Source organism: Gorilla gorilla, chromosome 11, assembly GCF_029281585.2.
Source record: "Gorilla gorilla gorilla isolate KB3781 chromosome 11, NHGRI_mGorGor1-v2.1_pri, whole genome shotgun sequence".
NCBI lineage: Eukaryota > Metazoa > Chordata > Mammalia > Primates > Hominidae > Gorilla > Gorilla gorilla.
In genome coordinates, this window is record NC_073235.2 from 18400338 (window position 1) to 19539298 (window position 1138961).

General features: G+C 39.1%; 3 protein-coding genes, 1 long non-coding RNA gene and 1 other non-coding gene across 7 annotated transcripts; 2 read left to right on the forward strand and 3 right to left on the reverse strand.

Annotated features, from left to right (window-relative positions):
• Positions 1–222791: 222791 nt before the first annotated feature.
• On the reverse strand, positions 222792–734120 carry LOC134756612 (uncharacterized). The gene is made up of 3 exons (XR_010129497.1): positions 733621–734120; positions 308986–309123; positions 222792–222929 (listed from the first exon to the last, which is right to left on the reverse strand). It is a non-coding gene; the product is annotated as an uncharacterized lncRNA (long non-coding RNA).
• Positions 240464–240524, reverse strand: LOC115933844 (U7 small nuclear RNA). Its single transcript, XR_004069691.1, has one exon. It is a non-coding gene; the product is annotated as a U7 small nuclear RNA (small nuclear RNA).
• A 196104-nt stretch (positions 734121–930224) lies between the features above and the next one.
• On the forward strand, positions 930225–948089 carry DDX18 (DEAD-box helicase 18). The gene is made up of 14 exons (XM_004031662.4): positions 930225–930572; positions 933149–933433; positions 935348–935491; positions 936859–936994; positions 937347–937447; positions 937559–937758; positions 937844–937958; positions 940276–940415; positions 940647–940808; positions 941159–941311; positions 941977–942090; positions 944655–944711; positions 944995–945172; positions 946287–948089. Exons 1-14 carry the CDS (start codon positions 930488–930490, stop codon positions 946427–946429), a joined length of 2013 nt encoding a protein of 670 aa, XP_004031710.4. The 5' UTR covers positions 930225–930487; the 3' UTR covers positions 946430–948089.
• Positions 948090–975337: 27248 nt separating this feature from the next.
• LOC101148012 (5-hydroxytryptamine receptor 5B-like) lies at positions 975338–1021076 on the forward strand. Its single transcript, XM_004031663.5, is given in 3 exon segments — positions 975338–975737; positions 975740–976113; positions 1020741–1021076. Coding segments are annotated over 3 exon segments (1110 nt in total).
• Positions 1021077–1032760: 11684 nt separating this feature from the next.
• On the reverse strand, positions 1032761–1126999 carry CCDC93 (CCC complex scaffolding subunit CCDC93). Of its 3 annotated transcripts, none has more exons than XM_019022647.4 (24): positions 1126733–1126999; positions 1123103–1123216; positions 1121278–1121372; positions 1115392–1115503; positions 1110735–1110833; positions 1109924–1109980; positions 1100459–1100559; positions 1092483–1092519; positions 1089675–1089767; positions 1089337–1089387; positions 1088392–1088478; positions 1075633–1075749; positions 1069668–1069730; positions 1066600–1066673; positions 1065389–1065470; positions 1064092–1064163; positions 1062810–1062863; positions 1061328–1061390; positions 1058495–1058603; positions 1056335–1056417; positions 1054000–1054037; positions 1052829–1052913; positions 1048372–1048485; positions 1032761–1037696 (listed from the first exon to the last, which is right to left on the reverse strand). In XM_019022647.4, exons 1-24 carry the CDS (start codon positions 1126943–1126945, stop codon positions 1037643–1037645), a joined length of 2067 nt encoding a protein of 688 aa, XP_018878192.2. In that variant the 5' UTR covers positions 1126946–1126999; the 3' UTR covers positions 1032761–1037642. The 3 variants fall into 3 exon arrangements, with proteins under 3 accessions (XP_018878192.2, XP_018878193.2, XP_063550778.1); XM_019022648.4 differs by having other exon boundaries at positions 1075633–1075746; positions 1126733–1126969; XM_063694708.1 differs by lacking the exons at positions 1121278–1121372; positions 1123103–1123216; positions 1126733–1126999 and having other exon boundaries at positions 1110735–1111703; positions 1111753–1115503.
• Between the last annotated feature and the right edge of the window lie 11962 nt (positions 1127000–1138961).

Sequence of the window (1138961 nt, forward strand, 5' to 3'; positions counted from 1 at the left end):
AATAACTTGATAATTGTATTGAAATAGATAAAATATAATAATCAGCACAAATAAGAACCCATGAAAGTACCAGGTAGACCATAAGAATATTGAGAATGAAATTATTGCATCATATTTAAAACGTTGAGGGACATAGCTTGTGTAAAATCCAGATTCTTGTTGGTGGGTACACAAGAAATGGGGGACTAGCTTTGATAGAATACTCATGGTTTTGAGGCTTGACTCTTAAAAAAACAAATTGCCACTTTACAACATGTACAGAAAGTCAACTCTTCACGCCTCCCTTCCTATATCTGAAGGGAACGTGAGTGGGACTAGCCTTCTTCCCATGTGGAATTTATCACCAAAGTTTCTGCCTTCCAATGGCTTCATCCCACATTAAAAATTGCCCTGGTGGTCCATGTTCGTCTAAATTCAAGTGCCCTTAGAGAAGGGCCCCTCCAAGAATTTAAAGATGTGGATGAGTAAGATTCAAGCACGGCTGAAGCTCTGCTCTCTGATCATTCTCAGGCAGGGCCTATTTGTCTTTTCATTTCTGAACTAGGAAGTGAAGATCAGAAGAAACACAAGCATGTTCTCCCAGGAAGACAGTTGGTACGCACACCTCACTTCCAGTGTTTACAGGTCCCTTTCTCCAAACAATGGTGATTTATTCATCTTCTGCTGAAATAAGATGCGTTTGCAGTGGCATAATTAATCTCTTGGATAATGAATGTTCTCCTCTTGTTTGATGGCACTGCTTCCTCTATTTGACAGTTTTACTGTTCACAAACATTTTAGGTGGTCTTCAATTTTATCAGTTTACCTTATTTTCCATTTTCTCTCTCTACTTCAGTTATGGGAAGTCATCATTCTAGATATTTCACTATATTGTTTTTCTACTGCCACCTATAAAATGCTCTCTTTCTTTGGAAGGAGTAGTGGATGAAGGTAATGTACAGAAACTATGAAAGGTCTCATGCTGTTATGAATTATCTATCTGTACAAACTGAAGTTTTTATTCTTACTTTACAAAGTGTGAATATTAACCTTACCAGAGACATTACATAGCTTGCTCAAGGAGTTATAAAAGAATGGGAAGGTGGCTGAGCCACTGTTTAAAGCTGAGTTTGATTCTTAAGTCCATGGTCTATTACATTCTCTTGTGATTGTGTGTTCTCTATGGACTCTAGAATATCATCTCACTAAAGGATGGCAACTGGGACAGAGAACAAAAGTAACAAGTTTTATCATGTCCTAGCTTTGAACAAGACTGGTTCTACACTTGACCATATTGGCCTACAAACTCTAATTTGAGAGTTAGCAAAGGAATCCTTGAGGTGTCTTTTCTTTCCTATACCTCCGCTTATTTAGACACAGACATAGGACTCCAATCCCCTATACGTGTGGTCTGTAATCCAGACTGATAATATTGCATCTCCCTAGCCATGATGATTGGTCCCCAGTGGGCTCTTGAGCCAAGCCAAGGTAATTAGAATCCTACTCTAGGACATTTTTACTGGAATGGCAGGGAAATACCTCATTTAGATCACAAATTCCAGCTGGCCACATTCCCAGTCTATGGCAAAAGTCTGTCAGCTTTCATGGCAATGTATAACATTTTAAAAACAATAAAGGCAGCATGAAGGAGAACATAGTTTCCAGTTCACCATGGGAATACAGCACAGATGAGGAAGCAGGAGAGAGGAAGCCAGGAAGAGAACAATAGAAGGACAGGCAGAAAGAGATAAAATGAGCTAACAGCTGTGATTTCCTGCATTTAGTTGTCCCTGAAACTCCATGTCTGTCCTGTTTTTGTTATATGAGCCAAAAAACAAATTTTTTCCCCAAAAGTAGTTTAATTGGGTTTCTGGTATGCTATGTTTTTGCACCAAAGATTTCTAATATACGTAGCACCCCAAATTACTATATGCCATCTTCATCATTATACAATTCATCCATGTAACCGAAGACCACTCATACCCCTGAAACTACTTAAATAAAAAGCAAAGCAAAACAGAACAAAAACAAATAAACAAAAATATATGCCATGATAGGACTTATATTCTTATCACTAGTCTCCTCTCTGGTTATGGGACTGGAGGCTAAGGTGAAATATAAATATGTCTTGCATCACCTTTTAAAAGGGTTAAATATGAAAGGAATGGTGGCCTTTTAGCACCCTAAACAAAACACTTGTCTTAGCATATGGCACCTAGGCAATGATACAAACTCTGCTGGCAATCGTCTATGTTACTTTGGGCATGTAACATCTGTGCCTCAGTTTTCCCATATATAAAATGAGGAGAATTGTCTTAACTTTAGCAACTCTTCCAGCTGTACTATTCGATTACTCTAAAACATGGAAGCCTTCTCAGATTAGCTTCAGTCATTTAACCATGGTTCAGGAATGTTCTGAAACATGTGGCATGAGCAATAAAAGAAAGGCTAGAGAGATTGGACCAAGCCTTAGGTTGGTACCAGCCTCATGAGCACAGAGTCCAGTGTCCATGCTGCAGGGAGGATGGCACTGGGGACCACAGATAGAGTAGGGCTGGGAAGAGGAGATGGAGGAGCTCCTGGAGATGAACTGTGTGCTATGGATACTCTGTTGTGTGATATTGTCAGTTCTCTGGGGTTGTGGAGTGGAGGGTAACTATAAGGTTTGTTTTGTTCATATGCTCTGGCTTGCTTATGTGAGGTCACTAATACTTTACAATTTTCATTGAAACTTATCTATGAAAGAATTGGTTTCCTCCAGTGACCACAAATTATATTTTCTCAAATGCAATACTATACCTGCATTAGTATAGTATTATTCTCCTGCAGGTATAGTATTATTCTCCTTTGTATAATAAATGCATGAAAATATATTCTTGTCCCCTTGGGCTATTCGTATTTTAAGAAAATACACACTTCAATGCGATATGGTTTCAACTATACTATTGTAGTAAATATTTTCATTCTCACAACAGCATACTCTAATTCAGGTACTTTGGACCATGATGACACACAGCTGAGTGGAGGGTTTTTGGCGCAGTGAAAGACAATGTTATTGACCTTTGGAGTCAGATAAATTTGATTCCCAGCTCTACCACCTATTATCTTATAAACTCAGGCCTGTTATCTTATAAACTAAGGTCTTAGTAACTCTACATCTATTTTCTCATGTGTAGTATGTGGATTATAAGTCGCACCACATAGGGGTGCTTTGAGAATGAGCTCAGATGACTGGTACACAATAGGCGCTTATGTATGTTAATTTTCTTCCAAATAGTCAAACCTGGATTACTGCATAAGGCCTGTTACTGGGTTGTTTTTCTTGTTTTTATTAAGATGATTCCATTTTTTAAATGTTTCCTTAATTCAGCTTAGAAAGATCTTGATTAAGTCATTTCTGTCTTCACTTAATTAGGTCAATCATTAAGTTGTTCTCCAGATTTTAGGAACAGTATTAACAACCAAGCATATGCAAGCTCCCAAATCAGACATTCAGATGGGTTCCTTTTGATTTACTTTTAATTGAAATACTCCCTAGTCTTCTAGGAAACTCAGAGATAAAAAGGTTCAGGATGATTCTGCTTTTCTCTGTATTGCTCAGATTCTAACCATTAGGATGCATTGAGATTGGATCTTGGCTCTTTAGGAAGGAAACAGATAATCACACCATGAAACCCTTACCTTGATGTAATAGAATGGAAAACAGGTGGAAGTTTAAAAAAGTTGGACTGATAACTCTTTAAAAGAGATAATTAGTGTACTTTCAAAACAATCTTTGAAGGATGTAGTAGTGTAATTTAACTTTACTATTAATCAGTTATTTTTTCCCCTTTTTAACAAAGCACAGAAACAGGGAGCAACTGTCATTACATGAAAGGAAAATTTGAAGCTTGATAATTACAAATACTTATGATATCAAGGTCAATTAGTTCTGAATGAAATAGTCACAGCAATCATAGAACTTCTTATTTTAGCTGTGATATTACAAAATATTATATTTGTGTTTCTGTTTTCAGAACACTTTCATGTTAATCCTTATATAACAATGAACCTTCAAAATGGGTGTTATTTTCCCCATCTTAAATGGCAGAAACCAAGGCTTGACAGAAATTTGAATTCAGAGTAGAATCCTGGATACAAATCTGTTACGGATTTGGGGGACTTTGGAAGAATGGCCATCTGAACATACTTTAGCTGCCCTTTGTTTCAGTTTGAACCCATCTGAGCTAACTAGTTATTTAGCACCTGGGGCTTGCAGAATAGATGCCCTGGTCACTTGCTCCATAGCAAGTAGGTCAGCTGCAAAGTCTTCACACACACAGCAGCTTGTGACAAATGCAGAATCCCAATGCAATCTATGAATCGGAACTTGCATTATAGCAAGATCATTCACTAGACTTGCTTGCATATTAAAGCTGTAGAAACTTGCCTTAGAAAGCAAAACTGAGGCCATAAGTATTGGAGAACCTGAGGACAGCATCATATGTCCCAGGATGAGGAATAGAAACTCGCTTATATTAAAAAGTGTTTGACCTTGGATATTCTTAAGATCTGTGGGAGCTTGGCTCCCAGGGCACTGAGGAGAAACTAAAAAAGCTAAAGTAATTCCTCTCTACCTCAAGTTTTAAGAGCTTGAAATAACATGGATGCAGAAGATGAACTCCTGGTATTTTTGACAGGGTATTCACATCCTGGCTGCTGCCATTCTGCTACCTCACAGAGGAAGAAAGCACGGTCCCTTCCACCATTTGTGGAATGGACTGTGCCTCTGCTTGCAATACTGCAATAGCTGGACAGGAGCCCCTGTAAGCAGCCAAAGAAAATGGTTTCCCTAGGACACTTTTTGGCCCTCCACTTAAGGGAGCCCTGTAGCCAGACACACTCAAAACAAGCCTCAAATGAAATAGTGTGGTGTCCAGAAAGCACACTAAGTGTATTAGGAAAAAAATGGCATGATGGATAGAAAATATCATAAGAGCCTATTAGTGCTTTAAAAAACAAATCAGCATTATGTTATGCCTAAATGTAAAATATAAACATTTTGAACATATAGTATTAATAGCTCATGAATGGATTTTTACAGAACTTAGTGGTAAGAGCCAAAAATCAGACACCTCCTTCACTGTAAATTGATAAGCTCCCCTTAATACTTTGTCTCATGCCCTAGTGATTTGATGGCAAAATTATCACTTTCAGTGATTGTCATTACTTTTGTAAATGAACCTCTGAATACTCCTATTGTAGAATTTATCATTTGTTTACAACACAATTATCTCAACTCCAAATATGTGCTGCTATCTAATGATATTATTCCACTTTGACATAGATCAGTTGGATTAAGGACATGATTCCAACTCATGTGACATTTTCTTTAATTCTCTTATTCTTCCTCGTATCTGTTATTTTCTGGGTCTCCTATCCTTCCGGGATTACAGTAGCATCCCAGTCTCCAAAGTTGGCCTGGAAAATGTACTTGATTTATCCCTATTTGATCTCTGCTAAAGATAAAAACTGTTCATCATTGTATTTAAAACAAATCAGTGAACAATCCTGACCTAATATGTTCTCTTTTCCTTGAAACACATGCATTTTAACAGATTTTAGTGATTTAACCTAAATCCATTCTTGAGAATTCAACATCATTTAGGATTAGTGGAAGGAATGTTCAGGATCATTGGATTTTGTATCCCTTCTCCCATTATCCCATTATCCCATTATACGTGTGGGTGATTTCCCTTTGCATGTATGGCCAACTCTGACAATTCAAGCGCTTTTTTTTTTTTTTTTTTTTTTTTTTTTGAGACAGAGTCTCACCCTGTTGCCAGAGCTAGAGCGTAAGTGGCATAAACAAGGTTTACTGTAGTCTCAAACTCCTGGGCTCAAGCGATCCTCTCACCTCAGTCAGCAATTTGGTAGTTGAGACCACACGCATGTGCCACCACACCTGGCTAAGTTATAAAGGTTTTTTGTAGAGATGACGCCTTACCATATTGCCCAAACTGGTCTTAAGCAATCCTTCCATCTTGGCCTCCCAAAGTGCTAGGATTACAGGCATGAGCCACCACACCTAATCAATGCGAGCTGTTTTGACTTGCTATTTTATGTATAACCTAGATCCAACTAAGTGAGTTTGTCCTTAATACTACTTGTTACTTTTTTTTGAGTCCACATTCTGTTCACATTGTATTAACAAAGTCGGCAAAATGCAAAAACGAGAAGCTTTATTATATTTATGTTGTTTTATAATACTTTACAAAGTTTTGTGATTTTGGCTAATAATGTGTTAATTTTAGAGACAATCACAGTTAAGTACAATTTCTGGAATTATATTGTCTAATCCAATCCAATATTTTTCAAAAATGGACAGAGTGCATCAATATTTTTATAGAAGAGAAACTAATTTAACATTCTAAAGTTTGTATGAATATGCAAATCTCTCTCTCTTGCTAGTTATAATACCCATATTTCTCTGTATGTTGTTATTTTGGATAAGAACATCAAAATAAATTTTAATTTATGGGTTTTTTTTCCTATCACTTTACTTCAATGGCTCCTGAAGCATGACTTGCTGTCTATAACTGCAAAGTTATTGGTGTTAACTCTTTGTCCTTTAAATCCATGACAAATCATAGAATTGAATCCATTTTCAATGCAATCTGTCTTCCTAAACATTTTTCTCTATGATATCCATGATAGTCCGTCTTCCCATATTACACAGAAAGGGAGGAATTTTAGGAACTGTGAATGATGTCTCCTGAACGCCAATCACTTGGAGATAGAATTTTATCTCTGCAGATAGCACTAGCCCAGTAAAATGAAGAAAGAGGCTCCATGCCTAACCATGCTCTGACTCAATTCCTGCAACCTGTTTATGAAAGTAGAAAGAACAGCGAGAGAGTGTAAAACCACAAGAAGGTCAAAGTACAAAAGTAGAACTCAAATAAATTATACTGAGAAGTTTTATTCTGGGCACTATATGAATACTGGAATACTTTTTAATGTAACAAACATTTGGACTGCAAGAGAAATAAGAGTAAAAACTCTCCACAGAAAAAGTGTTAGAATAAGTGCACTATTTTGTCTTATACTTTTTAATCTGCTTTATATATATGCAAACTTCCTTCTGTCTGAGGGGGTAACTTCTAGAAAGATTCTTACAAGATTGTCAGGAATTCATGCAAAAAAATAGCAATTTAAATATTCAAATCTGTTGAACGCCTGCAATCTCTGTAGTTGACAGTATTTATGAAAGGATAAGAAGATCGCTAAATATGTAGTTGTTTTAAAATTATTAGTATAGTTTTAATATAAACTTATACTTCTTTATTTACCCCTCTCAACCCTGGGTCCTTGAGAAGAAGCAAGCCAAATGAGAATAAAAATGCAATATGAATTTGTTACTGTGAAGCTGGATTAGAGAAGGCATTAGAGGATTTTACATTTCTCCCTGATCCTGGACCTCCAAAACCATTCCTCATGCATGTCCTGTATTTAACCCTCCAGATGTAGGACTGGAAGTGAGAGGATGCTGAGCTGCTGAAGACAACCCTACAGTAGTATGTCTGCTGTCTGGATGAAGAGGGGGCCATGTGCCTGGCACACCTGGCTACACACAGATTCAGGGATTACAACACTAGAAAAAAAATCTGTAAGAGGCTCCAGAAAATTTGCACTCAATGTTCTAAGTAAAATTATTTCAGCTGAAAGAGAGCCAAAGCCAGGATGTCCAGTTGTTAATTGGCATTTGTCCAAACTTGATCAAGGATCAAAATTACCTGGAGGCATAGCTAAAATACAGCTTACAGTCCTCTCCCTATAAATTTTGCCTCAGTAGATTTGGGTTGAGAGTTGGGAATTTTAAAATTTATACTTTTTCCCTAATGTTCTAGCTACTTCTTAAGTCCAGGTGAGTGTTTGACTCATTGCCACATTGATAAGAGGGAAGGCCTTACCAGTGGCAATAGATTAGGACATCTATTCAGTTTCAATTTGTGCAAGATTGGCCAAATGTCTTTATTTTATTAAATTATTATCTTCATTTTGCAAATGAAGAGACTGAGGCACAGAGAAATTAAATTCACTCAAGGTGTCATAACAAGGAATTAACATAATCAAAACTAAAATTCACTCTTGCCCACTTTATTCTGTCTCCCAGATGTGATTTTCATTATGCCATCAATACTTGTATTTATGAAATTGGAAAATAAGGATACTGTTTGAAATAATATTCTTTTTAGTTTGGCAATTTTTAATGTTTTTGCCTAATAAACACATCTAGATTCTAAAATTGAAAGCTTCCGTAATTTTAGAGTGAAAGTAATGCTGAGTATAAGAGGAAGGTCTCATCATGTATATTGGAAAGGTCTCATTGTGTATATTGAAAATCCTATCATCTGTTTCCATGCTGAGCTGAAACAGAGTGATTTTCTGGCTGGCAGGCCATTTATCACTTTCCACCGGCCATCAATAATTGATTAGGGAGATTGGATTCTGCACAATGCAAATCAGCTCATTTTTTTCAACACGGAATACAGTTTGTGTCAAAATGTGGTAACCCTTGAATCTCTCTGCTTACTCATCTTTGATACAATGCTGGAATTTTCACTTACTCTTTTTTTTATCAGAAGAGAAAAGAAGAATTGGGCAGAAAGGAAAATAACCAGCTGGTTCTGTTTATGCTGATGCCTCTAAATTATTTGCATCTCACAATCTGTGTTTTTCCTTCTAACCTAAAAACAAAGAGAAAAAGGATGCTTTAGGTCAAGAAGCCAACCCCAAGATCTTTTTTTAAGGCAAAGCCTCCAGGCCATCTCTTTCATTCTCAGGAATGGAGTGATAACTTTTCCCTTAAGGAACTATCACTATCATTTCTATCCCCTAACTTTCTATTTCTGCAAAACCCTGGTTGGTTGCAGAGTAGTACACAGTCTCTGCAGTTTCTGCAGTAAAGCTAAGTACAGACGTTATTTGGCTTAAAGGTCCACTGATCATCATGGCAGAGAAACAGGAAATAAAAGTAATAAACATGAGCAAGCTACAAGGATTGTGGACTCTTAACAACTTCATTATGTGATGCTTCAGGGTTTTTTGGTCCTGATTACTTTTTTAAAATAAAGGCAGGGAAGTGTTGTCTGCAGCTTTTTAGTTCTGCAGGCAGGGCTTAGCAAATTTCTCTCCTTTTTTGGATCTGCATTGAGAGAAAGCCCTTCCCTTTTTTATGGTGCCTCTGGAACAAATGCCTGAAGATTCAATTAATACAGAACAATAGGGACCTCCCTTTAGTCTCAAAGCTGGAAGTCTGCTAATGTGAGGCATCCCCATCAGAAGGACAAGCTGGAGAAGGAATGAGAACAGCTAGCACTGAGAGTCTGAGATGTGCCTGACTAGTCAAAGTGTTTTAAATGGAATAACTGATTAATTCCTTATAGCTGCTCTAGGAGGCAGGCATCTTCTCCAAGTTAGAGATGATGCAAATGAAGTAAGAGAGGTTTTATACCTCGGTCATATCCAGTGCAGGAACAAGGTTGGTGTGGAGCCTGCACTCTCATAGCACTGGGCATATCTCTATTGCTTCACTGACCACAAATTTCACCCACTCTAGTGGCCCTGCTCTAAATATTGGGAGATCATCTTTTGACATTTTTTTCCCACTTGGCCAATTTTCCTATGATTGTATTGACAGAAGTCCTCAACATTTATCATAAATTAATATATTTTCTATTTCCCCCAAAGACTTAAGTTCCTCCAATATGTTTGTGTATGTGATGCTGAGAATTAGTTGGTATGGGGCTGGGGTTGATGGCTTCTGGCAAACAAGATTTACATGGATTTTTTTCTTCTGTCCTCCTCCCTTACACCTCCCTCTAGCTTTTTCTCTTTTTATGACAAGAGTGCCTGGAAGGAACGAATGCAACCACTATCAGCACCAGTATCAGCCAGGTCAGATCAAGACCAGCTGCAGCCTTTAGTAATATAATTTTCTTACAATCTCAGCAAAAATGATCTCTGTGTATAAATAATACAAAAAGAGAGGCTTAGCTTTTTTCAGAATATGCACCTTTAGAGAAATGAAAAAAAACTTTTGAGCTGAAAGATTGCCTGAGGCTTTTAAAATAATTTCTTTCACTCACCTAGGAAGAAAAGAGACATTATATTATTACTTCCCTTTTTGTTCAGTTTTGATTTTACAATATGATCAAGGGCCTATGCTCCCCCTTGATGCCCTCCTGTAACTGCCAATAATGTTAAAATGACACATAAGTACTCTTCAAAGAGGTAAGGATGCTTCCCACCCCTGAACAATTGTGCAGGTGTACATTTTCCCAACCTTCCTAACTTCCAGCTCCTCTTTGTGTGTGTGTGAGTGTGTGAGTGTGTGTGTGAATTTATACACACACACATAACAAAGCTAATGACTGACACTGCATTTTGATGGAGTCAGACCTGTCTCCTGACCTTTCTCTAGCAGAAACCTCAAGAAATGTCTGTTTCCTATACTTTTAAGAAAAAGGGAAAACATTCAGTGTTACAAAAACAACTTTGGGCATGTGAAAATGTAAACAGCAAAGGAAAAATTAACTATGGTTGTGTTTTTTCATTTATACAGTTGAAGTGTTTATAGAAACTCATATAAAATATAGAGTGAGATGAGTCTGAATTAACAACAGTTATGGGTTAACTTATGAGCAAAATATAAATATCAAATACATTACACCTATAAGAAACACAGTGATATTGGAAAAATTAAATTGGGATGTAGAGGAAGCTTGGGGATGGTATGATGGAAAAAATATGATTGAACACTCAATTAATGAATTTCCATTATCTACTGAAGCCAGTACTAAAAACCGAGGTAACAGAAATGAAAGGTACAACACTTTCCCTGAAAGTGTTCATGGACTTGTCAGAGAGGAAGACAAAATATTAAAAATTGCAATGGTATATGACGAATGAGATACACATTATACATACATGTAACAGTCTCTAATTTAGGCCGAGAAGAAGAGGGAAAGATTTTTAAGAGAAGGAGACACTTGAGAAGATGTCTGCAAGAAAGAAGTGGACAAATACAAAGGGAAGAGGGCAGAGCGTTCCAGGCAAAAGAAAAGCATCTGCGTAACTCCAGAGGCATTTCAGAGTAAAGTGCATTTGAAGAAAGCTTCAAATTACTGCCTGTAGTTAAACCTAGGCTTACTGTATGATTCAATTACACTCAAGCTATTTATCAAACTGATCTGAAAACATGCACACAGACATTTATAACAGCTTTAGTCCTAATTGCCAAAAACTAGAAGTAACTGAGATATCGTCTAATATTTCAACTGGTGAGTAGACTGTGGTCTATCCATACAATAGGATTACTATTCAGTGATAAAAAGAAACAAGCTATTAATTCACACAAAAATATGGATGAATGAAAGAAGACAGACCCAAAAGACCACATATTGTATGACTCAATTCATATGACATTCTGTAAAAGGCAAGGTTACCAAAGATAGAAACATATCAGTGGTTGGTAAGGTTTGGGAAGGAGATAGCATTCAACTAGAGAAGTATAGAGGATTTTTAAGGTGATGAAAAAATACGCATGGTACTGCAGTAATAAGACAATATGCATCTTTCAAAACCAATAGAACTTTACGGCATGAAGAATGAAATCTTAATATACGCAACAACAAAAAATCAGCCAAGAGTTAGGGAATCCCAGGATGAAATGCACTGTAACAAAAATGGTAAAAACCTAAATTTAACTTCACTGAAGAAGTTTCCAACAAAAGTAACTTTGGAGAGCAGTTATTTGACTGGAAACTGTTAAGGCTAAAGAGACAATGAGGGATGTGCATATAAACACTATACTCTAGTAGGTAAAGTTATGTCTCTCAGGGATATGAGTTAAAAATGCTGAAACTGCTTTACAAATATACTGGGGTTGAACAAATAAGTAAATGGATTGTCGATGGCGGGAGTGACATTTCTCTCTGCTGGAGATGGAAGTTACAGATAAGCAAGAGAAAAATGGCTAGGAATCATCAGGTATAGGATTAGACTCTGTGACATAGTATGGACTCAAGCTTAGATATTTAATACAGATATAAAAGGATATGAAAATAATTTTATGTATATATGTGTCTATATGCAGATTAGTATACATACATATATTTCATAGCTGTCCACTGAGAGAGTTTAGAAGCAATGGAAGGCAGTAAGAGACTGTGCGTGGCCAAATCTGGATTTGTGATGCCATTCTTTAATAAAAGAAATCAGAGTTCTTCGGGTTTTAGGGAAGAGGTGGGAATATACAAGAACTTCACAGAGCAACTTGCAGTGCCAGAAAATTAAAGAAGTGCTCAGAAATAAAGGGTCAAAGAGACTAACCTGTAAGAGCTCCCAATAGCCAAAGCTGACACAATTTGAGAACCGAAATAATGTAGCACTGGGTTATAACCCAATACATTAAATTAATATCTATTAATGATTATATAAATAAATTGTTGATTGAATGAAATAAATGAATGGAGGTAGAAGACATAGCACACAGATGATTCCAAGTAATATTTGTAGATTCTCCCTCTCCAAGATGTGGGGCTTAACATTCTCTTTCCTACCCTCATTGAGTGTGGGCTGCTCTTTCAGAAAACAGTGTTTAGAAAGGTAGGCAGATGGGGTTACTTTGTCGTGAAGACACCTAGAAACACTGTTTCCACCAGATGATTCAGTTTTACATCACTTTAAGCCACATTCATAGTGTATGCCCTTGATATGATACAATGAGAATGACATTTGACCTCTGTTGTCTTCCTCCCCTAAATCCACAACCTAAGTCTAACTATGTGGAGGGGAATTCTAGAAAATAACCACTACTCAAAATTGTCAAGTTCATTAAAAACAAGGAAAGCCTGAGAAACTACCACTGTCCAGAGAAGGCCGAGGAGACATGTCAACTGAATGGAACATGGTGTTCTAGATGGGATCCTGGAACAGGATCAAAGGACATTAGGTAAAAACTAGCAGTTTCCAAATAAATTTGGACTCAGTTAACTCAGTTAATAGGAATATAATTGGAATTGTTTCCTTAGTTGTGATAATTGTTCTGTAATTTGTTAAAAATAGGGGCAAGTAGGTGAGAAGTATACAAAAACTGCACAATTTTCACAACATTCTGGAAGCCTAAAGTTAATCTAAAATTAAAAGTTCAAGAAATATTACTCATGATGACAGTGTGGGGTGCGTTACCCACACTTTTATGAAATAATGTGAAGAATGGGAAGATGGAGAAGGCAGTAGGCAGAGGTCCCTGTAGGGTCCTGAATGCTATCTGAGTGTGGAATTTATTATGGCTTTGTTAAAGATTGATGTGAGGGGGCAGACACTTGTAGGGACCTGTCACTCATGTAGTCATCCAAAGGAGAATTCCTTATCCAAATCCACATTTGTAGAGTGAGATGAACAGAAGAGACATAACCTAGTCACCAAATGATTAAAGTAGAGAAGGGAAACGAAACTTCTCAGAAGGATCCAAAATTTCTCTTTGATTGAGCAGAAAGTGGTGTTCTTCCTTGTAGTATAGTTTGAAGTCAGGTAGTGTGATGCCTCCAGCTTTGTTCTTTTGGCTTAGGATTGACTTGGCGATGCGGGCTCTTTTTCGGTTCCATATGAACTTTAAAGTAGTTTTTTCCAGTTCTGTGAAGAAAGGCATTGGTAGCTTGATGGGGATGGCATTGAATCTGTAAATCACCTTGGGCAGTATGGCCATTTTCACGATATTGATTCTTCCTACCCATGAGCATGGAATGTTCTTCCATTTGTTTGTATCCTCTTTTATTTCCTTGAGCAGTGGTTTGTAGTTCTCCTTGAAGAGGTCCTTCACATCCCTTGTAAGTTGGATTCCTAGGTATTTTATTCTCTTTGAAGCAATTGTGAATGGGAGTTCACACATCATTTGGCTCTCTGTTTGTCTGTTATTGGTGTATAAGAATGCTTGTGATTTTTGTACATTGATTTTGTATCCTGAGACTTTGCTGAAGTTGCTTATCAGCTTAAGGATATTTTGGGCTGAGACAATGGGGTTTTCTAGATATACAATCATGTCGTCTGCAAACAGGGACAATTTGACTTCCTCTTTTCCTAATTGAATACCCCTTATTTCCTTCTCCTGCCTAATTGCCCTGGCCAGAACTTCCAACACTATGTTGAATAGGAGTGGTGAGAGAGGGCATCCCTGTCTTGTGCCAGTTTTCAAAGGGAATGCTTCCAGCTTTTGCCCATTCAGTATGATATTGGCTGTGGGTTTGTCATAGATAGCTCTTATTATTTTGAAATACGTCCCATCAATACCTAATTTCTTGAGAGTTTTTAGCATGAAGGGTTGTTGAATTTTGTCAAAGGCCTTTTCTGCATCTATTGAGATAATCATGTGGTTTTTGTCTTTGGCTCTGTTTATATGCTGGATTACATTTATTGATTTGCGTAGATTGAACCAGCCTTGCATCCCAGGGATGAAGCCCACTTGATCATGGTGGATAAACTTTTTGATGTGCTGATGGATTCGTTTTGCCAGTATTTCATTGAGGATTTTTGCATCAATGTTTCTTCAAGGATATTGGTCTAAAATTCTCTTTTTTGATTGTGTCTCTGCCTGGCTTTGGTATCAGAATGATGCTGGCCTCATAAAATGAGGTAGGGAGGATACCCTCTTTTTCTATTGATTGGAATAGTTTCAGAAGGAATGGTACCAGCTCCTCCTTGTACCTCTGGTAGAATTCGGCTGTGAATCCGTCTGGTCCTGGACTCTTTTTGGTTGGTAAGCTATTGATTATTGCCACAGTTTCAGATCCTGTTATTGGTCTATTCAGAGATTCAACTTCTTCCTGGTTTAGTCTTGGGAGAGTGTATGTGTCGAGGAATGTATCCATTTCTTCTAGATTTTGTAGTTTATTTGCGTAGACGAGTTTGTAGTATTCTCTGATGGTAATTTGTATTTCTGTGGGATCGGTGGTGATATCCCCTTTATCATTTTTTATTGTGTCTATTTGATTCTTCCCTTTTTTTTTCTTTATTAGTCTTGCTAGCGGTCTATTTTGTTGATCCTTTCAAAAAAAACCAGCTCCTGGATTCATTAATTTTTTGAAGGGTTTTTTGTGTCTCTATTTCCTTCAGTTCTGCTCTGATTTTAGTTATTTCTTGCCTTCTGCTAGCTTTTGAATGTGTTTGCTCTTGCTTTTCTAGTTCTTTTAATTGTGATGTTAGGGTGTCAATTTTGGATCTTTCCTGCTTTCTCTTGTGGGCATTTAGTGCTATAAATTTCCCTCTACACACTGCTTTGAATGTGTCCCAGAGATTCTGGTATGTTGTGTCTTTGTTCTCGTTGGTTTCAAAGAACATCTTTATTTCTGCCTTCATTTCATTATGTACCCAGTAGTCATTCAGGAGCAGGCTACAGTAACCAAAACAGCATGGTACTGGTACCAAAACAGAGATATAGAGCAATGGAACAGAACAGAGCCCTCAGAAATAACGCCACATTTCTACAACTATCTGATCTTTGACAAACCTGAGAGAAACAAGCAATGGGGAAAGGATTCCCTATTTAATAAATGGTGCTGGGAAAACTGGCTAGCCATATGTAGAAAGCTGAAACTGGATCCCTTCCTTACACCTTATACAAAAATCAATTCAAGATGGATTAAAGACTTAAACGTTAGACCTAAAACCATAAAAATCCTAGAAGAAAACCTAGGCATTATCATCCAGGACATAGGCATGGGCAAGGACTTCATGTCTAAAACACCAAAAGCAATGGCAACAAAAGACAAAATTGACAAATGGGATCTCATTAAACTAAAGAGCTTCTGCACAGCAAAATAAACTACCATCAGCGTGAACAGGCAACCTACAAAATGGGAGAAAATTTTCGCAACCTACTCATCTGACAAAGGGCTAATATCCAGAATCTACAATGAACTCAAACAAATTTACAAGAAGAAAACAAACAACCCCATCAAAAAGTGGGCAAAGGACATGAACAGACACTTCTCAAAAGAAGACATTTATGCAGTGAAAAAACACATGAAAAAATGCTCATCATCACTGGCCATCAGAGAAATGCAAATCAAAACCACAATGAGATACCATCTCACACCAGTTAGAATGGCAATCATTAAAAAGTCAGGAAACAACAGGTGCTGGAGAGGATGTGGAGAAATAGGAACACTTTTACACTGTTGGTGGGACTGTAAACTAGTTCAACCATTGTGGAAGTCAGTGTGGCAATTCCTCAGGGATCTAGAACTAGAAATACCATTTGACCCAGCCATCCCATTACTGGGTATATACCCAAAGGACTATAAATCATGCTGCTATAAAGATACATGCACCCGTATGTTTATTGTGGCATTATTCACAATAGCAAAGACTTGGAACCAACCCAGATGTCCAACAATGATAGACTGGATTAAGAAAATGTGGCACATATACACCATGGAATATTATGCAGCCATAAAAAATGATGAGTTCATGTCCTTCGTAGGGACATGGATGAAATTGGAAATCATCATTCTCAGTAAAGTATCGCAAGAACAAAAAACCAAACACCACATATTCTCACTCATAGGTGGGAATTGAACAATGAGATCACATGGACACAGGAAGGGGAATATCACACTCTGGGGACTGTTGTGGGGTGGGGGGAGGGGGGAGGGATAGCATTGGGAGATATACCTAATGCTAGATGACAAGTTAGTGGGTGCAGCGCACCAGCATGGCACATGTATACATATGTAACTAACCTGCACAATGTGCACATGTACCCTAAAACTTAAAGTATAATAATAAAAGAAAAAAAACTTAAAAAAAAAAAAGAAAGTGGCGTTCTTCCTGAGCCAGAGGCCACAGGGGAGCCAATATAAAAATTCGACTTCAAAACACCTTGTTAGAAATGGGGATGAGAAAGCTAAGAGAACATTTTCAGTTTTCAGAAGGCAACCAGAAGTAAAAACGCGCTGTCTTTCATGCTTCTTGCCTATACACCTCCCTTCCATTCACGCACCCAGAGTCCATGTCTACCCAGTCTCTATCTCCTCTCTTTTGAAGTGTGCCCTCAGCTAGATATTAAGTTTGAAAATCTTGATAAATTATTTCATGTTAAGGGAGGAAATGGTGCAATGTATTAATAGTATTGTTTGAAACATATTTAACTTTAAACAAATAAAATAGCCAGACAGGAATAAGGAAGAAGCTGGGAGTGAATGGGGGTGAAATCCCTAGGTTGGTGCTGAGCAGCAGGAGAGCTGTGTATTTCCTACCTGAGGCTGTGATGAAGACGTCACCTTAGGACAGAAATTTCACTCTCAAAGTAGAAGTCTAAATGTGAAAGGACCCAACTGCTGCTCAGAAACAGGAAATTCAGTCAGCTAGAGTAGTAGAATGAGCAAAAGAAAAAGGTCTTAAATACATCTGATGAAAGCCCTGCTGGGGGAAAAAAAAAGAAAACCTAAATGTAATTAGGTTTTAAAAAATATTTTGCATGCATTCATCTCGCAAACATTTGTTGTGCACCCTGTAAATATGTCTTGCTCCATTTTAGGATGTTTGGTATGACAGTGAGTTGGACAGATACAGTTCCTTCTGTGATAAGAGCTTAAATTCTAGTGGCATGACAGAGATAATATACAAGTAAATAATAATAATAAGTTCTGGTTTTGAAAGTTCTCTGAAGAAATTAGCAGGGTGATTATCTGAGCTAAAACCCGACAGATAAGAACAAAGCAGCTATTCAAACAAAAGGGGCAAAAAGCATACAGTTGTTTCATTCAATACTTTGGCCAGAGACAGAATGACCTTATTTAAGCCTTATAACTTATATTATTACATGAAATGCCCCCAAAATGTAAGCATTGTGGCTACTTCCATTTTATGCATTTGGAAAATGGGAGTTAAACATTAAGTAACTTGCACACTACTTGCTATGGGCTGAAGTCCTAACCCCAATGCCTCAGAATGGGACTGCATTTGGAGACAGGATCTTTAAAGAGGTGATTAAGTTAAAATGAGTTCATTAAGATGGGCCTGAATCTAATCTGACTGGTCTCCTGATAAGAAGAGGGAATTTGAAGTACAGAGTCTAACCACAAAGAAGCATGAGGGATATGCATACATGGAGAGAAGACCAAGTGGGGACACACTGAAAAAGTGGCCATCTGCAAGCCAAGAAGAGAGGCCTCAGGAGAAACTCACCCTGCCTAATCCTTGCTTTTGGACTTCCAGCCTCTACACCTGTGAGAAAATACATTTCAGTTGTTTAAGCCACCCTGTTTGTGTTGTTTTGTTATATGGCAGTCCTAGTAAACTGATATACTACTTGACATGGTGACATAGGAACTAGAATCAGGCATATTTAATCCCACTGACTGTGATTAGAATTACTATCACTTACAGCACCTCCACAGGAGCTTTTTCTTTTTCGAGACGGAGTTTCACTCTTGTTCCCCAGGCTGGAGGGCAATGGCACAGTTTCGGCTCACTGCAACTTCCACCTCCCAGGTTCAAGCAATTCTCCTGCCTCAGCCTACCAAGTAGTTGGGATTACAGGCACGTGCCACCACGCCCAGCCAATTTTTGTACTTTTAGTAGATACAGAGTTTCACCGTGCTGGACAGACTGGTCTCAAACTCCTCATCTCAAGTGATCCGCCTGCCTCAGCCTCCCAACGTGCTGGGATTACAGGCGTGAGCCACTGCGCCTGGCCACAGGAGCCATTTTTAATTTTTTTTTTTTTTAAAGAAATCCCAAGGGGAATGCATGTTCTCTCAGGATCATTCCAAATACAATGTACAGCAGACACAGGGGAAGACATATTCAGGAAATAAAGCTATAATGGTGGAATGTCAGACACATCTGTATAACCCCATCTCTGTAACAGGTCTGGTGGTAGTGGTGGGAGACTCAGTGTGAGTCAGGAACAAGTATATTAGTTGGGGTGGGGAGGTGAGCTCTGGAGTCGGATTTCTTGGAGTCAAATCCCGGTTCTCCTACTTACTAGCTGTATTATCATGGGGAATTTGTTTCTAAATTTCCTTAATTTCTCATCTGTAAACCAGCTCACAGGGTGGGTATGACATTTATGAACAGGTATAAAACACAATCAGAATGATATCTGATTAACTGTAAACACTCAATACATATTATGTAATGGCATTTATGAAGCAACTACCTGTATCTATTCATGGAACCAGGGATGAGGATGGGGGTTGTTTTGTTTTGGTCACTTCTGTATCTTCAGGACCTAGTAGGTCATGAAGAAATAACTGTTGAATTATTCCTATGTAAACTCCGTTGAGAGACCATTCAGAAAATATATTTTTTAAAATGGGGCCTAAAAATTAGGAGGGTCTGGGAAAGACGACAGGTGGTGGTTCAGTAGTCCCCAAGCTCTTGTTACTGTGGTATCTCTTTTCCCTTGGTCTAAAATCCCACCTGGAGCCACACATTGTGGGGCTCTGGCTGTGGTTGCTGGTGGTGCCCTGGCTAAATAGAGAAGGCTGTAGGGAGAGTGATCTGAACATGTATCATCAACCCGTGTCCTAGGCAACAGACTTTTCTCCTGTGATCTGTCTTTCCTGGGAAATGAGAAAGAAACAAAGCAGTGAAGACCGCAAAGGCCATAAGGAGGCTATCAACTTTTCTATATTATCCGTTCAGGCAAAGAACATTATTCTTTCCAGCAAAGACAGCTTCTGCAATTTCACAAAGCTTTACTGTCACAGACTGAGCACCCTTTGGAGGTAGATATAACACTATCTCTCAGACCATGGAGCCATTTGAAGAGACAAAAAAAAAAAAAAATTCTTCAGACCAAAGGGGCATGCAAGCTAATTGCTGAAAGCCTGGGAGAGCCGGCGAGTGGATGCACTGTTTGAGATCTGACAAGTGTTTCATAAGAGTTGGTGCTGCGGGTAAAGAAATCGTGATCACCTTGAGAAAGTGCTGCTGCCAAAAATGTTCTTGTTCTCTGATGATTAACGGGGTTATTATGCATCCCTTTTGTGATTACCCTTGAATATGTGACAAGGATCCTTTGTCATCAGTAGAAACACTGTTTTTACATTCCAGTGAGAACAGAAGAAAGGTTTAATTACCATCCATGGCATCTGCTTATTTGAGCTGTCTTATGAATAATCACATAGACCAATATATCCAGATGGCCAGGCTATCTTCCTTCCCCTGCCTTTCTCTTCCTTTCTCACAATGAAAGGCATTTTGTTTTATATCCAGAAAAGTCACTTATTGAAAGATGATTGAGGATGTGGCTCCAAATGCCTGGTATAATATGGAAAAATAAATCCCAGTAACAGGAGAACATGCAATACTCATGCAGATCAACTGGTGGACATTTGCCTTATGAATAATTAAGTAGCTTTTTGACTTGGGGCAAAATCATCCCTCTTCCACAAACTAAATACTTTGTTTACCCATGTGCACATTAGAGATAGGAAGGGGTCTGATTTAGTTATTGAAAAATTACATCTCATATAAAGTAATTTGCAGATAGCTCCTCCTTTGGGACCCAAATTACCAAAATAGGTACAAAAGTTTCAGTAATTTATATTAACACAGAAGAACGTATCTTGAGCTGTTGTCTAAATAGCACACAGGTCAAAACACGTTATTTGGTGCCCTTCTCAAAAGGAGAAGGGGTTTTCCATGATTAAATATGTTTAGTAGCCATTGCATACTATATATCTCCTACAGATTCACAATAAGACCCAGACATTTTAGAGTAATTGGTTTAAACCTTCTCAATACATGTCCATAAACTTTTTGACCTTGGAACAAATTTTATTGTTTTTATGAAAGTCCTGCCAAATGCTGGCTTTGTGGAGATCATTCAGGAAAGACTGCCTTGCTTACTTAAGCTTACTTCTATAGACCCCCAAGATGTACTTTTCTTTATCATGGCACATTTCAAACCTAATTATTTGGAAATATACTTTCCTCCTTTCGATCAACATTCTGCATTCCAAACCAGTCACAGGGCTGAGGGCATCAATGCATCTACCCAAATGATCTAGGGGAATTAGCCTCCCTTCTAGCCAGAGGGGTATTTTATGGCTTCCAAAGTAATAAAGTGGCCTATTCTCAATGCAGCACCAATAACAGCAGTTGCTTCCCACATAGACTAAAGATTAACAACAGGACTTGGGTGGATTTATAGGGCAGGTTATTACACCCTGAAAATAAGAAGGTGTTACTAATTCTCTTTCCTTTGATTTAATAGACTGACAGCTCCTGGGCTCCAGGGAGCTTCATGAGACAAATAACTCTCCAAATAAACCACCTGGGAGTGGCAGAGCTCAGAGGTGACTCTGCTGTCTCTGTGACCTATGACTGCTCACTAATGCCAAAGAGCAGCAGCCAAAACACCAGCTATCCCTAAGCATGTGCAATAAACATCAGGTGTCAACCCCAGAGGATTTGTGGGTGAACACCTGGACTGCTCACCCCTCAGGCACACCCTCACAGTCATGACACTCTCCTGGGACTATTTATAGTCACTGACAATCTGTCTCCATCCCAAGACCAGTCCATAATGTCAGAAATTACTTGCACCCTTAACCTCTCCCTTCTCACCTTTAGGGAGGACCGCAAGTGATGTACAAATCTCAAGACATGAGAAATGACCTGAGTTCTACCCTTTGGAGTTGAAGGCCCTACTTCACCCTGTCTCCCTCTATTGTGTCAGCATTGAAACTCCAGTTTAGATTTTAGGGTTCCAATTTCCACTTGTCCAAGAGAGGAGTTAAGATGTATCATCTGAGTAGGAAACTGCCTGCATGATACATGTTGAAAAAATTCTGAAGGGGCCTCTGCTGCCCAAATAATGACATTATGCCCCTGAGCAACCTAAAATATCTCAATTGGATATTAATCCTAAAGATATCAGATTAAGGCAGTAACAGACTTTTCTGAAATAACTTCTAGAAGATATTCTCATAATAGAGTAATTCTTGGGTATCTGGTAATGGTTATGGTTGTTACAACCTAGTACTTGATTTCTAGAGTTACAGAAAATACAGAGCATTATATTGATCAAGTTCAAGTTTCCAAATGGATTCTTGGGGAAAACATACATTGTGCTGTTAAAACTAGCTCCTCCTTGGGAGGTAACTATTACATCCTCTTCATCCTGCCCTGGGGTCATGATCATGCAGTAATGTAGAAATCAGGGCATTTTATCTATCCAGATGTATTTGAGAGGCAGGAGAGTGTAGTGTAGTAGGTAGGAAAAGACGACAGGGAGACTACCTGAACTTAATTCTGATTCTCACACTTACAAAAACGTGAATCAGTTAGGTGCTCAACCTTTCTATGTCTCAGTTCCCTCATCTGTTACATGCGTTAAAATTAAAAAAAAAAATTGTTAAGAACAATATTATATCCTATTTTACGTTTTCTAGTAGAACTTGATAAACTACTATAAAGTGCATGGAACAGTGTCTAAAATACACTAAACCATCAATAAATGCTAATTTCCTGGGATTTAGGCCTAATTTAACTCTTTTTTCCTCTTTAACTTTTAAGTTCTGGGGTACAAGTGCAGGATGTGCAGCTTTGGTACACAGGCAAATGTGGGCCATGGGGGTTTGCTGCAGATGTCAACCCATCACCTAGGTATTAAGCCCAGCATCCATTAGCTATTCTTCCTCACAGTCTTCCTCCCGCCACCTCCCAACAGGCCCCAGTGTGTGTTGTTCCCCCAATGTATCCATGTGTTCTCATTGTTCAGCTCCCACTTATAAGTGAGAACATGTGATGTTTGTTTTTCTGTTCCTGCATTAGGTTGCTGAGGGAAATGGCTTCCAGCTCCATCCATGTCACTGCAAAAGTCATGAACTCATTCTTTTTTTATGTCTGCATAGTATTCCATGCTGTTTATGTACCACATTTACTTTATCCCATCTATCATTGATGGGCACTTGGGTTGATTCCATGTTTTTGCTATTGTGGACATGCTGCAAGGAACATATGTGTGATTACTAGGTTTAAACTAAAGAGCTTCTGCACAGCAAACGAAACAGTCATCAGAGCAAACAGATAACCTACAGAATGGGAGAAAATTTTTGCAATCTATCCATCTGACAAAGGTCTAACATCCAGAGTCTATGAGGAATGCAAATAAATTTACCAGAAAAAAACAACCCATTAAAAAGTGAGCAAAGGACATGAACAAACACTTCTCAAAAGAAGACATTCATGCAGCCAACAAACATATGAAAAGAAAGCTAGACTTTACTGATCATTAGAAAAATGTAAATCAAAACCACAATGAGATGCCATCTCATGACAGTCATTATGATGATTATTAAAAAGCCTAATTTAACTCTTTGAAAGTCCTGTTGAAGTAGGTATCATGATGTCCCAGCTATAAAGACTTAGAAACTCCGGCACATTGTCACTGTTTCAAGGTCACACAGCCAAATAGTAGAGCTAAGCTTCAAATCTATTTCCTGTAACTCTGAAAACTCCTGCTTTTATCCACCATCCTGAACTGTATCCTTTCTAATCCTACTGCACTTGATGGCTGCAGTATCTTATATTTCTAATTCTCCTCTAATTTTTCAGCAACTTCATACATTAATTTATGGTTATACATATTCTACAAACCTTATGTACTTGGTGATACTGTATTCTTAATTAGAGGAGTGAGTTAGGAGCTAAGAAGTGTGGCTGTGCCTATCAAAGATTCTATCATGGTAAATGCCAGATTCCTTCCTTCTTTCTCACCTACCTATGGTCACATGACAATGCTTTTTTCAGATCTTTGCTGGGTGACAGCTTCTGTGCTTGGAAATCCATTGCTGCATTTGCACCAAGGATGTTTGCTCTTTCTGTTGCTAAGACACACAGGACTCTTGATGGTTTCGGCTCAAGAACGTCCCAGTGGCCTTGGCCAACCTTCATCAGAACTGCACGGCTCTCCCAGCACCCTTCCCATTTTCTTTCACCAGCACTTTTCTTCTAATTCATTTCTTGACTATTTAATTCCATTTCGGTAACTGCTTTTTTGGCAACCTGGATGAACACATTGTTGAATTCTATAATAAATTGCAAGGCACTTTTCATTCTACTTTAATTCTCATCTCAGTATTCCAGATGTCCATTAGTCTTTCAAGATAGTTCTGTGAAAACTATCTTGTCCTCTGGAGATAACTATCACATCCTCTTCATTCTCCCAGTCATGATCATGCAGTAATAGAGAAATCATGGCATTTTATCTGCCAGGATATATTTAAGAGGGCCCTCCACTGCCCAAACTAAAAATCAATTGTATATACATTTTAGATGTCAATAAAACTACGTGGCATTGAAGTAACTGTTTTCTAAAGAAAGGAAGAAAATTGAGGAAGGGAAGAAAAGACATATCATTTTTAAGTATCTACTATGTGCCAGGCATAGTGTTCTAACAGGTCATCTTTATTTCAGTTGCAAACTAATCTTACGATTCAGATTTACATGTGAGGGCCAAAAAGGTGGTTAAGCATAACATGATAAACCTAAGGATCACAGACAGAGGTTGAATAACCCAAATTTCAATTCTTGCTACTCAAGTTTTGTGCTCTTTTTTGTACATCATAAAGACTCTCAGAAAGACAGTAATATTCACTGCATTTTAGAGATATTTTCAAGATACATATAAACATATTTATTTGAATGCACACACACACTGAGACACACCTATATGTGCATACATTGAAACCGACCTGTACAGGCACATACAAACACACAGACATATAAAGTAAAATATGTACATAAGCATACGCATATATGTACATAAATACCTAGTAGATATAGACGTGGCTATAAAACACACATACAGATTCTGCATGATTTTGTGGCATACAGAACTTAATTTATTCAAAACCATAACACATTATCATCAGGTGTTTTTGTTACAATGAAATTATCTGTTTCTCCTACATAAAGATTTTAACATGTGGATGAATGAGGATGTCAATGAAGACAAAGCATCAATAATGCCTAGTAGGATTCTGATCTATATTTGAGCTCCATTTAATTCTCCTAGTGCCCTTAGATATATGAGTTAAGAGTGGATCAGTCGCCTGTAAATAGCACAGGAAACCGATAGCTTATCACAGAAAATCGACATTCAACTTTTGAGTGTTGTCAAACCTGTTCTGGTCTCTGATAATGCAAGTAGGCTTATTAGCACTGAGCAGATGGGATGCCCAATAATTTTAGAAGGGAAAATCAAAAGATATTTGTTGTCATAAATGTCTCCATTTGTGAAATTCCCTATGCACAATTATAACGAAGGTAGAACTGGTTCTAATAACAATAGCTTGCACTAATAAGGGTCCACTATATGCCTGAAATAGTACTGAGTGCTTTGCGTATGTTATTTTTTATTTCATGATAATATGTCCAAAGTTGCATTACTAATAAGTAGTTGATCTCAAGTCTGTCTGTCCAAAAGCCCATATAGGTCACAAACTTGTTTCGGAGGCACTGCCACCTCTTACTGTTTTGTTTTCAACAACCCACTTTTGACATCATCTCCAGTTTATCTTAAGTATCAATGGTGACTCCCCACCAGCCCACAAACATACATGTGCACACACATACATACAATCTGTCTCATTATTTTTGTATTAGTCTTAACATGCATGAATGTCCCAAATTTCCAAGAGGATCACCCATCTTCCTCTATAAATAAATAACCAGACTCACTGCACCTTCTATTTCCTACAAGGCAGCACCCACCACACAATAATGGCAACAGACCAGCTGGAGGCTGCTTTGGTTGATGCCAGCTCCCTGGAAAAGTAACTCGCAGGCTATGTGTGAGTGCCCTCCATTGCTGAGTGAGCTCCCCTTCCCAGCATGCTTGGAAATCTGCCAAAATTCAGTATTTCCACTAGGGATCTCCAGCTGTGAGTGTGATCAAGCTATTGGAACTTAGATTAAAACATTAGTTGCATCCAGGTAAGATATGTTTGAAATAACAAAACTGCCAAACTATTTATTTTCACAATCAACTGTGAAATGAATGTCCCAAATTTCCAAGAGGATCATCCATCTTTCTCTATGAATAAATAACCAGACTCATTGCACCTTCTGTTTCCTACAAGGCAGCACCCATCACACAATAATGGCAACAGACCAGCTGGTGGCTGCCTTGGTTGATGCCAGCTCCCTGGAAAAGTAACTCACAGGCTATGTGAGAGTGCCCTCCGTCGCCGAGTGAGCTCCTCTTCCCCAGTCCTATTTATTTTCACAGTCAACTGAAAATAAATCACGGGAGGTAGACCCATCTTTGAATTGACAAGTTGATGACTAAAGGTCGTGACCCCTATGTAAAACTAAAGAGGAAAGTGTGAAGTGTGGCTAGTATTCTGTACATAGGGGCAGCAGATACAGATTTGGAGTCTTTTTAGGAAGAGGATGTAAGACAGGAAAGAAAGGAGAAGGAAATTATTATTAACTGAGCACCTACTATTTAACCAGATTTCATACCTAATTTGAGTTCATCTTTACCATATTTCATCCACTCATTCATTCATTCATTCATTCATTCATCAACTGTCTTCTTGGTGCTATAACAAACACTATTCTAGGTACCAGATATTTAATTGAGAAAAGAGACAGAAAAGTTCTCTGTCTCATGGTAGCTTATATTCAGGGAGGCAGAGAGGAAGAAAAAAATAAATAAACAAACAAGGTGATTCTCAAGAGAAGATGTTTTATAAAAAAATACAGTAGAGTATCATGCGAGAGTGGAGTTGTAAGAGGAGTTTCTTTTCATCCCATGGTCGGGGCAGGCAATTCTGAGGAGAGGTTGCTTTAGTGTATATTTGAGGAATGAGAAGCTGGCAGCCCCCATGTGACATTCTGGGGGAATAATGATCCCAGTAGAAGGATCAGCACAGGAAAAGATGCTGGCTGTGGAAATCATAGAAGACTACTGAAGAAGAGCCCTGGGACGAAGGAGAAATTTCACTGGCTTAAGGAGGACATTCATTGGCAAAATAAATTGTATTCTAATCTAAAGATGATGGAAATCCATTGGAAATTTTCACAAATAGAGAGTGGTGAGATTTGACTAGGATGTATTAAAATCATTTCAGCAATTATATGGGAATGGATTGTAGGAGACTAGCCTATTTATACATAATGAGATGTGCATAGAAGCCAAGTGGCATTGCAAAAGTCACGCAGATTTTAAAAAGTAGATGTGGGATTTAAATCTAGGAATGTCCTGGCTCTATAAGCAAAGGAGATATTATCTTGTTTGAGGCTGTTTCCAGTGCACCAAATTGCAACCTTGAACTATCAGTTCAATGTGATGAGCTGGTTTCTTTGCCTATTGAAGGCATTGGTCAAAGTTGATGACAGTTTTTTGGTTTTGTTTATTTGGTGGAGGGCATTGGGTACTATGCAACTGCTGTCAACACCCTCAACTTACTGCAAGACATTTCTTTTCCATGTGGTTTAGCTACTAATACCTGTTAGATCCCACTATTAGATTCCATTGTTAGATTTTGCACACAACCAATCTCTCCTCTTTTATCTTAACACTTTTATTGTATAGCTGAGATATGGGAATGAGATTAGGCATGTAGATCTGGTCATGCACATGATCTGAAAAAATTGGATTTTTGTGAGTTATCTCTAGGTGAAAGTATTTTTAATCTTTTGAAGAGATTGTATGTTAATGGAAATTTGTAAATAAGTAGCGTAGAGCTAGTTTTAACAGATTAGCTTATAGCAAACCAGTCTTCTACCAACAAAAAGGATAAATGCTAGATAACATGCAAAGCACATGTGTTGGAAAGCATCATAGAGCTACCAAGAGAGCTGGAGCTTGAGAGACCAGTATCCCAGAGGAAAAGCACAGAAATGTGATCCAAACTGTCAGAGTCAGTCTTTCCTTCCAGGCATTTGAAGAAACAGCATCAATCCAAACTCACTTCTCTAGCGAAGAAAAAAAGGGGAAACATTTTTCAACTCATTTTCTAAGTCCAAATAATCTTAATATCAGGACCTTACCAGGTTATTACAAGGAAAAATTTTCAAAACAATGTATCTAGTGAACATACGAATAAAAGCACTAAACATAATATTATAAAATCATACCAGTAATGAATAAAAAAGAATACAACACATACAAAAATAAAACATATAAAAACTCTTGTAGCTAAAGTTTATTACTAGAAAGTGAGTTTAAACTTGAAAATTAATTCCATTTTCTTCATTGTCCCTAAATAAATGAGAAAAAATGTGATTATTTCAGTAAAAGAGAAAAGTGATACCTCAGTTCATGCCATTACCAAATCAATAATAAATGACGTGCAAGTTTAAATGTCAATGATAATATAATAGAAGTTCTAGAAGAGAGTATAAGATGATGTTTTCATGATCGTGGAGCAGATCCACAATAAGCAATAATAATGAAGAAAATAATGTTAAATTAGATTATTTACCATTAAGAACCTTTCTTAGTCAGAAAATAGTATCAAGAGAATGGAAAGGCAAGGCAAGCTATAGCACAGAGGACGACATGGGGACCACATATTCTTGACAAAGACCTTCACTCCATAATAAATAATGAGCTCTTACAGATCAATAAGAAAAGGCAATATGGAACATCCAAATGAAATATGAACAAAAGACTGGAACAGACACTTCACAAAGGAGGTTACCGAATGGCTAATCAGCATATTAAAATGTGAGCAAACTCATTAGTCACCAGGACTAACAAGTAAGAGCCACAAAAAGATATCACCACATAATCCTTCCAATGGTAAAGTGACAAACAATATGTGTTAGGTCATTCTTGCATTGCTGTTAAAAATACCTGAGTTTTTTATAAAGGTAAAGAAGAGGTTTAATTGGCTCACGGGTCTGCAGGCTGTAAAAGCATGGGACTCACATTGCTCAGCCTCTGCGGAGCCCTTGGGAAGCTTACGATCATGGCAGAAGATGAAGAGGAGCAGGCATGTCACATGGAACAAGAGAAAAAGAGGAGGTGGGAGGTGCCACACACTTTTAAATGACCAGATCACATGAAAACTCACTCACCATCAAGAAGTCAGCACCAAGCTACGAGTGATCTGCCCCCTCAATCCAAACACCTCCCATCAGACCCCACCTCCAGCACTGGAGATTACAATTCAACGTGAGATTTCGGTGATGACACATATCCAAACCATATCACAATAGATAACTATTGGCAAGAATTTGAAGCAGAAAAAGCTCTCATCCTTTGCTGTATGAGTTATACATTAGTTAGTTACTTTGGAACCTGATGACAGTATCAATTAATGCAGAACACGTGTACAACATAGGACTCAGCATGGCCATTCTTAAGGATGCACCTAGTTGAAATGTGTACAAATGTGTAACGAAGGATTTATACAATGATGTTACAATGGCACTATTGTATTAGCTCCAAATTGCTGCAACTCCAATTTCAACAAAAGTAGAATGGGTATAAAATGGTGCTATATTCATACAATGGAGAATTACACAGGAATGATAGTGAATTAACTGCTACCCATGACAACATGGGCAAATACCAAACTCATATTACTGAATGAAGAAAGTCAGACCCAAACAATTACATACAGCAAAAATTAATCAGTGAAAAGAGAATTCGGAGAAGTGTTTTCTTTGGAGACAAGTAGCGACTGGAAGGAGCCGTGAGGAGGGTTTCAGCAGAGTTACTAATACTCTTTCCTGCTCCTTGTGGTCCTTATATCTGTGTATTCCTTTAATAAAAACCCAACAAGCTGTTCACTAATGATTAGTGTGCATGTTGCAAATTTGCTGTGGATTAGCTGCAACTAGCTTTGATGTTCTCTTTAATCAGGGAACAAGGCTGAAGGAGGAGCTCCTCTGCCCATCTTGTAGCAGAGGAAAAGAGAACAACAGAAGCATATAATGCATCTTGAGGCTGCTGCTCAGGAGAGAAACAAGTCACATCCACTTACAGGTCAGACCAAAGCAAGTTGGCCAACCCTAATATCAATGGGGCAGCAAGAATAATTGTTCCACTGGGATGGGACTATGCTGAACAAGAAGTATTTTGAACAAATACTATAATTTTCCTTCCATAATTCTCCTTTTGGTAGAGTAACTTCACATACTTGTATAGCAAACAGTTTGTTTCTTGATAAATTTAAAGCTTTCAATTGTAACAAAGTCAAAAATATTTTTAAGAATTTCCTAAAATTTTCAAAGAATAATATGTAATTGATTCCAAATAAAAGTACTTGTAAGTCTGCTCAGTAAGATTTTTCTTCAACAAGGAACTTCTAAAAACATTACAAAAGCCAAAATAATTAATGTCTCTCATCTATCTACAAAAGCTGAGCTACTAATCATACTAAATTACAACTTTGGAGCTATTTTAGAATCTATTTTTATTCTAACCCTGAAGGTGTTATTTGGAAAAGTTATTTGGAAAAAAAAAAAGAAATTTTTATTGGGTCATTAAACCATTTCCTGCTAAAAAAGAAACAAGATTCTGACAGTACATGTCCATTTTAAATGCAAATGGTTCAGATTATATTATTTACAGAAAAATCCTTACAAATCATGTGTATTTAAAAAACAATTTTAATATTTTTCATAAATGAATAAGATTAACTTTTTTATCCAGTGAATATAATTAAAACTCCTTTGCATTTTTGCTATGAGAAGACAGTTCTTTGAAATTGTGTGTGTGTGAATTTGTCTGCCAGAGTGTGAGGGCTGGAAGTGCTAATGCTCATAGGAGACCTGCTCTGTGTCAGGCAGCCTGGTAGGCTCTCCACACACTTTCTCATTCTTCTCATAATTAGTAGAGCTAGAGTTTCCTTTCGCATAGGTAACACTATTGGCATTACCTCAAATCCCTCCAACAGTCCTACCATGTAGTTACCATTATTCTTGTACTATAGTTAGAAGCAAAGGCCCAAAGTAAATAACTTACCCAAGTCCACACAGCTATGGACCCAAAGCCCACACTCTTTCTGACAAATATTCCTTCTTTCATCCATTCTTTACTAATATTAGGAAATTCCAAAGTATCATGTCAGTCGCAATAAATTGTAACACTCCAAACAGATTGTATTACTTCGTCTATATTAATTGGCATTTCAGTTTTAATTAGAGCATACCTTGCTTTATCTGTATTTCTTTCTGGACAATGAAAGGAAACTTGTAAGTAAACAGTTATGGAAGCAGTTCATTGGTACTTTATGACTTATATATAATTTTTGTAGTTTTATTGATATGCAAAACTTCTTCATCGACCCTTTCCAAAGCTTACAAAATAAATGTTAGGGTAATCACAACGGTGAAAACAATGCAGGTGCTGATGTATGTGCATGTGTGTGTGTGTGTGTGTGTGTGTGTGTGTACATGTTCTGTATGTGTGGACAGCTACAGATGAATTTTGGATAAAGACTTTGGCATGAACAGTTAGGAGGACCAGCAGAAAACTGGCTAGCATATTAACGCATTTCTTCAAAAGCATAATAACATTTATTATTTATTTACTGTAATTTGAAGCAAAAGTAGAATGGAGGATGGAGTTAGAACAGCCCAGAGATTCATTTAATTGCACCTGAATTATCAGAGTTTAAAAAGTAAAAGATATGCCATAAGCATTTGCTTCTGACTTGATGACCTGGCCTGTGTTCCTTAATGAATGATCATTGAAAACTCAGTTTTAATATGCTTTCTGATAACATACAGGTCACATTTGGCAGTTTACTTTAAATGTAAAAAGGCTTCTAAATTAACCTGTCTTGGGGAGGCCTTGTGATTCATAGTGGCATCCTCTTCTGAGTAAAGAATCATAGGCCAGGCGCAGTGGCTCAAGCCTGTAATCCCAACACTTTTTGAGGCCAAGGTGGGCGGATCACCTGAGGTCAGGGGTGTGAGACCAGCCTGACCAACATGGAGAAACCCCATCTCTCCTAAAAACACAACATTAACAGGGCATGGTGGTACACGCCTATAATCCCAGCTACTCGGGAGGCTGAAGCAGGAGAATTGTTTGAACCCAGGATGCAAAGGTTGCAGTGAGCTCAGATCACGCCATTGCACTCCAACCAGGGCAACAACAGTGAAACTTCGTCTCAAAAAAAAAAAAAAAGAATCATGAGTTGCTGAAATTATTTATGCACTTATTAATTCATAACCTAATGACACTGAAAAAGATACTGATTTATTTCTGAATTATGATGTTTATGATGGTTTTGCATTGCAGGCATTTTAGCCTGTATGTTGCCAATGATTGTAACTTCTATATTGTACCTTCCAAATAAAAACGACAACTCTGGCGTGACGACCACCCGCCCTCCGACCCTTTCTCCTAAACTTTTCTATAAAAGTCTTTCAACTTGTACCAGACTCCAGCACACTCCCAAACTTTCTTGCTGTTTGTTCTCTGGTCCATCCTCCTACTTGGCTTCTAATAAACTTTTATCATATTATTTATGCCTCAACACAGTCAATTTCTGCAGATACTTCAAATGATTTCTAGTATGTTGTCAGAAAGAAGAAGGAAGAAGATGAACAGGGAGAGGAGGAATAGGAGGAGGGGAAGGAGGGAGAGGAGGGGACGGAGGGGAACAAGGAGGAGGAGGAGGAAAGTGAACTGGTACGAAATGATTATTTACAAGCAAAATTCCAAGAGTGGTTGGCTTACAACTTATTTAAATATTTGTATTTGATCTCTACCATTGCATATGCCATTTTAGTCAGAATGAGTAGAATGTGTAGAATGAGTTCTACACAGACTCATTAGCATATTGCTGCTCTTTTATTATTCTAAGAAATTGTACAGTATCTATGATTATGATTCCAGTCTTTCTATTCAACCTGAGAACAATATAAAAGTTCAGAGACAAGGGATCAAACATGTCTTCCAGTTATTTATTTTTGCAGTGGGAGGACACAGAACTTAGATGTCTGGATAGCAATTTAAAATATGTTGATGTTGCACAATAGTCAACCTTCACTCACAAGTAAATGTAAGTATTTAACCAGGATAATGGCTTTTGCTTTCTCTGAAGAGCCTCATTTTTCAAATCGGTCTTTTCAGTTCAATTCAGGAAAAGACTGTTCCCATTGTAGAGTCTTCTTCCAGTCTTATGGCTGTGCCCAATGCTTCTGAATATGTTTGCACCCAGAGAGGTACAGGCAGTTCTAACTGAATTGTACTGTTTCTTGACATTTCTAGAGCCTGAAACACTTATCTTTTGAAATAATTCTATAATGATAGGTATATAGATCATATCTATATATACACATATCTATACATATGATTATTTTATTTTACTGTGTCAGTATGAATAAAAAACACTGTATTGTTTTATGGGAAAAGGCAACAAAATGTCACTGAAACATAAGGCTTCCTTTTACTTCTAGATCTGTGTTTAAATTAACAATAACTAGTCACCACTTACTTTTATTTGCTGAGTGCCAGTTACAATGTTAAGTGCTTTATATGGATTATTTTATTTAATCCTCACAGTATCCCTGGAGGTAGGTGTTAGTATATGACAGCAAGACCAACTGCAAGTGGAGTTCAAAAAGTAAACATCACATAAAATGTGCCACGTTATTAGCGGCTTAATGGAATGACCAGTGTGAGTCACGTGGTTAATGTGGTGATGTCTGCAGTGGTGGTGAAGGTGAGAGAGGGTACTAGTCCAGTGCAATCCTAGTCTCTATGAGTGCTGCCTAGAGTTTGCCACCACCTACCTGTGCATTGTTGATAGGTCCATATGTATTATTCCTAGGACAGTTTTAATCATTCTAGGAATTAAAAAAAAATATTTTTGGCCAGGTGCGGGGGCTCAGGCCTGTAACCCTGGCACTTCGGGAGGCCGAAGCGAGTGGGTCATCTGAGGTTAGGATTTCAAGACCAGCCTCGCCAACATGGCAAAAATAATAATAATAATACAAAAATTCACCAGGTGTGGAGGCATAAGCCTGTAGTCCCAGCTACTTGGGAGGCTGAGGCGGGAGAATTGCTTGAACCAGGGAGGCAGAGATTGCAGAGCCGAGATCATGCCATTGCACTCCAGCCTGGGTGCCAGAGTGAGACTCTGTCTCAAAAAAAAATTTTTTATTGATATATATTGTTTATATTTACAGGGTAGATGTCATATTTTGTTACACATATAGAATATGTGATGATCAAGTTAGGATATCCATCACCTCACATATTTATCATTTCTATATTTGGAACATTTCAGGTCCTGTCTTTAAGCTATTTTGAAATATACAATATATTGTTGTTAATGACAGTCACTCTACTCTGCTGTCAAACATTAGGCTTATTCCTTCTACCTAACTGTATGTTTGTACCCATTAACCAACCTCTATTCATCACCCCACCATGGCAAACACCCTTTCTAGCCTCTGATAAGCATCATTCATCTTTGACTCCATGAGATTAACTCTTTTAACTTTCATATTCAGTGAGAATATGCATATTGTTTGTCTTTCTGTGTCTGGCTTATTTCACTTCACATAATGAACTCCAATTTTTATCTATGTTGTTGCAAACAATAGGATTTGATTCTTTTTTATGGCTAAATAGTATTTCTCTCTGTATATATATCACATTTTCTTTATCCATTCATCCTTTTATGGACAATTAGGTTGATTCCATGTCTTTGCTATTGTGAATAGTGCTGCAATAAACATAAGGTGCAGATATTTATCTCTTTGAAATACTAAAAAAAAGAACAAAGTTGAAGTTATCACGCTACCTGACTTCAAAATATGTTACAAAGATATAGTAACTGAAACAGCATGGTACTGATATAAAAATAGACACATAGACCGATGGAGCAGTACAGAGAACCTAGAAATAAATCTACATATTTGCAACCAACTGATTTTCAACAAAGGTGCCAAGAACATATGTTGAGAAAAGGATACCCTCTTTATTAAATGGTGCTGGGAAAACTGGATACTCATATGCAAAAGAATGAAATGAAACCTCTGTCTCTCACTATATACAAAAATCAACTACAAATGGATTAAAGACTTAAACAAAAGACCTGGAACTCTAAAACTACTAGAGAAAAACACAGGGGAAACACTCCAGGATATTGGCCTAGGCAAAGATTTTATAGCTAAGACCTCAAAAAGACAGGTAACAAAAACAAAAAGTAGACAAATGGTACTATGTTAAACTAAAAAGCTTCTGTTAAGCAAAAGGAACATTCTAGGAATCTTTAAGTGAGTTTGTGCTCATTTTACTGGCCCTATTTAGGGATATTGGGATTTAGTCACTTTCTTTCCCAACCATCTCTGAAAATGAGAATTTTAGGCCATCCCTGCTGTAGAAGGGGATAGAGAGAGAGAACTTGGTCCAATCCCCCTGAATGTGAGCTCAGATCATGGTATTACTGAGTTTTATTGTATTTGAATTTTAAGGAGTAACCTTCCTAAATTTCTTAAGCAATTAAGAGGTGGAGAGGGCCAGATGCAGTGGCTCACGCCTGTAATCCCCACACTTTGGGAGGCTAAGGCAGGTGGATCACCTGACGTCAGAAGTTCAAGACCAACCTGGTCAACATGGTGAAACCCTGTCTCTACTAAATATACAAAATTAGCTGGGCATGGGGGCGGGCACCTGTAATCCCAGCTACTTGGGAGGCTGAGGCAGGAGAATAGCTTGAATCTGGGAGGCAGAGGCTGCAGTGAGCCAAGATCACACCATTGTGCTCCAGCGTGGGCCACAAAAGCAAAAGTTTGTCTCAAAAAAAAAAAAAAAAAAAAGATGAAGAGCATGGTTGCATGCACCTCTAGTCACAGCTACTTGGGAGTCTGAGGTGAGAGGATCACTCAAGTCCAACAGTTCAAGGCCATAGTGACCTATGGTCATGCTACTGCACTCCAGCCTGGGCAACAGAGCAAGACCAGGTATCAAAATAAACAAATAATTAAAAAAAAAACAAAAATAAAAATAAAATGTAAAAAAGAAGTGAATCTGGAACAGGAGCCCAGGCTGTGGAACATGGTTGTTAGGCATGGTAGGACATTTGTCCAAGGTCACATAGCCATTAACGCTAGAGCCTAGCTTTGAACGAAAGCTGGTTTGCCTACCAAGTCTATACTAAACTATCCAAGAAGTGAGATAAAAAAGAAATGTAGAAATAATTAACATTAAATGCTAATAATTCATAAGCCACATTCATTTGGGAATTTTTTGTTACAGGAAAAGTAGCTGTCATTTTTGGCTTACTGCTGTTTAGGGCCTGCTGTGAAACTTTGCAGACATAAAACATAAAAAAGTACCTAATCTAGTGCCATGCAAATTTCACACAGTATCCTCTCTACAGCTGAACACATAGTATCCTCTCTACAAATGGACATTTATTTCTGTCCCTGCCGTCATCTCTGCATTTTTAAATTGTTTCAGTGTACAATAACTTTCATGAACGAAATTTCAGTATCCTCCACTCTTACAGTTGAATAATCTGACCTTTGGAGAATTAACTAATTTCCTCCAGTTTACAATTACTGTGTTCTATAGCAAGAGCAAGGGCTTGAACGTAAGTCTGTTTGGCTCTGAAGCCTGCAGGTTTTCCCTATGAGAATCCTGCCTCTTCCCTTTATCGTACTATTATAATTCAGAAACTCACTTTAAGATATCGCAATGTCCTCTTTTAAGTCTTTAATATTCCATTTCAAAAGCCGACAAGAACATGGGCAAACTGGTCACTGTTTCTCAGCATAGTCAGATGGAAGAAAAACACTCTGATCCCACCGCATAGGAACTTACACAAGAACAAAACACCATCTATTCTGTTTCACACGAAGCATTAAGTGTGGCTGAAGCAGTCTCGTTTTCTTTTCTCTTAGATTGAAGGGAATAGTTCAGTCACAAGAGGATAAATGTCTGTGTAATGGACTTCTAGGGGCAATAATGAACTGATAAGTCCACAAATGGCCTTCGAAGACCACAGATACAAACATTACTCTATGTAGCAAAGCTTCAAGAGGATGAACCAGAAATACACAAAAAGAAAGACATCAACAAAGGGAAGGTTTCTAGCCCTTTCCCTTTTCTTATTTAGTGTGTAATGTTATTTTGGATTTGGTTAATCATACAAGTCATAGATTTAAAAAGATATTAAATCAGAGAAACAGAAATCCTCTAAATACCACCAAGCTCTACAGAAGAGCCTTGATAGGTCTTAAGACTTCAAAGGCATTCTGTAGCCTATTCAAACCTGAAGGGTTAGTGTCATCTTAAAGACAAATTCCTAAAGCTATCTCACTGAGAAGGAAAACAAATACATTTTGAAATCATTCCAAAGCAATTTGATTCAAAGAGTTTTTTTTTATTAATTAAGGTTGACTTTCCCATAATGAAATTCTCAAATGGAAAGGCCACCATAGCAAATATCTTCAACTTTGATTTCCATGACTTCATAGGCAGATTCATTTATTCTTGGCTAGAATCACTCAACATTTAGTAAGCATTTATTTTGTTCTAGGATGCTAGGCATAGGGAAATATAGCACTGAGAAAAACATGGTTTCATGATTTGCAATTAATCACAGCTTATTAGAAAACTTAGACAAGAAAACTAACAAGTTTAAGAGAGTAGATTAAGCTCTATAAAATATTATGAATATGATGCTATAGAATCCTAGAGAAGAGGGATCTAAATCAAATTAAGGTGTGGGTGTGTGTGTGGGGGGTATGGGTGTGGATGTGGGTTTAGAAGGGATTATCAAAGAATTAAACACTGAAAAATGAATAGGAGAGAGCTACATATGTTGTTGCTGTTGGGAACTGTGGAGGACATTGTCAGTAAAGATAATAGCTGATATAAAAGCATGGAATAGTGTGATGTTTGAGAATTCATAAATAAGTTGGTCAGCTTGATCTGCCAAAAGGGTATTAAGATTCACATCCCCAGTTAGGTAAAATCATACATTTCATTAATTTTACAGCCTTATTTCTCTTTTTGTATTTTCCATAGCTTGATTGATTTTTATCTGTTTCTTTTTAAGACAAAAGCTGATTGACCTTTGAAAAAGAGAAAGGAATATTTATACGCATCGGCAATCGACCTGTTTCAAAGTCAAAGCTGCACAGAGGTTAACTTACAGAGCTTCAGGAATGTTGTTAGTCCATTGCTTACTATAGTAACATTTCTACTTTGCCAAAAGCATTTTTACATTGCCTGACCTTTACACAACACTCTAATATTCATATTTGGCTGCCAAAATACCACAACTCTGTACAGTTTCAAAGCTGCTAATCTGATCATTTCTCTCTGTTCCTCTCACCTTTCCCATTTTAGTCTCTCTACTGACAGCAAAAGAAGAAAAATATTTGATTTGATTTAAATTTTGTATCATTCAGAACTGATGACCCAAGGGAATATTCAGGGCAGGACATGACTTCCTTTCGGCAAGAATGTTGTAGGTGAAGAAATTCAAATGAATAAAGAAATTCATAGTATGAATGCAGTTACATCAATTGACAGTTATTTACATACTTTCAATTCTATACCATGCAACGTACTGGGTGCTGAGGCAAATAAAGTCATGTGATTTCATCCTGAATTATCCTCAACCTGATTGAAAGTACAAAACATATAAATTAATTTACTAATTAGAGTTTAATTATATAATTTAAATTATACAATTTTATAATATATAAGATTATATATTATAACCCTGTGTTATATAGTAGAGATATGATGGTGAACAGGACAGAGACATTACCTTCAAGGAGCTAGTGTTTAAATCAAGGTTGCCAACAAGTAAAAAAAAAAGCAATATGGTGTGCGATGACTACTAATGTAAAAATAAACACAGGGTCATCAAAACCAAACTTGGAAGCTTGGGGAAAGTTCTCTGGCCTCTTAACGGAGATTTCAGAAATGAAGCAGAGCTCCCTAGTCTAAGGAAAAAGAAAAGAGTGTTCTAAGAATTGGAAACAGCAGGTTAAAAAGCCCAGGGACAAGATACAACTTAGCATGATGCAGGAACTGAGAGTAGGGATTGTAACTACACATACTGAAATCTCCTAAGGTACTTATACTAAACACATGTGTGCATGCGCACATGCAAACACACACAAACACACACACACACATATATAAAAGCAAATCAGCAAGGAACTCTAGTTGTTTGATTAGAGTGAAATCAGTTGGTTAGAAAGAATGCCAGCAAACATGAGATCAGCAGTAGCTGCTATAGAAGAGAAAGGGCGCAGAATGTGGACACTGGAGGCAATAACATCAAAGACCAGGTGTTGGAAAGCACAGAGGTGGCAGACTATAAAACAAAGAACCGCTAGAAAGCTGAGATGAAAGACCTTTTTTTTTCTTAAAATGGATGGATTCTAGGGGTACTGGTGACAGCCCCAAGTACCTAGATGTAGCAGGAAAATTAAAAAATAAAAACCCAAGTATTTGTGGGCCTGGAGCTCTATGAATGTGTGGAGGAAATGACATTGTTTCAGACTTTCTTATAATCCTTTCCCTAATTTTCTGTAATCTTTTCACATTAGCGTCCCCTAGGGTTCCATTCTTGATTCTCATCTCTACTTTCCGCATTCACACCCTTGATATCACCTTTAAATAAGACCCACACACTGATAACTCCCAAATATATAACTCAAGCCTAGACATTTCTTCCTAACTCCACATCCACCTAAACAACTACGCATCTGATAGCTCCACCTAGCTGTTGCAGGCGAGAAAAAATAGCATCTTTTCCTCACCCACCACGAGGTCCATGACTGACACTCCTATAAGAGAAGACAGATTAACAAGAGAAAAGCATCACAAATGTATTCAACAAAGTTTTATGTGACATGAGAGGCTTCAGAAATTAAGGTTCAAAGACCTAAGGAACAGTGTGTATTTTTATGCTAAGTCTGAGGGAAGAAGTGGAGAGGTGTGGAGAAATATGACTGGACAAAAATGGAGTATGGCCTAATGGTAACAAGCTGGGGGAAATTTGGCAAGGCCTGTTCAGATTCTTTTTGGCCTCTCTGTGTAGCATTTCTTTCCTCTGGGTAGAAGGAAGGACTACTTGTCACATGAGGGTCTTATGATCTACTTTCATGGAAGGTAGGTCAAAGAGTGAACTTTCTAGGTTTTATAGCTTGTTTTAGGAAAAAAATAAGGGTTGGAAACAGAAGAAAGGAGAAAGTCAGAGATAGGCCCTGTTGCTTTTCCGAGGCCTTCCTGCCCTTTTCAGCTCAAAAGTGCTCAGCCTGCCAGGGGACCATACTTTGGGGCATCATGTTCTGCACCCCAACGATGTCTAAGAGGCTTCTCATATTTAACATATCCCAAATTGTATTAGTCCATTCTCACACTGCCATAAAGAATGACCTGAGACCGGGTAATTTATAAGAGGTTTAATTGACTCACAGTTCTGCAGGCTGTACAGGAAGCAAGGCTGGGGAGGCCTTAGGAAACTTACAATCATGGTAGAAGGCAAAGGGGAAGCAAACACATCTACATGGTGGGAGCAGAAGGAAGGAGGGGGAGGTACTACACACCTTTAAGCAAGCAGCACTAGGGGGATGGTGCTAAACCATGAGATACCACCCCCATGATCCAATCTCCCACCAGGCCCCTCCTCCTACACGGGATTACAAGTCAACATGAGATTTGGGTGGGGACATAGGCAAAATCATGTCACCAACTTAATATCTGATTTCTACCACATCCCCCAAATCCTACTGCATACCCAGTCAGCCCCATGCCCATTGATGACAATTCTTTACTTCTAGAAATTAAATAAAAAATCTTAGGGTTGTTCTTGACTTTCCTTTTCTCTCACACCACAAATACAGGACATCGGTGTTATTTTATTGACTCCACCTTTGTGCTATGCCCATAATCCAAGCACTTCTCAGTAGCTCCACTCCTACCACTGTAATCTGAGCTAGAACCATTCCTCACTAGATTACTTCAGTTGCTCCTGATGGGCCTCCCTGTGTTTTCCCTTACCCTCTCTGTGTGTATTCTCAGTACAGCAGCCAGAATCACCCCTTGAAAAGTTAAATCAGGGTTTCTAAATTCCAGCAATATTGCAATATTAACACCTTGGGCCAGATAATACTTTGTTGTGGGCATGTCCTGTATATTATAAAATGTGTATTCAGCAGCATCCCTGACCTCTACCCCTAGGTGCCAGTAGCATCTCCTCCTCATAGTTGTGACAACCAAAGATGTCTCCAGACATTACCAAATGTTTCTTTGGATACAAAATCATCCTTAATTTTGAACTACTGAGATAGATCATAAGATTTCTTCTTAATCAGAGTAAAAGCCCAAGTCTTTATAAGGGACTATACTTTCTGCAGCATTCCCAGCCCTTTCCCCTTCTTTGCTCATTCTCACTACTCTCACTTATACCCTGTGCTTCAGGCCCACAGGACCAGTGCTGTTCCATGGATGTCAGGCCAGCTCTGCCTTTCCCAGGCATGGCTCACTCTTTCTTTCAAGTCTTTGTGCAACTGTCACTTTCCAAATGAGGCTTAACTGATAACCCAGTTGTAAATCACAACCTGCCACTACCACCTCTGTATCATTGATAGCAACTGTTTTCTCCTAAGTTTCCTATCACTTATCACCTTCTAACATATATAATTTGCTGATTCATTCAACAGCTATTTATGGAAGACCCACTCTCTAATATACACTATTCTATACTCCTTGGGTTTACAAATAAATAAAACAGATTCTAGCTGCAGGAAAAAGGTATTAATCAAATCAACCAATAAAAGACGTAATATGTCAGTTGGTGACAAATGCTTACGAAAAACTTAAAGGAGGTTGGGTGCTGATGAGAAATTGCAGTTTTAAGTAGGACAATTTGTTGAGATTGTGAGTTTGAAAGATTATCCATCTTTCTGTTTCTTTGTGTTGTCTATCCTCCTCCATTAGGTTATAAGTTCCATGACACCAGTGATTTATTTTTTTTTCTAATTTTTACCCATGAGACAACACTACCAACTTGAGTAGACTCTGACACTTACTGGTTTTTAATATTTTTTTCTTGACTAAGAAAAAAAAACTCCTCTTGAATCAAAGAAAATGATTCAGACTATGGAATCCTTAACACTTTTCTACTTATAGTATGAGTGGGAGGTTCATTCTGGAAACATGGCACACTTATTTCCTGCATGAATCTGATATGAATTTATCACAGAACATTGACTTTCAGATTACCTATCGTATCTCCATGAAAAGAGAACAACAATATAGATTAATGTAATAAGTATTATATAAATGGTGTATACTGTGTTTTCAAGGTACAGATATGGGACAGTCCATTTCAGTTGGCCAGAAAAGGGATTTAAAATGTGCCTTTAAAGATAGAATTTCAGCCGGGTGAAAAAAGGAAAAAGACCACCCGAAAGATAAACAAAACGGGGAGCCAAATATCACAGAGTCTTGCTCTGAAATTGTGCCAAGGCCAGTAACTCATCTCTTGCTTTCTTAACTTATGACTAATGTGAATATGGGGGTCATGTATATTGATGCTCAGCCCAAGATACATTTTGAAGTAAAAGTAATGTTATTAAAAATTACACCAGGAAAATGAGTATAATTTGGGACTGTTACAGGCAGACCTCATATATGTTATTACAAACTTTGCCTTGTACCTTCTTCTAGTATTATGTTTCTTCACTTGGATGGCCTCCATCATGCATGTGTCCCTGTGCTGGTTTATATTCCAGTGGCAGAGGGATGGGGTTCTGCATATCCCCAATTTCCACTCCCCATCATTCCAAATGACTGAAATCTTTTACCTATGCTTGAGCCCTTCTATTTTCTACTGAGGCTTCATCCTTCTGAATGCCATTATCCTAGGTTATCCTTTTTTAATATGGGGCTTTTAAATAACAATAACTGTGAGTTTGATTGTGTTTTGCTTCCTATTTGGCTTGCCTCACTTCCATCCCAGTTCCAATTATAACCCTATAGGTGTTCAAAGAGAAGAAGGCATTTCCTGCCATAATTATTAGGAGAGGCTTCAAGTGAGAGCTGAAGGATAAATAGAAATTCAATGCATAATATGTAAAAATGAATGAACACATATTAATGAAGGTAGTTGGTGGTAGTGAAATGATGTCAGCCAATATGTTAAACAAAACATTTTCAGACACTTATGAAGAACTATGCAGAATTTAATTAGGGTGGTTAGCAAGGTTTACAAAAGAGCAAGCAACATGCAATTATGTGTCATGTTGAAGAACTTCCTAAATATCAAGCCATGAGAATAGACTTTATTTTGAAACTTGTGTAATTGTCCTGTAGAACTGATGCTTATGGCTTCTTTTGAATAAACATATAAATTAACCATCTGAGTCTTGAAACTTGAGACACTTACATTTGTCTTATCTGAGTTTCTTTCTCATAAAACTGACTATCAGGACTCCCAGATGGGATCAAAGAACTGAAATTTACCAGGTCAGTGCATCTGGACAATGAGATGCCAGACCTCTCAATCATCATGACTGCCTAACCAATCCCCTGCTTCCTGCACCAACTCTTCTTCCTTACCCCTCCCCCTAACTCCTGTTTCCCCACACATGGTTAGATTTCTCCCTTACTATATAAACTTCTAACTTTAGTTGATCAGGGAGATGGAATCAAGACTGATCTCCCACCTCCTCCACTGCAGCACCAGATTAAAGCCTTCTTCCCTGACAATACTTGTTGTCTCAGTGATTGGCTTTCTGGGTTGTGAGCAGCAGGACCTAGACTGAACTTCAAAGCCTTTTGGTAACAATTTGAAAACAACATGAAACTACCTAATTTTTTTTCTGAGTATGTGTCTCTAAGCAAAGCTTTTTGGCTGAAAGGGATTAAACGACTATTCACAATACTCATAAGCATTTTTGGGAGGTAGGAGTAGCTAGAGTCTGAGTTTCAGACACCAACTAATTAGCAAATAAGTGAGGGCTTAAAAGACAGGAGTGCTAACTATGATGCTGCTGTTACTGCTGCTAATGATAATATATCCATGTGCCAGGTAGTATGACAAGTGCTTAACAGGTATTGTTTAATGCTAACAATAGTTCATTCAAGTAGGTATTTGATTTTTCCAATTTTACAGGTAAGAAAACAATGGTTTAGGATGTTTATGAAACTTGACCAAGTTTACACAGTTCAAAAGTGGCAGGATAAGGATTTGATCCAATGATAAAAGCCTGGCTAGTAAAACTTACTTCTTAAACATTTTGCTAATACTAACTCTCCAAATAGGAGAAACAAGTAGGAGTAAACCATTAGGAAAGGAATGTGTGTCTTTCCTAGAAGTGTAAATCAGAAAGTCAAAAAGCAAATCTAACTGAAAAAGTAGAAATTGTCAGTTATCACCTAGAAGTGTTGGAGCAAAGATACAACTCAGGAATGGGGAAAATTATGTGGAAGCAAAGGGAAGTTAATTAAGGCATAGAGGGAAAAACATAAAGCTCAGACTATTAAATTGACCTTGGCCCTTTAATGGGCCCATGCTTGTCCCTTCCAAAGTCTTGTGCTAAAATGTCTCCAGTCCTCCTTTTCCTATACTTCCTCATGTATAGGTTCCTCTCTGCCCTTGCTCCACCAGGAGTCACATCTATAGCCAAATACTGTTGCGATATGGACAATCCTCTAGCTTGGGGACATTTACTCACTTCTGTTACCTACTCTGCTGAACTGCTGCATACCCTGCCACAGTTCATTTTCCCAATCTTCACCCTCACACACACCCTCGGGCCACTCTCACTGTGGGAGCCTCCTGATTTCTGTTTATTAGGGAAGAAATGAGTTTGGGTAAAGTAGTATATATGAAAATTTCAATCTCAGTATACTAGTCAAAGTCAGAGTTACCTTCAGCAAAAGGGGACTTGCAGATAGTGGTTGAGATAGATATGACTGGTATTTGCAAAAGACTTGGGATGACCATTCCAATAAATGCAAGCAAGTGTAGAGGAGGGAAAAAAATAATAAGAAAAAAAATCTTTCTTCTATTGGCTTAGGTTCAATGTCTGAGGCCTGCAAATGAAACTATTGAAAGACAGATTAACTAGAAAAGATATTTATTTTATATGCATTTAGGGGATCTCACCGATATGAAGTCAAAATCCCAAAAACCTGGTTAGATCTGAAGACTTTTATACAGTTTTAACAAAGTATGGTGAAGTGTAGAAAAGAGAAAAGACAAAGGGGGCTTTGGGCTTCTTCAGGAGGGATGGATAAATTGTGAGAGGGTGACAGGATGTGTATGGTATATTCTTCTTGCACTACTATAAAGAAATACCTGAGACTAGATAATTCATAAAGAAAAGAGGTTTAATTGGCTCACAGTTCTGCAGGTTGTACAGGAAGTATGGCTGAGAGGCCTCGGGAAACTTACAAACATGGCAGAAAGCAAAGAGGATGCAGGAACATCTTAATACGGCCAGAGCAGGAGGAAGAGAGAGAGCAGGGAGGTGTTACACACTGTTAAACAACAAGATCTCTAGGGGGATGATGCTAAACCATTAGAAACTATCCCCACGATCCAATCACCTTCCACCAAACCCCACCTCCAACTCCAACAATGCAGATTACAATTTGACATGAGATTTGGGTGGGGACACAGAGCCAAACCATATCATATGATAAATAAGGATTATTTAGTAAGCCTTGTTACGTAGTCTACAGTAACTCTCCTCTTCCTAGTGCAAGAAAGGAGTATACCTTTACAAATGACAATTTCCTTTAAAATAGAAATGCTATTTCTTTCCTTACAGAAAGGAAATACATGCTGGGATTTTAGGCAGGAAGGCAGAACACAGGGTTTCCTCCAATGTTTGCTGCCTCTCAGTTGCCTTCAGTTCAAAATACTTTGCATACCAAAGTGGCAATTTTTGGTAAGGGCATATAATGATCCCCTTGACAAGAGTCAATTTAAAAAGTGCAATGTTTTCTAAACAATGGTGAGAATCCAATTTAAAAGATGCAGTGGATTTATTTCCCACAAAAAGGCAGAAGAGCAAGAAGAAAGAATCTGTGGTTTAAGGTAAAGTGATTTCAGTCTTATAAGCAAAGGTTTTTTATAACAAAATTAAGATGTGAATCTTTAGGGGCCACAGTCTGCTGACTCCCTAGTACGACTCTTAGCAACTCATCACCTACTCTTATTTGCAGTGGCAGCAGGAGAAAAGACTGTGAGTACCAGAGATTTCTGGAGGGAATTCCAGGTCCAGGCTTTTCAGAACGCCCAAGTCAACAGCTACTGCTTTTCAGGAATCTAGAAAATAGCTCCAACTTTCTTCTAAATGCATTGTTTCCTGTCTTTCTGATTTTATTTTTGGTGTCTTTTGTGCCTGAAACAGTCTCACCAACTGCCTATATCATAAATCTTCAAGATGAAACTGAAATGTCATTTTCTCACTGAAGCCTTTCTTAATCTCTCCTAGTGAGTTCTTCTCATGGTATCCCCACAACATTCTGTAAACTCTCTATTCTGACACTGGCACCCAACTAAAAGAGATATTGATGTGAGTTTGCACCTTGTACTAACTTCCATGAAAAGTCTGATTATTTCCAGCAATTTATCCTACTTATTTCCCTTCTTGTCTCCCACCCTATGCCTATCCTCTAGCCTGAAGGACAATTTCTATTCTTACTTTTATTATTTTGATCCTTATTATATATAACATTCTGAAGAAAAGTAGGGATTAATGTCATGACTATTTTGTCCACAACTTTGCCTTCTGACCTCAGGCCATCTCTCCACTTTCTCCTCCAACATTTATTAAGAATAAAGCCCTGTCACTCCTCCAAGTAGCAAAACAAGACAACTCCATTTCTTCTCCATGGTTTGCTAAGAAGGGAAAAACAGAATCTTAGCCAGATGTTAAGAAAAATAGAGCCAGGAAGGAAAGAAACTTCTTCCACAGGGATGTGGAATTAGGAAGCAGAAAACTTTTGTTTTCTAACTTTCAAGATAAAGGTACAAAACTGTGAGAGTTTAGAAAATGAAATAAAATTATATTTAACTACAGCCTACACAAATAGCTTTTGAAGAGATTCAGTATATTCACATAAAAGCTTTCAGGCTTGAACTGCCTTCCAGAGTGTGGGCCTGGTGAAAATATTTCTTTCAGTGTGTGTTTAGAAATGTTGATTGAAGTTACCCACAATACCTTAGTGCAAACTGAATGAGCTCACTAGTTAAATATGTCATTTTCTTCAAACGCTGTCTTTATTTGCTGTCTTCTATTTCAAATTATCACAGTAAAAATTATCTCAACCCATAACAGAAATTCCTAGTGTGTGATTTTTAGTAATAACAAACTTATATTGTGAATTTCTTCAAATTCTGTTTTTTAATGGTGTGTTACAAGTTCTCATGGGAGAATTCTAGTGCATGAAAAACTTCTGTGATGAAATCACCATGACTTTTTCTAAATACCCAAAATAGAATTCTTGAAAATATTTTCCCCTTTCTCTTTCCAAAGGAGAAATGACTTCAAGTGCTGTTAGTGATGCCATTAACTTCACATAAAACAATTCCTAATGAAAAACACTCAAATATTTACAAGAGCATATTTAGAGCATTTTTCAGTGCCGATTTGTGTCTATATAAGGCCACATATTCATATAGCCACTTTAGAATTTACAGGGATTATGTTAAAGACTCCAATACCTTTTTACTTACAAATAGTGTTTTGCAAATAAATATACCTTGTTTTGTGACTCTTGCAAATTAAATTCTGTTGAAAAGAAAAACTGTAGTGAAATTAAACCGTTTAATTCAGCAAAGAATGATTTGTGGATTGTGTAGCCTCCAGAACCAGAATAGATTCAGAACGACTCCTGGGCTGTCACATGGTCTGATAGCATCTAAGGACAGAAGAAGGAAAGTGACATACAGAAAATAAAAGTGAGGTACAGAAAGAGCTAGACTGGTTATAGCTGGATGTTTGCCTTATTTGAACCTGGTTTGAACAGTTGGCTATCTATGGTTGAAATTCAGCCACTGTGATTGGCTGAGACTTGGCTACTTGTTACAAGAGTAGGTTACAGTCCACCCACACATCAAGTTAAATACACTGTGTATGAAGAAACTTTTAGGATGAACCTAATTTAACAATTCTAAGTAATCTGAGGACAAAGGGAATATCTAAAATTCCTCTCTTGCTTGGTACCATGCTATGTGCAGAACTTTAGCTTAAAACACATTAGTATTGAAAAATAAGTAAACAATTATTGCATAGTTTGTTAAGTACGGATTGGTAAACATAATGGAAGAAACATAGGAAGAAGCATCATGCGGGGAGGGAGAGGAGATAGGATTCGTTAGGAAAGGGAATCAAATCTTTTTTAGCAGAATATTGAAGGTAGGACACAATCCTCCAGGACACAGAGAAAAGAGTATTCTTGAATACCTGAATAACACCCACAAGGGCTTGGAGATGTGAAAAGATTTGGTAAGCTGAGAATCCAAAATTCATGGGAGAACAGCTGGAGAGTGAGAGATGAGTAGAAATGTGTGGTTGGACGAAGTTGTAAAGCTTTTCTGAATAAGCTGAGGAGACTGTTGTTCACCTGCAGCAGAAGAATTGGAATTAGCACAAGGTCCACAGCATCTGGCTTGTGTTAAATGTTAACTAGCTCACTTTACACTAAATCCCAGGGTGAATAAAATGTTCCTTCCCCTGGTAGAATAGGAAATAAAAGCCAAAATCGTGGGCCTTCATTGCTGCTGTTCTTTTCATTGTTTGTTTTGTTTTGTTTTGCATTGTATATCTTCAAATAGTTTTAGAGTTTTCTTGTTTTTTTTTAAGGTAATGAATAATAATCAAAAGCTGCACTCTCTTTTGTGAATCAGCCAGAATATGATGGATTTAGGTTAGAAAAGGCAATTAGTAATTACGTTAACAAAACAAAACCAAAAATCCCTGAGGTTAGATAGTTCTAGTAGCAGTGAGTATTCATCCAGTGCCTGTGGAGTGGCTCACACTTTTTTTTTTTCTTTTTTAGTAGTTAGCTGTCAGATCAAGTGCTGCCCAGTGTTACCACAAAAGCTCTCACCAGACAACAAACTCAAGAAACCTAGCTCAGTCCTTGGGAACTGCCCAACTATGAACTGGGCCAGGCCATCTAGGATGGGGCAGCGGGCAGTACCACCCTGACACTGACAAGTGTGCTGCCTCTTGTAAAGAGCTGTTTGCCCATCCTGCCACACATAGCCAGGATACACAAATGGGGGAGCACAGATGTGCGATGGAAGCAAACAAGTGGTCAGCTCTACAATGCTGAGATTCTATTTACATGCTTTTTGTATCATGTCTTTATTATATGCAATACTTTGAAACTTCACATTGCTGCTATATTTTTTACTATGATTCATTAGCTTGAACTTTCAAACAACCCATACAGCTCCTTGGTATGTTTGTAACTCTCTTGGCTTTCAATTTCACAGTATTCCCTGAAGTTAATTGTGATGCTATTTTATGTTTCTAAAGACAGCATATTTCTCCCTAGGTATACTAATACTGAACAACTGACATACATTGTAATTTCATGGGGTGAAATGAGCTATTCTCAGGTCCTAGGTTGTTCAGTACAACAGTTTCCAAGTGTCCACACCTTTTATTCTCTACATCTATTATTATAATTTTCTTCGGACAATCACAAACGACTGAAATTATGAGAACTTGAAAATATTTGACAAAAGGTTATATCCCTATGCTTCTACAAAAGTACTTAAGAGGGTTTGTACATAGATTCCACTCAGACTTAAGGAGAAAGAATAAGGTAAATCGAAAAGAAGAAAGCTCTTACAAGCAGACCAATGCATCATTCTATCATCATCACCATCATCATTGTCATTATTATCATCATCTTCACTATGAATATATTTTACCATACTAATACTGAAGAAGTTTCACATTAAAATAAGATACCACTTCTGACTCAACAAATATTTAAGTAAGAATATGGCCATGGGTTTAGAAAACATGCATTCCTGTTCTGCTGGAGAAAGGGTAAACTTGAGAATCATTGAGGAAATCAGTTAGAAAGTATGTAATACAAATGATAATTATTAATATTAAAATAATACAGTTTAATATAATTAGTAAGCATAATTAATTTTAAAATTATTTAACATAAATAACCAAAAAGGCAAAGATTATAAAAAGTATTTGTTACAAATATAGAATGAACATTCCTGCGTTACTATGGGGAAAATTGACATAATCCAAGTTTTTAACAATAAAAGATTGGTTAATTATGCAACCATAAGATGTGTAGTTATTAATATAAGTTTCACCATAATGATACGTATAAAAGGATATAGTATTGTACATACACAATTATAACTTTAAAATTTGCATGTTTTGTGCAAAAGTATATATATGAAAAATACTATACCACTATATTGGCTGTGGCTATCTTTTGGGTATAAATAGTTGGATTATGGATAATCTTTTTCTTTCTACTTAAATCATTTTATATTGCTTTTTAACCTAAAAACAACAACAAAAAAGATAGTAAAGATTTTTAAAGAACACTTAGGGATATTTTTATAGATATCTAAACCAGTTGCTAGCTGGCTATTGTCTAAATACTAATGCCTGACTTGGTCAACATAAGGAAATTCACTCACTTGTGAGTAACGATCTAACAAAGCTTATAGGAGTCAGTAGCTTACGTTGGCTTTTGACATCAACTGTGTAGTATGAAAAGGCAAGCATCTAATAATAGAGGCATTGTGGATTGTCCTTGAAGTTCTTAGGCTTCAAGAATCTTACTCTTCTGATGCTCTGAAAATACTGATGCCACGCTTACTCCCCAGAGAGGTAATGAGTTTGAAGTGGGGACTAAGAGTAGGAAATTTTTAAAGCTCCCAGATGTGTTTAACATGCAACCAGAGTTAATAATTTGGGGGATAGACAAGAGCTGCTCAAAGTGCGGCGTTGGTCTCAAACTGTTCCTTACAGTCCACAGTGAGATTTATTCAGAAATTAGTAGGGAGATGAGTTCTCCAATTGAGAGTGACCATTTAAAAATGTTTATATAGAAATTTGACTTTGCCATGACATCCAAATAAGTGACTAGTAAACAACTCTCATTAAACAAGTTACAGACTAGCCTAAGTGCTTTTGAGCTCACTTGATGAACCGCGTGTAAATACCTCCTGTCAGTCTGTGATGAAGTGAAAAAAAAAAAAACTAAAAATAAAAACCGATCCTTCAGGACACAGGTTTATGTGCCTACCTTCCCAGCTACATTGTCAGTTATTGAGTATCACCCATAGAGCTTAGTACAAACTATACCTACAGCAGGTACTCCAAATACTTCCTGAATTGTAATGAATGATGTTTTAATTTTTTTTCCATTTAAGAAGATAACTGACTTTTAACAGGAGCCATTAGTATTGTGATGTCTTTACAATAAAATAATTTACTAAGGACAGTGGAGGTTTCCGTTATTATAGTTAAACTGACCTGAGATGCTTTGCAGCAGAACAAGCTTCTTCATGCCCTTTAAGTGATCTTATGTCTGTTCTCTTACTTAGTTGATGTATTTGTAATGTATCATCCCTTACTGGCCCAGGTCCACTGATTCCATTGCAGGAAGAATGGGGGGATTCTGACAAGTCCCATCAATGGCAGCCTTAGGCCATAGGTCACTTGTCTCCACTTTGTAAGGATCATGCGTAGACCTGCACTGGCTCCGCCTAATCAACACTCGCCTCCCCACTCTCACTTTTGGACATTTGAGGTTGGAAGACATTTACCAAGCACTAAAAATGGGAGTGTCAAAACCACAGATTTTGCTGAACAAATGCCTTCTGTTCTACGCTTCACAAGTTTGTTCAGATCTAAGATAACATTGTCATAGAAATCCAAGTCTGAGTCTTCATGAACTGATGTGTGATTTACCAAGGCTAAACTGTCTTCTAGCATCAGCTTTAGTTATGCACAATAATTGGCCTCCATGATTGTAACCTGATAGATGTGTGCCATGGATAGTCAACTTTGTTGACAAACATGGCAAAGATTGGTTTTATGGAATATTTGGGAAAGCCAAAGAAAGGAAGAACTTGTTATATTTGCATGTGCATCTTTTTGCACACTGTGTATAGATAAACAGGTGAAGAAAGAATGTTGCAATGTGTGTCAAGACTATTGCAATAGGGGAGGGGAAAAGGGCTCAACTCAGAATATAGCATGGATAACTGGAGACTTATAATGAATAGGCAGAGTTGGTGGGAGTTAATGGATGAAAAATTACATAGAGGAGACATCAAGAGTAGGGGCATTCTTGCTAAACCAACTTGACAGGATTCTTGCTTAACGTAGCAAGATATCAAGGGTGAGAGGATTCTCCCTACACTGACTTAGCAGGATTCTTTCTAAAACTGGGCTAGGAAGGTCCAAGACAAGACCTAGGTGAGAGAGGGCTCAGAAGACCCTGTCTAAAGTTTGGTCAAGAGTTCCATAAAATGTGTATATATGCTTATATGTATATGTTTGCATATATAATAAACTCTCTAAAATAAACATACTTATTGAGAAGTGTAGGAAATACAGAATACTTAGAGTGAAATATGTATCATTCCAGCACCCAAGGGAAACATTTTTTCATCCATTATGCTTCCTTTCCATATTTTAATCCATAAATATAGATTTAAAAGCATAATAATAGTAAACAAATTCAAATATCAAAAAAAAAGAGAACTTCAAAAAAAGACCAAAACTGTTCTTAGCTGTACACCAGTTCTGAGGACAGGATTCATAACCTACACCATCCCTGACAGCATCTTGCAGATGAAAATGTTGATTTAAGGGCAATTGTCTCCCATGAATTTTACCAATGTGTGACAATTACCCAAGTTCCTGGGCTGAGAAGCAGCCCTGCCTGCTCTGAAAAGTTATAGTGCCCAGTAGTCCTCAAAGTTCCTCATTTGTTACCCAGAGTGAGATGAAGAGGTAGGCTTTGGGCATGGTAGGGTGGGGATTGGGTACAGAAAGGAGAACAGGAGGATTTTGCACTCCAATTTGAAGCTTGCAAAACAGAAGGGTATCAGTTTAAGTTTTTGGCTGAAATAAACCAGCATTCTGATGTGTTTCTTTGCATGGTGGCTGTGCTGAGTATTTAACTCGGGATCTGTTGCAACAGCTTCCTTGGCTGTCAGGTGAAGATAATAATACCTACTTTCCTAATTCATAGATGTTTTGTAATGATAACATAATTTACAGGGCTGAAAATGTTTAAAATATTAAATACACTGAGATACCATTCATGTAATTTATAGGAGATTAGATAGTAAATATTTTAGGCTATGTGGATCATGATGTCTCCGCCACAGCCCTTCCACCCTGCCTTTAGGGTGTGAAAGCAGCCATAGACTATAAGTGACCAAAAGAGCATGCCTCGCCCCAATAAAACTTTACTTACGGACACTGAATATAAATTTCACTTTCACATTCACTTTATGTGTCATTATTTGTTCAGCACAATTTATTTCCTCAGCCACATTTTAAGCTACTAGAGGGTAGAGCCTAACTCATCCTTTTGTGCTAGGCAGATATTAGATAAATATTGAACGATAGATCGATAGTGCTAGGCTATGTTTTGGTTAAAGAACCACAGAAAAGAAAAGGTGTCTTGTAGAAGTCTTGCTTCTTCTTTGATGTAAGAAATTCACAGTAAGTCATGGATGAGGGATTGGGATGCCAACAGCCACCTCGACATTTTTTTTTAAACACAGAAACAATCCCTCTTAAGATCACAGTGATAACCCCTTTAACCTGTATGCTTTGGAGAACAGAGCGACCAGAAGAAATGACTTAGGTCTCCAGGAGAGCAAGCAATCAATGTCAAGAAAAATGGTTTTATTACAAACTGAGCTGCTGAGAAATTTCAATTCCCTGTTGCTCCCTGAGGCCAACCATAGGGACTCAGGGCTCTGCAAGCTCACGTAGGGGCCTGCAAGATGCAACACTTCCTAGGATGAGAAGTAACAAGCCTCCTCAGGGAATGAAGGCAGAAAATCTCTATTTAAGGGAATCATGAAGTAATCTCTTCTCCAAAGAGTTGAGAGACACGTACCTTACTTGACTGTAAATTGTGAGCAAATAAAAACAATATGTGAGTGAGAATCATTGTTTACTGCTTCGACTTCCAGTCAGGAGGCTGGGTAGATGGCTCACCATGATGCCAATGAATAATATATGACCTCCACACTGTGTCCTCTGTCTTTTTAGGAGCATCATAGGCCAATGAGTAGAATGTCAGGCCAGGGGAAGTAGCTGGAGCTATGACAGCCTCATATTTCTTCCTTGGAGGGGGCATTACCCTATATGTAGAGGAAAGGAGATTCTTGTTTGGTGACACAGTGAACTGCAACTACTTCTCCAACTCTTCTGCCAGGGATAATAATGAAGTAGACATGATTCAGGAATGTTGTTCCTTAAGGATGCTCAGGAAACAATTCTTTATCATTGCAACTCTCTATGTGGAGGTACAGAGGTAAGAAGACTGCTCTTGTTCCCATAGACCTTTGCTGTATCTTTGAAATAATATTCTTGATATTCTGACCCTAATGAAAGGTAGCAGAATATGCCACCCAACATATGCCACTTTGCAATGAAGGATTATTTGACCTAAATTCAACTGAGAAGAAGCAGATATAAGAAATGCTTTCTGCCCTCCCCTTATTTGCCCAAAAGAAGAATATAAATTTGTAAAGTTATCCTCCCACCTCCTTATAAGGAAAGACAGAAGTTAATCACTGGCAACAACTTATCAGCCCTAAATTGACACTGGAGGAACTGACATAAACTTTTAACCAGTTTGGGAGACCAGAATATGTCTTCCCAAAAGATGACGGATTATTGAGCTGAAAACAGTTAAGAAGCAGATACAAGAAAGCTCTTTGCCTTTCCTCTATTTGCCAAAGAGCAAGACACATATTGGCAAAGACAGAAGACATCTCACCTCCCCTGTCTACCAAGGAATAAAAGATTAACCACTGAAGACAACTTTGGACATTTATCTGCCTGGAGATGATACCAGAGGAATGTACATTAGCAAGCTTTACTAACTATATTCTTTATTGAAGATGCTATATATACTGGATTTGAAGCCACCTTTCAGAATACAGCTCATTCCCTGGGTGTCTCCAATATATGTATGAAATATACATGTTAATAAACTTCTATTCGCTTTTCTTTTGTTGATGTTTTGTTACAAAGGTCAGTACTGCCTAAGAACTTATGGGGGTGACTCTTCCTTCCACTACACCAGTTTTTATCTACCATTGCTTCCCCATACGTTTGCCTTCCCACCATGTTTTTACCCTAGAAACAAAGTGCTTTTCCTTTGTCTTGTAATTTATCTAAAAATTTATCATTTTTGTTAAGATTTTATATAAACCCAAGTTCTAACCATGCCTTTGAGTTATTCATTACTGTGTACTCCCATGTGTGTATTTGATGAACATATTAATGAAGTTTTGTTTTTCTCTTGTTAATCTTTCTTTGATCAGTTTAATTTTATGGAGCTCCAACCAGAGAACCTAGGAGGGTAGAAGAAAAACATCTGTATTGAAGGGTGGAAGAGACATACAGGAAATTAAGCCAATTATCCAAAAATGACTTCATGACAAAAAAAAGTCTGGAGCATAACTCTTGCATTCTCAACTAAAGTATCTATTGGTTTAAAAGCACTTGTTTAGAGATCAAGTTAGATCTCTAAAAGAATCTTTATCAGACACTTCACAATTTGTCCCCCACTCCTAGTTTTCTCTCTAGTTAAAAAGCCCTTCATAATCTATGCTACAAACACATTACACTTCACATGTTCTTGTTCTGGAATAAATTCTAGTACAGTATACATGCTGTATTGACTTTGCTCCAGTAGTCACAGCACACCTACACCCATGCCCTTTAATGATTCCTTTGATCAAAGAATCTAAAATCCTGCCACGTATCTGAATGCATTTCAAACACAGGAGGTACTATCTGGAAGTGTCTCAGCTTCTAAGTTACCTGTCTCAGGGGTTACATATAAAATTCTAATGTTTTGTATCCACATAGGATTATATGAACCCCATCAAATCACCCCTAATAAGTTCCCCCAATCCTCTCTTACCTTTCTTATCATTATATTCAAGATATATATCTCCTAAGGTATCAAACTGTCAAATTTGATATTCTACTATCTACTTTAAAGCATGAGATTCAGATCATCTGTATTATCATGGTTTAACTATCAGGCCTTAGATCTGAAAGTACCTAGGTCAAATGGATTTTCTAATCGCTCCAGAAAATCCTGACCTAACAAGATGAGGCTGTAAACCGATAAATATTTTGCTGTCTTCAGGAAACTTCATCAAACAAATATATCTGTACAAACAATTTAGTTATCTGGATAAATAGTTCTTCTATCAGAACAGATTTTTTCATCTGCTTGCTTATCGAAGAAGAGTTAATTTATCAAGAGTGGTTAATTTATCAAGTGTGGTTTATCATCCTTACTATATCAATTATAAACTATTATGCCATGAATTTTACCTACCGACAATCAATTGTATACCTTGAAAGACTTACCTTAAACTATTTGACACCAGAGCCCCTAACCTTAAAACTATCCCCTCCTGATCCCCTGTTCTGAAACACTGTGATTCCGCTAAGGTGGTATTTTCCCTTCTTTAAATAGGTACAATAAAGTTAGCTTTGCTTGATCAATAAATAACTCTGGTGGTCTTTTGGGAAATTCAGCATTTGATAAATATATGGAACTAAGAAACCTTATTCACCTCCTTTCACTTTTCTTTTCCTAACTCTACTGTATACTTGGGCTTTACTCAATGTATAGCCTAATAATAATTGTATATAGTTAATAGCATTAATTGTCTTAATTCTTACAACCACTCAGTGAAATAGCAAATATTATTGTTCTAGTTTTAGAAATAAGAAAAGAAAAGCATAAAAATTTTAATAATTTGCCAAATTAATAGTGAGGCTGGGATTTGAACTCAGGCAGGATGGATCCAGAGTTTTGTTTTTTAGCCACCATTCTATTTTTCCAGGGACCATTATTATTATTGAACTTGACATTTCAAGTTTCTGTTGATTCTTTTACCAGTTGTTACAAGGCCACTAGGTTTGTGCCCACTGCATGGTAACATACTAATACCCTGAAACAGCAGGAATAGCAGCAGAGAAAGAGTTTAATGGTTGAATGGTAAAGCAGTGAAGAGATGGGAGGGAACCTAAAATCTGCCTCCCCAAGGAGTTTTGGACTGAGATTTTTAAGGGAATTTTCACAGGTATGGGGCTGAGGAGTTGGGGGCCACTGATTGTCTAGGGTGTGGGGGATGAAATAACAAAGGTGTAGAAACTGCATTCTTACATTGAGTCAGTTCCTCAGAGGCAGTTTTCAGACAAGCTGGCATCAGTGAACCCACTGGAATGCAGAATCTGAAAAATATCTCAAATGGATACCTTGGAGTTTCTTAGCATTAAAGATGTTATCTATAAAAGGACCTAGTGAAAGAAGTTTTATAACTTTTAGCAGTAAGCAGCTATAGAGAAGTAGGCTATAGGGAAAGCTGGTAATGCTTATCTATGCTTTTACTAAAGTTTAGTTTTTGTTAAAAACCTAGCAGTTTAGTTTTATTAATTTTATTAGAATGCTTTCACAGGTACTCTCAGAACTGTGTACTGATGTCTATTGGCACTAAAAATCTAACCATAAAAATTATATGGAGTCTGCAGCCCCTCCAAACTCTTGAGTTAAATCAGAAATGATAAGAAACCACAATGCATTTAATCAACAATGCATTAAAATGCATGTTCTAATTCCTCTGTGAGCTTATCTTTTAATCTCCACAATATTACAAATAACACTATCACACCTCTTTTTCAATTCATTATTGGATCTAAACCATATCACTTAATCATTAATGAACATCTAGTATATTCATTCTAACAATAATAAAGTAAGATTCTGGCTTCAAATTCAATAACACTTACAATGACTCCCCCTCCTCAAAAAAAAATTCCTCAACTCTTTCTGATTCTTTTCCAATGAATTTGCATTTAGGCAGTTTACCTGAAAGCTTTAATATTTCAGCTACATTGAAATTTCACTGAACATCAATTGTCTTATCTACATTAATGAAAGTGTCAGTAGCAGGACAATCCAAATAGTGGATAATTCTAAAACCCTTGCATTTGGCTTTGGGATGCAGTATCCTACGTGGAAATGGCCTCAGTTACTTCCCTAATACTACATGTTTCAGTCAAATACACAGCCACTGACAGAAGACAGGTAGAGATTGAGATGGGAAATGAACATTTACTACAAAAAAAATTCCCCATAGAGGATCATTCTCAGACAGAAAATAGAAAAGAAGTCACTAGGAAGGATGAGTTTTGTCTCCTAAGTAGCTTATCTTTCAGATCTGAGGCCATAGAATTCATGGCTTAGCAAGAGAATTCTGGCTGCTTTGACTATTGAGAAACTCATTCACATGGTATTTTGCTGAAAGAAGGTTTGTTGGAATTAAAAGCTGTTGTTTGCTTTAAAAAAATCTATGAGAAGAAGTTTTTATGTGTCAATGAATTGGCTGAAACAAGGGAACACTCTCTGAGGGCAATATTAAATTCAACCCTAGGTACTCTGAAGGTTTACCTTGTATTTATCGCAGGAAGATAGAGGGTTATTGAGGTTGAGATGAGGTTCATACCATATTGTCTTTTCTAATTACTTTACAGAGAGCAGTGAAAGTCATGGCCCTGGCATTCCCGGCCACCACCGCCTTGCTCCAACTCTTGGGCATTTGTTCCTTGGAGTGACATAATTGAGACCTTTATGTAGTTTTGAGAAAACACTTGTCATGAAATACTGTAAAAATGTGTCGAGAAATATACTCATTGAAGTATTTATTTTTTGTCAAGAAAAACTGAAAATTTAGTTTATTTTACAAATACGAAGTTTCCTGATTAAAAAAAAAAAAAAAAAAAAAAAAGAAGACTCATCCTAGAGCAAACATGAAAGAATTCAATCCCAGCAGCTACCTCTCACATGTTCCTCTGTGCACTAACCAACTTCTTTGTGGGAGTAAATCTAATCTACTCTTTAATAAATATTATTAGTGAGTCTGGTATAACACATGTGCCTATGTGCTTAGCCAAATCTATGTTTTGCTAAAGATGTTTCTTTTTTATCTCTCTTTCTTAAAATTTTATTTTAGGTTCAGGGGTACATGGGCAGATTTGTTATATGGGTAAATTGCATTACCTGTGGGTTTGGTTCACAGATTATTTCATCACCCTGGAGATAAGCATAGTACCCAATAGGTAGTTTTCCAATCCTCACTCTCCTCCCACCCTCTACCCTCAAGTAGGCCCTGGTGTTTATTGTGCCCTTTTTTGGGTCCACATATATTCAATGTTTAGCTCCCACTTATAAGTGACAGCATGTGGTATTTGGCTTTCTGTTCCTGTGTTAGTTCACTTAGGATAATGGCCACGGGTTTCATCCATGTTGCTGAAAAAGACATAATCTTGTTCTTGTTTACAGCTGCATCATATTCTATGGTGTACATGTATCACATTTTCCTTATTTAGTCCACTGTAGATAGGCATCTAGGTTGATTCCGTGTTTTCGCTATTGTGAATAGTGCTGTGATAAACATGCGTGCGTGTGGTTCTTTACGGTAGAATAATTTATATGCCTCTGGATATCTACCCAACAATGGATTGGTGCATCAAATCATAGTTCTGTTTTAAGTTCTTTGAGAAATCACCAAACTACTTTCCATTTTGTCTGAACTAATTTACATTCCCAACAGCAGTGTATAAGCATTCCAGGTTCTCTGCATTCTCACCAGCATTTGTTACTTTTTGACTTTTTTATAATAGCTACTCTGATTAGTATGATATGCTATCTCATTGCAGTTTTGAATTTCATTTTTTAATGATTAATAATGTTGAGCATTTTTTGTATTCTTGTTGTGAGTATACATATCTTCTTTTGTAAAGTGTCTGTTCTTATAATTTGCCCACTTTTTAATGGGATTGTTTATTTTTTTTGGTTTGGTCAGTTAAGTTCCTTACAGATTCTGGATATTAGACCTTCGCTGGATGCATAGTTTGCAAATATTTTCTGCAATTCTGTAGGTTGTTTACTCTGTTGGTAGTTTCTTTCACTGTGCAGAAGCTCTTTAGTTTAATTGTCAATTTTTGTTTTTGTTGCAATTGGTTTTGACATCTTTGTCATGAAATCTTTCCCAGGGCCTGTGTCCAGAATGGTACTTCCTAGGTTATCTTCTAGTGTTTTTATAATTTTAAGTTTTACCCTTAAATCTTTAGTTCATCTTGAGTTGATTGTTGTATACGGTGAAAAAAAAGGGGTCCAATTTCAATCTTTTGCATATGGCTAGCCAGTTATCCTAGCACCATTTATTGCATAGGTTGTCTTTTCCCCTTTGTTCGTTTTTGTCAGTTTTGTTGAAGATCAGATGGTTGTAGATACATGGTTTTAGTTCTGGCTGTCTATTTCGTTTCACTGGTCTATGCGTCTGTTTTTGTATCAATATCATGCTGTTTTGGTTACAAGTCTACTTGTAATCAAAGTAGTAACCTTGTAGTTTGAAGTACAATAATGTGATACCTCTGGCTTTGTTCTTTTTGCTTAGGATTGTTTTGGCTATTCAGGCACTTTTTTGGTTCCATGTGAATTTTAGAACAGTTTTTTTCTAATTCTGTGAAAAATATCATTGGTAGTTTGACAGGAGTAGCACTCAATCTGTAAATTGTTTTGGGCAGTATGGCCATCTTAACAGTATTGATTCTTCCTATTCATGAGCATAGAATGGTTTTTCATTTGTTTGTGTCAACTATGATTTCTTTCAGCTGTGTTTTGTAAGTCTTGTAGAAATCTTTTAACTCCCTGGTTAGCTATATTCCTAGGTATTTTATTTTTGTGTGTGTGGCTATTGTGAATGGAATAGAGTTCTTGATTTGGCTCTCGGCTTGCATGTTGTTGGTATATAAGAATACTATTGGTTTTGTACATTGATTTTGTATCCTGAAACTGTACTGAAGTTGATTATCCGATCTAGCAGCTTTGGGGCAAAGAATATGGGGTTTCTAGGTGGAGAATCACATCTGTAAACAGATAATTTGACTTCTTCTCTTCCTATTTGGATGCCTTTTATTAATTTATGTTGCTTGATTGCTCTGGCTAGATCTCCCCACACTAAGTCGAAAAGGTGTGGTGACAGTGGGCATCTTTGTCTTGTTCTGGTTCTCAAGAGAAATGCTTCTAGCTTTTTCCCATTCAGTATGATGTTGGCTGTGGGTTTGTCATAGATTGGTCTTTTTTTTTTTTAAGTATGTTTCTTCAATATCTGGTTTGTTGAGAATTATTAACATGAAGGGATGTTGAATTTTATTGAAAGCCTTTTCTGTTATCTATTGAGATGATCATGTGGTTTTTGTTTTTAGTTCTGTTTATGGAGTGAATCACATTTATTGATTTGCGTATGTTGAACCAACCTTGCATCCCAGGTATAAATCCTACTTTATCATGGCAGGTTAGCATTTTGATGTGCTGCTGAATTTGTGTTGCTAGTATTTCGTAGAGGATTTTTGCATAGATGATCATCAAAGATATTGGCCTAAATTTTTTTGTGTTGTTGTTGTGTCTCTGCCATGTTTTGTTATCAGGATGATACTGGCCTCATAGGAAGAGTTAGGGAGGAGTCCCTCTTCCTCAGTTTTTTGGGAAAGTTTCAGTAGAAATGACACCATCTCTTCTTCATACATCTGGTAGAATTTTAGTGTGAATCTATCTGGTCCTGGGCTTTCTTGGTTGGTACTGATACTGATTCAATATTAGAACTCCTTATTGGTCTGTTCAGGGATTCAATTTTTTCCTGTTTTAATCTTTGAAGGTTGTATTTTCCATTAGTTTATCCATTTCTTGTAAGTTTTCTATTTTGCGTGCATAGAGGTATTTATAATAGTCTCAGATTTTTTGTATTTCTGTGAGGTTGGTGGTAATGTTCCCTTTGTCATTTCTGACTGTGTTTACTTGAATCTTCTCTTTTTCTTTGTTTAGCTGGTGGTCTTAGTTATTCTTTCAAAAACCAATTTCTGGTTTTGTCAATCTTTTGTATGATTTTTCACATCTCATTTTTATTCAGTTCTGTGCGGATTTTAGTTATTTCTTGTCTTCTGCTAGCTTTGGGGTAGGTTTGCTCTAGTAGGTTGTTAATTTGAAATTTCTAACTTTTTAATGTAGGTATTTAGACTTTTTTCTTAACAGTACTTTACTTGTATCCCAGAGATTCTGGTATGTTGTATCTTTGTTTGCATTAGTTTTAAGAATTTCTTAACTCTGCATTAATTTCCTTGTTTACCCAAAAGTCATCCAGAAGCAAGTTAATTCCCATGTAGTCAATTTTAGAGTATGTGCAATGTGCAGATGAGAAAAATTTATGGCCTTTTGTTTTGGGGTGGAGAGTTATGCAGATGTCTGTTAGGTCTATTTGACCAAATGTCAAGTTGTTCCTCTGTCTACTCGCAATATCTTTCCTCTGAAGATTTGCTCTGAGTGTGACAGTCTTTCTGGTGGCCTGGTCTATTGGTCTGAAGTATTTAAAAACTTGCTCTAAAATGATTTTTTCCTGGTAGCAATAATATCTTCTTTAAATCAGTTATTTAAAAAAATCTCTTTTAAGCAAGAAATCTCGGTTGACAACAGATTTAAAAATGAAGTTTGCTAGAGGGTATGTCAAATTTTAAGGACAGCGAGTGGTATTTAATTATCTAGAATAGCTAGCAGCCAATTAACAGCAGAAGGTGCTGCATGTTTCTGGATTTTGAAGACGCTGAATCCCATTTCAAAAAAGAAAATGATTCACTTCTTAAATCATGCGCATTCTTATTTCTAACAAAGACACATCATTTATCTTAGCACTTCTTTGCCTCCACTACTGGTTTGTTTTCTTAGGCCTGCTCCTTAAATGTGTGTCACTCATTCTTGCTATTTTCTCTTCTCATTCTATGAACAATTTCCAAGTCAAGATATCAAGCCTTTTCCTAAGAGAAATCAGGGCTGACTTCCTCACAGACACGATGCTGAGCTGCAGGCATGCATAATGCATGGTATAATTCCATCATTTCTAGTAAGATGAATATAGCTTCAGCATTTCACACTCACTGTGCCCATACCAGTGGTATTTCACCATAACACCCTTCCCAGACACTTCTTTGAGTTCTTTTTTGATTAACAACACCACAAAGCATCCAGTTGTCCCATTTGATATCCCAAATCATCACTGACTTCACTCTATGTATGCAGTTATTTCTGCTCTTTCTGCATTCTAAACACCTCTTGAGTCCATGCCTTGCCCCTGTATCCACTACTATTCCCTTTGTTTACAACACTCTCATCTCATGTGCACTGTTATAATCACTTCCCAACAGATATTTTTGCTTATAGAACTGACTTCTCACTTACAGTCTAGCTGCAGAATTACCAATCAATTGATCTTTCTAAAGAAAAACTTGAGTGCCTCATGTCCAATGCTTCAAAACCTTCACTGGCTCATTGTTGTGTAAAAGACTAAGTTCAAATGCGTTCTCTAGACTTGTGAGGACCACATGGTTCCAACATTGGTGTGACTTCATTGTAAGTGAAATCCTATCAGGAAACTTCATCTCACTTTGCACCTCTGCTTTGTTTTTTTCTTGGTGTCATGAGTATTTGCACCTATCACACTTGTAATGTTTTCATGCATGTCATTTCCCCCTGCATGTAAATTTTCAAGAACAGGAAAGGTCTTAATTGTCTTTGCATTTTCAGAATCTAGCAGAATCTTGCCAATAGTAACCACTCATTTTTTAAATGAATGAATATATGCAATTATCTTCTGTTCCTCTCATGCTTTCTTATTTGAAAAGAAACAAAAATTTAAATAGTAGAGGCAGAATAAAAATATATTGATATATATTTTAATTACATAATTAAATATATTTTATTTTATGTATATTTATATTTTAATTCCCAGGAAAGAGATTGGAAAAAGAGGAGAAATCATTCTTTCATCTGTGAAATCAGTACTATGCCTTATGTATTTTATACCGGTTATTGTATTACTAATTATAGTTTGGTCAGAACACTGTTATTATGCCTCCTATAATGTTGTTTATAAATATACGTTGTTTCTTAATTTGTAATTAAATCTAAAATGATCCAAAATTACCACACATCCCCAGTTTTATGCTTTTACTAGAATATACAAGTGTGTGTGTATATATATATATAATGTGTATGTGTATATATATATGTATATTATATATATATACCCTGGGATTATATATAATATATATATATAAATGATATTTAAACAGGTATTATGAAATAACATGTGGCCATTTAAAAATGAGATAGAACACAAAGGTTTGAAAATGCTATTATTAAATGTCAAAAGCCTTGGGCAAACATTGTGTATAAGATGATCCTGTTTATGGTAAATAAATTATTTACCACAAGTTATTTCATCATACCTGTTTAAATATCCTTTATAATTACTCATTTTCTAATTCAACAGAATAACAAAAGGGGTCCCAAAAGTGATTTATTTAGTAATCCTCTACCAACGAATTCATCACTTGTTTCCAATTTTTTTGTCACTATGAAAAAATATTGTAATAAGCATTATGGTATACAAACCTTTGTAAATCTATGTAAATATATCTTTGTGGTCAACATCTTGTAGTGGGAAGGGTAAATAAAAGGGGCATACCCTTCAATATGTTATACATGTTGACAAATTTTATTCCAAATTTGCACACATTTACACTTCCCAGTGAGAGTGTCTGTCCCCTTATCTTCACTTTCACTAGCAATGTCTAAGGGCATAGTTTCTGAGAGACTAAGTAAACAAAGAAGATAACATTTGAACTCAGACCTGTTTGTTTTCCAAAACTGTACTTTTTCTAAAACAATACAGTCTCTGTGTGGTTAAAGAAAGTCTAGATGATGCTTATATTTTATAGACATTCCTAGCATATTGAATGCTATCAAATATATGTTCTTATTTCATGTCTAACACCAATAAAAAGCAGATTCAAGGTGGCTAACTGACTTGCCTAAGGACGTGTAACTACCCATTCTCCTGCACTCTGCTACTTTCTCGTTCAGAGCTTATTCTGTAACAATCCACATGATCTTAGGCACACAACATTTTTACCCCAAATTTCTGATTACTAAAATGAAAAAAAAGGTAAAGTGATCCAACTAGATGATATCCACGGTAACTTGAAGTTTCACGTTTTTTAAAAAATTGTATCCCCTTAGAGCAGGGATTAAAACGTGGAATCCTATCTACTTCTTATATACTACCAGAAAAAAACATTATTTTTGTGGGTGTGTTTGTGTGTGCGTAAGGACAAGGAGAGGGTGTGATGAAGAGCGAATGCTCTTTAAGTGTTTTAAAAGAATTATAACTTTCCAGGTGTTACATTTGGTTGCAGTATATGAAGTTATAACCAACTGACACTTTGCTAGTATCATGAATTTCTGTTAACTGCATTCCAGTTGCAAGATTTTGAGTCTGAATATTCAACCACAAGTTTTAACAAGTTCTATTATGAACCCAAAAGCTTCCTTCAATGATGTAGAAGTAAACAAGATTCCCCATAAAACCACAGGTTGATTAGGCAGAAAACATCAAAAATATGAATAGCCAAAGATGAGCTAGAGTTATCAATTTGTACCCAGGGTATTTCTATTTCTTGGAAGTTTACTCTCTAGCTTGACTGATGCTAAAATTAGATATGTTTATATATTTTTTCAAGTTCTTTCATGTCCAAAAAAAAGAAATTAAGGCCAGAATTTTACTAGACCATATTCTCAACTGAATCATTAGATCATGAGGTGGTCTTCAGTAGGTCACTTGAATACTTGTGTGTAAACTGAGGATAATGAACACTGTAAATATCACACCTGTATTGTACTCTCTGTGTAGACAAAAATGACCAAATAAGAGAATTAGTACTAAACACACTACTCTTGCTATTCATTACTGTCTGCCAAGCCATTTACCCTTATTGAATTTAGGTTATAATCAAGAACAAAAAAAACCTGGATTTGGAATAATACAAATTATCTTCTTAAATCCAAAGCAAATAAATCCTATGTTTATTAATTCTTGTTTTGGATTTGAAAGCAAATGAGAGCACATATTCAACAGCAAGATTCTAATATCCTTCTCGATGTTCATTCTTATTTTCACTAAATAACTCAACAAATATTTATGAAATGCCTAGACTTTGTGGTACTCTGCTGGGTGTTGTGATATCTTTAGCCAATGTATTTTTAAAATTATAGTCTAATGCTTATATTTCTTCTTTGCCTTATTTTGTTTTCCTTCCTTCAGTGGTTTTCTGGAAGACTGTGTCTTTCTACTCTGCTAATTCTTGTCCAGGCCTTCATCATGTTATCCACAGTGTAAATCATCTCCTGTTTCACTAAAGCAAGAGGTAATTTTAATAAATATGCATTTGAGCAGCACTGGGAATAATGGCAGATAGGAGACAGGACTAATGTGCAACTCCTGCATGGAGAGACAGAATAGCGTGTAGAGACCCACACTGTGAACTTTTGCTCCAAGAACCACCACAGGAACATACCACAAAAACAACATAAATTCACAGACCCTTTGATAAAAGCACCTTACTGCTGCAAACTGTGACACAGCCAAAAAACTGAGTTTCCAAAGTGTGAGGTGGGGAAAAGGCTGCTTCTGAACATACATCCCTACTGGGGAACCTCAAAATACAGATCACAGGAGAAGGATTCAGCCTTACCTAGAGTTGAAATGCATTTAGGGAGCTGAGCAAAATATAAAAGCCAAAGAAGCAATAGAAAGAGCCCTGTAGGTAATCCTGGTTCCCAGTGCAAGCCCAGGGAAGACATTTCTGGCCTTAATTCACAAGGGTCATTGGGAAGGGAAGGCAGTCAGTAGAAGTGGGGAGAGACCACAGGGTGAAGGAAGTTCCTAGCTAAACTTTGTAATAATTCGACTGAGCACAAATTTTCCTGAGCAGAATCCTGGAGTGTGAACAAGAAGTAAAGATATGAGTGTCAAACACATAGTGGAAGGTGCAGGCAGGTGGGAAGGGGTGAGGTCTGAGAGCCCTGCTTGCTTTCTCAGCATGGAGGCTTGTAGCCTGGGCAAGATTTCAGTGCTGCTCCACAGTTGCCTGGACATAAACTCGGTGCTGTTGGGAGTAAGACTGGCCTTGCAGGCTGTCTGGGAGCTGGGTGAAGCCTGTCACTGCTGGCTTTCTCCACTTCTCTGGTGACCTGTATGACACAGGAGAGGTAGCCATAATCCCCCTGGGAACATAAGTCCTTTGGCCTGAGAACCACTCCTCATCCCACACAATGACTGCAGCAAGCCCTGCCCAAAGAGTGAGCTCAGACATTCCTAATCCTGCTCCCACCTGATGGTTTTTCTCTACCCAACCTGATAGCCAAAGACAAAAGTCATAAACTCTTGGGAGCTTTATGGCTCTGCCCATCACCTGAGAAACCTGAGTACTTATCCTGGTCAACATAGGGCAAGATTATATCCTCCTTCTATTATTACAGCTGGTGCTTTCTTGAAAATGCACCTTCTGGCTGGAATCCAACCAACTCAAGTCATTACAGCAACTCATAACAGAACAACTCTGCTCCAAAGGAGAAAACAACAGCTACTTCCACTAACTGCAACACCCTGGCTAACCAGAGATCCTGAGTCTGTCCCCATGACAACTTCACTGCTAGCATAACCAACATTTGAAAAAAACAGCACACTAAATAAAACTACAATAAAAGACTCCCACAGAGTCCCTGTCACTCCCCTGCCACCTTCACCAGAGCAGGTGCTGGTATCCATGGCTGGAAGACCTGAAGACAGATGACAACACAGGACTTTTTGCACACACTCCCCAGCACTATCCTGGGTCCTAGTAGCCCCTCTTGGTGGCTAGACCCAGAGGAGCAATAATAATCGCTGCAGTCTGGCTCTCAGGAAGCCCCATCCTTAGGGAGGGAGGAGAGCACCACACCAAGAGACCACCCTATGGGACAAAAGAATCTGAACAGAAGCCCTTGTGTTCCAGATCTTCCCACTGAAATAGTCTACCCAAATTAGAAGGAACTAGAAAAGTAATTTTGGTACTATAACAAAAGGCTCTATAATACCCCCGATAGATCACACTAAGGCTCTATAATACCCCCAATAGATCACACTAACTCTCCAGCAATGGAGCCACACCAAGAATAAACATCTGAGTAACCAAATAAAGAATTCAGACCATTGATTATTAAGCTACTCATAAAGGCACAAGAAAAAGTTAAAAACTGACTTAAAGGAATTTAAAAACAATATAGAATACAGATGAAAAAGTCTCCAGAGAAATAGATGTCATAAAGAAAAAACAGTCACAACTTCTGGAAATGAAAGACACATTTAGAAAAATGCAAAATACACTGGAAAGTTTCAGCAATAGAATAAAAAAATAGAAGAAAGAAATTCAGAGCTCAAAGGCAAGGCTTTTGAATTAACACAATTTGACAAAGACAAAGAAAAAAGAACTAAAACATGAACAAAGCCTTCATGAAATTTGGGATTATGTTAAACAACCAAACATAAGAATAATTGGTATTCCTGAGAAATAGAAAAGTTTGGAAAACTTATTTGAGGGAATAATCAAGGAAACCTTAACATCTAGACATTCAAATACAAGAAGCTCAAAAAACACACAGGAAATTCATCACAAAAAAGGTCATCATCTAAGCCCACGAAATAAAATAAAACATAGTCATCAGGTTACTTAAAGTCAAGATGAAGGAAACAACCTTAAGAGCTGTGAGGAAAAAGCATCAGGTAATCTATAAAGAAAAACCTATCAGATTAACAGCAGATTTCTCAGCAGAAACCATGAAAGCCAGACAGGATTAGAGTCCTATCTTTAACCTCCTTAAACAAAATAATTATTAGTCAAGAATTTTGCACCCAGTGAAACTAAGCTTCACAAATGAAGAAGAGAGAAAGTCTTTTCCAGATGAAGGCTGAGAGAATTCACCACTACCAAGCCAGCACTACAAGAAATGCTAAAAGGAGTTGTAAATCTTGAAACAAATCTTCCTCAGAATCCTCCTAAATAAAACCCCTTAAAGCGGAAATGTCACAGAGCCTATAAAACAATAACACAATGAAAAAATAAAAACAAATCAAGGTATTCAGGCAACAACTAGCATGATGAATATGCAGTGTGCATATCTTGATAGTAAGGTTGAATGTAAATTGCCTACATGCTCCACTTAAAGGACAAAGAATGGAAGAATTAATAAAATAAAAATCCACCAACCAAGTATTTGCTGTCTTCAATAAACACACCTAACATACAAGGACTCACATAAATTTAAGGTAATGAAGTGGAAAAAGATATTTCATGCCAATGAAAACCAAAAGTGACCAGGAGTAGCTATTCTTATATCAGACAAAATAAACTTTAAAGCAACAACAGTTAAAACAGATAAAGAGGGACATTATATAATAATAAAAGGATTCGTCTAAACAGAAAATATCACAATCATATATATATATACACATATGTGTGTGTGTGTGTATATACACATATATATATGTATATATATACACATATATATGTATATATATACACATATATATGTATATATATACACATATATATATGTATATATATACACATATATATATGTATATATATACACATATATATGTATATATATACACATATATATGTATATATATACACATATATATATGTGTATATATATACACATATATATGTGTATATATATACACATATATATGTGTATATATATACATATATATATGTATATATACATATACATATATGTATATATACATATATATGTATATATATACATATATATATATGTATATATACATATATGTATATATATATACATATATATATGTATATATATACACATATATATGTATATATATATATATACATATATATATGTGTATATATATACATATATATATGTGTATATATATATATATATATATATATATATATATATATATATATACACCTAACACTGGAGGTCCCTAATTTATGAAACAATTAATACTTGACCTAAGAAATGAGATAGATGAAAACACAATAACAGTAGGAGACTTCAAGACTTCAATACTCCACTGTTCCACTGTTAGCACTACACAGGTCATTAAGACAGAGAGTCAACAAAGAAACAATGGACTTAAACTGTACCCTAGTACAAATGGACTTAACAGATATCTATAGAACATTCTACTAAAAACTGCACAATATACATTCTTTTCATCAGCACATGGAACATTCTCAAAGATAGACCATATGATAGGGCATGAAACAAATCTCAGTAAATTTAAGAAAATAAAAATTATATTAAGTACTCTCTCAGGCCACAGTGGAATAAAATTGGAAATTAACTCCAAAAGGAACACTTTAAACTATACAAATACATGGAAATTAAATAACCTGCTCCTGAATAATCTCTGGATCAACAATGAAATCAAGATGGAAATTAATAAATTGTTTGAACTGAATGATAATAGTGATACAACCTATCAAAACCTCTGGAATACAGCAAAAGCAGTACTAAAAGAAAAGTTCATAGCATTAAATACCTACATCAAGAAGTCTGAAAGACCACAAATAGATAATATAAGGTCACACCTCAAGGAACTAGAAAAACAAGAACGAACCAAACACAAACCCAGCAGAAATAAAGAAATCACAAACATCAGAGCAGAACTAAATGAATTGAAACAAAAAAAATACAAAAGATAAAAGAAACAAAAGGCTGGTTATTCGAAGAAAAAGAAAAATCTATAAACCATTAGTGATATTAACCAAGAAAAGAAGAGAGAAGATCCAAATAAGCTCAACTAGATAGAAAATGGGAGATATTATAACTGATACCACAGAAGTACAAAATATAATTTAAGGTTACTATGAACACCTTTGCACATATAAACTAGAAAACCTAGAAGAGACAGATAAATTCCTGGAAATACACAACCCTCCTAGATTAAACCAGGGAGAAACAGAAATTCTGAACAGACCAACAACAAGTAGTAAGATTGAAACAGTAATAAGAAAAATTTCGCAAAAAACCCAAATTCAAGGACCAAATGGATTCACAATCGAACTCTATCATTCAAAGAACGATTAGTATGAATCCTACTGAAACTATTTTAAAAGATAAAGAGGGAATCCTCCCTAAATCATTCTATCAAGCCAGTATTACCCTAATACCAAAACCAGGAAAAGACATAAAAACAACAATATAGACCAATATCCCTGACGAACATAGATGCAAAAATCTTCAACAAAGTACTAGCTAACTGAATCCAACAACATATCAAAAAGAAAATACACAATGATCAAATTGGTTTTATCACAGGGATTCAGGGTTGGTTTAACACAGGCAAGTCAATAAATGTGAAACACCACGTAAACAGAATTAAAAAGGAAAATCACATTCTGGTGCAGAAGGATTTGACCAAATCCAGCATTACTTTATGATTAAAGCCTTAGCAAAGTAAGCATAGAATGGATATACCTTAAGGCAATAAAAGCCATCTATAACAAACCCACAGTCAACATTATCCTGAGTGGGGAAAAGTTGAAAGCATTCCCCCTGAGAATTTGAACAAGAAAAGGATGCCCACTCTCACCACTTCTATTCAACATAGTACTGGAAGTACTACCCAGGACAATCAGACAAGAGAAAGAAATAAAAAGCAGCCAAATTTGTAAAAAGAAAATGAAACTGTTGCTATTTGCCAATAATATGATTGTATATCTGGAAAACCTAAAGACTCATCCAAAAAGTTCCTAGAATTGTTCAATAAATTCACTAAAGTTTTGGGATAAAAAAATCAATGTACACAAATAAGTAGCTCTGCTATACACCAACAACAACCAAGCTGAAAACCAAATCATGAACTAACCCCTTTTACAATAGCTGCAAACAAACAAACAAACAAACAAATCTTAGGAATATATTTAACCAAGGAGGTGAAAGATGTCTACATGGAAAACTACAAAACACTGCTGAAAGAAATCATAGATAACACAAACAAATGGAAAGACAACCCATGCTCATAAAGGAGTAGAATCAATATTGTGAAAAATAACCATATTGCCAAAGGCAATCCATAAATTCAATGCAATTCCCATAAAAACACCATCAGCATTATTCCCAGAACTAGAAAAAGAATCCTAAAATTAATATGGAACCAAAAAAGAGCCTGTATAACCAAAGCAAGACTAAAGAAAAAGAACAAATCTAGAGGTAACATATTACTCGACTTCAAACTATACTACACGGCTATAGTTATCAAAACAGCATGGTACTGGTATAAAAACAGGCATGCAGTCTAACAGAATAGAATGCAGAACCCATAAAAAAGTCAAATACTTCAGATTTTCAAGATGGCCGAATAGGAACAGCTCCGGTTTGCAGCTCCCAGCATGATCGAAGCAGGAGATGGGTGATTTCTGCATTTCCAACTGAGGTACCTGATTCATCTCATTGGGACTGGTTGGACAGTGGGTGCAGCCCATGAAGGGCAAGCCAAAGCAGGACGGGGCATCGCCTCACTCAGGAAGTGCAAGGGGTAAGGGGATTTCCCTATCCTACCTAAGGGGAGCTGTGACAGACTGTACTGGGAAAATCGGGACACTGCCATGCAAATACTGCGTCTTTCCAGTGGTCTTAGCAAACAGCACACCAGGAGATTATATCCCATGCGTGGCTCAGCGGGTCCCACGCCCACGGAGCCTTGCTCGCTGCTAGCACAGTAGACCGAGATCAAACTCTGAGGCAGCAGCATGGCTTGGGGAGGGGTGTCCACCATTGCTGAGGCTTGAGTAGGTAAACAAAGGAGCTGGGAAGCTCCAATTGTGTGGAGCCCACCACAGCTCAAGGAGGCCCACATGCCTCTGTAGACTCCACCTCTGGAGGCAGGGCATAGCTAAACAAAAGGCAGCAGAAATTTCTGCAGACTTAAACCTCCCTATCTGACAGCTCTGAAGACAGCACTGGTTCTCCCAGCACAATATTTGAGCTCTGAGAATGGACAGACTGCCTCCTCAAGTGGGTCTCTGACCCCCATGTAGTCTAAATGGGAGACACCTCCCAGTAGGGGCCAACTGACACCTCATACTGCCGGGTGTCCCTCTGAGATGAAGCTTCCAGAGGAAGGATCACTCAGCGATATTTGCTGTTCTGCAATATTTCCTGTTCTGCAGCCTCTGCTGGTGATACCCAGGCAAACAGGGTCTGGAGTGGACCTCCAGCAAGCTCCAACAGACCTGCAGCTGAGGGACCTGACTGTTAGAAGGAAAACTAACAAACAGAAAGGAATAGCATCAACATCAACAAAAAGGAATTCCACATCAAAACCCCATCTGTAGGTCACCATCATCAAAGACGAAAGGTAGATAAAACCACAAAGACGGGGAGAAACCAGAGCAGAAAAGCTGAAAATTCCAAAAACCAGAGTGCCTCTTCTCCTCCAAAGGATTGCAGCTCCTCGTCAGCAATGGAACAAAGCTAGACGGAGAATAACTTTGACGAGTTGACAGAAGTAGGCTTCAGAAGGTCGGTAATAACAAACATCTACGAGCTAAAGGAGGATGTTCCAACCCATCACAAGGAAGCTAAAAACCTTGAAAAAAGATTAGACAAATGGCTAACTAGAATAACCAGTGCAGAGAAGGCCTTAAATGACCTGACGGAGCTGAAAACCATGGCACGAGAACTGTGTGACAAATGCACAAGCTTCAGTAGCCAATTCGATCAACTGGAAGAAAGGGTATCAGTGATTGAAGATCAAATGAATGAAATGAAGTGAGAAGAGAAGTTTACAGAAAAAAGAGTAAAAAGAAATGAACAAAGCCTCCAAGAAATATGGGACTATGCAAAAAGATCAAATCTACATTTGATTTGTATACCTGAAAGTGACGGAGAGAATGGAACCAAGCTGGAAAACTCTCTTCAGGATATTATCCAGGAAAAATTCCCCAACCTAGCAAGGCAGGCCAACATTCAAATTCAGGAAATACCGAGAACACCACAAAGATACTTCTCGAGAAGAGCAACCCCAAGACACATAATTGTCAGGTTCACCAAGGCTGAAATGTAGGAAAAAGTGTTAAGGGCAGCCAGAGAGAAAGGTCTAGTTACCCAAAAAGGGAAGCCCATTAGACTAGCGGCAGATCTGTTGGCAGAAACTCTATAAGCCAGAAGTAAGTGGGGGCCAATATTCAACATCCTTAAAGAGAAGAATTTTTAACCCAGAATTTCATGTCCAGACAAACTAAGCTTCATAAGTCAAGGAGAAATAAAATCCATTACACACAAGCAAATGCTGAGAGATTTTGTCACCACCAGGCCTGCCTTACAAGAGCTTCCGAAGGAAGCACTAAAAGTGGAAAGGAACAACCAGTACGTGCCACTGCAAAAACATGCCAAATTGTAAAGACCATCGATGCTAGGAAGAAACTGCATCAACTAATGGGCAAAATAACCAGCTAACATCATAATGACAGGATCAAATTCACATACAACAATATTTACCTTAAATGTAAATGGGCACACATAGGCTCAAATATTTTGATACACACATAGGCTCAAAATAAAGGGATGGAGGAAGATCCAACCCACAAATGGAAAGCAAAAAAAAGCAGGGGTTACAATCCTAGTCTCTGATAAAACAGACTTTAAACCAACAAAGATCAAAAGAGACAAAGAAGGCCATTACATAATGGTAAAGGGATCAATTCAACAAGAAGAGCTAACTATCCTAAATATATATGCACCCAATACAGGAGCACCCAGCTTCAAAAGCAAGTCCTTAGAGACCTACAAAGAGACTTAGACTCCCACACAATAATAATGGGAGAATTTAACACCCCACTGTCAACATTAGACAGATCAACGAGACAGAAGATAAACAAGGACACCCAGGACTTGAACTCAGCTCTGCACCAAGCAGACCTAATAGACATCTACAGAACTCTCCACCCCAAATCAACAGAATATACATTCTTCTCAGAACCACATCGCACTTATTCTAAAATTGACCACATTGTTGGAAGTTAAGCACTCCTCAGCAATGTAAAAGAACAGAAATCACAACAAACTGTCTCTCAGACCACAGTGCAATCAAATTAGAACTCAGGATTAAGAAACTCACTCAAAACTGCACAACTACATGGAAATTGAACAACCTACTCCTAAATGACTACTGTGTAAATAAATAAATGAAGGCAGAAATAAAGATGTTCTTTGAAACCAATCAGAACAAAGACACAACATACCAGAATCTCTGGGACACATTTAAAGCAGTGTATAGAGGGAAATTTATAGCACTAAGTGCCCACAAGAGAAAGCAGGAAAGATCTAAAATTGACACCCTAACATCACAATTAAAAGAACTAGAAAAACAAGAGCAAACAAATTCAAATGCTAGCAGAAGGCAAGAAATACGTAAGATCAGAGCAGAACTGAAGGAGATAGACACACAAAAAACCCTTCAAAAAACCAATGAATCCAGGAGCTGCTTTTTTGAAAAGATCAACAAAATGGATAGACTGCTAGCAAGACTAATAAAGAAGAGAAGAGAGAAGAATCAAATAGAAACAATAAAACATGATAAACGGATATCACCATCGATCTAACAGAAATACAAACTACCATCAGAGAATACTACAAACACCTCCATGGAAATAAACTAGAAAATCTACAAGAAATGGATAAATTCCTCGATACATACACCCTCCCAAGACTAAACCAGGAAGAAGCTGAATCCCTGAATAGACCAATAACAGGCTCTGAAATTGACGCAATAATTAACAGCCTACCAACCAAGAAAAGTCCAGGACCAGACGGATTCACAGCCAAATTCTACCAGAGATACAAAGAGGAGCTGGTACCATTCCTTCTGAAACTATTCCAATCAATAGAAAAAGGGGGAATCCTCCCTAACTCATTTTATGAGGCTAGGACCATCCTGATACCAAAGCCTGGCAGAGACCCCCCAAAAAAGACAATTTTATAGACCAATATCCCTGACGAACAGTGATGCAAAAATCCTCAATACTGGCAAACCGAGTCCAGCAGGACATCAAAAAGCTTATTCACCATGATCAAGTTGGCTTCATCCCTGGGATGCAAGGCTGGATCAACATATACAAATCAATAAGCATAATCCAGCCTATAAACAGAACCAATGACGAAAACCACATGATTATCTCAATAGATGCAGAAAAGGCCTTTGACAAAATTCAACACCTCTTCATGCTACAAACTCTCAATAAACTAGATATTGACGGAACATATCTCAAAATAATAAGAACTATTTATAACAAACCCACAGTCAATATCATACTGAATGGGCAAAAACTGGAAGCATTCCCTTTGAAAACTGCAACAAGACAGGGATGCCCTCTATCACCACTCCTATTCAACATAGTTTTGGAAGTTCTGGCCATGGCAATTGAGCAAGAGAAAGAAATAAAGTGTATTCAATTAGGAAAAGAGGAAGTCAAATTGTCCCTGTTTGCAGATGACATGATTGTATATTTAGAAAACCCCATCATCTCAGCCCAAAATCTCCTTAAGCTGATAAGCAACTTCAGCAAAGTCTCAGGATACAAAAATCAATGTGCAAAAATCCCAAGCATTCCTATACACCAATAACAGACAAACAGAGAGCCAAATCATGAGTGAACTCCCATTCACAGTTGCTTCAAAGAGAATAAAATACCTAGGAATCCAATTTACAAGGGATGTGAAGGACCTCTTCAAGGAGATCTACAAACCACTGCTCAACGAAATAAAGGAGGACACAAACAAATGGAAGAGCATTCCATGCTCATGGTTAGGAAGAATCAATATCGTGAAAATGGCCATACTGCCCAAGGTAACTTATGTATTCAATGCCATCCACATTAAGCTACCAATGACAGAATTGGAAAAAACTAAACTTCATATGGAACCGAAAAAGAGCCTGCATTGACAAGACAATCCTGAACCAAAAGAACAAACCTGGAGGCATCACACTACCGGACTTCAAACTATACTACAAGGCTACAGTAACCAAAACAGCATGGTACTGATATCCAAACAGAGATATAGACCAATGGAACAGAACAGAGCCCTCAGAAATAACACCACACTTCTACAACCATCGGATCTTTGACAAACCTGAAAAACAAGAAATAGGGAAAGGATTCCCTATTTAATAAATGGTGCTGGGAAAATGGGAGCTAGCCATATGTAGAAAGCTGAAACTGGATCCCTTCCTTACACCTTATATAAAAATTAATTCAAGATGGATTAAAGACTTAAATGTTAGACCTAAAACCATAAAAACCCAAGAAGAAAACCTGGGCAATACCATTCAGGACATAGGCATGGGCAAGGACTTCATGACTAAAACACCAAAGCAATGGCAACAAAGCCAAAATAGATAAATGAGATCTAATTAAACTAAAGACCTTCTGCACAGCAAAAGAAACTACCATCAGAGTGAAAAGGCAACCTATGGAATGGGAGAAAATTTTTGCAATCTACCCAACTGACAAAGGGCTAATATCCAGAATCTACAAAAGAAACAAATTTACAAGAAAAAAACAAACAACCCCATCAAAAAGTGGGCAAAGGATATGAACAGACACATTTCAAAAGAAGACATTTATGCAGCCAACAGACACATGAAAAAATGCTCATCATCACTGGCCATCAGAGAAATGCAAATCAAAACCACAATGAGATACCATCTCATACCAGTTAGAATGGCGATCATTAAAAAGTCAGGAAACAACAAGTGCTGGAGAGGAGGTGGAGAAATATGAATGCTTTTACACTGTTGGTGGGAGTGTAACCTAGCTCAACCATTGTGGAAGACAGTGTGGCAATTCCTCAAGGATCCAGAACTGGAAGTACCATTTGACCCAGCCATCCCATTACTGGGTATATACCCAAAGGATTATAAATCATGCAACTATAAAGACACATGTACACGTATGTTTATTGTGGCACTATTCACAATAGCAAGGACTTGGAACCAACCCAAATGTCCACCAATGATAGACTGGATTAAGAAAATGTGGCACATATACACCATGGAATACTATGCAGCCATAAAAAAGGATGAGTTCATGTCCTTTGTAGGAACATGGATGAAGCTGGAAACCATCATTCTGAGCAAGCTATCACAAGGACAGAAAACCAAACACCGCACGTTCTCATTCATAGGTGTGAACTGAACAATGAGAACACTCGGACACAGGAAGGGGAACATCACACACTGGGGCCTGTCATTGGGTGGGGGGATCGGGGAGGCATAGCATTAGGAGAAATACCTAATGTAAATGATGAGTCAATGGGTACAGCAAACCAACATGGCACATGTATACATATGTAACAAACCTGCACGTTGTGTAGAACTAGAGCTACACATGTACCCTAGAACTTAAATTCTAATAGATGAATTTTTAAAAAGTCAAATACTTACAACTAACTGATCTTCAACAAAGCAAACAAAAACATAAATTGGGGATAGGACACCCTATTCAACAAATGGTGCTGGGATAATTGACAAGCCACACGTAGAAGAATGAAACTGGATCCTAATCTCTTAACTTATGCAAAAATCAATTCAAATAGATCAAAAACTTAAATCTAAGGCCTGAAACCATAAAAATTCTAGAAGGTAACATTGGAAAAAACTCTTCTAGACATTGGCTTAGAAAAGAATTTCATGACCAAGAACCCAAAAGCAAATGGAAAACAAACAAATAAAAGACAAAAAATGAAATAGATGGGACTAAATTAAACTAAAACTTCTTTTCAACAAAAGAAAGAATTAGTAGAGTAAACACATCACCCATAAAGTGGGAGAAAATTTTTTCAAACTGTGCGTTTGACAAAGCACTAGTATCCAGAATCTACAAGGAATGTAAACAAAAGGAAACAAACAATCCCATCAAAAAGTGAGCTAAGGACATGAATAGACAATTCTCAAAAGACAATATGCCAATGGCCAATGCAGACATGAAAAAATGCTCAACATCACTAATTATCAGAGAAATACAAATCAAAACCAGAATGCAATATCACCTTACTTCTGCAAGAATGGCCATAATTTAAAAAACAAAACAAACAAAGAAACAACAACAACAAACAAACAGACGTTGTTGCGGATGTGGTGAAAGGGAATGCTGGTGGGAATGTAAACTAGTACAAGCACTATGCAAGCAGTTTGGAGATTCCTTAAACAACTAAAAGTAGAACTACCATTTGATTCAGCAAACTCACTGCCTGGTATCTACCCAGAAGAAAAGAACTCCTTATATGAAAAAGACACTTGCACATGCATGTTTATAGCAGCAAAATTTTCAATTGCAAAAATATGCAACCAGTCTAAATGTCCATCAACCAATGAATGGATAAATAAAATGTTTTTATATATATATGTGTGTGTGTATACATATAGGTATATGTTATATATATTACATATATATGTATATACACCATGGAATACTACTCAGACATAAAAATGAATGAAATAATGGCATTTGTAGCAACCTACACGGAGTTGGATACCATTATTCTAAATGAAGTCACCCAGGAATGGAAAATCAAACATTGTGTGTTCTCACTCACATGTGGGAGCTAAGCTATGAGGACACAAAGGCATAAGAATGATATAATGGACACTGAGGACTTGGGGGAAAGGATGGAAGTGGAGTGAGAGATAAAAGACTACAGATTGGGTACAGTGTACACTGCTTGGATGATGGGTGCACCAAAATCTCAGAAACCACCACTAAAGAACTTATTCATGTAACCAAACACCACCTGTTCCCCCAAAACTATTGAAATAATAATAAAGAAAAAAAGTCAAAACTTAGAAATTAAGCATTATTTGGACAGGGTTATAAAAAGAAATATGCACCTAATAATGTCATACTCACTCTTTTTTCCTGGTTCCATACAAGCTTTAGAGGCAAGAGGGAGAGAAATTCTAGGCAGACAAGGGCGGGTCCCCAGGGAAACCCCACCTTAGAGCTGAAAAGCCTGAAACCCATGGCCCAAAATGAGAACTTCTATCCATTTGCCTGCATTCTTCCAATTGGTTCTTTCTGAATAAGGTATTTTTATAATCGTATGTTGCCTTTTCGAAACTACCTACAGCCCTCATTGTCCCCCATCCTGTGCCTATAAAGACCCCAGACTCAGTCTAGAGAGGAGAGAGAAGTAGCTTGACTGGAGGGAGACAACTTGACTTCAGAGGGTTGGCTGGACTTCGAAAGAGAGACAGCTTAACTTCTGAGAGACTGCTTGTATTCAGGAAAGAGCTGGTCAGAGATGGCTGGACTTTGAGGTAAGATTACCTACCAGTCCCTTCCCCTCTACAACTCCCGTCTCCACTGAGAGCCATTTCTATTGCTAAATGAAATTCTTCAGCTCCCCCATTCTTCAAGTGTCTGTGCGATCTCATTCTTCTTGAATGCCAGACAACAGCTCTGGACCCAACAAGCGCAGGTACCCAAAAAAACGCAGTCACACTGGCCCTTTGCCCTCAATGGCAGAGGGCAGCTGTCCCACTTGATGAGGCAAGGGGACCACTAAGCTGACAACACACCACTGTCCACGACAACAATACTAAGAGAGCATTGTAGCTTGCTCTCTGGGGCTTTGGGGGTTGCAGGCACCCCTACCGGGGTGCCACTGTGGCACCTGCATAGAGCTTGCTGTTGCTGGTACCCAAAATGGCTGGCTGGATCTCACACTTGCTCACTCACATGCTTTCTCCTGCAAGGGGTTGAGCACCACGGACCGAGTAAACAAGGCACCCCCATCACAACTCCAAAAAAAGGGTCGAGAAAAATTCTGCATCACAAAATCTTGATTATAACTATCAAAATTCCTCATATTCTCCCTCCAAATTGACTTTCAGATCAAAGTCATATCTCAAAGTCAAAACCATCAGTAAATTTCTTGATACTATGTTATCTATTATAAATAGAAAGGAGATGAAAAAAGTACTCAAATTTAAACACTTAAAAAAAACCTCCTTATCATCAAAGATTCAACTTTCTTTCAAGCTAAGGTGTATTAACATCCCTACTTCTCCCTCTGCCCCTGCCCTTTGGAAGACTCTGTGTTTTCTTCAGGTCTAATCTGTATCAGCAAGGAAAGTAAACTTGTACTACTTCAGTGGATCCCTTTAAACATTCATTCTAGCTGGCCAAGAAGGATTTACTTTCTTTGGAAAATGGTATGATCACATTTATTATGCCCATTCATTAAATGGTTGTTTTCTAATCTGTTAGGGGACCTGCCTAGCCTCAGTAATAACATACTCTTCATTTCTTTAACTGGTAGTTATTTCAAAAGCAATTCATCGTTTTAAATAATGAGGTAACTCTTAGTGAGAACCACAAAAGGAATTCTTGCCAACTGGCATTTGTCAGTGAGTCATAGATCACCAAAGGTACTGGATGCTCTTAGTGGGTGAGGCTAATACATCATCCTTATGAAATGCTGGGATGATATGTTGAAGAAGATGAAGATCAGGATGTCCAAGAAAGGGACTGAATCATTTCCTTTTTCAGGTGGAGAAAAAAGGAAAAGGAAAAAGAAAAAAACATGTAATTTAGAAAAGTAACAAAGCACCCTGAGGATCTTTAAATTACAGCTGTGTCATCGGTAAATAGTAATAAGATTGGCCAAAGAAGTAAGGCAATTTTTCTTTAAAAAAGAATAAAATAAGTATCTTCCCAATCGTAAAGTATTATGAAGTACATTTTCTAAATAAGCCAGCTGTATGTTAAGCCTTACTTCCTGCAAAGTCACCAAGCAATGCAGAGTCTTGCATTCATGCTGTTAAGCATATAGAACTGTGGAGGTGCAGCTTCATAAACAGTGTACTCCTTTACAGGAGGCTGAGTTGTTTCGCCTCTGCGGGGGTAGATTGTGAGGTTCACTCTAACAGACCAGGTATGTTTCTAACTTAAGAACACATAAAGTCTTTTGTTGTCATGGCAATCATAAGACTAGAGTTTCTCCCCATATGGAAGGTAATGAATCTAACTTTTACATGAACAGCATTTTAGGATAACATGAAAATTAGTATTTTATAAAAGCACATTTTCAAAACCTCAGATCTACACAAAATGTGCACACATGCTTGTACTCAAATTAACCACCCCGGCTAACCCATACACAGAGCACACCTAAACCACTTTAATCTGAAAGTGTCTTGAGTTCTTGAAAATACCCTAAAGCCCCCTTTTTTGTTGACATGTAGCTCAGATTTTAAGTGCCCCATGAAATCACACCAACTCCTAGACACGTGCCCTACAAATATCAACAGCCTAAGATAGCAGCTTGCTTCTACACAGGGAACTAATAAGACTGCAAGCAAAATGAGTCACTTTTCTGATGAGCAGTTTTAGGTTTTTAGTGCTTGTAAGCTGCAAATGTTATTCCTGATCATTAAAATGTTTGGAGGTACAGTTTGAGGGGATGAGAGAAAGTAATTGGTCATACAAAATTCAGGATACCGTTCCAAAGGATGAAAACCAGAAAGGTGGGGAAACTAGTGTAAGAAACTGACCAAGCCCTGACTGATGACCCAATAATATAATGGTGAGTTTCAAAAACAGGCTGTTGTTTTTGTAAGTGTGAGTGTAGGCTTTGGATATTAGAAAGGTCACAAATGGAAAATAGTATGAAAATAAATTTGGAAAATTAAAAGATAATTTGTTTCCCTTACTGCATATTTTGTTTTTGTTTTCTTGAGAGTTCAATTTTAACCTGAATGCAAATATTGATTGAGCAGTATTGTTTATAGGACTGTGTACTTGGTGCTGTGAATAAGTCATCTGCCCTTCTATTAAGGAGTTTACAATTGAGTGGAAAGTGGGTAATGGGAGCAGAAAGGAGAAATTTATAAAAGGACACAGCAGAGTGAGAAATAAAGCAACAAAACAGGGGGTTGCCTAGTGAATGCAGCAAAACTTTCATAAAGAAAGTGATTAGAATTTTCTTTCTGCTTAAACATGAGGAAAGATGTCTTTAGAATGAAAAGACTGAACAATCGAGTAATATATAATAAACTATTTTGAATAGAAAATTAAGGGGGTTTGTTGGCAACCCATTTAAATTGACATCTTATCTTGGACTTCTGTAATTTTCATTTACGGTTTTCTAAAAAAATCTTACCCAATAGTTTGGAGGCTTAAAAGAGAGAAGTTATCCTCAATCTTAAATTTCCCTTATCTAAGATGCCATAAAAACATTGGATTGGGAAGTGGCGTGTGGAGACAGTCCAGCTAAAGAGAAGAGTAATAGCTGAGCTGTGGATGCAGGGCATGAGGCTTGTGCTAAGAAAACAGGAGGTGTACAGTGCAGCTGAGTTTGGCCAATGTCTGATCCTCAAATGTTAATGTGTGGATCAGAAATGCCAATAAGAAGAGCTGTCTTACTAGGTATCTTGCTGAAAATTAAATTTTATTTTTTATTTATTTATTTTTTAGAGATGGGGCCTTAGGTTTTCCACGCTGGTCTCAAAATCCTGGGCTCAAGAGATCCTCCTACCTCACCCTCCTAAAGTGCTGATATGACAGGCATGAACCACCACAACTGGCCTGAAAATTAAAATGTCTAAGCCTCACATAAGAGATTTTATGTAGCAGGTCTGGATGGAACTCAGGGAACCACACTTTTTAGTCCAAGAGATTTTTTAACATTTTGAGACAACTTTACTTTCAAATTTTAATGCAGGTTTCTTTTAAATACTGATTTTTATTAGGCACGGAGTATGTAAGACAGCAGGCCTCAATGTCACATATATACATGTGTCCAACAGGTAATGTTCACATGTGAAGCATTCTGGGGTATGACAGCAGGGTGTGGCAAGGACAGGGCCAAGTTGAAAGCCTCAGGTTCTGGCTAACGAAGCAGCTGTTACATGGTTCTAGCCAACTGTTGGCATGGTTATGATTAATTTTCTCATTTAAAAGATCGTGTGTGAGCCAAACTGATATGTCTGTGGGCTGGAGATGGCCCCTGGAGGGCTAGTTTTCAACATTTAGAACTTGAGTTTAAGTAGATTTGGAGGAGAGAGAGGAGAGAAACCTGCAGAAAATGATTGAAGGACTCAATGTTAGTAGCTTAATATCTAGGCAGTGAAGAGCCGTTGAATACTTGTGAACTGAAGAATGACATGTCTAGCAGTAGTTTCTAACTTAGCAATTGGGTTTCCAATTAAGGAAGCAGTTTGTTGTGATGGAATGAGCCCGGGGTTTAGTGACAAACCCATTGGTATCTCAGTCATACCACTTATATCTTGATTTAATTAAGGGATTCCACTTAATTTCTGTAAGCTTGATTTTCCTTGTCCGTAAAATGACCACAATAAATTTATTGTGAGCACTGAAAAATGTATGGAAAGGGCTATATATCTTGTAAGGTGATGTTCAAATTTATCTAGAGTTTTAGGTCAAAGGGAAGACAAAATCAATTATCAGAAATGCATTGGGAGCTTACTCTAATTTCTCAAGGAAGAGAGGGTAAATCTAATATTTGCATAATGATCAGGCTGATGGCATAATTTAGGAGGCTAAGGAGGATGAGCAAACTCCCCTAAGGACCTTTTTGCCATACTTTATGCAGGTGACAGAGAAGAATAAACAGCCAACAACCTAGAATGACAGAGGAGCATTTACTGTACCATCTGGGAGGTGCTTCCATCAGTTCTGTGGAGGAATTCTGTGGTGACCAGAAGTACAAGTTCACTAAAGCTAATTTTCAGGCTACTGTGAGCCTTTCAGCAAACATAGCCTCTCTTGAAGTATTGCTTAGAAGTTCAGATCCTGAACTATGGATTCATTCAATGAAAGACACACCAAGAAAATTGGAGACAGCTCAAGAGACAATCTTCTTTAAAGGATTGAAGTAGATATAATTAGTATGCGTCCCCACCACCACATCCTAAGGTTTTGGTATTTCCATCCAAATTAGGCAAGGAACTTCTTCTGCCCACTGCTGCCATACCCTCTCTTGCTTTCTGTCCTGGGAAGGTAGGAATGCACTCACTGTGAAGGGGAGATGGACAGCCCAGTGCCCACCTGGCAGGATAGCTGGGCAAGGAGCACAGTATAGAAGGGAGAAGGGTAAAGGTAATGGATGCATTCCTGGTGCAGTAGGCCACAAATCACCAATCAGAAGATGGCAGTAATGACAAGGAGTATCTATTCACATCCTGGCACAAGATGCTATCTTGATTTCTAAAAGTCTGTGAATGACTGGATAAGCAGTAGGAGAGCTGTGTGAAAGGATATCCACATTGTACTGCTCCAGACACCTTCCCACAGCCTGGCTTTTATGTTGCAAAATAGACATCTGAGAATAGATGAATCCCTGCAGAAGATGGCTGTACTTCGGCATTTAGCCACCTTACCAGTGAATGGCAAGAACCTGGTTACAACAATTTGTTTTTGAGTCAGCCATTTCAGCACCAAGTGGTCCTCAGTTTCTGCAAGGCATAGCCACTAGATGCATGCTGATGAACTTTGTGACCGAGGATTAGAGATCTTTCATTTTGAGATTGGATGATATTTAGAAATGCCAATAAGAAGAGCTGTCTTACAAATCTAAGAATTGTGGAGGGAGAAGGGGGTGTCTACAGTTAGTAACCAGTGTTTCCTTCTCAAAATTGGAGTTATCAGATGACTCATGACTCAAGAGACAGTTGGATAGTGTTACCCTGGGAGCTCTCCATTAGACTAAATTGTATACTAACCTAATCTCAGAAGCATGGTGTACAAGTTTAGTGTCCCGTTTATCTCTGTCTTCCAGATGGTCCAAGCCTCCCCGTGATGGTTAATTTTATGCAGCAACTTGACTGGATTAAGAGATACATGGATAGCTGTTAAAGCATTATTTCTGGGTATATCTGGGAGAGTGTTTCTGGAAGAAACTGGTATTTGAATCAGTAAAGTGAATAAGGAAGATTCACTCTCAATGTGGGCAGGTACCATCCAATCAGTTGAGGGACCAGTTAGAAGAAAACAGCAATAGAAATGTGAATTTCCTCTCTTCTCTTTTGAAACTAAGGTACTCTTCTCCTACTTTTAGACATCAGAACTCCACGTTCTCTGGCCTTCAGCCTCAGACCACCAGCTCCCCTGATTCTGAGGCCTTCAGGTTTTGACTGATTCCCTGGTTCTCCAGCAGGCAGATGGCATATTGAGAGAATTCTCAGCTTCCATAATCACATGTGCCAATTCCCCTAATAAATCCACTCTCACTTATTTATATCTATGTCTATATCTCCTATTGGTTCTGTCTTTTTGGAGAACCCCGACTAATAGGTTTTCCTTAACATTCCTTCTATAAGTATATACAGTTGTCACTTTGTACAGTCTTTCACAACATAGTATTTTTCAGAGTTGTATGAATCAATTTCTTATATTCAATACACCAATCTAAAAACCATAACATAAAGTATTTTGAGAGGAGGAATTATCTGGGGAGACCCTCTGTAATGATATGAAAAAAAGTTTTCATTTTCCTTCTCTATTCTCACAACATAGTCAGCACAGAACACTTCACCTCTGGCCACCAAAATATGTGGGGGTTTCTCCGCAACAACAACCAACTCTGTGGCAAAAATGAGTGTGGTACTCTGGTAATAATTCATTTCAATTCTCACGCTATCTACCTGGAGACAGTTAGATATCATGCGTTGATGGCTCAGTCCCAGAAGACAGCTCCACTTTAGATGCCAGTTGCAGGTACTAAATTGTCACCTACATTTCTGATCAACTGGCTATCAATCAGAGGTTCGCATGACCCGCCTCCTCAAGCTCAATTAATTTGCTTGAGCAGCTCACAGAACTCAGGGAAACACCAGTTTATTATGAAGGATACTACAAAGGCTACAGATGAACAGATGGAAGAGATGCACAAGTCACGGTATTTCCATGCCCTCTTTCAGCATGTCACTGTCCAGGAACCTCATATGTTCATCTATGCATGAAGCTCCCTGAATGAAGTCTTTTTGGGTTTTTATAGAGGCTTTATTACATCATCAGCCATTAATATCAACTCAACCTTTACTCTCTCTCCTCTCCCCAGATGTTGGGGGCTGGTGGAAGGACTAAAATTTTCAACCCTCAGATCACCAGGTTGGTTCCCCTGGCAACCACCCCTTCTCCTGAAGCTATCCAGGAGCCCTCAGCAATCAGTCAACTCATTAGCATACAAAAGAACACATCACTTCAGAGATTCCAAGTTGTTGTGTGCCAGAAACTGGGATGAAGACCAAACATGTATATTTTATTATAATATTATGCCTTTTTAATGGTTCTGTTGTTTTCACGGTCTCCTTTAGGGACCTCCTTCAATGGGAAGGGGAAGAAGAGGGAGATATAGGTTTAAGTGCTTAAACTTCTCTCTTCCTTGCATCCTTTTACTAGTGTTCAGTGCGATAACAATACTTGACTGTTCTAATAGTAGGAAAGAGATCAGGAAAGTAGTGCATTTGTTTGACTCTGCTTGGATAAGTTTATCCAACATTATTTGAATAAGAGGTATGTTATCGTGGATTACATGCCACCCACTGCAGTTTTGTAGTTGCGAGTTTTGCAAGGATGTTGTTTTGTCAATGAAGTCAATCTTCTCAGACAACTCCCTATAATACTGTCACTAAGGATCATGAGATATTATCTCAGAAGGTCCACAAGACTTCAGAGAGGTAATTCCCAGCACCTGTGATGAGTTACTATCCTAATGCTTGAACATGACTAGTCAAGATGCCACAAACAGACATTTTCCAGTCCAAGGATGTGTCTTATATCTCCAGAACATCAGTTCTACTTTCAGAAGTTCATGCTGGTGACTAGACCTGATATTCTACCAATTTTCTAACAAGAGTGAATCTTTACAACATGCACACCATGCAGTTTATTTATGCTTAAACTGCATTGCAATTCCCATACCTGACAATCCCACACCTGTTTTATGTTACTTCCCAGAACTTACTACTGCATAGAATATTATATAATTTGCTTAAGTATTTTATTTACTAAGCATCTACCTTAGAGGAATATAAGCCACATAGTGAACTGTATCTCCATATCTAGAATAATGCCAGGTACATAATAGGCACTCAATAAATATTGCTCCCTTTGTGAAGGATTGATGCCAATGAATCTTGGACTCTTGCCATGCCCTGGTAGTAAATTCCGTGCCTTGTATTCCAATTTCTAGTAGACATAAATCATCATCTGCTTTATATTTCACCTTAGCACTTATCAGTCTCTGACGTTATATAGCAGATACATATTTATGTGCTGTCTTCCTCCTCACCATTCCCCCAAGTAATATACCAGTGCTCTGAAAACTGTCATTTCCTCTGTTTTGTTCATTGTTCTTTTCCCAATTCTTAGAAATGTACTGACACATAGTAGCATGAGTTCAAAAGGAAGGAAACTCCTGTGATTTGATTTTTAGTCCTTCCCATCTATGCCCTTTCATTCTTGTCCAAAATGTCAACATCACTTCCTTCACTTGCTCTTTCCTTCAGAATCTGAGGCTTTTTGGTTGTTCAGTGTTTTGTAGTGGTGGGGAATCTTCAGTCTTTCATATTTGGAATGTTTCTTTATATAACAGCAAATATCATTTGGAGATAAAATGTTCAACATAATATTCTTCCCAAATATGATAATAGCAGTTTGTGCAAATGGAAGATACAAGTGTAATGTAGCAGCACTAATTTTCTTTTTTTTTTTTTTTAGCACTAATAATCCTAGGTGTAACTGACTCTTCATATTGGGAAGAAAGGCAACCCTTAATTGTGTGGCCACTGAGTCAGTCACGTCGCATAATTGAATTGTTAATCTTTTTAACAAAACATGGAGCTAAATTCTACTGCAACCATTTTATATTCAAGAAACTGAGGCTCAAAGAAGTGAAGTTTCTGCTCCAAAATCATACAACTGATGGCTGCCAGAACTGTGTTTTGCTGAGGGCTTTCTTATTGACATCCTTTCCATCATCCTAATTTCCAAATCAACTTTCTGAAAATATTTCAAATCCAATGAGTGTGTTAAAAAAAAGAGAGGCTTATCCTTTCATAGTCTCTTTTGAATATGTTGTGTGGCTTTTAGGAAACAAAGTTGGAGTGCAAAAATTAAAGAGCAGGAAAAAAGGATAATTAAAACAAAATATATATTCACAAGAAGTAACATCCATTTCAACTGCTCTGCTACCTGAAATATTATCCATATGTCTGCTATGAGAAGCCATAAGAGAGAAAAACCACATCTCTGCATTTTAGGTCAGTATTTCTCAGATGTCAATAATGTATAACCTCTAGTGTTTATTGAACTTTCTTTACTGCAATATTACCTAATTATACTTAAAGTTTCAGGCTTATTGATCTTTTACAACCAAGATAATTTAAAATGTTGAAAACCACAAAACTGTAAAAACAAAATACAGTCTCAACAATATTTATTTAATGTGGCACATGATATTCTTTGAGGACAGTGAATGGTTATTTTCAATATGGATATAGTTCTGAAGTACATAGCATAGGAATTTTTAAAATTTGTGTAGAACATTGTACCCAGCACAATACACTTAATTATTCCTCAACTTTTCTCTTTGCATACTACCTTTCTCTTGGCAAAACTATGGCATAAATTTTGCATAGTGGTTGATTTTCATAAGGAAAACATACAACTTTCCCCTACCAAGCGCTCTTCTGGGGCTTTATTGATGTTTCTTGCTTGATTTCTTTTGTCTGAGACAATTAAAATAGTTCTAACTAGCACTTATTCTGGCATAAATACATTTCAAAACAAGCATTGACTATGCAGCACTGGGTCATAAGAAAATAATGTAGACAATCTTTAATATTCTCATATTTATTTTAAAATATAATAAAAACATCAATTTTTAACATTATTGTATAAAGTTTCCTCATGAATATGAGTGCCTGTCACCAATTCTCTCACATGATGTGAAGCCAAATTACAAAACACTGCTATGAGCCATTTGTAGTCGAGTCTCCTATGTGCTAAAAGCGTCTGTCATACCAGAGACTCTGGCTCATTGACTAGGAGAATGAGTTCATCTGAACACAGCTAGAAGACATTCTGAACATTCTGCTGCTTCATTCCAATGCCATTTGAGCAGGAAAGCACCCTAAAATGTGAACATTGACATTCACACAGATGCCTCCAATCCACATTTATGTCTTTGAATTGTGTGGAAAACCATTTCCCAGGAATATTAATAAAAAATCAATCAAAAATAAAATGGGACCCTTATAATTGCAGTGACCAGGACATATTGATTGCTTGTCCATAAAGGAGACTCTTACACTAGCTGGCTGTACTCAGCAGAGTCACAGGAAAGAAAAGGGTCTTCCTAAGGCTGCTTGCCCCTTTCCTTATGAGCAATGGACAGTGTTCTAGTAAGTTCTATCAGCAATGGCTTTTAAAACTGTATGGGGAATGTTCCCTTATAAACATCCTCAATTGTGTTCAGCCCAAAACTCCAGAAAGATGGAATGCAGATAGCAGTTTTCTCCATGGCCTATAATGTGTACAAATAGGAAGAGGAAGGCAAGACGTAAAAGATAAGAAGGAAAGAAGAGAGTGTGTAAACAGGCAGGACAAAAGGCATTGACAAGAAATAAAAAGTTGCTTGCATCCATAAGCCACCAAGATGAAGGTCTTGTCCCTTCATATGTTTAATTCAAGAGAAGGAGATTCGTTTTGTGGTTAAAAGCTCAAGTTGCAAAGGTGCAGGGAATTGGATGAAAATCGAGATCTCTTCCAGGTACTAGCTACATGACTTTGGAAAATGTGCTTAGTCTAAAAAACGCAATAGGAATAATATTCTTTTCATATGGTTTTATCAGGCAACTGTCCATTCCTGGGTTGCTTCCAAAAAAAATAAAAACCAAATACTTGTAGACCTAGGTAATGCTTCTAGGCATAAGGGATAAAAGCCAGTAATAAAAAATGTAATAGAGGTGGCAAAAGTAGAGAGTGTGTTTCTAAAATCATTCCTCTTTTTCTTTATCTACTTTCCTGAATGAAGAGAATAAAAAAAAAAAAAGCAAGAATGCTTTGTGAGGAAGTTTTTAGAGACTAAGGCTCTATCCCTTCCTGTGGGTTAAAGGAGCTGGAAGGGAGAGCATGAAGGCTGAAAATGGGTGCAGAAAACAAGACTGAGAGACCAAATGGAGAAAAAGGAGTGGAGGGGGGTAATAATTCTCTTCCTTGATTCTTTTACAACAGTCACAGGCCACCCTCTATTTTTCAATGATCAAGACTTCATTGTCTCTATATAACTTGAATAAAAGGAGTGTAAATATCCAAGTTCTGGAAACACAACAAAGCTATTTTTGGTAATTTGTCAAATAATTCTGACACTGTCAATGTCCCTGTTTAATTGCCCACAAAGCGAACCCTGATACAGGGATTCAAATACAAGTAATTTATATAAAAACTGAAGAAAATTCCAGTAGTTCAATGGGGAAGTTCAGCAGAGAAAGGCAAGAAGATGGTCAGGAAACTGTGTTATAATCCAGTGACGACTGTGGAAGACAAGAGGTTACAGCTCTAAGGAAACTGAGCCAGTGTAGGACCGTCATCAGGTTTATACCAAGCACTGCACAAGGGAGCTCAGGATACTTATCCACCAACCCTTGTCCATCATTTGGTGAGAAAAGCTCTTGAGGAAGGGGCATACTGGTGTTTCTACCCTGCTGCACAAGCAGATCAAGTGGGCTTCGGGAACGAGTCAGACATTGGGAAAGAAAGGCAGGTGCTGGTAGTAGAAACTTGGTCTGGTATGCAATGAATTTGCTAGGGTGAGGAAATATGAGTAGGCTACAAAAATATCCGCTACAGTACAGTTAGAGCCACTTGACCCCCATGCTAAATTCACCTTGTCCTGTCGCTGATTCTTTAACATAGTTGCCATTCAAAATTTCTTAAAAGAATTAATAAACTTATAAATCCAAAGAAGAAATAGAAAAGTTTCATTTCATTTTGCTGGAAAATTGATAATCATAATCTCCTTTCTCTACCAACCATTCTAGGTTTTCCTTATCGTTAGTCTACCTGCCCTGAAAGTAGTACAGATATGTAAATACCTGAGAGGACCTGTTATGGCACCGTTAGTAGACCACAGTTGCTGAAAATTTCCATTTACAGGTACCCATTAGGATGGAAGCACCAAGAAGCATTGGTCTACTCTGCTGGGATTCCTCTGCATTGCAGACATACACCTCTTTGCCCACATTATGTAGCAGCATGATAACCAGAATCAATTTCCCCTGCCAATATAGTAACTCTCTTCTTGTCATGCTGATCTACTGACAAAAGAATCTTGGTCAGCCTTCACAACTTTAGATATGACAGAAATATTACTATGCTCCAACAGAAGTGCCCCTCTCCCCGATAATTGAGCAGTAGCATGTCTCCATTACAATCAAATCTAAAGTTGTATTGGGAAAGAACAGTCCCACCTGAACCATTACAAATTAGAAGGTAAGAGGCACTATTTATTCTCCGTAGTTCACAGGCCTATGCCTACCACTTTTTAGGTACATAGTACCAATTAACGGTCATTGATTCAAAATATAGTTATCATTTTGAAAGAATATTACCAACCTTGCAGGGTCATTCTCATTTCAGAAGCCTTAGATAAACCTTTAAGAGGTTATTTGATGTTTAATTAATCTGACAACCATTGGGTGATTCGGTATTTGGTGGAACCAAACCAATGGACCCCATGCCAATTGTTCATTGCTCTCAATCTTTTATGTAAACTGAACACACTGGTGTATAGCAATGTTGTGCAACATTCTAGCTTTAATAAAGAAGCCATTTCAGCAGCAAATAAGATCCATTTCAAAATGCCCTTGCCAAAATATTAAATATCGAATACCAAGGGAGCAGCCTCATATCAGTAAACTCTCATGTCTAATTATATAGTCTACTACTCCTTATCCAATGACCAGAATTTTCATGGACAAGCTGGTAAGCATTGAAGCCCACTTAAATTATTTTAAATATATATATTTTAGTTAAAAATAAGCAAAAATGTGCACAAATAAATATTCTATCTATGGTCTCACAGTTTTCCAATGGGCTTATGTTTATGTGCATGATTTCTAGTAGGTGAGAGTTAACTTGGAATTTTCAGTTCTTTCCAAGTGCATTACTGTCCTTATTTCAATGCCCTTCAAAGTTTATCGGCATTTAACTGAAATCTGCTAACTGTAGAAAAATAGAAACATATTTTGAAAATAGTCAGATCCCAAATACAAACAGTTATATATTTACACAATCTAATGCTTGCATTTGCAAAATATTTAATGAGTTTAAAAGTCAGATTCATTATTTAAACAACTCATGGGACAAATATTGAAAAAGAAGTAAGTTTATTTAGTACAATTCCAGAAACATTGTAAGAAATCTTATTTTAAATCTGATACAACGGTTTCATTTGTTGGTATATATCTTGGCATTAGGAAGAGATAAAGAGCAGATGACAGAGAAGGGTGTGTAATTAAAATGGAGGATGGTGGCTTATCTGAAATACGGACCGCTGAATTTTAATTTCCTTCTGACATATTGAAAAGTTTTGCTGAACTTAAACCTACTTATTGTTGAGCCTCTACTGTGTGTACATTGATAAAACCTTCTCTTCATGAAGATTTTCTTGACTCTAAGATAGAGATATTGTTTGTGCACTTGAAGGTTTCCACTATGCCCATAACTGCTTGTGGTCCATTTTCCTATCTGCCTGTGGAAAACCAAACCCTTTTCTTACAGCTTTCCAATTGTCTTAATGACCTTTATAAGTGTGTTGGCATTATCCCTCATTAATATACTCTAAAACCCTAGATTGACCTAAGAACTTATTTCATATAGTAATTGCTAAACAGAAAAGTTTAACTGCTTTCCAAAACAGTAATGCAAATGATTCAATAAGGATCTTTCCTAATTACAGTCTGGCAATTTGTGTTTTCCAATATTCACTAATTCACATAACCAGTATTACTGTGTTACATTGTAGATACATATCTGTTGGCCACCCTAGCATCATGTAATTTAGTCTTATGAGTTTTATAAAGAAGGAATTGACAGTGAAACAGGTAACCATTTTTCTTGTTAACACCTTGACAATTAGTTATTATCTTATTTCATCTAATCTAAGACACGAAAGATTTTCAGAGTAACCATTATTTCGTGTATACTATTAAGAAAGAAAACCTACGGCTAAAATGGGCATTCTTTTATTATAAGATCCACCTAAATTACAGAGACTGTTAAAATGTATTTTGAGAATTTTCATTTTAGCATCATAAAATATGGTAAATAAAATGCATTCTCCACCCATCAAAATAGAACTCAGTATTTAATAGTATTTATGAAATTCTGTAGAATATACACCTAATAAATATCAGACAGACCTACACTAAAAAGCATTCAAATGTGCATAAAAATGTAACTTATCAAGGACCTATTCTAATTTAATGAGTGAAATAATAAGAGAAATGTGTCAGATATTTTTCTGCCCTCTTCAACTTCCAGTGAAATCCCACATTGAAAACTGGCTTACATAAAACCTAAGGCGAATCTACCAGGCTTTCTACAAATGAGTATCATTGCCAGAAAATTAGGCAGTTCTTCTAAGATGTTTTTCTAGAGATTAAAGTTCACAAAGTAGAATATGTGGTTGTAAGTAGCAGTATTACAAGGTCTGCTCAACTTTCTTCAAGTTGAAATAATAGTACACAATTAATTACTCTCAACAAATGGCATGAGAACAAATGGATACCCATGTGCAAAAAATTGAGCCTAGACACAGACCTTCCACTTTTCACAAAAATTAACTCAAAATGAACTATAGACTTAAATGTAAAATGCAAAACTATGAAATACCTAGAAGATAACACAGGAGAAAATCTAGATCACCTTGGGATTGGTAATGACTTTTCAGATACCACACCAAAGGCACATCCATGAAAGAAAGGATAAATCAACTTATCAAAATAAAAATGGTCTGTTCTGCAAAAGACCCTGTTAAGATAATGAAAAGGAAAGCCATACACAAAAAAAATACAAAATAAAAAAAATTGAAAAGAGAAAAGAAAAGCCACAGACAGAAAAATTGTTTCCAAAAGGCATATCTGATAAAGGATTGTTATCAAAAATATACAAAGAACTCTTATGACTCAACAATAAAAAAACCAACAACCCAATTTAAAAATGAAATCAACCTATGTGTCCACCAATGGATGATTGAATTTAAAAATGTATACCATGGAAAACTATTCAGTCATAAAGAAGAATGAAATTGTTTTTTGCATCAACATGGACAGAACTGGAGGCCATTACCCTAAGTGAAATTACTCAGAAACAGAAAGTCAAATATCACATGGTTTCACTTGAAAATAGGAACTAAACAGTGGGTAAACATGGACATACAGAGTGAAAAAATGAACACTGAAGACTTAAGAGGGGAGGCTCAGAGAGGAAAGATGGTTGAAAAATTACTCTATTGGGTACAATTTTCACTATTTGAATGATGGGCACACTAAAAGCTTAAGCTTCACCGCTATGCAATATATTCATCTAATAAAACTGCACTTGTAACCCCTAAATCTATAAAAAATTAAAAATTGTAAAAACTGAGAATCCCTCCAAGATGGCCAAATAGGAACAGCTCCAGTCTACAACTCCCAGCATGAGCAATGCAGAAGACAGGTGATTTCTGTATTTCCAACAGAGGTACTGGGGTCATTTCACTGGGACTTGCTGGACAGTGGGTGCAGCCCATGGAGTGTGAGCTGAAGCAGGGTGGGCATTGCCTCACCTGGGAAGAGCAAGAGGTTGGGGACTTCCCTTTCCTAGCTAAGGGAAGCCATGACAGACAGTACCTGGAAAATTGGGACACTCCCACCCTAATACTGCACTTTTCCAAAGGTCTTAGCAAATGGCACACTAGGAGATTATATCCCACGCCTGGCTCAGAGGGTCCCACGCCCATGGACCCTTCCTGACTACTAGCACAGCAGTCCGAGATCGAACTGCATGGTGGCAGCAAGGCTGGGGAAGGGGCATACGCCATTGCTGAGGCTTGAGTAGGTAAACAAAGCAGCTGGGAAGCTCAAACTGGGCAGAGCCCGCCACAGCTCAACGAGGCCTGCCTGCCTCTGTAGACTCCACCTCTGGGGGCAGGGCATAGCTGAACAAAAGGCAGCAGAAACCTTTTTAAACATCCCTCTCTGACAGCTTTGAAGTGAGTAGTGGGTCTCCCAGCACAGAGTTTGAGATCTGAGAATGGACAGACTGCCTCCTCAAGTGGGTCTCTGACCCCCGAGTAACTGGAAGACAGCTACAAGTAGAGGCCGACTGACACCTCATACAGCCACATGCCTCTCTAAGACGAAGCTTCTAGAGGAAGGATCAGGCAGCAATACCTGCTATTCTGCAGCCTCTGCTGGTGATACCCAGGCAAAGAGGGTCTGGAGTGGACCTCCAGCAAACTCCAACAGACCTGCAGCAGAGGGTCCTGACTGTTAGAAGGAAAACTAACAAACAGAAAGGAATAGCATCAACATAAAAAAAAATGACATCCACACAAAAACCCCATCTGTAGGTCAACATCATCAAAGACCAGAGGTAGATAAAACCACAAAGATGGGGAGAAACCAGAGCAGAAAAGGTGAAAATTCTAAAAACCAGAGTGTGTCTTCTCCTCCAAAGGAATGCAGCTCCTCGTCAGCAATGGAACAAAGCTGGACAGAGAATAACTTTGACGAGTTGACAGAAGTAGGCTTCAAAAGATCAGTAATAACAAACTTCTCCCAGCTAAAGGACGATGTTCCAACCCATTGCAAAGAAGTTAAAACCTTGAAAAAAGATTAGTTGAATGGCTAACTAGAATAAACAGCATAGAGAAGACCTTAAATGACCTGATGGAGCTGAAAACCATGGTACGAGAAATACGTGACGCATGCACAAGCTTCAGTAGCCAATTCAATCAAGTGGAAGAAAGGGTACCAGTGACTGAAGATCAAACGAATTAAATGAAGCAAGAAGAGAAGTTTAGAGAAAAAAGTGTTAAAAGAAACAAACAAATCCTACAAGAAATATGGGACTATCTGAAAAGACCAAATCTATGCCTGATTGGTGTACCTGAAAGTGACGGGGAGAATGGAACGAAGTTGGAAAACACTCTTCAGCATATTATCCAGGAGGACTTCCCCAACCTAGCAAGGCAGGCCAACATTCAAATTCAGGAAATACAGAGAATGCCACAAAGATACTCCTCAAGAAGAGCAATCCCAAGACACATGATTGTCAGATTCACCAAGGCTGAAATGAAGGAAAAAATCTTAAGGGCAGCCAAAGAGAAAAGTCAGGTTACCCACAAAGGGAAGCCCATCAGACTAACAGATCTCTCAGCAGAAACTCTATAAGCCAGAAGAGAGTGGGGTCCAATATTCAACATTCTTAAAGAAAAGAATTTTCAATCCAGAATTTCATATCCAGCCAATCTAAGCTTCATAAGTGAAGGATAAATAAAATCCTTTACAGACAAGCAAATGCTGAGAGAGTTTGTCACCACCAGGTCTGCCTTACAAGAGCTCCTGAAGGAAGCACTAAACATGGAAAGGAACAACTGGTACCAGCGACTGCAAAAACATGCCAAATTGTAAAGATCATTGATGCTAGGAAGAAACTGCATCAACAAATGAGCAAAATAACCAGCTAACATCATAATGACAGGATCAAATTCACACATAACAATATTAACCTTAAATGTAAATAGGCTAAATGCCCCAATTAAAAGACACAGACTGGTAAATTGGATAGAGTCAAGACCCATCAGTGTGCTGTGTTCTGGGGACCCATCTCACATGCAGAGACACACACAGGCTCAAAATAAAGGGGTGCAGGAAAATCTACCAAGCAAATGGAAAACAAAAAAAGCAGGAGTTGCAATCCTACTCTCTGATAAAACAGACCTTAAACCAACAAAGATCAAAAGAAACAAAAAGGCCATTACATAATGGTAAAGGGATCAATTCAACAAGAAGAGCTAACTATCCTAAATATATATGCACCCAATACAGGAGCACCCAGCTTCAAAAGCAAGTCCTTAGAGACCTACAAAGAGACTTAGACTCCCACACAATAATAATGGGAGACATTAACACACCACTGTCAACATTACACAGATCAACGAGACAGAAAGTTAACAAGGATATCCAGGACTTGAACTCAGCTCTGCACCAAGTGGACCTAATAGACTTCTACAGAACTCTCCACCCCAAATCAACAGAATATACATTCTTCTCAGCACCACATCACACTTATTCCAAAATTGACCACATAGTTGGAAATAAAGCACTCCTCAGCAAATGTAAAAGAACAGAAATCTTAACAAACTGTCTCTCAGACCACAGTGCAATCAAATTAGAACTCAGGATTAAGAAACTCACTCAAAACTGCGCAACTACATGGAAATTGAACAACCTGCTCCTGAATGACTACTGGGTAAATAATGAAATGAAGGCAGAAATAAAGATGTTCTTTGAAACCAATGAGAACAAAGACACAATGTACCAGAATCTCTGGGACACATTTAAAGCTCTGTGTAGAGGGAAATTTATAGCACTAAATGCCCACAAGAGAAACCAGGCAAGATCTAAAATCGACACCCTAACATCACAATTAAAAGAACTAGAGAAGCAAGAGCAAACACATTCAAAAGCTAGCAGAATGCAAGAAATAACTAAGATCAGAGCAGAACTGAAAGAGATAGAGACACAAAGAACCCTTCAAAAAAATCAATGAATCAAGGAGCTGGTTTTTTGAAAAGATCAACAAAATTGATAGACCTCTAGCAAGATTAATAAAGAACAAAAGAGAAGAATCAAATAGATGCAATAAAAAATGATAAAGGGGATATCACCCCTGATCACACAGAAATACAAACTACCATCAGAGAATACTATAAACACCTCTACGCAAATAAAGTAGAAAATCTAGAAGAAATGGATAAATTCCTGGACACATACACCCTCCCAAGACTAAACCAGGAAGAAGTTGAATCCCTGAATAGACCAATAACAGGCTCTCAAATTGAGGAAATAATTAATAGCCTACCAACCAAAAAAAGTCCAGGACCAGATGGATTCACAGCTGAATTCTACCAGAGGTACAAAGAGGAGGTGGTACCATTACTTCTGAAACTATTGCAATCAATAGAAAAAGACGGAATCCTCCCTAACTCATTTTATGAGGACAGCAACCTCCTGATACCAAAGCCTGGCAGAGACACAAAAAAGACAGTTTTATAGACCATATATCCCTGATGAACACTGATGCAAAAATCCTTAATAAAATACAGCAAACTGAATCCAGCAGGACATCAAAAAGCTTATCCACCACGATCAAGTTGGCTTCATCTCTGGGATGCAAGGCTGATTCAACATATGCAAATCAATAAATGTAATCCATCATGTAAACAGAACCAAAGACAAATTGTCTCAAAAGATGAAGAAAAAGCCTTTGATAAAATTCAACACCCCTTCATGCTAAAAACGCTCAATAAACTAGGTATTGATTAGACATATTTCAAAATAATAAGAACTATTTATGACAAACCCACAGCCAGTATCATACTGAATGGGCAAAAACTGGAAGCATTCCCTTTGAAAAGTGGCACAAGACAGGGATTCCCTCTCTCACTACTCCTATTCAACATAGTGTTGGAAGTTCTGGCCAGGGCAATCAGGCAGGAGAAAGAAATAAAGGGTATTCAATTAGGAAAAGAGGAAGTCAAATTGTCTCTGCAAATGACATGATGTATATTTAGAAAACCCCACTGTCTCAGCCCAAAATCTCCTTAAGCTGATAAGAAACTTCAGCAAAGTCTCAGGATACAAAATCAATGTGCAAAAATCACAAGCATTCCTATACACCAATAATAGACAAAGAGCAAGCCAATTTGTGAGTGAACTTCCATTCACAATTGCTTCAAAGGGAATAAAATACCTTGGAATCCAACTTACAAGGGATGTTAAGGACTTCTTCAAGGAGAATTACAATGAAATAAAAGAGGATACAAACAAATAAATGAAATAAAAGAGGATACAAACAAATAGAAGAACATTCCACACTCATGGATAGGAAGAATCAATATCGTGAAAATGGCCATACTGCCCAAGATAATTTACAGATTCAATGCCATCCCCATCAAGCTACCAGTGACGTTCTTCACAGAATTGGAAAACACTACTCTGAAGTTCATACGGAACCAAAAAACAGCCCATATTGCCAAGACAATCCTAAGCCAAAAGAACAAAGCTGGAGGCGTCATGCTACCTGACTTCAAACTACACTACAAGGCTACAGTAACTGAAACAGCATGGTACTGGGACCAAAACAGAGATATAGACCAATGGAACAGAACAGAGCCCTCAGAAATAATACCACACATCTACAACCATCTGATCTTTGACAATCCTGACAAAAACAAGAAATGGGGAAAGGATTCCTTATTTAACAAATGGTGCTGGGAAAACTGGCTAGCCATATGTAGAAAGCTGAAACTGGATCCCTTCCTTACACCTTATACAAAAATTAATTCAAGATGGATTAAAGACTTAAATGTTAGACCTAAAACCATAAAACCCTAGAAGAAAACCTAGGCAATACCATTCATGTCATAAGCATGGGCAAGGACTTCATGACTAAAACACCAAAAGCAATGGCAACAAAAGCCAAAATAGACAAATGGGATCTAATTAAACTAAAGAGCTTCTGCACAGCAAAAGAAACTACCATCAGAGTGAACAGGCAACCTACAGAATGGGAGAAAATTTTTGCAATCTACTCATCTGACAAAGGGCTAATATCCAGAATCTACAAAGAATTTAAACAAATTTACAAGAAATAATCAAACAACCCCATCAAAAAGTGGGAGAAGGATATGAACAGACACTTCTCAAAAGAAGACATTTATTCAGCCAACAGACACATGAAAAAATGCTCATCATCACTGGCCATCAGAGAAATGCAAATCAAAACCACAACGAGATACCATCTCACACCAGTTAGAATGGCGATCATTGAAAAGTCAGGAAACAACAGGTGCTGGAGAGGATGTGGAGAAATAGGAACATTTTTACACTGTTGGTGGGAGTGTAAACTAGTTTAACCATTGTGGAAGACAGTGTGGCAATTCCTCAAGGATCGAGAACTAGAAATACCATTTGACCCAGACATCCCATTACTGGGTATATACCCAAAGGATTATAAATCATGCTGCTATAAAGACACATGTACACGTATGTTTATTGCGGCACTATTCACAATAGCAAAGACTTGGAACCAACCCAAATGTCCATCAATAATAGACTGGATTAAGAAAATGTGGCACATACACACCATGGAATACTATGCCGCCATAAAAAAGGATGAGTTCATGTCCTTTGTAGGGACATGGATGAAGCTGGAAACCATCATTCTTAGCAAGCTATCACAAGGACAGAAAACCAAACACCGCATGTTCTCACTCATAGATGGTAATTGAACAGTGAGAACACTTGGCTACAGAGTGGGGAACAACACACACTGGGGCCTGACATGGGGTGGTGGGAGTGGGGAAGGATAGCATTAGGAGAAATACCTAATGTAAATGATGAGTTAATGGGTGCAGCACACCAACATACCATATGTATAAATATGTAACAAACCTGCAAGTTGGGCACATGTAGCCTAGAACTTAAAGTATTTAAAAATAAAATAAAATAAAAATAATAAAGTAAAGGAAAAAAAAGAAAAAAGAAAAAGAGACCAAAGTCTTTAATAGACATATAGATAGCAAATAAGAACATAAAAATATTCTCTACATTATATTTAATCAGTGAAACACAAATGAAAACAACAGTGAGTTACTCACTACACACTTATTGGAATGGCCAAACTCCAGAATCCTGGAACATCAAATGCTGCTAAGGTTGCAGAGTAACAGAAAACCTCACTCATTGCTGTTGGGAATGGGGGAAAAAAAAGTACAGCCAGCCACTTCAAAGGACAATTTACTGGTTTCTTATAAAACTAAACATACTCTTACTGTACCTTAACAAGTTGAAAACTCTGTGTTCACACACAAACCTGCATGTGAATGTTCGCAGCAGCTTTTTTCATAATTACCAGAACTTGGAAGCGATTAAAATATCCTTTAGTAACCGAATGGATCATTCAGTAACTGCATAGATCATTTATTTTCAGCACTAAATAATATTCCATTGTCTGGATGTGCCAGACAGACAACGGAATATTTTTTAGTGCTGAAAAGAAATGATGTCTGGCACATCCAGACGATGGAATATGATGTCTGGTACATCCAGAGAAAGGAATATTATTTAGTGCTGTAAATAAATGAGCTATCAAGCCAAGAAAAGATGTGGAGGAAACTGAAGTGCCTATTATTAAGTGAAAGAAGCCAATCTGAAATAGGCATATACTGTATGATTCCAATTATATGACATTATGAAAATGTCAAAATTATGGAGACAAAAAGATCATCATTTGCCAGGGGTTGAAAGGGAGGAAGGGATAAATAGGTGGCACACAAAATAGTTACAGGGCATTGAAACTACTCTGGATCATACTACAATTGTGGATACTTGCCATTATACATTTGTCCAAACCCATAAAATGTACAATACGGAGTAACCCCTAATGTAAACTGAGGTCTTTCAGTGATAACGATGTGTCAATGCAAGTTTATTAATTGCAACAACACACCACTCCGTTTGGTAATGAAGGAACCTGTGTATGCATAGGGGCAAGAGACATGGGGAATCACTATACCTTCTCAATTTTTCTGTGAACCTAAAATTGCTCTAAAAAATAAAGTCTATTTAAAAATATAAATAAACCACCACTAGGGTAACACATTTTGTTTTGTATTCTATAATCAACCATGACAATCTCCGGACCATGATAATCTCTGGACCATGATAAAAAGCTGTGTTCTAAGAGGATTTAATAAAGTAAGACACCAGAGAACAATGTGTACATAGTATCACAAACAAAATCTTTATTGAATTTCACACAGCATAGAGGAGTATTTCCTTATCCTAAGTAATTCAAAATAAATATTTGACAAGTATTTCTGTACTAATCAGTTATTGAACTTGTAGTTATATTTCATGCAACCATTGTTTCTAAGCCTTAAAAAGTGTTAGCCAAAGAAGGAACAAATGAGAAAGATGAATTCCAACCACGTTTAAGTTTAGTTAATTAAGATAGAGGTTCAAGTTCATGTTTGCTAAGTTATGTCCTGTTGCTCTGCATCTAGTTTTTTGGTATTGAAAAAATACGACACATATTTTTCCCACTGACACATCATGATAGTGTTCGTAAGAATGTTAGTGGACCATATACATTCTGGGTCCATTTCTAGATTCTCTTCTGTTTCATTGACCTCTGCAAATTTCCCTAGAGTCAGTCTTGGAACCAAATAGTTCAAATATTCAAGTTTTGTTATTCTTTAGCAAAACCCTTTTGGCTGTTTTAATTCCTCTTGTCAATATAACATATTTAATTATAGTGATAATTTTATGCTAAAGTCAATTGGCATTTTGATTTGAATTTCACTGAAGCTGTTTATCAATTTGATGAGAACAGATACCGTAGCATTATTGAATCTTCTGATTCCTAAACATGGCATATCTCCATTAATATATATATTATTTAATTTCTCTCAGGAGTGCAATTATAACACTCATTATTGCTTTTAAATCTTCAATTTCCAATTGTTCATTGTAAAAATATAAAAATATAATTGATTTTTATGTATTAACCATGTATTCTGTGATCTTGCTAAACTCACATATTAACGTTTAGTGGTATTTTTTGTAGATTGCTTTGGATTTAATATATACACAATTATGGCATCCAACAATAAAGACAACATCCTTATTTATATATCTGTATGTTTTATAATTGCTATTACTTATTTTCCTTTCCTTAATTCACTGGTTAGGAATTCTAGTGGAAGTGGTAAAGTGGCCATTATTGGTTTGTTCTTGATATTAGGAAGAAAATATTCTTTTTCATTATGAAATGTGATGTTAGTATAGGTTTGTTGTATATGTCCTTTCTCAGATTGAGAAAAGAGGTATTTAAATTTTTCAAATGATTTTTCAGTATTCATTAATTGAGTTGGTAGTATGCTGTTTTCCTCTTATATTCTCCCAATATAATGAAACATATAAAATGGTTTTCAAAAGTTGCAACAGTATTTTTATTTTGCTTGAAATTTGTTTCACGGTAGGATATATTGACTATATTGGTGAATATTTCATGTACTGCAGTTGAACATGTATTTTTCAGTAAGTATGTGATACATTCTGTTAGGTTGATTGATAACATCTTATATATTCTTATTGGTGTTCTCTGTGTGTATTCTATTATTTACTCATCGAATAGTCGATATCTAGAACCATAATTGTGGATTTGTCTTTTTCATCCACCAGTTTGATGTGTGGTTTTTTATATATATCAAAGCTCTGATTTAGATCTTTTACATAGACCTTCTTAACAAGTTTACTGCTTTATTATTATAAACTGTTACATTTTATGCTTGGTAATATTCTGTCTTCTGAGGTCTATTTTGTTAATATTGTAGAGTCAAATCAGTTTTCTTAATATTAGTGTTTGCATGGTGCATATTTTGCCATTGTTTTACTTTGTCATATTTTTATCTTTAAAGTGAGTTTCTTGCAGAGAATACTTAAGGCTCTTTTATTTTTTATTCATTCTAATCTGAATCTCTGACATTTGATTGAAATTTTAGACTACTGTCAATGAAAAATAGTCAAACTTTGTAAAATATTTTATAAGGTCTATTCTAAGCCAAATCTGAGTGGCCAAGGCCCAAGACAACAGTCTCAAGAGGTCCTGAGAACACATGCCCAATGTGGTTGGGTTACAGCTTATTTTTATACTTTTAGGGATCAAAAGTTATAGGCAGATATCAATCAATACATGTAGGGTATACATTCGTTTGGTCTGGAAAGGCAGGACATCTTGGAGCAGGGGCTTCCAGGTCATAGGTGTATTTAAAGATTTTCTGATTGGAAATTGGTGTAAGAATTAAGTAATTATCTAAAGACCTGGAATTAATAAAAAGCAATGTCTGGGTTAAGGTAAGGGACTGCAGAGGCCAAGATTCTTATTATGCAGATGAAGTCTCCAGGTAGTAGGTTTCAGAGAAAACAGTTGGTAAATGTCTCTTATCAGACCTAAAAAGGTATCAAATTCTTAAATTTCTCTTGGATTAAGAAAAGACCAGGAAAAGGAAAAAGACTCTCTATTGAATGTAGATTTTTCCCCACAAGAGACAGCTTTGCAGGGCCATTTCAAAACACATCAAGGAAATATATTTTGAGGTAAAATATTTTGGTTTCTTTCAGGGCCTACTATCTGTCATGCAATGCTATACTACTGTCAGGTTGAAATTTGGTATTTTATTGCTACACACAGTCTGTTTTGACATTCTTAGGATCTCTGTTTTAATGTCAATGCTGGTGAGTTATGCCTGAATTCCAAAAGGAGGATAGTATAATGAGGCATGTCTGACCCCTCCTTCCTTCCCATCATGGTCTGGAGTAAGTTTTCAGGTTTTCTTTGGAATCCCCTTGGCCAAAAGGTGGGGACATTCAATCAATTGGGAGTGTTTGAAATTTTATTTTTTATTTACACTATTTATTATTAATGTAATTATTAATAAAAATAGGTTGGTGTCTATGATCTGAAAATATATATTAAAATTGTCTCATCTTTTCTTTGGTTGGTCTATTTCTTCTTTTCTCCTTGATTTATTTTGAGTTTATGAGATATATTTCTAATTACATTTTATGTCCTCTGCTGGCTTATTATTTATGCCTTTTTATTTTATTTCCTAGTGGTTATTCCTGAACTTATAATAGTATTTTAACTTACCACAGTCTTTCAACCAATTTATTATTTTACATATAATTTATTAAGAGTACAAAAGTACAATTCCATTTCACCTCTTTCATCCTAGTTGCAATTTTGACAATAGCATTTAATCTCACAGATTTTACAAACCTCATAAGACGTTATTACTTTTGCTTAAAACAGTTAACCATCAGTTTAAGAGGTTTGTTTCAAGTGCTTTATATACATATTTTGCATTTCTGGTGTGCTTTACTTCTTTGTGCAGATCAAAATTTTTATCTGGCATAACATTTCTTCTGAAGTTTCTCTAAAATTTTTTATTGGGTTGTTACTCTAAACAAGTTCTCCCAGTCTTTGAAAAATTATATTGTTTCTCTTCATTTATAAAATATATTTTATAGTTGACTGATAATTTTATTGTCTCCACATTTTAAGAGCATCATTCCATTGTCTCTTGAAACATATAGTTTATGATGAGAAGTATATAGTACTCTATTAGTTCCTTTTTTGTAGAAGACAGCAAACTTTCTCTGCAAAAATCTAAATTGTAAATATTTTAGAAAATAAATATTTTAGGCTTTGTCGCTGATAAAAGGTCTATGAGACAAAAGATCTCTGTCTCATATCCTTTTTTCTGTTTTTTTATTGTTGTTTCTAAACTTGTAAAAAATGAGAAACTCATTCATAGTTTGAGAACTGTACAAAAACAGGCCATTAACTAAATTTGACCCATGGGCTGTAGTTTGCTGGCCTTTTCTCTATTGTAATTACATGTCTTTTTAATTTTTATTATTGTAATATTTTTACCTTGTTTTTTAGAAATTTATGTGTTTCTATCTTTGGTGTTCCTTAGTTAACATATATATGACATATATAATTCCCAAGATTAGTTATAACGTAGTTATCAATATTTTAATAGCCTTATTGATGGATAATTTTCATGACATAAAGTCCACCTGTTTTAAGTGTACAATTTAATGACTTTTAGTAGATTTTCAGTGTTAATTCTTTCATCATCACAATTAAGTTTTAATACATTTTCTTCATCTCAAAGAGATTGTTTATTCCCTTTTGTGGTCAGCCTTCTATTCCATCTCAAGCACAGGAAACTTCTAATCTATGTTCTGTCTCTGTAGATTTTCCTTATCTGAACATCTCCTATAAATAGAGTCAGATAGTTGGTCTTTTGCTTATTGTAGTGACTCTCAGCTAGGAGTAGTTTTACACCCAGGGAATATTTTACAATGTCTACAGACATGTCTAGGTGTCACAACTAGGGTGGGTGCTATTAGCATCTAGTAGATGGATGTCAGGGATCTTATTAGACACTCTACAAAGTAAAGACAGCCTCTGCATGACAAATAATTATTTATCCTCAAAATTCAATACTACTAACATTCAGAAACTCAGAATTAGTATAATGTTTTGGAGGTTTATCCATATCATAATTTTATCCATTGTTCAGTCCCTTGTATCGCTAAATGATTTTTATTATATGGATACACAACATTATAACATATATAACAGAGGATGCACATTTACATTGCTTACATTTGTGGCATCTTTTGCATTGCTGCCATGAACAGCTGTTTGTAAGACCTTTTACATATATACATTTTCATTTCGCCGGTAAATGCTTAAGAGGAGAATTGTCAGAGCATATAATGATTTTTCTGTTTATTAGTCATTTACATATCTTTGAGGGTATGTAATATATATATATATATATATATAAGCCATCATATATCTTTATTTTGAGGCTTAGTAATTCCATTAAACCCCATTGCTTATTTTTCATTGGTTTAGCTATCCCCTTATTATTGGCTTTTAATGTTCTTTATATATTTTAGATAAGAGCACTTTATCCTACATATGCTTTGGAAATATTTTGTCTGTGGCTTGTCCTTTCACTTTCTTAATAAAATCTCTTGTCTCACACATACATACACCCCTCACACACACCTCTCAAGAGTAGTAAATATATTGACTGACATGACAAAAAAAATCAGAAAATATACGAAATAAACACGAGCGAGAGGTTACCTGAAATGCTTCAATGCATTGGTTTGTAATTTCAATTTGGAAAGATTGAACTTACTCCTTTATGTTTTTTAAGCAAGCCTGAAGTTAAAGCATTTGTAAAGGCTTTTGTTTTCACTGTGTTTACATATTTTATAGAGAGTGAACTTATCTCCTTTGCTTGGTCTGTTTCTCTTTGGAAGTTATTGCCAGAAGTCTCAGGGAGCTCTGCATTCATAATTGAAGTCAATCTTCTCATGTTCTATCTTCTAGAGGTAGAAACACTATGTTCCTATCCTTACAAAATAAACCTATCTTGCATGCTAATTATTCAGTCACCTCACAGCCCTTTCTTCCCTAGGGTAAACACTACACTTTCTTATCCTAGCCATAGTGTTTATAGTTTTCATCCTTGAGCAGTTTGAGGCTTGTTAAAACACTCTTTAGTTTCTCCACATACTTTTTTAACTTAATAAATATTTCAGATAAAGAATAGCTATATTTGCATTTTTAAAACATGAGCATCATTAAACTTTTAATAAGAATACAAATATGCAGTTAATATATGCATCTATATGATTTTGAATTTATGTTCAGTTTTATGAATTTTCACATGAATTTTGCACTGTTGATATTCATATATGCATAGTGGGTCATTTGTTATCATGCCAAAAATTATCATTTACTGTAGTATTACAGACACTTTTCATGAATAAATAATCTTTGTTGGTATTCCTCTCAAAAGGCTTATACAAAGTCTCTATCACACACTACTGAATAATCATTTTACTGTCGAACTTTTGAATAATTCTAGAAAAAATTTTTAAAAAGCAAGAAGAATACACACTAATGATTAATTAATGATTGAGAATAATATATCATCTAAAATGTTCGGAAAGATACGAAAAATGACAAAAGTCAACATACTTTAATAAGCAATGTAGCAATGGAAAGACACTGAGGAAAGTGTGTTAGTGATTGTGTTTTTGGTTGCCAAGAATTTGAGACTATTTTCCTGTAAATGGTCACCATGATGGATATTAATATTAAAAAACAGTTTAAGGGAAAAGAGATAATGTTTAAGGAACAATCAATAAATGGTTGTATAATATTTACTGAAAACCAATTATGTGCTAGGCCAGTGTTATACACTCACAAAACAATAGTAAACAGGACAGAAAGTTATGAGAATTAAAATCTAATCAGAACAAACTCATTCATACAAACAAATTTGTTTTCAGGTAATCCTTACAAGAACTTTTTGAGATGTATATAATGATTTCCATCAAATGATTTAGCAAACTGAGGCTTAGGAGGATGCAGTTCTATGCCCGAATACAGGCACACATCAGAGATATTGCAGATTTAACCTCAGACCACTACAATAAAGTGAATATTGCAATAGGGCAAGTGACACAATGTTTTTTTGCTTTCCAGTGCATATACAAGTTATGTTTACACTAGGATGTACTCTATTAAATGGTGTGCAATAGCATTATGTCTAAAATAACAATGTACACACCTTAATTAAAACTATTTTATGACTAAACGATGCTGACACCAAGACATGAAATGATCACACACTATAGGACACAGCTGATAGATTTGCTTGCCACAAGCCTTAAATTTGTAAAACATGTGGTATCTGTGAAGCACAACGTAATGAGGTATACCCTATATCTGAACATGAAAAGAAGTCTTGTTCTAATCAATGTTTTCAAACTAAAATATCAATTTATCTCCAATCTACCCCATATATTAGCCAATATGTTCAAAAGAAAGACTCATGCGAAGCTTGCATATTTAAATGAATAGCTACATATCAACCCAAATTAGAGTTTTGTTTCTCATATTTTCCTTATTCAACATGCATCCCAAGTAGAAATGTGCTTATAAAGACTTTTACCCATGACACTATAAAATATCAAGTAAAAGGGTATTCCCAATTATTAGCACTCATAATGATTTCTCAATTAGATATTAATAACTAGCTTGGAATACTGCTGGTCATCTGTTGAGCTAAATTACATGAAGTACTTTATCCCTAGATTACTTACGCAACTCTATATTTATAAAATGAGGTTTCTGTGACAATAACCTATTCAATTTTAGTTTTGTTTGAGTAATCAAAAACAAATATCTTCAGAACTAATCACTTATAAATTATTTCTATTCGGGACTATCCAATAGTCAAGAGGCAGAAATCTAGCCCCCATTGTTTGATGTCCAACATGTAACTGTGAAAATATTTTTGAACATTAAAGTATCAAGAAAACAATAAAGTAATCACACAAAGAAAGAAAAAATTCTGGAACCGAGTCAATTCAAAACCCGTATCTACCCTGGGTAAATATATGAAAACTCTTCTGTGTCAATAAAGTGACTGCAAAATAGCAGATAATAAGATATATATGATTTATAAAAGGAAAAAATCAGAATTATGGTGAAGGGTTACAAAAACTGAAGTGTAATAGTGTAAATAAAAAAGATTTACATTTAATAAAATACAAAGTTTCAGTTATATTTAAATTTAAAAAAATCATATAATCTTATTCTTTAAAAGGTAAAATTTTTATATATGACTATTGGTGTTTTAACAGCTATGACAGTGTTCTTGCCCACCAGCAATTCTCAATCCAAATTTAGAGCTCAGATATCTGATTTCTGTTAGTGCTATTTGCTAAAAGCACTTTCCATCAGTGCTATTTGCTGAAAGGAAACTGAGATATTTGGGGGTTGTGGATTCTGCATCCTGGCGAAAAATAATAGAGGCTAAAAATAGGCTTAGAACATCTTTATCCCACAATAAAGCAAAACATAGTTTCAAGGATGTAATGAATTGCTCTAAAACAAGCAAAGAAACCGTCTTTTCCTCATTAGATTTAATTGTAATTTGTGTTTGAAAGGCTATAAATATTAGATGATACATTGGTTAGTCCTGCTACATACCAAACAATTCTGAAGTCTCGATGACTTATAATAACATTCAATCCTCATCCATGTTGTATACATGCATACATGCTGCTGCAGCTCTGTTTAGCATGATTTTATGTGTCTTTTTCAGGGACCCAGGCTAAAAGGATATTCTCAGTGTGAGACATGCACGTTCTTGGGACAGAGGAGAGGACCAAAAGAGACCAGTCTGCACCATAAAATCTTAAGACTTCTGCTTAGTTATAGGCTATGTTAGATCCACTCACATCCCCTTAGGCAAAGCAAGTTGCATGGCTAAGTCCAACATTGTTGAGGGAAGAAAAGATATCCCTCATATGGGAGGAGAGAGAGAGTAAATATTTGCATACAATAATATATTCTATCACAGCATTCCAAATAAGACAATTATAAGATATAGAAGTATATACAGTAGAACATGTTGAATTTTTAATTAAATATTTAAACTGAAGTGCTAACAAGCATAAGTATTTTCTTTAAATACAGGCCAGTTCATGAACTATAGATATATGTTATGTTTTCTTTCATTTTATTTTGAAGTGTGGTGATGGGTGTGGAAATACCAGTTAATTTCAATCGTTATTAATAATGAAAAGAAAAAAGTGATGCAACATTTATTCACTATAGGAGGTCATACTCTATGATGAAGCAGAAAGAAATTTGAACTCCGTTTCAGTTGACAAATCAGCTAGCATCCTAAGAGAAGAGCTAATTGTGCTGGTTAGGTTTCTTATCCCTCAGGATTTAAATCTTCTATTAATTACAATAAGATACAATTAAGGCTTACATGTATTATCACATAAATTACCCCCATCAGGTTAATATATAAGGATGCCGGGATAATGGGTCATATAGCACTGAACAAATCTAAAGAACACATCCTTCTATAGAACAACAATCTAAAAAAGGATAAAAGTAAAACAAATGGAAAGAAAGTGGTTTCAAAAAATCCCGGTGAGGGCTTTTTTTATAGTACTATTGTTGCTTATCAGTACATAGTACATTCATACATAACAACACATTACGAATCCAGTTCACATGCATATAGGCACGTATTAATAATGTCTTAATCAACTGTTACACATTTACTATTATTGGCTGTACAATAAAATCTAATCCACGTGGATATTGATCCGTACTATATATCCTTGATATTACATAGTACATACCTTCGTTCATCAACCATAGCAAATTTTAGTCCGGACATCCCTTGTCCACAAGGTTATCAATTTTTGGTCTACCAATTTTTGGTTTACCTGCCAATTTTTGGTCTCTTAATCAACCAACCTCTTAGAAATCATCATCCCACTCGGGAGTGCTACCCTCCTTGCTCCAGGCCCATAACATTTGGGGGTGAATATACTGAAACTATAGCTGACAACTGGTTCTTACTTCAGGGCCATAATACTAAGATCGCCCACATGTTCCCCTTAAATAAGACATCTCAATGGACTAGTGACTGCCACCCTATTAACCAGTCACGGGAGGACTGTCATGCATTTGGTATTTTTAACTTTGGGGGATGCCGTTACTCACCATCGCGGAAGACCTGGTCCCTGCCAGATCCGCTGTAGACGAACTCGGATTTGATTCCTAACAAACTAATTGTAGAAGCTGAGCTTATATTGAATATTCCGGGTTGACATAATAACCATAAGGTTAATTAATTCATGCTTGAAAGACATAACAATCGAGACTCTCAGGCACGTACCCTCACGCACTTTCGAGAACTATTTTTGATTAAATCCACGACCCCTCTCCTCCTGTGACTTTACCATCAACCTAAGTAAACTGTACCCTTGCCAAATCACAAAAACAAGAGACTAAAATGCAAACTAGTCAGAGTCCAGAAATCATATTTTAACCACAAACACTCCAACAGCTACTCCTCAACTGATGTAATTTTTCTAAAAATCTTAAGACTCTCCTACCAAAGTAATCCCCCATTTTGTATAATAAATATAATAACTAAATTTCCACCCTAATACTAATACACCTTGAGCATCTCCCTCTGAAAGCCCTGCCCCATTATATCATACCCTAAATTAACCATACTCTAATTATGACCAATCCTCCCAGCCAAACCTCTGCCAATTCAATTTTAAAGACCCCGAATTTCCAGAACTCTAAACAAATATTTACACTTCTTTCTTTTTCTTTCTCTCTTTCTTTTTCCTTTCTTTCTTTCCCCTCTTTCTTTCTTCCTTTCTCATATTTTAACTTTTCTACTAAGTATTTATATAGTTAATGGATGTTAATTATTCAAAGCAAGACACTGAAAATGTCTAGTTGGGTCCACACAACCCGATGAACAGATAGGTTTGGTCCTGGCCTTTTTATTACCTCTTAGTAGGATTACACATGCAAGCTTCCCTGCCCCAGTGAAAATCCCCTCTAGATCACTGGATCAAAAGGAGCAGGTATCAAGCACGCACGAATGCAGCTCAAAACACTTTGCTTAACCACACCCCCACCGGAAACAGCAGTGATAAATCTTTAGTAATAAATGAAAGTTTGACTAAGCTATACTAATGTTAAGGGTTGGTTAATTTCGTGCCAGCCACCGCGGCCATACGATTAACCCGAGCTAATAGGACTCGGCCTAAAGAGTGTTTAAGGTCTACCCTCAATAAAGCTAAACCCCATCTAAGTTGTAAAAACTCCAGCTGAAATAAAATATACTATGAAAGTGGCTTTAATACCCTGAAGACACAATAGCTAAGATGCAAACATTAGTTACCCCACTATGCCTAGCCCTAAACTCTTAATAGTTACATTTAAAAAAAAACAGTCGCCAGAGTACTACAACAGCTTAAAATTCAAAGAACTTGGTGGTGCTTTATATCCCTCTAGAGGAGCCTGTTCTATAACTGATAAACCCCAATACACCTCACCACCTGTTGCCCCCAGCCTTATACTGCTATCTTCAGCAAACCCTTAAAAAGCTATAGAGTAAGCACAAGTATGCACATGAAAACATTAGGTCAAAGTGTAGCCCATAAGGTGGCAAGAAATGGGCTATATTTTGTAGGTCCAGAAAATCTCATGACAATCCTTATGAAATCTAAGGACTCAAGGAGGATTTAGCCATAAACCAAGAGCAGAGCACTCGGTTAAATAAGGCCGTGAAGTACGCACACACTGCCCATCACCCTCCTCAAATATTACTGTAGAAATCACTATTACTAATAACTTTCTACATGCATACAGAAGAGATAAGTTGTAACATGGTAAGCATACTGGAAAGTGTGCTTGGACAAACCAAAATGTAGCTTAACTCAAAGCATCTGGCTTATACCCAGAATATTTCAGCATGACCTGATCAATTTGAACCAACTCTAGCCCCAAACATTGCTAAAAATATTATCAAAATATCTTAAACCATTTACCTTAGACAAAAGTATAGGTGATAGAAATTTTTATCCTGGTGCAGTAGACATAGTACCATAAGGGAAAGATGAAAGAACTGTATCAAGCACTAAAAATCAAAGACAAGCCCTATGCCTTTTGCATAATGTATTAACCAGAAATAACTCTACACAGAGAACGACAGACAAGTCCCCTGAAACCAGATGAGCTACCCAAGAATAACTGAAAGAGCACACCCACCTATGTGGCAAAATAGTGGGAAGATTGATGAGTAGGGGGGACAAGCCTACCAAGCCTAGTGATAGCTGCTTGTCCAAGATAGAGTTTCAGTCCAACTTTAAACTTACCCACAGAATTACTTAATCTCCTTGTAAGTTTAACTGTTACTTTAAAGAGGGACAGCTCTTTAGACCCTAGGAGACAACCTTCCTATAGAGAGTAAAAAATATTATTACCACCATACTTGGCCCAAAAGCAGCCACCAATTAAGAAAGAGTTTAAGCTCAACGTCTAACTACCTTAAATTCTAATCGCTCTACTGAACTCCTAACATCACGTTGGACTAATCTATTACTTAATAGAAGCAATAATGTTAGTATAAGTAACATGAAGACATTCTCCATTGCATAAGCTTACAGCAGACTGGAATAACCCATTGACAGTTAATAGCCTCATATTAATAAATGATACAATAAGCACCCTATTATTTACACTGTTCACCCAACTCAGGTAAGCTCTAAGGAAAGATTACAGAAAGTAAAAGAAACTCAGCAAATCATACCCTGACTGTTTACCAAAAACATCACCTCTGGCATTAACAGTATTAGAGGCACTGCCTACCCAGTGACATACGTTTAACGGCCACGGTATCCTGACAGTGCACAGGTAGCATAATCACTTGTTCCCTAAATAGGGACTTGTATGAATGGTTACATAAGGATTCAGCTGTCTTACTTTTAATCAGTGAAACTGACCTATCCGTGAAGAAACAGATTTAAACAAATAAGAGGAGAAGACCCTATGGAGCTTTAATTCATTAATGCAAATAGAAACTCAAACAAGCCTACAGGCCCTAGCCTACTATCCTTGCATTTAAAATTTTGGTTGAGGTGACCTTGGAGCATAATTCAACCTCCGAACAACCTAAATTAAGACTGCACTAGCCTAAGTGAGTTAAAACACACTGACCCAATGATTTGATCAACAGAATAAGTTACCCTAGGGATAACAGCGCAATCCTATTCTAGAGTTCATATCGACAATAGGGTTTACGACCTCGATGTTGGATCAGGACATCCAAATGGTGTAGCCACTATTAAGGGTTTGTCTGTTCAAAGATTAAAGTCCTATGTGATCTGAGTTCAGACTAGAGTAATCCAGGCCGGTTTCTATCTATTTAACATTTCTCTTAGTATGAAAGGACAAGAGACATAGGCCCACTTCATAAAGTGCCCTCACTCCATAGATCATGCTATTTCATTCTAACAAATCATCACACACACTATTCAAGAATAGGGTTTGTTAAGATGGCAGAGCCCAGCAATTGCATAAATCTTCAAACTTTATAATCAGAGGTTCGACTCCTCTTCTTAACAACATGCCTATAACTAACCTTCTCCTACTCATTATCCCCACTCTTATTGCTATAGCATTCTTTACACTCATCAAACGCAAAATTTTAGGCTATATACAACTATGCAAAGGACTGAACATTGTAGGTCCCTACGAGATACTTCAACCATTCAGTGATGTAATAAAACTTTTCACCAAAGAACTGTTACAGCCCTCAGCAAGTACTATTACCCTTATATTACTGCTCCAATCCTTGCCCTTTCTATCACTGTCCTCCTACGAACTCCCCTCCCTATACCAAATCCTCCAATTAATTTTAATATAGACCTCCTTTTTATACTAGCCACATCAAGCCTGACCACCTATTCTGTGATCAAGATAAGCACCTAATTCAAAATATGCACTTATCAGTCCATTACAAGTTATGGCCCAGACAATTTCTTATGAGGTCACCCTAGCCATTATCCTACTATCAGTCCTACTGAGAAGCGGCTCATTTAACTTACCATACACTCATCGTAATGCAAGAATTCCTATGACTGCTCCTACCATCATGGCCCCTAGCCATAATATGATTTATCTCCACACTAGCAGAAACTAACCAAGCCCCTTTTGATCTAGCAGAAGGATAGTCAGAGTTAGTCTCAGGCTTCAACGTTGAATATGCTGCAGGCTCATTGGCCCTCTTTTTTATAGCAGAATACATGAATATTATCATAATAAATGCCCTAACCTCTATTACTTTCCTAGGAGCACGACACATGATATATTCACCAGAACTGTATACCACAAATTTCATTACCAAAACCCTTCTTTTAACCACCCTATTTTTATGAATTTGAATGGCATACCCTCAATTCTGCTACAACTTACTCATATATCGTCTATGAAAAAACTTCATACCACTTACACTAGCATTCTACATATATCTCAATGCCTGTCCTAATTTCCAGCATCCCACCCCAAACATAAGAAATATGTCTGACAAAAGAATTACTTTGATAGAGTAAATAATAGAGGTTAAAATCCTCTTATTTCTAGAACTATAGGAATTGAACCTAGCCCTGAGAATCCAAAATTCTCCATTCTACCTATTACACCACGTCGTAGAGTAAGGTCACCTAAATAAGCTATCAGACCCATACCCTGAAAATGTTGGTTACACCCTTCCCATACTAATTAATCCCTTAGCTCAACTTATTATTACTCTTACTATTTTCACAGGAACTCTTATCACAATGCTAGGTTCACACTGACTTCTCATCTGAACAGGCCTAGAAATAAACATATTAGCCCTTATCCCAATCTTAATTTAAAAAATAAATCCCTGCTCTGCAAAAGCAGCCACTAAATATTTCCTTACACAAGCAACTGCATCCATAATTCTCATGATAGGTATCCTTTCCAAAAGCCTGTCCTCCAAACAATAATAAACACTATTAATCAATTTTCATCCTTAATAATAATAGTAGCCCTAATGATAAAACTAGGAATAGCCCCCTTTCACTTCCGAGTCCCAGAGGTAACCCAAGGAATCTAACATCTGGTATACTTTTTCTCACATGACGAAAACTAGCCCCTATCTCGATTATGTTTCAAATTTTCCCATCAACACGAACATCCTCCTATTTATCACAATCCTATCCATTATAGTGGGTGGTTGAGGAGGACCTAACCAAACACAATTGTGTAAAATCCTAGCCTACTCCTCAATCACTCACATAGACTGAATAATAGCAGTACTAATCTATAACCCAAACATTACCATTCTAAACCTGATTATTTACCTCATCTTAGCAACAACTGCATTTCTAGCACTCAACCTGAGTATAAGCACCACAGTCCTATCAGTGTCTCATGCCTGAAACAAATTAGCATGGTTGACACCTATAATTCCACTAATTCCACTATCCCTAGGAGGTTTACCCCCATTAACAGGGTTCCTGCCTAAATGAATCATCATCCAAGAATTTACATAAAACAACAGCCTTATTACACCAACCATTATAGCTATCATAACCCTACTCAACCTGTACTTTCATATAAGCTTAATTTATTCCATCTCAGTGACACTATTCCCTGCATCTAATAATATGAAAATAAAATGACAATTCGAAAACACAAAACCCATACTACTCTTCCCCCGACTTGTCATCTCTTCTACTCTCCTCTTACCCATCTCTCCATTAATACTAACCATAACTTAGAAATTTAGGTTAAATAAGACCAAGCGCCTTCAAAGCCCTTAGTAAGTAAGTTACACTTAATTTCTGTAACAGATCTAAGGACTGCAAGACTCTATTCTGCATCAATCGAATGCAAACCAAGCATTTTAATTGAGCTAAGCCCTTGTTAGATTGGTGGAATTCAAACCCATGAAAATTTAGTTAACAGCTAAACACCCTCATCAACTGGCTTCAACCTATTTCTCCTGCTGTTGGGGGAGAAAGGCAGGAGAAGCCCCGGCAGGATAGAAGCTGCTCCTTTAAATTTGCAACTCAACATGAGAAATCACCTCAGCGCTGGTAAAAAGAGGCCTTGACCTCCATCTTTTGATTTACAGTCTAACGCTTACTCAGTCATTTTACCTTTTTCTCCCCACTTATGTACATCAATTGTTGATTGTTTTCAACTAACCACAAAGATATAGGAACACTAAACCTGCTATTCGATGCATGAGACGGGATAATAGGCACCACCTTAAGCCTTCTAATTTAAGCAGAATTAGGCCAACCAGGAACTCTGCTAGGAGATAATCAGATCTACAATGTTATTGCTACCGCCCACACATTCGTTATAATTTTCTTTACGGTAATACCAATCATGATTGGGGGTTTCAGCAACTGGCTACTCCCTCTGATAATTCGTGCACCGATATGGCATTCCCCCGGATAAATAATATGAGCATCTGACTTCTCCCCCCATCTTTTCTACTCCTACTTGTGTCCTCAATAGAAGCCGCCGCTGGAACCAGCTGAACTGTTTATCCCCCTTTAGCAGAAAACCTAGCACATGGAGGAGCCTCTGTGGACCTGATCATCTTCTCGCTCCACTTAGCAGGTGTTTCTTTTATTTTAGGGGCCATTAATTTTATTATCACAATTATTAACGTAAAACCCCCCGCCATATTTTTATTCTTCTCTTTTTATTTCTTTTTTTTTTATTATTTTCCCTGTTCCTCCGGCTTATTACAGAAAAAAAAAAAAAAAGACTCAGAAGGTAGAGAAAAGGAAGGACACAGACTAGGGACTTTGGCACCCACGATATGACCCAGTGATGAATTCCAAGTTTACTTTTGCCTCATATAGTTCAGAGTTGGTATCAGGAACTTGGAAATGCCCACGGGTGCAGAGAAGAAAAAACAACAACAAAAGTCTGCTCTCTCTAGCCAAAGGACCTGAAAACTGTCAGCCTAGAAAGACAGAAAAAGTTTAGACCATAACTGCTCTACTCTAGCCAAATGTGAGAGGAAAAAAAACAGACAAAAATAAACAAGCAAACTGTATCCACGCCCCCCACCCATGCCAACAAAGCTACCTGGAGAGTCTAGATTTCCACCTTTATCAGGTGTCCCCACTCCTCCCACCCAGGGTGGTGTCACAGAAGGCCACAGAGGGAGCTGGAATTTTATGCCTGCCAGTTAGTAACAAGGTCCCCTTTCCTGAATGTGTCAGTGGAGAACACAGAGAACCTGAACTTCCACCCCTACCTGGCCATAATAAGATGTCCCTCCACCATCCCCACTGGCTGATACCAGAGGAGGTCTAATGGAGTGGTAGAATTTTGCTACAGTCCAGCAGTAGCAAAGTTACTCCCTCCACCCATGGCGCCAGTGGAAATCAGGATGGGAAGAGTAATGACATATTCTGATTTCTCCCAGCCAGGGAGGTATCAGTGGAGGCCTAGCGTGGAGCTGAAACTCCTACCCACACACAGTAGTAACAAGGAGCTCTCTTCCCTTCGATGCCGTGCATGTCATGTAAAGAATCAGGAGTTTTAATTGCATCTGGCAGTCATGAGGTGAAGACAGCCCCCGTCTCTGCCAGAGTAGTATTGGAATAAGTCAGCTAAAAGAGAAGGTTTATATATGATTCTTGGAGTCATAAAATAATGAAAATGATGCAAATTGACAGTCATATCAAAAAATAGGAAGATCTCAAACTGAATGGAAAAAGACAATTATTAGATGACAATAGTAAGATTAGAGTTATCTGACATATTTTAAAACAGCCATTATTATAAAAATACTTCACTAAGAATTATAAACATGCGTGGTGATATGGTTTAGATACCTGTCCTCATCCAAATCTCATGTACTGTAATCCCCAGTTCTGGAGATAGGGCCTGGTGGGAGGTGACTGGATCACGTGGGTGAATTTCTCATGAATAGTTTAGCACCATTTTCTTGGTACTGTCCCCATGATGGTGAGTGAGTTCTTGTAATGTCCTCGTGATAGTGAGTGAGTTCTTGTAAGGTCTGGTCTTTTAAAGTATGTGGTAACTCCCCTCCCTCATTCCTGCATTTGCAACATCATCTGCCTGCTCCTCTTCAGCTTCTGGCATGATTGTACATTTCCAGAGGCTTTCCCAAAAGCTGAGTAGATGCCAGCATCATACTTCCTATAAAGCTTGCAGAACCGTCAGCCAACTAAATCTCTTTTCTTTATAAATTACCCAGTCTCAGGTATTTCTTTTTAACAATACAAGAATGGCTTAATACATTTGGAATAAATGAAAAAAAGATAAATGAAATAAATAAAAAACATATAAAGTTTCAGCAAGGTACAGAAAATACAAAGAAGAACCAAATGGAAATTTTGAAACTGAAAAATACAATGACTAGGTTTTTGGCCAAGATGATTGATTAGAAACAGTAACAGCCGGGCGCGGTGGCTCACGCCGGTAATCCCAGCACTTTGGGAGGTGGAGGCGGGCGCATCACGTGGTCGGCAGATCAGCCCATCCTGGCTAACACGGTGAAACCTCATCTCTACTAAAAAATACAACAAATTTAACTGGGTGTGGTGGCGGGTGCCTGTAGTCTCAGCTACTTGGAAGGTTGAGGCAGGAGAATCGCTTGAACCCAGGAGGCGGAGGTTGCAGTGAGCTGAGATGGTGCCATTGCACTCTAGCCTGGGCAACAGAGCAAGACTCCGTCTCAAAACAAACAAAACAAAACAAAACAAACAAAAAAAGAATGAACGAAAGAAAGACAAAAGAAACAGCTATAATGCGTGGCACTAACAGAGAGAAACAAAAGGGGTGAGTAAATACAGCACCTTTAACTGAAACATCCAGGTACTAGCATGGGGACTGATCAGGGAAACAGCTGGACCCACGGAGAATGAAGAAAAGCGTGGCAGGGTCACAGCCCACCTGGGAGGACATGAAACCAACGGAGCCCCCACCCTCAGCCAAGAGAAGCATGAATGAATGTGCGACCCTAAGAAACCAGGCTTCTTCCAGGGATCTTTGAAACCCTCTGATTTAGGAGATACCCTCATGGACCCACTCCACGCTGGCCTTGGGTCTGACACACAGAGCTGTGTGGAGTCTCAGCAGAGCACACACAGAGACCCAGGAGTTCTACATTCTCTGGCCTGGGGATACCTGGCAAAAGTGACTGCAACTCAGGCAAGGCTGGTCTGTACACACCCCTAGAAAGGGAGCTGAGCAGTGTTGGTCTGAGGGCCCCACTTCCACGGCACCTCACAAGGTAAAACTGACTGGCTTGGAATTCCAGCCAGCTGCCGGCCACGGTGTGTGCCTACCTGAGATGGGATGGAACTTCTGGAGAGAGAGGCAGGCTTGCCATCTTTGCTGTTCAGATGACTCAGCCATTCCAGCGTGCAGGCTTCGGAGAGTCCAAATGGACTGGATGTGAAAGGGCATTCCCCAGCACACGGCAGCTCCTTTATCAAAATATGGCCAGACAGCTTGAAGCGGGACGGGATCCATTTTTCTCACTGAGCAGAGCCTCCCAGCCAGGGCCTCCGGCCACTTCCACCGGCGTTCTGTGGACAGAGTTCTGATTTCTCCTTGAGACAAACTGCCCGAGGGGAGGGGTGGGCCTCAACCTTTGCTATTTGGGTTACTCAGCTGTTCCAGTCTGTGGGCTTTGGAGAGTCTAAGCGGACTGAGGCAGAAAGCAGTACCCGAGCACCTGGCCGCCACTTTGCCGAGGCGTGGCCAGACTGCTTCTTTATATGGGACACCTGGATCCATTCCTCTCCACTGGGAGGGATTCAGCTGGGGCCTCCCGCCACCCCTGCTCATGTTCTACAGCTGACAGAGTTCTAATTTCTCCCTGGGACAGAGTGGCTTGGTGGTGGGGCGGGCTGCCACCTTTGCTGTTTGGGTGTCTCAGCCATTCCAGCCTGAGCAAGGCAGGGGCTGAAGGGATCACCCAACAAGCACAGCTGCTCTACCAAAATCAGCCAGACTGCTTTTCTAAGTGGGTCCCTGATCCTGTTCCTCCTGTCTGGGTGAGAGCTCCCAACCGGGGTCTCCAGCCACCTTCTACAGGTGTGTTTGGGTGGCCACAAGTCTGTGCCTGCCTGGGACAGAGCTCCCAGAGAAAGGGACAATCTGCCATCTGTGCTGTTTTGCAGCCTTCACTGGTGATACTTCCAGGTACTGAAAAATGTCAGGTGACTAGGGTCTGCACTGGACCCCCAGCAAACCACCAGTAGCCCTACAGGAAAGTGGCCATACTGTTAAAAGAAAAACAAACAAGCAAACAAAAAGAAATAAAACCCCATAAATTCCCCATGCAAACATCAGTAACCTCAAAGAGTGAAGGTAGATAAGTCCACAAAGATGAGAAAAAGAGCAGAAACACTGAAAACTCACCCTTTTTCCACCAAATGACCACAACACCTCTCCAGCAAGGGATCAAAACCGAGCTGAGGCTGAGATGGCTGAAATGACAGAATTAGGTTTCAGAATGTGGATAAAAATGAACTTTGCTTAGCTAAAGGAACACATTAGAACCCAACACAAGGAAGCTAAAAATCATGATAATGAGAGAGCTGACAGCCAAAATAGCCAGTGTAGAGAAGAACATAACCAACCTGATGGAGCTGAGAGAAACACTACAAGAACCTCACAATGCAATCACAAGTATTAATAGCAGAATAGACCAAGCAAAGAAAAGAATCTCAGAACTTGAAGACTGTCTTTCTGAAATAAGACAGGCAGACAAGAATAGAGATTGAAAAAAGGAAATAACAGAACTTCACAGAAATATAGGATTATGTAAGCAGACCAAATCTATGACTTATTGGTTGCCCAAAAGAAATGGGGAGAATACAACAAATTTGGAAAACATATTTCAGGATATCATATAGAACTTTTGCAACCTAGCTAGAGAGGCCAAGATTCAAATTCAAGAAATGCAGAGAACCCCAGTAAGATACTCCATGAGAAGATCAACCCAAAGACACATAATAATCAGATTCTCCAAGGTCAAAATAAAAAAAAAATATTAAAGGCAGCCAGAGAGAAAGGCCAGATCACCTACAAACGGCAGCCCATCAGACTAACAGCCAACCTCTCAGTAGAAACTCTACAAGCCAGAAGAGATTGGGAGTCAATATATAACATTTTTAAAGAAAAGAAATTCCAAGCCAGAATTTCATAAACGAAGCTTCATAAGTAAAAGAAAGATCTTTTTCAGACAAGCAAATGCTGAGGAATTCATTACCACTAGACATGCCCTTACAACAGCTTCTGAAAGAAGCACTACATATAGAAAGGAAAAACCATTACCAGCCACTACAAAAACACACTGAGGTACACAAACCAGTGACACTATGAAGCAACCACATAAACAAGCCTGCACAATAACCAGCTAGCATCATGATGACAGGATCAAATCCACACATAACAACATTGTATTAGTCAATTTTTATGCTGCTGATAAAGACATACCCAAGACTGGGAAGAAAAAGAGAAACATTGGACTTACAGTTCCACATGACTGGGGAGGCCTCAGAATAATGGTAGGAGGCAAAAGGCACTTATTACGTGCTGATGGCAAGAGAAAATGAGGAAGATGAAAAAGCAGAAATCCTTGAAAAAACCATCAAATCTCATGAGACTTGTTCACGACCACGAGAACAGTATGGGGGGAAACTGCCACCATGATTCAAATTATTTCCCACTGGGTCCCTCCCACAACACATGAGAATTATGGGAGTACAATCCAAGATGAGATTTGCATGGGGACACAGAGCCAAACCATATCATTCCACCCCTGGCCCCTCACAAATCTCATGTGCTCACATTTCAAAACCAATCATGCTTTCCCAACAGTACCCCAAAGTCTTAACTCATTTCAGCATTTACCCAAAAGTCCACAGTCCAAAGTCTTATCTGAATCAAGGCAAGTCCCTTCTGCCTATGAGCCTGTAAAATGAAAAGCAAGCTAGTTACTTCCTAGATACAGTGGGTGTACAGGTATTATGTAAATACAACCTTTTCAAATGGGAGAAATTGGCCCAAATAAAGGGCTTACAGAGCGCATGCAAGTCCAAAATTCAGCAGGGCAGTCAAATTTTAAAGCTCCAAAATGATCTCCTTTGACTCCATGTCTCACATCCAAGTCACACTGATGCAAGAACTAGGTTCCCATAGTCTTGGTCAGCTGTGTTCGTGTGGCTTTGCAGGGTATAGCACCCCTCGTGGCTGTTTTCACAGGCTGGTGTTGAGTGTCTGAGACTTTTCCAGGCACATGGTATAAGCTGTCAGTGGATCTACCGTTCTGGAGTCTGGAGGACTGTGGCCGTCTTCTCACAGCTCCAGTAGGCAGTGCCCCAGTAAGGACTGCGTGGGGGCTCCAACCACACATTTCCCTTCCATGCTGCCCTAGCAGAAGTTCTCAATGAGAAGTTCCCCATGAGGGCCCCACCCCTGCAACAAACTTTTGTCTGAGCATCTAGGCATTTTCATACATCTTCTGAAATCTAGGTGCCTCAATTCTTGACTTCTGTGCACGAGCAGGCTCAACACCACATAGAAGCTGCCAAGGTTTGGGGTTTGCACACTCTGAAACCATAGACCAAGCTTTACCTTGGCCCCTTTTACAATGACTGGAATGGCTGGGGAGCAGGGCATCAAGTCCCTAGGCTGCACACAGCATGGGCCCCTGGGCCTGGCCCACAAAACCATTCTTTCCTCTTAGATTTCCAGGTCTGTGATGGGAGGGTCTGCCATGAAGACCCATGATATGCCCTGGAGACATTTTCTCCATTATCTTGGGGATTAACATTTGGCTCCTTGTTACTAATGCAAATTTCTGCAGCCAGCTTGAATTTCTCCTCAAAATATGGGTTTTTCTTTTCTACTGCATTGTCAGGCTGCAAATTTTCCTAACGTTTATGCTTCGTTTCTCTTTTGAAAGTGAATACTTTTAACAGCACCCAAGTCATCTCTTGAATGCTTTTCTGCTTAGAGATTTCTTCTGCCAGATACCCTAAATCATCTCTCTCGAGTTCAAAGTTCCATAAATCTCTAGGGCGGGGGCAAAATGCTGCCAGTCTCTCTGCTAAAACATAGCAAGAGTCACCTTTGCTCCAGTTCCCAACAAGTTATTCATCTCCATCTGAGACCACTTCAGCCTGGATTTCATTGTCCATCCCATTATCAGTATTTTTGACAAAGCCATTCAACAAGTCTCTAGGAAGTTCCAAACTTTCCCACATTTTCCTGTCTTCTGAGTCCTCCAAACTGTTCCAACCTCCACCTGTTATCCAGTTCCAAAGTCGCTTCTACATTTTCGGGTATTTTTTCAGCAATGCTCCACTCTACTGATACCAATTTATTGTATTAGTCCATTTACGTGCTGTTGATAAAGACGTACCCAAGACTGGGAAGAAAAAGAGGTTTAATTGGACTTACATGTCCACTTGGTTGGGGAGGCCTCAGAATTATGGCAGGGGGCAAAAGGCACTTATTACATGGACGCAGCAAGAGAAAATGAGGAAGCTGCAAAAACAGAACCCCCAATAAAACCATCGGCTCTTGTGAGACTTGTTCAATACCATGAGAACAGTATGGGGGAAACTGCACTCATGATTCAAATTATTTCTCACTGGGTCCCTCCCACAACACATGGAAATTATGAGAGTACAATTCAAGATGAGATTTGTGTGGGGACATAGAGCCAAACCATATCAGACACTAACCTTAAATGTAAATGGGCTAAATGCCCCCATTAAAAGACACAGAATGGCAAGCTGGAAAAAAAAATGAAGAACCGTTGGTATGCTGTCTGCAAGAGACCCATCTCACATGCAAAGACATACATAGGAAAGACAAACATAGACACAGATAGGATGAAAACTTTTCAAGAAAATGGAAAACAGAAAAAAGCAGAGGTTGCAACTGTAGTTTCTGAGAAAACAGACTTTAAACCAATAAAGATTTTTAAAAAAACAAGAGCATTACATAATGCCAAAGGGTTCAATTCAACAAGAAGAGCTAACTATGCTAAATATATGCTCACCCAATACAGGAGGACCTAGAATCATAAAGCAAGTTTTTAGAGACCTTTAAAGAAACTTGACTTCCACACAAGAATAGTGGGAGACTTCAACACCCCACTGTCAATATTAGATTATCGAGGGAGAAAATTAACAAAGATATTCAGGACCTGAACTCAGCTCTGAATCAAATGGACCTGACAAATATCTACAGAACTCTCCACGCAAAAACAACAGAATTCTTCACATTGCCACATGGCACATACTCTGAAATTGATCACATAAAATCAAAGAAAATGCAAAATAAATGAAATAATGAGAAACAGTCTCTTGACCACAGCACAATGAAATTATAACTCAAGATTAACAAATTCACTCAACATACAACAACATGGAAGTTGAACAACGTGCTTCTGAATGACTTTGTGGTAAATAATGAAATTTAGGCATAAATCAAGGAGTTCTTTGAAACTTATAAGAACAAAAGTACAAGTGCCAGAGTCTCTGGGACATAGCTAAGGCAGTGTTAAGAGGGAAATTTACATCACTAAATGCCCACATCAAGCATTTAGAAAGATCTCAAGTTATCAACGTAACATCCCAACTAATAGAAATAGAGAACCAAGAGCAAAGAAACCCAAAACTAGCAGAAGATAAGAAATACCCCAAATCAGAGCTGAACTGAAGGAGTTAGAGACATGAAAAACCCTCCAAAGGATTGACAAATCTAGGAGCTGTTTTTTGAAAAACATAATCAAATAGATAGATCACTAGCTAGACACATAAAGGAAAAAAGAGAGAAGATTCAAATAAACACAATCAGAAATGATGAGAAGAATATTACCACTGATACCATACAAATGTAAATAACCCTTAGAGAATATTATAAACACCTCCACGAACATAAAGTAGAAACTCTAGAAGCAATGAGTAAATTCCTGAACACATACACCCTCCCAAGACTGAACCAGGAAGAAATGGAATTGCTGAGTGGACCAGTAACAAGTTCTGAAGCTGAGGCAGAAATAAATAGCATACCAACCAAAAAAAGCTGAAGACCAGACAGATTCACAGCTGAATTCTACCAGATGTACAAAGAAGAGCTGCTACCATTCATACTGAAACTTTTTCAAAGAATTGAAAAAGAGGGATTCATTTCTAACCCATTCAATGAGGCCAACATGATCCTGATAACAAAACAAACCTAGCAGAGATAAAACAAAAACAGAAAACTTCAGGCCAATATCCTTGATGAACATCAATGCAGAAATCCTCAACAAAATACTGGCAAACTGAATCCTGCAGCACATCAAAAACTTACCCATCATGATCAAGTAGGCTTCATCCCTGGGATGCAAGGTTGGTTCAACATACTTAAATCATTAAAAGTGATTTATCACATAAACAGAGCTAAAGACAAAATCCACATGATTATCTCAGTAGATGCAGAAAAGGCTTTCAATAAAATTTAATACTGCTTCTAGTTAAAAAGTCTCAAGAAACTAGGTATTGAAGAAACATATCTCAAAATAATAAAAGCCATCTATGAAAAAACCACAGCCAATATCATACTAAATGGGCAAAAACTGGAAGCATTCCCCTTGAAAACCAGCACAAGACAAGGATGCCCATTCTCATCACTCATATTCAGCATAATATTGGATGTTCTTCCCTAGGTAATCAGGCAAGAGAAAAAAAATTAAGATATTCAAATAGAAAGACAGCAAGTCAAATTATCTTTGTTTGCAGTTTCTGCATTTAGAAAATCCCATTGTCTCAGCCCAAAAGCTTCTTCAGCTGATAAGCAACTTCAGCAAATACTCAGGATACAAAATCAATGTGCAAAAGAAACTAGAATTCCTATACACCAACAACAGGCAAGCAGAGAGCCTTGCACAATCCTATTTACGATTGTCACAAAAAGAATAAAATTCCTAGGAATACAGCTAACAAGGGAAGTAAAGAATCTTTACAAGGAGAACTACAAACCACTGCTCAAAGCAATCAGAGATGACACAAATGGAAAAACATTCCATGCTCATAGATGGTAAGAATCAATATTGCAGAAGGGGTCATACTTCCCAAAGCAATTCATAGATTTAATGCTACTGCCATTAAACTACCATTGACACTCTTCACAGAACTAGAAAAAAAAATCTTAAAATTCATATGGAACCAAAAAAGAGTCAGAATAGCCAAGACAAACCTAAACAAAAAGGAAGCATCACACTACCTGCCTTCAAACTCTACTAAAAGACTACAGTAGCCAAACACCGTGGTACTGGTAAAAGAACAGACACAGACCCATAGAACAGAATAGAGAACCCAGAAATAAGACTGCACACCTACAACCATCTGATCTATGAAAAACCTGGCAAAAACAAGCAATGGGGAAAGGATTCCCTATTTAATAAATGATGCTGAGAGAACCGGCTAGCAATATGCAGAAAATTGAAAATGGACCCCTTCCTTACACCACATACAAAAAAGAACTCAAGATGGATTAAATATTTAAATGTAAAACCCAAAACTATAAAAAACCCTGGATACAACCTAGGCAATACGTTTCAGGACACAGGCACAGACAAACATTTTTTGATGAAGACCCCAAAAGTAATTGCAACAAAAGCAAAAATTAACAAGTGGGACCTAATTAAACTGAGGAGCTTCTGCACAGAAAAAGAAATTACCAGAGTAAACAGACAGCCTATGGTATGAAAGAAAACCTTTGCAATCCATGCATTAGACTAAGGTCTAATATCCAGTATCTATAAGCAACATTTACAAGAAAAAAAAAAACCCTTAAAAAGGGGGCAAAGGACCTGAACAGACACTTCTCAAAAGAAGACACATGGCAGCCAACAATCACGAAAAAAAGTTCAACATCACTTGTCACTAGAGAAATGTAAATCAAACCACAATGAGGCTGGGCATGGTGGCTCACGCCTGAAATTCCAGCACTTTGGGAGGCCAAGGTGAGTGGATCACCTGAGGTCAGGAGTTCGAGACCAGCCTGGCTAGCATGGTGAAACCACGTCTCTACTAAAAATACAAAAATTAGCCGGATTTGGTGGCAGGCACCTGTAATCCCAGCTATTCAACGGGCTGAGGCAGAATTGCTTGAACCTGGGAGGCAGAGGTTGCAGTAAGCCAAGATCATGCCACTGCACTCCAGCCTGGGTGACAAGAGTGAGAGTCTGTGAAAAACAAAAAACAAACAAACAAAAACCCACAATGATATATATCTCACACCAGTCAGAACAGCTATTATTAAAAAGTAAAAAAAAAAAGATGCTTGTAAAGTGGTTAAGAAAATGGAAGACTTTTACACTGTTGGTGGGAGTGTAAATTAGTTCAGCCATTACAGAAGACAGTGTGGCCATTCCTGAAAACCTAGAGACAGAAATACCATTTGACACAGCAATACCATTACATTATTTACCCAGAGGAAAATAAATTGTTCTGTTATAAAGGCATGGGCTGGGCATAGTAGCTCATGCCTGTAATCTCACACTTTGAGAGGCCAAGGTGGGTGGATCACTTGAGGTCAGCAGTTTGAGACCAACCTGGCCAACATGGTAAAACCCCCTCTCTACTAAAAATACAAAAATTAGCCAGACGTGGTGGCAGGTGCCTTTAATCCCAGGTACTCAAGAGTCTCAGAAGGGAGAATCTCTTGAACCCAGGAGGTGGAGGTTGCCGTGAGCTGAGATTGTGCCACTGCATCCCAGCTTAGGTAGCAGAATGAGACTCTGTCTCAAAAAAAAAAGAAAAATGTACATGTACACGACAAGTTCCCTGCAGCACTATTCACAATAACAAAGGTATGGAATCAACCCAAATGCTTGTTTTTGTCAGATTTTTCATAGACCAAATGGTTGTAGATGTGCAGTCTTATATCTGGGTGTTCTATTCTGTTCCATTGGTCCATGTGTCTGTTCTTATACCAGTACCATGCTGTTTTGGTTACTACTGTAGCCTTATAGTATAGTTTGAAGGCGGGTAGTGTGTTGCCTCCTTTTTGCTTATGATTGCCTTGGCTATTCTGGCTTCTTTTCTTTGGTTCCACTGCATCATCCAATGATAGGCTGCTTAAAGAGAATGTAGTACATATACGGCATGCAATACTATGTAATCATAAAAAGCAATGAGATTATGTTCTTTGCAGGGACATGGATGGAGCTGGAGGCCATCATTTTCAGCAAACCAATGCAGAACAGAAAACCAAATACCACATGTTCTCACTTATAAGTCGGAGCTAAATGATGACAACACATACAAACATACAGAGGAACAATGCACACTGGGGCCTACCAGAGGGCAGACAGTGGAGGAGGGAGAGCTTCAGAAAAAATAACTAATGGATACTAAGCTTAATAACTGAGTAACAAAAAAATCTGCACAACAAGTGCCCATGACACACATTTACCTATGTAACAAACCTACCCATCCTGCACAAGTACTCCTGAACTTAAAATAAAAGTTAAAAGAAAGACACATTCAATCTATAAGTAAACTCTTAGAACTAAGTGAGTTGAGCAAGAACACATGATAAAAGATAAACATTAAAAAAGGTTTTATTTCTATACACTAACAATGAACCAGAAATATTAAAAATGCAATTTAGAATCATTCAAAAAACAGGAAATACTTAGATGTGAATCCATTAATAAATATACAGAATGCTGAAAGCTACAAAACACAGATGAAATAAGTCAAAGAAGACACTGACTTATTGAAAGTTTATTGCATTTGAAGACTAAGATGCTATTTACCCCATTTGATACATAGGTTTGACATGATTTCTGTCAAAATCCCAGCAAAAAATTTTTGCTAATGTAAAATTTAAACAGAAAGGCAAAGGAACTAAAATAGCAATAACAATTTTGTATGAGAAAAATGAAGTGGGAAAAAAGTGTATCTGATTTTAAAACTCATTGTATAACTATAGTAATCAAAGCTGTATGGTATTGACAAAGGGGTAGACACATAGATTAATGTAAGAATAAAGAATTCAGAAATAGACCCATCCATATATACCCAACTGATTTTTGACAAAAGTTTAAAATTAATACAAGGAAGCAAAGTAGACTTTTCAACAAATGGTTCTGTGGCAACTGAACATTTGTAGGCAAAAAAATAAGCTTCTACCTAAGCTTCATTCCTTTTACAAATATTAACTCAAAATGGATCACACTTAAGTATAACCATACAAATCTATAAAACTTTTAGTGAAAAAGCACAGAGGAAAATCTTTAGAATCTCAGGGTAGGTAAAAAGTTCTTAGACTTGTCACCAAAAGCATAATTTGTAAACAGAAGAACTGATTAATTTGAATTCATCATAAAACAAAATAAAACAAAACAGAAAGCATTTGTTCAACAAAATACCCAGTTAAAAGGATGAAAAGACAAGTTATATACTGGGAGAAAATATTTGTAAATCACACATCTAACAAAGCACTAGTACTTAGAACACATAAAGAACTGTGAAAACTCAACTGCAAAAGCAAAATAGCAATTCAGTTAGAAAATTGACAGAAGATGTTTAGTAGCATTTCGTTGAAGAGAATATATACATAACAAATAAGCATATGAAATAGATTCAAAGCCATCTGCCATTAGGGAAACACAAAATAAATACCCAATGAGATATAACCACACACTTGTCAAATTGGCTAAAGTTTAAAAAGATGTGACAGCACAAAATACTGTTCAGGATGCAAACTCTATCATGTACACATACTTTTGGGAATGTACAGCACCTCTAGTAAACAGGCAGCCTCTTAAAAAACTTAAGAGGCAACTACCACATAACCCAGCAATTGCAATCCAGAACACTTATCCCAGAGAAGTGAAGACTTAAGTGCATATAAAAACTCATACAGAAATGTTCACAGCAGCTATATTCATTATACATGATTCCCCCAAACTAGAAACAACCCAGAGGTCTTTCAACAGAAGAAGGATTAAACTGGCATATTTGTATGATGGAATAGAACTCAGCAATAAAAAGGAGTGAATTGTTAATACATTAAACAATCTGGGTGAATCTGAAGGGCATTATTGTGAGTGAAAAAATTTCAATTTCAAAAGATTATATGCTATATTATTCAATTTGCACAAATTTGGAAATGAGAAAATTATAGAAATACAAAACAGATTAGTGTTTGCCAAGGGTGATGTAGAGAGCGTTGGGAGGAGGGAAGTGGAAGTGGTTTTAAAAGGCAACATAACAGATCTTTCTTCTGATAGAAATGTTCTGTATCTGTCAACGTCTTGATTGTGATATTGTACTTTAGTTTTCTCAAGATATTACCCTGGGAGAAACTGATAAAGAGTATATGGGATTTCTCTCAACAGTTTTTTAAACTTATCTGTAAATCTATAATGAACTCAAAATAGAAAGTTTAGCTACAAGAAAAAGTAATGGTGAACAAATAAAGTTTAGTGAGAAAAAGTGCCCTGTGGTTCTGAATCATCACAAGAGAAATTTTCATAACTTAAATTTAAGTTAAGAAGAATCTGTAGGTTTGTAATTCAGATCTTGTAACTGTAGCTGATTGAGAAGGTATAAAAAAACGATAGAAAAGTAACTCAAGAAATGAGTAAAAGAAAGAATAAGAAAAAATTAAACAGATAAAACCATGAAAAAATTACACAACAAATATCTTAATCATGTAAATGTTCTATACAATTTTAGCAAAAAAATGTAATAACTATGTATTTTACATATTTTTGAGAAAAAATATTTGGTTTGTGAATATAATGGAATACATTTAAGTAAATTATATACACATTATATATACACTGTGTATATATAGTGTATATATACACCATAGTGTATATATAGTGTATATGTGCACCATAGTGTATATATAGTGTATATGTGCACCATAGTGTATATATAGTGTATATGTGCACCATAGTGTATATATAGTGTATATGTGCACCATAGTGTATATATAGTGTATATGTGCACCATAGTGTATATATAGTGTATATGTGCACCATAGTGTATATATAGTGTATATGTGCACCATAGTGTATATACACAATATATACTATATATACACTATAGTATATATACTATATATACACTATATATAACATAAATGCACTATATACTACATGCACACTACATATAGAGTATATTACATACGCACTACATATAGGATATACTACATACACACTACATATAGGGAATACTAAATACACACTACATAGAGTGTATACTACATATGCACTATATAGAGTGTATATAACATACACACTATAAAGAGTGTATACTACATACACACTATATAGAGTGTATACAACATACACACTATATAGACTGTATAATACATACACACTATATAGACTGTATAATACATACACACTATATAGAGTGTAACTACATACACACTATATAGAGTGTATAATACACACACACTATATAGAGTGTATACTATAGAGTATACACTACATACACACTATATAGAGTGTATAACATATATAGTGTATACCACATACACACTATATATAGTGAATACTATATAGAGTATATACTACATACACACTATATATAGTGTATACTAAGAACAGTGTATACTACATACAAACTATATATTGTGTATACTATATACAGTGTATACTACATACAAACTATATAGAGTGTATACTATATATGGAGTGTATACTACATACCCACTATATATAGTGTATACTACATGCACACTATAAATAGTGTATACTACATGCACACTATATATAGTGTATAGTATGTATACACTATATGCACACATATACTATATATAAAGTATATACGATATGTATATTATATATACAGTATATACTACATGAAAACTATATACTATATATACTATTTATACTATATATGCTATACATACTATTTATACAACACACACTATATATAAAATATATACTGTATATACGACACAGTATATACTATATATACCATACATAGTATATACATTCTACATAGTATATATAGTATATATACTATATACTATATATACTATACATAGTATATATACTATATACTATATATACTATACATAGAATATAGTATATATACTATATACTATACATAGTATACACTATATATACTATATATACTATACATAGTATACACTATATATACTATATATACTATACATAGTATACACTATATATACTATATATACTATACATAGTATACACTATATGTACTATATATACTATACATAGTATACAATATATATACTATATATACTATACATAGTATACATTATATATAGTATACATAGCATATATAGTATCTATACTATACATAGTATACACTATATATACTATGTATACTATATATACTATGCATAGTATATAGTATCTATACTATATATACTATATATACTATACAGAGTACATAGTATCTATACTATATATACTATATATACTATACATAGTATATACTATCTATAATATATATACTATATATACTATGCATAGTATATATAGTATAGATACTATATATACTATGCATAGTATATATAGTATAGACACTATATATAATATGCATAGTATATATAGTATAGATACTATATATACTAGGCATAGTATATATATTATAGATACTATATATACAATACATACGATATATATAGTTTAGATACTATATATACTATACATAGTATATATAGTATCGATACTATATATACTATACATAGTATATATAGTATAGATACTATATATACAATACATAGTATATATAGTATCTACACTATATATACTATATATACTATACATAGAATATAGTATACATACTATATATACTATACATAGAATATAGTATACACACTATATATACTATACATAGAATATAGTATATACACTATATATACTATACATAGAATATAGTATATACACTATGTATACTATACATACAATATAGTATATACACTATATAAACTATAGATAGTATATAGTATATACACTATATATACTATAGATAGCATACAGTATATACACTATATACACTATACATAGCATATAGTATATACACCATATATACTATACATAGTATATAGTATATACACTATATATACTATACATAGTATATAGCATACATATGATATATACTATACATAGTATATAGCATACATACTATATATACTATATATACATAGTATATACTATAAATACTATATAGTATACAATGTACTACATAATATATATTATAAAGTATACTGTGTACTATATAATACATATACTATATAGTATACTGTATACTATACAGTATATATAGTGTACTATATACTACATAGTATACTATATACTATATAGTCTAGATAGTGTACTATGTACTATATAGTACAGATAGTGTACTATGTACTATATAGTACAGATAGTGTACTATGTACTATATACTACAGATAGTGTACTATGTACTATATAGTACAGATACAGTACTATGTAGTATATAGTATATACAGTGTACTATATACTATATAGTATACATAGTGTACTACATATATACATATAGTATACTATATATGTACACTATATATATTATATGTAGTATATAGAGTATACAATATATACTATATATACTATCTATAGTATATATAGTATAGTATACTAATTATACTATGTACAGTATTTGTACTATATATACTATATATTCTGTATATTTTATATATCGTACATATACTATATATACTATATATAGTATATATAATATATGTACTACATATACTATATACAGTATATGTAGTATATATACTATACACAGGATATATAGTATATGTAGTATATATACTATATACAGGATATATAGTATATGTAGTATATGTAGTATATATACTACATATACTATATACAGCATATATCGTATATATAGTATATAGCCTATATGTAGTATATATAGTATATAGCCTATATATAGTATATACAGTATATAGCCTATATATACTATATGTACTGTATAATATGTATACTACATATAGTATATATAGTATATATAGCATATATATACACGTATATACTATATATACTACACATACTATATACACTATTTATATACTATATACACTGTATATATATGATACATAATATATAGAGTATATATAGGATATATACTATATATACGATATATACTATATATAGGATATATACTATATATACGATATATACGATATATACTATCTATACTATATATTGTATATGCACTATATATAGTAAATATACTATACGTTCAATATATAGTAAATATACTATATCTACAATATAGAGTATATATACTGTATCTACAATATATATTATATATAATATACAATATATACTATATAAAGTATATGTATTATATATACTATATATACTATATATACTATATGTAGTATACTATAGTATAAATACAATATATATACTATAAATAGCATACATATTGTATATACTATATGAACAATATATAGTATATATAGTATACATATATAGTATACTATAAGACAATATGTAGTATACTATATATACTATAATATATATACAATATACACCATATTTATACACTATATACTATATATACCTTATACTATATATGCTATATGTTATATATAGTATATAATATATCGTATATTGTATGTACAGTACACAGCGTATAAAGTATATATATTAAATATATTATACTATATACCTATACTATATGTACACTGTATGTAGTATATATAAACATTCTATATAGTATACAATATATACACTATATATAGTATACTATATATACACTCTATATTTAGTATAATATATATATACTTTATATATAGTATACCATATACATACACTCTATATAGTATACTATATACATACAGTATATTGTATAGTATATATACTCTACATAGTAGAGTATCTATATGCTATATATAGGGTATATATATGCTCTATATACTACATATAGACTGCATATATACTATATAGTGTATACTCTATACTATATACTATATATAGTAAACTCTATATACTCATATATAGTATAATATTTCTAGTATACAGTATACTCTGTAGTATACTATATATACTATGTAGCATACTCTATGGTATATATACCTATAGAGTATATCTATACACACTGTATAGCATATATAATACAGTATATATACACTATATACTGTGTATATGATATATACTATATATAGTATATACCATATATACACAATATATTTACTATATACTATATATACACTAGTATATAGATATATATATGGATATATAGATATATACGGTATATATTCTATGTAGCATATATAGTATATATGCTATATATACTAAATATAAACTGTGTATATATTTTATAGTATATATAGTATATAAACAATATATATTATATATAGTATATATTCATACTATATATACTATATATACTGTATATATACTATGTATAGTATATACTCTATAAATACTATGTATAGCATATAGTGTATATATACTATGTATAGCATATAGTGTATATATACTGTATGCATACTATCTATAGTATATACTGTATATATACTGTATATATGCTACCTGTAGTGTATAGTGTATATATACTGTATGTATACTATATATAGTGTATATACTGTATATATTCACTATATACACTATATACTCTATATAGTATATAGAGTATATATACACCATATACTCTATACAGTATATAGAGTTTATATACACCATATACTCTATATAGTATATGGAGTATATATACACCATATACTCTATATAGTATATAGAGTATATATACACCATATACTCTATACAGTATATAGAGTATATATACACCATATACCCTATATAGTATATAGTGTAAATATACACCATATACCCTATATAGTATATAGAGTATGTATACACCACATACCGTGTATAGTATATGGAGTATATACACACTATATACCCTATATAGTATACAGTGTATATATACACTATATACCCTATATAGTACATAGAGTATATATACACTATATACTCTATATACTATACAGGTTATATATGCACTATATACTCTATAGAATACATAGAGTATAAATACACTACATACCATATAGAGTAATAGAGCGTATACATTCTATATAGAGTATATATTATGTATATATACTATATAGAGTATATATAGTATATATATACAATATATACTCTATATAGTATGTATAGTATTTATGGAGTATATATAGTGTATATATATACTATATATTCTATATGTACTATATAAACTATATGTAACATATATAATATATACTATATAAACGATATACTACATATAGATACTGTATATAGATATATATACTGTATATATCCTATATATAGTATCTATCTATATATAGCATATATACTCTACATATACTATATTTATCTATATAGTACATATACACTATATACACTATATGTACACTATATATATACACTATGTATACTATATACAGTATATACAATATATGTACAATATATATAGTGGATATATACTATATGTATACTAACTATAATATATATAGCATAAATGTGATATATATTGTATATACACTATATATACACTCAGTATATATATACTGTATATACAGTATATATCACATACATGATGTATATATTCTAATTAGTATACATATACTATATATACACTATATATAGTATACATATATTGTATATAGTGTATATAGTATTTATAGTGTATGTATAGTGTATATATAGTATATGTAGAGTGTATATATACTATATACATAATATATATAGTATATATACAGTATATATGCTATATATAGATAGGTACTATATATAGGATATATACAGTATCTATTTAAAGTGTATGTATACTGTATATAGTATCTACATAGTACGTGTACAGTATACATATAGTGTATATATAGTATATATACACCATATATACACTATATATAGTATATATAGTATATATACTATATATTGTACTATGTATAGTATATAGATGGTATACACTACATATAGTGTAAATAGTATATATATACTATATATACTACCTATAGTATATATACAATATAAACTATATATAGTATATATATACTATATATACTATACATATTATCTACATGTAGTACATATATAGTGTTTATACTATCAATAATTTATATACTATATATAGTATATATACTATATAAACTATACAGTATATATAGCATATAGAATATATACGATAGATACTATATATAGTATCCATACTATATATAGTATCTATACTATATACACTATATATACTATATACACTATGTACAGTATATAAAGTGTATATACTATATATAATATATAGTGTATGTACTATATATAGTATATACACTACATATAATATATATTGTATATATACCATATATAGTATATATACTATATATGCCATATATAATATATACACTATATATACTATATATAGAGTATCTATAGACTATACATACTATATATAGTATATATAGGATCTATGCTATACATAGTATATATATGTGTATATACTATATGTATATAGTATATATATATGCTATATATATACTATATGTATATAATATATATGCAAGTATATTTATACTATACAGACACCATATATAGTATATATATCATATACTATATATAGATACTATATATAGTATATATCCGATATATACTATATATGATATATACACTATATATACTATATATACTTTATATGGTATATATAATGTATATATACTATATATACTATATATCGTATCTATTCTGTGTATATATACTATATATACACTCTATATATACACTATATTTACTTTTTACAGTATATATAGTATATATATTGAATATACAATATATATCACATATATGCTATATATACTATAATTAGTATACATATACTATGTATACACTATATGTAGTGTACATATACTATATATAGTATATATAAAGTGTATATATATTATACATAGTATATATATTGTATATATATTATATATACTATATGGTATATATAGAGTGTATATATAGTGCATATATACTATATAGAGTATATATAGATTGTATATATAGTATATATACACTATATACCGTATATACTATATATACTATATATAGTATATATATACTGTATATAGTATATACAGAGTGTATATATACTCCATATATAGTATGTATAGTATATGTATTCTATATATAGTGTATATATAGCATATGTATAGTAATTATAGTATATATAGCATATATGTGATATACTTTTGATATAAAGTATATAAAGTATCTACATAGTATCTATATAGTATATGTAGTGTATATATCGTATATATATACACTATATTTGTACGCTATGTATAGTATATATGGTATATATATACACTATATATATACACTACATAACATATATATTATATATAGTATATATACCATCTATATTATATATAGTATATACTTACAGTATATAGAGAGTATATATGCTATATATAGTATATGTAGAGTATCTCTAGAGTATATATACTATATAGAGTATATATAGTATCTATACTATACATAGTATAGATACTATGTATAGTATATATAGTATCTATAGTATGTATAGTATAGATACTATGTATAGTATATATAGTATCTATACTATGTATAGTATAGATACTATATATAGAATCTATAGTATGTATACCATAGATAGTATACATACTATATATAGTATATATAGTATGTATACTATACATAGTACAGATACTATATATACTATATATAGTATGTATACTATACATAGTACAGATACTATATATACTATACATAGTATCTATACTATGTATAGTATGTATACTATACATAGTATAGATACTATATATAGTATGTATACTATACATAGTATAGATACTATATATAGTATGTATACTATACATAGTATAGATACTATATATAGTATGTATACTATACATAGTATAGATACTATATATAGTATCTATAGGTAGTATATATAGAGTATATATAGTATATATACTATACATACTATATATGGTATATACAGTATATATACTATATATACTATATATAGTATATATACTATATGTACTATATATGGTATATATAGTATATATACTATATATACTATATATGGTATATATACTCCATATATAATATACTTACTTTATATATAGTACATATATACTATATATAGAGTATATATACTATATGTATACATACAGTATATATAGTATATGCTGCATATAGTACTAATACAGTACATATATCTATATAGAGTATATATACAGTATATGTTCTATATACTATATAGAGTATAAATACAGTATATGCTATATACTATATAGAGTTTAAATGCAGTATATATATTATATTCTTTATATTGTACATGTACTGTATATATACTATATTCTATATATAATATATGTACTGTACATATACTATACCTAGTATATATTATATATATACAATATATAGTATTTAGTATATACACTCTGTATATACTATATATAGTATATAGTATATATACTGTGTATATACTAATATATGGTATATATTTAGTATATATGTAGTATATATAATAGTATATATATAGTATATCTGTAGTATATATATAGTATATATACTATATAGAGTATATACTTACTCTGTACTCCATATATGGTATATACATAGTATATATACTATATATAGTATATATACAGTATATATACTATGTATAGTATATATACTGTATATATACTATGTATAGTATATATACAGTATATATATCATATATAGTATATATATAGTATATATATCATATATAGTATATATATAGTATATATAGTATATGAACATATAGTATATATAGTATATATAGTATATATAATATTTATGTAGTATATATAGTATAGTATATGTATATAGTATATACAGTATATATAGTATATATAGTATATATATGGTATATATAGTATATACATAGTATATATACTATATATACGATATATAGGATATATATAGTATATATAGTATATATATTATATATAGTATATATAGTATATATAGAGTATATATTATATATACTCTATATATACTACAGATAGAATATCTATACCGTATATATGCTATCTATAGTATGTGCCATTTATAAATAGTATACATACAGTTTATGTACTTTATACTATATATAGCATATACACAGTAAATATACTGTATGCTATATATAGCGTATATACTGTATATATACTATATGTAGAATATAGTATATATAGAGTATATATTACATATATAACATATAGTATATATACAGTATATATACTGTATATGTAGTGTACTATATTTAGTACATATCGTATATATATGGTATATACTACATATAGTATATATAGTATATACATATGGTATATACTATATATATCAATTTATATACCATATAGCATATATATAATTTTTACTATGTATACTATATACTATATATACTGTATATTGTATATAGTATATAGCATATAGTGTATATATACTGTATATATTGTATTTATACTATATATTGCATGTATACTATATGTATAGTATTTATACTATATATTGCATATATACTATATATATAGTATTTATACGGTATATATTGTATATATACTATATATACTATATATACTGTATATATAGTATCTATACAGTATAGATACTAGATATACTATATATAGTGTATATAGTATCTATACTGTATAGATACTATATATACTGTATATATAGTGTATATAGTATCTATACAGTATAGATACTATATATAGTGTATATATAGTATATATACAGTATAGATACTATATATACTGTATAGATACTATATATACTATGTATACCCTATATATACTGTATATATAGTATTTATGCTATATATATACTATATATTCTGTTTATATAGTATTTATTCTTTATATATACTATATATACTGTATGTATAATATTTATACAGTATGTATACTATATATACTATAGATAGTATTTATACAGTAAATATGCTATATATACTGTATATATATATCAAAAGTATATATATCAAAAATATATGATATTTATGATATATATGCTATATACGATATATATATCATATGATATATACGATATATATGTCGTATGATATATACGATATATATGTCGTATGATATATACGATATATATGTCGTATGATATATACGATATATATGTCGTATGATATATACGATATATATGTCGTATGATATATATGTCATATATGTCGTATGATATATACGATATATATGTCGTATGATATATACGATATATATGTCGTATGGTATATACGATATATATGTCGTATGATATATACGATATATATGTCGTATGATATATACGATATATATGTCGTATGATATATACGATATATATGTCGTATGATATATACGATATATATGTCGTATGATATATATGATATATATGTCGTATGATATATATGATATATATGATATATATGATATATATGATATATATGTCGTATGATATATATGATATATATCTCAAAACTATATATATCTCAAAAGTATATATATACTTTTGATAATCTCAACAGTATGGAATATTCTCTAATAATTATGCTAAATAAAGTCACCATACAAAATAAAATACTCACCATATAATTGGAGTTACTTAAATCTGTAGAAAACGCAAACCCATTGATAGTGAGAGAAAGCTGATTAGTGGTTGCCTAGGGACCTGAGCTTAGGGAAGATCAGAAAAAGAGGCTACAAAGAGAAGTGAGGAAACTTTGTGAATGATGAAAATGTTCATTATCTTGACTGTGGTAATTGTTTCATGGATATATGCATATGTCATCAGATTAAATTATGCACTTAATATTTGTGTCATTTATTCTAGTTTATTTATATATTGATGAAATTTAGTAAAATTAAAATAAAATGTGCTTTGATTTGTCCAGAGACTCCAGAACATTAATTATTTCCAAGGCCAAAATAATTGCAAACACACGGCATGAGACCTTTACTTCAGGCCCTCTTTTCCACTTCTTCATGGACCTGGTCTTTCTTTCTCAGGAAATAAATTCCTAAATTCTCAGGGAGGACTGGCTGTAAGTTAATAATAAAGCTTTAGGCAAGAAAAGAAGAATCCAAAGCAAAGCACCTGAATTCAGGCTTCTTGCTCGGGCCAAATTGTTTCATCTATGCTTCAAACATAGTTGAATTTCATTAAGACCAAAATTTGCTCAGGAGTCCCATACAAACAAATTATTTGCATGTTTATGAGATGTGGGGACTGCTGTACCCTGAACCCTTAGAAATAGATAAGTTTCCCTGGCCTTCAGTCAATGACCCTGAGATGCTTCTTCTCTGTACAGTACCAGATTTCAGAGACTCAGCAAGACTCTCTAGCTCACATGAGGTCAATGGCTCCCAAATATCACAGCTTTCTTCTACTTAAGCCTCATTTCCAACCTCCCAAATTCTAAAGGCCATTTTCATAAAGAGCAGAGAGTGTCAACTCAAGGACAACTATCAATACACAAAGTAAATTTCTCAACCATATGTACTATTGACTTCTGAAGGAGGAAATCATTGATCTATCTGCGCAGTGAAGGAAAATTTATTTTAAAAAATAATATGTGATAATCAAGTGTGGTAACCAATGTTGTTGCGGGGGAACAATGGGCTTTCAGAGGCTTTGCAGATGTTCCACAAAAAGGGAAAGGAAAATGACAGTTGTTTCAGTGAAATGCAAATAGGATGATAAAATGAAATCCCTTTGTTCATGCAGTTTAATTTCTAAGAAAAATATCTGGAGGGAAAAGCTCCTGTAATTTTAATTTTAATCATGAAGCAGAGAAATATTCTAAATTTTTTTAAAATGACACCCAACTTAGAATAAATAAAAGAACACATTTCTTAACTTATATTAAAAAAAGAGTTTTGTACTTCAGAGTCTGATCTTTCCTCATACACATGAAATTATTTCTGCCAAGTGATATTTTTTTTTCTCTCCCCAAATTGAAGAAAAGATACTGTTCCCCTAAGACATGGTAATACAATTTCCTTTTCTTCCATTTTGAGTTATCTGATATTTTAGCATGGAACTTGATTTTTTTTTACAAGTATTAGGATCAGAGACATAACTCAAACCTATTGTATCTACAGTAGAAAATATAGTAGCATCATATTTTCTACAGCTACAGCCAACACAACCATAAATACATGAAGAAAGAAACAGAAATCTCTACCATACAGAAGAGAGTTTCAAATTCATTAATTATGATTTAAGGAAAAACACATATTCTTTGATTTTAAAAAACCTTGAGTTCAAGCTTATCTTCACCTCCAATGAGAGATGAACAGTAGAGTGTTAAAAATTTTCACTGAGATTCTAATGTGGTAGATACTAAACACCAAAGTAAATTGTGAAACAGGTCACCCAAGTTAGATGACTCTGAAGCTCCCCCATCTCCAGAGTATTAAAAGGTCAGAAGAAGAGCAGATGGGTGAAGTAGAGAGGAGTGAATTTGCCTGGAAAAGTCTCTGCTGTGGGTTCCATGCTCCCACATAATGGAAGTGTGGGAGGCACAGGTTTCTCCTCTAAATCCTGGTAAGAAGTTCCTCAAAAACATTGATTCATGAGTGTGATAAGTTATGTCTGCTCTGCAGCTGAGAGAGAGAATGGGTTTGATCCCAACCAAAAAATAAAAAATATAATAAAGCAAACAATTCTAGGATTATTTCAGGACCCATCCAGTGGTGCTGCCAAGGGAAAAGGAAGCCCCTCAGGAAGAAGTAAAGGTGGGCAACTGAATTCTTAGTCAATGCAGACGTCTTTGCAAGCCACCTGCCAAACTAGACTCAATGACTTCCTGCTGTGAGAAAACTTCAGGAGAGATCTCCAACAACTGGGATTGGAGGGGGTTCAGAAGACTCAAATCCCAGTCTTCAAAGGACCCAGGAGGGGAAGAGGCAGATGTAAATATCTGCCAGTAGAGAGAGCAAAGCTGTGATTAGCCTGTCTGGACATGGAAGGCCACGCCTGTAATCCCAGGATTTGGAAGGCCAAGTCAGGAGGATCTCTTGAAACCATGAGTTTAAGACCAGTCTGGGCAACATAGCGAGACCCCATATCTACCCCCACAAAGAAAAAAAAAATTAGCTGGCCATGGTGCTGCATACATGTAGTCCTAGCTACTTGGAAGACCTAGATTGGAGGATAGCTTGAGCCCAGGAGTTGGAGGTTACAGTGAGCTATAGTCACACCACTCCATTCCAGCCTGGGAGACAGAGAGAGATCATGTTTCTAAGATATGAGTCAAGGAGGATTGGAACTGCAAGAAAGAATAGCTGTTTTTTTCTTTCTGGAGGCTCATTTCTCATCTGCCTGAGGCCCTAACTGGGGAGGGGAACGTTGATGATTATATGGGATGGGACATTTCAATTTCTAACCTGAAACTATGTTTTATAATTTAAAATGATCCTAGGATTTCATATTCTCTAAAAGTAACCAAAACACTTATGAGATGCTTAAATATTCACTTCACAGAGTAGGGGCACCATTAGCCCTCTTGTGCTGTTTGAAAGAGAGAGTGGACTGCAAAAATTATTTTCTGTTTGCATTTTCTTGTTTAATATATGGGCTACCTAGACAATGTTAGAAAGTTATTTAGCTTCACTAAACATGTTTTTTCACTATTATTGAGATGATTAAATAAGATAATATATGTAAATGATTGAATACAATTTAAAATAAACTCATCTACCACTCTTGTGAATAGCGCCCTGAAGTCCTTCCCTACAATTGTTAGCTTCCTGTGGCCCTTCACATCCCCTTTCCTTTGACTTCTTCCCTTCATGCAATTCTTCTTTCTTCCTTCTGAGTCAGAATTGCTGTCACAAAACTCTTGCACTTTTGATTGTGAAAAGTAACAGGAAACAGAAAAGACTACATCAAAAACATTAGGTCGACATCAAAGAATTATCTTTAAAAATGGGAAAAGAAACATCAGAGATATACAAACAATTTATACCAGATAAAAGAATTTGAAAAGTAAAAACAAAAAATAGGGTCTTTTCTGGAAGAATCGATCAGCTATTCCGCTAGCTATTACCTAGATATTAAAAATGAAAACTTCTAATGAAGCCTCTGAATTGTGGAGAGAAAAATGAATTATGTTTATAAGATTATATTTAATAAGGCAACGACAGAGAAACTTAAAATAGCTTGTTATCAAATATCACATTAATAGGTAATGTTAGTGATCAGAGAGTTGAAAGATGTGTAATTCAATAAAGTTTCAGTATTTATTCATAAAAATAAACACCTCAGTAAATAAATTAGTGCTAGTAGAATCACTCAAAAATAGTGTTTTTAATGGCTGACTACTTATGGCCAACAGTATATTTAGTGATACTATAATAAAGCATGCTTGTAAAACCTAGAAATAAAAGAAAATGGCTGGGATTATTATTATTATTTCATATTGGTACAAAAATGATAGTCAATGAAATAAAACATCAAAAAGAAATAATTCAGATACTTTCTTGAAAATGATGAAACAAATTTTTGCTCTTAGAAGTAAACAATCCAAGATTATCACCTTATGAATTATTGTAATTAATAATAATCTCTGTTGCGAATTATTTTGAATGAACATATCAGTCAGTAATTGTCATATACATGGCAATAACTAATTTGAAGATGTAACAATTCCCAGGATGATTTTTAAATTGGAATACCCTATAGAACAAGGTAATGAGTGGGGTCCAGGGAGGAGGGATATAAATATGGAACACAAGCCAAACAGGGAAAGTTGAATAAATGGAGAATCATATAGTGCTTCCTGAGAAGAAGAACAAGGCTGTAATTGTGACAAATCACCAGAAGTTCATTTATATTTTTAAACTAATCTCAATCAAAAATTACAAGAAAAATACTCTCATTCTCACATGGAAAATAAAAGAGATTAAAACAGTTCAATAGCTAAAATAATATTTTTAAGCAATGTTGATATCATGGGGCTTGAATTTTTAATCCAAGTTGTAAATGATTTTAAAACATTCAATAAAGCTGCAATCACTTAAAGTATAGAAAAATGATGACACGGAAAAGAGAAAGTAACATGAACTAAAATAGGGCTTTAAACATTTTCCAAGAATATATATCAAATATAATGTGATATTTTAAATGAAGGATCATAGATTTCAGGAAAGAAGAAAAACTATTTAACAAGTGCTACTGTAACTATTAAGTCAATTATAAAAATAATAATTTACATTATTTTCACATAATATTCTAAAGCAAATTCCAGAAGATTATAGTTTAAAAATAATAAAATAAGCCACAAAGGTGAAAACCCAACAGCTTTGATTCAAAATATTTAATAAGTCTATGCTTCAAAAGGTATTACAAACCCACTTAAAAGATAATCAACAAACAGGAAACCTATATTTAAAAATATATATGCCAAAAACAAGGTTAATAGCTATATTCTCTAATAAGTTTACAAAATTGAAATTAAATGAAGTTCTCAGTACTTAAAAGATAATTCACAAAAGAGAATATATAAATATCTAATAATCATATGGCAGACTTTCAACTTAAGTAATCAAAGAAATGCAAATTAAAACAATGGGATATCATCTTCACCTTTAAAATGAGCAATTATGTTTCTGAAAGACTGATGAAATGCAAATTGTCACATAATTACTAGTCTGCAGGTTTTTTACTCATTCATCATTTTATTTATCCATTAAGCAAATAATTGTTCAAAACTTACTATGATTATGGTTCATGGCATTCAATTAATAGCTGTACCTTTCACCTCCAGACTTCCTGATTCTCTTGGCTCACAATAGGTGTGCCATCTTCTTTTAGATTAATTCCTCTATTTGCCTTCTATTACATTCCTATGCACATGATGTCTTTCTAACAAGCACAGAAGAATGTTTCTTGCTTTATTGGAGGAGTGAAGAGCTTATATTAGTTTCCTATTGCTGCTCCAACCAATTACCATAAACTTAGCGACTTAAAACAACACACATTTCATCTTACAGTTGCGGCGGTCAGAAGTCTAAAGAGGATCTCACTGAGCTAGAATCAAGGTGTTGGCAGGGCTGCATTTTTTTCTGGAGGCTCTAAGACAAAATCCATTTTCTTGCCTTTTCCAGCTCTGGAGGCTGCCCACATTTCTTGGCTCATGGTCCTTTCCTATATTCAAAGTCAATGATGATTGTTTGAGTCTTTCTCATGACATCATCTCTCTGCTTTTGATTCTTCTGCTTCCCTCTTCTTCATTTAGGAACCCTTGTGATTTCACTGGGACCACTCAGATAATCTCTTCATTTTAAGGCCGATAATTAGCAATCTTAGTTCCTTCTAAGATCCCATCTTCCTTATCATGTAATACATTTACAGGTTCCAGAGACTAGGATATAACATTTCTGGCAAGGGTCAGGGGGTGGAAGAACAGGGTGGTGGGTGGGGGGATTACTAAATCTACCACAGTAGACTGGAAAAAACATAGATTTTTAGTCATATTGTTCTGGTTTTGGATTTTCACTTTTGTCACTTGTGTTCTATATTTGTGACACTGTACAAAATGTATAACTTCTTAGGCTACGGGTCTTCATTTGTACAGTTAGAAAAACAATCAAATAAGCTATTATAAAGATTAAAGATATCTCTAGTACACAGCAAACATTTAATAAATGGTAGCTATTGTCATTATTCAAAAAATTTACCAACATTTTGGCTTCAACCCAAGTCATACCTCCACAGTGGCCATTAACATACATCCAATGAGGCCAATATTTGTCCCTCTGGCTTCCATCTGAACATACAGCAAAACAATCAAACAGCAATTTCGTGACAACCATTGGGCTTACACCACCAAAATTCATTTCCCAAATACAAATAGTACATTTATTGTAAACTTCAAAGATCCAACCAATGGGTTATTTTGAAAACACTCAAAATAATAGATATCATTTTGTTCTATTGGTGATTTAAATGTAAAAGGATTTAATTGTGAAACCAGAGAGATTATTAAAGAAATCAACGGAAGTAGAGGAATGATTTTACAAGCTTATTGTCAGGGGAGAGGGAATGCTATGTTTATTTCAGGTATGTAAGTAGATAAAGTGGAATATAGAGTGATATTTTGGGAGTTATTTGTAATCACAGATTAAGTATGTATTTCCTGATCATTATTGCTTATTGATTTGTAGGGATTTGCATATTATTGCTCCCATTATCCATTCTGGGTTAATGGAAAAATTTTGTACTGAGGTAATATTAATTAATGCTTTACTGGTACTCAGAACTTAGCATTACAGCTATGTTTCATCGTAAAAAAAAAAAAAACAATAAAACCAACTACAAAATAAACTATTGACATAATAGAAAATAATTTTGGTGAAAGAGTCACATATCTGGTGAGATGGAAAGCATAATACATCTGATGGTTCTTAATATGATTCAAGCACATAACAAATGACTATGCCTTGAAATCGTTCTTTCTCAACTCTCTCTGTCAAAATCCTACCTGTTCTTAGCTCAATTTACCCATTATTAGATGTTTCTTATTTTATATGTTCATAGCCTTTATCAAACTATATAATAGCACAGTATATAGATTCACCTTTAATTAGATCTTATAAACTTGATTCATGGAGCTGTGTCTTGATTATGGTATTATCCACCCCCCAACATGGGAGCTTGCATTATTCCCCAAACATATTTGTACTCAGTAAATTCCAGCTGAATCGAAGTAGATCACTGAATCATACAAAAATCAAAGATCTGCAATAACAGAGCTATGAAACCAACATTAAAAAAAAAAACCATGAGATAACTCAAAAGCCTTGACATTTCATTTTATTTGGTTTTAGAACATGGCTTTATGAAATGTGTTAGCACTGTAAATCCTCTAATCCTCGAGCAGCCACCTACACTTAGTTGCTCAGGAGGCATATCAGATAACACGCCAGGTCCATCAATATACAGTACTATCTAGCCAGGTCTTTGACCTCAAGCCGTGTATGGAGAGGTGGGTGAAAACATTCCCGGTCTTTTCTGTGAGGACTGCGTCTGTTCCTCCAGCTTCAACCTGGAGTAGATGTATACTGTAGCTTTCTCCATACATTTGCTGAGCCCCTGAAGATTTCCCTCTAGGGAAACAGGTTTTCCTCTGGCCAGAGGTCAAACACCCAAGGTTGCACATCTGAAGTGTTAAAGCCCACTTGCATGATCTGGGCAAAGATAAACTTCATAGTGTCATCATTAAAATAAACACACAAATAAAATAAACAAATAACTAAGAAAAAAGAATCAGAATGCATCTAGGCAGAGCATTCACTTTCACATGGGGCAGGCATCATGATTCCCCGCTGCGACTGCCCACATTCATGGTATCTCTCTGGCTCTGGATTTGTGTAACTTTTCAATTTCTGATAATTTGAAGAAACGTATCCTAAATCACCCACCTCCATGATGGTGCACACATCATCTTCCAAATTTATGGTCTTTTTCTGGGGCAATGTGTGTCCGTGTACGTGAGTGTCTAGACCCTAGGTCTGCCTCATTGTATCAGGTATTTGCGAACGCAGGAGGAGTGATCTTTGACTCAGTTAAAAAAAAAAAAAGAGAGAGAGAAAAAAATAACTATACACAGAAGGCTTTCTTAGGCTTTGCTACTACCTTAAAAAATCTCCACCATGCAGAGGCTGCAGTGAGCCAAGACTGTGCCACTGCACTCCAGCCTGGGCAAGAGACTGAGACTCTGTCTCAAAAAAAAAAAAAAATTTTTTATATATATATATATATATATATATGTATATATATATATATGTATATATGTATATATATATATATACTTCATCATGTGTTAGCAATGCCAGGTTTGTCTTCCAGATCTATGAAATTTCCTCTTCTTTCCCTCAGAGTAGGGGAGGGGACTCTGAAAGTTACTGTCAATATTCAATGGAATTCAGATATACATTTCAAACCAAACAACTACTCTGCAAAGACTCCATCCAGAAATTCTTTAAAGTTTATCAATAGAGTTTTTCTCAGTTCATTTATACTGTCTTCTGCCCAAGCCTGGGAAGGAGTTAACAGATTTTTTTTTTAGGGGGATGAGAAATTAGTAATACGTATCTTGAATTTTTTTAAATAATGATTTTCTTTCAAACAAGATTATCCTGAGGGAATGATCACGACAATAGCTACTTAGTGTAGATTATTATGCATTGAATCAGGCACTTTTTGTAAGCCATCTCATTTGGCCACACACAGAACTACTTGAGGAAAACATCTTTAGCTCCATATCGAAGATTAATTCAACAAATTCATTCAATTATTTATTGTTTACTATCTGCCTGACACTATTCTATGTGCTGAGAGATAACAGATAATGAGACAGACAAAAATCTCTGGGTCAGAAACTTATATTCTAATTGGGTGAGCAAACCACAAATAAATAAGTAAAATGCATAGTACATTACTTTTTCCAGATGGTGATAATTGTCATGAATTAAAATCAAGCAGAAGAAAAAGATGGTAATGTCAGAGTCAGGGTACAGGTTTATAATCCTAAACAGGTTTCTTTAGGACCCCACTGAGAAAGTGATACCTTAGCTAAAACCTAGGGGAAATAAAATTATGAACAATAGTGAAATGCTGGAATGAAGAACATTACTAACCACTATAAATGATAATAACAATCAGTGATGTAATAATAATAATGTAATAGATTTCTTACAGAACCCAAGATTATGTCAATCTAGAGCTTGCTCTCTGAACCACTGTTTTTTTGTTTGTTTGGTTTTGTTTTATTTTTCTTTTGAGACAGAGTTTTGCTCTTGTTGCCCAGGCTGGAGTACAATGACGCGATCTCGGCTAACTGCAACCACTACCTCCCAGGTTCAAGCGATTTTCCTGCGTCAGCCTCCCTAGTACTTGGGATTATAGGTGCCTGACACCATGGCCAGATATTTTTTTTTCTTTTCTTTTCTTTTTTTTTTTTTTAGTAGAGACAGGGTTCTACCATGTTGGCCAGGCTGGTCTCGAACTCCTGACCTCAGATGATCCACCTGCCTCGGCCTCCCAAAGTGCTGGGATTACGGACATGAGCCACCACACCCGGCCTGAACCAATGTGTTATTAATAGCAGTGTGCATAATTCTCTGGTAATTATTAACAAAGTCATGAATTTTAAAGAATTACGGAACTTACTACAGTGTTAGTGGTTGTTCTGAATGCACATTAGTAACCTGTAATTCACAGACTTAGATTTTCGACTCCAGTACTTAACGCCATGATGAAAGCTTCCATTTTGATTTTTTTTTAATACTTTAAGTTGTAGGATACATGTGCAGAATATGCAGATTTGTTACATAAGTATACATGTGCCATGGTGGTTTGCTGCACCCATCAACCCGTCTGTTTTGATTTCTAACCAGACAGATGTGTCTGCATTTTACCTAATGGACCAGAAGGTAGAAGTCAGAGTTTAAAATTATGATGAGGACTGCAAAGACGCTGTTCTTTTTATGTTTCAAATGTGCTTTCTATGCAGCCCCATCTTCATTTACCAAAAAAGAGATACAAATCCATTTAAATTGTATATAAATTCTCTAACAACAAAATTACAGGATATCAGTTCTCTCATGTTATAGTGACTTTTATAACTGTCTTCAAGACATTATGCTTTGCCGTTTGCGTATAACAAAATTAAAGTTTCCAAAAGTATTAAAGTCTTTTCTACCCCTTGATCATTTTCAGGGCTATGAAATCTCCAGTATCGGTTACTCTTAAGTTAATAAGCAACCCATCATCAGTCACTAAACCTTTAGTAGGTAATGTAAGAGGAAAATGGGAAACTCAACATTTATTGAGCCCATATTTTAAGACAAGCCTTTTTTTTTACTTTATTCTAATATTTCATTGATATGGAGAATCCTTCATAACTATGAGACGTCTGAGCTGTGTATTATTTTCTCTAATTCATTACTTAGAAAACTGAGGTTCAAAAAAAATTAAGTCACTTGTATAAATTCACAGAGTAATTATTATATAGCTAAGAACACTGCTTGGGATTTCAAAAAATGTCCAGAGTTGCTCAGCTACTAAGTGACAGATCTACATAGTGAAACAGGAGAAGTGCCCTTGTCCCCCTTGCAGGGCGTGCGACGGGGGTGTGGCTCGTTTCTTCAGTGTCCCGCTGCTCAGACCTCTAGGGGAGCACACAGACACTCAGGCTGTGGGGCTGCGACCCCATGGCAGCGTCTAGGGGGAATGTTTGCAGCTCCTAAGGCTCCTTGGCCGTGTGTTACGGTGTGCTTTTTCAGTTTTGCCATCCGCAGGCTGCTTGTGTTAACCAGCTCAGTTAGACCCTCTGCCTTATGGCAAGGACAGAGGGCTTTCTGTAACCCAGGTTCTTACCTTAGTGTACCGGAGAAATCGGATCACACGTCGGCCTAGAGAATGAATGCAAGGTTTTTTATTGAGTGGCGGTGGCTGGGGAGGCCAGAAGGGGGTGGTTTCCCCTGGAGTCCGCCTCAGTCAAACTCCGCGTCATTCCACCGGTCGATGGCCTGCCGCAGTCTGCCGGTGCCTGTCGGTGTGCTCTTCCACCGATGTGTTCCCCTCGACGTCCAGCCGCTTGTGTGTTCTTCGGCTGGTGTGTTTCTCTTGACGCCCAGCTGCTTGTGTCTCTGCTCACTAGGGTCTCGGGGTTTTTATAGGCAGAAGGTGGGGGACATGGCGGGTCAGGGTGGTCTTGGAAAATGCAACATTCGGGCGGGATGACAGGCTTGCCTGTCCTCACCTAGGTCCGTGGGCACAGGCCCGAGGGTGGAGACATAGCCAGAGACCCGTTTTTCTCTATCTAGCACTTCCCTGCTCCCCTCCTGTGTCAATAGTATTGAGCCCCAATTGATATATGTTTTCCCAGGACATCAAGCTGTCTCTAATACATCCAGAAGAAATAGGAAAGAGATCATATCAACAATGATTAAATGAGAAGGTCTCTGGGCATGTAAAGCCATGCGGACAGACTGGACTCTGAAAGCCATCTGCAGAGTCCACCAGGAGGCAACGTGCAGTAAGCATCCACATGAGTGGTAGGTAGTGTTGCTACATAGAGCAGAAGTCAGATTACTGAGAGATGGAACACACAGAGGTTTCTTGGGAGAAGTGTAGTTTAATAGAGCCTGGAAGCATGGGAGGAATTTAATAATAAAGAAGAGTTGGGAACCAGAAAAAGAACAAAAAAAGAAAACGAGGCAATGCCCGTGAGGCAAGGGTGGGTACATAATGGTTGTCACAGAGCAATGGCGGGCCCTGAAAGATGAGTGCATCTGCCTTACACTTTTGCCCAGTGCCAGCCCTGCTTAACATTGATAGAATAATTATTAGGGCCCAATTATACAATAAGCCACAATGATTTATGATGCTGTACAACCAGCACTGAATCAACCTGTCTCAGTAGCCATAAGTCTGCATAAAGTTTTAATTACAAACATCATAAGTTGGTCAGAGCATATGGAGAAAAATTGATTATGAATTTATGATGCAGTGAATTTTCCTGCTGAGTGGCTCTCCTCCTGATCAGGGCCTGGAGACAGGATGACAAAGGCATGTAGGAGAAGCTAGATTCTTGACAAATGACTTGCTCTCTTTTAAAAGCGAAACTGGAGACTGGAGCAATGAGCACGTGTCAGAAGGGATGTCAAGAGACATCAGCTGGCTTAGCGACATTTTCATCCTGGCCTCAGGTGAAGTGCAGCTACCAGAGCTGTGACAGTGACATGCTAACCCACACTGGCATATGACAGGATAGAACTAAGCCCAGGGATAGTCTTGGCTTGCTTAACAGCTCTTTCAACATTGCTAATATAAGAGGATTTCCCAAATAGGTGAACTATATTTTCTCTTTACGATTTTATGGTTCAATAAGCATTTATTGAGAGCTGATGACGTGCCAGAAATCCAGTGACAGGTTGTTGTGATTTTTATTGCTTTGGTTTCTTTCTTTTCTTTCTTTCTCTCTTTCTTTCCTTTCTTTCCCTCTTTTTCTCTCTCTTTCTTTCTCTCTCTTTCTCTTACTTTCTCTTTCTTCTTTCTTTCTTTTCTTTCTTTCTTTTTCTTTCTTTCCCTCTCTTTCTCTCTCTCTTTCTTTCTCTCTCTTTCTCTTTCTCTCTTTCTTTCTTTCCCTCTCTTTCTCTCTCTTTCTTTCCCTCTCTTTTTCTCTCTTTCTTTCTCTCTCTCTTTCTCTCTCCTTCCTTCCTTTCTTTCTTTCTTTCTTTTCTTTTCTTTCTTTCTCTCTCTTTCTTTCTTTCTCTCTCTTTCTTTCTTTCTTTCTTTCTCTCTCTCTCTCTTTCTTTCTTTTTTTTTCTTTTGATGTAGCCTAGCTCTGCCTCCCATGCTGGAGTACAGTGGCACAATCTCAGCTCACTGCAACCTCTGCCTCCCAGGTTCAAGTGATTCTGTCACCTCTGCTTCCCAAGTAGCTGGGACTACAGGCACACACCACCACACCTGGCTATTTTTTGTATTTTTAGTAGAGACAGGGTTTCATCAAGTTGCTCAGGCTGGTCTTGAACTCCTGATCTCAGATGATCCACCCGCCTAGGCATCCCAAAGTGTTGGGACTACAGGCATGAGCCAGCCGCACCTGGCCTGTTATGGTTTCTTTCTAATTTTGTCTTGAGGTCTCTCTCTTGAAAGTAGCCAGAAGCCAGCTGGGCACAGTGGCTCACGCCTTTAATCCCAGCACTCTGGGAGGCCGAGGCAGGTGGATCACCTGAGGTCAAGAGTTCTAGACCAGCCTGGTCGACATGGGGAAACCTCATCTCTACTAAATTCACAAAAATTAGCAGGGCATGGTGCTGTGTGCATGTAATCCCAGCTACTCAGGAGGCTGAGGCAGGAGAATAGCTTGAACCTGGGAGGCAGAGGTTTCAGTGAGCCAGGATGGTGCCACTGTACTCTAGCCTGGACAACAAGAGTGAAACTCCATCTCAAAAAAAAAAAAAAAAAAAAAAAAAAGTAACCAGAAGCCAAGGCAGCCACTCTTTAGGGGAGCAGGAGAGTCCTGACTGAGGAAATAGTTAGGTTCGAGTCAAATGAGAGACAATGAGGAAGTGAAACCAAATGCTTGTAACAGATGAAATTTATGACTCATGGGTCCCAGAGATGTTAGGGGAGCCGATGGGAGGCCGACAAGAAGCCTGGAGGTGACAGGGAGCAAAAACCAGCAGATGGGGAGCAGGAGAGAGGACCTGTGCAACTCTGCCTTTAATAAGGTCCAGGCTGTTAACCCTCTGCCTTCTGGCAGGAATTGGTCACTGGTGGGGGACTTATTTACATGACTCTAGTGTTTACCATAAGGCTTTATTGTGGTCAGTGGCTAGGAGATGTGTTGGATTTGGGGTCAGTGGGATGAGGAACGAGCAGGCTATACTTCAACCAAATAGGGAGAGAAAGTTTTAACTAAGCCAAAGGTGACAGGATATAACCAGATTTCAAAAAACTGATATAAGAGCTAAAAATGGATGCCAACACAGCAACTGTATTAAATAGATGTATGATACTGGTCTGTGTGTGTGTGTGTGTGTGTGTGTGTGTGTGTGTGTGTGTGTGTGTAGAGGCCTGGATGTTTGGCCTAACTGCAGACAACTTTGCAGGGTGAGTATAGATGCAGAACTTCCTGAGGGAGTGGCCAAGTCTTTGTAACCGCAACTACTTCTCCCTCTGCCCTTTCCGTTTTCTTCATTTCCCCTAGAAGTGGTGATCCAGAGAACACTCCTATAAAAACTTTCTGTATTCACCCCCATCTCAGAATCAGCTTCACAGGGAGCCGGACCTCCGAAGCTGCATATTATTTGTAGAAACTTCTTTCCTGGGTAAGCACCCAGAGCTTTACATAAGTGAAAACATGTATTAATATGCTCTTGCATCTTTTCTTCATTTATTTACTCCAATATGTTTCATTAGTGCTTACTATGCAGCAAGCGCTCCATTAGCCATTAGGGATAGAGAGGTGAAAGAAAGCTCCCCACTGAAATTGTTCACAGCCCAGTCAAGAAGACAAACTAACGATAACCATTTGGTGTGGTAAACAGTGTGATCAAGGACGAGGAGCTGTGGGAACACCGAAGAGGGATACCTACCTCAATACGATTATTGGAAAAGGGTCAGGCAAGTCTCCGGAAATGGTGGCAGTTGAACCAAGTAGAAGTGTAGGCCATATGTTGCTTCTGGCTGAACACACGACTGGGGAGGTAATCAGCAAGGAGGGAGGGCAGGCTCTGCCAGCTGGTACTGAATCCGAGCTGGTGCCCCTACACACACAGTCAGACAGAAGGCCCTGCACCAACATTCCAGGAAAATTCTGCCCATTTCCGTAGGCTGTCCATCTGTGAATCACCTTCAGTCTAATTTCCTGGTTTCTCCTGGATTATAATCACAATTAGAGTGTGAAATTGGCAACCCCCCACCTCTGGACTTTGCAGAGGGATTGCCTTCTTCATACATAATAAACGAAGAAGTTGACAACCTCTGCACCAAGGCCACTAAAAACATGTGGTTGAGTAGTTCAAATGTAGGCTATTGATGTTGAATCTCTGACTAAAGGGCTCCACAGGTGTGATTAGCATAACTTTTTATGTTATTGAAGTCAATATTCTGAGGCAGCTACTTCTGCACATTCCAAATTTAAGCTGCTAATGAATTAGTAAACAGGACTTAGGCTGAAACTGATGCACAGAGTTTCGACTCCCCACTCCCCACTTAACTCTAGTAGCTTGAAAGATACAAAATACTCCTTTAATTTTGTAGTCTTTAAAATGAGTTAATAATAAAGCCACTCTGATTCTCTCTCTCTGTGAATACATAAATAGATGATTGATAGATATTATTAAATGATAGAGCTATAGATAGATGAGATAGATGATAGATGATAGATAGATAATGATAGATAGACAGGTGATAGATAGATAGGTAATGGATAGATAATGAATAGATAGAAACACAGAATGATTAAAAAAGCAATCATACCCCAGCTCAATTGTAGCTTATTAGAGAAAAAAGAAAGAACTAAAAGGCCAAAAAGCACAAACAACCTACTGATCCACATGATGTTTTAAAAATATACTGGCCTGGAAATCTGAAGACCTACTGTTTTAGCTTGGTTTAAAACAGGCAAATACATAAAGGAACCCGGGTGTTTACACTGTCAGAGAACAAATAACGTGGTTACATTTTACAGTATATTTAAGCAATGACATTTCAGATCTGAAATTTATGTCTTGAATAGGTAGATGTAATATTTGATGTGGTGGCAGGTGTTTATGATGTGTGAAATAAATATAAGACAGACTACCAATAGCTAATAAATAAAATAAAAATGTTAAACATCACTAGTAAATTAAAAGTGAGAAATGTGAACTATTAAACTGGCAGATTGTGCCCAGTATCATTGACTGTGAAGAGACTATGGCCTTCTTGTGCACTGCAAATGTTTGTGTAAACTGATAACACCATTCCAAGAGACAATTTTGCCTGTGTCAAGAGCCCTAAAAAATATATGTGCTTTTACCCGCCAGTTGACCTTCTAATAATTTATATTAGAAAAAAACCACAGCCACCACCACCATCATTGCTATCACTGGTGGTAACCCAAGACAAAACTTTATATCAGAGATCGTTTGCTGTAAAATTTTTATAATGACAAACAATAATTGCAAATGTCTAATATCTTGTCAAAGGATATATAAATAGACAATTCACAGAAGAGTAAATCCAAATGGTTAACAGGAAAAATTGCTTAAACTCAATAGTAGCAATCTGAAAAATATATAATGTATCAAATTTTGGTATCAGAATTGCAACTATTTAAGAGACTGATAAGGTCTATTGCTCTTGAGATATTACTGAAATTCACATTCAAACATTGTTAGTTAAAATGTGCATGTGTATTGTCATTTTTGAAAAGAAATCTGATGATGCTATTAACATTAAAATGCATATATTCTTTGACTCTGCTCATCTGCTTCAATAAATTTATCCCGTGGTCTCAACAGAAATGATATTTAAGGTTGGACACAGTGGCTCATGCCTGTAATCCAGCATTTTGGAAGGCTGAGGCAGTTGGATCGCTTGAACTCAGGAGTTGGAGACCAGCCTGAGTAACATGGTGAAACCCTGTCTCTACAAAAAAATACAAAAAATTAGTTGGGGGTTGTGGCGCATGCCTGTAGTCCCAGTTACTCTGGGCTGCTGAGGGAGGAGGATCACTTGAGCCCAGGAGGTGTAGGTTGCAGTGAGATTGCGCCAAGAATGCGCCACTGCACTCCAGCCTGGGTGACAGAGCCAGGCCCTATCAAAAAAAACAGAAAAGTATTTAGATATCAATGCTTCTTGCAGTATTGTATACAGCAGACACACAAAGAAAGGTAAATATGTATCATAGGGAAATAGTTGAATGAATTATTGTATATCCACATGATGAAATATTTTGGAACTATGTAAAATAAATTACAATTATATCAGTTAACTTAGATATTTCAATAAAGTATTATTGGATGAGGAAGAAAATTGTAGAAAAATGTGCATATGATCTAATTTTAAAAAAATTAGGACTACACGATATGTATCACACAGAGTATTAAAACCATATTTAGCATATTCGTGTCTATGTGGGTGTGTATATACCACAAGAGTGATGAAAAATATGGAGAATGTATCCAAGGTGATAAATATAACTTATCTAAATGAGGGTGGGGTAGGAAGACAAGCACAAAAAAACAAAAAACAAAATATTGTATGTAAATACCAAAGACAGCATATATGATATAATTTCATTCATATATTTATGTAAAATTGTATGTGTATATACATAAAAATTGTATGTGTATATACATACATAGGAAGACAAACACAAAAAACCAAAATATTATATGTAAATACCAAAGACAGCATATATGATTTCATTCATATATTTATGTAAAATTGTATGTGTACATACATAAAAATGTGTTTTTTAAAGCAAAAATTAATTTTCACAAGACTCAGGGAACGTTAGTAAAAGTGCATCTTCCTGACTTTTTTTTCTCAGCCATATTTGGAATGGGGAACTGGGGTGCCGTGGTTCATAAAGAACCCCAGGTCATTCCAATGCAGCTAGTCCATACACAACATGTAAACACGCACTGCTGTGAAAAAAACAGTGACGACGAGGAAACATTTACAATTTTGTCCTTCGTGACTTCAAACAGAATGAGGTGTCTGTCTCTTCATCTTCAAAGCCCAACATCTCCTAAAGAGTATCCCGGAGGTATGGTTATGCTTGGGAAAGCACCCGATTAAGGATTTGCTTGCGGAGCTGGGATTGTGCATCCTAGCCTTATCAATGAGGATGTTTCCTCTATCCAGGTCCTCAATTTCACTCAGCTGTGAAGACTTCTGTAACTCCTACTTCAGCCCACATAGCTGGAGTGTCTAGCAAAAGGTTACAGAGCAATATTGTGCTTTATCACAAAGCTGTAATCTTACTAGAAAATGAGGGATGATCTTGCAGATTACACACTTCATAAATATTCTTCTCTCCATCTGTGTGCCTCTATTATATCTACTTTAAATGTCAATTCATTGGTTTAAGGAACAATACACTATGCTAAGTCTCAGAACATCGTAGTCTTTGATAGACGATGATTGTAGTTAATAACAAAATCACATATTAGCAAAAAATGTATCTATGCTTTTGTGCAAATTAACACTGGAGTTACTTTTACAGTTTAATATGAAAGAGTGATTGTATGACTGTCAAAAACAAATAGGACTCATTTCTATAAAATGCAGAGCCATTTTTACAACTGGAAACTGACTTGCTTAAAGGCATAATAACATATATAGAGGAAATCCTAGAGTTAGCAGTTACTGAATAGTCTCTCCCCAATAAAGCGACAGTCTAGTGGGGCAGTGAGGACAGAACTTTCACAAGCAGGACCATATCAAGTGTATTTAATACCTGAAGTAGATACGTCTTTAGCATTTTCCTCCTCTCTATACCCAAGTTATTTTAGAATTAATCATATAAATAAACAATAATAACATCAGAAAAGCTTTCTTAAATTGTCCCAGTTAATAGTCATGTCAATAAATAATAATTACTATTTAAAAATAATAGATTAAGCCTGGGCATGGTGGCTCGCGCCTGTAATCCCAGCACTTTGGGAGGCCAAGGCAGGCGGATCACCTGAGGTCAGGAGTTCAAGACCAGCCTGGGCAACATGGCGAAACCCCATCTCTACTAAAAATACAAAAATCAGCCAAGTGCAGTGTTGCGTGCCTGTAATCCCAGCTACTCGGGAGGCTGAGGCAGGAGAATCACTTGAACTCGGGAGGCGGAGGTTGCAGTGAGCCGATATTTTGCCGCTGTACTCCAGCCTAAGCCACAGAGAGAGACTCCATCTCAAAAAAAAAAAAAAAAAAAGAATAGACTAAAAATTTTATTTTATTCAAAGAGGGAAGAGGTATAAAGCATCCTTTCAAAAGAGTAAATTCCTCTAAGTTCATAGAATTATTTACAGTTAGAATGACAGAATTGAAGCAACTAAAGTTCTATGTCTTTATCTTTATAATCACTGTGCTATCATTGCTTATTTCAAATTTGCTGCCTCGATACAGAAATATGTACAACAGTGGTGGGAGAGAGGGCTGCACCTAAGAAAAGCCTGCATGAACCTGAGCTGTTTAATGAGTTGATATTACAGTTCTCCAGGGAAATTAGTGTGCCAGCTGGGTGTTTTCTGAATTAACTCTGATATATTAAAAACAGGTTATTTTGGGGCTTAGGTATAGATTATTAAAACCTGCACAGTAACCATAGTACTCGTGTAACATTTAGACTAGCAAATTATTTTTTCAGAGAGAAAGATTTTTCACTGACATTGTTTAAAGTTGCTGGAACGTAGTGACAATAAAAACCAGACCACCTTTTAGATCACTTTATTATTTTTTCATAAGAAGAATTTTATTATGTAGATTATTTCATGATATTTAATTATTTTACAGACAATGCACTCTGTGATCTCCTGCTCCTGGGAGACTGCTCCTCATACCCCATGTTTGTACGCCGACCCTTGCAACCCCCGTGAAGGGCTGAGTTGGATTCCAGAGTATAGCCAATGTAGCTGAATAGAGGACATTACTTAAGACCTTTTTCAAACTGTGTAATTTTAAGAAGTGTTGTCTCCCATCACCCACCATATACAAAGAGCCATAGGCAAGTTCAAAGATGGAGAATATTTAGTCCTCATGTACTCTTCCTTCACTCATCACAGACATTCTTAATCCTTCACAGGACTTCCTTTCCAGTGAACGGGACTTCTTTTCCAAAGGCATGTCTTTGGAAGCCTTACAAAAATATAGTCTAGGAAATACATTCAATTGTCCAGTGTTGGCCTGAAAGTTGAAAACTCTTTGCCATCCCTGGCTTAAATCTTTAACCTGGAACACAAAAGAAGTTTACTGTCTATTGAAGAGGGCCTCGTCCCCCGTGGACCCTCCGGCTGTAATGCTCAGGAAGGATGTGTGCTGCTTGTACTTGCATGTGAAAGGCAGGGTGCAGTCTTTAGTCCTACTAGAGCCTGGAAAAAATCATAAGCCCCTGAGAAGCCAAGCGTGTGGATCATTTGAGGTCAGGAGTTCGAGACCAAACTGACCAACATGGTGAAATCCCGTCTCTACTAAAAGTACAAAAAAATTAGCTGGGTGAGCTGAGATCATGCCACTGCATTCCAGCCTGATTCAAAAACAAAAACAAAAAACAAACAAAAAAACAAAAAATGAAACAAAAAAACCATAAGTCCCTAGTATTCGTAAATGAAAAGAACAAGTATTTATTGACAATTTATTATACCATAATTAGATACTCCAACCGAAATTACTCTATTTATAAACAGCAATATGCTACCTACTTTATATTAATTCTAATAAGCTTCGTGACATTACTAAACACTAAAGATAACCAATTTGCAAAAGAATCTAAACTGAGGGAATTTAAGTGACCTTCCCTGTGAATCATGAAGCTGTCATTTGAACCTAAGTCTGCGTAATTTCAGAGCTCAGTTTTCATCACTGGTAAGTGTTCCTCTGCAGATTCAGCTTGCTAATTAAGTTTCAACCTTCCCCAACCGTTCTCTCTTCAACTAACTCTCCCAGGTTGTCACTCATATGGGATGCTTTTGCTTACCCAAAGATGGAACTCTTCACATATGTGTCAGACTTTCATTTTCAACAATGAAAACGGCAGGGAAAAAAGGGATAATCCTAATTGCATGATATCATATGTGGCTACTGACTGAAAGTCAAGAGAACGTGACACAAGGCCAGCATGAATTTATTAAATAAAAGTTTGTCAATCACATACTCACTGCCAGGTCCTGTGCTGGGTGTTGGGAACTGAAACAGAGGGGATAACATCATACACTTTTCCTTAGACTACGTTTCTAGCATGCAAATAATTCAGAAAGTGCTCTTTTAAAGAGTTAGAGCATTTCGTTTAAAACATTTTTGTTGCTGCTAAAGATATAAGAAGTGCTTTGTATATGGTACATTCATGCTTTATGCATCATCAGAGGCATGCCAACTTTCTCTTATGTTTGTGGGAAATGAAGTGCCTCTTGATTCACTAGCAGTGCTGTCTCATATAATCAAGCACGTTGAGATTCCAAGGGCTCCCTACCTACACTCTGCCCTCCTTATCTCCAGGATTCATTTCTAACTAACGCAGTCTGATGTGATCCTCATAAGAATGGGCAGGTGCTCGGAAAAGTTGTGAGCTTGGTGAATTTATTCCTGTTGCTCTCTTTCTCCCAGCCTGTGCTTCTTTTCTTCAAGTTCCTGTGATATTAATGTTACCTGAGATTTGTCTGGCCTGAACTAGACAATGAATGAGTAGTGGACCTCTCCACTGGCTGTAGAGATGGGATTTGAAGCCAGACTTTATTACAACTTCCTATTCTGCTGTTCGAGACCCGTTCGGCCTTTGGCATTTTTAAACCTAAAAATGAAAAGTCTAATCGACATATTAGACATATTTTTAATTCCCTCATTTGAATTACCTTTATCTCTAAACCAGTGGTTTTCAAATGGGGATGATTTTGCCCTCCAGGGGACATTTGGCCAGGTCTGGAGACATATTTGGTTATTACAATTGGGAGGGGAGGAGAGTTGTGCTACCGGCATCTGGCAGGTGGAGGCAAGGGATGCTGTTAAACATCTTAAAATGTGTTAGCCCAGACTCACAACAAATAATTATTCAGCCCTAAATTTCAGTAGCACTAAGGTAAAAAGATGCTGCCCTGCTCTCTCTCACATACCAACTGTTTCTATTAATGCTTGACCATGAAGAAGGTGGGCATAATACAGAAAGCAGAGCCCAGTCCTTGCAGCCTGTATGTACTAAGGGATATCTCAAACTGAGACAAAAGAGAAGTGAAAGACTGTCTCTTCTTCAGGCTTAAGTTGATTACAAGGAAGGAAGGGAAACGGGACAGGAGAAAGTAGACAATCTAATATATGCCTCAGTCTTTCTCTCTTTGGGCAGTTATTGGCAAAGTAGAATGTACACTTGAAAAATTAAGATGAACCTTAATGTCAGAGAGGTTGCTATGCAAATCAGGATATTCTGAACTATTAGCAAGGGCTTAGGCAAGACTGAGTTCAGAGTGCAGATGACCAGGAAAAAGAAGAGAGAAAAGGAAAAGAAGGGGAGAGGAAAGAAACAGAAGGGGGAAGAAAAGAGAGAAGAAAGAAGAGAGTGGAGTGAGAAGAGGAAGGAGTGGGGAAGAGGCATTGAAAGGAGCTAGAGGCTTCAGCAGCATTGACTAAAGAACAACTGGGTACCTAGCACTTAAATTTAATTGCAAGTTACACCCATCCTCTATACCACCAACTGACATCATGGAAAGAAGAAGAGAGGGAAAGAACTCTAAAATGTGCACTTTATTAAAAAATAATTTTTGTAAGTAAATAGAGTGTCTGAATTACTGGTTCATGTCAAGTTTACTGAATGGAATGAAAATAATTTAGTTGTATAGGAAGATTATATCAAATCAATAAAAATGACATTTCTTCTATATGTCTGAAGATCGTATGTAAATATTTTACTTCATATAAGTTAGCACTAACTTCATAGGCTTGCTGGAAAGCATAAATAAAATAATATGTAAAAGGCATATTACAAAGCATCTGGCAGGGGGTAAGAACTCAGTAATCCAGAAGGAAACTTGTTTTCTGTTTTCATATGTGTGGCAGACAGACTTTCTGAAATGATGCCCCAAAGATAGCCCCTCTAGTCCCCAAAACCTGTGAATATAATGAGATATTACTCCTATAATTACTGTATGTTGTATGGGACAGTAGACTTGAACATACGGAGATCACCTGAGTATTCCTTATCTAACCACATAAGCATGCAAAAGCAGAGAGTTTTCTCTGGCTGACGACAGAGAAGGCAGAAAGATAAGTCAGAGATGTTTGAAGAACAAGACCTCTACACTTCAGTGTTTTGAAGTTGGAGAGGGTCACAGGAAAAGGAACGCAGGAGACTTCCAGGAGCAAAAGGTAGACCTGGGACTGAGAGCTAGCAAGGAAACAGGAATGACACACCTACAACTGTAAGGAGCTGTCTCCTTTCAACAACCTGAAAGCGCAGGGAAATGGATTCTCCCCCAGGAACTCCAGGTAAGAACCCAGTTGAGGCCAGCATCATTCTGATACCAAAGCCAGGCAGAAACACACCAAAAAAGAGAATTTTAGACCAATATCCTTGATGAACATTGATGCAAAAATCCTCAATAAAATACTGGCAAACCGAATCCAGCAGCACATCAAAAAGCTTATCCACCATGATCAAGTGGGCTTCATCCCTGGGATGCAAGGCTGGTTCAATATACACAAATCAATAAATGTAATCTAGGAAATAAACAGAAACAAAGGCAAAAACCACGTGATTATCTCAATAGATGCAGAAAAAGCCTTTGACAAAATTCAACAACCCTTCATGCTAAAAACTCTCAAGAAATTAGGTATTGATGGGATGTATTTCAAAATAATAAGAGCTATCTATGACAAACCCACAGCCAATATCATACTGAATGGGCAAAAACTGGAAGCATTCCCTTTGAAAACTGGCACAAGACAGGGATGCCCTCTCTCACCACTCCTATTCAACATAGTGTTGGAAGTTCTGGCCAGGGCAATTAGGCAGGAGAAGGAAATAAAGGGTATTCAATTAGGAAAAGAGGAAGTCAAATTGTCCCTGTTTGCAGATGACATGATTGTGTATCTAGAAAACCCCACTGTCTCAGCCCAAAATCTCCTCAAGCTGATAAGCAACTTCAGCAAAGTCTCAGGATACAAAATCAATGTACAAAAATCACAAGCATTCTTATACACCAACAACAGACAAACAGAGAGCCAAATCATGAGTGAACTCCCATTCACAATTGCTTCAAAGAGAATAAAATACCTAGGAATCCAACTTACAAGGGATGTGAAGGACCTCTTCAAGGAGAACTACAAACCATTGCTCAAGGAAATAAAAGAACATACAAACAAATGGAAGAACATTCCACGTTCATGGGTAGGAAGAATCAATATCGTGAAAATGGCCATACTGCCCAAGGTAATTTACAGATTCAATGCCATCCCCATCAAGCTACCAATGACTTTCTTCACAGAATTGGAAAAAACTACTTTAAAGTTCATATGGAACCAAAAAAGAACCCGCATCGCCAAGTCAATCCTAAGCCAAAAGAACAAAGCTGGAGGCATCACACTACCTGACTTCAAACTATACTACAAGGCTACAGTAGCCAAAACAGCATGGTACTGGTACCAAAACAGAGATATAGATCAATGGAACAGAACAGAGCCCTCAGAAATAATGCTGCATATCTACAACTATCTGATCTTTGACAAACCTGAGAAAAACAAACAATGGGGAAAGGATTCCCTATTTAATAAATGGTGCTGGGAAAACTGGCTAGCCATACGTAGAAAGCTGAAACTGGATCCCTTCCTCACACCTTATACAAAAATCAATTCAAGATGGATTAAAGACTTAAACGTTAGACCTAAAACCATCAAAACCCTAGAAGAAAACCTAGGCATTACCATTCAGGACATAGGCATGGGCAAGAACTTCATGTCTAAAACACCAAAAGCGATGGCAACAAAAGCCAAAATTGACAAATGGGATCTAATGAAACTAAAGAGCTTCTGCACAGCAGAAGAAACTACCATCAGAGTGAACAGGCAACCCACAAAATGGGAGAAAATTTTCACAACCTACTCATCTGACAAAGGGCTAATATCCAGAATCTACAATGAACTCAAACAAATTTACAAGAAAAAAACAAACAACCCCATCAAAAAGTGAGCAAAGGACATGAACAGACACTTCTCAAAAGAAGACATTTAGGCAGCCAAAAAACACATGAAAAAATGCTCATCATCACTGGCCATCAGAGAAATGCAAATCAAAACCACTATGAGATACCATCTCACTCCAGTTAGAATGGCAATCATTAAAAAGTCAGGAAACAACAGGTGCTGAGAGGATGTGGAGAAATAGGAAGACTTTTACACTGTTGGTGGGACTGTAAACTAGTTCAACCATTGTGGAAGTCAGTGTAGCGATTCCTCAGGGATCTAGAACTGGAAATACCATTTGACCCAGCCATCCCATTACTGGGTATATACCCAAAGGACTATAAATCATGCTGCTATAAAGACACATGCACACGTATGTTTATTGCGGCATTATTCACAATAGCAAAGACTTCGAACCAACCCAAATGTCCAACAATGATAGACTGGATTAAGAAAATGTGGCACATATACACCATGGAATACTATGCAGCCATAAAAAATGATGAGTTATTGTCGTTTGTAGGGACATGGATGAAATTGGAAATTATCATTCTCAGTAAACTACCGCAAGAACAAAAAACCAAATGCCATATATTCTCACTCATAGGTGGGAATTGAACAATGAGATCACATGGACACAGGAAGGGGAATATCACACTCTGGGGACTGTGGTGTGGTGGGGGGAGTGGGGAGGGATAGCACTGGGAGATATACCTAATGCTAGATGACGAGTTAGTGGGTGCAGCGCACCAGCATGGCACACGTATACATATGTAACTAACCTGCACAATGTGCACATGTACCCTAAAACTTAAAGTATAATAAAAAATAAAAATAAAAAATAAAAAAATAAAAAAAAAAGAACCCAGTTGGCCAATTCCTTGATTTGGGCCTTTTGAGATCATAAGCAAAAATCCTAGAGGAACTACGCTGGACTCCTGTTGTACAGAATTGTGAAATAAAAGATACATGTTGCTTTAAGCTGCTAAGTGTGTGGTGAGTTGCTTTGCAGCAATAGAAAACAGATATATAATGTAACATTATCTAATTCTGTGAGTAACACAACAGATAAAATTTATACTGCTTCTACTTAGTACATACTGCTAAAAGAACTTCAGATACATTTAACAGAGTTCATCTGAGCAAAGAACAATTATTGAATCAGGCAGCACTCAGCACCATAAGGGGTTCAGAGAACTCCACCCAGCAGTATGAGCAATAAGCTTTTATAGGCCAAACACAGAAGCAAAGTCGATAAGTCACCCGATTTGTGGCAATGAGGCATCTTCCTTGTTTGAGCATGTTCTGGTCAGTTGTCTGCCTGTGACTGGCTGAAGCTCAGTTGCTTGTGATTGACTAAAACCTGGCTATTTGTTACAAAAAATACATTCCTAAGTTAAGTTTAAATTTGTTTACTTATTAAGTTGAGGTTTGTTACACAGAAACGCAAAGTATGCAGATAGTTTCAGGCTAATGGCCTCCTGCCTATTTAATTTAACGAAACCCTTACTTTGTTTCTATATCTTTACTATCTTAGTGCATAAGGTACTAAGGTATTTAGATGTCCTCCAACCAGTGGCAGGTTTTCCATGAAACCAGCGGTGCCTAAGTGCCCTTCATTTGTATGAGCCTTGCCCAAGGGTCTAGAAGGCACTCAAGTAACAAAATCATGTTTTTTTTGGGAATTGGAAAATATATTTCAACTGCAACTGGTTAAAACTTCTGGCTCTTTCCGCCGCATCCTGCACCCACTTACAGATGGCATTGGTATGACTATGGGCAATTTTAGCATCTGGCCAAGACGATATGAAATTCAGAAAATATTCAGCTTGAGTTCAGTCGGATATTTTTACGTGATTTACAGCTACCTCCCTATGTCGTTTATTGCTAGCCACCACTGCATAGGAATATCTTATAAGAATATTCCAATTGTCTATCGTATCATGACCTAGTGTACAAGGCAAGAGATAGATCAACATATGGAGTCATCTTATGGTGTCAGGCACTGGAAGTCTGTGAATAGCAGAAGATATACAAGGTTTTAAATGTACACAGCGAGAACTGAGGAAACTTATTCTAATCATTAGATGCATAAACTTTTATTTATACCTGCCTAAAAGATATTTTTTTCCTAAAAGCCCAGAATAAGGTTGATAGTGCTGTATAAATACTTATTTATATAACATATACTTCTCTTATTGGATATAAATCATGTGAAATAGAATATACCAGAATTTCTCAGTTTGTAGACTTAAACATGTAAGAGTACCAAGAACACTGAGAACATCTATGCAATAAATTTTGTGTTCCTTGCATCCCTATGTATTAGATCACATCTTGGTGTGTCAGCGCGTATTGTCCTGTTCAAATCTCAAGGTGTTCATTGGAATTGTGCACTAAATTGCCTTAATGGCTTGAAGAGATGAGTGTTTCTGTGACAAAACTTCTGTATCTATTAATCAAGTCAGGTATTAATAGATGACTAATTTGATTATTAAAATGTATAGCTTTAGATAATGCATTTATATGTTTAAAGCAAAATTTTACATAATTATATATTTAACATGTGTGAAAATGTAAGATTTTACAAATTTAAAATAAAAACATATGTAATTTAAATTTCAGATTAATTTTTGTTTCTTTCAGGATTGTTGACTGTATCAAAATTCAAATATAACAAGAAGAAATAGCTTAGTGAAAGCCAAGAAAAGTAAACAAATAAAAAGTAATGAACAAAACCTCAAAATGTTTAAACTATTATACTAAAATCAAGAAGAAATTATCAACTAGTTCTCAATTGAAAGATATTAAAAAATTGAAAAAAGAATAAATAACAAATAATAGTAATCATAATCAAATGTAGACCCATCATACTAAAAAAGTATATTTTTCTTCAATCTAAAATATTACAAATTTATTGTATTTTGACATAAAGAAGTAAACAGAATTATCTATCAAAATATAAAAATTTAAGATTGAGATTTATCATAATGTTAATTCAAAAAAATACATGGCTATTCTTCTAGAATTTTTAAATTAGGGGATATTGTCAGCTTTTGTATATTTGCAATTTTGTCTTAATTTTTTTTCTTTTTGTTTTTTAGAAACAGGGTCTAACTTTGTCACCCAGGCTCAAGTGCAGTGGTGTTGTGTCCAGAATTAGTGGGTTCTTGGTCTCACTGACTTCAAGAATGAAGCTGTGGACCCTCACGGTGAGTGTTACAGTTCTTAAAGATGGTGTGTCCGGAGTTTGTTCCTTCAGATGTTCAGATGCGTCCAGAGTTTCTTCCTTCTGGTGGGTTCGTGGTCTCACTGACTTCAGGAGTGAAGGTGCAGACCTTCGTGGTCAGTGTTACAGCTCTTAAAGGCAGCACGTCTGGATTGTTCATTCCTCCCGGCAGATTCGTGGTCTTGCTGGCTTCAGGAGTGATGCTGCAGACCTTCGCAGTGAGTGTTACAGCTCATAAAGGTGGCATGGACCCGAAGAGTGAGCAGCAGCAAGAATTATTGCAAAGAGCGAAAGAACAAAGCTTCCACAATGTGGAAGGGGACCTGAGCAGAGGTGCCCCTGCTGACTTGGGCAGCCTGCTTTTATTCCCTTATCTGGCCCCACCCACATCCTGCTGATTGGTCCATTTTACAGAGAGCTGATTGGTCTGTTTTGACAGGGTGCTGATTGGTGTGTTTACAATCCCTGAGCTAGACACAGACTGCTGATTGGTGCATTTACAATCCTCTAGCTAGACATAGAAGTTCTCCAAGTCCTCACTAGATTAGCTAGACACAGAGCACTGATGGTGCGTTTACAAACCTTGAGCTAGCCACAGAGTGCTGATTGGTGCATTTACAATCCTTTAGCTAGACATAAAATTTCTCCAAAATCCCCACCAGATTAGCTAGATACAGAGTGCTGATTGGTGCATCCACAAACCTTGAGCTAGCCACAGGGTGCTGATTGGTGCATTTACAAACCTTGAGCTAGACATAAAGTGCTGATTGGTGCACTTACAGATCTTTAGCTAGACATAAAAGTTCTCCAAGTCCCCACCAGATTAGCTAGATACAGAGTGCTGATTGGTGCATCCACCAACCCCAAGCTAGACACAGTGCTGATTGGTGCCTATACAATCCTCCCTCTGGACACAAAAGTTCTCCAAGTCCCACCCTACTCAGGAGCCCAGCTGGCTTCCTGTAGTGGATCCCACACCAGGGCCACGGGCGGAGCTGCCTGCCAGTCCCACACCGCGGGCGTGCACTCCTCAGCCCTTGGGCAGTGGATGGGACTGGCCCCTGGACAAGGGGGCGGCACCTGTCCGGGAGACTTGGCCGCAGCCCACTGCGGTCGGGGGGCTTGGGCATGGCTGGCTGCAGGTCCTGAGCCCTGCCCCACAGGGAGGTGGCTAAGGCCCAGTGAGAATTCGAGCGCAGCGCAGGCAGGCCAGCAGTGCTGGGGAACCCAGCGCCCCCTCTGCAGTTGCTGGCCTGGGTGTTAAGCCCCTCCCTGCCCGGGGCTGGCGGGCCGCTCTGAGTGCAGGGCTTGTGGAGCCCACGTCCACCTGGAACTCGCACTGGCCTGCCATAGCCACACACAGTCCCCGTTCCGGTCCACGCCTATCCCTCCACACCTCCCTGCAAGCAGAGGGAGCCGGCTCTGGCCTCAGCCAGCCCAGAGAGGGGCTCCCACAGTACAGCCACAGGCTGAAGGGCTCCTCAAGTGCGGGCCAGAGTGGGCGCCCAGAGGGAGCGAGGACTGCCAGCACACTGTCACCTCTCAGTGTGATCATAGTTTTCTGTAGCCTTGAACTCCTGGGCTCAAGTGCTTCTTCCACCTCAGCCTCCTGTGTAGCTGGAATAATAGGTATAGGCCACCATGGCTGGCTAATTTTTTAATATTTTGTAGAGACAGGGTCTTTCTATGCTGCTCAAACTTTTATTTATTTATTCTAAATAAATATAATCTTTTGAACTTAATTTCGTATTTGTATAATGTATTTTTTTCCTTAAAGAACAGCTCCCCCAGGTGGAAAAATGTCATGTCCCACTTCTATTTTCCACTGACCTAGCTGTGAGCTCAGCCCAATCCAAGACCCTCAGTCCATCCAAGCCAGGGCAGGCCACACACCCAGGTTCAGCTGCTCCCTCATATGATTGTTAAAATAAGGTGGTGCCCCATTTCTCCTCCAAGAGACTAACTCTGGGCTTCAGTGGGCCAAAAGTAACTTCTGGATGTTCACGCAGCCCCTTAAATTAAAGGGCCAGCTGACTTCCATACGCCACTTTTTAGGATCGGGCTTAGCTTCAGCTCAGTGAGACCATCCTACAGATCAGGCCTAGGGTCCTGGGGATGGGTTGTATTCTGAAGCATCTGTGATTAGAAGCGCTCTGATCTTTGTGACTGAAACCTACTCACTGCATTCACATAAGACCCACATTTGCTCCTGGATAAATATTCCCCAGCTGTCACTCTTGCTGCCGAAAACTGTTCCACTTCTCCAGGCTTCTTTGTGCCCCCCACCCCCCAGGAGGACAGCATGTTCCTCTTCTCCTTGCTTCTTTGTCCCCCTTAGGAAGAGTTGAGAGCAGCAGGCTGAGTAAATTAGGCACCCTTGTTGTGAGTCCTGCGAAGGGGTCAGGGAAATATCCTGCTACACTATAATTTCTTATTTATTTATCAGCATTCACCAATCTAAACTCCAGGAAGGCAGGAGGATGTTCATATTGATTCTTCAATATCTGTTGCATTACCAACATGTAGTAGATACTCAAAAATATCAGTTAAACGAATCATTTAGTTCTATGTCTAGTGAGTGGTAAATCTTTCACTTGTTAAGTAAAATGTACTTTTCTGATTACAAAAGTAAAAAATGCTAAATACAGAATAGTATAGAGAAAAAAGTTTACCCATATGATTCAGGAATATGATTTTTATTGCTTCCTGATAAATACATATGTTCAGGCATCTACTGATCATTTATCTATGCATTTATAAGTGACATTACTATATTTACATTTCTTTGAATTTTTATCATGTAATAGGCATTATATTATTTAAATATTATTCAAAAATATGATATACAATTTTTCTGCTACATTCCATTATATGGATGTGTCATTATTTAACCAATCTAGTCTTGAAAGATATTTAAGTTATTTCTAGATTTTTGTCTTCATAATAGCCCTGTATTGAGCACCTCTGTATATGTGTGTGTTTGTGTGTGCGTTCACTGAGTCAGTGGGTCAGTCACCATACCCACCGACTCAGTAAACACACACACACATGTATACAATGGTGGTCATTACACTGAATCAACATAACCCTTTAATCAAATTCTGTCATGAATAAATATTATTGTAAGAAGGACTGAGCTTAATTGGGCATAGAAATGATCTGTAGCACAGGATTTCATTAGTCTGAATCTAGAGCCAAATGTTTGTACTAGTGAAAAAAATTAGAAAAAGAGATCATAATCTAAATAATTTAAAAAGCACGCCTCTTAAATTTTTCTGATGGTTTGACTTCTTGCTGCCTTCCTCAGGGTTAACTAATTCCTAGAAATGGCAAACAACTCACCTAGGAGTGTGCCTTTTATACGCAAATCAACCAATCCAGAGCCCATATCTCCCGCTGACTCCCAATGGGGTTCTTATACTCAAGGCCCTATAGCCCTGCCTTAATCACTCCAGGGTCAGATACCAGACAACTGGAGACAGCCCCTATTCTCCAGAGCCCACTGAAATTATTCAAACTAGTCAATCCTAAACATGCTTATCTTGCCTCTCTCATTTCTTCCTGTGGAAACCACAATAGGGGCTCTTACCCAGGTTTTCCCTCAATCCCTCTGCCTCTTCACTGATGCTGGCACTTCCCCATGTGGTCCTGTGAGGTGCAGTGTGGGGTCCTTCCTTGTTTCCAGGAATCAATAAATGTAAAAAGTTTTCTTGCTTCATGACAATCATTTGCCTGTTTGAATGTCTTACCACACCTGATTAGAAAAAAATCCCAAGCACCGTTAAAACAAAGGGTCATGCTCATACTCCTTTGTCACAAAAACAGAAAAGGAACAGAAATAATGGCCAGAAACCTAAGCCTGCTCACAGACAAATGTATGTCACATTGAAATAAGTGCATGCATGGGGCCTGGAAAGAACTCTGTACTTCCTGCTGCTTTAGACGGCAGTTTTACCCCACACATTGAACTGACAGAAGTTTCTGTCCCTTTTAAGGGTAACTTAAAGGCACCAAAATAAGACATGCTCAGAGAAGATTCAATTTATATTATTCTGTAATGGCTCCCAGTGTCTTACACACAGGTGACACTCGATAAACACATTGAATGAATCAATGATAATGGATCTAGGCAGTGTGGGATGCCTAGATACCCAACTATAATTCAGTGTGGGAAGGGATATGATAGAATTAGAACTAAGTATAGTGGAATCACAGAGGGGAGGAAGATTGATTTAACTAATACTCAGCTTCATCCCAAAGCTTCCCTTTTGCTTATCTTCTGGTGCTGCCTCTGTGCATTTCACCCGGGAGTTCCTTCAGTCCCGGTGTATCCAGAGCTGGGGAGAAGGGATCAAACTGGAGCCTGCAGCCCCTCCTGTCTGCCCATTGTGAGGCTCAACACAGAAGCTTTATTAAAGGAGTTGAAAGTAATCATTAAAACGAGTCTTAGGGATTATCCTCAGATTTCTTTTATCCCTGCTTGCTCCTTTCCCCATAGGCGAGAATAATGAGTTGCTTGCATTTTTATTCTCAGAAAGTCAATGAAATTTTGAACTCCAGGAAGTGTATTCCGTTAGAATTAGAGGAATATATCAGATAAATTGTCCAAAGAAGAATCTGCCCAAATTTAAATTTTTGAGGCAAGCTTGATTTATATTAATACAATAGAATATTACAGTTACATAAAATATTCATATGATTAAGGAGAAAATTGTCTTGAACTTGGAGCAGTTGAGACTCTGAGGAGAAAGTCTTGAAAAATTACATTATGAAAATGTTTCTCTCTTAGGAATTTGAAATCTGTATAAAAATTTAAAAAGAGATACACTTTTAAACTTTTCAGAGAACATTTTTTATTACATAGATTTTTTTTAAAACCACAAGTGATTGAAGTAGCTAGATGCAGGCCCAATTTTTTATTAAAGGATAACCACCAACATTATGATTACTATAATGTTTTAATATAAAATTAATACTGAGAAGTTGTTTTCCACAGATGCTTCATATGAGTTCATATAACAATACTTCTCTAAAAAATATGTAGCTAAATTGCAGCTATGAATCACCTTTATATTTCTCAAGGAAAGATCATGAAAAAGAGCACTGTCCCATAAGATCTACTTAATTAAATGCACCTGGCACCAAGTAGGTGTTCAGTAACACTACTGAATGAATGAATGGATGAATGGATGAATGGGTTCTGTTTTTTCCCAGGACATCTATGTAATACCCTAGACATTTCTTAGAAAGATCTATAATGTTAATAAGCTATGATGTTTAGAGGACTCTAGTTACTAAAAATTAAGCAACGTTTATTACTCTTACATTATGTCATATATTTATCACACATTATAAATTCCTGATATTTCTCTGATCTTTCTTCATAAGTAAGGTCATTTTTAGGGGTTCATTCAGTACTTCATTAATGGGACGAATTTTAAAATAAATCAGTCTCAGGTGACAAATACTTCTCTAAGTTAAAGAGAGACATGATGATGTTGATTAAGGGGAAATAGAGAAGCAGGAAGATGAATGAGTGTGGTTCTAAACTTTTTTTTAAATATCATTTTATGAATTAAAAAAAGATTAAAATATTTATCATCCAGTGTCCAAATGATTAAGAAAGGATGTCCCTTCTACATGTTGCATTGTTTCTTTTTTTTCTTTCTTTCCTTCTTTCTTTTTTTTTTTTTTTTTTTTTTTTTGAGATAGAGTTTCGCTCTTGTTGCCCAAGCTGGAGTAAAGTGGTGCAATCTCAGCTCACTGCACCGTCTGCCTCCTGGGTTCAAGCGATTATCCGGCCTCAGCCTCCTGAGTAGCTGGGATTAGAGGTGTTCATCATCACGCCCAGCTAATTTTTGTATTTTTAGTAGAGATGGGGTTCAGGATGGTCTCGATCTCCTGACCTCGTGATTCGCCCACCTCAGCCTCCCAAAGTGCTGGGATTACAGGCATGAGCCACCGCGCCCAGCTGTATTGTTTCTAACTGTTAAATCAATGTTATATTTTTACACAAAAGGATAACCTCCATTAATCTTAATTGCAAAAGCAAAGAAAGACAAAATAGCAAGAGTGTCTCCCTGAGGTTGCTATGGGGACAGAATAAAGAGGGAGTCAATTTTTGTGACATTTACATGAGACTCTGTTTAAGACAGCAGTTGTCATCCCTATCCTATGCTATCCTATCCTATGCTATCCTATCCTATGCTATGCTACGCTATGCTATGCTATGCTATGCTATCCCATCCCATCCCATCCCTTCCCTTCCCTTCCCATCTCATCCCATTCCATCCCATCCCATTCCATCCCATCCCATGCTATTCTATCCTATTCTACCCTATCTATCTTATCCTATCCTATCCTATCCTATCCTATCCTATCCTATCCTATCCTATCCTATTATATCCTATCATATCCTGCCCTATCCTATCCCATCCCATCCCATCCCATCCCTTCATATCCTATCCTACCCTAACCTATGCTATGCTATCCTATTCCATCCTATCCTATTCCATTCTATCCATTCATATGCTATCCCACATCCCATCCTATCCTATCCTATGCTGTCCTATTCCACCCTGTCCTATCCTACCCTTTCCTATGCTATCCCATCCCACACCACCCCATCCCATTTCATCCTATCCTATCCCATCCCATCCTATCCTATCTTATCCTACCCTATCCAATCCCATCCCATCCCATCCCATCCCATCCTATCCTCTCCTATCCCAACCCACCCCATGCCACCCCATGCTATCCTATCCTATCCTACCCCATGCTATCCTCTCTTCTCCTCTCCTATCCCATACTATCCCATCCCACCCCATGCTATCCTATTCTATCCTATTCCATCCTATTCTATCCCATCCCATTGCATCCCACCCTATCCCATCCCATCCTTTCCTTTCCTTTCCTATGCTATCTTATGCTAGCCTATCCCATCCTATCCTATCCTATTCTTTCTTTTCCTATCCTATCCTATCCTATCCTATTCCATCCCATCCCATCCCATCCTATCGTATCCTATCCCATCCCATCCCCTCTCACCCCATCCTATCCTATCCTATCCTATCCTATCCTATCCTATCCTATCCTATCCTATCCTATCCTATCCAATCCTATCCCATCCCATCCTATCCCCTCTCATCCCATCCCATTCCATCCTATCCTATCCCATCCCATCCCATCCCATCCCATCCCATCCCATCCCATCCCATCCCATCCTATCCCTTTCAGCTCTCTGTTCTCAGGATGGGCCCAAATTTTCTCCTGTGCTGTGTAGATGGATAAGAAAGAGATACAAAGAAACTAATGGTACTAGGGACAGTAAAGTGAATGCATACTCTGTGAAGAAGTTAAATAACCAATTGAAGAAAAACAACTAAAATGTGTAAAAAAGAAGTTTCAGCATTGATGTTGCCACAGCCTCCCCTCTCCAAAAAAAGATGCTTAGTTGTCTGGAAATAGCAACATGCCAGTCATAAAGCTCAAAGCCCAGTATCTTATTCGCATCAGTGAGAAATCAGCAGTTTTATGGCTTTGATATCTACCTCTGCATGTCAGTAAATTAGTAGCCAAACTATGTGAACCATGATTCAGACACACATCTGTACTATTGATTTCTTCATCATCCTGTGTTTACTTATTTTATTAAATGAATTGAGTATCTAATAGATACTCATAATTGCTAATTAACCTTTTGCACTAGTGTGCAAATGCATCATACATACATATATACATATCTGCATATATATGTACATATATACACATATATGTATATATTTACTTTTCCATTATATATGTACTTAACTCCTCTTTTTCTATCACATTGACTAATCTAGTACTCGGCACCAAATGTGTACTTTGGGACATACATTTTAATGTATAACAATATCTTACATTTGTAGAATATTTTTTAGAGAACTGCTGCCAGAATTGAATGAGACGATGAGCTATTTATAATTTCTCTCCCAAAGAGCAAACAAATCTCCTTCAAATCTTTCAAAACCTAAATTGCATTCTGGTTCCTCACAAATTTAACATAATAAACTCTCATTCCCTTCCCATCTCCTGGCTGTCCCTTCTTCAGAGTTCTTTATTCCTCTGCTAGCAGGAGTATGCATTTCTGCTTTCAATGATGCTTTGCTACATTTTTCTGTTGATTGAAATACTCTTTGGAGACTTTCTTTGAACTCCCCTTTTTATTTTCCCTTTTGACTTCTTGATTCCATTTCCTCTGAGATCAGATTCTCTGCTATTTCTTCCTGGGCCTCCCCTACTGCGGCTCTCCTGGGGAAACCTCTATTCTGGGGATGGGAGGTGGTAGCCTTTTTCTTTCTGACCCGTCTTTCCTCATGTTGCCTCTGTTTCTTCCCTTTCATCTCCTGTGGCTCTCACACAACTTATTTTTAAAATAAAATCGCCCTTGTTTGTCTCATTCCTCAACAGGAGCTAGCTTCCCACCTCCCCTGCCCCTAACTTGTCTTGCTCTATGTATTATTCACCTCAGCTTCTTTATTTTGCTATTGTGGAATCAATTCCATCAACAACCTGAAATTCACCTTTCTAATTTTCCTTGCCATATCTTCTTGGCAATGACTTTCTAAAGCTTCACTCTTCTCCTACAGCTACGCTAACTTGGGCAGGGGTGACCAGCTCTTTCATTCTGGGCCTGTGAACCTGGCCCCATGGGGCTGTCTTCTTCTCCAGCTGACATGCTTTCACGGTTTGCATAGCTATGATCTTTCTCATTACAAAAGTTACACACCATTCCATTTCTGCAGAAGGCTCAGCAATGTCCTTGTTCTCCACACCTGGAGCACATTTTCTGACTGCATGGTATATTCAGATGCTCTCTTGAGCTCACCTAGCGTGGGTTTTTAGTTCTTTTCTGTGAAGGTTATATCATTAGTTACCCCTAGAAAAAGTCACAAATGGCACATAGTTAATCCTCTCCTCCTTGATTTCAAACTTTTAGAGTCCATTGACCCAGCCATCCCACTACTGGGTATATACCCAAAGGATTATAAATCATGCTGCTATAAAGACACATGCACACCTATATTTATTGCGGCACTATTCACAATAGCAAAGACTTGGAACCAACACAAATGTCCATCAATGATAGACTGGATTAAGAAAATGTGGCACATATACACCATGGAATACTATGCAGCCATAAAAAAGGATGAGTTCATGTCTTTTGTAGGGACATGGATGAAGCTGGAAACCGTCATTCTGAGCAAACTATCGCAAGGACAGAAAACCAAACACTGCATATTCTCACTCATAGGTGGGAATTGAACAATGAGAACACTTGGACACAGGGTGGGGAACATCACACACCTGGGCCTGTCATGGGGTGGGGGGAGGGGGGAGGGATAGCATTAGGAGATATACCTGATGTAAATGACGAGTTAACAGGTGCAGCACACCAACACGGCACATGTATACATATGTAACAAACCTGCACGTTGTGCACATGTACCCTAGAACTTAAAGTATAATAAAAAATAAAAATAAAAAAATAAAATTTATTTATCAAACAAACAAAAAAAGAAATCCTAAACCTCCAGGTTGTTTTCATAAGAATTCATAGGGAGGGGGCTGCTTGCCTCATGTAAGAAACATGATTCCACAAATTCACAGTAATTTTCCTAAGTTAGATGGGGGGACAGCTTTTAGAAACCTTTATTTAGAACCTCTTTCTAAAACAAATGAGATAGAATATCACCTGGAATTGGAAGTGTTTCTCAAATCTGCCCTACCTACCCACCTCTACTTGTGTGCATAACTTCCTGCGTGACTTTATACTTTAGTCCTTTTCATTAGTGGCCACACTCTCTTTTTCTCTATCAGAGATAACAGTATAGTGCAGGAGTCAGCAAACTATCACCCACAAGCCAAATCTGACCCACCACGTGTTTTTGTAAAGAAAGATTTTCTGGAACAGTCATGCTCATTTGTTACGTATTGCCTATGGCTGCTTTTGCACTACAAGGGCAGAGTAGAGTAGTTTCAACAGAGATCAAATGGCCTGCAAAGTTAAAACTATTTCCTGTCCAGCCTTTTATAGAAAAAAAGAAATTGCCAACCCCTGATGTAGTGCCAAGACTGTATTGCTCTATTTTCTTGCCATTAATTTTCTTTTTAACCTCTCATTTCAACTTTATTTCTTCCTTTCTTCTGGTTAGTCTCAACAGCTTATACATTTCAATTCTTTTGACCCTGTACATTATTATGTATCTTTATCATGATGCATTCACCAGAATCATTTATAAGGTGCTCTATGTAGTCTTCATACTTTTTCTCCTGATACTGTTTCCAAAATCAATCCAGTTTCTCTGTGAAGCTAAAGATCCACATCAAAATTCTTAATTCTTGGGACTGTAGTTAAAGAAGACAACATTCATTGAGTATTCATCATATTTGTTCAGGATTTATTCACTCCTTTGCTGGCAGTGGGCTCCAATCCTTGTCAAGGTGATTCTCCTGCTGCACTAATTGAAATTCTATGTATTTTTTTTTTTTTGAGACACGGTCTTGCTCTGTCACTCAGGCTAGAGTGCAGTGGCACAATCTAAGTTCACTGCAGCCTCAACCTCCTAGGTTGAAGAGATCTTCCCACCTCAGTCTCCTGAGTAGTTGGGACTACAGGCACATACCACTACACCCGTCTAATTTTTTTGTCTTTTTGGTGGAGATGGGGTTTTGCCATGTTGCTCAGGCTGGTCTCAAACCCCTGAGCTCAAGTGATTCACCTGCCTCGACCTCCCAAAGTGCTGGGATTACAGGCATGAGCCACCATGCCCAGCCTAAAATTCCATAATTCTTAATGTATGTTTCTCACGTATTTCTTACATCTCTGTCAACTGCTATAAAATCTATGGGAGATGCAAACCAAAATTATTTTTATTTATTTTCCCTTTGCCTCTACCTTTCTATTTCTGTATTCCCTCATCCACCTTAATCGACTCTATCACACTTTTACCTTTTTTTTTTTTTCTGTCATCCTTGCCACTGAGCAATGTCTTGGCGTATTAGTCCATTTTCACACTGCTATAAAAAATACCCAAGACTGGGTAATTTATAAAGGAAAGAGGTTTAATTGACTCACAGTTTCACATGGCTGGGGAGGCCTCAGGAAACTTACAATCATGGCTGAAAGCTAAAAGGAAGCAAGCTTGGACCTTCTTGCGTGATGGCAGAAAGGGCAAAGGGGAAAGAGCCCCTTATAAAACTATCAGATCATGTGAGAACACACTCACTATTACAAGAACAGCATGGGAGAAACCGCTCCCATGATCCAGTCAGCTCCCACCAGTTCTCTCCCTAGACACACAGGGATTATGAGGATTACAATTCAAGATGAGATTTAGGTGGGGATACAAAGCCTAACCACATCACTTGGCTAATGCTGGGAAAAGGAAAGTATCTGCCAAATGGTTTTTTTTCCCCCCTTTGCTCCTGTTATTTCCTTTTACCACTGTGGTATATGTGACTTGTGCCTCCTCTCCACCATCCTCCTCTCACCCCTATTCTGCCCCATGTGCTGCCGCTTCCTGTTTTCCTTATTCTTGGTGTCCATACTGGCTTCTTTTCAGCATGTGCCACTCATTCCTAAGTGAACCATACCTGCCATCTACAACAATGACAGAAGTATTATGTCCCTACTTTATTGATGCTCAAAAACTAGAGGGTAATTGAATTACACAAGCTAAACACTGAGTTTTGTTTTGTGTAATTTCCACTAGGATGTATCCTCTAGAAAGACAAGAAGGGAGGAGGGAATAAGATATGCTGACTCTCTGATGTGCCAAGCCATTCCAGTCAATTACATAACCATTATTGAATTTATTTCCCACCACAATCCTATCAGACCAATATTATTACTTCTGTTAAGGACTTATACAAGTAGATAACTTGTCTCAGTCTCCGTAATAAGACCACATTAAAGAGATTTGACCATACAAAAGTTTAACTCTAGACTCCATGATTTTAAAACAGCTTTATTAAGGTATAATTAATGTATAAACACTGTACATACTGAATGGATACAATTTTTGAGTTTGGGCATATGCATATACTTATGAAACTATCACCATAGTCAAGGAAATAAACATATCCATTACTCCCAAAAGTTTCTAATGCCCCCCTTTTTTTATATTTGTTTTTGTTGTGAGAACACTTAATATGAAATACACTCTCTTAACAAAATGTTTAAGACACAATACAATATTGTTAACTATAGGCACTGTTTGTAGAGAAGATCTCTAGAACTTATCTTGCATATTTGAAACTTTATGCTCATTGAGTAACAACTCTGTATTTTCCCCTCTCTTTAGCCAGCATTTTATTCTGGCAACCAGCATTTTATTCTGTGCTTCTATGAGTTCATTTTTTTTCAATACCTCATATAAATGGGTGAATGCAGTATTTCTCCTTCTGTGATAGGCTTGTTTTATTTATTATAATTTCCTTCAGGTTCATCAATATTACAATGGGCGGGAATGTAAAAATGGTGTAGCCGCTATGAAAAACAGTGGAGCTTCTTCAAAAAAATTAAAGTAGAGCTACCATATGACCCAGCAATCCCTCTTCTAGATATATATCTAAAAGACTTGAAATCAATATTGCAAAGGGAGAGCTGCACTCTCATGTTCATTGCAGCATGATTCACCATAGCCAAGATATGGAAACAACCTAAATGATCATCAATTGATGAATGGACAAAAAATGTGTAATATACATGCAAAAACTATTACTCATAATTTTTTAAATGGGACATCCTGTCAATGCCCATGATCATTTGTACCATAGCACGTATTTTTGTACTGCTACTTACCTTTTTATTTAATCCGTGTGTCTTGTTTCCTGAAGAGAACAGACACAAGATCCATTTTATTAGTGACCACAGAATTAAGGAAATAGTCTTGTACGTTAGTTTTACACATAAAAGATTGGTTGATTGGTTGCCTTACTGCTGAAACAAGCTAGGTGCTTGCGTTGCTACATTATGTCATTTCCAGTTAACAAACAAAACAATTAACATCAATATTTTTTAAATGCTGAAAAGCAATAATACCATTTTAGTCTGGATACCAGCTAGGAAGCCATGGCATATTCAAACCGGGTATATGGCAAGAGTTTAATTAAGGAACATTTAATAGGATTTAGAAAAGCTGAGATGACACAAAGAAAAGATGGTGAAACTACACTTATGTTAATCAGAGATCACATAAAGATTCAGGCACTGAGAAGGTATGGGAAAGAAAAAGTGATCCTGGGTATCAACTCTGTTGTCTTAGATCCTTATCTGGTCCAGGTTGAAAGACGATGTTTTTAAGTAAAGTACCTTCTCAGACAGCATGGAACATCTAAACATCTTTATTTTCTGCACAGAGAATTACATAATTTCTACTATTTTTCAAGGGAACTATGTCCCTGGACAATACATCTGTAGATTATTGGTTTCTTCACCTAAAGTAATCCTAAATAATCATACTTAAAGCACTCCATACCCTTAGTCTAGTTGCTAGAAGGTTGATTATCATGTTTACCTGTGGAATAGACTAGGTATCCTGCCTTTATTATTTTTCCAAGGAACATTTTATCATGAAAGTAAAGGAAGTGGGTTAGAAGCCAGCTGCCTAATTCCTTTCTTTCCCTAAATCAGCAGACTAATAGTACTGCAGGGCACTCACTCCCTAGGGCAACAGAGGATGGAGAGAGACCTTGGAGGAGCTGTAGCCCTCAGGAAAGGGAAGCAGATCACCTTCCAGAAGGAAGCTAGGGGAATAGCTGTGCATAATTTTCTCCTACCCTTAAACCTCCAGCAAGTACCTCCCATTAGATCATATCAGTCAAACATCAGAAGGCAAAGAGGCTCCTTGTTACAGACCACAGAGACTTCAGGACACAAAACAGGGTGGAGTTGACCAACTAAGAAGTAGTAAACTCTTACTAAACTGTAGTCAACCAAAAATTTTAGCTTAGGACATTTTTTGGCTATTGTTCCCAAACAATTCAAAAAAGATATACTTCTCATCTTCATCTTCTTTTAGGGGAATTTTACTACTTTTCATTGTGTTTCAACCCAGAGTTTGAGGTTTCTTAGCTAGATCTTATTAATCCATCCTGTTGCCACTTGAGTACTTTAGTTATTAAAGAAGTAGAAGAGGTAGTCTCCATTTTTTATAATAGCAAAACACCGTTAATATGTAACACATTTCCTATTCAGTTATCTGCTGACACAATAAGCAGTATAGTTTCCTGACATATATCATTTCATCTACCACATATACCATTGATCCTACATTTCAATGACTTACAATCAATTCGCAAGTATTTATTCAATAATTATTACATACCCAATACCATCCTAGGTAAAATGGGCTTACAGATGGGAGGGAAAACTCTCATTTTCAGAATTTTCAAACATCTCTGTATTAGTTCATTTTTGCACCGCTATAAAGAACTTCCCTGAGACTGGGTAATTTATAAAGGAAACAGGTTTCATTGATTCACAGTTTTGCATGGCTGGGAAAGCCTCAGGAAACTTACAGTTGTGGTGAAAGGGGAAGCAGGCACCTTTCTCACAAGCTGGCAATAGAGAAAGAGAGAGCATGTGAAGGAGGAGCTGTCAGACACTTACAAACCCATCAGACCTCTTGAGAATTCACTCAATATCACTAGAACAGCATGGGGGAACCACCCCCGTGATCCAGTCATCTCCAGCCAGGTTTCTTCCTCGACCCATGGGGATTATGGGGATCGTAATTCTAGATGAGATTTGGGTAGGAACACTGAGCCAAACCATATCAATCTCCAAACAATATTTGTTAAAATAGTTCAAAGTAGTTCTATTCAATAAATGATTATAAGTTCTATTATAAAAGACATTTAAACACTTTAAATAAATGTATTGCCAATAACTTGCCCTGTTCTTCAAATTGTGTTCATTGACAGCTAGCAATCATGTTCACGTTGTATAAATTTTCATTAGAAATACAGGATATATTTTTATCCTTCTTTTTCAAACTTAGACGCTGTTTCTGGTACAGGTATTTTTTCTCTACTGTTCATTTTCCTTTTGCAAACTTAATGAGAAAATGATGAGTCATAGAAGAGATTGGAGATGATTCAACAGACAATTCAAATTTGTTGAAAATCTACAAAACAAAGCCCTTTTATAGGCATCATGTGGCAAAGAAAATTGATTTCTAAAGTCAGATAACATGAGTTCAAATCCCAGCTTTCCTCTTATTAATGCTGAGATTTTACTCTGGCTATTTAACTTTTAAGCCCCCATGTCTTCATTGCTAACAAGAAGTAATTTTCATTTCTACTGTATATGAATAGGAAAATGTACCATAAATTAAGGTATTGTACAAAGGTAGTTTTTGGCATTAAGAACATGGGAAAGTATGGTCTCTCCATCTCATGGAAATGCAAATGCTGCACACCCACTCCACTTGGAGCTGCTTTGCTTTTGTTCTGACCCTGATGGTCCTGGCAGAGTGGATGGGAGAAGTCAGTGAGCCGTGGGTGAGGTCATCATACTTTTAAAACAGGCTTCTGTGAAAAGTCCCCTGAATCAAGATGCACCACCGCCTATGCATCCCTGAAGACCTGCTGGCATGATAATGAAGGAACCTGGCTGCCCTCAAAGTTCAATCAAAACCCTTCACACTTCCTCCATAAAAGATTGGGGTGTGAATGCCTGAACTAAACTTTTCCTTGGGGAGTGAGCGCTGCATAGATCAGAAAAAAAAAAAAACCTAGAAAAAAACATGAAGTAAAAGTTAAAAAGCTATTTTACTGGAAATAAATCAGTTTTTGCACTTTCCTGGGTGGACGGATCATCAGAAAGGATTGTTCATCTACAATTGTATCTCCCAGGTGTCCATCCTTTCATCCCCTCAAAGTCTGGATGCTTTTTTCATGTTCCACTATCATTAACCCAACAAAGTCACAGCTGCCACCCCAAGACCTTTGCTTAATGAGAAAATAAACTGAAGGCATTTGGGGAAAGAATTTTAAATGGAATCTCATTAATTTGTTGTTTCAGAAAGCAGTCACCATTAGCAATCATTCCATTGCTTCAAACAGAGAAGATGTTTTATGCAATCCATTATATTATGCCCCCTCTCTGCGGGAAGGGGCCAGGGCTAATATCAGAGCTTGCCTTGGCATTCTGACTATGCTGCAGCATTTCCTGGAAAACTGGAGGCATTTATATTCTTTCATTTTCTAATCTACTTAGAGGTTACTTCATGTTTTATTTAAGCTGGAAAGTCATCTTTAATCTAACACAAGAGGAATAGCTGCCTCACTGGGATTCTTCCAGTGACTTGATCCTTCCTCACGGCGTTCATGTCACTTAAGACCTGTAGGTAAGTCCAGTCGTTAAGTGATAATATTATATTCCTGGTTTTGACTCACTGCTCCCAGGACCACCTAACTCATAGATCCTGAAAGCGTATATTTTAATTTCAGCTCCCCTGAAGCAAAAATTATCCTGTTGGTAGCTTATTTGGAGGTGATTTTAGGATGCATAAATGAGGGATGGGAGAAAGAAAGAGAAAGGAGAAAATCCAATAAATATCTCATTATTTCGTTTTCACTGTGGACTACTGGAATTCAAAAGCAAAGGAGACCCTGAGAAACTTACCACTGAAATAAGGAAGGCTGAGTTCATATTTGGTAGCGGGACATCCCTCATCATGCTGACTCCCCAACCCTCCTGGGCTGTGACAGAGCAGGAGCACTGTCATCTGGGACAAACACCACCACTTTAGGTTCCAGTTCCCTTTCTAGCGTCATGCATTACAAGGAGATCATTTCTATTCTAACAACAAGCAGACAGAAAGAGCAGACAGTAAAACAAAGGTAAGACAGCCCAGGCACAGCGGGAAGTAGGGGGAAAGTCTCTTGGGTAACTGCCAAACTTCACCCTCACACAATGGGCCCCAGTAAAACAGCGGGCTTTAATAAGCACATTCCTTTCTCTTCAGGTGCACTAAGATAGGGAAGCTAAAAGCAGATTTGGGGGATATGCCTGCAGCTGCAGAAAGATTTATGGGAACAGACACACAACTCTCCCTCTCAGATAAGCACAACAAAGACACACAGAAGAAGTCCAAGCCTCTAATGAACTTCCCTACCCTAAATCCTTAAAAACTCTTAGCCTGTAAGCGAGTGTGGCTCTGAGATAACTCAGCCAGCCGCCCCAGGTTTATTTAAAATAAACCTGTCCTTGTTGACTGAAAAGCCACCCTTCATGTTTCTCTCCTCTTTCTTGAATTCTTATAGGCTGTACCTGCGTTCGGGCTGATGTGCCTCCCGTGGCTTCTGAGAAAGCAGAGAGAACATAGCAGTGTGATGGAATTGCCCATTCCAGCTATGCTGAAATCAGGGACAAGGGACCTCTGCTCCAGGGTAGAGCATGAGTTCTAACAGGTGTGGGTGGCTGCTTATGCAGTGGAAAGCTGCATTTAATGTATGTTATGTTTTTGCCTCTTTTCAGCCAATAGAATTGCATGTTACAAGATTCAAAGCCACAGACTTAACAACATACTGTGCACTAGACAAAGCAATGCTGAGTTTCAGTTCCAGTTGTAAGCCCACCTAATTATGTAACATCATTCATAGGAAGGCCTCAGATTTTTTTCAAGAGTGCTATGAAAATTATGGCTTTACATAGAATAAATGTGAAGGGGAAAAATTCACCTTGATACCACTGGCGTCTCTCTGTAATGTTTTTCATTGCTATTTCCTCCTCTCATTTTATTTTAGTTATAGGATTATTGTTTTAGAGACAGGATCTCACTCTGTTGCCCAGTCTGGAGTGCAGTGGCAACATCATAGCTCACTGCCGCCTGGAGCTCCTGGGCTCAAGAGATTCCCTCACCTCAGCCTCCTGCATAGCTGGGACTAAAGGTGTGTGCCACCATGCCTGGATAATTATTTTAGAGACATAGTCTTGCTATGTTACCCAGGATGGTCTTGAACCCTGACCTCAAGTGATCCGCCAACCTTAGCCTCTGGAGTCACTGGGATTTCAGATGTAAGTCACCATGTTCAGCTGTTCCCTTTCATTTGAGAACTCCCATTGTCTCAAGTTATTCTTCCTCGTTCTCCTTTCAACACCTTTCATCAGTAATAGATTTATTAGACTTATTTTACTAGGGTTTGGGAGTTGTTTGGGAAATATTTGCATTTAGTTAGGAGGTAAGAAGACTCAGTACAAATGGGTCGAATTCTGTTTGCGAAATTACAGCATTTAGACGACTTGAGGGAGATACAAGAGGAAGATAATAGCAAAAGTAAGTTGACTGCTGATGGGGAACATAATGTCATCTTCTGGTATGAGATTAGAACTCATGGAATTGATATTCCCTAATGTTATATATGTTTGGATAATAGTTCTAAGTTACTTCATTTTTAAAACATGTATAGATATAAAATCTTGGGAAATGCATTCTTTCTCTGATGACTATTTGGATACTATCTTTGTTTATTTGCATTGTATGTTTCTTTGAAGAAATACAAGGTTTTCATGCTCTTCCTCAATTATAGCACTTGATTTTATTTTTGTCTTGATGGCTATAGAGTTTTATTTTTATATTTTATGAAAATAACTTTATTTCGAGATGCCCTTGTATTTTTCAAACTCTATTACTATTATTATTATTTTCCTAACATAAATACAGTTTGCTCTTTCAATCTGTAAGTTCAGGCCTTCATTAACTTCGAGAAAGCACTTCTCATATATGTCTTTGAACATTTTCTCTATCTTGTTATTGAGTTCTTTTTTAGGAGTACCAATTAAGCTCTCTCATGGTCCCGCTACTCCATCATTCTTTAATATCTATTTCATTTGTTCATTTGCACAAGTCTGTCCTCCATTTCTCTGATCATGTCTACAGACATGTTTCTGAAATAATATATTTTATTTGCCTCATCTCATATTAATCTCCTAATATATTTATTTTCCTAATCTCATCCAGTTTACTCTTCCTTTTCCAACAATATTGTAATTTCTCCTTTGAGATATTGCACCTCTTCCTTGACTTCCTACGTTAAAGAGGTCAATTTTTCTCTATCTTTTCATTTTGGGAAAATCTTTTTTTTTTTTTTTTGAGACAGTCTAGCTCTGTCGCCCAGGCTGGAGTGCAGTGGCGCAATCTCGGCTCACTGCAATTTCTGCCTCCTGGGTTCACACCATTCCCCTGCCTCAGACTCCCAAGTAGCTGGGACTACAGGCGCCTGCCACCCTGCCCGGCTAATTTTTTGTATTTTTAGTAGAGATGGGGTTTCACCATGTTAGCCAGGATGGTCTCGATCTCCTGACCTCATGATCCACCCACCTCGGCCTCACAAAGTGCTGGGATTACAGGCCTGAGCCACCATGCACAGCTGAAAATCTTTTTATAATTTTACTTGATCATTGGAAAAAAAAATCTTAATCCACATATTATAAAGCTTATTTATTTTTCTTAGTGTACATTTTCTGACATACGTTTTGTGTCTGGCTGTGATATTTCAGGTAGCTTTTTTCTTATCGGTGTGTTGTTTATAAACTATTAAATATTTTGACTTCTGTCTTTAATACTTTAACTTAAGTACAAATGCATACCATACAAATTAAAGATCTTAAGAGTTATATAAAAGTTATAATGTGATTAATCTTGATAAATGCATGCATCCATGAACTAAGCTCCTATCAAGATGTAAAACATTTCCATCATCTCAGAAACTTCTATGTTGTCCTTTCATAGTCAATCTCCAGCTTCTTCCTAGAGGAAAACAGTTTTAATTTAATACACCACAGATTAGTTTAACTTGTTCTTGAACTTCATAAAAATGGAATTATAAAACGTATTCTCTTGTGAGTCTGTTTAATTCATCTTTGTTGCATGCATTAGTAATTCACTCATTTTTGTTGATGAGTTGTGTTTTATTGCATGGATACATGAAAATTTGTTTATCCATTGTGTTATTGATGGGCATCTGAGTTGTTTAGTTTTTGGATATCATTAAAAATTGCTATGATCTGTTTTTTATTATTAATCATTAACTGGAGGTATTTTCTACTGCTTGATAGTTAAGAAAATAGTGTTGAGTAAATTGTTGGTCACAGGAGCTTAAGTGTTGGTCTATTGATGGTTGATTTTCACATCATCACTTGACTTGGTAGGTGTGACTGTACTCTGGGCTAGCAGCAAGTCTCCAATACTCAAAGTGAAGACTCGTTCCACCTCCTACTCTTTTTCTTTAGTCAAAGTACTTTATGTGGTGATTTATTCTTTATGATTCTGCTCATCAAGAACAGCGAGGAAATGTTCCTTCTGTTTTGTCAAACCAGCAGCTTGCATCTTACAGAGATGATGTGCCTGCAGCTTTCCTCACCCTGCTCTGTCTTGCTTGACACTATCTGACAGTTAACAGTGCTCAGACACTTCCTAACAGCTGCCTTCCTCTCACCAAGCTTTTTATTCTAAACTAGAGCTATTGGTTTGCTCCTCAAATTGTGAGTTCCTTGGAAAACTTATGCTTCATCTTCTTTATGGGAGAGAAGAAAACACATTATTAACTTTTGTGTCTGACTATGTGGCAGACACTGTTCCATGCAGCCTGCATGTAAGGACTCATTCTTCACAAGCCCTACATGAGGTACCCTGAGTATTTATACTCGGTTACATGTGAGAAAACTGAGGCACAGAAAATAACTAACTTGCCCAAAGTTATGGCTACTAAGTGATAAAAGAGGGCTTTGAGCCCCTCTGAATCATACACTGCCACTCTGAAGAAGTTTATGGTATGATTTGTATAATGTTTGGAATATCTTTTTATTGACTAGATTCCTGAGACATGGCTGTGTACACTTTTCTTTAAAGATAGTTTCTTTTTTCCTGCTTGTCTTCATTTTTTTTTTGTATTATACAATGTCGAGAAAAAAAAAAGGAGAGGAAACTTTTTTCTGCCATTGTTAACAGAAAGTTCAGAATTTATTTAAAATGGCACCTTGAGTCCAGTGAAATTATTTTTCTAATTACTCAGAATGGGCATTTTGTTAACCCTCTAAGTGAGGTCCATGTATTATGAGTATAGATATTGAGAAGGTAAAGCTTCTGGCAGAAAGGGAAGTACATGGCTGCTATCTTAGTTTGTGGTTCTTATGCTTGCTTTTTTGTTTCTTTTCTTTTCTTTTCTTTTTTTTGAGACAGAGGTTCTCTCTTGTTGCCCAAGCTGGAGTGTAATGGCAGGATCTCAGCTCACTGCAATCTCCGTCCCCTGGGTTCAAGCTATTCTCCTGCCTCAGCCTCCTAAGTAGCTGGGATTATAGGCATGCACCACCACACCCAGCTAATTTTGTATCTTTAGTAGAGATGGGGTTTCACCATGTTAGTCAGACTGGTTTCGAACTCCTGACCTCAGATGACCCGCCCACCTCAGCCTCCAAAAGTGCTGGGATTACAGGCCTGAGCCACCACGCCCGGCCTTATGCCTGTTTTTAACACAGCAGAGGCCATGATGCAGTGGAAAAAAGTCAATCCATCAAATCGAGTTTATATCCCTCCTGGCTGAATATTTCCCCCTTCTTCATGGATCCGTGACTCATGGCCTACTGAAGCAACAAGGACAAAGAGGAGCAGAGCCTCAGAGAACGTCAGGCTGAAGACCAATGTTGCTACAAAGTGACACCAACTTCTGCTTAGAGAGAAAATCTCTCAAAAATGTAGAGGATTGTTAGCCTGAAAAATCTGGACAGACGACCACCTGAAGGCAGGGGAGGCCTAGGAAGGGAGGGGCACATAAGTTACTAAATACCCTCTGTGGAATAAACATACGGATGGGACCATGTTGCACCCAGTTCGTACTTTTTACATGAAGATTTTAGTAAATTTTACAACTGAAAAGCATATTGTAAGCATTAATATTTAAGATTGTATTAGGTTGGTGCAAAAGTAATCACGGTTTTTGCTATTACTTTCAATGGCAAAAAGCGTGATAATTTTTGCAGCAACTCAATACAAGCTATGCTGAAGAGATTCATAAGAAAAATAATAATTGTTCTCAAACTAAGGCAGAGCTATGGTACCACTCAAAGCATTACGTTTTTCCACCTTCCATTCAAGCCTTGACCACAAGCATGGAGAATAATTCTCTTCTTAATAGACTTTTCATTTACTGCATAAAGTATAGCACAATGCTGCAATTTTCAAAATTGAACCTGTTCAAGAAATCACTAGTATTCAACTAAAAATATCCTCTTTGCCGAACTATATATTTGCAGATTCCAAAAATATGGTCTGAGCTAACTCAAATAAGTAGTAAAAATTTAATCATGTATTTGTACATGCTTTTACTTACTATATTCTAATTATTTATTTCAAAGATTTTGGTTATTTAGGCTTTATATTTTATTTTTCTTAGGCTTTATATCATAATATACTAAGAAGCATGGCTATATCATACAGGTTAACCATTTGTTATTGGAAGCAGTGGTTGTCAGCTAAAACATTTTAAATTCATGATGCATCATAGCCACTTTATGAAGAGCAACAATTTTCAAAATTTGGGGATAGAGCAACTCAAGCCATTTTCTAATAAATGGGGTGGGGACATTTGTCAATATATATCCTTAATATGGATCCACTAACAATCCCAAGATGAAGAGAATGTTTATCATTAAAATACACTTCAGCAGTGGCATGGTACAGCAGCAGTATCTTCCCAGAGTTCATTATCAAGGCCTGACTCTAGTCTGTTCACAGCACTTACTAACCCTTTGCCTTAGAGAAAGTCACTATTTTTCCAAAGCTTCAGTTTCCATGCCCCAAAAAGTAAATTATTTCTGACCCTTGTTGGTCATGGGCATTTTACATGGCCCAATAACTAAACTTAACTCTACATATTATTATAGTATCAGAAATATGTTCAAGTTAAGAAACAATATCCTTAAATCTCCAAACAATCTAACTCTTATTATGCATAAGTTTCATAATACTATATTTTATTCTATGCCATTACAGGGCAAACACTTATTGACTAAGAATCACACTCCTGTGCTTAGGGTCTTGCACCTGCAAGCACGATAAATAGAACCATGGTGCTATGCACGTGCAAAGAACCAAAAGCCACTGGATACAGGACATGGTTAATGATGGAATAGGCATTAATCAACTTACTTATCTGAAGAAAGTATTATAAAAATGGACATCTAAAGTATATTCTGGAGGAAAAAACAACATTTGCAATTAATACACAATAGTATAGTCAGTATACAGACTGGTACTTCTTGAGCAGATGCTTCTGTTGTATAGGGACAGTGAAAATGTAAAGCAATAAATTTTAGGATTTCTTTGTTTTAAACATATTTAGTGGAAAATTGAACTAGTGACAGTGAGACAAGATCATTACTTTAATGACTATCAGCAATAGAAACTGATAGAAGTGTTTACAGTTAAAATTTTTATCAAAGTATAATCAAGCCTCTGAAGGATTAAAATTAAAAACAAAAACCAAAATGTTTATCAAAATAATAGCTAACATTTACTGAGCTCTTTCTCCATGACAAAGAAACAAGGGCTTCACATGAATTATCTGTTCTATTTGTGACCACATTTCAATGAATTGGATATTATTACTACTCCATTTTATAGACAAAGGCACTTTTCTCAATCCTAGAGAGTTTGGCTAAGGTCAAACAATTAATAAACAAGAGAAGCAAGATTTGACTCTTATGCAGCTGAATCAAAGGTTCATGATCCGAATATTGTATTATCTATGTTATTCATGCTCTGAAATAATGATATTTCTAGTTGATCTCAAGGTGATCATAAAGTGAAACAGAAGGTTGACATCTCCCATAAAATTATGGAAATGGGAACACATTTTTCAATACTTGGTTACTTAAACTACTCATGAGTCAAAGACAACTAGAGTAGAGGAGCAGATTTAGGTACAATGAGAATATAAAAGAAAACATATTCCATGGTTTGCCAGATCAGTGACTGTCTTCATGAAAAATACATAAATAAATAAAAACCCTAGTTTGGAATCACTTGAAACCAAGGCCAGAGTTCTTTAACACCAGAAGCATTCAGCAAGTTCCTGGAGCAATGGCAAACCAGAAACGGAAGTGTGGCTTTGTAGTGGACATGAGAAGACAGCAGAGTGGGAGACACGAACACCTGAAGCAAGACAGATGAAGGTCTCCGCGCATGAGTTCTGAGGGCTTGTTTAATGTCTCCTGGCACATGCAGTTGGGCTGGGAATGGAAAATTAAATGAGACAAATGACCTCAAGTGTTGCTAGCTTTCAGAAATCATCAGGAAGTGAAGACAAATATGAGCCAATTGATAACCCTCTGAGGCACACACATATGGCTACAAGATTTGTGGGGCTTCAGCTTCCCATACCATCCACTTCATTTGCTTGAGTGAGAATGGAAACACAGAATCTACAGACTATAGATCTAGAATCTGCCTATTTTCTGATCTCCAAAAATCCCATCATTAGCTTTCATTATTCCCTTAACTGCACATAAGCTAGTGTTTTAATTAAGCACATAGATTTGTTACATAGCAAAGTCAGATTTCTATTACATGGCTGTAGTGTAGTGTAAATATAGCCACATGGATTCTACTTACAAACACATATGATGCCATCTAAAGGTAGTTGGAATAACACCCTTTAGTTACTCAGTTTGTTTTTTTTTTTTTTTTTGAGACGGAGTCTCGCTCTGTCGCCCAGGCTTGAGTGCAGTGGCGCGATCTCGGCTCACTGCAAGCTCCGCCTCCCGGGTTCACGCCATTCTCCTGCCTCAGCCTCCCGAGTAGCTGGGACTACAGGCGCCTGCCACTATGCCCGGCTTTTGGTATTTTTAGTAGAGACGGGGTTTCACCGTGGTCTCGATCTCCTGACCTCGTGATCCGCCCGCCTCGGCCTCCCAAAGTGCTGGGATTACAGGCGTGAGCCATCGTGCCCGGCCAGTTACTCAGTTTTTTAACTGTTACTATATTAATGTATTTCAGAGTTATCCAGCCCAATATGCGTTACTTCAGAGGGGGGGAAAAAAAGTCTCACCAAAAGTGTGCTCAGACAATAATTTGTTTTATTCCTCTGGAATGTTTTTAGCTTGCACATATATTGCCCTAAGAGAAAGCTCTTTTTCTGGGTCAGTAAAGAAAAAAATTAATTTTAACTTCTAAAATTAAATCCTGGGATCAAAATATCAAAATGAAATCATACTTTCATGGTGTTCATGTCAAATATCCTGTATTTTTTTTTCTTTTTCATTAAGACTAGAGATCATTTGTAGCAAAACTACTTGAATGACATATCTGGAGTCTTTGGTCCGTTCATTGTGTACAAATCTGTACATGCTTTGCACTGAGTTTTAGGATATCATAGAAAGAATGTGTACTTTTTTTCTATGATTTGTCTTTACTGTAAAATTATAGTGTTGATGATTAATGTTATTGTAACTACTATTTATTGAGTGTATCCTATGGACTGGATCCTTAAAGCATACTGTTTTTACTCATCTGAATCCAGTGCATGTGATTAGAGCCATTACCTTCATTTTACAAATGAGGAAAGAGATTTAGCCACTAAAATTTCTCAAGCTGAGAAATGGCAGGTCAAGGCCAAGATTTGAATGCCGAAAGGACGAACTCCACATCCCTTCCTTCCGCATGATTTTATGCAGTGTAATGCAGCTGTGGAATTTCAGAACTTAGAGTTTCACAGATCTCTTTGAATGTGTTGAATAGCATGATGCAAGAGAAATAACATGTACAATTACTTTAAATGTAATACAGTAGAATCACATAGCAACATTCAAACACTACTACTTGCTAGGATCAGCAACTTTAAAAAAAATATTTAAGAAGAACTGGGATAATTGTCTACCGAAAAAAACGAAATTATCAGTCTGCCTGCTTAGCCAAATAGCAGATATATTACTATTTCTTTGGTATCATTTGTATTATTTGAGTTTGTTTGTCACATATGTTCTCAGAGTGCAATATCGTTCAAGTGCAAAATAAAGACAGACTGGTGTAGCTCATTCATTAATTTTCACAGCAGTTGGTTCTCTGCTGGTGTTTAAAATTAACATAAGAAAAAGTTTGAAAAATTAGCTTTTTTTCAAATCACATATAGCACTATGATTTTCCAAAAATCCTGCAAACTAATTCAATTGCACTAGTCCAAGATAATCACCCAGCAAAAGAGAGAAATATGAAACACTACGTATCCCAGCTGATTTCAAAGGCCTTGCCTTTTAGTATTTAAATGTTACGTGGTAACAAAGATAACACTCCAGTTAATGCCATATGATACCAAAAAAATCAGAACAGCGATGGTAAATAAATAATGTCTCATAGTGTGGAATAATTCCTTGAACTAGTTTTGCTAATAAAACATAAGTTACAACTGTATTTTAGAAGGAGTCTTGGAAAGTTTTTAAGCTGTGTTGAAATTAGTATCTTAAAAAAAAATAAGCAATGGAAAGTGAGAATATTTTTGCTCCATGATCAGGTCAGAAGGGCTTAGTGGGTGAAGGCATTGTTATGAAAGTATACTTGTAGGAAATATATTTTATTTGTGAACAAACTTTAATTTTGTTTAGGTTATTCTACTAGTCAGAATCACTGAGAGCCCTTTCACCTTGTAGGATAAATCAAACTAAATAGATCTTTTTCTTCTGACCAATTCAAATCCATGGACAACACAAAATGGATTTATTTAACAGAACACGTGGACCTCAAAAGAACATTGAACTTAATCATTGCCCCAAAGGCTATAAAATATTTTAATATTGCTATTTAACTGATACATTCTCTCAGAACCACCTAAGTCCCAGCTAATTAAAATGCTTCCAATTTTCACACTGGTGACAAACTTTTGACAGTTTCCCACAAAATATTTATGCCACCTTCATGCCATTTACAACCTTTTTATCTAATGCCTAATTTCAACTTTATATTCTGTCTTTTAAATGTGTGGCTCCACTTTTCTTTTTATCTTTGATTTTCAATTAAGTTTCTCTAGCTATGAAGGTGTTACAGAGAGTGAAGACTGCAATCAAAATTTAGTATAATTCTGCATAAACACTGAATATCAATAAACATTTATATTAAGAACCATAGAGCATTTTTCAGTAGTTCTTGTACTCAGGTGCTCACAGTTAAATGAAATATTAATGATTTTAAAATACAACCACAGTTTGCATATTCAATCTCTGTTTATAAAGGCCCAGGGAAGTGAAGAGTGGAGACAATTATCCTGATTACTCAAAGCCAAATTTTTGCTAGAATGTAAAATTTTCTAAGGGCTTCCAAATAAGGTAAATACATTTATTATGCTCCCAGGATCAGAAGTTTAATTGACTATTTATCGGCTAAAGTTGATTCTTTAAAACCTTCAGTCAAATTCCAGGATTAATTGGTGAGCTCTAACCTGGAGGGAAACTGAGGACTTAGAATGGAGTGAAAAATTGCACCAATGCTTGTAACTCTATGCCCCAAGGAAGGCCAGCATAGGAATTTTATACTTGGATTACATGGCATGTCAAGGCCCGTGGAATCCATGGCTCCAGATGTTCTTTGAGCCTGCCTGAAAGTTCTTGCCGTCCTTTTCTCTATTTGGTGAGTCGGGCTGTGATGATTAATTTTTTTGTGACATCTTGGCTAGCTTTTGGTGCCCAGCTGTTTGGTCAAACAGCAGTCCACATGTTTCTGTGAAGGTGTTTTTTAGATGTGAATAACATTTAAATCAGTAGACTGAGTTAAAACAGATTCCCTTTTATAACGTTCTTGGGCTTCATTCAATCAGTTGTAGTCCATAAGAGAATAAAAAGACTGAGGTACCCCAAGAAAGAAGATATTCTGCCTTGGGATAGCATTGCAGATTTTAGACTTTCCAGACGCCACAGTCATGTGAGCCAATTGCTTAACAATATCCCTCTCCCTCTTTCTCTCTCTTTAAATATATATTTTTATATATTACATATATTACATATTACATATATGTTTATATATCTTATATATTACATATATTTTATATATATAATATATAATATAAAATATATTTATAAATATAATTATGTATACATATATAATATATATGTTATGTATTTATATATTATATGTATATATAAATTTATATGTAAATACATACTTACGTAGTTGTATATATAAATGTAGATCGATGATAGGTTAGATATGAAAATAGATACACAGAGATATGCAGATTTTTTTTCTTTTCTGTAAAGAACACCAGCTAATACACAGATACTCCACCTCTAGACTGGTCCAGCTTACATGCTTCACACTCTATTAGGCATCCCTTGAGCATTTAGGTATCCATATAGCATTTCTGAGTCCTGATTCCATATAGCTATCAGATTCTCTAAGCTTTCCATTTATTCTACCATCCTCCAACAACCCAATATCCAGAGGATCCTCTGATCTTAAGGCTGAGTATACCTAATCTGAAATGAATGGAAGCAGAAGTGTTTCCGATTTCAGTTATTTTTGGATTTTAGAATATTTGCATATATTGGGGATATATGCAAAGATATGTTGGGGATTGGATCCAAGTGTAAACATAAAATTTACGTTGCATATACATATTTTACACATATTCTGAAAATAATTTTATTCAATAGTCTTAATAATTTGGGCATAAAACACAGTTTGACTGCGTTTTGACCATGACCTGTCACGTGAGGTCAGATATGGATTTTTCCACCTGTGGCGTCATGTCAACTTCCAAAAATGTTTGCATTTTGGAGGATTTTGGATTTCAAAATTGTGAGTTAGGGAAGCTAATCACCTGCATTGTGTCCTTACTTTCTTGGTCAATCTGCATGTTTTACCCTCAGTGATCAAAACGTAGTTCTTACCCCACAACTCTGCCCACTGGTCAAGAGAAGATTTGCTGCCCCTCGGAACATTACCTCCTTCCAGCCCAAATCCCTCCACAATGATCATCCCAATGGGACTTTGAAGATTGTAGCCAAGGAAGCCTACGTACCTAGAATAATACTGGAACTCCCAAACAAGTGGGTATATTAAAACCAAATGAGACCTTGCCTTATAATTTTATTATAATCAACATTTCTTTGGAACAGAGGTACTAGGACATATCTACTAATTAGGTAGATTAATGTAGACATAATAGTGTACAAGTTAGATTTTTTTTAAAAAAGGCTGTTAACCCTTAAATTAGAAAGTGCTATAGAGGTTAGCTTTATAAATGCTACAGACAAAAACTTTTTCACCTTTGCTTTATAATCTGTTTGAAAGTCAAAAGCTTTATAACAATAATCTATAACATAAATATCTAAGTATAATTTTTTAAAAATTCAATCCATAGAAAATTTTTTAATTTCAATATTGCTTTCAAACAAGTATGTTCATATTTGAAGAGGCTGTAGGGTAAAAGACACTTTGATAACTTTAGTTTGTTTTCTATTAATACTAACTGAAAACTAATGTTAATGATAAAGGCTATTTATGCTTATTTTTATTTGTTTCTTAAGTTTTGAAGGATGTGGAAGGTAGGGTAAATTAGCAAATAGACCAAAATCTGACAAAACCACATAAATTAATAACAATAACAGCAAGGACATATCATAGGCTAGGCTTTTAAAAACTTCTAATTGCCAGACCTCACCCCCAAACTGTTAATGTATTCACATTAATCTCAACTGGGAGGGCTTACGAAATGACTTATAAGTTCTCTGGATCTCTGGCATGCACAGATCTGAGAGCATGCAAGCCTTCAAGTGTCAGAAGGAAGCCCACCAAAGCAAGTGTGTGGGAGCTAGCAATGATGGCCACGGTCTGTGAAAATCCAAGTGAGGGATGGCAAACAAAGGCTCATTCCAAGGTGATAGCCACTCCAGTGGCAGCATTCTGTCCCAGCCACAGTGAGGAGCAGCCATACATCATCCAAAACACTCTGGGCTACCTCTCAGAAAAGTGATGGAAGTCACAAAATTCTCAATGAGATGCATACAAACTGGAAAAGCTGGGCGCCAATTATAGGGCATTCAGGAAGACAGTGTGATCATGAATTACATGAGAATCATTTCTAAAAAAAAGAAATTTAAAAACATTAACGGCATCTTGATGGTATCTATTATAGAGAAAAAAAGAATACAAAGCTTTTAAAATAGTTTATTCCCTTTCTTTGGTATTGCTGTTTTGCCCTTTTTTGGACTGAAACTAGTAATAAAAGAAATTTATATTTATAGAAGCTATAGACATCAATTAAAGGTCACTGCTCTTGAGTGAAATTTCTCAGTGAAAAAGTATTCTCAGCAGAATAAGTGTTTGTATCTCTTAAAAGTCATGATATTTTAATTCCAAAAGAACAACTGTAGTAAGTTAGCACCCATCTGTTTTACTTCAAAAAATTTAACTGGCTTGGATATGAACTTCAAAAGTCATAAAAGATTATCATCATAAAAAAGAACATATGGATGTCCAAAGACTGATATCAACACCCACAAATAACATTCAAACAGTGTGATTCTATGCAATTTGCAAACAAATACGTACATATATTTAAATCCATTTTGTATAATATTTAATTTAGCAGCACATGTATAAATAGACTCATTCTAATATTTTTAAATTGTAATCAATTGGGATTAGTTTTTCGAGTCAAGTTTTAATGCAAAATAATTTTGTGTAATTATATTATTTGTCAACATCTAATGTTGAGGTAATATTGACACTAGCTTTTGCAGAGTATAAATACGAAAGAGAAAAAGGTCCAGTGTGCAGGGAACTTATAATCTAATTTGGGAATATATGAATTACAGATTAGAGATACAAGCTCCAAATTACAAAAGACATCATTAAGAAAAGATCAAAAACAGCAAAACATCAGTACTAATAGTGAGAGGCAAGTTTCTGAGCTACCATAAAGCAAAAATTTAAAAAATAAAAAATAAAGAAAATGATTACAGAAAGGCTTTATCAGTATTTAATTTACAAAGTGAAAATATACAATGGAGGGGAAATAGACATTAATGAGGTAAAGGAAATTGGACTTCATTGATTAACAAACTAACTAAATAGGTAACTAGCCATGCGTATATATGTTTGGAATCAAGAACCTATATAGAGTTTGAATCAGTAGTCATCAATAATGTATATTTATTTAATACAATGAAAGGCATGTTCTAACTAATAAAAGATTTGGGCTGATAAAAATGTGCGATTTATGCCTTACGTGATCAAAAATTTTCAAGGAATCATATAACCACAAATAATATTTAACAAAAGAAGTATCTGAGCATATTTTTATGATCTTTGAGTCAACTCAGTTGCTTAAAGTCATTGTTAGACACACCAGCGGTGTCAGTCTTCCTCAGCGCTTTCATATGATCACAGTTTTTCACTGTAGCATACATTCATGAAGATGTGGGTTAGAAAAACAATCAGGAATGTTGGACAACAGATAATTTTATGTGGTACTGTTATATATTTTTTTTCCTATTACCCTTTTATTTTATGATTTGGAAAGCCTTTTTTTAACTTTTATTTTGGGTTTGGGGATACACGTGCAGGTTTGTTTTACAGGGAAGCTCGTGTCTTGGGATTTTGTTGCAGATTATTTCGTCATCCAGGTATTAAGCCTACTACTGCCCAATAGTTACTTTTTCTGCACAGTTCCTTCCTCTAACGCTCAAGGAGGCCCCAGTGTCTGTTGTTACTTTCTCGGTGTTCATGGGTGCTCATCACTTAGCTCCCTCTTATACGTGAGAACATGCAGTATTTGGTTTTCTGTTCCTGTGTTAGTTTGCTAAAGATAATGACCTCCAGATCCATTTATGTTCCCACAAAAGACATAATCTCATTCTTTTTTATGGCTGCAAAGTATTCCATGGTATCTATATACTACCTTTTCTTTATCCAGTCTGTTACTGATGGGCATTTAGGTTGATTCTATGTCATTGCTATTTTGAATAGTGTTGCAATGAACATTCCTGTTCATGTGTCTCTATGGAAGAACTACTTATTGTCCCCTGGGTATAAACTCAGTAATGGAATTGCTGGGTCAAATGGTAGTTCTGCTTTCAGTTCTTTAAAGAAAAGTCATACTGCTTTCCACAATGGTTGAATTAATTTACACTTCTAAAAACAGTGTATAAGTGCTCCCTTTTCTCCACAACCTCACCAGCATCTGGTATTTTTTAACTTTTTAATACTAGTCATTCTAACAGGTGTGAGATGGTATCTCATTGCAGTTCTGATTTGCATTTCTCTAATTATCAGTGATATTGAGGTTTATAAAATATGCTTGTTGGCCACATGTATGTCTTCTTTGAAAAGTGTTTGTTCATGTTCTTTTTTGAGACAGAGTCTTGCTCTGTCACCCAGGCTGGAGTGCAGAGGTGCAGTCTTGACTCACTGCAGCCTCCCAGGCTCAAGCAATCCTCCCACCTCAGCCTCCTGAGTATAGCCGGGACTACAGGTGTGCACTACCATACCCGGCTAATTTTTTGTATTTTTGGTAGAGTTGAGATTTTATCATGTTGCCGAGGCTGGTCTTGAACTCCTGAGCTCAAGCAATCTGCCTGCCTCAGTCTCCCAAAGTGTTGGGACTACAGGCATGAGACACTGTACCTAGTCCTTTGCTCACTTTTTAATAAGATTGTTTGGATTTTTAATTTTTTGTAAATTTGTTTAAGTTCCTTATGGATGCTGGATATTAGACCTTTGTTAGATGCATAGTTTGCTAAGTTTTTCTTTTATTCTTTTGTCTGTATACTCTGTTGATAGTTTCTTTTGCTGTACAGAAGCTGTTAACTAGATCCCATTTGTCAGTTTTTGCTTTTGTTGTGGTTGCTTTTGGTGTCTGTGCCATGAAATCATTGCCCATTCCCAAGTCCAGAGTGGTATTGCCTAGGTTGTCTTTCAGAGTTTTTATACTTTTAGGTTTTACCTTTAAGTCTTTAATCAATCTTGAGTTAATTTTTGTATATGGTGCCAGAAAGAGGTCCAGTTTCAATCGTCTGGATATGGCTAGCCAGCTATCCCTGCGCCATTTGTTGAACAGCGACTCGTTTCGGCATTGCTTGTTTTTGTCAGCTTTATTGAAGATCAGACGGTGGTAGGTGTTTGGCCTTATTTCTGAGCTCTCTGCTGTTCCATTGGTATATGTGTCTGTTTTTGTATCAGTGTCATGCTGTTTTGGTTAGTTTAGTACAAGCATGATGCCTACAGCTTTCTTCTTTTTGCTTAGAACAGCCTTGGCTATTCCATTTCTTTTTTGGTTCCATATGAGTTTTAAAATAGTTTTTTTCTAGTTCTGTGAAGAATGTCATTGGTAGTTTGATAGGAATAGCATTGAATCTATAAATTGCTTTCAGGAGAAGAGCCATTTTAATGATATTGATTTTTTCTATCTGTGAGCATAGGATGTTTTTTCATTTGTTTGCGTCGTCTCTGATTTCTTTGAGCAGCGTTTTGTAATTCTCATTGTATAGGCCTTTGATCTCCCAAGTTAGCTGGATTCCTAGATATTTTATTCTTTTTGTGGCAATTGTGAATGAGATTGTGTTCTTGATTTGCTCTAGGCTTGTCTATTGTAAGCGTATAGGAATGTTAGTGATTTTTGCACATTGTGTATCCTGAGACTTTGCTGAAGTTTTTTATGAGCTGAAGAAACTTTTGAGCTGTTTGGGGTTTTCTAGATATAACACCATGTCATCTGCAAATAGGGATAGTTTGACTTCTTCTCTTTCTATTTGGATGCACTGTATTTCCTTCTCTTGTGCAATTGCCTTGGCCAGGACTTCCAATTATATGTTGAATAAGAGTGGTGAGAGAGAGCATCCTTATTTTGTGCTGGCTTTCAAAGGGAATGCTTTCAGCTTTTGCCTATTCAGTGTGATATTGGTTGTGGGTTTGCATAGATGGCTCTTATTATTTTGAGGTACGTTCTTTCACTACTTAGTTTATTGAGAGTTTTTAACATAAAAAGATGTGAAATTTTATCAAAAGCCTTTTCTGTATCTATTGAAATAATTATGTGATTTTTGTCTTTAGCTCTGTTTATGTGAAGAATCACACTTACTGATTCAAGTATGTCAAGGTTAAGGCCTACTTGATCATGGTTGGTAAGCCTTTTGAAGTGCTGCTAGACTTGGTTTGCCAGTATTTTTTTGAGGATTTTTCCATCAATGTTCATCAAGGATATTGACCTGAAGTTTTTCTTTTCTGTTGCATCTCTACCAGGTTTTGGTATCAGGATGATGCTGGCCTCTGGAATGAATTGGGAAAGAGTCCCTCTTTTTTGTGTTTTTGTAATAGTTTCAGCAGAAATACTACCAGCTCTTCTTTGTGTATCTGGTAGAATTCAGCTATGAATCCGTCTGGTCTTGGGTTGTGTCAGTGTTGTTGTTAGGCTATTTATTACTGCTTCAATTTCAGAGATTGTTATTGGTCTGTTCAGGGATTTGATTTCTTTCTGATTTAGTATTGGGAGAGTGTATGTGTTCAGAAATGTATTCATTTTTTTTGAGATTTTCTAGTTTATGTGCATAGAGGCATTAATAATATCCCTTGATCGTTGCTTGTATTTCTGTGGGGTCAGTGGTAATATCCCCCCTTGTCATTTCTGATTTTGTTTATTTGAATCTTCTCTGTTTTCTTCTTGATTAGTCTAGCTGGAGGTCTATCTATTTGATTACTTTTTTCAAAAACCAGCTACTGGATTTTTTGATATTTTGAATGGTTTTGGGGGTCTCTATCTCCTTCTGTTCAGCTCTAATTTTGGTTACTTCTTGTCTTCTCCTAGTTTTGGAATTGGTTTGCTCTTGGATCTCTAGTTCTTCTAGTTGTGATGTTAGGTTGTTAACTTGAGATCTTTCTAACTTTTCATGTGAGCATTTAGCGCTATACTTTTCCTTCTCAAAACTGCCTTTGTTGTGTCCTAGAGATTCTGGTACATTGTACCTTTGTTTTCATTAGTTTCAAAGAACTTCTTGATTTGTGCCTCAATTTTATTATTTACCCAACAGTCATTCAGGAACAGGTTATTCAATTTCAATGTAACTGTATGGTTTTGAGTGCATTTCTTGGTCTTGATTTCTAATTTGATTGTGTTGTGTTTTGAGAGATGGTTTGTTAGGATTTTAGTTTTGTGTATTTTCTAAAGAGAGTGTTTTACTTCAGATTATGTTATCAATTTTAGATTATAGGCGATGTAACAATGAAAAGAGTGTATATACTCTCTTGGCTTGGGGTGAAGAGTTCTGTAGATGTCTATCAGGTCCATTTAATGCAGTGCTGAGTCCAGATCTTGAATATCTTTGTTAATTTTCCATCTTGATGATCTGTTTAATATTTTCAATGGGGTGTTAAAATATCCCACTACTATTGTTTGGGTATCTAAGAACTTGCTTTACGAATCTGGATGTTTCTGTTTTGGGTGCATATATATTTAGGATAGTTGTATCTTCTTGTTGGATTGAACTTTTTACCATTATGTACTGCCGTCTTTGTCTTTTTGGATCTTTGTTGGTTTAAAGTGTGTTTTGTCAGAAATCAGGATTGCAACTCCTGCTTTTTCTGTTTTCTATTTGCTTGGTAGAATTTTCTTCATCTCTTTATTTTGAACCTATGTGTGTCATGGCATGTGAGATGGATCTTTTGAAGACAGCATACCAATGGGTCTTGGTTCTTTATTCAGCTTGCCACTCTTTTTGGTTGAAGCATTTAGCCAGTTTACATTTAAGGTTAGTACTGAGATATGTGGATTTGACCCTGTTATCATGACGTTAGCTAGTTATTGTGCAGAGTTGTTTATGTGGTCGCTTTATAGTGTCACTGGTCTATGTACTTCAGTGTGTTTTTGTAGTGGCTGATAATGTTATTTCCTTTCCATAGTTAGTGGTTCCTTCAGGTGCTCTTGCAAGACAGGCTTGGCGGTAACAAATTTCTCAGCATTTGCTTGTCTAAAAAGGATCTTATTTCTCCTTTGCTCGTGAAGCTTAGCTTGGGCAAATCTAAAACTCTGGCTTGGAATTTATTTTCTTTAAGAATGATGGCCTCCAATCTTCTGGCTTGTAGGGTTTCTGCTGAGAAGTTTACTGTTAGTCTGATGGGCTTCCTTTTATAGGTGAACCTGAACTCTTTAGCTGCTTTTAATGTTGTTTTCTTTTATTTTAACCTTAGAGAATATGCTGATTATGTGCCTTGAGGGTGATCTTCTTGTAAAGTATCTTCCTGGGGTCTCTGCATTTCCTAAGTTTGACATTTGGTCTCTCTAGCTAGATTGGGGAAGTTCTCATGGATGATATTGATAGCGACAGGGGGCAGAGAAATTCCCGGCATGATAGGCCGGGTTCCCGTCAAAACCCCACCCTCAAACTGAAAAGCCTGAAACCCTCAACACAAAGTGACAACTTCTATTTTTATTTTCCCACTCAAATGTTGCCTTTTTCTAAACTATCTGAGGCCCGCCCCATCCCCATTCTGTGCTTATAAAGGCCCCAGACTCAGCCAGTACAGAGGAGAAGCAGTTGGATGTTGGGGACAATGGCTGAACATTGGAGGGAAGGGGCTTGACTTCAGAGGGACAGCTTGATGGTGTAAATTTGGAGAAGAATCTGGCTGGAGATAGCTGGACCTCAGGGTAATATTATCTACCAACTCTGTCCCCTTCCCATTAAGAGCCACTTTCATCAGCATGAAAATCCCCCACATTTACCATCCTTCAATTAATTCATGTGACCTTATTTTTCCTGGACACTGGACAAGAGCTTGGGAGCCACAAGTATGGATAAAAAAAGGCTGTCACACTCACCCTTTGCCCTCACTGGCAGAGGGCCATCACCTCACACAAAAAGGCAGAGGGCCCACTAAGTTATTAACACTTAAGCCATCTGCAGATGGCAGAGCTAAAAGAGCTCTGTAACATGACTTCTGGGGCTTCAGGTTTCGCAGGCACCTGGCCTGAATGCCACCACGTGGCCTGCACAGTTTGCTTCTGCCAGCACCCAAAAGCACTCACTCTGGCTCCTGCACTCACTCACCTGTGCACTCCCTCCCCTGAAGGGTGGAACACAACAGGTCCCAGTGAGCAGAGTTTGATCCTGCTGGCATCAAAAGGGTTCTAGCACTCGTGCACTCCAGATCCTGCCTTGTTTGCTTGCATTCCTTCCTGCAAGGAGTTGAGAGTGGTGGGTTAAGTAAACAAGCCACCCCTGCCACGAGTCCCACAAAGGAGTCAGGGAAATATCCTGCTTCAATATCCTGAAATATGTTTTCCAAATTGGTTGCATTCTCCTCATTTCTTTCAGAGACACTAATGAGTCATAGATTGGGTCTTTTTACATAATCTCATATTCTTCAGAGGTTTTGTTCATTCTTTTTCATTATTTTCTCTATATTCTTGTCTTACTGTCTTATTTCAGAAAGCCAATCTTCAAGCTCTGAGATTCTTTTCTTCACTTGGTCTATTCTGCTATTAATGCTTGTGATTGCATTATGAAATTCTTGTAGAGTGTTTTTTAGCTCTATCGGGTTGGTTAAATTCTTTTCTATAATGACTACTTTGTCTGTCAGCTCCTGAATTGTTTTATCATGATTTTTAGCTTCCTTGGATTGGGTTCCAATGTACTCTTGTAGCTAAGTGATTTTTTTTCTATCCATATTCTGAATTATATTGCTGTCATTTCAGCCATCTCAGCCAGGTTCAGTACTCTTGCTGGAGAGGTGACGCAGTCATTCAGAAGAAAGAAGTAACTCTGGTTTTTTGAGTTTTCAGAGTTCTTGCTCTGATTCTTTTGCATCTTTGTAGGCTGATCTACCTTCAATCTTTGAGATTGCTAACCTTTGAATTGTTTTTTTTTTCTTTCATCCTATTTGATGGCCTTGAGGGTTTGATTATAGCATAAGGTGGATTCAGCTGACTGGTTTCATTTCTGGAAGATTTTAGGGGGCCAATCCTCAGTTTTCATCTCCTGTACTGTGTGCTCTAACTCTGCGAGACTTGTACTGGGCTCTGACTGTGTTCTCTGGCTCCTCGAGGTTAAGAATCTACTGCACTGTGGAGATCGAGGTGCTACTGGACCAATGGTCACTGAACTCTGATGAGTGACGTCAGTCAAAGTGTTTCGGAGTGTCGGGACAGCAGGTTCCATCCTCCTCCCCACGTGCCAACAGCAGTGGTAGTGGTAGCTGCAGCAAAGTGCTAGTGGCTGCAGAGGGAGGTTGCCTCCCTGCGGGCATTCACTACAGTGATGGAGACAATGTAGCTGGGGGCAGGTCAGGGGCCCTGCTGGTGACTGTGTGCACAATGGCCCTAGATAGTGTTGGCTCAGGGGCAGGATGCTGGCAGGCACAAGTCTGGGTGCCTTCTCTGTGCCACACATGCAGGAGTAATCACCCAGGACCGGGAAGGATCCACTGTTCTCTGTGCAGTGTTAGCACAAAGGTGGTGAGAGACAGGACTAGCTGGATTTCCTAGGCCAATTAAGAATCCCTAAACCTAGCTGAGAAGGTGACCGCATCCACCTTTAAACACGGGGCTTGCAACTTAGCTCACACCCGACCAATCAGGTAGTAAAGAGAGCTCACTAAAATGCTAATTAGGCAAAAACAGGTGGTAAAGAAACAGCCAATCATCTATTGCCTGAGAGCACAGTGGAAGGGACAATGATCGGGATATAAACCCAGGCATTCGAGCTGGCAATGGCTACCCTCTTTAGGTCTCCTCTCTTTGTATGGGAGCTCTGTTTTCACTCTATTAAATCTTGCACCTGTACTCACTTCTGGTCCATGTTTGTTATGGCTCAAGCTGAGCTTTCGCTGGCCATCCAACACTGCTGTTTGCCGCTGTCACAGATCCGCCACTGATTTCCAACCCTCAGGATCCGGCAAAGTGTCCACTGTGCTCGTGATTCAGCGAGGAGCCCATTGCCACTCCCAATCAGGCTAAAGGCTTGTAATTGTTCCTGCATGGCTAAGTGCCCAGGTTGGTCCTAACTGAGCTGAACGCTAGTCACTGGGTTCCACGGTTCTCTTCTGTGACCCACAGCTTCTAATAGAGCTATAACACTCACCGCATGGCCCAGGATTCCATTCCTTGGAATCTGTGAAGCCAAGAACCCCAGGTCAGAGAACATGAGGCTTGCCACCATCTCGGAAGTGGCCTGCCACCATCTTGGAAGAGGGTTGCCACCATCTTATGAGCTCTGGGAGCAAGAACCCCCTGGTAACAGTGGGGTGCTGATGGGAGTGGAGCCAGCTGGTTTTGTGGTTGCCAAGGCTATGTCTGCAATGTTGGTCAGCAGGGGCAGGGGATTGGACTACACACCTGTGTGCTGGCAGGGCATGAAAAGCAAAACCTGCCCAAGTAGACACACATCAGTAAAGTGATATTGGGAGTTATTGAGGGTCCAGGGGAAGCTGCAGTATGTGCAGGTAGAGTGCAGGCTGGGGCTTGGCCATAGGGGTCAAGTTGAAGCTCTCTGCCACTCAAGAATGGTCTACCAGCACAGAAGCTATAGTGTGGGTCCCCAGGAAATCAGAGACTGCCCTCCAAGCAGGTGTAGCCAGGCTGGGGTCCCAGGAGAGGCCAGCAGACCAAGGGCTGTTCAGGTTGAACTGGCCGCATCTGATAGGTAAGACCTCCCTGCAGAGATCTGGTCCAACAGTTTCCCTAGGGCTAAAATCTTCTATGAGAGCAGTTTGAGCCTGGGAGAGGGCTTTCCCTAACTCTGCTCCACTACAGAGGCTCCCGCATCAAACTCTCTGGGCTCTACACCAATTGTCTTGCTGCCTCTCTCACTTCTCTAAGCCACTCTCCTTGCCAACTTGAGTGTCCCTGTGGTGGTCAAGGGGTTTCTCATGCCCATCTGCCTGAGGCCAGTGGCAAGAGCAGGTTGCTTCTTGCTAGTCCAACTCACCGGTTTCCCTGGAGCCGTCGTGAGTTAGGAATGAGTCTCGGTGTGTGGTAGCCCCGAGCAGGATTTCCAGCTTTCTCCCCCTTCAGCCAAGGTTCTATCTTCCCTCAGTTGACTCTTGGTAGTTTCTGTCTGAAGATCTGTTAGGAGGACACCAGTCGTCTTGGTCCCTCAGTGGGAGCTGTTACACCTGGCTGCATCTAATTGGCCATCTTGCCCTCCTCTATGTTATATCTTTTTATTCTGTCTAACTGAAACAAAATTAATAGCTTGCAAAAAGTTATATAATTAAATGAGTTTTTTTGTGATTAACTCAAGTTTTTCAAATTAAATGTATTTTTAGAGTAGTTTTATGGAAAAAATATGAACAAAATAGTTATCGTATATCCCATACCCAGTTTCTCCTATCATTCACATCTTGCATTAGTATGGTACATTTGTTACAATTAGTGAACCATACTGGCCATTGTTATTAACTAAAGTCCATACTTTACTCATATTTCCTTAGTTTTCATATAATGTCCTTTTTCTGTTCTAAGATCCCATCCAGGACACCATATTATATTTACTCTTCACGTCTCCATAGGCTGTGACAGTTGCTTAGAATTTATTAGTTTTTGATGACCTTGATGATTTTGAGTATTTCTAGCTAGGTATTTTGTAGAGTGATCCTGAATTGGAATTTGTTTGACGTTTTTCTCTTGATTTGAATGGGATTATGGATTTTGAGGAGAAAGACCACAAAGTTAAAGTCCTACTTCTATTTCTTCAAATCTTATCAGGGGAACATGATATGAATTTGAGTACCTGGCAGGTATTTTTGTAACATTTTTCATTATAAAGTTAAACCTCCCTTTTCACACCATATGCAGAAACTCACTATGTGCAGCCTATACTTAAGGAATGAAGAATTGTGCCTCATGGGCTTGAAGGTTGACTGTCTACACAAATTGTTTCGAATTCTTCTCTATGGGAGATTTGTCTCTTCTCCCCATTTATTTATTCATTCAACCTTTCATAGACAGATTCATGGACATTTATTTCATATTTTGGGTTACGATCCAATACTACATTATTCATTTTGTTGTTCTAATTGTTCCAGTTTAAATGGGACATCTTAAGTTAGACAATTAAGTTGAAAGAAAATAAAAGAAGTAAAAGTAAAACCAAGACATAGGTCAGCAAATAAAATAGATTTTACTTTCAATAATACTTTATTCTTACAATTCATTTTATGCATTCATTTCATGATTGCTGACCTGATTGTACATAGAAAATCTGCTATATTAAGAAACCTAAAATGCATTTGATTTCTTTCTCCACTCTAAAGTAATGGATACTTATTTAACAAATTCAACAATGTAGTAAAGTAGAAGAAAGCAAATAATCACTCATAGTCCAACTGCCCAGAGTCAACCACTATTGTAATTTTGCTATATTATCTGCCATTTTTTCTAGTCATCGGTTTTATTTCTGTTCTGTCATGTTCTGAATATTTTAATTATTCAAAATTATATTTTATAATTTTCATAATTTTGTAAAGATATTTTACCAAAAGTTAACAAATTCAATAATTTGTATCACGATAAATTTATGACACACTAAACAATAAGCATTTGCCATGGAATATCGCAGTGAATGAAAGCTACATGGTATAATTAACCATGCTCCTGCTTTGGATATTGTCTTTTGCTATTCTCCATAACCCCACACAATAGCCAGTAGCACTCAAGTAGGATTTCTGCCAGAAATATTATTTTCATCCCTTCTACTTAACATTGCAAAATAGAGCAACATCAGAAAAAGTCAACTAAACAGAGGCTTAAACAAAGCTGAGAGTTTTGTAATATTTGGGAAAAATATGTAAGTTTCACTCAAAACAAGATGATCTCAAACTCATAAACAAGACAACCAATAGATACCAGCCCTCAGCTGACAGAGATGTTAGAATTCTCTAACACACATTTTAGAGACATCATAAAATTTCTTCAAAAAGCAATCATAAACATGCTCGAAACAAATTACAAATTTGTTTAAGATTGTAGCAAAGAAGAAAGTCTTAGCAAATAAACTATACAAAGAAGAACCAAACGAAAATCTTTGAAAACATAACAACAGATTTTTAAATAATCCAGAAATCAAAAAGAAAAAATCTCAAAAAACCCCAATAAATATGGAACAGAATAAAAACAAAACTATAATGAATCAAAATTTGTGAGACATAGCTAAAGCAGTGCTGAGAGGGAAATGTATAGCTCTAGATGCATACACTAGAAAAGAAGCAAAGTCTTAAATCAGTAATGTAAGCTTGCAATTTCAAGGACCTAAATAGAAGAAAAAAATGAATCCATATTAAACAAGAGGAAGAAAATAACAAAGAAAAACAAATTAATGAAATTAAAAACTGAAAGTGATAGTGAAAATCAGTGAAACAAAGCACTGGTTCTTTGAAAACATCAATAAAATCAACAAACCTGTACAAAATTTACAAAGAAAAAATATAAAAGACATAAATTACCAATAATATCTGATAGCAAACAGAACCATCATTACAAACCTGTGGACATGAAAAGGTGATAATGTATGAACAACTTTACACACATAAATTTGGCTACTTAGTGGAAATGGACCTTTTTTTTCTTCAAAAACACAAACTATCACGACTCATTCAATGTGAAATAGATAATTTAAATAGTCTTATAACTATTAGTATTGAATTTGTAATTTTATAAACTCTTTCAAAGGAAATCTATAGCATCAGATACTTCCACCAGAGAATCCTATCATATGATTAAAGAAGAATCAACACAATTCTACACAATTGCTCCCATAAACTAGAATAGATAGCACTTCTTAATTATTATTACCCTGATAACAAAACCATACAAAGAAATACAAAAAAGTTACAGACCAATATTCCTCATGAATACATATATAAAAATTCTTATGAAACTATGGCAAATAGAGTTCTGCAATATACAAAAAAGAATTATACATCATGACCACTTGGAGTTTAGCCCATCTACACACTACAGGTTCAATATTCAAACATCAAGCAATGTGATTCGCCATAAATTAAGAGTGTAAAAATGAAAACATATGATTACTATCAATTGGTGCCGAAAAATTATTTGACAAAATTCAGCATATTCACTCTGCAAAATAGAAAGAGAGATAAGCTACCTTTACTTGTTTGAGCATCTATGCAAAATTTACAACCAATATTACACTTAATGGTAAAAGATGGAATGCTTTTTCCTTAAGTTAGGGAACAAAGTTAGATTTTCACATCTCATCACTCTTATTCAACAAGCTGCTGAAGTTCTAGCCAATGTGATGAGGCAAGAAAAGAAACTAAGAGGCATAGAATTCAACAGAAAGAAATGAAACTATTCTTATTTGCAGTGGACTTGACTGTCTATATAAAAATGAAGAGCATATTGATGGTTGTCATGAGTTAAGAAGGCTGTGGCAGGGGTAGGATGCAGCTATCAAAGAGTAATATGAGAGATCCTTGTGGAGATGAAGTGTTCTGTATTTTGACTACATCAACATCTGTGTCCTCATTGTGATATTGTACTAAAGTTTTGCGAGATGTTACCACTGAAAAAATGAATAAAGGTTACATGGGATTTCTTTATATTATTTTCTGCAACTGCATGTAGATCTACCATTATCTCAAAATTAAAGGTACAGTTCTGTAACCACCACCGGAACCAGGATATAGACTAGTCCCCTCACTCCCAAAATTTCCTCATGCCACTTTGCTGTCAGTTCCTCCCTTTATTTGCAGTCCTTGGCAACCACTGTTTCCTGTTTCTATATTTTTGCCCAATTCAAAATATTCTATAAACTGAATTATGTAGTATGTTGCATTTTAATTATGACCTTTTAAACTTAGCATCTCTTCCTCTCTCACTTTCTGTTCCCATTCACCTTCTCAGCTTGCAGCCCCATTCAGACATGTAATTTATCCTTCCCTTGTTCAGATCCTATACAAGCAGTGGCCTCATAGGTTTTTTTAAGGCTTCTATACAACACACTTTGATTTGAAAAAGTAAATGAGCACATTTGCAAAGTTCATTAAAGTAATGCTCAGATATACCTTGCTGTATATTGCGCAGATGATAATAAATTGGACTTTAATAATTTGTATTCTTTAAGAATCCCCAAAATACTTACTATGATTTCCCATCATGCTAAATACATTGCTGACTTCATTCCTTGAAAATTCATCCATGATACAATGTTTGCCTTTTATGAGTAGATAAAGAACATTATTTTATATTAAACAGCTACTACATCATACTTGCAGAGTTAGATTTCTTAGAAATGATTATTCTTGTCTACCATTTTTGAGAACACATTGTACTTCTTTATACACCAAGTGTGTTTTTCTACTTCATCTATCTAGTTGGTTGAACAATGTGGAACTTTACAGTCTAAGTTCTTAGTCAGAATGTTCCAAAAATCTATTTTCAAAAATGTGATTTTAATCAAGAGCAGAGTGTAAATTGATCTCCAAGTACGTCTAATGAACTTATCAAAATTTCATAAGATTTAGTTTCTAACTTGGTATTTTGAGCATTCAGCGCTACCTTCAACAAAATGCTAGGGCTTATTCACCAGCAGATGAAGTTCTCAACACTTTGATGTATAAAATATTCTTGCTTGTCATTGATCTAAATGTCTCTTTAAGTCATCTTCCGAATACTCAAATGTATTCAATTTACCTTGCAGGTATTTATTAAACATCAAAATCATTGCTAAATATGAAGAAGGCCTGGAGAAATAGAAATAAAAGACTCATTGTCTCTCTTCAAGGAACTCAGCCTAGTAGAGAAGATAAACAATTAAATAAATGATTTACTATATTTTGGGTGGCAGATGTTTCCAAGGGGCTCTCAAATAGCACAAAGGAGGCATATGTTAGATATTCTAGCTGCCAGATATTTTAGATCTGATACCCTTGCATGGGGATGTAACTAATAATAAATACCGAGAAAAATTACTTCATGTAATAAAGGAGAATGTGAGCAAAAGTTTGGGATTTTAAATGCTGGAATATAATGTTGAGAGGACAGAGGGAACCTGATAAACAGGAGAGATGCTACTTGAGAGACAGATAGGATTTGAATGGTACATTGAGGTCCTGGGTGCATTTGATGAATGTGATTTTGATTTGACTATAAATTTCATAGCAGTGTGAAATTTCTGCATCAGATCTAAGCACCCAGAAGAAAGCTGGTTAGAAAGAAAGTAATGATTGAATTTGTATGTTAATTATTGGCTAGCTGGCCAGTTATCTAATTAGGAAGAAAAGTTGTAAGTCCCACTGCATGCACTCAGTCTCAGAAGGTGAAAGCAACCAGGTTTGTTTTATTTGATGCTTCGTCTTTTTAATAAAATTATTCTTGTGAGACTGTCAATTGCATTTTTTTTTTGAGAAAAACGCTGTCCACAGTATTTGTATCACTAAGGATAATGCACAGATCTCTGGTTAAATGTAGAAAAAGTCAACTTCCATCCAATTTCTGGAAATCATCACAACTCTCAATAACCTGGAGCACAAGTGTTTGAAATAAAGTAGAACTAATTTAGGCTTCCCCTTGGGAACTAAAAGTGGACAAGAGAAAAAGGCAGAAGCAGAGTGTAGAAAGCAGAAAACCTAAACTCAGTAACAGGAAAAATACATGGAAAAATGAATGACATAGGATAGAGATTACTATCTACCACAAATGTCATAGTTGACTATAAAGAACATCCTATTGGAAAACTTGATTGAAATTATTCTTTGATACAGTTTACGTACATGGTTTTGTTTTGTGCTATTTTTCTGGAATCCACGGAAACAAAATATATGAGTAGTAAAGAAAATGTGGAGGGTTAGAATTCTGTTTATCAACATATGACAGAACTGAGCATACATTAGTGCCACCTGTGATCAACAACAAAAAAATTCTACTCTCGCTGAACATGTTTGATATGGAGAATACAAGCATAAATGGAATTTAAAGACTAGTGGATAGTTTTTGGTAGATGGTCATTAGTTTATAAATCCTTACCTAATGTGAGAAACTGCAAACTTTGTGGCTCCCAGTATAATTAGAAAACTCCTTCCTCCTTAATAGACTGGCTGTAAGAAAACTGATAGTATGTACTGAATAGGTAATTTTAATTTTCAAACTATCAGAATATAACAAAAATGTTAATAAAAATAACCCAGTGCTTAATGATTCAAAAGACCCTCCCATCTTAGATGTTTCATGTTTATTATCAGTGATATCAGTTAATATTATACTGGAAAACTGCAGAAGAATTAACCCATAGAGGGTTAATTGAGAGGATATCAGTTAAACAACATTTTATTACAAAATATGTTAGTTGCCATGTTGAAGGTATAAAGCAACTTCAAGAATCAAATCATACACATGCCTACCATGAACACTGAAATCACTGCATGCCTCCAATATACAATATAATAACATACCTGCTCCAGATGATTAAAAGCAACTTGGTCTCCTCATCTTGGTGCTAGACTTCTTATTGATAAGGAGTGCTCCTTATTTATCCTTATAACCCTAGTGCATAGCACTGAACTTCAAATGTAAGTTCTTAATTAGTCTTTTGTCCAAACTAATTAACAAAATCAAAGAAACAAAGTATGTACATTTGAAAATGATATTGTCCTATCCAATGGAAATTGTTGACTAGGTCACACAATAATGCAAAATGTCCTATAAATTTTTGTCCTCGGTGATATTATTAAGAAACAAATGTCAGCATGGAACAAGGCTGATGTTACTTTTTATGCAGCTGACAGGTGGTATATTGAGAATCTAAACCACAAAATTCTAATTAACCCTGTATCTAGTCTAGGACTCAAGGTAAGTAAAACCTCTGGGGTTGCATTCTGTACATGAGTGCTACCGGCAAAACCTCCATCTGGGAAGCCTGTGGTAAAATACTCCATCCAAAAGCATAATGAAATCTAAAGGTATCTATGAGTATTCTATTCCTAATGCCTCTACAGTTTTACTTTAAATTCATGTGCTTTGATGTTTCCCAGGAGATCCAACTAAAACATAAAGAGAAAAATAAAATTGAAATGTTTCCAAAGAAACATTTGTTTCTTAAAACATGCAAACTCCATAGAATAATGTAGGTATATGTAAAGTATCATTAGAGAAGGGCAGAGGTTCTCAGAATTTATTAGACATGGGTGGGAAGGGGCTTGTCATTATTTTTGCAGCTGTATAGTGGGTTTCAAATTCAGTTCTAAATATATTTTAATAATTAGTAATTTAGCAAAAATTTAGGGAGGCAAATGAAAGGATAACTACTGTTAAGATTGCAGAAAAATGTGGGAGTTTAATTTTGAGCAACTTAAATTTTGGAGCCATTTATTAATGTTAATAATAATTACAATTATGACAACAATTTAAGAATTTTATAGCTTGGAAAACTAACTGCTCTAGAGTGCTGACAAATCCATCTCATTTAATTTTTTAAAAAATTTTTGTGAGTACAGAGTAGATGTATATATTTATGAGGTACATGAGATATTTGGATACAGGCATACAATGTATGACAATTTCATCAAGGTAAATGGGGTATCCATCCCCTCAAGCATTTGTTTTCTTTGTGTTACAAACAATCCGGTTGTTTACTTTTAGTTTTTAAATATACAATAAATTATCATTTACTGTAATCACCCTGTTGTGCTATCAAAGTCTAGATCTTATTCATTCTATCCAATGATATTTTTATACCCATTAACCATCCCTATTCCACCCACTCCATAACCCTTCCCAGCCTCTGGTAACCATCATTCCACTCTCTATGTCCATGAGTTCAGTTGTTTTAATTTTTAGCTCCCACAATAAGTGAGAACAGGCAAAGTCTGTTTTGCTATGCGTGCTTATTTCACTCAACATAATAATCTCCCATTCCACCCAAGTTGTTGCAAACAGGATCTTATTCTTTTTGATGGCTGAATAGTACACTTCATTGTGAATATGCACCACATTATCTTTATCTATTCTTCTGCTGATGGACACTTAGGTGGCTTCCAAATTTTGACTATTGTGAATAATGGTTGCTACAATAAACATGGGAGAGCAGTTATCTCCTCTATATACCGAGTTTCTTTCTTTTGGATATATACCCAGCAGTAGGATTTCTGGATGATATAGTAGGTCCAGTTTTAGTTTGTTGAGGAATCTCCAAACTGTTATCCACAGTGGTTATGCTAATTTACATTCTCACCAACGGTGTACAAGAGTTCCCTATTCTCCACATCCTCACCAGCATTTGTTATTGCCTGTCTTGAATAACATCCCTTTTAGGTGAGGTGAGATAATATCTCGTGGTAGTTTTGATTTGCATTTATCTGATTATCAATGATGTTGATCATCTTTTTATATACTTGTTTGCCATTTGTATGTCTGCTTTTCAGAAATGTCTATTCAGCTATTCTGCTCATTTTTAAATGAATTATTAGATATTTTCCTGTTGAGGTATTTGAGCTCCTTTTGTATTCTGGTTATTAATCCCTTGTCAGAAGAAAGGTTTGAAGACTTTCCCCCATTCTGTGAATTTTCTCTTCACTTTGTTGATTGTATTCTTTGCTCTGCAGAAGATTTTTAACTTGATGTGATCTCATTTGTCCATTTTTGTTTTGATTGTGCTATGCTTGTGGGGTTTTACTCAAGAAGTCTTTGCCCCCATACCAACGTCCTGGAGAGTTTCCCCAATGTTGTTTTTAATAGTTTCAGTTTGATGTCTTAGGTGTAAGTCTTTAATCCATTTTGATTTGATTGTTTTATATGATGAGAGACAGGGGTCCAGTTTCACTCTTCTGCATATTGATATCCAGTTTTCCTAGCACCATTTATTGAAGTGACTGTTCTTCCTGCAATGTACATTCTTGACACCTTTGTTGACAATGAGTTCGCTGTAGATGTATGGACTTGTTTATGGGTTCTCCATTCTGTTCCATTGGTCTAGGTGTCTGTTTTTATGGCACTACCAAACTGTTTTGGTTACTATTGGCTTCGTAGTATAATTTGAAGTTAGGTAATGTGATTCCTCAGGTTTTGTTCTTTTTGCTCAGGATACCTTTGGCTATTCTGCATCTTTTGTGTTTCCATATAAATTTTAGGATTTTTTTTTCTATTTCTGTGAAAAATGTCATTGATAATTTGATAAGGACTGTATTGACTCTGTAGATTCCTTTTGGACATTTTAACAATATTGATTCTTCTAATCCATGAACACAGAATATCTCATTTTTTGGTGTCCCCTTCAATTTATTTTATCATTGTTTTATAGTTTTTATTGTAGAGATCTTTCACTAATTTAGTTAATTCCTAGGTATTTAATTTTGTTTGTAGCTATTGTAAATGGGATTATTTTCATGATCTCTTTTTCAGATTGTTTGCTATTGGCATGTAGAAATGCTACTGATTTTTATATGTTGATTTTGTATTCTGCAACTTTACTGAATTTGTTTATATGTTCTAATCTTTTTTGGTGGAGTCTTTAGGTTTTTCCAAATGTAAGATCCTATCATCATCTGCAAATAAGGGCAATTTGACTTCTTCCTTTCCAATGTAGATTCAATTTGTTTCTCTCTCTTATCTGATTGCACTAGCTGGGACTACCAAAATCTATCTCATTTGATTCTCCTAAAGTACTCATGTAGTAAGCTAATAAAACCTTACACTTACCATCTTACACAACTTGGAAAGAGAGGTGTAGAGGTTGCAGAGCTAGAGCCCTGCAATATACGAGCAGTTTGTTAACAATTGCCTGGAAAAATCCTTTGACACTTCTCTATATTCTCAAGGTAGGAAGGCAAAACATTAACATTGCATCTTCACTTATAAGAGGGAGAAAACATTTTTTTAGTTGGTTTTTATCTCTATATTGAAAAGCCTCTGGATCCACTGCTTTTTTCCCACAACTTTTTTCATGAATCTTTATGTTTTCTTTCTTATTCTTCCTTTTACCAGGTTTTTATTCCTTCCTTATTAATTAAAAAATATTCTTGAGTACCTAGTATGGGCTAGGCACAGTTCTAGAAGTAAATGTAATATTTTTGGAGTTTCTGTTCTAATAAAATTACAGTTCGCATTGAAAATTTATATTTTCTTTGCCCTCTGCATCAAAGCCCTAAACATATTATATTTTTATAACAAATAGGAAAACATATTCTATTTATACTTTTATATAAAATATGTTTTAAATGTTTGTTATAACTTTGTGTGTCCATGTATTTCAGTATGCCTACACATGGAAATTAATAACAATATTTTGGCCATTACTTTTCTCCAATTACCTAAAAATAATGTTTTGCAATAAAAAATAAAATATGTAACATTTTCTCTAAAATTTCCATTAGCAATAACGTTATTAACAATATTTAGTATTAACAATTACATATCTTATTGTATCTTATTATTAACAAAAATAAAGATATAAAATTATACCTTTAAAAATGTACATCACCTGGGTTTGATGGCTCAGGTCTGTATCCTTAGGCTTTGGGAGGCTAGGGTGGAGGATCACTTGAGGACAAGAATTCACGATCAGCCTGGGCAACATAGCAAAATCCCATCCTTACATGAAAAATAATTTAAAGATTACCTGGATGAGGTGGCTCTCACCTGTGGTCCTAGTCACTCAGGAAGCTGAGGCCAGAGGATTGCTTAGGCCCAGGAGTTTGAGGTTACAGTGAGCAACTATTGCTCCACTGCACTGCAGCCCGAGTGAAGAGTGAGACTCTGTCTCTAAAAAGAAAAAATAATAGTAAATTAAAATGGATGTCATATATTCAGCAAGAAAACATAGGAAATGAAGAGATATAATAAATCACTGTAGAAGGAGAAAAGTGTGTTCTGTGAAACTTTACTCTCTCTCCCTCTGTGTGTCCCTGTCTCTCTGTATGTCTGCATGTGTTTGTATTATACACTGAGATGTGTGCATGAATTTGTATTTATATATACACATGTACTTATATACATGTGTATACATATATAATACATACACCTATACAACATATATATCATCTACATTATATATACACAAATATATACATATTCTATATAGAACATTAAATGACTAGAGGACTTTCTATTTCTATATCAGCACAGCTAACTCGACTATTCAGAGCCTGGATATTTTATTTTAGGGCTCGTTTTTTTCTCATCCTTTTTCTTATTATTGTCGGGCTTTGTGTTTCTTCTCCAATCAGTGACATTTGCACAGAGTAAAGAAGGAGAAAGAAAAAGGTGACTTTAAGATAAATCTATTTTTCTACTTCTGAATAAAGTTTTAAAAGCAGAAAAGTTGAAAATTGGAGACTAGCGCTGAAGTTTTATCTGTGGTTGGCTTTTATCTGTGGGTGGCCTTTATCTGATCTCTAGTAGTTCCTCCCTTCTGTGGATTATAAAAATGAAGCCTCTATACAAAGAGTTTTGGGTACCGCTCGTCTTACCACTTCATTCATTGGTCTAAAACTTCAGCCTTAGGAACTTGGAAGTATGTTTTAAGATTATCCAATAATAGGTTGAGATATAGGACCACTTTTTTTGTTCATTAGATTAAAGAAGCTACAGTAAACATATCTAGCCCTGAGGGGTGGGTTATACGTAAAGTAGGTGGTGGTGATTATCTAAATTCATTGCTATGAAACTGTGAAGCTCCTGAAGGCATAATCTTTTCCTAAGGAATAACGAGTTTAAAATTCTTATAAACATCACTACCCTATTGCTGAGAGATTTGGTTACAAGTTTTTTTTTTCTTTTTTAGAATTTTAACTCTTCAGAGAGTAACTAGGTCTTTAGTAACGTGTTTTTGTATGCAGGAACTTGCAATCCTATGACTTTTCTAAATTTATCTCCATATTGACACTCCAAGAAGTTTTATGAAAGGTCCAGTGGTTACTATAGGAATACAAATCTCTCTCGCTGAGACTCTATGAGTGGGCTTTATCATTTTCTAGAAAATAACAAGATATTAATTTGGATTTAATTGGTTCAAGTAAGGTAGTAAAAGAATTGTCACATGTATACATTATTTTTTATTTTAAAAAAATATTTATTTATTTATTACTGTTGATTTGTTTGAATCAGCATCCAAACAAGGTCTACACATGACCTCAGTCAACCTACTTTTTACACTTCTTTTCATCTTTTATTTTCTTGTAATTTATTTGCAGAGGCAAATGGGCGGTTTCCTGCCCAGGGTTTCCCACGGTCTAGATTCACTGATTGCCTGCATTTAAGGGGGAAAATATAGAACATATTTCTCTGACCTGTGTATTTACTGTCCACTAGTAATTAGAACTAGTTGCTTTATTTAATTCAAGTTTATTTTTCTTTTTTTTTTTTTTTACCTTTTTGGCAGCACTCCTTCAGAGGTAAAGGTATATGCTTATCTCAGGAGGCGTTGAATGTCTGACTATCTCTTATTTTACATCATCATCATTGGTCATTATCATCATTGCTTGAATTGATTATTTCATTATGGGTTTTTAAAATACAAATATTTTGTGACTTTTTAATCAATAACATTTCTCACTGGTGTACGTAGTAGGACTGCGCATGAAGCATCTGCTAAATTTAATTATATAGGAAGAAAATTTAAACCATTTCATGCCACAAACTATTTGACCACTGGAATGCTGTGAAAAAATATCTTTGGACTTGCGCAGAAATAGGCCAGCTTAAATGATGTTTGAGTGAAAGACAGCTCCGTAATACGGGTAGAAAAATCCTGACTTGCAGATTTTGATGGAAAAATGACGTAATGCACAATCAGCATTTTCTAGACCTTCCCAGTGCCCAAATTGTATGAGTTATTCATCTATTAAATCAGTAAATATTTAGAACTACTCTTATCCAAGTATTGAAGCTGCAACAATGATCTGATCAAGATAGATAAATATGATCTGATCAACATAGATAAATCCCCAGCCCTCATAAAGCTTGCTTACATTTGATAGGAGAGAATGATATAATTTCATAATTTATGTAGTGACAAGCATAGTAAAGAATAATAAAAATTGAGAAGAGAAAATGTTACTTTAGGTCAGGATGTGAGGGGAGAACTCTCTGAGAATATAATGTTTAACAACAAGACTAAATTATGTAAAAAAAATAATATCTGGGGAAAAAGTGTAAGGTGAAATCAAACATAAAATCTCTAACGCAGGAAGACATTTGTCCTATCCTTGGACTTGTTTGGAACCTGAGAAAATGGATTGCTGATAATGTCATTTGAGATGGTAAAAATTATAAGAACAACATGATTGAAAATGGGGGAGGGAGTCCTAGAGTTAAGTTTGGGAAATGCTGAGTTTGAGATACCTCTTTGACACTCAAGTAGAAATGTCAAGTTGGTAATTGATATAAGTGAATCCGGAACTCAGGAAGATATACATTTAGGGCAAAGAAGAAGAGATTGAAGAGCTGTTAGTCAAAAGATCACTGTCAAATTTCAGAGATGAGGAAGGAAGACAGGATGTCTGTATCTATAAAACCAATTGTATTTTATAAGTTGGACCAAGTGTAATACTGCCAAACATTCCTAATAAAAAGTGCACTTATTCTTATTTCTTTCCTTAAGTATTACTTGTTTCTATATTTCCTTATGCAGAACTCTACTCCCTGGTGGGGCACCCTGTTATATTTTGAATTATTTTCTTGCCAAATGATATTCTAGATTTCCCTGTTGTCAACAGCTAATTCATGGCTGTGTCACTTAAAGTGTGTCCTGTGGAACAACAATTTCTTCCAGGAAATTAGAGGTTCTGTGGTTAAATTTGCTCAGAAACACTATTTACGTTACCAGTATTTGGAACATCCCAGCATCTAATAGAATATTAATAAAAGACATCTCAGAAGCCCATCAAGTTTTGTCCACAAAATTATTTTTACAGAAAACACCTATTAACCTCCAATGGAACTGGTACCTAAAAAACAGTCTTCAGGAAATGCCATGGATGGATCGATGACTCTAACAGCCACACGTCTCAATCAGAAGTTCTATGAGCAGGTCCCTCTCATTCTGATGTTTTAATTGACTGATGCCCATTGATTCGAGGAGGTGTAATAAGAATATTGCTAACAGAAGAACCAAAATGCTGAGGGCATTTGCATGAATCACACCTGCTCCATAAAGCCTTCACTGAGTACTCTGTCCTCATTAGTTTTTCTCATTTCTAAACTCCCATAATATTCATAGCTCCCATAATGCTCAAATATCCAATCGCTCAATATTCAATATTTAATTGTACACAGGCTTGTATTTCTGGCTCATGGCTTCCATCCTCACAGCTAATCATTCTTCACTTCTACATGCATGGTCCGTATGTCTCAGTCAAAACAAACTCTGAGTCCTCAAGCCTGCCCAGTGTTTGTTCAGTTTTATGCTTTTGAAAAAGTTGTTTGGGATCTTCTATCCTCTTCCCATCTTGGCCAATTATTATTGGTCTTCAAAGTCTCAGTCAAATATAACTTCTGCTGCAAAACTACCCCTGTCCTTTAAGTTTTCATGATGTTTTGTATAAATAGTCACACTGTCACACTTCACACACTATTCTTTGCTATTAGTGTTAGCTTCTGAGACTATGTCTCACTAATTGATAGAAAGGGCAGAAGTGTGTCTTATTCAATTGTGCATCTATTTTGAGAGACTTCCTGGGAGACTCAATTCCCCAGGAAAAATAGAGAGAGAGAAAAAGAAAGCACATTTTTTAATACATTTATCTGTGGATGGACACTTAGGTTGTTTCTATATCTTGGTTAATGTGAGTAATACTGCAATATGCATTGAAGTGCAGGAATGTCTTCAAGATTCTATTTTTATTTCTTTTGGATATATGCCCACCAGTGGGATTGCTGGATCATATGGTAGCTTTATTTTTTTATTTTTGAGAAACATCCATATTATTTTCCACAATGGCTGGACAAATTTACATTCCTACTAACTGTATACAAGCGTTTTCCTTTTTCCACACCCTCCCCAACTCTTGCTATTTCTTGTGTTTTTGATAATAGCCAATCTAAAAGGCATGAAGTGATCTCTCATTGTGGTTTTGATTCGCATTTCCCTGATTTGGCTGCTCCCTGTTTGCAAAACCAAAAAACAAGGACAAGGAGTGGCAAGAAATTGACTTTATTTACCAAAAATAGCGGTGGGAAAATGTAACCACCCAATGGATTCACCTTGCCTGCTGCCTAGACAGAGCCAGTTTATCAAGACAGGGGACTTGCAGCAGAGAAACAGTAATCCATGCAGAGCTGGCTGTACAGGAGATTGGAGTTTTATTATTACTCAAATCAGTCTCCTGAGCATTCGGGGATCAGAGTTTTTAAGGCTATTTTGGTGGTGGTGGGGCAGAGGGGAAGGCCAGTGAGTCCAGAGTGTTGATTGGTTGGGTCAGAGATGAAATCTGGGAAGTTGAAGCTGTCCTCTTGTGCTGAGTCAGTTTCTGGGTGGGCGCCACAAGATCAGATGAGCCAGCTGATCAATCTGGGTGGTACCAGCTGATCCATCAAGTACAGGGTCTGCAAAATATCTCAGGCGTTGAGTGTACGAGCAGTTTAAAAGGGATTAGGATCTTGTAGTCACCAGCTGCATGACTCCTAAACCATAATTTCTAATCTTTTGGCTAATTTGTTAGTCCTACAAAGGCAGTCTAGTCCCCCATCAAGAAGGAGGTTTGTTGTTGGAAAGGACCGTTACATGGTCTTTGTTTTAAACTATAAACTATAAACCAGGTTTCTTCCAAAGTTAGTCAGCCTATGCCCAGAATGGAACAAGGACAGCTTAAAAGTTAGAAGCAAGATGGAGTCGGTTAAGTTAGACCTCTTCTACTGTCTCAGTCATAATTTTGGAAAGGTGGTTTCAAAAGTGATCTAGGCTTCCTTCCTTAGAAGAACCATTTCAAATTTTTGGGCAGAATGTGATGGCTTTCAGAGGGAAGTTTGGTATTTTGAGCATGCAGGAAAGGCACTGATGTTTTGTCTTGAGTTATTGTCTCATCTGGTGAATGAGCTGGCACCATTTTAAGCGTATCTAGATTATACATTAACTGTAGCCTCGAGATAATCTCCTGGTGGCTGAAAATTCCACAGGCACCTGGATTGTCTCAAGATTCAGTCGCTGAAACTTGTAAGCAAACATATAATTAGATAAGCTACCAGTGCAAGGGAGTGCCTGGTGGAAAGAAGGAGACCAAAAGTCACTATTTTACTATTAACAAAAAAAAGGCATCAAAAAAGGGAAGAAAGGAAAAAAGAACTAAGAAAACTCCTTAAAAATAGAGTACTCAGTTACAGGATCAAGAGAAAATGGGAGATATTGGTCAAAGGTATAAAATTTCAATTATAAGATTGATAAGTTCTTGGGATCTAATGCACACATACCAATGATAGCTAATAATACTCATGTGAAATTTGATGACAGTACCTTTTCAGTGTCCTTATCACACACACGCAATGATAGCTATGTGTGCTGATGGATGTTTTAAGTAATTTGATTATAGTAACTATTACACAATGTATACATATATCAAATCATCATGTTGTACACTTTGAATATGTGCTATTTTATTTGTCAATTAAATGTTTTAGAACAAACAAAAAAGAGAAACAATTGTCTTGGAAAAACGAAGCATGATCTATCAATACTTGATGACTTTGAGCAACAAATTCACATTTTTAACTAAAAAATGTGTGGGAGAGGGGCTTCAGTTTATTAATTTTAGCTCAAAATGCTATTTTAACATACAAGAAAAAAATAATTTCTTTATTCTTGATTAAACTGAATTTGATCTTCTACATAAGCCTTCCTACCCCAATCAGCAGAAAAAAAAAGAGACCGATACGTAATATGGATTCCTTTTAGTACAATTTAATAACTTAGTTTGTTTAATGGGAGTTTTCAGTCTCTTTCAGTGCCTAGCCTCTGAAATAGCCTTCCATGTCTCCCGGACTCTTTTCCCTGAAATGTAAATGTACAGTAAGTTAGGCTCCACATGCTTCAGGAAGTGGAAAGCAGGGGTTCCCAGAACTTGTAGTAATCCTTGGATTTCCAGAATAATGTGTCTTTCATATCACTATGATTACTGCATGCCTTACTGACATAGGCAAAGAAATCTGCAGCCAGCTTAACTCATAAACTGGTCTTGCTAGGCTTTGGTAACAGTTTTGGGTTGCTCCCTTGTTAACCTCACCTCAACTTAGCTTCAAGAGGTGCTTGCTCCTGGACCACCCTTTATCTTGTCTTCTGGCATGGCTGTCTGCCCATAACCTATGATGAGAGGTTATCTTACTCTTTTACCTGTATTCCTTTGCAGGAGACCCCTGGCTCTCAAATAAGCGTGTATGCTATGTGGAACTAAGAGTGGCCAGAAACACTAAGTCATTGCAACCTCCTCTGCTTGATTACACTGCCCAACATTATTGATAAGAGAGGACTGATTACGAGATGATCTTCTTCATGGCACAGTACTGGGGCACAGAAAATGATTTCCAAAATATGGCACTTCAGCATGCTGAGTGCTTTCAAAATTGAAAGGACTTGAAGTTATTGTTTGCAAAATTATGGCTGAAAGCGAAATATGACATAGTTGACTTCATCTTGCTTCTAACCTCCAAGCTGTCCTTGGTCATTCCTGGGTACAGGCCAAGCTAACTTTGGAAAGAAGTTAGTTTACAGCTTAATCTTAAAGCAAGGATTATAATGGCCCTTCCCGAAACTAAACTCCCCATGTAAAGCTAATAAGGGGCCACAAGGTTGCGATTAGAGAGAGGCCTGAATTCTAAGAAGTAAGCATAGTTAAATAATAACCCACTTTGTTCTGGAGATCACAAGATTTGTAACTTCCTGAATTACTCCTGTAGATAGCATCACTACTGTATAACCTAAGATTGGTCTTTTGATATATTTTTCAGACTTTTGCATTCTGGCAAGTGACTGACCACAGCCAGATGCATGACTCATGATTCAGCTGGTTCTGTGTGCCCCCTCCCAGAGGTGGACTCAAGCAAATGAAAACTGTTTTCTGCACAACATGATTGCATCTTCACCCAGTCAGCAGCACCTATTCTCTAGTTCCTTGCCTATCTGCTGTCCTTGAAAAACCTTAAGCTCCACGCCTTCAGAAAGAACCCCCTCACCTTCACAAGAGCAGCAGTTACAAGTTGATTTCTGTCTAGAAGGTACATTAATTTCCCCTGAAAATTATTTACTCCTACATACTCCTACAATTACCCCCTCCCCTTTTCCTCTCCTCCTTGAAGAAGTATTTAAACACTGACCTCATCTGGCCTCTTTCTTTTCTTTTCCTTTTCTTCCTTCTTCTCCTTCTCTTTCTTTCTTCTTCTTTCTTCTTCCTTCTTCCTTCTCTCTTCTCTCTTGTATCTTCTATCTTCTTCCTTCTTCCTTCTCTCTTCTCTCTTCTTTCTTCTTCTTGTTTTTCTTCTTCTTTGAGACAAGGTCTCATTATTTTGCCCAGGCTGGTCTCCAACTCCTGACCTCAAGCAATCCTTCTGCCTCAGTCTCCTGAGTCACTGGCTGGCCCTTTCTTTTAAGTTTTTATGTTTTGTGTGACTCCAGTGCACATATTTGCATGTAATTACTTTGTTATGCTTTCCTTTTTTTTTAACCTATCTTTTGTTATAAGGGTGCTAAATGTGATCCTTTGCCATGGGAGGAAAGTGATCACCCCCTTCCTGTCCCTATAGTAGTAAATTTCTTAATTCTCCATTCACATGATCTAAGTCAGCATTTCCTCTCTAGGTGAGGCATTTACCTGGATTTTTTACTCTTCTCCCTCTTTCCTTTCTTCTTCCAATACCTAGGGGCAAGGAAGAGTCTAGCTTTCTCCTTTTTCTTCTTTCCACTTAGCTTTCCTTGTGTATACTCCAGACTGACTGTTAATACACTTAAAGAAGAAAATTGAAAATAGAATTTAGAGTCTTCTCTCAAGAAAGTAGCCAGATTGAACATAATTTTCTTGCTGTAAAATTAAATTTTTGAGTGTAAGAGTCCGAATATTATGATTCCTAATTTTCTTTCTTCTTCCCAGAAGCCCAGAGATATAAGTAGTATCGGCCAACTGGGGTAAAAATCATGTACTCATAAAAGCTAAGAAAAAAAATCACATTAATAATTGTTGAAACATTTCTTTTCCTGTTTAAAAAGTGAATCTTCTCTCTAAGGAGAGATACTCTCTGGAAAAAGTTGCTTTGAGTTATTCTTCTTGAGCCTTAATATCTTTGACTTGCTCAGGACCTGTCACTTCTTCTTTCCTATTTCCCCTTTTTGGAATGGGAATGTCTGTCCTGTGTCTCTCCCGTGACTGTATTTTGAAATCATATAACTTGTTTGATGTCTCAGGCTTACAGCTAGAGAACAATTTGCCTCAGTATGAATGTACCTTCAGACTCTATGGGGACCATGGCCATTGATCCCTTAAAGGTTGGTTAACAGGAGAAAAGGAATACAAATGTATTTAGTATGTATACACAGGAGCCATTAGAACGAAAGTTCAGCTTCCCAATTATCAGGACTCTGAGCCCAAGCCTGCACGATATTCGTCCAGATGGCCTGAAGCAACTGAAGGATCACAAAAGAAGTGAAAATGGCCAGTTCTTGTCTTCACTGATGACATTACCTTGTGAAATTCCTTCTCCTGGCTCAGAGGCTACCCCACTGAGCACCTTGTGATCCCCATCCCTGCCCACCATAGAACAACCCGCTTTGACTGTAATTTTTCACTACCTACCCAAATCCTATAAACCGGCCCCACCCCTGTCTCCCTTTGCTGTCTCTCTTTTCGGACTCAGTCCACTTGCACCCTGGTGATTAAAAAGCTTTATTGCTCATACAAAGCCTGTTTGGTGGTCTCTTCACATGCACACGTATGACATTTGGTGCTGAAGACCTGGGACAGGAGGACTCCTTCAGGAGACAGGTTCCCTGTCCTCGCCCTCACTCTGTGAGGAGATGAGGAGATCCACCTATGACCTCGGGTCCTCAGACCAACCAGCCCAAGGAACATCTCACCAATTTCAAATTGGATAAGTGGTCTTTTCAATCTCTTCTCCAGCCTCTCTTGCTACGCTTCAATCTCCCTGTCCTTCCAATTCCAGTTCCTTTTCTTCTCTAGTAGAGACAAAGGAGATACATTTTATCTGTGGACCCAAAACTCCAGTGGCGGTCATGGACTCAGGAAGACAGTCTTCCATTGGTGTTTAATTACCGCGGGGATGCCTGCCTGATTATTCACCCACATTTCATTGGTGTCTGATCACCGCAGGGGTGCCTGCCTTGGTCATTCACCCACATTCTCTTGGTGGCAAGTCAAATGTGGGGACACTTGCTTTGGCTGCTCACCCACATTGCAGCCCAGGGCTGCTCACCACCCCCTTCTCCATGTCTCTACCTTTCTCTTTAAACTTACCTTCTTCACTGTGGGCAAACTTCCACCCTCCATTCCCCCTTCTTCTCCCTTAGCCTGTGTTCTCAAGAACTTAAAACCTCTTCAACTCATACCTGACCTAAAACCTAAACACCTTATTTTCTTCTGCAATACTGTTGGCCCCAATACAAACTCAACAGTAATTCCAAGCAGCCAGAGAGTGGAACTTTCAATTTCTCCATCCTACAAGATCTAGATAATTTTTGTCAAAAAATGGGCAAATGATCTGGGATGCCTGATGTCCAGGCATTCTTTTACACATTGGTCCCTCCCTAGTCTCTGCTCCCAATGTGGCTCATCCCAAATCTTTCTTCTTTCTCTCCTGTCTGTTCCTTCAGTCTCCACCACAGGCTCTGAGTCCTTTGAATCCCCCTTTTCTATGGACCCATCTGACCTCTACCCTCCTTCTTAGGCTGCTCCTTGCTAGGGTGAACCAGGTCCCAATTCTTCCTCAGCTTCTGCTCCCCCACCCTATGATCCTTCTGTCACCTCCCTTCCTCGCACCTGGTCTGACTTACAGTTTTGTTCCATGACTAGCCCTCCCCTACCTGCCCAAAAATTTCCTCTTCGAAAAGTGGATGGAGTTAAAGGCATAGTCAAGGTTAATGCTCCTTTTTCTTTATCCTACCTCTCCCAAATCAGTTAGCGTTTAGGCTCTTTTTCATCAAATATAAAAAACCAGCCCAGTTCATGGCCTGTTTGGCAACAACCCTTAGACACTTTAATACCCTAGACCCAGAAGGGCTGGAAGGCCGTCTTATTCTCAATATGCATTTTATTACCCAATCCACTCCTGACATTTACAAAGCTCCAAAAATTAGATTCCAGCCCTCAAACCCCACAACAGGACTTAATTAACCTCGTCTTCGAGGTATACAATAATAAAGAAGAGGCAGCCAAGTGGCAACCTATTTCTGAGTTGCAATTACTTGCCTCCTCTGTGAGAAAAACCCCAGCCACATCTCCAGCGCTCAAGAACTTCAAAACACCTAAACTGCAGCAGCCAGGCATTCCTCCAGGACCTCCTCCCCCAGGATCTGGCTTCAAGTGCTGGAAATCTGGCCACTGGGCCAAGGAATGCCCCCAGCCCAGGATTCCTCCTAAGCTGTGTCCCTTCTGTGTGGGACCCCACTGGAAATTGGACTGTCCAACTCGCCCAGCAGCCACTCCCAGAGCCTGTAGAACTCTGGCCCAAGACTCTCTGACTGACTCCTTCCCAGAACTTCTCGGCTTAGTGGCTGAAAACTGACGCTGCCCGATTGCCTCAGAAGCCTCCTGAACCATCACAGACACTTTGAGTAACTCTTACAGTGTGGGGTAAGTCCGCCCCCTTCTTAATCAATACGGAGGCTACTCACTCCACATTACCTTCTTTTCAATGGCCTGTTTCCTTTGCCTCCATAACTGTTGTGGGTACTGACAACCAGGCTTCTAAACCCCTTAAAACTCCCCAACTCTGGTGCCAACTTGGACAACATTCTTTTAAGCACTCGTTTTTAGTTATCCCCACCTGCCCAGCTCCTTTATTAGGTCAAGACATTTTAACTACATTATCTGCTTCCCTGACTATTCCTAGGCTACAGCCACACCTCACTGCCACTGCTTTAATACTTTTAGAGGCCCTCAAAATCACAAACTATGCTCCACTTACTTTCTACATTCCCATAACTTTCAAAATCTATTTTCCTCCTCACACTTGACGCATATACTTTCTGTCCCTCCTTCAGCTGTACTCACTCTTTGTTGAGTCTCCCACAATTACCATTGTTCCTAGCCCAGACTTCAATCTTGCCTCCCACATTATTACTGGTACCACACCTGACCCCCATGACTGTATCTCTCTGATCCACCTGACATTCACTCCATTTCCCCATATTTCCTTCTTTCCTGTTCCTCACCCTGATCACATTTGGTTTATTGATGGCAGTTCCACCAGGCCTAATTGCCACTCACCAGCAAAGGCAGGCTATGCTATAGTATCTTCCACATCTATCCTTAAGGCTACTGCTCTGCCCCACTCCACTACCTCTCAGCAAGCCGAACTCATTGGCGTAACTCAAGCCCTCACTCCTGCAAAGGGATTATGTGTCAACATTCCTACTGACTCTAAATATGCCTTCCATATCCTGCACCTTCATGCTGTTATATGGGCAGAAAAAAATTTCCTCACTACACAAGGGTTCTCCATCATTAACGCCTCCTTAATAAAAACTCTTCTTAAAGCCACTTTACTTCCAAAAAAGCTGGAGTCATTCATTGCAAAGGCCATCAAGGGGCCTCAGACCCCATTGCTCAAGGCAACAATTATGCTGATAACACAGCTAAAAAAGCAGCCAGTATTCCTACTTCTGTCCCTCATGGCCAGTTTTTCTCCTTCTCATCTTTTCACTTTACATTTACAGTTTTGCCTTATAAAAGGTCTCTTCTTCCTCTGTGTCTCCTCCACCTACATGTGTCTACCTGCTAATTGGACAGGCACATGCACACTAGTTTTCCTTACTCCCAAAATTCAATTTGCAAGTAGGACCAAACAGCTTCCCATTCCCCTCATGACACCAACACTTCACCACTATTTTATTTTGTTTTTCTTATTAATATAAGAAGACAGTAATAGGCCTCAACTTATTCACTGCTGAAAAAGGAGGACTCTGTATATTTTTAAATGAAGAGTGGTGTTTTTATCTAAATCAATCTGGGCTAGTATATGATGACATAAAAAAAAAAGACCCTCAAGAATGGAGCCCAAAAACTCGCCAACCAAGCAAATAATCATGCTGAACCCCTTTGGGCACTCTCTAATTAGATGCCCTGGGTCCTCCCAATTCTTAGTCCTTTAACACCTGTTTTTCTCCTTCTCTTATTCAGACCTTGTGTCTCCCATTTAGTTTCTCAATTCATATAAAACCACATCCAGGCCATCACCAATCATTCTATATGACAAATGCTTCCTCTAACATCCCCACAATATTGCCCCTTACGACAAAATCTTCCTTCAGCTTAACCTCTCCCACTTGAGGTTTCCATGCCACCCCAATCCTGCTCGAAGCAGCCCTGAAAAACATCACCCATTATCTCTCCATACCACCCCCCAAAATTTTTGCCACCCCAACACTTCACCACTGTCTTGTTTTGTTTTTCTTATTAATACAAGAAGACAGTAATGTCAGGCCTCTGAGCCTAAGCCTGCACGTACACATCCAGGTGGTCTGAAGCAACTGAAAAATCGCAAAAGAAGTGAAAATGGCCAGTTCCTGCCTTAACTGATGACATTACCTTGTGAAATTCCTTCTCCTGGCTCAGAAGCTCCCCCACTGAGCACCCCTTGTGACCCCTGCCCCTGCCCACAAGAGAACAACCCCCTTTGACTGTAATTTTCCACTACCTGCCCAAATCCTATAAAACTGCCCCATCCCTACCTCCCTCTGCTGACTCTCTTTTCAGACTCAGCCTGCCTGCACCCAGGTGATTAAAAAGCTTTATTGCTTACACAAAGACTGTTTGGTGGTCTCTTCACATGGACACACATGACACCAATGAGTTACAGAAGCTTGTACACCATTTCAAGGTTACAGAAATAATGCGGGTTGGATTCTGCTGAAACAGGTTATGGGATTGGGAAAAAGAGAAATTCTATTGAGGGGCAATAAATGATTGCTGGGGAGAATGATTTAATTTTGGAACAGAGATTAACCTGTTAGTAGTTTCTTTGGAATTTAAATGCTCCTTGGAGATGTCTATGAAAAGAGTTGAACTCTGTAAAATATGTGAAGAGATTTTTTCTGAGGCAAATATGAGTGACCATGGCCTGTGATACAGCCCTCAGGAAGTCCTGAGAACATGTGCCCAAGGTGGTCAGGGCACAGGTTAGTTTTATACATTTTAGAGACCATGAGACATCAATCAAATACATTAAAGAAATACATTGATTAAGAAATACATCAATCAAATACATTTAAGAAACACATTGATTTAGAAAAGCAGAACAACTCAAACTGGAGGGGCTTTCAGGCTACAGGTGAATTTAAGTATTTTCTGGTTGACAATTGGTTGATTGTGTCTAAAGACCCGAGATCAATAGAACGGGAATGTTCAGGTTAAGGTAAAGATTGTAGAGACCACAGTTCTTTTGAAGTCTTATAGTGGCTGCCCTTACAGAAGATAGGTGACAAATGTTTCCTATTCAGATCTTACCTGTTTAGGATTGGGAGGGTCTGGAAGAAAAAGATCTAGTTATGTTAGTGGAGATCCTTTACAGATGTAAATTTTCCCCCCACAAAGAACAGCTTTGCAGGGCCATTTCAAAATATGGCAAATAAACATATTTTGGGGTAAAATATTTTTATTTTCTTTTTTGTCTCATAATGTTATGCCAGAGTCAGGTTGGAAAGTATATCATGATATATAGGGTTAAATAAAACTCATCTGATGAGAATTTATGATTTGTAGGTCCCCACACCCCTTAGGAATATGGGCAAGATTAAAAAATCAGAGTTTAGTCCTCAGAGATAGTTATTGTAACTCCTAAAAATGTCTGCTTAGGTGTGGTCACATGTTGATCTTTTTTACTGCAATATATAATGAAATAACAGTGAGGTAAAGAAATAACAATTTTTCTTTTTGGTGGTTTTGTATCTTAGGCGGATAAAGGGAATTCAGCCTCTTTGAGAGAGATGGTGTGGATGTAGGGGAAGGTCAGAGAGACCTTGAGACTTCTACTGGTCACCATGTCAAAACCCCATATTTTCAGCATTGATTTCTGAGCCGTGGCACTAATTTATACCTGATTAATGATATTTATTTATTTATGTGATGGAGTCTCACTCTGTCACCCAGTCTGGAGTGCAGTGGTGAGATCTTGGCTCACTGCAACCTCCTCTGCCTCCCAGGTTCAAGCAGTTCTCCTGCCTCAGCCTCCTGAGTAGCTGGGATTACAGGCATGTGCCACCACCCCTGGCTAGTTTTCATATTTTTAGTAGAGACGGGGTTTCACCATGTTGGTCAGGCTGGTCTCGAACTCCTCACCTCATGATCCACCCACCTTGGCCTCCCAAAGTGCTGGGATTACAAGCATGAGCCACTGCGCCCGGCTAAGATGATATTTAAATGAGACTTTGGACTTTAGACTTTTGAGTGTATGCAAGTGAATTAGCACTGTTGGCACCATTGAGATAGAATAAATGTAGTTTGCATGCAAGAAGGACATGAATTTGGTGGCATTGGAGGTAGAATGCCATGGTCTGAATGTCAGAACATTTCTTTTTTTTTTTTTTTTAATTTTGTTTTTTTAAATTATACTTTAAGTTTTAGGGTACATGTGCACAATGTGCAGGTTTGTTACATATGTATACGTGTGCCATGTTGGTGTGCTGCACCCATTAACTCGTCATTTAACATTAGGTATATCTCCTAATGCTATCCCTCCCCCCTACCCCCCACCCCACAACAGGCCCCGGTGTGTGATGTTCCCCTTCCTGTGTCTATGTGTTCTCATTGTTCAATTCCCACCTATGAGTGAGAACATGCGATGTTTGTTTTTTTTTGTCCTTGCGATAGTTTGCTGAGAATGATGGTTATTTCTATCCTCTTCAAAGTTATGTGTCGCAATCCTAACCACCAACTTGATGGTATTCAGAGGTAGAAGCTTTGGGAGGCGACTAATTCATGAGGTTGGAGCTGTCATGAATGGGATGACTCATGACTCTCCTTATACAAGAGGCCACTAGAGACCTTCCTGGCTCCTTTCAATATTTGAGGACACATAATGAAAGCACCATCTATGAACCAAGAAGTTGCCTTCACCAGACACCAAATTTGCTGATGCCTTGATCTTGGAATCCTCAGCCTACAGATTGTGAGACATAAATTTCTATTGTTAATAAGCCACCAATTATGGTATTATGTTATAGCAGCCAGAACATACTAAGACATTTATTCAATATGTTTTACTAAGTACCTCGTGTGTATTCGAACTGTGTCAGGTTTTACTTTAAGGACATCTATTCTATATGCTTTATGCTAAATTATGCTAAATACAGGCACATTTCTTCCCTCTTACTTTTTAATCTTTAGGTAGGATTCCAACAAGGGAGTAGGCAGTATAGACTCAATATAATATACATTTTATCAACAGGTTTTACTCATAATAGATATAAAAGGCTTTTTTTTTTTTTTTTTTTTTTTTTTTTTCAGATGGAGTCTCGCTCTGTCGCCCAGGCTGGAGTGCAGAGGCGCCATCTTGGCTCACTGCAAGCTCCGCCTCCCGGGTTCATGCCATTCTCCTGCCTCAGCCTCCCGAGTAGCTGGGACTACAAGCGCCCGCCACCATACCTGGCTAATTTTTTTGTTTTTCAGTAGAGGCGGGGTTTCACCGTGTTAGCCAGGATGGTCTCGATCTCCTGACCCCGTGATCCGCCCGCCTCGGCCTCCCAAAGTGCTGGGATTACAGGCGTGAGCCACTGCCTCCAGCCCCTACAGGAATATTTTTTAAAATAGAATTAAAAAGACAGTTACCATGTTTTCAAAATTAAATATTAGCTTAATTCCATCAATGCGTGTATTTATTATTATTATTATTATTATTATTATTATTATTATTATTGTAGTTTAAACTTCTAAAGCCTAAACTAAATTTCTGTATTGTTTGGGCTGTGGCATCACAGATCCCATATTAAGGCAAGTTCACTCTTGCTTTTTTTTTTTCCCATTGCACTTAAGTGTTTGTTTATTGAATCACAGAACATAACTTGAAGGAACCTTAAGAAAGTATTGCACAAAACTACCAGGGAGAACTAGACTGTCATTAAGTTTACAAATAAGTTTTTATAGACTAAGCACTAAGCTTCTGAGGAAAACTCAACCATAATAGCTTTTGCGTACTTCAGCAAGTACTTGTTTCTGTGTGATTTACAGATTTTTGCATATATACACCTACATTTATTTTTGCAATATAATCCAGTTCTAGAATAGATAAAGAAAACCATTAACTCTCCATTTATCTCATTAAATGGGAGTTTATATACAACAAAGACACTGTTCAGAAATGTGTTAGGAACTGATTATATCTAAAAAGCACATGAGGGAATGCTGAAAAATAAATCATGTCTACGCAGAAATTTCTCATTTCCATTTGATTTGTAAGCATTCTAAAATTCCATCTTTTTTTTTAATATGTTATCATCAAGCAATTAAAAGTGTGTATTTGCAGGTTGGGAAGAAAGCCATTATTACACAAATTCGTAGATGATAGCGATTATTGTTAAACTAAGTTATAGGGCATCAGAGTTCACTCATAAAGCAACAGCATCTTATCACCTTGATAAGCCTCCTGTAAGGCTAGAAGCAAGTATAATAAAGTCTGCTGAAGAAGCCCAGTGCCAGGTCAGGGGAATATAGAAATTATCACCACCCCAAGGAGACTTCTTTATAATTTTTTTTAACTCTGGTTCCTGGGGTATAATTACTTTACTCTCCGTCTTTTGCCCCACCTGCCTAAATCATCACATTGCTACTCAGCTCAGTCCTGCTAACTCTACTTCCTTCCAGGTAAGATTTTCTTTCAGATCTTTTAATCATGCTCAAATCTCTCTTACATTTTCACCTTTTGAGAGGAGAAAATTCTTGAACTAAGAAAGGAGGAAACTCCTGACATCATTCAAGTTAGGGAGTTTTAGAATGAGCCAAGGACAATACTCCTGCTGCTTGTGATATTACATCATGTGGCCATCTCTACCCATATGCAACACAAGCCTTGATGACCAACGGAGTTTGAATAAACATTATTTTATTATTATTATCAATTATTTTTTTCTTTCTTTAAAAAATTTTATTTTTAGGGCCTTTCTGACAAAACCCAGAAAGACTGCTAGACAATTCTAAAACAGCTATAACACTTCAAATAGCTATTCTTAAAGAGCTGTACTAAAAGTCTGTGTCCTCAAAATTAGAAGTGGTCTTTGAGACCAAGTCTACTTAAAATGTAGTCTGTGACCTTGTGTCATCCTCTGAAACTTTTGCTTCCAGACTGTGTTAAGTATGGAAATGGAGAATGTTTAGAAACTTTCATAGCTATTTGATAAAATCTAGTGATTCTTAGAGTGAAAATTAACATTGATCTTACTTTTTTGATCTTTTTTAATACTTCATTTTTCTAGTAATTTATTTTACTGTATTTGTAAAAGCATTGGTTAGTGACAGATTTTAAAATAAAAAAAAACTATCCTTCAGGCCAGATGCAGTGGCTTACACCTGTAATCTCAGTACTTTGGGAGGCTGCGGCAGAAAGATTGCTTCAGGCCAGGAGTTCAAGACCAGCCTGGTCAATGCTATGAGTCCTCACTTTTACTAAAAATTTAAGAATAATAGGCAGGTGTGGTGGTGCATGCCTGTAGTCCCAGCTACTGGGGAGACTGAGAGAGGAGGATTGCTTGATTCCAGGAGGTCAAGGTTGCAGTGAGCCATAATTATGCCTCTGCATTTCAGCTTGGGTGACAGAGTAAGACTGTATCTCTAAAAAAAAAATATATATATATATATATATACTTATGTACTCTTTACCACTCTGATTATAACAAACAATGTTTTAGACCCTTGTATTGTAAAGAAGCATTGGAAGTTTAGAGTATGGCATTGACAATATTTTAATTCCTTTTATTGATTTACTTCAGATAAAATAGATTATAGTTACATGATAAGAAGGGCCCATCTCTTTAATCTCAGAGAAACATAGGACAATATCAAGCTTGGCCTGTGAGTATGGATCTATCTTTATTTGATATTCAGAGAAATGGTAGAAAGGGGTGGAAGGGAATAAAGGTAATTTACTAATACTTATCTACTTCAAGATGTGTGACTCATTTTTCATTACTGAGACGCATCCTTCCCCTCAGTTTTTTTTGTATTAGACAATCACATTAGTTTCGGTTTTGGTATTGTAAATAAAAGTAAAGACAGAAAAATCTTATAAAATTAAAATTCATAAAGAAGGAAAAATAATGAGAAAATGTACACTTGAGAAAGTTACTAATATGGATAAATTTTTTTAATTAAGACAAAAGTAAACAATCTCTTTGGAAGCAATAGATGTAAGTTATTAAGTCCATCAATAAAGTCCATCAATATACCATGCAAATTGTGATCCAATATCACTTAGTTGCTCTCTGGACAAGCTGGAAATGGTAGAAATATGCAGGAAAATCAGACATCATGGTTTAATTCAAAGAGTCTCTACCTGCATTTATTTTCTGTTGCTTGGAAATTTGTCTTTAGTATCTATTTTAAAAGTAGACATTAAACATAAACAGGACTATAGCAGGAGGAAAGGTGAAGTGAAGGAGAGAGAGAGATCCTTTAGGATGCACTGGAGGGACAAACCCTAAGGGATATTGGATAAGAATTTTTTTCTTTTTTTTTTCTGAGACAGGGTCTCATTCCATCACCCAAGCTGGAGTGTAGTGGCGTGATCATGGCTCACTGCAGCCTTGTCCTCCTGGGCTCAAGTGATCCTCTCTCCTCACTTTCTCAGGGCTCTGGGACCACAGGCACGTGCCAGCATGCCTGGCTAATTTTTGGCATTTTTTTTTTGTAGGGACAGGGTTTCAGCATGTTGCCCAGGCTGGTTACAAACTCCTGAGCTCAAGTAATCTACCCGCCTAGGTCTCTCAAAGTGCTGGGATTACAGGTGCAAGCCCACTCTGCCTGGCCTGGAAGAGAAAAGTTGATGATAAAAGGAAAGTTCTGTTTTTGCTATCTCTTGTTATGTAACAATTTACCCCAAATCTTACTAGATTAAAATAACATCTGTTTATTATTTCAGAGTTTCCATAGGTTGGAAATCCAGGTAAAGCTAAGCTGGGAACTCTGCCTCCTGGTTTCTTATTAGGCTGCAATTAAGGTATTGGCACAGGATGGACAATTTCATTTGAAGGCTTGTCTAGGAAAGTATACACTTCCAAGCTCACCTTGCAAATGGCAGGATTTTAGTTTCCTGTCAGCGGTGAGAGTTAGGGCTTTAACTTTTGACTGGTAGTTGGTCAGAAGCCGTCCCCAACAAGGCAACTGGCTTCATCAAAGTGTGCAAACCAGAAGGCAAGAGAGAGTGAGCCTGCCAGCAAAATGGAGGTCGTAGTCTTTTCTAACCTAACTGTTGAAGTGATGCATTCTCAATGTGCTGTATTCTATTGATCATAAGCAGTTACTCAAGGGAAGGGGATTATACAGGCCATTAATACCAGGAAGCAGGAATCAAGGGGCCAGCTTTGGAGTCTGTCTACCATATCATGAAGAAGGTGCAAACAACATGGTGTTGAAAAGAGAAAATAATTCATCCTCCTCTGATTGAGTAAAATAAATAAATTATTGTGCCCCAAATTTCAAAGTAAGCAAGATCTTTCTTTATGCAACTGAAAGCCAAAAACATTGATCTAGCTTTTGGATCCTAGAAAGGAGGGATGTAAAGAAACCTGGAAAACACAAAGAGGAAATAATTTTGATTTCAAAGAGAGAAGAACTAAATGAAGAACCATGCCCCTGCCCCAGGGTCAATCATTATATAAACTTATACATGGAGAGTAAATAGGATGTTAATATTCACTGAGGGCAAATTATGTTTTTACAGACCACACTAGACCATGACTATAAGAGAAATTTACCTGGGTTATAAAAAATACCTATGATAATATTTTATAATATAACCATGTTATAAAAACAGTTAAACAATTGCCCTAGATTGCAAATAGTTTCATCAATTTAGAAAAAAAGAATATGCCAGCTTATCAATAGTCCTTGAAAATAACCACTTAGGAACACTCTCATAAGAAAAGTTTGTGAATAATCAGTAGTAAGATACCATTTTTCACTTGTCAAATTAGGAATTTTGTTCAATTCCAGGGAATAGTATATGTTTAAAATACTTATGGATATGTAAATTGATATAATTCTATAACACAATTAATATTTGATAGCAAGCATCATAAATTTTAAATGTATACACTATCTAAACAAAACTTTTTAATTTTAATTGCGATGTCTGTACCTCTTATGGGTCTATTCAAATTTTCTGATTTTTTTTTTTTGAGTCAGTGTTGGTAATCTTTCTAAGAATTTTCCTATTTCAGCTACGTTGTCTAATTTGTGGCATAAAGTTGTCCAATATATTACATTAAATTCTTTTAATCTCTATAAGCTCTGTAGTGATATCCCCTTTATCCTTCTTGATTTTGGTAATGGCGTCTTCTTTTTCTTTCTTTGCCAGTGTAACTAAAAAAAAACACTTTTTTTGACCTTTCACAGAACAAAATTTTGATTTCATTGCTTTACTCTTTTTGTCTTATGATCTTCATTGTTTATTTCTTTCTTTCACTTTGGGTTTGACTTGCTATTGTTTTTTCAAGCTTCATGAAGTAAAAGCTCAGGATTTCACCTGTTAATTTTAGGTATTTTTTCCTTTCAAATAAAAATGCTTAAAGCCATAAATTTTTCTTTAAACTCTCATTACCTCTAAATTTTCATATGTTGTGTTTTCATTTTAGTTTGGTTCACAGATAATGTCATTATTGATAAGGTTGAATTTATTTAAATGTGTCATTTTTTTTCCACTAGATTTCCTTTACTGCCTGCTTTTGTGTTAAACAAATATATTTGATATACACTTTTAATTACACTCTTGATTTTTTAATTATATTTTTGAGTTATTATCTTAGGTGTTGCACTAGGGGTTATAACATAGTCCTAAATTCATCACTATCTACTTCAGGTTAATAACTATCTAATTCCAATAATATATGGTAATGTTGTTCTAATGAAGATCCATTTTCTCCCTCTTCTTTTGTGCTGTTATTGACATATAATAGTATATATAGTATAACATCTATATATGTTATAAACCCAGCAACTGAATGGGATATTTATTTTTCGTAAAATCTCAAATTAAAAAAAATCAGCTGGTGCAGTGACTCATGCCTTTAATCCCAGCACTTTGGGAGGCCGAGGCAGGTGGATCAAGAGGTCAGGAGTTTTGAGACAAGCCTGGCCAACATAGTGAAAACTCGTCTCTACTAAAAATACAAAAAATTAACCGGATATGGTGGCGGTCGTCTGTAATCCTAGCTATTCAGGAGGCTGAGGCAGGAGAATCGCTTGAACCTGGGAGGCGGAGGTTGCAGTGAGCCAAGATTGCGCCATGGCACTCCAGCCCAGGAGACGGTGCGAGACTCCATCTCAAAAAAAAAAAAAAAATTCAAAGGAGAAATAAAAATACATTTGTACTGTTTTGTATTAATACATATACTTGCCATTTCTCATGATCTGTATTTCTTCTCCCAGATTTAAGTTACTGTTTGGTGTCATTTCTTTGCAGACTAAAAGCATTCCTTTAATATGGTAAAGCATGTGTGTAACAATGAATGTTCTCATTTTTTTGGTTCATATTGCTTTCATCTTTGAATAATACTTTGGTTGTATATAGAATTCTCAGTTAATGTGTTTTTATCTTTTTGTTTTTTAACAAAACATTAATTAATGTTTTAATTAATTATTAATTAATGTTTTAATTTAATTAATGTTTTAACAAAACATTAAGCCTTTCTAATATGTTACTGGGCTTCTTTCTACTCCTCTATTTCTGAAAAGAAGTCAAGAATTAATTTTATTACCATTTCCCATGTTTGTGATGTCATTTTTCTCTTGTTACATTCAATATTTACTCATCTTTAGCTTTAATAAGTTTGGCTAGAAAGTGTCTAGAAGTAAACGTTTTTGTGTTTATCTGACTCTGTTTATTAAGCTTCCTCAATCTATAAAGTTTTTCATAAACCTGAGAATTCTTGGTCATTATTTTTTCAAGTATTTTTTGTACTACTTCCTATTCTTTTCTTCTAGAATTTCCATTATGTGAGTATTTATATGCTTCATATGGTAGCACAGGTGGCTGTAGTTCTGTTCATTTTTATTCAAGTTTTCTGTCTTTCACATTAAATTATTTATATTCAAGTTAATTAAATCTTTATTCTACTGTATTAGTCATACTGCTAATAAAGGCATACCTGAGATTGGGTAATTTATAAGGAAAGAAGTTTAATGGACTCACAATTCCACATGGCTGGGGAGGCCTCACAATCATGGCAGAAGGCAAAGGAGGAGCAGAGGCATGTCTTGCCTGGTGGCAGGCAAGAGAGAATGTGTTCAGGGGAACTGCCCCTTATAAAACCATCAGATTTCATGAGATTTAATCACTATCATGAGAACAGCACAGGAAAAACCCATCCCCATAATTCAATTACATCCCACTAGGTCCTTCCCACAACATGTGGGGATTAAGGGAGCTATAATTCAAGATGATATTTGGGTGGGGACACAAACAAACTATATCATTTAGCCCCCGGCTCCCCCCAAATCTCATGTCCTCACATTTTAAAACCACTCATGCCTTCCCAACAGTCCCTCAAAGTCTTAACTCATTGCAGCATTAACCCAAAAGTCCAAGTCCAAAATCCCACCTGAGACAAGGCAAGTCTCTTCTGCCCATGAGCCTGTAAAATCAAAAGCAAGTTAGTTACTTTCTAGATACAATGAGGGTACAGGCATTAGGTAAATACAACTATTCCAAATGGGTGGAAGTGGCAAAAATAAAGGAGCTACAGGCCACATGCAAGTCCAAAATCCAGCAGGGCAGTCAAATCTTAAAGCTCCAAAATGATCTCCTTTGACTCCATGTCTCACATCCAGGTCACACTGATGCAAGAGGTAGTTTCCCATGGTCTTGGGAAGCTCCAACCCTGTGGCTTTGCAGGGTACTGCCCCACTCCTGGCTGCTTTCATGGGCTGGTATTGAGTGTCTACAGCTTTTCCAGGTGCACAGTGCAAGCTATTGGTGGATCTACCATTCTGGGGTCTGGAGGATGTGTCCTTCTTCTCACAGCTCCACTACACAGTGCCCCAGAGGGGACTCTGTATAGGGGCTCCCACCCCACATTTCCCATCCACACTGCCCTAACAGAGGTTCTCCATGAGGGCTCTGCACCTGCAGCACACTTCTATCTGGACATCCAGGTGTTTCCATACATCCTCTGAAATCTAGGTGGAAGTTCCCAAATCTCAGTTCTTGACTTCTATGCCCCTGAAGGCTCAACACCACGTGGAAGCTATCATGGCTTGGGTCTTGCACCTTCTGAAGCAATGGCCTGAGGTGTTCATTGGCCACTTTTAGCCACAGCTGGAGTGGCTGAGATGCAGGGCACCAAGTCCCAAGGCTGCACAGCCCAGTCCACAAAACCATTTTTTTTCTCCTAGTTCTCCTGGCCTGTGATGAGACGGGCTGTTATGAAGACTTCTGACATTCTCTGGAAACATTTTCTGCATTTTCTTGTTGAGTAGCATTTAGCTCGTCATTAGTTATGCAAATTTCTGCAGGCAGCTTGAATTTCTCCCCAGAAAACGGGGTTTTCTTTTCTATTGCATTGTCAGGCTGCAAATTTTCCAAACTTTTATGCTTTGCTTCCTCTTAAACACTTTGCTGCTTAGAAATTTCTTCTGCCAAATATCCTAAATTATCTCTCTCATATTAAAAGTTCCAGGCCGGGCACGGTGGCTCATACCTGTAATCCTAGCACTTTGGGAGGCAGAGGAGGGTGGATCACCTGAGGTCGGGAGTTCTAGACCAGCCTGACCCACATGGAGAAATCCCATCTCTACTAAAAATACAAAATTAGCTGGGTGTGGTAGCGCATGTCTGTAATTCCAGCTACTAGGGAGGCTGAGGCAGGACAATCACTTGAACCCGGGAGGTAGAGGTTGTGGTTATCAAAGATCATGCTATTGCACTCCAGCCTGGGCAACAAGAGTTAAACTCCATCTCAAAAAAAAAAAAAAAAAGTTCCACAGATCTCGAGGGCAGGGGCAAAATGCCACCAGTCTCTTTGCATAGCAAAAGAGCTTTATTCCACTTCTACACAAGTTCCTTACCTCCATTTGAGAACACCTCAGCCTGGACCTTATTGTCCATATCACCATCAGTATTTTGGTCAAAGCCATTTAACAAGTCCAAGTCTCCAGGGAGTTCCAAACTTTCCCATATCTTCCTGTCTTCTGAGCCCTCCAAACTATTCCAACCTCTGCCTGTTACCCAGTTCCAAAGTCACTTCCACATTTTCGGGTATCTTTACAGTTACACTGCACTACCTGGTACCAATTTACTATATTAATTCGTTCTCATGCTGCTAATAAAGACATGCCTGAGACTGGGTGATTTATAAAGAAAAAAAGGGTTAATGGACTCACAATTCCACATGGCTGGAGAGACCTCACAATCATGGCAAAAGGTGAAGGAGACGCAAAGTCACATCTTACATGGTGGCAGGCAGGAGAGGGTGTGCAGGGGAACTTCCCTTTATAAAACCATCAGCTCTCAACTGGGTACGGTGGCTCACGCCTGTAATCCCAGCACTTTGGGAGGCTGAGGCAGAAGGATCACGAGGTCAAGAGATGGAGTCCATCCTGGCAACATGGTGACCATCCTGGCAACATGGTGAAACCCCGTCTCTACTAAAAATACAAAAAAAATTAGCTGGGTTGGTGGCGCGTGCCTGTAGTCCCAGCTACTAGGGAGCCTGAGGCAGGAGAAAGGCTTGAACCCAGGAAGCAGAGGTTGCAGTGAGCCGAAATCGCACCACTTCACTCCAGCCTGGAGACAGCAAGACTTCGTCTCAAAACAAACAAACCAACACCCCAAAAAAACAAAAACAAAAGACAACCGTCAGCTCTCAAAAGACTTATTCACTATCACAAAAACAGCATGGGAAAAACCCACCCCCATGATTCAATTACCTCCGGCTGGGTCCCCCCAGGATACGTGGGGATTATAAGAGCTACAATTCAAGATGAGATCCGGAGAGGGACACAGCCAAATCATATCATCTACCGTTTAAATAATTCTATGTACCCATGTATTCAAATTTGTATTTTGGCTATTCAGTTATTATTCTTTTCAATTCTAGAGCTTTCATTCATACACATACATGCACACACACATATTTCTACTTTTCTATTGATTCCCTATTTGTTGAGTTGTCGTCATATTTTCCTTTAATTATTTAAGTTGGACTTTATTTACTTTAAATTTGTTTTCCTTAATTATTTGAATACAATTATACTTTGCTGATCTAACCTCTAGGTCTGTTTTTATTGACTTTAGTCCCCAAGTATTGGTTACATTTTCCTTTTTCTTCTTGTGTATAACTTTTTGTTCAAAACCATACATTTTTTTAATTTTTATGGATACATAATAGTTGGACATATTTATGAGGTACATGTAATATTTCTGTATAAGTATACAATGTGCAATAATCAAATCTGGGTAATTGGGATACCCATCCTCTTAAACATTTATCATTTCTTTGTGTTAGTAACATTCCAATTCTGTTCTTTTCATTCTTTTGAAATATACAATAAATTATTGCCGATCATAGTCACTCTGGTGTGCTACCGAACACTAGATTTTATTCCTCCTATCTAAACGTATATTTTTTACTCATTAACTAACCCCTCTCTATCCCCTCCCCGCCCCCCGCCCCCCCCCCCCCCCCCCCCCGGGCACTCTGCACTACCCCTTTCCAGCCGCTGGTAACCATTATTCTACTCTCTATCTCCATGAGATTAATTTTCTATTAACTTCCACTTGTGAGTGAGAACATGCACTATTTGTCTTTCTGTGCCTGGCTTATTTCATTTAACATAATGTTCCTCCAGTTTCCTTCCTTCCTTCTTTCCTTCCTTCCTTCTTTCCTTCTTTCCTTCTTTCTTTCCTTCTTCTTTCCTTCCTTTCTTTCTGAGACGGAGTCTCGCTCTGTCACCCAGGCTCGAGTGCAGTGGCGCGATCTGGGCTGACTACAACCTCTGCCTCCTGGGTTCACGTCATTCTCCTGCCTCAGCCTCCCGAGTAGCTGGGACCACAGGCAACCGCCACCACGCCCGGCTAATTTTTTTGTATTTTTAGTAGAGACGGGATTTCACCATGTTAGCCAGGATGGCCTCGATCTCCTGACCTCGTGATCCGCCCTCCTCGGCCTCCCAAAGTGCTGGGATTACAGGCTTGAGCCACCGTGTCTGGCCTCCAGTTTAATCCATGATTTTACAAATGACATCACTTTGTTCTCTTTAATGACTAAAAAATATTCCACTGTGCACATGTACTAAATTTTATTTATTCATTCATCCATTGGTGAACACTTTGGGTGATTTCCATAGCTTGCCTATTGTAAACTGTGCTGTCATAAACATGGGTGTGTAAATATCTCTTTGATATACTGATTTTCTTTTAAATAATTAACCAGCAGTAGTTCTATATTTAATTTTTGAGTAAATTCCATACTGTTTTTTCATAGTGTACTAATTTACATTCCCCCACACAGTGTATGAGCATTTTTTCTCTGCATCTTCACCAATATACAGTATTTTTTATCTTTTTGATAAAACTCATTTTAACTGGAGTGAGATGGTATCTCATTGCATACAATTCAAATATATATTAGAATAGATTTGATTTTCACTCCCCGATGTTAGTGATGTTGAGCCTTTTTCATGTTTCTGTTGGTCATTTGCATATATTCTTTGAGAAACGTCTATTCAGATGTTTGGCTTGTTTTTAATTGAATTTTTTGTTTTTGTTTTTGTTTTTGCTATTGAGTTGTCTGAGTTTCCTATATAAACTGGTTATCAAAACCAGACATTTCAGATAATATAGCAATTCAACTCTCATTTGCCCCTTAAGATGTGTATGCTTTTGCTGCTGTTGTTTATATGTTTGTTTTTTTGATGACTTGCCTGGATTTCAGTTCTCATGATGTATGGCCACAGATGTGTTTGTTCATCTTATCTTGTCCTCATTTTTATTTTTTAACCTAGCTGCCCTAGGGGTCACTCTGTGTCTTTATGGCTCTGTGATCAGTCAACGATTTGGGCAGTAGTGCTTGAACATATTGATTCCATAAAGTTTTGCCTTTTGCTGAAAGGCTTTCTCTGAGGAATACATTCAAAATTCAGCCAGTTCTCAAATACACCCTGACTTTTCCTTTCTGCTGGGCCCACGTTGGCCTTCCTTGCACATATGTTTATTTATCCAGTCACTCAGGGAGGTATTAAGAGCTTATCAGATCCTTCTATGTCTCTCATTTCTAGGTTCTCTCCACTCAGTCTATGGGTTATTCACAGCTCTGTAACCGTAAGCTAACAGAGGCACAAGCTTCCCTATTCATTTCCTCCAAAAATTGCTACTTTAACTAATAAAAGGAATATGGTTTTATATTTCCTGTTCCAAAAAGTCAGCCCACTCTGGCAACATGTCTACTGGTTTTGAGTTAAGTTGTCACTTCACCTGAAATAGGCAAGGAGGAGGAAAGCACTCCCAGGAAAGAAGGCTGCAGATCCCACTGCCCTTATTAGGCTTCCAGTGGGTTTCTTACGAATAAATGCTTCTCCATTAGTTGTTTGTGTTTGCTTGATTTCCAGAGCCCTGAAATGCTTATTTGTGACGTGTTTCCTACTTTCATATTTTTTGGAGAGATGATACTTTGATCTTTTCATTCCACAATGCCAGAATCTTCACCCCTGGAAACTAAAGTTAGATTTCCAGTATTTATATGTGACTAGGTTAATTTGATCATAGAAGGAGAGTGGCTTTCATAGCTCTTATTCGATTCTACAAGGAATACCTAATCACAAATATTTAAAATTACATAGCATTTACATGCATCATGAGTAATACTGAAGTATTTAATAAATAGCTGCTGATGAGGGTGGGGCTGAGAGAGTCGTGGCTAACCTACAGGTGAGCATGTACACGTCAGAGAAAATAATCAGGACATGATTCAAAGAATGGGGACTCTGAAAGGGATCTCAAACAACCTAACACTTTTGGTTACTATTGTTTGGTAAACTTTATTTTTTGATTCCAGGTGGCCACCTCCTAACCCGGCCTAATTCCAGGATACAGGGCTAAAGTCTCTGTAGCTAATGAAAGTGCTTTTCAAATACACCTACATACAAAGCCTCTAGTCTATTTGATTATTTTTCAGCCAAACTGTAAAGTTCAAATGTTGGAACGCCAGTAAAAGAGGCATAAAATGAATCTGATGAGAAGGTGCTTGGTTGATGGGGATAGGTAGAAGAAAGATATATCACAGTTTGGAGGAATAAGATGAAGTGGTTAAGACAATGGACTTAATTTAAGCCTTAAAGGATCTATGCTTAAATTCACCACTTGGAAGCTGCATAGTATTGAGACATGTAGTTAACTTCCCTGAGTCTCCTTTTTTTTCATAGAAACTTGGAATAATAGTATGTATTTTATGGGGTCTTTGTAAAGATCAAATGAGTAAGTTTTTAAGAAGACACTCACCTGTACCGTGTTAAGACCTCCATGTGTAAGAACTATTATTCATAAGTTTTTTTAGTGGTCTATGCCTTGTTCTTTATTTGTTAGGTCGTTACAGTCTTGGTGAGGAAGGACTGTGGCATTCAGGAAGTTCTGCAGCATTGATAAACACTTGAGGCATGGAGAAAGCTCAGAGAGTAGACAGAATGCCTGGATTCTTGACTGAGACATTTCCCTCTAGAAATTCACATGCTGAAAACACCCATAACCTTTAGCATTTATTCAAATCTTTGAGAGGATGAAAATGCTTTTAGTATAGTGGAATCTTGAGACCTCTTTATCAAAGTAACTCATTGAGATGTAAAGAATTGAATAAACTAGCTTCTTGCTGTCGGTAGTAATAGAGGATATAGAAAGAGGGAAAGATGAGACCCACAAATAATATAGCTCTTATTCCGGCCAACCATTGCAAATAATTTTTTTATAAATACATGTCTGGAGTATGTATCTGTGTGTGTGTGTGTGTGTGTGTGTGTGTGTGTGTGTGTCTGTGTTTCTTGAAGTGTTTCTGCTGAAAAGTGTCATGGATTTTTTGTTACTTCATCCCCACAACATGAATAATTTAATTGGGTGCTTTGTAGTAATTTTTACTGCCTCTGAAATAGAGCTATAATTCTAAAAAAATAAGAATTATTATTATATATGACGCCTTTAGTTTTCCTTCTTCACTTCCTCACTAACACTTCTATACTCTCATGTAATGGGCAAGCTGATAGATATTAAAACTCCTATATTTCAAATATAAAATAATATTTCCATCCAGTCATCCCTCTGTATTTGTCAGGGATTGATCCCAGGATCCCTGCATATAACAAAATTCAGTTACTTTCAAGTCCCTTAAATAAGATGGCATAGTATTTGCATATAACTTATGCACATCTTCACATATACTTGAAACCATTTCTAGATTACTTTTAATACCTAGTACAATGTATATGATATGTAAACAGTTGTCATACTACATTATTTTTATTCATATTATTTTTATTGTTATATTGTTATTTTTATTGTTTTTCATATAGTTTTCACCCACAGTTGGTTGAATCCATGGATGTTGAACCAGTGGATGTGGAGGGCCAACTGTATTTAGTTCTTGGCTTTCATTTTTTATATAGTTTCAGAATCACAAATGTTATTGATGTTGGCTTATCTTCTCTTTGCTTTAAGCTAATTGCTTGGAATTAATCTTTCTCATAGTGTCAATGAACACTCTTCTAAGGCACATTTAAAGTATTAGTTGACTTAAGCTTATTTTTTACTTTGCTTCCTACTGTCATCAATATTCAGCAAAAGTGTAGTGAAATATGTATGATTTTAGTTATCAAATATCCAATATTCCTTCTTATTTTACAGAAAGTCCCCATTGTTTGTAGTATTAGTGGGATGTATTGTCTTACCTCCCACAATAGAAATCGAAGATGGATGTTTTTTACCTCTCCGCTCCCAGACAAAGAAGCATTTGATCCTTGCCTAACCAGCCGACCATACATTTGCTTCAAGGCCTTTGAATCTAGAGCATGCACCACAGAGGTGAGTTGATGGCTGAAATGTGTTTTCTACTGCCACGGAGTCAGACACGGAAGCAGCAGTGAAATCCTGGCTCAACTGCTTTTGTTGCCAAGCTCTAGAATCCCTAGATCCTTATTTTCCAAGCCTCCCACCAATATTAGGTTCTTATGATAAATCTCCTTTTTATCTTACATAGCCAGAGTCGGATTCTGTTGAAAAGAAAAAAGCAAAAATCCTGAATAATAAAAGTGTTCTCAAAACTATTATTCTGTGTTCAATAAAAACACTGTCTAATTCATAATACTGCTGTGTAGCTTCATACGTTCATTCACACATTCATCTTCACAATTTGATTCTTTCATTTATTATCACTATGATTTGGTATAAAGTACACAGATTTTGCTATCAGGCCAACCTGGGTTCAAATTTCAACTTCAACATTTGGTATGTAATCTTGAGTAATATGTGATATAAACAAAAAATCCAGTTCAAAACTCAGTGCATAGAAGAAAGATCAATTAATTCAATATCAGAAAATGCATTATTATTAGGTTTGCCTCTAAGCAACTTTGTAATCTTGGGTAAATAACAAGCTCCAATCTTATTGACCTAATCTAAATAGAAAACGTTGTTCAGCATTATTTTTGAGGCCCTTTCTAGTTCTAAGATTCTATAATTCACACAAAATTCTGTTTCACATTTCAAAACTGTGATGGTATTTTGCAATCTCGCCCTGTGTGGCTATGTGTGTTTGCAGGCACTAGGTATTATATAAAATTAGCCCATTCCTTTTTAAACAAAATATTTACTAATTTTTGTTATACATTGATAAATTGTGATTGTATATATTAATGGCGTAGAAAGTGTTGTTATGATTTTTAATATAATGTGGAATTATTAAATTAAGCTAATGAAAATATCCATCACTTCAAATATTTAACAGTTTTTGTGATAAGAACATTTGAAGTTTACTCTCTGTGGTATTGAACTGCACAGTACTCAATTATAAGCTCTATTTTATGCCAGTCTGTTGGTCCCAGAAAAGTGTCACTATCATGGCATTTTATGGAAGAAATAATCAGCTTAGCTGGACCATAGACACTGTGTGTTCTGGGTGTGCCAACCACACCTGGCAGAGCTATCCCACGTGCTGCTCTTCTGCTTAGACCTCTCTACATTCCTTTCATTTTGTCCTGACTCAACTTGTCCTTAACTGAGTCTTTAATATGTCAGTTTATGTTTTATTTCCTTTGGTAAACTTTCCTAAACCTCTCACCTTCTACTCCTAACCTTGATTGGTTTTCTCATGACAGGCATTTGTCACATGCTCTACTTCTTCTGTGTAGCATTCATTACAATCGTAACTTAAGAATGATTACTATTATTATTTAGCTAGTCTTCATGATAGCAGAATGTTGGTTTTAATCGTCTCCCTAGTATCTCACACTGTGCAAAGCCCACTGTGGGTACACAATAGATAATTGTTGAATTTGAGGAATGAAAGTTACTACCAAAATACAAGCCTGTGTGTTTGATTCCAACTTCTGGCTCTCTCTACTCAACTGTGCTGACCAGATAAAAGGGCTTAAGCTTCAGAACTGTAATGTGCAAAAAAACCTTTGCAAGATTTGCCATGATTTTGGATCACAGTATCTTTCTTTTCCTAATGTCCTGGGAGTCACATGTTTTATTGGTCAGCATCTCAACCTGTAGCTGACTTCACTGTTCATTCAGGGTCAAGCTCATCCATCTTTTCATGATTTGCATAGGCTACAATGGCTTTGTTTTGGATAGTTAGTGACAAGATAACATTTAAGGACATTCTAGGGTTATAAGCCAACACATGGGAGTGATTCCAGAGTCTATCATTCTAATTAAAGGAATATTTCTCTAAGCGTACAATTTACAATTTCCACCCACTGATGGGTAACATTGGCACTCAAACTGGAGTTCGTGAATAATGTAAAAATGAAAGCCAGTATAAATCATCCCTCTATGAGAAAATAAACAGCATTGTCAGGCAAATAAAAAGTGCATTTGTAAGTGATTTAAAGTGCCAAATAATTTGTTAGGTTCTCAACTCTTCATAAACAACTGGAGGGCCTAATACTTTGCAGGTACTTAGTCAATGCTACTGAACTGTAGATTGACTGAAATAGTTATTCTTAAGAGAGCCATTTCTCTGCTGTATACCTATTATTGATACTCAAGGCTTATAGAAAGATCATGAATTTAATTCAAAACATTGAAAGAGAAGAAGTATACATGTGACTATCAAAGAAACAAAGTTCAAGATACACCAAAAAGTGGTTAAGGAGTATTAAACAATTCTAATGTCCGTGGATAGAATGAAGTACATCCGTGTGACTAAGATGGAGATACTGAAGTGCCTGGCACACATTATATCTGTGCTGCTTCGTTCATTAAAATGCGATGAATGAAGGTTCACTTATACTTGGGATAGCTGGAAGGTTCACTGTCAGTGTTCCATATTTCTCTCCACTAAATATAAACAATGATAGTCAAAATGGAGAAAAATAGTAATAAAAATACAATCACACCCTAACACAAGATGAACCTTAGTGATGCATAAACGCAGAGCTGAAGTAAGCAACCTGCTTGGCTGCAGGCCTGAAACTTGCAAAGACAGCTAGGGTTAGACCATGCTTGGTATTGGGAGTAAAGATACTCACCTCAGAGGAAAGGATAGGTCAAATCTCACTATGTTTATGGCTAGAGCTCGATTAAGTCAAGAGAAGAATTTGAGTTAGGTGACCAAATGTAATAGTGCCAATATTCCATCTTCTGGCTCTTTGTTGATGTCTCTCCGACACTTTTTTGCTGTTGCATTCTTACACTTTACTCTCTTTCCCACAATTCTTTCTCTGACTGTGCCAGTCTTTTCCCCATGTCTATCTCCCTTTTCTCTTTCTCACAAAATTTCTCACATTTGCTAAAAGAAACACTAAGAAAACACTGCTAAGAAAATATTTGCTAGAGAAAAACACTATTACCTGACCCAGGAAAATTGAAATTAGAACTGACAGCAAAATAATACATCAGAATTGATGAATAGAAACAATTTATTTTGGTCAAAAAACTGATTAATAAATTAAACTTTAATTAGCAATGTAATTGACAAAGCAATAGTACCAATAAGAAAATCAGCAAAATAAAAATAAATTGACATATTTTCACTGTGGTATACAGAAAATCAATCAATGCAATAAAATGGAATAAAGGAATCTTTTGGGGAGGAGGAGCCAAGATGGCCAAATAGGAACAGCTCCGGTCTACAGCTCCCAGTGTGAGTGAGGCAGAAGATGGTAATTTCTGCATTTCCGTCTGAGATACCAGGTTCATCTCACTAGGGAGTGCCAGACAGTGGGAGCGGGTCAGTGGCTGCGTGCACTGTGCACGAGCCAAAGCAGGGCGAGGCATTGCCTCACTCGGGAAGCCCAAGGGGTCAGGGAGTTCCCTTTCCAAGTCAAAGAAAGGGATGACGGACAGGACCTGGAAAATCGGGTCACTCCCACCCGAATACTGCGCTTTTCCGACGGGCTTGAAAAACGGCGCACCACGAGATTATATCCCGCACCTGGCTCGGAGGGTCCTACGCCCACGGAGTCTCGCTGATTGCTAGCACAGCAGTCTGAGATCAAACTGCAAGGCGGCAGCGAGGCTGGGGGAGGGGTGCCCGCCATTGCCCAGGCTTGATTAGGTAAACAAAGCAGCCTGGAAGCTCGAACTGGGTGGAGCCCACCACAGCTCAAGGAGGCCTGCCTGCCTCTGTAGGCTCCACCTCTGGGGGTAGGGCACAGACAAACAAAAAGACAGCAGTAACCTCTGCAGACTTAAATGTCCCTGTCTGACAGCTTTGAAGAGAGCAGTGGTTCTCCCAGCACGCAGCTGGAGATCTGAGAAGGGGCAGACTGCCTCCTCAAGTGGGTCCCTGACCCCTGACCCCCGAGCAGCCTAACTGGGAGGTACCCCCCAGCAGGGGCACACTGACACCTCACACGGCAGGGTATTCCAACAGACCTGCAGCTGAGGGTCCTGTCTGTTAGAAGGAAAACTAACAAACAGAAAGGATATTCACACCGAAAACCCATCTGTACATCACCATCATCAAAGACCAAAAGTAGATAAAACCACAAACATGGGGAAAAAACAGAACAGAAAAACTGGAAACTCTAAAAAGCAGAGCGCCTCTCCTCCTCCAAAGGAACGCAGTTCCTCACCAGCAACGGAACAAAGCTGGATGGAGAATGACTTTGACGAGCTGAGAGAAGAAGGCTTCAGACGATCAAATTACTCTGAGCTATGGGAGGACATTCAAACCAAACGCAAAGAAGTTGAAAACTTTGAAAAAAATTTAGAAAAATGTATAACTAGAATAACCAATACAGAGAAGTGTTTAAAGGAGCTGATGGAGCAGAAAACCAAGTCTCGAGAACTATGTGAAGAATGCAGAAGCCTCAGGAGCCGATGCAATCAACTGGAAGAAAGGGTATCAGCGATGGAAGATGAAATGAATGAAATGAAGTGAGAAGGGAAGTTTAGAGAAAAAAGAATAAAAAGAAATGAGCAAAGCCTCTAAGAAATATGGGACTATGTGAAAAGACCAAATCTACGTCTGATTGGGGTACCTGAAAGCGATGGGGAGAATGGAACCAAGTTGGAAAACACTCTGCAGGATATTATCCAGGAGAACTTCCCCAATCTAGCAAGGCAGGCCAACATTCAGATTCAGGAAATACAGAGAACGCCACAAAGATACTCCTCGAGAAGAGCAACTCCAAGACACATAATTGTCAGATTCACCAAAGTTGAAATAAAGGAAAAAATGTTAAGGGCAGCCAGAGAGAAAGGTCGGGTTACCCTCAAAGGGAAGCCCATCAGACTAACAGCAGATCTCTCGGCAGAAACCCTACAAGCCAGAAGAGAGTAGGGGCCAATATTCAACATTCTTAAAGAAAAGAATTTTCAACCCAGAATTTCATATCCAGCCAAACTAAGCTTCATAAGTGAAGGAGAAATAAAATACTTTACAGATAAGCAAATGCTGAGAGATTTTGTCACCACCAGGCCTGCCCTAAAAGAGCTCCTGAAGGAAGTGCTAAACATGGAAAGGAACAACCGGTACCAGCTGCTGCAAAATCATGCAAAAATGTAAAGACCATCGAGACTAGGAAGAAACTGCATCAACTAGTGAGCAAAATAACCAGCTAACATCATAATGACAGGATCAAATTCACACATAACAATATTAACTTTAAATGTCAATGGACTAAATGCTCCAATTAAAAGACACAGACTGGCAAGTTGGATAAAGAGTCAAGACCCATCAGTGTGCTGTATTCAGGAAACCCATCTCACGTGCAGAGACACACATAGGCTCAAAATAAAAGGATGGAGGAAGATCTACCAAGCAAATGGAAAACAAAAAAAGGCAGGGGTTGCAATCCTAGTCTCTGATAAAACAGACTTTAAACCAACAAAGATCAAAAGAGACAAAGAAGGCCATTACATAATGGTAAAGGGATCAATTCAACAAGAAGAGCTAACTATCCTAAATATATATACACCCAATACAGGAGCACCAAGATTCATAAAGCAAGTCCTGAGTGACCTACAAAGAGACTTAGACTCCCACACATTAATAATTGGAGACTTTAACACCCCACTGTCAACATTAGACAGATCAACGAGACAGAAAGTTAACAAGGATACCCAGGAATTGAACTCACCTCTGCACCAAGCGGACCTAATAGACATCTACAGAACTCTCCACCCCAAATCAACAGAACATACATTTTTTTCAGCACCACACCACACCTATTTCAAAATTGACCACATACTTGGAAATAAAGCTCTCCTCAGCAAATGTAAAAGAACAGAAATTATAACAAACTATCTCTCAGACCAAAGTGCAATCAAACTAGAACTCAGGATTAAGAATCTCACTCAAAACCACTCAACTACATGGAAACTGAACAACCTGCTCCTGAATGACTACTGGGTACATAACGAAATGAAGGCAGAAATAAAGATGTTCTTTGAAACCAACGAGAACAAAGACACAACATACCAGAATCTCTGGGACACATTCAAAGCAGTGTGTAGAGGGAAATTTATAGCACTAAATGCCCACAAGAGAAAGCAGGGAAGATCCAAAATTTTGACACCCTAACATCACAATTAAAAGAACTAGAAAAGCAAGAGCAAACACATTCAAAAGCTAGCAGACGGCAAGAAATAACTAAAATCAGAGCAGAACTGAAGGAAATAGAGACACAAAAAACCCTTCAAAAAATTAATGAATCCAGGACCTGGTTTTTTGAAAGGATCAACAAAATTGATAGACCGCTAGCAAGACTAATAAAGAAAAAAGAGAGAAGAATCAAATAGACACAATAAAAAATGATAAAGGGGATATCACCACCGATCCCACAGAAATACAAACTACCATCAGAGAATACTACAAACACCTCTATGCAAATAAACTACAAAATCTAGAAGAAATGGATAAATTCCTCGACACATACACTCTCCCAAGACTAAACCAGGAAGAAGTTGAATCTCTGAATAGACCAATAACAGGAGCTGAAATTGTGGCAATAATCAATAGCTTACCAACCAAAAAGAGTCCAGGGTCAGATGGATTCGCAGCCAAATTCTACCAGAGGTACAAGGAGGAACTGGTACCATTCCTTCTGAAACTATTCCAATCAATAGAAAAAGAGGGAATCCTCCCTAACTCATTTTATGAGGCCAGCATCATTCTGATACCAAAGCCTGGCAGAGACACAACCAAAAAAGAGAATTTTAGACCAATATCCCTGATGAACATTGATGCAAAAATCCTCAATAAAATACTGGCAAACCGAATCCAGCAGCACATCAAAAATCTTATCCACCATGATCAAGTGGGCTTCATCCCTGGGATGCAAGGCTGGTTCAATATACGCAAATCAATAAATGTAATCCAGCATATAAACAGAGCCAAAGATGAAAACTACATGATTATCTCAGTAGATGCAGAAAAGGCCTTGGACAAAATTCAACAACCCTTCATGCTAAAAACTCTCAAGAAATTAGGTATTGATGGGATGTATTTCAAAATAATAAGAGCTATCTATGACAAACCCACAGCCAATATCATACTGAATGGGCAAAAACTGGAAGCATTCCCTTTGAAAACTGGCACAAGACAGGGATGCCCTCTCTCACCACTCCTATTCAACATAGTGTTGGAAGTTCTGGCCAGGGCAATCAGGCAGGAGAAGGAAATAAAGGTATTCAATTAGGAAAAGAGGAAGTCAAATTGTCCCTGTTTGCAGACGACATGATTGTATATCTAGAAAACCCCACTGTCTCAGCCCAAAATCTCCTTAAGCTGATAAGCAACTTCAGCAAAGTCTCAGGATACAAAATCAATGTACAAAAATCACAAGCATTCTTATACACAAACAACAGACAAACAGAGAGCCAAATCACGAGTGAACTCCCATTCACAATTGCTTCAAAGAGAATAAAATACCTAAGAATCCAACTTACAAGGGATGTGAAGGACCTCTTCAAGGAGAACTACAAACCACTGCTCAAGGAAATAAAAGAGGATACAAACAAATGGAAGATCATTCCATGCTCATGGGTAGGAAGAATCAATGTCGTGAAAATGGCCATACTGCCCAAGGTAATTTATAGATTCAATGCCATCCCCATCAAGCTACCAATGCCTTTCTTCACAGAATTGGAAAAAACTACTTTAAAGTTCATATGGAACCAAAAAAGAGCCCGCATCGCCAAGGCAATCCTAAGCCAAAAGAACAAAGCTGGAGGCATCACACTACCTGACTTCAAACTATACTACAAGGCTACAGTAACCAAAACAGCATGGTACTGGTACCAAAACAGAGATATAGATCAATGGAACAGAACAGAGCCCTCAGAAACAATGCCGCATATCTACAACTATCTGATCTTTGACAAACCTGAGAAAAACAAGCAATGGGGAAAGGATTCCCTATTTAATAAATGGTGCTGGGAAAACTGGCTAGCCATATGTAGAAAGCTGAAACTGGATCCCTTCCTTACACCTTATACAAAAATCAATTCCAGATGGATTAAAGACTTAAACGTTAGACCTAAAACCATAAAAACCCTAGAAGAAAACCTAGGCTTTACCATTCAGGACATAGGCATGGGCAAGGACTTCATGTCTAAAACACCAAAAGCAATGGCAACAAAAGCCAAAATTGACAAATGGGATCTAATTAAACTAAAGAGCTTCTGCACAGCAAAAGAAACTACCATCAGAGTGAACAGGCAACCTACAACATGGGAGAAAATTTTCACAACCTACTCATCTGACAAAGGGCTAATATCCAGAATCTGCAATGAACTCAAACAAATTTACAAGAAAAAAAACAAACAACCCCATCAAAAAGTGGGCGAAGGACATGAACAGACATTTCTCAAAAGAAGACATTTATGCAGCCAAAAAAACACATGAAAAAATGCTTATCATCACTGGCCATCAGAGAAATGCAAATCAAAACCACAATGAGATACCATCTCACACCAGTTAGAATGGCAATCATTAAAAAGTCAGGAAACAACAGGTGCTGGAGAGGATGTGGACAAACAGGAACACTTTTACACTGTTGATGGGACTGTAAACTAGTTCAACCATTGTGGAAGTCAGTGTGGCGATTCCTCAGGGATCTAGAACTGGAAGTACCATTTGACCCAGCCATCCCATTACTGGGTAAATACCCAAAGGACTATAAATCATGCTGCTATAAAGACACATGCACACGTATGTTTATTGTGGCATTATTCAGAATAGCAAAGGCTTGGAACCAACACAAATGTCCAAAAATGATAGACTGGATTAAGAAAATGTGGCACATATACACCATGGAATACTATGCAGCCATAAAAAAGGATGAGTTCATGTCCTTTGTAGTGACATGGATGAAATTGGAAGTCATCATTCTCAGTAAACTATTGCAAGAACAAAAAACCAAACACCGCATATTCTCACTCATAGGTGGGAACTGAACAATGAAATCACATGGACACAGGAAGGGGAATATCACACTCGAGACTTGTGGGGTGGGGGGAGGGGGGAGGGATGGCATTGGGAGATATACCTAATGCTAGATGACGAGTTGTTGGGTGCAGCGCACCAGCATGGCACACGTATACATATGTAACTAACCTGCACAATGTGCACATGTACCCTAAAGCTTTAATAAAAATAAAAAATATAAAAAGGAATCTTTTGTAGAAAAAAAACTTTCTAGATGACATTAGCATTTACATTATTTTGAATTTTTATTCTTTTTTCCTTTTTTTTGAGGCAGAGTCTCACTCTGTCACCTAGACATCTAGAATGTAGTGGTGCGATCTCAGCTCACTGCAACCTCCGTCTCCTAGGCTCAAGGGATCCTGCCACTTCAGCTCCCAGACTAGCTGGGACTATGGCACTACAGACACATGCCAACATGCCTGGCTAATTTTTGTATTTTTAGTAAAGACAGGGTTTCACCATGTTGTCCAGAATCGTCTTGAACTCCTGGTCTCAAGTGGTCAGCCTCCCAAAGTGCCAGGATTACAGGTGTGAGCCACTGTGCCTGGCCTTATATTATTTGAAATGTTTTGTTCAAACTAGTCTCTGAGTTAAACATTTGCAGCATCCAAATTCATCAAAAGTATTCTAAACTTATTTTAGAAGTCACTCTAAATGATCTCTCAAACCGTTTTTATTTCTAATGCCTTGAGTTTTTCTATTTCTCACTATTTCAATAAAAAGCTTCTCATGAGATATAAAGGAAACACTCCTTGGTAGATCAGTACATTTTATAAGCTAAGACATTTTTAAACTTTCACAGCTCAGTGGTGGGGGACTTGAACACAGCCTGATCTTCAAGGAAATCAGGAACATATGGGATTTTACAGTGATGTTTGCAAACTTAGGTTGCCATAGATTCAACAAAAAACTGTCTATAAAAGAGAAAGTAGCTAATTATAGAAAGAAAAAAAAAGGTTAGCTAACTTCATCCCTATTTGGAACACTGATATATATATATATATATATACTTATCAGATCACAGTTGTCTCTTATTTTATCTGAAAATGTTCACCCCCAGTAGAGTAAATGAGAGTGTTTCAGCCTTACAAAGATGCACAGCTGTTCATGCTAGCATTAGTTTTCCCTGCTGGGGAGATCCAAGGTGCATGATTCAGTCAAACCATCACCAAGGCCCAGCTGTGATTATGTAGAAGAAACACATGCCTGGGAGGTCTGGGTTCTTCTCACATATTTACAGAAAGCAAAAAGTGTTCCTTTCAAATGAGGAACAAAATTTCCAATTATTTACCCAGAAAGTAACTGCGTAGACATTGTGCTGGTTCTTGGGAAAAACAGAAATAGACTCACCTGGAGATAAATGCCAGTCATTTTTTGCACTCCATGCCAAAAGTTAATCTATTATTCAGGGTTCTCTAGAGGGACAGAATTAATAGGATAGATGTATATATAAAGAGGAGTTTATTAAGGAGTATTAAGTCACATGATCACAAGGTAAGGTCCCACAATAGGCCATCTGACAAGATGAGGAGCAAGGAAGCCAGTCTGAGTCTCAAAGCTGAAGACCTTGGAGTCCGATGTTCGAGGGCCAGAAACATCCAGCATGGGAGAAAGATGTAGGCTTGAAGACTAAGCCAGTCTAGTGTTTTCACGTTCTCTGCCTGCTTTTATTCTGGCCATACTAGCAGCTGATTAGATTGTGCCCACCCAGACTGAGGGTGGGTTGGCCTTTCCCAGTCCACTGACACAAATGTTAATATCCTTTGGCAACACCCTCACAGACACACCCAGGAACAATACTTTGCCTCCTTCAGTCCAATCAAGTTGACACTCAGTATTAACCATCACAGTTAATGTATAGGCAAGAACCAATTCAAAACATCTTCTTCTTCTTTTTTTTTTTTTTTTTTTTTGTGACAGAGTCTCACTCTAGTCATCTAGTCTGGAGTGCAGTGGCATGATCTTCGCTCACTGCAATCTCCACCTCCGGGGTTTAACGGGGTTTAAGCAGTTCTCCTGCCTCAGCCTCCTGAGTAGCTGGGATTACAGGTGCCCGCCACCATGCCTGGCTAATTTTTGTACTTTTAGTAGAGATGGGGTTTTGCCATGTTGGCCAGGCTAGTCTCGAACTCCTGACCTCAGGTGTCACCTCAGCCTCCCAAAGTGCTGGGACTACAGGCGTGAGCCACTGCACCCAACCCCAAAACATCTTTTTTTTTTATACTTCAGACAATAAAAAAAAAAAAACCAGCATTGCTGAAAATGAGTACGTATGTTCTAAGGCATTAGTCCTTTGGAATGCCTATCTAGTCTTGCTAACCCACCCCTCTTCATGGGAGTCTCTTTTCACACCTATTTCCCTCCTATATCCAACAAGTATCAATATATGTAACCTGAATCCTTTTTTTGTACACACATAAAAGGAAACTTCTGGATAAACATACCTTCTGCAAGGTTTTTACTATGGAAGTTGTTACTTAGGCAAGGATTGTATTTATAGTAGAGTTATGCTTGTAAGCAAGGTCATTAAACGCTCATGATGGGCCAGAACATCTCGACATGGTGAGATATTTTCATACAGTGAAGCATTATTATAAGGTATATTAAATAAACTGTGATAGTAGGTATATAGATGAATAAAAATGAACCTTCCAGAAAGGATTAGTGGATGTCTTCATGTATTTGGATAACTAGCTTATCAACATAAATAAGTATTTAGTTTAAAAGCAAAAGTTTGTATCATTGGACACACTTTAAAAAGAAACAGGGATCATATCCTTGTTATCTTCGCATCTTCTGTAAATAGAAATTATCTTGACTCCAAGCACATTAGAATTCTCAGTATTTGTTATCTGGCTAGAAGATTTATCAGCCATGACTACATCTGGTTTCAAGAAAAAGAAAACCTGAAAAACTATGGCCTAAACAAGCAGCAGGTTTGTTTTATTCCTCGCAAAGAAAAAGGTCCAGAAAGAGGTGGTCCAGGGCTGGTTTGCTGGTTCCACGACAGGACCTAAATGTCTTCTATTGTGTTTTGCTGCTGCACTGGCCTTAGTAGGAGCTTTCAGCTTTAAGCTCACATCAACCAAAATTAAGGCTGTTGAGGCAGAAATATTTTGATAAAGGTTTACTGGAAGCCAAATGTGAGAATCAACCCTGGAAGACACACCAACAAAAATGAGTATGTTACAGAGTCTGTTGCAAGTTGGGAGGCTTTTATGAAAAGTTTAGAGAAAAGGAAGTGGAATCCTCAAACTGGAGTTGTCCTTTTCATTGGAGAGTATAATACAAAGGTTACAATCCTAGGCTACGGATTACAACAAACAGGCTAAAATGTTTTACACTTAAATTAAATGCAAAACAATCAGTAAAACTTCATGAATCAGAAAAACTTCATGATTCAGAAATAGTCAGAAATAAGTCAGTCTCCTTTTCAATGTCAGTAAGTTATGTCTTAACCGATATGTCAAAAGTTTGAGGAACTCAAGATAATATTTGAGGAATTCGTGTTATGATCTTTACTCAGGAATAGGATGTAAGCCAGGAATCATGAAACCTCCCCTGGGCAAGTCACATTCATATATAGATGACTAGTGGGTGGGTGGCAGGCTGGAGAAGCACACTCTTACACTAGGCAAGTGAATTTAGAAGCCTGCCAAATGTGACCTGTAAATTATCACTCACAAAATGGCAGCAACAACTCTAAGTATCATTATCATGTTCCAGGCAGGAGGAAGGCTAAAAGAAAAGGGTAAGGAGAAATGAGATATATGCCAAGTGATGTCTCATCTTTATCTGGAATGCAATAGCTTTCCCAAAGGCTCTAACCACTAATTCCATTTATATTTCACCTTCCAGAATGGGATCTCATGGCCAACCCTTGCTGTAGGACAGCATCTAGAAAAATCATGATTGTATTCATACATATTACCTTTTCCCAAATGAAAGAGGAGTAGAATGGCTATAGGGAAGGCAATTATCAGTAACCTTTGGAGAGAGAAGGAACTTTCTATATATAGATGACTAGTGGGTGGGTGGCAGTCTGGAGAAGCACACTCTTACACTGCAGAGAAGGCGTTTTCATTGTCTGGTCTTAGGAGCTTAAATTTACCCACCTTTCACAAAAGAGGTCATTTTGTGTGACTGTTGTCACAAGTACTTCCCTGTACCTGTTTCTCCTTGTTCACCTAGGAAATTATTTTTCATCAAGATTCAGATGAGATGTCATCACATCCACATGGAAACCTTATCCTGCTCCATCAGAAAAAAATTTGTTGAATGTACTAGAAATTGAGTTCACTGAAGGCAATAGCTCCATATTCTTTGTATTTTCAACCCTTAGACTAATGCCTTGGTGGCTTACTTAATTTATCTACCACGTGTGGACTGCAGATATTACACATTTCCAGCTAAGGTGCATGAATGATTGGCTATCTCACATAATTTCTAGGGCTAATTATAAAAAGGGTCCAAATATTTTTTGCTAGTTTTGGAACAGTTCAAATACACGGAAGACTGAGAACCTGTGCTTTGGTGTTGTAAACCATAAAGCAAAATACACAAAATCAAATGTCCTTTTGGATAATGAGACTTAATCAAATGTACAGAGAGATTGAGTCCTAGTAATAGGTTAACCAGTGGGTACATGTCACTCCTAAGGACATTCCAATGTGAGAATATTTAACTATTTTGCTGGCCAAAGAAGACTCATTTTTGCTTGAATTTGATCAATGGGCCAATAGTTTAAACATTTGGCAAAAGACATTACATTAAAAAATATTGGCCAAAAATTATAAAATATTTTAACAATATTGATTTATATATTTCTAATTGATAAATAATATTTGTGTATATATTATGAGGTACAATGTAATGTCTTGGTCTCTGTGTGAAAGAGTACATTAAGCTAATTAACACATCCATCACTTCATCTAGTTATCCTTTTTTTTGTATGTGGTAGAATGCAAAAAATCAATTCTGTCAGCAATTTTGAAACACACACTAACTTATAATTAACTGTGGTCACCATACAGTGCAATAGATACTAAAACATTTCTCCTGTCTAACAGAAGCTGATCAATATCTCCTTTTTCCCCATGCATCCCCAAAACCCTCAGCCTCTGGTAAAATCCTTTCTATTCTCTCTTTCTATGAGATTGACTTTTTAGATTCCACATATGAGATTTTATATTATTTGTTGATAAGATTTAGCTGCGTCCCCACCCAAATCTCATTTTGAATTGTAGCTCCCATAATCCCCTATGTTGTGGGAGGTAACCAGTGGGAAGTAATTGAATCATGGGGATGGGTTTTTCCCATGCTGTTTATGTGATAGTGAATAAATCTCAGGAGAACTGATGGTTTTATAAAGGGCAGTTCCCTTGCACATGCTCTTCTTGCCTGCCACCATGTAAGAGGTGCCTTTGCTCCTCCTTTGCCTTTCACCATGATTGTGAGGTCTCATGTGGAACTGTGAATCCATTAGACCTATTTTTCTTTATAAATTACCCAGTCTCGGGTATTTCTTCATAGCAGTATGAAAATGGACTAATATGCTTGTCTTTCTGTACCTGGCTTATTTAACTTAGCATAATGTCCTCCAGGTCCATCCATGTTGTTGCAAATGACAGCATTTTCTGCCTTTTTAGGGCTTCATTGTGTGGTACACACATTTTCTTGATATATCCATTTCTTTCTTTCTTTCTTTTTTTTTTTTTTGTGCGTGTGTGTGTGTGAGATGGAGTTTCACTCGTGTTGCCCAGGCTGGAGTTCAATGGTGTGATCTCAGCTCACTGCAACTTCTGCCTCTCGGGTTCAAGTGATTCTCCTGCCCCAGACTCCCGAGTAGCTGGGATTACAGGCATGCACCACCACGCCCAGCTTACTTTATATTTTTGGTAGAGACAAGGTTTCTGCATGTTGGTCAGGCTGGTCTCAAACTCCCAACCTCAGGTGATCCACACACCTCAGCCTCCTAAAGTGCTGGGATTACAGGCATGAGCTGTAATCCCATGGGGGATTACATCACATGTGGGCAGGTTCCATGATGCCCCCTGAGCTGTAAAATCAGCAAATTTTTGTTAGTGATTTTCAAAACGGAAGGGAGTGTATGAAGAGGGTGTGGGTCACAGAGATCACGTGCTTCACAAGGTAACAGAATATCACAAGGCAAATGGAGGCAGGGTAGGATCACAGGACCACAGGACGGGGGCGAAATTAAAATAGCTAATGAAATTTTGGGCATGCGTTGTCATTGATAACATCTTATCAGGAGACAGCGTTTGAGAGCAGACAACTGGTCTAACCAAAATTTATTAGGTGGGAATTTCCTCGTCCTAATAAGCCTGGGAGCGCTACAGGAGACTGGGGCTTATTTCATCCCTACAACTTCGACCATAAAAGATGACTGCCCCCTGAAGTGGCCATTTTAGAGGCCTACCCTCAGGGATGCATTCTCTTTCTCAGGGATGTTCCTTGCTGAGAAAAAGAATTCAGTGATATTTCTCCCATTTGCTTTTGAAAGAATAGAAATATGGCTCTGTTCCACCTGGCTGACCAGTGGTCAGAGTTTAATGTCATCTCTCTTGTTCCCTGAAATTTGCTGTTATCCTGTTCTTTTTTCAAGGTGCCCAGGTTTCATATTGTTCAAACACTCATGCTCTACAAACAATTTGTGCAGTTAACGCAATCATCACAGGGTCCTGGGGTGACATACATCTTCCTCAGCTTACGAAAATGACTGGGTTAAGAGATTAAAGACAGGCATAGGAAATCACAAGGGTATTGATTGGGGAAGTGATAAGTGTCCATGAAATCTTCACAATTTATGTTCAGAGACTGTAGTAAAGACAGGTGTAAGAAATTATAAAAGTATTAATTTGGGTTACTAATAAATGTCCATGAAATCTTCACAATCTATGTTCTTCTGCCATGGCTTCAGCCAGTCCCTCCGTTTGGGGTTCCTGACTTCACACATCAGGGTTACATTCAATCTGCACATTGCTTTGGGTTTTGTACATTTTAAAAATATTAATTCGTCTAATCCCTGACCACAAAATATCTTTCCACTTCTTTGTGTCTTTAATTGTTTTTTCATCAATGTTTTATAGTTTTCAGTATGCAGGTCTTTCATCTCCTTGATTAAATTTACTCCTAAGTAATTTTTTTGGTGCTATTTTTAAATGAGATTGTTTCTTTATTTTGTAGATAGTTTGTTGTTAGTGTATAGAAATTCCACTAATTTTTGTATGTTGATTTTGAAACCTGCCTCTTTACTGAATTTGTTTAACAGTGTTGGAAGGATTTTGGTTGAGTCCTTATGGCTTTCTCTATATAACATCACGTGATCATCAAACAGAGACAATTTTACTTCTTTCTTTTCTATTTGAGCATCTTGTATTTTTCTTCCTCAATTTTACTAGCTGGAACTTACAGTACTATGTTGAAGACTAGTGATTAGAGTGGGCATCCTTTTCTTATGTCTGATCTTAGATGAAAAGCTTTCAACTTTTCACCATTGAGTATAATGTTAATTGTGAACTTGTCATTTATGGTCTTTATTGTGTTGAGGTAAATTTCTTCTGTATCTGTTTTGTTGAGAAGTTTTATCATGAACGAATGTTAAATTTGCCAAGTGACTTTTGCATCTATTGAGATGACAATGCAGTTTTTGTCTTTTATTTTGCTAATGTGGTGTATCAAGTGTATGAATTATATATGTTGAATCATCCTTGCATCTCTGGGATATACCTCACTTGATCATGGTGCATGATCACTTTAATGTGCTATTGAATTCAGTTTGATAGTATTTTATTCAAGATTTTTATAATATGCTCATCAGAAACATTGGCCAGTAATTTTCTTTTCTTGTAATATCCTTGTCTGGCTTTAGTATCAGGGTACTGCTGGCCTCATATAATTAGTTTGAAAGTATTCTCTCCTTTTTAATATATTTAAGAAGAAGTCTTACCAGTCTCATCTACAACACTGATAGACAATCTCATAAATCATCTATAAAAATATTTATTTTTACTTAATGTAAAATCCAAGTAAAATCTCTGAAAGCAATCATTTGTTTGCAAATCAAATACCTGTGTCAGTGAATTAGCTTATCCACTATAGAGAACTGTTGGGTATAAGACAGTTACGTTTTGGAGAACATTTGCAAATAACATGGCATATGATAGAGGTTTAAAAATAATTTTTATTGAATACATAACTAAATGAAATAATGACAGTGATGTTTTTAAAAGCAAGGTCAGTCATACACTAACTTTACAGAGTATATGATTTCAACGTACTTGTTTGTTGATTTACTATATTAATGAGTAAATAAATGCATTTTTAAAAGATTTAACCCTATGATTGGTTACACACTAACTAACCTCACATGAATTCATGACACTTGTGATAGTTTAAACTGTTGCTTCACTTATTTATGTCCCTGGGCAACTATACTCTGTCATGCCTCACTATGGGTGACTGTGCTGTCCTGATCTCTTGACTTTGGCCTCTGCTTTTTTTTAATCTGCTTTGGTCAGCAGCATGAAGGCAGAAGTGACAATGCTCCAGTTCTGAGTCTATGCCATAAAAGCTTGATATATTTCCCCTATTTTTTCTGTATTTCTGATACTTCCATAAAAGAAAAACATACAAAAACAACTAACTAATATATAGAGATTTGGCCAGTTTAAGATAAATATATCTTAAAAAAAATTAGATCTTAATGAAACTCCAGTAACATTAAAAAAAATCCCTACATAAGGATTGAAACTCTAGCCCATTAAAGTGCTAATAAAACTTTTAATAATTTTGTTTCCTATTGAAATTTTTTGTGAGGCTTTTTACAAGAATATTTTTTTTTCCTTTTTATTATTATTATACTTTAAGATCTGGGATACATGTGCAGGACGTGCAGGTTTGTTACATAGGTATACATGTGCCGTGGTGGTTTGCTGCACTCACCAACCCATCACCTACATTAGGTATTTATCTTAATGCTATCCCTCCCTTAGCACCCCCAATCCCCAGCAGGCCCCAGCATGTGATGATCCCCTCCCTGTGTCCATGTGCTCTCATTGTTCAACTCCCACTTAACAAGTGAGAACATGCGGTGTTTGGTTTTCTGTTCCTGTGTTAGTTTGCCGAGAATGATGGTGTCCAGCTTCATCCATGTCCCTGCAAAGGACATGAACTCATCATTTTTAATGGCTGCATAGTATTCCATGGTGTATATGTGCCACATTTTCTTAATCCAGTCTATCATTGTTGGACATTTGGGTTGGTTCCAGTCTTTGCTATTGTGAATAGTGCCGCAATAAACATACGTGTGCATGTGTCTTTATAGCAGCATGATTTATAGTCCTTTGGGTATATACCCAGTAATGGGATGGCTGGGTCAAATGGTATTTCTAGTTCTAGATCCCTGAGGAATTGCCACACTGACTTCCACAATGGCTGAACTAGTTTACAGTCCCACCAACAGTGTAAAAGTGTTCCTATTTGTCCACATCCTCTCCAGCACCTGTTGTTTCCTGACTTTTTAATGATTGCCATTCTAACTGGTGTGAGATGGTATCTCATTGTGGTTTTGATTTGCATTTCTCTGATGGCCAGTGATGATGAGCATTTTTTCATGCATAGGGAACCAAAAAAGAGCCCGCATTGCCAAGTCAATCCTAAGCCAAAAGAACAAAGCTGGAGGCATCACACTACCTGACTTCAAACTATACTACAACGCTACAGTAACCAAAACAGCATGGTACTGGTACCAAAACAGAGATATAGATCAATGGAACAGAACAGAGCCCTCAGAAATAACGCTGCATATCTACAACTATCTGATCTTTGACAAACCTGACAAAAACAAGAAATGGGGAAAGGATTCCCTATTTAATAAATGGTGCTGGGAAAACTGGCTAGCCATATGTAGAAAGCTGAAACTGGATCCCTTCCTTACACCTTATACAAAAATTAATTCAAGATGGATTAAAGACTTAAATGTTAGACCTAAAACCATCAAAACCCTAGAAGAAAACCTAGGCAATACCATTCAGGACATAGCCATGGGCAAGGACTTCATGTCTAAAACACCAAAAGCAATGGCAACAGAAGACAAAATTGACAAATGGGATCTCATTAAACTAAAGAGCTTCTGTACAGCAAAAAAAAACTACCATAGGAGTGAACAGGCAACCTACAAAATGGGAGAAAATTTTTGCAACCTACTCATCTGACAAAGGGCTAATATCCAGAATCTACAATGAACTCAAACAAATTTATAAGAAAAAAACAAACAACCCCACTAAAAAGTGGGCAAATGACATGAACAGACACTTCTCAAAAGAAGACATTTATGCAGCCAAGAAAAAACACAAGAAACTTATTATTTGACAACCAAGATATTGTGAAAAAAATAATTTTAGAGCATACATAAAAAATTAATATATTTAATTTATCTTACATTTTTCATGCTAAAAATATCAAAGGCCTCTAAATATTCTATATTCTTGCAAGAGAAGGACACTCATTCCTCTAATAAAAAAGAGTATTTTTCCATTGACCACTTTTAATCAGAAACAATTTAACTCTCTCCCTTCTGTTCCAGCCATGTGAAGTGCTGGCTCCCCCTTTAACTTTCACCATAGTTGTAAGTGTCCTGAGGCCTTCTCAGAAGCTGGACAGATGCATCATGCTTCCTGTACAGCCTGCAAAACCATGAGTCAGTTAAACCTCTTTTCTTTATAGATTACCCAGTTTCAGGTATTTCTTCATAGTGATGCAAGAACAGACTAATACAGAAAATTGGTACTGAGGAATGGGGCATTGCTATAAAGAGACCTGCAAATGTGGAAGTGACTTTAGACCTGGATAACGGACAGAGGTTGGAAGAATTTGGAGGGCTCAGAAGAAGACAGGAAGATGAGGGAAGGTTTGGAACTTCCTAATGATTTGTTGAATGGTTGTGACCAAAATGCTGATAGTGGTCTGAACAATGAAGTCCAGGCTGAGGATGTCTTAAATGGAAATGAAGAACTTATTGGGAATTGGAGCAAAGGTAACTTTTGTTCTGCCCTAGTGAATAACCTGGCTGCATTTTGCTGCTGCCCTAGGGAATCTGCGGAACTTTGAACCTGAGAATGATTATTTATAGTATCTGGCAGAAGAAATTTCTAAGCAGGAAAGTATTCAAGACTTGGCCTAGCTGCTTCTAAATGGCTATGCTCATATGCATGAGCAGAAAAACCCATAAAACTGAAACTTATATTTAAAGGGGAAGCAGAGTGTAAAAGTTTGGAAAATTTGCAAACTGGCCACGTGGTAGAAAAAAAATGCCCATTTTCAGTGAAGGAACTTAAGCAGGTTGCAGAAATTTGTATAAGTAAAGATCAGCCAAGTGCTAATAGCCAACACAATGCAGAAAAGACCTCAAAGTCGTTTCAGAAAACTTCAAGGAGACCCTCTCATCACAGGCTTGAAAGCCTAGGAGGGGAGAATGATTTAATGGGCCAGATCCAGGGCCCTACTGCTCTGCACAACCTCTGGACACTGCTCCTTTCATCCTGGCCACCCTAATTACAGCCATGGCTAAAAGGCACCCAGGTACAATTTGATCCACTGCTTCAGAGTATTCAAGCCATAAGCCCTGGCATCTTCCATGTGGTGTTTATCCTACAGGTGCGCAGAGTGCAGGAGTTGAAGCTTGGGAGCCTCTGTCTAGATTTGTGAGGATGTATGGAAAAGCCTGTATGTCCTGGGAGAAGCCCGCTGCAGGGGTGGAGCCCTCGTGGAGAACCTGTACTAGGGCAGTGCAAACGGGAAATGTTGAGTTGGAGTCTCCACACACAGTCCCCACTGGGACACTGCCTAGTGGAGCTGTGAGAAAAGGGCCATCATCCTTCAGACCCCAGAATGAAGTGGATTCACTGGCAGCTTGCACCCTGTAGCTGGAAAAGCTATAGGTATTCAGTACCAGCCCATGAGTGCAGACACAGGGACTGAACCCTGTAAAGCCACAGGAGTGGAGCTGCTGAAGGCCTTGAGAGCCCAACCATTGCATCAGTTTGCCCTGGATGTGGGACATGGAGTGAAAGGAGATTATTTTGGAGCTTTCATATTTAGTGACTGCCCTGCTTCGTTTTAGACTTGCATGGGGCCTGCAGTTCCTTTCTTTTGGCCAATTGCTTTATTTTGGATTAGGAATATTTATCCAATGCCTATACTCCCATTGTATCTTGGAAGTAACTAACTTTGTTTTTTTTGTTTTGTTTTGCTTTTTTTGTTTTGTTTTTTTTTTTTTTGCAGGCTTATAGGTGGAAGGCACTTGCCTTGTCTCAGATGAGACTTTGGACTTTTGAGTTAATGATGGAATGAGTTAAGACTTTAGGAGACTGTTGGGAAGGCATGATTGTATTGTTGTATTGTGAAATGTGAGAAGGACATGAGATTTGGGATGGGTCGGGCAGAATGATATGGTTTCGATCTGTGTTCCTCCTCAAAATCTCATGTTGAATTGTAATTCCCAGTTTTGGAGGTTGGGCCTTTGGGAGGTGACTGGATCATGGAGGTGGTCCTTTACCAATGGTTTTGCACCATCTTCTTGGTGCTGTTCTTGTGATAGAGTTTTCATAAGATCTGGTTGTTTAAAAGTGGGTAGCACCTCTCCCTCTCTGTCTTCCTCCTGCTCTGGATGTGTGAATTTCTGGCTCCCTCTTTACTTTCTGTCATGATTGTAAGTTTTCTGAGACTTCTTCAGAAGCCAAGCACATGCCAGCATAGTGTGTCAGTACACCTTGTGGAACCATGAGCCAATTAAGCCTTTTTTCTTTATTGAAAAAATATATTTTTTTTCTTTTGAGATGGCGTCTTGCTCTGTCACCCTGGCTGGAGTGCAATGACATGATCCTGCTCACTGCATGCAACCTCTGCTTCCCGGGTTCAAGCAATTCTCCTGCTTCAGCCTCCTGAGTAGCTGGGGTTACAGGTACCTGCCACTGCACCCAGCTAATATTTGTATTTTTTTAGTAGAGATGGGGTTTTGCCATGTTGGTCAGGCTGGTCTCTAACTCCCGACCTCAGGTAATCCACCCACCTCAGCCTCCCAAATTATTGGGATTACAGGTGGGAGCCACTGTGCCCAGCCAAAAATAATAATTTAAAAGAGAAATGGAATTAGCATTCTGTGAGACAAATGCAATACATATATTGTTCATACTTATTTTACTTCACTCTTTACTATAAGCAATATAATGAGTAAGCTTTTTTACTTTTACTTTGCAATAGGAAAACTGAGACTCAATGAGTTTGAGTAAGTTGCCCTAAATCATTCAGATAAAAAATGCATAGATGTAATTTGAAATCAGGTCTTCAGGTCTGCATGAAACCAAGTTTTGTGCTCATTTATCTCTACTAAATCGAATGCCAGAAAATAAATTAGGAATAAAAGGATAATTAAATGCTAAAATAATTTTAAACATACCAGAAAGTAATCTCTGTCATGAAGATGTTAGGAAGAGAAAGGGGTTAAAAATAAACAATTCTAGTTAAGAATAAACAATTCTTGGAATTGCCAACCTGTGTTTAGAAGATGGAACATGAAGAAGGTATTAATATTTTGGTACTGGCCTAGGATAAGAAAGACTCCAGTCCAAGAAGTTTATGATGGTGTGGCCTATGTTCTACATCCCCAGATATTGACAGGGATAAACTTTCAGCTGTTATGCCACGTCCCATTGTGTAGAGACAAGATGATTCCAGGTGATGCAAAGATGTAGCCCTAAAGAATGTTGAACTACATAATTGAAGAAGTTATGCTTTCATAATTTCTGAATACTTAACAGAGTTGTAATCATTGACAAAATGTGACAATAGACAAAATCGAGAACAGTAATGTCATCACCTCCTAGTAAGCTCCAGTTTGTGTCTCCTCTCCATCTTTAATTCTTTTCTCCTTTTCAAAGTTAACCATTAACTTCACTTCTAAAATCACAAATTCACATTTCCTGTTTTTGAATTCCTTGTAGATTAAATTATATAGTACGCATTTGTGTCTGGCTTCTTTCACACCACATCAGGTAGGTCCCTTCAATTACCTTCTGGCCCAGCCCTCAGACTCTTGCCTGAGATCAAGAGTATTCAGTGAAGAATAATAAAATATTTTTAAAGAAACTCTTTCACAAAGAATTTGTCCAAAATCTTCTGCAGGGATAACTGATCAGCGGTGTTAAAGGAGATGTGCTTGTGGCACACGTCTGCACATTTCATATAAAAAATGCAGAGCTTTGCTCCAGAAATGGGTGAGCACCAGAAGCAGTGAGGGTGGTACTAGGATAGGCAAAACAGGAATATTGGCAACTTTGGAGGTATTAACTCTATAACTGGTGCCTTAGGAGAGGTCATCACAGTGAACAAAAGCCAGAGATGGGAAAGCAGTGTATGCCATGAATCTGGAAGATGGCTGACCTCTTGGGAGTTCTCAGAACTCTCTGGAGGAATTGGAAGGAAATGAAGTTTCTTTAGAGCTGAGCCACAGAAACATAATATTATTGTTTACTATATTATATAGAAATATGTTACATACATTTTACACACATGCATGCACACACACACACACAAGGCTGGAACTGCTTTGGAAATAGTTATGTATGCTTTTGAGACTGGCAGATCTAGGGTAAGGGTCTAGCAGCTGAGAACAATAAGGATAAATGCTTTCTCCTAAAAACAGTTTTTTTTTCTTAATCTCACAAACTTATGATTCTGTATTGGTATGCTAATGATGCAAAAAAATGGAATTTTTCTTTAATATAAATCATACTAATTTTCATGTGCATGCTACCAATATTTTGATAATAAATTTTTAAAGTCACTCCTGTATTTGCTTTATACCCGGGTTATTTAAAACAAAGATTTAAAAGTGGATAAAAGGCCAGGCAAGGTGGCACTGTAATCCCAGCACTTCTGGAGGCTGAGGTGGGCGGATCTTTTGAGGTCAGGTGTTCGAGACTAGCCTGGCCAACATGGTGAAACCCTGTCTCTACTAAAAATACAAAAATTAGCCCGACGTGGTGGCACTTGCCTGTAGTCCCAGCTACTAAGGGGGCAGAGGTGAGAGAATTACTTGAACCTGGGAGGCGGAAGTTGCAGTGAGCCAAGATCGTGCCAGTACACTCTGGCCTGGATGACAGAGCAAAACTCCGTCTCAAAAAGAAAAAAAAAAGTGGTTAAAAGTATCACAAACTGAACTGATTTCTTTCTATTGTTTCTCACAATATCTTAGCAACTGAGACCACTGAAACTTATTTTTCTATTGCAAATTTTGTAGCATTGAAAATGTCTTTTATATGTAAAGAGAAATATAAGAAAAGAAGTAAAACAGCTTACCATAAGAAAGGGTTTTTTTTTTTAACCCAGATTTTGCATTTCCCTGTATCTTTAAAGCTACATAAACTGATCATTACTAAGACAATTCAGTTAGAGACTAGATGTTAATAAAAAAAAGCATTTGGTTAATATTCTTGGTGATTAGGTTTCACATCCTTAAGTCTTTATCGAAAAATACCTTTATTCCCTTAATTTCTCTAAGAACAAAACTAATATCACAAAATGTAAAATGAAAATTGTGATGGGCTGTTCAAAAAATCGATCAGAAGTCACACTCATTTCAGAAAAAGAAAGCACAGCAGCAGCAGAACCATCACAAACACTATTCAGTTTTAAATTTGATTTTCAAGATAATGCAAGTCAAACCATTTGCCCAAATATGTAACAACCACACACAATAAAACTCATATAGTTATCCTATAGTACCCACATCAGTCACTTCCACAGACATGCTCCCCAGGTTGCTGTAAAACAAAAGACCCAAAATAGTTTAAGAAGGGAAAAATTTCAGAGAGATATTTGAAAAACAGAATAGCAATAGATTTTGCTTTTGATTTGCTGACTTGAAATTAGAGATATGACTTTAAATTATGGAAACTCCATCAAATTGTACCAGAACTGGCAAATGTATATATACTGAGAACTCTGTTCATAGCCTTTGTAGCTCTGGAGGGAAGCTCAAAGAATCCTTACTTTTGTGATAGGAAAGAAGCTAAAAATCTTGACCCACAGTCACTTTAACACACAATAGAAGTGTTTGCTGTGGCATGCTCTAAGCTGCACCCTTTGTCCCAGCATAGTTTTGGCAGGTCATTGCATTCTCAAAAAGTGGCTAGAAAATACTAAGTTAAATTAATATGATTAAGCTTTGTCTCATATAATTCTTCCACTGTTTCACATCTGTTAATCACATCTATCCCTATAGGATTAAATATTCTTGGAAAACAATACCTAAATTATTTGTTATTTGTTTCTTAGATGGAGTCTAGCTCTGCTTCCCAGGCTGGAGAGCAGTAGTGCAATCTTGGCTCACTGCAACCTCCACCTCCTGGATTCAAGCCTTTCTTGTATCTCAGACCCCCAAGTAGCTGGAATTACAGGTGCCCATCACCACGCCTGGCTAATTTTTGTATTTTTAGTAGAGATGAGGTTTTGCCATGTTGGCATGGCTGGTTTCAAACTCCTGACCTCAGGTGATCTGCCTGTCTTGGCCTCCCAAAGTGCTGGGATTACAGGCATGAGTCACCATGCCTGGCCAACAAGACCTAAATTTTTAATATTTCTAAATACATTTGATGAGATACATAGAGCACACCTAATCCTTCCTCTCTCTTCTCCTTTGTTTTACGATTTTTCATAATCTGATTACAATATTAGTATTGATAACTACAGAAAATGAAAAAAGCACAGAACAACATGAGAAAAAAAAAACAAATATTGCCTGTAATATCACTATCCAGAGAAAGCCGCTGTTAATATATTGGTGCAATTTATCCCACTTCCACCCCTACATCTTTGGCACTTCTAAAAAAAGCATGGGCTTAAAAAATCTATTTGTTTATTGTTTTTATGTAATTGGAATCATTCTAATTTTTTCACCCATCATTAAATGTTCTTTGGTACCGTGATAGCATGGCTACATAATTATCCATTTGTGGCAGAGTTAGCTAGCTCTTCATTGAAGATTGACACTTCTCTTGCATGGCATACAGACCCAAAGACAACCACATTTTTCAGCCCTTTTGAAATCTAAATTGTATCATGTGATTGCATTTTGACTAATGAAGTATGTACAGAAATGTTTAGTCCATTTATAGTTTAAGTACATGAGAACGTCTTTCATAAACTTCTACTTTTTCTTTTTTCCTTATCTGTCAAATTGACATCAATGCCAAGAGATACCTGGGAAAGCACATGTTATGAATGGCAGGGCTCTCATCTGGCTGGATCACTGAATGACTGCATGGAGTAGATTCCTTTACTCCTGCCTCACCTTCTGTTTTTATACTATGTAAGAAAAAAAATGCTTTCCACTCTGTTAAACCAGTAAAATTTGAGGTTTATTGTTAGAGTAGCAAACATAACCTTAAACAAAACACTATAATCTATAAATAAGTCATAATTTAACTTAACTATTATTGAGTGGTTTTCAAAATTTTCTACAGTAATTATGATATTTGGAAATAAATCTTTGTACATACACTACACCTTCAGGACAAATTCATAGAAACTATATTGTTGGATTTCAGTGAAGGAACATTATGGCTCCTGGTGCAGACAGCCCCTGAACTAAATATAAAAGTTAAAAAACAAAAGATTTGAAACAATGTACGCTTCAACAAATTGTGAATTCCTGGTTCTTTGGATTCTCAGTCTTTCCCAATCTCCTTCCATTATTATAGGTGAAAAATATTGTTTTTATTTCTTGAATTATACCTGTGGTTATATATTTTTTCTTTTTGTTCTTCCTTTTTCATTATAAAGGTGTGTGTTTCCCCATTTATATTTATTTATAAGACTAATATCGTTACCATTCATGCCCTGATTCAAACTAGACCAAGACTGCCAGTAGATAAATATAATCACTCATGAACTTGTGTGTTAGAGTTGCTTTTGCTGCTGTAGAAGATTTAGCATGCCATTATGAACGTTAGCATCACTTTTTTATGGCCTATTCTTACTATTTCTGGGGTCTACCCATTGGTCTAGACTTGAGTCAAAGTGCTTGATCTCTACCTAGATCATCTATTGGGATTGAAGTCCTCATCTGAACAGGCCTCTGAGATGATGTTCTGACAATTTGACTGGTACTTCTAGCTCTTCTTTCTAGTAACCCTTTCTAGATTATATGGCACGCACTCCTGGTAATTTACTTTGTTTATAGTGACTCCTGCATCATTGCAAGTCTAGTCACTACTTGGAGACATCTGATGCTTTTATATTCATTAATGTATTCATTTATTCTAAAAGTAAATATTTATGGGTTGCCTCCTATAGTCAGGCATTTAAGAAACATTAGTATTACTTTGGTAAATAAAAATGCATGGTTCCTCCCCTCATAAAGCCTAGAGGCTTTATATGTGAAAAGAGAAGGAGCAAATGGACAGTGAGAGGAACATATGAACAAGAAAACACATCAGTAAATGTATAATTGTTGAAAACAAAAACTAGATAAGTTAAGAGGTTGATTTTATTCAGGCTATTAAATTAGAGTGCCCCCAGATTCAAAGATCAGAGTGTTCCACCAAGGTGGTTTTGCCTTAGATTTTTATCAGGAGAGATAGATAACTTGCAGACAGGGTGGTTTGAAGTCCAGGTTGTTTTGTAGGCAGGGGAAGCTGAAGTTAGTTATTTGAACAGGACATGTTTTTCTTTGCAGATGGCTAGTTTTAAGACAATTAGTTTAGAATAAACGGTTCTAATCTTAGCAATCAATCATGACCAACTGTTCTGATTTTAGCTAATCAATCATGAGAGAAAAAACAGGAAGCTGATGGAGGGTTCTCTGTCTGGCTTATCCACAGAAGAACACGGAATAGTCAAGGAAATTGTAAAGGCCAATATAGGTGAAATAAGTACAAGGAAGAGAGACAAGAGACGTCAGATCAGAAAATACCATCCAGGAAAAGGTAGTGAGTTTTTACACTATAGTAAGGGCAGTGAGGAGTCACTGAACTATGTTGATGAAAGAAGTACTATGGTCTCAGTGATGCTTAGAAAGATCACTATAAGTGTTATTTGGAAAATTAATCAGGTCAGCAGGGGATACAAAAATAAGAAAAGAGATTGGTGATAAAACTATTATAGTAATCCAGATAAAGAAAGATAATAGCTTGTATTAGGCTGGTATCCATCCATGGACTAATCAATGACTTGCATTTTATTCTCATAGCTATATTGCTATATTTTTACACCTCTTTGGAGAAGAGAATTTAGAATTTTGTCCATCTCCTCTGCGCACTACACACCTATGAGGCCAGTCTTCAAGGTAAAGCTCCACCGGGCCACAATTTCTTCTCTTTCACATCAATTATTACGGTTGCACTGTAGCTTGTAGTCACACTGGATATGGTTCCTACTGTCATCTTTCTGTACCATGTTCCACATCCCACATCACTCTGCACCTGGATTTTTTTTTTTGTAGTAAATAAACTTTATTTATCTCTTTCTCGGCGATGACACCACCAACAGTCACGGCCTTGCATACAATACAGTTATGCATTGGCTATTTACAATTTATGATAGTGTTTTTTCCTCCAAAAAATATAAGTACAAAAGCTAAGTAAACAATGAGGTACTGTCATTTGGGATTTATTACATGTCTTAGCTTAAAAAACTGGTCTTCAGCAAATATTCAACAAATCAACCTGAATAAAATAGTCAATTAAATGCTCTAATTTAACAGAAAAAAATCACTAAATTTCACCTCAAAATGTATTTCACAAGTCTTTTTAAAAAATCACCCTAAAATATGGCCGGGCGCAGCGGCTCACACCTGTAATCCCAGCACTTTGGGAGGCTGAGGCGGGCAGATCACCTGAGGTTGGGAGTTCGAGACCAGCCTGGCCAACATGGTGAAACCCCATCTGTACTAAAAATACAAAAATTAGCTGGGCAGGGCGGCACACGCCTGTAGTCCCAGGTACTCGGGAGGCTGAGGCAGGAGAATCACTTGAACCCAGGAGGTGGAGGTTACAGTGAGCTGAGATTGTGCCACTGCACTCCAGCCTGTGCAACAGACTGAGACTCAGTCTCAAAAAAAAAAAAAAAAAAAAAAAAAAAAACCCTAAAATAAATAGGAAAGGTAAGCAGTTTTTTAGAAAGAATGGAAGAAAAGAATATTATGTAAGCCTATAAAGAAGGTTAAGGCATTCAAAATATCTTTTAAACAACACAAAATTCTTCTAAACAGAAAACAGAAGAAAAAAACTATCACCATTTCTCCACTGATGAAATCTATTTTAAAAGGAGTCTGCAACATATCTGTGGGCCAGATTTTTCTTGGTCTTTTGGCAACATGAGGGGCCCTAAATGACAACTTCATTCTCAAAGAGTAGCAAGTGTGGACTGTTTTCCCAGCAGCAGTCATCCAATGTCACTCTTCTTTAAGATGAAGATCGGAGCCATGACACATGCTAATGAAGCACAGGCTGATGGTTGACTTAGAAGATACCACTACGAGGTGAAGTAAACATTAGCTGAGCATCTCCTCTTTACAAAATTTTCTGAGTCTGATCATCAGGGAACTTCAGTACAGTGGTTGTAACCTTTGCTATGGTCTTAGTCTCACGATCTATCATATACTCAAAAAGCACTTTTTGCAAATACTCAAACCTGGTGGGTTCTCCAAAGACTGAGACATCGGTGTGGTAGGAATTGCCCTTTGTGAGGTGTCCCCACAGTTGTTGCATCTACATTATTTTCATATTTCTTCAAACAGTCGCCTTCTTTTTTTTTTTTTTTTTTTATTTTTTTTGAGACTGAGTCTCGCTCTGTCGCCCAGGCTGGAGTGCAGTGGCGCGATCTCGGCTCACTGCAAGCTCTGCCTCCTGGGTTCACGCCATTCTCCTGCCTCAGTCTCCTGAGTAGCTGGGACTACAGGCCCCCGCCACTACGCCCGGCTAATTTTTTGTATTTTTAGTAGAGACGGGGTTTCACCGTGTTAGCCAGGATGGTCTTGATCTCCTGACCTCGTGATCCGCCCGCCTCGGCCTCCCAAAGTGCTGGGATTACAGGCGTGAGCCACTGTGCCCGGCCCAAACACTCTTCTAAATAGTGAACCTGTTCTCTGAACTCTTGGTCTTTCAATTTTGAATCACTGATTAAAGTCATCTTCTTACACCTGGTTTATTGTGCTGGTCTTCATTAAGTCTTACACACTGTTCCTGAAATTGTTGCTATATAAAAGGATTATTTTCATATCTCTGTTCTTGACCCAAATAGCTTCACTATGCCCCTACTAGCTATACAGTCACATCCAAAGTCCTTAAAAACCCCTTTAAAAGACCCAATGTATCTTTTTATCAGTCATCATCTTACAAAAAAAAACAACTCTGGATATACATGATTAGTTTACTCACTCATGTCTAAATATTTCCACTTCAAGTTATATGTATATATACACATGTGTATATGAGTGTATATATAATACATACATATAAATATATATAATTTATATATATACATATATATAAATTAAGACATATACCTTAATTTTTCTACTAACAAAATTCCTTCTCCTCAATTAACAAGATTAAATTTTCACTTTCTCCATGGGAAGCACCACTGTATTCTAAAATGTCTTCTCCTCTAAATTACTTATTATTTTAATCTTATCAATAAAAAGGAGTAGTTACCATTTATTTAGTGACTACCATGTCACAGAATCTATAATAACTTCCCAGAACTCTGTATATAGAGAGTTATATCAATAAACCCAACTTATGTTTATATAAATAACTTAGGTTAACAGGTCAATTTATATAAACTTAGGTTGGGTTTATTGATATAACTATATACAGAGTTGCGGGAAGTTATAGATTCTGTGACATAATAATCACTAAATAAATGGTAACTACTGTTTTTAATGATGAGATTAAAATAATAAGTAATTCATTTAATAATTACTTTGATAATTAATCTTATCAATTATTTAATAATTGATAAGGTTAAAATAATAATTATATAAATTTACTTAGGTAAATTTAATTTAACCTAAGCTATTTATACGACTACAGTTACATAAATAAGCCCAACTTAGTTTTATATAATTTATATAACTAGTTATATATAAATTTATATAACTAGTTACATATAAATTTATATAACTACAGTTATAAAGTTTTATATCTATAGTTATACAAATTATATGTCATTAATATAACTGTAACAATAAGAGAATACCACAACCAATGTCTGCAGCAACTTCAGGCAACAGGTGCTAGCTGTAGTCCCATTTTATAGATGAGAAAACTAATGTTTAGAGATAGATAAAATAAACTAGCCAAGGCTTTTCAGTTAGTAGGTGTCTGAGCAGAGGTCTGAACCTAGGTATTCTGACTGTGGAGTTCATGCAGTTATTTACTAATATCGCTTCAAAACCAAGGGGCTCTGAATCCTTTTTGTAATTTTAATATAGTAATAACAATATTTTAAGACATTGTCTCAGTTTAATATTGCATAACTTACTGCAATAAACTATTTCAAAATTTCAAACATGATCATGATTATCTAGGCATAATCAAGTTTGAGCTTCGTTGCAGAAAGAAGGATAATATCTTGTAGTTTTTGAGCTTGCTGTAATTTTCACATTGCTTAATGTGAAATAGTGTGCTTGATACTGAGACAAAAGTATTTGTTCAATCGTTTATGTAAAATAACATGTGAAAGATAAAATTGCTGTCACATGGACTGGCATATTTGCTAGTTTAGCTTGACTTGAATTAAGCGCAGATTAACTCATTAAGCAATGCTGAACCAGAACGTCTGCTTTCATTAGCACCAGAAAAACAAAATCTTACTGTTGAAAAGTTCACACTCTGTTTGGAGGAAAACAGACAAAGGGTATGTGATAAACGCTGGAATCAAGGATCAAGATTCATGCACTATGCTATGAGTGCAGAGACAGAAGAAACAGAAAACTTCATAATTTTATTGAACTGTGGCTCAGTGAGTTTTAAAACAATTATTTCCCCAAACAGTCACAAGAAACATTGAACACTGTGTTAAGTGTGATGAAGGACACCCTGCTAAATGCTATGGGGAATACCAAGTAGTATTAGCCAGGGTCCTGGCCCCGAAAAGCTTGAACTCTAGTTGGAGAGAGAATGAGGAAAAGTGTAAGATCTTAAAGTGCCAACCCAGAGGACAAACAGATCTCTCTAAGTTGAAGTGATCAGTAGGTGCTTTAAAAACATAACAGATTTTTGCTGTCACAGAGGATGTGGAGAATTTAAGAAAGCATTTCTTTCAAAAGATTTGATTGCTACATCAAAGAAAGAAGTAAAACCATGGCAGCATCTTCAGTGGACGTGGGATGAGTATAACTGGAGCATGGGACTCTGAAGGGCCATGTCAGGAAATGTGGTTTTAAAAATGGCTTCTGGCCATCTTGTGGGAGGCACAAAAGGCCACCATGGGTCTGTGAATTGGCAAAGAAATGGACACAGACCGGAAGGCCAAGGTTCTTCCCCGTGGGAATTCAAGTCAGAATTCTGACCACCAGACCTAGATATTTTCCTTGAAAGCTACTCAGCTTTCATTCCTAGGGGCATTGTGATCCATCCATCATTGCTGAGGACTTCTGAGGGTCAGAACCTTCTGAGTACACCCCTTCCTCTGCTGTTCATTAGGGTGAATATGCCCACTTGCCTCTGGAAATCGAGTGCTGCCACTTGGCTTCTGCTGGCTTGCGATCAGATTTTCCCCTTTGAAATCAGCAAGTCCATTTCATAGGAGCATTTCCAACAGTCACAGCTGGTCTATAAGGAAACTGGTCTACCAGAAAAGGCGGCGAGGCCTTTCAAGAAAACGTGCTCCTCTCACTAAAGTATTGCTGTAGCCTTAGTGAAGGGGGTGCCTCTGAACTCTCTCAGGAAGTGGGTATGAAAGCTGATAAATCTCAAAACTGTCTATCCCTTAAGCCTTTAGATCTCTTTCCTTACTAAATTGCTGGAAAGTTCTGGGATTTCAGGCTCATTAAGTGTAGGCCACTATTGAATCCAAGTTTTAGTCAGCTATTGACAGACTATTAAGCCCTTCCAGCTGCATAAGTTACACATTAAATGAAAAATCTGTTAAATACACTCATGAATATATTCAGCAGAGACATTGTATTGTCTCCTTTCTCTAACTCTCTTTGATGCCATTTACACATATATTTCCAGATTTATGTTGATACAAATTGGAAAACTCTGGCCATTATTTTAGAGTATAAATGATTTTTTATTAGATTTTCTTTCTTTTTTCTTTTTCTCTTTTTCCTTTTTTTTTTTTTTTCAGATGGAGTCTTGCTCTGTTTCCTGGGCTGGAGTGTAGTGGCATGATCTTGGTTCACTGCAACCTCTGCCTTCCGGGTTCAAGTGATTCTCCTGCTTCAGCCTTCCGAGTAGCTAGGACTACAGGTGCATGCCACCACACTTGGCTAATTTTTGTATTTTTAGTAGAGATGGGGTTTCACCGGGCTGGTCTTGAACTCCTAACCTCAGGTGATCACCCACCTCGGCCTCCCAAAGTGCTGGCATTACAGGCGTGAGCCACTGTGCCCAGCCTCTTAGTCAGATTGTGAACTTTTCCTCTAGGTTCAGGCTAAAATATGATCTAGTTATGAATGTGTCAACTAAGGATAGTTGAAGTGTCCTCAGAACAATGAGATCACATGGACACAGGAAGGGGAACATCACACTCTGGGGACTGTTGTGGGGTGGGGGGAGGGGGGAGGGATAGCACTGGGAGATATACCTAATGCTAGATGACGAGTTAGTGGGTGCAGTGCACCAGCATGGCACATGTATACATATGTAACTAACCTGCACAATGTGCACATGTACCCTAAAACTTAAAGTATAATAATAAAAGAAAAAAAACTTAAAAAAAAAGAAAAAAAAAGAAAAATAAGTACCCCTTGAATGCAATTGCCAATAGAAGTTTGCTACAGGGACCGCAAGCTAGGAAAGAAAAGCACCTTCCAATACAGAAAGGCAGACTGCTTCCACTGACAAAGGATGCTCACGTAATTTGAGGTTTGAGGATTCTCTGCTTCATTCACTCCTAGTCTCAGGATCCTAGCTTCTACCTAATTCATACTCTTCTGTTTTACTTGAGTGATGTTGAAAAGCTAAGAATTAACTTACACTATAATTCTGCAGCCTACACAGTTAACATTTATGCTCACTTTTTTGAGGCTGACCCTTTAGCTATAAGATATTCTGTAGGGATACTATAAAAGCTCTTTGATTCTCTGTATATTGATATGAATTTTTTTAAAACCCTGTTAGTCATTCTTTTTTTGTAAGCACCCCAGTGCAGTCAGTTACAAGCATTCCACCTCACAGATCTTGTGGTCTTTGAAATAATGTCCAAATGCCATTATTAAAAGAATTGCAGGGCCTGGCACGGTGGCTAACGCCTGTAATCCCAGCACTTTGTGAGGCCGAGGCAGGCAGATCACCTGAGGTCAGGAGTTCGAGACTAGAATGGCCAACATGGTGAAACCCTGTCTCTACTAAAAACACTAAAATTAGCTGAGGGTGGTGGCAAGTGCCTGTAATACCAGCTACTTGGTGGGCTTAGAGAGGAGAATTGCCTGAACCCGGGAGGTGGAGGTTGCAGTGAGCCGAGATCGTGCCACTGCACTCCAGCCTGGGTAACACAGTGAGACTCAGTCTAAACAAAAACAAAAAACAACAACAAAAAAGAAGAATTGCATGTTTTCCAATTCATATCAACATAAATCATGCACTTGTCCTCCAAGACACTGACTTTAGCAGGCATTTCATTACAATTAACCATACATCTGATCTGGATTAATTTCATTAATTATGATGCTACTGCATTTCATAGATTCTACTGTTCCAACACTTGATAAAACTATAGAACGGCCTACTAAAAACTTAGTTACAATGCCAGTAGGGAAACAAAAAGAGGGAGCTCATTATACAGGATGCAAAAGTATGTGTGAATCAAAAACCAGTAGATAGTATTTGTTCTATAGTCAGAATACATGGGTCAAGAAATCAAATGGCAACGGCAGAAGTGCCTCCTTTCACTATTATACTGTCTAATTTATGAAAATTGTGCTTCTTGCTCTTAGAATATTAAGCTTTGTTGATTTAGAGGTCTTTGTTCTCTAGGAAGACAGAGTACCACCAAGGGACACAGCAATTCCACTGAATTGAAAGTTGAGATTGCCACTTGGCCATTGTTACCACATTGTGACACTATATAGGCAAAGCTGACTGGGACGACTGATTCAAATTACGATTACACAAAGAGGCAGGAACTCAGGTGATTCTCTGCGATAACACTTAGTACTTTCATATCCTATGGTAAAAGTGAGTTAAAAACTATACTAACAACAAAAAACAGAGGCAGAACTATTGAGTCATTCACTGCAGAAATAAAGATTTAGGTCACCTCACAAAGAAAAGATCTCAACTATCTGAAATACTGACCACGGTCAAAGAAAACATGGAATGGTTAGTGAGAGAAAGAAGTTATAAATATCAGCTATGGCCTTATGACCAGTTACAAAAGCAGAAACCGTAGAAGGAATGAATATATTTGTGTGTATGAAATAATTTATTCATGTTTTTCTCCTTACTGTTAATATTTTATACAAAACTTATGGTTGCTATTAACTTAAAATTGAGTTATTAGGCAACAAAATATTCAGAGGGAACTGTGGCTAACATCCAGAGATGAATACAAATGTTGATACTTTGCATCTCCTCATTTTAAGGAGAGACTTAGAGCAGATTTGTTTATAACGCAGAAGTTGCATCTTGTTAAGTGGAAATAGAAACCAAACACTGCATGTTCTCACTCATAGGTGGGAATTGAACAATGAGAACACATGGATGCAGGAAGGGGAACATCACACACCGGGGCCTGTTGTGGGGTGGGGGGAGTGGGGAGGGATAGCATTAGGAGATATACCTAATGTTAAATGACGAGTTAATGGGTGCAGCACACCAACATGGCACATGTATACATACATATGTAACTAACCTGCACGTTGTGCACATGTACCCTAAGACTTAAAGTATAATAAAAAAAATTATCAAAATAAAAAAATAAATAACAAAGCTAAAAAAAAAAGTTATTTTTGTTGTATGGAAGTTCAAATGTGTAGAAGGGTCTGAATGAATGCCAAGTAGTTGAAGAGGTGGAATGTGATTTTGTTTCTCAGCTTCAAACTCATGTTTCTATAGTTGGCTTGTGATGCTGCAAACTTCATTTCTGCTTTGTCTTCTGGGGCTTGTTATACTATGTCATTAGGGGCCCTCGAGGTTGACTGGAAGGCTGAAGGAGGGAGAAAAATGTTGCATCTTTCTGACTGCTCCCTATGCCTGCCTATCTCATTGCAACAATCACCCTTCACTCTGGCAGTGGGTAGTAGTGGTGGGTTCTTATTTGCAATTTTTTCCATTCCCCACAAGCAGCTTTACAATTCCTAAGGGGTACCAGTTCTTCATAACTGGCCCCCACTCCTCAGGGTCTGGACCCCAGTTCTGTAGGGCCCCTCCTCCCGGATGCTAACCTCCGTGGTTGCTTCCTACAACCCATGTTCTGTAGGGCCCCTCCTCCCAGATGCTAACCTCCATGGTTGCTTCCTGCAGTTAATTTCTCTGTGACACCATCATGTCCCCATTGAGTATTTTTAGTTATCTAACAATTGGTTGAAAATTTATGTACAATCATCTCTGTTAAAATAACTGGGGCCATTTCTTTCTTAACACTGAAAAGATATAGTAAGGTTGTTTTGTAGTAGGAAGTTACTCAAATTTTAATCCTGTCCCTTGAAACTGAGCCTTAGAATTAACCTAGGGATTTCATGAATGAGACTAAGTAATGGCCCCATATCACCACACTATCACCATTTTAAGCAACTTTACTGCTTTTTGTTATCAGGCAATTCATGTAACCTTTAGTGTATGTGTTTGGGAGGGTGGGGCAGTGATCATATCTCTTAGAAATATACCTGGACCATAAGAAGTACTTTTTTAAAGTATCAAAGAATACTTTTTAAAAGTATTACATATTACTAGTAATACTAGTCTTACTAAGAACTACTAGTATTACCTACTAGTTGGTGAGCTTGGACCAGTTAACAGTTAAAATATCACAGATGATGAGTGCTTGGTTTCAAACCCAGACTACCTGGGTGTGAACCATACTTCCACCACTTCCCAATTCTGTAACTACGGGTAAGTGACTTCACCTCTCCACACCTTGTCTGTGAGATGAAGGTAATTACTGTAGCTAATGCATGAGGTTGTGGTAAGGATTAGATGAAGTAATTTATTAAAACCTTTAGATATGTACCTGGACCATAAGAAGTACTCAGTGCATTTTGCTTTTCTTATTGCTAGTTAGCCATGTGAATCTGTGAATCTGGAAACTCACAATACTTTACTGCTAACACATATTGGTGAAGTTGTGTGCATTTCCCATTACAGTTTGATTGAGTTCATCTAACCTGTTAGCTGCAATCTGGCAAATCATCTTTCCTCATGGAACCAAATCCACACGTGCTTAGGGTAAGGCATGTGCTACGAACCTTAATTAGTGTCAGCAGTTCACTCTTGGTCTGCAGAAAAGGCCGTTCTTTCATTCAGGGGACATGAACTTACTGTTATGATTTATTCTGCATATGAAGCATTAGTAAATCAGTAGGGAAATCATATAAAATACAGGAAGTAATTTGATTTTTTTAAAATATTACATCTGGATGTGTGACATGAAACTCATAACATGACCCTGGTCTATTGCTGTCAAATTACTTGCCAAAAATGAAGTCTAGAATGGCTGATCAATCTGGGAACACAGAGCAAGGACAACAATGTGGTCCAGGGTGCAAATCTGTCTAATGTTGCTAGCAGGGCCATCCTTGGGAAGGTCATGAAAGAAAAGATTCCCCAGGGTTGTCCCAACAACATCTCTTTCCTCTGCCTCTCCACTCTATGTAACCTACCTGCCCCACATCCACTTTTCATGTCACAAAGCTCAAGAAGGAGTAAGGTGAGCGGGTGTGTTTCTCTCTTAGAAAATTGTCCTCTACACCTGATTACTTGCTGATCACTCTGATATTGTGAACACCTCTATGTGACCTCACTGTAAACATTCTTATCATAAACGTCACATTTTTGGAAATACAAATTTAAAAAATTGAGATGGCATTTTTCAACCATCAAATGCACAAACAATTAAAAAGATTCGTAATAACTAGAGTCAGCTACCATGTGAGAAAATGGGCTGTCTTATACATTGCTGATGGCTATGTACAGTAGCATGAATTTTTCAAAGGTTATATGTCAATACACAAAAATATTTAAATGTTCACAGCCTTATACTCAACATTTGCACTTCTAAAAATTGTACTAAAACAAACAAATGAAAAAGAACCAGTACTTGAGAGATTAACTCCAAGAACATTTGTTTTTAAACTTTTTGTGGTAGCAAAATTTGGGGAAATCTAATTTTCCATAAATAAGTGGTATGTAAATGTATTCTAGCCATGGAGATTTTGCAGTATTTTAGAGCTATTAAAACAGAACGGTTCCTAAGAGGGATATGAAAGTTAAGTGAAGAAAGTGAGCTAAAAATGAGAGCATATAGCATGCTACAATTTTATTTAAGGAGAAAGCGTATAAGAAAACAGCTGCATATGCTTTATTCCTGTGTATATTTTAGTTTAGAAGCACAAAAAAGGCTATATCCATGTGTGTGCTTAGGTTGGAGCCCAGATGGAAAGAGTCTTTGGAGTGATTATCAAATTTTTTACGAATTATTATAGTGTTAAGATTTATTACAATAGCTATTTTTTTATCGATTTTTTTTAATCCGACAAAATAAACAATTTATCATAACAGAAGAAATTAGGCTACAAACTTTTTAAATGTCCACATCTAATCAGGAGATAATTAATGTGGAATTTGAACCCAGGGCTATGTGATCCCAAAGCTATCCTAGTTGTTTTACACACATTTCCTCGGGCCTTGTGAAATACGCATTCAAGTGAACAGGTGGAATCAGCAATTTTTGGCTGAGACAGCATTCCCAGTTTCTTTGGAAATTAAACCCCACAGGAAGCAGCTTGTTTCATGCGGGGTTCATCATACCTATTGCTAAGAAAATATGCAGAACACACTAAACCTGGTCCTGGGCTCTTCTGCAACATTTAACCACAATTAGACACTTCCAACAGTGTCCAAGAATATTAGCACAATACGATGGCCTCATTCGGAGCAGCTAAAGAAAAACACTGCCCAGCACTAAGGAGATAAGAGGAAAAGGTACTGCTTTCTGACACTTCAGTTCATTTTACAGGATCTTTTTTTCTTTTCTTTTTTTTGGCTTCCTTTTCAGGAAAGAAAGAATGGTGAATTTGCAAGGCAGCTCAGCAGGTTGAGCCATGAGTTCAGGTAGGTACAATATGTAAACTGTACCTAAATGCACATCTGTCCACCTTCTACATGTGGCGGTTAAAAGGAATGATAACTGGTGAAGTGCTGTTTATCTAGTGGTTTGTTTTTTAATGCAAATGCTGTCCTGCGGAAAAGGAGGAGCCTATGCAGAATTCATAAGCAGCCTGAGAAGTTGGTGAGAAAAGCAATAAACCTCTGTGAAAAGTCCTGCGAGGCAACATATCCCTGGGGACCTCATCTTTGGAGCATTACTATGCGATGTGAATTAAATCCTCTGCACAGAGCGGCCACCTGGTGCTTCAGAGATGATTACCATCATCCCTGGAGGCCGAGGCTTTCTGCATTATCAACCTAGCCTCATGGGATTGACCTATGGAAACCATGAGGCCTTTCTGAGCTCGGTGCCAGCAGAAGTAGGCATGCCCTTTAGGTGAGGGATGAATGCTAGTGTACCACGCTACTCTCTACTTATGAAAGTTATGGGCTAAATTACGCTTACATTGATTTGTATGGTCCAGAAAGCACACAGGGGTGGGAAGACATGAAGAAAAGGGGTTGTCGCATAAATTACTCTAAAACCATGGTAACTAAATATCAAAGCACTAAATCAAGGGCAGCAGACATCCATAATGAAGTGTTCATGGAACCGGAGTCCAAAAATGCTGAGGGGACTATGCAATCCATCGTGGAAACTGCTATATTGTGAATTCAGAATAAGAAAATGAAAGAGGCAAAATAAATCCATCAGGACTGAAGGCCCTCCAGCCCAAATATAAAATGTAAGAGATAGAATTTCATTTTCTCTGTTCCTTTAATCAAGCCAATTCACTTCCTTTTGAATCATCATTTTATAAATTCATGAAGATACGGGATCAAAAGAAAATTGCAAAAGAAGCAAAGTCCTATCATATAAAAGTAAGCTATTGCAGTTTACTTTTTCCTTAAATAATCCAGATATAGTTTATGTTGTTAGTCAGCAAATGAAATTGTTAAAAGCATTAGGAAGCACAGAAAAACATCAAATCCAGCCAAATATTTGGCTAACTTCATGACAATTTTTTTTAGACAATGTCTAAATGTATTTGCTCTTGTCTTTAAAATAAAACTCTAAATGTCAACAAACATGTGTTACAGTCAGGACTTCAATAATTAACTTTTAGACCAGTGTCAAATATCATCTGTGTCCATAGCCATGTGTAATTAGATATAATTTCATAGTTTTCCTTCCATCAAATAACACCTGTGCTTAAAATTATAACACATTCACATCTCTCATTTCATGTTTTAGATTAGTTTTGATTTGATTGAAAGTTCCTCATCCAACCTTTCCAATAGGGAGAATAGCCAGTGTGTCTCCTCTTCCCCTCCCTTTCCTTCCCACACAGGGGCACGCACACAATGCAAAAAAGAAACCAGATCGTGAAGACCCACTAGTGAACTGGTGTTTGGGCAATGAAAGGAAACACATCCTAGAGCAGGTTTTCTCTTGAACATATTCATCTTGCAGTCCACGGAGACAATAGGGAGGAAGCTTCTTCTAAGCGTGGCGGAGGGGCAACCCAGGGAAAGAGGCTCAAAGTGCTCCCAGGATAGCAGGTCGCACAAAGCTCCTTGTTGTCCCCGTTTGCTTGAGCTGCAAAATGATCAGCAGGATTATCTATCTGTGTTCAGAGAACACCTTCTCCATCCTCGGGGTTCAGGCCTGGCCATGGCAGGTCTAATAACACTGAAGCAGCCCTTCAAATTGGCTGCTTCAATGCAGAAAAGCAAAGAGAAAGGCTAACGGGCCCAGGCACGTGGCAGAGATGCTCATTACCACACTAGCCACAAAGCTGCCAGTTATTTCAAAAGTTCTCTTTATCTCAGGGTCAAAACTCCCAGGGTATAAATGAAAAAAATATTCTTTTAAACTGTTGTTGCCTTTGTCTGTATAAGTGAATCACAACTTTTTCAAGTACAAAATTTTTTAAATTAAAAAGAAACTCATGAATTCTTCTATGACACTAGTTATATCCTATGTTGATTCATTGAGAGTATAACGACCAAATAACTACATACATCCAATAATATTTTTAAATAAATGTTGTTAAAATTTATCACAAGAACATCTACATACATTTAATAAACTGAACAATGTTGACGTGAGATACTGTATTTAGTCAGAGTACAGAGAATGTTCTGCTCTGTTTCAACTGAAAAGAATGAAAGAGAAAAGCATATGTTCTAAATGAAATTTTGAACTTTTCTTCATTTTTTTTTTCTTTCCTGCATCCCTTAACCCCCTAGTCCCTGCTGCCACAGGGTGCCAGCCATTATCCTGAAGGAGGGAGTGTTGGTGGGATGGAGACCGCTGTGAAATTCTTGGGTTCCAAGTTTTACTGTTTGACCTTTTCACTATAGAAATACTTCAATACTTACAAAAACTTCAGAGCCAGAAAAATGACCCTCCTGTAGCCACCACCCAGATTTGGCAACTAGATACACTTGCCAATCTTGTATCTTTCATCCAACACTTCTTTTCATCTCATTATTTTAAAGTAAATTCAAGATATGTATTTCTTCTGGAAATATTTTTATGGAATGTTTTTATTGTTGTTTTGTTGGTTAGTTGGTCATATAAATATAATATTGTTATCACACCTAACCAAGTTAACAATAATGTCTTAATATTTTCTAATACTCAAGCTATATCCAATTTGCCTAATATTATCTCAAAATGTTTTTTGTGTTGGTTTAATTCAGGGTCTAAACAAAACCCACCTAGTGCATTTAGTTACCTCTTAAGTCTCTTTTAATTTCCAACAATTTTCCTCTTTTAAGTCATATATATATATATATATTTTTTTTTTTTTTAATAAACTGGGCCATTTGCCTTGGAGCATTAGTGGCATTTTGGATGTGGCTGATTCCTTCTCTTAGGTATCTTTAACTTGTTCCTCTTTCCCCAGTGACTTCTGTAAACTGGTAGTTAGATTTAGAGGCTTGAATAAGTTGAGTTTTTCTTTGCAAGCACAGTTGTACTTCTACTTACATCATACCAGGAATCATGTATAAGTAATGAATCCTTTTTTATCATGCTAAGATTGATTCTTAGGTATCTGGAAGCAATAAGACAAGAATGTTTGGAAAAAATGCATCAGAAAGGATAGTGTTTTTGCCATCCTCTTTGTTTGAATTGAGAAGGAAGAGATATTAACAGAGGAAGCTAGAGTTTGCTGGACTGAGATAGAGCTGGTTGAATCTTGCCGTCTTCCTCAGGTTGAAGTTACAACAGAGTCAAACATCAACGCTCACATCAATTCAGATTCTGAGGGTAAAGGTGGTATACACACTGCTTTCCACACTGAATTCTGAGAAGGCGCATCATCCCAGACACAACTACGATTACAAGACAAGTGACCTTCCCTGACTCAGCAGCAAAAAATTCTGAAGTACATACACCCAACTGGAGTGTGGAAATTAGCAAAGAGAATCGAAACACTGCAGAGAGTATCCAGAAGTCTTCTGATAAGCAGTCTAGAACAAGTGCTTAGAGGACAGACGGTAGTGATCTCAGCAGATGTTCATATGGAAGAGTGATAACAGCCAAGAACCACGACTCTCTAATTTTACTTCCCAGCAGGTATTCAGTGCATACTAGTTCCTACTTAGAAGTATCATATTTGCCCAAACACAAGGTGATACCCAAAATGAGGTAAGTTTCCTATTTTCTCAGTGAGATCTTTTGTTGTTGTTGTTGTTGTTGTTTTGTTGTCGATGTTGTTGTTGTTTTTGGTTTTGGTCTTTTTGTTTTTGAGACAGGGTCTGGCTCTGTCACCCAGGCTGGAGTGCAGTGGCACGATCTTGGCCCTTTGCAGCCACCACCTCCTAGGCTCAAGGGATCCTCCCACCTCAGCCCCCATATTAGCTGGGACTACAGGCAAGCACCACCATGCCCAGCTAATTTTTGTATTTTTTGTAGAGATGGGGTTTCAACATGTGTCAGACTCCTGAGTTCAAATGATCCACCTACCTCAGCCTCCCAAAGTTCTGGGATTATAGGCCTAAGCCACAGTGCCAGTGAGATAATTTTTTTAAAATGCATTCTGGTCAGTTTGAACATGTAAATATAAATTTTTATGGATATAGAAAAAAGAACTACTAAATATTCACTTATAACAGAGATTAATTCATGAATTACACATGCACATTTATAATCACGTCATAATTTTCCATTCTCATATTTCATTAAACTGTATATCCAATTCTTTATTCACTTTATTCACTGCCCTGAATGACCATCTGTGGAAGTCCTACTAGGTGTTATCTACTCTGTATGGGATTTCTCATTTACCCCATAGAAGAGGTTTCTAAGAAAAGCATTATGAGTTCCCTTTCACAGATGACCAAGGGTAGGCTGACAAAGGCTGAAAAGGGGTTCCAATGTCAGATGAAATAAGGGGTAGGAATGAGATTCCGGTTCTGACTGTCAGCACAATATGCCGTTTAATCTCAATAGGAACAGTATTACCCACAAGGGGCTAAAACTTGTTCTAGGATAGTAGAAGAGGGGGAGTAGACATTATAATAGTTTGTGGCCCTGCAAAGATTCACAATACATAAACAAATAGACACTATATTTGTGGTATTAAAATGTCAAGTTCTGGGCAGAAAGAGATCGATAAGGAAAAATGTCTGAAAAGCCTCTTCAGAGGACCAATAATGAAAGAAGTCTGAGAAACACTGCATTTACCCAGGGACTTCTGCTGACGATGCCTCATCGAGTAACGAACTCTGGTGGCACATTACCGTTTCTGAGGTCTAATACTGCGTTCCACATCACATCACTCTCACTTCCATCTAAGGTTCTTGAAATGTGCATATTTTGAATCTTGTGCAACAAGATATAGCAAGCTCCAAGTGGTACTGGAGCTTATATCTCAAGTTCCTTCTGTAAAACTTTAGAATAGTTGCTTTTCTTCTATCTGCAATTAGTGTACATTTTTGGTCTCTTCAACATAACCACTTATGCATTTTCATTTTAAAGATTTTTTTAAAGCTTACTTACTATAAGCATTAACTCACAATTATGAAGTAATACCCCCATGAAACTAAGATAAATCTGTGTTAAATTTATTTGCCCATTTTTTTAATCAACTCTGTCAGGCGACCTCCATAAACATCCGGATTGTTACTTTCAGGCTTATATGTCTCTGCAAAATTAGTAACAGAAGCGGGGAGGGGGGGAGAGAGAGAAAGAGAGAATGAGGAGATGAGAAAGAGGGAGACAGAGAGATGCTCTCCATAATATAAGGGAATTTGTGAGGAATGCAAAGTAGGATAAGTCCCATTTTTCTGAGCATAAGTGTAAAGAAAAAAATCTGCCTTGTATTTGGGCACATATAATGATGTCTTCTCTCCACCAGTCATGTATAAAAATGGGCAAAGGAATGAAGAAAAGATAAAATATTAAATTTGAGTCATTTTTTAAGTCTGAACTGAAGAGGAATCACTAATTTTTCTCAGAAGTCACTAAATTAAATATTTTGCGATTAGGCAAAGTAGAGGCTTTATATACAAATTATGGTACTATGGAAAAATGTTACATTTTTCACAAATGAGTGTATGGCTGTAAAATCTGTCACTGTATATACTGGAGTGATTATAATAAAGAAATTAATAATATTTCATTTTGTACCATCAAGGTATATTGAGTTTTCCTTAAGCTCCAGACACTAGGTGAAGCACTAAGCTTGGAAATATAGCAAGACAGACCTGACCCTGGCAAAACTCCTCACATTCAGGTTTTTAAAATTTTTTTTTATTTTAAGTTCTTTGGTATATGTGCAGGATGTGCAGGTTTGTTACAAAGGTAAATGTGTGCCATGGTGTTTGCTGTCATCTATCAACCCTCCACCTAGCTATTAAGCCCAGCATGAATTGCATCTTGTCTTCCCTGACACTGTCTTAATACCAGATCCTGATTCTAGATTTATGCACTTGGCAGCCTTCAGGAATATTTTCAGAAGTCTCAGTGTCCATACCGCTCTTTAGTCCCATCCCAGTCTTATTCATTATAGCCATGGCTGATTGGGTGGAGATAGCAATGAATTACATTAAGACTTCAATTAACACAATAAGTTAAATCATTAGCTCTTTGGCCCAAGTTTATTGGAGATAGTATTACTCCTGCAGATAACGAAAATGCAATACTGATGGAGATTTTTTTTTAGAAACTAGGTGATATATTAGCTAGGCCTCAATATCCTCTCCTCTAATTAGAGCTAATAATAATATCTATAATTTAGAGAATTATTCAGAGGGGTTTATGAGAAGATGCATGGAAAGCACTTAGCTAACTGCCTGCATGGCAGTGTTGTGGTTTCTGTAGTTGTTGTTATCTAGAGTAGCAGATTGTTGCTAGTGTTGTGACTGCTGTTGTTCAGGTTGCCATTGTCCTATCGTCCACAGAGGCTTTTGTGAATCTGGGATCCTGGTTGCATGCTCATACTTGGAGCTACTGTGTTTCTCCATGGCACTTGGATCAGTTCATGGAAACACCTAATTTCAGTCTGCCAAATCAACCATTAGTGTACCAAATCTATCCTTGCTTAAAATGAGGAGGATGTTTGGAAGCTTAATTAATGAAAGCATTTCCTCCGTGCTCAAAGGAAGTGGAACTAATAGTATGTTTACTCCAGGGATGTGAACTTCATGTTTTCATTCTTAAACATTTGTGGAATTGGTAATGAGTTGGTAAGATTATGTAAAAATATGAATAACCTCAGCTTCTGATAATTCTCATTTTTTCAATAAAACAGCAAAATTAACTTAAAAAACTTAAAAAAAGTCATATAAAGAAGGATTTATTATTATAAATCCTTATTATAAATCAGTCAAGTTTATCAACTTGTATTGAGTACTTAGTAAATGCCAGACACTGCCCTGAGCACTAGGAGGACAAACGTCAAGGAGGAAGAAAGCCGATCCTTGAGTAACTCTGATAAACTGTTTGTTCAATATATTTTTCCATTAATGGTATTATTTATGGTAAGTGGATGCTATTCCTGTTTTCAACTTCAGATCACACCGACCATCCCCAACTTGTCCCAAGCCAACAGAAATAAAAACATTCTTTCTCACATGCTTTCAGAACTTTGATTTCACCCTGTTTTTCATGGCCCAACCCCTCTGTTTCAGCATTCCTAATTCTGTGATTCAACAGAAATTTATTAATAAAAACTGGATTTTTGTATAACTTATTATTGCATGAAGTCATCACTGCAGGTTGTATAGAAATATTACTGTTCTAGAAGATAAAGTCACATAGTTACTTATATTTTGCAAGATAATTTGTAAAAGTCTGTATTTTTCAAATTATGATAGCTTTACAAAGAAACTAATGTGGAAATAAAATGACAAGAAAGAGAGGAAAGAACAGAACAGGTGGATGAAAAGAATATTCTAAAACAGACAATACTCTTGTTTGAAAGAGGAGAAAAAATGTGAAGTACTATTTTCTAAAACATTGTCCCCACTTCTGTTATCTTCATTCATCACTTAATCCCCACAGCAATGGCACAGACTACATGTGTGCCACTTTTGGAGAAGCAGCAGCTGAGGCCCAGGAAGTGTAAGTGCCTTAACCTAAGTCACATAACTAACATGTGGCGGACCCTGAGTTTCTGACCCACATCTATCTGCCTCTAGGAAACATTGTTTTTCCATTATAGACTGATTATAAAAATTCAATTATTTAACTTTGTAGCACATTTTTTTTTCTAATGAGCTATTTTAAAATCACTTATTTATTTTGTGCTTTAAAATTATTTACTGTGACCCCTAAAATAACCATTTCCAATTATCAGGCATAGAACATTAGTCTAATCCAGGGTCTCATTAGAGAAGACTTTAGTTTAAGGTAAAATCAATCTCCTTCCCTCAGATACTGTGAATACCAAGAAACACACTGTGTTTCATTGCATTTGTATCTCTGAGGAGACATCACAAACATGCAGAAGGAAGAGCAGAGCCCGAAGAAAAGGTAAACCAATCAGCCAAGTTCAAATATAAAAGCCTTCAATCTGAAAACTTATCATGTGCAAGGCACTAGGGCAAAGGTCAGTCTCTTTCATCCAGAAAAGCAAAAGCTGGTTGGGCTGCAAGCTAAGACTAGACTAGAAATTCTGAATTGCAATACAAGAAGAAGGAAACTTTAAAGTTTTAGGGAATAAGTTCTTGCAAATAAAGTAACTATTATGTCAGTAACAGGGAAGTACATTTCTATAATATCTGTCTGTGAGTTAGCACAATCTAGATACATAATGAAGCATTTTTAATGTGTAGGAAAGTTTATGGGTGATAGACACATACAAAATTATTATAAAAAGATTACCTATATGGCATGACCCTAGACCTTGGAGTTAATACTGTGAAGGAAGGATGCTTATTTTTCAAACGTGCCCTTCTGCTTTTGACTAAAGATAGAATCTAGACTGTATCTACAGTGGCTTTATCCTAATATTTTACTCCTATGTTTTCATTCACTTGTTCCATGATCATTTACTGAGCATCTACCTGGTGCATTCACAGACGCAACAGGTGCAGGCTGAGCACCAACTTTTAGGACATGCATCAAGCTAACTGGAGCACAGACAATTCCTGAATATAACGTCCTACCTTCGGACATTCATCTGCTGATTACACATAGGATGTAGACGTTTATCTACTAATTATACAATTAGTTATGTACCTACAACTGAACTGTAAAAGGGGCTACAAAGAAGAACTAGGTTCTAAGAGAATACAACTGTATAGTCTCATCTGGTTCAGGAAGTTACGACTTGCTGAGAAAGTGAATCTGAAATCTGAATTAATCAGGCAATGAATGGTGAGCTGGGGAGGATACAGAGCATTCCAACAGGGAGTGGCACGTGTTGAAGTCACCACATGAAGATCGGTATCACTAGAGCACACACAGAGGCACAGGAAGGTGGGAAGTGGTGCTGATGAGATCACTTTGCATTCTCATAAGCCACAATAGGAAGTTCAGAATTTATACTGTGAGTAGTAGGAAGCCATTGTGCGTCCTGCATCGTCTTATAAAACAAACATACTTTGTCGGCTACCTGTTTTAGAATACCTTTTTGCAAACATTTGCTTACAAGTACTGACTACTGACTTCCCTACTAGATAGCTGCCTTTTTTTTTTGTTTTTTGAGACGGAGTCTCGCTCTGTCGCCCAGGCTGGAGTGTAGTGGCGCCATCTCGGCTCACTGCAAGCTCCGCCTCCCGGGTTCACGCCATTCTCCTGCCTCAGTCTCCCGAGTAGCTGGGACTACAGGCGCCCGCCACCACGCCCAGCTATTTTTTTTTGTATTTTTTAGTAGAGGCGGGGTTTCACTTTGTTAGCCAGGATGGGCTCCATCTCCTGACCTCGTGATCAGCCCGCCTCGGCCTCCCAAAGTGCTGAAATTACAGGTGTGAGCCACCGGCGCCCGGCCAATAGCTGCCTTTTTAAAGGCAAGGTACGTGTCCTCAAGAGCCCCTAGCACGATGCCTATCATGGTAGAGATGTATAGGTATTTGTTCTCTCTTAAGTTTCTCGGCAATGAGGATGGGAAGAAGCCATTAAAAAGAATACTAATATGAATGAACTACTTATAATGAGTGAGGCACTCAACATATTTATTCAATCCTCACAATAAGTGATCATAATTCCCCTTATATACATGAGAAAACTGAGGTTCAGTAACTTGATCCCTATCAGAGTTTCTACAAAGCGAGGAAAATGTAATTTAACTCTGTTCTGCTTGACTCCAAGCCTTACCTATTTCCCTCTGTCTCTTTTCTGTACCCATTTCTTCTTATGAAGAATGTCTACTTCCTGTCTTCTCTCACTCTCTCTTATCAGGTTATCTTCTTCACCTCACTTTCATACTAGCCACATTCCTCATGTAAAAGGGGGTACTTCGTCTACTTTGTTCACTGCTGTATTTTTGGCACTGGGATGAGTCCCTAATATATGTTACTTGTTTGATAAATATTGGTTGGGTGACTTCCAAAATTCGGTCCTTCACCATCTGCTCTTCTTTCATTCACTCAATGTTACTTGGCACCTCCATGCTAATTACTTCCAAGTACACGTTTTTATTTCCAGCCCCTAACTGGGGTTCCAGACTGGAATTCCTGGACATCTTTTAATGTTTTGCCAGTGCTTCAAATTGAATATATTCCTCTTCTTGCTCCAACACCTTTTTCTCTTTTTTCCTAATTTATTAACATATGAACTACCTTTGCCCCGGAAACTTAATCTCAAAACCTGAGTTATCTTCATACCCTTTTTGCTCCTTATCCCGCACACCAAATAACTCAGAAGTCAAATCGGACCTTCCTCACCTCTAGCATATGGACTTGAATGTAATTTGAACTCTTTCTTGCCAACTCACATGGTTAAGTATCTCCCAACTCTTTGTTCTAATTTCGGAGAATACTACCACAGGCCTTTCCAATGTTCTTTTTTCTTCCGCATGTATTATCTTGGTTTCATTCTACACTGGTCCCCCATCACCCACCGAAAAATATGCACTCGCTTCAAAAATCTGTGAATATAGTAACTTTCCTGAGGATTTGGGAATAGCACATTAAAGAGACTATAGTCAGCACCAACCAGGTTCCATACCCTGTTGTCACTCTCACCTCCAACCTGGTCCCTTTCACAGCCCATGTCTTGGGCTTGGCAACATCTCCACATTCAGCATCTACATCCCACTCTTGCTTCTTGTTCATGGTGAGTAGCTCCACCAGGTCAGAGTGTGCTCTCCAGATTCCTGGAATTCCAATGAATGATTTTTTTTTTTTCCATTTTGTTACAACCACTTAGTTATGAAGTCCTTCTTATTTCTTATCCATAATATTTTCAAAATCTATCTATTCTAATATTATTATTGCAATTGCTCCACTATTGTCTGGCCCTCAGAGAATCTCTGCCTGAATACTTTCATATCTCCTAACTCTGCCCTCTGATTCAACCATCTGTAGTGATAACTCTGCCCCAGAGTTGCCTCCTAATACTGGTTTGCTCAAAACACCTGCACAGCTGGACTCATTAGCATGATATTTAAGCCCTTCCACAGATTGACATTATCTTATATCTCCATATCTCAAGTATACGTCTCTACGTATGCAACTGTTTACACAACACTAAATGTCGGTCATCTCAAACCCACAGCCATTCTCCCTAAAACCAATATACTCACTTTCATCTTTGTCTCTCTTCCCAAAATGTTTTCTTTTTATCAATTTATATCCGTACCCTAACATTATTTGTAGCCTTTTAAAAATGCTGTTTCACTCTTCCATAAAATTGATCCTAAATCTACCCTGCTTCTATTCCCTCTTACTTTTTCATCATCATCTATGTAACCATCTCTGTGACAATAACCTCTCAGCTACCTTAAAGTCCACGGTACCTTACAATTCACCCTTTGCATTTTTTTCTGCTGTATTTTAAGACCCGTGAAGTCAAGGGAGATATTTTATTGCTTTTTTAAATTCCTTATAGTCCTTGACACATACTAGGAGTTCAATTATTTTCAAATAGTATTTGATTAAAATATACAGGAAATAATTTTCCTGAGTCCTAATCGCTTCTGTAGGAATAGTTTCTACTTAGTTACTTACCTTTAGGACAGAATTGTTCTCCATAAAATCAACTGCAAAGTTTAATTTGATGTGACCTTGGCTGTGTTTCCATCTCTCACTATGCATCTGAGGCGACCAGAGTCAACAGGGAAAATTTACTGGGGCACAAGGACTTCGCAAAGGAGCTTCACTGGAAATGTCTTATAAAGCCTCCCGTTGGTTGGAAAATCCAACCTAAAAGGCTACTGTGTAGCTCAGCCAAGAATCCCCAAACGTGAAGACGGTTGCTGGCAAAATTACAAATCACTAAACAAACGCTTAAATAGAAACACCCTAGGAACAAGTGAGCAGTTTGCAGTTATTTTCAGTGGTGGACAAACTGTACTTCTACTTAACAAGACCGTGTTCATTGTACCCAATTTGCTCTTGGTTCCCCATAGATAAGCATACTGTGTGTATCACATGTTTACTGCTCATTGAATCACATATGAATTTTCAATCTCCTCTAAAAGCTCATTTACAGCCCAAATTTGCAACCAACTGGATACATTTTGCTCAGCTCTTCCTGACTCCTGTGGCTTTCTGATTTCACATGCACTGTAGGTTGAGTGGATGATGAGTAGGTTACAGGAGCTTTGATTTGAGTTCTTAAAATTTTCCGCACACTGAATCTTGAAAATCTCTACTAGACAGGAGTGGCTTGGGTGGACTCAACATTTTAAACTTGTTTTCCATTTGACCTGTCTATTAGCGTATTTCTTTCTAAGCTGGAGTTTTTAACATAGCTTGGACCACCTAGTCATAGTCACTTTCTAAGTGGCCTAGGCTTCCTCATTCTTAGATGTGATGTCATCAAGGTGGTGAGAAGACACAATTCTTAAAGGAAATGTTGCACTCATTTGTGTTGTTAGTAACTTATTTTTCTCCCCAACTTTCCTGTATTAAAACGAGAGAGTAAATTAATCTTATATGAATATAATCATTCAAATTGTATTCATATTTTTCATTTCTACATTTACTCCAGTAAGTTATTTTTCTTTTTCTCTGAGGGGAGTAATAGGGTGATAGTAGATGAGTGACTATTTAGGTTCCACTGTATCTTCAACTATTTACGTTAAGAGATGTGATAATCATTCTGACATATTAAGGGAAAGCAACATTCTAGAATAGCATATTAAGCAACAGCAAAAAGAAAGTTAATGCTTTCTTCTAAAAGTTGCTTTATTCTAAAGCAAAAGACAGCTTTAAGATAGGCATCTTATTCTGTGAGTAATGGATCCAAGCTAAGAGAAGAGGAAGAATATTTTCAAGCCACTAAAAATTGGTGCAGTGTTACAGGCAGTATATTGCTTCATTTAAGTTCCATGTTTGAAATATAAGTGTATTTGACATGGAAATAAAAGAAATATGAGGGTGACGCAGCTTAAACTCATTGGTGACATCTTTTCATAGGATTCAATATACATTATAGATCTGATTTTTTTTCTCCAATATCAACAAATTATTTTAGCAAAACAGGACAAGAGAATACAGGAATGGCTTAGATGATGAGGAATTGCTACTTCTCTCATCATTCACAATCAGCAGCCATCATAGGTATCTGAGTGTGGGCTTTAGGAAGATTATCCTGGAAAATGATAGATTGTAGGAATAGAAGGCAAACTTTCTCTCTCTTTCTCTTTCTCTCTTTTTATCTCTTTTTCTCTCTCTTTTTTTCTCTCTCGTTCTTTTTGTCATGCTCTCACTCTCGCTCTAGCTCTGTGTGTTTTATGCGTTTTGCTTATAATCCTTAAAAGAAAGAGTCCTATCATCAGTCCCTTTAACATTTGAACACAGTCCTCCCACACAGCCCTTCCACCACTCCCCCTGCCGACACACAGAGATGTAACCAATCTGTTTATCAATGTATGGCTCATGACTACCTGTATGAGATTTACCTTCAAAATTTGTTAAGTAAATTCTTGAGTTCTGTGCTATACACACTATATTAGAATACCTTCTTCTCTACCTTTGTGATCCTCTGACTTAAAATTAATACTAATCTTGTCCTATCCCTGGTATGTACTAAAGAAGATAAATACCCATTTCTCCTAGTTGATGAAAATCTTAGAGAGGTTCCACCACCATACTCTGTAGCACATTCCAGGCTTTAAATGCCACGTCTTTTTTCTTCCTCCAATAGCAATACTAACGGTCTCTACTTTCAGCATAATAGATATCTTTTCTGCACCAGAAGATGTTTTATTTGTTCTATTTGAGGTATCCGTTATGAGGAAGTGCACGTGCATCTTGGGGCAAGTCTTTTGAGATACCAGTTCAGGTGTTCAAATTTGCATTCATGTCAGGCAAATAGGCACTCTGAAAGTGAACATTAGATTTTATGTCATTCATCCTTTTTCACTCCATACATCTATAATCATTCCTTTAAGAATATCATAGCCTCCTAGTCTTTAAAATTTGAACTGGAAGAAAAACTGTGTGTGGGTGTGGATGTGTGTATATATACATAAATAGAAAGATAGATAACTCTATATAAAAACTGTATACTGTTTTTATATCTACACTGTATATATATGTATATATATACAGGAATATATATATACACACATGCACACAGTTTTATATATATACACACACACACACACACACACACACACACACACACAGAGCTTTGTTGTTACTAACTTACTAGCTTATTTTTCTCCCCAGTATATATATATATATATATAAATATATATATATATAACTGTAATATACATATATATAAACAGTAGCAAGAGAATGCAGAGTATAACAGCTGTTGAAATCTAAATCCTTAATATACCAAGGAACAGTTATATATGTATATAATATATATTATCTGTTATATTCATATATATAAATAGAAAGATTTTACATATGTATATGTCCTATTGCTCAATGGAAAATTCTTTTATAGGACCATAACTAGAGAAATATAAATGAACCTGATACAGATATTAATATCTATATCTACTACAATGAAAACCCAAATAATTACTTTGGAAGTCAAGACATGTTCATCTCACTGCTTGTGGGGGTCTTGCAGAAAAAAAAAATTAGCTATCAGCAAAGATAAAAAGTATAATAAAAGCCAAAAGATGTCCAAGAACGTCACTGAGAGCCTCTTTCAATTACAAAGAGTGGAACAATGAGGGTACGGACAGCAGGGATTTTAGACATGTGCTATTCAGGACCAACCAGAGTTTCACAAAAAGACTTTCCTTCAAGAAGAGGTATCATGGCCAGCCCCAGGGGTGGGAAAGGGAATAATAACAGGTTGTGGAATCTTTGAAGAAGGAAAGTACTACAGAAAGGGAACCCTTTGAGCTTTGGTGAAGAAAGATATGGTCTAAGCATAAAGTGCTTTCCCAGCCATTCTACCAGTAAGTCATAAATCCTCTGAAGGCTGCAAGAGAATGGAGAGTATAACAGCTGTTGAAAATCAAACCTTTAATATACCAAGGAGCACAAGCAATGTGTCCTTTCTATCTTAAAATGTGGAAACCTGACATTTCCAGAGACATTCAACAATTAACCTATAATTGAAGCAGCAGCAATTTCCAGAAACACAAGAAAGGGCCGTGAGGAAAGTCTCTAAGGAGAAAAGGAAATTTGGAGTGTTGTTTATTATAATAACCAGGGTGAATAAATTTGTGAAAACTCACTGAAATGTAGACTTAAGATCTGTGCATTTTACTGTATGTAATTATATCTATAGTTTTAACAATTGTGTTGAATGTTTTTGTAAAAGGTTGATAGGCTGCTTTTAACATTTTCTATGAAACTGCAATGCATCAGATAGAGCCCAAATCAACTTGAAGAAGAATAGATTTGAGGACTTTACTGGATAGAAAGTTTTATTATAAAGATATAATAATTTAAATGCCATGGATTGTTGCAAAGAAATATAGGCAGAAATTGAATGGAATGGAGCTCAGAGGGAGAACCTCACATATGTGGATATTTGATGTATGAAACAATGGCACTGCAAGAGAGTAGAGAAAAGATAGGCTCAGAAAAAATTAATGGAGTTGGGCCTAGTGGCTCCTGCCTGTAATTCCAGCAACTTGAGAAGAGAATTACTTGAAGCAAGGAATTCAAGACCAGCCTGAGCAACCTAGAGAGACCCTATCTGTACAAAAATTAAAAAACTTACCTGGAGGTGGTGGTGCACCTGTAGTCGCAGTTACTCATGTGGCTGAGGCAAGATGATTGCTGGAGCCCAGGAGTTTGAGGCAGCAGTAAACTAGGATCACACCACTGCATTCCAGTGAGGGTAACAGCAATACCTTGACTTTAAAAGAAAAAAAAATAATTTCAGTTAACTAAATATCTACATAGAAAAAGAATGAATTTTTAATCTCACTTCACATTATATTCAAAAATACATTGCTGCTGTATTGAAGGATTAAATGTGAAAAGGAAAATAATAGAATGTTTGAAAAATAATACTTAGAATACATTTATAATTTCATGTTTTGCGAAGATTTCCTTGTTAGAAAAGAAAAAATTATGAAAATAATGAGCTAAAAATATCCAAATTAAGAAGTGAGGATAAGCTGAAGAATAAATCCAAAGATACCAAGAGGAAGAAAACATATAAGAACCAAAATTAATGATTGAAAAATACCACAGAGAATATCAATAAGTCCAAAATTTGATTATTTTAAAAATCAAAATGGATAAACTACTAGCAGGAATGATAAAGACAAACATAAATAAGAAAGACAAAGAGGCATTTTCAAAAGAATGTTAGAACTAAAAGAAAGCTATAAATGCAGATGAAGCAGAGATTAAAAAGATAAATGAGGATATACTGTAAGCAATATTTTTTCAACAAATGCTAGACTTTGATGAAATAAACTATTTCTGTAAAACATGAATTACCAATTGTGACACAGGGAGAAATTAGGCCAAGATAATTTTCTTGATGAATTCTGCCACACATTCAAGAATCTTATGAATATTGTCTCATAATCAAGAAATAGATTATTCAAAAATTGGATAAGCTTTATTGTAAAATAGTAAGACATATAGTAATTTTTCAGATAACGCTGTGCATCTCATTTATCCTTGGCAACAAAATCAAAGATAAAATGAGAAAGGCATCTAATTATCCAAGCTTACTTCTGAATATAATCCCCAAAACTCCAAAGAAAACGTTAGAAAATAAAATGCAGAGACACTCATATTCTTAAGAATTTAAATACAACATGTCTAAGTAGGTTTATTTCATAAATACATAATCAATTTCACTATAATACAGTGTATTAATTTTTCAAATTAACATTTCAAAAAAAGAAAACTACATGATTATCTAAATAGATGCAAAAGGCAAACTCAGAATAGAAGGTAGTTTCCTTAAAGTACCGTGACAGAAATAGCTAGGACTTTTTGGTATCCTTATTCTCTTCTCATCCCAGCATAGATTTAGATGGCCTCTGGAGCCTCTTTCGCAGCTAGATGTGACTACATGGCAGAATTCTGGCTATTCCAGTGCAAGAGGAAAAAGATGTGCATTGTTCCCAGGCTCAGATCATGAAAATCTCCATCAGGATTTATGCAATCTCCTCTCCATCTGCCTACTAAATTGACAGGACTCTGAGGATTAAGAGCCACAAAATGGAAATTACTGAATGAGTGTGTACAACAAAATATTCACTACCATAGCTAGCAACAAGTACTGTCTGTGACAAGAGCAAGAAATACATTTTGAAGTGGTTTGTTTTAGTAGCTAAAGTTATCCTGACTGATACATTTGATAAAGGATATTTACCAGCAGTTCACAATGAACATACTACTACATGTATATATTAAAGATCATAGCCTGCACAATAAAAAAGAAGAAAAGAAATGAATTAGAAAATAAATAGATTAGAAACAAAGACACAGTATTAGTTCTAGTCACAGAATATGATTCTCCAAATAGTATATCCTATGAGCTTCATCAACAAGTAACCAGAATACCAAAGAAGACATACAAATGGCTAACAAGTATATAAAAACATGCTCAACATCACTATTTATCAGAGAAATGCAAATCAAAGCCACAATGAGATATTAAGTCACACCTGACAGGATCACTATTATCAAAACTACAAAAGACAATACTTATTTGCAAGGATGTAGAGAAATTGAAACAGCATGGGGGTTTCTCAAAATATTAAAAATAGAACTACCATATGATCTGCAACCACTTCTGGGTATTCATCCAAAAGAATTGCAATCAGGGTCTAAAAGTGATATTAGCACTCCCATGTTAACTAAGAGATGGAATCAACTCATGAACTAGAGAATCAAGAACAAACAAACCCCAAAGCCAGCAGAAGGCAAGAAATAACCAAGATCATGGTGGTAGTGAAGAAGATAGAGACATGAAAAATCTTCCAAAAAAAAAATCAAAGAATCCAGGAGCTGGTTTTTTGGGGGAAAAAAAAAAAAAAAATAAGGCCACTAGCTACAGTAATAAAGAAGAAAAGAGAGAAGAATCAGACACAATTCAAAATGATAAAGGGGATATCACCACTGACCCCACAGAGATACAAACAACCATCAGAGAATACTATAAACACCTCTATGCAAATAAACTAGGAAATCTAGAAGAAATTGATAAATTCCTGAACGCACACCCACTCCGAAGACTGAACCAGGAGGAAATTGAATCCCTTAATAGACCAATAACAAGTTCTGAAATTGAGACAGTATTAAATAGCCTACTAACAAAAAAAAAAAAAAAAGCCTAGGGCCAGACAGATTTACAGCTGAATTCTACCAGAGGTACAAACAGGAACTGATATCCTTTTTTTCTGAAACTATTCCAACCAATTGAAAAGAAAGAACTCTTCCCTAACTCATTCTATGAGGCCAGCATCGTCCTTATGCTGAAACCTGGCAGAGATACAACAACAAAAAAGAAAACTTCATGCCAATATCCCTGATGAGCATCAATGCAAACATTATCAATAAAATACTGGCAAACCAAATCCAGCAGCACATCAAAAATCTTTCCGCCACAATCAAGTTGGCTTCATCCTCGGGATGCAAGGTTGGTTCAACATACACAAGTCAGTAAATGTAATTTATCACATAAACAGAACTAAAGACAAAAACCACATGATTATCTCAACAGATGCAGAAAAGGCCTTTGATAAAATTCAGCATCGCTTTATGTTAAAAACTCTCAATAAACTAGGTATTGAAGGAACATACATCAAAATAATAAGAGCCATTTATGACAAACCCACAGTCAATATCATACTGGATAGGCAAAAGCTGGAAGCATTCCCCTTGAAAACTGGCACAAGACAAGGATGTCCTCTCTCACTATTCCTATTCAATATAATATTGGAAGTTCTGGCCAGGGCAATCAGGGAAGGGAAAGAAATAAAGGGTATTAAAATAGTAAGAGAGGAGGTCAAGTCGTCTTTGTTTGCAGATGACATGATCCTGTATCTAGAAAATCCCACTGTCTCAGCCAAAAAGCTTCTTAAGCTGACAAGCAAGTTCAGCAGTATCAGGAAACAAAATCAATGTGCAAAAATCACAAACATCCCATATGCCAACAACAGACAAGCAGAGAGCCAAATCAGAAATTAACTCCCATTCACAATTGCTACAAAGAGAATAAAATACCTAGGAACACAGCTGACAACGGAAGTGAAGGACCTCTTCAAGGAAAACTACAAACCACTGCTTAAGGAAATTAGAGAGGACACAAACAAATAGAAAAACATTCCATGCTCATGGAAAGGAAAAATTAATATCATGGAAATGGCCATACTACCCAAAGTAATTTATAGATTCAGTCCTATTCTCATTAAACTACCATTGACATTCTTCATAGAATTACAAAAAGACTATTTCAAAATTCACATGGAACTAAAAAAGAGACCCATATAGCCAAGACAATTCTAAGCAAAAAGAACAAACCTGGAGGGATTGCACTACCCAACTCCAAACTGTGCTACAAAGCTATGGTAACCAAAACAGCATGGTACTGGTACAAAAACAGATACATAGATCAATGGAACAGAATAGGGAACTCAGTAATTTTCTGCATCTATATATCTGTTGATGAACACTTGAGTGTTAATGGAATTTGAAAAGCCATATTCTAACATCTAAAATGTAAATATATATGGAAAATGAAAGGGCCCAAACAGCTGATACACTCCCTGAAAGAGTAACCGGGCATGAAAATTGCTTAAAACACTATCCCTTCACTTTATTAGTTGACAAAGGGTGGACACTGCATGGAGAGAGACTGATAAATCAATGAAACAGATTAGACTCCAGAAACAGAGTAACACATAATGTAAATAAAGTCAAAATGGGAGATCATTAGCTATAGTGTAGAAATAACTGATTATCCATGTTAAAAATATGTTTTGAAAGGGTCGTTTATATCACACACACTCACACATACACGCACATGCATCCTAAATATAAGAAAGACTTTACATTGAAAGAAAAAACATGAAACCTAAAAAGCTTTAGGAGGAAATCTCAGACAGTTTGGAGTCTGGACTTAAAAAGCACAAATCGTGAAGGAAGAAGATCGTGATACCTTCAACTCGATAAAATATAACAAATTCTGTTTATTGAAAGACTCCAAAAAGTGATTGTATAAAGGAGCCACAGCTGAGAAAAGAAACTTTCAAAACATGTGACTGGAAAAGGATGTGTGTCAAGGCCTTTGAAATATCCTATCAATCAGTAGAGAGTCAACCTAATTAAAAATGGACAGAAGATACAAGCTATTTTCAGAGAAGAGAAAAGATGAGAAGAGAAAACATGAATAAGAATGTAAATGTAAATGGTCTACTTATTATTCATCAGCAAGATATTAATTTAAAAAGCAATAATTTTACATTTATCCAATTTGGCAAAAAATTTAAAGGACTGCCAAAGGACATGAAGAAGGAACCGTGACTTCCGGAGAAAATACAAATTAGTGTAAAAAATGATTTTAAAAACTATTTAATATTACTTAATCAAGCTAAACATACACATAACCTATAACTTAGCAAGGCGTACTCAGAGCTCATAAAAGCATGTAATAAAACACATGTACACACACACACACACAAAACTGTAAACAAGCTAATATTCATGAATGGTAGCTGGACAAATAAAATGGGATCATTCATTCAGTGAAATATCCTACAGCTATGAAAATGAATGGCCTGCCGCTATGTATGTCTAAATAGCCAATTCATCACATGTTAAGCAAAAAGTGCAAGGAACTGAACACACAAAGCATGTTCCATTTATTACATTTGGAAAAGCCAGAACTAGAAAATATATCATTTATAAATATACATGAAGTAAAAGGAAAATGGAAATGAATGACGTGATTAAAGCTACAGAGGTAGTGAGGGAGGACAGGACTGCAGGAAAGTTAGTTGGATTCCTCAAAGACAAGTGTAATGATCTAAAGCTGGATAATGGGCTCATAGGGCTTATAATACTAATATTCTTTAAATTATACCTAGCTCCTTTTTGTGCTTTTCATATATTTTAATATTTAAAATATTAATGCAAATAAAAGCCCACAGTGTGTGGAACAAAAGCTATTACTCTATTGATATCACCAGGAATTTTGGGTTTTTAAACTAAAAAAAATTCAAAAAAAAGTCCGGACTAGATTTTATTTTATTTTACTTAAACTTCTATTTAGTTAATATAACTTGACATGGAAAAAATAGTTACAAAAGTATGCTTGAGGCTCAAATTCACATTCAATAAAGCATACTTCTTGAATTCTTCCAAATAAGCATTTTTAAAACCTGTTTTTAAAACCTGTTTTAAACCTCTGTTTTTGACAGGTACTGTATAAAATATTATTGATTTTCTACATTATTTTCAAGCAACCTGTAATTTTTGTGCATTCGAATTTTCCCAGTCTACTTAAAATATTCTTACAAACCCTCACCTTTCAGAGATACATTAAATAAGGCCAGTCTCTCAATGTGGCCGAGGAAGGCAGAATTACTGGGGTTTGTGCAATTCTTTTCAGACTGCATATATTTGAAATGTTACAGTAACCACTACAGCACTGGATGCCAGAGCTGTGCCAGTCCAACAGCTTACTGACTTACTTAATTTGTTTTATGTCCAAAGGCTCCTGTCTCATTCCCAGCTCTTTGTATTCTCCAGAAACACTGTTATTCCCCATGCATTCCGCTGTGCCTTTGTGCCTGCTATTTTGTTTCTTGGAATTCCCTGGCTTGGTGTTTTGTCTGGCTAACTCATTGATTATTTCAAACCTGCTCAGGAATCACATCCTTCATACCTTTAATTCACAGTGGAGTCCCTGTACCTGCAGCAGCAGCGTGCACTGGAGGTTTGTTCAGAATGCAAACTCTTGGGCCCAACCCCAGACCTACAGACTCAGGCACTCTGGGGGCGGGTCCGGCATTCTGCTCTTTTCATCCCTTTGAGTGACTCTGACCCATGCCAACATTTGAGAATGTCTGGAGTAGGAAAAACATCTGTTCTTTGTGTTTCCATGTGACCAGCCTCTACTCACAGTGCCACTGTATCCTCACCATATTATGTTAAAACTCCATGTTTGCCTCTCTCTCTGGATGAGGCACAGACTCTTACTTACCTTTGTATTCACAGCTCCTGACTATGGGAGACACTCAGGAGAGGTTTACAAAACTGTAAGATCTAAAATATTTTAAAGATGGTCATCATAGGCACAAAGGAGACAGACCAGTATTTCAGAGCCCTACGACCCATCTTCCTACTAGAGATTTATCCCACAGCCTAGATGAGAAGTATCAGTCATCTTAGAAAAACTTTATTTGACAAGAAAAAAATAAGTCAATGTGTTTGTGAGTATTGGTTCTAAAACTAAGCCTGCTGATTTTCTGGCCATAAATGTAGCAAGAGAGTGATAATTCTGAATTCAAGAGAAACTCATTCTAGTTAAACACCTTTTTTTCTTGTCAAAAGTTATACATTAGCAGCCAGTGCCAGGGAGAGGCCATATCCTGATGGTTCACACCTGTTGCACTAAAGTGTTAATTGAATGCAGATACCAGGGAAAAGCAACTTCCCAAGCATGTGCATTAAGAGACAAAATGGCCGAGTATGAGCTTCCAGGGACACATCCCTGTAAAAGGGAAAGAAGCCTCAGATGGGCTTGTGTGTAACTTCTTAAACACACTGCATGTGCTCACTTCCCAAGGGTAAGGAGGGCAATGTGCATGCGGGCAGCCCACCCTAAGGGAAGAATCACGGGAAAGGGGCCAGCCTATAAAGTCCTAGGATCAAGGTTGAACACCACACTGGGCCTTTATGTGCCCTCTTCGGTCTCTTCCAAGCATACTTTCTCTTTCTTTCCGGTTCTAAAACCCTCTATAACAAACTTCCACTCCTGTTCTGAAACTTCCCTTGGCCTCTTTTTCTGCCTTATGCTTCTCAGGCGAATTCTTTCTTCTGAGGAGGCAAGAATTGAATTTGCTGCAGACCCATATGGATCCACCACCAGTAAGTCAGACACCTTCCACTGGTGACACAACAAGGACTACGGAATTCAGCAGCAGGTATGTGAAGATTCTTGTTTTTGGCCCATTCATGATTTTTAAAATAAATTTCTTTTGACAGCAGAAAACTTGCCTATGTTAAAGGTTTCGCAGGCAGGAAGTAAGAAGAGATGAGAATGTGCATCAGATGGAAGTTTGGGTGAAGGGCAAGAGGAAGGTCAGGTTAGAGGGAGAGAGAATGGTTGAAGAAAAAATAAAGGGCTTAGGATGAATACTAACAGCTGTTGAGCGTTAACCCTATGCTATGATGCAAATCTAGTTAGTGTGTCTTGCAATATTGAAAATGTCTTCTCAACAAGTGTGTTGAGATTGGCAGATCCTAAAATCAGAATGCAATGCCATCTATTATACCATAAGCTCATTAAAGACTATGATTGTTTTTCATGTCTAATATTGGAACATATACGCTCCTCGTTTTCTTTGTTCAATACATATTTTATGAACACCTACTATGTGTCAGGTACCAGGCACTGACATCCCCAAAGAGCCAGGCTGGATGTAGCCACTGCCCTGAAGGAGATCACAGACAAGTAGACAGGAGGATGGGTCCAGGCTTAGTTCGTCCTCACATGCACTCACTCCTCACCTCACAACGGTGTCAAAGTCACACAGACTTGAGCCTCCTATTCTCCTGCCTAGACCACTGTTCCTCAAACCTGGTTAGATTGCAGTAAATCTGGGATTTACAATGTTTTAGACAAAATATCACATATAGTTGTCTTTTTCTTAAAAACAATGTTTTACACTAATTCAAATAACACCTCATATTAGTGCCTTGTGTTTGTTCATTTATTCATTCAACTAAAATTTATTGATAGCTTATTATGTGCCCATCCCTGTGCCAAACACCAAAGACATGATGACAAACAAGATGGACACAGTTCCTGCTCTGAGTCTCATGAAACTCTATTCCATATAGACAGAGGACAGGTCATGAACAAACCAAAAGTACAGAGGAAAGAGGAAGAATACCTGTTTTATATATGAAAAGGATGGGTGAGTCAGAAAAGCTTCAGCAAAGAGATGATGGCTGAGTGGAGTCATGAAGAATGAGTCTCTGTTTAGCAGCATACAATGGGGACAGGGAGGAGCATGGGGAATTAATCTCGAACTTGGAGAAAAGCAGTCCATCAGAGAGAAGATCACCACCAGACAGGGTTGGTGGTTATGGCTGGAAGACATGGTGCTTGACAGACAACAATAGCAGGTGAGACCAAAAAAAAGAGGCCAGCTGAAAACGTCCTTCTACTCCCTGCCAGGAGCTTGACATATATCCTCAGGGCAAGCAAGCAAGAGTGATGGAAGGGCCAAACAGAGACATGACTGACTTAGTTAGGATTTTGGAAACATCAAGAGGTGTTGTGTGATGGAGTTCTGAAGGCAGGCACTAGCCAGATACTGGAAGGTGATGTAGGGCAAAGCAAGACGTTATTGGAGCTTTTCTGAGATTCCTGATGGCACAGTGTGGCTCCAACCTTACTTTTCTCTGGCCTCAGGTAAGGATAACCACTCAGAAGTGGGCACACTCCTAAGTGTTGATTGGCTTTTTGATAAAACCCTGATAAACCGAGGCTGAACCACAGCCTAGGAAAGGAATAAACAGACGGCAGGCTGATCAAGTGTGGTGCTGCTTTGGACAGTGGAGAGGGCAGATGTGTCTCTCTGCACATGATTTGTATCTCCCTCTGTAATCACTTCATCCTCTTGTCTATCACTTGCCCACATTTCATACACATAGACAGCACATCTTATTTAGCTTGTGTCTATGATTTCCTCCACCTGACTGACAAGCACAGGTCCCATCAGTTCTCTCTGTTTTCAGTGCCAGTGGGTAGCCAATCAGTCTTTCAATTTATATGTGGAAGCTGCAAAATCCTGAGAAGGAACATGCACTATCAACCTTTCAAAACCAGTTTTACCACTCCCAAAAGATATAGTAATTTAAAAAAAAAAAGAACTTTGCAAAAGATACAACAAAGAAATAGGATTTCTTCCTTATATTCTCTTCTAAGAGAATTTTGAAGTCTTTTCTTTAATAAGAAAAAACTACATTTCTGACAAGAAGGGAAGGGGAGAAGAAAGAGAAAGGCGTGAGAAAGAGAGAGAAAAGAAGACATTCTCTCCTTAGAGAGAAAGAAATCATGTTTGCTAGCTAACTCATCTATTCTTTTTCTGGTAAATATAGTGTAGTGAATATCTGAAATCATAAATTCAGTTTCCTGAGTTCTAAATACCCATTTCAAGTATTAATGAAACGTTATTATGATACTTTCAAATTACTGAGTATAAAATTAGGGGAGAAGCCTAAGCTTTCAAAAGACTATAAAGGAACCCAGAAGACTAATGAATGATTAATAAAAAGACAAATAAACAGGAAAAATAAATAAATGAGCCTGACTTGATCCTGAAACTGAATTTGTATAAACCAAACCACAGTATCCAAAATGGAAGTCAGCTAGTTCCTTTCCCTCTTTGTTTTTGTTTTTGTTTCTGTTTTTAAAGCATCAGCAATAATGTTAAGGATGTCTCTTTTGTAGCTTATTTCATTTGTCCCTGAATTGGAGATAGTAAGTTGGGAAGTAACAGAGGATTGTGGTAATGGGTCTAAGTGCAAAATGTTGTGTAAATACCTAACTAAACAGTAACTACCTAAGAGGGAGGAGGCTAGTAAAGCCCTAATAGAATTATATCACATAAGATTATACATATACATGTATTTAAATTTCATTGTGTATATTTAAGGAATACAACATGATATTATGAGATAATATATACATCATTTTGTTTTTGTTTTGTGGCAGAAGCAACTAAAATCCACTCATTTAGCACGAATCCCGATGCGTTACGGTGGTTTGATTGCCTGTGATCCTCAGATTGTCTCTAGACTTGTGTGTCCTGCATATCTGCTACTCCAGGCCCCAGGCTACTCTGTTGTCATTTTTATATATTTATTTATATTTATTCATATTTATTCATTTTGAGACCGAGTCTCCTTTTGTCGCCCAGGCTGGAGTGTAGTGGCGCGATCGCGGCTCACTGCAACTTCCGCCTCCCGGGTTCAAGAGATTCTCCTGCTTCAGCCTCTGAGTAGCTGAGATTACAGGTGGCCGCCACCACGCCCAGCTAATTTTTGTACTTTTGGTGGAGACTGGGTTTTGCCATTTTGGCCAAGCTGGTCTCGAACTCCTGGCCTCAGGTGACCCACCCGCCTCGGCCTCCCATAGTTCTGGGATTACAGGCGTTAGTCACCGTCCCCGGCCGTCATTTCTTAGCAATATTTCTTTTTCATGTCTGCATTTAAAGTTCATTTTAACTTTATTGTTCTAAATAAATCTGTTCAGAAATGGGAAACTGATTTTCTGAAGCCCCACCCTTCTCTAGAAATAAGGGAATTATTTTAACTGGCCCTTCTGTATCAGGTACCATAGCAATCAGGTAAGTCCAGGACGTCACTTAGGTTAGGAGCTTTACATGTCACAAAAGAACAAAGTGTAACTATTACATCAACATTTTTACTCAACACCCTATCCCTGGTGAAAGTCCTGGGTTCCTCTTCTGTAGATTGCTGTTCTGGGGGTATGAATATGACTTAGCCCTGCAGAAGAGGTGGTTCCAGACTTTCCGGAGTCTCTGCTGTTATAACGCAGCAGCTATTCACACACTCACTCTAATTATGCTTAAGGATATTTGGAGTTACATACATCTCTTTGAATTTCTTTTTCACAATACATACACTTAAAAGTGTTCTCTATTTTATCTTAATCCTTTTCTTTTCAGTGAGTCTAAGAACACACAATGTCTCCACTATTCACATTTGCCAAAATATGTGCACATTAAGGATGGTGACCTACCAACTATCAGCACTGTTTAGAAGAAAGAAATGCTTTCGGGAAATTATTCTCTAGGTTTATCTACACAAAAACACTTTGAATAATTTTATTATCAGTTTGAAATAACTTCGTGATATACAAAGTTGTTTCCCAAAGAATGGTGCTATAATTAAGTCAAGAATTAGTAGTTAATTACAGCAGGTTACCAGAAAGAATAAATAATACTTGGAATTAAAAAAATGCTGTGGTCTTATATGAACCCTTGTACTTAAGTATCTCAATTCTAGATTAACAAGAAGCAGGCAAATGAAACATTTTCATTCACAGGCAAAGACAAACTACTGAATATAATTTACTGGGTCTGGTCTAGTCAAGCAAGACTAGATAATATATGGTTGTAATAATACACATATTTTGGCATCCCTACCAAACCCCATTTCCACCATTTCCCACAAATATAGCACGATTTCAAATGTTAAGAAAGAATTGAGAGTTTTTAATTTTAGCTGAGAATACTTTTACTCTTTACCTGTGGAGATATGTCAACTGATGACTATGAGTGTGTTTCCCTTAGAAAGAAAGACGTAAAATAGGAGCAGCAGTTACTCATCTGGCAATGATAGTAAATATCCTCTTACCAGAAACTCAAGTTTCTCCTTGAAGATGCCAACTTCAAATGAATTTTATAGATTTATTTTCTTATAGTTTTATTGATTCCTTGATTTGGTTTTAGCATTAAAAAGCAAACAAGGTCAGAGGCTATATCTTCTTTGATTTTAATACATGGCTTAGTAAAATGAGATGGTATATCACACAGATGAAATATCTGACAGCAGTCTTACAATAACAAAATACTACCTTATGGGCCCAGGACAGCAGGTGGTTATCCCATCCTGGAAGAGCAGAGGAGGGTGGGTGCCCCATTTCTATCTCCCCCGCAGAGGGTTCAGTGTTGCATCTGTTGTTCTTGAAGTAAAGATGCAAATTTAAGGGGCAGCAAGAACAGCAGCAGTAGCATAGCTTTGTGACAGCATTTTCCTTTGATGGGCATCCTGATAAACTCTTTAATGATGAATCATTTAATATATATGACTGACCTATAAAATCAATTATAATCAATATGATTACACTGCCACTTGACCCCACATATATCTTACAACAAAGACTGTTTTTAAACACTTTATTAACATCTCTTTTATTCAATTATTCTTTCAACTATTTTCTTTCCAATCTAGCTTATTTTAAAATATTTAATTGACAAAGATTAAAGATATTTAAGGTATCTAAAGTGGTAACTTGATATACGTATACATTGTGTAATGATTGCCACATTAATTTACATATCAATCACTACCCATACGTTAGACCCCGAGAATGGGTTCGTTTTATAACTGGAAGTTTGTATCTTTTGACAAATCTCTCTCCATTTCCCCACCCACTCAGCTCCTGGAAACCACTGTTCTACATCCTGCTCTTATTTCAACTTTTTAAGATGCTACGTACAAGTAAGAACATACAGTATTTACTTTTCTGTGTCTGGCTAAAGAAACATAGTGTTCTCCAGGTTCATCCATATTGTTGCAAATGTCAATGATATTCCATTGTATAAATGTTCCACAATATTTTTATCCATTCATTAATTGATGGATGGCATAGGTTGTTTACATATCTTGGTTATTGTGAGTAATGCTGCAATCAACATGGGGTTTAGATATCTCAAGAAACTGGTCTATGTCCTTTTAATATGTACTCAAAAGTAGGGTTGCTGGATTAAATGGTAGTTCTACTTTTTAAATTTTCTGACAAACTTCCATACCATTTTCAATAATGGCTGCATGACTTTACAGTCCTCCCAACTGTGTACAAGGGTTCCCTTTTCTCCACACCCTTGCCAATATTTGTTATCTCTTGTTTATTTCAATAGTAGCCACTAGGAAACGTGTGAGGTGGTATCTCATTGCGGTTTTGATTTGCATTTCTCTGAAATGCTCAAGCTCCTTTCGTAGATCTGTCAGCCATTTGTATGTCTTCTTTGAATGAAATGTCTATTCAGATCATTTGTCCATTTTTTAAATATTGAGTTCTCTGAGTTCCTTATAGATTTTAGATACTAACTGTATCAGATATATGGCTTGCAAATATTTTCTCTTATTCTGTAGGTTGCTTTTACATTTTGTTGATTGTTTTCTTTGCTGTGTAGACACTTTTTAAATGTGAGGTATAAAGCATAAAACTTCTGGAAAAATACATGGGGTTAAGGCTACTTGACATTCATCTTGGCAATGATTTTTTGATATGACACAAAAGCACAGGTAATAAGCAAAAATAAACAAGTGGGACTACATCAACATGTGTTCATTAAGCTTCTTCTACGTGCTAAGCAAAAGTCCTTGCTGTCATGAAATCTGCATTCTAAGAGGGATGGGGGAGACAGACAATAAATGAATAAACAATGAATATATTCAGATAAGAAATGCTATTTTGGGCCAGATGCAGTGGCTCACGTCTGCAATCCCAGCACTTTGGGGGTCCTAGTCATGTGGATCACCTGAGATCAGGAGTTTGGGACCAGCCTGGCCAACATGGTGGAACCCCATCTCTACTAAAAATACAAAAATTAGCTGGGCGTGGTGGTATGCACCTGTAATTCCAGCTACTAGGAAGGCTGAAGCAGAGGAATCGCTGGAACCCGGGAGGCGGAGGTTGCAGTGAGCAGAGATTGCACCACTGCACTCTAGCCTGGATGACAGAGCAAACCTTCATCTCAAAAAAACAAAATGCTATTTGGGAAAATAAAGCAAAGTAAAAAGGAACAAGGAATGTAGCAGAGGGGTGATGCTCTTTTAAGGAGGCAGTCATCTTGGTGAAGATTTTGTGGATGACAATTGAGGAGCATCTAGGAAAAATTTTGTCACCAGCCACGTAGCATAAGATCATCCCAGAGAAAATTGCATGTGGAAAGGACCTAAGGCAGGATCGTCTCTGATATGTTCAAGAAACAGTGGGGAATCTAGAGTGAGCAAGAGTCATGGGAGGCAAGGTTAGAAAAGTGGTGGGAGGCAGATCACATAGCCATTATTAGGACTGAGTGGTGTGAGAGATCCTGGCTTGCCTGTAGAAAAGCCATGCCATGATCTGACTTGCATCCCAAAGGTTCACTCTGGCCTCTCTGCTGAGGACAGTGGGTAAGTGTTGAAGAAAGGAAACTCATCAGGAGGCTACTGGAATAAGCTGGGGGAAAAGGGGAATTGTGACTGCTTGTATCACTGAAATTGCAAAAACTGCAGAATTTACTGATGGATTTCACATGGGGCCTGATAATAGGAGAGTATTCAAAGACTGCTGTAAGTTGTGGGGCTTAAGTAACTGAAATGACTAAGCTAAATATGAAGCAGTATGTGTGTAGTATCAAGAGAGGGACTAAAAGCAAAAACGCCTAGACACCAAGGATGGAGAAGGCATGGATGAAGGGATAAGGAGATGGAGAGCAGGGTGAAGAGAGAGAAGAGACAGGCCCTGAAACCATGACTGATGAGTTTGAAGATAAGGTGGTAATAGTATATGAGGTAATCTTTAAAAGTTCCGGATAAGCCCTATTTATTTGGAACTCTGTGAATCGAAATAAAAAGCAACTTTAGAGATAGATATAAACCAGATGGTATTATTCTATTCAAAAGTTAATAGAATAGAGTAGAAGCAAAGATTCCCATTTGTATTTTGCCATTCTCAGAAGTTAACATAAGCCGGTAGTGGGCATGGTGTGCATTTGCTTCCGGAATACCTGGTCCCACAGATGCTTGGCAGGGTGAAGGATGGGCATAGGTTAACATTAGGTTAACATGCGCCTTTAGGGCTCACAAGCATTTACGATGACATTTTATTATAAACCATCACTGATTGAAAACCTTTGTTCTCCTCTGTGGATACATCTTTGATTTTTATAAATCTGAGGTTGTTCGGAAGCAACTCTCATGACAAGGCCATTTAAATCATGATGAGGAATGGCGGTCAGAAAATGAAATGCCATCATAAAATAACAGAACTGCTTTCTTTGTTTGGCTCTAAAAGTACCTCCAAACATACCTTGAGCAATAAAATAACCAGAAATGTAGCCAGCTTCCCAAAATAATTTTCTTTAAAAGATAAGTCTATTATGGACACATCCATTGATGTATTATTAAAGAAGCCTTACATCATAGTCACAAGTTTAATAAGGTATTGCAGTAGAAGGGGAATATATTAATTAGTACAAGCTCCTCTTGATTTTATTTCTCAATTTATTGTGATGAGTTTCTTGGGTGGTGTTTTTTAACTGGATAGAAGGGGTATTGATGAGTCTGTTAGCAACCAGGAAATGTCTGAGGTTTCAGGTACAATGTAGGGTTCTTTACTTATCCTAAAAAGATTTAGAGAAATAAAGAAGATGAAGATAAAAAAGATACAGTTCCAGCCAAACTGAGAATTTGCTTTTCACTCTTTATAAAAAGGATGTTTTCCTCTTGTCTTTTTTTTTTCCTCTTTATTTTCCTGGGAGAAAAGAGTATGAGAAAAACACATTACCCAAAATGAACCTGAGAAGGATAGAAAATAATAAAATTAAGTGATAAGTTACAAATGAGAAGATTCCAGCAAATGAAATATCTATTAACAATGAAGATAAAGAGAATGTATAGGGGCAGACGAAAAGGAAAGGTAGTAGAAGAAAGACATATAGACTCAATCACAGACAGGGTCTGAAAATTAAATGCCCTAACAAAAATGGGTTTGCAGACAGATAAAAAAGAAAATGGGAAGAGCAGACAGGGAGGGATAAGTAATGCAGCTTGTTCCTTCACAGACTGCAAGCTGGCTTTAGAGAGAAAAAGTCATTAATACAGCTTATTCACTCACACATTGTCAAGAAGAATCAACCAAACAGGGCCCTTTGGTTAAAGAGCAAAGCTGCTATTTGCACCGTTGGCTGTGAATCTCATCATAAAGCCAACATGTGGAATAATCTCTGGGATGAGAAACAGGAGACCCAGAATCTAATTCCAGGTCTGTTGTGACTCACTAATGCCCATTAGGAAACGTCTGGGCCTCAGTTTCATCATCTATAGAATGGAAGAATCAGGCTAAATGGTTTCTAAGTTCCCTCTGGATCTGGTGTTTAATGACTCATACAAGTCTTCCATCAAATGTCTAGTATTTGACTCAAAAATGATAGAAGGATAAATTAGTCAACTTCAGACTTCTTGATTATCCTTTTTGATTTGTCTTCACTTTTATTCCTAGGGAACAGCCTTGACAAATTTTTAAAACATATGCTTGTTACATTATTAATTTGTCTACCTTTCAAATCTCATAATTTATTAAATCCAATCAGTCTGGCAATACCCACGAAGAAAATGTGATAATTTTTCCTTCTGGTTATCTAAAATAGCATCACAAGATGTACAGAATTAGTGTTTACTACAGCATTATCTATGTGATGTCAGAGTCCTCTGTGACTGGAACTTCTTTATTTTGAAGAATGCGGGTAACGGAATAGATCTGAGAAATTATCTAATGATTACATCACGAAAGAATTAACGGCATGAGCTACCACGCCTGGCCAAGAATTATCAAATAATTTTTCAAATTTTTTATAGTTTTTAAAAATTTCAACAGCTTTTGGGGAACAAGTGGCTTCTGTCTACGTGGATAAACTCTGTAGTGGTGAATTCTGAGATTTTAGTGCCTCTGTTCCCTGAGCAGTGTACACAATACCCAATATGTAGTCTTTTATCCTTCACTCCCTCTTGCCTTTACCAAGCCTGCAAAGTCTAGTATAACCCTCCGATTTCTTTGCGTCTTGATAGCTTAGCTCCCGTTTATAAGAGAGAACATAAAATATTTGGTTTTCCATTCCTGAGTTACTTCACTTAGAATAATGGCCTTCAGTTCCATCCAAGTTGCTGGAAAAGACATTATTCTGTTCCTTTTTATGGCTAAATAGTATGCCATTGTGTATATATACCACATTTTCTTTATCCATTTATTTTATTTTTTTCTTATTTATTTATTTATTTTGAGCCGGAGTCTCGCTCTGTTGCCCAGGCTGGAGTGCAGTGGTGCTATCTTGGCTCACTGCCAGCTCCACCACTCGGGTTCATGCCATTCTCCTGCCTCAGCCTCTCCAGTAGCTGGGACTACAGGCGCCCGCCACCACGCCTGGCTAATTTTTTGTATTTTTAGCAGAGATGGGGTTTCACCATGTCAGCCAGGATGGTCTCTATCTCCTGACCTCATGATACGCCTGCCTCGGCCTCCCAAAGTGCTGGGATTACAGGCGTGAGCCGCCGCGCCAGCCTATCCATCTATTTGTTGATGGGCACCAATCAAAGATTGGTTCCATATCTTTGCAGTTGTGCTGCTATAAACATGTATGTGCATATGCCTTTTTCACAGAATGACTTCTTTCCCTTTGGGTAAGTTCCCAGTAGTGAGAATGCTGAGTCAAATGATAGATCTACTTTTAGTTCTTTAGGGAATCTCCATAATGTTTTTCATAGAGGTTGCACTAATTTACATTCCCATCAGCAGTGCAAAAAAGTATGCCTTTTTCACCACATTCACACCGACATCTATTGATTTTTGACGTTTTAATTATGGCTATCTTTGCAGGAGCAATGCAGTATCTCATCATGGTTTTAATTCCCTGATAATCAGTGATGCTTACATTTTTTTGTATACTTCTTGGCCATTTATATATTTTCTTTTGAGAAACATCTATTTATATCCCTTGTCCACATTTTGATGGGATTATTTTAGGGGGCAGAAGGGGGAGGCTGTGATTTGTTTGAGTTCCTTGTAGATTCTGGATACTTGTTATTTGTCGGATGCATAGATTGAAAATATTTTCTTCCATTCTGTGGGTTGCCTATTTAATCTGCTGCTTATTTATTTTGCTGTGCTCAGACGCTTTTCAGTTTAATTAGGTCTCATTTATTTCTTTTTGTTTTTGTTGTATTTGCTTTTGGGGTCTTAGTCATTAATTCTTCGCTTAGGGCTGATGTCTAGAAGAGTTTTTCCAACATTGTCTTCTAGAATTTTTATGGTTTCAGGTCCTCTATTTAAGTCTTTGATCATGTTGAGTTGATTTTTGTATAAGGTGAGAGAGAGGGACCAGTTTCATTGTTCTACATGTGGTTTGCCAGTTTTCCCAGCACTGTTTCTTGAATAGAGTATCCTTTCCCCAATTTATGTTTTGGTATGCTTTGTCAAAGATGAGTTGGTTATAAGTATTTGACTTTATTTCTGAGTTCTTTATTCTGTTCCATTGGTCTAAGTACCTATTTCAAAACCAGTACCACGCTGTTTTGTTAACTATAGCCTTGCATTATAATTGAACTGTGGTAATGTGATGCCTCCAGATTTGATTCCTTTCATTAGAATTGCTTTGGCTGTTTGGGTTCTTTTTTGGTTCCACAAGAATTTTAGGATTTTTTTTTCCAGTTCTGTGAAAAATAATACTGCTACTTTTATGGAAATTGCATTGAATCTGTAGATTTCTTTGGACAATATGGTCATTTTTACAATATTAATTCTCCCCATCCATGATCATGAGATATGTTTCTATTTATTCATAGATTTCCTTGGGCAATATGGTCATTTTTACAATACTAATTCTCCCCATCCATGATCATGTGATACATTTCTATTTGTGTCATCTATGAATTCTCTCAGCAGAATTTTTTAGTGCTCCTTGTAGAGATCTTTCACCTCCTTGGTTAAGTATATATTTTTTTTAATTATACTTTAAGTTTTAGGGTACATGTGCACAATCTGCAGGTTAGTTACATATGTATACAAGTGCCATGCTGGTGCGCTGCACCCACTAACTAGTCATTTAACATTAGGTATATCTCCTAATGCTATCCCTCCCCACTCCCCCCACCCCACACAGGCCCCAGTGTGTGATGTTCCCCTTCCTGTGTCCATGTGTCCTCATTGTTCAATTCCCACCTATGAGTGAGAACATGCGCTGTTTGGTTTTCTGTCCTTGTGATAGTTTGCTGAGAATGATGGTTTTCAGCTTCACCCACGTCCCTACAAAGGACATGAACTCATCATTTTTTATGGCTGCATAGCATTCCATGGTGTATATGTACCAAATTTTCTTAATCGAGTCTATCATTGTTGGACATTTGGCTTGGTTCCAAGTCTTTGCTATTGTGAATAGTGCCACAATAAACATATGTGTGCATGTGTCTTTATAGCGGCATGTTTTATAATCCTTTGGGTATATACCCAGTAATGGGATGGCTGGTTCAAATGGTATTTCTAGTTCTAGATGCCTGAGGAATCGCCACACTGACTTCCACAATGGTTGAACTAGTTTACAGTCCCACCAACAGTGTAAAAGTGTTCCTATTTCTCCACATCCTCTCCAGCACCTGTTGTTTCCTGACTTTCTAATGATTGCCATTCTAACTGGTGTGAGATGGTAGCTCATTGTGGTTTTGATTTGCATTTCTCTGATGGCCAGTGATGATGAGCATTTTTTCATGTGTTTTTTGGCTGCATAAATGTCTTCTTTTGAGAAGTGTCTGTTCATATCCTTTGCCCACTTTTTGATGGGGCTGTTTGTTTTTTTCCTGTAGATTTGTTTGAGTTCATTGTAGATTCTGGATATTAGCCGTTTGTCAGATGAGTAGATTGCAAACATTTTCTCCCATTCTGTAGGTTGCCTGTTCACTCTGATGGTAGTTTCTTTTGCTGTGCAGAAGCTCTTTAGTTTAATTAGATCCCATTTGTCTATTTTGGCTTTTGTTGCCATTGCTTTTGGTGTTTTAGACATGAAGTCCTTGCCCAGAAGCATTCCCTTTGAAAACTGGCACAAGACAGGGATACCCTCTCTCACCACTCCTATTCAACATAGTGCTGGAAGTTCTGGCCAGGGCAATCAGGCAGGAGAAGGAAATAAAGGGTATTCAATTAGCAAAAGAGGAAGTCAAATTGTCCCTGTTTGCAGATGACATTATTGTATATCTAGAAAACCCCATCGTCTCAGCCCAAAATCTCCTTAAGCTGATAGGCAACTTAGGCAGTCTCTGGATACAAAATCAATGTGCAAAAATCACAAGCATTCTTATACACCAACAACAGACAAACAGAGAGCCAAATCATGAGTGAACTCCCATTCACAATTGCTTCAAAGAGAATAAAATACCTAGGAATCCAACTTACAAGGGATGTGAAGGACCTCTTCAAGGAGAACTACAAACCACTGCTCAAGGAAATAAAAGAAGATACGAACAAATGGAAGAACATTCCATGCTCATGGGTAGGAAGAATCAATATCGTGAAAATGACCATACTGCCCAAGGTAATTTATAGATCCAATGCCATCCCCAGCAAGCTACCAATGACTTTCTTCATGGAATTGGCAAAAACTACTTTAAAGTTCATATGGAACCAAAAAAGAGCCCGCATCACCAAGTCAATCCTAAGCCAAAAGAACAAAGCTGGAGGCATCACGCTACCTGACTTCAAACTATACTACAAGGCTACAGTAGCCAAAACAGCATGGTACTGGTACCAAAACAGAGACATAGACCAATGGAACAGAACAGAGCCCTCAGAAATAATGTCGCATATCTACAACCATCTGATCTTTGACAAACCTGAGAAAAACAAGCAATGGGGAAAGGATTCCCTATTTAATAAATGGTGCTGGGAAAACTGGCTAGCCATATGTAGAAAGCTGAAACTGGATCCCTTCCTTACACCTTATACAAAAATTGATTCAAGATGGATTGAAAACTTAAATGTTAGACCTAAAACCATAAAAACCCTAGAAGAAAACCTAGGCAATACCATTCAGGACATAGCCAAATATATTCTTATGTATTGTACTTTTTTGCAGCTGTTGTAAAAATTAAGTTATTGATTTGATTCTCAGATTTTCATTGATTGGTCATCATAGTATAGCAGTGCTACTGATTTTTGTACATTGCTTTTATAACCTGAGACTTTACTGAATTTATCAAATCTAGGAATCTTTTGGATGAGTCTTTAGGGTTTTCTAAGTATATGATCGTATCATTGGTGAATAGCAGATTTGACTTCCTTTTTTCCAATTTGGATGGCTTTTATTTCTTTCTCTTGCCTAATTGCTCTGGCTAGGACTTCCAGTACTATATTGAATAAAAGTGGTGAAAGTGAGCATCCTGGTCTTGTTCCAGTTCTCAGGAGCAATGCTTTCAACTTTTCTTCATTCAGTATAATGTTGGCTGTGGGTTTGTCATATATGGCTTTTATTATTTTGGGGTATTCAAAATAATACCAAAAATAATTTTGAGGTATTCTACTCCTAGTGTATTGAAGATTTTTATTATAAAGGGATGCTGGATTTTATTGAACGTCTTTTCTGCATCTATTCAGATGATCACGTAGCTTTTGTTTTTAATTCTGTTTATGAGATGTATCACATTTATTGATTTGCATATGTTAAACCATCCCTAAGATAAAACCCACTTGCCCATGATGTATTATCTTTCTGATGTGCTGTTGCATCTGGTTAGCTTGTATTTTCTTGAGAATTTTTGCATCTATATTCATCCGGAATATTGGTCTGTATTTTCTTTTGTTTTGTTATGTCCTTTCCTAGTTTTGGTATTAAGGTGAACTGTCTTCATGCAATGATTTGGAGAGGATTCCCACTTTCTCAATGTTTTGGAATAATTTCAGTAGGATTGGTACGAATTCTTCTTTGAATGTCTGATAGAATTCAGCAGTGAATCTGGTCCTCGTTTTTTATTTTTTTATTGGCAATTTTTAAATTACTGATACAATCTTGCTGCATGTTATTGATTTGTTCAGGATTTCTACTTCTTCCTGATTCCAGCTAGGATGTTTTATGTTTCCAGGAATTTATCCATTTCTTCTATTTTTTATTTTGTGCACATAAAAGTGTTCATAGTAGTTTTGAATGATTGTATTTCTGTGGTGTCAGTTGTAATGTCTCTAGTTTTATTTCTAATTGATATTATTTGGATCATCTCTCTTCTTTTTTTGGTTAATCTCACTAATGGTCTAACAATGTTTTAATATCTTCAAAGAACCAGCTTTTTGTTTCATTTATATTTGCTAAGTTTTTGTTTCAATTTTATTATTTCTGCTCTGATGTTTGTTATTTCTTTTCTTTTGCTGACTTTGTATTTAGTTCCTGTTTCTCTAGTTCCTTGAGGTGTGACATTAGATTGTCAATTTGTGTTACTTCAGATTTTTTGATGCAGGTATTTAACTGTATGAACTTTCCTATTTGCACCAATTCTGCTCTATCCCAGAGGTTTTAATAATTTGTGTCACTATTATTACTCATTTCAAAGAATTTCTAAATTTTCATCTTGATTTCACTGTTAACCAAAAATCATTCAGGAGCATATTATTTAATTTCTATGTATTTGTATAATTTTGAAGGTTCCTTTTGAAGTTGATTTCAAATTTTATTCCACTGTGGTCTGAGAAGACAATCGATATGATTTCGATTTTCTTAAATTTATTAAGACTTGTTTTGTGGCCTATAATGTGGTCTATCTTGGACAATGTTTCATTTGCTGATGAAAATAATGTATATTCTGCAGTTGTTGGGTAGAATATTCTGTACATAGCTGTTACATTTGTTCAGAGTGTAATTTAAGTCCATTGTTTCTCTGTTGAGTTTCTGTCTCAATTATCTTTATAGTGCTGTCAGTGGAGTATTGAAGCCCATCATTATTATTGTGTTGTCTATCTCATTTCTTAGATCTAGCAGTAATTGTTCTATAAATCTTGGAGTTCCAGTGGTAGGTGCATATAAATTTAGGATTGTAATATGTTCTTTTTAGATTGATCCTTTTATCATTATATAGTGATTTTCTTTGTCTTTTTTTTTTTTTTTACTTTTGTTGCTCTGAAGTCTGTTTTGTCTGATACAAGAATAGCTACTCCTGCTCGTTTTTTATTTCCATTTGCCTGGAATAAACTTTTCCACTCCTATACCTTGAGTTTATATGAATCCTTCCATGTTTGGCAAGTCTCTCAAAAACAGTAGATATTTGGGTTGTGATTTTTTTAATCCATTCTGCCATTATGTATGTAAGTGGAAAATTTATTTCTTTTGGTGCATATCAAGCTTTTGTTTCAAGGTTTATTCCTCCTTTTAGCATTTGTTATAGTGCTGGTTTGGTAGTGGCAAATTCTCTCAGCATTTTTTGTTTGAAAGATGGTTTTATTTCTCCTTCATTTATGAAACTTAGTTTTTCTGGATACAAAATTCTTGACTGGCAATTATTCTGTTTAAGGAGGCTGAAGATAGGACTTCAATCCCTTCTAGTTTATATGGTTTCTACTGAGAAGTCTGCTGTTAGTCTGATAGGTCTTCTTTCACAAGTTATTTGATGCTTCTGTCTCACAGCTTTTAGAATCATTTCCTTCATGTTGACTTTGGGTAACTTGATGACTATGTGCCTTGGCGATGATCCTTTTGCAATGAATTTTCCAAGAGTTCCTTGAGCTTCTTGTATGCAGATATCTAAATCCTTAGCAAAGCCAAGGAAGTTTTCCTAAATTAATCTCTCAAATAAGTTTTTCAAAATGTTAGCCTTCTCTTCTCCCTCAAGAACACCAATTATTCTTAGGTTTGGCCATTTTACACAATCTCATATTTTTTGGCGACTTTGTTCATTTCTGTTTATTCTTTTTTCTTCATTTTTGTCTGATTGGGTTAATTCCAAACCCTTGTCTTCAAGCTCTGAAATTCTTTCTACTTGCTGTAGTCTACTATTGAAGATTTCCACTGCATTTTGTAATTCTCTAACTGTGTTGGTCATTTCCAGAAGCTCTGATTGGTTTTTCTTTATGATATATATCTGTCTAGAAAATGTTTCATTCATATCCTGAATTTTTTTTTAATTTCTTTATGTTGGTTTTCACCTTTCTCCGGTATCTCCTTGAGTAGCTTAATAATCAACCTTCTGGATTCTTTATCTAGTATTTCAAAGATTTTATACTGGCTTGGATCAATTTCTGGGGAGCTAGTGTGATCTTTTGGGGGTGTCATAGGACCTTTTTTTTATTATATTACCAGAAGTTACTTTTCTGGTTCCTTCTCATTTGGGTAGACTATTGTAATTGTTCTTGACTTTATTTTTTTAACAATATTTTCCGCCTTAAGGATGTGACTTAAATGTTTATTGTTTATTATAACTTAATTTTGTTCTTCATCCCCTTTAAGGGTGAGGACTCTGTATGGGCTCCTTGGTTATAGAGACTATTTGTATGACGGCTTTCTTAGGTGCTCATTGTACTACGAATGTACACAGTGTGTGGGCAAGTCCCTTGTCTCTTATGAGGCTGAAATGGCATAGGTCTCTTGAAGCTTATCTCATTTTCCCCTAGTATTTTATTAACTGAGTTGATGGTTCTGGCTTCAGGTCAGTAGTTGAGGTGTCCTTGTGTAAGAACCGGTTTTTGCTAAAGCAGGTGGCTAAATGCAATATCTAATGGTGAGCAGAGGTCTCACCCTTGACAGAAATGGCTGTGGGAGCTCTCAGTGAAATACCATGAGGTTTTATCAGCAGGGAAGGGTAGGAGTCACTTCAGCTCCCCTGCCAGGTCATCAGGAAAGCTATCCAACCCTCAGATGCATTTCTTTCCCAGTGTTCTGGCTATTCAGATTAGACAAGCACCTCTTTTCATCTGTAGGAATGTTGATGTTCCAAGTAAAGAGGAATTGTGACTCAGCCTCTCATGCAAGCCTGAACCTGGGGGGTACTCCTCCTGTGAGGATGCAGTCACTCTGAAGTGTTTCAGGAAAGATGTCTATAGGTGCATCTATGCCAAGCTCCCATGCGAGAAGCCCCAGCTATGTCTGCAGTGGTGGACAAGAGGGGAAAGAAGCCCCCTTCTCCACGACTGTTCACAAGCACCAAAGCTACCTGGCTTTTGGAGAAGAGCTACTGACTTTCCCTGCTAAGCCTAGCAATGAAATTGTGTCTCTGCTGAAAGTAACTTCCCACGAGTGGAAAGATCTAGGACTCAAGGCCTCCCATCTGGATTATTTTGTCCTGTGGGGTGTTCCCTTGATGTGGTGCTCTTCCCCTTCTCCTAAAAGTAGGAGTTCTCGACAGTCAAATTACATGGATAATATTGCTCTTTTAGGCCTAGCCACCCAGTTGGGCTGCCACACTCCAGGCTGGTGCTGGGGAATGTCTGCAAAGGATCTGGTGATATGACCTGTCCTCAAATCTCCCAGCCCAGGACCAGCTCTGATGAGGGTAGCAGGAAAGTGATGTAGACTCTCTGAGATTCCTTGGTTATAGGTCGCCTTAGTGTTCTTGAATACTGGCTTTCTCAAATGCTTGTCTTAATAGTAGTGAACTAGGCATGTTGACAGACTAAGTACTTCCTGGTTAACCAGGGTGTTGCAAGCAATGGTGATAGATTACATCACGCACCAGTTTTCTCCTTTATCGGTGCAGTGTTATTCTACCTAGAGTTGCTGTAATGAACTGTATTAGTTGGCTTCCAACCAGAAAGTGGCATTTGCAAAACAGCACCAGCTACAGTAGTAAAAGTGGGATGTGAGCTTGTTCTATGTTGCCCAGGGGAGGTATTCTGGTTCCTCAGGGGAAGGGTGGGGCCATAAATCTCCCAAAAGTTTCTGCCCTTTGTGTTAAGCTACCAGGGCAGGTGGAGGGGAACAGACAAGCAGGGGCTGTGTCAGAAAGGTCTGTGCTCTGACACTCCATGTGCAAGGCAAGCTGCGGCCCCTGTGGGGGTCAGAGAGTAGGTGGTTCTCAGGCTACTGGAGTAAGGTTCCAATAGGGAGTGTAACTGCCTCTGCTGCACAGAAGGTTTTGCACAGGGAGTGGAGAGTAGCAGGTGGTAGTAAGCCTCACCTAGATTCTACACAGTTGACAAGGCAGATCTCACTCCTGCATTACTCCATTAAAAGCACCCAGCTAAGCTCTAAGCAGCCTGAGTTAAGAACTCCACCTGTCCCAGGCCATCAGCTTTCCCTGTGGTGATAGCAATTGTAGCAATTGTACCATTCAGGGCATGCCCCTTTCCATCTGTATGCAAGTCCAGGTGCCCAGTTCCTGTGCTGGTGGCTGCAGCACACTTCTGGCTCACCCCTCAGGTTCTGGCCAAGGGAGTTTGTCCCCACTTGATGTTATATTGCCAAATTCAATTGGAAGCTTCTATCAACCTGTAACCTCTGCCTGAACTAGCTGGCTGACTTCCCCAAGGTCTCCTGTGACATATAATAAGGAATGGCTTCCCTAGGTTGGCACTAAAGACTGGGAATGCCTGCCAGGCACTTTCCACCACCGTTTCTTCTTTTATATTTCTCATCACTCCCTAAATCAGTTCCAGATCTGGGTAGGGTTAAGGCCTTCTCTGATAGCCTGAATTTTCAGGTTCCCTTGTGGGGATGTGTATCCTGGAGGCAGTTTCTCCCACTCCCATACTCTGGGGACTTAGAATTTTTCACCTGTCTCATGGTGAAGGCTGCAGCCTGCCACTTCTTTCAAAGGGTCTGTAGATTCTTTCCATTTTTTCTGTTAAGTTCCTGCATTGCTTCTTGGAAAAAATATACAGTGTTAATCTCTACACATTTTTCCTTCCTTCCAAGTGCCCATCAGGCTATTGGTGAACTTCTCGGTAAAAACCTTATAAGCCAGAAGAGACTATGGGCCTATTTTCAGTATTCTTAAATAAAAGAAATTCTAGGGATGAAGCCAGCTTTTTCACTTCATCCCTGGGACACAAGCTGGTTCAACATACACAAATCAATAAATGTAATCCATCACATAAACAGAACCAATGACAAAAACCACATGATTATCTCAATAGAGGCAGAAAAGGCCTTTGACAAAATTCAACACCGCTTCATGCTAAAAACTCTCATTAAACTTGGTATTGATGGAGCGTATCTCAAAATAATAAGAGCTAGTTATGACAAACTCCCAGCCAATATCATACTGAATGGGCAAAAACTGGAAGAATTCCCTTTGAAAACCAACACAAGACAAGGATGTCCTCTCTCAACACTCCTACTAAACATAGTATTGGAAGTTCTGGCCAGGGCAAACAAGCAAGAGAAAGACATAAAGGGTATTCAATTAGGAAAAAAAGGAAATCAAATTGTCTCTGTTTGCAGATGACATGATTGTATATGTAGAAAACCCCATCATCTCAGCTCAAAATCACCTTAAGCTGATAAGCAACTTCAGCAAAGTCTCAGGATACAAAATCAATGTGCAAAAATCACAAGCATTTTTGTACACCAATAACAGAGAGCCAAATCATGAGTGAACTCCCATTCACAATTGCTACAAAGAGGATAAAATACCTAGAAATACAATTTACAAGGGATTTGAATGACCTCTTCAAGGAGAACTACAAATCACTGCTCAAGGAAATAAGAGAGGACACAAACAAATGGAAAAACATTCCATGCTCATGGATAAGAAGAATCAACATTGTGAAAATGGCCATATTGCCCAAAGTAATTTATAGGTTCAATGCTATCCCCATCAAGATACCTTAGACTTTCTTCACAGAATTGAAAAAACTACTTTAAATTTCATATGGAACCAAAAAAGAGCCTGCATAGCCAAGACTGTCCTAAGCAAAAGAACAATGCTGGAGGCATTATGTTACCTGACTTCAAACTATACTACAAGGCTACAGAAATCAAAACAGTAGGGTACTGGTACCAAAACAGATATATAGACCAATGGAACAGAACAGAGATCTCAGAAATAATGTCACACATCTACAATCATATGATCTTTGACAAACCTGACAAAAACAAGCAATGGGGGAAGGATTCCCTGTTTAATAAATGGTGCTGGGAAAACTGGCTAGCCATATGCAGAAAGCTGAAACTGGATCCCTTCCTGATACCTTATAAAAAAACTAACTCAAGATGGATTAAAGACTCAAAAGTAAGACCTAAAATCATAAAAACCCTAGAAGAAAACCTAGGCAATACCATTCAGGACATAGGCATGGGCAAAGACTTCATGACTAAAACACTAAAAGCAATGGCAACAAAAGCCAAAATTGACAAATGGGATCTAATTAAACTAAAGAGCTTCTGCACAGCAAAAGTAACTATCATCAGAGTGAATAGGCAACCTACAGAATGGGAGAAAATTTTTGCAATCTATCTATCTGACAAAGAGCTAGTATCCAGAATCTACAAAACTTAAACAAATTTACAAGAAAGAAACAAACAACCCCATCAAAAAGTGGGCAAAGGATATGAACAGACACTTCTCAGAAGAAGACATTTATGCAGCCAACAATCGTATGAAAAAAAGCTCATCATCACTGGTCATTAGAGAAATGCAAATCAAAACCACAATGAGATACCATCTCACACCAGTTAGAATGGCAATCATTAAAAAGCCAGGAAGCAACAGATGCTCGAGAGGATGTGGAAAAATGGAAATATTTTTACATTGTTGGTGGGAGTGTAAATTAGTTCAACCATTGTGGAAGAAAATGTGGCAATCCCTCAAGGATCTAGAGCTAGAAATACCATTTGACCCAGCAATCGTGTTACTGGGTATATACCCAAGAGATTATAAATCATTCTACTATAAAGACACATGCACACGTATGTTTACTGCAGCACTGCTTACAATAGCAAAGACTTGGAACCAACCCAAATGCCCATCAATGATAGACTGGATAAAGAAAGTGTGGCACATATACACCATGGAATACTATGCAGCCATAAAAAAGGACAAGTTCATATCCTTTGCAAGGACATGGATGAAGCTGGAAACCATCATTCTCAGCAAACTATCGCAAGGACAAAAAACCAAACACCACATGTTCTCACTCACAAGTGGGAGTTGAACATTGAGAACACATGGACATAGGGAGGGGAACATCACACACCGGGGCCTGTCTGGGGGTGGGGGGCTAGGGGAGGGATAGCATTAGGAGAAATACCTAATGTTGATGAGTGGCGCAAACCACCGTGGCACTTGTGAACCTATGTAAAAACCTGCACATTCTGCACATGTACCCCAGAACTTAAAGTATAATAATAATAATAAAAGAAATTCTAACCAAGCATCTTATGTCCTGTCAAACTAAGGTTCATAAGTAAAAGAGAAATAAAATATTTTCCAGACAAGCAATCACTAAGAGAATTTATTACCACTAGACCGGCCTTACAAAATATTCTCCAGGGCATTCTAAGCATGGAAATGAAAGAAAAATACTTGCTACCACACACATACACAAAACACTGCATTGAAATACATAGTCCAGATATCCTATAAAGCAGCTAAACAATAGAAACTACAAAGCAACCAGCAAATGATTTCACAATAGGATCAAAATTTCACATATCAATATTAACCCAGAATGTAAATGGTCTAAACACCCCACTTTAAAGACACCCCACTTTAAGGACAGAGTTGCAAGTTGGATAAAAAATAAGACCATTTGTCTGCTGTATTCGAGAGACCTATGTCACATGTAACAACACCCATAAGCTCAAAGTAAAAGGTTGGAGAAACATCTATCTTGCAAACGGAAAACAAAAAAAGAGCAGGGGTTGCTCCTCTTATATAAGATAAAATAGACTCTAACCCAACAACAGTAAAAAAGACAAAGAAGACAATTATATAATGATAAATGACTCAATTCAACAAGAAGACATAAACAAAGCAACAAGGAACAAGTACTTCTAGACTTGCAAAAAACCTAGAGAGCCATACAATAATAGTGAAGGACTTCAATGCCCCATTCACAGTTTTAGATAATCAAGGCAGAACGCTAATAGAAGTTTTGGACTTAAACTTGACACTTGATCAGTTACGCCTAATGGGCATCTACAGACCACTCCACCCATCAACCACAGATTATGCATTCTTCTCATCTGAACACAGAACATATCATGAGATTGACCACATGCTCAACTATAAATAAAGTCTCAATAAATTCAAAAAAATTTAAATCATACCAACCATACTCTTGGACCACAGTGAATAAAAATAGAAAGCAATACTAAGATGATCTCTCCAAACTATACGATTATATGGAAATTAAACAACTTGTTCTTAATGCCTTTTGAGTAAACAAAATTATGGTGTAATAAAATTTTAAAACTCTTTGAAATGAATAAAGACAGAGACACAACCTATCAAAATCTCTAGAATGAAGCCAAAGCAGTGTTAAAGGGAGAGTTTACAGTGCTAAAAGCCTACATCAAGGAGTTAGAAAGATCTAGAATTAATCTAACATTATACCTGGAGGAGCTAGAGAAAACAAGAAAAAACTAACCCCAAATCCAGCAAGAAAAAAAAAGAAATGGCTAAAATTAGAGCCTATCTGAATAAAATTGTGAATCAAAAATTCATAGAAAAAATCAAGGAAACCAATTGTTGGTTTTCTGAAAAAATAAACAAAATCAATCCAACCACTAGTTAGATTAATAAAGAAAAAAAGAGAGGAGATCCATATAAGCACAATCAGAAATGGCAAAGGAGACTACAACTGACTGTATAGAAATACAAAAGATCCTCAGAAACTATTATGAGCACCTCTATGCACACAATGAGAAAATCTGGAGAAAATGGATAAATTCTTGGAAGCACACAACCTCCTAATAATGAATATTACGAAGAAACTGAAAACTTGAACAAACCAATATTAAGCTCTGGATTTGAATCAGTAATTAAAAACCTAACAATAAAAAAAAAAAGAGTAGGACCAGATGGTTTCACAGCCAAATTTGGTTTCACAGCCAAATTCAAACGTACGGAGAAGAGCTGATACCAATAATACTGAAACTACTCTAAAAAAATTGAGGAAAAGAGACTGATCCTTAACTCATTCTTTGGAACCAACATTACCCTGATATCTGAACCTGGTAAAGACACACCAAAAAAGAAAACTACAGGCCAATATCCTTGATCAGTATAGACACATATGTTCTCAACAAAATACTAGTAAACCAAATCCAGCAATCACATCAAAAAATTCATTTACCGTGATTGAGTGAGTTTATCCCTGGGATGCAAGGTTGTTACAATATAGGTATATCAATAAATGTAATTCATCACATAAACAAAACTGAAAACAGAAACCATATGATCATTTCGACAGATGCAGAGGCTTTTGATACAATCCATCATTACTTCATAATAACCCTCCCCCACCTAAGAAACTAGGCATTAACAGCACATACCTCAAAATATTAAGAGCTATCTATGACAAACCCACAACCAACATCATTCTGAATGGGTGAAAGCTGGAAGTGTTCCTCTTAAGAACAGGAGCAACACAGTAATGCACACTCTAACCATGCCTACTCAACATAGTATTGGAAGTAGCAGCCAGAGCCATCAGGCAAGAGAAATAAAAGACATTTAAATTAAAAAAATACAAAGTCAAAATATCTATCTTCACTGATGATATGATGCGTAGAAAACTTTAAAGATTGTGCCTAAGGGCTCCTAGATCTGATAAAAAAACTCCAGTAAAGTTTCACGATACAAAATTAGTGTACAAAAATCAGTAGCATTTCTGTACACCAATAATGTTCAAGCTGAGAGCCAAATCAAGAGTGCAATCTCATTTACACTAGCAGTTAAAAAAAAAAAAAAAAGAGAAAGGAAAAAAAAAAAAAAAACAAGGAATACATTTAACCTAGGAGGTGAAAGATCTCTACAAGGAGAACTATAAAACATTGCTGAAAGGAATCTGAGATGACACAAACAAATGAAAAACCATTCCATGCTTACAGATGGGAAGAATTATATCATTAAAATAGCCATACTGCTCAAAGAAATCTACAGATTCAATGCTATTCCTATCAAACTACCAATATGGTTTTTTCAAAAAATTGTAAAAAACTATTTTAATTTATATGGAACCAAAAAGGAGCCAAATATTAGTCAAAGCATTTCTAAGCAAAAAGAACAAAGCAAGAAGCATCACAAGAACCAGCTTCAAAATGCTCTTAAAGCTACAGTAATCAAAAGAGTATAGTACTAGTACAAATACAGACACAAATACTGCCCAATGGAACAGAATAGAGAACACAGAAACTAAGCAACATACCTACAACTATCTGATCTTCAACAATGTCAACAAAAATAAGCAATGTGAAAAGAACTCCCTATTCAATAAATGGTACTAGGGTCATTAGGTAGCCACATGCAGAAGAATGAAAGTGGACCCCTGACATTTACTATATAGAAAACTTAACTCGAGATGTATTAAAGATTTAAATTTCAGGCCCCAAACCATAAACATCTTAGAAGAAAACCTAGGAATTACTTTTCTGGACATCAGCCCTGGCAAAGAATTTATGACTAAGTCCTCAAAAATAATTTCAACTAAAACAAAAATTGACAAGTGGTACCCAATGAAACTAAAGAGCTTTTGCACAGCAAAGGAAACTATCAGCAGACTAAACAGGCAACCTACAGAATGGGAAAAAAATATTTGCAAACTATGCATTGGACAGAGTTCAAATATCCAGAATCTATAAGGAACTTGAACACGTCAACAAGCAATAAGCAAATAACCTCGTTAAAAAGTGGGCAAAGAACATGAACAGACATTTCTCAAAAAAGGATATACTAGCAGTCAACAAGCATATGAAAAAAATGTTCCATACTAATTATTAAAGAAATGAACATCAAAAACCACAATGACATACCACCTCACACCAGTCAGAATAGCTATTATTAAAAAGACCAAAAAAATAACAGATGCTGGCCATTCTGCAGAGAAAAGGGAATGCTTATACACTGTTTGTGGGAATGTAAATAGGTTCAGCCACTATGGAAAGCAGTTTGAAAATTTATCAGAGAAGTTATATCAGAACTACCATTTGATCTAGCAATCCCATTACTGGGTATATATTCAAAGGGAAATACATTTTTTTTTTTTTTTACCAAAAAGACACATGTACTCATATATTAATAACAGCACTATTCACAATAGCAAAGCCATGAAATCAGCCTGCATGCCCATCAATGGTGGATTGGATAAGTAAAATTTGGTAAATATATACCATGGAATGCCAGCCATAAGAAAATCAAAATTACTCATTTTTTTTTACAGTAACATGAATATAGGTCGGGGCCATATCCTAAGTGAATTAACTTAGGAACAGATAATCAAATACCACATATTCTCACTTGTGTGTGGAGCTAAACGTTGGGTTCATAAACAGGTAAGAGGGGAACAATAGATCTGGGGATTACTAGAGGGAGGAGAGGGAGAGGCAAGCAGGGACTGAAAACACCCTATGGGGTGTTATGCTGAGCACCTGGGTGATGGGATCTTTCATACCCCTAATCTCAGCATCATGAAATATAGTCATGTTACAAACCTGCACATGTTCCCTCAAATCTAAAAGTTGAAATTATTAAAACATTAAAACATAAAAATAAAAGATAAGAATATGATAAAGGAAAGCTTTTTGAAATTAAAACAATTGTGGTACAATTTAGAAATTATTTTTCAAATGTCCTATCTAGGCTTTTATCTGCTATAATAAAGGTATGAATTATTCCTCAAATACTTACAAAATTAAGTTCTAGATGAAATTTTACATGTTTGAAGTGAAGAGGAAACAAGGCAACATGTATGCACACTTGATTTGCAGACAAAATAAATTTACCCTTTAGAGTGTTACTGAAAAAAAAAAAGACAAAACAAGCAAGAAAACCTACTTTGTTTCATGTAACAAGTAGTCTATTAATTTTTAAAATAACCAAAACACATTAGACCTCTCTGTACTTTCTGCTTAATTTTGCTGTGGACCTAAAACTGCTGTAAAAAAAAAATAATAATAAAGTCAATAACAACAACAATGCTGGGCCAAAATGTCAGCCTTTATAAAAAATTATTTTTCAGGACTAAATTTTCTTCTTGTTGAAGAGTATAAAAGTTAGAGTCCAAATGTCCAAAATGATAGACTGGATTAAGAAAATGTGGCACATATACACCATGGAACACTACACAGCCATAAAAAATGATGAGTTCATGTCCTTTGTAACAGGCACATGGATGAAGCTGGAATCCATCATTCTCAGCAAACTATCGCAAGGACAAAAAAACCAAACACCACATGTTCTCACTCATAGGTGGGAACTGAACAATGAGAACACATGGACACAGGAAGGGGAACATCACACACCGGGGCCTGTTGTGGGATGGGGGGATGGGGGAGGGATAGCATTAGGAGATATACCTAAGGTTAAATGATGAGTTAATGGGTGCAGCACACCAACATGGCACATGTATACATATGTAACAAACCTGCACATTGTGCATATGTACCCTAAAACTTAAAGTATATATAAAAAAAAAAGTTAAAGTATTTAACTATTGGCAAAACCTTGGTTTCTTACCTATTTAAATGAGGTTGAAGTTACCTGCTTGAAGATTCCTCTTTCATAGATCTCAGTCATATTATTCAGCTGGACTTTCTGTTCCCCCAGACAGGTCAAGGGGCTCAAACATATTATCTGGATACAACAGAAGTACCCCTTTCTGATTTAATTTCAATATTTTTAATCTTCCTATAGAAGAAAATGTCAACTTTAAATACACTGTTGCAGTTGAGGTCAAACACCTCTCACTTGATCAGTCTTCTTTTTCTCAAACTGTCCATTAATTTTAAATATTTAAAACCTCAAGAATGAACTTCATTCAATCAAACTAAAATAAGGGCAGCCATTCAGGCCCAGTGCCAACCAATTTGGGGGAGATTATTACATAGGTCAGGAAAAGGCATGACAGTGGAACACTCCATAAGGATATATAAGATTTAGAGACATTTGCACTTCATGCCACTTCATAAGGATATATAAGATTTAGAGCCATTTGCATTTAGCTAGCTCACCTTCCTCACCATCAGTATTTCTGAACAGGGGAAATCAAAATGTAAGTAATGTGGGAAAAGCATAAAAGAGTAACATAACATATATTTTTTAAGTGACATATATGTGAAAATAAGGATGCTGTTTCCATTGGTGCCCATGTCACTTAGGTACCATTGGACTTTAATTTTTCCAAGTCACAGTTTCCTTAACCCTTCAAAGGAAATAATAATTCTGGCTTCAAGATTATAGTGAACCACAGAAGAGCTGTGATTCCATAGTACTTAGCAAAGCATAGAAAAGAGCAAGTACTCATAAATGGTAGGTAAAGATAGCAGTACTTGCAATGATGATGTTAAAAGGAATGTTGGTAATTCTGGTATGGGCATTGTTTATTTCTGTCATGGCAGTAATAGTAGCAGTGGAGGCTATAGGCACAGCAGCAGAAGCAGCCATAGTGGGAATACGTTCAGCAGTAATTACGTGCTGATTGTGTTGAAATTCCTGAAAAGCAAGGAAGGACCTAACTCCATCATGCTTTCTATCAGGGGTCAGCAAACTGCAGCCCGCTTCCCTGTTTTGTATGGCCTGAAAGCTAAGAATATTTTTTTTTTGCATACTTCAATGGTTACGTTTTAAGTAGTTATATAGGTACTTGCATAATATGTTCAATTTTGCTGCTTCACCAAAAAATATTTACCATCTAACCCTTTAGAGAAAAAGTCTGCTGATCCCTGCCCTATATCCTTGATTATTGCAAGACATTCAGGATGTCTCTTATCTCTTGTCCAAATGCTTCTCAGATCTCCTAATCTGACCCAAGTTAACGGTCTCTTTGTAATACCCATATTCTCAGCAAAATGTCCTAAATTCTCCCTGTATTCTTTGTTTCTAATCTCCTGATGACATATTTCTGTTTTCTCTCCCACATAGAGGGTAACTTTAAGCCTAAAGTGAGGAATACAATCTTCACTATTTTTCATAACACCTTCTTTTTTTTATTGTTATCATTATACTTTAAGTTTTAGGGTACATGTGCACAACATGCAGGTTTGTTACATATGTATACATGTGCCATGTTGGTGTGCTGCACCCATTAACTCGTCATTTAGCATTAGGTATATCTCCTAATGCTATCCCTCCCCCCTCCCCCCACCTCACAACAGGCCCCGGTGGGTGATGTTCCCCTTCCTGTGTCCATGTGTTCTCATTGTTCAATTCCCACCTATGAGTGAGAACATGGGGTGTTTGGTTTTTTGTCCTTGCGATAGTTTGCTGAGAATGATGATTTCCAGCTTCATCCATGTCCCTACAAAGGACGTGCACCCATCATTTTTTATGGCTGCATAGTATTCCATGGTGTACATGTGCCACATTTTCTTAATCCAGTCTATCATTGTTGGACATTTGGCTTGGTTCCAAGTCTTTGCTATTGTGAATAGTGCTGCAATAAATATACATGTGCATATGTCTTCACAGCAGCATGATTTATAATCCTCTGGGTATATACCCAGTAATGGGATGGCTGGGTCAAATGGTATTTCTAGTTCTAGATGCCTGAGGAATCGCCACACTGACTTCCACAATGGTTGAACTAGTTTACAGTCCCACCAACAGTGTAAAAGTGTTCCTATTTCTGCACATCCTCTCCAGCACCTGTTGTTTCCTGACTTTTTAATGATCGCCATTCTAACTGGTGTGAGATGGTGTCTCATTGTGGTTTTGATTTGCATTTCTCTGATGGCCAGTGATGATGAGCATTTTTTTCATGTGTCTTTTGGCTGCATAAATGTCTTCTAATTAAACTAAAGAGCTTCTGCACAGCAAAAGAAACTACCATTAGAGTGAACAGGCAACCTACAGAATGGGAGAAAATTTTTGCAATCTACTCATCTGACAAAGGGCTAATATCCAGAATCTACAATGAACTCAAACAAATTTACAAGAAAAAATCAAACAACCCCATCAAAAGTGGGCGAAGGGTATGAACAGACACTTTTCATGACTCTTTCATACTATTCTCCTTCTACCTAAAAATCCCAAGTTTGTTTGAAGTTCATAGTATCAAATTACTATATTACATAGGGCCTTTAATTATGATTTATTAACAGTCAATTCAGTATCTTACTGACTTAAAATAACAAAAATATTGTTTCTCATTCACCTAACCTGTCCATGTCTGCTCACTGGAACACTACTCCATGTCACCATCATTTTGAGACCAGGTGGATAGAGCCTGCATCTTGTCATTCACTGTGGCAGAGAAAAATAGACATGGAAAATTGTATTTTGGCTCTTGCAAATGGCTTTCCAAGAGGTGACATCTCATGCTCACATTAATTGACTAAAGCCATTCAAATGAACAGGCATAACTTCTTGGGCGCATTTCCTACCAAATGACTTGAAAACGGAGAATATAAACTATTTCTGAACTTCATGAATCACTCTCCTTCTTCACCGCCTACTATGTCTCTTTATTTTGCAGTCCTCTGTGGATCTTGAGGCTCTTGTCCCTAATTCCTTTAAATGTTAACACATGGCTCATCTCTCTCTCCCACAATTTTTGTCCCAAAGTTAATCTCCACATAGATTACCTTTCCAGCATCTGTCACTGAGTTGTTTGACTTTGTCATCATTTCACCTCAGTTACCTATTCCCAGGGTCATAACCTAGACCTTGAAACTACTATAACTGCAACCCATGCATAGTCTCAGGCAGCCATTCTCCTATTAAAGTCTCCCATTTTTCCATCCCAGACCTACTTATTTTTGAACTCTAACTTTCACCCAACCACTGGGACTTCCAATCCATTAACCTTATCGAATTTTCACTGTTGATTTCCATCTCCTTGTGCCGTTATTTCTTCCCCTATTGTTCTCACATTTCATAGCCCATCATTATAGTCACTCCTTTGCAATGTTTTTCAGCTCCTTTGTCCCTCTCTCCCCGCTTTTTACATATTTAGCAAAATGCAGCTGGAATTAAATATTGGTCTCTTCCTACTCCACATCTGGACCCAAATTTCCAAGTGGCCTTAGAAAAACACACAACCTTGCTGACTAGTATCACTTAAAATTCATGATCATACATCAAGTGGATTCTTGGAATTTCCCAGAGATACAAGAATATTCCCATAATCAACACACTCCGCCACTCTCTCCTAGGTCCTTGCTACTCAATGTGTGGTCTAAGGGCCAGCAATAGAGGCATTGCTTTGCGCTTGTTGTTATAAAAGCAGAATCACAAACTGCTCTCTGACTCAAAGTGTAAGAATCTGCATTTTGACAAGACACTCAGATAATTCTCATGTATATTAAAATCCTGGAATCTTTATTCTAAAAAAACTGTCTCACATTGGCTGAAGGTGCTCAGTCTTCTTTGCAATTTCTGTTTACCTTCCTAACTTCTAACATTAGGATGCTTTAGGGCTCATTCATCAGACCTGTTCTTCATCTACACTTAACATGTCAGTTTAGATCATCCAGTCCCCTCCCTTTAAATACTTTCTAGAACTGCAATGGCCAAGTATATAATTCCAGTCAAGTCTTCTCTCATATACTTATATTTTTGCATCCAGTTCTCATCTACTGTGTATCTCCACTGGCACGTGTAATAGGTACCTCAAATTCAACATATCCACATATCCAAAACAAAATTATTCATTTCTTGGTCCATCCCTCCCCAACCACCAATCTGCTTCTCCTATAGACTTCTCTATCTCAGTAAAGGCAACTTCATTTTTAATGTTGGTCAAAACAAAACCATGGCACAATCCTGATTTCTCTCTCTTTTGTGCCTTACTTCCTGTCCATCAAAAAGTCTAACTGGCTGCATTTTCAACTGTATTCAAAATTTGACCATAACGCTTATTCATTGCTAATACCCCAGTTGTAACCATCATTATCCTTCACATGACATATTAAAAGCCTTCTAACTGGTCTTCCTTCTTTCACCTTGACCCTTTGACCACCTGGGTTCCCCAGCCATGGATCCAACAAACCAAGTATTGACATGTGATGCAGAACCTGTGGATATGAAGGGCCAACTTTTATATTGAGGGCTTCACAGGGCCACCTGTGGGATTTGAACATCTGTGAGTTTTGGTATCTGCAAGGGTCCTGGAACCAATCCCCCATGAATACAGACAGATGACTGTATATATAAAAATCTCGATTCTGTGTAGACACACAAGTATATTTATAGTAAAATGGAAGATAATAAAACACACCCAAATGCTGATGATCAGGTTCTATAAATTATAGACTTATACTCTATCCTGCTTTTCCACCTTGCATTTTGTCATAGGAATTTTATATAAAATAATTAAACAGTCATATAATGATTGAAATCATTAGAATCTACATTATTAGCTCCATAATTTAGCCATTCTCTTACTATTAGAGCTATTTAAGCTACAATTTCAGAATTTTCACTGTTTTAAAAATAGTGAAACCTCCTTGTACATAAATCTTTACTTATATTTCTAATGATTTTTAAAGACAGATTCTAACAGGTTGAATTACTGGGTCAAACAGAATATTCAAAAGACTCTTGATGAATATAATCAAATTAACCTTCATAAAATATGTGGTAATTAACATTCCTGTAAGTAGAATCTGAGAATTTAGATGCTATCACACCCTTGATAGTCTGAAATTTTTCATTCATTAAAACATTGCCAATAATATAGATAAAATATTTCATTTTCATGAGAATATTTATATTAGTAATGGATGTGATCAATTTTCCATGTGTTTGGAGACCAATTCTTAATGCTCATGTCTGCTTAGTACTTCTGACTCTCAGGAATTGGCCAGGGAGGCCTGATTCCTTCCTCTGTAGTCAAAAAAAAAAAAAAAAAATTACTTTGTTTACTCATTAGAATCAGCCTCTTGCCAAGCAACCTTTCATTATTCTTTTTCCAACGTTGACCTGACCCAGTGGCACCTTGCAATTGATTGAGCCAACATCTAATTAATGGGGTTTGTATTGATGGTAAATAAGCCACACTGTAATTTATAATGACTTTATTTCAGGAATTATTTACCTATGGGAAAATGAGATTTTTTTTTCTCTGTGAATTCAAACAGTGTCTCACTCAGAATCTCCAAATACACCCAAATAGATTTAGCACAAGAATGTTATAACTCAAGGCTTCCCAAGACAATATACCAAACCCACAATTTATCTATAGAAATGATAAACGGTTGTTTCAATGTGATTTTCATGTCACTGTTAAATCTTTCCTAACCAAAATTATTTAACTTGCCTTACACAGTATCTTAAGTTTTATCATGATAGTGACCCTTTCGCTAATGAATTTCATTGCTTTCAGATGTGCAGCTCCTTACCAGGAATCAGCATTCACTCATGAGGCTCATTTAACTCACTGCCAGTCTTGGTCATTTTGGTCCATCTTTGATGAAAACTTATAGCTGAAAAAATTGTAGGTTGCAAGGAAGGACATTTCAGAATATAAAGCATTATTCAAGGAAAAGTAGGTTTTAGTGAGATTCCAAAGTTGGGGATGGTAAGATGGAAGTATACCCTGGGATTAATAACGCATTGGGAAATAAATTGGCAGTGCCTGCCTATAGAGCTACATTAAAAAATATTCTGGGACTAGACACAGCTCTTGTGGGAAATAATATAGTCAAGAAATGATAACTTCTAGCACCAGCAGAGGAGGAAGGAGTAATATTACAGGTGCTGTATATTTGACTACACTGCATATTTGACTACACTTCTCAAACACGAACTTGCGTTAGTATGCCCTAGAGGGTTTATAAAAACACAGATTGCTGGGCCCCAACACCAGAGCTTCTGACTAGGTAGATCTCGCTGAGCCTTGATCTTGAGTATCTGCAAGTGGTGCTGATGCTGCTGGTCAGGGGCCACACTTTAAGAAATATTGGTCTAGAGTGTTAGATGCCACCCGCCTACTGTTGAGGACTGAAGGAATATGGAGTTGAGAAATCGATTACCTTCATCTCTCTGCTGAAGATTGAACACATTCAACCTGTTTTTGAACCTATAAAACGGAAACCTCTGCATAATATAATTCTGTTACAGCATAGGAAGCTCTTAGAATAAATTCTTATGGAACTTAACAGACTAGGGTTGCCAGATTTAGAAAAAGGAAAGAAAAAACCAACAAAATATTTTTATTATAAATATGTCCCATGTCATATTTATGTGAAATTCAAAGTTAACCAAGAATTCTGTATTTTACCTGGTGATGCTATATCTAACTAAACAGCATGTAAAAGCTTATAGAAAGGAAGAGTGCAACAAATCCATGTCCTAAACCAGAGATACAAAGGACTTAAACAAAGATTGCAGAAACACCATAGGACTAAATATGAATCCTCCGAATCCTCCTCCTCAAAATAGATGGTGCTCTGTAATACTCAGACAATGAAGGATAAAAGTCCAAAACGGAGTAGAAAGAAACCAAATAAATGAAGTGAGTGGAACTACATCTGTGTTACACCTCTTTCACTCGCTCACCCTGTGAACTTGTCCTGTCATAGTCTTAAGCAATCCAAGCAGCAGAGCAAGGAAACAGCTGGAAACTAAAAACATATCCTACACGAGGCTGCATTAGTTTACATGCAATAAGGAAAACTGGGTATCTTTAAAATTGAATTTAATGCAGAGATTTGCTTTTAAGCCAATGTCTTAAGAAGAGATAAAAGGGGAAAGTAAATTTATCCCAAAATTTATAACTAAAGGTGGTTTCTGCCCCCTATAGAAATGAAGAAGCAGAGGAGTGTTACACCCCAAGTCCAGGATCACTGTCCCATTGAACGTGCTGCTGTTGGATCTGAGCTACTTTATCTGGAACCAAGACACACAAAATGATAGTAGCTTTTGCTACTGTTTTGTAAAGCACCGACAGAAGCTAGAAAAAAATACACCTTTTCTCCTTCTTCTAATTTCACTTCAATATTTCCCATTGGCTGAACATGATGGAAAGCCAGTTGAAAAAGGAATGTTGAGAAACATAACTTATAATAATTTATAGGCATCCAGTCCTTGTTTCAAGGAAAGCATATTAAAGGATGAACATGAAGCTGAAAGACTATAGACACCATTTGGGAGAGTCCATTCCAGATGACTGTTCTTCATACTCATTCTTTCCATATTTAAACTTCCAAACAACAACTTTAACGATGTCAGGTTTCCACATAACTAAAAGAAACAGATATCTTTCATAAATACTAAGATAGACATTATTGCCTCTGAAAAGGGCACATATCAATTCAAATAAGTGACTCGATAATATTAATTTCACTTCCAGTTTTGTTAAAAGCCCACCTAGACAGATCATTAGCTAAAGACTTCTGTACCTCCTCTTACATAATATAGTAGGAAAAATGGAAAGGAAAATATAAATACTACCTAATACATGTACATAACAAACAATAGGAAAATGTGAGCAGTTACCACAGTCTTCATTTCTGCAACTATCCATGAGAACACAGTTGATGTTATGACTTCCTTAGTCTGTGATCTATCCAATGTTCCCCATGCCCCAGCAAACATGTCAGCTGATTAGTGTTCTTTACCTAATTATTTATTCCTGAATTTCTGATTACTTGTTTGTCCTATTATTGGATTTCTGTCATCTTCCACTAATGTTTACTTCTGTGCAGAGAAGTACTAATACTAAGAGACAACCCAGAGAATCCCCTGGGTCTCTTAGTTTCTCCTCCCTCTATGGGCAGCAGCATCCTATTTCACTTTAATAAAAGTAAATGTACCCCAGCCTGTACAGTAACCCCATATTTGCCTCTTGATTTGATGGCATGAGGAACTCAAAATGAGCAGGTAGCAGCCTCAACCTTAATTTCATTGAAAACAACGTTGTGATGCTTAAACGTTTTCCTCCTGGGATCTAAAACTCTTAAATCAGAAAAAAACTGAAGATTCTGGAAATGGGAAGTGAATGTTTGTGAGTGGGTTGTTAGAGGCATTAGTGACAGGAATCACTTGCTTCCACTCTTTACTTCTAAACTGCTGTATCTTGCTGTGAGGGAAACAGCATGGTCCATTCACCAAAGGTTCTAAGCATATATCACACTCTACGGGAAAACAGCCCAAACTCACAAGGTGTTGTCTTTCAACTGATAGCAAGTGAATCGTCAGACTGGCTCTATCATTCTATGAGGCCAGATGCTTTAGAATAATATGCTACATCCTATAACCATGAGCTCTATACAGCATGATTGCTGCCCCATGTAACCTACTTTTCCATGCAATTTTATCTGTGTTGAAGATCTTACTGAGCTCAATATCATATATGGTACTAAAATGCCAAAATGCCAAAGTGCTGGTGCTACTATCGATTCTCTTACTATCGCTGACTGGCAACACCTTCTTTTTTCCTTCTCCTACCTTCTGACCTCCAGTAATTCCCCATTGGAAGAACCTAACAGAAATCTGCCCAGGAAAAGAGTATGAAATGTAATAAGCAAATTTCTAGCCCCACTGATAAAGAAATGTCTGTAAGACATTCACAAGTGCGAAGCTGAGAAACAGCAAACACCGTCCAACACAAAGAGGGTCCTCAGAGAATATTAGGATGGAACATCATAATAATCATCACTCACTCCTTCTCCCAATGTCAAAGCTACTATTAACTATTTAAACTAATTCTTTCTTGGTCTAAAGCCCCAGCCCCTACTAAGAAGGAAATTTCTAATTTTTTGTTTGATGGGCAAAATTGAGTCTTACAGGATACACAAAGAAAAATAATAATAAACAAAATACTACCATCATTAATCTAACAATTACTGAGCCCTTAATATGAGTCAGATTTTTTCTAATCATTTTATCTTTATTATTTCATTGTGCTCTCAATCTGATGAAGAATTACTGTTAGAGTCCTAATCTCAAAGATGCAGAAAGAGGCATAAAGAAGTTGGTTTGCCCAAGGTTACCCAGCTAGCAAATGCTGCAGCAGAGATACAAACCCAATCTCTCTAGCTCCATAGCTGATGCTCTCAATGCTATGATTATTCTGCCTTTCTGGCCTAATCTCACTTTCACACCCAAGGCCTCTTATACTCTAATTGACATATTTTTTAAGAGGTTAACCGAGACCAAATTTAGGTTAACTCTCTCGTTGGGCTTTATTATCAACATACCTAAATGAAAGAATTAACTACGTTGACATATATTAGACACATGAAAGCTATGACTTGAACCTGATTTCCTGTTATGTGAACATGGGTCTAACAAACAGGTACCATTAAAGGAACAGCACAATGTCTGGCACATAACAATGAAAGAACAAATACATGTCATATGAATGGATTAATCATTTCTCTATGCACAGGTGTACTGTGCATCCACCATGTTTAATACAGAATCAACTCCCTGTTTTCCATATGATGTTTAAGAAGCTTCTTCAGGCTAGGTGCGGTGGCTCACACCTGTAATCCCAGCGCTTTGGGAGGCCGAGATGGGCAGATCACATGAGGTCAGGAGTCGAGACCAGCCTGGCCAACATGGTGAAACTCCGTCTCTACTAAAAATATAAAAAATAGCCGGATATGGTGGCACATGCCTATAATCCCAGCTACTCAGGAGGCAGAGGCAGAAGAATCACTTGAATTCAGGAGGCGGAGATAGCAGTGAGCCAACACCTTGCCACTGCACTCCAGCCTGGGTGACAGAGCGAGACTCCATTCGCTGTCCACCCCCACCCCCTAAAAAAAGCTTCTTTAAATATGATATTAGGCATCTGTAAATTACTTTAACTTCATCTTTCATTGCGTCTCAAATCTCAGTCTAACATCTATATTTTTGAAGAGAGAAAGGCAAAACTTACCAATACTTGTCAGGAAACTAGACAAAGTTAAGGTTATAGGGCCACAAAGCCCAAAAGACATTTTACAGACATTTTCTGAGGTCAGACACCATGGAAGCAATATATCAGGGAGTCCTAAGTAAGGATTTGACTCCTGATGCCCTCTCTAAAGTCTTGAACACAGTTTAATTATCTTGGAGTTATGAATAATGTTGAAGCCAATTAGAATAAGGTTATAGTTTCAAGGGCAGACCCATAAAAATGAGCCTCTGGTTTTCACAGCAAACACCAAGAGAGTCTTTAGACATGAGAATTCCTGGTCATCCTGGCCCTGTATATAATCACAAGTCTTGATTCTCATTGTCTTTAGCTAATAGAAATGGAGATTGTAACGTGGACATTATTATCCTCTCATGAAAAAATTAGCAATAAACGTCCTGATTGTCCTTTATCCTAGTAATATGTCTGGCCCAAAATAAAAGGTAAAGGAGTCCCCTGATGAAATCAATAAAATGGAAACAATGACCCAAAGGATCGTTTCTCCAAGTGATGTTTTTCCAACTTGTCATTCTTTTCCCTTTATGCACTTATCTCCATGCACTGCAAGGCTTCTTTCCTCCTGCTATTAGGAAGAAATTATTCAGTGTACTCCCTTTACTATGACTTTGGTCCATTTCTCTACTACGCTTCATCAAATTCCTTCATGAATGGCTCCACTTTTCCTTGCCCCAAACCCTAACTTAGACAGCTGATTTCTATGGCACTCTCTTGCAAAATGACTTTTAATGGGTCAGCAAACCCTTAATTCACTCTTCTCTTTCTGGTCCTTACAATATAAAAAGGTCAGACTGAGAGAGGGTTCAGTCAGTCATTCATCTGCAAAATAAACTTTTACTTCTTGGCCGGTTACCCAGGTGCTGATCTTCTTCTGTTCTATTCCCTAATGTGCGTACATATTTTGATTTTTTAATGAAATCTTAAGGTGCACACTTCATACCTAACTGCATCCCCACAGCAGGTATCTCCTTAGTGTGACAGGCGGGAGCATTATGCTAAGTAGATAATCACAACAATTAACTGAAAAGGTTATAATTTCATCCTGTTTGGTACTGTTGGCCTGTCAAAAATAATTAGGTTAAAATAGATCTCAAGACTCCCTCTGCAAATTTAGGGGAGAAAATAGAAGAAGAAAGAAAGAAAAAGGTGACAGCTAAGAACTTTTTACTTGGCCAAATTAAATGTTCTGAAATTTCACTGCTGGCTGAAACACTAGAGAGCTATTTAATAGAAGAGTCCTTTCAACTCAGTTGGAGGTATTTGGTTTCTGTTTCAATGCTTCTCAATACAAATACTGAAAACGTATAAGGCAAAATTTCAAGGCACAAGTTCTGACCAGAAGGATAATCTATCAACACTTACAAGGAAATGAGAAAAATATATAGAAATAGTTTTCTTTACAGTTCTGACTTCTACCATCAATTTTGCTAGCACTCATGCTTGTATTTGTGTTCTAGGTATTTGTGTTCTGGCTTCTTGTTTCCACTCACAGCCTAATTAGCTGTGGGATTTGGAGAAACTCATTTATGTCTTTAGCCACCACTTTCATTACTAAAAATTAAAAGCTCAAACTAAGATGGTAAAGTATTACACAGATTTAACATTGTTTAATTATATTAAATTTCCCCATACCAAAGATGAACAGACTTCAGTGACAAAAGTTTGATTCAGTCACAGCACTATCACTGCCATGAAAAGACAGATTTTCTGTTTGATGTCATTGCTTTTATTCCCTTCTGTTAAGACTTTCAGTCTATCTGGTGAAGCTGAACCTAAACTTATGACATAATTAGAAAAACAGAATATAATGGACAGAAGACGTGGGCTCAAAGCCCAATATAACAGTGGCTAGTCTAGGAATTACAAAATCACTGTGGCTTATATCATAGACTGCTTGGGAATTCCATGTAATATTTTTTCAGACTCTAAAACAAACTATATGTATGTATTATATTCAAATAAAAGTGGACCTTTCTTTAGTGTGGAAGATCACAAAAATACAGGATGAACAGCATAGATGCAAACTGTATCAACGGTGCCTCTTTTCGTGGATAATTCTTGTTATTTTTATACAGTCATAATTTATATTCTAATTTTTTCTGGAAAAAAATTTTGAGGATGTACTCTCTGCCTTTAAAATTTGCTTCTCCTCAAAAATTTTCCTATTAAAATTATAAAATAAATTTCCTATTTTTAATTTCACTATATTTGTATGTTTGACCTGCTTTTGTCAGCCTATTTCTCATGCTTGCTACCAAAGCTTTGTTTAACACTGTTACATTCCAGTGCACACTGAATTGTTCCACACAATGTATCATTTATTTACATGCTCTCTCCTGGAAATTGGGAACTCCATGGGCACGAAGATTTCTACAATACTTGTCTTAAAATCCCCACTCCTTTACAGTGTTTCTCACGTAGTAAATATTAATAGCAGACATTATGGTTTCCTACTTAGTAACTATCCTTCCCCCTTTGCTCTTCCTGTTGGAGCCCAGATTTCAGTCAAGCACCCACCATTTTCCACATAGCCATGTGCTTCTGAAGAGGTGAGCCCTTACCCCAGTCACAGAGAGAGAGAATCACATTCTAAAAGAAGCAATGATCTCCTTCTTTCTGCCAGTGATTGAGGTCAAGTGATGATATTTGGAAAGGAAAATTTGTTCACACAATACAAATTCCCATAGTATGGTATTTCTAATTTTGTTCCCTGCAATGATGCCATTACGGGCTCAGGTTCATTTTATGTTTCTTCTCTGCCACTTTCAACAGGTTGACTTTATCACCCACCTGGACCTGCTTCTTTTTAAGATGGCAAGCTACCAGTTCCTAGATGTCACCTGCAAATAAGAAAATGGCAGAGCAGAAATTTTTGCTAATAAGTTGTTATGAAAAAGTTTTTTTTAGTGTTATTGTAAATGATTTATCTTGCCAATAGAAATAGATATCATGCCAATAAAAATAGATTAAAAAAAACCTATCTCCTCTGCAACATTACCCTATTCTTTATATGTGACAGCAGGAACGTTGGCTGCCATGTGACGGGCCTAAGTAGACCCAGCTTGAGGACAAAGCCAGCATGTTGGGGAGGACAGGACAGAGAGATAGAAAAATCCCTGTTCACTTAACCAGTCTTGGCACCTGCTCCACCACACAACTTATCATAGAAACTAATTTTTTCTGTTTCTTTTTCATTGTCTAAAATTTTGTCTTACTGAATGTTAAAGTACCACAAGAAAGGCAATAATAATCTCTAAATAATAAATGAAGTATTTTAATCCTGAAAGAACTACTGCCCTTAGAAAGGAGCCAAGACATTTTGTCTAAACCAGGGTTTCTCAAATTTGGCACTATTGACATTTTTGGCCCAGATAATCCTTTGCCATAGGTGGGTGGTACTGTGCATTGTACAGTGTTTACCAACATCCCTGGTCTCTACCCACTACATGCCAGCGGCACTCTACCACTCAAATACGACAATCAAAAATGTCTCCAGAAATTTCCAGATGTCCTCTGGGAGGCCAACTTGCCCCAATATGAAAACTACTGGTCCAAATCTATCATTTTATAGATAAATAAACTTAGGTTCAAAGAATAAAGTGACTTTCTCCAAGATCACACAGCCATAAAATAGTAGACGGGAATGAAAATCCATGTGTATGAATTTTCAACACATGTTCATCATGAAACTACTCCTCATCTGTGGGCCACTGTGTTTGACTAATTAATAAATCAAGCAACAATATACAAATGAAATAATGGAAATGTATTAGTACTAGGTTTGGCTGTGAGTAACCAAAACTAAAAATAAGAGTGTCTCAAACAAGATGCTTCTCTCTTGCATAAACCTAGGCTTTGTGGGAAGCCTCTATGACCACCATCCTGACTTCTCATAACTCCTTGCTTTACCAGCCTAAAAATATAGCTTCTGCTTCAAGGTCTAAAATAGGCAATTTAGCTCTGGCTATCATATCCACATATGAGTCAGGAGGAAGAAGGAAAAGAAGCAAGAAAAGTGTTTGTGACATCCCACCTCTAAGGATGTATCACATTTACCATATCATTTCCACCTCCTCCATGAATCAGAATCTAGCTCCAGGGAATGACAGGGACAGTAGTTTTTATTTGGAGCAGCTATCTTTCCAGCTAGCAGCAATGGTTCTATAATTGAGAATAAAGGGAGGTAATATATTAGGAGACAATGAGAGTCTCAACTGGAAAAATGGGGAGGATAGAAAAACAGAGAACAGAACAGAGGAAAGCAAAGAGGAAAAGAAAAAAAACAAATATAAATGTTAACTGTCTGGCACTTAGTAGGTCCTCAATAAAGATGACTCATCTTTCCCCTTTCAATCCTCCTACTTCTCCTGTAGAAGTTGTTATTTAAGCACTAACACTAGCTGTTCTGTCCATAGTAGTTAACTATTTAAAACTTATACTGAAACCTAAATGCAACTAAACACATTAAAATTCAATGCAATGTTTCCGGTGTTTTTATTCAAACAGAGAAGTAGGGGTTTCATTCCCTCATCTTAATTCTGAAAAGACTTCCATGTGAAACTTGATTATTATTACTATTATTATTATTATTTTTATTCTGAAGCTGTATCCTACTGTTTTCTGACATTAATTCATCATGTCAGCTGGGCTTACAGATTTTCCTTCTAAGCTAGTTACCCAGGAAAACTGCAGGAACACAACATATTATTATTGTTTTTGTCTCGTGCTCATTTCACAGCAGATGGAGTAAGAAATATGTTGCCTGACACATGGTTATTAAAGAAGTTCGCTGGTCAATCACAACCAATAAGCTTTTTGTTTACAAGGCTGAACATGCACTAGAAGTTTACATTCAAGGAGTTGTCTTAACAGTTTACATTATCTTCAACTAAAACTTGAGGCTGAATTACTTTTTAATTTCAGATTTTAAAACAAATAATCTCATTTAAATTCCTGAAAACTATATGTCAAGAAAAAATGATTTGTTCATTTTTCTATTTATTCAAAAACTTTCACAGAGTGTCAGGCATTGTTCTAAATGCTCAGGGGTATTGTGTGTTATTGAATATTGGTAGAATATTGTATTCTATCAAATCAAAGGTAGAGGTAAGACTTTCAGATCTACTTCATCTACTGTAGAATGTGCTGCTTGACATGCCAGTCTGAGGTCTGCATATTTCCTCTGCACTCTCGGAGCAATCTTCCATATAATTGTACATCTTCCCATAGAGAATACAACTGCTGGTTCCCTTGCCTTTGCTCCTCTTAGTTTGCAAACTCTTCGAATAGAAAGGGTCATCTTAGTTACCTCTCAATACTCTGTACCTAGCACTCAACAAAAGTTGGTTTTACAAATACGGAAAAAATTATAAACAATTTGTCTCTTATTTATTTCAACAAAAATGTAAGCAATTGGAATATACATTAAGAGTTATTCAAAATACAGAAATGATAATGTAGCTTAGAAAAGCCATGGAAAGATTCAAGAAAAAAAAAAGCAATGAGAATATTTTTCTGAAAAGCCATTTACTCTGTCTCACCAGAAACTATTCTTACTACTCTAATTAGCTGCAACTAGTGTGGTAATGTCAAATGTCAAAGGCGGAGAAAACTCTAACATAGTTAATTTCATCTCCATCTAGTGAAATTATATTACATTTGCAACTTTTAAGAGTTAATTCTTGAAAAGTTACCATTTCTAAAGAAATGCATATGTAAGAGATATCTGCTTGAGTGTCTAATGCTTTCTCTTTACTCTCTTGATAGCTGTCCTGGGATGGATGAATTCACAGTGGCTGACAGGCTGGCAGTTCTACAGCTGCAAATGTCACTGTGAGCTAGATTTGATCAGCTGAGACTTTGCTGTGACTGGGTAGGATATAAATTCGAAAAGATGAAGTGGTAAGTTACTTTGTTTTATAACAAAAAACATATTGAAATCAGGTAAAATATTTATGCAAATTTAGCACTTTTTTATTCATTAAGTTTGAATCTGGGAACTGCCTTAAAATGTTTTTAAAACTTAGTCCTTTTTTGCCTGGACACCAACAACAGTCAAGCTCAGAGCCAAGTCAGGAATAAATTCCCTTTCACAATTGCCACAAAAAGAATAAAATACCTAGGAATACAGCTAACTAAGGAGGTGAAGGATCTCTATAAGGAGAACTACAAAACGTTGCTCACGGATAGAAAGAATCAATGTTATTAAAATTGCCATACTGCCCAAAGCAATTTATAGCTTCAATGCTATTCCTATTGAACTGCCATTGAGATTCTTCACAGAACTAGCAAAACTATTTTAAAACCAAAAAGAGCCCGAATAGCCAATGTAATCCTAAGAGAAAGAACAAAGCTGGAGGCATCACACTACCTGACTTCAAACTATACTATAGGTCTACAGTACCAAAACAGCATGGTACTGGTACAAAAACAGATACATACACCAATGGAACAGAATAGAGAACCCAGAAATAAGACCACACACCTACAACCATCTGATCTTCGACAAACTGACAAAAACAAGCAATGGGGAAAGAGAAGATGACACTTTAAAACAATGATTTTTTAATTTCTTCCAGATCACTAATTCCAGAGGAGAGAAGCAGAGGTGAAAATGAAGAAATAAGGAAAGCAGGAAAGACTCCCTACATTCCAAAGGGTAAACTGAGAAAACTAGTGTATAAGCAAATCATACCTCATTCCCACTGAGGCCTCTCAGTCTACAAGGCATTCTGCAGTGAATTCCACTGCAGACAGGAAGAAAGGGAGATTGCAATTTTAGATATCTGGACTGGATTTTAATTTTATAACACTAAGCCATTAAAAAAATTATTTATTTTTTACTTTAAATCAATAGTCCATTCATATGTTGGAAAAATCCAAACAATGACAAGATATTATCCTATTTCATTTCTTTGATTTCCCTATAGGTAACAGCTTTTGTTAAATTCTTGTGGAGTTATGTCTTACATAAAAGTAACGGATTATTGTGTCTCTTATATTTCTTTGTCTATTCTTTCTTATACAAAAGTTATATTTAATATGACATCCACTGCTCTTAATCTTGCTTTTTTCCTTAGCATTTTTAATGCAGATCTTTCTATGTCTATATATCTTTAAAATGAATTTTCATTCATTTTAACTTTTGTATAATGCTACATGGGGCAGATTATGAAATTTATTAACCACACATGAACATTTTAAGACCTGTAAATTACTTTAAAAGTATAGGATCTACCAAATATTATTTCATATTTAACAAAGCATGATTATAGATCATAATTTGAAAAATATCAAGTTTATATCCTACCAAATTCTGTTGTTTAAGAAAGAGTTTCTCTACTAAAATGTGTATGTTCAGCCTCAAACGTTGTGCTTAGCTTCATACATACAAAAGGTCATTTAGCTATCTCAGGAAAGTCTCCAACTGAGCAAATTTAAAATTGAACTAATTATCTTTTCACAATAACATGTGCATATTTATTGTACAATTCCCCTCTAAAATAGAACAAGGTCCCTGCTGATGCCTACTGAAGCAGAATATCATACTTCCCTCCAGTTCCCCCCATAAAGCTAAAGAACAGTGCAGATGGGCTGGCTGACTTTAAGGCAAGTCACAGGGCCCCAGTACTAGCAATGTGTTTTCTATCTTTCTTAAAATTCTGCTCTGTGAAGGGGTGAGTCATCTCTGACATGAAATCCAGAAGTCTAAGTCTTCAGTCTACCTACCCCACCTACCCCAATTCCCCTGGGCAGGTTCCTAAAAGATAACTACACAAAGGAGCAGCCAACCTAGTTAAAACTTTTAAATACTTTGAGATATTTCCTACAAAACTAGTGTTGGCAACTAGTAAGGTAGGCTGAACAATGTAGAGAAATGCTTTTGCCTAGGTCTTGGGAAGATTTCATTAATCCACAGTTACAGCAGCCCATGAGCCTCCCACTTCCATTTTCTGAGGACCTGTTCCTGCCTTGGACTCTGAGGATGAAAAATGCCCATTCAGGGAAGGCCATGCTGAGATAGTTCAAGCCAGTCAAAGAAATCAATATCTGTTTTAATGCTTAGCATAAGGCAGAGCAATTTTCCAGCAGAAGTAGCACTGACCCCTCTCATAACTTGCAAAGAAGACAAAAATTTCTAAGGAACCATTCTTATTTTACTCTTAACTATATTCACATGTCAAAGCACCGAGGCTTTATGTTATATGTGGGCTTTCTACATCTGCCAGAAGCTACTTTGTGTTGTCAATGTTAAAACAGATGTTGGAGAAAAGATGAGAAGTATTAATGTAGAGAGAGTTTGTGTAATAAAAATGACCTCTGAGACAAAGTAAATGGGTTTTAATTAAGTGAAACAAGTCACAGCTGAAGCATAACTTCGGAATATCCTAAAACTGAGAATGGCACACCGTCACTTCTGTGTTGTTCTTGCCAAAAATTCACAACCTTATTCTAATCATGGAAAAACGTTAGACAAACCCAGATTGAGAGACATTCTGCAAAATAACTGAACAATACTTTTTAAAAATGTCAATGTCATGAAAGACCAGAAAACACTGAAGAACTAAGATTAGCGGGGACTGACAACTAAATGCAACGAAATGCAATTTAGGATCCTGGATTGGATCCTAGAACTGAAAAGATTAGTGAGAAAAGTGGGAAAGTTTTGATATAAAATGTAACTTGGTTAATAGAATTGTACAAATGTTAATGTTCTGATTTTGATTGTTGCATTATTGTTATGTAAAGCATTGACATTAGGAGAATTTGGGTAAATGGTGTACAATGACTCTCTTAATTTTCATCTCTTCTATAAATTTAAAATTATCAAAATAAAAACATTTAAGAGTAATACAATGAGATATATCTTATATATGCTACATATGTACGTACATATTCTCTCTCTACATATACGTACTCTTTCTCTCTTTCTCACTCTCTCACGTACGCTTACACACATGACATACTGAAAACACTTCTGCTACAAATCACATAAAAAAACAGAAAATAATAGTATCTTCACAAAGAGGAAGCTAACAAAGGTAAAGTAAGTATGATAAGCATGAATTGTACTGATGTCATAACTTTTCCAAGAGAATTTACTGATACTGATCACCAAGAGTAGTAGTTCTCAAGCCTTGGTGTGCATCAGAACTTGGAGACCTTGTTAAAACACACATGGCTAGGCTCCACTATCAGAATTTCTAACTCAGTAGGTCTGGGTTAGGGTCTAGAAAGTTACATTTCTAACAAGTTTTGTGGTGATGTGATGCTGCTGGTCCAGAGAAACCACAATGAGAACCTGTGAGAACTGGTGGACTAGTGGGTAAAGCTGATGCCATCTAGTCTCTCACGCCCACTACTCCACCTGCACAAATCTCATAAGGGTTATGATTTTACTTGAGCTATCAGTAGCCTTTGCCACATATGATTGCTTTCTCTTGAAATATTTGCTGAGGTTCTAGAAAACTCCTCTCCTGAGTTTTATTTTTTTCGAATTTCACTGACAATGACTCTTCACTATCCTTTGTTTGTTCCTCCTCATATTGCAAGCACTAAATGCTGAAATTAATCAAGGCCGAGTCCTTGAATCATTGCTCTACCTACACTCATTCCTGTGTGCTCCAAGCCAATTTCAAGGCCAAATAGCATCATATGCTAAAGCTCATACATTTATACCTCCAAATCAGACTTTTCCTATGAACTTCCCTACTCATATATACATCTGCCTCCCTCATTATTACCACTTAAATCTATAAAACTTAAATGTACTTCTTCTTCTTCTCCCCATAACATGCTTATTTCACAATCCTCCCTATTTCAGAAAGCAACAGTTCATTTAGTTTTAGTTTTTCAGGAAAAAAAAAATGGTTCTAGTTGCTCTTCTTTGATTGCATTCTGCTACTACCTGATCTCCCAGATACAGTTACTGCTCTTCTCTACCTAGCAGATGAAATGATCCTTTTATATAGTAGATAGGATTATGCCACATCTTAGCCCAAATCCTACCAAAGCCAATATTCTTTCAACATTTAAAAGAATCTCCCAGATCTGCCCCATGCCTTAGTAACACAAGTTATCACTCTCCCTCCAATTCCATTTTACCCTTCTTAGTGTTCCTCAAACATTATCCAGCATGCTCCTATTTTTTCTATCTTGCCTGAAACATTCTTCTCCCATTCCCTTAATCTTTCAGGACTCTGTTCAAATATTACTCTAATAGGCTTTCTATGCCTTCTTGATATAAAATTGTCAGTGTTTAAGACTCCTTGTCTCTCTTACCTGGTTTTGTTTTTCTCCAGATCATTTCCTGAAAACTCACATACTATGCAATTAATTGTACACTGTATATTTTTTTCTCTACAGATAAATGGACAACTAGAATGTAACCACATAATGGAAGGGACTTTGTCTACGCCACTTACTATTTTATTCCTATACCTTAAACATTAGTTCACAGCATATAGTAGCTGGCCAATAAATATTTGTTGAGTTAATGCTATTACTCAAAATGCAACTCAGAGATGTAAAAAAAATCTCAAAGATAGGCTAATAAATGTAGAATATAAAATTAGTAGATCTAATGTAGAATATAAAATTAGTAGATCTAAAAAAACAGAATAAGCAAAGTATGAGAAAAGCAGTATTTAGCCAAAAAATGGTTGCAAATTTCACAGAATTTCTGTAGGGCATGAATCTTCGGAATTAAGGAGTATAATGAATAGCAAACATGACAGATAGAATGAAATCTGTGCTTTAAAAGATTGTAATGAAACCAGAGAGCACCAAAGACAAAGAAAAGATCTTCAAGGCAGCTAGAGAAAAAGGTCAGAATAACTACAGAGGAAAGAGAGTCTACAGTAAATCTTTTGACATGAAAATGGAGGCCAGAAAACAGTGACATATTAAAATGAAAGCATTGAGAAAAAACAGTGGTAATCCTGGAGTTGTATACCACAGTCTTTCAAAAACAACCAACAAATGAAAAAATTTTCTGACAAAAAATATATATTACCCATTAACTCTCACTGAAGGATAAGCTTCAGAAGGAAGAAAGAATAGAAGAAGAAACAATGAGCAAAAAAATAGGTACATATATTGGTGACAAAAATGTATACAATAATAACAATAATGTCTAACAAGATAGAACAATGCAGAAAATGATTACTAAAAACCTGACACATAAGAATAAACAGTTGAAGTAAACCAATGTTGTATTGTTCACAATGATGCTTGTAAACAATCATCTGAATGATTCTGTCTGCTGGTATTCTATTAATAATGTAATAGTTATTTTTAAAAACCCTGCACTTAAGAGATCTCAGAAAGGAAACAGGTATTTAGAGAGAATATTATAAAAGTAATAAATTACAAACTATTAATGGAAAAAAGCTTTTAGAGTTTTGGCTAAAATTTATTGTGTACCTTTTTATTGTTTTATTGCTAATTATAGTCTTCATGCTGTACACCAGATCTCTAGAGTTATGCATCCTACATAACGGCAGTTTTGCATCTGTTGATCTATATCTTCCCACATCCCTCAGTACCCTCCATAACCACTGTTTTACTGTTTCTATGAATTTGATTTTTTTAGACTCCACATATAAGTGAGACCATGCAATATTTATATTTTTCTGTATCTGGTGTATTCTATGTAATCCATGTAGCCTTGTATTTGAAGGAGCAAGCACCTTTTTCAGTCCTTACAGACAGGTTTGGGCATGTTAAAGACTTGTCTTGTTAATATCAGCCAAGCGTGGTGGTGCACACCTGTAATGCAGCTGCTCAGGAAGCTGAGGCAGGAAAATCACTTGAGCCTGGGAGGTGGAGGTTGCAGTGAGTTGAGATCATGACACTGCACTCCAGCCTGGGTGACAGAGTGAGATTCCATGCCAAAAAAAAAAAAAAAATCTTGTTAGATTCCCAGGGTGATGGGATTGCCTCTAGGATCACAGTTGAATGAGACTGAAAATGGACTATGTGGCTGCTGCAGTGGGGCCCATGGTTGATGAGCCTATGCTTTAGTGGACATGAATTCTGTCTGCATCCTTAGTAAACCAGACTGTCTCCAGGACCTTGGTCTATAGGCGAGTGCTGGGATGCACATCTACTTAAGCATCCCTAGATAGAAAGTCCATTATTAGGTGCATAGATGGGTGTGGCACCCAGGCAACTGGGTGGCTCCCTGAGCAAGTAGTACTCCCCAGGTTCGTAGCTAAGACGGGCTGGAACTGAGTTGCAGGGCCACTGAAGAGCCCACAGCGAGAACTGAATAGACAAAGTCTATTTTGTCTGAGGTAAGTATAACTATCCCTGCTGTCTTTTGTTTACCATTTGCATAGAATATATTTTCCATCCCTTCACTTTCAGTACATATGTATCCTAATATCTAAGGTGAGCCTCCTGTTGACAGCATATAGTCGAATCTTATTATCTGTTCAACCACGTAATGTCTTCTGACTGGTGAGTTTAATTTATAGTAATTACTGATAGGAAAGAATTTACTATTTCCATTTTGTTAATTATTTTCTATCTTTTTAAATAGTCTTTTCTGTTTCTCCTTTTCTCTCTTACTGCCATCCTATGGGTTTTGTTGTTTTTTCATAGTAATATTTTTAAATTTCTTTCTCTTTTTCTTTTGTGCATCTTTAGTATGTATTATTTTTTGTGGTTACCATAAAATTTCAAAAAGATACTCTATAGTCACACAGCATATTGTAAGCTAATAACAATTTATTTTACTCACAGAAAAAAATTACAATTTTACTTCTTCGCCCACATACCTTATTTTATTGATGTCATAATTTGCATATTTTTGCATTATTAATCCATTAGCAAATTTTTGTAGTTATTCTTTATATTTTTCTCTATTAACTTTTATTCTAAAATTGAAAGTGATATACATACATTTTAGTATTATGGTATTCTGAAACAAATATATATACACATTTATATTTATATAAACAAACATATATTTTATATAGTCAACTTTTACTAGTGAATTTTATACTTCCAAATGCGATTTTTTGCTATTTAGCATCCTTTTATTTCAAGTTGAAGAACTTTCTTTAGCTTCTTGTTAAGCAGGTCTTGTGGTGATGTCCTTCCTCGGCTTTTGTCTGTGGGAAAGTTTTTATCTCTCCATTTTTGAAGGACAGTTTTGCCAGGTATACTATTCTTAGTTGACCATTTTTTTTCTTCTAGCCCTTTGAATATATAATCCCACTTCCTTCTGTCTTGCAAGGTTTCTGCTGAGAAATCTTCTAATAGTCTCTTAGAGGCTCCTTCGTACATGAAGAGTTGTTTTTCTCTTCATGCTTTCAAAATTCTCTTTGTCTTTGACTTTTGAGCATTTGACTGTAGTGTATCTTAGTACAGACTTTCTTGAGTTCAAAACATATTTGGAATTTTGGGGGCTTCACGAATCAGTGTTCATTTTCCTCCATAGATTTGGGAAGTTTTCAGCTATTAATTCTTTAAATATGCTTTCTGAATCTTCTCTCTCTCCTGCAGAAACTCCCATGATGTGTATATTGGCTCTATTAGCTGTGTCCCATAAGTTCTGTAAGCTTTCTGCAGTTTTCAAAAAAACTATTTCTGCCTTTTACGCTCCTGGACTGGAAATTTCAAATGACCTATCTTCAATTTTATTGATTCCTTTTTCTGCTTGATCAAGTCTGCCTTTGAAGCTCTCTATTGAATTTTTCCATTCAGTTATGGTATTCTTCTGCTCTAGAATTTGTTTTATGTAATAGTTTCTATATATTTGTTGATATTCTAATTTTCATTATGTATTGTTTTCCTTGTATCACTTAATTTTCTGTGTTCTTATGTAGCTTAGTGACCTTTATGATTATTTTTAATTATTGCTCAGGAAATTTATAGATCTATATCTTTTGTCCAGGTCAGTTAATGAAGACTTTGTTTTTTCCTTTTGGTGTAATATAGTTTCCCAATTCGTCACATTTCTAGTAGCTCTGTGTTGATGTTGGCACATTTGAAGAAGTAACTACCTCTTCCAATCTTAATGGACTGCTTTCAGTAGAAAAAAAGACTATCACAAGTCAGCCTAGCTAGAGATTCTGGGAATCTCTGAAATGTTTTCAGTGGACGTGCATGGGATGCTCCACTCCTCCCCCAATGAAGGTTGTGTGCATTCTCCCAATCTCAGAGAGAAATGCAAGTCTCTGTAAACCTCTGATTCCCTTTCTCTATGGCAGTGAACTATGTTAGATGTAGGGTACAATCTCTACTTCTGTCTCTTCTTTCTAAACGAAAAGATTCTAAGTTGTTTGCCTTCTTCTATCCTGTGAAGCTGTGACAGCTGATGAGAGCTGCCTGTCCTTTTTCCCTTGGGCAGTACACTGAAATGCCAGAACATCTGGTGAAATCACCCCCTCTCCCCCTGTCTCCATAAATAGATGTCTCATGATTGTGTGCCCTCAATCTCAATCCCAAAGAATCATGCTGGCTGCTGAGAGCTGCCTGCCCCCTTTCCCTAGGAGAGTGCACTGGGATACTGGGGGGCTGGGTGCAAGTTACACTTCTCTCCCTTTCTTCTGAAGAAGTCTCAAGATTGTGCACCTTCTCTCAGTCCCACAACACCTGCAAGCTGCTTGACCATGTGTTTTAAATATATCCCCAGCTGGAACAACAGAAATTCCCAGGAAAGACACATGACCTTTTCATTCTTTGTAGAAATGACATTAATGACTTACCTGGGCATACAGCATTTCAGTAATTACAACAACCCAATAGAATTTTGCAGCATTGCTAACTGGTTGGCATGTCAAAAATGACAAATTTCAGGCTCAGCAATCTTTTCATGTAATTCTTATGAAAGCTATGGAGAAAGAAGAATGAAAAGCATCTAACACAAAGCTTCCTTCTCTTTTATTTCTTCCTCTTTTTAGTTACCTCTCATACTAGCTAAGAGTAACTAGGAAGTAACTAGGAAGAGTAACTTAGGAACTTATAGCTGCAGAGGTTCAAAACCAACTGCACTCTATTTAAAGTAAATGTGAGTCCAAGTGCCACACTCCACACACCCAGGCATGAGAGCGGGATAGTTATTCATAAATCTCATGCTGGTCTAAGGAAGCAAGACTCTGGAGCATAATAGATATGTATCAAGTCTCTCATGAACCTATTTCTGGAGATATGTGTCTACTTACAAGAGCAAGAGGCCCACAGTCGTGTGATCCAGCACTCATTCATGCATTCAATAAGCTTATTTAGTGCCATCTGTATGCAAGTCACCTTGTGAAACTTGGATGATTTAGAACATTAACTTATTAAGACCTGCTCCCTAGATCAATTCTATGTGTAGAAAAAGGCAATAATAATTAACATATCATGATTTAAAGAATGCTACAAGGCCTCCTCTATTCAAAACTGTACCTTCTCATGGCTTAGTGTGGCTTTATTTACTCCTCTTTTTTTTTTAATCTCATGTTCTTGCATTAGAAATATTTTCTTTCCTTAGGCAACCAAAAAAAGAGAAGTTTTATTTCATTATTCAATAATAATTATTATTATATGTATACAGTCAGCCTCCTGTATTCAGGGTTTCCTTATCCATAGGTTAGACCAACTACAGATTGAAAAGATTGTTAAAAAATAAAAATAATTTCAAATTGCAAAAATGCAAATTAAAAACAATACAGCATAATAAGATTCTAAATAGGCTGGGCGCTGAGCGGCTCATGCCCGTAATCTCAGCACTTTGGGAGGCTGAGGGGGGCGGATCATGAGGTCAGGAATTCGAGACCATCCTGGCCAGCATGGTGAAACCCCGTCTCTACTAAAAATGCAAAAAAATTAGGCAGGCATGGTGGTGGGCCCCTGTAGTCCCACCTACTCAGGAGGCTGAGGCAGGAGAATGGTGTGAGCCCGGGAGGCGGAGCTTGCAGTGAGCCGAGTTTGTGCCACTGCACTCCAGCCTGGGCAACAAAGTGAGACTCCATCTCAAAAAAAAAAAAAAAAAAGACTCTAAATAGCATTTACATTGTATTAGGTATTATCAGTAACCTAAGGATGATTTAAAGTATACGAGAGAAGGTACACAGGTTATATGCAAATACTATGCCGTTTTATATAAAGAACTTGAGCATCCACAAGTTTTTGTTTCCTGAAACCAAGCCCCCATGGATACTGAGGAATGACTGTAATAATAACAACCTTATGGCATCTACCCTGTCTTACCTCTGTGACTCCATATTTGGATCCTATATATGCCCATATATCTTTTTAACTTTTTTTAATTTTTGCAAAAAATTGCAGTGCAACAAAAGAGCCCTAACAGATATAAGTGAGGATCAGTTTATCAGATCAGTTCATTATTTTCTAAGACCGTGCAGATCCCAGAAGTATCAGAAACAAGGCAGCTCATTTTACAGCATGGCCACCATAAGAAAATTAGTCTGGTGAGGGGAAGGTTTAGAATGGAGTGGCCACCATAAGGAAAAATAGACAAGATCAGGAACTGACTACATTTTGGGATTCACCCATTCAACCAATGTTTATTTAGCACTACTCTATGCCGGGCCTATGATAAAGGTGCTAGGGATACATCAAAAAGATGACAGACGTGGCCACTGATCTCATCTTTGTGAGATAGACCTAATGAAGATCAAGTAAACACATAAATAATAAAATCAATATTGTAATTACTGCTGTGAAAGAAATAAGACAGATGCGATAGTACAAAGATACATTAATAGTTATCTAGCTAGAGAGTGACATTGAACAAGAATGTTTTTTACTACTTCATAAAAAGCAATACAATACAATAATAGGCCATAACATTGAGGGAAGAGGAGATAAGGAAAACAAGAAACGAAGGAAGCAAAGTTATCTAATCACACTTGATGCCACTTAAAAGTGACTTTGGACCTCAAAAGTATAGCTCCTAGCTCTATGGGCTAGTACTCAAAGAAATCTTATGGACACAGTGGTTGGGAATCTATAAGAATGTATCTCTGAGAATTATCCCAATAGCCCAGTAAGGGCTGGCAATAAAAACATGAAGAATTGCATGATGGGGAAGGCCAACAGCAGCCTCATAAACTGTGGACAGTGAGCTGAATTAAATCTGTAAGTACATCTCCATGCTCTGATGCCTCAAGTGCTGAAAGATGAATGAAGTCAGGTTATACCATTCATTACTGCCAAATAATTATCTGTTCCAGAATATGTTTACTTGGTAATTCATACAGCATAAGATGATTCTGGATTATTAAATGTTTAGAGTGTGAAGAGATCGTATGTTGCAATTTTAAAGATTACTATGTTAAGAAAGTAGCATTTTCATATAGTTGGGATCTGTTACAAACTGTAAGAATATCATCCTTGCACTCTGCTCTCCATACTGCCACTCCCTGTCAAGGAGAGGATCGTAGTAGAATAAAGTTAGGCTCACTGTCCTAAAGGATCAAGTTGCCCAGTGATGTAGAAAGAAACTACCTTAGCAGTAACCAAGTCACATAATTATCATGCAGTCAAAAATTATGACACCAAATTTGGATATTAGGTTTGAGTGACGCAGGCTTATTTCTATGCTACTCCCAAACCTGAAAAAGAACAAAAAGCAGGAAATTCTGACTCTGAGACCATCTGACCAAGAAATTCTTATTTCTGCGTAAGGCTGAGGTTCCTGCGCTTTATCAGCATCTCTGTTAAAATATCAGAGAGATATCGGAAGACTACCAGGAATTCATAGATTGCATGTGTATTCTCTTGCATTGCTTATTTGTTGATTGAATAACCAAACACTTGAAAATAATTTTAGTTAAGACACTGTCATCATTCTCTCAAGACACTGAAATAGGGCAAGTGTAGTCCAGTCCAACTCAGTATAGTAAATATGAAATTTCATTTTAGAAGACTGCTCCATTAATCAGAGTTTAGTGCTTAGATTCTTTCCAAGAAGCCATGGAGCATAACCTTTCCCCAGGGTGTCTTTAAATGTTTTGTCTCCAAAGAAGCACCATTATGGAAAATCCAAATCATAAAAAGATAGACAACTTTGTCATTGACAGAGAAACAGTGAGGTCCACAAGGGATGTAAAAAAAAAAGTTCAAGATATTTGATGTATGATAGTATGTAAATTAAAGGAAGGAATGGACTATACCCTCAAACCTCAGACAGCTATTTCCTATTTATTGCATAGGATATCAATTCCTGAGGCTTAAATAATCTCATCTTGGTGAATTCCATACTAGAAAGAACAGCCCTATGATCTGGTAGGTCCTAGTTTAACTCTTAGTAATATGAATTACTTATTTTCTCATTCATTCCACAGATATTTACTAGAGTCAGCATAGATGTGCTCGTGACACAGCCTGGGGATCAGTGACGCTTCCTTTAAGGAGTCTTCATCGGAGATTGGAAGGATGAGGAGTTAAATAAGCAATTCTGGGAATGTGAGAGAGTTCCAGACAGAGAGAACCATCTTTACAAAAAAAGCTGTATATTTTTCATCTCATTGGCAAATATCACAAAGTTTAGTAAGCATATGGGGACAAAATTCTCTTTTACACTGCTGATGTGTGTAAATCAGGAAATGCTCATAAAAACAATTTGGAAAAATAAAATAATTACAAATCCACATAGTTTTTGATCTATTAATTCAGCATCTATGACTGCAACCTTTTAATGCATTCATGTAATATGACAAATGTAGTCATAACAAAATTTTGGGGTGGTAATTCAAAAAGATTAGAAACCATTTAATCTTTATCAATGGGGGAGGCTAGATCAATAACACATACAAAGAAAGGAATAACACAAAGCTTCATATGGTCATAAAAAGAAAGATTAAGTGTTACATGAACCAATATGTCATTTTCTCTTGTATAGACACTGTTAGGATCCTGCCCAGATCCTCTTCACTGGGCTAGTAAGCATAATCCTGAGCTATGATGAGTGTCCTCTACTAACTAGGTTTGCACCCTGCCCTTGAGAATTACCCTCAAACGAGCACTTCCACCTCAATGAGAGATGTCTGTGATATTACACAATCTCCAAGGGTTTAAAGGATGGTCTGCAGGCAATATCTGACTAATTTTAGCTAATAAAAGCCAGACCCCTTGCCCAAAGGCAGGACAGTCTGCGGTGTGATTATTCTTCAGAGTATTGTGTGGGAACAGGCTGGATGAAGCTTAACTGAAGCCAGACTCACACCGGCCCCTGTCTTCTACTCCTGCTCTGTCCTCCATTTCTCACTCTCTTATGGGTTTTCCACCTGAGAGCATTCACTTGAACACAAATCCCCATCTTGGGACCTGCTTCTAAAGAACCTGACCTAGAAGGTTTGTATTTTTATTTATTTTTTAAAACCTCCCACTCCATAAAATATACAGAACCAAACTTTGTCAGAAGAACAAAAGTAATTGAGGCACAGGAAAAAACAGTGTGAGCTGTAGACAACTGGGATAGAAAGATCTGTCTGCTTTTTCAAAAGAGTTTCAAAAACACCCTCTTTGAAAGCTGAACAATCAGTCCTAATCCTTAAATGTCCACATTAAAAAAAAAAATTCCTACTATCTCAAAACTCTCACCAAATTTTCTGCAGCAGTTCTTGGCAAGTTGATCCCTTCCCCGAGGGAAAGTAGATTCTTAACACCTCTCACAGCAGAAAGCTATGGCCACACAAAGCCTCCATATAAGATAACACCCAACTGGAATAGGTGGGAAAAACAACCCAAACTGAAACAAAACAAAAGCAAATAGAAAACCTGGTCCGGGGAACAATATCCATAGAATATACTCAAAATCAAATGGTCAGAGATACAACGCATACTTGTTTCTATCAATTCTGTTCTGATTACCATCCCATTGTTTGGTCCTCTTCTATCTATCCTTGTAGGCCTGCAAGTTATATTTTTGGAATGGTTATTTCAAGCTTTGAATAAGCATTCATGATATGTTTTTGCCCATTGGAAACCTATGACAAATGATCATTTCCACAGTGTTGAGCTGCCTTTCAGTTTGCATTAAACAAGTGGGGTTGAGCCACCATATATATAGTTCCTATTTTTTGTTAGAAATTTGAAAATTATAAACTATACCTAAGGGTATTCAGTGGTCTGCTCCCTTATCTGTGTTTGAAAAGCCTATTTTGTGAAAGTCCAGAAATATCCTCTCATAGCCATTTAATGCTGTGGGTCCCTAAACAATGGTGATTGATTTTGTTTGGTCTGGCAAACACAAATTATCCCATAATCATTTTAGCCTGCCAGCTATGCTTACATTGACTTGTTTGTGTTTCAGAGAAGAAAATGCAGTAACTGTCATGAAAAATGGAAAGGGTTAGAGGCAAATAAAAGATTTATCTGTGCTGAGGAAAAATGCAGCTACTTTAATTTTCTACACCAAATGAGTTTCATTTGATATCAAAGAAAAGTGAATTCGAAAATAGAAGTGAGCACTTCAGTTTTCAAGTAAACCGACCCTTTAGACATCCATTATGAGTTTTGAGTCACTGGCCTGCTCTGTGCCAAAAAAAAAAAAAAAAAATAGCAAACCCTAAATGGGATAACAGTTTCTGCAGTTTTTGTCCTAAAAACACTGCTCCTTATAATGATATCACAGAAATCCAGTAATGAGTTTCACACACACATACACACACACACACACACACACACACACACATCCTCATAAACGCCTTGAAAACTAGCAAGTAAAACGGACATTAAATAAATGTTTGAAAGAAGGAAAAAAAGAAAGAAAATAGGAAAAAGGGTAAAGAAAAAGGAAATAAGGAAAGAGAAAGTGGAGAAAGTAATGTCTTTCATTTAAATAGCTGATGCCTGTCTCATTCTATATCATATTTCCAATATAGCATAGTGGAAAACCAGAGCTTTCTTCTGCTAGTATCCTTTTCTAGGCATCCATTGTGTTAACTGAAAATGGGCAGGCAGGACTACTTCTTCTCTTAGATCCCCCTTGGTGTTGACCTCCTATGATTCTAAAGTAATTTCTACAACAGCAGGCATTTGATAAATGCCCTACAGTACCAGCTAGAAGGCTGATAAAACCAATAGGGTACAAAGTTCCCAGGGAACTGTGCATGGTCTGAAAAGTAATAGTCATTGAAATGTTCCAACAAAAAAGAGAAAGGTGTCAAGTCAGCAGTTTGGAAATACCCTTTGGGGTAAAATAAGAAACAATTACATTCTATCAGGCATTTCTGAGCAGTTCACCTTGACAGCCTTTGCCATTTCAGCTTTGTCTCTCAAGCATACACCACCCACATTAGCCCTAATTGCTCTTCCCTTTGGATACTCTAAGTTCTTCTGACTTGGCTGGGAAAGTTTAATTGCAAAGTGTCATCTACTTTCACAATATTTTTCATTGCTTGACTCATCCTTCATTTAGTAATTGATAACAATAATATAGACAAATGCACAATGTTCTTATTAATGACCACTTTACACAAAAACAAAACAAAAATAATAATACCTGCCTACTTCTTTTGTTATACAGTGTTGTTGAGGGTGTTTCAGGAATCAAATATGAGTAGGTACCTGTGTTTCCAATGTTTATCTCTATAGGAAATTTACGTAAGCATTAGTTTCAGGATAATTGTCATAATACCATGTAGGACAGTAAACACTATTTGATTTTCATTCAGGCCTATGTATACATTCAAATTAATTCAACATCTATTAAGTACTTTATATTATTAGGCCACTCATCAAAATTTTGGAATTTTATGGAAGGGATGTGGAGGATAACAAAATGAATGCGCAGTGTTCAAGTTTTAATAATATAATGTTCCATATTTAACTTCTCAAAGATAAGTCATATCCAGCATCTACTTTAGTCCTTCTAGCAACCTCCTGTGGTAAGCAGTGCATGGATTTTTTTTTCTTTTAATAGGCATAGAAAAAACTAGATAAATCATGACTTTTCCAAGTTGCTGGAAATCTGTGGAATAATCAGCATTAAAACACTATGCTTCTTATGAAAAACAAAAGCTTCTTATATACTAGATTAAATCAATTTGCTACCAGGCTGGGGTTCAAAGAGGCAAGCACAACACAATAGTATTAAGGGGAATAAAATACTTCATATTATGTGTCAGATAAAACATCTGATTTAATGATTCACCAAATAGTCATTGGGAAAATAATATGTCAAGCACTATGTTAGGCATTGGAAATAAGTAATTAATAAGATGTAATCTCTATCCTACAGGATCTTGCAGGTTGTTTCTATTATGAAAGGCAGAATAAACCATAAATCATAAAATAAGACAAAAATGTTTGTAGCAATATTTCAAAAATAAAGTTACTTCCAGCCTTATTGGAGTCACTAGTACTGGATTTGCCCTCTGCCATATAAAACAGGGCAAAATGCATGAAACAACTGTTTTAAAAAACATCATTCATTAGCGCTATAGAGCTGCAATCCCTGAGACCAGGGACACAAATGAGATGAGCCCTACAGCTTCAGCTTTCTGACAAGGAGGCACCTTCTAGTGCAGGAATGTGGAAACTATGCAGATATTGGAAGTCACACTGAGATGAAAAAACAGATGTTGGAATTCAGGGTGGTGAATACAGCTAATAACTGTGAGGCAGAATACTGGAAAATAGAATGAGTATGTAGAATAAAAATTTTATCTTAAATCTTTGCCTAAACATCAAGCTGTACATACCTAAATAAAACTCCACAAGTCTGAGGATAGATTAACTGTAAGAGGGCTATAAACTAAACAATTCCCAGAGATCACACATTGCTAGAAGAAATGCGAGTTCTTACTTGCCAGAATAGAGAGGTCTCAGTGAAGACACAGGACATTCAGTAGGAACCTTAGTAACCCTAGTATGTGTCACACCTTATTAGTAAGATTAAACAAGCCCTAGAGTAAAGTCTGCTCCAGACCTTACCTAAAAGTTTTAAAACAACATGTGAAGGGATCTAATTGATATACAAGGAACTTAACTGTTTGCCAACATAAAATTTAACAATGTTTAAAGAAATACAACAAAATTTAGACATTCAACATTGTAATATTCACAATATTCAGCGCCCAATCAAAAAAATTTAAATATGCAATAAACCATGAAAATTTGGCCCATAATCAGAGGAAAAAGAAAATAAATCAGGGAAGAAAATGTCAATGGAAACAGAACTATAAATAAAGATAATGGAATTACAAATTATTGGACAATGACTTTTTTTTTTTTTTTTTTTTTTTTTGAGATGGAGTCTCGCTCTTTCACCCAGGCTTGAGTGCAGTGGTGTGATCTCGGCTCACTGCAGCCTCCGCCTCCCAGGTTCAAGCCATCCTCCCACCTCAGACTCCTGAGTAGCTGAACTACAAGTGCAACTCCATGTCGGGCTAATTTTTGTATTTTAAGTAGAGACGGGTTTCCATCATGTTGGCCAGGCCAGTCTCAAACTCCTGACCTCAGGTGATCTCCCCTCCTCGGCCTCCCAAAGTGCTGGGATTACAGGTATCAGCCACCATGCCCAGCCTAGACAAGACCTTTAAAAAAGATTTTATAAATACACACAAAAATTTAAAGGAAAATGGAAACATAATAAATATTTTCTTCTGTTATAGGTGTTGTCTTTTTTACTCTTGATAATATGCTTTGAGGCATAAAAGTTTTTATTTTTCATGAGGTCCAATTTACCTATTTTTTTTTCTTCCATTGCTCATGAGTTTGGTATCATATCTAGGAATTCATTGTCAAACCCAAGGTCATGAAGATTTATTCCTATGTTTTCTTGTTATGGTTTTATAATTGTAGCTTTTACATTTAGGTCACCGATCCATTTTTAGTTATTTTTTGTGTATGATGTAAGGGTAGAGGCCCAACTTCATTCTGTTGCTTGTGGAAATCCAATTGTCCCAGAAGTAACTGTTGAAGTAACTATTTTTTCTCCATTTAATGGACTTGGCACCTATGTCAAGAACCAATTGGCCATAGATTTATTGGTTTAGTTTTGTAATCTCAATTCTATTCAACTGGTCATATGTCTATTCTTATGATGGTACCACATTGAATTACTGTAGCTTTATAGTAAGTTTTGAATCAGGAACTTTGGGTCTTTCAGCTTTATTCTAGTTTTTCAAGACTGTTTTGGCAATTCAGGGCCATTTTCAATTTCACAAGAATTTGAAGATCAGCTTTTCTAATTGTGGAAAAAATACCATTGGAATTTTGGTAGAGATTGCATTGAATCCGTATCTTTCTTTGAAGAGTACTGACATTTTAACAACATTTAATCTTCCTATCCGTAAACATGGTATGCCATTCCATCTGTTTAGGTCTCCAACTTCTGTCAGCAATGTTTTGTAGTTTTCAAGGAATAAGATTTTCACCTACTTGGTTTATTGTTTTAGATACTATTGTAAGGGGAATTTCTTTATAAATTTTCATGTCATTTGTTAATATAGATATCTTTACTTCTTTCTTTTCAATATAGATGCCTTTATTTTTCTTATCTAATTTTTCTGACAAAAAATTCAGTACAATGCTGAATAGCAGTGGTGAAAGCAGACCTCTTAGTTTTTGTTCCTGATCTTAAATAAAAATTTTTCAGTCTTTCACTATTGAATATGATGTTAGCTTTGGGTTTTGCAAATGTGTCCTTTAACATATTGAAGAAGTTCCTTTCTATTTTTAATTGTTATTATGAAAGGGTACTGGATTTTGTCAAATGCCTTTTCTGCATCAATTGAGATAACTGAGTGCTCTTTTCTTCTTTATTGTTATTAGTGTTATTGTATTTACTGTTATTAATGTGATGTATTATATTAACTAGCTTTCTTATATTGAGCTATCTTGTATTCATTCATGAGCTAAATCCCATATGATAATCATTTATAATACTTTTAATAAATGTTTGATTTGGTTTGCTAGCATTTTGTTGGTGAGTTTTGCATCTATATTCATAAAAGATATTGATTTGTAATTTTCTTGCCATTTCTTTTTGTGGTTGTGGTATTAGTATAATTCTGGCCTCATTGAACGAGTTAGAAAGTGTTTCCTCCTCCTATTTTTTAAAAGAATTTGAGAAGGATTGGTGTAAATTCTTGTTTCATTAGTGAACCTTGTTCTGAAATTTCTTTCTAGAGATTTTTTTAAATTACTGATTTAATTTCTTTGCTTGTTACAGGCCCATTGAAACTTTCTATTTCTTATTTCTTTCTTTCTATTTCTTCTTGAGTCAGTTTAGGCAATTTGTGTGTTTTTAGGAATCTGTTTGTTTCATGTAAGTTATCTAACTTATTGGTGTCCAATTGTTTTAGTATTATCTTATAATCCTTTTTATTTCTATAAGGTCATTAGGAATGCCTTCACTCTCTTCTCTGATTTTAGTTATTTGCAACAACTCTTTCTTTCTCTCTCTGTTTTTTTTATTAGTCAGTCTAGCTAAAGGTTTATCAATTTTGTGGCTCTTTTAAAAGAATGAAGCTATGCTTTTATTGATTTTCTCTATTGTTTTTCTATTCTGTATTTTATTTATTACTACTGTACCCTTCATTCTGCTAGACTTAGGTTTACTTTTCTCTTCTTTCTCTAGCTCCTCAAAATGTAAAGTAAGTTACTGATTTGAGATCCTTCTTTTTTAGAAAATAATTCTAATCCTAATTTGGAGAGAAATTGTGACTAAAAGCATGCTACCATTAATTAATGTATCTGCTCAATCGAGGTTTCTAATGCAGTCAGGCATTTTATTCATTATTTTTTAATAAACCTTCAAGTTTACTCGGGAGGAGTAAGTGAAGTGGCTGAACCCTCTAATTTAATGTATTCTATACCTAGCTTTCATCCCTGTGGGATAATTTATCTGTGTTATTCCAAAGATAAGATAATCTATAAAATAATCTCTAACAAGTTAAGATCACTGTGCATCTATAATTGTGAACCATTAAAACATGCCAAATATATCGTTTGTACCTTTGACATTCAAGATGTTTACATCTTTTATATATATTCATTTTCCTAATCAGCCTGTTTCCTTTGTGAAAAATAGTCCAGTTAAATGCCTCCCTCATATGGAATGTGACACCGTTGACATTGTTTTTGCCCTCTACCATATCAATGCTAACTAAGAGATAATCAAGAATTTTGGAAACAGTGTGGTTTGTTTGATTGAAGGGGCAATTATAAGATTCTAAATCTTTTCTAAAAAATACAGCACCCATGACCATACAATTGATAACCATTTCTGAAGTTATTTTGAATTCAAACATTAGTTTGTTTACTGATTATTAAAAGTGTTTTTGAATTTGATATTTTATCAGATTTGAGATAAAAAGTGTTACTGAAGAAAGTGGAAACAGGATATAGTTTCAATTTGTGGATTTCATATTTTATCAGGTTCAAGATCTAAAAATATTATTGAAAGTGGAAAACAGAATAGAGTTTAATTTAATCATTTAAGTTAAGACTTAAAATTCAAATGTAATTTTTAGAAGCTGCCATAAAAAGTTTGAGTATCTGCTGACTAAAAATCAAAGTTAAAAAATCATACAAATGATGTGTGAAATACAAACCATTGTCTTTTTTATTGCCTTATATAATAAAATACAATAACCTTCTTTTTAGACATCTGAGACAATTTCCTGATCCTACTCATTTCAAAATAAAATTTTTTCATTCATTGACTTACTCTGCAAGTACTTTTTTTTTTTAACCATTGACTTTGTACTAGACAATTTGCTAAATGCTTGGGAAGCAAATATCTGTAAGATACATTTCAACTGGAAGTCATTAGAATGACAGATAACAAAACAAAGGTCTAGGCACCCGCAGAAACAGAATAACCAACACTAAATATCAGCATACTAAGTGAAAGTCAGATTTTGATACCTCAAAGCTCTAGCTGCTGAAAAGAGACTTGGAAACTAGTGTGAAAGGGCATTGCAGTCTTATACAAAGCATTGCTTCTGGGGAAGAATTGTGTAACTATATAGGGGTGGTACCCCTTGAAGACATAGAAGTGAAGAGAAAGTAGAAAGAAAGAGAGAAAAACTGAAAAACTAAAGTTCTATAGACAGAAAGTAAAACAAGTAAGATGAACAACCCCGTCTACTCTCTACCACAACCAACCTTACGTTATCTATTAAAATAAATACTACAAATTTAACAAATAGTATCCCACCTAAAATGATGGAGAATGACATATTTGATTTAAAACCCTATTAATAAAATGCCTAGGAATAACAAACACTTAAACACAGTGCAAGTATACTGTAAAAAAATTAAGCTATATTTGGTGGGTATTATTTCCTAAAAATCCAACTATGAAGCAGAACAAAATTACAGCATAGCACTCAAAACTGAACTAAACATTAATTATATTAATATAGTCCCAAATATTCCTCAAATATTTGGGAATATATTTTATGAAATAAAGAAAACTAGCATCAGAAATTCTTAAACCAAAAAAAGTTACATAAAAAAGAAGCAAATTTCATGAGATTGTTGAAACTCTAAAGAGAAATTAGGAAAAAAAGACAAAATCGTAAGAAGAAAGAGTAGTAAAAATAGATGTGAATTATGAGAAAGAAGAGAGTAAAATATAGAGGATCACAAAAAAGTTGTTAAAATTGAAAGTAAACAATAAAGATTACACATATATATATATGTATTTACTGTTCTTAAAAAGTGCACCAGGAGCAAAGAAAAAAATTAAAACGTAATTCAGGGAGACTTTCCAGAAATAAGAACAAATGTAAATTATTATATCAAAATGTCCTACCATTTACCTGTCAATTTTGACCTGAAAAAATTAACTCTTAGATATTCAAGTCAAATTAAAATGTTATCAGGACAACCAGACAAAAAGATCTAATTACTTATAGTGTAATAGAAGAAGGCTATTAATTCACTTCAAAAGAGCAATAAGTAAAAGCCATTTTCAAAACACTCAAAAGAGAAAGCATAAGACAAAAGATTTTATATCTAGCCAAGCCATTTTTTAAATATAAAGTTTATATTAAATGTCAGGCCTCTGAGCCCAAGCCAAGCCATCGCATCCCCTGTGACTTGCACGTATACGCCCAGATGGCCTGAAGTAACTGAAGAATCACAAAAGAAGTGAATATGCCCTGCCCCACCTTAACTGATGACATTCCACCACAAAAGAAGTGTAAATGGCCGGTCCTTGCCTTAACTGATGACATTACCTTGTGAAAGTCCTTTTCCTGGCTCATCCTGGCTAAAAAAGCACCCCCACTGAGCACCTTGCGACCCCCACTCCTACCCGCCAGAGAACAAACCCCCTTTGACTGTAATTTTCCTTTACCTACCCAAATCCTATAAAATGGCCCCACCCTTATCTCCCTTTGCTGACTCTCTTTTTGGACTCAGCCCGCCTGCACCCAGGTGAAATAAACAGCCATGTTGCTCACACAAAGCCTGTTTGGTGGTCTCTTCACATGGACCCGCATGAAATTTGGTGCTGTGGCTCGGATCGGGGTACCTCCCTTGGGAGATCAATCCCCTGTCCTCCTGCTCTTTGCTCCATGAGAAAGATCCACCTACGACCTCAGGTCCTCAGACTGACCAGCCCAAGAAACATCTCACCAATTTCAAATCCGGTAAGCGGCCTCTTTTTACTCTCTTCTCCAACCTCCCTCACTATCCCTCAACCTCTTTCTCCTTTCAATCTTGGTGCCACACTTCAATCTCTCCCTTCTCTTAATTTCAATTCCTTTCATTTTCTGGTAGAGCCAAAGGGACATGTTTTATCCATGAACCCAAAACTCCGGCGCTGGTCACGGACTGGGAAGGCAGCCTTCCTTTGGTGTTTAATCATTGCAGGGACACCTCTCTGATTATACACTCACATTTCAAGGGTGTCAGACCACGCAGGGACGCCTGCCTTGGTCCTTCACCCTTAGAGGCAAGTCCCGCTTTTCTGGGGAAGGGGCAAGTACCCCTCAACCCCTTCTCTCCTTGTCTCTACCTCTTCTCTGCTTTCCTAGGGCAGGAGCAAGTACCCCTCAACCCCTTCTCCTTCACCCTTAGTGGCAAGTCCTGCTTTCCTAGGGGGCAAGAACACCCCAATCGCTTATTTCCACGCCCCAACCTCTTATCTCTGCACCCCAATCCCTTATTTCCGTGCCCCAACCCTTTCTCTGCTTTTCTGGAGGGGAAGAAACCCCCACCCCTTCTCTGTGTCTCTACTCTTTTCTCTGGGCTTGCCTCCTTCACTATGGGCAAGCTTCCACCTTCCATTCCTCTTTCTTCTCCCTTAGCCTGTATTCTTAAGAACTTGAAACCTCTTCAATTCTCACCTGACCTAAAATCTAAGCATCTTATTTTCTTCTGCAATGCCGCTTGCCCCCAATACAAACTCAACAGTAGTTCCAAATAGCCAGAAAACGGCACATTCCATTTTTCCATCCTACAAGATCTAAATAATTCTTGTCGTAAAATGGGCAAATGGTCTGTGGTGCCTGACGTCCAGGCATTCTTTTACACGTCAGTCCCTTCCTAGTCTCTGTGCCCAGTGCAACTCGTCCCAAATCTTCCTTCTTTCCCTCCCGCCTGTCCCCTCAGTACCAACCCCAAGCGTCGCTGAGTCTTTCTAATCTTCCTTTTCTACAGACCCATCTGACCTCTCCCCTCCTCGACAGGCCGAGCTAGGTCCCAATTCTTCCTCAGCCTCCACTCCTCCACCCTATAATCTTTTTATTGCCTCCCCTCCTCACACCTGCTCCGGCTTACAGTTTCGTTCTGTGACTAGCCCTCCCCCACCTGCTCAGCAATTTATTCTTAAAAAGGTGGCTGGAGCTGAAGGCATAGTCAAGGTTAATGCTTCTTTTTCTTTATCCCAAATCAGATAGTGTTTAGGCTCTTTTTCATCAAATATAAAAATCCAGCCCAGTTCATGGCTCGTTTGGCAGCAACGCTGAGACACTTTACAGCCCTAGACCCTAAAAAGTCAAAAGGGCATCTTATTCTCAAAATACATTTTATTACCCAATCTGCTCCCGACATTAAATAAAACTCCAAAAAGTAAATTCCGGCCCTCAAACCCCACAACAGGATTTAATTAACCTCGCCTTCAAGGTGTACAATAATAGAAAAAAGTTGCAATTCCTTGCCTCCACTGTGAGACAAACCCCAGCCACATCTCCAGCACACAAGAACCTCCAAATGCCTGAACCGCAGCGGCCAGGCATTCCTCCAGAACCTCCTCCCCCAGGAGCTTGCTACACGTGCCAGAAATCTGGCCACTGGGCCAAGGAATGCCCACAGCCCGGGATTCCTCCTAAGCCACGTCCCATCTGTGTGGGATGCCACTGAAAATCGGACTGTTCAACTCACCTGGCAGCCACTCCCAGAGCCCCTAGAACTCTGGCCCAAGGCTCTCTGACTCCTTCTCGGCTTAGCGGCTGAAAACTGACGCTGCCCGATCACCTCAGAAGCCCCGTAGACCATCACGGACGCCAAGCTTTGGGTAACTCTCACAGTGGAAGGTAAGTCCGTCCCCTTCTTAATCAATATGGAGGCTACCCACTCCACATTACCTTCTTTTCAAGGGCCTGTTTCCCTTGCCTCCATAACTGTTGTGGGTATTGACGGCCAGGCTTCTAAACCTCTTAAAACTCCCCAACTCTGGTGTCAACTTAGACAATACTCTTTTAAGCACTCCTTTTTAGTTATCCCCACCTGCCCAGTTCCCTTATTAGGCTGAGACACTTTAACTAAATTATCTGCTTCCCTGACTACAGCTATATCTCATTGCCGCCCTTCTTCCCAATCCAAAGCCTCCTTTGCATCCTCCTCTTGTATCCCCCCACCTTAACCCACAAGTATAAGATACCTCTACTCCCTCCTTGGTGACCGATCACGCACCCCTTACCCTCTCATTAAAACCTAATCACCCTTACCCCACTCAACGCCAATATCCCATCCTGCAGCATGCTTTAAAAAGATTAAAGCCTGTTATCACTCGCCTGCTAGAGTATGGCCTTTTAAAACCTATAAAATCTCCTTACAATTCCCCCATTTTACCTGTCCTAAAACCAGACAAGCCTTACAATTTAGTTCAGGATCTGCGCCTTATCAACCAAATTGTTTTGCCTATCCACCCCGTGGTGCCAAACCCATATACTCTCCTATCCTCAATACCTGCCTCTACAACTCATTATTCTGTTCTGGATCTCAAACATGCTTTCTTTACTATTCCTTTGCACCCTTAATCCCAGCCTCTCTTCGCTTTCACTTGGGCTGACCCTGTCACCCATCAAGCTCAGCAAATTACCTGGGCTGTACTGCCGCAAAGCTTCACAGACAGCCCCCATTACTTCAATCAAGCCCAAATTTCTTCCTCATCTGTTACCTATCTCGGCATAATTCTCATAAAAACACACGTGCTCTCCCTGCCAATCATGTCCGACTGATCTCTCAAACCCAAGCACCTTCTACAAAACAACTCCTTTCCTTCCTAGGCATGGTTAGCGCGGTCAGAATTCTTACACAAGAGCCAGGACCGCACCCTGTAGGCTTTCTGTCCAAACAACTTGACCTTACTGTTTTAGCCTAGCCCTCATGTCTGCGTGCAGCGGCTGCTGCTGCTTTCATACTTTAGAGGCCCTCAAAATCACAAACTGTGCTCAACTCACTCTCTACAGTTCTCATAACTTCCAAAACCTATTTTCTTCCTCATACCTGATGCATATACTTTCTGCTTCCCGGCTCCTTCAGCTGTACTCACTCTTTGTTGAGTCTCCCACAATTACCGTTGTTCCTGGCCCAGACTTCAATGCGGCCTCCCATATTATTCCTGATACCACACCTGACCACCATGACTATCTCTCTGATCCACCTGACATTCACCCCATTTCCCCAAATTTCCTTCTTTCCTGTTCCTCACCCTGATCAAGCGTGATTTATTGATGGCAGTTCCACCAGGCCTAATCGCCACACACCAGCAAAGGCAGGTTATGCTATAGTACAAGGCACTAGCATGCCTCTTAGAACCTCTCATTTCCTTTCCATCATGGAAATCTATCCTCAAGGAAATAACTTCTTAGTGTTCCATCTGCTATTCTACTACTCCTCAGGGATTATTCAGGCTCTCTCCCTTCCCTACACATCAAGCTCGAGGGTTTGCCCCACCCAGGACTGGCAAATTAGCTTCACTCAACATGCCTGAGTCAGATAACTAAAATACCTCTTAGTCTGGAGGTATTTTAGTTACTGGATAGGTACTGGCCTTTCCTACAGGGTCTGAGAAGGCCACCGCAGTCATTTCTTCCCTTCTGTCAGACATAATTCCTCAGTTTAGCCTTCCCATCTCAATACAGTCTGATAACAGATGAGCCTTTATTAGTCAAATCAGCCAAGCAGTTTTTCAGGCTCTTAGTATTCAGTGAAACCTTTATATCCCTTATGGTTCTCCATCTTCAAGAAAAGTAGAACAGACTAAAGGTCTTTTAAAAACACACCTCACCAAACTCAGCCACCAACTTTAAAAGGACTGGACAATACTTTTACCACTTTCCCTTCTCAGAATTCAGGCCTGTCCTCAGAATGCTACAGGTTATAGCCCATTTGAGCTCCTGTATGGACACTCCTTTTTATTAGGCCCCAGTCTCATTCCAGACACCAGACCAACTTAGACTGTGCCCCAAAAAACTTGTCGTCCCTACTATCTTCTGTCTAGTCATACTCCTATTCACCGTTCTCAACTACTCATACATGCCCTGCTCTTGTTTACACTGCTGGTTTGCACTGTTTTTCCAAGCCATCACAGCTGATATCTCCTGGTGCTATCCCCAAACTGCCACTCTTAACTCTTGAAGTAAATAAATAATCTTTGCTGGCAGGACTATGCTGAATCTCCTTAGGCACTCTCTAATCAGATGTCCTGAGTCATCCCAATTCTTAGACCTTTTATACCTGTTTTTCTCCTTCTGTTATTCCATTTAGTTTTTCAATTCATACAAAACCATATCCAGGCCATCACCAATCATTCTATACGACAAATGTTTCTTCTAACAACCCCACAATATCACCCCTTACCACAAGACCTCCCTTCAGCTTAATCTCTCCCACTCTAGGTTTCCACACCGCCCCTAATCCCGCTTGAAGCAGCCCTGAGAAACATCGCCCATTCTCTCTCCATACCACACCCCAAAAATTTTCGCCGTCCCAACACTTCAACACTATTTTATTTTTCTTATTAATATAAGAAGGCAGGAATGTCAGGCCTCTGAGCCCAAGCCAAGCCATCGCATCCCCTGTGACTTGCACGTATAGGCCCAGATGGCCTGAAGTAACTGAAGAATCACAAAAGAAGTGAATACGCCCTGCCCCACCTTAACTGATGACATTCCACCACAAAAGAAGTGTAAATGGCCCGTCCTTGTCTTAACTGATGACGTTACCTTGTGAAAGTCCTTTTCCTGGCTCAGAAACACCCCCACTGAGCACCTTGCGACCCCCACTCCTGCCCACTGAGCACCTTGTGACCCCCACTCCTACCCGCCAGAGAACAAACCCCCTTTGACTGTAATTTTCCTTTACCTACCCAAATCCTATAAAACGGCCCCACCCTTATCTCCCTTCACTGACTCTCTTTTTGGACTCAGCCCACCTGCACCCAGGTGAAATAAACAGCCATGTTGCTCACACAAAGCCTGTTTGGTGGTCTCTTCACACGGACGCGCATGAAATTAAACACTTTTGATTTTGAAAAATATCACATTTCTGAGGAACCTGTAAGAGGATAAATTTTAGTTTTTCAAAAGATAATGGGAAATTTCAGGAAACAGATGTTGAGAATTTAATATACTTAATTTTAGATCTAAGTCTGAAACAAAGGTGAAGACATGGGGAGAAAGAATAGTATGTAAAGGCTATATTTTGAAATAGTAAAAAGAATGGTAGTAAAATACAGAAGAAGTAAGAAGAAAGAAAAAGTAGAATAAGTCAATTTATTGTTATAAAGGAAATAGGTGGAAGCAAAGTATACTATTTAAAACTGACATGCTAGGTAATAAAATATAAAGTAAAAATTTAAAAATTGAGAGCATTATAAAAAATAAATGTATTCATTAAGCAAAAATAGAAGCTTTCAACTTAAATATTTAAATATAAAAGATCCATTGAATAGAAAAATAGTTGTAGCAAATTCATTGTAATTAATATATTAATTATAAAATAAAATAATATCTCAGACAAATAAATCTGAGGAAATTCATCATCACTGGATCTATTTCATAACAAATTCCAAAGGGAGTTCTTCAATCTGAAAGAAAAGAACACCAATGTGAAAAAAGAAAACATTCGAAGATATAAAACTAACTCAAAAAAGTAGATTCACAGATAAATTTAGAATACTCTAATACTAATTGTGGTACATAATCCACTGATATCTTTAGTATGGGACTGAAAGACAAATCTATAGAAAAGAATAACTACAGCAACCTCTTAAGACAGGGAATATAAAAAGCTGTAAATTGAGACAACAAAAAGTCAAAATGTTGAGAGGATGAGGTTAAAGTGTAGAGCATTTTAGTTTTTCCTCTGTTTCTTTTTTGTGTGATCAAAATTATCATCTTTAAAATAACTTATAATTTCTATAAAATGTTTCTGTAAGCCTTGTAGCAGCCACAAAACAAAAACCCGTAACAGATACACTAAACATAAAAAGCAATGAATTAAAACATAATACCAGAAAAAAAAATCATATAAATGCAAAGGAAGATGGTAAGGAAAAATAAAAAAATTAAAAAAAAGAAGAAGCAAGAGAAGAGTTACAAAACAACCAAAAAATAAAAATAAAATAAAAATTAACAAATAGCTATAGTAAGTCCCTACCTGCTAATAACATTAAATGTAAATGGGCAAAATTCACTAATTGAAAGATACAGAGTTGCTGAATTAATTAAGAAAAGAAAACAAGGCCCAACTATTATATGCTGCCTGCAAGTAACTCACTTTTCTTATAAAGACAGAAACTGAAAGTGAAGAGATAAAAAAAAGGTATTCCATACACATAGAGACCCCAAAAGAGAAGGAATAGCAATGCTTATGCCAAATAAAATAGACTTCAAATCATTACTGTAAAGAAAGACAAAAAAGTCACTATATAATGATAAAGGGGTCAGTTTGAGAGGATGTAGCAACTGTAAATATAGTGCACCCAAAAACAGAGCACCCAAAATATAGAGCAAATGTTAATAGATCTAAAGATTGAGCTAGATTGCATTATAATAATAGTTGGGGACTTCAACACCCCCTTACAGAATAAAGAAATCATCCAGAGATATAAAAACAAAGAAACATAGGAGTTAAATGATACTCTAGACCAAATGAATCTAGCTGACTTTTACAGAATATTTCATCTAACTGTTTCAGAATACACATTCTTCTCATGAACACATAAAACACTTTCCAGAATACTGTATTTGTTAGGACACGAAAAAATGTCTGAACACATTTTTAAGAAGTTGAAATAATTAGAGTGTTTTATTCTGACCACAGTGAAAAATTAAAACTCAATAACAAGAGGAATGTAGGACACTATACAAATACACGGAAATTGGCCAGGCGTGGTGGCTCACGCCTGTAATCCCAGCACTTTGGGAGGCCGAGGCGGGCGGATCATGAGGTCAGCAAATCGAGACCATCCCGGCTAACACAGTGAAACCCCGTCTCTACTAAAAAAAAGAATACAAAAATTAGCCGGGCGTGGTGGCGGGCGCCTGTAGTCCCAGCTACTCAAGAGGCTGAGGCAGGAGAATGGCGTGAACCCGGGAGGTGGAGCTTGCAGTGAGCGGAGATCACACCACTGCACTCCAGCCTGGGTGACAGAGTGAGACTCCATCTCAAAAAAAAAAAACAAAAAACAAAAAAACACGGAAATTAAGCAACATGCTTCTGAATGATCAATGAATGAAACAAAAAATTAAGTTGGAAATTTTAAAATGTTTTGAAACAAATACAAACGGAAACAGCACTCCAAAATGCATGGAATACAGCCAATGCCATACTAAAATGCAATTTTATAGCAATAGGTGCATAAAGAAGACAATTAGAAAGATTTCAAATTTAAAAAAAAACTAACAATGCACATAACCTAACCATGCACCTCAAGGAAGTAAAAAAGCAAGAAGAAACCAAATCCAACATAAGTTGAAGGAAATAAACAATAAAGATCAGAGCAGGAATAAATAAAATCGAGACTAAAAGATACAACAAAAATCAACAAAATTAAAAGTTCTGTTTTTGAAAAGGTAAAAATAATTGAAAATCCTTTCTAAACTAAGAAAAAGAGAGGGAAGACCAAAATAAATAAAATCAGAAATTAAAAAGAAGATGTAACAACAGATACCACAGAAATACAAAAGACTACTAGAGACTATTAAAAACAACCCTATGTCCACAAATTGGAAAACCTCTAGGTTGAATAAATTCCTGGACATATACAACCTCCCAAGACTGAACCAGGAATAAATAAAAAACATAAATAAGTAACAAGATCAAAAGTGTAATAAAAAGTCTGTCAGAAAAGAAAAGCCCAGGACCTAATGGCTTCACAACCAAATTCTACAAACATTTAAATAAGAACTAATACAAATTTTATTCAAACTATTCCCAAAACAATGAAGAGGAGACAATATTTCTACACTTGTTGTACAAGACCAACCTTATCCTAATACCAAAATAGAACTTAAGAAAAAAGAAGGCGGGGCATGGTGGCTCATGCCTGTAACCCCAACACCTTGGGAGGCCAAGGTGGGTGGATCACCTGAGGTCAGGAGTTTCAGACCAGCCTGGCCAACATGGCAAAACCCCGTCTCTACTGAAAAAATACAAAAATTAGCCAGGCGTGGTGGTGGGTGCCTGTAGTCCCAGCTACTCGGGAGGCTGAGGCAGGAGAATCGCTTGAACCCAGGAGGCGGAGGTTGCAGTGAGACGAGATCGTGCCACTACACTCCAGCCTGGGCGACAGAGTGAGGCTCCGTCAAAAAAAGAAAAAAAGAAAAAGATAAAATAAAACTACAGGCCAGTATTCTTGATGGACATAGATGTAAAAATCTTCAACAAAATAATAGCAAAGCAATCACGAAAACATATTAAAAAGATCAATCACCATGATCAAGTAGAGAGTCAAGGATAATTCAACATGTGTAAATGCATAAACATGATACATCACATTAACAGAATCAAGGGCAAAAACCATGTAATCATTTCAATAGATGCTGAAAAATTATTCAAAAAAATTCAACATTTTTATGATAAAAAGTTTCAATGAACTGAGTACGAAAGAAACATACCTCAATACAATAAAGGCTATATAGGATAAACTTAGAGCTTACATCACACTGAACAGGAAAAAAATGAAAGCTGTTTCTCTAAGTTTTGGAACAAGACAAGGATGCCCACTTTCATCATTTTTATTCAATATACTGGAAGTCCTAGCCAAAAGAATTAGGCAAGAGATAGAAATAAAGGACATCCAAATTGGAAAAGGAAAAAATCAAATTATCCTTGATTGCAGACAACATAATTCTACATTTAGAAAAATCTAAAGAGTACACCCGTGCCAGGCGCGGTGGCTCACGCCTGTAATCCCAGCACTTTGGGAGGCCAAGGCGGGTGGATAACGAGGTCAGGAGATCGAGACCATCCTGGCTAACAGGATGAAACCCCGTCTCCACTAAAAGTACAAAAAAAATTAGCCGGGTGTGGTGGCAGGCGCCTGTAGTCCCAGCTACTCAGGAGGCTGAGGCAGGAGAATGGCGTGAACCCAGGAGGCAGAGCCTGCAGTGAGCTGAGATCATGCCACTGCACTCCAGCCTAGACAACAGAGCGAGTCCGCCTCAAAAAAAAAAAAAAAAAAAAAAAAGAGTACACCCAAAAAATTGTTCGACCAGAAATAAATCTAATAAAGCTGTAGAACACGAAATCAGCATACAAGAATCAGTAGCATTTTTGTACACCAATAGCAAACAATCTGAAAAGGAAATTAAGAAAGCAATCTCATTTAAAACAGCTACAAGAAATATAATATATCTAAGAATAAATTTAGCCAAAGATGTGAAAGATCTATAGAAAGAAAACTATAAAAAGGTGGTTTTGAAAATTGAAGAGGACACAAAAAAATGAAAAGATAGTCCATGTTCATATTCAAATAATATTGTTAAAATGTTTATACTACCAAAATGATCTCCAAATTCAATGTAATTCCTATCAAAATACAAATGATGTACTTAACAGAAATAGAAAAAATAATTTCTAAAATTTTTATGGAACAACAAAAAATCCTGAATAGACAAAGCACTCCTGAGCAAAAGGAACAAAGCTGAAAACATCACTACCTGACTTCAAAAATATATTACAACATCAAAATAACCAGAAGAGCATGCTACTGGCATAAAAACAGACACACAGACCAATGGAACAGAATAGGGAACCCAGATATAAATCCACATATCTACAGCCACCTTATTTTCAACAAAAGTGCTGTGTTAGTTCATTCTTGCATTGCTATAAAGAAATACCTCAGGCTGGTTAATTTATAAATAAAAAAGGTTTATTTTGGTTCACACTTCCATAGGCTGTATGAGAAGTATGGTGCTGGTATCTGCTCGTGCTGATGCCTCAGGAAGCTTCCAATTATGGCAGAAAGTGAAAGGAAGCCAGAGTATCACATGCTGAGAATAGGAACAAGAGAAAGAGAAGGGAGAGTTTCTAGACTCTTTTAAACAACTAGATCTTGAGATTAGTGAGAACTCACTCATCAACAAGAGGATGGCACTAAGCCACTCCTTATGGATCCGCCCCCATGATCCAATACCTCCCACTAGGCCCCACCTCCAATATTGGAGATCACATTTCAGCATGAGATTTGGAGGAACACACATCTAAACAATATCAGACAGTAAGAACATACGTTTGGGGAAACAGCAGTCTCGTCAATAGATGGTGCTGAGAAAACTGATTAACCATATGCAGAAGAATCATGCTAGACCCATTTTCTCCCTTTATACAAACATCAAATCCAAATGGACTAAAGTCTTAAATGTAAGCTGTAAAACTATGAAACTACTAGAAAATAGTGAGAAAATGCTTCAGGACATTGGTCTTGGCAAAACACTTTTGAGCAAAACCTCAAAAGTACAGGTAACCAAAGCCAAAATAGACAAACAGGATTACATCAAACTAAAAAGTTTCTGCACAGCAGAAACTTGACAGTGAAAGCTGACAGTTGATTGGTTGTCACCAGAGGCTGAGGAATATGGGGTGGGGTGAAGAAGAGAGATGAGTTGATGGGCACAAAAATGCAGTTAGATAGAAGGAATAAGATCTAATGTTTGATAGTAAAGTACAGAGACTATAGTTAATAATTTGTTGTGTAGATCAAAATTACTGGAGACGCGATATTGCAATGATTTCACTATAAAGAAAGTGAAGAGGAAGTCTTCAAAATGGGAGAAAAATATTTACAAACTTTTCATCTGATGAGGGCTTAATAACCAGAATATATAAGTCACTCAAGCAACTCAAGAGCAAAAATAATAAATACAGTTGACCCTTAAAAAACACAGATTTGAACTGCATGGATCCTCTTATACTGGAATTTTTAAAAATCAATATATTGAAAAATACTTTGGAGATTTGTGACAATTTGAGAGAAACTCATACTCAACCGTATAGCATAGAGATACCAAAAATATTTTTAAAAGGTATTTCATGAATGCAAAAAAATATGCATAGATACTAGTCTATTTGATTCACTGTGAGACACGAGTAATCTCTGCATGAGTAATTTGTCTCTCCAGGAAATTGTGTATCACAGTAAAAAGTAATCTCCCATAGTTCTTGTTTATTTTTCACTGTGTTTAGTGCAATACTTCAAACCTTGCATAACACCATGGGACCTATATAAAGTGCCACTAGTGCTTCTGGAAGTGCTCCCAAGAAGCAGAGAAAAGTCATGATTTTACAAGAAAAAGTTGAATTGTGTGATATGTACCCTAGATTTAGATTTGCAGCTGTGGTTGCTTGTCATTTCAAAGCATTCATATTTTAAATAGACAAGGTAAACTTACAGTATCAATAAATACAGTGTATTACTATAAATGTATTTTCTTTTTCTTATGATTTTCTTGATAACATATTCTTTTCTCTAGCTTACCTTATTGAAAAAATATATTATATAATACATATAACAGACAAAGTATCTGTTAACTGTTTATATTACCACGAAGGCTTCTGGCCAACAGTAGACTATTAGTAGTTATGTTTCTGGGAAGCCAAAATTTACACATGGATTTTTGACTACACAGGAGTCAGTGCTTCTAAATCTCATGTTGTTCAATAATCAATTGTAATCTGATGAGCAAAAGATCTGAATAGACATTTCTCAAAAGGAAGCTTCAGATGGCCAACAGGTATATGGAAAAAAAAACTCTCAACATCATTAACCATGAGGGAAATGACAATAAAAAACACAAAGAGATATTATCTCACCTCAGTTAAAATGTCTTTTATAAAAAAGACAAAAAATAATGGATGCTGATGAGGATGTGAAAAAAGAGAAATACTCATACACTGTTAGTGGGAATGTAAATTAGTACACACACTGTGGAAAACAGTACAAAAGTTCCTCAAAAGCTGAAAATAAAAATACCATATAATTCAGCAATCCCACTGCTGGGTATATATCAAAAAGAAAATAAATCAATATATGAAGAGATATCTGCACTCCCATATTTATTACAGCACTGCTCACAATAGCCACGATGTAGAATCAACCTGTGTCCATCAAAAGATAAATGGATTAATAAAATGTGATGACATATACACAGTGTAATATTATTCAGCCATAAAAAAGAATGGCATCCTGTCATTTGCAACTACATGGGTGAAACTGGAAGCCTTTATGTTAGGTGAAATGTTCAGCACAGAAAGACAAGTATCACGGTTTCTACCATATGTGAGAGCTAAAAAAAAGTGAATCTTGTGAAAGTTGACAGTTAATTGGTGGTCACCAGAGGCTGAGAAATATGGGGTGGGGTGAAGAAGAGAGATGAGTTGATGGGCACAAAAATGCAGTTAGAAGGAATAAGATCTAATGTTTGATAGTAAAGTAGAGTGACTATAGTTAACAATAATTTGTTGTGTAGATCAAAATTATTGGAGAAGAGATATTGCAATGATTGTACTATAAAGAAGGGGTGAATGTTTGGAGTAAAGGCTGTCCCAATTGCCCTGGCTTCATCATTACATATTGTATGCCTGTATCAAAATTTTACCAAATACCCCCAAGATATATACAACCATTACACATGAATAACAAATAAGGAAATAAAATAGACTTGACATCAAATATATGAGTCATATAAATAAATATGACTACACTTAACCAACTTATTAAAAATGATTTTCAAATTGACTTTCTAAAGAAAACCTATCTGCTAAGTACAATCAACATACCTTAAGTAGTGATTTAGTAAAAGTCTTCAAAACATGGAAAAAAGATGGCCCTTGATAAGTGAAACAAAAATGCTGGAATTACTCGGACATACTCTGAAAAAAGGGGAGTAAAAGTTTCAGGTAGGTGAACATGTTGAAATGCATGTATTATGTATGGTTGGAAGATCTACCAGGTGATTATGTTATTAGGAAGAACTAAGTACATTTATTTACCAAGACCATAAATAATGCACCGGTGAGAGGAAGTTGGAGTCACATAAGAATCTAAAATTAGATGTGTAAATCTCTAATTATATTTTCATTTATTTCATGTCTCGCTTTTTCAGAAGCCAGACATATCCTGGAAAGTGATGGTACAGGGTCCCACCTTCAACCAAGCAGTGGTCCTAATTATTGTGATCACTAAGCTAGATGTAGTAACTTTGCAACAGCAGATTAGCACAGCCTAATATACATGGTGTGAAGACATTATTTGGAGAATAAATTCTTTTCTATGTCAATCAGGAAAGGGAAATCAAAGACAATGTATATTATTTTATGACAGAAAATAATGTGTATTTTTTATTTTCTCTTCTAGGGCCATTCTACCTATAATATAGTTCAAACAAGTCTGGGTCATCTGGACATCCCATAAAACATCACATTGATGATTTTACAATGATCAGGCCAGATAGCATGAAGTTGCTAGCATGCTGAAGGCCTTTGCAAAACACGTGAGCTCCAGGGCATAGGAAACAAGCCTTATGAAAATTAAGGGATTTATGGAGAGTCTTTGGTCCTGGAGGCAGTAGAGTTCACACTTGGTAATACTGCTCTAGCCCATCCATGTGTTGTTTGACACAAAATTTTTCAGCTTTGACTGGGGACTAGAGCACAAACTGGCTCTGGAGACAGTCTGAACTAGCATACATGTGGAATGGGACATACAGTACAGCAGACCATGTGGTGTAGGATCAATGTTAAGAAAAGATGTAGTTTGAAGTTTGTGGCAAGGCACAGTGAGAGAATCATAATACCTCTGTTCTTCTAATGCAAACCCATCGCATCTTTAGAAGACAATTAAACACATTTTGAACAACAATCTATGGCATAATATTAGACCCTTACAGAAACATAACACCTGATCATGGTTCATGTAGCACTATTTCTTGAAAGCAACCACCCACTTGGCAGCAAGTTAACTATGCCAGACTCTTTATTCTGAAAAGGACAGAAATTTTTCCTCATGGATATAGGTATCAGTTCTGGGTACATTTTTGGTTTTTTCTTTTCCACATAGCTTCAGCCAGCACCATTTTCCAAAGGATTATAGAATTTTTTTTATCTACCAGCATGAAATTTCATTTAATATCAAAACAGTCCAGGGAATCCTCTTTATAACAGAGGAAGGGTAAGAGTGAGACCATAACCATGGGGTCCCCTGGTCATATTACATACCTGCACCATCTAAATTTGCTGACCTGATAAAGCATTAGATGGTGAGCTGAATGTATAGCTGAAATACCTACATAGCTTGAAGGGAATGCATGAAAAAATGGTGCCTTTTACCAGGATGCAGTATATGTGTTAACTCAAACATATCAATATAGCACTGTGTCCTCAATAGGAAGAGTGCACGGAGTTCAAAAAACAAACAGTAGGAAAAGGAATGAGCCCAATAACACACATTTATATTCTCAATAAAACACTGAGGCATTGTGCACGTCTTGTTTCAAAACATTCAGAACCCCTTGTTTTTGAAACTAGAAGCAAAAAGAGAAATCACTATTTTAAAAACAGAAACTGGCTTGGATTATCAGGAGGAGGGAGTTACTAATACACCACAAAAGTCAGGAGAAAAACTGATAAAATCCAGGTGATCTACTTAGGTAACTTTTGGTACTGTTTGGCTTAATTGTGATGGTAAATGGAGGGGACAGTACTCTTGGCCTTATATGGGAGCTCGGGTGGGCCTGTCTATTGAGACAGGGGTTCAGATCCCTCACATATGAGTCTGTGGGTCAAAATATCAAGAAACCATCAAAGCCAAAAGAGGTTCTAGCTGAAGGTGAAGAGAATCTAGACTGGGTTGTGAAGAAAGAAAACGGTGGCTATTAACTGTAGACCTGAGACTCTCTCGTATGTTTCCCATCAGAAAGAGAAGTTCACTAGTCTCCTAAAGAAACAGTTCCCTGGGTGTATATGAAGATGTGGAGCTAAGTTGCACAAGAGATGGCATGTATCAGACAAAAAGATGTGTCTCCTAGATCCACCTTTATAGAAAGTGGGGCTGCTCAACTGAAGGAAATGCAGTTGGCAATCTCCAGCGCCCGGCTCCTTCAGGGTCTGCCTCAGATGCAGAGTGCTACCTCACCAAGGTCATAGAGTCCCCACGGTAGCCTACATGGGATAACTGAACAAGGTTGGGGTACAAAAGCCTAGCCATATTTGCCTGTCATAGGACAAACAAACTTTGTCTCACTCTCTTCTGAGAACCAAGCCTGTGACACTTGAATATTTCCAAAAGCAAACAACAGAATATTTACTAACCAGTGGCTTTCTGCTCTAACACCAATGCTCAGGGAGGAAGCCTAGAGGTATTCTCATATGTTGGCCTTATCCCACTGAAATTTTACAAAGTATAGCACTTTCATGTGAGGAGAAATGTTACAAATTACATTAATGGGACTCTATGGTACATATAAGTCTTTATTTTAATGAGTTGAATTATAAAGAAGTTGATTTTTATTATCTCCCAGGGTGATTTTATAATTGATACAATCACCTTTCTCCAATAACTTCCTCCTTTAGCTACTTAATTCCATCTTTCTTGTTTTCTTTCTTAGTTTCCCTATGCTATTATAATAGGATGCTAATAAGTACCCCCTATTACAATAATGAGAAACAGTGTCTTTCCCATATAAAAGAAATGCTTTAACAGATTTCTTTCCTGCAAATGAGTTAGAGAACCCTTCCACCATCAAGTCAATCTAGGGACACCGATTCATGTCAACATTTTCAGAGAGAACTCTGAGCTGGACGTAAGGAGCCCAATGTTCTTATTCTGGTTATGTGTGGTCTCCAATTAAGTTAGTCTTTCTGACCCATAGTAGTCATATTTTTTCCATGGAGATAGTATCTTCTCTATATCATCATGTTATTGTTGTAGAATCTGAAAAGTTCTTATGAGAAAGTACATTGAAAAGTTAATAATACCTTACATTATAGAATGATTTTATTACCCAAGGCATATCTTTGAAAATGTCTGAGATATTAAACTCATTCTTTAAATTTAGCTAAATAATGTTTTGAATTAATTTGATTCTAATCAATAGAACTGTTGATATAGCTGCAAATAGGGAAGAATTAAATATGTAATCATGAGATATAAAAGAGTGAAGCAATATTGTGAGAATTAGCTCATATTCATGCTAAAATGTTTTGGATTGTTTAAAAACAGCAAAATAGAACAACGGAAATAAAGCCTTGTCCGAAATAAAATGATATCCAAAAAAATCACCATCTAATAAATTTAAAGTTAGCCTGAATTGTTCCTTGCATTATAATGAAAAAAATGTATAAATCAACAAGCTTTGAAAAGATAGATAAATCATTAGATAAAAATAACACAGGATTACTCCAAACAAATTATATTCAACAAACTTTATGGCTGTGCAACACTCATTTCCAAAATAATAAAGAAAATGCATCATGAACTGCATATTGGGATCTTACTAAAGTACTTGATCACCATGGCTCATAAAATTTTACTGGTAAAAAATTAGTAAAATTAGTTTTATATGGAATTGTAAGACGGGGGGAGGAGCCAAGATGGCCGAATAGGAACAGCTCCGGTCTATAGCTCCCAGCGTGAGTGATGCAGAAGACGGGTGATCTCTGCATTTCCATCTGAGGAATGCAGTTCCTCACCAGCAACGGAACAAAGCTGGATGGAGAATGATTTTGACGAGCTGAGAGAAGAAGGCCTCAGACGATCAAATTACTCTGAGCTACGGGAGGACATTCAAACCAAAGGCAAAGAAGTTGAAAACTTTGAAAAAAATTTAGAAGAATGTATAACTAGAATAACCAATACAGAGAAGTGCTTAAAGGAGCTGATGGAGCTGAAAACCATGGCTCAAGAACTACGTGAAGAATGCAGAAGCCTCAGGAGCCGATGCGATCAACTGGAAGAAAGGGTATCAGCAATGGAAGATGAAATGAATGAAATGAAGCGAGAAGAGAAGTCTACAGAAAAAAGAATAAAAAGAAATGAGCAAAGCCTCCAAGAAATATGGGACTATGTGAAAAGACCAAATCTACGTCTGATTGGTGTACCTGAAAGTGATGGGGAGAATGGAACCAAGTTGGAAAACACTCTGCAGGATATTATCCAGGAGAACTTCCCCAATCTAGCAAGGCAGGCCAACATTCAGATTCAGGAAATACAGAGAACGCCACAAAGATACTCCTCGAGAAGAGCAACTCCAAGACACATAATTGTCAGATTCACCAAAGTTGAAATGAAGGAAAAAATGTTAAGGGCAGCCAGAGAGAAAGGTCGGGTTACCCTCAAAGGGAAGCCCATCAGACTAACAGTGGATTTCTCGGCAGAAACCCTACAAGCCAGAAGAGAGTGGGGGCCAATATTCAACATTCTTAAAGAAAAGAATTTTCAACCCAGAATTTCATATCCAGCCAAACTAAGCTTCATAAGTGAAGGAGGCATAAAATACTTTACAGACAAGCAAATGCTGAGAGATTTTGTCACCACCAGGCCTGCCCTAAAAGAGCTCCTGAAGGAACCGCTAAACATGGAAAGGAACAACTGGTACCAGCCGCTGCAAAATCACGCCAAAATGTAAAGACCATCGAGACTAGGAAGAAACTGCATCAACTAATGAGCAAAATCACCAGCTAACATCATAATGACAGGATCAAATTCACACATAACAATATTAACTTTAAATGTAAATGGGCTAAATGCTCCAATTAAAAGACACAGACTGGCAAGTTGGATAAAGAGTCAAAACCCATCAATGTGCTGTATTCAGGAAACCCATCTCATGTGCAGAGACACACATAGGCTCAAAATAAAAGGATGGAGGAAGATCTACCAAGCAAATGGAAAACAAAAAAAGGCAGGGGTTGCAATCCTAGTCTCTGATAAAACAGACTTTAAACCAACAAAGATCAAAAGAGACAAAGAAGGCCATTACATAATGGTAAAGGGATCAATTCAACAAGAGGAGCTAACTATCCTAAATATATATGCACCCAATACAGGAGCACCCAGATTCATAAAACAAGTCCTGAGTGACCTACAAAGAGACTTAGACTCCAACACATTAATAATGGGAGACTTTAACACCCCACTGTCAACATTAGACAGATCAATGACACAGAAAGTCAACAAGGATACCCAGGAATTGAACTCAGCTCTGCACCAAGTGGACCTAACAGACATCTACAGAACTCTCCACCCCAAATCAACAGAATATACATTTTTTTCAGCACCACACCACACCTATTCCAAAATTGACCACATACTTGGAAGTAAAGCTCTCCTCAGCAAATGTAAAAGAACAGAAATTATAACAAACTATCTCTCAGACCACAGTGCAATCAAACTAGAACTCAGGATTAAAAATCTCACTCAAAGCCGCTCAACTACATGGAAACTGAACAACCTGCTCCTGAATGACTACTGGGTACATAACGAAATGAAGGCAGAAATAAAGATGTTCTTTGAAACCAACGAGAACAAAGACACAACATACCAGAATCTCTGGGATGCATTCAAAGCAGTGTGTAGAGGGAAATTTATAGCACTAAATGCCCACAAGAGAAAGCAGGAAAGATCCAAAATTGACACCCTAACATCACAATTAAAAGAACTAGAAAAGCAAGAGCAAACACATTCAAAAGCTAGCAGAAGGCAAGAAATAACTAAAATCAGAGCAGAACTGAAGGAAATAGAGACACAAAAAACCCTTCAAAAAATCAATGAATCCAGGAGCTGGTTTTTTGAAAGGATCAACAAAGTTGATAGACCACTAGCAAGACTAATAAAGAAAAAAAGAGAGAAGAATCAAATAGACACAATAAAAAATGATAAAGGGGATATCACCACCGATCCCACAGAAATACAAACTACCATCAGAGAATACTACAAACACCTCTACGCAAATAAACTAGAAAATCTAGAAGAAATGGGTACATTCCTCGACACATACACTCTCCCAAGACTAAACCAGGAAGAAGTTGAATCTCTGAATAGACCAATAACAGGAGCTGAAATTGTGGCAATAATCAATAGTTTACCAACCAAAAAGGGTCCAGGACCAGATGGATTCACAGCCGAATTCTACCAGAGGTACAAGGAGGAACTGGTACCATTCCTTCTGAAACTATTCCAATCAATAGAAAAAGAGGGAATCCTCCCTAACTCATTTTATGAGGCCAGCATCATTCTGATACCAAAGCCTGGCAGAGACACAACCAAAAAAGAGAATTTTAGACCAATATCCTTGATGAACATTGATGCAAAAATCCTCAATAAAATACTGGCAAACCGAATCCAGCAGCACATCAAAAAGCTTATCCACCATGATCAAGTGGGCTTCATCCCTGGGATGCAAGGCTGGTTCAATATACGCAAATCAAGAAATGTAATCCAGCATATAAACAGAGCCAAAGACAAAAACCACATGAGTATCTCAACAGATGCAGAAGAAGCCTTTGACAAAATTCAGCAACTCTTCATGCTAAAAACTCTCAAGAAATTAGGTATCGATGGGATGTATTTCAAAAGAATAACAGCTATCTATGACAAACCCACAGCCAATATCATACTGAATGGGCAAAAACTGGAAGCATTCCCTTTGAAAACTGGCACAAGACAGGGATGCCCTCTCTCACCGCTCCTATTCAACATAGTGTTGGAAGTTCTGGCCAGGGCAATCAGGCAGGAGAAGGAAATAAAGGGTATTCAATTAGCAAAAGACGAAGTCAAATTGTCCCTGTTTGCAGACGACATGATTGTATATCTAGAAAACCCCATTGTCTCAGCCCAAAATCTCCTTAAGCTGATAAGCAACTTCAGCAAAGTCTCAGGATACAAAATCAATGTACAGAAATCACAAGCATTCTTATACACCAACAACAGACAAACAGAGAGCCAAATCATGAGTGAACTCCCATTCACAATTGCTTCAAAGAGAATAAAATACCTAGGAATCCAACTTACAAGGGATGTGAAGGACCTCTTCAAGGAGAACTACAAACCACTGCTCAAGGAAATAAAAGAGGATACAAACAAATGGAAGAACATTCCATGCTCATGGGTAGGAAGAATCAATATCGTGAAAATGGCCATACTGCCCAAGGTCATTTACAGATTCAATGCCATCCCCATCAAGCTACCAATGACTTTCTTCACAGAATTGGAAAAAACTACTTTAAAGTTCATATGGAACCAAAAAAGAGCCCGCATTGCCAAGTCAATCCTAAGCCAAAAGAACAAAGCTGGAGGCATCACACTACCTGACTTCAAACTAAACTACAAGGCTACAGTAACCAAAACAGCATGGTACTGGTACCAAAACAGAGATATAGATCAATGGAACAGAACAGAGCCCTCAGAAATAATGCCGCATACCTACAACTATCTGATCTTTGACAAACCTGACAAAAACAAGCAATGGGGAAAGGATTCCCTATTTAATAAATGGTGCTGGGAAAACTGGCTAGCCATATGTAGAAAGCTGAAACTGGATCCCTTCCTTACACCTTATACAAAAATCAATTCAAAATGGATTAAAGATTTAAACGTTAGACCTAAAACCATAAAAACCCTAGAAGAAAACCTAGGCATTACCATTCAGGACATAGGCGTGGGCAAGGACTTCATGTCCAAAACACCAAAAGCAATGGCAACAAAAGACAAAATTGACAAATGGGATCTAATTAAACTAAAGAGCTTCTTCACAGCAAAAGAAACTACCATCAGAGTGAACAGGCAACCTACAACATGGGAGAAAATTTTCACAACCTACTCATCTGACAAAGGGCTAATATCCACAATCTACAATGAACTCAAACAAATTTACAAGAAAAAAACAAACAACCCCATCAAAAAGTGGGCGAAGGACATGAACAGACACTTCTCAAAAGAAGACATTTATGCAGCCAAAAAACACATGAAAAAATGCTCATCATCCCTGGCCATCAGAGAAATGCAAATCAAAACCACTATGAGATATCATCTCACACCAGTTAGAATGGCGATCATTGAAAAGTCAGGAAACAACAGGTGCTGGAGAGGATGTGGAGAAATAGGAACACTTTTACACTGTTGGTGGGACTGTAAACTAGTTCAACCATTGTGGAAGTCAGTGTGGCAATTCCTCAGGGATCTAGAACTAGAAATACCATTTGACCCAGCCATCCCATTACTGGGTATATACCCAAAGGACTATAAATCATGCTGCTATAAAGACACATGCACACGTATGTTTATTGCGGCATTATTCACAATAGCAAAGACTTGGAAACAACCCAAATGTCCAACAATGATAGACTGGATTAAGAAAATGTGGCACATATACACCATGGAATACTATGCAGCCATTAAAAATGATGAGTTCATGTCCTTTGTAGGGACATGGATGAAATTGGAAACCATCATTCTCAGTAAACTATCGCAAGAACAAAAAACCAAACACCGCATATTCTCACTCATAGGTGGGAATTGAACAATGAGATCACATGGACACAGGAAGGGGAATATCACACTCTGGGGACTGTTGTGGGGTGGGGGGAGGGGGGAGGGATAGCATTGGGAGATATACCTAATGCTAGATGACGAGTTAGTGGGTGCAGCGCACCAGCATGTCACATGTATACATATGTAACTAACCTGCACAATGGGCACATGTACCCTAAAACTTAAAGTATAATAAAAAAAAAAATTAGTTTTATATGAGCAGAGGAATGTGGCCTGAAACCTTAGAACAAAATTAAGGAAGTCAAACTGGAGGATAAATTGGGATGTGCTCAGTGGTTCCCAGTTTTTGGTCTGTAGAGTGACTTCATAAACTCTCCTGGGCCTTCATTAATGGATGGGACATGTACATAAATATGCCTAGCACCTGCCTCAGGCCTCCTAATAGAGAATCTCGGTAGAGGAACTGGAGAATCTGTATTTTGAACAAGACGTCTCAGGTGATACAGATTTGCTGCCATGTTTGTGGATTACTAGCATGACCATGTATATTGTAAAGGGGATACCTTAGCTCAACCAATAGCCAGAATGCCAAGTTCATTTAAAATGTATATGCAAGTGTGTTATCTGGAAGAAAGAGGTAATATAATTATTCTGAGACACTAAGCAAGATTGCATTGCCAAACCAAATCCAGAGAACATTGGACCCAAACGCATTCTCTGCCTGCCAATAAAAACATCCTCTTCAGATTCATACTGCATGTGAGCCTCTAGGTGTGCCAGTTCTGTCACAAGAATGCATTCTCTCTACACCTATTAAGCCAGAATTATGATTCTAATCTGGTACTTCCAAAAATTTTCTTAGAGAAGATAAGTGTTTCATGGCTAAAAATGTTGGATTACTAAGTAAATGTGGGGAACTTGGGTTAACAAAGTTAAATGGGTTTCTTTACTGTAGGGCTTTTAAGAAGCCCTTTTAATATGTACTGAGGACTTCAAATATAAGCTATGAGACACAGTATTTCAAAACACTTTTATAAAAGTGTTTCACTCTTGTATATCTCATTATCATGTCCATGAGAAACTTAAATTTCACAGGATGTATCTCTTGGGTCTAGTATTCTGTGGAACATACTTTTGGAATCACTTTTATGTGCACTCAAAACCCCAGTTCTTTTTGTTTGTTTGTTTTAAATTTACTTACTTTTTTATTTCAATATGTTTTGGGGGAAGAGGTGATGTCTGGTTACATGAATAAGCTCTTTAGTGGGGATTTCTAAGATTTTGGTGCTCCCATCACCAATCACCTAAGCAGTGTTCACTGTACCCAATGTGTACACTGTACCCAAGGTGTGCTCTTTTATCCCTCGCCCACCTCCCACCCTTTCCCCGAGTCCCCAAAGTCCATTGTATCATTGTTACGTCTTTGGGTCCTCATAGCCTAGCACCTGCTTATGATGTGCTGTTACCTTAAGCTTGCTAGTATTTTGTCGAGGATTTTTGCATCAATGTTCAGGGAGATTGGTCTGTAGTTTTCTTTTGTTGTTATATCCTTTCCTGGCTTTGGTATCAGGGCAATACTGGCTCCCTAGAACAAGTTAGGGAAGATGCCCTCTTTCTCAGTTTTTTGGAATAGTTTCAGTAGGATTGGTACCAATTCTTCTTTGAAGGTCTGATAGAATTCTGCTGTGAATCCATCAGGCTCTGGGCTTTTGTTGTTGTTGTTGTTGTTGTTGGCAATTTTTTAAATTACTGATTAAATCTCACTCCTTGTTATTGGTCTGTTTAGGATTTCTATTTCTTCCTGATTCAAACTAGGAGGGTTTAATGTTTCCAGGAATTTATCCATTTCCTCTAGATTTTTCTATTTTGGGCACATAGAGGTGTGCATAGTGTCTCTAATAATCTTTTGTATTTCTATGGTGTCTTGATTGTAATGTCTCCATTTCCATTTCTAATTGAGCTTATTTGAAACTTCTCTCTTCTTTTCCTGGTTAATACAGCTAATGGCCTATCAAGTTTTTGTTTCTTTTCAAAGAAACATTTGTTTTGTTTTATTGATCTTTGTATTTTTGGTTTCAATTCATTTAGTTTTTCTCTGATCTTTGTTATTTCTTTACTTCTGCTAGATTTGGGTTTGGTTTGCTTTTCTTTCTCTACTTCCTTGAGGTGTGATGTTAGGTTGCCAACTTGTGATCTTTCAGGCTTTTTGATGCAAGTATTTAATGCTCAATTTTTCTCTTAGCACTGCTTTTGCTTTATTCCAGAGAGTTTGATAACTTATGTCACTATTATTATTGATTTTGGATAATTTTAAAATTTTAATCTTGATTTTATTGTTAACACAAAAATAATTCAGGATCAGATTGTTTAAGTTCTATGTACTCTTATACTTTGGAGGATTCCTTTTGGAGTTGATTTCCAGTTTAATTCCACTGTGATGTAAGAAGATACTTGACATAATACTGATTTTTAAAAAATTGATTGGGACTTGTTTTGTGGCCTGTCACATGGTCTAATTTGGAGGCTGTTCCATGTGTTGATGGGAATAATGTATATCCCATGTTTCTTGGGTAGAATTTTATGTAAATATCTGTTAATCCATTCGTTCCAGAGTGAAGTTTAAGGCCAGTGTTTCTTTGTTGACTTTCTGTCTTGATTATCAGTTTACTGGCGTCAGTGAAGTGCTGAAATACCACACAAATGTTGTGTTGCTATCTATCTCTTTTCTTAGGACTAGTAATAACAGTTTTATGAATCTGGGAACTCTAGAGTTGGGTGCATATATATTTAGAATTGTGATATCTTCTTGATGAACTTATTCTTTTATAATTTAATAATGACCTTGTTTGCCTTTTTTTTTTTTTACCGTTCTTGCTTTAAATTCAGTTTTACCTGCTGTAAGTGCAGCTCCTCATGCTCCCTTTTGGTTTCTATTTGTATTAAATATCTTTTTCCACCTCTTTACCCTGAGCCTAAGAGAATCCTTATGTGTTAAGTGAGTCTGTTGAAGACAGCAAATAGATGGTTTGTGATTTTTTTTATCCATTCTGCCAATCTGTATCTTTTAAGTAGAACATTTACAGCGTTTACATTCAATGTTAATAATGAGGTGTGAGGTAGTGATCCAGCCATGATGTTGTTTTCTTCATTATGTTATTTTGTTATAGGCCCTGTGAGTTTTAGGATGTCAAGAGGTTCTATTCTAGTGCATGTTGCACTTGTGTTTTAAGCTTTATAACTCGTTTTAGCATTTCTTGTAGGACTGGTCTGGTAGTGACAAATTAGCTCAGCATGTACTTGTCTGAAAAAGACTTTATTCTCCTTCATTTATGAAACTTAGTTTGGCTGGATATAAAATTATTGGCTGGGACAGAGGTGGAGCATATGGCAGAATACAAGACTCCAGTGATTGCCCCCACCCTCTGCCACAAGGACACCCATTTAATTATCTACACACACACACAGACACACACAGACACACACACACACACACAGCACTTTTGTAAGACCCCCAAATCAGGTGAGCACTCACAGTACTTGGTTTTAACTTCATATTGCTAAAAGAACCACTAAATAGGTAGGAAAAACAGTCTCACCACCACAATCCCTTCCCGACTTGTTATAGCAGAAATCAAAACCAGAACAAACTCTGCTAACACCTGCCTATGAAGGATGCATTTAAACCAGCTATAGCCAGAGGGGAATCACCGATCCCAATGGTCAGAACTTGAACTTGAGTTCCCACATGCCTTGCTGCCATGGCCTAAAGTGCTCCAGGCAGTCTAGGCCACAAGGACTGCAATACCTGGGCTAGTCTTAGGGCTGAACTGGGCCCAGAGATAATAGCCTGGGGTGGGGAGACACAGGCCTATTGAGTCACCAGCCGGAGGGGCTAAGTGTGTGCTTGCATAACCCTACCCATAACCCCAGGCCACACAGCTCAGGCTCCAAAAGAGGCCCCTTTCTTCCACTTGAGGAGACAAAAAAAGTGAGGAGGGCTTTGTCTTGCATCTTGGATACCAGCTCAGCTACAGCAAGATAGGACACCAGTCAAAGTCATGAGGGCCTCTTTCCAGGCCCTAGCTCCCAGACATTTCTAGACATACCCTGGGCCAGAAGGGAACTCATTGTCTTGAAGGGACAATCCAGCCCTAGGAACAGAAAAACCCAGTCTTAGCTGGATTTATCACCTGCTAACTAAAGAGCCTTAGGGCCCTGATTAGCCAGCAGTGATGCCCAGGTACTGTATTGAGGGCTTTGAGTGAAATATGGACTTGCTGGCCTCTGGTGAGACTCAGCATATTCCCAGTCATGGTGGCTATGGGGTGAGACTCCTTCTGCTTGACCAAAGTAGAGAGAAAAGTAAAGGGGACTTTGTCTTCCACTTTAGTTACAGTTTGGCCACATGGGAGCAGAGCACTAAGCAGGATCTTGCTGTCCCCAATTCTAGGACTTGATTCTTAAAAAGTATTTCAGCGTCTTCCCTGGGTCAGAAGGGAGACCACTCCCCTTAAGGGTGAGTCCTAGGCCAGGCAGCATTGACAACAAGCTGAATGAAGAGGCTTTGGGCCTTAAGGGAACATCAGTGGTAGTCTGGCAATACCCTCTGTGGGCCTGAGGTGGCCACGGCCACTGGGTGAGCCTACTCTGCCTTTGGAAAGAGGATGAAAGAGTGGGAAAGACTGCATCTTGTGGTGAGTGTCAGCTCAGCTTCAGTATAATAGAACACTATGTGAACTTCTACAGTTCTTGACTATAGACCTGGGCTCCCAGATAGCACCTCTGGACCCACCCCTGGGGTAACTCACCACCTTGAAGGGAAAAACATATGCTTGGCTAGCTTTGCCACTTGTTGATTATAGAGTCCCAGCCAGGGAGTGGTTGCATCAGGCCTTGGGTGAGACTCAGCACTGTGCTGGCTTAAGGTCTCCTTCAGGACAGTCCTAGGGGTTGTAGCTACAGGGGTTACTTGTGTCACTCCACTCCCAGCTCCAGGCAGCTCAGAGAAGAGAGGTAGAGACTCCATTTGTTTGGAATAAAGTAAGGGAAAAAACAAGAGTCTTGGCCTGGTAATCCAGAGAATTCTTCCCGATCTTGTTCAAAGCTATTAAGGTGGAAACTCTATGCATCTGAAAGAACCACAGTGCTACTGGGCTTGGTGTCCTCCATAAAGCAGATATAGTTTAGATCACAATACCCAATTTCTTTTGAATATCTGGAAATTCTTCCCCGAAAGGATGGGTACAAACAAACCCAGACTGCAAAGACTACAATAAATACTTAACTCTTCAATGCCCAGAAACTGAAGAACATCTACTAGCATCAGCACCATCCAGGAAAACATGACCTCACCAAATTAACTAAGTAAGGCACCAGAGAACAATCATGAAGAAACAGACATATGACTGCTCAGATAATTCAAAATAGCTATTTTGAAGAAACTCAAAGAAAATTCACAATAGCACAGAGAAGGAATTCAGAATTCTATCATACAAATTTAACAAAGAAATTGAAATAAAAAGAATCAAACAGAAATTCTGAGGTTGAAGAATGCAATTGACATCCTAAAGAATGCATCAGAGTCTTTTAACAGCAGAATTGATCAAATCGAAGAAAGAATTAGTGAGCTTGAATACAAGCTATTTGAAAATACGTACAGTAGACAAAAGAAAAAAGAATAAAAAACAATGAAGGACACTTACAGAATCTAGAAAATAGCCTAAAAAGGGAAAATCTATGAGTTATTGGCCTTACAAAGGAGATAGAGAGATAGGGGTAGAAAGCTTACTCAGGGAAATGGTAATAGAGAGTTTCCCACACCTAGTGAAAGATATTAATATCCAAGTACTAGAAGGATATAGAACACAAAGCAGTGAAGACTACCTCAAGGCATTCAATAATAAAACTCCCAAAAGTCAAGGGTAAAGAAAGGGTCCTAAAAGCAGCAAGAGAAAAGAAACAAATAACATAAAATGGAGCTCCAATACATCTAGCAGCAGACTTTTCAGTGGAAACCTTATAGACCAGGAGAGGAGGTCATGACATACTGAAAGTCCTGAAGAAAGAAATATTTTATCCTAGAATAGTATATCTGGTAAAATTATTCTAAAAACATAAAAAAGAAATACTTTCCCAGACAAACAAAAGCTGAGGGATTGCATCAACACCAGATCTGTCCAACAAGGAATGCTAAAGGGAGTATTTCAATCAGAAAGAAAAGAATGTTAATGAGCAATAAGCGATCACCCAAAGGTACAAAACTCGCTGGTAACCGTAGGTACACAGAAAAACACAGAATATTGTAACACTGCAACTCTGGTACGTAAACTACTATTATCTTATGTAGAAAGACTTAAAAATAAACTAATAAAAATGATAACTACAACTTTTCAAGACATAGGCAATATAATAAGGTATAAATAGTAACAACAAAAAGTTAAAAAGCAGGGGGATGAAGTTAAGGCATAGAGTATTAGTTTTCTTTTGGTTGTTTGTTCATGCAAACACTGTTAAATTGCTATCAGCTTAAAATAATGGATCATATGCTAGTATTTGCAAGCCTCGTGGTAACCTCAAAAAAGCATATGATGGATACACAAAAAGTAAAAAAGGAAGGAACTAAATCATCACCAGAGAAAATCATCTTCACTAAAAGGAAAAGAGAAAAGAAATAAAGAAAGAAAGAAGAAAAGACCACAAAATGACCAGAAAAGAAATAATAAAATAGCAAAAGCAATCCTTACTTATCAATAGTAACACTGAATGTAAACTGACTAAATTCTCTAATCAAAAGACATAGGTTGATTTAATGAATAAAAAAAACAAGATGCATTGATCTGTTCCCTACAAGAAACACACTTCACCTATAAAGACAAACATAGACTGACAATGAAGGGATGGCAAAAGGTATTCCATGCCAATGGAATCTACAAAAGAGCAGGAGTTGCTATATTTATATCACACAAAATAGATTTAAGGACAAAACTATAGGAAGAGACAAAAGGGTTACCACATAATAATAAAGTGGTCAATTCAGCAAGAGGATATAATGATAGTAAATATATATATGCACCCCGCACTGGATCACCCAGATGTATAAAACAAATATTATTAGATCTAAAGAGAGACATAAACTTCAATACAATAATAGATAGATACTTAAACACCCCACTTTCAGCATTGGATAGGTCATTCAGACAACAAAAGAATCAACAAAGAAACATCAGACTTAATCTGCACTATAGACCAAATAAATCTAATAGCTATTAACAGAAGATTTTATCCAGCAGCTTAACAATACACATACTGTTCCTCAGCACATGGATCATTCTTAAGGATAGACCATATGTCAAGTCACAAAACAAGTCTTAAAGCATTCAAAAAAATGAAATAATATAAAGCTTATCTAATCATGATGGAACAAAACTAGAAATTAATAACAAGAGGAATTTTGGAAACTGTACAAATACATGGAAATTAAAGAAAATACTCCCGAATAACGAATGGGTCAATAAAAAAAATTAAGAAGGAATTTAAAATTTCTTGAAACAAAAGATAATAAAAACATGACATATCAAAAGCTATAGGACACAGAAAAAGAAGTACTAAGAGAGAATTTTACAGCTATAACTGTCTGAATCAAAAAAGAAGAAAAACTCCAAAGAAACAACCTACCAATGTAAGCAACTAGAAAAACATGAGTGAACCAAACCAAAAATTAGTAGAAAAAAAATAATGAATATCAGCCCAGAAATAAAGGACATTGAAATAAAGAAAACTATGCAAAAGATCAAAGAAACAGTAAGTTGGTTTTTTTAAGAGTTAAACAAAATAGACAAACCTTTAGCCAGAATAAGAAAAATAAAAGAGACCCAAATAAATAAAATCGGAGATTAAAGATGAGACATTACAACTGATACTGCAGAAATGATCATTACCAGCTACTATGAGCAACTATATGCCAATCAATATGTAGAAAAATCTAGAAGAAATGGACAAAATAGTAGACACATACGACCTACTAAGATTGAACAATGAAGAAATCTAAAACCTGAACAGACCATTAACAATTAACAGTATTAAAGCTGTAATAAAACGCCTCCCAGTAAAGAAAAACCTGGGACCCGATGAATTTACTGCTGATACTTGCCAAACATTTGAAGTAAAACTAATACCAATCTTACTCAAACTATTCCAGAAAATAAAAGGGGAGAAACTACTTTCAAACTCATTCTACAAGGCTACTATTACCCTGATACCAAAACCACGCAAAGACAAAAAATAAAAATAAAAATAAAAGCTACCTGCAGACCAATGATCATTCATCATGACCAAGTGGGATTTATACCTCGCATGCTATAAGCAAATTAATCAATGTGATACATCATGACAACAGAACAAAAGACAAAACCCAAATGATCATTTCAATTGATGCTGAAAAGCATTTGGTAAAATTCAACATCCCTTTATGATAAAATCCCTCAAAAAAAAAAAGGGGGGAATAGAAGAAATGTACTGCAACATAATAAAAGCCTTATATGACAGACCCACAGCTAGTATCATACTGAATGGGGAAAAATGGCAAGCCTTTTCTCTAAGATCTGGAACACAACAGGGATGCCCACATTCACCACTGTTATTCAACATAGTACTGAAAATCCTAACTAGAGCAATCAGACAAGAGAAAAATATGAAGGACATCCAAATTGAAAAGAAAGAAGTCAAACTATTCTTGTTACATATGTTATATAATATTCACAAAAACCTGAAAACTCCACAAAAAAACTGTTAGACCTGGAAACCAAATTCAGTAAATTTGCAGAGTGCAAAATGAACATACAAAAATTATTAACATTTCTATATGCTAATAGTGAATAATCTGAAAGAGAAATTTTGAAAGTAGTCCCATTTACAATAGCTACAAATAAAATTAAATACCTAGGAATTAACCAAAGAAAGTAAAAAATCTCCACAATGAAAACTATAAAACACTGATGAAATAAAGAGGACACCAAAAAATGAAAATATATTCCGTTTTCATGGATTGAAGGAATCAATATCATTAAAATGTCCATACTACCCAAAGCAATCTACAGATGCAATGAAATCCCTCTCAGAATACCAGTAACATTCTTCACAAAAATAAAAATAAAAAATTCTAAAATTTATATGGTACTACAAAAGACCCAGAATAGCCAAAGTTATCCAAAGCAACAAGAACAAAATGGAAGGAATCACATTACCTGACTTCAAATTATACTACAGAGTTACAGTAACCAAAACAGCATGATACTGGCATAAAAACAGATACATATACCAAAGGAACAGAATAGAGAACCCAGAAACAAATCCACACACCTACAGTAAACTCATTTTTAACAAAGTTGCCAATAATATACACTGGGGCAAGTCAGTCTCTTTAATAAATGATGCTAGAAAAGCTGAATAGCCACATGAAGAAAGATAAAATTAGACTCTATCTCTTGCCATTTACAAAATCAATCAAAATAGATTAAGGACTTAAATCTAATACCTCAAACTATGAAACTACTACAGTAAAACATTGAGAAAATGCTCCAAGACATCAGCCTGGCCAAAGATTTCTTGAGTAATACCCCACAAGCACAGGAAATCAAAGAAAAAAAATGAACAAATTGGATCACTACAAGTTAAAAATCTTCTGCACAGCAGAGGAAACAATGAACAAAGAGCATAGACAACTAACAGAATGGGAGAAAATATCTGCAAACTATCCAACTGACAAGGGATTAATAATCAAAATACATAAGGAGCTTAAGCAACTGATCAGGAAAATATCTAATAATCCAATTTAAGAATGGGTAAATTGTTTGAATAGACATTTTTCAAAAGAAGACATACAAATGGCAAATGAACATATGAAAAGTTGGTCAACATCATTAATAAATGCAGATCAAAACTACAATGAGATATCGTCTCACCCAGTTAAAATGGCTTTTATTCAAAACACAGGCAATAACAAATGCTGGTGAGGATGTGGAGAAAAATGAACCCCCATACACTGTTTGGAATGTAAATTAGTACAGCCACTATGGATAACAGTTTGAAGTTTCCTCAGAAAACTAAAAATAGAGCTACTATACAATTCAGTAATTCCACTTCTGGCTATATACCCAAAAGAAAGGAATCAATATATCAAAGAGATATCTGCGCTCTCATGTTTGTTGCAGCTCTTTTCACAATAGCCAAGATTTGGAAGCAATCAAAGTGTACATCAGCAGATGAATGGATAAAGAAAATGTGGTATTTATACACAGTGGAGTACTATTCAGCCATAAAAGCAGAATGGAATTCAGTCATTTGCAACAACATGGGTGGAACTGCAGGTCCTTATATTAAGTGAAATAATCCAGGCACAGAAAAACAAATATCACATGTTCTCACGTATTTGTGGGATCTAAAAATAAAAATAATTGAACCCATGGAGAGAGAGTAGAAGGATGGTTACCAGATGCTGGGAAGGGTAGGGGAGGTAGTGGTGGGGAGGTTGGAATGGTTAAGGGGTACAAAAAATTGAATGAATGAATAATAAGGCTTAGTATTTGATAACATAACAGGGTGACTACAGTCAATACAAATTTAATGGTATGTTTTAAAATAATACAATTGTATTGTTTGTAACACAAAGAATAAATGCCTGAGGGATGGATATCCCATATTCCATAATGTGATTATTATGTATTGCATACCTGTATCAAAACATTTCATGTCCTCCATAAATATATACATCTTCTATGCACTCACAAAATTAAATAGAAATTTTTTTAATTTAAAAAATTCTTGACTGACAGTTAATTCTCTTTAAGGAGTCTAAAAATAGGATCCCATTCCTTTCTGGCTTTGAAGGATTCTGCTGAGAAGTCTGCTGTTAGTTCAATAGGCATTCCTTTCTAGGTTACCTGATGTTTTGTTCTCACAGCTCTTAGAATTCTTCCCTTCACATTGACTTTAGATTGTCCAATGAACATATGCCTAGGTGATACCCTTTTTGCACTGAATTTCCCAGGAGTTCATTGAGCTTTTGTATTTGGATGCCTAAATCTCTAGCAAGGTCAGGGACGTTTTCCTCAATTGTTCCCTCAAATAAGTTTTCCAGGGCTGGATATGGTGGTTCATGCCTGTAATCCCAGCCCTTTGGGAGGCTGAGGCAGGTGGACCACATGAGCCTAGGAGTTCGAGACCACGCTGGGCAACATGATGAAACCCTGTCTCTACAAAAAGTTATAAAAAATTAGCAAGGTGTGGTGGCATGCGCCCATAGTTACTGCCACTCGGCAGACTGAGACGGGAGGATTACTGGAGCCCTGGAGGTCAAGGATGCAGTGAGCTGTGATTGTGCTGCTGCACCCCAGCCTAGGCAACAGACTGAGAATGTCTCAAGAAAGAGAAGTTTTCCAAACTTTGTGCTTCTTCTCTCTCAGGAATGCCAGTGATTCTTAGGTTTGGCCATTTTGCATAATCCCAAATTTCTTGGAGACTTTATACATTTCTTTAATTTTTTTTTCTGTATGTTTGTATGACTGCATTAATTCGAAAGCTTTGTCTTCAAGCTATGAAATTCTGTCTTCTATTTGGTCTATTCTATTTTTAAAAGTTTCCACTGCATTTTGTAATTTCCTAAATATATCTTTCTTTTTCATAAGTTCTAGTTGGTTTTTCTTTAAAATCTCTATCTCTTTACAAAAGTTTTCATGTATGTCCTGAATTGTTGCTTTTAAATTTCCTTAGGCTGATTTTCACCTTTCCATTGTATCTGCTTGAGTAACTTAGTAATAAAACTTTTGCTTTCTTTATCTGATATTTCAAAGATTTCATCTTGGTTTGGATCCATTTCTGGAGAGCTAGTGTGATTTTTGGTGTGTTAGGGAACTCTATTTATATTGCCAGAATTATTTTTCTTGTTCCTTTTCATTTGGGTAGACTGTCTTCTAATTATTTTTGAAATTATTTTTGATTTGACTTTTTAAAAAATTCCCCCTTTAGGATGACTTTAATGATTTCAGTCCGTTGTAATTAAATTTGGCTCTGACTTCTTTAGGGTGTGAAGGCTTTGTGTGAGTTTCTTTGTTATAAAGAGACTTTGTATGATGGCTTCTCAGATTATGTTTGTAGTAGCAAAGTGGTAGGTGTGCAAGCATTTTCACTGTCTTTTGTGGGGTTGAAATGGAAGAGGTCCCTTGAAGATTATCTCATTCCCCAGTGGTGTGCACTTTTTGTTTTACTTTTTCCTCAGTATTTTATTTATTGGGTTGAATAGTTCACATTTCAGGCCAGTAAGGAAGGTGCCCATGGGAAAAAACTGGATGTGTCTAAAGCAGGTGGGTAAATGAAATACCCAGTGGTGGACAGAGATCCCAGCCTTGACAGAGGTGGCTGGGGAGCTCTTAGTGAAATGTGCTGAAGTCTTTTCATGGGGAAGGGAGGGAGCCACCTCAACTCCCCTGCTAGGGCGGGAGGAAAGTGATCCACCTCCCTCCCAGTCACACTCCTGACCCAGTGTTCCAGCTATTCAGATCAGACAGGCTCCTCTTTTTATTTGCAGGAATGTAGATGTTCCATGTAGAGACAGAATTTGACTCTACCTCTCAGGCAAGTGCGAACTTAGAGTGCCCTCCTTCTGTGGGGATGCCATCACCCTGAAGTATTCCAGAAAAGCTGCCTACAGGTGTACCCATGCCAAGCACCCATGGAGGAAGCCCCAACTGTGTCTGCAGTGGTGGATGAAGAGAAAAGAAATCTCTTTCTCTAAGATTCTTCTTGAGCACCAGGGCTGCCTGACTGTTGAGGTGGAACTGCAGACTTCCCCCATTGAGCCCAGAACTGTACCTATGCCTCTACTGAAAGAAACTTCTCACAAGCAGATAATTCTGAGACTCAAGGCCACCACCTGGATTCTTTCATTCCATAGGGTGCTTCTTTAATGTGATGCACCTCCCTGCCTCTGCCCCAGGAGTAGAAGTCCCTAAGAGATTACTGTGAATACTGCTGCTTCTCTGGGTCTAGACACCCAACTGGACTGCCACACCCTAGGCGGTGCTGGGAAATATCTGCGTGGGATCCAGTGATGTGACCTATTCTCAAGACTTCCAGCAGTGGGTACCAGCATCAGCTCTGATGGGGGTAGCAGAGGAGTGAGGTAGACTCTGTGAGATTCCTTGATTACAAATAGGCTTAATGTGCTGGTCTTTTCAAATGCCAGTTGTAGTAGTGATGAACAGGTCATGTGGACACACTCAAGACCAACTGGTTATCCTGGGTGACATGGGCAATGGTGATAGATAAGGTGACACAAGTTATCTCCTTCTTGGGCGCTGTTATTGAGCCTGCAGATGTTGTAATGGATTGTCAGTTGGCCTCCAGCCAGGAGGTAGCACTTGCAAAATAGGACTGGCTGCAGTAGTTGCAATGGGATTTGTGTTTGCCTTATGTTACCTAGGAAAGGTACTCTTGTGTCTCAGGCAGTGGGCAGGGACATAGAGCTCCCAAAAGCTTCTGTCCTTTGTGTTAAGCTACCAGGGTAGGTGGAGGGGCAAACCAGGTGGAGTCTGGGTCTGGCAAGTCCATGCCCTGGCTCTCCACATGCAGGTGCAAGCAGCAGCCCCAGTGGGGAGCAGAGAGCAGTTCTCTTGCCACTGGAGTAATGTTCCAGGGAGGCACGCAGCTGCTGCTGCTGCACAGAAGAGTCCGCATGGGGAGTGGGGAGTAGCAGCAGTAAGCCCCACCCAGCTCCCATACACTTGGTAAGCCAGGTCTCCCACTTGCAGTGTTCCACTAGCAGCTGCTAGCTAGGTTCCAGTCAGTCTGTGCTCAGAACTCAAAACAGTCCTAGGCTGTAAGCCTTCTTCACAGAGACAGAAACCACTGATGCTTTCAGGCCCCTCCCCTCTCAGGCTGCCCATGAATCAGGGTTGCCCAGCTCCTCACTCAAAATTATATCTCAAATCTCACTTGGGACGTTCTCTCAATCCATGACCACCCTGAGTTTGCTGGCAGACTTTCACAAGGTTCCCTGTTAGGTAGCATTAGCGATGGCTTCCCTCCTTCCCTGCTGGAGACTGGGAGTGCACACACAGCAGGTCCTGATGCTGCTCCTTCTCATATACTCCCCACCACTCACTAAATAAGCTCCAGAGCTGGGTAAGGTTAAGGCCTTCCTCAGTGGCCTGGACTGCCAGATTCCCTGGTGGAAATTATATCCCAGAAGTAGCTTATCTACCTCTCAAACTCTGGTGATTTTCCACTGGGCTCATGGTGTGTGCTGCAGCCCACGACTTCTTTCAAAGCATCTGTGGTTTCTTTCAGTTTTCCTGTGAAGTTTCTGTGTTACTTCTTGGAAAAAATTTCAGGGCATGAATCTCTTCACATTTTTTTGTCGTTCCAAGTGGAAGAGGCATGCTAACAATGCCTCCAATCCATCACCTTGGGAAAAAAGTAAGTTTCTTATACTATACATGAAGTAATGAAATGGAAGAGCTCTCTGATTCTCCTTGCAGGATGTGCAACAGGAGTGTGGCTCACCTGTTTGGTTGCCCTGCAGCTCAAACCCCTAGGGAGAGCGTGCAGACTGGCAGGTGCAATGGCCTTGGTGAGTGCTTTTGGCTCTCGGCCTCATTACTATGAGGCTTCCAGGCCCCAGTAGTGTCTAGGAGTGGTTGCCTGCAACCCCAGAGTTACAAAGCTCTTTCAGCTTTGCGGTCTGCAGACAGCCTGAGGGTTAATCAGCTCAATGGACTCTCTGCCTTATTGCAAGGCCTGAGGGCCAGTGTGGCAGCTTTCTGTATCCCAAGCTCTTGCCGAGTGTCCTGGAAGAATCAAATCACACACGGGCTTGAAGGATAAGTGCAAGGTTTTATTGAGGGTTGGAGGTGGCTCTTAGGAAGACGGATGGGGAGCAGGAAAAGGGGATGAAGTGAGAAGGTGATCTTCCCCTGGAGTCAGGCCACCCAGCGGCCAGTCCTTTCTCAGACCGCCCCCTGCCGAACTCCCCTAGGCATCCAGACATCCCTCCTCTTCTCTCTTTCTCTGCCACATCGTTCTGCCATCACTGGTCTGCTGGTCTGCTGTTCTTCTCTGGATCTTGGGATTCAGGGTTTATATGGGAGCAGGACAAGGGGCATGGCAGGCCAAAAGGCAACGTTTTGGGTGTGAAAACAGAAATGCTTGTTCTCAGGGCCGCAGATATCCAGGCTTAAGGGTGGGGGCCTTTGCCGGGAAACTGCCCTCTTCTACCTAGTATTTCCCTGTCTTCTGTTCCTATGAGTAATATAAAATATTATTTGAAATGAGGACTAAATTCTGATCTTTTTTTATCTTGCCCAAATTCCTACCTAAGGGGCCTGGGGAGTCATGCCCTACAAACCAGTCTCAGAGGAGTTTTATTTAACCCTATATAACATGGCCTGCTTTCCAATATGACTCTGGCATTATATCACGTGACAAATAAGAAAATAAAATTTTTTAGCCCCAAATATATTTCCTTGCCATATCTTGAAATTGCCCTGCAAGGTTGTCTCTTGTGGGAAAAATCCACATTCTATAGAGAATCCCCTTTTACCCCTGCCTTTTATTCTTTCTTTCCAGACCTGGGAGATAATCAACTAAGAGCCAGGCACCCTTTTAAGCCCAATAAGAGACATTTTACAACCTACTCCCTTGAAGTCTGCTATCTGAGAGCTTCCTCTGCACAATAAAACTTGGTCTCTGCAACCTTTTATCTTAACCTGAACATTTCCTTTCTATTGATCCCAGGTCTTTAGATAAACTCAACCAATTTTCAACCAGAAACATTAAAAATCTACCTATAAGCTGGAAGCCCCTGCTTCAAGTTGTCCTGCCTTTCTGGACCACACCAATGTATTCCTTAAATGTATTTGATTGAAGTCTCATGTCTCCCTAAAATGTATAAAACCAAGCTGCACCCTGACCATCTTGGGTGCATATTCTCAGGACCTCCTGATGGCTGTGTCACGAGCCATAGTCACTCATATTTTGGTCAGAATAAATCTCTTCAAATATTTAACAGAGTTGGATACTTTTCATCAACAGAAGATAGCTTGAGGACAAAGATATTTATGATGACTATTAAAGAAAACAATAAAATAATATTTAAAGAGTTATAAATAATAAGCAAAAAGGAAATAAATTTTAAATTATCTTTAAAATATTCAAGCCAAAAGAGGGCGAAAAATAAAAGGGTTGGAAGCTAACAAAGAACAGATTAGCAAGATTTAAACTCAAATATCATAATTAGATTAAATTTAACTGCCCAAATAGCCAATACAAAGGCAGAAATTGTCAGATTAGATGAAAAATCAACACTCAAATATACGCTATTTATTAAAAAAAAAAAAAAACTTTACATAGAAGGACATAAAATATTAAACAAAGCAATAAGAAAATATATTTCATGCTAACACTAATTTAGAAACAAACTGAAGTATTTGTATTATATTTGATAAATTACATTGTGGAACAAAAAAAAAATTACCAAGAAAAAATAAGGTTATTTAATAATGATAAAGGTGCCAATTCCTTAAAAGGACATATAATCCTAAATGTTACATACCTACAAAGAGTAAAAATACATAAAACAAATGCTGATAGAACTGAAAGGAGAATTAAATAAACAAATCCACAGCTTTACTTACAGATTTCAATAAATCTTACTTAAAAATTAATAAAACCTATAGACAGAAAATCAGTAAGGCTATTGAATGTTTGAACAAAACAATCAGCCAAATTTAACAAATTGACCCAATTAACATTTACATAATATCCAACAATAGCAGAAAACAATCTTTTCAAGTGGAACATGCTCATAATAGAACATTTATGCAGATAAAGTATAAATTGGGTCACAAGACAGATTCCGATGCCTTTAAAATAATTCAAGTCGAACAAATTATGTTCACTAATGATGTGATATTAAATTAGAAATCAACAAGAGAAAGATTTCTGGAAAAACCTTAAATATTTAGAAACAAGATAACTAACTGCTCAAAAAAGAAAATCCAAAAAATTGAGCTAAATAAATATAAAGACATAACACATCAAAATGCTTTGGCTGCAGCTATAACAATATTTAAGACTTTTTTTGCACTAAAAGCTTATGTGAAAAAGAAGAAAGGTCTCAAATCAGTTGACTTAGCTTCCACCTTATGAAACTAGAAAAAGAAGAGCAACTGAAATCTAAGGACTGAAGAAAACAATGACATAATAAAGATCAGAGCAGAAATCAATAAAATAGAACACAGGAAAAAAATAGAAAAAAATCAGTGAGATAAACAGATGCTTCTTTGGGAAGATTTTTAAAAATTAAATTAAATTAAATAAACCTAGTCAGAATGGTCGTGGAGAAAAAAAATCAAAGTAATACTTTATGAATATAGAAATAAGAAAGGTGATATCACCACTGATTCTATAGATATTAATAAGATAATCAGAGAAATTATGAACTACTTATGAATAAATTATGAACAATAAATTCACTGACTAAATTAAATAGGCAAATACATTCAGAGACACAAACTACACAGGCTCACTATAAAATAAAAATAAACTGAACAACCTTATCTGTATTTGAAAAAAATTATAGTTAAAAATCTTTACAAAAAGAAAACTCCAGGCCATAATGGATTACTAGTTAGTGATACAAAATATTTAAGAAAGAAATAATACCAGTTGTATATAAAATCTTTCAAAAATTTTTTTTAGAAATACTTTTGAATTTAGTCTGTGTTGTCAACATTGCTGTAATACAAAAATAAAAACAAAAAAAACTATACACCAAAGTCTCTCATGAACATAGACACAAACATTCTTAATAGGATACTGGCAAATCAAATCCAACCATACATACAAATCATAATAAATCATGACCAATAAACTCATAATAAATCATGAGTTTATTTTAGTAATGCAAAGTTGATCTAACATTCGAGAATCCATAAGTGTAATTCACCATATTAACGGTCTAAATATACATCTATATTTTAAAAACCTAATTTTAAAAAATGGGCCAAAAATTTGAATATACATACCTTTAAAGAAGATATATTGATGGCAGATAAGCACATATAAATATGATCAACATCATTAGCAACTAGGGAAATGTCGATTAAAACCAGAGTGTTATTGTGTGTGTGCATGTGTGTGTGTGCATGTATGTATTAGACCAAAATTTTAAAAATGTAGATAGGCATAAACACTTGGGAAAACAGTCTGATAGTTTCTTAAAAAGTTAGACATACACCAACCATATATATCACTCATTCCGTTTCTGAGTTTTTACCCAAGCCGGTAGGAATGAGAAGTAGGAATTGCAAAAGGCATAAGGAAACTTCTGTGAGTAAATTATGTTCATCATCATTATTGTTTTAATGGTTTCATGTGTGTACGTCTGTCAAAACTTATGCCATTATACAATGTAAACATGTAGTTTTTTGTATATTGATTATACCTCAATAAAGCCCTTTAGGAAAAGGAGAGTATGTTTGTCTTACATTGAACTCAGGAGGGGAAATAAGTCTCCTCTGAGAATTAGTAATTATAGCTTGTCCTCATGTAGATTTGACTTACAAAATTGCACTAACTAATGCCTCTGGAGGCCCCAAGATGAGAAATGAATATAAATTTACCCCACTAGAAATCTTGTTAAGAGCTAAAACAAATTTATCTTAAGGGAGACGCTCTGAATTTTAACCTTGTTGTATTCCCACAATAAAGTCATGAAATTTAAATATGTTTGTAATACAATATTCACAAATATTCAAGAAAGTAGAAAACCATGGGTGAAAGCTGGAATTCTCCACAGGAGCACCCCCAGGACATAAGTACTGATTTATCATATACAAAATATAAATTTCATTAAATACTTAAAAGACAGTAAAATATAGAATTTAAAAAAATAAGTAAGGTAAATTTCAAAGAGAAACAAATTGAACATCTAAAAATAAAGATTGTATTCACCGAAGTTACACATGAAAGAAATAACAGCGGATAAGATTAAGTTAAAAAGAAAATCAGTGATCTGAAACGTAGATCTACAGAAATTACATGAAATATGCCACAAAGAGCTAAAAATTTAATGATAAAAGACATTAAGAGATTTGGAAGATATAGTAAGTTTCAATATGCTTCTAATTACAGTTTTAATAAGCAACACTCATGAGAAAGTGAGAGGGAAATTATGCAAATAAAAATTGCTGAAATTTTTCTATAACTGGTAAAAAGCATGAATGTTTGGATTCAGAAGTTCATCAGTTCCTAAGCAGAATAAATCAATCCAAGAAATGCTCATGAATCAGGTAGTTGCAAAGCATAGACAATAATATTAATAAAAATTTCCAATATTTTATGTTTAAATTTTTATGTACCATTTTCAGGGGATTTTTTTCTCTATGCATTAACCTACTGAACACCTCTATGAGAACATTTATTGCCTCTTAAAACATTTAAGAATTTATTTTAAAATGCTCAGAAATGTGATACAGCAAAAATAAGAATAAAGCCATATTCAGGAAACTTTGGGTTTGAAAGCTCAGCTGTGCCACTTGTCAGCAATATGCCATTGTTCCCTATGTAAGCAAGAAGCAAACATTGGAAGCAAGAAATATCTATTTTTGTTCTAATTCTACCTATAATTTATAATTCCATTATTACTAAAATAACTCATCATTCCATACTTAATTATCCTTTTGAAAAAAATGCATTTAAATTACTTCACCTGTCATCCAGGGGTGTTAAAAGGCAAAATAATAATAGAAGAAATAATTCCAAGATGGTTTGGAAAAATATGACACATAATTGATACCTGTTATTTAAGGCTATTTTTGAGTTGAGTGTTCTAACTAGCTATCACCCTTAGAGACAGAACTTTCTGTCTTTGCTGCTGTTTCATAAGTACAAAGCATGCTATAATAGATGAGGATTCAAGAGACTGCTTAGAGGGCATACTTTGTAGCTTACTAGAGTCAAGTCAGAGAATCTCAGAATAGAAAGGGATGATAAATGTCATATTTGGGCTTCCATGAGTATTTATTAATAAGCAATTGAATCTCCTTTACCACAGCCTTGTCAATGGGTGGTTAAACTTATGACTGAATATGTCTTGTGATAAGAAATGGAGTAGTGCCTAAGAAAGCCAATTCTGAGTGTCAAAAAGTTATTCCTTATCCTGGCACACTCAACCTTAATGACACTTATTTTCCCCAAAAAGAAAGTGGAGTGATAATAATAGCAACCATTTATTAACTACCTACTGTATGTCAAGCATGGAATTAGCACTTTCCATAGTTAAATTCTAATCATCACAAATTCCTGCAAGATAAGTATAACTATCCCCCTTTGACATTATAAGAAAACTGAGATTCGAATTTAAGTGTCTTTGCCTAAGGCCACACGCTAATCATTAGAAAAATCTAACTCTTGCTCCCAGTCTGCTAAGATTGCTGTAATAAAAATTAAATTAAATCTTACAAGAAAAAGAGATTTGTAAATTGAATTTTAAAAAAATACAAGCTGCTCTTATAATTACTGGAAATGTCTACCTGGTAGGACCAGTGTTCAATTTCGTAAAGCCTAGCCCACTTCTTAGCATGACAGAGATGCTCAATAACAGTTCATTTGCTTATCTTAAATACAGAACGGTGCACTATTAAACATATTCAATAATGCTGATGTCTATCAAATCTTAATTCCAATGAAGAAATTAAGAAACAAGAAAGGCAGTATTTCTATAAAAATAAGACAGTTTAACTGAATCCAAATGTTCTTTCAGAATAATTCTGATTATACTGATTTTGGTTGTATTTTTTCAGGATTTATGTTATATTTATCTATTCTTATTGGAAATTGTTAAAAGTTTAGGAAAGATGGTTTACACTTGTAGTCCCAGCTATTCAGGAAACTGAGGCAAGAGAATCACCTGAGCCCAGGAGTTTGAGGCCAAAAGTTAAGAAAAGAGTTCAGAAAAATTTCCAGCCTTCCCAGAATGGCACACAATCATGGAAGACTGTCATAATTTCTGAAGCTTTAGGCTTTTAAAATATGAGAAAGTGTCAGGAAGACAGCTTCTCAAGATTTCAACTTAAAAATATCTCTACCATAATATTACCCATCTGCTATAGGGTTGACTTAATGTCTCTTCCAAGAAAGTTATGAACTTGTAAAAAACAAAGGCATAAAATTTAAAGTTTCTCAGAGAAAACACCAAGAAGAGGATACAATAAAGAATGATCACTGTGCCTTTTTTTTTCCCTGGAATCCCTATGCACCTCCAAACGTGAAGGTGGGTTGGGGGCTTCCTAAAGCCAGCAGGGGCTCCCACAAAGTGCCCTCAGGTCCTCCCCTCCATGCGTACCCAGGCACTGACCTCAGAGCCTTGATCTTGCATTCACTTCTTAGACTTCTTTGTCCATAACTTCCTCCTTGAATCTCACAAACCTGATTCCGGCTTCCTTTGCTAAATTCACACTCTGTGTCATTCAGCAGTCAATTTTTTTTAATTAACTTAAAATTAACTTAACTTAATTTTACGTTCCAGGATACATGCGCAGGTTGTTACATAGCTACATATGTGCCACGGTGGTTTGCTGCGCCTATCAACCCACCACCTAGGTGTCAAGCCTGGCACACATTAGCTATTTTTCCTGATGCTCTCCCCCCACCCTGTCCTGCCGCAACACCCCCCAATGTGTGTTGTTCCCCTCCCTGTGTCTATGGGTTCTCATTGCTCAGCTCCTACTTATAAGTGAGAACATGTGGTGACATGAATGGAGCTGGAAGCCATTATCCTCAGCAAACTAACGCAGGAACAGAAAATCATCAGTTCATTTTAACGAATATTTGTTTAAGATCTACTATTCCCCAGACTCTGCTAGACCATGATAAAATGGCGACAAAAACACAAGCTCTTGACTCTCAGAGTTCACAGTCTGATGGGAAAAGATCACATCAATGAAGGAAAGGTAAAACTCGAATAAGCATTTAAAAAGAGAAAGTCATGGTACCAGAAGTGCTTAAAACAGGGAATTGACCAGTCACAGAGGTCAGGAAAAGTTTTCCTGGTGAAACAACACATGTTGAGATCTGAAGTTAGGAGTTATGTAAAAAGACAATGCAAATCTGTAACAACTGAAAAAATACCAGAAAAATTTATTTATGCTTCTGTTGAGTTTCCTGTTTATATGCTTTATTAGTGTATTCGTTCCCTGCTACTTCTGTAACAAGTTACCATACTCTTACTGGCTTACAACATCACTGATTACATCTCTTACAATTCTGGAGGCCAGAATTCTGAAATGGGTTCCACTGGACTGAAATCAAAGGGTCAGCAGGGCCTGCCTTCTCCGGGGAACCCAAAGGACAATCCTTTTCCTTTCTTTTCCCCGCGTCTGGAGGCTGCCCTCATCCTCAGCTCATGCCTTACATCACATTGTCATTTCTTGCCCTGCTTCCATTGTTACATTGCCTCCTGCCTCTCCTGGAGTAAAATCTCCCTGTCTCCCCCTTATAAGGTACTTACTATGCTATTTAGGGCCAACACAGATAGCCCAGGATCATCTCTCCATCTCAAGATCCTTAACTGTATCATATCTGCAATGTCCCTTTTGCTAGCTATAGCGACAGTCACAGATTCCAGGGATTGGGATGAGGATATCTTGGGACGGGGGAGGGATTACTCAGCCCACCACAGTCAATAATTCTATCTTCCCACAGTTAAAAAAAAAAAAAAAAAAAAAAAAAAAACTTCAGCATAAACTCACTGCCTAAGTGAATACATTGCTGCATTGCCTAGGACCCCTTCAGGACAGAGGCACTCAGTCTTCCTAAAGAATTGCTCTTGACCCAAAGCAGCTGTCGTTTCCCAGATTACACCTGGCGTTTGCCAGATTATACCTGGCATCATCACCACCACCACCCCTGCAGGGGACAGATCACACTCAATGACTGCTCTGTGCAGTACAGCGATGCCTCCCCCAACCTGCACTCAGGACAAGTTGGAAATGCCATCCCTGTACCCCTGCTCCCCAGGGCCTCTGCTGGGTATGTTCACCTTCCCCCTCTATCCAGTCCTGCCTTGTTTGCTCCCTCACAGGTGCTGCTCCTGAGACCTCTTCCAAATAAACCTCCTGCATGCACATTTCTGCCTCAGAGTCTGTTCCCAAAACCTGATTAATGGCAGGAATCATACAGAATTTTAGCTTTGGGTGTTTACCAATGTTTGTTTTTGATTTTTCTTTTTTCCTTGTTTTAAAAATACAAAATAAAACCATTAACTTGACTGAGATATCTGATCATTCTTTCTTCTCTGGTCCTCTCCTCTTATTTTTATTGACATACTTCTTCAAAAGTGTTTTAAAATTGTTTTTTTTATTTAATGTTGAATCCTTCCGAGCTTTATATGGCAGAGAATGTTTTTATTTATTTATTTATTTATTTATTTATTTATTTATTTATTTATTTATTGTTTTTGAGACAGAGTCTCGCTCTGTCGCCCAGGGTAGAGTGCAGTGGCCCGATCTCGGCTCACTGCAAGCTCCGCCTCCTGGGTTCACGTCATTCTCCTGCCTCAGCCTCCCAAGTAGCTAGGACTACAGGCGCCTGCCACCACGCACAGCTAATTTTTTGTATTTTTTAGTAGAGACGGGGTTTCACCGTGTTAGCCAAGATGGTCTCGATCTCCTGACCTCATGATCCACTCGCCTCGGCCTCCTAAAGTGCTGGGATTACAGGCGTGAGCAACCTTGCCCGGCCGGGAGAGAGTGTTTTAATAGTCCCTTAACTAAAATAATAGTTTAGCTGGATATAAGACCCTAAGCTCAAAGTGCATTTCTTAACCACTTTGAAAATATTACTCCATTATCTCCTTGCATAGTGATTGAAGTCTGATGTCTAATTGGTTTTCATCTTTTATCATTAACCTATTCTTTCTCTTTAAAGCTTTTACAATTCTCTCTTATCTTCAGTGTTCCTAAACTAGAATGCATCTGAGTGTAGATCTTTCCTTATCTCTCTTTGCTTTGTTTTGTGCACTGTGAGCCCTTTCACCAAGAGCCAATCATCACTTTCTTCTAGAAAAGATATTATTTTTGAACTCTGTCCTTCCCTTTTTATTTATTTTGCCCCTCTCATTCTGGGCATCCTGCCATCCACAGATCGTACATCTCCCACCTTATATGTCCCTCTACAATTTTACATTATATTTCATCTACTTTTTTCTTATTCTGCTGCCTACAAGAAGACTGACTCAACTAAAAAAACTTCCAAAACACTGGTTTGTTCTTTATCTCACTTGATTCTTTCATTTATGCCATATTGTATTTTCTATCACCGTTACTTTATATTTCATATCCAATGTTTCCAACAAATATATATATATATATATATATATATATACACACACACACATATATATTTAATTTTTGTTTTTATTTCAATAGCTTGTGGTGTACAGTTGGTTTTTGGTTACATGGATAAGTTATTAAGTGGTCATTTCTGAGATTTTAGTGTACTCATCACCAGAGCAGTGTACACCTATATTCAAGATGTAGTCTTTAATCCCTCACCCCTCTCCCAAAAATTCCCCTGTGAGTCTCCAAGGACCATTGTATCATTCTTATGCTTTTGCATCATCATAGCTTAGCTCCCACTAAGTGAGAACATACAATATTTGGTCTTTCATTCCTGAGTTACTTCACTTAAAATAATGGCCTCCAGTTATATCTAAGTTGCTGCAAAATAAATTATTTTGTTTCTTTCTATGGCTGAGTAGTATTCCATGGTGTATATATACCACATTTTCTTTGTCCGCTCATTGGTTGATGGACACTTACGTTGGTTCCATATGTTTGTAATTGCAAATTGTGCTACTATAAATGTGTGTGTAAATGTGTCTTTTTCATATAATAACTTCTTTTCCTTTGGGTAGATACTCAGTAGTGGGATTGCTGGGTTGAATGGTAATTCTACTTTTATTTCTCAAAGGAATCTCCAAACTGTTTTCCATAGTGGTTATACTAATTTACATTCCCACCAGCCCAACTGATATGCTTTTTAAAGTTCTTCGTTTTGCTTCATAGTACCAATATATTCTTTTGAAGATAGTGTGTTTATTTCATATTATTAATCTATGTAGGTGATTTACCTCTCTTCATCTGGCATATGTTGTTTATTATTTTTTTCTTCCTTTTACAGTGATTGTACTTCTCAGATATTAATTTAATTCTGCTTGATAACTTATGCTGCCCTGATAACTATTAGCTACCTTTTTAAGGTATAGTGTATTTAGACATGTTCGAATGCCCAGGCCCTAGTTTGCATTTCTCCTTTGAGTTTAAAAAGATAGAAGAAAATCTGCCCCAGGCAAGAATGCTAATTTACACACATTTGTTTGCTGCCATTACATCAAGCAATTCACCTCCTTAAGCTCTTTCAAAGAAGGAGCACTGGTAGAATATCACCTCCTTAGAGTACAATCCTCTAATCTTGAGACTGTGTAGAAAAGAGAGAAGGAGCCAAGGCTCAGGGCCTACCAGTCTGGCACTCACCTCATGTACTCAGCTCTTCATCTCAACCTGATTTGTGTACTATCCTGAGAGTCACAATAGACACTGCATTGTCTGGTCACCAGAAAGGGAACAAAGGAATAGGCCAGGTATATTTGGATTGGCAGCAACCCCAGATGATACACAGTACTTAACTTTCATACAATTGGAACAAAATATGTTCTGTCTAGTGAAAAGAAGAATTAAAAAGTACAGAAAATAAAAAATACAAAATAAGATAGCAAATGTAACACCTAATATTCAAGAAATCAGAAAAAAATAAATAGGGTACAATTGCCCATCAAAAGACATAGATTCCCAGATGGCATTAAACAAACAAACAAAAAAAGAACCAAAAATATGTCTTCTGAAATATGTTGAAAGAATGGAAGGTGGATGAGAAAATGGAAAATAATGAAAAAATATATCTGGAAATTATGTTAAATAAACTAATTTTAATATCTGACAATAAATAAGTCAAAACAAAAAAGTTGCAAGGCTGAACAGGTACATTATATATAAATAAGGAACGATTATTCCTGAAATAAAATTCATTATGAATATGATGACAATATAATCTCAAATCGCATCAAGCAATAACTGAAAAACTCAGAAGAAAATAAATCAATAAATATACTATTGTAACACATTCTCCTTGGAACATAATAGATGAAGCAGACAAAAATAGCAAAAGGCAGACAATCTGAGTACCAGAATATTCATACTTAGAATAATTTGAAAACTATTTTTTATAATTTATTGGCTTTTCAAAGAAATTACTCATGCATTAGGTAACAAAAAGAAGTCTTAATAAATTTCAAAGAATAAACATCATACCTACTATATCCTCTGTCCCTATACTATTAACATAAAAATTAATAGTGGCAAAAAAGAAAAATGATAAAAGATAAAAATTCTCAATGTCTCAAAACTAAATAAAATGTTGTTTAATAATCATGGGCTTCAACAATATATTACAAAACTCTTAAAAGTAATCACTAAAAGAACACTAAGCCAAAATGTATATAACTCAACTAAAGCAGTGTTTGAAGAAAATTTATAGTTTTCAGTATATTTACTAGGAAATGGAAATGATTAAAAACAAATGGACTTAGTATTAACATTTTAAAGCAGGAAAAATGAACAAAACATATACTCAAAATTAAAGTAGGAAATAAATAATGGAAAAGATAGAAATCAGTGACTAAGAGAACAGAAGATGCATGAGATCAACAAAACTAAAGTGATTTATTTGAAGGGATTAATAGCATCTGGAAGACCTCTGAAAAGAGAATTCAAGAAAAAAAAGTGAATATGTAAACAAAAAAATGAAAACAGAAAGGTATAAAATCACTTCATAAAGATTAGTTTCAAAAATGAAACAACATTGTATGCAGCTATACACTAAAAATATGGACACATATGAACAATAGTTTTAAACTCATTTATGTGCATAAACCCCCGAATCATGAAATTGCTTACTGATACCAATTATTAGCTAATTAAAGTTAAAACTGGTTAAAAATTAATACATCAGGATCAAATAGAATGCATTTCAGGAATGCAAAATTGCTTTGGCATTAGAAAATCCATCAATGTGAATAACATCATTAATTCAATATATACAGTGATAGTATTTGATGAAGTTTCAATACATTAAAAGTTCAAAGCAACTTAAGAATACAACAGGTGTTCTTTAACTTAAAAAGATCATATAACAAAAAATTTACATCAAACATTATACTTAAAGGTGAACTTTAGATGGGTTTTTATTCATATTCAAAAACAAAACAAGGATACTTACTATCTAGCTAATGTTCCAGATGGTTCTATAAATGTAGTAATTGCAATTATACAAGCAAAAGAAAGTAATACGTATAAGAATAGAATGGGAAAAAATAAAATATCCATTTTTTTGCAGAAAATCTGATTATCTGCACAAATAAATCAACAGAACCAGTAAAACATTAGAACTCACAGAAGGGTTTGGTAATGTTTTCACACTCAAAGTATGAAAATCACTGTTTCTCTGCACTATTTTTAATCAACCAGAAAATAAGATACCATTTATAATCGCCAACAACTATAAATTATCTAGAAATAAGCTCAATAAAAATACATTAGGTTTACATGGAAATCTTTTCTGGCTACCAAATATATGAGAGAGTCTTCAAACATGAGCGAAATTTTATTCTCCTGTATGGAACAACTTAAAATCATGAAGATGACAATTCTCTTCAAATTTATGTAAAATTCAATGTGCTCCTAAGAAAAGTTTATATTTTCTATGAACTTGACAACATATTCTAAAAGTAATATAGAAAAATAGAAGTTAATGAAAGCCAAATCAACCAAGAAAAAACAGAGAGTGAATGTGTCCCATCTGATGGTTAAACCAGACTATAAAGCAAAGTAATAAAAAGCACATCATAGTTGTAAGGAGAAAAAAAAAAAAAGACAAACACAGTCCCATGGAAAAGAAGGCCTCAGAAACAAATCCTTGTATGTATGGGAACATGAGTCAATGTAAAGATAATTGCCTCAAATGAAAACTGACTCATTATGTGGAGAAAAATAAAACCAGATTCTTACTTCACACCAATGATGGAATTTAGAAAATTAGAGATGAGAGAATAGCTTGAGCCCAGGAGTTGGAGACCAGCCTGGACAACATAATGAGACCCCATTCTCCACCAAAAAAAAAAAAAAGGATTTTTTTTCATTTTACTTTTGAAACAATGAAGTAGCGACATTAAAGAACATTTTAAAATGGAAAAATGATTATAATGCCACCACTCTAACAAAACCACATTCACTTTAGTGTATTCTTCTCTAGCGCAAGTCCTTTTATCAATATCATCTGCCTCACTGCCATCATCGCCTATGGATCTTATTGTAAACCTTCATGAACACTATTATGTGATGTTTCTGTCCCTATAAATTTTCTAAAGCAGTTTCTTTGTGGAGCATAGTAACTGTTAGAGAGAAGGTCACTTTATACATGGACTAGAGAATCTAGAGAGACCTAGCCTGCGTTTGCTGTAGCACAGCATCTGAAATCTCTGTTCTACCATTGAAATACTGTTCCCAAAGAGCAGTTGCTTTCAGTTCCAACCAATCCCTCCTCTAGTTTTATTCTAGTCTCTTTTGGTTCCTCAAGGTCAAAAATACACTTTTCAGAAATTCCAAAGGAAAATGACCTCTTGGTACAGTAGGAAGAGATAAAAGGGAGAGAGGAGAGAAAAAAAGTGAATAAAGTCACACAGAAGAGAATAAAGCTAAATCTGTATAGTCTTCAGTGGCTAAGTCAGAATTACCGGTCAGAAGTTCAAAAGTAGCATCATGAATAAGCTAGATGTTTGGTGACTTCATGCTTTTCTGAAGGCTACCTGTGCAAACGGCAGGCAGGTTCTATTGCCAGGAGAGGATGTGTATTTGCTAAAAATGAAACAAAAATAAAAATAATTTCTAGGACTAAGATCTCATCTATGGAGAGAACAAATTTTCGATAGAGAGATTTAGCAAAGCTGTCCCAGCGCATCGAGATCACACTGAAAAACAAATGAACAATGCCTCCCATCATGTTCTACTGACATCCTAATCAGGCCTCCCTGAAGGCAGCTTATCACCACAGCTCCCAGTGCTTGCACCTACCTCCCCGACCCCCACCAGAGAGCAGACTCTTTTCCATCCTAAACGAGTTGGGAAGAACTCCAAGCTCTTTACAGAGTTTGGATGCAGCCAGTGGTTCTCTACCCTGGTTGCACATCATTGTCACTGGGAGGCTGGAGGGAGGGGGAGGAGGTCTCTAAAAATTAATTAGGCTTGGGCCACGCATCATGAGTTAAATCACAAGGACTAAACATGGGGCTCCGACATCCAGACTTAAAAAATTCTCTGGGTAATCCTAATGTGCAGCCAGGTTTGAGAATCACTGAGTTAGGCTGAAGACAATGAAGCTGCTCAACAGGCAGGAGTGGGAAGAAAGATCCCTCAGGCTGGTGAAAAGCTGTAACCTGTACCACAGCCACACACCTAATTTCAAAAGGTTTGTATCATTCTCTTGTTGTGCAGATTGTCTTCCACAAGATCAGATTTTCCAAAATCAGCCTTTCTCCTAATTCACTCTCTTCATTGATTAAATTCCCATTTTGCCTTCTGGCAAAAATCTTGACCTAATCAATGATTTTCTGGAGGCTACCTGAGCAAACGGCAGGCAGGTTCTATTGCCAGGAGAGGATGTGTATTTGCTAAAAATGAAACAGAAATAAAAAGAAATTCTAGGACTAAGATCTCATCTATGGAGAGATAACAAATTTTCTCTAGAGAGATTTAGCAAATCTGCTTAGATTTTGTCACTTTAAGGAATTCTCAGTCATTTCAAGTTATGTGTAAGTCCGTTCAGGTTCCCTGCCCCCTTTGCTCTCCCTAGGTGAGGTTTATGTCTGGGGAAAAGAGGAGCTAGAGAAGCGAGAAGATAGGCACCAGGACCTATGCCGTATTTTGCTTGGGTTCTTTAAGAGGCAAAATTGTCCTATTTTATATTTCAGTTAAAAAGTCTCCCTCCCACTGAAATGTTGTGTACTGTTGGCCTACAGTCCCATGTCTCTCCAGGACTACATCCTCTGGCATAATAGTGAGTGTCCCTTCCTCTCCTCTCTCCTCTGCTCCCCAGTTCTTCTCCCCATCTCTCTCCCTCCCCTCTTCTTCCTCCTTTTCTTGTTTCTCTTCCTCTTTCTTTCTTTATCCTCCTCCTTCTCCTCCTTTCTCTTCTTTCTCTCTCTGTCACTCTTTCTCTCTCCATACCTCGCTCCCCTTTTATGAGCGGTAGGAAACCTAGGAAAATTCCAGCTGTTGTCCTGAATGAACAGACACCTCTGCCCCAAATTATCTCCCCCCATCATTCACACCTTTACTTTGTTGTCCGTAGCAAATATGCAAGATGACCTCCTTCTAGAGTTTTAGATAGGAATAGGCCCAGACCATCATTCTATTGCACTCCATTTTGGCATAGAGGAGTTTATCATGAGCTTTGCCATCCCACTTGACTTCAATGCAAAGGGTGAGGCACTGGCTTTCTCTACACTTGAATTCTACACTTAAAAAGCATGCTCTAGAATCTCCCCCAGAACTTGGCCCAGAGTTACAAGGATGGAAAGAAGAGCTCCTAACTTTTTATTTCACTCTCTTGTTTCTCTTTTGACATCTCCTCCTCTCCATAATTTAAATGATTCTGTCTAGTGGGGTGTGGAAGTAGAAGAACTTCCCTTGAAATTGCTTCACCCAAAACCTTCCCGGGTATAACTGAGATTAACCTTTTGAATTTAAAAAACAAGAATGTCATGAACGAAATAAAGATGGACGGAGAATCTCATACATCAACTGATGTCAAAATTGCATTCTGCTACACACTTAATACTTGAATTAACGTTTTCAGAAATCTTAGAAATAGGTATCTTTATCCTAGATAAGAAAACTAAAGTCAATCACCTAATATGTAGAATGTTTTCATCAGGAGGTGATAAATACCGGGTTTTTTTTTTTTTAGTGCCTTTTTCTTATAAAATTCAATGTTTTCTCCTCATTCCCTCGAAACAAGCTCTGTGGACCTCCCAAAGAAGAACTACCAAACTGGATTTTCCACGGAGCAATAAAAAGGGCTTTTACAAATACATCAGGTAATTTTGTTGCACACTAAACTGTGAGAACCACTGCCAAGTGTGCTATTACTTGAGGGTTGTTCATATTTTTCTAGCTAGCAGTCAGCGAATCCATTCTGAGTAGCAGTTGAAAGGAGATGGCCTCTTGTCTGAAGAACTGGCGATAATGTAGTAAATATAAAGTTAAGATGTTTTTTCATTTATGTTTTGCATGAAAACTCAGCATTTATATCTAAGATATTATTCATAATTAAAAGTGATAGAAGTGACGGATAGGACAGTAAAAAATTAAGCTATTAAATCACTGATAGGCACTAGGACTACGCTAACGATTGTTTCAGGTATGACTTCCCACAAGAACCCTGTGGCATATATAGTATTAATTGTCTTATAGATGAGAAAGCTGATATTTATATAGAGTATAGCCTAATATCATATCATGCATTTAATAATTGAACAGTTATTAAAATTCAGCCCCAACATCTTTATACATTTTCTGGTTATATTTTCTTGAGAGTCAGACTGCCTTTTCCTGAGATCAGTCTCAGATTTAAAAGCAAAAACAAAAATAAATAAAAAAGGAAGGAAGGAAGGAAAGAAGGAAGGCAGAGAGGAAGGAAGGGAGAAAGAAAGGAAAACCTTTAACGATTGTATAGAATGTATGTGTATTAAGTACCAAAGTATAGTGCAATGTAAAATCTTTCAGGAAGCTGAATGTTCTTCTCTTGATGCCCATCTCATCCTAGAGCATGATTTTATTTGCTTGTTATATTCACAAATGTCCATTTTGTGTTTGTAAATTCTTGTCTATTACGATAAAGCCTCCCTGAAAAAATAGGTTAAAAAAGATACAACTTCTCAAACTGTGGACCACATGGCCCAAGAATGAGAACTGGCATGTTGGGCTCAAACACTGAATTTCAATGTGACAGGCTAGGATTTTCTTTTACTTCGTTTGTTTTCATGAAGAAGGGAAATAAAGAATATTTACCCAGCATGCAGCATGTGTGAAAAGTCTGTTTCTGTTATAAAGCGGAATAATTTAAAAGTGCATGCTCTTTTCTGTGAAGTCCAGCCTATATATAAATCAATAGAGCAGAAATGTAGCAAGAGAGGTAAATATATATTTTGTCAAAAGGTCAAGCTCTATTGGTCTGACCAGGAATATTATATCAGCATCTATGAACGCCATTGTTTTGGGGCTTGGTTTTGCTCAGATATTGATGAAATTCAATAATATGTTGTTTTTATCTATCTCAAAGATAAATTCTATATTGGCCCTTCATTGACATGTTAAATACACATAAAAATTTCACCCAGAAGTCATTGTGCCAATCAACCGTATCTGCAGCTCCATCCTATGTTCTCTTCAGGTTTGATCTAGCCAGGATCTATGGATATCAATCAATGCTTCCTGTGTTGATACTATAGACCACAGCTCTATGATACTGAGTCTTCTTTCTAATCATTATTTTATTAAGAATAATGAATGTGTATAAGGTAATCAAATAAAATGACTGATTTTTTTCTTCATTCTAAAAGGTATCAGAATTCATACATCCACATCAAAGATTCCCTTTCAGAGTAGGGAATAAATGATATTATCGATCCACAAAATGTTTTAGAAGCCTCTTTTGGAAATGGATTTAGAACTACTTCTAAACCACACATGGAGCTTATCTTAATATTGAATAGTCACACTATTTAGATCCAAATTTTTTTATTCACCTTGTACTACCTCTGAAATCACAAAGAATGACTGCCAATGTGGTTACTCCAGTGGAACTCTGAGGGCAATTCCAGAATCCAGAGCTCCTCTCCTCCAAATGCTGACAGCAACTTGTCATAAGCACACGGCTAGGAAGCTAAAGTTTGGAAATGAACAGTGTTCATCTGGAAATAGTATTTCTCTTAACCCCCATTTACAAAAAAATAAAAATAAAAATGAAGAGCCCAGATTGGCTTTAAAGGCGAGTTAGCTCCAGACTAGCTAGAATGATGCCCAAATAAAGCATAGAAATAAGACATTTTTATAAAATAGAAACTGCAACCAGAATTGAAAATGAGAAGGGCAGTGGTTCACTATTTATTTTCGAATTCTTTTTATCTCTGTACGAGGTGCCTGGAAGGCACACACTAAATATACAGAAAATTAGTGAGAAAACAGGGGCAGGGAAATGAGTTTCCATTACTCAATGTTCAAGGCAAGTTCAATTTATGTTGTTAAATGAATGAATGACTAAATGAATGATATTTTTATTTTTCCAATACATTGAATGCATTAAAAGTTCCACTTCCAGAATGAGAGACCAATGAATTGAGCCAGTTTTGCTTTTATCAGTCAAAAAGAAGCAAGAATACAAAGGGTTATGGAAACCAGAGGGACACTGACTGAGGTATGGGGACTGTAAGTGCCCTTTGTAGGCCCCCAGGGCATCCTTACAGTAGAACGAACATGAGTTCTGGTTCCAGCAGACCTGGGTCTTGCCTCAGTTCTGCCACTCACTGACTGTGAAGTCCTTTAACTTCTATAGGCTTTAGTTCCTCACCTGTAGTGTAGATAAAATGAAGCCTCTCCTGTAAGGCTGTTGAAAATATTTGAAAAGGTAATGTAATGGCCAATAATGTATTACATGCTGGCACTGCCATGTAATACATGTCCCAACAGATTATTTCACCCAATAGGCAGGAGGAACGTGGGCCCTAAAACACAAACAGGGAGCATCAGACATGTCTGTTCTCGTCCTATCAATGCTGAGAGTGAGAGGAAATGTGGTTTAAAATTAGAAAAAGACTACATAAGGTTATGAATAGAAAAAAAAATAGATTTGTTCATTACAGCTCAGCAAACTGTATGTCAGCCTTCATACCGTTATAGTCTTAAAAGATGCAATTAGGACAAATTAATGAAAGAAAACTTAGAAAAGTGTCCTTGAGGAATATTCATGTAATTCCCTCCTTCTCATTCTACACCTTTATGCTCAAGCATCCCCCACCATGAAATCTTAAAAACCCTGTCTAAAATAGTGTCTGTCTGCTTCCTGAATGTGCATTCATTTTCTTTATAGCTCCTAACCCTACCTGACCTTATTTTCTACTTTCATTCATTTTCATTGCCTGTCTCCCACTCTAGAATATAAGCTTCTGAGGACAAATAGTAGTCACTCGACTATTTGTTGAATAAATGTTAATAAGCCAAAAAGTAAATTCCAAAGAATTATGAATGATTATTAAAGGAATATGGATAGTTTTTGAAATATATCTCTAAGTTTCAAAGTGAAGCTGCATAAATTGGAAAGACCCATGGCCTGAGAGAGAGGAAACTCAAATGAGCTCAAGTCTTAACACTAGCTTAACTGAATGCTTTGGGAAAACATTCCTTTTGAGCTTAATTTTATAACCCCAAAAATGAAGATATTTCACTAAATAATTCTTTAGGAGTCTTTTACTGCTGTCATTTTCTTATGTTGGAATTCCATGACTAGCAAAAGGAAGGGATGGCAGGGATGCACAGACTGCAGACAGGAGCAAGTATGTTTGCCAAACAGGAGACTAAATTGAATCTCACAGCTGACTTTTTCCTGAGTAGCTCAGCATTTAGGCACTGCCTTCCATAGAGAGAAAATGCTTCTGGGTGTCAGGATCCCCATGCAAGCCCAGCTGTAGTTTGAAATAGTGACATTGGCCATGTCATCTAATTACCTTCTATTCTTACTATTTCTTCTACATTTTCTGTAAGGCATAGCTTCTTACATATGCAAGCCAAAGCTCTGCCTGCAGAGATCATGCCATCTCTGCCTGTCCCAGCTAGCAACCAACAAATGGATATTAAATGTACAATCCACGTAACCTAGACTTCAGTTTTCTCTGGTGTCTTATGTATTTTATGATCAGCATACTCGTTAAGCACTCTCTAACAACTTTATTAGCTCTCTCTCACTTTCCAGAAGCTTCTCATTGCCTTTCCTTAGCAAATTTATTTTCCTGTCTGCGTCCAGGACTCTGCAATTTGATCCAAATGTGTTTCATTTGTTTCTAACTAAAATGCCATGCATTTTCACATGACTTTTGCCACCTCTTAATATCAGCTCATTTCTTTCCTCCGTCACCTTCCTCTTTCAATATGCACCTTCTTCCACTTTAATTTCTCTCCCACAGAACTCACTGATTAGCTGATGAGGCTTCAGGTTTCACTGGCTGTGTATAACTTGTTCATTCCACAGCCGCTTGGCATGGAATTACTCTCGATCAGAGCAGTTGTGCACTCAACGAGCCACAGACAGTGGAAGACTTCAGCAGGCAGTCAACAGCTCGTGCATGCTGTCAAATTAATGTGCTTGAACAAGTGCTGAGAGCCACGTATTTCCTCAGGTGGTGTTATTCCAGTATGGATGTAACATGCCTTACGTATCCTATCCTTTTTATTTTTCCTGTTGGATATTTGAAGAGCTTATGGTAGAATTTCTTAGCACTACTTGTATGTAGTTTCTCTCAGTCAGTCTTCCTATAGTTGCTACTCTTTGTCTCTAAAAAATCAAGGGTTTTATAAGATACACATAAAACAGAGCCTGGAGTCAGAAGATAGACAGGAAAACAATAAGTGACTTGAGGAGTTTTCTAGCTCAGATACCTGGTTTGTCAGGTAAGGAAACCAAGCACAGCAAGGAAGCAGAGGTGCAGCTATTTAGCCAAGGTACCTCTTAAATCAGTACCTTAATTATTCCGAGTAGTAGCTACATCAAGAATTCAATCAAAGAGATGCTGGATAGTTGATCTGAGAGAACTCAGTAAGCTTTTGACGAAACAAGGGTTCAAATTTATATGAAGCTGGCAGATTTGTAGGCTACTAGTGCATCACAAGCAAAAGATTCCTGTGTGTGAAAGGAAAAAGAATGAAGATAGATATGCATTATTCATGCTGATGATTAAAAAGGAAGAGATTTCCATGGGGCCTGCTGTTAGCATCTCAACTGGACCTGGGTTGGGTTCAGGTTGGAACCAATCTGCCAGCAGTGCTGTTAATGGTCATTGCTGAGGTTTCTGAGAAACACTTGGTTCAGAGAGTTCTCATCTTTGAGCTTAATTTCTTTCTTTTTCCAAAAAGGTTTTATTATATAAAATATGTAAATACACACATTTGCATGTCTGTGTTGATTTTACACACTGGGAATATGGAATTCTTTACTGCAGCTTGGCTTTTTTTTGACTCAGCCAATATACAGCAGCTATCTTGCCAGATCATGATGTATATCTAGCTCCCCTTTATTCTTCGTAATGGCCGCATAGTATTCCAGGGTTTAGATAACCATAATCAATACAGTCACTTTCTAAACAGTCTTTTCTAATAATATAAATAGTGCATGCTCTTATTAACAAAAATAATTTGAATAAAGAAACAGAAGTGAAAGAATTTTCCTTTCTCTCAACCATGTTCATACTCCTTTCTCTCAACCATGCTCATACCTCATACTGAGATAACTATGCCAAGACACAGTTTTCAGTTGTTCTAATCTTTATGCTTATGACTTTAGATAAAATACTTATCTTAGCCATCTATTTGTATTTACCAACTTGAGAGTATTTAATTACCTTCTATTCTTATTATTTTGTGTATCCTTTCTGTAAGGCATAACTTCTTGCATATATAAGCCATGTTCTGTTATCAAGAATTAGGAATTTAGCCTAGGTAATCTTCCTTTGCTACCCTTCTCATGCTTAATGTACTCCTCATTTCAGTGTTAGTATATTTATATTTTCAATGTTCATAATATTTAAAGTTTAATGTGACTATAATTGAATCTCATAATTTAGGATGTGGTGAAAACTCATTTAAAAAATCAACATTTTTATTACTATGACTTTGAAATTTTATGCCATAACAATTTATTGAAGAAAATGTTTTTAAGTATCTTTCTTCAAAATATATCAAAGTTTCTTTCTCATTTATTTTACTTCCTTTGGGACATACTCAACTGCCACTGCTCCTTGTATCTATTGTCATCCATTTCCCAGGATTAATTTTTCTTTCTTTTTTTCCTGAAGCATGCTCTAAAGTATACATTTTCATATAAAATGTCTAGGACAAAATTTTTTCATATTATTATATGTTGAACATCGTTTTTATACTTTGCTCTTAAGCTTGTTTGAGAACGTTCCTAGAAATAGAATTCTAGGTCCAAATGTTTTCTATTCGGTTTTAAAGATATTAAAATATTGTATTCTTGTATTCAAGCTGTTATCAGTCTGATTCTTAATGCACTGTAAATAACATGATCTTCTTTATTCTTTACTTTCTGAAATGATGAGTAGTCAAAATTTGTATACTTGTTTTGTCATAATTAGATTCCGGTTAAAGGACATGTTCTGTTCTCTAACAGCCTTTTATCTTTGATGGCCTGTGCCTGAAGTAATTTTCACATTGGAGAGATTACAAAGTAGCAATTTTCTAAATTGTTCATTCCTTCCATTAAAAGAAGCTATTTTTTCTTCTCTCTCTCTCTCTCTCTCTCTCTCTCTCACACACACAGAGTATATATTGATATATAAGATATGCATATACATATACAGGTACATCTTAACTATCAACAAGTGCTCATAAAATTATTTTTATTCAATATGTTACAATCTAATTTCTGATTCCAGTACTGGGGAAGTAACTTTTTTTGGACTAACCCTTTTACAGATAACAACTAAAAACAATGGGAGAAATATGATAATAACTATTTGGAATCTCTGCACGCAGAAATTACAGATCGGATCCTTGATAGCTAAGAACCACAATGAATGAGACCCAAGTTCATTCAGCTTTTCCCCAGAGGGCATCCCTAGAAAGAGGGCATTGAAAACCTAGAATTCAAGAAAACAGCCCCAGTGTTGTCGGTCTGAAGAATCCAAGAAAATACTTGAGATGACCAGAGTTGCACAAAATTGAGCGGAAAATCCTAAAAATGAGGAAATCTCAAAGACCCCAAAGTCTCCATATAAACTCTCCTCAAATCTTTGGCCATATTTTAAAGAAACCAGGGACACCAAAGAGAAAATGAGTGAACGTCTGAGACAGCTGAGTAGAGGTTTCAACAGATGGACATACAATTTGGAGTTTAAGTCTTATCAAATTAGAGGGGCTTGGCAAATACTTTGAGTTTTTCATTGAAACTTTTTAAGGTCCATATCTTAGAATTAAAGATTACATAAAAGGAAGTACACTGAGAGGTATTTAGGTAAATGTTTTAAAAACTGTTTTTATGTTCTTAATTCTTTAAAAACAAATTGACTCATTAAAGCAAAAATAATAACAACATATTGTGGAGTTATAACATGTAGAAGTAAACTTTATGATAATAACAGCACAAAAGATAAGAGAAGATGCAAACAGAGTTATTTGGTTGTAAATGAACCTTAATTATAAATGGCATAATACTTTTTACTATTTTAAAAAATATTTTTCCATTGCAATTCAAAATTAAAATCGATTTGGTATGTAGTTTTATTTTTTCTGTTACTTCATTAGGTTTTAATATCAATGTTGTACTTTCTTTGTGTGAATACTTTTTTATACTCTGGAAATATCTATTTAGCATTGAGATTACCTGGTCTGAAATTTTGGTAAAATTTTCCTATGAAACTATCTGGGCTTGAAGCAATTTTGGAGGGTAGATTTTATTGTTGCTGTTGTTTGCTTTTTCTTTTTGTTTTCATGGAAATTTGTATATTTAAGGCTTTAATCTATACTGGGGTCAATTTTTGAAAATTGTATATATGTAGCAAAATCTTATTTTCATCTAGGTTTACAAATTTATTTATATTACACATAATTTTAATTTCCTCTTTTCCTTCTTACTTTGTATTCTGTTTATATGTGCATTTTCCTTTTATTCAGCATGACATTAGTTTTTGGGTTATCTATTTTTTTAAAATTTTTTTTCCAAAGGACCAATATTTTGATTAGTTCTTCTGTTATTTTTATTATTTCTTATTGTGCATTAGCTTATTTTCTTTTACAAGCTTTTGAATCGAATATAGTTTTTTATTCATTATATGAGTGAAATTTATTATTAATATAAGTATAAAAAGATATGAAATTTTATCTGATAATTGATTCAACTGCATCCTATAAATTTTAACATGTTATGCTTTTATTTTCATGTTTTTAATTGAAGATATGTTTTGTATTTTCTCTATGACCCAAGAATGCTTTGATAGAGGGGTAGTTTTGTCTTGTGATTTATTTTTTTATTTTTTTTCAGTTTGTTTTATGTCTAGTATATTATGTTTTAAAAATATTTTATGTGTACTTAAAAAGAAGAGGTGTTTTCTATCAAAGAGTGTACATTTGGTAATATGCCCATAGGTATTCTGGTAAACTGGCCCCTAGGAAAAAAGAAAAGAAAAGCCCTAATTATAGCATTTTGCCAATTTCTATTGGGCAAATACTGCCACTATGGCCAGTTTCAAATGACTACCATGTGCTGTCAACTGAATATGGAATTGGGAAAAGATGTGTAGAATCAGCTTTCACCAGCCATACTGTATAGGCCAGTTCCAACACAGCAGACATAACTCATTGACCTTGTATTTAGGCTTTCAATAGGCTTACTTATTTTTTATTTTACCTGATCTGTCTTGAACTTGGAATTATTTCTTAAAATTTCCTATTATTATTTTTATTTGTTTTAGTTGATTTCTGCTTATATAGCTCCCATAGTTTCTGCTTTATGAAGGCGAATACCATATTAAATGATGCATGGTGTTCATAGCTGTTCTAGCGTTATTTTGAATTGTTATCTTAAACAGTATAAATATGCTCTCCTTTATCTCTTATACTACTTTTGGGTCTGAATTTTATATTGTCTGATATCAGGATTGCAATCCCTATTTCTTTAATTGTTTCCATTTACATGATACACATTTAGCCATGCCTTTATTTTCTCACATTTCTGAATCACTTTGTTTTAGGCATGTCTTTTGTTTATAGCATAGAGCTGAAATTTTTGTTGTTGCTGTTTCTTTTTTCATTCATTTTTTTGCTAAGCCAATTTGAAAATTGTTTCCTTTAAGTAGTTATAGCATTTATATTTATATTATTATATGACTAAAATATTTGGTCTCAACCTAGATGATATTAAGTTGTATCTACAGTGGGTATTGGTTATATTAACTACTTTTTTATATGCTCTGTTGGTTATTTTTAAAATCTTTTTTACTTATTTTGATATTTAGGATGATTTGAATTTTTGTTGTATTGGTTACTTTTATATATTGCCTTTCATGGTACCCTCAGTCCTTTTGATGAGGAAAACCTAAGTTTTCACTTCTTGGTTTATCAGCTTTAAGTAATATCCTTTCACTTCTGCTTATAATTATCATTCAATGTAGCAATCACTAAGAGATGATCCTATTTGCCCTTTTCTTCCTTCCATTCTGATTTTTAAATTGAATTATTTCTATTTTATTTTATGAATACATGGCATTTACTTCCTCTTCTTCCACTCATGTATCCACTTTTGAATTAACTTTACATGTATATTAAATATATCTAATGCTCATTACCATTCCTTTTGATGAAGTTGTCCTAGTTATCTCTTGGTTTGATGAAGTTTGATCTGTAGTATATTCTTCAAAAATAACTCTGGAGTGAAGTATTTCCTGTGTTCCTCCAGGTTAAGACTGTTTTTCTATAGCATTGATTCTTGAGCGACAGAGAATTCCTTCTGGAGCGGAGTCCCTGTGGTTTTTGGGAACTTGTGCTTCCTCAGAACCTCACATGGTGCCCGACACAAAGTAGGCAATGAACAAATATGAGTTAAATTAAAGAATAATGTTGTCTATAAGTTTAATCAAGGGTAAGATCCACTCTGCAATGTATGTTGTCATCCATATAAAGGATCCGGGAAAATATAAGGCTGTACATGACATTTTTAGTTTTATCATATTGTGATTAGAGCATGTGTCCTCAGCCACCCAGGCAATTAAACAACTGTGTAATTGTCACTTAAAATCATAATGCAACAGTTATACTTTGTCCTTGAAAAGGTTCTAAATAAGTATGTGTCCTTGATCAATTCATAGTATACCTTCTACCTAAAAGGATTTTTCTCTACTGTGTATTCCCTCCTTTAAAGTAAAGATAAAACAGCACTGAATATATCCACAGGAGAGAAGATTTTCACCCCATGACAATTGGATCTTCATTTCGCACCAGTCAAGGACTAAGATCTGTGCTCAGCTTCCAGCTACACTGCTTTGGAGACTATTTTCAAGGGAACATGTATTGTTCAAAAAGAACAAAAAAAATTTGAGAGCAAGTGCTGTAGAATAAAGACAGTGGGGCAGAAGGGTATCCAGGATGGAGAGAGCACAGCACATAAGGATCTGACTTTTTAATTAATTGCAAATTGAAGAGAAATCTACAGCAATGTAACAATAAAAGAAACAAATACCTAGCTTACTCAGGTGACTGGCTAGTGGAAGAGGCACAAAAATTAGAGGAGGGTAGTTCTAGCAGGAGACATTCAGTAAATTACAGCCTCCAAATTGACTGATTGAGGAAATAAAGCCCCTTGCACACAATCTCCTCTGTGAAAGGCAAAAGGGAGGGAACATAATATTTATTAAGCACAAGTGATATACCAGACACTGTATTGGAACATTCATACACATTTTATTTCTCAATGCTCATGACAACCTTATGAAGTAGGTGGTATTATTAGTCCCTTTTTTAAAATAAAGAAGCCAAAGTACCCAAACATTAATTTACTTTCTCAAGGTCACAGACCTAACAATTGTTGGCAAAGCTGAGACTTAAATTCAGCTCTGAAAAAAAGCCCTTACTTTTAACTGGCTTACATATCCACATTTTTACTTTTTTTTCTTACTCCTTTACTGCTTCTTAATTTCAGAAAGACCAGGAAGACCAATAAAATTAGGCAGTTAAAGATGAGGATGAAGACTGTTAACATAGATATTCATGGGCTAGAGAAGCTCCGCATTGCTTTAGAGGAAGGAGACTGGACCACCTCCTTCTGAGTCACCACATGGCCATCATACCAAAGCCAGAGCGGAGTTTTCTTTAGGTGCAGGATTGATAGTGGTCTCTTTTCTATAATGAGTCAGGAGTCAGCACATTTTAAATTATGGAACTGTAGAGATTTTTATGTCTCCATATTTTTCAACATTTTAGCAGCAAGACACTTTGTTCAAGGTAAAGATTACAAGGAAAAATATTCAGTATAGCATAGGACTTGAGACCAGAGGCCTTGGAGCCATATCCAACTCTACCACTTACTAGCTAGGTTACCTTGAGCAAGTTACTTAACCTACCTCTACCCTGCTTTCCTTGCCTGCTAATTGCGGAAAATCATACTACGTAGTTACAGAGTTGTGAAGATTAAATTAAACTAAATCAGTTAATACCTATAAAGTAGGCAAGGCAGAGCTTGATGCATACTAAGGCATTCATTGGTTGAAGGAAAGTTGGCTATGCTTGGAATCCTGAATGATGGCAATTCCTTTACAGAATCCTTGAAGACTCCACAAAGCACAATCATAAAGCATTGTTTTCAACTCTCTCACTTCCAGCTGAAGTAACTGGAGTTAAAGAGATAAAAGTTACTTAGCCATGGCCACATAGCTAATTATTAACGAGCTACAATATGAACCCAGATCAGCTTACTTCATATAAAGAGTTCCGTATACATTTCTTTTTGAGACAGGGTCTCACTCTGTCACCCAGACTGGACTGCAGTGGCAAAAAACAAACAAACAAGCGAAAAAAACAGTTCACTGCAACCCCAACACCTCCTTCGCTCAAGTGATCCTCCTGCCTCAGCCTCTCATGTAGCTAGGACCACAGGTACATGCCATCTTGCTTGGCTAATTTTTTTTTTTGTTTTATTTTTGGTAGAGACAGATCTCACTTTATTTTCCAGGCTAGTCTCAAACTCCTGAGCTCAAGCAATCCTCCTGCCTTGGCCTCCCAAAGTGCTGGGATTGCAAGTGTGTGCCACTGCACCCAGCCCACATTTTATTAATCTGTATACTATTATTTTGTCTTCCGGAATACATTTTCTAAATAAACATGGTATGTGTATATTATATATATATGTGTGTATATATATGCATTTTGTATATACATATGCCATATGGAGAAGGCTTATACTATTTTATTAATTCCATACGTTAAAATAAATAAATTCAATTTCTAAAAATAGAATTCCAATAAATACGTGGCTGGTAAGCCAGGAAAACCTAATAAGTTATTGCCATAAATATACTGTAAACATACTTGACCCCTCATTCCTGCCAGGGTATTTAACTCTGGCACCTGAATCAGTTTCCTTAAATGGTCAGACATGACACAGAAACAGAATAATAAATGCTTTATCCATCTTCATGCATCTAAACAAGAGAAGAGCTTTCTAATACATTTAGTAAAGTTCAGGGGCACTAGGACCAGGCAGTTTTACAGGTGAAGTTCATCGGGCTATAAAATAATAAAATAATCTCTCCTGGATAAAAACCATTGCAGAAACTATAAAAATATAAGATGTATTAAAAATGAGATGAAAGTAAAGAAAATGTGTTAACTAATTTCAATATTATTATATTATTATACTTATTATTACTTATTACTTATAATCTTATATTATTTATAGTCTTAGATTTTATTATATAATCAAGTAATCTTTGATGTCTTTTAAAAATGTTTAGTATTTTTCTCAAAGATGTCCTGCACAAATTTGTAGTATTTTTTCTGAGAAACTGTGTATTTTTGTTGCAATGTTTAATGAGACTGTTAAAAATGAAAATTATAAAATAAAGTACTGTTACATATAATTCACCACAGAAAAAGTAAAATTCATGTTCCAACAGCAGAAAATCTATTGGCATCATATTAAAAGAGTAAAAAGGAAAAATCATATCTTCTCAATGGACACAGGAAAAAGTATTCAATAAAATGCAACAGTCATTTATAATAAAATTCTCAGTAAACTAAGAATGGCAAAGAAGTTTTTTCACCTAATAAAGGACATCAAAAGTCTTTACTTGATATTTGCATAACAGTGAAACTTCAAAATGTTCCCATTAAGATTAGGAAATAAAGATGCCCCCTACTCTTTCTATTCTGTATTCCATTTTAGAATCAATATTACACCAATTATTCTAGCCAATGCCATAAGTCAAAAGAAAGGAAAATAAAGATGTCAAAATTTAAAAATTAGGACAAAAATATCAATTTGCATAACTTTATGATTATTACTATAACAAATTCAAGAGAATATACAAACTGTTGACATTAATATTTAGCAAGATTGCTACAAACCATTAATATCCTTATATATTAATACTAATAAAATATAACCAATTACATGTAATTCATAATAACCAAGTATCAAAAACATAACATTAAACAAAAACCTTAAGTTATAGAGTAACACATGTAATAATCTACAATTTTTAAAAAGTTTATATTATTTGGGGGCATATAGATAAGTAGATTAAAGTATAAAAGCGGCTGGGTGCAGTGGCTCACACCTGTAATCCCAGAACTTTGGGAGGCCGGGGCAAGTGGATCACCCGAGTTTGAGACCAGCCTGGCTAACATGATAAAACCCTGCCTCTACTAAAAATACAAAAAATTAGCCAGACATGATGGCGGGTGCCTGTAATCCCAGCTACTCTGGAGGCTGAGGCAGGAGAATCACTTGAAACTGGGAGGCAGATGTTTCAGTGAGCCAAGATTGCACCACTGCACTCCAGCCCGGGCAACAAAAGTAAAACTCCATCTCAAAAAACAAAGCAAAACAAAACAAAAAACAAAGTGTAAAAGCATGCATGAATACTATAACCAAAAAATGTCCAATGATCATCTGTAGGAAAGGAGAATGGGAAGGAAATGGGTGCAGAGAGAGAAATACAGGAGGAAACTTTTAGTAAAACGTTATTTAAAAAGATTTGATAAAGTTAAGCAGGGTAAAACTGAGTCAATATGTTTGTCTTTATACTTCTCATATATCCATAATATTTTAGATTCTTTTACTATTGAAGAAAAAAGTAAAGAAGTGCTGTAAGGGAAAATGTATGTTAAAAATTTTAAATGGCGTTGGCCTTTCAACACGGGTGTACATACATATTACAAGTTCCTTCTGGAGTGGGGGAATCTTTGTCTTGCCCTCCTCAGGGGATAACAATCTGCAGCTTTAGAAAATGGCATAAAACATCCTTGAAAAAGAAGACGATCATGTCCTTTGCAGGAACACAGATGAAGGTGGAGGTCATTATCCTTAACAACATTACCCTTATCCCAGTGCAGGAATAGAAAACCAAATACTGCATGTTCTCACTTATAAGTGGAAGCTAAATGATAAGAATACATGGACACAAAGAGGGGAACACCAGACACAGGGGCTTATTTGAAGGTGGAGAGCAGGGAGAGGGAAAGGATCAGAAAAAATAACTTTCAGGTAGTAGGGTTAGTACCTGGATGATGAAATAATCTATACACCAAACCCCTGTGACATGAATTTACCTAGATAACAAACCTGCACATCTGCGCCTGAACCTAAAAAAAAAAAAAGGAAAATGGCATAAAGTACTGAGGTGTCCTCACCTTCGCCCGTAATTCATCTTTCAAAGCTGCCAGAGAAACCCACGGGCCAGCACATCTGCCAGAGCAGGTGAGATCTGTGTGTGTCCGGGGCCCCTTTCCCCTCTGACCATGGATTATTGCTTTTCTTCCTTCCCCAGAGGAAACCAACAGATCAATGGATACACTGCTGGATGGAGACAAATGACTTCATTGCTTAGAGAATAAATGACTTTCACTAAATGTTCTTTGCTTCTCTAGTTTTGCATTGTTGTCATTCCTCCTGTCCTCAGAATTTCTCTGTGTCATTAAACACTGTAAGTTTCTGAATATTTGGAGAAGATGGAGTACATGCCCACTACCTCCCATTGTTTAATGGAAATACTGCAGACAAATCCATTTAGTCTGTACTGTGATCCATCATGGAGACACAGAGTTATCTTTCCACAGTCTTTTCTATGTGACCTCTTATACACAAAATGTCTCTGCCCTTGGGGTATAGGACAGCCCAAACAAGGCCCCCTGAGACAAGCAGAATGTAATATGTGACATTATACTCAACAGCATGCAGAAAGTACACACTGGAAAAAACACGTTAGACAAGCAGGATTAGAGAAGTACAACTGAGAAACTTAATGCTGAGATGCAAGATTTCAAGACCCTAAGAGCAAGACCCACATCAGGGTGATTAAGTAGTTGTCAATGGATACAGTTCCCTTGCCACTCACATTGTAATGGTTTATAAACTTGCCCTATAATATCATTCAAATCAATCATTGATTGACACCTCCAGTCAAAGTTGAAAAAAAATTCCATTTCTGCCATGTTAGATAAGTTATATCTCACCTTTTGGCTCATATAGATACCTAGGCACTTAGGTGGAATGGGGAGGGCTCTAGTTGGTTAGTCTTGCCTGTTGGCATCACCAGTGCTCCTGCTGCCACTGAGGATCCTGCTCCCGGCATATTCTATTATCTGTTGGGGCCTGATGCTGTGGGCTGACTCAGAAATGGCTTCATTATGGTCTTTCCTGCTGATTACAGACTAGGCAACCAAGAAGCCATCCTTTTATTTCATATTCCATTGCACTATGCAGCCATCCAATTTTCCATCAGATTTCCCAGGAAATGTCCCTCTTTCCTTCTTGGATTTAGTCACTTCTAGCCCCTGATTTTCTCTTCCTCATCATGGGTCTGCACTGCCCAAATGAAATACGCATTAATGAAGAGGAAGGGTCCTTGATAGGTGCCTAGAACATTCTATTGTTCATCCTGAAACACATAAGCATATGGAAATTGAGCATCTGTATATCTCAGGTGCCTCCTTCACATAATGGGAGGTTTTAATTAAATCTACGCTTAATAAATGACTGTTTTTGGAACACTTAGAACAACCTTTCAGCATAATCCTTTGGACAGCCTTGCAGCTGCCTCAGAAGTTAAGGCATAGTCAAGTGGGCTCTTACTTCCCACATTCTCCCTTTGAACTAGAGAAGTTTTTTTTTTGTTTGTCTTTTTTTTTTTTTTTTTTTTTTGAGACTGAGGCTCGCTCTGTCGCCCAGGCTGGAGTGCAGTGGCGCAATCTCGGCTCACTGCAAGCTCCACCTCCCGGGTTCACGCCATTCTCCTGCCTGAGCCTCCAGAGTAGCTGGGACTACAGGCGCCTGCCACTATGCCCGGCTAATTTTTTTGTATTTTTTTTTAGTAGAGACAGGGTTTCACCGTGCTGTTGATCTCCTGACCTCGTGATCCGCCCGCCTCGGCCTCCCAAAGTGCTGGGATTACAGGCGTGAGCCACCTCGCCCGGCCGATTTTTCTTCGTTTACATAATTTATATAAATTTCAGTTAATGAAAAGAATATATTTTATTTATTTCCCTTTGTTGAATAGATGTGCAGATTTGCAGACTAGTCTCGATGAACTGATCTCCATGCATTCATAACTGATTTCCATGACTGTCCAAAAGAGGTGTGTGTGGTTAAAAATCTGCCAGGCACTATAACATCTATAAATCTGTGCAGGGTTTGACTCCTAGCCTTTACCACACCTGCAAGCTTCTGTGCTAGTAATGAATGTAGGGCATAATATTTTCAACTCTAGCATTTTCTCTTTAGAGACACTGCCAAATTTACTTGAATAGAAATTAAGAGTCATGGAAGATTATCCAATGCACCTTTTTAAAGCAGAGAACTGAGGGGTTTTTTTAAAGGGTATGTATAGCCCTACTTTCACTTACACGGTCATCAGAAACCAAACACTACCGGGAGAAAATGTAAAAACATAAGAGACTGTGACGTCACGTGTACCTCCATACAGCTGTCTCAGGTAAAGTCATAAGAGCAATGATTTGCTGAAGCTCTGTTGCAGCCAACTGCATTACCATCTTCTTCGGCCAAATTTGATCTGCTTTAACCTGATCCTTGACTTGGTGCCTATTTTCCAGGAAACACTATGAAGAAGAAAAAATTCCCAGCAGCAAATCCAGCCAGTTTCACTGGCTCATAAAGAAATTCCCCAGTTTCCACAGCTGCATTTTATGAGTGAAAGCACTTTCTCTCTGAGAGTTCTAATTCTCTCCTTTGTCATAGATATTGGAAGTTGATTTTCATAGATTTGCAGTAGGCAGCGATTTGTAGGTTGCGCTATAGAAAAGCCCTTTGGGAGTTTTCTAATAAAGGTAGTACAGCAAATGTTGAAACCATGCCAGAAGATCAGGCATAACAATTTACTATCATCCATGTGCCCTTAGAGAAGACCTAAAGAGATTAGGAAGACATCTGGAAATGGAGGCCCAAGGATGCTAGATATTACAGCTTCTGGACATCTGAAAATAAGAATATAACCATGTTCATTTTTATATTGTGCTGATAATGTTATCTGATTTATATGGATGTCTGGTTTATCTGCCTCTGGAAAGAGAGCAGCTCTCTAGCCTGTGGCTCCAAAGCGGACATGCACCAAGTACTAAGTAATGAAGGAAGATCAGTCCATTTGTAACGTCTCTGAAGTGCTGCCTCAAGGCCATTTCCGTTTTCTGCCTTTAAAGACATAACTAATTGGTGAGATCCAACAAATAAGAGAGTGGTTATGCGGGCACCTTAAGACTAGCTAAATGAGGAGACCCTACTCCTCTCCTTGAAGGAAATCTTATTTAATTTGTAAAATAAAATTCTAAGGCCCTCCAAGCATATGAATGGACTTTCTTCTCTGCCAGGACATTTTTAAAATTTAACCTGAAAGACTGTTTCAGGTCATGACAGGAAGTGGGGATCAGACATGTCTCATTATTTCTCTCCAGAATTAACATCAACAAAGACCTTTAAGTCTGATAAGAAGCATTTATAATCTATTCTCGCTGAAGCCTGCTAATGATTAAACTTTGGTCTCTAAAACCTCTTATTGTGCACCCAGACATTTTCTTTCTATTAATCCCAGGTATTTAGATAAACTCAACCAATTGTCAACCAGAAAACTTTAAATCTACCTGCAACCTGAAAGCCCCCACATCAAGTTGCCCTGCCTTTCTGGACCGAACCAATGTATTTCTTAAATGCATTTGATTGATGTCTCATGTCTCCATAAAATTCATAAAATCAAACTGCACCCTGACCACCTTGGCCACATGTTCTCAGGATCTCCTGTGGACTGTGTCAAGGACCATGGTCACTCATATTTTGGTCAGAAGAAATCCCTTCAAATATTTTACAGAGTTTTACCCTTTTCATTGACAAAATCCTTTTAATTGGAACGTGTGAATATTTCCAAATACCATGAGAAAAATACTAGTTGAAACAGGTTGTGTGTTGTTATTTGTTTCGTTTTTCATAATCCTATCATTCCCTAAAAATTACATTGCTTAGCAGTATTTGAGGTTTATTGTGTATAGAAAAGGTATTTGTTTATATATCCAAAATTCATTCTGTCACTTAGAATTATATCCACCTGCATATGAGAGAAATCTGACAGTACTAACTTCACTGAATAGTTTGTTTCTTTTTCTTTTTTCTTTTTTTTTTATTATTATACTTCAAGTTTTAGGGTACATGTGCACAATGTGCAGGTTAGTTACATATGTATACATGTGCCATGCTGGTGTGCTGCACCCACTAACTCGTCATTTAGCATTATGTATATCTCCTAATGCTATCCCTCCCCCCTCCCGCCTCCCCACAACAGTCCCCAGAGTGTGATGTTCCCCTTCTTGTGTCCATGTGTTCTCATTGTTCAATTCCCACCTATGAGCGGTTTCTGTTTCTAACGTGATAAGCAGTCGGGAGGGAAGCAGGTTACACAGGTGCAGTGGTTTCACAAGGCTACCAGGAACTCGTGTTCTTCTGCCTTTCTTTTGTACCATCGTGTTAGGATGCCTCTCATCCTGTAGTGACAAGATGGTTAAACCACCTGCATTTGTGTTCCAGGAAGGAAATTAGAGACATGTGTGAAAGGTGAAATGTATGTGACAGCCAGGTCATTGTTTTACTCAGGGAAACAGTAGCTCTTATGGAATTTCCACTCAGCCAATACATCTTGGATGACAAAACTAGGATGCAGCACCATCCCCAGCTGCAAGGAATTCTGAAGAGGAAAGTTTTTGGTTTTAAACTGGATACATTGCCATCCTCAACAATGTCATAAAATTTTGGGTAAGAAGTAAGTTTCTAAATGTTAGGTAAGAAAGTAGCAGTGTCTAATACAGTCTACCCCTTGAGCTACATACATGCCCTTTCAAAGGAGACAGTCTCAAAATCTCATCCAGTTTCTTAATCCTGTTGAAAGTCCAGATTTTTGGGTGATGGAAACTCCTCTCTGCCTGGATAAAATGAAGTTCCTATGGTCTCTTGATCTTTAAGATTAAAAGACAAGTTATCACCTTATATTTGATATGCAATGGTGGAAAATGAGACATATAGCAATAACATGTATTTCCACTTGGAGAAAGGGATGGTGGGAAACAAATATTCCTGTTGCACAGAATTACTGAGCACTCTAAGATGTTCTTTGGTATTCTTTTTTGTTTGTTTCTTTGTTTTTTTGACAGAGTCTCCCTCTGTCGCCCAGGTTGGAGTGCAGTGGCATGATCTCGGCTCACTGCAAGCTCTGCCTACCGGGTTCACGCCATTCTCAGGTGGCTTTCATCCTCCTGATCAAAAGTTGTTTGTTTTAGAGAACTGAGCCATAAAAGAGTTGGAGAGGTATTTTTAACTTTGTATATTGTCACTTCTAAATAATGTTGGTTCTTTTAGTAAGGAAAAGGGGACAAAGGATATTTATCAGCCAGCCAACACTGTTTTCCACTGTTTCTGAACCCACAGCTGGCACAACACACTTGGTGAAGTGGATGGAGAGAGTTTGTCTTGTGAACTCTAGCCAAGTTCCATGTGGTCATTCGAGTTCAAGTGTGCTAGGAAGAAGTTGTCTAATTCCCTGTACTACATATTCTGGGTGTGGGGGTGAAGATCATGGAACGATAATGACATGCAATATACTTTTCAATATTTTCATGAAGTCAGCTATTGACAGATTAATGCTGTATAACAAAACTCCATGGCATAAAACTACCATCATTTACCCTAATCCTATGTCTGTAGATTGTCTGAGACTTGAATGATCTAGCTTGGACTCAGCCAGTCTTGGCTCCATGCTGAAAGGTCCATGTCTATTCCATGTGCCTGTCATCCTACTTGGATCAGTGAACTAGCCAATATCCGTCCTCAGCAAAGAGACAGAAACACAAAAGGGCACACTCATCCATCCAAGAATATTTTGAGCCTCTACCAGTATCACCAGTATCTACCAGTATCACATCTACTAAATTCTATTAGTTAAAAGAAGTCACATGGCCAAGTCCAAATTTACTTTGCTTCCTTAGGGTAATACTCCAAAGACACATAGCAAAGGGTGTAGATACAGGGAGAGTAAATAAGTGAGGCCAATAGTTGAATTTACCATAAGAAAGCTTGATGATAAAATCTAATCACAGCACTTATTCCCCATTTGAAGCAGCGGGAACAATTTTCATATATTCTATAATAGAACATAATTTCTAAGCAAAAAGATTTATTTGTAAGGATGCATGCTATCTTTCTTCTATCTTTGTAAAAGAAGTTGCTGGTCACAGCTGGTTAAATTTATGTGCTTCCAACAAGAAAAAAAAACTTACTTCATGGTGGTTTACGTCAGGAAACGAGACTAATGGAGGAATCTAATCAAGAGTTTCTGGTCATTTTGTAAATACTTTTGAAAAACTGTGGTTTATATTTTTGTATTATTATTATTTATTTTTATGTTTTATATGATTATTTATATTTATATTATATAGAATTATATATTTATATTTTTAGATTTATTTTTATATTTTATTATATATTTTTATATTTTTAAAATAAATTTAGGGATATTTATTTATGTCACAGAATGTTAATACTGGAAGTATTAAGGTTGGTGCAAAAGTAGTTGCGGTTTTTGTCATTAAAAGCAATGGCCGGCCAGGCACTTTGGGAGGCTGAGGTGGGCAGATCACGAGGTCAGGAGTTCGAGACCAGCCTGACCAACATGAAGAAACTCCGTCTCTACTAAAAATCCAAAAAAAGTAGCCTGGTGTGGTGGCACATGCCTGTAATCCCAGCTACTCAGGAGGCTGAGGCAGGAGAATGGCTTGAACCCAGGAGACGGAGGTTGCAGTGAGCCAAGATCACACCACTGCACTCCAGCCTGGGGTCTATCTCAAAAAAAAAAAAAAAAAATGGCCAAACGGCAATTATTTTTGCACCAACATAATATTCATATTCAGCGAGCTCATTTATTCCAAACTCCAATCAAGTCTAGAAATTATTTTTCTGTCACATGCCTTATAGATGGACTGTCCATGTGACTTCCAGTGTGGGACAGTCACAGCTTCAGGAGGCAGCTTATTCCATTGTCCCATGAGTCTGGTTGAAAAAGTTAGCTTAGGGTCTTCCTCCCTTTGCCCTTAATTTTAGAGACCTAGAAAATGCTCTGCCAATTCTATTTTAAAAGTATCTGTATATTAACTTCCAAAAGTTTCCATGACAAGTTACCACAAACAGGTGGTTTAAAACAATGGAAACTTATCTCTCAGACTTGGATGAGAGATTTACGAATTTTCAAGGCTAGAACCTGAAATCAAGGTATCAGCAGAGCCGTGCATCCTCTGAAGGCTCTAGGGAAGAAAACTTCATGCTTCTTTGGAGCTTCCATTGGATCCCTGCAATCCTTGACATTCCTTGCTTATAGCTTCATCTTTTCAGTCTCTGCTTCTGTCTTCAAATGGCCTTCCTCCCTCTGTGTGTCTCTAGTTGTCTTCCCCTTTTCTCATAAGGATAACAGTTGTTGGATTTAGTGACTACCCTAATCCAGTATGACCTCACCTTAACTAATTACATCTTCAAAGACTATTTCCAAATATAATCACATTCTGAGGTTCCAGATGTACATGAATTTTGGGGGAACACTGTGCAACATACTAAAATGACCATTTCAAATATTTGAAGAGAGGTACCATGCTCCCACCTTGGTCTCTTTTTTAGGTCTAATACCCTGAGCACCCTCAAATCCTTTTAAATGATATTACTCCCAGGCCTTCACCATCTAGGTTAACTTCCTTCAGTTTTATTTAAAAGTATTCATAAACTGACATTGTGAATCAGAAATGGGTAATTTTATTTATTTTGAGCATAACTACTACTAAAAGAAATTTACAAAAAAGGTTATTTGTAAGCTTCCATACCCAAGAATCAGAATGTGATTTTGTCCAAACAATAATTTAGCCTGCTGAGAAAAATGCCTGCCCCTGATCTCGTACCTGGTGATCCAAGATGGGAAAGATATTAAATCAGAAATCATCTGCACCGTCCTGATACTGACTTTTATACTCCATTGGGTGCTTTTTAGATTGTATTTTACTACCTATGTCAAAGACCAATACTAGTCAAGACTTATTACCCACCAATGGGCTGTAAAGAGACTGCTGAAAAGGGCATTGGAGGCCACTGAAAGTATAGATCACAGTCTGCTAGGGCAAAAACACCCCTGGCCCGGGACTTTATTAACGTTAGACTTTCATTACTGCCCTTTCAGCTGTGCTTCAGAGCCTCCCATTGCAGCCGAGGCTTTGGAGTGTCAAGGGCTGCAGAAGAATGAGAATATTGAAAATATGCCTCCTTCTATCCTAAAACACCAAAGCAGGGATCACATCTCAATTAATTCAATCCAAAGTTTATATACCTGGGCATAGGGCCCTGTTCTGAACTCTGTAGAAGAATTAATCAATCACAATGTTTATTTAACTTCTCCCATATATTAGACAAGGTATTGTCTCTGGGTTGACAGTCTAAAGGTGGATGAAACAAAAAGTGATAATATAAGTAAGATGTGGAATAAATACAGCTTAGTACGTGACTGCTCAGCCTCTGGAGCTATACAGACTTGGGTTCAAATTTTGGGCCTGCTTCTTATTAAATAAATGTGACTTTGGTTAATTTACCATTATCTCAAAGCCTCAAATTCTTCATCTGGAATATGAAAATAATAAATCTATGTAATTTTTGATAAAAATATTTGTACATATTTGGGGGTATATGTGACATTTTGTTATATACATGACCTTTTGACCCAACAATCCAGTAACGACTGGGTATATACCCAAAGGATTATAAATCATTCTACTGTAAAGACACATGCACACATGTTTATCGCATCACTGTTCACAAAGCAAAGACTTGGAACCAACCCAAATGCCCATCAGTGATAGACTGGATAAAGAAAATGTAGCACATACACACCATGGAACACAGCCATAAAAAAGGGTGAGTTCATGTCTTTTGCAGGGACATGGATGAAGTTGAAAATCATCATTCTTAGCAAACTAACATAAGAACAGAAAACCAGACACCACATGTTCTCACTCATAAGTAGGAGGTAAACAATAAGAACACATGGACACAGGGAGGGAAACATCATACACTAAGACCTGTCAGGGGATGGGGGACTAGGGGAGGGATAGCATTAGGAGAAATACCTAATGTAGATGACGGGTTGATGGGTGCAGCACACCACCATGGCACCATGGCACGTGTATACCTATGTAACAAACCTGCATGTTCTGCACATGTATCCTACAACTTAAAGTACAGTAAAGAAAAAAAATTAAAAAAGATAAATATACACTTACCATATGACCCAGCAATCCCACATCTAGATATCTATCCTAGAGAAATAAAAATGTATGTATACACACACACACACACACACACACACACACACAAGACTGTATAATGATTAAGTCCGGGTATTTTGGGTATCCATCACTGCAAATAGTTATGATTTCTGTAAGTTGAGAACATTTCAAGTCCTCTGTTCTAGCTATTTTATGTATGTATGTATGTATTTATTTATTTACTTTTGGAAACAAGATCTCTAAACTGGAGTGCAGTGGCATGATCTTGGCTCACTGCAATCTCCACCTTCCCAGCTCAAGTGATCCTCCTGCCTCAACCTTCTGAGTAGCTACGACTACAGCTGCACACTGTCACACCCAGCTAATTTTGTTCTAGCTATTTTAAAATATGCAATACATTGTTGTTAACGATAGTTGCCCTATTCTGCTATCAAATATTATAACTTATTCCTTCTCTCTAACTGTATTTTATAGGGTTGTTGTGAGGACTAAATGAAAAAACTGCATGCAATGTATTTAGCAGAATATCTGACACACAATTAAGTCTTGTTTTTTATTGTAATAGTGAAAGACAAAGCAAAACAATTTTTAAAGGAAAACAAGGCTGAAGGATGCACACTACCTGACTGCAACAGTTACTATGGTGGTGCGTTAACCAGGACAGTGTGGAATTGGCATGGGATGTATATTGATATGGTTTGGCTCTGTGTCCTCACCCAAATCTCATGTTGAATTGAAGTTGCAGCCAATTGGAGTTGCAACCACAGTGTTAGGGGTGCAGCCTGGTGGGAGATGATTGGATCATGGCGGTGCTTTCTAATGGCTTAGCACCATCCCGCAGTGCTATCTCATGATAGAGTTCTCAAGCGATCTGGCTGTTTAAAAATGTGTGTACCCTTCCTCTTCACTCTCTATTCCTCCTGCTCCAGCTAGGTAAGACATGCCCTTTGCCTTCTGCCATGATTTTAAGTTTTGTGAGGCCTCCCCAGTCATGCTTCCTGTACAGCCTGCAGAACTGTGAGTCAATTAAACCTCTTTTCTTTACAAGTTACTCAGTCTCAGGTAGTTCTTCATTTAAAAAAAATGCAAGAACGGACTAAGACATATACAAAGGCTGGTGGTATAGAATACATAGACCAGATACCCAAATGTAGACATAAACAGAAAGTCAATTGATTTTTGACAAAGGTTCTAAAGTAATCCAATGGGAAAAGATTAGTATATTCATTTAAATGTGCTAGACAGTTGGACATATATAAGAAATAACAAAGCAAAACAAACCACCTCCTCAAAAAACACTTTATGCCACATACAAAAATTAATTCAAAATGTACCATAGACCTAAAGTTAAGAGGTGAAATTTTAAAAAGCAAAAAAAAGAAACCACAGGAGAAAAATCCTGTGACCCTGCGTTGCACAAAAATTCCTTATCACAGGAAGAAGCAAACCACAAAAAGACAACTGATAAATTGAACTTTCTTTATAATGTCGAACTTTTCTCTTCAAAAAAGACTGCCAAGGCCGGGCGCGGTGGCTCACGCCTGTAATCCCAGCACTTTGGGAGGCCGAGGCGGGCGGATCACGAGGTCAGGAGATCGAGACCATCCTGGCTAACATGGTGAAACCCCGTCTCTACTAAAAATACAAAAAATTAGCCGGGCGTCGTGGCGGGCGCCTGTAGTCCCAGCTACTCGGGAGGCTGAGGCAGGAGAATGGCATGAACCTGGGAGGCAGAGCTTGCAGTGAGCTGAGATGGCGCCACTGCACTCCAGCCTGGGCGACAGAGCCAGACTCCGTCTCAAAAAAAAAAAAAAAAAAAAAAAAAAAAAAAAAAAAAAAAAAAAAAAAAAAAAAAGACTGCCAAAAATGTGAAATTTCTACAAGTTTGGAGAATATATTTACATAATGTATGTCTGATAAAAATTTGTATCCGGCATATGCAAAGATATCTTAAAACTTAAGAAGAAATATAATTTGATTTAAAAATAGTGAGCAAAATATTTAATAGATACTTCAACAAAAATGTCAAAGGAACGGCAAGTGAACACATTAAAAAGTAACTTGTGTGGGCCAGGTGCGGTGCTCACACCTGTAATCCCGACACTTTGGTAGGCCAAGCTGGGATAATCACTTGAGCCCCTAGTTCAAGACCATTCTGGCAACATAATGGGACCCTGTCCCTACAGAAAATTTTAAAAATTAGTTGGGCATGATGGCACACACCTGTTATTCCAGCTATTCTAGAGGCTGAGGTGGGAGGATGGCTTGAGCTCAGGAGGTGGAGGTTGCAGTGAGTCATGATCATATCATTGCATTCCAGCTTGCATGACAGAGTGAGACTCTGCCAAAACAATAATAATAATCTGCATGCTTGATCATTAGGGAAAAATTTATCAAAGCCACAATGAAATACCACTGCACTAGAATTACTAAAATTCAAAAGACTAAAAATACAAAGCATTGACAATAATGTGGAGTAACTCTTAACAGTCACATATTAACATATTACTGGGAAGGTAAAATGGTATAGCCACTTTAGAAAATAGTTTGTCTCTTTCTTATAAAGTTAAAAAATTAAACACATACTCACCGTGCAGCCCAGTATTCCACTCTTAGGTATTTACTCAAAAGAGATGAAAACAGAAATGTTTACACAAAAACCTGCACATGAATGCTCATTGTTTCTTTATTTATAGTCACCAAAACTGCAACAACTCAAATGTCCATCATCTTTTGAATGAATGAAGAATTGTAGTGGATCCATGTAATGCATTAATAGTCAGCAACAAAAAGAAACAAACTACTAATTCATGTAAGAATATGGATGAATCTCAAAAGCATTGTGCTAAGTGCAAGAAGCTAGACACAGAACACTACATCTTATCTGATTTCATTTTATGACATTCTAGAAAAGGAAAATCTACAGAGACAGAAAATAAATCAGTGGTTGCCAGGAGCTGCCGTTGTATGAAAGGAATTGACTGCAAGGGACTTGGGAGATAGTTTAAGGGGACTGGAATGTTCTATATCTTGCTTGTGATGTTGGTTACATGCCTATATACTTTTATTGTCTGTAAAATATAACTGAATATAGTTTATCACAATAACACAAAACACATTATAAAGTCATGTTTTATTTATCATCAAAAGAAACAGAAAAATAAAGATTCACACAATAATCAGAATATTAAAATAAATCTTATCTAAGGGTAAAGTAGACCTCAACCTTCTTTTAAAGAGGAAGACAATCAAGTCCAGAAAATAGCACTGATTACTAATGGGTTACATACAATTTGACCTTTATTGTCCGGGAGGGCTTTTAAACCTAGCGTAGTTGTCGTAGAAATGTAGCAAGAACCTCAAGCAATTAAATAAAAGGCACAGCATTCCTATCACTCCCCCATAAAATGATGCATTTGTTTTAGATTAGCAACTGGAAAAGAAATGTAGGGAGACATGTAGCAAAAGCACTGGAAGAGGAATTCCTAACTTAGTCCCAAGAGACTTCCTTTGAAGAGTGATTCCAGGAGCTACTGTGCAAAGTGACAGCATGGCAACATGGGAAATCAATTCTGCAAATCTAGATGGCTTGGAGAAGATAGTAGAATGGATTAATTATATGAGAAATAAAGACACTCGATTGGGTAGCATGATGTGAGTAGAAAAACACATATGGTATCATATAAATATGACTTTGAAGATAAAGGTGTGGACATTGATCCTGTTCTGAATCCATAAGGGGATATTTTTGTCAACTTACAGACTCCTTCTTTTAAGAGATCTCAAAACTGTCACTTGGCTAGCCTAATAGTAGGGAGCCACTCGGTGGGTTTTTCTTCATAGGGAAAGTGAAATAAATTGTTTGAGATGTGTAAGTATTTACTTAACCTTTTTTAAGTGGGGTTGCTGAGGATAAAGTAGACATCAAAGGGCTGAAATCTAGACCTGGCTCTACCAGCTTTATCTGTATGAACTTCTGAGCCTCATCTTTATTCTTTTTGTTAAAAAAAAAAAAAAGATAATTCTGTGTGTGGAAAGGTGGTACTAAAGACACATATAATAATTAACTGCCTATTTGGTCTTACATAAATGATAAATTGGGATGCTGATGAAGAGCTATGCCTCTCTATATAAATACTTATAACCTATTCTCTTTGAGAAGGATAAGAGATATCCCAGAGAGTTCATATTTGAATTGATCTCTGGTTTAGTACAACTGAGGAATGACTCCAAATAGGCTATCAAAAATTAATGTTTGTGTCCAGGGAATTCTCCAGTGAGCACTGAGGTTAAAAGGTAATGGATGTACAAAAGGAGGAAATATGGTCCTGTAACTAAAGAGCAATATGAGATGGTGGCTTACACCTATAAATACAGTGTCCAAGGGGGTAATTCCAAATTGCGCGTATAAGGTTAAAGACAATCAAATGTCTTTTTAGTCACATTCATAGAACAAAATGACCAAAGAAATCAGAGATAAGCTCTGTGGAGCTTTTGCTGTAATGCAGATGGATGGCATAGACAAAATCAAACTGCTCACTCCCAAATGGCTTCTGTCCTTCCATCAAATGAAAAAAAGAAGATAGAATGAAGATTCATAAGGAAGACAGGATTTCAAGATGGTGAAGAAGGGTTCTTTTCATCTGGCAGCCACAGCTCTTTAAAAGTTTAGAAAGCAGGCTGGTGCTGTGGCTCACGCCTGTAATCCCAGCACTTTTGGGAGGCCAAGACAGGAGGATTGCTTGAGACCAAGAGTTGGAGACCAGCGTAGGCAACATAGCAAGACTCTATCTCTATGAGTAAATAAATACATACATAAATAAGTGTAGGAAGCAGCATTCTCACTATTGGAGCTGAAGGGGAAAATGAGCATCTAAGGCCAGAAGGAATGCTGAATACAGAAAATGGGCTTCCACAAATATACTGGAGCAAGCCACATGAAAGGAAAGACTCATGTAGAAAACAGATGAAGAGACACCTCTTACTGTTTGCACTATTTTTGCTAATACTTCACAAAGTGTGGCCAAATAATATGAACCTCATATGAAAATTAAAAAAAAAATTACCCCACGTTCTCAGTTATAAGTGAGAGCTAAACATTGGGTACACAAGGAAACAAAGAGGGGAACAATAAATTCTGAGGATTCCAAAAGTGGAGACAGCATTGCAAAATGACCTATCAGGAACTATGTTCGCTACTTGGGCATTAGGATCATCAGAGGACCAACCCTCAGCATCATACAATATGCCCATTTAACAAACTTGCACACATACTGCAGAATCTGAATTTAAACAAATAAATAAATAAAACGTGAATAATACAAAGAGTTTAAAAACAAGCAAATAAATAAATAAAAGAAATTTAAAATCTCTTTTTTTAAGGATGCTTTAAAAGTTTCAGAGTACATTCCGTAAAATTGAGTGAGAACAAGCTTGGTCATTATCTCTTTAATGTGAATAGGAATTGTTGAAATAATTTACAAAAAACAGGTGGAAATCATCCCCATAATAACTTATTCTATGAAATGACCTGTAAACAAATATAGTTTTGCAGGAAATCCAACAGGATAACACCACCCTAAAACATGAGCTAGAAACCGAAGCACATATGCAAACAAAGGATTATCCATGATGGGATATGGATTCTAAAAGAGAGAATCAGGAAGTTAAGGAGCACAGCATTACCAGCACTCTCCAGGTGAGATTTTATAACAGACCAATGGAGAATCTTTGGTACAAAATGTAACAGTGGCTGTGGGGATGTTGCACAAATGTCAGACATGTAGAAATATAAAATACGATTTTTTCATTATTTTCCTGGCTTAATGACAGTCTGTCAATTATATTTTTCTACAAAAATGTATAAATTCGTGTTCTAATTGGTCGATCAATAATCTTGTGATTTTGATCAATTTGGGTCAGTTCTTTGACATGTCATAAGAGGAAGAGCTTTAAAAAAAAAAAGAAAGAAAAGGTCTTATTTTGTGTTCACTATGTGAGCAGACCCTAAACCTAGATGATGAGGTAAAAATACCATGAGCTTAACATAAAAGACCTGAAGTTTTTACCTAATACCTTACCATTAAACTTCATCTTATTCATATTATTCTGAAACCATTCACCATCAATCTGTTTGAGGCTCTACTGGTTACAAATAATAAGAATAAGAATAAACTGAGTTGGAGAAACAATCAAAAACATTTTTTAAGAAACAGAGAAGGAAGGAAAAGTGAGGTATACATAATTCACTTCCTCTTTTACAAATTGGCTTTCTCCCCCCAATAATTCCCAAGTTTATATCACCTCAATTCAAGGTAACTCAGTACATCGAAACCAGAAATCTCTCATCTACATTTCCAAATTCTGAAATTCTGAATTTGATTTCCTTATCTTAGGTCCAGTGCCCAACCTGGGCCAAACTGCTGTAATTAAAGAGGGACCCACAGGAACTAAGAGGGCTGTTGTGAGAGAGCAGGAGGGGCAATTTTTTGTGGGTAGATGGGTATAATTGTCAAGGAGAGTCTTCATGTCTTCAAAAGTGTAGCAAAATATCCTGTACATCGGTGCTTCCCAAGCTTTAATATTTCCATGAATCTTCTGGGAGCCTTGTTATACTGATTGGAATTCAGTAGGTGGCGTGAAGCCTGAGAATTTGCATTTCTAGCAAGTTCCCAAATGATGTCCACATTGCAGATCTACAGATTACACTAACCCCTCCCCCAAAATTGTTTGCCTTCTTGTTTACCTATCTCAATGATTACTATCCTGGGCACGGTGATGCACAACTCAGGGCTTCCTTCAAGGTGAAACTTATCATGAGAAATGAAACTAGCTGACAGCCTCCAGGCATGGGTGCCTCTGGGATGTGCTTTAGCTTTCAAACGAAGACCACGTATGCCTAAGCAGCTCCCAGCCACTGAGTGAGCATGGTGATGGTACACAGCTTGTCATTTCTGGCCAGCACATGAACAAGGTACTTGGGTGATGATGATGGGCATAAACGTAAGTCTCCTGAGGAAAGGAGGAGAACAGAGAGGAAAAAATAAAAATAAAAAAAGGTTTAGCATTGGGAATAAAGAATAAGCAGCTCATCAGGGAAAATGCTGAGTTTAAGGTATGAAACAGAGAACAACAGCATTGCAAAAGGGAAAGAATGGTTGCGACGAAGGGATGGCTTTCCTAAAGAAGGGAAGAATCAAAACACGAAGTTGATGTCTGTGTTCAAAGATTTCAGAATTGCCTCAAGGAAGATGGTTTTCAGTTTTCTGTACTGCTTTAGAAAACAAGACCATGTTTCTGCTGGAAAATAAATTCCATTTCAATATAAGAAAAAGTTTTCAACAGTGGAGCTACCCCCATCATTATACGATACATGAAAGGGTAAGTTCTCCATTGCCAAAGCATCCAAGTAGGAACTGTTGGAATGGGAACTTGTTTGAGGGCATTACCAAATTAATGATAGCTGACTGGCACCAGGAGACCAGAAAGGCCTTAAGGCAACATATAGGCTACTTGGGTGAGGTCCAAGCTCCTGACATTAGGAGGAGTTTGGTAAGTCATTATTTCCAAAGTCTAGCTGTGCTGCGTGCCTCCTGTGATGACAGATGTTGGGGTCATCAATGTAAGTAAAACTCACAAGGATTCTTGCCTTCAGGAAGTATAAATATTAGTAGAGGAAGATAGACATTAATAAAATAATTATGAAATGAATGTATATATAAACCAAGATACAGACAATAAAGAAAAGGAAGTGATTTCTTTAAGTGTTCTAGGCTAAAAACGATCAAATTCCTGAGATGTGACACCTGAGCTAAAATGTCAGGATGTGAGGGAGTAGAATTAGAGAGAGAGAGAGAGAGTGGGTGCATGTGTGTTGGACTCAAAAAAATGTATCCTGCAGGTCGAACGTGGTGGCTCACGCCTGTAATCCCAGCCCTTTGGCAGGATGAGGCGGGCAGATCACTTGAGGTCAGGAGTTCAAGACCAGCCTGGCCAACATGGCAAAACCCCATCTCTACTAAAAATTATAAAAATTAGCCAGGTGTGGTGGTGGACGCCTGTAATCCCAGCTACTCAGGAGGCTGAGGTGGGAGAATTGCTTGAACCCAGGAGGCGGAGGTTGCAGTGAGATTGTGCCATTGCACTCCAGCCTGGGCAACAAAGGGAGACTCCGTCTAGAAAAAAAAGAAGAAAAAGAAAAAAAGAAAAAAAAGAAAAAAAGATGTATTCGCCAGAGTTCTGAAAGGAAATATTACAATATATTAAAAAAAAAAACTAATCTAAAAGAGTTTACTGAAGGGACTACTTCAGAAGTGTGGACAGGCATACCAACAAGGAATGAATTGGCAGTACTGGGAGCCTGAAAGACCAACATAAGGAGCTCTTCCTGGATCCCAGGGAGAGATGCAGAAGAAGCGGGAGAAGGCTTGACTGATGGGAACTGTTGCCTTAAGGAGGGAACACAGCACTCAAACCCTAAGTGAGCCCGAGTGATGTCACCTGCAGAAGTCAACATACCAGAGCCCAGAACAGAGGTGAAACAGATAGAAGATTTCAAGAATAACCAGCATGAGGAGAATGGTTGTGCAGGATAAGGACGGAGGGTAGGCTGGAGCCAAAATGTGAAGGAATTTAAACTATGTTACGGAATCTGGACTTTATCAAGAACAACAGAAACCAGAATGTCAGGGCTAACCAGCAGATCAGGAAAGTGCTTCGGATCAGGAGGTCTCAGCTAGTTATTAGGATCCCTGCTGTAGAAATTGGGGACTTTAGTCCTATGATTCCTGTAGGGGTAGGAGATTAGACTGTAATGAATTGGTAAAGAACTTTCACTTTTGATCGATAGTGCCTGCCTGGAATGCTTTGTTGAGAAAGATCTGAAGTACAATCCAATTTTAGCAGGAGAGTACTGCGATTGATGAGGGATGGGCAATCTCATCAGTACGTCTTTAAAAAAAGTGGGTAGATTATCTGTTTCATATCCTTAGACACATAAAGATGGCAAAATCTGATAAATTAAAGATCACAAATTTCAAACTTTTTTATCAGTGGCCTGATAATTTTGGAATTAAATGTACTCTAGAAATTCTGAGGCTTCTAACAATTTAAAAGATGAGACGCTTGTGCTGAAAACTTCATTGATTAAGGAGGCTCTTCAAAATTGAACATACCAAGGAAACAAGAGTTGGAAACATGGGAAAATTCGTCCTCTGTATTTAAGAAGATTTAAAAATCATGTTTTGATATGAAACTCTTTCTGGTTTGCATTTTTTTCTATCTTGTTTATGGGAAAATAAAAAGAACTTTACTGAATAAGTTGATAATCAGCTCTGAAAATTAAAAAAGAAGTAAAAACTTGCTATGAAGCCCTTTTGTTTCTTATACATAACATGAACGGGAAAGAATATGGCATTTCATAGGATTTGCTTTGCACATAGAAGATCCTTCCTGATTTGAGGAGAGGAAATAAGGTATAAATAGTTTTCCTTTGAGTGTGAAGAGTTAATAAATGTGTTTACATTTTTAATGCAACTATTATTATTAATTACCATTTATTGAGCATTTACTACATTCTATTAACTCTGCCAAGCATTTATATACATTTTCTCGTTGACTTCTCATACTTAGTGGCATGCTGTTAAACCGGCTCTTCAAAATAAAATATATATAAATATATTTATTTGTAGTATAAATATTTATGTATTATTATAAATATTTACTTGTATTATAAAATAAAATAAATCTCTAATTTGTAGCATTTTTCTGATTTGTATTATTTAAACACTCCCAAGAACAGTTCAGCAACCATCTGAAAAAATTCTTGAATATCAAATAATTGTCTCTCATAAGTCAATACAAGCTTGCTCCAGCACAACACTGCTTAAGAAACTGTATTTGTTAGAAACTACTGTTACGAAGATAGCTAAAGTACAGTGGCTCAAAGGAGTTTATTTTTCTCACACACAATCATCTGAGACTGGGTAGGGAGGTTCTACTTCTCACAGTTATCCCTAAACTCAGGCTGGGGGGTTGATTCTGCCGTCCTCAATGCATGGCTTTACACCAGTTCTAACAGCAGCCTTTCCACACAGTGGAAGACAGAGGACGGAGAAAGGACAGGGCAATCATCCTTTAGAAGATGGTCAGAGCTGCCCATATCCTTTCTACTCATATTTCTAACTTAATCACGTGGCTACGCCTATCAGCAAGAGAGGCTAGAAAATGTTGCTTGTAGCAGCCACTTGCCCAGCTCATACTTGGTACCTGGATTATGACACAGGGTGCTAGTGGTTAAAGGGTTGGGAAGGAAAAGCTTTGCCTGCAATAACAAAGCCCCCTCCTCAAATCTGTGTCTGAGAAGGGGACCATTTTCTCACCGGGATTCAATGAGAAGTTTCACATTCTACCCACGTGTCACTTATCTCAATGCCTACATATTTTTGCCTACCTATCTCAAGTTCTGTGTAGCTTTTGCGGCACCTCTACCCTGTCCTCTTCCCACATCATGGCAAACTTTACTTCTAACCTCTCCTATTCACTCATCTCTTGAAGTCTGTTTTTTTAAGACTGTCCTTTCACTACCAGTTAACCCCCAAGCAAACAAGTCAAATATAACACTTGCCCAGAGTGCCTATATTTCTTTAGGGCAGACTTGTATTTACGACAGTGTGGCTGTGTTGTTGCACTAAGAATTAGACTACATGCCACTGGTGTCATACGTGCAGTTAGCAACCAATCCCTTTGGATATATTATTCTTTTACCATGTGTCTTTGTATTTTTAACATTCACTAAGCACATCGTATCTGTAATTTTTATGTTGGTTTTTGGGTAACATTTCTTTTATAACTATTATTTTTAACAGAAAAGTAAACAGCACAATGCACCGCCATGTGCCCATTCTTCAGCTTTAGCAATTATCAACATTCTGTTGTGCTGTTATTAATTGTTGAATGTTTATCTTGTTTTTAATGTCTTACAGTTATAAATGTGCTGTGACAAATGGCATTTAAAACGTATTCTGTATTTAGATCATCTCCTTGGCACAGATAGTTAGAAGCAGAATTTCTGAGGGTAGTCCATCCCACTTTTATGTACTCCATGTATCATTGAGTTAAGCAAGGGTCTACTGGTTCCATTTACACTCATACTTTTACCTACTAGGAACAAGCCTTAGTCTACTTGGTTGCTTTACAGATAAAGAATGACCAAGGTGGGCTCCAAAGCTCAGGGTTAAGGTTGGCTTTCTATTGTGAACAATTCTTTTGGGACCAACTTCTGAATGTCACAGGGACTGTTGCTGTGATTGCAGAGAAACATGAGGCACATTGATCAGAGCCATGGTCAAAGTTGCAAATAAGTTATTTGTGCATTTTAACCAAAGGGCAGTTTGAACACAGGCATTTTTTTCTTCCTCCCCCAAGCCCTTCTGACAACACAACAAATGATAATCTGAAATCAAACATGACACTCTACCTTGCTGGACCCAGCTCTAACAGATGGAGCTGCGTTTAAATAGCTTCATGTTGCCAGTTCCAATAAAGGAAAAGTACACAAAAGCCCAAGTCTAACGGGAAAAGGAAAAGTGCTCTGAATTTGAAAAGGAGTAGGTAAGCATAATGGTGATGAAAATTATCAGACCCCTCAGCAGCACAGAGCAACATTCCCTGGGAGGTGGGCTGGAAAAGCCATTGCTGTGGCTGCTGGCCAACTCAACACGGGTGGATGGCATAAAGTTTGGGGATGCTAAGGAGCTTTCATTTAGCTGAGATGGGGCTTGAGGGAAACCTGCCAGACTTTTGATCTGTGTTGGGCTGGTGGGTGAGCAACAGCTGCTTTTGTTATCTGAGAATGAGGCATCCTGGGGCTGTGGGACTGCTCTAGGCTTAATGATTTGGGTGTTTTATTAAATAAAAGCACTCAGATGACATTCTAGTGGAGGATGAAGCATCAAAAGGCTCAAGAAATAAAAACAACCTTTACCTTGAATATTTTCAGTTCAGTTCCAATGGGGTTGCAGTTGTATCAAGTTAAAAGACTTACAAAATACTTCACAATATTTTTTTGAGGAAAAGCCTTTTGTCCTTAACCTGATTTGAATTGGTTCCAGCACCATCTGGAGAAAGCGTTAAATTTGGTCTCTTGAATCATATATGGCAAAAAACAAAAAAACAAACAAAAAAACTTGCTTTAGTGCTTGTAGCCCTTTTAAACCTCATCTTTTATGAAATGGTCGTAACTATTCCACGTCGCCATGGCCATCTGGAACTCTAGCAGGGATACCCTGGGTATTTCATTAGTTTGCAGTTGGCTTTATCCAAATATAGCTTTGGTTGTACTATAGAGTCCTCCCACAGTCTTCTTACAGTCTTCAAACCCATTGACACATTGAATCCACCAGCAAGCATTTGTTGGTGAGTGTTATTGCCAGGCTCTGTGGGAACTGCTTGGGTTGCAAAGATAAATAAGACAGTCACTAAACTCAAAGAGCTCATAGGAAGTACAAGAGAGACGTTAAACAAATCAGTACACAACAATGTGCAAAGGCAAGTTGTATAACCATTAGGAGAGGCATGAAGGTGCAATCTACCTGGGGTTAGTGGTGAAAGCTGCACAAGACGTTCTGGAGAGAGTCATCATCTGGTCTTTAAAAGAAATAACGTCAATAAACAGCTACTATTTATGGAGCTCACAAAATGTGCCAGCTATTAAACCAGGCAGTTTAATTTACTTTATTTAAGTTAACGTAACTCTGCCATGTATTCACTATTATAAATCTCAATGTACAGACAGGAAAACTAACAGAGAGGTAAAAAAACTGAAGGTCACACAGCCAGAAAGGCTCAGATCACAGACATGATTTTAAGTTTGTCTGACTTCAAACCCATTCTCCTTATTAGACACCACACTCATTTTGAAAAAAGGAAGGCTCCAGAGGTGTGTACCCAGGCAGAGTAGTACAGTCAGCACTATCAACTTTTCCCATCTGTTCCTTCACTTCTGCCTCCCAGGCCAGGCAGTATCCTGACATTTTCTTCTGTCTTTTCATTCAATAATAGCAAACTAATGATGTTCCCTTCCTCCACCTTTCCAAACTCATTTTTCTTGGAAGAGATCCTAAGACAAATCACAAAAACACTGATTCCTATTAAAACAAATCAAAAAAGTAAACCACAACAACAACAACCCTCCAAACACATCTAAAGGATTTCTGGTTTCCTCTAGCATTGAGAGGGCTTTGCTACATCCATGATCAGGGCAGCTTGGGACCAGAGCGTGGTTTGTGACTTTTTGCACAGCCCATTGCTGGCTTGGATTAGTTAAAAGAACACCTGTACTAATCTGGTTACAGCTTTAGAAGGGTACATGAACCTTCTCTGAAGAATAGGATGAGCTTAGATGTTAGTAACCTGTAGTAGATACATTAAATATAACATCCATCTCCCCACCAGCCAGAAGCCAAGAGAATAGAAATTTTGACTAGACACCAGGTTTCCAACCCTGAGGCCACAGCTATTGACTAGCTATTGATCAGGTAAAGTGAGCCCATCTATATTTCAGCATTTCTTATGTGCCTTTCTTTGTTTTGAAGGGATCATCAGTAGAATTTTATTTGACCATAACACATAAAAATGCACCTTGGTTTGATTGCTGTTCAAGCCTGATAACTTGAACTAAAGGAGCTCTGTAAGTTTGTTTGTTCACATTCCAAATTTTTGTTGTGGTAAAATACTCATAACATACAATTTACTATTTAACCGTTTTTAAGTGTACGGTACAGTGGTATTAAATACATTTTCATAATGATGTACAACCATCACCACCATCCATCTCTATAATGCTTTTCATCTTGTAAAAATGAAACTCTATCCTCATTAAAAAATAACTTCCGATTCTCCCCTCCCCCATCCCCTGGCAACCACCATTCTGTTCTCTGTTTTTATAAGTTTGAGTACTCTAAATATCTCAATAAATAGAATTATACCGCATTTGTCTTTCTGTGACTGGCTTATTTTACTTAGCCTAATGTCTTCAAGGTTCATCCATGTTATAGCCTATTGCAGAACTTTCTTTTGAAGGCTGAATAATATTCTATTGTATGGATATTCCACATTTTGTTTATCCATTCATCCATAGATGGACTCTTGGATAGCTTCTCCATTTTAGCTATTGTGAATGATGCTGAACACAGGTATATGAATATCTCTTCAAGACCCTACTTTCAATTCTTTTGGGTATATACCCAAAAGCAAAATTGCTGAATCATATGGTAATTCTATTTTGAATTTTTCAGGAACCACCAAACTACTTTCTACTCTGTTTGTACCCCTAACATTTACATTCCACTAACAGTGCTTAACATTTCCAATTTCTCCACATCCTGGCCAACACTTGTTATTCTCTGGTTTTTTTGATAGTAGCCATCTTAACGGATGTGAGGTGCTATCTTATAGCTTTGCTTTCCCTAAGGATTAGTAATGTTGAGCATGTTTTCATGAGCTTATTGAACATTTGCTTATCTTCTTTAGAGAAATGTCTATTGAAGTATTTTACCCATTTATGGATAGAGTTACTGGTTTGTTGTTGTTGTTGTTGTCTTAGGAGTACTCAGTATACTCTGAATATTAATCCCTTATCAGATTTATGACTTCCAAATATTTTCTCCCACTCTGTGATTCACCATTTTACTCTGTTGTTAGTGTCCTTTGATGCACAAAACTTTTACATTTTTGTGAAGTCCAAGTTGTCTATGTTTTCTTTTGTTGCCTCTGCCTTTAGTGTGATATCTAAGAAATCATTGTCAAATCCAATGTCATGAAATATTTACCCTTTTTACTTTTAATAGTTTTATTGTTTTAGATCTTACATTTAGGTCTTGATGATTTTGAGTTAATTTTTGAATATGCTATTAAGTAAGGGCCGAATTCAATAATTATTTTGCATGTGGATATCCAGTTTTCTCAGTATCATTTTTTGAAAAGACTGTTTTTTCCCCATTAAATTGTGTTAGCACCGTTGCCACAAATTATTTGACCACACATGTTAGGGTTAATTTCTAGGCTCTCTATTTGATTTCATTGGTTTACTTGTCTATCTTTATGCCAGTACCATGCTTTTCTGATTACTGTAGCTTTGTAGTAAGTCTTAAAGTCAGGAAGTATGAGTCTTTCAGCTTTGTTCTTTATCAAAGTTGTTTTGGCTATTCAGAGTCTGATATATCAAGTTTGGATATTTGTTCCCCACAATGCCATGTTGAAATGTAATCCCCAGTATTGGAGATGAGGCCTGGTGGGAGGTGTCTGGGTCATGGGGGCAGATCCCTCATGGCTTGGTGCTGTCCTCACCATAGTGAGTGAGGTCTCACGAGATCTGATTATTTAAATGTGTGTGGCACTTCCTGCCTCTCTTTCTCCCGCTCTGCCATATGAGATACTTGCTCCTGCTTCACCTTCCCATAAAATTTCCTCAAGCCTTCCCCAAAAGACAAGCAGATGCTGGTGCTATGCTTTCTATATGGTCTGCAGATGGTGAGCCAATTCACCTTCTTTTCTTTATAAATTACCCAGTCTCAGATATTTCTTTATAGCAACGCAAGAACTATCTAATACAGGGTTACTTGAGATTTCATATTAATTTTAGAATAGATTTTTCTATTTCTGCCCCCCCAAAATTGGGAGTGCTATACTTATTGTATTATATTTTGTCTTCTGTCTATTGTCCATTCCTATGTTTTGCCATTTTCTTTTCTTTTTTTCTTATTGTAGCTCAACTATTTTGCTTAATAACCTTTTGTTACACATATTACAAATATTATTTACAGTGTAATGTTTGACTTTTCACTTTATGACTGTCATTGGAATACAAATAATTTAAATTTCAATGCAGTCAAATGTATTGATTATTTTACTTTGGCTTTCTGGGTCCTTTTGAAAGAAAGAAGATTATGAAAAAAATTGATGATTGGTTGAAAATTAGATATATTAGCAGTCTAGAAAAAATTACAAACACAAAGTAACAAAATAGGAGGAATGAAAGCAAACACACTCACATCATCAAGGTAATGAACTAACATTGATGAATCACCAACGTGCTCTACGGCTTTTAGGTATGTTAAGTTAATTTCACTGACAGTTGATTATCTGACACTTTCAGAAAAGACAGAAAATCTCAAAGGATGATGTGAAAAAGCAGACTGTAACAGTGAGTTTAGGAGCTGGGTGCATGTCTTTGCAGGTGGATGGGGAGGGGTGTGGTCTAAAAGCCACAGTTGCTATCTCCATGGGGCCTGGGGCAGTTGTGAATTGTGAGTGCAGGCTACCTGGAACTTAGCTAACTGCTACTAGTGGAACACTGCCGAAGTGGATCTGACTCACCAAGTGTGTGGGATCTGTGTGGGTCTTGCTGGTGCCTGCTACTTCCCACTCCTTGCTTGAACTCTTCTGCGTAGCAAAGGCAGCAACACTCCCTTCTGGAATATCAACCCAGTGGCCTGAGAACTGCACCAATCTCCTGACACCTACAGGGGCTGCTGCTTGCCCTGCACACAGAGAATCAGAGCACAAACACACCTGACACAGCTCCCATGTAGCTTTGCCCCACCACCAGCCCTGATGGCTTAACATGACAGACAGAAACTTCTGGGAGCTATATGACCTCACCCATTGCCTGAGAAAACAGATAACCCCCACTGGGCAACAAAAGGCAAGCAAAATTCCCACTGCTATTACTGCAGCCACTGCTGTTTTGCAAGTACCACCTCCTGGCTGGGGGCCAACAAACACAGTCCATTATAGCATCTCCTGGTAGAATCACAATGCATGCAGAAAGGAGAAAATGGCTGCACAATTTCGGCTATCATCACAGCCTTCACCACTCTGGCTACCTAGGAGGCCCTGAGCCTGTCCAAGTCACCATTTCATTACTACTCCAACTGACATTTGAGAAAGTCAACATACTAAGGCTATCAAAAACCAAAGAATCCCAAAGAATCTATGCCATTCGCCTGCCACCCCATTAAAGTTGCTGCTGAAACCCATTGCTAGGACACTTGAGGACAGATCACATCATTGGATTCACTGTAGACTTTCTCCAGCACCAATCTAAAGTGTGGCAACCTCACTGGGAGGCTAGGCCCAGAGAAGCAACAACATTTACAGTGGTCTGGCTCCAGGGTCTCCTACTCCTAGGGGAAAGGGGACTGCACCACATCAAAAGAACACCTCATGGGGACAAAAGAATCCAGACAGTAGATCTTCAGCACCAGATCTTTACACTGGTGGGAATTTTCAGCAGAGTCACAGTTGCAGTGATGGGCTTAGCAGGGAAAGTCTGCAACTCTAACTCAACAGTCAGATAGGCCTGGTGTTCATGTGTGAACGGTCTTGGAGACCCTTCTCCCTACATTGTCCACCACCACAGGCACAGCTGGGACTTCTCCCATGGGAGCTTGGTGTGGGTGCAACTATACATGGTCTTTCTGGAACACATCAGGGTGACAACATCCTCACAGGAGGAACATTCTCCAAGTTCAGGCTTGCATGAGAGACAGAGTCACAATTCCTCTCTACTTGGAACATCAATATTTCTACAGTTGAAAAAAGGTGCCTGTTTAATCGGAATAGCTGAACAATGGGACAGGAGTGTGACTGAGAGGTGGATCACTTTCCCACTGACCTGGCAGGAAAGCTGACTAAAGTGGCTCCAAACATTCCCCCTGATAAGACCTCAGTGTGACTCATCAAGAGCTCCTCCAGTCACCTGTTTCAAGGCTTGGACTTCTGTGCATCCTTGGGTATTGAACTTACCCTGCCTGTTTTAGCCAAAACCAGTTTCTACTCAGGGATACCTCAACTACTGGCCTGAAGCCTGAGCCATCAAACTAGTAAATAAAATACTAGGGAAAAATAAATAAATGAAAAAGTCCATGCCATACGGGAATGAGATAAGCTTCAAGACCTCTACCATTCCAACCCTATAGGAGACAGTAAATTTGCTCACACACCAAGCACATTTTTACTACAATCACATGTGAGAAAGCCATCATACAAAGACTCTCTATAATCAAGGAACTTTTACAGAGTCTTCTCCCCTCAAAGCACCAATAACCAAATTAGGCCATAATTAACTATAAGCATTAAAGTCACATCCTTAAGAGAAAAAAAAGCAAACAGAAAAACAAACAAAAAAAACACGCAGTCAAATCAAACATAAATTCAAGAATAATTAGAAGACATAGTCTTCCAAAATAAGAAGGAAGCAGAAAAGCAACTCTGGTAATATGACAATACAAGGTTTTAACACATGTCCAAAGGATCACACCATCTCCCCGGCAATGAATCCAAACCATGATGAAATCTTTGAAATACCAAATAAGGAATGCATAATGGTGATTATTAAGCTACTCAAGGAGATATCAGAGGAAGGTAAAAACCATCATAAAGAAATTTTAAAAGCAGTTCCGGATATGAAAAAAAAAATTCTAAAGAGACAGAGATCATCAAGAAAAACCAATGAGAACTTCTGGAAATAAAAGTCATACTTAGGGAATTTTAGAATGTACTGGAAAGTTTTAACAATTGACTAGAACAAGTAGAAGAAAAAATTTCAGAGCTCAAAGATAAGGCTTTTGAAATAACCCAATCAGACAAAAATTTTAAAAAATCTAGAGAAATGAACAAAGTTTCCAAGAAATATGAGATTATGTAAAATGGTCAAGCCTACAAAAAGTTAGTGTTCCTAAGCGAGAAGAGAAAACAATGTCTGGAAAATGTACTTGAAGAAATAATTAAGAAAAACATCCTGGCCTGGCTAGAGATGTAGATATTCAAGCAAGAAGCTCAAAGGATTCCTGAAAAACTCATTGCAAAAAGACTTTCAGCAAGGCATATGGTCATCAGGCTATCTAAAATCACCATAAAGGAAAGAAATCTCTAAGAGCACTAACACAAAGCGTCAGGTAACCTATAAAGCAAAATCTTTCAGATTAAAAGCAGACTTCTCAGCAGAAACTTTACAAGCCAGAAGCAACTGGGCTCCTATCTTCAGCCTTCTTAAACAGAACCACTGTCAGGCAAGAATTTTGTATATGGCAAAACTAAGTTTCATAAATGAAGAAGAAATAAAGCCATTTTCAGACAAACAAATGCTGAGGAAACTCTCATAGTGCTACCAAAACAGCACTACTAGAAATGCCAAACGGAGCTGTAAACCTTGAAACAAAAGTATAATAGGCACCAAAATAGAGCCTCTTGAAAGCTTAAAACTCACAGGGCCTATAAAACAATAGCAAAAAAAAAAAAAAAAAAAAAAAAAAAAAAAACTAGGTAACAATTAACATGATGAATGGAAAAATAACTGACATTTCAAGGTTCACATTAAATATAAATGACCTAAATGCTCCACTTAAAAGATACAGAATGGTAGAACTGATGAAAAATCAAAAACCAATTATCTGCTATCTTTAAGAGATTCACTTAATATGGAAGAATTCATATAAACTCTAGGCAAAGGAATGGAAAATGATACTCCATGCAAATGGAAACCAAAAGAGTGCAGGAGTAGCTACTCTTATATCAGACAAAACAGACTTCAAAGCAGCAACAATAAAAAAGAACAAAGAAGGTCATTATATAATAAAAGTATCAACTCAACAAGGCAATACTACAATCTTAAATTTATATATACCTAACACTATAGCTCTCAGATTCATAAAACAATTACTACTAGACCCAAGAAATAAGATATATAGCAACACAATAATAGTGGGACATTTCAATATAACACTGATAGCACTAAACAGATCATCAAAGCAGAAAGTCAACAAAGAAACAACAGACTTTTATGGCATTCTAGAACAAATGGACTTAACAGATATTTACAGAACAGTCTTCCCAAGAACTGCAGAATATACATTCTTGACATTAGCATGTTAGAGTCTCCAAGAGGGACATACGATAGGCAAAAAATAGGTCTCAATAAATTTTTAAATATCAAAATTATATCAAGTATCATATCAAACCACAATGGATTAAAACTAGGAATCTACTTCAAAAGGATCCCTCAAAACTACACAAATACATGCAAATTAAATAATCTGCTCCTGAATTATTTTTGTGTTAACAATGATATCAAGATGGAAATTCTCTGAAATGAATAATAATAATGACAGAAGTTATCAAAACCTCTGGGAGACAGCAAAATCAGTGCTAAGAGGAAAGTTTATAGTGCTAAATGTCTGCATCAAAAAGTCTGAAAAAGCAAAAATTGGTAACCTAATATCTCACTTGGAGGAACTAGAGAAATAAGAACAAACTAAACCCAAAGCTTGCAGAAGAAAAGAAATAACAAAGATCAGAGAGCTAAATGAAATTCAAACAAAAAAGATACAAAAGATCAATGAAACAAGAAGCTTCTTCTTTGAAAAAATAAACAAAATAGATAGACCATTAGATAGATTAACCAAGAAAAGAAGAGAGAAGAGTCATATAAGCTCAATTACAAATGAAACTGGAGAGATTTCAACTGACAATACAGAAATGTAAAGATCATTCAAGACTACTATGAACACCATTATGCATGCAAACTAGAAAACCTACAGGAAATTGATAAATTCCTGAGACCGTACAATGATGCTAGATTAAATCAGGAAGAAATAGAAACCCTGAACTCACCAATACCAAATAGCAAGATTGAATCAGTAATTTAAAAATTGCCAAAAACAACAAAAAAGCCCAGGAGCAGATGAATTCACAGCTGAATTCTACCAGACATTCAAAGAATTGCTATCAATCCTATTGCAACTATTCCAAAAGATTGAGAAAAAGGGAATCTTCCCTAAATCATTCTATGAACCAAGTATCACACTGATACCAAAACCCAGAAAGACACAACAACAACAACAACAACAACGACAAAAAAAAACTGCAGGCCAATATCCCTGATGAACATAGATGAAAATATCTGCAACAAAATACAAGCTAACAGAATTCAACAGCACATCAAAAAGGTAATACATCACTATCAGGTGGGTTTCATCTCAGGGATTCAGGGATAATTTAGTATACACAAGTCAATAAATGTGATACATTCCATAAACAGAATTAAAAATAAAAATGATATAATCATCTCAAAAGATGCAGAAAACGAATTTGACAAAATCCAACATCCTTTATGATAAAAACTCTCAACAAACGAGGCATAGAGAGGACTTATCTCAAAATAATAAAAGCCATTTATGACAAACCCACAGACAACATCATATTGAACAGAAAAAAGTTGAAAGCATTTTCCCTGAGAACAAGAACAAGACAAGGATGTCCTCTTTCACTACTGCTAGTCAATATATTTGTGGATATCCTAGCCAGAAAAAATTAGGCAAGATAAGGAAAAATTATGCAAGAGAAGGCATCCAAATTGGAAAAGAGGAAGTCAAACTATTGCTATTTGCAGATGATATGATCATATACCTAGAAAATCTTAAAGATTGCTCCAAATAACTACTAGATTTGATAAACACACTCAGTAAAGTTTCAAGACACAAAATTGATGTACACAAATCAGTACCAATGCTGTATACCAATGATGGCAAAGCTGAGAATCCAGTGAAAAACATAATCCCTTTCACAACACATCCAAAAAATAAAATAAAATACCTAGGAATATACATAACCAAGGAGGTAAATGATCTCTACAAGGAGAACTACAAAATATTTCTGAAAGAAATAATAGATAACAGAAACAAATGGAAATACAACCCATGCTCATGGATAGGAAGAATCAATATTGTGAAAATGGCTATACTGCCCCAACACATCTATAGATTCAATGCAATTCTCATCAAAACACCACATCACTTTTCACAGAGTTAGAAAAAAAAAAAAACCTAAAATTTATATGAAACCAAAAAGAGCCTAAATAGCTAAAGCAATCATAAGCAAAAAGAACAAATCAGGAGGTATCACATTACCAGACTTCAAATTATACTACAAGGCTATAGTTGCCAAAACAGCAGGTACCGGTATAAAAATAGGCATATAGACCAATGGAACAGAATAGAGAACCCAGAAAAAAGCCAAATATACTTGCAGCTAACTGATTTTCAACAAAGCATACAAAAACTTAAATTGGGGAATGGACACCCTGTGTAATAAATGGTGCTGGGAAAGCTGGCAAGCTACAAGTAGAAGATCCTCATATCTCATCTTGTACAAAAATAGGCTCAACATGGATCAAAAACTTAAATATAAAGACCCAAAAGCATGAAAATTCTAGAAGTCTGTATTACTCTGTTTTCATGCTGCTGATAAAAACAGACCCGAGACTTTTACAAAAGAAAGAGGTTTAGTGGACTTACAGTTCCACATGGCTGGGGAGGCCTCACAAACATGGCAGAAGGCAAGGAGGAGCAAATCATGTCTTACGTGAATGTCAGCAGGCAAAGGGAGAGCTTGTGCAGGAAAATTCCCATTTTTAAAACCATCAGATCTTGTGAGACTCATTCACTACCACGAGAACAGCGTGGGAAAGACCCATCCCCATAATTCAATCACCTCCCACCAGGTTCCTTCCATGGTATGTGGGAATTGTAGGAGTTACAATTCAAGATGAGATTTGGGTGGGGACACAGCCAAACGATATAATTCTGTCACTGGTCCCTCCCAAATCTCATGTCCACACATTTGAAAACCAATCATGCCTTCCCAACAGTCCCCCAAAGTCTTAACTCTTTTCAGCATTAACTCAAAAGTCCACAGTCCAAAGTTTCATCTGAGACAAGGCAAGTTCCTTCCACCTATGAGCCTGTAAAATCAAAAGTAAGTTAGTTACTTCCTAGATCCAATGGGGATACAAGCATTGCATAAATATAGCCATTCTAAATGGGAGACATTGCCCAAAACAAAGGGGCTATAGGCCCCATGAAAGTCTGAAATCCAGGAGGACAGTCAAACCTTAAAGCTCCAAAATGATCTCTTTTGACCCCATGTCTCACTTCCAGGTCATGTTGATGCAAGAGGTAGGTTCCTATGGTCTTGGGCAGCTTCACCCTGGTGGCTCTGCAAGGTTCAGACTCTCACCTGGCTGCTTTCATGGGCTGGTGTTGTTTCTGTAGCTTTTCCAGGCACATAGTGCAAGCTGTCAGTGGATCTGCCATTCTGGGATCTGGAAGACGGTGGCCCTCTTCTCACAGCTCCACTAGGTGGTGCCCCAGTAGGGACTCTGTGTGGGGGCTCTGACTCCACATTTCCCTTCTGCACTGCCCTAGCAGAGGTTCTCCATGACAGCTCCACTCCTGCAGCAAACTTCTGCATGGACATCCAGGCATTTCCATACATCCTCTGAAATCTAGGCAGAGGTTACCAAACCTCAATTCTTCACTTCTGTGCACCAACAGGCTTAACAGCACATGGAAGGATTGGGGCTTGCACCCTCTAAAGCCATGGCTTGAGCTGTACCTTGGCCCCTTTTAGTCAAGCTGGAATGGCTGGAACACAGGCCACCAAGTCCCTAGACTGCACACAGCATGAGGACCCTGGACCTGGCCCACGAAACAATATTTTCCTCCTAGGCCTCTGGGCCTGTGATGGTAGGAGCTTCTGTGAAGACCTCTGATATGTCTTGGAGACATTTTTACTATTGTCTTGGGGATTAACATTTGGCTCCTCGTTATTTATGCAAATTTCTGCAGCTGGCTTGAATTTCTCTGAGAGAATGGGATTTTTTTTTTCTATCACATTGTCGGGATGCAAATTTTCCAAATTTTCATGCTCTGCTTCCCTTATAAAACTGAGTGCCTTTGACAGCACCCAAGTCACATATTGAACGCTTTGCTACTTAGAAATTTCTTCTGCTGGATACCCTAAATAATCTCTCTCAAGTTCAAGGCTTCCACAGATCTCTAGGGCAGGGGCAAAATGCCACCAGTCTCTTTGCTAAAACATAACAAGAGTCACCTTTTCTCCAGTTCCCAACAAGTTCCTCATCTCCATCTGAGACCACCTCAGCCTGGACCTTATTTTTCATATAACTACCAGTATTTTGGTCAAAGCCACTCAACAAGTCTCTAAGGAGTTCCAAACTTTCCCACATTTTCCTGTCTTTTCTGAGCCCTCCAACCTGTTCCAACCTCCACCTACTACCCAGTTCCAATGTTGCTTCCACATTTTGGGACACTTTTCAGCAGCACCCATTCTACTGATACCAATTTACTGTATTGGTCTGTCCTTACACTGCTGATAAAGACATACTTGAGACTGGTCAATTTACAAAAGAAAGAGGTTTAATGGACTTACAGTTCCACATGGTGGGGGAGGCCTCACAATCATATCAGAAGGCAAGGAAGAGCAAGTCATGTCTTATGTTGATGGCAGCAGGCAAAGAGAGAGCTTGTGCAAGGAAACTCATTTTTAAGACCATCAGATCTCATGAGACTCACTCATTATCATGAGAACAGTGCAGGAAAGATGCACCCCCATAATTCAAGCACCTCCCACTTGGTTCCTCCCAAGACCTGTGGGAATTTAGGGAGTTACAATTCAAGGTGAGATTTGGGTGGGGACACAGCAAAGCCATATCAAAGACAATGTTGAAAAAACTCTTCTAGACATCAGCCTAGGCAAATAATTTGTGACTAAGATCCCAATAGCAAATGTGGCAAAAAGAACTGTAAATAAATGAGACCTAATTAAACTAAAAAGCTTCTGCACAGCAAAAGAAATAATAATCAGAGTAAACAGAAAACACAGAGAATGATATAAAATATTTGCAAACTACACATCTGACTAAGGACTAGCATCCATAATATATAAGAAACTCAAACAAATCAGCAAGGAAAAAAACAAATAACCCTGTCAAAAAGTGGGCAAAGTACATGAATAGACATTTCTCAAAAGAAGATATGCAAATGACCAAAAACCATATGAAGAAATGCTCATTGTCACTAATCATCAGGGAAATGCAAATGAAAACTACAATGAGATACCATCTTACTCCTGCAAGAATGGCCATTATTAAAAAGTAAACAAACAAACAAATAATAAATACTGGCATGGATATGGGGCAAAGGGGATGATTATACACTGATAGTGGGAATGTAAATTATTACAAACATTACGGAAAACAGTATGGAGATTCCTTAAAGAGCTAAAAGTAGATCTATCATTTCATTCAGTAATCCCATTGCTGGGTATCGACCCAACGGAAAAGAAGTTATTAATGAAAGAGATGCTCGCACATACATGTTTATAGCGGCACAATTCACAATTGCAAAGATATTGAACCAACCTAAGTTCCCATTAACTAATAAGTGGATAAGAAAAAATGTAGTATATATACACCATGGAATACTACTCAGCCATAAAAACGTAGTGAAATAATGTCTTCTGCAGCAACTTGGATGGAACTGAAGGCCATTATTCTAAGCAAAGTAACTCAGGAGGGAAAAACCAAAAAACATATGTTCTTACTTATAACTGGGAGCTAAGCTATGAGTATGAAAATGCATATAGAGTGATACAAGACTTTAGAGAATTAGAATGGGAAGCATGGGAAGGGGACTAGGGATTAAAAAATAACTATATATTAGGTACAATGTTCACTATTTGGGTGATGGGTACACTAAAATGTCAGAATTTACCACTATATAATACATCCACGTAACAACAACAACAAAAAAAACCACTTGTACACTAAAAGTTCTTGAAATAATTTTTTTAAAAAAGAAAAGTTTATGATATGGGACAACATGTTTATAATATTGTGGAATGGTTTCATCTATAAAATGCTAACATCTGACAGATGGTTCAGGATTTGTTGCTTCCTAGGTTTTTACTAACATTTAAGGTTACTAAGAATAATAATTCTAGTTAATATATAATTCTGTATGTTATGTTCTTAATGACAAAAAATGTCTACTTTGGTGGTTATTTAAAAGCTAATTACTAAAGAAGGTAAAAAGAAACTGGTCAGTAGAGGAGAGAGATGTGAAAGTAGTTATGGATATAAAAATGTATTTTTTGGTAAGAACAGATATAAAGAAAATAGAATAATTTTGTATAAGAAAGGATTTCATATGGTAAATTTGTGTCCTAACATAAAATAATAGATTGTTAAGGAAAGAGGGAAGTATAGGACAAGTCAGAAAGTCCAAACATGTCATAGATGGTCTGTGTAGGCTGTGATAAACTTCATGAAGAAAATTTATAAAAGGAATGTTGTATGTGATTAAGTTAGCTATAATTAAAATTAAATTATTTATAAAAGCCTTTCTACACATTGGTCTTCTATTTTAAAACAAGGTTTTCTTAAGGTATTGATTTGCTTTTAATGAAATTACAGCTTTTGCCTTTTAGTTCTATAACCTATTTCTTTTTAAAACTTCTCAGATTCATATCTTAGAAGTTGAACTTTTGTTGTGTCTCACTGCTGTCAGCTCTTTTTCTCTTTGGAAAGACCTGAGATGACAACTCTCTTTCAGTTCTTTGTCAGCTCCTGTAACATTTTTCTCCAGTTCTAACAGTTGTTATGGCCTAATGCTGAAATGTTTTTATCGTGAAGGTAAAATAAAAAGGAGTGTTTTCCTCCAGTATAATTTCCTCGAGTATAATTGATTCTGTACTCTTGACTTTTCTTGATATGTCTAAATTTTTCAATGTAATCAGGAAACGTATTCCGCTGTTCCTAGGAGTCAGGTATTTCCCTGACATACTTATAACTTTGAACACAATCTTCCAGTATGTGATTAAATTCAAGCACTTTTTTTCATCAAGTCTGACTTTCAGATTATCTAAATGGGATTCTCATAAGAAAAAGCAGTCACACTGCAGAAGGTTTTTCTTTGCCTTTTTTGTAACTGGTTTAGAAATAACATTTTATGTTTTATCAAGATAATTCCTACATTGTCTTATTAGGTGTTCGATTGCTTAGAAAAACTGAGCTTTAAAATAATTCAAATTTTTTTCAATCCATGTAACCTTCTGTACTGCTTTTAAAGTCTTTTGATTATCACTTTGGTTAAATAAGTAACTATAATTTTACAACGAGCTTTTTAACATCTTTGACAAACATCCTCAAAGTGAAATCCTAAATTAAGTCTCTGACTTATTGCAAGGGCTTATCAAAGCTACAAAAATTAATCACCAAAAGGTTGTAGAATCTTTTTACAGCTTCCAATCATATCATGGACTTCAGTAGCACCACCCCCAGCCCCTTGCAATTGTCATTATCAGGTGCTATTAACTAATCCATGTGCTGTTAAATTACATGGTTCTGACTGCTGGTGTAACCACTCAATAAGTTCACCTTGTCTGCTGCCTAGACAGAGACAATTTGTCAAGACAGAGGAACTGCAACAGAGAAAGAGTAATTCAGGCAGAACCGGCTGCATGGGAGACCAGAATTTTATTATAACTCAAATGAGTCTCCCTGAAAACTTGGGGATTGAAGTTTTCAAGCATAATTTGGTGGATAGGGAGCCAGTGAATCAGGAGTGAAATCATAGGAAGTCTAAACTGTCCTCTCTGCAGAGTCAGCTCCTGAGAGGGGGCCATAAGACCAGATGAGCAAGTTTATCAATCTGGATAGTGCCAGCTGGTCCATGGAGTGCAGGATCTACAAAATATACCAAGCACTGGTCTTAGATTTTGCAATAGTGATTTTATCCCCAGGAGCAATTTGAGGAGTTTAGAATCATGCAGCCTCCAGCTGCATGACTCCCAAACAATAATTTCTAACCTTGTGGTAAATTTGTTAGTCCTGCAAAGGCAGTCTAGTCCCCAGGCAGGAAGGGGATTTGTTTTGGGAAAGGACTTCTCCTCCCAAAGTTAGTTCATATTATGACTCTGAATGAACAAGAACATCTTGGAGGTCAGAGGCAAGATGGAGTCAGCTAGTTCATATCTCTTTCACTATAATAATTTCCTCAGTTATAATTTTTGCAAAGGTGATTTCACTGGGAATACATATCTTGTCGCAAGAAGGCAATGACTCCTGCCAGTATCTGACACCAAACGTAAGTTAACCAAAGCCTCATCTTTAGACCCAAGGGAAGGCAACAATCAAAGTAACTGCCTTCATGAGATGCAGGGAAAGGATTGTACTCCAAAACATTAAGATTCATGTAATAATTTTGCCTCTATGTGAATTAATATAGTTTATTCTATGTGTTGATACTAAATAATTAAAATGTTTAACTACCTATGAGCTTCCTTTCTTGTCATTTTCAAAACTAGACAGAGCTTATGTCATTTTTGTTCGAAACACTGCTAATTATTTGTTTTGTTTTGCCTCCAGAATTTAAAATTATTCAATCCCTCCAGGCCCAGGTACTGTCACATGAGACTGTAAGGGCTGGTTTCAAGAAATAAAATTAGGTAAAATCCTCCAAATCAAGAATGGGCACACAATTGCCTAAACAGCTGAACAAAATGCTTGTGTTTTGTATAGCTAATTGCTGCAAGCCAAGATTACAGTAGTTCAGTGTATAGAAATTACAAATAAGTCCATTTTATAACTTTGCCTTTTGGCTTTTGGTTTTTGTCTCTTATGTTGCTTAAAAGGGGTTTTAAAGGTTAATGAGTGCCTCTCCACTTCCATTCTCATTTGGCCCAGAACATTCAATTGGCTATAAGTCTTTTGACTCTAAGCCCCTGAGCCAGAGGAGGTCCCACCCAGGGACATGATGGACCCGAGGCAGGTGGCATACTACTCCAGCATTGATATGGGACAACATAAAAGCATGGCCAGTAATACTGCTTCTGGCATACCTTGATAAAAAGGGGGTATATAAACTAAAAAATAGAACTTTAAGCCTCTCAACGAAGGAGGAATTCAGGCAAAATTGGTCTTTGGAATGCAGGCAAAATTGACCAGCATTCACATTAAAGTAGAGATCATAAGACTGGCAGAATTAATTATTTATGACAATAAGATACCAAATTATAAACAGAACCTAGGACTATGCCAGGAAAACCCTATGTCTCTATCCCAAAGTAAGCAGAGTCATAGTTACATTCACGTTTTTTCAATACGCATGAGTCAGGACCCCTTTATAAATATTCATACATCCTCCTATAACCTGCTAAATATGCATGTTTAGCCAACCTGTCATCATATCCCCACAGGAGCCCCAGGTATAAATGACAGTGGGGAATAAAGTAACTTATTTCTTAATCAATATTAGGGCTATTTATTCAGTTTGTAACACCCCAAAAGCAAAAAATACTAAAATTCAAGAGAAATACAGCAAAAGGTTTTTTTTAAAAAAAACCTTTGGAATGTTGGCTGGGGGACTTGAAATTAAGAAATAATATTCTCTGTATGCCAAAATATCCAATTTCTCTGTTGGGATGAGAGTTGCTTTGCAAGCTAAATGATCAAGTGACTTTTCCTCCAAGGAAGCAGCAATTTGTCTTACAGATTCCACCAGAACAGGGACTGCAATTTCAGTCCCTTATTCACCCCAGGGAAGGAAAGGAAGAACTCTTCCCTCCAGAAGTCTATGAACAATTTGCTGTTTCCATGTCCTCATACCCCATGGATGAGCCCTGTTGCCCAGGAAATAAGGTGCTACTAAAATCCTGGAGAAACCAAGAGCAGACCAAGAGCTAGCCAAAAAGTAAACACCCTTCTCCCTGAAGAAAACTTGCAGATTAGCCAAATGGTCCTACAAAATGTATGGCCTTAGATATCCTGACTGCAGCCCAAGGCAACACTTGTGCACTGCTTAAGACTGAGTGTTGTGCATATATATACACCAGACTGTTTTCACAATATAACCCAAGGTATGCATGCATTAGATATCTCTATTTCTGCTATAGATACCTTCTCCCAGGACCCCGTAACAGCATGGTTCAGCCAACTTCCTAATACATGGAAGACTTTCATATACTGTGTGATTGGTACTCTGCTGATTGTTCTCCTTGGCTGCTGTGGACCTTATTACCATTATATATTTTGTATGGAGGTGCAGGACAGATTATCTCAAAAGTTCCTACGTCCTAGTACCATAATGCTCCCGCAAGTCCCTATTGTGAATCTGGGAACTCTCGAATATGCCTAACTACAGATAAATAGATTCCATTCTGATACACCCTACCCATGCTCCTTTTCAGAAAGAAATAGCAAGATTTACTGCATCACCTACTTTCCATAAAAAAGGAATGGAATTTGACAGTGAGAAACCCATAACCAAGTATCCCAGTAAAAAATGCATTTTGAGGCTTTTTTCCCCTGTTTCTTGCTTTCAGCCTTGAAACATACTTTGAAACTCTTTGTTTCTCCTTTCCCACCAGGTACTTATGTGAACAGTTCTCGCTAATCTAATTACGTGCTTGCTTAGAAGTTGCAGGGACCAGTTTTGAAACAAAACAAAATTGAGAGACCCAGCTGCAGAATTCTCCCAATTGGGGGAAATTACTAGCAACCCACCACTACTGGGTGAAAATCAGGATAACACAAACCTGACCCCTGGATGGGCGATTACTTAAGATAATCATCAGAATGAGACAGGCATACCTGCGCCCTCCTGCACCTTGCCACGTGTATGTTTCCCACACCTTTTCCTTCTGAAACCCCTTCACTCAGCGCGGGAGACAGAGATGGCTTCTTTGAGGCAGAAGTTTCGTTATCTCCCATCTGCTAGCATTTGATCAATAAAGTTGTTTTCCTTTCACCACACCCTGCTTCTTGTGTTTTCATTCTGAGAGGGGAGCAGTCAGACTTGAGCCTGTTACAAAAGGAAACTTCCTTCAACTCCTCCAACCATGGGTAAGGCCTGACTCTATCCACCACCCATCTCAGCACCGTTTCTTTCTCTGAAGAAAAAGCTGTTTGGATCCATCTGACTTTAGTCAGGTTGCAGGCTGAGAGGAAGAAAAACCACCATGAGGAGGGTGGGGGTTAGAAGATCAAGAGGCCATGAGAAAAGGGAAAAGGAGAGAGCAGTCACAGAGGAAAGCTCTCTTATGCCTAACTGAGGTGGATGCAGTGTGGATGATGGCAGACAGAGGACATAAAGTAAAGAATCGTTTCTGCCATTCTCAGGATGTTGTGTACATGCCTGACTGTCTAATGATAAGACCCCTGAGGATGGACTCTCTGCCTAGCTTTTGTTTCAATATCTTGTAAAAATGCTTCCAGATTTGATGAAGTATCTGCAGAGACTATTGAAGAAATAGCATCTGATTGTGTAACTCTTTTGTTGTTGTTAGTCTGATAAGACGCACAGTCTGCAGTACATGAAGTGAAGCAATATTTTCACCACACAGCAGGCTGTTCCAGAAAAACCCTTCATTTCAAGTGTGCACCTGGCTTGGTCTGTGGAACTGACCAAGGTATAGGTATAAGTCTTAGGGGAGGGCAACCAGTCTGATGGAGGGCAATGAACCAATTTTTTCCTCAAGCTTTGTTAAACTTATGCATTAGAAAGAACTACGCAAATGAAGAGAGACTTCAACTTCAGAAAAATGACCCTTAATAATAATAAAAATAATAATAAATAATGGATGACACCAAAGGAACATGCGTCTTTTCTTCCATGCAACTTCTGTGTTCCTGTAAAGGTAGGTGTAAATTAAATACATTTTTAAAAGAAAAAAGTATTTTCCTTTTTTCATTTAAACTTTTCATTGAACCATACATATACAAAAAAACTATGCACATTACTAGTGCCAAGCTTAATGAATCGTTCAAACTAAATATACCCGTGTAGCTGGAACCCAACTCATGAAACAGAATATGGCACACTCTCCAGAGGCTCCCATGTCTCCATCTAGTCACTACCTAGCTGCCTCAAAAGAAACTCACCACTATGCTGACACCTAATACCACAAAGTGGTTTTCGTGTTTTGAACCTGAGAGAAACAGAAACACATAATATATGTTCGTCCTTGTTGTCTGGCTTCATCACTCAATGCAATGTTTGTGTGTAGTTTTAGATGGTTCCTTCTTATTACAGTATAGCATTCCGCTACATGAAAACCACAGAATCCCACTATTCTAATATATATTTTGCTACTTTATTATATCCCTCCTATTATTGGAAATTTTAGTTTCCAGTTGGGGAATTTTAAGAATGGTGGTGCAATGACCATAGCTACACAAATCTTTTTTTGAGTCTAAGGGTACATTTTTCTTCACTACACACCTAGGAATCCATACCTAGGAATGAAATAAAATTTGGGTTTTTTTAATATATATACACAGACACGTATATACACACATATATAATCTATATATATAGATATACACACACATATATATTTCTATATATAATCCATATATATACATACTCACATATATTATATAGATATACATACACATACATATTATATATTTATATTATATATTATATATTACATATATATGATATATACTATTATATATTGCACATATAATATATAATAGGCTTATATTATATATTATGTGTATGTATATCTATATATGCATATGTACATGTGTACACATATTAAATATATAATATACTTAATATATAACATATGTGTTATTATATACATGCATATGTATATCTATATATGTATGTATAGGTATACATATAATATATAATATATATAATGTATAATATATGTGTGTATGTATATCTATATAATATATATTATATATAATTATAGAATATAGATTATAGTATAGAATATAAAATATAACATATGTGTGTATATATACCTATATAGATGGATTACATGTGTGTATATAGATATGTACACAAACATACTTAGCTTTATTTGATATTGCCAAACTGTTTTTGAAAATGCAAAATTTTAGGCATACACATTTCTGGGATAATTTTGACCCATTTCACAAATTTTAAGATTTTTTAAAATTTGTTTCTTTTAAAATCAATACTCAAAACAAACTGGGAGGTTACGGACATAACATTGTTTTATATCTTGATTGTGGTGGTGATTAGATGTGACTACACACTTGTTAAAACTTGTAGAAATGTATTACAAAATGGTGAATTTTATTTTGTGAATTAGTTTATTGATTACTCAGTTGAGGAATATTTGGTTATTTCCTCTCTTGTCAATTACAATAACAGTTTTATGCTGCTATATATATCCACATCGGGTATTCGTGTGGACATATGCTTTCATTTCTTTAGGGTAAGTACATACAAATGGGATTTCTGGGTCATACAGGAATGTACATTTATCTTCATAAGTAACTGACAAGTTATTTTCTACAGCAGCTGTTCCATTTTGCATTCCCAAAAGCAATATATGAGAGTTCCAGTTGCTTAGCATACTTACCACCACTTAGTATTGTCAAGTTTTGTTTTCTTTGTTAGTTTTAGCCATGCTAAGGGGTATGCAGTGGTTTTCATTTGAATTTTTCTAATGACTAATGAGATTGACATCTTTTAATGTGCTTATTTTCTGTCCATATACCTTCTTTGGTAAAGTGTTTGCTCAGATCTTCTGCCCATTTTCTGTTGGGTTGTTTGTTTCCGTATCATTATGTTTTGAGAGTTCTTTGTCAGATGTATGACATGCAGATATTTTCTGCCAGTCTGTGACTTGTCTTCTCATTCTCTTAACAAATGATTTTTGCAAAGCAAAAATATTTTATTTTGAAGAAGTCATATTTATCAGTTCTCTTTCTTTCTTTTTTTTTTTTTTTGAGATGGAGTCTGGCTCTGTTGCCCAGGCTGGAGTGCAATGGCACGATTTCTGCTCACTGCAACCTCCGCCTCCTGGATTCAAGCGATCGTCCTTCCTCGGCCTCTCGAGCAGCTGGGATTACAGGAGCCCACCACCACGCCTGGCCAATTTTTGCATTTTTAGTAGAGACGGGGTTTCGCCATGTTGGCCGGGTGATCTCAAACTCCCGACCTCAGGCAATCCGCCCACCTCGGCATCCCAAAGTACGGGGATGATAGGCGTGAGCCACTGTGCCTGGCCCAGTTTTCTTTTTTATAGATCATAGTTTTGGTTTGTTGTTCTTATCTAAGATCTCTTTGCCTAACCTAAGGGCACAAAATTTTTTCTCTTATGTTTTATTTAAAATCTTTATAGTTTCATATTTTAAAATTAGACATAATTCATTTTGAATTTTTCACATAAAGAATATAGATTGAAGTTCCATACATATATATGCAAACGTTAAATTTTTCCACCACAATTTATTATAAAAATTTGTTCTTCCTCCACTGAATTTCCTTCACACTATTGTCAAAAATCAATTGGCCATATTTCTGCACGCCTATTTCTGAACTTTCTGCTCTGTCTCATTTATCTATCTATGCATCTTTTCTCCAGTCTACCCTGTCTTGATTGTTATAGTTAGGTTATATTATAGTTAAGATTCATAGTGTGTATTAAAATTAGGCAATGTAAGTCATCCAACTTTATTCTTATTTCAAAGTTATTTTGGCTATACTGGGCTCTTGCCCTTTTCATATAAAATTTGAGACTAGCCTATGGATATCTATAAAAAATTCTTATGGAATTTTAATTGAGATTGCATTGAATCTGTAGATCAATTTTTGGGAACTGACATCTTAAATATATTGCATCTTCCAGTCCATGAACACAATATATCTTTCCACTTATTTATGTCTTCACTGATAACTTTTATCAGTCTTTCGTACTTTTCAGCATAAAGATCTTGCATAAATTTTATTAGATTTATATTTAAGTATTTCCTTCTCCTTGGTGATATTTTAAACTGCTATATTTTTACTTTTGGTATCCAATTTTTCATTATTAGAATATAGAATTCTTGCTGATTTTTTTGTATATTGACAACGTGTGCTAAGTCTTGCTAAACTTATTTACCCATTGTAGCAAAAGAGAGGAGAGAGAAAAAGGAACTGACCAGAGCTTGGGAAGAATTCTCATTTAGAGACGGGAAAAAAGAAGCAACCCTGAAAAAGACAGAAAATGAATGGAGATAGGAACACAATCAAGAGAAAGTGGCACCATTTCATATTCCCCCAACCCAGTCTTTCACCAAAGTCTTGAAAAGCTTGGAATCTCTTTTATAAGGCATTACTCAATTATACCTTATTCCACTCCAATTTTACTTAGTATCTTTAAATTCTACCCCTCTACTTACCCTTCCTCCAAAAGTGTTAATTCCTCTTTTGAGGCCAGGGGAAAAGCCTTAAACACTGACTCATGGGACAAAAATCATCTCATTCTTTGACCCTCTACCTCCCCCTAAGTATTTTCCTACAATTTTTACAGTATTGGAACAAGCCTGACTACTTTCATTTAATAAACACATATTCACCGTTTGTTATGTATAAGCCACTCAGCAGGAGGCTGTGGATAGGAGAGATGCAGAGCAGGAATAACATTCAAAATATCCAGCAACTTGGCCAACATGGGCTCTGGCAAAGCCATAGCTGGGCCAGGACCCTGGAGAACCTGCTATTCCAGGTGTAAACCTTGTAGTTATTTGACTAAGGTGATGTGAGGGATGCTGGAGGAAGGGGACAGGGAGTTCTCTGTGGAGGGCTTGGGGCAGTGGCTATCTACCAAATGATATGGACATATTGTAACACTGTAATACCTGACATATCCCTATCCCCAGTGATCCTGGGAACTCAGGAGTTCATAGCAGTTGCACTCAGCAAGACAATACATGAACTAATGATTACAACATCGTGCAGTCATAAGAGAAAAAATTTTAGGATCTTCTAAATTTATTACACCAAGGAGGAAATTGAGCCCCGGAGACTGAGTCATATAGCAGGTTTGCAACTTCTCATTATTGGATTATAGATTAACTCTCTTTCTCATTGTTCTTGTTCTGTAAATGACTAGGAGAGACTGGAGACCACACCTCTTCCCCTTCCAATCGCTGATCTTTGTTATAGATTAACTGTCGCCTTTATTTTCCTGTACCTTACTCAAACCAGGTGGTGCAAACAACCCCATGACTGTTACATCTTCAATGTCGATGTTAAATATACCTTTCCAAAAAAAAAAAAAAAAAACTACCTGAACTAATCAGATTGTTATAACTATGCATTCAAATATATATAGAAAGATGCTGAATTTCTGTTATGCTTTCCTAAATTTGGTCTCTATAAAGGACCCCAAACTTCTATACCTTAGAAGAATGGCTTCAATTCTTTGGAATCTGTGTTTCCTGAGTGGCTGTCCTCAAACTTTATGTTTGAAGAAACATAAACTCACTTTACACTAGATTCTGATCCTTTTGATTATTTCGTCTTGGATACAGCATCAAATGAGCCCTGAGAGGGCACAAGGGAAATTTAATGGAGATTTGGAGAGGTGGAGATCACTTATTTTGGGAAGGAGAATAAGAACATTTGAGTTGAATTCCAAAAACAGGTGTATTTAGGTGTGAAAGCAGAAGCAGTGAAAATGAAGGGCATAGATTAAGTAAAAGTCAAAAGGCAGAAATGCACTGTTTGCCTGTAACAAAGGAGCTCAGAAAGAGTAACAAGAAATAAGATGGCAGGTAAAACAATAAGGAAAAAGGAATGAACAAATTGTAGGGGTGGAGATAGATTCTTTTGAGATTCATGAATATGTCATAGAATTTTCTAGCTGAAAAGGGGCTTAGAGACCCTAAAGGCCAACCTTGCAAACTTTTGGTGGTAAAAATGGGGAAACTGAGGCCCAGAGGAAGGAGTATGTTAATATCAGAAGCCCGGAATTCTCATTTCAGAGCTTTCTCCCCCAGGTCTCATTTCTCTCCTCTTCTTCTGGTTTTTACAGTGCAAAATAAATAAATGCCTGTAAGCAATAGCTGCTGATGAGGAGGCTTTGATTTTTTATTTCTTCCCCAGAGGGCTGGCATAGTGCCTTACTTCCTAAAGATGCATTCAAATAGATCATACTCCTCAAGTTCCTGCTTTCTCTTCAGGTGTTTTAATAAAACTGAGAACAGTAAGCGGATGCTCTGGTCTCTCTGCCCCTCCATAGCTAGCTGGAGCTTTTTCCTTCTATGAGGCAATAGTAGCTCCGCTTAGCTCTCCGTTGAAAGATTCAAATGCAATACACGTTATATAAGCTCTCTTTTTCTCTCCTCATCTTGTCAGGTATGACACAAAGCTCTCATCCTGAAGGGTTTTCTCCCTTTCCCTTGCTCCTATTCCTACATTATATGTGTTTCTTATTAAGCTGCATTATCTTCCAAGATATTGTTGGAATTCATTTTACTTCCATTTTTTCATCTCTTCTGTCAGTCAAGAGGAAAACAGATAAAAAGGCTGCTCTTAGAACAAATTGAATATCTCACAGTTTTGAACTCACTTACTGTTCATCTCCTCCTGAGGATTTTCTACTTGATGGACAGTAATCATAGTCTAGGACCCAATAACAGAACCGACTGAAATTTTTACCAAACCTTTCTCTGATTTTACTATTCTAACTGTCTAACATATAATTTTTCTGGACACAAGCTTTTAACCTATTTTATACCCTTCACAACATAGTTTTATTTTTTAAGTATTGTTTCATATTATTAAAATGAAAATTAGTGAGCCTGTAAATTTTGAATTATTTCAGCTGCCATTTAATGTATATTTTCTATGACTACATGTTAGACTTTACTAAATGGTAAACATGTATCAGCACAGTTAGTGGCCATAATCAATCTTCTGAGGTAGACATTTTGATTTTTTTCTTGTACAGGTGGGGAAACTGGAACTTAAGTATTTTAATATTCATCATGGTCTTCTAGCTAAGAAGTAATAGAACCTGAACTTAACTCCAGACAGCTTGGGTCTCAGACTTTCACACATAACCATAACATTATGGAACCCCATTCCAAGTTGTCTCTCCTAGGGAGTCAATTACATTATGATTCTCTAAAAATTTACTCTGTAAATTGTATTAAAATCAGCAAAGTGATCTAGAGAAGAATAAGACTGTACTCTTTAAAAAAACAAGCAATAAAACATTAAAAAAACTATGACTAGAATAACACACAAAATTCTTACTGATAAATATAACCATAAAACAATAACTATTTTATTTTATTTTTTAATTGGTAAGTAATAATTGTACATATTCATGGGGGTTCATAGTGATATTTTGATCCATACAATATATAGTAATCAGTCTGGGTAATTAGTATATCCATCATCTCAAACATTTATCTTTTCTTTGTGTTGGAAATGTTTACTATCCTCCCTCTAGCTATTGAAATTACATATTACTGTTAACTATAGTCATCCTACGGTGGTATACAGCATTAGAACTTGTTCCTACTATCTATAATTTTGTGTTCTTTAACAAATAGCTCCCTGTCCCTTAATTTCCCCTGCCCTTCCCAGTCTATAGTATATTCTGTTCTACATTTTACTTCTGTGACATCAACTATTTTTTAGCTTCCACATATAGGTCAGAAAATTTGGTGTTTAACTTTCTGTTCCTGGCTTATTTCACTTAACCTAATGTCATCCAGTTCCATGCATGTTGCCATGAATTACAGAATTGTATTCTTTTTGATGGCCAAATAGTATGATGGCATACACATATCACATTTTCTTCATTCATCTGTTGTTGTACACCTAGAGTCATTTCATGTCTTGGCTATTATGAGTAGTGCTGCAATAAACATGGTGGTTCAAATGTCTTTTTGATATAATGATTTCCTTTCCTTTGGAAATTCTCAATAGTAGGATTGCTGGATCATGTGGTAGTTCTACTTGTAGTTATTTTAGGAACCACCATACTGTTCTCCAATGAATTCATTTTTCAGGAATTATAATTTTCTGATAATTCAGTGATCCAGGACCTCATCTCAAGCAAGAGCGGCCCCTGAAAAGCCATTTGCTGTTCATAAATATCACATGTCAACGCCTATGCAACTTTAATAAAAGAGCTATGGATCGAAGCCTTTGCTATATGATTATTAACTTTTATTAATTACACAGGATTACATTTGGCTATCTAGTGTTTCCAATTTATAAGACAGTAAAAACTAGCAAATTAGAAAATGTGTACAGAGGAAGATACAGGAAGCAGATAGATAAAAAACAATAAGAAATCACAGAGGACAGTATGACAGTAGAGATGAGAGAGAAAACTAAATCAAAGGAACCACCAAAGATATAACACCCTAGAGCAATTTAGAGAAGAAGACAATCAGCTTAAAATTCGAATGGCCACTGAGGAAGTCTGCATTACATCACAGGACAAATGCACAATTTTGATGATGAAGGATCCAAATTATGCCCAAGAGAATTAAATATAATTTTTAGCATTTTCATCAATTAGGCCTGAGAAGACACAATGCACATTATTTATTTCTAAATTTACATTTATGTTTTTAGCATTATTTATTTTTCCTTTAGCAACTTCCAATTTATCCTCATATTTTTGATAAACATTTCTTCTTGAGTTCTTCTCCCTCACGTTTCCACTGCTTCTGTTGCCTGAAAAAATTATCCCTGTATGTTGGAATCTCTGCCTTGTGCTCCAATTTTATACAAAGCAAAGAGATATGGTAATTATATGATAAATCGGGCACACTTTTCATCTGCTCTATAGCAATATTTTTCTGGTGACTGTATTTTCAAATTTTATTGATACATAATATTTGTACATAGAGTACATGCAATATTTTGTTACATAAATAGAATGTGTAATGATCAAGGAAGCGTATTTGGGATGTCCATCACCCCAAGTATTTATCACTTCTATGTGTTGGGAACATTTTAAGTTCTCTGTTCTTGCTAATTTTAAATACACAATACGCTATTGTTAACTATAGACACCTTACTATGCTATTGAATATTAGAACTTATTACTTCTATTTAATTGTATGTTTGTACCCATTAAACAATCTCACTTTATCCCCTCCTGACCCACACAGCCTTCTCATCCTCTGATATTTATTGTTCTACTCTCCACCTCTGTGAGATCTACTTTTAGAACTCCCATATATGAATGAAACATGCAATATTTGTCTTTCTGTGCCTGGCTTACTTCATTTAACTTAACGACCTCCAGTTCCATCCATGTTACAGCAAATGACATACTTTCTTTCTTTTTTATATCCAAATAGTCTTCCATTATGTGCATATATATATATATGTATGTGTAGATATATATGTATGTGTGTGTGTATATATATGTATGTGTATATATATATGTATGTGTGTGTGTGTATGTGTGTGTGTGTATATATATATATATATATGTATGTATATCCCATTTTGTTTACATATTTACCCACAGATAGACACTTAGGTTGATTTTATATCTTTGCTTTTTGAATAGCCCTGCAAGAAACATGGGAGTGCAGGTGTCCCTTTGATATACTGATTTATTTACCTTTGGATAAATTAGTTAAATTGCTGGATCATGTAGTAGTTTTATTGTTATTGTTTTTTGTTTCTTTAAGAGACAGATTCTTGCTCTGTCACCTAGGCTGGAGTGCTTGGACCCATCATAGCTCACTGTAACCTCAAACTCCTGAATTTAAACATTCCTCTTGACTCAGCCTCGTGAGTAGCTAGGACTACAGGCATGCAGCATGTCTGGCTATTTTTTAATTATTGTTTTTTGTGGAGACGAGGTCTGGGTAAGTTGCCGAGCCTGGTCTTACACTCCTGGCCTCAAGTGAACTTTCTGCCTCAGCCTCTCAAAGTGATGGAATTACTGGCATAAGTCACAGTGCCAGGCCTGGTAGTTCTTTTAAATTTTTGAGAAATCATCATACTGTTTTCCATGTGGTTGTACTAATTTACATTTCCACCAAGAATGTATAAGATTTCCTTTTTCTTTGCATCCTCTCCATCATTTGTTACTTTTTTCTTTTTAGTAATAGCCATTCTAACTGGTATAAGATGATCTTGTTTCGATTTGTATTTTCCTGATGCTTATTGATGTAAGTATTTTTTTATATATCTCTTGGCCATTTGCATGTCTTCTTTTTTTTTTTTTTTTCTTTTTTGAGATGGAGTCTCGCTCAGTCACCCAGGCTGTAGTGCAGTGGCGCAATCTCAGATCACTGCAACCTCCGCCTCCCGAGTTCAAGGTATTCTCTTGCCTCAGCCTCCTGAGTAGCTGAGAGTACAGGTGCACACCGCCATGCCAACTAATTTTTGTATTTTTAGTAGAGACGGGGTTTCACCATGTTGGCCAGGGTGGTCTCGATCTCTTGACCTTGTGATCTGCATGCCTCAGCCTCCCAAAGTGCTGGGATTCCAGGCGTGAGCCACCGTGCCCGGCCCCCTGCATGTCTTCTTTTGAGAAATTTCTATTCATGTCCCTTGACCATGTTTTAATGGGATTACTAATTTTTTTTTTTTTTTTTTTTGCTGTTGAGTTGTTTGCGTTGCTCATATATTCTGGAGGTTAGTCCCTTGTTAGATGGATAATTTGCAAATATTTTCTATAATTCAACAGGCTGTCTTCTCACTGTGTTTATTGTTTCATTGGCTGTGCAGAAGCTTTTTAATTTAATATAGTCCCATTTGTCTATTTTTGGTTTTGTTGCCAGTGTTTTGGAGGTCTCAGCCGTGTAAAATCTTTGCCAAGACCAATGTCCTAAAGTGTTTTCCCTACGTTTTCTTCTAGTAATCTAGTTTCAGGGTTTATGTTTAAGTCTTTAATCTATTCTGAGTTGATTTTTGTATATGGTGAGAGATAGTGATCTAGTTTTATTATTCTGCATATGGATATCCAATATTTCTAGCACCATTTATTAAAAAAGGATGTCCTTTTACCAGTAAATGTTACTGGATCCTTTGTCAGAAATCAGGTGTAAATACATAGTTTTATTTCCGGGTTCTCTATTCCATTCCATTGGTCTATGTGTTTGTTTTTATACCAACATCATGGTTGCTATGCTCTTAGAATATATTATGAAGTCAAGTAGTATGATGCCTCCAGCTTTGTTCTTTTTTCTCAGGATTGTTTTGGCTATTGAGGGTCTTTTTTTTTTTTTTTTTTTTGGTTCTATACAAATTTTAGAATTTTCTATGTCCGTATAGTATTGTCATTTTCCCAGTACTAATTCTTCCAATCCATGAGCATGGAATGTTTTTCCATTTACTTTATTCTTTTCAGTTTCTCTCATCGGCATTTTATTATTTTACTTCTAGGGATATTTTACCTCCTTGGTTAAATTTATGCCTAGATATTTTTTCTAGCTCTTATAAATGGGATTGCCTTCTTAATTTCTTTCTGAACTAGTTCATTATTGGTATATAGAAATGCTACTCAATCTTGTATGATGATTTTTGTATCCTGTAAGTTTACTGACTTTATTTATCAGGTCTCAGAGTTTTATGGTGGAGTCATTAGGTTTTTCTAGAGATAAAATTATATCATCTGCAAAGAGGTGCAATTTAACTTTCTTCTTTTCAATTCAGATGCCTTTTATTTCTATCTCCTGAATGATTGTTTTGGTTAGGACTTCTAGTACTTTGTGGAATAGGAGTGGTGAAAGCCGGCACCTCTGTTTTATTCCAGATCTTACAGACAAGGCATTCAGCTTTTCCCCATTCACTATGATGGTAGCAGTGGGCTTGTAATATATGGATTTGATTATATTGAGGTATGTTCCTTCTATGCGTACTCTATTGACAGTATTTATCATGAAGGGATATTGAGTTTTATTAAATGCTTTACTTTGAATCCATTGAGATGATCACATAATTTTTGTCTTTCTGTTGATGTTATAAAACACGTTTATTGATTTGCAACCATTGAACCATCCTTGCATCTGTGAGATAAATTTCACTTGATGGTGGTGTATTATTTTTTTGATGTGCTTTGGATTTGGTTTGCTGTTATTTTGTTGAATATTTTTGCATCTCCGCTCCTCAGGAATTTGCATCTCTGCTCACTGGCCTGTAGTTTGATCATTGTTGTATCTTTGTCTGGCTTTGGTGTCAGGGCAATGCTGGCCTTGTAGAATGAGACAGGAAGAATTCTGTCCTCATCAATTTTTTGAAATAGTTTGAGGAAAATTAATGTTAGTTCTTCTTTGAAAGTTTGGTGGAATTCAGTAATTAAGCCATCCATTTTGTAGATCACTTTGGACAATTTTTTTATTAGGAAACTTTATTACTGATTCAACCTCATTACTCATTGATCTGTTCAGGTTTTCTATTTCTTCCTAATTAAATCTTGGTAAGTTGTAATGTCAAGGAATATATTCATTTCCTCTAGGTTTTCCAGTTTGTTAGCGTGTTGTTGTTTATAAGACTCCCTGATGATCTTTTGTATTTCTGTGGTATCAGGTGTAGTGTCTCCTTTTTCATTTCTGATTTTGTTTATTTGGTGTTTTTTTTTTTCATGATTAGCCTAGCTAGTGGTTTATCAGTTTTGTTTATCTTTTAAGAAAACACTTTTTTTTTGTTTCATTGATTCTTTGTATTTTTTAGTTTCTATTTCACTTAGTTATGCTCTGACCTCTATTATCTTTCTCCTTATATTAGGAGATTTGGCTTATTCTTGTTTTCCTAGTTCCTTGAGGGGCATTGTTAGATTGTTTATTTGAAATCTTTTGATTTTTTCAACATAGGCTTTTATTATTATAAACTACCATTTTATAACCACTTTTGCTATATCTTGTGTGTTTTTGGAGGTTGTATTTCCATTTATGTTAGTTTCAAGAAATTATTTTATTTGCTTCTTAATGTCTTCCTTGATTCAGTAGTCATTTGGGAGCATATTGTTTAATTTCTATGTGTTTGTGTAGTTTCCAATGCTCTTGTTACTGATTTCTAGTTTTATTCCATTATGGTATGAGAAGATATTTGATTTGATCTTGATTTTTTTAAAAATTAGCCAGGCACTGTGGCTCAAGCCTGTAATTCCAGCACTTTGGGAGGCTGAGGTGGGTGGATCACTTGAGGCCAGGAGTTTGACACCAGCCTGGACAACATGGTGAAACCCCATTGCTATTAAAAATACAAAAATTAGCTAGGCGTGGAGGCAAGTGCCTGTAGTCTCAGCTACTTGGGAGACTGAGGCATGAGAATTACTTGAACCCAAGAGGTAGAGGTTGCAGTGAGCCAAGACTGCATCACTGCACTCCAGCATGGGCAACAGAGTGACACTGTCTCAAAAAAAAAAAAAAAAAAAAAAGTTGAGAACTCTTGTATTCTAACATATGATCTATCCTGAAGAATGTTCCATATGCTGATAAGAAGAATGTGTATTCTTTAGCTGTTGTTGTTAAGTCCATTTGATCTAAAGCCAAGTTTATATGCAGTGTTTCTTTTTCTGTTTTCTGTCTAAATGATCTGTCTATTGCCAAGGGTTGAGTGTCAAAGTCCCTAACTATTATTGTGTTGGAGTCTATGTCTCCCTTTAGATCTAATAATATCTTCTTTTCATATCTGAGTGTTCTGATGCTGATAGCATATATGTTTAGAATTGTTATATTCTCTTGCAGAATTGATCCTTTTATCAGTATGTGATGACTTTCTTTGTCTTTTTACTGTTTTTAACTTAATGTCTGTTTTGTCTGATATAACTATTCCCACTTGCTTTTGGTTTCCATGTGCGTGGGATATCTTTTCCCATTCACCTAGTCTATGTCTTTTAAGTGGAAATATTAATTGGTTTACATTCAAGGTTACTATTGATATGTGAGGGCTTATTCTTGTTTCTATTAGTCTATGGTTATTTTGCATATTTTTTGTTCCTTTCTCTCTTATTTTTTTATTACTGTTGTTTAGTGGTTTTTTGTAGTTGTAACACTTGAGTCCTTTTTCTTTCTTATTTGTATTTTTGTTCTACCAGTGGGTTTTGTACTTTGTGTGTTTTCACAATGATAGATCTTGTCCTTTCACTTCCAGGTATAAGAATCTCTTAAGCATTTTTTGTAGGGCTGGGTTAGTAGTAATAAATTCCTTTAGCTTTTGTTTGTCTGAGAAAGAATTTATTTCTCCTTTATTTATGAAGGAAAAATCTTCTGGATATAGTATCTTTGGCTGACAGTATTTGTTCTTTCATCACTTAAAATATAAAATCCCATTGTTTCCCAGCCTGTAAAATTTCTGTTAGGACATCTATGTTAGTCTGATGGGGGTCCCCTTAACTTTAACTTGCTGCTTTTAGAATTTTTTTTTTTGTCTTTGACTTTTGACTGTTGGACTACAATGTGCCATTAAAGTTTTTCTTTTAATTTTATCTGAGAATTTCTGAGCTTCCCATATCTGGATGTCTAAAACTTTTGATGATTTGGGAATTTTTTAGGTATTATTTGATTAGATAGTTTTTCTATCCCTTTTGTTTTCTCTTCACCTTATGGGACTCTAAAAATTCAAATATTTTGTTGCTTTATGGTGTCCCATATGTCACGTTCATTTTTTAAAAAATTTTTTATCTAACTGGATTATTTCATAAGACCTCTCTTCAAGTTCTGAAATTATTTCTTCTGCTTTATCTAGTCTATTGCTGAAACTTTCAGATGCATTTTGCATTTCAGTTAACAAGTTCTTTTGTTCCAAAATTTTTTTTTTTTCATGTTATCTACCTCTTTGGTAAATTTCTTATTCATATCCTGAATTGTTTTTCTGATTTCTTTGTATTGTTTTTCTGTATCCTCTGATATCTCACTGAGCTTCTTTAGTATCATTGTTTTAAATTCTTTTTCTGGGTTGTTATAAATTTTTTATTGGAATCTATTGCTGCAGAATTATTGTGTTCTTTTGGACATGTCATACTTCCTTGTTTTTTCATGTTTTTGAGTCTTTAGGTTGATATCTGCACACTTAGTGTAACAGTCACTTTTTTATTTCTTTCATAGGGGAGGATTTTTTCCTGAAAATTTATCTTTGGTATTGGTTGGGTAGGGCACTTCAGCTTTGACTCTGAATGTGTTCAGTAGTATAGTCTTTGTATGATTTCTCTGGCTGTAAACGAAGTCAGTGGTGTCTGTGATTTCCTCAGTGGCTTAAGGTGAGATTGTTAGTGGAGGCTGTGGTGAAGTTTTGCTAGGGATAGGGATGCCAGGTTGGCCTGTTTTCAGGCCCCAGTTGTATTAGCAGTGGGCCAAGCATCCTTGTTTTGGGGCCTCATGATGGCATATGCTGGCACTGGTGTTAGCATGCCCAAGCAAGCTAGGGCATGCTATTCTTGGGCCTTCAGGCAGCTTCCTTAGGTGTCTGTAGTGACAACAGTGGGCCAAGCTGGTGGGTGGGTTTTCAGGCTTCTGGGAAGTGAATGTGTCATGGACAATGGTAGTGGCAAGACAACCCTCTGCCTCACAAATAATCTATGTTGGTGTTGGTAATGGCTGTGGTGGGCTGCACAGGCCAGTCTGCAAGCCCTCAGGTGGTACATTCAGGGAGATACCTACTATGATGGTAGCTGCAGGCTGAGCTCAACCTCAGGGCCCTGGGAAAAAAAAAAGTGCTCTGATGCCAGTGGTAGACTGAGCTGGAGAGTCTCTGAGTCCTGATGACATGATTGACCATTGAGGGGCCATGCTCAGCAGACCTCTTCTCCAGCTTCCTGGTGGTGCATGCAAGTACTGGCTGTAGTAGGGAGGGGTACTTTAATCTCCAGGTACCCAGAAAAATGCTTAAGTGTGGGCAGCAATGGCTATGCTGCAGCCCTCGTACTAGAGAAGGTGGGGTTGCTTTCGCTGGCAGTAACCATATGCTGGTGGCTGAGGAATGAGCCCTTCACTTCTGCTTCAGGTATTTCTTGGCATTTCTCTGTTGAATTTCAGTGTTATCTTGTAGGTGACCTAGTTAAAATGTAATTTTCTATTCACTATTTTGTTCTTTCTTAGTAGAGGAGGTGAGTACAAGATGCTTGTAGTCAGCCATCTTGATGCCCCTTCTCATATTATTTATTAATTACTTCTACATTATCTGCTTCTTAATTTGAAACTGTGTGTATAAAAGCACTTGGTACTAGCTCATGTATTATTGAAACCAAGAAATTGGATTTTGTACTACAGACTGTGGCCCTCACGCTCACCTTGGAGAAGCGTACTTTGCGGACTCTTTCAGAGATTGGCAGCCTTGAGTATCCTACTGTACTTCCTCCTGTGTGCCTGTAGTCCTTCCATCTTTTCTGTTGCTCAGAGTTTCAGCTCTCTCCTACTTTCATTAAAGAAGAAACTTGTGTTTTTGCATGTCATTTTTGCATTTGGGTGATTTTGAAGGGAGAAATGGGAAATATTTACTTTATGCCATTATCTTCAAGCTGGAAGAAACACTAATCATTTTCTGAATAATTAGCATTGTAAGCAATAAAACCATCTAAAACTTGAGCATTTAAAAAATCAAGATGTTTGCTGGCTTGCATAGGTATGAAGTATGGCAGTAGCTGAACCTTTCGAATTATGAAATTTTGCCTGGTCTACGAGACAGAAGCCATTCCATTTTGATTAGTGCCTCCCAAGAATCTCACATATAGCTGAAATTTTATCAAGAAAGGGTGAATATTAGCAACATTATTTTTTTGAGTAGGGAAACTGAAATACAGAATGTTTAGAAGAAATGCTCCAAACCACTCACAATGAACAGATTTCTATAGCATGCTTACTGTATTTAGTATAATCCTCAAAAACCTTTCCATATTGAGATTATTTTCTCAATTTCACAGATGTATAAATTGAGGCTCATAGAAAGAAGCAATCTTCCCATGACGGTTTAGATAGTAAGTAGCTTATTTGTGGTTCAGATATAAAAATGGTCATAACTGCTTCTCTTCTAAATTCTCAGGCAATTGACAACAGGTGTCAACAAATGAAGATTTTTCATCAACCATATTTTGCTGGAGGATATGCCTTAGTCCTCCTACTACATACATAATCTAGAGCACAGGAACCTCTGGAGAAAAGCAAAATCTACAGAGCAAAATTTGGGCATATTCATTGAGCCGTCTGCAGGGCGACTTGCACCTGCATCAAACCCCATTGAGAGAACAGATTCAAGAGAGGTGCAAAGTGTCAAGCCTCAGGACTGCACCCAGAGCATGCTAACTTCCTAGAAGCAGGAGTAGGGAGAGATTCAGTAAGTAAATCTGAGAAAAAAAATAAAAATAGGCTAGAGCTAGGACTACCCACAGGTAATGATGTTTACCCCAACTCCACCAATTATTTACCACCCCTTTCCCATATGGGCAGAGGAAAGGACTGGGGTGGAGAGAGAGACTGGGAATATTCCTTCATTATTGTGTTGGCAAAGACATTGAAGTTTTCTCCCCTTTCTAGGAACAGGATAAAAGACTATCAACACCTATGTAAGAAAGACCTACTGTTTTCAAAGTCAGTGAGTCATCCAATGCCCTATAACTGCCACCCTCACCCACTCAGTGGAAGAAAAAATAACTGAAACATTAAACTCTTGCCTTTAATTTCCACTCTTCACCACTGATTAAAACCAGCCATTATAAATGGCTGGAGGAGAGAAAGTCTGACTCTTTTGTTGTTGTTGTTGTTATATAGCTCATTTATTTCTTCTACAAATTTGTTGAATGGCACTATTAGTTAAGGCAATGCAAGCTGATGTCATAAATAAACCCAAAAATCACAATGGCCTAAAATCTTAAAGGTATAATTTTCATTCATGGAAGCAGTGCAGTGTGAGCAACTGCAGGATTCGGGCAGCCAGGATCTGTTCATCCTGTACAGAAGATTGTTATTGGGACTCTGATCTCCCACCACTTACAACAGTGTCTTGGTTATAGTAGAAACATCAGCACTCTCCCATGTCATTCATTCTGTTTGGTAGTTAAGCTGGGTCGCACGCTCTATCTGTCCCTTCTCTGAAAGGCTAACAAATTATTTCATGTATTCCCCTCTTTCCATCTCTAGAACACTGCCACTGGGTCCCTCCCCTTCCCCTCTTTGTTTAACTGTCTCCTTTTTAACCTGGCCAATTTCATTTTCTTTTCTTTCTTTTTCCCAGTCTATTGTTTTCCTCCAAGCACACTTCCTGTTTGTGCCATTGAATTCTTGCCTGTGATCATCTGGAATAAAAATCAGCTTTCTCACTTAATAAACCAGCTACATAGCACATTCTATTTACAAAATCCTTTAAGTATGTCTTCCTTAATAATCCTGAGAAGTGATTGAGTTGGTTTAAATCTACTTTTCCTAGGCTCTCCCCTTACATTCTTTCACAAATCTCCTCACTGATTTTTGTTTGTTTGTTTTCAAATTCATCATGTTTTGCCTGTCCGTCTGTTTCTTCCAATGCATGGTCTCTAGCTGTTTTAGATAGAACTTCATGGGCATCTGCTCTGGGGTCAACTGTGTGGAACTGTAGTTTTCCCAAGCCTCAGCACCCTCTGGGTACATATGTGGGAACACTAGTATTAATAACTAGTTTTTCTGGCTCATTTCTCCAAACCGACAGTGCATGTGCCCCCACTCCGTGAAAACTCCCTCTTAAGGATTTTTAGAAGCCCCAGAGGCAGGTGCGACCTATGTTGCCCCTTCATGGATCCCGTCACTCTGCTGGCCATGGCCACTTCTTCCTGCTGCTCTGCTGGATGTGTTCTTCACTCTGCTGCTCTTCGGGGTGCAGCAACTCCCTGGAAGTGGCTGCTGTGGCTCCATTTGGCACAGAAGGCAGTGCCATTGCATTGTGCTCCTCCTCTGGCTTCCAAAGTCTCTCTTGCTGATCCCTCCCTGAGCTCAGTGTGTCTCTTCTGGGGGGCACCCTGAACATCCCCAAGTCAAGCATGTTCTATGTTATATGGAGAATGATAGAGAAGGACTCCCTATTTTGTTCTGTATTAAGGTAAATGCGTCTCACTGAAGTGCTCCTGGGATACTGCATTAGTTTGCTAGGGTGGGCGTAACAGAATACCACAACTGGGTGGCTTAGACCCCAGAGGCCACAATTCCAAAATCAAGGTGTCTGCTGGCTTGGTTTCTCCTGAGACCTCTCTTCCTGGCTTTTAGAAGGGCCACCTTCTCTCTGTGTCTTCACATTGTCTTTTCTCTGCACACATGCAGTACACAGGTGTCTGGTGTCCAAATTTCCTTTTATAAGGACACCAGTCAGATTTGGCTAGGGTCCACCCTGAGGGCTTCATTTTAACTCGCTTACCTCTACAAAGGCTCTGTCTCCAAATACAGTTACATTCTAAGGTATTGGGAGTTAGGATTTCAACATATGAATTTGGAGGGGCACAATTCAGCCATATCAGGTATCAGTGAAATTTAGAATGTAGAGAAATGGTTCTTCCTTTTTCCTTCTCTCTCCATGATACAGACGGGCATTTGAAGTCAAGTGTTTGGTAACTTCTCTGGCCCCCCGACGCACACCCACCACTGAGAATTCCTATGCACCTCTGAAAGCTAGGCATGGGTTACTCCTGTGTTGGTTGTGGCTTCCTCTTTCCAGAGACACCCACAGACGCCACACTAAATGCTGTTTGTGGAGCCATTATATTCAGCACACATGTGCAGACACACAAGAACCCTTCACAATGGAGACATTTGGACTTAAAATGAATCATTGGTAACCGTGTCACAGTGATGATGCTCAGGGGACATTGAAGACTGTGAGCTCTGCAGCCACACTTGATGAGTGCACATCCTGACTCTGCCTAACTTCTTAGCTGTGTGGCCTTGGGTGAACTACTTAACTTCTCTGTACCTTACTTCCCTTGTCTCCAACATATATTTGACAAAAATAGTACATATTTCAAAGTGTTCTTGTGAGGGCTTAATGAGTTAGCACACACACAAAAAATACTTAGAACAAAGTAGGGTATATAGGAAACGATCAATAAAAACTAGCTCTTATTACTGTTATTTAACTGCCATGGTGGGTGGGCAGGTCTCTATGATACTCAATAAATATATGTGAAGCAAATGCATTATTATTACAACATTAATTTTCCACATTTTCATGTTCATTCAGTCATTACATATATTTCACTTAATCCACCAAAAAGATAGCACTGTTCGTCCCATTTTGTATATGAGCAAACCGATAACAAGAAAGTTTAAGAAATTTGACCAAAGTTACACAACTAATGTGCAGAGTAACTTAAGATCTCTCTCTCTCTCTCCCCCACCCTCTCTCTCTCTCTCTGTATCTCTCTCTCTTCACTTTATTACCTTGTCTTGTAATTAGTACTGTCTCCAAACTCCCTATCCCTTCCGCTCCAAAACAACTCCATCTCCTGTGGATAAGTGTGATCTTATTTGGTTGTCTTTCATTGTGTCATTTTAATTCTGTGCTTTAGGCAGTAATTTAGAAAGTGCTAGAGGCCAGTTTGGCTGGAACACGTCAAACAAGTATGTGATCAAACAAACACAGAAGATATTCTCCCAATGTGAATGGAGAGATGTCCAGCAACCCTCAGCTGTGCTGACTGAATGTACCCTGCTTGCCCAGACCACTGCTTTACACCAGGAGTTAACAAACTTTTTCTGGAAGTGGAAAAAAAGTGAACATGTTTGGATTTGCAAGTATTCAGTTCTGCTTTTGTAGCCCAAAAGTAGCCATAGATAACACACAACTAAAAGTCCATGAAAATGTTCCAATAAAATTATTTATGAAAGCAAACACTGGGATGCATTTGACCCACTTACCAAACCCTGCTTTATACACATTTCTGAGTTTAATCTTCATCATATCCCCACACATTTGTCATGTTGATTCCTGTTTTAAGATCTGGAAATGGACTCTATGGACCAAATTAGGGTCAGCATGTTTCGGAGGGGAAGAAAATGGTAGGAACATCAGTCTTGGGAATGGGAATTCTTTTTATTGTTGGAGGATGTTTCATGCCTGGGCTTCCTGCTGTCCTCCCTCTATTCGCATTAGCCTGCATATCTGCATAGTAGTTTATGGTAGATTCAAAGCCCTTTAATAGACGACCAGACAATGAGTTTTAAGGTGCTTCCTAGAAGATGACAACAATGATGTTGTTACTTACTGTTACTTGTTTGGCTCACAAGTTCAGTAGTTAAGAATCTGTTTATGTCTTTCCAGGTACTTTTGGTAAAAACAGGGAATGATCCACAAGATACAGAAATTTCTTCGTTACCTTTTAGCTTATAGTTAAAAACGTAAGTTTTGGAGTGATACAGTCCTATTTGGTTTTCCACAAAACAAAGATTCTACTACTTACTATGTAGAATTGTTACGAGGGGTCAATAAAAAAAAATGTTGGTTGAATACTTAGTATACAGTTTGGAACATAATACATGCTACCAAATGCAACAATCATTACTTATTTTTTTTCTTCTCTCTCATCTCAGGTTCTGCCCCTCACCCTCACCAGTGCTAGGCTGCTACTTGTCAATCCTCATTTTGGGATATTAGCTTAGCTTGAGATTTCTCAGCCTCCACACGGTTGACATCCTGAGCTGGACAATTCTTTGTTGAGGGGCTTGTCTAGGGCATTTGGGGGTGTTTAGCAGAATCCCTGGCCTCTACCCACTATATGCCAGTATACATTTCCAGTTGTGAAGCAAGTATTTCTCCAGACATGCCCAATTTCTTCTGCAGAACAAAATTGTCTCTGGTTGAGGACTATGGGCCTCACTCACAGTGAGCTTCTTTCTCCCATCTCCTCTTCTCTATACTCCAGCCGCCAGGTTAGGTCTGCCTGACCTCTGCTTCCATCCCTGGTGATTGGATTAGGAGCAAGAACCTAACCTAAGACAAATCATTCAAGTTTTACATCTTGAGAATATTAAATTAAAATTGAGAACAAGTCATGCCGTTCCTTTAGGATTCTTGCTCCAAGGAGATAATGACCTGGGAGTAAGGGAAAGCATCTTAGCTTCACTTCTTCCCCAAAACACACAACCTCGGTCTGCAGAAACAGAGCATGACCCTTGGGAGCAGACAGGAGAGATGCAGTTTAGGCCCCATGCAGGGTTTCCTTTAGGTACCAGGCCTTGGAGAGGTCTGATGATCTTTCTGTCCTGGGTTCAGTGTATTACAGAATCTTCCGAATACATCCACAACCTGCTCCCACTTTCTTTTTTCTTGAATTCGGTTGTATAGCTTTCTCTTGCTTGCAAACAAAAGAGCCTTCACTAAGACACTATTCAGAGGGTTGTTGGGGTTTTAGAGGGACAGTCAATAGGACTCCTTTCCTCTTCTTCTAAACTTGGAATTGCCAGTCAGGAAAAAAAGAAGCACTCTAGCAATTTCAAAAAAAGATAATTTAATATAATAATTAGGTTACAGAGGTGCTGGAGAAATGAAAAGCCCATGATGAAAGAATCAAACGGTTTATTATGTAAGAAAACCACTATTATACTATGGTTCACTGAGTTAATGTTCTCAACTATTTTCCCTCCTTGTGTTTACAACCTTCTTAAGGCCTCATCATAAGTAGGGTGCATACCTCACCCTTTGTTTTAGGCTTAGCTGTTTCACTTATGTTGGCCAATAACATGTAAATAGAAGTAAAACTTTGCCAGTTTTGAGCCTAGATCCTAAGAGGCCTCACAAGACTCAGTTTTGAATCTGATGTGTAAAAAGCTTGAAAATAGATACTCCAGTTTTACCATAAGAAAAAGCTGGACAAACTGAAAATCAATTACTTTTCTAGGACTAATTAGAAAAAAAAATGATTTTTCAAAGCAAACTACCACCCAAAACTTGTAGACACAAGTACACCCATAGGGCCACACCTGAAATCTGCTTGCCTAGAGCAAAAACCACTGGAAACATACAGTGATAGGAACATGAACATGGTAATTTGGAAGAATTGCTGGAGACTGAGCTGGACTAGCTTGAGAGTGAGATAATCCTGAGGTCTGCTGCCTCAGGGAGCCCCCACAGTTTTATGAGTTTGTCTCCAAGAATCTCACCAGGTTCTCACAGTGAAGCTAGGAAAAAGAGCCCCTAATGGCTTAGGCAGCTAGTGAGGAAGAATAATCATTATAAAATATTCCAAGAGCATTCTTCATGATGAAGGCCTACTTTCCAGGGTATGAAGGTTTTTCCAGAGCCTTATCCTAATTTGGGGAGGACATTCCTCCCACTCTAGTTTGATTCAGCATTCCTATTTCACCTAAGGGGATAAAAATATAATTCATGAGAGGTAAAGTAAATATTTTGAGAACACTGCAGCCAAGGAAAGGAGTACCGGGGAGTAGAAAAAGCTATGCGACTAGAGAAACACTTGCAAAAGTCGCAGTCCAAAACTCGGGAAATTAAGTTTTACTAAATTCTAAGAAGTCAGATTTTAATAAAAATGTTATATACTGTTCTCCACCCCCTATACTTTAACATAATACCAGTAGGGCTCCAGTATAATAAAGTGGATTACAGCAGGAAGAGCTGCAAGACACAGACTCTTTCTAAGAAGGGGCACTTAGGGAAGCCCAAAGTCAAGAGGAGAGACAAAAACATGGGCACTAAAGAAATGTGAAGCTCTAGAACTTACAGCTATAGAGAACATTAAATCCAGCACAACTAGCCAGATTAATATAAATTCTCACAGTAAAGACTTATTCACCTCAGTTTCTAATACCTAAACAATGTATCTGGCTTTTAGGAAAAACTACAAGGCATGCCAAAAGCCAAAAAAAAAAAAAAAAAAAACCACATATGAAACAAAGCAATCTTCAGAAACAGACTTAGATATTACACAGATATTGGAATTATGAGATAAAAAATTTTAAAAAGCTATAATGAATATGCTAAAGGCCCTAATGGAAAAAGACACAAGATACATGAAGAGATGTGTAATGTAAGCAGAGAGATTAAAAAACTAAGAAAGAATCAAATGAAAATATAAGAAATCAAAAACATTATAACAGAAATGAAGAAAGGCTTTACATTAGATTAAACACACCCAAGCAAATAATCAATGAGCTTGACAACAGGTTAATAGAAAATCCCCAAACTGAAATGTGCAGAGAAAAAAAATTAAAAAGCCAGACATAACATCCAAGATTTATGAGACAACTTAAACAGGATACCAGAAGAATAAGAAAAAAGAACAATGCAGAAGAAATAGTTGAAGTAATAATGGCTGAAAACATTTTATTAACAGGCACCTAGGCACAGATCCAGGAATCCTAGAGAATATCAAGCAGAATTAATAGCAAAAACAAAACCAAACCCAATATCTATGACATAAAAAAACATAGACATGTCACATTTAAATTGAAAACAATCATCTTATCTTCAACAAGGCTGATGAAAGCAAGTAATGAGGAAAGGATTTCCTATTCGGTAAATGATGCTGGAATAACTGGCGAGCCATATGCAGAAGATTGGAGTTGGACCCCCTACCTTTCATCACATACAAAAATTAACTCAAAATGGATTAAAGATTTAAATGTAAGACTTCAAACTATAAAAATCCTGGAAGACAATTGAGGAAATACTCTTCCTGACGTCAGCCTTGGCAATACATTTTTTGGCTAAGTCTCCAAAAGCAATTGCAACAAAACCAAAAATAGACAAGTAGAACTTAATTAAACTAAAGAGCTCTGCACAGCAAAAGAAACTATCAACAGAACAAACAGACAACCTGCAGAATGGGAAAAGTTACTCTCAAACTATGCATCTGACAAAGGCCTAATATCCAGACTGTATGAGGAACTTAAATCAATAAGCCAAAAACAAACCCCATTAAAAAATGAGAAGACACATCTCAACAGACCAAAAAAGTGGCCAGAAAACATGAAAAATGTTCACCTCACTAATCATCAGAGAAATGCAAATCTCTCACAATGAGATACCATCTCACGTCAGTCAGAATGGCTATTACTAAAAAGTCAAAAAAATAACAGATGCTGACAAGCCAGTAGAGAAGAGGGAATGCTTATACACTGTTAGCTGGAATGTAAATTGGTCCAGCCACTGTAGAAAGCAGCCTGGCGATTCCTCAAGGAACTTAAAAACAGAGTTACTGTTTGACTTAGCAATCCTATTACTGGATATATGCCCAGTGGAAAATAAATTATTCTGCTAAAAAGACACATGCACTCATATGTTCATCACTGCACTATTCACAATAGCAAAGACATAGAATCAACCCAGATGCCCATCAATGGTAGATTTAAATAAAGAAAATGTGGTACATATACACATGGAATGTTACATAGCCATAAAAAAGAATGAAATCATGTCCTTTGCAGCAACATGGGTGCAAGTGGAGGGCATAATTCTAAACAAATTAATAGAGAAACAGAAAATCAAATACCATATATTCTCACTTATAGACGGTAGCTAAGCATGGAGCACACATGGCAATAAATCTGGGAATGGTAGACACTGTGGACTACTAGAAGGTGGAGGGTAGGGTGTCTCAAAAAAACTATCTGTTGAGTACTATGCTCACTGCCAGGGTGACAGGACCTGGACTCCAAACCTCAGCATCACACAATACTCTCATGTAAGAAATCTGTACATGTACTCCCTGTATCTAAAATAAAAGTTGAAAATTTAAAGAAATTATGGAAAACTTAAAGACATGGAGGAAATCTTGAAAGAAGCAAGAAGAAAAAGAACTTTTCTATTGATGAATAATAAGAATTATAAGCTGACTTCTCATCAGAAACCATGAAAGCATGGAAAGAGGGGTAAAATATACAAAATGTTGAAAATTCAACAGAATTATCCTTCAAATGCGAAGAAGAAATAAAGTCTTTCTCAGGCAAACAACAAATGAGAGAATTCATCGCAACAAATCTGACCAGAAAAAAAGTTAGAAAAAATTCTTCAAAAAAAGAGAGAAAATGATGCAAGTCAGATACTCAAATCTTCATAAACAAAGGAAGAGCATTAGAAAAGAAATAAATGATGGCAAAATGAAATTATCTTTCTTCCTATTCTTAATCTAAAATATAACCATTTGTTTAAAGCAATAATTGTAACAAGGTATTGGGTGATTATAGGATATGAGGAATGAAGGACAGCAATGTGGCAGGGAAAGAAGGGAGGAGAGAATACTTAAGTATAAGGAATCTATCTGCACTGTAAGTGAGGCAGTATAGTGTTATTTGCAGGTAGAAACAGATTAGTTGAAAATGTATATTGTAAACTCTAAGGCAATCATTACTTTTGGCAAAAAAAAGTGTAGTTGACATGCTAAAGGCAGAGATAAATGGGGAAAAAGAGAGAAAAATAAAGAGAAAATAGAATGAATAGTAAAGTTAAAACATGGCACATATTAATCCAACTACAGTAGTCCCCACTTATCTGCAGTTTCATTTTCTGCAGTTTCAGTTACCTACAGTCAACTGTGGTTCAAAAATATTAAATGTAAAATTTCATAAGCATTCATGTTTTAAATTGCACGCCATTTTGAATATTGTTAAAATGGTTTCATTTTGTTATTATTGTTGTTAATTTCTTATTTCACCTACTTTATAAATTAAACTTTATCACAGATCTATATGCACAGAAAAAAAACATAGTATATCTAGAGTTCAGTACTCTATCCACAATTCCAGGCATCCAGTGGGAGACTTGGAGCACACCCGCTGTGGATAAGGGAGAACGAATGCAGGTGTGCCCCTGCTTCCATCCTTGCTGACTTACTATGGCTTTACTGCAGTTCTCAGTACAGCAGCCAGTTACCTCTTCACAATGTCAATCACCTCACATCCCCCCTCTGTTAAAAACTGTGTGAGGATATCCCATTTTACTAGGAGCAAAAACTAAAATCCTTCCAGTGATGCCTACTCATCTTTCCAACCTCATTTTTGTGGTCTTGCCCTTGCCCTCTCCTCTCCAGCACTCTTGCCCTCCTGCACAAGAGGCAGACAGTTCTCTCTCCAGATTTCTCTATGACTAACTTGGTCACCTCTTCCAAATTTTTGCTCAAATGCCACTTTCTTTAGAGTCTACTCTAACCATCCAATTGAAAATTACAATCCTTCTTTTCCTCATTACTTCTCTCCATGCACGTTTTCTATTCTCCTTATAAGGTCCATCTCCCCCCAGTACTTTCGACTTTCAACAGATTATGAAGTTTATTTATTCCATTGATGGTTCATTATCAGCCATCCCCAATTCAATATAATTTCAACTAAGGCAATGATTTTTGTCCACTTTGCTGATCTTCTAGGACAATGCCTAGCTCACTATTTGTCAAATAAATGAAGGAATTCATAACAATATCTACAGACTTCTTCTGATGTTTAAGGCTCACATTGTGACACACACTGTGATCTGGGCATGTACCTCATACCATAAACCAGGATTCAACAAAGTGGCAGCACAGGGGCCAAACCCGGCCTGCTAACTCTTTTTGTAGTAAAGTCATTGGCATACAGACATGTTCATTTGTTTACTTATTGTGTATGGCTGCTTTCACATTAAAAAGGCAGAGTTCAGTCGTTGCTATAGAAATCCTGTGGCCCCAAAATCCTGAAATATTTACTCTCTGACCCTTTACAGAAAAAAAAAAAAATGCTGCCCCTGATACAGACCACAGCCTTTGGCCCACTGTTTTCAAACACACAGACAAACAAAAAACTAAATACAAATTTCACACCTGTCAGTTTTCCCTTTTGTCTGGCTTCCTGGACTGGTTTTGTCACAGTTTTGTGATATATGGTCTGGCCATCGTTTGTATATTGAGTCTTCCAAGGAAAATGAAAAACACTTTAATAGAAAGTATTTGAGTAAATCATAGCAGATAAAGGAAAAAGTTGAAGGAGGAAAGATGAAGAAGTTAGAAGGATGATTAAAGATAAGGAAAGGAATTGTTATATTTCTGATTAGATAATCGAAATTATTTAGGTGGAGAGGAAAGTAGAACAAAAATCTAAAATATCTGAGTCATCAATATATGCCTTTCATGTCCCCTTAATAAAGAAAATACAAAACTAAAGATCTGTGTTTTGTTAGTTTTTTTGTTTGTTTTTAAGTTCCATAATCTAAAATAATACTCTCCCTAAGTTGGCCCAGCTTATTTTGACTGGAATTTTGAATAAAAGACCAAGCATCTTCACACAGTCAGTAAAATATTTAAGAGACTGAAGAAACCCATAAATGAATACAAAAGCACAGTTAGATTGATTGATAAGAACTGCCTCTAGCAATGTGTTATATCAACTCCTGGAGTTCTCTGCTTCTTGAGGGTCTGTTGACATTTCATTATCCACCTTGTAAGGTAAAGTTATAGCTCACCCATTCTAATTTCCACTAACTGAAATTACAGGTCACAAAATATTTCAGCTTAAATGCAACAATCCCTCAACTGTTAAAAAAGAAAAAGGAATATAAAATGTCTTTTTATTTCTGATTTTCCGATGGAATAGATTTTGATCAGTCTGAATCACTTTTGCTCACAGCTCAACGGTCAATAATAAATTCTGTATATCAAATAAATTATAAGAATTTAAATAAAGCCAGAGTTTAAAGTGGATTAATTTTTATGGCTTCCTATCTATAAAATGGTCTCATTTTTAGCAATTTCCTGCCCAAGAAAAACCCTTTTTAAAAATCAACTTGTCTTCGAAGCAGAATATACACAGTGGCTTTTTTCATTACAACACTGAGCTTCTAAAAGTTGATTGGTTTTCATGAGAAATCTAGCTTTTTTTTTTACTTGCTGATGAAAGTGAATCTATTGCAAATTACACATGTGAAATCTTTATTACAGTTTGTTACCTCAGTTTTAGAATTAAAGACAGAACTATTTGCGCATGTGAAAATCATAGATGGCATATAAATGGGTGTTTTCTGAGTAGACATAGCCTATAGGGGTTTGAATATTTTTAAGTATTCATCAGGGTGCAGCCCTTTTTTAGGTTATAATTGTGAATCACTGTTGTTCTGGGTCTCTAGCTGGCATCAGATCTTCCTTAACCTTAAATCTCTGTAGATAATAAAACAAAAATAATAACACCATTTTCTCACTTGCTGGCACACAGAATTGGAAAAATAGCCCTGGCCTCTGAGTCAGGAAGTCAGTGTTCTGGACTTGTCCTTGCCTCTAGTAGACATGTGGTCATTGACAAGCCCTAACCTTTCCGGGCTATAGTTTGTTCACCTGCTAAATGAGGGGTCTGCATTAGATAACCTCAGAGGATCCTTTTCAGCAACATTCTACAACCGTAAAAAAAAAAATGTGATTAACTGTCTAGGAGCTGACCTTCTCCAAATCTTGTTTTTTTCAAAGAGCAGAGGTGTTAGGCTAATGGTTTCTGTGGCCTCTGAAGAAAGCACACTTAAGCATTGTTTAATTTAGTAGTTTTATTGAGATATTTTCTCACACAATTATTACAAAAGCATCCATATTCTCTGTAAAATAAATGAATGGACAAGTAAAATAAGAAAATGCTTGCAAGACAATAAGCAAAAGGAACAGAAAGTGAACATATAAAAAGAATGATTAACATTTATGTGTCTTTCTATTTCTAATTATGCAGCTACAGAAAATGCCAATGTAACAGCATGTTGGCATGAAAATAGAATCAAAGAAATTATCTGCTTGTTCCCCAGAAAGTTATTAATTAATTTATCAACTCATTCACTTATCTGTTAATTCAACTAGTTTTTGATGTACTATGTGACAGGTGCTTTTCTTGACATAGGGGACAAATAACACAAGCAAGATCTTGTCATGAACAGAGCTTACATCTTAGTGGGCACTGACAATGAATAGGTGAACATATAAACAAATAATAAATAATAACATTCACGGAGTGATAGTGCTATGAAGAAAATTTAAAAATGGAATGTAATAAAGAAGGGGCCAGGGAGCAAGAGACATGACAGGGCTGTAGATTGGTTGGATAGGGAAGGAGATGATCATTTGAATACCAGGAAAAAGAGAGTTCCAGGCAAAAGCAGCAGCAGGAGCCAAGACTCTAGGGCAGGAGAGTAGTTGGGGTTTCTAAGGAAAAGCAAAGGGTCATGGTGGCTGGAGTCTGGTGAGCACAAAGAAGTATTTAAGTTGTGATTAGGGAAAGAGCCAGGACCAGATCACATAGGAACTTTTAGGTAAAGGCAAAATAAATCAGTTCTTTTCATTTCTAAAGTTTATTCCATTTTCAGTGACCCAAATATACAGCTTGTTCCCTCTGTGGCACCTAAGAAAGTAGAATCCTGGATATAAGTAGAAATTGTCTCAGCAGATATCAACAGTAACAATAATAACTACTAACTTTTACTGAGTACTTACACTGTGCCAGGCGTTGTGCAATTGCTTTTATGTATTAATTCAGGTACTTCTTACACAACCCATGAATATCACAAAATCTTTTTGTAGACAAGGACACTGAAGCTTAGAAAGTTTCTATATGTCTTGTCAAAATCCACAAAACTAGAAAGTGGAATATCGGAATTCAAACACAGATTTCTGATTCCGAACCCCAATATAGACTCATTTTAAATGTGATGAGAATAATGCAGTTCAGGAAGTAAGCATCTGGCCTGAATGAAAGCTCCATGAAAGAACAGATCTTTGTTATGATGAAGCCATTGAGACATAGAGAAGTGCCTTTCACATAGCTGGCAATCAAAAAAAAATTAATTGAATAAATCTAAAATTTGCCATTTTGCAGAATTCAATATAACTTGAAGGGAAGGATGGAGAATGGGTATCACTTCTCACTTATTTTCTAAATGTTCACATCTATTTATTTTTTCAAAATTTGTCACCTTTTCTTCTAAACAACTTTTTTTTGTTGTTTGTTTAAACCATCAGTTGCTATGCCTCCCATGATGAACACTTTTTCTTGGCACTACTCTTATTTTCCTGTCCCGCTGCCTCCTTGTCTGATTCCCCCTCCATGACTCTTTTCTTTAGACTGTTGTTAATTTACTCTGTGTAATTCAGGCCACTGCATGTACACTCTTTGTGGAACCTAGGTCCTGCTTCGTTGTTTCAGGACGTAATTATGAGACGTGTTCCCACTTTGCCTGAGCATTAGCCTTGCCCCTTACTGCGGTGGAACTTGACCAAGATAGCTGTGGATCTGGTGTTCTTTCCCTTTATACCGTTGGGGTGAGCAGAAGCAAGATAAGTTACTGGGAAGGAGTAAGAAGCACAAATGTTGAAAAGACACTGAAAGGGTGAAGGTTAAGAGAGATTATCAGAAGACAGGTAACAAACAGTGTTACAAAGACAGACTTTACAGAGCAGCAAAACCAATAAAGAAATCTGTCAACCAAAACAAAAAAGACATTGGAAAAAAATTATCCCCAAATATGTTGAGTTTATCTGGGGATGAGAAGAAAGAGGATTATAATCTGGGATGCATGGAATGGCAAGCCACAAGTGCATTTGGTTAGGGAAGAGGAAAGGGAAGCTTTTATTGGCAAAAGGAGAGAGGTTCGCATTAACTACTTAGAAAGAGAGTTCATTGGTTCCAGAGTCTCAAAGCCAGAATTGTTGTCAGCTCGCTGCTGGATATGCTGTTACTGGTCAAGAGTTCTTTATGAGAGCATCTTACCTAAATTACTGCAGTCCTCAAGAATGTCTAGTAATCAACCTTGTCATAGAAATGTACCTATACATGTGAAACATTTGCAAGTGATGCAAACTAAGGGATGCATAAAGGATGTGAAGGGATTTCTTGTGGCAACAGTTTTTATCTCAGACATGTAAGCTTGAGTCTCCTTTCCTTCAAGTCTTCCTGACCCTATTGTGTCTAGTTCTGGCAAAAGTAGTTTTATCCTCATATCCACAAATTCCACAGGCCCAAGAACAGATAAGCAGCCAAGAAATGGAGTATCCATCTAGCTGGAAGTCATAAAGTAGAGTAGGGCCAGCCAACCCGAAGTAGAATTGGGCTAGGCGCAGTGGCTCATGCCTGTAATCCCAGAACTTTGGGAGGCCGAGGTGGGTGGATCACCTGAAGTCAGGAGTTCAAGACCAGGGCTTGGCCAACATGGTGAAACCCCATCTCTACTGAAAATACGAAAGAAAAAATTAGCTGGGCGTGGTGGTGCATGCCTATAGTCCCAGCTGCTCGGGAGGCTGAGGCAGGAGAATTGCTTGAACCTGGGAGGCAAAGGTTGTAGTGAGCCAAGATCATGCCACTGCACTCCAGCCTGGGCAACAGAGCAAGACTCTGTCTCAAAAAAAGAAAAAAAAATAGAGAAAGAGAAAAGAAATAGGATTGGGTGAAGCTAAGTGAGCATGGATAAAAAAGCCTGAGGTCAGGAAGAGTATGTCTGCAAAAACAAGGTAGAAGGTGATTGGCCGGTGTTGTCCCAATATTAGTTGTCCACATTCACTTCTTTCCTAAACAAGAGAGACATGCAGTGGCCAATAACTGATAGGGTCAGGGTGTCAGAAAAAGGATGGACATAGTTCCTTTGGTGATTCCTGTGCCACGTGAACATATCTGCAAGGACTTCAGGCAGAATCGCTGGAGTAGGGCTTGGAGGAAAGGCAAAATGGCTTCATAGAAATCTCTCCTCCTATCTTTTTCTGGACTCAGTCATCAATATCATTCTATCCAGGATGGTGGTTTCAGATCAGGTCAAGCAGGAATATTTGTTGACATGAAAGGTATTTTATTTCTTAGGGATGGTCACTTGATGATAATGTTGGAATATTAATATTAGCAAATCTAAATTTAATTTCCCTTTTATTTCCCTTTCATGTAATGTTCAGAGTTTTCTTGATCAGGCCACTTCAGCATCATTAGCCACTATACTCAGTCACCTGTGTTATCAGAACTTTGTGTTGATTGTTTGCTCATACTTGTCTAAGAGTTCTTGGCCTGGGGCCAATGAGTCTGGGCTTTCAAGGATGCCCTTCTTAGAGTCTGTGAATTATTGGTAAGTTTATATGCATTTAGTTAGTTTCTTGAAGGAGTCTATGACTCCAAGAAAGTAAACCGCCATACTATTTCCTCAGCCTAAAATACTTATTTTCCTATCACCATCTTTCAGTAACATTATTTAATCTTATCCTTTAATGTCTGGCTGATGCCGTCTACTTGTTAAACATATTCTAGATTGTCCAAGCCAAAATTAAATAAGTCTTTCCTCTCAACTTCCATTATGGTTTGGATGAGCCTCTAATTGACAACACATTTCAATTTGCCTAATGCTAAGTTGATAATTAAATATCTGTCTGTACTAATGGATTAGAAGTTCCTTGGGGAGACAAAGACCCATACCTCATTCATCTTTGTGTATACTATTTGTAGTAATACTTTATAAATAGTATATACACAAAAATAAAAACTTCTATGTTACTGAGCAGGATGCTGTTCATTTTATTGAATTTAACAAATTCTGGAATATATCTGTCTAGGTCCTTGGTACTCAGTGTACTTTTCGTTTCTTATTGACTTAAATTCCACTTGTTCAACCGTACAATAGCCTCTGCCATGCCTGAGCAGCCCTATTCCCTACTTACAACCCCAGCCCTTAGTCTGACATAACACTGGCTCTACCTCTAGCCCTAAGCACATCTCTCTGCCCGCCAGTATCCTATGGTTCTGTGTTAACTTCAGTTTCAAGTCAGCCTCTTAACACCCATTCGAAAATGACTTACGGAAAGGGAAAATAGGTACCAGACTCTGAACTTAGTATTGATCAAATGGTGGGCAAGCATCAACGCTGACTTTCAATCGCCACCTGTACTTTATTTGCAGAACTTATGGATGTTGATTTGATCGCTTATGTAGTATCATGACTCACATCGAATTTTAATTCCACAAGGATTCTGTACACCTGACTCATTGCTGGCCATAAAAAGACAATTGTGAATGCTGACTTCTGTTAGCCTCTAAATGGCCTTAGAATACTATGTTGCTGCTTTGAGAATTTGATCATACATACATAACCAAAGTTTGATCACCATGTCTTTCTTTCTTTTTCTCTTTCTTTCTCTTTCTTTCCTTTCTTTCTTCCTTCCTTCCTTTCCTTCCTTTCCTTCCCTCCCTTTCTTCCTTCCTCCCTCCCTCCCTCCTTCCCTCCCTCCCTCCCTCCCTCCCTTCCTTCCTCCCTTCCTTCCCTTCCTCCCTCCCTTCCTTCCCTTCCTTCCCTTCCTTTCCTTCCTTCCCTTCCCTTCCCTTTCCTTCCCTTCCCCTTCCTTCGTTCCTTCCTTCCTTCCTTCCTTCCTTCCTTCCTTCCTTCCTTCCTTCCTTCTTTCTAGTTTTGTTATTTTTATATCGCTGCCATCCATGGACTATCTTGTCCTAAAGCAGAAAGATTGCACGTTAGGATGAGAGATGTCTCTTCTAAATATGAGATAGTTGCAAAGAAATCATAATAATAAAATGGAGTGTGTGCATAGTGTGCCTGTGTTTTCTCATTATGGTATATTTGGCTGTGATATTCTTGTATTGAATGTACCACTTGTATGTAATAAAAAATGATATGTGACCATTTAGAATTATTATCTTTCTTCCATGACAATACTGGGGACTGCTTTTTTATTGAAAAGGGTACTATCATTTGCATGTTAAATTTTTAAATGGATTTATTTATTTTAAGGTACAAGTAATAGAGGGAAGTTTACTACAGCACTTTCTGGACTTTATTTTCTTTCTCTGTTGTTGTTTTTCATGTATTCTGATGTCTTTCAGATTCCCCATTAAATTTTTTAATGGATTTCTTTATTTTAAGGTGCAAGTAATAGAGGGAAATTTACTACAGCACTTTTTAGACTTTCTTTTATTTCTCTGTTGTTGTTTTTCATTTTTTCCTGATGTGTTTGAGATTCCCCATTACACAAAGATCATTTCCACAGTTACATGGGCCTGACTAGCTGATGCAACAAAGAGCCTCTAAAAAACTCAGACCTACTTAAGGGAAAGAAACCTTGATTTTGTTTCACACAGTGAATAAAAGAAAACAAAAAGTAATTACTCCCTCCATGTGAAATGAGTAAGTGTCAGAGTAAGCCGGGTCCCCTTCCTTTTTAACCCCCTTCCCTTGAGATGTACAGGCAATATTTACCATTTGTGTATTTATGACCATGGAGATTTCCTACACTTTAATTTCCTGGGTATCAATGGCTCTAAGGAGTTTTTGGCATTCTCTTACCCAAAAGGATCTTGAAACTTGCTTGTATTTATGACACATTATCTACCCCATCAATGTGTGCTGGATTTACACTATTTATACCACCTTTTTTTCACCTAGGCTTCCGGGCCAGCTTAATTTGCTCAGTGCATCTCACACTCTCATTTTTCTTCTTGATCCCCTCACTTATAGTCAATATCATATCATTCAGGTGTTGCTTTATAATTGTCTTATGTGTATGTCATAGCTTATCAGGTGTGTTATTCTGGATAAGTCACATAATTATTCTCAGCTTCTGTTTCCCTCTGTGGAAAGTGAGAGTAATAGTAATGACTTTGATGGGTTCTGTAAGGGGACACCTCTCTCTTCTTCATGTTACATCCCTACCTTAGTCTCCAGAGAAATGAAATTCAAACTTTTTTCCCCTTCTGCCAAAGTACTGTGGAAGTATCTTATCCATAACTCTCCACCTACTTGCTGTTATCACCAAGAGAGGAGTATCCTATTTTACAGATGAAAATTTTACTTAGTCTCCAGAGAAATGAAATTCAAACTTTTTTCCCCTTCTGCCAAAGTACTGTGGAAGTATCTTATCCATAACTCTCCACCTACTTGCTGTTATCACCAAGAGAGGAGTATCCTATTTTACAGATGAAAATTTTACTTTCCTTGTGTTGCTTCACCCTTGGATAGAATTACTCTGCTGAAAATGACTGCTCACACATGCCATCTTCTTCCAGACCAGATTGCTCAGGTGAAGTGGGTGTTCTGCCTCCACTCCTTACTGCCAAGTCTCAAGCATACCAGGATAAGGCTACCGCATAAGGAAGGGAGTGGAGCTATGTTGACTGTGCACATTCATAAGTGTTTGTGGAGCATGCCTGCTCCAGGGGCAGCTGGCTGAGAAAGTCAGTCTACTCTGCAGACCCAGCACTTGCCCCCAACTTTAAGTTAGGGAGCAAAAATGAGATCTTCACTTTGTCCTCTCCCTATTCCTTCTATCCAGCTATAGCGGAGGCCATATTATTTAGGATTGTCTCGGTCCAGCAATAAAATCAATGCTTCGATTTCACTTGATCCCCTTGTGCCTATTTTCCTGTTGGTCAGGACCACAAAGAGTGGAAAGCAGCTTGTTTATGCAGTTAACACTCATGCTCCATCATACCCAGCCAAACTTCAACAAGTTATTATGGCAGTTAAATAAGATATCATATGTAAGAACATTTAGCATAGCCTATGCTATGTAATAGGCATTTATTACTTTGTGGGCATTTTTCCGTCTTGGACAGAATTTCTATTTGTTTCCTTTTTATGTTGTATTTTATGCCTGTAAAGTACAAAGTGGCATATTGGACATATGGAGAGTTCAATGAATTTTGCTCGTTTGTTTGTTGTTACTAGTTAAATTGAAAGTGGCTTTTAGATGCTTAGGAGACTCAATACTCTTGTCTTCCTTATGAATATAAGACGATCTTTATATTAGCAATCTTTTTCTTTGCTTTGAGTTTTACATCAAAGGTGATGTAAACTCAATGACATAGATTTACCTTTATAATTCCTTTAATTGAAAACACTTTACAAACATGTTGCTTAATTTAATATATTTCTGCCATCTAGAATATGATAGATTTCAATCTCAATCAATACGTTCCATATTATATACATGTTTATACATGATATACATATAAATTCATATAACTTTTCCTTCACCAGCATTATAAAGAATGCGTAAGTGTGTACTAGACAAGATTCCTTTACATTAGCTCTGCTTTTAAATTGTGAACACATTTCATTAGTAACTCATATATTTTTTTAACTTTCTCAAGTCTTCTTCTTTTTATTTAAGTTCCAGTTTCATTTGTTCCGATTTCTTCCTTGGGAACATCTGAATTTTCAGGTTAGATTTTTATTTTCTGTCATTATCCATAAGTATTCTATGTTTGGTCTTATTGTATTCACCATTTCATTCTTTCCTCTGAGATTTTGCTCCAAAATAGACAAAACAGGTTTCACAAGTTGAGAAACTCAAGCTAAGGGATTAAATTATTGGCCTGATGCATTTAAACTCAAATTTTTATTTTAGATTTTAACTTCAGTGCTTTTTCCACCAGACTGAGTGATCTTATTAATATAATTACTTGATTTCCTTAAGGCCCACCTGAATTTATTATTAGATCTGGGATGTGTTATAATATCATTATTAATTATAGCTCAGCATTATTTTTAAATAATATATTAAATTTAGTTAGTTGACAAGTTTATAAAGTTAGAGAATCCGAATTATGAATTTTAGATTAAAGATAATTATATCCATTCAGACACAGATGTGCCTCTTGTTCAGAAAAAGCTTTAAAACATTTGGATTTAACTTGGCCCTGTGTGCATTTTTATGACAAATTCACATTTCAAATGATATGGTGTTTTTTTGTTCCATGCATAACCAACCTTCTATTGGTATCAATTACTAGCACTTGGATAGAATTTTAAGATGAATAAATTTCTTCTCACATTTCTCATGGAAATCTCCCAAACTATTTCTTCAGATGACAAAACTGAGGCTCAGATAAATTAATACTTGCCCATAATTAGAATGTAAGTAGCTTAGTGGAAGCTTGAACCCAGGTCCTTTGTCTACAAATTATCTTTACTGTTTTTTTCTACTTAATTTTAATTTTTGCCTAATCTGAATGAATTTGAAATTTGTGCATAGGAGGCTTATTTCTTCTTTCCAAAAAGTTTTATTTTTTCTTTTTAATCACAGCAAATGTGGGTGTCTGATCTTAAGTCACACACTTACACATAATATATACAGTATATAAATAGATACGTATGTGCTGTCTGCATATATATGTAAATATATACACATACATACACACACATATATACACGTTTATATATATATATATATCTGCATCTTAATATCTATCTCATTGAAGAGGTTATTTTTGTATCTTTCTCTCTCTCTGTTTTTCAAAACTCCATCTCCAAATGCTCTACCCTAAATCAATTAATGAGGACACGAGACACAATGTTGTTTCCTGATTGCCCCTGCCATGTGGAACCCAGAACTTAAGAATTTGACCAGAAACTCTACAAACCCCGAGAGCCTATTCTAATTAGCTCCTTCTCCCCTTGTCCAGATATTTAGAATGGGTCCTAGTTTGGGTGGATGTATATGCATATGCTATAGGAGTTCCTGAATTTCTTCAGCTCTCCCTGGAAGACTGCCGTGAGCTTTCTGCTAGGTGAATGAAATAGCCCAAGGCTTACTTTGTTCAGCATGTTATATAAGGTGAGTTAATTTCTTAAGTGAACCATAGGTTTTATGTATTTTAGTTTTGTCCAGTAGAGGGACCAGGGAGGCAACGTTTAAAGTTTTCTGGTCTAGACACCTGTAATTATATACGGGTGACTTAAAAAAAGCTTTCAAGTCTTGTTAAATGCAATTGGACTTAGGAACTGAATCTATTTGAAATTATTGCCCTTACAAATGCCTGAATAAAAATGTTGCTAAAAGTACAGAATGTTGTGTGATGCTTTCTCCATTTTTAGGTGAAACTCATTGACATCCAGTGGATGCCAAATGCTAATTAGTAAGTAGAAACACAATCTTGATTTTTACATAGATTTTTACTGAAAAATATGTGAACTTTCACAGATACACAACTAAAGACACAGCTTTCACGGAGACACAACTAAAATTGTTTGTGTCAAACCATTAGCAGTCAATTTATACTTAATTTGTCAATCTGCATTCCATAAGATGCCTATTGATTTATAATTTCTCCTGAAATCATGAATTCCCTAGCTAGGTTGTAAGAATTCATTGGTCGTGACACCAGTTATTCGTTTTCCTCTTTTGTAGTCTCGGGCTTATTAGAAGAATATATCTTGAAAAGTAAAATGTGTGTTGCAAAATCCACAAATCTTTTTCTCACTGGGGTCATTTGTTTATTCAACAAAGAGTATTTTGGCAAATCCTATGTGCCAGGGGCTGCACAGAGTCCTGGTGATTCAGTGGTAAATGACTAAGATATGGTTCCTTCATTACTCATGGAATTTCTGGTTGAGCAAAGAAGACTGACACGAAGAAAGTGAAGACCAGCAAAATAAGAATTCAAAAGGTGTAGAGTGCTATGAGGATATAGCGTGCGTACAGAAGCTGAGGCCGGCAGGCTGAAAGGGACTTAACTTTCACACTGGGAGAAAGCAAGGGTGGAGAGAGATACGGGCAGTGGAAAATTAGGAAATGAGAGGCAGGCAGAGAGAGAATGAGAGAAGTGAGGAAAAGACAGAATGGTATAGGCAAAGAAATCACAGGCAGATCAAGAAAGACACTCAGTGGCCAAAAACTAAATGAGGCATGAACAAAAACAAAGATGAGGCGATGAGAAATAGGAGGTAGTGAGTTGGGGAGGGTACAGTAAATCCTTTGTTTTTGTCTTCCAAGAACCTCTTTGGACTCCTCTGTGTGACAGCACTCTGATTTGTCTTCAGAAAACCAATGCTCTCCTAGTCTTAGCCCACATGGTTTCAGGTGTTGATCTGGTGCCCTAGATCTGTCAGTCTGGAGTTGGACATGCATTCCCAGCCTGTCAGACTTACAGCTTAGATGTGCTTATGAAACCCCAAACAAGGTCAGCGAGAGTCATAACAGGGATTTTTGCTGGAACTATTAGATAAGAGATATAATCTTGCCCTGGGGTGTTAAGCTGATACAGCACGTGCTTAGAGTTGCTCTTGATATTACCTAGGGGCTTTCTTGATATTACCTAGGGGCCACTCTTGGTATTACCTAGGGGCACTTGCTGAAGAATAAATGAAACCTAGAGGAGAGTAATGTTGATTTAAGACAAGAATTATGAGATACATTGTTTGAGCACCTGGATGAAACCATATTTTATTCAGGGATATCTCCTTTTGGCTAGCTGTGAGTTGGATTTTCTGACATTATAATACCAAGGGTCCTGATTATACAAAGTTTGGGGCAGTTGAAGCTATTGGATTGAAGCTATTGGAGACAAGAGAGGAGAAAGAAGCCCCATGCAATTAGAATTGTTTCATCTGTCAAGGTGTCAAGTTTCTGGAGGCAAATGCTTCCACTGGTCAATTTCCAAGCCTGGGTCAGGTCTGGCTCAACTTCAGCCTGCTGACGACATTAAGCATGTTGAAGAGCACTTTAAGCAATCTCCACACTGTTTTCCATAGTGGTGGTCCTAGTTTACATTTCCACCAGCAGGGTAAAACTGCTATCTTTTCTTTGCATCCCCGCCAACATCTATTAGTTTTTTTATTTTTTGATTATGGCCATTCTTGCAGGAGTAAGGTGGTATTGCACTGTGGTTTTGATTTGCATTTCCCTGATCATTATATGTTGAGCATTTTTTCACGTTTGTGGCCATTTGTATATCTTCTTTTGAGAATCATCTACTCGTGTCCTTAGCCCATTTTGTGATCGGATTGTTTGTTTTTCTCACTAATTTGTTTGAGTTCCTTGTAGATTCTGGATATTAGTTATTTTTCAGACGTATAGATTGTGAAGATTTTCTCCCACTCTGTAGGTTGTCTGTTTACTCTGCTGATTCTTTCTTTTGCTGTGCAGAAACTTTTTAGTTTAAGTCCCACCTATTTATTATCATTTTTGTTGCATTTGCTTTTGGGTTCTTGGTCACGAGCTCTTTGCCTAAGCCAATACCCAGAAGGGTCTTTCCGACATTATCTTCTAGAAATTTTATGACTTTAGGTCTTAGATTTAAGTCCTTTATCCATCTTGAGTTGATTTTTATATAAGGTGAGAGATGAGGACTTAGTTTCATTTTACTACATGTGGCCTGCCAATTATCCCAGCACCATTTGTTGAATAGGGTGTCCTTTCCACACTTTATGTTTTTGTTTGCTTTGTCAAAGGTCAGTTGGCTGTAAGTATTTGGCTTTATTTCTGCATTCTCTGTTCTGTTACATTGGTCTATGTGCCTTTTTTTTTTTCTTTTTTTTTTACCAGAACCATGCTGATTTGATGACTATGACCTTATAGTATAGTTTGAAGTCAGGTAATGTGATGCCTCCAGATTTGTTCTTTTTGCTTGGTCTTGTTTTGGCTTGGTTCCATATGAATTTTAGGATTATCTTTTCTAGTTCTGTGAAGAATGATGGTGGCATTTTGATGGGAATTGCATTAAATTTGCAGATTGCTTTTGAGAGTATGGTCATTTTCACAATATTGATTATACCCATCCACGAGCATGAGGTGTGTTTTCATTTGTTTGTGTCGTCTATGATTTCTTTCAGCAAGTGTTTTGTAGTTATAGAGGTCTTTCACCTTCTTGTTAGGTATATTCCTAGATGTTTCTTTTTTTTCTTTTTGCAGCTATTGTGAAGGGGGTTGAGTTCTTGATTTGATTCTCAGCTTGGTTGCTTTTGGTGTATAACAGAGCTACTGATTGGTATACATTAATTTTGTATCCTGAAACTTTGCTGAATTCATTTATCAGTTCTAGGGCCTTTTTGGAGGCATTTTTAGGGTTTTTTGGGTATACAATCATATCATCAGCAAAGAGTGAGGGTTTCACTTCCCCTTCACTGATTTGGATGTCTTCTATTTCTTTCTATTGTCTGATTGCTCTGGCTAGGACTTCCAGTATTATGTTGAATAAAAGTGGGGAGGGTGGGTATCCTTGTCTTGTTCCAGTTCTCAGAGGGCATACTTTCAACTTTTCCCCTTTCAGTGTTATGTTGACTGTGGGTTTGTCATATATGACTTGTATTACATTAAAGTATGTCCCTTCTATGCTGATTTTGCTGAGGGTTTTAGTCATAAAGAGATGCTAGATTTTGTCAAATGATTTTTCTGCGTCTATTGAGATGATCATGTGATTTTTGTTTTTAATTCTGTTTATGTAGTGTATCATATTTATTGACCTGCAAATGTTAAACCATCCCTGCATCACTGGTATGAAACCCACTTGGCCATGGTGGATTATCTTTTTGCTATGCTGTTGGATTTGTTTAGCTAGTATTTTGTTAAGCATTTTTGCATCTATATTAATTAGGGATACCGGTCTGTAGTTTTGTTGTTGTTGTTGTTGTTAATGTTCTTTCATGGTTTTGGTATTAGGGTGATACTGGCTTCATAGAATGACTTAGGGAGGATTCCCTCTTTCTCTTTCTTGCAGAATAGTGTCAATAGGGTTGGTATCAATTCTTCTTTGAATGTCTGATAGAATTCAGTTGTGAATCCACCTGGTCCTGGACTTTGTTTTGTTTGTAATTTTTTAAATCTCTATTTCAATCTTGCTATTTGTTATTGGTCTTTTCAGGGTTTCTAATTCTTCCTGATTTAACCTAGGAGGTTGTACATTTCCTGATCCAGCAATCCCACTACTGGGTATCTACCCAGAGGAAAAGAAGTCAGTATGCAAAAAAGATACTTGCACACTCATGTTTGCAGCAACATAATTCACAATTGCAAAAATATGGAACCAGCCCAAATGCCCATTAGTCAAAATGTGGATAAAGAAATTGTCATGTATAGATGGAGGAGCCAAGATGGCCGAATAGGAACAGCTCCAGTCTACAGCTCCCAGCGTGAGCGACACAGAAGATGGTGACTTCTGCGTTTCCAGCTGAGGTACTAGGTTCATCTCACTAGGGAGTGCCAGACAGTGGGTGCAGGTCAGTGGGTGCGCGCACCATGCGCGAGCCGAAGCAGGGCGAGGCATTGCCTCACTCGGGAAGCCCAAGGGGTCAGGGAGTTCCCTTTCCTAGTCAAAGAAAGGGGTGACGGACGGCACCTGGAAAATTGGGTCACTCCCACCCGAATACTGCGCTTTTCCCATGGGCTTAAAAAACGGTGCACCACGAGATTATATCCCACACCTGGCTCGGAGGGTCCTACGCCCACGGAGTCTCGCTGATTGCTAGCACAGCAGTCTCAGATCAAACTGCAAGGTGGCAGCGAGGCTGGGGGAGGGGAGCCCGCCATTGCCCAGGCTTGATTAGGTAAACAAAGCAGCCGGGAAGCTCGAACTGGGTGGAGCCCACCACAGCTCAAGGAGGCCTGCCTGCCTCTGTAGGCTCCACCTCTGGGGGCAGGGCACAGACAAACAAAAAGACAGCAGTAACCTCTGCAGACTTAAATGTCCCTGTCTGACAGCTTTGAAGAGAGCAGTGGTTCTCCCAGTACGCAGCTGGAGATCTGAGAACCAGCAGACTGCCTCCTCAAGGGGGTCCCTGACCCCTGACCCCCGAGCAGCCTAACTGGGAGGCACCCCCCAGCAGGAGCACACTGACACCTCACACGGCAGGGTATTCCAACAGACCTGCAGCTGAGGGTCCTGTCTGTTAGAAGGAAAACTAACAAACAGAAAGGATATCCACACCAAAAACCAATCTGTACATCACCATCATCAAAGACCAAAAGTAGATAAAACCACAAAGATGGGAAAAAAACAGAACAGAAAAACTGGAAACTCTAAAAAGCAGAGTTCCTCTCCTCCTCCAAAGCAATGCAGTTCCTCACCAGCAACGGAACAAAGCTGGATGGAGAATGACTTTGACGACCTGAGAGAAGAAGGCGTCAGACGATCAAATTACTCTGAGCTACGGGAAGACATTCAAACCAAAGCAAAGAAGTTTAAAACTTTGAAAAAAATTTAGAAGAATGTATAACTAGAATAACTAATACAGAGAAGTGCTTAAAGGAGCTTCTGGAGCTGAAAACCAAGGCTCGAGAACTACGTGAAGAATGCAGAAGCCTCAGGAGCCGATGTGATCAACTGGAAGAAAGGGTATCAGCCATGGAAGATGAAATGAATGAAATGAAGAGAGAAGGGAAGTTTAGAGAAAAAAGAATAAAAAGAAATGAACAAAGCCTCCAAGAAATATGGGACTATGTAAAGAGACCAAATCTACGTCTGATTGGTGTACCTGAAAGTGATGGGGAGAATGGAACCAAGTTGGAAAACACTCTGCAGGATATTATCCAGGAGAACTTCCCCAATCTAGTAAGACAGGCCAACGTTCAGATTCAGGAAACACAGAGAATGCCACAAAGATACTCCTCGAGAAGAGCAACTCCAAGACACATAATTATCAGATTCACCAAAGTTGAAATGAAGGAAAAAATGTTAAGGGCAGCCAGAGAGAAAGGTCGGGTTACCCTCAAAGGGAAGCCCATCAGACTAACAGCGGATTTCTTGGCAGAAACCCCATAAGCCAGAAGAGAGTGGGGCATTCAATATTCAACATTCTTAAAGAAAAGAATTTTCAACCAGAATTTCATATCCAGCCAAACTAAGCTTCATAAGTGAAGGAGAAATAAAATACTTTACAGACAAGCAAATGCTGAGAGATTTTGTCACCACCAGGCCTGCCTTACAAGAGCTCCTGAAGGAAGCACTAAACATGGAAAGGAACAACCGGTGCCAGCCGCTGCAAAATCATGCCAAAATGTAAAGACCATCGAGACTAGGAAGAAACTGCATCAACTAACGAGCAAAATAACCAGCTAACATCATAATGACAGGATCAAATTCACACGTAACAATATTAACTTTAAATGTCAATGGACTAAATGCTCCAATTAAAAGACACAGACTGGCAAATTGGATAAAGAGTCAAGACCCATCAGTGTGCTGTATTCAGGAAACCCATCTCACGTGCAGAGACACACATAGGCTCAAAATAAAAGGATGGAGGAAGATCTACCAAGCAAATGGAAAACAAAAAAAGGCAGGGGTTGCAATACTAGTCTCTGATAAAACAGACTTTAAACAAACAAATATCAAAAGAGACAAAGAAGGCCATTACATAATGGTAAAGGGATCGATTCAACAAGAAGAGCTAACTATCCTAAATATATATGCACCCAATACAGGAGCACCCAGACTCATAAAGCAAGTCCTGAGTGACGTACAAAGAGACTTAGACTCCCACACATTAATAATGGGAGACTTTAACACCCCACTGTCAACATTACACAGATCAACAAGACAGAAAGTCAAGAAGGATACCCAGGAATTGAACTCAGCTCTGCACCAAGCGGGCCTAATAGACATCTACAGAACTCTCCACCCCAAATCAACAGAATATACATTTTTTTCAGCACCACACCACACCTATTCCAAAATTGACCACATACTTGGAAGTAAAGCTCTCCTCAGCAAACGTAAAAGAACAGAAATTGGCCGGGTGCGGTGGCTCACGCCTGTAATCCCAGCACTTTGGGAGGCCGAGGTGGGCAGATCACGAGGTCAGGAGATCGAGACCATCCTGGCTAACACGGTGAAACCCCGTCTCTACTAAAAATACAAAAAATTGGCCGGGCGTGGTAGTGGGCGCCTGTAGTCCCAGCTACCAGGGAGGCTGAGGCAGGAGAATGGCGTGAACCCGGGAGGTGGAGTTTGCAGTGAGCCGAGATCGCGCCACTGCACTCCAGCCTGGGCGACAAAGCAAGACTCCGTCTCAAAAAAAAAAAAAAAAAAAAAGAACAGAAATTATAACAAACTATCTCTCAGACCACAGTGCAATCAAACTAGAACTCAGGATTAAGAATCTCACTCAAAGCCGCTCAACTACATGGAAACTGAACAACCTGCTCCTGAATGACTACTGGGTACATAACGAAATGAAGGCAGAAATAAAGATGTTCTTTGAAACCAACGAGAACAAAGACACAACATACCAGAATCTCTGGGACACATTCAAAGCAGTGTGTAGAGGGAAATTTATAGCACTAAATGCCCACAAGAGAAAGCAGGAAAGATCCAAAATTGACACCCTAACATCACAATTAAAAGGACTAGAAAAGCAAGAGCAAACACATTCAAAAGCTAGCAGAAGGCAAGAAATAACTAAAATCAGAGCAGAACTGAAGGAAATAGAGACACAAAAAACCCTTCAAAAAAGGAATGAATCCAGGAGCTGGTTTTTTGAAAGGATCAACAAAATTGATAGACCGCTAGCAAGACTAATAAAGAAAAAAAGAGAGAAGAATCAAATAGACGCAATAAAAAATGATAAAGGGGATATCACCACTGATCCCACAGAAATACAAACTACCATCAGAGAATACTACAAACACCTCTACACAAATACACTAGAAAATCTAGAAGAAATGGATAAATTCCTCGACACATACACTCTTCCAAGACTAAACCAGGAAGAAGTTGAATCTCTGAATAGACCAATAACAGGAGCGGAAATTGTGGCAATAATCAATAGCTTACCAACCAAAAACAGTCCAGGACCAGATGGATTCACAGCCGAATTCTACCAGAGGTACAAGGAGGAACTGGTACCATTCCTTCTGAAACTATTCCAATCAACAGAAAAAGAGGGAATCCTCCCTAAGTCATTTTATGAGGCCAGCATCATTCTGATACCAAAGCCTGGCAGAGACACAACAAAAAAAGAGAATTTTAGACCAATATCCTTGATGAACATTGATGCAAAAATCCTCAATAAAATACTGGCAAAACGAATCCAGCAGCACATCAAAAAGCTTATCCACCATGATCAACGGGGCTTCATCCGTGGGATGCAAAGCTGGTTCAATATACGCAAATCAATAAATGTAATCCAGCATATAAACAGAGCCAAAGACAAAAACCACATGATTATCTCAATAGATGCAGAAAAAGCCTTTGACAAAATTCAACAACCCTTCATGCTAAAAACTCTCAATAAATTAGGTATTGATGGGACGTATCTCAAAATAATAAGAGCTATCTATGACAAACCCACAGCCAATATCATACTGAACGGGCAAAAACTGGAAGCATTCCCTTTGAAAACTGGCACAAGACAGGGATGCCCTCTCTCACCGTTCCTATTCAACATAGTGTTGGAAGTTCTGGCCAGGGCAATCAGGCAGGAGAAGGAAATAAAGGGTATTCAATTAGGAAAAGAGGAAGTCAAATTGTCCCTGTTTGCAGACGACATGACTGTTTATCTAGAAAACCCCATTGTCTCAGCCCAAAATCTCCTTAAGCTGATAAGCAACTTCAGCAAAGTCTCAGGATACAAAATCAATGTACAAAAATCACAAGCATTCTTATACACCAACAACAGACAAACAGAGAGCCAAATCATGAGTGAACTCCCATTCACAATTGCTTCAAAGAGAATAAAATACCTAGGAATCCAACTTACAAGGGATGTGAAGGACCTCTTCAAGGAGAACTACAAACCACTGCTCAAGGAAATAAAAGAGGATACAAACAAATGGAAGAACATTCCATGCTCATGGGTAGGAAGAATCAATATCGTGAAAATGGCCATACTGCCCAAGGTAATTTACAGATTCAATGCCATCCCCACCAAGCTACCAATGCCTTTCTTCACAGAATTGGAAAAAACTACTTTAAAGTTCATATGGAACCAAAAAAGAGCCCGCATCGCGAAGTCAATCCTAAGCCAAAAGAACAAAGCTGGAGGCATCACACTACCTGACTTCAAACTATACTACAAGGCTACAGTAACCAAAACAGCATGGTACTGGTACCAAAACAGAGATATAGATCAATGGAACAGAACAGAGCCCTCAGAAATAATGCCGCATATCTACAACTATCTGATCTTTGACAAACCTGAGAAAAACAAGCAATGGGGAAAGGATTCCCTATTTAATAAATGGTGCTGGGAAAACTGGCTAGCCATATGTAGAAAGCTGAAACTGGATCCCTTCCTTACACCTTATACAAAAATCAATTCAAGATGGATTAAAGATTTAAACATTAGACCTAAAACCATAAAAACCCTAGAAGAAAACCTAGGCATTACCATTGAGGATATAGGCATGGGCAAGGACTTCATGTCTAAAACACCAAAAGCAATGGCAACAAAAGACAAAATTGACAAATGGGATCTAATTAAACTAAAGAGCTTCTGCACAGCAAAAGAAACTACCATCAGAGTGAACAGGCAACCTACAAAATGGGAGAAAATTTTCGCAACCTACTCATCTGACAAACGGCTAATATCCAGAATCTACAATGAACTCAAACAAATTTACAAGAAAAAAACAACCCCATCAAAAAGTGGGTGAAGGACATGAACAGACACTTCTCAAAAGAAGACATTTATGCAGCCAAAAAACACATGAAAAAATGCTCATCATCACTGGCCATCAGAGAAATGCAAATCAAAACCACAATGAGATACCATCTCACACCAGTTAGAATGGCAATTCTAACTAAAAGTCAGGAAACAACAGGTGCTGGAGAGGATGTGGACAAATAGGAACATTTTTACACTGTTGGTGGGACTGTAAACTAGTTCAACCATTGTGGAAGTCAGTGTGGCGATTCCTCAGGGATCTAGAACTGGAAATACCATTTGACCCAGCCATCCCATTACTGGGTATATACCCAAAGGACTATAAATCATGCTGCTATAAAGACATACGCACACATATGTTTATTGTGGCATTATTCACAATAGCAAAGACTTGGAACCAACCCAAATGTCCAACAATGATAGACTGGATTAAGAAAATGTGGCACATATACACCATGGAATACTATGCAGCCATAAAAAATGATGAGTTCATGTCCTTTGTAGGGACATGGATGAAATTGGAAATCATCATTCTCAGTAAATTATCGCAAGAACAAAAAAAACCAAACACCGCATATTCTCACTCATAGGTGGGAATTGAACAATGAGATCACATGGACACAGGAAGGGGAATATCACACTCTGGGGACTGTTGTGGGGTGGGGGGAGGGGGGAGGGATAGCATCGGGAGATATACCTAATGGTAGATGACGAGTTAGTGGGTGCAGCGCACCGGCATTGCACATGTATACGTATGTAACTAACCTGCACAATGTGCACATGTACCCTAAAACTTAAAGTATAATTAAAAAAGAAATTGTCATGTATATACCATAGAATACTATTCAGCCACAAAAAGGAAAGAAATAATGGCATTCACAGCAACCTGGATGGAACTGGAGACTATTATGGTAAATGAAGTAACTCAAGAATGGAAAACCAAACATCATGTGTTCTTACTTATAAGCGGGAGCAAAGCGATGAGGATGCAAAAGCATAAGAATGATACGATGGACTTTGAAGACTTCGGAGGGAAGGGGGGGTGAAGGATAAATGATACAAATTGGGTACAATGTGTGCCTGGGTGATGGGTGAACCAAAATCTTACAAATCACCACTAAAGAACTTATTCATGTATCCAAACACCACCTGTTCCCCCAAATACCTATGGAAATAAAAAAATTAAATTATTTTTTTTAAAAGAGAAGAAGTCATCTGGAAGATTTAATTTTAAATGATTTTGAGACTGTAGTGGATACTCAGTGAATGCTTATTGAATTAAAGGCTAAATTGAAAACTATTTAAAAAAATAAAAGTATGTTGAAGAGCAAAGATGTGCTCTAGGTAAGGGGGCCTGTGGGAGGCACTGCCTTGATCCTAAGTCCAAACTTAGAGAACCTGGCTTAAAGCTAAGGCCTTTAGCAACAATAGAGTTGGTAAGGCAGGGAATTTATCTCAGTTTATGGCAATTATCTGTGGGAATCTGAGACGTAATGTCCAGAAGCAATGAGTATTCGATGGCACCAATGTTGGCAAATAAGCAAGGTATATAACTGAGAAATTCACGGGGTTTCACTAATGATTTACTTGGTGCCTACTATGACCCAGTTTCTAGGCCAGACTTTTTTCAGGGTTTTGAGGGAATTAGAAAGCACTGTGTCTCCCACTGAAGGACTTGTAGAGGAGCTCTTAACAGGTATAACAATTAGAGATCAGTACATGGCAACATTTCTTCAATTTTTTTCTTCCTTTTTTGCTTGCAAGGAAATCTACAAGCCACCACCAGTAAAAGAGAAATTCACAGAAGAGATGTGGATAAGAATCATAATAAAAATATCAAGAGATCAGCGCTAATGATTTTTAGTGCTTAATATGAGTCACACACTGTGCTAAACATTTTAATTTACATTCTCATATAATCCTAATAAGCACATTATGATATACATATTCTATTAATATCACCATCCTATAGATGAGAAAACTGAGCCCTATAATTACTAAGTAACTTGTCTAAGTTTATACAGGTAAGGAACAGTGGAGCTGGGAAGCAAACTTAGTTTGTTTGATGGCAAAGATTCATCCAAGGGCTGGATGGGTAGCCAAGATCTTCAGAGACTGAAATAGGCACTGGAAAACCAGTAACTGAGAGTCGTTCCCCATCTCTCTCACTTCAACTTCACTTCTCAGACTGCGTCTCTCTTACTGATTTTTGTATCTAATTTTTGTCTTCAAAATGTTTTCAATCTCTCTTTTATTCCACAATTTGTCTTGTTCTTAGCCATGTATGGTTGAGTCAACATCAAATCTATGCATTTTTTGTTTAAAACCACTACCACTGATTTAGCTCAATGGTAGCCTCCCAGGCTAACTTCCTGGAAAAGAAATATAACTGGGATTTTGTGACTACTTATGTTTCCACTTATATGGACTGTGGGCAGGGAACGTTCAAACAACGATTGCACAGGTATCCCAAACTAGCTACAACAATTTCCAAACTGTGTGATCCAAAGCATAGACTCAATAGAAAATTAGAGAAGGGATTGAGTTGTGAACACTTCCTAGGAATATTTAACCTGGACTAGTCTTTAGAAGCTGGGACAATCTGGTCTGGCAGATACAGTGTTGGAGCATTCAACGCAGGGACAGTGGAGAGGAAGCAAGAAGAGCAGGTTCGCGAAATGTGGAAGAGAATGTTCTGCCCATACCCAAAGGTTTCTGGAGGGAAGCACCAAAAAGTAAAAGAGTGTACAATTTTTCTTCTTCCTCCAATGTCTTCTTTCCAATATATGCCTTCTTTTGACCTGTGAAAATCAGCTTTTTGATATTCTGGGCTTCACAGATTTCTTCCTTTCAAGGCAGCATGATGTGACAGAAAGGACAAGTAGCAGGGGAGCTGGTTTCTGGTCACTGCCTCTCAGAACAGCAAAATACCTCAGACCCATCACTTCACATCCCTGTGGATCATTTTTTTTGCATCTCTCAAACCCTTGCCTACCTTATGGGTCATTATAGGTTTAAGTTGCATTTCTTGATCACTGAAGCAAAACCATCCCATTAAATTATTTAAACCATAAATCTCACAAATGTCTTTTCCTTGTAGTCTTTTCTTCAGAGATGGTATTAAAGTGAACAAGCCTGATCACAAGCCTGGCTTGAATCATGAACAAGACTTCTAGCTATTTCATGTTCCCCATGTCCTTTCCAGATAGGACTGATGGAAATATAAAATCTCAGTTTAATCGGATTCAGATGTTAGTGATCAGATCAGAGTTGTCATATTCAGCAGCGGCCACCCACCCCCAACCATTTGTAAGGAGCTCTGCTCAATGTTTTATTGACTTTGTGAAATACTGTATCATATAAGTGCAATTAATTTTGTGAATTGATATATTTTGAAATATAGAAAGCAATTTTTCTGAGGCAATTATTTTTATATCCCCATCTTCCATCTGATAATATATGTCTTACATTTATATTCTCAGGTGGGAAATGACATAATAATACTAATTAGAATCTTGAAAAACATGCTCATTTTTTTCTTTCAGTCTTAGAAATTTGAAATGTTTTATACATACGCAGTTTTACATGTCTAGCATTAGCTATATATAAGTACATATACATACACTAAGAAGTTGCAAAGAGAAAAAATTCAGTAAAATCTAGTATGACTTAGAATTCTCAAATACCTGAAACATTTTAATACATGTAATTTTTTTATTAAGAAAAAGGCAAATAACTAAAAAAACAATATTTATTGGGAAACTTGTAAAGATAGACTAAAAACATTCTACTCTATGCCCTCTGGTCAGTACAAATTTTGTTTTATAGCCTTTATTTCTTCTTTTCTTCCAGGACCCTATAGAGAAGCTGTATTAGTCTGTTCTCACACTGCTATGAAGAACTGCCCGAGACTGGGTGATTTATAAAGAAAAGAGGTTTAATTGACTCACAGTTCCACATGGCTGGGGAGGCCTCAGGAAACTTACAATTGTGGCAGAAGAAGAGAAGAAGGCATGTCTTACATGGCAGCAGGTGAGAGAGAGAGAGTATGTAGGAAGGGAAGTGGGAAGAGACCCTTATAAAACTCACCCACTATCACCATAACAGCATGGGGTAAACTGCCCCCATGATCCAATCACCTGCCATTAGGTCTCTCCCTCAACATCTCAGGATTACAATTCAAGATGAGATTTGGGTGGAGACACAAACCTAACCATATCAGGGTCAAGGTTAAAAATGATTACCTCTAGCTGGTCAAGATTCCTTTGCCAGTTTCTTATTGCCACTGTAACAAATTATCACAGATTTAACGGCTTCAAACAACACAAATGTATTATCTTGCTATTCTAGAGGTCATAGTTCCATAACAGGCTTTAAAAAAAAATGTTTTGGCTGAGCTATGTTCTTTCTGGAAGCTGTAGGGGGAAATTCAGTTCCCTTCCTTTTCTGGCTTTGAGAGGCTAATGGTGTTCCTTGCTCCGGGCCCCTTTTCATGTTCAAACTCAGCATCACAGCATCTTCAAACATATTCTCTTTAACCTCTGCTTCCATTATCACACCTTCTCTCTTACTCTGATCCTCCTGTAAAGACTCTCGCAATTAGATTGAGCCCATTGTGATAATCCATGATAATCTCACAAATCTCAAGATCGTTAATTTAATCTCTTCTGCAAAGTCCCTTTTGCCATGTAAAGTAATATATCCCCAGGTTCTGGAAATTAGGATGTGCACATCATTGAGGAGGTAGTATTCTGCCTATCACAATTATCAATGATAAATAATTCAAATATTATTATTTGACTTGGCCTAGACACTTGCCATTTGACTCAGGTCAGTAAACAATCATTAAGGTTGGATAGGTCCTAATGGATGAGGTGCAATTGAGTTATGGTCTTCACTAACAAACAGCTTACAAGATAGACCAGTAAATAACCAAGTGAAACTCAAAGCAGAATGGGGCCTGAGGTCGGGGGAGGCATGGACTGTTCAGACAAAAGAGAGGCAGGCACATGGCAGTGATGCCTCTAAGGAATTCAAAGTTCTGAAGGGGGTTAGATTAGGTGACCTTTCAAGCCCATTTCAAGCCTTATATTTCCATGACTCCTGCTGCTGAATAGAGTCATAGCAACAAATTAAGTTTAAGATTTGTACCCTGTTGACTTCTTAAAGGACTTGTGACAGTGTATAGATTAGAGCACAGTACAAGACAAGGCATTAAAGAATGAGAAAGAACAGAGTCCATCAGACAGAAGTGGGTTTTTTAAGCTTCAGAATTGAGTATGTTGAAACTCTTGGGCTATAAATGTGTATTTTATCTTTTGATTATCATGGCCAAAAGGAAAAAAAAAAGAAATATAGTTAAACAACCCTTTGGGGAGGGGGTGGGGAAAGAAGAAGGCAAACTTAAACAATAACTTATTATCCAATTATTGAATAAAGAACATCCAACAACATAATGGCTAATAACTTCAGCTGTATTTTTATAAAGAATAGAGCAAATTTTAATAACAGTGATTGAAACACAAATACCACTCTGGTGAAAACTCATTAACTGAATCTTATTCTTCAGATTCTTCTTTCTCAAAGAACTATCTCTTACAGAATTTTTACTGCCATTTAAAATCTTCCAGGGGTTATTTCTTTTTAAAGGAGTCTTTGGGCTATTATTCACCTCTTTGCACTAATCCCTTAGAATCTTTCTGAGCAAATTCAAATTATTCGTACCTTGGAAAAGAAATCCAAGTATTCAGTCCTTCACGAGACTGATTTAATACTATGATTTCCAAGTAATTGAAGCATTGGCATCTGTGGATCTGATCAGTTGCATCTGCTCAGAGGAAAGCCTGGATGGTCTTTCAGAAGGTATTGGGGGGGTGCCACGAAAGCAGTCCTGGGGGCCCTCTCCCTCTACTCTTGAGAGATATCAGTAAGCGTCTGACCCTAACAGGGTTTGCTGATGGTCCTTGCTGTGAATTCTGTCAGCTCTATGGAGAAAGTGCAGAGCCTGACTGCAAGGGACGATAACTTCACCTAAAAGAGTCAGAAGATGCAGTGACTTTTCTGCTGTGTACTTTTAGCATTACTGTATATTAAGCTCTTTGATGTTAAAATGATAATTGCAGAGAAAGACTCCTATAAGACTATAAATTAAGGGGCATGCTTCCTCTGTCTGAGCTTTTTGTGCTTTATTCACATCAAAAGGCAATTACTTTTTGTGCACACTTAATCCCACCAGTTTAATGGGGCATGTAAAATATGTCTTGCAAGTTGCCCTTAATCTTAAGCTTGCTGAAAATGAGGGCCTGCTAACCATTTGGATTCTTAAAAACAACAGACTGCCGTTCAATAACTTAACCTTTGTTTAACTTGGCTAAACTAAACAATTTCTGAGAGTTGCATTCTTGGTGGTACCACGTTATTCTCACAGAAGATTTTCCTAAACATTATTAGGATCCAAGGAAGGGCTGGATGCTGGGTGCTATATGGCACAGTACTGCCTGAAACTTCTTCACTGATGCCTGGGGAGGGTTTGCCTCATCTGCCAGCAAAGCCAGGGACAGGAGGCAAGAAATAATGTTGGCGTCAGAGTCAGCCCAACCTGTGTTTGGACACCAACCCCAGGCTTACTGATGGACTGATGGGGTGACTTCACATAAATTAACCTCTCACCCTGTGTCTTCATCTGTAGAACAGAGTAAGTATACCTTGGGGAGCAAGGAAGCTCATATAGGAACTCATATATGAAAACTGGCTTTCACATGCTACATTCTTAAATGGAAGGAGTAGTAGCCATCAGATAGTGGTTGTAGAAATAGTATTTCTATAATTAATGTTAAAATAACTATTTAGGATCCAAAAAGTGGCACTATGGATCAAAAAGACTTAAGGGGAATGAGCTAATGTTTAAGGGGCATGAGGGTCAAAAATCAGGAAAACAAAGACTAAACATCTCAGGCAAAACGTAGCAATAAGTTCCAAACAAGAAAACAGAAGCACCTGTCGGAAAGGAGCAGGTGAAAGCTCGTGTAGAGTGGAGATAACACTGAGAACAAAGTGAGGAAGGTGTTGTTGCATGGCTAAGGAAAATGCAGAGGCGGTATTCAGAGCTGATTTTTATAGTTGTTCCAGTTAAACTGTGCATTAATCAGCTCAGTCTGCCATAACAGGATATCATAGATTAGGTGGCTTAAATGACGGAAATTTATTTTCTCACAGTCTGGAGGCTGGGAGTCCAAGATCAAGGTACCATCTGGGTTGCTTTCTGGTGAAACCTCTCCTCCCTTCTGTCTATTCTCACATGGTCTTTCCTCTGAGCACATGCAGAGACAGTGAGTTGAGAGACAGAAAGAGAGAGCTCTGGTGTCTCTTCCTCTTCTTACAAGGGCACCAGTCATATCACATTAGAGCCTCACCTTTATAACTTCATTGAACTTTAATTACTGTAAAAAAAAAAGTCCTATCTCCAAATGTAATCACACGGGAGGTTAGGGCTTCGATATATGAGTTTTGGGGGACGGAATTCATTCCATAGCAGACAGATTAATTCCTAAAGTGATGTTGTGTATCCCACGACTGTTTCCATTTCAATAAGGGCCTCTTAAAACAGAAAAGACTTTGAAATCCAAACAAATGACGCATAAAAAGTAGAATTTTAGGCACAATCGTTAGATTATTAGGAAAATATTTGGGGGATGCGGACTTTTCTGCTGCTTTCCAAATCACAAAGTGTAGTACCTCTCAATTCTACCTGTAAGTAAAGCCCTTCTGGCTTCTTGGTCTTTTCAGTTTAAGCTCCAGGGTCCTGCTTGAGTCTTTGTTCATTTAGCAGACTAAATTTTATTTCCTTTTATTATCCCTGGCTCCTGTCAGTTGCCCTAACATATCACAGTGAAGTGCTGATGAAATTAAACTTACAGATATCTTCAGGCCTTGACCTCAGGACACTTCATTTGTCTCTCTTCTCTATATCCCTGTTGATATCCAGTGTTGCCTTTGATTTAAGAAGGCATGTCACACTGGGTGTTCCTGACCATTCCAAGGAAAGACCTGCTGATTTGAATCAGAAATGTCATCTTGTGTCCAAGGAAATCAGTAGCGAGACCACCTACCTGGGTATCTAATGACCTGCACTCAAGTGGAGCTCTGCCAGGAAATTACTTTCAGATATTCATCAATTTCTTATCAATCTTAGGACCTTAGTTCCCACATACAATAAAAGGGAGTTGGATAGGATCTAAATTGAGGCTGGCCATGATGAGTCATGCCTGTAATCCCAGCATTTTGGGAGGCCAAGTGAGGAGGATAGCTTTAGACTAGGAGTTCAACACCAGTCTGGGTAACCTGGCAAAACCCCATCTCTACAAAAAATATAAAACATTAGCCCGGCACGGTGGCACACACCTGTAGTCCTAACTTCTTGGGTGGCTGCAGTGGGAAGATCACCTGAGCTCTGGAAGTCGAGGCTGCAGTGAGACATGACCTTGACATTGGGTGAAATGAGTGAGACCCTGTCTCAAAAAAAAAAAAAAAATCTAAGTTGAATATATCTAGAATTTATGACAGTATGGTCTCATCGTTTGGGGTTTTAGGATACTCATAGAATGGAGATTGGAAGACAGCTGCCCAGAATGAGCTATAAGGATGATATACCTTCATCTAATATCCACCTTCATGCTTATAGAAAGAGCCAATATGGTATTTAAGAGGATGAGGAGGGCGAAGTGAGAAAACAGAGTTGAAGAGGAGTATACAGCAGTACGAATGATTGCCTATTTGACTTTCGGGTGATATTATGCCAAACGCATCACTACTAAGTATTGATTTCATGTGACATGATTTGGTCATTAGACATGGGATTACGCTTGGAAGGTTTCTAAGGGAAGATTAACTTTGAACAGAATTTTGGAAGATAACTTTCTGTGTGTGTGTGTACAAATAATAATATTGTATGTCTGCCTTCTTAGAAGGCCCTAAGACCCCTAACTTCTTTTCCCAAGTCATCTCCAATTGATGTTACTACAGAAAGATTTCTATAACAACATCATCTTTGTTCTAAGCAAGTAGAAAGGAGATCCTAGGGAGGTAAATTCAGAAGATCAGAGGGAAAAAGAATCTTCCAGAGGGAGAGGAGCATTAGACATCCAAGATAAAACCAGGAGGTAGGACAGTAGTGCTTAGGTTGAAGAAAGTACAGAGGAGATGTCCTTGTCAATGAGAAGGAATGTGTTGGAGAAGGGACTCTATGAATATGGTGTTTAAGAGTTCTTTGCATAGCAAGTAAAAGGAAACCAAACTCCAACTCACTTGTGCCAAAATAGAATGCTTCGTCTTTGGGGGCTGAAGAATCCAAGGGAATAGCTTAGGCATTGCATGTAGAAGAAAATAACATATCCGCAGCTTCTTCTTTGACCTTTAACTTTTGTCCTTCCAGAATATTTAGGAATGTCTCATAGAACCTTGTCTACAGTTCAGAAAATAGGGTTTTGTTACAGGCTGAATTGTGTCCTCTCAAAATTTCTAAGTTGAAGTCCTAACCCCCAGTGCCTCCGAATGTGGCCTTGTTTGGAGCCAGGGTCTTTAAAGAAGTAGTTAAATTAAAATGAAGGCATATGAGTGAACCCTAATCTAATGGGACTGGTGTCCTTATAAAACGAGGAAGTGTGGCTACTACAGAGAGAAAACCATATGAAGACACAGGAAAAAGATGGCCATTTGCAAGCCAAAAAGAGAGGCCTCAGAAGAAGTGGACCCTGCCAACACCTTAAACTAAGACTTGAAAAATTGTGAGAATGAATTTCTGTTGTTTTAGCCACATGATCTTTGGTACTTGTTAGAGCAGCCATAGCAGATTAATACAGGCTATAAGACGCTTGATTCTGAATTTTAGAATTTTCAGCATTGGAATAGTGACTACCATTGAAAGAATCTTTGTCTAGGCACCTGGAAACTAAGATATGAAGAGAGATGTTCACAGCAGGCCAATGCCCTGATGCAAATGGATCACAGTAAATTCAGCCTACTAATCCTAACGATTAGCCAAATTATGGATGCTTCACCTTTGTAGGAAGCAATTCATTTCAGAGGATGTCTAGAGCCCTGAGACTTCATCTGCATATTAATTGCAAATATGATATTCTTGTACAAGGCTGCTTAGTGTTTTTATTCTTAATTAAAGACAACTGTATGTCTGATGTTTTCCCTCTGGCTATTAGTCATTGTATTTGCACACAGGGCATTTTATTTCCCTTGATTCTTAGCTAATTTTTTCTCTGCCAACCTCATAAGAAACAACAGTGTTTATTTCCAAAAATTTGTGGCGAAAAATTACTATAATCATTGAAAAAAAACCCCAAGCCTCCCAGTGTACGGGAAAGTACAATGCCTTTATAAGGCAAGAATGCTAGGCAGGGAGAGACTGTTCCATTCTCCGAAAATGGCCAACTTTTCCCACTCCCCACTCTCTAAAAGAGGCTGAGACAGAATCAGAGAGGGCTTCTGATTGGCTGGCCCTTCAGATTTTACAATGTTTCCACTGAGAATTAACCTCCAAAAAATCACCCAGGAATCTCAGGCCCACAATGCTTGTGAATGTCTTTCTGGAAGTCAGCTGGCAGGTAAGAAGCCATCTACATCCTCATCCTCATCCTCCTGCATTTTACCTGCCTCTAAGCATGGCTTACATTAGACTTAAGAATTCTATTTCCAGCCACAAAACTTGATCCTTGTAATTCAATCATAATCAAGTTTCCAATGGGAAAAATCATTTGCAGAATACTTGCCTTTCTATTTTTGTTTCTGTTGTTATTTTTTTCTTTGTAGAAATAATATTATATCTTAAATTCATTTCTTCACATTTCTGGAAACATAGAAAACATATTTTCCACCACCTAGGGTGTCAGGGTGGGCCATCTGACCAGGTCTGGAAAATGGAGTGTGGGAGAAATGATGTACTCTTTGCCCACGTTGACCCCATATAAAGCATCTCCCAGGTGTGAGCCTCCCTCTTTACTGGTGACATGTGAGGATAATTGTGTCCCAGGGTGGAAGCAGTCTGGACCCCCAACTATTCTTCAAGGAGCTCCCCCAGGACATCCAACCAACCAGAGACATCTGCATTGGAATTTGTGTGAATAAAAAGTTTTCTGTACAATATGACACTTTAGCATTGTGGAGTATAAGAGCTAGTAGATTTTTCTTTTTTACCTTAAGCAATACAAAATTTTTTTTATTTGTATAGGAATGGTGATGGCCCTCAAAGGCTGAGTCCCTGTGAAGAAGAGAACATATTAAGATAATTTCAATTACACAGTAGCTTAAGAAATATTAAGTTGACTCAGTCATATAATCCCTCTAAATCCAATCCTTTTCTTATCCTGCCTTCTTCAACCTCCAAATCCAATCAGCAGTGGAGAAAGCTATTTCTTGTTAGTCTTATGTACCTGCCCAAGCTGTGAGTGAGAATGGCAGAGTACTTCAGCAGGGCCACTGGTCTGAGAGCTGTGAAATTGAGTTGGAGTCCCAGTGGTGCACTGACCTGCTGTGGGACCACCAATAAGTGATTTCCCTCTTTATATTATAAGCACAAAGGTACACTTGTCATATCAAGAGTTTGAACTAATTTTAGCTGAGCCCTACTCTGCTCTTCACATATTTTTAGACTCAACTTCTCAAATTCAGAGCTTAAAACCCAGAAGCCTATGAACGTGCAAATGAATTTTATTTGGATTGCATCATGTCTTAAAAATAAATATATATATACCTATATATACTTATATAATACATATATATATATAAACTCAAGCTTAAGCTTCACCAACAGCATTTGCTTTTTCCTATGACAACAAATAATTGGAGCTGAGTAGCCAGCTGCCCTGTTTAGATGAGGTGTGTGTTTTCTGTTTGACACAGTTCCTACTACTCCCTAATGTTACACATTGGGCTAATTCTATCCACCTGGCCAATGTAGACATTGGAGTTTGCATCAAAGTTAGAGTTCACTTTAACCTTTCCTAAACCTGACAACACTAGGGATCCAGGAGCAAAGTCAATACTGAGACAGAACTGGGATACAAACTTGGCAAAGCCAGGATTTGCTGCCAGCTAAAGGAAACCAATCTTGAGAGCAAGCATCAGGGTCTGCATCTGTCTGACACCCTAGAGAAAGATGATAAGTTGAAGCAAAATAATTATAATCACTCATAAACAGTTTCAAATACACTATAGCATCTTTGCCACATCCTTGATAAGTCAGGCATCTTAAACTGTTAAGCTCTTCTTCCATAAAAAAGAAAGAAAACAAAACAATGGAGACATTAAAAAGATCAGTGGTTGCTAGGGGTTGGGGTAGAAGAAGGGATGACTAGGGGGAGCACAGACAATATTTAATGCAGTGAAAGTACTCTGTATGATACTATAATGGTAGATACCTGTCGTTATACACTTGTCCAGGTCCATAGAATGTACAACAGCAAGTGTAAATCCTAATGTAAACTATGGATTTTGTATGTCTATGGTGTGTCATTGTAGGTGAATCCATTGTAATAAATGCATCGTTCTGGGGATAATGGGGGCAGCTCTGCATGTGTGGGCACAGAGAGTATATCTGAGTATGTGAAATTGATGGGAAACTTAAACTGCTCTAAAAAATTGTCTTTAATTTTTTAAAAATTGAAAAATATAAAAGGGCCCATTAGAGAATTAAATGAGATGGTTTTTATGTAAACCACAGGGCCTAGTACAAAATAGGCTTCATTAAATGGTAGCCACCACTATCATCATAATTGGTAAAAGTGATTTGCAGGTATATAGCAATGAAACTTGACTGGGGAGGAGTTGTGAGATAAAAGTGGGGATCTGGGCTTCATTACTGGTACCTGGGGAGACACTTTCTATAAAGGAAAGGAAGGTAAATTTGCCAGCTCATACCTAAGTTTGTGCTTAACACTCATGTACAGGCAACCACCTATAATCCTCTCTCTTTCAAAACGTCAAGTAAAATGGGTAAAACCCTTGCTCAGTATCTTTCATGTTTTCCCTTGCTTAGTATCTTTCAGATCACATGCCACTTTTCTGAGAACTTTCCTATTTCAAACTTTATTTTAACTTGTTTTCACCCATATTATAAAATTGGGATCAAGGAGGAGAACCATAACAAAGAGAATGGTGAAGGAAACTAGTATTGACAAAGCACCCACTGTGTGCCCAGCACTGGGCTTGGTACTGTCCTCCTAAGAATACTGCACATTTGATGTTGTAAATTCCATTTGACTGATCATGAAACTCAGATTCAAAAAGGTTAAGTGACATTTTTTTGTTTTGCTTTCATAAGTGCACTTACCAATACGTTAAATCCTTTTTTAAAAAAAATCAGTTGCTGGTTTGCTTTGCTGCCTATTTGCCCTACTCTGACATAGTTTCACATGAGACGAGATCCTATTTTCTTCAATATTTTACACCCAGTGCCTAAATAGTACTTGGCAACATAAATAATTGTTGAGTGCATGAATTTTTAATTAATGAGTGAATGAGTGAATGAAAACTGCCTAGAGATAATTTTGATTCCTGGCATGCCTGCTTCTAAGTCCACACTCGATCTATTTGACCATGAAGTTGACTGCTCAGAGGCTTCCTGGGTGATGTAACTGTGCCAGGGGAGGCACAGACATTACAGGCCTCTGGCCTTCCCATCTTCTTCCACTGGTTATGAAAAAAAAGGTGTTTTATCTCTCTCCTTCTTCCAAAAATGCCTCCTTTTGTAAGTTTAAAATACTAATGATATTAGTTGTTTCTATACTATCATCTATTTGCTGGAAATCTTTGTCCATGTGCCATATGTGAAGTATCAAGAAGAAGATGGCACTAATGCAGAGTCATCTACTGCCTCAGCCAAAAGCCTCTTGGACACTTCATCTGGGAGGAGGAGACATTCACAGGCATGGTTAGCCTGTCCTGAGCATGAATTAGACTTGGAAGAATGACAATTCAGGTTGCTATTCATATCTAGCAGTGCCAGGTCATCTTACCCCTGCAGATTTTACTGGCTCCATTGCAATGGAAGCATTAAATTAAAGGTGTTTTCTCATCCATACTCCCATTTTATCCTCAAAGAACTTCATGCATTGCGATTCACAATGATAGAGACAATAAAAACGCTATTCATCCACGTATCATTATAATACTATTAAAATTAATGATGATGAGTTATGTATTGAATGACCACTGTAATGTAGCCACTCCATGGGCCCTTCAAAGTGTTATAGCATTTCACTGTCAGTGATGTTAGGTCCTACTTTGCAGGTCACAAAATAAGAGCTCAACAAAAAGTTATCAGCAGAGGTAGAGCTCAGACACTTGAATTATATTTTTCATGAGCCATGCAAAATCTTGGCCTCTACATTTATTCCACACAAATGTAATGAAGTCTTAATATGTTCTGGGTTCCCAGGTAAATATAAGGATGCAGAGCCAAGCGGTTTGGTATGGGGGAGATAGCACAGACATTAGTGTCATGGAGACCTGGCACTTTAATTCCTAAGCCCATGACCAGAGTCAAATTTAGTAGCATTTCTCAACCTCTATTTTCTCATTTGTAAAATAGAAACACTAATACCTGCTGTCTAGCTTACCATAAGACTTAAAACAGATAATGTGCATAAAATATTTTGCATAGTGTTTTCCCTTCCTGCCACCTGTCAACGACACAGTCATTTCTTCAAGGAGTTTGCATTCTAGAAACACGGTTTAGGTGCATACCTCAAGGTTTGCCAACAAAGGGCAAATGCCAAAACATATATTCTCATGGGTGGCTCTTTTAACCTCAAACACGCACAAAGAGGAGGGGATTTTTCTGACGTTTTCCAACTATCCTTAAACATGACTGTCAATAACGCTAATGAGGATCTCACCAGTCACCGTATTTCATTAAAAGTAAAGATTTTGTCTTAAAACAATAATATATTGCTATTGTTCATTCAAGAAAATTATCTTCCTTTTGGACAGAGGATAGCTATTGGGTAGGAGATGGGAACAAGACAGCAAACTACAAAATAAACATAGTCCATGTCATAAAGTACACCAAATACCATACTAAAGTCTCTGATTTTCATTAGAAAAGGGAACAAAGAGGAAACCAACAGTTTCAGAAGACAAATGATCCATTCGGTTTAGTGAGATATGGATCCAGCCTTCAAGGAAATCCTGCTAACTACAGCACCCAGCATGTATTATGAAAGAACCTACAGATATCTGATCTCCCCCAACCTGATTTTGGGATTCACAATGATAGAGACAATAAAAAAGCTATTCATCCATGTATCATTATAATAATATTAATAATAAAATTAATAATGATAAGTTATGTATTGAATGACCATTATAACGTAGCCACTCTATGGGCCATTCAAATTGTTATAGCATTTCACTGTCAGTGGCTAAAACTTAGCAAGGTCCCAGTCAGTGTTTTATTATAATGATGATGCTTAAGTGGCTTAAATCCAAGACATATCCCAGCTTAGTGGGGTTGCAGCTCTGTTATGTTTTATTGATCACTGTCAGAGATTTCCAGAACTTTGATGTAATAGGGCAGCATGATAGAGACAAAGCACTTTGCACTGAAATTCAACGGAGTGGAGCTCTTGTCCCGCCTTAATTATTGTCAACTCTCTGAATCTTAGTTCCCTCATTTGTAAAAATTGAGACTTGTCTGGATGCTCTTCCAAATCCTACTCAGCTTAAACAGTCTGACATTCTGAGAGGAATGGCTGATACTTTCCTGAAGATCTTAATCCTTTGGTAACAGTGGTAGTTATGTCATTTGTTTCCTGGGAACCTGACATAGCACCCCCTCCAGCTGAGCAGAAAAGCTCTTGGCCCATTCTGTACATGACCCCGCTGGCCTTTCCAATTGTGTTAATTGGATGCTTTGAACCAGAGAGACCTGCATCTGGCTTCTCCCATGAGAAAGATCACACATTCTCCAAATAAAATGAGAGAGTGGTTGTCTCCATATGAGGTTGGCTGGTTTTTGCGGATTTGCACCCTCTACTGTGGTCTAATTTTCACATCACTTAGTGCTTGCATGAAAGCGTTTCACATTTCTAGGAAAAACGATTTCATCTCTCCTCATCCAATGTAATTTTTCCCACACTACCATAGATATCATTATCACATCTTTCAACCCTTACTATCCGACCTTAAAAGTAAATAAACAGATAAGTACATCATTTATGCAGCTACAGAAGATAAGGATTTAAGTGCAGCACCACTCACTGATACAGAAAGTGAAAAATAAGACTACCTGACACAGGAGAGGGATAACCAAGGGACATCTTTAAGACAGTTGTCAAAGATGAATTTTTAAACCCATCAAATTTGTCAAAGATAGATTTTCAGAGGGGATGAGTAACCATTTTGAAACCCAAGATGAGACCAAGAAGGATTAACATTTTAACTCTAGTAAATGAAGTTCAGGGTGGATAGTTATTGAATATTTACTATGTGCCAGGCTTGGTTATTGTCTTAGTCCATTTGGCTGCTATAACAGGTTACCATAAACTAGGTAGCTTATAAACAAGAGAATTTTATTTTCTACACTCTGGAGGCTGGGAAGTTCAATATTAAGGTGCCAGCAGATTAGGTGTCTTGTCAGGGCCCTCTTCTTGCTTCATAGAGGGTTTCTTCTCACTGTGTCCGCAGATAATGGAAGGAATAAGGCAACTCTTTGGGGCCTCTCATACAAGGGCACTAATCCCATTCATGAGGGCTTCACCTCATGACCTAATTACCTCCAAGGGCTTCATCTCCTAATATCAGCACCTTGGAGATTAGTTTTCAATGAATGAATTTGAGGGAGACACAAACATTCAGCCTATAGCAATAATAATCTGTTTACTTGTGCTATTTTATTTAATCCTCACAGCAATTCCGTCAGATAATAGTTATAATATCCCCCTTTTTACAGAAACATGAATTAACGTATAGATTAGTTCGGAACTTTTTTTAAGGTCACCAGCTTGAAAAAGTCAGATGCAGAAATTAAACCCCCAACAGCCTGACCCACACCTTCGCTTTTACCACAAACCTATAAGCCTGCTGCCCGGAAGGGTTGGAAAATGTGAACCATGTTATGTTTCCTCTGGTTTCTGCTGGTTTTTTAACATAGCATCTTTTTGCAGCTCTGGTTTCTGTCTAAATTCAGTGCACTTTTGCTCTCTTCAGAATAAGTCCTGACTTCATAATGGGTGGCAGTGACCCACTGGAGGAAAAATGACTCCCACAATCTAGCATTTCTTCTGTCTACTACCCCCAGGACTCAGCGTCAGCATTTCCTAAGTTAAATTACACCGCGGACTTCTCTCCATTCCCTAACAGCAGGACAGATAGCCCCAATGTGAGCTTAATTACTTCTGCAGTTATGCGGACACAATTTTGCTACAAATCATCTTGGGCCAATAAACCAAGGTCTGTCTTTACGCCAAAACATAATAAAATCTTCCAGAAGAGGAGCAGCTTCCTTCATATAAATAGAACCAGGCTTTCATTGGTTGCAACCAGCCACTTACTTTAGAGTTGGGGGAAGGTACGGTGAAGAATTATTAACAATTTTTGGAACAAGTACATTTAGTCAGCATATTTATTTTTTAAAAAGACATTGGAAGAAAACATTTTCATCTGGAGTGTGAAGTGACAGATAACAGCAGAAATCTATGGGAAGCTGGTTACAAACATATTGCTCTACTCTGCGTTTGTAAGAAGATGGTGAATGGAGAGTAAAGTTTGTAGAGGAGTCATCCTTCAAAAAACAATTCTGTGACTTGCAACCTTAAAGAGTGAAAAGGACTTTTAAGGAAAGTCATATTCTGATATTCCAGCAACATTCAATGACTCATAATCACCTCCCTTCAGTAACACACCTCTGTGAAGATGAAAGATAGAACAACACAGAGAAGGGATCATAGTGCAGCTCCCTTTCACAGTTCCCAGAAACAGAGTATTTATGGAATCAGATGAGGGGCAGAGCTAAAGCTAAGGTCTCTTTTCTTCAAGGACTTGAAGAAGAATAGAGTGGCTATCAGGGAACATTTTCCTATATATTACACCTGAAAGGTCATTATTTCACTTCTCTTTTATCTAAAATTGCGATTTTTCTTAATGGCCCATTTGTGGTTTGGGAGCCTGGCAAAGTATTGGAGAGAGAAAAATAGGTTTTATGACTTAGAAGGAATATCAAAAGCCACTAAGCTTTATTTGTAATGTAAAAATAATAATTTAATAGTCATGTGTTGATCGTGAACCCCAGGATGCAGAACTCAAAGAGAACCCAGATGTCACCTAACCCCAGTGGAGCAGGCTCTGTTTCTCAAGTTCTTTACAGCTTGAGAAATAGGGGCTGCTTGGTGGCCCAGCCCTGACCTGGGACCTCTGGGTGAGACAGCACTCTCTAGTCACACTAAAAAGGTTTCTTATATTGGACCTCCATGTTACTTTCATCTCTTTGCCCTAGCAATCCTTTGTAGAGTAATATTTGAAGAAATACATTCAAGGTGTTTACATCCCCAAGGGACATCCTAGCTCCTTACTATCCTAGTTACCTCCTCTGGTCTCTGTCTGGTTTCTCAATCTCCATTTTAAAATGTCATGTTATGAACGAGAAACAGACTTAAGAACTAAGGAATACTAGAAAATTAAAGGTTTTATCAAATGAACTCTCTGCAAAGAAAGAACTGGCATCCTCAGGGTACTTACAGAGGTTGTTTGGAAGAAGCATATTTTAAATCACAACATGCAAGGGAAGTGAACATCAGTGAATGAAAAACAATCAGGATGGCTTACCTGATAGGAGGAAATGGGAGGGGGAAGGGCTGGGTGGTAGAAAATTGTACTAGCCAAAATAGAAAGACAAATGTGAGAGAGGAGAGTGAAGGGAAAAAAAGGCTTAGAAAGGTCCACTGTCTTTATCTTGGCCATTTAAGTTCTGAGATCATCCAGGCATTACCTTTCATTTTGGAGATGCAGAGATGACCTGTGACTTGTAGGCAGTTAAAATTACTTAGGGACACTTTCTAGGACTAGAATTCAGATCTCCTAATTTCTAGTCTAGTGTAAAATGGTCTGAAAATTAAGTTGAAATGATTGCTTAAGCCTGTTCTGGTGCTAGATTTAGCAATGTGACAACCCGAAACAGAAAAAAAGATTATGTCTAAAGGAAAAGAAGGAAAGAAAGAAAGAAAAGACGATAAAAACCCACAAAATAAAGCAAAGAAGTCTAATAATCCCGGACGAATTTTTGCCCATGATGACTCTTTTGTGATGCTTCTTTTGAAATATCAAAACAAATTTTCACGTGTCATTTCCATGGCCTCTGTTTCCCTTCCACATTCATGGTGATACTAGGTGGTGTTTATTGAGTCTGGTATTGCCCAGCTTCATTTAACTGGTTTGTGAAAAAAGTGCCAAAGAGCAGAGCCTGGGCTGCAGTGAAAGCTAAAAAATGAATTTCCTGTTTGGGGAGGCAAATGCCACATTCCACAAGCAGCACAAGGTAGAATTCCCTCAGGAAATAATGGATATGGTGCAAGTGGCAATAAAATAGATTTCTGAGGGTCAGGTAATACATGGGTGCTGCTGAAGCCAAGGACAATTTACTGGAGGTTTAACAGAGTTCGGAGGAAGTGGAAAGGCATTCAGGCAGCACTGTAAGAGCAAAACTAAATTGTAAATTGTGTGGAATAATGAGGTGAGTTGAGGAACATTAGGAAATGTGGCATATTGGGGACTATGGTGGTGGTCTGTGGAAAATGGGAATACTACATCTTCAAAAATGTTTACTTAGTATATAGTACATGCCAGCTATGCCAGGCACTGTGGTGGGTGCTGGGGAATCACTGGAGAGCAAGATCCATGAACTTTACAATCTAGGAAGCAACATTTTCCATTACGAAGGCACAACAAAGAGTAAATGTGATGAGAGAACAAACATCAAGAGCTATGTGAGCATCATAGAAGCACCTAGCCCAGCCTCAGAAGAGTAGTCAAGGAAGTTTTTACAAAAGCTGTGATGCTTCAGCTGGACCTAAAGGAAAATCAGGAATTAGGAGAGAAGAGGAGTATTCAGGGTGGAGGAGGGACTAGCATGTGCAAATGTACAGAGGCAAAAGATAGCAACCTGGAAGATGTTTAGTGTCATCTGAAGTGGTGTGAAGGGAAGAAAGTTATATGAAAATATGCTGAAAAGGAAGGTGGGAGCTGGTCATGGGCCTTCAACAAACCCATTAAAGGCAGCACTATGGACAGACAACAGCAAACCAATGAGTATCTTAAAGATCCTGCCTTGATGGTGTTTACAGCACAGTGGAGTGACAGATAAGTCATTAAGCATTTACAAAGGCATATGCTAAGTACCACGACATGGATATGCACAGGCAGAAGACTGACAAAGTAAATAAATTCATGGATTTTGCCTACAATTTATCCTCACTCATCCACAAATAAGTATTAAGTTCCTTCTATTATGTTGGGCACTGGGAATATGGAAACATATGAGAATCATTTCGTGTTCTTAAGGAACTCATCTCCTGAGATGACATAAAAGAAAGTCAACCTTTCTATCCAAGCATGGTAAGTGTCCTGGCAAAGATACTCAGGCGCAACGGGAGGAGAGAGAAAGAAAATACACCATCCTGGGGACAAGAGGAGGCTATAAGGTAGAGATGAAGAGTTGGTCATTTATTAAAGACAAGGTAGGAGTTAGTTCTATGGGCAGGAGCAACCCGTCTGGGCAGATGGACTGGTGCACACATCTGTCAGTGTGAACCTTCACACATTCAGTGTTGCCATACATATGGAAATGCTCTGTGACATGGCTCATAGCACAACGGCTCTCCATTATGGCCCACCATAATTTCATTTTAATAGATCTCAAATCAGTTCTCTCCTGAGAGTGGGCCATATATTCAGATGGTCTCTCTGGCCATGATTTCACCACTTGTCTTCATGTTTTAATCACACACTCTAATAAAACACGAGCTTTTTAAAGACAGTCAATCATTCAGAGATCAAAGTCACATGGGAGGGTTTGGTTGTCTGCCAAATTAAAGCCTGGCCTTGAATTGCAAGGGAAAGAAAGATTGCCCTTAAGATAAATATTTGGAGTATAGGAGACACGACTAGACAGTGATATTTTTAAGTTATGGAATATCGCGTTTGAAGCTGCAGCTCCTGGGGATATCTATTCTTTTGTTTGCTTAAAATTAAAAAAAAAAAATGCATGGGAAAATAATAAGTCTTAAGAACACAATATTAGTAGGGAAATCTCAAACTTTTGTTCTGAACAAATATGAAGTAACAACGAAATGTAAATGGTAAAATTAAAGTCAGAACTTTTGTTCTAACTTTTAATGTCCTAGTTAAGGCATTGGGCTACAGAGGAAATAAAAAAGTTGTATTGGCATATTTTTTCTTGCTTTTAATCTTGTGTCAAAAATAAAGGTAAATTTCCACCTGCCTCAGAAATTTTCTGTGATAAGTAGGAAGATCACTAGATTCAGGATACCTGGAATTCTGCCTAAATATCCTAACTGTATCTCAGCCTCAAATTTTTCATCTTCTAAAAGAAATCTCATCACAGTAGCATTAATGGCAAGATCAACTTTCTAAGCCTCAGTTTCTTCATCTGCAATGTGAGACAGTGATATTAATCCAAAGCTGGCAGTTAGTAGCATAATGGACAAAATAGAAATAATTGCTACTGGCTGCCCAGGGTTGGTTCTCAGAAGGATGCTAAAATAATAACATCCAGGCCCAGATGAAGAGTTCAGTGATTAATTAATAAAATCAGGCAATAGGCCAAGCTAAATTATATTTCACTGTAATATTCATTGCCTTGAAAGAACAATTTTTTTTTTTTTTTTTTTTTTTTTTTTGTACACAAGTCTCGCTCTGTCACCAGGCTAGAGTGCAGTGGCGTGATCTCGGCTCATTGCAACTTCCGACTTCCGAGTTCAAGCTATTCTCCTGCCTCAGCCCCCCGAGTAACTGGGATTACAGGCATGTGCCACCATGTCCAGCTAATTTTTGTATTTTTAGTAGAGACAGGGTTTCACCATGTTGGCCAGGATGGTCTTGATCCCCTGACCTTGTAATCCACCCACCTTGGTCTCCCAAAGTGCTGGGATTACAGGCGTGATCCACCGCGCCCGGCCAAGACACAAGCTACTAAGGGAGAGAGAAAGGTAAATGAGGGAGCAGAGCATTTAGGACTTTACATCTGAAGTACCTATAGATTCCAGGAGCATATCCATATAATATAGAGTGTCCAAACGTCCCGGATCTCCAAGGGGTTTTGTGGGTCAAGTAGGGCCATCAAGGAGTAGCTGATACACTCTTTATTTTCACATACCAGTTTTTCAGAGTTGACCGTCACTATTTTATATTCAAGGACAAAGACTTGAGCAAATGTGATGGTACAATTCAAAATAACTCGAAAGCTCTGCATGAAGAATTAAATGTAAGATAATATTGCCGCTTCATTTATCAACAGACCACTTACTCTTACTGCTGCGGGCAATTGTTAAAGAGCCTACAGCATGTTTGACTTAAATTCTCAAATACCTGAGGAATTTCTCACGGGCACAGGCCTGTATAACCCACTCTTCTGTCTAGTATGGTGCTCAGCATACAGTAAGTGATACATTAATTATTCAGTCCATGAATAGATCTTCTAATTTTATAACTGATACATTTTAACCAGAGATGGGTGAACTTAAACATTGTTCAAATGCTGCATATTCTCTTAACTCTTAGCCCAATTAATTAATATCTAAAACTCTATTACTCAAAAGTCATCCTAAACTGCCACTTCGAACCTATGAGAGATGGCTATTATTTTTAAAAAATTAAAATTCCAGAAGACAACAAGTGCTAGAAAGGATGAAGAGAATTGGAACACTCGTACATTGCTGGTTGGACGCAAAATGATACAGCAGCTGCGGAGAAGAGTTTGGTGGTTCCTCAAAAATAAAAAAATAGAATCAACATATGATTCAGCATTCTATTTCTGGGTATATACCCAAAATAATTAAAGGCAAGGACTCAAACAGATATTTGTACACCAATGTTCATACCAGCATTATTCCCAATAGTTAAGGAGGAAGCAACCCAATGTCTATGTATGGATAAATCAATAAACAAAATGTGTTATACACACACAAGGCAATATAATTTAGCCTTAAAAAGGGTACATGTGGGCCAGGCACAGTGGCTCACGCCTGTAATCCCAGCGCTTTGGGAGGCCGAGGTATGCAGATCACTTGAGACCAGCCTAGCCAACATGGTGAAACCCCATCTCTACTAAAAATACAAAAATTAGCTGGGCATGGTGGTATGTGCCTGTAATCCCAGCTACTTGGGAGGCTGAGGCAGGAGAATCGCTTGGGAGGTTGAGGTTGCAGTGAGCCAAGATCACGCCACTGCACTCCAGCCTGGGCAACAGAGCAAGACTCTGTCTAGGAAAAAAAAAAGTACATGCTATAACATAAATGAACCTTGAAAACATTATACAAAGTGCTATAAGTATTTTGTCCTCACATATACGGATACCTAGAATAGTCAAATTCATAGATGCAAAAAGTAGAATAGTGGTTATCAAGGGCTGGAAGAAATAGGACGTGAGAAGGTATGATGCTTGATAGCTACAAGGTTTCCGTTTGGGAGGATGAAAAAGTTCTGGAGATCGATAGTGATGATAGTTGCAAAACAATGTGAATGCACTAAACACCACTGAATTGCACACTTAAAAATGGTTAAAATGGTAAATTTAATACTATGTATATTTTACCACGTGTTTAAAAGCCAAAAGCTAACTCCTATAAGAATAATAGCTTTAAAAAATGTTCCTAAATTAATATAAAAATATGACACTTCCGTCCTCTCTTCAACAATCTGGTAAGTAATGACTTAAAATTTTCTAGAGAAGTTTTTTCAGCACTTTCTCACTCAGTTCTCTAGTATCTTTAGCCATGCTGATTTTTAACTGTGACTAAAACAGGGATAAATTGACAACATATAGTTAGAATTGTTCACAGTAGAATAAGGATCAATTGATTTAGTAAAAGAAATACAAACTTTCAGCCATGTGGGAGTACTTGCAAATTTAGGATTATTTACAAACAGAACTGCATGTACCTCGATCATTTCTACGTGTATCTCAGTCGCTCCTGCGTTGTAATTCTGTGGTGTATGAAAGTGAGCATGCATCAAGGTCGACCTTGAGTTAGCAAGAACATGCTTAACTATTTCAGGACTTATGTATTTTCAGTACTTAAAGAATACTAGAATGCTATGTAATTATAGATCCCCATCCAAGAAAAGAATGGTCATGAAAAATAAAGGTTTAGGATATAAAGATATGAGTTGACTTTATTTAGAAACATGCGTTATAAGGGAGCAAGCCCCACTGATGGATGATACTGAATGAGATTATATTGCACTAAGTAATAATCAAATAAAGGTTGGCAAGGCCTCAGAGATGTTTGAGGCAAAGAACAGGAGTAATTTTAATCAACATCATTCTATACATTATCCAATATTTTTTTCACAGATTTAAAGATATATGACAGGTGATTTGTTTTACTATGATTATTCCTGACTAGTGGTTTAAATCAAGCTGATTTAAACCAAGTTGATTTAAACTACTAGTCAGGAATAATCATAGTAAAAAAATTTCTTCCTCAGAAAAGTACATTTTTATTATTTGACATGGCCATAATACATATTCTTCACAACTCATATAAGATTTAGAAGTCATGGCCGGGAGCGGTGACTCATGCCTATAATCCCAACACTTTGGGAGGCTGAGGAGGGCAGATCACGAGGTCAGGAGCTCGAGACCATCCTGGCCAACGTGGTGAAACCCCGTCTCTACTAAAAATACAAAAATTAGCTGGGCATGGTGACATGCACCTGTTGTCCCAGCTACTTGGAAAGCTGAGGCAGGAGAATCGCTTGAACCCAGGAGGCGACCTGGGCAACAGAGCAAGGCTCTGTCTCAAAAAAAAAAAAAAGATTTTAGAAGTTATTACTGGATGTACAGAGTACTCATTTAAAAGTGGTGAATTGTTTGTATATGGTTTTTGAAGCATCATCAAAAAATGGATAAATAACTTTGTTGTTTTACTTTTCAAATATAACTGAAGAGGATATTGGCAAAACCATTAGAAAAGGAACCCCCAATTTAACTGGTTAATTAATGATATTTGTCAATATTACCAAAAACAAAGACTTTAAAACTTGATTGATTCATTTCCAAATAAATGAAAAAGTACATGCAGACTGGCTATCATTCTTAAGCAACAAAAATATAAGTATAATGTTTTTAAAATCAAGTTATATTTATATAGCATTTTCCCATGAATAGTTTCATGTATGCAAGCATATACATTTTTATATATAGACATATTATAATATATATTATATAAAATAATACCTATTGGTTATCATCATAATGGCAAATGGGAAATTTAAAAAATTTTATTGGCAATGTTAACGAGAGCAATATAGAATATTTTAAATGTTGAGTTACACATCTAACTCAACCTTCCTCTTGTTAATTCATAGACTGAAAAAGAAGGCAAGGCTTTCTTTGCATTTTTAATTTTCAGTTTTTCAATTTAAAGTATAATAGGGCCAAAGGAGGACAACTTCTAGTCCATACTTAGAGAAAAAAGCAATGCTGTGGAAGTGAGATCATCTTCATGAATCCAGATAAGAAATAAAACTTGAGTGATTGTCAAGCACCAGAAACTTTCTGTCTCCTACTCAATTAACCTCAGAGCAGGGCAATGAGATGCATACTACTGTCTCAGTTCTACAGACAAGTAAACTGAGCCTCAAAGGTCTGACTAGCTGTATATGACCTCACAGCTAGTAAACTGCAGGGCCTCTGCTCTTCCCACACTGTGAGTTTATATTTTAGGAGGCATTAGGATGTAACACAGGACCATGCTACATTTATAAACATTTTCTTATTAAAGTCAATAAGTGCTTGGTAGCAAATAATGTATATTAGGAATTATCTATTATAATACTATTATGGAATTATAATTTTAATTAAGTTTAAATAGACTAACAATTTAAATATATGAATATATGCTAAATCCAATATATTAATGGAGCACCTTTTATGAGCAAGCATCTGGTACAAAAATGTGTGTAGACATAATCCCTTAAAGGATTGACAATTTATTGTGGAAAACAGAAAATGAATTATGACCTAGGTACACTGAGTTACATGCTATGGCAAAGACATACACAAAGTTAAGGTATAAAAGGGGAAAAAGTCTTTCATGTAGATTTGTTATTTGGCAAAGCAATTAGGTGAAAAATAATTGAAGGAAGCTGATATAAATAAAAATTATGATTTTATATATTTAATGGCTTTGATGTCTATGGCTTGAGGATATAACTTGACTTACAAAGAAATTCTGAGAAGTATGTCTTCAGCCATGAAAATCAGTAGTAAGTTTATTTCTACTGAGAATGGAGAAAATATAAACTTGTTTTAACTGAAGTGAGGAATTTTTGATAGATGGGGGAAGGGCTTTCTGATGTATGAATTTAACGTTGGAATGCGGCAGGTTAATCCTGTGCTTTACTTTTTGTAAAGTGCTTTTGCGTATCCTATTCCTCACTAGATTTTCTTGCAGTGTAGATAGATAGAGAGGTTTTTTATTCTAGATAAATTAATCAAGGATGAGCTATTCATCAAGGTTCACATGGCTGCTAAATGATGGAGTTAAGGCTCACATCTAGGATTCCTTAGTTTGTAAATTTTCAAATACAAGTAAAAGATCCATACAATTTAAACGTGGTTCTGATTAGAAGGTAGAAAATAAGTGAGAAACACAGAATTTTAGTGCTGGAAACTTTAGAAATTGTATTCAGGAGTTGCAAACTAAGTGTCTTAAAGGGTCGGGTGGGTAGGCAGGTAATGTAAAAGTAGATGAAGCTGGTGGTTAACCACAGTTGCTGAGTTCTGTGAAGCAGTCAGAACAATCTAGATTACGCTGCAGTAACAAACAACTTCCAAACCTTAGGGACTTAGACTATGACATGCCATTGTAGGTCAACAAGAAGAGTGGCTCCATGTCTCCTTACTCCCATATCCAGACTGATGAAACGGTCCCTATTCATAATGCTTACTGTTGCTGAGACAGAGAGGAGATAATGTAGTGAATGACATATGCCTCTTAAGACTATTCAAAAGTGATACACACCCCTGTTCACATTTCATAGGTCAAAATAATTCTCATAACCATGTCTAATTTTAACTAGGAGAAGGGCAGGGGAGCACAGGAAGTGGCATCCTACCATGTATTAGAAGGTAGAGAGTCAATAATATTCAGTGATGAGGAATTATGACCACAGGCTCCCCTCCTGCTCACCAAATGTTGAGTTCACTCTCCTTTTTAAACACAAAATACATTATCCCTGTCACTAAGGGATATAGCCCTAGAATCTCATCTGCTCAAAGTATCGAGCTGAAGGTCTGCACCATCTAGGTGATGTGTGGAGTCTCTTGATCTAGAGATCTATGAACGAAAATGTTATCTGCCTCCTCCACACAACCAACATACACGGGTGTAACAGAGGCAGAAAAACTGCAATGAACACTCCCCTTCAAAATGAATAATAGGAGTTGGACAGCTAACTCAGGTTTATAAATATGCTGAAATCCCAAAGGGCAGACATTTGCAAGGACTACCTTCATTAAGGATCCGAATGTTCTTAGATAAGATTAGACACTGATTCCATTCCTTGCAAGGAACCCCTAAGCACCTTGCTCTCTGTGGCCCTTGGTTCTGCTTTCTAGAAGGGTCTTCCTCAGTATCTCTGCCCACATGCAAAGCCAGCATTAGAGAATATACATTCTTTGGGGCTGAGTAGTTTTTTCAGTCTACTTCCTGATCACAGAAAGTTTGACGACCCAAGGATTAGGTTAATATTTGTATTATAATCCCAGATTGTTTAGTATATGCTGAAAGTTTCTTCAGTTGTATAACTCTTATGAAAACTTACCAGGTCTTTTGTCAGGGTTTCCTAGAGAAACAGAGCCAAACAGGATGTATATATATATGGAGATAAAGTTATTTATTATGAGAAATTGGCCCACGATTATGGAGGCTGAGGAATTCCTGAAATCAACAGTTGGAAAAGTGGACACCCAAGAGATCTAACGGTATGGTTTCAGTCAAAAGGCCAGCAGGCTCAAGACTCAAGAGGAACACATGATTCACTTCTAGTCTGGAGGTAGGAAAAGAGCAATATTCCAGCTCAAGACAATCAAGCTGGATTGATTGAGTGGGAGAGAGGCTCAGCCCTCCGAGAGGGAGTGTCTTCCGAGAGGGAGGGTCTGCCTTTTTGTTCTATTCAGGCCTTCAACTGACTGCATGAGCCTCACCCACATTATGGAGGGCAATCTCCTTTACCCAATCTACCAGTTCAAATGTTAATCTTATCTCAAAACACCCTCACAGTCACATCTAGAATAATGTTCAGTTATCTGGGCATTCTGTGGACCAGTCAAGATAACAAATAAAATTAACTGGCTTACCAGGCTTATTAATTATATTCTAATTGATATAATTTGGGGTTTCTCTTTGTGATTATACTACACAGATTATGTATAAATGCACATGTGTGTATTGTGCATGTATGTGTTTGCTTTCTCAGCCCCATGATTCTTGCTCTTGTGTTCTTGATTTATTTGTGTGTACCTTAAGTTCAACAAGATTCAGTGGATAAGCTGTTCTTGTTGTCTCTTCTATAAGCCCTGTGTTTTCAATTGAGAGATGCACTGGTGATATGGCTTGGCTGTGTCCCCACCCAAATCTCAAATTGTAGCTTCCACTATTCCCAAGTGTCATGGGAGGGACTTGGTGGGAGGTCATTGAATCAGGAGGATGAGCATTTCCCATGCTGTTCTTATGACAGTGAATAAGTCTCATGGATCTGATGGTATTCTAAAGGAGAGTTCCCCTGCACATGCTTTCTCTTGCCTGCTGTCATGTAAAACATGACATTTTCCTCCTATGCATTCCATCATGATGGTGAGGCCTTCCCAGCCACATGGAACTGTGAGTCCATTAAACCTCTTTTTCTTTATAAATTACCCAGTCTCAGGTATGTCTTTATTAGCAGTGTGAGAACAGACTGATACAGTAAATTGGTACTGCTACAGTGGGGTGCTGCTGTAAAGATAACTGAAAATGTGGAAGAAACTTTGGAACTGGGTTACAGGCAGAGGTTGGAAGAGTTTGGAGGGCTCAGAAGACAGGAAGATATGGGAAAATTTGGAACTTCCTGGAGACTTGTTGAATGGCTTTGACCAAAATGCTGATAGTGATTTGGACAATAAGGTCCAGACTGAGGTGGTCTCAGATGGATATGAGTAACTTTTTGGGAACTGAAGTAAAGATCACTCTTACTATACAAAGAGACTGGAGGTATTTTGCCCCTACCCTAGAGATCTGTGGAACTTTGACCTTGAGAGAGATGATTTAAGGTATCTGGTGGAAGAAATTTCTAAGTGGCAAAGTGTTCAAGTGGAAGTAGAGCATAAAAGTTTGGAAAACTTGCAGCCTGACAATGCAATAGAAAAGAAAAACCCATTTTCTGGGGATAAATTCAAGCCTGCTGCAGAAATTTGCATAAGTAATGAGAAACCCAATGTTAATCACCAACACAATGTGGAAAAATCTTCAGGGTATGTCAGAGACCTTCACAGCAGCCCCTCCCATCACAAGCCTGGGGGCCTAGGAGGAAAAAATGGTTTCATGGGCTAGGCCTAGAGCCCCCCTTCTGTGTGCAGCCTAGAGACTTGGTGCCCCGTCTCCAGCTTCTCCAGCCATGGCTAAAAGAGGCCAAGGTACAGCTCAGGCCATGGCTCCAGAGAATGCAAGCCCCAAGCCTTGGCAGCTTTAATTTGGTGTTAAGCTGGCAGGTGCTCCAAAAGTCAAGAATTGAGGTTTAGGAACTTCCACCTAGATTTCAGAGGATGGATGGAAACTCCTGGATGTCCAGGCAGAAGTTTGCAGCAAGGGCAGTGCCCTCATGGAGAACCTCTGCTAGGCCAGTGCAGAAGGGAAATGTGGAGTTGGAGCCCCCACACAGAGTCCCCACTGGTAAACTGCCTAGTGGAGCTGTGAGAAAAGGGCCACCATCCTGCAAAACCCAGAATGGGAGGTCCACTGACAGCTTGCACCATGTGCCTGGAAAAGTCTCAAACACTCAACACCAGCCCGTGAAAGCAGCCAGAATGGAGATTGTACCCTGCAGAGGCACAGGGGCAGAGTTGCCCAAGATCATGGGAACCCAGCTCTTGCATCATCATGACCTGGAAGTGAGACATGAAGTCAAAGGAGATCATTTTGGAGCTTTAAGATTTGATTGCTCTGCTGGATTTCAGACTTGCATGGATCCTGAGGACCTTTTGTTTTGGACAATTTCTCTCATTTGGAATGGGTTTATTTACCCAATTCCTGTACCCCCTTTTTGCATAGGAAGTAACTAACTTGCTTTTGATTTTACAGGCTCATAGGGAGAAGGGACTTGCTTTGTCTCAGATGAGATTTTGAACTATAGACTTTTGAGTTAATGCTGAAATGAGTTAAGACTTTTGGGGACTGCTGGGAAAGCATAATTGGTCTTAAAATATGAGGACATGAGATTTGGTAGGGTCCAGGGCTGAAATGATATGGTTTCGCTGTGTTCCCACCAAAATATTGAATTGTAGCTCTCACTATTCCCACATGTCCTGGGAGGGACCTGGTGGGAGGTAATTAAATCATGAGGGAAGGTCTTTCCCATGCTGTTCTCTAAAGGTGAATAAGTCTCACAAGATCTGATGGTTTTATAAAGATGAGTTCCCCTGCACATGCTCTCTCTGGCCTGCCACCATGTAAGATGTGACTTTCCTCCTCCTTTGATGAGCTCCTTAGATGAGCCTTCCACCATGATTGTGAGGACTCCCTAGCCTTGTGGAACTAAGTCCATTAAACCCCCCCTTTTTTTTTAACTTTAAGTTTCAGAATACATGTGCAGGTCTGTTGCATAGGTATGCATGTGCCATGGTAATTTGCTGCATCTATTGACTCATACTCTAAGTTCTATCTCCTCGCCCCCAACCCCCGACAAGCCCTGGTGTGTGTTGTTCCCCTCCCTGTGTCCATGTGTTCTTATTGTTCAACTCCCACTTACGAGTGAGAACATGCAGTGTTTCATTTTCTGTTCCTGTGTTAGTTTGTTAAGGATGATGGCTTCCAGCTTCAACCATGTCCCTGCAAAGGATATGATCTCACTCTTTTTTATGGCTGCATAGAAACTGAACCCCTTCCTTACACCTTATACAAAAATCAACTCAAGATGGATTCAAGATTTAAATTTAAAACCCCAAACCATGAAAACCCTAGAAGAAAACCTAGGTAATACCATTCAGGACATAAGCATGGACAAAAACTTCATGACAAAAAAGCCAAAAGCAATTGCAACAAAAGCTAAAATTGACAAAGGGGATCTAATTAAACTAAAGAGCTTCTGCACAGTGAAAGAAACTATCATCAGAGTGAACAGGCAACCTACAGAATGGGAGAAAATTTTTGCAATCTACCCATCTGACAAAGGTCTACTATTCAAAATTTACAAAGAACTTACACAAATTTACAAGAAAAAAACCAAACAACCCCTAAAACAGTGGGCAAAGGATATGAGCAGACACTTCTCAAAACAAGACTTTTAGGTGGCCAACAAACATGAAAAAAAGCTCAACATCACTGATCATTAGAGAAATGCAATTCAAAACCACAGTGAGATACCATCTCACATCAGTCAGAATGGTGATTATTAAAAAGTCAAGAAACAATAGATGCTGGCAAGGTTGTGGAGAAATAGGAACACTTTTACCCTGTTGGTGGGAATGTAAATTAGTTCAATCATTGTGGAAGACAGTATGGCGATTCCTCAAGGATCTAGAACTCAGAAATACCATTTGACCCAGCAATCCCCTTACTGGGTATACATCCATAGGAATATAAATTATTCTACTATAAAGACACATGCAAACATATGTTTATTGCAGCACTATTTACCATAGCAAAGTCATGAAACCAACCTAAATGCCCATCAATGATAGAGTGGATTTAAAAATATATGGTACATATACACTATGGAATAAACCTCTTTTTCTTCATAAATTACCCAGTCTCTGCTGTGTATTTATGAGCAGTGTGAGAACAGATTAATATACCATGATGTTTCTCAGAGATATTTTAATCTAAACATACTGTTGATTTGATCCTTGCAATAAAACTGAGTTCTAACCAATCCTTGTTTTCCAAAGGCCTTTTTGGCTTTATGTTTTATTTGCTGGGGTTATGAAGCAGCTGCCTCTTCTAAACCTACAAATCCCTGAATTACATAAATACTTCTATATCCTTTTATTTATTTATTAATTTTGCCCCATGACCAATTGATTTTAGAGTTCATCTCTTTTATGTGATAGCTCATTACAAACATTTTGTTTTCTGACTTATTTTTTCTGTTGCTACCAATAACATTTTTACTAAATGTTTGACACTGAATAACTTGGACAATCATCTCTCCAGCCTTTGGTATCAGTTTTCTTATCAGCTGCCCCCTGATCACTAGCAAAATGTGACCGATATTCAATGATGGTGGGTTTTGTGTTTTTGTTTTTTATTTGATTGGTTAGTTATGATTTTGTAGCTGTCATACAGAACTTACTTCTAGAGACTGTTTTTGTAGCTGTCAGGGTAGGCTAGATTATGCCTTCATAACTAACAACCTCCATGATTTCAGAAACTTGCAACAATATAGATTTCTTTACTATTAATGCTATATGTTTGCCATGGGTCAGCTGTGAGTTCTGTTCCACATTCCTCATTCCTGGATCCAGGTTAATGAAGCAGCCTCCTTCCCAAACATTGTCATTTGCCATCACAAAAGGAAAAAAAAAAAAAGAATGCATCAAATTGTGCACTTGCTCTCAAACCTTTGTAATGAGCTTAATTGGCAAAAGCAACTTTCACAGATATAAATAAATCCAAGGAAGTGGAGAAGTAAAATCTAAAAATCTAATTATATTCCAGAGAAGAATAAATAGAAATAATTGTCTAATGGTAGTAATAACTATCACCTTCTTTCTAAACGTGTACCTAACCTGGGCTTTTTCAATAAAATTACTCTTCAGTTTGAAATTGCTCTGAGAGCTTTTCATTTCTTATTCTTTGTCTAGACAATTATTTGCATTTTTACAGATAAGCAAAACTTAAGGATTTGCACAAAGAAACTCAGCAAGTGAATTTCAGTATGTAATCTTCACTAAATTGCACAGAACAGTGTGTTGTAGAAATAATCTAGGCTTGGTTTCATTGTGAACTGCGTTCAAGTCTCAACTACACAACTATATTTCTGAGCTAATGTGGCTAAGTTAGTTCACCTCCCTGAATTTCATGTTCTTCATTTGCCAACTAGAAATAATAGGACTGTTTTCTGCATGTGTTGAAAATATAAAGCTCAATGTGTTATTGAAAGTGCTTCAATAATTCTGTAGTTAGATTGACATTTACGCTGGAGTGTATAACAAGTCCTTCAACAATCCTATTGCTAGATTGAAGATAATTGTTGGTAAGACAAGTCTTGTTTTGCTAGTTGAGCTTACACTTCCAAGAACTCCTTAGGAAAAGGTGATTGCTCTTGTTGTGTGCGCTTCAGAAGTCTCACTCATTGAGAAGCAGCAGACTCTCTGATGAGAAGAGAGAGTCAATTAGGTAGCGATGCAACAAAGCAGAGAGTTTTTGTGATCATCAGAAAAGGCTCAGTATGAAGTCAAGCATTTGCTTGAGGAGAGAAATCAGAGAACAAGATGCCAATTGGAGCCAGAGAGTCCTTTACTGTGGCAAAGTTGAAGATCTCTGGAAAAAGATTCTCTGAGGACCACCCTTCAGTTTGACTAAAGAGTGTGCTCAGTATGCTAATATCCAAGGGAGCTTATTGAACTCATGGGATTTTATGAGTGAGAGTTAAATGAAATTATGCTTGGTTTTATTCTGATTCGGGGGATAATTTTGACCCTGAAAAAAAAAATTCACCGAAACTTTTCAAGGATCACGATACTGTCTTCTGAAATTAACTGTATGTTTCAGTTTTATGGTAGTGGTTCTCAAATATTAAGTCCATAAGCATCACTTGAGAAACATGTGAGGACACTACAATTTCAAGACTTATCCCCTAAATTCCAAGATTTCAATTGGATGGCTTTGGGATTGGGCTTGGAAAGTTGCATGCACATAGATTGTGATTTGAGAAATTCTGACTAGTATCTCTTCATTTTGGTCCCAAATTAGAATCACCTGTCAAGTTTTGAAAATAAAACTGGGTCTGAGATCCACCCCACACCAAATATTTGAGAATCTCAGAGGGTGGAGGGCCAGGAATGGGTATCTTTTTAAAGCAGCTAAGTTGTTCTAATGCTCAGACAGGGTGAAGAGTCTCAGTATCTAGTCTAAAAAGATCTCTGTAAGGTTAAATGAAGCAACGTCAGTATCTTAAAAAGGTATTTGACATCCTAGGCTTTTCTTTTTGTAGTATTACAGAATGTTAGTGTAGAAGGTATTCTAATAGAACTAGATTTTCCACTTACAATGCCTGCATTGTCCTAACAAGGTAAACAAGCCAAAAAAGGAGATTTCTAGCCCAGACTCTGGGGGGAAAGGGAGTTCAGAGTTCAGAATCCCCTCCTAGTCAGAACCTGCAGATCCTTTCAGCATTCTCTTGCCCAAAACTTTATTTTTAAAATAATATATATTGAGCATCTTTAAAGAGCTAAAGATGGTAATAGACACTTTAAAGAGATGCAGTAAGATTCTTATTCTTATGTCATAGGTAAAGAGACTAAGGCTCAGAGAGGGATGCTTTGTCAAGGAAGTAAGGAGAGGCAGGATCTGAACCCAGATCTATCTGACTGCAAAGCACAAGCTCTTGGTACTAACTTATTTTCAGATGTATTTATTACTAAATATTTTAGAAACACACAAAAGTATAACATATAATATAATAAACACCTAAGTACTGAACACTCTGCTTAACAAATAGAGTATTAAAAATATAAGTGAAAGCCTTATGTAAATAACAATCTAACGTCATTCCTATCACTCATCTTCTTCCACTTTCAAAGTTGACAATGGGTAGAGCTGCAGCTGACATGGCCTTTCAGAGTTGTTTCCAATTAAAATAGAAGGCTGTATCTCTATACCCCAACCTTGGCCAGTCATTGGATACGAGATCCGTCAGGAAGGCAAATGCATAACCTTGAGTGAAGCATCTTTCTTTGTCCAAGGGATTCACCTATGAGCTGTCAAAAGCTAACACTCCTGATAGCTGGGTGAACAATGTCATAGTTTTAAGGAGTACCTGGGAGGCAAATCACAGCATCCAACATAAATATTTATAGAAATATTTGCTACATTGTTGACTTGAATTTGCACCTAGTTTTATAAAATAATTTGCTCATGACATAGATTAAAATGTTAGTCCAATTTCTTATAGTTTTAAATTCATAATTTTCTAGATCTGATTATCAAAGTTATGAAAGCCTTTTAGAAGAAACTGTGATGCCTTCCTTTTTTCCATTCCCTGCTAATATTTTTTCCTTGAATGTTTGGGAAAACTCACTAGGAACACTGTCTGAATTGGCTTATTTTTGTATTTTTTTCTACATTATTTGTATTGCTTCTTTTTTTTTAACTAACTTCTTTATTAGGTTGTTTTTCTAGTTATAGTTTAATTTTTTTCTTTTCTAAGTTAATAGCAATATTATTTAATATAAACACATGAAGATATATGGTTTTCTCAAAAGACTGCATTTGTGCATATCTTATTAATTTTGTAATGTATTATTTTATTATTTTTCTGCTTTATTTTCTAGTTTCTATTATGAGTTCTTTTTGAGCTATGGCTTATTTAGATTGTTTTATATTTGTAGGTCTACTTTTCAGTCATTATTTAGTTTTTTAAATTTTTAATTTAATTTCATTTTGGTCAGTGCTACGGTTTGGATGTTTGACCTCTCAAAACCTCATGTTGAAATTTTATCACCAATGTTGGAGACAGGGCCTAATAAGAAGTGTTTGGATAATGGGGATGAATCTTTCATGAGGAGACTAATTCCTGCCCTTGGGTGTGAGTGAGCTCTTACTCTATTAGCTCTGGTGAGAGCTGATTGTTAAAAAGAGCCTGGTATCACCCCACACTCTCTCTTGCTTCCTCTCTCACCATGTGATTTCTGCACACACTGACTACCCTTTGCCTTCTGCCATGACTGAGAGCAGCCTGAAGCCCTCATTAGATGCAGATGCCCAATCTTAAACTTTCCAGCCATCAGAATCATGAGCCAAATAAGCCATTCTCTTTATAAACTACCCAGCCTCAGGTATTCCTTTATAACAACACAAAACACTAAGACAGAGAGCAAATACAGTCTCTGGAAAACTGGCACTTTGCTCTTTGTTGAGCCTCTCTTTACACTTGATGTGAAGTGAAATTGCAGAAATGCTCCACAACCACTTGAGAAACATAAATATTCCTTAATTGATCTGCACAAGGTTGTATACATACCATCACATTAAATTTCTTAATTGTTTAGTTTAAATCTTTTATGTCCAAAACAATAGCTTTGTTCCTCCGAACTAACCATTACTGGGAGAAATGTGTTAAAATCACCTAATTTTTTAATCAATTTTTAATATTTGGGTAAACTTATTATGCTTTGTAATAACTTGTACTTGCTTTTAGCTACATTATTAGGTATTTACAAGTTTATAACTTTATGTCTTCTTGGTAAAATGCAACTCTCATTATTATGTAGTGACCTCGTTAAATCCAATACCTCTTTTTACCTTAAAATTTATTTTTCCTGAAATTAATATAGCTATGCCAGCTTTCTTTTTAAATTAGAATATGTATTTTCTCTATAATGTCTCTACAGTTTCAATTTTCTAACTTTTTATATCTGAATAAGTGTCATATAAACAGCAGATAGATTTTTAGAACTCCAATTTGAACCTCTGTTTCTTAACTGAAATGCATTACCATTAAAGTGCGTTATCATTTCTATAGATACAAAAATATTTGAACTTACCATGTTTTAAGCATACAGTTTTATACTAACTTCAATGCATTCTTTCCTCTCCTTTCAATTTTTATTCAAAAACTCTATTCATGTTCTCTTGAAGTTATATTACATATTTATGTTCCTTTAGTGATTATGTTTAAAAGTAAATATACTCTTATACTTATTCAGATAAAATAAGCAATGATACAATATAAACAATTCCAGGGCTTACTTAATCAAAAACATTTTTGCTGCTAATACAAAGGCAAATGCAAGTAGCTGTTCTCAGTAATTCTGCCAGCTATGAGAATTTCATGTTCACTAAGAAAAAGGCAAGGAAGGTTTTTTGTCCTTGCGATTGTTTGCTAAGAATGATGGTTTCCAGCTTCATCCATGTCCCTACAAAGGACATGAACTCATCACTTTTTATGGCTGCATAGTATTCCATGATGTGTATGTGTCACATTTTCTTAATCCAGTCTATCATTGTTGGACATTTGGGTTGTGGGGTGGGGGGTGGGGGAAAGGGTAGCATTAGGAGATATACCTAATGTTAAATGATGAGTTAATGGGTGCAGCACACAAACATGGCACATGTATACATATGTAACAAACCTGCATATTGTGCACATGTACCCTAAAATTTAAAGTATAATAAAAAAAAAAAACGAAAGGAAAAGGCAAGGAAGGAAGAATTCTGTGCAAGTGACTTTTTCCTGGCTTGGCTCTGAAGTGATTGAAACATAAGCCAATTAAACTTCTTTTCTCTATAAATTACCCAGCTTATAGTATTAATTTATAGAATTACAAGAATGGTCTAATACAGCAAATTGGTACTGAGGAGGGGAGCATTGCTATAAGGATACCTACAAATGAAGAAGTGATTTTGGAACTGGGTAGTAGGCAAAGGTTGGAAGAGTTTGGAGGGCTCAGAAGAAGACAGGAAGATACGAAAAAGTTTGGAACTTCCTAGAGACTGGTTAAATGGTTGTGACCAAATTGCAGATAGTGACATGAACAGTGAAGTCCTGGCTGCCAAGGTATCAGATGGAAATGAGGAACTTATTAGGAACTGGAGCAAAGGTCACACATGTTGACTTAGCAAAGAGCTTGGCTGTATTGTGTTCATGCACAGGGATCAGAGGAAACTTGAACTTTATAGTGATAATTTAGTGTATCTGGAAGAAGAAGAAATTTCTAAGCAGCAAAGCATTCAAGAAGTGGCCTGGCTGCTTCTAACAACCTACACTCAGATGCAGGTGCAAAGGGATGACTTAAAGTTGGAACTTATATTTAAAAGAGAAGCAGAGCATAACACTTTGGAAAATTTGGAGGCTGGTTATGTGGCAGAGAAATAAAAAGCTTTTTCAAGGAAGAATTCAAGCAAGATGAGAAGCAACCACTTGCTAGATAAATTTGCATGACTAAAAGAGAACCAAGTGCTAATATCCAAGATAATGAGGAAAGGACCATGAAGGGATTTCAGAGATATTTGCAACAGCCCCTCCCATCACAGGCTCAAAGGCATAGGAGGAAAAAATGGTTTTGTGGGCCAGGCCCAGGGCCCTGCTGCCATAAGCAGCCTTGAGACACTGCTCCCTGCATCCCAGCCACTCTGGCTTCAGCTGTGGCTCAAAGGAGACCAGGTACAGCTCTAGCTGCCACTGGGAAGAATGCAAGCTGTAAGCCTTGGCAGCTTTCACATGGTGTTAAGCCTGTAGGTGTACAGAATGCAAGAGTGAAGAACGCTTGGGAGACTCTGCCTAGATTTCAGTGGCTATATGCAAAAGCCTGGATTCCCAGGCAGAAGCCTCCTGCAGGGCAAAGCCCCCATGAGAACCTCTACTAGGGTAGTGCAGAGGCAAAGTGTCTGGTTGGAACCCCTATACAGGGTCCCCAATGGGGCATGGCCTAGTGAAGCTGTGAGAAGGGGCTACTGTCTTCCAGATTCAAGAATGATAGATTCACAGGCAGCCTTTACCCTGCACCTGGAAAATATAAACAGCAAATACCCTGCAACCTGGAAAAGTTGCAGGTACTCAACACCAACCCATCACAGCAACCACAGAGGCTGAACCCTGCAAAACCACAGGGACAGAGCTACTCCTTGGAAGCCCACCCCTTGCATCAGTGTTCCCTGGATGTGGGACTTGGGGTCAAAGGAGACTATTTTGGAGCTTTAAGATTTAATGATTGCCCTGCTGGGTTTTGAACTTGCATGGGGTCTATTGCCCCTTTTCTTTGGCCTATTTCTCTTTTTTTGGAACAAGAATGTTTACCCAGTGCTGATACCCCCATTTTATCTTGAAAGTAACTAACTTGTTTTTTATTTTACAGGCTCATAGGTGGAAAGGACTTGTCTTGTCTCAGATAAGACTTTGGACTTTGGGTATTTGAGTTCATACTGGAATTTAATGGGACTATTGGGGGACTATTGAGAAGGCATGAATTGTATTTTGCAGTGTGAGAACGATATGACATTTAGGATAGGCCAGAGGTTAAATAATATGGTTTGGATATTTGTCCCTGCTCAAATCTCATATTGAGATGTAATGCCCAGTGTTGGAGGTGTGGCCTGGTGGATGGTGTTTGGGTCATGAGGATGGATCCCTCATGAATGACTTGGGCCATCTCCTTGGTGATAAGTGTGCTCTTGCTCTGAGTTTACACAAGATCTGGTCATTTAAAACGTATTTCTTTATAGCAATGAAAGGATTACCTAATAGAGTTACCACACGTTTAAAACACGTGAGAATCTAAATTCAACCTCAATCCTTCTACCAAACAATCAAGGGATGTGAGAACATTTTAACTCTGATCTTCTCTCTTTTATTCATATCTGTAATAGTTGCTCAAATATTTTGTTGCATTGTGGTTTTCTGAGCTTTACATTAATTATTATTATGTTTTTAATTATCAACTACTATTGTTTAATAATTACTACTATTAACTACTATGCTTTAATAGTAACTATTATTATTATTACTCCTGCTACTACTCATATGATTTTTATCATTATCTTAGAGTCAATGTGTGTTTAGATTTTCCATGTTTTGCTCTTTGTTCACCATCTTTTTGTCTTATAGTCTTTCTTTCAGGTTCAATTTCCTTCAGTAGATCCTATGAAAGTTCTATGACTGAAGGTATGAAGTCTTTTGTCTGAAAATATTTATTGTTTTATTTATTCTTAAAGAATTTATATGGGCACAAAATTATAGATTAGCAATTGAGTATTCTCAATAATTTGAAATTTTTATTCCCTTATATTCTGGCTTCTCTTGTTGCTTTAAGATATTTGCTATAATTTTAATTATTTTTCTATTATAGGTAGTTAATCTTTTCCCTGTGACTTCTCTTAAGAGCTCCTTTCTATCTTGAATGTTCTACAGTTTTACCACAATAAGTATACAATCAATTGAAGATGTCTAATGTTTCCTGAATGTGGTGATTCATCTCTGCCATTAATTCTGAAAATTTTCAGCTATTTAATTCAATTAAATATATGTTCATCCTTCTTATTTTGTCTTCCATTTCTCTTAATCTCTTTTTATCCCATCTTTTGACTCACTATAGCAGATTTTCAGTGACTCAGATAAGTCTTTCAATTTGTTATTTTTTTCTTCAGTCTTTTAAAATTTTCTATTTTTACTTTTGTGAGCACATATTAGGTGTATGTACTTATAGGGTACATAAGATATTTTGATATAGCATACATTGCATAATAATCACATCAGGGTAAATAGAGTATACATCACCTCAAGTATTTGTCCTTTCTTTGTATTACAAGTAATCCAATTATACTTTTGCTATTTTTAAATGTACAATAAGTTATTGTTGACTGTAGTTACCTTCTTGTGCTAACAAATACTAGGCTAGGTCTGACTCATTCTATCTATGTTTTTGTACCCTTAACCATCTCCACTTCCCCCTCACCACTATACTTCCCAGCCCCTCCCTGATAATCTTCATTCTGCTCTGTATTTCCATGAGTTCAATTACTTTAATTTTTAGCTGTCACAAATAAGTGAGAACATGTGAAGTTTGTCTTTCTGTGTCTGGCTTATTTCACTTAACATAATGACCTCCAGTTCCATCCTTGTTGTTGCAAATGACAGGATCTCACTCTTTTTTACGGCTGAATAGTACCCCATTTTATATATGTATCACATTTCTTTCTCCATTCATCTGTTGATGGACACTAAGGATGCTTCCAAATCTTGGCTGTCGTGAATAGTTCTGCAATAAACATGGGAGTGCAGATGTCTCTTCGATATACTGATTTCCTTTCTTTTGGGTATGTACCAAGGAGATTGCTGGATCATATAGAAGTTCCATTTTTAGGGGTTTTTTTTTTTTTTGTCCCTCACCACACTCCCACTCTCTCCCCTTCCGAGTCTCCAATGCCTATTACACCACTTTGTATGCTTTTACGTGCCATAGCTTATCTCCTATATATAAACGAAAACATACCGTATTTTTTATTCATGAGTTACTCAAAATAATAGCCTCTTGCTCCATCCACGTTGCTACAAAACATATTGTTTCATTCTTTTTTTATGGCTGAGTAGCATTTCATAGTGTCTGTATATCACATTTTCTTTATTCACTCATTGGTTGATGGACACGTAGGTTGGTTCCACATCTTTGCAATTGTGAATTGTGCTGCAGTTGCACACAATTGCATATGCATATGTCTTTCTGATATAATTACTTATTTTCCTTTGGATATGTAGCCAGTAGTGGGATTACTGAATCAAATGGTAGCTCTACTTTTATTTCTTTGAGAAATATCAATACTATTTTCAATATAAGTTGTACTAATTTACATTGCCACCAGCTGTATATAAGCATTCCTTTTCACTTCGTCCATGCCAACATCTATTCTTTCTGACTTTTTACTAATGGGCATTGCGGTCGTGGTAAGGTAGAATCCGATAGTTGTTTTAATTTGCATTTTCCTGAGGATTAGTCATGTTTGGCTTTTTTTTTTCATGAGTTTATTGGCCATTTGTATTTTTTTGAGAAGTATCTATTAATGCAATTTTCCCACTTTTTGGTGGGATTACTTGTCTTTTATTGCAAACTTGTTTGAGTTCCTTGTAGATTCTGGTTATTAGTCCTTTGTCAGATGCACACTTTGCAAATATTTACTCCCAGTCTGTGAGTTGTCTTTTTACTGTGATGATTATTTCTTTTGTTCTACAGAAGCTTTTTAGTTTAATTATATCTCATTTATTTAATTTTGTTTTTGTTGCATTTGCTTTTGGGGTTTTAGTCAATCTTTGCCCAGGTCAATATCCAGAGGTGTTTTTTCCTAGGTTGTCTTCTTCTAGAATTGATGTAGTTTCAGATCTCACATTTAAGTCTTTGATCTGTCTTGAGTTGATTTTTGTATAAGGTGAGAGATGAGAATCCAGTTTCGTTTTTCTACATGTTGCTTGCCAATTATCCCAGCACCATTTGTTAAAAAGATTCTCCTTTCCACACTTTATGTTTTTGTTTGCTTTGTCAAAAATAAGTCTGCTGTAGGGATTTGGGTTAATTTCTGGGTTCTCTAATCTGTTCCATTGGTCTATGTGCCTATTTTTATACCAATACCATGCTGTTTTGGTGACTATGGCCTTATAGTATAGTTTGAAGTCAGGTAATGTGATAGCTCCGGGTTTGTTCTTTTTGCTTAGTCTTGCTTTGGCTATGCGGGCTCTTTTTTGGTTCCATATAAATTTTAGGATTTTTTTTCAGTTCTGTGAAGAATAATGGTGGTATTTTGATGGGAACTGCATTGAATTTATAGATTATTTTTGACAGTATGTTCCTTTTCACAATACTGATTCTACCCATCCATGAGCATGGGGTGTGTTTCCATTTGTGTCATCTATGATTTATTTCAACAGTGTTTTGTAGTCCTTTTTGTAGAGGCCTTTCACCTCCTTGGTTAGGTATGTTCCTAAGTATTTTTTTTTTTTGCAGCTGTTGTAAAAGGGGTTGAGTTCTTGATATGATTCTCAGCTTGGTCACTGTTGGTGTAGAGCAGAGCTACTGATTTGTGTGCATTAATTTTTGTATTCTGAAACTTTGCTGAATTCATATATCAGTTCTAGAAGCTTTTTGGAGGAGTCTTTAGGGCTTTCTAGGTGGTCATATCATCAGCAAACAGCAACAGTTTGCTTTCCTCTTTACCAATTTGGATGCCCTTTCTTTCTTTCTCCTGCCTGATTGCTCTGGCTAGGAATCCCAGCAGTATGTTGAATAGAATTGGTGAAAAAGGGCATCCTTGTCTTGTTCCAGTTTTTGGGGAAATGCATTCAACTTTTTCCACATTCAGTATAATTTGGGATGTGGGTTTGTCGTAGATGGCTTTTATTACATTAAGTTATGTCTCTTCTATGCTGATATTGCATATATCATAAAAGGGACTTAATCATAAAAGGATGCTGGATTTTATCAAATGCTTTTTCTGCATCTATTGAGATAATGATGTGATTTTGTTTTTAATTCTGTTTATGTGATGTATCACAGTTTTTGACTTATGTATGTTAAGCAATCCCTGCATCCCTGCTATGAAACCCACTTGATCATAGTAGATTTTCTTTTTTATATGCTGTTGGATTTTGTTTGCAATATTTTGTTGAGGATTTTTGCATTTACATTTATTTGGGATATTGGTCTGTAGTTTTCTTTTTTTATTATGTCATTCCCTGGTTTTGATATTAGGGTGATACCTGTTCCATAGAATGATTTATGGAGGATTCCCTCCTTATCTTTTGGAATAGTATCAATAGGATTGGTACCAATGGTTTGAATTTCTGATAGAATTCATCTGTGAATTTGCCTGGTCCTGGACTTTTTTGCTGACAATTTTTTTATTACTATTTCAATCTTGCTGCTTGTTTTTGATCTGTTCAGAAATTTTATATCTCCCTTGTTTAATTTAAGAGGGTTGTATATTTCCTGGAATTTATCAATCTCCTCTAGACTTTCTAGTTTATGTGCATAAAGGTGCTCATAGTAGCCTTGAATAATCTTTTGTATTTCTGTGGTATCAGTTGTAATATCTCCTGTTTCATTTCTACTTGAGCTTACTTGGTTCTTCTCTCTTCTTTTCATGGTTAATCTCTCCAATGGTCTATCAACTGTATTTGTGTTTTCAAAGAACCAGGTTTTTGTTTCATTTATCTCTGGTATTGTTTTATTATTGTTGTTGTTTCTTTGCTGTTGCTTCACTTTCATCTAGCTCTGCTCTGATCTTCATTATTTCTTTTCTTCTGCTGAGTTTGACCTTGGATTGCTCTTGTTTCTCCAGTTCCATGAGGTGTGACCTCAGACTGTTTGTTCTCTTTTAGACTTTTTGATGTAAGCATTTAATGCTATGAACACTCCTCTTAGCACTGCTTTTGTTGCATGCCAGAGATTTTCATAAGTTGTGTCACTAATGACGATTCAGGAGAAGGTTATTTAATTTTTGTGTATTTTTATGGTTTTGAGGGTTCCTTTTGGAGTTGATTTCTAATTTTATTCCACTGTGGCATGAGAGAATACTTGATATAATTTTGATTTTCTTAAATTTACTGTGATTTGTTTTAAGGCCTATCATATGGTCTATCTTGGAGAGTGTTCCATGTGCTGATGAATAGAATGTATATTCTGCAGTTGTTGGGTAGAATGTTCTATAAATATCTGTTAAGTCCATTTGTTGTAGGGTACAGTTTAAGTCTATTGCTTCTTTGTTGACTTTCTGTCTTGAAGACCTGTCTAGTGCTGTCAGTGGAGTATTAAATTCCTCCACCATTATTGTGTTGCCATCTGTCTCATTTCTTAGACCTAGTAGTAATTGTTTTATAAATGTGGGCGCTCCAGTGTTAGGTGCATATATATTTAGAGTTGTGATATTTTCATTATATTATTATATAATGTTCCTCTTCGTCTTTTATAACTGCTGTTGCTTGTTTTGTCTGATATAAGAATAGCTACTCCTGTTCACTTTTGATTCCCGTTTGCATGGAGTATATTTTTCCACCCCTTTACCTTAAGTTTATGTGAGTCTTTATGTGTCAGGTGAGTCTTCTGAAGACAGCAGAAACTTGGTTGGTGAATTCTTATCCATTGTGCCATTCTGTATCTTTTAAGTGGAGCATTTAGTCCATTTACATTCAATTTTAGTATTGAGATGTGAGGTACTATTCTATTCATTGTGCTATTTGTTGCCTGAATACCTTTTTTTCATTGTATTATTGTTATATAGGTCCTGTGAGATTTAAGCTTTCAGGAGGTTCTATAGCAGTGTATTTCAAGGACTTGTTTCAAGATTTAGAGCTCCCTTTAGCAGTACTTGTAGTGCTGGTTTGGTGGAGGTGAATTCTCTCAGCATTTGTTTGTCTGAAAAAGACTGTATCTTATATCTTTCCTTCATTTATGAAATTTAGTTTCACTGGATATAAGATTCTTGGCTGATAATTGTTTTGCTTAAAGAGGCTAAAAATATTACCCCAATTTCTTCTAGCTTGTAGAGTTTCTGTTGAGAAATCTGCAATTAATCTGATAGTTTTTTCTTTATAGGTTACCTGATGCTTTTGCCTCACAGCTCCTAAGATTCTTTCCTTTGTCTTGACATTAGATAACCTGATGACCATGTGCCTAGGCGATAATCTTTTTACAATGAATTTCCCAGGTGTTCTTTGAGCTTCATGTATTTGGGTGTCTAGATTTCTAGCAAGGACAGGGAAGTTTTCCTCTATTATTCCCTCAAATATGTTTTCCAAACTTTTACATTTCTCACCTTCCTTGGGAACACCAATTATTCTTAGGTTTGGACATTTAATGTAGTCCCAAACTCCTTGGAGGCTTTGTTCATTTTTTTAATTATTTTTTCTTTGTCTTTGATGGGTTGGATTAATTTCAAAGCCCTGTCTTCGAGGTCTGTGTTTTTTTCTTCGCTTGTTCCATTCTATTGCTGACACTTTCCAGTGCATTTTGCATTTATCTAAGTGTGTCCTTGATTTCAAGAAGTTGTGATTTTTTTTAATCTATGCTATCTATTGCACTGAAGAATTTTCCTTTTGTATCCTGTATCACGTTTCTTATTTTTTTAAATTGGACTTCATCTTTCTCTGGTGCCACCTTGATTAGCTTAAATTTGATCTTCTGAATTCTTTTTCTGGCAATTCAGAGATTTCGTCTTGGTTTGGATCCATTGCTGGTAAGCTGGTATAGTCTTTTGGTGATATTAAAGAACCTTGTTTTGTCATATTGCCAGAATTGTTTTTCTAGTTCTTTCTCATATAGGTAGACTATGTCTGGGATTCAAGGGCTGCTGTTCAGATTATTTTGAACCATGGCATGCTCCCTTGATGTGGTGTTCTCCCCCTTCCCCTAGGAATAGGGCTTCCTGAGAGCTAGACTGTAGAGATTGTTTTTGCTCTTCTGGGTCTAGGAACCCAGCGGAGCTACTGTGCTCTGGGCTAGTACTGGGGAGTGTCTCCAAAGAGTCCTATGTTGTGATCTATCTACAGGTCTTGCAGCCATTGATGCCAGCACCTGCTACAGTGGAGGTAGCAAGGGATTAAAGTGGACTCTGTGAGGGTCCTTGGTTGTGTTTTGTTTAGTGGGCTGGTTTTGTGTTGGTTGGCCTCCAGCCAGGAGGTGACCTTTTCAAGTATGCATCAGCTGCAGTCCTATAGGGAGGATGCAAACTTGCTCTAGGGACACCTGGTTAAGTATTCAGGTTTCTCAGGCAGTGGGCAGGGCCATAGGACTCCCAAGAGAATATGAGCTTTTTCTTCGGCTACCAGGGAAGGTAGAGAAAGACCACAAGGTGGAGGCAGGAATAGGCGTATCTGAGCTCAGCCTATCTTTGGGCAAGGCTTACTGTAGCTGCTTTGGGAAATGGGGGTGTGGTTCCCAGTACGATGGAGTTACATTTTCAGGGGAGTTATGCCTGCCTCTGCTGAGTCATACAGGTTACCAGGGAAGTAGGGGAAAGCTGGCAGTTGCAGGTCATCCCACTCCCAAACAGCCCACAGTTCTAAAGGCCAGTCTCATTCCCACCATGCCCCCACAACAGCACTGACTCTATTTCCAGACAGCTGGTGGCCAGGGCTGAGAACTTGCCCCAGACCACAAGCCTCCCCATTGAGAAAGCAAGCAGACTCACAGTTTTCAGCATCTCAGGGAGCCTGCAGCAGTGATCATTTCCTTCAAAAGATCTGTGGCTTTTCTGATGAAGCATCTATGTTGTCTGGGGTATATACCCTGGAGTTCATTGTCTCAGGTCAGAAAAATTTAGGACACTAACACACACGAGTTTAGGAGCAGAAGCTTAATAGGCAGAAGAGAAGAGAAAGAAAAACAGCTCTCTCTACGGAGAGGTCTTCCAAGTGGAAAAAACCAGCTGGCCGCGGATGCATGGGATTTTATAGTCCGGCTTGAGGAGGCAGTGTCTGACTTATGTAGAGCTCACAGATTGGTTCCATCAGGTGTGATATTTACCATAGCAAGTGTGGAAGGCTGGTCACCCCATCCTAATCTTATTATGCAAGTGAACTTTCCTTGGCCAGCACCATCTTATCTGCTCCTCACTGTACAAGTGGCTGGCAGAGAAGGGAAGATGGGGCCGCCATCTTGAACATGTCTTTTTCCTAGTTCCTGCCAGCATTCACCCATACAAGCTCCCAGCTTCCTTGTCTATGTCTGCAGCTCAACTTTACAGGCTACTCTTTGTTAGAAAATGATTTGGGGCTGCCTTTTATTAAAAAGAAAACCCTTACCGAGGACTGCCATACCCTTACTATCTGTATTTCCCCCTGGGGAGTGGTAACCCTAACTCCTGTTAGGGGGTGTTGGGCGATGGCTCTGTCTGGCTACTTCCAGCTGAAAAGGTGCATTGTATTAGGAACAGTAGCTAGGGCTCCTCCTGAGGCCAATCGAATGGTCCTTGGAAGAAAGGCGTGTCTATGTGTGGTTCAGTCTGCAGCACCATTTGGAGTTTAATTGTTTCTAGGTGAGGGGAAACAATTTGAGCTATAGTATTGAGTAGACAACGTCTAAACATTAATATAAAACATATGAGCAAGAGGGGGGCTTAGCAATGGAGCTAACTAGTTCCACACAGAAGACTGGAATTCATTAAAGAGAAATTGTAGCCATCCAGGGTTGGAGCCTGCATTTTTCTCTTAACCTGTCAATGATTTTAACTGGATCTTTAAGCACCTGTAGGTTTTCTTCTACTTGACTAGAGGGATTGATCCAGAAAGAGCATGCTTCATTTAAGACTGCACAGGTGCCCCTACCTTGACTGTAAGGATATCTAGGGCCTGTGTATTCTGTGCTATTACTGAGGCTAAAGAGTCTATGGATTGTTGTACTTCTATGGCTCCTACTGTTGCCTTCCATCCTTACTGCATCATAATGGAAATATTAAGTACTGACCTTTCAAGAAGAGGAATACCAAAAAACCAGAAGAGGCCTCTGGTTATAGAATTCCCTATCCATGGTCTCTTTATTTTTTTTATTTTTTATTTATTTTTGACAGAGTCTCGCTCTGTCGCCCAGGCTGGAGTGCAGCGGTGCCATCTCAGCTCATTGCAACCTCCGACTCCTGGGTCCACGCCATTCTCCTGCCTCAGCCTCCCAAGTAGCTGGGGGACTACAGGCACCCACCACCAGGCCCGGCTAATTTTTTTGTATTTTTAGTAGAGACAGGGTTTCACCATGTTAGCCAGGATAGTCTCCATCTCCTGACCTCATGATCCACCCGCCTCGGCCTCCCAAAGTGCTGGGATTACAGGCATAAGCCACCGTGCCCAGCCTCCATGGTCTTTCTAAGATGGGATTGTCATGTGCATGCCCTCCCCAATCTTTTCTTTTGGTTAAATCTCCATATAAGGGCTTGGAAATGACAGATCTCTTTGTTTGGCATATCTGAGATACTGCACTGTCTAAAAAGGAACATAGGTTAAGGAGGTTCACAGATGATGCCGCCAGATCAGTGGAATTTAAAAGGAATAGGTCAGGAACCACTGCTACTATAGTGCAGGTTCCTTTCCAGTGCCTAGAGAGGATTATGTGTGGCCAGGGGCCACAAAGGAAATACAGTCTTGTCCCTTGAAGAGATGGTTCTAAGTTGGACTTGTGAGAGGCACAGGCAGATCTTTCTCATATCTTAGAAGCTTTCTCCCCTTACATATAATAGAAGCCTCTTTGGAGTAGGGATAACCATACTCAGGATTGTCATTCACAGTGCCGTTGGGAATCTTAAACGCTAAATAAGAAGGGTCCACCTGACAAGTGGATGAGTAGCCCTTGCTCATTTATTTATCTCTTATGATTTTCAGCTTAAAGTCTCCTATGTCTTCACATTGGTATCTGGGACTTTCCTCTGGGCTGTCAGGGGTTGCTCTCTCAGCTTTTCAGTCTTTCACTCGAGTGTGATGTATCCAGGAGTTGATACCTGTAACTTTTACCACCGAAGGGGTTTGAAGGAGAATGGTATAAGGCTCTTCCCAGGTTAGGCTTAGGGAAGGAGAGAGAAAAGGGAGAGCTTTTACCAATACCAAATCTCCTGGGTTAAATAAAGGTGGTCCTATTTCTTGGGGTTGGGCTTCTGCTTGTTGAGTTAATTCCTGTTGAAAGTGAATGAGAGACGTTACATGCTTAACCAACTCAGAGGTCTCTTAGCCTAATAAGAAATAATTGGTGAGGAAAGGCTGTCGAAACAGCATCTCAAAAGGGCTTAGACCTAACTTTGAAGGTGTGTTTCTTACCTGCATGAAGTCATGGTAAGAAGAGTCACCCAACGAAGGTGAGTTCTTGGGGCAGTTTCCTGAGGTGTCTTTTGATAATATCATTTGTCTTCTCTACCTTTCCTGAGGACTGGGGTCTCCAAGCGCAATGGAGATGATACAGTATGCCTAGTGCCTTTGAGACCCCCTGTGTCATTGCTGCCTTAAGTGAGGGGCCATTGTCACTTTGGAAGGGCTTAGGTAGACCAAAACAGGGAATAATTTCATTAGCTAACACCTTTACTACCTCAGAGACCTTTTCTCTACAGCTTGGAAATGTTTCTACCCAGTTAGTGAAAGTATCTACCTCTACCAGGAGGTAGTGGATGCCCTTTGTCTTTGGTATGTGAGGAAAGCTGCCAGCCCTCCCCTGGATAGCTTACCACCCTTTGGGTTGGAGGATAAAGGAGCCATCTCTGCAGGTGATTATTTTTAAGACAGACTTCACAAGCATTAACAACTTGTTTAACTGTTCTTAGTAAGTTCTCTCCTGAAAACAATCTCTGTGCATATTGATGAGTTTTATCCTTTCCCAAGTGAAAAGCTTGGTGAAGGATTTTAAGGACTTTCCACTGGCTGGAGGCTGTCAAGTGGAGCCATCCTCTGACTGCAGCCATCCTGAGGGCTGGAAGGTGTACCCTTGAGAAGTGGCCCATTCTATTTCTGTAGGGGAATACCAAGACTTGATTTCTCTTATGGAGCCTTCCCAGATTAGATGGGCTTCAAGTGTGTTAATGTCATGAGGCATCATCTCCAGGTACAATAAACATATGTGTGCGTGTGTCTTTAGAGTAGAATGATTTATATTCCTTTGGGTATATACCCAGTAATGAGATTGCTGGGGATTAAATTCCTGGTTCTAGATCCTTGAACCAGCTCTCCCCGCCCCCCCAACACACACCCACACACACACAAATGGATCTTGGAAGAGACTATGTGACAGTTGCATGTGGGCAACTGTTGCATCCCTACTTAATGGAGGAAGCAGGCTGGTGTGAGCTCTATATCCTGCTATTATGGCCTGTGCTAAAGTGTTTGCCCTTAGAGAATGGTTTCAGTTACCTTCCATAATTAAAATTCCCGTAGTAATTAAGTACCATTCTAATAAAACGCAGAAAGTTGCCTTAAAAGAACATACGGACCAAATGGCCATCTTCCTGCTAAGGGGACAGTATCAAGACTAAAATTTGGCTTTGGAGGATATTTTACTCCTAGTTGTAGAAGGCAGAGTTTTCCCATTTACAGAAGAAGCATGAAGACTAGTTTCTATACTAGAGAGGCACAAAAAGGGAGGAGAATTGGGAAGCTAGACTGTTTCAGTAAAGGACCAACTATGTGCCTCATGGAAAGGACCCCTATTCCACTAGGTGGCGCTGTAGACCTTGAAATGCCATGTGTTCTCCAGACTGGGGGCAGAGTGACCTTGACATGCCATGTGGTCTCCAGACCAAGGGCAGAGAGTGACCTGGAAGTGCTATGTGCTCTCCAGACCAAGGGCAGAGAGTGACCTTGACGTGCCATGTGCTCTTCAGACCAAGGGCAGAGTGACCTTGACATGCGATGTGCTCTCCAGACCAAGGGCAGAGAGTGACCTGGAAGTGCCATGTGTTCTCCAGACCAAGGGCAGAGAGAGATGCTCACTGTGGTGGTGGTGGGTGGGGGGACCCTTTGTTCCTAGAAAATCACGCCAAATAACAGCTCTGTCTCTATAAAGAGAGAGGATGTTCCAAGTGGAAAAGACAGGCTGGCCATGGATGCACCAGATTTTATAGTCAGGCTTGAGGAAGTGGTGTCTGATTTACGTAGGGCTCACAGATTGGTTCAATCAGGTGTGACATTTACATATTATGCAAATGAACTTTCATTGGCCAGAGCCATCTTGTCTACTCCTTACTGTACATGTGGCTGGCAGAGAAGGGAAGGTGGAGCCGCCATCTTGAACAGTCTTGTCCCTAGTACCCATATAAGCTCCCAGCTTGCTTGTCTGTGTCTGTAGTTTGACTTTACAGGCTGCTGTTTGTTAGAAAACGATTTGGGGCTGCTTTTCATTTCATTAAAAAGAAAAGCCTTACCGAGGACTCCCATAACCTTACTCTCTGCCTAAGTGATTTCTTCTTAACTCCTATATCACTGGTATGTTTCTGTAGTAGTTCTTGGACCAAAAGTTCATGATGTGAATCTCCATATACTGCTCTGTCCATCCAAGTGGGAGCTGCAAGCTAGTACTGCCTCCTATTGGCCATCTTACTCTAAATCCTATTTTGCATTTTTTTCAATTTATATTTAGTTCTATGATCTTTGTTACTTTTTTTCTTCTGCTAACTTGAGTTTAGTTTGTCATTGTTTGTCTGGTTCCTTGAAGTGTGATGTTAGGTTGCCAATTTGTGCTATTTGAGACTATTTAATGTATGCGTTTAGTGCTATATCTTTTTCTCTTAGCACTGCTTTTGTTGTCTCCCAGAAGTTCTGATAATTTTGGTAAGAATTATCATTCATTTTGAAGAATTTTTAAATTTCCATCTTGACTTCCTTGTTAATTCAAAAATTCTTCAGGAAATTATTTAATTTTCATGGATTTGTCTAATTTTGAGCATTGCTTTTGGAGTTGATTTCTAGTTTTATTTCACTGTGATCTGAGAAGATACTTGATATGATTTTGATTTTTTTAAATTTATTGAAAATAGGTTTGTAACATCTTATATGGTCTAATTGGGGAATGTTCCATCTGCTGATGAAATAAATGTATATTCTACAGTTCTTGGGTAGAATGTTTTGTAAATATCTGTTAGGCCCATTTGCTCTAGAGTATAGTTTAAGTTCAGTGTTTCTTTTTCAGTGGAGTGAAGTTCCCCATTAGTATTGTTTTGCTGTCTATCTCTTTGCTTAGTCTTAGTAGTAATTGTTTTATGAATCTGGAGCTCTAGAGTTAGGTGCATATATATTTAGGATTGTAACATTTTTTGTTAGACTGATCTTTTTATTATTGTAAATTGAACCTTCTTTTTTTTCTGTTATTGCTTTAAAGTTTGTTTTGTCTGATATAAGAGCTACTCCTGCTCACTTTGGTTTCCATTTGCATGAAATATTTTTTCCATCCCTTTACCTTGAGTTTATAAGAATCCATACATGTGAGGACCTGGCAAGATGGCCAAATAGGAACAGCTCTGGTCTACAGCTCCCCACAAGACCAATGCAGCAGGCAGGGGATTTCAGCATTTCCAACTGAGGTACCCCGTTCATCTCATTGGGACTGGCTGGGCAGTGGGTGCAGCCCACGGAGGGTGAGCAGAAGCAGGGTGGGGCATCACCTCACCCAAGAAGTGCAAGGTGCAGGTGGCCTCCCTTTCCCAGACAAGGGAAGCTGTGAGGGACTGTGCTATCCAGCCCAGATACTATGATTTTCCCACTGTTTTTGCAATCCGCAGACCAGGAGACTTCCTAGTGTGCCTCTACCACCAGGGCCCTGGGTTTCAAGCCCAAAATTGAGCAGCTGTTCGGGCAGACACCAACATAGCTGCAATCTTTTTTTTCTTTGTTCGTTTGTTTGTTTCCGTACCCCAATGGTGCCTGGAACTCCAGCAAGACAGAACAATTCACTCCCCTGGGAAGGAGGGCTGAAGCCAGGGAGCCAAGTGGTCTCACTCAGCAGGTCTCACTCCCACAGAGGCCAGCAAGCTAAGGACCACTTGCTTGAAATTCTCACTGCCAGCACAGCAGTCTGAAGTTGACCTGGGACAATCGAGCATGGTGGGGGGAGGGGCATCCACCATTACTGATGCTTGAGTACACCGTTTTCCCCTGACAGCGCTAAGGAGGCCTGCAAGTTCAGACTGGGTGGAACTCAACAAAACAGCATGGCAAAGCGGCTGTGGTCAGACTGCCTCTTTTGATGCCTCTTCAATGGGCAGGGCATCGCTGAAAGAAAGGCAGCAGCCCCAGTCAGGACTTATAGATAAAATTCCCATCTCCCTGGGACAGAGCACGTGGTGGATGGGTCAGCTGTGGGTGCAGCTTCAGTGAACTTAAACTTTCCTGCCTTCCTGCTCTGAAGATAGCAGCAGATCCTGACAAGGAGGGTTCTCCAAACACAGCATTTGAACTCCGCTAAGGGACAGACTGCCTCCTTAAGTAGGTCCCTGACCCCACACCCCCTCAAACCTCCTGAATGGGAGAGACTTCCCAACAGGGGTTGACAGACAGCTCATACAGGAGAGCTCCTGCTGGCATTAGGCAGGTGCCTCTCTGGGATGAAGCTTCCAGGGAAGGGAGCAGGTAGCATCTTTGTTGTTCTGCAGCCTCCACTGATGATACCCAGGCAAATAGTGTCTGGAGTGGGCCTCCAGAAAACTTCAGCAGACCTGCAGAAGAGGGGCCTGACTGTAAGAAGAAAAACTAACAAACAGAAAGCAATTAGCATCAACATCAACAAAAAAGGACCCCCACAGGGAAACCCCATCTGAAGGCCTCAAAGATCAAAGGTAGATAAATCCAGGAAGATGAGGAAAAGCCAGCACAAAAATGCTGAAAATTCCAAGAACCAGAATGCCACTTCTCCTCCAAATGATCACAACTCCTCTCTAGCAGGGCACAAAGCTGGATGGAAAATTAGTTTGATGAATTGACAGAAGTAGGCTTCAGAAGGTGAGTAATAACAAACTCCTCTAAGCTAAAGGAGCATGTTCTAACCCAATGAAAGGAAGCTAAGAACCTTGACAAAAGGCTATAGGAACTGTTAACTAGAATAATCAATTTAGAGAAGAACATAAATGACCTTATGGAGCTGTAAAACACAGCACGAGAATTTCGTGAAGCATACACAAGTATTGATAGCCTAATTAATCAAGTAGAAGAAAGGATATCAGAGATTGAAGATCAACTTACTGAAATAATGTGTGAAGACAACATTAGAGAAAAAAGAATGAAAAGTAATGAACAAAGCCTCCAAGAAATATGGGACTATGTGAAAAGACCAAACCTATGATTGATCGGGGTCCATGAAAGTGACGGGGAGAATGGAATCAAGTTGGAAAACACACTTCAGGATATTATCAAGGAGCAATTCCCCAATTTAGCAAAACAGGCCAACATTCAAACTCAGGAAATACAGAGAACACAACTAAGATACTCCTCGAGAAGAGCAACCCGAAGACACATAATCATCAGATTCTCCAAGGTTTAAGTGAAGGAGAAAATTTTAAGGGCAGCCAGAGAGAAAAGTTAGATTACCTACAAAGGGAAACCCATCAGACTAACAGCGGACCTCTCCGCAGGAACTCTGAAAGCCAGGAGAGAGTAGGGGCCAATATTCAACATTCTTAAAAAAAAAAAAGAATTTTCAACCCAGAATTTCATATCCAGCCAAACTAAGTTTCATAAGTGAAGGAGAAATAAAGTCCTTTACAGACAAGCAAAAGCTGAGAGATTTTGTCACCACCAGGCCTGCCTCACGGGAGTTCCTGAAGGAAGCACTAAATATGGAAAGGAAAAACCAGTACCACCCACTGCAAAAATACCAAAATATAAAGACCAACAACACTGCATCAACTATGAAGAAACTGCATCAATTAATGTGCAAAATAACCAGCTAACATTATGATGACAGGATCAAATTTACACACAACAGTATTAACCTTAAATGTAAATGGGCTAAATGCCCCAAATAAAAGAAACAGACTGGCAAATTTGATGAAGACTCAACACCCATCGATGTTCTATATTCAGGAGACCCATCTCATGTGCAAAAACACACATAGGCTCAAAATAGAAGGATGGAGCAATATTTACCAAGCAAATGGAAAGCAAAAAAAAGCAAGGGTTGCAATCCTAGTCTCTGATAAAACAGACTTTAAACCAACAAAGACAAAAAAAGACAAAGAAGGGCATTACATAATGGTAAAGGGATTGAAACAACAAGAAGACCTAACTATCCTAAATTTATATGCACCCAATACAGGAGCACCCAGATTCATAAAGCAAGTCCTTAGAGACCTACAAAGAGACTTAGACTCCCACACAATAATAGTAGGAGACTTTAACACACCACTGTCAATATTAGACAGATCAATGAGACAGAAAATTAACAAGGATATTCAGGACTTGAACTCAGCTCTGGACCAAGTGGACCTAATAGATAGCTACAGAACTCTCCATCCCAAATCAACAGAATATACATTTTTCTCAGCACCACATAGCACTTATTCTAAAATTGAACACATAATTGGAAGTAAAACACTCCTCAGCAAATGCAAAAGAATGGAAATCATAACAAACAACCTCTCAGACAACAGTGCAATCAAATTAGAACTCAGGATTAAGAAAATCACTCAAAAATGCATAACTGCATGGAAAGTGAACCACCTGCTCCTAAATGACTACTGGTTAAATAACAAAATTAAGGCAGAAATAAGTAAGTTATTTGAAACCAATAAGAACAAAGTGACACATGTACCAGAATCTCTGGGAGCCAGCTAAAGCGTGTTTAGAGGGAAATTTATAGCACCAAATGCCCACATCAGTAAGTGGGAAAGATCTAAAATCAGTACCCTAATATCAAAAATAAAAGAACTAGAGAAGCAAGAGCAAACACATTCAAAAGCTAACAGAAGACAAGAAATAACTAAGATCAGAGCAGAACTGAAGAAGATAGAGACACAAAAAACCCTTCAAAAAATCAATGAATCCAGGAGCTGGCTTTTTTGAAAAGATTAACAGATAGATAGACTGCCAGCCAGATTAACAAAGAAGAAAAGACAGTAGAATCAATTAGACGCAATAAAAAATGATAAATGGGATACCACCGATCCCACAGAAATACAAACTACCATCAGAGAATACTATAAACACCTCTAGGCAAATAAACTAGAAAATCTAGAAGAAATGGATAAATTCCTGGAAACATACACCCTCCCAAGACTAAACCAGGAAAAAGTCGAATCCCCGAATAGATTAATAACAAGTTCTGATATTGAGGCAGTTATTAATAGCCTACCAACCAAAAAAAGCCCAGGACCAGACAGATTCACAGCCAAATTCTACCAGAGGTACAAAGAGGAGCTGGTGCCATTCCTTCTGAAACTATTCTAAACAATGGAAAAAGAAGGACTCCTCCCTAACTCATTTTATGAGGCCAGCATCATCCTGATTCCAAAACCTGGCAGAGACACAACCACAAAAAAAAAAAAAGAAAATTTCAGGCCAATATCCCTGATGAACATCAATGTGAAAATCCTCAATAAAATACTGGCAAACCAAATCCAACAGCACATCAAAAAGCTTATCCACCATGATCAAGTCAGCTGGTTCATCCCTGGGATGCAAGGCTGGTTCAACACATGCAAATCAATAAATGTAATCCATCATATAAACAGAACTAATGACAAAAACCACAAGATTATCCCAATATATGCATAAAAGGCCTTCAATAAAATTCAACACCCCTTCATGCTAAAAAATCTCAATAAACTAAGTATTGATGGAACATATCTCAAAATAATAAGAGGTATTTATGGCAAACCCATAGTCAATATCATACTGAATGAACAAAAGCTGGAGTCATTCCCTTCAATGGGGACATTGAAAGGGACACCCTTTCTCACCACTTCTATTCAACATAGTATTGAAAGTTCTGGCCAGGGCAATCAGGCAAGAGAAAGAAAGAAAGCGTATTCAAATAGGAAGGGAGGAAGTCAAACTGTTTCTGTTTGCAGATGACATGATTGTATATTTAGAAAACCCCATCGTCTCAGCCCAAAAAGTCCTTAAGCTAATAAACAACTTCAGCAAAGTCCCAGGATACAAAAATCATGTGCAAAAGTTACAAGCATTCCTATACACCAATAATAGACAAGCAGAGAGCCAAATCATGAGACAATAATAGACAAGCAGAGAGCCAAACCATTCACAATTGCTACAAAGAAAATAAAATACCTAGGAAAATACAACTTACAAGGGATGTGAAGGACCTCTTCAAGGAGAACTACAAACCACTGCTCAAGGAAATAAGAGAGGACACAAACAAATGGGAAAAAAAAATCATGCTCATGGATAGAATCAATATCGTGAAAGTGGCCATACTGCCTAAAGTAATTTATAGATTCAATGCTATTCCCATCAAGCTATCATTGACTTTCTTCACAGAACTAGAAAAAACTATTTTAAATTTCATATGGAACCTAAAAGGAGCACGTATAGCCAAGACAAGCCTAAGCGAAAAGAACAAACTTGGAGGCATCATGCTACCTGACTTCAAACTACACTACAAGGCTACAGTAAGCAAAACAGCATGGTACTGGTACCAAAACAGGTATATAGAACAATGGAACAGAGCAGAGGCCTCAGAAATAACACCACACATATACAACCATCTGATCTTCCACAAACCTGACAAAAACAAGCAATGGGGAAAGGATTTCCTGTTTAATAAATGGTGCTCAGAAAACTGGCTAGCCATATGCAGAAAACTGAAACTGGACCCCTTCCTCTACACCTCATACAAAAATTCAATATGAATGAAATACTTAAACATAGAACCTAAAACCATGAAAAGCCTAGAAGACAACCTAGGCAATACCATTCAGGACATAGGCATGGGCAAATACTTCATGACTAAAACACAAAAACCATGGCAACAAAAGCCAAAATTGGCAAATGGGCTCTAATTAAACTAAAGAGCTTCTGCTCAGCAAAAGAAAGTATCATGAGAGTGAATAGGCAACCTACAGAAATGGGAGAAAATTTTTGCAATCTATCCATCTGACAAAGGTCTAATATCCAGAATCTACAAGGAACTTAAACATATTTACAAGAAAAGAACAAACAATCCCATAAAAAGTGGGCAAAGGATATGAACAGATGCTTCTCAAAAGAAGATATTTATGCAGCCAACAAACATGAAAAACAGCTCATCATCACTGGTCATTAGGGAAATGCAAATCAAAACCACAATGAGATGTCATCTCATGCCAGTTAGAATGGCAATCATTAAAACGTCTGGAAACAACAGATGCTGGTGAGGTTGTGGAGAAATAGGAACACTTTTACACTAGGAGTTGTAAATTAGTTCAACCATTGTGGAAGACAATGTGGCGATTCCTCAAGGATCTAGAACCAGAAATACCATTTGACCCAGCAGTCCCATTACTGGGTATATACCCAAAGAATTATAAATCATTCTACTATAAAGACACATGCACATGTATGTTTACTGCAGCACTATTTACAATAGAAAAGACTAGGAACCAACCCAAATGTCTGTCAATGATAGACTGGAAAAAGAAAATGTGGCAGATATACACCATGGAATACTATGCAGCCATAAAAAAGAATGAGTTCATGTCCTTTGCAGGGACATAAACCATCATTCTCAGCAAACTAATGCAGGAACAGAAAACCAAACACCACATGTTCTCACTCATAAGTGATAGTTGAACAATGAGAACACATGGACACACAGAGGGAAACATCACACAGTGGGGCCTGTCAGGGGTTGTGGGGAAAAGGCAGGGAGAAAATTAGGACAAATACCTAATTCATATGGGGCTTAAAACATAGATGATGGGTTGATAGGTGCAGTAAACCACCACGGCACATGTATACCTATGTAACAAACCTGCATATTCAGCACGTGTATCCCAGAGCTTAAAGTGAAAAAAAAAAAAAAAAGTCAGGAAAGAAGAAAAAAAAAAAGAATCCACACATGCACATGCTGGGTGAGTTTCCTGAAGATAGCAGATATTTGGTATGTGATTTTCTTAGCCATTCTGCCAATCTGTATCTCTTAAGTGTAGCATTTATAGTCACTATTAAGATGTGAGGTACTGTTCTAGCCATCAGGTTGATTGTTAGCATGGTATTTTGTTTTCTTTGTTATTTTATTGTATTTTAGTTCCTGTGAGTTTTATGCTGTCAAGAGATTCTATTCTGTTGCATATCGACTTTTTGTTTCAAGCTTTAAAATTCCTTTTAGCAATGTTTATAGGGCAAGGCTAGTAGTGACAAGTCCCAAAGCTTTTCATTGTCTGAGAAAAACTTTATTTCTTCCTCATTTATGAAACTTAGATTTGCTGAATACAATATTCTTGACTGACAGTTATTATGTTCAAGGGGAATAAATATAGGACTCCAACCCATTCTGGCTATAAGGTTTCTGCCGAGAAGTCTGCTGTTAGTCTGATAGGCTTTCCTTTATGTTACCTGATGCTCTTTTCTCAGTCCTCTTAGAATTTTTTTTGTTCAGGTTGTCTTTAAGTAGCCTGATCACTATCCATCTGCCTTAGCGACGTCCTTTTTGCAACGTATCTCCAAGAAGTTCTTTGTGCTTCTTGCATTTGGATCTCTAAATATCTAGCAGGGACAGGGAGATTTTCCTCCACTTTTCTCCCAAATAAATTTTTGAAACTTTTTGCTTCATTTTCCTCCCTCAAGAACACCAGTTATTCTTAGATTTGGCCATTTTATATAATCCCATGTTTTGGGGGACTTTGTACATTTCTTTTAATTCTTTTTTCTGTATTTTTGTCTAATAGAGATGATTTGCAAGACTTGTCTTTGAGCTCTAAAATTTTTTCTTCTACTTGGTCTCATCTATTGTTAAAACTTTCTATTGCTATAATCCCAGCACTTTGGGAGGCCGAGGTGGGCAGATCACAAGGTCAGGAGTTCAAGACCATCCTGGCCAACATGGTGAAACCCCATCTCTACTAAAAATACAAAAAAATTAGCCAGGCATGGTGGCGGGTGCCTGTAGTCCCAGCTACTCAAGAGGCTGAGGCAGGAGAATGGCGTGAACCTGGGAGGTGGAGCTTGCAGTGAGCCACTGAACTCCAGTCTGGGTGACAGAGCGAGACTCCATCTCAAAAAAAAAAAAAAAAAAAAAAAAACTTTCTATTGCATTTCATAATTTCCTAAATGTGTTGCTCATTTTCATAAATTATGGTTACTTTTTCTTCAAAATACCTATTTCTTTAGAATGTTTTCATTTGTATCCTGATTTTTTAAAATCTATGTATAACATTTTTCACCTTTGTTTTTTATCTCCCTGAGTAGCTTAATAATAAATCTTTTGAATGTTTTATCTGGTATTTCAAAGATTTCATCTTGGTTTGGATCCACTGCTGGAGACAGCTAGCATGATCTTTTGGAGGTGTTATATAGTCCACTTTTGCCATATTGCCAGAATTTTTTTTTTTGGTATTTTTCTCATTTAGTTAGACTAATTCTTATAATTATTTTTGAGTTTATTTTTTATTCAACCTTGATATTTTAAAAAATTTATTTCTTTTTCCCCCTTAAAGATCTACCTGTAGTGTTTATAGTTTATTGTAGCATAATTCAACCTTGGGTGTTTTCAGGGGTAAATTTTCTGTATAAGTTCCTTGTTTGAATAGAGTTTTTTTATGGTGGCTTTCTCAGATGCTGGTTACAGTAGCAATGTGCTTGGTGTGTGTAGGTTCACTGTCTCCTATAGGGTGGATAGGCAGAAGTCTCTTTAAGATTATCTCCTTTCCCAGTAGTGTGCACATTTTTCATGTATTTTTTTCCCCCCAGTGTTCTATTTATTGGATTGAGCAGTTTAGGCTTCAGGCCAGCAGGGGAGATGTCAATGGGTAAAAACCAGCTACTGTGAAAATAGGTTGGTAAATGCAATGCCCATTGGTGTGAAGAGGTCCCATCCTTGACAGAAGTGGGTGGGGGAGTCCTTAGTAAAATGCACTGAAATCTTTTCTAGGGTAAGGGAGGCAGCCACCTTAGCTTCTCTTCCAGGCCAGCAGAAAAGCAGTCCACCTCTCTGTCACACTTCTGACCCAGTGTTCTATCTATTGAAGTCAAATAGTTACTTCTTTTTATTTGCAGAAATGCTGATGTTCCATGTAGGGAGGGATTGTGAATATACTCTTCATGCAAGCCTACACATGGAGAATATTTTTTCTGTGGGAATGCAGTCACCCTACACTCTTCCAGAAAAGCTGTTTACAGGTGCACCCATGTCAAGCTCCCATTGGAAAAGGCCCCAGCTGTGTCTTCAGTGGTAACACAGCTTGGAAGAAGAATTCTAGGTGTGTAATTTAGGTGGCAATTGGAAGAAGAATTCTCCTTTTCCAAGACCCTTCAGGAGCACCAGAATTTTCTAAGTATTGGGAGGGTGCTGCAGACTTTCCCTGCTGAGCCCATTACTGCACCTTTGCCTCTACTGAAAGAAAGTTCCCACAAGCAAAAAGTTCTGGGACTCAGGGCCTGCTATCTTGATATATATATATATATTTTTTTGGCATGAGGTTCATCCTCAATTTGGTACACTCCTTCTACTAGGAGTAGGGATCACTGAGGGCCAGAATACTATGAACTCTGCTGCTCTTCTGGGTCTAGCTGCCCATTGGGGGTGCCACACTCCAGGCTGGTGGTGGGGGATGTCTGCAAGGGGTCCACTGATGTGATCTGTCCTCAAGATTCTCCACAGTGGAATCCTCTGATGGGGGTGGCAGAGGAGTGACATGGAGTCTTTGAGATTCCTTAGTTAGAAACTGGCCTAGTGTATTAGTTTTCTCAAATGCCAATTGTTGTAGTAATGAACTGATCACATGGACAGACTCAAAACCTCCTGATTAGCCAAGGTGATGAAGATTATGGTAGATGAGGTCACATGCAAGTTTCCTGTTTTCTCCACACTGTTTTAATGCTTGCAGATGCTGTAATAGATTATGTCAGTTGGCCTCCATCCAGGAGGTGGTGCAGGTGGCACCAGCTGTGGTGATAGCAATGGGATTTGTGCTTGTCTTATGTTACCCAGGGTGGTACTCTGATGACTTGGGCAATGGATGTGGCCATAGAGCTCCCAAAGGTTTCTGTCTGTTATGTTAAGCTACTAGGGCAGGCAGAGGGGCAAAGCCAGGTCAGGGCTGGCTCAGGCAAGTCCATCGTCCGGCTTTCAATGTATGGGCACAAGCAGCAGCCTCAGTGGGGATTAAAGAGTAGTTCTCTAGATACGGACGTAATGTTCCAGGGTAAAATGGAGTTTCCTCTACTGCGTAGAAGAGTCCACCCAGGTAGTGGGGAGTAACAGGCAGCAGTAATCCCCACCCAGTCCCAAACACATGAGAAGGCCAGTCTCAGACTAGCAGTGTTCCACTAGCATCAGCCAGCTATGTTCCAGGCAGTCTGCACTCAGAACTCAAAACTTTCCCAGACCATAAGACTTCCCATGCAGAAACAGAAACCTCAGCTCTCCTCCTATCCCAGTTTGCCAACAACACAAGAGCATTCAGCTCCTGCATTCATGGCTGCAGCACACTTCTCACTTGCCCTTCAGTTCTGGCCAAAGGAGTTTGTCCTCATGTAAGATTATGTCATGAATCTCAGTTGGGAGCTTCTTTCAACCTGTGACCACCATCTGTTATCTGGAAGATTTTTGTGAGGTCACCTGTGAGGTCGGATAAGGAACTGCTTTCTTTCATACCTGCTGGAGATTGGGAATGCACCTGAAACCTGTTCCAGTGCTGCTGCTTCTCATACTCAGTAGCACTCAGTAAACCAGCCTCAGAGTTGCATAAGGTTAAGGCCTTCCCCCATGGCCTGGATTGCCAGGTTCCCCAGTAGGATTTTATAACCTAGAAACAATTTATCCCCCCTCTCACACTGTGGAGACTTACAGTTTTCTACCTGGCCCATGGTGTAGGCTGCAGCCTGCCACTTCTTTCAAAGTGTCTGATTTCTTTCCGTTTTCCCATTGTGTTGCTGCGTTGCTTCTTGGGAAAATGTTCACAATGAGTTTTGACACACTCTTTGGTCTTTCCAAGAAAAGACATATTAACAACGTCTCCAATCCACCATCTGGGGCTGGAAGAACCTATTTTCAGTTTTTTGAGGAATCTCTAATCTGTTCCTTATAGTGATTGTACTAATTTACATTCCTACCAATAGTATACAAAAGTTCTCTTTTCTCCACAGAATTTGTTACTGCCTGTCTTTTTAATATAAGTCATTTTAACTGAGGTGAAATGACATCTTATTGTAGTTTTTTTTGCATTTCTCTGATAGTTAATAATATTGATCATCTTTTCATATACCTGTTTGCCATTTGTATGTCTGCTTTGGGAAATGCCTATTTAGATGTTTTCCCCAGGTTTTAATTGGATTATTAGATTTTTATTGAGTTGTCTGAGCTTCTCATATATTATGGTTATTAATCCCTTGTCAGATGACTAGTTTGCAAATATTTTCTCCCATCCCATGAGTTGTCTCTTCACATAGTTGATTGTTTCCTTTGTTGTACAGAAGCTTTTTAACATGATGGGATTCCATTTGTCCATTTTTACTTTGGTTGCCTGTGCTTTTGGGCTTTGCTCAGTTTGATGTCCTGGAGAGTTTCCCCAATAGTTTCCTGTAGTACTTTCATAGTTTGAGGTCTTACACTTATGTCTACCTGATCTCTCTCTCTCTCTCTCTCTACCTCCTTTTTAAGGTAAATAACACTATATTTTCTCTTCTGAGACTACTGTTCAGATCTTATAGGCTTATTTCATTTATTATTATTATTTTTTGTCTCCTCTGACTGTGTATTTTCAAATAGCCTGTCTTCAAGCTCACTAACTTTTATTCTGCTTCATTAAATCTGCTGGTAAGAGACTCTAATGCATTCTTTAGTATGTCAATTGCTTTTTTTAACTCTTGAATTTCTTCATGATTTTTGTAATTATTTCAATATATTTATTAAATTAATCGGATAGGTTTCTGAATTCTTTTTCTGTGTTATCTTGAATTTTGTTGAATTTCCTCAAAACTGCTATTCTGAATCTTCTGTCTGAAAGGTCACATATCTCTATCTCTTCATGACTGGTCACTAGTGACTTATTTAGTTTGTTTTGTGAGGCTGTGTTTTCCTGGATAGTCTTAATGCTTGTGAATGTTTGACAGTGTCTGGGCCTGGAAGAGTTAGGTGTTTATTGTAGTCTTCACAGTCTGAGCTTTTATGTACTCATACTTTTTGGGAAGGCTTTCCAGGTATTTGAAGTGACTTGGTTGTTGTGTTCTAAGTTTTTGGTCACTGCAGCCATATATGCCTTAGGGAGCATTCCAATTTCCATAATGCTGTGGCTCTTGCAGACTCGTAGAAATATTTCCTTTGTGGTCTTGAATAAGATCTAGAAGAATTCTCTGGATTACTGGGCAGGGTTTCTTGTTCTTTTTCATTACTTCTCCCAAAAAATCTCTCTCTTTCTCTCTCTCTCTCTCTTTCTCCCTCTCTCTCTCCTGCACTCTCTGGAGCTGGGGAAGGAGTGACACAAGTACCCTCATGGTTACCACCACTGGAACTGTGCTGGGTCAGAACTAAAGCCAGCACAGCACTGTATTTCACCCAAGGCCCAGTGTAATCACCGTCTGGCTACCACCTATGTTCACTCAAGGCCCTAGGGCTTTACAGTCAGCAGGTGATGAAGCCAGCCAGGCTTGTGTCCTTCTCTTCAAGGTGGCAGGTTCTTCCTGTTACTGGGTGGGTCCAGAGATTCCATCTGGGAGACAGGGCCTGGAGTAAAAAACCTTAAACATTTACATGGTGCTCTATTCAACTGCAGCTGAGCTGGCACTCAAGCCACAAGACAAAAGACTTTCCCATTCTTCCCTTCATTTTCTACAAGTAGAAGAATCTCTCTTCATGGCCACCACTGCTCCAGACCTGTGGCGAGTACTGCCTGGTTATTGCCAATGTTCATTCAAAGCCCGAGGGCACTTTAATCAGCTTTTGGTGAATGCTGCCAAGACTAAGACTCTCCCTTCAGGGCAATAGGCTCCCTTCTGGCCCAAGGCAGGTCCAGAAATGCCAACAAATAGCCAAAGTGTAAAATCAGGGTTACCAGAAGCTGAGTTGGTGCTCTACCCCACTGTGGCTGAGCTGGTACCTAAGCTACAAGACAAAGTCCCTGTTATTCGTTTCTCTCCTTTTCTCAAGCAGAATGAGTCCCTACTCACACCCACCACTGCTGGAAATGTACTGGGCCACCCTTAAGGCCAGCACTTCTCTGAGTCTCATCCAAGACCCATGGTCAGTATCCCTGGGTACTGCTGCTGATTGATCAGGGGCCAAGGGCTCCTTATTCAGCGAGTGATGAATCCCACCAGGACTGGGTCCTTCCCTTCAAGGCAGCAGATTCCCCTCTGGCCTAGGGTGTGTCTAGAAATGTCATTTAGCAGCTAGGGCCTGGAATGGGGGCCTCAGGACTCTGCCTGTTGCCCTATCCTATTGTGGCGCTCGAGCTAGTATCCAAGTTGCAAGTGAAAGTCCTTTATACTCTTCCCTCTCCTCTCCTCAAGTGGATAGAAGGAGTCTCTCCCAGAGCTACAAGCTGTGCTGCCTGGGGTTAGGGAAGGGATGGTGAAAGCACACTCTTGGCAACCCTGGCTGGTGTCTCACTAGTTTACATGTCCCCCAAGTCCACTGGCTCTGAATCCAGCACACTACCAGGACTTGCCCAGGAATTGCAGTCCTTGTGGCCTAGACTGCCTTTTAAGTTTATTTAGGGCCCCAGAGCACGTTAGCCTGCAGTGGCAAGGCTGCTGGAACTGAAATTATCACCACTGGGATGGGTGATTCCCCTCTGGCTAGGGCTGGTCTAAATGCTCCCTGTGTGGGCACTGGCTGAGTTCTGCCCAGTGTTGGCTTCCACTATAACAAAGCAGCACTGAGTTCCAATGCAAAGCATCACAATTACTGTGCTTTCCCTCCCACAAGCACATAGATTCTCTCTTCATGCTATGCTGCAGCTGCCAGAGGATGTGGGAGAGGTGGCGTTAGCAATTCAAGACTTTCCTATGCTCTTCAGAGCCTTTTTCAGTGATATGAAGTTAAAACCAGATACTTTTTGATTGCTCACCTGATTTTTGTTTCTTAAGGTGTTTTTTGTGTGGATAGTTGTTCAATGTGGTGTTCCTGAAGGCAGGGCAATCAATGGAGGATCCTATTCAGCTGTCTTTCTTTGCCCCTCCTTTTTCTTTAGGTTTTATAAAAAATCTAAGTTTTATTATAGTGTTGGGAGCTGAAAGCCTGAGGGATGTGACCAACTCAGCATTCCACTGGAAACTATATGATCAAACAGCAAACTGTTTATCATGAATGCAGGATGTGGGCAAAATCACATCTGCGCCTGCCACCAGAAGGTATGCTGAGGGCTGTCACTCCCTGGCACCACACTCCTTGAGGTTATCTACTGGGACATCTGGAGCCTTCTGTTCAAAGAATGCAGTCATGCAGGCCTGCAATAAATCAAGCAGCTGACCTACAACCACCCGCTTCTCCCTCTCTTCTTTACTCAGTAAACACAAAGGGCTCTAGAAGCTGAGGGCCCTTGTTCACTAGAAGCAAGAAGCCCCCTGACCTCTTCTTCCAAACATACTCTTTTGTCTCTGTCTTTATTCCCACGTTCATCCTCCTTTTTCAGTCCACCAGCGTCCGCGGAAAAATTTTTATTGTTAATGATTTTATAATTTCCATTCATGTGTGTTCTATGTCATTTTTCAAACTTGCTCAAAGTACTTTTAGAATACCTTGATCCTTTTTCATGTTTTCTATTCCATTATTTATTTCTAAAACACATTTATTTAATATGTTAACAGCTCATGGCATTTAGACTTTATCAAACTTTTTTCAGTAATGGATGAAACCTGGTATATCCTGGTTAACATTTAAGATCTTGTCCAGGATTATAGTGGATTTCATTTTTGTTTCCCACATATATCAAATCTGAAATACTATACCTAGGTAAGATTAAGGACAGCCAAAAAATAACCATATATTGTGCTCCTTTTTAACTCACAGTTTTTCTGTATCTTCACACATTATCATCTTTTGTTCTTTTATTACATAACACTGTTTCTTCTGTTTTTTGGAAGAAAAGATCTCCTTTATCATGCCTTCACACTTGTTTCCTTTGGCAACTTTTTCTTCTATTAATTTCCATTCTACTGAACATGTATTTTTATTTTATTTTCTGCTGATATTTCTCTGCTGACAAACATGTTAAATCTGTAGATCCTAAAAGCAACCAAAAAGCAGAACCAAGTATTGCTTCACCCACCTACAGAGACTCCTCAGTTTCTTGGATATTGGTAGTCATTATGTTATTTATTCTCTGTATGGTTTCTTTTCTGAAAAGAACTAGGAAGGGAACCCATCAACTGGTATGTCACAGATTTAATGAGAGGGATCTAGAGTTTTCATGCCTCCTACCCACAGTTATAATATAAGGCAGAATCACCAAAGCCAACAATTGGTCCAGAAATTAAATCAAGCTCACACTTAAAGTAAATCCAACAGCTAGGTTCTATCCTATTGCCCTATCCTATTGTGGCCTATTTGACCCCATAAACAGGAGGTCAAATCTAAAAGGAGATCAAATTTAAAAAAATATATATGTATATCTTCTTTGGGAAAATGTCTCTTCAGTTCCTTTGCCCATTTTTTAATTAGGTTATTTGTGGTTTTTGGTTTTGTTTTACTATTGAGTTTGTACACTCTTTATATGTTTTAGCTAATAAGCCCTCATCAGATATATGGTTTGCAAATATATTCCCTCATTCCCTAGGTTGTCTTTTTATTTTGCTGATTGTTTTCTTTGCTGTGCAAAATTCTTTTAGTTTGATGTAGTCCCACACATTTGTTTTTGCTTGTATCTTCTGTGCTTTTGGTGGCAGAGCCAAAACTCATTGCCAAGACTAATGTCAAGGAGGTTTTTTTCTTACGTTTTCTTCTAGGAGTTCTATAGTTTTAGGTCTTACATCTAAGTCTTTAATTAATTATGAGTTAATTTTTGGATATGGTATAAGACTAGAATCTGGCTGGGCGGGGTGGCTCAATGCCTGTAATCCCAGCACTTTGGGAGGCCAAGGCAGGTGGATCACCTGAGGTTAGGAGTTCAATATCAGCCTGGTCAACATGGTGAAACCCTGTCTCTACTAAAAATACAAAAGTTAGCCAGGCATGGTGGTGCATGCCTATAGTCCCAGCTACTTGGGAGGCTGAGGCAGGAGAATCGTTTGAACATGGGAGGTGGAGGATGCAGTGAGTCATCTCCACGCTACTGCACTCCAGCCTGGGTGACAGAGTGTGACTCTGTCTCAAAAAAATAAAATCAAATTTTATTTTTCTGCATGTGAATATTCAGCTTCCTCTATACCATTTATTAAAGAGATTTTTCTTTTCCCATTGTGTATTCTTTGTGCTCTTGCCAAAGTTGACCATTTATCTATGGGTTTATATATGGGCTCTTTATTCTATTCCATTGGTTTGCATGTCTGTTTTCATGCTGTTACCATACTATTTTTATTACTATAGCTTTGTAATACTGTTTGAAATCCAAAAGTTTGATGATTCCAGATTTGTTCCTCTTTCCCAAGATTACTTTGGCTATTCAGGGTCTTTTGTGGGTCCATAGGAATTTTAATTTTTTTTCCTGGGTTTATGAAGAATGACATTGGAAGGGTGCTCAACATTACCAATCACCAGATAAATGCAATAAAAAATGTAATTTTGTACCTGTTAAAATGGCTATCATCAAAAAGATAAGAGATAACTGTTGGTTATCTCTTGGTATGGAGAAAAGGAATCATTACACACTATTGGTGGAAATATAGATTGGTACAGAAATTATCAAAAACAGTACAGAGGTTTCAATATAAATGAAAAATAAAACTGTCACACAATACACAATCCCACTTCCAGAAATACATCCAAAGGAAATGAAATCAGTATCTTAAAGAGATATCAGCACCCACATCATTGCAACATTATTCACAATAGCCAAGATATGGAAACAACCTAAGTGTTCATCAAGAGATGGATGGATGAAGACTGTGATACATGTATGCAATGGGATATTGGTACATATGTACAAAGGGACATTATTCAGCTTTAAGAAAGAAGAAAATTTTGCCATTTGTGACAACATGGATGAATCTGAAGGACATTATGCTAAGTGAAACAAGACAGACACAGAAAGACACATACTGGGTAATCACATTTATATGTAGAATCTAAAAAGGCAGAACTTATAGAAACAGAGGGGATAATGGTGGTTTCTAGGACCTGGGGATGGGCATAGAAGAAATGCAGAGATGTTGACCAGAGTACAAACTTTCAGTTATAAGATGAACAAGGTCTGGGGATCTAAATGTACAGCATAGGTGTGCAGGACCGTTCTCTCAGTGGCCTTGGACTGACCCAGTTCTCTCCTCTTTCTTGCTTGTAGTTCTCAAGAATAACTGTAGAATGTGCTGGGAATGACACATCCTGAGATAGGGAAGAACTGGCTGGAACAGCCCAGCTTTTGGGTCAGTCCTCCCTAGAAACAGAATGTCCTTCATTGCTTTAGCCCAGTGGGATGTGTTGCCGACAGGTATAAAACCTAGGGCAGGCTGCTCTCCCAGATTTTTGAGCTGTAGTTCAAGTGTGGCATGGATAAACAAGATTCCATCAACTCTGGGCAACTCTTCTGAGACTTGTGGTGTTGACTCACCCTTAATCTTGAATCCTTCTACTGTCCCTTGCTGCCTACCTGTGAGTAATAAATTTGCTTAGCTTAACTTGCTGTGTGATCGTTCTGTCTCACCAGACTCATGCAAGCAGTGGAAATTGCAGCCCAGATGCAGTGGGCTGAAGTGGTAACCAGTGCAGAGTAAACCTGTTTCACAGGGTGGTGACTGATGTAATCAGTAATGTACATATATCATATCATCATGTTGTACACCTTAAATATATAAAATCTTTTGTGTTAATTAAATGTTTTTAATTTTTTAAGAAGATAGATCAATAAATAAAGGTAAATTCAACTGGGTACCTGCCAAAATCTCATATAGTCCCGAGAGCAAAATTTAAGGGGAGAATACCACCAATTCTGAAGTCAGTGAGCAGCTACTGTATATGATTGGTCCCAGTTTTGGGTGTTTCAGATGCCTGTCCAAGATCATTAAAGGTGTAAAGAAGAGATGAACATGTAAAGGAATACTGGAACTTGAACTTTGGGCTTTTATTATTATATCTATCTTTCTCCTAGGACAGATTCAAATCCAAGGCCCTGGTTGTCCCATATTCAAATGTGCATGCATCAAATGATACACCTGAGAGGCATGTATATGGCAGGCAAGAGAGATGGCTAATGTAATTCTGAAGGGTAATGACTTCTAAATGTTTATTTTTCTTTAACCTTTTTATCTAGAACTTCTTTTTAGAATCAAGACAAATTTCCCATCAATCTGCTCAGGGGCCTAATGGTTACATTTTGCGAAGAACTTCCTCCCTTACCAGTGAGAAGACACAAATGCAGAGGATTCACTAGTGCTAATGCCTTGATAAAGGCAACATTCAACAAGGGGAGGGATAGCAGTGGCCTGATCCTAGCACCGAAATCAATATCTTATTAAAAAATTCTTTAAAAGTAACTACACTTGTTAATTTTTCAGATTAAAACAAACAAACAGAAATATAGCAATAGCATCCAAACTCCAATCTGGGTAAGACCTCGCATAGGTATAATTTTAGTTTTCAAGGCTGATTTAGTCTAGGAAAAAGAGCTGAATTTACATATCTTCTCTATTTTTTGTTGTGTTCAAAAGATATTCTCTATTTCCTCCCCAGCCAAAATTTTCAACAATCTACTATTCTTCTAAACATACTTATCTGTCAGAAGTGAGCTTCACTTCCTGTGGTATTCATCTTCAACTCAGGAATGGACTTATTTTTTTAAGTGCATGCTAGTGCATTACAGCTGCTAGAGTTTCTGCCTCTTTTCTATGTAAACACAGATTCACTCACCTCCCATGACTCGGCATCAGCCTCACTCTCAGCTAGCTTTATTTTTCAAAACTGCATAATGTCTTCCTACACTACCAGAAACCTGTTTGGGGGAAAACAAACATCTTTAGCTTGCTAGTTTCATTGCAGGTCATACAGCTTTTTCCACTGTTGGCCACTGAGACCCTCCTGGGTTCCCAAGGCCCCAGTTTGCCTACACCATTATCTAAAAGGCTTCTCTAGGCATCTGCATCCAGGTGTGCCTACTGCACCTTTGTGACATGGGCTGATAACAATGGCATCTCAACAGTTAGTCTTCTTTTAGTGAGGGTCCAGAAGTACCTCAGGGATTCATGCTGCCTCACAAAAGTTAGCAACACGAGACCAGATGGGCTAGAAAACCAAAAGCAAAGTGCTTCCATAGGAAAATTGTAAGGGGCAGGTTTAGAAAAGAACTGCAAAAAATGTTGTAAATCTCTCTCTCTCTTTCTTCATGCCCCTCACCACAGCCTACATCATTTCTTTCTTTAAAATCTATCTAAGTCACCAAGGATGGATCAGAATACTAAGAATGCCAAGGATGGATCAGAATACCAGTTAAATTTTTTGGAATTCTTTTCTTACAGCTAGAGGTAAACTGATTAAAAATCTTAACATGGATCTTCCCTACATTTCTTCTGGGCCTCTGTACCCATCAATTTATGCAAACTCCCTCTTGTACTCATTCTGTCTACCTTATCTTTCTGATTATTATTATTGACCAAACTTCTTCCCCCATGACAAAATCAAATGATAACTTCTACTGACCCTAACTTTATGTAAGGCTGTGAGTGTGTGTGTGTGTGTGTGTGTGTGTGTGTGTGTGTGTGTGTGTGTGTGTATTCTGGGAATTTAAAAATGTGTGGGAAACCACTGCTCTCAGGATTGTTTCTGAGTTTACTGAGGAGCAATTACACGAATTAAACATTATAAGAGCAACATGAGGGATGGTCCATTCTCATGAGGGAATGAAAACTCAAGGATTTTAAGGGATGTTCAGTTATTAATTTTTAGAGTCTTAACTGGAATTTAAGTTTGCTGATTACAAAACATTTGCTCTTGCCAATTCAGCATGCTGTCCTCAAGGAATGTGGACACAAAATTGAGTAACAAGGCAAATTGAAAGTCACAGTTCAAGAAAAGAGAGGCTTCCTATGCATACTTTCATGCCAAAGAATTGGCACAAGCAACAGTCCATGCATTTCGTGTGTTTAATCTCCATATTAGACATATCATTGCTGCAGTGAAGTTGGGATGGAGGGAATAAATGTTAAAAACAGGACAAATGGAGTTATCCAAGACTACAGAATGAATAGAGAGCTTTTGTTACAAAACAAAGTCCACCAAGAAGTCAGTTTTCTCTGTGTAATGCTCAGCTAGTTAAATCTGCAAACTCAGTAGCGCAGAGAATGAAACAGTAAGTAAGAGAGAGAATTTACATTACAAAAAAGCAGATCCCTAGCTTTTCAGCAATGCATGTTACTGTTTCTAGTAGACACTTGAAATAAGAGATGACTAAACCTATAGAGATACTCTTGATGAAATTCGTGCTTTAACATTTGCAAACACAAGAGACAGAACATTTTCTAATAGGTCTAATTTTTCTAACAAACAGAATTGAATAGTCCATTAGCACACCAGGGAATGATACAACTATCAGACATCAGCAAAAGAGAGAAACTGGAGCTGTTTTGTGGTGTCTGTGATTAAACCAGTTGCCTTTCTTGTGATAATGTTCAAGTAAGTTACATCAAATTATTTATTACTCAATTGTTTCATGCCTAAGTGAGTTAAGCTTGGATGATACAATCGTCAAGAAGGCAGATATTGTGGTGGACTGAATAGTAGCCCGCCAAAGATGTCTATCCCCTAATCCCTTGTGAATATGTTAACATTACATGGCCAATGGGACTCCACAGATGTGACTAACTTTTAAGGGCCTTGAAACTAGAAGAGTGTATTAGTCAGCTCAGGCTGCCATAACAAGATACCACAGACTGTGTGGCTTAAACAACAGAAATTTATGTTTTCACAATTGGAGGCTAGAGGCCCAAGATCAGAGTCCATCAGGGTTGGGATATGGTGAGGCTTCCTTTCCTGGCTTGTAGACACTACTTTCTCACTGTGCACACGTGCAAAGGTAGAGAGAGATCTGTGGTAGCTCTCGCCCCTCTTATGAAGACACCAGTCCTATCAGATCAAGGCCCCACTCTTATGGCCTCACTTGACCTTAATTACTTCCTTAAAGGCCCTACCTCTGAATACATTCACATTTGGAAGTTAGGGCATCAACATACAAATTTTGAGTGGGGAGACATAATTCAGTTCATGACAAACCGTATTCTGAATCATCCAGGTGGGACCAATCTAATCACATGAGCCCTTAAAACCAGAAACTCTTCCATGGTTAAAGTCAGAGAAACTCGGTGAAAGAAAAAGCAAGAGAACTTTGAAGAGGGAGAAGAATTCAACATACTGTTGCTGGCTTTGAAGACACAGGGGGCCACAGACCAGAGAATACAGGTCGCCTACTTGAAGTTAAGAACATCCCGGTCAGTGGCCAGCAAGTAAACAGGAGCTCCGTCCTTCACCACAGGACACTGCATTCTATAATACCAACAAGCCGAATTAGCCCAGAATCAAGTTGTCTCCCAGAGCCTCCAGAAAGGAGCATACTTGCTAATACCTTGATTTCAGTTTTTAAGACTCAGATAGAAAAACCAGCTGAACCCACTGGATTTTTAATGTATAGAATTGTGAGATAAATTTGTGTTGCCAAAAGTTGCAATGTTTTGGGCAACTTTTTATGGCAGCCATAGAAAACTAATACAAATATGATCTCTTCCCTCCTGGAGCTTATATTCCAGAGGGCTAAATAACAATCACGTAAGCTGACAAATGAGTAAAATAATTGCCAAGTGTAGTAAAATAATTGACCTGTGAGAAATAAGCAAATAGATGAAGCAGAGAATAGCATAGGGGACCTAGGTACTAAGAGCTGTTGGTAAAAGTGATATTTAAGCCGACTAAAAGGAAGAGAAGGAGCTGGCTGCTCAAAGATGCAGAGCAAGAGCATCCCATGCAGAGGGGACAGATATGCAAAGACCTTGAGGTGTGAAAGGGCTCAAGGTGTTCAAGAAACTGAAAGATGACCAGTAGTGTTGAGCGTAGAAAGGGCAGAACTTAAAAGAATGAGGTTGTAAAGATAGGCTGAGCAGAGAGCACGCAGTGCTTTATAGAACATGATTAGAAATTTGGGTTTCATTCTAAGAACAGTAGGAAATCCTTGCAAGCTTTTAAGCAGAAAAGTGCTAAAAGGGTGGGATTCTGAAACAGAAAAACGACATCAGTAGAAAAATTGAATAACTTCAAAAAATGTCCTTGGTTTAGTTAATAGTATATCATCAGCATTAATTTCTTAGTTTTGATAATTGCACCATAATTATCTAAGGTGTTAACATTCAAGAAAGCTGAGTGATCGATTTAAGGAAACTCTCTGTACCATTTTTGCAACTCTTCAGTAAGCCTAAAACTATTTTAAAGTAAAAAGTTAGAGAGGAAAAAAAATGTCATGACCCACTTTTTAATTTAGGAAGATTATTCTTACTTCTCAGCTGGAGTATAAACCGTAGAAGCACAAGAGTGAGAGGGTGAATACCAGTTAGGAAACTGACTCTGTAATTCAAGTGAGGGATAGTGGATCAGAGAACCTGATAAGGGACAACTTTTCAAATTCTGTTTTTGAAGTAGAATCCCCAGGACTTGACGATGAATGCGTGTGTGCATGCTCAGACCTGTTGCTGGGCTGAGAGGTAGGAGGTGGGTAGTAAAGGAATGGGATAAATGAAATTCTAGGTTTCTGTGATCTCGCTTACTAATGGGGAGATTGCAGAGTGTGAGGAGAAAGGAATATAAATTTTTAAGGTCAATAGGCCTCTAAGTGAAGATATTAAGTGAGCTGAAACTCAGAGGCAAGATCTGGGCTGAAGATGACTCCAGGTAGCTGAAAGCAGAAACATGATGTTTATATGCTGCTCCCTTTTGGGAGGAGTTAAGAGCCACCTACTTATGAATAATCAGGAAAGGCAATGTCCAGGAAAGAACCTTGTAATGTAGAGCAGCAGATCAGTGCTAGAAGGTAGAAGACTGTCCACCAGAAAAAAAGATGCTTTTACCTTTTCACTGAGCTGGTTTCCTCTTTTCTTTCTTGGTAAAGGTCTTATCAGAAATGCTGTCATACCCAGTTCTGCTCAGCAGAATCATAAAAGGGAATTGTTTGTTTATTCTTGAGCCATGGTAGAATGAGAAGAGCTTTAATAGGTGAGCGAAGATTATGGGCCATCTTTGAAAAGACTCTGGGACAGAAAATTTGTCAGTGTTTTGAGCCAGGGTCTTCTCTTTTCAGTGATTACTTCTAAAGTATGTATATATATATTCTTACATCTGTCTATATATTTATATTTATACCTATTTATAATATATATACACATTTATATCTATAACTAGATAAATCAAGCCAGCCATTTCTTCATACAAGATGTGCTAGCGCAGAAGTTGTGGCATCTGAAAATCACTGGTGGATTCCTTAGTAAAAAATCCATAAAGAAATTTCTGAGGAGCCTATTTGAATTTAAAGTGCAAAAAATGTTATATTATTTCCCTAAATTGAGATGCTAAGGTTGGATGCTTCCTAATGAAACTTTGATAAGGTATCACCTAAGATGACAGCCACATGGAAGAATAGACAAATATCTACATCTAACAGATTTATAACGTATCTATCCAAGGGTCAAAGAAAATTCCCCTCATTACTTCTTTTCTTAGAATATTTGCATAGCATTTCCACTTCATTGATCTCTTGTCCAGACTTGCAGTGTTCAATTCCTATCTCTCTAAGAGCCATCCAGAGTCCAGATACAAAACCTGGACACCATCTCTGTGTCACTTGAATTATGCTGCAAAATGGATGGTCTGACCTTATGGGTTAGTTTGCTCAATTGATGTAGCAGAAATACACATTTCTTTTAGTTAAAAAACTGTTTAGATTTTAGATATGTTTCATAATGTAATATGCAACAAATGTTATCTTCTTAGATGTAATAAATACATAAGTATTATTACAGAAAGAACAATTCGATTTCATTGGGACGAATTCAATTTTGTTTTTAAAATGGAAATTTTTTATCCAAGTAAATTTGTGTTTATCCCATTTGATTCAGAAACTAAGACAGGGTGTCATTTTCTACATAGGTTCTCTAGTTTCCACTTGAATCTATTGAACAATATAGAGTCAAGGAATGTTAGATTACAACCCCCAAGTCACAACTCTAAGAGCTGGCATCTGACTTTCCCAGTACTGCGCTAAGCTCCATGTGAGAGCTACAGATGCTAGCATTGTCCCATTCTCTCCAGATGCTACTGATGTTGCTATCCTTTACAGGCCACTCCCCATTTTCCCTGAGCATGGCCAAGTTTTCCACTGTTGGGCAATATGCCCAACCCCAGCCATCTACTACTCCAGGGCCTACTGTTCGTTTGCTGTTGACCTCAGCTGCATGGGCAGATAATAATGTCTAGGCATAGACTGCCTTTCATAAGGCAGTTACTTCAGTGTTGCAGTCCAAATGAAAAAAAAAGAAACAGAAAACCTCTGTATTAGCTACAGAGTTGTTGGCATTACCCGCTGAGTTCATTGAGATGAGCTCTCAGACCAAATTGACCCTTCAAGGAAAGAGCGAGATATCCCATGAAGCAATTGTTTAAACCACTTAGTGGAACTCCATTCTTTAAGAGGATCACCTGGTGGTTGACATCACTTCCTTGCTTTAAAGCATTACGATTTTCTGTGTTTTAACTCGGTTATCTTTTTACAGGCTGAACCCCCTGCTGAATTCTTCAGACATACACCACTCACCCCAGCATACCCTCTCTGGCAGTGGGTAAATGGCAAATAAAAAGGTTCCCTCCACCAAGTCAATTGAGGAGGGCAGGTGGCAGGGTACCCAAGGATGCTTTTGCTCTCCATGCCGCTTAATGTCTCTAAGATCAAACACAAAGATCATGGGAGGAACAGGTGATCAGCGGGCAACAATAGATGACTGTACTAGGTTCTGGATGGGTTGTGCAACTCAGACAAAATGGATGGCCCCATTTAAAACGACTTCAGAAGTATCAAAGGAGGTCTCTGTAGTTACTGTATGTGCCTTCAGACTCGAACATTATTTTCCAATCCTGCTGGTGCTACTATTGCAGAGTGAGAAGGAAATATGAAAAAGGCTTTCTCTTCATTTAGATTTCTTCCACAGATGCTTCTTCCAAAAAGAAATGCAAACTTTATATGTGAGTTTTGGAATGAGGCTGAGATAGTGTACCCCCATTCACAGAAATGTTTGTGGGATGCAAGAAAATAGGCATGCTGTGCCCAGCAGGTTTTCACCAAAAAAAATTTCAGATAATTTTTCCATTACGCGTCAGGGAAGTTGTGTCCCATTACTCTACCCCTACCCCCTAGAGAAATGGTAATCTTTGTTCTAGGATTATTTGTCAATTCATTTTATTATGTAATGGAAATACAAGTAGCTCTCTACACATATATTTGACTTTCATAACAGTCAAAATGAAACCAAAATTTATCCCAACATTTTATAGGGCAAATGTTGCTTTGTTTTGTTTTTTAAGTATTAATGTTTTTAACTAATATTATAAAAATTCAAACAGTGCAAGGGACATCAATTTTGTCTCCTTCTCACTCTAAATCTCCAGTTTCCTCATTCTCTCTCTCTCAGAAACAACCGCTACTCCTGGTTTCAATGTAATCGTTCAGAGTTAGTTTGCACATTTACAAAGATTTCTATATGTGTTTTTATATATTTGTCGTTCTTAAATTTTTTACTCAACCGAGTATATAACATCCATGCTGTTCTATTCCTTGCTTTTTCAACCTACTTCTTGGAAATATCTACATAAAGGTATATATATATGTCTACTTCATTCTTTTTAATGGCAACATTTCATTCTATAATATGTACACTCCAAAATGTACTTGTTCTATCTCCTTTGGTTGATATTTGCATGGTTTTCTCTTCTTTCTGTTATAAACAATGCAACAATAAATACTATATAGTATTAGTATTAGTATATATATTTTACTAATATATAAAACTCTATGGTTACCTAAATATAGAATTTTTGCACACATGTTTAAATATATCTGTAAAATCATTTTCTCAAATGGAAATTTTAGAGGAAAATATCTGCAGATGTTTTGACAGATATTACTGCATTGCTTTCCTAACAATTGGTACCAATGTAAACAATCACCAGTAATGTATAACATTACCTATTTCCCATATAGTTGTCAACACATGTACATTTAAACTTAATTTTCCTTGTCTATTTGAAAGGTTAAAAAATGCTATATATCTTTAAACATACCTTGCATTAATTATAAAAGAGGCTGAGTTGGTTTCCATGCATTTAATGTCTTTTCTGGGAACTGACATTTCTTATCTGTTGATTTGGAATGTCACCTATATGTTATGTTGAGCCATATATAATTACCATTTTTATAAGGAAGCAGACATGAAAATTAGTAATTTTATATAGTGTAACTCAGATAGATATATAGGTAGACAGATAGAGTATATATACCTGCATCAAAAATTTAATTAATATGGCTTAAAAATGCATAATGACATGCCTTCTTATTCATCTTTTTCAGAAATATCTTAGCCATTCTTGAACGTTATTTTTCTACCTATAAAGATATCATCTTTCTCCAAACAAATTAATATTCCATTTAAAAATTTGTATTTAATTTTGCTGATAGTCTAATTTAGGAATAATCAATATCTTTACATGATTGCCTTTTTTTATCCTTATCTTCTGGTATACAAAAGTCTACTTCTGTAAAAATGTCAAATCCTTGATATCTTGGTACACACTTAGTTTTTATTTCATATAGGTCTTGTGTATTTTTATTAATTTTATTTCTGATATTTTATAAATAATATTATAATAAGATTTTTTCTTTTATTATATCTTCTAATCTGGGGTCTTTTGAGAAAATATTAATTTTTGAATATCAATCTTATAATCTAATACATAATTAAATTTTAAATTATTAATACTTTTTAGTTAATTTCATTGAGTTTCCAAATATATAAGCATACCATCTGCATATAACCATAATATTTTATACCTCTCTTTTTCTTACATCAAATTATATCAGCTAGTATTTACAAAACTAATATTCTGTTGTTAAGCAAAATCCTGGTTTCTGATTTTATATATATGTATGTATATATACATATATATTTATGCATATATATATATATACACACACACACATATCGAGAATTTATCTATTTCTATTAAATTTGGTTAATAATTTTTATGCAATATACTTGTTAAATTTTATCAAACACAATTTTAAAATACCTTTCACAGATAGTGAAAGGCATACATGTTTTTTCTCCTTTGATATCTATTAACAACTAATTTTATTAATGGGTTTACTAAAAGTGAACCATCCTTGCATTCCAGATACAATTGCTCTTCACTGTGGTGTAGTCTTCTTTCATGTGTTACTGAATTCCATTTGCTAATGTAATTTTTTAGTTCAATTTTTATATCAATATTCATAAGTGAAATTGGCTTGTAGCTTTATGCAATATTATCTGTGCAACACTGGCCTCAGGCATAAAGAAATGAAAATTATCTATCTCTTTCAGGGATCTAGAATAATTTAGGCAACTTCAAGTGATCTGATCTTTGAAGATGAGCAGAATTTCCCTGTGAAATTGTCTGGGTCTGGTGTTTTGGGGAAGAGCAGAGAAGCTCTTTGGCAAAATTTTTGTTTTTGCTAAGATACTTAATATATTTCATTTCCTCTTACATATTTTATTTTAACCTTTTTCTATATAACTTTAAAGTATATTTATGTTTTCCCAGTTTTTCAATGAAGTAGATTATTGAGAATAGAATATAATAACACTATGAATATATTTTAATCAATTATGTGAAGAAAGTCTACAGTGAATCATCAATTTTTGACAAATATCTTTGTATTTATCTCTGTAATTTCTGCAGTTTCTAGACATCAATAATGGGCAGAATCACAAGACAATATGGTAAATTTGTGTGTGTATGTATTGTATGGGTAACGTGTCTAACAGGGCTTCTGACTAAGCATTTCTATCAATAATGGATTTCAATTCACTGCTACATATTTCAAGAAATCTCAAAGTTGAAATGTACATGCAAAATTGTTTATTATAGTCTTATTGTTTTATAAATAGAGAAATTCTGAAAGGTAGGCAATTTTCCCAAGTTTTCAAGGCTAATGAAAAGTTTAGCTAGAACTGAAGACCACGCCTGAGAATCCTAAGATTATTTTCACTTGAATATATTGCTTTATTTCCTCAAACAGCATGAAGAATCGTGAAATGGCTAATTTAAATTCTATAATTTATAGTTTAAAGGTATATAAGGGTTTTAAGTTAGTATGACTCCTTCAAATAAAAAATACTGTCAGTAAGTTAGAAGATTTTAAAAATTTTTTCTTCAATATATCAATATAAGTAACTACATTAAAAAATAATTTGTGTACATTATAGTTAAGATAGATTCATAATAATTGGCAATTGACTTTAACCAATCATTTGTAATGGCTAAAAAAGAGAATAATCTTAGTTGTCAAAATTCATGCAATAACTTTCTTTTCTATTATCATTCTCTTTTTTGAGCCATTATGGTTGGTATTGGGTTAGGTAAAGTAAGAAACATACAGCTGTGGTTTCATAGGTACAGAGAGCTCAGAATTCTGTGAGAATTGAGTGATGAGCCACTCATTCCTGTCATAGCTTGAGGTAGTCATAAGAATATTTTATAAGCCAACCTTCACCAGCATCTTTCTTGGTAACTACCTGCATCGTGTAACAGCTGGGAAGTGTGTGAGGGTGGGGGAAAGATACGGAAGAGACTGACTCAAGAAGATTCTGATCCTATCTTTTCAGATCTCGAATCTTTTTAATATTTTAAACATGCCATAGCTAAATGTCTCTATGCCCCATATCAAACATTAAATTCAGAATGATCAGAATGAGCCACATAGGACAAATAAGCCTTCTTCACTTTCTTATTTCACCTACACTCATGTGTGGCCCTAAGTAATACTGAAGCAGGGGAACATTCTCAGGGACATGCTCATGCTGTTAGCTGTGACTGAAAAATGTATAGAACTGGCAATTACAGAAATTTTCCTTTACAAAACTTCAGTTCCTGGAGGAAGACATACTTGTATTTTTCTGCCTGTTTGTGTTATTTACCACTTTCTAATTAATATAAATTTCTGTCTGAATAATACAGTTCCTCAAGAGTGAAGTTATCTGACTTTATTACTTCAGTTACAAAGCTTGGTTATTGCAAAATCTTACCATGATTTTGCACTAAAGTTTGATAAAGAAGAAAGTTCCCAAAACATGAATGACTGCAAAAAAGGCATTGCATTCCTCCAGGCCTCTGTCCCCTCACCTGTGAAAAGAAAGAGGTGGCCAAATTAACTTGACGAAACATAACTGTCAGTTGCTGAAATGCGACTGAAACTCAGGAATTTGCTTTTTTGCTTATGTCTCTTCTGAGATTGTAGGTTTCATGTAGGAAGAAGGTGAGAAAGAATAGTCCTAGATAAATAAATGATTCTCAACTGATTACTAGATCTAAAAGGGATCCATTATTGAATAATGCAGCAAGAACGTCCCAAATATTCACCAATAGTTTTGCAGCCTTATTCCCTGATAATAGAAAGTTATCTTTAACCTCTTCCCACTACATTTATCCCTTCACCATGGGACAACAACTGAGACTAGATTCTATTCAGACCAGCACAAGTTTGGAAATTTCTCTTTACTTTCTCTCTAGATGCCCAGATGTAAGAATGTGTGGTAGGGGAAGAAACATTTATTTTTACCTTCATATCCTCCATTCCTAAATATTAAATACCATCCTTGTTATAAAATGTAAAAGCCAACACTAATTATAGGTTTATTTGGATTTTAGGAGACTAACTAGAGACGATCACTTCCATGGCAAGGGAGGATATTTGTGTATTGTAATATACAGAACTGTAAGTGCACTCAACATTTGTTCTGTGGTGTTGCTTTCCATTAACCAGTTAGACAGGGAATGCTAATGATGTGTGGGGGGAAGATGTCAATATTCATGATGCTGCTGGAAATGTATATAAAATGTGGTTTCCATTACTCCCCACTGGGAGCAATAAGTAACGCTGTGTACAAGGGAAGGACAGCTTGTTCATGAATATGAGCACAGCAGCAAATTGTATGGCAAGGCAAAACTCCCAGGATTTTATGACTCTTAACGATTCCAGCCCTCAAGTGTCACTATCTGTGACTTGGCTGTGAGTAATGAGATGCTGCCTTGCCTTTGTCCAAATTTTACTGGGAGCATTGAAAGGCACATTGCGTACCACCTATTGCCATCACGCACTGGAAATCTCTAGGATGCCATCTCAGGCAGGAAAATGCTGCTGGTGGTCTCAAAATTATTGCCAATTGCTGGGATAAAATTGTTGTTAGAGTCACATTCCCATTCCTTCATTCAGCAAGGTGAAAAACAGCTCATTGTTTATACACCCTACAGTGATGAATTATGAAGACATTCTAATGGAAAGTTTGCCATGGAAACTGCCAGTGAAATGTGGCTAAGAGACATCAAATTGCAGAAGGTACCTTTCAATAATTAGAAGTGTTTATGAACTAGGTACATGGTGAGAGCCATGTACATATAAAACAAGAGGTAAAAATATTCTCAAATTAAATCTCCACAGTAGGAGAAATAAGCGGCTAAGGCAGAGACTGCATTTTGGAAGAAGACGTTCTGTATTACGCTAAAATGCTTTCTGGTATTGTTACATTGGTATTTTTAAATAGTAGTAATGCTTTTACTTTTATTTTTTCTAATTGGAAGTATAGTCATGTATTTTATTTAGAAAACCTGAAATATTAAAAGCCATAAAAGAAGTGGGGGGAATTAATGTTTTTTATGCAAAGTGGCATTCTAAAATGTGTGGTGTATTAGGTAACCTGGAGGTGCCACTACAATGCAGCCTGTATTTTTGCCTAGATCACTGTGGCAAATGTTAACTGAAGTAGGAATGTGAAGATAGGAATCCAGTTTTGCCACTGTGAGCTGTGTGATCCTGGGCAATTTATTACATCTTGAGGCACAGTTCTCATTATCTAAAGACTGGGCACAAAGATCTCTGCACCACTTACCTCATAAAATGGGTGAGGAGAAAGATGAAAGGAAATTATTATCGAAGTGTTTTGATTAAAATATACTGGAGTAAGTAGAATGATCATGATTCGTTCATTTATTCAACAAACATTTTACTACATCCCTAATGTATTACGGGCGCTACTTTGGGCGCAAGAAATTCAGTAGTTAACAAACACTTCTTGCCCTTATGATCTTACATCTTTATGTAGATGAAAAAACAGATAAATTGGCTCATATATAATATAATCTTAGGTAGTCACAAATGATAAGTAAATAGTAAAGCAGCAGAAGAAAATAAGAGAGTGATTGTATTTGTGTGCAGAAACTTCTGGATAAGTTGTCAGTACAGACTTTTCTAATGAAGTGTGATTTGAGTAGAGTCTTAATTACTTGAGAGATGAAACCTGTGAAGATTTGGGGCATAAGAAATAATAGTTAAAGGAGCAGCAAGTACAAGGAACTGAAGAACGAACATATTTTATGTGTCTGAGCAGCAGCAAAGTGGCCGGGGGAGTTGAAGCAAGGTGAGAAGAGTAGCAGGGAGAATACTCATCAATGACACTGGGAAGGCAGCCAGGGCAGATCATGTGTGGGGCTGTCACAGTGACCTAGGATGGCATTTCAGGGGCAATGGGAAACTACTGGAAATTGTGAGCAATGGAAGCCCAGGCCCTGATTTCTGCTTTAAAGTGATGATTTTGGCTGTCATACTGTGGCCAGCAAGAGTGAAAATGGAGGCTTCTGCAATAGTCCAGTTCATAGATGATAGTGACTTGGACTAAGGTAGATGCAGTGGAAACGACGAATTTGGGATACTTTTGAAGGTGGAACCTAATGAGTTGTGAGATAAATTTCTTATAGTTGGTACAGTAGACCTTTGAGTGTTGGCAGGGCTACTGTACCAACTGGAAGTATGAGAAACAGTGAGCCTTTATATTTCTGGGCTCCTCTGACCATGTGGATGCCTCAATCTAGGCACGTTGTTTTGAACCAAATTTAGCGTACCTCAGGGAAGAACTAGGGAAGGAATGGGCAGCTGTATCTACTCTCTTGTCATCTTGACCTTGTCTACCCTCTGCATAATATGTTTGCTGCTTGGTAAGAAACCATAGTGACAGCAGCCCAAGCTCCAATTCAATAGATAATACAATATATTTTCTTGGTGAAAAAATATACGCAAGGAAATTAGCTGAGAATAAGGTGCTGGAGAGCCTGTTTTGAACACTAAAGTGCGAAGAGGTACAAAATAGTTATACTGGAGAGTGGGAAAGTAAATTGACTATGGAAATGTAGTGAGACTAATAAGCACAATTATGACCAGCTTGAAATTAGTGTTGATTATGTAACATTAGGCCAGTTAGCATGGCTGTGTGTTCATATCCATGTACATCTGTTGCATGCCAGGACCACTGTAGTTAGAGAGCTGAATGTAACCACGTTAGGGTTTTTTCAGGAAGTATGATGCAAGAGAAAGGAAGGTGAAGAGCCATGGACTATAAATTGGATGAGCAGGCACAAGGGTGGTAAAGGACACTGAGAAGGTGGCTGGTTCCACAGATGGAAGGACTTCAGAGTGGGCAGACAAGAGGGACGATTCTAGAAAGATAGAAAGTGGTCGGAGATTGAATCCTTGAAATTAGTGATGGCATTATTCGTAATCGGCCAGGTTTTATGTATGGCCCTGGGAATGGGTGGCTATATAGACTGTGTAGTTTCAAGTATTTTTGGCTCATGATTGATTCTAGCTGGTGGTGTCATATAAACTTTGAGACTCTAAATTCTTTGCAGAGCATTTTTATTTGTATGTGTGCTCTCTTTATTAACCATGTGTTAAGTCTGGAGTGTCTAGAATATTTCATCTAAAAAGATGAAAGAATGGGACAAATTCTTTTTCTGAAAACCTCATAAAAGATATAGATTGTTTAGGGTCTTTCTGACACGTCAGCCCTCAAGTATAAAAACATTTTTTCCTTGAGCTTGAAATTTCATGCTCTAAGATGAAGTGTTCGTTGTAGACCTTAAATTATTTCATATCCATTTTTTTCCTTCTCTTCCCCATCTCCTCCTCCTCCTCTTCATCTTCCTCCTCCTTCCCTTTCTCTCATTTTCTTTCTTTTTGTTTCCAAATAAAGAGGTAAACATAGATAAATATGAATACATAAATCAGAAGGTAGATAAACAGATAAATAAAATGTCTTTGCACTCATGTTTAACTGAAATCCACTATGAATCAAACTGCATCACTGCTGGATAGTAGCAAGGTTTTTTATTTTTTTGAGCATCAAAAGGAATTACATATCCATGAAACAAATACATTCCTAAGGCCTATGAGAGATCAGACTGTAGGTCCATAACTCCCAGAAATTTATGAAATACATGTGGAAGACAGAATATTAAACAAGTGGCCTTGTGTTGTAGATAAAGACAAATTAGCGTAAAAGATATGACTGTACAGCCTGGGCAACGTAACAAGACCCCATTTCTAAAAAAGAAAATAATAATAGAAAAAAATTACTGGAGTGTGATGATGTTTATCTGTAGTCCCAGCTACTCTGGGGGCTGAGATGGGAATACCGCTTGAGCCCTGGAGGTCCAAGCTGAAGTGTACCATGACTGTGTCTCTGCACTTCAGCCTGGGCAACAGAGCAAGACTATGTTTCCCCAAAAAATACATGATTATACGGTAATGTGACTTAATATTTTTTAACCAAATGCACCAGAGCCTACACACCAAAAATGAAAGCTTCCCCCTTCAAAATAGCCACCTAGGCAAGTTATATAATTATTCCAGTGATGTTGATATTGCTGTAGACATTTTGTGAGCCACTCTTCTGGGCTTATTTTAACTTTATTTTGAATATGTTTAAATGGTGCTGAATTACACTTTGGAAAGAAGATTTGGCCACAGGAGGCAACTTAAGGTAATTTGGAGCTGAAGTCAGCAGGAATCATTTTAAGAGATTTAGACCATAAGTAAGGAATGACTTTAATAAGGACATAGATTGGTTCACTTGTGAGCATTGTAAACTGACTCTGAAGGCAGTCTGCGAAGAGGAAAGACTAGTATTTTGAGCTATGGCACCACCATTAAACAAAATGCCTGACCTACCAGCCAAAGTGACCATTTTGCAGTGGAGGGCTCTCCTTTGGGATATTTGCTTTCTGACCCCAAAGAGAGCAAAGAGTAAGGATGTCTGCTGGTAAACATTCAGTTTCCCTATTTCCCAATCCCACAGTCCACAGACATACAATTCAAAAGCATTTTATTGTTCAACAAAATTAAAATAGCTGATACCAAATGAGGCCATGGCCAAATTCCTGGAGAATCACCTGCGGCCTGCCTTATGAAATGCCAAAGCCGCAGAAAAAGGGTATGCATTAGCAGCAGCAGCCCAAGTCCTTTCTCCCACACAATGAATGCATTTCAAGGACATCTCCCATGGCTCATGGCTGTTTCATTCCACGGCTGTCTGTTCTTGAAAACACAGAGGCTCAAAGGACAGCCACCTTCGTAGCTTGTATAGCAGGAATGTTGGTTTCATTAGTGATCAAAACTTGCACTGTGAGAGTCCTGATGTTATTTTTAACATTTCAAGCTCCTTTAACTGTGATTCTCAGTAAAGTCATTATCCAAAATGCTGTTAGAAGTTGATTTGCTAAAAGTTTGGCCCTGGAACATCAGGCGTTCTTGCTCTTTGCTCTCCTGTAGGTCAGGAAGCAAATGCCTCCTCTCAATTCCTCTTATGTCCAATTTCTATCAGGTAGGTGAGGCGGTTTTCCTCCTCAGTTTCCCTGCTGCAGTCCTGCTGCTCTTTGAAAGAAATAAAAGAGTTTCAAATGTATTATGCCTAGCTAAAGTGTGGTGATCATGTTGTTAATATAAAAATGATACACACTTTGGTCAAGAGATTTTTTCTTCTCAAAGTTTTCTCTGTTATATCTATCTCCCTGAAATCATGAGAATCAAATTTTACATAATTGGGAGTAGTTTAATATTAAGGAGACAGTATGCTTTTTTAGTTATGATGTCTGTTCATTCTTATTTAGATCACTGAAGATTTTACATCTCAGACCTAGAAGAGGTGATGACAGTGGCATTGGTGACAACCTTATTGAGATCAAGAAGGAAGGCCCTCAAGAGCAGGGAACTGGGTCAGTATGAATTTTTTTCAATGACCAGGGATCCATTGTATCCTAGATGTGGCAGTAGTAGTAGTAGTAGCAACAATGACAGCAATGAGAAATGAAACCTATTGAGAATGTACTCTCTGCTAGTTTATAGGTTTTTAAAGCTGTTTTCTAGCATAATTCTCTAATTCTCTCCTCACTATGTGGCATGAGCAGCAATATTTTACAGATGAGAAAAGCAGAGCACAGAGGGGTTAAGTGACTGTCCAATGTAAAACTGAGAAAATGGCAGAGTTGGGATTTGAACCCAATAAGCTCGACTCCATAGCCCCATGCTTCCCTGTTACAGTGCTCGCTCTCTCTGCAATTTGCCTAATTGACACATGTAACTTCTGAGAGTGCAGAACTGTACTTCTGAAATTGGTAGTGAACATGGAGGCAGGCAGAAATAGAGTGTGATGATGAAGATACAGTCAAACCCTACAAACCTGGCAAAGGCTAGAGTCATTGCTTAGTTGTTCCCGTAGAACTTTCTGCTCACCCCATCACAGCCATTGACTCTGTACTTTATTTCCTGTGTGCCTGTTTCCTCCAGTAAATTCTAAGTTCTTTGAAATAAGGGCTATGTTTTGTTCAAAATGGGATTTATAACATCCAGCAAAATAACCAGAATGTAATAGATATATGGTAAATATTCATTGACTTGATGAATAATCACAAATGGAATGGGCACATGTAATATATAGAAAAATTATTTAAATCCTGATTCTAGGATACTGGCTGGCACACTGAATTGTCAGATTCCTATTTTCTATGCAACTGATACAGTTCTTACCTTCTTCTCTACTCCATAGGCAGACAGGGATATCTGTGGGATGTGTACCCATAAATACACATAGACAGAAGATAGATGATAGATAGAAGATAGATAAATAGATAGATGATAGGTATATATATGTGTGTGTATATGTGTATATGTATGTATATATAAGTGTGTGTGTGTATCTGTGCGTGTATATATACACATATATATAATGTAGGTATGTATACACATTATTTTTATATATAATGTGTGCATATTAGTCGGTTTTCATGCTGCTGATAAAGACATAACTGAGACTGGGCAATTTTCAAAAGAAAGAGATTTAATTGGATTTACAGTTCCACGTGACTAGGGAGCCTCACAATCATGGTGGAAGGCAAGGAGAAGCAAGTCACATCTTACGTGGATGGCAGCAGGCAAAGAGAGAGAACCTGTGAGGAAAACTCCTCTTTTTAAAACCATCAGATCTCATGAGACTTATTCACTATCATGAGAACAGCATGGGAAAGACTTGCCCCATTATTCAATTACCTCCCATTGGGTTCCTCACACAACATATGGGAATTCAAGATGAGATTTGGGTGGGGACACAGCCAAACCATATCAGTGTGTGTGTGTGTGTATAGATAGATAGATAGATAGATAGATAGATAGATAGATAGATAGATACATTATATATAGATAGATAGATTTTTCCCAAGTTTCCTGAACACTTTGAAAGTTGATGTATTTTGTATTTACAGCCAACTTATCTTCAACAAAGGATACAAAAACATTAAGTGCAGAAAGGACACTCTATCCAATAAATGGAGCTGGGATAATTGGCAAGCCACATGTAGAAAACGAAACTGAATCATCATCTCTCACATTATATAGAAATCAACTCAAGATCGATCAAAGTCTTAAATCTAAAATCTGAAACATAAAAATTCTAGAAGATAGGATCAGAAAAACTCTTCTATACACTGGCTTAGGCAAAGAATTCATGAGCAAGAACCCAAAAGCAAATGCAATAAAATCAAAAATAAATAAATGGGACCTAATAAAACTAAAAAGCTCTGCACAGCTTTAATAATCAGCAATTATCAACAGTTATCAAAAATAATCAGCAGTTATCAGACAACCCACAGAGTGAGAGAAGATATTCACAAACTATGCATCTAACAAAGGACTAATATCCAGTATCTACAGTGAACTCAAACAAATGAGCAAGAACAAAATCAGATAATCCCATCAAAAAGTGGGCAAAGGACATGAATAGACAATTCTCAAAAGAAGATATACAAACTGCCAACAATCATATGAAAAAATGCTCATCATCACTAATTCAGGGAAATGCAAATTAAAACCACAAAGAGATGTAACTTTACTTTTGCAAGAATGGCCATAATTAAAAAATCAAAAAATAATAGTTGTTGGTGTGGATGTGGTGGAAAGGGAACCCTTTTACGTTACTGGTGGGCTTGTAAAACTAGTACAACCACCATGGAAAACAGTATGGAGATTCCTTAAAGAACTAAAAGTAGAACTACCATTTGATTCAGCAATCCCACTACTGGGTATCTACCCAAAGGAAAAGAAGTCAGTATACAAACACACACACACACACACACACACACACACACACTCTCTCTCTCACACACACGTTTATGGCAGCACAATTTGCAACTGCAAAGATATGGAAGCAACCTAAATAACTATCGACCAATGAGTGCATAAAGGAAATGTGACATATATACATCATGGAATACTACTCAGTCATAAAATGGAAAGAAATAATGGCTTTTGCAGCAACTTGGATGGAGTTGAAGGGCATTATTCTAAGTGAAGTAACTCAGGAATGGAAAACCAAATATAGTATGTTCTCACTTATAAGTGGGAACTAAGGTATGAAGACACAAAAGTATATAATGGTATAATGGACTTTTGGGACTTGAGGGAAAAGGTGGAGGGGGCGAGAGACAAAAGACTACATTTTGGGTACAGTGTATACTGCTCAGGTGACAGGTGCAACAAAGTCTCAGAAATCACCACTAAAGAACTTATCCATGTAAACAAAACCACCTATTCTCCAAAAGCTATTGAAATTAAAATTCAAAAAATAAAAATAAAAATAAATACCTATTTTGTTTTAATTTGTTTTTGAGATGGAGTTTCACTCTCGTTGCCCAGGCTGGAGTGCAATGGTGTGATCTTGGCTCACTGTAACCTCTGCCTCCTGGTTTCAAGCAATTCTCCTGCCTCAGCCTCCTGAGTAGCTGGGATTACAGGCACCCTGCCACCCTGCCCACCTATTTTTTTGTATTTTTAGTAGAGATGGGGTTTCACTATGTTGGCCAGGCTGGTCTTGAACTGATCTCAGGCAATCCACCCACCTCGGCCTCCCAAAGTGCTGGGATTTCAGGCGTGAGCCACCGCACCCGGCCTTTAAAATTTTTTAATGTATTTTTAGTTTTTTGTTTTTTATTTTTTTTTAGGTTTGGGGTACACGTGCAGGTTTATTACACAGTTAAACTTGTGTCATGGGAGTTTGTTGTACAGATTATTTTATCACCAGGTTATTAAGTAAGTCTAGTACCCATTAGTTAACTTTCCTGATCCTCTTCTTCCTCCCACTCTCCACCCTCCGGTAGGCCCAGTGTCTATTCTCCTCTATCTGTCCGTGTGATCTCAATTGATATATTTTGGGTCTGCAAATATCTATGCTGTACCAATTCAAGTTCAGAAAATGATGAAATTTAGAGCCATTGAACATTGGCTTAAATGGCTCTGAATTAAAATAATCTGGACATATGAATTTTAATTTTCCAACGTCCCTCATGGAAGCTGCTAAGTGAATGTGAAGAAGGCCTTGGGTGTCAGGACTTACAGCCAGGTGGATTGCGCTGCTGCAGATTCATCCACATGCCTGATGAATCCAGGTCAGCCAAGCTTAATGTTAGTTTCTACAACTTTAGAAAGTAACTAAAAGTTACTGAAATCCAGCAGACAAATCACTTGCATCTTTCTGGTTCCTGCACCTGCTGCTCAGATTTCTGGTAGAACACGCTTCCCACTTTCCTTGCCTGATTTTGGAACCTTGTTGCTGAGCCCAGACTGTGATTCCCCACCTGCATCTCTTGTTCCATGCTGTAATTCTTTAATTCCCGGGAATCTTCTGGTTTGGGGCCACCTGCTAATCCCTTTGCACATTCCCTGTGCCTTTCCCTGAGCATTCTGGATTTATCTGCTTGCCTTATGCCTGACCCACTTCTTATCCTGATTCCAGCTATATTCAAGTGGGCCTGAATTTCCTGTCACAATGGACACCTCTGCTAACCTTAGCTACTTCTAGCCAATGACCTCACCAAACCCACCAGTGCTGAGCTCAGGTTCATAGCCAGCTGGCCTCCATCCTCTCATCAGAGGTGCTGCTGCTGTGCTCTGGCACGGGCCTGCTCCTCTGTGCTAAATCTCTGTATACCAACTCCACACTCCCTGATGGGAAATTTCCTCCTTTTTGCCTCTTTAATTTCCTATGCTGTCTTAGAAACCAGCTTTTTCCCACATGGAATTCCTGTTCTCTTTATTCCTACTCCTCTGCCTAGGCAGGCTGAGCCTCAAGCCAAGCTTGTGGTCTCTGAACTTAAGACTCTGATCCCCAAAACAGTTGTCTTTCCAACAGCAAAAACCTTAGAGCAGTGATTCTTAAAATGTGGTCCTGGGTTGAGCAGCAGATGCATTGCCTGGGAACTTGTTAGAAATGCAATTTTTCATGCCTCACTTCAGATCTATTGAATAAGAAACTCTGGAGGTGGGCTTGGAATTCAGCATGTTATCAAGTCCACCAGGTGATTCTAAGGATGCTCAAATCCAAGGACCATTGCCTTAGAGAAATGTTGCCTTTACTCTGGCCTAATCTTCTTTCTCTTCCTGTTGCCTTTTGAGCTTAGGACAGACATATAATTTCTATTTAGTTTCTGTTTCTGAATCCCTGCTTCTCTGGGCGTTGTTGTTGTTGTTGTTTTTGTTGTTGTGTGCGTGTATCTGAATCCTAGATAGTCAACCTGCCATTAATAAAATATCTCTGCTTGGTCATACCCAGCCGCCTTCCCACTGTATGTCCCACTGAAACTGCAGCCATGCCAGTGTCAACAGTATACAAGTCCCACTCTGCCAAGTGGCAGCACTGCCGCACACATCCTGCTACATTGTGAGCAATGGCTGGGTAGAGTCATTCTGCAATGCAGAAGCTGACCTCATGTGGTCATTTGTATCTTGTCATGCCTCTGAGCAATGGCATCCAGGAGGAAGGATACTTAAGAAGTACCAGGGTAGATGAACCCCTCTGCTTACTGCAATTTTAATCATCCTTATTTCCGCCCCCCAAAGAATCCCAAGCAATTGAGGGCCAACTTCAGAAATAAATGAGAACATTTTCATGGTAAAATCAATACTTATAGACTTTTGAAACGTAGTGTCCTGTTGAATATAAACAACCTCATCACACTAGTAGTAGATGCTTGGTTGAAGCCAGCAAGAAGTATATAAAACCTAATAGCACTCTATCTCTAGTCATTTTGCATTTATGATCCTACATTTGAAAGGCCAAGGGAAACTGTGTTCTAGGGCCTGAAGAAAGTGTTTGTAGATAACACAGAGCTGGTGCAAACCACTATATCAGGTTAATTCCAGTTAAAAAATTAAACAGGGCAAATTTTTATTTCTAAGCCAATGTTAGCAGTTAGTTTTGACAGGAAAAAAATACATCTGAGATCAATGTGTATTTTTTTGTGTTTGTTTTTGCCCACACTTCTTCCAAGTAGTCTCATTTCCCTTTGGTGCATCCTAATCTCAATTAACCAAGCAAGTGTATTAGTCTGGAGTTTGAGAAAACATCAGTTTGAGAAGCAATTGAGATGATGTTGTCTGTGAGTGGCTGCCACTTAGTCTTGCAGACCATCTCTGGATGAGGTGACTTAGGAGTGTGTTCGGAGGCCTCCACGCATGTTCCCTTTAGAGGCAGGCACCTTATGAACTGGACCAGGAAGGCCTTGTTTTTGCAAAATGCACAGTTGCAGTGAAAGAGGGAATGAAATCATGTTTCTGATTTCGTGCAGCCAGGTAAGAAGCAACTCTTCCTTCTAACTGGCGTGAGATGGTATCTCATTAAAAAGTCAGGAAACATCAGGTGCTGGAGAGGATGTGGAGAAACAGGAACACTTTTACACTGTTGGTGGGACTGTAAACTAGTTCAACCATTGTGGAAGTCAGTGTGGCGATTCCTCACGGATCTAGAACTGGAAATACCATTTGACCCAGCCATGCCATTACTGGGTATATATCCAAAGGATTATAAATCATGCTGCAATAAAAACACATGCACACGTATGTTTATTGCGGCATTATTCACAATAGCAAAGACTTGGAACCAACCCAAATGTCCAACAATGATAGACTGGATTAAGAAAATGTGGCACATATACAGCATGGAATACTATGCAGCCATAAAAAATGATGAGTTCATGTCCTTTGTAGGGACATGGATGAAATTGGAAATCATCATTCTCAGTAAACTATCATAAGAACAAAAAACCAAACACCGCATATTCTCACTCATAGGTGGGAATTGAACAATGAGATTACGTGGACACAGGAAGGGGAATATCACACTCTCGGGACTGTTGTGGGGTGGGGGGAGGGGGGAGGGATAGCATCGGGAGATATACCTAATGCTAGATGACGAGTTAGTGGGTGCAGCGCACCAGCATGGCACATGTATACATATGTAACTAACCTGCACAATGTGCACATGTACCCTAAAACTTAAAGTATAATTAAAAAAAAAAAAAAAAAAGAAGCAACTCTTCCTAAATGCAAACACCACATCTTCAGCCCTGCACTATTGCTGAGCCCCCTCTACCAAACATCCTTAATCTCTAGGGCATGTTCTGTCAACATCTACATCTGAGCACATTTGATGGACTGGTGGGCAGAGTAGCCAGGAGCCAGCTTGCTTAAGGTTTTTATGTTTTGAAGTTTGTATTTTGCCCAGAGGATTCTGGGAAATGACCGGAATTGGTAGACTACATAGTGTTTACCTAAGAAATGATCCCAGCCTGGATTTTATCACATATCTGGGCCCGAGAGAGAGGAAGTGAAAGTCCAGTTTTTACAAGGCACTCAGTAAGGAGATGGAGGCCAGGTGAGAAGGTTCAGTGAGTGGTTTTGACTTGGCAAAGATAACAGTGCCTGCACAACTCAAAATAGCACTGGGACAATATCTACGTAGGGCAGGGGCATCAGTGTTGTTGTGAGGCCTTAGTAGCAATGGAAGTAGTAAGGTGCTGCCCTTTCATGGCTGCCAACAGTCAAGGAGAAAAGAAGAGCAAATCACCATGAGTCTAGGAGACTCAGAAATATTACAGAGAAATTATTTTCTAAGGAGTAGTGCCAGCAGATTTAGAGTGTTGATCTAATTTGGCCCATATTTATTCCAATACTGGTAAAACGAGTTACCCAAGAAAACTCAAGGTCTATGAAATCCATTAAGGAGTCAGTCTTGCTTCTGTTTTCTCGGGTCATCTCTTCGCCCCCAGCTTTCCAGAAATTCCACTCCCATAGGATGAAATCCACACCCCTTATATTAGCACTCCAGATCATTGAGTTGGTCCCCATTGAACTTAGTGATCTTCTCATTCCATTTTCCTAACAGCACTTTGGTCACATGTATATCTATATGGTGTCCTCTAATGTGTCTTCTCTCTGCCCCTCTGAACTTCCTTATTTGTCAAAGCCAGGTCATGCTCTGCCATTTCTTTGAAGCTTTCTTTGATCATCTCAGTCGGCCCCCAGTGATCTTTCACATTGAAATTCTTTCTCAGTTTGACATTTCCTTCTACATTATTCATTTAGCTTTTAGCATACATTACCTTATGTGTTAGTCATCTTTTCATGTATACATTTTGCTCATCTCCCCAGATGTATTACAAGCCCATTTACTTCTCCTCAGCCTCCTGCTGGGTCTGGCCCACTGTTGGGCATGTGAGGCTGGTGAGAATTGTCGCATGATTGAGCCACTGATTATCTGACATTGGTATCTTGGTGTGATTGACTCATGCTTCATTTTTGTTGAGATATGGGAGCAGCACAGAAGGTCCCAGTAAATGGCTCTTCAGTGCATGAGCATATTTATCAGTACTTTGGCTCTCACTGATTTATGACCCTCTGGTGTTCACCCCTGCTGCCTCGGTTTTCAGACCATCCCAGGCAGTGGGTGGTTTGAGCCGTTTGCTGACTTTTTGAGTGGGAGTGTGGTGTCCTGGAGCAGGGATGAAATCATCAGGCTCATTTTCATTTTGAACATAAATTCCCTGAGGCCTGGATTTATTTTCTTGGAATAAAGTCATATAATGGTAGAATGTCAGAGCAGGGAAGAAACTTGTATGTTGCGTCGTTATCATTATCATGTTTATCATTGAGCCAGATGGATTTGAGTTTGAATTCATAGTCTTACATTTATGACAACTTCAACCTTGCACAGGTCAGTAACTTTCCTAAGACTGTTTTATCTGCAAAGTGGTGGTAATACTCTTACTTGGAAAGTTACTGGTGGAGATTAAGTAAATTATTGCATGTGAAGTATCAAGAGTCACAATTGGCATGTAGCAGGTGCCTAGTAAATAATAACTGCAATATCAATTATTAACCAACTACATAAATTTCGTATATTTCTTGTAATAGGTGTCAGGGATATAAAAGCATTATCGTAAATAGCCTTTTCCAAAGATGCCATTAAATTCAGTTACAGAAATAGAACATAAATATAAAAGATAATGAAATTTAAATTTGACCAAAATTAATGAAATTCTGCTAATGTGACAGGTACAAGGACAAATCCAAGCTACACAAAGATGACACATATGCTGCCTACTCTCAAGGAGTTGTCAATAGTACCAGGAAACCAGATGCAATTTGAAGTGACAAATAGGGGAAATACAGGTATATTTGTTGTATAGATCTCAGAGTCCTTTTGTCTGCAAGTAATAACTTTGAAAAAGTTCAAACTGTTTTAAGCATTAAAGGTGATATATTGTTTTAATATAAATAAGTTCAGACTAAGGACTGCGAGGCAACCACTAATATCTTGGTCTATGTAAATCTAGCTGTAAAATGCATAAACTGCATGACCCTGTGTAGTGGACCCCCATATGGTAGTATTCAGGGCTGGTGGGCTAGTAGTTCAACAATGTCACCAAGGACTTAGATTTTTTCTGTCTTTTCTTTCTTCCGCCTACCATGGTAGCTTTAAACTTGGTGTTGTAGTTTGGTTCATGATAGTCATTAAAGTTCCTTGTTTCCTTTTTGTGTCCAGAAAAATAGATTAAAAAATGGAAGTGGGCTGGGCACAGTAGCTCATGCCTGTAATCCCAACACTTTGGGAGGCCAAGGCGGGTAGATCACAAGGTCGGGAGTTCGAGACCAGCCTGACCAACATGGTGAAACCCCGTCTCTACTAAAGATACAAAAATTATCTGGGCATGGTGGTGTGCGTCTGTAATCCCAGCTACTCAGGAGGCTGAGGCAGGAGAACTGCTTGAACCTGGGAGACAGAGGCTGCAGTGAGCCATGATCGTGCCATTGCACTCTAGCCTGGGTGACAGAGAAAGACTCCATCTCAAAAAAACAAAAAACAAAAAAGGAAGTTGGGTGAGGTAGGCAGAAAATCAAAAATCTTTTTATTTATTGGGCCAACCTTTTCACTTAGCCAAGGATAATATCATATGGGATTGGCTTATGTTTGGGTTTCCAAACCATCAATACTTATTGTTGCCTCCAACTAATAAAGATACACCTTTGGACCTAGAGTCAGTGCCCTAAACCACTTGGCTGCTACACAAATAGAGAGGGTGGAATACACATTGGAAGGTCACACACAATATGCAGCACTGGGCCTAAGTACAATATGAGACCAGTTGACTTCATGGCTTTATTTATACAGTCATGTGTTGCTTTACAAAAAGGATACGTTTTGAGAAATGCATCGTGAGGTGATTTTGTTGTTGTGTGAACCACAGAGTATACTTACACAAACCTCCATGGTACAGGCTGTATGGTATAAACTATTGCTCCTGGGTTACAAACCTGCACATCATGTTACTGTACTGAATACTGCAGACAATTATAACACAATGGTAAGTATTTGTGCATCTAAACATAACTAAATGTAGAAAAGGTAAAAATACAGTTCTATAATCTTTATTTTTTTTTTTGAGACGGAGTCTCTCTCTTTCGCCCAGGCCGGACTGCAGTGGCACTATCTCGGCTCACTGCAAGCTCCGTCTCCCGGGTTCATGCCGTTCTCCTGCCTCAGCCTCACGAGTAGCTGGGCCTACAGGCGCCTGCCACTGCACCCGGCTAATTTTTTGTATTTTTAGTAGAGACGGGGTTTCACCGTGTTAGCCAGGATGGTCTCGATCTCCTGACCTCGTGATCCGCCCGCCTCGGCTTCCCAAAGTGTTGGGATTACAGGCGTGAGCCGCCGCGCTCAGCCAGTTCTATAATCTTATGGGTCCACAGTTGCAAGTGGTTTGTCATCAATCTAAACATCCTTATGTGGCGCATGACTATACATTGTTTCTTTTTATCAATAATCTTCATCCTGGACTAGTTATGCCAAGATGCTAAAACATATATTATCTTTCACTCAATTATAATGCCTAAATTATATAAATCCCCCATTAGGCAGTGTTAGTTATGGAAATGATGGATAGGGTGGGTCATACTGACCTACTAGCTAAAGGAAGTTTTTGAGATTTTTGTCAGTTGTTTTTCTAAACATCTCAGGGTTTTATTTCAGTATTCTTGTTCAGAATACAAGTAGGATAACCGTTAGATATTCAATCATCAATAGTGAGAAATTAATTCTGGCAATAATTAGTGGGTGTTAAAGGATAAACAGGATTTCACTCGGCAAAATAGGTGACGAGAAGAATTTCTCAGGCAGAGGGAGCATCCTAAGTGCAGATAAAGAAGCCAAAAAATGATGTGATGTATTTGTGAAATGGTGAATGCTCCAGGATTGTTAAAACCTTAGGCTTGTAGAGAAGGAAAGTGATGAGGGATGAATCTAGAAGTAAAGTTTGAGGCTTGTACTGGTCAATTGCTTCATTGTAAGCAAGAGACACTGTGATTGGCTGGCTTATGCCCAAGAAAAGAAAGCACGTGTTTAAATAGATCAAGAGTAACTCACAGAATCTTCTAAAAACCTGGAAAATCAGGCACAGAACACAGGCAAAGAAAAGAGAAACTAAGCAACCCAAGCCACAGCAAATTAACCCCCAAATCAGCCTCAGGATGACACCATTGTCCGCACCATGCTACAGCTTCTGTGCAGACACCTCTGGATGCTGGCCCCACCATTAGCAGCTGCAGTTGCTGCAGTCCCGCCACCAGCATGAATCCTTCACTGCTTCTCCACATTGCTCACTCCCACCTCAAAGTCAGAAACAGGCATACCTGAGATTCTTAACATAAATTGCAAGTTAGGTGCCTAATACAAGAAAAGCTGGTAAATTGAGGATGTTTTCCAAAAAGGAGGATGATTTCCCAAACTTACAAAACATTTGTAATTAAGTCTTTCATCAATGGAGAATGCTACTGCTGATGGCAAAAGTGATGGGGAGAATGATGACAATAGTGGCCATTACCACAGAGTGAATTACCTGATGCTTACCCTGACAACCATTTGAGGATGAGTATTATTATTTCCATTTAACACACAGGAAAACTGTCCACGATGGGTTAACCGTTAAAGGTACTTTCAGGGGATGTAGCATAATAAATATGCTCTAGAACAATCCCTTTCACAGCTGCAAGAAGGACAATTAGGAGTGGAGAGATTGTAGTCAGAGACTCAAGAGAGGATGACAGCCTAGGAGAGAAGAGGAAGAATTCGAGCAGTTTTCTCCAACTTCAATACGCATCAGAGTCACCTGTGGGATTGTTAAAACCCAGGTCACTGGGTTCACACCCCAGAGTTTCTGATTCAGCAGGTCTGGCTGGCCTAGGAATTTGCAGCTCTAACAAATTTCAAGTTGATGCTGCTGTTACTGGTACAGGGGGAAGTTTTAAATTAAATGGATTCAATAGATCTAAATAAATGGATTAAAGAACTGTTCCCCAAATTCGGTAATATATGACACCCTTTTCAGGAAACGTATTTTTGAGACTATCAATACCTCTCCACTGTTTTTATCATATTACTTAAAATATAAAGATTCAAAATTAGGCACAAACTCTTTATGCTATAGCTCACATACAACAATAAAACCTAAACCATATTTAAATTAAATACAAACAACATTATGAAATTAATAAAATTCAAATTAATATTAATTTAAACATAACATTATATTGGCCTACTGAAATTAAATGTCTGTTGTTTCATTTAATAGAAAACAACATATAGCCTCAAAACTAATTTTATTTTTAATCTACTTTCATAATACTTGTGTTAGAAATGACCATTTGCATAAGTATATTTTGCAAAATGGTATATCAATAACTTCAAGGTTCTGTTTCCAACCTTAAACTTAATCAAAACTCTGCCAGTGAGCACTTCTATAATGGCAGTTTTAATAAGATGTTTTCTAGTACCTCTGTGAAGTGAGTTTCTTGCGTATTCTAAGAGAATTGTGACATTATCAAAATCTGGATTAAACAGTTACCTAATGTGGTTATTATTGAACTTGGGAACATAAAAATTTCTCATAACATATTTACAACTGTACTTCTGCTGCTAGGGATCTGGTACAAATTAATATTTGCCATGATCTGTTCTGTGTCACTTTAATTCACACCACAGATACGAAGATAAATGGCAAGGCACATGTATATTAACCCTTTTAGTTCAGCATTTCTTACTACCATATGCCATGCGATGTTTCCATTCTACTTTTGCCATACTTTTCTCAAACTACTGAAAAACTTTTATTTATATAGTATATGACTGTGTTTGAGTTCTCTAGAGTCCATCTTTAAGACAAGAATTCTAATAAATGAAATTGATTAGGAAGTGTTCTCAGGAAAAACTAAGTAGGCGAGTGAAGAAATGGGACAAGCTAGGAAAGAAAGCCAAGTGAAGGCATTATACCAAGGAAAGTCCTGCAGAGAAGACGGTTGGCTGAATCCTGCAGAGGATCTCTGAAGATGGAGTGGGTCACACTCCAGAGTTCTCCTGACTAAGGACTAGGGAGCCTAAATATTTATATGCATGCATTCATCACACCCATTAGTCATTGGATAAAGGCTGTCCCTAAGGAGACATAAATTACCAAGCACTTCAGGAAGGCAGTCTCCAGCAGCCTGAGGGCTACCCTCTGACAAAGATATACAGGTGCTGTCTGCTGAGTGTGAAAGCAGGCCATGAATCAGCGTGCATGAAAATGATAAGGGGATTGGAGGGGATATGGGTGGAGAACTGATATTGTCAACTACAACATCCTAGGACACTATTTGGCCTTTACTTATGAATATATAATTTATTGTTCCTTGACTCCAAATCTAACCTTCTTTGCCTTATGCCACTGGAGCTAGACCCTGTGAATATTTCTCTATTACCAGCTGAATCCATGTTAGGTTTTGTCAATAGAGGATACTGGAGGAACGCCAAGCACAGCAACAGGGAGGGCCTTTTACCACTAGTTCTAATATGCTGTTTGAGGAGCAGCTGTCTGAATATCAAAAATGAGAGGCCTAGGAGAACTCACCTCAGTAGCTCTCATGCAACACCTGTAGCCTACATTACGAGTTTCATCAATCACTGAGCAGACTGCCTCTATGGACCAGCTGGGACCCACTCTCACCTTTTCTCAAGCCTCTCAGCTACTTAGTGAACTAGTTCTAGAAACCAGCTCCAGTCTATGCCTTCTGGCAAGTTTCCTTACTCCCAGCAAGCTACACGTTTCTGTGACAACCACACTATCTGTAATAAGGTCTGAATCTCAGCTTTGGGTGAGTCCTTTTGAGTATATAATTTTTTTCTTGTTCACGTTCTCTCAGCTCTATAGGTCATAGCTTCTTTTTGCATTTGGTATGTCTGTATCCTTAAGAATCTTATTTTACTCCTTTTGATAGTTAACCAGCATTTAGTAGTTAATAGTTCATTATATATATTTTTTCTCTTCAAATTATTGGTGTGATTTTTGTCTTCTGATTGAACCCTGACTGATTAAAATGGATACTGAAATTGTGTGATGCTTAGTAATAAAGTTTCATCAAGCTCTAAAATGTAAATTTTTAAAATACTTGGAATTTTGGATCCCAAAAAAATATGGCAAAAATCACTTTGAGAATCATAGGGTTAGAGGGACATTTTTTTTTCTGAAAAATTTATAAGACTTGATAACCAATTGAATTTTGGCATCTAAGAAAATATTAAAATGAAATAATAGAATGTTTTGCTTGGGAAGACTTGGTGCTTGGTGATTGTTTCAGGTGAGTACTCCAAGCAGCTGCTGAGAGGAAGTCACAAGTGCAAGGGATTTACCTGGTGAGAGGGAGGAAGAGAAGGCAGGGAGAGGCTTCAGACCATGATACAGGGCCAACACCTTTGAAAGCATATAGGGAAGAAAAGAGGACCGAAGAGGGAAAGCCTCAGATATCAGTATACCTCTGCAGAAGCCTTGACTTGTCCAACAGGGAGCTCTGGTGCAATGATTGCAGAAGAGGCGTGCTTCTGCTTGAAACTCACCCATGTCTTCTCATCTGATGCAAAATAAAATATGAAGTCTACCATGGTTTACAAGCCCTCTACAAACAGACCCCTAATATATTTCTTATGTCATCTCCTACTGCTCTTCCTCCTGACTCTTCCTCCTCTCAGTGAGTCTTGGACACCCAAGCATACTCCTACCTCAGTGTCTTTCCACTTGTTGTTCCCTATGCCTGGAATGTCCTTCTCTCAGATTTTGGCATGGCTTGCTCGCTTTCATCAAGTCTCTGCTTAAATATCACCTTCTCATTGGGGCTCCCCTGGCAATTCCATTAACACCTTCCCCATAATTCTCTGCCCCCTTACATCGATACCTGTTGCATCTTCTCACTCATCACCAAATGACATGCTGTTTGCTTGTGTATGTGTTCTGTGTGTGTATCCTCTCACTAGAATATAAGCTGGATGAAAACTAGGATTCTGTTCATTTACTGCCATATGTCCAGCAACAAGAACAGTTCCTGACACATAGTAGACACTTAATAAATATTCATTAAATGAGTGCATGAATGAATTAATTGATTAAGCTGAAGAGTTAGGCAAGAACAAGATCAAAACAAGGTCTTGTGGCCTAAGACAAGGATTATTTTAAAAGCAAATCATTTTTAAGCAGGCAGATTGGCATGACCAGACACTTTGTTAAGAAGCTCATTTGGACTGAAAAAGGAAGTATGGGATACAGGGCAACAGATAAAAGGCAATTGTGATGATCCCAGTGAGTGATGATACATGCTTGAACTATGATTATGGTAGTGGAGATAAAGAGATGTGAGGTATTTAAGAGGTGAAATCAATTGTGAAATATTGAATATTGAAGGATGAAGAAAAAGAAGATGTCAGATATGACAACAGAACAAAATAGAGAGAGAACACTGGAATAATGAGATTTTGCATGGACGATCATGAGATCATTCCTGACCATATACAGTTTAAAATTGAGACATCAAGGATGCAGATGGACAATAATGTCTGGAGTTCAGAGAAGAAATCCTAGATGATTATATAAGTTTATAATCCACCTGCATACAGATAATTATTGAAGTTTTAGGCACAGATGGAATTGCTTAGGAAGAGAATGGGGAATAAAAGAAAAGACTCTCCAGGAATAAGCCTTAAAGAATTACAATATTTAATGGCTAGGCCAAGGATTTTAATCCTTAGGAGACAGAGAGGAGGCAGCACATAAGTAGAATAAAACTAAGATTATTATGTCATGAAAGTCAAGGGAAAAGAGAGTTTCAAAAATGAGAATGTCAAATTCTACCAAAAGACTAAATGAAATCCAGTTGGATTTAGCAATGTGAAAGTCACTGGAGGCCTTGATGAGAGATTTGAGGGAGGTAATGAAACTAAACATAACTTGGAGTGGGTTGAAAAGTAAGGAGAAAGGAAGTCAGCAAGTAGAGACAACACTTTCTAGAGGTTCAGAATGTCTGGGTCCAGACTAAATGGAGGAAGCATATTTAACCCTATTTTTCCCATGAAGTGCAATTTAAAACCTTGGGTTAAACACATAAAGCAATGATCAGAAAACTCTGAAAGGTTGATAAATGCAGGTAACCCAATAAGGACATCTAGACTTGAGAGATGACCAGGCAAAATATCTGAACGGACTGATCACCAAAAAAGATACACAGATAGCAAATAAGCACATTAAAAGATGCTTAACATCATTAGTTATTAGGAAAATCCAAATTAAATCTGCAGTGAAATACCATTACATGTCTAGTAGAAGACTAAAATTAAAAATACCTACTCAAGTGATGGCAAGGATGCAAACCAACAGGCACTCTCATATCTCATTAGCGGGAATGCAAAATAGTACAGTCACTGTAGAAAACAATTCGGAAGTTTCTTATGGAATTAAACACTCTAAGTCCTCTGGACCCTAAGTACTAAGTCATCTTACACCCCAAGTCCTTGTTCTGCTTTGCCCATGCCATAGTCTGTCATTCTTTTTTCTTGTCTCTTGGATCTTTTATATGATCCTGCTACAAATATCTTCAATTTGCACTGACTCTCAGAGCTTGCCTGCTTCTATAAATTCTGTAACTGACTGTACTGCTTTAGTTCGGGCTCAGGCTCGGCACCTGGCCAAATCTCTGTAGCTTGGCAAACTGCCTGCTGGCCCTGAACTCCATAAGAAGGAATCAGACCAGACACACCTGCAGGAAGTGACCTTGGCATATAACTTAAAGGAAGGAAAAAGAAAGATTTCATTTGCTGGACACACACACACACACACACACACACACACACACACACACACACGCAAAGTCATTCTAAGGAATTAAGATAGCCTTGCAAAGATTCCACAATGAAAGAGACAGGAGAGGCCAAATCTATATAGCCCAAATTTTAAAGCACAGCATTAATGTTTGGGGACATGCTGTACAGAAAAAAAATATATCACATATTAAGCCTCATGTGTTACAACCTCTGCTTTAGACAGAATATATAATAATATTTCAAAGTTCAGTCTTCTCATGTAGACACATCAGTTAAATAATGAACTTTCAAGAACAGCACAAAATGTCATCAGATTAACAGACATGTCTGCCATTTTTTCTTGCACGTGTTAAATAAATCCATTTGGTATTGATTTCACAGCTAAGTTTCAGCCTTAATGTAATTTTTACCGGCAAAGAAGATAAACAGTTCCTAGAAAAACTTGAACATGTTATTTTTACTCATCAGAGGAGTGCTATACAGATTACTAGGCAACTTGATCCATTGGGTGTTTCATTACAAAAGCTACCAGCTTGGAGGCTTACCATGTCCAGCTGGAGCTGTACTACAGGGACATAAAACAAGGACAGTGTAAGAAATTCTAAGGAAAAATATACACAAGATACAGAATAAGTTCCAGCATATTTCTGACTCATGATCACTACTGCTACACAAAGATAATAATAAAGGAAGACATCTCACCCAAGTGTTCTAGCATTTGAACCTGGAGGTCTAGATAGATGTAATTTCATGTGGCAATATCCCCATATATACACATTGTGGCCCACTCACTGGGCAAACAGGCCTTTCCTTCCCAATGAGTGATTTCCCAATGGCTGGAGCTTGAGAAAGTATGAGGATCAATCCCATCTATATACCACGGCCTCACTTGTCTCTGAGTTTTTCTTTACCAGAAACACTCCTAGATTCAGTATACTCCCTCCCTTAAACTTGAGCAAAAAGGATCCCATGCTTAGAGCAATGTTTCTCCAATTGTTCTCAGAACAGCAGCATCAGTATTACCTACAGACTTGTTAGAAATGCAAATTCTTAGGGCACAACCCAGACCTAGTCAGTCAGAAATCCAGCGTGTTTTAATAAACCCTCCAGATAATTCTGATTAATCTTAAAGTTTGGGAGGCAATGCATTGTGGGCCCTAGTCTGGTCCTCTTCTAGCAGTGCTGCTCCTCATAGAATGAGAAGTCCACAGGGCCAAGGGAGGTATTCCCCCCAGCCCCCTACTTCCACAGAGGTGTTGCCTCTCCATTCCAGATCCCTTTCTTGGTACTTGGAACCTGAGAACTCACTGCCCAAGTGGCCTCAAGTCTGCTTCCAGGGTCTGCCTTCTCTAAGTCTGTCCCGCAAATTGGCCTGGCCACAATTCTCAGAGTTGCCAAGAGAGAGCTGAGAAGAGTGGAATCACGTAAATGAAGATGTCTGTCCACACCTGTGAAGACAAGACCCCACCGCACTGAGGGAGCTGGGGGAGGGAAGCAAAGGGAGCTTGTCTCTGAGTAGGGAGGAAGCCAGGAAGAGACAATCCCTGTGCTACTCCATTTCAACCCAGAATTTGGAAGGTCTGACAGTTTCAAATTTGAGCTCAGCCTGACGGGTTAAGAAATCTTTTTCAAGGCAGGAAGGATAATACATAATTGACTTAGTTTATTAGTTTGATTTATAATTTTCAAATATTTAGACCTATGGTACCATTAAAAGATAAACTGGGACACAATAAAATTTTTAAAGAGTTTATTTGGGAAAATAGTGATTTATGAATCAGGAAGTTCCAAAAAGAGGTTTCAGGCTCTGCTGAAGAAGCATATGGGACAGGCTTTTATAGGGCAAATGCAGAAGTGAAGCAAATAAAATATTTGATTGGTTATATTCGTACAGTTGCCTTATTTGGCCCAATCCACTGTGAAATACTTAGTTATATAATTATGAGTTAGTGGCTTCCAACTGGTTGAGCTGAAGTTTTATTTTTCTCTAATAAGCAAGCATTTACCAGAAATGGCCCAACTTTCACTTATGTTTTCAATTCAAGCTAGGTTAGGGTTACTGTCAAAGCCTAGCTGTCTTTGTCTGCTCAAGGAATTGTGAGGGTTGGTCTCCATTTTAATTTACCTTAACAATATGTAGGCTCTATTTGTGTACTCTCACTGGGCTCTGCAAAACTTAAGGGAGGGCCTGTATGTTGTACCTATTTGCTTATCTTTTGCTAACATTGAGGCCTCAGCAAAATTACCTTTTCTTTACAGAAGGCTTCCCTGGTCCCCTAATGTATGCTCTGATTAGAAGCATCTGGTTTGTGCTCCCATGTGTCTTCATAATTCTTTGCCCTGTGACTCATAAACTTTCCTATCATCACTTATTTTATGCCTGTTTCTTCTAATGAACTGTGAAATCCAAGAAGGCCTCCATTCTGTATTTAGTATATAGCACAGTGCGTGGCATACAAAATACCAAATAATGAGGGAGTTAATTATGATGGTAAGAATAGCAAACTTATACAGCCCTCACTATACTCACTATCTGACAGGCAGTACTCTAAGTGTGTGTATATATATATCTATATAGACACACATATATATATTTCATTTAGTCCTAATAACCCTATGAGACAGATATTACCATTATCTCCATTTTAAAATAAAGAAAGAAAGTTAATATAATTATTTGTCTCTGCCCAAATCACATGTTGAATTATAATTCCCAATGCTGCAAGTGGGGCCTGGTGGAAGGCATTTGGATCACAGGGGCAGATTATAGCTTGGTGCTGTCTTTGTGATAGTGGATTCTTGTGAGATCTAGTCATTTAAAAGTGTGTGGTACCTCCCTCACTCTCTCTCTCTCACTCTCTCTCACTTGCTTCTGCTTTCACCATGAAATGTGCCTGCTCCCACATCAACTTCTGCCATAATTGGAAGCTTCCTGAGGCCTCCCTAAATGCCTAGCAGATGAGAACACCATGCTCTCTATAAAGCCTTCAGAACTGTAACCCGATTAAACCTCTTTTCTTTATAAATTACCTAGTCCCAGGTATTTCTTTATAGCAATGCAAGAATGGCCTAATACAGCAAATTGGTACCAGGAGTGGGGCATTGCTATAAAGATACCTGAAAATGTGGAAGCAGCTTTGGAACTGGGTAACGGGCAGAGGTTGGAAGAGTTTGGAGGGCTCAGAAGAAGATGGAAAGATGAAGGAACGTTTGGAACTTCCTAGAGACTGGTTAAATGGTTGTGACCAAAATGCTGATAGTGATAAGGACAGTGAAATCCAGGCTGAAGAGATCACAGATGGAAATGAGGAACTTATTGGAAAATGGAGCGAAGGTCATGCATGTTATGCCTTAACAAAGAATTTGGCTACATTGTGCTAGGGATCTGTGGAAGTTTGAACTTCTGAGTAATGATTTAGGGTATCTGGTAGAAAAAAATTTCTAAGCAGCAATGCATTCAAGATATGGCCTGTCTGCTTGTAACCACCTATACTCATATTTTAGAGCAAAGGGATGACTTAAAGTTGAAACTTGTATTTAAAACGAAAGCAGAGAATAAAAGTTTGGAAAATTTTTATCCTGTCCCTGTGAGAGAAAGAAAAAGCTTTTTAGAAGAATTCAAGCAGGCTGAGGAGTAACGACTTGCTAGAGAAATTTGCATAACTAAAAGCAGGCCAAATGCTGACAGCCAAGACAATGGGAAAAAGGCCTTGAAGGCATTTCAGAGACCTTTTTGGCAGCCGTTCCCATCATAGAACTGGAGGCCTAGGAAGCAAAAATGGTTTTGTGGATCATGCCCAGGGCCCCACTGCCTTGCACAGCCTTGGGACATTGCTTTCCACAATCCAGCCACTTCAGGTCTATCTGGGGCTCAAAGGGATTCAGGTACAGTTTGAGCTTCCACTTTTGAGAATGGAAGCCATAAGCCTTGGTGGCGTCCTGTGGTGTTAAGCCTGCTTGTGTGCAGAATTCAACAGTAAAAGAGACTTGGCATTCTCTGCCTCGATTTCAGAGGATGTATGGAAAGGTCTGGGTGTCCAGGCAGAAGCCTGCTGCTGGAGTGAAGCCCCCACAGAAAACCTCTATTAGGGCAATGCAGAGGGAAAATGTGAAGTTGGAGGCCCTACACAAATTCCCCACTGAGGCACTGCCTAATGGAGGTGTGAGAAGGGGACCACTATCCTCCACACTCGAGAATGGCAGATCCACCACCAGCTTACACCTTGCACCTGGGAAAGCTTCAGGCACTCAACAACCTGTGATAACAGCCACAGGGGCTGTACCCTCCAAGGCCACAAGGCAGAGGTGCTCAAAACCTTGGGAGCCCACCATTTGTACCAGTATGCCCTGGATGTGAGACATGGAGTCAGAGGAGATTATTTAGGAGGTTTAAGATTTAATGACTGACCTGAGTTTCGAACCTACATAGCGCCTGTTGCCCCATTCTATCGGCCAATTTCTCTGTTTTGGAATGGGAACATACCCCCATTGTTTCTTGGAAGTAAATAACTTGTTTTTTTATTTTATTGGCTCATAGGTAGAAGGAATCCAGTGAGACTTTGGACTTTGAACTTCTGCGTTAATGCTGGAATTAGTTAAGACTTTGCAGAGCTGTTGAGAAAGCAAGATTGTATTTTTCAATGTGAGAAGGACATGAGATTTGGGAGGGACCAGGAGCAAAACTATATAGTTTGAAGATTTGTTTCTGCTCAGATCTCATGTTGAATTGTAATCCTCAATGCTGGAGGTGGGACCTGGTGGAAGGTGTTTGGCTCATGGAGGAGGATCATGGCTTGGTGCTGTCTTTATGACAGTGAGTTCTCATGAGATTTTGTTCTTTTTAAAAATGTGTGGCACCTCCCCCACTCTCCCTTGCTTGTTTCTGCTTTCGCCATGTGATGTGCCTGCTCCCCTTTGCCTTCCACTGCGACTGTAAGCTTCCTGAGGCTTCCCTAAAGGCTGAGCAAATGCCAGCACCATAATTTCTGTATAGCCTGCAGAACCATGAGCCAACCAAACCTCTGTTCTTTATGAATTACCCAGTCTCAGGTGTTTATTTAGAGCAATGCAAGAGCCAAATACATAGGTCGAGAGAGTTTAGGACTTAGTCTTAATAGTCACACAAGTGGCAGGATCAAGACTTCAAATACGAGTAGAATGGATTTTTTAGGTTCTAAATGAGTGACTGGATGAATGAATGAATGAATGAATGAGTAGCCAAAACTAGCACAAGACATATTCTAAATAATGCTGCACATGAAAAACAGACAAACCAAATTTATCTATGGTGGTTAATTTTGTGCATCAATTTGACTGGGCTCTCTTGCATTTTTTATTTCATTCGTAAATATTTCAGGGGCAGGAATTCTGTTTGGTTCTTTTTTATGATAGCCATCTATTTGTTAAGTTTCTTACTATGAATTTGATTTCCTGATTTTGTTGAATTATCTATCTGTATTCTCTTGTATCTTACTGAGTTTCCTCAAGATCATTATTTTAAACTCCTTTTCTGGCAACTCATAGATTTCCTGCTATTTAAGGTCTATTACTGAAGAGTTACTGTGTTTCTTTGGTAGTGTCATATGTCCTTGCTTTTTCTTGTTTCTTGTGTTCCCGTGTCAATGTCTTTGCATCTGGTGGAATAATTTCTCTTGCAAACTTCATAGAGTGGCTTTTGTAAGGAAAGACTTTCACTTGCAGTTGGGTTTTAGTGTACCAGTTGGTATGGTGGCTCTGTTTTAGGATAGTTACAGTGGTAGAGTCACTGTGCAACTTCTTCAGCTGCAATCAACCTCAGCAATAACCGTGAGTGACTCAATGGCCTGGGCTGCCGAAGTTTGTAGCAGCAGTGGTGGGGATGTAGATTGTTAAAGTCCTCAGTGGCAAGAGCTTTTGAGGCCCTTCTATTCTTATTTTTCCCACAATGGAAAGACTGAGCTAAGGTGATCCTTCTTGGTGTTGAGTCTGACACAGCCTACAAGCAGCTACCGTATCACCGGGTTTCAAGTGCAGGTACTTATAACACCTGTGGAGCTGGGGTCCTAGGCTTTAGGTCTCACAAACCAAACGCGGCACCTGGGTCTTGAGGTTTAGGTTCACTCTCTGTGGCAGGATTGGATGTAAACTTCCAACAGAGCCAAGATCTGTGACTCTGAAGCATGCTCCAGCAGCTCACAGTCAGGGGTCCAAGTTTTTCTCTGTTATTATGACCCTAGGGAGAGGGCCCCGCACTGGCTCAGCTTCAGGGAAGAAGAGAGGATCTGGAGGTTTGGGCCTGGGGAGCAGGGTACAGCTGCAATCAGGGAACCAGAGTCAAAAAAAGTCCCAGGAGATAAGGCACCATGTAGTGGTGATTCTAGACCCTGTGAAAGCAGGAGCAGCAGCAGCAAGGACTCCAGAACAGTGGACTGCAGCTGTCATTTAGACCCTGGGCGAAGGTGAGCAGCACAGTGATGATTCCACTCCCCAGGGAGAGAAGTGTCTTAGCACCTCAGTCCCTAGAGGGCTAGTCCAGTTCCAAGAAAGCAGGATATGGGAGTTTTTTGGCCTGCAAGGGTTGGTGTCTCAGCTTAGCCACTGCTCTGTTTCCCTGAGATGCAGGGTGCTACATCAGCCCTGTCCTGGGATTCACAACTGTCCAATTCACTAATTTCTTAGGGGTCAATGTGCCATTTCAGCTCAGGCCTGGGGAAGCGTGACTGCTCTGGCCCACCAACGTACAATTTTCCCAGGAGACAGGCTACCAGTGTAGCACAGGCACAGGGGGCATGACTGCTCTGGGTTGCCAAGGCACCATTTCCCCTGATTGTCAGGTGTTGCTTCAGTTCTGGCACATGAGGGCAGGGCACAGAAGCTACTGAGAAGCGACTCTGCCCCAAGGCACCATTTCCCCAGAGACAGTGTGCAGCTTCAATTCCAGCTTAAGAGGATGGGACATAGCTGCCACTGGGAGGGGTAGGTGGAGCAGCTCTACTGCCCACTTGGCCCCACAGGGAAGGGTACAACAACTGCTCATAGATCAGCTTAAGAATGTCTGGACACAGGAAAAGGGTGATTCTGTGGCAGCTTAGACTCAGGGATGAAAGGGTGCCCTGGCTACTCACCCCTGGAGCAGAACATACTCCAGCAGTAGTTCAATTTCCAAAATGGTATCGTGCAGTAGGCACATGGACCACAGTGGGCAGGACACAGTGTTGGCTCCTTCGTTAGCAGGAGTACAGCCACGTGGATTCCAGGCAGCTTCTTTAGCTGGGCTTAGTGCCTGTGAGGACTACAGGGGTCTCCAGTGGTCAGGACTATAGTTGTCCAAGGTGCAGATGGGGGATGCTGAACTCCTCATGCTTACCTTTGCGCTGAAGGGAGATGTTCCTCCTGGTTGCCAGCTGATCTGGGCTTGAAGATGGAGTTGTAGAGGCCTGGTGTTTCCATTCATTCTCTATGTGGCTATTCTGAGTTTCTGTGCTCACCAAGGTTTCTGTGACTTCTTTGATGTACTCTGGTGCTCTCCTTTAGTGATTTTCATCAAAATATACTTGTTTATTTGTTGTTTTGGCTTTATTTGCCAGGGAGGGGGCATTGGGGTCACAAGCATTAGGGGATTTTACTGGGCCATCTTGCTGATGTCATCCTTCCTGAATTTTTAAAAGTGGTTCTAGGACCTTCTGATGCTGAGGAGGGTCAACCTTAATTTCATAGTCATACTTTAGAGATGGAGGGTATTTGGTAATAAAATGATCTCCAATTAGTGTAACGAAAGGTCATGACCAAAGCATCAGTGGAAAATAGCACAAGATATGGGGTAGGAAACTACATGGCATCACACGCAACAAAACACAGCTTGCCCTCTGCACACAGCAGTGCACCTCAGACTAGTTTTCAACTCTGACCAGGTGCGGCTGACTCTAAAGCCTACAGGCATTCAGGAAGCCAGATTTCACAACTTTCCCCTTGAACATAGCAGTACAGTCCCATCTAACTTTTAACTCTAACCATGGCCATGTCTGACTCTCAGAATTCACAGACTTCCAATAGTGACCCAAAGGCATTGTGGGAGGTCATGTTTTGTAGTGATTGAGTGGCAGGCACCAGAGTCACATTGCTTAAATTAGAATCTGGAGACAGCCTCTTAGCAGCTACCACGTGACCTTGTGCACATTCCCTCAGGATTCCAAGCTTCATTTTGCACATTTTATTACAGTATGGATAACAATACCTACCTCTTGGGGTTGTTATAAAAGACAAAGTTGGAAAATTCATGCATTCGGCAACTGTTTTATGGGTATCAACTATGCTCCAAGTACTCTCTTAAATTCTGAACAGTGGTTTGCAAAGCAGACATGACCCATTTCCACAGGGTCTGGTACACAGTATGCATCCACTAATTCTGGGACCAAAAAGTACTTTCTCAGGAGACATATTCCTCTCTTTCTGACTAACCCACATCACATTGTGGATTACCTCTAGGAAGCAGAGGGAAAGAGAAGGGGCGAGGAGGAATGATATATGCCTGGGTACAAGAAAGGAGTCACCCAGAGCACAACCTTTAAGAAGAGCCAAAATCACTGTCAAGGAAGAACTGAAGCCTCAGTCATGTGAAGGCCCAGAAGAGAAGGTGAGAACGGAAATGGGAGTAACTAGGCTGATAATTGCTAGAGGCAAAACAAAGGCTAATGAGTTGGAACTAAGGTTACTGACATCTTTTATTATAGATTACGCTCAGCAATAATGATGGCAGGTTAAAGGAAAACTTATAGAATAATTTATTTTAAACATCTTGCTGCAAGGAATTTCGTCTTTTACTTTTTGTAATACTACCAAGTACTAAAAGCATCCTTAAATTAATAATGGCCACAATGATAATCATAATGGGAACTGCCTTTCATTGAGGATTTATAATGTACTAAGCCCTGTAATAAATGTTTCACAAATCTCATTTGGTCTTTACCACAACCTTTTGGTAAGCATATATTTGCACCTTTTAAAAAAATTCATTTCAAAAAAAAAGAAAAGGATTCTCACACATTTTAACTAAAACACACAAAGTCACTTAGCTAATTTGTGACTTTGTGAAGATGAGATTCAAATTCAGGTCCATGGTCCTACACAACACTGCATCTGTAAGGAGTATAGGTGAGACAGGGTTGGTTAAGAACCAACTTAACCTGTCTAGACCTTAGTCTGTGTATAAAATGAATCTAAATTGAATCTACCCTATGGAGTCGTTCTGAATATTCAATGAGCTAATTCATGTATAGCATTTATTGTAGTGTTTGATGCATAATAAGTGCTATAAATAGTATCTATTACTATTATAAGGCATACCATTCTGGCTTCCAAATGTTTGCTCTTTAAATCAATATCTGCATCTTTTGTCATAAATATTGATACTAGCTCAATTTAGATAATAAACACACTATAAAAAGAAATTACAACCTGATCATGATGGTAGAAACTTTCATACTCACTTTTACCTTGAAGAGAATTAATTCAATGAAATTTAGTCATGTAAGAAACCACTGCTCAAAACCACCAACATATTTAAATGTGTCAATTTTAGCCCTGTATTTACGAATCAGCTTCCTGATCAATATGAAAGCCACCTCAAACATGTCTAGTGCTCTACACTTTTTAAAGGTCATTCACAGGCATCATCTTATTTGAACCTGATGACCACTGTGTGAGTAGGTTAAGCTAGTACCATTTTTTTCACACCCTTAAAACAAGAAACTTGAAACAGACAGTATGTTAAATAGACGATCTGATATTAACTCCAGATCTCTCAGCTCCTCATCTGCTCTTCACACCAGACTTCAGATTTGAAATTGAAAAGAACATTGCTGTCCTATTTGCAACCAATGAAAACAAGGAAATGGCACAGCTGTATACATGCAGGTGGTCAGCTTGGTTAGACTAAAATTAAGCCTTGCATTGATGAAAGCTCTCTCAAGGTACTCCAAAGGATGAAGGTGAAGAAATCAGGAGAAAGTGTATAATTAAGAGTTCAGATTTTCACATTTGGAGAAAATTCCTACCTACATTCAGAATAGCAATAATTTGCTAAAGGATGCGGTAACCTCAATTATTACAATCATATTAAAATTGTGTCAGTGTGGTTGTTCCTGATAAGCACAATAACCAAAACAGAGAAAAGTCCAATTGAAAACTTACTCTTTTAAAGAATTCAATTTCGTCAACATATTTTCTTCAGACTTTTAAAACAAATTATATTTTACTAGCAATAACAGTAAAGTTTCATAATCCTAAAACCAATTTCTATTTTCCCACATTCTCCTGTAGTCCTGTCCTTTGTACGTTGTTTTACAAGTGCTGCAAAATTTCAACTTTTAAAAACTTATTTTTATGATTTACTTTTTTAATAAATTACATGGGCTTTCACATTTCTTTGATTTTGCATATGCTGCTGTCTCTCTTTATAAAACATTCCCTCTTTTGTTCATCTGTCATGGTTCACTCGCTCCTTCAAGAAAATGTAATTGTAGAATTTTCCCTGATACTTCCTTAAAAAGTTATTGAATTCTTTGGAGTTCCATGATTTTTCTTATACATACTGAAGATATCTGTTATTTAGCGGTAACAGGATGTGTTTTCCAATCCATATTGTGTGTTAGCTAGTTATACTGCTAATTCACTGCCCATCAGACTCTGTTGGAATGGTTTCACCCCTTTCTTTTCCTGCATTGTCAGACTGCAAGACTCAACATTCTTCCAATGCTGCCTTTTGATCACCATTATTTTTAGTATGTGATTCACGTTTGTGTTTATTGTCCCAAATGTTTCGTACTTATCCACAAGTGCAAGACAAGAAATTAAAAATGCCCATAAGCATTGTTAAATTATTTTAGCCTAAAGCTACTTCCTTACATATTTTAAGGTCAACCTACAGGTATCTCCCTACATAGTGAACTGTACCCTAACTGGATATGTAAACAGATTGTAGCCACTCATTTGCCAATCACTGAGTTTTAGCCAAGGGCAGCCAACTATTCAAACCATGTTTAACTAAGGGAAATACTGAATTGTAACCCATCCAGCTGTTTCTATATTCCACATCTGTTTTCTGTACATCACTTTCATTTTTCTATTCATAAATCTTTGACCACATAGCAACAGCAGTGCTTCCCTGAACCAATTCTTGTTCGGTGGCTGCCCAATTTGCGAATTGTCCTTTGCTCAATTAAACTCTTAAATTTAATTTGCCTTAAATTTTTCTTTTGACAGCATGTATGGCCAGAATATGAAAGTCAAAGAGAAAAGAGTGTCCAGAACCCTCTCCTAGAACTAGAAGATGCCCACTGAGAGCCACAGACACGTGTGTGCTTGGTAAAAGTGTACTAAATACATGAATGAACTAAGGAATGAGTAAGTTGAAACAAACAAGCATAGCCAGGCTGAGTGGAATTGGAAGAAACATTTATCTGGAGATGTTAAATTAGTGTACACAGAAATCATCTAAATTATATTCAAGGAGATATGCCAGAATTAGAATTTAAAAAATTATTAGAAATGCTATGTCAATGTATGAAGGAAGGAACATAATGAAAAACTGGCTAGAAGCTGAAATCACAGCATGGAAGCAAGACAAATAATTGACCAACAAAGCAGGACACTGAGAGGAAGGCAAAGGCCCATTTATGCAGTGCCCCCTCGGTATCAAACGAGGGGTTCTGGAACTTTCAAATGTGCATGCAAGGCTACAAAGGAGGAATTGAATGTATTTCCCATCCCTGCTCTACATAGTTTCTGAAGATGGACTTTCTAGGTCTCTAACTCCTAGGAATTTAAACTTTAAAACATTAAAATTATATGTGGCCATGATGCGAAGATTGGGAAATTGCCAGCAATTTAATCTTACCCATCCTAAGATCCATCTCCATTAGCTCAGACTATGGCCAGTTTTCTAAATATGTGTGCTTCATACACACTTCCCAGAAAATGGTTCTTTCTACCAAAAATATTGCTAATGCAGAGAGTGCCCATTCCAGTTTGCTGAGGACTGTCCTGCTGTGTGCCTGTTGCCCCAATGTCCCATACTATCTGTGCTCTCCATTTCTTTATATCATTACTACTAACTATGTTAAAATAAGGCAGAATGGGTTTGATAGACCTCCCGTTCATAGCACCAGCTCCCACCATGATCTCATCTGGTAGTATACAAACAGATTTCTGGCTTGAATACATGCTAAAATCCAAGAGATGATTTTCCATACCCATATTTTCTTTCCTGCCCCTTTCACACACAATATAACCAATAGCTCACTTGGAAAGACATTGCCCAGGGTGCTCAGTGATTACAGCACACTGTGCTTAGACACTAGCAACCAGGAACAGCTAACTCCTTCCAGTCTTGAGATGTAAAATATGTACAGGGAAGGGAGGCTGGGCACTCCTGTTGCAGAACATATAAAGAGTAGTTAGCCACAAAGGTTTTGTCTTTTGTTATATGGTGCCATTCTACAATGTTTATGTATTTTATATTTTTGGGTTTTCTTTCTATTTTTCAATAAACACTGCTGGTGCAGTAACTGAAAATGTACATTCTTAAATTGCTGAACTGGTTATCAGAAATTTGACCTATTTCAAAACCTGTTTAAAAAGTTGTTGGTGAAAGTATAACTTGCACAAAACATGTGTTGACATTTATCCACAGTAGGGGAAGGGGCAGGTAGTGATATCATTGAGTACAAGAAAACTAAAAACACAAACATATGAGAAGCAGTGTCTTCTAACTCAAAAGCTACTAGTTACTTGAAAAAGACTGTATCTCAAGACAACTATTTAACACATACAGAAGCAGACATGCATTTACATATCACTCTGTGAAGCATGACTTTTCACCTAGATCAACTAATTACTCCACTAAATTAATTTTGCTCATTTTCAATTTCAAATATACTTGGCATATGTGAAAATTAACACCAAAAGTAGAAAAATTGCATTCAAACAAGACAATGATGCCTGTGTTATATCCATGCCATCAGCGCTGTAATGAAAAAATCGGTATTTCAGTAATCATCCTATTTTTAATTTAAGTTTTAGAAGCAAAGCAAAGTTTTGGAAGTTCACTCTATAGAAGAAGTAATGTCCAACATTATTGCAAATGCTATTGTAATCTGGGTTAAGGTGTTCAAACTTGAAGATAAAATTACCTATTTTGGATTGATGAGAATACAAATTTTGGTAGAGAACACTGCTGTAGAAAAAAGTACATCCCTACTTGAAGAAATCTATGGAGCAAAATAATGTACTTGTGATTAGTTACGGTACACAAATATTATAATTCATAATCATATTCAAACTATAATGTTCAACTAATTAGTGCATATAGGTAGTCAGAGTGACTGAACTGCAAAATGTCTGTGATGGAATTAATGTTGAATATCCTAAATATTTCCGTACATACTTTATCTTTTTGCCATCTAATATCAATTGGATTTTAGAAATGTTTGAGCTTCTGAAGCACTGCTTTGTAAATTAACCTAAGTGACCCACAGTGATATTGAATTTTTTGCTAACAAATTTTCTGAACTTCGTTTGCGTTTTGTTAAGTATTAATTGGGAATTCTTAAGCAAATTATTCAGCAAACCATACACAGAAATCTTCAGTTTTTGAAGCTTATTGTGTAATGAAGTTTTTTTAATGCTGCGACAGGAAGACATTGAAATTTACCCCCTACTGATGTTAGAAATGGATCAACAAATTAAATAATGAAAGCTCAAATGGTGAACAAGATTTTCTCTTGAAATTATGTAATTGAACTATCTCCATGTGTAGATGAAACTTTTGATGCAGCTTCTATTTTTAGTTGAAAGGAATAAAATTTTGCAACATTAAAAGTATAATAATTTAAATGATGTTTGTCTCATAAAATGTTTATAGAAAGTCTGAATTTTAAAAAGGCAGTACTTGTGAACATGTTTGAGTTAAAATGTTTACACATTTCAAAACTGACGACATGTAACGTAGAATATCCCCTATTTAGCAGGTTTTGTACTAAGCTTACTAATTACACTGGCACCTTACAAATTGTATTTTCTTGATTAATAGTATTATAGCCTCCAGAAAAAAAGTCAAGAAAGGTGTCAACAATTTCAAATGTATTAACCATATGACCTAGGTGTATAGTGGGCTACACTATCTATGTGTAAGTACACTCTATGTTGTTTACAGATGATGAAATTGCCCAATGACATATTTCTCAGAACATATCTCCATCATTGTTAAATGGAGTTAATGATGTATGACTGTATAGCTAAAAACTGATTAAAGCATGAGGATATACACCAATAATAATTATTAGAATACACCTAAGGCCATTTAATGTTTCATCTTTATATTTATTCTAAGACTCCAGGAAAGTTATTTCCCTTAAAGGCCCAGCATGGTAGCTCACACCTGTAATCTCAGCACTTTGGGAGGCCAACGCAGGAGGAATGCTTCAGCCCAGGAGTTCAAGACCCGCCTGGGAAACATAGTGAGATCTCATCTCTGCAAAAAGAATTTCAAATGTTAGTGGGGCCTGGTGGCACGTGCCCGTAGTCCCAGCTAACTCAGGAGGCTGAGGTGGGAGGACTACTTGAACCCAGGAGGTCAAGGTTGCAGTGAGTCGTGATTGCTCCACTGCACTCCAGCCTGGGTGACAAAGGGAGACCCTCTCTTTAAAAAAAAAAAAAAAAAAAAAGTGTTCTTACTATCCCTGGAAATATTTCCCTAAATAGCAACACATGTATGTTCAGAGTCATGTGTAAATTCTGCCCAGATATCTTTTTAGTCAGTTTACAGCACACTCCCACTTTTAGGTCATGCAGAATTTTTAAAAATTTTATTTTTAAACAATTTTTTTATTTATTTCTGATCCCCACTTCCAACCCCTCATATATTCCAACCCAATATATAAGCTTGCATGTCATTGTATAGGTACGTTTTCTTAAGAAATGCATAATGCATATGGATCTCATTTGGTTTCTTACTTTTCTTGCTCAGTACTGCTTTTGAATGTATTTATATTTTATATGTGTATCTAGATGACAAAATATTCTTGCAAGGTAATCGATAGTTTGCATTCATCTTATTTTACAAATCCATTCCCCTCGTAATATCAACATGGGTTGCCTCCAATTCCCTGTTGCCACCAAAAGTGCTGTAATGAAAATCTTCAAACACATCCCTTCAGGGACCTGTGGGAGCTACTCCAAAGTGGGATTGCTGGGCCCTTGACTATCTAAAGTCCACTTTTTCCTGTCATTTTGCACCACACAATTACTATATAATTTTATCCTCTTGTCAGCTGTGTGTGAGGGTTCTGTTACTTCCTCCACATTCTCACAGTATTTGAAATTATCCACCTTTTGGGGCTTAAGCAGTCTGATGAAGGTAAAGTGGTATTTTATTTGTTATTTTGATTTGCATTTCTTTGATTGCTAATATGGTTGAGCATCTGCTGTGTTCATATTATCATTACAGATTTCTCCCTCAGTAACACACTGACTCATATCCTACACTTATTTTCTCCAGTGGGTTTTCCATCTTTTTCTTGTTAATTTGCAGGCATTCCTTGTATTTTCTAGATGTTATTTTCAGATAATGCAAATGTCATCTCCCAGAGTGTTATCCATCTGTTAGCAGTATTTATGGTGCCTTTTGTTAAACAGAAATCCTTTAATATGGTCAAGCCTATAAATCTTCTGCTTTGTGGTTTGTGCTTTGAGGGTCTTTCCAATATTATTGGAAATTGTCTCAAATTTTCTTCTCTTAATTTTATAGTTTTACCTCTTGAATATGGGCTTTAATCTCTGTGTAATTTATCTTAGTATATGATGTAAGTATGGATCCAGCTTCATTTTTTTTTATATTGTGTGAGACCATTTTCCCAACCCAACCTACACCTGACTTGTGGTATCACATATGTCACACATGAAGTCTCCAGGTACATGTGAATCTATTGTTATAATCTCTATTTTTTGCCAATTGATGTATTTGTTTATCTCTGCACTAGTACTACACTTTTTAAAATCACAATAATGTATAGCATGGCTTCATATCTGCTATAGCAAGCCCCATGTTTGCTCTTCTCTTTCAAAGTCAACCCAGCTACTTATGAACTTTTATTTGCACATGAAAGTTTAGAATGTTTGTTGAGTTATTCAAAAATTCCTTTTGAAATTTTTACTGGAATTGTATTGAATTTGTAATATGATTGGCTTTGTGTCCCCACCCAAAGATCATCTTCAGTTGTAATCCCCAGGTGTGATTAACCTGGCGGGAGGCCATTGAATCATGGGGGCAGTTTCCTCCATGCTTTTCTTGTGGTAGTGAGAGAGTTCTTGCAAGATCTGATGGTTTTATAATTGTTTGGTAGTTCCTCTCTTGCTGGCTTTAGCTTTCCTGCCACCTTGTGAAGAAAGTGTCTGCTTTCCCTTCCGCCATGATTGTAAGATTCCTGAGGCCTCCCCAGCCACATGGAACTGAGTCAATTAAACCTCTTTTATTTATAAATTACCCCTTTTCAGGTGGTATCTTTATAGCAGTGTTAAAATAGACTACTACAATCTGAAAATGAATTTTGGGAGGCAACGCTTTTATAAGGTTAGGTTGTTCCATCACAAATACAGTATAAATATTTATTTATTCAGGTCTTATTAAACACTCCCAGATTTTTATCTGCAAAGACAATTATAAATTCGGTTATTGCTGTTTTGCTCTCTATTTCAGAATGGTATTTTGTGAAGATAATGTTTGCCGGGATGGAAGAGATGCCACTGATTATACTTAATAGATTTTGGATCTGGTATCCTTTCAGAGTGTTCTTCTTTGTTCTAATAGTGTCTGCAGAAGATACTGTGTTATCTATGTAGGTGAACTTATCACCTTTAAGGAACAAAGTTTGTCTTTTCTCTTTCAATCTTTTCCCTTTTATTTTTTTCATCTCTTACTTATGTATCTAGGAATTTATACTCTGTTAAATACCATGGTGATAATAGGCAACTCTATCTTGTTCTTGATCTAATCTTAAAAGCAACATATCATGTTTCTCCATCATGTAAGATGTTTGTATAGAGACTTCGGGAAGTGAAGGAAATTACTTTCTGGTTACAGTTTTCTAAGTGTTTTTTAATCACAAATAAGTATCCAGCTTTATTAAATGCTATGTTTTGTTTTTCACCTCTTAAGAAATTACACTTTTTTTCTTTAGTCCATTAATGTAGTATATTGATACTACATTACGGTATCCATATACCATATGATGAGTATAATGTGTATAGCATATGAGTATGATGAGTATATTGTAAGATTCTCTCAAGGGTAGAACCTCACAATACCATATTCACAATATGAAATGAGTATGGATCCAATTTCTTTTTCTATATTGTATGAGATCATTCTCCCAACCCAACCTACTCCTGATTTATAGTATCACATGTATGACATGTGTATATTGTGTCATATGTATGTGTGAATATACATACTCACACATGAGTATGTGTGACTGTATTGTGAGGTTCCCCTAAGGATGAAGCATTCTAATATTCCTAAAATCAACCTGAAGTATTTTTTAATATGATGCTGAATTCATTTAGCTCGTATTTCATTTTAGACTCAGATAGTTTACAAAATAGTGCTTCTCAATGTACCGAAGGCAAAAAGCAAATACAAAATTCATGTAAGCATGCATGATTTAGAGGCTGACCAAGTGGTAATCATGAGAGAAAAGTACTAGAACACAACCAATTTCCTTTCTTCCATGTTTTCTTTCTACCATGTGAGCAATTCTGCCACCTACCCTGCATTCAGGGAAACTTCCTCTTAAATATTTAAGCAGCAACTGTTGAAAATAAAATAAAATTAGCACCTGCTAAGGAATAAACAAATAGATTCTAAGCATTGTTTCACCACTCCAAAAGTTAAAAAAGAAAATCTCAAACTAAAAGCACATTTGAACTAATGCTGTGATGCCTACAGGCAGTCCTATCAGAAACCTGGTGGTGAGACTGTTTCCACTCTTAATGATCTATTGGCTCAAGATTGTGGAGTGGGGTGGGGGATGCAGTACAGAAAAGAATTAATCATGCTGCTATAAAGACACATGCACACGTATGTTTATTGCGGCACTATTCACAATAGCAAAGACTTGGAACCAACCCAAATGTCCAACAATGATAGACTGGATTAAGAAAATGTGGCACATATACACCATGGAATACTATGCAGCCATAAAAAATGATGAGTTCATGTCCTTTGTATGGACATGGATGAAACTGGAAATCATCATTCTCAGTAAACTATCGCAAGAACAAAAAACCAAACACCTGATATTCTCACTCATAGGTGGGAATTGAACAATGAGAGCACATGGACACAGGAAGGGGAACATCACACTCTGAGGACTGTTGTGGGGTGGGGAGAGGGGGGAGGGGTAGCATTGGAAGATATACCTAATGCTAAATGACGAGTTAATGGGTGCAGCGCACCAACACGGCACATGTATACATATGTAACTAACCTGCACATTGTGCACATGTACCCTAAAACTTAAAGTATAATAATAATAAAATTAAAAAATAAAATTAAAAAAAGAATTAAAAGAGGAGTCTATTAGAAACATTTCAGCCTTGCACCTACCACCATCCTCTTTGACAAGAGGCGTAAATTGCTCCAGCTGGAATATGACTTTGCAAATAAAAACAGTATCATCAGTCATTGGAAGACAAACCTCAGCAAATGTACATTGAGTGACTGCCATGTGTAGAACACACATGAGATGCTTATGCTATAAAAAAGCATCTACTGAATAACTTCAGTAATGAGTTGCTGTTGAAATTTCTGGTGAGGTTTAAGCAAAAATCAGGAAACCATGACTGAGGCTGCAGAGAATCCTCATTCTCTTTGAGCAAGCTTTCCGTCATACACTGTAATAAAGTTTGATGTGAAAGGAAACCTCCAAGCAATAATTAATGGTTTAATCAATTCACTTATATTTATTGAGCCCCTGATAAGTGCTGATCACTGAGACTATAAAGATGACACATAGTTCCTAATTCTTACTTTTATGAAATGTACAGTAGAGTGGAGAGACTAATATGGTTTGGATCTGTATCCCTGCCCAAATCTCATGTTGAATTTTAATCTCCCATGTTGGAGGTGGGACCTGGTGGGAGGTGACTGGATCATGGGGCAGATTTGCCCCTTGGTGCTGTTCTTGTGACAGTGAGTGAATTTTTGTGAGATCTGATTGTTTAAAAGTGTGTGGTACCTTCCCTGCCTTCTCTTTCTTCTGCTCTGGCCATGTGAAGTGCTGGCTCCCCCTTCACCTTCCACCATGATTCTAAGTTTCCTGAGGCCTTCTCAGAAGCCAAGCAGATGCCGTCATGCTTCCTGTACAGCCTGCAGAATCATGAGCCAATTAAACCTGTTTTTTTTAAAGTAAACTATTCAGTCTCAGGCATTTCTTTATAGCACCTGTGAGAACTGACTAATACAGAAAATTGGTATTGAGAAGTGGGGCATTGCTATAAAGATACCTGAAAATGTGGAAGCAGCTTTGGAAATGGGTATAACAGACAGAGGTTGGGAGAGGATGGAACTGAAATCAGTATGTCCAACAGATATCTTCCCTCCTATATGCATTGCAGCCTTATTCACAATAGCTAAAATGGGTAAAAAACCTACATGTTCATCAATAGATGAATGGATAAAGAAAATGTGGCATGTATACACAACAGAAGACTATTTGACTATTTAACCTTAAAAAAGAACGAAATGCTGTCATTTGCAACAACATTAATGAACCTGAAGCACATTAACTGAAGTGAAATAAGTCAGGCACAGGAAGACAAATACTGCATAATCTCACTTATATGTGGGATCTTAAAACACGCATTCATAGAAGCAGACAGTAGAATGGTATTTACCAGGGGCTAGGGAGAGGGAGTGGCTAATGAAGAGAGATATTGGTCAAAGGGTACAAAGTGACAATTAGAAAGGATAAATAAGTTTCAGAGATGTATTGTACAGCATGATGACTATAGTTAACAATTATACTTAAAAATTGTGAAGCAAGTAGATCTCAAATTTTTCTCACGACAGAAAAAGATGAGTATGTGAAGTGATGGTTATGTTAATTAGCTTGATTTAATCATTTCACCATGTATGCATACATCAAAATATTACATTGTATAGCACAAAGATATGCAATTTTGTTTGTCAATTATACATTAACAGATCTGGGGGAAATTTTTAAATAAATGAGTAAATGAAGACTCTCTACGTGTGTGTATGTATAACGGTAAGGATGCAGAAAGTTCCAGGTAGAAGAAATATAACATGTAAAGTCTCAAAGGAAAAGGAGAAAGAGAGCTCACATGTGTTTGGGCAACTGTTAGTCATTATGTATGAATGAGGCATAAAGTACTTTATAAGACTCAAGAATTAAGGAAGAGCCTGTATAACAGCCTGCAGAAATTGGTCTTTTCCTGAAGGCAAAGGGGTGTCATTGAAGAAGATTAAGCATAAGGATGACATTAGCTGCAAGACTGCCTTCCATGACATTGAGCTTCTCATGAAGTCCACCACCCTAAAAAGAAACCCATCAGCTTCCTCCAGTTCAAGAAATGGCCAGCAACCAAAAACCCTCCACCCATATTGGACAGTCCTTCCTTTTTTGAAATCCCCAAACTGCTAGCTTGCCCTCTTGTAGCCAAACAAAGACTGCCAAACGTACTGAAGACAAATTGGAAAGCCTCTCCTGCTTCCAAAAACTTCCAAAGTCACAAAACATGTAACATTTAGAGACTGACTCAGTGTTTCCTCTTTTATCCTATAAAACTGATTTTACGTTCTATGCCTTTGAAACTGCTGAAACAAAAGAGACAATAGATGGGTTTCCTTACAAGAAGTTTATGAACAAACAACCTGGGTTAATTTTATCTTGAACTTAGTTTTGTCTTTGACATCAGAGAGGACACAAAATAGAAGGCAGACTGGGGATGAACAAGAGGCTGGATTAAAGGCAAGAAGACAACTGAGGACTCCATTGCGGTAATCCAAGCAAGTGAGGGAAGGAGAGAGAAAGAAGAAGAGCAGAGAGGAAGGGAGAAAGGACGGAGGGGCCTAAGTCAAGGCAGTGGCAATAGGGGTTAAAAGATACAGAGAAATTGGAAAGGAACCAAAGGGGGAGAATTAAAACAAGTTTCTGATTTCTGAATCAGAGGTTTAACATTCCCTGAATCAATAGGGTAACCAGATTATGGCCTATACCCAAATAATCAAATTAAGCTTTTAAAACAATGGTTGAGGAAAATACTATAGAGCATTTTCAAAAAAAAAGAAAACAGTAATATCAACTAGACCTGTGCAAAATACACCCACAAGATTTTTAAAGTAGATCCTTTATCATCAGAGCAAAAGTAAGAAAAGTCAGGCTTGAATCCATACTCTGGCCTTCATGCAGGAGGACTAGGGAGGGTGTCAAGTCAGGCCACCCGGAGTGGGGCTCAGGTATCATCTGCAGTCAGAGATAAGACTGGAGGCTACTGGAGTGGAAGATCCTGGAACTGTAAGGCTGCTCAGCCAACTTCCAGGACAGAATCTATTGACCAGGTCACGTTATTTAGTGCTTCACGATGAATCAGAAATGATGACACTTGAAGTTGGATTTTCTTTCTCTTCTGTTTCAGGGGATTCCCTTACAACTGTGCTCACATTACAATTCTGCTTGTCTTATTTTCTGCCCAACTGGTTGCTTTTTTCCCAACTGGTTGCTGTCTCTCTTTGCCTCTAGCTTTCTGCCTCTATTTCTGTCTCTCTACTTCAACCTCTGAAATCTTACCTTGGTCCCTCCCTCTAAGAGGCATGTAAATGGAACAGGGACGGCAAAGGACTTCTCTTTGTTCTTAGCTCTCCCCTGAGGGCAAGCACATTTTTGCAACACAGGTTAGGCTCTCTTTTGCCTTTCCAGGAATGTGCACATACACGTGCATATACACACACATGCACTCACACATTTGTGACTTTCTATTTACTTATGTCGCTCTTTAAAGATAAACTTTCGGACAAGAACAATGCAATCATACTCAAATCTCTAGCACCCAGCACTTGATAACTAGGAGGAACTTAACCAATATTTATTGAACGAATGCTTAATAAATGTGTCCTCCAAAAAATTCTAAGATAAAGAATATAAGACAGGCAGGCATTCCTGAAACAAGTACTATAATTGAGTGCTAAGTTATAAAAGTGATTACAGGAAGTGCAAACTACAAATCGATATATCACAAATTGCACATCAGAGTGAACAGGTGTCATCAGGAAGCTCTGTGTTTAAGTGGCAAAGCACTAACGTAGACAGCCTGCGTCTTTGTATATGAGATATAGCTCTCAAAAAATATGTCAGCTAACTCAAAAATATTTGGCAAACTACAGTGCATTTAGAGATTAAGATAGACAAAGTCATCATTCACTATCATTTATCCCTGTTGCTTAAGCTCCGAGAGGGGAGGTAAGAACTATCTGTAAGTGCAGTTATGCAAGTGGTCAGTGCACATGTGAGCCTCCCTGCAAGGTTCAGACTCCTTACATAAACGGGAATAAACTGCCTCCCCTTGTCCAAAAACATGCAAGTTTTCTTCAGCCATCTTGGTCTAAGGAAAATTTCACAGACATGTTGTAGAGGCTCCCTCACAATCCATTTTCTGAAGATATCAGTTCTTTGACAATTTGAGAACATGGCACAAATTGGAAATCAGGCTGATGGATGGAAATGTAAATATAAAATTTTAATGAGGAATCTTCCTTCTCACCTAAAAAGAGATGGTAAATATTTCATGTCCTGCTCAGCATGGCTTCAAGTGTCTGGTACCATTAGCGAGATACTCCTCATCTTCTCCAAAAAAAGCTAACACTGGTTTGTGATATTTCATAATATCAAATGTAGCCCAACTCTTCCATTTCATGCAGTGGACATGCAAATTTCCAGAGTAAAAACCACCACTGAATTATCTCAAGAATGTCTCATTTTGTTCAACTCTTTGGTCTGGTATTTTTGACTTATTAGAGGAAAGCTCCAATTAAATGAAATATGCAGAGAAGAGAAAAACAATTTGCTGAAATGGACTGGAAATTAATTAAAATTTTGCATTGAATTTTCAGCCAATGTTTTGGAAATCTATTTTCCTTGTACAGGCCTACTTTGGTCATAGTGACTCTTTTAAGCTCAGGACGGGCTAGCATTCCTGTAAGGAAGGGGACATAGCAAAAGGCAAGCATGGAAAGAGAAGGAAAACTGAAGCAACTTACAGGAGAATCAACAGAGGGCAAACCCTGTTCAGGGTTTGCTTGAATTAAGAACAACATAAATCTCAAAACAGCTACATGAAGAAGGTGGCTTTGCAGAAGAAAAGCAAAAGCAGTAGGAGTGTTAAGTACCAAGTCAGGTCACCTAAAGAATCCTATTCTCCAAGGCAAGAGCAAAGAGCACCTGGGTCCATGTTGGGAGGATGCAAAGTAAACAACAATCAAATGTAAACAAGCTTCAGTCAGCTTATTGTTGTGCAAGTCAAGATTCAATCCTATACACCGGTATCCTTGAGGGGAACCAAGGATCCATGAAATGAAAGAAACTCAAGGAAAAGGATCCTGTGCTGTCCACAAGTGTACTGCAAAAAACCTGAAGACCACAGAATTGACTCTAGAAGCAGTTAGCAAAGCGGTTAAGCCCACAATTCCTGCTGTCTAGCTGGGTGATCTTGGGGAAATTATTTACCCTTTCTAAATATTGGTTACCGAGTTTAACAGAACCCTACTCAGGTATTGTTAGTCTGACTCTCCCTAAAGAACTTCAAGGTGTTTGATATCTGATGTTTTTCCTAAATGATTTGTAGTTTTAGTCCTTTTTCTCATATATCTTCCTTATTAAAAAAAAAAAAAGCAATAACTATTACTGAAACTACTGCTTCTGAATGTATATCTACTTACACTATTTTCTGATTGTTTCTGGCAAGAGGAACGAAAGCCAACAGACACCTGGATATTCAATGAAAAGGCTGGAAGAGGATTTGAAGGGGACCAGACAGGCCTTCAAAAAAACGTTTAAAAAAGAATGGCTGTATGATCCAGCAATCCTGCTTCTGGGCATATATCCAAAAGAATTGAAGTTAATGTGTTGAAGAGAAGAGATATCTAAATTCCCATGTTCATTGCAGCATTATTCACAATAGCAAAGGTATGGAAGCAAGCTAAGTGTCTATCAACAGATAAAGAAAGTAAATGTGGTATATATACACAATGGAATATTATTCTGTTTTTAAATAGAAGGACATCATTCTTTTATTTTTATTTTTTAAAATTTTTATTTATTCTTTTTTTTTCTTTTTTTTTTTTTGAGACGGAGTCTCACTCTGTCACCCAGGCTGGAGTGCAGTGACACAATCTCGGCTCACTGCAAGCTCTGCCTCCTGAGTTCATGCCATTCTCCCGCCTCAGCCTCCAGAGTAGCTGGGACTAGAGGCACCTGCCATCAGGCCCAGTTAATTTTTATTTTTTTTTTTGTATTTTAGTGGAGATGGGGTGCACCATGTTAGCCAGGATGGTCTCAATCTCCTGACCTCGTGATCCTCTCGCCTCGGCCTCCCAAAGTGCTGAGATTACAGGCGTGAGCCACTTCACCCAGCCAATAGAAGGAAATTCTATCATTTATGAAAACATGGATGAACCTGGAGGACATTATGCTAAGTGAAATAAGCCAGGGAAAGAAACACAAGTATGACATGTTCTCACTTATATGTGGAATCTAAAAAATTCAAACATATGGAAGCAGAGAGAGTAGAGTGGTAATTACCAGAGGCTGAGGGGTAGGAGGTGGATAGGGAAATGTAGGTTATAAGGTACATAGTTTCAGTCAGACAGAAGAAATAAGTCTGTGAGACCTATTGCATAGCAGAGTGAATACAATTAATAATGTATAGTATATTTCAAAATTGCTAAGAGCAAATTTCAAATATCTAACCACAAAAAATAATAAGTGAGATGATGGATATGTTAACTAGCTTGATTTAATCATTCCACATTGTATTCTTACATCCAAACATCACATTGTACCCCAGACATATTTACAATCATTACCTGTCAATTAAAAATAGTATTAATTCTAAAAGAAAGCAAATCAATTAAAAAGAAAAGAAAGCAAACCAGGGCAAAGCCTGTCTCCATTCTGTAACCTCCTTCCACCTCCCTCTAGCTGGCACCCCATCCCCTTCCAGACGTCCAGTACTTTCTTCCTACCTCACTTCTTTCTACCTACCTCACCTCAGGGAAACTAGGAAAATACCTCACAAAGGTCACTTTCAGCAGAGTGTGCAAGTCCAGGGCTTCTTTCACATCAGAACTGTGTGCTAAGCTTTATCTCTGATGAGCAACAAAAGGCCCTCTGTCCATTCAAGGGACTCTAAGTACAGAGGAAATGAAATAGAAGATTACAAGTGTCACATAAGTAAGTCACAGTCAATAATCAAAGATTGCTCTGCCTACAGCTAAAGCTGGCCTCAACTCAAGCTATGGAAAATAATTCAGTCTCCTTTTAATTAACCATTATCACTCACAGCCTAAAAATTATCACTCAGAGCATGAGATATTATTATAAACAGAAATGGAGACTACGTACTAATTCTAAGTCATAGCCTGAAAGCTCCTCTTTGGGGAAAACCATGATATTAAGCTGTAATATCCTCATTTGATCTGTTCTCCTCAAGTTGAAGCAACACAATTCTAACTGACTGAGGAATGCAGTAAAATGGTGCTTTCTCTAGTTTCAGCCCCTTCCTGTGATCCGAAGCCATAGAGGTCTCCACCTATTTTTTATTTACAAAACTCATTAACCAACAAACCAAAAATGGTCTCCCATCCAGCTGACCTGAAAACCCTCCTGATTTCAACTTAATAAGAAACATTGAATTAATTAAATCTGAGCACTGGTTGTCCTGAACTGAGACAATGGCTCCCTCTGTGAGAACTGCAAACACAAACCTCAGAAGCTTTTTATGGCCAGGTTAGCATGAAGAGCTGTCCCCTCAGCTGCCTTTCAATTAGTTGAGAAGGTGGAGGCTGCCTGCTAAGTCAGGTTTGGGATGCACTGAGGCTCTACCAGTGGATGTGGTGTATAATGAGCGGGGCCCATTGCCAAGCAGTTGGTTCTGCAGCACGCAGTTGAGGGAATCGAATGCCACAGGGCTCCTGCCCCTACCTGCATCCCCTCTCTTCCTTGGCTTGCTGCATCCAATACCATTCCCGTCAGCACAAAAAAAAAGAAATACACAATGAAAGATGAGACACACACCTGCCTGCTTTAACTCTGGGTTTTAAAAAGGGGCTCTCCTAACAGGGAGCCAAGGCATCGGAGTGACACAGAGAGGTCAGGCAAGTGAAGGCCATAGTCCTTGAAGGCCTGACCCCAAGAAGGGTACCCTTCATCCGTGGTTTAGCCTTGGCAGATCACAGCCCTCCTCATTTTACAACCTGGGAGCCGGGTGATGATGCATTGAAATGGTGGTGACTGTAAGAATAACAGTTCAAAGTGAGAGCATTAGAGCCAGGCTGCAGGTGCAGGGGAGCTAGAAAGGTGGGCCTGAATCTCAATGTATTTGGCACTTAGCTCGTAATTGGATAGAGAGATCCTCAACCCTGTTGAAGCAGAGATTACAATATTAGTACCAAGTATTGAGCATCTATTGTGTCCCAGATTTTTAAATATACTACATGTAGTTATGACTTAGGTATTAGTAATCCTTGTTTTATCAGATGAGGAAACTAGGGCTCAAAAGGTGAAGTAGCTCTCTCAAAGTGACACAGGGAGCAAGAGCTGAAGGAGGCCTTCAGACCCAGACCTGCCTGCATGTGATCTGTGTATGAGAGCAAACTGTCACAGTCCTCAGCAAACACAAACTCATGCGCATTCTGAAGTCCAGAGAGAGGTCCCAGTGTTCTTGTCAACTCAACCTTCTAGAAGGTTTATTTGGGGATATGTGCTTTTAAAAGGAAGTCAACAGATGATGGCAGGATAAGAAAACAGGCTCTCTTCTGAGCCTAATTGCAATTAGCAAATAACCTCAGCCTCAAATTATGATGTATTTAGCACCAGAAATTAAATTCATTAATTATTGTGCAGCCAACACTGAAATCTTGCAGCAAGTCTATCCTCTGAATAAAACATTTTCAAATTAATAGTGAGATTATTCCTTCTTATTAACAATTTAATAGTTATGTGTTAACCATTTTTAATTCAGTAAAAAAGAAAAAGGTCAGTAAGAGAACTGGAAGATATTCAAATCAGGAGTACCCTGGGTTGGAAAGCAACAGAATTGAGACCTCTAGAAAGAGCTATCTTCTGTCTTCCAGGAGTTCAAGCGTGAGACAGACAGTTGAGCCTATCCTTAGTCCAGTAAATTTGCCACTTTACAAATTTAAAACTTGAAATTTGCAAGTATATTTGTATGCCTATATTCTCATTCATGTATTAATTATCGTTCCCTTTTATTCAGTGATAAACACATGTGTATAGAGTGTGTCAGGCACTGTGCTAGACTCTGGGCATTCAAGGTACAACAAGACGTAGTGCTTGTCCACAGGAGATCACAGTCTAGTCAGATAATAGGCACAAAAATTTAAAGTAGGTACACTATGTGGCAAGGATAGAGCTATGCAAAGAATGTTGTAAGAGCTTAGAGGAGGATTTGGGGGAGTAGACCCAGGTAAACCAGAAAAACCTCAAGGAGGAGGTGATGTTTCAACCAGATCTTTAAAGATCATAACAGCCACTGCAAGGAAGAAGAGGGAAGAAAGAACAGGAAGTCACTTCAAAGAGACAGCAGAGCATGAAAACTTCCAGGTAGGTTACAAGCAAGGTAATGTGCATCATGCTGCTCCTACAATCAGTTTGGTAGGCAAGCAATGAGACTGGGGGCAGAGAGCTTAGCAAAGACAGCATGGAGGGTCTTGCATTACTGAATGTTAATGCATCTTAACTTTATCTCATCAAACATTTTTCCATCATAATATTTGCCAGTCAGTAAACAAATTGGTAATTTACAACCAGGAGAGAGATGGTTCATAAGTGAGATATTACAGATAAAGTTTAAATAACTAAGGTTTTTTAATATGATTAACTGTTTTGATACACTACAAGTTCAAAGTTAGTCCTGTAATAACATTCATAATCCTCAGTTACTAACATATTGATATGTCTTCTTGAATGGGAGAAGAAGAGGAAGTTATAGCCAACAAGCCAAGAAGTGGGCACGACAGAACCAAGCCATTTATGGGAAGACGTGACATATGAACAGCGCTCATTATGCAACTTTGTGAAGTAAAGGTTGCCAATGGACTATAGTAGTGGTGGAGAGTCCCTGAGGGGCTACAGCAGAGTTTTATTGGTGCGCTTTTCTTGATAAAGTTATGAATTGTCAGTTTGCCATCTCCACCCGCAATGCACTTCTCACCACCATGACAACTCCTCCAAAAGTGAATCTCAGCATCTAGAACAATACCTAGGTCTGAAAGATGTTTGATATATGTTGATTGTTTCTAGCACCAATCATCTGCTATCCAGTGCTTGGCTTGTTATACAGCACTATATAATGGCAATAGATAACTGATTTAAGAAGTTGATACTGAAAGTGAGGTCTGATATGGCAATAACCTACAGTGTATGGAATTTGTTGTGGAAACAGACATTAGGGAGCAAATAAACTGTTACAGGAGGCTAAAAATGCTCAGGAGACCATTTTTAGAACACTGGAAATATCACGAGAAACTGTTAGATAAGGCTGGCAAAATGGCTAGAAAGTCACTATAGGAAGACAGAAAAATAGTGACCCACATTGTGGCACAGTGAAATATTTGGTAATCTCATATCCTTTGACTAAAGGAATTACATTCATAAGTAAGCCCAACCACAAAGACAGCTCAAATTAATAGCATCAGTTCCAGAACCAAATATCTGTACAAAGCTGTCATCTCCCTTGGATGGCTGACTTGTTTAACAAGAAGGTCAAAATCCTTATAAACTTTCTGACACAGTACTTCGTGTAGCAAAATCTCTGGGATAAGAGTCTTTCAGGAAAAAAGGCATCCGGTCCTTGTCCTGTCACTATCTATGTTAAGACTTGCCCCCTGACTTCTCTTTGCCCCAGCTATTTCATCTGTAACATGGGGATTAAGGAGATGGGTAGACCAGGAGAGAGTTGTTAATAGTGCACTTATTTTATTTTATTTGACTGGAGTGCAGTGGCACAATCTTGGCTCACTGCAACCTTTGCCTCCCAGGTTCAAGCGATTCTTCTGCCTCAGCCTCCCCAGTAGCTGGGACTACAGGCACAGAACACCATGCCCAGCTAATTTTTGTATTTTTAGTAGAGATGGGATTTCACTGTGTTGGCCAGGCTGGTCTTGAGCTCATGACCTCAGGTGATCTGCCGGCCTCGGCCTCCCAAAGTGCTGGGATTACAGACATGAGCCACCGTGCCCGGCCTGCACTTAAATCTTTTCACCGACTGAGTATAAAAAGCAAACTGCAGCCAGCAACCAGATAAATTTGTCACTGACTAACAGAAGAAAGATTGGCTGTAATCTAGAAATAATTGCCTTGAATGAGATAACACACCAGCAAACAAAAGTTTACCTGTGCACAAAGAAAAATTTTTTAAAAATCAACATGGAATCTAACAAAAATTCTGAGATGGATACAGGAAAGAAATGAGTAAAAGCTAAAGACAGACTATTTCTGAAAGATAAGGAACATTTGAGGCAACAATTGCCTTCCACTTTCAAAAAGAATAAAAGACAAATGATACTTTATTTTTTAAAAAAATATCTAATACAAGAGATTACAGAATGGGTAAAATGGAGGCTGAGGAGCTAAGGAAGAAAATTTAGCAGAAGAAAAATATCATTGCAGAAATTTAGACTGAATTAAAAGAAAAAGTATACCATACAAAATGTCAAAGAAAGTAGAAAGGAGAGAATCAAAAATGTGTAAGAAAAAAACAAAAAAAAAATAGAAATACAAAATAAAGATAATTGGTGTTTCCTAAAAGACAATAGAGTAAAAGAAAAAATAAACATCAAAGATACATGCTAATCATAACCAACTATATTTCGAACAAAAAAATTACAAAGTTATTTTTTACCAGATAATAGAATTTTGTGTGATTTTTGTTAGTTTTCCCCTATTTAAATGTCATACTTTTTTACAATGTTAAAAAACTCTTCATGGTTGTAAAAAGCAAAGTCTTAACTTGAAGCCTGAGCAACTTGCTCCAAGATGTTCTGAGGACTCTATCAAAAGCAAATCAGATCATTGTAAAATGACAGTGACTTCAATAAAAGTAGTCTTTGTTCAGTGCTGAGATAGCGTTCCTGGATCAGCCATGCAATTTCTTCTTTGAAATAATAAAGAGTTTGAAATGTTATTGTCAAACTCAGTTTTTCTTCCAAAATAGATGCAGCTGATGCCCCTTTACTAACACCTATACCAAAAAGATTGTGCCAAAATTTCTAGAACCCATATTACTCTAGCATTTAGCACACAAATTTCTTAATTGTATCTTTTCTTCTCTCTAGAAGCAGAGATGAAAGCTTCAGCGGTCAGAGGCAGTGTTGTAAACTTCTCTTGCCTTTCTCACAGTGCCTAGCATAAACAAGGGACAGAAGTGGTTCTCTAAATCTTTCTGAATTAGATACTGGTCCATCTGGGAAGCAAATGCCAGTATCAAGCCAGTCACAGGTGTCTCTACTTCAAATACAGGACAACACGGTACTTTCTGATCCTACATGGAAGTAAAACTCTCTGGTCTTATCTAAATCCCCAAAAAGCCATCAGCTTTGTTTTACCTCAAGTATGAATAATAAAAAACAAAGCATATTGCATGGTCCAATTCTGTTCCTTTGCAAAATACAATAAGTAAAGACCAATGACAATGGAGCAGCCTTGCTCTGCAAACCTTTTGATGGAATAGACTGAAACTATTAGGTGCAGTCATTAAGTTTCATACTCACAGAAGGCTCATCTCTATGTTCCTTCTCAAAAGGAGTTCAGGAGTAATCTGATGTCCTTACTTTTTCAATTTCAGGCAGGTGGGAGCTGGTGGGCTTCATTTGTCAGGGAACAAATTATACTTCAGTTCAAAGAAGAAAGCAATTTATTGTTTCAAGAGATAGTCTCACATGAAATTTATCCAGCTGTCCAAGGTCAAGGTGGAGGTTCTCACCCATACCAAGCAGCAGGAATGAACTGACACAAACGAGATGACACAAAGAGAAACCACAGGTTGACTGCAAGTATTAAACATCTGACCCCAAACAAGAGATTAAATATACAATAAAATAATTAAAATAATTTGTAGGATGGCTTCCTCCTTTGTACCCTCCTCAACCCAAAGTGGTCAAGGAGATTAGTAAGTGCTCTATACACATTCAGAAAGGTAAATGGATTTCTCAGAGTGGGAAAAACAGACCTTTCATGATTTCAGCATTTACTGAAGGACTATTTTGTGTAGTGTTTTTTTTCCTGTAAGTTATGCCTCCATTCGTGGCATCAGAAAAAAGTCTGTATATTTCTTGAGTGATTAGATGAATGGCTACAACCTCAGTTCTAATATTTCTTTCTAACCTAAAATACCCCCCTCCTATAAGCCACGTCATTAGCTCCCTTAGAATGTAATTCAAGTAGAAGTTCCTCAGGTAGTATCCCACATTATTCCCTTCTTTTCCCTTCTGTAGTCCTTTCAATCCCTCAGACACTTATAAAAATGAAGCATAAATTGTGATGACATTGTGCATTACCTATAAATATTCAAACCAAAAACAAAAGCTCTTAGTCAGCTCAGGCTGCCATTAAAAAAATACTTTAGACAGGGTAGCTCAAACAATAGAAATATATTTCTAAAAGGTTTGGAAGCTGGAGGTCCAAGATCAGGGTGCCAGCGTGGTCAGGTTCTGGTGAGGCCTTTTTCCTGGCTTGGAAATGCCTGCTTTCTCCACATGGTACAGAAAGAGAGACAGGAAGAGAGGAAGAGAGGCAGAGAGGGAAAGAATGAAGGAGAGAGAGAATGAGAGGAGAGAGAGCGAGCACTTGCTCTGTGTGTCTTGCAAGGACACCAATGCCGTTGAATCAGGGCCACATCCTTATGACCTTATTTAACTTTAATTACCTCCATATAGGCTCCATCTTTCAATGTAGTCACATTAGGGGGTTAGGGCTTCAATGTATGAATTTTGAGACGACACAATTAAATCCTTAGAAAATAGGAAATTTAGAATTCTATTTACACTTATATTTTGGAAAAGAAATATTCAATACACAAAATACAAACCTGCACATGAAAGAGTAGAGCAGGATGAGTCTTCACCAGAAAATGCAGGATGAAATGGTCATATATACTTGTGGGAATGCAAAGTGTGTCTTCACTTATTTATAGGCACTAATACCTTACAGGAAAGCATCAGGACTTAAAATCATTATCCAACATTCAAAGGCATATTTATTTAACATTTACTTAGTTCACTTACTTATATTTTTCAATACCTATCTTATTTAAGACTCCAAGCTAGATGTTGAGAGAATAAAAAGATTAAATAAGACCCAGTCTGGGGACTTACAGTATAAATGGAGAGAAGTGTATAAATGTTTGCAATGCTTGCAATAGAACATAGAATTAACTAATTCAATAAATATGGTTTGTATACCATGATTTGCCTGGCACAATGCCAAGTATTGGAGCGATATGTAAAAACGTGTGGCAAACACCCTGAACTCAGGGAGTTCAGTGACTAGCCTAGGAATTTTAATACATGCATAAGAGAGATACAAAGTACAGTTGAACTGAGTTGGAGGTTGGGGGTTGGAGGGAGATCAGTTCTTTTATGGTATCAGAGAAGCCTTCACTAAAGAGATTAAAATAATACTAAGCCTTGACTGTAAAAATGTAAAACAATCTCCATCACAAATTGGCTGGCCATTCACTCTTCCTAACTGCAGGCATAAACCAGTTTCCAGTCCTCAGCAGTGATGTCTGTATCTTTGTTGGCTACATATTCTTAAGTATGCCTGACCTATTTCCTACATCAGTCTCTAAGCTCCTATGGTCAAATCCTCTGAAATATTTATCAACGTATTTTCATAAGCACAGATCCTACTGGGAGATTTTCAACATCTGTAGAGTGAGCAGATTATCAATTAAAACCAGAGTTTGCAAATTCATTTTTGGCAGAGTCACAGACTATATAATCTAAAGAACTATTGCACTAAAACAACTATATCCCAGATAAAATATTATTTTTAATGCATTACTAGGTCTTCAGGAAAAAATGGAAATCTCCAGGGCCCTCACACCTCTACCAAAGCTGAAAGCAGGTCTGGAAGTAATCAGCAGGTTTTTAGAATGGGGTTGCCTCAAGAGCAAACGTTTTAGCAATACTAAAGCAATATCTTGGTACAGCAGCAAAATGGGGACCTGAGTTTGAAACACTCACAATAAAGTCAGAGACCATTAAAGAGAGCATTGTTGCTCCAAATTGTGAGAATCCCTTAGCAGAAGCCAATGGAATCTTCTGTGAAGAAAACCATGGACAATTTGGGCCCACATATTTCCTAGAAAGTGAAATTAAATAAATGTAATACAGTCAAATATTACAAAAATACAAGAATACAAGCCATCATGAGTGAGACTCCATAGAAACAGCCATCAATATACTTAGATCTCTAAGAACTTTGAATTCTTTAATTATCAAATATAGACCAGAATGCAATTATGACTATAACATATAAAAAAACAAAAATTTGAATCACAAAAATGAAGAAATGAGAAATTATGAGCTGAGCATTCCAAATCTGAAAATCCAAAACTCAAAATACTCCAAATTCTAAAACATTTTGAGCGCCAACAAGATGCTTAAAGGAAATGTTCACTGGAGCCTTTCAAATTTCAAATATTTGGATTTGGGATGCTCATTTGATAAGCATGACACAAATATTCCAAAATTCAAAACACTTTTTGTCCAAAGTATTTCTGATAAGGGATACTCAACCTGTAATAGAAATGGCCAGGTATGTTTGTAATTGCTTCTAGAAATGAAACCAATGTTAGAAAAAAGTCTAAGTTGGGGTTAAATATCCAATTACACGTAAGGAAGAAGAAAAAAGTAAAGTGATAGAACTGGCCAATAACACAACACAAAGGGATGGGAAGCAGAAATAAGAAGTGAAAATATATGGAAAACAGAATGAGAAGATCTTACAGCCAATGAATCCGCTTCCCAACATGAAAATATAGAAAAAAAAAAAACAGGTAAGAGATGATATTTGAGAAGACAGTAATTGGGGATTAACACAAAACATAATGTATCCCAAGCAGAATAAGTCAATCCATACCTAGACACATTATAGTAAAGACATGGAATATCAAGACAAAGAGAAGATATTAAAGTAGCCAGAGAGAAAAATAGGTAATACAAAGCTGGCAGCAAACTTCTCAACAACTATCAAAGCCAGAAAACAGTGCAATAATACCTTTTTCTTTAAAAAAAAAAAAACACTGTTATTTCAAGTTCAAGGGTACATGTGAAGGATGGGCAAGTTTGTTACATAGGTAAATGTATTTCATGAGGATTTTTTGTACAGATTATTTCACCCAGGTACTAAGCCTAGTATCTATTAGTTATTTTTTCTGATCCTTTCCCTCTTCTCACCCTCCATACTCCATTGTGCCCCAGTTTATGTTGTTCCCCTCTATGTGTCCATATGCTCTCATTTAGCTCCCACTTATAAGTAAGAACATGCAGTATTTGGTTTTCTGTTCCTGCATTAGTTTGCTAATGATAATGACCTCCAGTTGCATCCATGTCCCTGCAAAAAACATGATCTTGCTCTTTTTTGTGGCTGCATGGTATTCCATGGTGTATATGTACCACATTTTTTTACCCAGTTTATCATTGATGGGCATGTGGGTTGATTCCACGTCTTTGCTATTGTGAATAGTGCTGCAATGAACACAGGTCAAAGACACATGTGTGCATGTGTCTTTATAATATAATGACTTATATTCCTTTGGGCATATAACCAGTAATGAGATTGCTGGGTCGAATGGTATTTCCATATTTAGGTCTTTGAGTAATTGCCACACTGTCTTCCACAATGGTTGAACTAATTTTTACTCCCACCGACAGTGTAGAAGTGTTCATTTTTTTTTCCACAACCTTGCAAGCATTTGGAACTTTTGGACTTTTTAATAATAGCCATTCTGATTTTGATGTTACGGTGTCAATTTTGGATCTTTCCTGCTTTCTTTTGTGGGCATTTAGTGCTATAAATTTTCCTCAAAACACTGCTTTAAATGTGTCCCAGAGATTCTGGTACATGTGTTTTAGTTCCCATTGGTTTCAAATAACATCTTTATTTCTGCCTTAATTTCATTATTTACCCAGTAGTCACTCAGGAGGAAGTTGTTCAGTTTCCATGTAGTTGTGCAGTTTTGAGTGAGTTTGTTAATCCTGGGTTCTAATTTGATTACACTGTGGTCTGAGAGACTGTTTGTTACAATTTCTGTTATTTTGCATTTGCTGGGGAGTGTTTTACTTCCAATGATGTGGTCAATTTTAGAGTAAGTGTGATGAGGTGCTGAGAAGAATGTGTATTCTGTTGATTTGGGATGGAGAGTTCTGTAGATGTCTATTAGGTCTGCTTGACCCAGAGCGGAGTTCAAGTCCTGAATATCCTTGTTAATTTTCTGTCTCATTGATCTGCCTAATATTGACAGTGGGGTGTTAAAGTATCCCACTATTATTGTGTGGGAGTCTAAGTCTTTTTGTAGGTCTCTAAGAACTTGCTTTATGAATCTGGGTGCTCCTGTATTGGGTGCATATATATTTAGGATAGTTAGCTCTTGTAACCATCAGGCCTGCCTTACAAGATGTCCTAAAGGAAGCACTAAATATCGAAAGGAAAAACCAATACCAGCCACTGCAAAAAATACTGAAATGTAAGCCTGCAGTAACCACAACAGCATGGTACTGGTACCAAAACAGAGATATAGACCAATGGAACAGAACAGAGGCCTCAGAAATAACACCACACATCTACAACTATCTGATCTTTGACACACCTGACAAAAACAAGCATTGGGGAAAGGATTCCATATTTAATAAATGGTGTTGGGAAAACTGGCTAGCCATATGCAGAAAACTGAAACTGGACCTCTTCCTTACACCTTACACAAAAATTAACTTAAGATGGATTAAAGACTTAAACATAAGACCTAAAACCATAAAAGCCCTAGAAGAAAACCTAGGCAATATCATTCAGGACATGGGCATGGGCAAGGACTTCATGACTAAAACACCAAAAGCAATGGCAACAAAAGCCAAAATAGACAAATGGGATCTAATTAAACTTAAAGAGCTTCTACATGGCAAAAGAAACTACCAAGAGAGTGAACAGACAACCTACAGAATGGGAAAAAAAAATTGCAATCTACTCATCTGACAAAGGGCTAATATCCAGAATCTACAAAGAACTTAAGCAAATTTACAAGAAAAAAAAAAACAAGCAACCCTATCAAAAATTGGGGGAAGGATATGAACAGACACTTCTCCAAAGAAGACATCTATGGCCATTTTCATGATACTAATTCTTCCTATCCATGAGCATGGAATGTTCTTCCATTTGTTTGTATCCTCTTTTATTTCATTGAGCAGTTGTTTGTAGTTCTCCTTAAAGAGGTCCTTCACATCCCTTGTAAGTTGGATTCCTAGGTATTTTATTCTCTTTGAAGCAATTGTGAATGGGAGTTCACTCATGATTTAGCTCTGTTTGTCTGTTGTTGGTGTATAAGAATGCTTGTCATTTTTGCACATTGATTTTGTATCTTGAGACTTTGCTGAAGTTGCTTATCAGCTTAAGGAGATTTTGGGCTGAGATGGTGGGGTTTTCTAGATATACAATCATGTCATCTGCAAACAGGGACAATTTGACTTCCTCTTTTCCTAATTGAATACCCTTTATTTCTTTCTCCTGCCTGACTGCCCTGGCCAGAACTTCCAACATTATGTTGAATAGGAGTGGTGAGAGAGGGCATCCCTGTCTGGGCAAGGACTTCATGTCTAAAACACCAAAAGCAATGGCAACAAAGCCAAAATTGACAAATGGGATCTAATTAAACTAAAGAGCTTCTGCACAGCAAAAGAAACTACCATCAGAGTGAACAGGCAACCTACAGAATGGGAGAAAATTTTTGCAATCTACTCATCTGACAAAGGGCTAATATCCAGAATCTATAAAGAACTCAAACAAATTTACAAGAAAAAAACAACCCCATCAACAAGTGGGTGAAGGATATGAACAGACACTTCTCAAAATAAGACATTTATGCAGCCAACAGACACATGAAAAAATGCTAATCATCACTGGCCATCAGAGAAATGCAAATCAAAACCACAATGAGATACCATCTCACACCAGTTAGAATAGTGATCATTAAAAAGTCAGGAAGAATGGCAATCATTAAAATGTCAGGGAACAACACCTGCTGGAGAGGATGCGGAGAAATAGGAACACTTTTACACTGTTGGTGGGACTGTAAACTAGTTCAACCATTGTGGAAGACAGTGTGGTGATTCCTCAAGGATCTAGAAGTAGAAATACCATTTGACCCAGCCATCCCATTACTGGGTATATACCCAAAGGATTATAAATCATGCTGCTATAAAGACACATGCAAACGTATGTTTATTGAGGCACTATTCACAATAGCAAAGACTTGAAACCAACCCAAATGTCCAACAATTATAGACTGAATTAAGAAAATGTGGCACATATACACCATGGAATACTATGCAGCCATAAAAAATGATGAGTTCATGTCCTATGTAGGGACATGGATGAAGCTGGAAACCATCATTCTCAGCAAACTATCACAAGGACAAAAAACCAAACACCGCATGTTCTCACTCACATGTGGGAATTGAACAATGAGAACACTTGGACACAGGAGGGGGAACGTCACACACCAGGCCCTATTGTGGGGTGGGAGCAGTGGGGAGGGATAGCATTAGGAGATATACCTAATGTAAATGACGAGCTAATGGGTGCAGCACACCAACATGGCATATGTATATGTATGTAACAAACCGGCACATTGTACACATGTACCATAGAACTTAAAGTATAATAAAAATATATATATTAAAAAGAAGACATTTATGCATCCAACAAACATACAAAAAAAAGCTCATCATCAAGGGTCATTAGAGAAATGAAAATCAAAACCACAATGAGATACTGTCTCATGCCAGTTAGAATGGTGATCATTAAGAAGTCAGGAAACAACAGATGTTGGAGAGGATGTGGAGAAATAGGAATGCTTTTACACTGTTGGTGGCAGTGTAAATTAGTTCAACCATTGTGGAAGACAGTATGCTGATTCCTCAAGGATCTAGAACTAGAAATACCGTTTGACCCAGCGATCCAATTACTGAGTATATACCCAAAGGATTATAAATCATGCTACTATAAAGACACATGCACACATATGTTTATTGCAGCACTATTCACAAGAGCAAAGACTTGGAACCAATCCAAATGTCCATCAGTGATAGACTGGATTAAGAAAATGTGGCACATATACGCCATGGAATACTACGCAGCCACAAAAAAGGATGAGTTCATATCTTTTGCAGGGACATGGATGAAGCTAGAAACCATCATTCTCAGCAAACTATCACAAGAACAGTAAACCAAACACTGCACGTTCTCACTCATAGGTGGGAATTGAACAATGAGAACACTTGGACACAGGGTGGGGAACATCACACACTGGGGCTTGTTGGGGGGTGGAGGGCTAGGGAAGGAATAGTATTAGGAGAAATACCTAATGTAGATGACAGGTTGATGGGTGCAGCAAACCACCGTGGCACGTGTATACCTATGTAACAAAACTGCACTTTCTGCACATGTACCCCAGACCTTAAAGTATAATAAAAAAGAAAAAATCTAATATACACAAGGAAAAAAATAACATTTACTAGAATAAATAAAAATTATGGGTGTACTAGAAAGTCATCATATAAACTAAATAATAGTAATAATAGCCATTCTGATTGGTGTGAGATGGTACCTCATTGTGGTTTTGATTTGCATTTCTCTACTGATCAGTGATGTTTAGTTTTTTCTCATATGATTGTTGGCTGCATGTATGTCTTCTTTTGAGAAGTCTCTGTTCATATTCTTTGCCCATTTTTTAATGGGGTTGTTTGTTTTTTTCTTGTAAATTTGTTTAAGTTCTTTATAGATGCTGGATATTAGACCTGTGTCAGATACATAGTTTGCAAAATTTTTCTCCCATTCTCTTGGTTGTCTGTTTACTCTGTTGATAGTTTCTTTTGCTGTGCAGAAACTCTTTAGTTTGCACAGCAAATCCCATTTGCTGAGGTGTGTTTTGTGTCAAATTATGTGGTCAGTTTTATAGTATGGGTAATGTATTGATGAGAAGAATGTATATTCTGTTGCTCTTGAGTGGAGAGTTCTGTAGATGTATATTAGCTTCATTTGATTCAGTGCTGAATTCAGGTCCTAAATATCTTTGTTAATTTTCTGTCTTGATGATGTGTTTAATACTGTCAGTGGGATGCTGAAGTCTCCCACTATTATTTGTGGGAGTATAAACCTCTTTCAAAGTCTCTAAGAACTTTCTTTATGAATCTGGGTGCTTCTGTATTGGGTGCAAACCCTTTACCATTATGTAACGTACTTTCTTGTCTTTTTTTTTTTTAATCTTTGTTGATTTGAAATCTGTTTTGTCTGAAATTAGAATTGCAAAACCTGCTTTTTTCTGTTTTTCATTTGCTTGGTAGATTTTTCTCCATCTCTTTATTTTGAGCCTGTGGGTGTCATTGCATGTGAGATGGATCTCTTGAAGACAGCATATTAATGAGTCTTGGTTCTTTGTCCAGCTTGTCACTCTGTGCCTTTTAATTGGGGCATTTAGCCCATTCACATTCAAGATTAGTATTGATGTGTATGGATTTAATCTTATCATCATGTTAACTGGTTATTATGCAGATTTGTTTGTGTGGTTGCTTTATAATGTCACTGGTCTGTGTACTTCCGTGTGTTTTTGTAGTGGTTGGTAATGGTCTTTCCTTTTATGTTTAATGATGCCTTCAGGAGCTCTTGTAAGGCAGGTCTTGTGGTAATAAATTCTCTCAGCATTTGTTTATCTGAAAAAGATCTTATTTCTCTTTCACTTGTGAAGATTAGTTTGGGCAGATATGAAATTCCGGGTTTGAATTTCTTTTATTTGAGAATGTTGAATATTTACCCCCCAATATCTGTTGGGTTGTAGGTTTCTGCTGAGAGGTCCTCTGTTAGTCTGATTGGCTTTCCTCATAGGTGACATAACGTTTTTGTCTAGCTGCCTTTTTCTCTCATTTCAACTTTGGAGAATCTGAGGATTATGTATCATGGGGATGATCTTATCGTGAAGCATCTTCTCTGTATTTCCTGAATGTGAATTTTAGCTTCTCTAGCTAGGTTGGGGAAGTTCTTATGGATGATATTTTGAAATATGTTTCCCAAGTTGCTTACACTTGCCCCATCTCTTTCAGGGACACCAAAGAGTCATAGAATTGGTCTCTTTACATAATATCATATTTCTCAGAGGTTTTGTTTATTCCTTTTTATTCTTTTTTCTCTATTCTTATCTGACTGTCTTATTTCAGAAACCTGGTCTTCAAGCTCTCAGATTCTTTTCTCAGTTTAGTCTATTCTGCTATTAATACTCATGATTGCATTTTGAAATTCTTGTAGTGTGTTTCATCCTTTATCAGGTCAGTTATATAGTTTTCTATCTTGGCTATTTTGTCTGTCAGCCCCTGTATCATTTTATTGTGACTTAAATTCCTTGGATTGGGTTTCAATGATCATTGCATCTCAATGATCTTTGTTCCTATTCATATTCTGAATTATATTTCTATTGTTTTAGCCATCTCTGCCCTGTTCAGTACCCTTGCTAGAGAGGTGGTACAGTTCTTTGGAGAAAGAAGGCACTCAGAGTTGTTGCATTGGTTCTTTCTCATCTTTGTAGGCTGATGTCTCTTCAATCTTTAACGTTACCATCCTTTGGATTTCTTTTTCTTTTATCCTGTTTGATGACCTTGAGGGTTTGATTGGTATAAACTGAATTCACCTGACTGGCTTTGTTTCTAGAAAATTTTAGGGGGCCAACGCTCAGCTCTCAACTCCTGGACTGCATGCTCTAACTCTGGACGACTTGTATTGGTCCCTAACTTTGTTCTCTGGCTCCTCAACGTTAGGAATCCACTGTGCTTGGGGGACCGAGGTGCTCCCAGTCCCCTGATAACTACATTCTAACTGGTGATATCAGCTAAAGCATTTTATAGTGTGGTGGCAGTGGATCCATCCTCATTTGCACATGCCAGCAACAATAGCAGTGCAGTGGGTATGCACTCATCAGCTGTGGCAGAATGCAAGTAGGTGCTAGGGTGCCTGCCTCTATGCAAGCATTCACCACAGTGGTGGAGGCAGCAAAGCTGAAGGGTGTGCAGTGGGGCTGTGCTGTCAACTGTGTGTGTAGTCGTGCTGTGGTGCTGTTAGCACACGGTCAAGGCACTGGCAGATATGGGTCTATGTGCACTCTCTGTGAACCACAGACAGGGGTTCTCAGGAAACAGAAGGTTTCACTGTTCTCTGTACCTAGTTTTACACCTGTAGTAGTGTTGGCACAAGCGCATGTCACAGGCAGGGGTAGGACTGGTTGGCACTGTGCCCATCAAGGCTGCAACTGCAATGGCAGTCTAGGGGGAGAGGAGGTAGGGTGCATTCTCACCACAGCAGTGGCAGGGCAGGGTGCACACAAACATGCATGCTGGTGGGGCAAGGAAGGCAAAACCTGCTCACACACACATGCACCAGCAATACAATATGGGGGGTTGCTGTGATCCCAGGGGAAGCTGTGATCCCAGGGGAAGCTACAGTATGGGGAAGGAGTGGGTGGTCTGGTGCATGGCTATAGGAGTTGCACTGCTGGAGTTCTCTACCAATCAGGCATGGCCCACCAGTGCAGGAGCTATGATGTGGGCCCCCAGGGCACCCTAGATTGCCCTGCAAAAGAAGGCCTTGAGAGGCCAGTAGACCAAGGGGTTCTCAGGTGGAACTAGCTCTGAATAATGGGCAAGACAGCCTTGCAGGGTTCAGGTTGGAAAGTTCCCCTAGGGCTAAAGTCTCCTATGGGAGCACGTTGAGCCTAGAGAGATGGGCTTCCCTGGCCATGCTCAACTACAGAGGATCCCACACCAAACCCCTTGGGCTCCACCTCAGCAGCAGCCCCACCACTTCTTTAAGCAGCTTCACCTACCAACTTGAGTGTCTGTTGTTGTTGAGAGGTTTCCTCCTGCCAGGATTGCAGAGGCCTGTAGTGACAGCAGGTTACTCCTTGCTGGTTCAACTCACTAATTGCCCCAGGATTACTGGGGGTCAAAAACAAGTCCTGTTGCATGGTAGCCCCATGCAGGATTCTCAGCTTCCTCTCCTTTCAGCCAAGCTTCTGTGTCTTCCCTTCATCCACTCTTGGTGCTTTCCCTCTGAAGATCTATTAGGACTGCGCCAGTCTTCTTGGTCCCTCAGTGGCAACTGTTTCACCTGTCTGTGTCTAGTTGGTCATCTTGCCCTCCCTTCACGGTTGCTTTAATAATGTTTTAGAAGACTCAGTTCAGAAGGGTCAGGCCTGGTTAAAAGCACCGTGCAGAAGAAAGCACAAGCCCAAACAGTTTCTGGAGGATATGTCATTATAAAGTTATTGTTAAAAAATAACAATAATGTCTAATCTGGGGTTTTAGAGAACAGAAATAAAATACTAGACAACAGTAACATAAGTTGAGGAATCGGTAGGTAATCAGAGTTAAAATGTTCTGAAGTTATTATATTAAGGGAGTTGAGAAAAAGAGATGAGATGAGGAGAACAAAGAATTAGGTTTTCTTATGTTGTAGAACTACACTGGATAGTGAGTTACTCTTATGCTTCATAACTTACATACATATTACATATTGTCTTTTGGTGGCATCAAAAACTATTTTTTAAAAAAGCTTATCTAGAGAAATATTTGCTTTCTGGAGCACAATACAGAAAACAAACAAATCCCTTTGGTGTCCCCTCATTCTCCTTTCTGAACTCTTGCACTTAATCTATTTACCAGGAACATGGACTAATTCCATTAATGAAAAATGGAGGAGCCTCCTTTAGTTATACTTTTTTGTTGTTGTTTCCTACCTGATAACAGTATCCTCTACATTAGAAGAAATCCAGTGAGATTTGTGCTTGCAAAACAGAAAATTAGCTACATGAAAGCATTAACAACCTTCAGCAGCTTGTAAGCAAAAGACAATTTCACAGACACAGGAATTAAAATCAGTGTGTGTATCAGTGTGTGGTGAAGGAAGACAGGGGGTACATTTCAGCTGTATTTATTAGCCAAGTAATATGTTGTGTGAGAAGGCAGTTGTGTGATATGTCTGTAAGAATTGTTGAGGTACATATCCAGAAAATTGCAATACAATGTTAACACTTAGGAGTGAACATTTTATATAATGCTGTCATATAATACATATGAACAGGTGTGTTTGTGAATGTATTTAAGTATGGGCATGTTGTGGAGCTGTGTTCATCTCTGTGTCTGTGACTAGGCATATGTTTATACACAGGGGAAAATAGAGTGTTATATTAGAGATGCATTTCCCAGGAAGATGTATGTGCTGTAAAGGATAATGTATATAAGAATTTTTTGTATAGAAAGGTATTAGAGTATGTGTATGCATGTGTGCATTTGTGTGTGTATATGTTTGTGTGTAGTATTTTATTCCTTCTCCCAGTTTATCTTTTTAAATGACCAAATATATTAGTCTGTTCTAATGCTGCTAATAAAGACATACCCAAGACTGGGTAATTTATAGAGGAAAGAGGTTTAATTGACTCACAATTCAGCATGGCTGGAGAGGCCTCAGGAAATGTACAAAGGGGAAGCAAACACGTCCTTCTTCACATGGTGGCAGAAGATAGAAGTGCCAAGCAAAAGTGGGAAAAGCCCCTTATAAAACCACCAGGTTTTATGAGAACTCACTCACTATTGTGAGAATAGCAGCATGGGAATAACCCCCATGATTCAATTATTTCCCTCTCACAACATGTGGGTACTATGGGAACTACAATTCAAGATAAGATTTGGGTAGGGACACAGCCAAGTCACATTATTGCACCCCTGGTCCCTCCCAAATCTCATGTCCTCACATTTCAAAACACAATCATGCTCTTCCAACAGTCCCCCAAAGTCTTAACTCATTCTGGCATTAACACAAAAGTCCAAAGTCTCATCTGAGACAACACAAGTCCCTTCCACCTATGAGGCTGTACAATCAATAGCAAGTTAGTTACTTCCTAGTTACAATAAGGGTACAGGCATTCAGTAAATAGGCCTGTTCCAAATGGAAGAAATTGGCCAAAATGAAGGGGCTACAGGCCCCATGCAAGTCCCAAATCCAACAGGGCAGTCATTAAAACTTAAAGTTCCAAAATGATCTTCTTTGACTCCATGTCTCACATCTAGGAAATGCTGATGCAAAAGGTGTTCTCCCATGGCCTTGGTTAGCTCCACCCTTGTGGCTTTGCAGGGTACAGCTCTCCCATGGCTGCTTTCATAGGATGGTGTTAAGTATCTGTGGCTTTTCCAGGTACATAGTGAAAGCTGTTGGTGCATATTTTATCCTGGGGATTTGAGGACAGTGGCCCTCTTCTCAGAGTTCCACTTGGAAGTGCCCCAGTGGGGACTCTGTGTGGGGGCTCCCACCCCATATTTCCCTTTCACACTGCCCTGGCAGATGTTCTCCATGAGGATTCTGCCCTGCAGCACACCTTGACCTAGACATCCAGGCATTTACATACATCCTCTGAAATCTAGGTGCAGGTTCCCAAACCTCAGTTTTTCACTTCTGCCTGCAGGCTCAACACCACTTAGAAGCTGCCAACGTTTGGGGCTTCCACTGTCTGAAGCCACAGCCTGAGCTGTACCTTGGCCCCTTTTAGCCACAGCTGGAGCAGCTGGGTCACAGGGCACTAAGTCCCTAGGCTGCACAAAGCAGAAGGGCCCTTGGCCCATGAAACCATTTCTTTCTCCTAGGCCTCTGGGCCTGTGATGGGAGGGGCTGCCACAAAGGTCTCTGAAATGCCCTGGAGACATTTTCCCCATTGTCTTGGTGACTAACATTCAGCTCGTTCTTACTTATGCAAATTTCTGCAGCCAGCTAGAATTTCTCCGCAGAAAAAAAAATAGTTATTCTTTTCTATTGCATCATCAGACTACGAATTTTCCAAACTTTTATGCTCTGCTTCCTCTTGAATGGTTTGCCACTTAGAAATTTCTTCTGCCAGATTTAAAGTTCCACAGATCTCTAGGGCAGGGGCAAAATGCTGCTAGTCTTTTTGCTAAAGTGTAATAAGAGTCACCTTTGCTCCAATTCCCAACAAGTTCCTCATCTCCATCTGAGACCACCTCAGCCTGAACTTTATTGTTCATATCACTGATTTTGACCAATATCATTTTGGCCAAAGCCATTCAACAAGTCTCTAGCAAGTTCCAAACTTTCCCACATCTTCCTGTCTTCTGAGCCCTCCAAGTCTTTAGGAAGTTCCAGACTTTCTCACATTTTCCTGTCTTCTTCTGGGCCCTTCAAACTGTTTCAACCTCTGCCTGCCTGTTACCCAGTTCCAACGTTGCTTCCACATTTTCAGGTGTCTTTACAGCAGCCCCTCACTCTACTAATACCAGTTTACTATCAGTCCATTCCCATGCTGCTAATAAAGACATACCCCTGAGACTGGGTAATTTATAAAGGAAAAAGGTTTAATTGACCTCTGTTCAGCATGCCTGGGGAGACCTCAAGAAACTTACAATCATGACAAAAGGCAAAGCAAACCCTTGGGGGCAGGAAGGAGAAGTGCCAAGCAAAAGGGGGAAAAGCCCCTTATAAAACCATCAGGTCTCCTTCTTCACGTGGTGGCAGGAAGGAGAAGTGTTGAGCAAAAAATGAAAAAGCCCCTTATAAAACCATCAAGTCTTGTGAGAACTCACTCACTATCACAAGATCAGCAGCATGGGGGTAACCACCCCCATGATTCAATTACCTCCCACAGGTTCCCTCCCATGACACGTGGGGATTATGGGAAGTACAATTCAAGATGGCATTTAGGTGGGTGCATAGCCAACCATATCACCAAACTACTTTTGATCAGAAATTTCACTGAAGGCAGCCAGGTATTAGTGCCATTATCTCCTTATCCTTCCAAACATGAAGGAAATAAAAGTTTTTATTGGACCAATAAGCACACTGAAGAAAGTTGATTCACTTAATATGCTTGGTAACTGCTCTGCCTCAGATAAATAATTTCCACAAGCAGCCAAACCTTCTTCTTTTTTCCAGCACTTGGGCAAGAAGAAATATCCAAAGGTCAATTGCTTGCCTAAGACAGCCTGACATGTTAGTGACTTTTTTCATCACAAAGCTGATTTGAACTCATATGTAATAAAAGACTAAATGTTCTATTACCTGGAAAGTAGAGAATGAATAATAATTTAGGTTTAAAATAACCCAATTATAAAATGACCAAAGGCTCGTTAAGTCTCTTCCAGGCCAGGAGGTAATTGCAGGTCAGTGATTACACATAAAGGAAGTATTTGGCCCCACCTAACCCTAGATGCTGAGGGGTGATTCCACCAACTCTTGGTTCTTTGTTTAAGGCTGCCCGGGCTGGGAGGCAAGACCAAGTGCATAAATGACTCTGGCCCTGCCCACACCATATAGCTAAGCAGCAATCCCAGAAGCTTCAGTCAGGCTTGGAGCCCAATACATGGCCCTGCCTAACTCCAGATTCAAAACAACAGTACTGCCTAGCCAGAAAAGACAACATGCATCCCTGTCTGGCCAGAGACAACTGCAGAGTTCAGTTGGTAGCTCCATTTAATGTCAGAGTCCAGCCAGTGGTCTCACTGGACCACGGAGCACAGCCAGAAGTATCATTAAACCTCAGAGGACAAAAAGTAACCCAGCCATACTACAGAACCCAACACTAAGGTCTGCCTATGAAGGATTGCTACCAGCTGACCCAACAAGAATCCCAGGCTAGACTAATATTAAAGGTGTATCACACCAAAGAACACCTTCAAAGGCCAGAAGAGGTAGTCATCTTTTCAAATGTGCAGGCATTAATGTAAGAACAGGATTATTAAAAATCCAGGAAATAGGACACCTCCAAAAGAAACTAATAATGCTACAATAATTTTCTCTGGAAGAAATGGAGATCTATGAAACAGCTGACAAATAATGAGAATAATCCTCTTACAGGAATTCAGGAAACTCTAAGAATATATGGATAGAAAATCAAATAAAATTTAGAAAACAACTCATGAACAAAATAAAAAGTTTGGCAATAATAAACAATAATAAAAAACAGAAAACCTAGAGTTAAAAAAGTATAACTGAAATGAAAAATTCAGTACAAAGCTTCAAAAGCAGACTTGATCCCATAGAAGAAAGAATTGGTGTCCTCAAAGATAGAAGATTAAAAATTATCCAACCAAGGGAGAAAAAAATGAATCAGGGAGGCCTACAGGAATTATGGGACAGCATAAGCAAACTAATAATTGCACAATAAGAACTCAAGAAAAGGATAAGAGAGAGAGAAAGGCCTAGAAAATATACTTAGAAAATAATGGCTAAAAATTTCCCAAATCTGGAGAAAGATGTGACTATCCAGGTATAAGAAACTCCAGTCACCAATCATATTCAATCCAAAGAGAAGTTTACCAAGATACATCACAATCAAATTATAAAAAATCAAAAACAAAGAAAGAATACTGAAAGTAGCAAGAGATAAGAACCATCACAATCAAGGTAACCCCAACACAGCTATCAGCAGATTTCTCAACAGCAAATCCTGCAGACCAGGAAAGAGTGAAATGATATATTTTAAATTTTAAAGAAAAAATATTTTCAAGCAAGAATTCCTTAACAGCACTACAAAATGGCAGTAATAAGTTCTTACCTATCAATAATTCCCTAGAATACAAATGAATTAAATTTTTAAATAAAAAGACAGATAGTGGCTGAATAAATTTTTTAAAAGCTAGAATCAACTATATGCTAGGTATAAGTGATATGCTTTAATAGTAAGAACACACATAGAATAAAGTGAAGGGATAGAAAAAGATATTCCATGCAAATGGCAACCAAAAGAGAGCAGGGGTAGCTATCTTTTATCTCAGATAAAATAAGATTTAAGTCAAAAACTATGAAAGAGACAAAACTTTATTACATAATGTTAAAGGGGTTAATTCATCAATAGGACATAACAACTGTACAATATATGCACCCAATATTGAAGCACCTAAATACATAAAGCAATTATTAAATGATCTGGAAGGAAAGATAGACTGCAATACTATAATAGTAAAGGACTCCCAAAGAAAGTCCACACTTTCAAAAATGTACAAGTCATCTACATTGAAAATCAGTAAGAAAACGATAGATTTGATTTACACTTTTAACTAAATGGACCTAACAAACATATATGAAACACTCCATCCAACAGAAGCAGAATATACAGTCTTCTCAAGTACACACAGAACTTTCTCCAGGACAGATTATATATTAGGCCACAAAACAAACATGATAAATTTAACAGAATCAAAAGCATATAAAGTATCTTTTTGGATCACAATAGCATGAAACTAGAAATCCATAACAGGAGAAAGCTTAGAAAGCACACAAATATTTGGAAATGAAACAATATACTCTTAAACAACCAATGGGTCACAGAATAAAAGCTGAATTAAAAATACCTTGGGCCAAATAAAAATGAAAACAACAAACTGAATATTACAGAGCACAGAAAAAAGGAGTTCTAAGATAGAAATTTATAGCAATAAACACCTATGTGGAAAAAGAAGGAAAATTTCAAATAAATCTAAATTATACCTCAAAGAACTAGAAAAAGAAGAATAAACCAAACCCAAATTTAGCGAAGGAAGGAAATAACAAAGATCGGATTCCATTCCAAGATGGCTGAATAGGAACAGCTCTGGTCTGCAGCTCCCAGCATAATCGACGCAGAAGATGGGTGATTTCTGCATTTCCAAATGAGGTACCTGGTTCATCTCATTGGGACTGGTTGGACAGTGGAGGCAGCCCACAGAGGGCAAGCTGAAGCAGGGTAGTGTGTCACCTCACCTGGGAAGTGTAAGGGGTTGGGAGATTTCCCTTTCTAGCCAAGGGAAGCCATGACAGACTGCACCTGGAAAAACAGGACACTCCCACCCAAATACTGTGCTTTTCCCAAGGTCTTAGCAACTGGCAGGCAAGATTATCTCCCATGCCTGGCTCAGCAGGTCCCACGCCCAAGGAGCCTTGCTCACTGCTAGTGCAGCAGTCTGAGATCAAATGGCAAGATGGCAGCCTGGCTGAGGGAGGAGTGTCCACCATTGCTGAGGCTTGAGTAGGTAAACAAAGTGGCCAGGAAGCTGGAACTGGACAGAGCCCACCACAGCTCAGCAAGGCCTACTGCCTCTACAGACTCCACCTCTGTGGGCAGGGTATAGCTGAACAAAAGGCAGGAGACAATTTCTGCAGACTTAAATGTCCCTGTCTGACAGCTCTGAAGAGAGCAGTGGTTCTCCCAGCACAGCGTTTGAGCTCTGAGAACAGACAGACTGCCTCCTCAAGTGGGTCCCTGACCCCCGTGTAGCCTAACTGGGAGACACCTCCCAATAGGGGTCGATAGACACCTCATACAGGCGGATGCCCCTCTGTGACGAAGCCTCCAGAGGAAAGATCAGGCAGCAATATTTGCTATTCTGCAATATTTGCAATTCTGCAGCCACTGCTGGTGATACCAAGGCAAACAGGGTCTGGAGTGGACCCCCAGCAAACTCCAATAGACCTGCAGCTGAGGGACCTGGCTGTTAGTAGGAAAACTAACAAACAGAAAGGAATAGCAATAACAGCAACAAAAAAGACATCTGCACCAAAACCCCATCTGTAAGTCACCAACATCAAAGATCAAAACTAGATAAAACCACAAAGATGGGGAGAAACCAGAGCAGAAAACTGGAAAATTCTAAAAACCAGAGCGCCTCTTCTCCTCCAAAGGATCACAGCTCCTTGCCAGCAACAGAACAAAGCTGGACAGAGAATGACTTTGATGAGTTAACAGAAGTAGGCTTCAGAAGTTCGGTAATAACAAACTTCTCTGAGCTAAAGGAGCATGTTCTAACCCATCACAAGGAAGCTAAAAACCCTGAAAAAAGGTTAGACAAATGGCTAACTAGAATAAACAGTGTGGAGAATATCTTAAATGACCTGATGGAGCTGAAAACCATGGCACAAGAACTTTGTGACACATGCACAAGCTTCAGTAGCCGATTTGATCAAGTGGAAGAAAAGGTATCAGTGATTGAAGATCAAATTAATGAAATAAAGCAAGAAGACAAGTTCAGAGAAAAAAGAGTAAAAAGAAACAGACAAAGCCTCCAAGAAATATGGGACTATGTGAAAAGACCAAATCTACGTTTGATTGGTGTACCTGAAAGTGATGCGGAGAATGGAACCAAGTTGGAAAACACTCTGCAGGATATTATCCAGGAAAACTTCCCCAGCCTAGCAAGGCAGGCCAACATTCAAATTCAGGAAATACAGAGAACACCACAAAGATACTCCTCAAGAGGAGCAACCTCAAGACACATAATTGTCAGATTCATCAAAGTTGAAATGAAGGAAAAAATGTTAAGGGCAGCCAGAGAGAAAAGTTGGGTTACCCACAAATGGAAGCCCATCAGACAAACAGTCGATCTCTCAGCAGAAACCCCACAAGCCAGAAGACAGTGGGGGCCAATATTCAACATTCTTAAAGAAAAGAATTTTCACCCCAGAATTTCATATCCAGCCAAACTAAGCTTCATAAGTGAAGGAGAAATAAAATCCTTTACAGACAAGCAAACGCTGAGAGGTTTTGTTACCACCAGGCCTGCCTTACAAGAGCTCCTGAAAGAAGCACTAAACCATGGGAAGCAACAACTGGTACCAGCCACTACAAAAACATGCCAAATAGTAAAGACCACCAATGCTATGAAGAAACTGCATCAATTAACGGGCAAAATAACCAGCTATCATCATAATGACAGGATCAAATTCACACATAACAATATTAACCTTAAATGTAAATAGGCTTAATGCTCCAATTAAAAGACACAGACTGGCAAATTGGATAAAAAGCCAAGACCCATTAGTGAGATGAGGAGACTCATCTCACGTGCAGAGACACACATAGGCTCAAAATAAAGGGATCAAGGAAGATCTACCAAGCAAATGGAAAGCCAAAAAAAGCAGGGATTGTAATCCTAGTCTCTGATAAAACAGAATTTAAACTAACAAAGATCAAAAGAGACAAAGAAGGCCATTACATAATGGTAAAGGGATCAATTCAACAAGAAGAGCTAACTATCCTAAATGTATATGCACCCAGTACAGGAGCACCCAGATTCATAAAGCAAGTCCTTAGAGACCTACAAAGAGACTTAGACTCCCACAAAATAATAATGAAAGATTTTAACACCCCACTGTCAATATTAGACAGAACAACAAGACAGAAGGTTAACAAGGATATCCAGGACTTGAACTCAGCTCTGCACCAAGCAGACCTGATAGACATCTACAGAACTCTCCACCCCAAATCAACAGAATATATATTCTTCTCAGCACCACATCACACTTAATCTAAAATTGACCACATAATTGGAAGTAAAGCACTCCTCCACAAATGTAAAAGAAAAGAAATCACAACAAACTGTCTCCCAGACCACAGTGCAATCAAATTAGAACTCAGGATTAAAGAACTCACTTAAAACTGCACAACTACATGGAAACTGAACAACCTGCTCCTGAATCACTACTGGGTAAATAATGAAATCAAGGCAGAAATAAAGATGTTCTTTGAAACCGATGGAATAAAGACACAACGTACTAGAATCTCTGGGACACATTTAAAGCAGTGTGCAGAGGGAAATTTATAGCACTAAATGCCCACAAGAGAAAGCAAGAAAGATCTAAAATCAACATCCTTACATCACAATTTAAAGAACTAGAGAAGCAAGGGCAAACAAATTCAAAAGCTAGTAGAAGGCAAGAAATAACTAAGATCAGAACAGAACTGAAGGAGACAGAGACACAAAAAAATATAAGACAGCTCCCTTCTGTCCTTTTGACCTCTGTTGTGCTTATGCCAACCTTCACATTCCTAATTGCCGGATTTCTGAACAAATCTCTGTGACTATCAAATCAGTATTTGCACCTTGATGTTTCCCATTATCATTTCACTGTGGCTAGTAAAATTCCTCACTCTTCTTACTCACAGTGATCTCAGGCCGAAATCATGATTTGTGGGCAAACACCATAGATAGGGCCCACTGGATCTCCCTCACAGAGACAATAAGAAAGACAGCCTCACTCGGCTACTCTGCTTCCACCCAAGAGAGTTTCTACTTCCCAGAGAGCAAAAATTGCTCCAGCCATAAAATGTGAATGAAGAAGTTGAATATTCCTTCAGCCAACATTTATAAATAACCACAAATTGGCAAAATGCATTATCTTAATGAATAAAGGTAGATTTTACAAGCAAAAAAAAAAAACGCTTCAAAAAAATCAATGAATCCAGGAGCTGATTTTTTGAAAAGATCAACAAACTTGATAGAGCACTAACAAGACTAATAAAGAAGAAAAGAGAGAAGAATCAAACAGATGTAATAAAAAATGAAAAAGGGGATATCGCCACCAATCCCACAGAAATACAAACTACCATCAGAGAATATTATAAACACCTCTATGCAAATAAACTGGAGAATCTAGAAGAAATGGATAAATTCCTGGACACATACACCCTCCCAATACTAAACCAGGAAGAAGTTGAATCTCTGAATAGACCAATAACAGGCTCTGAAATTGAGGCAATAATTAACAGTCTACAAACCAAAAAAAGTCCAGGACCAGATGGATTCACAGCCAAATTCTACCAGAGGTACAAAGAGTAGCTGGTACCATTCGTTCTGAAACTATTCCAATCAATAGAAAAAGAGGGAATCCTCCCTAACTCATTTTATGAGGCCAGCATCATTCTGATACCAAAATCTGGCAGAGACACAACAAAAAAAGAGAATTTTAGACCAATATCCCTGATGAACATCGATGAGAAAATCCTCAATATAATACTGGCAAACCAAACCCAGCAGCACATCAAAAAGCTTATCCACCATGATCAAGTAGGCTTCATCCCTGGGATGCAAGTCTGGTTCAACATATGCAAATCAATAAACGTAATCCATCACATAAACAGAACCAAAGACAAAAACCACACGATTATCTCAATAGATGCAGAAAAGGCCTTTGACAAAATTCAGCAGCCTTCAGGCTAAAAACTCTCAATAAACTAGGTATTAATGGAATGTATCTCAAAGTAATAAGAGCTGTTTATGACAAACCCACAGCCAATATCATACCAAATGGGCAAAAACTGGAAGCATTCCCTTTGAAAACTGGCACAAGACAAGGATACCCTCTCTCACCATTCCTATTCAACAGAGTGCTGGAAGTTCTGGCCAGGGCAATCAGGCAAAAGAAAGAAATAAAGGGTATTCAATTAGGAAATGGGGAAGTCAACTTGTCCTTGTTTGCAGATGACATGATTGTGTATTTAGAAAACCTCATCTTCTCAGCCCAAAATCTCCTTAAGCTGATAAGCAACTTCAGCAAAGTCTCAGGATACAAAATCAATGTACAAAAGTCACAAGCATTCCTATACACCAATCACAGACAAACAGAGAGCCAAATCATGAGTGAACTGCCATTCACAATTGCTTCAAAGAGAATAAAATACCTAGGAATCCAACTTACAAGAGATGTGAAGGACCTCTTCAAGGAGAGCTACATTCCACTGCTCAACGAAATAAAAGAGGACACAAACAAATGGAAGAACATTCCATGCTCATGGTTAGGAAGGTGAAAATGGCCATACTGCCCAAGGTAATTTACAGATTCAATGCCATCCCCATCAAGCTACCAATGACTTTCTTCACAGACAAAAAACTACTTTAAAGTTCATGTGGAACCAAAAGAGAGCCCGCATTGCCAACACAATCCTAAGCCAAAAGAACAAAGCTGGAGGCATCACGCTATCTGACTTCAGACTATACTACAAGGCTACAGTAACCAAAACAGCATGGTACTGGTACCAAAACAGAGATATAGACCAATGGAACAGAAAAGAGGATTCAGAAATAGCACCACATGTCTACAACCATCTGATCTTTGACAAAACTGACAAAAACATGAAATGGGGAAAGGATTCCCTATTTAATAAACGGTGCTGGGGAAACTGGCTAGCCATATGTAGAATGCTGAAACTGGATCCCTTCCTTATACCTTGTACAAAAATTAATTCAAGATGAATTAAAGACTTAAATGTTAGATGTTGATGGGTGCAGCAAACCAACATGGCACATGTATACCTATGTAACAAACCCGTATGTTGTGCACATGTACCCTAGAACTTAAAGTATAATAAAAATATAAAATAAAATAAAAAAGAAATAACAAAGATCAAAGCAGAAATAAATGGACTAGAGATTAGAAAGACAGTAGAAAAAACATCAGTGAAATTGAGCTGATTTCTTGAAAAAAATGAAAATTGATGAACCCTTAGTTACACTAACTAGAAAAAGAAGATTCAAATAAATTTATCAGAAATGAAAGAAGAGACATTACAACTGACAACACAGAAATACAAAGGATTATAAGAAACTCTTATGAATAATTATATTGTCAACAAATTGAATAATCTACAAAAAATACATAAACTCCTAGACCCATGCAACCTAAGGCTGAAACATGAAGACAAAGAACATCTGAACAAACCAATAACAACTAAGGATATTGAATCAGTAATAAAAAGTCTCCCATTAAGGGAAACTAAGAACCAAATTACTACACTGCTGAATTCTAGCATTCATTTAAAATCGAACTAATAACACTTTTTCTCAAACTATTCCAAAAATTCAAAGGATGGAATATTTCCTAATGCAGTTTACCAGGCCAGCATTATGGGTATTCCAAAGCCAAAAAATACAAAACACTTTTAGAAAAGAAAATTACAGGCCAATGTCCCTGAGGAACATACATACAAATATCCTCAACAAAATACTAACAAATTGAAGCCAATAGCTCATTAAAATGATTATTCACCATGATCAAGTGGGATTTAACACTGTGAGGCAAAAATGTTTCAACATAAAATGTGGAACACCACATTTTAAAAATGGATAATAAAAATAATATAATCATCTCAATAGATGTATACAACACATTTGACAACATTCAATATGCTTTCATGATAAAAAAAAAACTTTCAACAGATAAGGTATAGAGGAATGTACTTCAACATAATAAAGGCCATATATTGCAAACCTATAGCTAACAACATTCTCAACAATGAAAAGTTGAAAGCTTTTCCTCTAAGATAAGGGAAAAGACCAAGAATTCTTACTCTCACCACTTCAACATAGTACTAGAAAATGTAGCCAGAGCAATCAGACAAGAGAAAAAATGGAAGGCATCCTAATAAGAAAGGAAGAAGTTAAAATGTCTATATTTGCTAGTGATATAACCATATACATACAAAACACTAAAGACTACCTGAAACTCTTAGAACTGATAAATGAAGTCAGTAAATGCAGGCCCCAGAACCAATGTACAAAATTAGTATCATTTCTATACACTAGTAATAAACAATATAAAAAGAAAGTAAGAAAATCTCATTTACAGTTAAAAAATTAAATATTTAGGTGTAAATTTAACCAAGGAGGTAAAAGACCTGTATACTGAAAGTTATAATACACTGATGAAAGAAAAATGAAGAAAACATAAATAAATTGAAATGTATCCCATGTCTACGGATTAGAAAAATCAATATCTTGAAAATGTCCATACTTCCCAAAGCAAACCACAGTCAATGCAATTGCCATCAAAATTCCAGGTGGGCGTGGTGGCTCATGCCTGTCATCTCAGCACTTTGGGAGGCCAAGGCGGGTGGATTGCCTGAGCTCAGGAGTTTGCAACCAGCCTGGGCAACACGATGAAACCCTGTCTCTACTAAAATACAAAAATGTAGCCGGTGTGCGCCCATAGTCCCAGCTACTTTGTAGGCTGAGGCAGGAGAATTGTTTGAACCCAGGAGGCAGAAATTACAGTGAGCCGAGATTGTGCCACTGCACTCCAGCCTGGGCAACAGAGCGAGACTCCATCTCAAACAAACAAAAGATTCCAATGTCATTTTTCACAGAAAACAAAATATATTCTGAAATTTATATGAAACAAAAAAAACCCCTGAATAACCAAACTTAACAAAAATAACAAAAATGGAGGCATCGCATCCTTAGTTTTCAAGTCATATTATAAAGTGAATATAATCAAAACACCATTGTACTGGCATTTAAAAAGACACATAGACCAACAGAACAAGATAGAAATCCCAGAAATAAACACATGCATTTGTAGTCAATTCACTTTTTGTAAAATTGCCAAGAACACACAATGGGACAAGGACAGTCTCTTCAATAAACAAAGTTGGGAAAACTGAATATCCACATGCAGAAGAATAATATTGGACATTTGTCTCACATTACATTTTTAAAAACTCAAAAGAGATTAAAAACTTAAATATAAAACCTGAAACTACTAGAAAAAAAAACATAGGGGAAAATTTCACAACAGTAGTTTGGGCAACAACTTTTTAAATATAATTCCAAAACCACAAGCAACAAAAGTAAAAATAGACAAATAGGATGACATCAAACTAAAAACATCTACATAGCAGAGGAAACAATTAACAACTCCCATTCTTCCATTTCTTCACTTTGTTGTGAAGCAATAACCCACAGAATGGGAGAATGGAATAAGGAATTAATAACCAATGTATATAAGAAACTTATGTAACTCAATAGCAAGAAAACAAATAACCCAAGTAAAAAATGGACAACCGACCTAAACAGATATTTCTCACAAGAAGACATACAAATGGCCAGGAGGTACATGAAAACATACTCAGCATCACTAATCATTAGAAAAATGCAAATTAAAACCACAATAAGGTATCATCTCACACCTGTTAGAATGGTGATTCTCAAATCGGTGTTTATTAACCAAAGGATATAAAATTTCAGTTAGGAGGAGTGAGTTTTTGAGATATATTGCAAGCATGGTTACTATAGCTAATAATAATGTATATTTCTAAATTGCTAAGACAGCAAATTTCAAATGTCTCACCACAAAAATGATAAGTGAGGTGACGGATGTGTTAATTAGCTTGATTTAATAATTTCACACTGTATACTTATATCAAAACTTCGCACCACACTCCACAAATATATACACATTATTTGTCAATTATTATTTGTTAATTTGTCAATTATTATTTGTCAGTTAAAAAAATTTTTTAAAATCTTGGTTGATTACTATCCATATAATCATATCAAATCAATTTTAAAAATAGTACACTTAATGTTAAAATTATACCCAATTTGTCTGTTATATTTCTAAAGAAGCTATGTAACAAAAAAGTTAAAAGTTAACAAGTTAATCGGAAACCCTACCCAATCACCCACTAGCAGTTACTTAAGTTACTTATATATATTGGTTATTAATTCCATATTAACAACTCATGGAGTTGATATTCAGATTGCTGTAAAACTGAAATAATAATCTCACCTAATTGATGAGATTTTCTGAGGATCAAATAAAATGGAATATATGATGGCATTTGGAAACTCCAAAGGCCAATAAAAATGTCCATTGTTTTTATTATTAGCATTACTATATTTAGTCTATAGACAGGCAGATACTGACTGGCAAATAATTCTGGTAATAGTATTCCAATGAACCAGTCTTTAGTGAGCATAGGTATTTCCATCTTGTGAATGTCATTGTTGTGATTAATGTCTAGTATAATAGCAAGGATGCTGCCAAAAAAGCTGTGTGCTCTGAAGGGCAATTTCAGTACCCACTCTGCAAAGCATAGAGACTCCATCCCTCAGGATAACTCCATCCCATATGTGCACAAAGTTAGGAAGCATATTTCATGACCATTATGGGGGAAAATGTTGGGATATGGTTTTATAATGTCTTTAGAAGAAAAACCTCAAAAAATGAATATTATCTGAAAATAGAAAACTCATTTGCTGTGAAATTAAATATCACACTCTTCATATTGCAAAGCAGTAAACTGAAATTTTTCTCCATTGGAAATGAGAAAAATAGAGTGAGATTAACTATGCTTTTAAAGTTTGAGTAAAACATGTAATTCTTTGTGACAAATCCTAGCAGAAATAACCTTTTTTAATCTACATGGTTGTAAAAGGCCATATCTTTGTTTTCAGAGCTGTCTTAAGTGTGTCCCCTGATTTTGTGAAACAAATGCATAAAATCGGCTCATTTCATTCTTCTCCTCAATCACTAAGACTTTTTATCATTATGTCTGTCTCTCCCTTGACACATACTTTTCCTTTTCTGACTGTCCTGTACATTTAGACTACAGCTGCAAAAATAGATATCATCCAAATATGTGTGCACTAAATCCTCTAGCCATTAGACGCAGTAATCACCCTTCTCAGATAGACTGATGAAATCATACACAAGCCTGCTTATTACTGTTTTCATCATACAGTGGCCACAGTGTAAGCCCACCTGGCCACCTTTCTATTGTTCTATCATCCCCAGTAATGCACTGTACCTCCTTGAACTCATCTGGCTCTCCACTTCTACCTTATTTCCCACACTCTTAACTTGTGTTCTCAGGAATTTCCACCAAAGAAGTTACATAAGCTGTCAAAGTTCATAAATGTACCAAATCACAAAATAAAGATTTAAACTCAAACTTTCTGATTCCAAAGCACGAGACTCTTAAACACAATTCATTGTAGTCTTCATGTACGACAAATTCTCCAGTCTCCCAGACAACTTCTCAGAGCAATCCCTGTACCTATTCTCCTTCACTGGAACTTGGCTTTTGCCAAATATGTAACTTTTTCTTGCCTAGGGAGCTATTGTTCTCTCCCATCTCAGGTACAACAGTTCTCTTTTCTCCCTATTGCCTTTCCAGACAATTAAGCCTGCTCCTTTAAAATGTAGGCCATTCACTGATATAATCTATTTTTTATGTTATTTTATTGCATTTATTTCCATAGGTTTTTGAGAAACAGGTGGTATTTGGCTACATGACTTAGTTCTTTAGCAGTGATTTGTGAGATTTTGGTGCACTCGTCACCCAAGCAGTATACATTGTACCCAAATTTAGCCTTTTATCCATCACCCTCCGAAACACTTTCCCCCAAGTCCCCAAAATCCACTGTATCATGCTTCAGTCCTTGCATCCTCATAGCTTAGCTCCACTTACAAGTGAGAACATAACGTGTTTGGTTTTCCATTCCTGAGTTACCTCGCTTAGAATAATGGCCTCCAATACCATCCACCTTGCTGTGAACGCCATTACTTTCTTCCTTTTTTATGGCTGAATACTATTTCATGGTTTTATATATATATATGTATATAAAATGATTTATTTATCCACTCGTTGATTGATGGGCATTTGGACTAGTTTCTTTTTTTTTTAATTTATTATTATACTTTAGGTTTTAGGGTACATGTGCACAATGTGCAGGTTAGTTACATATGTATACATGTGCCATGCTGGTGTGCTTCACCCACTAACTCGTCATCTAGCATTAGGTATATCTTCCAATGCTATCCCTCCTCCCTCCCCCCACCCCACAACAGTCCCCAGAGTGTGATGTTCCCCTTCCTGTGTCCATGTGTTCTCATTGTTCAATTCCCACCTATCAGTGAGAATATCAGGTGTTTGGTTTTTTGTTCTTGCGATAGTTTACTGAGAATGATGATTTCCAATTTCATCCATGTCCCTACAAACGATGTGAACTCATCATTTTTATGGCTGCATAGTATTCCATGCTGTATATGTGCCACATTTTCTTAATCCAGTCTATCATTGATGGACATTTGGCTTGGTTCCAAGTCTTTGCTATTGTGAATAATGCCGCAATAAACATATGTGTGCATGTGTCTTTATAGCAGCATGATTTATAGTCCTTTGGGTATATACCCAGTAATGGGATGGCTGGATCAAATGGTATTTCTAGTTCTAGATCCCTGAGGAATCGCCACACTGACTTCCACAATGGTTGAACTAGTTTACAGTCCCACCAACAATGTAAAAGTGTTCCTATTCCTCCACATCCTCTCCAGCACCTGTTGTTTCCTGACTTTTTAATGATTGCCATTCTAACTGGTGTGAGATGATATCTCATTGTGGTTTTGATTTGCATTTCTCTGATGGCCAATGATGGTGAGCAGTTTTTCATGTGTTTTTTGGTTGCATAAATGTCTTCTTTTGAGAAGTATCTGTTCGTGTCCTTCGCCCACTTTTTGATGGGGTTGTTTGTTTTTTTCTTGTAAATTTGTTTGAGTTCATTGCAGATTCTGGATATTAGCCCTTTGTCAGATGAGTAGGTTGTGAAAATTTTCTACCATTTTGTAGGTTGTCTGTTCACTCTGATGGTAGTTTCTTTTGCTGTGCAGAAGCTCTTTAGTTTCATTAGATCCCATTTGTCAATTTTGGCTTTTGTTGCCATCGCTCTTGGTGTTTTAGACATGAAGTCCTTGCCCATGCCTATGTCCTGAATGGTAATGCCTAGGTTTTCTTCTAGGGTTTTTATGGTTTTAGGTCTAACGTTTAAGTCTTTAATCCATCTTGAATTAATTTTTGTATAAGGTGTAAGGAAGGCATCCAGTTTCAGCTTTCTACATATGGCTAGCCAGTTTTCCCAGCACCATTTATTAAATAGGGAATCCTTTCCCCATTGCTTGTTTTTCTCAGGTTTGTCAAAGATCAGATAGTTGTAGATAGGCGGCATTGTTTCTGAGGGCTCTGCTCTGTTCCATTGATCTATATCACTGTTTTGGTACCAGTACCATGCTGATTTGGTTACTGTAGACTTGTAGTATAGTTTGAAGTCAGGTAGTGTGATGCCTCCAGCTTTGTTCTTTTGGCTTAGGATTGACTTGGCGATGCGGGCTCTTTTTTGGTTCCATATGAACTTTAAAGTAGATTTTTCCAATTCTGTGAAGAAAGGCATTGGTAGCTTGATGGGGATGGCATTGAATCTATAAATTACCCTGGGCAGTATGGCCATTTTCACGATATTGATTCTTCCTACTCATGAGCATGGAATATTCTTCCATTTGTTTGTATCCTCTTTTATTTCATTGAGCAGTGGTTTGTAGTTCTCCTTGAAGAAGTCATTCACGTCCCTTGTAAGTTGGATTCCTAGGTATTCTATTCTCTTTGAAGCAATTGTGAATGGGAGTTCACTCATGATTTGGCTCTCTGTTTGTCTGTTGTTGGTGTATAAGAATGCTTGTGATTTTTGTACATTGATTTTGTATCCTGAGACTTTGCTGAAGTTGCTTATCAGCTTAAGGAGATTTTGGGCTGAGACAATGTGGTTTTCTAGATATACAACCATGTCATCTGCAAACAGGGACAATTTGACTTCCTCTTTTCCTAATTGAATACCCTTTATTTCCTTCTTCTGCCTAATTGCCCTGGCCAGAACTTCCAACACTATGTTGAATAGGAGTGGTGAGAGGGCATCCCTGTCTTGTGCCAGTTTTCAAAGGGAATGCTTCCAGGTTTTGCCCATTCAGTATGATATTGGCTGTGGGTTTGTCATAGATAGCTCTTATTATTTTGAGATACATCCCATCAAAATCTAATTTATTGAGGGTTTTTAGCATGAAGCGTTGTTGAATTTTGTCAAAGGCCTTTTCTGCATCTATTGAGATAATCATGTGGTTTTTGTCTTTGGCTCTGTTTATATGCTGGATTACATTTATTGATTTGCATATATTGAACCAGCCTTGCACCCCAGGGATGAAGCCCACTTGATCATGGTGGATAAGCTTTTTGATGTGCTGCTGGATTCAGTTTGCCAGTATTTTATTGAGGATTTTTGCATCAATGTTCATCAAGGATATTGGTCTAAAATTCTTTTTGGTTGTGTCTCTGCCCAGCTTTGGTATCAGGATGACGCTGGCCTCATAAAATGAGTTAGGGAGGATTCCCTCTTTTTCTATTGATTGGAATAGTTTCAGAAGGAATGGTACCTGTTCCTCATTGTACCTCTGGTAGAATTCGGTTGTGAATCCATCTGGTCCTGGACTCTTTTTGGTTGGTAAGCTATTGATTATTGCCACAATTTCAGAGCCTGTTATTGGTCTATTCAGAGATTCAACTTCTTCCTGGTTTAGTCTTGGGAGAGTGTATGTGTCGAGGAATTTATCCATTTCTTCTAGATTTTCTAGTTTATTTGTGTAGAGGTGTTTGTAGTATTCTCTGATGGTAGTTTGTATTTCTGTGGGATTGGTGGTGATATCCCCTTTATCATTTTTTATTGCGTCTATTTGATTCTTCTCTCTTTTTTTCTTCATTAGTCTTGCTAGTGGTCTATCAGTTTTGTGGTGTCCTATGAGATTTATGCTTTAAGGGAGTTCTGTTTTCATGTATTTCAAGGATTTGTTTCAAGATTTAGAGATCCTTGTAGCAGTTCTTGTAGTGCTGGCTTGATAGTGGCATATTCTTTCAGCATTTATTTGTCTTAAAAAGACTGTATCTTTCCTTTATTTGTGAAGCTTAGTTTTGTTTGAAACAAAATTCTTGGTTGATAATTGTTTTCTTTGAGGCTGTATTTTTCCTTTATTTGTGAAGCTTAGTTTTGTTTGAAACAAAATTCTTGGCTGATAATTGTTTTGTTTGAGGGGGCTGAAGTTAGGGCTCCAATTCCTTCTAGCTTATAGGGCTTCTGCTGAGAAATCTGTTGTTAATTTGATAGCTTTTTCTTTATAAATTACTTCATGCTTTTGCCTCACAGCTCTTAATATTTTTTCCTTCATCTTGACTTTAGATAACCTGATGACTATGTGCCTAGGCAAGGATCTTTTTGTGATGAATTTCCCAGATGTTATTTGAGGTTCTTGTATTTGGATGTCTAGATCTCTAGCAATACCAGGAAAATTTTCCTTGATTATTCTCCCAAATATGTTTCTCAAACTTTTAGATTTCTCTTCTTCCTCAGGAATGCCAATTATCTTCAGGTTTGGTTGTTTAACATAATCCCAAACTTCTGGGAGTGTTTGTTCATTTTTAAAAAATTTTTTCTTTGTCTTTGTTGGATTGGGTTAATTTAAAAACCTGTCTTCAAGCTCTGAAGTTCTTTCTTCTGATTGTTCAGTTCTATTGCTGAGACTTTCCAGTACATTATACACTTCTCTAAGTGTGACCTTGATTTCCAGAAGTTTTTGTTGCTCTTTATTTGTGCTATCTATTTCACTGAAGATTTTTCCCATCATATATTGTATCTCTTTCTAATTTTATTAAATTGGATTTCACCTTTCTCTGGTGCCCTCTGGATTAACTAAATCAACTGTCTAAATTCTTTTTCTGGCAAATCAGTGGATTTCTTATTGGTTTGGACCCATTTGTGGTGAGCTAGCGTGATTTTTGCCAGGTGTTAAAGAACCTTGTTTTGTCATATTACCAGAAGTGTTTTGTTTCCTTCTCATTTGGGTAGGCTATGTCAGAGGGAAGATCTGGAGCTCAAGTGCTGCTCTTCAGATTATTTTGTCCCACGGGGTACTCCCTTGATGTAGTATTCTCCCTCTTTTCCCAGGGTTGTGACTTCCTAAGAGCTGAATTGTAGTGTTTGTTATTTCTCTTCTGAATCTAGCCACCCAGTGGGGATCCTGGGTTCTGGGCTGGTACTTGGCGGTGTCTGCAGAGTCCTGTGATGTGCGGCATCTGTGGGTCGCTCAGCTGTGGATAGCAACACCGGATCTAATGGAGGTGGTAGGGGAGTGAAAGGGACTCTGTAAGGGTTCTTAGCTGTATTATTGTTGTTTATTGCACCAGTTTTATGCTGTTTGGCCTCCTGCCAGGAGGTGACGCTTTCAAGGGAGCAACAGCTGTGGTAGCATAGGAAGAATCAGGTGGTGGGCAGGGCCCTAGAACTCACAAGAGAATATGACCTTTGTCTTCAGCTACCAGGGTGGGTACAGAAAGGCCATCAGGTAGGGGCAGGGTTAGGCATACCTGAACTCAGATTCTCCTTGGGCATGGCTTGCTGTGGCTGCTGTGGTAGATGGGGTTGTGGTTCCCAGGTCATTGGAGTTATATTCCCAGGAGGATTATGGCTGCCTCTGCTGTGTCATTCAGGTTGCCAGGGAAGTGAGGGAAAACCAGAAGTTACAGGCCTCATTCAGCTCCCATGCAACCCAAAATGCCAGTCTCACTCCCACTGTGCCCCACAGCACAATAGCAGCAAGTTTGTTTCCAGGCAGTGGGTGAATAGGGCTGAGAACTTGCCCCAGGCTACCAGCCTCCTGGCAGCTGAGAAAGCAAGCAGGGCTTTTAAGTAGGTTTCCCTCCTCCCTGCCTGCCTGTGTCTGCACTCCAGATTCACCTCCTCCTCTGAGTTCTGTCTAAGAAACTTCAAGCGCTGTTGGAATTGGTACAAAGTTCAGCTGGAGGTTTCCTTCTACCTGTTGTCTTAGTTCCTCTGGAAGCCCTCCCCAAGGACTCCTCTGAGCAAAGTCAGAAATGGCTTCCCTGGGGACCGAGAGAGCCCAAAGGACACTTCCCACTGTTTTCTCTAACCCTGTATTTCTCTCAGCTCTCTAAATTATCTCAGCTCCAAGTAAGGTCAAATCCTTCTCTCATGATCTGAACCTTCAGGTTCCCCAGTGACGGTGTGTGTTCAGAGGTAGACAATCACCCTTTCCCACTGTCACACTTTGGGCACTCACAGTATTTAGGCTGTCTTCCAGGTCCTATAGGAGCAATCTGCTTCCTTCAAACAGTGTGTGGATTTTCTTGGCTTTCCTGGTATCTTCCTGCAATAGTTCTTGGAGCAAAAGTTCATGATGTAAATCTCCACACACTGCTCTATCCATCCCAGTGGGAACTATAACTTAGTCCTCCCTCCTATCCACCATTTTCCTCTTGTCCACTGTTATAATCTATTTATACTTCTTACTACCATCATCTACAGGCTTGCTGAGGCCTGATGAGAAACAGAAAGCTGAAGAATATAGCTATGGCTGCAAGAATATACTTAAATGGTCATAGGATGAACCCTTGGGTGATGATGAGGTGCCTCCAGACTGACAGTATAAAAGACAGAGAAATGTGAATTCTGCGTTCTTCTATCCTGGCAGCTCTTCATTCTGCAAGTTTTGGATGCTACTATGCCTCTATCATGGCTCCGCGAGCAACTAGGAAAACATCAAGATTCCCCAACATCTCCTTCACACTCTCAATTTCAAATATTTTCTTTGCTAATTCAACAGAAACCAAAGTGAAAATACCCTTAGCTAAACCCAAGGCTTCATTCTAGCCAACTTCAAACCCAAATCACCCACTGTGGATTGGCCTAGCTAGTCTACTAGCTCAGTGTCCCTCCTCATGCAAGTCCTGACATCATCCTGGACCATTTGCATCCCTATCATACAAAAAACATAGCAAACTCCCAAAAGTTTCAACTTCTTGACTTTTTTATCTCCAGTGACCAACTCCTTCATCACTCCTCTAGCTCCTTTTTCTGCACACCATTACCAGAACAGTTGAGTGATGCCAGAAATAAGCAGATTCGTGATTTTATAAATTCACATTGACCAACTTCAAATGAGCCCTTTAAATGCCACCATGCTGGACAATACTGCTACCCTGCGCTGGTGAACACATATTCCTACTCTTCATAATGGTTATAATGAACCTTTTCTAATTCCTTCAAATCCCTTCCCTCACTGCTTCACTCCACCTACCTGCTCACCCTCAAAAGATGACACCACCACCTACCCCATAAAGAAAAAAAAAAGACCTGAGGCAAAGACTTCCAGCTCCATCAGGTTGGTGCAAAAGTAATTGCTGTCTTTAACCGTTACTTTGAATGGCAAATTGAAACTTCAATACATCTACACTCCTTCTCCTCTCAAAGATCAGCCCCTCTACCTATGCTTTGGATAGCATGTCCACTCTTTGTCTCAGGAACATCCTGCCACTGGTAATTTGTCTCTCTGTTTCAGATATAATCACCATCTCACTCCAAACTAATCTTCTTCATCAACAGTTACATATCCTCAAGCCTAACCTAGCTTCTTCTTAAAGCTACCTTTGGCTCCACATTTTACTCTCATATCACCCTGACTCTTTCCCCTTCAAAACCAAATTCCTTGAAGGAGTTTTTTATTCTTCACTTTCTCTGTTTCCTCATTAGACACTCACTCCTGACTAACTTCCATAGAAATTTTAAGGGCTACAGTGACTCCCATGTCACTAGAGTTCAATCTAACTGATGTTTTTCATAAATCAAATTACTATTACTTCACCTCCTGCAAAGTTGTATTCAATTATTCAAGTAATATTTAATGATCCCTTACAAGGTTCCTCCCACTATCCTAGGCCCTGGGATATATCAGTGAACAAAATAGAGCAAATTTCTGGCCTCCAGTATTTCAGCAGTATGGAGGAAGATAGACAATATACAAATAAAACAAAGAAATATATATTAAGTGTCATGAGAATGAAATATACTGAAGTGGGATAAATAGGTTAAAAAGAGCTCAGATTAGAGGGATATCATGCTACATTATATAAAACATGTGAGCACAGACTTAAAGAAATTGAGAATTTCTGAAGGAATCAGGAGGAGAAATTTGAGCAGAAAGATGATATAATTTGAAATATTATAAAATGACATTCTGTCTGTTACTAGGAAGCCAATATGAAAGCAAATATTTCAGGGAGGAGAGAAGCATTTGGACCAGGATAAAGGGAATATAGTGAGAAGTGATCAGGTTCCTCGATATATTTCAAAAAAAAAAAAAAAAGCCCGCAGAATTTACTGATAGCAAATGCGTAACAGATGGCAGAAGGAGAAAAAAAGAGCCAAGCGCAACTCAAACCCGATGATTTCTCACTATGTTACTTTATCCTGGTCCAAATACTGATCTCCTCCCTGGAATATTTGCTTTCATGTTGGCTTCCTAGTAGCAGACAGCTTCATGACTAAAATACCAACAGCAATGGCAACAAAAGCCAAAATAGACAAACGGGATCTAACTAAACTAAAGAGCTTCTGTGCAGCAAAAGAAACTACCATCAAAGCGAACAGGCAATCTACAGAATGGGAGAAAATTTTTGCAATCTACCCATCTGACAAAGGACTAATATCCCAGAATCTACAAAGAACTCAAAAAGAAAAAAACAAACAACCCCATCAAAAAGTAGGCAAAGGATATGAACAGACACTTCTCAAAAGAAGACATTTATGCAACCAATAGACACATGAAAAAATGCTCATCATCACTGGTCACCAGAGAAATGCAAATCAAAACCACAATGAGATACTATCTCATGCCAATTAGAATGGTGATCATTAAAAAGTCAGGAAATAACAGATGCTGGAGAGGATCTGGAGAAATAGGAATGCTTTTACACTGTTGGGGGGAGTGTAAATTGGTTCAACCATTGTGGAAGACAGTGTGGCAATTCGTCAAGGATCTAGAACTAGAATTACCATTTGACCCAGCAATCCTTTACTGGGTATATGCCAATACTGGGTATATACCCAAGGGATTATAAATCATGCTACTATAAAGACACATGCGCACGTATGTTTATTGCGGCACTATTCACAATAGCAAAGACTTGGAACCAACACAATGTCCATCAGTGACAGACTGGATAAAGAAAATGTGGCACATATACACCATGGAATACTATGCAGCCATAAAAAAGGATGAGTTCATGTCCTTTGCAGGGACACGGATGAAGCTGGAAACCATCATTCTCAGCAAACTATCACAAGGACAGAAAACCAAACACCGCATGTTCTTACTCATAGGTGGGAATTGAACAATGAGATCACTTGGACACAGGGCAGGAAAAATCACACACTGGAGCCTGCCAGTGGGTGGGGGGCTGGCGGAGGGATAGCATTAGGAGAAATACCTAATGTAAATGATGAGTTGATGGGTGCAGCAAACCAACATGGCACATGTATACCTGTGTATCAAACCTGCATGTTGTGCGCATGTACCCTAGAACTTAAAGTATAATATAAATAAGAATAAAAAAATTAATAAAAGAAGTGCTACTTATTGAGATGGAGAAAGTTGTAGGTGAAGTAGATTTCTTGAGGGGAGGTGAAATCAATTTTGGACAAGCAGGTTTATCAAGTAGGCAAATCATTTATTAAATGGATTTAAAATCTGTATTTCACAAAGCCCGACTGGATATAAAGCCACAGGTGTTACCAGCATTTAATGGGGTTTAAAACTATGGGGCCAAAATGAGATTATATGGGGATTGAGTATATCTAGAGAAAAGAGGAGCTCCCAGGACCCAGCCTCTGTGCATTCCAACATTTGAAGGTCAGGAAGACAAAGAATCTATGGAGCAGCAGCAGCCAGTAAGTGGGAGGAGAGCCAAAAGAGAGGTGAGAGCCACAGCTCAAGGGAGAAAGTGTTTCAGAAGGGCAAGTCAAATAAAATGAGAAGGAAGAATTTATTTGGGTTTGTCTACATGAAGAAGTCCTATGTAGCCTTGACAAGAGCAGGTTCAGAGTCCAAAGGAGTAACAGAGATAAAACCTGACTGCAGTAGATTCAAAATAGGAGTGAAGGAGGTAAAGTAAATTGTTTCTAATACTGAGAAGTATTACATCATATTTGTATGTTTATGGAAATCATCCAAGGGAGAGGGAAAAATGATGATGGGTGCTTGCTTTAAAAGCAAGAGCCAAAGAAAGGGAATGGGATACAAGGTGCACAAGGAGGAGCTGGTTTTAGCTAGGGGGAGGGAGGATTAATCCATTTAACAGAACAAAAGGCATAATCCACAGGAAAACATTCAAGTGAGTTGGTCATCTTAGTAGTGGAAACATGTAAGGGTCTGTCCTTGCTGGCTGCATCCCTTTCACTCGGCTCTGCATCCTCTCTGGTTCTCCTCTTATGTCTCTGGCAGCTCCTCTGCCTCATTTATTTCCTTCCTATCTGAAGAACAGAGGCTCTGCACAGGGTCTTCTCTTCTGCTTTCATAATTTCTCCATTGGTGATATTACCTTAGCAATGTTTTCAATGCCACCTAAATACTTTTGACTCCCAAATTTATGTCTCCAGCCCTAACATCTCTAAGCTTCAGGCCCATACATTTAATTAGTTTCTTGATATCTCCACTTAAATATCTCACAAGCATCTCAAACCCAACATTTCAAAAATACAACAATCTCCTCCCCTAGAAACCCAGAACTCTCCCACAGAGTTTTAGGGAGCCATTCACTGAGTTCCAAAAAACCAGGAACCTATGAATGAGTCATCCTTGACATTTCCTTTACACCTTACACTTAAACCACTGCCATTTTCTATATGTCTCTAAATATCTCTTGAAAGGAGTCCCCTGCTTCTCTCCAACTCCCTCATGCCCACCCAAGTCCAGGCCACCAACATCCATGCCCAGATGCCCAGTATTCACACCTGCCTTGCTCTGATTAATCCTCCTCACCGACAGCAAGGAGATATTTTCAAAATTCAAATCTAATCATATCCCCAGACTCATTTCTCCCATATCAAAACAATTCATCTAAAAAATTAGCCAATCTAAAAGCTTTAAAATAGCTTCAAGACATGGCATGGTCTGGCCCTTCCTGACTCTGAGACATTCACACCCCTCCCCCACCTTCCCCTAACCCTCCACTTCGTGGACTGCTGCAGCCTTCTTCCTGACCCTCCAAAATCTCAGAACAGACATCTCTTCCTAGGGGAACCTTTCCTGATTCATTTTGGTCCCAAATTGCTCAAATGTTCTGCATGTACCTGCTCTCAGCAACCCATACCTCTCCTAGCATTTATTATAGTACTCTAATTTTACGTGTATTAAACTCTATGAGGGCAGAAACTTTGTCTTTCATTTTTTATTTTCCATTGTAGTATCCTCAGCATCCAGCACCTTTGTCACATATAAGGAGTGTTCAATATTTCTATAAATATATGGATGATGGGTAGTTGTTCCAAAGATTCTAACAATTGATGAAAAAAAGGGGGAAGACACAGACACAAAAGTACAGTACCTACAATGCACATAAAGGGTAAAACAATTTAGCCTCATCAAGACAGACAGCCACACAGAGCTAGCCATACAGGGTATTCCCAGCCTGTAGCAAGATAATATTGTTCAAAACTTCAGCACTTTTAGTATTGTTGAGAATGGTTCAATCAAGGAAAATTTGCTGGGAGATGGAAACCCTGTGGGATAGTTCTTACTCTGCCACTAGCCAGCTGTATAATTTTTAACAAGGAATTTCATCTCTCTGGCTCTTCACTCTCATCTCTGTGAAAGAAGAAGGCTGACCCGAGACAGTTTCCAGGTCAGAATACTACACCACTTGTCATCATTGACAAATAACTCGTGTAAGCAGAACAGTGATAAAGGAAAGGCCTCTGTCCTCTGAGAGGAGGTAGGTTTGAGCTGGACCATGAAGGAAAACATCAGATGTGTTAAGGGCAGAAAAAAAGCACATTCTAGAAGGAGTACAGGGTGAGAACACACATGGTATTTTGAGTGATAATAGTAATATACTAAGCTTAAGAAAGACCCTCCATCCGCACCTGCTCTATTCCTTGCTGCTGTAATGCCCAGAACCCTGTCAGCCCCTCCAGCTGGAAGCTCCTCTCGGCAACTCTCTCCTGGGGACCTCAGGCCACCCTGTTTGCAACAGCCTTGCTTCCATTTCCCACTGCAAACCTCCAGAAACATGAGAAGGCCAGCGCTACACATGGATCGTACATGTGTCAGTAACACTGACACACGGCCATGTTGCACGGGAGCACAGACAGATAACAGAGCAATCTCGGTCTCCAGGGTCCCATGGAAAATGCCAGGAAAATGCCAACACAGAAGCCAGCCTGCACCTGGAGGCTCCACAGAGGTTGTTTAATAAGACGTTTGTTTACTTCCTTCCTGCTACCTCTGACAATATAATCCTTTCTGATTCTTTCCATGATTTGACTCTAAATGAAAAAGTATGATCTCACAGCTGGGGGGCAGGCAAGGAGCCTGTGACACCACCGGTAATCTGCCAGCACTCCAGCATTCAATCTGCAGGGATGGAATGAAGGCAGAAAATAAGTCCCTGGCAAAAATAAGCACTCCTCTGTCTGGGGCAGATTGCAACCTTCCAGAGACAGTAGGGGTGGAGGGGGAGAATTAGGCGGGTACTTAATCTTACCCATTTTCCCTTTTAAAAAAATCTAAATGCCCACTTTAATAAATTACAGTTTTCAATGAACTTGAGATAATTTTAAAGCATCTTTTAAAAAAATTTACAATTAAATGATTAGGGTATATCAAACCTAACTAGAGAAATTAAGTATAATTATGAACTTGGAGGACAAATTCAAGGTCAAGAATGGACAAGGAAAATGTATGGGAAGCCAGTGGATGGAGAAGGAGGATAAGCAGGAAGAAATAGGGTGTTCTTAGAAGGTTGCTCATTCTGTCTCTACATTCCTGACTGCATCAGCATTCCTCATAGGGTAGGAAAAGGGAGTTTACAGTGCTGGAAAGACACATGCCCACCCCCTTCCTACCCCACCCCACACTCTTTAGAATTCTGCAAGTGCAGACTTTTTGCTTGACTGAACTCCACTTGCTTCATTTCACTTCCCAGCCCGGCATGGCCCAGCAAGTGTTATTTACCACGTGATGTCACTGTTCTAATTACGGGGGATATATCAATCAACAAAACAAAGACACTGCCTTCACAGACCCTCAATTCAAGGCGGGAAAGTTTGGATAGTTAACAATAAATACATATGTTACTACCAAACGACATGGTGTGTTCAAAGGTGTTAAGGGCCATGGATACGGTCACCGGAAAGATTGGCCCTCTAAACTGGGATATTTTGGGGAATAAAAGGAGCTGTCTTGATAATTATAAAGGAGCAGCAGGTAGGAACAGTAGGTCTCCTGGACAAATGGGGGTGCAGGGCTACACTAGCCTTGGGAAAGGGAGAAGGCGCACAGAGTGAGGAGGTTCTGAAATGTGGGGTAGGCAGAGAAATCTTTTGCAATTTTTAATAGAGTGCTTAGGATACACTTCTGGAGGAGGTGATGCCTTACCTACCTGAGCCCCAGTTCCCTCGACTGTAAAAGGAAGGGCTTAGCCTAAAATAGTTTCCAAGGTTAAACTCAGTTCTGACATTCTACAATCAATGCTCCCTCCAGGAGTGATGGGCCACACTCTTCTGTGGTCTGGTGTAAGAATGGAGAGAAGGGGGTGTTTGGAATTGTTGAGGAACTCGTCAGAAAAGCCTGACGATCACGCTCATGAGTTGCAAAAGCCACTGAATGTACGTCTTTACAATTGCATGGGAAAACATCATTCTGCGGTCCAGGCAGCTACGTACTGACTCACAAATCCATGTGATGCCCACAATTCTTAAGAGACAAGGTGTCACCCACTTCCATGGTGATTATTGTTCCTCAGGTTGACCTGTTTGTCCTTGTCATGATGGTTTGTAAAGCCATATTTTAAGAAGGGTTTGGGGGAAATATCAGAATGGATGAAAAAAGTTCAAGGAGTTTGGAGGTAGTTCTGATATTGTGAGAAGAGGATATTCGATATTGAGCACAATCAGCTAGGTGTAACAGAAGAGCATCTAGATGAAAATGTCCAGTGACGGTGGACATGCAAGTGCTCAGGAAAGTGGCAAAAGTTCACTCAGTGTAAGGGTTAAGAGCACCAACTTCAAAGTCAGGCAAAACTGGGTTCTGATTAGCCACAACTGAACTTCTATAAGCCTCAATTTGCTTACTTGTTAAATGATGGCAATAACAATTTGACATGGATTTACTAAATAGGTATAAAATGCTTAACATCGTATCCAGCATATACTAGTGTTCAGCATGTGGGAGCGAGGCAGCTGCTATTGTCTTACTTATTGAGCTGTTGGCTTAGAAGTGATAGTTGACACTGTAAGTGTGACTGGATTCAGGGAAAGAGAAGGCATAATGAAGAGCAGAGGATTTTTAGCAACCTTGGAAAACTCTTACATTTTGGAAGAGAAGAAAGCAGCAGCACAAGAGATGGAGACAAGCACAGGACAAGAGACTACAGTTGGCAGAAATGTAGGAAGATGATTTGGAGTAGTGATACTTCAGAGAAGGTGACAGGCATCTCAAATGCAGCAGAAAGAAAGAAAACCACTGTCAATCACCATTAACATGGGAAGTCTACCGGTAATGGAAAAGCTCGATAGATAGGACCATTCAAAAGAGAACTAATGAAAGCTATTTTGAAAAGTAGATTAACTCAATAAGTTCATTTATTCAAGAGGAATGTTGGTAAAAGAGAAAAAGGATACTAGCTATAGTTGTAATTTCTGTGTTTAAAGGCAATGGTGAAGGAGAGATTAAATGGGCCAGAGAAAGAAGAGTTAATTTTGGGAGCTGAGATCTGTAAGACACTGGAAGGGATGCGGTCCAGGGCCTCAGTGGTGAAGTTACAATCTTCTCAGACTCTGTTTTTCTTGCCTGCTCTGCAAACATCTAGAAATGGAATTGTTTACCCCCATGATACCAGAGGAGGCCATGGGAACCTTGTAATCCTAGGGAATGTTTGTTTCCTGGATGAATGTAGCAATTATTCATTCTTCAGGAGACCTTACCCTTACGTGTGGATCCAGTTCTCAAGGTTCTTTGGAATCCTCCCAGACAGATTCAAGACAAAGGAAGGAATCCTCCAAACCTGCCCCTGGCATATCCCCATATTTGGAGCTTTCACTCTGGCCAAGTTGGTCTTTCTATCAGAGAACAAGTTTAGCATAAACTTGGACACCCCATGCCTTTGCCCAAATCCATCTCTTTGACTGGGATGCCCTGCTGACCTTGTGCCAAACAAAATCCTTCAAGACTTACTGGAATGTCACCTGCTCTGGCAGTTTTCCCCACATGTCCCAGCCTAGAGTCATCTCACTCCTCTGAATTTGTCCTTAGAATGTATTGTCTTGTGTTGATAGTGATGTTTTCCCGTGTGCAAGGCTAAAACTACACACAGCTAGGAAACTTTTGGGGTCACAGAAGGACAACCATTTCTGAAGGCTCTTAGAGAGAATATTAAAAGTTGCGTGGCCTCCTTGGTTCATTTAAGACTTCGTGCCTGAGCCTGGATAGAAGGGATACCCAAATGGATGTTCAGGTCTCAGTTAGATGTTGAAATATCTTCTTCATCAATAACTTCAGCAACTACTATGACTGTAAAGTAAATTATCCCCCAAATTTAGTGACCTAAACAATAACAACATTTATTTTGCTGATCAATCTGCAAGTTGGGTCAGGCCTCATGGGAAAAGTTTGCCTCCAGTTCAGTCTGTGATAGCTGGGGTAGCTTGAAGGCCAGAGCTAGAATTGTCTTCTGAGAGCTCACATACTCACAGTTTGGTGTCTGGGCTGGAGAGGTTCCAACAGCATGGGCTGGAAGAGCTTGGCCTCCTCAAGTGATTCTGCCTCACTGTGCTCTCTCCATGGGGTCTCTCCAGGCACCGGTCACTCAGCATTTAAGTCAGGGTGGTTGGACTTCTTACACATTGGCTCAGAAATCTCAAGGTGCACGTTCCAAGAATGAGTGAGCCAGGGCACAGAGGGAGGGAAAGACATCTGCATCTTGGTGATGAAGTTCAACATTACATTGTGAGAAGAGCAAATGGGATGGAATAGATAGAAGGTGATCATTTTTAGAAAATATGATCTGCCACAGCTACCTTTTATCTTTAGCCAACAATTGATCTCTCCTCTTCTGATTCCACTTCCACTTTAACTACATTCTGGTTCTTGCAGGTCTTGATCTTTGCTTCAGTGTCCTGCTGACAGGTTTAAGGTATAAAAGCTAAAACCTGGGGTTAGATTGAAGGAAACACTACTCTGTTTCTTGCTATTTGTGTAACTTTAGATAAAAACTCTTTTTGATCTATATCTCTTACCTGGACAAAAGTGGGAGTGAAACTACCTTCCCACATCATTGTTCTCAATAAATAATACCTTCTTTCCAATTCCTATTGGTCTTCCACCTGGTCCACAGAGACCAGAGACCTCCCTTCTGTGCCTGTCCTTGTGGACAGCCCCTTCCCTAGGCTGTCCAGGCCTTGTGAGAAAACAAAATAAAGCCTCCAATAAATACATATAAGTAAAGTACATTCACTTCACTAGCACTGCCTGCTCATGATAAACTACTTAATCATGTGCTAATGCTGAGCAGTGACTTTCCCGATGCCAGACATTGGAGGCTCTGGGTGCCCTCTGTGCCCCAGTGTTAATTACTTCCTTGACTAACTCCAAGAGACACTTACTAAATTTTGAGACTCTCTGCCTATGAAGGGGCACACACAACTATGGCTGATGTCTCTTTCACTTTTTGAATTACAGAATAAAAATGCCAGCCAAGGTAGAAAGAAAGAGTCTTGCTGAGGCAGGGGAAAAAAATAGACAGCAGTGCATTGAACCAGGACCCATCATTTAGGGAGCAGTAGAAGCTGTGAGATGCAGAGGCTGTGAGATACAGCTCTGCCTAACCGCAAGAGCCAAGTAGACCTGAATTCCAGTGAATCCTCACCCTGCACTTGGAAATACTGTGGTCCTGGGCTGCCTACTTAGCTTCCCTCAGCCTCAATTTCATCTGTAAAATGGAGTTAGTGATACCTATCTCGTAGATTTGTTGTAATAGTGATATTATTTTTTTTTTTTGAGACAGCATCTCACTCTGTCACCTAGGCTGGAGTGCAGTGGCGTGATCACTGCTCATTGCAGCCTTGACCTCCCCAGGCTCAGGTGATCCTCCCACCTCAGCCTCCCAAGTAGCTGGGACTATAAGCATGTGTCACCACACTGGGCTAATTTTTGTATTTTTTGTAGAGACAGAGTTTCACCAGGCTGCCCAGGCTGGTCTCTAACTCTTGGATTCAAGCAATCCGCCCACCTCAGCCCAACACTTTGTAATTTCAACAAAGTGTTGGAATTACAGGCTTGAGCCATCGCACCCAGCAATAATCTTTCAATATGCCTGATAAATAAAGTGTGAGCAGTAAACGCCAGATACCACTACTAGTACTGGTACTACTGTTATTATCATTACTCAAAATAAAACATCAGTCTGGTTTGAAAATACCTCATTATTATTTAGTATCCAAGGCAGCCAACATCAGACCAAGGCAAAGGTAAATAATGAGATAGCAGAAAGTGATGACCCTTGAATTTGCTTAGTGATCCTAGTAGTGATGTCAAGGCATTCCTGTCAATGTTCTCTGATTATTCACTTATCTTTCCTAAGCTTTGTCACTTGAAAAGTTCTCCAAATCAAAAACCATAAACTAAATTTGAATCCCAGCTTTATTGCACTTCCTATCTGTCTAACTTCAAACAACAAAAAAAACACTTTATTTGATTTCTTGTTCTATGAAGTAGAAATAATACCTATATCGCCTGCTTGTTTAAGAAATTGCATGTAATGCCAGGTATAGTGGCTCATGCCTGTAATCCCAGGACTTTGGGAAGCTGAGGCAGTAGGGTTGCTTGAGGCCAGGAGTTTGAGACCAGTCTGGTCAACATGCAAGACCCTTGTCTCTGCTAGAAATAAAAAATAAAATAAAATCAGCTGGGCATGGTGGAACATGCCTGTAGTCCCAGCCACTCGGGAGGCTGAGGCAGGAGGTGGGAGGGTGTCTTGAGCCCAGGAGTTCAGGCTACAGTGAGCCATAATTGTGCCACTGCATTTCAGCCTCAGCTACACAGTGCAAACCTGATTCTAAGAAAGAAAAAAGGAAGAAAGAAAGCAAAAAGGAAGAGAGAGAGAGAAAGAAAGAAAGAAAGAAAGAAAGAAAGAAAGAAAGAAAGAAAGAGAAAGAAAGAAAGAAAGAAAGAAAGAAAGAAAGAAAGAAAGAAAGAAAGAAAGAAAAAGAGGGAGGGAGGAAGGAAGGAAGGAAGGGAGGGAGGGAGGGAGGGAGGGAAGGAGGGAGGAAAAAGAAAGAAAAAAGAGAAAGAAAGAAAGAAGGAAGGAAGGAAAGAAAGAAAGAAAGAAAGAAAGGAAGGAAGGAAGGAAGGAAGAAAGAAAGAAAGAAAGAAAGAAAGAAAGAAAGAAAGAAAGAAAGAAAGAAAGAAAGAAAGAGGGAAAGAGGGAGGTTAGGGGGGAAGGGAGGGAGAAATAAAAGAGAAAAGAAAAGGAAAGAGTACGTGTAGCATGCCTAAAATGCCTGGTTTGCGGTAGAGGCAACACAAATATCAAGGTATACTATCTCCTTGAACTCAGGAAATAGTGAAGCTTCTTCAGCCTAGGGAGGAAACATGTCCTGCATTCTGCACCCTCCACATACTGCTGTTGCCCACACCAAGTACACATAGATACACACACTTACACACACATATACACACCACACACATATGCACACATTCTCAAACACTAGAATGGGTGTCCGTTCTTCTCCATTGTCCTTTAGGTGATCCCTCTAAACAATCTTGGAAAAGAAAGCAATGTATACCTTCTATAAAACATCACATAGAGGAGATTGCTCTGACTCTGTCACTGTGGTCATAGTGTATTTTCCACCACGCTTTGTTAATTATGGGCCATGTTTTCAGGCTGCTGAAGGATTCACAAACCCAAGATGATCATCACAATTTTCTGGGAACTTCTGTAAGAACACATACTTGGGCCCCACCACAGATCCACTGAATCAGAATACATAGGGCTGGCATCCTGAGAGCTATATTTTTAAAAGATCCCTGTATGAGTCTAATGATCCACCAGATTCAAGAACTACTTGTGGCCGGGCGCAGTGGCTCATGCCTGTAATCCCAACACTTTGGGAGGCCGAGGCGGGCAGATCACGAGGTCAGGAGATCGAGACCATCCTGGCTAACACGGTGAAACCCCGTCTCTACTAAAAATACAAAAAATTAGCCGGGCGAGGTGGCAGGCGCCTGTAGTCCCAGCTGCTCGGGAGGCTGAGGCAAGAGAATGGCGTGAACCCGGGAGGCGGAGCTTGCAGTGAGCCGAGATCGCACCACTACACTCCAGCCTGGGGGACAGAGAGACTCTGTCTCACAAAAAAAAAAAAAAAAAAAAAAAGAACTACTTGTATGATTCTCATAATCATTCTGCAAGCTGGCTGCTGATGGAATAATTAATGCATTTATAAGACGAGGAATATGAGTCGGAGTAAGATTTGGCCAAGCAACAAGCCAGTGAGTGGTAGAGACAGGTCTAAAATGGCTTTTGGACTCCTAGTCCACCCCTGCTGTTCACCAGCTGTGTGACTATGCATATGTTACTTAGATTCTCTGAGCTTTCATTTCCCTGTATATAAAATACATACTCCTAACCCCTATAGAAATTTGGTAATAAAACCAGGTGATGTGCGGAAACATAATTGCACACTTGGTATACAAATAAGAGATGGTGTCACAATTTAAATTCAGGGCTAGAACTTCTCTAGCAGTTAGGATCTCAGTTCCCCATACAGACAACCAGGTAGACTGTCTCTGTAACTGCAAAGTGCTGGTGTGCCTATCCTTATTCCCCCTCTTCTGTAACTGCCCCCAAAACACAGAGCCCCTCTAGCAGCCATATTTGTACAGTTTGATTCCTCTGGCCACCACTGATCAGACCAGGAGTGAACATTTGCCCCAGAGTGTCTTCTAGAAGAAACTAGAATTGGAAGCAATTGACAGTCCCACTGAGTGACTAGAATTTGTGATATGGTTTCTAATGTGGCCACTTTCCATGCATTTGTGGACTGAAGGGCTGAGAAAGCCTTCTGCTGAGAAAGAAGAAACAGCCACACAGCATGAGAAGCAACAATGACAGGGCCAAATAAAAGTACTCCGTATAGCTTTCCATTTTCTGGTTCCAGTCAATTCTTGAGACCTCCGTTCATTCCTTAAAACCCTTCATTATCCTTATAATAAATTCCCATTTTGTGCCTCAAGCTAGTTCAAATGAGTTTCTCTTACTGTAATCCAAAAATAGCTCTAAGCCATGCAGGTCCCCAATCATTTTAACAAATGCTTCTGCTGATGAGGGAGACAGTACACAAGATACAAGTCAAGGCCGGGTGCCTTTGCCCTTCAGCAGTTCTACAGAAGTCAGGTCCTTCTTTCTCCATCCATTTGTTTCCCTTGGGAAACAGCAGCTCCTCTGAGGTTTCCCACATCTAGGGAGAGGAGGTGGAATGTTCTTGCCATCTGCAATGATGAGGACCAACATGTCTGAAATCTTCTTTCAAAAACCTCCAGGGTGGCTTCTTGGCATCCTGCAGTTGTTAAGCAAATCCAAAGGCAGAGAAAATAACCAGGAAACCGTGTTGAAACTTATGTGACTTCATGAAAGGCAAATCTATTCTAACTTCTGTTGTGGGCTTGAAAGCCAGTATTTTCCAAATCCCTGATAAGAAAGCTAAGAGCCAAATTTTCGGTTGATCTAGAGTGAGTGTCCTATGTAGTGGCATTTTTATATTGGTATCATTCCTGGATCCATTTTATATTCCTAACCTTGCCTTGACTTTTTTTTTCTTTCTTATTTCTAATATGTTATTTTGCTGCATTTTAAGCCTCCTTAAATCCTTTCTGGAACAAGAAGCAATATAACAAAATAAAAACAGATTTCCCCTTTGTTACCAGAAGAATTCTTCCACTTTTATGTTACACATAGGCATGTAAAATGATGGATAGTCAGAAATAAAATATTTAGGTTCAGTGTTCCATCAGTCACCATGAGGCATTTATTGTGCACTTCTTATGTGCAAGGAACTGTAAGGACTACAAATAAGTGTAACAAACAGCAGAAAAGAGGCATAGTCCACAGACAGGGCATGCATCTACGAAAGAAAAAATATTCAGGAATGCAAGGCCATAAATAAAAGCAATCTTTGTAGACTGGGATGGGCAGAGAAACTGACATGAAGGTGGGAGGGCTTAAGTTGGATGCTGAGGAATACAGAGAATTCTAATATGAGGAAAGATAAAGAAAACTTAGAGCACATGAAAGGAGAGAATTAAAGTCACAGAGAATGGCATAGTGTGGGGTTCCCAGACTTGAGCATTAAAATCACCTAGAGCCCAGGCAGCTGGGCCCAACCTCTAGAGTTCCTGATTCCACAGGTCTGGGCGGGGCCTAGAAAGGTGCATTCCTCAACAAGCTCCCAGGTGATTCCCTTGCTACTGGCTAAGGACCCATATTCTGAAAAACACTGACTTAACAAAGAGAGTTCTCCACGCAGCACTGAAGACAAGAGTGGCCCCTCAGCCCAGGTGAGATGGAGGTTCCTGTCGCAAGAAGTGGGGAAGGCTTGCTGGGTTCACTGCGTGCGGCCCTCTGCGCAGAGAACCGGCCCCACGTGTCCTTGTGTCTTCCTTTGAGCTGCTCAGGACCTCCCCTCCCAGCTTCTCTCTCTGTCTTTAACTAAATTGTTCACCATTTGCAGCCATATGAATGAGCCACAGTATATTAGCATTTTATTTCATTGGCTTTGCTCCTTGAGAGAAATCCCAAACCCACCCCAAGCCCAAACCAAACCATTTCCTCAGACAGTTTCATTCAGCCTTGCCCTACCTGTTCTCTTCCTGGGAAAGCCTAACATCTCTAGCAAATCCGCACTTAACTCACACACTATGTGCCTCATCTGACTATGACCACTGCTCTGCCTCGGGCCCTCACAGCAGTTGGGAACCCTGGACACAATTATCTCAGGGTATGCAATGATGGGCCAAGGCAAGCCTTCCTGCCTGCCTCAGGTGCTTTATCTCTAGTTAGACTGAGGGACACGTGATAGACTTGGGGGTCAGACAGACCAGGGCTTAAATCCTCTCAGTCTATCACACTTGCTACTTGGGTGATTTTACAAAACCTCTGGATAGCACAGCCTCAGTTTCACCATATTGTATAGAAGATAAAACAATGCCATCATTTTAGGAATTTGAGACAAATAACGGGGCCTGATATAACATGTGCCCAATAATGGAAGCAATTTTTGTGACTATCCCATTGTTTACGGCCATGTCTTCATTATCTAACAGGTATTCATTAACTGCCCTCTCTGTGTAATGCTTGATATGTATTTCATTTGGCAAGATAAGATGTATGCAAATGATTATGATACAAGACGTCATAAAGTCAACACCATGCAATGGTAGGACAATCATTACAAAGCTCAAAGGACATTTCATCTGTGGTCCTCATGGCAAATTTCAGGAAAGTGGTGCAAACTTACAATATGTGTATGAAGACTCTGCCAACAACTGCAGATAGCTTTCCAACTGGTTGGAATGACAAGAGAAGTGGTCCTGAAGAAAGACTGTGAAATTTTGTCTGGCAGATGTGAGTATCTGGTGGGACTTCGGAGGTCCCTTGGGTCCTTAGAGGACACTTGGGAGAAAGGCTACGGATGGGTCTGATCCAAGAGGGCTTCCAGGAGTGGACACTCATATCCATGAATACATATTCATATTTATGCAAACGCACACACACATTTCCAAACACACACACTCATTTCCATGCATACACACTCATATCCAAACACACACAGTCATTTCCATGCATACTCATACCCATACACACACACAAGCACACACACACTCATACCCCCCCACACACACACTCATACTCACATACACACACACATTCTTATTAAAGAATCAGGGCCTAGGAAATGCCAGTTGATGCAACACAAGAAATAATTTAAAATGTCTTGGGTGGTCATCTCAGAGACAAGAACCCATGGTCAATATTACAAATTAATCAATCAGGAAGCATTACATGGGGCTATGCACAGCTCAGGTGCTCTATGTGACACAATTGGACTGGCCTCTAGGTTCCTAGGGAAAACTTTCTCTCCAACTAACATGTAACAGCCTTTCAAATCCTGCCTGTTGGTTAAGACACTGAAAGTCCTGATTAAACTTCAAGACTTGCTGTGTTTGATTCCCTGGGGAGCAGACGCTGAGATGGAGATGTGCATGCAGGAAGTTGATTAGGCAGAGCCCTCAGGCTCCACACCTGTGGAAGGAAGCGAAGGAATCGGAATGGGCAGAGGGAAAAGTTGGGCTGCATTGCAGGTGCAAAAAGCCCTCAGCTGATTCCAGGGGAGCTCTGAAGCTAAGCTGGCTCTTCAGAGTTGTCCCACATTGAAACATGGGGCTCAAGCTTTTATATGTCCCTGTTGGTCAGTCAACTGATGCCAGGAAATGAGGCAAGAGTTTGGGCCAGGTGGCTCCCTTTAGCCAAGGCATTTCCCAAAGGAGGCTGAGGGCTGCCTGGCCGCAGTCTTCTCACCATTGGGGTGTAAATCCTCACTCGTGAGTGGGTAGCTGTAGAGCACAGCCAGCATTCCCTGCATGTGTTAATGTGCAACTGTACTGGCCCTTTACTCTGAATCTGCTTCACCAGGGTAAGGCCAGGCAATAAAGAGATACTGACTGGGAGAGTGAAAATGACAAGAAAGTTAATAGCAGGGACCCCCATCCAGGCAAAGCTCACCTGGGTCAGGTAAAATAGGGGACCCTGGACCACCAGGGGGAAACTGAGAGCAATAGGGCCCTAGCAGAGGAGCAGGCACAAAGCAAGAAGGAAAGAAGACCACCATAATTAACCTTCACCAAGATGGGTAACTTAGTCAAGGACTGTTATAATAAATCATAACGTATCTAGGATTGTTTGCATACCTACTATGCACCTAGCACTGAGTTTTTCAGAAACATCAAACCTTAGGACACCTCAGCAAGATTAGTATTATGAAGCCCATTTTATAGAAGAAGAAACTGAGATTCAGAAAGAAGATTCCTGCCAAGATTACAGAGCCTGGGTGTGGCAGGCCCATGATTAAGTCTTCCTGACTCCAAATCCATGCTGTTCTCACCTCAGAGCACCATGACTTTCCAGAGTCCCAGTATTCCAACGAGGTGTGTCAGGGCTCATCATGGAGTTTAAAAAGAAGGCCCAACCCCCACCCTGGCTTCAGCAAAGAAGGCTCTGCTTGTAAAAAGAGATTCAGTCAACATTCCATTGTGGATGAGAAAGACAGATATGAAGGCACCACTCTGCTTCTGCCAGTACTGCCTGAATCTATGAAGGCTCTTCCTTGTGGACCACTTTCAGTCCAAGCATACAATGCAGCACAGTGGTTAAGATCATGTCCTCTGAGGTCAGACGACATGGGCTCAAATTCCTACCCAAGGAGCTCTGTGATCTTCAGCAATTATTTAACTTCCTTGTGCCTCAGTTTCCTCGTCTGTAAAATTGAGGTTATAACAGAATTATCTTCTTAAGTTGTTGTGTAAATTAATTAACACATGTAAAATGCTTAGAATATTCAGCAAATACTAAGCACTATATGACTGTTGTTTGATTTGGATGTGGAAGGGAATGAGAATGGGATGCTAGTAATGACTCCAAGGTTTGGGGGAGTCTTCAGTGCACAGATGGTCTTTAATGCATAGGACGGAATGCATTCACTTAGGGATTGAGAAGAGACAGGGAAGAAGATAAGAAGATGTCAAACTGAGCCCTGGGACCACCCCGCCCCCCTCACCTTTAAAGGTCAAGAAGAGGACCGGGGTCTAGTACAGGAGAGTGAGGAGGGGAAAACCAATGGAATAGGGAAGTCAGTGTCCTAGAAGCCATGAGAAGAAAATGCTTTAAGAAAGTTGTGAACAACTTTCAAATGCTGCCACAAAACTGATTAGGTAAGATAATGAAGGAAAGCTGACCACTGGATTTGGAAATATGGGAGTATTGATAAGCTTGACAAGAGCATCTTGGTGGAGTGTCAGGGACAAGGTCCTGCTGTGCATTATTTCATGGAAAAGGAGGAGCTGAGGAAGCACTAACTACTCTTTGAAAAGCTTTGCTGTAAAGCCAAATCAGGTGGAAGTGGGAAGTGATTGAAGATAATAGAGAATTATTGAAGACGGAAGATATTAAGGTATGCTATAGGCTCATAAGAATGACCCAGGAGAAAAAAAAAATGATAAAGTGAGAGAGAGAAGGGCTGATGGCTTGAGCAATGCCCTTGGGTAGGGGAGAATGGATGGGATCTAGAGTGCAAGGAGAGAGGCCAGGTTCATTTGTACCTGAGGGAGGACAAGGATGGGAGCACAGGTACAGTAGGTGGTAGAGTGGGTGAAAAACATGGGGCCAGGAGTCTTTCCTAACACGATATTGATTATCTCTTCTAATCAGGAAACTGATGGCCCCAGACCTTAGGAGAGTTTCTAAATCACACAGCTGGTTAACAGCAAAACCACTCTTATTTCCCCTGTGAAATTATCCTACCACATCTCAACCCCATTGAAAATGTGTGTTACTCTTCCTGCAACTGGCTGGATTGTTCCTTACAGACTCATGGTTGTTGTTTTATTTGTTTTGTTTTGTTTTTACTGATCCTGGGTTTCTCTTGAACTCTTTGGTCATCTGCCAGCACTAATGTAATGAGAAGTTTGGAATTGTGCCCTGAATTTCCACTTACAGAGATTTTTAAATCTCCCATTGACCATTTCAGAGGAAGAAGTATGTAAATTTAAAAAAATAGGATCCATTGGGTCCACCTGACATTTCTTCATGATGGGGGCAGGTAACCCCTGACTTGGGACTGCAGTGCCCAACAGAGTGTCCTGCCCACAATGGGTGTTTGTGGAAATCTATTGAACAACTCAGTGAACCATTTATATTATAAGCTGCTGGAACTTCTGTAACTGAGCCAATTCTCTCTCAGGCCTAATATTCATTCCAGTGTTTCCACTGTGAATGCAGCACACCTAAGGGCTGGTCCTTTTCAGATTTGTTTCTAGGCTGACAATTGAACAATAATTCACAGTCATCTACAAAATTCACAGTAATTTCATATTACATAGGCCCAATTATTGGTGCCAAGCCCCAGGGGTTAACTGCTACGTTACCATCAGAAAACAACCAGTTTAACCACAGGATGGCTAAACCAGGGTATCATAAAGACCGAGTCAGAAGCCTATATGGTGTGTATATTCCACGTGGCCCCTGAAGGGACTTCTGCTTGGCACAATGGAGACCAGCTAGATATGGGGAAGTGACCAGGTGCATTCCAATCTCTGTCTATTCATAGGTTCCTGAGCCATTCTTGACCTCAGAAGGCTACCTACTAATCCCTGCTATCATTTTAATTGGTTGTCAAGCTGTGAATTCTCTGCCAGACTTCCCCCAATGCAGGCAGCCCTTCTTTCCTCAGGAGTCTAGGGAGCATGTTACCTTCTACCCCTGCTCACAGGAATGTGGTAGTGCCCAGGGCAAGAGAGGGGCTCACACCTGCTGCATGAAAGAGGGTATAAATGAGGGTTTGAATCACAACATCAGATTTTTTCAACTTCTGATTTAAATGTTAACCTCCAATGAAAACATTGCAATGGTCAGGAATTTAACAAATTATTAGAAGAAAACTAGAGAAGTAAACTTGAGTTCTTTCCTCTCAAAAGGAAGATGATGTCATGGAATAACCAGTGAGAGTAATCAATGGGATGTTGTCAGAGTACAACAATATTTGTCCATGAAGTGGCTTGTGCTCTCTGCCATAGACAATGCTCAGCTTTGCGAGCCACACAAAATTTAAACCTAATCACAGCCCCACCTTTACTAGCCATGTGACCTTAAGCCAGTCACGTAACCTCTCTAAGCCTCATATTCCTTGACTGTAAAATAGTATCTACACTCCAGAGTAGTTGGGAAGATTAAATGAGATAAACATACAAGAGGATCAGCCTGGAGCCTGCCCCCTTCTGGAAGCTCACTCATCCTGAGCTCTTTCCTCCACACCATGATGGGTGATGAGCCACCAGTCACTCAGGGAATGTTAAGAACTTTTAAATCACCTACTGTGCCCACATATGTAGCCAGCACTTCAGGTGGTGAATGTATACGTAAATGCATTTTCCTAACGTTTCTTTCTGGCCTATTCAATTCTTGATGTAACATTTCAATTTAACAGGCCAAGCTAATGGGAGTAGCTGGTTAACACACAAAAATCAGTGAATATCATTTCCGATGTCTAAATGCCGAAGAAAAAATAATATTTGAGGCACATTCTACTTTTTGCTAAAGAATGGAGTAAAATCAGTGTGGATAACATTGGGGCATCTGTTGCCCTGGGAATATATGCTAATTTAAAACAGAGAGGAGCAGAAAGGGATGAGTGATCTGCGACACTCAAACATCTGGATCTGGTAAGAAATTTCAAATCTGACTGTTTGTATTTTAAACCTTAGGGCAGGAATGATGTCTTTTTTAATCTGTACAGCCCCAAGGATGCTGTTGTTGCTCCATAAGCTGAAATAAAATAGTATTATTTATAGTTTGCCATGTACATTTTGTCAAGCCTCTTGAGTCTGATACATCCAGTTGGGATGACTCCTAGCAGCTACTTAGACACTAATTTCTAAGAATATGACAGAGTTTTCTTCTCCTTTCTTTCCAGAGCTGGTTGCTGTGGGCATCCTCCAAGTGTAAAGAAATCACTCACCATCCAGGGAGCCCTCCTGAATTATCAGAGGAGCTGCCAGTACTCCCAGCCCACTTTCTCTCGCCATGAATCTCCCTCGGTTGCTCTTCTACTAGCCATCTAAAAAAAGGTTTATGCATGTCTCTCATCCCCATAATATAAAAATTGCTAAACTAACTTATTGTGTGTAACAATTAAACTAATATGCAATATCTAATTACTAGATAACATGTAACTGCAAGCAGACTATCACGGTTCAAATCCCAGCTCTGCCGCTTATCAGCTATATGACTAGCAAGTCTTCCAACCCTTTGTGCTTCATTTCTTTACGGATAAAATTGGGACTTTATTATTACTTATTTTACAGTGTGGTTATAAAGAGTTGAATGGATTAATACATGTATAACATATTTAGAACAGTTCCTGGCACACAGTAAGGACCATTGAAGTATTGGCTATTTTTGTAAGAGCTGAAAGACACAGCTAATGTTCAGTGCAAAGCAAAGCACCCAAAACCCATTTGTAATGAAATAATTTAGTTAACCATATCAGTCACAGAAAACTCAGCCACACAATCTTTCCATTTGGCTTCCTTCTCTGACAAAAATAATGTCATCAAAACAACTACTATCTAACATAAACCCAATGATAGTTGTCAACTGTAATGTAAAAACTGCCCATTCAGAAACCTCCCTTACTCCATTTTGAAGAAGTTGAACACGAACAGCTAAGTTTGTTGGAAAAAAAGGAAAGAAAAAGAATGCCTGTGATACTAACTTTTGAGGTCAGTTTATTTGAGTGAAGCACAGTAAGGCACTCAGAGCAATTCACAGAAGGGACATCACAGAGGCACTGCCTCTTCCCCACTCACTCATCCTTGCGCTTCAGCCAGGCCTAACTACTCACCGCCCTCCAATACACCCGGTGTCCTGTGCCGGTCACTCTTGTAAGCGATGCTTCATCCACCTAAACAGCCCAATCTCTCCCTACCACCTTGTCCTCTCTGGAAACTCTATTCAATTTGACTCAACAAATGTCTCCTCAAAATATCCCCTGATTTCCAAGCAAATCTGATAGCTCTCCACTTTATATTCTACAAAGCTCATCCTTTGAATTGCTTTCTTACAGTTTATTCTTTTGTCTCTCATTGTTATTAAACACTGAGATTCTTGAAGGCAAGGATCGTCCCTGATGTTTCTTTACATCCCTAACTTCTAGAAAAATGAAAGGTATGTAATAGAAAAGTGATAACTGCTTGATATTTTCATTAATTCAAGTATCGGTAGGGGGAAGCCTTTTTTAAAAAAGAAATTAGAAGCATACCTGTATGTATAAAACATAGATCACCACTTAACAATTTCCTGAGGTTTTGACCTGCCAAGAGACTTCCCCAAGTCTCAGATCACCTTATTAACAAAATAAAACAAAAATGGGAAACGGAAAAACTCCTGTGAAGTCAGAGGCTGAGAATTCCAATATACTAAAATGTGTCCTGGTTCTAACTTAGGAACCCATTTCAGAAAATCAGAAATATCAGTTAGACACTGTTTTGATTCCTTCATTAAAGCTTAGATGAAGGGAAATCACCATCTACAAGTGAATCCTTGCACACAGAAGACAACACATGATCAGAGGCTCTAGCTGGTGCACACTGGCAATGGGAGAAGGAAGGAGCAGAGAATGAAATTAATTTTTCTAAATTATTAATCTAGGCTAATAGATTAAACTATTAATCTAGGAATTTCAAGGCAAAAAAAAATCAGTTCTATGATTTATTTCATTCTGTACCTATATCTCACCCTCCTTGTCCAAAGTAATTTTCTGCCCCAAAATAATAAAACATTCAATATTAGTCACTTTATTTGTGCCAGAAAATCAGACTCATGTATTATATTCATATCAGAAAGAAGCATATATTACAGGAGTTAGTCAAACACACTATATAAAATTCATCCCAGCAGCCCTTTGTCAGATTCAAACCTGGGTAGAAGTCAGTTCAAGAGTGTATATCAACAGTGACACCTATAGATGTATTAAGAAATGTGTTTATCATCTCACAGTAGAGAAGTAGGCTACATTATTTTTCAGTTTCATACCAAGTACCCCTATTATACCTTCATTATTTAAAGCATTTATTTATCATATATTTGCCCTTCTTTCATCTGTTTTCTTTCCTAAAACTGAAGTCTAAAGTGTCCAGAATGTCAAACACACAATGCATTTACATTTAAGTCAAACTCGTTTTCATACACAAAACAAAAAGCAGAAAATTAATCACTGTTTATCCTTTTTAACACAGGAAGAATGGAATGTCTCACCAAAGTTAATCTGCCTAAAGATAAACACAGTAAAGAAAACTGAACATGAAAAAACTAATTAATCAATCCAGTGACAACTTTGAGGTGCTTGGTGAAAATAGAAGATACCTGGCAAACATCCTCTTCAAAGTCAAAACCTTCAATCAGAATAAAGCAAGGCAAAGAGTGTAATCTCAACAGCTCATAGTGTGTCACTCAAACCACAAAGTCCTATGCAATTGAATTACAACACAGAAAATAGATTAATTTTGTATTAGCACTCTCTACACTTGCTCCAAAAACAACATCCAGGGATCTTAAGTTCTCTGAATAAATTTGATTATATTTATCCGTCCTGGTCAGAGCCCTGTAGCAACTCAGAGTAGGTGGCTTCACTTCCCACATCACACCAATCTCACAATACAAACAGGATCAGAGTTCTGTAGATAAATAATGTCTACACAATAGCATAAAAATAGTTGAAAACTAAAAGTTTCAACAGAAATTTTCATAAAATAATATAAAGTTATGGTTTTAGATCATTTTCTCCCACTGAATTAATTAAAATAAACTTTGGTTTTAAAAAAACAAGCACAAAAATAAACACAAAAACCCAATCTTCACTGGAAGCAATCAAAATAAAAGGTAAACACTACTACTACCAAGTGCTATCCCCAGTTAATAGAAATAAAGAGGAAGCTACAGACGGTGGCCCACATCTGTAATCCCAACATTTTGGGAGGTCCAGGCGAGAGGATGGCTTGAGCCCAGGAGTTCAGGGCCAGCCTCAGCAATGAAGTGAGATCTTATCTCTACAAGAAAAAAAAAAAAAAAAAAAGCCAGGCATGGTGGCATGATGTCTGTACTCCCAGCTACTCGGGAGGCTGAAGCAGGAGGACCCCTGAGCCTAGGAGTTCAAGGTTGCAGTGAGCTATGATCCCACCATGGCACTCCAGCCTAGGCAACAGAGCAAGACCCTGTCTCTTAAAAAAAAGAAAGAAAGGAAGGAAGGAAGGAAGGAAGGAAGGAAGGAAGGAAGGAAGGAAGGAAGGAAGGAGGGAGGGAAGGAGGGAAGGAGGGAAGGAGGGAAGGGGGGAAGGAGGGAGGGAGGGAAGGGGGAAGGAGGGAAGGGGGGAAGGAGGGAGGGAAGAAAGAAAGAAAGGAAGAAAGAAAGACAGACAGAAAGAAAGAAAGAAAAAAAGAAGATAGAAGAGAGGAGAGGAGAGAGAGGAAGGAAGGAAGTATTCATTTTTTAGTTCACGTATGACCATGCAAAAACATTAAAGTCTAAAAATGCTGGAATGAACACACTGAAAACTAATCAATATATTTTCTGGCAGACAAAGAACATTAATAGTAACAATAGCATTACGTAGGAGAGAAAAAAATACACTAAATCTGAAAACTTTGGTTCTAGTTCATTTTCGTTTTAACCTGGATGGACTTGGAAAAGATGAAAATCTCTGAATAAACCTCTAACTTTGTATTTCCTTACCTGTAAAAAAGAGTTCATAGGGAGGAGCCAAGATGGCCAAATAGGAACAGCTCCGGTCTACAGCTCCCAGTGTGAGCGACGCAGAAGACCGGTGATTTCAGCATTTCCATCTGAGGTACCGGGTTCATCTCACTAGGGAGTGCCAGACAGGGGGCGCAGGTCAGTGGGTGCGCGCACCGTGCGCGAGCCAAAGCAGGGCGAGGCATTGTCTCACTTCGGAAGCGCAAGGGGTCAGGGAGTTCCCTTTCCAAGTCAAAGAAAGGGGTGACGGACGCACCTGGAAAATCGGGTCACTCCCACCCGACTACTGCGCTTTTCCGACGGGCTTCAAAAGGGCGCACCACGAGATTATGTCCCGCACCTGGCTCGGAGGGTCCTACCCCACGGAGTCTCGCTGATTGCTAGCACAGCAGTCTCAGATCAAACTGCAAGGCGGCAGCGGGGCTGGGGGAGGGGCGCCCGCCATTGCCCAGGCTTGCTAAGGTAAACAAAGCAGCCAGGAAGCTCGAACTGGGTGGAGCCCACCACAGCTCAAGGAGGCCTGCCTGCCTCTGTAGGCTCCACCTCTGGGGGCAGGGCACAGACAAACAAAAAGACAGCAGTAACCTCTGCAGACTTAAATGTCCCTGTCTGACAGCTTTGAAAAGAGCAGTGGTTCTCCCAGTACGCAGCTGGAGATCTGAGAATGGGCAGACTGCCTCCTCAAGTGGGTCCCTGACCCCTGACCCCCGAGCAGCCTAACTGGGAGGCACCCCCCAGCAGGGGCACACTGACACCTCACACTGCAGGGTACTCCAACAGACCTGCAGCTGAGGGTCCTGTCGGTTAGAAGGAAAACTAACAAACAGAAAGGACATCCACACCAAACACCCATCTGTACATCACCATCATCAAAGACCAAAAGTAGATAAAACCACAAAGATGGGGAAAAAACAGAACAGAAAAACTGGAAACTCTAAAAAGCAGAGCGCCTCTCCTCCTCCAAAGGAACGCAGTTCCTCACCAGCAACGGAACAAAGCTGGACAGAGAACGACTTTGATGAGCTGAGAGAAGAAGGCTTCAGACGATCAAATTACTCTGAGTTAGGGGAGGACACTCAAACCAAAGGCAAAGAAGTTGAAAACTTTGAAAAAACATTAGAAAAATGTATAACTAGAATAACCAATACAGAAAAGTGCTTAAAGGAGCTGATGGAGCTGAAAACCAAGGCTCGAGAACTACGTGAAGAATGCAGAAGCCTCAGGAGCCAATGAGATCAACTGGAAGAAAGGGTATCAGTGATGGAAGATGAAATGAATGAAATGAAGTGAGAAGGGAAGTTTACAGAAAAAAGAATAAAAAGAAATGAGCAAAGCCTCCAAGAAATATGGGACTATGTGAAAAGACCAAATCCACTTCTGATTGGTGTACCTGAAAGTGACGGGGAGAATGGAACCAAGTTGGAAAACACTCTGCAGGATACTATCCAGGAGAACTTCCCCAATGTAGCAAGGCAGGCCAACTTTCAGATTCAGGAAATACAGAGAACGCCACAAAGATACTCCTCGAGAAGAGCAACTCCAAGACACATAATTGTCAGATTCACCAAAGTTGAAATGAAGGAAAAAATGTTAAGGGCAGCCAGAGAGAAAGGTCGGGTTACCCTCAAACGGAAGCCCATCAGACTAACAGGGGATTTCTCGGCAGAAACCCTACAAGCCAGAAGAGAGTGGGGGCCAATATTCAACATTCTTAAAGAAAAGAATTTTCAACCCAGAATTTCATATCCAGCCAAACTAAGCTTCATAAGTGAAGGAGAAATAAAATCCTTTATAGACAAGCAAATGCTGAGAGATTTTGTCACCACCAGGCCTGCCCTAAAAGAGCTCCTGAAGGAAGCACTAAACATGGAAAGGAACAACCGGTACCAGCCGCTGCAAAATCATGCCAAAATGTAAACACCATCGAGACTAGGAAAAAACTGCATCAACTAATGAGCAAAATCACCAGCTAACATCATAATGACAGGATCAAATTCACACATAACAATATTAACTTTAAATGTCAATGGACTAAATGCTCCAATTAAAAGACACAGACTGGCAAATTGGATAAAGAGTCAAGACCCATCAGTGTGCTGTATTCAGGAAACCCATCTCATGTGCAGAGACACACATAGGCTCAAAATAAAAGGATGGAGGAAGATCTACCAAGCTAATGGAAAACAAAAAAAGGCAGGGTTTGCAATCCTAGTCTCTGATAAAACAGACTTGAAACCAATAAAGATCAAAAGAGACAAAGAAGGCCATTACATAATGGTAAAGGGATCAATTCAACAAGAAGAGCTAACTATCCTAAATATATATGCACCCAATACAGGAGCACCCAGATTCATAAAGCGAGCCTGAGTGACCTACAAAGAGACTTAGACTCCCACACATTAATAATGGGAGACTTTAACCCCACTGTCAACATTAGACAGATCAACCAGACTGAAAGTCAAGAAGGACACCCAGGAATTGAACTGAGCTCTGCACCAAGTGGGCCTAATAGACATCTACAGAACTCTCCACCCCAAATCAACAGAATATACATTTTTTTCAGCACCACACCACACCTATTCCAAAATTGACCACATACTTGGAAGTAAAGCTCTCCTCAGCAAATGTAAAAGAACAGAAATTATAACAAACTATCTCTCAGACCACAGTGCAATCAAACTAGAACTCAGGATTAAGAATCTCACTCAAAACCGCTCAACTACATGGAAACTGAACAACCTGCTCCTGAATGACTACTGGGTACATAACAAAATGAAGGCAGAAACAAAGATGTTCTTTGAAACCAACGAGAACAAAGACACAACATACCAGAATCTCTGGGACGCATTCAAAGCAGTGTGTAAAGGGAAATTTATAGCACTAAATGCCCACAAGAGAAAGCAGGAAAGATCCAAAATTGACACCCTAACATCACAATTAAAAGAACTAGAAAAGCAAGAGCAAACACATTCAAAAGCTAGCAGAAGGCAAGAAATAACTAAAATCAGAGCAGAACTGAAGGAAATAGAGACACAAAAAACCCTTCAAAAAATTAATGAATCCAGGAGCTGGTTTTTTGAAAGGATCAACAAAATAGATACACCACTAGCAAGACTAATAAAGAAAAAAAGAGAGAAGAATCAAATGGACACAATAAAAAATGATAAAGGGGATATCACCGCCGATCCCACAGAAATACAAACTACCGTCAGAGAATACTACAAATACCTCTATGCAAATAAACTAGAAAATCTAGAAGAAATGGATAAATTCCTCGACACATACACTCTCCCAAGACTAAATCAGGAAGAAGTTGAATCTCTGAATAGACCAATAACAGGCTCTGAAATTGTGGGAATAATCAATAGCTTACCAACCAAAAAGAGTCCAGGACCAGATGGATTCACAGCCGAATTCTACCAGAGGTACAAGGAGGAACTGGTACCATTCCTTCTGAAACTATTCCAATCAATAGAAAAAGAGGGAATCCTCCCTAACTCATTTTATGAGGCCAGCATCATTCTGATACCAAAGCCAGGCAGAGACACAACCAAAGAAGAGAATTTTAGACCAATATCCTTGATGAACATTGATGCAAAAATCCTCAATAAAATACTGGCAAAACGAATCCAGCAGCACATCAAAAAGCTTATCCACCATGATCAAGTGGGCATCATCCCTGGGATGCAAGGCTAGTTCAATATACGCAAATCAATAAATGTAATCCAGCATATAAACAGAGCCAAAGACAAACACCACATGATTATCTCAATAGATGCAGAAAAGGCCTTTGACAAAATTCAAGAACCCTTCATGCTAAAAACTCTCAATAAATTAGGTATTGATGGGATGTATTTCAAAATAATAAGAGCTATCTATGACAAACCCACAGCCAATATCATACTGAATGGGCAAAACCTGGAAGCATTCCCTTTGAAAACTGGCACAAGACAGGGATGCCCTCTCTCACCACTCCTATTCAACATAGTGTTGGAAGTTCTGGCTAGGGCAATTAGGCAGGAGAAGGAAATAAAGGGTATTCAATTAGGAAAAGAGGAAGTCAAATTGTCCCTGTTTGCAGACCACATGATTGTATATCTAGAAAACCCCATTGTCTCAACCCAAAATCTCCTTAAGCTGATAAGCAACTTCAGCAAAGTCTCAGGATACAAAATCAATGTACACAAATCACAAGCATTCTTATACACCAACAACAGACAAACAGAGAGCCAAATCATGAGTGAACTCCCATTCACAATTGCTTCAAAGAGAATAAAATACCTAGGAATCCAACTTACAAGGGATGTGAAGGACCTCTTCAAGGAGAACTACAAACCACTGCTCAAGGAAATAAAAGAGGATACAAACAAATGGAAGAACATTCCATGCTCATGGGTAGGAAGAATCAATATCATGAAAATGGCCATACTGCCCAAGGTAATTTACAGATTCAGTGCCATCCCCATCAAGCTACCAATGCCTTTCTTCACAGAATTGGAAAAAACTACTTTAAAGTTCATATGGAACCAAAAAAGAGCCCGCATTGCCAAGTCAATCCTAAGCCAAAAGAACAAAGCTGGAGGCATCACACTACCTGACTTCAAACTATACTACAAGGCTACAGTAACCAAAACAGCATGGTACTGGTACCAAAACAGAGATATAGATCAATGGAACAGAACAGAGCCCTCAGAAATAATGCCACATATCTACAACTATCTGATCTTTGACAAACCTGAGAAAAGCAACCAATGGGGAAAGGATTCCCTATTTAATAAATGGTGCTGGGAAAACTGGCTAGCCATATGTAGAAAGCTGAAACTGGATCCCTTCCTTACACCTTATACAAAAATCAATTCAAGATGGATTAAAGACTTAAACGTTAGACCTAAAACCATAAAAACCCTAGAGGAAAACCTAGGCAATACCATTCAGGACATAGGCATGGGCAAGGACTTCATGTCTAAAACACCAAAAGCAATGGCAACAAAAGACAAAATTGACAAATGGGATCTAATTAAACTAAAGAGCTTCTGCACAGCAAAAGAAACTACCATCAGAGTGAACAGGCAACCTACAAAATGGGAGAAAATTTTTGCAACCTACTCATCTGACAAAGGGCTAATATCCAGAATCTACAATGAACTCAAACAAATTTACAAGAAAAAACCAAACAACCCCATCAAAAAGTGGGCAAAGGACATGAACAGACAATTCTCAAAAGAAGACATTTATGCAGCCAAAAAACACATGAAAAAATGCTCATCATCACTGGCCATCAGAGAAATTCAAATCAAAACCACAATGAGATACCATCTCACACCAGTTAGAATGGCAATCATTAAAAAGGCAGGAAACGACAGGTGCTGGAGAGGATGTGGAGAAATAGGAACACTTTTACACTGTTGGTGGGACTGTAAACTAGCTCAACCATTGTGGAAGTCAGTGTGGCGATTCCTCAGGGATCTAGAACTAGAAATACCATTTGACCCAGCCATCCCATTACTGGCTATATACCCAAAGGACTATAAATCATGCTGCTATAAAGACACATGCACACGTATGTTTATTGCAGCACTATTCACAATAGCAAAGACTTGGAACCAACCCAAATGTCCAACAATGATAGACTGGATTAAGAAAATGTGGCACATATACACCATGGAATACTATGCAGCCATAAAAAAGGATGAGTTCATGTCCTTTGTAGGGACATGGATGAAATTGGAAGTCATCATTCTCAGTAAACTATCACAAGACCAAAAAAACAAACACCGCATATTCTCACTCATAGATGGGAATTGAACAATGAGATCACATGGACACAGGAAGGGGAACATCACACTCTGGGACTGTTGTGGGGTGGGGGGAGAGGGGAGGGATAGCATTGGGAGATATACCTAATGCTAGATGGCGAGTTAGTGGGTGCAGCGCACCAGCATGGCACATGTATACATATGTAACTAACCTGCACAATGTGCACATGTACCCTAGAACTTAAAGTATAATAATGAAAGAAGGAAAAAAAAAAACAGTTCATAGCTGACCCCATTTAACTCTAAGGATATAAACAGCCTTAGAAGTCATCATCATCACCCCCATCATATTCATTATTCCCTCACCACCACTACCATTAGATAAATTATGGTCTGAGTCTATTTACACAATGTTATTATCTCTTACTCAATTCAACATGAATGTCAAAGACCTAATGGCCTAATTTCATCTTTAAAACATGGCCTGGAAAAAATTAACAGTACTAAACCTTTTTGGTTTTAGCTAGAATTTGTGTAAGAACAGGCACATTATATTGTCCAGTTGACCCCTGTACCAGATTTATATAAGTAATATTCATTTATCTTTTCTTCCAATTACCAAAGTAATAGGATTAATTCATGTGTAGACAATTTGGAAACTTTTGAAAAATGTAAAGAAGAAAATTCATTCCCACCTCAACCAATACCATCACCCTGAAAAACAGTGCTGTTAGCAAGTTGATGTCATTGTTAATAGATTTTATTTCATTTTTTTGATGTTGGGAAGGATGTGAGAATTATACATATTTTCAAAGAGCTGTTTTTTGGTTAACCAGTTATATTGTTGTTTTGTTTTATTTTCATTAAGCTGTGCTCTTGTGGCTGTAGAATATAAGTGACCTGAAGTGTTTAAATAAAACCTTTAACACAAGCTATATTCACTCTCAAATAAAAGAAGGTAAAGAGGCAAAGGATTCCAAGTGACTGAATCCGATTCCATTTTTATCTTGGAAACATAAAAATAAGCTACATGGTATTTTTAAATATACTCGCACTGAGAATTTAAAATTACAACCTCCAGTGGAAGTAAGGTATGTGCTCTAATAAGCAAGCTCTAGAGAGCTCTTCCCATGAAAGCACTCAGAACAAGGGTCATCAAGGATGCCACATGCCTGAGGTTGTCCCTTTTTGCCTGTCCTTTTGATAAAAGTCACCCTCCCACTGGCAGCAGAAATCAAGATGTGGGGAAGAACCAGAGAGCAGGAGATGCTTTTGCAGACCATTGGAAACACCCAAGCATAAGGTCAGGCAAGCGTGAAGCAGGCTGACCCCTCAGAGTTGTCAGGCCTTCTCAGTGAGGCCTTCCCTGACCGTCCACATAGAGGCCCTCCTTGCTTGCATCCCCTTAGCTCCCTGTGCTTACTTCTGCGGAAGCACCCATTGCACTGAATCTTCACTTACTTGCTTATATGGTCTCTATCCCCCTTCTCTGTATCTCTTACAAACACCCACCCCTCAAGAAAATCTGATGAGTAAATTAATGAACAAATGAAGTTTGCCTGTTTCATGGCTTTATCATAGCCATTCACAAAAATCAGTTCTATGTTAAATACACACACACACACACACACACATACAAGCTTTTTAAATCTTCAGAGAAATCCCTTGAGAAGATGCCAACATCATCCACCTGACTTCCCCAGAGTCTCAGCAATCACAACAGTCTCTCTCAATCTTCCTTCTTTTTCTCTCCGCAGGCTGCTTCTTTGCTCTCTCAAAATTCCAACCACCCTGCTGGCCCATTTGAGCATTATAGGAACTGCTCCAATCTTTTCTTAATGAATATCAATTTATGTTTGCTCCATATTCATTCCAAAGTTAAACTGATTACTTAGATCGGCACAACAAAAGTCCAGGCTCGGTAGCCTCCTGAGAGCAAAGAATCCCTCTTTCTCAGAGCAGCCTTGAGGGAAGGGTATAAATACCGAAACATTAATATTGTTATCCTTGTCACATAAAAAAATGAATTAATGATTTCCTGGATCCTCTCTGAGGATGACCTCAATGCCTCCATCTTGTGAACTTTTCATCTTATTACCATTTCTTCCCTAAAGTCTTCCCTCCTTAGATTCAGGAACTGTCATCTGTAAGTAATGGGCCATGTACACAGACCCTGTTTCTGTGATATACACAGTTGGGGGAATATTTCCACCCCACCCCCGTGTCTCCACAGGGTGCTCAATGCCTGTGTGTCATCCCTAAGCAATTTTCATCAACTCGCTCAGAACTTGCCTGAGGAGAATGGGGGCTGGAGCGGAACTGTCTCTTTAATGGGATTTTAATGTGATCTTCGGCAAACTAATCTTATTTAGATATCATAGGAAGCCATGTAATCTCATCTGGGCACTCTTATTTCCTACAGAAAAAGGAAAGCTTTGTAATTCATTTTCAGCAACAGGAACACTGTAATAAAATCTGCTTCAGAAGGTTAAATGATCAGACAAACAGCTGCAGCCCCAAGACCCTATATCCATCTCATTGATTGGAGCAACCATGACAACAAAATGACCACTCCAAAGGTTGTTTAAATTAAATCTATGCTAAGAGCTTATGCTACTGTCATATGCCTCTTTTCTTGCCAGTGGTTTAGAGTCATGCACTTAAGTGTTGAGGGAGGGTATGATGAAATGAGGCAGTGACTGAGAGGACTGGGTCCCTGCCATAGTTCTGCTACCTGGAAACTGGTGCCACCTTGAATTTAAGCTTCAGTTTCATCACTAAAAATAATGAAGCAACTACCCAGATTAAGACCAATGGTAGGCTCATGAGCAGGTGCTCCTTCAGAACTGTATATTTCAAATGTCAGCCCAAGGCATGGATAGAGGAAAGGCTGGAGACCATCATGAAGCAAAAGCACAGAGGAGGAAGACAGAGGTGATTGTGCCATTCTCTCTATTATTGACTCTAGCAGTCCAGCTTCAGTCCAAGCATGTATAATTCACTGGGATTCTCATTCTGGGAAATGCAATCTTCTCCATCTCAGACAGAGATGTTTTAATGCCTCACAGATTTGCTTCCTAGAAATCCCTCTAAGCATTATATCCTTAATCCAGCCATGCCTACTTCAAAAAATGCACTGGAACATCTAGAAAATTACTATTCATCAAGTTGAACAAATTAGAAATCTGTGAGTTATCTCTACTCCAGACCTTTCTTCTATATGTAAGTTTCTCTTACTCCAAAGTGTGAGCTCCTTCCAAAAAAAATGGGGGCTTGTCCATGTGTCTCCCCATGCACCTAGCACAGAACCTGGCATATGATAAAGATTTGTGCTGAGTGAATGTTTGTTGGGCAAGATAATGAATCTATATGTCATGCCTGTGAGCTACAGGTCCCGGGGGTCTGTAGATATTATCTTCTTTAGTTCTCACCCCCCGAAAAACCCACAAAATAGGCATTGTTTCCTTTTTAGAGACTAACAAAACTAAAGCTTAGAAAATGTGATTTGTCCAACATGCAAGTTGACATTTAAATTCTGAATTCTCTGATTCCAAAGTTAGTTTTTTTCATTGTATCATGATTTCTCATGAGTTTCTATATAAACTATGAGTTAGTATTAATATTAGTTGATCAAAAGTATAAGCCATTGGTTTCTTTTAAAAATAAGTTAGTTCTTAAACAGTCTAAACTTGCTTAAACACTAGAAAGTAAACAATTAATTGTAAAGACTGAACCCCTTTGCTGGGGGATTAAATCAGTCATATCTGCTGAGGTGTCTTCTCCCCCAGATCTTGCTCTGTCACCCAGGCTGGAGTGCAATGGCACACTCTTAGCTAACTGCAGCCTTGACCTCCTGGGCTCAAGCCATCCTACCACCTCAGCCTCCCTAGTCGTGGGGACTGCAGGTGTGAACCACCACACCCTGCTAATTTTTGTAATTTTTGTAGAGAAGGAGTTTCACTATGTTTCCCAGGTTTGTCTTGAAATCCTAGGCTCAAGCAATCCGCCCACCTCAGACTCCCAAAGTACTGGGATTTATAGGCATGAGCCTCCGCACCCAGCCTCATCTCAATTTTTCTAAGAAAAACCTTTGTCCAAGGGAGAGCCAACCTTGTATGAGGTAAATATGGGCCACCACCCACGTATATGGTAAAATTTAAAGTAAACTTCTACTTGCTCTCAAAATATAGATACCACTCTGTCTTAGCTCAGGTCTCTAGAAACAGATTCTGAGGGGAGATTTGTAGCGAGTGTTAGGGAAGCATGTTCAGAAACAACACCTGTAAGGGAGTGAGGGAAGCAGGGCTGGGCAGAGAGAGGAGTCGAATCATGATGTTGTTGCAAGAGAGGCTTCAGCTGACCCTGCAGAGAGCTCTAGATCTCAGGGAGCCCTTCTGAGTTGTCCCCAGTTGAGGTCGGGAGGTTAGACCTTTATACCTCAGCACCCACCAATGATAGATGCAGGCAGGTCCCTGGGAGGGGTATGAACTTGGTGAAGGGAGTTCCAGAAGAGCTTCACAACTTAGGACCATCAATCATTGACATTCTCAGCAACTGAGGAGTGAGTCTCTATAAAGGGGCTAAGGAAAGCAGGTCTGGGCAGTGTAGCATCACTACGTCACTATATACGGATTCACTTGCTTCTTCTGTAAGTTCACCCCATTTGGAAACAGCTCCTCTGGGATTCAGGCTGGCTCTGAAACTTCAGGAGGAAAGTTTGTGGGATGAACTACATCCCTGCTGCCCCAGCTGCTCTCAAAGTCACAAGTGGTGCTCATTGTCTCTTTTCTCCTGCTTATTCTAGGTTTGCATCTCCACCAGTTAGCACTCAGCTGGTGCAGGTGGCTCATATAGTGAGGTGACTGAGACCTTGTCCCTGGAAGTTCTTAGCCCCTAGTCACCATGCCTTCCTCAAGCTCTGTGCTTAACTATTTATATCAAACTGGGCAGGTGTTTGCCAAGAGATGCCCCAGGGGCCGCCTGGGTGATAAGTCATTTACCCTGTCCCCATCATAGAACAGCAGTTCTGCCTCCTCCTGAAATCACAGTCAATTATCCCTGCAAGGTAATAAATCTTGTATTTGCCCACTGCTTTCTTGACATGAGGAGCTCAAAGTAGGTAGGCAGCAACCTTAGACTAGAGCTTAATAAAAGTCTCTCTGCATCCTCTTCTGGAAGCATTCCCTTTCTGAGAATCAAGGCCTCTGGACTTCTAAAGTAAGACAGCCAGCATAAACTCTCAAAAAGGGTCACTAAGAGTGTCCATAAATAGGACCACTTCTACTCTACCCATTGTTTCTCAGACCTTTGTAATATTTCTAAGAGTTGTTTATTTAGAGCATAAGTTGCATCCTCCTAGTGATGCTGCAGCTGCATTGAAAGCTGTTACATCATTCTATCAAGCTGGAAGCTTCTGGGTGGTGTGCCATATGATATGAACAGAGAACCCCATGATCATGTGTCCACTGCCTCACCTCCTTTGCTACAGTAATATGAGCCCCTCATCTTGAGTAATATTGTCAGAATCCTTTGTCAATGGAGCATACAGGGTAAACGCTTAGATGCTAATGTTGGCTGAGGCATTGCATGCAGGAAAGGTAACCCCATACCCAGAATATACATTGATTCAGTCAAGACAAATCACTGCTCTTCCAGGGTGGAAAGATTCCAACATAATCAATTTCCCACCAAATGGCTGGTTGCCCTCCTCAAGAGATGATGCTATTGCAAGGGCTCAGGATCCACCTCTGTTGCAGGAAGTTTAAACACTCACCAGCAGTACAGTTAGATCAGACTTCGTGGAGGAAGCCCATGCTGGCTGACATCAACTAGCCATGAATTCTCTCTCTTTGCCTGTTTAGTGCCTCTTCTATTCTGGATGCTCACCAGTAGAGTTAATATGGCTTACAAAGATCACCCTGTGTGCCCACTCTGACAGCTCCATCCACAGTTCTTTACGTCCCCAGTTTTTCAGTCTTTCTCATTCTGGCCCCCTGACCTACCAGCCGAACATTCACCACCACCTAAGAAAATACATATATACATATATATATATATATATATATACACATATATATATATACACACACATATATATATATACACATATATATGTTCTTATGAAGGTCCAAGCATATTTCCAAACAAAGTGGATGATCAGGTGCCCACACCCAAATCGTTGCCCCTGAAAAGCTTTCCCATTTCTTCTATTTTCAGGGCAATCCCTGAATGGAATTAAAGTGTAGCATTCATTCATTTTTAGCTGGCACCCACATACTAAGCCAACCTATCTGTGAAAGAAACTTAGCCTTTCCCTCCTCTGTCAACTGATCCAAAGAGACCTTTTAAGTTACCATATGTAAGGGCTGAGGGAAACGCATTGGTGCAATAAAGATGGATGACCCTAGGCCACTGGCTCATGCAGCTTACTTGAGCCCTCTGGCTCTGCTCATCCCCAAACCTGGATGTGCCACTTTTATCTCATAAAGCATTGCTGCTGAGCCTGCCCAGACTTATAACTTGACAGATAAGACAGAGCCCAGCTCTTAATGAGCAGCTCTGGCTACAGGCTCATTTGATGTCTCATGTTCAGACATCCCATTTTTACCAGGGCCCCGCAGCATGCCAGACTTGTTTTTTGAATACTACATACTACTCTGCTACAGATGGCATGGCCTTATTCCAGAATCCTCGGTATCTATATTTTGTTTCTCCTGTTGGGGCTTGTCATAATCTCTACATGGCACTTTCTCCCACCACAGTAACCTACAGTCTGTCCAATTTTATGGCTGAGGCAACGGGGCTGTTTGCACTGCAGGACAGACCTGCTGCAGAACCCTTTCCTATTCTGAACCTATTCAGAGCTTATAACTCTCCATGTCAGCCAGTAAATAGGTCAGGTTGGCATTTCCAACTATGGAAAATGCTGCTTCCAAAATCCAAAGAGACCCAGAAAGTGTTAGTGGTGGGAGACATGAGATGAAATAATTTGTCTTTTACTTTCCATGGAATGTCCCAGCATGTGCCAGACCACTGGATACCAAACATTTCTGTTGTGACAGATCTATGAATCTCTATAGAGTTTTACCTTCCATCCTCTGAAGCATGTGTCTTACCAAACCCTCCAATATACTTGCTTCTTTTTGCTTATCTGGCGCAACTAACATGTTTTCTTCAATGTAGTAAACTAATATGGTGATTTTAAAAATGTTTAGATGATCTAGATCCCTTCAGATTATGTTATGTCAGAAGACGTCTTCTAAATATATACTGTTATCTCCACCACAACCACCATGTGATATGGTTTGGCTGTGTCCCCACCCAAATCTCATCTTGAATTCCCATGTGTTGTGGGAGGGACTTGGCGGGAGGTAACTGAATCATGGGGGCAAGTCTTTCCCATGCTGTTTTCATGATAGTGAATAAATCTCATGAGATCTGATGGTTTTAAAAAGAGGAGTCCCCCTGCACATGCTCATTCTCTCTTTGCCTGCTGCCATCCATGTAAGACAGGACTTGCTTCTCCTTGCCTTCTGCCATGATTGTGAGGCTTCCCCAGCAACATGAAACTGTAAGCCCAATTAAACCTTTTTCTTTTGTAATTTGCACAGTCTCAGGTAGGCCTTTATCAGCACCTCGAAAACAGGCTAATACAGTAAATTGGTACCAGTAGAGTGGGGTTGCTGAGAAGATACCCAAAAATGTGAAAGTAACTTTGAAACTGGATAACAGGCAGAGGTTGGAACATTTTGGAGGGCTCAGGAGAAGAAAGGAAAATGTGGGAAAGTTTAGAACTTCCTAGACACTTGTTGAATGGCTTTGCCCAAAATGCTGATAGTGATATGGACAATAAGGTCCAGACTGAGGTGGTCTCAGATGTTGCTGATGAACTTGTTGGGAACTGGAGCAAAAGTGACTCTTGATATGTTTTAGCAAAGAGACTGCAGCATTTTGCCCCTGCCCTAGAGATTTGTGGAACTTTGAACTTGGGAAAGATATTTTAGGGTATCTTGCAGAAGAAATTTCTAAACAGCAAAGCATTCAAGAGGTGACTTGGGTGCTGTTAAAAAGCCTTCAGTTTTAAAAGGGAAACAGAGCACAAAAGTTTGAAAAATTTGCAACCTGAAAATGTGATAGGAAATCCCATTTTCTGAGGAGAAATTCAAGCCAGCTGCAGAAATTTGCATAAGTAACGAGGAGCCCAATGTTAATCCCCAAGACAATGGGAAAAATGTCTCCAGAGCATGTCAGAGGTCTTCACAGAAGCCCCTCTCATCACAGGCCTGGAGGCCTAAGAGGAAAATAGTTTTGTCATCTGGGCCCAGGGTCCCCATACTGTGTGCAGCCTAGGGACTTGGTGCCCTGTGTTCCAGCTGCTACAGCCATGGCTGAAAGGGCTCAACAGAGAGCTCAGGCTATGGCTTCAGAGGGCACAAGCCCCAAGCCTTGGCAGCTTCTATGTGGTGTTGAGCCTGTGACTGCACAGAAGTTAAGAATTGAGGTTTGAGAACCTCCATCTAGATTTCAGAAGATGTGTGGAAACACCTGGATGTCCAGGCAGAAGTTTGCTGCAGGGGCAGGACTCTCATGGAGAACCTCTGCTAGGGCAGTGCAGAAGGGAAATTGGGGTCAGAACCCCCAACACAGAGTCCCTACTGGGGCACTACTTAGTGGAGCTGTGAGAAGAGGGCCACCCTCCTCCAGACCCCAGAATGGTAGATCCACTGACAGCTTGCACCATGTGCCTGGCAAAGCCTCAGACACTCAACACCAGCCAGTGAAAGGAGCCAGGAGGGAGGCTGTATCCTGCAAAGCTACAGGGGCAGAGTGGCTCTAGACCGTGGGAACCCACCTTTTGCATCAGCGTGACCTGGATGTGAGACATGAAGTCAAAGATCACTTTGGAGTTTTAAGATTTGACTACCCCGCTGGATTTTGGACTTGCATGAAGACTGTAGCCCCTTTGTTTTGGCCAATTTCTCCCATTTGGAATGGCAGTATTTACCCAATGCCTATGCCCCCATTGTATGTAGGAAGTAACTAACCAGATTTTGATTTTACAGGATTATAAGTGGAAGAAACTTACTTGTCTCAGGTAAGACTTTGGACTGTGGACTTTTGAGTTAATGCTGAAATGAGTTAAGACTTTGGGGGACTACTGGGGAGGGATGATTGGATTTGAAATGTGAGGACATGAAATTTGGGAGGGGTTGGGGCAGAATGATGGTTTGCCTGTGTCCCGACCCAAATCTCATCTCAAATTCCCACATGTTGTTGGAGGGACCCAGTGAGAGGTAATTGAATCATGGGGGGCAAGTCTTTCCTGTGCTGTTCTCATGATAGTGAATAAGTCTCACAAGATCTGATGATTTTAAAAAGACGAGTTCTCCTGCACAAGCTCATTCTCTCTTTGCCTGCTGCCATCCATGTAAGACATGACTTGCTCCTCCTTGCCTTCTGCCATAATTGTGAGGCTTCCCCAGCCACTGAAACTGTAAGTCAAATTGAAGCTCTTTCTCGTGTAAATTGCCCAGTCTCAGGTATGTCTTTATCAACAGTGTGAAAAAGGACTAATACAGCATGTGAATGAGAGCTATTTCCTAGTCTCCTTAATAGGCATGAAGAGTACATTTGCCTGGCGGATAGTTACATAAAATGCCTCTGAAGCTATGCAAATGTATAGGACCCAGCAGAGCAGCTGCAATCAAGGTAACTTCTGGACTGGATTCAGAGTTTGCCATCTTTTGCCAAGATTCATCTGGTTTCAGTAGAGGCCACACAGGTGATCTAAGAAATCAGAACCAACATCCCTGTCTCCTTGAAATCTTTCATGGTAGCACCAGTCTCTACCATTTCCTTTAGGATATGGTATCGTTTTCTATTATCATGTTTGGAAGAGGTAAAACATTTCAAAGAGTCCCTCTTGGTCCCCACTGTAATAGATCTTTCCTCCACAGTCCAAGAAACGAATATGAAATTTCTACCAATGGCCAAGTATGTCCACTCCAGTTACACATTCAGAGGACCAAGGAAATGACCATTAGGTGAGTTCCTAGGCCCAATGTGAGATAAACTATGTCAGGACCCACCTAGTATCTGTCCCCAACATGTGGCCACTCTAACAGGGAATCTTAATGATGTTTCTGTTCTTGTATCAATGTGAACTTTAACCCTGTATCTAAGAGTTCTCAAAATATCCAGATAGTTCCCTTTTCCTAGTATACAATGACCCAGGCAAACAGCTGTATGTTTCTTTGGTGAATAACAGGTATATCATCATCATATACACTTTCCTACTGGAGACCTGACTTCTCCTTCATTCAATGAATTCGGGGGCTCAGAATTGGCTCACATCTACAAATGGCAAGCATTTGTGACATTTTATTTTTCAGGCTGCCTTCAGCCTCCTGATTATCCATCCTTGATTTATTTTGATTTATTTAGATTAAACCAAAGCCTTATTGGCTGCCCACCTCTCTTGTCCCTAGGGACACCATTAATCTATTAATCATCTCTATAGCACTCTGTGGGTTGTGCCCCCTGGCTGCCATCCCAACCCTGCCACTCATTACATTAATTCCACCCACTTTGCTTCTGATTAAGTGTTACCACCCAAACTGTTATTTCGGGATCTGATCATCCCCATTACAGTCAAGGAGCTCAGTTCTGTAACAGCATCTTCTACTGTCAGTCCTGACAGCAAAGCACAGCCACCACTGGGCTCAGGGCTGCTGGTTGTCCTCTTCCCATTGCAGCTCATACTACTTTGGAAAGTGGAGTGTCCTACAGGCCCTCCTAAGGATACAGTCAGGTTTCCTCCTTCAACAGTGTATTCACTCTAACATGCCCACTTTTTCTGAGGTTTTTTATTCTTTCTTCTATTGTCTGCCACAGCAATCCTGGCATTTCCACTTGCCATTGCTTCCTCAAAGCTTCCAAGAGTCATCCCAGCAGCTTGAGAGTACAGTCTCCCAGGGTTGTGTTCTATATCATGGGCGAGTTAAATCCTGTGTCACTGGAGAGGGCTCTCATTTAGATGAATTCTCCTTATCCAACTTTATGTTTTATCACTCCTTGATTCTGCATCCTCAGGATCCAAACCCACATATGTATCCTGGCTCTGCAGGTATGTAATGGTTAAGTCCTGCAGCTCTTCTGGAAGAGTCCCTATTTTTTTCTCAGCAGAATCAGCACCCCATGGGCCAAGTTATGTTGCAGTTTGACAACATTTATTGGTCTAGCAGCCAAGAGGAGCAGTGGGGTTTCAACTCGAAGCCAGCACCTGGTATTGATCAGGTAGAGGCCTCTGCATTGTCTTCAAGCAAGGGGGGAATACCAGCCATTAATAGGAAGGAGAGAGCCAGAGAGTGCAGGGAGATGGGCAGATTTAAGCTTCTTGTGTGTGCTGGCCCAGATGTCACAATCCCAAGTCTCAGGGGCTCACTCAATCCAAACCAGCCTGTGCTTCAGGCTTTGGCACAGAAAATTTGACCAGACTTAGAATATAACCTTCTATGAAGTTCTAATACCCTAGGCCTGATCCTCTGCACTATGTGCTCTCCAGCTATGAACATTTAGAGTCTCTTTCTGTGCTGCCAAGGAGGCCTTCGCATTCTCCACTTCTCCCTAAATTAGTGATTAATCACTTTCAGCTTTTCATTTTTCATTGTCTTTCTCCAATGCATTGATAGTGTCAGCCATCTGATTCTACAGTACTTATATTCACTACTTCTCCTGTACCTGCCAAACATCTGATAAATTGCACAAGTTGATGTATTCCCTTCCACTGATGTCTTATTCCAGTTTTAACCATTCTACTTACTGCAGACCAGGGAGTGACCTAGCATTGCTCATGGGCTCCTCCTTGCCAGCAAGCTAGTGGGTGATATAGCTCCAAAACCTCATTTGAGAGACTGCATCCTAGGAACACTTCTATCACCAACTGTGTTAGGTCAGAGGTTTTCATGCAGGAGTTTTGTTGTGTATGTTGAGAGTGGGATTGGTGGATCAGCAACACAACTTCATAAGGAATGGGGGAATCCAGTTGGGCAGAGAGAGAAGTTGAACTGCAATGCACTCATCACAGAAACCTTAGCCAAACTCACAGGGAACTCTGCAACTGCAAAGGGGATGCGTTTCAGAGATTCCCCATGTACAGCAAGGGGCGCTGGTCTTTATAGCCTTTGTACTCCTGTTTCACTAGTCATTGAACGTGCTTGGCCCCCAGGAAAAGGACACAAACTTGGGCAAGGCAGCCCTCGTGGTTCTTGGAGAGGGATGCAGCTGTGAGCCATCAGCAGCCAACACTGAGCAGCTGGGGAATGAATTCTTTCATGTGGAATAGAGAACCAGGGCAATGCACTGCCACATCCACCACACCTTCCTTTGCAGCAAAACATTGAAAAGTATCCTTCAAATGCAAAGGAGGATGAAACAAGGCATTTGATGACTGATAACCATTAACACCCTAAATCACAGTGGTTTATGGTATTAAACCCAGCAAAGAACAAGGACCTAAGAGAGTCACCTGACAAATTTCCATGAGAAGAGAGATAAGGAACATTATGGGCCTTGTAGCAAAGTCTTTATTTAGAGTACTCCAGCATGGAGAGCTGCTCAGCCAAGGGATGGGTATGAAGAGCCCAGGGATCCCAGAAAGAAAAGGGTAGGGAAGAAGAAGAGAAAGAGATAAACAAAAAAAAAGAGGTAGGCAAGCTGTCCAACATGGCAAGCTTTGTAACAAGCTTTAAGTCTTTTCTCATATATTACATATCCTCACTTATGGCCAAAAAAAATCCCTAAAGATTAGTATCCATGAATTTATTTCTCTTCTTGAGGGGATTCAGAAAAGAAAAGAAAAGTAAAGAAAACAGATTTATTCTGCAAACAAATGTCTTTATATGACTTACTCCCTGATGTATTGGGGCCAAACTTACTCCAGATAAACACTTCTTCATTTTTATGTGTTTCCATCACTTTGTGTATGTCAGTAAATCTTACTGGAACCCAGTTAGTTCCAGCTCTGGCAATGCAGGGACACAGGGGCTGCCCCGAGGGTCTTACCACCTAGGAGGAAAGATGCCACGTGAACAAATAAATGACAGCAGGTGAGGTAAGGGCTGCACCGGGTAAGCACACAGCCATGGGAGCAGAGGAGTAGTGGGGACTTCTGTGCAGGGTGATGGAGGGAGAGCCCTGATTCACCATGTGTATGGTAACCGAACCAACCAAGTTTGCTGGATAAATTTGCCACTTTCTGTTTTTCTTTCCACTCTGCTGTGTTGAGCCACTTCAAGAACAGTGCCACACTTGGCTTCAAACATCTCTTCTGAATATTTATTTCTAATATGGGAACATGAACGCCTGCAGAGTATAATAAACCTTGCCAAATACAAGTGTTCTTTACATAAAATCCTAATATAAATAGCTTACCTCTATTTCTGTATTTTCGATGACAATAATAATTTCTATTTAGTTCAACTCAGATCTCAAGTAACCCAAGTTGGGAAAATAAAGGAGACAGAAAACCCTGGACCTGTGAAATGAAAATTAAGGAAGATAAAATGGATGGCAGTACTAAATTAGAAATTTTTGTGTTACAGCTTTGGAAAAATCTGAGGCAATTAAACCTAAACCATATAGCTTCACTCCTGCACGTTTTAGATTGGCTGGAGCTAAAATACACATTAGAGCCTAACAGAGCCAGGTTCAAGTGTTCTACCATTTTCAAACACATTCTCGAATGAAACTTGAGAAAAGCTCTATGGAAATTTGCAAATATATGTTATTCAAAGGACAAGGTTTCTGTGTCAGCTAGGAAGCCCATCACCTGCAAGTAACAGAAATCAGACCACAATGATTTCAACAAATAGGTGTCTCTTTTTCCCTTAGCACATAGATGTAAGATAACTGCTACAGCCCCTGCCATCAGGTCCTTATTCCCAGCAGAAGAGTGAAGGGTTGTACTAGCCAACCAATTCCTTTTTGTCAGAAAAGCAAACGATTCCCAAGAAGTGCCCAAGACAGAATTCTATATTCGTTCCTGTGCCAGAATTAGGCTCCATAGCCATCCACAATTACAAAGAAGTCTCAGGTAAAGAAAAATTGGTTGCCTGGTCTCTATATTGAGAGGTACTAAAGGAGAATCGGAAAGATAATGGGTTGGAAAAAGCCAATTAAGGATATTAGCCACGAATTTTATGGATTGTGTTGAGCCATGTAACATTATGGTAGAATTTTGAGAAACGCCTACTTAACGGTAGGCAACTAAGCTGTTTAAATAAAGGTTATAAAATGTTTTTCATTTCAAATATTCAAGCTATTGAATATCTCTAGGAACACAATGAGATCTTAGAGTATGAAAGTTTGTAGGAGGGACCAAACATATGTGTATTGTGTGTATATATATATATAAAATATATATATAATATATATATAATATATATAAAAAATATATATATAATATATATATAAAATATATATATAATATATATATATATTCTGCATATTATGATATTTGGACATCTTTAAAAATCCTTTCCAGCTGGAGTGAGACTGCCCCTCCCAGAGCTAGCCAATTCTTAAAGACAACAAAGAGCCCAACAAGGAATGTGCCTTTGCTTAGCAAACTAATCAACCAGAGCCAGATCTCTTCTGTCTATCTGGCTCATGCACCCCTTGAGACAATACTCCTCTACCTTAATCATCCCAAAGCTACCAGGGGCCACCCATATAGCTTAGAGCCCACTGCAAGTATTCAAGCTAGTCAGTCCTAAACTGTTCACGGTGCCCTGCCTTGCTTTTCCCACAGTAACCCCAATGAAGGCTCTGCCCTAATGCTTTCTCCTGGCTCCTGTCTTCTACCTCCTGAACACCCTTGTGTCTTTCCCATGTGTCCCTGACTGGCAGGCCATGCCTCCTGTCTTTAGGACCCATAAGTATGATAGACTTGGTTTTCCTGAGCTTTTCCTCTGTCTCCCCTTGTGGCCACACCTGACTGACCATCTCATAACAGAATACAAACCAATACAGAAAAGAATTACCAACTCTGGGGATATATATATAATGCATTATAAAAATTAAGTGGCTTAATCGTAAAATTGCTAGAGAGAGACCCTAAACCATTTCTAGAGAAATAGGGAAAGCAAATGAAATTAATTGTACATTATCAAGCAATGCTACTTTGTACAACACTTTCTGGTCATAAGACTCTATCCTAACGGAACTGGAGCCCAGAGATATTAATATCAAGTTTAAGCCTTATAAGGTAAACTTATTACTGTGCTGCAGCTTGAATTCTGCTGCAAATATAGTATTTTAATTACAAGGAGAATGATTGGCTTTTAGCAGTATGCATTGTAAGAATTGATGAGCTAGCACATGCCTTGGCTGCACCAATGCCTGCTGGTGCTCTTGGTGAGAGTCATTAACCACATGCACATAGCCCCAAAAAAGTGAAACTCCTTCTGCGATGCCTTAGAAAGCTCTCCCAGAATGCTTTCTGAGACAGCTTGAATAATAAGACTCACACTTGGACCTATGTAGTTGCAGTCACACCTGCTAGAATCTGCAGCCAGAACTACTGTTCTCTGACTGCATCGGTCTGACTGACCCATGACAACTCAGTGACTCATGGAAGCCTAGACAATGTCAATCCATTTCCATCAATCACCAGGATTTGCCTTACACTGTCTAGATTTATGAAAGCTTTAACCCTTGACTTTGCCTGAGCCAGAGGCCCTCATTTAATATTGCCCCCAAGCAATTTTAAAGCTTTATTTTGTTTTCTCAGCAATATTCCCACTTGTTTAAAGCACTGCTTCCCAAAGTCTCTATGGATAAGGACTGATTATTTATTTGTTTTGAGTCTACCTTGGACTGATACATGGTCCTACTAAACACAAATAGACACACACCACATGAACTCAACAACATCCATGCTGGTGCATATCCCATTTAACGAGACAAGTCCACTGGTCATGCACATGGACGTCAGCAACATCACATCACTGTGAAAGTTTCTAAACACTCAATTTCTGTATGCATCTCATGTGAACAAACAGGTCACATAATGGCCCACGGAGTAGCACTGGTTTACAGAAAAGGAACCCACTTATAGTTTCTCTTCGGAACTGTCATTTGGTCTTTAACCAGATAACAATAATGAGATCATTGGCATTCCCTTAATTTTGTCTATTGGATCCATTTTTTTCTTTTACAAACACTAAAATATCTCTGAAGCTTTCCTCTTAAGAGCAGCCTCTTAAAACTTTTAAGTTCTTCAACTTTTAATTTTCTTACACTCAAATATAACCCCTCAGAGTAGTGAAAGAATCTCCTAACTCTATCTACACAAAGAATATTCCAGAATTATGATTAACCACCAATCCACTGAGGCTCTCTATTAGTTAGCGGCTTCCAAAGAGGAAACTTGTTGATACAAACCAAAGGCTGATTGAATATTATGGGTGTATGGATCAATTCATACAGCTGTAAAAAGCATTCTGATGCAGGTTCTGTGGATAATTTGCAATTGGAAATCCATTAGCAGCATAAATGGAGATGAATAATGTTAAAATGCGCTGACCAGGCGTGTCAAAATAAGGATGTGACATGCATTCATAAAGTGAGGAAAAATACTTGCTGTAAAGCAGTTGGATTTTTTTCTCCCCTCTACTAAAAGAAATTGAAGATAATTTAGATTGTCCTGAGACAAGTCTGTTAACAGGGATACTAAAAAGATGAATGAAAGTAGAGAAAGAAGTATATGGTATTAACAACAGGAGCTTAAAAAAAGGAGTGTGAATGTTCAGGCTACAAATAAGCATCCCATACATTTCAGAGGCGGTTTCAACCAGGACTCAGGAATAAGTACAAACAAAGTGAAATGCTAATATTGAAAAACCAGGCTAAGACAAAGGAATGGACAAAAATAATAGTGTCCCATTACCAGAATTAAAATTTGTTCAGAAAGATGTTGAGTTAAAATTTGTTTTCCTTCCAAAGAATGTTATATAATTAGAATGAGGGTATGTTTGCCATATCTGTACCCATGATTGTTCTCTGGTGATCCCATCAAGGAAGAAAGATGCTGGGTAGAACTGCAATATTGTGCATTAGGGAAGTGACATTCATACTGCTGTCTTCATTTCAATTCATTCTGTGACACTTACTGTTCTGGGAATCTGATTTTCACATCATAATATGAATATTCAATATACTACTTTACATATCACATATGGTTTGCATTTGAGTGGTTTCTTCCCAAGCTGGAGGGATTTCTCTCAAGCAAATCTATGTATTTTATTTTAAACATTTTTACTGTTTAGAAATGTTTAGAAAGAACTTCTAAGTATCCTGAGGAAAAGTCTCAAATAGATATGAACATTTTTTTCCCCTCTCAGATTTTTGAAATCGCTAATCTAATTTTTTCCAAACTTTGAAAATTAATTCACTTAAGCCTATGGGTACTATATAATGTGTTATTAAAATAATGCTATAATTCAGTTAATTAACTCAAATGCTCAGAGCATGAGAGATTCTAGTTAACTTGAATTTTCTAGATAATTGAAGCTTTTCCTTAAAATCTCTGCTTTTGCCCATCTCTTAAAGTACTTTGAAATCATAATTGAAAAAAAAATCATAATTGAATATCAACTCAAATTGTACAGAAATATAGATTTATAAAAAGATTTGAATTGACCATGAGAAATATTCCAGGTATTTTTCCATAGTCCCTATGTATGTTTAAATATATCTACATTATATCCGATAGAATTGTAACTGGAAGCTTGAAGTTGGGGGGAACCTGCAACTTAGTCCTTGCAAACTGCTGGGTATTCTGAAAGGTGCTTTCATACATCAACTCATTTATTATCCCAGATAACCTTCAAGAGAAATTATCCCCATTTTATATATGAGAAAATCGAGGCCACACAGGTTAATAAATTTTCCAAAAATTACACAGTCAGCAGTTGGCAAAACAGAAACTCTAACTCAGATCTGTCTCATTCCAAACTCATGCTCTTTCCATAAAACCACAGTGACCTAGGATCTAAGCTTAGTTCCACTATAACTGGGCTGTAAAGCTTGGGATATATTTTACCTCTACTGGCTCAGTTCCTGAATCTATAAAATTAGAGTGTTGATCTCGGTAGCAGAAACTGCTAGTTGCCCTCCTGATATTTACAATCTTGTTTCTTTTTTTCATTGTAAAGGATCCTCAATTCTCAGCTAGGTACATGATATAAAGGCCGTGTTCCCCTGCAGATAGACATGACCATCTGGGTAGGGCACATAACTAATTACCAATGGGATGTGAGCAGAAGTGATGAGTATAATTTCTGGTCATATTCTAAAAAAACTAGCCATGCCCACCTTTACTCCTTCTTGAGAGCTGGAATGCAAAGGAGGTAGTAAAAGTACCAGGCCACACTAACAAACACAATATCTTGGAGTTGCTGGGAAGAAAAGAAGGAGGGCCTGGGTCCCTGAAAACAAGGAATGCTAAAGCTGTCTGTACTGCTTGCTTACCTTGGGAATAACATGTGAGAGAGAAACAAATCTGTCTTGCGCACGCTATTGTTTTGGCTCTCTCTCACATGTGAATCTAATCCTAACCAGCACCTGCCTCTCCCAACACTAGATCCTATAATTCCACATGTTGGAGAGCAGAATTTTTATGAATAGGAAGTGTGGCATGTTTGACAATTAGAAAAATAAGTAAATAAAGAATAATTATTTTTGTTGGGGGTGGAGAAGTCATTTGATTCTTCCCCTGAACATAGCAAATAGAAATAAAACTTTATAGACTGCTTTCGTTTCATCAAAATTTTACTCTACTCATTTTATATGATTTTCTGCAAAGTTAGAATGATTGATTTTCTCTTGTCTATAAAGGGTATAAGGGGTGCTTTTTGAAAGTATCAAGTGATGTAATTACTGAAGGCTTTCTTGTGGGTCATTTATTACAAGGTTCAGAAAGCGGGAGGATTTTAGTTAAGATCCTATAACCCATTAGAGGCAGAATGAAAATGAAAATGCAAGTCATATGTTTTCACCTGCATCTGCTTTTTTATTCCAAGTATTTTATATCTAAGTATAAAAACAATTCTGTTCTAGCTATTCCATGTATGTGAATTTAAGACACTCACAAACACACACCATTAAGAAATAAAATGCTCCATAACCAGAATTCCAAAGTCATAGACTCAAGGATCTAACTGGAAAGCAAAGAAAATCAATCTTCCATAATAGAGAAGCTGAGAAAATAGGGAGAATAGAACATGGCCAGGGGAGGGTGGCTAAATTACAAAAGCAGCATTTGATTTGACCAGCATGAGATTTGGAATGGTTGTATGATGGCAACTGAGTTCTCCTAGACAGAAAAAATTGAGTTGGAATCATGCCAAGAAGAAATGATTGTCTTCCCTCTGTTGGCAGAAGCAACTCCAGGAGGGAATGAATTTCTCACAAAGCATAACTTGAACCAAACCATCAGTCAAGGTAAATGCAGAGTAGAAACCCAACTCAACAGCTCTATTGAAACAGATGGGCTCTGCTATCCTGTTTGACTGAAAGCTACAGCTCCCAGACTTGGGGAAGCATTCTGTGTTACAGGTGGGGCAGACTGAGAGCCCACTTCTCTGTAGGGGGCTGAAGCCTCATGCTTTCGTAATACCATTGCCAAGATGCTCATTCACTCCATTCATTCATTCATTCACCAAGTATTTACTGAGTACTCACTCTGTACCATGCACTGTTCTGGGAGCTGGAGATGTAGCTGGAAAAAAAAAAAAAACAGGCACGTCACTGTTCTCATCAAGTTTATGTTATTTTGGGGGAAGAGAGAGATAATAGTCAAGTAAATACATAGCATGTCAGGTGCCAAAAAAATGCTATGAAGAAAATTAAGCAAAGAAGAGAAATAAAAACATATTGAGAGGGTGGGGTGCAAGTTCACGTGAGGTAGTCAGAAAAGGCATCTCTAAAAAATGATATTGAGGCAATAACTGCATGAAGATATTGAGATTAACACCAACACACTGGATACATTTTCTTTCATGCCAATAGAAACACAAGTTATGGGGAAAGGAGCCAAGATGGCCGAATAGGAACAGCTTCGTTCTACAGCTCCCAGCGTGACCGACACAGAAGACAGGTGATTTCTGCATTTCCATCTGAGGTACCAGGTTCATCTCACTAGGGAGTGCCAGACAGAGGGCGCAGGTCAGTGGGTGCACGCACCGTGCACGAGCCGAAGCAGGGTGAGGCATTGCCTCACTTGGGAAGCCCAAGGGGTCAGGGAGTTCCCTTTCTGAGTCAAAGAAAGGGGTGACAGATGGCACCTGGAAAATCGGGTCACTCCCACCCGAATACTGCGCTTTTCCAGCGGGCTTAAAAAACGGTGCACCACGAGATTATATCCCGCACCTGGCTCGGAGGGTCCTACACCCACGGAGTCTCACTGATTGCTAGCACAGCAGTCTCAGATCAAACTGCAAGGCGGCAGCGAGGCTGGGGGAGGGGCGCCCGCCATTGCCCAGGCTTGATTAGGTAAACAAAGCAGCCAGGAAGCTCGAACTGGGTGGAGCCCACCACAGCTCAAGGAGGCCTGCCTGCCTCTGTAGGCTCCACCTCTGGGGACAGGGCACAGACAAACAAAAAGACAGCAGTAACCTCTGCAGACTTCAATGTCCCTGTCTGACAGCTTTGAAGAGAGCAGTGGTTCTCCCAGCACGCAGCTGGAGATCTGAGAACGGGCAGACTGCCTCCTCAAGTGGGTCCCTGACCCCTGACCCCCGAGCAGCCTAACTGGGAGGCACCCCCCAGCAGGGGCACACTGACACCTCACATGGCAGGGTACTCCAACAGACCTGCAGCTGAGGGTCCTCTCTGTTAGAAGGAAAACTAACAAACAGAAAGGACATCCACACCAAAAACCCATCTGTACAACACCATCATCAAAGACCAAAAGTAGATAAAACCACAAAGATGGGGAAAAAACAGAACAGAAAAACTGGAAACTCTAAAAAGCAGAGCTCCTCTCCTCCTTCAAAGGAACGCAGTTCCTCACCAGCAACGGAACAAAGCTGGATGGAGAATGACTTTGACAAGCGGAGAGAAGAAGGCTTCAGACGATCAAATTACTCCAAGCTACAGGAGGACATTCAAACCAAAGGCAAAGAAGTTGAAAACCTTGAAAAAAATTTAGAAGAATGTCTAACTAGAATAACCAATACAGAGAAGTGCTTAAAGGAGCTGATGGAGCTGAAAACCAAGGCTCGAGAACTACGTGAAGAATGCAGAAGCCTCAGGAGCCGATGAGATCAACTGGAAGAAAGGGTATCAGTGACGGAAGATGAAATGAATGAAATGAAGCGAGAAGGGCAGTCTAGAGAAAAAAGAATAGAAAGAAATGAGCAAAGCCTCCAAGAAATATGGGACTATGTGAAAAGACCAAATCAACATCTGATTGGTGTACATGAAAGTGATGGGGAGAATGGAACCAAGTTGGAAAACACTCTGCAGGATATTATCCAGGAGAACTTCCCCAATCTAGCAAGGCAGGCCAACATTCAGATTCAGGAAATACAGAGAACACCACAAAGATACTCCTCAAGAAGAGCAACTCCAAGACACATAAATGTCAGATTCACCAAAGTTGAAATGAAGGAAAAAATGTTAAGGGCAGCCAGAGAGAAAGGTCGGGTTACCCTCAAACGGAAGCCCATCAGACTAACAGCGGATCTCTCGGCAGAAACCCTACAAGCCAGAAGAGAGTGGGGGCCAATATTCGACATTCTTAAAGAAAAGAATTTTCAACCAAGAATTTCATATCCAGCCAAACTAAGCTTCATAAGCAAAGGAGAAATACAATACTTTACAGACAAGCAAATGCTGAGAGATTTTGTCACAACCAGGCCTGCCCTAAAAGAGCTCCTGAAGGAAGCACTAAACATAGAAAGGAACAACCGGTACCAGCCGCTGCAAAATCATGCCAAAATGTAAAGACCATTGAGACTAGGAAGAAACTGCATCAATTAATGAGCAAAATAACCAGCTAACATCATAATGACAGGATCAAATTCACACATAACAATATTAACTTTAAATGTAAATGCACTAAATGCTCCAATTAAAAGACACAGACTGGCAAGTTGGATAAAGAGTCAAGACCCATCAGTGTGCTGTATTCAGGAAACCCATCTCACGTGCAGAGACACACATAGGCTCAAAATAAAAGGATGGAGGAAGATCTACCAAGCAAATGGAAAACAAAAAAAGGCAGTGGTCGCAATCCTAGTCTCTGATAAAACAGACTTTAAACCAATTAAAGACCAAAAGAGACAAAGAAGGCCATTACATAATGGTAAAGGAATCAATTCAACAAGAAGAGCTAACTATCCTAAATATATATGCACCCAATACAGGAGCACCGACCTACAAAGAGACTTAGACTCCCACACATTAATAATGGGAGACTTTAACACCCCACTGTCAACATTAGACAGATCAACGAGACAGAAAGTCAACAAGGATACCCAGGAATTGAACTCAGCTCTGCACCAAGTGGAACGAACAGACATCTACAGAACTCTCCACCCCAAATCAACAGAATATACATTTTTTTCAGCACCACACCACACCTATTCCAAAATTGACCACATACTTGGAAGTAAAGCTCTCCTCAGCAAATGTAAAAGAACAGAAATTATAACAAACTCTCTCTCAGACCACAGTGCAATCAAACTAGAACTCAGGATTAAGAACGTCACTCAAAACCGCTCAACTACATGGAAACTGAACAACCTGCTCCTGAATGACTACTGGGTACATAACGAAATGAAGGCAGAAATAAAGATGTTCTTTGAAACCAAGGAGAACAAAGACACAACATACCAGAATCTCTGGGACGCATTCAAAGCAGTGTGTAGAGGGAAGTTTATAGCATTAAATGCCCACAAGAGAAAGCAGGAAAGATCCAAAATTGACACCCTAACATCACAATTAAAAGAACTAGAAAAGCAAGAGCAAACACATTCAAAAGCTAGCAGAAGACAAGAAATAACTAAAATCAGAGGAGAACTGATGGAAATAGAGACACAAAAAAACCCTTCAAAAAATGAATGAATCCAGGAGCTGGTTTTTTGAAAGGATCAACAAAATTGATAGACCGCTAGCAAGACTAATAAAGAAAAAAAGAGAGAAGAATCAAATAGATGCAATAAAAAATGATAAAGGGGATATCACCACTGATCCCACAGAAATACAAACTACCATCAGAGAATACTACAAACACCTCTACGCAAATAAACTAGAAAACTAGAAGAAATGGATAAATTCCTCGACACTTACACTCTCCCAAGACTAAACCACGAAGAAGTTGAATCTCTGAATAGACCAATAACAGGAGCTGAAATTGTGGCAATAATCCATAGCTTACCAACCAAAAAGTGTCCAGGACCAGATGGATTCACAGCCGAATTTTACCAGAGGTACAAGGAGGAACTGGTACCATTCCTTCTGAAACTATTCCAATCAATAGAAAAAGAGGGAATCCTCCCTAACTCATTTTATGAGGCCAGCATCATTCTGATACCAAAGCCAGGCAGAGATACAACAAAAAAAGAGAATTTTAGACCAATATCCTTGATGAACATTGATGCAAAAATCCTCAATAAAATACTGGCAAAACGAATCCAGCAGCACATCAAAAAGCTTATCCACCATGATCAAGTGGGCTTCATCCCTGCGATGCAAGGCTGGTTCAATACAAGCAAATCAATAAATGTAATCCAGCATATAAACAGGGCCAAAGACAAAAGCCGCATGATTATCTCAATAGATGCAGAAAAAGCCTTTGACAAAATTCAACAACCCTTCATGCTAAAAACTCTCAATAAATCAGGTATTGATGGGACGTATCTCAAAATAATAAGAGCTATCTATGACAAACCCACAGCCAATATCATACTGAATGGGCAAAACCTGGAAGCATTCCCTTTGAAAACTGGCACAAGACAGGGATGCCCTCTCTCACCACTCCTATTCAACATAGTGTTGGAAATTCTGGCCAGGGAAATTAGGCAGGAGAAGGAAATAAAGGGTATTCAATTAGGAAAAGAGGAAGTCAAATTGTCCCTGTTTGCAGACCACATGATTGTATATCTAGAAAACCCCATTGTCTCAGCCCCAAATCTCCTTAAGCTGATAAGCAACTTCAGCAAAGTCTCAGGATACAAAATCAATGTACAAAACTCACAAGCATTCTTATACACCAACAACAGACAAACAGAGAGCCAAATCATGATTGAACTCCCATTCACAATTGCTTCAAAGAGAATAAAATACCTAGGAATCCAACTTACAAGGGATGTGAAGGACCTCTTCAAGGAAAACTACAAACCACTGCTCAAGGAAATAAAAGAGGATACAAACAAATGGAAGAACATTCCATGCTCATGGGTAGGAAGAATCAATATCGTGAAAATGGCCATACTGCCCCAGGTAATTTATAGATTCAATGCCATCCCCATCAAGCTACCAATGCCTTTCCTCACAGAATTGGAAAAAACTACTTTAAAGTTCATATGGAACCAAAAAAGAGCCCGCATTGCCAAGTCAATCCTAAGCCAAAAGAACAAAGCTGGAGGCATCACACTACCTGACTTCAAACTATACTACAAGGCTACAGTAACCAAAACAGCATGGTACTGGTACCAAAATAGATATATAGATCAATGGAACAGAACAGAGCCCTCAGAAATAATGCCGCGTATCTACAACTATCTGATCTTTGACAAACCTGAGAAAAACAAGCAATGGGGAAAGGATTCCCTATTTAATAAATGGTGCTGGGAAAACTGGCTAGCCATATGTAGAAAGCTGAAACTGGATCCCTTCCTTACACCTTATACAAAAATCAATTCAAGATGGATTAAAGACTTAAACATTACACCTAAAACCATAAAAACCCTAGAAGAAAACCTAGGCATTACCATTCAGGACATAGGCATGGGCAAGGACTTCATGTCTAAAACACCAAAAGCAATGGCAACAAAAGACAAAATTGACAAATGGGATCTAATTAAACTAAAGAGCTTCTGTACAGCAAAAGAAACTACCATCAGAGTGAACAGGCAACCTACAAAATGGGAGAAAATTTTCGCAACCTACTCATCTGACAAAGGGCTAATATCCAGAATCTACAATGAACTCAAACAAATTTACAAGAAACAAACAAACAACCCCATCAAAAAGTGGGCAAAGGACATGAACAGACACTTCTCAAAAGAAGACATTTATGCAGCCAAAAAACACATGAGAAAATGCTCATCATCACTGGCCATCAGAGAAATGCAAATCAAAACCACAATGAGATACCATCTCACACCAGTTAGAATGGCAATCATTAAAAAGTCAGGAAACGACAGGTCCTGGAGAGGATGTGGAGAAATAGGAACACTTTTACACTGTTGGTGGGACTGTAAACTAGTTCAACCATTGTGGAAGTCAGTGTGGCGATTCCTCAGGGATCTAGAACTAGAAATACCATTTGACCCAGCCATCCCATTACTGGGTATATACCCAAAGGACTATAAATCATGCTGCTATAAAGACACATGCACACGTATGTGTATTGAGGCATTATTCACAATAGCAAAGACTTGGAACCAACCCAGATGTCCAACAATGATAGACTGGATTAAGAAAATGTGGCACATATACACCATGGAATACTATGCAGCCATAAAAAAGGATGAGTTCATGTCCTTTGTAGGGACATGGATGAAATTGGAAATCATCATTCTCGGTAAACTATCACAAGAAGAAAAAACCAAACACCGCATATTCTCACTCATAGGTGGGAACTGAACAATGAGAACACATGGACACAGGAAGGGGAATATCACACTCTGGGGACTATTGTAGGGTGGGGGGAGGGGGGAGGGATAGCATTGGGAGATATACCTAATGCTAGATTACGAGTTAGTGGGTGCAGTGCACCAGCATGGCCCATGTATACATACGTAACTAACCTGCACAAGGTGCACATGTACCCTAAAACTTAAAGTATAATAATAATAAAAAAAAAAAAGAAAAAGAAACACAAGTTATGGACCCATCGACAAAATGGCTTTGTCTTCTACCTGTCCCACTGAGTCACTTAGAATTCTAGGCTCGCTCGCCTGGGAGAAAGTTACACAGCCTTTTCTGTATCCAGTGGGAAACATATTTTTGTACCCATGGCAGAAAAGAAAAGACATCCTTCCGAGACCGTAAAGCAAAGCAGAAGTGCCTGGTGTGTTCAAGGAACAGCAAGATGGCCATAGTGGCTGGAGCTGAGGGAAGAAGGTGGAGAGGGAGGAGAAGAGAGAGTGGAGCCAGGTGAGAAGGGACATTGGGGGCTCACAGGAAGAATGTGGATGTTATTCAGACGGGGATAAACTGGGGCACATTGAAGAGAGAGAAAGAATGATCCCCCTTCATTCTAGAAGAATTACTCTGGCTATGGAGTAGAGGACAGGCTAAGTGGGCAAGAGTGGAAAGAGGGACCCCAGTTAGGGACCATCACAACATCCAGGCGGGAGGTGACAGCAGATGAAACGATGGAAATTACAGCGGGGGTTGGGGGTGAAAGGCAATTGGATTCTGGACATATTTCCTAAATAAAGCTGACTTTATATTCTGGGCAGGAAGGAAAGGAAACTTCAGGGTTCTTTCTTGGCCTGACTGCCCGGTAGATAGATAGTTGTCATTTACTGAAATGAAGAGGTTGGTGGAGAAAAGCGGTTTAAAGGTGAGAATTACCCATTCAGTTTTGGATATTTTAGGTTTGAGGCACCTATAAGACATCAAAGTGGAGACATAAAGCAAATAACCAGATAGTCACATTCGGAGTTCAAAGAAAAGATTAGAGAAAGATCTTTCAGAGGAGAGATAATTTAGATAGCCAGTCAGATTGTGTAACTAATGGGTAAGAAAAGCTAGGAAGCTAGTGTGGAAAGAGAAGACGTTTGAAGACTGAAGTTTCAAGGTTATTGTAATGACAAACGTTTCAGACTTCTAGTTGCCTTTCCAATACTACTTTTCACTTCTTCCTAATAAAAGAACCTTGATATTATTTAAAAAGCAGGAGTTATACCCCAGATCTACAGAATTTAGCACACAGAGTGGTATAGAGAAAAGTATTTGGAATGTAAGGTCAAACAGACCTGGATTTGAATCCCTCCTCTGCCACTAAGCAGCTGTGTTCTTAGATGAGTTTCTTAACCTCCCAGAGCCTCCTCATTTGTGTAACTCTGCCCCATGGGGTTGCTGAGAAAATGAAATAATACATATGCGGGAACACACAGGTTAGTTGCCCTGTAAGGTTAGCTACCTCAGTCCTTAATTATGCTTTCTCCCATGTATTTTTAACTAGGAGCCTTCTAGGTTCATTGTACAATGACGCAGGAGAAAAAGCAGAAAAAAGTGTTACTGTCTGCATGAACATATGAAATCTCCATGTACCAAAAAGGATTATTTTTATGGCTTCATGTTTTTTTAACTGATCTGGTCAAATAAAGATAAGTTCAGTTCTTTCTCTATTCATCTTTAGAGGAAACTAGGGCAGGGACTTTGCCCTTTTTAATGTTTCATTAAGCAAGATACGTGCCAGCCTTATACAACCTCTGTAATAACTGCAGTGCCACTCGGGCTGGAGGAAGATTTCATCCCACCTGAGCACACTCGCATCTATATTCTTTCCCCGGGCGAAGACCTGCCTCATACATTCATCACCTGAACCTGTGGCAAGTGATTTCCTCAGCCTTTATCATGTCACCTCCCAGCCCTGTGCCAGCATATGGTCTATTATGTGCAAATGATTAAACAGATTTTCTGCCATGGGTAAAAAATATATTTCCCACTAGATACAGAAAAGGCTCTGTAACTTTCTCCCAGAAGAGCGAGCCTAGAATTCTAAGTGACTCAATGAGACAGGTAGAAGACAAAGCCATTTTGCCTATGGGTCTATAACTTGTGTTTCTATTGGCATAAAAGAAAATGTATGCATTGTGTGATTCTCCTGAACAAAATGGAGGTCAGAGGACTGCATTCAGAAATAATTATCTTAAACCTCAGAGGCTTGTACATACTGTCTTTCTCCCTGGGATGCCCTCTTCTTCCTGTTTACCCAGGTATCTTCCACACTTGCTGCGATACTCAGTTCCTGTTACCTGTTCCGGGTAATGAAGATATGGACGACACTCTCTCCCTTGGCTGAGTGAACAGTGTCTCCTGTGACTTTCAAAACTTCCAGGGCTTATCATTATCAAAACATTTACCACACTGCATTATAATTTTGCATTTACTTGTCTATTTTACAGACAGACACCCCATGTGTTCCCTGAGGGTTCTTTTTATCTCTCAAACTTCAGTGCCTAGCACACAGTAAATATTCAGTTAACAGTTGGATAATTCATCTCCGATTCAATAAAATTTCTTTTTAACTACAATTTTAATATAACATTGCCAACACTCAAGAATTTTTCCGTTACTAAATATTTCTGAAACGCATATATTTTATATGTTATGCATAAACACATACATACGAACTACAGAAAAATACCCCAAAATGGTACAGCAATTCTAGAAGGTGGAGATATTTTCCTGTTTCTTTGATTTTGCTGAATTTACCTTAAGTTCAACAATAAACCTACTACTTTCAACATTTAAAAAATAATAATGAACTTAAGGTATTTTATTCTATTTAATGACAACAAACAGCTACATCAGACCACTAGTAGGTATCTGTCTGGAGACATATTGTCTAGTAACTGTTTGACTTTTGGCCATTTTCTCAATCCCTTAGAGAGTGTGTTTCATCTGTAAAATTAACCAGATCAAATGAGTTGTTAAGTGGATTAAATAAAACCACTTATATAAAATGCCTTCAGTAATACCTGATACAGAGCAGGTACTGAATTGAAGAAGGAAGTTAGTTGTGTTGCTGCTTCTAGAAATGAAGCTTATAGTCAGAACACAAAACTTTCTCTTTGGTAAAGATAGGGAAGCACCTGCTGCAAGTTACTAAGGTAGCTTGAATTTCTCAGCAGAACATGGAGCTGCCCCAGACCAGCTTCTACAGAGACAGTCATGAGATGGAGAATGACATCCTGGGTGTCATGATGACCCCAGGTGTGTGTGAGACCCCTGGTCAGAAGAACATATGTTGAGGACCTTGGCTAAACAGCTTCTGAAAGTTCATCCTCAATGTTCTAGATCTCTACAGAACAAATTAAGTGCAAGGCTGGGTTTAAGTGGGAAGAGAGTAAGGTTTAAATGCCGACCAATCTGGGTTTGAACCTCACACCTGGTACTGATTTACTTTGCAGAACCTTGGTCAAAACATTTTTTTTTGGACCTAAGTTCCCCCAGAACTGTGAAAGAGAGTGATATGACTCGCCTTACAGAGTTCTCTGAAGAATTAGACACAAAGTATGAAGAGGCACATTGTAGGTGTCTGGAGTAGCTATTATTAACATTTCAGCCATGCACAATGCAAATATCTGAAAGGTCAGCCAGGTAGCCCAGATGGAGGAAGGAGGCCAAGTAGATCCCACAGTAAAGAAGCAATTGAATGTCCATCTACGTGAAGCAATCAGACAAATGTAGCCATCCTGGAATCCAAGGCAGATGGCCAGTGCTGCTTCTGTTTCAAAAGAAAAGACAGAAATCTGGATTTTGTCAGGTATTGATTCAAGTTTTGAAATCAAGAAATATTGTATAGATGGAATAAATCCGTTGTGTGAGCAAGAACCAGCCCATGCATGGCTAGCTTGCAACCTAATTTAATCTCTAACCGGAGAAATTAAGAGGAAACAAATCTACTAAGGCTAAACAAGACTAGAATGAAAATGTTCCACCCCAGATGGTTTCCTTGGCCCCATGGTCACCCGCTGGTCCTCTGAGCCTTTCTTGGACCCCACCCAGGGATGCAGCAGAAAGACTTCCTTATACTCTGCCTTGGGAAGGGGTTGAAGCATCTCTGCAGCTATCTCTCTAGTGGCCATAGTAGGGGAGAATTCTATCGATGTCATTATTCATACATTATTCATATTTAAGCAGGCATTTCCACAATAGCTGTATTTTTTTTTTTTTTTTTTTTTTGAGGCAAGGTCTCACTCTGTCACCCAGGCTGGAGTGCAGTGGCACCATCTCCGCTTACCGTAGCCTTGAACTCCCTGGCTCAAGCAATTCTCCTGTCTCAGCCTTCTGAGTCACTGGGACTACAGGCACATGCCACCATGCCTGGCTAATTTTTGTATTTTTTGTAGAGACATTTCTCTATGTTGCCCAGACTGGTCACGACTTCCTGGGATCAAGTGATACGCTTGCCTCAGCCTTCCAGAGTGCTGGGATTACAGGCGTGAGCCACTGAGCCCCACCAATAGCTGTGCTTTAGAATCACCTGGAGAACTTTTTAAAAATTACCATTTCCCCTGGCCCCTCCCAAAACCAATTTAATTAGAATATCTGGGGGTGGGGACTCCGTGCTCCAGTAGTTTGCCAAAGATCTTCAGATAATTCTAATGTGTAGCTATGGTTGAGAACTACTCTACCAAAGCTTTGTAGTCCTAGAAATCCCCCTGCTGAAATGCAAAAAATCTTAGTGAAAGTAAAAAATAAAGCTATTACTGGTCATTAATATTTCTAGAATGGATTAGTTTGTGAGATAATTTTAAACCTGGCTGGGTAGCTAGAGTGAGGAGAGGTTTTCGGAGTGTGAAGGCACTGCCCATGGAAGACGAGAGGGACTGGGGAAGAGGGATGAGGTTCTGAGTATCAGGGATCAGGACCAGGGATTCACAAGAACATATCACGGCCAAGTTCACACTTGAGGTTAGCTCGCCCACCGCACTGGAGGCTGTCTCCCAGGATGAATGAGGAATTTACCTCCTCACCCATGTTCAACCACACTGAGGGCTGGAACCACAAGGCACTACAAGATTATAGAGGAACCTACAGGATGTTAGGTGATGTGAAATAAGACAAGCACTGCATGATCTCACTGATAGGTGGAATGTAACATCTTTGAACTCATACAAGCAGAGAATGGAATGGTGGTTGCCAGGGCCTGGGAGGAGAGAAAATGAGAAGCTGCTGGTCAAAGGGTACAAAGTTTTTTATGCAGGTTGAACACATTCGGGAGATGCAATCATATACAGCATAGTGATTACGGTTAACAATATTGCACTGCATACTTAAATGTGCTAAGAGGATATCTCTTAAGTGTTCTCATCACAAAAATATAGAGAAAGAAAGACAAAGAATATGGTAACTATGTGAGGTGACAGGATGTTAATTAGCTTGATTGTTCTGCACAATGTATACATATATCAACATATCAGATGGTACACTTCAAATATATTAAGTTTTTGTCAATTACAACTGAATAAAGCTGGAGAAAAAAAAAACAAAAACAAAACCCCATCTGCTGGGGAAGGGGAACCCAACTTCTAATTCAATGCAAACACACACAAAGGACACTCACATAGCTGTTTCAAAACAAACAAACAAAAAGTTGCCTTATGGGCAACGGCACATCCAAGTCAGATCTATGGGAAGTCCAAAGGGCTAACAGCTGATGCTTGGGTTCCAGCCTCCTTCTTGTTCCTCAGTAACTGGATACCCTACACAAGACATTTAGTTTCTCCGGACCTCACTGTTTTGAATGGAAGAGCTGCATTTCAATTTTGAATCACCCTCCATTTCTGGCATTCTGTTGTTCCCAGGAAGGTAAGGCATGCTTAAGGTCAAGGGGTCTGACACTGACCCTCAGCACACCCTCCCCAGATTGCCTATTTGGTTACATAGCAACAGGCCATTCAGGCCAATCCCTCAAGCTCCTTTTTCCCAGCTGAAAAATCCTAGCACTTGAAACTTCCCTGTTATGTTCCATCACCTCTTTTCTGTAGGAGGTTATTAGGGCTTTCATTTCAGCATGTCACTTGGAATCACTGGGAAATAGTGGTTTTTAAAAAGGAGCCACACCTTCCAGAAACAAGACAGATACGAATATAAGCCAGAGTGAGGGGAGAAGTTAAATCCTATTTGCACAGATGTTCTTAACTGAGAGCTCTCTGGCTTTCATAAAATAAGCAAAACCCACCTCTGAGATTTAGCCTACACCATTCTGTTTTGCTGCTGCACTCAAATTGTCTGATGCTTCTCAGCCGGCAGGGAAGCCCAATGGGGGATGCGGCAGTGCAGGCCTGATGTGAGGGAAGTATGGGCGAGGGGTGAGCAGGAACACTTCCCACCCACAGCTGTGCAGGGGCCAGCAGGAAACTTAAGATTATTTCAGGAGACACTGTGAGGGTCAGAGCCAGGCAAATAGCCAAATGAATTGTCAAAGTGAGTGGAACCTCCTTTTGAGAATCAGAACCTGATGAATTGAGCGGAGGGCCTGGGGACCCGAGGGAAGAGGGCAGGGGACCATAGGATCCAACAGGCAGGTGGTCGGGTGGTATGGACGAGCATAAATGTAGACAGCGGAACTCCGGAGTGCTGAAAGTGGCTTGCAGTGTGAGTGGGTCATATCACATTAACAGCCCTAGATGAAACAGACGCAAATGACTAGCAGTTTCGATAAAAACAAGGAAAACTGTTTTTCTTTCTTTAAAATCTTTATTAAATCAAATTAAGCTGGGTTCCTGTGGCTGTGATTTATTGCACTGGGAAAAGCCAGAACAACCAAATGACATATTTTCTTTTGCTCCTGGCAAGTAATTAGCCTCTGTCTTGCTAAAAGGCCTGTCAGTAGCCCTGACGAGGAGAAAGCAAACCCAGCTTCTGAGAAGTGCTGGGTTTTTGGCTTTACTCACTTTCTCCTTTCTTCTAGTCCACTGCCTCTTCTCAGGAAGATGGGAAAGAAGGACTGGATGTGACAATGTGGCCGTCACTGATGCAAGATTGGAACCGGTGTGTTGAAGGAAAAAAGGGGCACATCCCACCCAGGAGGAAGTTCTGCATAATAATCAATGGTAATACATGGCCTAAATCACCTCTGTTAATCCTTGCAGCCACCCTGAAAACCTAGCACCAGTTTACAGGGAAAGAAACATAAACTTGCAGAGATTAAGCAACTTGCCCAAGGCCAGGCAGGTCCAGGCAGGTCCTGGGGGCCACGATTTAAAACCAATTCTGCCTGCCTCTCCAGCCCATTCTGATGCCATTGCACAGTGCTTTAAAGTGGACTAGGGTTAGGTGGTATCTTACATAGTGCCTGGAATAGAACAGATGTTTCATAAATGTTAAATACCTGTCTCCTTCTCTTCTCAGTGATAACAATAATTGCTCAAATATCATATGTATATAATGCATGCATATTTGTTTTATAAAATTGGATATGTAGAAAAAATTAGAAGAAAATTAAAAAGCACAGGTAGTCCTGTTACTCAGAAATAACCACAATTACAATTTTGGTTTATTTTCCTTGGACTAGAATGCATTAGTACACACATTCAATTTCATTTCACACAATTGGAGTTTGTCTGTATGCAGTGTGCCTTTTAAAACTTAAAAATATACTAAATATGTTTTGATACATGATTACACATCCTTTGAAACTGCGTACTATTCCACCATAGAGGTGTGCTATAATTTATGCTTGGATATTTTGATTAAAAGCCTGCAATAGGCCGGGTGCGGTGGCTCATGCCTGTAATCCCAGCACTTTGGGAGGCCGAGGCAGACGGATCACGAGGTCAGGAGATCAAGACCATCCTGGCTAACATGGTGAAACCCTGTCTCTACTAAACAAAATACAAAAATTAGCCGGGCATGGTGGTGGGTGCCTGTAGTCCCAGCTACTGGAGAGGCTGAGGCAGGAGAATGGCGCGAACCCAGGAGGCAGAGCTTGCAGTGAGCCGAGATCGCACCACTGCACTCCAGCCTGGGCGACAGAGCGAGACTCCGTCTCAAAAAAAAAAAAAAAAAAAGCCTGCAATAAGCCGTTTTATACATGCAAAGATATTAAGTACATCAGTGATTCTCAACCATGGATGATACCCTCCACCAGGGTTCATTTGGTAATGTCTGGAGACATTTTTGGTCTTTACAACTTGGGGGATGCACCTGTCATCCAGTGGGTAGAGGCCAGGGGTGCTGCGTAATGTTCCACAGTGCATAGGACAGTCCCCCACAAGAAATAACTACATGGTGAGAAATGTCACTAGTGCTAAGGGTGGGAAACCCTGCAATAAATGAAGTCAATGTATGATAGTATAAAAGTGAGTGCAAGCATTCCTGTAGTGGTTATTTCTCCAGAGTATAAACATATGCAGCTAAATTAATATTTTTCTCTTGATTCCCTGATGCAGCAATTCCTCTCACTGTCTAAATGAAAGAAAATGCCCAGAAAGAGCCAATGGCTGGTCTCTTGTTGGAACATCAGAATAGAGTCTGAGTCCCTTAAGCGTGCATGTGCTAACCACCTCTCCCCTAAGTTCCCTCCCTTCCCCAGAAACTAGGCTTCTGCTGAATCACGCACTCCTTCCAACCCCCACTGACTAACCTCTACCTTGATAGGTTAAAAACCATCCCAGGGTACTGAATGCACTTGTATGATATTTGGAAGGCAGAAGAAGGCTAACATTTTCTCTGCCTCGGAAGAGCCACAGAACCACAGCAACGTGGAGACCACTCCATGAGTTGTCAGCAGCTTCGTGGGTGTAAAGTGGTGGCTGTGCCATGGGTGGCAGCAGTGCCTGGGTGGTCTGGCGTTGGCACTGCTAGTGGTGGCCTTCTGATTCCCAGCTCTCTTGCTGGGAAAGCGGCCGATGCTGCCACCTTGTCCCAGGAACCATTCCCATTCCTGGAGGCCAAGCCTCAAGGCACTCCTCCAATTCTTCCAACAATTTCATCAGCTCCTAATTCCCTGTTAAATTCCTTTTCATAACCCGGGTGATTTCTATTTCTACCACAGATCCTGGATCCATACACTCACCCTTAACCCAAAGCCCATCAGATCCTGATAGTGAGCACCTCTGTTAAATGAGAGCATGACTCAACAATGGCTCTCATTGTGGTCCCCAGGCCAGCAGCATCAGCATCACCTGGAAACTTGTTAGAAATGCAGATTCTCAGACCAGCTGACTCCAACTCTGAGAGGGAGACCCAGAGATCTATCTCTTCACAAGTACTCCAGGTAATTCTGATGCAGAGTAAAGTTTGAAAAGCCATGAGTTAAAAGAAACATAGTACAAAAATATTTTTCTTCTATCTGCTGTCTTAACTGTGTGCCTCCCTCCTTTTGCATAGACCACAAATGCAGAATCTATGATCACAAACAAGGAGGATGAGCTGAAGTTGACTGAATACATCTCCTGCTCTGGCTGAGGATGGATGGGAGTGGGGTGAAACTAGCTGCTCACTCCAGAAGAACCTAAAGCATGTCACACAGTCAAGGACAATTTTCTCTGCAGGCCCTCTGGATGGAAAAGAAGGGTCGACACCAAAAGCATGTGCTGGGAGGTATGTAAGGTTGAAGTTCAAAGGTCAAATCCAAATATGCTCAATGAGATACTCTGGTTGAACCATAGGAGCTGAGTCCCTGAACCACAGGACCCAGGAAGGTGCAGAGTGAGCAGCAATAGGCATAGTTGACCAGCATGTGGCCTGGAAATTTTCCGGAAGGAAAGCACAATTTTCTTCAACTATTTTTATCATGTTCCCAGGGCCTGGCCTATTTGATGCAAGAGATAAAAGAGCACGCAAGGTGGACATGGTCCCTGACTCCCCCACAAGGGCTTAGAATCTACTAGACAAGGCTGACCATTAAGGAACTTGGCCAGCACCTCAGACTCATCTTTCCAGCTTGCCACCAGGAAAGAAAGAACTTTTCTCCAGTCAGTCAAGGGCAAAAAGAAAATTTCATTGGCCTAGCTTGGGTCATATGCCCACCTCTTAGAAGAATTAGTAAAGCCAGATGGGTAATCCAGCTGGGGTAACATGCCCACCCTGTGGATGGGAGAGAGAGAGAGGAGAGAGGGGTGATGCTTTCGCAGCCTGTCTGAGAAGCACAAGAATGAGGGGTGACTAAACCAGAGAAACGGAAAGGGGCACTGGGGAAACGTTCACAATAGATAGACTATTAAGTTCTCACAAGTCACCTGTGTTAATGCATCTGTCTTGCTTTGGAGATTTAAGAGGATGATGACTCTCTCTGAATTCAGATAGGACTTGACCCCTTGAAAACTGTAATTCTCTACTTTTTTTGAAAGCTAAATAAGGCTGGGCACAGTGGCTCATGCCTGTAATCCCAGCATTTTGGGAGGCCAGGGCAGGTGGATCACAAGGTCAAGAGATCGAGACCATCCTGGTCAACACAGTGAAACCCAATCTCTACTAAAATACAAAAATTTAACCGGGCTTGGTGGCGCATGCCTGTAGTCCCAGCTACTCGGGAGGCTGAGGCAGGGGAATTGCTTGAACCCGGGAGGTGGAAGTTTCAGTGAGCCGAGATTGCACCACCGCACTCCAGCCTGGCAACAGAGCAAGACTCCATCTCAAAAAAAAAAAAAAAAAAGAAGCCTAAATAAGATGAAATGTCTGATACCAGCAAACTGGGGCACGAGATGCAACGATTTTTCCATTTGCATTCTAATGTTTTCACCTCCTAGAAGACAAGTGTCCTAAGGTTATGTTGGACCATGCAGAACAAGATGATTTCAGTTTAGGCACTGAGAAGCATGTAGAGGACAGCAGCTCTAATGTCTGAAGGTGGCCCCTAGAAACCCAGCCCAATGGAAATCCGAGTACTAACGATGATAAAAATAATGCTAATAACAATAATAACAATAGCAAGAGAGAGCTCTTGGCTCTTACATTATACCAGAAGCTGTTCTAAGGGCTTTGCATTTATAAACTAATTTAATCTCTACAGCAACCTTACAAGGTAGATACCAGAGTATAATTCCCCCAAGTGAGTTTAAGTGACTTGCCCAAAGTGAGTGATCCAAATCCAGGCAGTCTCGCTTCAGAACTCACACTTTTCAGCACTATACTACACTCCATGGTAGAAAATAATATGGAATCATTAGTGTGAACCTGAATTTACCTAATGGTGGGGTTGTTGTTGTACTTAAGAACTTAGAAAGCAATAAAACAACACCTCCTCCCTGTCCCACGCATAGTCACAGATGCCACCTTTCAAATGGAGAAATGTCAGTAGCCAGAAGCAGATGATGGATTTTTTAAACAGGACACACAATGCATATATTATAAGAAAAATAGCAATAAATTTAACTACATCAAAATTTAACACTTTTACATAATCAATGACATTATAAACAAAATTCAAAGACAAGTCACAGACCAGGAGAAGCATGGTGAATGCTCACAACAAACAAAGGATTAAAAACCTGAATATTTTAAAAACTCCTACAGATTAATAAGGGAAAGATAAATAACCCAAGAGAGAAAAATAGACAAAAACTATGAAAAGGCATTTCACAGAAGCAGAAACCCAGAGGGTCAATATCCATATGAAAAGATTGTCAACTTCATGAATAGTCGGGAAACAAGTGAAACACCAATGAGATACCATTTCACTTCCATCCAATTAACAGCAAAGTTCAAGATCAACATGGCCTGGTGGCAGCAAGAATGCAGAGAAATAGGAGCCTCTTATGCTGCTGGTGTGACAGTGCACACGCAGACATCTTTTAAAAACAACTGACAATACCTGGTAAAGGGGAAGCGTCCACTTCTATGTATCTGTCCTAAAATCACTCGTGTGTGTACACAAGAAAACAGCCACAGAATGTGTGGCAGCATTGTTTGTAGTCATAGGAAATTTCAAACAAGTGTACTTTGCAAATCATAGGACAGTCATAAATTATTTGTGACATATTCCAATAATGGAAAACTCCACTGCAGTTGGAATGAATGAAGGGAATCAAGATGCATCAAAATGAATAGAAATAAAAATATATTGTGTTGGACAAAAGGCAAGTTAGACCATCATTATGTGAAGGGTTTGATGCTAATTTTGTACATTTTAATTTATACACACTATACACACTATAAACGTTAATGTTAGACATACGGTATATAAATGTTAGTTTATATTTATGTAAATATATAGTTTATTTTTGACTAATTATAATATTTAAGTGTAAAGCTTATGCAGTACATAAACAACTTTTTGTAATGTGTAATATATAAATTGTATTTCTATTAAGTATAAAATTTAATTTATATACAGTATGAGTTTGTGTCTTTTAAGTTTATGTGCTATGTGCATATGAATATATAATAAAACTGTGAAATACATGTAGAACAGTAACAAACTTCACCACAGTGCTTGCCTCTGAGGGAGGATTGGAACTGGGAGGGATACACAAGGAATTTTAACTATATTTATGTTTTACTTCTTAAAAAAACAATAAATCTGGGTGGCAGGCACATGGATGATTGTTATAGTTTTGTTTCTAATGTTTTATTCTTTAAAGTTTTGCAGAACAAAAATATATATTGATGCCTCCAAGTTTCACTCTTGTGAGAGAAGCAAGGGCTAGGTTGATTCTGAGGGCAGCAACTGCGTGGTGTCTATACCTCAGAGTCCGACACAGGACTGGCCGGGAAGGGGTCAGTGCTTGTTGGAGGAGTTTCCTGAGGACCTGTCTGGTTAGAGATGTAAAGAAGACTTTCAGAACCTTCTCCAATGCAGCTCTCAGAGGAGATCCATGGCTCTTGGAGCCTGGGAAATGTCAAAACCACCAATGCAGAGAGGATCTTTGTGAACAACAGGAGATAATTCAAAATCCATATTAATATGGCCTAGGAAAATGTACCTGTGCCCTCTTTAAGGCTAGGATGTCTGGTGTCCTGAGAAGTCATATTGCAGTCAAATTCCCAAGCGAAGAGCTGGTTCAATCGAGAAGAGTTAGCAGGTGAGGCAGCTCCCCGCCCTCTCCCTTCCACGGTCTTCTTCCCCTCCAGGCCATGCCGGTAACAGACAGCTCCATCTCTCAGGCAAAGACACACCAGGGTCCCTCTAGACCTGGTTCCTGGGGCCTTGGGCAGGTCACTTGCCTCTCTGAGCTGCTATTTCTGCATCTGTGAAATTAAGGTATTAGACATGACAATTTCTTAGTTTTATTCAGTTCCATGAAACACATGAGTGTGTACGTGCATACATCCGTGCATGTGCACACATAGATACATATGACCTCTCTCCAGAGCCACTTTGTCTCCCTGTTTCATACAATTATGTTAGGATCATTCATTCCCTTATGATTCTTGCTAATAATGTTGATAACGGAATTTAAAATGAGCTGAATAGTGAAGGGATAGGGTAAGGGAGTCATTCAAGCACATTCTTCCACCATAATACCTAAAGAAGGGTCAACATTGATTATGCGTCGTTGTGTAAAGAAGCCCTATCCTTTCCTAGGTCTGTGACCCTATTGTTCAACCATTCTGTGCCTCCATTTCCTCTTGTGTTAAAGTAATATAACATCACTCTCCTCTCATTGTTGAAGGAAGAACAAAATGAGATAATGTCTATAAAATCATTTCTAGAGCCTCCAAAATAGGAAGTATTCAATATTTAGTAAATGATCATATCTATATATTTATGTCTGAGGTGGGTGTTTATCTACATGTATTTATGTCTATATGCCAGTGTTTATCTGTATATATTCATATCCATTTCTCCAAGTAGTCTTGAATTTGCCCTAGAGTATTCAGGGAAAAAAATAATGATTAGATTTATCAAGCGAAGGTTTCCAGGCTGCATTTCTGACTCGAGACAAGTGAGCACTTGGCACGGTTTTTGGTTTTCACAGCAACAGCAGTTTCAATATCCCCACGACAGCGCCAGGGGAGGCTTCTACATCAATGTTCTTCTAGTTGGCTTTTTGAAATGTCTGGGCCTCGCCTGTTATGCTTATAAGATGCTCATGGTGGTGTGCTTGGGGCTGAGAAAGCCCAAGGGAGAAGATCACCTATCATTTTCCTTTCCTCACATCCTCATTGATAATCAGTATCTACCCCAGGAGTCCTACCTGACTTCATGGAGTCCCAAAGTCCCATGAGCCAGGTCCCAGACACAGTCTGTTCTTTAGCCTAAACCTCTCTGACCCCTATGTCCATGGTTGATTCATTTACCCAGAGCTTTCAGTTTTACTCTTTATGAAGAAAGTCTCAGTCCAAAGTTGAGCTGTGCACTAAATGCAACATTTTATTTTTATATAATTTAATTTCACTCCTTTATTTGACTCTTTATTCCACAAGGGTAGAAAACGGATTTCAGTGAACTTAAAAGTGTCCCTCTTCCAGGCATTTTTCTCAGCTAACAAGGACAGATGAGGGTCTGGGATCTCATTGTCCAGATGTGGTGATCTGGTGAGTTTCTATTCCTTGATACTATCTGGGATGTCTGATGTTGGTTTCTTGAGAAAGGAACTCAGATAAGACAAATGTAACTTTCTCAAGTTTTAAGACTGAGAGGGTCAATTTCTATGTTTATTTTTCAAAAACCCATAAATATCAGTTCTATGGGACACTTGGGCCAGTTTCAGAGATCAGCGGGCCCGTCAGCAGGGAATGAGCACACCATCAGGTGTCTGTGCCAGGCACCCACAGCACCCTCTTCAGACAGGGTAGCTCCAGACAAGAACTCGGTGGGAGACCAGGAAGTTAAAAAAGAGAAGAGGCCAGAAAAGAGAAGAGAAGACTTAATGTCACAAGCACAGAGTGAATATCTGTGCATGTATATGCGTGATGACTCACCCATCAACCTGGGAGATTCTAAGGCCAGTTCCTAATAGACACTGTCATTTCTCCTCTGGCAGCTCTCTGAAGGAAGAGAGTATGTCCTTCTCCTTGTCCTGCATTCCCCTGGTACTCAGCATAGAAAAACCTTAGATAAGAAAATGAACAAAGTTCTTAAGAGAAACCTCACCAAAGAAGGTATAACACTGATGTAGATAAGCTATGAAAATATTCTCTGTATCATGTGTCATTAGGGTAATATAAATTAAAACACCAATAGGATACCACTACACACCTTTCAAAATGGCTGACATCCAGATCACTGACAACATCAAATGCTGACGAGGACACGGAGCAACAGAAACTGTCCTTTATTGCTGATGTGAATGTAAAGTGGTACAGCCACTTTTGAAGACAGTTTCATGGTTTCTTGCAAAACTAAACATACCTTACCATACAATCCAGCAGAGTGAACACTAATGTAAACAATGGATTTGGGGTAGTATTAATGTGCCAATGTATGTTCACCAGTTACACCAAATGTACCACTCTGGTGGGGGATGTTGATAATGGGGGAGGCTATGAATGTATGGCGCTGAAGAGCATATGGAAAGTCTCTGTACCTTCCACTCAGTTTTGCTGTGAACATAAAATTACTCTAAAAGTCTATTAAAAATAAAGCAAAAGTTTATAGTAATAAAATAAAAAAGAAAACCCATAGACTCAAGTGGGAGGGTTCCCTAAAGCCTGAAACTACCTTCACTCAACTGTGAGCTGCAAGATCTTAGCTCTCTAGGTCACAAAGAACCATCCGCAGACTCCGCATCTACTCCTGGTCCTAGAGTCTCCTCTTTAATCTGCAATGATGCTGGCACAGCCTGAAGCACAACCCTCACTTCCAGGTGGTTCTCCGTACATTCTCCTCAGCAGAGCTGAGCTTGCAGAGCTGCTCAGCAACAGATCAGGCTGCCCAGTGTTCGGCTGGAGAGAACCACTGCCATGTTGGGAGACTGGTTTTAGCCTTGGCCTTGGCCAAGCATCACCGGAGAAAAGCTGAAGCAAATGTAGCACTCAGCTCTTCAGAATTCTCAGAGAAAAATTGATGTACACAAGCAAACCCCCCAAAATCATTAAGAACCATGGTTCACAAAATAGGCTCCACCCACGCCTGATTTTCCTGGAGCTAGACCAAGGTCTTTTATTCTAAAACAAAATATTAGCCAGTTGCTAACTGAAGCAAACTGCCAAATTCAAATACATTAATGATTGAATTTTCTCTATGTATATCTTTTTTCCATTACATTTCCCTATACGTCTGTTGCCTGTTTGTTTGCTGGCAAATGCTCCTAGACAACAAAATGCATAAAGCAAGTACCAACTAGCTATTAATAGAAAACCAAGGAAAGGCCAATTAAGTTTGGTTCATGCTCATTGAATGTGTAATTAGGGTTCTGATTTTATATTCTATACAGAGAGTGTTAAAATAATAACTACCATCTTTAGCCCTACTATGCCTTAGGCCTCAAGCTGCTAGATGCGTTAACTCTAGTACTCTCAGTGTAATTTAAATATTGATGTCCCTATTTTATAAATAAGTACTTAAATAGATAAACTGAGACACAAATGGTCTCAAGTTAACAAAATATGTACACAAAAAATAATTCATATGCACAAAAAATATTAATTTCCATGAGTGTATATAACAGAGAGGTCTGAATTAGCCTTGAAGGTCTGCTAAGGTGTCTCTGAGGAAATATTTGAGGTGAGAGTTGAAGAAGGAGCAGGCAACAGGGGAAGGGAGCAAAGGAAAACTGCATTTGCAAAGACCCTGTGCTAAATGGGGCAGCTGCTTTGGAAAACAGCACCAGGAATTTCCTCAAAAGGTTAAACATAGAGTTAGCAAGCAACTCAGCAACTCTCCTCCAGCCTGTCCAACCAAGAGAAATGTCTACACAAAACCTTGGACACAAATGTTCATACAGCATCATTCATAATTCAGTCCACCCAAATGTTCATCAGTGGATTAGTAGATAAACAAAATATGGTATGTCCTTATAAAGGAATACTATTCATCAACAAAAAGGAGTGAAGACTGATACATGCTACAACCTTGAATAGATGAACCTTGAAAACATTATGCTAAGTGAAAGAAGCAGTCACACACCACAAAAAAACCATTTTTATGAACTGTCCGGGATAGGCAAATCTATAGAGACAGAAAGTGGAGTAGTTATTGCCAGGGCTGTGGGGCAGAAGGAAATAGGGGGGGATTGCTAGAGGCATAAGATTTTGTGGGAAGGATGAAAATGTTCTAAAATGGTTGTGGTGACACTTGCACAAGTCTGTGAATACACCAAACACTATTGAATTGTATACTTTAAGTGGATGAATCTTACGGCATGTGAATACCTTAATAAAGCTGTTATAAAACAAACAGCAGCCTATGCTGTGGCCAGAAAAGGAGTCAGCATGGTGATTCCTTGATGAGAGAGCTGTTGGGTCTCCAGGTCCTTGCCCCTGGTCTCCTCTGCCTACGTCACACCCTGATCCCTGTGGCTCCATGGGTTCATCAGGACAGTGTTCGCCACCTCCTCCTACAACCACACCAGTCCACCCTTTCCAATTCTCTCCCCTTCCCAGGAGTGGCTACTGGAAAATGAACTTTACTTGGCACCAAAAGAGAAAGTGCCCAGTTGAAAAAGGAGGAAGTGAGCTCAGGGCTGAGGTTGGATAAAAGAACATCATAACTTTATAATTTTGCTCTTGCTGGATCAGAGTGGTTGTGTGGTTTGCTGCCTGCTCAGTAGGTAGATGGTAGAAATGCACTGTCCTGAATGGAGAATGATGACAATGGGGCCATGAAACAAATAGCAAGCTTCGGGTAAAGCCTTCTCTGCAAGACAATTTTATCAAACTATTAAGATATCATAGGACAGAGAGAGAGAGACATCGAGAGAGAGAGAATGTGAACAAAAGTACTGGGCAGAGACAGTCCCAATGCAACACAGTAAACACTTTCTAGAAAACTTTGTTTCCTGTACATACAACCCAGTCGGGGTAGTTTTTATTCCCAGTCTTCCTCTTTTCTAAGTGAGAAGAAAAGTCACCTTCTTGATGTTTTCCTCCAAATGTTAGCACTTAATGGTGTTGGTATGCCAAGAAGACTAGAGGAAGGCACACTCCCGAGTAGCTTCAGGATGTCTGAGGAAATAAATAAATAAATAAATGGTAAATCTAAGCAAGTGAGAGAAAAAAAAAGTATCTAAAGAAATGAAAGTAACCCTAAGAGAGGAACCAGAACTGTTATACGTGGAGGAGGAGGAGGTAGCCTAGGGCTCCAAGCAAACTTGAAGGCAGGTACAGTGCTAAGCAGCTTGAAATTTCTCACCCAAAGGTTTATTCCTTTCTTGAAATTTCTATCACTAGTATCAGTTTGGAGGTTAAAACTCCTTTAAACTCAATGAAAAAGAACTCATGCATTGCACATTACTCGTCATCCTGTATGCAAACACAGAGTAGTCATCATGACATATTCAAATTGCTTCCCACATTACTTTCCTTAATATTCTGCACTGCCACTTTAGTTATTACTGCTGCAGCTACATTAGCTAAATTGGGCAGTCCAAATGCAACACCTTGACCACCTCCCCAAAAAATAAACTACCATTCACTCTCTTCACATTCAGTAATGACTTGCAATGTCCTTTTCCCCTTCTCTGCTCACAACTCTGCCAACAGCATTTCTTAATGCAAACAGTAAAAACTGAATTACAAGCGTGATCCAATTTTACTTGACATAATTAGTGGATTAGACATCAGAGAAAATCCACTTATTTTCACAGCTCATCCTGCTTTCCACCTCCCCCGCCACTCCACACTTAGCAATAAAGTTTCCAAGAGTACAAAGTGAGAAAGAGTTTTATTCTAAAGGACACTTACAGCTATCAAATTAGTTTCTAAATGACTCCAAGTATGACCCTTTCTCCGTCGGATTTTTTTTCTAAGAAAGCAAAGATGAGGATCTGAACTACAGGTCCTGAGTCAAAAGTCAATAACTGAAGGCTGCAAAATTTTGGCACGAGATTTTGGAACAAACTCTTGGTAACAGCAACAACAGCAATAAAAACAAAACCGCTCAGGTTTGTTGCTCAGCTTGGCTTCTGGTGTCAGAGCGCTTTGGGTTTGATTCTTGGCTCTGCCAGCTACGTAATCTTGGTCAGGTCACTTGACTTTTCTATATCTATTTCCTTATCTCTAAAACGGGCATGGTTGTGAAGTTAAATGGGATAATGCCTCTAAAGTCCTCAGAACAGTGTCTGACATTGAGTAAAGGTCAAAATGGGTTGCATTAATGCACTATGCCTACAGCCCAGCACAAGTTCAGCCCATCCCACACATGCAGCAGGGATCGGGGATCAGGACTGTGAGAGAGGCCGGGACCCAACTGGTGCAGCTCAGGTGGTTCATGAGCACGCGGTCCATCCACCCAGCCCTGCTTTGTCAGTGACTCTTCTGATTATTGCCACAAATAGATGCCAAAAGTGGCTCATTCCGATATGGCAAAGACTTTGCTGAAGAAACAAAGAGAAACCGCTCAATGCCTATGGACACAATGCAGAGCAGAAGCAAGAGCAGTGGGGAGGGTGAGAACAGGGAGAGACACGAACTTCTCAGATTTGCTCCTTTATCTCTTTCCTCCCAAATGTCTGTCAGAGTGAATGAAAATGTCAGCTGTTGAGTTGACAGGCACTCCTGTCATCAAAAAGCAACCAAGGTTGGGTAGCTCTCCTGTTACCTAGACATCATAGTATGATTGCTGTCATAATAAGTGCATTTTCTCATGTCAGGACAACCCTTTGAGTACCAATATTACTCTTGCCTTACAAAAGAAGAAACTGAAGTTCAGAGAACTTGGGTTAATGTCCAAGGTTGCACATCTTTCAAGTGACAGAATAGGAACTGAAAACACAAATCTGTTAGCTTCAGAGCACATACTCCTCACTATGAGGCCATGTCTCTTCAACTCTCTGAAGGTTGGGATAGGCATCAAGAATGGGATTTGGGGCTGGACGCGGTGGCTCACGCCTATAATCCCAGCACTTTGGGAGGCCGAGGCAGGCGGATCACGAGGTCAGGAGATCAAGACCATCCCGGCTAACATGGTGAAACCCCATCTCTACTAAAAATACAAAAAATTAGCTAGGCATGGTGGCAGCGCCTGTAGTTCCAGCTATTCAAGAGGCTGAGGCAGGAGAATGGGGTGAACCCAGGAGGCGGAGGTTGCAGTGAGCCAAGATCATGCCACTGCACTCCAGCCTGGGCGACAGAGCGAGACTCCATCTCAAATAATAATAATAATAATAATAAAAGAATGGGATTTGAAAAGTTGGAGCTGACTGAGCAGTGGGTAGTGCCTCCATCAGTTCTGCAAGGAAGGGCCAGAGACCCCAGGATAGAGTGTAATAAGAAGGGCCACCCAGGTAAAACAGAGAGGATTTCTTTCCAGTGAACTCAAGAATCTGTTTCAAAAACACTGTGAATGGATGTCATACCTCAGCTCAAACCAGTCCCTTCTCTGCCAAAACAAGCACAAACAGCAGTGCCTTCATTCAGCTTGACCTTGGGTTCAGCATAGGGTAGACACTTGGAAAATGGGTGACGAGGTAAATTGCTAGAATGGAATTTTTTCTGTATAATCCTTTTCAACAAATGCTCTTTGCCTACATGAGACACCATGCTCAGTGCTGCAGGGGTATGTAGGTCTGAGACACCATTCCTTACTTCAGAAAGCTTACAGTCTAGTGAGACTCCATGGCAGAATGTTGAGTTTCCCGAAATACAAGCTTGGAGGAGGATGCGATCTGCTGAAGGTAGGGAGATGCCTAACAGATTGGATGGGAGTGGTGGCACTTGGTAATGGTCAGCAAAGATGTCAAGGCTCTTGGCTCCTTTCTGTATACTAACAGCCAGCCCTTAAAGGCAAGTAGGGTGTCAACAACACAAAGTGACAGCAGTGTTCTAGGCAGAGAGAATACCATGTTTAAAGAAACAAACAAACAATCCCAGGAAACACAGCAAGACCCTATCCCTACAAATATAATAAATAAAGATTAGCCAGGCATGGTGGCACATGCTTGTAGTCCCAGATACTCAGGAGGCTGAGGCAGGAAGATTACCTGAGTCCAGGAGATTTGAGGCTGCAGTGAGCCATGACCACACCACTGAACTCCAGCCTGTGACAGATCAACACTCTATGTCTGAAAAAGAAGAAACCGAACAGAATCTCATAAAGGAAACTTCTGACCATTGAAAACAGAGATTGGAAGAAATCTGGGAAGTGTTTTACCAGCATTGACTCCAGGAAACACATCCGTACAGACTGACAGAGATTTCTGGACCTTGCTTTGATCCAAAATGTGCCGGTCTTCTCATCTTATTTTTTGTTTCTTTGGGTGACATCCTTACTGGGAAGAGAGAGTTCTTGTAAATATTAAATTGCCTTTGTAAGAACATGAGCTTTGAAATCAGACAGACATTGGCTCAAATCCACCCTCCCCACTTACCAGCTCTCTAACCTCTCTACATCTCAGGCTCTCCCTTCTGGGAGATGAGGTTGTTATAAGGAATAATAAAACTGCCTGCAAACGCCTAACACTGATGCTGGCACAAAGCAGGGGGTTGGAAAGTGTTCATTCTCCAGTCGTTCTGCTAATAATGGGTTTCTCTGCATTTTAGCCAAGCAGAAGTTTTTTCCCAGGACCTGGGTTTGAGACCTATAATTATGGGAGAACTCAAGTTAATTAGAGGAAATGAAACTCAAAATCTTTGGTCTATACGTTATATTACCCACCTTTCTCATTCCTCGAGTAATGCACCTAACTCTACACATGTGAAGCTGAGAAAGGAAAAATTATCAGAGAAAGTGGTTCCAGCAAATCTGATTTGCTGGAAGAAAACTACATCTTCCTTCTTTAATAATAGAGCAAAAATTTAACAAAGATTTTTTTCAAATACAATCAATATTACTATTAAGAAAGTTACCATTCAAATAAACAAACAAAAAAGATGACTTGACTGACTCTTTTAAGTTGATTCAGAATCGTTTAGATAGAGATTGGCAACTTTCTTCAGTAAAAGTTCAGATAGTAAATATTTTAGGCTTGAGGGCCATACAGTCTCTGTCATAAGCACTTGACTATACCACCGTAGTGTAAAAACAACCACAGACAACACATAAACAAATGAGCTTCCTTGTGTTGCAATAAAACTTTATTTGTGGACACTTAAATTTGAATTTTATATAATTTGTACATATCAGAAAATATTCTTCTTTTTTTTATTTTTTTCCCAACTATTTAAAAATGTAAAAAATGTTCTTAGCTCACAAGGCTGTATAAAAACAGGCAGTAAATGGGAATTGGTTCATGATACTTTGCTTTGTTGACCCTGACTTAGATACTTAGGCCTTAAAGGACACTTAACCCTTAAGGGAATCTCAGGAGACATCTTGTCCAAGACCTAGATGTTCTGGTTGAGGATCACACCCATGGAGAGAAAGTTGATTTGTTCAAGATCAGCTGAGTCTCTCAAGACCAACATCACAGGCTCAATGCTAAGAATATAGCTGTTAAATGTCAGGTAATTATTGGATCAAAATTGGAGAAACCCCTTTTTCTTCAACTTTTGTTTGTTGCATTCAATGTCTGTCCAATAGTCAGTTTAACAGATTCCCCCGCCCTCTGCAGTTTTAAGTTTACTCTGTCGTTTTATAACTTGGTCATGAGACAGATGGGTGAAAGATTCTCAGAAGTGAAATATGATGAGCAATTTTGTGTCACAACACAGAGCAGAATGATGTGCTCTCTACCTGAATGTTATTAGGAGGCATTCAGAAACATTGAAATGTGCCTCCAACCTTAGGACGCTATAAAACACTGTAATTTCACCTTCACACGCAACTACCAAAGGAAATAAAAACTATAAAATGTAGAGAGCGATTTTCTCTTTTAAAAATTGCTTTACATATTTTAACTCTTGTATTTCCCTTGGGGGTTAGATATTTCAGTCACATAGTTACCCAATTAAAATGAAGACTCTCTGCTTTATCCTTTAGGCGAGGACAGCTGCCAGCTGCTGAGTTTTATAAAGTCTTTAATCTTGTCCATAAATATTTAACAAGAATCGGTTGGTACACAAGCAGAAGTAAAAAGTAAGAAATCAAAGAAAGGATCTTGGAAATAACCTCTATATTTTGTGAAAGCTGCCTAAGACAAAGGCAGGATGACCAATTTTCTCTTTTTTCTGTTAAAATCTTAAATATTTCTGAGTATTTTAATCACTCTTTTAGGCTGCTTGTCTTCACAATGTGCAAAAATAGCCAGATTATAAAATGATATTAAATGTGACTATCTGTGCCCTTTTCTCTAGCATCCTGCCATTTGTTTCTGAGACAGCCTCTCACGTTTCCATAGAAACCCACACAGAGAATCTCTAAGAACTTTAGCAACATTTGATGATACAGACCCCTCTTCTATTTGCATACACACACACACACACAGAGAGAGAGAGAGAGAGAGAGAGAGAGAGAGAGAGATACACAGGCATATCTTGTTTTATTGTGCTCTGCTTTATCGCTCTTCACAGATACTTTGTTTTTGACAAATTGAAGGTTTGTGTCAACCCCACATGAGCAAGCCAATCAGAACCATTTTTCCAATAGCATGTGTCACTCCCTGTCCCTGTGTCAAATTTTTCATTATTATATCTGTTATGCTGACCTGTGATCCACTGATCTTTCATGTTACTGTTGTAATTATTTTGGGGCACCTCCAACCATACCCATACAAGATAATAAACATAATCGCTAAATATGTGCTCTGACTACTCCAACCAACTGGCCATTTCCCCATCTCTCTTCCTCTCCTTGGGTCTCCCTATTCACTGAGATACAACAATATTGAAATTAGGGCAATTAACAACCCCACAGTGGCCTCTAAGTGGTCAAGTGAAAGAAAGAATTGCAAGTCTCTCACTTTAAATCAAAAGCTAGAATTGACTAAGATTAGTGAGGAAGGCATGTCAAAAGCTAAGATAGGCTAAAAGCTATCTTGCACCAAACAGACAAGTTGTAATGCAAAGGAAAAATTGTTAAAGGAAGTTAAAAGTGCTACCCCGGTGAACATACAAATAATAAGGAAGCGAAACAGCTTTTTTGCTGATATGGAGAAAGTTTTAGTGGTCTGGATAAAAAAATCAAACCATTCCCTTAGGCCAAAACCTAATCCAGAGAGCAAAGCCTAAACTCTCCTCAATTTTATGAAGGTTGAGAGAGGTGAAGAAGCTACCGAAGAAAATTTAGAAGCTAGCAGAGGTTGGTTCAAATCCTGCCATTTGTTTCTAAGACAGCATCTCATGTTTCCATGGAAACTCACACAGAGGATCTTTAAGATTTAAGGAAAGCAGCCATATCCATAACATAAAAGTGCAAGGTGAAACAGGAAATGCTGATGTAGAAGCTACAATGAGTTATCCAGAAAATCTAGCTAAGATCACTGATGAAGGTGGCTACACTAAACAACGGATTTTCCATGTGGATAAAATAGCCTTCTAATAGAAGAAGCTGCCATGTAGGACTTTCATAGCTGGAAAGGAGAAGCCAATGCCAGCTTCAAAGCTTAAAAGTACAGGCTGATTGCTTTATTAGGGGCTAATGCAGCTGGTGAATTTAAGTTGAAGTCAGTGCTCAATTTACCATTTGGAAAATCTAGGGCCCTTAAGAATTATGCTAAATCTACCCTGTCTGTGTTTTATAAATGGAAAAATCAATTCTGAATAACAGCACATCTGCTTACAGCATGGTTTACTGAATATTTTAAGTCTGCTGTTGAGACTTTGATATGGTTTGGCTATGTCCCCACCCAAATCTTATCAACAATTGTAATCCCCATAATCCCCTTCTGTCTAGAGAGAAACCTGGTGGGAGGTGATTGGATCATGGGAGTAGTTTCTCCCATGCTGTTCTCATAATAGGGAGTGATTTCTCATGAAATCTGATGGTTTTCTAAGGGGCTTTTTCCCCTTCACTACTCGGTCTTCTCTCTCCTGCCACCATGTGAAGGAGGTTTTTGCTTCCCCTTTACCTCCCACCATAATTGTAAGTTTCCCGAGGCCTCCCTAGCCATGTGGAACTGTGAGTCAGCTAAACTTCTTTCCTTTATAAATTACCCAGTCTCAGGTATTTCTTTAGAGTAGTGTGAAAACAGACTAATACAGACCTACTACACAGAAAAAAAGATTACTCTTGAAATATTACCGCTCACTGACAATGCACCTGGTTCATCTAAGAGTTCTAATGGAGGTGTACAAGGAGATTAATGTAGTTTTAATGCCTGCTAAGATAACATTCATTCTTCATTCCATGAATCAAGGAGTAATTTCAATTTTCAAGTCATATTAAAACATACATTTAATAAGACTATAGCTATACATAGTGATTCCACAGATGGATCTGGGTGAAGTAAATTGCCAATCTTCTGGAAAAGATTCACCTTTTCAGATATCATTAAGAACATTCAGAATTCATGGGAAGAAGTCAAAATATCAACATTAACAGAAATTTGGAAGAAGTTGATTCCAACCCTCATGAATGACTTTGAGGGGTTCAAGACTTCAGTGGAGGATGTGACTGCAGGTGTGGCAGAAATAGCAAGACAACTAGAATTAGAAGCAGAGCCTGAAGCTGTCATTGAATTGGTACAATCTCATGATAAATATTGAAATGGATAAAGAATTACTTCTTATGGATAAGCAAAGAAAACGGTTTATTGAGATGGAATCTACACCTGGTGAAGATGCTGTGAACACTGTTGAAATGACAAAAAAGGGTTTGAATGTTATGTAAACATAAGTGATAAAGCAGCAACAGGGTTTGAGAGAATTGACTCCAATTTTCAAAGAAGCTTTATTGTGGGTAAAATGCTATTAAACAGCATTGCATACCACAGAGAAATTCTTTGTGAAAGGAAGAGTCTATTGATGTGGCAACTTTATTGTTGTCTTATTTTAAGAACTTGCCACAACCACCCCAACCTTCAGCAACCACCAGCCTGAACAGTCAGCAGCCATCGACATCAAGACAAGACCCTCCACCAGCAAAAAGATTACAACTTGCTGAAGGCCCAAATGATTGTTAGCATTTTTAATTAAGGTATGCACATTATTTTTAGACATAATGCTACTTCATACTAATAGACTATAGTATAATATAAACATAACTTTTATATACACTGGAAAAACAAAAAAATTGTGTGACTCACTTTATTGCAATATTCACTCTATTGAGGTAATTTGGAACCAAACCCACAATATCTCTGAGGTATGCGCATATATATATGTATATATACATATACACACACACACACACACAAACTCACATATGTACACAGTCACCTACACACAGACCACCACCACCACCATCCTATACATCACTGTCACAATATCCCAAACAGGCTAAAAACTAAAGAACTGATCATGAATGGACCAAGGATTCACATCTTCTTCTTTGGTCTGCTGGGTAGGGAATGCTACCACTGCTTTGACCAGCCTTTGGACTTCCTCCTTTTCTTTTCCCACTTCCCAGTTCCACTTTGCAAGGCTGAACCTCTCAAAGTTGTCTTCAATCCCATGTTCTCCCTTGTGTATAGCGGGCCCTTGTGAGATTATCCTGTCCATTCTCCTGCTTCCTGTTGGATCATAGAGCACTCTAGAGAATGGAGAATTTATACTACTGGTGAATTTATACTACTCTGTTCTAAACCCTTTTAGAAAAGAGAGTTTTCTCCACTTGCCTTAGTAACTAACAGATTTTAGGACTGAGAATTCTTTGCTAGTAAGAAATCCTTCAAGACTAACTGGAATCTCTTAGCTGTACCCTAAACTCACTTGATTGTGTTTCTACTCTGTCCATAAGGAGATTAGAATTAGGAGGCAATGGTATACTATGCAGCCAGAAAAATGAATGAAATTAATTCTTTGCAGAAACAGTTATGCAGCAGAAGGCCATAATCCTAAGTGAAATAACACAGAAACAGAAGATCAAATACTGCATGTTCTCACTTACAAGTGAGAGCTAAGCAGTGGGTACACATGGACATAAAGATGGGAACAATAAACACTGGGGACTCCAAGGGCAGAGGCAGGAAGGAGAAAGGATAGCAAGGATTGAAAAATGATCTATTGGTTACTATGTTCACTATTTGGGGTGATGGGTTCAATAGAAACCCAAACCCCATCATTATTCAATATACCCATATAACAAACCTGCACATTATTCCCTAAACCTATAATGTAAAAAAAAATTTGAAGGCAACTGCTTCATTGTGACAGAGAAGACAAGTAGATGAAAGACAGAGTGAACCATAAAGAGGGAGGAAGAGAGAGAGAAAAATACATTAATTGATGTTCCTCAGCCCTCCTTATTCTAGCTCCATAATTCTGAGCATCCAAGTTGTTCTTCATTTCTTTAGAAATATTATTTTTCTATTTCTTTAATCCTACTTTGGGTTTTTTCTGTTATCCCAGCTTCAGGATTTTCTGCTTATGGTCACTGCAGAAAACCCAGACTGTTTAGGAGTTCTCTGGACCTTTAAGGTTGCTTACCTCTAATGATTGTCCATCCTGATCCTGTTCCTTTATACCAAGCCAACACGTCCACAGCCCACTTAACACTTCGGCCATTTTCTCAACAAATACTTAGAGAGTATCTACTATGTACCAGGCATGGTTCCGGGCATGGGCTTATAAGAATGAGCAAAAGTGACATAAATCCCTGCCTATTAAGAGCTTGCACACTGCCCTCAGCTTGATCCGACCAAGCTTGGATTCCAGGCCTTCTCCAGTCCTCCCAGACACATGGCTTAGCCTCTGCCTTATGATCCTGTTGCTTCCCGTGGCCCACTGGGTGCTGGTGTTTATTTCTCACTGCCTTAACTCTAGACTCTTCTATAGGTTGGCTCAGAGCTACCCAATGCCTTTTGTTTTTATTTTTCTACTATCTCAAATTGGGTCCCCAGACAGCCTAGTGGGTTAGGCAGAAAACTCTCATCACAAAAGTTTTTAAAATTTTTGTATATTGTGTTTTCTGTATGCCAGGTGCTGTTTAAGTGCCTTAGATATTAATGTATCTAATCTTTGTAACAACCCCTAAAATAAAGTAGATGTAGTTTAGCCCTGTATGTTGACTAACTCATAAATAGAGAAGTTGTGACCTGCCCAAAGTCACCCAGACAAAAAGGGGCAAACCTGGGTTTGCCGTCCTACATTTGAAAATGTGGCTTTTCATTTGCTCCAGGTATTCTTATTACCTCTTATGCTTCTGTCCATATCTCCTTTGCCCTGAGATCATTTGAAATATGACCCTTACTATACATACAATCTATCTCTCAGTGTTCCTCTTTCATAAGTGGCACTGGGCCAAGGACATCACCCCGCAGGTCCCACTTGTTCCATCTTCTAAGTTGATAAAGAGGAAGACATCTAAGATCTGTTTTGTCAAACTGCAAAGAACTGGTGCTTGAGCATGCTCCCCGCATCTTAGTTCTGGTATCATAAAAGGTGTTTGGATTTTACTATCCCCTCCCATATGGCACTTCATTATATTGTCCACATGACATCCTCTCTCCTTGACATATCTCATCCCTCATGTAACGATAATTATCATCACTGCACTCCTCTAACTTCTCCAGGGCAGTTTCCTACAGATCTAGGTTTTGTTTTATTTATCAGTTCTGTCTGCCCTTTCTTGCCTTAATTAAACTCAGCCTCAGGACACAGAAAGCCAGAGAACTTATTTTTTCTTCCCTTTGATGAAAGCAATATTGTTTCTTGGGGATAGAAAATATCATATCCCTCAACCCATCTTCTACCTCAAACACCCTTTGTCCTATGTTTTCCCATGTTTGTTTGACTGAGTGTTTCAAGGCTTGATTTACATTTTAATGGTTTCTAATCCAAAGGAAAATAATGAATGGGAAGTAGTCTTTACCCCTTTTACCGGCAACTTTTATCATTTTTCCAAAGCATTGAATAGTAGCTATATTCTCATTCCGGACAATCTTCACAACTCACCAGAGGCCCTTCTGTTATTTGCATAAATAGATGGGTGGAAAAGAATTTATCTGATGATAGCCAATCTCAGTTAACTGTGGCTTATGGGAAAGAAAGGCCAGCAGATTCTCAACTTCCACAATATGTCCATGTAGGTAGTATGGCTTGAGGGTTTACCCCAAAACTGGGACTTTTACATTCTCCCAATCATCATTTACAACAGAGACACAAAATACTGCTTTGGGTTCATGTAAAGTCATTGATATCTTAGTACAATGAACACACTGAATTCTTCCAAGACTGAAGTGGCCAGTGACCACACTCATGACAAAAGGTCCAGTCCATTCCTCTTCCACATGACTGAATGACATTTCTGGGACATTGTGCCACTGACTTCTCATGGTTGTCCCTTGTCTTCAGGCTTAAATCTAGGCTGGAAAGCCTGACGATAAGACTAACCACAGTGGATAGTCTAATTTTTTATGATATGTTCCATTTGAAATAACAGAAATCTGTTGAAGGTTTTGCTTGCATGTCTCTGTTACTTTCACTACTGGCAAGGGCAGGTGGCTATTTATAATCCCTCAATCTAAGCCATTCTATCCCCTGGGCCCTCTCCTCTCTCACCTATCAGGACACCTCACATTTCTCTGTTCCCTCTGCCTCACTGGTCAGCCCCACTCTCCTGCTCCTTCTGTACTTGGCTAATTCCTTTTTCCCAGCAAGACTCAGCTGAGGTGTCCCCTCCATAGTGAAGGCCTCCTTGACTGCCTATCCATGTCTACTCTGCATTCTGGGATGATCGCATGTTCCTCTCCATTGTATCACTGAACGTAATGATCATTGTCTTCCCTGCCGCTATCATTCTGTCAGGAAAAAGGATGTTTTTCATTCATGTTTCCTCCATGACTCCCAAAAATAATGTAGTAATTTAATAAGTTGATGAACAATGGGATCAATGATTCAATAAATGAGTAAATAAAGAGAAAGAACAGATATGGAGTCACCCAATATCATATCCCCAGGGTCACAATTTTCCCAAGGACCACCCCTCATTATGGGGACCAAAAAGCCCAGCAGCTACCTGAAAATGCCATATAAAGTATAAACCCAGGGTCACTGAGTCCCAGGAGAGTCTCGACTTTGCAACATTCAGTCATAAAGAGCAGGTTCCCATTGTTTAGCCAAGGGGGCAGGTTATTCACTGCAGCTGTGTCCAAGGCATGAAGATCTCACTGATATCCATCAGTGGAGCCAGCGTGGATCCCGGATCACTAACAGGAACTTTCTCAGCCCAGAGAGAACCCAAAGCAAATCTTGTGTTGACAGCAGTTTCTTGGTCAGTCCCCTGAAAGTCCCACTTCCTACTCAAGGACATGAACATGCAAATCTTAAATCTGCCAGTGAAACTGAACTCTTCTGAACTAATTATCACTTATGTATCCATGGAAACAGGGCAGACCCTAGATACCTCAGCCTGCCCAAAGAGCTAAACATTTTTTTTTAGGCAATGCTTTGTACCTTATCATTATCACAAACATGATTTTTTAAATGCCCCCACAGAATGAAACTCAGCTCTTAGAAAAGCATACAAATAACCACATATGAAAAAATCTATATTTTATAGTTCTGACAGTCAGGAGGTTGATATCCTTAATATTTACTTGGAAAAGGTATAAAAGAAAAAGGATAAGAGCTTATTTTTGCAAGGGAGTAGGGAGATACTTGCACTCCTGAAAAGATAGAATAGATGTAAGCTTCTCAGTTCCTGCCACTAAGGGCAATTAAACACTCTAGACATTAAATATAAAACATATGAGAAGGCTCTGAAAGGTGGCGAGAAGAAGGAAGGCAGATGGGCTAGGGACCTCGGACCCAATGTGGTGCTGAGTGGCCTGGGTTGGTTGGTTTTTTTTGTTTTGTTTTGTTTTGTTTTGTTTTGGCTTGAGTATCCCAGACTTGGAGCTGAAGAAGCCAGCAACCTGGAAATACTGATGAGGGCAGGCCAAAAACAAAATATCACCCCAAAAAGACCCCCAAGAAAGGGGAAACCTAGCGAGACAGATCACTTATTGATAATAATTTGCTCTATTCCACTCAACCCCCATCCACACCAGCAAAGACCTCATGGGTAGCTTTGACTTCCACCCTCTTCTGACTAACAAGGTGCCCCTACTACCCCACACCGGGGTGATGTCAGAGAAGGCAAAGTAAGGAGGTAAGGAGCCCAGACTTTCAACCCAGTTGGGCAGTAACAAGGTCCCCCACTCTCACAGTGTGAGTGGAGACCATGTGGGAAGCTTGAACCATCCCAGTAACAGCTCACCTGCCAGCAGTCGGAAGGTGGATTGGTATCAGAGGCCTAGTGGAGAATCAAGATCCTTACCACCATCCAGGGATGATGAGAGCACCCTTCCCTCATGGCATCAGCAAAGGCCATTGCAGGAGCAGTAACAAGGCACCCATCCCTCTCCTAGGCAAGGTAGTGTCAGCAAAGACCTAGTGGGAAGCCAGAACTCCTGCCCCAACCAGCAGTAATGACCCCTCGGGTGCCAACAGAGAGCAAGTGAAGAACCAGGATTCCCCCCGTACCTGGCAGTAATGAGTGGTGCGGCCCCTTCCTCTAATGGAGCAATGCTACAAAATGACAGCAAAAATGGAAGGTCTGGATAACATCCCGAGTCTCAACACATAATACCAAACATGTCCAGGTTTCAATAAAAAATCATCACAAGATATACAAAGAACCAGAAAAATCTCAACTTGAATAGAAAAAAAAATAGACATCAACACAGATAAATGTTAGTCATTGTATAATACTTAAGGTGAATTAAGAACACATTTGAAACAAAGGACAAAAATAGAAAGATTCAGCAAATAAACAGAAGATATAAAGAAGAACCAAATGGAAATTTTAGAACTAAAAAGTACAATAACCTAAGTAAAACTCAGTGGATAGACCCAACAGCACAATGTTGAAGGCAGGGGAAATAATTGGTGACCTTGAAGATAAAACAATTGAAATTTCCAAACCGAACAAGAGAGAAAGAGAATAAATAAGTGAATATATATATTCACTTATATGTGTACATATATTCACTTATATGTGTTGTGTGTGTGTGTATATATGTATGTGTGTGTGTGTGTATACATATGAAACTGAGGTAAAAGTTACATGGACTCTCTTTGTATTATTTCTTATTATTATGTTATTTCTTTTTTTTTTTTTTTTTTTTGAGACGGAGTCTGGCTCTGTCGCCCAGGCTGGAGTGCAGTGGCGCAATCTCAGCTCACTGCAAGCTCCGCCTCCCAGGTTCACGCCATTCTCCTGCCTCAGCCTCCCGAGTAGCTGGGACTACAGGCGCCGCCACCACGCCCGGCTAATTTTTTGTATTTTTAGTAGACATGGGGTTTCACCATGTTAGCCAGGATGGTCTCGATCTCCTGACCTCGTGATCCGCCCGCCTCGGCCTCCCAAAGTGCTGGGATTACAGGCGTGAGCCACCGCACCCGGCCTATTATGTTATTTCTTATTAGCGCATGTCAATATACAATTATCTAAAAATAAAGAGTGTCATTAAAAAAGAAAGTAGAAAATGGGAGAGGTCTTGAATGGCAATTCACCAAAGAACAAATAAACATAGCAAATAAAGTTGGGGGGGGGAGTTTAACCTTACTAATCAGTGAAGTCAAGACAGAATTTTAAGCAAGAAATAAGTTTCCAGCAATTTCTCCACATAATGGAGTAAAACATTTTCACATAACAGGACCTTTTGGGACTTGTGTATCATAATAGTTTTGCAGCTAACTCTTGTTGAATATCTTTCTGCCAAGAATTATACAATATATTTCACATTTTACCTCATTTCATCCTCACCAGAATCCTGTAAGAAAGGTACTCACATAATCCTTCTTTTATAAATGAGGAAATTGAGGCTTACGGTGATGAAGCAAATTGCACACTATGACCCATCTTGGAAATGGTAATACCAGGATTCAAAGTCAGGCAGTCAGTACATGTAAAACCCAAAACTCTAAAAACACTGGAAGACAACAGAGGCAATACCATTGTGGACATGGGAATGGAAAAAGATTTCAGGACAAAGACACCCAAAGCAATTGCAACAAAAGCAAAAACTGACAAATGGGATCTAATTAAACTAAAGAGCTTCTGCAGAGCAGAAGAAACTATCAACAGAGTAAGCAGACAACCCACGGAATGAAAGAAAATTTTTGCTAACTATGTGTCTGACAAAGGTCTAATACCCAGCATCTATAAGGAACTTAAACAAATTTACAAGGAAAAAAATCAAAAAATTTCATTAAAAAGTGGGCAAAGTCCATGAACAGACACTTTTCAAAAGAAGATACACATGCAGCCAACAAGCACACAAGAAAAAGCTCAACATCACTGATCATTAGAGAAATGTAAATCAAAACTACAAGGAGGTACCTTCTCACACCAGTCAGAATGACTATTATTAGAAAGTCTAAAAATAACAGATGCTGGAGAGTTGGAGTGAAAAAAGAATGCTTTATAACACTGTTGATGGGATTGTAGATTAGTTCAACCATTGTGGAAAACAGTGTGGTGATTCCTTAGGGACCTAAAAACAGAACTATCATTCAACCCAGCAATCCCATTACTGGGTATATACCCAGAGGAATATAAATTGTTCTATCATAAAGACACATACACACATATGTTTATTGCAGCACTGTTCACAATAGCAAAGACATGGAATCAACCTAAATGCCCATCAATGATAGACTGGATTAAGAAAATGTGGTACATATACAACATAGGATAATATACAGATAAGAAAAAATGAGATCATGTCCTTTGCAGGAACATGAATGAAGCTGGAGGCCATCAACCTTAGGAAACTAACACAGGAACAGAAAACCAAATGCCACATGTTCTCACTTATAAGTGGGAGCTAAGTGATGAGAACACATGGACACATATAAGGGAACAACACACACTGGGGCCTGTTACAGGGTGGAGGCTGGGAGGAGGGAAAGGATGAGAAAAAATAACAATTAGGTACTAGGTTTAATAGCTGGGTGATGAAAGAATCTGTACAACAAACCACCCCAACATGAGTTTACCTATATAACAAAACCTGCACATGTACCCTTGAACTTAAAATAAAATTTAAAAAAAAAGAAAACAAAGTGAGGCAGTCAGACCCCAGAGAATTTATACTTTCCCCCAGTGCTTTAGCAAACATGACCTCTTTCTGGTGCACCGATCTGGACGGCTGGATCAGTTTGCATTTGCAGCCCAGGGTCCTTCTGGTGCTCATAGTCTTGTCCCTGGCCCCAGATTCAAAACTGGCACTTTGGCTGGACCAGGTGCTCCTGACCCTTAAGGTCTGTCAAGAGGAAGGATATCCAAGGCACCAAAGGGACCTCACCAAGAGGGAGAAGGTGTCTAATGACCCAGGCACAACAGGAGGCCCAGAAGCTCACAGGCCGTATCTAGGGTAGCATGGTGGATGCTATAAGCATGCCCCTCCCCAACACCCAGCCAAATTAGCACCACTGTGAACTTGGCACCAATGGGTGAGCAAGTGAAAGGTCCGCATATAAGGACCTGAACTGTATAAGAACAGTCTACAACAGAGACCCATTGGCAACCTCTGGCAGAAGATGCTGCTGAGACTCCAGTTATCTCCTTCTCCAACATTTGGAAGTTGAACCAATTCCACTCTGTGGACTGATGAGGCTGAGATGGGGGTGTTGCCGGGAGGTCTCAAGATGGACATATTAAACCTCTTGCAAATATTGGCAATAATGTTTAAATAACCCTATGTAAAAACTAGAGCAAATTGATCACATTTGTACCCTGAGTACATAAAGCAGGCCATACAGGTTATATTAATTGTCAAAGAAATATATATTATAATACAGTAAAATGTCATTTCTTAAGTTTCTAAGATAGGGAATAAAATATGATACTTCCTGGTGTTAGAGGGAGTGAGATGAACTCTGACACACCATGGAAGAAACTGCAAATGGGCACAGCTCCGCTGGAGAGCAGTTTAACACCATGCATCTCAACCTCTCCAGGACCAACAAAGAGGTATGGGAAAAGGTGCTCACAGCGGCATTGTCTATGACAGTAAAAAATTAGACACAAAAAGAAGGGAAAGGTTAAATAAATGGGAAATATCCATACAATGGAATATTATTGGTCATTAAAGTTATAAAAAACATGTTTTGATATAAGAAAATGCTTATAAATGTTAAGTTAAAGAAAACCAGACATAAAAATAAATAGGTAATAGGATTTCAACTGTGTGCGTGTGTCGAGAGAAATACAGCAAAATGTAAATAGCTAGTATTTCTCAGTGGTGGGATTTCAGCAGTGTTTTATTTTTCTTACTTTCCAATTTTCCGAAATGTCAAATTTCTAAAATTGGCAGGTTATTATTATAATGGGAGGAAACAACGAAAAGAAAAATAGATTGCTCCTGTGATCTGTGAGAGGCTACTAATGAAGGAAATAAACACAGAGCAAGTAGAATAAAAGCTGCAGCAAATAAATGAGCAAGGAGAGAGGTGACTCCACGTTAAGTGCATACATATGTCTTTATGGCCCTTAGAAAGCTGCTGGCCAGAGGAAAATGGATGGTTTATGTTTATTATTTATCACTGTCACTGTCTGAGAAATGACACCCAAAGGGAAAAGCCAGATGGCATCCCAGCTAGGAAAGGACAGAGAAAAGAGAAGTGTCTAATAATCTGTAAACCAGAGAACACCTGGATGGGCAAAACCTGAGCACAATGGAGCCCCGCACACTGTGTTGATGGGTGTTTGTGCTTTCCCTCTTTCTGCCACCTCAGCTCTCCTCCCGCAAAGCCTGGACAGCCTTAGCAGAATAACCAATGAGAAAAAAACAATAACAACAACAACAACAAAAAGAGAAACAAGCAAACAAGCATCCCCTTGCTTTGTCTGGTCCCAGACCCTCCCCATATGCACCAGCGCCCCTGGGGACACTCAAGCCCTCAGCCTGGGGCTGAATGGCACTGATTCAAAGCTGCAGACAGAGTCCAATTCTGCAAGTAATGGCCACAGATATAAACCTAGGATCAATGTGTTCAGTAGGGAATAAGCTACAGGCTGGCTATTTCTAGTACTTTGCAGTCTTTTCATTAGGTTAAAGGAAACACCTAACTCCTCTGCAGGGAAAAATCCCCTCTCATTTTTGTATGCAAGAGAGAGAGATTTCTAAGTTTATCTATAGTTCTAGAAACAGGAGTCCATATGGAGCAATTAGTTTATGTTCACGTAAGCGTGCTCATACCTTTTTAGGGTAATTCAAATACAGTTCAAGCATCAACAGTACAATTGGGAGGAGACTATATGCAAAGCCTTGGGAGAATGGCATTTCCTGACTGGAGCTAAGAATACTACAAAGAAATGACACAAACACAAATTTAGTGAGTCTTCCAGTATGCCAAGTGCTTTGCATATGTTATTTTAAAAGAAATAGTCCTAAATGGCTTACATAATTATTAATTATTTCCTGAGTTATCAAAGAAAATATCAGGCCTATCCTAGTTACAAAACAATTTTAATGAGGAAGAATTTATGTCTTGGGTCGTGACATGTGCCCATTTTGTTATAATAATAATTCTATCAATTTTACTTTGTTTTATCATTGTCTTTTTACACAGTTATCCAATTTTCATTTCATTGCTTTTATTTTATTCTTTTAATAATATTAATTCTATCCTGTCATTCAGGTCAGTACCATTATATCATTATTCTAAAATAATTCTGTTTATCAGTCTTTTGGTGTGCTTTACCTGGTACCGTGATAGTGCTTTATCCATATTATTACATTTAATCCTCATATTAACCAACAGTAGTTAATAATAATAATGTTATACAGAAGAAACCCAAGGCTTAAGTAAGCCGTGACTTGCCCAAGAGTGCATGGTTATCAAGCAAAATAGAGGCTTGTGTTGGGGCTATCGTCTACAAAGCCCCTGTGTTTAAATATTGTCCAATACCACCTCCCACGAGGCTACACTGATGAGAAGAAAGACACACTGAGATCCTCTGAAAATTTGTCGTGAAAGACACTTAACCCAGTGTGATGGCCTCAGATAATAATGCCGCCCATTGACTCCAGCCATTAAACCCTTCCAGAGCCTGCAGTGTCCGTAATTATTGAGCTTATCACTGCACTATTCGCTGCTCTTGCCCAGAACAGTAGATAAGGCAAAACATTTTACAGGCGGATAAAACACAATCATTTTTAAAAGGCAGGAAGTGCAGTTGATAAAAATGTAATTACCTGTTTCTTCATGGAACATGTTTGCAAAGTAAAATCTCTGGTTTTGCTGTTTTTATTGCTGCAGACAATAAAAGACATTTAGGAAAATTACTGTCAAATTCTTCTCTGAGCTCTATCAAGAAATTTCACATTACGATTAATTGATTTTTTAGGATGGTTTTAAGCATATGGAAGGTGCATAAGCCTGTGGCTCAGTATCTTATTCTATATCAATTAAGAGAATAAATATGTTACACTCAGTTTCATATTCTGTGACATAATTCAAGAAAAAATGTGTCGCTGTCATTTCAGGTTACTGTTCTGTTTCCTGTTTTGAGTGTTTTGGTGTTAACGCAATCATTATATTATGATCACGTGATGCTTAGGAATGAAGCCATACATTTGCAAGAGGGAGTGCAGGAAAAAACCTTTCCTCCTCTCTATACCCATTCAACTCAAACCTGCTTTATGAGACTAATGCTTTCCTATGTTTTAAAAAAAGATTTTATATTTTTTGTCACTCCTGTACCTTATAAAAACCCTCTACCTTTTATTTATTTGTATAAATTTAGGAAATACAAGCGCAATTTTATTACATGAAAATTCTCTACTTTAGACTCCCAATCTTTTTTCTTAATAAAACTGTTCAGTTCCTGGCAAGAGTCAAAGCTCTCAGCTGCATTTAACCGGAGAGCTTATGCAGGAGAGGGGACAAGGCCACCTTCTCCCTTCCACACCTAGTTCATCTGCCCCTAGAAGATGATGTCTAGCAGATGATGTCTAGTTTATATGTTATAACACATAAACACACATTTATATGTTTATATATATTTGTATGTATTTATATGTTTCAAAATAGTATTCTCTTACACGTCGTTCACTTTTTGTCCATCTCAAACAAAATACACTTACCACATAAATATGTTCTTTCAGCACCTGACATAATTCAGAAAGCTATAATAATCAAGTCAAGGGTTAATATTGGGATCATCATCAGAATTAATGATCTCCTCTGGATTGTAGAGATGTACAGGTATTAGTAGGCTCAAGATAATAGTGCATTTCTTGCACTTCCATCAAATTATTTCAATGTCATGTGTGCTCAGAAGAGCCATGCCTTCCATAGGCTCGAACCCCAGGTATACCCTCAGCCTTATCCATCTGTGGTCAATGAAAAAACCTAAAGGGGATGGCAGGGGTAATGGATGAAAAAGTGCACTGACCCATGATTCTTTCCTACTTGTCTGTTGTCCTCACCTCCATCTTGACCTCTGTGAGGTCTGTTAATTAGACTCCTGTACAACTTCCTGTACAACTAGAATGTGTAAACCTTGAGATATTCTACCCATAAACATCAATGGTTCATGCAATTTTTAGGATATTGACACTGTATATCAAGTAAATGTGTCATAGCATGACTCCAGCCTTCCTTATTCTCTGGAAAGTTGGTATCAATTATTTATTTGCAAGTACATAAGCTATAGGAAATTGAATTAATTAAAGTGCATTTTGGATTGGATTTTAATCCTTGAATTGGATTGAAAGTAAACTGTGTATTTTTTAATGTGCAAGGGATGGGGCATCCTCAACAGCAAGTAACAATTTAGAGAACAAGAAAACAAGCTCAAAGAGAGGGTCAGTCCTGACCACTTGTAGCCTATGAGGCAAAGATAAACCTTTTGCAAAGGATTTCCCCATCCTAGGAAATAACCATTTCCTATGGCTCCAGAGATACTGGAGTGCTTAAGAATTTAGTAGTGTAGAAGAAAAGACAAAACAAACAAAAAAAGAACCATGTACAGTAGTGTGAATGACATGTCAAGCAATCTGATGACCTCTCCAAAGCTGCTGAATCCCCGGGCAAGTGGCCTCAGTGGCATGCTGGGGGCCACTTGTCTATCCTCCTCTCCTGAGGACATCCACTTCAATGCCATAAATATGTAGTGAGCCTTCCTGTGCAGTGGCCCAGCATTCTCATTGCAAGAGAGAAAGACATGAGTGTGACACTAGCCTTGCATTTAGGAAAATTATTCTTCCACGCTACACAGGTAAGTTATTTACTGAACTGGAACCTCATCCTTACCCCAGTCTACAGGGCTTTCTCACTAAATTTCAGACTTCAGTCACTTGTTTCATTCAGTAAGCCTGTTGAACTGCCAGGATCTGCCAGGATCTGTGCTAGGTACTATTGACAAAAATGAATATGATATCGTCTTTACCTTTTTTTTTTTTTTGAGATGGTGTCTCACTCTGTCACCCAGGCTGGAGTGCAGTGGTGTGATCTCAGCTCACTGCAACCTCTGCCTCTCAGGCTCAAGTGATCCTCCCATCTCAGCCTCCCAACTAGCTGAGACAACAGGGTGTGTGCCACTATGCTCGGCTAATTTTTGTATTTTTTTGGTAGAGACAGGGTTTCATCATTTGGCCAGGCTGGTGTCTTTATCTTTGAAGATTTAATACTGTGCTGAGAGAGACAGAACAGGCAAACATAGCAAAAGAGAACATGTGGCAGGGGTTATTTCTTAACCCTTCAGAACAACTAGTCTAATGGGGATTTTGGCCTCTAGAAGAAAACTAAGGTCACAGCATGGGTCATAGATTAGATCCCCAGGAAGGAGGCAGGCAGGGCAAAGAATTTGGAAGGGGAGCATGTAGGAGATGTTCACTGTTGGCCCCACAGGCAATTCCTCTCCATCTCCCTGCTAATGGGCTGAGGCTCCTTGATCACAGGGAAGGAAGGAAGAACCCAAGCCCACCTTTCAGGGTATGAGTCATGATCATTCTAACTCAATACGAAATCCACTTATCTTAGCCATAGATTGGTCTTGGGGTGGACACAGTTCTGGCCAATGATTCATAAGGGGAAGTTCATAGGCGGCCTTCATGTGTAGAATAAAAAGATACGACCTCTCTGAGGAGAGAGCTTGAGAGCTTTGGTACCACCCTTCCTGTGGCAGTTCTTTGAGAACACAGGGCCCTGGAGTTGGACCAGCCATCTTATAACCATGAGGTACTAACCCGAGGCTGAAGCATCAGCACAAGGTCTCAGAGAAGAAGAATATAAGGCAAGCTTGTCCAACCCTTGGCCCAAGACACCTTTGAATGTGGCCCAACACCAATTTGTAAACTTTCTTAAAACATTAGGAGGTTTGGTGATTTTTTTTAACCTCATCAGCTATTGTTAGTGTTCATGTATTTTTTGTGTGGCCCAAGACAATTCTTCTTTCGGTGTGGCCCAGGGAAGACAGAAGACTGGACACCCATGAAGACTGGACTCCCAGCCAAAATTGTTGAACCATCAAAAGACCCTGGTACTGCCTACCTCTAAACTGCTTTGTAAGTTCATGAACATCTTTAGAAATAAAGTTAGTGTTCATTGAGGTTTCTGTTACCTGCAGCCAAAAGCATCCTAACTCTGGAAGGGTAGAAAAAGTCAAGGAGCTCCCATGATGTGCCAGTATTCTACTAGTAGCCTAAGATATCAAGATAAATACGTTATTATCTGTGCTCTCATAAACCAGCCATTACCACATAACGCTAAGAAAGATGTGTGGTGAGCTCACAGTGGCGGGGACAGAACATCATGAAGGAGAGACTTCCTGAGGGAAAGATCTGAGCTGAGCAGGGGTTGCTGGAAGGCTGAGGGGATGTGGGCAAGATAGAGGAAGAGGTGAGCAGAGCTACTCCATGCCGTCTGCATGCACTTTCAAGCTGGCTCACAGGCTGCTCTACTGACAATGCTCTGAGGCGTCCCATAGAGCCTCCTCCTGAAAACTTGACCCCAAGGCCTCCCCATCACAGTCCTCTCTCCAGAGGTGGTGGAATTGATAAGGATAGCCAAAGGACCTGAGAGGTATTGCTCTAAGAAATAAAATCCACCCCGGGGTGAAGAAAGATACACTTATAGAAGCCCCTTCAGGCAGCAGACAATGCTCCCATAGGGCTGGACTCCCCCCAACACTACCCCTCAGGAGGCTTCTCTCTCTGGATCATCTTCTCTTGGTTCCTGCAGCTAAAAAGTCCAAGCATCCTGAAGAAGAACACATTCTGGCAAGAGCTACAACCAGAGGGAAATGAAAATGATACACAACAATCCATTACATCCAAGCAGTGGAAACGATCAACCTGAATCAGTGTCTCCCCTAATGCTTAACTAATGCTCACAAGAATTCTATAAGGTAGGCAATGTTATTATTCCCACTTTACAGATGGGTAAACAGAGGCTTGCATAATTTCAATAACTGTCTCAAGGTCACATAGCTTGTAAGTAATTGTGCAAATGAAGATTTGATCATAGGTCTAATTCCAGAGCTTTTGCATTTTACCACTATGAAATCTTATCTCACAAAAATGGTAGAGTTCATTCCCATGGAATTCGTTGGCCAGCAGTCAAGAAAATGGGTACAAAAGTCAGTTGAGAAGCAATTTAAATCTATCACCTCTTAAATTCAACAAAAATTTACTGAGGGTCTGCTCTGGAGTAGGCACTGGGTTACAGAAACGTGCTCAGCAAGGCCCCTTCTCATGGCTTCAGAAGAACAAACAACCTCATATTCTAGGCAGCCCTAACCTGAATCAATATGATATCAGACATCAGCTGACAACTACATGATTCAATCATTCATCTAGAGGCAAAATGTCTTAAAAATTGAAAACTTCAATTCTTCATCAGTGGGGAAGAACAAATGGAGTCTGAAAAAGTCAGTCCATCATTCATATGGTTGCAAAACTCCTCAAGCTTGATGCCATGAGGGCCCCACATAGAAATGAATGTGATGTCCTTCACCTCCTTTCTGCTGGCTGTTAAGGGCTTGGTCTTGCTTGATCTCACCTCCTCAGAGAAGGAGGAGCTGTGATAAACTCAACTTGTGGTTCCCAACTCCCCATCCTCTACTTGCTTTCTCCCTGCTGCGTAAGCTGCTTCAAGAGCTCCCAGAAACCTTTTGTGCTGTTGTTGATCCTCCATTCAAATCTCTGTCAGTCAAGGTGCTGGGGAATTAGGTGCCGCCTTGATTGCAGGCTTCAGGCTGGCTAAGTATACAGGGATTTCACTCTTTAATCTCATCGGCAGGGGAGGCAGATTTTCCAGCACAAAACAGCAAGAGCCTTGTACATGGTCCCACGGGTAGTCTAGGAGAAACACTTTAAAAATATGTAAAATAATCATAATGCTAGCATTTACTGAGACTTGGTCTTATTATAATTCCACTTCCTTTTTTCAAGACACAATCCCCAGAAAAAGCATCCGGTTTTTGTCATTTTCAAAAATACTTCTTGCTCTTTTTTATATTGATTTTATTTTTACCATTCATTCGCAAAATATGTGTTGACCACCTACTGCATACAGCACACGTTTGAACGTGTTTCCTCTTGTTCATTCTCTTCCCTGCCCCCACCCCTCTCTCTCTCTCTTTCTCTTTGCTCACTCCTCTCCTTTCTGTCTTACGGGAAGTGGAAGTATTGATAAATGATCAGTTTGAGAGTGAGTAAAGCCTGTAGGAGAACTCAGTAAGACTGGCCTGAGGGCTGGCCTGATCAACACACTTATTGCTGACTTAAGCATTGACATTGAAAAGGTACGCAAATTCTCAGTTGAAGCAAAGCGTTTAAAAGGATGCTTCGATGGTAATGCCTGAGTTCAAGACTATCTTAAACTTCTGTTTAAGTGAGGCAATGTATTAAAAAAAAAAAACTATTTTTTTCAACAACGTTGTAAAAGAATGTTGAAGGAAATGACTTTGAGCTAAAGGACTTTAATCCAGGACTCTGCTATGTGTAGCTTCACTTAAAGTCACAGTTTCCAAGAACCTATCCATGACATTAGTGAGGACTTACATACTTAGTTTCAAATATTGTTTCCAGGGCAGCTATGATGAAATAACTGGGAAGGTTCTTTTTCTTATGGTTTTTCTTTAGTCCTTTATTCATTACAGCTGCTACCAGGTGGCCCGGGATGGCAACAGAGTTTCGTGACCCCTGACCAGATTCCAGAGGGAGCTAAGACCCCCAAACTGGCACACAGTAGAATAGAGGGCTCTCCAGATGCCTTTAGATTATTAACATATTATAATCCCAACGTTTCCTCCCAAAAAGAAAATCTCTGCCATTTTACCTGGGTTGTATGAAGATATATGTTCATGAATTGAGTCTGCATGTCTGGAGTCCCACCCTGCACATACTAACATTCCTCTCCCACCCCATACCCAGTCCTTAAAGACCTCATGCCTTCTGTTGTTTGGTAGAGGGTATCTTTAGAGTGAGAGCTCACCTTCTTCCTCCCTGGCCAGGAATAAAACCTGCTTACTTTGTTCCCAATTGGGTGTTCCTTCTTGGCAACCAATAGAAAGTAAGGAAAGAACTCAAGTTACCAGTGACAATGTCAGTTTCCCAAAGGTAAAATGGGAATCTGTGTTTAGATTGAGTATGCACTTATAGGTTAGATTTTGTGTGTGTGTGTTGTATTGGTATAATTTTTTTTAATTTCATGGAATCTTAGAGTTAAAAGAGAACTCCAATGTCATCAAGTCTTTATTGAACATATGTGAGGTTCAACTCATAGTACTATGCCGGTGGACAGAATAACAGCCTGCCAAAGGTGTCCACATCCTAATCCCAGAAACTGTGAATACGTTATGTTAAATGTCAAGGGGTAATTAAGGTTGCAAGTGGAAATAAGGTTGATAATTCACTGACCTTAAACAAAAAGATTGTCCTGGATTATCTGGATGAGACCAGTGTACACAGGGCCTTTTAAATGTGGAAGAAGGAGGTAGAAGGCCTGAAACTGAGAGAGATTTGAAGATGTTACACTCCTGGCTTTCAAGTTGGAGAAAGAGGTCATGAGACAACGAATACAGACAGGTGGCCGCTGACGGCAGTAAAAGGCAAGGAAACAGATTCTCTCACGGAACCTCCAGAAAGAATGCAGCTCTGCTGACAACTGGATTTTAGCCCACTAAGGCCCATTTTGGGCTTCTGACCTCCAGAACTGTAAGATAGTTGTGTTGTTTTTAACCACTAATTTTATGATGATTTGTTAGAGCAGCAAAGCCAACCGATGCAACTAGGTTCATTTATGTGCATTTGCTTTCTTATTTGATCTTTACTATGAGTCAGGCATTTATCTCCATTTTATAGACGACAAAGTTGAAGCTCAGAGAGGCTAAATGCTGTGCCCAAGACCATATGGCTATTCAGTGACAGAGTAGAATTCAAAACCTAAGTCTGTCTCACTTGGATTCCAAGATGGTTCTCACACCCTGTGATGTATGTCAGTGGCTTACTCACTCCAGAGTCTGCTCACTAGTCCCAAATTAAATATAGGAAATGGTAACTTTTTAAAATAAAATTCAAAGTGAAAATGAAGAGAGAAATGAGAAGAGGAGAGGAAAGGAGAGATAAAAGTGCACTGCGGAGGCTGTGGGCAAGCATTTTATAAAGCTTTTGTTTTAGGTGTGTCTTAGATGGATGTCCTGTGCATGATGTAAAATTTAATTCTTATTGTAGTTTGAAGTAAAAAATCTCTAACACACACTGAAGTATGACGTATCCACTGGAGAGAAAGAGAAAATATGACACCATTTCTTTCTTCAAGAATATTCACAATCTGAAGAGAAACATAAGCAAATCACTGGAAAGCAATTCAGTATGGCTAGGTCAGTGACAATGTGCCAGCAAGTCACAGTGGACAGGCTCACAGCATCCTGATTGCCAACTGAAGGTCCGTGGGGGCCCGTCAAAAACTCACAAACATGCACAGCACAGGATTTATTACTTCACCACAAAACTCCTTCTCATCTGGAGCCTGCAGTTGTTGTTAACAGGATCACTTCCACCTGTTTGTTCAAAATAGAAACAACATAATATTCTGTTCCTTTCATCTCTTCTTTCACCAAGACCAGTAGATTCTGCCTCCTAAATCCCTAAATCATCTTTTTCTCTCCAATTCTTATTGCCACAGCCTTGAGACCCCCCTCGCTCATCCGGGCAACTGCAACATCCTTCCAGGCATCCTCCCTGACCCCAGTCTCTCCTACTGCAGTCCACACTGCAGTCTACAGCCACAGATGTGATGTCTGGTGTCTCTTGCCACAGATGTGATGTCTGGTGTCTCTCCCCTCCTTGCAGCCCTTCCTGGCTTCTCCCTTGCAAGTTGTGTAAGTTCAACACTAAAACCCCAGAAATCCTCATTTCCAGCCACCTCCCATAATACACAGACTCCACCACCTTCCTCCACTAAACTACTTGAAATTTCCTGCATGGACCATTCATTTTCATGTCTTGCAAACTTTGCATATACTGCTTTCTCTCCTTAGAATGGTGCACTTCCCACTTTCCATCTAGGAAACGCTCCATCTAGCAAAGATAGAAATGTAGCTTTCCTGACTCCCTTAGGCAAAAAAAAAAAAAATTCTGTCCTCTGCTGATCTCTCGTATTTCTTTTACAACACTAATCCAAATGTATCCTATTTCCTTCTCCAGTGGTTCCAGGACAAGAGTCACATCACAGCTATATTTTCACCCCAATACCTAACCCAGGCATGAGGGCATCATGGGTCTTTCCAAAGAATAAGTAAGCGATAATTGGGAGGCCAGCTCCGAAAGGCCAGGCCTTGATCTCCATCTGCCTCATCAGTGTTTCCTTCTGGAGGTCTCCCATGCACCACAACCTAACTTTTCCGGAGGTGGACTCTTGGTTCTCCTTATACACCTGATCCTTGTCAAGAGGGCTGCACCTTAGTAAATGCAACCACTTGAGCCAGAAATTTGGTCAACCTTCCCAGACACTCTCATCAGCCCAGTTCAAGCCATCATTTATCTTACCTCCTACTCAGATTTGCCTTCATTTTCAGCTTCACCTCCTTGGCCCAGCCACTGTCATCACCTGACTGTGCTGCTGCAAAGGCTTTTTCACTTTTCCCACCACCTCTCCATTTGCCCAGCCACACTCTAATCCATTCTGCCTGGAGCAGCCAGTGAGAGAGAAAAAGAGAGAGAGAGAGAGATCCGATCATGTCACTCCCCTACTTAAAACCCTTCAGTGACTCTAAACCTTAAGATAAAGTCCATTTTGTATTATTAATTTGTTTTCTATGACACACAAAGCCCTGTTCAGCCCGACTCATGCCTACTTCTCCAGGAATTCCTTGCTTGTCCACCACATAGCTTTTCTCAAGGCTTTTTAAGCACTTCCACCTGGGGGCCCTCCTGAAGCTTCCCTCTACCTAGAACATGGATGATGACCAGCAGCAATTCTATCACAGAGGTCACCATTCTTGCCTAAGCTTAACTGACACTTCCCCTCAAAGCACCACGTAATTTTCCTTTTTGACACTCAGCAAATTTTCCATTTTACATTTTATTTACAAGCATGTTGGGTGAATGTCTCTGTTATTGTACTCTAAGCTTGCTAAAGGCAGGGACCCTGTCTGTCTATCTAGTTCCTTCCTATCTCCCCAGCTACTATCCTGGCACACTGTAATTATAGGCTCACCAAACTTTGGATCGATGGACGAATTTAATTAGTGATGTTGATTATTCTGCAGAGCATCAGTTTCCCAGAAAAATCCCCAAGGCCCTAGTTAAGGCCAGAAGGGAGCAGGGCAGATAGATTTGAGCCTCAATGCTTTGCTTTGTCCAAAGAAGCTCTGCATGGGTCTTATTTAGATGCTGGGTCTCTGCAGAAAAGTTTATTTTGAAAATAAATATTCTACTTGTAAAATGTGTAAGAATAAATATAAAAATAGGAACACAGAGGAAAGAGGTTGATGACAAAGAGACAGCATGAGGGAGTTTGCTGGATTGGTAGTATTATTTTGCATCTCGATTGTGGTGGTGGTTACACGACTATCCACTTGTCAAAGTTCATACAATGTGCTGAATTTTACAGTATGTAATCTTTTTAAAGCAAATAAAAGCAGGAAAGACTTGATTGCCTTTTGAAGTTGTTTCCAGGCTCATAAGATTGAAGTAATTTTATATCATAACCAAAAAAATTATGCCATAACCAACACAGAACTTAGGACTCTGAAATTCGATGTTCTGTACATGTCCAAATTCAAGGCTACCGGAATGTAAGGCACGCAGCCATTTTCCCTATGAGAAAATTAAAAAACCTGTGTCTGACTCACTTCCATATGTCAACTTTTAAAGCAGATAAAATTGCTAAATAGCTATATGATTTATTTCATTAAATTAGTTATATATAAACATTTAATGTCACTTATTATATACAGTAACATTGATTTAGAAATGTGGCTTTTTCTCCCTCGCATCTTATGAAATAGCTTTCTTGAAACTCTTCATACACACTGCTGACAACAGAATGTCTGCTGTCACCAGAGCTATATTTCGAGTCACACAACACAAAACACAGCCCTTCAAAGCACATCCCTTCAAAACACATCATCTTCACTCCCTCAACGGTTATTTGAAGTATAGCATTTTCTCAATCCATGTGATGTGGTTGAAGCAATTTTTATTACTCTTATAGTTACATTCATGATCTCCACAGAACAAGGCTTCTCAATGCAGCACTATATTTGGACTGGATAATTCCTTGTCGTGGGGGCCGTCCTGTGCATTGTAAGATGTTTAGCAGCATCCATGGCCTCCACCTGCTGGATGCCGGGAGCACTCCCTCAGTCATGACAATAAAAAGTGTCTCCAAAAGTTTCCAAATGTCCACTGGTGATGGGGCAAAATCACCCCTAAATAAGAACCGCTGCCGTAATCTCTTACTGTATTGCTATATTGCATGATTTTAAAATTATTTATTTATAACAACACCGATATTTTGAACTGTGAGGTCAGACACAGAGAAACCACTATTAAAATTTTATAGAATTTCTTTGCCTTATCTTTTATTGATTCTATTATTTGAATCTACAATGCATTCACTGTAGCATGACTTAAAGTGTTTTCAAGTTTACCTGTCTTCCCCAAACCGAGATTCATTTTATTTCCGGTGTAGAAATTCAAATACAGGAAAATTCCTGCTCTTGTGAGTGCTAATTCTCTGGGAAACCTCACCCAAGATTCGGGTACACAGTGTAATCCAGCTGAATCTCACCCACAACATTCTCACAGGTGAGTATTTGGCCTTTGCTTGAATACTGCAAGTAACAGAGGGCTCACTACTTTACGTAGTACTTCTGATAGAAAAGCTTCTCCTTATAATAAGCTCAGCTCTCCCTGCCCAAAACTCCTAGAGGTCAGGCCTAGTTCTGAACAAAATCTGCCCCTTCACCACCTAACAGCATTTTGAATGTCTTAGTGTGTCTGGAGTTGGTTTCTTCCAGTGGGTTTGTGGTCTCGCTGACTTGAAGAATGAAGCCACAGACCTTCGTGGTGAATGTTACAGCTTTTAAAGGTGGCACGGAACTAAAGAGTGGGCAGCAGCAAGATTTATTGTGAAGAGGGAAAGGACAAAGCTTCCACAGTGTGGAAGAGGAACTGCGCGTGTTGTTGCTGCTGCTGGCTGGGGTGGCCAGCTTGTATTCCTTTATTTGTCCTTGCCTATGTTTTGCTGATTGGTCCATTTTCCAAAGTGCTGATTGGTCTATTTTACAGTGTGCTGATTGGCCCATTTTACAGGGTGCTGATTGGTCCATTTTACAAACCTCTTGCTATCTACAAAGCACTGATTGGTGCGTTTTTACAGAGCACTAATTGGTGCATTTTACAAACCTCTAGCTAGCTACAGAGCACTGACTGGTGCGTTTTACAAACCTCTAGCTAGCTACAGAAAAGTTCTCCAAGTCCCCACTCAACCCACGAAGTCCAGCTGGCTTCACCTCTCATTAACACAAGACAACCACTACATTCCCACTTTAGTCATTTGTTTTCCAGGCTACAGATTCTCCTGGCTCATAAGACATGATTTTTCAGCATTGCTTCATCCTAGACCTTACCAACGGCCTTTTAGAAAGTGTGGCTTAGGATCAACCCCTTGCAAGTCTGTTCAAGACTGAGAGAAGGGACCTCTGATCATCTAGGCTCTGTGCAGGCTAGAACTGCTTAGCCTTTTTAATGGAAGGGTCATACCGTTTTATAATTTCGTGCTTAAGGACTGCAAAAATTTACATAAACTGCACATAAATAGTAATTTTGTCTTTCATTAGGTAAATTAAAGAACAGTGGTAAATGCTGCTCTGAACCTAATTTTGCCCAGGCAGGAGAAATGTTTTTAGTGAAATGAAAAGGTGATGGGAGACAGTGACCATGTGATACCTATTAATAGAAACCTCTCTTCCTTCTATAAACAGAAGGAAAAATAGAGACAGAAACGCAGAGAGACAGAGACAAAGATGGAGAGGCGAAGAGAAATATTAAGAGAGAGCAAGAGATTAAAAGATGGAGAGAAACAATCCAGCATCTTATTAGGTTTTTTTTTTTTTTGTATAGTCTTATTTAGGCTTTAGCTAGTGTTCCATTATGACTCTCAGATTCTTTATTTGTGTGAAATAACCACAAACCTGCTCCACTGGTTTTTGAAGAAAAGCCACACTGTTGTGAGAGTCAGATGCAATGATACTCAGTATCCTTCAATTACAGAACAGAGAAAAAAGCTTAATTTCTGCTAAATCATAGGGAATAAATATTCAAGGTTTATTTCCCATAATACTTTATCCCAGATAGTACAGAATTATATTATGTGAGATTAAAGCCACCCCATAAGAGGATTAGTAACACAGAAGAGCACGTACATTTTGTAATGATTCCCACCTCTAAACTGAATAAAATGAGATGACTTCAGTTTTCTATCTGATCTTCTGATTTTCATTTTCCCAAGACATTAAGGCACCCAATAAAAGTGGACTGACTAATAGCCCTTGATAAGGATGCTTTGAAGAGGCTGTTGCTAGCTGGTCTTGGCAACACTGAGAAGTAGGTTACATGTGTTTTTTAAGGACCTTTCCTACCAACCACTAATCTCTGTTTTTCAGGAAATCAGCCAGTGCCCTCCAGTTGCTGCCCAAGTGATGTAGCAATAGCCCTTGTCCTCCGAGCCTTGCCAGCCTCCTTTCCCCTTGAAGATTTACCTGGTTTGTGGTCCAGGTCCTCCAGCCCAGCTAAACAACTGGATGATAGTTGTGTTTATGCCAACCAACAGCAAGGTGTCTCTAGGTTAACATACAGCTCCACTTTAGATACTTCAACTCGAAAGAATGAGGTACAGAGGCAGTCCAGATAGGAAGGCAGGCCCATGAAGTAGACCATTTTGACAACGCCATCTACCTTATTCCAGGTAGGTGACCCTTTGCTCTGTGGCTGGGAAGCACAGGGTGAGGATTTTTGCCTGTTTCCTTTTGTTTTGGTTTTGGTTGTGGATCTTTCTCCCTCTCTCTTTTTTAACAATTCACTAGCCCTTTAAGGATCTTATTACCTTGGCTATTTTGTCAAGTGTTTAAATTATCAACCACCTCACCTGAACTGGTAGATAAGCCTAATTCTCACATCTGCAGCAGCAGGCAAGGGGCAGAGGCTTAGAACCACCGAATTTGACCATCAGAATTTTAATTTCCTCCACCAGGCAGAAAATAAGAAAATGAAACAGTGAGCAATACACGTGCAGCCCATAAACAGCCACCCTTCCTGCTCCTGAGCAGAGATCCAATACCAATTTAGTCTTATCTGTCTAGAAAATCATTATTTGAAGACTTGAAAAGGTCAAGAGAGTTCCAGTTTTCACTTCTTATACTTTCATCTGCAGCACAAAGAGAGGGAGGAATCTGACAAGCGTGGGGCTAATTTGGTTCACTCAAGCACCCAAAGGGAAAAATATTGAGATTGTCTCTACAAGGATCAAATGGAATCCATAATTCATGGCACATTCTGTCCCTCTCAGTGCTGGTAAAACATCAGCCTTCAAGATAAAATGGGAGGCCGGGCGCAGTGGCTCACACCTGTAATCCCAGCACTTTGGGAGGCTGAGGCAGGTGGATCACCTGAGGTCAGGATTTTGCAACCAGCCTGGCCAACATGGCGAAACCCCATCTCTACTAAAAAAAAAAAAAAAAAATACAAAAATCAGCCAAGCGTGGTGGTGCATGCCTGTAGTCCCAGCTACTTGGGAGGCTGAGGAGGGAGAATCAGGAGAACCCGGGAGGCAGAGGTTGCAGTGAGCCGAGATCATGCCATTGCACTCCAGCCTGAGTGACAGTGAGACTCCATCTCAAAAAAAAAAAAAAAAAAAAAAAACAGAAAAAAGAAATGGTGGGGTCTGCATGGATGGGAGTATAAAACGTGTCAATCCAGCTGGGCCTCTTATTCATTCAATCATACTAAGAACAGTTCTTGAGCATTTACTGTGTACCAAGCATTGCAAGTCGCTGCCCCCAAGGGGCTGACAGCCTAGGAAGAGTCAGATAAGAAAACCAAGGCTTATGGAATTGAGCAAGTTTTAAAACAATAAGACAAAACAGCGGTGATGATGGAGGGAATGCCTTACTAGAAGAGATTGTATTGGGGGAGGCACTGAATTATAAAGCAGCAAAGAACTTAGAGAGCTTAGCCTCTTTCTCAGTGGGTGCAGCAGGAAAAACAGTGTAACACTGAGAGCTCTGGCAGGAAATGGACTGTGTCAACTATTATCATAGACATCTAACATTGGCAGGGCATTCCAAGTGATCTTCAAACATCCAAAGCTTAAGGTCCAATTTTAAAAGCTGACACATATGTAGCAATCAGGGTTAGTCAAGGGGCCATTCAGTGGTGCTGACTCCAACTCAAAAAGTGGAGTTCAATGCAGGCCCAAAATATCAGAGAAGGAAATCAGAAGTGTAAGCACTGGGCCTAGAGGACTGCATTTAAAAGAAAGATGAAGGTGAGAGGGATGCAAGGCAAAGGGAAGAGCATGAGCATGAGAAAAAAACACACAGAGGGAAATGAGCAAGACAATTAACAAAGACCTATTGCACTGCAATGAATGGCCTTTGCTGGCAAATGGCGGGCATTCGTATTATAAAGGTCTAAAATGAATGCCCATAAGAGCTAATATAGAAGCAAAATTAGAGTGCTGACATTCAACTGGATGGTGGAGAGTTTTGACAACTGTATGAAGGCGACATAACAGAGAATCGACAGATGGAATAAAACTCAAAGGAGTCTCCTGCAGAAGTGAGGACCCAGTTGAGAAAGGAGGGCGTGGATACTTACTACACTCAGATGGTCTCATCTTAGTTGGCCACAACAGCACACTTAAAAATAGACACTGGAAATAAGTACTGGAAATAGAATGCAGACGTTGGGGCATTTCCTCCCCTTCCTTTCCTATCTAACCCATAGATGTTTCATCTTCCCTCCTGTTCTTCAAGGAAAACATTTTTGTGATAGAGAATATCCTCAACCCGTTGTCTTAGGAAGAGGTCTCTTTGCAGGGCTGGTTACAGGTTCTGAGAAAAAAAGGTATAGATTAGAGGAAAAATAAAACTGCCCACTGTTATCCCCATGTTGTAGATGAGGAAGCAGATGCCCAGAGAGTAACTAGACCAAGGCCATATTTCTATCCTTGATAGACTGAAAGGGGGCATTGCTTAAAGCACCAAGGGTGCATGTAGTCAGCAACAGACTGGAAATATGTAAAGAAAGAAAAGCAGATGGCTGAAGTCTGAACTTCACAGAAAAGCACAAATGACAGCAAGAGAAAAAAGAGGAGGTAGTGAGTTACCTGAGAAGAGAACTAAGAAAATGATGGCCAGATGTTTAATCATTTTTTTTTAATTTTCTGTACCTTATGTTGATTTTATGTCTCAAAAATCTTGCAGGCTGAAGAGAAACTGTCCCTTGCAAGGCTGGCCAGTTCTTAGAGATAACCAAGAGATTGGCAGGGACACGCCAATCATATGTAAACTACCCAGTCCAGAGCCCTTATTCCAAAGCACCTACTCTAACTCTACACTCCAAGAGGCAATATTCTAGTGCTGTGATCATCCCAGGGCCAGGTGCAAGACAGCCGGGGACAACTCCTATGCCCCAGAGCCCACTGGAATTATTCAAACTAGCCAATCCTAAACTGTTCCCCCTTCCTGCCTTGCCTTTCGCATGGAATCCATGATGGTTTCATGGTTTTCTATAGAAACCATGCTTCTGCCTTACTCCTGACCAAGCCTCGTGCTTCCACATGTGGACTTGCATGGCATAGGGTGCCCCTTTTTCTCAGAAAATGTAAGTAATAAAAATTCTCCTTCCAATGGCATTGGCCTCTCTGTGTTGTGACTCAGTCACACGGATTAATTAAGACCCAGACACAGATCATGGCCCCAGTTAACATTTAATCTTGAAATGGAAATTTACCTCCAAATTGTCCTCTCTAATAAAAGATTACAGGTAATCTCCTAGATCTGAATAGCCCAGACAAAATGAAATGGAATCGGTGTACCATTTCTTGAAACTAGTAATGTATTCCTAATCAATTATAGACTTTAAAATAACAACATTAATAAAGTGTCTAAAAAGATTATACACTGCCACAGTTTCTTAATTAAAGCAAGTTCCAAAGACTCAAAACGTAACAATAAGCATAATAAATAAACCTCTGTGGAATAACTCCAGCTTCAAGGAAATCAAATGTGATAAATGGTAGATGCAGGGGAAATGTCTGTTGCCAGAAGTAAAAAGAGAAATGAACACACTTAACATAATTCCCAAAACCAGAAAGCAGTTTTGAATGGTTATTAAAGTGGATGCAATCACCAGCATGTGTGAAAGGTGCTGCTTTGAAAAAGAGGAGGGACCCAGTTTCCCTGGGCAGAAGAATAAAAGAATGGGTGGCTATAGAGATACCATGAAGCAGCAGGGTGGACCACCAGGTGTTCTTCTCCTCTTCCCTAGAAAAGGAACCCCTGACATTTTAGATGGGCTTAGGTTGTATAGCCAATCAGAGCACACTACATTCTCCAGACTCAGTAAAGCCATGAGACTAACTCCTGGGTGGACTGAAAGGTAATGTGTTGTATGTGATTTCTGGGGTGTGTCCTCAAACAGAGAGATATGCCTGTTTTCTCCCTTTTCTGCACCCTACTGCCTGAAATGTGAACATGATAATGGGCTCTCAAGCAGCCACTGTGAATCCTTAGGATAAAGACAACACCCAAGGTACAGGAGAGCATTGAGCTGGAAGGTATCTGGATTTCTGAGGATCCTTCAGCCAACACAGAACCCTGAACTTCCCTCTTCCTAACTATACGTAAGAGAAAGAAAACAGACTTTACCCTGTTTGAACGACCACCGTTTGGAGCAAGTTTTCAAACAACTGTAATGATAAAAGAATTAATTATTTAAGAGAGCTCACCTTGAAAGACCTAAAGTAAAGCTAAAGATAAAATTATAAGCTGCGATAAAATGATGAAGAACAGATGAGATGAGGGCTTAATTATGGCATAGTGAGTATGAAGGCGACATAACAGAGAATCGACAGATGGAATAAAATTCAAAGGAGTTTCCTGCAGAAGTGAGGACCCAGTTGAGAAAGGAGGGCGTGGATACTTACTACACTCAGACGGTCTCATCTTAATTCGCCACAACAGCATACTTAAAAATAGACACTGGAAATAAGTATTGGAAATAGAATGCAGACATTGGGGCATTGTGTGTGGTTGGGGATTGTCAACGCAGGTGAAATTCAAAGAGTTAGGAGAATAAGAAAACTTTGGATACTGGCAAAGGCATGACATACACAGCTAAGGGTTTCTGGATTAAAAAAAAAAATCCAAACCAAGATAGAATTAAAGAGAATAGAGAAAAACTAAGGTTCAGAGTCCTAATGAAGGTAAAATCAGATTCAGAAGAAAGAGGAAGATGAGGGTACCAGTAGGTGCTTGTTAAGGTCGTGAGCTTTCATGGTCAGACAGACACAAATTGGAACACCAGATTTTCCATTTACTAGTTGTGTTACCTTAGGAAAGTCATTTAGCTTTTCTGAGTCTCTATTTCATCATGTGTAAAATATGAATGAGAATATCTATATTGTAGGATTAGCCCTTGACCTTAGCATCATGCCTGGAAAATAATAATAGCTTGAATAAATCACAGCTGTTGCTGTAAAGTAAAGAGGCTATGTTTAGGGAGGAGAAATTCAGAGTTTGAGACTTGAGGTGGTGAACAGCAGGGGAGAGTAGAGGACAGAGGACAAAGAAGTCATACAGTCAGAACCATGTCTGGAAATTGCAAACTTTTCCACCCCAGCATTTAAAACATGCTAAAGTGTTAGTTTTCAAACTGGGTTCCATATAACCCTATGAGTGCTCAGAAGTGCCTCAAGGGATCCCCTTAGAGGAGAAGAAGGAGAGAAGATCATACAGACGAGACTCCTGACCTCCTCACCCACTTCAACCGGAGCAGGTTTCTTTTTATAATTTCATATGTTTTATATCTTGGAGTTCAGCATAAATTTTCACTCAGAAAGGTTTCTAGTGCAAAAAGAAAGAAGAAAGAAAAGAAAAAGAAAGAGAAAGAAAAGAGAGAGAGAGAAAGAAGGAAAGGAAAGAAAGAGAGAGAGAGAAAAGGAAGGTAGAAGAGAAAGAAGTAGTAGTAATAGAAGCAGAAGTAGTAGTAGAAATAGTAATAATTTGCAACTCTCAAACCAAGGCAATTCACTTCTTAGTGGCACACATGCACTGGAGAACACCAATGCAAGCCCCAGTGAATGTGTCAGTCAAGATCCTAGAAGAAACAGACAATATATTCAAAGGGGTGATTGAGAACTATTTTCAGGGTGAGAACAGAGTTAATAGAAACCAAGAAGAAATGGTGAAGCATCCAAAGGCTAGCAATAGTGGGGAGCCCCTACCACTCCTAAAACTGATGAGGCAATTAGAGAGTTGTGGGCCTGGCTTAGCAGCAGGGAAAGGCTTCCCACAGGAATTCTGGCCTTCAATGACTGGATGCTGCCACAGCTAGCCCATTGACCACCAGGAAGGAATCCAGGGGAGCCCAATTGAGGCAGTCCATAGAGGTCAGCCTTCCAGGACATAGAGCAAGCTGGGAACGGTAGAAAGTGAATTCAGAGAGGCAAACAGAATACTCAGAACAGTGGATTTTCATTCCTTCTGCTAAGATCCCACTTTCCTTCGTCCCCCATGCCAGGGTGCATTGCTGACATTCCCCAAGAAGAATTCCCAGTGTCTGGTGTCTGGGCAGGTGAATAGAAACAAGGACACTCCACTCAATGCTTCCCTGATGCCCTGAATACTCACTGTATTACTTTCTATGGCTGTGTAACAAATTACCCTGGAACTTAGTGGCTTAAAACAGCAAACATTTATATCTCACAGTTTCTGTGTGTCAGGAATTTGAGAATAGCTGAGCAGTTCTGGGTCAGAGTCTCTTATGAGGTTGTCATCAGAATATCAGGCAAAACTGTAGTCATCTGAAGGCTGGAGAATCCACTTCCAAAGTGGATCATGCACATGGCTGTTGGCACAAGGTCATGATTCCCTGCCACATGGGCCTCTGTCCATAGAGCTGCTTGACTGTCTGTATGACAAGTATTGGCACATGCTTCCAAGGGAGCAATCCATGAGAGGAGAGAGAGAGAGATTGAGAGAGAAAGGAAGAAGCTTTTTTAGTTTGTTTGGCTTTCATTTTTTATTTTTATTTTTATTTTTTTTGACATGGAGTCACACTCTGTCACCCAGGCTGGAGTGCAGTGGCACAATCTCAGCTCACTGCAACCTCCACCTCCCGGGTTCAAGCAATTCTCCTGCCTCAGCCTCCCAAGTAGCTGGGATTACAGACACCTGCCACCACGCCTAATTTTTGTATTTTTAGTAAAGACAGGGTTTCACCATGTTGTCCAGGCTGGTCTCGAACTTCTGACCTCAGGTGATCCACCCACCTCGGCCTCCCAAAGTGCTGCGATTACAGGTGTGAGCCTTTCATGACCTAGGCCAGCCTCACAATGCCTTTCATGACCTAGGCCCTGAAGTTTTACATCAGTATTATCACTCCTCCCTTATTCTAGTCTTTATAAACAAGTCACCAAGTCTAGCCCACACTTGGGGCAGGAGAGGGAAGATTGAAGCTAAGCTCCACCTCTTGAAGAAAGAATAATTAAAGAATTTATCGACATGTTTTTAAAACACCATGCCCACATCTACCTGTATCCATTGGCTTTAATGCACTACTTCCTGCTATTCCTACCTGCTGGGGACCATACCGTACATGCACCTTCTGCATGGACGGGAGGGAGGCAGAATTTCACTGCAGAGGTGCTATAGAGTCCACCCACAGAGACTCCACAAAGAGAAAGGGGATCCAAAAGCTGCAAGGAAAAAAGCCAATTGCATGACTGTTTTCCCTTGCTGATTAAAAATAATTATCATACAAAGTAGATTTTACATCTGCCACTCCCACTTCTCAAAAAAAAAATAATAAAACATAAGTGTGATAGCTGAACAGCAACACACGACATCTTAAAAATGATTCTGCTAAGTTCAGACAACTTTTGAGTTGGAGCCAAGAACAGCACAATAAACTCTACACATTTAGGGCAACTTTTGTTTGTTCGTATGATTGTTTGTTGTACAAGGTAAGGGAGCAAGAAAAGTTGTGTGCTAGAAGGATAAAACAATATTTTGTAAATAAAATGTCAGAGCCTTTTGTGCAGTAAAGAGATTTAGAGCTATTGATAAACACCAAAGTTTAAAACATTTCCAAATGGACACATATTTGGTATATGTTTTCAAATCTCACATTATTTGCAGTTACAACTGAAATGTTGCTAACATTCCCAAGCACTAAGAAATTGATTCTCACACATTTACTTTCAGCTTCTGGTGGTTTATGAGTTTCTGGTAAATACAATGTCTGCCTTTTCTCCAACTAGTACACATTCATTTGCCAGCCTAAGATAAAGATAATCACAGACTTCATTCTTTCCTGGTGACAGATGTATAAAACAGAAGCCGCACAAACATAACGACGCGATCCGTGCACTTGTCAGTGTCTGTGTTCCTTCCATATGCTGACGGATTGCTTGGTGTGGTACATAAACAGTTCTGATCACACTTAGGTAGAATCTCAATGCTATTGCAGTGGGGTCACATTTGAGCAGCCTTGACAAGCCATTTTTTCCACATCCCATCTATGATAATAACGGTATGACCCCCACATAAGTTATTGTTAAAAGCCCAAAAAAGAAACCCTCCACCTTCTTTAAGTAAATCTTTTTTTTTTTTTTAAATACGATACAATGAGATTCTTCTTTTTGATATCTTGGAAACTGTTTCCAGGACTGCTGGTGTTTGCCCTTTTAGCTTCAGTAAACACTTTGTTAATGTGAATAGTCGTACCCTAATTTGCCTTTGTGGTCTATTTAGATTTCTGCATGTCATATTTTATTAAGTAGAGCCCATTTACAGTGTGAAATATTCAGCTGTCATGTCAGGAGTGTCCAGAAGCTGGTGGACAATTCACTCACACAGAACTCAGAAGTCATAAGTATTAGCTTCATATTTCATCATGACTGCCTCCCTGATGACAAGAAAGTCATTGTGCAGCTCTGTGTCTCCCTTTCACTGTCACATGCAAATGCGGAGGCCAGTCTTCAGTTTCTCCTTTATAGATGTCTAAAATTGGATAGTTAAAAATATGCCAAAGCTATAAATTGTACAACATTAATGATTTCTGTGCATTCCCTTCCTCTTCACTTCAGTGTGTTTTCAAAAGCCAGCACCTGTATATCTTCTTCGTAAGATGCCCTTAACCTACTAGAGTCAGGCCCTGGGGGTTTATATCCCACGCCCCCCACCCCATGATGCAACCATTAGCCAACAACTGTCAAGTGAGGGAGAAGGGGAGGCTAACTTCTTTTCTTCCAGGTGAGGAAACACTGAAGTGTGGTTTACATTCCATGATGTAGGATCACGCTGAAGACCTAGCCTGAGACCACACCACAGCTTGACTTCCTTCCTTCCCTAACCTAATACTTCATTTCCTCCCTGGTCTTCCTGGGAGCCTTTCTTCAATTGTGCACTTGCACATAAATCTCCATTTCTGGGTCTGTTTCTGAGGAACTTGAGCTAAGACATACCCAAATCCAGAAAAGCAACATCAATAATACTCTCAAAAGGAGTTTATACCTTCAAGAGTTTCCAGGTAAGGACGAGACTCATTGTGCTTGAAGTCTAAAAGAATATAGTAGGTGAGGCTGGGCACAGTAGCTCATGCCTGTAATCCCAGCACGTCGGGAGGGCGAGGTGGGTGGATCATGAGGTCAGGAGATCAAGACCATCCTGGCCAACATGGTGAAACCCTGTCTCTACTAAAAGTACAAAAATTAGCTGGGCGTGGTGCTGCGTGCCTGTAATCCCAACTACTCAGGAAGCTGAGGCAGGAGAAGTGCTTGAACCAGGGAGTCCGAGGTTGCAGTGAGCCAAGATCGTGCACTGCACTCCAGCCTGGTGACAGAGCAAGACTCCGTCTCAAAAAACAAAAAAAGAATATGGTATATGAAACAATTTAAGATTTCCTGATCACCAGGAATCTTTTGAAACCTTTTATACCTTGACCCCTCACCACTGTGCATGATATCCAGATGGTTGAATTCAGAGAGGAGGGCAAGCATTTGATATTTGTACCAGTCAGTGTGGGTGAGATTATGCTACATTGACAAGCAACTTCCAGTGTGAATGATTTACAGCAATAACAAAAAAAAGGCTTATTTCTCCATCACACTACACATGACTAGCATGGACGGTTGAGGAGCTCTGTTACTGAGGTCACTCAGGGACCCAGGCTGAGAAAGACACCATCTTGGCCTTTCTGCCCACATTTACCACCACCGGAGGAAGAGAATATGGTGAAGAGCATACTGGCCCTTGAAACTTCTGCCCGGGAGTGAACACACATCACTTCCATGCATATTTTATTGGCTAAGGCAAGTCGTACAGCCATGACTAACAGAAAGCGATAGGGAAGTGAAGTTTTCTATGTTATTGGAAGGATGAAAATCAAAGTACTATATTTGTAAACTCTTCTCATGATTAACACAATGGTCTCTTAAATATCATCCAGCAGGTCCCTGAGAAATTAAGTGTTGGCTACTTCTAAAGAGCAAACCAAACACATCTAATGACTTTAAACTAGCAGGCTTTCTATAAGACTCATTGTTATTCAACAAATGTCCAATAATATTTTCCTTAAATAAAAACTAAACTTGGGCCTGAAAGGCAGTGTAACATCATGGCACTAACTACATGCTCTGCAATTAGAGGGTCTGGATTCAATTCCCAGATCTACCACTTACTGACAGCACTAACTCACGTAAATTACGTTTTGATTCAATTTCATTATCTGAAAAACGGGACAAAAAATAGAATGTAGCTTATAGAATCGACCAGATGATTAAAATTAATATTAGCTGTTATCTTTATAATTATTCCAAAAAAAATGAGTTGTAGTGCTAGCCCTTGGGAAGCTCACTCTATTATGGAGTATGACTTTTTAACTCATTTAAACTCAGTTTGATTATCTGCTATGTGCAGAATGCTAGACTGGACACTGTTGTACAAAAATAAATAAGGCACGATCCCTGCTCTTAAGGAGTGGACAATTGGCAGGTGCAGCAAAGATATAAACAGATAATATCAATATTCTTTGAGCGACTAGATGCAGTCTACCACAGGAATGCAAAAGTGGATTATTTAGCTAAATCCAAGGGTAAATAGGCAGCTTTTTGAAGGCACTGTTTTCCTGAGGTGCATTTTAAATTTGCAAAAATCAGTTATGCTTTACCTCAAGGTTAGTAAAGAAAGCTTTCAAGTCCTGACACTCCCAGAATGCCTTGCTGTCACTGTCCGTGCTTGATAGGCACAATCCCCACCCTCCTGCTCCCCTCCTTCATTCAGGAACTGCCGGTCAAAGCCCAGTCAGATATGCAAAGGGAAAACATCTACCTGAAGGCAACACTCAGCTGCACTAATGAAATACTTGATTCTCCTCACAAAACAAATTGTGATCAACAGACGAAATGTCTCAAAACAGCAACAACCTTCATGTTGCAGGAGTTCTGTGAGAAATTCCATGCAAATCTATCACACTGCTTTAGCCATGCTTAGGGAGAGAGGGGCAGGTTTTTTATTATTCTTTTCCATGAATCATCTGCTTTTAGGAACACAAATCCCACATTGAAATGAATATTGGCACCTTTAAGGTACATGCACTTCTTATCCCTTAACCCAAAAAGACTAACTTAAGTTTTCCCGATGACTACGATTCCACAAAATCAAAGTAAGATCAATGGGCCAGACACCTCAAAGAGAAATAAGGCATACTTTTTCATATTGAAAAGAGAACGCACATATAATCTAAACATGAAGCCAGAGGGCCCTGTTTTTATTTATAATCCAGTTGAAAGAGATGGTTTCTGTGGCAGCAGAAAATGTGAGGGTTTTTCAAAGGAGCTATTGAATTGACAAAGATTCACTCATCCCATTAAAAGTCTTTCTCTTCTTTGATGATATGCCAGAACTGATGAATTTGGGGCAATTTATGCCGCGATGCCTGTCCTACAATGTTTGAGAAGATACATGAAAAGGGCTTTCACTTTCTTCTCTGTGAGTGGGTTTCTTACCAGACCATGTGCCTATAGGTTTATAGACCTCCATATGGAAGAAAAAGGATAATAACTACTTAAGTCCATTAAATGATGAAACAGTGGGTAGATGTAAGTAAGAGGGAGGGAGGTGGAAATCTGCCAGTAATGCTTTCAAAGGACACAGTTTAAGAATTCCAGTCGAAAGACCTACTGATATGCTGATAAAACAAACAGCTGCGTAAGCGATAATTATTCCTATAATTAAAAGAGGAAGCATTTAATCTATCTTTTCATTACATTTCATTGTAGCCAGTGGAATCAGCATGCATCAGAGGCCAGAAACACTAGCTTCTTACTTTCAGGTGTTAGGAACCAGTCTCTGTTTCAACAAGCCGGCAGTGAGTCTTCAATTCTGTCCTGGGAGTATTGGGGCTCAGGTGGCATGTTCTCCACTCTAGGGGGAAAAGAAGTTTTCAAAAGGTGGAAGATAATGCAGAAAGAAAAGAACATTCTTAGAAAAATAAATAACAATGACAAGAGAGGAGACTGTTCTATGCTATTGCCAGCCCTGATCTCTCCTCCAAGCCAGATCCGCCTGTCAAACTGCCTCCTGCACATCTCAATTTGGGTGTCCCTCAGGCAACTCAAGCTCACCGCCAAACTGAACCTCTCAGCCTTGATGCAGCACCAGCTTCTTGTCCTGTGCAATCAACCAAGACATGCATCGCCATCCATGTGGCCAAGAAACCAGCAATCAGGAAGTCATCCCAGACTCTGCACTCTGCCTTCTTCCTCCCCCTTACCACTTTTCACACACCACACTGCACTCTCTCATGCCACAGTTTCCATTCCCACTGTCCCTGCCTCAGAGGATGCTCCTAGCCTTGTCTTTTGCTCATTTTCACCCCCTTCCGTCTATCTCCACACTGTTGCAGAGTGCCCTTTCTACACAAATGCACACACATTTCAACTCACACTCATAGCTTCTGGAATCCTTTAAAACCTCGAGCTGTGCAGTCAAGACCTATCATGGTCTGGTCTCTGCCTGGCTCTCTAACCTCACTTCTCAGCCACTACCTCTTGTATCTCTGTTCAAGCATCACTCGTTCTCCACAGGAACTGCTTAACATTGCTCTGAACACGGAACACACTCTGCCGTTTCACAGACCCTGCCTTCCCACAGGCCACCTAACTGCCAGTGCCTGACAAGGCTGTGCTCACCTCTCAGGGGCAGGGTGAGCTGTCCCACCAGCATCAAACACTTTTACACAGAACTGAAAAGTGGAGTCATTGGACCTCTGAGACCACAAAACTGTGAACAATGGCCATACACACGGTTTTGTTCAGCTACTGCTCCTCTGGCACCTGTCATATTTCTCTTTGTAATAGTGAATTGAGTGAGGGGCCATCAAAAATCCTTGCTAGCAGAATAGCCATGCGTCTAACACTTATAGAGAAACTACATACCAGGAACTGGGTTCCAATCTCATTTCAGCCTCACAGCGGCTTTGTGGGTGGGTATTATTATTCCATTCACTGGTTGAGAAAACTGCTCTAAAATACGAGAAGGAAGTGATATTGGTCTCTTCTCTCTGGGGGCAGGCTCATCGTGCCCCAAGGAGACAAATTCAACTCTAAACCAAGCCTTCTGCCTTTCCTTAAATGCTAAAACTGACGAATGGTCTCTGGCATGCATGTGTGCACACGCACGCACACACACACACACAAACACACACGTTTCTTTGCAGCACCAAGAACACACATGTTTTATTTGAATAGGAAAATGCTGGGAACAACCTAGAGGTATATTAATAGAGGATGTACTAAGCCAGCTGTTAAAACAATGAATGATGTATATAGAGTTATGCAAGCATATTCAGGATATATTTTTACCTAGAAGGGAAAAAAGGCAAGTTGCAGAACAATAAGCATAGAGTATGCTACCTTTGAGTAAAAAGAGGGGTAAAAGTAAGAATATATGATGGTATTTGCTTATATATGCATAAAGAAAATAACAAATAACAACCGTGAACACCTGTAGGAGATTGAGATGAGAAATGGCTGCTTGAAAGACAGGAGTAAAGGGAACTTTTTCTACCTATTTGAATATTTAAAATATAAATGTATTGCCTATTCAAAAATTAAATTTTTTAAAATATTTCCCATTTGTACACCCCTTTGCAGACTAAAAAGCTATTCCACACATGTCATCTTGTAGAATTCTCACAAGTCTGTTGTGGCTGATACACAAATGCAGGTATCTTCTGGGAAAGGGCTTCTGAAGGTCTCTCATGACCACCACAGGCACTTCCATACAGGCCCAGGCAATGCCTGCTTGCCTGACCTTGTGGGGCTGCCCCTCAGTTCGTATTTCAACAAGACTGCACACAATGCTTGGTTTTGTTGGTGTCTCCTAGCCTGAGCAGGCAGCCCTTGTAAGGCAGGGGCCTCCCAGGATGGCTCTAGCCCAGCTATTCTCCACAGGGTCCAGATGGCTTGGTGCCCCACTGGAGTCCTCTCTCCTTCCTCTGCTGCCAACGGCAGCTCCAAGCACCCTCTATCTTTTTCACTTTCACCCCAAATTCTACGAGATGCCTCAGGTTCTCCTGAAGACTCTTCTATGTCCACATTCTAACAGCATCACGGGGAGGGCTTATGAGTTACTTCACTCTGGACACATCCAGAGGGGCTTCTTGAAGCTCTCCTTACATGACTTGTCGGGCAAAGGTAGGGCTGCTGGGAAGGACCATATATCCATAAACTCTTATGACCCACAAATCCTTTCCTCCTTTGTGCTAGTATAAAAAAAAAGATGTCATTAGAACATCACTATCCTGCAGCCCCTAATAAATTAACAAATCTGGGCATTGAGAAACACCAGTACTGGCATCAAAAAAGAACAAAAACCAGACATTATATGGCTCTTGGTGAAAGAAAGATCACCAGCTACAGTCTTGCCAAGGGGATTCAAGCTGAATCTGATCAAGCCTCTGGATCTATCTACCAGTTTGCAGGAAACACAGAAAACAGAGGGACATGTCGAACTGTGTCTTGGATTTGCCATCAGCAAAATTCAGACTGTGGGAGGTTCTATGGGTCAGAAAAGAGTCTTTCCATGGGTAAAGAAAAAGGGATGAAAAGACACTTGTAAATGAAAAAATATTTAAAAGGCATGTCAAGTTTTTTACATGGGTAAAACTAATAAACTATATTGTCTGGATGCACACAGGATGACAAAGTCATAAAAATGCAAATATGTGAGTACCGTAAAGTTAGACTATACTTGGAAGAAGGGAGGGGCCTGCATTTGGGATTGGATATATAAAGGGTTTTTAGGATGGCTAGCAAAGTTTTGTTTATTTCCCTGGATGGCGATTAAAAGGATGTTTGCCTTATAATAATTCACTAAGCTAGAGTTTTGATTTTCTGGATCTTTGTTTTATTTTACCACACAACATGTACAGGAAAAGGAGAAAAGCAAAGAAAAATTATATGGGGAAAATAATCTGGAAAAAAATATCCTCCCTTTGTGGCAGGCAGAATAATGGACCCCAAAGATATCCACCTCCTAAATCCTAGAACCTGTGAATACATTCCTCATATGGCAAAAGAGCCTGCAAAGGGGATTAGGTTAAGCGTCTTGCAATGGGGAGGTGATCCTGCCATGGGGAGGTGATCCTGCCATGGGGAGGTGATCCTGCCATGGGGAGGTGATCCGGTGATCCTGCCATGGGGAGGTGATCCGGTGATCCTGCTTTATCTGGGTGGACCCAGTGTAATCACAAGGGTTGTTTGTTTGTTTGTTTGTTTGTTTGTTTGTTTGTTTGTTTGTTTGTTTGTTTGAAACAGGGTCTCCCTCTGTCGCCCAGGCTGGAGTGCAGTGGCGCAATCTCGACTCACTGCAACCTCTGCCTCCTGGGTTCAAGCGATTCTCCTGCCTTAGCCTCCCTAGTAGCAGGGATTACAGGCACCCACCACCGCACCCAGCTAATTTTTGTATTTTTAGTAGAGACGGGGTTTCACCATGTTGGCCAGGCCCGTCATGAACTCCTGACCTCAGGCGATCTGCCCGCCTCAGCCTCCCAAAGTACTGGGACTGCAGGCGTGAAACACCGCGCCCGGCCACAAGGGGTCTTAAAAGTGAAAGTGGAAGGCAGGAAAGTCAATGTTGGAGAAACAGATGCGAAGACAAAAGCAGAGGATGGAGCAATGTAGTTTCTGGCTTTGAAAGCGGAATCAGGACACAAGCCAAAGAACGCGGGCAGCCTCTAAAAGCTGGAAAAGGCGAAGATTCTTCTAGGGCTCCAGAAGAAATGCAGCCCTTGCTTTTGGCCAAATGATATCTATTTTTAACTTCTGCCCTCTAGAACCGTAAGGTAATAAACTTGTGTTGTTTTCAGCCACCAAGTGGGTTACAAACTGTTGCAACCACAACAGGAAACCAAGACAGCCTCTCTCATAAAGGCAAGCGGTAGCAGAAGGCTAAAGGTTGCAAATCTAGTGTGGTTTTGTGGAATGTTTGTCAAGTATTATGTCTCACCTTTGGTCTTCAGACAAAACTCTTCAATAACAGGAAAAGCCTCATTGGATTCTGTTTTATTAGGCAGAAGGAGGTTCTTGGAAGGACAGCATTAAGAAGTTCATAGAATTAATGAACCACTATAAAGCCAGGCCGGGTTACAGAGAGAACTAAGAAAGCTGCAGAGCTCAAAAAAACAGGAAGATTGTGCTCACAGAGAGCCCACTTAGGTGAATGTATCCCACCTTCTAAATCTCCCCAACTGGAGGGCAGGGATGCAAGTCTTCTGTCATCCACGGTGGGAGCCAGGCACCTGGATTCACTATCACACCAAGACCTGATAGAAGGAAGGCGTGGGGATGGATGCTGAGTGCCCAAACACTGGTAAATATTTACTACCATTTTCATATTAACATCATTTGTAAATTTGTTAATAAACTGATCTTAGTCCATTCAGCTGCTACAATATAATACCACAGACCAGGTAGCTTATAAACAACAAAAATGTATTGCTTGCAGTTCCAGAATCTGAGAAGCCCAAGATCAAGATACTGGCAGCTCTGGTGTATGGGGAGGACCCATTTCTTGATTCACAAAATGCACCTTCTTGCTGTTTCCTCACGTGATAGAAGGCGCATGTATTAGTTCATTTTCATGCTGCTGATAAAGACATACCTGAGACTGGGTAATTTATAAAGAAAAGAGGTTTAATGGACTCACAATTCCACATGGCTTGGGAGACCTCACAATCATGGTGGGAGGCAAAGGAGAAGCAAAGGCATGGCTTACATGGCAGCAGGCAACAGAGAATGAGAGCCAAGCAAAAGGGGAAAGCCCTTATAAAACCATCAGATCTTGTGAGACTTATTCACAATCATGAGAACATTATGGGGACAACCGCCCCCATGATTCAATTATCTCCCACTCTCTCCCTCCCACAACACATGGGAATTATGGGTGCTACAATTCAAGATGAGATTTGGGTGGAGACACAGCCAAACCATATCAGGGCAGGAGGTCTCTCTCATATCTCTTTTATAAGGACACCAACCCTATTCATGAGAGATTGAGCCAAGGCATTTTCCAGGTGAGGAGATCTGAAGAGACTACGGAGGTAAAAGGGACAGAAGACCAAGAAGGTAAGGAGTGGAGAGAAGGGAGCAGGAGAAAGGCAGTGAAAGAGGGACAAATAGGAGCCTAGGGAGAATGCTGAACACGAGCTCCCCACCTCTCCTGCTTGCTCAGGGCTAGTCTCAGGAGACCTCAACCCCTGCAGTTTGGCTTTGCAATAATTCAACTCAATTACATAGATTTATATCCAGAAAAAAAACAGAAGTAGACTCTTTTTATTAATTATATTAATGCAATGAGAATATATGTGGCTTCTTTCTTCAGTAGGACTATTACTTTTTTGCTGTCTTTTGCAAATCTCCACTCCTAGTACTTTGCATCGCCATCTAGAGAAAGGGAATGCTGTATTTTAACATTGCTGAAGGCACAGTTTGACCTTTAAATCGCATTATTTAAATATTAATGACATAGCAGGAAAGCAGCCTACTGACAGGTGTTATACAAGTCAGACCAAATAGGACACTAAATCTGTGAGTGCCTTTGAAATGCCCATTAGAGATAATGAGGAATAGACATGTATTTCCACACATTGTCCAGCACTAGTTTGTTCCACCTCCAGTCAGAATAAATTAACTGAACATGGTGTTTGACGGGAAAGAAATCACTATTCTTCCTTCAAAATGCTGCTTAATGACTTCTGCAGCTCCACATGATGATAACAGGAAAGGATCTGTTTGTTTCTCAGACTTTGAAGCGATGACACATTGCTTGCTAGGGCTGGATTTCACACTGAAGAATGACAGCAGAAGCCTTGCCTCACAAAAGGCACCAAACAGACCTTCCTACCTGCCCACGTTTTCCGTCTCGCTTGACAGCACCAGGTACTCCCGAGTCACGGTATAGGTTCTTGGATACTTTAGTTGGAAACTGAGACATCACAGGCTGCTAGGACTTATCCTTTCTAAGACACCCATTGAATTAGGACATCTCAGCTCTCATTCCAAATACCCCAGGCCAAGGTTTTCTCAACCTCAGCACAACCAACATTTGGAGTTGGATAGTTCCAGCTGTAACAAACAAAAATGTCTCCAGACATTGCTAATGTCTCCTGAGGTGAGGGCAAAATGGCCCCCAGTTGAGAACCTCTGGCTTAGGCAAATTTATATAATTATATACCTCAGTGATATGGTGGGGGGCGTGCAACAATTTACCTCTAACCTTTCAGGGTTTTTCAGCTGGGCCTGAAAATAAAATTGACATAAGACAGATCAACAGGGGAAAAGCATGCAAATTTATTTAATACAAGCTTTATATTGCACAGGAACCTTTGTGTGAAGACACGAAGTTGCAGTAAGAGACAAACGTACACCAAAATAAACACAGTAGCAAATTATAAAACTGTGACAACGCAAAGGGCTTGGGCTTGGGCTGGAGTAGTCTGTTGGGTAGAGCAGTGGCTAGGAGGATAAAATTAGCCAAAAATGGTTTGCTCAGATTTCTCTCAGCCTCAACTTCTTATCCTTGATGGTAAGAATGATGCTTTCATTCTAACATAGGGAGGACGTCTTTCGCCTGGGAGTTTCATCTCTTGCTTTTAAGAAACAGAAGGACGGTCAGAGTGATCTCGCACCTGCTGTTTTTCAAACGCCTTTGACTCAAAATAATCAATTTGCCAGAGTGGCATATTTTTAACCTCTTCAGTATCCTTATGTGGCTTCACAGCTGTTCAAAGTTGTTATTTCATAACCCAACAGGCTGGACAACTCACCTGCTGATTAAGGTTAACATATTCTTCATGGCACTCTGGGTCATAAAAGGGAATTAAAGTTGTGATGGGATGCATGAGACCAGGAGGATGGCTCTGATTCAGTCCCCTAAGATGGAACTAAGAGAAGGAGTCCATAAGTCTTGGGGGAATTCTCTCTCTACCATTGTGGATCTGACGTATTGTTTTAACAGCCATGTAAAATTGGATCTGACTCTACTTACTCCAGAAATAATATTTGTTGATCACAGGGCACTACACAATGATTCATGGTACAGACAATCTGGTTGTCATATTTTCATGTTTGCCAGACACTGTTTCTTCAAACCACTTGTACCCTTGATAAATGAAAGTGTGTGTGAATCTCCCAAAAGTATGTTAAATAAGCACATCTTGAATATCACAGTGGAACTTCTGGTCAACAAATATGTTCATGTGCTGTTTCATACTATCCAAACCTTAACCTATGACAGTTGTCCTCAGAGTGTAGCCCCCAGACCAGCAACACCAACAGTACCAGGAGCTTGTTAGACATAAAGATTCTTGGACTCCACTCCAGATCTACTCATCACAGGATCCGACTAGAGTCCAGCAATGTGTTTAGCAAGGCTAGCAGATGATACTGATACACCTGAAGTTTAAGACCCACTGACCTAGAAAATGAGTTTCATTGAGAAGTTAAAACAAACCCTAATTCATGAAAATGTTCATTTTCTTTCCTACCACTACCAAATTTAATCCAGCTCTCTTTCCATGTAGTTTTACTGGCATTATTAAGACTGACAATATTGGTTGCAGGTGGATTAGAAAAAGAACAATCAACAGAATCCTAGCCTCACTTTCTCCCTCCCTTGAAAGTCCTAAAATACATACGAATCTGGCTGACACCCAACCAAATCTGAGACATTCAGAATTATGAACATCTTGGCACCTTTCCCTTCATCCCTCATACATATGCATCATGCCAGGACACATGTTGTTTAATCAAAAGATAACATTACACTGGATAGTGTTCATGAGCACAGGTAAATATCTGACTTACAAACTACCATAGTTAATTAACTGGAAAAATATAAATATTCACATTTGGCCAAATTCCTTGTACTTCCTCCCTTTGTGTCCCTTCTGCAAACCTCAGGTGGTTGTTCCATTGCCCATCAGAACAAAGCTCTTGAATTATAGAACCCACTGGTTTAAAAAAAAAAAAAAGGTCTGTTTCTAATTGGCAATACATCAGTGTGAACTAATATGGGAAATAAGGCTAGAGTTTAGTGGGGAGGGGGGAACTGAGGGACCCTAACAGATAGCTGTGTGAGAATGCTGGGCTGGCATCGCATGTAAACACCCCAGCAAGAAGTCGAAGTTCAGTCCAGATAGGCTCTGCAGTCAGACTGCTGAGAGTCAAATCCCAGCTCTGCCCCTCTGGCTTTCCCTTGTAAAATGGGGATAATGGCTCCTTATACAGTTGCTAAGGATTACACGAGATAATCCACATAAAGCTCTTAGTTTTGAGCCTGGCGTCTAAGTGCTTGGTACATGACAGCTATTTCATATTTTTGTTATTGCCAAGAAATCGTTTCTGAAGTAGCCAAAGTTATAACATTAGAGATCGGAGGTGGGCTCACATGACTCTGGGCATTCCCTGCCCCTGGCACAGAGTGTATGCCTGCCTTGTCTCTCCTTCTCTCCCAAAGAACATTTCTGAGCACTTCTTATATCTCACAATGATGGCATTGATAAAATGAGGCACAGACATTAAACAATTCTTGGGGAAGGAGAAATGGTGATTTCCTAACCAAAGAGCACAAAGTTTTAGTCAAGCACGATGAATAAACTCTAGAGATCGTCTATGCAACATTGTGCCTATCATCAACAATCATCTATTATACACCCAAATTTTTGTTAAGAAGGTAGATTTAATGTAAAGTGTTCTTATCCCAATAAGATAAATATTAAAAAAAAGAAAGAAATGTTTTTAAAAAGTTAACCTATCCAAGTTACACACAGCTAGTAAAAAGCAGAGCCTGGGCTTAAAGTCAGACAACTTGTCCCCACAGAGCCTACACCTAACAGCTATACTATGCTACCTCTCCATAAATATTTAAATATTAACTTAGCAAGCATGTATTGATTAGGTGAATGTGAACTCCTAAAATGCAAACACACCTGAGAAAGGTAAAGATTAGTCATTAACACCTTAGCAGGAAACTTTAGCACTAACACCTTAGCATCATGGGCTTAGAAAGCAGGAATTATAGTCAAAAATAATTGAACAGTTGTCTAGGTCATTTTTGTTGCGTTTAAAAAGAAAAGCACGAAGTGTAGAGTTCTTGGGTGTACTAGAAGCACATGCTTCCAAATCAGACTAAGCTGAAGAAGTTGCTTGAAATTTCTTAGCCTCAGTTTCCACATTTGTAAATTGGATTTAAGAAAACCTACCTCATGGGCTTGCCGTGAATATCAAATACAGTGTCTGGCACAAGGTAGCCACTCAGTTTACATTGAATGTAAAGAGTGATTTTTCCATAGAAAGTGAATATCAAATACAGTGTCTGGCACAAAGTAGCCACTCAATTTACACTGGTGCCCGGAAAGAGTGATCTTTCCATAGAAAGTAGCCTAGGATGTGTCACAACCTAGGGGCGTCAGGAAGACATGAAGTGTCTACCTCCAACCTGGGCGATATAACAGCTGAGGTAGAATGAAAAGAATGAAGACTGCTTTGCTCAGACTTAGCCTTCTGGAACCATTGATAACTGGATTAATGCACTCCAGGGGCTAAATTCATGGCAAAAGTGGATCTTACTTTCTTAAAACCAGCTGGAAAAAGGGTGCTTTTTTGAAAAGTTAAAAACTGGATGATGTTATTCCAGGATAAATGACTGGATCTGAAAGAATTGTTTTCCAGCCTTCCATAGACACAAGACATAACTCTTCAACAGCAGAGATTGTCAATAGGAATTTCTCCATAGAAAACCATGAAAGTATATGTCAAGATAGTGGTTTGTTTATGTGCTAGTATAAAGTATAGCAGGCCCAGGCAGACGTAAGTCTTGTTACAATAGACTACTGTAGGAAGCTTGCTTATCTGCACCTACACCAAAACCATGACTGCAAAAATCAGGTAAAAACCATCTAATCAAGGCACCTGAATGAAGTCACTTGAATCTCCACTGATAAACAGTATTTAAAAGGCTACAAAAGAATCTGTTAAGTGCCTGGTCCAACACTCTATAATGAAAACAAATACAATTTACTATGCATATGGATATCTAATAGACCATAGAGAGGAAAGAATTCTGATATCCAGCTCCATTTCAATCTTACTAAGAAACTAGTAATGATACTGGGACATAGCAGTCACTCAGTAAATATTTGCCAGATATTTAATAAAACCAGTAGGGCTAAAGGAAAAATTCTGGTCTGGGCTATATCATTTCAGGTCCTGGGGAGGCTTTTGTGGGTCACACATTGACCACTCCACACCCTCTATGTAAGAGCTGACTTCTTGATTTAGGTCCTTTCTGAAGAATCATGAGGCATTTTGAGAATTTCTACAGAACCGTTCAAAATTACCAACTCACATCTCATACATCTGCAAGCATTAGGAAGTAAGTCCCGCTTACTTATTTGTTTATCTGAAGAATGGTTGCACAGTATTACAGCTCTTTGTCTATTCAGACTACATGTCATATTTCTCCCTAGAAGTTGTGTTTTGTCTGAGTACTCACCCTCTCTAAAGGCTTGTTAATGATATGTATGAGCACTTTCTATTTAGAATTCATCACAAAGTTGGTATTCCAGTGCACAGGACCTCAGTGATTCCAATGTTGCACCATCTGGCAACCTCTCATTCCAATTCAGAAACAGTACCTCAGCATGTGTCTTGAGTTATCACTTCATGCCCAGTACTGTGTGGGTTTCTTACATATTCCAAGGACCAACAAGTTAACAGATAGCCTTTACAGACCCACTGCCACAACTAGAGCTCTGTTCCAGGAGCGTAAATTAAAGAAATAGAAGCCAACATTCCTGATTTCAGTTTGGAGAGAAATCTTTTGTGAAAATACGCACATACACACCCGTGAAGGAAACAGTACAAAAAAACACGTCAACAAGTGCAAATTCTTATGGTACACCCCTGGGACATGCCTAATCAGAGAGCACTGAGCACAGAATTAACTATATCACTAATAGAAAGTTTCATAGAAAATGTAAGCTTTCCCAGGTTCAGTGGCTCACACCTGTAATCCCAGCACTTTGGGAGGCTGAAGCAGGCAGATCATGAGGTCAGGAGTTCGAGACCAGTCTGACCAACATGGTAAAACCCCGTCTCTACTAAAAATACAAAAATTAGCCAGGTGTGGTGGCACACACCTGTAATCCCAGCTACTCGGGAGGCTGGGGCAGGAGAATTGCTTGAACCTGGGAGGTGGAGGTTGCAGTGAGCCGAGATCATGCCATTGCACTCCAGCCTGGGTGACAGAGCGAGACTCTGTCTCAAAAAAAAAAAAAAAAGGAACCTTTGAGTTAGGCAGAAAAAGGAATGAAGAATAGAGATTAAAATAGAGAATTTGGGAGAAAAGTAAAGACCAAAAAACTGTAAATGCTCAGAACTGATAAGATAGATGGTGAGATGGCCCTCATTCTGTCATTCAGCAAAGAAAAGCTAATAAGGAGATCCAAATTACTCTCACCTGTGAGAATAACATCACTCCATAAAACTCTCGGAGTCTAACCTGGCCCTTAAAATAGTTCATCTTGTCATCTTGAGGCAGAGGCAGAGTAATATGGACAAATAGAAGCCTCCATTGACGGGAACACCAAATTTAACCACAGTCTACACAAAAAGCCCCTTCATGAGAACCAAAAATCAGGTGAGCAATTACAGTACCTGGTTTTAACTTCGTATCACTGAAGGAGGCACTGAAGAAGATATTTTTTAAAATCTTGAATTACTGACGCCATCCTTCGCACATGCCCCAGCAGTGGCTGAGTGGTGCAAAGAGAGTCTGTGCTCTTGGGAGAAGGAGAGCACAGCAATTATGGAAACTCACTGCTGCCAACACCGGGCAGAACTCAGCCCATGCCCATGGAGGGAGCATTTAAGCGAGCCCCAGCCATAAGGGAAATACCCAGCAGTTGGAACTTGAGTTTCCATAAGCCTTGCCTCCATGCGCTAATGTGCTCTGGGGCTCTAAATAAACCTGAAAGGCTATCTAGGCCACAAAGATTGCAATTCCTAGGCGAGTCCTAATGCTGTGCTGTGCTTGGAGACAGTAGAATTGAGGGGCATGCAATCTAGTGAGACACTAGCAAGAGCAGCAAAGGGAGGGCTTACACCATCCCTCCTCCAACCCCAAGCAGCGCAGCTCATAACTCTGAAGGAGAATCCTTCCTTCTACTTGAGAATAGGATAGGGAAAAGTAAAGAAGACTTTGTCTTGCAACTTGGATACCAGCTCAGCCATGGTAAGATAGCGCACCAGGCAGAGTCCTAAGTATCCCATTCCAAGCTCTAGCTCCTGCATGACACACCCTGGGCCAGAAGGGAACCTGCTGCCTTGAAGGGAAGGACCCAGTCCCAGCAGTATTCATCATCTGCTGACTAAAGAGCCCTGAATAATCAACAGTGGTACCCAGGTAGTGCACGACATGGACCTTGGGTGAGACTGAGACATGCTGGCTTCAGTTGTGGCCCAGAACATTTTCAGCAATAGTGGCTATGAGGAGACACCCCATCTTCTGAGAAAAGCAGAGGGAGGAGCAAAGGGGACTTTGTCTTGTGCTTAAGTACCAGCTTGGTCACAGTGGGGTAGAGCACCAAGCAGGCTCTAGGGTCCCTGATTCCAGGTCTTGGCTCTTGGACAGCATCTCTGGACCTACCCTGGGCCAGAGAGAAGCCCATTTCCCTAAAGGCTAAGTCCCAAGCCTGGCAGCATTCACCACAAGCTGACTGAAGATGCCCTGGGCCTTAAATGAACATAAGTGGTAGGCTGGCAGTACCCTCCATGGCCACGTTGTGGTGGTGGACATGAGGAGAGACTCTTCTGCCTTGGGAAAGGGGTAGGAAGAACAGGAAGGACTTTGGTGGTTTCAGTGCAGCTCAGGCACAGCACAAAATAAACTACTAGGTAGATTTCTAAGGTTTCCAACTCTAGGCCCTGGCTCCCAAACAACATCTCTGCACCTGCCCAGAACCTAAGGAAACTCACCACCCTAAAGGGAAGGACACAGCCTGGCTGGCTTTGACAGCTGGAGATTTCAGAGCCCTAGGGCCTTGAGTAAATATAGGTGGTAGGCAAGTAATAGTTATAGAAGGCCTTGAGTGAGACCTAGTGCTATGGTGACTTCAGGTCTAATGTGGCACAGTGCCAGTGATGGTGGTGACAGAGGTGCTGGTGTCACCCATTCTGCAGCTCCAGGCAGCTCAGCACAAAGAGAGAGACTCCATTTGTTTGAGAGGAAGCAAAGGAAAAGAACAAGAGTCTCTGCCTAGTAAACCAGATAATTTTTCCAGATCTTATCCAAGACCACCAAACATACCTCTAGGAGCCTGCCAGAACCACAGCGTTGCTGGGCTTGGGGTATCCCCTAATGCAGATACAGCAGCAGTGACCAAAAAGTTATATCACAACACCCAAGACCCTTTGAATACCTGGAAAGCCTTCCCAAGAAGGACAGATACAAACAAGTCCAGACTGGGAAGACTGCAATAAATACCTAACTCCTAACTCTTCAATGCCCAGAAACCAATGAATATGCACAAGCATCAAAATCATCCCGGGAAACATGGCCTCACTAAACAAACTAAGTAAGACACCAGGACCAATTCTGGTGAGAAAGAGATACGTGACCTTTCAGACAGAGAATTCAAAATTGCTGTTTTGAAGAAACTCAATGAAATTGAACATAATAGAGAGTAGGAATTCAGAATCATATCAGACAAATTTAACAAAGAGATTGAAATAATTAAAAAGAATCAAGCAAAAATTTTAGAGCTGAAAAATGCAAGTGACATACTGAAGAACGCCTCAGTCTCTTAACAGCAGAATTGATCAAGTAGAAGAAAAAATTAGTGAGGTTAAAAACAGGCTATTTGAAAATATACAGTCGGAGGAGACAATAAAAAAGAATGAAGTGCACCCACCAGATCTATAAAATAGCCTCAAAAGGACAAATCTATTAGTTATTGGCCTTAAAGAGGAGGTAGAGAGAGAGAGATAGGGGTAGAAGGTTTACTCAAAGAGATAGTAACAGAGAACATCCCCAACCTAGAGAAATATGTTAATATTTAAGTACAAGAAGGTGTAGAACGCCATACAGATTTAACCCCAGGAAGACTACCTCAATATATGTAACAATCAAACTCCCAAAGGTCAAGGATAAAGAAAGGATCCTAAAAGCAGCAAAAAAAAAAAAGAAAGAAAAAAAAGAAAAGAAAAAAATAATATGCAATGAAGCTCCAATATGTCTGGCAGTGGACTTTTCAATGGAAACCTTACAGTCCAGAAGAGAGTAAAATGACATATATGAAGAAAAACACTTTTATCCTAGAATAGTATATCCAGCAAAAGTATTCTTCAAACAAGAAGGAGAAATAAAGACTTTTCCCAGAAAAACAAAAGCTGAGGGATTTCGTCAGCACCAGACATGTCCTACAAGGGAAACTTTAAAGGGAGTTCTTCAACCTGAAAGAAAAGAATGTTAATGAGCAAGAAGCAATCATCTGAAACAATTTCAGTGCTAGGTATATATGCCCAAAAAAGGAAATCAGTATATCAAAGAGCTATCTGCACTCCCGTGTTTATTACAGCACTGTTCACAATAGCCACGATTTGGAAGCCGCCCAAGTGTCAGTCAACAGATCAATGGACACAGAAAATGTGATCCATATATACAATGGAGTATTATTCAGCCATTAAAAAAATGACATCCTGTCATTGGCAACAACATGGATGAAAATATAGGTCATTATGTTAAGTAGAATAAGTCAGGCGCAGAACGACAAACTTTTCATGGTCTCACTTATTTGTGGGAGCTAAAAATTAAAACAATTATACTTATAGAGAGTAGAATGATGGTTACCAGAGGTTAGGAAGGGTAGTGGGGGGAAGAGAGGATGATTAATGGGTACAGATTCATAGTTAGAAAGAATTAATAAGACCTAGCATTTGATAGCACAACAGGATGACTATAGTCAATAATAATTTAATTATACATTTTAAAATAACTAAGAGTATAATTGCATTGCTTGTAACACAAAGGATAAATGCTTGAGTTGATAGATACCTAATTTACCCAGGTGTGGCTATTATGCATTTTATGCCTGTGTCAAAATATGCCATATGCCCCATAAATATATACATCTACTGTGTACCCACAAAAATTAAAAGTAAAAATGAACAACCTGTGCCATATGAATAAAAATTGTAGCACCTAAAATCAAAAAAGAAGGAGCCCGTCTTTTCCTGTAAATCTCTCTAGTAAGCAGAGATGGATGGACATTCAGCAATCTCCAAAAGGCTGGTCCTCTGATCCAAACTTATTGGACATAGCTTGAGTTTTATCTCATCCAGCTTCATGGGAGAAGTTTCAAAAATTCCCATCATGTTCCATATGACCTTTTTATTCAACTTCAGTGTTACCTCAAGCTAGACTATGGTAAGGGGTAACAACATGGAGTACTAGCAAAGTCAGATGTTAAGGGCCTTCTGTCAGCTTTACCAGAAACTGAATGGTCCATTGTTGATGCGTCATTTGACTTCAGTAGACCTAGGTTTTCTCATTAATTAAATGAGAAGGATTCGACTAGATCAGGGGTTAGTAAATGACAGCCTGTGGATCCACCACCTGATTTGTAAGTAAAGTGTTATTGGAATCCAGCCATGCTATTTATGTACATATTTTCTACAGTTGCTTGCTACAATGGCACAGTTGAGTAGTTGCAACAATGACTGTATAGCCCATAAAGCCTAAAATATTTACTATCTGGCCCTTAAAAGCCAAAAAAAAAAAAAATGCAGGCTAAGTGCAGTGGCTCACGCCTATAATCCCAGCACTTTGGGAGGCCAAGGCGGGTGGATCATGAGGTAAGGAGTTCAAGACATGCCTAGCCAACATGCTGAAGCTCCATTTCTACTAAAAATACAAAAAAATTAGCCAGGCGTGGTGGCAGGTGCCTGTAATCCCAGCTACTTGGGAGGCTGAGGCAGGAGAATCGCTTGAACCCAGAAGGCAGAGGTTGCAGTGAGCCGAGATCACACCACTGCCCTCCAGCCTAGGCGACAGAGCAAGACTCCATCTCAAAAAAAAAAAAAAAAAAAGGATGATCTATTAGTTTCCTTCTAAGTCTAAAATCATAGGATTCTAACTAATCAAAAAGAATGTGTTCATAAATAACAGTATTTTATTTAAGTCAGGACTCAACCATTGCAAATTTCACATAATCTGATCCAAACGACTTAAGAAAAAAAAGTTACTGCTTATATTGACATAAGCCCGAATAGGGCCTTATTGACCTTGACAAACCTGTCTTTGGTCTTGTGCCTAATGCTGAATGAATCACCATGGCGAGAAAGATGGAAAGCACTGACTGGCTAGTTTACATCATGTGATACACCCTGGGACCTAGACTAGCCTCAAAGCACATGGGCCGAAAATGGGGGATCGGAGCACTCTTGCCACAAAAAAAGGACATTTATGCTAGGCACGAAAGCCACACACTTTCCCTATAATAGAATAATAATTTTTCAGGCCAGTAGAAAGTTTCTTTGAATGGTAGCAACAGACACTGGGAACTCCAAAAGTGGGGAGAGAGGGAAGGAGGCAAGTGTTGAAAAACTACCTATTGGGTACTATGTTCACTATTTGGGTGATGGGTTCAATTGAAGCCCCAACCTCAGCATCATGCAATACATGTAACAATTCTGCACATGTACCCCCTGAATCTAAAATCGAAACAAAAAAAAAGGAAAAGGTTTCTCTGAAATTTTGGAATTACATATAATGTACACTGGACAGGCATTGAGAAAAAATTATTTGAAGCCACATAATTACTAGACAAAGTAAAGAATATGGAATGTTAAAATGATATTAGTAACCACACACTAAAATTTTAAGCATAGGATGACTTTTTTATGAGGGCCAGTGGTAGGTCAATGAAATGACAAAGCTTTGTTATTACTTCAATCTCTTTAGTTTCAACAGGGATTCAGAAGCAAGATTATTTAAGAAAATTAAAAATTGCACAGCGGATTTACCTCCCTCACGTGTCTTCTCAAGAATGTTTGTTGCTGCTATTTGCTTCTGAGGAATCTTGAGACTTTTGGAAGGTGCAGATTCTAAGTAGGCCAATAAGGAGGTCCCCTGAGGAGCACACAATATTTGGTCTGTTGGTGAAAATTTTATCCAAAGTCACCTCCATATGCCAGTCATAGAGGTAAATAGCAGCTGTCAGGCCCAGGGTACAGATATAGGTAGCTTCCTCTGCTTCCTTACAACCCATGATCAAGACCAGTGATTGTTACCACAATTCACCTAATCAAAAGGTATCTCCCTCCATGTCCTTTTAGATGTACCAGTAATCAGAAGTTTTGAAATCTCCTCTCAGAGAAAGAATAGAATCTATAAAGAAACTGTGGAATCAGTGATTCCATTTATTTTCATTTGTATCTAGAGGTCTTCCATAAAATTATGATCTCTTCTTAAACTCTACTTTTCTGTGGAAATTGTTCTATGCAGAAGAAAGAAAGAGGCAAGTGGGGAGACACCTTCTTAGATTGTTCACTCTGTGGCAGGAGCTTTACATATATAGGTTCTTTTGAGTCCCGTATCAATGGTAAGATGTATTTTATTATACCCATTTTACAGACAAGGACAATATCATGCCCGTAGTCACAGACTTCATCAACAATAAACACATATACTCAATTGAACAAATATATGTTCAACCCATGCATTAGCTCATGTTCATCTCATTTCAAAGGTCATGTTTCCCTTTAGTCCTCTGCCTCCCAGTGTTTCTTATCCATTTACAAATACGAAAAGTAATCCCTAACTTATCAGCTTCCTTTCTTTCCAAACCAAGTAGCTAACAGTCTTTTCCATTTTTTTTCTCCCATTACCAATGGGAAAAGACTAAACAGGAAATTTTAAAAAAACGCCCTTTCCAAAAAAGCAGGTAGAAAGAAAAGAGTTTGGCAAAGCAGTTAGAACGGGGGCACGGGAGCCAGACAGCCTCAGAAGAAACCAACCCTGCTGACACCTTGATCTTGGACTTCTAGCCTCCAGAACTATAAGGTACTACATTTCTATTGTTTAAGCCCCCTAGTCTGTAGTTCTTTGTTATGGCAGCCTGAGCAAGTTAATATAGTCAGCACCACATGAGGACCTTGGAGTGGGGTGCAGGGAAAAGGTGGTAAAGCAAAGAAAAGGGCTGCGTTCTGCAGCTCAGATGATGCACAGTACATGTGCAACAACAATGTAGCCTCTAACAGAATTATGCCAGGAAAGCAGAGACTTGAAGCTGAAGGCAGCCAGCAGAAGTATAACCCACCCCACCCAGAATTCCTGGAGAGGCTGAGTGAAATGGTATTCCCACTGGCTCTGGAATGGGTCCAGAACCAACTTCATTGGAATCTCAGTAGTCAGAGAACCTCAGCTGATAACTGGTTAATACAAAACTGCTCTGAGCACTTTGAAGAAGTGAGGACAGCTCAGTTTTCTAGGCTGGGTAGCTCCAGGTAGCTCTTGATGTAGCCATGAGCCCTCCTTTCTACATCACCTTTTTGGTATCACAGGTGGCCAAAGAAATAAGGGGGTCATTGGCTCTGGACACTTGGCATCATTAAGATTTTGGCTAATGCCCAGGAGTTTGGGAGTCATCATGCTTCAAGAGAAAATATCATTTATGCTTTCCCAATATGACTCAAGGGCTCTAGGGAAGGGTAGTACAAATCTCTAAGTAATGAGGAGAGAGCAAAATACTGGGAAAAGAATATTAATTGATTGGTGGTGGATAAAAGTAACACTTTATTTGTATGAGCTTTCTGCTCCAATTTACAAGATAAACTTTTTTCTCCACCACAATAAAATTCACAAACAACAGAGACATCTGTTTATTGGTCTCCTGTCTCCTACTTGTATTCATCAGGCATCTGGGTGGGGTGGTGGGAACTTCTAATTACTCTCCTCCTCCTCTGACTGAACACCTGATTACAGTTTCCTTGTTGTACCCAGAGGGGCCCCTAACTGAACTGTAACTAAAATCAGTTTTCTTGGGTGGTTTCGAGTACTAATGATATACCCCATTTGCAGACAGAATCCCTTGGTGGTGAATGGCAAGCCTGGATGACCTGCCCCTGTCCCCTGCCAAGTATGCAAGCCAAGGAACTAGAGAAGGGAGCTATAGGGGAAGGTTTTCACACCTACAAGCTCAAGTTATCATGTCCCCAAGGACCAGAGAGTGACAGATGGAGGGATTTTTATGATATGCCCTGAAGTATAATAAATTCCTATCAAACACACACTTAAAGAGAACACTGCCTTCTCTTGGATGGTTGCTGTCACTTCTCACTCCAGGAGGCTGTTTCCATGCAATTTGCTGCCATTCTACCTTATTGTCAAATAACCAAGACAGTAAGTCCAGAAAAGCACTATGGGACTCATGTGACTGAGCTGAAAATTCAAGAAAAGTACTCAAATGTATAGCAGAGGAGTAAGTGTCTGGAACTCATCTCTACTGCTAATTTTGTCTTTCTTTTAAAAATTTTAAAACTGTTCATTTTAACCTTCTATCTAAAGATGTAAAGTTTTTGTGGCAGATTTCAGTACCAAATGTACATAGTAACAGGTTGCAGTAGTGTACTTGTGTCTTCCATAGCCTACCGCCCTGTAGCTCTACCCCTTCCGAACAATCCTGGGCCATTTTCTCTAACACAACCATAGCTGAAATCGAAGAAGAATACAAAACTTCAGGATACACAGTTTCTACATGCAAAGCTGGAGATGTTTGTGGGCTGCTAACATTTGGCTCAAACAGAGAGTTTCGTCTCAAAGATGCTAATGGGCTCCTTACCCAGTTAGGCCATAATGAAACGGTACAGTTGAAACATCACGGTATTCAGAACCACACAGGCCTGAGTCTCAATGCTGACTCTCACTAGCTTTCTACCTGATGACCCATGGTATAATCACTCAACCTCTCTGAGCCTCAGTTTCTCTTTTATTAAAATGGAAATCATTACACATAGCTGTAGAGTCTGTACTTAGTAAGTATTCAGAAAACAATAGATTTTCTTTAATTTTGTTTTGTTGTTGCTGCTACTGCTTCTGTTGAAATAGAACCGAAGGAAGGATAGAATCCCAGTAATGAGAAAATATTTCTTGAAGAACTTCATTATTGAAAGTAAAAAGAACACATTCTTGCACAAAAGAAAGAAGTCCTGTCTGGTCTCTGCCAGGCCCAGATATCCCACTTTGCCCTCTGGAGTTAAGATACAGCTGTCATAAGATAGCCCAGAAAAGGTAGAAAAGCTCTTCCAATTCTGCCCAGCTTGAAAATTCCCCAGATGCATAAAAATGGACAGTGGACAAATTAAAGACCACCAAAGGTACTGAAAGACCAATCAGAAACCACTCCAACTGAGTGAGCAATCAGAGACTGTCTCAAGACTTCCTCTTTTTAGTCTATAAAACCTTCCTAGCCCCTTCAAACTTCTGCTGAAATGAAGGTGACAGTAGATGTTTCTCTTGCAGCTGCAAGATTGTGAATACACAGCATTTACTAATTTGGTCTCAGTCTTGTTTTTTGCCTTTAACAGTGTAATAACGCATCAATTCACCATAAGTCATTAATGCATCACCCAGGGTTTGTTATCAGAGGATAGGTAGGTCTGGAAGGGAAGTGTCACCGGACACATATGCTTGGACAGGATCCGGTGTGAGCCAAGAAGGAGAGTGTGGGGTGCCTCCTGCAAGAAGAGGAATCTGGGGCAGCCAACATGCACCAGATGGGTGCTGGGTTTCTGGAGTGAAGAAACAGATGAAGCTGAATGGGAGGAGGTTTTTTTTTTTTTTTTTTTTTGAGACGGAGTCTCGCTCTGTCACCCAGGCTGGACTGCAGTGGCGCGATCTCGGCTCACTGCAAGCTCCGGGGAGGAGGTTTTTTTAAAGAAAGTGAAAGAATGCTAAAACAGATTTTATCTAAGTCACACTTGTTTGCAGTGACTGGCATGAGAGACCTGTTTTGAAAACACTGTGGTTGAGCTAAACATATCACCTGTTCTCAGGTGTAGAGCATATAGATTTGCTCTGCTGGACTTGGATACAAGAAGCAACACATTTTTTTGTTTTCATGTTGGATGTAACTTGGTGAGACACTTGATATCACAGATATACACACAGAAGTCCTAGGGAGGGGAAAACTGCTTACATAAACCAGTGTATTTGAGGGAGGGACCAGTGTTCTGACATCCCTATTAGTTCCTGCTAAGATGCTCAGTGACCAAGTTGGCAAGGCCCATTTAGAAGGTAGAATGTTCCTCGACCTGTGCCAAGCTGGACCTCAGACAACTTTTGCCAAGACTTCCAAGTAGGTTTGTTCTTCCTTGGTTCAGTGGCACCACCATTCCATCCACCATGCTGTGAACAAGTAGACCTCAGGTTTCCACTTCTTGTGGAGCCCACTCCCAATCCCTTCCCTGATCGTAGGGAAAACATCCCGAGTTTCTGAAGAGAAAAGGCTCAAGCCAGTGCTGCCTCCCCAGCTCCCATGAAGAGCCCATCTCCCCATCTCTTAGATGAGCTTCCACCTCCCAAATAATATCTAGGCAGGGCCACATGGACACTTGGCTACTGACATAGTTTGGATATTTGTGCCTGCCCATGAAATGTAAACCCCAGTGGTGAAGTTGCAGCCTGGTGGGAGGTGTTTGATCATGGTGGGCAGATCCCTCATGAATGGCTCGGTCCATCCCCTTGGTGATAAATGGGTTCTTGCTCTGAGTTCACACAAGTTCTGGTCATTTAAAAGTGTGTGGCACCTCCCTCCCTACTCTCTCTCTCACTTGCTCCTACTTTGACCATGTGACGTGCCTTTTCCCCTTCACCTCCCATCATGAGTAAAAGCTTCCTGAGTCCTCCCCAGAAGGAGACGTCAGCACTATGTTTCCTATACAGCCCACAGAACTGTGAGCGAATCAAATCTCTTTTCTTATAAATTACTCGTCTTGGATATTTCTTCATAGCAATGCAAGAATGGCCTGATACAGCTACCTTCATATATTGAGGCCAGGAAAAAACACTCTCAGCCTTTTAAGTTTTCTAGTTTATTTGGGACCTTTGTGCAAATAAGGAAAAAGTACCCCTTCCTCAAGATACATCACTCCGTCTGTTAGAAAATTTTCCAGATTTGTTCAAACAAGATGCTGCCATCTGCCAAAAAGTTTTATATAATAAGTATACAAAGCCATGATGTATTTACTATAACGGAGCCCCCTTAAAGGAAACACACTTTCGCAGTGCACACAACCTGCACAATTTGTAAGCATGGCTTATAACAGTATGTGGAGGCTCTGAAAGCAGAGAACAAACAGCAAAAAAGCAGGATGCAAAATAAAACCCACTCTAAGAGGACATGGATGCTGACTGCTCTAACTTGCTTTGCGAATGCATACATTCTGCATGGCTTTTGCATAGTGCATGTTTCCAGTTTGAATTACGTATCAGGTGGTCTTCTATGAGATACACTTTTGCAGAATGAAGGCCACAGACCTCCAAAGTGCTATGAAAAATAATTGAAGCCCTCCTCTCTTAATCTTTAAAAGTTATCAATATCTTACCTTATGGAGAGAAAAGACCCCAGAAGTCAGTCATCAACCTAAAAATGCCAACTTTCCACTGACACCAGAGACAAGCTGCCTTCATGGCCCAGGGACAAGAAAAACACTCAATACATTGTGCTCAGACAATTGCTCCAACACTAGGAATCAACACACCTCTACAAACCACCACATTTGGCTTCATTCACTGAGTGATCCTTGGCAGAGAGTTAAGGAGCCACGCTCTGTAGACTGGGATGATAAAAAGATCGTTTAAATGCCTGGAGGGGATGGGTGGTAAAGCCAAGGTACATTCAAACGTACCATCTTCTGCAGAACTGGAAAAAAGAAATCCACGGAAATTGGCAAAGAGAGCCAGCAATACATCTTTATGCTGTCAGTGAACTAAGACCTATAGGGAAAATCTTTTGGTGTATCTCCCATGGTGACAATTTACCACAATAGAAGGTTTTTGAGATGAGTGCTATTGTCTGCTCTAACCTGCTTCTGTGAGGCAGTGCACAGCTCACACTCAGCAAACTGCTATGGGCCATTTCAGAACAGGAATGCCATGAAGAGTCACTGCTTAGCCATTGCTACCCAGCACTGTTGGTGTATTTATTCTGCGATGTGCCAACCTTGATGTCTGTGTTCTCCTCTTATTCCTCAGGCTTAAATTTTGTCTATTTCTCCAGGTACAACTTTGTTTCCTATAGACACTGACCCTGATAATCCACAACTCCAGTTGTTACTGCCTCCCCAGTTCAGCCAACCTACTCTGGGACCCTCAGAGTAGAGTCATGCTACTCTGCTCTGACATGCTCGGTCTTGACCCATCCCAACCTGGAAGCAGGCAACAGACACTCTAGGCATTTGGCTGACAGCACCATACTCCGTGATCGCCTTGACTCTTTGGTCTCAATCACTTGCTGGGAGAATTATGTGGACCCCAACTTATTCTAAGTTCTATTGTGTGGTAGTAAGATTTCAACAATATTTTAGTAAAAAATATCACAAAAATATCACAAGTTCTATACTGGAGTACCATGAAAATAGAAGAAATGGCTCTAATGAGGAATGGTAAAGCATCTAGCATCCCATATAGGATGAGCTATGCCTTCTCCAACCCATATTTTAAAATAATATCAACATGTAATAACTCATTTACCAGAATAACATTATGTGACCAATACTAGCTGCTTTCACTTTTAGCATTTACAGAATCCCTAACAGAGTAAGACAAAGAATAAAGAGCTTGGAAATGGAGATCGATCAGCCAGGCTGCAATGTCCACTAGAGCAAAGTCAGGATTTGAGCCAAGGTCTATCTGACTCCAATGTCTAGTCTCTTAGTTTCTGTCTCTACTGACTCTGTGTTATTTAAACAAGAGAAAGAAGAAAGAGGAGAAATAGGAGGAAGAGGAAGAGAAGAAGTCAGAAAGGAAGAAGACGAGGCAGAAGAAAAAGGCAAAAAAAAGGAAGAGGAGAAGGAGCAGGAAGAGGAGGAGGAGCAAGGAGGAAGAAAACGTGTCAACAAATACAACTTGGAAGGAGCTAAGTGTAAGTGATAGTGAAGTTCAGAAGTGAGTGGGATATTTACAACTGGTTAATTGAGAAAATATTTTAAGGAAGCAAGTAGGAGACCTAGCATGAAAAGAGTCCCCTTAGTCTATTTCCTTAAATGAACTATTTAAGAAAAGCAAAGAGGAAAGAAGAAGGAGAAAGAGAAGGAGATAGAGAAAAAGAAAGAAGAAAGGAAGGGAGGGAGGGAAGAAAAGAGAAATCGAGAAGTGAAAAGGCAGAAAAGAAGAAAGGAAGTTTGGTTTAGCATATAACTCCATTTGAAGTGTACTCTAAGTAGTATAAGGATCCACAGCTTGCTAGAAAATTCTGAAACAACTTAATCGTTGTATACAGTGGAACACAATTTTCTTTAAGACAATGCAAACTTTGAGCCAGTATGGAAAAGAGGTCCTGCCATGAGGCTTCCTGCTAATCAATTAGCCAGGGCACTGCAGGACATTTGAACACTGAACATGCACCTCCCTTGGAGAAAACTCCAGGGTTGACTTTCTTTTTAATGGCTTCGCTTCTTTGTCTTGGGCTCTCAGAGACTTGTTAGTGTGCCAGGGGAAAATAATAATCTAATTCCATCAGATTGTTGGTAAATGTCACTGAACTGCTAACCTATGTTCTGGGAACACAGGTTCCTCAAGACAATAAGGGACTTTACATGAGAATCACTTTACCCAGTAAAACAAACAGAAACAACTTTGTTTACTTGAGAACATCTTAAACCTTTACTGTGTCATTTATATTGGTAGCATTTGATAGGTGATAGTGAATGCTATGTCTATCAGGCATTTTTTTCAGGAAAATTGGTGGGGAGGAGCTAGTGTTACAATCATTGGAGAGTCCCTGACTTGACCAACTCCTCTTCCTTGACAATTTTACATTTTACTGGAATCACCCCAGGAGACTCTTAGAGTAGAAGTTTCAGACAACAGGGCAGGAGAATCCAGAAGAACGGATGCTTCCTGAGGAAAGAGGCCAGATTCTCTAAATTCCCATCGTTCACCAGCTGCCTGGACCATTTAAGGGGAAGTCCAAACCTGTCAGCACTCCATGCAGCCACCTCCTTGGGCGGAGTGTTCTTTTCTCCAGACATCCACAGGAAAGCTGTCATCTCCATCAACAACAGAAAATCCACATTTATCATATTATTAGAAAGAAATAAAGACAGTTGTAAGAACCAGGGTCTCAAACATACTCTTTTATTTTTTATATATACTTTAAGTTCTAGGGTACATGTGCACAATGTGCAGGTTTGTTACATATGTATACTTGTGCCACGTTGGTGTGCTGCACCCATTAACTCATCATTTACATTAGGTATATCTCCGAATGCTATCCCTCCTCCCTCCCCCAACCCCATGACAGGTCCCAGTGCATGACGTTACCCTTCCTGTGTCCAAGTGTTCTCATTGTTCAATTCCCACCTATGAGTGAGAACATGCCATGTTTGGTTTTTCGTCCTTGTGATAGTTTGCTCAGAATGATGGTTTCCAGCTTCATCCATGTCCCTACAAAGGACATGAACTCATCCTTTTTGTGGCTGCATAGCATTCCATGGTGTATATGTGCCATATTTTCTTAATCCAGTCTATCACTGATGGACATTTGGGTTGGTTCCAAGTCTTTGCTATTGTGAATAGTGCTGCAATAAACATACGTGTGCATGTGTCTTTATAGCAGCATGATTTATAATCCTTTGGGTATATACGCAGTAATGGGATGGCTGGGTCAAATGGTATTTCTACTTCTAGATCCTTGAGGAATCGCCACACTGACTTCCACAATGGTTGAACTAGTTTACAGTCCCACCAACAGTGTAAAAGTGCTCCTATTTCTCCACATCCTCTCCAGCACCTGTTGTTTCCTGACTTTTTAACGATCATCATTCTAACTGGTGTGAGATGGTATCTCATTATGGTTTTGATTTGCATTTCTCTGATGGCCAGTGATGATGAGCATTTTTTCATGTGTCTGTTGGCTGCATAAATGTCTTCTTTTGAGAAGTGTCTGTTCATATCCTTCACCCACTTTTTGATGGGGTTGTTTGTTTTTTGACCTAAAACCATGAAAACCATAGAAGAAAACCTAGGCAGTACCATTCAGGACATAGGCATGGGCAAGGACTTCATGTCTAAAACACCAAAAGCAATGGCAACAAAAGCCAAAATTGACAAATGGGATCTAATTAAACTAAAGAGTTTCTGCACAGCCAAAGAAACTACCATCAGAGTGAACAGGCAACCTACAGAATGGGAGAAAATTTTTGCAATCTACTCATCTAACAAAGGGCTAATATCCAGAATCTACAAAGAACTCAAACAAATTTTCAAACATACTCTTTAAATTAACAAGCATGCAACAAAATATCCCTGTGGGCACTGGGTTCTAGAGGAAAACAAAATGAATAAAAAAGCAACATTTTCCATTGTCCTGGAAAGTGCAATAGGGAAAGGATTTTGTAATAAATAAATGAATAAATAAATAATTTATGAAAAAGAACTAAACCTGTCTTGTCCCACACAGGCAGGCCTTCCAAGGGCTTGCACATGTACTAACTTGGGAGTCTCTCTCTCTCTCTCCCTCTCTCTCTCGCTACGCACAGCAGTCCTGCTATTATTCAAAGGCCAAGGTGGCCAACTTGCCGCAGAAGAGTCTGTCTGCTTTGTACCCCATCCTTAGGAAACTGCAGGCACTTCCCACCTCTCTATTTACTGCTTGCTCTTCTGCAAGATACCCATTGATTTACAAAGGCCCACTTCCCACACAAAAGAACAACTTCAGGAGAATAGCCAGAGGAGCATTAAGCCCCAGAATGTGCCAGGAGCTGGAAAAAATGCGTCTTTGTGTTGGTCGGATGAGAATATAAATTATGCCAGCGACGTTTGAGTTCCCCACTGCCACCCCTGGGAGGTCATTAACCCTGCAGGTAGAATTCTGTCTGACTGGAGCAGGGACTGGAAGAGGGCTTCTCTCAACAGGGGTTTCAGGCAGAGTCATGGGCTTCAGGGATTGGAAATAAAAGAACAACCAGAGGCTCCAAGTGGGTGTCTCACCATGAAAAGGTCAAGGCTAGTACTAAAGCTGAGGCCATGAAGTCAGGATCCCAAATACAAGAATATGAGGGAAAAAGCTGTCATTTAGTAAGCCTGGCACTCTTTCTAAGCTATCAAATAGAATTCTCACAACAGCCCTGAAAAGTTGTAGTTACTGGGCTTGGGGAGACAACTGATTCACCTGACAACCCAGCTCTAAGCAGAAAAGCCAGCTTTTGAGGAAGCTGGTCTGATTCCACAGCCTTTCCTCTATGTCACTCCATCTCTCAGTGGCCCATAGCCATCTTCTGAAATAGTCATTTCTACTTAGTTTCTCTTTAGTTTTTAAATTCACACACGTAGCACATGAGTATGGTCTCCTTGTAAACAACAACAAAAACACAGGTAACAAAAATCCCCAACTGCTATAGATGAGGACCAAGTCCTATTGAGTCATCCGCAATCCTATCTTCTGCAGAGATAACTGCTGCCACTCTTTGCAATCTCTCCTTCCAGAATGTTTCCTTGCATTTACACTCACATAAGTGTACCCATGGAAATATATACTACTGTTATATGGGAGTAACCTTTACATAAACGGTGTCATGTATTGCTCTGCAGCTCTTTTTTTTTTCACTTGACAATACATTTAAGCAATCTTTCTCTCAGAGAATATCTAGAGCTACTCCATTCATTTTAGCCATAGCAATGTGCTCAATAGCATGGCTGTGCCTAATGTATGTAGACATCCCCCTACTGTGAGGCGTTTAAACTGGGACTGGCTTTTTTAAATTGATCAGCCTCGCTGTGACATGTGGTAATGACTCAGGCACATTTATGAACCTGAGATAGGACAAACCTCTGAGAATTATCGAGAAAGCACCCCAGCAAAGAGAGATGCAAAGCCTATAGCAGAAGCAGAGGCTCTGGAATTTTTGTCTGAAGATCCTTGGTTCTGCTTTCCCTGGCAGCCACAAATCAAATGTGTTGGAAACTGAAAAGTTGCTGTTAAAGCGAGACATAGCCAATCTTTTCATTTAAGGGGAAGACTACAAGTAGAAACACATTTAAAACAGGAATCGAATCCTCCCTGGTATAAGCAAAGCAGTTAGTTCTTGAAGATTGAGAACTCCGTGCACCCAAAGTGAAAACTCACTTGAAAGGTTAATATTGACAAGGTATGGGAACTGCAGCTCTACGAACTACACAAAGAGGATTTGAAATACAGTCAATGCTTCCCACTTTATATATTTATAATTTGTTTAAGCAAATGAGAAGATAGAGTCGTTCTATATCTGATCCATAAAGGTGCAGGAAGGCATTAGCTAAGAAATCCAACTGATGTGGACAAATGGAATCTACTATGCCAGGACAGAAAATGAATTTTATTCACGATCCTTACCAATTCAGTTAATACTGAATTGCATGAAGCTCCAGGAGATTGTGTGTGTGTGTTTTTTTTTAATTCTGCCTGCTTCCCACCTGCTGTGCCTGGGAACTCCTGTGCATCTTTCCTGACTCTGCCCAGCATGCCTTCCTGCAGGACTGCCCCTATCCCCCAGAGCAATGTCAGCGCTGGCATAGCAGTGCATACATATCGAGATATCATAGCATTTCTAGTTTGACATTTAAAGTAACTATATGTAAGCCCTTTGAGAGGAAATACTGTGGTACATGCATTTTTTTCCCGCAACTTGTAACAGTTTCTGGCACATAGCAGGCTCTCAATAAACACATATTGATCTGAAAATCTCTAAAGAATGAAAGTATTCTCCACATTCAATAATCTCCAAAGGTCTACGTACATCAGACAAGAGGAGAAAGCAGTGAATCACTAACTCAATCCTAACTATTCACCTGGAAACTCCTTGAGGAATTAACTCTATGAAGTAAAGGTTTTTCTTTTCCCCTCAAATTCAATATCTGGCTTCTTCCTAGAACCTCCAATATCTGGGATTTCATATTAAGAATTCCTCATTAATTAAACAACAGATATCAGAATCAAATAACTCAAGAAACAAGTCTACAATTAATTGCAGCAAGAGGATCTAATCCAACATGTTTTACCTTTTCTAACATCTGTTTCCTTCTGATAAATCAAAGCTCTCAGGCCGCATTCTGGGAGCTTCTGTTGTGCCTCTTGGAGCTGGGGTGAGAAAATGCTGCACACCCTGGGTGAGAATCTCTTGGCTGTCTCAAGAACTGAGCTAAAGGTGAAGAAAATATAAACCATTTTCAGCACTTCCTTTACAAAAGCTGCTGACCTTAGGTGTCTTTATCAACTTTTTTATACCTTAGTTTTTCCCTATAGAAAGTGGGAATAATAAATATGTCCTGCCTATCTAATCCAGACTGTCAACTCCTACCCATAGTTGAACTATGTCGAAGCACCACCTCAGCTGTGGAGGTTTCGACCCTGCGCCTGCACACCCTCTCATTAAAGAAAATATTATAATGGACACAAATACACAGTTTGATAGAAGAATTAAGACCTAGTGTTAGAAAGATCGGTAGGGTGACTATAGTTTACCATAATCTATCGTACATTTCAAAACAGCTACAAGAGAATAATTTGAATGTTTCTAGCATAAAGACAAGACAAATATTTGTGATAGATATCCCAGATACACTTGTTTGATCTTTACCAATTATAGAATGTATGAAATTATCATGTATTCCTCAAAACTACGTACATCTATTATGCATCAATTTAAGAAGACTATTTACAAAAAGAAAAGTATTCAATGGCAGTCTGCATATTCTAGAAAGAACCACAGGGATATTTCTGGTCCCACATGCTCTTCCAGGACCTTGCCTCGTTGCCCGTCAAGAGATGAAATCTATTTCTCCTCCCCTTAATCCTGAGCAAGCCTATGACGGCTTCCACGCATAGAACACATGAAATCCGTGCTGCACCATATCCAAGACTAGTTATGAAAGGTGATAATGGCTTATGGCTTTCACCCTTTTTAGAGACATGTGCCTTTTAAAGCCCTGAACCACCATGCAAGAAGTCCATACACCATGAAGCCACCAAGCAAAACAAACTATATGGAGAAGCCAAATAGAGATGGAGAGAGATGGCCAAAAGTCCCCAGTGGCTCCTGCTGTTCCATCAGCTATGAGAAAAACTTTGGACTATAACATCTCCCTCCCTCTCCTCCTGCAACTGGGAAGGAGGAAAGAGACCAAAGAATGACTTGGACAAGTCCAGCCTGGCAAGTAGATGAGTTTATGAAGACTTGCATACAGGGCACTCCTGGGCAGGAGCAGGGCAGCTCAGAAGATCCACTCTGTCTCCCATCCCTAAGCTGCTTTTAAGCTGATTTTCTGGCTCTTTGCCTCCTGTATATGTGTGTGATGAGAATATTTTCTTTGTTATGTCCCCAGATACTCTGTGAGATGTTTGGGTTCTCAAGGACACCTGTTCCTCGGCTGGGCACCATGGCCTTGGCTCACCACCTGGCCTTCAGGGTTCAGGCAGTGGACATACACCCCTAAGTAACCTGGCGGGAGACCTGTCACACTACGCTGTCTCCCAGCTGCTTCTGTTTTCTCAGCACAGGTGCCAGACATGTTAGTGAATAAGCCTCACCCATGACCCCAACCCTGGCCACTGCCTGACGGCAACCTTATACAGACCCTGAGCCAGAACTGCTCCACTAAATTGCTCCTGAATCCTTGGCTTGCTTTAAGACATTAAGTTTTGGGATGAACTGTTACATAATAATAGATAATCAGAACAACTGGAAACTTCTATACCTATCATTTATGCCCTACCTGGACAACTTCTATGTCTACCATGTATACCCTACCTGCCACTATAAAACAACTGTGTGTTTATCTGTTGTCATCCCCTATTTACTAGTAGGATCCTCTAAATCTAGAACCATATATTATTAGACCCAATATCCAGTGCAGGGCCTACAACAGTCAAGGTGTTCAGCAAGTTTGGATAGATGGGTGAATGGATGGATGGATGCATGGATAGATAGATGAATAAATAGAGAAATAAAAGATTAAATACCTTCCAGAGATGCTATAGGACCATATAAATGTATTGATATAAAGTATTTTTAATAACACCATAAGCAAAGATTATCTGTTCTTATATGATATCTCTTATTCATCTTAAGACATGTGTGATAGATATAGAGATACAATCACAGATATTTTCTGGATGATAAATTCAATAATTTTCATGTGTTCTATTCTTACTCAGCTAAACTGTATTACAAATACTCGATTACTTGTCGATTTCTCTATTATTTATAAATGCTGTGGGAGCTAAGACTGCTTATTTTGTTTACCACTTATCCCCAGAGCCTAGTACTGTTCATTAAATATATATTTGTTTGTTAGAGGGGGAAATAAATGGGGAGGAAAGGAAAAATACATATATCCAAATTTAACGTAGGTCTCTCTAACTGTGTAATAGCTTCTCTTATATAATAGTCACCTTTTTCAAACTTTCAAAACATCTTGGTTGTTCACAACTTCAAACTGAATCCAGGAAACATTTGGAAAAAGGGAAGCCTAAGTCCAACACTTAAATAACTTTCAATGTCAAGTCCTTATCAGGCAGCAGCCTGCCTCAACTATGAGCTGTGTAAATATGAAGAGCCCTGATTTCTAGGGGGATCTGAACAGAATCCCAACCTGTGTTGCTCATTGAGCTCTTTCAGCCAGGCCATAAGCAGAAAAAAAATTAATCATGAAGGAACACTTTGATGCAGTAGCTGGTATCCCCTGGAGTTTGTTTTACACATAGATAAGCGTTGTGAAAGGTTAAGTAGTCTGTCTAAAGTTACTTCCTGCTAATAATAATAATGACCACTACTTATTGAGCCCTTAGTAAGCTAAACACTTTCATGTATTAACTCATTTAATTCTCACAACAATTATACAAGGTAAGAAATATTATTAGCATCTCCATCTTAAAGATGAGGATGCCAATGCACAGAGAAGCCATTTGCCCACCTCAAGAAGCCAGGAAGTGGGGGAGCTGGAGTGACCTGTCTGCAGACTCCACACTCTCCAGCACCACAGCAAACTGCCTCCCAAGCCACAGAGGTAGAATCACACAGCATGTCCCAGCTATGAGCACCCTGGTCAGGCAGGAGACAGGGGAGGATGTGATCACCGATGGTTATCATGAAATACTTCTCAGGGAAAATTAAGTAAATAAAATGAGCTTCATTAAGGACTTAAGGCCCCACAGGCATATCCTGGAATAACTAAAACTAAGGAGTATGAAGTGTTTTATACAAGAAATTAACAGGAAAGTAAGAGGTGGATAAGCAAAGGAAGAGAGAGCCCAACAAATCAGCAAGAAGCTGAGACTGGGATAAAAATACCACTATTAACAATTCTCTAGCAGTGGAAATGGCTAAGGGGCTTTAAAGAACAAGGACATCTAATTATTCATCTAGATATCGCTAGTAATGTTTGCCTAATATTTCTACAATTTCCACTTCTGAGCACATGGTTGACTTGTACTTCCTGAACCCCCATAATTGAGTTGGGTTATATGATGAGTTCTCCCTAAAAAGCTGAAAGAAGTGACATGAGTCACTTCCATCAAATACATTTAATTGTCTCCAGAGCTCTCTTCCCCTCTGCCATGGTAATACAAAGCATTTGAGATGGTCGCTACTTTAGCCTGGTTCCCTGAGTGTCTGTGTGGAGCAGAGCCCCCTGCTGACCTGAGGTGATGCATGGCATAAACTATATTTGTTGTTGATGTTTTTCTAATTTTATTATGGAAGTTTTCAAACATTCAGAAATTAACAGAATTTTACAGTGAATTTTTCTGTACCCACCATCTAGATCCCACAATTAACATTTTCCTGTATTTGTTTTATCACACATCTATACATTCCTCTATCCACCCATCAATTAATTTTACCTATTGGATACATTTCAAAGTGAGTTGCAGACATTAGTACATCTCAGCCTAACCACTTCAGTATGCATATCACTTAGTAGAGCCCAATATTTGTTTGCAGGTGATTTTTTTTGACAAAATGTACATATAGTGAAATGCACAAATTTTATTTGCCCATTTGATGAGTTATATTTGTTGGTTTTAGCCATGGAGATTTGGGGCTGTTTGTTACTACAACATAACCAAGCCTACCCTGGCTGATTCATTCAACTTCGTGTTGGGCTGCCCTGTGATGTCATCTGCAAGTTGCCCTTAAATCTACTATTCAATCTAACACACACATGCTGGAGTTGGTGGGCTGTGGTAAGAGGATGGTCAGGGAGGTTTCCAGTATAGTGATGTGGTAACAAAATGAGACAGTAAACAGAGGAGTCAAAATGCAGAGTAGAGATTAAGAACGCTAAATAAGGTGACCTTGGAGGCAAAGGCAATTTGGATAAATGCAAGCACAATCCCCTCACTTTCACCAAAACTACCAGAAAATATTAAAAAGAGACAACATAGTCATCCCCCTGTATGCTGGAATGAGGGTTTGAGTCTATTGACTTGCCTTTATTGACAGAGTTCATTATTCCTTCCTCCTTCTAAACCTTCTTCATTTGGCCTCCAGAACCACCCTCTTTCCTGATTCCCCTTCTGCCTTCCTGGTTGGTCACCCTCATTCTTGAGTTTATCTTCATCCCTCCCACCTCTAATAGTTGGAGTGCCCTAGAGTTCAGTCTCTGGGTCTCTTCTCTTGTCTATCCATACTAATCTCCTTGCAGATTACATTGAGTTTCATGCCTTTAAACACAATCAATATGATTTTTTTAATTTCTGAATTTATATCTCCAGCATGGATTTCTCCCCTAAATTGCAGCTTTAAGATCTGACAGTCCACTCAACATCTCTATTTATAAGTCTAATACACACCTCAAACTTAACTTGACCATATCAGAACTTCTGATCTTCTCCCCCTAAAATTATTCCTCCTAAAGTCATCCTCATCTCAATTCAGGACAACTTCATCCTTCCCATTGTTCAGACTAGGTCATCTTTGACTCCTCTCTCTCTCTCATTCTCTCTCTCTCTTTCAATATCTATATATCTATCTCTCTTTCCCCTTATTATGTCAAGAAAATTTTTATCATTACCTTTAAAATGTATCCAGAATCTGATGATGTCTTGCCACTTTTTTCACTACTACCCTGGTCTAAGCTATTGCCATCTTTTCCCTGGATTGTGTCAAAAGAGTTTCAACAGGTTTCCCTGGTTCTACCTTCAACCTCTCACAGTCTTTTCTTAACATATCAGCCAGGGTGATCCAGTTACACATAACTCAGAATAAAATCACTCTTCTGCTCACACGACAGAGTAAATGCTAAAAACCTTCACCATGTTATAAAACCCTACCTGATCTGGCCTACTGTTACCTACTCACCTCATCTTCTTTTCTCCCTATCATTCACTGCTCTCCAATCACATTGGACCCTTGTCTATCCTTGAATATACCAAGCACTCTCTTGCCTGGCTTAAGCCAAAGGAGAGTCCTATTAACCTAGCAGGAAGAGGTAGTCAGTCCCAGGCTAGCTCAGATCAATGATTTCAACAAGGATAGGGCTGATTTTCTCCTTCTAGTCTGCAACTTCGGTGCCATGGCAACAATCTCCTCTTAGGATCACAAAAGAGCTATCACAGCTCTAAGCCTGACATCCTCCCATGACTGTTCAAAGAAGAAAGCAAGGAAGGTATTAGCAAAAGGACTCTGTTCTCAAGTGCCTGCGTGTTGTCAGCAAGGCAGAACTTTTCCAAAGAGCACCAGCAAAGCTCCCATTACATATCACAAGCCAGAACGTACTCCCTGGCAAAGGAGAGTGTGATTGTCTTGATGGTCACCATCCATCCCCTGGGGCTAGGCACACTTATGGCAGCAACGAAATAGACATCTGACAGCAAGGAGGAATGGGACAACCAGCACCCTACTAGACACCATTGACAGGCCACTAGATTGAGTAAGAGGAGCCCCAAACTCCATACCTGCTCTTCCCTTAACTTTGTGATGTTTATATGTAATACCCCTGCACTAAAACAGTTCCTTCATTTGCAAAATGAGGAGGTTGGGCTAGACATTGCCTTCCAGCTTGAATGTTCTCTTATTCTGTGACTTCCATGTGGTGTTGTAAAGATCTGAGTCTTCCTATGTGCCATTCCTCATTTATGTAAACATCTCCTAAAATGACGGGAACTCTAGGATGTCTTTGATCATCTATTTTAAAAGGAGAAGAGAAATTTTAACAAGAACATTTTGTACTGCTCATTCCCCGCTGGTTCTTAAGAATAAAGAACCTTTTTCTACCATTACTGACATTTAAAGACAGCGATTCAGATTCAGTAATTAGGACTCAAAATCATTCAGCATAAAGCTATAGCTTCCCAACAGTTGTTCCACTGTGGAAGTTTGAATGACTAACTCTTATCTGTGTTGCTAAGAGTAATTCCTAATCATTATATTATTACTCAGTTTTAAAGCAAGAGAATGAAAACAATGCTGCCTTTGGCATCAGGACTTCTGTCATTACTGGAACACAAAATTGATATCATGTGTTCATATTAGTAAGCTTAGGTCCTGTTCTTCAGAGGTCGTTGCTGTGAGAAGCTGAAAAACAAATTGTGAGCTCCAAAATATCTATCGAATGCAAAAGGAACATTGTTCTACCTGTGGAAGATAAGTACAAAAATATATGAAGAGGCCCAAACCATGTGTTTTTTCTCTTGGCATGTCCACTAACTGGCACAGTGCTTACCACATGTCAGTGCTCACAATTTATGTATTGCATGAATAATGGAAGAATGAATTAATGCTTTATTAGAAAGGCCCACATAGATGTATCTTGGAATCTGCACAGACCAACCAACCTGCTTCCTCCCTCCCTCTGCCCGTGGCAATGACTCACTTTGACTATGATGGTCCATCCACCCATCTTCTTTGATTCTCATGTTCTGCAACAGTAATTGCAAAACCGCTCAAAGGTAGTAAAACACAATTCAGTCCTCTGCCTTTGCACACAAATATTCTTTCTCCTCACCTCCAAGCAGAAATGGAATAGGCATTGGATCAGGAAAGCATCCTCCCAGCACCTTAGTTTGCACAGGCTGTGTCACCCCTACCCCAAGCCAGTGTCTGTTAGAGCCTGTGGTTCCACGTGTAATTGGGCATATGTGATACACACACTGTAAGCATTTGCCTAGAAGCATAACATTAAGCATGCTGCTGCCTTCTAATACTTCTCAAAAACACAATTTAGCGGAAAAAAAATTATTTTCAAAGGTGCATGAAATCTATCCTTTTCATCCTCCCCTTCAGATACTCTAAAGTTCACTCCTGAATTAAGCTAGACTTACAGAAATTCGTGAAGTAAAACAGTCTTTTGACCTTTTCTCTCTTCTTCACTCTTCCTGTTGAAAGATTTTCACTGGCATGGGCTAGGATGTGATGTTATCAGCCTGCATTGGGAAACACAAAAGAAACACCAATGCAACCCCAGGTGTCTCCAGTGAGAAGGCTGAAGGTGCTGTTACTTTACACAGTGTGCTCACTCATGAGAGTCCCGAAAAGAATGTTGTTCCTGCCACAGTATCAAAATGAATTGTGCATCTCCTTAAAATGGGCTTGTTTTTAATCTCATGAACCCTAAATAGTACAACCAAACCAATGTCCCTTTTCATTTAGTTTCTAGAATACTTACAGAACAATTTGAGGCCCACCTGTTAAAAAGAATGACAGGCTGTATGCATGGTCTGCATTGCTGTTTTGGCTTCATTCCTGGCTATTAAAAAAATAGCTCCACCAGGCCAGGCACAGTGGCACATGCCTGTAATCCCAGCACTTTGGAAGACCAAGGCAGGGCAGATCACCTGAGGTCAGAAGTTGGAGACCAGCTTGGCCAATATGGTGAAACCCCATCTCTACTAAAAAAAATAACAATAATACAAAAAGTAGCAGGGCACGGTGGCAGGCACCTGTAATCCCAGCTACTCAGGAGGCTGAGGCAGAAGAATCTCTTGAACCCAGGAGGCAGAAGTTGTAGTGAGCCGAGATTGCACCACTGCACTCCAGCCTGGGTGACAGAGCGAGACTCTGTCTCAAAAAAAAAAAAAAAAAAGAAAGAAAAAAAAAGGGGGAGGAGCCAAGATGGCCAAATGGGAACAGCTCTGGTCTACAGATCCCAGCGTGAGCGACGAAGAAGACAGGTGATTTCTGCATTTCCATCTGAGGTACCGGCTTCATCTCACTAGGGAGTGCCAGACAGTGGGCGCAGGCCAGTGGGTGTGCGCACCGTGCGTGAGCCGAAGCAGGGCGAGGCATTGCCTCACTTGGGAAGCGCAAGGGGTCAGGGAGTTCCCTTTCCGAGTCAAAGAAAGGGGTGACGGACGCACCTGGAAAATCGGGTCACTCCCACCCGAATACTGCGCTTTTCGACCGGCTTAAAAAAAACGGTGCACCGCGAGATTATAACCCGCACCTGGCTCGGAGGGTCCTACACCCACGGAGTCTCGCTGATTGCTAGCACAGCAGTCTCAGATCAAACGGCAAGGCGGCAGCGAGGCTGGGGGAGGGGCGCCCACCATTACCCAGGCTTGATTAGGTAAACAAAGCAGCCGGGAAGCTCCAACTGGGTGGAGCCCACCACAGCTCAAGGAGGCTTGCCTGCCTCTGTAGGCTCCACCTCTGGGGGCAGGGCACAGACAAACAAAAAGACAGCAGTAACCTCTGCAGACTTAAATGTCCCTGTCTGACAGCACTGAAGAGAGCAGTGGTTCTCCCAGCACGCAGCTGGAGATCTGAGAACGGGCAGACTGCCTCCTCAAGTGAGTCCCTGACCCCTGACCCCCGAGCAGCCTAACTGGGAGGCACCCCCCAGCAGGGGCACACTGATACCTCACAGGGCAGGGTACTCCAACAGACCTGCAGCTGAGGGTCCTCTCTGTTAGAAGGAAAACTAACAAACAGAAAGGACATCCACACCGAAAACCCATCTGTACATCACCATCATCAAAGACCAAAAGTAGATAAAACCACAAAGATGGGGAAAAAACAGAGCAGAAAAACTGGAAACTCTAAAAAGCAGAGCGCCTCTCCTCTTCCAAAGGAATACAGTTCCTCACCAGCAACGGAACAAAGCTGGATGGAGAATGACTTTGATGAGCTGAGAGAAGAAGGCTTCAGACGATCAAATTACTCTGAGCTACGGGAGGACATTCAAACCAAAGGCAAAGAAGTTGAAAACTTTGAAAAAAATTTAGAAGAATGTATAACTAGAATAACCAATACAGAGAAGTGCTTAAAGGAGCTGATGGAGCTGAAAACCAAGGCTCGAGAACTACGTGAAGAATGCAGAAGCCTCAGGAGCCGATGAGATCAACTGGAAGAAAGGGTATCAGCGATGGAAGATGAAATGAATGAAATGAAGCGAGAAGGGAAGTTTAGAGAAAAAAGAATAAAAAGAAATGAGCAAAGCCTCCAAGAAATATGGGACTATGTGAAAAGACCAAATCTACGTCTGATTGGTGTACCTGAAAGTGATGGGGAGAATGGAACCAAGTTGGAAAACACTCTGCAGGATATTATCCAGGAGAACTTCCCCAATCTAGCAAGGCAGGCCAACATTCAGATTCAGGAAATACAGAGAACACCACAAAGATACTCCTCGAGAAGAGCAACTCCAAGACACATAATTGTCAGATTCACCAAAGTTGAAATGAAGGAAAAAATGTTAAGGGTAGCCAGAGAGAAAGGTTGGGTTACCCTCAAACGGAAGCCCATCAGACTAACAGTGGATCTCTCGGCAGAAACTACAAGCCAGAAGAGAGTGGGCACAAATGTTCAATATTCTTTTTTTATTTGTTTATTTATTTATTTATTTATTTATTTATTTATTTATGTTTTATTGATCATTCTTGGGTGTTTCTCACAGAGGGGGATTTGGCAGGGTCATAGGACAATAGTGGAGGGAAGGTCAGCAGATAAACAAGTGAACAAAGGTCTCTGGTTTTCCTAGGCAGAGGACCCTGTGGCCTTCCGCAGTGTTTGTGTCCCTGGGTACTTGAGATTTGGGAGTGGTGATGACTCTTAACAAGCATGCTGCCTTCAAGCATCTGTTTAACAAAGCACATCTTGCACTGCCCTTAATCCATTTAACCCTGAGTGGACACAGCACATGTTTCAGAGAGCACAGGGTTGGGGGTAAGGTCACAGATCAACAGGATCCCAAGGCAGAAGAATTTTTCTTAGTATAGAACAAAATGAAAAGTCTCCCATGCCTACTTCTTTCTACACAGACACGGCAACCATCCGATTTCTCAATCTTTTCCCCACCTTTCCCCCCTTTCTATTCCACAAAACCGCCATTGTCATCATGGCCCGTTCTCAATGAGCTGTTGGGTACACCTCCCAGACGGGGTGGTGGCCGGGCAGAGGGGCTCCTCGCTTCCCAGTAGGGGCGGCCAGGCAGAGGCGCCCCTCATCTCCCGGATGGGGTGGCTGGCCAGGCGGGGGGCTGACCCCCCCCACCTCCCTCCCAGACGGGACGGCTGGCCGGGTGAGGGGCTCCTCACTTCCCAGTAGGGGCGGCTGGGCAGAGGCGCCCCTCACCTCCCGGACGGGGCGGCTGGCCGGGCAGGGAGCTGACCCCCCCATCTCCCTCCCGGATGGGGCGGCTGGCCGGGCAAGGGGCTGACCCCCCCACCTCCCTCCTGGATGGGGCGGCTGGCTGGGCTGGGGTCTGACCCCCCCCACCTCTCTCCCGGACGGGGCGGCTGGCCTGGCGGGGGCTGACCCCCACCTCCCTCCCGGATGGGGTGGCTGACGGGCGGAGACGCTCCTCACTTCCCAGATGGGGTGGCTGCTGGGCGGAGGGGCTCCTCACTTCTCAGACGGGGCAGCTGCCAGGTGGAGGGTCTCCTCACTTCTCAGACGGGGCGGCCGGGCAGAGACGCTCCTCACCCCACAGATGGGGTCGCGGCCAGGCAGAGGCGCTCCTCACATCCCAGACAGGGCGGCAGGGCAGAGGCGCTCCCCACATCTCAGACAATGGGCAGCCGGGCAGAGACACTCCTCACTTCCTAGATGGGATGGCACCGGGAAGGGGCGCTCCTCACTTCCTAGATGGGATGGCGGCCGGGCAGAGACGCTCCTCACTTTCCAGACTGGGCAACCAGGCAGAGGGGCTCCTCACGTCCCAGAGGATGTGCAGCTGGGCAGAGACGCTCCTCACCTCCCAGACGGGGTCGCGGCCAGGCAGAGGCGCTCCTCACATCCCAGACGGGGTGGCAGGGCAGAGGCATTCCCCACATCTCAGACGATGGGCGGCCGGGCAGAGACGCTCCTCATTTCCTAGATGGGATGGCGGCCAGGAAGAGGCGCTCCTCACTTCCTAGATGGGATGGCGGCTGGGCAGAGACGCTCCTCACTTTCCAGACTGGGCAGCCAGGCAGAGGGGCTCCTCACGTCCCAGAGGATGGGCGGCCAGGCAGAGACGCTCCTCACTTCCCAGACGGGGTGGCGGCCGGGCAGAGGCTGCACTCTTGGCACTTTGGGAGGCCAAGGCAGGCAGCTGAGAGGTGGAGGTTGTAGCGAGCCGAGATGACGCCACTGCACTCCAGCCTGGGCACCATTGAGCACTGAGTGAACCAGACTCCGTCTGCAATCCCAGCACCTCGGGAGGCCGAAGGTGGCGGATCACTCACGGTTAGGAGCTGGAGACCAGCCCGGCCAACACAGCGAAACCCCGTCTCCACCAAAAAAATACGAAAACCAGTCAGGCGTGGTGGCGCGCGCCTGCAATTGCAGGCACTCGGCAGTCTGAGGCAGGAGAATCAGGCAGGGAGGTTGCAGTGAGCCGAGATGGCAGCAGTCCAGTCCAGCTTCGGCTCGGTATCAGAGGGAGACCGTGGAAAGAGAGGGAGAGGGAGACCATGGGGAGAGGGAGAGGGAGAGGGATAGGGAGAGGGAGACTGTGGGGAGAGGGAGAGCGAGAGGAAGAGGGAGAGGGAGAGGGAGACCGTGGGGAGAGGGAGAGGGAAAGGGAGAGGAGGGAGAGGGAAATGGAGCTCAACATTCTTAAAGAAAAGAATTTTCAACCCAGAATTTCATATCCAGCCAAACTAAGCTTCATAAGTGAAGGAGAAATAAAATACTTTACAGACAAGCAAATGCTGAGAGATTTTGTCACCACCAGGCCTGCCCTAAAAGAGCTCCTGAAGGAAGCGCTAAACATGGAAAGGAACAACTGGTACCAGCCACTGCAAAATCATGCCAAAATGTAAAGACCATCGAGACTAGGAAGAAACTGCATCAACTAACGAGCAAAATAACCAGCTAACATCATAATGACAGGATCAAATTCACACATAACAATATTAACTTTAAATGTAAATGGACTAAATGCTCCAATTAAAAGACACAGACTGGCAAATTGGATAGAGTCAAGACCCATCAGTGTGCTGTATTCAGGAAACCCATCTCACGTGCAGAGACACACATAGGCTCAAAATAAAAGGATGGAGGAAGATCTACCAAGCCAACGGAAAACAAAAAAAGGCAGGGGTTGCAATCCTAGTCTCTGATAAAACAGACTTTAAACCAACAAAGATCAAAAGAGACAAAGAAGGCCATTACATAATGGTAAAGGAATCAATTCAACAAGAAGAGCTAACTATCCTAAATATATATGCACCCAATACAGGAGCACCCAGATTCATAAAGCAAGTCCTGAGTGACCTACAAAGAGACTTAGACTCCCACACATTAATAATGGGAGACTTTAACACCCCACTGTCAACATTAGACAGATCAACGAGACAGAAAGTCAACAAGGATACCCAGGAATTGAACTCAGCTCTGCACCAGGTGGACCTAATAGACATCTGCAGAACTCTCCACCCCAAATCAACAGAATATATATTTTTTTCAGCACCACACCACACCTATTCCAAAATTGACCACATACTTGGAAGTAAAGCTCTCCTCAGCAAATGTAAAAGAACATAAATTATAACAAACTATCTCTCAGACCACAGTGCAATCAAACTAGAACTCAGGATTAAGAATCTCACCCAAAACTGCTCAACTACATGGAAACTGAACAACCTGCTCCTGAATGACTACTGGGTACATAACGAAATGAAGGCAGAAATAAAGATGTTCTTTGAAACCAACGAGAACAAAGACACAACATACCAGAATCTCTGGGATGCATTCAAAGCAGTGTGTAGAGGGAAATTTATAGCATTAAATGCCCACAAGAGAAAGCAGGAAAGATCCAAAATGGACACCCTAACATCACAATTAAAAGAACTAGAAAAGCAAGAGCAAACACATTCAAAAGCTAGCTGAAGGCAAGAAATAACTAAAATCAGAGCAGAACTGAAGGAAATAGAGACACAAAAAACCCTTCAAAAAATTAATGAATCCAGGAGCTGGTTTTTTGAAAGGATCAACAAAATTGATAGACTGCTAGCAAGACTAATAAAGAAAAAAAGAGAGAAGAATCAAATAGACGCAATAAAAAATGATAAAGGGGATATCACCACCGATCCCACAGAAATACAAACTACCATCAGAGAATACTACAAACATCTCTATGAAAATAACCTAGAAAATCTAGAAGAAACGGATAAATTCCTCGACGCATACACTCTCCCAAGACTAAACCAGGAAGAAGTTGAATCTCTGAATAGACCAATAACAGGAGCTAAAATTGTGGCAATAATCAATAGCTTACCAACCAAAAAGAGTCCAGGACCAGATGGATTCACAGCCAAATTCTACCAGGGTTACAAGGAGGAACTGGTACCATTCCTTCTGAAACTATTCCAATCAATAGAAAAAGAGGGAATCCTCCCTAACTCATTTTATGAGGCCAGCATCATTCTGATACCAAAGCCAGGCAGAGACACAACAAAAAAAGAGATTTTTAGACCAATATCCTTGATGAACATTGATGCAAAAATCCTCAATAAAATACTGGCAAAACGAATCCAGCAGCACATCAAAAAGCTTATCCACCATGATCAAGTGGACTTCATCCCTGGGATGCAAGGCTGGTTCAATATACGCAACTCAATAAATGTAATCCAGCATATAAACAGAGCCAAAGACAAAAACCACATGATTATCTCGATAGATGCAGAAAAAGCCTTTGACAAAATTCAACAACCCTTCATGCTAAAAATTCTCAATAAATTAGGTATTGATGGGATGTATTTCAAAATAATAAGAGCTATCTATGACAAACCCACAGCCAATATCATACTGAATGGGCAAAAACTGGAAGCATTCTCTTTGAAAACTGGCACAAGACAGGGATGCCCTCTCTCACCACTCCTATTCAACATAGTGTTGGCAGTTCTGGCCAGGGCAATTAGGCAGGAGAAGGAAATAAAGGGTATTCAATTAGGAAAAGAGGAAGTCAAATTGTCCCTGTTTGCAGACCACATGATTGTATATCTAGAAAGCCCCATTTTCTCAGCCCAAAATCTCCTTAAGCTGATAAGCAACTTCAGCAAAGTCTCAGGATACAAAATCAATGTACAGAAATCACAAGCATTCTTATACATCAACAACAGACAAACAGAGAGCCAAATCATGAGTGAACTCCCATTCACAATTGCTTCAAAGAGAATAAAATACCTAGGAATCCAACTTACAAGGGATATGAAGGACCTCTTCAAGGAGAACTACAAACCACTGCTCAATGAAATAAAAGAGGATACAAAGAAATGGAAGAACTTTCCATGCTCATGGGTACGAAGAATCAGTATCGTGAAAATGGCCATACTGCCCAAGGTAATTTACAGATTCAATGCTATCCCCATCAAGCTACCAATGACTTTCTTCACAGAATTGGATAAAACTACTTTAAACTTCATATGCAACCAAAAAAGAGCCTGCATCACCAAGTCAATCCTAAGCCAAAAGAACAAAGCTGGAGGCATCACACTACCTGACTTCAAACTATACTACAAGGCTACAGTAACCAAAACAGCATGGTACTGATACCAAAACAGAGATATAGATCAATGGAACAGAACAGAGCCCTCGGAAATAACGCCGCATATCTACAACTATCTGATCTTTGACAAACCTGAGAAAAACAAGCAATGGGGAAAGGATTCCCTATTTAATAAATGGTGCTGGGAAAACTGGCTAGCCATATGTAGAAAGCTGAAACTGGATCCCTTCTTTACACCTTATACAAAAATCAATTCAAGATGGATTAAAGACTTAAGCGTTAGACCTAAAACCATAAAAACCCTAGAAGAAAACCTAGGCATTACCATTCAGGACATAGGCATGGGCAAGGACTTCATGTCCAAAACACCAAAAGCAATAGCAACAAAAGACAAAATTGACAAATGGGATCTCATTAAACGAAAGAGCTTCTGCACAGCAGAAGAAACTACCATCAGAGTGAACAGGCAACCTACAAAATGGGAGAAAATTTTCGCAACCTACTCATCTGACAAAGGGCTAATATCCAGAATCTACAATGAACTCAAACAAATTTACAAGAAGAAAACAAACAACCCCATCAAAAAGTGGGTGAAGGACATGAACAGACACTTCTCAAAAGAAGACATTTGTGCAGCCAAAAAGCACATGAAAAAATGCTCATCATCACTGGCCATCAGAGAAATGCAAATCAAAACCACAATGAGATACCATCTCACATCAGTTAGAATGGCAATCATTAAAAAGTCAGGAAACAACAGGTGCTGGAGAGGATGTGGACAAATAGGAACACTTTTACACTGTTGGTGGGACTGTAAACTAGTTCAACCATTGTGGAAGTCAGTGTGGCGATTCCTTAGGGATATAGAACTAGAAATACCATTTGACTCAGCCATCCCATTACTGGGTATATACCCAAAGGACTATAAATCATGCTGCTATAAAGACACATGCACACGTATGTTTATTGTGGCATTATTCACAATAGCAAAGACTTGGAACCAACCCAAATGTCCAACAATGATAGACTGGATTAAGAAAATGTGGCAAATATACACCATGGAATACTATGCAGCCATAAAAAAGGATGAGTTCATGTCCTTTGTAGGGACATGGATGAAATTGGAAATCATCATTCTCAGTAAACTATCACAAGAACAAAAAACCAAACACCACATATTCTCACTCATAGGTGGGAATTGAACAATGAGATCACATGGACACAGGAAGGGGAATATCACTCTCTGGGGACTGTTGTGGGGTGGGGGGAGAGGGGAGGGATAGCATTGGGAGATATACCTAATGCTAGATGACGAGTTAGTGGGTGCAGCGTACCGGCATGTCACATGTATACATATGTAACTAACCTGCACAATGTGCACATGTACCCTAAAACTTAAAGTATAATAAAAAATAAAAATAAAAAAAAAAATAAAATGGGGAGGCATGAATAATCCAAAAAAAAAACAAAAACAAAACAAAAAATAAGTAAATAAATAAATAAATGGAAAAAAAATAAATAAATAAATAAAAGAAAAAAAAAGGCCGGGTGTGGTGGCTCACGCTTGTAATCCCAGCACTTTGGGAGGCCAAGGCAGGTGGATCACCTGAGGTCAGGAGTTCAAGACCAGCCTGGCCAAAATGGTGAAACCGTGTCTCTACTAAAAATACAAAAATTAGCTGGGCATGGTGGGAGGCACCTGTAATCCCACCTACTTGGGAGGCTGAGGCAGGAGAATCGCTTGAACCCAGGAGACAGAGTTTGAAGTGGGCCAAGATCATGCCATTGCACTCGAGTCTGGGTGACAGGAGTGAAACTCCATCTCAAAAAAAAAAAAAAAAAAACTCCACCAGTAATTTTTCTTCTTGTTTCCCACCTAGTTCTATTTATGTTGATTTGAAAAACTGAATGCATCCTTAGAAGTGCTTTAAAGCTTTTCTGAACAAGGGAGGGCACAAACTTTTTGAGGCAAATTAACATGAAGGTCAATCTTACCAAATTTTCTTTTTTTTTTTTCTTTTATTATTATACTTTAAGTTTTAGGGTACATGTGCACATTGTGCAGGTTAGTTACATATGTATACATGTGCCACGCTGGTGCGCTGCACCCACTAACTCGTCATCTAGCATTAGGTGTATCTCCCAATGCTATCCCTCCCCCCTCCCCCCTCCCCCCACCCCACAACAGTCCCCAGAGTATGATGTTCCCCTTCCTGTGTCCATGTGATCTCATTGTTCAATTCCCACCTATGAGTGAGAATATGAGGTGTTTGGTTTTTTGTTCTACCAAATTTTCAAAGGCATTTTTTGGTTCTCCTCTCCAAAACCTTAGTGAGTAATGCCAATAGTATGTTCTGACAATTTTCCCCCCAAATAGCAAGTAACAAATACTTCATCCCACAGTGGCTCAAAGATCTATGGGCGAGGCTTGTTGAACAACCATGCAGGACAGCTACTGGCAGGAAGAAACGTGGTGCCTGCTTATTGGCCTAGAACTGGAAGGATGAGCACCAAAGGCAAATATTGTGTATTTAACACTTTTACCAAAGACAAGCCCCAGCACAGTAATGAGTGGGAAAGGTGTGAAAAACTTCAAAAGTTTGACCACAGAAATATTGGTGGCACAGAATGTCTTACCAGGTCTAGGCTAACTGCATGGGACACCCTTTACAATCCTGCAATTTGGAACAACTCTTTAGTCAACAACCTTGAGCCAGCAGCTAGCTTGATTGGATCATGCACTTATCACCAGTATACATTGAGAAGCCTTGAGTTTACCCAGAATGAAGAAAGCTTAAGGTTGAAAATGAAAGCTAAGGGTTGATTTCACATCAGCTGCTATAAAGACAAGCACAGCCTGTAAATTTTTTAAAGGCTAAAACTTTAAATTCTCTAGGCTGAATATTGGAGGGAGGGAGAGGATATGCAACAGATGTAATTCAATTCCTGTGTTATGTGTTACTAAAATGACATTGCCTGGTATTAAAAAGTTCCTATAAAATAAAAACTAAAAAAATCCTCACAAACAACATTGGAAATAAAATCCAAGTCTTGAAAAATTCAAATTGCACCTTCCATCCCGACCTCATTCCAAATCAAAATATGTATCTCTTTTATTCATAAAATGATACATATACCTATGAATAAAAGCCCAAATCTGGGCATATTGAAATGAGTTATCTAGCCTCCGAAAGCAAATAAGATCATTTCCTTTCACATCTCTTCCCTCTCAGCAATTATCTGGCTGAATTTTAACCTGACTCTGATCAGGAAGGGAACATCTATTTGCCCTGGATGAATACTGCAGCAATCCATATGCATGTTTTCTTGCTGTCTAAAATCCTATCTCTGAATACGATTTCTTATTAATTTCCTCAAGCAGATTTCCACTATTAGATGTGCTGGCTGTGCATCACAAATGACCTACATTTTAGCGGTTGCTGGTCATTATGTAAGTAAAGAGGGGAACATCTCCTTCTGTGCGACTCAATGATTTAATAATTATTAATGAGACATTATGCCTTTGTACATTTCTGACAGATTATTAAGTGCACTATAAATGTTTAACATCACTCTCTGAGGTCCGAAAATGTGATGCCAAACGTGTCCTCCAGCTTCACACAATCAGAAAAGACAAATTAGATTACAGCAATATGGCAGCTTTATTGATTTTTTTATAATATTTACAAACTGCAGGTAAAATGTAATATGAGAAAAAGCATGTGTGTGATGGCAGGTCCATTTACCTGAAAGTTTTTCCTCTATCGTCATTTGGAAGCAGTTCATCTTGTAGGCAGTGGTGTTGGAACAACTCTTTAGTCCACTTCTCGGGCTGTGTTTCCTTCCAGCAAGCTCCAGAGGGCAGGAGAAGCCTCGTTCACAGCCTCAGACTTATGCTCCATTTTTTTTTTTAATCCTTGGATACAGGAACTTTGGCCCAGAGGCTTGTTTGCATGTCAGAATCACCTAGAAAAAAAATTTAAAATACAGGCTCTCAGGCTGCCCTCTAGCCCAACCAAACCAGAATCTCTTGAGGTGGTCACTAGGCACTGGTATTTTGTCTTTAACTCCAAAATACTTCTAAAATACAACCAGTGTTGAGAACCTCTGATTTACACCATCTGCTGTGTAGGATTTAAAACATGGCCCCAAAATTCTTTGGCATGTCTGTCATTAGGAGGTAGGGTCAAGGGTCCCTCCCCTAGAATCAGGGCTCCTTGATGACTTGACCAATAGATAAAGGCAAAAGAAATGCTGTGCCAGTGTCCAGGCCCAGACCTCAACAACTGGCAGCTTTCACTTCCTTGCTGTTGAGATCTTACTCTTGGAAACTAGCTGCCATGCTGTGAGCGAGCCCAACAGCCTGTGGGGAGGCCCATATGGAGAGAAACTGAGGCCCTGCCACACAGTCTGGCTCAGCTCCCAGACTTGCCACCCGTGAGAATGAGCCATCTTGGAAGTAGATCCTCCAGCCCCCAATAAAGCTGACTCAGCCAGCATCTCATAGAGTACAGACATGCTGTCTCTGCTAAGCTCCAGCCAGACTCAAGATTCATGAGCAAAATAAATAATCATTGTTATTTTAAGCCATTAAATTATGTGATGGTTTGTTAGGCAATAAATAACTGGAACATCTGCTCACCCAAATGGTGTCATGGAAAAGGATTTACTCTTTAAAAGCTGCATTATAAACATTTATGGGCTCGTTGCCTCTAAAAATATAAACTTCCACCTTCCTTTTGGCCAAAATAATGAAATTCCCCTCCTTTCTTAATACATAATAGTTTCTCCATGAAGCCTTCCCTGTCTGTGTCAATTCTCTGCAATTTTTGTAATTGTATCAGGACTTGTTTACAAAATTAATTATCCCCTTGGTCTCATAAAATTATAAACTCCAAATATTGAATACCAATTTTCATTTGGAAGATAGTCTGATGATAAGGTAATCACAGCTTTTGAAGAGCCAAATTCTGAAAGTGTATATAAAGGCTTGGATGGAATTGATAAAAATCAAATGGAATAAGTAAGGAATGCAATGATGGGTAGAGAAATTACAGTGTGAGAGTCATGGAAGTAGGGTTGTTTACATAATTTAGCTAAGTGTCAGCAGCAGGCCTTAGACTGTGTATTAGTATGGTCAGGCTGGTGAGGGCTCTCTTCCAAGCTTGTGGATGGCCACTTTCTCACTGTGTCCTCACGTGGCTTTTCTTCTGTGGGGGTGGGGGGGATCTCTGGTGTCTTCTTATAAAGACAACTGTCCTATTGGATTAGGCACCCACCCTTATGACCTCATTTAACCTTAATTACTTCCTTATAGGCCCTATTTTGAAATATAGTAACCTTAGGGGTTAGGGCTCCAACATGTGAATTTTGGAGGGACACAGTTCAGTCCATAACAGAATAGGAAATCCTTGGAATGAGTAGAAAAGTTTTAGACAGAATTACATCTTTCCATCTTTCTTACATGACCCAGAATGGGTAGCCATTTTGTCATTATTGTTGATAGTGGCGATAACAATGATAACCACTCACCAATCAAATACCAAGTGCCTGATACTTCACATTATTGCATTTGTTCCTCACAACAACTCTGCAAAATACTGTAGGTTATATTATCCCCATTCTTCTTTTTTTTTGTCAGTATTGGTATGGGCAGCATTTTTCCTCTAATTTTAGATTCAGGGGTACATGTGCAGATTTGTTACATGGGTATATTGCATAATTTTGGGGTTTGGGCTGCTACTGAACCCATCACCCAAATAGTGAACATAGTACCCAAAAGGTAGTGAACATAGTGAAGACAGTACCCACAATAGGCAGCGCCCCTGCCTCTCTCATCACTTTTGGAGTCCCCAGTGTCTACTGTTTCCATCTTTATGTCCATGTGTACCCATTGTTTAGCTCCCACTTATAAGTGAGAACATGCGGTATTTGATTTTCTGTTTCTGCACTAATTCACTTACATTATCTCCACTCCTCACAGCGGAGGAAGCTGAGCACATGACAATTCAGTAGCTTGTCTATGATCTAATAGCAAACATCAGAACAGGATCTAAATACAGATCTGTGGCCTTCAAAGGCTCTATTTACAATGCTAAAACAAACCACCTAGTTCCAGTTTTCATTCATTTCTCTCCTCGCTTCAAAAATTATTGAGATAGCAAAGACTGGAAACCAACCTAAATGCCCATCAGTGATAGACTGGATAAAGAAAATGTGGCACATATAAACCATGGAATATAATGCAGCCATAAAAAAATAATGAGTTTATGTCCTTTGCAGGGACATGGATGAAGCTGGAAGCCATCATTCTCAGCAAACTAACACAGGAACAGAAAACCAAATACCACATTTTCTCACTCATAAATGGGAGTTGAACAATGAGAACACATGGACACAGGGAGGGGAACAACACACACCAGGGCCTCTCAGGGTTGGGGGGCAAAGGGAGGGAGAGCATCAGGACAAATACCTAATGCATGCGGGGCTTAAAACCTAGATGACAAGTTGATAGGTGCAGCAAACTACCATGGCACATGTATACCTATGTAACAAACCTGCACATTCTGCACATGTATCCCAGAACTTAAAGTAAAAGAAAAAAGAAAAAAAAGAACTGTACAAAATACAACATTAAAATTCTAAAGTGAAAAAAAAGTATTCAGTACCCACTATGATTCAGGCCCTAGAATCGTAGGGCCTAGGGATGCAAAGTCACATGGCCCTTGTCAAAGAAAATATTATCTAACACTTTTTTATTCTGATACTTGTTAAAGACGTCAAGAAAGACTATTCAAGGGACTACTGCAATGAGTTATGCAGTAAGGGAGAGGGACCAGACTCAACTGTGAATATAACATTTGTAAGTGAGGATTTATAGCCAAGAAGCAGGGTGGGTGTCATTAGATAGAAAATTAATAAGAAGAAACATCAAGGTTGGGGGATTCTTGCTAGAGCAACTCAACAGGATAATGGCCAAAGACAAGCTAGGATGATAAGATACTGGCGGTGGGAGATTTTTGCTAAACTGAGTCATTAAGATTCTTGTTAATTGGACTAAGCAGAATAAGGGTAGAGCCAAAGATCTAGCCAAGTCAAGAAGACTCAGAGAAATTGGATTCAAGTTTGTTCAAGGAGAGAGTCTTTGTCACCATGTCCACAAGAAGCTTACAGTCCAACGAGAGAGAGATGTCACCAAGGAATTGCAGTGCAGGGGGATATGTTTGTGAATTTCTTACCATACAAATAACTAGGTTCTCTCCAGTTCTCAGAAATAAGTCTTTGTGCATGTCACCTCGTTTTGAAAGTGGCAGAGAAAAGTTGCTATGGGTACCACTGTTGAAGCCAAGCCAGGGATGCCATGGTAGTGAAGTAGTGCTTCAAAAAGTACTGGGAATGACTGGAAATTATCCAACCGTATATTAGGCTCTGCTTCTTTTTGGCACTAAATAACTTCAAAAAAGCAAATGCATCCTGGCTCACCCTAGTCAAGCAGGTTATCCCTAGAGGCCTCCTGTATGGGTTTCCTCAAAGCAAATCAAACACTTATTCTTTCATGAGACACCCTGTGTGGTGCCATTAACCAAATTCCTGATTGTGCTCAGCCAACCCTAAAACACAGAATGTTACTGAACCAACATTGCTTCTTGCTTCAATTTTTACTTTAAAAGTTAGAATCCTTTGAAGTGAAAAAAACAATCTACCTCTAAATTGATTGGGAAACTTCAAGAACTCCAGAAGAATGTATGGCCACAGTTTATCCCAGATCCCATTGCAGACCTGAAGTTTCTGCTGAATTGATTGGAAATGGCTCGGATTGATTTGAACATTGCTCCTAGAGAATGGAAAGAATGATTTAAGCATCGCCCAGTGTTTAAACAGAACTTAAAAGGTTTTAAAACAAACTACTCTAGAACTATCATTTAGCCCAGCAATCCCATTACTGGGTATATATCCAAAAGAAAACAAACCGTTCTACCAAAAAGACATTTGCACTCACGTGTCATTGCAGCACTAGTCACAACAGCAAAGACGTGGAATCAACCTAGGTGCCCATCAATGATGGATTGGATTTTTTAGAATGTGGTACATATACATCATGGAATACTACACAGATTAAAAAAAAAAAAGTCCTTTCCAGCAACATGGATGCAGCTGGAAGCTATTATCCTAAACAAATTAACACAAGATCAGAGAATTAAATACCACATGTTCTCACTTATAAGTGGGAGCAAAACATTGAGTATTCATAGACACAATAATGGCAAAAAATAGGCTGGGCATAGTGGTTAATGCCTATAATCCCAGCACTTTAGGAGGCCAAGGCAGGCAGATCACTTGAAGCCAGGAGTTCAAGACCAGCGTGGCCAACATGGCAAAACCTCATCTCTACTAAAAATACAAAAATGAACCAGGCATGGTGGCACATGACTGTAATCCCAGCTACTCTGGCGGCTGAGGCACGAGAATTGCTTGAACTCTGGAGACGGAGGTTGCAGCAGGCCAAGATCACACCACTGCACTCCAGCCTGGGTGTCCAGTCTGGGTGACAGAGCGAGGCTCTGCCTCGAAATTTAAAAAAAAAAAAATTGAAAAATGGCAAAAGTAGACACTGGGAACTATTAGAGGCTGAAGGGAGGGAAGGAGGTAAGGGTTGAAAAAATAACAGTTGGGTACTATGCTCAGTACCTGAGTGATGGGATCATTCTCACCCTTAACCCTAGCATCATGCAATATACACATGTAACAAACATGTACTTGAAACCCCTGAATCTAAAACAAAAGTCAAAAAAAACCTGTCCTATCCAACAGGAATAAAATAAAAGGTAGAACCATAAGTATGTCTTAGAACTATTAACACGGTTTTGTCAGGAGGCTGCTGACATCCTGAGAGAGGGTACTTCAGCAGGTCCCTTGTTGTTCATGCCTTAACCTCTCTCTCAAATCTCATCCACCCCAGAGTCCTCACCACCACCTCCAACCTGGTGCCTCCACTGCCAGGCAGCTAGGGCACAGAAACTATGTCATATATACTTTTTTATTTTTAATACTGAGTCTACTTTTTGCCTCATGCTTTCCAAAACAGCGCTGTTGGAAGCAATTGAATCTACCATAGAAAAACAAAGAAATTGTAATAATTTGTCCTGAAGATTTTCAGAAAAGAATGCATAACACTAGTATAATTACAGAGTCTTTAGCTCAGGGGGTTATGTTTTTATTACAGAGTTATAGACCTGCCTTTTCTTTTATTCCTGTTGGTTAGAGCAGTTTATTTTAAGTTCTGTTTAGGCATTGTAAAATTTATGTACTGACAAACTTGTATTTTTTTTTTATTTTTTTTAAGAATCAATATTGTTTATTTTTCTTCTTATTATTATACTTTAAGTTTTAGGGTACATGTGCACAATGTGCAGGTTAGTTGCATATGTATACATGTGCCATGCTGCTGTGCTGCACCCACTAACTCGTCATCTAGCATTAGGTATATCTCTTAATGCTATCCCTCCCCCCTCCCCCCACCCCACAACAGTCCCCAGAGTGTGATGTTCCCCTTCCTGTGTCCATGTGATCTCATTGTTCAATTCCCATCTATGACTGAGAACATGCGGTGTTTGGTTTTTTGTCCTTATGATAGTTTACTGAGAATGATGATTTCCAGTTTCATCCATGTCCCTACAAAGGACATGAACTCATCATTTTTTATGGCTGCATAGTATTTCATGGTGTATATGTGCCACATTTTCTTAATCCAATTTATCATTGTTGGACATTTGGGTTGGTTCCAAGTCTTTGCTATTGTGAATAATGCCTCAATAAACATACGTGTGCATGTGTCTTTATAGCAGCATGATTTATAGTCCTTTGGGTATATACCCAGTAATGGGATGGCTGGGTCAAATGGTATTTCTAGTTCTAGATCCCTGAGGAATCGCCACACTGACTTCCACAATGGTTGAACTAGTTTACAGTCCCACCAACAGTGTAAAAGTGTTCCTATTTCTCCACATCCTCTCCAGCACCTGTTGTTTCCTGACTTTTTAATGATTGCCATTCTAACTGGTGTGAGATGGTATCTCACTGTGGTTTTGATTTGCATTTCTCTGATGGCCAGTGATGGTGAACATTTTTTCATGTGTCTTTTGGCTGCATAAATCCCTCCTTTTGAGAAGTGTCTGTTCATATCCTTTGCCCACTTGTTGATGGGGTTGTTTGTTTTTTCTTGTAAATTTGAGTTCATTGTAGATTCTGGATATTAGCCCTTTGTCAGATGAGTAGGTTGCGAAAATTTTCTCCCATTTTGTAGGTTGCTTGTTCACTCTGATGGTAGTTTCTTTTGCTGTGCAGAAGCTCTTTAGTTTAATGAGATCCCATTTGTCAACTTTGGTTTTTGTTGCCATTGCTTTTGGTGTTTTAGACATGAAGTCCTTGCCCATGCCTATGTCCTGAATGGTAATGCCTAGGTTTTCTTCTAGGGTTTTTATGGTTTTAGGTCTAACATTTAAGTCTTTAATCCATCTTGAATTAATTTTTGTATAAGGTGTAAGGAAGGGATCCAGTTTCAGCTTTCTGCATATGGCTAGCCAGTTTTCCCAGCACCATTTATTAAATAGGGAATCCTTTCCCCATTGCTTGCTTCTCTCAGGTTTGTCAAAGATCAGATAGTTGTAGATATGCGGCTTTATTTCCGAGGGCTCTGTTCTGTTCCATTGATCTATATCTCTGTTTTGGTACCAGTACCATGCTGTTTTGCTTACTGTAGCCTTGTAGTGTAGTTTGAAGTCAGATAGCGTGATGCCTCCGGCTTTGTTCTTTTGGCTTAGGATTGACTTGGTGATGCAGGCTCTTTTTTGGTTCCATATGAACTTTAAGGTAGTTTTCTCCAATTCTGTGAAGAAAGTCATTGGTAGCTTGATGGGGATGGCATTGAATCTATAAATTACCTTGGGCAGTATGGCCATTTTCACGATATTGATTCTTCCTACCCATGAGCATGGAATGTTCTTCCATTTGTTTGTATCCTCTTTTATTTCATTGAGCAGTGGTTTGTAGTTCTCCTTGAAGAGGTCCTTCACATCCCTTGTAAGTTGGATTCCTAGGTATTTTATTCTCTTTGAAGCAATTGTGAATGGGAGTTCAATCATGATTTGGCTCTCTGTTTGTCTGTTATTGGTGTATAAGAATGCTTGTGATTTTTGTACATTGATTTTGTATCCTGAGACTTTGCTGAAGTTGCTTATCAGCTTAAGGAGATTTTGGGCTGAGACAATGGGGTTTTCTAGATATACAATCATGTCAACGGCAAACAGGGACAATTTGACTTCCTCTTTTCCTAATTGAATACCCTTTATTTCCTTCTCCTTCCTAATTGCCCTGGCCAGAACTTCCAACACTATGTTGAACAGGAGTGGTGAGAGAGGGCATCCCTGTCTTGTGCCAGTTTTCAAAGGGAATGCTTCCAGTTTTTGCCCATTCAGTATGATATTGGCTGTGGGTTTGTCATAGATAGCTCTTATTATTTTGAGATACGTCCCATCAATACCTGATTTATTGAGAGTTTTTAGCATGAAGGGTTGTTGAATTTTGTCAAAGGCCTTTTCTGCATCTATTGAGATAATCATGTGGTTTTTGTCTTTGGTTCTGTTTATATGCTGGATTACATTTATTGATTTGCGTATATTGAACCAGCCTTGCATCCCAGGGATGAAGCCCACTTGATCATGGTGGATAAGCTTTTTGATGTGCTGCTGGATTCGCCTTGCCAGTATTTTATTGAGGATTTTTGCATCAATGTTCATCAAGGATATTGGTCTAAAATTCTCTTTTTTGGTTGTGTCTCTGCCCAGCTTAGGTATCAGGATGATGCTGGCCTCATGAGTTAAGGAGGATTCCCTCTTTTTCTATTGATTGGAATAGTTTCAGAAGGAATGGTACCAGTTCCTCCTTGGACCTCTGGTAGAATTTGGCTGTGAATCCATCTGGTCCTGGACTCCTTTTGGTTGGTAAGCTATTGATTATTGCCACAATTTCAGATCCTGTTATTGGTCTATTCAAAGATTCAACTTCTTCCTGGTTTAGTCTTGGGAGGGTGTATGTGTCGAGGAATTTATCCATTTCTTCTAGATTTTCTAGTTTATTTGCGTAGAGGTGTTTGCAGTATTCTCTGATGGTAGTTTGTATTTCTGTGGGATCGGTGGTGATATCCCCTTTATCATTTTTTACTGGGTCTATTTGATTCTTCTCCCTTTTTTTCTTTATTAGTCTTGCTAGCAGTCTATCAATTTTGTTGATCCTTTCAAAAAACCAGCTCCTGGATTCATTAATTTTTTGAAGGGATTTTTGTGTCTCTATTTCCTTCAGTTCTGCTCTGATTTTAGTTATTTCTTGCCTTCTGCTAGCTTTTGAATGTGTTTGCTCTTGCTTTTCTAGTTCTTTTAATTGTGATGTTAGGGTGTCAATTTTGGATCTTTCCTGCTTTCTCTTGTGGGCATTTAGTGCTATAAATTTCCCTCTACACACTGCTTTGAATGTGTCCCAGAGATTCTGGTATGTTGTGTCTTTGTTCTCACTGGTTTCAAAGAACTTCTTTATTTCTGCCTTCGTTTCCTTATGTACCCAGTAGTCATTCAGGAGCAGGTTGTTCAGTTTCCATGTAGTTGAGCGGTTTTGAGTGAGTTTCTTATCCTGAGTTCTAGGTTGATTGCACTGTGGTCTGAGAGACAGTTTGTTATAATTTCTGTTCTTTTACATTTGCTGAGGAGAGCTTTACTTCCCACTATGTGGTCAATTTTGGAATAGGTGTGGTGTGGTGCTGAAAAAAATGTATATTCTGTTGATTTGGGGTGGAGAGTTCTGTAGATGTCTGTTAGGTCCGCTTGGTGCAGAGCTGAGTTCAATTCCTGGGTATCCTTGTTAACTTTCTGTCTCGTTGATCTGTCTAGTGTTGACAGTGGGGTGTTAAAGTCTCCCATTATTATTGTGTGGGAGTCTAAGTCTCTTTGTAGGTCACTCAGGACTTGCTTTATGAATCTGGGTGCTCCTGTATTGGGTGCATATATATTTAGGATCAAACTTGTATTTTTAAACTCCAAGCTATTTACAGAAGACAGTTTACATCCAGAGCAGCCCAGTGGTGTATGTCCTAGTTGATAAAGGAATTCAGTATCTGGAGATGTCAGGCAAAGTTCCAGTGAGGAAGGAGCACTAAGTGACTTTAAAAAGATAAAGAAGAAGAAGAAGAAGGGGGAAAGGGAAGAAAACCTCCCTCGTTCCTGAGGAAGCAGGACATAAAAACCACTCTGGGGTCACCCTGGTAAAGAGGGTACAAATGAATGAAATCCCTTTCTTTCCATGGATAAGTCAATGATGTGGTGGGTTTTCTTTCCAGGATAGAGGACAGAGAAGAAACCAAAGAGTTATGTAGTCAAGTTGCTGAATACTTTTAGCTGAGTAATACTGCCAGTGAGGGTTACAAACATGCTTTGATTTTCTCACAGACATTAAAAAACCATATTTAATCTAGCTTGGCTGCAGTAGAGTGGAGTAGATAGAAAAGGGACACAAATTTAATGACCTCGCACCTGGCCATGTCCTAGAAAAGTGGTCAGATCGGTAATGTACAGAGTAAAGCTCACTGGGTATAATACACAGATGCAGGCAGGAGACCAGCAACATGTACCTGAGAGGCAAATTTGACCCTCAGCCAGCCAAATTAAGACTTCTAGACCCAGAAGTTCTAGGGTGGTGGACATAGTGGACTTGCATGGTGTGATGCTTAATTTTATGTGTTAACTTGACTGAGCCACAGAATGCCTAGATATTTGATTAAACATCATTTGAGTGTGTCTGTGGGACTGTTTCTGGGTGAGATTAATGTTTGAATTGGTAGACTTAGTAAAGCACATTACCCTACCTAATGTAGGTGAGCATTATCCAATCCCTTGAAGGCCTGAATAGAACAAAAAGAATAAATAAGAAAGAATTCTCTCTCTCTCCACCTGACTATCTTCAAACTGGGACATCAATCATTTTCTGTCTTCAAACTCAAACTTGGATTGGAAATTTCACCATCTACTCTCCTGGGACTTTGGCTGACTGACATCAGATCTTGGGACTTCTCAGTCTTCAAACCATGTGAGCCAATTCCATACACACAAACATACACACACACACACACACACACACAGACACACACACACACCCTGTTGGTTTCTCTGGAGAAGCCTGACTAATATGCACAATGACCCTTGAGTGCATAAATCAGGTCCCACCAAGACAAACAAGTCAAGAGAGAGACAGATACACACAGACAAAGTAAACAAACAGAAATAGAGCAGACATACAGATACAGAGCAGCAAGACACACAGAGACAGAAAGGAACAGAACAGACAAAATCAAAGACAAACAGGCAAGACATCAAGAGAGCAGACAGACACAGAGACGTATACATAAACAGAAGCAAAAACATAGACAAAGATAGAAAATGAGAAAAAATACAGTATTTCATGGTGTTCTCTGTGATTTCCTCATAGAGCTTTATTTCAGTGTTTCAGAAAGCACATCTAAGGAGAAGACAAGCCACATATATTTTAATCACACCTCTACCCTGTCTGAATCTTCTGTCAAATGTACCTGTCAGCGACTTACCTGAGCTGACTGCACAGTACCCAGGAAGAAATGATGAGCTCGGATATCTCACAGATACTCAGATACTAACCTGCAACTGCAAGAGAAGCCTGAGACCTGGTCTCACCTTTGCAGATAACACTGTGTAAAGACAGCACACTGTAGACTGGGCATCTAAACAAGCTGCCAACTAGAGTCACCTGGGGAGCTGGCCCATCCCAGACCAATTAAATCAGAATCTCCAGGGCTGGGGCATTGGCATGTTTTTAAAGTGCCTCAGGGGACCCAGGAAGCAAAAGTTCTGCCATTTAAGGCCATATTCCTAGTTTGCATAGTTTAAACTTGAGTGAGAGCAACACAAGTGGCCAGATTTGCTGACATTTTTTTACCTGGGCACAAGACAGTTACCACTTGCAACCCATGAGGTCTACTTTCCATGCCACTTCCAAACCACAAAAAGCATGGAATAATCACAAAAGCATGTTGTCACTGGGTAACCAGGCTAAATGCTCTACATCTATCACCTCATTTAATCTTCACAGCATCTTGTGACGTAGAGATTATCTCCATTTTCCAGGTAACAAAATTGAAATCAGTGAGACGAAATCGTTTACCAAGGTTAAATAGGTAGGACGCAGCTAAGGCAGGATTTGCAACCAGATCTTCTGCTCTGCTGCATGGAAAACACACTGAGAGGAGACTCTTAGGTTTAGTCCTCTCATGCTTTGTGCTGTCTCCTGCACAGATGGTGCTGACAATGAAAACCAGCATTGCCTTCTGCCAGAGCACAGGGCCACACACAGGAGGCACCTGGGACTTCTGTCTCAGTGACTTTATTCTGGCCTCGCCAACTGTACAATACACTGTCACTTAGCTTAGCCTTGTCTGAGAGAAGACACAACTAGAGCAAGAGCCCACCAAGAGTAAGAGAGGGTGAAGGAGCTTAAGCTTCTTCATTGACTTTAATTAAGCTCACCAGAGAAGTAGATCGCAAGGGATCCCACAGAACTTTTTTTTTAAGTTTTATTTATATTATTCTTAATTCCAATTTAATGGGAAAAAAAATGTTTCCATTCAAACCTCTTCCACCAGTGTCGGGTTTTCTCTATCTATTAAGAAACAGTGCCATCTACTGACTCATTTTCACTCTGGTTCTTGTAAACCAGGAAAAAAAAATTAATGTTGTTTATGCCTTAATTTTGAACACTTTCCAAGACATGTCCTTCCTTTCAAAATATCTGTTCTGCACTTAAACCCATATATATTATTTTATTTCATAGCCACAAATGACAAACGGGTTTGGAATTAGACTGGGACTTTCAAGTAATATGTCTTGAAAAATGGAGTCTACAAATCAAGACTTGATAAGGTGGGGCACCCAGATGGCAGGTGTTTAGATGTGAAGCCAGGAGGCCAAGGTGCCCTGCACAATGGTGACCTCACCTGTTCACCTAAGCCTGCTTGGGGGCTGTACAGCCAACCTAGAAGGGCATGAACCCTACATTCCAAAATATCAAATACCGAAGAATCAACTTGAAACTAGATACATTTTGACTGCTACACAGAAAAATGATAAAATATTACTAAGAGAAATTAAAGAATATCTAAATAAATGAAATTGGGGATTTCAATCCAAGGAATTGAACTGAGTTGATTGAATGAAGGGATTTCTCAATACAAGGGACTCATTCACAACAAGGGTAAAATAGCCCCGAAAGGGAAAAGTGTTAGGTTTTAGGATGATAAAAAAATCTTCTTATGTGCAAAGCAAAGATATGCAGTATACCTGTGGTATTAAAATTTCACAGTAGGAGAAGTTAGGGAAAAAAGTAAAAAAAAATGGGGGGCTCCTTCAGTTTCAGGGGGAGCATAGGAAAAAAATTGGAAAGAACTGGATAGGAGGTTTAAAGGTTTAACATTGTAAATATGTGAATCCTTCCAAATGATCTATAGATTCAATGTACTTCTAATCAAAATCCCAACAGGGTGTATGTCTGTGCATGTGTTTATGGGTGCACACTGTGTGTGTGTGTGTGTGTGTGTGTGTGTGAGAGAGAGAGAGAGAGAGAGAGAGAATTGATAAGCTGGTAGTAAATGTGTATTGAAGAAAAAGGAAAGGTAAAAGGTGCTCGACCATATATCAAGACCTATGATAACATTACAGTAATTAAGACAGCGTGGTACTGGTTCAACAATGGCAAAGAGACTGATGGTATAAACTAGAGAACCCAGAAACAGATTCATGGACATTTGAATGGTGGTTCACAGAACAGTGGAGAAAGGACTGTCTGTCAACGAATGCTTCTTAGATTTCCATATGAAAAAAATTAAAGCCAACCCTTAATTCATAATTTCTGATGGACTGTAGACATAAATATGAAAGGCAAATCAGCAGCGTTTCTACATCAGTGGTTCTTAAAGTGTAGTCTCCAGACAGTGTTAGCGTCACCTGGGTACTTGTTAGGAATACAAATTCTCCAGCCTCACCCCAGACCTGCTGATTCAGAAAGTCTGGCAGTGGGGCCCAGCAAGCCATATTTTGACAAGAAAAGGCTTCTTAAACAAAACACAACTGTAAAGAATAAGATGTGTAAATAAAAATGTAGAATTTCTGTTCATCAAATGATAGCATGAAGAAAGTAAACAAAAAAAGCAAGCCACAGAGTGGAGGAAGAAACTTGCAACTCATAATTGACAAACACTCATATCCAGTATCCAGAAGGAATGCCTACCTTTCAATAAAGAAAAGGCAGACAGCCCAAAAGAAAAATGGTCAAGAGACCTGAACAGACATTTCTCAGAAGAAGACAGCCAATGGCCAACCAAAGTGATAAGGTACTCAATGTCTTTAGAAATTAAAAAAAATTATAATTACAATACAGTCTGATTAGAAACCCACCAGAATACCTAAAATTAGAAAGACTGGCAACATTCAAGTGCTGATGAGAATGTAGAACAGGGATTGGCCAGCTGTTCCTGTAAAGGGCCAGATAGTAATTTTCTTAGGCCTCGTAGTCAAGAGACAACATTTAGGATATTATGAAGGCAGGCACTTATATAACACGAGAAACTCTTGACTTTCTCCACCACATTTGACTGACGTGGACCAGTGAGGTGGTGGGAAGGCTTTGTCCTAGTTGTGGTTGGCTGGAAACCACCTGAAGGAAGAGGAATGGGTCTGAGTGGTCCCGACGGGGAGGAGAAGTGGGAACAGTCACCATGGTCACTTTCCCTCTCTGCCCCAGGTACACTTGATCTCAACATGCCCTTCTCTCCTGGGGAGCCTGTGTCAATTTGATCAGCAGGCCAAAGAAGAGGCTGATAGTTTCTATCACTTGGTGTGCCAGCAGCTGCCAACAGCAGAGTCCCCAGAGTGTAGGTGTTGACCAGCCAGACCCCAGGCAGCAGTGAGGCATGGTTCACAGTGCTAGCCCACTCCACTGGTGCACTCCGTATTTGACTGTTGCTCATAGTTTGCTGACCTCTGATGTAGAATAAGGGGAACTCTTTTAAACTGTAGGTAGGAGTAAAGTTAGTATACTGCTTTGGAAAACCACTGGTATTGTCTCCTAAAATACAAGCACAAAGCATACTCTGCAATTCCTAAGTGTACATCCAATAAAAATGCATGCACATGTGCATGCAGAGACATGTACGAAAATGTTTATAAGAGCATTAGTCATAAAAGCCAAAATGTGAAATCAATTATCAAATGTCCACCAGCATTAGAACTGGAAAATAAACGTTAAACAGTTCACATAACACAATTCTTTACAGCAATGAACACGAAAAAAATAAGTTGCCACTTCATGTGACAGAAATGAATCTGATGAAGAGAATGTTGAGAAAAAAATACATTCTATATGACTTCATTAATGTATGTGTGTTTAGGTATGTATGTTTAGCTGATAAAACTACAAAGAAAAGCAAAGAATATGTTACCATGAAAGATAGTATAGGAGCAAGAGAGTAGTGATGGTGCTTGGAAGGGAAGATGAGGATGCTTCTGCGATGTTGATCATATTGTATTTCCAGTCCTAGATGGTAGAAACAGTAGGGTTTGCATTGTCATAAATCAGGGATTGGCAAACAATATGGCCCAAACCTAATCTCCCACCTATTATTGTGAACAAAACTTTATTAAACCACAGCCCATGTTAGTTTACACATTGTCTGTATCTGTCTTTTTATTAACAATAGGAGACTTGAATAGTCCTAACAGACACCATATAGCCCATGAATTCTAATATATTTACCATCCAGCCTTATACACAAAAATATGCCAACTCCTGTAACAAATCATTGAGCTGTACATTTCTATTTTGTATACTTCTCCTTATACATGTCATATTTTACAATTTTAACTATACATATTTAGTTATGTAGTTATATATGTAACTACATTCCATGTTTATCTCTGAATCATGTTTGACAATAGACACTCAATGCATAAAACAACAATCAAATCAATTAACTTCAAGAAAACAAAACCCCTTTTCTTTAAATATATTCATTATGCAGACAAAATAAACTGTACTTGCCTCTAGAACTTATTTTATTCTCAATTTCCATATCTGCAAGAGAATGAATCATCAACTTTCATTCCAAATACTTGTTTGATGTATTGCTTAAAGCTGTTTTATAGATTGCAGCATGATACTTGAAGGCACTTGAGACAAGTGTCTGGCCACATGTTGTCAAGTCTCTATTTGAGTTTTTCTTAGAAGATTGAACTCACATATCTATACACTCAACAAAGGCACTATATTCAGTAATACTTTATTTATTCAGTGATGTGGAGTAAGGCAACTTTTGAATAGTTTGAGTTTCTCTCTCTGCATTTCATAATTCATCCATTTAACAAATATTTACTTACAGTCTACCATGCCAAAACTTATATTTTCAGCATTTTAATGCAAGTGTTTCTGAAATATGTTACATCTTCCTCTGCCTTTTACAGAGTTTGACCATTTAATCTTTTATGACTCAGCCTCATTACAGAATCAAACTATACACCAAAATGCGATATTTAAAATTCTGTTTTAACTGAAAAGCCTTTTCTAGAATTCCAACCAACAAAATAGATACAAAGAAGAGTTGAAGAGAGAGATGGGTGTGCAACAGAGTCCCACCCACTAGGAATTCCTGAGACGACATAGAACCATAAGATTCCAGGAATAGCCATTGGAAACCACTGATCATTTAGTAACACTCTCAAGAACTGCTGAGAGATAAAGGCTGCTCCCGTACTCAACAATCCTAAATTTTGTTCTGAAATTGCTGTCTTTTTTTTAAGTGTGTTTTATAGTGTCCTTCTTAATGTCAACAATCGCTTCTTGCTGAATCAGCGCAGATCCCTGTATCTGTGCTCTGTCCACCCACTAACCCTCAACATCCGTGGTTTCTGTAGATTGGGAAAATAAAGTCCCCAGACTTTCTAGAAGTGTGGGAAAATTAAAAGTCCACACACTAAGAGGCCTCGAGAGACTTTCTCAAGTAAAGGACATGGGCTTTACATTCTGGACCTTGAATGATCTCTCTTGATGGTCAAACACCTTTTTTTCTGTCTAATTTCCAGAATACCAACAGGATATTAGAAGCTAGGTGACACTTACATAAGGAAGGACATTTTCTATCATGAAGACAAAAATGGATTTGCATTGCAGATGGTGATTTTAATTTCTCAAGTGAGAAAACGTTTCTAGAATCTCTTAGTTGTATCTACTTGTAACTTTCAAATATGAATAATTGGATTAACTCTTGTATGTTTAAATTTGTTTATAAAAATACATATTCATAATTACTCATGAAGAAAAAAACTCTTCCTCTCTCCACTCCTATACCCGACCTCCCCACACCCCCACCATGCATGCACGCACACACAAAAAAATACTTTTTTGTTACTGTTGCTATTATTATCATTATTATGATTTAGAGACGGAATCTCACTGTCTCCAAGATGCAGTGCAGTGACGCAATCACAGTTCACTGCAGCTTCGCACTCAACTTTAAGTGATCCTCCTGCCACAGACTCCCAAGTAGCTGGAACTACAAGCATGGGCCACCATACCTGGAAAAATCTTTGCTCTTCACCCAACATTCTTAGAGTTTGTCAAATAAAAGAAGTTCTCTCTAGAAACAGACTGTTAAAGCCGGGCGAGATGGCTCCAGTCTGTAATCCCAGCACTTTGGGAGGCCAAGGGGGGTGGATTGTCTGAGGTCAGGAGCTCGACGCCAGCCTTGCCAACATGGTGAAACCATGTCTCTACTAAATATACAAAAATTAGCCAGGCGTGGTGGTGGGTGCCTGTAATCCCAGCTACTGGGGAGGCTGAGGCAGGAGAATCACTTGAACCCGGGAGGCGGAGGTTGCAATGAGCCAAGATGAGACCACTGCGCTCCAGCCTGGGTGGCAGAGCAAGACTCCATCTCAAAAGAAGAAAAAAAAAAAGAAATAGAAATAGACTGTTAAATCCATTCTAATAAGATATGTTTGACACTGGCACTTCAAAGCCCTGCTAATGGCAGCCATATTGGCAAATTGATATCCTTTGCTGATATTATGAGAGCATTGGGAAAAGGAATGCATTAAATGCATTTATAAGAGAAACTTCTTAAACATGCTTATACAGCAAGCAAACCACAAAGGTACCCTGACTCAGTTACATCCAATGACCAGTTACCCAAAAAAAGTCAGTTCAGTAACTTAATCCTGGCAAGATATTCCTCCAGGAAATTAAAATATCCTGTGACTTAAACTTTGAGTTTCTTTCATATAGCAAAACATTTTGTCTATAAAGAAATTATGGGGTTTGGGAAAACCACATTTTTAATGGGACTGACTGTAGTACCTTCTTTCACATATGTATAAAATCTGAAAGATAGACAATATCTGATAGGACATCTCTATCCATCAGATTTGTGATGCATAAACCCTTCCTGACAATTCATGCCAAGTAATTATCCTTTTCTTCCTTGCATACAGGGTCAAATAACTTCCTGGATTAGTTCTACATTTATTTAATCCTTATCAGAATATATTCATTTATTAAGTATTTGCATTTGGGAGGAGGAGCCAAGATGGCCGAATAGGAAAAGCTCCTGTCTACAGCTCCCAGCGTGAGCAACACAGAAGACGGGTGATTTCTGCATTTCCATCTGAGGTACCGGGTTCATCTCACTAGGGAGTGCCAGACAGTGGGCGCAGGTCAGTGGGTGCAGCGCACCGTACACAAGCCGAAGCAGGGTGAGGCATTGCCTCACTCAGGAAGTGCAAGGGGTCAGGGAGTTCCCTTTCTGAGTCACAGAAAGGGGTGACGGAGGGCACCTGGAAAATTGGGTCACTCCCACCCGAACACTGCGCTTTTCGAACGGGCTTAAAAAGCGGTGCACCACGAGATTATTTCCTGCACCTGGCTCAGAGGGTCGTACGCCCACGGAGTCTCGCTGATTGCTAGCACAGCAGTCTCAGATCAAATTGCAAGGCAGTAGCGAGGCTGGAGGAGGGGTGCCCACCATTGCCCAGGCTTGCTTAGGTAAACAAAGCAGCTGGGAAGCTCGAACTGGGTGGAGCCCACCACAGCTCAAGGAGGCCTGCCTGCCTCTGTAGGCTCCACCTCTGGGGGCAGGGCACAGACAAACAAAAAGACAGCAGTAACCTCTGCAGACTTAAATGTCCCCGTCTGACAGCTTTGAAGAGAGCAGTGGTTCTCCCAGCACGCAGCTGGAGATCTGAGAACAGGCAGACTGCCTCCTCAAGTGGGTCTCTGACCCCTGACCCCCGAGCAGCCTAACTGGGAGGCACCCCCCGAGTAGGGGCACACTGACACCTCACATGGCCGGGTACTCCTCTGAGACAAAACTTCCAGAGAATACGTGGTTCATGAAAAACCGCTGTTCTGCAGCCACCGCTGCTGATACCCAGGCAAACAGGGTCTAGAGTGGACCTCTAGCAAACTCCAACAGACCTGCAGCTGAGGGTCCTGTCTGTTAGAAGGAAAACTAACAAACAGAAAGGACATCCACACCAAAAACCCATCTGTACATCACCATCATCAAAGACCAAAAGTAGATAAAACCACAAAGATGGGGAAAAAACAGAGCAGAAAAACTGGAAACTCTAAAAAGCAGAGCACCTCTCCTCCTCCAAAGGAACGCAGTTCCTCACCAGCAACGGAACACAGCTGGATGGAGAATGACTTTGATGAGTTGAGAGAAGAAGGCTTCAGACAATCAAACTACTCCGAGCTACAGGAGATAATTCAAACCAAAGGCAAAGAAGTTGAAAACTTTGAAAAAAATTTAGATGCATGTATAACTAGAATAGCCAATACAGAGAAGTGCTTAAAGGAGCTGATGGAGCTGAAAACCAAGGCTCGAGAACTACGTGAAGAATGCAGAAGCCTCAGGAGCCGATGCAATCAACTGGAAGAAAGGGTATCAGTGATGGAAGATGAAATGAATGAAATGAAGCCAGAAGGGAAGTCTAGAGAAAAAAGAATAAAAAGAAATGAACAAAGCCTCCAAGAATTATGGGACTATGTGAAAAGACCAAATCTACATCTGACTGGTGTACCTGAAAGTGACGGGGAGAATGGAACCAAGTTGGAAAACACTCTGCAGGATATTATCCAGGAGAACTTCCCCAATCTAGCAAGGCAGGCCGACATTCAGATTCAGGAAATACAGAGAATGCCACAAAGATACTCCTCGAGACAAGCAACTCCAAGACACATAATTGTCAGATTCACCAAAGTTGAAATGAAGGAAAAAATGTTAAGGGCAGCCAGAGAGAAAGGTCAGGTTACCCACAAAGGGAAGCCCATCAGACTAACAGAGGATCTCTCGGCAGAAACCCTACAAGCCAGAAGAGAGTGGGGGCCAATATTCAACATTCTTAAAGAAAAGAATTTTCAACCCAGAATTTCATATCCAGCCAAACTAAGCTTCATAAGTGAAGGAGAAATAAAATACTTTACAGACAAGCAAATGCTGAGAGATTTTGTCACCACCAGGCCTGCCCTAAAAGAGCTCCTGAAGAAGGCACTAAACATGGAAAGGAACAACCGGTACCAGCCACTGCAAAATCATGCCAAAATGTAAAGACCATCGAGACTAGGAGGAAACTGCATCAACTAACGAGCAAAATAACCAGCTAACATCATAATGACAGAATCAAATTCGAACATAACAATATTAACTTTAAATGTAAATGGACTAAATGCTCCAATTAAAAGACATAGACTGGCAAATTGGATAACGAGTCAAGACTCATCAGTGTGCTGTATTCAAGAAACCCATCTCATGTGCAGACACACACATAGGCTCAAAATAAAAGGATGCAGGAAGATCTACCAAGCCAATGGAAAACAAAAAAAGGCAGGGGTTGCAATCCTAGTCTCTGATAAAACAGACTTTAAACTGACAAAGATCAAAAGAGACAAAGAAGGCCATTAAATAATGGTAAAGGGATCAATTCAACAAGAAGAGCTAACTATCCTAAATATATATATGCACCCAATACAGGAGCACCCAGATTCATAAAGCAAGTCCTGAGTGACCTACAAAGAGACTTAGACTCCCACACAATAATAACTGGACACTTTAACACCCCACTGTCAACATTAGACAGATCAATGAGACAGAAAGTTGACAAGGATACCCAGGAATTGAACTCAGCTCTGCACCAAGCGGATCCTAATAGACATCTACAGAACTCTCGACCCCAGATCAACAGAATATACATTTTTTTCAGCACCACACCACACCTATTCCAAAATTGACCACATACTTGGAAGTAAAGCTCTCCTCAGCAAATGTAAAAGAACAGAAATTATAACAAACTATCTCTCAGACCACAGTGCAATCAAACTAGAACTCAGGATTAAGAAACTCACTCAAAACTGCCCAACTACATGGAAACTGAACAACCTGCTCCTGAATGACTACTGGGTACATAAGGAAATGAAGGCAGAAATAAAGATGTTCTTTGAAACCAACGAGAACAAAGACACAACATACCAGAATCTCTGGGACACATTCAAAGCAGTGTGTAGAGGGAAATTTATAGCACTAAATGCCTACAACAGAAAGCAGGGAAGATCCAAAATTGACACCCTAACATCACAATTAAAAGAACTAGAAAAGCAAGAGTAAACACATTCAAAAGCTAGCAGAAGACAAGAAATAACTAAAATCAGAGCAGAACTGAAGGAAATAGAGACACAAAAAACCCTTCAAAAAATTAATGAATCCAGGAGCTGGTTTTTTGAAAGGATCAACAAAATTGATAGACCGCTAGCAAGACTAATAAAGAAAAAAAGGGAGAAGAATCAAATAGATGCAATAAAAAAATGATAAAGGGGATATCACCACCGATCCAACAGAAATACAAACTACCATCAGAGAATACTACAAACACCTCTATGAAAATAAACTAGAAAATCTAGAAGAAATGGATAAATTCCTCGACACATACACTCTCCCAAGACTAAACCAGGAAGAAGTTGAACCTCTGAATAGACCAATAACAGGATCTAAAATTCTGGCAATAATCAATAGCTTACCAACCAAAAACAGTCCAGGACCAGATGGATTCACAGCCAAATTCTACCAGAGGTACAAGGAGGAAATGGTACCATTCCTTCTGAAATTGTTCCAATCAATAGAAAAAGAGGGAATCCTCCCTAACTCATTTTATGAGGCCAGCATCATTCTGATACCAAAGCCAGGCAGAGACACAACAAAAAAAAGAGAATTTTAGTCCAATATCCTTGATGAACATTGATGCAAAAATCCTCAATAAAATACTGGTAAGGCGAATCCAGCAGCACATCAAAAAGCTTATCCACCATGATCAAGTGGGCTTCATCCCTGGGATGCAAGGCTGGTTCAGTATATGCAAATCAATAAATGTAATCCAGCATATAAACAGAACCAAAGACAAACACCACATGATTATCTCAATAGATGCAGAAAAGGCCTTTGACAAAATTCAACAACCCTTCATGCTAAAAACTCTCAATAAATCAGGTATTGGTGGGACATATCTCAAAATAATAAGAGCTATCTATGACAAACCCACAGCCAATATCATACTGAATGGGCAAAAACTGGAAGCATTCCCTTTGAAAACTGGCACAAGACAGGGATGCCCTCTCTCACCACTCCTGTTCAACATAGTGTTGGAAGTTCTGGCCAGGGCAATTAGGCAGGAAAAGGAAATAAAGGGTATTCAGTTAGGAAAAGAGGAAGTCAAATTGTCCCTGTTTGCTGTTGACATGATTAAATATCTTGAAAACCCCATTGTCTCAGCCCGAAATCTCCATAAGCTGATAAGCAACTTCAGCAAAGTCTCAGGGTACAAAATCAATGTACAAAAATCACAAGCATTCTTATACACCAATAACAGACAAACAGAGAGCCAAATCATGAGTGAACTCGAATTCACAATTGCTTCAAATAGAATAAAATACCTAGGAATCCAACTTACAAGGGACATGAAGGACCTCTTCAAGGAGAACTACAAACCACTGCTCAATGAAATAAAAGAGGATACAAACAAATGGAAGAACATTCCATGCTCATGGGTAGGAAGAATCAATATCGTGAAAATGGCCATACTGCCGAAGGTAATTTATAGATTCAATGCCATCCCCATCAAGCTACCAATGACTTTCTTCACAGAATTGGAGAAAACTACTTTAAAGTTCATATGGAACCAAAAAAGAGCCTGCATCACCAAGTCAATCCTAAGCCAAAAGGACAAAGCTGGAGGCATCACACTACCTGACTTCAAACTACACTACAAGGCTACAGTAACCAAAACAGCATGGTACTAGTATCAAAACAGAGATATAGATCAATGGAACAGAACAGAGCCCTCAGAAATAACGCCACATATCTACAACTATCTGATCTTTGACAAACCTGAGAAAAACAAGCAATGGGGAAAGGATTCCCTATTTAATAAATGGTGCTGGGAAAACCGGCTAGCCATATGTAGAAAGCTGAAACTGGATTCCTTCCTTACACCTTATACAAAAATCAATTCAAGATGGATTAAAGACTTAAATGTTAGACCTAAAACCATAAAAACCCTAGAAGAAAACCTAGGCAATACCATTCAGGACATAGGCATGGGCAAGGACTTCATGTCTAAAACACCAAAAGCAATGGCAACAAAAGCCAAAATTGACAAATGGGATCTAATTAAACTAAAGAGCTTCTGCACAGCAAAAGAAACTACCATCAGAGTGAACAGGCAACCTACAAAATGGGAGAAAATTTTTGCAACCTACTCATCTGACAAAGGGCTAATATCCAGAATCTACAATGAACTCAAACAAATTTACAAGAAAAAAACAAACAACCCCACCAAAAAGTGGGCGAAGGACATGAACAGACACTTCTCAAAGGAAGACATTTATGCTGCCAAAAAACACATGAAAAAATGCTCACCATCACTGGCCATCAGAGAAATGCAAATCAAAACCACAATGAGATACCATCTCACACCAGTTAGAATGGCAATCATTAAAAAGTCAGGAAACAACAGGTGCTGGAGAGGATGTGGAGAAATAGCAACACTTTTACACTGTTGGTGGGACTGTAAACTAGTTCAACCATTGTGGAAGTCAGTGTGGCGATTCCTCAGGGATCTAGAACTAGAAATACCATTTGACCCAGCCATCCCATTACTGGGTATATACCCAAAGGACCATAAATCATGCTGCTATAAAGACACATGCACACGTATGTTTATTGCGGCACTATTCACAATAGCAAAGACTTGGAACCAACCCAAATGTCCAACAATGATAGACTGGATTAAGAAAATGTGGCACATATACACCATGGAATACTATGCAGCCATAAAAAATGATGAGTTCATGTCCTTTGTAGGGACATGGATGAAATTGGAAATCATCATTCTCAGTAAACTATCACAAGAACAAAAAACCAAACACCACGTATTCTCACTCATAGGTGGGAATTGAACAGTGAGAACACATGGACACAGGAAGGGGAACATCACACTCTGGGGACTGTTGTGGGGTGGGGGGAGGGGAGGAGGGATAGCATTGGGAGATATACCTAATGCTAGATGACGAGTTAGTGGGTGCAGCGCACCAGCATGTCACATGTATACATATGTAACTAACCTGCACATTGTGCACATGTACTCTAAAACTTAAAGTATAATAATAATTTTTTTAAAAAGTATTTGGTTTGGTACAACTTTTTTTTTTTTTTTTTTTTTTTTTTTGAGACGGAGTCTGGCTCTGTCGCCCAGGCTGGAGTGTAGTGGCGCGATCTCGGCTCACTGCAAGCTCCGCCTCCCGGATTCACGCCATTCTCCTGGCTCAGCCTCCAGAGTAGCTGGGACTACAGGCGCCCGCCACCACGCCCGGCTAATTTTTTTGTATTTTTAGTAGAGACGGGGTTTCACCATGTTAGCCAGGATGGTCTCGATCTTCTGACCTCGTGATCCGCCCGCCTCGGCCTCCCAAAGTGCTGGGATTACAGGCGTGAGCCACCGCACCCGGCCACAACTTTTATTTCTGATTCAATATAGGTTTCACTGAAAAGTCAATAGATTTTTCAGTAAAAACCATAAAATCCTTGCTAATGCTTGGGAATAATTCGACTTCAGATGAGTAATGTTAAACCTACAGGAGTCAATTTAAAATATAAGCAGAATAAACAGATAATCTTTCATTTCTTCAGGATAATATAGCGTTACTACCTGTATCTTATTTCAAATACTGTGAATGTCTCCCACCAAAAGAAATCATTTAAATAAAAATAACAATATTTTAAACTAATGCATAATCTGACCATTAGTATGTATCTAAATATGAGAAATATGTATCCAAAAATTAAAATGGATGGCCCAGATTAATAAAAAGTACTACTGTGTTCTGAATATTTGTGTCCCTCCAAAATTCATATGTTAAAACCTGATCCTGGAAGAGATTAGTATTAAGAGTTGAGGTCTTTGGGAGGTGAGTAGGTCACAAATCAAATTAGAGTGGGATTAGTGTCTTTATAAAAGAGACCTAAGGGAGCTTATTTGCCCCTCCCACCATGTGAGGACACAGGGAGAAGGGACCACCTATGAACCAGGAAGCAGATGTTCATGAGATACTGAATCTGCCAGCACCTTGATCTTGAACTTTCAGCCTCCAGAACTGTGGGAAATTAATGTCTGTTATTGAGAAGCCACCCAATTCATGTAATTTTGTTGTGGCAACCTGAACAGACTAAAACAAATAGTTTATGGTTACAGATCATATCCCCTTTGAGCAATTAGTTATTCATTTGAAAAAAACTCAGGATTCTGGAAATAGAAGATCTAAAGGAAATTTTCGGATAAGTCTGATATAAAGAATGGAATCTTAAGAAATCCACCACATACTCATCACACACCTCACAAATTCTCAGCTATTCTAGCTCATTGACAAGGTGGAGAACCAAAGTTAACTCTTTTTTTTCCTTTAAGGAGAAGTGAACCATATTTTTATTACTATAACCAATATCAAATTTATATTCAAAACCATCACCAGTCTTTTAGAAGGGCTGGTCACAGTGGCTCATGCCTGTAATCCCAGCACTTCTGGAGGCTGAGGAAGGAGGATTACTTGATCCCAGGAGTACAAGACGAGGCTAAGCAACATAGGGAGACCCCATCTCTACAAAACATTTTTTAAAATTAGCCTGATGTGATAGCACTCACCTGTGGTCCTAGAGACTCAGGAAGCTGAGATGGGAGGATCACTTGAGCCCAGGAGGTCAAGGCTGCAGTGAACCATGATCATGCCACTATACTCCAGCCTGGGTGACAAAACAAGACCCTGTCTCAAAGAAAAAAAAAAATAGAAGCAGTAAAAGCATAAAAGATTATTGAATATTACAGTAAAAAAAATTGATAAAACTCGGAGTACATGAAAGCCACTTAGGCTGCTGCGTTTTGAGTGAAAATGTCTGTAGGAAAAATCCAAACTTTAAATGGGGACTGAGGCACCCCTCTCATTTGCACTAGGGATAGTTTATCAGTTGTACTTGTCATTAGAGACTGTGGTCCTTGAAATCAGACAGAAATGCTTTCAGGGCCCCCTGGTGGTGATTTAAAGACCTTGACAGTAAGATCAAAATGTCCATGAATCAAATAAGCTAAGGTAACCAGGTTTTGGAAACTCCTATGTTCTCCAAATGACTCTTAATGTTTTCAATATTTATAGTTTGTCTGTCTCAACCAAAATTGATTCAATCTCTTTATATGTAGTCTTCTACAAAAGAAAAAAATGTTTTTTCTTGCCTTTCAGTTTGCTGCAACTTAACAAAGAAAATAAACATTTAGTATCTTCACATGAATAATCCTCTCTGTTTCTCTGTTTAGATAATTTTAACCAAAAATATCGACCTTATACAACACCATGGTTAGTGTTTCACAATAAAAACTCATAAATCTGTGTATGATTCTATTTATTTACTTCTTCTCAGCACTGGGAAATGAATTACTGTTGAAGCAAATTTTTTAAATGTCAATATGTTGCTAAAAGTGGTGAATTTAATAGGATAAAAAGGACATAACTGATTTTCATCAAGAATTGCAACCCAGAAAAGAAGTTACTCAGTGGCCTATTAGAGTTAGAATACTCTACCCAGCCAGTTGAGATTGATCTAATAAACCACCTCTCTAAAGCTACCTGAAAGGTAGACTGACTATTTAGTAGAACCCAGATTCACCAAAGCACCTGCTCAAAGGTGCCTGTATTAGTCCATTCTCACACTGCTAATAAATACATACCACAGACTGAGTAATTTATAAAGGAAAGAGGTTTAACTGACTCACAGTTCCACATGGCTGGGGAGGAAACTTACAATTATGGTGTAACAGTAAGCAAACACATCTGTATTCACATGGCAGCAGGAGAGAGAAGTGATGAGCAAAGTGGGGAAAGCCCCTTATAAAACTATCAGCTCTCATGAGAACTCACTCACTATCACTAGAACAGCATGTGGGAACTGACCCCATGATCTAATCACCTCCCATGAGGTCCTTCCCCCAACACGTGGGGATTACAATTCAGATTACAATTCAATATGAGCTTTGGGTGGGGACACAGAGCCAGACCATATTAGTCACCTACCCTTGGCTGAACATTATAATCAACTGGGGATTATTTTTTAAATGAGGAAACTAGCCTACTTACAGAGATTGTGATTTCATTGGCCTGGGCTGAGGCCGGAACATCGGTACTTTGTAAAAGCCCCTCGGGACATTCTTAAGGACAGCCAAGGTGGAGAACCACTGCATAGAGGATGCACTTATTCTCAAGACCCCCTAAGCAAGGCATTTCAGGCTGCTCCTATCTGACTGTAGCTGAGTCCATACTATAAAGTAGCACTTTCTTCATTCACCTTTCTCCACTTCTGATATTTCTCCCTCTTTGTGATTATAATTACAATGCAAGATTATAATTGCAAGATTGTGAGGTAGTCAATAATAAGCTTTACCTTACTATTGAACATGTCATGTTTATAGCCAATTACAAATTTGAAAATCTCATCGTTCACAGAAATTATAAAAGTTGAGCTACACAGAAAATTTTGGAGTTATAAAGTTGGTAAGTTAGTGTTTTTTATGTTGTCCAATCATCAGATACTGAAGTTGACTGGGGAACTTCTCTGCAGGGTTTTGTTGTAAATTAATACCTTTTGAAACATTTTGATCCTTGGCTTCTGTGATACTACATTCTCTTCTTACCCTGCCATTCTCTCTGGTTACTCCTTGCCATTCTTATACTCAGTGTTCTCACGCTTTAAGCAGCATAAGAATCATCTGGAGGCCTAAAACACAGATAGGTATGTCCCAGCCCCAGTGTAGGTCTGGGGTGGGGCCAAAAAAATGTACATTTCTTTTTTTTTTTTTTTTTTTGAGATGCAGTCTTGCTCTGTTGCCCAGTCTGGAGTGCAGTGGTGCAATCTCGGCTCACTGCAACCTCCACCTCCTGAGTTCAAGCGATTCTCTGGCCTCAGCCTCCAGAGTAGCTGGGACTACAGGCATGTGCTACCACGCCTGGCTAATTTTTGTATTTTTAGTAGAGACAGGGTTTCACTGTATTGGCCAGGCTGGTCTCAAACTTCTGACCGCGAGTGATCCGCCTGGCTTGGCCTCCCAAAGTGCTAGGATTACAGGCATGAGCCACCACACCTGGCCAAGAATGTACATTTCTAACAAGTTCCCAAGTCATTCTGCTGTCACTGGTCTGGAGGCCACACTTTAGGAACCACTGCGCTACATTACATGTTGAAGTTGCTCAAGGCTCTATCCTAGGCTCTCCTCTCATTTTTAATCTACACCCTCTCCTTCACAATTACAGCCAAGACTGCCCCCAATATTACAAAAATAACCCCACATTTCTATCTCTGGCCAGACTTCTGGTAAGTTTCTTCCAGGCTCCAATTGGCTACTCAACACCTCAACTTTGCAGTCTCATCAGCATCACCATCTCAATGTTCCAAGGCCAGATTTCTGGATCTTGACCCTACCCAAACCTGGTTGTCTTCCTCTTTCAGCATTCTGTAACATGGTGAATGCCTTCGTCACTCAATTGTACAAGCCAAAATCTTTTTTTATTTATTTTATTATTATTATACTTTAAGTTTTAGGATGCATGTGCACAACGTGCAGGTTTGTTACATATGTATACATGTGCCATGCTGGTGTGCTCCACCCATTAACTCATCATTTAGCATTAGGTATATCTCCTAATGCTATCCCTCCCCCCGCCCCCCAGCCCACAACAGTCCCCGGTGTGTGATGTTCCCCTTCCTGTGTCCATGTGTTCTCATTGTTCAATTCCCACCTATGAGTGAGAACATGCGGTGTTTGGGTTTTTGTCCTTGTGATAGTTTGCTGAGAATGATGGTTTCCAGTTTCATCCATGTCCCTACAAAGGACATGAACTCATCATGTTTTATAGCTGCATAGTATTCCATGGTGTATATGTGCCACATTTTCTTAATCCAGTCTATCATTGTTGGACATTTGGGTTGGTTCCAAGTCTTTGCTATTGTGAATAGTGCTGCAATGAACATACATGTGCATGTGTCTTTATAGAAGCATGACTTATAATCCTTTGGGTATATACCCAGTAATGGGATGGCTGGGTCAAATGGTATTTCTAGTTCTAGATCCCTGAGGAATCGCCACACTGACTTCCACAATGGTTGAACTAGTTTACAGTCCCACCAACTGTGTAAAAGTGTTCCTATTTCTCCACATCCCCTCCAGCACCTGTTGTTTCCTGACATTTTAATGATCGCCATTCTAACTGGTGTGAGATGGTATCTCATTGTGGTTTTGATTTGCATTTCTCTGATTACCAGTGATGATGAGCATTTTTTCATGTGTTTTTTGACAAGCCAAAATCTTATGATTCATCATTGACACCATCCTGTCCCTCCTGTGCATGACTAATAAGCAATTTATTCCAAGGTCTATCTATTTTTACCTTATAAATTTTTTAAAATTTTTATTTTAACTTTTCTGCATAATAGTAGGTAGATATAGATATAGATATATATGGGGTACATGAGATGTTTTGATACAAGCATGCAATGTGTAATAATCACATCATGTAAAATGGGGATATCCATCTCTTCAAGTATTTATCCAAAAACTATAATTGAATTGTTTACTGCCTAATTTTTTTGCAAATATGTTCACTTTTCTCATAACTGCTACCTTCACCCTAATCCAGACCATAGTCATCTCTCACCTGGACTATTTTAGTTTGTTTTGTGTTGCCATAACAGAATGCCTGAGACCGGCTAATTTATAAAGAAAAGAGGTTTATGTAGCCCGTGGTTCTGCAGGCTGGGAAGTTCAAGGACATGGCTCTGACTTCTGAAGAGGGCTTTCATACTGCATCAGAACACAGAGGAGAAGATCAAAGAAAAAGCAGACACATTGAAAGAGAGAGAGCTCAAGGGGCCTCCTGGCTTTATAAAAATGCACTGTCATGGGAACTAATCCATTCCCACAAGAACCAATCCAGCCTCACCAGAATGAGAACTCAGTCACTACCAAAAGAAAGGAACCAAGCCATTCAAGATCATTCAGGATCTGCACCCATAACATAAACACCTCTCACTTGGCCCCATCTCCCAACACCACAACATTGGAGATCAAATTTTAACATAAGTTTTGATGGGACAAACCACATCCAAATGGAATACTATTGTTCTCCCATATTCACACCACATTCCCTACCCCATCCCTGCACCCCAGTTTTTTCTCTACACTACAGGCAGTTATTTTTCCAAATGAAAATCTGGTATTACTCTCTTCCCTTCACTGGCTTTCCATTGACTTTTCAACTAAAATGAAAGTCTAATTTAACTTAGTTCACAAGTTCTGGAAGGCAATGGCCTCCACACACCAGCCTCCACACACCGGCCTCCACACACCTTAATAGCCACTTTTGGCTCACTCCATGAACACCAGCCACAGGATCTGCCTTTCAGCTCTTTGAACTCTTTCCTAGTGTCACCCTCCACAAAGACCTCACCCATATCATCTGACACTACACACAACCTCACAACCTCTCCCCTTCTACTCACGCACTTTCTTTGCCTAGTTAACCCAAGCTCATCATTCAGCCCTCAGGTAAGATGTTCCTTTTTCTGGAAAGTTCTTTGTTATACAATTAGGCTTCTTGACTCCAGAAGACCAAACTCATTTTTCTAAAACAAATATTTGTAATGTCACCTTTATGGTCCTAAAATTAAATTTACAGATTATTTAACCTCCCTACACATATAGTTTAAAAACAACCAGTGCAGTGCCAAACCATAATATGAAGCAGAAATAACAGGAAAGCAATTAATAATTAAAAAATTCAATATGTGACTGCCTAGTCATGACCACCTGAAAAGATTCAACAAGGTAATCTCATGCTTGTATATGATTTCATGTACGGAATAATTACGAATGAAAGAGACCGAAATGCAGATCAATACAGGTTTGTTGTGTTGGTGACTCAAACGCCATAAGCAGCTTTGCCATCAGTAACATGATTTCCCAAAATGATGAACAACTCTCATTAAAGTTGCAAAAAAGATGAAGTACAATCTTCCCTCAATTTACGCTGAATTAAAACTATAACCTAACAGTATCAGGAAGGATTAAGGGGAGATTTGATTTAAAAGGAAATGTTTTCTATCATTACACAAAGTTTAAAAAGCTTAATATTTTAAAATTAAAATATAGCGATATGTAAGTTGGGTACCATTTCTAGATACTTAAAAATACAATGGTACCCGCCAGGCAAAAGAGCTTAGAAAGTTAAAGCAAGTTGCCACTGGGATGGAGATTGGAGTAGAAGACTTATTTTCTACATGTTCAAATCATGCAAACATATTTTGCATTTATATGTAAAATGGAGTTTCACATATAATGAGTTCCAAGCTCAGGTAATTAAACACATGAATCTCCAGAGGATATTTGAAAGTCACGTGTGAAGGGAGACAATCCTTTGAATCAGCTCTGTCCTGGGAGGTATAGGGTGTCTAACACTCTGTTTCTCTCCCACTGAATGCCTCCAATCATACGTGAGGAGAAACAAAGATGTTTCCACAAATTCCCAAAGCTCCTTCTAGGTGACAGAGCTGCCCCCATGACAAACAATGGCTATCATTGCCTTCAGCACTTACACCATACTCTGTCCCAGAACCCTGTTTTTCATTTGTAATAACATGTTAACCTGAAAATATTCAATTAGTGCCTGACGCCTTCCTAGACTCTGAGCAGTGGGAGAACCGCGAGTGTCTAAATTTTACTCCCTGTTGTGTTTCTGGTGCTTTGCATGATGCCAGCATACAGTGAGCACTCAATCGGTTTGGCTGAATGAATGATTGCACACGATTTCTCTCATGCTGAGTGCCACAAGAGTGAATAGCTCTATGCGTGGCTCCACAGTAGTAGCAGAAAGGGCACTAACTGGAGTCCAGCACAGCCAGTAAGGAATGCTGCCTTGATGAGAGTTCCTATGCATCATTCCTGTTAAATTTAATGTACTTCCTTTTTTCTTAAGAACTATCAAGTTAGGCTTATACTTCCATTTCCACCAATGCCAAAGTGAGAGCCAAACCACCTGATTTGTTAATCTTTTTTTCTTTCTTTCTCTTTCTTTCTTTCTTTTTCTTTCTTTCTTTCTTTCTTCCTGTCTGCCTTCCTTCCTTCCCTCCTTCTTTCCTGTCGTTCTTTCTTTCTTTTATTTTTTTCTTTCACAGGCTACAGTACAGTGACACAATCATAGCTCACTCCAGCCTCAAACTCCTGGGCTCAAAAGATCCTTCCACCTTAGCCTCCTGAGTAGCTAGGACTACAGGTGCATGCCACCATGTCCAACTATTTTTTAAATTTTTTGTAGAGATGGGATCTCACTATGTTTCCCAGGCTTGTCTCATACTTCTGGCCTCAAGCAATCTTCCTGCCTCGACCTCCCAAAGTGCTGGGATTACAGACGTGAGCACCACGCCTGGCTGTAAGTCTTTAGGCTCTCAAATATGGTCAAAAAGCCACAACACAAATTGTTCATAAAAACCGAATCTGGAAGAGTTAACAAAAAACTTCTGGTTTAATTCTCTGCCTTCAGATTATTCACAAATAATGAGTAGCCAGGGCAGTTAGACACCCAAAAATACATTCAGATCACTATTGCTTTATTTCATATATGATTATCAGGAGCAGAAAGAGAGGCTAGATTACTCCAAGTTAAAAAACACATTGAGAACTGGCCAAAATCAGGCTGGATTCATGATGGGGTGACAGAGAACTTTTTCTGCAACAAGTCACATGTGAGGAAAAAAACCATATAATTTATATGTATATAATTACATGTATCATAATTATATAATATAGTGATATTAACATATTACATATTGTGATATATAATGAGAAAGACCTTATAATCTTCCTCATTATAAGTGAAATACAGTTAACTGTCTCCCCTCAACACACTTCTTACCATATTGGAGGAGATATTTATCAAACCACATAATTATGCCCCAACTTATTGAAAATGTTGGCATTAGGTAACAGGTCCAAGAGCAAACAGACGAGATTGAAGAAGTAGGATACAGACATCCTTATACAATTAAAAATAGGCAGATAATAATTTATTTAAATGAAAAGCAAGACAATTAAGATGTCTGAGAAAGACAAAAATCTACATGTCTCTGTAAGGATAATATTTGCGTGGATACAATGAGGAGGGCATGAATTAATAATTAATAATTAAAAATAGTAACATAACTCTATCAAGAAGGATTAAGATGAAGACTTATTAAAGGGAGGAAAAGTGTCCTATCATTATATAAAGTCAAAAAAACTAGATATTTAAGATACAGCAATAAATGAACTACTTAGAAATATGATATTTACTTAGAATTTAAAAGAAAGAGCAGAAAGTTAAAGCAAGTTTCCACTGTGATGAAGACTGGAGTGAGAGATTTATTTTTTCCCTTGTAAATGTCACAGTACTTTTTATTTTTATTTTTACAAGTATTATCTTGATAACTTTTTTTTTTTTTTTTGAGATAGGGTCTCACTCTGTCACCCAGGCTGGAGTGCAGTATGTGATCGTAGCTCATTGCAGCCTCAACATCCTAGGCTCAAGCAATCCTCCCACCTCAGCCTCCCAAGTAGCTGAGATTACAGTCACTCACCACAACACCAGGCTAATTTTTTTTTTTTTTTTTTTTTTTTTTTTTTTTTTTGGTAGAGACAGGGATTTGCCGTGTTGCCCAGACTTGTCTCGAATTCTGGACTCAAGAGATCTGCCTACCTCGGCCTCCTAAAACGCTGAGATTACAGGCATGAGCCATTGAACCTGACCTCTTGATAACTTTTTAATATTTACATTTCTAAGGAGATCTCTAATCAAGCACTATGAGCCATGTGAACTTTTAAATCACGTATTTATTCAATTCTGAGCCCTGTTAAAAGTATATGATTTGCTGGGCACGGTGGCTCACGCCTGTAACCCCAGCACTTTGGGAGGCAGAGGCGGGTGCATTACCTGAGGTCAGGAGTTTGAGATGAGCCTGGCCAACATCGTGAAACCCCATCTCTACTAAAAATACAAACGTTAGCCAGGCGTGGTGGCAGGTGCCTGTAATCCCAGCTACTTGGGAGGCTGAGGCAGGAGAATCACCTGAACCCGGGAGACAGAGGTTGCACTGAGCCGAGATCATGCCATTGCACTCTAGCCTGGCAACAGAGTGAGACTCTGCCTAAAAAAAACAAACAAATAAACAAGCAAAAACAAATTATATGATTTAATATATTGTTCCAGTCACAAAAATCCAAATTCTCAAGACTGCACATACTGTACAGAACTTGAGCGATTATGGATGTATTTTCTCAGACTTTTGTTTAGGAGCAGACTGTGGACTAGAAATTTTAAACCCAGAGCCATAATGACTTAATGGCAAACTACATATATCTAGGTGACTTCTTGGCCATAAGTTACTTTAGGTACTGAAAAGGGTGAGCTAGGTCTGCAGGTTTAGTCCATAGTTCTGTGTGTATTTGAGAGAGAGAAAGGGAGAGAATCCCTTATCATGATTCCTTAAAACATTTCTTTTTGGTAGCTGAATAGGTATAAATAATTGAGGTGCACATTGTTGATGGAAAAGAGATTGTAATCCTTTTTTTGAGAACCTTCATATTAAAGAAAAAACAGAACAGCTTATTATAGAAAAGTCCTCTACCCTAGGGAAAATTATGATTTTAAAGATTATGAACCTGTCAGTCTATAAATTATGAGCTAGAGGCAGCATCTGAAGTCTTGATTAATCTGCTCATTATTCAGTTGACCCTACTTGCTAGCCTTGAAAAGTCGGTAGTGCTAATGTGACTTCAAGTAGAAAAACATGGGAGTCACTTCTCAACTGCAAGAGTCTGTGAAGTTTTCTTAATGGTGAAATCTGTACAGAAATGATCTACTAAAATGGGTCCTTCGTACTTTATGGCTTAAAGTCTGTGCTTCCAAAAGGCTCTATTCTTCTCCCGCCCCTTGGAGAATTTCAAGCCAAGGTTTCTGAGCTGTGCTGTGTGACTCACATGTCTGTATGAAAGGAGGCATGCCTATAGGCAAGAATCTAAGCAGGACTGAGAGCATTTTCATTCATTCATTCATTTTCTATTGAATCTCAACCATGTGTCAGCCACCACACTGCATGCTAGAAAAACAAAACAAATATAATAAGATATGTTCCCTGTGGCACCACGAGCCCAGAGCCCACAAAGCACATCTTTGACGAGCTCTCCAGCTACTTTCAGCCTGCTTAAGGCTTTCTTTACAAACACAAAACAGCAAACCAGAGAAACACCTTAATGATACCTGCCAATGTTTATTGAGCTCTTTTCTGTATAATAGGATTGTTCTAAGCACATGACATGTATTGACTCATTTCATTTTCTCAGTGATCCAATGAGGTAGTTACTAACATCATCCCCATTTTATAGATAAGAAAATGAAGCACGAAAATTTAAGTAACTGGTCCCAAGTTTTTATAGCCTGGCTCCAGGTCTTGCAGGTATAATTATTCCTTTCACACAGGTGTAAGGCAAACCAAATGAAAAGGGAAAAAAGAATAAAGAGGCATTCTTCTTTCATAGTCACAGAGGTAAGTGACTATGTGAGTGAGTTTACCCCAAGATAAAGGGAATCAATAATGGCCAGTTACCTGGACATGCTGTCAGCTGACACCACCACACGCATAGTTTAGGCCTTCCTTTGCCTCCACCTGTATCCTTACTCTAGGAAGTCTTATGCATATGAATTCACAGACAGCTGTTTTCAAAAAACAAGCCTATGGGAATGAAGCACTAAATATAATACTTTTTAATATTAGGTTGAGCTGAGAAGACAACAAAAATAGAAAGTAACTAATGATGTACACTTTTTAGAACAGTTTGCTCCATTTCAATGCCTTATCTAAGGAACCTAGAGGAAGATGAACCACTACAGGGCTTAGAAGGCCCAAAATGTGTAGATAATATTGATGCTATAGACTCATAGGTAACCTCTACAGCATGGGACAATGAGGCATGTACATGACAGAAAGACACACTGAGAATGCAAATGTGGGGACATGGGGGTCAATTAGAAGATGCAGGTGAATCTCAATAAGAGCCACCAATACCTATGGAAATTTCTTAGAATTGAGCCCCTTGTCAGATATGAAGGACCTCTTCAAGGAGTACTACAAACCACTGCTCAATGAAATAAAAGGGGATACAAACAAATGGAAGAACATTCCATGCTCATGGGTAGGAAGAATCAATATCGTGAAAATGGCCATACTGCCCAAGGTAATTTATAGATTCAATGCCATCCCCAACAAGCTACCAATGACTTTCTTCACAGAACTGGAAAAAACTGCTTTAAAATTCATATGGAACCAAAAAAGAGCCCGCATCGCCAAGTCAATCCTAAGCCAAAAGAACAAAGCTGGAGGCATCACGCTATCTGACTTCAAACTATACCACCAGCCTACAGAAATCCAAAACAGCATGGCACTGGTACCAGAACAGATATGTAGACCAATGGAACAGAACAGAGGCCTCAGAAATAACACCACTCATCTACAACCATCTGATCTTTGACAAACCTGAGAAAAACAAGAAATGGGGAAAGGATTCCCTATTTAATAAATGGTGCTCAGAAAACTGGCTAGCCATGTGTAGGAAGCTGAAACTGAATCCCTTCCTTACACCTTATACAAAAACTAATTCAAGATGGATTAAAGACTTAAACATAAGACCTAAAACCATAAAGGCCCTAGAGGAAAACCTAGGCAATACCATTCAGGACATAGGCATGAGCAGGACTTCATAACTAAAACACCAAAAGCAATGGCAACAAAAGCCAAAATTGACAAATGGGATCTAATTAAACTAAAGAGCTTCTGCACAGCAAAAGAAGTGACCATCAGAGTGAACAGGCAACCTACAGAATGGGAGAAAATTTTCGCAATCTATCCATCTGACAAAGGGCTAATACCCAGAATCTACAAAAAACTCAAACAAATTTACAAGAAAAAACCAAACAACCCCACCAAAAAGTGAGCGAAGGATATGAACAGACACTTCTCAAAAGAAAACATTTATGCAGCCAACAGACACACGAAAAAATGTTCATCATCACTGGTAATCAGAGAAATGCAAATCAAAACTACAACGAGATACCATCTCACACCAGTTACAATGCTGGTCATTAAAAAGTCAGGAAACAACAGATGCTGGAGAGGATGTGGAGAAATAGGAATGCTTTTACACAGTTGGTAGGAGTGTAAACTAGTTCAACCATTGTAGAAGACAGTGTGGCAATTCCTCAAGGATCTAGAACTAGAAATACCATTTGACCCAGCCGTCCCATTACTGGGTGTATACCCAAAGGATTATAAATCATGCTACTATAAAGACACATGCACACATATGTTTATTGCAGCACTATTCACAATAGCAAAAACTTGGAACCAACCCAAATGTCCACCAATGATAGACTGAATTAAGAAAACGTGGCATGTATACACCATGGAATACTATGCAGCCTCTAAAAAGGATGAGTTCATGTCCTTTGTAGGGACATGGATGAAGCTGGAAACCACCATTCTCAGCAAACTATCGCAAGGACAGAAAACCAAACACTGGACGTTCTCATTCACGGGTGGGAATTGAACAATGAGAACACTTGGTCACAGGGCAGGGAACATCACACCCCGGGGGCCTGCCATGAGGTGGGGGACAGGGGGAGGGATAGCATTAGGAGAAATACCTAATGTAAATGATGAGTTAATGGGTGCAGCAAACCAACATGGCACATGTATACCTAGGTAACAAACCTGCACATGGTGCACATGTACCCTAGAACTTAAAATAAAAAAAAATAAAAAAAAAAAAAAATAGAATTGAGCTGCTTGTCTTTGGAATCCACTGGGGACTCTGCTTGTCCAGGTCTTCAGACAAAGAGGTAGATGAGGAATGGTGGCTAAAAAAATAGGGAAAGTAACTCTCTACCACCAATATATGGTTGTTTGCATAAGAAGAAAGCCACCCAAACCAACAAAGAAAGTAGAACCAACTCTCCATGGAAAATCAAAAAAGGAAATGACTTTCTGCCTTTTTTTCTCTCTCTTCTCACTGCAATGCTCAAGGAACAAGCACAAGCAATAGAAAGGAGGAGGAAAGCTTGCAGGCAATGCATCATTCCTCACCTTCAAATCTTTGGAGAACCTAGCCTGCTCTGGAAGGGGAACGGACACTTGAATTGAATGTGAGAGTGAGACACTCAATAGGCCAGACGTTTTAATAACTAAAGATAGCAGAAATGATAGAACCAAACTGAAATATAATTAAGGTATCTCACAGCGTAGTGTGTTTAGGGATCTGACGGGACATGGTAAGAGTTAAAAAGCCACACTCTGCAATGTTTGCACCCCAAAGGGTTTGAGTGAGGTCCCTCAATCCCATCAGTTTCAAGCCAATCTGTTTTATGAGGTGAAAAAAAAAATCATCAGTTAATGTAGAAGTAATCTCGAGATGTATCTTAAACTACCCCAGTCCAAAATATGTGACACTCATAAAATCCTAGTGCAAATAATTCTAGTTTGAGGCTAACTCAATGGCTAATTATGAATGGCTAATACCATTGATAAATACCTGATGTAAGTATGTCCACTGTGTACTGGACAGAGATGAACAATTTTTTCTTCAATCAGATGCCTATGTGACATGAGGGCAGCAATAAATATCACAATTTCAAAGGAAAAAGTGATTTACATTTGGATTTCTGCCTGAATTCTGGGCCAGACTTGCCACTGAGCCATCATCAGTATTTCCTTTTTTTTTTTTTTTTTAGTATATATATGAGACAGAGTTTTGCTCTGTTGCCCAAGCTGGAGTGCAATGGTGCAATCTCGGCTCACTGCAACCTCTGCCTCCTGGGTTCAAGTGATTCTCCTGCCTCAGCCTCCTGAGTAGCTGGGATTACAGGCATCCACCACTACCGCCCAGCTAATTTTTTGTATTTTTAGTAGAGACAGGGTTTCATCATGTTGGTCAGGCTTGTGTTGAACTCCTGACCTCAGGTGATCCACACCCCCTCGGCCTCCCAAAGTGCTTGGATTACAGGCGTGAATCAGTATTTCTTTTGGGGTTTTTTTGGGTTTTGTTTTCTTTTCTTTTCTTTCGAAACGGAGTTTCACTCTGTCGCCCAGGCTGGAGTGCAGTGGCGCGATCTCGGCTCACTGCAAGCTCTGCCTCCCAGGTTCATGCCATTCTCCTGCCTCAGCCCCCGAGTAGCTGGGATTACAGGCGACCGCCACCACGCCTGGCTAATTTTTTGTATTTTTTAGTAGAGACGGGGTTTCACTGTGTTAGCCAGGATGGTCTGGATCTCCTGACCTTGTGATCCGCCCACCTCGGCCTCCCAAAGTGCGGGGATTACAGGCATGAGCCACTGCGCCCAGCCCAGTATTTCTTGTGGAATATCCCGGTTCATATTTTTTGTGGATAGTGATTGAAAAATAACTTTTGAAGGACAAACAGATTATTATATTAAATAATTTTAAGAAAATATGTTCTTGTTTCATTTTGCATTTAAAAATGATATTTTAACTTGAAAGTGAAGGTTAACACAGGCTCAGTATTGAAAGGACAAGACGTGGAGATCCCATTAATATTGAACCTAATTCTCCCTTCATGATACTCGGGTACAGGGCCCTTTTGTTTTAATGGAATTATTCTCTTTGTCTAAAACCTCCTTTATGATGCCTCCTATATGATGCCTAGATGCCTATATGATATAGACCTCCTATATGATGCCTGTTTCACCGCCTCCTTTCAGTGTGTAGGAAATACGTATGAATATATAATCAATTGCTTTTAATCAGCAGGCCTAAGGTTCATGACAGAGAGTACTCAGCTCTATCTTCTCCATGCTCCAATCCCAGAAGAAAGGCCTTTATAGCCCCCCAGCCTCTGCTTTGCAAGGTATATACTAGATACCCCCAACCCTCTTTCCAGCTCCAGCGATCCATGAATCCTTGTAACAACAGTACTTCTGCCTTTCCTATCCCAGATCAGGCTCCCGATATCCCTCTTTAAGAATACAAATCAGACATTCCGTCAAATAAGAGGAGTTAGTCTCTGCTTGTCTTTGCATAAACCCAAACAGGAAACTTTTGGTGAATTGCAACAGGCTATTCTCTGTCATAGGCTGGAGAATCAAACCAATTACCCATTAATTTCATATGCTCTATATCATGTTCAGCTAAGGTATATGGAGATACTCCTTTTGGTTTTTGATAACCATTTCATTTTCATCTTCTGAAAAGGGATATCCAACATCAGTTTTCAGCATGGGGCTTTAAGAAAACTTCATCTCAATAATCATAACCCTAGACTCATAGCTAACACATTCTCTTTCCTAGGATGCTGAAAGGTGACTCTGGTTTGGGTATATTGTTCCAGATTAATCATATTAATGTGGTTATTACTTCAACACAAACTTTCTGTATAAAACATAGAAATTCTTCATGCTTTGGTAATTATAGTTATCTTTAATTTACTCAAAAGTAATTACATGAATGTATATGAGATGTTTCCCTTGTCCGTAATTTCTGACCCTGGCAGAAATTCCTATCTTCAGCTCAAAGGCTTTCTCATAGTTGTTGGTTTTAACTGGCTGTTCCCATTCCTGAATAACTCCCGATTAATTCTATTATGTGTGCATGAATAATAGGGACTATCGTCATTTAATAAAAGCTAAGCATCAAGCTACAATGTGCTTAACATACGACCTCACTGAATCCTCGTACAACTCTGTGGGATAATTATTACTATATCCTTGAGTAGATAAAGAAATTGAAGCCAAAAAAAGGTAAATATTTGCCTAAAGTCACATAGCCAGTAAATGACAGAGCTGAAATTCAAGCCTATATCTCTCTTATTCCAAACCTTGAGTGCTTAACCGCCCCATTTTATTTTTTTCTTGGAATCTAAGTATTTTGTTTGAAAACTGTAACATGCTATATTCATATGGTTATAGTTTCTAAACTAAATGTTTACATATTTGTATATAACATTATATATAATTGTACATACTTATATATTATGATATACTCTATTATAGATTTCTGTTGTATAATGTATATGAGAAATATTATATATAAAATATATAAATATGTATTTTTACATATTTATATATATTGCATATACATGATGCTGTTCCTGACTGACTTTATTACCTTCAAAACAACTCACCACTTCCACTCCACCCTCAATGAATATATGCATTCTATAGGTGACAGTTCTTTCCTTAAATTATCCAGTAAATATTATCAGTTATGTCCTCCAAATGTATCCTTAATTCACTTTTCTTCCCATTCTTCCGTCATTAATTTATTCAACATAAATCAGAATCAATTTACTGAATGTCTACTACATGCTCAACCCAGTTCTGGAACCCACGGGTAGTTATATCTACCCTTAAGGAACTCAGTGTACTAGAAAAGAAAGATACTCAAGAGAGTACATTACCATCCAGTGTGAAAAGGGCATCCATAGAAACCATATACAACACATTGGCAGCCATCAGGAGGGCATAAGAGTTACCGGAGCTTTCCAGGGGAGGCTGCATTGAAGCTGAGTCTGGAAGGTGACAGGTGGGTAAAACTAAGTGGAAGCAGAAAAGACAAAGGATGATTGCCAAGAAATGGAGGTCATACAGGGGCATGAAACAAGCACTCGAACTCTTTCCAATTCATTCCTGAATTACCAAGCCAGTCACCAGCAGGTCTCAATGCTCCCCCATTATCCAAGCCCACCTGAACACTGCTGACAAATAGATCCTCCAAAAGCATAACTTTGATCATCCCACTTCCCTTCTCAAGAATCTAATATCGCCATATATCATCAAAGTATGCCCACACTGCCACCTCTTGTTAGAGACCTCATGATGTGTTCCCACATATCCTTATCTTAACTGTTACTTACCAGTGCCACTCAAAAACTGCTAATGAGTCTGCTCCTTGTTGACAGGAGGCGCAACTTCTATTTGTCTTATTCCCCAGCCAAATTCTATCCAGGCTTAGGATCCAGCTCATGTGCCACCTGTTCTTGGCCCTTTTTTACCTGCTCCAGTTGCCAACACTGTTGGGCGGTTTCCATCACAGACTCAAAATTGTATCTACAGAACAAATTTAGCCCCAGTGAGTTCAACTTCCTCATCAATCCACAGTTACTCAAGTTGTGATGCATTCCTTCCTTTACTCATTCAAGAAGTATTTGTGGGTCATCTTTTATATGTAATTCTTTTCAAACTAAATGTCCCATACCAAATTAATTATCTTTCCCATTTTCTCCTTTCCCTTCCTCCTTTCTACCAGCATTCTCCAAACTTGTTTCCTCTTCCTATATTCTATATAACACATCCCAAGCTGGAAAATTCAGAAGCATTCTTTACTTCCTCCTCTCGCTTTACTCCCATATCCAATTGGTCACCCAGTTATGTTCATTCTTTCTCAGAAAATATATTTAAACTCACTCTGTTCTGACCCTGTGAGCTTCATAACATCCCTGCTGAACTGTTGTAACAGTCACCTGATTGATCATCTCACCTCCATGCTCTCCACTGCTACCAGAAAGCATCTTCTTAAAACAGGATGCCAAACATTTATTGAGTGCCGGCTAAATGCTAGGAAATATGTGGGGCATTAGAAGTCTAAATGTGACTAAACATGTCTTTGACTCTTATCAAAGCATGAGCATTTTGAAGATGAGCGCTTTGGTTAATTTCTCTCTATCCCTAGCACCTAGCCAATTTCCCAGCATATTATCATTGATAGTCAATAATGGTTTGAAAATATGAATGAATGGAAAGTTCCAAGTGTGAGTGGTCTCTAAAGATAAATGAAATAACATTCCTGTCCTCAAGTAGGTAAAATTAGCTGAGACGTTATAACACAGGAAGGTAGTTTGATAGATTTCATGAAAGCAGTTGCTGGGGAATCAGAATTCTCATTCATTTTGTTGGAGTAAAATAGCTAGGTAGAGGGTTGGGATCTAGTAGGTGCTTCCCTAAACTCATTCTCCAAAAGTGGTCCGTTTTCAAAAATGTTTAAGGAAATAAGTTGGCGTGATGATTGTAAAAATTATTATGAAAGGATGATCATGTAAATACCAACACTACTTCAAGAGGGTAAGGGGTTGGCATGGAGGAGGGAGACCATGGGTTCTACTAGGTAAAGTGAAGAACCAGTTAAAAAAAAAATGTGGTAAGGACTATGGGGTGGAAGTTAGCTTCTGGCTGGTAGTCACACCCCTCATTTATTCCCAAATACAAATTGTTTAGGAAACGGCAAAAGTCACATTTCAGAAAATTTTCTACATGCAATATGGTAACCTGGATTAGATCCTGAGACAGAAAAAGGAAATTAAGTGTAAGGAAGAGGTCCAGTTTCAGTTTTTTGCATATACAAAAAATTAACTCAAGATGGATTAAAGATTTAAATGTAAAACCCAAAACCATAAAAACCCTAGAAGAAAACCTAGGCATTACCATTCAGGACATAGGCATGAGCAAAGACTTCATGACAAAAATGCCAAAAGCAATTGCAACAAAAGCCAAAATTGACAAATGGTATCTAATTAAATTAAAGAGCTTCTGCACAGCAAAAGAAACTATTATCAGAGTGAACAGGGAACCTACAGAATGGGAGGAAACCTTTGCAATCTACCCATCTGACAAAGGCCTAATATCCAGAATTTACAAGGAAATTAAACAAACCTACAAGAATAAAACAAACAACTCCATCCAAAAGTGGGTAAAGGATATGAGCAGACACTTCTCAAAAGACGACATTTATGCAGCCAACAAACAAATATGAGAAAAACCTCAACATCACTGATCATTAGAGAAATGCAAATTAAATCCACATTCAGATACCATCTCATGCCAGTCAGAATGGTGATTACTAAAAAGTCAGGAAACAGGAATAGGAACAGCTCCGGTCTACAGCTCCCAGCATGAGCAACACAGAAGACGGGTGATTTCTGCATTTCCATGTGAGATACCGGGTTCATCTCACTAGGGAGTGCCAGAGAGTGGGCACAGGTCAGTGGGTGCAGTGCACCGTGCGTGAACCAAAGCAGGGTGAGGCATTGCCTCACTTGGGAAGTGCAAGGGGTCAGGGAGTTCCCTTTCTGAGTCAAAGAAAGGGGTGACGGACGGCACCTGGAAAATCGGGTCACTCCCACCAGAACACTGCGCTTTTCCGACGGGCTTAAAAAAACGGTGCACCATGAGATTATATCCCGCACCTGGCTTGGAGGGTCCTACGCCCACGGAGTCTCACTGATTGCTAGCACAGAAGTCTGAGATCAAACTGCATGGCGGCAGCGAGGCTGGGGGAGGGGCGCCCGCCATTGCCCAGGCTTGATTAGGCAAACAAAGCAGCCAGGAAGCTCGAACTGGGTGGAGCCCATCACAGCTCAAGGAGGCCTGCCTGACTCTGTAGACTCCACCTCTGGGGGCAGGGCACAGACAAACAAAAAGACAGCAGTAACCTCTGCAGACTTAAATGTCCCTGTCTGACAGCTTTGAAGAGAGCAGTGGTTCTCCCAGCACGCAGCTGGAGATCTGAGAACGGGCAGACTGCCTCCTCAAGTGGGTCCCTGACCCCTGACCCCCGAGCAGCCTAACTGGGAGGCACCCCCCAGCAGGGGCACACTGACACCTCACACGGCAGGGTACTCCAACAGACCTGCAGCTGAGGGTCCTCTCTGTTAGAAGGAAAACTAACAAACAGAAAGGACATCCACACCAAAAACCCATCTGTACAACACCATCATCAAAGACCAAAAGTAAATAAAACCACAAAGATGGGGAAAAAACAGAGCAGAAAAACTGGAAACTCTAAAAAGCAGAGCACCTCTCCTCCTTCAAAGGAACGCAGTCCCACACCAGCAACGGAACAAAGCTGGATGGAGAATGACTTTGATGAGCTGAGAGAAGAAGGCTTCAGACGATCAAATTACTCTGAGCTACGGGAGGACATTCAAACCAAAGGCAAAGAAGTTGAAAACTTTGAAAAAAATTTAGAAGAATGTATAACTAGAATAACCAATACAGAGAAGTGCTTAAAGGAGCTGATGGAGCTGAAAACCAAGGCTCGAGAACTACGTGAAGAATGCAGAAGCCTCAGGAGCCGATGCAATCAACTGGAAGAAAGGGTATCAGCGATGGAAGATGAAATGAATGAAATGAAGTGAGAAGGGAAGTTTAGAGAAAAAAGAATAAAAAAAAATGAGCAAAGCCTTCAAGAAATATGGGACTATGTGAAAAGACCAAATCTAGGTCTGATTGGTGTACATGAAAGTGATGGGGAGAATGGAACCAAGTTGGAAAACACTCTGCAGGATATTATCCAGGAGGACTTCCCCAATCTAGCAAGGCAGGCCAACGTTCAGATTCAGGAAATACAGAGAACGCCACAAAGATACTCCTCGAGAAGAGCAACTCCAAGACACATAATTGTCAGATTCACCAAAGTTGAAATGAAGGAAAAAATGTTAAGGACAGCCAGAGAGAAAGGTCGGGTTACCCTCAAACGGAAGCCCATCAGACTAACAGCAGATCTCTCGGCAGAAAACCTACAAGCCAGAAGAGAGTGGGGGCCAATATTCGACATTCTTAAAGAAAAGAATTTTCAACCCAGAATTTCATATCCAGCCAAACTAAGCTTCATAAGTGAAGGAGGAATAAAATCCTTTACAGACAAGCAAATGCTGAGAGATTTTGTCACCACCAGGCCTGCCTTACAAGAGCTCCTGAAGGAAGCACTAAACATGGAAAGGAACAACTGGTACCAGCCGCTGCAAAATCATGCCAAAATGTAAAGACCATTGAGACTAGGAAGAAACTGCATCAACTAACGAGCAAAATAACCAGCTAACATCATAATGACAGGATCAAATTCGAACATAACAATATTAACTTTAAATGTAAATGGACTAAATGCTCCAATTAAAAGACACAGACTGGCAAATTGGATAAAGAGTCAAGACCCATCAGTGTGCTGTATTCAGGAAACCCATCTCACGTGCAGAGACACACATAGGCTCAAAATAAAAGGATGGAGGAAGATCTACCAAGCCAATGGAAAACAAAAAAAGGCAGGGTTTGCAATCCTAGTCTCTGATAAAACAGACTTTAAACCAACAAAGATCAAAAGAGACAAAGAAGGCCATTACATAATGGTAAAGGGATCAATTCAACAAGAAGAGCTAACTATCCTAAATATATATGCACCCAATACAGGAGCACCAAGATTCATAAAGCAAGTCCTGAGTGACCTACAAGAGACTTAGACTCCCACACATTAATAATGGGAGACTTTAACACCCCACTGTCAACATTAGACAGATCAACGAGACAAAAAAACAACAAGGATACCCAGGAATTGAACTCAGCTCTGCACCAAGTGGACTTAATAGACATCTACAGAACTCTCCACCCCAAATCAACAGAATATACATTTTTCTCAGCACCACACCACACCTATTCCAAAATTGACCACATAGTTGGAAGTAAAGCTCTCTTCAGCAAATGTAAAAGAACAGAAATTATAACAAACTATCTCTCAGACCACAGTGCAATCAAACTAGAACTCAGGATTAAGAATCTCACTCAAAGCCGCTCAACTACATGGAAACTGAACAACCTGCTCCTGAATGACTACTGGGTACATAACGAAATGAAGGCAGAAATAAAGATGTTCTTTGAAACCAACGAGAACAAAGACACAACATACCAGAATCTCTGGGACACATTCAAAGCAGTGTGTAGAGGGAAATTTATAGCACTAAATGCCCACAACAGAAAGCAGGAAAGATCCAAAATTCACACCCTAACATCACAATTAAAAGAACTAGAAAAGCAAGAGTAAACACATTCAAAAGCTAGCAGAAGACAAGAAATAACTAAAATCAGAGCAGAACTGAAGGAAATAGAGACACAAAAAACCCTTCAAAAAATTAATGAATCCAGGAGCCAGTTTTTTGAAAGGTTCAACAAAATTGATAGACCACTAGCAAGACTAATAAAGAAAAAAAGGGAGAAGAATCAAATAGACACAATAAAAAATGATAAAGGGGATATCACCACCGATCCCACAGAAATACAAACTACCATCAGGGAATATTACAAATACCTCAATGCAAATAAACTAGAAAATCTAAAAGAAATGGATAAATTCCTCGACACATACACTCTCCCAAGACTAAACCAGGAAGAAGTTGAATCTCTGAATAACAGGAGCTGAAATTGTGGCAATAATCAATAGCTTACCAACGAAAAAGTGTCCAGGACCAGATGGATTCACAGCCGAATTCTACCAGAGGTACAAGGAGGAACTGGTACCATTCCTTCTGAAACTATTCCAATCAATAGAAAAAGAGGGAATCCTCCCTAACTCATTTTATGAGGCCAGCATCATTCTGATACCAAAGCCAGGCAGAGACACAACAAAAAAAGAGAATTTTAGTCCAATATCCTTGATGAACATTGATGCAAAAATCCTCAATAAAACACTGGCAAAACGAATCCAGCAGCACATCAAAAAGATTATCCACCATGATCAAGTGGGCTTCATCCCTGGGATGCAAGGCTGGTTCAATATACACAAATCAATAAATGTAATCCAGCATATAAACAGAGCTACAGACAAAAACCATATGATTATCTCAATAGATGCAGAAAAAGCCTTTGACAAAATTCAACAACTCTTCATGCTAAAAACTCTCAAAAAATTAGGTATTGATGGGGCGTATTTCAAAATGATAAGAGCTATCTATGACAAACCCACAGCCAATATCATACTGAATGGGCAAAATCTGGAAGCATTCCCTTTGAAAACTGGCACAAGACAGGGATGCCCTCTCTCACCACTCCTATTCAACATAGTGTTGGAAGTTCTGGCCAGGGCAATTAGGCAGGAGAAGGAAATAAAGGGTATTCAATTAGGAAAAGAGGAAGTCAAATTGTCCCTGTTTGCAGACGACATGATTGTATATCTAGAAAACCCCATTGTCTCAGCACAAAATCTCCTTAAGCTGATAAGCAACTTCAGCAAAGTCTCAGGATACAAAATCAATGTACAGAAATCACAAGCATTCTTATACACCAACAACAGACAAACAGAGAGCCAAGTCATGAGTGAACTCCCATGCACAATTGCTTCAAAGAGAATAAAATACCTAGGAATCCAACTTACAAGGGATGTGAAGGACCTCTTCAAGGAGAACTACAAACCACTGCTCAAGGAAATAAAAGAGGATACAAACAAATGGAAGAACATTCCATGCTCATGGGTAGGAAGAATCAATATCATGAAAATGGCCATACTGCCCAAGGTCATTTACAGATTCAATGCCATCCCCATCAAGCTACCAATGACTTTCTTCACAGAATTGGGAAAAACTACTTTAGAGTTCATATGGAACCAAAAAAAGAGCCCACATCGCCAAGTCAATCCTAAGCCAAAAGAACAAAGCTGGAGGCATCACACTACCTGACTTCAAACTATACTACAAGGCTACAGTAACCAAAACAGCATGGTACTGATACCAAAACAGAGATATAGATCAATGGAACAGAACAGAGCCCTCAGAAATAACGCCGCGTATCTACAACTATCTGATCTTTGACAAACCTGAGAAAAACAAGCAATGGGGAAAGGATTCCCTATTTAATAAATGGTGCTGGGAAAACTGGCTAGCCATATGTAGAAAGCTGAAACTGGATCCCTTCCTTACACCTTATATAAAAATCAATTCAAGATGGATTAAAGACTTAAACGTTAGACCTAAAACCATAAAAACCCTAGAAGAAAACCTAGGCATTACCAATCAGGATATAGCCATGGGCAAGGACTTCATGTCTAAAACACCAAAAGCAATGGCAACAAAAGCCAAAATTGACAAATGGGATCTCCTTAAACTAAGGAGCTTCTGCACAGCAAAAGAAACTATCATCAGAGTGAGCAGGCAACCTACAAAATGGGAGAAAATTTTCACAACCTACTCATCTGACAAAGGGCTAATATCCAGAATCTACAATGAACTCAAACAAATTTACAAGAAAAAAACAACCCCATCAAAAAGTGGGCAAAGGACATGAACAGACACTTCTCAAAAGAAGACATTTATGCAGCCAAAAAACACATGAAAAAATGCTCATCATCACTGGCCATCAGAGAAATGCAAATCAAAACCACAATGAGATACCATCTCACACCAGTTAGAATGGCAATCGTTAAAAAGTCAGGAAACAACAGGTGCTGGAGAGGATGTGGAGAAATAGCAACACTTTTACACTGTTGGTGGGACTGTAAACTAGTTCAACCATTGTGGAAGTCAGTGTGACGATTCCTCAGGGATCTAGAACTGGAAATACCATTTGACCCAGCCATCCCATTACTGGGTATATACCCAAAGGACTATAAATCATGCTGCTATAAAGACACATGCACACATATGTTTATTGCGGCATTATTCACAATAGCAAAGACTTGGAACCAAGCCAAATGTCCAACAATGATAGACTGGATTAAGAAAATGTGGCACATATACACCATGGAATACTATGCAGCCATAAAAAACGATGAGTTCATGTCCGTTGTAGGGACATGGATGAAATTGGAAATCATCATTCTCAGTAAACTATCACAAGAACAAAAAACCAAACACCACATATTCTCACTCATAGGTGGGAATTGAACAATGAGATCACATGGACACAGGAAGGGGAATATCACACTCTGGGGACTGTTGTGGGGTAGGGGGAGGGGGGAGGGATAGCATCAGCAGATATACCTAATGCTAGATGACGAGTTAGTGGGTGCAGCGCACCAGCATGGCAAATGTATACATATGTAACTAACCTGCACAATGTGCACATGTACCCTAAAACTTAAAGTATAATAAAAAAAAAAAGGTCGGGAAACAATACATGCTGGCGAGGCTGTGGAGAAATAGGAACACCTTTACACTGTTGGCGGGAATGTAAATTAGTTCCACCATTGTAGAAGACAGAATGGTGATTCATCAAGAATCTAGAAGCGGAAATACCATTTGAATCCATAATCCCATTACTGGATATATACCCAAAGGAATATAAATCATTCTACCATAAAGACATATGCACATGTATGTTTATTGCAGCACTATTTACAATAGCAAAGTCATGGAACCAACCCAAATACCCATCAATAATAGACTGAATAAAGAAAATGTGGAACATATACACCATGGAATACTATGTAGCCATAAAAAGCAATGAGATCATGTCCTTTGCAGGGACACAGATCAAGCTGGAAGCTATCATCCTCAGCAAACTAACACAGGAACAGAAAACTGAACATCACATGTTCTCATTCATAAGTGGGAGTTGAACATTGAGAACTCATGGACACAGAGAGGGGAACAACACACACCAGGGTCTGTTGGGGGGTTGAGGGTGAAGGGAGGGAACTTAGAGGATGGGTCAATAGGTACAGCAAACCACCATGGCACACATATACCTGTGTTACAAACCTGCACGTTCTGCATGTGTATCCCTTTTTTTTTAGGAGAAATAAAGAAAAAGAAGAAGAGAAAAGAAAAGAAAATGGACATTAGTGGAAAAACTAGTGAAATCTGAATAAAGTCTAATTTAATTAATAGTGATTCACTAACGTTAATGTCTTTATTTTGATAAATGTATCACGGCTACATAAGTTGTTAACGTTAGGGAAAACTGGGTAAAGGGCACTGTTTTTGCAACTTTTTTGCAAGTCTAAAATTATTCCACATAAGAAGTGTATTAAAAATAAATTCATTTCCATCCTCTTATTTCTGCAACATACTGCACAAGTAAGACTCAGTCTGTGATTCAATCATCAGTGGTCAGACTATGACTCGAAGGGAAGGAAGTCAAATGCAGTTCATTTTAACATGGTCACTGTCCCCTTAGTCACTCAAGCCTGACCCAGCCCCTAGACTCTTTCCCCCTGCAAATCTCCTCTTATGCGCCTGACTACAAATCTGCTCTTGATCCCTTGAATTGTTACTTAATAGCATATTAAGGCTTGTCTTTGACAGCCTTTTCTCTGACCTTAGATCTTTGTCTCCTCAAAAAATACCTCCCACCTGAATAGCGTGCTGTCCTGCCCTCCCACCCATCCCTCTTTATTATATTGCATTGTCTGGTTGTAATGTCTTCCCAGCATTTAGCTTCATGCAAAGGTATCTTGTTCAATCACAAGGTTTACTTATACCTGTCTTCTCTTATCCAGGCTGTAATCTCCCTGGAAATGAGGACTTTTCCTGTCTTGTTTACTGCTGATCCCTGAGGCCTAAAACAGTACCTGGAATGGATAGATGGTATTTTTTTTTAAAATTAATAAATGAATAAACTTCTTGACGGAAAGGTTTCTGCTATATGTTTCTGTATCCTCTCCAGCTCCTAGGACCACTGCAATAATGACTTGTCATGAATTGTGGTGATGCTCTTTAAAATAATCTCTCACTCTTATGTCCATCAGTTCACTGAAGAAAACCTTTCTTAAGTACCAGCCATCTGCTTTCTACAATGTAGAAATACACAGAACCAGACGCTGGTCCAGGAAAGTCAGGTAATGTGAAGGAGGCAACATCATGCTTATTTACAATAACATAGCACTTTTTAAGTTCCAATACACAACAGAGTGGTTAACCTTATAGAAAATAGCATTTGAAAGTTCCTAGAAAATCACTTCAAGAGTCCTAATGCAGTGATTGGAGAGGATGAGTCAGTTATTTCTGGCTCACAATTCTATGATGTTGGTGAAATAGATTGATTTCTTTTCCCAGTGAAGTGGGACGTTTTTAATTTGAATGACAAACTACACAAATCTGCGTTTTATTTTACAAACACTTGTCTCAGGTTTAAGGATCTCAAGTGAAAACTGAAAAACAAAACAGCATGAGTAAGACCTGTTCTATGTTAAACTTAATTATTTTTAGTCAGGAGGTAAAAGACAGAAACTCCTGGCCAGGTGTGGTGGCTCATGCCTGTAATCTCAGCACTTTAGGAGGCTGAGGCGGATGGATCACCTGAGGTCAGGAGTTCGAGACCAGCGTGAACAACATGGAGAAACCCTGTCTCTACTAAAAATGCAAAATTATCTGGGTATAGTGGTGCATGCTTGTAATCCCAGCTACTCGGGAGGCTGAGGCAGGAGAATCACTTGAACCCAGGAGGCGGAGGTTGCGGTAAGCCAAGTTCGCGCCATTGAACTCCAGCCTGGGCAACAAGAACAAAACTCTGTCTCAAAACAAACAAACAAACCAACAAAAAAAAAGACAGCGACTCCCTTCCTGCTTCTGCCTGCTGCTGGCTCAGTCCCTATGCATAATGAATATTGAATGACAGACTCCATCCCCAGACCCCTTTCCAAGGCTAGGATGTTGCTCCTGTCATGTGCTTCCTTTTCACTGCATTCATCATAGTTTACCATAATTGTTTAATTTTCTGTCTTCCTTGTAAGCTCTGTAAGCTCCACAAAGGTGAGCAGGTCTATCTTGTCCATCATTTTATACCCAGGATTTGGCACATGCCTACCACACACTCTTAGCACAAAAATGCTCAAAAAATAATTGCATAATGACTATTTTATGCGATTGTTTTATGGCGAATGACCATATTCTGAAGAGAGAGAACTCTGTGATGGAGAGCCCCAGCAAGAAGTTTTAAAGACTGAAACGCATTCTGAATAGATACTGGGATAGGCTCCAGCTGTGAGGAACAACAGGCTTTTCAGAAGCACGTGATTGTTACCTCATCCTCACAGGTAATTTTTGAGTAGCTAACCCAATGACATTGTTTTCTTTGCTAGAGTAACTGATGATGTGGCCTTGGAAATTCACTCTGTTAAAAATAACTCTCAACCCTAATTTTGAGAGTTGATTTGAAGTTATAATTTCTCATTCTTCTTCTAAAAATCCAGAAGAATTGGCATCAGTAGCTTTATCTATGTTTCTTAAAAGGTTATCAATCCCTAACGTTAAGCATTTCCATGCACCTGAAAGGATCGGCTTCTCTGATCTAAATGTCTTAAACACCTCGTAAATGTGGGTTTTTTTGGTTTTGAGGAAATGACTGCCAATCTTCACTACTAGCTAGAAAAAGTCACACTCTGGAAAAAAGGGAGTACCTTTCCATTACCACTACCAAAACATAGCCCCACAAATTTAAGTTACAACATAAAAGAAATAACAAATTTTGAGCACTTTCTATATATAATTCAGTTGTATCTATTTCAAAGTCACAGACCCAAAACTCACACATGTAATCAGGTAAATATATATGTATGTACATAGAGATATAGAAATAGATACATATGTGTATATACATATATATACTGATATATGTATAAATTTAAACTGGCATATATATTTACACTGAGATAAATGTTTGCATGTGTGTGTGTGTGTGCGCACTTACATTTCTGACTCATCCTTCAGCCTGCCTGATCATTAACAAATTAATCTAAGCACATTATTATTTGTTTGTCTTAGTTTTCCAGTCCAATCCAATGTGATTTCTAAGTCAATTCCTTCACATTCTGTTTAAACTCCCTCCCAAGTTTTCTCCCTCTCTGTTCCTCACTATGATCAGGTCTAATCTCCAGGGTCTCATGTTCTGCCCCTCCAAGTAAACAAATTAATCCACGTTTCATGGACTCTTCCAGTTGTTCAGCTCAAATTGATTATTGTTAAGGGGAATTTGAGTGCATTCGGCCAATTTTTAAAGACAAATATGAATTTTTATGGAACTCTCCAAGTATTTTAATGTTGATAACAATTTTTTAAAAAATTAAATACTATATGCATACCCCTGTCTTCCTCCCCATCCCAAAAAAGATGACTATTAGCTAGCCAGATTGCAATTTCTGTCCTGGACTCCTGAAGGGTCCATGGGTATACTTAGGGAATATATAAACCTCTTTTTCAAACTGCAGTCAACCTATTATTAATGTAGTAAAGTTAATTTAAATTCATAGGAATCAGTATTTTTAGTAAGCTAAAAAGAATAATTTTGGATGGAATGAATGGAATTGAAGGAAAAAGAGTGAAAAGCAAGAATATTATTTTGAGAAATGTTATATTTATGTGTGTATGTGTACCAAGTGACACAGAAATTGTATTTCTGAGGAGAGTGGCCAAACAAGTTTGGAAATGCATGTATATAATTTAGTTCTATTCAGTTTCCCAAGTACACTTGTCCCTCAGTATCCACAAGGGATTGAGTCCAGGACCCTCTATGGGTACCAATATCTTAGGATACTCAAAACCCTTATATACAATAGTGTAATATTTGCATTTATTTTACACACAACCTCCAGTATACTTTAAATCATTTCTAAATGACTTATAATACCTTATACCACCTAAATGCTATGAAAGTAGTTATCACACTGTATTATTTTTAATTGGTTTTTTTTAATCTTTTCAATGGTGGAGTTGGTTGAATCCACAGACAGGGAACCCAGGTACAGGCAGGGCCAACTCTAGTTCTGCACCCACAGAGGATAGGAACATAAAAATGCGGACTCCCTAAGGCCTCCTTCCCCTCCACGTTCTTTCTTCAGTCTGCCTCTAGGGGGAGCTCAAGTTAGCTTTAGCACAGTGTGAAGCCAGTGCAGCGTCTCGCTTCCACTTCTCCAGGGGGCGCTGCAAAGATTTTGGTCGCCAGAGGTATCACGGTGCGCGCGTCTGGAAGCATTTCCGCTCTGGAGCATTTTCGTTCCGCCGGGTGCCAGCGTTCCTGTGACGCGTTTCCTGTTGGCCGAGCTGCGCACGTGCGGCCGGAAGGGAAGTAACGTCAGCCTGAGAACTGAGTCCTGTACTGTGTGGCGCCTTATTCTAGGCACTTGTTGGACAGAATGTCTCACCTGCCGATGAAACTCCTGCGTAAGAAGATCGAGAAGCGGAACCTCAAATTGCGGCAGCGGAACCTAAAGTTGCAGGGTGAGATGCGTTGACTCGCGGTGGCTCAGGAGTCCCACGCGCGAGCCCTGGCGCGTTCGGGCGGCCGGGGGCCCAGCTGCTCTGTGTGACGGAGGCAGCTTCCCCTGCAGCGTGTGTGACTGGGGAGAGTGAAAAGGCAGCCTCCACTCGGGACCCGCGCTGCTGCCCACTCCTCGCGTGGCTCCAGCGCTGCTCCTGACCTTTCTGAGCAATCAGTGTCTTCTTACAGCGTTAGAGCAGGAGGACTCCCCGTTCACTTCTAGGCTTACGACTAACCCTGCCTTTTGCATTTCCACCTTAGCTTTTGATTCCCTCACCACCTGCAAGTCGCACCTCACCTCATCCCTCATTTCCGGTTATGCTACATGAAACGTCTCATTTCCACCCACTTTTCACATCTATTTCATTCCCATATTTCTTTTCCCAAAAGCCCGTCTGGCTGTTTCCACAGAGCTTCTTTGATACTATTGCCTTCCTCTACCCACTTCCACACGCTCTCGTAGCACTTTCTCACAAGAGCTTCTACGTATTTGTGTCGTGCACAGTGACCTAAATGAAAAGGATTTTATCTGAATGTCACCTTTTTTACCTACCTCATTTGCAGTCCCAGTGTCCTGACAGTGGGGCCACAGATCTTGAAGTAATTGTGTCAACCTGTTGTCCAGGTTAAGATACAAACTCCCCGAGGGAAAGGTTGGAGGCACAGTGCCTTGCCCCAGTTGGTTTTCAACAGACATTAATTGAAAAAAAATTCTGCAGGAGGCAATAGGTTTGTGAATTTTAGGAATATGTTTTGAAATACTCTTGTATTTCTAATTCCTGTAGAATAATACTACAGCATTACTAACTACTTTTCAGCGCATATGTAAGTAAATTTGAACAAAAGATGGTGTTTTATCTTTTTCAGTAAACAAACAGGGAACCTTTGGTAAGGACGTTCTCAGGTACAGTCATGCATCGCATAACAGGAGGGGGGATACATTGTGAGAAATGCGTCATTAGGGGCTTTTGTCGTTTTGCGAACTTTATCTAGTTACACAAACCTAAATCTACTACACACCCAGGCTACATGGGTGCCTGTTGCTCCTAAGCTGTCATCCTGTACAGCATGTTACTGTACTATACTGAGAGAATTGTAACACAATGGTAAGTATGTATGGCTAAATATATCTAAACATAGAAAAGGTACAGTAAAAAGACTATGACATGAGAGATTTAGAAAATGGTACCTCTGTATAGAGTACTTACCATGAATGGAGTTTGCAGGACTGGAAGTTACCCTGAGCAAGTCAGTGAGGGGTGAGTGAATGTGAAGGCCTAGAACATTACTGTACACTATAGACTTTATAAACACTGTACACTTGGACTACACTATTTAGTTTTTTAATACTTTTATTCTTAAATTAACCTTAGCCTGCTGTAACCTTTACCTTATAAACTTAAATTTTAACCTTTTGACTTTAATAACACTTAGCTTACAACACAAGCACATTGTACATACAGCTGTACAAAAAGTTTCCTTTTGTCCTTATTCTATGTGATTTTTATTTTTATTTTTTCTTTTTAAGCTTTTTGTTAAAAATGTAAAGACACAGACACATTCAGTATCACTGTCTTCCGCTTCCACATCTTGTCCCACTGGAAGATCTTCAGGGGCAACAATAGGCATGGAGCTGTCATCTCGTATGATAACAGTGCCTTCTAAAATACCTCTCTCCCTGAGGCTCTTTTACAGTCGACTCTTATTTTTTTTTAATAAGTAAAAGGCGTAAACTCTAAAATAATGATCAAAAGTATAGTAAACACATAAACAAGTAACAGTTTATTATCACGTATTATGTATTGTACATAATTATGTGTGCTGTACTTTATACGACTGGCATTACAGTAGATTTGTTTACACTAGCATCACTACAAACGTGAGTAATATGTTGCACTACGACATTGCAGTTACTGATGGCACTAGGTGATAGGAATTTTTTAGCTCCGTTATAATCTTATGGAGCCACTGTATGTGTTGTCCTTAATTCACAGAAATGTCATTGTGCATGCATTACTGTATTTGCATATGATAAATATTGGAGCAAATAAGTGGTCTTATCAACTGAATTTTCAACTCACTGCAGTCTAGAAGAGTTGGGGTTGAATGTTTTGAAGTGGTATGAAAAATAGTACTTGTGTGAATGAGTTGTAAATGTCTTTTTCAATATATCAGTTAATCATATGTTTATCAGATACTTATGTTTATTCTGTAACTGCCATTATCTGACCTCATCTGTTTAAATATTTGACCTCATTGAAGTTTTCCTGTCCTAGACTCCTTAAAGTCAGATGTACGGTCTTTTGCAGTTAAGAAATCAATATAGCTTTCCCTTTTCCAGTATTTTTTCTTTAAGATAACTTACTTTCCCTATAAGGGAACACCATAAAACTGTAAGTTGTTTTAATTACATGAAAGAGAAGAAAATCTAAATAATTTGTGTCAGGAAGCCATGGAAGTTCTCATTTGGGATTTCAGTGTTTCTAAGTAAACTTCTCGTTCTTTGTCACAGTATATGTTCTGTTTATTTAAACAGGGGCCTCAAATCTGACCCTATCGGAAACTCAAAATGGAGATGTATCTGAAGAAACAATGGGAAGTAGAAAGGTTAAAAAATCAAAACAAAAGCCCATGAATGTGGGCTTATCAGAAACTCAAAATGGAGATGTGTCTCAAGAAGCAGTGGAAAATATAAAAGTTAAAAAGTCTCTCCAGAAATCCACTGTATTAACCAATGAAGAAGCAGCAATGCAGTCTTCCAATTCAGAATCAAAAAAGAAAAAGAAGAAAAAGAGAAAAATGGTGAATGATGCTGAGCCTGGTAGGTATTTATTATCTTCGAACTTCAGCCATTTAGTTTTTCACAGACGGTTATTGTTCCTCTTTCTATTACTATTGTGTGCACATGACATGAGAATTCCCTGTACTCACCAGTATATTAGAGATTAGCCTGGTAGCTAATGGAAACATTTTATTGGCAGAAGCAGGGAGTCCATTTCAACTTTTCTCAAAATATTGAGGAATATATTTTTAATTTCACTAACCTTGAAGAAAACCTTACTCTCAGAAAAGACTCTCCTTAGAATTCTAGAAATTTTCTCTTCTTTTTAAGTTACCTTTTTTCCTGCTTGATTCTTCCCATTTTCCTTCCATAAATTCCTCCCTTTGAAAGGAGTATTAGTTACAAAGTATATAAAGTAGGAAACTTCTGAATAAATAGAACATTAATTTCCAAGTGCTAAGAATGGCAGGAGGAAAAGGAAGGAATGTTTTTTGAAGGTGATGGAATTTCAGTAAGCTCGGATGAAAGAATGGACATTTTAATTGAGATTTGTACAAGCAGAGATATCAAGGTAGGATAAGATGGGTCAGCAAACTATCCCTCCTTCTACCTGTTTTTGTAAATAAAGTTTTACTGGGTCATAGCAATGCCTATTTGGTTGTGTTTATGGCAACAGAGATCATATGACCTGCAAAGCCTAAAATATTTACTATCTGGCCCTTTGCGGAAAGTTTGCCAGCCCCTGAGTTGGAACATCCTATTCATGTATTTTACCTGAAATAAGGGTTTTATTTAGAAAGGAGCTTTGAACTTTTCCAAACATGCATTACTGTCTTCATGATGCCTACACACAGAAGTCATTGTAATCCTGTTCTAAAATTAATTGCCTTCACAATTCTTGTTTTGAGTATGCCCCAGGAAGTGGTATTATTTCTGCTCCCAAGCATTGAATCACAGTGCTGGGTGTTTTAACCTTATGGGTTTTTTGTTTGTTTGTTTGTTTGTTTTTTTATGAGATGGGGTCTCACTGTGTTGTCCAAGCTGGTCTTGAACTCCTGGGCTCAAGTGATCCTCCCACCTCGGCTTCCCAAAGTGCTGGGATTACAGGCAGAAGCCACCACACCCAACCACCTTATGGGTACATTTTAAGAACTATTCCAGGGAAAACAAAATAAGCCGTGGAGACCAGCTGAAGATATCTGTGGCTTTTGAACATGTAGGTCCTACAAAGTTGACTCTTTCCTGGAAGGGTGGCCGTCAGGTACAGGGAGGAGACCAGTACTGAGCTACAGAGAGTCCTGGGTTGTGGTCTAAGTTCTTCTCAAACATCACTAATTGCCATATAGTTTTATATAAACACAGCATGTGGTTAATCCATTCGACCCAGAGTCGAACATTGAAAAGAGAAGTGAGAGATAGGACTGAAAAGGTAGTTGGGGCCACATGAAAGTTGTGAATGTAGAAATGAGGGTGGGAGGAAGCCCTGCCTTTCCTCCCACCCTCATCCCTGATAGCCAAGGCACAGTCCAGTGTATGTCAGCCAGGCAAGTGGGTTGTTGCCCTTCCTTTACAGTCTATCTAGTAACATGAAGAGCCTTTGATAGTAATTGGCGTGGGAAGAAAAATGACTACTTATAATGAGTTTTTAAGGATTATGTTAATCAGGTATGCTTTCTTTCCCCTCAGTGGAGTATGTGAAACTTACAATTGGTATGTTTATACCGTTTAGTTGAACAAAAGCCTAAAAGCTTTTGTCACCAAGTCTGTCTGTACCCTGGGTTTTTAAATACAACCAATCATTTTTCACCAAACAGAATTCTTAACAAATTAATACAGAATATACTTAGCTTTGAAAATATACGTCTTTACATCAGAGATCTTCTGTTTGTTGATCTCATTTGGAATTCTATTTTAAGGAAAAATTTTTTCGGCTTTTGTCTTTTAAAACCAAAGATACGAAAAAAGCAAAAACTGAAAACAAAGGGAAATCTGAAGAAGAAAGTGCCGAGACTCCTAAAGAAACAGAAAATAATGTGGAGAAGCCAGATAATGATGAAGATGAAAGTGAGGTGCCCAGTCTGCCCCTGGGACTGACAGGTAACGTCCAGGAAGTTTTCTAGATGTAGCTTCTTTAAAATGTGCCTCTCTTAGAGGATTATAGGTTTGAAGGTTCAGTTGTGACTTTCAGTTTACCTGAAAAAAGTAACTATCAACAAGAAACTTTTTTTATATCTTTCTGCTGCTTTTTCTCTTTATCTTCTATTTTGTGATGTTTTAGTTCTTTTTGTTCCCTGTTTTTTTCCTTTTGTTCATTCCTGACACCAAATATTTTATATGCACACTAGCAGCTTCTAGGATTCCTTGGTTTGTCCTTTTCTAAGTCTCATTCTATGCTGTAATAGGAAAATGATTGGCCCTGTACGAGGTTAACCTCCTTTGGCCTTTGTTCCTTTATAAAGTCGAGTTTAGGCTAGAATTCACTGCTCCTAACCAGATATGTCTAGGTGTTACTTGAGTTGTTTATTTGGTTTGGGTTGGTTGGTTCATTAAAATGTTGAGGCCCAACCCTAGACCTGCTTAATCCAAATTGCAAACGTTTTGGTAGTAGCTCTCGAGCAGGGAAATTCGCCCCCCGAGTAAGATGAGTAACTCATCCTGGTTTGCCCAAAACTTTAACAGTTTTAACACTGAAAGTTCTGAATCCCAGGAACCTCCTCTGTCCCTAGCCTACTGAGAAGATTGGTCATCCTAAGCCTAGGAGACATTTTTGGTTCTCAGAGCTAGGAGCAGTCTGCTGGGATCTGGTGAGTAGAGGTCAGAAACACTGCATAATATCTTATAATGCATAGGATAGTGTTTCACAACAAAGAATTATTCAGCCCAGATGTCAGCAATGCCAAGGTCAAGAGTGATTGGTTTACACCCTGGGCATGTGGAGTAGGGGGAACCCCCAGGTGATTTTGATGCCTTCTGCTGAACCACCACTGTACTACTTGATACGTAGGCTCAGCCTAACATTCTGTGGCTGTATCGACTCTTCTGTGTCTTGTTGGAGTGAGATTAACAGGTTTTTTTTTTTATTATTGACTTCACACTCAGTTTTTATTAATGCTCAATGTTTTCACTTTTATGTCAGATTTCTTAAACATTTCATTTATCTCTGGACTCTCATTATTTTCCTTGTTTTGGTATTTTTATTTTATATAAATTCCTTGGTTATACCTCCTCTCCACCCCTTGTTTTGTTATAGTATGGGCTCTGGACTATTACTCACACAGCCGTTAACAGTGGAAAAACTTGAAAGACATAGGGTCTTTTTCTTGATATTATCACATATGAATAATTAAAGTTTAGCCTTTTCTTACTGCGGGAAGCTTTTCTAAGCAAAATAGATTTAGGCAACTGTAGCAATACTTTTTTTAAAAAAAGATAAATTTGCTAATGATAAATTGTCTTCTGTTTAGGAGCTTTTGAGGATACTTCGTTTGCTTCTCTATGTAATCTTGTCAATGAAAACACTCTGAAGGCAATAAAAGAAATGGGTTTTACAAACATGACTGAAATTCAGCATAAAAGTATCAGACCACTTCTGGAAGGCAGGTATGATTAACATTGAAGCTTAGATATTGGCATCTATTTTTAGAACTAGTAGATGATAAAGAACATACCAGTATATTCTGTTGATTTTGTACTATATGTTAGGTCATGTATCCAGCATACATTAAAGGCTTTAAGTTAGTTACTGATGTTTGAAGGAAAGTGTTCGAAAGGTGTTCGCTTCTGTTGTAGCACAGTTCTGACTTATGATTTCGGTATATAACCCAGGTGATCAATTTCAGCACTATAGACGTTTCTTGTTCATGTTCTAGCCTTAGTGCCTAAGGTGTGTGTATGTAGTACGTCGTAAATGAGTAGGCTAAATGTCTTTCTCCTTTCTCTTTTTAATATTTAGGGATCTTCTAGCAGCTGCAAAAACAGGCAGTGGTAAAACCCTGGCTTTTCTCATCCCTGCAGTTGAACTCATTGTTAAGTTAAGGTTCATGCCCAGGAATGGTAAGCGTTCATCTGCTTGTTTCTGCCATTATTTCACTAGAGGTTTATTGTAGCTGTTACGGACTCAGTGGTGACAGCCACATTTAGACTTTTACCATATATCATTTTTAGGAACAGGAGTCCTTATTCTCTCACCTACTAGAGAACTAGCCATGCAAACTTTTGGTGTTCTTAAGGAGCTAATGACTCACCACGTGCATACCTATGGCTTGATAATGGGTGGCAGTAACAGATCTGCTGAAGCACAGAAACTTGCTAATGGGATCAACATCATTGTGGCCACACCAGGCCGTCTGCTGGACCATATGCAGGTAAGAGATGTAGTGCTTGTCTCATTGTCTTGTATGAAACATAAACTGACAACTAATGGTTGTTCTTTGTCCTTTGTTTTGTTAGAATACCCCAGGATTTATGTATAAAAACCTGCAGTGTCTGGTTATTGATGAAGCTGATCGTATCTTGGATGTGGGGTTTGAAGAGGAATTAAAGCAAATTATTAAACTTTTGCCAAGTAAGTAGGTAGCATCTGCATTTGGTTTGCAAAGTATCTGTTGGAGGTAGATAAGAGTTGTTCCTATAGAAAAACTGTACTAATGCCAGAACTTTACCATAGCCAAGTGAGGTAGTTGTGCCAATTAACCCGAAAGGTAATTTGGAATACAAGCATCAAATGTACTAATAACTTGATATAATAGTTTTGCTGTTTTAGAAGTTATAATGCACGTTAAACAGTCTTCACATAGGTCCTATCCTCCACCTCTTGCCCATTCTTACCTCATCTAACATCCCCCAAGAAGCCGCAGATTTGTTTCCTTACTTGTACATACCTTGGTTATAGTATTTGCAACATTATGAACTGGTTATAACTAAGACCATGGTTTCCTTCATTATATAATTTATTTTTAAAAGCTTTATCAAAGTATAATTGACATAATTATATGCACACATTTATAATGTACAATTTGATGTTCTTTGATTTGTTTACTACTGTGACATCATCACTGCAATCAAGAAAATGAACATGGCCATCACGCTCAAAGGTTTCCTCCTGCCCCTTTTCAATTTCTCCCTCCCACCCCTCCTAACACATATACCTTGTCCCCAAGTGAGTATTGATCTGTTTTCTGCTGCTAGATTAGGTTGCATTTTCTGGAAATAAAGTTGCTGTGAACAGTCATCTGCAACTCTTTGTAGAGGCTTATATCTCCTTTTCTCTTAAGTAAACCTAGGAGTGTCCTAGTTGGTATATGTTTAGTGTATGTTTAACTTTTTAAAAAACTGCCAGATGTTTTCCAAAGCAGCTGTACCATTTAACATTCCTATGAGCAGTGTATGAAAGTTCCAGTTCCTCCTATTAAGTCTTGACCATCAGGTAATGTTAGCCCCAAGTTTGTTCTCTTTTAAAGTTGTGGTATTCTTGTCCTTTGCTTTTCTATATAAATTTTAGAATTGGTTTGTCAGTTTCTCCCCCTTCCCTCCAAAAAAGTCTCGGATCTTGGTTGAGATTTTATTGAATAGAGATTATTGGAGGAAGACAATATTGAGTCATGTAACCCATAATAAGGTATATCTCCATGTATTCGATATTTTCTCTATCATATTGAGGGGGGTTCGGGATACAAGTTTATTCACATCTTTTGTCAGATTTATCCCTGAGTATTCCATTAAAATTTCAAATTCCAATTGCTTGTTGCTTTAATATATACATATATACACACACACATATACACACATATATATACACACACAGTTGAATTTTATATTGATCTTGTATCTAGCAAGACAGTTAATCCTGTACCGAATGATTATTCAGTATGACTTTCCAGATGACTGTAGCCTTTTGGATTTTCTATATAGGCAATCATGTGCAGATAAAGACAGTTTCACCTCTTTATTTAATTTTGTTTTCCTGCCTGATTGCCCTGGCCAGAACCTCCAGTATGGTGCTGAATAGAAGTGGTGAGAGCAGACATCCTTGTCTTGGTTCTGATCTTAGGGGAAAGCATTCAGTCTTTTACCATTAACTACATATGAAGTTAGCTGCAGGTTTTATATAGATGCCTTTTATCAGATTGAGGAAGATCCCTTCTGTTCCTAGTTTGCTGAGGATTTTTAATCAGAAATAGATGGTCAAATGTTTTTTTTCTGTCTGCTGTAATAATCATGTTTTTTCTTTAGTTAACATAGTGAATTTTATTGGTTGATTTTTCAAATGTTGAACCAACCTGCATTTCTAGAATAAACCTGATCCATTTCTAGCATAAACATGAGCCATTATCCTTTTTATATATTGCTGAATTCACTTTACTAAAATTCTATTTCAAATTTTGTATATGTGGTCACGAATTGTATCGGTCCATAGTTTTCTTGCCATGTCATGTCAGGTTTTTGTATAGTGTAATGACTGATTTGGAAGAATGAGTTGACATGTAAGCCCTCTCTTTAATTTATTGGAGAGTTTGTGAATAATTGATGTTTTTTTCTTAAATGTTCAGTAGAATTCACCAGTGGAATCCATTTGGGCCTGGAATTTTCTTTACATGAAGGTTATAACTAAAATTTCTTTAGTAGATATAAGGCTATTTAAAGTTTTCTTATTTTCTTCAGTTGTTTGTCTTCGAAGGAGTTTGTCCATTTCATCTAAGTCCTCAAATTTATAGACCTAGTGTTTCATGATATACCCTTTTTACCTTTTGTAATATTTGTAGAATCTGTAGAGACATCATATCTCCCATTTCTGATATCTCTACCTAGAATATTTGTAGTTGTGAGGCAATTGTAAAGATTCCCTAAAAGATTGGGGTTATTTTTATATGTATCTGTTTCAGCACGTAGACAGACTATGCTCTTTTCTGCCACCCAAACTCGAAAAGTTGAAGACCTGGCAAGGATTTCTCTGAAAAAGGAGCCATTGTATGTTGGCGTTGATGATGATAAAGCGAATGCAACAGTGGATGGTCTTGAACAGGTACTTTTTATCAATAACTGAAAACTGTAGGGATCTTACTTGGTGTTTTTATGTAATTGTTGGAAGGATCATTCAGAAAGCAAATGGGTTAATGAACTTTTAAAATGCTGTAGGTGAGGCATGACAGTTTACACACTGTGTTTATCAGTGGTGTTGATCAAATTACACAAGTTAGGAAATGGAAAATGTCCACTTGGTTCATTTGTATCTGTCTGCTTCAACGCTTTCTAGGGATACGTTGTTTGTCCTTCTGAAAAGAGATTCCTTCTGCTCTTTACATTCCTTAAGAAGAACCGAAAGAAGAAGCTTATGGTCTTCTTTTCATCTTGTATGTCTGTGAAATACCACTATGAGTTGCTGAACTACATTGATTTGCCCGTCTTGGCCATTCATGTAAGTGATGATGATGAGCTCATTGAAAACAGGGTATGCTTATTAAATCCTACAGATTGTAGGATTGGAGGTATTGCCCTCTCCTGGAAACATTGTTCTGAGTCGTTTGATCACCACTAGATGATGGATCCTGTGTGGGGGAGCGCTGCTGGGTGTGGAGGGGTATGAGGACTTCCGAAGAGTGCAAGACACCATGCTCCTTGAGGGGCTTGCGGAACAGTTGGGGAAATAGGACATAGGCCAAGGGATGAGTTCGAAATAAAGTAGGGTAACAGTTCCACAATTTGGGGGTTCTACTGCTAGTCTTCCTCAAGATTCCAGCTCTAATGGATGTTTTTATTTAATTCTAGGGAAAGCAAAAGCAAAATAAGCGAACAACCACATTCTTCCAGTTCTGCAATGCAGATTCGGGAACACTATTGTGTACGGATGTGGCAGCGAGAGGACTAGACATTCCTGAAGTCGACTGGATTGTTCAGTATGACCCTCCGGATGACCCTAAGGTAACTGGCATCTTTGGAATATCTTCAGAATGACTCTGCATTAAAAGTTCACTTATTCTCCCAGTTCCCTGACGGAAACTGCATTCCACATTCAAGGTAAAGATTCCTACTATACAGTGACTGCAATATTTCTCTGGTATTGATAAGTATTTAAGGCTTTTCAGGGCTCAAAGGGGCTGTGCAAGAGGATTGAAAAGGATCAGTGGGACTTAAGTTATGAAAATGAGATCCTTGGAATGATCTCTTAAGAACAGCAGATGCCTGAAGGAAATAAAATTGCTTAAGGAAGTAGATAAACTTCTGTAGTATATGTGGTAGAATAAGCTTCATTGAGAAGTATTTTCAGCAAACAATGGATTAAAGCCGTTTTGATGATGAAGCACACATAATACTCATTTTATTAGATCACTGTTAATGCAAACATCATGTCCAGCCCTTTTTTTTTTTTTTTTTTTTTTGGCCTCAATCATTGGCCTATTGGGGGTGATGTGCACAGAGCGATTGCTGGCCCAGCTTTGTGGGGGTGTGGTGAAGTTGTGTGTGTGGCCCAGCACCGTGGGACTACACCATCTCAGTACAGACATGCACATACTCAGGATGCAGATACGCAAATGGGCTCATGTGGAAGTCACTGAGTTAACTCAGGTTTTCTTTCTCCACCAAAGGAATATATTCATCGTGTGGGTAGAACAGCCAGAGGCCTAAATGGGAGAGGGCATGCCTTGCTCATTTTGCGCCCAGAAGAATTGGGTTTTCTTCGCTACTTGAAACAATCCAAGGTAAAGATCTGTACTTGGAGAAAGATTTCTCTTGGTGTAGGGATTGTTAGCAAGCAATATTTCTCCATGTGACAGAGGAGTCTCGAGTCTGGCCAGTGCTGTTACAACCATTCTTATGGCAATTAAGCAAGTAAGGTTTTATGTACTTCTAGCCCAAGAAGTGAGCACAGAAGGAACTGCCCACATGGCTCGGCTTTCTAGCTCTGTTACCCAGCAACACCTCTGTGTCCCAGCCTCTCCTTTCCTGTTCCCTCCAGCCCTCTTTGAAACCTTCTCCACTCCTTTGAAGCTCCCTCACACCTAGTCATCTCTGCTTCTGCTCCCCTTCTTTCCTCTTACCTCATGTGAAGCAGTGGGGAATCCTTGTTCACTCTAGCCTCTGCCTCCTCCCCTGCCCTCTGTCTCCTATTCATCAACTCTTGGCCTACAGTCTCTTCCTTGCAGTTGGCGCTTTACCATCTCAAATTTCTCACTGTAAAAAAGTAACTTCAACCTTAAACCTGTTCTTCTACCCCTGCCTGCAGGAGCTACTGTCTGTTGCCTTTCCTCAGCCGGCCTTATTGGAAAAATGGCTTATATTCTTGCCAGTTACCTCCCTCTCAGTCCCTAACCAGCCTAATTTGGCTTTAGCTTTCTACTGTCACACCAGAATTGAATCCATCAGAACCCTAAGTGGCGTCTTCATTGCTAGGCCATGTGGGGGATGCATATCAGGCCTTCTCCTGCCTGACATTTACATCGTCATTGGCCTTTCTGGCATAGTCTTGCTGATAGGCTTCCTCTACCCTGTAACTGCAGGCAGTTCCCTGAAATTGCTCTACAGCTTTTGCACACTTTGTCCAGAATGCTTGGTTTCAGCTCGCCCCTGTCTTTGCTGGGAAGCCATCGCTGATCTCCTGCCTCCTTGTTCCCACAGCACAGGTGCTCATCAGGTTGACATTTCTTTCTTTCTTTCTTTTTTTATTACTATTACACTTTAAGTTATAGGGTACATGTGCACCATGTGCAGGTTTGTTACATATGTATTCATGTGCCATGTTGGTGTGCTGCACCCATAAACTCGTCATATACGTTAGGTATATCTCCTAATGCTATCCCTCCCCCCTCCCCCCACCCCACGACAGGCCCTGGTGTGTGATATTCACCACCCTGTGTCCAAGTATTCTCATTGTTCATTTCCCACCTGTGAGTGAGAACATGCAGTGTTTGGTTTTCTGTCCTTGGAATACTTTGCTCAGAATGATGGTTTCCAGCGTCATCCATGTCCCTACAAAGGACATGAACTCATCCTTTTTTATGGCTGCATAGTATTCCATGGTGTATATGTGCCACATTTTCTTAATCCAGTCTGTCATTGATGGGCATTTGGGTTGGTTCCAAGTCTTTGTTATTGTGAATAAACATACGTGTGCATGTGTCTTTATAGCAGCATGATTTATAATCCTTTGGGTATATACCCAGTAGTGGGATGGCCAGGTCAAATGGTATTTCTAGGTCTAGATCCTTGGGGAATCGTCACACTGTCTTCCACAATGGATGAACTAGTTTACAGTCCCACCAACAGTGTAAAAGTGTTCCTATTTCTCCACATCCCCTCCAGCACCTGTTGTTTCCTGACTTTTTAATGATCGCCATTTTAACTGGTATGAGATGGTATCTCATTGTGATTTTGATTTGCATTTCTCTGATGGCCAGTGATGATGAGCATTTTTTCTTGTCTGTTGGCTGCATAAATGTCTTCTTTTGAGAAGTGTGTTTTCATATCGTTTGCCCACTTTTTGATTGGGTTGTTTGATTTTTTCTTGTAAATTTGTTTAAGTTCTTAGTAGATTCTGGATATTAGTCCTAGCCAAAATTGACAAATGGGATCTAATTAAAGAGCTTCTGCACAGCAAAAGAAACTATCATCAGAGTGAACAGGCAACCTACAGAATGGGAGAAAATTTTTGCAATCTACCTATCTGACAAAGGGCTAATATCCAGAATCTACAGGTTGACATTTCATTACTTATCTTTCTCCCCCTCAAGACGGCAAGCTCTGAGGGCAGAGTCCAGGAGTTAGGCACCTATTTTCTCTCTAGCACCTGGCACAGGCCTGTTGCTTTTCTAGTTATCTAATGAGTGATAACTGATGGCAGATCCATCCTGTAGGAGTTTGTGGTCATCATGGCCTCCAGTGTCACAAGCCTCAGTACAGGACTGTGGGGGTATTAGGACCCCTCTTCTGACATGGAGAAAAGGGGCTGATGGCCCTTCTGACTAGAAGCTTCAAGCTGATTCATGGTTCCAGATAGTCAGGATTATAGAGATTCTTACAGAAAAGTGCTTTACTGACTCTGTCCCTATCCAGTTCCTTGCCTTTCAGAAAGAAAGAAGTGCAGATTGCCTAACTCAGCAGAGCAGAGATGTAACTTTCCCATCAACATTGGGAGACTAGAAAAAGCAGATTTTCCTTTCTGTCCTGAGGGGATTTCATAGGCCGGTTCATCCTTCCCTGTCTTCAGTACCCAATATCAGAATGCTGATCATCCTGGTTTACTAATCTTAATACTTTTGATTTCTAGGTTCCATTAAGTGAGTTTGACTTTTCCTGGTCTAAAATTTCTGACATTCAGTCTCAGGTATGTGCTTTTTAAACGTTTGTGAGTAAACAGGAACCTTGTCCCAGCACTCTGTTTGTAGTGATTCACTGGGCAATCACTGTCCTTTGAAGTCTACCCTGTCCTAAATTGAGGATCGGGCTGTGTGGTGTATAAGGTTTCTTGCTATTCTAGTTACCACCACTCTGTGCCCTCTTTAAATGTTTTCCATGGAGTGGCTTTGCTCTAGGATATTTAAAATCTGGTGTTTTGGAGGTTTTTGTTTGTTTTTGTTTATTAAAACCAGTGTTTCTTTCTATTTCAGCTTGAGAAATTGATTGAAAAGAATTACTTTCTTCATAAGTCAGCCCAGGAAGCATATAAGTCATACATACGAGCCTATGATTCCCATTCTCTGAAACAGATCTTTAATGTTAATAACTTAAATTTGGCTCAGGTTGCTCTGTCATTTGGTTTCAAGGTGCCTCCCTTCGTTGATCTGAGTATCCTTTTCTTTAATGAAGTTATCCTGTAACTAAGGAACAAAAGCTTGACAGAGGGGCATTTGGGGCTTTGCAGTGGATTGGTATGTGTTCTGGCTCAGACTGGAGGCTCCAGTGTTCACCCTGGTCGATGTCTGCTTATCTGTGCTAGCACAGGACATAGAGGTTGGATGGGGTAAGCAGGGATTAATCATTAGGATGGGCTTACCGGGACAAGGCAGCTTATGCCTTGAGCCTTCAAAAGACAAAGAAATTTGACTGTCAAGGAGAGACAGAGACAGTTGTGTGTTCCAGGCAGAAACACAGGTTAAAAAAAGCAAAACTTCAGTGTTTGCTGAGGCTGCACTGTGCAGGGTACTTAGGTGAATGGGATATTTTGAAGCTAAAGAGAGGATGGGACCTTTCAAGGAGTTTTAATCATCTTAGAACCCTGAAGGATTTTATGCAAGAAAGTGGCAAGTTCAGCAAAAGAAAATAAAACTTAGGTGTTGCTCAAGATAAAAGGCAGGAGTACTTCCAGTTGCTTCAGTTGTGATTTATAATTTGTGCCTTTCAGAAGAAGAAACTGAGCAGCTGAAATGAGACCTGTGCTTCAGTGCCATAGGAGTAACTTCTGAGGGAACTAGAGGACCAAATTTTGGGTCACCATCCCCATTGTAAGCATTGAGTAAATGTCAGCTGAAATGAATGTATGTCGAGTCCTGTGGAAGGAAGAGCAGCTCCTTCACTTAGGCATTCCTAAATCAATTCCGAAGAGAAATCATAGTCATTTGTTTTGACACAGGAGGTGTTTTTTAAATGTGCTCCTACCAACTTCCTGATTAAACTCATAAATCCTTATTCACTGTCATGAATTTCATTGTGTGGAAGAAATAATTAATATGACTATTACATACCGAAGTTTAAAATCATACCTGCTAATTTAAGTCCACAGTCACGTGGCCACTCCTAATTTTCTGGAAATTTATTGCATAGGCTTATGTTCCCACATTTTCATTGTTGAGAATGGGGTTGTGGAGGAACAGTAGTGTTCATGCTGGTTTTTTTCTCTGTGTAGATGTTAGATGGGAGTTCATTGTCTTTTTTGCTTGATTTCCTTAATGTTTGCCTCCAGACGTCAACAGTAATGAAGGCAAGCAGAAAAAGCGAGGAGGTGGTGGTGGATTTGGCTACCAGAAAACCAAGAAAGTTGAGAAATCCAAAATCTTTAAACACATTAGCAGGAAATCATCCGACAGCAGGCAGTTCTCTCACTGAAGACATGCCTTCCTTTCATCTTGAATAACTTTGTCCTAAAATGAATTTTTTTCCCCCTTGATTTAACAGGATTTTTGTAGACTTTAGAATTTGGACTTACCTAACAAGAGTATAGATTGACTTGGGTTGCAAGCACTGAGCACTGTTACTTCTATCAAGTCTCTCTTTTATGTCTGGGATATAAAACAGGCTTTAAGTTTCTTGGTTGCCCAAGGGCAGAGCAAGGAATATCTGGTGTTTCTTGTGATGATAATATTTTAATTTTAAATATCCCTCCCTCATACAAGTGTATGTTACCATTTTAGTATAATTCTTTTTGTACCTTTCCTTCTTGTTTTGTGAAGATTTTTGTGGCATGGATTGCTGTGCTCACTGCTGTAAAAGGTGACCTAGTGTACTGGGCAGCTGGTGGCAGTGCAGAAAAGAGTCTCAGGTTATTTTTTGTTTTTAGTTATTTCTTGGACCTTGACAGTATCTAATGACTCCTCCTGAAAATGCTGCAGTATAAAAGAGCAAAGAGCTTTGGGAAATACCTAAGAAGCACCTTAAGATTAGGGTGACATTGCTTTTATAGATTCTTGATTTTAAAGCAACAGGCCTTTCTCAGGTGTTTCATTTTTTGGAGCAAAAACTATGGGTTGTAATTTGAATAAAGTGTCACTAAGCAGTTACAACATTTGATGGCTGGGGGGTAGGAAGAGGATGGAATTGAGATGTTTGAGCCTCATTTACATCAATAGAGGTGTAAAATGTACTGCGTTTCTTCATTTGGTAACATAACAAAGACTTTAAAAACACATATACAAAGAATGATGATGCTCCTCATTAAGATTTGTTTAATTCAAGGTGGTTTGGATTTGGTAAGCCTTTGCACTCTGTAGAGTACTTAGAAGACAAGGGCAACTTACTTGGAGTTAGAGCCAAGCCGTCAGACAGTGCCCAGCACACATTAATGTTAGCTTCTTTCTGAGAAAAAAGTTCCTCTTCCAGGCCCTGAAACAAAAAATACATTTGCTGTGAAGATTGAAAATGAACAAAGTTAGAAAAAAAACAGCAAAATCAGTGATTTAGTCAGATGAGTTTTTCGTTGTAGGAGCCCTTGATTTCTAGTGTGTTTTGTACAGTATATAACTACAAGGTAGTACATTTTGTAGCAGTTCAAAGCCAAAGTTGCTAGCATCATTTTTCTGTTGTGCCAGTTAATCATAGGATCCCATTAAATAAGTGTGCTAACATCTAATATAGAGAAAACTGGTAAAGAACATTCCAGTAGGAAAAGAAAAGAACAATCTTCCATTTCTGGGCTTGGCCACCATCACCCTGGTCGGACCTGTCCTGGACTTCCAACCTTGACTGCTGAGCTCCTGGCTTAGCTTCTTGGGTTCCTAATTCCTGGTGTTTAATAATTCTCTCCAGGATCATGTTTTTCTGATTTTTTTTTTCAGAAGTAATGTTTTTTAAAAGACAAAAACAAAGGGAAGAATATTTAATTATTGAGCAGAAGTAAATACTGTTGGTATTTTGTACATAATCTAATTTTTATATGCATGTTCATGCTTTTTAATTTTTTTATCAAAAATTAAGTCATCTACCTACTACTTGTAACCAGCTTGTTTCATAACATGTTATTTTCCTGTGTCATTAAATAAGTAATGTTGTATTTCGTTTATGGATGCTTTGTTGACCCTTGTTTGGTCTGCCAGGATTTAGGTTCAAGATACCTACCTGATTGTGCCAAACTGGCTGTCCCTATCTCAGTATGTCTTGTGCTCCTACTAGTCTTGAGATTGTTTACCTCTAGTATGAGTCAGTCTCTAGAGGTTTTGTGAGAAAAGCATATGAACAAAGTTGACAGGGTTGGCCCTGCTGTATGAGAACTTACTTCAGGTCCATTAGCAGCCTCATCTATGATCTCCATTACCTGTAGTCACAATAAGATACTTTTAGAGGCCACATTTACATGACTTTTATTACAGTATATTGTAATTGTTTTATGTTAATCTCGGTGTGCTAATTTATAAACTAAACTTTGTCACAGGTAGTATATAGGAAAGAACAGAGAGAGGGTTCAGTGTTGTCCACAGTTTCAGACATCCACTGGGGATCCAGGAATGTATCCCCGGAGGATAAGGGGGAACTACTGTACTCGCTGGGTGCTGTTTGTGATTGTAGTGGCAGGATGGTCCAGGCTAGGGACAAGAGACAACCAGACTTGACCAGCCTGGCCAGATTCAGATATGAAGGAGCCAGTTACTGGTATCACGTACAGTGAGTGAAAGCAGCACCATCTGCAAGGCTCGTGCACAGTAAGAGCTTCATTTGGTGGCAAATGTGGGCGTTTGACAGGTGGGAGCAGCCATGAAGGTTCGAAGGCAGAATGTGAGGTGGGGGAGCCAAGCCCATCACTACATGCAGGTAAGTCTTTGGGTCCTGTGGGCTGCAAGTGATGACACTGTTATGTCTAAATTTATTTAGTCTCCGCCAGTTTTGTATAAATAAAACAAGATACCCAAAACAGGATCCCTAAGTTATACAGGGGTTAAAAGTGAGAGCTCTGTAACCAGAATGCCTGGATTCAAATTCCAGCTGTGCCACTTGCTAACCTCGGGGCCTGATTCATGAGTGAAGCAAAAGTAATACCTCCTTCAGAAGACAGTGCTCAGGACAGTGCCCTGGTGCTGAGTGCTCTGTCCATGGTACCGGCCTCCGTGCATCCTGCATGAAAAACTTGCTGCCATACAGCAGCAGGTACAGAGGCTCATCCCAAACCCTGAGCCAGTCTGGGCTTTGGCATACAGGATTTCTAACAGTCTGGATCTCTTGGAATTCTGGAGAGCAGACTTGGGCTTTGGAAAGCGGTCCAGTCCTGCAGCACCTTCCAAAGGTAGCTGTCAAGTATATTAATGCTGTTTTCAAGGTTACTGTGCTGAGTATGGGGTGGCAACAACAACAGTGTGCGTTTGGATAACCTAATTCATCATAAATTAAAAGCCTGTTAGATGTCATAAACTGCAGAGGACACAGAAGAATATGCCCAGATCCTTCTTGGGATGGATACAGATTAGAGAAGGTAGGCATAAACAGTTGCAATATTGTTTTCTAAATGATGTGATAGATGCAGGCAAATATTCCAGCTACTTTTATTAAGCCTAGAAATCCTGCATCCTCGGGTCCTAGTGGACTGATTTTCTTGCCCCATCTCTAGGAGATTCTGATTCAGTAGGCCTTTGCCAGGGCAGAGGTATGTAGGTGATGCTCACGCTCAGCTAGGTTTGGGAGCAACCAGACTAGAACCCATTCACATACAGACTCTTACTGTTTTCTGCTCTCATCTTGCAAAGTGAAAGTGCCCAGCACAGGCAATGGTGTTAGTACGTTGTAGTCATTCACAAACTAGGGCTGCCCAGAAGAGAGACAGGCTGGGACTTTCGAGAGAAAAACAGCTGTGTTTCATTTGAATGCCTGGTGTGGGAAGAAGTAGGACAGCCTAGCTTCATGGAACTTCCTTGCACCAGACAAAGCCTCCAGATCCCTCCACAGTGCTCCATTCAATCCCTGTCCGTTGGTGGTGGACCAAAGAAGAAACCAATTTGCCTTGGCCACATGTCTTTGAGAAAAAAAGCCACTCTCCCTTCTGGGACTGAGAGCATCTGTACCTGTAATATAAGAGGGGAATGTGGAAAATTCTAACTGGATGATCACTTTTCTGTGGAGGGAAAAACACATTTTTTGTTTTGAGGGGCTAGCCAGCATCAAACCTTTTTTTTGAGATGGAGTCTCGTTCTGTCACCCAGGCTAGAGTGCAATGGCACGATCTCAGCTCACTGCAACCTCTGCCTCCTGGGTTCAAGCGATTCTCCTGCCTCAGCCTCCTTAATAGCTGGGATTACAGGCATGTGCCACCATGCCCAGCTAATTTTTTGTTGTTGTTGTTTTATTTTGAGACGAAGTCTCTGTCGCCCAGGCTGGAGTGCAGTGGGGCAATCTTGGCTCACTGCAAGCTCCGCCTCCTGGGTTCACGCCATTCTCCTGCCTCAGCCTCCCGAGTAGCTGGGACTACAGGCGCCCGCCACCACGCCCGGCTAATTTTTTTTTTTGTATTTTTAGTAGAGACGGGGTTTCACCATGTTAGTCAGGATGGTCTCAATCTCCTGACCTCGTGATCTGCCCGCCTCGGCCTCCCAAAGTGCTGGGATTACAGGCGTGAGCCACCTCACCCAGTCCGCATCCAACCTTTTATTTGGAGACAATACCTTTCAAGTACTGGTGGGTTACTGAGATCACCTCCCATTAGACAAGCAAAAACGCCTCCCATGCAGCCAGGGTGGGGCTGTGACCTGGGTTTGGCTAATACATACATTTGACCAGAATGAATCAGATACTAACCAATAAAACAGGAGCAGAAACAGTAGATGTAGCAGCTTTCTCATCCAGGGTCCAGAGGCAGCTGTGTTGGGAACAGGCAGCTCCAGCTGTGGCACCAGGCAGCAGCCATGCTCACACCAGGTTGAGAGTGACTGAGTGTGTGCCATGACTTTGTCCAGGGTCCTGCCCTTTAGCTACCTGCCCTTGTTCCTGCCTATTTTGCAAGCCTAGTTCTGTAGCCATTTCATATCTTTTCAATTAATTCTGTTTCAGTTTAAATTACTGAGTGGCTTTTTGTTGCTCATAATTAGCCCAAGGATACAATAACCGCTAAGGTCTGGTTTATCTCTCCCTCTTTGTCAAAATGTCCAGGTTGCTTGCCACCATTCTTGCCCTCCCTGCCTGGAGCCTCCTGCCCCTCGGCACAGGGAAAATTGGACATTTTGAGCAAGGCCAGGACTTTGAAACATCTAGGGCAAGGATGCGTCGAAAAAAGAACAAGTGGCAAACTCACCACCTCGGGACAGGTCATGGGGAAGCTGCTCTGGAGGTTTGGGAGGCAGGCAAAAGCAGGATGCTTGGCATCACTGAGAGCCTCTAGAGGAGTGTCCACAGCTGGGAAAGGGGGAGCCAAGGGTTGTCAGACCTCCCAAGGCAGCACTTTCTGGAGTCAGGCAGAATGTACAGGAGGCTTGGAGCAAGTGAATTCCCTGCTCTGTGCCTCAGTTTCCTCATCCGTAGAATGGAAGGAATGAATACACAAGGATTAGGTGCACAGAGTCAGGCCAAGTCAGATCTTAGAAACAAGACCTAACGACACTATTATCAGGAACATCAGGAAAAGGGGGAAGAAGGTCAGAAACAAGAGTTTTCTAGGACTTACCGGTTTCTCACACCCTCTCCCCACCATCAAAATTATGGTTTCAGAGGCATTAGGCCAAAAAACTGCAAAAGGGAGCCTCCTGGGAAGTCTCCGGCCTTTCCGCAGCTCCCGATGTCTCCAGCAGAGGGCTCTCGGCTGTGCCGACTCAGGACAGCTGCTGCGACGGGGCCAGCTACGCCTGTCAGAGCAGCAGCTGGTGATTTTTGACTTGCCTTTGCTGGCAGAGGAGCGCTATAAAGGGTTCATGTTATCCAGCTGGAGGAAAGAAAGGTCGGAGTGTAGGGGAAGAGTGGGACAAACACGCGACTCAGTCATGCCGAGGGCATGCGCTGAGGGGGACGTGGAGAGAGGACCCTGACTCCAGGCTGCTGAGGCTCTGGACCAAGTGCCCCCTGTCCTTTCAGCGCTGTCAGTCTCCCGGCAGCCCTGGGAAGGACAGCCTTACCCGGACGTCACAGTGAGGGAGTAGAAGCGCAGGCTCAACCGCAGACAGGAGGGTGATGGCCTAACCTGGACGCCGGCGCCGTTTGCTCAGCCCTAGGGCCGGGTGCTTTCCCGCTCCCTGACGGCCTCCTGTTCCTCCGCAGGCCGAGCTGCCCTTCCCTCCCTGCTGCCCCCAGGGAGTGCCGCTGGTGTCCTCAGATGCGGGCAGGAGGAACCCGCCAGCGCCTGAGAGCCTGGCCCGAACCGGGCCTGGAGGTGCTGGGGCAAAGACACAGAGGATGTGGCCTCCAACCCCGGTAACAGACGGTTACCAGGGCGGCTTTGGGTGAGGAAATTGAAAAAGGCCAGACTCCCTAGGAGCAGCGCCCTGGACTCCATCCTGATCACAAGTATATTTGTGTGGCTACTAAGAGTAAGAGCCTGGGGGTGCAGGAGTGATTCCAGCCCCCTCCTACAAAGTTATGTGAGAGGGATCTGAAGAAAATCCGGGGGAAAATGTACCACAGAGAGGAAATCGCCATCTAAAGGGCTGAACGCTCAAGAACGGCGCTGGGTGGGCTCCGCGTTGGAGTTGAGTCCTGAAGGATGTTCCAACAGCAAAGGGGAGAAAGGAAGAGAGAAGCCAAGGCGTGCAGGCAACGTGAACCGCATGAGCCGAGGCAAAGGGGCAGCGTGGGGCTGGACCCTGGAGTCTGCTCCTGTCTGAATTCTAGTGCTGTCACTGACTAGCAAGGAACTTCCCTGTGCCTCGTGGCTGTCACATGTGAAGACAGCACCGCCATCCAGCCCTTATACCGTGAGGGTTATATGAACTAGCACTGTGGGCGGTGCAGAAATATTAGCTGCTATCAGCAGAGCATGCTGTACACTTTGGTATATTGTGAGAATGAAATAAATCAACAAATGCAAAGCAGGTTTTGCATAACAAAGACTAAACAAGTGTTAGTTAGCTCCTTTCCTCCTTCCCGCCTGGGAAAATGCTGTCTTATGATGTCCTTTAATTATTTCGTGTGGTTAAGCTTCAGCTTATTGGCCAGTTCATCCTTGTAGATACAAGTATTTTTAAAGCCTCCAATTTTAATTTCCTCACAGACCATTGCTGTACTTGTCCTTACATCTACTTCATATTGGAATTTTCTCTTTCTGTTTCTTTATGTCTCTGCATCTAGACCAGTGGTTTCCAATTGAAGTCAGTTTTGCTCCTCAGGGCACACTTAACAACATCTGGAGACATTTTTAATTGTCCTGACCGAGAGGACAATGCTACTGGCATCTAGTGGACAGAGGCCAGGGATACTGCTGAACATCCCGCAGTGCACAGGACGCCTGCAACACAGATTATCCAACCCCAAACGTCAACAGTGCCGGAGTTATAGAACCCTAATGAAGACAATTCTTGAAGGCATAGACTGAATCTTATTTATCTTTGTTTCACTCGTGTCTCACAAGCAGAGTATGAGTTCAGCAAATAGGAGTTGAACAGAAATCAGGAGGAGGTGCTGATTGATAGGAAAAAAGAAAGATTTAGTTTAGAGCTGAGAATTCAGCTGGACAGCCGTAGGGGCTCTGGCATGGAGACTGGAAGTCAGAAGAGAATTTGCAGCAAGACATTTAGAGCCATTTATCCAGCCATCGTAATTTTATTGAGTAACTGTTTTGTGTGAGGCACTGTACTGGATGCTTTGGCAACAGAGATAAGCAAGGCAACCCCTGTGAATAAGGCACTCCTGGTCTACACACAGTGGGAGAAACAGAAATTCATCTCTTCTGAGCGGAGCTTGTGGGAACCCAGAGGATGGACACCCAGCGTGGTCTGAGGAATCATGGGCCAAAACAGGAGGCATCAGGAGAGATCTCTTGGGTAAAGAAGAGTGAGGGCTGGAAGGATATTCCAGGCAGTGGGAACAACTTACATAAAGTGAGAATAGTGCAAATGCCTAGCGGGGCTGTAGTGAGAGCGTCATGAGGCAGAGGAGTGAGGTGCGTAGCAGGGAATAGCAGGTGGGGCCAGAGCAGTAAAATTAACCATTGTTCTATTTGAAGAAGGGTAGGACGCATTTTTAGTTTTTTTGGCTATTTCTCCTTTTGGTAATAGCATCTATTTTCTTTAGAGAATTATCTCTTCCCCCTCACTCCTCTCCTAGTGGAGGTACAGGCATGAGAAAAAGCTAAACCAATGACATGTTCTCAAATATAACTTACAATCCCAGGAGTCATGATGAAATGGTTGAAAAACAAAATAGTTGAAGCTCACTAACCTTAGCATCACATTTCAATGAGATTGTCAAATAATTCTTGTTTCCCAGGCCCCCAGAGCTGCCGAGTTTCTGACTTCTCTAAGCCAGGTTCGCAAGCTTTCCCTTCAATTCTGTGAGGATTTTTTTTCCCATTTTTCCTGAAGTTACGTGGTCACTTTCTGTTACTTGCAACCAGAGTGACTTAATTGATAAAGTTAGTGAGGAAGGAATAGAATACAACAAATGGCTTAAAAACAGAAGGCCAAGCGTGATGGCTCATTCCTGTAATCCCAGCACTTTGGGAGGCCGAGGCGGGTGGATTGCTTGAGCTCAGGAGTTCAAGACCAACCTGGGCAACATGGCAAAACCCCATCTCTACCAAAAATACAAAAAATTAGCCGGGCGTGGTGGCTCACACCTGTAGTCCCAATTGCTCAGAAGGCTGAGGTGGGAGGATCACTTGAACCCGGGAGGCGGAGGTTTCAGTCAGTAGAGATGGAACTACTATACTCTAGCCTGGATGACAGAGTAAGACCTTGTCTTAAAAAAAAAAAAAAAAAAAAGAAGAAGGATAATCAAGACAATGAGCTAACACAGAAGCCATAGTGGACTTTCTCCAATATTTTAAGAAAGGTGAAAAATAGCAGAAATTTAACCTCTCAAAAATGCTATTCCCATTGTCTATTCTTCCTCAGCTACAAAGCCCCTGATTTCACCTAGGCACATGGCTGCCCAAAAAAAGACAACCCTGTCTGCCCCGCCTTAAACCTGATTGTAGCTATCTAAGTTGTAGCCAATGAGATGTCAGAGGAAGTACCATGCAGTGCAACTTCTTAAGTAGCCTAGAAAGATGGGGTCACATCCCCCTGGGTTGTTTCCTTCTTTGTGTCATTTTGATCTCTCTGGCTGGGAAACAGAAATGATGTCTGGAGTGTAAGCAGCCATCTTGGGCTAGGAGACTACATGCTAACATGGTGACACACCACCCAGAAAGAATCTGAGTAGTCGATGATCACAGAGCTACCATATCAGCACTAGACTCTCTACCTCCACATTTTGTTTGTGTGACATAGAAATAAAGTTTAAGCTTTGTTTTTTCTGGGGTGTATGTGTGTACACATGTGCATCTCTGTCTGTCTCACATGCAGTGAGACCTAATTCTAACTGATATGCCGGTAGGATGGGGGGACCTTGCCACAAGGTATAATTGTGGTGGGATGGCTGTGTCTTGCTCCCGTTCAGGATCAAAAATGGAAAGCTCCTCCTTCTTCCTGTTCCCCTGGATGCCAAGCGATGGGCCTGAGACCCTGGCTTTGCCATGTGGATGCTCCGCCTCAGGACTTTGGATGTGCAGTGATTGCTACAAAAAGGGCAATGAAGATGCCTGGAGCACAGCCACACAGTCTCCATCACAGCAGTGGTATTCTGTGGAATGAGTACTAATTTTCTGGCCACATTTTCTGTTAAAAACTGGTTGTTGAGCTGCCCACTTGTCTTGGTCAAGGGGTGCTGGAGTGGCCTGGGAAGGCAGTGTTGTTTGCTTTTCTTAGGATGGAGCAGACTTAGGCATATTTTTGGTCAAAGCAAAAGAAGAATTCAAAGGTGAGAGAAGTTGAAGATAAAAAGGGGAAAATGAGGGTAGCTGATGAAGCAAAGTCACACAGAAAGCTGGCAGGCGAGTAGTAGAATCAGAGTACAGGCTGAGCATCCCAAATCTGAAAATCCAAAATCGGAAGTGCTCCAAAACCTGAAACTTTTTGAGCACCAACACAATGCTCAAAGTAAATGCTCAGTGAAGCATTTTGGATTTCATATTTTCAGATTTGGGTTTGCCCAACCGGTGTAATACAAATATTCCAAAATCAAAAAAAGAAAAAGAAAAAAAATCTAAAGTCTGAAACACTCCTGGTCCCAAGCATTTTGAATACAGGATACTCAACCTGTATGACACTTTCCTATTGGACCCTCTTTCCTACCCCAAATAATACTTAATAAGTGTTTGTTTCAGAAGAGCCACTCTGAGCATCTTTGGCTATAAGGAGCAGAGTCACATTCTAGCTCCCCTGGCACCTGCTTCACAGGAGCCCATGTGAGAAGACCAGGTTCTGGTCAGGACAGGCATACCTGAGAGCTGTTGGGGTCTGTGATCTGCTGAATAATGACTTCTCAATGTTCTTCACATCCTAATCCTCAGAAACTGTGAATATATTACTTTATATGACAACAGGGATTTTAAAGATGTGATTAAGTAAATAGTTTGGAGATGGAGAGATTATCCTGGATTATCCAGATGGGCCCAATGTAAACACAAGGGCCCTCATGAGAGGGAGGCAAGAGGGTCAGAGAAGATGCTGTGACAGCAGAAGCAGAGGACAGAGAGTCGCAGAGAGATCTGAAGATACTACACAGCTGGCTTTGAAAATGCAGGAAAGGGCCATAAGCCAAGGAATGTAGTGGGCAGGAAAGAAACAGACTCTCCCCTAGAGCCTCCAAAAGGAGCTTAGCTGTGTTAACACCTTGATTTTAGCTCAGGGAGACACAGTTGGGACTTCTGATTATTATAATACATTTCTGTTGCTTCACACCACTAAGTTTGTGATAATTTGTTACAGCAGCAGTGGGAAACTAACATAGCATCTTTCCTTTTTTTCTAGTTAAAGGACTCACTTGTACATGTACACATTTCTCAGGAGTCCTGTCAACCACTGGGAAGAAAGAGGCTGGACTTCTGCATTGAACCCAGGAACAGGGTTTCACAGCAATGGAAACCCGGGGTTAAATATCAATGGAACCTTACACGACTTGAAGAATCTTTAATACAAGCTAGGTTTTGACCCCAAATTAGACATTTGGCAGCCTCTCATTGCAGTCTATCTTGCAAACCTCAGTGTGGCAAGGAATCAGATTCACCCACACTCCCTAGTTTAAAGGACTGTCCTCTGATCGTTCCAGGTGGATTAAGCCCTTTCTAATCTGTCATGGACAGAGCAATGTACCTGCCTTTGTTTGTTTTCCTTAATTCTTTCAAGTGCCTTTGGGTAATAAATGGTTAAGTACTCAGGTTTTTAGTCCAACTTTTTTTCTTCAACTAGTCTAGGTAATTGCTTTACTTGCCAGAGTAGGTTACCATAGCAATATTTTCTGAGCAATAGGTGAACTGAATTGTACTATTGAGGAAGCCCAGGAGAAGAATACTAATAACAACCTGAGAAAGTCTAATCACTTTATGGAGCCTCAGGGCTGTGAAGAGGGGGATAAGATGGACTCCCTGGGTGATAAGGAAGTGCTGCTGCCAGCTCACACAGGACGCAATGTGAGAAGCCACCCATGGTCCCCAAATTCCCCCATCTCCTGATATCCAAGTCCCCCATCCAAGCTGCTTAAATGACAAAAGACAAATGTAAACTGGGGAAACATACTTGAAATGCATATCAAAAAGGGGTATTTCACAAAGCTCTCCAACAGGAGGCCTAGGAAGATGGTAACAGCGATACCAGAATAATGTTTGGATCTTCCAGAGTGCCCTTGTGAAAACAGAGCAACCAAACTGAAAAGCCATGGACAACAAAAGTTGGTGACATGAATCCCAAAATGCAAGTAAGTGGAATTGCTGGTCATAATTCTATGATTAGCTTATTGGGAAACGGCCAGTTTTTCACAGCAGCTGCACCATTATATATTACATTTCATGAGAGCTGCCATTTTTTTGCATCCTTGCTAACACTTGTTATTTATATTTTTCATTTTTCTTATAGCCATCCTGGTGGGCATAAAATAATATCTCACTATGGTTTTGATTACATTTTCCTAATGACTCATATCACTTAGCATCTTTTTAGGTGTCTGTTGGCCATTTGTATATCTTCTTTAGAGAAATATCTTTTCAGATCCTTTGCCCTTTTAAAAATTGGGAAATTTAAATTGCTGAGTTGAAAAAGTTCTTCACATGTGTTGGATACTAGACTCTTATCAAATATATAATTTGCAAATATTTTCTCCCATTCTGTGGGTTGTCTTCACTTTCTTAGTAGTGCACAACTTTTCAACTTGTCCTTTGATGCACAAGTTTCAAATTTTGACAAGCCCAATTTATCCATTGTTTTCTTTTGTTGCTTGTGTCTTCGGTGTCATAGTTAAGAAACCAGTGCACAAGCTACTGCTCTGAAGAGTTTCCTCTATGTTGTCTCCTAAGAGTTTTATATTTTTAGCTCTTAACTTTCAGTCTTTGATAGATTTGAGTTAATGTTTGCATTAGGTATGAGATAAGGATTCAACATCTTTCTTTTACATGCAGATGTTCCAGAACCATTTGTTGAAGAGAGTGTTCCTTTTCCCATAGAATGGTCTTGGCACTGTTCAAAAATCAATTGACCATTGATATATGAATTTATTTATGAACTCTCAATTCTGTTCCATTGGTGTATATGTGTATCCCGATGCCAGAACCACACTTTTTTGATTACTGTAGCTTTGCAGTCAGTTTTGATCCTGTGAATTATGAGTCATTCAACTTTATTCTTTTCTCAAAATTGTTTTGGCTATTCCAGGTTCTTGAGATTCCATATAAATTTTAGGACTGAGTTTTCTATTTCTGAAAAAAAAAGGCTGTTGTGATTTTGATATGGATTGCATTAAATCTGTAGATTGCTTTGAGAAGTAATGATACCTTAATAATGTTGTCTTTCAATGTATGAATACGGCATGTCTTTTCATTTATTTAGGTCTTTTAAAATTTCTTTCAGTGATGTTTTTTAGTTTTCATTTACCAGCTTTGCATCTTTTTGGTTAAATTTATTCCTATGTATTTTATACTTTTTAATGGTATTGTAAGTAGAATTGTTTCTTAGTTTTATTTTGAATCATTCATTGTTTGTGTATAGAAATACAACTCATTTTTAAGTGTGGATCTTGTATCCTGCAACTTTGTTGAATTAATTAGCTCTAACAATTTTTTGTGGATTCTTTAGGGTTTTCTATATATAATATCATGTCATCTGCAAATATAGTTTTACTTCTTTCTTCCCAATTTGGATGCCTTTTATTTCTATTTCTTGCTTAATTGCTGTGGCTAGAACTATGCTTAACCGAACTGGCAAAAGTGGGCATCCTGATCTTGTTCCTAGTCTTAGAGAGAAAGCTTTCAGTCTTTCACCATTGCATATTATGTCAGCTCTGGCTTTCCATATATGATGATGGTCCTGTATCATGTTGAGGAAGGTCCCCCCAACGTTTTTTTTTCTTTTTTTTTTTTTTTGAGACAGTCTCACTCTGTCACCCAGGCTGGGGTGCAGTGGTGTGATCTTGGCTCACTGCAACCTCCACCTCCCAGGTTCAAGCGATTCTCGTGCCTCAGCCTCCCAAGTAGCTGGGATTACAGGCATGGGCCACCATACCCGGCTAATTTTTGTATTTTTAATAGAGACAGGGTTTTGCCATGTTGGCCAGGCTGGTCTCAAACTCCTGGGCTCAAGCAATCCGCCCACCTCAGCCTTCCAAAGTGCTGAGATTATGAGCCATCACCATACCCAACTGGAAGTTCCCTTTTAATCCTAGTTTCTTGGATATTTTGTCTTCAACTGATGTTGAAATTGTCAAATGCTTTTTCTACATGCAAGTACAACTTTTTTTATTTTTATTTTTTATTTTTTTTGGAGACAGAGTCTCGCTCTGTCACCCAGGCTGGAGTGCAGTAGTGCGATCTCAGCTCACTGCAACCTCTGCCTCCTGGATTCAAGCAATTCTCCTGCTTCAGCCTCCCGAGTAGCTGGGACTACAGGTGCACACTGCCATTCCTGGTTAATTTTTTGTGTTTTTAGTAGAGACGGCGTTTCACCATGTTGCACAGGCTGGTCTTGAACTCCTGAGCTCAGGCAATCCGCCTGCCTCAGCCTCCCAAAGTGCTAGGATTACAGGCGTGAGCCACCATGCCTGGCTGCAAGTACAACTTTTTAAAGAATTAGAAACAATACCCAGAGGTTGTCTTGTCCCTTCTCCTATTTCATGCTCAAGCCATGCAGGAAAGGGAATCAAGTTTTATTTTCTACTGTGATTAACTGTAATTAGCCCTTCTTGACGTCATTAGTGAAAATAATAGTTAATATTTGCCCAAGAAAATGTTTAAAGAACAACAGAGAATTTCCAGAATTTGTCTTGGAAATTTGTCATGACAGAGTGAGGGCTGGGGCTGGTTGTGTGACTTCCATCACCTGTATCATTTCACCTAGGATACACTAGGCGTTTCATATCTTGGCAATAGAAATATAAATGTTACTCCAAAAAGACAATAAGGACTAGCATCTCTTTTGACTAGATGAGTTCAACTGTCAAATGGCTCAGGAAACAGCGAAATCTCCAATGGACCTACAGGCAAACACAAGAAACTTGGAAAAGGAAAAACAGAGAAAACAAGAAAATCCTCCATGACAAGATCATCTAGGAGCTGAAAAGCGATTTGAATGTAGTGCTTCATAACACAAAACGTGAGCTCCTTTAAAGCAGTGCAAGTCCCATTAAGTCTTTGTGATATTTTTGCATTTCTTCACACATGATTTAAAATTCACCTATTTCCAAAAAGATGTACAATGAAAAAAGAAGACAATAAACAATAAAAATAGAGATAATTTATAAAATTATAACGAAGGGAAAGATATATGCAATTAATCATTAAATATGAGCCACAGTGAGATAGAATGAGCACTGACTGAGATGGCTATAATTTAAAAAGAAAAGAAAAAATGGAAAATAGCAAATGTTGCAAGAATGTGAAGAAATTGTAACCCTTATACACTGCTGAGGGAGTGTAACATGGCACAGCCACAGTGGAAAACAGTTCACCAGTTCATCAATAAGTTAAACATAGAATTATCATATGACCCAACAATTCCACTCCAAAGGAAATGAAAACAGGGACTCCACCAGATACTTGTATGTCTACGTCTTCGCAGCCTTATTTACAATAACCAAAAGATGTAAACAGCCCGAGTGTCCATCAACAGATGAATCCAGAAATAAAATGAGGTTTATATATTTCAACGGAAGATGAAAAGGGATGAAATTCTGACACATGCTACAAGACGGATGAACCTTGAAAACACTTTGCTAAGTGAAAATAGCCAGACACAAGAAGACAAATACTATACAATTTTACTTAAACAAAGTATCTAGAATAGGCAAAACTCATAGAAAAATAAAGTTAATTAGAGGTTACCAGAGGTTGGGAGAAGGGAAAATGAGGAGTTACGGCTTCATGGTTAGACAGTTTTTGTTTGAGGTGATAAAAAAAAGTTTGGGAATAGTGGTGGTGGCTGCATATGTTGTGAAGGTAATTAATGCTGCTGAATTGTACACTTTAAAATGTTTAAAATGATAAATTTTATGTTTATAAAATGTAATATGTATATATGTGTGTGTATATATATACATATATATATATATGTAAAACCACAATAAAAAATTAAATTAAATACCGCTCTAAGCATCCTGATGCCCAAGGCAAAGCGGGGAAATGAGGCTTCCATGCTAACAAATTCAAGGCTGCTGGCTCTTGTCCATATGGGCTAGATACCCTCCAACTGCGGACAGTTCTGATACCAACCGCGTCCTAGTCGCACACCAGATCTGCAACCCTATTCACACCCTTTGGTCACAAGTTATAGCGACGGTGCATGGCTCGGGGCAAACCATTTGCCTTCATGAGAAAGAAACTCAGAGTGAGGGGGTGTGGCCTCCTTGTTGAGGTCAGTTCATTTTCCCCCAAATATGTGAAGTGGGATAATTTGGGGAGCAAGTGTGAAAGGGACAGATATGCTCTGGGCCTTACCAGGTGACAGCACTTTGGGTCCACTGGAAGGATGGGGTCTGGAAGCCCCTGGAGCCTCAGATTCCAACTACCCACTCATACCCCCATCTTCCCTGTTTAAAAATTCCATCAGGCAGAATTGAGCTCTCTTTGGCAATTCCAGTTAATCTGGCCAATTCCCTCGAAATGTTTGTTCTTGTCCTTCCCCGTTGCCCTTGCCTGGGTCCTTGTTCCTTTCACTCCCCTCTTGGATCCGTGGAAATTGTCACCCAAAAGGTTTCCTCCCTTCAAGGTAATCCCAGCACTAACTCATCATATAGACTGCTGGTAAAATAATACTCCTGCACACACAAATGCAACAGGAAAAGTCTGGTGGTGCCGTCGAGCAGCCTCTCTCAAACTCCCATCATAATGTGCCAACAGCCGGGAGGGGGAGGTGTCACTGCAATGGAGCTGTCGACAGTTGCTAAAACGGCCACACACCTTGTGAGACTTGAGTCACTGTTCTATTAGGTTGGTGCAAAATTAATTGCGGTTTTGCAAAACCACAATTAATTTGGCACCAACCTCGAATGTTGTAATACTCTACAACAAAATGAAAATGTAGTAATTTTCTTAAAAATAAGTAAAATTAGGAGTGATTGTTTCAACTACTGGTATCAACTATGATCATGAAATCTCTGCCACCCAGCCTAAACAATTATTCAGCATCACCTCCACCTAAATAACATTCAAGTCCCTCTTCTGCACCACTATGTCTCATTGTTCCTCACTGCTTGGGGGAGCTCAGGCATCTCAACCTGGCTGTCAAAATTCTTCCAAATCTAACTAACCACCATCTAGCTTATCCAAACCACATGTCTGCTTTGCCCACATAAAACTCACCATATCACAAACTAAGGATGTTCATTTTCAAATTGCTTAGGCAATTCCATACCTAAAGTCCTCAGCGTTGTTCCTCCTCCTTTTCAATTCCTACTACCCACGAACAACAGCTCTCACTCCACCTCCTCCAGGAAGCCTCCCCTGACTACTCTCTCCCATTGAGTTTTTTCTCCATAAATATGTTGTTTGAATGGAATGCTAAGTGGTGACCTTTCATTGGTCACCATCTTTTATCACGATGGACCTGTTGAGTGTAGATTTCTTTTGTCCATTGAATTGTGTCTTCTTTATCCTACCTCATCATGATTCTTGTAGGTCAGGTTCCCTAGGACACAGACACTGAGATGGGGATTGGTGTGCAGGGAATGTAGGAAGATTTGGGCCAAGGGGGAAGCTGAGGCATGACAGTTTTGACAAAAGTCACAGCTAACCCCACTGGGAAGTTCTGAAGCTGATCAGACCCTTCTGAGCCTCAAGTTGGGGCTGGGGCCTGGGCCTTTATATGCTGTGTTGATCACGTCTGAGGGCTGCTCCTGGAACAGGCAGCAGCCTTGTGTGAGGTGATTCCAGAAAAGGCTGTGTGGTGAGGTGAAGGCTGTTTGTGGAAGCTTTCCCAGCAGCCGAGAAGGGGAGTGATATGGTTTGCCTCTGTCTCCACTCAAATCTCAACTTGAATTGTATTTCCCAGAAAGGGACCCAGGGGGAGGTAATTGAGTTATGGGGGCCAGTCTTTCCCGTGCTATTTTCATGATAGTGAATAAGTCTCATGAGATCTTATGAGTTTATCAGGGGTTTGCACTTTTGCTTCTTCCTCATTTTCTCTTGCCGCCGCCATGTAAGAAGTGCTTTTCACCTCCTGCCATGATTCTGAGGCCTCTCCAGCCATGTGGAACTGTAAGTCCAATTAAGCCTCTTTTTCTTCCCAGTCTCGGGTATGTCTTTATCAGCAGCTTGAAAATGGACTAAAACAGGGAGGGAGGGACAACTCAGTCCTTCAGTCCTGAAAGGGAGATCTTGGTGTCAACTCTGATGGCCTTAAAAAAGAGAGAATGAAAGGAAAGGAGGAGAACGGAGGAAGAAGAGGAAAGACAGGAAAACATCCATCACACTTGTTTGTCAGGTCTTATTTGGAACAGAGTGTGCCAAGGCAGTCACTCCCCGTAGGAGACAGGTGAGCTGCAAGAAGGCCATGGGGACAATGTGCAGAGCAATGAAGCCTCCTGCCCATAGTGACTGCACCAGCGACCTGGTGGTGACCAGGCAGGCATTTGCACCTGCTGGGCTCCAGAGCTCCCCTTCTTTCTTCACTCAGTGACAGCAAACCAAGACTTGGGTCACATCATTTCTGGGTAAGTATGTGGAGATGCTGAAAGAACAGGGGGAGCAAAAAGAACAAGAATCTTGAACATCTTCTGTTTTCTCTATGACCCTTAGAAACCCAAAGAAAATTTCACGGTAGGAAAATAATCCATTGCACAAACTGTATTTTCAAAGGTGAGAGCTGGCCGGGCGCAGTGGCTCATGCCTGTAATCCCACCACTTTGAGAGGCTGAGGTGGGTGGATGACCTGAGGTCAGGAGTTCAAGACTACCCTAGCCAACATGGCAAAACCCCGTCTCTGCTAAAAACACAAAAATCAGCCGGGAAGGGTGGCACATGCCTGTAATCCCAGCTACTCAGGAGGCTGAGGCAGGAGAATCACTTGAACCCAGGAGGCGGAGGTTACAGTGAGCTGAGATCGCACCATTGCACTCCAGCCTGGGCAACAAGAGTGGAAACTCTGTCTCAAAAGAAAAAAAAAAGTGAAAGGTACGTTTGCTCAGAGGAAGGGGATCCAGAGACTGTAAAGTCCAGAAAAAAAGTTCAGATTTTGCAAGATAAAAAGCATGTGCCTGGAATGTGCTGGAATCAGAAATTATAAACATCAAAGAAACTCTGAGGAGGAGGCGTGGTAAAGACTCTCTCCTACCACCCATAGGAAATCAAATTCCAGCAAAGACAAAGATCAGTACCAGAGAAGAAAGCCTGGGCGGAGAAAACGAGGGAGCACTGACGGAACCTGGGCAACTGGAAAGTATTACTCCTTCGAAATTCTGAAGTTCATTTACAGCTGCCAGTCAGCACACCAGGGAAACAGAAACCACCAGAGCCTTTCTCTGCAGCTGGAGAATTTGAATTCATTTCAGAAACTTCCTGGAGACGAATGAAAGGCAAGGCCTTCCAGAAATCAGAATACCTTCTGCCCCTGGGTCTTGGGCAGAATTGGCATTTTCATCACAGAACGTGAAGTAAGATAGTGAGTGAGGGGTTTTTCTTAGAATCTATACTTAAACTCATGCATTTTTCAAAATATTTCATGCTTTTCTCTAAAACCTTATAGCTATCATTCACTGACAAGCAATGCATGGGTAAGATATTTCTTTATGGCCCTCTATTGTCATCCTATTAATCTAGACATTAAACTTATAAGTATCATCTTGTCTTGATTTATTTTTCTAATCTATACTTTTCTCAATGATGTGTTTCCTAATTGACATTTCCAAATTACAAGCCTTGGGGTTCTTTTAATCATTTTGGTTTTTAAGCACTTTTTTATTTTGCTTCTCCGAAGTTAGTTAGAAATTGCAACTACTGGTTATTCCAGGGCTGATGGTTCAGTTACAGGATCTGGGGCTAAATCCCCTGGTCCTGGCTACCCTGAACTTCACGCAGCTCTGAGTAGGGGAGTAAATTAGCCTGCAGGGGGAATGTGGGTAATTCTCGACCTCATTACAGCCCTCCTTTCCAATTTCGCCTACCTACGAGCAGCTTAAAATGCAGAAGAGATCAGCTGAGACACACACTCTCCTCCACGTGCTCCCTCTCCCTCCCCACCTGATCCTGCTTCTATCCCCTCACCCCTCCTGATGAGAGAAGGAGGAGAGCACAACAGGTGGAAAGATGAGCCAGTGAGAATTTCAAACCCAGCGGAGTCCCCGCCCATGGGATGTGACCTGTTTGTACAGGATTCTTGCAGTTATTGGGTGGTCTTTATTATCATTGTTGACTCTGGGAAACTTTTCATTCTTGACCCAGAGTCTTCATTAGAGATCTTTTCATGAGAAAAAGGGCATTTTTAAGAGCTGAGGTTTGAATGCATGGAAATTTTTAAAAACTACCTTTGGTCATGTGAAAAGAAAGCAGCTGGCGAGGTGGTGGGGGAAGGAGCCCATCTGCTAATTAAAACTCCAAGAGTAGTAGGAGGAACAATTACTCTAAGGCACTATCTCTCCCCACGTTCCTGCAAACAAATTAGCTTCAACACCCACACACAGTAGGAAAACAAATGCCAATTATGCCTAGATGTTTCCTTGAACCTGTTTTCTTTTCCCTATCTCCAGCTGATCCTTAACACTGCTTTGATAGTGGGCTGGAGATAAGCCCATTGCTTATCTGGAGAAATGATTTCCACCCACTTTTATTCTAAAGCAAATCTGCAGCACTGAGGAAGCTGGGACCAACATCAAGCCCAGATCCGTTTCCACACATAGAGCAAAACCCTTCATTTTGGTTCAGTACCAACAATAGTAGTTTATAACATAGGAAAGGAGTGTGCCTTTAATTATTAAATTTCAGTGTAAAACATAATCAAAGGTTAAAACAGTTTTATGAAGGCAGATAACATTATGGCATATATTAATGTATAGAGGATGCACATCCATTTATTTCCAACTGCAGATATAATGGGGTACCTGACTGAGACTAGATCAAATGATTTTGGTTTTATTCTTGGTTGCTTCCAAGTTTTGGCAAGTATGCAATTATGAATAAATATGCTACAAACAACGATGTGCAGGATTTTTTGTGTATATAACTTTATTTTCTCCATATGATTTTCTAAAATCTTGGTGGAGACAAGCAGTGGGTGAGGAAGAAAGATGGCTAAAGTTGCAGGCACTTTTTCAGTTTCTCTGGAGGCAGAGGTCTGAATTTCACCTGTGATGTCAAGCAATTTCTTTGTCTAAGCCTTTTGGTAATGCCAAAGTAAAGCAGCAATCCCTTCCGGAACAGAGAGGTTTAGGAGCAGCAAGGAGGGAAACAGGGCTGCTTGGCCCCATAAAAGAGCATTTCCCTATATGTGGCAGGCTTCTCTGTTCATCACGTTCCCTTTACGGGAAAAAAATTTCTCTAAATGTGGATTTAGACTATCCCTAAAAAAATTTTGCTTGTTTCCCAGAGGTGTGTGTGTGTGTAGGTGTGCATGTGTGTGTGTGTGCATGTGTGTTGGTGTGTGTACACAGACTTTCTTGTTCAGGAACTCACCCGTCTGTGTGGTTAGGAGCAGAATGAAGCTATGAAGGGAGCAGGAAGGATGCAGTGGCATGTCTTCATGACATGCTCTCTTTTTTAAACTTCACACCAGGTGTCCTGGCAGATTTAATAACTCTGACCTCAGGAAAGTTCCCTCTTTTGGGGGTTTTGCACTGTTTAGGTAAGGAGAAGGACTAAGGCAAGGCCTTAGAAGGATCCTTTGTTTCTGATGGGAGCAGACATTCTGGGTACCAGATACCGTGGAGATGGGCTGGAATGTGAGGTCTGAGGAGTTGAGTCTCAAACTTGAAGGTGGAGAGAAATCCTCAAGGACCTTTGTGTTGAGATGTTTAACCCTTCCAATATGGTCATTTGGAACAGCCATATCCAGTGTCTGGCGGTTTTCTCTGATTCCTTGTGAAAAACATTGATTATCACATAGGGCACTAAGGCAAGGGCTGTGCCAGTGCTGCAGACCTTTCTCTGGGAAACCACAGGAGGGAAACCTGGCAGGACTAACACTTCCTGGTTGAACGGGATGTTTAAGAGAGGAAATGCCAGCTAGAGACATCTGAATTATCTAGATCAATGGTTCTCAATAGGGTTGATTCTGCTCCCAGGAGATAACTGGTGGGGTCGGTGGTGGCTACTGGCATCCAGGGAGTAAAGAACAAAGATGCTGCTAAACATCCTACAACATACTTGATAGCACCCACCCCACCCCCAACAAAGAATTATTCAGCCCAAAATCTCGATAGTGCTTGGGTTGAGAATCCCTGACTCAGGAGGAGGTAGTAAAAACATTTAGATGTTCATATGTAAATACAATAAACGCTGAATCTCAAAAATATGAATAATGTTGATCTAAAAAGAAAAGTTTACCTGGCAAAAGACAACACAAGGGATATTTATTGAGTCTAATATGTGCCAAGTTTTGTTCCGGTTTCTAGCAACCGACAAGACAACTTCTCATTCTCATAGAATTGATGTTCTAGCTGGGAGGGAAGACCTCTAAAATATCGTATATATTTCAGATCATAATTACAATAAGAGCCCCCTTGTGAATTGATTCATTTAATCCTCCCAACAACCCTATGAGATTTGTGCTATTATAATCTCCATTTTAGAAGACACTGAGACAGAGGTAAGTGGCTTGTCCAAGGTCCACAACAGATAGACTCCGTCTGGCTTCTTCAGAGCATTTAAAGTTCCTCTTATGGTCAACGGACTTTAGAGCTTAACTAGCTGCATGATGTGGGGGGTATGACTTAATTTCTGTTGATTCTTCCTTCATGTGTGGCATGGAGGTAATAAAAGTATCTCATAAGATTGTGTAAAAACTGAGTATTTTGATTTATAGACAGTGCTTAGAACAGTGTTTGGCATACAGTGAGAGCTAATAAGTTATATAAGAAAATAGAAAGTAGGTAGAGAATGACTGAGAATCCTACTTTACACCCGTGGTTCCCAAAGCACAGTCCCTGGATCAGCAGGACCAGCATCCCCTGGGTACTTGTTAGAAATGCAAATTCTTGGCCCCTAGCCCATGTAACAAGAAAAACCCAGAATCATACAGAAAAACCATCTCCCAAGCTGGGAGGAAGCACAGAGACCAAAAAGTGACTCAAACAAGTACAGCTTGGTGAGTAGATGAGTTTATTAGGGCTTGCATACAAGGCATTCTGGGGCAGCAGCAGGGCAGCTCTAGAGATGTGTGCCCTCTCCCATCTCTAAGCTGTTTTAAGCTAATTTTCTGGCTCTTTGGCTACTGTGTGTGGGTGTGATGGGACTGTTTTCCTTAGTAGGGTCTCAGATACTCCCGGGGATGTTTGAGTTATCAGGGACATCTGCTCCTCAGTGGGGCACCATGGCCTCGGCTCATCACCTCTAGGGTTCCGGCAGCAGACACATACATTTAAGTAATCTGATGGGGGACTCATCACATTACAGCCCAGACATGACTCTGGGGTGGCCCCAGCAATCTGCTTTAACAAGCTTCCCAGGTGACTTTGATGTCAGCTGAAGTTTGAGAACCCGTGAATTAGGCCATTCTGAGGAGGTGATGTTTGGACTGTGATACAGGAGTTTGTCTTGACCCTGCCGTAATGCCTTCCCTGACTACAAACCTTTAAAAAGAACCAAAACTCTGTATATGTCCTCCCTTCTCTTGTGCTGTTTAATTCTACTTGGCTTTAGGCTTGGATAGCTTCTTCTCGTCTTCTAAGACCAGATGTCTTCCTTGATATCCTTAAACGCCCTCAACTGTTCTCCATCCTCAGTAAGCTGGTTCTTGGTTCTCTTCATATCTTTCCTCATTCATTCATTCATGTGAATTTATTAAGCCTAATCCAGGCCTTGGGTGAGGTGGAAGTGGGGTGCATGGCAGGGAAAGCTGAGAGACGCTTGGTGCCCAGCCATATCCTCGGGGAGCCTGCCATCTAGTAGAGAGGCAGAAGTGCATCCCTGTGTCAGCACTAGCTTCTGGGGCCAGTCACAGGAGGGGCACCAGCTAGGACTGGGACTGGGGCAGATGTAGGGATCAAGACCACCTTCTCGAAAGGGGTAACGCTTGATCTGAGACTCAATGAGCAAATAGAAATAAAAAAGCCCCGATAAAACAATATTAAAAATCATCTGGAAGAACACACAAGGGAAATAATATTGAAGAATGAATGTTTTTTAATAACAGCAAAAAAGGTAACCATGGGAGATACATGGAATTACTAAAGGCAAGGAATCAGCTGAGTGAAAATGATAGAAATGTTCTACGTATACTTTCTTTAAAATCAAAAATTGACAAGCCTGAAGTGATTGAACAGGCATCTAGTCAACATTGGGTACTGCCTGATTATTCTTATGGTTTTGTTTTGTTGTTGTTCTTTTGCCTCCAGGCATTTGCTCACCCTCCTGTCGCCAAGTATTCCTCCATCCTCGTCTCCCCACACTTGCTGGTGAAAATCTTCCTCATATTTAAGGTTCAGATCAAAAGCTGCCTCCCTCGGAGGACTTCTCTGATCCTCCTCATTGGAGGTGATTTCTATCCCCAGCAAGGCCAGAAACCCTTGTTGGTGCTGCTAATCAACTGTTAGCACATTTTGCTGCATCGTGGCTATTCGGTAAGTAGAATTTATTCTGTGATAGATGAAAGAGCCTCTGAGATCAGGAAAGCATCACACCTATCTTTGTATGACCAAGATGTCTTGCCCTCAGTAATCAGTCCCTTCCCTAGATAAGATTATATACAACATGCAGGTAAGAGGGCCGAGCCACCACCTCCTGCTACATTCAACAACCACCACAGGGGGATCAAAGAATTACACTTTTAATCTAGTCATAAACTTTAATAACACAAATGGAGGACAGGAAAGTGATTTATGATTACTGAGTAAGTTGAAGGTATTAATGGAGACAAGAATTAATGTGTTTTATTACATAAAAAATTTATTCAACAAAATGTAATAAACACAGAGTAATAGAGAAAAATTATGTGACAAAAAACTGATTAAATTATGCTCTCTCAATGCATTAAAGTTGATAAATATTCATAAAATCAACACCCATATTCCTTTATAGAGTAGTTTAAAGTGAATGAACAGCTTTTATGCAAGAATACATAGATAATAAACACCATATGGAAATATGCAGCAGTTTTAGCAATTAAAAATGCAAATCAAGCTGGACACAGTGGCTCATGCCTGTAATCCTAGCACTTCAGGAGGCTGAGGTAGATGGATCACCTGAGGTCAGGAGTTTGAGACCAGCCTGGACAATGTGGCAAAACACCGTCTTTACTAAAAATAAAAAAATCAGCCAGATGTGCTGGTGTGCACCTGTAATCCCAGCTACTTGGGAGGCTGAGGCAGGAGAATGGCTTGAACCCAGGGGGCAGAGATTGCAGTGAGCCGAGATCTCGCCATTGCGCTCCAGCTTGGGCAATAAGAGTGAAACTCTGTCTCAAAAAAGAAAAGCAAAAAGCAAGTCAAAACAATTAAAATGCATCATTATACACCAATTGAACATTGTTTTCAATGATAAAAAATTTGCTTTAGCAAGGCTGTTCGTTTCTTTCTTGTTTCTCCAAAGCCAGGGCTAAGAAAACTGACACCATTAAATTTTTCTGAGGTACAATTTGAAAATGCATAAAAAGAACAGTTACACCGTTCCTATATTTTAACTCCATAATTAAATTTGGGAGAAAATGTATCAAGAAAATAAACCCAGGCAGAGCACCTGTAATCCCAGCACTTTGGGAGGACTAGGTAGGCGGATCAACCTCAAGTGGTCAGGAGTTTGAGAGCAGCCTGGACAACATGGTAAAACCCCATCTCCACTAAAAATACAACTATTAGCCCAACGTGGTGGTGCATGGCTGTAATCCCAGCTATTTGGGTGATTGAGGCAGGAGAATCACTTGAACCCAGGAAGTGGAGGTTGCAGTGAGCCAAGAAGATGCCACTGCACTCCAGCCTGGGTGACAGAGGGAGACTCCATCTCAGAAAAAAAAAAAGAAAGAAAGAAAAGAGAAAAGAAACCTAAAAGAGAAAAAAAGTGCTAATTGTAATTTTTAAAAATCAGTAAACTGAATGCCTGTCATGTACTGTGCAGGGCTGAGATTTTACCCTACTTGCAAGCTCACAAGCTACCCTGTTACAATTTCATAGATGCTGGCAGAAGACATTAGACTCCTGAGTCAGAGAAAACAAACTTTAATACACTAGGCAAAAGCCATAGCCAGAGCTTCATCTTTGCTTGTGATAGCTCTCCATGTTTCCCAGTTCTCATGTGGGTGATAGAAAGGGCTCATGCTGAATTCCTGCCCAGTAGTGAGCAGAGTCACAGAGAGAAATGCCGAGCTTGGAATTCACCACTTTGATATTAAGTGGAAGCAAGCATGCCCCTTGCCCAGAGGAGAGGTTACTTCATCTTTTAAGGTTGCTTGCTACAAACACAACACTCAGGAATGGCCTAGGAAATGAGCAGTCAGGGCCTTGCATTCTTGGCACACACGAAGAGAAGGTTCAGGGGATGCTCAGGGCCTATGAACCACGTCTCCCAACAATGCCTCATTTATTTATTTAACTCATTCCAATTTATTGAGTCACCTACTATGTGCCCGGCACAGAATAAGATGCTAAGGATATTGCAGTGAACAAATTCCCTGCCCAAGAAGAGCTTATACTTTAGTGGGGGAAGGTATTTAGATAATGGAAAGGGAATTAAATAATAATATGATGTCACTTCTGTGAAGAGCTATGAAAAGAGAGTGGTAGGATAGAGGGGTGGGAAATGGGGGTCAGAGAGTGGAGTCCCAGCTATCAGTCTCAAAGCAAGTGTCTTGGTCTGCTCAGACTGCTGTAACAAACACCTTAGACTGGCTGCCTTAGACAACAGAAATTTATTTCTTACAGTTTAAGGGGCTGGGAAGTCCAAGATCAAGTTACCAGCAGATTCATTTCCTAGTGGGTACCCTCTTCCTGGCTTGTGGGCAGAATCCTTTTCACTGTGTCTTCACATGTTAAGGAGAGACAGAGTGAGGTCTCTGGTGCCTCTTATAAGGACACTAATTCTATCAAACCAGGGTATTACCTCTTTGTAGGCCCTCTCTCCACCTACAGGCACACTGAAGGTTAGAGCTTAAATATATGAATCTGGGGCAACACAATTATGTCCATAGCAGAAAGTCAACAAATCTCTCTTCATTTCTTCTTCTGCAAATGAGAATGATGCCTAAAATGACTGTGGGCAAGATCAACTGAAATAAAGTGGTGAAAGTGTTTTGTTGTTACAAATATTTTAGAGAATATACCTATCTAAAAACATAATCTACCTCAAAGATCAGAAGATAACTGAATCTAAGGTTTAGACTAGAAGTTAGAAAGAGCAGGAACAGTCATTATTTATTGAACACTTACTCCTGTGCTACTGGCTCTAACTCTAGTTTTATAATGATCTCATGACAAGTATAATTATCCCCACTTTTAAGATATGAAAATGTGTCTCAGAAAGCCTAAGTTGCTCAGAGTCTCCCAACTGATAAATGGTACCCTATAACAAGTGGAACTATGAAGACAATATATAATAACATGAAAAGTGCTAACAGAAATCTGTAAATAAAAAATTGATTTTACCTATAAAAAATGTATGTGGAGGCAGGTGCGGTGGCTCACACCTGTAATCCCAGCACTTTGGGAGGCCGAGGCAGGCGGATCACGAGGTCAGGAGATCGAGACCATCCTGGCGAACACTGTGAAACCCCGTCTCTACTAAAAATACAAAAAATTAGCCGGGCGTGGTGGCGGGCGCCTGTAGTCCCAGCTAATCAGGAGGCTGAGGCAGGAGAATGGCGTGACCCCGGTAGGTGGAGCTTGCAGTGAGCCGAGATCGCGCCACTGCACTCCAGCCTGGGTGACAGAGCGAGACTCCATCTCAAAAAAAAAAAAAAAAAAAAATGTATGTGGATAGAGACAAAAGATGAGAGTAAAAGCATGTGATGCATCTGGCTAGTGCAATATGAATGTTTTAACATTTCTAATATTCTTTGCTCTTATTATAATGTTTGTTCAATAAAATGGAGAGATATTGTAAAAATATTTCAAAGGCTGGTCTTCCTTTTCTTCTAACAAATTCTCTTCATCAGATCAATTTTCTCAAAATCTTCTCAATTCCAGCTTTCTCCATGATCAAGTCCAAACCTGCTTCTTGGGGTTTGCACCTTGTGTGTTTCATAGGCCCTTCCTCCCCCATTCCCGGGTCATTCAGGCACCAGCCAGGTCAGCGAGCTTGAGGTCTAACCCTTCTCACCTTGACAAGAGAAGGGGCGGTTTGGGCTCTGTGTTCTTTGTGTTTCTATTCTACTCCCAGGAACACAGATTTAGATTGAGTTAATTATGATTGAAGTATTTTTTAAGTGTGAGAGGCTGGGGGAATTTCACTTTTCTAATTGGTTACTACTTTTTTGCCCAAGGCTCAACAAAAATAACTTCAGTTTGAACCTGGATATGAAGACATATAGTCAGGAATGTTGGAAACTGAAAGGACAGGGCTGGGTGGAGAGTGCGCCTATGTTGGGGGTGGGGACATGATAGGGGAGGTTAGAGCTGGCGAAGATGATGGTATAAAGGGTTCCTCTTCCAGATCTCTGCCAGATTGCTCAGAAGCCGCGTTCTTTCCTCATAGAGCCAGGGAGTGAATTTCTCAAGGCGCCACCAAGCCCTCGCCGGGCAGACGTGCTGGAAACAAAGCGGCGGCAGGATGGGGCTGGGCTTAGGAGCTTTCTGTTTTATATACCCCAATACCTGGGTTTCCTACTTCGGGTATAGGTAGAATCGAGATTACAGGAAACTCGAAGCCCCCTGGCCGGGGCAGAGCGGGACCCTTGTTTCCCAGTGTCAAACCGTGCCACCTGCAGGTCCGAGGGGTCCGCAGAGGTGGCGGCAAGGGACTTTCTCCCCATTGTAAACCTTTCCCGGAGACTACCTCAGTTAGGGTTGTCTCTGCTTGGCAGAGTCGGGGAGACCAGCGGGGACAGTGTTGAAGGCCTGGCTCCTATTGGTGGGTTCTCCAGCTACCCCTTGCTTCCGCCCACCCCCGCCCTCTCCAGGTGCAGCTCGTCTCCCGACGCCGCTGGGGAGGGGAGGGGGCAACTCTCCAAGCACAACCTGCGCTCCGTCCCTCGGCCGCGCTGATTCCCAACCCCCTGACGGCCAGTGGCACCCGGGACCGCTAAGAGAGGTGGTAGGAGGGACTGGCGAGCCGAGCGGAGCTAGACTGGGGGGTCCTGCTCTCTTTTACTCATTCTACTGGAAAAGAGGATCTACAGGGGCTGCAGGCATACGTGCCAAAGGTGGGCTGCTGCCCGCAGGAGGGATCAGGATAGCACGACCTGGACCCCTCTTCTACCCTCCCCCGGCAGGCAGTACCCCCTCCACGCCCCCACCTGCCCGGTCCACGCCGAACTCCCTGACGACTCGTGTGCCCCCTGCCCTGGAGCTGCGATCCCAAGCGCCATGGAAGCCGCTAACCTTTCAGTGGCCACCGCCGGCGTTGCCCCTGCCCTGGGACCCGAGACCAGCAGCAGTACCCCAAGCCCGAGAGGGATACTCAGTTCGACCCCGAGTGGTGCCGTCCTGCCGGGTCGAGGGCCGCCCTTCTCTGTCTTCACGGTCCTGGTGGTGACGCTGCTAGTGCTGCTGATCGCCGCCACTTTCCTGTGGAACCTGCTGGTTCTGGTCACCATCCTGCGGGTCCGTGCCTTCCATCGCGTGCCGCATAACTTGGTGGCCTCGACGGCCGTCTCGGACGTACTAGTGGCAGCGCTGGTGATGCCACTGAGCCTGGTGAGGGAGCTGTCGACCGGGCGACGTTGGCTGCTGGGCCAGGGCCTGTGCCACGTGTGGATCTCCTTCGACGGCTGTGCTGCACCGCCAGCATCCGGAACGTGGCGGCCATCGCCCTGGACCGCTACTGGACCATCACACGCCACCGGCAGTACACGCTGCGCACCCGCAGCCGCGCCTCGTGGCTCATGATCGCGCTCACCTGGGTGCTGCCGGCGCTCATCGCCCTCGCGCCGCTGCTCTTTGGCTGGGGCGAGGTGTACGACGCTGGGCTCCAGCGCTGCCAGGTGAGCCAGGAACGCTCCTATGCCGTCTTCTCCACCTGCGGCGCCTTCTACCTGCCGCTTGGCGTGGTGCTATTTGTCTACTGGAAGATCTACAAGGCGGCCAGGTTTCGTTTCGGCCGCCGCCGGAGAGCTGTGCTGCCGTTGCCGGCCACCGTGCAGGTGAGGGGTGGGCTGAGGAACGTTGCTTTGGGGAAGTGGTTGCTAGAGAAGGAGGCAGCTTCGCGAATGGGAGAGTGGGCGGAAGCTTGTACTATTGCAGCGCGCGCCCAAAGATCACCTGGGGCGCACGAGGAAAAGTTTGCCATCAGTTCTTCTGAAGTGTGCACCGAGGGGCTTGTCACCGGCTCATCTGGCACGCAAGCAAGGGGTTCGCCAGCTGCGTACTTGGTGCGCGCAGAGGAAAGGGTTTCACCATCTGCACATTAGGGAGGCAGATCTGACACCGACCCACGACGCACGATATGGCCGGAGGGGCCTGTAGGTTCAGCCTGTCTCAGTAGCGATGAGGGCACATCTTGTTACCTGCACTATCTGTTGTTTTCCCCCTCAAGTGCCCCTGTCCATGTGAGTCCTGGAGCCGCCGACTTCCTTGTCCCAACTAGACCTAGAGGGGATGCAGTGGACTGGGATTCGTCTTTCAGAAATTCCTGTGGCCAATCACGCCTTATTTTCTGTCTCCACCTTACCCCAGTCTATCCTCTGCAGTTCAGAGACTATTCCCCAACTCCATTAGCCAGCACCCTGCCAAGGGGAATAGTGAGGATTTTAAAATATAATAATTGGTGTCACTTTGCTTTCCTTATCTCAACCCCGGAGCTATCCTCTAGTGATTTAGGAAAGAGAACCATGGATTCAAATCCCAGCTTGGGACATTAGGACAGTTGCTTAATATCTGTGGGTCTCATTTCTTCATCTTTAAACATGTTCATTCGTAATTGATAGGGCTCTTGGTGAGGATTACGTGAGATGAAGAATGTAAAGCACCTGGCATAGTGGCTGGCACACACTGGGTGGCAGACTGGCTGGAGAAAGAAGGGGTTCAACAGGATATTGCCTGGCAGTCCATAAGGAGCAGAAAGATAATGCTGGAAATGTAATAAGATGAGCAAAATTGCAGTCGGCAGATCTTCTCTCACCGTATTTATTATTCTGTCTGGAGCTTTCTGCCTTTTGGCCAGGATCTAACAGGTGCTCAGCATCCTTCTCACTCTGGAAGCCTCAACTTTCTCTTTTGAGGGTGTCAGGTATTTCAAGTAACATGCTCCCAGTCCTATAGATTAACAGGATTTATTGCCCTTTGCAAATACAATACATGGGTGAGGGAAGAGGTGCATATGAGAGCAAAAAGAGACAAGGAAAGTTTTTTGTTGCTAGTTTTGTTTTAATTTTGGAAAATTAACTCAGATACTTAGAATACAGGACAAATACATGTGGTTTTTAAAGTAGGCCTTTTTTCTTCTTCATTAAATGGCAGAGGAATTTTGCAGCATAAAATAGGAACGTCAAGACTATAATTGGAAGTGTTGGTGAGGGAGAGCTTTATTCAGAATTAATGATGTTCTTTGAAAGGTCCCTTGGAAATGCCTGGGGTGATTATAGCTCTTCTGTCTGGTTGCCGAGGTAGGGCTGACTTCTAACAGCTACATCAGTCCAGTGCGCACTTAGAGAAATCACGGTGAAATGGATGCCGGAAAACCTTGCCAAGCCTGATTTTAGTGTTCATTTTTGACAGTTCCCATTCAGGCAGGTGACACAGGGAAGAGGTGCCTGGATGAGAGGCTGGCCAATCTGGAGTGTCCATTGGTGGATAGAGAGAGCTCTGAGAGGAAGAGGAACTGTTAAAAATTTAGCCACTCCCGGCAGGAGGACCTGGGGCAAGCCCTTCCCCACTTTGGGCCTCAACTTCTCTAACATACAGTATCCTTCTAAGTCATGTCTAAGGGCCTTGAATCACAGGATGCTGAGATTGTAGATGGGGTAGTGTTCAGGAGCATGCTGCTTCTATGGGTCACAGCAAGCCCTCACTCCAACTTCTGGGTAATGTTCCTGAGTCCACATTTGCAAGCCTTCTGGAAACAAGACATCTAAATAAAAGTGTAAAACACTGCGCCAGGAATACTTTCTCTCTACTTTCTCCCACCTGCATCATTCTACACTCCAGGGGAAATGAGTTGGATTGTGTTTAGGCTCTGCAAAGTGTCTGTACTGTTTTCTGTAGGGAACAGGAGCCTATGTGAAGCCTGAAGGCCTCTGTTGATGAGGCTGTGTAAGACCTTCATCTTTTTCAGAATTCCGTGTCTAGGTCCCAACACTAACATAGTATAAGACAGGGGTCTTATCAGAATGTAGTTTTTGGGCAATGATTAATCCTTTGGGGCAAAATGCAGTTTTTCAAAGTTGAGAGGGGAAAAAAATGTTTATTGAGTGAATTGTCTCTTCCAGACACATTTCTGATGCTTTACATTCACCCTTTCATTTCATTTTCACAATTCAGTAAAGTTGGCATTAAGTCTCTATTAGTCAGGATAAGCTAAGGCATGCTGTGGTAACATGTAACCCCAAACCAGAAGTTTATTTCACTCTGACTTAAAGTTCAATGTGGGTCTGCATACCTGCACAGCTCTCTTCCAGGCAGTCTCTCATGATTTTGGGCCATTTATCATTTTTAGCTATGCTGTCTTGCACATGTGCCTTCCAGATTTATTGTGGGAGAAGAGCTACATATGGAGATATGCCAGCTTTTTACTGCCTTACCCTGAACTGGAAGCATGTCATCACTATTTGCAGCCCATTGGCCAGCCATTGGCAGTGAATTGGAGGGGAGCATGTGGCTATCTGGTGAGCACTGTCTTTGCCATAAGGCCCTCATTTTACAGATGAGAAAACTGCAAGAGAAAACTGTGGTAAGGCACCACAAACCTAGTTCATCCAAAACCACACAGTTACTGGGTAGAGTCTGAAGGTTGTACCAGATCTAAGAATCACTGTTTTCAGCCAGGTGCGGTGGCTCATGCCTGTAATCCCAGCACTTTGAGAGGCGGAGGCAGGCGGATCACGAGGTCAAGAAATCGAGACCATCCTGGCCAACACGGTGAAACCCCATCTCTACTAAAAATACAAAAATTAGCTGGGCGTGGTGGCACATGCCTGTAGTCCCAGCTACTCTGGAGGCTGAGGCAGGAGAATTGCTTGAACCCAGGAGGTGGAGGTTATGGTGATGCGAGATCATGCCACTGCATTCCAGCCTGACGACAGAGCGAGACTCCAACTCAAAAAGAAAAAAGAAATCACTGTTTTCATTACTAAAATATATCACTGTTTTCATTACTCCATGCCATCTCCAGGAACTTGACTTCTGAGGCCTGCCCCTCTGCTCATGGGCGTCTCTGCTTGAGAGGAATGAGGCAGTCACAGCCCAGTCCAGGTGGGTCCCACGAAGCAGGATCTCAAAACTACTCATGTGAACTCTCCTTTTCAGGAGAGCTGAACACAATTGAGCACAAAAGCCTTGCCTGCTTCCCTCAGGGGACAGGTTTAATTCCTGCCCTGGTGTCTTTTCTTTCAACATCTTAAACTGAGACTCTGAGCATCCCATGTACACTATAATCTGCTCCCCACCCCAAAGCAACCCCCGTGGGTTACGATTACTTCCTACTGCCCTGTGCCCTTCACTGTTTAGAAAAGAAGAAACATTATTTCTTTGGCTTTTAAAATGTGACATTAAAAGGGTTTTTTTTCTATCTCTCCCTCTTTTCTTTGCTATTGCTTGTTTGATTTCTGTGTGCAATTTGATGCCGGGACCTAGTTATCCATCAGGTGTAGTAGTCATACTACTTAGAACCAGAATTCTTTTAGGGACCCATAGAAATATTTTAATTTTAATTTCTTTTAAAATTAGAGGAAACATGAATATAACACTAATGAATGTATTATAATGAATCCAGTCTTGCTTATACTTGCTTATACTAATGTTTAACATAATTTTCAGTATTTCTTAATGAAGGAAGGGATACATTAAGGCAAAGATGTCTAGGGACCACACAAATTATAATGAAGCCTTGGTTAATATCTTGCCCTCATTCTTTTTTTTAATCGTACTACTGCTTTTTAAAATTTTTAAATATATTTTTTAATAGCTTTGGGGCTACAAGTGGTTTTTGTTTACATGGATGAATTATATAGTGGTTAATTCTGAGACTTTAGTGCAATTGTCACCAGACTAGTGTCCCCTTCTAAGTCTCCAAAGTCCATTATATCACTCTGTGTGCCTTCGCATATATTCATAGCTTAGCTCCCGCTTGTAAGTGAGAACACATGGTATTTGGTTTTCCATTCCTGAGTTACTTCTCTCAGAATAATGGCCTCTAGCTTCATCCAAGTTGCTGCCAAAGACATTATTTTATTCCTTCTTATGGCCAAGTAGTATTCCATTATGTATATATACCACATTTTCTTTATCTACTCATTCGTCAATGGGCACTTAGGTTGGTTCCAAATCTTGGCAATTGTGAATTGGGTTCTTGCACTCATTCTTAATAAATATATATTGGGAGATAATGTACACAGTGGTTAAGAGCATGGGACTTGGAAACAAAGAAACGTGAGTTTCAATTTTTTTGACTGCCACTTATTAGCACTTCAGCTAAGTGACTTAATCTACATCTGCAATTCTGCATACATAAAATGGAAATATTACCATGTATCTTTTAATATTCTTGTGAAGAGCAAATGAAATTCTATCATATATGGAGTCCCTTAAGTAGTAAACCATAAATAATAGCTACCGCCTTACTTTTGTTATTTTTCTATTTCTCTTTAATAAGAAAAGTATTACTTTATTTCTCTTATTGCTATTCCTCACAATCATAGGTAGATTATTTATTGCTTGTGTAGAAAATTATCCCACAGTTTAGTGGCTTAAAAGAACAAACATGTATTCACAGTTTCTGTGGGTTGGGCATTAGGAATGGCTTAGCTGGGTGGTTCTGACTTGACATCTCTTTTGGCTGTAGGCAAGATGTTGCATGGGGCTGCAGTCATTCAAAAGCTTGACTGAGGCTGGAAACTTTGCTTCCAAGATGGAGCACTCACATGCCTGTTGACAAGAGATTTCAGATCCTTGAGAAGAGGACATCTCCAAAGGGCTGCTTGGGTGGTACCACATGACAGCTGACTTTCCTCAGAGCAAGCCATCCAAGAGAGTGAAGCTAGGAGGAGATTGCAGCGCCTTTTATGACTTAGTCTCAGAAGTCACATATGATTATTTTCTATTCATTAGCAGTGAGTCACTAAGTCCAGCTCACACTCAAGGAAAGAGAAATTAGGTTTCATCTTTGGGAGAAGTATTTCCCAAAACATATTGAATGTAGTGTTCAAAATTACTCGATTGACTTACTGATCTTATGTATCAGGCAATGTCCTCTGAGGTTTCAAAGAATGAATAAGCACTTTCCTGCTCCCAGTGGATTTTTAGTAGATTATAATTATAGAATTATAAATGCAATAAAGTCTAATAAGTGCTCTGCTAGAAATCTGTCCAAAGTACAATGGTATCTGAAAGATTTAATAGTGTATGGGAAAGCACTATGTAAACTGTGAAGGGCAAAGTAAATGTGAGGTATAGAGCTTTAGGGTTTATGGCAACTTGGAACATAGATTTTAGATAATGCTGTATTACAAAAATTTGACTTTCTAAGCCAGTCCTCTTTGTTGACGTTTTGTTTGAACAATGACACACTGCCATAAAGGTTATGTGCAGTAGGCCCTAAGTGACCCAAAATCTGTACAGAGCCATTTATGTTTATATATTTATTTTAAATTGACAAATAATAATTGTATATACTTATGGGATACAATGTAATTTTTAAAAATTTTGTATTTTTAATTTTTGTGGGTATACAGTAGATTTATATTTTTATAGGGCACATGAGATATTTTGATACAGGCATGCAATGTGTAATAATCACATCAAGGTAAATGGGCTATCCATCACTTCAAACATTTATCCTTTTTTATGTTACAAACAATCCAGGCCAGGCGTGGTGGCTCACGCCTGTAATCCCAGCACTTTGGGAGGCCGAGGTGGCTGGATCACGAGGTCAAGAGATTGAGACCATCCTGGTCAACATGGTAAAACCCCATCTCTACTAAAAATACAAAAATTAGCTGGGTGTGGTGATGGGCGCCTATAGTTCCAGCTACTTGGGAGGCTGAGGCAGGATAATTGCTTGAACCTGGGAAGGCAGAAGTTGTAGTGAGCTGAGATTGTGCCACTGCACTCCAGCCTGGCAACAGAGTTAGACTCTGTCTCAAAAAAAAAATACAATTATACTATTTTAGTTATTTTTAAATGTACAATACATTATTTTTGACTATATTCACCCTATTGTACTATCAAATACTAGATCATATTCATTCTATCTAACTGTATTTTTGTACCCATGAACCCTTCCCTCTTACCCCCTCCCACTACCCTTCCTAGCCTCTGGTAACTATCATTCAACTCTCTATGAGTTCAACTGTTTAAATTTTTAGCTCCCACAAATAAGTGAGAACATCTGAAGTGTGTCTTTCTGTGCCTGGTTTATTTCACTTAACATAATGACTTCCTGTCCGTCCCATCCATGCTGTTATGATGGGATATCATTGTTTATATGTATGTACCACATTTTCTTTATCCTTCATCTATTAATGGCCACTTACGTTGTTTCCAAACCTTGGCTATTGTGACTAGCACTGCAGTAAACATGGGAGTGCAGATATCTCTTCTATATACTGATTTCCTCTCTTTTAGATATATAGCTGGCAGTGAGATTGCTAAGTGATATGGCAGCTCTATTTTTAGTGTTTTGAAGACCCTTCAAACAGTTCTCCATGGTGTCTGTACTAAGTTACATTCTCACCAACAGTGCACAAGGGTGCCCTTTTCTCCACTTCGTCACCAGCACTTGTTATTGCCTATCTTTTGGATACAAGCCGTCTTAACTAGGGTGAAATGATATCTTATTGTAGTTTTGATTTGCATTTCTCTGATGAGCAATGATGTTGAGCACATTTTAGTACACCTGTTTGCTATTTGTCTTTTTTTGAGAAGTGTCTATTCAAATCTTTTCCTCACTTTTTAATCAAATTATTTGATTTTTTCATATAGAATTATTTGAATCCCTTATATATTCTGGTTATTGAATCCCTTATATATTCTGGTTATTAATCCCTTGACAGATGGATGGTTCACAAATATTTTCTACCATTCTATGGTTTGTCTCTTTGTTGATTGTTCCCTTTGCTGTGCAGAATCTTTTTAACTTGATGTGATCCTACTTGTCCATTTTTGCTTTGGTTGCCTGTACTTGTGGGGTATTACTCAAGAAACCTTTGCCAAATCCAGTGTTCTAAAGAGCTTCCCCAATGTTTTCTTGTAGGAGTTTCATAGTTTGAGGTCTTAGATTTAAGTCTTTAATCCATGTTTAATTGATTTTTACATGTGACAAGAAGCAGGTGTCTAGTTTCATTCTTCTGCATATAGATATTCAGTTTTCCTAGCACCATTTATTGAAGAGACTGTCCTTTCCCCAGTGTATGTTCTTTGAACCTTTGTCAAAAATGAGTTTGCTGTAGATGTATGGATTTTTTTCTGGGTTCTCTATTTCGTTCTATTGGTCTTTGTGTCTGTTTTATGCCAGTTCCATGCTGTTTGGGTTACTATAGCTTTGTAGCACAGTTTGAAGTCCGGTAATATAATTCCTCCAGTTTTGTTGCTTTGCTCAGGACAGCTTAGGCTACTCTGGGTCTTTTGTGTTTTTATATAAATTTTGGGATTGTTTTTTCTATTTCTGTGAAGAATGTTATTGGTATTTTCATAGGGCTTGCATTGAATCTGTAGATTGCTTTAGGTAGTGTGAACATTTTAATAAGATTTATTCTTCCAATCAATGAACATGGAATAACTTTCCACTATATTGTATCATCTTCAATTTCCTTTTTTTTTTTCTTTTTTTTTGAGACAGAGTCTCACCCTGTTGCCCAGGCTGGAGTGCAGTGGCGTGATCTCAGCTCACTGCAACCTCTGCCTCCTGGGTTCAGGTGATTCTTCTGCCTCAGCCTCTCAGGTGGCTGGGATTACTTGTTATCTTCAATTTCTTTCATCAGCCTTTTATAGTTTTTATTCTAGAGATCTTTTACTTCTTTAATTCCTAGGTATTTAATTTATATGTAACTATTGTAAGTGGAATTACTTTTTAAATTTGTTTTTTCAGATTATTTGCCATTGAAATATAGAAATGCTACTGATTTTTGTATGTTGATTTTGTATCTTGCAACTTTACTGAATTTGTTTTTTAGTTCCAATGGTTTTTCAGTGGAATCTTCAATTTTTTCCAAATCTGCAAATAATGACAATGTAATTGGACTTCTTCCTTTCCAATTTGTATGCCCTTTATTTCTTTCTCTTGTCTGATTGCTCTAGCTAGGACTTCCCATACTATGTTGAATAACAGCGGTGACAGTGTCTTTGTCATGGACAATGTGCATGTCATGATCCAGTGTCCTTGTCATGGACAATGTCCTTGTCATGTTCCAGATCTTAGAGGAAAGACTTTCAGTTTTTTCCCATTCAATATGATACCAGCAATGTTTCTGTCTTTTATGGCTTTTATTGTGTTGAGATATGTTTTTTCTATACCTAATTTTTAAAGGGTTTTTATCATGAAGAGATGTTGAATTTTATCAAATGCTTTTTCAATATCAATTGAAAAGATCATATGGTTTTTGTCCTTCATTCTGTTGATATGATGTGTCACATTGACTGATTTGCACATGATGAGCCATTCTCGCATCCTAGGATAAATCCCACTTGGTCATGATGAATGATATCTTTAATGTGTTATTGAATTTGATTTGCTAGTATTTTGTTGAGGATTTTTGCATCAACATTTATCAGGGATATTGGCCTATAGTTTTTTGTTTGTTTGTTTTAATGTGTGTTTGTCTGGTTTTGGTATCAAGATAATACTGCCCACCATATAATGAGTTTGGAAGTATTCCTTCCTCCTCTATTTTTCAGAATAGTTAAAGTAGATTTGGTATTAGTTCTTCTTTTAATGCTTGGTAAAATGCAGCAATGAAACCATTGGGTCCTGGGCTTTTCTTTTCTGGGAGACTTTTTATTATGGCATTGGTCTTGTTACTTGTTATTGATCTGTTCAAGTTTTGGATTCTTCATGGTTCAACCATGGTAGAAGGCTATCCATTTCTTCTAGGCTTTCCAATTTATTCGCATATAGTTGCTCATAGTAGCCTCTAATAATCCTTTGAATTTCTGTGCTCTCGGTTGTAATGCCTCCTTTTTCATCTCTGATCTTATTTATTTGGGTCTCCTCTCTTTTTTCCTTAATCTGATAAAGGTTTTCTGGCTTTGTTTATATTTTCAAAAGATTAACTCTTAATTTTCTTGATGTTTTTATTGTTTTCTTCATTTCAATTTCATTTATTTCTGGTTAGATCTTTATTGTTTATTATCTTCTAATTTTGAGTTGAGTTTGCGCTTTTCTGGTTCTTTAAAATGCATCATTAGGGCTTTCTGTGAGTTTTTTTTATTTTTTTGATGTATGCAATTATAGCTATAAATTTTCCTCTTAATACTGCTTTCACTGTGTTCCATAGGTTTTGGTATGTTGTGTTTCCATTATCATTTGTTAAATAATTTTTTTTTTTCAGGCAGAGTCTCACTCTTTCACTAGGCTGGAGCGCAGTGGCGAGATCTTGGCTCACTGCAACCTCCACCTCCCGGGTTCAAGCAGTTCCCCTGCTTCAGCCTCCTGAGTAGCTGGGATTACAGGCACATGCCACCGTGCCCAGCTAATTTTTGTACTTTTAGTAGAGACGGGGTTTCACCATGTTGGCCTGGATGGTCTCAATCTCTTGACCTCGTGATCCGCCTGCCTCAGCCTCCCAACGTGCTGGGATTACAGGCGTGAGCCACCGCGTCCAGCCTATAAATTTTTAAATTCCTTCTTAATTTCTTAATTGACCACTGGTCATTCGGGAGCATCTTGTTTAATTTCCATGTGTTTGCATAGTTTCCAAAATTCCTCGTTATTGATTCCTAGTTTTATTCCATTATGGTCAGAGAAGATATGTAACATAATTTCATTTTTTAAAAATTAATTCACACTTGTTTTGTGGCCTAACATATTGTTTATCCATGAGAATGATCCATGTACTGAGGAGAAAAATGTGTATTCTGCAACTGTTCGGTGAAGTGTTCTGTGAATATCTATTAGGTCCATTTGGTCTACAGCACAGGTTAAGTCCAAAGTTGGTTTGTTGATTTTCTGTCTGGATAATTTGTCCAATAATGAAAGTAGAATGTTGAAATCTTCAGCTAATATTGTATTGTGGTCTATCTTTTTAGCGCTAAAAGTATCTGCTTTATATATCTGAGTGGTCCAATGTTGGCAGCATATATATTTATAATTGTTATATCTTCTTGCTGAATTGACCCCTTTATTTATATAATAACCTTTTTTGTCTCTTTTATAGTTTTTGTCTTGAAATCTATTTAGTTACATATAAGTATAGCTCTCCTTTTTACTTTTTTACTTTTTTTTTTTTTTTTTTTTTTTGAGATTGAGTCTCACCCTGTCACCCAGGCTGGAGTGCAATGGTGCGATCTCAGCTCACTGCAACTTCCACCTCCTGGATTCAATCGATTCTCCTGCCTCAGCCTCCTGAGTAGCTGGGATTACACGCATGTGCCACCTCGCCCGGCTAATTTTCTGTATCTTTAGTACAGACGTGGTTTCACCATATTGGCCAGGCTGGTCTCAAACTCCTGACCTCCTGATCCGCCCACCTCGGTTTCCCAAAGTGCTGGGATTACAGGCGTGAGCCACTGTGCGCGGCTTCCTCCTCCTCCGCCGCCGCTGCCTCCTCCGCTGCCACCGCCTCCTCCTCCTCCCCCTCTCCTTCCTCCCCCTCCTCCCCCTCTCCCTCCTCCCCCGCCGCCGCCGCCGTCCCCGCCGCCGTCCCCGCCGCCTCCTCCTCCTCCTCATCCTCCTCCTCCACCTCCTCCACCGCCTCCTCCTCCGCCTCCTCCACCGCCTCCTCCTCCGCCTCCTCCGCCTCCTCTTGGTTTCCATTTGCATGGAATATCTTTTTCCATCTCTTTATGTTTACATGCGTCTTTATAGATGAAGTGTATTTCTTGTGGGAAATAGATTGTTGGATCGTGTGGCTTTTTTTTCTTTTATATTTATTTATTTATTTTCTTATTTTATTATTATTATACTTTAAGTTATAGGGTACATGTGCACAATGTGCAGGTTAGTTACATATGTATACATGTGCCATGTTGGGGTACTGCACCCATTAACTCGTCATTTAGCATTAGGTATATCTCCTAATGCTATCCCTCCCCCCACCCCCCACCCCACAACAGACCCAGAGTGTGATGTTCCCCTTCCTGTGTCCATGTGTTCTCATTGTTCAATTCCCACCTATGAGTGAGAACATGGGGTGTTTGGTTTTTTGTTCTTGGGATAGTTTCCTGAGAATGATGGTTTCCAGCTTCATCCATGTCCCTACAAAGGACATGAACTCATCATTTTTCATGGCTGCATAGTATTCCATGGTGTATATGTGCCACATTTTCTTAATCCAGTCTATCGTTGTTGGACATTTGGGTTGGTTCCAAGTCTTTGCTATTGTGAATAGTGCCGTAATAAACATACGTGTGCATGTGTCTTTATAGCAGCATGATTTATAATCCTTTGGGTATATATCCAGTAATGGGATGGCTGGGTCAAATGGTATTTCTAGTTCTAGATCCCTGAGGAATCGCCACACTGACTTCCACAATGGTTGAACTAGTTTACAGTCCCACCAACTGTGTAAAAGTGTTCCTATTTCTCCACATCCCCTCCAGCACCTGTTGTTTCCTGACATTTTAATGATCGCCATTCTAACTGGTGTGAGATGGTATCTCACTGTGGTTTTGATTTGCATTCCTCTGATGGTCAGTGATGATGAGCATTTTTTCATGTGTTTTTTGGCTGCATAAATGTCTTCTTTTGAGAAGTGTCTGCTCATATCCTTCGCCCACTTTTTGGTGGGGTTGTTTGTGTTTTTCTTGTAAATTTGTTTGAGTTCATTGTAGATTCTGGATATTAGCCCTTTGTCAGATGAGTAGGTTGTGAAAATTTTCTCCCATTTTGTAGGTTGCCTGTTCACTCTGATGGTAGTTTCTTTTGCTGTGCAGAAGCTCTTTAGTTTAAGGAGATCCCACTTGTCAATTTTGGCTTTTGTTGCCATTGCTTTTGGTGTTTTAGACATGAAGTCCTTGCCCACGCCTATGTCCTGAATGGTATTGCCTAGGTTTTCTTCTAGGGTTTTTATGGTTTTAGGTCTAACATTTAAGTCTTTAATCCATCTTGAATTAATTTTTGTATAAGGTGTAAGGAAGGGATCCAGTTTCAGCTTTCTACATATGGCTAGCCAGTTTTCTGAGCACCATTTATTAAATAGGGAATCCTTTCCCCATTTCTTGTTTTTGTCAGGTTTGTCAAAGATCAGATGGTTGTAGATATGTGGCATTATTTCTGAGGGCTCTGTTCTGTTCCATTGATCTATATCTCTGTTTTGGTACCACTACCATGCTGTTTTGGTTACTGTAGCCTTGTAGTATAGTTTGAAGTCAGGTAGCGTGATGCCTCTGGCTTTGTTCTTTTGGCTTAGGATTGACTTGGCGATGCGGGCTCTTTTTTGGTTCCATATGAACTTTAAAGTAGTTTTTTCCAATTCTGTGAAGAAAGTCATTGGTAGCTTGATGGGGATGGCACTGAATCTATAAATTACCTTGGGCAGTATGGCCATTTTCACGATATTGATTCTTCCTACCCATGAGCATGGAATGTTCCTCCATTTGTATCCTCTTTTATTTCTTTGAGCAGTGGTTTGTAGTTCTCCTTGAAGAGGTCCTTCATGTCCCTTGTAAGTTGGATTCCTAGGTATTTTATTCTCTTTGAAGCAATTGTGCATGGGAGTTCACTCATGATTTGGTTCTCTGTTTGTCTGTTGCTGGTGTATAAGAATGCTTGTGATTTTTGTACATTGATTTTGTATGCTGAGACTTTGCTGAAGTTGCTTACCAGCTTAAGGAGATTTTGGGCTGAAACAATGGGGTTTTCTAGATATACGATCATGTCATCTCCAAACAGGGACAATTTGACTTCCTCTTTTCCTAATTGAATACCCTTTATTTCCTTCTCCTGCCTAATTTCCCTGGCCTGAACTTCCAATATTATGTTGAATAGGAGTGGTAAGAGAGGGCATCCCTGTCTTGTGCCAGTTTTCAAAGGGAATGCTTCCAGTTTTTGCCCATTCAGTATGATATTGGCTGTGGGTTTCTCATAGACAGCTCTTATTATTTTGAGATACGTCCCATCAATACCTAATTTATTGAGAGTTTTTAGCATGAAGGGTTGTTGAATTTTGTCCACGGCCTTTTCTGCATCTATTGAGATAATCATGTGGTTTTTGTCTTTGGTTCTGTTTATATGCTGGATTACATTTATTGATTTGCGTGTATTGAACCAGCCTTGCATCCCAGGGATGAAGCCCACTTGATCATTGTGAAGCTTTTTGATGTGCTGCTGGATTTGGTTTGCCAGTATTTTATTGAGGATTTTTTCATCAATGTTCATCAAGGATATTGGTCTAAAATTCTCTTTTTTGGTTGTGTCTCTGCCAGGCTTTGGTATCAGGATGATGCTGGCTTCATAAAATGAGTTAGGTAGGGAGGATTCCCTGTTTTTCTATTGATTGGAATAGTTTCAGAAGGAATGGTACCAGTTCCTCCTTGTACCTCTGGTAGAATTCGGCTGTGAATCCATCCGTTCCTGGACTTTTTTTGGTTGGTAAGCTATTGATTATTGCCACAATTTCAGAGCCTGTTATTGGTTTATTCAGAGATTCAACTTCTTCCTGGTTTAGTCTTGGGAGGATGTATGTGTTTAGGAATTTATCTATTTCTTCTAGATTTTCTAGTTTATTTGCATAGAGGTGTTTGTAGTATTCTCTGATGGTAGTTTGATGGTAGTTTGTATTTCTGTGGGATCGGTGGTGATGTCCCCTTTATCATTTTTTATTGTGTCTATTTGATTCTTCTCTCTTTTCTTCTTTATTAGTCTTGCTAGTGGTCTATCGATTTTGTTAATCTTTTCAAAAAACCAGCTCCTGGATTCATTAATTTTTTGAAGGGTTTGTTGTGTCTCTATTTCCTTCAGTTCTGCTCTGATTTTAGTTATTTCTTGCCTTCTGCTAGCTTTTGAATGTGTTTGCTCTTGCTTTTCTAGTTCTTTTAATTGTGACATTAGGGTGTCAATTTTGGATCTTTCCTGCTTTCTCTTCTGGGCATTTAGTGCTATAAATTTCCCTCTACAAACTGCTTTGAATGTGTCCCAGAGATTCTGGTATGTTGTGTCTTTGTTCTCATTGGTTTCAAAGAACATCTTTATTTCTGCCTTCATTTCATTATGTACCCAGTAGTCATTCAGGAGCAGGTTGTTCAATTTCCATGTAGTTGAGTGGTTTTGAGTGAGTTTCTTAGTCCTGAGTTTTAGTTTGATTGCACTGTGGTCTGAGAGACAGTTTCTTATAATTTCTGTTCTTTTACATTTGCTGAGGAGTGCTTTACTTCCAACTATGTGTTCAATTTTGGAATAGGTGTGGTGTGGTGCTGAAAAAAATGTATATTCTGTTGATTTGGGGTAGAGAGTTCTGTAGATGTCTATTAGGTCCGCTTGGTGCAGAGCTGAGTTCAGTTCCTGGGTATGCTTGTTAACTTTCTGTCTCGTTGATCTGTCTAATGTTGACAGTGGGGTGTTAAAGTCTCCCATTATTATTGTGTGGGAGTCTAAGTCTCTTTGTAGGTCACTCAGGACTTGCTTTATGAATCTGGGTGCTCCTGTATTGGGTGCATATATATTTAGGATAGTTAGCTCTTCTTGTTGAATTGATCCCTTTACCATTATGTAATAGCCTTCTTTGTCTCTTTTGATCTTTGCTGGTTTAAAGTCTGTTTTATCAGAGACTAGGATTGCAACCCCTGCCTTTTTTTGTTTTCCATTTGCTTGGTAGATCTTCCTCCATCCCTTTATTTTGAGCCTATGTGTGTCTCTACAGGTGAGATGTCTTGTGGCTTTTTAAAAATCATTCAGCCACTCAGTCTCTTTTGATGGTAAAGTTTTGTTTATTTACATTCAATGTTATTACTATAAGTGAAGACTTACTTCTGTCATTTTGTTACTTATTGTCTGGTTGTTTCGTGGTCTTTTTTCCTTCCTTCTGGTCTTCCTTTTAGTGAAGGTGATATGTTTCAATTTCTTGCTTTTTATTTTTTGTGAATGTGTTGTGTGTTCTTTTACTTGAGGTCACTATGAGGCTTGCAAATAATATCTTATAACCCAATACTTTAAACTGATGACAACACTGGTTGCATAAGCAAACAAATAAGCAAAAAGAAAATGAATAAAAACTCTATACTTTAACTTTCCTCCCCTGCTTTTTAACTTTTTGTTGTTTCTATTTATATTGTATGGTACTATGTCTTGTAAAGTTGTCATAGTTTTTTTTTTTTTTTGGTTTATCTTTTAGTCTTTCTACTCAAGATTGAGTAGTTTATACACCACAATTACAGTGTTATAATATTCAGTGCTTTTCTATGTACTTACAATTACCAGTGAATTTTGTACCTTTGGGTGATTTCTTACTGCTTTTTAACCTACCTAGCTAACTTCCTGCCTTTCTTTTCTTTTCTTTCTTTCTTTTCTCTTTTTTTTTTTTTTTTGAGATGGAGTCTTATTCTGTCACCCAAGCTGGAATGCAGTGTCTTGGCTCTTTGCAACCTCCCCTTCCTGGGTTTAAGTGATCCTCCCACTTCAGTCTTCCAAGTAGCTAGTGTGTAACGGATCTTGGGGCCCCCAAATCACCAGGCTAAAGGGAAAAGTCAAGCTGGGAACTGCTTAGGGCAAACCTGCCTCCCATTCTATTCAAAGTCACCCCTCTGCTCGCTGAGATAAATTCATATCTGATTGCCTCCTTTGGAGAGGCTAATCAGAAACTCAAAAGAATGCAACCATTTGTCTCTTATCTACTTGTAACCTGGAAGCCTTCTCTCCACTTCAAGCTGTTCCCCCTTTCCAGACCCACCCAATGTTCATCTTACATATGTTGATTGATGTCTCATGTCTCCCTGAAATGTATGAAACCAAATTGTGCTCTGACCACCTTGGGGACATGTCGTCAGGACTTCCTGAGGCTGTCATGGGTGCACATTCTCATCCTTGGCAAAATAAACTTTCTAAATTAATTGAGATCTGTCTCAGATTTTCTGGGTTCACACTAGGATTACAGGCATGTGCCACCACTCCAGGCTATTTTTTTTTTTTTTTTAAGTAGAGATGGGGTTTTGCTATGTTGGCCAAGCTGGTCTCAAACTCTTGGCCTTAAGTGATCTGCTCAACTTGACCTCCCAAAGTGCTGGGATTACAGGCATGTGCCACCATTCCCAGCCTATCCTTTTCTTTCTGATTGAAGAACTCCGTTTAGCATTTCTTATAGGACAGGTCTGGTGTTGAAATCTCTCAGCTTCTGTGTGGTAAAGTTTTTATTTCTTCTTCATGTTTGAAGGATATTTTGCTGGATATGCTATTCTAAGATAAAAGTTATTTTCCTTCAGCACAATAAATATGTCATGCCACTGTCTCCTGGACTGTAAGTTTTACACTGAAACGTCTGCTGCCAAATGTATTGGAGCTCCCTTGTAGGTTATTTCTTTTCTCTTAATGATTTTAAGATCTTTTCTTTGTCCTTGACTTTTGGTAGTTTGATTATTAAATGTCTTGAGATAGTCTTATTTGGGCTAAATCTGCTTGGTACTGTATAACCTTCTTGTACTGGGTATTGATATCTTTCTCTAGGTTTGGGAAGTTCTCTGTTATCTCTTTGAATAAACTTTATACTCCTCTCTCTCTCTGCCTCCTCTTGAAGGTGAATAACTCTTAGATTTGCCATTTTGAGGCTATTTTCTAGATCTTGTAGGCATGCTTCATTCTTTTCTATTCGTTTGTCACTTTTGACTGTGTATTTTCAGATAGCCTGTCTTCAAGCTTACTTATTCTTTCTTCTGCTTGATCAATTCTGCTGGTAAGAGACCCTTACGTTCTTTAGTATGTCAGTTGCATTTTTCAACTCAAGAATTCTGCTAGATTCTTTTTAATTATTTCAATCTCTTTGTTAAATTTATCTGATGAGATTCCAAATTCTTTCTTTGTGTTATCTTGATTTCATTGAGTTTCCTCAAAAGAGCTATTTTGAATCATCTATCTGAAAGATCACATATCTGTCTCTCCAGGGTTGGTCCCTGGGGCCTTATTTAATTGATTTGGTGAAATCATATTTTCCTGCATGGTCTTGATGCTAGTCAATGTTTGTTAGTATCTGGGCATTGAAGAATTATGCATTTATTGTATTCTTCACAGTCTGGGCTTGTTTGTACCCATCCTTCTTGGGAAGGCTTTCAAGGTATCCAAGGGGACTTCAGTGTTGTAATCTAAGTTTTCAGTCACTACAGCCATATCTGAATTAGGGGCAATGCAATTCCAGTAATGCTGTGGCTCTTGTAGGCTTGTAGAGGTATCACCTTGGTGGTCTCGGTTAAGATCTGGAAGAATTCTCTGAATTACAAGGAAGAGCCTCTTATTCTCTTCCCTTTCTTTCAAACAAATAAAATTGCTCTGTGCTGAACTACCTGGAGCTAGGGACGCAGTAACACAAGCACCCCTGTGGCCACCAGCACTGGGACTGTGCTGGGTCAGACTTGAAGCCAGCACAGAACCAGGTCTTGCCCAAAGCCCACAGTAACTACTACCTGGCTACTGCCTAGGTTCAGTCAAGGCCCTAGGGCTCTGCAATCAGCAGGTGGTGAGGCCAGCTAGGCTTGTGTCCTTCCCTTCAGGGCGACAAGTTCTCCTAGGCCATGGGCAGGTCCAGAGATTCTGTCCAGGAGCCAGGGCCTAGAGTCGGAAACCTTAGAAATCTACCTGGTGCTTTATTCTACTGCAGTCAAGCTTGCACCCAAGCCACAAGACCATGTTCTTCCCACTCTTCCCTCCCCTTTCCACAAGAAGAGGAGTCTCTCTCAATGGCTACCACCACTTTAGGCCTGTGGCGAGTACTGCCTAGCTACCATTAATATTCACTAAGGCCCAAGGGCTCTTCAGCTTGTGGTCAATGCTGCCACGTCTGTGACTCTCCCTTCAGGGCAGTGGGCTCTCCTCTGACCCAGGACAGGTCTAGAAATGCTGTCCAGGAGCCAAGGTTGGGAACTGGGGATCTGAAGAGTCTGCTTGGTGCTCTACCCTACTTCGGCCAACCTGGTATCTCAGCTGCAATACAAAAGCTCCTTTACTCTTTCCTCTCCTTTTCTCAAGCAGAAGGAGTCTCTCCTCATAGCTGCCACAGCTGGGAATGTGCTGGGTCACACCTGAAGCCAACACATCCCTGAGTCTCATACAAGGCCTATGGCTTGTACTGCCTGGGTATTACTCCTGATTATTCATGGCCCAAGGGCTCTTTAGTCAGCAAGTGATGAATCCTGCCAGGATTGGGTTCTTCCCTTCAAGGCAGAAGTCCTCTTCTGGCCCAGATGTGTCAAGAAATGTCGTCCAGAAGCTAGGATCTGGAATGGGGGCCTCAGGACTCTGCCTGATGCCATATCCTACTGTGGCTGAGCTGGTATCAAAGCTACAAGACAATGTCATCTTTACTCTTCCCTCTCTTCTCCTCAAGCAAAGGAAAGCAGTTTCTCCTGAAACTGTAAGCTGTGCTGCCTAGGGTTTGCTGAGGGGTGACACAAACAGTCCCTTGGCTGCCCTGGTTAGTGTCTCACTAGGTTACTTGCCCCCAAAGTCCACCGGCTCCAAGTCCAGCAAAGCACCAGGACTTGCCCAGGAATTATAGTCCTTGTGGCCTAGATTGCCTTTTAAGTTTATTTAGAGCCCCAGAACACTTTAGGCCTGCAGTGGTGGGACTTGCCAGAAGTCAGGTTCTGACCGCTGGTGTGGGCAACTCTCCCGTGGTTAGGCTAGCACTGGTCTAAATGCTTCCTCTGTAGGCATCAGCTGAGTCCTGCCTGGCATTGCTTTCTGCTGTGACCAGACAGCACTGAGTTTTAAAGCAAAGTCCCACAATCACTGCACTTTCCCTCCAACAAGCACACAGATTCTCTCTCCACACCACATAGCCACAGCCAGGGGATGCCGGAGGGGTGGCATCAGCAATTCAAGACTGTCTTTCCTATCGTCTTCGGGGCCTCTTTCAGTGATATGAAGTTAAAACCAGAAACTGTGATCACTTACTGTGATGGCTAATATTGAGTGTCCACTTGATTGGATTGAAGGATGCAACATATTGTCCCTGGGTGTGTCTATGAGAGTGTTGCCAAAGGAGATTAACATCTGAGTCCATGGACTGGGAGAGGCAGACCCACCGTCAATCTGGGTGGGCACCATCTAATCAGCTGCCAACGTGGCTAGAATAAAAGCAAGCAGAAGAACATGGATGGACTTGACCCACTGAATCTTCTGGCCTTCATCTTTCTTTCTGTGCTGGATGCTTCCAGCCCTGAAACATCTGACTCCAAGTTCTTCAGTTTTCAGACTCTTAGACTTATACCAGTGATTTGCCAGGGGCTCTTGGGCCTTCGGACACATTCTGAAGGCTGCACTATCAACTTCCCTACTTTTGAGGTTTGGGGACGTGGACTGGCTTCCTTGCTCCTCAGCTTGCAGATGGCCTATTATAGGACGTCACCTTGTGATCATGTGAGTCAGTACTCCTTAATAAACTCCCCTTCTTATATACATCTATCCTATTAGCTCTGTCCCTCTAGAAAACCCTGACTAATACACTCACCAAATTTTGGGTTCTTAGGAAGATGCTTCTTTGTGTGGATAGTTGTTCAATTTGTTGTTCCTGCAGGGAAGACAATAAATGAAGACTTCTATTTGACCATCTTTGCTCTGCCTCTGAATGAGCAATGTAATGTTTTGGGATATACATACATACATACATACACACACACATACACAGGCATATATTATGGATATCAAGAAAATTAACATATTTATCACTTCACATGTTTTATTTTTTGTAGTGACAAAATTTAAAATATATTGTTTTAGCAATTTTTAAATATTCATCACATTATTAACTATAGTCACTTTGCTGTGCAATAGATTTTGAAAGCTTTTTCCCTTTGTCTAAATGGAACTTTGTACCATATAGTCAGTCTCTCCATTCTCCCGTCCCCCTACCCCCTACCCTCCAGCCTCTGTAGCCGCCACTCTATTTTCTACCTCTATAAGTTTGATTTTTTTTAGATTCCACATAAAAGTGAGATCATGGAGCATTTGTCTTGCTGTGCCTGGTTTATTTCAGTTGGCATCATGTTCTCCAGCTTCAACTGTGTTGCAAAAAATAACAGAATCTCCTCCCTTTTTAAGCTAAATAGTATTGTGTGTGTGTATATATGTATATATGTATATATACACACACACACACCATATTTTTCTTATTCATCTATTGATGGACACTTAGGTTGATTTAATAGCTTGGCTATTGTGAATAATACTGCAATGAACATGGGGTGAAAATATCTCTTCAATATACTGATTTCAATTCCTTTGGAATTGAAATACCCAGAAGTGGGATTACTGGATCATATGTTAATTCTCTTTTTAGTTTTTTGAGGAACCTCCATACTGTTCTCCATAATGGATGTGCTAATGTAAATTCTCACCAACAATGTGCAAGCGTTTTGTTAGTTCCTTATCCTTACCAACAGTTCTCTTTCATATTTTTGATAATTGCCATTCTAACAGATATGATGTGATATCTCATTGTGATTTTAATTTGCATTCTCTGATTAGTGATGTTGATTTTTTTCCATAAACCTCTTGCCCATTTGTATATCTTCTTTTGAGAAATATCTATTGAAGTCTTTTGTCCACTTTTAATCAGGTTATTTGTTTTCTTGCTGTTGAGTTTTTCAAATTCCTTATATATTTTAAATATTAGCCCCATATCAGATATATGGTTTGCAAATATTTCCTCTCATTCTGTGAGTTGTCTCTTCACACTGTTAATTGTTTCTTTTGCTGTGTAGAAGCTTTTTGGTTTGATGTAATCTCATTTGTCTACTTTTGCTTTTGTTGCCTGTGCTTTAAGGATCATATCCCAAAAGTCATTATCTAACCCAATGTCAAGGAGCTTTTCCCCTATGTTTCCTTCCAGTAGTCTTATAGTTTCAGGTCTTTCATTTAAGTCATTAATATATTTTGAGTTGATTTTTGTATAAGAGGTAAGATAAGGGCCCAATTTTGTTCTTTTTTATGTGGATATCTAGTTTTTATTAAAAAATACCTAGTTTTAATTTCATTTTATATCTACTATTTATTGAAGAGACTGTTTTTTCCTATTGTGTGTTCTTGGCATATTTATAGAAAATCAACTGACCGCAGATACATGGATTTATTTCTGGACTCTCCTGTTTCATTGGCCAAAGTGTCTGTTTTTTATGCCAGTGCCATGCTGATATGGTTTGGCTGTGTCCCCACCCAAATCTCATCTTGAATTGTAATCCCCTTGTGTCACAGGAGGGACCCAGTGGAAGGTAGTTAAATCATGGGGGCAGTTTCCCTCATGTTCTCACGATAGTGAGTGAGTTCTCATAAGATCTGATGGCTTTATAAGTGTCTGGCATTTTCCCTGCTGGCACTTCTCTCTCCTGCTGCCACGTGAAGAAGAAGGTGTTTACTTCACCTTCTGCCATGATTGTAAGTTTCCTGAGGCCTCCCCAGCCATGCAGAACTGTGAGTCAACTAAACCTCCTTGCTTTATAAATTACTGAGTCTTGGGTATTTCTTCATAGCAGTGTAAAAATGAACTAATACAGTAAGTTGGTACTGAGGTAGTGGGGTGCTGCTATTAAAGATATCTGAAAATGTGGTAGCAACTTTGGAACTGGGTAATGGGCAGAGGCTGGAAGAGTTTGGAGGGCTCAGAAGGAGACAGGAAAATGTGGGAAAGTTTGAAACTTCCTAGAGACTTGGAGGGCTTAGAAGACAGGAAGATGTGGGGAAGTTTAGAACTTCCTAGAGACTTGTTGAATGGTTTTGACCAAAATGCTGATAGTGATATGGGCAATGAAGTCCAGGTGGTCTCAGATGGAGATGAGGAACTTCTTGGGAAATCATCTCTTGCTATGCTTTAGCAAAGAGACTGGTGGCATTTTGCCCATGCCCTAGAGATCTGTGGAACTTTGAACTTGAGATGATTTATGGTATCTGGCAGGAGAAATTTCTAAGTGCCAAAGCACTCAAGAGGTTGCAAAGCACAAAAATTTGGAAAATTTGCAGCCCGATGATGTCATAGAAATGAAAAACCATTTTCAGGGGAGAAATTCAAGCCTGTTGCAGAAATTTGCATAAGTAAAGAGGAGCTGACTCTTAATCACCAACACAATGGGGATAATGTCTCCAGGGCATGTCAGAGACCTTTATGGCAGCCCCTCTCATCACAGGCCTGGAAGCCTAGAAGGAAAAAATGGTTTCATGGGCTGGACCCAGGTCCCCATTGCTCTTTGCAACCTCGAGACATGGTGCCCTGCATCCCAGCTGCTTCAGCTTCAGCCATGGCCAAAAAGGGCAAAGGTACAGCTCAGGCCATTGCTTGGAAGGTGCAAGCCCCAACCCTTGGCAGCTTCCACGTGGTGTTGAGCCTGCAGGTGCACAGAAGTCAAGAATTGAGGTTTGGGAACCTCTGCCTAGATTTCAGAGGATGTGTGGAAACACCTGAATGTCCAGGTAGAAGTTTGCTGCAGGGGCGGCGCCCTTATGGAGAACCTCAGTAGGGCAGTGCAAAAAGGAAATGTGGGGCTGGAACCCCTACACAGAGTCCCCACTGGGGCACAGCCTAGTGGAGCTCTGAGAAGAGTGCTGCTGTCCTTCAGACCCCAGAATGGTAGATTCACCAATAGCTTGCACTGTGAACCACGAAAAGCCGCAGACACTCAATGCCAACCTGTGAAAGCAGCTGAGAAGGGGCTGTACCCTGAAAAGCCACAGTGACAGAGTTTCCCAAAGCCATGGGAGCCTACCTCTTGCATCAGTGTGACCCAGATATGAGACATGGAGTCAAAGGAGATCATTTTGGAACTTTAAAGTTTAATGACTTCCCTATTGGATTTTGGACTTGCATGGGGCCTATAGCCCCTTTGTTTTGGCCAATTTCTCCCATTTGGAATGGGTGTATTTACCCAATGCCTGTATTTCCATTGTATCTGGGAAGTAACTAACTTGCTTTTGATTTTACAGGTCCATAGGCAGAAGGGACTTGCCTTGTCTCAGATGAGACTTTGAACTTGGACTTTTGGGTTAATGCTTAAATTAGTTAAGATTTTGGAGGACTGTTGGGAAGGCATGATTGTGTTTTAAAATGTGAGGACATGAGATTTCGGAGGGGCCAGTTATGGAAGGATATAGTTTGGCTGTGTCCCCACCCAAATCTCATCTTGAATTGTAATCCCCACATGTTGTGGGAGAGATTCAATGGGAGGTAATTGAATCATGGGGGCAGTTTCCACTATGCTGTTCTCAGGATAATGAGTTCTCATGAGATCTGATGGTTTTATAAGTGTCTGACATTTCCCCTGCTGCCACTTCTCTCTCCTGCTGCCATGTGATGAAGGACATGTTTACTTTCCCTTCCACCATGATTATAAGTTTCCTGAGGTCTCTCTAGCCATGTAGAACTATGAGTCAATTATAAATTATAAATTATCCAGTTCTGGGTATTTCTTCATAGCAGCATGCAAATGAACTAATACACATGCTATTTTGGTTACTATAGCTTTGTAGTATAATTTGAAATTCGGTAGTGTGATGCCCCCAGCTTTGTTCATTTTGCTTAATTACTTTGGCTTAGGGTTGTTTGTGGTTCCATATAAATTTTAGGATTTTTTTTCTATTTATGTGAATAATGCCATTGAAATTTTGATAGGGATTGCATTGTATCTCTAGATCACTTAGTTAATATGAACATTTTAACAATATTAATTCTTCCAGTCCATAAACTTGGCATATCTATTTATGTCTTCTTTATTTTCTTTCATTAATGTTTTATAGTTTTCAGTGTACAGATCTTTCACCTCCTTGGATAAATTTATTTCTAAGTGTTTTGTAAGCTATTGTAAATGAAACTGTTTTCTTAAATTTTTTCAGGTAGTTCATTGTTAGTGTATGGAAACACTACTGACTTGCGTATATTAATTTTGTGTCCTGCAACTTTACTGAATTTGTTTACTAGTTCCAGGTTTTTTGGTGGCGTATTTAGGGTTTTCTATATATAAGATTATGTTGTTGTCTGGGCACTGTGGCTCATGCCTGTAATCCCAGCACTTTTGGAGGCTGAGGCAGATGGATCACGAGGTTAGGAGATCTAGACCATCCTGGCCAACATGGTGAAACCCTGTCTCTACTAAAAATACAAAAATTAGCTGGGCGTGGTGCTGCACACCTGTAGTCCCAGCTACTCAGGAAGATGAGGCAGGAGAATTGCATGAACCTGGGAGGCAGAGATTGCAGTGAGCCAAGATCACACCACCACACTCTAGCCTGGGTGACAGAGCAAGACTGTGTCTGAAAAAAGATATGTTGTCAAAAAACATGATTTTCACTTCTTCCTTTTATATTTTGATGCCTTTTACTCCTTTCTCTCTCTTTCTTTTCTTTTTTCTTTTCTTTTCTTTTCTTTTTTTTTTTTTTTTTTCTGCCTCATTGCCTTGGCCAGGACTTCACCAGTATTATATGTTGAAAAGAAATGAGACTGGGCATCCATGTTTTGTTCCTGATATTAGAGAAAAAGCTTTCAATTTTTCACCACTGAGTATGATGTTAGCTGTGGGCTTGTCATATATGGCCTTTATTGTGTTGAGTTGAGGTACATTACTTCTATGCCTAATTTGTTGAGAATTTTTATCATGAAAAGATGTTGAATTTTGTCCAGGATTTTTTCTACATCTATTGAGATGATCATATCATGTTTGTCCTTCATTCTGTTAATGTGGTATAGCACATTTTTTGACTTGTGTATGATGAACCATTCTTGCATCCCAGGGATAAATCCCACTTGATCATGGTGAGTGCTCCTTTTAATGTGCTATTGAATTCAGTTTGCTGGTATTTTGTTGAGGATTTTTGCATCTAAGTTCATCAGACATATTGGCCTGTAACTTTCTTTTCTTGTAGTGTCCTTGTCTAAACCTTTTATGTTTTTACTGCTTTTCCAATGCTTACTTGTAATCTGGATCACCTGAAAGACTGAGCAGCTGGTGGGCTTGCAGATAGAACCACAAATGAGAGCTGGGTTCAGCCTGAGCTCAGATATGAAAAGAGGGTAGTAGAAAATCACCACCCTTCTTCTGATTCTATTTTAAAAAGTGTGGGCTCAAACACATTCTTATGCCAGACTGCAAGGTTATTTTAACTTTAGAAAATTAAATGTTATGAATTAAATTGTATCAGTGATAACAAAACATCTGGCTTATGGTTCAATTCCTTTAAGACTGGCACCTAATTGTCTGAAAATGTTCAAAAATACTTGGATGCATCAAGTATTTTCCCTACACCTTCAGAAATATCCCCGGTTCTCTAAGTCTCTATAAAGTTCTTCCTTGTTCCCCCTACATCATTATGTTCACCCTGCCTCTTTACCTCTGTTTCCCTGTCTATTTTCTCTTACTGGATTGTTAGAGAATAATGGAGGAGGAGGGAGAGAAACAAAAGAGATATAACAAGTATGGTATAGGGATCATGTCTCCACATATGGCCTTGCAAAAAGCTATTTCTTCTATCTGTGTAGTTTTTGGAGAACATTGGACTTCTCAGTGGAAAAATGAGACCTAAACTCCATGCTTCTTAACTTTTTGGGGTAGGTCACAGAATTCCCTTGAAACATTAAAGAAAGCTTTGCACTTGTTACTCAGAAAGCTATCTAGCTGCTAGCTTGTCCAATTTGCATACAATTCCTGATGCCCTTCCCTGGAGGATGAATCTCAGCCTTCTGCAGTGCTGTCTCGCCTGCAAGAAGGAACCCACAGTGGGTATTAACTAGCTCTCTCTTTTTTTTTTTTATTATACTTTAAGTTTTAGGGTACATGTGCACATTGTGCAGGTTAGTTACATATGTATACATGTGCCATGCTGGTGCACTGCACCCACTAACTCGTCGTCTAGCATTAGGTATATCTCCCAATGCTATCCCTCCCCCCTCCCCCCACCCCACAACAGTCCCCAGAGTGTGATATTCCCCTTCCTGTGTCCATGTGATCTCATTGTTCAATTCCCACCTATGAGTGAGAATATGCGGTGTTTGGTTTTTTGTTCTTGCGATAGTTTACTGAGAATGATGGTTTCCAATTTCATCCATGTCCCTACAAAGGACATGAACTCATCATTTTTTATGGCTGCATAGTATTCCATGGTGTATATGTGCCACATTTTCTTAATCCAGTCTATCATTGTTGGACATTTGGGTTGGTTCCAAGTCTTTGCTATTGTGAATAATGCCGCAATAAACATACGTGTGCATGTGTCTTTATAGCAGCATGATTTATAGTCCTTTGGGTATATACCCAGTAATGGGATGGCTGGGTCAAGTGGTATTTCTAGTTCTAGATCCCTGAGGAATCGCCACACTTACTTCCACAATGGTTGAACTAGTTTACAGTCCCACCAACAGTGTAAAAGTGTTCCTATTTCTCCACATCCTCTCCAGCACCTGTTGTTTCCTGACTTTTTAATGATTGCCATTCTAACAGGTGTGAGATGATATCTCATAGTGGTTTTGATTTGCATTTCTCTGATGGCCAGTGATGATGAGCATTTTTTCATGTGTTTTTTGGCTGCATAAATGTCTTCTTTTGAGAAGTGTCTGTTCATGTCCTTTGCCCACTTTTTGATGGGGTTGTTTGTTTTTTTCTTGTATCACAAGCATTCTTATACACCAACAACAGGCAAACAGAGAGCCAAATCATGAGTGAACTCCCATTCACAATTGCTTCAAAGAGAATAAAATACCTAGGAATCCAACTTACAAGGGATGTGAAGGACCTCTTCAAGGAGAATTACAAACCACTGCTCAAGGAAATAAAAGAGGATACAAACAAATGGAAGAACATTCCATGCTCATGGGTAGGAAGAATCAATATCATGAAAATGGCCATACTGCCCAAGGTCATTTACAGATTCAATGCCATCCCCATCAAGCTACCAATGACTTTCTTCACAGAATTGGAAAAAACTACTTTAAAGTTCATATGGAACCAAAAAAGAGCCCGCATTGCCAAGTCAATCCTAAGCCAAAGGAACAAAGCTGGAGGCATCACACTACCTGACTTCAAACTACACTACAAGGCTACAGTAAGCAAAACAGCATGGTACTGGTACCAAAACAGAGATATAGATCAATGGAACAGAACAGAGCCCTCAGAAATAACGCCGCATACCTACAACTATCTGATCTTTGACAAACCTGAGAAAAACAAGCAATGGGGAAAGGATTCCCTATTTAATAAATGGTGCTGGGAAAACTGGCTAGCCATATGTAGAAAGCTGAAACTGGATCCCTTCCTTACACCTTATACAAAAATCAATTCAAGATGGATTAAAGATTTAAACGTTAGACCTAAAACCATAAAAACCCTAGAAGAAAACCTAGGCATTACCATTCAGGACATAGGCATGGGCAAGGACTTCATGTCCAAAACACCAAAAGCAATGGCAACAAAAGACAAAATTGACAAATGGGATCTAATTAAACTAAAGAGCTTCTGCACAGCAAAAGAAACTTCCATCAGAGTGAACAGGCAACCTACAACATGGGAGAAAATTTTCACAACCTACTCATCTGACAAAGGGCTAATATCCAGAATCTACAATGAACTTAACTAGCTCTCTTGGAGGCAGGGGTAGTCTTCTGTCCTGGAGCCCTTGCCCTGTAAGGCACATATCAGAACACTGAAGCTAAATAATGCATGTGAAAAAGACAACTTCTGCTCTCCCCATTTCATCCACCCCCGTACAAGGAATCAGCTTCCACTAGTAAAGGGGGATGATTTTAGATTAGATGATACCAGAGCTGAAAACACTAATGTACTTAACCTTAATTAACACACTTGATTACACCTTCCCCTTCTCAGCATTAACTCCAGTAGGTCTTTAGCCATGCCAGGGTGACTAAACCCCCAACCAAAAAACAAAAAAAAACAAAAAAACAACAACCATGTTTTCCAAATAGCAATAGCAATTGTGCCTTATGTTATAATCATACCCAAGAGCTTAGGAAGACTACATTCTGTAGTGGTTATAATTACACTAAGGGGAAAGTTTATTTTCTTCAAGCCTAGCAGTGTTCTACTTTTGTTTTTACAAGAAAATCTCCTTAAGAAACATCTAAGAAAATTTTCTGTTTTAGGTTCTAAAATAAGCCAGCCACATTTGTTTACTTCGGGGGCTATTTTGATTAGTTATCTCGTTAAAGTGCCTTGAAGAGAAATAAGACTTGGGCTTGGTTAGCTCACTAAACCTTGGACAGACAGAATAAAGCCCCAGGTGTTCTAAGCCCTGATCTGCAAGTTCTGGTGAGAAATTGTACTTTCCAGTTATAATCCAGATGACCTTCAAGCTTAATTGGAAAGTTCTCAGTGTCTTCTCCTCAGATGTGGTAGGACTTGAGTCACTGTTAGGATTAATGTGGTCCACTGACACCAACTTTGTAAAGCATCTTGCTATAGTCAGTGTGTGACCCTTGTGGTCACAACACAAAGTGGTAAGTTCCACAAATGATTAAGGAACTATCCTCCTCCTTTCCAATATTTTTCTATTTCTTCTTCCTAAGACATTTATCTGACAACATTAGAGGATTGAAGGTTTGCAGGTTTTTTTCTGTGGCAGCTGGCATTTTTTAGAGGGGTGGGAAGAGATGGGTGCAATGAAGTTGACCTTTACTGAGGGCCTACTCTGTACCACTGTCTCCTTCAGTCCTCACAATGAGCCTGTGATACAGGTAAGGTTCTTCCTGGTGGGAGATTAGAGATGGGGACCCAGCTTGGAGGTGGAGCTAATCTTTAACGTGCTCTGAGCCTTGGTTTCCTCCTTCCTTCCTTACATGGTTGCTGCTATAACTGAGTAGGACTGTGTGTGGAGCCACCTAGCCAAGTGCTAGACATATGTCAAGAACTATGAAGGGTCTGAGATTTTACCCTGCCTGCAGTCTAACAGGTCAGCCCGCCATTGCCGGATGCTGGCAGAAGACATGAGGCTCTTGGATTGGAATTGAAAGACTTTACTACACAGTGTGAGCCTCAGCTATGGATTGGTTCCCCCTTTCAGTCAAAGTCCGACAGGAGTGATTTGGATGGTTCTGATGGATTTGCATCACAGAAGAGAACTCCTAGATTAGGGAATCTTAATCCCTTTTGCCTAGTGTTGGACAGTAAACAAGCCTTTCTTCTGTTCTTATTTTTTGTATTATTATATTACGTATTTCTTACATTATAAAAGAAGCCTGCATCTTTTATAATGGGTTGCAAGCAAGTTTACCCTCTCTTCCACTGGGAGATATTGTCTCTATCTTCCAGAGTTGTTTGCTGTACAAACGTCCTTGAAAAACTGGTTTATAACAAAGGCTGCCAGAATCTTTGCTAGCAAAATGTGCAGGAATGCAAGAAACTCGCAAGAGAATTATCTCTCCTAAACATTTCTTTATTCAATAGATGTTTATTGAGTATTTACTGTATACCATATATCACACCAGGTGCTAGGGACTTCAGTGGACAGAATACTCAAGGTCCCTACCCTCGTAGAGTGTTGGTCGTGACACAATATTCTGAATGACATCTCCAAATTCATGCCCCAATATCAGAGTACTTATGGGAATAGTGGGACAGAATATTTAAAATTGAAACCTCATGAGAAATTTCAGTACATTGTCCCTATGCACACAGTAGGTGATCAATCAAGGTCTGAGCATTTGTCATCTGGCAGATTTGATCCTTAGTTAATTTTGAATGGAACAGCCCTAGACTCTATAAAGGCATTTAGGTAAATTCATCTTCTAGGTCATGTTTTAGCATGGTGGAAAGAAACCCTGTGGTCCTGGAACCACAGAGACTGGGCAGGCACCTTGGTTCTGCCTTTCCCTGCATGTGTGGCCTTGTTTATAGAGTTCCCTCTCTCCAGCCTCTGTATTCAGAGCACTTCTCCTTGCACAACAGGACTAGAAAGTGCCAGGTAGTACTGGTTGTGTGGATTCAACAATTCATATTCTCACCTTCCTGATGAGCAGATTCTAAATCCAGGGTCAGAGGTCTCTTGACCATGAGTGATCATCAGACACGTGTGCAGAGGGGGCATTGAGGGCCAAAGGCTGAGGAGAGACAAGAGGAAAGAGGGAGACTCTGCGTGCCCCCAGAGCTGGTTGCTAGAGGCCCCAGGAATTGCCTGAGGAGCCATAGATGCCCACTCTGCAAAGCTCCCCAACATAAATATGACCCTTAAAATCGATTCTGTAGGAACGCATTCAGATCAATCACTTTTACTCAAAGATGCAGAGTAACATGTAGGGGTTAAGAGTGTGGACTCTCCTTCAAATTACCCAAGTTTCACTTTCAGCTCTAACAATAAGCAACTGTGCGACTTTGGACAAAGGTATCTCACCTTTCACAGTGGTTTCTCAGCTGTGAAGTGGGGATAATACAATTCCTTAAGGGTCTGGTGTGAGGAAGAATGAAAGTCATCCATTGCAGGCATGCAGCACAGTATCTGTTTCATAGCAGCTTCTCAGGGGTTGTACTGCTTCTTGTTTGTTTCTGTTGGTTTCCTAATAGACATTACCCATTGAACTGAAAAAACCAACCTAGTCATCTCCTAGCAAAAAATAATAATAATAATAATAATCACCCACAATTGGCTCATTTTCTTTGGGGCTGTTTCTGGAAAGATTCCATTGCCTTACAGCATCACTCTGCACAGGCTATACCAGGCTCAGGCTGAAAATCTGTGAACACAGGGCTTCTAGCAAACAGACACCTTGACGGACCACAGGTGGACCCTGCTCAATACTGCAGTGGTAGAGCTGGGTGTGTTTCAAATGAACCGATTTAATCAGACTTGCCTTTTCTGTTTCTCTTCCTCCAGGATCTCTTTTAACTGAACTTACCCCATCAATTTCCTTACTTCAATAGCTTAACGAGGATTTGGAATTTCATTACACAGTGGAGGAACTCAAGTGCTTGGAAGGTCATTTAGGTCAGCAGAGAAATGGCTGGAAAAGTGCCCATTACTGAGCTTAGTGGGAGAAAAATAACAAAATCACTTTCCACTTCCTTTCATGCTCTGATGATGTTTTTTCTCTCCCAACAAAGGACTGCTAAATATTCACGGGGTGATTTCAGGATGCCACGTTTTGTCATTCAGACTTTCTCTAGTGACTTGATGAGAGTCTACAAGGATGTGGACGGGTCAGTATTATCTCTTGTAAATGGAAAAAGTGATGTGCAGCTCCCACTGCCTGGGGACTGGGAAACCTTGGAATGGCTCATTAAAGAGGGGCTCTGGCTGGCAGGCCAGTTCTCAGCTGCCTCTTCAGAGAGTACGTGTTTGCCATCCCAGATGAGGGGGATACTGTTTGTTCTTTCCCTCCAAGTAGCAGGTGGGGAGGATGCTGGATGTATACTGGCAAAGGAAAGGACTCTCTGTCCTCATCTCCATGATCTGTTTTTGGGCTGGCTGAATGATTTTCCAAATGTAGGATAAACACACCTGACACAGTAACTTAAGCATGCCCATAGAATGACCCTATATGGCAGATGCACATGAATGTGTTTCGAGCTAGAGAATCCAGCAGTGGCCAACCTGCAGATTCGTTCCTTGTCTCTGAGGAACAACTGAGCCCCTGTCCCATCCCATCCTGTGGGACCTGGGCCATACAGGGGATTCAGGCCCTGAGTTTTGGGTTACATGAAGGTTTCCAGGTGGAGGTTGTTACGAGGAGGGTGTTCAGTGAAAATGCAATATAAACTACATGCTGTTTGCAAGCGGTTGTGGTTTTCTTGTCCAGCCCACCACTGAAGGCAAGACAGTTCTCCTGCCCAGCCCACCACCACTGGACTCTCTCCCCTGTATGTAAGCCCCTGATAAAACCCCATGTCTCGTTTGCTGGCTCTTGGTCTCTTCTTCAGTCTCTTGAACCTGGTGCCTCCCCAACTGAAGTTCATAAGGGTTCAGTACAACACAAATAGTTAGATCCAGGGAGTGCTGGGGGGAGTAGCAGAAGATGCAGGATCTGAAGGTAGTATCGAGAACGAGGAGTCTTGAGTTTGTGAGGGCCAGGCCATTAGAGCCCCTTGCACTCACTCAGCTTTGGCCACCCTGATGCAGGTGACAGGAGGCAAGTGCATCAGCCATGAACCGCATCAAGTGCCCACAGTTGAGTGGTCATCCTGATAGTTGCTTCTAGTTGTGCCTGGGAGAAAAGCTAGACACAGTCGTTGCTGGGAAGCTCTGTGTCTGTCCGTGCAGCAGTACCTGAGGCCATCCCTGGCAGCGTTCCGAGGGGGAAGAGAAATAGGTCACTCTGCTGTAACAATACACCATTAGTGATAGATATTTACTGGGCACCCACTAGGTGCCTGTGCTGTTGCCAGGTAGGTAGGAAGACACTGCCTTTGTTCAGCTTGACCTAGGATGGGAGAGCCAGACATCGGGCAAATAGTCACACAAATCACTGCAAAGGAGGAAAACACGGCACCAAACACGGAGCCGTGGTTGAGTCTGGAGAATCAGGGAAGATGGCTCTGGGAGGACTGGTGGTCTTTAAGCTGAGACCCAAAAGGTAAACAGGAGTTAACCAACAAATGGAGGTGAAAGGTGTGGAGAGTAATGCCAGAGGCTCCTTAATTTGAAGGTAGTTATGATCACAAAGGCATTTACAGTCAGTTTTCTTTTTATAAAGCTGGACAGTGCAGAATTATCACCTAATTTAAACTGAATCTGTTTACCACAGTAATTATGCAATCTCTTGCAATATTCATGTTTACAGGCTGTCTCTCTAGCTGTAACCTTTTTGAGGGGCAAGATTGGGTCTGTTCTATTAGTGGTCCTAGTCCCAGCCTCAAGCCCACTCCATGTGTATGGAATAGGTGAATGCATATGCCAGGCAGTAGTGCTGGGCCCAATCAGGCATTCCCAATTCATTGGCAGGACATCCTTAGCTGGGGAGAGGACTTTCATCACCCAGCATCGTAGCTGGAGAAACGGGCTTAGAGAGGCAGAGGCACTTTCCCCATGGTCCTGGGACTCCAGCTGGGGTCTGACACCAAGGCTCCCACTCTTAATCACCCCCTTCCTGTTTATATCATATTATTTGAGGTCGTGGGGACCATCATTCTCTCTCCTTGACGAATCTTCGGATATTATTTTAACTTACAGTTTCAGTGACCTTTTCACCTAACATTGTTTGATGGGTTATGGTATAAATGCATTTTGAATGAAGTTGGAGGAGAGATTCTGGACAAGACTGGAATAACCTCCCATTGCTTTAATCATACAGTATTATAGTTTGTCTATGGCCATACCACCCTGAATGCATCTGATCTCATAAGTATTATATTTTACTTATTTACTTAAATTAATAAAGTTAATTTTTTAGAGCAGTTTTAGGTTCCCAGCAAAATTGAATGGAAAGTATAGAGAGTTGCCATATACTCCCCACCCCCACACACATACAACCTCCCTCACCATCAACATCCCACACCATAGCAGCACATTTGTTAAAATTGACAAACCCACATGGACAGTGACAATAATTATCATGAAAAGTCCATAGTTTACATGACGGTTCACTCTTTGTGTTCACATTCTATAGGTTTGGACAAATGTATAATGATATGTATCCACCACTGTAGTTATCATACAGAGTAGTTTTTCTGCCCTAAAAGTCCTTTGTGCTTTGCTTACTTGTCCCAACCTCTAGCAACCACTGACTCTTTACTGTCTCAGTTGTTTTGCCTTTTCCAGAATGTCGTATAATTGGAATAATACAGTATATACCCTTTTCAGATTTGCTTTTCTTTTTACTGAGTAATATGTAGCTTTCTCATTGCCTTTCCATGGCTTGATAGCTCTTTTCTGTTTGTCACTGAATAATATTTCACTGTCTGGATGTACCACAGTTCATCCATCCACTTACCGAAGGACATCTTGGTTGTTTCCAGGTTTTGGCAATTATGAATAAAGCTGCACTGCCATAAACATCTGTGTGCAGGTTTTTGTGTGGACATTAAGTTTTTAACTCCTCTGGGTAAATACCAGGGATCATGATTGCTGCATTGTATGGCAAAAGTATGCTTAGTTTTGTAAGAAGTCACAAAACAGTCTTCCAAAGTGGCTCTACCATTTTCCATTCCCACCAGCAATAAATGAGGGTTCCTGTTGGTCCACATCCTTACCAGCATTTGATGCTGTCAGCATTCTGGATTTTGACTATCCTAGTAGGCGTGTAGTGTTATCTCACTGTTTTAGTTTCGCATTTCCCTGATGACATATGCTGTGGAACATCTTTTCAAATGTTTATATGCCATCTGTATATCTTCTTTGAGGTGTCTATTAACGTTTCTGGCCCATTTTTTAAATGGGTTGTTCATGCTGTCATTGAATTTTAAGAGTTCTTTGTGTATTTTGGATAACAGTATTTTATCTGATAAGTCTTTTGCAAATATTTTCTCCCAGACTGCGGCTTATCTTTCGATCATCTTGTCAGTGTCTTTTACAGAGCAGATTTTTGTTGTTGTTTTTGATGAAGTCTAGCATGTCAATTCTTTCTTTACTGGATTGTGCCTTTAGTATTGCATCTGAGAAGTCATCACCAAACCCAAGGTCATCTAATTTTTTTCCTATGCTATCTTTTAGGAGCTTCATAGTTTTGCATTTTACATTTAGCCTGTGATCCATTTGCAGTTAATTTTTGTGAAGGGTGTAAGGTCTGGTTCTAGATTAATTTTTCTTTTCCAATGAATATCTAGTTGTTAAAGCACTATTTGTTGAGTAGACTGTCTTTTCTCTGTTTATTGCCTTTCCTCCTTCATCAAAGGTCAGTTGACTGTATTTATGTGGGTCTATTTCTGGGCTCTCATTTCTGTTCCATTGATCTGTTGTCACTGTTTTTTCACCAATGCCACTGTCTTATTTACTGAAGCTTTATAGTGTGTCCTCAAGTCAAGTAGTTATAATCCTCCAAAATTCTTTTCCTTCAATATTATGTTGGCTATTCTAGGTCTTTTGCTTCTCCATATAAACTTTAGAATTAGTTTGTCAATATCCACAAAATAACTTCCTGGAGTTTTGATCAGAACTGCATTGAATCAAGTTGGAAAGAACTCACATCTTGACCTGATTGAGTCTTCCCATCCATGAACAAGAATATCTCTCAATTTATGTGGTTCTTTGATTTATTTCATTAGAGTCTTACAGTTTTCTTCATACAGATCTTCTACATATTTTGTTAGATTTATGCCTATTTCATTTTTCAGATACTAGTGTAAATGGCATCATTTTTACTTGTGCATTGTTAGTGTACAAGAAAATGTTCAATTTTTTTGTATTAACTCTTATCCTGCAACCCTGCTATAATCACTTATTATAATAGTTCAAAGGGTTTTTTTTTTTTTTTGGTTGATTCTTTCAGATTTTCCACATAGATAATCATGTGACGCGTGAGAAAAAGGCAGTTTTGTTTCTTCCTTCCCAATCTGTACAATTTTTATTTCCTTTTCTTGTCTTATTGCATTAGTTAGGACTTTTGAATATGATCTTGAAAAGCAGTGGTGAGGAGGAATATCCCTGCCTTGTTCCTGACCTCAGTGAGAAGCTCATTAAGTGTGATGGCAGCTGTAGGTTTTTTGGTAGATATTCTGTATCAAGTCAATGAAGTCCCCCTCCCTCTATTCCTACTTAAGAGTTTTTTAAAAAACATCATGAGTAGGTGTTGGATTTTGTAAAAATGCTGTTTTTGTATCTATTATTATTATATATTTTTTCTTTTTTAGCCTATTGATGTGTTAGATTATATTAATTGATTTTTGAATGTTGAACAAGAATTGCATACCTGGGATAAATTCCACTTGATTGTGGTGTATAATTCTTTTTTTTGTACATTGTTAGATTAATTTGCTAATATTTGTTGAGAATTTTTGTATCCATGTTCATGAGATATTGATCTGTAGTTTTCTTGTCTTTGTCTGATTTGGGTATTAGGATAATGCTGCCTCATAGAATGTGTTAGAAAATATTCCCTTCTGTTTCTATTTCCTGAAAGAGATTGTTGAGAATTGGTATAATTTCTTCCTTAAAATGTTTAATAGAGTTTTCCAGTGAACCGATCTGGGCTTGGTGTTCTCTGTTTTGAAAGGTTATTATTAATTCACTGTATTTAGTAGCTATGGGCCTATTCAGATTTTCTATTTCTTCTTGTGTGAGTTTTGGCAGCTTATGTCTCTCAAGCTTGTGTCTTTGAAGGGACTGGTCTATTTCATCTAAGTTATCAAATTTGTGAGCATAGAGTTGTTCATAGTATTCCTTTGTCCTTTTTTTTTTTATCCCGAGATGGAGTCTTGCTCTGTTGCCCAGGCTGGAGTGCAGTGGGAGGATCTCAGCTCACTGCAACCTCTACCTCCTGGGTTCAAGTGATTCCCCTGTCTCAGCCTCCCAACTAGCTGGGATTACAGGCAGATGCCACCATGCCCAGCTAATTTTTGTATTTTTAGTAGAGACGGGGTTTCACCATGTTGGCCAGGCTGGTCTCGAACTCCTGACCTCATGATCCACCTGCCTTGGCCTCCCAAAGTGTTGGGATTACAGGCGTGAGCCACCGTGCCCAGCCTCCTTTGTCCATTTAATGTCCATGGGATCTATAGTGTTATCTCCTCTTTCATTTCTGGTATTTATAATTTGTTAGATTTTTTCTTAGCCTGGCTATAGTTTATTAATTTTATTTTTTTATTTAAAGAACCTGCTTTTGGTTTCATTGGTCTTCTCTATGGATTTCCTGTTTTCACACATTGATTTCTGCTCTAATTTTTATTTTTCTTCTGCTTATTTTGGATTTAATTTGCCCTTGTTTTTCATCAGTTTCCTCAGGTGAAAGCTTGGATTAATGATTTTAGATATTTGTTCTAATATATATAAATATATAAAGTGTTATAAATTTTCATCTAAGTACTATTTTGCAGCATCACACAAATTTTGATGTTTGTTTTCATTTTCATTTAGTTGAAAATATTTTAAAATTTTCCTCAATTTTTTTCTTTGACCCATGTGTCATTTCAAAGTGTTTTTTAAGTCTCCAAGTATTTGAGAATTTTTTATTCTTTTTGTGGAAAAAAAAACAGACCTTGCGTGCTTTCTCTTCTTTTAAATTTGTTAAAGTGTGTTTTATGGCCAAATGTGGTCTGTCTTGGTGAATGTTCTAGGTGAGCTTGAGAGGAATGTGTAATCTACTGTTGTAGGTTATGTAGTACTATAGATGTCAATTATATCATGTGATTGATGGTGTTGTTGAGTTCAACTACGTCTTGTTGAGTTCATCTATGTCTTTACTGATTTTCTACCTGCTCTATTTGTCCATTTATCATAGAGAAGTGGTGAAGTCTCCAACTATAATAATGAAGTCATCTGTTCCTTCTTGCAGTTCTATCAGTTTTTGCCTCACATATTTTGGTTTTGTTTTTAAGCACATACACATTAAAAATTGTTATGTCTTCTTGGAATACTGACTTTATCATTGTGTAGTGTTCCCCTCTGTCTCTGATAACTTTCCTTGCTTTGAAGTTTGCTCTGCCTGAAATGAAATTAGCTACTCCCTCTTTCTTTTGGTTAGTGTTAGCATGGTATATCTTTTTCCATCCCTTTACGTTTAATCTATATGTGTCTTTATGTTTAAAGTGGGTTTCTTGTAGACAACATATAGTTGTCTTGTTTTTTTATCCACTCTGACAGTCTCTTTTAGCTAATGCCTTTAGACCATTGATGTTTGGAGTGATTACTGACATAAATAAATATTTACCATATTTGTTACTGTTTCCTATTTGTTGTCCTTTTTCTTTGTTCCTATTTTTCTCTTGCACTCTTTTTCTGCCCCTTGTAGGTTTCTTGTTTGTTTGTTTATGTTGCTATGTTGCCCAGGCTGTTCTCAAACTCCTGAGCCTGAAGCAATCCTCCTGCTTCAGCCTCCTGAATAGCTGGGATTATAGGTCTATGCCACTGTGTTCAGCTCTGCCCTTTATAGTTTTAATTGAGAATATTATTTCATTTTCTCTCCTTTCTTAGCATATTAGTTATACTTCTTCACTTTTTTTTTAGTGGTTGCCCTTGAGTTTGCAATACGCATTTACAACTAATGCAGCTCCACTTTCAAATAACACTATATTATTTCATGGGTAGTACACATATCTCATAATAAGAAAATAATTCTAATCCCTCACTCCCATTTCTTGTATCATGCTGTCATTAATTTCATTTACATATAGCTTACATAAGTGTGTGTATGTGTGTGTGTATATGTATATATATATATCTTCAAATACATTGTTGCTATTATTTTTTGAACAAACTTGTTAGATCAAATAAGAAAAGTAAAAGTTTTTATTGTATCTTTACTTATTAATTATCTGATGCTCTTCCTTTCTTTACATAAATCTGAGTTTCTGATATATAATTTTCCTTTTCTGAAGAACTTCCTTTAACATTTCTTTCAAGGCAGGTCTACCGGCAACAGATTCCCTCAATTTTTGTCTGATAAACGTTTTTTTTTTCTCCTTCATTTTTAAAGGATAATTTTGCAGGATATACAATTCTAGGTTGGTGGATTTTTTTTCTGTCAACACTTTAAATATTTTACTTCACACTCTGGTTGCTTGTATTGTTTCTGAAGAGAAGCTGGATGTAATGCTTATCTTTGCTATCTATAGGTTTTCCCTTTGGCTTCTTCCAAGATTTTTGTCTTTATTTTTGCTTTTCTCAAGTTTAAATATGATATGCCTAGGTGTCTGTATTTTATATTTTGGCATTTATTCTTCTTTAACCTCCCTGGATCTGTGGTTTGGTGTCCGATAATAACTAGGGGAAATAGTCAGTCATTATTGCTTCAAATACTGCCTATGTTCCTTTCTTTGTTCTCCTTCTGGTATTCTCATTAAGTGTATTTACAACTTTTGTAGTTGTCTCACCACTCTGGACTATTATATTTTTATATATCTTTTTTCTATTTCTGTTTTGGTTTCAAAAGTTTCTAATGTCATATCCTCAAGCTCAGAGGTTCCTTCCTCATCTGTGCCCAGTCTACTAATGAACCTATGAAAGGGAAACTTCATTTCTTTTGGTGTTTTGCTATCTAACATTTAAAAAATTCTTTTTTAAGAATTTCAATTTCTTTGCTTTACATTATTCATCTATTCTTACATATTGTCTCCTTTTTATTTTAAAGCCGTTATTAATCATAGTTTTAAAAAAATTCCTTGTCTGAGCAAATGCTGAGAGACTTTGTCACCACCAGGCCTGCCCTAAAAGAGTTCCTGAAGGAAGCACTAAACATGGAAAGGAACAACCGGTACCAGCCACTGCAAAATCATGCCAAATTGTAAAGACCACTGAGGCTAGGAAGAAACTGCATCAACTAATGAGCAAAATAACCAGCTAACATCAAAATGACAGGATCAAATTCACATATAACAATATTAACTTTAAATGTAAATGGACTAAATGCTCCAATTAGAAGACATAGACTGGCAAATTGGACAAAGAGTCAAGACCCATCAGTGTGCTGTATTCAGGAAACCCATCTCATGTGCAGAGACACACATAGGCTCAAAATAAAAGGATGGAGGAAGATCTACCAAGCAAAGGGAAAACAAAAAAAGGCAGGGGTTGCAACCCTAGTCTCTGATAAATGAGACTTTAAACCAACAAAGATCAAAAGAGACAAAGAAGGCCATTAAATAATGGTAAAGGGATCAATTCAACAAGAAGAGCTAACTATCCTAAATATATATGCACCCAATACAGGAGTACCCAGTTTCATAAAGTAAGTCCTGAGTGACCTACAAAGAGACTTAGACTCCCACACATTAATAATGGGAGACTTTAACACCCCACTGTCAACATTAGACAGATCAACGAGACAGAAAGTTAACAAGGATACCCAGGAATTCAACTGAGCTCTGCACCAAGCAGACCTAATAGACATCTATAGAACTCTCCACCCCAAATCAACAGAATATACATTTTTTTCAGCACTGCACCACACCTATTCCAAAATTGACCGCACAGTTGGAAGTAAAGCTCTCCTCAGCAAATGTAAAAGGACAGAAATTATCACAAACTCTCTCTCAGACCACAGTGCAATCAAACTAGAACTCAGGATTAAGAAACTCACTCAAAACCGTTCAACTACATGGAAACTGAACAACCTGCTCCTGAATGACTACTGGGTACATAACGAAATGAAGGCAGAAATAAAGATGTTCTATGAAACCAATGAGAACAAAGACACAACATACCAGAATCTCTGGGACACATTCAAAGCAGTGTGTAGAGGGAAATTTATAGCACTAAATCCCCACAACAGAAAGCAGGAAAGATCCAAAATTGACACCCTAACATCACAATTAAAAGAACTAGAAAAGCAAGAGCAAACACATTCAAAAGCTAGCAGAAGGCAAGAAATAACTAAAATCAGAGCAGAACTGATGGAAATAGAGACACAAAAGACCCTTCAAAAAATTAATGAATCCAGGAGCTGGTTTTTTGAAAGGATCAACAAAATTGATAGACCACTAGCAAGACTAATAAAGAAGAAAAGAGAGAAGAATCAAATAGACGCAATAAAAAATGATAAAGGGGATATCACCACCAATCCCACAGAAATACAAACTACCATCAGAGAATACTACAAACATCTCTATGCAAATAAACTAGAAAATCTAGAAGAAATGGATAAATTCCTGGACACATACACCCTCCCAAGACTAAACCAGGAAGAAGTTGAATCTCTGAATAGACCAATAACAGGCTCTGAAATTGTGGCAATAATCAATAGCTTACCAACAAAAAAGAGTCCAGGACCAGATGGATTCACAGTCGAATTCTACCAGAGGTACAAGGAGGAATTGGTACCATTCCTTCTGAAACTATTCCAATGAACAGAAAAAGAGGGAATCCTCCATAACTCATTTTATGAGGCCGGCATCATCCTGATACCAAAGCTGGGCAGAGACACAACCAAAAAAGAGAATTTTAGACCAATATCCTTGATGAACATTGATGCAAAAATCCTCAATAAAATACTGGCAAGGCGAATCCAGCAGCACATCAATAAGCTTATCCACCATGATCAAGTGGGTTTCATCCCTGGGATGCAAGGCTGGTTCAATATATGCAAATCAATAAATGTAATCCAGCATATAAACAGAACCAAAGACAAAAACCACATGATTATCTCAATAGATGCAGAAAAGGCCTTGGACAAAATTCAACAACCCTTCATGCTAAAAACTCTCAATAAATTAGGTATTGATGGGACGTATCTCAAAATAATAAGAGCTATCTGTGACAAACCCACAGCCAATATCACTGAATGGGCAAAAACTGGAAGCATTCCCTTTGAAAACTGGCACAAGACAGAGATGCCCTCTCTCACCGCTCCTATTCAACATAGTGTTGGCAGTTCTGGCCAGGGCAATTAGGCAGGAGAAGGAAATAAAGGGTATTCAATTAGGAAAAGAAGAAGTCAAATTGTCCCTGTTCGCAGATGACATGATTGTATATCTAGAAAACCCCATTGTCTCAGCCCAAAATCTCCTTAAGTGGGTAAGCAACTTCAGCAAAGTCTCAGGATACAAAATCAATGTACAAAAATGACAAGCATTTTTATACACCAATAACAGGCAAACAGAGAGCCAAATCATGAGTGAACTCCCATTCACAATTGCTTCAAAGAGAATAAAATACCTAGGAATCCACCTTACAAGGGACGTGAAGGACCTCTTCAAGGAGAACTACAAACCACTGCTCAATGAAATAAAAGAGGATACAAACAAATGGAACAACATTCCATGCTCATGGGTAGGAAGAATCAGTATCGTGAAAATGGCCATACTGCCCAAGGTAATTTGTAGATTCAATGCCATCCACATCAAGCTACCAATGACTTTCTTCACAGAATTGGAAAAATCTACTTTAAAGTTCATATGGAACCAAAAAAGAGCCCGCATCACCAAGTCAATCCTAAGCCAAAAGAACAAAGCTGGAGGCATCACGCTACCTGACTTCAAACTATGCTACAAGGCTACAGTAACCAAAACAGCATGGTACTGGTACCAAAACAGAGATATAGATCAATGGAACAGAACAGAGCCCTCAGAAATAATGCCACATATCTACAACTATCTGATCTTTGACAAACTTGAGAAAAATAAGCAATGGGGAAAGGATTCCCTATTTAATAAATGGTGCTGGGAAAACCGGCTAGCCATATGTAGAAAGCTGAAACTGGATCCCTTCGTTACACCTTATACAAAAATTAATTCAAGATGGATTAAAGATTTAAACGTTAGACCTAAAACCATAAAAATGCTAGAAGAAAACCTAGGCATTACCATTCAGGACATAGGCATGGGCAAGGACTTCATGTCTCAAACACCAAAAGCAATGGCAACAAAAGCCAAAATTGACAAATGGGATCTCATTAAACTAAAGAGTTTCTGCACAGCAAAAGAAACTACCATCAGAGCAAACAGGCAATCTACAAAATGGGAGAAAATTTTCGCAACGTACTCATCTGACAAGGGGCTAATATCCAGAATCTGCAATGAACTCAAACAAATTTACAAGAAAAAAACAAACAACCCCATCACAAAGTGTGCAAAGGACATGAACAGACACTTCTCAAAAGAAGACATTTATGCAGCCAAAAAACACATGAAAAAATGCTCACCATCACTGGCCATCAGAGAAATGTAAATCAAAACCACAATGAGATACCATCTCACACCAATTAGAATGGCAATCATTAAAAAGTCAGGAAACAACAGGTGCTGGAGAGGATGTGGAGAAATAAGAACACTTTTACACTGTTGGTGGGACTGTAAACTAGTTCAACCATTGTGGAAGTAAGTGTGGCGATTCTTCAGGGATCTAGAACTACAAATACCATTTGACCCAGCCATCCCGTTACTGGGTATATACCCAAAGGACTATAAATCATGCTGCTATAAAGACACATGCACACGTATGTTTATTGCGGCATTATTCACAATAGCAAAGACTTGGAACCAACCCAAATGTCCAACAATGATAGACTGGATTAAGAAAATGTGGCACATATACACCATGGAATACTATGCAGCCATAAAAAATGATGAGTTCATGTCCTTTGTAGGGACATGGATGAAACTGGAAACCATCATTCTCAGTAAACTATCGCAAGAACAAAAAACCAAACACGGCATATTCTCACTCATAGGTGGGAATTGAACAATGAGAACACATGGACACATGAAGGGGAACATCACACTCTGGGGACTGTTGTGGGGTGGGGGAAAGGATAGCATTAGGAGATATACCTAATGCTAAATGACGAGTTAATGGGTGCAGCACACCAGCATGGCACATGTATACATATGTAACTAACCTGCACATTGTGCACATGTACCCTAAAACTTAAAGTATAATTAAAAAAAAATTCCTTGCCTGATAATTCTCACATCATGGCCATCTATGACTCTGGTTTCTTGCTTGTTCAGTCTTTTCAAACTGTGTGTTTTGCCTTTTAGTGTGCTTTGTAATTTTTTGTTGAAAGGTAGGCATGATGCACTGGGTAAAAGGAACTGTGGTAGATGGGCCTTTAGTTAATATGGTGGTGAGGTATGGGAGAAGGGGAAGTGTTCTGTAGCCCTGTGATTAGGTCTCAGCTATTTTTTAGCCTGTGTGCCTGGACTGTAAACTTCACTAGTGCTTCTCAGTCCTACTTCCCCCTTAGGTGGGGCGGGATGGCTACAGGGACTGGAGGTGGATATTTCCCTTCCTCCAGGTAGATTGGGCTCTGATAAAAGCCCTCAGGTTAGGCTCTGGTAAGTTAATTCTCATGATAGTAAGCCATATTAAGAACAGAATGGTTTGGCATATTTCAAAATGGATTCTTTTCCCTTCCCCTTGCCAAAAGCACAAGGTGACTTTTCTCCAGTATTCACTGTGAGGACCTGATAGAGACCCTGGAGATAATAAAACATAAAAATGTACACCTCTACCCCCTTCCATGACTAAGTCTTCCTGGATTTTTTAACTGTCAGATTTTTCCACACTGAGCCTCCAGCAATTTGTCAATTAGAGCTTATGTTTTCTTACCCCAGCACTGCTTCCTGCAGAAGTTTCTGGTTGTGGGTTTTTGCTCTGGTAAGCTGTTATGCTCTATATTCACCTGACCATTTTTGGAGCAGCATTTAGCCCTGTGAGCTCACTTCTCTGACAAATCTAAGAGGAGTTGTTGTCTTTCTGGTTTGTTCAGCTTCTTCCTTGTTTTTCTGTTTTATTTTTTAATTCCATTATTTTCTTTGTTCCAAGGTAAAGGAAGCACCTGATGAGGCTGAAGTGGTGTTCACGGCACATTGCAAAGCAACGGTGTCCTTCCAGGTGAGCGGGGACTCCTGGCGGGAGCAGAAGGAGAGGCGAGCAGCCATGATGGTGGGAATTCTGATTGGCGTGTTTGTGCTGTGCTGGATCCCCTTCTTCCTGAGGGAACTCATCAGCCCACTCTGTGCCTGCAGCCTGCCCCCCATCTGGAAAAGCATATTTCTGTGTCTTGGCTACTCCAATTCTTTCTTCAACCCCCTGATTTACACAGCTTTTAACAAGAACTACAGCAATGCTTTCAAGAGCCTCTTTACTAAGCAGAGATGAACACAGGGGTTAGAGAGACATGGGTAGATTTTAAGGAGGAAGGAACTTAGGGGACTTTTTCATCAGTGATCTGAGATTCTTCCCTCCACAGCTGAGTGCTAATGCTGTACTGAGAGTTATACCATTGGGCCTGGACTGTAGAAGCAGCAGAGCCAAGGTTCTCAAGAAAGACAGCAAAGGTCTGGTAGATGTTGTAACTATGCCTTCTTCCCATGTGCATGGCAGACATTGCCAGTTGGTCATGGCTTGGCTCCCCACTGAGCAGGAACTTGGTCTCGGAATCCTTTCCAGGACAGCACTCTAGGCAGCTACTGTTGATTATTTAAAATTGATGTAAGACTTGAAGCTGATTTGTTTTTCCTTTGTCAATAGTTTATTCCTCAGAAGGGGGATTCTCTGCACAGGGCCCCAGTGATCTGTTTGGTGGCCCACTCAGGAGACTTTCTCCTTTGTGAAAGAGCCCTCTCTACATCTTTTATTCACCTTACTTAGCTTATCTTCCTCAGCCTCTTACGCTTCCCCAACAGGATAGTGTATCCCAATTTGTGAGAAGATGAGGATGCCTGAAGTTTTGTCTTAAAAAAAAGGTGTTCAGTGCAAACCATACCTACTGAATCAGGCTCTCAAAGAAGAGGTCTGGTAATCCATCTCTTCAGTTGTCTAGATGACTTTCTTTTCATCAGTGAGAGATATTTCTGGATATTCAGGTTGCTCTTTAGGCCAACTAAATTAGTATTTCTGGGAGGTGAAACCCCAGGCAACAGTGTTTTTTAAAGCTTGCCAGGCAATTCATTTCTAGGCTCAGAATCATTCTTATGGTATACACACACCTACATATGACACTGAGATGGGAAAAAATGATGCCTATTGTAGGATTCAAAACCAAAAACCCCTCACTCCCACCCAAAACTGCCATAGTGACTCATGGCCTTCCAGAAAATGTTAAATGTGGCCCAGATGTATAGGAATCCAAGGGATGGACTACATCATCTTGGCCACAGTCTACCTGATTTTGGAAGCAGAATAGCTGTCTATTGATTAGGCTTTTTAATTTGCAAAAAAGGGTCTGCTCCACCATTGTTTCATTTGATATCTGAGTTATATAGACATTCTTCACCCTTACACTAAAGAGTACCAGTATTTTAAGGTTTATTAGAGAATACAGGCCCACAGTTCCTTTTCCAAAGCCTTTGGGACCAGAGGTGTTTCAGAATCCAGAATTACTTTTTGGGTTTAAAAAGCCATATATAGTATGTAGACATGTATGGTATAGTCCGTAAGTTAGAAAACACCCCTGACTGGGTCTAGGATAGCAGCATGTAATCAGTAATTTGAGTATTTCTGCAGTAAGATGTATGAATATATACATTGTGAGAAAAGGACTAGAAATAGCCTCATATTAGTGCAGGTCATTTGAGCCAGATCAATTGTGTTGTAAAATGAGTTACACACACTTGTTTTCTCAACTCTTTGTATTTATGCAATTGTGGATCATGGACCAGTATAACCGCAAGCCATATAGAGTTCAGCCCTGATAGGTGCCAACCCTACTAAATGGAGGAATTCTGAAGAGAGTCTGGGAAGAATATATGGTCCAACCTTTCCATTGTTGCTAGAGATTGGACATCATGAAGGTAATTAGTATGGTACCCTGGATGGCCTTCTTGGAGTTGTGTTTTGGAATTCTGACCTTTTTCATTGGAAGATACAGGAAACATTCTTTATATATATATATATATATATATATATATATATATATATATATATACATACACACACACACACACACACACTTTAAGTTCTAGGGTACACGTGCACAACATGCAGGTTTGTTACATATGTATACATGTGCCATGTTGGTGTGCTGCACCCATTAAGTGTCACTTACATTGGGCATATCTCCTAATGCTTTCCCTCCCCCCTCCCCCCACCCCACAACAGGCCCTGGCGTGTGATGTTCCCCTTCTTGTGTCCAAGTGTTCTCATTGTTCAATTCCCACCTATGAATGAGAATATGTGGTGTTTGGTTTTTTGTCCTTGTAATAGTTTGCTGAGAATGATGGTTTCCACCTTCATCCATGTCCCTACAAAGGAAATGAACTCATCCTTTTTTATGTCTGCATAGTATTCCATGGCGTATATGTGCCACATTTTCTTAATCCAGTCTATCATTGTTGGACATTTGGCTTGGTTCCAAGTCTTTGCTATTGTGAATAGTGCTGCAATAAACATACGTGTGCATGTGTCTCTATAGCAGCCATGATTTATAATCCTTTGGGTATATACCCAGTAATGGGATGGCTGGGTCAAATGGTATTTCTAGTTCTAGATCCTTGAGGAGTCACCACACTGTCTTCCACAATGGTTGAACTAGTTTACAGGCCCACCAACAGTGTAAAAGTGTTCCTATTTCTCCATATCCTCTCCAGCACCTGTTGTTTCCTGACTTTTTAATGATTGCCATTCTAACTGGTGTGAGATGGTATCTCATTGTGGTTTTGATTTGCATTTCTCTGATGGCCAGTGATGATGAGCATTTTTTCATGTGTTTTTTGGCTGCATAAATGTCTTCTTTTGAGAAGTGTCTGTTCATGTCCTTTGCCCACTTTTTGATGGGGTTGCTTTTTTCTTGTAAATTTGTTTGAGTTCATTGTAGATTCTGGATTTTAGCCCTTTGTCAGATGAGTAGATTGCAAAAATTTTCTCCCATTCTTTAGGTTGTCTGTTCACTCTGATGGTAGTTTCTTTTGCTGTGCAGAAGCTCTTTAGTTTAATGAGATCCCATTTGTCAATTTTGGCTTTTGTTGCCATTGCTTTTGGTGTTTTAGACATGAAGTCCTTGCCCGTGCCTATGTCCTGAATGGTATTACCTAGGTTTTCTTCAAGGGATTTTATGGTTTTAGGTCTAACATTTAAGTCTTTAATCCATCTTGAATTAATATATTTATTTATTTATTTATTTTTGAGATGGAGTCTCACTCTGTTGCCCACGCTGGAGTGCAGTGGTGCGATCTTGGCTCACTGCAAGCTACGCCTTCCGGGTTCAAGCCATTCTCCTGCCTCAGCCTCCCAAGCAGCTGGGACTACAGGTGCCTGCCACCACGTCCGGCTAATTTTTTGTATTTTTACTAGAGGCAGCATTTCACCGTGTTAGCCAGGATGGTCTCAATCTCCTGACCTTGTGATCCGCTTGCCTCAGCCTCCCAAAGTGCTGGGATTAGAGGCGTGAACCACTGAGCCTGGACCTGAAATAATTTTTGTATAAGGTATAAGGAAGGGATCCAGTTTCAGCTTTCTACATATGGCTAGCCAGTTTTCCCAGCATCATTTATTAAATAGGGACTCCTTTCCCCATCTCTTGTTTTTGTCAGGTTTGTCAAAGATCAGATTGTTGTAGATGTGCGGTATTATTTCTGAGGGCTCTGTTCTGTTCCATTGGTCTGTATCTCTGTTTTGGTACCAGTACCATGCTGTTTTGGTTACTGTAGCCTTGTAGTATAGTTTGAAGTCAGGTAGCATGATGCCTCCAGCTTTGTTCTTTTAGCTTAGGATTGTCTTGGCAATGTGGGCTCTTTTTTGGTTCCATATGAACTTTAAAGTAGTTTTATCCAATTCTGTGAAGAAAGTCATTGGTAGCTTGATGGGGATGGCATTGAATCTATAAATTACCTTGGGCAGTATGGCCATTTTCACGATATTGATTCTTCCTACCCATGAGCATGGAATGTTGTTCCATTTGTTTGTAATCCTCTTTTATTTCATTGAGCAGTGGTTTGTAGTTCTCCTTGAAGAGGTCCTTCACGTCCCTTGTAAGTTGGATTCCTAGGTATTTTATTCTCTTTGAAGCAACTGTGAATGGGAGTTCACTCATGATTTGGCTCTCTGTTTGTCTGTTATTGGTGTATAAGAATGCTTGTGATTTTTGTACATTGATGTTGTATCCTGAGACTTTGCTGAAGTCGCTTACCAGCTTAAGGAGATTTTGGGCTGAGACAATGGGGTTTTCTAGATATACAATCATGTCGTCTGCAAACAGGGACAATTTGACTTCCTCTTTTCCTAATTGAATACCCTTTATTTCTTTCTCCTGCCTGATTGCCCTGGCCAGAACTTCCAACACTATGTTGGAGTGGTGAGAGAGGGCATCCCTGTCTTGTGCCAGTTTTCAAAGGGAATGCTTCCAGTTTTTGCCCATTTAGTATGATATTGGCTGTGAATTTGTCATAAATAACTCTCATTATTTTGAGATACGTCCCATCAATACCTAATTTATTGAGAGTTTTTAGCATGAAGGGCTGTTGAATTTTGTCAAAGGCCTTTTCTGCATCTATTGAGATAATCATGTGGTTTTTGTCTTTGGTTCTGTTTATTTGCTGGATTACATTTATTGATTTGTGTATATTGAACCAGCCTTGCATCCCAGGGATGAAGCCCACTTGATCATGCTGGATAAGCTTATTGATGTGCTGCTGGATTTGGTTTGCCAGAATTTTATTGAGGATTTTTGCATCGATGTTCATCAGGGATATTGGTCTAAAATTCTCTTTTTTTGTTGTGTCTCTGCCAGGCTTTGGTATCAGGATGATGCTGGCCTCATAAAATGAGTTAGGGAGGATTCCCTCTTTTTCTATCAGTTGGAATAGTTCTTATAAAACTCATCAGTGCATGTCGTATAAGGATGTAGTTAATTATCCTATTGCATTCTTTGTGAAGACATGTTTTCTTTTCATGATAATGAGGATTATTAATTGACTGTGTTTATATTTTCATTTTGATGAAGAAGAAGCACAGAACCAAATTGTTGGCTTAACTCTGGAATTTATATAAAACCCAGTAGCCTGCTTATTTGTGTATAATGTTTCCAGCCAGTCTATAATTCCAATTTTAGATTTCCCTATCCTAGTGTTTTATGTTCAGTTTATAGTTTACTGTTATTCTGCATGTTTCCTACAAGCCACCTCAAATCTCGTGAATTAAGGCAGGGAAGAAAGTAATAAGCAGGTGACTGACAACCTGTAGGAGGTGGAACAGGTAAGGTATGTAGTTACGAGTCAAATTATATATTCAGTCATCCATCATTGTTGTCTTTTAAGGGTCAGAGCTCAATCTTGGGTCTACTGAGGATTTTCCCTCATTGACTGAAAGATAATAGGGGGTATTAGTAATCTCCCCACCTCTCCCTTCATAAAATGCACATTCAGGAATAAATTTTAAAAGTAGTGTTTATTGAGCCCCCATCATGCACAGCTGTTGTACTGGGCTTTATATACAAATGATCACTTACTCCTGCATTCACTGTATAAGGTAAATATAGTCCTCACTTAACTATATTCTAAGAGGGTGAGTAGGCTGCCCATGGTCACATAGTGAGTACACAGCAGACAGGTATTTGGACTCAAGTCTGCCTGTTTCCAAACATGAGAAAGATGAAAGGAACCTAATAGAAACCTGATTAGACTCCATGTTTCAACTTTGGCTTGCATTTTGCAGCATGAGATCTGCATGAACCTTTGCAGACTACACGTGATATAGTGAATCCTCTTGCATGATTCTAGTTGGATTCCAGGAAGAAGGTTTCAAGGAGAGTCTGGGTATCGTTGGGTAGGCACCTATAGAATTTTTTGGTTTACTCTTGCTATTGGATAGTGTGCTTTTAATGTTTATTTGGCAGGGGTTTGACTTAACGTGCTCTCATTATGGAAGCATCTCAGGCAGAGGGAATCACATGTATGTTTAGATTTCCTTAAAAGAAAACTATTTGCTTGCTAAGTTGGTGGCAACTTCTGCTGGACATTTTAGGCTTCAAACTTTTCTTCAGTTAGTAAAGCCTTCTTCAAGTGCTCACAATAATTACAAAATGTTTAATTCCTGAAACGGATCAGTTGATGATTGACTTTATGCAAGGATGCACTTATGATTCCTTTTAATTCAGAGTATTCGGAATGGAATTCTACTGATATAAACACATCTGATTTCCAGTTAACATTCTAGGAACATCCTTGGTAAGTGTAATGTCTCTGTCCTGTCTCTATCTCCTTTGCCTATAGAACATCACTAAGATGGAGTTGGGAGGCTGTTAGAGGAATTCATCTCTTTCCTGTGTGGATTTATTTTCTAAGGTATCACAATTTAATTTCACAAAGTTCCAGGTCTGTAGGATGGATGTGGCTAATGGAAGAGTTTTATTAATTTGGTCATGTATAATGTATAAAGTATGCTACTTTTCTCCCTTTGAATATGCCCTCCATGTTTCTTTAGGCATGTCTGAGGGAATTTATTTTTTAATTTTTAAAACATTTTTTTTAATTTTTCTTTTTATTATTATACTTTTAAGTTTTAGGGTACATGTGCAAAATGTGCAGGTTAGTTACATATGTATACATGTGACATGCTGGTGTGCTGCACCCACTAACTCGTCATCTAGCATTAGGTGTATCTCCCAGTGCTATCCCTCCCCCCTCCCCCCACCCCACAACAGTTCCCAGAGTGTGATGTTCCCCTTCCTGTGTCCATGTGTTCTCATTGTTCAATTCCCATATATGAGTGAGAATATGCGGTGTTTGGTTTTTTGTTCTTGTGATAGTTTACTGAGAATGATGGTTTCCAGTTTCATCCATGTCCCTACAAAGGACATGAACTCATCATTTTTTATGGCTGCATAGTATTCCATGGTGTATATGTGCCACATTTTCTTAATCCAGTCTATCATTGTTGGACATTTGGGTTGGTTCCAAGTCTTTGCTATTGGGAATAATGCCACAACAAACATACATGTGCATGTGTCTTTATAGCAGCATGATTTATAGTCCTTTGGGTATATACCTAGTAATGGGATGGCTGGGTCAAATGGTATTTGTAGTTCTAGATCCCTAAGGAATTGCCACACTGACTTCCACAATGGTTGAACTAGTTTACAGTCCCACCAACTGTGTAAAAGTGTTCCTATTTCTCCACATCCTCTCCAGCACCTGTTGTTTCCTGACTTTTTAATGATTGCCATTCTAACTGGTGTGAGATGATATCTCGTTGTGGTTTTGATTTGCATTTCTCTGATGGCCAGTGATGGTGAACATTTTTTCATGTGTTTTTTGGCTGCATAAATGTCTTCTTTTGAGAAGTGTCTGTTCATGTCCTTCACCCACTTTGTGATGGGGTCGTTTGTTTTTTTCTTGTAAATTTGTTTGAGTTCATTGTAGATTCTGGATATTAGCCCTTTGTCAGATGAGTAGGTTGTGAAAATCTTCTCCCATTTTGTGGGTTGCCTGTTCACTCTGATGGTGGTTTCTTTTGCTGTGCAGAAGCTCTTTAGTTTAATGAGATCCCATTTGTCAATTTTGGCTTTTGTTGCCATTGCTTTTGGTGTTTTAGACATGAAGTCCTTGCCCATGCCTATGTCCTGAATGGTAATGCCTAGGTTTTTTTCTAGGGTTTTTATGGTTTTAGGTCTAACGCTTAAGTCTTTAATCCATCTTGAATTGATTTTTGTATAAGGTGTAATGAAGGGATCCAGTTTCAGCTTTCTACATATGGCTACCATTCCTTCTGAAACTATTCCAATCAATAGAAAAAGAGGAAATCCTCCCTAACTCATTTTATGAGGCCAGCATCATCCTGATACCAAAGCCAGGCAGAGACACAACCAAAAAAGAGAATTTTAGACCAATATCCTTGATGAACATTGATGCAAAAATCCTCAATAAAATACTGGCAAAACGAATCCAGCAGCACATCAAAAAGATTATCCACCATGATCAAGTGGGCTTCATCCCTGGGATGCAAGGCTGGTTCAATACACACAAATCAATAAATGTAATCCAGCATATAAACAGAACCAAAGGCAAAAACCACATGATTATCTCAAGAGATGCAAAAAAGGCCTTTGACAAAATTCAACAACCCTTCATGCTAAAAACTCTCAATAAATTAGGTATTGATGGGACATATCTCAAAATAATAAGAGCTATCTATGACAAACCCACAGTCAATATCATACTGAATGGGCAAAAACTGGAAGCATTCCCTTTGAAAACTGGCACAAGACAGAGATGCCCTTTCTCACCACTCCTATTCAACATAGTGTTGGAAGTTCTGGCCAGGGCAATTAGGCAGGAGAAGGAAATAAAGGGTATTCAATTAGGAAAAGAGGAAGTCAAATTGTCCCTCTTTGCAGATGACATGATTGTATATCTAGAAAACCCCACTGTCTCAGCCCAAAATCTCCTTAAGCTGATAAGCAACTTCAGCAAAGACTCAGGATACAAAATCAATGTGCAAAAATCACAAGCATTCTTATACACCAACAACAGACAGAGAGCCAAATCATGAGTGAACTCCCATTCACAGTTGCTTCAAAGAGAATAAATACCTAGGAATCCACCTTACAAGGGACATGAAGGACCTCTACAAGGAGAACTACAAACCACTGCTCAATGAAATAAAAGAGGATACAAACAAATGGAAGAACATTCCATGCTCATGGGTAGGAAGAATCAATATCGTGAAAATGGCCATACTGCCCAAGGTAATTTATAGATTCAATGCCATCCCCATCAAGCTACCAATGACTTTCTTCACAGAATTGGATAAAACTACTTTAAAGTTCATATGGAACCAAAAAAGAGCCCACATTGCCAAGACAATCCTAAGCTAAAAGAACAAAGCTGGAGGCATCATGCTACCTGACTTCAAACTATACTACAAGGCTACAGTAACCAAAACAGCATGGTACTGGTACCAAAACAGAGATATAGATCAATGGAACAGAATAGAGCCCTCAGAAATAACACCGCCTATCTACAACCATCTGATCTTTGACAAACCTGAGAAAAACAAGCAATGGGGAAAGGATTCCCTATTTAATAAATGGTGCTGGGAAAACTGGCTAGCCATATGTAGAAAGTTAAAATATTTTTTGTATAGGGACAGGATCTTCCTATGTTGCCCAGGCTGGTCTCTTGAACCCCTGGCCTCAAGCAATCCTCCCACTTTAGCTTCCCAAACTGCTGGAAGTATAGGCATGAGCTACCATGCCTGGTCTTGTCTGAGGGACTGTGGATTCTTATCATGATGGCTGTGCTCTGTGAGTGTCTATTCCACATTTAGGTCCCATCCCCAGAGGCTGCTCTTCTGGCCTCTCACCTGAGTGGTGTTGAGAGGTATCTTTTCAACTCCAGGTCACAACCTATCATGAAACCAATTTGGTAGTTGGCTCAATCAGTGACATTCTCAATAGTCATGTGCAATTACTACGAAGTCTCTGTGGCATATAGCAAGTCTTTATTTGTTGCTTATATGCCTGAGTTGGCTGGGATTTCACTGATCTAGGCAGGGCTCATCTAGGCTTGGCTTCAAGCTTCAGGTTGCGTCTAGGCCTGCTCTGTTTGTCCTTCATCCTGTCCTTGGGCTAACAGGGTACGTTCTTCTCAAGAGAGAAGGGCAAGAAGGTAAACCCAACCGTGCAAGCATACTTTCAAAACTTGTGTCAAGTCAGCTAACCCACAGGACAAGCAAAAGCCCGGAGTCAAGGGGAAGTACATTCCACCTGCCATGAAAAGGCATCTGCTATGATGGGATGATGGAAAGCAGCACTTCAATGCTCAGCATTTTCAAAACAGGAAAAAAAATCAGAGTGTAGTATTAAAAGGCTAAGTATTGTCTTATAAAACTTTCCTTTCAGTTATATTTAAATCTGGACTATTTCAGGGGTCTCTTAACTGGGCTCCCTGCTTCTGCCCTCCCTATAGTCAACACAGCCTCCAGAGGGATCCTTATTTTTTATTTATTTTTATTTTTTGAGACAGTCTCACTCTGTCGCCCAGGCTGGAGTGTGGTGGCGTGAACATGGCTCCCTGCAGCCTCGACTTCCCAGGCTCAACCCATACTCCCACCTCTGCCTCCCGAGTAGCTGGGACTACAGGTGTGCTCCACCATGCCTGGCTAATTTTTTGTATTGTTAGTAAAGACGGGGTTTCGCCATATTGCCCAGGCTGGTCTTGAACTTCTGGGCTCAAGCGATCTCCCCTCCTCAGCCTCCCAAAGTGCTGGGATTACAGGCATGAGCCACTGCACCAGTGTAGGGATGCCTATTAAAATGAAGCCAGATTGGCCGGGTATGGTGGCTTACGCCTATAATCCCAGCACTTTGGGAGGCTGAGGCGGGTGGATCAGCTGAGCTCAGGAGTTCGAGACCAGCCTGACCACTGTGGAGAAACCCCATCTCTACTAAAAATATAAAATTAGCCAGGTGTAGTGGCACATGCCTGTAATCCCAGTTACTCGTGAGGCTGAGGCAGGAGAATCACTTGAACCCGGGAGGTGGAGGTTGCAGTGAGCCGAGATCGTGCCACTGCACTCCAGCCTGGGCAACATGAGCGAAACACCATCTCAAAACAAACAAACAAACAAACAAACAAAAATGAACCCAGATCACATTGCTTTCCTTCTCAAAAACCCTCCAGTGGCTCCCCACACAGGTCTCCTTCATGTTCCTCAAACTCACCTGCTGGGTATGCTCCTACCTTAGGGCCTTTACACTTGCTATCCCCTGTGCCTGGACTGTTCTTTACACAGGTATCCATATACTCACTCCCTCACTAGTCAGTGAGTGGGGCCTTCCTTCACTTCTCAGTATAAAATTGCAGCCACCACCAAACCAGACACTCCTGATACCTTCCGTGCTTTAATCAGCATGTTGAAGTACCACATGACAATATTTACGTATTTATCTTGTTTGTGTGTTTTTTCCCACTGGAGAGTAGCTCCAGGAAAGCAGGTTCTCTTGTCTGCTTTTTTTACTGCTATATTCTCAGGGCCTGACACATAGAAGAAACTCGAGTATTTGTTGGTTGAATGCACAAGCTAACAGAGGTTCATTTTTCTCATGGAACAAGAATATGGAAGCAGGTGGGCCTCAGTGTGGTTGAGAGGCTCATCATGCCTTCAGAGAGCCAGGCTCTTTCCACCTTTTCCCTCTGCCAACCTCAGTGTGTTGGGATGTCTCTTTTCATGGTCTCAAGATGGCTGAAGTTGCTCAAACCCTGTCCCTCCTCCATAACTTACCACAGGAAGAAAGGGTGAAACTCTCCTAGTGCATCTCTCACTGATCATCAGGAAAGTCTTTCCCAGAAGTTCAGCAGTCGTCTCCCCAAAACTGGCCATAACTGGGTTAGACATCCATCCGCAAACCAGCAGTTGGCCAAAAAAAGTGAGATTCCCCTGACTGGAAAAGCTGTCATGTTCCTCTCCTGGGGCTGACACACGGCCACCTCGGAGCTGCACAAAATCAGAGTTGTGTTGGTTTTTAAAAGAAGGCAGGGGTGGGGAAGGCTCACCCACAGCAGGTTTCCACACAAGATGGGCACGGCTTCTGGAGGATGTTAACAGCCCCCCTTGAATCATGACTCAGAGGTATGCCTATCATCTTTTGTACCCCAAAAGTCAGAGGACCAGGGATGCACTGTGATTTTTGTAAGACGGACGGAACCCTGCAGCAGCCCGTCTGTCCCAGTGATTAGCCATATCACCATCCATTTCCCCATCCCCATCCCTCCCTCTGCCAGCCCCAAATGCTCCCAGAGTGTGAGCAGAGCCAGCCTCTGCTTCACTGCCGCATTCTATTCCACCAGAAAAGGACACCTCCCTTTGCATGGCCCATTGCCTCAAGACCCAAGAAAGAGTCTCACTACTTTTGAATCAAAGGCTTTATCTTTAAGAAAGCAGATTTAGAGAATCAGAATTTTCTTCCATTTTGGTTCTATTAAGAAAAGTATACCAAATTAAAAATTAAGAACTATTTTTTAATAGATAATACATGTACATGGTACAAAATTCAAAAGGTACAAAAGGTGTACATTGAAAAGTCATTCCCACCCCTCTTCCCAGAGGCAATTCAGGCTGCCGGGCTGCTAGATATCCTCCCAGAGACATCCTAGGCATATGCAGGTGGACATATGATATACACGTGTATATGTCAGTGTGAAAACATATGCACACACATATATCTACATACTTTCTCCATTCCAAACATTAGGATACCATGGGCTTCTTTTTTCCTCACTTAATCATGCATCTTGGGGACCATTCTATAGTAGTACACACACACAGGATCCATTGTTTTAAATTTCTGCAAACTATTCCATTGTTTAAGCTGGCCATAATGTATTTAACCATTCCCCTGTATTGGTGGCACTCTCCAACTTTTTGCTATTACAATGTTTCAACAAAAACTCTTGTACACAAGTACCTTGTACACAGGTACAATTCTTAGGAGCAGCATTGCTAGTTCAAAAAGCTTACGCATTTGCACTTTTGATAGACACCGTCCAGCTGTCCCCCATGGAATGCCTACATGTCACACTCCTGCCACCACCATATCTAGTGCTGCCACCCACAGCCTTGCACTGTGGTCCCACTTCTTGGTTCACATGGCTGAGACATTTCTGCCCATCAAGTTACCTTTAGGTTCATGACACATTTTGAGCCAAAACATATCTTATCTCTAACATTAGTGTAGTTCTTCCCTCTCTTTTTCCCTTCTTAGGGAATAAAAAAAAAAAATCTGTAAAAGGCAATTCCTTTGAAAGATTCAAAATCTCTGACACCTTGTTTCATCTCAAACTTCAAGGTTACAGTATAACATACTCTGAGAGAGACCCTCTAAAGTTGTGAAAACTGTTCTCAAACTAAGCATCAAGTAGAGGAAAGGTTCAATCTAAATTTTCCTAATAGAGATGCAAAGTTGCAACGTGGAAAAGCCATTTTATCCAACCGGAATTTCCCAGTCAGTCATCTACCTTGAGCTAGATGCTGGGGAGAGTGTGGTAAGACAGGCCCTCACTTTTGTTGCCCAGGGCCACTGGACATGGGCAGGCAATGAGCTCGGCACATTTTGGGGACGGATGTAAGGCTGGCGTGGAACATCCACGGTATTCCCTGTGTTGTCAAGTATGCTGCAGATCAGCACCAGATCCTCCAGTTTTGCACATTTATTGTGAGAAGAGGGAATACTATTATAGCATTACCTTTTACAATGCATCTTCAGCCTGTCATAGAAGGAATGCTCTGGACTTCATGAAAAGGATCAAGAGAGGGCCTGGGGGATTCCGAAGATGCACGGAACAAGGCACTTTCCTTGGCAATCCCAACCATGGGGACAGATGATGGCATCCATCCTATGGGGCTCTTTATTGTACTGTTCTGCATTAAGATGTTCTTTTACTTTGAGGCCAACACCAGCCATGAGTAAATCATAAAGTGCTTCCTTAAAGTGTTCTTCCTCAATGCATGTTTCAACATCTGCACTTCAGAACAAGGGGTCAGGCTCAAAGTAACTGTGCTATTGCTAGATACCTACCTCCCTTTTAGGGTGATCATCAGTCACCTACAGAGTGGGCAAACAAGACCATATGAGGCAGCAGAAATATGAGGGCACAGGTTATAGCCAGGGCTCACTGTCCAGAGTGCCCTTTCAGGCAGGTCTGCTTCGGTCACTAGAGATGTACTGGGGCCTGACGACATCAACAACGTCACAACCCTGAGGTCTGAGGTCCCGGGCATGGCACTTTGTGAGGTAGTAAAAGGACTGTCTGAAGGTCTTCTCCAGCCTCTGCTCAAGGTTTCAGGAGGTCCCGAGGGCTCGGTATTGTCAGAGAATGCTTCCCATGCCTGGACCCTGGACCTTCTGGTTGTGCTGACGGACTCAGCGGACACTGGCAGGACCCAGCTATCCTGAAAATACGTAAGGGCTACGAGCTAGAACCATTAAAACCATGAACTTCGGACTCTAACAGAGATATGTTTGACAAACTGGGAATTCGCCCTCTGTTAAAACAACCCTCAGTGTGACTCTGATGACTGTTTAACATTCTGTACCTCCCTCTAGTGGTGTTAGCTAACCCCAGTCATCCAACAGAGACGGAGCACAGGTCAAAGACATCAACAAATGTCCTAGCATCTCCCCACGCACCTCGTGATCACGCAATCTTGTCCTGCTCACAACAGCTCTGATTGCGGCTTAAAGCAGAGCAGTCCCATGTACTCCATAAGAAGCAAGAAGTGGGAGGGAGCCCCCAACCCAGAGGCTGGCGGAGATTCCACAGCACTGGGCAGCCTGCCCGCTAGCAACTCCCTGTGCTGATTGAGCAGGGAGCCTGTCTCTCCTGGGGAAACCTGGTTCCTCCTGAAGTGCACATTTTGAAAAAGTAACTTAAGGATGTTCTTGCTTCCTTTTAACTCTGGAGAAGCCTGTGGGCTTAGAGCACAATTCCATACTATGTCTAAGCACACAGAGCCATAGCCCTGGGAAGATGACCCCTTCTGGTGCTCCAGGTGGCTTCTGAAATGATCAGGGGCCTTGGGGCATCTCCTTAGCCTATACGGCTTCACCAAAAAGTCATATAACATCCTAATTACTCAGAAAGGCACTGTCCACACTGAGAGTTGTCTGCAGCAAGTGTGAAATTTGAGCTCAAACTGGCTTCTGTAGTCTAATTCAAAGTGTATTCAGGCAACAGAAACTGATTTATCCGTAGTAGGCCTTGTGGATTAAAAAAAAAAAAGGGAATAGAGATCTATGGACACCTCTCTATACCAAAACCAAACCAAATGAAACTCCTGTGAAATACAGCTCAAAATAAATGCCTGCACTTTCAAAAAGAATTACTGGTTGCTTTGGATTCATCATGCCATACTTTCCCCATCAGCACAGAGGTGGACTCCAATAACCCCACAATGTCATCTGCCTCCCTACCACCTTTGGACAAATATTCAAATAACTGCCCCAACTGCTCACAAAGTTCAGTTAGCCAGGGGTGGGCCTACAAGCTGCTTAACAAGACAACGCAGATGTTTCCCTGACTGAAATAATTTCAAACGCAGTCAAACTTCTGTCTCCTTCCCCTGCCCTCAGAGTGCCACCTGTTCTTTTGCAACTACTTGCTTCAACTTAGCCCTTCAAAACCCCCACATGACCACGGCTCAGGGACCAGCTGAGGTGGAGCTGCACATAGCCCAAGAAGCACTCGCAGGTGGCAGTTTCTATTTGCACGCTGCTGCAAGGCTCAGGCAGGCCTTGCTGGCCCTGGCATTGAAACCAGTGGCTGTTTTTAATCCAGCACGTGTGTGTGTTTTTAAATCTGTACACATCAGCCCTGCTTAATCACATCCATTAGGGAACTAAAAATGAACACATTTCTGTGGCTGCTGAATGCCCCACTTGCTTGACATGTTTAAGCTTTTGTGTTACTGTCCAAACCTGCCACCTGGTATGTTTGCAAGATTTATGCAAAATGGAGCACAAACCTACAGAACATGACTGAGTTACCAGACTCCTGAGGACCAGGGCAGCAGGAGCTCCATGTTTGATCTGCACTGGTCATTTCCAAGGATTAAAATCAACCCTCAGCTGCCCTTCAAGGCCCTCCAAAGCCTAGTCTCAGCCCTACTTCCCAGACGGGTCTCTGAAGCCTCCTGCAGAGACTAGCTTATCCCCTCCTTTCCCAACATGCATGCCTTGTACTCCTCTGCACTCTCTTGGGTTTTTAATTATAGTGTATTTTCATTTAAAACAGTCTTCCTATCAACATCCGATTCTCACTTTAGATAGGGCTCAAATGCTGCCTCCTCCAGGAAGTTTCCCTGGATCTCTGCAAACCCTACTGCTCTTCCTCCTGACACCCCACTTGCCTTGAGTGCAGGGAACAGTGTCTATCTCTCTCCTGGCTCAGACCATGACCCATCTGCAGCGTAGCCTCATCAAATGTGCCTTCAATGAGGGGGATGCACAGCCCCTCTGCATGCTGTGACTCACATGAACACTGGGGCAGGGGAAGGTATAATTTTTATTGAAGTGTCCTCAGCACAAGGTCTGTTTTCAATTTTCTGAGAAATAAACTTGAGTAACGTATAAAAATTAAAACAACACTGAATTTTCATTCCAGTTGCTGTCACCACCAAGCCTGCTGGCTGGCACCTGGAGGAGCTGGGAACAAAAGGTACCATGGCAGGTGAAAGGCCCAAGTGACCAACACTACATGGGCTGATCATTTCAGCTAAATGCCTTCTGTTTACTGAAAAACATCTTGGATAGCCCAGTTCTGTGGTCAAGTGTGCTGTATCTGCCTCCCTGGGCCACCTGCTGGGTACCTGTGCAGTAGGAACTGTGTTTTACATGTCTCTGAATCTTCCTCAGTGCTTATTTCTCAGTGGTTGCTGAACTAACACTTGCTAAACAAATGAGTTCTTCTTTATTCACAGTCCATACAAATACAGGTACCTTCATAAGCGCAATGTTACTGGAGACATAAAAGTTGAATCAACAGAGAACAAGTACTCCCCATATTCTTCATAGGATGATGGGTGTTATCCAAGCCACGTGTTTACTGTCTGACTCCATCAACAGCAGCCAACAGAGATGAATGGAAGCAAAGAGGAGAAAGAAAACATCTAGGTTGTTGAAATCATCACAACTGCATCTCTCTACTGTCGCTTTCAGAACCATTTCATGATCTTGTAGTTGATACACGGTGCTTAAAAGTAAAATCAATGACATACAACCACGGCTGGGGATGTTCAGGAGGCCTTCGCTTTCACCTTGGACAGCAGCATCTCATTCTTGCGGCCCTCCTGGAGGGAAAGCAGAGAGTATAGAGAGAGTGGTGACTACATTAGCACCCATGTGAGGCCAAGATGGTCTCAAAGCCCTTCCCATATCCCTATGGGAGACATCTCCCGGCCAACACAGTCTCTTGGCATGCTGCCGCCAGCATGGTGAAGCTTCCTGATGACCTACTGACATCAACACCAATATAACTATAATGATGCTCCACTTCTGGGCTGTCAGACTGAAAACAGGATGAGAGGATAGGCACTGTCATTCCAAAAGACTTCATGAAGTCTATGAAACTTCAAGGGGATAGAAGCAGAAAGCACACTTATCTGCCAGTCTTGGCCTACTATGGTGAGGGAGTGGGGAAAGGCTTTGGAGACAGCAGCCTAAAAAGAGATAAAAGGGAGCCCTAGTTTACATAGCAGGCAAAACACATAGTGGAGACAGCAGCCTAAAAAGAGATAAAAGGGAGCCCTAGTTTACATAGCAGGCAAAACACATAGAGTTCTAACAGTGAAAGTTAAGAATATTCTTGTCTTTAAGAAAGAAACTCAGAAAATAGGATAAGAGATATTCATCAAGAGATAATGGGGCTGGGCGCAGTGGCTCATGCCTGTAATCCCAGCACTTTGGGAGGCTGAGGCAGGTGGATCACGAGGTCAGGAGATCGAGACCATCCTGGCTACTACTAAACCCTGTCTCTACTAAAAATATAAATTATTAGCCAGGCGTGGTGGCGGGCGCCTGTAGTCCCAGCTACTCGGGAGGCTGAGGCAGGACAATGGCATGAACCCAGGAGGCGGAGCTTGCAGTGAGCCGAGATTGTGCCACTGCACTCCAGCCTGGGTGACAGAGCAAGGCTCTGTCTCCAAAAAAAAAAGAAAAAAAGATAACCTGCCCTTCCTTAAAACCGAACTGTATGAAATCAATGGCATGTGCTACGGGTTATCACTGAGGGAGGTCACTGTCCCATCCTCTGCCTGTAGAATCTGACATCCAGTGGCACAAGTCACCTCTGCATCATTTCATGTTCCCTCTGGGGTCATCTTCAAAAGCTTCTAACTGTGCCTCCTGCCCTTGTTCCACTGGCCTTAGTAGCTCAGGATACCTCCATCTGCTAGCAAATCTCCAATAACTCTGACCCCATTCTCTGGGCAGGGTCGCAAGGAGTCCTGCTTTTAAATTGGGAGATAAAAGTGGTAGCAGAAATGGCCTGGAGAGGTAGAGCTCACAGGCTTGGCAGTGGTCAGGCCTCCAGGGGCTGTGTTTTCCTGGAGGTGCATTTATTGTGGGAGAAAAACTTTTACCCTTGAACCTTCTGCACTCAAAACCCCCACGGTCAATTTTTCCACCTCCCTGGGCCAGGGTCAGGTGCTCCCAGCTCTCTGGAGGCCCTGATCTTTTGGCAGTGTGATGGCAGCATGACCACAACGACCTTGGTTTTGCTAAGACTAGTGCTGGCTCATCTACAGGATTCAGATGTGTCTCTCACTCAGGGAGCAAGGAAACAGGTGGGTGCTTGCCTTGGTGGTAAGGCTGAATACTTTGAGGCTGTCAGAAGCAAGGTGCTCTGACAGTTTTGAGCACCTTTTTGGGGAGAGAGGGGCAGTTCATGGGCAGGGTGGTGGGGGGACAGAAATAAGGTGATGCTGGGTTCCTTTTAAAAATGGCTTGAGATGTACTTGGGGGAAAAAAGACTCCAGCTTAAAACAAATGGAGGGGAAGAGATGGAACAAGAACAGAGAGCTACACTATTATATTGTTATAGTACACTCTCTACTTGTATATTTTTTAAGATTTCCATAACAAAAATATAAAACAGTAAATAAGTTTAAACTGTCACCCACCTCACCGTTTAAACGAGGCAAAAACAGCATCAGAACTCTACCGTGGGGAACTGTGTGCGTCACAGAACCCTAGGCGATGCTTGTACTTTTCGGTAGAGACAGCCTGCAATGTCACCTAGTATGTGAGCCTACAGAATCATACTCTCCGTCTCTTCAAAGCAAATACAAAAGAGGCGCTTTGGGTGTTTGTTTCTAGAAGAAAAGGGAAAATGTCTCATCACCTCAGTCTCTTTCCTGCTGAAAACTCTATCCAGGCCCACTAGGTGCCAGACAGAGAGCTAAGTTCACTCAAGGTTATGTACCGAAAGCCAGCTTGACAAAAATGTAGGGTTTGAATTCATCAGTGCTATTGAATTTAAATCTTAGCATCATGACCTGGTGGCGCCCACGGCACATAACTGTTGCCCATTTAACGTGGGGTAAATCAAACCCAGCAAAGGCAACCGCTAAGGTGGCAAAAAACCATATCATAGACAACAATGTTGTGTTTTCCAGGAAGAATAATTATTGCACACTACAAGTGCTTGGGCCCAGGATGCAGTGAGAATTCAGAACGCAAAAGTAGAGGGCCAGTGAGGGGATGGTGAGAAGGCAAAATAGAGGGTGCTGGAGAAGGCTCCACCCTGGATGAAAGTCCAAATTAAACTGTAATATATAAAACAGAAAAGCAGCAGAACTAGTCTGGCTGAAGATATGGGGTAGAGGCTGTGGAGTAGCAAGCAAGTCCCTATCGTCACCTCCTCCTCAACACCTGTGGTGGCCCCAAATTACCTCACAAGAGCTTGTGGGAGAAAGATGCTGGAACACTGACATGTGGGTGCCAGTTTTAAATTTTTGCCAAGTAAAATGTTCAGAAAAAAAAAAGGACTACCCACCATCACAATTATTTTCTAAGACAATTTTAACACCAAAAAATAAAAGGACATGCTAAATGTGAGGTGAAATATATTTAAATGAAATATGCAGGATTTTCAGGGGGTGGAGCCAAGATGGCCAAATAGGAACAGCTCCAGTCTACAGCTCCCAGTGTGAGCGAGGCAGAAGATGGGTGATTTCTGCATTTCCAACTGAGGTACCAGGTTCACCTCACTGGGGAGTGTCAGAAAGTGGCTGCAAGACAGTGCGCGCAGTGCACTGAGCATTAGCCGAGACAGGGCGAGGCATGGCCTCACCCAGGAGGCACAAGGGGTCAGGGAATTCCCTTTCCTAGTCAAAGGAAGGGGTGACAGATGGCACCTGGAAAATTGGGTCACTCCCACTCTAATACTGTGCTTTTCCAACGGTTTTAGCAAACGGCACACCAGCAGATTATATCCCGCGCCTGGCTCAGAGGGTCCTATGCCCACAGAGCCTCACTCATTGCTACCACGGCAGTCTGAGATAAACTGCAAGGCGGCAGCGAGGCTGGGGGAGGGGCACCCGCCATTGCTGAGGCTTGAGTAGGTAAAGCAGCTGAGAAGCTCGAACTGGGTGGAGCTCACTGCAGCACAAGGAGGCCTGCCTGCCTGCCTCTGTAGAGTCCACCTCTGGGGGCAGGGCATAGCCAAACAAAAGGCAGCAGAATCCTCTGCAGACTTAAAAGTCCCTGTCTGACAGCTTTGAAGAGAATAGTGTTTCTCCCAGCACACAGCTGGAGATCTGAGAATGGGCAGACTGCTTCCTCAAGTGGGTCCCTGACCCCCGAGTAGCCTAACTGGGAGGCACACCCCAGTAGGGGCACACTGACACCTCACACAGCTGGGTACTCCTCTGAGACAAAACTTCCAGAGGAATGATCAGGCAACAACATTTGCTGTTCACCAATATCCGCTGTTCTGCAGCCTCTGCTGCTGATACCAAGGCAAACAAGGTCTGGAGTGGACCTCCAGCAAACTCCAACAGACCTGCAGCTGAGGGTCCTCTCTGTTAGAAGGAAAACTAACAAACAGAAAGGACATCCACACCAAAACCCCATCTGTACGTCACCATCATCAAAGACCAAAGGTAGATAAAACCACAAAGATGGGGAAAAACCAGAGCAGAAAAACTGGAAACTGTAAAAATCAGAGTGCCTCTCCTCCTCCAAAGGAACGCAGCTCCTCACCAGCAATGGAACAAAGCTGGACGGAGAATGACTTTGATGAGTTGAGAGAAGAACGCTTCAGACGATCAAACTACTCCGAGCTAAAGGAGGAAGTTCGAACCCATGGCAAAGAAGTTAAAAACCTTGACAAATATTAGACAAATGGCTAACTAGAATAACCAATGCAGAGAAATCCTTAAAGGACTTGATGGAGCTGAAAACCATGGCACGAGAACTACGTGATGAATGCACAAGCCTCAGTAGCCGATTTGATCAACTGGAAGAAAGGGTATCAGTGATGGAAGATCAAATGAATGAAATGAAGCGAGAAGAGAGGTTTAGCGAAAAAAGAATAAAAAGAAATGACCAAAGTCTCCAAGAAATATGGGACTATGTGAAAAGACCAAATCTACATCTGATTGGTGTACCTGAAAGTGACGGGGAGAATGGAACCAAGTTGGAAAACACTCTGCAGGATAATATCCAGGAGAACTTCCCCAACTTAGCGAGGCAGGCCAACATTCAAATTTAGGAAATACAGAGAATGCCACAAAGATACTCCTCTAGAAGAGGAACTCCACAACACATAATTGTCAGATTCACCAAAGTTGAAATGGAAAAAATGTTAAGGGCAGCCAGAAAGAAAGCTCAGGTTACCCACAAAAGGAAGTCCATCAGACTAATAGCTGATCTCTTGGCAGAAACTCTACAAGCCAGAATAGAGTGGGGGCCAATATTCAACATTCCTAAAGAAAAGAATTTTCAACCCAGAATTTCATATCCAGCCAAAGCTTCATAAGTGAAGGAGAAATAAAATACAGACAAGCAAATGCTGAGAGATTTTGTCACCACCAGGCCTGCCCTAAAAGAGCTCCTGAAGGAAGCACTAAACATGGAAAGGAACAACTGTTACCAGCCACTGCAAAAACATGCCAAATTGTAAAGACCTTGAGGCTAGGAAGAAACTGCATCAACTAATGAGCAAAATAACCAGCTACCATCATAATGACAGGATCAAATTCACACATAACAACATTAACCTTACATGTAAATGGGCTAAATGCTTCAATTAAAAGACACAGACTGGCAAACTGGATAAAGAGTCAAGACCCATCAGTGTGCTGTATTTAGGAAACCCATCTCATAGGCTCAAAATAAAAGGATGGAGGAAGATCTACCAAGCAAATGGAAAACAAAAAAAGGCAGGGGTTGCAATCCTAGTCTCTGATAAAACAGACTTTAAACCAACAAAGATCAAAAGAGACAAACAAGGCCATTACATAATGGTAAAGGGATCAATTCAACAAGAAGAGCTAACTATCCTGAATATATATGCACCCAATACAGGAGCACCCAGATTCATAAAGCAAGTCCTTAGAGACCTACAAAGAGACTTAGACTACCACACAATAATAATGGGAGACTTTAACACCCCACTGTCAACACTAGACAGATGAACGAGACAGAAAGATAACAAGGATATCCAGGAATTGAACTCAGCTCTGCACCAAGCAGACCTAATAGACATCTACAGAACTCTCCACCCCAAATCAACAGAATATACATTCTTCTCAGCACCACACGACACCTATTCCAAAATTGACCACATACTTGGAAGTAAAGCTCTCCTCAGCAAATGTAAAAGAACAGAAATTATAACAAACTGTCTCTCAGACCACAGTGCAATCAAACTAGAACTCAGGATTAAGAACCTCACTCAAAACCACTCAACTACATGGAAACTGAACAACCTGCTCCTGAATGACTACAGGGTACATAACGACATGAAGGTAGAGATAAAGATGTTCTTTGAAACCAACGAGAACAAAGACACAACATACCAGAATCTCTGGGACACATTCAAAGCAGTGTGTAGAGGGAAATTTATAGCACTAAATGCCCACAACAGAAAGCAGGAAAGATCTAAAATTGACACCCTAACATCACAATGAAAAGAACTAGAGAAGCAAGAGCAAACACATTCAAAAGCTAGCAGAAGGCAAGAAATCACTAAGATCAGAGCAGAACTGAAGGAAACAGAGACATAAAAAACCCTTCAAAAAATCAATGAATCCAGGAGCTGGTTTTTTGAAAAGATCAACAAAACTGATAGACTGCTAGCAAGACTAATAAAGAAGAAAAGAGAGAAGAATCAAATAGATGCAATAAAAAATGATAAAGGGGATATCACCACCGATCCCACAGAAATACAAACTACCATCAGAGAATACTACAAACACCTCTACGCAAATAAACTAGAAAATCTAGAAGAAATGAATAAATTCCTGGACACATACACCCTCCCAAGACTAAACTAGGAAGAAGTTGAATTTCTGAATACATCAATAACAGGCTCTGAAATTGAGGCAATAATTAATAGCTTACCAACCAAAAAAAGTCCAGGACCAGATGGATTCACAGCCGAATTCTACCAGAGGTACAAGGAGGAACTGGTACCATTCCTTCTGAAACTATTCCAATTAATAGAAAAATAGAGAATCCTCCCTAACTCATTTTATGAGGCCAGCATCATCCTGATACCAAAGCCTGGCAGAGACACAACAAAAAAAGAGAATTTTAGACCAATATCCTTGATGAACATTGATGCAAAAATCCTCAATAAAATACTGGCAAACCAAATCCAGCAGCACATCAAAAAGCTTATCCACCATGATCAAGTGGGCTTCACCCCTGGGATGCACGGCTGGTTCAACATATGCAAATCAATAAACCTAATCCAGCATATAAACAGAACCAAAGACAAAAACCACATGATTATCTCAATAGATGCAGAAAAGGCCTTGGACAAAATTCAACAACACTTCATGCTAAAAACTCTCAATAAACTAGGTATTGATGGGACGTACCTCAAAATAATAAGAGCTATCTATGACAAACCCACAGTCATCATACTGAATGGGCAAAAACTGGAAGCATTCCCTTTGAAAACTGGCACAAGACAGGGATGCCCTCTCTCACCACTCCTATTCAACATAGTGTTGGAAGTTCTGGTCAGGGCAATCAAGCAGGAGAAGGAAATAAAGGGTATTCAATTAGGAAAAGAAGAAGTCAAATTGTCCCTGTTTGCAGATGACATGATTGTATATCTAGAAAACCCCACTGTCTCAGCCCAAAATCTCCTTAAGCTGATAGATTCAGCAAAGTCTCAGGATACAAAATCAGTGTGCAAAAATCACAAGCATTTTATACACCAATAACAGACAAACAGAGAGCCAAATCATGAGTGAACTCCCATTCACAATTGCTTCAAAGAGAATAAAATACCTAGGAATCCAACTTACAAGGGACATGAAGGACCTCTTCAAGGAGAACTACAAACCACTGCTCAATGAAATAAAATAGGATACAAACAAATGGAAGAACAGTCCATGCTTATGGGTAGGAAGAATCAATATCATGAAAATGGCCATACTGCCCAAGGTAGTTTATAGATTCAATGCCATCCCCATCAAGCTACCAATGACTTTCTTCACAGAATTGGAAAAAACTACTTTAAAGTTCATATGGAACCAAAAAAGAGCCCGCATCGCCAAGTCAATCCTAAGCCAAAAGAACAAAGCTGGAGGCATCACACTACCTGACTTCAAACTATACTACAAGGCTACAGTAACCAAAACAGCATGGTACTGGTACCAAAACAGAGATATAGATCAATGGAACAGAACAGAGCCCTCAGAAATAATGCTGCACATGTACAACCATCTGATCTTTGACAAACCTGACAAAAACAAGAAATGGGGAAAGGATTCCCTATTTAATAAATGGTGCTGGGAAAACTGGCTAGCCATTATGTAGAAAGCTGAAACTGGATCCCTTCCTTACACCTTATACGAAAATTAATTCAAGATGGATTAAAGACTTAAATGTTAGACCTAAAATCATAAAAACCCTAGAAGAAAACCTAGGCAATACCATTCAGGACATAGGCATGGGCAAGGACTTCACGTCTAACACACCAACAGCAATGGCAACAAAAGACAAAATTGACAAATGGGATCTCATTAAACTAAAGAGCTTCTGCACAGCAAAAGAAACTACCATAGGAGTGAACAGGCAACCTACAGAATGGGAGAAAATTTTTGCAATCTACTCATCTGACAAAGGGCTAATATCCAGAATCTACAATGAACTCAAACAAATTCACAAGAAAAAAACAACCCCATCAAAAAGTGGGCAAAGGACATGAACAGACACTTCTCAAAAGAAGACATCTATGCAGCCAAAAGACACATGAAAAAATGCTCATCATCACTGGCCATCAGAGAAATGCAAATCAAAACCACAATGAGATACCATCTCACACCAGTTAGAATGGCAATCATTAAAAAGTCAGGAAACAACAGGTGCTGGAGAGGATGTGGAGAAATAGGAACACTTTTACACTGTTGGTGGGACTGTAAACTAGTTCAACCATTGTGGAAGTCAGTGTGGCAATTCCTCAGGGATCTAGAACTAGAAATACCATTTGACCCAGCCATCCCATTACTGGGTATATACCTAAAGGATTATAAATCATGCTGCAATAAAGACACATGCACATGTATGTTTATTGCAGCACTATTCCCAATAGCAAAGACTTGGAACCAAGCCAAATGTCCAACAATTATAGACTGGATTAAGAAAATGTGGCACATATACACCATGGAATACTATGCAGCCATAAAAAAGGACGAGTTCATGTCCTTTGTAGGGACACGGATGAAGCTGGAAACCATCATTCTCAGCAAACTATTGCAAGGACAAAAAACTAAACACCACGTTTTCACTCGTAGTTGGGAATTGAACAATGAAAACACATGGACACAAGAAAGGGAACATCACACACTGGGGCCTGTTGTTGGGTGGTGGGAGGCGGGAGGGATAGCATTAGAAGATATACCTAATGTTAAATGACGAGTTAATGGGTGCAGCACACCAACATGGCACTTGTACATATATGTAACTAACCTGCACGTTGTGCACATGTACCCTAAAACTTAAAGTATAATAAAAAAAAAGAAATATGCAAAAACATATTTCATCCCCTCCGCCTCTTCTGACTTGCTTTGGACTGAAGGAAAGAGGCCTGGCAAGAATCTGGTCTAGGTGTCTTAGCTGGATCTGAAGGAACCACCCTCTGTGTCTGGTGTGACAATGACTGCCAGCACAGGTGGGAACCCAGACCCAAGCCACTTAACACCTCTGAAGGAACTGGTGCCTTGGAGGTCATCCTAAGCTCTCGTCTGAGAGCCTGCAGGGCGAGAATGAGCTTTTCCATTTCATTTTCAATTGCTTTGACAGCTTATACTTATCCTCCTCAACTTGCTTTTTGTTTCTACACTGTCAAAAGGATGTCTCCAAGCAACATTTGAGATGCAGTTCTCCTTTTGTGAGTTTTGATTAAAGGGAACAAGGAGCTCTGAGTAGGGCAGCAAATTCCTAATTGTTCCCTGCCAGTTCACTCACTGGCCCTTCTGGGACCTCAGCTGCAGCCTGTGCTAGCCTCAAAGGAGTCCCAGACTGAGCCGCAGACCCTCCGCTCCCCATTCCTGCACTGCTGTGGCTGAAGAACTCTCTCTTCCCATGGCTAGGTCCTGCTCACCCTAGAGGGCCCTCCTAGACCACACTACCTAAACCAGTCTCCTCACATGGCAAAGTCTGGAATTGTTACTACTTATTTGTTATGACTTGTTCTTAGCTTGCCATCCGTCTCTCCCACCACAGCGTATGCTCCTTAAGGAGGAGGAGGTCTGCGTTACAACCTGGCATCTGCCCAGGGGTACAGTAGGAGCTGGAACACTGGAAAAGATGAGATTTTGAAATGCCTATGGGATGTGGCTTCTAGAAGTTAAATCACAAAAAAGGAAATATGTAGAAGACAAGGGAAAGATGAGGAAGGAAGAAAAGTCTTAAAATAAGAACAAAATTATGAGCATGGAAAGACTACATTTTTTATTCTGCAGACCAAACACCAGGATACAATCTACCTTTAACTCTGCTGTATTTTCAGCAGTCTCTAAACTCACTGAAACCACATGGATTTAGGTTAGGGAGAAGGAATTCCTTAAAATAAAGCTGCTGAGACCCTAGCAAGGGACCAAATGAAGTCTTTTTGGAAAATCTCTTAAGGGCAGGCACTTTTCTTTCTGGAACAACGAAGAGTAACTGCCCAAATGCAGGAAGGAAAAACAGGGAAAACCGAAATTCAGTTGAGTGTTGGGTGTTAGGAGGTGCCAGGCCTGGTGCTGGATGTTTCAAATTTCTCACCTGACGCAACGGAATTCACCAATGAGGAAAGTGAGGCTGGGAGGGATTAGGTCATTGCCAAAAAACACAGCTGGTAAGTGGTAAATGTAGGATTCGAATCCAAGCCTGTGACACTTCAAAGTTCTCTCTTCCCACACGGCTTCTTGAGGTCCCTCCCCACCCTAAGATTGGCAGGAAAGAAGATTCTATATCTGAATCCACAACAAATGCTGTTTCCAAGTGGCCCTTGATATGGACTGATGGAGTCATTTTGTGAGTTAATGTGCTTACTAAGTGTTAGGAAAACTAAAGTGATGTGATGTCTTAAAACATTTAATTAGACCTCAAGATGGGCCACAGAAAAACGCAGTCTTCAGCTACCTAGACGCCACACTTCACTGCCAGATCACACTCTGTCTCGTTATTTCCCTTCACAGACCAGAGGAAAACCAAAAAACTGCTGTTTTTTAGTGGCTGCTTTTGAGGTGAACATATATCTCACGTTAGCCTTAATGTGCTGCCCAGCCTTCCTCTTACCTCCTTGAACTCTTTCACAGTCTTAAAGTATAGCCTCTGCTTTTCTAACAGCTCCAAGTACTGGTCGTTCAACTGGTCTCTTCTCATTTTGTTCTCTTGCTTTTTCTTTTCCATCTGTTGAAACATTGTGGGAAATGGTGATGAAAAGACATGTTCTGCCCAAGGGCTACTGGAAACATCCAAAAGGCAACAGTTGTTAACAGTTTCATGGATTTCCTTCCAGTAAAGGAAGCTTCAATATATCATTTTTGAGGTTGGTTAATTTATTTGCATGATATTACATGGAGGCTCTACAATTTATTCAGCAATTTTTCTATCACTGAGTATTAACTGTTTCCATTTTTTTTTCTTATTACAATTTCACAATGGACAGGTTGGTGATTCTCAACTAGGAGCTATTTTGCCCCCCATCCCCCACCCGGCAGTGTCTGGAGACAGTTTTGATTGTCACAACTGTGAGAAGTGGGTGCTACTGGTATCACTGGGTAGAGGCCAGCAATGCTGCTAAACAACCTACATTGCACAGGACACCCCCACAGCAAAGAATTATCTAGCCCGAAATGTTAACTGTGCTGAGGTTGAGAAACCCTGATTTAAAAACTGTGCTTATATAATAAAACTGTGTATCCTCTTTTGATTTAATGTAAGTATTTCTGTGTCATTATAAATTTTCTACAAATTATCATTTTAAAAACAATACAATATTCCTGCTGATTGCTAACTTACCCATCTTTCTGCTGGTAGACAATTTAGGATATTTTCAGGATTTTGACCTCATAAATGGATGCTAGGCTTTGATCTAAAGAGACTTTTCTAAGGTATCCAAAAGCTTATTCATTCAACAAACACTGACTTAGAACCTACTGAGTAGCTACGTGTAGTGGTGAACATGGCAAAGTCACTGCTCTCACAGAGCATACATTCTAGAAATTCACATTAAGCAAGCACCCTGACAAACAGACACACAAAATATTCGCAACACTGATCGGTCCTGTGAGGAAAACGACACGGGGGGAGGTGACGGAGAGGAGGGTGGGTGCACGGCCTCCTCAGCCTGGAAGCTCAGAGAGGCTCTCTGAGGACACTAGAGCAGGGCTGGCAATGCTATGTGCTATATGTCTGGAAGGTAAACCCAGAGAATCAGCCAGGAAATGAGGGCAGTAAGAGTTACGGTACAGACCGGGTGCCTGACTTATTGGCTGGTGCTCAAAAGCTTGCTGAATCAAATTCTGAGAGATGCTTTGCTGTGGCTTTGCTGATGCCTGACCATGATTTCTGTGTTACACTTTGGAAGGGATTTGGTAAACACAAGCTACAGGTAAAATTGACTGCATTTTATTCAGTAGTTCCCTCCACACTATAGGCTTCTGTTGACTACACAGGACAAATGCAACCTGGTGTCCCCAAGGCCTATCCCAGTGCTGTTCAGAGAAAGACCCACCACATATGGGGACTGATTTGCCTAGTCAAATCCTGACCTTGCATTCAGTTCCTGAGTCCCAAGACCCTGTGCCCTGCTCTTTCCACAGGTCTGCATATGGATGCCTGGTGCACACCCATGCTAGGTCTCCAGTTTGGTGCCCTCCCTTGTGCCTAGGTCTCCCAGAGTGGCCAGTCCCCTCTGGGGTGTCCTACCACACTTGGAGCCCTGGCTCAGCAGCAAGTCCTGATCCCTGTCGATGGAACCCCTAATGCTGCCTGCATGGGTCTCTGACACCCACTCATGATCCTGTCACAGTGACACACCAGCCCACTGCAGCTCCCACTACTGTTCCTTCGTGGGCTCCAACTCTCAAAGCAGCAGACACCTTTTCTGCTGCACTGGCTAGGACCTCACAGCTAGGTCCCTCTCTCTTATTAGGACAGCCAGCAGCTCTATCTCAGGCCTTTCCTCTCTGCTCTGTACTTCAGCAAAACACTTCACCGTGACTGATTATGTCCTAGTGAGGTAGCAATGCGCTTGAATTATGAATTTATCCAGGATCCACTGTGGGAGTTAGTGTGGCAACCTAGAAATAGCATGAGCTTGAGGCCAGAAAGGCTGGGTTCAAATCCTAGTTCTGCCACTCACTGTGTATCCTTGGACAGCTAATTTAACTTTTTTGAATGCTACGTCCTTTAGCTAAAATAAGAATATCACCTAGATAACCAGTTTCGTTACAAGAAGCTTGGGACATGAAATGTTAAGTGAATGATCCATCATCTGGTCTATAGTAGCTGCTCAATAAAGACCATTTTTCTTCTCAACATTTCACATCCTAGAATGCCAACTCACTATGAGAAGCAGGAGTTGACTCTTTGATCTAAGCTTCATTTTCACACTCTTCTCAGTGTCCCCTTACCCAGACGTACCATTGTTATTCCCTACTTATCACCTCTTCACACCCTAGGTCTGTGAAGTGCTTGTGCCAAGCACTTGCTCACAGTGATCCAGAGATCCAGAGACCTTAACTCCTCTGAGTGAGGTCAAAATGCTGACTGATATGTGACCTCTTCTTTACTCAGAAACCCTCAGACGGGGCATAAACACCTATTCAGTCATTGTTACCCAGCGCTGGTCTACTATGTAACACTCTGAACCTGCTGGTTCTGAGAAACCTGTGCTTGAGAGGACAGACTCCCCTGCCACATCTATGAGAGCAGGACCCATTAAGGCACTGTTACAGGGAAAGCTTTTTTTTTTTTTTAAACACAATAAAACACATCCATCCAAGTGACTGCTGTTCCATTCAGAGTGTCTATCAACATTCAACATTCAAAGCGTATCTGGAGCCCTCTCTGAGAACTGCTCTTTGACTCTGTTGAAAGAATTCACTCATTCAACAAATAGTCCTTGAGGGCCTAACCATGGGTTAGGTGCTACATCAGCCACCAGGGATGCAGACCAGAGAAAGAGAGCCCACTCTGCCCTGGGTGCCATTGACCCATTTGGCACCCACCATGGAGGGGAGAGACAGATACAGCAGCGCCTTTCCACACTGGTCAGCACTGAGGGGCCAAGAGCATGAAGCCTCGGGGAGAGTGAAGAGAGTGAAGGGGTGAGGCCCATTTCTTCCCCTGTTTTGGCTCATAGTCAACAACAGGAATTCATGGGGTTTTTTCCTTTGACTTCTGCTTCCTGTTTACAGACAGCAGTGTAAACAGGAAGCGGAGGCCAAAGGAAAAAACTCCATGAATTCCTGTTGTTCTTGACTATGAACCAGAGCAGCTTCCTGCGGAGCAATGGCAAGGTGGAAGCGCCTAATACACTGACACCTGGGTTGTCAGAGGCTTTTGGTCAGCCAGGTTCTCTGCCCTCCACCTACTCACACCCCAGGTCACTGAGAGGGGACTGCATTCTCTCTCTGCAAGACAGCCTATCCTGGCTTGGGTGAGTGTGCATATATAGGCAAGCACTGACTTATGTCGTTCTCATTTTTATGGCTGAATAGTCTTGAGAAATCGTGCTTGTTACTAGTGATACTTTTTTTCTCCTCCTTTGACATCGTTTTACTGAAGTCATTCACAGAGAGATTAATGATATTTTTCTACAGGGAAAGGGATATGGAGCACTTCTGCCCTTAGCTCATCTCTTGTGAGATGAGATTACAGGCAACTTGAATGTTTGTCTTCTGTAACAGGGTTTTTTATGATGACAGGACCTATGGACAATTCTTTCTTTCTCATGTGTTTACATTCTGGCATCACTCACTGGAGCCCTCTGCCCCAAGATCATAAGAGGAGACACCCAACGTCCCCGGAAGATTTTACTGCCATGTCAGAGAACCACTCTGGTGTGATACATTTTTAAAACAGGACCATAAGCAAGAGATATTTGGAAGCACTGTTTAGGATTCATCTGAGAACGGTGGTAGGAAACTGCAGCTGTCTCTGTAGGAAAATCCCATGCTGCACCCTGACTGAGTGGGGCCTCTCTGTTCTCTTCAGACTTCTGAGACTCCATTTCCTCTCAATTTGGCAGAACTCAGTTCAGCAATGATTTCTCTTTTTTAGAGGGGGTTCCTGAAAACCAAAATGCTCTCAAGATCCTAAGACTCCTAAGGAATGAATCTCTTGTGGCAGAATGTCAGGGACCACAGATCCACCGAGGAAGTGAATCTAGTCAAGAGCGGAAGCCTGCTGGTGAAAGGTGGTCTCCTCATCTGTAAAATGGGTGTGATACTGTTCACTTCAGAGGTCTTTTAGGAATGTCAGCACAATGCTTGGTACACAATAGGTGTTCAATATCTGGGAGCTACTGCTAACAGCAACTTTTGAACCCCTGGGTGTAGGCAGCTCATGAGACAGGCCCTGCCCATTACAGAGTAAGATGCATGGTGGGAATACCTCTGTAGAAATGTGTCTTTTCAGGATTGAGGGCACACTCCCCAACTACCAGAAGAGGCCTTTTCTTCCCAGGACCTTCCCTGTCACCACTATAAAACCTGGGCTGCATTACAGAAAAGAAGCCATCTGACCTTCATTCTACTTTGCTTAATTCCTTCCACAATCTGTTCCATCTGACGTAAAAACTGGTCCCGGGCAGCAGGGGAGGCCATGGCCCTGAAAGAAAAACCAGTAGAGTTATGACCGGCACACAGGACTCTGAGGCAGGGAGAAACGCCAAGCAGTCAGCTCTGTATCCAGATTATGACTCTTGGGAGAGGCAATCAGGTCTTTGTAACGCACAGTGGAGCCACGGGGGCCCCTGGGATCCCAGGCAATTAAGGATGCTAAACCTCTGAGAAGGCATGGAAATTAGCCTGGTCTTATAATTGCATATTAATCTTTTTTGTCATACTTTCCCTGTAACTTTCATAACTAATATGTATTTTCTTGCAGTAAAATGTGACTAAAATGAACAAAAACATTATTTATTTGAAATACGGCATGTACTGCTTAAGTAATGAATTTCATTTGATTTACAAAATTTGAGGATTGGCAGATACTTGAAACTGGGAGACACACTCTGAGATTTCCTAAAACCAGGGGAAGCTGCGGGCTTCTTTTTTTTTTTTTTTTTAAGAAAAGAAGCTTAAAATCTAGAACCTGTAACTCAATAAGATATCAGTCTCAATGTGTCCCCTGTCATCTGCCAGAGGACAGCAGAGATTTGTGCCAGAGAGAAGGGAAGCATGCTCTCCAAGGAGCAAGTCCTGGGGCTGCTGGATGGTGGGTGGGCAAATGGACATGCTTGAGGGCTTGATTTGGGAACAGGTGGGCCTTGACATCTAGTTTTTAGAGAACACTGTACACATTAACCAAAAAAAATCTACCATGAGATTTTACAAATCTAAAAAACTATATAAATTCCATTATGTAAATTTTAAAGCATCTCTATGTGTTCATTAACAAATATTAATTTGGTAACATACAGAGAGATTTTAGTAGGTGGGTACAGTCAAATTATTTGAAAGTTAACTTTTTTCGTCAGCTCTTCCTTCACTCTACTATCATTTTAGTTTTGCAGGTACTCAAGGAGAGTGTAAACAAGATACTTAGCAGAAGGGCTAAAAGAGTAAAAATCACATACCCAGTGTTAAGTCTTGCATGTACCTTTGTCAAGCACATTATAGCAATGTGAGGTGGGCTGAATTCAAAGTGCAGGCTGGCAGGGTATTAGTGGGAAGGAGGACTGACAGTACTTACTGTGAGAAGTTCTCATGAATTGAATTCAGCAGACTAATCTGGGGAAGTAAAAAAACAAACGAAATTATAAGACAGGCAAAAAGATTTCCACACTATTGCAACTGCTGCAAGCTTGCCTGTCTCCACATACTGCTTCTGCAAGGAACACATGCCTTGTTTATGAAGATTAAAGTAACATATGAAAAAAAAATTAGCCACATGTTCTGTCTCACAGATTTCCTCAGGGAATCCACCTCCTTCTCACAGAAAATTCCCTCTTCCTACAGGGCATTCCCACAGGAATGTAGGGAGAGGGTGCTTTGAAGGGAACTGGATCCCAGCTGAGAGGACACTAAGCTAACACTAGGGCTCTCTAGGCAAACTGCCACCACAGCCCTTTCTATCTTGCCAAACATTGCACTTTATTTTCAAGGATAACAGCTTACGGGAGTCAGACAGTGTGGAAAGTGAGAGTCGTTTACACCCTATTCCTTCCCACAGAATCTTCTCGCCAGTGCAGCAAGCTAAGCTGCTGGGTGGCTGAGCGCCTCCAAGGGGATGCACTGTTCAAGGCCCCGTGGACACTGCCTGAGCCCCGCAGCAAATCCTCTTATCTGCCCCAATGATACAGTCCTGGGAAGGGCTCTGAGGCAGGAGTAAGGAAACCTGGGTCATCTTTCTGGCCATAAAACTACTCAATTTAGGGGCTCAGAACTAAGTAATTACCATATGTGAACTTTAGGTTCACAGTCTGCAATGTAGAATATTTCTTGTCCTTAGTACTCCACAGGAAGGTTTTAAAGTTAAACTATCACAGGCATAAATCCATTTAAAATAAAATACCAAATTTATTCAAATGTAACATTCTAACTGGTAACATGGCTTGGAATTAGAAAGCCCAGCTCCCCAGTCTGCCTCGCAATATTCCTAGTTTTTAAACAGTGGAACAACTTTAAACACTGCTGATGAAAGAAGGTCAATGGGGTTTAAGGTCTTTGGGAAGGGGCTGGCCTATCCCTAAGTCAGGGTTGGCAAATCTTTCCTTTGCCAGGTAGGAGGGCCCCAAGGCCAGGATGTGGGACAGAGCTATTCCCCAGGTCTGATGCAAATCCCATGAAATGCATTCATCTATTCAAACATTTATCAAATGTCTGTTATATGCCTACCACTGTGTAAGCCCCGGATACAGAAAAAAATAAAACAGCTTCCCAAGGAGCGCCCTCTAGGATGACAGAGATCTACCTGGTTTGTCTGACAGCAGGCAGTAAAGGTGACAGTAATTACAGATGCCTCAATTTGGGTTCAGGTAAAAGATACATTTGTAATATTATCCTTATTAAAGTGGTAATTAGTGTAGGCTACAAGGTGACAAAATGAAAACACATTCTATCAACCTCAAGGTGAGGGGGAGGGTAGGAACAAGTATGTACTGAGAATCCACCATGTGTAAGGAACTTTACATTTTCTCATTCTGTCCTCATTATAATCATCATCAATGCAATTAGGTGTCATCCCCATTTTACAGGTGAGAAAAAAGAGGCCACACTAAAACCCAAATAAACCCAAATCTGACTGACGCCAAAGCCCGTGTTCTCTTCAGGACACTATGCTGCCATGGTGAAGACCAGGACTGTTCTCTTTTTTAAATTAAGACATATCTGCATACTGTGCTCCAACCGTTTGTCATCAACTTGGGAAAGCCCTGAGCCATTAATTTAACCTGAGTTTTTAAGTGTTAAAAAGAGATATACCTAATGCTAGATGACGAGTTAGTGGGTGCAGCGCACCAGCATGGCACATGTATACATATGTACCTAACCTGCAAATGTGCACATGTACCCTAAAACTTAAAGTATAATAATAAAAGAAAAAAAAGAAAAAAATTAAAAAAAAAAAAAAGACGAAGGGAGTGACAGTGACCCTTTCACCCCTGCTTTGAATTTTACAAACCTTTTAGTTCACGCCTTTGTCGGCCACTGATGATTAAACAGGTATTTTCTCCCTGTAAACTATAACAAGCCCACCACCCCCATTTCATTCAGCTGGTTCCTCCCTTCCTTTAAATCTCAAAGTAGTCTCACCAACTCCAGAGCTTCCATTGTGTTCCTTTTAACAATGGCATTTCCCCCACAGCACTCTAGAATGGCTGTCTACCAGTCTCACTTCACAGCAGACAGTCTGGGTTCCCAAGGAATCTTGCACTTTCTGACTGGGTATGCCAGCACTTAGCATATAAAATAGGCACTCTTTCTGCTAATGCTGAACATACCTGTCCCAAACATCAAGTTCATTTGACTTCCTGGAGTCAACTGCACTGTTAGCTGCTTAGCCATTTTCTTTTCATAAATGTTCTTACCTCTTTTTCCAAATAAACCTTTTTATCATCCAGGGTATTATATAAAGTGAAGAACTGCTTGGTTTCTTTGTGCACTGCTGAAACTGTAAAGGTAAAGAAATCAGCACACGAATAAGAACAGGTATCAGAACACCCTACCTGCCCCTCTCCTCCATGAATGCACTGCCAGGACAGCTTTGTCAGGCCTGGGAGCTCACTCTGCAGAAACCCCACAGCGTGCAAACTGAATTGCCTGGGAAGCTTTTAACAAGTCTCAGGACCAATGAAAGGAGAATGTTGAAGGTGGGACCCGGGTGGTGACAGTGAGTACCCAAAGTTGAGAATTACTCCCATAAATGAACCAGCCACCCTTACCTCATCCAGCCAAAGAACTGGGTGGGGGTTGTAGATATTTGGTAATAATACATTGATACAGGTATTTTGATGTAACTGCTTGAAAATGTCCTTGGTGTAAACATGTCTTTATCAGATGATTTTAACCTGTGTGAAATTTGTTCTGTGAAATAAATAGATGCAGGTATTATCATTGCTAAAAGCTTTGAAACAAGCAGGAATAGAAAAGTAAAGGGAAAGATTTAACTTAAAGCAGAAACTACTTTCTGCTGAAAACTGTCACTGCTGATCCCTGCCTCTGATCATTTGAGTCCAGTGTGAGGACTGGATGAAATCCCAGCCTAGTGGGGCCGGGCACATGAAGGAAGTGTGATCTGAACTCCTCCAATAGAGCCAGTGCTCTACCAGGAAGGATGCTGGAGAGGCCAAGGCCTCAAGGCAAAATCCTAGGTGGATTTTGAAATACCAAGTGGGAATTGTAGGATAATGGCACTATGGACTCAGGTACCAGCTCACAGGCCAAGATGCAGATGTGCAAGAGGGGTGAAGCTGGGTGAAGTGGGCCAAGACGATGCAGGACTTAGTACAGTGTATTTAGGATTCTAAAGATTACCCAAGAAGTTGCAGGGAGCCTAAGTATTACAGCTTTTAGAGTAAAATGATCAAATATATGTTGAAAAAGATCTAATTAGACTCTGGGCAGCAAAGGAAGGTGGCTACAGCGCAGTCCAGAAGAAATAGACTTGACAATTACTAAGACGCAGAACTGGTGAGCAGCTTGAGTCAGAGAAGAAAGAGGGGTCCAGTTTGCCTAAGAGGAATATGGAGTAGGAGGGCCAAATTCAGTTTTGTACCTGTTGAGTTTGAGGTATCATGGGGACATACAAGAGTAGGAGCTTGGAGAAGAGGTGATCAGTTCTTGCCTGGGGTGGGGTGCCTAGAATAGGTTTACAGGATCTGAGCTGGGTATTGAAGAATTTAGCCTGACAGAAGAAAAGGGATCCAGGCACCAGGAACAGGAGGAGTCAAGGCTAAGACGTCAAAGCTCATGGTTTGTTCAGAGGCAGTGTGTGGACTGGCAAGGCCAGAGTGAGGGTTCAGATCAGGAAAGGGGCCTCCAGACAGGCCACTCAGACTGGGGAGGAACCCAGGCATGGTAAAGAAAGAGGCTCTATTCAGTAAGGCCTGAGGAGTTCCTGAAGATTTGTTAGCAGAGAGAGAAGTGACAGAATCAGATGTGTGGCTAGGGGACTTGGAGGCACTGCAGCTAATGGTCATTTAGCTGAGATATGATGCAAGAGCAGATGTGGCAGGAATGTTAGGAAGAAAAAGGCAGTGGCAGCCTTGAGGGCCATTCTGAGCCTCATGAGACATGATCTCTTATTCAGGCTGAGGGGGTCATGGTCCTGGGTTACTGGGTGAATATGATGCTGTTAAGGGTTAAGGACCACATCAGCAACAAAGTCTGTAGAGAAGAACAATGAATGAGGACTGATCTCTAGACACCAGGGTCACGATGTTCCGTGTGAAGTTGGAAAGTGGTGTGGGAGCTCAGGGGAAGGCTGTGTGGCTGACCAGGATGAGGGCTGCTTTGAAGCTTTAGTCTAAGAGCTCAACTGGTTCAACCATCTGTCCACGGAGAGGGCAGTGAGAGCACCACAGTGCTGCTCCCGGGACTGCCAAGTGGGTCTGCTGATGAAACGGAGCTTTCCGGTGGTGGCCTTTGTGGACTGTGCTCTGGTGCATGCTCCCCCATGCTAAAGTGGAACAGACCCCTCGCCTGTCCCTTCCCAGCCTCAAGAGCTTGTCTGTGGTCAATGCACCTACTCTGGCGGTAGAGTTCAATAAATCTCTTCTGATACTGTATTAGCTCGGCACGGCTAGGGACTTCATCAATCTTGCGGTGCAAAATTGCTATTTCTCGATTTCTTCGAGCCTAAATGCAAAAGGGAGGCAGAGACAGTACTATTTGGTAAAAGGCCTTACATGTTCTCTAGGGAGCCAAAATATTGCCTGCACCCCGACCTGAGCCCAACCATGCGCCCTACAATGCAGGCACAAACTCCTGCCATGGGCTTAAAGGTCCCCATCTCAGATTTGGATTGACTTTCCCACTTTCCTAGGAGTGGGAGGAGGTGTGACTGTGAACTGAATCACAGAAGGCACCAAATGAGTGGACCAGGAGGGAAGATACTGAATGGGAAGGGCTTCTATGGACAGAGCCTGCAGCTAGCCCACCAGGCCCCCAAGGAGTCTAGAATAGCCAGCTCCACCCTGCCAGGCGGGGACAGGCAACAAAAGGAATGCTTCAGATGATGGGAAGCTATGCCACCTTGCCGCCTCCACATATATCCCAAATTCCTCATCCTGGTTAAAAAGCTCCTGCAACCTACTCCTCAAATACTTTCTAGCATTTTCTCCCTTCCACGGACTCAGGAAACTGCCCTACTGACCGGGTCTGGGAGGCATGGCACTGCTGTGTGGTGTGGCATGGTGCAGGGGCAGCTGCCGGGAGAGCAAGCCGCTCACTTGTGCATGGCTCCCACTGAACACATGTAGACTCCAGACTAAGCGGGCTCTGAGTGCTGCCTTTCTTCTGTGCCTGCATCCCTTTGTCCACCACATCCTCCCACTCTCCTGCCTGCTTCGCCTGCAGCAGCAGATGTGAATCTCTAATTCACTGGGGAAATAGGAGCCTCCTGGTGGGAAACCCACATTCAGCTCTGGTGACCTAATCCAAAACTGGGTCTCTGCAGCTCCAGGGAGAGGGAAGGATGTATTTCTCCCTTAGGCCAAGGCTATGCTCCCCATGGGTGCTCAGGCTCTGACTCCTGGTTTTCTTTCAGGAGTCTTAAGATACAACTCTTCAGTCTATTACTGCATCTGTAACTTTTCACTGGCTACTGACCCTTCTCATCAGCATTTAAATACATTCATGTCCTCACTCCTTAAAAAGCCCTTCTTTAATCGCCATCACCTTTCAGCTACCAGCCTCTCTCTTCCCTTTTACAGGGAAGAGAAGTGTACTGAGAGCCACGCACATGGGAGCCTCTGTCCATGCCAGTCCCTCTTCAACCCACTGCGACTAGGCTCTCCCCAGTGCCCCACTGAACTGCTTTTGCCAAAGTCACTGCACACCTTCTCAGGGACACATCTAATGGACAATTCTCAGCTCCTAGCCTTCTTGATTTCTAGTGGCACTTCCCCTCCTCTCAGCTGAGCTCTCTGCTCGGCTCCCACAAGCCTCATGCACTTGTTTTCCCTTCTGGCTGCTCAGGCGCATCCTCACTGGGAGATCCCTCCTTTTGCTCTGCCTATCCCCACATGTGCTCACCAGGGTGTAGTCTCAGGGCCTCTTCCACATTCCACAGCCCCAGTCCTCATCAACACTGCAGACACCCAAATCTCCAGGCCATACTATTCTGGGAGTCAGAGCTGACAACCAAGCACTCCTTGGACATTTCAATGTGGTTGAGTATCCCAACTTTGAAAAGCCCCAAACAGATCTCATTAACACTCCTATTTATTATACTCCTCTCGCCCTTAACCCTAGTCCATTCCTTCTCTTTTATGCTTCTTCTCTATGAATAACACAAATATTATTCACCCTTGTGTCAGAAATTCCAGCATCATCCTTGACTCCTCTTTTTATCTCAGTTGATACTAAGTTCCATCAGCTACAGCCCTGCAATCTGTCCCATCAGTTCATTTCCATGCATTCTACAGCCACTGCCTAACTCAGGCCCTTGCCCTCAGCAAGCCACTGGCTTTACTGAAGCTTTCCCCTAGCCAGTCTGAAGCTGCCCTTAGAAAGCAATTTGCACATAATCTCCCTTGAACTTTGATGTATATATAGACATGTCTTGGTTCTCAAATAGCCAGCATGTCCAGGAGATGGGTCATCCTATTTATTAGTTCTGAGACCTGATCCAATGCTGAATACATATAAAGCACTCAGTCAAAAAGTTTCCAAATATGCAGCTGTACTGTCCCGATTTTATTTAGTTCTGTGCCTCTTTAAAGATTAGTAGTCTGTAACAAGGACAAATTTGACTCACTCTAATTTAACCCTCTCAGCTCAGCAAAGTAAGTAGGTGCCAGAGAGAGGGGAAAGGGGCTCTCACTGGCCTCTGCAGCCTTTTGGCCATTCCTACCCGAACCCGGCCTTTCCCTCCCAGGGAACAGAAGGTTGGCTTGAACCAAAGTGTGACACAAGGAATTTTTGGCTTTTGAGCTTCCATGAGCCAGATTCCAGCAATGTGGGGGATTTTAAATGTAATTTTGACTCTGCATGAATTAAATTTTAGAGCTAATTTTGAAACCTATCTCCCCCATATTTGATGTCACTCTCACAAACCACCGGTTATCCAAACAAACAAGCCAATTTCTTCATAAAGAAAATGGGATGTAATATCCACTCTCCACCTGGGGTTAGGATTAACTCAAAGGAGTGGTTGTGAAAGTAATATACCAATGTGAGATGTTAATACCAACATCTTAAATCACTGAGTTACACTCCAGACAGAAAGAAGACTGGTGAACAGCAGCCTCATTACTTATTTTCTCTAGTTCTTCGATATTGAGACTTTCTAGTTATGTCACAGGACATTTATACCTAGTTAGAAGCATTTATGCATATTTTTGTCCTTCTTTTACTCACCTGTAGTAAACGTATCTTGTAAAGTTTCTCTTTCTCCATATTATACCGTCTGTCTAGGTCTTCCTAAAAATTGGAAAAGGCTGTAATTATCTGGGAATAGAAAACTTTCACTCTTTAATGGAGTCTTTGAAAGTTGAATATGTTTTTATCATATCTCCCCCATCCTAAGGCCTTAAATTTCTATTCTTAAATGCCCAAGTTTACTGTCTGGGTCCTGTCTCATATGAGACCCTTGATACCCTCTCATATCATGTTATAACAACTCTTCCTTCTGGGACCCAGGGCAAATCCAGTATTCTTAAGTGAAGTAACCTCCAAATGTATATGCCCTTCCCCTGCAAAAACCTAAGATGATGTAGAGACAAATCATTAGTTAAAGAATGTGTTGTACTATGCCTGTGTTTGGAGATGATGCTAGTTTTCTATGTCTCTACTTAGAGCTGTGTTATCCAATGTGATAGCCACTAGCCACAGCAGACAGTGCGGAACAGAACATTTCTATCACTGCAAAAAGTTCTTTTGGACAGCATTGATATAGAAAATAGAAACTAGTCCCTCATTGAACCCAGCAAGGTAAGAGACATGGCTGGATGGTTTGTCGCCTCAGACAAAGTTACAAAAGCGGTCAAAGGAGTGCCTCCTTCCTCAGCATAGGGAATATAAACACACCCCCGTACCCAACGCACCCAAGGGGCTCAGCTGCAGGCAAAATCCAACAGACTTCACTGGAAGAGTGCTGAAGCTCATTCTCCTGGGAGATTATGAGGGTACAAAGGGAAGAGGAACCCTTAAAGAAGGCAGATGCTTACAGTTTTCCTGCTTTTCCTTTCCTCCACTTCCTTTCCTATCTCTTTCTTCTGGAGGGTTTTGGAATGCGGAGAGCACTGGTTTAACTCAGAAGAGGGTGGCAAACTACAGCCTGTGAGCTAAATCCTACAACCTTTGGGCCAAATATGCCTTGTGACCCATTTTTGTAAATAAAGTTTTATTGGAACACAGCCATGTCCATTCATTTACAGATCCACTGTGGTCACTACAGCAGAGCTGGCTCACAAAGCCAAAAAGAGTTACTATGTGCATCTTTACAGAAACAGTTTGCTGAGTCTGGTATATAGTACAACAGAGAGAGAAGGTTTTCCCCTCTGTACCACCCCACCCCTCAGAGCCCGAGTGGTGACCAGCATATGCGGCCAATGCAGGCCTCTCCCCTTCCCAGCTGAGATGCCAGCATGAAAACAACATGCTTGTACACAGGACTGGAAGAAAACCCATCAGAAAGGTGACCTTCAGGGCCACTCCTGGTGAGACCCTGCCTCCATCTGAGGCCTAGCTGTATCAAACAGGACAATGCCCTGGAAAGCCTAGATGTGGAGTTGGCCATAGAGCACATTAAAGTAGGCGTGAGAAGCCATCACAGGAGAGTGGAAAGCTGGCCGCCTGCCCTCAGGAGACAATGCCAGTCCTGAGCAGGCAGGTACTTACATCATGAGTCATTGCAGAGGTCAAGGTACCAGGCGGCTCTCCACTGGAGAGGGTCTGAAACAATGAAAACATAATAAACACCTCTCCTGAGCATTTGGGAATAAGACAGAAGCCAAGGATCTAGATGCAGGAAGGGGCCAGGCAGAGGCATAAGGGTGCAGCTGAGAAATGTGTTGATGTCCCCCGAGCATGTCTGAAGAGAGCAGAAAGGGAACTGCCCTTAGATGAGCAGCAGATTTTAAATTGTTCTTAGGTGTCTGTCAGTTACAGACTGACACGGTAAACCGTATAGCTCTTTTTGAATGTAAGAATCTCGCTAACAAGATGTGCTGAAAAGAGAAATGAGATCTTGAGAGTCTAATTTGTGCAGAGGCTCAAAACTCAAACTGATGATTTGAGCTTTAAAGGTTTAAAGTTTTAGCAACAACAGGAGAGGTGGACTGTGCGATGATGAGCCTGGGATACCACTGCCTCCTAGGCTCTCCTATTCACCCACGCCAGTCCCCTCACAGATGTGAAGAGTTGTATGGCTCGGGTGAAATAATGCAACCACTCAGGAGAGTGATAACGGCCCTGCAAGATCTTCGTCTCCCCGCTGGGCATGGCAGTGTCCTGTACAGCCATGGGCATAGTCCAGTGCAGAGTTCTGGGCCAGGCGGCAGGGCATGCGGTCTGGCGCTGGGTGGCTGGACACTCTTGTCCTCCCTAAGCCTCAAGTTCCCTGTTTCTTACAATTTAAGGTTCAATGAAAATTCATGCTAGCTCCTTGGAAGATCAAGTCCTCTGTTCAGAGAACCAGCTGTCCAGGTGTGTTCCCTCAACCCAGACTGCTCCTGCAAGCCTAGGGTGCTTCTGTTAAATCCAACACTGCTCTCTCCTTCTTCATGTTTGTTGCTGCCTTTTGGGAGTGGGGCATTATCCCTGAGCAGGAAAGGAGGAAGGTGAAATGAGTAAACTGGCAGAAAATTTAAGGAACGGGTGAGCAGGAAATAGAGCTCAGACTTTTCCCAGAAACATCTCCCTAAACAGAGGGAGGCCAGAATTGTGTAATCTGGTAATTCGTGTCTGGGTTGCTGCCTTCCACACCTTCTGCTGCCTTCTACTCCCAGAGGAAAGAGAGAAGAGATGGATGCAAATCTAAGAAGGTCACAGAAGGAAAACAGTTGAGGAATGTCTATTTACAGGATAAGTTAGCACCAGCGGTCTGCTCTTTGGTCCTCTAGAACTATCTTTTTCCCGTAATAGCACCTGAGAGTCTCAAGGACTAATTCAGAGCCTTTACCTTTTCATCTCCACATGGTGCTCTCTCAGCTTTCAGGTTTTCAATTTCTTGCTGTAGCCGTGTCATCTCCTCCTTTAAAAGTGACATGAACGTTTACAAAATTCAGACAAGCTAGTAATTAGACGCAATTATTCAACTATTTGGTCCACAAGTCTTATTTTCACATTTCATGAGTTTATTCTGGGACGAAAAGCTAATGAGGTAGCTGCCCTGATCTCCAATTATCAGCCTGGGAAAGTTCTTTTCAGGAGGCTACAGGCAGCTATTCCTCCATCAAAAGAGGTCTTTCTTTCTGAAGGGCTGGTGAGGTATACAGTAATCACTGGGCATTGAAATGAACAAGTGATCTAGAGCCTAGTTCCAATTAGTCTTGTCTGTTTCCTCTCTCCAGCAGGCCTCAACCTTATTCAGCTGTCCATCTTCCAGCCTGGAGCTCTGCCTCATCAAGTACCTCCTCCACTTGCTGTCCTCCTTGGCCCTTAAGTAAGATCTAGCTTTTTGGTGGCTCCTGTGCTGAAGTGCCTTTTCCTCCCCTGGAGCTCACACAGAACTTGCCAGGCCTCATTTCCTATCTCACACTAGTCGCCAGAACACACATCACCCCCACGACTAGACTACAAGTTTCCAGAAGATGACAGCCAGGACTTATACATAGGACATAGACATCCCAGGTTTTCAGGACAGCCCTGGTTTTGTATGATGTTACTCTTTTCACAAAGGCCGTCTGTCAACAAAATATATTTTTGCAAAAACTTCATAAGACTTTTCTTTCAAATACCAAAGTTAGGTGACATTGTTTGTTTTGGGGTTTGGCACAAAGTTACTAACCATGGTGCTCTATTCGGCTTACACAACTGACAAATAACTGCTCGATGAATCTGCTTTTTTTTTTTTTTTTTTTTTTGAGATGGAGTCTCGCTCTGTCGCCCAGGCTGGAGTGCAGTGGCATGATCTTGGCTCACTGCAAGCTCTGCCTCCCAGGTTCACGCCATTCTCCTGCCTCAGCCTCCCGAGTAGCTGGGACTACAGGCGCCAGCCACCACGCCCGGCTAACTTTTTTGTATTTTTAGTAGAGACGGGGTTTCACAGTGTTAGCCAGGATGGTCTCGATCTCCTGACCTCGTGATCTGCCTGCCTTGGCTTCCCAAAGTGCTGGGATTACAGGCATGAGCCACCGCGCCTGGCCGAATCTGCTTTTTAAACTGCACTGGATAGGATGCCACAACAGGACAATGGAGGTAAACCAAGAGATTCAGTAAGAGTCCTGGTTTATTTGCTGACACCAAACAACACTTACTCGACAATGTGCTTTAAATTCCTGTTCTTGACTTTTCAGATTTTCATTCATGGCTACAAGTGCTCTCAGGTTCTGTAGGATACTGAAGAGAAAAGACAAAAAAATGACATATGGCAGGCCATTATGATTTTATGAATCACAGCTAAAAGCAGGTCCGCAGCTAAAAAAGGACTCTCCTTTTAATTTCCTTTCTCAGCTCTAAGAGTGTCTCACAGATTCTGCACAAATGATAATGACTTCCATTTAACTGACATTATTATTCATTTATAAACCCAAGACCATCAACGCCGGATCCAAGAAAACATTACAGATTCCACAATTAAAATGTCAACTATAGAAACATCAATGAGTTTCAATAGTACCAGGTATATTTAATGATACCAATTATTCAACTGTATTCGGGGCATATACAGTACTGAAAACTATTTTTAAAATCCATTCTGAAAAGGAAACAAGTTGCTTAAGGTCATTAAAAGTACTAATTTGACAATAAAAATATCAACTATCTGACAGTGCTTTGCTCCATTTCATGAAACAAAGGTTTCTAATTATAGAGTCAAGTTACCTGTGGGTACTTTTTGCTAAAAATGTTCATCAAACAAGCACTGCTCATTCTGTGCCTGCAACTTTTTGATTTCATAGTCTCATTCAAATAAGCAGCTCCCGGGAGACTTTACCACCCAAATAGTCTGAAGCTAAAAAGGTCAAATGTTAAGTGCTTTCTCTCCTCTAATGCTCTAATGACAATTAATTCTACATGAAAGAACAAACAACTACAGCAGCTGTGTCTTGACAGAAAAGACTGCACCTTTTCTACCAAGGAGGCACGAGCTGTTTAAAAACTTGTAACAATAGTGAACTCTAGGGAAGAGAATTGGGTGGCTGGGGACAGGAGTGGGAAGATTTTTCACCATACGCCCTTTTCTGTATTATGAAGGTATGACCATTTTGAAAAATAGAAAAACAAAAAACTATGCTGCCTCTGTACACAAGGGATATTGGGAAAAAGGTGACTAACCCAGGGCAGCCCAAGCACATCTCAGCATGGCAGAGTCACCACTTTCTGGTCGAACAGTAAAATGATCTGACCTGCAGGGGCCAGACCAACAGCCTTTGGCTGCTTTGTTCTGTGTTTAAACAAATTAAGCCAACAAGTATCAGCAAAGTCACTTTCATCAAAGCAAAAATAAGCGCATGCTGAAACCTCTTACCTTGGATCAGCTTTGGATTCTATCTTCTCGAGGGCTGCTTGCTCTTTGTCCAGTTTCTCACTGTAAGTCTTCAGCTGCAAGAGAGAATGAAGACATGGTTGCTGGAGCCTTGGTAGCAGAGGTGAACAACTTCACCTTCTTTTTGTAAGGCAGATAATGACACTTTTTAAAGAAGAAACTTAAACTTGGATTTTAATGTGTAAAGTAGGTAATTACATCATACAACAGAATACTAAGCCAATATTTTAAAAAAGAATAAAGTAGCTCTTTTACAATGATCTCTAGTATCTACTGTTCAGTGAAGAAAATACCGACTGTTTCTCCAAACCTACACCCTTTGTACTTTTTGAATTTTGTACCATGTGAATGTGTTACTTATTCAAAAATTAAAAAAAAAAAAGTTTTAAAAAAGTTCCAAGAGTTCTAGTTGAAAATAGTAGACTAAGCACAACTTGCAGCCACCCCTTCTTGCCCTAAGACCCCCAAACATCCAGACTATTACATTAGAACACAAGAGTTTAACCTCACAGGCCAAAAAAGATGGTTAACAGACAGGAATGGCCTCAGGAGGAAGCTGTGTGGAGTTAGCAGACGTAGGAAGGACTGGTGTGCAGTGTTGGGGATCTGCATTAGGAATAGCCACACAGGCTAGGCAATGAAACCTGACTCTCTTAAACACAAGAGCTGGTGCTTAAGTCTCAGAGGCAGGGCGGGGTCCTACATAGTTGGTGATACCCAGCAGAAATGGGGAGTTCCCCGACCCAGAACATCAGTTACTACCGGCTGATCTCAGCAAACAGTAGGTAGATCCCTTCCAGAATAAACACAGGAAGTGGGCTGCATAAAACGGATGGATCCACAGAGGTGGTAACCCGAAATTTTAAAATTAAAGATGAACATATAACCAAGGATCATCAAAGAGCTGAAGACAGACATAACCTTAAAAAAGATGTATCAATTCAACAAGTCAATTCTGATCTTAATAGTTATAGAGCAAGCAAAACTAGATACAATTAATGTACTTAGACATAAAAGAATACTGCATAAAACAATCAGCCTCACACATACGAAATTAGAGTTGTGACTGCTGACATTACAAAGCAGAGGGGGCCAGCCAATCTCCTGGCCTTTCTGAAGCAGTCATGCAGCCTCCCCCACAGGTGTCAGGCACCACTGCTGTCTGCAACCCTCCATGCCAAGCTCTACTTTTCCCAGATTTACTGGAAAGACACAAGTCCTCTCTGCTTTTCCGTGCCACTAGGTTATCCTGGAAGGTCAGGTTTTGCTGAAGAGGTCAAATCCGGGAAGCCTGGAGTGAAAGGGTTCAGAGCGCTCATTCTGCTTACTCCTAACCTTGATAGGTAAGGAGAACCAGGCCCAGAGGTGAAAAACATTAGTTACGCACAGGCTGATCAAATCAAGCTTCTTCAGAAGTTGTTCAGTACTAGGTTTTATACAGCTTCCCATTTTTCTGGATGGGAATTAGTCTGATTTTCCTATTAGATAGTAAGCTCCCAGGGAGGGCTCTGATGCCAGGCTGCCTGTATTTGAATCCTGACACCCGGCTGCATGGCCTCTCTGCCTTAGCTTTCCCAACTGCAAAAAGGAATGACGACTGCAGGAATGATATGCCCAGAGCAATGTTGGCTGCTGTTTTCGTTTGAGGATAGTCTTATTACTGACTTAAATCACACCCTCCACCTTTCTATAACATGAAAAGGGCTCAACAAATACTTGATTTAGTATTTAGTATAAAAAGCCCCTTTGTAAGTCACTGATAGTTTATATCCTAAGGCATATAAATGTCTTAGAAAGCTGATATCAAGATATTTTGCCTTTAATCTCTTTCAGATTATTATACAAAGACAGATCCACGAATTGGCAAACTTCATGCCAGGGGCTCTGCAGCATTAAAATATCACAGAAGGCTCCAAACCCGCAGAACCTGCCATCTAATCCATAAGGAACGCAGTCACAGAGCAATGTAAAGGAAGCTAATCTGTCCAAAGGCAAGGCAGGCGTCTTTATGAACAATGAGAAAAAAAATTATTCTAATTGCCATTCATGTGCCTGCCCTTTTGAAATATTCTGACAATAACTGAAGAGGTTAGTCCAGACCAGAATTGAAAAGCTTTGTCAGGTTTACATCAAGGTGGCAAATTAAGTGCTACATATTGCTACAGAGTAAGAATTTTAAATTGGTAAATGTCATGTGAATTCTAGAAAAGTAGGGATACTGGGTTGGTTTCAGAGACGTCTTTGAAGATCCTAGCTTCCAAATCGTCCAGGAAGTACGAGGTAGGGACCTTGCAGCGAGGTCCTTCCATAGTACGGCTATAGTCCAAGCACCAAAATCACAAGGAAGACAGCTTTTCAAGTCTGGATGAGGATAGTTCTCTGTGGAAACCAAGGAACAGAAATATCTACACACTGCTCATGACAGAGGTGGCAGCAGAGGTGTCTGTTCAGCAATCACAAGTGGGAAGTGAGCAGCGACAATGCTGATGTGAAGTAGCACACTTGCAACCTGGACTACAGATTGAATCGAAGGGTTCAAATGCACTCCCAGCCCTCCTTCTCCTCCTGCAGCCCTTCCCCCACTCTGCCTAGGAGATAACTGGAAATTCTGAACAATTATATCACTCTGAGGTTCTCTCATCTTTCAAAAGACATCTCACTCTCAAGGAATTCAGGATCTTAGAGCTACTATATAAGCTGCTGTTTGAGGGGCAGGAGCTATTTACTGAGTGACATTGTGAGTTCTTCTCTGTGCCCCACCCAGCCTATCAGGCTCACCTTCCCAGGAAGCCTTTCCTGACCCTCGCAGCCCACAGAGACCCCTCCCACCAAGACCGCTAAGGGACTAGAATGTGGCAGTGTGGGCAAACTGATGACATGGGTCACGCACTACCGCGTAACTGTCCTATGTCCTCAAACTGACTGCAGCCTCTGAGAACAGGATCGTGTCTCCCACACACAGCCGATGAAACACGTCATTCCATTAGTGGTTCAGGTCAAAAACAATTCTTGACAAGGGCCCACAGAAGAAGGAGAACCTATCTGCTCACCTCTGTCAGCGTTTTCTTGGCTTCATTATATCTGGCTTGTAGGCTGGTGTGACTTGCTCGCAGCTGTAAATGAAAGATAAAAGACATATGCTCTCATTTGATCCTTATGACAACACAGATGTGAATTTCACAGATGAGAAAATGAAAGCTCAGAAAGATTTAAACTGAGCAAATGTGAAAATTTTAAAAGGGTTGCCAACAACAAATGAAGAAAAAACCTCATATTTAATTAGCACCACGTACATGTCAGCTGATGTACTAGGAATTTTGCATAAATTATATCACTGAATGTTTATATTCAGTGAAAAAAGACACTTTTCTTATTTTACAGATGAGGAAATAAAGACTCAGAGCAGTCAAGTTATTTGACTAAAGTCCCATAGCTGATAACTGATGAGGCCCAGATCCAAATTCAAGTCCCTCTGACTTTTCAGTGGGGCTACAATCAATGCAGTTAACCCACTTGCCTGTTTGCAGAATACGAACAGCATTTCAGCACTTGAGATTCTAGCATAAGACTGGTTGGCAAATGATGACACATAGAAGATAGGATTCAGGACTTCAACACCAAGAGAATGAAAATAAATTACTTTTACTGTTCCAACTTACATAACTGTAAACTCACATCTTGAAAAAGTCAATTCCCTTTCTGTTGCTAAAACAGTATAACCTTGTGTCTATCAACTTTTAGAAATTCGAAAACATTCCTTTAAATGCTCAAAAGGATTGTGTATTTTCACTTTTAAGAAGGATACAAGGCAGAAAACCACCTTCAAACTTGTTATTAACTGGGTTCAAGTTAACAATGAGAAATTTTAACCTATATCTCAACGGTTATTTAAAAGTAACATGCCCCATCCTTGGGCCTGTAAGCAGCTTATTAAGAGTTATGTCACCTTCAGAAATCATTACTCCAATCTAGTTACTAGTCTTCATGACTGACAAATAGTTATAATTCCAACAAGGTCTATCAAGAAGCCAACTCAAGCTGAGAGCAATGTGATAAAGGAGAGAGAAGCAGGTGGGTTCTGGTGCCTCCCTTTTCAAAGACAGCCATCTGTGCAATGACAACTTTTATTAACCTGTTTGTGTAACTGGGAGATAAGGGTACTTTGGGAAAAAGCTCAGTTTTCTCTTTAAATCCCAGTGTTTTAACTGTTGATGTTTGCTATGGTCTGAATGTTAGTGTCTGCCCCAAATTTGTATCTTAGAACCTAATACCCAATATGACAGTTTCAAGAGGTGGGGTCTTTGGGAAGTGATTAAGTCATGAGGGCTCCAGCCTTGTGAATGAGATGAGTGCCCTCATAAAAGAGGCTCAGTCCGGGCAACAAAGTGAGACACTGCTGTCTCCAAAAAAAAAAAAAAAAAAATTAGCCAGGCATGGTGGTGTTCCTGTGGTCCCGACTATGTGGGAGGCTGAGGTGGAAGGATTGCTTCATCCCAGGAGGTTGAGGCTGCAGTGAGTTATGATCATGCCACTGGACTCTAGCGTAGATGATGGAGTGAGACCCTGTCTCAAAAAAATGAAAATAAAAGAGGCTTGAGTGGGCTCCCTTGCCTCCTTCCACCTTGTGAGGAAGCAGCAACAAGGCATCATCTATGGACATCAGACACCAGATCTGTTGGTGCCTCGATCTTGGACTTCCCAACCTTTAGAACTGTAAGCAACAAATTACCATGTCTAAGGTATTTTGATAGAGCAGCCCAAATGGACTAAGACAAGGCTCTAGGAAAGGTCCCCGAGATCTTCCCACCTGCTTCACCCACCTTCTTGTGTAGCCTCTCACCCCTGCACCCACCTACTCGTCTGACATTTACCCAATGCTCTGCTCAAATGAGGTGTATGGGAGAAAGAAAAGAACATGACATTGTAACTGTGGGATTAAAATATGAGAAGAGATGGGGCAGAGCCAGGCCCAAGGAAAGAGAGTTAGCTCCCTCACCAGGGGGTTCAGGAAACCTTCACCAACAAAGACTTACCCCAGATGGATCTTGGCAGGGAAGTAAGAGCTTTCTAAGAAGAAAAGGCTCATCTCTTTTCTTTTCTTTAATTAATTTAACTAACAAGACCTCTCTTTAATTCTTCATCTGATCATCTTTTCTTAAATAGGAAGTGTCCCAGTAGCTTAGCTTAGTTTTTATCTTGCTGGAGGCCTCCAGGATTCTCTTACCTCTATTTCTTCTTCATCATTAACCCCTACGCTTACTCTAAAAATTCAGCTGCTGGTTAACACCACCTCTCTGGATTTCTCTTTCTTTATTCACTCTCAGGTTTCCTCTTAGCTACCTACCACCTGTACTCCATTCTATTCCTTTGCATATTCCCTCATTGGACCATGATATGATTTGGCTGAGTCCCCACCCAAATCTCATCTTGAATTGTGGTTCCCATAATCCCCACGTGTCGTAGGAGGGATCAGGTGGAGGTAATTGGATGATGTGGGTGGTTTACCCCATGGTGTTCTCGTGATAGTGAGTTCTCAGGAGAACTGATGGTTTTATAGGCATCTGGCATTTCCCCTGCTTGTACTTCTCCTTCCAGTCATCATGTGAAGAAGGACATGTTTGCTTCCCCTTCCGCCATGATTCTAAGTTTCCTGAGGCCTCCCTACCCATGCAGAACTGTGAATCAATTAAACCTCTTTCCTTTATAAATTACCCAGTCTCAGGTATGTCTTTATCAGCAGGGTGAGAATGGACTAATATTTCCTTATTTGTATAATAAGGATAATAACAGTACCTCCCCTTCGTAAGGATGTTGTGCGAACTGAGTTAATTTTGCAAAGTGCTTAGTAATTAGTAAGCAATAACAAAGCACTTATTAGCCATTACTATTACTGACAGATAGATGTCTGTGATAGAATACGTGAAATAAAAACTCAATTTTGTAACCATACAACTCACTCTCCCCAGGTGAGGGCATACGTGTCTGTAAAAGCCTAAAAAAGGATGCATCTCAGATGCCTTCTGCCTGTATGACCTTGTAAAAGAGGTTGTGGGATTTAAAGAGTTTGGAATCCCTCACATACTACAGGTAGAAGTATAAATTGATAAAATAATTGATGAACAACTCAATAGTTTCTAGCAAAATCAAAAACGCATTTTTTGAGAAGTTAGGGAACAAGTTAAATAAATTGTGTTACATATATACTATGTCACACTATCCAGTCACTAAAAAGAATGAGGTAGATTTATTTGCTTAAATTTTGGTTCAACCACTAACAAGCTATGTGACTACAGACAGCCTGCTTAATTTCTGTGTCTCAGTATCCTTATTTGTAAAGTGAGGAAAATAACAGTACCTCCCATTCATAAGGATGCTGTGTGAACTGAATGAGTTAATTTTATAAAGCACATAGTAATTACTAAGCAGTAACAAAGCACTTATTAGCAATTACTATTACTGACAGAGAGACGTCTGTGATACAATAAGTGAAATAAAAACTCAATTTTGTAACCATACAAGTCACTCTCCCCAGGTGAAGGGGCACACATTTTTGCAAAGGCCTAAAAACAGGTTTGCCAGGAAACACAGCAGACACAAACAGTAGCTTGCTCTATTTATTCTTATCTTTATATACTTCTATACTACTTAATTTATATTCAGCTTATCCCTACAATTTAAAAAAAGCACTTGAAACATTTGAAAACTGACAGAAACAAAAGGAAAATGTGTTTAGTATATCTGCACACACACAGAAACATGGAACACAGACTCTAAGCAAGTCTCTCCCTTCCCTACCTCATTTTCCTCATCCAGTTGGCCTAGCTACATGGTCAGGGATTACTGCATGTGCTGGTCATCATCTTTAATTACATTAAACATCGCAATAATGATTGTTGTCTTTTAATGACAGCCTGCTATGTTAAGCAGTATGCTTGAAAAATAACAGACTCTGGGTAAAAGTGTTCTGAACCAACTGCAAAACAGACTCAAGAGTCAGGGAGGATTGCCCTGTCAGCTGGACCAAGAATGAGTCAAGACTGCCATTTGTGTTGAGGCTTAGTATTGCTTCTCCCCAGGTTTAGACAGAAGGTAGAAGCAAATGTCCATTCCTGCTGGGATACTCTGGCTCCTGGAGTCCACAATAATCTCAAAACTATCTTCCCTCAGAGATAAAGACACCATAATAAGGAAGCCTCATCCTTGTCTCCTGCTCCTTCTGATTCTGTGATGAGTTCTTTTTGAACCATTCTTATCACCAGCAGGGGTCAGGAGTAGGGATGATACTGTCTGAGTTGACAACTCATTAAAATGTCTAAACAAATAACTGAACAGAAACCAAATCATAGGCTATCTTTTCATCCTTCTTTGATCCAGAGCATTTAGCAAACCAACCTATTATTTGTTCAGCTATGGTAGAACAAATTCTAATAGAACAAATTCAGATAAAGAAATGATTGAGCAGGACCATTTGATAGGTTAATATCTTTTAAATATGTGGGACTAACTAAAAACTAACAAGCTCAAAATGCCAACTGGTACCCATTTTTTTTTTTTTTTTGAGATGGAGTTTCGCTCTTGTTGCCCAGGTTAGAGTGCAACAGCATGATCTCGGCTCACCGCAACCTCCGCCTCCTGGTTTCAAGCGATTCTCCTGCCTCAGCCTCCTGAGTAGCGGGGATTACAAGCAGGTGCCACCATGCCCAGCTAATTTTGTATTTTTAGTAGAGACAGGGATTCTCCAAGTTGGTTAGGCTGCTCTTGAACTCCCGACCTCAAGTGATCTGCCCCTCCTCAGCCTCCCAAAGTGCTGGGATTACAGGCGTGAGCCACAACACCTGGCCCATATTCATTCTCTTAATCTTCTTCTACGTGTATTCTTCTAATCTAATCTATTGCTAATGCAACTGAAGCATATAACTTTTTTATTGTCCAATGACTGTTGCTGAGTCAAACTTCCCAGCTTCCTCTTAGGTCTACTTTTCAGGGCAAATATATGAAGGTCTTTCCAAAACAGTCTCATATCACCAGGTATTACAGAACACCATCTCCTACAGCTCTTTTAAAAATGATCAAGTTTCCTCCATTTCCCTGCCATCAATAGTAGCAGTCCACGTCTAGACTACTGCATCAGCCTCCTACCTGCTGTCCCTGAATTCCTTCTCACCCAAGTCCAGTTAATTCATGCTCCTGCAGCAAACAGAATGGTCTTTACAATATGCAATTCTGATCACGCCACTCCCCTATTTAAACACGTCAATGGCTTCTGTTGTCCTTAACATGGCTTGGATGGTCCTGTTGATCAGACACTGCCAACCAACTGTCTTCATTCATGACTCTCTGGCCACAAAACAGACTGGCTAAGACCCTTCCTCCTCTGGTCTTTGTTCATGTTGTTCTGTAAGTCCATATAGCCCATACAGACTTCCTGCCTGGAAATACCCACTCATCTTTCCAGTCTCAGAACTCTGTGACCTGAGGCTAGGTCAGGTCTCCCTATTAGTCACTCTCCCAGCTTCCTAGACTTCTCCTTCAAGCATTTAACACACCTGTAATTAAATGACGATGAGTGTGGTGACTTCTCATTAGAACTTAAGATCCTTGACAGCAAGGATCATAACTTGTTCTTCATTCATCCCAATAGCTAGTTCAGTGCCTAGCACACAGTAGTGCTCGGTAGATATTTGTTAACTAATGCTATTTATTCTTGCCCTGTGATCTTTTCCTATGATAGAAGTTAGCAAATTTTTTCTGCAAAGGGCTGGATAGTAAATATTTTAGGCTTTGTAGGTCTTATGGTCTTCTGCAACTACTCAACTCTGCTACTGTAGCCTGAAAGCGGCCACAGAAAATATGTAAACAAATGGATGTGTTATGTTGTAATAAAACTTAATTTACAAAAACAAGTGGCAACTGGACTGGCCCAAGCACCACAGTATGCCAACCCCCGTTCTGGAATCTCTTTTAACCAATCTACCATGAAGATCTTGAATAAACTTACGAAAAGAAAACACTGACCTCTTCAAGATGTTTGGTCTTTTGCGCAATCTGTTTGTTCAAGGAAATGACCTTCCGGCGATGTAGCTGGGAGGTTCCTAATTTTTCTGGACTTTCTTCAGCTGTTAGCTCAGACTGCTGTGGAAAAAAGGGATGGCAAATCCAAAGGATTTAATTAGTTGACCTTGGTTCATGTAATCAAGCCCTGTTCAATGTGGGCAAAGCAGTACTGGACAGCCAGTCACACCAAGCCAGGGCATTTACAGGGGCCTGTTCAAAACCTGGTGTACAGAAGAGATTCTGACACAATGACCAAAATCCCTATCAACAGAACCTGCATTCTGGGCTGAGGGAACAGCATGTGTAAAAAAGTACAGGGACATAACTGTGGTTATGTCAATATCATATAGGCAATAGGTATCATCAAAAAGTCTTAAATAGGGGAATAACACGGCCATAGTAATATCTTCATAAGACCATTCTGGAGTTATCAAGAATAATGAATTGATTCACTGTGATCGAAGTATTATAAGCAAATGGTTAAAAAAAGTCTAGCCATTCAGCAGCACTTATAATGAAGAGTCTCCCAACACATTTTCCATCACTTGGTCCACTCCAATTTAATCATTTCCTATTTCTGATGTTCTGGAGTTAACAGGGGATTGATTGGAAAGGGATTAAAGGGGACGAGAGAGGTCAGGTAGGAAAAGTTCTGCAACTGTATAAGGGAGGAGGGGGTGGAGAAGGATCCTCAGGACCAGGAGTGAGTGTGAGAGAGATCTCTGAACAAGATGATGAGGTGAATGTGATAACATTTTCCAGGAGGGCAAATGGCCATTCCTGAAAAACCACACAAAGAAGTAAGCAGCTTAGTGTAGATACTGAATACAAACACCGCCTCAAGACTCCTGTGAGAAGCCCCAGGAAAAAGAAATTAAAAGGTAGACCTTTTTGCAATAAGTGCAATTATAATACTTCTTGGATGATTGCAGTTTTATTAAACAGTCAAACACCAACAATAAAACATCTCCTTTCTTATAGTAAGTACCCCAATTCCAAGCTAATCATTGATTCTAAACTCACATGCAACAAAAACCATTTGGATATTCAACTTTCCCTGAATGTTTTAACAGCGATCCTAGGCTTGAAAGTCTAAGATATTTACCCACAGGAAAAAGAAATGGGCAAGTGAGAAGGAGGAGAAATTGGATGGCCATAACCATTTATTTTGGTTAAGGATTTCTCTGCATAATTCAGCAGTATTATTAATGGATGATGAGTTCTTCTGCTACTTAACAACTCTGGAGTTACAAAACAACCAGCAGGATACAGCTGCATAAAATGGTAAGAAACATCACTTTCTATCTCATGGGCTGGTAGGCCATAAAGGAAACAGAAAAACTAAGCATTTAGTACTACAACACATTTAGCCTTGAAACCTGGGACTGTGTAAAATGTCAACATTATTTTAGCTTTTAGGATTTCTGGGAATTGGAATTAACTTTTTAAAATTAATTTTGGACACACCAAGATATTCACAACTTGTAGTATGGAGAAGGACAAACTATTTCTGAAAATTATTTGAGAGTATTAAAAAAGGGTGGCGGAAGAGGAAAGACCAGCCCCACTCTAAATCACTTACAAAAACAGAATTACAGTTAACTACATCTCCTCTACTTTGATTGGATTGACCTGAACTATGCTACTAATTTGGCCACTTTTGTATGTTATGTATTTAATAGCTTTTTTATAGTTAATTTTAGCTTTGAGTTTTAATATCCAGCTTAGATTCCTTGACTTTGACTTCCAAAGTGTCATAAGCATATTCTCAGAGCATTGTGCTTTACTAGCCGAATTACATAAGCCTTCTATTCATGCTTTTCTGATACCTGAAACAGAACTAATTTCCCATGCAATATGTCTCTATATTTGGTGTCAGGATTATGCTTCAGTATCCTGACCTCCTCCAGATGCCTGTCAGGCTTCGAGACTGAGACGTGGGCAGGCAGGCTCCGGTGGATCCACGTATCACTCACCTTCCAGACTTCCTCCAGTGTGTGGGGGCTGAGTAAACTCATTCAATTCTGTTCTGCAGCTATGGCATGGATTGGGTGATGTCTCTGACTGTTAGCAAGCTTTCTTGCTCATAAACTGCTTTTATGGCCAAAGTCCTCAGAAAATAAAAACTGCATTCCCCCATGCAGCTTCCATGCTCTCGTATTAGTGTATGTGGCACACATACAGCTTTGTTTTAAAATTATGACCTTCAGACTTCACTTACAAGAATTCTTCTTGCAGGAAAACCAGCAGCCATCTTGATATGTGGAAAGATTATTTCTGTTGATAGCTATCTATTTAAGTCTCAATTTTGAGCCACATGATCCCTCAAAACCCTGTCAGAAGGTCTCAGAGGCCAAATACCTTTTCATAATAATAATGTTATTTGCCTTTTCACTCTCATTCTCATGATTATAGAGTGACATCTTCCAGATGTTATATGACATGTGGTATCACTGATCTGATGTTAATATTAATGTGCTCATTATAATTTGTAAGTAAATACATAAGCTATTGGGTATGAATTAATACATGTTATTGTCAATGAATACATAAGCTACTGTAAATGAATTAAAATACACAAGCTATTGAGTCCTCAGTTATTTTTAAGAGTCTTTAACTGGGTCCTGAAAGTATTATAAAATGTTGAGAACTGCTACTTTAATCTAAGGAGCCTGGTTCACTTGGTAATCCACCCATGGACTGGGACAGTCAATGGAGTGGGCTCACCAAGTGGCCAGCCATCATTTATATAACACTGAGAGGGAAAAGTTCTTTCTGATTCTACTCTTTTACTAGACCCGTGATTCAGACAACCATACAAACAGAGAGAAAATGCTCGCAATGCACAGAAAAAAAATCTTGAAATCTCTATAGGTACCTCTATCATATCTGTTATAATAGTATATGTTCCAAGAAAACATGAGCTTTCAAACTGCTCTCTTTTATTGGTAGGTAACAACTCTTAGTCCTGTGTGGAGTCCTGTAAATGTACATTTACTGGCGCACAGTACATATAAACTTGTAAGTTCCTCTGTTTGCCTTTGAGTTTAGAGACAGTGCTATGGGAAGCTGCTTTGTTTAATGGGAAGTTATTTTTAGTCAGATAAAACAGTTTATTACTGAGCTGAAATGAGAGTTCCTAACCTAGTAAACAGAAAGCTGACTGCTCTGTTTTTCAAACACACTTTTTATTAAGCAATCTAAATTTTTTGTTTCTCAAAGCCAAGAGAACTCAGACTGATGAAGACAGGAACAGGTCCGTAAACCAGCAGGTCTCATCTAATGGTTCATTCACTGAGAGATACGATGAGAAAGAAAACTAGATGACCAAGGTGGATTCTGAATGATGAGACAAAGTCAGACAGAAGGAGAAGAGGAAAAGGGGCTTTGTACTAAATCCTCGACAGAAAAAATTTAAACCGTAGAGCATCTTAACAGATTTCTGCTTCCAAAATGCAACATCTGTCAAAGAACATCAACCATCTACAAATATTCCATTTGTGTTTACATTGCAGTGAGGGCTGAAGTGCCAATCTAATTTGTTCAACATTTTCAGATTAAGAACGTGCTTTCAAAACCACATTGTGGATTAAGATGACTTCTAGTGTAAATTCAGTGTTTTCTAATAACTGACAGATATTCACAACTTCTATTTTTAGAGGAAACAGATTTAAATGTCACCGAATAATATTAGTCTAGTTCAAAATGGTAAATTCCCAAGAGAAGCAAAAAATGATTACTTTAGCTAAAACTATATACTTTTATAATTGAAAGAGACCCAAAAGGTTATTTACACATCAACCTTCTAATACAGGGTTCTCTCCTATATTATCTCCCTACCCCACCAAAATATGGTCACTAAGCTGACAATAATAAAGAATTCCTATCTTACAAGGTACCAGGAGTTCTCTACACTAAATAGATGGACTTCAAATTTTGGTACCCTGAATGACCAATTAAGGACAAGTAGGCTGAGCACAGTGGCTCGCGCCTGTAATCCCAGCACCTCCAGAGGCCAAGGTGAGTGGATCACTTGAGGTCAGGAGTTCAAGACCAGCCTAGCCAACATGGTGAAACCCTATCTCTACTAAAAATACAAAAATTAGCCAGGCATAGTGGCATACGCCTGTAATCCCAGCTACTTGGGAGGCTGAGGCATGAGAATTGCTTAAACCCAGGAGGTGGAGGTTGCAGTGAGCCGAGGTCACACCACTACACTCCAGCCTGGGCGGCAGAGTGGGACTCTGCCTCAAATAAATAAATAAAGACAAGTAAACAGACTATGTGAAATATTTCTTTAAAAATGTTTTTAAATCTAAGAACTAGCAAGAATGTTAAATTTCGGAAGGCCAAAAAGTAACTGAAAGTGGGAATCCAGGAATGTATGTGTACCCACTGAAGTTGGCTTTTTTTCCTGAGAGTTATTTGCCAAAACCTGATGATCACAAGCTTTGATTTTTACAATTCAGTAACAACTTTTTACCACATAAATCTTGATACAGCTGTAAGAGGGAAAAAATCCACAATGAGATTTTGTAACAACAGATTGGACCTCATGCAGTTCTGCAATCCTAATTCACACACTACTTTGGTGCAAAAAACCCATAAGTAAGGACTAGGTATAAAATGCACTTGGGCTGAAATATCTCCAGGTGCTTGGCAGAAGCAAAAGCAGATCTTCCCTGAAAGAACAGAGCTTCAATCCTAGGCCTCAAATAGTTCCTACAGATAAATTTCTAAGGAATATGGGACTCACAGTCAAAAATCAAAAGCAGACAAGAAGTCAAACTACCATAAACAAAAGCCAGTGAAAACAGACAGAACTGCATCTGTAAAGACTTATTCAAATACACCTCCTCCCAATGCACACACCATATACATACAAGCATGTCCATTCCTCCCTAAAGCAACAGATTAAATCTAATCACTCTTTCAGATAACAGTTCAACTAAGTGTCCACAGCTCTTCCACCTGTCCTTTCTATAACAAGATGCTGACACCTTTCACCACCTTGGCTGTTATCCTAGTTTGTAAGTGAACTTCTAAAGCACTCCTGATGATGTGTGACCACTGCAGATAGGAGGGAATCATCCACTTTCCCTGATCTATATTCTGCTTCCAAAAATGAAACTCAATACATGAATGCTCTTTTCAATATTTTTAAAACCCACTAATGAAATTCCATGAATTTCAAAAACCCATAGTTATGTAACCTTGTTGAGTCTAAGGCTTTGCTTTGGGTCCCACAGTGAGTAATGCGGTGTGCCTGCTCAGAACGCACTTAACATGTAGGAGGTGTGAACAAAATCCAAAACCTCCTCTTTAATCCCCATACGCTACTGTCAGGTCAGATGGCATACTCACCAAATCATGAATTGGTACAACTCACTTTTCTGAAATTCAACAGTTTTTTCATTTTTCTTAAGTGATGTTCCAATTATCTTTGCAAGTGATGCTTTAAGTGATGCTCAAATCTGGCAAGGCTAAAGTCCAAGTCTTTATGCAAATTGATAAGGACTCTGAAATGTATAAGTTGTGCTGTGTGGCTTGAGACCATTTTACCAGGCTGACAATTCATTAGTTGATACCATTATCCTTGCAGTTAGGTATTGTATACTAACTACGTAAGAGTCGATCCGAATTCAGGAAATCTTAGAGCCGTTTGTAAACAGAAACATATTTAGCATTGTTCTCTCCAGATTTACGGGGTTCCTTACTCTCTTAACTCTGATTAAAATTTTAAATCTCTCTCCCCACCTTCCTTGGCTTATTTCAGCTAATCTTTACTCAGATCTTATTGTGTGGGGGCACGGTGGTATGCACTGGGGAAGTGGGAAAAGACAAAGACTGTACCTCTGGCCCTTCATAATCTAGCCAGACAAAACCAGCTAATTCATAAGTAAAGGTGTTGCATCCTCTGCATTCTCCTCAATGCCTAAATTGCGTCACAGAGGAAAAGAGTTTTGAAAGCTGTTGTTCCTTCCTCTCCCTCTCTTCCTTTCTTCTTTCCTTCAGCAAATATCTGTGAAAACCCAATTGTGTTGGGCACTGAGAGTATACTATAATCCTAGCCCTCCTGGAAAGCAAACATTCTAGTCCTGGGAGACAGGCAAAGAAACAAACGAAACAGTGCTTGAGGGAAGTGCTACAAAGGAGATAAGGAGCTGATCTCTACAACATCACTGAAGAGCCTCTTTTAAGAAGTAGAATTTTTTTTTTTTAAGAGGGTCTCACTCTGTTGCCCAGGCTGGAATGCAGTGGCATGATCATAGCTCACTGCAACCTCAAACTCCTGAGCTCAAGCAATCCTCCTGCCTCTGCCTCCCAAGGAGCTGGGACTGGAGGTACATGTCACTATACCCAAGTAATTTTAAAAAAAATATTTTGTAGAGATAGGGGTCTCACCATGTTGCCCAGGCTGATCTCAAACTCCTGGCCTCAAGCGATCCTCTCGCCTCAGGCTCCCAAAATGCTTGGATTACAGGCGTGAGCCTCTGTGCCTGGCCCAGAATCATTGCTAATGGCTATCAGGTGAGTCTCCACAAAGTCTTCAAGTGATCCATTATCTTCTACTGAGTACTTATTATGAATGAAGCAACAGGAATACAAAGATAAAAAATGAAATATTGGCCCTCTAAAACTTCAGAGGTTAGGAATATGATTTATGCAACACCTATTATGTTATGTGAGGAAATAGTATCTAGAATGAAGGGGTTTAAAAATCTACCTAGACCCCCACCCCTCCTGATTTTAGACCATGAATTAAAAAATAAGAACTAAATGAGATAATGGTACACAAAGAATCTGCATGGAGAGGCACTCAGGGTAGATTCACATTCACCAAGACAGATCTGTGCCTCTAGAGCTATAAAATATTCAGATCCTTTAGAGCTACAAAATGTTCTAATATCCTGTCTTAGGGAGAAGTCGACCAATGAATGATTTAGTTGGCAGACTAAGTATTAAAGCGGTCAAAATGGTGTATGGCTAGTTAGTATGCAGCATTAGGGGAAGTCCCTTCCTGCCCTCCCAGGGACCTTGCAACTTCCCTGGCCTAGCTTCCTTTTCTTTCTTCTGGCTCCTATCAGGCTTAGGGGGTTGCAGGGCGGAAGTATATTTTGGACAGTCAGGCATTTCAGTTTTCTGTAAGTCAGAGTAATAGATTCTTCTTCCCTGTAAAAATAAATGCTATGATGCAGTGAGAATATTAGACATGAACACCAAAAGCACAGTGGTACTTCTTGTAGCACATTCAGGGAAGGGTGTTACCCTTTGGAAACAATGGCAGATGGAGCTACTCAGCCTACAGTCTACGGACACTCATGAATTATGTATCTGGAAGCTTCTTCACATTCCTCTTTCTGCTGCTCTACAAGAACCATATTGAGTTACATGTCTCAGGAACTTTGAGATACATGTTATGTTACACTCTTATAAGAAACTTGTGAACTTTACCAGTAAAAGAGAATACTGCACATGTTTTTTACCTTGTTTTTATATCCCAGTGCCTGTCAAGTTTCCAAACACTCACATCTGGCAGGCTATTCAATTTATTCCTGGGTCACAAAATCATTTTTACACTTGATCCTCCCCGCAAATTATCCTTTCCCCTCTCTTCATAAAGAAAAAAAAAAAATCCTGATCTCAGCCTAAGTGAGTTTTTCTCAGATACTACCAACAGCTTCCCTCCTGGGCTTTTCTCAATCCCATCTCTATTTCCAAGGTATATTACTGAGACCCTGCAGGTGGCAGCATTGCCAGTGTCCAGTTTCAGCCCAATCTGTGGCAGTATGATTAAAAGACCAATAAGCAAACCATGGTAGACAACTCTACAATGGCCCCATGATTCCCACCTGCTGATGTTCACACCTGCCTTTGTGTAACCCCTTTCCTTTGGGTGTGGACGGAAGCTGTGCCTTGCTTCTAACCAACAGAATACACCACAGAGAAGAGGCAGTCTTTTGATTACATATATGTAATTACATTATGTAAGTCTATAATGCCTGCCCTGCAGGGAGACGCCCTCCCTTGCTAGCTTTGATGAAATAAGTGGCAATGTAGGAGAGGCTCATGTGACAAGGAACTGTGGGTAGCCTCCAGCTAACGGCCAGCAAAAACTGGTGACCTCAGTGAGCAGGTTGCAAGGAACTGAATGCTGCCAACAACCATGTAAGCTTGGAAGCAAATCCTTCCCCAGTAAAGCCTCAGATGAGACTGCAGCCTTGTAAGAGTCACAGAGGGTGCTGCTAAGCTGTGCCCAACTGCTGCCCCACAGAAACAGTGAGACAATAAATGTGTGTTAAGTGACTACATTTGTGGCAGTACTGCCACACAATAGCAGATAACCACACAAACAACGTGAGAATGAGAAAAGCAGCCCCTGACGTCTGAAAGCTAGCCTGGTACTATTAGCAAGGCATTGATGTTGGTGGGAGGCTGACTTGCACTCATAACCAGGCCTTGTTGCAAAACATAAACAATTTCAAAGAACACCAATACCAGACAAGGCCACCCTATGACTATGAGTATGTCCGAACATGGACGAAAACATAAACATTGTCCGAATCACAAAAATGACCAAATATCCCCTATACTGGCTATTACGCACACATAGCTTTAACCTTGATTCATTTTCCCCATGTCTTAGAGATAAGATTTATTAAGATACTCATTGACAGACTCACCCCTCCTTACAGCATCGAACCCAAAGCAAAGCCCCACTTCCTTGAACCCTCCTTCAAGTCACCTTACATAAGTCCAAATCCTATACTAAGTCCTTTCTGACACATTCTTACTGAAAGGCCCCATGAGTCCCATTGGTATGTGTTCTCCCTCACTACAAGCAGCGATATACCCAACTTGTTCAACCACAGATATGTTCCTAGTCGAACAAACTAGGTCTTTGACTGGAGAGCACTGACAAAACAAAAACAAATCAAGCAAATAACAAAAACACCATGCATGACTTTACCACAGAACTTGCATAAAATAGAAGTATAAACCAATAAAACAAGAAAGAGGCCATAATCAGTTTAGCTATAAGACATAAAAATAGAATCAAGTATCTCCAAATGAGTAGAAAGAAATTATCTGACAAACAGTAGTAGGATAAGTGGATATGAATAGGAAAACTAGGACAGGTCCCCACTTTAGACTAAAGAAGAATAAATTCTACATAGGTTAAAGAATTAAACATAATTAATAAAAGACCAGCTGACATGCATTAACTATTTTACCAGATCCATGGAAAAACAATGAACCTCTCATTTGGAAACAAGAATAAAAAAAAAGACTGACCAACTTGGGTACAAATTCCTTGTATATAATGAAAAACAATACAAAAGTAAAATAAAGTGCCTGAGAAATACTTGCATCACAGTGACAATATATTTAAATCTGAAGTATAGACTTTATTCAAATTCACAAGGAAAACATGACTCGAGTATAGTCTATAACAGACAATTCAGAGAAGAAAACACAGTAAACAGTCCTGTATTCAAACCTGGAACTTATTAGTTACATGGTACTGGATGAGTTCTCTGCAACCTGTACTTACACAGAACCATCTTCGATCCTCTCAGTGGTCTACAGAGCTGCCATTTTATAGTTGCTACAGTAACAAATTAGACAAACAAAAAAATCAAAGCTGGAAATATTGGGGGCATACGCTGGGAAGTCCCTTCACAACTGATAGTATTTTACGTAGTTGTAACACACAGAGGGAGTGATAACCAATCATCCAACACCTAGAAAACCTCTCAGCAGAAACTATCTGATCACATTTCACAATATTATCCACAATGGCAAACAGAAACAACTTAAAATTGTGTCTAACAGAAAAAAGTTTAATGAACTGTCCTGTATTAACACATAAATTATGTAGTTATTAAAATAAATGGGAACGGCCAGCCACAGTGGCTGAGACCTGTAATCCCAGCACTTTGGGAGGCTGAGGCGGGAGGATGGCTTGAGCCCAGGAGTTCAACACCAGCCTGGGCAACATGACAAAACCCCATCTCTACAAAAAATACAAAACTTAGCCAGGCATGGTGGTATGCGCCTGCAGTCCCAGCTACTTGGGAGGCTGAGATGGCAGGATCACCTGAGCCTGGGAGGCCAAGGCTAAAGTGAGCTGAGATTGTACTACTGCACTCTTTGCCTGGGCAACAGAGTGAGATCCTATCTCAGGAAACACACACAGCCACCCATACACACAAACACACACTTAGAAAAATAAAAATAAACAGGAAGGCTAGAAAATATTTAGGATGTGATGTGACAAAACCAAAAAGAATGAAGACTACAGAAATGAAAATAAAGCTATCAACAGCTGAAGAGTGCCAGGCACCGTTTGAGGCATTTTGGTCACATTTCATTTAATCTTCCCAACACCTGTCAGAAAAGTAATATTATTCTCACTTTATAAAGCAGATACTAGGGCAAAGAGAGATTAAATATATGGACGAGGTCACACAGCTGGGAAATGGAAAAGGCAGAAATGAACCAAGATATGGCTTCAAATGGTGTGTTTTTAATCACTGCACTCACTCACTGTCCTACCTCTTTTAGACATACATGATGATTACAACTATACACAACTATGAAGATCTGGGAATAAGCACTGTAAAATAATGTGCAAATGTGAAATAACTGCAATATGGGAATAGGATTAAAGGCAATTTAATTTTGAAAAACCATCAGCTTTAATGCTATACTACCTACCCAATGAAAACAACACAATTAAGTAATGAATGTTTGACACCTCCGCTTCTCCACCGGAAGTTTAACTACAGTCATCTCTTAGTATATGTGGGGGATTGGTTCAAAAACCACCTGCTTATGCCAAAATCTGTGCATACTCTGCAGTCGGCTGTACGGAACCCACATATATGAAAAGTTGGCCCTCCATATACACTGGTTTTGCATCCCATGAATACTGTAGTTTCTATACACATCTGGTTGGGAAAAAATCCACATGTAAGTGGACCCACACAGTCCAAACCTGTGTTGATCAAGAATCAACAGCACATGTGTCCTTAGAAAAAATCTTGGCACTGCTTCCTGTCCAAATTACTCCTAACTTCACTCTTTTCTAGAAGAATGGAAGGGAGGTAGAGAATGGTCCAAGACAGATAAACCAGAATGTATCCATCAGAGTTGGATAGAGATCACTGGTCAAGAGTGAGGAAGAAAAAGCTTATTAGGAGATAAAAACACAGAGAGATCCAGAAGGAGACGTGCAAAATGCAGAATAACTGGGGAAGTCAGGTGAGCTTCAGGAGTCCTAGGTAGAGGAAAGTGTGGAAAGAGAGATGCACTGCCAACCACAGGGGGCTCTGCCTGCCTGCTTTTTCCTCTTACAATCATCAGAGCTCCTACGTGTTCCCTGTAGAAACAGCAGTGGGTGCTCTATCCAGTTGTCGTTTTTTTTTTTTCCTGAAAAACTGGGTTCAGCAATGCTATGTGGCAACATAAGGGTGGGTATAAACTCACACTCTTGCCATTCAGATGTGTGTGCTGACAGGAAACGAAGACACTTTCTTCTCAGACAGTGAGTTAATACTGTTTCCATAATTACATCTTCATTTGTACTTTTAGGATAACAAACATCCTTTTCTGGTCAAATTTCAGATGACACTTTGAGCAGTGTCATCTTTCCTAGGTGGTAATGGAAAGACAGGACACTCTGGATTCTATGAGATTGGACTAGAAAGCCCATGTTAAGAAACACTTACTTGGGGGAGTGGGGAAAACAAAGGAATCTCACCCTGAGACATTCCAAGCTGTTTTACTCACTCATATTCGCTTGCACAAGGTTCCTTCAAGTCTGCCTCCCAGAGGTTCCCACGGATGGCAGCACTAGGCATTTAAAACAGTTTTCCAAAAGTCTTGGGGGTGTTATAGCTGATAACAACTCCAGATTACTGGGGACAATTTTTCCCTAACTGTATCACCTGTGCAATCACTTCAGAAGAATATGTCACAGACAGTCAGGGCAGAGCTAATTTGTAGTAAAAGATTCTGAGAAAAGGAAAGCAAAGCTGGATGCTTCAACAGACATCAACATTTTAGGGGGACAGGGCTGGGGAAGGAGGGATGTGCAACAATGTCCTGTAAATCTGATTTTACTGATACCACATCTCAGCCACACCAGAATCAGTTATGTGCAAAACGATTAATCACCGTCTCCCTGAAATATTCAAGGTCCTCCTGCCTTTTCTTAGGATGGAAAAAAAAAAAAAGCAAACTGTGAAATATGATTTCAGGCTTTCCTTCATTCTATATTCTTTTAATAAAGTAGAACAAAAAATTTTGCCTTGGGTTTGGCTGAGTTATGGGGTTTATCTCCTAAGTGGCAAAGCTTCATTCTCTAGCCCAATCATCAAACTGAGCCCAAGTTATAAGAGGCCTGATAGAGAAGAAAAAATGCTCATCCCATACCCTCAGGCATGAATTTATCAAATGTGATAACTGCTCTGTGAGACAGGTTTTCTCTTTATATTTACAGAAAAGTGGGCACTGCAGGACAAAATTAATTTAACTAACGGGCAAGGGCTGATAGCCGGTTGTGCAAGGTAAAGCCCAGTGTGTTTCTGACTAACGTGGCTGGTGACTTACAAGAGAACACATGGCACTGCTGGGGTAGTGGGGTAGGGAAGTGGGAGAACAAGGCCATGGAGCATTATATGGGGCACAGACTCCAGCTGGGCCCCCACCTACCTTCTCCGCATACTCGGACACAATCTGCTTGATCTCAGCAGAGCAGAGTCCCACAATCTGGCCCACGGAGCTTGCGGTGAGACGGCTCTGCAAGCATATGGAGGGAATGTTCTCAAGGCCAAGCCTTGTCTTCCATAGCACTGGAAAATCTGAACATTCTATTATGTCTGAACACTCTATTATGGTAAAACATAATATTCCCAGGGGAAATAATAATTTGGCTTTGCCACATATTACCAACAGAAAGGGAGAAAAGAAGCCTCAGGACAAACACGCAGTTACCTCCTGAGTCACTGAGCGGATGGTGCTAAATCCTCCTCGGACCCTGGGCACCCCTGGAAAATGGTCCTTCCCCTCTGTGTACCACCCCAAGGTCTCACCTCCTGAGAGTCACCAAACAGAGCCTGCAGGGGATTTGGCAGGCCTAGGACACAGGGAATAGAGAAAAGCATGGGAAAGGACAAAGAATCTCAGAACTCTAAAATATCTCTTTACTACCACAGGTCTTCCCAGGCCTCAAAAAGAATGATCCTTTCACATTGGCTATACCTTCTGGACAGGCTTTGAGCTCTGGAAAGACCAACTATAATTTCAAAATCCCGCTTCCTACCTAGATAGTGTAGGAAGAAAGCAGAAGACATGAGCTGCCTCAGCATGAGGCATAACTCACAGGTCAGCTCTAGCTCTTCCGCAGAGGCCCTGTGAACCTCCCAGCAGGAATATTCTGCTTTCACAAGGGTCCTTCAAGTCTCCCTCCTAGAGGTTCCCATGGGTGGCAGCACTAGGCATTAAAAACAGATTACCAAAAGGAACTCCCTGGGGAAGAGGAGGTACTGTGTGCTGGTGAGAGGCAGCTCTGGAGAAGGTGGGCTCTCTGGGAGAAGACCCCAGCAGAGCAGGGTGGTGCCAAGTCCCCATCCCCACACCTCCCCGACTCCCACTCACCTCCTCATTTGCCATAGCGGTCATCTTGGTCATCAGCGACTGAATACGCTGCTGAAAGAGGAATGGATGGGAGCAGCAGTGAGTGGTTCTGAACATGTAAGACAGAAGCAATATGCCTACATGGATCTTTGCGGTGATATCCAAGGGTGTCTTCCTTGATCTCGTCTTATGTGAGCCTCAAAGGCAGGTGATAAAATGAAACTGGAAGGTGTGAAAGACCTGCTCACAGCAGCTGGCTGTGGGAGGTGGTGGCCATTTGGGAATGCTAGGGATAAGAGTACAATTTCTCCCAAAATGACTAACACAGAAACCTCAGAGGGCCTACATGGACCACACACCTCTTCAGCTGCTCGAAGCTCATCTTCCTCGTGGGTGTCAGCTTTTTCTGTAGCTGACAGCCCTGCTGGAAGTGCCGTTTTCTTGTCCTCAGCCTGCAAGGGAAGATGTGAAAACAGCTGAGCACGGGAGATGGAGACTCAGTAGAGAAAGGACAATACTGACAAGAGGCATGAGTCTGTGAAAAAAACACAGACCTGCAGAGCAGCAGCACCCTGAGAGAGTGGATACTCCAAAGGCCTGAACCTCCACTAGAGTACAGGGTGGGCAGGTTAAGCTTCAGGAACTGGCAAATGCCTGTTTCCATGTCCCAGCTGCTCACTGATTAAATTCAGGCCACACACATTTGCCTGACTTACCCTTGCACTTTGACTGGGGCTTCCCCCTACTTTAACACTTTCAAGAGCAGATCACTACTAAAGGAGTGTTTCTTCAAACTGCCTGTTAAGACCAATTAGTGGGACATAAAAGTAATTTGGCAGGTACAACTAGCATCTGTATAAATTAACACAACAGAACATGCCAGAGTGCTTTGTAGTGAGGGGTTAAGTACTGCTTACTGAAACTTTTGTTTTAGGGGTATTAGTGTGTGTGTACTGAATCATGATGAAAAATTACACGTTTACTGCTCAGAGTAATCAAAACAGTTTGAATACCACTGGTCTGAAAGATGAAAACTGCCTTATCTAATGATCAAGCAGCATGCTCTGGACTCAGCCCCAGGCTCTAAATGAACCAGGTCAAACTCAAGGCACCCTGGATTAACTGCTGCCTCCTCAATCATGGGCTATAGGTTTTAATTCTATCTCTGCCATCCACCAGCTGGGTGACCTCAGGCTTACCTCTGATCCCTGCATGTTAAGGACTTCTAGGGTCAAAAGAGAGGTTTGGTCTCAAATGCCCTTCTTGGACCATCCCAACTCTAGGATGCTTTTCTATAACGAGTCTATCACTGCCCATGGGAACACTCCGAGCTCCTAACTGCTTGGACACATCTACAGGGGATGAGACTGCTAATTCAAATGTGCCGTCTGACATAAAAATAACAGGACAAGCACAATTTGAATACTATTTCAGGGACATCTCATGATTTTTCCAATCATAACCAAATTGCCCAGTCATATATAAAGACAATCTTTTCAGACTTAAATTACATATCAAATTAAATATACACATCAAACCCTTATTATATACCAGATAAAACATGATATACTCAAATCCAGAAAACACCCTGCTCTGTAGGAAATCATTATTCAGTTGACTAAAAAAACACAAATGGGGAAAAAATAATGAGAAAACTAAAAAAGAAGATATCATAATCAGTACATGACTAAGTACCAATAACTAATACTGATATTAATAATAATGTTTATTAAATGTTTACTATGTGTTGGATCATTCTAAGTCCTTTACATTTCAATCTTCACAATAATGCTGTGAGATAGGTACAATGACTGCCCCCATTTTACAGACGCTGTCAACTAATGTACAAAGAATCAGTAAATTATGCAGAGTCACTCAGTGAATAGAGGAGCTGGAATCCTAAACCAGCTAGTCTGGCTTTAGAACAGTGCTCCTAGTCACTGCTGGTGCCTGCAGTGACTGAGACAACAGTCACCACAGGAAGCAGAGGGGGAGCCTGGGGAGTGGGTACAATGGAGTGGGTGGCAGGGGAACAGCAGGGGGAGTGTGTCCTGTTCAAGAAATCTGGGGATCAGGTGGAGAATGAAAAGAGGTTAATAACCAATTTTTTTTTTTTTTTTTTTTTTTTTTTAAGACGGAGTCTCATACTGTCACCCAGGCTGGAGTGCAGTGGCGCGATCTTGGCTCACTGCAAGCTCCGCCTCCCGGGTTCACGCCATTCTCCTGCCTCAGCCTCCCGAGTAGCTGGGACTACAGGCACCCACCACCACTCCCGGAGAATGTTTTTTTGTATTTTTAGTAGAGACGGGGTTTCACCATGTTAGCCAGGATGGTCTCGATCTCCTGACAATAACTGAACTTTTTAAGAGGCCACTGACCACTATAGCTGACACTTTATTATTTAGAAAGCAGTGGCTATGAACACAGGTTTGATGTCAGACCTCTAGGTTCAGATTCTTACTAAGTTCACTTTAGAGCTATGTAACCTTGGACAAATCACTGAGCCTCTCTGAGCGTTAGCTTTCTGACCTAAAAAGCAGAAATAAATATCCTCCTCATAGAGTTGTTCAAGGCAGTAAGTGAAAACATACAGAGCCCTTAACATAGAGCCTGGAACACAGAGTTTAGCACCATAACATTTATGTACCTGTCCTGCTGCTGACAATGAAGCATCATTAATAAACACATAAATTAACAGAAATCTTTGGGCATCCTTTGTGAAGTTAGAAAAGCCATCCTGATTTACCTGGCTATTCCATGACTTGCTGTTTCAGCAGAGGGCAGGCCTGTAATTCACAGCTGTGCTCTACCTAACATCCTGTTCACATCTATTTAGAGTCTCACCTCAGATGAGGAGTGCTCTGGGAGCCCTGGCAGTGGACTTCATCTTCATACTGCAGAGCCACTAGACCCCAAGTGACTGACCCTGGGCCACAACTTTCAATCACCCCTCATTCCCAGCCCCAGGAGGAGACTGCTGCTTTGCTCCCCAATCTGTAGAGGTGGCTAGCTAGAAAAGCCAGGACGGAGATGCAGGGGCCAAAGGCAGCTCACACATCCCCGGGTTTCCCAAGAAGCTGCTGCCCAGCCTGTGAGTGTTAGTCAGAGGTGAAGGGAGTCACTTCCATCTCTCAAGTATTCTCTCTTATTATCAATGTTTTTCTTACCTTCTCCGTTTTGCTCTGGCGGCTAAATCCATATCTCCTGCAGGCCACAAAAAAGGAGTTTAATTACTACTTAAAAAATTACAATTCAGTGAAATGCATTTTGGTTGACTTTTTACATGAAAAACATCAAGAAAATTTATGCCATTTGGTGACTTGAGAAAATGTTACAAGTGCCTAAATTACAAACATATTCCACTGTCTTTTTAATAAAGGGCCAGCCACCCTACTTGCTATGCAAATACTATAATGTAAATTGGAACTCTCAGACAGTATAGAATGCAACATTTTCCTTAAGTGCAATTATGACTTTTTGAATCAGCAACTGCATTTCAGAGCCACAGTTTAAGCTAAAAGCCTTAAAAATATCTATATAAACAAATGTAAATGTGTTTCCTTAAGCCAAATATGCGCTTTAATGGCTACTTCCATAACTTAGAGTCTAGCACACTTTTTATTCCCAAACATAATCCAAGCATGATGCCAATAATGTGTACTCACTTCACACAACCTTAAATTAAAAAAAAACACAAAAACACAATTCCGTTTCAAGTAGTTTATTTTCTGGCTCTAATTAATCTATGTTTTTTTTAAAAAGCAAGTATAACAATGCAAAATCCATTCAACCCTCAACAAAAAGCAAAATGCAAACCACCCAACCTCATACACCTTTAAGTGATTTGTAAGAAAATAAAGTTAATGCAAACATTTAAGAAGAACAAATTGAGCCGGGCGCGCTGGCTCACGCCTGCAAAGTGCTGTAATCCCAGCACTTTGGGAGGCTGAGGCGGGCCTATCACCTGACGTCAGGAATTTGAGACTAGCCTGGCCAACATGGTGAAACCCTGTCTCTACTAAAAATACAAAAAGTAGCTGGGCATAGTGGCACACGCCTGTAGTCCCAGCTACTTGGGAGGCTGAAGCACCAGAATCACTTGAACCCAGGAGGCAGAGGTTGCAGTGAGCCGAGATCATAGCACTGGACTCCAGCCTGGGTGACAGAGCAAGACTCTGTCTCAAAAATAAATAAATGAAAATAAAGAACAAGTTTAAGGCTACTCTGTGCCTCACTTCTGGGTTGTGTGCTCACCTGGTCTTGGTCCTCCAACTTCACTCCCCACACTCTTCCTGCCCATTCCTTATCCAACTTCTGCATTGGCCTGATGCACATTTATCAATGGCAGGCCTCTTCCCTCAGAAGAAAACAGAACCTCCTCAGGAGCCTTATAAAGTCTCTCTTCCATGGCTCAGCCTAACAAGTGTTTCACCTCACCACCAGCAGCACCTTCTGTGTTCCTATTACACTTACTACCTGAACAGAGAGCTCTGCACAAACTAAGCTGTTCCCTTCTCGCCCCTGCTTCCCTACTCACCCTCCACTCCTCAGCTCTAAAGCTCCTCCCCTGTGAAGCATCCCCCATGCACATGTGCTCAGCCTGGCCTATCCATCCCTGCATCTGTTCATGCTCCTCTCACTTCCCAGATGGTGAATACATGCAACTGTTACTTATCTGTATCATTCTCCTGAGGGCAAAGATTCTACCTTTATATCTGGTTTTTCCAATATTCACTGAACAAACAAACTAAACATAAGTGAAAAAATGCAAAAATCAAGAAGCCAAAAGTATCATCTGACCTTGCAACAGATTGTCATATAACTGGGGAAACCAAAAAGTCACTGCTGGGCAGTATGCCCACCCTTTAGAAATAAACCTGTAAGTCCAAAGTGTGGCAGACCAAGGTTAGATTTTGGCTATCCACACGAGTTCTGTAAAGGACCTATGGCAGATTCCGTGGACTGGCTTAATATCTATTGCATCTTCTAGTACTGCCGAGGCTGGAAAAGAGACTATTTTCCATATTCCCTTGCACCTAGGGTTCTGAATACTATTAACGTTCCACCAATCAGATGCATTTGCTAGAGTTTTCAATATGGAACAGTTAAAGGAGGAAAGAGGGAAGCATAAAGGATCCATTGTGTTGGTGTGGATCACAGTAGAAACAGCCAGGTTCTGGGGCTAGCAGCTATCACAGTGGCTTCTTGGTTTTTCAGAGCTTCCTAATTTGACAGAAGCAGCGTGGTTTCCTTCCTTGTCAAGCCGCTAGAGCACCAGCTTCCCAATCCTACAGGCTGCTAGCTAGCTTCCCGATTTTGGAGGCAGAAGCAGCATCCTGGAGCTCCAGTTCTAATGTGAAGCTTGAGAGCTGACCCTGGCTCAGCCTAGTTCTCATCCAGCCCTGTAACCAATCCCTTCTGCTGAAACTAGTGGGAGGGTACTGTTTTTTCAACCAGGGAACCCTGAACAATACAAGGTCTTGCCCAAGTTTCCCACTCCTGTAGAAGTGTCCTTGCATCTTGAGTATTCATCTTTCCTTTTTTATGCCTTTAGTCTGTGGAGACTTTTAGGGCAGAAGACATAAGGCCCTTATCTAAGGCCCAGGGATTTCACGGATTTTCCAAATAAGGAAGTAAACAACCAAATCTGAGTGACTTGATTCCTAGGACGAATCTACTCCTCCTTAAAGACAGAGGCTCTGGGAAGACTCTTTTAAGTAAGCCCTCCAGATGTGAGCTTCTGTGACAGCCAACGCACTCATTGTATGGTGAACATAATTATCCCTCATGAGTAATCCGCTAAGCCTTTCTGTTGAGCCTCTGGAGAGGAAGAAATTTGCTTCATTCACTTTTAAAAAAATATTTTAAAAACTGACATAATTCATATAATATAAAATTCACCATTTTAAAGTGTATTGCTCACTGGATTTTAGTGTATTCACTATGTTGTGCAACCATCGCTATTATCGAAATCAAGAAAAGCTCCATCACCTCAAAAAGAAACTCTGTTACTATTAGCAGTTAATCACAATTCTTCCCTCTTCCCAGCCCTTGGCTACCACTGATCTACCTTCTGTCTCTATGGATTTGCTAATTCTGGAGATTTCATAGAAATGAAATCACTCAAAATGTGGCCTTTTGTGTCTGGCTTCTTTGACTCATGAGAATATTTTCAAAGTTCATCCAGGTTGAAGCATGAATCACTACTTAATTCCATTTTATGGCTGAATAATATCCCATTATATGAGCAAGCCACATTTTGTTTCATCAGCTGACAGACATCTGGGTTGTTTCTACTTTTTAGCAATTATGAATTGCTAAATTCATAATTGTGCAATATATTATGCAACATATTTACAGTGCTACTATAAATATTCATGTACAGCTTCATTCACTTCAATATCCCCATTGCCTGGCAGTTCAGTGCCCGGCACATAGTAGGTGCTCAATTAATGGTTGCTGCATGAATGAAGAGTCCACATGATTTTTCTAAAGGCCTCATCCATGTCACAAAGTAGTGAGATTTCCATGACAAAGCTCTGTCCTCAACTGCCTATTAACTACTGCCTCGCTTTCCTCTTTTCCTGTCAGCCCTGCCCGTTTCCCCCAAGTGACAGCTCTGATCCCAGTGCCGCATGCTTCCATTTGCTCCTGCATTCCTCTTCTTTAGCTCTGATTCTTGCTACCTACACTGTTAGCACCAAAGAGCTCCTCCCATCATCCAGTTCACTCCTTCATACCTTAGTCAGAGGACCCAGTCTTTAAATCAAGGATGTACATTTAGAACAGCACAGTACAAAAGAAATATAAAGGACACACATACAATTTTTTAATTAGTAGGTTAGTAGGTTCATATGCCAAAGTTATTCCAAAGATAAACATTTTCCATTAACTAAATCAAGCACAAATCTTAAAATTTAAATTTAACTTAATTAAAATCAAAATTCTGTTCCTGAGCCACACTAGTCGCATTTCAATTGCTCAATAGCCACATATGGATAGTGGCTACCATACTGGACACCACAATTCTAGAAAACAAACTAACTTTCAAGAACAATTACCTCAGGCCAAACTAAGATGGTTATCTATTTGGAATATAAAACAAAATAGGGACATAAAAAGCCCTAAATACCAAGGACTGTGAACTTTGTTCTTTATTCATTTGACAAGAACTTACTAAATATCTTTTATGAGCATGTCATAGGCCTTATCATCACAGGAGACACAAACAGGTTGGGAGAGGTATGTCGTATTTTATTTACTAACTACAGAATGCTGGAGTTAGCCTATTCCTTCGTATTCAAGGCCTAACTCTGAGTTGCCTAGAATGACTTCAAGAACTCAAAATTAGGCTTTGAATACTGAGGAATAGGCTAACTCCAGCATTCTGGTGGCTGTGCTCCAAACCTCCTCTTGCAAGTCAAATATATGGCACATAAAATGCATTTCCCCAGAGTAGCAGTTTCATAGCACGGTTAGGTGCTTAATTTAGCCTCTCAAAATTGACTGAACCCATAACAAAACTGAAATATTATAGGTGTGCAATTTTGTTTACATCCAAAATCAAAACTATAAGTCTTGTTTTCCTAACACCATTAACACTTAGAAAAATATACCCAAACCATGTTTTTAACAGATAAACAGTCCTTAGGGCCTTCAGCATGGTTGACAAGGTTCATAATTCACCTTTACTTAAGCAACTGAGAGTCAAAATAGGGGGAAGGAGATGGAATGCGGACTTAAAAGCCAAAGGGCACTGTGGGTGTAATGCTGATGAGTGACCTTCAACCCCAAGGAAGAAATACTGATTTCAGACCTTCTTGCTCTAGAAGTCAAAATACTTTCCCCCTGACAAGAGGTAAGATAAGGTAGAAAACAGAAACACTGGAAGAGAGATCTGGACTCCTAAAGCTGTGATGCCATACTGTAGTGGGGGGGTGGGTGAGGAAGTCAGGAATGCCGCAATGTTAAAGGGAAAGGGAAGACGGAGCAAAGTGAGTCCCAGGGCCAGCAGGCGGCCAGCCTTGTTTGACAGGGGCGGGGGAGAAAAGGCCAGAGGGTGAGACTTCCCATACACATGCTAGAGGGAGGGCTAGTGTGAAGGGTAATAAGTGAAGGAGTCCATGGGCTGTTGCCCCCAAATATGGCACCCTAATATGCTGAATAACTTGAATTAAAGGCACTTGAAGGTCACATGTTAGAACAGGGTTTTTTCTCTTATCTATATAAAGACTGGACCCGTTAAAGAAAACACAAGTGTCTTCCATCTACTCCCTGAAATCTCATTATCTACCACAGAGCAAGAGACTGAAAATTAAATACCACACCTAGAACCCAAACCATGGTCTGTTTCCCATCCCATTCAATTTCCAGAAAGTCATTTATTAACCATGGTCTGATTCATTTCCCCTAAACATCATTTACTACCCCTCCAATTGGCGTATTTCCCTATCTGCCTTCCCCTGTGAAGAAGGACATATAGGCATCTGGACATCACTGGGTTACTGGGTAGTCACACTTCTGTGGTTTTCCCCCCACACAATAATAAATGATGCATGCCATTTTCTCCTGTTAATCTGCCTTTTGTCAGTTCATTTTCAGTGAACCTTCAGAGGGTCAAGGGGAAGCTTCCCCTCTTCACTCATACATAAACACACAAGGACAAGGAGAACTGTAAGGGGAAAAGGTCATATCTGAGGGCATTTGAAAACTGAACTGTTGCTGCTAATAATGATGATTATAATAAGGAGAATGATGACAGCAGCCAATGGTTAACATTTACTGTTTTCTACATTGAACAAACTGCTCAAAATTATATATATATATACATTTATATATATATGTATTGTCATATAATCCTCATTTAATGGGAAAGATCTCCATGCAGTGGAGAATGCTGAACAGAACCTAGAGGAAACAGACTGCCAGAAAGGAAGGGAGAAGCCTTCCCAGGGAGGTGGAATAGAACACACACTTGTTGGGGCTGTACATTTTATCTGATTTGCTCTGTCAGTTTTAATAACCATTCTCTTCTTATTTAGTTTCAGACCAAAGAATAGACATGCCCAGTCTTCCTAAAACTCAGAGCCTAAAAATATACTCTCACTGAAGGCTCAAACAGTATTTGCAGACAATGATAATGACATGCTTTTGAAGTTCAAGGTACCTTAGTTGAAGTGCCAATCTGAGCCTCTTAATAGTTTATGACCTTAAGAAAGTCATTTTTTAACCTTTCTGAATGTTGTCATTATTAGTCTCAAAGAGGAGAATGAGCTAAATATACTATCAGAATGTCCTAAGTACCCACTACTCCACCTGCCACAAACTTACCCTCTCCTTGCCAAAAAAGCTAAAAAAACAAAATAACATCTCTCTCCCACGCAAAAAAAACCCCAAAACCAAAACCTTCAGGAAATGCCCACCCTAGCCGTAGAAATTAGCAGAAGTCAGCATGACCATACCAACAGGCACCAGGATTGGTATCAAGACACTGCTCTTTCTCACTCTCAGAGTTTGAGAAGAGTCAAGCAAAATCTGTCTTGCTTCCTTTCCTAAAGAGGCCAAGCCAGAGTCTCACCTCAAACTGCATCAATCACTCCTGACGACAGGCAGGGAGGTTCTGAACTTTCCCAGCCTTCAGATGGTGATACTAGCTACTATCTACAACATATATACAAAAGATCCCATTTGAACCTGAGAATTTCAGAACAAGAATATTGATCTAGAATTTTGTCAACATGGTCTCAGTGAGGTGGACAATTTACTGAATTTCTAACTCCTTTTCACCCTCAGGAAAATCCTATTTTCCATGATGATGGAAAAATGGATGCATAAATAATACAAACTCACAAAATCCACTACATTCTCCCAAGAACTTCTTCATTCTGGGACATGTGACACCCACAGAGATTGTCTCTCCAGCTCTGACTCTCCCAGAGCTGTGCAGCCTCACCTGCTCACTTACAGCTGGGCATGGCTAGACAGACTCTATCATGATTCCCAGGGCTGGCTTCCTGAGCACACAACCCGTCCACTAGCACAGGGCCCCATGCTTAGAAGAGTTCTCACTTGGCTGTTGTTGTTGTCTTTAAATCCTTAATAATTAATCATCATTAATAACTGCTAACAAGTTACTTGGCATTTTCACTACATAGCTAGTCCTGGTGATGCCTGACTTGGAGGAGGCATTCAATTCACAGCAGCAACTAGTGAACTGTGGGGGCAGCCATCACACGCAGCCTAGGGCCAGAACTACTTCAATTTCCTTTGAAACAGACTAATTTTTATTCTTAGGAAGAAAAAACAAAACAAAACAAAACAAAAAAACACAAGCAATTGCATGCACTTCCATTTGGAAACTAGAATAATTAAACCTAATTTCCTGCCGGTTCTCTCTGGTACCCTAGAGGGCAGGCAAAGCCATCAGATGCTCACTTAGGGAAACGCCAGTGGCAGTGCAGTTAGTTCCAGCCACCCTACAAGGCTTGGGCTGTGAGGCAGAGCAGCACACAGGAGCCTCTCCCAACACAAAGGAAGCACAAGGAGACTTACTCACATCAAGGAATCAGTTACCCTACGAAGAGAATGCGTGACATAAAAGAAGGTTAATACCCAGTGACAAACAAAAAATTCAATGGGGAGAAGCATGTCCTTGCACCTTTTTTTTAAGTAAAAACTAAGGACATAAAATAAGTTTTTTTTTGTTTTTTTTTAACTAGAGATGTTTTTAAGAAGTGACAAAACTACTTCTAAGTTCTTCATTTTCCTAGTTAGGACAATATTCACAGGAAATTGAAATTATTATTCTAACACTTAAAGTGAAATCACTGAAACTGTTTTCATTTACCTGAAGATTTTAACAAACAGGGGCATGCAGGACAGAGTACCTCAGCCTCTGTAAATGCCTGGAACACCCCAACTCCCAAAGGAAGGCAGAGCCAGGTGCACATTTCCAGAGAGGAATTACAAAGGATGCCCACAGAAACAGGTAATTCATTACCAGAGAAAAGTCCCTGATGTTGGAAATCTCATGGCTGAAGGCAGAAACTCAATCGGGTAGAAGCTAGTCAAGTTAATCCAAATGAAGCAACTTAAATTAGCTTTTCTTTTAAAAGAGACACCTAGACTGGGTCCCACTCATTACCTGCCATATTCCAAAAGCGTAGCATGGATTCGAGATTCTTCATCAAGTAGCTCCTCTGCTCCCTGGTGGCGTTTGTATTTCCGACGGGGCTTGTACACTTCCTAAGTGGATGAGACAGCCAAGTTACTGAGTGTGAGAAGGCTCTCCTCCTGAATTGGCTGCTGGATGCCTCCAGCCATGGGGTATATTCTCTTTTTTTTTTTTTTTTTTTTTTTTTTGAGACAGAGTCTCGCTCTGTCGCTCAGGCTGGAATGCAGTGGCGCGATCTCGGCTCACTGCCAACAGCTCTGCCTCTACCGTGGGGTATATTTTAAAATTATACACATGCATACATATATATCCTAAACGAAATAGGTGGCATGTAGTAAGTGGTCAATAAATGCAGGTCTTCAGCCCCAATGAAGTGGTCTGCCATGCTACCACAAATCAATGTCCTTCTTGACTGCTAAGCTGGCTGTCAAATAATACCCTAGTAATATCTGCTCAGGTCTCTGGGTGCAGGTAGGCAGCTGCTATGCCAGCAAGGTATTCGGGCTGCTTGTCCCCACATCTCTCTTCTTCCCTACTACCCGGGTTTACTGCATCTAATCATTACCTGGATATCACCACAAAAAGCATTACTACCAGGTTTTACCAGATACTGGCATTTTATTTTAATTGGAATTGTTCCCCATGGATAATTCTGGTTAACTTTATTATGTTACTTTAGTATACAGTTTCGAGCATACAGAAAAACATTCTTTCTGTAACGCATACGATATAATCTCAAACAATTTTGTGGAAAAGGAAATGGATCAGGGCCGGAGATGATGCTAAAGGTTGTTCTTAAAAATTCCTGCCACAAATATTCCCCAGTTTACCGCTGGTGTCTACACGAATAGGAAGCTATAAGTAACATAAAACAGACTTACAGGGAGATGCAAAATATAATCAACCTACATGCTGTCAGTTACTGTGCCTGGTTTAGCTTCCACTGAGCTCTACTATTACAGCTTGAGCTTAACTGCTATTGTACTTAGCTACAATTGAAAGAGTCAGTAACCCAAGGCAAGAAATTGGATTCTTCTATAAAAAAAAAAAAAAAAGGATTGACTCCAAAACAAGAGCATACTGACACCAACAGCTAAAAGGACCTTTTATTCTGCCAAACAATGACAATGTTGGCTTTTGTGAATTATTCCTTACATGTTAAAGTATAAATCTTCATATATATCTCACCTTTCTTTTACACTTTATAAACCACACTGTGAAGCAGAGACAGGGCACATACCATCAACCTCACTTTACTACTGAGGAAGCACACACTGAATAATTCGTCCAAGATCCCTGGGACACTATGCGGCCTAGCCCTAGGTAACCTGGTTTCTCATTTCAAGGCTTGTCCCTGACATTACCTTGCCCCAGGCTGCCACTCTAGCCACCCACCAGCCACTTCAGCTGGCCCTCTCACAAGACTCATTCTACAATCTGAAGCTAAGTAATGCAACCTAAATATCAGGGGTTTACAGGCCAACTATAAAGAGCTATTGCTAAGTCACCCTTTAAAGCAACAGGGTCAAGAATGCTGATGTCTAGCCCTATCTCTGCCACTAATCAGCTGCATGACCTTGAGAAAGGCAGTTCCCCTCAATGGGCCTCAGTTTCTGTATCTATAAAATGAAGTTGTACTAACAGATCTTGAAGGATGCTCCCAGGGTCTCTTCCTTTGTATTATTTTAATCCTGTAAAGATACTGACTTGGTAACGTAATTCCTTAAAAAATGTAGTCTGAGATTAATAAAAAATCTACCATGCTTTCCATGATGTGCTCTTAAAAAGGAATATAAAATCAATTTATCCTTCTGTCATTAATAGTGGTAGCAATTGTAATAGTTATCACTTATTGAATAGTAGGTATGTGCCAGGCACATTCTGCTGTATCTGTGCTGTCCATTTGATCCCCACATCTGAGTGTAGTTATCCTTGTTATCTTTCTATAGACGAACTTAGGCACAAAGAGGTTAAAAAACTTGCTGATGGTGAAAAAGGCAGTAAGCGATAAAAACAGGATGACTCCAGAACTGAGACACTTAAGCACTTTGCAAAATGTCTCATACCTGTACTTTCATCACCCTTTATCTAGGTTCTGATATACATATATATATCGGATATATATATATGATGTATGTATTTATTTTATTTTTTTGCAGATGCTAAAAGGCACACACACAGGGTTAAATATTAAGGTGACCCTTTTGTAAAGCAGAGAACTCTTACACTGTTGAGAGTCAGAGCTCTACTTTGCACGTCTGGGTTACAAGTCAGGTTCACCTGTCAGAGTAATTACTCTAAGTTCACATTCCTCAATGCAGGGAAGGGAGGTAGAACAGCACAGTACCATGGCAGTGTCTGCAGCAAATCCCTGATCGCTTCCCTCACAATTACCATAGACAACTTTTTTATTGAAATAATGGAGCAGGCAGTGAAACAGCCACCGCCAATCTGGCATTCTACACTCAAAAGCTCCTGTGGGCCAGCCCACGTCCAACTCAACAGGAAGCGATACTTTCCATTGACCTTAACAGTTCATCTTTGCAGCCCAAACCCAACTCCAACAGATCCATCTTACTTAGCCTATGTGACCCGTCAGTAATTCTGCCTTTCACCTAAAGGGACCCCATAGATGTTTTCACCACCAAGTGCAATGTCCTGAAAGATCTCATAAGAAAAAGTTACTATAAATGGAACAAATAAGTGCTTCTTAAAAATTCTCACAATAAAATAACAAAAATGAAGTGCCTGGGTATTGACTGAAAGAAACGATGAAAGATGGATGGATGGCAATCATTTCTGTAGAATTTCCTCCAGTGACACCCCTCACCCCTGTTCTTCCATTTTCTTTTACATGAGCTCTGCTATGTAAGTATATATCTTCTGCTCTTTGAGGTACAGCACAAGCCCCACCTCAGGTCTCCTTGAGTCTGCACTAAACAGTATGACTTGGTGGGTAAGAATAAGATCACTGGGTTATATAAATGAGCTAAAGATGGCTCCTGGGTTGTTTACTTCTTCACAGAAGACTGACACCCATTGGCTCAAAAGTTGATCAGCACAAACTCAAATTTTTACATATCAAAATGTTTTATACATAGCCTAAATAATCAGACTTTGTCATTTAGAGCCTGCCTACTTTGCAAACCCTTCAAAGCTGTTGGCATTTTCCAACCATAGATAGGATAAACCCTGTGGCTAGGTAGACTTCAAGCCACTGGGGCTCTTCATAGGTCTCTGACCACAGACTCCCCCCTGTGTGATGCTGAGCAACATCACCAAGACACATGAGCCTCCTCTATGATCTTGGGGAGTTCCTTTCCTCTCCTCCTACTCTGGATGCGGCCCTTGCATGCAAGCTTCTGGATGGTCTCATGGTATAAGGGACTCCTCTACCCTGCAAGCAAACCTGTCAAAGCATCACCCAAAGAAAGCTTATATATGCTACTGCCACCTTGCAGTCAGGTCGTTCTTCTTGATCAGCCCTCAAACTCCTCACTAGCTGGAATGTCACTACTGTTGCCTCAGCTCCTAGAACATGGTCTGGCATATAGTAAGTGTTCAATTAATATTACTGAATGAATACATGGAGTCAAACAAGCTAGAGTTTTAATGCTTGCTCCATTGCTTACTATATACCTCTCTGACTTGAGGCAAGTTACTTTAACCTCTGTGGTTTTCCATCTGTATATTAGGTATAAGCAGAGCTGTTATGAAAATAAACTAATCGGTATATTTAATAGTACCTGACATACAGTAAGGGCTAAGATATATACATATTTACGTGCATATGGATGTGTATTATTATTAACATTGCTTTACTTAGTTCACTACATTTATATTTTACAAGCTGAATGAAAAGGACTTCCTCACAGCAATCCCTATGGAAGAACACACTGGACTGGTAACTTTAAATGGCAGTCTCTTAGATGATCCGGTAAGTTCCACAGTGCACTTCTTTCCAACTAGTCTGGAAGCTCTAAGAAGTCTTTTCTCTGTCCCCTCTATTCTCATACAAAAGTCTAAACTACCAAAAAAATGCTGACAAATAGTAAATGAATGTATCTTTTGGGTCTGGGTAAAACTGTGTGGGCACCTGTTATTCAAGGTTAAGAGGGAGTAAAAGACCTCACTTCACAGGACAGACACTTCATGGCTATGGAGGGCTGACATCTCAGAGGAGGAAGCTGTGTCACAGCACACTACATGAGACAGAGGAGCCGATTATGATTATGATGTGAAAGTGGAAGGTGGTAGTTTCCATTCCTTATGTCCTTTGAAAATACCACCTCCTATTGGGCAGGCCTTCTACAAAGCAGCCAGCTATTCTGTGCAAAGGAGATAGGGAGAAGAAAGTAATGCACTTCAAAGAAGCAAGCAGGTACTGGGAATAATCTCCTGAAGGAAGAAAAATGAAGCCGAGACAAAAAGAGAACACGCCCATCATAAGCTCGGATTATAAAGTTCACAGCAGCCTTTCTGCCTGGCAATCTGGCAAGAAGTATTAAAAGCCTTAGGTATAATCTTGACCAATTCCACTTCATGGAATAAATCCTAAGTAAATAATTGGAAATAAAAGAATAAATTTAGCTATGAGGATGTCCTACATAATGGCCAAGTGAAGAAAAAAAAAAAAAAAACCAGAGATACAAACTATAGTTGAACTAGTTCCACATAATTAATAATCTACAGCCACTAAAAATGCTATGGAGGTATCTTTATTGGCATGGAAAGATATCCTCAATATACTACTGAGCAAAATGAGCAAGCAACAAATGAGCAAGCAACAAAACAGAATATATAGTACAATGCCTTTTTTTTTTTTTTGCAATCTCTGATTCTCCATACTGATATTCACAACTCTTTATTTCCCGCTTGCAATATCAGTGGTTATCCCTGGCTCGTGGCATCATGGGTGATTTAGTTTTTGTTTTTCTCCATTTCCTAATTTTTCATTCTTATTACAACAGCATTAGTACAAAAGAAAAAAAAAACTTTGAAAACAAAAAATCATGCACCAAAAAAATGAATGGGCCACATAACCAAGGATGAATGCAAAAAATTCAAACAGTCTTCTAAGGATGGCTAAAGACAATAAGCTAAAGATTTAATATTTAAATACTTTTATGTTATGTCTAAACAAGAATAAGTAAAAGCCTGTTGGTTGAGACACAAAGGCATCATGCTGATCAAAAAGATAACCACAGGACAGCTCCCACCTGGCATCCATTCTTTGGCTGGGCAATAGGTCTTCAGATGAGAAATCAGCCAATGTTCTCGTAAGGAACTGAAGAGGTGGTAGGAGAGGACCCAACCACTCTGTAGGCATTTGAGTCTCTGGGACCCAGAGAAGCAATATCCCAGAGCCCTGAAGTCAGTCAGCAATAGTACTGCAAAACTGGTGCTAGGAACATGTGGGAACGCAGAGACCAGGTGAAAAGCCGGAAAAGAGGAGGAGTCCGACACCTGCTGTGTTAGAGTCGGGTGTAATATCAAAATCTGGTTCCCTCTTCCCAGCTCTGCAGCTACACAGGGAATTTATTAACCTTTCTAAGCTTCCGTTTCCTGACTCGTAAAATGGAAATAATAACATATAACTCCTGGAGTGTTAACGAGGGATAAAGGAGCTGATGCTTGTTAAATGCCTATTGAGATGCCAAGCACGTGGTAAGCACTTAAATACACAGCAGCTCCACGCCTATTTTATAAAACGCTGGGTCTAAAAACTAGGCATCTATATGTCCGACCTTATTTTATTCCTTAATTTTCCATTCACAACTTAAAATTAAGGATTTCCTTTCCTTTATTAAAGGAGGGATTTTCCTTGAGGAGCGTGACAATAAATAAAGTTTTGAGCTGTTTAATTTTTTTGTACTAACTCACAAGAATAGGTCAGGGATATGCACCACAGCCCCAGAGTTTCTGACACCTTTTGGGACTCTCATTTCAAGTCAGCTAAAGAAGGGCTTGCAGAAGTGGTAGAAGGGAGGGAGGAAAGTTAACGGTGATAGAGCTCAGCTAAGAAACCTACGCAGACAGCTCCTGGAAGTGAGGGGTGTTTAAGCAGATGAGGAAAAGAAAAACCCAAAGGCAACCTTTAGCCATCCATGAAGATTCTTTATCATTCCTGCTGAAAATGTATTGCCAATCAACTGAGGATTAAGTTCACTCACAAAAAAGGAAATAAACTAAACAATACAAATTATAACCAGGGACTCACAATTTTTTTCCATTCCCCTTTTTATTTACTTTTTTGAGACAGGGTCTCACTCTGCCACCCAGGGTGGAGTATAGTGGCACAATCACAGCTCACTGCAGCCTCAACCTCCCCAGGCTCAGGTGATCCTCCCACCTTAGCCTCCTGAGGAGCTGAGACTACAGGTACATGCCATCATGCCTAGCTAATTTTAGTATTTTTTGTAGAGATGGGGTTTCACCACATTGGCCAGGCTGGTCTCGAACTCCTGGGCTCAAGCGATCTGCCCACCTCGGCCTCCCAAAGTGCTAGGATTACGGGCATGAACCACCAGGCCGGACACATTTTCCTTTATTCTGATACTATTTTCTCATCAGCTGCGAACAGCATTTTATCTAGAGGCTCACAGCAGCACAGTTACAAGACTGGGTTTGAGTCCTGCCTCTACCATCACCATTGTGACATTGGGCAACTTATATATAACCTACCTGTGTTTCAGTTTGCTGATTTATTAAAAAGCAACAACAAACTACTACTTCATGGGATTGTTGTGAGGACTAGATGAGTTAGAGATGAACACCCAGAACAATGTTTGGGCACTACGTAAATATCTGTCATTATCACATATTCCTTAATTCTCTGCAATCGCATTACCAAGCAGAAGTGGATTTAAAAAAAAAAACCTCCATTAAAAATGAGAAGAAAAAATAATGTGCCTCTAGGGGCTTTAACTAATCCATAGGCATAGAGATGCCAGGCTCAGTTTCATTACCAGGATGATTGACAGCTATGCTGGCTTTTGCTCTATGGCCGAAAACTGTACCATTTTCTCATTCTCTACCCACGGCTCAGAGTGAGATTTACACATGAAGATATTCAATTAAGCATTAAAAATTTTTAATGTTTGGGCCGGGCATGGTGGCTCACGCCTGTAATCCCAGCACTTTGGGAGGCCGAGGTGGGCAGACCACGAGGTCAGGAGATCGAGACCATCCTGGCTAACATGGTGAAACCCCATCTCTACTAAAAAAAAACAAAAAGTTAGCCGGGTCTGGTGGCGGGCGCCTGTAGTCCCAGCTACTCGGGAGGCTGAGGCAGGAGAATGGCGTGAACCCGGGAGGCAGAGGTTGCAGTGAGCCGAGACAGCGCCACTGCACTTCAGCCTGGGAGACAGCGAGACTCTGTCTCAAAAAAAAAAAAAAAAAATTTAATGTTTGAATGTGGCTTTTGTTACCAAAAAAAAAAAAAAACAAAAAACACCTTAATGTGTACTTACTGTTTTGAATAGGTAATACACAGAATTAGAATAAAATTCAAATAGTACAGAGATTATAGGAAAAAGATAATTTCCCCTTCTCTCCTGCTGCTGGCCTAGCAATTTCCTGCCTCAGAGGTAACATGATTATCACCTGGTTTTCATATCATTCCACAGATGAAGTAACATTTAAAACAGGGGAAAGCAATTATCATATCCAACTAACTGGTTACTATTTGTCATGAGAAATGTAGTTAGCAGGAATCTTTGTTGTGCTTTTGTTTTTGTTTTGAGATGGAGTCTTACTCTGTCGCCCAGTCTGGAGTGCAATGGCACGATCTTGGCTCACTGCTACCTCCGCCTTCTGGGTTCAAGCAATTCTCCTGCCTCAGCCTCCCAAGTAGCTAGGATTACAGGAGTGTACCACCACATCCAGCTAAATTTTGTATTTTTTGTAGAGATGGGGTTTCACCATGTTGGCCAGGCTGGTCTTGAACTCCTGACCTCGTGATCCACCCGTCTCAGCCTTCCAGTGTGCTGGGATTACAGGCGTAAGCCACTGTGCCAAGCCAGCAGGAATCTTTTAACAGAATACAAAAGGCCCTACATTGGTAAGTGAAAAAACCACAAAATTATCTTTAAAGTATGATTCCAATTCAGTTTAAAAATGCACAATAAAAACATGGAAGAAATATGTCCAAAAATTAAAAGCGGTTGCTTCCGCGTTGTGAAACTAAGGTGAAAAATCAACTTTAATTTAATTCCCCTACATCTATTAATCTTTTTAAAAACTTGAGGATGCTCTAAACTGAACACCTATTTCACAACCAGGAAAGAAAATTACTCTGAGGTCATATCATTTTTTCTTGTTATTGTTTAATACTGCCACCAAATCTGAAAACAGTATCTGGCTTTGAGTGTCACCTTCCTAAAGGTTTTCCACCTCTAACATTTCCAAAATGGAATTGAGAAAAAAAAGAAATTACAATCATAAAGTGATCAAGATTTTTTGTTTCATAGGAGATTTTCATGTCTTTCATTACCAAATGATTGTTCTTTTCAGAGTAATCACCTTGGTAGACCACACATTTATTTTTAAGATAAGCCAGTTTGGAATTCTTTTTCTGGAAAGACTCTGTAGGCAGTTCACAAAGCCACAAACACCAGGCAATGTCAATCTTTACAATGACACAAGGTATGTAACCCATGCCATCTGTATAAGAAGTACATCTGATATTTCATTTGGGTGGCATATTAATACAAGAAACTATGCAACTATGAAAACCAACTAGATGTATGACATAATTTAGATGAAGTAAAAAGCATGCAAAACAACACAACACATTATTTTCAGGAGAGACAGACTGTGCACACAGGCACCTAGGCTTCATTCCCTTCAGCTCAGGTAGGAAGGCTGGGGGTGGAGGGTACAGCTAACAAGGTTCCACAGCTCTGGCCCAGACTGTTTTGTAAAGGGTCAAAGGTTCCACTAACCCTCGTGCTGGCGAAGTTGGGACACATGTGCAGACTCATTGTGATTAAGACGTACTGTGAATGGGGACAAACGCCATCCCAGAGCTTCCTGCACACAGCTCAGAGGCTACTCTGTCTATGCAAAGCCATCAAGGGGGTGGGGGACAGAAACCTCAAGTTACCATCCCCATTCATCATCTGCTCTTCAGAGCTATTCAAAGTTTATACCTGCCATTGGGATAAACTAGGAAGGGCTCTGTGTTTGGCTATTCCTCCCTTAAAACTGGAAGTGAGGAGACAGAACAGTAGTGTGGCAGGTTCTCCCTGTGCATATTGGTGTCCTGGCCCTGAGCAGTAAAGCAGGCAGGGCTTCCCTCACACAGCCATCTGAGTCTAGCTCCTAAGCGATCCCCGTAGATGGAAGCCTCAGGAGCAGCGCTTTTGTGATTTAACAAAGGGCTATCTGAGGCTACGCAGGGCTCTGATAGAAGAACATGGCCAGGGGACTTACTGACAGGTCCACAACTGTCTTGATGGCCTTTTCTTTTCTCTTTATGAAGTCATCATCCTACAAGACAAAACAGAGCGATTAAACAAATCCCAAGGGAAAATTAAAACTCAAGTGGACCACTCAGATATCTGTCTTATAAATTGACTTCTCATCTCATCACTACTTTGCCTGAAGAAGTCTCAATTTTCGAACAAACTGTAATATATTCTCCATGGGAAAAGGCTACAAACCCTGCAGATGGCTCCAACATAGATCCCTACACAGCCAGTAAGAAAAAGGGGGTCATAAGGAATAGTGCTTAAGACAAGAGTTCTCATTTCAAATCCTCTTAAGCACTGAAACCTCAGGTAAGTTACTTAACCTCTAAGCCTCAGTTTCTCTGTCTATGAAACAGAGATAAAAACGCCCATCTCAGGTTGCAGTAAGGATTAAAGAATAAAAGCCATAAGATGTGCTGAGACTAGCATGTAGTAAATACGTGATGGCTATTAGCTACTATTGTTTTTAATTATTATTATTATTAAATTGTTACTATAGGATGTTCTGGACAAGTGGCCTCTCAAAAAACTTAATACACAAATCAACTATTATTCTTGTAAGTTAATAAAAGCTCTAGATCAAACACTAAAATTCAGAGAAGATGACAAAATTATAGAGCTTTGCAGTCAGTGGCTATGTAAAGAAGCACTAATGATGCCAAGTGGGGCTGAGAATGTAGGGGAGCCTGAGCTTACTCTGCTCCTTGCTAGGGAGTCTCTAAGTGTGCACTCTGTTTCTCAGTGGGACAAGAAAATAAAATCACAATACTGACCTCAGGGAGACTGTAAGTCTTCTGGAACTGGGATACAGAGTAGGAGCGGATATAGTCACCCATCTCTTCTTTTGTTTCTATAGCTCGTTTCACCAGCCACTGGGGAAGAAAGTGAAAAGACATGAGTTGCTAAGGACAACATCCCACTGCAGTGAAGGCCAGTTCAGACATGGCCCAACTCATGAACTCAAATCAGCATAGTTGAACTGACTAGGTGATAAGAAGCTATCAACACATGCTGTTCTACAGGAAAAGCAACCAGCTGGGTATCCGAGATGTTAAGATCCAATGGGACCTAGTGCTGAGTAGCCGTGCAGGAGCTTTAAAGCCTTACTTCACATCCTTGAGCCTCAGTTTTCCTTTCTGTAAAAGTATATCAGTTCCCTTCACCTCACAGAGCTAACATGGGAGTAAATGAAATCGCAAGTAGTAGAGTGATTTGTAAACACCTGAAGCACAAAACAAACAGAGTTATCTCCCAACTTCCTGGTCCTACTGGCAGATCTTCATGTAAATCTCTTTTTCTTGTGCTCCTTACACCACAGACCAGGGAAAAGGAAGAGAACCACAGAGAATGCTAGTGTAACTCCCCATTTGACAAGTGAAAAAATGTCCAAAATACTCAGATTTGACAATGGTGCATACTGAGTACGCAGTTGAAGGCACTGGTTTATCCTGACATTCATAACATTCTCTCTTAATCCTCACAATGTCGGATGGTACTGGCTGAGTTTTACTGAACCTGAAGTGCCGGGAGACTATATAACTTACTCATGGATCCATAGCTAGCCAGCTGCAAAGCTGGGAGTCACAACTCAAGAGACTATTCTACACCGAAGACTGGACAAATGGTTTCATGAAATGTTTCCCAGCTTTGTTAGGCTGATACTCAGAAACAGCTGCTCTTCACTTCTCCCAACTGAAAACTCCAGTTATTATCATTAAAACACCACCCTGCAGAAGATCCACCTGCAGAAGATCCACCCGCTCTGAGGGTAAAAACCTGCAGAAGATCCACCCGCAGAAGATCCACCCGCTCTGAGGGTAAAAACCTGCAGAAGATCCACCCGCTCTGAGGGTAAAAACCTGCAGAAGATCCACCCGCTCTGAGGGTAAAAACCTGCAGAAGATCCACCCGCTCTGAGGGTAAGGGTGTAAAGTGTAAAAAGAACCTTTGCTTCTCCTCCCCAGCTCTTCATTCACTCCCTTTATTACTGAAGAACATCACAGAAGGGGTGCCACTCCCTCTCCAGAGAAAGCTACTGCATCTCAAAAGCAGTTTTTGGATAGTAGCTGTGTTTCGCCAACAGCATATCACACTTGGTGAGGGTTAGCTACCTAGGAAAGCAGGCACATGGCACATAACACCGTGCTGTACGGTGTTCCCGCAGATGTTTGTTCACAAAGCGCAGCCAGCTCAAGTAAAGCACATGTTTAGGAAATAGCTGCTCAGAATAGAGCAAATAACTCTGAGGAATATTCCTTGCTGTTAGTATCTTCTATATATTTCTACCACTTCACCCCCAAACAGTGACCTCAGGCAAAGACTAAAATCCAGAAGCAGAGACAGAAGATCAGAGAGTATTGAGAATGATTATAGTCCCTCACCTGTACTCCATCCCAGTACAACTAAGTGGTCCAGGACAACTAAGGGCCAACTAAGGCAGTTGGCTCATTGCTCAACTCAATTCAGCCCTGCTTTCTTTTGAATTGGGAGACCCAGTTTCTGGCTTTTCACATCTGCTTCCCTTTCAGAGCTGCTCCCATTAATCCCAGATCTACCCTGAGTTACCGCCTGGCTGGATCCTGGAGAGCATGGAGTCCTAACAGATGTTTTGGAGTTTCCAGCATGAAAGGCCATAGAGGGAAACTCTTGGACAGTCTAGCTCTGCCACAGGTTCCCTAGCACTCAAGAAAAATACTGACCTTCACAGGAGTCACATGTCCAACCCAGGAGAAAAAGATATGATCTAGAACTACCAGGGGCCAGAAATTAGATCTGCCTTTTTCTTGGCTGCATCCAGAGAAAGTTACTACAGCTTTGCTAAAATGGTGTGAACACGGATGATGGGCTTCTAGAATCACATAAGAGAAGTAGGTAAATGGCTTACAACTGCTGGCCGGTGATTATTCTTTCACGAGTGCCTGGGGGGAAAACAAAACAAACAAAAACAGGCAAAAGCTACAGGCACATGGTGAGTTTCATCATAGTTAAATGTATTTAATTTCAAGGACTGCTTTTTTTTGAGTTTGAGAATTAAATGGCCATTATTTTATGAAATGATAAAGCAAGATTGTAGTTATTTTTTAAAGTGTCCTTGCCTGGAAAACTACAGGTGGCAACCCTAGGCCAACCTCCATTTTTGCTTTAAAATTTTACAGGTCCATGAAATTAAGAAATTGTAACCACTAGCCTGGGCCCTCCCATCCAGACAGACCGTCTAGCATTCCACTCACAATGAAGAACACTCAGACCTTCAAAACACCCAACTGACTGCAGAAGATCACTTCCAATTCTTCTCACAACCTGACTAGATTTTTTTTGCCTCCAAAGTCCTAGTGTAGGGTTAAAAAAGGTCTAATCTCTAGAGATCCATGTTTTGGGGGAAAGGTAACAACTTCACAGTTTGATGATATTGGAGGTTTCAATAATAATCAACACAGGGCCCCAACTTCCTATTTTCATAAAAATGATCAGGTAGTGTCCCCTTGTATAAGAAAGACAGAAAGGCTAACAAACATACAAATAAATTTTAAGGTAAAGTCTTGGCCTCGAATTTACAAATTTCATGGAATTCGGCTTGAAGTCTAGCAGAGGGGAAGACTCAACACATAACAGTAACAAACTATGTAACACCTAGAAAGCACTTACTAAAATGGTCAGTCTTTCAACTAAGTGCTTTAGACATACAACTAACTTAATGTCTCATCCTATCAGGTAGGTGCTATTATTTATTTCTATTTAACAGACAGAAAGTTATTTACCCAAGGTCACACAGCTAGAAAGTGACCGACTTGAACCCAGGAGGTCTCCAGGGTCCATACTCTTGACCCCTATATTTCATAATCTTAACACAGAACTAGAAAACTTCTAGCTTCAAGGGCTGTGTAGCTTCCTTCTCAGCAGCTGCATGAATGGTGGAGTGGAAAAAGCACAGGCTTGGAGACAGAGTTTAGACTGGAACCTTTGCTTGTCCACTCTCCACCCTTAAGCAAAACAATTACCTTCTCTCAGTCTCATCTTTCCCAAATGTAAGGAAATTACATTTCTCACTTTCCTCAAATGTAAGGGATTATAATAAATGCTTCAGAGAACTCTATTAGAGTCAGATGGGAAGTAGTGTTCACACAGCGGGCAACACACCTGAGTCCCTTTGCTCCTCCTCTTTCTAAGATGCCTAGAGGGGAAGAGAAGAACTGCACAGAATGCAGTTGTCCCAAGGAATCTGTGGTGGATGGGTTCCAGGACCCTCTAGATATTAATCCACAGATGCTCAAGTCCCTGATATAAAATGGCACAGTATTTGCATACAACCTAAACACATCCTCCCCTATATTTTAAATCATCTCTAAGGTTATAATACCTAATACAATGTAAATGCTATGTAAATAGTTATGTTACACTGTATTTTTTAATTTGTATTACTTTCTTTTTCCAGCTTGCTAAATTTATATTACTTTTTATTGTTGTATTGTTATTTTTTATTGTGTTTCCCCCCACCCACCCCCAAACATTTCTGATGCATTGTTTGTTGAATTTATGGATGTGGAGCTGCGAATATGGAGGGCCGGCTGTTTGGGAGCTGTACAGCATGAGCCACTTAATCATAGGGGTTTGGGAAACAGCTGGAGGCAAAGAGAAGTCTCTCCCTTAGGCATTTAGCCATACGGACTGAATATCTACAAACTGTAAGACGTTCTGGTAGGTACTGGAAACAAAACAATAAGCAAGACAGCCATGCAGACTTGCTCTCATGCAGCTTAAGAGTCTAATGAGAGAAGCAGATAAACAATCACACACACATGGATACACATGATTACGAACTGCTGTAAGACTCTGGTGAAGGAAAGGGATGTGGCCATAGGAGTGCGTACCATAAAGGAACATGCTGTGGATTAGGGGATGAGGGAAGGCTTTCTTGAAGAGGTCTGGTGGAACTGAGATCTGAAGGGTTGAAGTAAGCCATTTGAATTAAACAGGTAAGAAGAGAATGGAAGAGCATTCCAGCCCAAGGAACGAGCAACGCAAAAGCACTGTGACAGGTGGAAGAATAAACCTGGGGAAATCTGAATGAATGCCAGAGAGTGCTAGAACAAAAAGAACAAAGAAAAGCAAGGAATGAAATCAAGCTGGATAGGTCAAAAGGGAACAGAGCATACCAGGCTACGGAGTTCTGTTTTTACCAAAAAGGCAATGAAAAGTCAGATGAGAACATTCAAAGATCTCATCAGGTGACAGCATGAAACTAGGGTATATGCAGGACTGGCAATCTTCTGAAGATGACGACAACGAACACCACCATGTTCTGCTGTAGCAAATCTAAGCCACACCCACTACATTCAGGATCCAGGACAGACGGACCCATTACAGGACAAGCCAGGACCATCACAGGAATTCTGATGTTAAGAGGACAAGAAACCACACAGAGGCTCTCACCTGAACAACAGGAAATATGTGAATAAAATCCATCCCCTGGATCTGGTGGGGCTCCAGCTGGTGTGGGCATTTCATCCTTGGCAGGACCGAGACAATTTTTTCTGATAGAGCTCTGTTCAGAAAAAGTAACAAGCAAAGAGTGAGGCATACTAAGTAGCCTTTATGGCATCTCTAAAGTCTGGGCAGCATCACAGACGGATCTGGGACTTTTCCATGCCAGGCTAGTCCAGACCATGACAAGTTTCTCCTAGATGACTGCAAAATGAGAAAAATAAGCACAGTTTAGTGGTGTGTAGGTGTGTGGTCACAAAACTGCCTTCATCCTTTATTCTATAATGTTTTTCTTCCTACTTTTTTTGATGCAAAATATTTTGTGAAATGATGGTAACATTAGAGGTAGTCGTTACTATTTTTTAACTTCCTTATGTAGTAAGATAAAAAGTTATTAGTGCCCCGTATTCTTTTTACATTTCGTTTTACTGATCTACTCTTTCTAAAAGTTTGAAAAAAGTATTCTAAATATCAGGCAACAAATAATTACCAGACCTTACACCAGGTACCCAGAATATTAACATGAAACATGGAGCCCCATTTCCAAAAGAGATTTGGAGTTCTCTACTCTGGTACAAGAATATTTTTAAAATAAATAGTAGCCTTTAATTTTTTGATACTCTAAAATAAATTCTAGAGTTGAGGGAACTGTATATCCTCACTCTCATTTCCATACAGAAGAGATATTTTCTGCTTCTTATAAGGGACACCGACCTTTCTCTAACACCTCGCCTCAGTCTTCCTCCTATAGAAGACCACAAGGTGGGACTGAGAAGGGAGGAACCAGGCTTCCTGAGGCCTCAGAGTTTTCTTCTCTGTAGGTCAGGAGGAAAGCATCCTCTCCTGCTAGGAAGGTTTCTCAGCTCAGCCTGAGCTGGGGTAGGACAGTTTATGGCAGCACTGGTGGAGGGATTTGTATGCAAGTCTGTTTTATTGCGGCCTGAAACCTCCTTCTCGAATCAGTTGGCATTTCATCTCTAGCTATGTGATTCCTGTTTCTTATACTATCTTAATTGGATCAGACTCAAGGGGAGAGAAAAGATACTATTCAGTGGTGTGCCTGACCCCAAAGCCATGGTATGTAGCCTGGGAACATTGAGAAGCAGTCACCAGGCATGGCCTTGTGGACATTTGGAGAAATAGGAGCTTCTGGCTCAGCCTACATGAATAGGTTACATTGCCACACAAGACCCTTTAAAAAAATCTTAGCCAGTCACAGCAGCTACTGTGGCCTATATAGTACTATGTTCTAATAGACAAAGGTCCAGGTAAACAAGGGTCACTTAGAACTTACTAGGTGCTTCAAATTCAACAAGTTTTGGGTCTCCCAGAAGTGTTTCTTGTTCAGAGAAGTCTTGTCCACCTTTATCTTTCTGCAGTTCAATAATCCTTCTAAGGAGACAGATACCCTCAAGATGAACATCTGACTCAGGGCTGGGTAAGAGTTATTACTGTCTTATCTATGATTCACTTAGTAGGTTTCACCCCTCAGTCTTAGTATTAACAGTAACTAGGTGACCTAGGAGCTAAAGTTAAACAGCCCCCCAGGGAATGGGCACTAGAGAACACATTAAGAAACAGTGTCTGGTATCTGGAAAATAGCTTCACAAGTTGGGACCAAGGTTAAAACTGCTGAGGACAACAGTAACACGCCACTGATCATAAGATCAAATGTCAGATCCAATGTGTTAATAGAAAAAAATATGGAAGGGGGAAGATTAATCCCTCACTGCACACATTCATAGAAGAGAGGGAGTATCTTCCTCTTAGGAGGGAAGCATATAGGAGAATATTTGCTGCCTCTTCCCCCTCACCCTTCCTCCCTAACAGAAGAAGGGGTGAAGAGTGATTTATCCACAAGTCCTGAGAGGGGCCAGGCATGGTAGCTCATGCGTGTAATCCTAGTGCTTTGGAAGGCCAAGGAGGGAGGTCACTTGGGGCCAGGAGTTTGAGACCAGCCTGGGCAACATAGTAAGACCTTGTCTGCATAAAAAAATTTAAAAATTAGCCAGGCATAATGGTGCATTCCTACAGTCCCAGCTACTCAAAAGACTAAGGCAGGAAGATCACTTAAGCCTAGGAGTTTGAGGCTGCAGAGAGCTAAGATCACGCCACAGCACCCTAGACCAGGCAACAGAGTGGAACTCTGTCTCTTAAAACAAAACAAAACAAAAGTCCTGAGAGGAAGAAGAAAATTTTCATGCAGCTCTCAGCCACTCCTGGTGCCCTTCCTTTCTGGGCAGCCTGTCTTTGGGACACATGCATCTTTTCTGCCATAAGATATGTTGCCTGCCCCACAGGGGAAGCCAGTGGTTGTCCAGGTCTGCTTGGGACTCACATGGGATAGCCTGGTAGTGAAGCACTAACAAACCCATTTGGCAACATATCTAAGGTTCTCTGTTAAGCTTTTTTTAAAATTTTGATCTCCATCAGACTCTCATGGCTTATTTAATTTCCTTGAAACTTGTAAGAAGAGATGAGTGTTCAACTGGTACTGCTGCCTAAACTCCAAGCTTAGCAAATGAAAATGAATATCAGTCCTGGTTTTGCTCAATGCAGGTCCCAACTAACTATGCAGGGGCACGTGATCAATACAGCCTTTCCTTAGTTACATTTTGATTCAGCAGGAGGAGAGCTCCCTCTTGTGGTTACAGATATATTGGTTTGCATAGAGTTACCAATTGCCTAGAACCATACATAGTAGCTTAAAAACAAGAGGCTGGGACCCACACCACCATCCAGCCTAACCCCCTGCCTTCAGACATGGCATTTCCTGGCCACTCTTCGGAGCCAGCCTACTCACCCAGTTCATAAAGGCCCAGAGAGAAGGCTATCACGGGTCATCCTAGGATTTACAACCCTCTTAAACCCACCTCTCAGAAATTACTGCCAAGTCTGGACAGTCTTGGCAGCCAAGGTGAGGACATGGAGGAAAATGCAGGCTGGCTGGGGGTAGGGAAAGAAAGTGAGAAAGACTTCTTCCAGAAATCTAACAATCCCCTTTCAGCTTCTACCTGCGGCTCTAGGTGGATCCTTCAGATTTCCTAAAAATCACAGAAATTAACAATTGCAGAGGTCACCAGGCCGGTTTCCTAGACTAAGATTTTAACATGCCCAGCTGTGACTAGTTTGACTCCTTTAGTTTTTAAGAGTGTTCAGTGCACTGCTTTCTTCACTGCAAACAGTTTGAAAGACAGTGAATTAAACCTGGGTGTGAATTCAAGTTCCACCACCAACTCTGAAACTTTTGGCAAGTAACTTGGTCCAGGTCCAATACTCCTATCATAAAACTAGGGACAATCCCTACTCAAAGCGGTAGTGAAGGTAAAATAATAAAATACACATGCAAGTGCTTGGAACACAGATGCCCAATAAAATGTTTGTTGTTGAAATGAACTCAGTTATAAATGTAAAATCTCATTTATGGGCCTCCGGCCATAGGACCCTCTGTTAATGGGGCTTCAGAAGAGGATAGAAGTAGAGGATAGAAGCTTATGGAACTCTCAGCAAAGAAAGATGACAGAGAACAAGGCCTCAATTGGGCACATAAAGAAGACAGCTGGAGAGACAACCATGCCCTCAATAGGCAAGTGTGCTCCTTGGACATACGTCCAGCCCACCCATTAAATTGACTAGATATACTGGAAGACTGCAAACATAAGGCAGTTTTAGTCTAAACTGCACCTAACCAGAAACTCTATGGTGGGGGGGAACACCAAACAGAACACATTCCAAAACCAAACAGAAAAGATTTTTAGATGACTCAGTACCCTGTGGCTATAATATGTCTTCTACAGATAATAAAGAATGAGCTACCTGATGCACTGCTGACTCTGGTGGGTCCTTAGTCACGTAAACCCGTCTCCAGCTTTGCCCACAGTTACAGTTCATGGCTCTGCACTTAAGAGACACACATCAAGCACTTACCAGAGAATATAACACATCCTCAATCCCTTATCCAAACCCTTTGGGTCAGATGTGTTTCAGAATTCTGAATTTTTTAGATTTAGTTCCTTAGAATACCTAAGGGGTACATATTATATATTATGTAAGAACCCAGGAAAATCTAGAGTCACACTCTATAATAAAAAAAAATTTATTTAGCAAAACTTATAAATAGTCACATAAGTGGGATCAATAAAGCTATAAATTCAGTCAATTCAGGTTATGTTTTGCTCCCAAATAAGCTTTGTATCTAAACCTAAAAGAAGAAAAAACAGTTTTCAGTGTCTTTTAGATTTCAGAAATATAGACAAGGAATTGAGAAGACATAGAAAAATACTGTGTTCCCGTATCTATTAAAAGTATAATGGAATGCTGCCACTGATGGGAGTCTACCATATTCTCTAAGGATATCGAAATGAAAACAGGGCCTAACAACCACTGGAAAACTCAAGGGGAATTTAGGAAGAAAGCACACGTGGGATCCAAGAAATGGTAAAACTAGCACAGAAAAAATGCAATGAAAAGAAATACCAGCACATCAAGGGTGCCACAGGTATAGGAAGCAATCAGCTCAAAGACAGAAGCTTCCAAGAAAAGCATCCTCAAGAAGACAAAGAATTCATGCTAATGAACAGCCTGATTAAGAAGCATAGGCCAGGTGCGGTGGCTCATACCTCTAATCCCAGGAGGCCAAGGTGAGAGGACTGCCTGAGCCCAGGAGTTTTAAGACCAGCCTGGACAAGATGGTGAGACACCATCCCTACAAAAAATTTAAAAATTAGCTGGGCGTGGTGGTGTATGCCTGTGGCTCTAGCTACACAGGAGGCTGAGGTAAGAGGATCACTTAAGGAAGTCGAGGCTGCAGTGAGTGGTGTTGGCACCACTGCACTCCAGCATGGGTGATAAGAGTGAGACTCTGTCTCAAAAAAAAAAAAGCTGGCTGATCTGAGCTACAGCTAAAGGCATATGCTTCTTTTGTCAACAAGAAAAAAACAAAGGCAATTAGAAACTTACGGGGAAAATGCTGTATAAATATAAAGTAAATTGCAACATTCCTGATGCTCAGTTACTCACAGATACCACCTCCACTTGGCTGCCAGAAACACAGGGGCAAATCTTTGGCCAATAGTAGGAAAACAAAGCATTTTGTGATCCATCACTGTGGTAGTCTTACCCCAACTCTGCCTTTTGTCCCCACTTTTTTTTCCCCCTTTGCTTCATTTTCCCACCATTATTGCTTCCTGTTATTTATAAGACCCCTTTCTTCCTTTTGGAAGTGTTTTCTCTTGGGAGAAGGTAATACTTCAGAAAAATGAATAAACAGACTGTCACAGAATCACACATATCTGAGGTCAGGAATCTCTCTTCTGACGGATAAAAGAACTGAGGCCCACAGAAGGAGTGGCTGTTCCAAGGCCACACAGAGACCCACTGGAAGGCTGGGAGAAGAACCAGGTATCCCAAACGGTCTAATGAAATGGCCAAGCCCCTGGTGAGCTGCTGTGCTACAAAAGACTGGGCAGGGTATGCTCAGGTGAGATCTCTAGCAAGGAGACCATGCTGCTTTCTCTCGAAGACAGGCAAAGTGAGGCTCTGCCTTACACAGAGGCAATGGGGAAGGAAAGCATCTGCTTTCCTCTTTCTAATCAACTTCCACCGATATTAGCTGTCTTTGGAAAGATAAACTAAGTAGTCACTACAAACTTTGATCTAGCTGTGTGACCTTGGCTTCTTTCAGTCTCAGTTTCATTTGTAAGGCAGGGATAATACCTCTTGTAATAAAAGTTAAAATAAACTATGTAAAGTGTCCAACCAACTTCTGGCACACAGTAGACACTCAAAAGTTAGTTCCCTTCTCCCCACCTTTAGGTTTTCCATAGAAAAACTTACATTTTTTGACCTATCGTAGAGTTTTCTTGAAAGAGCAAATCAACATCTACATCAAAGTTGCAAGTGGTGATACACCAAGTCATTCCTCCTACTACCTGCAAGATATAAAGAAAATATTTGTTTTCTCTTTTTAGTTTGGGGAGAATGGAAGAAGTGGAAGGTAGATGGATTATAAATAGCTCTAATAGACTCAGTAAACATACAAAATTATATATCTTGAGAGAGAGAGAGTGTGTCCTCCTTACCCCATCAAGTACAATTAATCTAAAATGGCACCGTTACAGAAAACTTTCTGCAGTGACAGAAATATTCCGTTATCTGCAAGGACAAGTACAGTAGCTACCAGCCACATGTGGCTGCTGAGCAGTTGAAATGTGGCTGGCATGACTGAGGAGCTGACTTTTATTATTAAATGAACATACTGTACATAGATCCTCTTTATAGTCAAAAGGACAGACATTAATTCTGTGTTTTATCGACCAGACACATGGGCAGCAAGGCTGACATTTTGTTTCCATACATCTTATTTTTCTTATCTACCTGAGAATCCCTGGCTCTACTTTTCCCTCAGGAATTCTCTGAGATGCAAATGAGAGTAAGACTAAAAACCCATTTTGAAACAAAATCCTTTTCAGACACAGCTTGATATTAGAAAAAAGTAACAGTAAGGCTGAGCACGGTGGCTCACGCCTGTAATCCCAACACTTTGGCAGGCCGAGGCGGGTGGATCATGAGGTCAGGAGTTTGAGACCAGCCTGGCCAACGCAGTGAAACCCCTCTCTACTAAAAATGCAAAAATTAGCCAGGCATGGTGGCAGGCACCTGTAATCCCAGCTACTCGGGAGGCTGAGGCAGGAGAATCACTTGCATCCCGGAGGCAGAGGTTGCAGTGAGCCGAGATTGCGCCATTGCACTCCAGCCTGGGCAGCAGAGAGACTCCATCTCAAACAAACAAACAAACAACAACAACAAAAAAACAGTAAATCTTACCCCTGGCTGTTTTAGACTCTTATGAGTTGCCCAATAAAAATGCAGATTCCAGGGCCCAAGCCCAGACCTAGCTAACCAAAATTTCAATGAGTGAATCCTGGGTTCTGCATTATAAAATAATCCAGAGTGATTCTATTAGGCACAGCCAGGACTGTGACCCCGTGGAGCACTCAGCACTGTCTTCCACAGCCTGCCCTGTGTGATTTGAATGCGTCCTTTCTGTGCACAGTCCACGGTGGCACTTTCTATATCATGCCATTTATTCTGCGCATGCTGATTCACTTGTCTCTCATCCCCACTCTACAGAAATTGGGCTCTTTGAGAACTGTGCCTCTGTTTTTTCTCTGTGTCCTCAACACCTATTACTATGATTTGTGCATCATCATTCAAGGTTCTGCTGAATTAAAAGATTTCATTGCATAGCGATCTCTCTCTCAGCCTAAATCAGAGCATTTACTATCCGCAGAATATCTGGCAACCGTCTGTGAGCACGCTGACTTGGGATAGCTCATTATTAACTCTGATTATTTTATTTTCCATAAGTTTTATAATCCCCACCCAAACTGTAAATTCCTTGAAAGAAGGAACTATTTATTTTGCTTCTTTACATTTCCTAAAGATTTGTGCACAGAAAAGGAACTGACGTATTCACTGATACATCATTTCTGTCTTTGAAAAGAAGTTTGAACACTTCCATAATGAATGTGAATTAGGAAGAAATGGAAACACAGACATGGAGGAAGTTAAAACATCATCTTTTCCTCCTTTCTTTGCCATGATTAACCATGTCATTCTGACAAAAGACAGTGTAATGGTTAGAAAGATTTCCCCTTACCTTGTCAAAGGGTGACAAGCCTTTAATTCTTGCCCTGAAATACCCAGCTGCAACCAAGAGCTCCAGAATTTCAGTCAACTTGACATTTTGTTCTTCATCTTCTCTTGTTTCCACCTAAAACAAAAGGTAAAAGTTTGGCTGGTAAAAGATATGCTGAATAAAGGAACACCAGGTATATCCCCTGATGCCACAAGATCATTGCCAAGGAGCAGATGACATTGGCTACATCACCACAATAGATTCTTCCTTTAATGTGTTTTGCTCATCCCTTCCTAAATCACAGCTTTCATGTTATCCCTCTTTAGCTCACCCTCCCAGCCCTTATCAACAATGCACCACACACACTGCCTGTAAGATAAACTCCAGATGTCTGGTTTCACATTCAGATCTTTGGCCACCAAACTATCTTTTCAGGTTCATCCTTTAACTACCCCGAAAACAATCAAGACACGGCCATGGCTATATTCTCTAACCATTGAGAAATCACTTTCAAATTCCAGCTCCCATTCAACACCATCCCTCACAAGTCTATCCTGAAATGGCCACTCTCCTCTGCATTTCTGTACATATAACTAAGTATCAACTATATACTGTCATATAACTAAGTATCAACCTCTTCGAAGTGAGGTATCTAGTGTTATATACATGCTTGTCTTTGCAACTGGGCTACTGATTGATTAAGGAGAGGACTATATATTATATACTTGGGTTTACTCCTCTGAATCCAAACAGCATTAAGCTCCAAGGACATACTTATTAAATAAAGAATGATCTACTAATGCTTACATAAAGTAAATGAACCTAAACCAGTCATGTATTAATAAAATGTTTCGGTGATCACATCCCTGACAATGGAAAGAAGTTTATTTTGATGTATAAACTGCCAGGAAAGGGAGTATACATATTAAAATATAGTTAATACAGAATTATTAAAGTGACTGATAATCCCCTGCAATAGAGTAGGAGTGGCGTGGGGGAGGTGACAGCACTGAGCTACATCCGTCTCTGAAATGACCCTGGTCCAGTCCATTAAGGATCCTGAAGATCAGCATTCACTAGTTCCTAGTGGACATAAAAATTTTCTTAAGTAATATAAATAATTCACACCTTCTCTTCTCCCTTCTGCAAAAAATCTGGGATGGTTGAGAAACATCTACAAGTGAAAACACTCTAAGAAAAGAGAAGCTAAAGAGTAGTTGTAGTTCAAGTCAGCAGAAAAAGAAAATGAGATAATACAAGTACTTTCTTAAAACTTCTGGGGTGTAAAACAGGAACACTTCATTTCTTCAATCATTTATTATGAAAACACAAGAAGAAGACAAAAAAAAAACAAAAAAAAATAGGATCATCACTGCCTCAACACCTATCTAATGGGCACCCACTGGCCACCCCACCACAGATGCAGGGCCCAGGCTTCCATCCACTCACCCCTAGCATGGAGAAGTTTACTTCTGCAATATAACTTGTGAAGTAATTTTGGCACAAGACACTAAATGGGAATGTATGACTCCAAATTCACTTAGCGGATTAACACTGAAATCAAATGGAAAAGGGCCACTGTCTGATCTGCTGGGAATGAAAGACCCTCTCTTGAAGCGATAAAAATCCACCAGGCTGGTTAATACATCCAGTTGTTGAAGCTAAATTTCTGACAAAGACAAACAACAATGAGCTCTTACACAAAGCCCAATAAACTTTCAATTTCCGTCCACTATAGTTGTTGCAAGCTGGAAGGCAGGCCAAGTCTACCTATCTTTGTAAAGGGTTAAAAAGAATGAATTCGGGCAGGGCAGTGGCTCACCTCTGCAATCCCAGCTACTGGGGAGGCTGAGGCACAAGAATTGCTTGAACCTGGGAGGCAGAGGTTGCAATGAACCGAGCTCATGCCATTGCACTCCAGCCTTGGTGACAGAGTGAGACTCTGTCTCAAAAAAAGAAAGAAAAAAAAAAAAAGAATGAATTAATGAATTAACTGGTCTAGTGACATCCTAATAACACAGACTATCCATATTTATATTTACTAGCTTCTGAACTAAATGATGATAAGTTATTGCTTGACCTGGTGAGTGTGGCCTCTTAGCAGTCAGTGAAAGTTTAAACGAAGGACATAGAGCAGCAGGTTGCTCTTCATTAATTTATTTATTTATTTTCCCCCCAGAAAGACCTCCACTGATAGTACTGTGGAATATTGGGTTGGACGGATTTAAAGTAGAACGTGGGAGACCAGACAGAAGTCTACAGCAAAAGGCCAGGCAAAAACTTGATGAGAGCCTAGAATACAGAAGTGGCAAAAAAGAAAACTTCAAATGTCACAGTACAAATCCTATTGTTCACTATCCTGGGTCCCATCCCAAGCAACGTGCATGTAAGATTTTACCTAATACAGGGGTTCTGACAACATTATGCTTGTCAGGTTTTCTTAAGACAACAAAATGGACTTGCATTCGGCGAGCACACACTGACAAGCAAATCTGTCCTTTCAGACTATATATATTCCCAGCTTCTGGACACAGAACACAGTGATCCCTCAATTAGTGGATACTTGTGATATGAAAGAACTGAGGATTTGGGAGGAGTGCAGAGGAGTAACATTGGTCACTGGCAGGTAAGTGTGAAGGGACGACTCACCACGTCAAGCAAGCAGTCACCCTGCCCAATGCCTGCTCCAGAACCTTAGGAAAAAGGCAGAGGTGCGGCGTGGGTTCCATTTCTCTCCAGAATCCAGTAAACTAGACTAGCCTTTGAGTAAAATCAACTGAAAGGGACGACAGATGCAAACTACCTATGAGATGCTAAGTGGTATTTGCAGCCAAAAGAAAATGAATACACTTTCCCTGTATTCCCAGCAAACGTGGAAATCCGGAAACCACTCATGACCCTCTCCCTAGCACTAAGTGAGTACTTCACAAACACCTTCGGAAAACAACCCCGCCCTCTTCTGGAGAAGCTGCAACCTTTCCGCCCAGAGCTGGGTCCCCCGCCACACAGCACCCCTGGAGTGCGTCCCACCCCGAACGCCCCGGCGCGCTGACCCAGCGGGACACCTCCCTGGTGCGCGCAAGTCTCCCAAACTTCCTCCCGCCGCCCCGGCCCGGGTCAATGCAAGGAGGGTGGCATCCCCTCCCGACAGCAAGGCGGGTGGGGCGGGCCGCCGGGACTCTGCGGGGTGGCGGTAGACGTCCCAAGGTCACCGCCCTTCGCACCACCCGAGCCCGAACCGCCTCGGAGAGCGGTCTCGTGACTCCAGCGCCCAGCAGCCTCGGCCCTCGGGGCTAGCCCTGCGGCGCGGGGTGGGGGAGCCCGTCCCGGACAGGGAGAAAGGTGGGAGCCCAGGACCCCGCGGCGCGTGGGGCCGCGTCAGAGCAGGTGTCGGGCTAGGAAGGCCACCTCCGCCCCAAGAGACCCGGGAGCGGCTTAAGTTTGTCCTCACCCGCCCGCTGCCCCCTGCCCATGCAGGGGTACCTGCTCCCCGCCTCCAAGAAGAGGGTCGGCGCTTCCCTGAGGTGGATACACCTGAGGAAGGGGGCGGGGCGCCCCTAACGCACCCAGGGCCCGCTCAGCCCGCCGCCCCGCGGCTCGGCCCTCTCTTCAGGAACCCCGACGTGTCAGGGAAGGAGGAGGCGTTCTTACCTCCGGAAGACCCTGGCCCTCCGGCCCCTTGGGCAACCCCATGATCCGACCGGGCTGTCGTAAGGCGAGAGCGAAGCCCGCCAAGCGTCCGGAGGAAGCTGTCCCTGCCGCGGAGCTGCTACCGGGGTGGAGTGCAAAGCGGAAACTTCCTCTGCCGCCGCCGCCGCTGCTGCCGCTGCCGCCTGCCCGAAGCGCCGCAGCCGGGCAGAGCATGCGCGCTGGGGCCGGAGCGCGGCGCCACTGCGCCTGCGCCACAGCAGCCCGGGGAGAGGTGGGCTGGGCTGCAGGTCCTGGCGTCGTGCTGGATCATCGCGCCCGTACTCTGAAGTCTTCTCCGTGGCGCTCCTTGAGAGGGGTTCCTCCTGCATCTTGAGAATATTTTGCATTTCGGCTCCCTTCTCTTCTCGCTGCCATCGGATGCCCCAAATAGGTCCTGTCCCCTCGGTGAATCAGACTTCGGAAACCGCCTCGCTTCAGGGTCAGAGTCCAAGTACAGATGAGCTTGAGGATTCTGAATGCACGCCCGGCTCTAGACCTTACAGACACACGCTTGGACAGACTTCTCCATATACGGCCCAGGAACGGACCCCTTGAGAAGGGATTCTTCACGCCCGCTGCCCTCTCCAGCGTCCTGGCCAGTGGCATCGCGTTCCCAGGAAACCTCGCTTTAGATATTGCCCACCACGCCGCCCTATTCACGGTTTCTGGGTCTTCCTGGAGGAATGACATCTCAGAGAATGCGGACTCCTATGTTCACGTCATTTTAGCCGCCGCGTCCCTTATTTGATGTACCCCCTTGTTGGTCCCGGAGGATGGCAACTAGACAAAAGGTCACAGGCCCCCACACCCGCTCCATAACGGCTTCTTGGCTTTTTGTTTCTTTTAAGCAATGAGGAAAGAGATGACTTTCGTGAAAACTTTTGCTGGAGAAGAGATCCTTCCCTCTGTATATATGTGTGGGATGGGAAGTGTCAGACTCAGACCTTTAGCTCCTTGAGATCAAAAAGGTTTTGTGTTTGCTTTCGTCTCTTCTTTGCATCCCTAGCGTCTTTAAAAGAGTAGGCAGGCGCGGTGGCACATGCCTGTAGTCCCAGCACTTTGGGGGTTGAGGCGGGAGTATCACTTGAATCTAGGAGTTGGAGACCAACCTGGGCAACATAGTGAGACCTCCATCTCTACAAAAAAAAAGAAAATTAGCCCGGTGCCAGTGGTCCCAGCTAGCCGGTAGGCTGAGGTGGGAGAATTGCTTGAGCCAGGAAGGTTGAGGTTGCAGTGAGCTATGATAACACCACTGCACTCCTGCTTGGGTGACAGAGCAAGACCCTGTCTAAAAACTATATATATATACACACACACGTATATATATATATATATACACACACACGTGTATATATATATATATATACACACACGTGTATATATATATACACACTGTATATATATATACACACACGTATATATATATGATGTTTTCTATTTTATTTTATTTTATTTTTGCACCTTTTGTACTCCTCCTGAAGTTCATCCTGACAGACAGAGGTTTGTCTGGAGCCAGACCTCACAAATAGTTGGAACTGCCCTAAGGATGCCATTTTGTTCTTAAATATAACTAGCAAATATTACTCAAAGCTGTGCACAATCCCCAAACCCTGGTCCCCAATAATTTGAATAATCTGAATATGCAAGTTAAGGTATTGAGATGGGAACCCTCCTGTGTGGTATATCTTGCTCTTATCCTTTGTGAAGCCAATAAACTTCAATTTCTACTCTCAATTTCTACTCTCATAACTTCCCAAATGTGTTGTTTTTGTAGTTTTAAAACTGTCATTCACTGAAATGGTATAGATTGATGGGGAATGGAGAGTGATAATAATTCGTGGCCACTGTTGAGTGACCAGACAGGTACTGATGCCTAGGAACAGGTAGTAAGATCTCACATAGCAGGCAAGCCTAAACAGCTGTATATAATAGCAGCCTGGAGACTAGGGCCTGGAGAATAACAGGACTCAGGCCATACCCTGAGTTCCCTTTTATAATGCTTTTGCAATGTTTTAAATAAGCATGAGTAGCTAACTTCCTCAGTAAGAAACTGTCCTTCCCGAGCGTGGTGGCTCATGTCTGTAATCCCAGCACTTTGAGAGGCCGAGGCGGGTGGATCACCTGAGATTGGGAGTTCGAGACCAGCCTGACCAACATGGAGAAATGCCGTCTCTACTAAAAATACAAAATTAGCCAGGCGTGGCAGCGCATGCCTGTAATCCCAGCTACTTGGTAGGCTGAGGCAGGAGAATCACTTGAACTGGGGAGGCGGAGGTTGCGGTGAGCTGAGATTGTGCCACTGCACTCCAGCCTGGGCAACAAGAGTGAAACTCCGTCTAAAAAAAAAAAAAAGAAACTGTCGTATGTTACAACAGGTGTACGGTGACAGTAACAGAGTTGAGGGGCATGGGGCATGCTTAAAAAAAAAAATCTCAGCAAAACAGCCATAATATCAGTCAAGAAAGTTTGAACAGGGCTAGGTGGCACCTGCTTATGTCCCAGCAACTCGGGAGGCTGAGGCAGGAAAATTGCTTGAGCCCAGGAGTTCTGGGCTTTAGTAAGCTATGCCAATCAGAGATCTGCACTAAGTTTGGCATCAGCACAGTGACCTCCAGGGAGCAAGGTTGCCTAAGGAGTGGTGAACTGGCCCAGGTCAGAAACAGAGCAGGTTAAAACTTCTTTGCTGATCAGTAGTGGGATCATGACCATGAATAGCCACTGCACTTAAGCCCGGGCAATATAGCAAGACACTGTCTCTTAAAAAAGAAAAAGAAAGTTTAAGCAGCCCATATTTGAGAGCAGAAACCCTTCACAGTCTTGAAGAAGACCTTTAACAGCCAATGCAGAGAAGGAGGCTTGTGAGGAATCTCTCAGATCAATCCATCTCTCTCCCTTTCCCTTCACTCCAGGTACCCTCACAAATTGTGTCTCCCAAGTGTGATATCTGAGGACTAGAAATCAGTCATTCTGTCTCTCTTCTGTACACTGAGTACAGAGTTGTGTGATGTTCCTCTAATTGCAAGATTCTTTGGCGCCTCACAAATACTTTCCAGTTCGTGGGTAAAGAGGTACCATAGTGATATAGTTTGGATATTTGTCCCACCCAGATCTCATGTCAAAATGTAATAGCCAGTGTTGGAGCTGGGGCCTGGTGGGAGGTGATTGGATCATTGGGGTGGATTTCTCGTGAATGGTTTAGCACCACCCCCTTGGTGCTGTCTTCCTGATACCAAGTCACTCATCACGAGATCTGGCTGTTTAAAAGTGTGGCACTTATCCTCTCTAGCTCTTGCTTTCACCATGTGACATGCCTGGTCTCCTTTCACCTTCCACCATGATTGTAATCTTCCTAAAGCCTCCCCAGAAGCCAAGCAGATGCCGGCGCCATGCTTTCTGTAAAGCCTGTAGAACTGTGAGTTAATTAAACCTCTCCTTTATAAATTACCCAGTCTCAGGTATTTCTTTATAGCAATGTGAGAATGGCCTAATACACATAGTAAAGAGCTTCCTGTTAGGCTTAGCTTTGTTCTGGAGGAAGTTTTCTTTCTTTTTTTTCTTTTTCTTTTTTCTTTTTGAGACAGAGTCTCGCTCTGTCACCCAGGCTGGAGTGCAGTGGCGCGATCTCGGCTCACTGCAAGCTCTGCCTCCCAGGTTCTCGCCATTCTCCTGCCTCAGCCTCCCGAGTAGCTGGGACTACAGGCGCCTGCCACTACGACCGGCTAATTTTTTGTATTTCTACTAGAGGCGGGGTTTCACCGTGTTAGCCAGGATGGTCTCAATCTCCTGACCTCGTGATCCGCCCACCACGGCCTTCCAAAGTGCTAGGATTACAGGCGTGAGCCACCGCTCCCAGCCGGAAGTTTTCTATAAAGCTTTAATTATTCTGTCTTCAGGCTTCTCTCATTCCTTCTACATGTAGTGCAACAATGGGTGTTCAGTAAAGTAGAGTGACACAGCGAGGTCACACAGCACATTAGAGGGAGTGCTAGAACCAGAGCCCCAAATTTCTCATTCCCCATGTTCTTTTGCTCACCCATCCAACCATCCATCCATCCATCCATCCATCCATCCATCCATCCATCCAACAAATATTGCTGAGTTTCTTCTATGTCAGTAGCTCTCAAACTTGGCTGCACATTGGAATCACCTGGATTCCACCCTTAGCAGTTCTGATTTAATTGGGCTAGGGAGAGGCATGAATATTGAATTTTTTGCCTTGGAACATATTGTTTTATATACAACACAGTAGTGAATAGTGACTTCATTATGGATTTGTTTCTTTATAGATCACAGTGGCATATAAAGTTCAAAATCCACAAACAAAGAGCTCTTAGGTTAAATGAGTTCTTCCTAAAAATTTTTAATGGCATGCTGGTCTATTCTCAAGCGGTACAATTTTATAATGCACCATCCTATATTTAGCATGTCACATTTCTACAGTAACATAATGGAGGCACAGGCAGTGCAAGCAGATTTAAACCCCTTCTACTTCTGGGCTGAAGGTTAGAAAAACACAGCGTGTACACACACACACTTGGATGAGTTCTTCCAATACGTTTTCCCCCAAAAATGATAGTTTTATCAAAGAATTTCAATAACTTTCATAGTTTGTACAACCACACTCTATTAGCTACATTAAAAAGGATTCAACAAGGGGCCAACTACACAATAGTAAATAAACATGTTTGAGAATATCTGCTACATTCTCTATCTCCTGGAGAAAATAATATTTACATTTTTTGGTAAAGTGATTTAATAACTAAACAATTCTTTCTTTTCGTCGGGGGTAGGTAATGGGATTTTCAAACCTTCACAGGTGATTCCAATGAGCAGTCAATTTGAGAAGAGTTTCTCTGTGCCAGAAACTGTTCCTGATGCTGCAGATACTGCAGTCAACACACCAAACAAGATAATTACTGACAGAAATTAAACATGTAATTAATAAGATAATATCAGGTAGAAATAGGTGCTATTAAAGGAGGAAAAACAGTGTAGTTTGGGTGTGGTGGCTAACACCTGTAATCCCAGCACTTTGGGAGGCTGAGGCAGGCAGATTGCTTGAGCCCAGGAGTTCAAGACCAGCCTGGGAAACATGGCAAAAACCTGTCTCTACAATTAACAACAACAACAACAAAAAAAAAACAAAAACCAAAAAACAAGCAATGACAACTACAACAACAACAATTTTAAAAAACCAGTGTAATGCAATAAAGAATAGCTAGAGTCAGAGTCACTTTTAGATGAAGGGGCCAGGATTAGGCTTTGCAGTGCCATTTGAGAGAGACCTAAATCCCAAAAGGACACCATAGAAGGGCCTCAGGGGAAAGCATTGCTGGCAGAAGGAGCATCTGAGGTGTTCTGGACAGTTTCCCATTACCCTTCCAGTCCTGCTCTCAGTCCTCTCCTTGCTTGTTTCAGCACAAGGCTGACCAGTAAGGACTTCAGCAGCAGGGCCTGGGGTATGAGGATCTGGGATGTGGGTCTTGGGATGAAGGGGTGTCTGGGATGTGAGTCCTGGGGTTTGGGGGAACTGAGTTATGGGGACTAGGAAGTAAGATTTCAATAGTAATTTGACAAAATATATTAAGAACTTAAAAATTTTCTTTGATATGATACTTCTTCCACTTTCAGAGCTTATATCAGATATTCATCACAATGTTACTGATGAGAAAAAAAAACCTATAAACCATCTAAATAGCCCATAATAAGGGACTGGTTAAGTACATTATAGTCTGTCCATTTAATATAGTGAAAATGTGTGCTTCAGCAGGCCGTGAACAAAAACAGTGAGAGATGAGGCTGTATAAATGTTAACAATGTCTGCCTGTCAAAAAATTATTACAACATTTAAAAGGCAAACTGGAAAAATATTTGTTACCTGTGACAAGAAGTCTTCCAAATGAGGAAGAAAAATTTAACAGAAAAATGAGCATAAGACTTGAATAGAGAATTTCTAAAAGAAATTGTCACTAAATGTCTGAAAAAAAAAATCAGCCTTATTCTAAAAGGTTAAAATGTGGTATCTTTTTGCATGGAAAAAATAATTAATGCTTAAAAGACACTAAACAAATGCCAGTAGCATTCCCTAGTCAGTAAGGTTTTACAGCAGTTCTCGGACGGCAGTTTGGCAAAGTTAATTTTTCACCAAATATTCATTCTGTGCCTCTTCTGTGCCAGGTACAGAGAAGGGCTCTCAATGTGGGTGAGGGTAGACATTCAGGACCAAGGAGCAGTCTGGAGTTTTCACAGAGCATGGGAGATTGTCTTAGTCTTTTTAGGCTGCTATAACAAAATACTATAGAGTGGCTTATAAACTACAAAAAATTGATTTTCCTCACTTCTGGAGGCTGGGAAGTCCAAGGTCAAGGCACCGCCAAATATGATGTCTGGCGAGGTCCCATTTCTTATGGATGTACAGCTTCTCATTGTCACCTTACATGGTAGAAGGGTGAGGAGCCTCTGTAAGGCCTCTTTTATAAGAGCATAATCCCATTTATTATGGTAGAGCCCTAATCACCTCCCATCTTCTAATACTATCACCTTGTGGGAGTCAGGATTTCAACATATAGATTTTGGGGTAACCCAAACATTCCCACCACAGCAGAGGCATTACCAACATTTAGCACCCAGTTGTTAAAGACATCAAACTTCCTGCATTGATTTTAGGTCATAAAAATTTCTTTGACCAGAGAAATGTAAGCAGATAGGAGATTGTGCCAGTTCTGGGTGAGGTGTTAAGAACCATTCTGTGTTCCCTCACTCTCCTATGCTCATGCCATTCACCAGGAGACCGCGTACTCAGGCAACCATATCTCCCTCCACCTGGGCCCTCAAGCAAGAAACACCAGTGAGAGAGCAGAGCAGACCTGAGCCCCAAGCCCAGCCGAGCACCAAGCCCACGAGTGAGATATCAGTGTTGGTTGTGACCAATGAGGTTTGGGGGTTATTTGTTAAGCATCATTATCATGCATAACCTTATAAACTGTACAAAGAATTGTTCCCCCAGATGCCATAAGCATGTCCAACCCTCTGTCTGAAAAATGCTGGATACAGAAAAGAAAGAGAACAGAGCTCTGGGATGAGCATGCACAGTCAACCAATCATCACAGCACAGATGACATGACGCATGTTGAAATAAGTGCCTTTAATAATGAGTTGAAAAGTGGGATGAAAAAGAGGAACAGGAGTAACAGTTTTGAGTGGGAAGTTAATGAAAGTTTCTCCAGGGATACAACATGTAAGACTTGAGATGAAAGAGGGTTAGACCCGGAGTGGGATAAAGGTTTCCAACAGAGAGGGGGCCATGAGTAGGGAGGAGCTTGCACCTGAGGGGTTGGAGCAGGAGCACTAGGTGCCAACTGGATGGTCTGGCCCCATCAGGACCTTGGGGACCACCAGGAAGGGATTGGATTTTTACCTAAGTGCAATGAGAGCCATCAAAGGGAATTTTGTTGGTTTGTTTAAATCAAAATTGTTTTGTAAACATATTAGTTTTACCACTAGTGTGATTTAGCCTTTGATCTATGGAAATGGAATTTGAGTTTCAAATGTCTCCAGTGGCAGGACTGCCCACAAAGAATCCCTATTACCATTCACGTTTTGGGGAGGGGGTTAATAGCACCAACTCAAGTACTATCCTTATACTGTCTAGAAATGAAAGGAAACAATTGACTCAGGAATTTCACTTCTAAATAGACTGCATTTACATAACAGTATCCTTGGAATTACAGTTCTATCAAGCTTTCATGTGAAAACTAAATCAGAGAAAATGAAAATTACTTTAGAAGAGAGACCAAAAACTACTGTTTTCTGGATTAATCAGAGACTTCCTGTTAATAAATAGCAATAAGAATACAACTTTCATTATCCTGAAATCAAATAAGATGAAAAGAATTATACTAAGATTCACACATATATTTGTGTGGATATATATATGGGAAAAACCTAAGTATGTTTCCCTACTCTCTACTCACAATCACAGAGTACTTCTGACACCAGATGTGTGGGGGGTTTTCTCCACATGCCAACCAAGCAACTCTGCAGCAAACACCAGCTAGGTGTCCTGTTATTCTGATCCTACTTACTTGGAGACAGCCAGGTAAAGTTGGGTTGAGAGCTCAGGATAGGTGAGGGCTCAGTCCTAGGAGACTGACCCCATTTCACATGCCAATTACAAACTCAGATTTTGACCTCAGCTTCTGGCCCACTAACTATAAACCAGGGTTCCCATGATTCCCTCTTTGGGTTGTGGCATTGGGCATTCTGGTGAGCTCTCCATGTGATCTACACATCAGGCATGAGACTTTATCCCTGAAACTTATGTCAAATTGTCCAGCTTAGCAGTTTTTGTTCTTGTTTGGAGAGTTGTAGCAAGATATTGAAGTAAACTAGAGGAATTTAAGATCCAATCCTAAATAAATAACAAAAACTTGAAAACAATGAACAGGGCTATGATCTAACAACAAGTGTACTATGGTTTTCTTCTGAAACCTAATTTTCCTCTCTATTGTCATCCCCACTTCTACTAAAAATAATCACAGTAACACCAATTTGTTTCTAAAATGTTTAGTCTCAAACTTGGTCTAGTTATTTGTATAAGTACAGCAAGAATAACCATATAGGCTCCTTTTAAATTTGCTTGATGATAATTTTGACAAGAAATCTTAGGCTGGACTTTTTTTTTTTTTTTTTTTTTTTAGACGAAGTCTCGCTCTGTACCCCAGGCTGGAGGGCAGTGGCGTGATCTCGGCTCACTGCAAGCTCCGCCTCCTGGGTTCATGCCATTCTCTTGCCTCAGCCTCCCGAGTAGCTGGGACTACAGGCGCCCGCCACCACGCCTGGCTAATTTTTTTTTTTTTTTGCATTTTTTGTAGAGACAAGGTTTCACCATGTTAGCCAGGATGGTCTCGATCTCCTGACCTCATGATCCGCCCGCCTCGGCCTCCCAAAGTGCTGGGATTACAGGCGTGAGCCACCGCGCCTGGCCTAGACTGGACTTTTTAAAACCTCTGGATGCTAGGAAGTCAAACCAATGCAGACATCAGACTTTGCCCTTAAAGCCAGACTCTCTATGCATGTTTTCAAATATGACATTCCAGTCAAAGCTTTGATAATATAATGTTTTCAGTTGTATCATGTTAAAGAGAACAGATTCTTGTTGAATTTATGCAAATAACCATATCATCATAAACAAAAATAAGGATACCCATGAATTATTTCCTGAGTTTTGGAGGGATCAGGTAGGGAACAAAAGCAAATGTTTCAATTTTTGTTTACAAAAGTATGCATTAGCAAATTGCTATAAGTTATAGTTAGCTTAAAACAAAAAAAGTTCCCTTGCTGGGTGCGGTGGCTCACGCCTGTAATCCCAGCACTTTGGGAGGCCAAGGCGGGTGGATGACGAGGTCAGGAGATCGAGACCATCCTGGCTAACACGGTGAAACCCCATCTCCACTAAAAGTACAAAAAATCAGCCAGGCGTGGTGGCGGGCACCTGTAGTCCCAGCTGCTTGGGAGGCTGAGGCAGGAGAATGGCGTGAACCCGGGAGGCGGAGCTTGCAGTGAGCCGAGATCACGCCACTGCACTCCAGCCTGGGCCACAGAGCGAGAATCCGTCTCAAAAAAAAAAAAAAAAAAAAAAGAAAGAAAGAAAAAAGTTCCCTTAAATCGGGATAATGAAACATTAAAAGAATCAGAAATACTCCCTTTTTAAAACGCCATTAAGCCCCATTATTCTTTCTTGTCAGTTCATTCAGTCTCATGTAATAAATTTTTGTTCTGTTTGATCTTGGTTAGCAGTTTCACAAACCCATCAGTCTCTTCATTAGAGTTCTAGAAATTCTTACCCAGTCCAATGGTATCAAAAAAAAAAAAAAAACCTTAAAGTTATCAGAAACCTGTACTTGCCAGGGTTCTTTCTATCCTTATTATGAACCTCCTTAAAGACATACAAATATAACTCGAAGAAGGTTAAATTCCATTTCTTATTTGACAAAGTTTCTCATGTAATTTAAGGCATCAAATAAGCTGTTTAATCTGTTTAATATCTCTCTTTTGCATTTCCAGGGGCCCTCTGGGCTGTCCAACAGCTGGTTCAAGGTCAAAAGGACTTAATTTTATAATTTGGTTATAGGAAGTTTGTCGAAAATAAACATTCAAAACACTTGATCAAAAGTAGGATCACAGGCCACTATGAAACAATACTTATTCCTTTAACCAGAGTTTTAATTAACAGAAGTTGCAAGGCTGGGGGAAGTGGCTCACACCTGTAATCCCAGCAATTTGGGAGGCCTAGGCAGGATGATCGCTCAAGTCTAGGAGTTTGAGATCAGTCTGGGCAACATGGCAAAACCCCGTGATATGGTTTGGCTGTGTCCTCACCCAAATCTCATCTTGAATTCCAATGTGTTTATGAGAGGGACACGGTGGGAGGTAATTGAATCATGGGGCAGGTCTTTCCTGTGCTGTTCTCATGCTAGCAAATAAGTCTCATGAGATCTGATGGTTTTAAAAAGGGGACTTTCCCTGCACAAGCTCTCTTCTCTTGTCTCCTGCCATGTGAGATGTGCCTTCCACCTTCAGCCATGATTGTGAGGACTTCCCAGCCACGTGGAATTGTAAGTCCAATAAACCTCTTTCTTTTGTAAATTGCCCAGTCTCGGGTATGTCTTTATTAGCAGCGTGGAAATGAACTAAAACGCCCTGTCTCTACGAAAAATACAACAACAACAACAAAAAATTAGCCAGGCACGGCGGCATGCTCCTGCAGACCCAGCTACTTGGAAGGCTGAGGTAGGAGGATGGCTTGAGCCCGGGAGGCAGAAGTTGCAGTGAGCGGAGATCATGCCACCACACTCCAGCCTGGTCAACAGGACCAGACCCTGTCTGGGGGAAAAAAAAAAATTGCATATTTGTAGGAAAAAACCCTTTAACTCAATTTTCTTAAGTAATCAGAGACCTAATAAAGACAGTATGAAGCATAGGAAATTATCTTGATAAAACATAAAATCTCTCTTTCTCCTGCTTACAGGTTCCCTCTTTCCTTGCTTCTTTTTAGTTCCTAAGTCCATATTTTGAAAGAACCTTTAAATAATATCAAAATTAGACAAAATTACTTTTTTCCCAAAGAGAAAAAAGCATACCTTTATGCCTTCCTTATAATTTTTCTCAACAAAAACACTCTCACTTTCCTGCTTAGCATATTGAATTTTTCCCTTTATTTCTAGTAGTTTTAATTATGTATACTAATTATACTTTTTAATTCTTAGCAGTTGCAAACCAATTCTGTAGACTAGTACCATTTCATAATTCCTAGAAATATGTGCTTCCTGAAGGTACAAATTTTCTTTTTTTCTTTTTCTTTTAGAGATGGGGTCTCTGTTACACAAGCTGGGCTCAAGTGATCCTCCTGCCTCAACCTCCTGAGTAGCTGGAACTACATGCATGTGCCATCTGTTGTATCTGGCTAAAGTACAATTTTTCAATGTGGAATAGAACACATTTACTAACAGACCTAAATGCATTGTGTCTTTTTGTACAATTCAAGAAGCCAAAAACAAACTTAAACTTATGTGCAGCAATTAATGTTTCAGCATTTTATCATACTTAGAAATGATTCAGACATTTCATGAGAATCTATTACTTAATTATAACGCAACTTTAAGTTACCTACAAAGATTTTTGAAACCATGAAAATTTTATTTATAAACTTTTATCCTGTCTATATTCACCTAGTCTACTCATTCTTAACAATAATTCTTGAAGTGCCCATTAAACAAGGCTAGCCATCATTTAAGTTATTTCTGTGTTAACCTTTTTTGTTTTGTTTTGTTTTGTTTTTTGAGACGGAGTCTCGCTCTGTCACCCAGGCTGGAGTGCAGTGGTGCTGTCTCCACTCACTGCAAGCTCTGCCTCCTAGGTTCACGCCATTCTCCTGCCTCAGCCTCTGGAGTAGCCGGGACTACAGGTGCCCGCCACCACGTCCGGCTAATTTTTTGTACTTTTAGTAGGGACAGGGTTTCACCGTGTTAGCCAGGATGGTCTCGATCTCCTGACTTCGTGTTCCGCCTGCCTCGGCCTCCCAAAGTGCTGGGATTACAGGCATGAGCCACCAGGCCCGGCCCGTGTTAACCATTTTTATAGCATGCAAATGCTAAGCATGAACTCTAAAGTTAAATGCATGGGTATTTTC

What these genes read in the sequence shown, in the direction of transcription:
- DDX18 (XM_004031662.4), top strand. Translation starts at nt 930,488, where the DNA reads ATGTCTCACCTGCCGATGAAACTCCTGCGTAAGAAGATCGAGAAGCGG. An exon ending in GTCTGCTGGACCATATGCAG is followed by an intron (nt 937,759 to 937,843) that starts GTAAGAGATGTA and finishes TTGTTTTGTTAG; the next exon opens with AATACCCCAGGATTTATGTA. An exon ending in ACCCTCCGGATGACCCTAAG is followed by an intron (nt 941,312 to 941,976) that starts GTAACTGGCATC and finishes TCTCCACCAAAG; the next exon opens with GAATATATTCATCGTGTGGG.
- CCDC93 (XM_019022647.4), bottom strand. Translation starts at nt 1,126,945, where the DNA reads ATGCTCTGCCCGGCTGCGGCGCTTCGGGCAGGCGGCAGCGGCAGCAGC. An exon ending in TCTACGATAGGTCAAAAAAT is followed by an intron (nt 1,115,504 to 1,121,277) that starts GTAAGTTTTTCT and finishes TTTTCTGAACAG; the next exon opens with AGCTCTATCAGAAAAAATTG. An exon ending in ATTCATGAGAACTTCTCACA is followed by an intron (nt 1,052,914 to 1,053,999) that starts GTAAGTACTGTC and finishes TTTTTCTTTCAG; the next exon opens with GGCCATGGCCTCCCCTGCTG.